The sequence below is a fragment of the Balearica regulorum genome, chromosome 1 (genome assembly GCF_011004875.1).
Source record: "Balearica regulorum gibbericeps isolate bBalReg1 chromosome 1, bBalReg1.pri, whole genome shotgun sequence".
Classification (NCBI taxonomy): domain Eukaryota; kingdom Metazoa; phylum Chordata; class Aves; order Gruiformes; family Gruidae; genus Balearica; species Balearica regulorum.
This window is the reverse complement of record NC_046184.1, coordinates 72,988,144-74,141,576: the sequence shown is the minus strand read 5'-3', so window position 1 is coordinate 74,141,576 and position 1,153,433 is coordinate 72,988,144. Positions and strand designations below refer to the sequence as shown.

Here is a 1,153,433-nt window from a genome sequence, read left to right as displayed (position 1 = left end):
CACAGTGAATACTTTCCTATGACCAAAACAGCTGGTGCACAACAAGAAGGTAAATCCCACGGGGACAATGGAGGCACTGGGCTCCTGAACCACTCTCATGGAGACACTGTGCCAAAAAAGGCAAGTACCGAATACCCCGATCTGTCTCAGAATGACATGTTACAGATCAGCTTAACACACCAAAATGAAACAATTGATTTGGAGAGTGTCAGAACAACTATGATTTGTTTCTGAAGACATATAAAAACACTGGAATTTTCTTGGGTGTATTCGTTCTGTGTAACCATCAGCTCTGCTCTGATGCCTTTTCTTTGGACTCAGGTCCTAAGAAGTGCAACTCAGTGTTCTTCAATCTCCCCAATTCCTTTGTTCTGACAGACACATTCCTGGTAGCCTTTATTCTTGAACTTCACAAAACTACTTTCATGGGCTTGATAGTCATGAGTTTTCCTGTGTTTTCCCTTGTGTTACTTCAGACCATGAGTCAGAGTTTACAATAGGGATTTTAATTTGTTTTTATTGCAAAGCATCTCTTTTTCTCACAGTAATTTTTTGTTCGTTATTCCCTGTAACAGTGTGAGCAACCTTCCTCATTAAATACTTACCCAAATCTTTGTGTAGCTGAGATATACAAGACACACAGCACACCCTAAAGAGCACTGGTGAGAGGTAGTTCTGGGAGTGAGTTACAAATAGAAGATGCCAAGCTTTCCCCAACAGGTCCCACAGAGTACAGCCAGCCATACTGCTGGGTCTTAGGGCAGTCCAGCAACAGCAGCCTAGGCAGGCTAATTTAGGAACACTGGGGTAGCTATTCGATGTCAGACCAGACGACGCTTTCTGCCTCCTGTGGAAGTTTAAAAAAGGAGCGTGAGAAGGGGGCTAATACATCGTGGAACTTTCCCCTCCCCTGACACTCAGGGACTTTCTGAGCTGGAGACTTGTGGCTTTGTGTTCAACAGCCCTTTGTAGATTTTCCTCCATGAAGTTATACTTTTGGCTTCCAGAGTTATCTGTACTTGAGCTTAATTATGTGCCACATGGAAAAGTGATTCCTAGTTCTGTTGCAAGATAATTCATTTCATGTCCTTAGGTTTAGATGCTGAGAAGCAGCTACAAATCTTCCCCTCCTGCCCTTCACTGCAGCCACCAGCACTTTGAAGACCAAGTTCTCTCTTCTCCAGGCTGGAGAGTCCCAGGGTACCTCTCCGTTCCTCACACAGATGCTGCTCTGTAACTGTGATCATGGCCGTTGCCCTGTTGTTTCTATATCCTACGCGTCATTTTTGAGAGGAACGACGCAGACTTGAAGCAGGGGGCACAGCGTGCGATTCTCCTTTCTGTTCTGTTCGCTCTTCCTTCCCTCATGGTTACCAGTGTCCTATTTGCCTTTTTGATCATTGCAAAGCACGGGCTTGACTTTCCTGTGGCACTATCCGCAGTGACGCCAAGCTCTTTCCTGAGTGATAATTAGTGACTCCATGCCCAAGTGCAGTTCTTTGCTTTTCTTGGTGTTTATGTGCTTTTCCTGGCTACCTTATCACCTACTCTCCCAGTAACTTTCTCCCACAGATGGACCTTTGGATTTCCGAGATGCTGCCTGTGCCAAATAGTTGTGCTGCTGGCTTGTGTCACAGTCCCAGCGTGGGAGCTGCACTTGAGATGTTTGGGAGCTCAACTTGGCTACCACTGCTCTACAAGAAGTTTCCGCTCTGTTTTCACTCCTAGTTTTGAAATGATTCTCAAATGTTTCTTAAAACCCCTCGTTACCAAGCGAGTTCTTGTGTGTGCCTCCCTGCTGCTTCCTCCCTCCCAGCCCTCCTCCTGCCCCAGCGAGAAGACTCTTTCACACACATCTGTACTGTCGCCTTCAAAAAAGCATGGCTGTTTGTTTTGTATTTGCTTAGGCCTGAGCTGTTTCCTTTTCATGGCACGAATCAGCAAGCTGACTTACATTCCTTGATCGGCTAGTTAAGCTTAGCCAAGCTTTAAAACTCAGTCTTGAACAGAACTGAACTTTGACATTTCCTTTTCTGGCTGCTTCTCTGAGTTCAAAATGCCACACTACCATGAAGAAGAGTCCCGGAATAGAGCTGCTTTCTTCTAATCCTGGACAAGACACTTCTTTGCCAACACGGGAAAAAAATTCAGTATTTGTAAAATTCTTCTCTCTTTCCTCCAGGGTAAAATGCTCAGCAGAGGGCTACTCTTCCAGGCAAACAGTGTGTGCACCCTTAGGGTGCTGGGGCAGAGGGACCAAAAGTCGTTGTGCCTGTGTATGAAAGATGATGTCTGAACTCTCCATATCCATTAGTCTTCCCAAATACACAGAATCACTTGCACTGTAAAATCACAGCAGAATATACTCTAGTTATCTTACCCCACGGCACAATAGTTGAAAGGAAGGCACTGGGGCACTGCTGGGCCTCAGGAAGATGTCTCTTCCAGGATGTTTGCTGTTACTACCTGCCATCACATCTCATTGGGACTTGCGGATAGGACAATGACTATTTTATGCTGTGGCCTCCTTTTCTCTTAAAAAAAGAAGAAAGCAGCCCCCATAGAGTTGTTTTTGTTTTGACCAACAAAAACTTAGACTTACTGGTACTTTTGCTGCATGCCTACTGCTGAAGGCACAGTGTACTTACATTTTTTTTAAGCTATGTGCAAAACCAGACCCTGAAAGAACAAAAAAGTCATAACAATTAATTCACTGCAGCTGGTAATGTTAAAAATCCTACTCTATGTGTTAAGCTCATGATGTGCCTCCACTATTGCTGGTTTCCCATATTCCAAAAACAATGTAACAGTCTGTCTTCATGTTAAGCACAATAACGGTGCAACGTTGCCATGACTAGGAGCAATTGTTAAACAGATCTCCTTATTATATATAATTACCTCACTGTCTAAGCAAGCAGCCACACAGAGCAGCTTAATTTTTCTTAAATTTAATTGAAATCTACAGTATTGCAAACTCTCAGAACACTGTAACAAAAGGGCTTGGTATTCATAAAATAATTTGTTGCTAATTTTGTTCAGTGCTTTAAAAGGTTGCTGGAAGTAGGGGACCACAAAAGCGAATATACTGCTCTAAGCTGGGATTTTTATCACTTTCTAAATGACACAGTGAATGACAGGGAAAAGCTGCACGATAGTGGCTGAGTGGGTATTGATGGCTGCTGCAGCGCTAAATGATGCATTGGCACTGAAATATAGTGAAAGAACAAATCATCAGTGACTTTTCTATTTTATTCTTTCAGGAAGAAAAACCCACATCAAGAATTGCAAAACCTGAATTAGATTTGTTAAAAAAAAATTAGCTAAAGGAAACACGCAGCAGACAAGCCTGGTTGTGTGCCCACGCTCTCTCACCCATAGCTGCAGCAGCACAATAGGCGAGGGGCTCTGAAAAGCTCAAGAACAGTTTTGAGGAGATCCAGGTTGTGCTTTTCACAAATCTGACAAGCTCTGGAGCTGGCTGGAAAACTGCTGGAGGGAAAAAAACCAACCAAAAACTTGCATGGGAAGTGGACAGCATTCCTTCTGCCCACCTTTTTACACCTGACTCTGGTGCCTATAGTAAAAAGCCAGTCTTCCTCATCTATGAATGGGAACAAACTCTTCTAAGCTGCTTATGCAGAGCAGGCAGGAAAAATAGCTCTCTCTGATCCCTGCTGTCCAAACCAGACTGAATGCAATGCACGATGCATAATAAGCATAATACCTGCTACTTTGTCTAATAGTAGGGCAGTGAACTGAGGACCTCCCAGAACAGAACTGCACAAGTATTTCTCCACTTCACGTTAATACACTTTGGGTCTGAAAAGTGTGACCAATTTACTTGGCCTGTGGTTTAGCCACGCAGAGACACCTAACCCATGCCGAACAGGTGCTACCGGTGCATTCACTAGTGTTTGTGGGTCAGGTTGCCCAGGCTGGCCAAGTTCAGCCCTGTGATGTATCAACAGCACAAAATGTGTAGAGAGTAGGTGGATTTCTCTTCAAGCGGAGAGGGTCCAGGGACTTATAAACAACGTCAGCTGGGGGGAGTGGGCTGGACCGATGAGTGGTCTGGAAATTCCTGACACTCCGCACCCCTTGGCTGGCAGGGCTGAGCTCAGTTCCTGCTAAAACCACAGCAGTTGTGCTCCAAAAGTATGAAGAGTATAGGATTAGAAAGGAGATGACCTCACTGATGAGATCTGGACTCCACCCTCCTTTCTCCATGGGGGGTGATAGCTGCCACGTGAATAACTGCAAGTTCCCTGCATCCCGAAGTGGTCTGGACATGATCAGTGACCTCATGGGCTTATTATTGCTTCTTACTTCACTTGCATTTTTTCACTTGCGTTTTTCATTTACCCATCCAATATTTTAATTCTCTCACTATTTCTTAAGCTACCCTTGGGTCCTATTATCAGAAAAAAAAAAAGGGAACTAAGAATAATTTTGCTTACACTGCTAGGGTAGCGGTCAGTCTTTGGCAACAAAGATGTTTGTAGTTCTACTAATACAAAAATTACTAAAAAAAAAAAAGAAAAAGCAATCAATTAGATCTCACATGTCCTAAACAAAATGAGAGTTCATCAGCAACACTCCCTGTCTAAATAGGTCTGTTTCCTGGCAGACCTTGGAGGGGACATCCCAGCTCTTTGTGAGAATGGTCATAGACCTCATGTATGGACAGGAAGAGCCAAAAAAAATCCAGCAGTCCCTATATACTAGACTGTTCCTCAGGGCAGCAGCTGGAGCGATGCGTCTGAAGGAGTCCAGGGAACAACACTGATGCAACGCCTACACTGTTAGCAGCAGCAGGCTGAGAGATGGAAACGAATATGTTCAAGCAGCACTAGAACTGCTGCTCGTGCTCTGTGGAGTAGGACCTTTTGGACAACCGTAGAGCACACCCAGCCAACAGGAATGCGTGGAAATAATGTATGGAAAGAAAGGGAACAACCTTTGAGGCACAGCTGTGACCAGAGAAAAGGATTTTAGAAATTGGTTGCTCCTAAAGGGTACTCTGTTTTAATTTGGCTCAGTTAACCAATGTCCTCACAAGAGAAATTAAGGGTACATGTCAATAAAAGTGAATGAGCATCTACAACTTGAGTAGGTCAATAAACATTTCATAAATAAATCACTAGAGCTGCTTCAGCATCATGTAGCAGCTCAGAAATGACATGCTTCGCTTTTAAGAGCTACACAGTTAAGGGAGCCATTGACAACCCAGGGATGCATGAACCAACTGCATTAATAAAGAAATACTTTGCATGCTTGGTCAAGTCAGCGCAGATCAGAGCAGGATACCTGAGGTCTATCTTTTCACGCCTCTCCCTGGGTCGTGAGGAAACCAGAGTTCTGCATTTGCGAGACCAGCGTGCCTGTCTGAGAAAGTAGGTGTGCAGTCATATGAAACTTCTGTCTTTTTCTGATTTTACATTTTTTTAATAACTTCTTATACTGTATACTTTCTTGTTTAAGTGCTGAAAGGGAGACAGGGCAGATTTAGCCTGAAGGTGAGGTGAGTTTTGTATCCCGGGCAGTTGTAGGGCAGCAGGCGAGCCTGTGCATACCTGCAATACCCTGCCTACAGCCCTGAAGGGGTACTGAGGGGATGAGAAGCAGAGCGTTTAGGAATGGTGGGTGTGAGGAATCATTTCCCAGAGAATTCATCATTGCGGGAATCTGTAACCAGCAAGTTGATTCAGTAAGCAAAACAAAAATGAGTCAAAGCTGTTGGATATGGCAACACCACCATCTTGGCTGCAACTCGAGGAAGCCTTGACTCTAAAAAAAACCCAAAACCCTCACTTCCCAGAAAACAGAACAAAAAAAAGAAGTAGCACATAAATTAGAAGTTAAATGCCCCCACACCACAGACACACATTGGTGGGGCTCAGAGCCTGACACGTAGGCAGCAGGGCAGGGGGCTGTACCTGCTGCGAGGGACTGTGGGTGTGAGGTAAAGCAGGTGAGAGCAGTTAGAGGCCATAGCAGGGAGCAGGGAGGAAGGAGAGGTTTTATATAGGTTATAGCCTGGTCTCCCAGGCACCACCCCCCAAATCAGCTCTCTCAGGGTTTTCACCTGGAGCCTCCCTCAGAACAGCCTGTGCATAGCTGCTTGGGGTGATCCTTGGCACACGTGAGGGCTTGGCTGTTGTTCTGCTCCCAGAGATGGAGGTGTGTGAGGCCTGCCTGGCCCAGCCTGGATGAGGCTGTGGGGAGCAGCAGCAGCAGGAGGCAGGCGTGTGTCAATCAGCGGCTGGCATTGCAGTATCATTAGGCAGAAGAGGTTAAAAATAGGATTTTGCAATCTAGCGAGCGGAAATATCAACCAGATGGCAGAGGAAGGAAAGAGATGATATTCCCACCCTCTAGGTAAGAATTTTTGTTAAATCATTAAGTATAAGAAAGCTGTAGAGGAAGAAGGCGCTGTGCAGCCCTGTGCTAGCAGGGCACAGGGGACAGCAAGGTCTCCGAGCCTGAGCTCTCTCAGGGGGTCTATGTCCATCTGCCTGTGGTGTGGCTCATGGGGGCTACTGTGGTCCTACTAAATGTTGTGATCAAGATGCAGCAAGCAGCTCCTACCTGCTAGGGTGAGGTGTTGTGTCTGCCATGGGTGGTGGACAAGTGGAGTTGCACTGAGGGAGGCGAATGGCGTTTCTTCTGCTTGCTTGGTGTCTGTGGGCGCTGTACGCGGGTGTGAAGCTTTGACTTTCACCTAAAGCGCGTGGGTAGCTTCTTAGCGAAATACTGCTAGATCTGAGGTTGCTCAGGTTAGGTGTCCCTCATTTTGTGTACTGGTACATCATGGAAAAAGGCTTGGCTGGGGAGCTCCAGCGCTGGGTCTCATCCTGCCGAGAAGATGAGCCTGTGACCAACCGAACGTGCATGAGAGAAAGCTCAGGTTGGTCTTTGTTGTTGTCAAGTTGATAGCAACTTATCCAATGGCAAAGGATCGTCTGCTGTTACTGGTGGTGCTACTGGGTCGTGGCAGTCTCACAAGGATGCGTCTCCTCGCTGGGATGATCATCTCGAGGATCTCTCCTCTTCCTGTGCCCACTGCCTTCCCTCTGCCCCCACCCCTGCTCCTGGCCATGAGGGCTCACCTTCTCTGCTGCAGAACTTCTCATGAAGCAGGCAGTGAGTAGGTCCAAAAAGCTGTTGTGGGCATGAGAGTCATTTTCTCATCCAGTCTAACTTGTGCTTTAATTTAAAATTCTCAAGTGAAAACTTGGACCTAGCATTTACCTAAAATAAAACCTTGAAATAAGGAAATACTTTATGTAATAGGAGGAGGTGAAAAAGGACTGCATGTTAACTCCATATAACATGTTGTTTCTCTACATCATTCAGGTGCTTCACTGTCACTTTCCCCACCTCCCCATCAGTATGAAATAACATACATGGTCACGATGTGAACTGCTGAAATGGTGAGGGACGAGGCTGTTATGGGACTCATTAGTTGTGCAAAAGGGTCATAGTCAGAAGCAGCACGATAAAATAGCTTGTATTTTGAACGTACTTCTTACGACTTTCTTTTAATTTATAATGGATTCACTCTATACAAGTAAAGTTGTATAGTCATGTGTGAAAAGGTGCTCTGATGAAATGAGTGTTGCCTAATGGAATCAATACAAAAATATCTGATATTAATTTTCCAGCTACTATGACGGAAAATTGTGGAAGGAGGAGGGATCCTCTTGCAGATGGGCAAACCCTATGACTCCCTCAGTTATCCCCCACTTAAAAGCTATCAATTTAGAGCTGTCCTGTGTATTGCCCTGTGAATTGAACAAGCCTTTTCAGTCTTTAATTAAGGGTGACAAACTCTTTGAACATCACAGCATTCATCTGTTCATGTGTGGAAAGCCTGGTGTAACAAAAGAATTTAATCAAACTACAAGCCTAATAAAGACTACATTGCCTGAACTAAATGATGTTATTGCTGCTGCAGCTCATAGTTTTACATTTAAAAAAGCGGGTCAGAGTGTTCATTCATCTTGATTAGCAATGCCAACCTAATTACTTCTGGAGGAAACAGTAATTAGCTGGAGTCTCACCTCATTAATCATGACATTCTTCTAGCAGACTATTTTTATCTGATAAATGGCTTGGATTGGAACAAGGTGTATATTTGAATTCTAGTTAATTGTACACAGCTTGCTGCATAACATTTCACATTTTTATCATTTAACTGCTTCCTTCCTGTGACCCTCTCAGCCATTTTTGCAGGCTGTTCATGTTGAATAAAAGGTGAATGGCCCATGTAAGATATGTCAGCTTTAATTACGGATAGAAGTAACTGAAGGTGTGTTCCAACAGCAGGGAAATGGTGGAATCCCTGCCTGCACAGGAGACTAAAGGGATCTTTTCTCAGGCAGAAACCACTGCACATCTACTATTGCACAGAAGCTGATGCTGGTTACTCTTAACAGAAGCCTGGACCAAGATTTGCAATGGGGACTGATGATTAAACACATCCTTGCTCTTAAAGACAAGTTCTTGGAGGTATCTCCATTTAGGCACCTAGAAGTCAGTGCACCTAAATTGCCAGTCACTTCTGACAGTGTTGACTATTATATGGTTTTAAAATACGTATTTTAAAAACTTAAAGTTTTGCATTTATTATGCATTTATTAAAACCAATGAGGAAGTGTGTACTGGATTTTTTTTTGGAAGAGGTTGTTTTTTGAAAAGTTGCTTTAAGCAATGATCAGAGATGCCTCTTAATTTTACAAAGCACGATTGCCTTTTTTCCAGTTCTTACAGCTCAGATAAATGAGGAAGAGCCTGGAAGCTGCAATTCCAGGTTCAGTTTTCTAATAAAACTAACAGGTTCTCATTTTCTAGGGAGCATGATTATGAGAGCGTTAGTCTGGGAACATCACGTTTTCAGAGGTAGTAAAATAAATCATAGAATCATAGAATGGTTTGGGTTGGAAGGGACCTTACAGATCATCTAGTTCCAAGCCCCCTGCCGCAGGCAGGAACACCCTCCACTAGACCAGGTCACCCAAAGCCCCATCCAACCTGATCTTAAACACTTCCAGGGATGGGGCATCCACAGCCTCTCTGGGCAACCTGCTCCAGTACCTCACCACTCTCACAGTAAAGAATTTCTTTCTAACATCTAATCTAAATTGACCCTCCTTCAGCTTAAACCCATTACCCTTTGTCCTGTCACTATACTCCCTGATAAACAGTCCCTGACCATTTATGCAAATGTGTTTAAACAAAGTTTTCTTTGGGTCCTCTTTCCTCATCTTTCAACTGCAAAAAGAAAATGGAAAACATAAGAGGAAAAAATCCAGTGTCCCTAAAATTAAACAAACAACCCACCCAAACCCCTGAAAAAATATTTGTAAAAACATATTCAATGCATATTTTTTCCTCCCAGAAAAATAATTTTATGTAAGACACAACTTTAATTCTAAAAAGATGTCAAATTGCAATCAGCTCCACACAGTTCTGATATAGCAAAAAGCTTCTTAACTTCTCTGGTAGAAGAACCCATACTTTTTTTTTTTATAGATGTGAAATATCTGCAGAAGAGAGGTGTATTTGATGCATGTACATACTACATGTAAGTGACTTTTTGATATTCAAATTATTAATTTAAAAGTTTGTTTCAATAACTGGTATTGTGTCTAATCATTAACTTTGTTATTAGGATCCATTATGCTCTAGGCTGATATCTTTGATCGTAGGTCCCATTTACAATGTTATGCTAGAGGCAGTACTTGTCAGATGTTAGAAATGTAGCAGTTTTGCTAATGAGTACATACTTATAAATTAATGCAACCTTAGTAAATCTCTAGTGACAATAGTAGACTTGTTTGCCTGCATATGACTTGAGTAGATATCACTAATGTCTCATAACTTCAGTCATAGATCACTTCTAGATGATTCTGCATATCTAGAGAAAATTACTTTCAAACTTCTAATAGGTTGGAAGGAATTCATACTAAGTTTTTAATATTTAAGTAGTACTTTTCTTCTGACATCTCAAAGGAATTTATAAACCATTAACTAAGCCACTTTTGCTCTTCTTCTGATAGAGGCTGGCATTACCATGCCCAGCTTAGAGGAGGAACTGAAGCGTAAGTTGGTTAAGGACAACTTTCTCAAAAGGAGGTTAAGGTACGTAGGGCTCAGAATAACCAACCTTGTCTGTAGCTACAGATCAAAACTGTGTATCTTAAATATGAGCTTTGTGACTTACCAAGTGAGTCAAGTGCAGAGCTGAGAGTAGAGAATACCAAAGTCCTTGTTATCAGCTCTCTTTACCGACCATGAGATACCAACTCAAACTTTCCTCTTGCTATAGCCCTCTCCGCTTCCAGAAAAAAATTAATTAAAGACTCTGATCAAAAGGCCAAACTGACGTGGAATCCTGATATAACACTATTTCTCACCCTGAAATCCATGACAACGGGAAGCGAGCCTCAGTTGTATTGTTTCATTGACGAGTGCTGTAGAGAAGTGGGGAACGATGGCCAGCTGTCTGGCTTCCCAGCCCTTGTGACTCAGGTGGTCTGGTCTGAGATATGGGGGGGAAAAAAGCCCTTTTGTTGGTTTGAGCATGCAAAACTAGCTACCAGTGCATTGGTGGGGACCGTGGGGAAGGGGCCAAGCAGCCACAGGAAGAGTGGGACAGACAAAGTAGCTGCTCTGGGGGCTCTGGTCCTGCTCCCCCCTGCCTGCTGCTGCAGAGCTGTAAGCAGCACTTAAGCTGATCTCAAAATTTCTTATTTCAGTTCCTTGTAATTTGTGTCTTAATTCACTTCTGGGAGGCCTGCAGTACAAACCACTCCCTCCATCCTAGTAATCTGCCAGTCACAGGATACAAGTGCCATTTTTTTTTTTGGTATGATATATGGGACATGATAAGTTTTACGTCTATTCAGTCCCATTGTTACTTCATTTATAGCGCCTCATTTAAAAACATGTGGTCCCAGGCTCGGGTACTGCAGTCTCCCATAGGCTCTGCCAGGGTCTCATCCTGTGTTTGGCTTGGAAATCTTTTTAGAATGTCTGGGGGAAAACCTTTAACAATTAAAATTCAATGACAAACTCCATAAAAATATTCAAAATTGCTACTGCTTGGGAACCAAAAGACAAAAATAAATGCAGAGTTTCTAGATGGCAAGAGAGAAGGAATGAGTCTGGATTTACAAACAAGGGTAAGGGACTTGAGTGACATAATTTCAATCACTGTCTCTATATACCCTTCGATAGCTCTGTCTTTCAGGCTAAAATTGACTACATGTCCATTGAGGGATTCCTGCAGGACTTTCCTCTTGCCCATTCCCATAGCTGAACAAAAAGTCAACAGAAACTAGAGCAAACTTTTGAGCAAGTTCATTCTTTTTTTTTATAACTGTTGTTCTTCTGTTTTTTCTAGCAGCATGAGGTGGACAAAATTTGGTACTGTGAGCAATTGGTTTGGGGGGGGGGAATCACAATGTAGAGGCAGGGTGACGGTGCGTTAAAAATATGGAAGACCCCCAGGTATAACCATGCATTGGCATGATGATAATTGGACTTTCAGTACAAGACACCCTTCTGGAAAAGGCAAGTTATGTGATATTTCTGCTTGCCGAAGACAAACTTGTCTCCTAATTTTATGTTGGTTTGAAGTTATCTAACCCACATCAGAAAATATGCATAGTAAAACAGATATTTAAAAAGTTTCTAACACATTTTAAAATAAAATCTAAGGCACAACCTTATGATTGAAAGATTAAATCCTGCCCTAGCCAGTAAAAATAGACTAAAAAAATGTGAAACTATTTTAAGCACAGTGTTGGCTGAACTAGACAATTTTAGTTAGGTCTGTGTCTCAGTCTTGTCAGAGATTAGCATAGTCCAGAAGGCTGCAGTCAGTACGCCAAAAAATCATAACAGCAGGGGTGATAAAAAAAGTATTAAAAATTAATAGAAAGCCAATGTCTATAAATAAAATGAGACAGTAAACCTGTACCTGGAATCTAGAAGTAAGATAAAGATAAACCTTGGAAACTTGTCACAGATGAAAAATAGAAGAGACTCTCAAGGACAGCATCCAGTCCTGTTGAATGCAATGGGAATTCTGCCACTTTCATCTTTTTGGCCAGAATAGGCCCCCAGCTGGCACATGTTGTTGCAGTTTGATGGTTTTCCATGGAATTATGACATGTTTTTAACAATGTAGAATGGACTCTGAGGCTTTGCACCTTCGGCAGTCCTTCGTATCAATGTAAGGAAGTTGGATCATTGAAAATTTTATAGGATAAAGAAAAAGTGAGATTCCCCTTGTTGCTGTAATGGCTTTCACTGGCAACTGAAAAAAATACTAGGCTAAACTTTGAATGATTGTTACTCTTATTTTTCCTCTTAATTTTCTGTTTGTTTGCTTTTATGTATGGGATTAAAAAAACCTAATTTGTGAAGAATTTGCAGGGGATCTCTGATGTCTTGTTAACCACTAATAGTATCTAAACTGAAAATATTGCCACACAGGAACATCCACGTTGTAATTGCCTCATCAGTGAGTAGACCTTCCCGGTGTACACACTTAAGAAACAAACGTGGTCTCAGTCCTAAAGACTTTAGAGTCGCAGCCCAAGAGAAGGGACACAGATGTGTCCAAAGAGTTTGCAAAGGCAGAAAAACTCAGCATCTATGAGCTTAGATTTATTCAGCTGAGACCACAGTCATAAGTAACTGGTTTTTCAGATAACACCTTTTCAGAATATACACCAGTTTGAGAAAAGACATTTTTCAGTCCAGACTTGTGAAATCCTGAAGAGCTATTACCGCTCATTTCTGGTGTTGCACCACTGTTCTGAGGACCAATATAATCGTTTCATGTCAGGCATCATTTGCAGAGGGCATTTTGTCATGCCACAAACTGCCAGGGCAATTTCTGGTGACTGTTTCTCTTAGTAATAGTATATCTTGGCTCAAGCTTTTTTTCTGTGAAGTTATGTATATTTTCAGTTTTTCCAGGAGAGGTAAAGAGGTGGCGCTTCTGCTGCTCTTGATTTGTCTCATATGCAAAATGTTTCTATATGTCTTTTCTCTTTCTGACTTAGAAGCACCTCAGAGCCTGTCATACATTTGAATTTTGGCTTGATTTGGTTATTCTATTCATTTGTAGACAGTATACTGTAATTATTCTTTGCCCCAGGGGTTTGTTTGTACTGAGTCACTGAAGCTGAATAGCCCTTCCTTATGCATATTTTCTTTGCAGATTTAATTTGCTCACTTGATTTATTAGTGTGTTTATGCAACTTATGTTTGATCTTGATTATAAAAAAGTGCTCATTGTTGCCCTGAGTTGTAGATAATGCCTGGCATCTATTAACCAGCTTAATTTAAAGTGTAATTTTAGATTGATCTAGTAAATAGGTAGAAGAGGTGGTGTAGGCTGAAGTGCTCTAAATGGAACACCTTTTCCTTGGGACTTAGCATGCTTGAGAACGTGCACAAGACCAGTACTGTCATGCTGTTTGGTTGGCTACTGCAAACTTGGTTGCTGTTGACCGTGTGCCCGAGATTGGACTATAAAAGCATTTGGTAAGGAATGAGTGGGACAGAAGATCTGAAGGAAACCATACTTTAATCAATACACCAGGCAGTCCTACGGGGCTTTGCACTTGTTTAAACTGTTTTGCAAAAATTGGTCTGAGGCCATGGTTTCATGTGCAGCAGCTTTGCTTGCATCTGCTAGAGGGAGGCCTCAGTGCTCGCAGCTGCTGCTCTGCCTTTGCCCCGCAGCCGCTCCCCGGGAGCGCGTGGTCCTGCCCTCTCCTCCTGCTGCGTCTGCGACTCATGAGAGCTTGCTACCCTGCAAAAAGCATTTTCTTTTTTTCTTTTTGCTGAGTTAGTTTCCTGTCTGATTAGTGATATACCTTGGCTCCTGGAAGGGGTCTGAGGACCTACAAAAGTAATGGGACATGGGCAACAACATCTGGGAGTGGGGAAGAAAGGCCAGTAACACTTTCGGGGGGGAGTTCATCCTCCCACGTTGGCAGTAGTGAGCCGCTAGATCAGCTCAGTGTGTTACCACCATAACTTCATCCCAAGTTAGTGCTGGGCCAGGTCAGCAGGTGCTCAGCATCTGGCTGAGGCTGGTGGTACTTTGATGTTTCGAATTCTGGTACTGTGAAAGGATCCTCAGGGGAAGGAGGATCAGGCTCAGACTGCTGGAGTCCAGCACCAGGAGTTAAATTCAACTCAGAGGACTCTGCTGAGTTCCAGAAACCGTCTCGACCTGGTGACCCTGACTCTTGTGTGCAGCAGTGCTGTCTCATGCGGCCGTGTCCTCTTTGCAGGACTGGAGCAGTAGGAAACAAGAGGAGCAAAAATGAGGATGAGGCTCAGCATGTACAGATTTGTGTATCTTTGTACACATCTGGCATAACTAAATCGTGTGCAAGGCACATGTGATTTTGAAGTGTCAATTTGACTTTGGGTAACATTCAATAATCTCTTCTTATTCCCACTTAAAATCCGGCTTAATTAAAATGTACAGAGTGTTCCCACAATGAGTATTGTTTCTAAGCTGTGTGTCTCTTTCAAATTCCCAGTATAAACAATTCTGTAAATAGGTAATTAAAGCCATCTGCTTCTTGGTAGCCCAGTTACCTTTGCAGCATCATTTACATTTTTCTCCCCTTTAACTGCCATAAATTCTTTCTTTAGTGGATGAGCCATTACAAAAAATGCTTGTAGCACATAATTTGTCAAGAAGAAAAGACATTTTCTATTAAATTTCTCTTCCAAATAAACTGTTCTTCATGGCCACACAAAATTGTGCCTTCAGATGACGGACATACCCATAAACTTTAATCCAGCACAAGATATTAAAATGATGCAGTTACTGTCTGTGATCTTATATTCTTCCTTTTCTATGAAAACATTGCATTTTATCTTGTCATCGAGGGTAAGTACTGATGGTTATGGAGCTATTTTGAGCTAAGGATCTGGCCCATTTTTTTAGACCCATTCTGGAGAGGACTAAACTGAAACTCAAGTTTTAAAATCATTCTTGGAAGTGGATAAAAACAGGGTTCTACCTCTTGGTCTCCTCTCTTTAAGCGAGAGAAAATGAACCTAATTTGTAGGAATCTCACTGATATTGTTATGACTCTAGGGAGAAGATTTAAATGCATTCAGGTAGCTGCAGAAGTCTAGATCATACTGGCCAGAGATACTTGCTGAGGCCCTGAAAAAAAACATATGCTCATTAATGTGGATCTGTGGACCTGGAAGCACACCATGCTGATGTGAGCACACTGATCCTGATGGTGAGCTAGTTAATGCTGGTATCTCTGCAAAGCATTGAGCTGTGTTGCTACCAAAATGGCTTTTTATTTCTCTACTTAGACCATGTATGACTTGGGTTATGTGGCAGGGGTTAGCCAATGAGACAAACCCCATATATCCTTATTGGATGCATTTGTTGTGGGCAGGCTAAAGTAATTGGAGATAGAAACAGGGTACAGCATTTTGTTCTCCTTGCCACAGGCCTTGCTGCTCTGGTTGCCTTAGTTCCCATTGTCTCACGGGGTAAGGAAAGGGAGAAGAGCTCAGGTCTCCTGCCCCCTTGGGAGGTGGGAACCGAGGTTGAGCAGGAGAGAAATAGGGACTTCCCCATGCTCTAGCTAGAAACACCAGGAAGGACCTGCACCCTGTGAGAAGGTTCTGTGAGTTACTTTCTCCCAATAGCAGATGAGGAAAAAAATGTTTTCTTTATTTCTGAGTCTTCTCCATTTTATTTTAAGCTCTTGGGAACTTATGACCATTATTTCTGTGAGAGAACTGTGTGTGTGTGTGTGTGTGGGGGTGGGTTTCTGCCTTCAAAATAGCAAGTTCACTGCTAATTACTCATTTGTGAATTCTGGATTGACATTATAAATACTGGGACGTTGCCATATTCCATATGACTGGTTTGTTTAAGAAGCAGAGTCGCTCAAAAGGGAGTGGAGGCCACTTGTCATCACAATCCATGCAGAAACCTGGTAATTAACCCTCATTGTCTCCATGGCACTTCCTGAAACCAGCCTTCGCAACCACCACAACGCACTTTCAACCACGAAGGAGAGCTATTTGAGCTCTTTAGTCATTTACCTTCTTTTAGAGAACAAAGCAAGAAACATTGTTGCAACATTTGCTATTTGGAGGGTTTATTCTGAAACTGGGAAAAACCCCACAAGAAAGCAACAAGGCTCTGTTGACCTCTGGTTTTCTTTAAAACTCAAGATGAAGCTTGCTAGTGAAGGGAGCTGGTTGTGTGCAAGTATAACAAATAACTTATTGCCACTTTGCAGAAGCAACAGTGGGAAAACAATATCAAATGCCTGTGGAATTTAGGAATACCATAAATTACAGAATGGTTGAGGTTGGAAGGGACCCCAAAGACTTTTCTAGTCCAGCCTCCATGCCTAAATTGGAGCCAGCTTGGTGATGATCTAAAATGTGAAGATTTTTAACCTGCAAGGCTTATTCCCAGACTTGCACACTCCACATACTTGCATGGATCAGAGTCCCTACCAGCTTAGACCAACATTGCAGATGTGGGGAAGAAAGACCCTTGCTCCAATAGTTCGATGCGTTTGGTTCCAGCTACTGCCCTGATTCCTACATGTAGTAAGTCTACTTCAGGCTCAGCCTTCTGCCTGAGATGTGTGGATGTTGTCCCCCTTGCACCATGGCTACTCTCTTAGGTACCTATTGCTTTCTGTAACAGATTGTTGACATAATACACCAATGGCCTTGCCAATTTTGTAGCCCCAGCTCAGAGTCTTTGACTTTCTCCATGCCCAGGGACATAGAAGGTTCTTCTGTGGTTTCTATCACTCTTTGGTCTTTGGCCCAGATGTGGTCCAAAGAGCATGAAGTTAACAGCGCTTATGTGACAAAGTTCATCTACTGCTTGCTTTTCCAGTTTATACCAGATTAGCCTAGTCAGTGAGAGCTGAGCTGATGCAGTCAAGGTCTCAATTGTTTGGGTGGCGCTTTTGGGTACGCAATACTCCGTAACAGTCTGTAAGCCAGAATGCGCAGCTGCTGTGCCTGTGATGAAGTCTGAAAGGTCATCTTCCAGAATCAGGTCTTTACCACAAGATTTATGTGGCAGAGCTGGTAAAGTAGGAAATGTGCCATGCATGGATTCAATGGCACTACTGTACATGCACCTGAAATACTGCAGCGTTGTTGCAATACTCTCTCCAACAATAAGGACTGGAGTCTTCCAGTTTTTCTCTTGCCTGTTTGTTTTCAAGTCATGATTTTGCTACCAATGTGCTGGATCACCTTGGCCCACGCCTCTTCACGCTGCCTCTGTTTCTGATAATGATGATTCCTGCTTTTATAAAATTCTTTGAGATCTGCGAGTTAAGAAGTGCTATTTAAACCCGAAGTATTATTAATAATATTTTTAATGTTTTAGAGATCAAAAGCGGGACATGGTCTGGTTTTATTTCATACTGTAGTTTTAGTGGTACAATTCAGATGAGTTTTTGTTTTTATTCAGTAACTACTTGAGGCACCTAAAACGTGATAGTAGGTGAACACCTCTAGGAAAAGAACTTAGTACTGCTGCTTATGGTTATTGTCTTAGGATGGTGGCATGACCAGGCAGGCTGAATATTTATAGTCTTAATATTGAGTTAGTAAAACATTTTCTTAAATGAACAAAGATTGGAAAAGTAAGGTTAATTATTTCTGTTAAATAAGAATCCCATAACCACCTTTTTATGGGTTTATACAGTTGCATCATTGGGAGTTTTTTCAGAAACACGTAGGATATTATTATATGGCTGAGCTATTAATCCAACATTGTGCAGTAATATCCTACATATGTCTGTTTTGGTTATGACCAGTTGAAGTTAGAATTATACTTTATTTACTCTGCAGGTAATACAAAAGTAGCTTTTGGATTTGCATTTTATTCGTTCATAAATTTTTAGTCTGGTGTTCTTTCTGTTCCACATACCATTTTCTGTAAGAATACAATGTCTTGCAGGCACCTGATGTTTCATTTAGAGAAACCTGATCTTTCTCAGTTCCAGTGGTTACGGTTTAGCTTAGAAATAGGTGAGGAAGAAAAAGTCCACCAGGCTAAAAAAAACCCAAAACCTTAACAAGGAGAGTTGTAGAGGGTGGAGTTTTGCCCAGGAGAACAGGCGCATCGTTGGCCTTTGCTGCATGTGCAAGGATCACTTGCAGAGTGGGAGAGACAGGAAAGCAGGGTCAGAGCTGAGCTGGCTCAGAGGCTCTGAGGAGGAGCTTCGTCAGAGGAGGAATACTGCCATGGACCATTAGCAGTCCTTGAAAGGTAGGCAGAGGAAAGTAAAAAAAATTTTTTTTTTCTTCCATGTGATTTTAGGATCCATGTCTTAGAAGCACAATCTGCACTAAGAGATAAGAGCTGCTCTTACTGGTGGTACAGATAAAGTATTTGTAATGAAGGAGTGAAGGGTGATCTCCTGATGAATGCCACCTCTTGCTGGAGAAGATGAGATTCTAGGAAGGAGCAGGTAGTTTGGATGGAGGCCAGGTGCTAGAGGTGTGATTTTTTTTTTTTTTTTTAATTCAGGAAATACTGTTCTTGATTAACAGGGAAGAATTTGTATGCATATACACATGCAAACACATCTTATTTTTGTCAGGCCTGGTAGCATCTTCCTTTTATATTCAAAGCTGAGATACCATTGGAAATGTAACCAGGGATTTGGTTACCTTAGGGGTATTGGGAGAAGTAATTAGTTCATAAAACAGTCTGAAGATGAAAGTTCCTTTGTAAATCCTACCTCCATTGTCATTCTCACCAAGAACGCTGCTGAGATTGCTATTCAGTTTAAGAGACAGATCTTCAACTGCTATAAACTAGCACAGCTACATGCTTTCCAGTGAAGCTATTTTTGATCTGCATCTGCAGAAGATCTGGCTTCCTTGATTCAATGATGCTACAAACTTCCTTTGTATGATTCCTACTTAAAGACTTTCTCTTGTATTTATAGCCAAAGAATTTGTTTTCTTAATGGAATACACAAAAATATATGGGCCAAATTCTGCCTTTATGTTACCTCTCTGTGAATCACAGTCACTGTATTACTGTCAGTAAATGTTATCTGCCATCCAGCTGTGTGGCTGAAAAGAGTGCTTGATCCTGTTTGTCTGTAGAGTTTCCAGTGTGGGCTTCTGCAAATATTTTTGCTTTGCAATCAGTAAGCATTTGCACATCAGTTTAGTAACCCTGACTACAGTGGAGCTATGCCTGTTTACACTTATTTGCACCAAATTTATGTAAAGATTCTTGATATTATTTTATAAACATTAAATTATTAGGTTTTTAAACTAGAAATGGGATAAATTAAGATCTTTTAAGAGGGAGCCCTGGCTTCTTTGAGGGAAATGTATAATTAAACTCACTAGTATAAATTGTATTGTCTTCTGTATGTAAGAGAAAGAGACACTTTTTCCGACAGTTCATATTCAACATAATTTTCCACTAAGGAGACTGCAGCAGCTTGCCAGAGTTGTCACACGCCTTGATGTCTTTGAACTTCTTCCTTGGAAGCTGCTGAAATCCTTCATGCAACTGCTCCACTTGGGCATAATCCAGGAAGAGCTTTCTCCAGCTGCTTTGGTTTATTATGTATCGGCTCCCAGAATTTGAGATCACAAGTCAAGCAAAAAGGCTAAACGTAGATGCATACAGAACAGCCGGCGCTCTCTGAGTCTGTGCTCCAGAAAGCCCCCCTGACCTATTCTCAATGCTAACGTTCCCCAAGTTGCTTTAAGAACCCCTGGGATTTTGGCTGTTGATGATAACAGGCCAACAAATGTCATGCTGCATTTATAGGACAAAGGAAAAGCAGACAGTAAAAACCCCTCCTTTTCCTCTATATTCACTGTATGGGGAGAGGAGCCCCACATATCTTCCCTCGCAAGCTAGAAATGAAGTGCTAAAGCTAAAATCTTGGGACTTAGCAAAACAGGAAAGAGGAAGGCTGAGATCCAACACAGCGAGATACGCACCTTTGTTAAAAGACTATCCCTGGTATTGCTTTTGGTCATGTATATCCATTTGTATATTTTGGGTAGTTTTCTGTTTTGCAAATTCAGGGCATTCAAGCTTATTAACACTTCCTTATGGGAGAGAAGCTCCTTCTTTCAATTTGATAAGAAAAACAGTGGCTTATTCCAACAGCAGAACTGTCAGGTAAAGAAATACAATTGAGGTAAATAAGGCTTATCCAGTTTAGAGTGGGCTCCCTGTTGCTGTAGCTATGGTATGGTGGCTGTATGTCTCCAGTCCCCCACTGACAATGCAGCAGGTGTCTTCTGCCAGGCCGCAGCATCTTCCACCCACCAGCCTCCAGGTATTGGCACTCAGGTCTGCCTCAGCTTTGCCATCTGAGATAGAGGTTGGTTAGTCTGGATTTTCTTTCTCTCTCCGTCCCTGCCTCCACTCCTTCACTCTCCTCTTGCTTTGTGTTGTGGGATCAGCCAGGTAAAAAATAATTGAGAGGGATGGTATTTGTTCTTCATTGCATCAGCAATCCAAGTCTGAGGTAGTACAGAAAAATGTAAGGGAAGGACTAAGGTTGGGTTGGCAATGTCTGGGTTTGGGAGCCCCAGAAGGGAAGCACAGCAGGGAAAGGGTCTGCAAGCACATGTGTTGGTGGTTTGGAGGCCAGCAGCCCATCGAGGGCCCCACCACATCTACCTCCAGTTTCACAGGACACCCAGCTGGGTGGTCAAAGAACTGTGAACAAATCCTGGTGACTTATGGAGGTGGGACAGGATGGAGACACTGATCACTGTTGGCCCCAGAAGAGTACAAAAAGGCACAAGCCCTGCACGCACATGGTTGCCCACCAAAGGAGGAACTTGGAGGCATAGGGAGGGCTTGGCGTCCCTTGTCCTCCCTGGCATCACAACTGATCCTAGACCTAATAGCTGGACACAAACATTGCTGTACCCAACAGCTGGATGGGCTTCTGACCACACTCTGGTGTTGCTGAGTGTGAGTGAAAACTGTTTCGTTTCACTTTTTGTAACAATAATAATAATAAAAAATTTTTCCCTCCTATGTTGCTGATAGTGTGGCAGCAGCATTTCCTAGATGAGAACTATCAGGAATGGAAGATGTCAGGATTACAGAGCTCCAAGACTCCAACCTAGTCCAGCTAAGTGTTTAGGCAGATGCCTCCTTTTACAGAAGTGAATAATCCCAATTAATTAAGAAGATTCTTAAGTGTTTTCCTGAAATGTGTCCTGCAGGATCAAATACACTTTCTTCCTGGAGCTCTGATTTTTTTTCATTTTATTCTATCTTTTATGATTTAAGAAGAACGCTTGAAAAACAGCTGCTGTGAAGACTTAAAGATCCTCTATAATTCACATGTTCTAAACTCAGCAATCCTAGGATACTTATGTTCTTTTACAAAGCAGGGGGAGGAAAGGACATGCAAAAATCTTTAAGATGCTATTTAAAAAAAAAAAAGACTTCAGAGGAAGAGGGAAAGTTTTATCCTTTCATAGCTCATGAAAAATATGCCAGATTTATGCAGATAATCAAACATCTTCTCCACACTTTTTTTTAAGAGAGATCAGAATGTGATTGCCTCTTTCAGTAACATCTGAATACTTTATAACTTGAAAAGCTATTGTCATGTTTTTATATGTGTCATGGGTAAGCTTAGGAGAGTTAGCCTTAAGTAGTGTATGTACATTTTATATGAGATGTTGTACTGTTTAGTCATAATAAAGTCAGTGGTTTTTGCTTGTGCTCTTCAGTGAATGGTATTTTAAGTGTAACTGACAGAAGGGACGAGTCATGTGTTAATTCTTGAAAAAAATCCTATCTTTTTATTGAGTGGAATTGGAGAGCTTCATATGTAGTGATTTTTTAACTTTTCATATAGTAAGTGAAGCAGGTCTAGCTTTGAGCAAATATCCCCTTTGGGAATGGTGGTATTTTCTGACTACAGGCAGGAGTTTTATATGGGACACCTCTCCACCCTAGTTAGACCTGCTAACTATTGCAGTTCTGCGGCATGGAGGATCCCACATATAAATTGCATGCCTACCATGTGTCCTAGTTTCATATCTGTTAGCTGCAGCGGCTCTGGAAGGATTGGGCAGTACTGGCTCAGCAGAAGGGAGGTGAACAGGACATGATCGGAGGTGGAAGAGAGAGGGTGGGGGACTGCTGGCAGTGTAAGCCCTGTCTTCATGGGCATGCCCTCCAATGGCCGGGGAAGGTATCTACACTTAACACTGGCAATGAAATAGAGGCAGAGAAGCCTAAAGAACAGTAGGATTGAACAAATCCTTTTTTTTTATCTTCCTGAAACAGAGCTGCAAAACATACTATAGTGCTAATCTTGACTCTGGTGAAGATTAGATGTTATTATTAGATTGGACATTAGGAAAAATTTCTTCACTGAAAGGGTTATCAATCATTGAACAGGCTGCACAGGGAAGTGGCTGGTTCACCACCCCTGGAAGTATTTAAAAGATTCGTAGATGTGGTGCTTAGGGACATGGCTTAGTGGTTGACCTTGGCAGTGTTAGGTTAACGGCTGGACTTGATGGTCTTCAAGGTCTTTTCCAACCAAAATGATTCTGTGAAGTCAATGGCAGTTTTGCCATTGGCTTCTTTAGAACCAGTTTTTGTCCTTTCTGTGTACTTGTCTGACAATAGTTTCTTTGAGACATACATATGCACAGTTACAACTCTGTATATGTAGCTCATACATTGCTAAACACTTTAAATTTTCTCACTTTGTAGTCATTAAAGTACTGCCTAGAATTTGGAAATTTGAACTTCTCTGCTGAAGATACTCTTCCTCATTTACAGCACCCTAAATAGACTGCATTTTTATCTACTTGACAGTTACGATTAAGAGCAGTAGTGGGCATTTGATGTAGCAGGTCGAAAAAACCCCAAACCCATTTACCAGTTAAGCCCATCTTCTAGTTGTTCAGTGCACTTGTCCCAGTGAGAGTGCAACACAGATCTCGCATCTAGGGACAACAAAGAAAGACATCTTTCTATATCTGAAGCTGAAATCACTTCTGGTTTTGGTATTTGCATCCTTGATCTGGTGAAAAGATCTTGCCCTTGGGTAAATAATACCTTGCTGTTAACTTTATGATTCTCATTCTCAGCATCAACATTGCTTTTTTGTTTCTGATTGCAGTTGTTCAGCTCCTTTTGTTACAATTATTTTTCTCTGTTTATGGGGTTGAATTCTTGTCTTGTAACTAATATTTCTTGAGCCCATATGGTAATGTAGATGTGCTAGCTATTGCTTTTCCCCTCGCCCTATTTTACTTTACAAGGTAAGGCCACTCTCCCCATCTTTTTGCAACCTGCGCTCAAAGCACCTTCTGTGCTCAAGTGTGTGTTGTTTTTTTTTTTTTAAATCTGTTACATTTATTAGAAACAACACAATGTAGAGGACAAGCACAGGTTCTGAACATATGAATACCTAAGTTTTTCCCAGTTTTGATGCTGACAGACAGTTGTATCTTGGGACAGTTTTAGGGTCTCTGTCTTGATTTCACATTTTGTAGAAAAGGCTTCAGACTCATAAGCCACCCAGGGTTCTATAAACACTGATTTATATACATATTTCAACAAACATTTCAATGTGTAGAGACAGAGTGCGTACCAGTCATGGAGTTTTACCTTCTGATGTACTTCCCTTAAATTTAAAACCACTGTATATTGTTACTGAACTCCATTGTTAGAAGATTGAAACATATTTTTTTTTATGCTTTTAAAAATAATTTTAAATGTAGATTCTTTTTGGAAGACCTGGGTTTTTTTTTAATTTATTCAACACTTATTTACATAATCAGAACTCAGACCTTTTCTTGTACACTTAAATCTAACTCATGGGGTGGTTAATATGTGTTTTAGCTGTCAGCTTTGTTTTCCAAATAACTTTTCAGTTTTGCATGTTGCTGCACCTTCAGACTTCAGCTGAAGGGTTCCAATACAAAAACAAAAGCCATTTTTAAGGTTGGCTTGCTAATATTTCTCTGCATAGAGGCTCCTGGGAGCAGGCATTTTGGATTTGTTTTTCTATATTTTCAAATAACTCAGGATGCATTTCAGAACACTTTCGTGCCAGTTTTGCAACAAAGGATGTAAATTATGAGGATAAAAAGCTAACTCCAGACATCTCATTTACTATTCCCGGCTTTATTTGCTAGAGTTGGTTCATTTTTGCCTTCACCTCAAACACTGTTTTTACTTGTACTTACACAACCAAGCCTTTTCTTCCATGTGGTTGGCAGAGTGACTAAAAGGTATAATGCTGCTGTGAATTAAGACAGTTGTTTCCAGGGAGGTATTTATAGTATTGCCTTGTTGTTGTCCTTGCTACCAAGACAGTCTTTGGGACTGGAAGTTCTCCCTGTCCTTAGTGTGACTAGCTGAATAGAACAGGCATCATATGCTGTATTTAGATTAACAAAGTTCTTGGTGTGTTAGTGATGTCATTATTCCTGCTGTAACATATTTATCGTGTAAAATTGTGTTAGCAAATCAGAAGGACTGAAGAGGTGCTGCACAGAAGTGATGAGCAAAGCCCTGTGGGTGAAGCTTTGCCAGGCCTGGCTTTGTGCCCTTTCAGCTTTCTTTAGGTGACAGTAGAGAAAGAAGCTCATGCTTTCTGACTACTTGGGCACCCAAGAAAAAATGCATTACCAAGGAATAGGACTAAAGCAAACTAAAAAAATTTTAGCTGAAACTGATTGTAGTCAGTACTTAGCTTTTCATTCTTAGCCTGAGCCTAAAGGTATGGTCCTGTACATAAAATTTGCTTGTCTTATAGGTAAGAAAACTTGTTTCATGTCTGTCTTAATAATGGATAACATTCAGCTCCCTGGCTTGCAAAAACGTTATGCAAAACACTTCCTGTTTTTTGACTAGCTCTGGTTCTGAGCTTGGAGAAAGCTTTTGGCAGTTCTCATCTGAAGAATTCAAACAGCTTCCCAGCATGCTTTTATGACCTCCTTAATACACAGAACTTGGAAGCAAAAGTGGATGTAAACCAGGTTTTAGGGAACGTGTTTTTACATAATTTTTTTGTGTTTAGTTTGCCTGACTTTCAACAATTGATGTGCTTTCCAGAGTTTGTCACTGCTTATGTCTTGTATTGACTGCTCTTGGTGGTAGCACACTCCTAATTTCCAACAGCTGTTTTCAGATATCTCTAGTCCAGCTCTCAAAAAAAAAAAGGGACATATCGCCGCCCCGCCCCCCCCCCCCCCCCCCCCCCCATTTTGAAAATAAGACACCTAACCACTGAATGAGTTGGGGCTATGCTATGTGTATATATGTGCACCCTTAAAGAGTTTACTAGCTTGTGCTCTATCACTGTAAAGCGATTTTTTGTGATACAGTAGTTCTAGCCCTACTTGAACTAGACATACAGAAAATCTCAGTCTCCTAAGAAATGAAGGTTTGCAGTATTTCTGTGTTGATTTCTAAAAGAGAGCAGATGTTTGGAACATGCTCTGTTGGGCTTTTAGATGCATGTTTAGGAAAGTAGGAACCTTCGTGCTTGGGTCTGACCAGTAGTCCACTTATTACAGGGTGCTGCCGTGGCAGGGCAAGACCCAGGTATTTCAGCGGCAATTCCAGAAACTCCCAAAGAGACAATTGTTGCATAGTCCTGCCCGTAACAGACTACATCTCTTCCTTGCTTGTGAATGATGGATGGCATAAACCACAGGACTTTACTTACTCATACTGGTTTTTAACATCTGTGCCTCAGCAAAACTCATGGCAATGCACTCTGCAGAATAATGAAGTATTTTCTTTTGCTTGCTTTACTGTCTGAGTGCTTCGCCACACCAAACCAAACATGCGGTTCAGCCCCATGTAAGACTTGCAGATGTGACTCACTGAGATGCCTTTAGCTGCGGTGAACCAGAGGTGAGTTGTGAGGCTACCCACGTCGTTCAAAAGGCCAGAGAAAATAAGCTATTAAAAGCTTTCTAGGATAAGTATGAATCTCAGGCTGAAATTAAGATTGGGAAACAATGCAGATCATTTCAAGTTGAAAATGAAGAAAGCAAAGATAGCATGAGCCACAGCAAGGGATACAGTGCATATTTCTGCAGCTGTGCTCTAGCTGATTACAGGTTGTTCCTTTTGTGTAATTTCCTAACTTTATTACACAGCTGACCTACTGAGCCTGAGCGACCAGTTAGAGTTGATGCATGGATCCTGAAAGTGGTTTAAAAAAAGGAAAAGAAAAGAGCCTACACAGTAGTTTTATTGTAATGGGCCAGAAGAGAGGAGCAGGTGGGGGTGTGCAGGGGCAAGCTGACACTGAAGGTGTCAGTGTTGCTGTTGCAGTGTAGTCTTTCTTCCAGCTCCCTCCTGTGACAATTCTGCCACTGCAGAGACCCTGACGTTAATTTGCATATCAGTCAGAGGGTATAAATAGTTCAAAAGACGTCTGGCATATTCCACTTTACCCGTAACTCCTGAATTTGGCCCCTTCAATCCTTCTAAAGAGCTTTGATTTGTAAGGATGGCTGCTGCGAAGAGGCCATCTCTCCTCCTGCGGAAACCGCCCCCCGCGTGGCACGCTGCGCAACGGAGCTCTATGCCTTGTGGTGGCAAAAACGGGTACAGGTGGGGAATGTCTTTCACCAAATCTGCTGAATCTGTTGCTAAAACATGCTGTGAAAGCCCTTCTCAAACATATGTGGACACTGAAGGTGCAGGCTAATCCCATGAGTTGCTTTGCTCTTTATGGCAGGTTATCATCACTGTCCCATTTTAATCTTTATTAGTATCTCTGTTTATGATTTTAATTGTACATTATTAGGGCTAGGACTCTCATAAAAATGCAAGCACCCACACCTGCCTGTGCTTTCACTCGGAAAAGCTGGCATTGGCAGAGAACAGTGTCGCAAGCTGTCTGAACACAAATGGCCCCCCATCAGCCCTGCCAGGCTAGCAGTGGGGGTCCTCAGGAAGGCCCAGGAGATGTCCTGAAGGCTTGGGCATCAGGCTAAATGTGGTTGTTAAAAGTTAGTGCTTAAATGACAGACATGATGAATTATGAAGAATCAATGAAGTGAGCAGAGAGATTTCCCAAAAGTTCTTAGGATGGGTATGGCTAAAATCTTGGCATAATTTCACAAATCAGTCATGAAAACACTGCAAAGGAGGTGGGCTGCTGTTCTTGGGGACCATTTTCAGCAGTGTGTGAGTTACCTGTAAACAAACCTTGAAGGGTAGTGCAGATAGACTCAGTTTAGAGTAATATAACTGTGAGTGATACATTAGAAATTATAATCCATGTACCTGCCTGGTAAGGGGCCTCTGGGACCCATAAAGTTGCTTTCTGAATGTTGCATGATAAACATAATAAATTAGCTGTGTTGGTGCAGGAAGATTTTGTTACAAGATTCTTTAAAAAAATGAGTGTGGAATTTTCCTTATTTGCCTTTTGAACCTGAGATACTAATACTCATCACAGATTAGCATCTTCCCATTGTAACTTTGTGATAGTGGAATAGGAGGGAGGAGTGGGGTTTTGTGTGTGTATTATTTTTTTGTGTTCCCTCCAGTAGCACCCCTTATTCCCTCCCAGAAATCTTAGTGTTGCATGCTAAAAGAGCTAGGGCTTTAGGATGAACACCTATGTGTAAGATTTGTTTATAAAATTGCAGGAACAGGCAACATTTCAAAGTCTTTCAAGATAAAAACTTTAAAAGTTGTAGATTCCTCCTAAGAGGCTTTTCTACTGGAATATGTATTATGCTTTAGTTTATGACAGTGTATTTTTGTTATTAAGATGCTGATATTTTTATAAGGTCATTGTAGTCTGCTGTAGAAATACTAGGTTGGAGTTAAAGGAAAACTTGGGGGCTGGCAGCAAAGTGACCGTCAGGGGGCTGCCTGATTTCTGGCCACTTGGAAACCCCACTCTTTCTACCTTTATTTTTCACGCAACTCCCTATCTATGGGTGGGATTTACTTGACTTAATTTCAGCTTTCTAGCATGCAGTCAAAGCTAGTCATCTGGATTCCCTCTGCAGTTAATGGAAAGAGATAAGCACCTTCAGACAGTGTTTTATCTCAGAAAGGTGAGATAAATCAGCTTTCGGAGATGCATATCCCTTCCCATTGACAACAGAGGAATCCTGGAGAGATAGTTCAGACTAGATGCCTATCTTGAGATGGCTGAAGTTAGGCAGGATGTTTACTATTTATCCCAGGCGGTTTTGAATCAGACTTGCTAGCCAGGGACTGACAGCAAGGGAAGCAGTTCCTCTAACCCAATACCGCGGCACGCCATTGACCCTGAGTGAAGCTTCAGGTGTTTCTGCAAAGGCCGCCTGGGCCGCGGAGCAGACTGGGAGTCTAGCTATAAGCAACAGCTTACATGAGGAAAGGGCAGATGATACCATTACTGCGGCACCAGTTTACGGAAATGCGTGTTCAGCTCCACCATGTAGTTCCAGACTGAGCTGGGGCTCATCTCTCTGACCCCCACATCATTGCCCAGGCAGGCAATAATATTTTCCCTCTCTGGAAGGAGTGTTTAAGACTCTGAGGTGCTAAGAGCCCACAAAACTGGGAAGAGCATAAGTAGCTGGAGAGGCAGAAGTAGGAGTACTATGAGTGGGCAGGAGCTACATGTCGCTAGCCCAGACTTTCAGATGCTTTTTAATAGCAGGGATCACATTCTTATAGGAATGAGAACCCCACCACCACCCATTTATAGCACACTCCTATGACAGCTAGAGATTGCTTAGGGGGAAATTAAGGAAACATGAATTTCCAAGATGCCCTTGATGGGAGGCAGCCACTGTTGACAGCAGGTTGCATGTGGCACTTTACATCAAATCTCCATAGGCACCTGGGCACGTAGCCCCTTGGCTATCACCCCCCAATGCCTCCGCTGATCCAGTGCCCAGTTAGCACTGTGCGTGCCACGGGTGAGCATGTTAGCCTGAGAATTGCTGCACAAGTGATTACTTTTCTCAGTAGAGAAATAAACACAGACTTTTCATCTTAAGAATATACTAAGATCAGAATACATAGAAAAATAAGTGTGTGTGTATGTAAAGATTACTACTGTAAATGCATCTTCTCCCATTCACTCTTACAGTTGGAAGATTATCAGCTCTGTATCCCATGACATTATGCAGTAGAAAGAAAATTTTCACACATTATCTTTTCATGTATTCTTTTTATCATCGGGACCTCTGTAAGCCAATGAAGCTGCTAGAAACAGATACAGTTTCTTTACAACTTCTATGTATTATTCTGTAGTCACAGGAAATAGGGGGGGGGGGGAAAAGTGAAAACCAAGAATGTATTAAAGACTGCTCCTTCATTTTTATTAACATTAAAGCAAGAGTAACTGCCCTGCAGAATATGAAACCCCCCCCAGAAATCTATCATCCTGAAATATCCAATAATGTCTTTTACTTCTCTATACATAATTTAAGTGGATCCTGAAAGGAGAAATTCAAGAGATGTGGTTTTTTGGGGGAGTACTTACAAAAGCTTAAACAATAGTTAAATATAATAAATACTTTTAAAAGTCTAAAAAGGCTGGAACTCAGACCATTTAAAGGTGGATTTCCAAAACCAATATCATGTGAGAGAAACGCCCATCTTCACACTAAATAGTTGTGGATTATAAAGATATCAAAAGTGTCAGTTAGGAAATTAGTAAGTTCACTATTAATGTAATGTAAGAGCAATAAATATTGAACGTGACTGGCCAGAGGAGTATATAAAAATGCTCTCTTATAATCCAAGTTTCCAGATTACATTAGTAAGAGCATACTAGCCAAGATCACAATTCTTTATTGGTAATTAATGTTAAGTGATGTTGATGTCTGCACGATGTAATACATTTTTTCTTTGCATACTTTCTGCACTACCAGGAGATAATACAGCAGTGAGCGTTTATGGGAAAGAGCAGCAAACCAGTGGCAATGGGTATAAAAACCCACTAGATGTCACTACTAACCTGGCAAAACAGCTGCTGCTGCCAAGCTTTTCGACAACATGCTATTAATTTATAATAAAAGGTATCTGACAGCTTTATTCTGATGAATTATGGGAATCCAAAGCATAATTCCAAGTCTTTGGTTTATAAATTGTCATTGATTTTAATGTTCTTTGTAAAGTTGTGGCACGCAACAAATTTTCCTGCCAAAAGCTGTTAAATAAATAGTCATCCTTTGCTCCGAATAGTACATTGAACTTGTTAGAGTGATGAGCAGTACGAATTGATGGTTATCCATAAACCATTTATGACAGAATGCACAGCAGCAATTCAAACAATTATTGAATGCATTTATTATAGTTTTTTTTAAAATGCTCAACTGAACCGAGAGGAACAGGCGCAGGTAATAGACAGTAGCAATTCCATACCGTTCTTTGCCTGACACTTCATCTTGAGTGACACATGGCTGGGGCTGCTGCAGGATTTCTGAGCAGCACATCTGCCTCCTCTCTGGAATTGTCTTATTTTCCAGCGCAGGAGATCTGGCACTATAAAGGTATATTTCACACCCTCTGGAGACAGATAGTTACTGTAAAGACAAGCTTATTTTCCTTTCTAAACATTAACTACAAACTCTTATATTTTCTTGAAAAGCTTACAAAATGGCTATAATGTTTGCAATAAATTTTAAACTCAAATTTGTATATTTTGGATAGCATTAGCTGTAGAGCCAAAGCTGTGGAAAACCTACTACTTCTTATGTAATGTCCATCATTAAACCCAACACCCCCACAAAATTACCTTTGGTGAGAAAACCCCCAGCAAATCACTAACAAACACATTTCCAAACCTTTGTCCTTATGTAGATCTGAAGTGAGACCAAATTCCTCTTAGCAATTTAAACGGCTAGCAATGCGTGCAAGCAGTTTGGACATGGAAGGACTGAAAGACTGTTTTAAACACAAAAATCAGGTTGCTTATCTGATACTGCTAACCAAAAATAGAAAGTGGAGGTGCTAGGAATCTTGCGAATAAGCCTGGTAAAGTTTGCAGCACCATTTTGTAGAGACAGGGACAGATCCTCAGATTATATAAATCGATACAGCTCAGACTTGGGGGGAAAAAAAAAATGGTTTACAGCAGCTGAACACAGGGAGCTAAGTATGTTTTATCAGTTCACTGAGGCTGCATGTACACATGCTGCTATACTTGATTAAAGGAATTATAACCTTAAACTTTGAGATTTACATGTTCCTGTTTTCTGAAATCATGGCGACGTTTCAGTTCATATGTGGAAAACAAGATGAAGCAAAATTCTTGCCTGATATTTTTGCTTTTTGTAAAAGCATAACCAAACAAGGAATTTTCTGGGTTCTTATTCATGGAACTTCCACTTACACAGCCTTAAATTTGAAAGTATTTTGTCTGAGAGGCTGCCACTATATGAGTAATGTGTACCTATTTTTTTTTTTTTTTTAAAGAAAATATAATGAAAAGGTGGAAACAGAAATAAAGAAACAATTAGAAAGTTTTTGTACAGCTGACTCCTACCGACAGCTTCTCTGGAAGCATTGTGGTCTGACATATAAACACTGTGTTTACCAACATTTCAAAATGCAGCCTATAATCCATGTACACTGGTTATTTTAATAATGCTTTTCATTGCAAGCTACAGACAAACAGACAAATCTTTGAATACAGGCTACACACAATGTGGCTTGTAGGTATGGACAGATGCCGACCCACTTCAAAAGCTTTTAGCTGTATAGATTCAAAATACATTTGGATTTCAGTTCTGCCAAACTACAGCAGTGAGGGAGAAAGATTTGTCAGTATACATTTATGCAAATTTTTAGTGTATGGGAGGTTTTGGTAAATATGTATTAAAACTGAAGTTTTTCTGAATGCACTGTTACCAAATGCTGCTTGCCTTTTCCTGGTGTGAATCCTAGTTCTAGCACACGGCGGGTACCTCTGGGCACTGGAAGGTGCTGCAATGCCGGGGAAAGGGAGATGCTTCTTTCTTTTGGGGAGAGGGAGGAAGTTTGCACTAACACCAAATGCTTTGCCAGTAATTCCTCTGCACTCAGGATTGCAACAGAGGGTAGGTTTGTGCAAACCCTGTCTAAAATCCCTGCAAGAAAATACAGCTGATTCTCCCAATTTAACATCTGAAAACTAAATAAACGGAACCTTCAAATCCTTAGACATCTAACCAACGTTAGCAAAATAAACAAAACCCACAAAGCAGACAGGTTGAGTGAGACATGATTTCTAGAATCTGTGTCTCTGCGGAGTACTTGGAAGTATTAGATCTCACTTCACTGTGCAGCTTTTAAAGGAAATGGCTAGGGCAAGATCGGCTGGTGGTGTAAATCATCTTTGTTTCTTACAAACTAGTGGAGCTAGGATGATTTACTCCAGCCAAAGCTCTGGTTCCACTGAATATAGTCAGATTTGTCTGTAAGTCTTTCAAGTTCCGGGGGGGGGGGGGGGGAAGAGAGAAATTAAAATCTTTCTATACGTGTTTTTCCATTGCATGTGGAAAAATGGAAGAAAAAAAGAAATGAAAGGACCCTCTAACCCCCCCAAAAAAACCTGAAAAAATATTCCACACAATTTTTATGGGACCTCTGAGGACCTTGAATTTTTAAGTAATCTTTTTTGATGATTTTAGACAGACCATTAAGCTGAGGATAAAAGTCCCTCTGTTCAATATCTGGATACATTAAGCATTAGGCTTAAAATTTACAGCTTTCATTTTGACAAGGAAAATGGCACGTTTGGTCTCAAGTGCTACCTTGAACTGTTTTTCAACATTAAGACAGGTTGTCAGTCCGAGGGGAGGAGGTCTGTGCACCAGTGGCAGCTGCTGCTGCTCTTGCTGTGTGTACATGCAGGGATAGAAAGATGCGGCATTGCTGCCCGTCAAGAGCTGCAACTTGAGATTGCTTTGGGTTTTTTTCAGAGAAAAAAAAAAAATTATGCTGATCCAGGGGAAGGCAGAAAGCAAATGGGGTGTCATTTCTGACTGCAAAATGAGTGCTTCATCCAAATATTTGAAAGAATCAAAGACAGAGGAAGAAGGAAAATCAAGAATCATATTTCCAAGAAAGCTTTGGGGATTAGAGTAATGAGGAGTTTGACTTCCAGCTTCCCTGGTGCTGTTATTCCAAAACTACTTTCTCTTCCCAACATTCGTGAGGATATTTTACCAAGCAGAGACTGCTTTTAATTTTGTCCTCCATCTGAAAAAGAAGAAGAAAAGTAGACACATTTATTGGAGGCGTCTTCAGCTTGCTAATCGGGAAGATTCAGCAAGATCTGGGTAGGAATCTGAGAGGGATACTTCCACTATGTTAATTTAAGGCATAACTATGTACAGCTGGTTTTAATAGTATTTTATATGGGGAGAAAAGCAGCCCAGGCCATTCAGTAGTGCAGGATCACATTTGCTGTCTGTAGGCATTTCTTCTTTCAAGGTTTACCGAGGCTAGCAGTTACTTTTGGTTTGAGGGATTACTAGGACCTCGAATAATCTCACTAATTTCACTGAAGGGACAGAGGGTAGTGACCATTTCATGTGACGGTAACCCCATGCAGGATCATGTACTTGGCTTTGGAAAGGTGCAGGACTGCCTCAGGTAAGAAGTGTGCCCATCCTGCTCGCAGGTGGCAAGCCGGGTTTGCTGGACAAGATCACAGCATGCAGTACTGACTGCATGCAAGTTTTGAAGAAAGTTTCCAAAAGGTTTAGTTAACTGATGGTAGTGGGCAAAAAGAAGAGACTAATCCAAGAAGGATTTTGTTGCTTGGCTGAAGTCAGTGGGTTTAAGGGAACAGAAGTTAATCCATTGATTGACCTTCATCCAAATGAAAGTAGAACTGGAAAGTAAAATAACTGTAGAAAAGTGCCTCTGGGGTTTTCCCATGTGAGCAGAGCTAGCAACAGCTGCCAGCATGTATGTCCTGGTAATGGTCACAAATCTTAGGGCAAAAAAGCTTTGATAACCACAATCAGAGTATCTCAGAAAGATCTGAAGTACCTATAAAACCGTATCCTATCTAGCTGCAGGAGACAACACATGATCAGGCTGTGTAAAAGCAAGAAGCATATGACTGGTTTGCTGGTATTAGTCTGGTTTTATTGTCCCTGTTTTTATTAACTTCAAGTGTCTTGTGATATATCTGATACTTGAAAAGAAGGACAGCAACAAAAGGAGTTGTTGTTTGTTTATTTGTTTTTAATTTCTTTTTCTTGGAGGCAGTGAAATATTAACTCAGTGCAAGTACACTAGGCTGTTGTCTGTGATTCTTCACACAGTCAAGAGAGAGCTGACCTACCACCACAAATACCACTCACATGTTTTTCAGAGACATTAAATAGGAAAATATCATCTCTCAAGTCACAAGAGAGCTGAGAAACTGAGCCATAACAGGGTCAATTAAACAGGCTTAATTACGATGGAACTTGTGAGCATTTGTCACCCTTTGGGTTCAGGCTTGCAGCCTGATTCAAGATCGCACATTGGGTCAGACTTATAAATACATCCATGCAAAAACTGCGATTTGATGATCAATAATTCAAAGTAAAGAACACTCTCACTATGTTTCCTTTATTTCTAAAACACAAGAGAAAATACCTAAATGTTTTAAAGTCAGCTGGGCTCGATGAACTTCTTCCTGGGATGTATGCAGTAGTCTCAGAGCTGTCACTGGCTTGTCTTTGAGAACTGGATGAGGCACCAAAGTCCCGGGAAAAGCAAGTGTTGTGTCAGTGTTTGCATGGGAGGAGAAAACGGAGCTAGGGTATTTTGGTCCTGTTGTCTTTCCTTCAACTCCCAGAAAAATTCTGGAACAAGTAACCAATGAAATGCTGTGTAAGCACAGAGAAGTTAACGAGATGAACAGTGACCAAATGGATTTTTCAAGAACAAATCATGTCAAACCAATCTAATTTCCTTTTGTGAGAGGGTATCAGATCCTGTGGATAGAGGAAAAGAAGCAGATGACATATTTTTACTTTAGTTAGGCTTTTGACACTGTCTCTTGTGACATTTTGATAAGTAAGCTGGGTGAATATTGGTGAAATTACTCTAGATTGGGCACAAAATCAATTAGAAAACTGAATGCGGAGAATTATCAGGGGTTTGCTGTCAAAATACAAGGGTGGATTAAAGGCGTTCTGCAGAACTCTGTCCTGGGTTCAGGACTAGTCAATATTTCAGTTGCAATTTGTGTGACGAAAGAGAGAGCATGCTTATTAAATTCCCCAGACAACATGATGCTAGGAGAGAGTCAGAGTACATTGGAACTGGATTAGAATAAAAAATAACCCTCACCAAAATGGATTCGTAGTTTGAAAGAAATTAAATGCAATTTGATACAAAGAGCTACAAGTGTCACACTCAGGCTCATATGACCAGCTGCAGAGGTACAGGATGGGGAAAAAAGCCTTTGATAGAAGTTTTGTAGAACAGGATCTGAGATATACAGTAGAGCGTAAGCCAAACCTAAGTCAACACTGTCATGCTGTTGTGAAAAATGCAAACGTCATACTGGGATGTATAAACAGGAGTATAGCCTACATGACCCATGAAATTTTCTTGCTTTATTTAGCGTCGGTAAGACCTCAGCTTTAAGGCTGTATCTGCTTTTGGGTAGTGCAGTCCGAGAAAGATGTGGACTGACTGGAGAAAATCCAGAGGAGAACAGTGATAGCGATCAGAGGTCCAGGAAACACAACCTATGAAGGAAGAGTAAATGAGTTTTCTTCTCAGATAAAGAAGCAAGGACTGGGGGGTACATGACAACCGTATGCAACTACATGAAAGTGGAGGGAGTGTGTGGGAGAGGTGGTGGGAACTCCATCATTTGGTGTCTTACAGAAACATTAGACAAACATCGGGAATGATACAGAAAAAGGAGCAAGGTGACCTTGCAAGGCCCCTTCCAGCTCTGTTCATCCAAGATTCTTTTAAAATGAGCATGACATATTCAGGAAATTCAGAATCAGGGTTAAATAAAAAAAGGAATCAAAGATATAGAGAAAGAAGAATATGCTCTAAGCAAAATTGTGATGACCGAAGGTGCTGGGAGAATGGCAGGAAAGGAAAGGGCAGTTTGATGGGTGCCATCGTGGCTCTAACTTAGTTGGATTCTTCTAAGGTCAGACAAGATTTTGCCCTGTGTCAATTATTTCTGTAACTCAGGAGACAAAGTGATATTACAGCTTTTTTTTTTTTTTTTTAAAAAAAGAATTACACAGGTCTCTCATGCTACCACTGCTGAATTCTTTTTCTGTTAATGCTATTTGAAATGTAAGTAACTTTTTCTCTCCTGGGTGCGTCCATTCTTCAGATACATACAGGTTCATAGTCTTCTTTTTGCTGGGTAGAAGATACTTGCCTGACTTCAAAACATTAGTGTTATGTGTAGGATGAAGCATGACTCATTTTGCTTTTTATTAATGTTCTCCCACAAATAATTATCATTACTTTTTTTTCTTAACATACATGTTTCAGCTGTATCTAAAAGCTTTGTTGTACCACCAGTCTTTCATCTGTTTTTATTCTTAGTCTGTAAATCTTCATAGATCACATAGGTGCTAGCTTCTAATCACTATCTCACCCCAAAAAGCAAGAGGAGTGTGGAACACCTGACATAGCTAAGAGGAAAAGATATAGGAATGGCAAGCCTATGCCTTTTCCCTCAGATTACTTTGGTACTTAGCTTCAGAGCAGAATGAGGTGTTTTGCCCTATCTAGGGCTCTTTGTTAGGAACCCTCTCCTGCTGCTTGCTGGAACTGCGCCAGCCTTTTGTTTTAGCAGATTCAAAAAGGGATTAGACAAATGTGCGGGCAGCAGGTCTGTGAACATATGCAGAAAGCAATGGCCTGGGAAGTTCCCTCTAACATTGTTAATACAGCAGTTAGGGGTGCTGGGAGAGTGCAAGGAGTGTGGGTGGCAGAAGTGCCTGGCTGGCATGCTCTTCCTAAACAATATCTACTCTTGCTGCTGTCGCAGATTGAATCCTGGGCTGCATGGACCACGGAGAGTCCCAGCAAATCATTTCTTAGACTGTCATGTCTCACCGTCCTTGTCAAGGGAGACCCTCCTTCCTCTCCCACATTTCCCCAGCATACAAGCTGCAGAATGGATAGAGCATGAGTTGATCTGACTCTCAGTATCTATATTAACTCCAAATAGTGAAGACATGAAGGTGGGTTTCCTACAGCCCAGCAGCAGAGCTGCGCAGCTATTAAATAACTCTGTACATAAAAATTCAATAGCTATGGGACTATTAAATGAAAATATATATGTACATGTGCAAGCATTCAAATTTTACTAGGTCCTAAAACCGCCTGAATCAGTTTATCCCAATTGTCCTAGGTGGCTTGATTTGGTGATTATGCTCTGAGGACAGCAGCAAGCATGGGACCTCCATGTGAAATAGGCATGGTCCCTGGCAAAGGCCGGGGACTACAGCATTAGGTGAAAGCTTCCCAGAGATAGGCTTTCAGTCATAGAATCATAGAATCATAGAATAGAATCATAGAATGGTTTGGGTTGGAAGGGACCTCAAAGATCACCTAGTTCCAACCCCCCTGCTGTGGGCAGGGACACCCTCCACTAGACCAGGTTGCCCAAAGCCTCATCCAACCTGGTCTTAAACACTTCCAGGGATGGGGCCTCCACAGTCTCTCTGGGCAACCTGCTTTAGTGCCTCACCACCCTCACAGTAAAGGATTTCTTTCTAACATCTAATCTAAATCGACCCTCCTTCAGCTTAAACCCATTACCCCTTGTCCTGTCACTACACTCCCTGATAAACAGTCCCTCACCATCTTTCCTGTAGGCCCCTTCAGGTACTGGTAAGCTGCAATTAGATCTCCCTGGAGCCGCCTTTTCTCTAGGCTGAACAACCCCAACTCTCTCAGCCCATCCTCATAGGAGAGGTGCTCCAGCCCTCTGATCAGCTTCGTGGTGCTCCTCTGGACTCGCTCCAACAGCTCAATGAATTACCTAATTGTTGGGAATTTAAATTTTTAGGAAAACTTTGGATTGACTCATTTGAGGATGACCCAGTTGGACCTCCTACTTCACATAGGTAAAGCAATAGGTGTCACCATGTAGCACTGATGTATCAGAGGAGCAGTGACATGTCAGATACACATATACAGGAGACTAACAATAATCTTTGATTTCTAGAAAAAACTTGTAGGTCTGACAGATCTGTAGCTAAAAGCACAGTTTGGAAGTTTCTGTGTGTTTTGGTTTTATGCATTTAAATATTGCAAATTGGAAAATAATGTTGAGCAGTGTTGATATTTGCTCTGCAATAGTGCTCAGAGGTCTGACCTACACTTCAATTATGAGCAAGGACAGAAAAAAGAGGATCCTTAATCCAAAGAAGGTAATATTTAAAAAACCTCCTAAATTCTGTTTTCAAAAGTGATTCAGGCATTTAGGAACCTACACTCCATTGAATTTCAACTCCCTTTTGAAAGCAGAATGGAGATGGGTTATCATCTTTGAATGTATTGCAAACAGTGGGAATAAGCTCCCTTGAAAAGCAAGTGTTCAGTTGTCTGGAAGTTTTTATTTGCCATCCAGTTCCAGACTGACACTCGCAGGAGAATAAAATGAGAGAGAGTGTTAGACAGCAGATGAGGGCTCTAAATCACCAAAATCAGTGATGTAAAACAAAAAGTAGGAGTAGCAATTACTGTCCATCTACCTGTGCTTTACTGTTTGACAGTTTTGTTCCAGCCACTATAAGACAAGTGGTCCTCGCAGGGAAAGTCAATGGGAAAGGCTGGAAGAGATTTCTAGATCCCCAAGGGTATTTCATAGGGAAAGGTGAGCCTGGAGAGAAAGCTAAGCAAAAACTAGCAGAAGTGGTAAACTAAACAGAGTGTGAGGTAAGCAAAATATGAAAATGCTAAGAGTTGAAGGATCAGGATTTTTTTAGCTCTGGGTGTCCATCACAATATCTTTTCCACACTGTAAAGGGTAGGAAAATAAGAGAAGGGGAAATAAAATGGCTGTGAGAATGGGCATAGTGGCAGTATCAGAAAGGCAGCGCCAGATTTTTCCAGGGACGAGAACAGGAAGAAAGTGGGAAGATGAGATTTTACCTAGAGCTGATTGTCCTGAGATGTAACAAGAATTCCAGAAAATTAAAAAGGATAAGAGAACTTGGAAAAAGAAGGGGTGTTTATGGGAAAGTCAAGAGGAGAGGAACTCAGGGCTGAAAAATTAGTATTGGAAACATGTAAGTTAAAATGATTGACATATAACTTAGTGAAACATTCAATCCTTGTCTACCTTCGCTGGGATTTAAATATGTCATTACACGTGTTTGTAAGTGCCCTTCCTGTATTTTATCACTGTTGTCTCTTCATTCAATGAACTGAACTGCTATGAGTTTTCTAAAATTTGACCAACACCAAATTACTGAAGCCAGAAAATAAATATCTGTCTCACTTAAAAACATACCAGCTTGTCAGACTGTTATTACAGCAACCAGCATGAAACCCTGCTGCTTTTTAGGAGATGTGTTTGCGGTACAGATCTGCAGCAACTCTGGGCATGACACAGAAGCAACAGCACGTACCCCTGTAACTTGTGTTTGGGTGAAGCTACCAGCCTGAGCAAAGCATTTGTCTGCTTTTCTCTCTGGCTTTACTTTTTTTCTGATTTCATTGAATACAATATATTTGTCCTTTGGACAAAAAGCTGGGGTCAGTTGGAGAAGTTTTAGTGGGCTGACCATCAGTGCTAAATAGCAAAGAAAAATTAACTTCAAAGTAAAATGCATTTCAATTAAAAAAAAAAAAAAAAAGAAGAGGAAGGGCATAAAGAGTTAACTAAGGTCATGGAATAAGAGAGAGAGAGAGAGAGAAAAGTAGCTAGAGTAAACAATACTTTATTTCTAGTGTTTTTCAGTAGGTAAATCCAAAGTGTGGGAAACTGAAGTTTTTAGAAGCTGTGTCCTTAATTAGTGGGAAATCATTATTATACAGGCTGAGCAGTTTAGAGCAGTATTAAATGATGCAGGTCTCCATCTGAGTGATTGGCTTAACTCCAGGTGATTATGTGAGAAACACACAACCTTACGTATTGTAGTTAAATAAGCTTTACAGTATAATTCTGAGGGAATAGAAAAAATGTTATTTATTTTATGTGTGTATGAACTGAGGAAATGAGTTTATATTGCCTATGGTCGCACTAGACTCTTGTCTAGTGATCCAGACAAGAGTCCTGAATGGAAATGAATAATGATGACTGCTCTATGGTCCTCTACCAGTCACTAGGCAGCTCTGCCTTGCACAAGTCCTATGTAGTATCTTCAAGCAAATCCTAGTTTTGAATATTATAACGGGACTTTTGAAGAAATATGCAGGAGTTAAGCATTCCTAACCAAAAAGAACTTAAAAGACTCTGGTGGGTTTGAAATTCCAGCTCTCACTCCTAAAGATAGAAGTTTTGTCATCCTTTTAAAATGCTAAAGGGGAATTTGTGAATCTGGGTAACACACCAGGCTGTTAGACTATTAGAACCACCTGTTTGTCTCCATTTCTGCCCACTAAAGGAGGATCAGGGCTATTAGATATCTTTTGAGGAGACCTTTCATTAGCCCAGTACTTTTTATATCACATTAGTACTTTCACTGGTGCTTTGCTTTGTTCTTTTTTCCTCCGATATTGGATCTTTAATATTATCCATCTCATTGCTTGAGTGACATGGGAAATCTCTCTTCTGATGAAAATAATAGCAGGAAAGATAATAGCATGTACTGCAAGGGACATTTTTAATGATTCAGAGAGTCTCCCAGATCAGGTTAGTGCCTTATTGGTGGGTGCAATGCAGACTAGCATATCTAACTTAATAACATTTACAATGGCTCATGTTGATGTATTCAGAAGCTGGATATCCCAGCTTTTCTATAGATGAAAGGTGGGTCTGTATATGTATATATATGTGTGTATATTTCTATTTGGCTCAGTAAGAATATCAGTGCGCTGCTTTTCATTCTAGTTTTTGGACAGCAGTAATAGAGAAACCTTAAGACACAGCCTTTGCTTGCTGGGCTAGCAACAGCACTTCTGGAAACATGATTTGCCTGAAGAAAGGCAGAGAAGGAAAGAAGTAGCTCCTGTAGGAGCAATAAAAGAGAGGTGAGTGAAGAGATGAGTATCTTGCAGTCCAGAAAAGGCTCCTAGATAGCCTTCTTTTTAAGGAATTAATCGCTGGCAAGCTGGTACACATGCTGTGTGAGGCAAAAGAGTTGGTGAGAGAACCTGCTGTCATAAATGCGTTACTGGTAGAAAGCTCCAGTGGAAAAACTGTGTGGAGCAGGAGGAGGCAATAACTATGGACACACTGAAGGAGCACACAAAGGCTGCGCTGTGGTAAGGAGCAGCAAGCCTACCTGCACAAGTTCAACATTTGTGTGCTTCTCATTTTCTGTGCACGCAGCTGTCTTCTATGACACATTTATGACTCATTCTTCTTGGGCGCCAGCATCTACACTGATTGCTCCAAACTCTTGTTGTAAGAGACAGTTTTCCAGGCTCTGTGTTCTAACTTTACACCCCTACCTGCAGTAAATGTTGCTAAATCGGGCTTCCTGCTGAGGAGCAGAAACTACAGCCAGGTAGCTAAAAAGTTTTGCAGGTGGATTACAGGTCAGCCTTGGTATCATATAGCCCATGTTTCATCTCGCCATTCAGCATATCTTTCTCTTCCATTTTTCCTTTGCATGTAAAATATTTAAGGGACTTTTTCTCTTCAAGCAGGTTGAACACTGTAATATCATTTCTGTTCATGGACCAGTGAGCACTCCAGCTTGTCAGTATTCAAATTACTATCAAACTGTTTAGTACCTGTCTAATTAAAACAGAACTCACTTGCTGATCTCTTCATGCTAAAGCAAATTAAATCCTAATAGGAAAAGTGATATATCACTTAGATCAAAAGAAAATGAGTAACTATAACATAACCACCTCTTCTCTACCTTTTTTCCCCTTTTTCTAGAAGTGGGGGAGGGGAATGGCAGGCAATTCCTATTTTCAGATAAAAACATATGTACCATCACAATCTTCTTATGATTCCCTGTGCTAGCAAAATCACTGCATTTTAGTGTAGAGAGATGGAAATTCCCACAGCTGAAGGGAAGCATAGATCCAGGGATGGAGCATGGGGAGGGAAAAAGGAGGGGGCAAATAGAGGAAGAGAGCATACTAGGGAAAGGGAACATACCCCTAGAATGTTTTCAGCTGAATGGGGAGCTTTTGCAATTGCTTTGTCGACTAAAGGAGGGCTGATGCTCCGTGAAAGTCCCTGATCCTTTTGTTTGGTTCCATTAAATTGTTTGAGTATCCTAGGGGAAGGGGCTGTCCTAGTCTGTCTGATAGTCTCGGGTTATTGATAAAAATAGAATAGAGAATATCTCCTTGTTTTCAGTCGGTTTGCATAGTTCTTCCTAGAGCAGAATGGTCTGTTCTTCTTCCGTCAACAAAGGGACCACTTGTCTTGGGGTATTGACTTGTTCTATGAAGCCTTCAATTCTTTTCCCTTCTTTTTACTTTTTTTTTTTTTTTTTCCCTTTCCCTGACCCTTCCTCTCACTGAGTTGTAGCACACTTGCCTCTGGCTAGGAATATTAATGAGCATTTCTTTTCAAGAGCTTATGCAGATTCCGCTCTGTGAATCAGCTGGCAAGAGGTGCTGTCCAAGTAACTTACCCAGAGTAGTGCCCAGGGGGAGACCGTATGAGTGCATGGCATGCCTCATTCCCAGGCCTGAGAATAAAAGGTCAAAGAGTCGATTTTCAATGTGGGGTGCCTTGTATGGCATGGATGGCTCAGACAGAGCCCTTCATACAACAAAGGTTATTTAAATAACTATAAATTAGGAATGGCTCCTAAAAATGTAAATTTGCATCAAGATGGGGAACTGAGTGGCTCAGGTGGTTCATTATTAACTGCACGACCCTTTTTCTTGTGCTAGGTTAGATCTGCTCCAAGTCAGAAAAGACATAGAACATTAAATCTGTCTGAGTAGGGTTCACTAGCAGGCATGAAATTAATTTAGTTGGCTAAATGGGAGTTCATTTTCCCATAGAAGACTCTTGACCATATTGTGCACTTCCATTGTAGATAGACAAGCTCAGTCAATGAAAATTAAAATAGTTCTGAGCAGACTAGATCACAGAAATGGAGCACTCCGGTCTCCTGGAGAACATGAGCCGTGTGAGATGAGGGCTGTCAGGGTGACAGTATAGAGAAATGCACACTACTTCGTATTTGAATACAAATTGCTCTCTGTTCTCTGATGACATAAAGCCATGCTTACTGTCCTCCTCTGGATCCTCTTGTAATCTTGGCCTTGGTGGTGGTGGTTCAGAGCATTGGTCTTTATGTTAGACACCTCTTCTCAGGTGGTGGGTTCTGCTCACCACTCCCAGCCGTGGCATTGGGCTGGCATCGTTCGGGTCCTAGTTGACACAAAAAGTCTGAAACAACAGATACATAATAACATTCTGGGAAATCTTTTTTAAAATCAGGCCAAATCTGATTCTAAGTTACGAAGCAGTTTAAATTGTCTCTGGTAATCCTTCTCATTGGGAAGAGAGGTTAGCGTAACTTGACTGCAAAAAATGGGTAACAATTTGCCTGTTGGAGTCCAAAACAACCATGTGCTAAGTTGAGCCATCATGATTTACTTTACTTAAAAACTAGAGACAAGATCATTGTTAAAATAATTCTTGAAGGATTTACATGGTTCCATCTTGTGTCCTGGACAGGATTATGACAAAAAAGGTCACTCGCTTTGCAACAGTTTGATAACTGTTGGTCCCACTGAAAATGGAAAAATATATAGAGATATTTTTCTACAGATAAGACTGCAGAAAAAAAAAAAAATTAAAACTGAACTGTAATTACTGCAGTTTGTTTCTTTCATTTACATCCTCCCATGTGCCATTATGGGTGAATTCCTATACAAACTCTTTATTCTGTTCCTGGGCCTGAGATGTAAGGCATCTCCAAATTGTATAAGGTTTTCAGAAAGCCAGTAGATACATTCCTCCTTTGCACTGTTAGGAGAGAAATGATGATCCAAGGACTGGAGTACTTGGCAGGCTGTGGAAAACTAAGCTTTAGATCCCTGTTCTGCCACAGATTTCTGCACAACTTTGGGCAAGTTGCTTAATCTCTTTATGATGATGCATCTCCTGCAAAACTAAGGTAATAGCATAAACAGGCATGTCCTGAGAGTATATATAAACATTTGCCAGGAATTGATTGACATTAGCAAGACTCAAGCTTAAATTTAAGGAGATTTTTACTAATATGTTACTTCAAGCCCTATACTGAAACAAGCAAAAATCAAACTTCTGGTGCTCATTGAGTTAACTTTCCCAAGTCATGAACATGAGTCATTGCTTAAAAAAATGGTATTATTTGGAAGGGAGAAAAGAGAACTCCATAAAAACTTTGTATCCCAATGCTGGAAGCTATTGCCATCTGTTTGGGTGACCACTCCCCAGGCACATTCACACAAAATTACTTGACCTAAAGCTCATTGCACTTTTACAGTTAGCAGATTTTTTTCACTTTGTGCCATAAATCCCCCTTTAACAGAAATGCCTCTCTGGTCCTTTCCACTATTTCTCCATCACTCTATGAGCTGGCAGCACAGGAATCCTCTGATTTTGGGAACCTTTTCTCCGGAGTTTCTTCCTGGGCTTTGTGGTTGCACTGGGGCTTGGCTGCCTCCCCCCCGTAAACGCTTTGCGGTTGGATGCTAGGGACATATGGATGTCCAGCTCTCCTAGGACAAGTATCTGGATAGATGACCTTTTTGTTAATTTTCCTTGTATAGTGATCTTTGGCAAGTTACTTAGCTTCTCTTTTAAAATATTCAGTATCAATCTCATGTGTGGAGGATAAGTTTTTTAAATGCCTTTAGTGTTGGTTTAATGTTTTATTCTTCTGACTTTTGAAGGAGCAGAGCTAAGCTAACATAGAGAACTGATTACACTAAGGAAAAAGAGTTCTTGGAATATAGCTATAGTAGAAGGTACAGCAAAAAATGTAAGCAAAGTGACTAAAAACCATGATAGGAGTTCAGTGCAGCATGTAAATTTACATGTCTACTGGAGAGGTGGAGATGAAACATACCAGTAGTTAGACTATGGGAGAAATATCCTTGATGTAAGTAGCCCTTTCCAGAGCTGATTTTGATCTTCTTGTACTTGAAAACCTTAATCTTTATTCCCCGTCTTCAGGACATAGTTCTCTAAGGAAAATGGTTTCTTTATTTCTACCCCAAATTCTTCAGTCTATGATTCAGTGACTTTTTGTGGAGCACCAAGAGCATCTCAACCGAAAGGCATTTTCGTAGGTGCTACGGATTTTAGCTGTCTGTGTAACATACCAGAATGGAATTACTCTAAAAATATTTCTTAGCATGATGTAAATTTGCTGTAACTGTTCATGACACTCAGGTCTCTGAAGTTATTGTTACTTTCTTCCATTTTGCTGAAAAGCAGTAACAGGAAAACTGATCACTGTGACGTCTGGTAACATTTAAGTGCTATATTTTATTTTGATTCACACCCTAATGCCAATTAATGTCAGTTGAATCATACAAGTTAGAGATGGAAAACACCTATTAGATAATGGTGGGGCATGACTGTTCCACCAATGAATTCTCAAGTACTTTGTCTCATCTAGTTTTAAATTACTCAAGCAATCGAGATGTCTCTGGAGAGGCTATTCCATAGCCTAACGTACCTTGCCATTAAGAAATATTTCCTACTATTCAGACTAAACTTTTTCTTTGCTTATTTTTATAATATTACTGCTAGTTCACCCCTTGCTGTTGCTAAACTTCCCATTCCTCTCATGTGTTTACACTTTTCAGTCTCCAGTCCATAAATAAACTTTCCCATCCTTGTTTATTATATGCCCATATTTCCACCTACATTTCTTTCCTTTCATGTCATCTCGTAATACAGACCTTCCTCTTCTGGGACCCCAGACTGAAATGGTTATTGTAGGAGCAGTCTCATCAATGCCCTGCATAGACAAACTGATGTGGTTTGTGGTGAGATGCCATTTTGACTGACACTGGCATTTCTTGCTCTCTCATCACTGCTGAACGCAGGCTCTGTTCCACTCACTGTTGGTCATATGCTTAAGGACCTTGATGCATTGTTGTTAGAAATATGAGAGGAAGAATAGGCGTTTTAGATTTTTATGGAGGAAGTAGGGTTGGTGACTCAAGCTGTACAGCTGAGGCGAGGAACATGATAGACATCTCTATGGCTCCTTCCACTGAAAAAACTAAAGCCATTTAAAACATAAATCAGTTGTGGAGGATTTCAAATGTTCTTATGAAATAATTCAGCATTTGATACTCATTTAGAGTTGAAAAAATAATTGTGTAGGGATCTCTGCCAGTGTTTACAAATATTAAATGGCTGATTGCATGCTGAACTTGAATCAGTTGTCTCAGTCTGGACACCCAGAAGTACTTTGAAGCTTATTTGTCTGACACCATCAAAGATGAAGAGTGGGATTCCGTGCCAGATTAATCCTCAACTGTCTACATTGTGCAACTGACAGAGATAATAAACCTGCTTCCATGACTGAAAGGCAACCTCTCTTTGCAACCCAGTGTGGCTATGTTAGCATGCACAGCATAGCAGCACCATGCACAGGTCTCTGTGCTGGCCATCTCTTTCTCCAGAGCATTGTGTTATGCAGGAACTGGCTGTTTCACTCCCAAAGGCTTTTACCAAACTTTCCTGCTCCACCTCATCTCCAGCTGGTAGCACACACCTTTAATTCTTTACTATTAATTGTTTAAAATGCTACCAACCTGCAGATTCAGAGCTGGAATCCTGAACCACTCATCACAGAGATTAAAAGAGACTGGGATCGGCCCCTGAGGTAATGGTTAAAGCTGAACAGCAGGTTAGGGCTAATTTTTATTAATCTTCTCTTTTATGTTTTTGTTAATGAAGGATAAATGTTTGTGAGTCATATTTCTTGTTCCTCAGATCCCAGAGAAGATTAGTACTTAGCGGACTTTAAAAAAAATAATCCAGGAGTAATAGGAGTTTTTTTCATCTTTTCTCATGGTAACAAGGAGTTTTGTTCTGTCCTGCTTTCTTGGTCTGTCTGTCTTCTGTCTTTCTGAGTGAGCAAGAATCTTCTGGTGCTGTATAACAGATTTTATATTGTCCTTAAAATGTTAAGACTGGGTAAATGCCCATATGTATTGTGTGCTAGTCTTTCTGTCTTTTAAGTATGCAAAACTCCTCTAAAGTTAAGGGAAAAATGACTGTATATTAAGAAAAAATGGAACTCTGTAGTGTTTTTTCTTTTTCTCTAACTTTTACTCCTAGTAACGATGGGCAGTTAGGACATTTCTAGGGAAGGTCCCAAATGCCCTCGTGGGCCATAAGGCTGGAGCGTTGGTGTAAAGCCCGACGCCTGCACTGGCAGTGGTGCTGCGTTGCTGTCGTGGGGGGCTCTGAAGTCCTGTGGCAGATCCTCACCCTGGGGTGAGAGCGTGGCAGGGGGCTGCGGGGAGCCGCTGCTCGACCCCTCAGTGGGAGATGGTTCCACAGGAGGGATGTGGGGGAGCTGGGCTGGAGGAACTCGTGCGTTTTCTGAGCAGCTAGAGAAGGAAATTCTGCTTTGAGACTGAGGATGAGAAAGAGGGGGAAAGGTATGGAATTATGTGTTTTACTTGTGCATGGAATTAAGACCATTTTTGGTTTTTGTCCTCTAACTGTACCTTGGAAATGGTCTGGAAACGTGTGCATTTATAGCAAGAGGTGAGGGCTAGAGTTGAATGCTTACAGTTTACTTGGCGAAAGGAAAGCAACTGATTCTTCAGTAATTTAAATCTCTATCTTAATGCAGGTACCTTCGCACAGATCTTGAGAAACTCTTATGACAAATATAGGGCTTTGCTCATTAACTTAGGAAGAGCATTTCACAACTCTCAACAATAGTAACTTCAGCTAAATGCAAAATTAATCAAGAACTGGAGGAGGCTCAAATAAACTGAATGAGCTTCGGATAAATAACTTCACTTCTAGTTTATATCCCAAGCCTAAAGCCATCATTGGCCCCTATAGACTTATCTTATAGCCTCATATCACTGGTTGCTACATTTCAAAATTAAAGGGTCTTAAATTATGTTCATTGGCTTTTTTTTTTTTATTCGGGCAAGTATGACTGTGTGCAGTGTCGTTAACTTCAATAAGGTAGTGTAAATGGAGAAAGAATCCACTTCGTTGACTGCTCTTGCTTTGCACTTCACGTACCTCATGTGCTGTCTGGAGCCTAGATCTAAATTCTGCATCAAGGCCCTCTTGTTCCTGCGGCACCCAGGGGAATCCTGTGATAAAATGGGAATTCAGTGGCAGCTACAAATAAATTCAGGTTCAGTTCCCTTTTACTGAATTAAATATGTACATGAATAATACAATTGGTACAGTAATCCTTGTAGTTTACATTATCAAATGCAATTTTTTATGTGTTCCCTACATTTGCAACATGGCACAAAACTTTGTTATGATAATGTATGTCTGCACTGTAAAAGTTTTCAGCAGAAAAAATCAAGGCTCTGAGGAGGACACACTTTAGACTCATTACATCCAGTTTGTGAGATAATTTGGGTTTTGAACACCTGGCACATGTCCTCTCACCCTCTTTCATTTGCTTTAGGCCAAAAGCCACTTGTCTGGGCTTGCGTGAATTGATAAAACCCAAATGTTCCAGCTGCAATGTTCAATACTGTGTCTTGAATCAACAGTTTTCTAATTGTTCCCGAAGGTGAAAATAGTTAATGCTGACATTTAAATAGCCATAATTCCCTTCTAAACCTAACATTATCTGTATTTTGCAATTTTCTGAGACTGTTGATGCAGTGCTATGCAGTGTAACACTGTATTATGTGTGATACCATACAGACCCCAAGTCAGGGTAGACCTTGATCCCAGGAGTGACCCATGCATAAACTCATTTCCGATGATAGAAAGTTTGTGTGGAAAAGAGAAGCAATGAGAAATACAGTGAGTTGTCCACGACTGTGCAGTGGCAGAGTTGACTATGCAGAGCTAGTGGTTTCAGAGGTTTTCAATATGCAGTAGAGTGACACATCCTCTCTTGGATAGTTGCTCCTCCCCACCCACCTCCTTTCTTTTTAAGAACAGGTGATGTCTTTCACAATTACTTTGTTAGGGATAATTCTAGAACATCTTTTGCAATGTAAATTGCAAAATATGTAGCAATATGCTTAAAAGTTATCAAAGCATCTCTGTGTATTTCCTAGTGGAACAGATACTTAATTTCTACTGAGCCTAGTGGGTGGCCATGTAATTAATGAAATCTTTCCAGGACTTCTTAATGGGGGTCTATCATTTTCTTTCTGGTTAATAAGAGAATGGCTGAACTTACAAAAATTCAGCTGGAGACCTCTGGAGCTGAAAGCACAATTTTGAGTCCTCCTCTAATGTAACCATGAGTTTCAATGAAACACAAAAGCAGAATATGTCAGTCCCAGCAATTCAGTCAGTGCTTTGCCTTTATCTTTTATAACATTAGACCAATGTCATTCTGGTCCCAATTCTCATGCCAGGGCAAATTACCCATTTAGGTTTCATTGTTCTATGTTTTCTAGTATCTTGGAAGCTAGAGATGTAGAAGTCAGGTCAGGTCCCATCGTTCATCCTTCTTAATGTGAATAGTAGTTTTTATGGTGGACACGTTCCTCATGTAAAGAAATCAGCCTCTTTTCTATATTACCATTTTAAATTTATCTTTAATCATTAGATTTAAATTTAGAGAATGAATACAGATGGAGTGTTAAACTTTGTACGCTCAAACAGAAAGCAGGAAGGGAATATTGTTTGGTGTATACGTCAGAGGTGTCTATATCAGGGTGTCTGTATGGGGGTATACGTATGACAGTCAGAATGCCTGGGGTCCTACCCTGGTGTTGCTATGAGTCACTCGCTCTGTACATATAGTCCATTAGTTTAAGCAGCTGTCTCTCGTTTGTATGAGGCAGAAATCTTTATTACCGGGGGCAAATTCATCCTTCGTCTCAGTGGGTGGAACTTCCTATGATTTCAGTGGGAGTGCCCCTTGCCTACACACGGGTGCTTTTTCTCCTTGGGGAGGAAGTTCTGGCAGAGAGTTTCAAAAGCAGGTTTTTAAGGGAGCCTTGTTTAACATTTTTACACTTTTTTCCTAACGTAAAAGATGATACTAGACAATGGTACTGGCAATACTTGCTTACACAGATGCTATTGGTAGTTTAGATAAACAGTAACACCTAAGATGCCAGATGTTGTGATTCATCCCTAGTGCTTGCCAAACTGTAATTCATATTACATTAGGGGCTACTGGTTATTTATTTTTCAGCCCACTAGAAGTCTAATTGACTATTCCTCCCCCTTTTTTTCCCCCTCTCCCCCCACTCTTTCTTCCTCTCATTTATTTTTCTTCCACCTGCGTTAATACTCATTTTGGCCTGAAGCACAGAGAAATCCTATTGGTCATCCAGGGATCAGGTACCTTAAGCCAGAGTATCCTAGTTTTACTTAATGCTTAGTGATGGCATCCAAATCATTTCCCATTTTCCTATTGAGAGGTGGGTGAGGGGAAAAGCTGAAAACCTTTGCCAAGAAGCACTCTGTGGTGGATAGTAAAATAAGTCAGGTAGCAGATGTCCAATCCAAACTTTGGTGGGTAATTAGCTGGTTCAATATCCAAAAGAAGCAGGTAATTGTTGTGATTTGTGAATCCTTTGCCAGGGCAGATACTTTACAGCTTGCAGATATTTCTCTAATGAGGGAGGATATCGTGAGCTCTGAGCAGTAAAACACTGTTTTCTTAGTATTCAAAAAGAATGGCTGTTTTTTTTCTTTAGGGATGTTCTTGGCATAGACTGTTCTTGTTCTTTTCTTTGTTATTTCTTGGAAGTCTTCTGAAAACTATTGATGCAGTATGCAAATTCAATGCAGGAAATGTAACGTTATATAAGTGTAATTGGCCTTTTATTCAAAGGCGTTTTTATTCCTCCCTGCATATTTTAGTCCTTTCTTGAAAAAAAAAAAAAAAAAGAGAGAGAGAGAAAAGGAAGAATCGTATATTTCTTCCAAAAAAAAGTCAGAGGAAGATGCTATAAAGAGCAGACTGTAAAAAGAAATTGAGGAATTACAGAAACGCTAATAAAAACAAAAATATGGATATCACTGGAAATGCACAGAATGGGACTGTTTCAGGAAGAAAAAAAGTGTGCCTGGCTGTTGCCATTCTAGAACTAGACACGGAAAGAAGAGAATGGAAAAAGAGAGCAAAGCTCTAAAGCCATCTCTCCTCCCTTCTTCTTTTCAGTGTCATTTCATAAGTAGTGGGGGGAGAGGGAGAAGTGAGGGGAAGGGGGCCAGGAATCCTAGCAACCAAAATACTACAGATGCAAACACCTCAGAAATGTGCAACTGCTAGCAAAAATTTAAGCGGGTAGGTTCACTGCTTCCATTCCTGTGCTAAGTAGAGCAGCGTGTGCTCACTACAGCATTGCGAGTCTCGTTTCCTCCACTTCCTAAAGCGAAAAGTTATTGTTTTCATGTTTGCAGTATTTTGATGTACACAGGTGCCTATGCAATGTTGAGGAATTACAAAACCAACCAACCAACCAAACCCCAAAATTCAACAAAACAAAATTAACAAGGAGATATTGCTTGGATGTAGTTACTTTGAAGAAACAGCTAGAGCAGAGCATGAGACAGGGGAAGAGCGTTTTGTACTAGTCGTTAGCATTTGAGTTCTTTTTTTATAGTATCTTGGGATTTCCTTTTCCTTTCTAAACTGTGTACTTTCTTCCACTTCCCTTTTGTCTGTGAACCTCTCCTTATTGTTTTCTTTGAAAACAGAAGTCTGGACAGAAGTCACAGTAACTCCACTGAAGTCAGGGGACTTTCTCTGGTGTAAGAGATCAAATTTCCTTTGCTTTTCATTGTCCTTGTTCAGATTGCCCCATTTTTTGCTGTCTACCCCACACACGACATTCCCTACTGATTTACTTCTTCCTTCTCTTTTTTCATTTTCTTCTTTTTTTCTTTTTTTCCTCTGAGGACTTTCCAGTTAGTATCTCTGCTCATTACTGCCAATACAACTGGCAGGCAGCTGTTGGTTCCTTCCGTTTGCCGCCAGGAGGAACATTTTATGGCAGAACCAAAACCCAGCCAAACAGCAAGCCCACAAATGAAATCACGGCCACCATAAGCACCAGTGACAGTGAGAGTGCCAGTTATCCAAAGTGGTGGACTTGGAAGGAAAATCCTGAGCCATAGCTCACCACTTCATTACAAATTGACACATTTGGCCCCTAAAATATTTTGCCAGGGCCAGTATTTTAATAATGGAGCAATAACATATCGTTGTTTGTAACTCCATAGAAGAAGCAGCTGAGCTGTACATACAGTGAAAAATGGATACTGTAATTGTTGCTTACTTTGAACAGGGCTCCAACTGTACTCATATAAATGAAGCAACGAGAGCAGATTTACATGCAAATCATTCCAGTTCAATGTGAATGTTGATTTACTGAGGCTAATAAGAGTTCAGCAGATTGTAGCAAACAATAATGGAAGAAATTTCTCCTGGAATGACAAAATTGAAATCTGCTCTAAGCCTTTTAAGGTCACGTAAGCAATGTTTCTCATATTGCTAAACCACTCACATAATCTTCCAATCTGAATTCTAAAATTCCTCCTAGAACCCAACCCTGTATTTCACTCATAACAATGCTTTTATATTCTCTAATTGCACAGAAGTGCAAAAAGCACAGCACTTCAGTCATTGTAAAAATTAATCCACTCATTTAATGCAAGTTACTTATCTAATGTCAGGTAAAAAAGAGCTAAGTTATTAGGAATATGGTGTAGCAGTATTAGAATGTCTTTGAATGGATGACCAATTCAAAGAAAAGGAAGCATAGTCTAGCAGAAATGGCCTACTTCTCCCCTGTCTATTGCAAACAAATTCACCAAACATTTACCAAAAGTTAAATTCAGGAAAGTTGCATTTGAGAATAAAGTGATGGTATTGTTAGAAGCTGCCTGTTCTCTTTGCTTTCCTGCCCCCTGTGCAGAAAGGTCTTCCATATGTCACTCAGGGAAGGTTAAAAAATTACTGCATTTTGCCTAAAACAACAGTGAAGTGATAATATTACAGAAAAGAAACACTGTGGACAACGTTAAAGTCTAAGAGGACTAAGGAGAAGGGAGCAGACAGAAAATAAATTAAACCCAGGTGTGGATTTAGGCTCAGCCATACTTTTGTCTTCTGACATGTCCATTGATAAAAGCCTCAGCTTTTCACTTTTTCTATTCTGAGTGGCTGGGAAAGAGAAGTTGTAAATTAACTGCAGCACAATTGACATCTTGAAGGCACAATGCCTCCCAAATCGGTTTGGTTGCCGGGAACTGTGAAATACTTGCAGCATTTATTTCAACCCTGGATTCAGCAAAATAATTTTGAGAAAACATGTGTAAAATTTTGGGTTCCTTTTTGATTTTCAGAATGCAGAAAATGAGAAAAAAAGAGTTCTGGGTAAATACAGGGTATGCAGAATTAGAGCTTTAAAAAGAAGGGGAGAAAAATTATTATTCAGGGTTTTTTGGTTTTATTTTCCCCCAAAAGTGAATCTTTCCATCACTAACCTTCTGTGTGGAAAATAGTTTTCAAACTGTGATCCACAAATACACTCTAAGAGCATCAGCAGGATAGAGTAGCTCAAGAGCAAGCAATAGAAAGCATGCCATTTTTGTATCTGGAGGAGTTGAGAAGAAAAAGTGGTGGTGGTGGGGGGGGGGGGGTGAGTTGACAAACCCTCTTTTTGACAAACCTTGCCAGCGCAGTCTGAGGCTGCGGGGGGAAGCCGGAGCACCAACAGCAGGGAAGAGCTCCCTGCTCCTCTGACTCACCTGTGGAGGAAGAAGTTTGGTTACTGATCATCACTCCCCACAAAATATGTACCAAAAAGCAAGACAAAACTGCGCTGATGCCATTTTCTCAGTTACAAGCACAGATTTTGGCCACACCAGGCACAAACCTTATTAACTTGTCTGTGTACCCATAATCGAGTCCTAGCATGGTTTCTAAAGTGCTGACAATCTTTCTCATGTAGATCAAATCTTTGAAGTTGTAGTGTAACTGACAGATATTTCTATGTACACAGTTATTATGTGCATGATGAGCATGATTACTGCTTGGATACACTGTTTGCATTTTACAGTGCTATGTGTAGGATTTACAAAGCCCAGACTATGTCATGCATAGCCAAAGTCCAAATAAACTTTGGTTTCTCTGTTCCCGAAGAAGGAACTTTGACAATAGAAGAAACAATTGCTTAGAAACAGTATACACTTTCTAGAAGATGTGCTGACCTATGAAAGAATATATTTTTTAAAGTTTACACTGTTTTTACAATGCTTTTGATATTTTATGCAAGCTGTCATCTAATGGAAATAATGACCTAAGGGACATGTGTTTATCTTGGTTTTAGCCCACTTAAAATACATTTAGCCTTTAGCTTTTCTTTAGGCCAAAACCACATCAAATGGGCCAAAGATGGAATAAACACACACATACACTCCTGAGGTCATTATCACTTCATTGTAGTTTTGCAGAAGAAAAGGAAAACAAACTCTGTCTCTTTGCATTACTTTTGAGACTCAGCATGCCCAAGTGATGGTGTATACACCATTTTATAAATGTTTTCTTTTTAGGGATGTACTTTGCTTCTCTTTTTGCCCCTGCCACATATTAATTGTAAACTCTTTTCTGTTAATGCTTCAAATTAATCTTTAAAATGTTGAAAAGCTGGAATTGCAGAAATTAGAGCTGTAGTTGCCAGAGTACAGTATTAGTAACTGGCATTCTCCATGAGCAGAGATTCACAGATGGAAATATTTTAAGAAGAAGAAGAAGAGTTAACATTGAGAATCTACTCCTTTTATGAACTGAGGCCTGGAATATTAGATTAGTAGGTCTTAGACAAGGCTTTGTTTGTGAAACAGCAAATGAACTCTGCACCCCACCACTACCAGGGGGTTACTGACCAGTACAAAATATACAGCCTAATTCTATTCCTACTAGTCTCCAAAATACGGTAGTGGCAAACAAACTCTGCCAACTTACTGTGTGGAAAAGCTTGGTTTTTTGGCTGAGCCCTGTTGTTCACATCAATATCATATAGTTTACTTCTGTCATGTTCTGATGTACTGGCTGTGGACTACAAGTGATAAGAAAATTTTACTGATCTTTTCAGAAGCTTTAGTTTGCTTCCTAACTTTTAGTTAGGAAGAGGAAGAAAAAACATTTCTCTCGGAAGCATGCAACTTAAAAACAAAACCCCAAATATTCATTCTGTTGAAATAATTGGCAATTTAAAAAATGTATTTAATATGGTGAGGACTTCATCCTTTACCAAAATGGTGCTTGGACTCAATGCTATAGAATAGAAGTTGTTTGTGGAAAGTTTCAGACCTTGCCTCTGCAAAGCCATACGGCACAAGCTGAACTACCATGGATTTCAAAAGTGCTGGGCTTAAGTACACGCTTAAGGTTAATCATATGTTTAAGTGATTTCCTGTTTTGGCGGTCTAAAGATGGAAATAACATGGTTTGCGTTCTGGGCAGAGAAGGTGACCCTGGCAGCCGTGCTTTGAATGCATTTTGTGCACATGTATGTTAATGGGAACTGTTGGTGCTCATGGTTGAGGCAAACTAAGGATCTCCAAAAGTCTGTGCTGCAGAGGACAAGTTACTGGTTGATATGCAGGTCTCCCATGGGACCAAAAGCCGCAGGGAGGTGGGAAGGTCTCTCTAGGAAGAGCCAAGGAGCAGCACAGGGTGCTGCGAATCAGTCATGGCAAGGCTGCACGTACTGTAACCCCAGTGGCTTTGATGAAACGCAGACCAGCAGTGGCAAAGATGCAAGTTGGTTTCTCTTGCTGGTAACTGCTTAACCAAAGACAAGGCTGCATTCAAAGGGCCAAGGATTTACTAATAGAGAGGCCCAAAACAGCTGCCTGTCCTCATCCATGCATGCAGAAATAGCTGTTGTTCTTTCTCATTGCCCTCATGAGGTGATGCCAGAGTTCAGGCAGTTCTTCTGGGCTTGAATCCCTCTTTCTGGGTGCTTTAGACTAGTGAGCTGTTTCCTGCGTTGCCTTAGCCTCAGGTCTGCTGCCTGTCAGTTCCTCCACTGATGAAATCGTGACCTTAAAAATAATTGCTTGAGAGCTAATACCAGCTCTGGTTTAATGTGAAATCTTCACGTTCATCACGGAGACGCCGGCATCAGGCAATGTATGATCTGTGGAGTCCAGACAGCGAAGGCTGTATGCAGTACAGTGCTTACCTGTAAGGGAAAAGACTAACCTCCAAGCAGGCTTTTCCCTTCTAAAAACCAGGCAACATATAGCACTACCAAAACATTACCACATAAACCCAATACAATTTTTAAGTTTAAAAATTAATCCATAGTGTTGATATCACAATTTTACTTATAGAGGAGCTTCCCATTTTTTTGAAAACAAGTAATATCTGACAAATGACACCATTTGAGTTTGAAAACCATCATACCCTGGCATGCAGCTGAGTGAACAAAATGGTCAGCCCACCACCCTCTCCTGGTCCCACCTGTTCTTAGAGGGGTGACAAATGTGGAAGGGGAAGAAGCAAGCAGGTCTGTGAGTAGAAACAAATAGAAGTATGTACCCTTTCTTCTCCCAAAAGTCACAGAATTGCAGTCACAGGCCTGGCTGCCCCACTCGGTGCCCATACGGGGCAGCTCCTTCCCCTGTGGGCGTCCCCTGCTCCCCACCACATCCCTCGAGCTCCGGCTCCCCGTCTGCACACCCAAGGCTGGTCTCCATCCCTCTGCTTCCCACCCCTCCCTTGCCTGCGGGTCTCAACGTCCTCCTCCTTCCCCCGTCTTCCCTCTTCAAGGCTCCCTGTGCCAGGTTTGCATCAGACAAGAGGAGGACGGTGGCTGGGCAGACAAGGGGACGTGTCCTCCCGGAGGGCAGGAGGAGGGAGAGACCATGGGGTGCAGGCACAGCCAGGGAGGGGAATTGGGGACTCGGCCTGCAGAGCTGCTTGGAGCTGTGGGAGGGTTTGAAAATGTCTTTACACGTTGGACTCATTTTCATTTCCAAAATTCAGTGTTTCTGGCAGCACTTATTTTTAGTTTGAAGTTCTATTTAACAGTTTTCGAGATTGGGCAGTGTAGTAATTTAGCAGCCCTTATGTGAAGGAGAGAAGGCTGCAGCTTCTGCGCCACTTTTAATATTTGTTTACCATTTCAATTTTGTAGCAGGCCGACATTTAAACGTTCTGTTTGCTGTCATTTTGACACCTTCCCTTTATTTGTCTATTTTTAATCTGTGCAAGCGTATTACTTATTGCTTGCTATTTAGAATCTGGAGATTAGAGTTGAATTTTCTTTGAGAGCAGGGATGAATGTACCTGAAATATGGGTGAAAAAACTGGGCTGGAGATAACTGGAGCATGTTATCTTCTATAGAGGTGATCAATCAGTATTTTCTTACTTCTAGCCAAAATGTGTTTGAAGAACAACTTTTACATTTGCACTTTGTTATAAGTATATATATAAAGTAGATAGATACATTTTTAAAATGCCAGGATACTTTTGGATCTGATTGTTTCAGATTGGTAAATGAGTGAAAGTTTGATACGTTATATTTATCTGAGCCATGTGGTGTGGTTCCTCCAAGAGTTTTGTCCTAACATAATTTCTTTGCATTTGAGAACTCCTCTTCCTTGTCTCAACCTTGATCATTATTTACACAGAACCACGTAATACTTTGACAACAAAACATGAATCCATGCATCAATATAATCCTAGATCTCAACCCAAATGGTTGAAAGTATTTACGAGCTATAGAGCTTGGCATAGTTTTGATTTTGGTTACACGGTTCCAAGTGAGACAGGTAACCTTCAGAAGTGGAAAAATAGTTTTCTTCATGATTTTTTAAAATAAAAACTCAAAGTAAAATTCAGAAGCGTGAAGCTCACTAAAAAAACGCATGCTGAAGAAAATATTTACACAGATCGCTGGAATGATCAGAAAGCAGAATTATGCAGAACTGTGTTTGTGAAAAGGTAATGATAGGATCTTTAAAGGCTACCAGATATATTCTCCTACAGGTAGTGAAAAACCCAGAAGACCATCTCTTTCATTATTTGTTTCATTTTTTTTTTCCTCTTGACATACCTTTTTCTGTGGAAATGATTACTGTGTTATCACTTTTCTTTGATTTCAGTGCTTTATAACAGCTCACCTATGGCCATTTCTGCCTTCTCTCAAAGAGCGTATCTCCCTTATGTTCAAGCATTGTTATAACCTACATCTACTTTGTACGAAAAAATGAGCATAAGTAAGCACAGTAGCATGGTCTGGCAGGACTGTAGTACCTGATAATAGGCTAGATCAGTGCACATCAATTATCTTGTATATGGTATTTAACCATAGCTGCAAAATTAATAGGTACAAAACCTGGTTTCAGATCTTGCATAGAAAGTTGGTGAGAGTGGCAAAGTCAGGTTTTGGTCTGTGGCCATGAAAAATGTGATTTCCTCTTCCCAGAGAAATTCTCTCCTGGTGCTCAGAAAGGAATGATCCTCTGTGAAAGGAAGATGGATGTTACTTTACTTTTATGATTTTATGAAAATGAAATTTTTTTGCCATATGGTTTCCTACAAGGCAGTCCACATCTTTAACACCAAGATCAGCTGGAACCTTTAATCTTCTTTAGGGATATGTTGTCAAAGATTCACTCGGGGATTTAGCTGTGTGGCCAGTGTAGAGTCAATAGGATCTGTACAGTTAGATCAGCTTGCTGCTTTGAAAATTTACCCTGTCGTGTTTTAAACTACGCTGTCTCATTACACAGAAATGAAGAGGATTTTTCTGATACCTTATTGAGATAGCAGACGTGGGGGTTTGTGTATTTTTGTTTTTACTGCATCTTCTTTTGATTAGATGTCTATTTCTTGTTAAGCAATAATAAGAAAACATTTCTTCAGGGTTTTTTTCAGCTCTAGTCTTCTCTGTGAAAGTACAAGAGGGAGAATTTTAAAGATCTGTCCTGTGAAACTGTTATCTCTTTGATTAACATTCAAAATTCTGCTGTGCTTGTTTTATCAAATTAATGTAACTTTGAAGAAAGGAAAAAGGCAATAGTGATTTGTAATAATAGATTTTAATTAGGATGAGTGTTTGAGTCTCAGGAGTCTGTCCCGTGCATGTTTTCAGATCTCTCATCCTCCCAGTGTCAGAACTCTAATTACCACCCTTACAGATCAACTTGTATTTTGAAGATATCAGAAAATACATGATGAAAGATTCTTCTTTTTAATTGCATCCTTATACCCCCTGCTATATGGTTTCTATTGCCATCAATATTCCTCCACTGCTGTTTCTGTGTTTTTACTTCCTTTGTTATAGGTGAGCCTGTCGGGTTACATTTGGAAGAGGATCTGTGTTTAAGCTTCTCTCTGTTCTCCCGATCTTCTAGCAGAATTTAAATTCTTGGACTCCCTGTGCAATGCTTGGCACATATGAGGCATTAGATCAGTAAAATCCAGCCTCGGCAGCAACAGGGGCCATCTCGGGGTACGGGACTCACTGCAGGGTCCCACTGAGCGACTCAGACATGGCTGCTCCCTGCCTCCCATAGCAGCAGCCTGCACGGACAGTCCTCACCCTGGCAGCGAAGCGCTGAAATCCTTGTCCCTTGATCGCCATAGTCAGTGCATCAGGAGGGGAGTAGGAAAGGAGGGATGCTGATCCCTGACCTGGGGGCTGGGATGAAACCGTAACTCATCGCGGACCCAAGAGGTCTTGCGCCAGGTCAGATGGGCCGGGGTCTGTCAGAGGTGGTGGTGTTCTTCCTCTGTTGTGCAGGCATAGCTTTTGGAAGCACAAAACACGGGTCCCAGCTCCTTGAGGCATAAGTAGATATTTTGTATCCTGAATAAATGCTCCAAGCAATTACTTGCTGGTGTCCTTTCCTCCCTCTTCTCCCTTTCCCGTTCAGTCGCAGGCTCAGCACCATGGTGTGCTCTCAGACCTTTCGCTACAGACTACAGAAATGTATTATCATCAGCTTTTGGTTGGGCTCTGAGTGAAGAAGAGTCTGGTAAACAGGGAGTTGGAATTAAACTATTCCCTGCACCTGCCAAATGCCCTGGAAATCCTGTTCCAGTCTGAATATACAGTATCAGCCCCACTTTGCTGTCTCCCACTCACATGGGAGACTTAGCATCATGGCTAAACTTACCATGTCCATCAGAGCAGGCTTTCTCTGAGCAGGCAGGGTTGGAGCATGAAGCTCTCCACTTCTTCTTGTGTGGTACTATTCACTGTCGTTGCATCATGTATGGTGACTTGGCTTCAGAGCTAAGCAGGCATGTCTTTTAATTTCTTGAGAGATTTTTAGCTCCACATAGAGGTTTAGCACCCTGTAAAGTCCATCTACTGACACTACAGTGCCTGTATTCATTTTTTTTATATTCCTCCTGCATCTCAGATCCATTGATAATCAGGTTCATTAGATGGAGACTTGTTATTTAAGAGTCTTCACCTGAAGTCCAAAAGCTGAGATGATAAGGGATGATATCTGTGAGATGTTCATACTGCCAACTGTCATTAATTTCAGAGTCAGGTGAGATGAATTGAGATAAAGTCCCCTACTTCTCTTAGCAAGAGTTTCAGTAGACTCAGAAGGGTAATTCTACACTAAGCCACATTTATTTTCAGCAGCACAGGATAGAAAATTAATGATGCCAGATGAACTCTTAATTTCTTTTCAAAGGCAAATGAGGATGTCTGAAAGAAGTTCTATTATTGGCTTAATAGGATCCTTTTCTGCAGTGCAATGATCAGCAAAACTTGATGGTAACAAGGAGTACACTGCCTACACTACAGTGTAGGGTCCTGAACTCCTTAGTGGACTGTACGACAGGGAGGTGGCCACATCCACTAGCCCCCATTTGCCAAGAGCTAAAGTCACTACAGATTCAGTATCCCTGCATTTGTTTCCTGGTTAGAAACCCTTAAAATATGGCTGAATGTCAGAAAATGCTTAACATCCATTTAGTGAAAGTCAGACTTCTTTTAGAAGCCTTAAATTGGGCCTGACCAAAGCTAAAAAATATTGTTAAAATATTAGCAACTAGAAAAACTTGAGTGCAGATTTATTTTTTGCTTTAGTTTCAACAGCCATGTAGAGCAACGATACACATACTTGAAAAATCTTGGATTGTATTATTGATCCACTTAATAGGAAACTATGAAGTATATGTTTAAGAGAAATGAAACAAGTTTTTAAAATGTAGATTTTCATGATAAATATTTAGATATTATATGTATTTATAAACGCCTTAAGGAATATAATTATGGTGGTTAAACTTTCAGCATGTTTTTTGGGGGGTTATTTTGCCTTTTAAAGCTGATGTCAGTGAAATATTCATGCTGTAATTTCAATATCTAAAAATGTGGAAGGATTTTAATTGCAAACTTGTTTATGAAAAATCTTTTTTTTCTTCTGGAAAGGCGGTTACAGAAGAATCGTGTCAAAGGTGTCTATTTTTTTGCACAAAAAAGACCTGTGAGCTCTTTCCTGGATAATCAGCTTCAGGGAGGCAGGTGATGGCTGTGGGGTGTGCGTTATGCTGCTGTATATGCCTTGCTGATAAATCCTCTATGCAGCAGCCTTGACAGCTTGCAAACAACTACCGAGCATCCCAGAAGGAAGAACCTGAAGATATAACAGAAAAGAAATTTAGAGAAGACAGTACTGATAAGCTTTGTTATTTAAGACAGGCAAAGGTCTTTATTTCATAGTGTATATATATATAACCTAACTAACGCAAATATACAATTTACTAAACCTCTTAGTATTTTTGTTTCCACAGGGTTTTTGACTGAATATATTTCTCAGTTCAGGGACCATCTAATGTTCCCTGAAATCAACAGGACTACCATGGGCTTTGCTAAGCATTTGTCTTGCCCACAGTAAACTCCTTAGAAAAATTGTTCATCTGTCTTCTTTTAGCATACATTTTATTTTTCTCTGGTATAGTGATCTAATATTCACAAAGCTTCTCATGTGCTTCACAGGGAGTTGCATTTTGTTATCTAGAGGCGAAGTTTGGCTCTTAATTACTGCACTATTTACCTGCCATAGTCATCTAGTAACCCAGAACAGGACCAGTTCTGTATATTTAATACCTCATGTTGAAAATTGTGTTGGGGAAGATCATTTTTCAATGCAGAGAAAGTAAAATATTATGTTTTTCTTAGGTTATTTCTAACAGTCCATTAAAAGTGCTTAAGAAGTGGTCTATAAAGTTTTAATACACTTATTACATATTGGAATGTTGCAAATCTTTAATTTCACTTGGTTTTCTGACAATCTACATCATCCGTGCCTTTAATGATATCACAGAACTGCCATGATAAATGCCTCTGGATTCATATTGAGTTTTTCCTTCTGTCTAGATCAATACAGTTATCAGAATGTCTTTTTCTTAATGGGATTTTGTTTGTTTGTTTGTTTTTGGATCCAGCATTTTGGGGATTTTTTTCCTGGAACCTTGGTTAACAGGGAATCAGGACTGCACAGTTTTGGTGTCGTGGTGATGACAGTGATCTCAGCCATCCTACCTGGACCTGAGGAAGAAAACAATACATTAACTTTTTAAGTGCTGGCAACCCTTAAGGGCTTGCTGTTTCCAGTACTTTCTCACAGCCTGCTAAAAAAGATAGAAGAGTAGGGAAGGAAATTGTCCATCCAAGTAAATTAGGAACACTGAAAGGTCAGAGTGAGTCAGGTGAAGTGCTATTTTTCACAGAAAGAAAGAAGGATTTAAAAACCTTATTCTAGGGGAAAAGATTGTAAGAAAGGCAGGAAATGGCACAAGATTTGAATCTTGAGATAAAGTTGTAAGAGGAGATTAAAAAAATGGATAAAATGTCACAGGCAAAGAACAGCAAAAAGAGTGTCTAATCTGCATTTCAGAATTGGCACAGTATAATCGATTTTATATTGGTTGGCAGGAGAAGTTCATGTATTAACTTGCTCAGGTTTTTCATTTGAACTGGTAACTAGAACATGGCGGTGACCGCATTGCTTTTCTTTACAAATACGTAGCTTCTTCCTCCTTACATGCTGAACTGCATTACGACAAAAGCGCAGTTACTTATGTGTGAACTTACCAAGTATTCTTGTTCTGTAAGAGTATCTAGGTACGATCTTCTTACTGCAGGATCTGTGATAATATTCATAGTCCTTGGACTTTTGTCAGTGTGTGCAATTATTAATTCTTATGAGACTGTGATTCAGATTTCCACGTATCATTTGCAAGTGGATGCATTTCAAATCTATGGAATAATTCCACTAGCTTACCTGAAGTCTGCATTTGACACACAGAGGAATTATTCCATAGACTTCAGTAGACTTTGCATCATTTTTGGAGTGCTAATGAGGGCTATGGAAATATATATAAATTAGTATATAAACACACACATATATGTATATATGTATATGGTTTTTAGGGGTAATACTGCCTTGCTACCTGGAGGATGTTGTACAGATTCCCTTATTTGACTTCCCCAGAGAAGCATTTTTTCATAAGCAGGATTATTCAAGGCACTTACTGAACTGAGAATGCAGAATTGCTCAATATAAATTGAAAAATTGGCAGACTCTAGTGGCAATGATCTATGTGCATCTCCAGCCAATGCAGAAGAAATGCACTTTAAATTCTTGGCTTTAGAGGAAGTCAAAGGCTCTAGCTAGCACAGAAGCTTGCATTCAGGAAATGTTAATTAAAATTCCCTGGATAAAAATTACAAGATGGACATTGAAATTGTTCATGGCACCTTGCTGTCCAAGCAAAACTTCATTCAATTGTCTCTATTTTCAGTTGAAATAATTTACTTCACAACAGATTTGACTAGTGATTCATTAATAGAACTGCTCAAATGATTTCACAGTGAGCTGCCACGCTAGTCTTATTTTGTAAATACAACTGAAGAAAGAACTCACCAGTATGCTAAGTATATGATCAGCACTGAGCACTTTAAATGTGTCGAACACAGTTTGTTCCTCTAGGAACAAACCTCTGATGCAGGAAGGAGTCAGGCATGTCTGAAGAGGCCAAAATGGAGAAAGGGAAGAATTTAAAATCTCTTAGGAAGGAGCAATATCCCTAGCAGACTTGAGTGGTTGCAGAAGAAATGGAGGGCTGAACTTGGAGAAGAGGACAGTATAGTCTCCTCGCAGAGCTTCAGAGCTTTTATTTTCTGCCAAGGTTGCTCTATCAGGTCTGTTCATTGTGGCAAAATAAGCCGTCAGAGGTGCTTCCACTGAATGAGCAAATGACTTGATAACCGCTCATACTGTTTGTCCTTTTATTGTACTATTTTCTGACTGCCTTGTTGGATTTAGTCCTACAAGAACTTTCAACTACACTTTCCAACAAGAAGTTCTTGGGCAAACATTAATTATTCTAATGGATGTAAGTATGAAGTCAAAGTCTTGGTTCTTTTGGGATATTTCTGAAATTTTCAGTACGTCTCCAGAATGTTGATGTGCATGTCAAATTGCTGAAGTTAAGAGGTATGCTGAACACCAGACAAAATTTAATAGCTATGATAAGGCAACGTATGCGCTTCATCAAGTATTTCAGAATAAAATGCACTGCTAATACACATTGGATTTTATTCCATTCAATTTTTCACCCTCTCACTAGCAAAAAGTAAATGCATTATTTTTTTTTATTTATTAATCCTCCTTTCAAAAGGGTCTTTCTGTCTTCTGCAAAATTTCTTTGTCCTTTCACATTTTGCACTGACAGAAAAAAAAGAACTTGCTATATTTAAGTTAAGGAGTCAAAAACAGACATTGAGGTCAACAGAATTATGGAAAAGCCACACTTTCCCCTAATATGTCAGTAGTTTTTTCTGTTATCCGATTTGACCATATTGGTAGCACCCATTTATGGATGTACTTGTTAAGTAAGAGGATATCCATAATTTTAGAGTCTTTATAAGACACAGAAACAGCTGTGTTTCAGATTTAGGCTTTTTTATCTTTATAGCTTCAGAACTTGAAATGCATCATCAAATGATTGTCCAATTCATTGATTTCAAAGTTGTTCTATTGGTAAGAAAACTTTCTATTCCTTTGTGTTATTTTGTTGCATTGGGACTTTCAGAGGAAGTTTGGAAGGGGGATGTTCCACAAAATCAGAGGCGGAGTGGAGAGCTCCTGGTATTAAATGAAGTGCCTCAGTTTGGCTTGCTTTTTCATATAGCGTAAGATATTACACAGATGGTACTAGCCACTAGCCAAACTGGCTATTGCTCGAGTCTCTCTGGCAGATGCTGGTGGGGTATCTCCAGGATGGTATTATTTCTGTCTCTTTTTCTCTTTCACATTCTGTGCCTTTCTCCCCTGCTCAACTGTTTTTTTGGCAGAGCACGTCCAACATAATTAATAATATTGTTTGTGTCATGCCTAAACTTTTACTTTGATTATGCATTTCATCTTTTGGAGGGTCTCATGTCTATCCAGTGGCTTTACTTGGCAGATCTTACTGCCAAGACGACGACTGTATGTCACTACTTACCCACAGAACTGCTTACTTTTTCAGAAAATGTCTGAAGGGCATCTCTAAAACTCAGCTGTGCAAGGAACTGTGATATGCCAAGAGAGTGCCATGACATTCCAGCAAAGCTGGAATTCAATTTTATGAACGGTAGTTTTTGACTTTCAGGCTTTTAAAGAACTTGTTTCTAGACGTTTTGTGTAACCTCTGACTACATTATACTCTTGCTTCCTAAACTAATTAATAAGGATAATTTGGAGCTTTGGAAGTTAGTTTCTATTTGGCTAAAAAAAAACACCCTGGTGACATGGAGTCAGTGTATTTTCTTAGCATAATTGCCATATATTTAAAACGTAGGGAAGTCTGATCCTCTGAACAGAAGCAGCACATTCAGCTCACAGATGGTTTTCTTCTTGCCAAAGCCTCGGGCTAGGCATTTTTCCTTATCCTACCAGACCTATGCTGCCTATCTTGCCTTGCTTTCTCTCCAGAATCCATGCAGGCCATGTGAATAAAACAGCGTATTTGGTGATTGTTCACATAGCAGTGTTTGATGCTTGGGAAACCCAATTAGATTTCCATTCCCTCCAATCCATGTGCTTATTCCCAGCATCAAGAATTTACCTGCTTATTGATTTACCTCCTTATTCAGACAGGTCTACAATTCCCTCTGCTGCCAAAAAGACCTCAAAGTACAAAAATTCTCTTATATGAATATTCACCCCTTTAAGAAAGAAATGGGACAGTTGGCATATTCAAGAGCACTTGACGTGTTGCCAGTATTTTTGCCTATATGACTTTTTGACCTGCGAACCAACACAGCATTAGTTGTTTTGAAATAAAAACCATCTCCATTCCAGAAAGCTCTTGGCATTGTATCTTGATTTTATTTATGGTTTCATACTAACTTGGACTGTTTTACTCTTGTAACTTGGGAATTAATTTATCTGTTTGTTTCATTGTAAAATGTCTAAGATACTAGATAAGTGATAGATAAATATTATTATTATAGATCTTTGTGTATTTCTGAGTGAAAACTTGAACTTGCATTTGACAAAGAACGTTTTGTTCTACCCTTTTATGCTATCTGTTGGTATTTTCCATATATAGAATTTTGTAAGACCAGTTAACTCCTAGTTATAACGCCAACATTAGTGAGTTGTAAGACTACTAGCAGATACAGATAACTTAGGGTGAGACAGCTTAGGTAAAATAAATCTTCTGCCAAAACTTGAACTAGGTTTTGCTTGAAGCTCAGAAACGTGCATGAGAACACTGTTTTCATTAGTGCATACTTCAGTATCGTTGCGCAATGTTTGGAGGGCAAGAGGACCTTGATTAGAGACATTTAGACCGTCTGAACTTAATACACCCATGTATGTAATCTGTGAGTTCTTGTATTAGAAGTTATTTCTGGCTTTTTTCAGTTCTTCCCCCCAAAAAAGAAAAAAATAAATAAAAATACAAATAAAAAAAGAACCCCCTCACATCTGTCTATCTCTTAGTACTCTTCAGCTAATCACCTCATTCACTACAACTGAATGCAACCTACCGGGGAAGCTGTGGAGGTGTTTGGTCTGTGGGGGGCAACTTGTGCACCTCCAAGGGGCGGCTCATCCCTCAGTGCAGCTCTCAAGTTCTCCACGGAGATCTGACATAAAGACAGGTCAGAGCATGAATTGGTAAAAATCTCATGAAGTTTTCAGATTGCTTTTTGTCAGACTGAACTTTAATTGCACCAGCAGTGAATCCCCCAGAAGATGATGAAGCTTGGGTGTCTCCAGTCAGCATCACTTGTTACCCTGTGGTGTCATGATGCCCCATAACTTAAGTGTCAGCTTTGCCAGAGGATAGATACATAAATGAATTTCTATATGGAGTCTCATCAGAAGGTAGCAATTGGGTTATGTTTTTCCTGGAAACCACATGAATGAACCCCAAATCCAGCCTGGTTTTCACTTTTGTTAACTTGGAAAAGTTTTAAAGGTTGAATTTGCTAAAAATAGTGACACCTAACATTACCTGGAACTAATTCATGCTGTTCATTTTACTGGTAACCAGGGGAGAGATACGGGGAAGTTATTGCCCCTCTGTTACACAATAATTCAGTGCAACTAGAAAATCTGTTATTTAGGAGATAATTTTAGTTTGCCGTTGAGGTTACAAGGCAATAAATGGCTCCTTGCTGTATCCTCAGAGTTTATCCAGCACATTTATGAGGCTATTTATTGCCCAGTGTACTTAGAACCAAGTTAAATTATCACTACTGTATAAAATCTACATTTAAAAAAAACCCAACTTTTTTTCATTCATCCCTGCCTTTATTTCTTTTATTTCTCTTTCCTTGCCAGATATAGCAAAGAGCTTATTTCCTCTGTATTGCTTTTTCAAATAGAGTCAGAGCAAAACATCTTAAAAGAGCAAAACATTTTGCATGTTAATTGCTGCTGGATTTTATTAGTTCCTTGATTTTAATTGGTTAAAATTTTGTAGGTTTTTTTTTTCCTTGGGGGGAAAAGTGTGCACTTGCTACAATCAATTTTGTTAAAAGGATAATTAATTGCTCTAGTATATAAAATGAAGTGGTTCACTTACTAAAATACTCTGTTTTGGATCATAACCAACTTATAAAATTCTATTTATATGAAAATTGTCCAAACTTAAGATTCCTTTATGATAGTGGAAAATATTATGCTAACAGTCCACATACCTTTGCTTTCTCTCAAGTTAGATAAACACTGACAGAGTGTAGGCAGGGTTGGGATACTTTTTTAATTGTACTGATACAAAAAGTTTCTTTTATAGTTTGAAAGATCTTTTTAATATTTTTTTATACTGTGTGGTATCACCTGATCAAATTCATGTAACTGTGCTTATGCTTCTGCTTGTATACCACTCACATAGACCACAGTTTTATGATTTCATCTTACTCTGTATCCCACAGATTTGCTCCTTATTTTACATGCCTTTTATGAGGGCTGCCTGACACATACATATCTAACACATCCGACTGATATCCAAAATATAACCAGTTTTGGCAGGTGTTATGGACAGCAGTCACGAAGCAAACTATCAATTCTGTCTCAGCCACAGAGCTGAATATGTGGTCTCTGCCATCCTCTGGGGCTAGAGGAGAGAACTGGCAGCCAGTAATCCTGTGTTTTAATTGTGATTTAATTGTAAAGCTGGAGATCAGGACACCTGGAAAGCTGTACTTGATGAGTATGGGAGTGCTAGCATAAGCAGAAGAAACTAGAAAGCATGCGGTGTTGAACAAGTCTTGTGGCTTGTGGTAAATCCTGCTAGAGGGTCCTGGCTTTTGGGTCCAGCCTCATTTTCTCCTGGACTGATGTATCAGTGTCACTTCTGGCAGAGTGCAGCACACCTACCAAATCATGCCCTCTCTGAGGAGCTTCTCTCCAGGGCTTTTTGTTACATCTGCAAATGGTGTGTCCAGCACTGCTGTTTAATTTCTTCCCACCATCCTCTGAGGTTTCTCATGAAGTAAGCGTGATGGGAATTAAAGCAGTGCCATGGCAGTATCGCAGTGCTTCGTGAGTATAATGCCAAAGCTATCAGGTACTGCTAGAATCACAATAGTTATGCTGGTTTCATGCTCTGCGCTGCCTTTGGCCAAACTCTCTCTCATTCATGGCGTCCTGTCTACCTTTCCTCTTCCCTTCCCTTTCACTGCCTGTACTCTTTCACTACCCCAGCCAGCACCCCTCCTCCTGCTTTTCAGCAACAGATTTAGACCTGAGAAGGGGTGGGGGAGGGGTGGGGGACATCCCTTGGCCCCAGGCAGTGGAAGAGAAAGCTGGCTGGTTGGAGATGGCAGGACCTGGGTACCAGGGAAATGAGAATCCTAAGAGCCACCATAGGAAGAAACCCTAGAAGGGCTAGTCTTCCCCTTAGTAAGGTCTCATGATCTTCTGTGCAAGGGGAACTCCCAGTAACAGTCCTGATGTCTCATCTTCCTTGCTTATCTGTAACCTTTCCTAAGGTGTTGGTATTGTGAAAAATTCGTTTGGCTCACCATCCCCTAGGCTCTAACCCTTTGTTTAGGAGTATCCCAGACCTGGCCACCATTCTCTGAAGGCAAAAGTATTATGCTGGCTTTTATGATTTTTTTTTTTTTTTCCCATGAATACTTCCACTTTTACTTGGAAATGAAAAAAAAATTAATTTCCTTCTCCTCCTCCTAAATCAGTGCACATCTGTAAGTGATTGCAGCAGAGCTGCAGCTGAAGCCCAGCCACCTTAGAAACCTCCAGCCTGTTTTAAAGCAGCTCTTAGCTGAGTTGGATGATGCTGGTCTTGACTTTTGCAATATACCCCTGACATCCAGTAAGTACCGGAAACTAATTTGTAAAAATAGGTTCTTTTTAAAACTGGTATTTAAAATAGCACACTATTTATAATTGCACATCAGGTGGAAACAAGAATCAGGCACAGGCTTTCAGCTACTTTCATGCAAAACAGAGAAGCCCTTTCCAAGGGGATTCGATGATGAGGTGCGTCAGGAACACCTTCCCAATTTCCAGATGCTATGTTGTCACTCATGGCTACAGATGTTTTCTGGTGTGCCCATTTCTTTAGGTAAGGCCATAGTGACTTGAATTCAGTAAATTTGTCTTTGCAGTTTGCAGACTATGACAAGTGCAACGTTAAACAGATGTGATTTAATTTTGAACATCATTGATACGCCACTGGGAAATGTTCCTAATGTGAATATGTGTTGTCAAATACTCTAACCATTAAAGTGCCAACAGGCTTAGCTAATGTGAACTTTCTGTGTGGGAGAGCATTGAGGGCATATATAAAAGAGAATAAACTGAAAACACAGCAAGGATGATACTTTGGCAGGTTATAACCTCTCATTTTAATAGCACTGACCAGCTAATATCACATGTAGACTGCATAGTGCTCATGCAACATACACAGCTTTAATCACGGTATGTGATTCGGAGGCATGTGTTAGCAATTACATTATCTCATTAGACCGCAATATAACTTTAGCAACAATTCCAGTTTATGTGGAAGAGTAATTTTTTTTAAGGGAAGTGAAGAAATTCTGACTCCTAGATGATTCACTGAAGGGAACAGTGGGCTCTGTCTGTCATGTTTACTAATGCCTATTCTCCCATTTTCCCTGCCTCTTGGACAAAAAGGACTTTCTCTTAAGCACCTCAAGTGTAAGGTGAAGTTGTTTCTCAGCTTATAAAGACTGCTAAAAGGATGATGTGGATATTCAAGCAGACATATTCAATAATTGTTTTTAAACTTCTCCAGCAAGATTTACCATAGATTTCCAAAAAGGATGGCAAAAACTGTTGGAAAAATACATAAATTCTTCTTAGAAACTTTAATTCTTTCTCAGTGGCATTCTAAAGAGACACAAAAAGGAAAAGAGTGACTGTGATTTAGGAAATAACTTTAGAGCATTATATATACAAGGTGAGGGTTATTTTCACAATTGTGAACAAAAATTGTTTTGAGGCTGAGAGATTGTTATTGTATAAGCAACAAATGGGTGTTTCTTGGATATTGGTGCAACACCCTCAGTTCAGGGATTATTTTCATCATGATAGATCTCCTTCATCAACCTTTTCATGTTACTAGTCAAGGATAATGTGATGGTGGTGGTGGTAGACTTCTTCAGCACAGGACTCCCTGCTAAGAGGATGTTTTGGTTGATGCTCAGGTAGTGTTGGTTTATCATCAAACTATTGCAGTAGAGCTGGGAGATTCTTCATTCGTTGTAAAATAGAGCTGGCAGAAAAGAAGGAGAAGCCATTTCAGGAGGCCTTTGGGCTCCTTCAGAGAGGCCCAGTGTCATGTCTGGGAGTCATCCCCATCAGGGTCAATGTTGTTAGCACCAAGACATATATGTTAGCATGGGATCCTACTATGGACCCTACTGAAAGAGCAACCTACTAATTGCTTATAGTAATCCATTGATTGATGTGGTATTTTACAGAAGAAGAAAGAACACTAAAGGTAAAGCTTCTGTACCAGTGCTTTAAAATATATCCAGTAGGGTGGCTTTGAATCCTTTTCTGTGACTATAAAGAGGATATTCTCGTTTGCAGTAAGTTGGTGTAACTCTGCTGATGTCAATTACTTTACATCAGGCTTGCAGGATCCCATCCTTTCTACTTATCAGGAATGGGATATTCTGAGATTTTAGGTATGTGGATCACCCAAAGAGTGAACAAAAGATCTTCAGATTTGCCGACAGAAAGGCAGGCAGGGGAGCTGCTACAACTGCTGCGTACTTCAGTTCCTGTTTCGTTTCTTAAAAAATGGGTGTGATTAAGAAAAAGCGTAATTGCACGAAGACTTTCAATAGCCAGCTGTGGCTGGGGAGGCTACATTCCAGAACACAAGCATGGATTTTTTTGTCATGTCCCTGTACTCTGTAATTAAATTTTCATTGAATGGCTGAGTCTGACTATTATAATGTAATCACTTACAGCTCTCGTGTGTAATTCATTAGAACAATAATGAGTTTCAATGAACAGGCTCCCCACCAGTGATGAACTCTGAATGATTTCTATGATAAAAATTAATTTGAGAAGGTGGCAGACATAAGACAGACTATAGTATGCTCAATCTCTGTGCATACCTATGTATAAATAACAAACACATCTCAGGCAAATGTGAAATGTTGCAGCATTTTGTGAGGTCATTGGGACAGTAGCTTCTCTGCATACCAGTACTTTAAAACAAGAGCTGCCTCAACAGTCAAGTTGTTTACATTTGTGCATATATTATTCACTTCTCACTGCCACAATTTTTGATAGCAAGATTTCCAGCAACCTTACAGCCCAGTCAATAGCTTATCTCCAGATTTTCAGATAACAAATTCTGCAACGGACCCTACAGCTTACCAGGTGGGCTGCCTTGCTTGCAGCTCGCCCCCCAGCTTCCTATTGACTGGTGGCTGCCATCTAGCTGAGGGAGCTGCCTGTTTTCCTTCCTCTGGTCTGCCAGGTTCCCCAGGAGTGTTGTTACCTGGGTTCTATGTTTCCCCAAATTTAGGGAGCTGAGCAGCCTGCCAGCTGGGCAAGCAGGAGCCAAAAAAATCTGAGAAGCATATTTCTGTTCAGATTGTTCCTACCTTGGGAACATTTTGGAATTTCCAAACTGAAGCTGTCTTTGGGATTAAAAAAGAAAAAAAAAAAAGGTTTTGGCTTTTCAGCATTTTTCATGAGTTGGGAGTTCCGTTTTTATGCCATTTCTGTGGTTCAATTATTAATGCCTTGGCAAGACAAACTTAGGAAAAGATCAAGAATTAAAACTACAAGAAGAGTCAAATTTCTTCTCCTGGTGTTCTTTGATTTTTCTTACAAAAATACAAATGAGCTATTTTGTAAAATAGGTAATGCTGCAGAAGATAATCTCTCTAATGCATTTTTAAAGTTTCTCTGAAAAACCCAAAAGCTGAAATCTAGGGATGTACACATTTTAAAATTTCTATGGAAAATGGGAGGTTTTTATTCTGCCTTGACTTGATTCCATTAAAATATACTGAATATTAACCACATAATGACAGTCTCGCATTGCAGAAATCTGTCTTTCTAAGGGATTAGGAAGTCCCGTAAATAGTCTGTGTTTCAAGATGACAAAGAAAACTTACCATAGTGCTTCCCATATTTGGAGGCAAAATAAATGATGTATAAAAGCTGGAATATTGAACCCTGTATTTAGAGGGGCTGGATTGTATCCCTGTGCTAGGATCTGTTCTCAAAAGGTTTAGCTCATGTCCTGAATCAAAACCAGAGAAGGCATATTTTCTGATTACAGTTTCAATTTAGGTATAACTTCAGTATGTCTTGCTAGTGATTGCTAGCTTTTGGCACGAGACAGAGAACATCTAAGAAATGAAGGTCTTGCTGATGCTTGTGTAAAGGGAACTATATTACAGACCACGAGATGAAGAAAAGGAAGCATTTGAGGCAACTTTTTAAACGCTTCTCTGTCCTACAAAGAATTGTTGTATTAGTTTGTGGCATGTGTGCTGGAAGTTTCATGCTGCTACTTCCAAAAAATAAGTTTCTAAAACTAGTGGAAGTTTCATGCTGCTACTTCCAAAAAATAAGTTTCTAAAACTAGTAGTGTTGGCACTGCAGCCAAGTTGGGACGTTCTAATTACATATTCTGACAGATAAAGATGAATTGATCACTGAACTAGATGGTTGCCTAGGTGCAAGCAATCATGATCTAATTTTATTTGTTTTGTGCAAACAGTATTATATTCTTGGTGCTTTAAAAAGGCCAATTTCCCAAAGCGGAAAACAATCATGAGCAGAATTGAGTGGGAGGAAAAATTTAAACACAAGAATGTGCATGATAATTAGGAATTGTTTAAGAATGCTTTATTAGATGCCAAAAAAAAAAACCCCAAACCAGCTCTGCAGTGAAGAAAGGTTTCTGTGGCTGAAAAAACTCCCACTAAGAAGGGAGGTGAAAACAGTTACAAACCCCCCTCTGAAAATCAAAAATCCTACAAAACAACAGTATGTAGCAAATGAAAAAAGGAGAAGCTCATCATAGTGAGCATAAGCCAACATTAGGAAATAAAATCAACCAGTAGAGAAAATGAAATACATCAGCAAAAAAACCTTTGGTGCCCAAGAGGGTACCAAAACCAGGAAAGCATTTCTAAAACACACAAAGAACAAATCAAATCTTAGTAATTATATATGCACAATATTGGATAAAGATGACAAAGTTTTCTAGCAATATGCATAAAGGTGTAATCAATAGATATGATATTTTATAATTGGAAATAGGCAGGATTATATTTTAGCATGATACTGAAATACCTTCAGCTAATATTTAGGAGATTAAACAACAATGGCTTAAATGAGATGTTTCAAAATCTTCTGAATTGAATAAGTTAATGCCAATTCTATTAAAAGAATTGGCCAATGGGTGTCTTAAAGTAAGATTGTGGACACTGTGGACACTTTACAGACAGGCAAAATGCCAGAGTACTAGAAAAAAGGTAATGTAATCCCAATATTTAAAAGAAAAAAGGAATACCTGAGCAGGCTAGTTAAGATAGGGATCCTGGAAAAAATGTGGAAAAGTTGAAGTGGACATTGCCATTAAAGAGTGGAATGATGGGTGCCTTATTATTGCCCATTGGAATGATTGCATGCAACAAAATGTTTTCTCAAGCATACTTGATGTTCTCTTAATTTTGTTGCATATTAATGCAATGTAGCTGTGTTGATATAACAAAAATTATTATAAGTATTTGACATAGTCCTGCAGAAAAATGTAGCAAAAACTTAAAATAAGTCATATTGAGTTAAATTAATTGCATCCATATTAAATTAATTATAATCTTCTAAAATTTTCTCAAAAGGAATTATAAATAGGAATCATCACCTAAAGAAGACATTCATAAGGTCATATCTGATTAGTCAGTATCTTTTGTCTGGAAAACATAAAACAGCTCTTGTCTGTTAATAATTCAAGTGTTTGTGAAGTGAAAGGCTGTAATGGAAGCAGGTCACCTGTTATGCTGAGGTCTGGATTGCTTGACATAATGGGCAAATTTAAACAAATGTACCTTTTAACACTGTTAAATATATTTTCATTTGTCCAAAACTAATGTAAGCCATGTTTACAGTTTAAGGGTTTGTATGCAGGATAGAACAGCAATAAGAAGTCTTTAGAATTAATAATGGAAAATTAGCTCCTAGTATGAAACTTGAGCAAAGAGGACAACATGATCTTTGGCTGCATGTGCCGAAACTGTTACGTAGGAGTAGGAATGTAGAATTGCCATTGTCAGTGAGACTATTTAAAGAAAACTGTGTGAGCTAGAACATTGAAATTGGAAAAAATTCAAAAAGTGGTCTGGAAAACATGCCTCTTAGAAGCTTCAGAAGCATAAACTGCCAGGTTATTTGAGACAAGGCTAGGGGTGATTGTTGGCTCTAAGCATCTGCATAAGGAAAAGACTGCTGGGAGAGAGCTGTTTAATCTAGTAAAACAGAACAAAATAACCCAACAAAAGTTATTGCAAGATCCAGTAGCTAGAAAATTCAGACCAAATAATGGGGAGATTTTCATGGTAGAGGGTCAGTTGTTGCAACAATTTATGTAAGGATGTAACAGTTATTCATCACCTGAAGCTTTTCAGTCAAAGATGCCTTTATACTTATAGGTTATATTTAAAGTTTACTGAACAAGTTTCTGTGATCTGCATAGTCCCAGAGGTCATGATAATATCTTCTCTCCATTAAAAAATTAAGAGATTGCATATTGAAAAGTTTGGCTTTGTTCCAAAACCTTTTGGAAGTCTAATCCTAACATGAACTTTGCACTAGTTTCATGGATCATACAAACCTCAGGAAAACAATGCATATTCTCATATGGAATTAAATGGAGTTCTTTCTCTTGTTTCTTTAGTACATACCTCTTTTATAACTCCAGTGACAATCATGACTTCCAGCTTAGAACTTCAGCTCACCAAAGTAAGGAAGCTGTCAGACAAAATTTCCTTTTGAAGCTTTTCTGTGGGTAGGAGAGAGAAACAAAAGCAAGACAATGATTTGTTTGCCTTCTCTCCATCCAACCAGAAGGTGCTCCAGTATTATGACTGCATAGGAGAGGTATGTAAAACACCACATATGGGTTGCTCTTGTATGTAGCTATGGAGTATGTCTTTGTGGCCAAGTGCAGAGGCAGTTAAGGTGATGCTGAAACAAACAACTCCTGAGGTACCAGAAGTTTGGATGATGAAGCCTGCTGATACATGTTAATGGCTAGTTATCCTGTACAGAAATGGGGCACATACTTCTGGGCCGAGCTTTGCAGTAATAGCTGATCTGTTTGCTACCCAAGGGAGATTATTGAAAACTTGTTCTGGTGCAGATCTGAGGTGAGGCTTCAACATCCTGTTTTTTGCAATACACTATCCTAGAAACCACACATTTTTCAGGACTCAGAGTGAAATCAGAGTCAAGTGAGAGAAATCTAATGGCTTGGTGATGAGAGTAGTGAATTCTATTCTTTTAATTAATTTAATATTTTCTCATTCTACATAGTATTTCTGCAGCAGTATACTTTAAAAGTTTACTTTCCTTACACAAGATAGGATTTTATCATTATGTTTTTGGGCAGTGCATATCCTGCATTCTCCTATGAATTTCCCTGGAAGTGATACGGTGTGCAACTGCCAGCAGGGATTCTCCCGCAGTCCCTGTTTCCACCAATCTCATCAATGCATACATTTGCAGTTAATAGGGGTTTTCATATGATAACAACTCACACAATTCTCTGATGGCAAAGCCCCATTATCTTACAGATGTATTAAGTGAACATGTAAACATACTGACTTTTCTGTCTTTCCCCACTTCAGTCTTCTCCTGGCTTTCAGTTATTGTCATATCCATTTGAATCTTGCAAGTAGGCAAGCAATTCATGCTGAATTCACAGGGGTGTTTGCACAAAGAATTTGTCTCACGCATGCTTATTAACATCACCGAGACTTTAAACAACAAAACTCTTAAATACCTGCCCATGTTTCACCAGCTAATAAAATCATCAAAGCCACCAGGCTGCTAGGCTTACATGCAAGGACTGAACTTCATCACACTGGTGGTCCCTTCTAGTTCCTAGTCAAGGGGACAAAGATATTTGCATAAAATTAACCATGTGTTTAAATGCTTTGTTGAACTTAAATTATGATCAGTTAGGGAAATGAATTTGTCATTATTCAAATTTATAGTGTTTCATGCATCTTTATGAGTCTGCAGTACATCTCCAAGAAATAGCGATAAATAGAATATACTATCTCTGTAGGGTGCTGGTATGTTTGTTAGAGACTGGTCAGATATGATCTCCATTATTTTAGAAAAATATTGAAGCAGATCCATAGGTCTAGGACTTTCCATAGTGAAAAGAAAGCTGGACATTTACTAAGAAAAGTCAAGAAATAAGACAAGCAACCAAAACTACTTTTTGCACTTAATTCCCATAGATCTTGTAAAACCAAAGAGTTGGGAACTAAAGCTCCATTTTAGGAATTCCTTCTTTAATTTCTGTGTCAAATAGATCTTTTGAAAATGTTCAGAGAGCTTTTAAACTACTTTATTTTCCTTTCAGGTCAATGTAAGTTTTGCCTAGTGGTCAGCTTTCTAAGCTATTGCACTTTCCATTTAAATGTGAACATAAAGATCATTACATTGCAATTGGCACACATCAGGGTTCCCTGATATTCTACCACCAGTTGAGATTTTAGAGATTTTTGAGCTGTTCAGGGGTTGAAAAGAAACCCAAAGAAGTCATTTTATCTAGCTGAAGATAACTGATTTTTCCACAGGAAAGGTAAATGAAACGTATGTATTTTGCATAATGAAACAGATGACAAACTGGGCAAACTGATCTATTAATGAGCTTCCTGTAAAGCAAGAATGCAGGAGAATGAGCAAGGAGCAGAAGGAATCACTCTGATCTTAAAATTTAACAACCACTTCTAATCAAACCATCTTCTAGGATATGTGGATTCTTCAACTCCCTCCAATGGTCAGCACTATTTGAATTAAAAAAGGCATTGAAGGTTAAAATGTAAACCTCATTACAAGCAACTTACTCAGGTATGCAACATTATTATTTAGAGGAAAACTTATCCATCAGGTGTAGTGTAATTTAGAGATGGCAATTTGCAATGCAAAGAAAGAAATGCAGCCATGAAGCAGCGAATCTGATTCATCTGGCCACACAAAATACTTCCACTCCTTCCTACTTTGAGAGTTTATTGTTTTTGTGACAGTTCTTCGCCATTGGCTTTACTATAAGCTACCTCCAAAAACTGAGCCAAAAAGTGCTGAAATGAACGGGGGCCTTGCCCATTACTCAAATGGGCTTTCAATCAGGTCTGTATTGGTTTAACATGTAATCCTATCCTTTGCTGAGTCCTTGTAAGGAAACTTCCTTAAATGCCGGTGCTGTTTTCTTTGGGCTGGTAGCATGGAGCACCGTGCCTTTTCTCTGGTGAGGGAAGTGCAAGACCATGTCTTCAGTAGGGTACGAACGTATTCAGTGTTGCACAGTGAGCCTCTGGATGTGTCTTTGCAAACGCCCTTTGCTTCTGGAGCAGCGGTACTCAGCTTTACTATTTACACAGAAGCCAGCTGGAGCTGTGTGCCACCTCTGACCCCTTTTGACTTCACAGTGAGCTGCCACTTCAGGAGTTTGCTGATAGACATATACTGGTGGCCAGTTAAAAACTTTTTCTCATCTAGGGCCTGGGGTCTCAGTTACACTGGCAGCCCACTGTGCTCTGTGCTGCACATGGTATATGACAGATATAGCCACAGAGAACTTAAAAGCATTTCAATAGTCATGTTGCTCCCATCTCTATGGTGTCCAAGCATCATTTAGAAAATAAGGCTATTGAGCTGATAAATCTAATCCTCAGCTTCCCTTAGAAGAATAGGGAGACCTGATATCTAGAAACTGCTGATACAGAAGTTAAGTCCAAATACAGAGTGTGCTGTTACTGGAAATACAGGCAACGGAGAGCTTTTTTTTTTTTTTTTTTTATTTTAAATTATACAAGCAAATTAAGTATCAAATAATGAAGCCTGTAACAAAGATCAATACCTTCAAAATACTTCCCAGCGTGTTGCTACCCAAGTCAGATATCAGTCTGTCCAAAGAAGCAGTAAATACAATGCAAGAATTAAAAAAGGAAGAAAGAAGTCAGGCAATACTGTTTTTTCTTTACAGCTACACGCTGTGTCGGTTGCTGTTTTCACCCCAGATGTGGCCATGAGTCCTTCATGAATATAGTCTGGGTTTATTTGGGCTGATATCTGATCTATATGTTAATGCTTTTATCTCTCTGGGTTTTTACACTGATAAGGTCTTACACATATACTTTGCAATATTTATAGCAATACAAAATGGCCCAGAGTTGTCAATGGCACCCAAGGCTGTGCTCTGCTCTGCATGCTTAGACAGTCAAGAAAAAGTGGCTTATTCAGGGTTGTTGAGTAACCGCAAATTCCTTTTTCCCATTTCTCTGCAAGCGATGCTGCTGGAGGGAGCAGAAGATGAGCCATGACTCTAGTGGGGAGCACAGAGTTCCTCGTGACCAGGGCAGGAGCCTAAGGAAGGAGGGGAGGGTGGGTAACTGTGGAGGTTAGTGACAGCAAGGACCAGGAAGCCCAGTTGTCTTTGATGTTATACCTGTGTGGCAGTGTGACAGTGAATTTTAATTTAATCCTTTTGCCATTGGAAGAAGAGCTATACAGATTATTCCTTCCATTTAGAAAGAAAAACAACAGTGGAAATGGCAGGATGTCTTTGTGAAACCATCTGCTCTATTGGAGCTTTTGCATAGGATGAGAAGAGGGGGAAAGGCTTTGGCCATGCATCTTCCCAGAATAAGATTTTGAGAATTCTCACAGGAGGCAAAAAAAGCCCCAAAGCAGCCCAAAACCTCATGTTCTGTCCTTAGAGCATCTTGAAAGCGAATTAATGCTTTTCAAATTAAAACCAAACTGCATCTAGAGGATAAAACAAGAGTATCTCTACCTTCTATACAAACACATATATACATACCCTTTAATTCTGTCAAGGTAAATATTTAGCTTAAAAATTCAGTGCTGAATTGAGTATACTGCTATGAGGAGTGGCCACATTTAAAACCTGGATATGTTCCTAAGTCTTCTTAAAATAGTACACCTTTCATTTTCTTCCTTCAGCTTAGACATCTGCTTTCTTTGCATGTGCATATAAACTTTGAATTAAAATTGAAGCCATTATTAGACAAACAGGATACGATATAAATAATCTGTAGTATAGGCTGACACTTTACTCCACAATATTTTCAGGGCCAGATCCTAGAAAAGTGTGAAGAAAAAAACATATTAGTCCTAGTTAATTTTCTAATAATTCAGTAGTAAATATTTTATTGTTTTTTTTTTTTTTTTTTTTTTTTTAAATGTAGTGATAGGCTGTGATAGCAGAAGGAAGGGACATAGTATCATATTAATAGGAAAAAGTAGCTCCTTAGCGGGACATGCTATTTCAGCTCAATTTTGTTTACTGATTACATCCAGAAGATGCAATAATTTTTGCTCCTTGGTCCATTTTCCATCCAGAAAAGAGAGATGGGGTATGAACAGTTTCAAGCATTTAGAGGTTTTGTTTTTGTGGTTTTTTTCTCTAAGAAATTATGATTTTCCTGACTGAAGGGTAAACAACAACAGCAGCAATAATAATAATAATAACAATTTTTAGTACTAAAAAACTAAAAGCCATAATTTGTTTTGCAATACCCAATAACCAAATATTGATTCTATTAATAACTATTCCTTTGTAAGTGCAATACTAACTTGGACAATAGGTGCTCCTGTACACTGCAGAGAAATTCTAGCATCTTTCCAAAACTGGGAGGGATGTAATGTTATCAGATCCGGTCCAGGATTCATACTGCTTTTAGTGTGGATTTTGAGAAGTACTGTTCATGATTAAAATAGGCATGGTAGCATGGATCATAATTAGCTGAAGTTAGATTGTATTTGGCCAACAACGTGCTGAACATGATTTTTCCATACCTATAATAACAAAGTCACGCTCATGCCATGTATATTGTCCTTATACAAAAGGGAATACATTCCCTGCTCAGATGTCTTTCGGTGTTTACTTCAGAAAACACACAGTCAACTAAGCAAATTTCAAAAAAGGTCAGCTTTTGATTTCCTTTAAGTTTTGGTGGTGTGGTTCTGTTTTGCTTTTTTTTTTTTTTTGCTGTTGTTGTTGTTTTGTTATTTTTTTAAGTTTCCTTTAAGCTCCCCAACAGAAAATCAATTGTGTTTGGTCTTTTTTTTTTTCAAGTGATTTTTATGTCTGCACACTTACATACGCTCAAATATTCTCATTAGAGAATTATTATTTTTAGAATTATAATGCAAATTGAATCTCAGATTGGTCTGAGCCTCCAGCATAGCTGCATATTAAATGAAATGCCTTTACTTGCAGTACTGCATTTGAATATATCTTACGCTTTGTATGTGTTTAATTCTGCACAGGGAAGACCTTGTTGCTTGAGGGTGAAAGGCAATCAATTTTTACAGTGATTCCTCCATTAAAGACAGATGTATCAGAGGTCATTCCTGATCCATATGCTGTCATTGTTTATTCATGGGAGGTAAGGTAGTTCTTAAGTTAGGAGAGAAATTTTCCATTAGGACTTAATGCAGCAGCTCAAGACATAAAAGCCTGATGTCTTAGTGCACTCTGGGAAAGTGGGGAATTTAAGTCATTAGAGAATCACAGCAAGGTCTTGGGGGCCTCTGTCACAATGACTTCGTGTCATCTGAGGTAAAATGGAAAGCAATTGTCCAGAGGAAGAACAAAAGAAATGAAACTCTAGTTACCAATCTATACTATTTACACAAAGACCCAACATTAATGGAAAGTGCAGATGAGGAACTCTGGCTCAGCTCAGCCTTTGAACCTCAGTGGGAGTAATTCTATTTTTAAAGTCCAGATTTTCCTTTTTTTCTTTCCCATTCTTTCTTTAGATCTCGTTGTTTTGTTTTTATGCTTGCAGAAAAATGAAAAATACAAAAGCTACAACAATTCTTTCCCATCTTCGGGGAATAGCACACAGGTCATAGACCAAGGAACTATATTACTACATTATTGCCAAATCTCACCAAAATTAATTAAATAAGTACTTGAAATGAAATAAATAAGGTAGAACTTGCTACAAGGTTTCTAAAGAAGAAATGTTGCAGCTAGCAGTGACTTTGAAGTTTTACCTTTTTATTATTGTTGTTGTTGTTGTTGTTGTTATTATTATTATTATTATTATTATTATTATTATTATTATTCTGTGCTGATGTGCTGGTGTTCGGAGTCCATGACCTATGTGCAGTCCCTTGAGGATGTCAGAGATCTGAGAGCCATTGTTGTGAATGTGGTCATAAGGTATGAAGAAAAAGATACTGATCTAAATGCAACAGAATGTCAAACCTCTCCAGATTTTGTTGTTGTTGCTGTGAAGGACAGAGCAAAATAACAATCCAGAGCTGATAAATTTCTGTGCTTTGTTTTTGCAGAGTAAAATTAAATATCTTTGCTGAATTGCTTTGCTGAAAAATTCAGAAACCAGCTGTATTTTTGGAGGGTTGATGGCAATAATATTAAAAGCATGTAAATGAAAAAACCCATACTAAAAGAGAATGGTTCTAATCCTGCTCTTAGAAAAGTCTATTTCAAAACTAAAACCATTTCAAAAAGTCTATTTCAAAACTAAAACCATCTTAGGAAAACACAGACTGGACCTAATTGTTCTTGATGTTTGTAATGACACTTTTCAAACTGCTTTGCAAATATTTGGTGTTGTACAGTAACTTATCTAGAAAAGGTCCCTAGATGTAATCATACAGGGCTGTTACTGGTATTTCTGCTAATTTTGTTGTGGTGTGATTGGCCTCAGAACTCCCTTTCTGTTAGGCATAGTATGCACATAAAATTATAGACAACACGTGCCTCAAAGGACTTAAAATCTAAGTGGATATGACAAGCAGGGAGTATGATTATCCCTAGATTATAGCTATAAATGTGAGATATAAAGAAAGAGAGACTCTCCCATGCAAAACAATGTGTGAGATCACCACCCACAGTCCTCAGTGGTATTTAGGTATGTGGTCAGTTCACATTGAGATAAATGGAAATTAGGTGTCATTCAAGTGTTTTGGACACTTAGGTAACATCCGAGAAAACACAGGGACAGAAAGAGATCACTGTGCCCTGTATCTTGTATCAGCCATGCGGGCTTACCCAGGCGTGTTTGAGCGCCCTGGTTCCCAAACAAGCCACAGTTCTTTGGTTTGGAGTGCTTTCAGCCAATTAAGGGAAATTTCCTTAAATTTTTCAACTACGTGATATGCATCATAAGCACTAGTATTTGTATATCTGTCTAGCTCACTGTCTCCTAACTCCTTTGGATGCACTTATTTCTTATGTTGCTCATTAAAAAAAAAAAATCCCAATTACTCAATGTAAACAAATGAAGAGGATGTGTGGGGCTTCAGTACAATTTACTTGAACAGAAGGTAGGAAACATTAGTATCGATGCATTCCAGGACTTGCTAGCAAAGCACAACTAAATTTAGCAGCCAGAGATATTGATTTGATTAAAAATGGTTTAAGACTTGTAAATGTCACTGGAACTTAGCAAAATGAACATTATTAAATCCTTCTGGTGATGGGGAAAACTAACAAAGGGATTTGCAGTGGTTTCTGTAATTAATTGCTCTGTCATGATTTATATTAACTTACAGTACAACTCCATTAGCTCAGACCTGTCATCTCTGCTCAAGGAACCACCAAGTAATCACTACCACATTAAAGAATAAATTAGTTTTTGGCTTGGAGCCTAGTTGTAGAATGTTTCATTTGTGTCTGCTGTAGACATATGTACCTAATAAAGTTGGGAAGAATGAGTTAAAGTATGTATATATCAATGTCAACTGACTGTATTTTAAAGACGATATGATCAGCATTGTTCATTGGCCTAATGAATCACTTAATTTCTGTTGCCTGCCCCCTGTTTTGGTGAACACCTTTTGATGAACTATGAAGCAGGAGATGACTGAAAATAGGTAGGTCTCCTGAGATCCTCCTTCCTTCACATTCTGTGGCCTGTGGTTGTAGTAATAACTTCATATGGTTTTTGTTAACACTTCATTACCCCAGACTTGGATAAATTATCCTCCTGCTTCTTCCCCAGTTGCAGACACATGGGTGAAGCCAAAGTCTTAGCTACTACTTACAGTAGATTATGGGATTTGTGAGGTTCTATCAAATCATCTCTGACTTTGACAGTTTGAAGATGTTTTAAGTGGTTTTTCTGTTGGTGTGTTACAGCTTACTCAATAAGTTGTTTTACATTTCCATGTATGCTGTAATAGTCTTAGGAGTGTGCAAGCTAAGTCTTCAATCAATTTATCTTTTCTTTTTCTTTTTTCTTTTTTTTCCCCTGGGTCTTGGATAACCCCCCTCAGTACCCTTGAGGCATGTCAGTGCATGACCAGGAAGACAGCAGTGACACTTTGAACATGTGGCTGGCAGTTCTACTGAAGTGTCATGTGGTTAAACAAGCATTGTGGGCAGACTTCATGACTTGTGAAGGTGCATCACATGCAAACCCTCAAAGGGTTTGTTGTGCCCTTGAAGCTTTCAGTCTTTCGACTAGCTACTGAAATTCCAGATGTGTCCTTTATTATCTCTGTTGTTTGAACTAGCACATTATCCCTTCCCTTTAACCAGCAATGGAAGCCGCACTAACAGCTTTGCTGTTTTTACCGTTTCTTAGTATTTATGGGGTGTTGCATGGGTCTCGGTTCTCCTCTTTGACCTCAGTGAGAATGCTGCCCTTGGAGCCAAAATAAGGACCCGTGTGTCAAAACAGTAAGCAGGCCATGCATCTGCTACCTAATGACAAAAGCAACCAGGTCCTAAATGCTCCTGTAGCTAGGAGAAGTTTGGTCCTAAGTTAGTCAAGAAGACCTAACGTGCCTGCAAGCAAGCCAGACCCAAGAGAACTGCCTGAATTAATATGCCAGCCTTAATATGCGCAAGATTAGGAGTGGGAGATGAGTCAGCGTGTCAACCCAAGCAGAGGGAATAAACTGGCCTGGCAGCAGACATGTGGGCTAGTAAGTGGATATTTTGATGAAGTGTCATGGACACAACTGATGGCTTGGAGTCATGTCGCATTCCTCCTGATCAGCTGCAACTTGAGATAGTTACAGCTGCAGTAGGGTCAGCTGTGGGGCACACTGAGAGAGCTTCTAAAATATGCAGTGTTTTCACAGGTTCTAGTGGATACCGATTATAGGTAATTGTAAACAATTATATATTTTGTATTAATGGTAATTTCCTAGTGTCCCAGACAAAAATCCAAAGCCATGCCTGGCATGTTCACAGAAGTGATCAGGGCACAGATTTTCATAAGCCCTCCATCTGCTGATGCCAACACAAGGACAGGAAGGAGTGTGAGTTTCATACCTCCTTTCTACAGAGGGGTCTATGCCACCCCCCACTGTTTTCAGTAGATACCTACAGTTCAACTTATTTTTTTTTTTTTTTAATCTGTGAGTTTATCAGATCTCTTGGCATGACTGCTGTGCCTTTATTTGAATGCTGTAGCACAAGCATTAGGTTCAGTGGCAAGAGACACTGTCGTTTGTAGTGTCCCAGACTGCTAATCTTTAAATATTGTCACATCAGCCAGCTCTTTTCTACACATGCCATCATGACTGGCAGTGCCAATCTACTATTTATGTGGATTATGTTCAAACCATCTGTTTTAAAATAATAGTAATGATCTCCTGAATAGAAATATGCATGTTGACGTAAAAGTACAGGGCAGTGCTAGAAAAGCATTACAAAATGGATGGACATTAATTTGCAAATGTTCAGTGATGGAATAGATGTACATCTATTAAGTAGTCCCAGGAGGAAGAGGAAAACAGGCCAATTACACCCCCCCCATTATTTTGTTGGACATAACTTGGATCACAGTTTGTTCCAGTATTTGCAGACAAGCCTACTTTTATTTTTCAGTTCAGACCTAGTGGGAGTTATTCAAAGTAGAACAGTTGTGATCCTAATACCCCCCACAAACTCGCAAAAAGTACAGATCACTATCCAAACTTTGTGGTTTGGTTTCACATTTCTTATGCAAGTTTTCAAAACTAGCCATGAAATGAGGTACTGCTTTTGTACAAACTAGATGGAAACTGGGAGGTAGAAAATCTCAAGAGAATATCAGTTGTCAGGAGACTTCAGTATGTCCTGAATTCAGTGGGAATAGAAAATCTGTGACAATAGCTTTTCTTTCAAAGATCGATCTAAACCTCTAGCTTTAAATCAAGTCTTCTAGACTTCTGGCTCAAACCCATCACAAAATATTTTAGCGCTTCCCTTCCTTGTGCCAGGCAAAATCAGGCACTGTTGTCTAATTTGCATTTCCAAAGAACCTATAACTGCAGTCTCTACAGTGAGTGTTGAAGTGCAGAGACATACAAAAACAATTTTTTTTTTCTTTCTACAAATCTCGGAGAATATCATGATCTAGTTTAGGTCAGTTCTTACTTTATGTGAACATACTCATTTCTTAAGCCAACACGGTTCTTGGCTGTACTTTTCATTTGCTAAAGCTAGCTGTTTAAGTTTGGGAACATATTTGCCAAGTTAGTGTCCGATATGATCATAACAAGCCAAGGGGTATATTCTCCTCTCAGATACCTTCCATTAACATCAGAGCACTTTCCTCCTTGAAGTCAAGGGAAGCTTTACTTCAAGAGGGACTGAATAATGACCACAGGCTTTGTCATTGAGGCTGTTTGAGGTAGAGGATGTACTGAAGCACACCATGCTGTGTAGCCCACCCCCCTCTGCTGCTGTGGCCATTTATGTTACCTGGGAAGGTTTTGATCTAAACCAGGTTCCCAGCAGCCTGGGATCATTCACCCACCTTTTTTCCTCTTGTGACAGCACTGGGGTAAGCGGTTGGGTAGTAAAAGAGAGACACGGCCAACAAGATACCTCGGGTTTCTACTACACAGAGGTGAGGTGTTGCTCCTCTCCGTGCTCTTATCTCTGCATTGCAATCATCTGTCACAAAGACAAGCCTCTCTTTTGAGGTTTCAGAGGCTAAAAGAGAGGCCTGCTCCACTTTTATCTTCTTCCCTGCCAAGGTCTTCCGCTGTGAAAAAGTTGGTGGAGATCATGTAAGTGTTGTAGCTGAGATCCATGTATGGTTCACAAGGATGTTTGCACAATTGTTTAGGGCTCTCTATATATGGGGATGTGGCAAAATCCTATATGAATAGCTCTTGTTTTCAAGCTTTCCTTCAAAATCATAAGGATTGAAATTGAGGAAAATGACACATGAGACAGTGAAATGACTAAACCTACTGAAATGACAGTGCCTTTGGCCCCTAGCCTTAAGCAGAAACCCTCAGCAGGTGTCTTGGTTTATGTGTTAGGTCTTTTGCATCACCCGTCCTTGGGGAAAACCACACAGCGCTCTCAACATTTGGAAATCTCTGTGCTAAGTGTCTGGTCAACCCAAAGTATTTTTTAATCTTAACAGCAAGAAGAAAAAATATCCTAGTGAATTATCTATACACACATTTGGCTTACCTATTGCTCTGAAAACAAGGGATTTAGTTTGTTCTCTGTGACTGTTGCATTATTTTACCCATCCAAAGCTCTTCGTGGATTCTCTTCTTCTGCAGTCTTGCTCCAATTCTAGCTGAGTTACTGGTAGTGAACCAGCACAATGTTCAATTTAGTGTAGCTAGTGATAAAATTTCAAAGTGAGTAATATTTGCATTGCCAGAAGTGTAGCTACGTGGGACTATAGAAAGCTTTTTGCCCCTTTCATATATGCTAGCGCGTAAGTCTCTGCAAATGCAGTCACAAGTAAAAGAACATATAATCTTAGTTAGTTATTACGTCTCTCACATTCATATTTTAGTGTATGTGGGAACTGTTCTTACAGGCAGAATAATTGATATTAATGTTGCTATTATAAATTATTATTCTGCAATCATTGCCTTTTAAGAATGGGCTGATGATTTATGCTTTCCATATAAGCATGGGTTTCTTTAAACAGAAAACAGTCAGTGAAAGTCAATCAGGTTTTAAACATATAAATTTAATCACTCATCACACAGTAATTGATAATCTCACACATAAATATGTCATATTGCTTATTCAAAGATGCAAACTATATATGCCAAAAGAAATAGAGTCCACACTTACAGTTAAAAAAATTAATCAAGATTTTAAATATGTTCCTCAATGATTCTACAGTCCAATAAAATCCTTGGCCATAAGCTGACACCAGGTCCTTTTCACTCTAGAGATTGCTCTTTAATGGAGCTTAATAGTTTTTGTTACATGATACTGAAATACATTATAGGTCTTGTTGGATGCTTCCATCCCTTCTAAGACCAGTGCCCTAATAGCTCAGAGATGATGATGTTGTCACTTGCCCAGAGCCCCATCTTCTATTTCAGTCCCTTCATGAAATGACATTGTGTCTCCACCTTCCTCAAACAAGCTTTATTTCTGAGGAAATAAAATCCATGGGTCATCTGAATTTCTTCCCTTTACCATCCTCTATTCCCCCAACCATTTCTCCAGTTCTGCTTCATGAGCAGTGACAATTTACTGTCCTTAATTAATTTTATGGTTCTAAACTTGACCTGAGGAGCTCAGCAGCTAGAGAGCTTGGGGACATGGTGCACAGTTTGAGAGTAGCAGAATGAGAAGTGGTGCACCCACACGGCTCAGCGCAGAGCATTTTGGAAAGCAACATTACCAGCAGCAGTGTTAATTAGCTCTACACCACATCACTCCAATGCATCAGTATCACTTCTAGAGCTCAGTTTGGCTCAGGGTCTTGTAAAACTTTCTGTTGCACAGTCTAGGTAACCTTACTACTTCCCAAATCCAGCCATTGGTCCATCTTCATGCTAGCACATCTTCTTTCTTTAAGGGCTTAAATCAGCTATTGCCCAGACCCAGACATTGGTGCCATGTTCTACTCCTTAAGTATTTCTATGTGCTGAGTACCCTGATTTCTGGGGATATCACTACCTGTCAATTCTTTAAAGAAGTAATCTAGTTCTTTGCACTGAGAAGATGGTAGGTCTCTGCCAAAAAGGGCTGTCAATCAAACTAGAAAAAACAACTGGGGTCAAATGCTCAGATCCTAGCATTTCCAAACTTCGAACGAAACAGGGAACAAAAGCTGTAAATCATGCAGACACTCCTGAACTTTGCAGAGGTATTTCTGCAGTGTTCTACCAGACTCTGTCAGATCAGATATTTTTGGACTTGATCTTGGAAAAATGAACTTAAAAAAATATTATAGTAACCCAGGACAGAAGCCTAAAGCTAAAATAACTGGGAACACTATGGCAAGGAGGCCTTTTAATGGTGTGTTTTACATTGCTTTATATGGATAATCTTTGGCTGGTAGAGTACAAGGGAAAAAAAAGTTGATGCTGAGAGGCATGTACAGAACCAAAGCACAGAATCTCTGCAGAGCAGCTCAGAAAAAAAGCTACAAGTGGTTTGGCAAGTGATCGGGCAGTAAAGCCGTGGCAAAATTATGTGAGATGATGTCTGGAAGACCGGAGGGAAATCAGCAAGTGGGGAGAAGCTGTGCCCTTCCAAAGCAGCAGCAAACGCAGAGACAACGGTACTGGGAAAAATCATAATATGTTTGAGAGACTGTGGCTGCTTCTGCTGCATGGAAAGTAGTAGCTGTCTGGGAAAGAGATCTGTGAGCGGAGAGTAAAGGGCAGGAGACTGAGAGAGTTGTAGCCAGCAAAGATAAGCCGACACTTACGGTATTGTGGGAACTACTGAACCAAGCAGGCTGCAGCAGACAGGGAAACAGCTCTATGTTGATCAGGCTGCATCCAGGATACAGAAGTGTATATTTTTTTGGAAATATAACAAACTGCATGCATTACCTATTGAGTACTTGTTCTTAGCTACTTCTGTATAAGACAGGTGAGGTGTACCATGGTTCTGAGAGCTTGTTTTTCCCCACTTAAATGCTGATCTAGTGGACCCCCACAGTCCTGGCTTGGATCTGTAAGGGAACAGGCAAGACCTCCTGCTTCAGGGGCGTGATATGTGTGTGTGCACGTGTGTGTGCACCAGCACCCCTGGGGCCAGGTGACAAAGGAAGACGGGAGTGTCTTAGGAAAATACACGTGCAGTGTTGTAAACCTACTGCTTTCATCATCATCTTTCTTACCTCTTTTATTAAAAATGAACGCACTCTTACTAGCAGAACAAGGGCAATATATGCTACAGCTTCTTCTGACGTGGTGTTTTGGTATGTGGTATCACTAACTCCAGCAATTTAAGAGCTACAAGTCAGAACTAGAAACTGACTCACCTAAAGATTTCAAGGCCAATTGAAGTCATGAGTGTTTACAGCATTGGTCAGCTCAGGATTTTTGTGTACTTGTCTTTTTTGTGCGCACCTTTCAACGTGCTTCTAGATCACACTGGTAGCCTTTTTGTCTTTTTAGGGCTAAAAATCTAGCATATAAGAAACCAAAAGCATAGGTCCTCATATCATCCCCCAATTCCAGGACTTGGAGCTTGAAGTTTTGCAATATCAAAAATATTGTCAGCAAAGCTTATGCCCTTCCCAGGGACGTTCCTGCTGACAGAGGCTGGCGGTGGCAGGTTGAGCTCTGTCATGTGGAGTGGTGCAGTCGTGGCCGTGTCTCATGGGGCGATGCTCGTGGGCAGGGCAGAGGCAGCGGGCAGCCCTCCACCAGCCCCCCAGGTCCTGCATCTGCACCAGGCCTCTTCTCCCCGACGCTGACAGCCAGGCAGAGCACTACTTTGCTCAGCCTCCTCGGGAAAATAGTAATGCAACTTCCAAAACCAGCTTTTGGGTTTGGTTTTTTTTTTTTTCTTTTTCCTCTGTATTACAGTAAGAATGAGTGGACTCAAGTGACTCATACTGCTGGTCCCCAGTTCTTGCAGAGCATCGTTCTGAGCCCCCCCAAATGGGTGCAGCATCAGGCCTATTTTTCGCTCAAGCACCAGCAAAAACTTGTCCCTTTCTCTGTCTCCTGGACAGCAGACACACTTTCTGCTGTCTCCTTGCTCCTGCCAGGTCAGATTTTAATGGCGGGGCTCCCTTGGCTGGGGCAGCTCCGAGCTCTCCTTTCGGCAGCCCCTGAGGGCAGGGCCCATGTCCCACCACCGCCCAGCCCCACAGCAGCTCCAGATGTGGGCAGAGAAGGCCAGGGAGGGATTTCTGGGCACAGACACCCTGCAGTGGTGTGTGCCCCCTCCAGGGAGCTGTGGGGGCGCGTCGCGGTTTGTGGCTGGCCCCCTTCTGTGCCGGAGGACGCGGGGGAAGGACGGGGAGCCGGAGGTGTGCCTCTGAGTCACTGCGTCCTCTGGGCTCCTCCGGGCCTGGCACGGCTTAGTCACCGCTGCTCGCTTGGAGCCATGCCCCGGCTCCCCCGGCTGCTGGCGGCACCCGTGTCTGCTTTCCCCAGAAAACCTCGTGTCCTCACACCTCAGGGAGGGTGGCAGCAGGACCGCGGACCCCAGCGGGCAGCCCTCCGATTTCAGTCACACTGGTGCAAGCCAGCCGTGGCCAGGGGGTTCGCTGTGAAGACCAAGGAGGCTGGGCCCCATCTTGTTGCCTGGGCCCTCCTCTGGTGCCAGCCGGCGGGGTTGGGGGGATCTTGGCCTTGGCTGCCTGTGTGAATCCCCTGTATGTTGTGCTAGAAGAGTATCTTGTCAGGAAATTTGTAGCAAGACGTGGGAGAATTTGGCACCAGGCACTGGAGTGGAAAATATTAACAGCCTGTAAGAAAGTCTGGCTTGTGCTGCTGCGGGGAAATCGACAACTGGCCGGGGTACAATTAGTGTAGGAAACTCCTGAGCTCCTCTACAAGAGGGCTGTGCTTGTACTGTGCATCGGGATGGGAGTTATTGCAAAATAATGTAAGCTTTTGTGATCATCCAGAGACACTGGCTAGAGCCAAGTTGCAAAAGAGCACTGCAGTAACTATTTCTTTGGTCCAAAAAAGTCACCAAAGTAAAAAACCCTCAAAGTAAACCAGAAAAAAAAAAGAAAAACACCAGAGAAAGCAAGTTCAGCTACGTAAAGATGGCACCTTTAGAGAACTGTGTTAGCAAACTGGCACTGAAACAGTCATGCTGAACGTAAAACACTGCTCCTTTCCCACCCCTGCCCTGCTCAGCATGTGCGAGGGGCACGTTTTCAGAGGTATTTGGCTTTGGCCTAATTCTGCTCCTAGTGAAGTGATGTGAAATCTTAGGAGGTTTTTTTTTAAGTTACACCAACACAGCAAGTTTTTAAAGAATCCCACTTAGAACCATTTGGACCATAAAGCATCCATTAAAACATTTATGTCAGCAGTATTCGCTCAGCTAAGTGCGACAGTGACTGTGGTACTGTTAAATACCTGTCTAGCTGCGTTTGCTCCAGGACTCTGATTGAGCAGCTTGGCTGGATGTGGTCTTGGCAGCAAAACACCTTCCCTCCCCAGTTGCGTCCCCTACCTCTGCAGGAGGTTGCATCCACTGTGGTTGCACCGGGAGAAAGGGTCTTTGCCCCTTATCCACGCGCAGAAGTAAAAGGAACATGATGGCATTTTCCGTTAACACACCAGACCGGGAGCTGCCGTGGGTGAGAAGCACGTACCCTGCAGGCTCCTTGGTGGCTGGTGACCTTTGACAGGGGGTACGTCTGACAGTGATGGCAACTGCTTCAGCTGCATCCAGTCCAAAAATAATTGTCATCATTTTTTTCCTCTGGCACTGTGCTGAGGAAGAACTTAGTGCTGTTGATGTTCAGGTCTGACCACCATCAGCATGCTGCTTCTGGAAGAGGGAGCAATGCAGAGTCAGATATTTGAACTTTTTGAAAAACTTAGTAATCTGACCTAGAAACTGCAGGTTTGGCTTATTCTTTTCTCCCTCCAAGGCCAAATGCTATCAACGTCTACAAAATGTAGAAGTCAAATATTTGCGTTATTTAGCTCTTTTAATTCTGCTACACGTCTGTTGCAGTTACTGAAGTTTTCGCTGGTTGTGTATGACTTTGTAAATATAAAAGTGTTAATTTATGGATGATTCAAGAGGAGTTTTTAAAGTCCTCATGTGATCTAGTGGCTTATAAGTGCTTCAGAAATGGCTTCAAAGCACATACTGCATATGAATGCCAATCTAAAATATCTTTCTGCTGATGTAAAAACATCATTTTCACATATTGTTATAAAAAGTTGCCCTCAAAAATGAATCCTGGTTAAGAATTGTATTAAAATAACCTTCAGGTTCTAGGTAGACCATCGATGCACAATGACATTATAAAGTTGCATTAGACACATAAAATATAATTTAAAATTAGAAAATGCTAGTGCTAAAGTTAAGGGTAAAAGCCAAAACCCCAGAAATGTTAACAGGAAAGTTGGGACATTGATATAAAAAAAAATTGTTTGGGATAGTCACTTCATGTGCTAACATGAACTTTAACAGTATTTGCGATTTTAGCCTAATTAAGATTTTGTTAGGTAATGCTAATAGGTATCAAGCCAATAACTTCATTTACCTAAGCAGATAAATTATCCAATATAAGATACGCTCTTGTAATTTCAAATAACAGTCTGAAGGAAAAGTCCAAGCCTGGAGTGCTGCTGTACCCCAGCGACCACTGGCTGCTAAGCCAGCTACTTACAGATGTTTTGCATTTCCCTGGAGTCTGGAGCATATGTCTGTGGAAGTCCAGGGATTAGGTGAGGCATCAATACATGCAGGTACTTTTGCGCTCTCTCTTATTTTGCGTGCGAGGTGTCCCGCATCTGAGGGTTGAACGTCCAGAGAAGGGTAATGGCCTGGATGATACCCACCTCAGAGCCTCTGCAGCTTGTGGGTCATTCCTCTGGAAAATAAAGCTGTAGATAGATGCTTATTTTGAAAACATCTGTGTGGCAAATATGTTACGGGCTTCCCAGCTGCTTGGGGGGCTGCCTGCCAGCTGTGAGCTCTCACTTTCGCAGTCCTGCCTGTAGAAACCAATGTGCGAATGCACTCCAGTCAGCCCCAGTGCAGACTCAGCAAGGTCAGCTCAAACTGTCCTCATCAGCAGATTAAACTAATCTGTCTAATTCTGTGCTGAAACAAATGAGAACTGCTCATAGATTCCCTACCACCGGCTCTCCTGTGGGGTTGGTCACCACCGGAAGAATAATGGCAGCAAGCAGCTAGGGAGCATTAACCTCTAAAGCGTCACTGACATTGATAAACTAGGTGTGTACCCACAACCTAAGAAATGTCTATACGACAGCCTGTACGTAAAAGTGACTCTGAGTATACACAGTTTAATGTGGATTATGCCATCTGCCTCATCTGCCTGCCCTTTTGCAACCCTCCTGGCCCATATATCAGGAGAGTTATTGGTGTCAGGAATGGATCAAGGGCTTCCTCCATGCTCTCCTGCTGACAAACGTATAGATTAAGTAACACAAATAAGTGTTTTTCACCAGCCACTCTTCTTCACTTGCACAGAGGTTCCAGATCATGGAAGTGAAAAAGCAATCTCCATTACTATTACCAATGAAGAGAATTTATGGATAAGGATCAGATCGCATTTTATTAATTTTGAATGATCCAAGGACCTGCCTGTATGTACTAGCAAATGCTCACACTTTTTTATCACACAGTTTTGAAGATTCAAGGAGACTTTAATCAGTTTGGTCCAGTCCATAAGACTGCCACGATCCAGGAATAACTCACACATATGACTAAATGTATACATGTAAATAGTCAACTTGAATTTAAAGGGAATATTTAATTTCTGTGCCTCATCCTTTCCAGACTGGTGCTTATATTTGTTTTCATGCTAGCAATTATGGACTAACAGATAAACTGCAGTCTGGAAATCAAATTCTAGGAATAACGACAAAGTTTAGTTACAACAGAAAACAATGGGAGAAAGATTGTTTCTTTCAACAAAATTCACTGAACAATGGAGAATCAATAATAATTTAGACTTGAGGGGAGCAGGGTGGTAAAAAATAACCTGTGCAAAGAGTGACCATGAGTTGATCGAATTTAAATTAAATGGCAGGGTAAGTGAAGGTACAAAGGTTCAGTTCAAAAAGACAAACTCTAAAAAATGTAGAATTTCTTTAATCCACGCTTCAAAATTAGTTAAGAATTTTTATCTCAGCAAAAGAGGAAACATTATCTGATTAAAAAATGGGCCCAAAGTACCTGTATAGTAGAAATAAGCACAAAGCCTAAGAGGAACAAAAGGAAGGAGTGAACAGCAAAGAAATCTGTGTCTTAAAGGTCAGGAGTTGTATTGATAAAGCAGGAATTGCCAGTAGTAAAGCTATCCTATGCTTTGCAAAAAATATAAAATAAAATTGTTAGTGGGTTTTTTTTCCCCAGGCATACAAATAGGAAGAGACTAAGAAAAGACAAAGCAGTATTACTCTATAGTAGGATGGGATAGAGATGAAAAATAGTGTAAGGCCCCAAAAGAGGGATAAAAATTTTGTCTTTTGCAATTAACATCACAATATTTAATATAGAAGGCAAGGGTAGGTCAGCTAATAGGAACAAAGGTATGGAAATGAAAGTGGAGATTATCACTTGGAAGGTAACGACAAGGCTCAAAGAATTTAATCTGCTCAAGTCTTGGGATATCAGTTAACTTCCACTCCAGTACGCTGAAGAAATGGTGTCTGATTTCTCATGTGTTGTGACAGAAACAGCTGCCAAGTCACAACAGTACTGTATGAAAAAAAGAATATCTATATATGTATATACACACATACAGATATACACATATCTATTTACGTACATACATATTTAATATATGTATATATTTAAGAGTAGAAAAACGAGTATCTGGACAATTCTAAGACTAGTTGTCTGACATCAGTTGTGAGTGAGGCTTTAAAGCAAAGTTTGTAGAATACAGTAAGGCTATGGGATAAATAGAAAATGAGATAAAATACAAGTTAGGTTTACAAAAATAGATTATGCCAGACTAAACTGATAGCTTTCTTTCACAAAATAGCTGGTCTTCCAAGCAAAAGAAAATTGGTATTTCCAGTCTATCTAAACTGATATGTAGTCCTGCAGTAAGTAGTTAATGCTTCATTAAAAATTTTTAATACTTTTTTCAACTGGAGAAAGGAAGATTCCAGAGGAGGGCCATGAAGCTGATCAGAGGGATGGAGCACCTCTCCTGTGAGGACAGGCTGAGAGAGAGTTGGGGTTGTTCAGCCTGGAGAAAAGGCGGCTCCGGGGAGATCTAATTGCGGCCTACCAGTACCTGAAGGGGCCTACAGGAAAGATGGTTGAGGGACTGTTTATCAGGGACTGTAGTGACAGGACAAGGGGTAATGGGTTTAAGCTGAAGGACAGAAGATTTAGATTAGATGTTAGAAAGAAATTCTTTACTGTGAGGGTGGTGAGGCACTGGAACAGGTTCCCCAGAGAGGATGTGGATGCCCCATCCCTGGGAGTGTTTAAGACCAGGCTGGATGGGGCTTTGGGCAGTGTGGTCTAGTGGAGGGTGTCCCTGCCCGCAGCAGGGGGGTTGGAACTAGATGATCTTTAAGGTCCCTTCCAACCCAAACCATTCTATGATTCTGTTATTCTGTAAGCAAAAGAACAATAGATTAACACAACTGAGTAAGGAATCTACTACAGTAGATTAAAACAGTTGGGCGAGGAATTTACTACAGCAGAGATACAAAGAAGGGGTAGAGGTTATTATTAATTATTAAATTATAATAGAAATTATTATTGGAGAGAAATTATTAATGGAGTTCCTCTACAAGTGTTGGGTTAATTTGATTAAGTAATTTTGGTATAAAATGTTGCAATGAGACTTGTTAATGGAAAAAAAAACCCCAAACCAATGGTAGGAATATCTTGCAGCCAGAACTTGATCTTGAGGTCTTATGTAGCAGGAATGGAATAAAGCTGAACACTAGAAAATGCATGATCATACAGAGCGTCCTAGCTGTCACCTGGAAATGACTGTGGATGACAAGCCACCCATATGAGGAATTTATGGAAAAGGCAAAACTGATCTTAATACTTAGCACAAGAGGTATTTGCCATAGGAACAGCAAAGGATTTATGACACTGCAGAAGCCCTGGGGAATCTGCCTGGCATACCTTGCTCTCTCCTAGTAAAATTCTGGTCTCCTCTGTTCAGGAAAGTCTAAGTCAAACTGGACGAAGTGCTCAGGCAAACTGAAACTCTGTCTTAAAAGACTAAAAGGCACCTGCCTGTTTCGCTTAGAGAAATGAAAACCAAGAAGAAAGATTTTTCTCATCAAGCCATCACATCAGGAAGTCTAATGGCAGGGGGAAAAAGGAACTGCTCAAACCAATACACAAAGTTAGCAGGTGATACAAACTGACCATGACTAAGTGCTTCAGAGAAACAAGAGGAGGACAAAGAAATATAAGGACAAGGAGGCTTGTAAGTATTATTAAGCAGAGGTACCTGAAATTGCTACGCTATTGAACAGCTGATTCTGGTGCGACTGGCTGGAGAAGGGCAGTGTAGGGAAGCATCCAGCAGCTTGTCAAAGGATGCCCTACAGTCCCAACATCTTTTGGAAAACAGGTTTGATATCTGTCCTGTCTGACAGTTTTTGCTTTGAGGAAACTCTTTTCTCCTTTAGCCAAAGTCATTTGGCCATTTCTGGTTATGTGAAAGAAATAAGTGATAATGTAAAATTCACCACTTCATTAGGGAAAGAAAAAAATAGTAGACCTAGGTGTGATTTAGTAGATAAGACCTGGATGGAGAAATTCCTGCACTTTTTGTTTATTTTCATTTAAGATGTAAATATTTTAAGTAGGTGGTTTTGATTTATTTACATTTTTTAATTAAAAGAAAATTACAGATAAAAGATGCTATAGCAATCATCTTCCTACAAAAGCAAAATATTGCAATGTAATTAAAAGGACTCCTCAAATTATAATTAGATTTGAAATTTAATTATGACTAGAATACTTCATCCCTATGCACAACTGACACCTTATTGATACATAACCTTTATTGTAATTTTATTACATTTCTGCTGAGATCTTAATCTATGGACTAAATAAGATCATCAGATTTCTGTGAAGGCTTAGATTTAGGTGAAGAAAGCAACACAATATTTTCTTCTATATATTATAGTGTAGTTCTTTATTTGCATATTTCTGTTGGAGCAAATGCTTTGGTTTTTACTTGGGCTTAGCTTCTCCAGACAAAGACAACTGGGCCCTGGTATTCAATAACTGCAATGCTTTCCCTCCAGCAGTAAAAACTGTAAAAAAAAAAAAAGGAACAAATGCAAGCTGAGGTGAAACTAGTTTAGCTCCTTTTCCACCCAACCTCTTACCATTTGGTTTGCTGCCTCCTGTGGCTAAATCTTATTGAGGCAATATATCTGCATCCGCTCCACACACATTTTTCTTGCTCAATTTCTTTCAAATCCATACACACTTTCTGTAATCATCTCCACATATGAGATCTTCTATTCATTGTCAAATCTATCTTCTGCTGGGAAGAGCAGTGCAAGCTGTTGAATAGACCACTCTCAGGTGTTTTTTGATTGTCTTCAAATTTTGCTCTGAATTTTATCCATATTAAGGACTATTCTGTTAGCAATTAAAGCAAAAATGAAGGCCCTGGCAATCAATCAGATGTCCAGTTTGGACAAGTGAAAACACAGCATGCAAGAATGTCTCTTCTCATAAGTAGAACAGTCAGATTGAGATTCCCTGGATCTCAGTAGCCCAAGAAGGAAGAAAAAGCTGTTCAGTGGAAGAGATTATAGTCCTAGTGCATGTCTCTAGTTCTTTAATTTGTTTTAACATCCTTTTCCATCAGATTTTGGGTTAACATTTAGTTTATTTTTATAGAAGAGTATGTTCATTTTAATAGAAAGTATTGTAAGTGCCTATTAAATGACATTCAGCTACGAATTCTGGAATAAATACAGGTGCATATTCATTAGTCAACCACTGAAATCAAAACATACCTGCAAAACATGAAGTAAAATATGGCTGATAGGCTGAAACTTTTAAGCCTTTCTCCCTCAGTTAAATTTAGTACAGATTAACAGTATCCAGAGACAGAAACCATGGCTGACCATTTGGTTAGGTCATGACTTATATCATGTTCATTGGGTGATACTCAGAGCTTGTCTTTGTGTAGACAGATACAGCTATGCTGGGTCTGGAAGGGTAGCCATAGTCATGGAGACATGGAAGCATGGGCCTCAGTTTGGATAAGCACACGAAGGGGAGCTGCCTGCAGGGTATAACCCTTACTCATTTGCTTGTGCAAAAATTTGTGACATTATCTCTGTCTTAGTCACTATCTACATTAAATTTAGTAAGAAAAGTCGTCAGCATATCAAGTAGTAACTTCAATTGTATCATCTCTCAATTTAAAGTAAAAGTTACCCACTGACTTTCTACTGTTATTCCCTGATGTTAGCGTTTCTTATGACTGCCACAGACAACAATGACAATTCAGTCAGCATAGGACTTATGTGACATTAAATATAATAGAAATTGTTGATATGATTAACAATTTGATACTGTAATAATGCAGAAATAATTTCTTGCCAGCTAACACATTATTTTACTTTTTATTGCCTGTGTTTTAGCATTTTCCTCATCTAATATAACACCTATCATATGTTCTAATAAATTGTATTTACTTCTATGTATCTCTCATATTCAGATATGGGAAGGTACCTTTTCAATGATATTGCGACAATGTTCAACTGTTTCCACTAACACTGTAAGGTGTTTCTCTTATAGCACTATTATTCCATGTTTCCTACTTAGGCTAAACAATTAGCAATAGAGAGCAATTTTATTTTCTTTTTATCCAATCATATGGATGCAAGGGTGAAATATAGGTGAAATATAGCTGTTCTTAGCAGTAGACTTGAAAGCTTTTTAAATAGATGGGTTATATTTTTGCCATCCATTTACAAACTGGGGAATATAAGACAAAGACCACCACCTGACAGATCCATGATAGAGTAGGAAGAAGTTCTATTGACTTCTAGACACAGCCTGAGTGCTCAGGACCAGTGCTCTCTTGGGATATTATTGCAATCTTCTGCTTAGGAGCTACGGTAACAACTGCACTGGTAGTGATAATAGCTCTATTCCAGTATATTTGGGGCAATTACCACTTAGGGGGAAAAAAACCCCCAAACCAGCTTCATATATAGTTGTACAAAGAAACTTGTTAAAAAAGTTATTAAGCCTGAGTAGAAAGAAATCACAGGACAGTTGGCTAAAGAGCCATTAGGTCTTGCAGTGAACTGTCTATGGGCCACTGCAGAATGATTCCCAGGAATACACTCTCCATTACTGTACTTTGTCTAGGACCAAGCAATGACTCTAAGCCCTTTGAAAACCTCTTCAGGTGTCTAATAAATTTGCCTTACTGTCATCAACAGTCACTGACATAGAAGAAAAGTCCTTCATGTTTCTTCATCTTTTTTGCCTCATGGTGGGTGAGCATCAGTGTGAGACCCTGGATGAGACCTCAGATTCCCATACCTTCAGCTCTGCCCATTTGTTTGCTCCACGTTCAAAACCAACGTTTCTCTGTGGAAATAATCTACCTTGAATATGAGGGGTGACAGAAGGAGCAGTTGGGGTGTGATTTTAGAGAGAGACTCATTTAAAGACCGGTAACTTGCCCGTCTGAGGGGAATGTCAAAACATCGGGCTTGAGCTACTTTTAGGTTACATTTTAGAAGGATTATAAGATTTAAAAAAAATAAAACCTCACATTGTTCCGGTAAACTGATGGAAATATGTAAAAATTTACTATTGCTATAAACTGGCACAAATTAATATCAGTTTTAATGTCTCCATTATATTAGAGTGAAGTAGGTTATCAGGTTTTTAATTGGCTTTAAAATAAATTCCAGTTGTTTTAAATCGTCAGTATGTCATTCAAGTTTAGCTACTGATGTAAAAGGCCTTGTATACCTTTTACACTAAGGGCTTTAAGGTAACAAGATGGTTATAGAATGTAATTGATGGATATGCATGCTAATCTCTTCACACTTGGATTAGTTTGTCTGGCCATCTCAAATTCTCATTAATCTCTTTCTCTCTCAAGTAATCCAGAAAGCAGAAGCAATGCAAATGTATTTTGGGTGACCAACCACTATAAATATCGAATAGCAAACAGTAAAAAGTAATATGCTCACCAAAAAGCCCCCAGAACATAGACTGAAATATCTTTTTTCACAACAGACAGGATCGAATAACAAACACATTAATGAAAACCCGGTCAGTGGCAATTTGCAAACAGAAGAAAGGGTGACATTTACAAAGCATATTATTTGCAATAGAGAATTATCCCTGCTCCACACAGGGAACAATTGCTCTGTCCATTCTGTGTGATTGGACTCAAGGGCCAGATCTAAACTGTTAAATAAAACAAGTCATGATACCTGAAGGAAATAGTCTTTCCACGTGCTACCCCATGAGGTGTACATAGATATCAACTGGGAGATGCTAGTGGGCCAAAGCTGTGGCAGGGAGTGTGCTAACAGCAAAGCATGTTGCCTGCTGGTGTTTTGAATATGCCTTTGCCCTGTTTTATCTCCTAGCAGAGGTGCAGCCTTGAAGACCTCAGAGCAGTTCGTTTCTGATTAGCAACCTTTTCCTAATCGCAAGCAGTTAATGCAGGAAGAGGAACTTACTCCTTTTCAACTGTGCCAGTGTCACCCAGTTAATCTTGCTTTCCTCCCTTCCCATATGAAAAGCATTTTTTTGAATAAGGAGAAAGAGTTGATAATTTAATCTCCTATTTTGCCTTCTAGATTCCTGTTGGATCTGATAACACCTGTATACTTAGCCTTACCTTGCCTTACAAAATGCTCATGAAAATGTCATTTCAGTCATCTAAACTGCAGTGGAGAAACTAAGTCCACAGAAAATATGGCCTCATTGCTCTCAGCCCATCTTCTAGTCAGTGTGCTAGCCATTGGGAACATTACCTTGTGTTTCTTTAAATACCTTCTGTAAGCTCTTCTCAAACCTGTTGCTGGATCTTTATTATAATATCTACTTTCTAATTTGAGATAACCGACCATTTGAAATGATGCTATAGTAACCCTGTTGTACTGCCATAATTATAACCTATTTGTGTTTTCTGTTTTCTCCCAAGTGCTCAAAAATTAATGAGCATTCCTTTCAAAGATAATGTATTGACCCTATTTTAGTCATGTTTTTGGCCTGCTACATTGCTCTTTTCAAGGTAACCTTGATATTGTTATAGACATACAGTATAATTTTTTATGCTGGAACTATCTATATTGATTTGACTGTGGCCTTTGATCCAATAAATCACAACATATTGCTATCTAAGTTTCCCTCAATTTGGCTGAGTTTAACTACAGTAGAATGGTTCTCTGGCTACATTAGAGAGCAAACACCAGTCATTTTGTTTAATGGTGTTGAATCTGAGGTGAAAATGTTACATGCGAAGTTACCTCAGGAGCTAATTAGAGGGCTTTTACTTTTGCAGTTTTTATTAATGACCTGTCGACGCTGTATAGTTCATGAAATATTCTGTACATCTACATGCTGATGATGTGACCTTGTACACAGTAAGAGCACAGATAAGGTATCAGACCTTGACTGTTCTAACTCAGAATTTATGGAGTGATTTTCACAATTTAAAGATACAGTTTTCTGCAGAATAAATTGGCTTAGAATCTTAGAAAAATATAAAACATGTAATTAGGGGGTTGTCTCTTTTGCTACAAACAGACCTAGGTGAACTGGTGTGGAAAATAATAAGATTTCCCTCACCTCAGAAAATAAATCAACCACTGAAAAAGCCAAATCTACCTTTCCCCCCTCCTCTAAAGGAAATGTCGATAAAGCTGGAAGGATCTAGATCTCAACATTTCTAAAGACTGGGGTCCTTGAGATCTAGGAATGTCTCTCAGCCTACTACATGGATGGTAGTTACTACAGAATAAATATCTAAATGCAAAAGTTATTAAAACTCAGGAGTGTGGGACCCAGGGTTATTTATTTCTCAGGTTTCAAAATGTTTGAATCGTTTCATTTTGTGTCCAGTTGCTACTTGGGGCAGGACTTGGTTATCCATTGCAGAGGCAGATGGGTCTCCTGTGTCATATCTTTTCTATGATGTCTTCAATAAGCCAGCACATCTCGAACAGCTGTGGTGACAGTGGGTTAGCCCAACAGCAATCTGTTATGAGAAATGTTCAGAGGACCAAGAAACGAAAGTGCGTATTGAAGTGAGTTAAGAAGGAATAGTAAAAGGGATTGCTATACCTTGTATCCTTCCTGATCAATGCTTTCTCAGTTGTAACTCCTCTTTTTCTTGTTGCATAAATTATATTAGCCAAAGGTCAGCTATGAATCAGCCCTGAGGTTGGCCTGTCTCTGTTTGCAATTGTGACCACAATCTAGAAAAGAGCCAAGCACATGCTTGCAAAGTCGTTTGGGTTTCTGAGTTTTTTTAAATATAGAAATCCATAGTGGTAGCATTATCAATATTTGCTATTCTGTTTGCAGGAATACCAATGATTTAGCTTGTCTTCTTGCAATGTTTGCTTCATTATTTAGACAGTAAATTTGGAAAAAGATCCTCAATGACAAAACCCATAGTCTTTCATTCTTGGCATAAACGATGTAAACTATACAAAGAACTGTAAGCAATTACGTGGGTACATAAAGATCACATACTCTTTGCTCCCTCTGTTTGTGAATGATGCTTGGAGCTTCTAAGTTTTGTGAAACTCATTGAAAGCTGGATCATTCTTTAAATCTGCTGATGATCTTGTTCATGAACGTATCGTTTAACCAAGCTTCCTTTCCTCTTTCTTTCTTTCTCCCTGTTTTCCTTTTCCCTGTTACTCTATTTTTTTCAGAGGGTTAAATGCTTGCAGAGAGAATTAATTATTTTGTCTCTGAGAATGTTTGAAATTGAACATGTGCATTTGTTTGTCCTTAGGCATTCAGAACGTTTGGTGGCATTTTCTGGCTAAAAAAATTAGGAGAGTACGTGTTTTAATACTTTTCAGTTGGACTTGTATTCCAAAGACACTTTAGCAATTCTGAGAATTGTATTTGATAGCTGCTTGTACAAACCTGTATTGCTGATGGAGGGAATTCTTTATTTAAAAACCAATATGCCAGTTCATATCTTCTCCAGCTCATCAAGGGATGAATCATTAACTTTCTCATCTCTCCCTGGCCACTTGGATTATGTATAAAGATATACTGCTTTATACCACTGCAGCCCAGGATTCCCGCTGCAGGCAGTTTTGAAGCTTAAATAGGCAGAGAAGAGAGAGAGATAGACTAGGCAGAAGTGCTGGAAGGTAGCACTTGTGGAATGAGAGAATGGAAGCCTACCAATTATCTCTTTCCCATTGACAAGAGAGCTCATGCTCTAATATTTTCAAATTATTCAGTAGCCCTTGTTGAGACATGTCCTCAACTTCTGCCTGTGTCTTCTCCAGCACCACAAGTGAAAGAACGTACTTTTATTTCTTGACATGATCTTGGCCACACAATCTTGCGTGCTTTTGGGACTGCAACACAGTTCCATTTGGGAACTCCAATGCAAAAAAAAGTTTTTAAAAGTTGTGTTTATTCCAGGAAACTGTTACCTTGTCACATTGGCAGTACCAACTCTCAAGAGCTTTAGAGGGTGAAAAACATTTCTTCAGTTTCTCTTTCCCAGATCTGCTGCTACAAACAAGAAGAAAAAAGAAAAAGATGGAGGGGGAGGAAGAAGAGGAAAAAGTAAGTTGAGGAATTTCTTTAGGTACTGAAGAAGAAGAGGGAGGGAAAAAACCTGCAGGAGAGGAGAGAGCAAGATGTAAATGGGGAAGTCAAATACATGGTCAAAATGTCTTTGAGTAGAAAGAAAAACATTTGACCTCTGAACAATGTGATAATGTGTTATCGGCTCTTCAGTCCACTTCAGGAACAGTGCATCTGGCTGTTCACGTAAAAACATTGTCTTTATGTAGTGCCATTTCTTGTAGTTACTCGCTCCGTGGTGGTAAATCCTAGAAGCTCTGTTCTGGACAAAACCTCTAAAGGCTACATGGATGTATGAAAAAAACAAGTTTTACTCCAAACACAGTTCAATGTATAAAGCTCCAGACACATGATTAAGTTGTAATGGTCTAACAAGTTGCTATGATAACTTGCTGTATACATACTCTTAGCTGTTGTAATGTAAATTTATGTTCTTAAACCCATTTCACTGAGGTTCAAGTTAGTGCATTTTAACTTGCTTGTGCTGTGGCTTAAAACTATGCAAATAACTACTTTGGCTCAGCTAACACGTGGTACTCATTAAGCTGTGGCAATTTGATTATGCATCTGAGTCCAAGACAAGAGACAACATATGGCTGCAGACATAACTGAGGGTATTTCAAGGAAACCAAGGGACAATATAGGTCAGCATGGTAGACAGTGGTCTCAGCACACTGTGAGTTTAACCATTGACAAGTTTTTCCAGATTTCATGGAGAAGGAATGTTTTAAGGAGAAGTTTGAAGATGATGACTGAAATGATACTTATTTATGACCATGAAAACCTTTGGTTTTGAAGACTGCGAGGAGAACCTGTGGGACAAACCATGAAAGCATTTGTTTGAAATTTTAATGGGCCAGACAGGAGTAAACAACTCATTAATGAAGAAAAGCTGATAGGAAGTGTGAGTGAGATCAGCTATGAGGTTCCTTTAAAATAACAAGTAGTTTTGTATTTGATGTAATAGGGAAAGGATGCCAACAGAAGAAAATGAAAAGAGGGAGTGAAATGGTTAAAAGAAACAGGCTGGAACATAATTTTTGCCAGGCATATTCTTAATGGACATGAGGATGATTGCTTTTGTCAAGGCCAGAGGAAAGAATGTTGCAGTAATCAAGATGTGCCGTGATTAGTGGATGGGAAGAGCTATATATTAGAGCTGTTATGCAGAAAGAATCTACTAGATAGAGACATAGCCCGAAGGGGCGGTTGTAGAGAAAGATTCAGCTCTAGGATGAAAACTTCTAATAAAAATTTAAGTTCACAGGTAAAGTATAGGTTTGTATTTATGCTGGCTGTCCTAACAATGCTAATAAATCTTAGTTTAATATGCAACAGATATTTTTTCCTGCTCAAACCTGAGTTTTGCCCCTGAGGTTTACTAAAAATAGAGCATGTGAAAGTTTATTTCTTTATTTTTTGCTTGCTTCCTTTGTCTTTTTATAAACATGTTTCTCCTTCTATCATAAATTATAAAGAACTTTTCTTTGTTGCTGCTCCTTTAATTTGATATCAGTCGTATTGTGTGAATCACGTGATGTGCATAGCAGTGCTAACTACCTTAAGTGTAACCGTCCTAGCTTGGGTGTGTTCAGGGTCGCCCTTAGATGGACGTAACACGTACAACAGCTTTGGACTCGCGCTTGCAGGTCATCTCCTCCCATCAGGCTGCCGTGTGGCAGGATGCACAGGGCGCACCCTCTGCGTGCCACATACCGTTTGCTGCATGATAAATGCAGTCAGATCATGACAACCACAGGCACACGCAGCCTGCGTGCTGCAGTTACCACTTAGTGGTTGCCCCCAGCTTGTTATTGCGTGTATCAGCATTTAAAATAGTGGTATGTGGATTCTTTCAGATGAGAGTGAGGGGCTGGGGTGGGGAGATTTTGGGAGGAAGAGGCATGAGACAGGGAGAAAGGGAAGTGGAGATGGTGGGGGGGAGCTCTGGAGGTGGCAGGAAGAGTGAGGAGGGTTGGGGACACGTAAGGGTTTGAGTGGGGCACCAGTTTGTAGTTAGAGGAGATGGGCCCAGGTGGGGAAGCCAGGTCGAAGATGGGCCTTGGTTGGCTGCCAGATGAGAGAAAAAGGAAACTAAAGCATTTTTAAAGAATCAAATCTCCACACTAAAACTAGCTTAGGGCCCTGATGGAGCTGGTGAGGGAGGGATATACAAGCTGTGCCAGGACTGGGACAGCAGAGCGTGCTGTTGGGGTTTCACAGCTCTTGAGATCCATAGCCAAAAGTCAGCCACCCAGAGATTTTTGATACAGCTCTCAGCACTTTTTGCTCTCAAGTTCTTCAGCATGGATGTTCACATAAATGCTTTTGCAAACGTGTCTTGATTTCATTTATAGCTCTTCGGAAGAAATTGTGTGGGGAGGCTCGCATAGCATGCAGAGACCAAACGTCAGTCCCAGTCCCCTTCCTGTGAAGCTCACCAATACTCACAAGGACAAACTGAGCCTCTTGGTTTGTTGTGCTAGTCACGTATTAAACATTCAAGCCTTAACCTTCCCTGACTCCAGGAGCCAGGAACATGCAGAAATCATTCATAGCAGGGCTGTTTGAGCAGAATTGCTTTCAGGTAGCACTGCTGACAAGCTCATCTTCCCACAACTGGAATGAAAGCACCAGTGTGTCCAGGCCAGGACTTAATTTCAGCACAAACATGGAAGTTCCGTGCAACATTCAACACGACTGAAAGTCTATGAAAACGTGAAATGTAAAGAACACCCTAAAATTAGACAATTAAATGAAGCAAAGATTTAGTTCTCTAGAATTTCATCACTAAAACCAGAGGCCTAGAACTGCTTATCATACCCAATATGAATTACTTTGCATGAATCAGACAAGCAGGATTTCAGCCCATGGAGGTGAAAAGCAAACTGTAACAACCATAAAAAGGTATAGGACTGCTTATTTATAGACATGCATATTAGAAACGCAGTAACAAGTCCCAGTACAAACTCAGTAGACAGGCTTCAAACATTAAAAATGGCCAGCTCTAAGCTGTTTCTGAATTATGGCGAGCCCTAAAGATGGCCTAAAACCAATTAACTTTTTTTTTTTTAGTCTTTTTATGTTTTAAAAATGACCAAAGAGATCTCTTTGAAAATATATTACCAAAAAAAAAAAAAAAAAAAAGTGTTCCTAGAATTAAACCTTTTGTGAGAAGCTTCAGCCTGGAGCAAAATTTAATGGCTGAGCTATAAAGCACTGAAAACTTTCATAAAGGGGTTCATAAAGAAACACCAACTGACCCTGAACCCAAGGAGGTCTAGCAAGCTCCATTGTAATAAACACAGGACCTAGTTAATTTTCACTTAAGGGATGTATGACATTTGAGTAAGATGTGGTTACTTTATGTTCATTTTCAGCACATATGTCCAATAGATATAAATGACAGAGGGGGATACTGCAGTTGAGAGGTCTACTGTAAGTTACAGCTAGTCCTAAATGAGGTTATAAACTCTGTTAGCCAGGGACTTTGCTTTTTCATGTGTTTGTAAGAGGCCTAGCATGACTGGATAGTGAGACCCTTTTTATCTTCTCTGCCTCCTCTAGACTAGCAATAGAGAGTGTGGGGTGCATATACAGCTTGTTTCCAGAGCAGTTACATTAAAACATAAGAACTGCTGTTATAGCTGCGTTCACTGCTTTAATGTTCATTCCATGGTGTAGTGGGTCGACCCTGGCTGGGGGCCAGGTGCCCACCAGAGCCGCTCTATCACTCCCCTCCTTCTCTAGACAGGGGAGAAAAGGTGTAACTAAAAAAAAAATTATGGGTCGAGATAAGGACAGGGAGAGGTCATTCTCTAATTATCATCACGAGCAAAACAGACTGAACTTAGAGAGGGAATTCATCTTGTTTATTACTAAGCAAAACAGAGTAGAGGAATGAGAAATAAAATCAAATCTTAAAACACCTCCCCCCACCCCTCCCATCTTCCCGGGCTCAACTTCACTCCCGGCTTCAACCTCCACCCCCCCCAGCGGCACAGGGGGACGGGGAATGGGGGTTACGGTCAGTTCATCACGCGGTGTTTCTGCCGCTTCTTCATCCTCAGGGGGAGGACTCCTCTCATCATTCCCCTGCTCCAGCGTGGGGTCCCTCTCACGGGAGACAGTCCTTCACGACCTTCTCCAACGTGAGTCTCCTCCACGGGGTGCAGACCTTCAGGAGCAGACTGCTCCAGCGTGGGTCCCCCACGGGGTCACAAGTCCTGTCAGCAAACCTGCTCCAGCGTGGGCTCCTCTCTCCACAGATCCACAGGTCCTGCCAGGAGCTTGCTCCAGCGCGGGCTTCCCACGGGGTCACAGCCTCCTTCAGTTGTCTCCACCTGCTCCGGCGTGGGGTCCTCCACGGGCTGCAGGTAGAATCGCTACACCCCCTCATCCTCCCTCCATGGGCTGCAGGGGGACAGCCTGCTTCACCGTGGTCTTCACCACAGGCTGCAGGGGAATCTTGCTCCGGCGCCTGGAGCACCTCTTCCCCCTCCTTCTGCACTGACCTTGGTGTCTGCAGATGTTCTTACATCTTCTCACTCCTCTCTCTGGCTGCAAAAGCGCTCTCTAACTGTTTTTTTCTCTTTCTTAAATATGTTATCACATAGGCGCTGATTGGCTTGGTCTTGGCCAGTGGCGGGTCCGTCTTGGAGCCGGCTGGCATTGGCTCTGTCAGACACAGGGGAAGCTTCTAGCAGCTTCTCACAGAAGCCACCCCTGTAGCCCCCCTGCTACCAAAACCTTGCCACACAAAACCAACACACATGGCAACTGCTAAAATCTAGACTATCCTATATCCTTACCTGATTAATTGATTTAAGTTAAATGTAACATTTAAAAAGAAATTTCCATAATTTGGATTAAATAGAAATAGCTGTATGCTCACTCACTCTAGAAATATGTGTGTTATCAGTATGGAAATACTCTATTAATGTGTTTCTCTGCGTTTAATACAGGCATAAACACATGCAATGTGTGAGGCATGAATATGAGGCGGAGAAATCCTTCATTGTCTGTAATCGCTCAGACATCATCTGTGCTTTTATAACACATTTTCTTACACCTCAAGATGTTTCTGCTATTGGTGGCTTAAGGACTAGTATTTCATCCAGAAGACAGGCAAAACCTATTCTAGGTCATTGCCTCCTCTTGGCCATTGAGGGATGCTCTTGCACTAACAAGACATTCGTGCAGGGACTTTAGTCTCATCTCCCTTCTTCACCACCTGTCTCCTTCACCTCCCGCCTCTCCCCTTCCAACCTCAGCCACTGTTGGCCTTCAGGCTAGATGTCCCAGTACAAGTAAGACAGAGCTTCAAAAAAGATCCAATTTTTCAAGCATCCTACATTTAATTTTAAATTCCTCATCTTAGCATTGGTCAGAATTCGTTCCAAAACTAGACAGGAAAGTGAAGGAAAGGCAGATGTTTGTCAAGGCTATATTTAGGAAGCCATTGCTTAAATGTGAAAATCAGTTATACTTTAACCACAAGTGAGAAGCACAAAAAGCATATTTTTTTCCTCTACATGTGTTTGCAGAACACTTTTCTTCACCTGCAATAATGGTATGTTCCTTTACGCTCTGCCTCTACTTGGTTATCAGTAATTTATTGTGGGTCTAACAGAGGTGCTTGTTTTCACAATACTTTGTGGAATAATGCCATCCATCCCCATGGATTCATTGGTTCATGAAGGTATTGGTGAAAGGTGGGATAGATTTGCTCAACTTTCTAGCATACTATTCCTATTGTTCACTGCTAGGACATGCATAACAAGTGGCCTTTAGTGTAAACAGCTCAGCGGCTGAGCTTAGTGATTACTATGAGGGGTCTGTTTGAGGTGGGTATTTCTGGTTCTTTGATATATGACTCATTAAACCCACTCTATGTAAGTATTGTTTACAGGGCTTGCTGTGCTGATGGCTTGCATATGAGTACTTGTATTTAATTTGAAAGGTATTTTGCCTACACTTAGAAGAAGTCTTTAAGTGCCTAAACCACTCTCACGTTTTTCATTCTAAACCATTGGCAGAGGAGTGGGAAGGAGCTGGGAGTTTCTTATAACAAGCGAAATGACCTTTTGTCTCTACAGACTTTCCTTTGAACTCACTAACCTCCTGTCAAGAGAAAGCAAACAGTAGGATAATAGTCTCTTCTCAATTTCTCCAGCCTTTTGTCCTCCCCAAGATGCAAGGGTTGGCCTTGCTCCTCAGTGCTTGCCTTGCTAATAGGAGGCAGAGCTCGGAAAGATAACTACACGGGACTATCATGGCCTAAGTTTATTACATACCCTAAGTTCATATTAACTTTTGTGCTTTGACACCTGCACTGAAATGATCTAAATTATAGATTGTCATTTTTTTAATGTGTTGTGATTACATGGGCCCATTGCTTTTACTCAGAACCAAAACTCCCAGATCATGATGTGGCTATAACAACAGAAGAATCCATTTAAATGGTGCCTTGTTGAAATATACTCCTCTGTCTGTGACGCTATTGCTGTGGAGCAGAGCCTGCGCCATTGATTTCATTCCCTTCAGTCAATGGGTAAATGGCATACCTAGTCAGTTTTAAGTGGCACACTTGTCCATATTTAATTCACAGTGGTTAACAACTATGAATCAATGTCTGCTACAATAAACTCCTGTTAGCTTGGCCTTTACTAGTTTAATGTGGCTACTTTACTACACCTTTAACTTTGCCATTGCAGTCACTATTTTTATAAGTTTAAAAGGTGTCTAGGATAGTGAGTAAAATAACGAATGAAAGGAAGATGGAATGGTTGAAGACAAAAAACTAGAAATTATGTGTTAAGAGTTCTAGTTCAGTTTCTCTCTGTCTTTCACTGCGGCCATGCTACTGGAGATAGATTTGAACTTGATATACATACCTTCTGTACCACCTCTTCTGACCCGGAGTCTGGTTTTAAGGCTGGCAGAACGAAGTTGTGGAGGAGTCCTCTTGCTTGGGAAATCTTTGCTAGAGACAAAGTTTCTGTAGAAATTCCTGTATCATTCCCCAGTTCAAGGACTATATCCAGCTACATGAGAGGTGAGACCATCCTTGCATCTCTGAGATACAGTTCCTGGAACAAGCCCATCATCATCACTTACAGCAGAGAGTCAACTTCTCCATCTTGGATTGAGACCAGGTCTCTGTCCCCTCTTCTCTCCTTTACACATGTGCCCTTCCACTGTTCACGTGCATGCAGGATTTGGGGTCATTGAGTAGGAGGTATTTTCAGAGCATGGATGAGAGGAAAATTTTATCTTGCACATTACATTGTTCTGTCAGTCTTTAAACCAGGATTTATAATCACTGGATAGCAGGGGTGTCGTAGGTTGAAAACATTGTTTAGTGTTTTGTATTCCTCAATACTTTATAGATTTTGGTAAGCTTGACTATTCCTTGATTGATATGTTTGTTTCCTAGACAGACTATTTGTGAGCTCTTCTTTGTGTTGCTCATATTAAATGAACATATTTGTAACTTTATGATAGTTTCCTCCCTTCTCCCCCTATAATTTTATTTTCTTCCCTGAAACTTTTGAATAACCTTAAAAGTTCCATATAGGAGTTAGATATTATTAACACTATTTTTATATACCAGTATGAGCACTTTTATTCTTATGATTTTATTCTTATGATTTATATACCAGTATGAGCACTTTTATTCTTATGATTTACTGTTACAACTGTACGCAAAGGCTCCTGTTGAGGTAACTTGGGAATAACCTGTTGAAACCTTGGCTAATAACTCCAATACATCTGACAGATTTGTCAGCATGGATTAATTGTTTTTTTGGGAGAATTGTTAGCCATATAGAGCACACCATTTGAGGGAACATTCAGAAGATAAAGCCAGGAGGGAAAACCTTGTCCCTAAAATAAGTTTATGGTTTCCTGCCTCAAAATCTACAAACTTCTGAAGCCTTTTTGTAAGTTAAATCTTACATATCATTGCTAAATTATGTTGCTTATGTTTCTGCTGAAGATAATGTACACTGACATTGTTACAAAGGCAGTATTTCTTAACAGGAGCAAATTATTTTTTTCACAGCATGTCCTGCGTACGAGCCACAAACAGGATATTGTTTGTGTGAGTGTGTGTTTAAGACCTGTCACCTGTGAGTGAGCATGCCAGTGGTCACTGGGCTATCCTCATTTATTCATCATTAATGCTGGAGATTTCTTTTTTTCTACATCAATGATTCTGGGACTTTCCACTGTCCTGCATTAATACAATGTGGATAAAACTGTACAAGGCAGGTTTCCAGATTGCTTCATCACTACAGAGTAGTACTAACTATTTTTATAGCCAGAAATAGTTGAAACAGGTCAGACAACATTTTTGTCATTGGAGTACACCTAAGCTCATGGAAATTCAAAGGCTTCCCAGGGGTGAACTGTAAATTCTAATTAAACCCAGATAAGATTCTCGCTTGGATGTCTTTCTGGGATTTTTGTTCTTTTAATTTTGCCACTTCTGTGCTGTGTTCCTCACCAGTCTGCCTCCGAGTTGGGAATCCCAGACTTCCTAGGAGATGCAACTCCTCCTCATAGAGAAATATATGAGTTTTCTCAGTTTCTGTTTCAAATCTGTGCAGAAAAGAAATGTTGAGTTCTCAAATCCTACATGAACTAGACTTACTTTTCTCTGGTCGTCTTGAATTATTACTCTTCATAGGTAGAACACATGTTTCTCAATGCTGTTGAAACAAAAGTTGGGATGCAAAAACATGGCTCTATGAATAGTAGCAGTAGTATGTAGCTATATAACAATAACACCTGGAGACTTGGTACTTCATTCCTTATCATGTCACAGACTCTGGATGCACAACAGAAGTCTCTGTTCCAACGAGCTTTCAGGAAAAGTTTAAGGCAAGAGTAGGGGACTTACCTAAGTCAGGTAAACACAACAGATGTTTTAGAATTACTGCAGAGTAAAAAATGTATAGAACATATTTGTTACTGCTAGAAGTTCACAGAATCGTTTTTATTCATTGAATATTTATATGGCCTGTGCTATGCAGTTTTCTCTGGCTTCTGGATTAAAATGTACATAAACGGTGAATGTACATCTAGATAATTCCTGTTCATTGGCTATTGTACCCATTTTATTGGAAGGCGAGAGGTTATGGCATATGCAGAATAACAAAGAATTAGAACAGAATATAGCATCCAAGACTTGCAGTTTCTTGTTCTCCCACCAAGACGCACCTCCTTAAGGGACATTTGCTTTGTGTTTTCATGTTCAGTTGGCCGGGAACACTCAAAGGCACCTACGCTGCCAGAGTGTAAGTAGGCAACAGCGAAGCTTAGTCCTCCTTGTGATCATCAGTAATAAATTGATGAGCTCTTGAGCTCCACTCTCTAAGAGAGGAAATGTATTTGTCCGTGTTGGGGTTCATCACATCTGTTGGGACAGTAGGGTCCCGTCATTCTGTGGTTTGTTCTGAGTTCAGAATAGGTCCCATATCTATTCTGTGATGGCCTATGGTGGCAAGAGATTGGTGCATAATAACCTTGGTAAGACTTGATAACCCTAGGGACTTCCTACAGTTCCTGTATTCCTAATGGGTTTGTGTCTGCAGTTCCCTTCTACTGCCAGAAAAGACAAGTCATCTTGTTCCCCTGCAAGTGATAAATTAGAACTTGTCTCTATGGTGGTTTGTGTCATTCTTTTACTCTACTTTTCCATAGCTTTCCTTTTTATTTTTGTTTTGCTACCACTGAATAATATGCAGCCCCACAGCTCTTGCACAGAGAACCTGATGAAAGTGAACATATAAGAAAAATATTAGTGGCTGCACTCTTCATTGCAGAGGTAATGGCCATTGACATTAATGGGAATTATGCATGTGTGGAAGAGGAGTATGGCCCCTTTACTTAATAGAGCCCTTAATATGTTTTAGTGAGCCATGGTGGTGTTCTAAATATCATGAAACCCAAAGGAGACAGAGAAAACAGCCTCTGGCACTGATGAGCTGGATTCATTGCTCTGAGGTGGATGGCTTTTCAGGAATATCCCAGTTTCTCCTCCTCTGGAAATAGTTCTGCATGCACTATTCATTGACATGAAAGAGGAAAAGGTAAGGAGGGTGGACAGAAAATAGGGACAGGAAATACAGAGCTATCCAAGTTGTCAGTTGTCAGACTGTCACATAAATACATAAAAGTCCAAAATTAAGCATTATACTCACACACACACATGTATATATAATTTTACACATACAATATTTTTGTCTGCCTTTTATTATAATTCTGGTCTAGCCCTGCTTTACACTATGTTCTGTTTTATGAAAGTAAAATGTGAAAATCTACTGATAAGCCAAAATAATAAAAACTTTATGGCATGTCAGGGCTATTTTTTTATTATTATTTTTTAACCTTGATCGTGTTATAATAGTGAACATATGTATCCTTGGCCTTAATCACCTTGTCGAGTTAAAGTGTATATTCAACTTCATTTACATGACATATGATCTAATGCTGGAGAACAACAATACCATTGTAGTGCTAATTGAAAACTGTGAGCTGAGAGCCAGAAGAAACCACTGGTCTGATTGCTGAGGGTCCCAGGGAAAGGGATTTATTCCCACACCTGCAGTTGGTCCATAACACTAACATTGTTACCAACATCTGGGTCTAATCAGCACAGAGGCCTTGATATGCTGCTCCTGTGGCACATAAATTTAGCATTATATTCATTTTAAAGGCCCCCTCTTTCAGTTTTTTAAGGACAAGATAGATTCATGGCTCCACAGAGTCTAACAAAGTAGAAACCACAAACAGAGTAAGTTACTGCCAGGTTTCTTAGACCATACCTACCTAGTGTATGCCACTTAAATAATGGAATTTTATGCTCAGTTCTGGTTTTCAAAAATGCATCTCCATAGAATGCAAAGTTCAGCTGAAAAACTATGTTTAAGGTAAAAAGCAAACACTCTTTGCCAATTTGCATATATCAGTTTTTATTGTGACATCTGAGCTATATCAGCCAGAGGGATGGCTGCAGAACCAGTGACTGTCCTGGCAGTTCACAGGAAAAAGCTCTGCTTGGATCGGTGTCCCACCCCAGGCCCTGGGAGAGGCGGCTGCATCAGCCAACGCTGCCCTTGTGCGAGAGGGTACCACGGTCTTTCCAAATGGCGCTGCAGTTCAGCGCAGGACAGACTGAATTTCCTGTCCACAGTTTGGATCTCAGCCTCACTTTTGTGGTCACTGGAACACCTCTTGGTCCTGTCTTCCTGTACATGGCCTTGTGCATACACAAGGCAGTGGGGAGCACAAAGGCAAGATGCTGCTGCTATACCCATGGGGGCTCAACTGGGTGCTGCATGGTTTATTCCTCTCATATGTGATAACCTGTGATGTTCTTGAGCTGCAAGAGATTGTCTTGTGCAGAGAGTGCTGCTTTGGCAGGTGAGAAAACCGAGTCTCTCTTGCAACTCAGCTTCTGTGATTTATGCTTGAAAATGTGCCATGCCTTACTTTCCTAATTCTGAAAGTAGGCTTGCCTCACAGGCTACTGTGAAGCTAAACCTCCATTCATAAAGGTGATGAAAGTATCCAGAGCAAATGGAAATTGTACAGAGAAAGAAAAAACATAGAACTGAAAGCCAGGCTGCCTAGGCCAAAGAGCAACATTTAATTCTTCGTTTGTTGAGGAAAACCAGTGATTATTTTTGCTAATGCATCCCTTGGCTGTCTCTACAACTGTGTAGCTAACTGGCTGTTCGCCTTTGTATCTTCATGTATTTTCCTGGAAAGTCTATACAAACAATGGGACAGACATGGACACCGTTACAGAAGGCAGGTATTTTTTCTGACATTTTTCAGTATCTACATATCTTTAATATCTGTAAATGGTGAATATAATTACACAGAAATTTTGTTAGCAGATCCAGAAATTCGTGACTTTAGATCCTTCCTCTGGCACTGATCTTTTGTAGCAGCAGGAACTTCATTTAACTGTTGCCTCTCTTATCTATGGTGCCTTTTGGGGATAAATAATGATATAGACGACTGTTTACCTAAGGTTTCAAGTTAGAAAAATGCCATGGTGGTATAACAGAGGCTTAACACTGTACCACTGACTAGAGTGTAATTACATCAGTTGGCTGAAATGTAGGGTTTCATCTTGGTCACTCTACTGTCAAGAAGAACGTCTGTTTCATGAGAAAACCTGTTTATCGTGAAGGTACAAAATGTATAGTTTTGTGCAGCTCCTCCGCAGCCTTCTCAATACCAGCAGGATGGTGGAAGAGAGAGGAATTTCCTTTTTATTACTAATAACTCCAGGTGGAATTTTTAAACTGAGGAGTCATAACTTAAAACTAGAAGACGTCAGTGGAGATATTAACACACTGAGCCAGATTCTCAGCCACTATAAATCGAGGTAGCGCCGTTAATTTCAATAGAACTACATTTCACCCCACTTGAAGAGAAGGTCCGTTATTTATGATATGACTGCAAAATCTGTCACTTGATTTACCATAGAAATGTGTTCTGGCACTAGCAATTGGTTTTGGTAGTACGCCAGTTTGCTGGCTTTGAAGGATTTCCAGTAGCCAAAGGGGAATTTTAGCACCCAGCATTGCCCTACCCCTGCGCTCTGTTTCTGCAGGTCCGCAGTGGATTTGTCCCGTTTCCCTTGCAGCTGCGTTGATTTGTTGTCAGCTCCGCTGCGGTTCGGCACGGCGCCGTGACCCTGCACACCCAGAGCACGTGGGGCTGTGGAGTTTCGCCTAATGCAGACACCAAGAGCTGCGCTCGGGGGATCAGGAACGACGTTCAGAGGAGAACCGCGGGGTAGGATTCTTAGAGACGTTCCATTTGTACCCATCCTCATTCTTGTTTCATTTGCCACCACAAGAGCGAATGCCTGCTGTACTGTTTTTCTGTACTCCTTACCAACTTTGTGACCAGAATGAGAAATTTAAATTTCAATACCTGTGGTCTAACCACAGCTTCCACAGGCAGGAAAACCTCCCATGCTGCCCATGGGAGATGCATGGGAGGAAGAAATGAGATTGGGGTCCCTCGCTGTCTGCGTGAAAGGCTCACTCTCTGCAGCTGTTTTGGCTTTTTAACTTCTCTGCATTGCTGTGTTACTGAAAGTGCTACTTAAATGAATTAAATGTTAATTATTGTAATAATTGGTCAATTTTGATAGATTTTTCCTCATAAGTTGCTCTTATAAGTGGGAGGAGTCTGGCAAAGTTAACAAAACTGGAAAGGTGAAAGCAATGCAATTTGCTGGTGTGGCTTTATGAACACAACACCTGAGCCACACAGAGATCTCACATGGTAAAACCAGCATAGGCACACAACCACATCATATAATTGTACATATGGCCACGGTGTGGATATCATAGAGTCCAAGCTTGTATTTCAGGTACTTTACAGGCACATTACTAAAAGGCTATTTTATCTGACTTCATTACATATTCTTCATGATGATACAAGTGAGATACAACAGCTGTATTGGAGAAATTTTAAAAAATAATCAGACTATGGAGAAGGTGTCTCATGTCATTCTACGTTTTTGAAGCAAAGTGCAATTGGTGGTGTGTCACAAGTAGAACAAAAAGAGTTAAACTTATGCCATTGGAATGTCCTGATCATTCAGTCACATTTATTTTAAAGTGTGAAATGCAAAAATATGATCAAATACAGATATCTTATTATTTTAATCATAATATCTTACTGCATTTTATGTAGTTCCTTGTAATGTGGTACCAGCAGATCTAATGAGCTGTTTAGGGTTTTTTGCATTTCAAAGCATGACCTCCTAAAAATCAGGATATTTCTTTCATCCAGGATCATTTTGCTGAAAAACACCCAACTTTTCTAATATTAACATATATTTGATGTGGAAAGGGACATTGGACATATCACAACAAATGAAATGACTTGATTGCAAAATGCATCCATAAAATGAAGAAAAATTCACAAATATTGTTCTGATACTGTCTCAAAGCACTTGTGATGGCAATCTACAGCTAAGCCCCAGTTCTGCAAGTCATAATACGAGAGTCTGCTAGGCTCAGTAATATACCCACATGTGCTGATTGCAGACCTGAAGACATTTCCCTGAGGTGTTTTCTAGAAATATTTTTTTTTTTCATTATAATTAAATTATCCAACCATTTTTTTCTTTTTATGAATCATTCACAAGCTGAGGCTAGTTTTTGTGACTGTTTGCTATGTGCAACCGGTATAGAAAAGTTAATGTGAAGGAATATCTGACTATGTGATATTCATAAGTTGTATATTTCAGTTATCCAGTACGGCCAAGTCTTCAAAAGGAACTGGAATCATTGCAGAAATGTTGCTGGTTTGTATATATCATCCTTTGAATTAGGAACTTGCTGCTGTCACCTCTTTGCCCTTGAAGATCAGAGCCTCTGTTGCTGACAATTCTGATGATTCAGGTAAAACACATGATTTGGCTCCTTAACCCTCAGTGGATGACTGAAATATTTTAAGCATCAAAGTCAGGAACAGGAAGAAAAAACAGGAGTGAAGTCTGAATATCCAAGTAAGGCACTCAGCTCTTGCCAAATGCCGTGATGCTCAGGTACCCAATTCCTCTAGATTTTTGAAAATCCTAGTTATACTCCTGATTATTGCTGTAAGCAATTTTTAGACTCCAAACATTAGTGCAAAGAAAAGCAAATAACAGAAGTTTTAGAAGTAAATGTTAAGAGGTATACATATAAGCCTCCTTCAAATATTCAAATACATGTTCAGGCATAGTTTTTGCAGGTATTTACCCACTTCTAAACTTTTCATAAAAGGGATATCTATATCTATGTTCCATACGGCTTAATGTCCATTCTATTTAAACAAATTATAAAATTCTTGCATTGCATACCACTATTTTATTAACCACGTTGATACTTTTTCCTGAGTATTCCAACAGGGTTTTTTTTAATACAGAAAATGACAAATTGTCTTAATTTGCAGTGTCAGTCTTCTTCAGAATTCCACACTTTCAAACCAAGCAGATGATTAAAGGCTGAAAGACCATAATGAATCAGATCTGCACTATATGATTTTTGCATTCCTCTCTTAGAATTGTGTATAATGTATAAATGATGGCTGATCTAATATATTGATAGGAACAGAAGAAAGCAAATGTTTCCATGTGATAGTAATTCTTAAATGTGTTTTGCAGTACCTCAAAGAGCCCATGCATCAGAGTTCTCATTAGGGTGGATTATAGCAAATGTTGCATGCTTTTATTGCCAGCTTATTACGTAGCAGTTTTACTTGCGTCATATGTTTAATTACAATATTAAATCATGGTTTCTAAACATCAGCTCACAGCAGGATCCTTCTCTGAAATCTTATCTTCTTTTTTCTTTGGCGATGTAACCAATAGCAAAAAGGTTTCCTCCTTTTCTCTTTGTAATCTAAATTCCAATTTTGTGTCCGTAATACTATCCTTGCCTAGTGCAGCAACTCGCTACTTACAAGAGCACAGAAGGAAAAGTCCTTTTTTTCCCTTGAATGTGCATATTCCTGGTGGAGCTTAAAAACTTCCATAAATCAATAAAGTAATTGCTGCATAATGACCTATTGTTGGTGAGCGTGCCCAGAATGATGTCATTGGGGGGTAATGGAGCTACTGAATCAAAAAAATGGCAGCTGTTTCCAATTTATTTGAGAGTCAGTTGGACAGAAAATTAAATAAACACATAGACAAGCAGGACAAGGGCAAGTCCTTGCATTATTCTTATGATAGTTTTAATTCAATCGCAGAAGTCAGCAGGCAGCTGATATTGTGGCCCAGAGTTTCAGTAATTGCCTGTCTCCTATCTCAGTCAGACTGCACATGCTCATTTCATCATTTTAAGCTTTTGTGACTCGGATTAAAAAAAAAAGACCAATGAAACAAAGATGAAACTTAGTTCTTTTTTCTCCTGCCCTCCCCCCTCCCTTCGCAGCATAGCAGGCTATCTGGGAGATGTATTAATAGAGAGAAATTTTCATTTCTTCCTCCATCTGCCTCTATGGGGCCTCTACCCTCCTTTCCCTAGGATACGAAGGAGAGTTTTCCTTTTTTTTAATCACTCATATGTCCTTTGGGAAGCCCCCTAAAGTTTCATATTCACTGGGGAGAAAAAAAATGCCACCCGGCTTCACACTCTCTTCTCCGCTGTGAATAACAGCTTTGATGTGCTCCTTTGAAGTTGCTGGCTCGAGGCTGCATTAGGAAAGCATCAAATGCAGCCTTAGCACTGCGTGTGGAAGCTGGTAGCGTGTAGTGTTTGCACACTGGACTTGGGGGCACCCAACATGCTCGTGGCAGCCGAATGAATACAGGGGAACACAACAGCAGGTCTCCATCACAACACACTCTTTTCTTTTGCAGCCCCTATTCCCATTTCCTACTGGCAATGCATTGAGAACACATCAACATCCTTGATGTTTTCCAGTTCTTACAGCTTCTCATGACACCCTTGCACCCATTAGGAGCCCTGCTATGGGTCATAGCGTTGGAACATCACATCTGACTCCAGTCAGACACGGGGAAAATTTGGGTTTGGTTCTCCCTTTATTACTTCAGAGCAATATGGCTTGAAATCCTGTTTCAGCTATTGTTGTGTTAAAGTGATCAAAGTGATTTCTTTGGTCACTAAAAGAAGCTTGGGTCACTGATTGGTTATTTGACTTATGGTAAGAATTAAAATGTTTATTCCTTAGTATTTGGCCTCTTAATATGACGGTCTTCACATTTTAAAACCAAGTGTGGGTTTTTAAAATCCCTCTTCTTTCTTAACTTACAGATGGATTTGTGTGTGTGTGTGTTTTCTACGTCTGTATAACCAGACACAGTGAAGTTGATGTTTCTCTCCAAGATGGAGAAGTGCTTTTCCGTATTTGTCATCACAGATCTCTTCAGATCAGACATCTCTTTGATCATTTTAACTGCATTTTATATGCTTTGTAATTTCCTTGCTGAGTACCTTATGTTACATCTTACTTTATAAATCAATAAATAATACCAATAATTAAAAGAGTGTTCTGTGGTAGGGAGCTAGATGAAAAAATAGGTTATTCCATTAACCTTTTACCTCTGGAGACAGAATTTTCAAATTTGTGTTAGGTCACAAGAGCAAACCAGTTGGTCTCTTGTGAACTTTAGTCCACATCACTAACCACTGCATCACTTCTCACAGTCCCTCCTGATTGACAGCTTTAGGCTGGAAGAATAACAGATCTTTTGCAGCTTGTAAGACTGAAATGCAATGGCAATGCCAGCGCCTACGCCTACTGTGCCTTCTTCTGCACAGAGCCATTTGTGAAAAAAAAAAAAAAAAAAAGCGCCACCCCTTCCAATGCCTGTTATCCCCACATACAGCCTAAATAAACTAATCTAATATTTAATTATCAAAATTGTAACTGGTAAAAGTAGGAAGTAACTAGTGTAAGTAGGAAGGTTATTTTTTTCTAGTTCTGTCCTTTAAAGTAGCTCTCAGAGACTACAAAAACTTTATGAAAAGAAAACTAAGGGGGAGCTGATGGTGGCGTGTCATTGTATACTCAAGTGTAGGCAACATATGTATTAGTGAAGAGCTGTCTATTCTGTCAAAGATCTGACTGATTACATGAACTAACAAACTGACCTTTAGATTATTATTACTATCATCTCCTTCATTTCCACTTCTGCCTTCCTCCAACAGTTATCGATGCAACTCTGTTGTCTATACTCTGAGGAGGTCTGAATGGCCAAATGAGTTGTAAATGAAATAAATACTGAACATTCACAATCAGATAGTGTCACTGTACAACGGCATTTCTCATGAATTACTCTGAGACCAGGAAGGCAAATTATTAAGTGGAATCTGAATTTTAAGATGGAAGCTCATCTTAAAAATAAAAGGTAGCACAAATTTGGGAAGAATGGTTTTTATGCTTGAAAATCTGCATTTATACCATCTGCTTCCTTGTTTTACAGAAAAAGAATTGAAAATGTGTAATTTTTTTATTATTTATGTAATCTGAAAACAAAAAGGACTGAATTATATTTTTCATTAAAAAAAAGGAAGAATTCTAAAAATTCTAAAGATGCTAAAAACTCTAATTTTTGACCGAGACATTTCAGCCATACCTACTTTGAACAGTACTTGCTGCCAGTTCTCATTCTTTCTTTTGTTGTTTCTCAACTCTTTGTCTGCTAAAATGCCTTTGCTTCCTATTCTGTGTTGTAGGTGAGACTGCTTTGGTTGAATAAAGATTTTCCTGTTATTTCAGGTGATTATCCATTAAAATAATATTTTCATTAACCTGGACCTTGTCAGCTATATGTATGAGTCATTATACGTGGTGCTTCCTGAGCTTTAAAAATTTGTATGAAGTTTCTTTTTCCTGAATTCCTGGAATTATCTGGGGGTTTTACTGGTTTTATGTAAATTTCACATTACCATTTCCTACTGAGAAGTGCTCTAAGGAATACAATAGGTAGAAATACTCATAGTGGAGGTCTGCAAAACACTGGTATTTAAACAACTGCCTTCTTCCTTCTGTCTGAAGGTCTGATGTTTATTTACCAAATACAACAGGCAAGGTCAAGTCCAATTATAATTGCTGTACATCTCTGCAGGTCATAACAAGGGAGAGATACGGTGCTTTTCACTGACACTTGCAAAAGATGCCCCAGAGTGGATTGTACATTTTCCTCTATGCTTTTCCTGTTGCCAGGATCTCACAAACCATTTCACAGCTGATTCTTGGTGAATATTAGTATTTCTTTTACTGCATACTCTTTTGTATCTGGACAAGATTATGCTTTGGTTTGAAAGTGGAAAATTACTGAAATTTTATGAGTACAATACCTTCAGTGACTTAATCTCTTCCTCCTATCTGTAATTTCTGTTTTGGAAGTATTACAGTGACCTGGGGAGGCCTTCCAAGGACACTATTTTATGTTTTTGTTGTTGGCCATCCTAATGATAATCTTGGCAGACACCAATCTTAGTAGACTTAGTAGACAAAATCAATAAAGATACACTCTGTTTCAATTCTTAGCATTGAAATGTTGTCTGGAATAAGGATACAAAGCTATTTATGATGGGAGAGGACTCTGGGTGTGTCGTGGGAGGTCTGAGTAAGGGCTAACAGGGATGTGGAAGGAGAAGGAAGTACTGAGATTCAAATATGGCAGTTGATAGAAGAGAATACTTTTTAGGAGTAGGAAAACAAGTGTGACTATGAAGCTTGCCTGTTGTACTTCCCCAAAAGGTGTTTTCCTAAAAAAATTCAGTTTTCTCATGATGTTACCCAGTACAGTTTATATAAAATAAGCGTCTTTTAGAGGGGAAAGATTTTTCAGAGGAAAGTTTTGCCCTGTTCCTTAAGATAGTCAGATGCTAGATAATGCTGAGATGTCTCTGGAAAATGGCTTCATAAGTGGGCTTTATCAGAATATATTTTGTCCACAGGTTTTGCGTTGTTCTGTGCTTTGTGATCTGCATTGCTGCAGAGGGATGCATCTACCGCTTTGGTTCAGAGGTCAGACTTCATTCATATGCATGCGAGTCATGCTTTTGAAGACTAAGACCAAAGCATTAAATAGGCATTAGAATCCAACCGAGGGTGACAGGAGTCAGCTGAAGGTGACAGGAGAACTGACGTGGCATAGCTTGTCATGTGGATAAAGTAGGTAGCTCCTTCTTCCTGGAGAAAGTATGGTGCTATTTTCATTGTCAGTTACAACACTGAAGTTACTGACAGTAACCCAGCCTAGAGAGATGAGATGCAAGAGCATCCCAGGGTTGGTCTCAAGCCTTCACACTCTTCAACCTGATTGAGGGTATTCCTGAATACCTGACCTCCAGGCTTAGTAGAGAGTCAAATATGCCCTGTGGCTTCAGACCCCCCAGTGAGTGGTGGAAAAAATGCTTTCAGTAAAGACATTTTTTGGTAGCTTTTTACAGCATTTTCCTTTCTGAGCAGAGTGGCTCCAGTCTTGCGTAGATCCAGCTCTTTTGTGCCACCATCCAAACTTTGTTGTCAGGCCCTAAGGATGGCAGGAACTTACTGATGACTCCTTTCATATGTGTATTGGGCAGAAAGGGGAAACTGGAAATGGAGCTGTAACGAAAAAGAGTCTGGTGGGTGTAATTCCCTTTCGAAGAGTGCTTCTGACAGAAACACAAACTCTTTCCCATAGTGATGAAGGTAGTTGTTCTTTGCTGGCTTTTGTCAGGCACATGGGTGTATAGAGGGCAGCTGTAGTATTTTTCAGATTTTTTTCAATATTTTTCAAGGCTTCTTAAGCTTTGTGAAGTGGCTTACATTCAGCCATACATGGTGGGGCAGACAATACATTTTATTTGCAGCTGGAATTTTCTTTCCCAATTAGTTCCATATGTATTCAGCCAACCTAATCAGTGAAGCACATGGACAGCTTTTCACAACAGTTGATACATGGGTCTGCCACGTTAGTTTTGCAGTCTAGGTTGATTAACTGGGTTTTTGCGTGAAATAGGTCTGTTGCCTTGATTGCTGAACAGCACGACGTTCATTTTGCCTCCTTTCTGCAGCCGTGTGGTGCTGTGTCGGTCCCGGATCTAGTGGTGAAACTCAGAATGCTTTTTATCCCAGTAGACTTCTCTGTACATAAGGTTTATCTACTGCAGTTTATCTGCAAATTCTTCTTTTTGCCATATGACGTGGTTTAGCCCCAGCCGCTCGCTCACCCCTCCCCCGGCGGGATGGGGAGGAGAACGGAAAAACAACGGCAAAGCCTGGAGGGTTGGGATAAGGGCAGTTTACTGGGACAGCAAGGGAGAGGGAGAACAATCAACAACAGCGCTGATAACAGATAGTAACAATGGTGATAACAGAGAACGATTTTACCGATCCGACGACCGACCGACCGGACGCTCGACCCGTCCCGGAGCCACGCCGACACGCCGAACCCGCCCCTGCCCGACTGGCCCCCTTTTATGGTGAGCATGATGTCACATGGTATGGAATAGCCCCCGGCCAGCTTGGCTCACCTGTCCTGGCTCCTTGGGAAATTAACTCTATCCTTCCCAGAACCAGGACATTATCCACCCCTTATTCCATACCATCTACGTCATGCCCAGATTATTTTACAGAACTCATTGCCTTACTCTATGGGCTATTCTCCCCGGCTGCGGTGTACAGCACATTTTTTACATCTGGTCCTGCCCGGACTGGCCCAAGAGCTACAGCATGAACTATTTCTTGTTTAATCTGTTCGAAAGCTTGTCGTTGCTCAGGGCCCCATTTGAAATCATTCTTCTTCCGGGTTACATGGTAGAGAGGGCTTACTATCAAACTGTAATTTGGAATGTGCATTCGCCAGAAACCCACAACACCTAAGAAGGCCTGTGTCTCCTTTTTGTTGGTTGGTGGGGACATGGCTGCTATTTTGTTGATAATATCCATAGGGATTTGACGCCGCCCATCATGCCACCTTATGCCTAAAAACTGGATTTCCCGCGCAGGCCCCTTCACCTTACTTCGTTTTATGGCAAAGCCAGCCTGCAGCAGGATTTGGATTATTTTCTTCCCTTTCTCAGAAACTTCCTCTGCTGAGTTGCCCCATACAATGATGTCATCAATGTACTGCAGGTGCTCTGGGGCTTCACCCTTTTCCAGTGCGGTCTGGATCAGTCCATGGCAAATTGTGGGGCTGTGTTTCCACCCCTGGGGCAGTCGATTCCAGGTGTACTGGACGCCCCTCCAAGTGAAGGCAAACTGCGGCCTGCACTCTGCTGCCAAAGGGATCAAGAAAAATGCATTAGCTATATCAATTGTGGCATACCATTTGGCTGCCTTTGACTCCAGTTCATATTGAAGTTCCAGCATATCCGGCACGGCAGCGCTCATGGGCGGTGTGACTTCATTCAGGCCACGATAGTCTACCGTCAGCCTCCACTCGCCATTGGACTTTCGCACTGGCCATATGGGACTGTTAAAGGGTGAGTGGGTTCTGCTGATCACTCCCTGACCCTCTAGTTGATGAATTAGTTTGTGGATGGGAACCAGGGAGTCTCTGTTGGTGCGGTATTGCCGCCGGTGCACAGTTGTAGTAGCAATCGGCACCTGTTGCTCTTCAACCTTCAGCAACCCTACAACAGAAGGGTCCTCCGAGAGACCAGGCAAACTAGACAATGGTTCAATTTCCTCCGCTTCTAAGGCAGCTATTCCAAAAGCCCACCTGTAACCTTTTGGGTCTTTGAAATACCCTTTCCGGAGGTAGTCTATGCCCAGGATGCATGGAGCCTCTGGCCCAGTCACAATGGGGTGCTTTTGCCACTCATTCCCAGTTAGACTTACTTCAGCCTCCAACAGAGTCAACTGTTGGGATCCCCCTGTCACACCAGAAATAGATATTGGTTCCACCCCTTCATAGTTCGATGGCATTAGGGTACACTGTGCACCCGTGTCCACTAGGGCCTTGTACTCTTGTGGGTTCGATGTGCCAGGCCATCGGATCCACACAGTCCAATAAACCCTATTGTCCCTTTCCTCCACCTGGCTGGAGGCAGGGCCCCTCTAGTCCTGCTCGTCATAGTCACTACTCACGTCTTGCAAAAAGGACTTAGAGGTCCCTTCAAGAGGATCAGAAGTGCGATCTGGCCTTTCACTTGGTCTGGGGGGCTGCCCGGTGGAAACTGGAGCAGCATTCTTTCTGGAAGAGTCCCTTCTTACAGCTGTCTTGCCTTGTAGCTCATGTACACGTGCCCGCAGGGTTGAGGTGGGCTTCCCATCCCATTTCCTCATGTCTTCTCCGTGGTCACGCAGGAAAAACCACAGGATACCTCGTGGTGTGTATGCTCTATATCCCCTCTCCGGAGCAGAAAAACGCTTACTCCTAACAGCTGAAATGCGGGTCTGTACAGGTGGGGAGTAAGATATATCCTCTTTGAGTTGCCGGACATCCTGAGACAGTTTCTCCACAGCCGAGACTAGGGAGGAGGAAAGGCTCTCTTCATACTGCCGGAGCCGGCCAGCCACTTCGTCCACCGTGGGTGCCTCTTCACTTTTCCAGTCGATTACTGCCAGTGACTTGGCGTATGAGGATGGTGCACTTCGCACAAATTTTCGCCACATGGGTCGGGTACAGTGGACTTCATCGGGGTCTGTGGGCAACTGTGCATTGTCCAGATCATAATAAACCATCTCCCGCACAGCTAATTCCCTCAGATATTGAATAACTCTCCATAGTGGTCCACTTGCCTGGCCGACATACGACATCTTCACTGAAAGGATACCTTTCCCTCACACTTGACAGGAGGCGCCTCCAGAGGCTAAGGGCCTGTGCCTTCTTCCCAATTGCTTTGTCAATGCCCCCTTCCCTAGACAAGGATCCTAGCTGCTTGGCCTCCCTGCCCTCCAGTTCCAGGCTACTGGCCCCGTTATCCCAGCAGCGGAGCAGCCAGGTAATAATGTGCTCCCCTGGAAGGCGGCTGAAATCTTTCCGCATATCTCGCAGCTCACTCAGGGACAGGGATCGAGTAATCACTTCTGGTTCTGGCTCTTCTTCTTGTTCTCGTGATGGCCCCGGTTCATCATCATCTTTCACTAAGCGAACCGATTTCCTTGTGTATTTCTTTTTGTGTATAGGGGCAACTGATACTGGTGTGGGTTGATCTTTTGGCTCGACTACAGTGCCTGTTGCGGGGGTTTGGGTAGCTGCAGTGCCTGTTGCAGGGGCCTGGGCAGCTGCAGTGCCTGTTGCAGGGGCCTGGGCAGCTGCAGTGCCTGTTGCAGGGGCCTGGGCAGCTGCAGTGCCTGTTGCAGGGGCCTGGGCAGCTGCAGTGCCTGTTGCAGGGGCCTGGGCAGCTGCAGTGCCTGTTGCAGGGGCCTGGGCAGCTGCAGTGCCTGTTGCAGGGGCCTGGGCAGCTGCAGTGCCTGTTGCAGGGGCCTGGGCAGCTGCAGTGCCTGTTGCAGGGGCCTGGGCAGCTGCAGTGCCTGTTGCAGGGGCCTGGGCAGCTGCAGTGCCTGTGGGTCCGCTCTCTCCCTCTGGATGGTGCTGTCTACTATCCAGCAGTGTTTGATAGATTGTGGCCAGGGCCCAGCACAGCGCAGTAAGTTGTGTCTCCTTAGAATCCCCACAGCATTTTCCTTTCAAATATTCTACCATTTTGTCAGGGTCTTGCAGTTGTTCAGGAGTGAAGCTCCAAACCATTGGGGGTGAAAAGGTCTCTAGATACCCACCCATACTCTCCCACATGCCATGCCAGCCCTGACCATTCAGCCTTGGGGAACATCCCTGGGTGGTACTCTTGAAAAGATTTTTGCTAACCCTGAACAGGAGTGGGAAAGCATTCAGGAGACCTAGCAATAGGAATATAATGGCCTGAACATTCCAAGGGTATTCAAAATACTCAAAAATTGTTGTAACCAACCAAAAGGGAAAAGAGGAAGTGAAAGAGTGGGAGAAGGTATCCCCCCGTCTTCCCCATAGATTGGGTCCAATTATTAATCAATTCTGAAAGATACTGACCGAGGTACGGGCCTGACCTAAATGCTACATACACATACCAGCTCAGACCCATGACTGTCAATGATATCTTATCATAAGTCATTATCACACAATATAACAACATGAGAACACGAACCCCTCTTCCAGAGGTGATAAACAGCACCGCAGGGATTGCATAGAGTAAACATGGGTTTACAAAACAGAGCCATGTGAGCAAACAGAACATCATTATGACCAGTGACTGTTTCAATAACATCATAAATGCTTTTAACAACTTTGTTTTAACACACTTGGGTCAGACTTGCCGTTATCACAACCCCTCGAGCCCCACGTTGGGCGCCAAAAAGGACTGACGTGGTTTAGCCCCAGCCGCTCGCTCACCCCTCCCCCGGCGGGATGGGGAGGAGAACGGAAAAACAACGGCAAAGCCTGGAGGGTTGGGATAAGGGCAGTTTACTGGGACAGCAAGGGAGAGGGAGAACAATCAACAACAGCGCTGATAACAGATAGTAACAATGGTGATAACAGAGAACGATTTTACCGATCCGACGACCGACCGACCGGACGCTCGACCCGTCCCGGAGCCACGCCGACACGCCGAACCCGCCCCTGCCCGACTGGCCCCCTTTTATGGTGAGCATGATGTCACATGGTATGGAATAGCCCCCGGCCAGCTTGGCTCACCTGTCCTGGCTCCTTGGGAAATTAACTCTATCCTTCCCAGAACCAGGACACCATAGCTGCTTATTTTCTTTCCAGGTTAAAAATATGTACATTTAAACCAAAGTTTCTCTTTAGTTTAAAATTATAAATCCTGCATGTGAGATTTCCCATTTGTTAGTCAGCCTTGCCAACATTTTACTGAAGAACTTGTGAAAAGTAAGTGAGTGCTGTTTTGCATAAAGACAGGCCCACTTGTGGGGGGTGACTCCTTAACCAAAGCTGCTCCTGAAACCTTTTAACAGTAGCTTCATTTTCAGCTCAGCCTGAAGCTGGAAGAAAAGGTACTCCTTCAGGAAGAAACCTGGTGAGGTAGCGATGGGCAGCTCTGCTGGACTCTTACAGTACTGATGCAGAAAAGGCATCTCAACATCACCAATTTCTATGATATTATTAAGCACTGTAAGCAAGGGCATGGAGACATTTTGACAGACCAGTGCTGGTGCTGGGGATCTTCTTCTTCTCTCCTTGGTCCTCCCTAGCAGTCCTTATCCTGACCCTAGAGCAGAAGTGGCAGTGAGATGTCTAGGACCTTCTTCTGCCCTCCCCAGGGGGTTTGAGATGTCCACGTACTAGGACAAATGCTATCCAGCTTGCTTCCTTGCACCTAGAGCTGCCCTGTGGTGGATACAAGCAGCTGTTCTGCTCTGCTGCAGCATGTTCAGGAAGAGAGGGAGAAACGCTTTTGGCTCGAGAGGGGGAATGGGAAGTCTCTCCCTCAACGTGTCCTCCTCTTTCTTGGAGCAGAAAAGCTGAGCAGGTAGCACTCTCCCAATTCTCAGGAAGAACTGCAAGAGAGAGGAGGAGACAGAGCAGCACACAGGAATACTTTTACAGCTATTGTAGTTTTGCAGCTAATATGTGCTTGGACATGTTGGCTTCACATCATGTATGCTCAGTTTATTTGCCATTACCATTAATGAGATGAAGAAAAGTCACTAGAGACCACCATCAGTATCAGTCAAAAACTAGAAACTCCCACACCTGCTAAGGAGAAGTAGAAATGGGGGTGAGTTGTAGGGCAGCATGAAGGAATCACGGAATTACATACAATCACAGAAAGGCTGAGGTTGGAAGGGACCTCTGGAGATCATCTTGTCCAACCCCCCAGGTCCATGTCCAGTCAGGTTTCGAATATCTCCAAGGATGGAGATGCCACAACCTCCCTGGGCAACCCATGCCAGTGCTCAGTCACCCTCACAGTAAACAAGTTAAAAAGGAATCTGGGACCATCTCTCCTTTCCCATGCCCCTGGGGAGTCAAAATGCCATGTCATCACCAGGGGTATTGGGAGAGGCTGCTTGGGAAAAAGTGTGCTGACCCAAAATCTTATGATGATGACAAGGAGACAAGGATCTAAAGATTTTATAAGGACCTCAGAGAAAACATTAAGCTAGAGGCAAGCCCCTGGGACCCTTATCCTGACAGACTCTGAAGCATCTGAGTTTCTGACTCAGCCCTGAGCCAGGAGCTGGTGCGGAGCTGGTCCAGGAGCATCTGGATAGCTTTCCACACCTTAGTACCATTTTCCTCCAGGTATATACATGTCCAGGGAAACAGCTTTCCAATCGTTCACGCATACAAGATTGGAAAGCCTGGCAAGCAAACATTCAGCACAGTAATGGCATGCAGCTAGAAAGCAATTGGAATGGAAATGGGACCCATTCACTGGTTTTAATAGACATTTTCTGTAGGTCTTCAGTTTGGGATTTTTCATTTCCTTTCTTACTCTGTGTGTTCTTTGACTTCTTAGGATTACAGCATCTCTTCCATTACTGTAAGGAGGTTATACCTATACAATTTACTGAGCAAATAAAAACCTGCAATCAAGATGTAGCCAAGACAGGGAACGTTTCAAAAACTGATACCGAGTTATCTTTATGGATAACTCTGATGAACTCAAGCATACCATTTAAAGCCTTTAGTTATGTGCTAAAAATAGTCAAATTTCCTTGAAAAAACAGTTTAAGAGTAATACTCTGTGTAATCACCCCACATATGATACATCATCCTGAAGTTTCGAAAAGTCTTTGGTTGAAATTTTAACAGCTCTGCTTAAGAAATGCTAAATAGCAAATACTCTTTCCAGAAATACCATCCACTGTAAACCTGTCAGACTATTACTTAGCTATTAACCTTTCTCGATGAAATTGTAATAGTGCTGTTTAAAAGAATGCTGAATATCAGAAACGTTTCACTAATACATAACAGATGGATACCATATCCAGAAATATTTGTACTGTAAACCAAAGCGCTTAGCAGTTTTACACTGAGAGGTCAGAGATGGGCAGGAAACAGTTTTCCCATCCCACAAGAATTTTAGTTTTCATATTTTCCTACTCTGATGAATATACAGAGTATTAAAGAACCTGGAGTTTCTCATAATAGAGTAAACAAGGAATAATTTTTCTAAGTTTTTATTTGCTTGCTTTTTAATCCAAGCACATTACACACTTATCTAACTTATCCTCCACGCACATTACATATTTGTTATTTAACACATCTTTCTTGGGTACAAACATCCTGCTCTGAGAGGGCTTCAGATTCAACAGTCAATAGGTTTTCTTTTTCACCTTCATCTCCTTGACTGAAAACCATTTTCCTAGTAGGTTAAAAGAGTAAAAGAAAGTGTTAGAGCAAAACTGTGACCTAACTGAAATACAGATTCCATATGTCACATACCTTTTATAACACTCCATATGTGGGAATAACTGATTTTTCCATCCTGTTTACATGGCTGATTTCACTGTTGGACTTGGTCCTGGGTGTAACCTTTATTTTTAAATAAATTAAGTTTGGGAAAACTTAGAGTTGCTGATTTCCAACCGGTTATAAGTATGGGGAGGGGGACACTTGCATTTGGAAAATCTTTGTGAAGATGTGCTTTTTTTTCATCTTGTATAATAGTTCTACCCATGGCTTTAGCTGCCTATCATGTTTCTATAAAAGGATGGAATATGTTTCCAAACAATGTCTTAGTTCAAAATAGTTGGGCACTTCTTGTGAAATGTAACTACAGCTGAAAAAAAGTACACTGTGTCTTCCATTTAAGAACTAGTAGACACCCTGCTAAAAGATTATGTCATTGAGCCTGAAGATTTGGATGCATCAGAGAACAAACTATTATCATGTGTATATCTGTAATATGAGAAAGTAGTGCATTTTATGATTTATTTTTAATAACTATGAAGCAATATGTTTTTAGAAAATTTTGATTTGGTGCAAAGGAAGCAGGAACCTTGTGTTCAAAAAATGTTTCATCCTTCTATTATGAGAATCTCATGTAGCCAAGATGTTCTTGCAATGATTTTCTATCATTGGTAGTTGGTGCAGAGTATCTCTTCTCATTGACAAATACGTGTAAGAATAAGACATTGCCTTGAAATTTTGTGAACTACCACAATAATTTCCCCTCTAGGTTTATGATCAGGGTTTTTAACTAATTAAAATATGATTTCATGTATATTTTTGTTCTTCCAAAAGAAGAACTTTGTCTCTTCTATGCCTGTTCTTTATGAGGTGTAAATTCTACTTCATAAACACTGAAACAATGAATCAAGAGATGTTGTAACTTTTCTGTTAATTAGAGGCTTTAAATCCAGATGGGCATCTTTATAAATATATCTGTACATTTACATAGATGTATGTTTGACTTAATTTGTACTTTCTATATTTTGATTCAAGAATCACTGGATAAAATTATGTGGCCTGTAATACACAGGCAGTTAGTGTAGTTTTCAGCAGTAATCCTAAAATGTACCAATTAATGTTAAGCCATTTTACATTTTTGTGTAACAACTGGCTTGCCTCTATTAGGTATTTACTACTTGTGCTGTTAATTAGTTGTGAGAATGTAATCTGATTAATGTTGTTCCCTGAATATTTTGGTTTTGACTTTTCTGTGCAAAATATGATTTTTTTCGGTGGCAAGAAACACTGAAAATTACCATAGAGAGTGCTTAAGCATTTTAAGCTAACAGCAACCCTGGATACATTCTTTCAATAGCTGAAAAAATTAACCATATTTAAAAAAAAATAGTTGAAATTTGTCCTGTTCTTTAAATCTTTGAATTCTAAAATTGCTTTGAGCAAGCAAAATCAAGAAATATTATAGGGAAAGTTTTTTAAAAAGTCTGGAAAAATACTTCTTTTGTCCAGGCAGAAAGCTATTTAGAGACACAACTTCCCCACAACTACCGTGCAATGTGGAGAACTTTTTCAAAATTCCTTCTGATGCCATTTAAAATTAATTTTAAATGGGACTTTTTTTTCTCCGGCTATCTTACCCAGTAAGGACTATTCTATGCGGTCAACCTGCTGAGAAAAAGCAGTGGTACAATTTTAAAGCTGAAAAGCTGTTCCGTAGAAGGTTTTTGGCTTGGGTGAGATGCACGCTCTTATTTCATAATGAAAGTACCCCTGGAAGAAACACTTAATTCACTCCGATGTACTTTAATCAGCTTTGTTCCTGATGGACACAGTAGCTGCATCCACACGGGCCAGTGGTGCAGGGTCGCTGTTTCACAGGAACAGCCAAGCACCACTCATTTGGGCTGTACGTTCGTGGGCACATGCTCCGGGATTACCGTGACTTGGAAGCCGCCTGAGCTCTCATTAAAACTGTGCCTGATTTACATTAACTAACAATTAGATGTTCCTGCTGAGGGAAGCTTCCATTTTGTTTTGTCGTTGCTTATGATCTCTTCCTCCATTTTTGGGTGAGATCTTTTTGTGTGAGTAGGAAAACTGCCGTTTATGTAAAAGCCTTCTCAGCCATCTCTAAGTTTTACTAGCAAATTGTGCGTGTATTTTCTGCAGCTCCATAAAGCTGTTGTCCTGCGACTTGTTGGTCTTCTGCCTTAGAGGACAGCTATCTGCCTAAGATAGTTCAGCGATCTTAAATACTGTATCATAACAGAAATATCACTGTATCATATTTTCCCCACCTTACTGCACCCAAGTGTGTTCACCTCTGACATCTCCAGATCTCTTCAAGCGTGAGCTCCTTGGCCCCCAGCTGCCTCCATCCCCTGCCCTCCCTTCCCGCAGCCGAGGCAGTCACCTCACCTGCCACTCTGCATTCCCCAGAGCCCACCCTTCCCCGAGCACCTCTCTTTTCCCACAAAAGCCTTTTAAACCTCTTTATCTATTAGTTTCCAGCACAGGGAGAACAGCCTACAATGGCTGGGATAGACAAGGAGAGAAATGGTTCTGTGTGATTGTGCCCTCAATGTTTTTTAGAAGGTTGCTTCTCTATAGCTGATTGTGCTGCTTCCTTCCTTGCTTTTCTCCCCTAGCTTTCTGTTAAGATACAAGTATACATTTATACAAGGCAGTTTTACAATTATTTTCCCTACTTCCCTCGCAAAACATTAACAAAATGTTAACGCAGCATGATCCATAAAATTGCCAGTAGTTGCCGGCTTTTAATCTGATGTTGTAACAGATATTGGTCCTGCCAATTCCAGCTAATTTGCACTTTGCATGTTTCCAGTATTTATGAGCATGAGGAATGCTGTGCCATGCCTTTCTATCCCAATGGATAAGGCCCCGCGCTAAATCCATGCTGAAACACATGTCCATGTGCTGTATCGTAATTGAATTACTGAGAGAGGTTTTAGCTGTTCCTGGCCCGGCTTGTTACCTATGTTAATCTGGATGGTAGCCTAAGAAGGTCTCAAATTCTTGAATATAGGTCACTTTTAAGGCAAGTTTTCTTTGTGAATCAAGAATGAAGTGCACAATCTCTCTGAAGCAGCATGGATTGCTAATTCCTTTTTTTTCATGTACGTATATCGTTTCTCTCTCATGCTTGCGAGTGCATGCACACAGAGACACTGTAAGCTTTTTATAGTTAATAGGGCCCTCGGCATTTTTAAGCCTTAGTCTTGACTAGACTAATTTGTTTTATTCTGCTTTCCTTCTGTTGTAGTTTGGTAAGTGTTTGAGTTTAGTTTAAGTGAAGTTCCTTGTGATCATTCTGCATGAAGGGCACCACAGAAGTAACAGAAGAATGATTGAACTGATTGAATGAATGTACTCCTCCCTGCTATGTTCTCCTCTTCATCAGTATTTAAAAGGAAGAGGGATGGAGAGCTTTGTAGATTCTGTTTGGACTGCATATTTTTGTTGTGTGGTCTTTGTACCATTTCTGTGCTTGCAGCATCAAAATATTTAACCAATGGAGTCATCATGAAACATTGTCTATCTGTTATTCTACAGCTTGTTTTTAAACTACAGAAACCACCACAAAGGTAGAGGGAGTATTCTTAACGCTCTTTCTTGGGACGCCTTTGTAGTGGGTCGCTATAATCTGACCGGAGAGGGCAAAGATGAATGGCAGTCAATCAGGTCTTCCCATAGCTCCCTAAGCTCCATGAAGTGGAGCTTCATGGAGGAAACGGTGTTTACTTGTACGTTCAGACTCCAGCAAACCAACCACAAGAGGCTGAGCAGGGCCATATTCCCAATGCAGGACGGGCAGCAAGGAGAATAAGCAAGTGAGCTCTTGCCAAGTAACCCAAAGGAGATAAGGACGTATTAATGTCACTGCAATGTATGAGACCTCACCTGAAAAACCATGCAAAAATGAGGTCAACAACATTCAAGAAAGCAGAACTCAAAGTAAAGGCAGGTTCCGAAAAGGGCCACCAGGAGAGTAGAGAACCTATAGTTTGAGAGGATAATAAAAAAACCCTGGCTTTTTTAACCTAGCAAAGGAATATCTATGAACATACCAGGAGGGCATATGCTAGGGAGGGAGAAGAGATAGTTAAACTCAGTATCAAAACAAAATATTAAATACATTTAACCAGTCACAAAAACTTCAGAAACTTAGAAGACAAAAGAAAGTCCTCAAACATTAAATTATTGAGGTTTTGAACAGCGTGTCTAGACATGTAGTGGGAATAAAAATGGAACTGCTTCTAAAACACAGTTGAGTCAATCTCTGTAAAGAGATGATGTGATGTGATTGCTTATGATAGTTGGATGGTTGTCTGGCCTTGATGACTCAAGAGGTCCCTTCCAATCTTACGTTAATGGACACATAAAAGAAATCCATTTCATGGAAAAATGGACCCAATTGGAGTAATAGAACAAATGGGACTTTCACATTTACTGATAAATTCTGCAATTTTTATCCATAAACTGTTGGACTGTTAGAATTATATTCTGAATATTATTAACTCTGATTAAAAATTATGTCCAAAACATTTATGACTAAGAACACCTCTGGACTTCTGGCATCCATCATGCTGTTGTAGGTGGTTATCTCATCTGAGCTCGTAAACAGAGCAATTTTGAGTGAAGCTTGAAGTTGGATAATGGACATAGAGAATTGCCAAGTGAATCTTTGGCCTGCCTTCTGAATCAATAATAAGCAAATGTTTTGCTGAACAAATGATATCAATGGATCTGCAGCTGCCAGGAAGGTACATTTCCAAGTAAAACATAAAATGGACTTCTGTTTTTTTATGGTTATGAAAAAATTGTGGAGTGCTTGGACATCCTACCAACCTGACCAGAATCTGTCATAGGAAATATTATTCTGCATATGTTCCTGTAGTTTCAGCTGTAAGGTATTTCTCCTTGTTCTTCTCCTAAGCCAGTGGCTCTCAAGGTTTTTGGACTGGTGAGCCACTTCTCTGCCTTTGTAATACCTCAAGCACTTACCTGTATTAAACACACTTTTCAGTTTTAAAACATCACCAGGGCAGCTGTGGGTCTGTGCGCTGCTTGTGCACCACTTATTCAGACCTCAAGATTCAGTGCTAGAAAGCTATTGTGTTGCATTTCTGGAACTATTAAGAAACAATTACTTTCTTTCACAAGGTGGCTATAATTTGTGATCAACTGCAGTAGTCAATGATCTTAAACAAGCAATTTTGCTATCTTTTGGTATAAAGATGCATATAGTTTTTGTTGCTTATTCTCTTCTTTTTATAAATGTCATCTTTCATTATTATTATTATTATTGTTGCTGCTGTTATTACCACACCATGCAATTAAGGGGCATCTTTGGGATTGCTCGCAATCTGGTCCGCTTCTTCTGTGGTCTTTCCTACCTTGGTAGGCAGGGCCATTTTTACTCCTCGTACTGTTTGTGTTCTCCAGCAGGCTGAGCATAACTGCATAAAGAAGAATAAGGCACAGTTTTGTCCTCAGACCTTTGATGAGCTAAAAAAGAAAGAGTAGGGAAAGTTTCTGGCATTAGTGAACCAGGTCTGTGAGAGCAGAGAATGCTTAGCAGCTATTTTTAAATCATCTTTTCCTGCCTACTTGAATCGGGCTTTGCCAAATGCATCACTGTTAGAAATATTAGGCTATTGTAATACCAGAGGCTGTGGTAAGATGTAAAATTAATTTTCTCTCACCACATTCAGACAAAGTAATTTTGTATGATGCATGCATGTATTTTCCCTGCCACAAAGGGTGAGGCCAAATCCTTGTCTGGCGTATTTAATTGCCCCAATTAGGTAGGTTTTGTGTGGTCCTCGCTATGAAGTTGTGGTCACATACCAGTGTCAGTCCCATTTAGTTGTAGCTGCAGACCATAGCTCTTGTGATACAGTTAAATCTGTTATTAAGCAGCTTGTGCCACTACACAGTCACTGATGTTTCAGGCTGCCACATGCATTTAATAGATTTCATCACCTTTCTGCCCTTCTTATTTAGCACAGATCTTGGTGCAAAATGTTAATATATGTACAGGAACCCACTCAGGAAGTGCTTATTTGGACATGGAGCTGAGCCTGTGCCTGCTCAGGCTCCAAGAAACATGAAGGGATCCCTTAGGATGAGGGATGTTTCATAAATATGAGGTATTAATGCTGTACCAAGATTTGTCAAATTTGTGCTTCTAAGACAATAATGATGACAATTTAAAAATGAAAGTGCGGTACTATATAGTAAGTCTACCTCTTATCTCCTAATCATTGCAATTGATTTGAAGGACACATATTTCTCAGCGAGCAATTTTTTTATTAAAGAAAAAAAAATGCTGACTGAGAAAGATAATCATGGACCACCCAGGCATAGTTTTTACAAGGCCAAATTTACAAAGGAATGCCAGAACATTATCTCCTGGGGTTATCGAGGAAGAAATTAAGTGTCTGTGCACTAGAGGCTGTTTCTTAAGTTATAACTCCAAAAAAAAAGGGAAGGGGAAAAGATGGTAAATTAATATTATTACATTTAAACTATGATTCTCCATTGCCTTTGCCAAAATCTTTTATGGAAAGTGCAGTGTTACAAATAAAAATGCAGTCAGTAGAAAAAGCCACGCTACCATGAGCACACCCATATGGCATGTTGCAGTATAGGCAAATATATAGATCTTACTGAAAAAAAAACCCAACTGAACAACCAAACCACAGAAGCTGAATGATGTAAGAGGCAAAGCTTATCCTTCGGTAAGGATATATACTGAGAACTAGCTATCCAAACAATGATGTTTATGAGGTAGTTGACAATCATGATGCACAAATGCTACTTAAAGGGTATTACAGAATAAGGATGAAAGTGGCCTTTTAAACTTGCACGTCAGTGAAGCAGGGAAGCAGACAGCGCAGGGGAACAGACAAGATTTCTTACCGCTGCCATTTACTTGCAGCAGTGGCTTCTCTGGTGAAGTTTTACAAGCTGCAATAATGCTGACAAAGAGCCAGAGAGGGTATTTATTATTTTTGTTTGGAGCTGATTTGGAGGTTTTTTTGTTTGTTTACTTATAAATAAGAATTCCATATATTTATAAATGCCCACTCTGCCCAGCCTGTCCTCAGCAGGCTGAGGAACAGCTTGCCTGTGCCTGGTTTTAGTGCTAGTTCTTGTGCTTTACAGTTTGCAGTAAGTCAGAGCCTCCCAATGCCCCCAAATATCCGACAGTTTTCCCTGGAGCTGATTCTTCCACACGGGGTGTCCCTAACATACTTCAGGCTGGTTCGAAAAAGAATGTTTTTGATTTCACGGTAGAAGGTGGCTTGATTTTTGGTTGGGTTTTTTTGGGGGGGTTTATTCTCATGTATCAACAACTGGCCAGGCTTATCCAAAAAACTTCCCTTTGAGGTATAAACATTTCCTGGAAAATTTGCACTCTGTAGGTGTAATGCTGAAAAAGTTATGAATGATAGAAAACAAGGGGTTCTACGGGAAACTCTTTGACAGCTTTAACTACAGCTGTCACTAGCATCCCAGCTATGATGTATGGTCCTCTACTGACACAAGAGCTGGGACTGCTGATGCAGCAATAGTAGCCCGTAAGCACCTGTATCCAACTTCTCATAACATACCAATCACGGAGCATTATCCAGTAAGTTTTGCAAGGCACATTTCCCTAAAACCCCAACACCAAATGAAAAAATCGCAATGCAAGCAAAAAGCCTCAACCCCCCAAAGTAGACTATACCTCTTCAGTCACCATCCAGTTTAAAACATTCATTACAGAGAATACAGCCAGCTCTACAAGAGTGCACACAGAACACACTCCTCGCTGCAATAGCCTCCACCAAGGTTTTATTACTGCCCTGTGCGGAGTTAAAGAAAAAAAAAAAGAAAAAGAAAAAAAATTCCACAGCAACAAACTTACAGAACATAGGGATCAGTCTCATTAAGGAAGAAAGGGGAACTTTATGAAATATATTTACAGAAAAAGAAGGCGAGAAAAGGAAGAAAAGACTACTGTACCAACTCCACTAGGGAAATAAAAGAGACGACCAGCCTTATACCAACAGAAAGAGGCATAGAATTACTAGAAAAACAACTATAAAGACATCGTAAATCAAACAGCATAGAGTTTAGAACATCAAAAACGCAGAAATTTTCATCTATTATTAATTATGATAAAAAATTCTATCTCAGAATATTTTACACAGCAGCTGTTGCCAAGAAAATCTACATCTTCTTGAGCTGAGAAACTTTAAAATCAGAAGCAAATCTTTGCGTAGCCAGTGGAGATAGCATAGATATTAACACAGTATTTCAATGTCTTCTTTCCATTTTCCAGTCAATTAAAAATACAAATGTGAAATACAAAAACTATTTTAATTTTATTTTGATCTTATTTAAATTCTTAACTGAGCCCCAATATCCTGGTGTCTAAATCCAGTCATCTCTCTGAAATTGAGTTATGGCTGTTAATCCATGTGGATTAGTAGTTCTAAAAAGTAATTTACTTGTTGTTTTATTTTTTTCCTTGTAGTGATTTTGATGAGGTTGAGAACCACTTTTGAAGACTGTCAGAGTTAGGATACACTAGATTTTCTCCCTCCCGAAGCCTGTTTGCACCAACTGTAGCAGCTACCTTACAAAATTGCTATTGTTATCTTCCTATTAATGTGTGTGTATATTTTCATATATTTTAAGGAGCTGGTTCAGGACTTGGGTCCATAAGTATAGATGCTTGCCTACATTTTCCTCAACAGGACTTTGACCAGGGGCAGGATTTAATTTTGTACACCTTGAGCCTTTGGCCTCTGTAATCCTCTGCATCTCTTCACATGTTTTGTTGTGTGTTAATTTAGATTGCAAGTTCCTTGGGGTAGGAACCACGTCAGTATTTGTGTGCTATAGGTACTGGCAACACTTAACAGAAATAAAATTGCTGCATTCCCTGTTTCTTCTCAACCCAAGCTGCAAATAGCTGAAATTAAGATATATAGAGATATAGCTGAAATGTCCATCTTACCCTGTCCGTGTGTTTCAGTGTGGATTAAAAGGATCAGTTTTAATGGTAGGAGATATTCTGGCCTCTGTATGCATTCAGTGCCTGGCCTCCTGTCAGGGAATCGTTTACAGCCATTTAAGTGGCAAATTATGGTTCTTGAAAACGGATTTGTTCTTATTTCTCTAGATAAAAGATAAGGCCTACAAAAAGATTATTAAAACCTAACTTGATAAAACAGAATGCTCCATTTGATGGGTGGGAGGAGAATTTTAAGGGGAAATACCAGCTACAGCAAACAGCAATAGCCAAGTCAACTCTCATGGTTAGTATTTGTCAACAGTGTAACACATTTGCATCAGTCAGGAAAGTCATCGAAGCTGTTCACTTGGAAGAATTGCAGTCTCTTGTTCTTGAAGCAGCAGCGAAATGACAACCTATAAAACGCTTGCAAAGAGTTGAAAGGAAACATTTCAGGCACTGCCTGGAAGACGTGTGACTAAGGCTGTGAGAATAATTGTTTTTTTTCAGCTAGAGTGCCGAACCTAAAAAAGAGGGAGAAAAAATAAGTTAGAGTCAAACCAAATGGAACTTCATTTTTTGTTTTTCTTGCCAAAATGGAAATCTGAAAACATTTATTTAGTGTAAAATGCAAACATACATTCCATTTCATCCAAAACAAAAATGTTCATTTTGGAGCATGAGGAGGAAAAGTGAAGGAAATAAAGGGCTGGGATTTGCCAGGTTTTCAGAGGTGGCAGTGCTTTTTACCCAGCAGCTGGTATGGGAGATGTTATATATATATACATGACTATTATCTGAAAAGTGACCCCCCCCGGGCTCATTATGTGACCTCAGCACAGGGACAGAAAGCACAGGCTTTCGCAGGGGCAGAAGGCTCTTCCCCAGGTGTCTGTGCCCACAACACAGTAGGCAGAAGGTAAGTTTCCTTCCACACCTGATGCGCACCCCTGCATCCTGTGAGCGCTCCAGCTTCACCTGGCTACCAGCTCTTGTGAAAACAGGTGTGCTCCGTGTGCTCTGTGTGTGGCTCTTCCCCTTCATCTCCGGGACTGCATGGAGCAGAATGTTGAACACAGCTGCCTCAGCCACCAGGCTAAGAAGCCTGTTTCTCTGTAGTGCTCTCTTGCTCTTTGCTGCAGTGATTATTTAAGCACCTCATAATACTTCCACTTCATAATAACATGGAGCAGGTCTCTTGAGAAGGATTTAGAGCCACTTCCCTGAATATCCTGTAGAGAGATGACAAGGGCGCAGACACGAGTGGCAGATCAAGGTGTCTATCAAGTCTGTCCAGGGGAGGGTGAGTTCTCAGGTGTTTTGTACCTACTGTTTGTGACCTGCTCACATATTCAACATATATGCGATGAAAGAAGCTGAATGAGGCTTGGTTTGCAGGTACATGGCATCTGCACTGTCAGTCCAACATAACCTGGGACATAAACCAAGGTTTCCTTCCTGTAGTCAGAGGCAGGAATATGGGAGCTCTGGGGAGGGCAAGAGCGCACAGATGGTGATGATCCTTGACTAATGGTCTGATTTGGTGCTCACTGGACCTTGTGCAGTCACAGAGCAATTCGGTTTGGATGTGACCTCTGGAGGTCTCTAGTCCAACCTCCTGCTCAAACCAGGGTCAGCTCTGAGCTCAGATCAGGCTGCTCAGAACTTTATCCAGTTGGGTTTTGAAAACCCCCAAGGATGGAGACTGCACAGTCTCTCAGGCAGCCCCAGTGGGTGTTGCCCTCACAGGGAAGACGTTTTTCCTCATATCCAGTCTTAATCTCTCTTTCTTCAACTTAAGTCTCCCACCATGCACCACCTTGAAGACCCTGGCTCTGTCTTCTCAATCACCTCCCCATAGGACCAGGCAGGCTGCTGTTAGGATCCCCGAAGCCATCTCATCTCCAGGCTGAACCAGCCTCTCCCCACAGGGCAGGTGCTCCAACACCGGCCATCATAGTGGCTCTTTGCTTAAGACTTGACAGTTTGTCAGTGTCATTGAGGGGCTCTTCCTTCCCAGGGGCAGGGCTCTGCACTTGGTCCTGCCAAATTTTATGGAGTTTCTGTTGTTCCCTTCCTCTGGCCTCTCTAGGTCCCCTTGGATGGCAGCCCCTGCCCTCAAGTGTATTGAGTGAGTGGTCCTCCAAAATTGGTGCCATCTGCAAACTTGACAGGAATGCAACCCATCACCTCCTCCAAGTCATTCATAGAGATATTAAATGCAGTCCAGGTTTCACTGCAGGCCACTGCGCTACTGCACTTGCCACAGGCACCCAGACAGAGTAGGACCCATTAACCATAACCCGCTGAGCCTGAATATCCACCCAGTTTTTTTACTTAACTAGTTGTCCACCCATCCAGACTTGGATACAAGTGTATTGTAGGAACCAGTGCTTAAAGCCTTGCTAAAGTCAAGGTAAATGACATCAACTCCTCTCTTCTTTTCCACAGATCCAGGTATTTTATCATAGAAAGAAATCAGGTGGGTCAGGCATCATTTGCTCTTGGTAAATCTATGCTGACTGAAGTTTCTTTATTCAACTAGGTGAAATGTAGCAAGGTCAGCAGAGAAAAATAAGTTAGACAAAGAGGAGTTGGCTTGTCCTAGACCACACAGGAGGTCAGCTGTGCAACCAAGAATAAAACTCAAGTCTTCCTAATCTCAGTCTAGTCCCTGACCTAAATTATATGTTTCTATTTTTTAATTGAAAGTTAAATTTTAGTAAAGTATTTTATAACTGCAAGGAAAAAAACCATAACATGGACCACGTGGCAGATCCCCAGAGATGGCTAACAGTCAATAGAACATATTTTGAGAACTGTTATGTAGACAAAACTCAGCTATGAATTGAAGAGCATTTCTCTTTAGAAATAAATGGCCAACACAATTTGGCCTTGACATTTCCTAGACCACAAATGGCTTAAGAACTTTGAAAATTACATTCAGGTTAGGATAACAATAAAGAATAGAAGGATCTCTTTTGGTGGGAGGAGGAAGAATGAAGTGTGTGTCATACGTAACTGCCTTCTGACACAGAAATTGATACGTGTAAGCAAATTTTAACTTTAATTCCTTAAAGTTCAAGATCATGATCTCTTTGCTAGTGAAGGCAGGAGGCCAACAGATTGGAGAGACAAAAGAAGCAATATTATTAATGCACTAGAGTGCCCGTCTGTCTAGTCTTGATGCACACAAGTGGAGCCACGATTTCAGAACTCTTTTGCCCCAACAGTTTTCCTGTGAGATTTGTGGCCTTATTTTTGAGAAAACTTTGCTGTCTTTTCTTGGCTTTGTTGAAAATCTGACAACTTTTTTTTGTTGATTTGTGGATGGGTGCTCTTGAAAATCCATCCTAAGGAGGCAGCTGAAAACTTTGACTCTTGACTGATGTCAGGAGGATGCAACATATTTTATACAGAAATATAACTTGCATTGGAGAGTAATGCCACTTTCCAGAAGAACAAGATAGCAACAGTCTTTCCCTAGTGGGTCTAAGCTCCTGTTTGAACGCAGCCTTTAAGGAGAAATTTCAGAGCTGTTGAGTTTCATGGACGAGCAGTAACGGCTGGCTCATTTAACCTCTGGGCCCATTGTGAAACCACAGCCAAAGAAGAGACAGAGGAATTGCAGTTGGACTATTTCAGTGAGCTGCACTACTTGACTGATGGATCTACTGAAGTCCAGGAAGAATTTCCATTCAATTTAGTATGTTAAGAATTCCTCCCTACCATCTATCTTTTAAGACTCTTTTTTTTTTTTTTTTTTTTTTTTTTTGAGGGGGGGGAGCAGTTCACAGGTAGCTCGGGAAATAACTACATATTGGGTCAGAGGAGTGTGGTCATGTTTTAGTCCTATTATTCAGTGATCATGGGAGCCTCCATTACACACAAAAATTGCTTGAAACTCCGATAAAAACAGCCTCCCTGTACCATGGGCTGGTAGGAATATGCTGCCTCGGACCATGACTGTTTTCCAAACTTTTGAAACATAAGCCCTGTTGCATTAAGAGAAAAATAATTTTGTTTCTCCTGCTAAATTACCACATGTTGTTAAATACACACCCATTTTAACGTATTCATCTTCTGTGACCCATTGTTAGCTCTTCATACCCCACAAGGGGATATGTCTCAAACTTTAGGAAACAATGATCTGTTGTGACTCATCTGCTTAAACCTTTTATTCATTAGTTTCCATCATACAGTTAACCAGTTGCTATATATTTTCGCTTGGCATTAATCACAATTGAATAAATAGTAATTTATGATGGGTTAACCCATAAAAACTTCAGTGGTTTGAGTGGCTTTCAGTACGCCTCTGAAACCTACTTACTGCTACAGGAAAGACAGGAAAACAGGATCTGCAGATTATGTGCATTAAACTAGAACAATCCTGATAGCAGCAGGAATGGAAACTTGAAAACTGGTTTGCTAATTCCTCCTACCTATATAGAAATGCAAGTTTCTACATCTTTCTTTCTTACCTTCTTTTTCTTAGGAGTGAGGCAGAGGGAGAATATATGGAAAGAGAATGTAAGAAAATTTGGAGAGGGGGAAAATTGGAATTAGGAATACAAAAATACCACGAAAAATGTTTTTGGTATTTCAAATCTGGCCTAACCAAGAAGTGTTAGAAATGTCAGGCATCAGTCTGTTCATGCAAAAATTCCCACTCAGTCTGAAGAGGAATTAGCTTTACAAGTTTGAAGAGCACTAGAAAAGGTCCTGTCCTACCTCACTTTTTGTGAAATTTCATTGCTACTGAAGTTGCAGAAGGTATAACTCAACCCAGAACTTGGCCCACTTTCTTGTTGGTAAACCAAAGCTTTCTATGATCTTACTGTTATGTAGAAAGAAAAGATTGGGGTGGGTTTCAAACCACCTGTGCAAACTTTCAGTAAAACACAAGGGACTGATTAAATAATCAGCCTTTTAGCAACGGCATTTTCACTATGCAAAACAGTATTTTTTCTTTTTGGACTGTATAACTTCTGAAGCATCAAAGTAGCTGTGAAAAATGTGATGGATCCTAACTTTGTATTTTGACCCTTTTTCATCATCAGTACAGGTATGAACATGAGTGCAAAAACTCAGAAAGAAGCTGGTCTGAAACTCAATGACCCTAGCAAATGTGAGCCTCTAGTAGAAGATAGGTGTGTAGAAGGAGGAATTTTTTTATGAGGTCTCTGACAGAGAATGAATGTGTCTCTCCCCATTGTCATCATTAGAGACACCTTTCCTTCACTGTTAGCACTTCTGGGGTAGCTTTCATTTAGTTATCATAAATGCCCTTACCATGCAGATGTGGTTTCACGCACCAGGCGGGAGTTCTTAAATAACAGTTTGTGCTGTGGGAAGTTATTAAGAGAAAATCTAATTTGATCAGATTGCTATTTTGCCAAATATGAAAAAGACTTGTCAGATCATTGAGCCATTCCCATTGGAAGTGGATGCAATCACCAGCAGAGAATGTCTCTGATTTTCAGACGAAAATTCCTTTGCAGGGATGAGCACTGTAGGATTGTCTTTCTCTTGGAAAGCCGGGGAGCCTCACGGGCTTGTAGAAGAAGAGTGCTCTGGAGTGGGAGGAGGGGAGAGGAGTTTGACAGCCACTGGGAAGTCTTTTGGCAGTTCAGTGAGGAGTGTGCAAATAATGCTGCATCTTTCCCTCAGTGCTCCAGCATACCCTCAAGCAAGGCAAGACAGTAAATCATGTCTTTGCAGTGTGGCCCATCTAATTTTCATCTTCACTTTCTTCCCATGCTCATATAGATTTTACTGAGTCTTTGCTCAGTTTTAATGCTTTTTTTCCCCTTTTCTTTATGCTTTCACTGTGCAGCTGCTGGGCTTGTAGGCCCACTTCTACAGTTCCTGGCAATGAACCTACCCCCTCTTTGCCTGGTCCTAGTCACAAAAACAAAGGAAGATAGGGGGAAACAGACTTGTTGCTAAGCCTACTCTCTTGTTGCAGAGGTCTGATGTCTGAGGTGTTAATCTTCATGTTCTTTTGATCTGAGTAAAGATAATAGGTTGTTTTTCAATATTGTTTCTGGTTCATTAATATGTATGGTGTCTGCTCCTTTTTTTTTTTTTTTCCTCCAGAAAACCCTTTGAAGATACCTTTGTAGCCTCTCTTGTGCTGCAGGCCTAACTTTGACTTTTCCGCTGTTCATTGTTTTCCTCTGTTTCATGTTCTCGCCCCGTTACAGTCACTTGGCTGCTGCAGCCAGGGCTAAAGGAACATCCTCCTGCTGTATGTCCGAGGAGCAATCTAACACAACAGCACCTTCTGCTGCAACCCCGCTCTGTGTGGCAAACTAAACCAGCCATTGGCAGGCAGCATGGAGTAAGTCCTAGAAATAATGCTGATGTCTCAGGAGGTGTCACTCTGTTCTCACATTCTCTCATCCCAGACAAGAACCGAGGATAAAGTGCAGCAGCCAGGGCCAAAGGACCTGAGACCCTAGTTGTAAGGACGGCTGAGAAAGCCAGAGGCCAGCATGCAGTGGGGTTTTTGTAGGGTGCATCAGACCTACTGCAGTACAGCGTATCTCCTGCATGCACAGGGGACTCCAAACAGCACATAAGGCAGTCCTGGTCCCCCTGCTAGGTGATGCAGTTCCTTCAGGACTCGCTCAGTGTGTGCAATGTCTAAGCCCCCCTGGTTTCTGCATGTGCCCCTGGCAAAGCTGGTGTCACTGAGCAGACCAAAACAGGAGACCATCACTGGTAGCTAATGGTGCCTTTTAGGCATCCATGTTTCTCCCTACAGTTATCATCTTTCATTAACTGTGCTAAAGTCTTATTGGTGATGTTTCCAGGCACATCTAAATAGTTGTCATACTGTACCCCATGAAAGGGTGAGACAATCACTATCTAGTTTTAAAGGCTGCTTGTGATGAAAAGAGCATTAGATCATTTGATTGCTATTTTTCTTTGGAATACACCCTCCTACTCACCACCCTGTGGGCATCTATACTCTCTTTTGTTGAAGTTGTTTCTGTTCATATGATTTCATGTGCTTTGGGGCATTTCAGTGTTCTTGCTGATCGTTTTTTTCCCCCTGCCTTCTCTTCTTCTGTACCCTCTCCATATTTTTGTGGTATATTTGGCAAAGCTGTGGGTTACACCCATGTTTCATCTTGTTGTTTTTGTCATTTATTCACCAACTGAGCTCAGAGGAAGGATTTATTTTTCAGTAAAATCTGGGGACTTTTTGTTTTTTGTCTTTTAATAATTTTATAGTTTTGTTGACTAAAGCACAAGAAAATTGAACGACTTGTCCATGGTCACACAGTGAGTCATTGCTTCTGTCAAAATAAGAATCTGCCCAGAGCTGCCATAGTTTGCATCTCCTCATTCCAGCCATTAGAGAAACTCAGCTCTTCTGTGCATTTGTCACAAATCTAAATGAAAGCTATTTTTCACATCACCTGTTTCTATGGCACTGAATAAATTTCACAGGCATAGCTATCGACCACATCGTGTGGTTGACAACAGCAATATGAAGCTCTGAGATAAAGCAGAAGATGTTAGTTCCTGGCCTCCAAAGAATGGATTAATAAAGGCCCACGAATCTCAACCCTCTAGGTACAGCTCTGCTCCTGTCCAGGATTCACTTGAGACAAAAGTCTGGGACAATAAAGTAAGGGGCTCTGAGTTTCTCAAAGTTTTGCATTTATTCTAAATCGTCACATATTGTCACATCCCGAGACCAGAGTTCCCACACGCGGTGTGAGCCAGAGCTGCTCTCTGTGCTCAAACCCAGGGATCAGGCTTTGGAGAGCTGAGCCCTGGATGGAGAGGGACCTCGCTAGAGATCAAGAGCAATATTGCCCGTGGAGACAGAAGAAACTCTGTAGAAACAGAATCTTTGAGCTTATAGTTTTATAAAATAAACAGGGAAGACAGGGTGGGAAACATTCCCAGTATTCCCACTATTCCATCACGTTACTTGCTGGGAATTCAGTCACAGAAAAATTAAAACTATCTTCAGGTATAGAAGGCTGTTCAACAAGAGGACATTTTCTCCCTGGGCAAGTGTTTTTTCACTATCTATAGGCAACATGGCTCTATTCAGAGTCCTCCAGCAATTTTCCAATGATGGTGCTGCTTTTGGTACAACTTGACAGTATGTTTGTCCTTCTTCATTAACTATCATAGACCCTCTGACCCTCAGGGGTCCACAAACCACTGCTTGATGGTGCCTGCTTCGGAGGGACTGGATGCTAAGGAGAACAGCTACCTCCACTGAGTGCGGTGCCTTGCCTCTACCTCCTAAGGCTGCTGAGGATGTCTGCAGCAGAGCTAAGAGCTGAACCCACCACGTGTGACTACCATTTCCAAGTGTAAACCCCCAAATACTTGCAACACTTTACAGTGAAAGCCAAAAAAAACCGCCAAGTGGAGAAGAGTAGCAATGTACCTCAGCTGTTTTTACAGGCTGAAAAATATTCAAAGTCTCCTCCAGTAGTCAAAGTCACATCTGGTGGTGGTGAAGAAATGTAGGGAGGTGAGACAAAGAAATTGGAATATGGCAGGACATATAATAGAATTATCATGGGCCAAATGAAAGACTAATTTAAGTCTTATAGACTGTGGGTAACATTCAAATTTCACTTCATCTTCTTTAAGCCTTTTACTTACTAATTCTTTGAAAGGAAGACTAATTAAGAAAAGGATCCACTTGGCAACTTATTAGTTTTAAAATCTTTCTTCTTTACAGCTTTGGTCACTACTGCTTCCATAGTCTTTCAGAAATTTTTCTTCTGTTTATTGAAGAGACTTCAGTTGCCTCAAACCTTTTTATTTTAGCTCATTTAAATATATCAGCCAGTTTCAAGACGTGATAAAGATGAATGCAATTAAGCTTAGAGGCCTCATAAATGTTAGGCAAAGAGCTTTTATTTTGACAAGATGGTAGAGCCAAATTAAAAGAATATCTGGTAACCCACTGAAAATACGAATGTGGGAATTTCTGGCTGTAATTAATTTTGTATGGGGATTATAATGACTTACATTTACATACAACAAGGAATGCTAAAGAACTGATGCAACAGAGTTTGTGTGTGTGTGAGTGTATATTTGTGTGTGTGTATATATATGTAATACAATATTATAACATGGTAGTGTATGTTTTATCATTTCAATCGGTACTGAGTTTCCACTATCTCTATCCACCCCTCCAATACTAGGAACAAAATCAGTAGGCAAGCTAAGCCCAGCATGCACTTTTCCAGCCGAACATGAGGTCAGACAGAATGGCAGATACTGAATTGTCATATTCCATGAGATAATACCTCTGTGAAGTTGGCTTTTCAACACCAACCTCAAACCACTTTGCAAGGCAGGTCATTAGTATTGTACCAAAGGGGAAACTGCAACAGCAGAAGTAGAACAGAACCTGTGACTTCTCAAGTCCGAGCCTGGCATTCATACCCTCCAGGGAAGTCACATTGCCTCCCAACACAAGCTTTCCCTCAGCAAAACCAGAAGTCTGGTGGCCATTTTTGGACTCTCAGCCACCTGAGAAAGAGGAAAAAGCAGCAAAAATGATGAAGGTGGGGGGAACCGTCTGCTCTGTAGAGGGCAGAGGTCACCATCACTGAAGTTCATTAACTGAGTTTTGAGGTACAAAGCCATTTCAGTACACTCTGATTTTGAAAATCAAAAGATTTTTGAAAAGCAAACCATGAAATAAATATAAACGGGGTAGTGCTAGACACAGTAGATATCATTTGATGGACATCGACCTTTATTTATTTATTTATTTATTTGGCAATAATGTGTACAGCAGTTTGGTTAGGAAAAATGGAATGACAGTGGTCTTAATTTTTGGTTTCTTTTAGAAATAAAGGACATTTTTCTCAAGAAAAATATTATTTTCTTTGGACAACATCTGGTCAGAATTTACAATATAAAGTAATAATTAGAAAGACTCTTGCCCCATTGGAAGCCATGATAAGATCAGGAAGTCTCACCAAACTTGGGTGGGAACATCTGTCCCTTGACAAGCCCAAAGAGGATCATAAAGAGGCCTGGAGTCTGACTTGGTGTTTATTTTTTCTGCCTCTTAGGCATTTCAAGTGGCCGATGTTCCAATCTTAGCTTGTTGAGGATAAAGCCTTACAGAAGAAGAAGGGCTATCTGGGGCCTGAAGAGCATCCTTAGGCTAAATTGCCATTCACTAGCTTTCACACAATTTGTTAAGCACATAATATAATTATTATGGGAACAGTAATGGTACTGCCCAGCAACTAGAGAGAGGACTGAAAGGCAGGAGACATACACTGTTTTCTTTACTGTGCTGCTAAATGGCTCTGTAACTGTGGGTCAGATGAGTTCTTTTCCACCCCTCAAGTTCTGTAAGCCTGATTCTCCCAACATATATAAGAAACTTGTACCATTGCCTCTGCAGTAATACCAGTAAAATTACTTCTTACCACATCTTCTGTGAGAGTACGCATTTCAGAGCTCTGTCGGTACTGGGCCGAAGGCATTGGCCCACTTCTACAGACGCTCTTTGAGGTCCGTGAATGCAGGGTGCTATTGAGTTGATCTTTTCAGAGAAACACAACAGCAGTACAAAGCATCAGGATTTTTTTCTATTTGCCATTTGTCTGCTCAATTGCTTTAGCCTTGACTTCACAATTTAGCAACTTGGTTTGTAACTGAAATATGAAAACTTAGGAAGGGAGGTTGCCGGACCAGAGCTGACCTTGAATAAGACATGCCAGCTCTGCAGAGAGCATACAAATGTGTTACACTGTATAATATGCAGAAAGGTCTTGAGGTCTCTCCCCTCTCTTTAAACATCAAAGATGGGATAATGTGTTTTCATCCTTCAACATTAAACATTCTGTTACAGTCCTAGCAAAGGCGGAGAATTGTCTCTGGGATCCACTGCCACAGGAGGTCACAGAGTCAAACAGTACGGCTGGATTTGAAAATGGAGAGGAATAATTTTGTGGCCAGTAATAAAATGTGTAGCTACATGTGCTGAAATAATGATAGGGCCATAACCCGAATGCAAAGACTGTCAGGGAGGAATTCCCCTCTGTGCCACATGGAATCACTGCATACGTAAACTGGTGGATTTTGGGGGTGAGGAGGTGGGGTCACCTTGTCTTGGGGTAGCAGAAAAATCAGACTTGATGGACAAGACCACTTCTAATTTCTGAAAATGTTTGTCTCAAAGTGGGGAAGTGCAAAGTAAGTTAGGAGGTCCCGCTAAAGATTTGTTATGCAGATGTTCCTGGGGACACAAATCATTTTTGTAAGAGTAGGGGAACATTTCAGGGGGATGGACTGAAAGTTGGAATCCTTTTTATGGATTTATAACACCTTTGAAATGCTTACTATTGTTCCTGGATGTTTGTTAGAAATCAGGAGGTGGAAGTGAAATCTTGGCTTTGCAACTCTTATGAAATAATTTGACTGACTTACATCATAACCAAGGAAGAGAAGCATGGAAAGATTATTTTTTCAGCAGAGAATTTAAATGATATGGATATATGGTGAAACAGAAGTGTGGAACTGGTGCTTTAGGAAAGAAGGGCATCAGCAAAAAAGGTTGCTGCTCAGTTTTCTGGAGCCGTGTGGCTGCGTGCTAAATAAGCAGCGGTGTCTCCATCAGGCACTTTGCTGAGTGTGGCCAGGAGAGCATTTTGCCTCTTGAGGCAGGGTGGTGGCCATGAGACTGGGAGCAGACAGTGTTGATCTCTTGTTCCAAACCACAGCCCAAGTGAAGTTTTTCTATTGTTTTCCTTCCAGACCTGTTGGCAACAACTCTAGCTGCTTCATGCCCTGACATAATAGTGAACACATCTTCTCCTTGTGCTCCAGTCAGTTTTTCTCCTGTCCAGTGGGATTCCATACTAGATATTTTATCAATGTGATAGTGTTACCATACATTTTTAGACCTTAATTTCTTGGAGAGTTGCCTCCAAGAGCTGTAACATTCTGTAATTGTTCGGCACACCTGTTTCCAAATACCTCAGTGTGAAACTATTTGTTTTTTCCTGTGAGAAGACTATAGTACAAGTTCTGTTAAGTCTTTGACACCCAGCCAAAAAATACACCATTCATTTAAACTTAGTGTTAAAGGCTCTATTCACACACATACAAAAAAGGATATTTCACACTTTTCCAGTAGAATTTTAAATGGAAATGAGAGTGCTTTAAAATATCACCTACTCCAGCATTGCAATAGGTAGCTATGGGATGATGTGTTGAAACTGAATGCACAGAAGATGGAGGTAAATGAATATTATATAGAAAATGTTGTAACATTTCTATATAGCTGTAGAAAAATTGAGGACATGAAACATGAGGAGAAGACTGTGGCCTCAAGTCTCTCCCTGTACTAACAGAGTACCAAGGAGAACAAAGTACCTTTCGGTGACAACTTCTAGAACCACCATAGTGGCTTACTGTCTGGGGAAGATCACACACTGTTAGGTCCCCATCACAAAGTAGGTCTTGCTGTACAGGTTATAGAGTAGCACTAGCATTTCCACTAAGTGCCAGGTTTGCTGTGCATCTAATGGAGTCTTCCTTTTATGCACCAGGGTTGCCTCAGAAAAGTTCAATCAGTGAAATTATCCTTATATGCATATTGGGAAGTTTTTAGATCCTCCCATGCAAAAGATTTCACTTAAACATAAGGTGGCTATTAGTAGTAGCAATACTCATAAAGTTATCCAGCCTTTTCAATATTCAATCATGCTGTTTCATTTTATCACTTCCTAATATAACAGAAGAAAAGCTCTTTCTGAGAGGATTACAATTACAGTTTCTCCAATGTGAGGCATGCTGATAGCCCAAGGGCACAAAAGGGGTTAAATACCTGCCTATATTTGCTCCTTCAATATGAAAAAAAAAAAAAGCGAGCTAATTGGCTACCAACATTGCTTAATTACAGGAGTTATTAGTGCAGCAGAAGCTAAACCAGGTTGCATTTGAAATGTGCTTGTTAAACACATGTATTTCTTCTGGCTGGGAGGATGACTATGTGTATATAATGCATATTTATATGTGCCCTGAAGCTCGTCCTCTTCCATAGGGGAGGTGTCTTGTAAGCCATCCTAAACCTAGTTACTTCACCCTGGGGGAAGTAGTTTTTCCTCTATTTTCAGTAAACATATTGATATTTCAGTCACTTCTTGAAGACATCAAAGGTAAAAGGAACGAGGGGCTGCAGATCTTCCATCTTCTTAGAGCACAGACACTACTGTTAGGCGCAGAAAAAGCCTACATATAGAATCACTTGAAGTGACCTTTTTTTAGGTTGAGAAGAAAGAAAGAAAGAAAGAAAGAAAGAAAGAAAGAAAGAAAGAAAGAAAGAAAGAAAGAAAGAAAGCAAGAAAGAAAGACCTGCCTCTGTGGAAGAGTATTGTGTATACATCTCCTTTTGCAATCCATGTTGAGCTTTGAGAATAAAATGGCTTCCCAACTGATTAGAAGTATAGCACTTAATACTCAACCAAAAGATGTCCCAATCTGAAAGCTACATACTCCTTTCTCTATGCATAAAGAGAATCAGATCAGGTTATAATCCAGAAATGCAACTGGGCTTTATACTGTACAAATTTTTAGAATGATCCTAATAAATGTGTGCCTGGCAGCCAAATTTCATTCTCAGGTGTTAGTAAAGTCAGAACACCCCAAACATTGTAGTATAACCTCTCGAGATTATGGCTGCACCCCAAAATTTCAGCTCTTATTTCATGTATCTTGAAAGTAGAGTAGTTGGTTTTGGTTGCAAAGAAAACCATGCAGAATTTGAATTGAGTGTAACCAATGTGGAGTTGAGCTTTAAGAGTGATTAGAACGTATTTTGCATTTCCATCCGTGAGGTTTTAGCTCAGATGATCAGTACTTTAAAAATATCTTCATTGATAACAAGGTCATATCTTTTATAAGAAATTAGAGGGATGATCACAGACTTGCATAACATATTGCGCCTGGAGTTATTTTATGATACAAGAAGCTGGGGGAAGGGCAGATTTGAGACATCATGCAATTATTTTCTTGACTAACCAAGAAGGAGTCAAGTTCATGGAAAATGTAAGAGGGAACCAAATTCAGAGTACTCAGGGCAAAGTTTCCAAGTGACAAGTAACTGCACAGCCTATTTTTGAATGGGTGCATTGCATGCGGCCATGGGATACAGTTTATTTTTCAGAACTAATTCTTCCTTTTTCCATTTTTGCAGCCAGGAGAGACTCAGATACTAATAGAAAGTGCATACTTATTAGGCCCAATGCTCATATTCACTCTGTTCTGCCATATTTTTTAACCCATCCTAAAATATTTTGAGGTTAGAAAATACAAATTCATTCCAAATAGAATCCATTTTGAACACAAACTCATTCCAAATAGCATGCATTTCACAGCAGTGTTTTTCAGGAACAAACCTCCAGTAGGATGGAAGCCATTTAGCGGTGATTAAAGCCAGATTGTATTCTGTACAAGGGTCCTGTGGCTGCTTCTACAAAGTCAGTGAAAAAGTAAGAGGAAAGCAGGAATCTCTTAGATGTATCATGGCTCCATACCCCAAATACTGCTGGAGATATTTTCCTGATCCTCTGTTATGTGTATCTCTGTTTTCTAAATAAATACAAAAACTACAACTGGAAAGAATGCAGTCTTCTTAATAAGCAAATAAAACCTTGGATTCTTTATTTGAAAAAAAGAAAAAAAAAAGAAAGAAAAGAAAAAGTAAGACTCTTGAAAAGTTTTGGCATGAAGGTGATGAAAGCTGAAGTCATTTGTTTAGCCCCAGAACAGGTATGGTACTGCTCCAAGAACGTACCTCACTTCTGAGCTGGAAGGACCACCTGTAGGGATGAAAGGGCACTTCAGGACCCAGGTCCATTCAGTCCTTGGCTTCCCCACTGAGAGTTCCTATATGGGTGCCAGTGAGTGCCAGTCAAGCTAGCGGTTTTTATGATGTGGACAGGCATCCTGCAGGGACTTGACTGAGTTAATATTGTTTTAATAAAATTCTTCTGGTATATAAAACTCTACTAAAAACTCACAGTGCTATGGAATCAGCACTTTGAGTCTTGATATGTCTGTAGAGAAACGAATGTTAGTACAATAGGGAAAAACCTGCAGTCTGCTGAAAATCTACCCAGTCTGGGATCAAATTTTTTTCTCTATATCTTCATCAGATAAAACTTATATAAATGCAATATGCTTTTACACTGAAGCAGAGAATTTCTTATATGAGAAAGGTCATTAAGTCATCCTGCCATTAGCAAATGACAATAGTTTGTGATGCAGTAGAAGACAGGGAAAAAAAACCATAAAAGAAACAATAGAACAAATGGGAAGAAAAAAAAGATTCTTCCCAAACCCTAAGACAATCAATATGTGCCCTACAGCATGGACTTTGCTTGACTTCCGTCAAAAATGAAAGTTGGTTCTCAGAAAATGCCTTCTTCCCCCGTGATATACAAGCCAAAACTATTCCAGCATTCTACTCAATTAGATTAGCTTCTAGTAATCATAAATAATAATAGTCAACATTTTTCAGCTTCAACTTATTTAATAAAAAATCATTCCTGTGTCCTGATATGATGTGTGTATTGTTATATTCAGTATGGAAACTGAGGCACATCAGTTGTTATTCCAGAAGGAAAAAATATCATGGAGTTGACTCAGAATTTAATGCAAATCCCTCTCCACTAATTCTTTCTGAAAAGCAGTGATTAAAGCAACACAACAAGATTTGAGCATTTTACTGCGATGACACTGAATTGATTTAAATTCCATTGTTCCAACTGGATGCCTGTACGACTTCAGTCAGATCACCAAATTTAGCCCTGCTGTGAGCTTGTGCAACTCCCACATAAGTCACTGGGAGTTATGGCTGGGTTATACCAGGCCTAGACTTGGCACTGAGAAAACATCCCTCATGATAATGAAGCAAACTGATTACAAGTGAATGCTAAAAATTCCTGGCAAAATAATGTTTCTCTCCTCCTGCCAAGCGTCATCAACATTACTTTTTTGGGTGGATTCAAATCTCTGAGAGCAGAGTTTTCCATTACATGTTCCTAATTGTTAAAAATTGGGCCTGCTATAATACTTGAGAACTAGTCTGTTTAGTTGTACTTGTTACCATAACACCAGGGTGAAATACTGCTTTTCTCTCAGCTGGTTAAGCCGCAGAATACAGTAGCAGCCGCCCTAGCAATGTCAAGGCATTAGACGGAGGCAAAGCAATCCACAGTCAACAGAATGAATGGAACAATTCACACTGTTGTACATAGATATAGAGGTTAAACCCAAACACATGAAAAAGTGATGCTGGAAGCGCTTGGGAACAGCTGGGCCAGATGAATAACTCAATTGGATGCCATGAGGAACAAATTAAACAACTGACTGGAGACCAGGCTGCTCCTGTGACAGACACTTTAATCAGGAAGTCAAAAGCTGATTGACAAGATGAAAAGCTGGATGACATGAAAAATGGAAACAGAAGGAACAACACAAGAAAAGGGCACCCTGGGTCAGCATGCTGACAAAAATAATCAAGTACGACAGGCCATAATCCAATCTTTGAATGTTTGGCATGGTGCTAGTTATGAGAGTCTGCAGCCAAGAGGAAAGAAAACTATTATTAAGTGAAGGAAATTATCTGCCCTTCTAGAACTCACTAGTATGTGTTCATCAGAGATTCTCCTTCTACCCACAATACATTATAGATATATACTAGAAGTAGCTTATGTTGAATAATATGAAATAAAATTAAAATAAATAATTTATATAGAAATAGCATACTTTTGCAGCAAAGCAAGTCATTGCTTTTTTAAAAATCTGCAGCTAAACAGGTGTTGACACTGAGTAGGTGTGAAAAGTGAAAACTATCACAGTATAGGGGCTTTTTTTTTCTTTCCCCGACCCTCCCCTACAGCTGAATGTAAAGCTATTGCTTTCAAGTTTTCTATAGGAACTTGTCCTGACTGAACTTTGAGACTGGCTGTGTCTGGTACTATATCTGCAAAATGGGGGGAAATTTGAAATACCCCAATTGTGTACATTTAACGTCATGTTCAGTTACGTGCCCTCCAAGACCAAGGGGCTGCAGTGTGATAATTGAAGGTAGAATTTATCCTGTCACTGGCTCAAGACCCAGAAGAAGAACATTCTGAAGTTAGTGTCCTAAATTCATAATTTGATACCTAAAAAATGTAGCTTCTTTTTCCAGAAGTGCTAAATAGATTGTGGCAAAAAGCAATTTCCAGGTGCTGGGACTTCTGGAAATCAGGTTACTTGGGAGCCTTGTTTTGCACCAGCCCCACCCCCAGCTGTAGGGTATAAACTTTGTTTTAATTGCTTCAGGAGGTATATAAAATCAGAGTCTGCTGTAAACAGGGTAAATCCCAATGAGTTTACACAGGCTTGAGGGGAGTGTTTGGTGACAACTTCAGTATGACTTCTTCCAAAATCACCATCCAAAATCAGGATGGAGAGAGTTTCCATGAGAGAATATTGGATCTTGAACTCTAATGTTGAAAATGGGGAGCCAGATGTAGGATTATGTGGCCTTGGCAAGCAGAGCTTCTGTACGTCAGGTACTTATGTACATCATCGTACACAAAGGCCTGTATATGTTGGCAAATAAAGAAGCATTAACCACAGTAGGGCATGTCTTGCTAGGCTTTCTTTTGTTGTTGTTTCAGCTTCTTGCCTTTTGTCAAAAGGGGTGTAATATGTTGCCTCCTAATTGAGTTAATGACATAGCTTTTTGTTATTGAAGTACATCTCCCTGTTTTAAAGAACAATATTAAAATGATACTCTGAATGTCAGGCTGAACATGGAGCACTGTCTGCTAGAAAGAAAACTGCCAGTAAAAAACCACAAACCACTACCACCAAAAATGGGTAAAAAAGGAAAACTCTGAATTGGAGATTAACTTATGAGTAGGCCTTTTTCCATGCCGTTTCTTGTCTGTGTGTTTGGAATTTTTGTTACACTTTTGTGGCTTTTTTGTGTCTCTACCTTTTTCCTTCGCTCCCCTCTCTTCAACACTGGTCTTCTGTTTCAGTGACAGCACGGACCAGGACCTGATTTCATCAGTTCCCCGTTTGTTTTCCTAAACAATAGCAACAATCGCCAGAACAACAAATAGTCTACTGATACTGAGCCTTGACCAGGTTGATGTTTACCACAAACAATGGCGTAAAACTTCCTGGAAGTCCCTAAACTGCTGCTGAAAGAGAAAAATTGGTGTTTCAGAGGGTGTGGTAGGTTAAATATTTCTATTTTCTTCCTTTAGCTTTATCTGCTCTTGCCCTGGTATCTGCCTCTGTGATGTCTTTCTTGCAGACTTTTTATTCTTGCTTTTCCTGTAATGTGTTGCAGAGGCAGGACATGCTGTGCTCTCCTCTAGGAACTTTGTATTTGTCCTTTTCTTGTTTTGCTGCTTTCTTACTTGACGATAAAGGTCATCCTGACAGGAAGCATGGTATATGCTTGCTGCTGGTGTTGGTAGAACTTATGATAAATGAGCTTTGTTCTTGATTTAAATTCTGGTAGACAGATGTTTCTGCTTTAAAGAGTCCCACCGTACTTGAGACAATTTTTTTTCCTTTCTGCATGAAGAAATTAAAGACTGTTCATATATACAGGGAGGGAATAAGCTGTTTGCCCCCACAACACGTGTTACAATGCATGGCCATAGCGTAGGAGAAGGAATTGTGAGATGTTACACTGCATCTGCCCTGACTTAAAGGTGAGTGAGGTGAAAGACAAATATAGAAGGCTCTTGAAAGCAGGGTTTATCAGCCTGTAGCATAGCCTCATGAGATAAACACAACAAATCTTTAAACAAAATGTACATAAAATTATTTTGGCCAAGGGTCTGGTAAGTTTATGCTGCAATAAAAAATAATCCGTTGGCTGTACAGGGAGCAGATTGTCAAACTCCCATTTCATATGGTTTTAGGGTTATGAGTTCTGTAGCCTGAATCGGCATGAAATTTGCATTGTAAAACATGAAGTGGGGGGTATGTGAGTACGTATATACCTGTGCATGCATGTGTGCTGGAGAGCTACGGAGGGAAGGTAATCATAAAGTTTTTCTCAAGATTCATCCAGGGCTTGTTCACAAGAAAGAAAGGCTCCTGACAATGATGAGTTCAGGTTAGGTCAGACAGCTGGTTTTCCCCAGTTAAAAAGGCTATTTTATACAGGTGCTACATTCCAGAATTTGTAGTTTATGAATAATTTTATTAGACGAAAGTGAATAAGTTCTTGATATATGATATTTTAAAGCAATTTCCAAAGGAGAGGAGAGTTATTATTAAATGTTAGTTTATAATATACTTACTAAAATGTATGTTTCACATACTTTTACTAATAAGCTGTATAAAGGGATGTAGATCCAAGGACAATCCAGGCTTAGTCCAGAACTGAAATCCTTGGAGCATGGCCCAAGTGCAGGATCAGGTCCAGAGAAGTGACCCGGAGCCAGGAGACAAACCAATGCTGAAAGGACACAGAATCTGTGCCCAGCTCAGATTAGCACCGAGCTTGCGACCAGCTGCGTTGCCAGCATGCCACCGGTGTTCACACAATGAGCAGGTGAAAATGTGATGGTCAGGGAAGAAATGAGGTGTCAGAGCAGCGTAGCCCTGCACATCTTTCCTTTGATTTACAGGTGTTAGGGGCAGAATCACCAAGTCTAACTCAGCTGATATGTATTGAAAAATGTCCTAGAGATCAATGTTGGCTCAAGTGAAAAAAGAGTATTATCCTCTAAGCACAGAGATACTGTTTGATATTTTAAGATCTTTTCTACGTTTTGAAAAATAAGCAAGGTACAGTGGTCCATATTAAGCAATGGATGGAGATCTTTTTGCAATGGAGTTGTTAAAGTTTTATGTAATCATGTTTAATTACAAAAGATGTCTCTGTATCTATCTGTCCATCTATCTATAGATTTTTATTGGCATTAGGCAGTGTTGTTAACATTAACTATGGAGGATGTAGGAAGACATATGTTTTCCCTGCTAATAAAACACAGACACCCCTTTGTTAGATTGTATCCATAGCAGGGCTGATTCATAGCTCTCATGTAGCTTAGAAATGAAATAGAAAAGTGTGTGCTATCAAAACTAAGGGAAATACAGGTAGCAATTGCCTTACCTGCAGTTTGTTCAAGATCTCATTTTCACAGAGTTTTTTAAAAGAAGTTACACTGCCTGTTTTGGGGTCTGACCACCAGGTCTCTTCAAAAGTTAGGTTTTTCAGAGAGTGACTAATATTCAGTCCCTGCTTCTGGCTTTGGTTCTCTAGCATAGATGCTCTGGCAGGAGCATCCTCTACTGCTTTCCTTCTGAGAATGGGCATCTACAATTTGGCTACCATAGCATCTGGCCTGGTGGTGCCCTATGCCACCATCCCAATCACTTACACACTAGATGTCCCAGAACCAACAAAAGGCGGGAACCTTCCGGTACAGGCTCCCTTAATCAGAATGAAGTAGGTACAAGGAAAGAAAATCTGCAGATTTTACAGAACAGCCATGCGCATCACTTACTCTGTTTTTGGTAAGGCAAGAAATCTATCCGTGCTTATGCTTCACTACCTCTGGTCCTGCAGCATGACTTCTTTAAGTTGAAGCTAGCACTACTGGGGTGCCTTAATTTTCTTTGGCAATGCATTATTTGCCGATTGAGGGACCTTGCCTTTAGTTCTGCACACTTGACTTGAAGATCTGCTTTTATTCTGCTAACTTTTATGTCCATCTTGCATGGCCTTTGTTCTGTGAAGCATTTATTTTGAAGCCACGGTCACCACTTGGTATCTTTGTTCTGCTCTTAGTAACTATCACAACTGCATAGTAACTAGTCCACTGTCCAAAGAGCTCACCCTTATGACATTCAGTTGGTCCTGGCTTACCCATGTATGTCCGTGCTAGGTCAAAGACTGGATGGTTTTCAGACTGACAACTTCATAATATTAACCAGGATTCATAAGCTGCATGATTACAGATAACCCTCCCTAAAACATTGCAACCACTATGGAATAATTTTGAAACTCCTAGCAACGTTATCACTTCAACTTTCCTCTGAACTCACCCATCTGCTTATTAGCTAGACACAGATCTGCCTAACTTGAGAAATCAAAGAAAAAGAAGGAAGTATAGTTCAGAATTTAGGACTCTGCTTGGCTTAATGGACTGGCCTTTAGCGGATAGCTTTGAGTTGGATGCAGGAAAGAGCTCAGGCAACATAGCATCCAACGCTTATTCAATGTAATGGCATCTACAGTTCTACATTAGGTTCCTAGGCAGCCCATGCAGCACTGCCCATACACTATGGGGGATGAGTTGGGTGTTTGAGGATGGGAACCGCAAATGTCAGCTCCTGGAGCAAGGCTGACTAGCAGGTACTGCTGAGGAGGAGCCATAGGGGTGAGAACACCATCCCTCCTTGACCTGGAGGCACTCAACCTGCAGAGCTCTAACCACCAGGTTACAGCAGACTGCATGGCCTGAAATCCTCCTATCGAAAATGTTTCACTTGGCCTAGAATAATTAAATGTTAATTGGCCAGGAAAGTGAGAGAATAAGTATGACTTCATAGCCCAGTAATTATGGCACCCCCTGAAGAGGAGGTTAGAGGAAGAAATCTTGCTCCCAGTCCGTGCTTTAATGACTATTTACATTTTCTTTATGTACATGTGTGTATATGTAATATAAAGTGTATTGATATAACATGGTATAATCTAATGATATAACATTAAATAGCCATTAGAGCAGGGACAAAACTTAGGTATCCCCCCTTGGGGAATGCTCTAATCACAAGGCAATGGAGTCATGCTTATTCTCTCGCTTGTACTCTCTCTGGCCCAATGAATACTTCATTAGTCTGAGCGCACTGGAACTGCTTCAAAAGAGGTTTGCAAGAGGCCTCCTTGCATATACAATGTGGTCCCATGGTTAGTGAATTCACAGTGGGAGATGTGGCTTCAAATCTTCCCAAACAGAGAGTAGAATTAAATCTGAACCTACTAAACCCTTGGTAGATACCCCTAACTGCTGAGTTATGGGGTATTTGGGGAAAAGTCGGACAGGGTTTTCTTCTGGATGTGTTTTGGGGGTTGTGTGGGAAGGCTCAATCCAAGAGGAGTGCTCCAAAATGCCATCCCAATTCAGATCTTGATGGACAGGACAAGGAGGTCTTCTTCAGCCCTTGATCCGATAAGTGGGCCTTGCTACTTACTGCTGTGAAAACTTGGAGTCCTGGGCAAGTCTAAAGCAGACTTTCAAATACCTAGCAGATTTGCTGGGAAAAACGTAAGGCACTCTGTGTGCCTTTAAACTGTGTAAGGACTAGTAGCTAATAGGAGATTTTGTGGATAGAGACTTCATCATTCACAGAAGCAATGAGGCAAGATTTAAGCAGCTAAATCCTATTGAAAGTCTGCCATTATGCCATGGACAGACATTAATTTAGCAAACAATTGTGTGCTTTAACAAATTGCCATTGTTCACTTGTTTACTTTTTCCCTTTGCAAGTATTACTACCCTCATTAGTTTCTGTGAGCGTTTTTAACCTGGAATAGGCAAAATTCAGCTTATAGAGCTTTAAGAAGTGGTTTCAGATAGTGTGACTGAGATTAAATGCCATAGGAGGCATGAACAACCAGTCAGCCAGTAGTAGCTTATGGGTTTGGTGTGTTTGAGAGCACCTGAGGTATGGTGTTAATATACATCTGAATCAGGAAGAAACTGTCTGTCTAGAGCCTTACTATGTCTCTAAGATCTTTCTTTGCAGAATAGGAAAATTGATCTTTTTAATTTCTTTTACTTTTGATAGGTGTCAATAAATACACTGAGAATCTTACGGCAATAATGGAGCCAAATTTGGGGGAAAAAAATGGATAATATAGTTCAAGCTGGTGTGGAAGGAGACTTTTTTTATTTGGAATAGCTTTGTATTTTGTGGAGGCTTATGTCCTCCATGTAGGACAGGTACAACATGGGCATTGATAGGACGAGCTTTCCCCACCTAAATGCCACTGTGGTTCAAAGGTTTAGTCTAGGAATCCCTCCTGAGATGCTAAAAATAATTCAGTATATTGCTGCATCTACCACAGTGCCTGCTTACTGCCAGCTGAGCTGCAGACAAGTACCTAGTGAGACCAGGAACAAGGGAGCTGCTTGTTTCTGATGGACTCCCAAGAACCACCAAGTGACTGAGATTTCCAGTCACTTTGAACTACTACCAGCGAATGGGGAGAAGTTGCCTGGCAGAGCTGTTCTGGAAGAGCTTCCCCCGCAAACGTGATATACTGAAATAGGCCTGAGTTCCTTCCAGAATAATGATTCTCCCTGAAGAGCTAAATATAGCAGAATAGGTGGGTAGTCTCAACAACCCTGTAAAGTCGAGGTCGTAAATGAAAAAAGCCCCTTTCCCTCTCTGAATTTACTTTGAATAGACATATCATCTCATTAAAATCAAGAAGCATGTGGCCATTGATTTCAATGAAGGATTTCGTGTTTTGCCTGTATTATGAATTCATATCTGCAAAAATTCTGGCTGATAGAAAATGGTTACAGGAAATGTTATTGACTCTAAAAGAAAGTCACACATTATTTTAAGCATTTGCTGTGATTGTTTTATAGTCTTGCAGTCTTAACTGGGACTGGCTGAAGCATATGGCACAAGGGTGAGATAAGAAAATGTCCAAAGGTGATGTGAATGCTGGCTTCATGAGCTGCCTAGAAAACCTGCCTTTGTTACTGTTGCTGCAACTTTTCTGTACAAAGGACTGCCTCATTCATGTTGTGCTCACAGGAGCTTGTGGGGAAACTTGTATTTTTTTAAGAAAAAACAATTCAGAAATTATTTCTGCTTTTGAAGGACCAACCTGAGATACCTTAGGCCTGATTTTGAAAGGTGTTGAGACCCCGTCAGTTCACGCTATCTTGTATGAGCCGTGGGTGCTGAGACGCTCAAGAGGTAATTGTTGCTTGAGCTCTTAGCTCTGCATATACCTCTCCTGAAATCACAATATTGCAAATCCATTGTAACTTCTGAGAATTTTGCAACAAACTGACAAATTAAAGAATTGCTTAATAAAATCAGGCCCAATTTCTATATTGCTTTACTCTACAAAGTTCTGAATACACAAGGAAGATGAAATTACTTTGGTCCTAGTTCTGAAAACAGATTTCTTAATTATCCATTGCAATGGAGTCACCGATTAAGTAGATCAGAGAAAACTAACACTACATAGCTTAAGAGAATGAATATAAGATTTAAATTACAGAGCCAATGAGTGTGGGAAGGCAAAGGAAATGACCTGAAGTGGAATTTTGGCCAGGACAGCTTGAGCTAACAGCCCTTTTCTTGTGAAAAAATACCACAGGACTTATAATTACCATTGTTGGGAGGAGGGCGATGGGATGAAGTACTCATAATCTTGTCCCTGTTCCAAATCAAGGCATATCCAGCCCTTTTAGCATTACGCTAGGGCAGTGGCTCAGTCCTGACTCAGGCATTATGGCATCAGTCAGCGCTTGGGGCTCTATATGCCAGCCTGGCAGACAGTTCTTTCTTGCTTCAAACTGTCAACAAGAAATATGCGTTACTCTGCTTGAAAAATTTTTGCAGAAAATCACAAGTAACGCAACACCCATTGGGAGTGCAGCTTAACCACAAGATGTGGAGTACCAGCTTTGTTGGGCAGAGGTGCCAGGGCAGATGCTGCAGCTGGCAATAGCAGCTGTAGGACATTTACCTCCCTTGGTGACTGTCTGACGCTGCACCTATGATGCTTTCGTGACATTAGAAATATGTCAGGAGTGGTAGACTGGACTGGTGAATGTTTTGCCTCTTCTGTCAGGGCTGGAGAAGTGCTGCTGCCCTGGGTTCCAGAAGAAAACTTTTGCCAAAGTTTTGGCTCAAGCAGCAGTTCCCTCTTGTCAACATAGCCTGTTTCTGTATGCCTGTGAGGGAATATTTATGAAAACAACACTTCAGCAGTTTTCCAGTTATAGGATGGCCTAAAAGTTACTTAAGCAGTTCAAGAAGCTTTCTGAACTTCAGCAGCTATACAAGGCCTATTTATTTTTTTTTCTTTTTAACACAAATTTGGCAATTGATTTGTTCATCAGATAGTATGGTCTCATATAGGCATTCTTAAACATTTTCTTAGTGTGAACCACCCCTACCAGACAAAAATGTACAAGCCACTTCCTCCCACAGCAGTTGTTTACATGGAAAAGGAACATTAGGAAAGTATTTAAGGTATTTTTAGCTGCCTTTTAATACAGTTTAGAAGCTGGAAACAAGGAGCACTGTGGTCTAGCTATATGATGCTGTGAGCTGATGTATAGCCATGCAGCTGCAAGTAGGCGGAGATAGCCAAGATCCTTGGGCAAGTCTCATCTCTAGTTATTCACTAGCAAAGCAGTTTCCAAGTGGTGAGGCAGCTCACCAGGGAAGCGTGAGCACACTGCCGCGGGGGCGCAGCGCAGGACCCCGCTGCTGGGATGAGCCTGCGTCTCACCCACAGCTCCCAGAGTGGAACCAGGGTGCAGGCTTGCCCAGGCAGGTCTGGAGGGTGTCACCGTGGTCCGGGTGGGCGCGTTCAGTCTGGATCAGCTCTAGAGCTGTCAGAGCAGACCACAGCTCTGGCAGGAGTGGAAAGGAGGTGGTGAGCATCCCGGGGAGGAGGGGAGACGCAGTAGCAGTGGCATCTTCAGAGCACATGAGGAAGAGCAGAGGGCTGGAGCAAGCAAGCCATGCAAGCCATTTCCGAGTGAGGCCTAGCTACAGAGCACTCATCTGCATGTAATTTGCATTGCAGAAGGTTACCTGTAGCAAAATCACAGGGATTTCTTGGTAAACATAAGTGATCTGAATATATACATGGAAAAGAAGCATAGACAAGAAATCCTAGAATACTTTCCAAACCTAAGAAACTGACTTATGCATTTATCTGAATGCAACTATTCACCCCCATATCTTCCCCAACACTTCATCCCTTCTATAGTAAAACAGTAGAAGATACTAGAAGGGGAAAAAAAAGATCCAGCAAATTACATTGGCAAATGTAATTACCCATGCTGGAACTGAGTCTTAAAGTGACTCAGAAGGTGGTTTTTCTAATTCTCACCAGAGCAGCTGTGACATCCCTTTTACAAGGTGGCAAGCTCCAGCTGCATTGTTTTACATCCCGGCACATTGTTGAAGGCAGTTAAAATTTTTAAGTTAGTTTCTGACGAGTTGGGAGAAAAGCTCAAAGTGATGATGGAGCAATCCCAATAGCTCACCCAACATGTTTGTGGGTTTTGGGGTTTTTTTTTTGTTAAATCTCATGAGTTTTGAGATCAACTGCCTAAATTGGAGGCGGCTAATCTTGTCTTTTTTGAATATGTGACAATACTTACAGAAGATGTAAGTGCATTTGTTTTTCTATTCTTCTCAAAGGCGGTACTTCTAGCAGCCTGGCATTTAATCCACCCACATCAAACGTTACTGAGAGTATTGTCACGGTACTATTTAAGCTTCCTAGCACAGTCCAAGGGATTTTGATTCACATAAAACTCACAAGAAATGCTACCATTTACTAAATAACCAACACCCCTCGCTGTGACACCAGGGGTACCACAGGGTCTCCTCACCAGCTTAGCTTTTGAGCTCTGCTAGGATAGTAGCGTACGGGGGCGGTGGGGTGGGTAATGTGCTCAGCTGCACCTGCCTTACTACTTATGAGGAAACATTATAGGTACCACTGCTGTGTAACACAGTGCCTGAAACAGCAAAGCTTCAGTGTCAAAAAAGGACTTCCATGAGAAGTGGAAAGTTATACCATCCAGAATTTGCATATGTGGTCTTTTTTCACTGAAGTTTTCTATTGTTTTCAAAGTAGAAGTTGTTTTTAAAGGAAAAAAATTGTGCTTCTCTTTCAAAATCAGACGAAAGCTGAAAGCGCTTGAAGGACCTGCTACAAGGTGTATACAAAGAGACGTGTTCTGGGGTTTTCCCTGACAATAATCCCTGTAGAAGGGAAGCACAGTCTAGCGGCAGCTTTTATGTTAGAGCAAGGGCCTTGTTATTGTAAACTCTGGCAATGAAGTTATAGGAGTTGATAGATCAACAGCTTTTATCAAGCTGCAACAGCTCTTTCCATGGCTGTCTGAAAATGCGATCAACATAAATTGGATAGGGAGGGTGGGATCACATATTCCAACAAGTTAAATTTGTCAGCCTGTAATGCACATAAATGACATAAAATATAATTGCTTTTGAATTTGGGCCCCTTCAGGCTTCACGTTGATTGAAGAAAAAAGAACCAGATGTTTCTTCAACAGGAATCACAGAGGCAAGATAAATATTCTCTGGTCCATGACATTTTATAGAGTTTCCAAAAGAAACCAATTCATTATTTAATTATTGGGTGTGTTGATCATGTAAAATGTAATTGGCCCAGGGCAAATAGCAGTACAACCCTTGGAGCTGGCTGACTGAGCTTGTATAATATACTTTTTGCCAACTTTTTTTCTGCTGTGAAAACATTGTAAGATGAATTAATGCTACTTAATCTTTCTTCCAGTGTTTCATAAATAAAAAAGGCCCAAAACATAGACTTTCCTCCTTTCCGATCACCACCTTGCACTAGCAAGTAACTTGGAGACAGAAGAGCTAGTAGCAAGCATAAATATTGTGATAGGAAATTATAGCTTTGTTTAACTAACATCACTTTAAAGAAAAGGCAATCTGTTTAAAACAGCCACATTTAATCCTCAGCTCTGTGAGGAATTCCTCACAGTACGGACAGCAAAGAACCAGTTCTTCCCCTGTCAGCACCAGTGGGGCGGGTCTGGAAAAAGGAACGTGGTACAGGATTTACTGGGACACCGCGCAAATCTAGGTAATTGAACCGATTGCGTTGAGTTGAATTAGCAAGCTGACATAGGGGTTTTCCTTTATGATGTTTTATAAGCAAATATACAAGAAATAATATGTAATTTCTTTAAATCAGCAGCTACTTCTTAAATAATATCCGTTGTGTTCCAAACTTTCTCTGTGTCTAGGGACGTTCCTGCACTTACTCTGTGGTAACTATTTTCCTGTTAAGGGGCAGGAAGTAATTGAAATGAGGATTGAAAGAAATTTGTGACTCATGTCCTCATGACTCTTCCATCCTAGCTTTCTTTTGTGTTTATTCAGCAGCTTCTGACATCTGGAAAGGCACGCTACTTCCATGGGTTTGGTATGATCATATCTTCAGGCAGGCTGCGGGGGGAAGCCCACTTGTCCAGACACTGGGGAAGGAAAACACAGAGAGAAAACATAAACTGTGATCCATGCAAAAAGCAGTTTCAGATTGTTGGGATCTTCTTTTCCTTGCCATTCCTGCCAGAAACGTCTGGAGTACTCTTTCTTTTCCTGGTCTGAGGTCAAATCATTCCCTCACCTTTCTTCAAGTCTCCTCTCCAGATCCAGTGGTTCTTGCTAGATTAGATTTGTCCTGTAATAAAGAAATGTGCAAAGCCACTTGAAAATTAAAGAGCAGTCCCTACCAAGAAAAGGATTGGCTTCTGAGCTCCCCCAAGGACAGAGAGAAAGTGTTATCTGCCTGACTTTACCCACCTTGCGCCCATTCTTAAAATAACCTGGTGGCGGAGTTCAGCAGTCCTAATCTGAACAAACTTCCCAGAAAGTCAGATCTAATTATTCATCTGTATGCAAAGCAAACTTGGGAGTTATACTCAAAGGACTTCAGCCAAGAGGACATTAACAACAAGGGATTTAGACCAACTGGGAGCCTGGATGCCCATCTACAATCTGAGACCCTCAAAATCCCTATTTAATACTGGAGTCTATACCAATACTTTTCCCCCAACACCTGGAGTCATGCACATAGATGGGAGAGGCTTAAGGCCCACATTTTCTACTGGCTGATTTAGATTTGCTGCTTGCTCAGAAAACGTCATTGACAGGCGCCTGGATCTCCCCACCACCACCATTCAAGGTGCTGAATCCCCCCGGGGTCAGGGCACTCACAAGTTGGAGGGACTAAGGCCAAGCCTAAATGCCATTTGTGAAGCAGGCCCAGGTACCCTCAGCTTACTCGCACGCTGTCTCTTCCCTTGTCTTTGTAACACAGGAGCCTCTTGACTATGAATACACAAGTGAAATATTTTCAGTGTAAGAGCTCTTTCAGGATGCATTAAAAAATGAAGTTCTGCCTTCCACAAGACTGAACTTTACTCTACATCTAAAATAGCTTTCGTTGGCCATGCAAATAAAATGTTTCCAGTGTAACAGCTTTTTCAGAACATATAAACAAGATGGAAGCCTGCCTTCTAGATGGCTGAATTTTATTCTCCACCTAAAATGGCTATCATTGACTACATCATCTGCAGCTATATTGAGGAAGGAACTGTTCTCCATTTCACCCAATATATCATCTTACGGTGACATTTTCTTAGCTGGGAATTGCTTGGTGATTTGCCAGCAGACAAATCAGTGCAGGAAAGGGATAAATTGATCACATTCATCTAGCTGTGGAGGTAAAACCCAGATCTCAGCCAGAGTCCTGCCTGCATTAAAAACCTGCCTGTCCACCTGGTAAAAAAGTGTCTGAGGAGCAAAGGATATGAGAGTGGGGTGGAGACAAAAATATAATTCATATTGCTATAGCTAATCTCCCTCCTTAAATTATAGGTCCAACAGAAAATATTATTTATGAGTTTTGAGCAGTAGTTCATGGCATTGGGCCAATTTTCTTCTTTTCTACATATCCTTCTTCAGAAATCTCAAAGAAATGGCACTGAGTTTACTAATGAAATGTCCCTCTGTACAACTGGACAGTAGGCATAGAGCCAGATAGAAATAATAGCTGTCTGGAGTCATTTAACTGAAAATGAAAGCTAGTTCAACCAGTCTGAGGATAAAAGAAAGGTATCAGGTTTAGAAACTGTAGGTGGTGTTACCATTCACATGTAATAGCTTTTCAGTCCGGCTTTGGTCACTGAAATTCATTAAAGTTACGAAAAAGGGCAGTAATTTGAATGGGAATCCGTACCTCGAATTTTGGTTGCACCTGGCCAACTTTCTGACACTTTATGCTGATTCAAATGATCACATTTAGTAATTAAGGCTTCCAAGGGACTTTGCAAACATAATTTGTTATTACTAGTCCTCTGCACAGTGGGTAAAACTCATTGTTCTCAACTGAGATGCGATTGCACTGAGGAACAGCGAAGTTCAGTGACTTGCACGCAGGCATCTGGTGATCCAACAGCGGAGATATTTCTAGAAGACAGCAATTCCTAGGCTTCATGACTGCTGGTGAAGTTTGCTACTATTACTATATCTCTAATTACTTTACACAGTTTCATCATCTCCAGTGTCCAAGTGCGGAAACTGAGGCACCGTCCAGGGAAAAGGCGGGTCTAAAATTGCTGCGGTCCAGCGATAGAACCAGGCCAGGAGCTAAATGTGGGCTTCCCAAATCTCAGCTCAATACCCTGTCAGCATTTCTTTTCAAAACTCCTTTAGCTGACAGATTAATATGCTTTTCTGGGAAAGTTTAGCATACGAGATTTGCACGGTCTCAGCAAAGCTTTAAATCTCGTGCTTTCGCAGTAGTCAGAGGAGCAGTGATTTTTCCAGTGGTTAAAAGGTTTATTTGCAAAACAGCGTGTTGGAAATAATGGTTCTAGTTCTTCGTCTTGCTGCTGTCGGTGTGCGGGTTAGCTGTAACCCTTCTGGCGCCAGGGGAGTTTCGCTGGTGTACGCTCCCCGTAACACAGCCTGGGATCAGGCCCCGGCACATTCAGTAAAACAAACCGATAACAGCTACCAAATCGACATGGCTTCACTTGAACAAATTAAGCAAGGAATCTATTTGAACTGGGAATTAAAAGAAGCTATTAAAACATTCCCTCTGGTATTTTTATTTTGTTTACTCATGAGGCCTGGCTCATGCCCCTCCGACTCGCATCGAGTCCATATTTGGAGAACTCTGCACTCGTTAGCATACTTATGCTCCGGCAAATTTTAGAGATTTTTTTTTTGTATACACAGTGCACTTTTCTTATTATTTTTCTTTTTTCTTAAACAATTTAAATCAGAATGTTGCCCCTTTCATTTTGCTTTCAAAACATGACCAAAAAGGGATCTAGCTGCTTTCTTCAATTACTTGAAGCTAACGTTTCTCTCGTACTTGTTATTGCTCCCTGGCCACCACATCCCATCCTACGTCTCCTCTCGGAAGAAGGAAAAAGCCCACGCTGCCCTCAGGCTGCAGTGTGGTGAGGGAACCTTGAAAGTTTGAATTCGGGTCAGTTCAGAGGATCTCCTGGCAGCCTGGATGCTCTAGTGAGATGCAGTCCCGGGGGCTGGGCAGCAGGTATCCAGGGAGGGTGCTGGGAACCTCTTCACGTTTCCAGACTTTCTGTTACAGCCCGAGGGGCGACTGTCCCCAGAGCCCCCGCTCTCACCCAGCAACGAGCCTCTCCCTGTGGGAGAAAGGAAAACTAACAAACCAGTGGGATTTTTTGCTCTGTAACCTTCCGTGGTTACCTTCTGTAATGTCAATGTTATGGCTGTTAGTGCCTCATGCAAGTCACTCCCACCTATTATAGATACTGCAACTATATTCAATCTGAATAAATTTAGGATCTAAATCAATAGGATTCCCTAAGTGATAGGCCAACCACTTAATGTGGGTGTACGCTTAGGGCTATCGTGACCGCAGTGCCAGGGTGGCATTGTCCTGCAGGCGGGTAGGGAAGTCACAGGCCCCATCACCTGCCACCTCCACAGACATCTGCCCAGCCTGCCTCCTCCCTGGTAGAGGAAACCAAAAAAGAGGTTTTGGGGATGCAGCTGGCAGATATTGCTCAGAACTGCGCTGACCTCTGATGGCAGCCTCATGCCATCAGCCCTCAGGCAGGGGAAAGGGCTTTTCAGGCAAGAGGGACCTGCAAGCCTCCAGCCAGGAGGACAAAGTGCAGCCCCAGCAGCACCAATGTAAAATCCTGCCTGTCACCAGTACCCAAGGCCCTGGAGGAGGGGGTTGTGCTAGGGAGCTGGCACCAAAACCCTGCAGCCAGGTGCCACCTGGGTGAGGGACAGGGGAAAGGGGCAAGCACCACCTGATTCCCTCTCCAGGAGCTAGCAAGCCTTGTTACAGCATAGGATACAGGCGCATCTTGCCAACACATCTATTCACAGGAACTGCCTGGGGACTTACATCCCCTCAGTAAGATTTCAATGTTTAGTAAGCCCTGACTTGGCCGCCAATAACACCAGACGCAGCCCTGGAGGCACCTCCCTTTTCACCATTGACCTTTGTATCTCCAAATTCAGCTTCTGCTCAGGCCCAGAGGATCCTGAGATTGGACTGGGATGACCTGCTTAGAATCTCTTTCATTCCCAAATTGAGATCCGAGCACCTGCGGGAGATGTGCGCAGGCAGGTGTTCCCAGCAAGCAGCCGGAGAGGCGAGCTGGGTGCAGGGCACAGCCGTGGAGGTGGCTCTTTCATCAAATGCCAGTGAAGGAGATGTCTTCCCCTTTCCTACTTCCACTCCCCAGGTCAGGAGCTAGAGCACTCAGTCATGGTGTGGGAAACTTATTTTCATTTTTATTCTTACTCTTAAGGGATTTGAGCCCATGGCTCCCGCTTCTGAGGAGAGGTCCTGCCTTGTTATCAGAGGCACATTTGTGGGCAGTTTAAAGCTAGTGAGGGAATAATAAAAATAAAAATAACTGGGAACCAGAGATTGCGTCTCAATAAGCGTTGTACTATACATATATTTTTATATATCTATCAAAGAGAATAAGAGTATATATGAGAATATAACCTAAAGGTTAAGATGTTTGACTGGAAGGAACAAGTTCTGCTGCCAGGAATAGTTCTTTACTTTATTCAATATTAGATAAAATATTATTGGAAAAATGCTTATACAGTCATTGGAGTAGGGACTGCAATCCAGAAGCTCCTGTCTGATTGTCTGGAGATTTGAAATCTTTCCTTCCCTCACTTACTATGTGACCCAATGGATTTCAATTACAGGGAACAGTATGTCAACTCCAGCAAGATGAAGCTGCTGAGTCTTTCTCACTCCCAAATATTCTTTAGCCTGGTAGTCAGAGCTCACTCTCTGCCTGTTGAGATGCGAGTCCCTCAAACCTACAGGCAAGGAGCTGTAGGCAGCTGCCCCGCCTTCTCCCCCTTACCCAGTCTAGCTGTCGAAGAGAGAGAACCCTTCCTCCTCCTTCACCGTGTTAAGACGGCCTCCCCTGGCCCAGCGCGCATGCCTGACTCCTGCGCAGGGGTCCAGGTTGTGGGCTGGGAAGGTGTGCTCCTGCCTGCTGCCTGGCCTGCACAGCAGCCGCAAAACGACTCCTGCTGTAGCTGGTTTGTTGATTCTGGGAAAAAAGAAGAAAGGTGAGTCTTGTAACCAGCTGCGTCCTCCTACTGTGTTTGTGGACAGCCCGGTCTCTTGTCTCCTTTGAAAATACTGTCTAAAGTGTCCCAGGTATTGCTGAAAGCAGAATTTGACCTCCAGATTTTTTTACTATTGTTCAGCTTAACTTTTTTGTCTGTAGGGAAAAGGAGTCTGCACAACTGTCAGAATAAAATAATTTTTAAAATGTATTTTTATATTGAGAAAATTTAAGCTATTAGGTACAGGGGAGCTGTTCACTTAAGCCATTCACTTACATGTGGATATACATACAAGCAAGCCACCTCATCCATATTGTTAGCATAGGGTAGCATTACACTCAGTCCAAGCAAAGAATGTGCATATTGTATTTTCAGATGTGTTTTAATAGACTTTACGGCCAAGACTGCTACAGCCTGGACTGGTTATTTAATTTGGTACTTATATATTGTCATTACAGTAGTCTCCGATTGCTTCACAATTTTGAGTACGTTTTTTTCATGTTGTTCTTTTTGTTCTGCAGAAAGCGTTTATGACATCTCATAAGGCTCATAAGGTTTCCCTTAACCCAGCCCACTGCAGTCAAGAAGGAAAATGTCCATAATATTCCTATCCTGCAGTCTGGGAGCAGAGATGGAAAGAGGCTATGATCTGTCCAATGTCATAAACAAAGTTTCTGACATAGCAGGGCGTGAATTCAGCTCTTTTGAGTTTACACTTGTCTGCTAGGGTAAGCTGAGACATTTTCTTTTTTCTCTCTTAGAGCTCTTTTTCTGTGATTTATAGAAAAATCTGATCATTATTCTTTAATAGAATGTTCTGAATAACTTGATAGGTAACATTTTTACAGTATCTAAAATAATGTAAATGACTCAGAAGAAAAGAAATGGCAAAGAGCATGAAGATACAGATGTAGATCCAAAACTTGTCATCCTGGCTGTCTCTGGAGTGGATGAAAAACTGGCAACTGGAATATGCTTTTTTCTTTTTTTTTTCCTTCACGCCCTGGCATCTGAATGTCATCCAAGGAGGAAAGGAAGGAATTGGAGAAGGAGATAAATTCTTACTGCCACATTCATCCTTTGTTTCCTTCTTGTTGAAGGAAACAGGGCAGGACTGTAAGTGGAAAAATCATAATGAGAGTGGAAAAGAGTTAAAAACACCAGCAAAACCCTTCCTTCTCTGTTCAGTCTGTCTCCCTCCACTTTCATCCTTTCTTCTTTCTTAGAGCAGTGCAGAGAAACATGTCCCAGTGCAGAGCTTTAGCACAGAATTGCTAGCATGGGAGAAAGAAAACTTTGTTGTATTATCATACTGAATCAGTACAGGATTGAACCTGTCTATTGCCTAGTGCCTTTGCCAGGGAAATTTGTCATGGAGGCTTCCACCCCTCCTCTGAAATTATATTTTGGATAGACAAAGCTATTTTTCCTTAGTTGGTCTTGCCGTTGCAGCCACATTTCATTTAGGCTTTGGCCACCATTGTCCTAACTCAGGCAAATCCCTACATGGTTTTAAAACTGAAATCAGAAGTAGGTCAAGTAAGTCTGACCAAAAAGTGATGAAAATTATTCCCTGTAGGAAATGAAATGTGCAAAATTTTACTGATAGACAGTGGTGCAGAAAGGCTGTTTGTACTTGGCCACCCCATCCTTACAGCATCAAGCTGTATTGCCAAACATTCATCATATTGTGTGTGGCAAGCTACTGGTTTTGCATGCATTTTACTGGGGACCCTATTGTGTTGTGGGATGCTCACAACACACCACATCACAAATTATGAGGAGCTAAAGTGAGTGCTCCAAGCCCTTACTGCATTTTCCTTTCCTTCATCTTTTTACAAAGCTGCTTAAACCCAGGTTTAGAAGAGTTCTTAGCTGTGTAAAGATGCAATAGATGTCTAATGGAAACTAGGCTGAACACCAGTTCCCATGATTTTCAGTGGAAGTTTGGCATCTCCTGGACTGCTCCTATCCATAAATCTGACTAGACAGGCTGTCGTGGTTTAACCCGTCCAGCAGCTAAAACCACCTCACAGCCGTTCGCTCACTTGCCTCCCTCAGTGGGACGGGGGAGAGAATCGAAAAGGAAAAAAAAAGGTAAAACTTGTCAGTTGAGATAAAGACAGTTTAATATGACAGGGAAAGAAGATACTACTACTACTACTACTACTAATACTACTACTACTGATAAAAAAATATACAAACCAAGTGATGCACAACACAATTGCTCACCACCTCCATGCCCATCTAGTTCCCGAACTGTGATCCAAATCCCCAGCCAGCTTCCCCCCAGTTATATACTGAGCATGACATCATATGGTATGGAATATCCCTTCAGCCAGTTGGGGTCAGCTGCCCTGGCTGTATCCCCTCCCAGCTTCTTGTGCACCCCCCGCCTGCTCATTGGCAGGCCAGCATGAGAAGTTGAAGTGTCCTTCACTTGGTGTGAACATGGCCTAGCAACAACCAAAATATCAGTGTGTTATCAACATTATTCTCATCCTAAATCCAAAACACAGCACTATACCTGCTACTAGGAAGAAAATTAACTCTATCGCTGCCTAAACCAGGACAAAGTTATTTGCATTTTGAGGCATACATGATAAGTAAATTTTCATCCAAATAACTTGGGAACTTTAACAGCAATGGGAATCAGGCAGATGCTTTTGAAAATGCTAGCTACTGTCAGATAAAAATAGACAAGACGTGCATTGCGAAAGATCAAAGTATTGTTACAAAATAGTAATAACTGAATAATTCCCTGCACATAGTCAAGGGGTCCTGGCTGGTTTCACCAAAACTATTCCCTAAATCAGCATTGTAAAAGTGGAAGGGGCAGTACTGTGCTTATATGAGGTAAAAACCACCTTTCTTTTGTATTTCTGAAGTGTCATAATACAAACAAGATTTCCACTGTTGATGGAGCTCAGGAGCACTGTCATGTTACTACTGTTCCTGCTATTTGTGGCTACAGTTACAGGAAGTTTTCCCACCAATCTCTGAGCAGAAGTTCCTATACTTTTGAGGTCTACGCTATGCCTCACAGGACCCTACCAATATATAGCATATAAAATGCAGATTTGCACAGTAAGGTGACAGAAGGAAATCAAATCCATAATAAGATCACTTACAGAGCTTTAGTACAGCAGAAAACAGTGATTTCAAAACAAAACCTCAATTAAGGATAAAAATAATTCTGCAAATAATACTGTATTTGCATGGGAAATATGCAAAATATCATCATGCAATTCTTAATCAACCAGAGAGCTGTCAGACGTACAAAAATAAGTTAATTCTGCTGTTAATATTGCTGCACGTTATAAATATTAATTGCCTGCCATTCAACATTAGTTTCATTATTGTTTAGCGACTGTTTTAACTTCCCCCCACCTTTTAAATTGTCAAATAATTGGCTTTCTTCTGCTCACGTCTGTTCTCATAAAGTGGATTAATGTGGAAATGAAAGAAAAGATCGTATAAAACAACTTAAAGGACCAAATAATTATGTTTCTAAACACACAGCGAGACTGCCCTTTTTACCTAAGTTTGATAAACGATGAAGCAAAGTTTTGGACTGGTGGCTAACCTCAGTCTGGCTCTAGGCGTTCTTCTGCACTGAGGAGAGTATCTGCCATCCTGCACACCTACTGCATATCATGGGTGCTCTGACCAAAATTCATGAAATGCCTGAAGAAAGCTGACAGACTGCCTGTGGGAGAAACTGTCTGGTTTTCTCATTAGCAAGAGCTAAAGGGTCTCTATCAGGGCCTTTCATGTGGTAAAAAGAACTCATTAATTGCTTAATTCTGTGGTTGCTATTTATGTCATTATTTATTAATATTCTAGATTCTGACACTGGGGCAAATTCTAGTCTTAGTTAAATTAGTAAGTTAATAGTAAATTTTAAAAGTGGCTTAATTCACTATTGTTCTTTTGGATTTCTTCTAATGAAAATAAAAACCTAGCCCATTATGGGGTTTCTTCCTTGTTATCACAAGTGCATGTATCACTTTTTGTGTAAGCACAGTATTGCATTGCACTGCTGTAGTGCAAATTCCTTCACAGGTATTAATGGCTTTTGTTTCTTTGAAACAGAATGTAAGGCTGATAACTACAAATCCATTTTACAGATGTGAAGAGGAATGTACCTGGACAGTAACTTTGCGTGCTAGAGGGCACCATACTGAGTCCGTGCAGAACCTAGGAGAGAAACAGGAATACCAGCCTTTGCTGTAACCACCAGCACATTTTCTTCATCACTGACCTTTATTGGCTCCTCAGCAGAGATAGTCACATAGGCCAGCCTTGTACAGCCATAAACAATTTGGCTCTTATTTCAAGCACACAAAACATCGTGTTTCACGTTATGTATGGTTTTATGTCATTGAGAAATCCAGTCATCGCCTTGAAGAATGGGTTACATTTGTATGGCAGTTCCATCAGTGATTCTTAGACCTCTGGAGACCTAATCCAAAGTGCTGAAAAAGGCCGGACAAGATAAGAACAACCTCATGCAAGCCAATCGGTGTGAGACTGGTGCAAGAGCAGGTCCCCTGTCTTCACCCCAGGTAACAAGCAGATAACATGCTTTAGCTAAGCACATGTTATTGAGTACCATACAAGAGTAACCAGATGAAAACATGGTACAGACAGGTGATCTTATTGCTCCTTTCTCCCTTCAAAATCATGAAGTCATTTTGCCTTGGCTTTATGAATCTGAGAATGGAGAAAGAGGCATATTTACACATTAAAAAACCAGTGTTTTTACCTTTACTTATTTTTTTTCATCTTAGTTCTCTCACCATTAGTATAAAGCATGTAAGTAGCAGAGGAACAGAGGCTGAGGATCTTCAGACTCAATGAACTGGCTTCTCTGGAAGAACAGGCAATCACTTTCCATAAATGGCTTCAAAAACGCACCCAGACTCTCACTACTCTGAGAGTTAATAATCTTTTCTCATTTTCAGCCCAAAATTATTCAGGCCAGACTATAGCAACTTTTTACTGTATCAGTTTTATCATTTACTTAATGAGCTCTTCTCCCTCCTAGTGTTTATCCTCAGATGTAGGCAGAAAGGAGTCATCACCCTCACAGAATTATTTTGCAATGCAAAAAGAATTAAGATCTTAGACTCTGTTCATATGATACGCTCTTCATTTCCCACATCTTCCTGGCAGTCTTTCTTTGCTTGTACTTTAGTTCATCTTTGCAGACTTTGATGGCCAAAAGATGGGTTCTGTGTTCCTGATGGAGCCTCACCAATGCCTTGGTGATAATTCACTGTCTCTCCTGGAACCCCTCCTCTGACACATGCAGTGATTATGTTCACTGTCCATCGCCTTGCACACGTTGTCAGTCCCAGCCTGCTGATTTTCTTGCAAGTTGGGATGGGATTATGTGGTGAGACCAACTGCTTTGTTAGGAGGACGGTAAACACCAACATACTCTTACATGGTTGCCAAAGTTCAGCACGGTAACAGACTCTGGCAGTATTTCATATGATCATTTTATATTTCTTTAAGACAAGACACACTAAAATATGCTTGGAAAGGTGAGCACAAGAGAAGGAAGAAGGAGCGCAGTGGATGCCTGTGCTACGATCAGGTTAACAAATGTTACTTGTGAGAGAAACCGAGAGGTATGGAAAAAGATGGTTATCTTCTCTCCTGAACTGTCAGTCCTTGCCTGAATGACACACTGATTATTATTGTAAGCACAGATGGGTACGGATGGCTGCTTCAGGGAGGAGCAGGCTGTGCTAAGCAGCAGTATCTGTTGTGTGGTATTAGCGTGGAACTGGACTGATGGAGGCGTAGTGCCTCCGCTCATTTCTGCTCTACGTGAGCAAAGATATGGCACTTTCAGAAAGATGTTTAAAACACATAGAGGTATTTCTTACATATATCTATGTGTACATTTACTTGGCATTCACTGCATAGGTCCCTGTGTAGTGTGCCCAGTGGCTGCAAGAATTAAAGGTCTGTGTGACCGGCATGTCTGTCAGTAACAAACTGAGGACTTAGTCTCCTTCTATTTGGAAATAAATAAAAACAAGAACAGGAACACTGTGGTTAAAGCAACAAAAATAAAAATGTCAGAAGTCACACAGTTCTCATCATGAGTTCCACCAAAGCACACCGCTACTTTATACACATATTTTGCTATTTTTTGGCTTGTGCTTCCTTCTTCTAATATATAAATGGAATGCAGATTGGTGAATGCAACTTCAGCAGCCACCCTAGCCACCAGCGTATCTGAGGACTGGCTGGCCAGTGCATGCCCAGCACAGAGACTTTCACCCATGAAAGGTATACTCTGCTTTGAGCGACATGTAGGGATGAAGCCGAGGAGAACATGTCTGAGTTTTAACTGCAGTAAACAGCACTGAGAAATATCTGGGCGATACAGAGCCCAGGAGGAAGTTTAGGAAAGCTGCAAGTTAATGTAGAGATCCCACAGAGCAGTGTGGATTTCAGCAGGATAAAAAGTCCTCTCCTGAGGTTTCTCAGGGCTTCTGTACTTACAGAAGTGAGGCATAAATATCATTTGCTCCTCCTTACTTTGCAGAAAAAGATCTCAAATACAGATGAAAGACATAGAAAACCACAAACAATTGGGAAAAATAAATAAAAATAAATTAAAATACAATAAGATGCCTATTTAAACCTACATGCTAATTACTGTGGAATCAGATTTTCCTTAGATTTGAGGTGCTGGGGCTTTGGTTTTGCTTGCGTTTGCCCTCACGCCATTAGCACGAGCCTCTCCGGATGAGCTGGGTCTAAAGCCGAGCGAGCGGGACATGGCACATATCCCAGCGAGGCCTGGCAAGGCTTGCGAAATGCCTCTTCCCTTTCGGAGGCAGCTCGGGTGGGAACGGCTGGCAGCGAGGCTCCCAAGCCCCGATGCCACAGCCTGCCCTTTTAAAGCATCAAGATGTGCCATGCGCCTTCGCCTGGCCGCTGCTCTCAGGCACAAAGTATGCCGGATGCTGGACCGAGGTCCATAATTGGAGTCGTGAAGGAAGAATATTGAGAGTTCAGGAATCAGCTTAGAATGTTTTTCTTTGTGGAGATATATCATTTATCTCCATTGCTTGTGGCAGGGGAGGGGGGCAAAGCCACCGTGGGATCAGCGTACAGGGACGTGAAGCAACAAATAAAATCCTGTTGATGTGCTGGGAAAATCTAGTCTTTCATCTCCCAGTTAAGGACAATGAAATTTTATTTTGCTTGCTCTAGCTCTTTATATTTCTTCCTATCACACACTTTTAAGCAATATTTGCAAAAACTTTGAGGCAATATTGCTACAAATACATATTTAAGATTTGATTACTCATTCTCATCCACTATCATGTGCCAGACACACAGCCTACTCTAACAGATTACTGTTCTTAAAGTTGTTACAGGAAGGTTAAATAAAATGTTACTTTTATGACACTGAATATCTTTATGATGTTTTAGCTAAATCATAGGCTGTTTGGTGATGCCACAGATGTGCCAGGTATTAAAATCAATCTGGCAAAATGTCATCAGTCCTTTACTCAAGCTATCATGTCTCTGATCTCCTAAGTGCCCACCATTTGTTGTACTGTACCTCAGGAGCCCATCCCCGCCTCACCTTTAAGGATACAAAGAAAACTCAAAACATGCCAAACCCGCTCCATTAGTAAGAGCAAAGTCTGAACTGAAGCCACCAAAAATCTTGATTTTCCAAATACCCGTCTGCTGTGGTGATTAACCATCCCCTTGCAGGAACCCTCTTCACTAATTTATGTTACTTTTGAAGGCTCGGGAAAAGGCAGGTACCATCCCAAAGTGGTACCTTTCCATATATATATATATATATATGGAAAAAAATAATTAAAAATAAAAGATGCAGCTTCCAAGGAAAAAGCAGTACCATGAAGAGAATGACTAATGCTGCAATCTTTATGTGAGAACAGGAAAACTCAGAAAATGGAGATTAAAAGAAGAGAAAGAAAGTTCCAAATCTCAGTATTGCATCGTTGAGCTTATTCTTTAAAATACAAGCAGAGCTGGACAGTCATGTTGAATGGGACATTTTGACATGCTTTTGGTGAAAATTTCATAATTTAAGAAGAAAAGCAGACTGAAATGTTTGCAGATATTTTTATTCTACTTGCTACCTGCTCTAGTTTTTTCTGTTAAGAGATATCAATAAATGTTTAGTCAACACACTTGAAGTTAAAATGGGATTTCTCTTGAAATTATATAAGCAAGAAATTGCAATGAAATACTTGAAAGAGTTGTAGGTCTCGACAAGTTTTGCAGAGTGATTCAAGCACAAAGAAAATGAACTTATTTTAAATATTTTGAAATCTTGGTTTTTTTAGTATTGCAATCTATTTTTCAGCACATTTGAAATGTTCCAAGAGATGAAAGCATCTCATTTTTAAATCATTCACATTCTTGTGCCAGCCTCTTTTTTTTTTTTTTTTAAAGACTTAAAGGAAAGCCTGGGCTGAAGCTGGCCAGCTATTTAAAAAGCCATGTTATGAAAGTGCTGACAAAAAAAAAAAAAAAAAAAAGAAAGAGAAAGATTTCAAAGTGTTTTGATATACATAATTCTGAGAATATGAGAAGAGCAGGAGAATTGTCAATGTAAGCATAGACTGTAAAGGTCTCTGCACGCACTTTCAACCCCTTTCCCTTGATGTATTGGTGTGAATTGGTCCCAGTATGGATTAAAAACAGGTCAAAAATATTTGTCAACCTTAACTTAGCTACATATGTTGCGCTGCCTTCAGATATTTGTGATAGACTCATAGTACATACTTCCCTTAGCCAAATAATATAGAAACATACTTTAAGTAAAAAGTTGAAACAAGAGAAACATTTTCTACCTGCTGCACAGAAGTTATACCCAAATCTCTCATTAATGTTAATGCCAGTTGTGCAGCTAACTCTTCGCATGGCATAAATCTGCTTTTAAGACTCCAGAAAAGATAAAGAATGCCTCACTTTTACAGGAGTCCTGCCAAATTTAGAGCACCGAAGCAGAGCAAGGGTAATCACGCTTTGTGTTTCAGAGTAGAAGAAAATTGTCTCACAGCCTGGAGACAATACTTGTTCCCCGCAGGTATTGCACGTTTGGGCTGCGACGTCATGGGTTTCTTTTTTTGAAGTGCTAAGTACTTGAGCGCTGGGCACCATGAAAACCACAATGGTGAGCAGACAGACCAAGGGGCAAGCCACATCTTCTGAATATTTAAAAGCTGTTTTTTTCTTGGTTTGCATGGAGAAATAACCCAAAAAGTCTTTCACCTGGCTAGGACCAGCTGTCCTGAGTCACCCAGCACCTGCCCCATTTACGTATGAGGGTCGTGTGCAAGCTTAATTCCCTGCCCCTCTACGAAACTGCAAAAATCTTTGTAAAGAATATGTCATCGGTCTTCTCCCAGCCAAGAAATCAGATATACGTAGGCAGGACCCCCCCTTTCTCTTGCAAACCAGGAAAAAGATTTCAGCTGGGTACAGTCTGAGGGGTAAGTGAACGCTGACAGCTGCATCACTACTGGAAGCTTTACCTGAATGAAGATGCTGCAATATGGAAACTATTTCTGGTTAAATAATGGGCAATCCGTTTCCCCATTATGTCATCAAATTAGTACTCAAGTTGCTAGTAGCTGCAAAGAAATTAGATACCTGTTGTCACAGAGGATCTTTACATTTAAATAAAATTGAGAGAGGGAAAATCCAGTAATGAGGTGTTAACATTCAGTTGGAAACTGGATTTAACAAATCTATGAATTCTGAGATGCACAAGAAGTTCTGTCTGAACATCAGGAAACTCCTTTTTACTGTGTGGGTAACTGAGCACAGGAACAGTTTGTCCAGAGAGGTCATGAGGCCTCCATCCTTAGACACATTCAAAACCCATATGGACACGGTCCTGGGCAACTGGCTTTTGGTGGCCCTGCTTGAGCAGGGGGGGTTGGAGCAGATGACCTCGGGAGGTCCATTCCAGACCCCCAATGTGATTCTGTATGTGCCACACCACTGCTTAGAAATTATTTTTGACATTGCACTAGCTTTCAACTAGCGTATCTCTGTACTTTGTAGGCTTTAGTGATTTGCTCTTCTCTTTACCATTTTGATTATCCTTTGCTTTGACTTTGCTGTAGAAATCCATGTTTCAAATAGCTAAAATGTTGGAACATCAATGTGAAGCTCCAGTTTCTGGGAGAGAACTTCTGGCTTCTCTGGTTTTATTTGTATTGCTCCCCCATTGAATTTCATGTCCACAGACCTTGTGAGTTTCTGTTCAATCTCACAGTTTGCCCAAACTAATTTCAAAAAAGAAGAACGCAAAGGAAAAAAATATGCCATCTTCAGTTAACTTTGAAGTATAATCTGTTGCTTTTTCAGAAAGGGTAAATAATTGCCTCTTGCTCTAATGCAACAAAGATGCATATTCATAGCTACCATTACAATGACAAAAAAAGGAGATGAGGAGAGGTAAGGCTGCTGAAGCAGACATCCTTTGTTATTTGCAAGCAAATTTTCTCAATTTTCAGCAACTCACACTGCATTATTAACTAGCAAAGATTTAGCAAAGCCACAGCTATAACAGATAATACTTTGTACTTAGAGCCTTTCATCCAAGACTATCAAAACACTTCAGAAAGGCAGGCTTTGTTACTACCAGAACACAGATGAGGAAACCGAGGCACACGATTTAGGTGGCTTGATTTTGAGTGTAACGTAAACTCAACCACAAATTGAAGAATCTTAGGGTTTTTTGGTTTCCAGTCTACTTAGCTTACCTTCATGGTGTAACTGTATTAACATACTGACACTGCTATGCAGATTTAGGGCTTGCTGAATGTCTAACATAGTGTGTAATGAATAGGAAATTATCTGTTGAATTACAAACAGTGGGTACAATAATAAATGATAGTTAATTATGTGTAATAGATTTGATCATTTATTGCTACAGGATGTCAGTAATAAAAATAATTTTAAAAAGCTAATCAACTTCATATCTTACAAAACAAAACATATTAGCTATCTATTACCTTCCTTTCATGTTTTGTTATTAATTTTCTATCGTTATCTGAATGCAGGACACAACATAACACACAAACCATTCTTTTCTGTTTAGAAAATGTCCTTGTACTTCAGGTAGGTACATGATTATTGAATCATACTAAACAGAGTGAATTTTCAGTTATTTTTCAGGATAAAAGAAAACACTGAAATAAGGGGGTAGGAGTGGGGAGGGGGAGAAGCAAGAAAAGAAGCAAGAATCACCAATAAGTAAATAATTTCCAGTTGTTTAGTGGAAAATAATGTGATATGCAGTATTTAATTGTCTTCCAAAGAATCATTTGTGCTACAAATCCAGCAGTTAGATTTGAATTTTTACTTCGATCCTTTAAATTTCTTGAGTCAAAATTATATTTACCTGAGGACACCCTTACACAGTCAGGAGGCTAGAAACCCATCTTTTTGTAAGTGAGAAATCAGGTCTAAAATCTCTGCAGATTATTCAGGTCTCTACAGCCAGCTGCCCAAAGCTGTCAGCCGAGTCATAAATTTGGGTCAAATGAGCAGTTGTCTTTCTACCGCTGCAGCAGGAGACATGTTTGATTAAATTCAGTATTATCAGTATTCAGTATTACCAGGACCTTTTCTCCTTTTTTTTTTTTTAATGTCTGACAGATTTTATAACAGAGTTTTTCAAACAGGACTTCAAATTAGCTGTAATTTATAGCTACTATGACTAATAAAGTGGTGTGAATTTACCCAGAGAACTGCCATTTTATGCTGAACATCTCTGGTTGTCCAGAAACGCTTGGAAATTAATTTGAGGGAGACCTATGGATGAGACAGCAGCTAATAGTGTAGCCCTGCCCTATGTTGGCTTGAGTCACCTGATTAAGCAGCTTTTTACTTTAGAGTGTTTCAAGTGAAAAATGTATTGGTTACAAAATTTGGACAGTTTTCCCATTTATGATAGAAATCCTATTAAAATTAATCAGCCTTTCAATTTAAAACAGCCTGATAAAAATTTAAATCATGAAAATGCTATGCTACATTTAAACTATCGTTCAGTTAGCTCATTAATGAGATCAAAAGTTACCACTTTTTGTGACACTCGATCATTTGAAAGCATATCAAGAACTTAAATCAAAGATCTTTCAAATGCAGTACATTTCTATGGAAATAGTCATATCAGAGCCAAAGTTAATACCTTTTCTCTCAAACCTGTGCATTTGTCCAGAAAATAAAATACTGAATGGAACAGGAACTAATTCTTCACCCCAAAGCTGCAAGCACTCAGCACAACGAATAGATGGCCTGAAAGTTACACACAGTTTAACACAAGCACATCTGGAGTACAATTCCTAATCAGGTCTGGTTTTATAAAGAGATTCAAATGCTCTTTCTCTGACATAGCACATTTACTATGACCATCACCATACTCATGTAGTGGCCACCGTTATAGAGGTATTAGATGGACTCGCTATGTATGAGGAGCAATCAGAGGTGACTAATAAAAATCTTCCTAATCAAGCGGTAATAATAACTTTATAACTCATTGTCAAATACCTTATTTCTGTTATCAGCATTCTATTTTGTCATATCTCTGTGAAAGTCTCACCCTCTTCCCCATTTAAAATGCATTCACTACTATGGAAAAATTTCTACTCCACTTCGAAAAGTTCTTTATTTATTGATTAAGAAGCAGTGAAAATGTGTCGCTTAAAATGTGTATAGGTGCCAAACTCTGATCCAGATGAGTATCAGTGTTGCACTGGTGTGAATGCCTTTTTTAATCAAGTCTAAACCAGAGATTAATCTTTTGGTTGGGGGGCATCGGTTTGCAGGTTATTCTACTGTCAATGAAGTACGGCTTTGAGAGCAGCGTACATTGTTGCACTTGGGTTTGGTTACTATATGGTATTTGTGGGGCAGAAGTAGGTTTCCTGGCAGCCAGTGTCCCTCAGACTTGAGTAACACTGATCAAGGGGTATTGTTTGCTCGGGTGAGCCATCAGCCTGCGCCCCTAGTTCCCTCCACCTGGGTGATAAGAGGCAGAAGAGTCCCCAAAAAGGAGGAAACAAGAACCCGTGGGAAAAGCAAGCGATGGCAAGAGCCCAGGGTGACAACAGCCCCGCGGTGTGGAGAAGACAGGGCCACCCGGGGACACGCTGACCAGGGAGGGCAGCTCCCTCGCAGCGGGCAGGCTGAGCATCTGCTTACCACCTGTAAGAAAACCTGGTTCTTGTCCCCGTCCCTTTGGCCACGGTGCGGGGGTGGAGCACCTTCCTGAGTCTGCTGTCAGTAGGACCTGCAAGCAAGGTTGTAAGGGAAGAGCAACCTGTGGGGAGTCTCTCCATAGGGCAGAAGGACCCGTCGCTGAGCTGCTAGGGTAAAAAGAGGGAGGCATGAAAACCAACAGCGTGGCCCAATATGTGGGTTTTTTCAATCTGCAGATAAATCCTTACTGTTTTCTGTCATAAGTATGCAGTGAAGCATTATTCATTGTCTGCAGGGCACCCTGGGATTCTCTGAAGTAATGCAAAATACCATTTCTGGGAAGAATCACAGAGCACTTGACTAAAAACAACACATATGAAGAAACAGTTCAGATCCTAAAAAAACCCCCCAACAAACTACAAAATATGCCATCATTTTGATGGGAAGTCACTAAAAACATACATTTGCCTCGGTTTCCCTCTGGAACACCTTACAAAAAACCAAACTTTGCAGCTGACTCCAAAAATGCAGGCGCGTACCAGAGCCATGTTGTTCAGTAGGTTTGTTTATCTTGGGTTCAGTTGATTTGTTGCAGAAATATGCTAGACCCTTAATCCCAGTAGGAAACTGAAACTGTGAGAAAGACAAAGTCTGGCTGACCCCCTACAAGAACAAGCAGCAAATCCTGCTGAGAAACAGCAGTAGCAAAAACAGAGGGTATTACCAGAGAGTTTTGTCTTGGACGATGACAACTGTTTAAAAAATGCAATGACTGAAGGAGTAATTCTTCTACACCCTCCCACTTTGTCTGTATTAAGCATGTAACAAATGGTGAATTGAAATCTATACTGGTAATAGTGTCAATGAGGGATCAGGATTATACATGATACTTCCTCAATTTGTTATGCCTCATTAGCATTGTGGCTTATTGCAGGGAACGACACAGTTCCCAGGCATTCCCTCATGGCCTGTCCTGATGGATAATGGAAATAAAGAAAGGCAAGGCACGGGTGACACACTGCTCTCACGACATTTATCAGGGGCATAGTTAGCTGGGTTAGGTATGCTTCACGTTCTCCGTCAGAGTCACATATTGATCTGAATTAATAGTCGTGCTTGCATGGTACTTTTCCAAGGAGCACCCCGTGTAGAAGGGGCCGTGGTGCTAATGAATACACAAGTTTATTCTCTGAAAAAATATTTACAATGCCATGAGAAAAAGCAACGAACGTGGTTCTTTGCATTAGACATGCAAACTCCCCTCCATTTAAGCTGTTCCCGCTGACCTGGTTTCACTGGAGGCAAAACTCTGCCGGCATGCAAATTACATGGATATATTTGTCTTATCTGAGCTTAAACTTTAAGAAATGATGGCTAAATGATCATTTTAAAAGATGAGTGGTTTTTTGCAGTTCTCGTGGACTCTAGATTTCATTCTGCAGCATGTCTTTGCCACACAAGCTAAAAAAACAGCCTCAGTACACTACATTTTCACTCAGGAAACCCTGATTTCAAGCAATATGGCAAGTCTAGGAGGAAGTCAGGGACTGAAGCCCTGCATCAAACAGAACGATGCTGAAAAGTAACTCAGGCTATATTTGCACTGTTAATTAGGACCAGGCTTCTGTCCAAATGAGAACCTGAATTTTCTGACCACCCAAACTGCTCTGATTGCCTCCCAAAGGACTGTCTCTGCTTGGAAACCCCCAGAGAGGTGGCCTGGCCTTCCTAGAAGAGCACCAGCAGCATCACGGGGAAATTCTTGTGGCCAATATATTGCACTTGGCTGCCTCTATCTGCTCCCCAGCTGAGATTAATGCCCGACTGTGGGAGTATTTTCCCTCCTCCTCTCTGCTCCAGCCCAAAGTCAAAGAGCATAGCCTAAACTCTTGTCAGAGGAACGTGGCTCCAGCTGCTGGAATCAGCCGGTAGGTAGCTTTAATGTTATCTTCCATCCTATCTACTTCTTTTCAGATGAGAAGTTTGCTTGATTGCATCTGAATGCAATGCTAATTGCATCCTAGTTGCATCCTAGTGCAGGTGGGCTGAGACCTTCAGGTAGGGCTGAGACCTTCACTTAGGGCTGGGCCAAACATGCTGCTGGTAGGTGCAGGTCTTAAGAACTGCTGAACATAAGGCTTGGGGCTGGATTTCCTTTGATATTAATTATGCCAGTAGATGCATAATTTTAGGCCTCTGAATTTGAAAATGCTAGCTAAAGTGACTGTCGTAGGCATCATAGCAAGCTAGGACAAGATTTTTTATTCATGTTCAGCACTTTTAATGCCAGACCCAGATAGTAGCGAGTCAAGCCACTCTCAGAAAACATACTTTCCCTCCTAGCTTATGTTGTGGTGTATACTATTTTAATAACAAGTTACAAAGCAAAAGACTGAGGTTTAGAAGAACAGAAATTTTATCCATATTCCCAAGATTTTTGGGAGAACCAGCACTTGAAGTTGTTAAGTGTTAAAATGACTCAGAAGGAAAAAAAGACCTAAAAGAACAGATTTATAATTAATGCTAGCTACCAGTAGACATCTTGTAAGAGAAAGAAAGTGGTAGGCAGTTTTTGCCTTTATCTGTTGAGAAGGCAAAGAGCAAGACTGGTGTGAAACCCACTCTGGAGTAATGGAAACCAACCAAAAAAAGAAATCCCTGTTCATTGGCATGGAGCCTGTAAGGAAAAGAACGGAAACAAATTGAACATATAACCAGCAGATACACAAAGAATCTGTGCTCAGGTTGGTCCACAGGATGGCTGTATAAAATATAGAAACATCTTTTTTATCTAGATTTTCAATACTCAGAATTTCATTTCCACTTTTGGTAACAATTATGGTGTGACCCTCTGATCTCAGTGATCTCTTAGCATTGATGATAGAAATGTCAGCACTACTACCTGTTCCATCCCTTGCATGAGAAAATATAATGAACACCAGGGAGAGCTGCACATTTTATTATGAGTTGGGCTCCACTTCAGCAAAGCAAAGGGTTAGCATTTGGGAAACACCATCAGTGAAAATGGCTAAGCCTACAAGCTTAGTTAAAGTCATATGTGTATTTAATGTCCAGCTGCTTAAGAGCTGAGATGAACCTTAAGTAGATGCGCAGTCCTATCTTTACACAGACTCTGGGGACGGTGCTTCGCTTCAGTGACCTGCATGGGTGAAGCTTGAGTAGTGGGAGAGGCTCGAAGGAGCAAAGCCACCTTTCCCATTACATGGGAGTTTTGCTGAGGCACCAAACGCTTGAGGCACTTTCAACTGTTCAGCTGATTACTCACACAAGGATTATAAACCCTTTGAAGTCAACAGAGCCCACAACCATGAATACATACAGGAATATTATTATTCCTGAGGGTAGTGTATTTGCAGTCTTCTCTTCAAGACACCTTAAAGCAACGCCCAAATGTTCGTGACAGTAAACCTCAGTTTCTTGGCACCGATTGTACGCTGTGAGTTGATCTGTCAGCAGCTGGGCTGTGCTTATATAATCCGAACTGCAAAGTATCAGAAAAGGTAATTAAGAAGAACCGAACTAAAATCAGAAAATGTAGACAGTGAAAAATCTTTATTGTGCTAGAATCATCATTCAAAGCCAGTCCTAAAAGTAGCAAGAATAGCATTAAATGTATATCTATATATCTTTTTAACCTTTATACCGACAGCAGGAGCACTGCAAGCTAAATTTGCATTTCATAGTGGGAAACAAAACCATCCCACAAAGATATGATAAATCATCAGAGGAACAACGAGGTGCCCTGACACATGCATATTTTTTTCTAAAATCACACGGAATGAAGATATGAGACACACAACCAATCTTCATCTTAAAGGTTTATTAGCTATAACCAAGCCTGACTACATCAAGAGCAGTCTCACTGAAATTTAAAATATGGATTTGTTTCCAACAGTTATTCCTGGTTCCTTTTTTATCATTATTTTTTGGACAATTAACTGACCTAGTTTTCAAATCACAAGAATTCTTAAGACAGTCTTTGTTATATAGGTGCAATGGCAACACAGATTCACTTCTAGTGATATTTTGGTTACAGGGAGGAAAAAAGGATGTCATTCCTGCAAAGCATGTCTTGTGAGAGGATTATTCAATCTGGTTCAACTTTGTTGACTTCCGTGAATGTATAGCAGATACAAGTTTGGAGAAGTAAGTTTTTTAAAATGAAAAATTTCTTTAGAAATGTTATCTTGACAGAAGAAGCAATTTCTACAAAAGAAACATGCACTGAAAAATTTCCGCATGAAAATTTCAATTCATGTTTAGAAGTCTATTTTTTCCTACAGAAAACCATAACAAAGCATTTCAGTTTGGCTTTGTTTGACCCAAATTAGAGTATTGGGGGGGGGTGTTTGAAAACCAAGCCAGATTGTTTTAAATCAACTGACTTGGCATAAAACTTCATTTCCTACCAATATATTTACTTTGCCAATCATCGTTTCAGTCCCCCATTTCTTTTGGGCCAGCCTTCCTAGAAGACCACATATCCTATAAAGTAATAAACGGATTTCACTGACACATGGCTTGTCTGCAAGATAATTAATTCTCAGTAAGCGAGGATATGAATTTACAGTGTACTAGCTATGCTGCACTGACTCTCCATATGGACATCCTAATTGCATTGTGGCTTACTCTATCTAAAGCACATTAAGGATATAACTACACAGACTTGTTACTGGGAAGAAAGCGAGGATAAGGGTTTACTACTCTCCTATGGCATTAGCTGCTACGCTTGAATTGCCTTGGTGAGCTCTCCTTTCTTGCAGTAATGTGAGAGAGCACTGAGTGTCCAAGCTGGACTTATTGCAGACTGTCCGATACGCTACAAATCCACGTCCTGACTCGCTCTTCCTTCGCTGGCCTCTTCACTGAAGTGCTGATCTGTGTGATGCATCACACTCCAAATCTTCAAATAGCTTACTTGCTCTGCGCACTTTGAATTCCCTCCTGTATGGCAGCATATGGAAGAGAGGCATCTCTACAGCATCCCTCGTCAAGATCCAATTCTGTATGCGTTCACTGCCCAGTATTTTCGTTTTATCAACATGTACCGCAGGAGGGCCGTGTTCACCACTCATACCTTTAGTCCTTACTGTGGTTTGATCCTGGGTATAATATTAATGCCAAACCCATTTTGAGCAAACCTCAGAAGAGAACTGGTTAGGTGATTCAGCCTGGATACCATATGTTAACTAACCTTACTCCAGACTTCACAGCTGCCCCCGTTTCCAGCTGTGTTGATGCAGGGAGGTGGTAATTACCAGCGGGTTTGGTAGGAGACACATACTGATCAAGCTCAGGACTTTCTCCACTGCAAGCACCGCTGTCGAAGCTCAGCCTCCCAGTGCCAGATTATAAACTGGCACTCCTCTTCCTCCAGCAGCTGGTGTTTGACTCTGCGAGTGGTCTGTGCTGCTGAAACCACCTTACTCCACCACTCTGAGGAGGAGGGAGTAGAAGGCCATCCCACAGATGAATCCAGCTCATCTGTACGGGTCAGACAATTTGCAGTTATTGCTGAATTGTTTCAGCTTTTCACGTCTGCTGTATCAATTGGAAATCTCACAGGAGGATTTCTTGTGAGGCTTCCACAAATGCTGGTTTCCAGCTGGGACTAAACTATCCTGGAGCAGGCTTCATTGCCACCGAAGCTTGGAGCTGCTATGACCAGAGAGTTCAGAGGTATTAAAAAGGAGGAAGCCTCTCCCCTTGCCACCTTTGAAACAAATATTGTGAGCCAAGGAATAGAAAAACCCAGTTTTCTGAAGATCTGTGTGCACTCCCCTGCATTCCTCCCCCTGAAACCTGGAGTCTTCCCTCATCTTCAGAAACTGGCCCCTATTATTCTTATTATCCAAACATCTCCAGAACTCCTGCAAGCCTCTGCTCTGTGCTATGAGGATCTCATTGCTCTCCCATACTCCGTGCGCATTTTCCTTTTGTGTGCCTGTGCACATGTCACGTCCAAGGTTACCTCCAGGTCTCCTTCCTCTCTGTTTTTCCCTGCCACTCCAAGGACGGTCAGTGTTGGATCACGTTTGAAGCTCTCTTTGCCTGTGTGTTTGCTACCCTTTGTCCCGCCAGCCATGCTGTGCCATTCACGGCATGGGAAAGAGAAGTGTTCGCTGTATCCGGCAGTCAGAAATGGCTCCTTTACTCCACTGCTGATTTTCACGCTCTTGTGATCTTTAAGGCTTTTGACAGATTAGGCTGACAGTAGGTAACATGTTCAAAACTTATTGGGGAAAGATGTGGGGGTAGTGATAGACCAACAGCTGAACAGATTCACATATGGGACAATGTGATAAGCCCCATTTTCTTAGAAAATCAGACCAAAAGTTCCCAAGATTTTGTTCATTCCGTATGAGTTCCTTCATATATGCTAGGGACTTTCAGAAGTCTGTGCTTACATCCATGGTATTTTTATTTCTATTGACATATACTAACCATGTAAAGAAAACAGAAATTCCACATCAAAATGTATTTACAGTGAGTGGCCATCCTAAACACACAGTTAGACCCAAACAAATATGAATTTGCAAAGTGCTTTAAATCTAAAATTAGATCTGAATTTTATACATGTGTGTATATATATGTGTGTGCATATACATATCTATATAGGTAAGATCTACTGTCAATTTATGGATAACATAAACCAGCATTTCCAAACTTTGGGACAGCAGCCTGGTGTTGCAAAAAAAAAAAAAAAAAAAAAAAAAAAAAAAATTTAAAAATTAAGAAAACTCAAAAAATCTGCAGCCAAATTCCTCAGGATCAATTCATCTCAGATTTAGACCACCTAACGCGTGCAGCACAATGCTGGGGACACTTGATGAGATGTAGTCATTTGATACAGCAAAGACATGCTATCAAATCTCAAATTTTTCGCTGTAAGTAGATCCTTTTGGTTTAAATGGATTGTAATGTTATGTTCTTCTATGGGAATAATCTACATAGTGAGTGTTGCACTTAGTTAGGGTTTGAAGCAAGAGATTCTCAGATAAATTTAAATGCTTTTTTTTTTCTTGCAAAATTTGGCTCTTCAATTTTTTTAGCCTGAGGAGAAAAAAGGAGTCTCTAGGAATTAATTTCTAATGCACTCGAAGATATTTCTGTTCATGATTCATTCACAGAGAAAGAAACAGTGAAAACCTTTTTCCACATCAACTTGCAACTCCATTCATATTTATCAACCAGTTCTTAATCCATTTAATCCAGCCAGAGTGCCTGTGAAAAGGAGAGAGGTATGGTGTGAAATGTGACAGCCACCAGAGCAGCAGGAGGAATCTGTTATTTCATACCCATCCTTCCACGTCGCGGTAGTTTTACAGCTCCCCGCGCACTGGGGTAGGCGCCCACACAGCAGCGGTTCCCAGGGAGCTTCTGTCTGTCTGCAGCCGCATCTCAGCACCGCTTCTTCCATGGCTCCGCAGAGGGTTTTCTGCCCCAGCTACCGCGGCAGTGTGGGGAAGGCACGGGACAGGTGGAGGGTGGGTGCTTGGAGGTAGGAAACATTTACTTTCTTTTTTTTTCTTTTTTTTTTTTTTTTTTTTTTTTTACTCAGTGTTGCTACTTCCCCTACCTTTTGACTTTGGAGGTCTAAGGGACTGGCTTTGTCCCTGTGCCTGACCCATGACCTGTACAGATCAGTTCAAAGGATGGGCTTGGTGTGAGCAAAGGCCATCAACAGATGTTGAATTTTGCAGATACGTATATTTGAAGCGCTTGTGTTAATAATCTGAATCATGAGTATCGTCTCAAGCTGTAACACTGCTGCGCTCAGCTTTGTGCTTTGATGGCATAGCAAGCTTCATTCTAGCATCTTAACCGCAATCTGTATTTTCTTGGCACCAAACGTGTGAACAAATTTGGGATTTGGTAGTTTTTTTGGTGGACAGGTAAATTTCATCCTGTAAGAGAGGAAAAACTAAAAGTTATAGTTATTAATAATGGAAACTTGTATTAAATTTGGATGCTTGCAGTGGAATTTTAGATTGTTAAATTGCCCAAGGGGGGTAGGGGTGGGGGGGAAGACGTATTCTCAGCCATCCATGGCTAAAATCTAGAGTTGGTAAATGCTTGTCACAACCGTACAGAATCGTTCCAAGGTACTGACTATGCCAGTCGCACAAGCGCCTGGAGTGCAGGGGAAGAAGCTCTTACCATTTTTTTTCATTTGATTTACCTAATCCCCAACCTCAGAGCAGAGCTCCCTGGGACACCAGGGTTAGCTCTCCCACCTTGCCTACTCCTCTTATCTCCTCGGTTTGATGGATCCCTTTGCTCTCCTGCTGCCGGTCCACTAGGGAGGAGAGGACACCTAGGTCCCCGGGCAGACAGGGAAAGCCATCACTTCACCTTCCCCCAGTCCTCTGCCTCAAAATTAGCCCATGAACAGGAGTAGCAGAAGGAAAAGGACAAAAACTGGAGTAAAAAAGGTAGGAGAAGGGGAGAGGTTATAGGAGCAGCCTGAGCTCAGCAAGGAGGTGAAGGGAGCGGCACCTGGCAGAAAAAGGCATTTTATCTCATGCCTGGTGGCAATCCCTCCTGAAGTGTAGAGACTTAAAATTAAAACAGAGACTTCATTTCACAGAATTTCATGCGGGTGTGCAATGTCTAATGCTGGTTTTACAGAATTATGCGTAAACTCCACGCAAATTTGCCTTCAGGCTGTTCTGTGGCCTCACACAGGCAGCTCTTTCCTCCCCATTTCAATGCTTAGCTACTTACATTTTACTATATGACACAGACGAAGAATTAGTTTATCCAAACTCACTGTCAACTGATTGCAGCGCACAGCTAAATTTTCTTTAACACGTAAGCAAATGATGCAGAGGTGCTTGGCAATTTTCACCTGGGCTGCTCTTCCACCAGTACGAGAAGGCTGAAGTGCAAACCACTGCTTGCAGCGGAGAGACAGACTGATTCCACGTTCTCTCAACTTATTTCAATTAGTTAGCCTAATACAATCCCTCACTGAACATTTCTGATCTTCGAGGTGTCGCATTTGCAAGAAAGCGATAGAGTCAAGAGGAGGTATCTTTGCTTGCCAGATTAAAGAAACTAATTAGATTAAGGATTTTTTAGTACTTAAAAAACAAGAAGTGGGTGTTAGTTCCATGTCGTGCTACAAAACATCAACATGGCGACCTCATTTAATTATTTCCCTCATTCACACAGCTCCTAGATCTGCAAGACTTCTTGCATTTCACAGGGACAATGGAATACTCCAAAGACAAAAGATGATATATAAGAAGAAAATAACTAATTAGTTGTCAAAGCTTTATTTAAAAAAAAGGCTCAGTGGAAAACTAGTGAATGATTTTTCACAGATACAAACAGGAAGTGTATCCTATTAACTATGTACTTCCAATCCATATATCCGCTTGGAATCTAGTAATTTCATCCATGAGCCAGGCTGGGTTGCATTAAGAGGGGGGTTAAAGTCTGAGACAGGATGTGTATTTGTATGGTTTGCTATACCTTTCTAAATAAGTGGTAACTTTTCTGCATGAATAGCTTTTCCAGGATGATTGCTGAAATGAAAATTGGATACCACAATATCAGTTATTCTTTATGTCTGCTACTAGTGCTTCTACTTCCATAATGCTGCTAAATTTTTGTTCGTAATGCACAAATTCATGCAGTTTTCATTATGGTTCTGAGGCAAATGGAGAGAGAACTGGAAAATAAGAAGGTACCAGTCAGCACCTTTCCAAGCATGCACATGCCCAGTGTATAATTCAAAACCTTACTAAGACCCAAGGGCCAATCTAATATCATTTTAAGGCATAAATCATGGAATAGTTTTCCTCAATATTCAAGGTGTCGTTAGGGTAGAAACTTACACGCTGGTGAAATGCCACGTATGTTATCAGCAATTCTGCAGCACAGTTATAAGGAAAGTCTTTTGCGTATTATTACATCAAAAGAACAAACCAGCAGATCCCTAATTCAGAAGACACTCCTAGGAAGTCACCCAGAAAATCTCCAAATGGAGGAAAAACATATAAGGTGTATAGTATCTTTTTTCAGGGAGAAAAAAAACCCACACACACACAAAAAAAAAAAAAACCCAAACCAAAATATAACAAGTGCTTGAGACCAAGGACTTGTGAAGTGCTGGTAATACACTACATGCAGATTCAAAAGTGCAAAATGCTACTAGATAGAAGATGATGACAGATCTTTGCTCTTGTCAGCAGAGAGACAGTGACTGTAGCAAGTCATTATCACCCAAGTTGTTACTGTGAAGTGTAAATAAAACAAAAATAGCGACACAGAAGATTGTAAGATTGTTGATCCAGATTCTGGGTATTTGGAAACCAGCTACAGAAGATTCAACCGAGAAGCACCTTCATCATGAACTGGAAGCAGAGTTTAGAAGAGTGCTATGTTTTACCATGAAAAGAAAAATCATCCTGTATCCAGACAGCTTGTGATAAACCTGACACAGATAATCTAGCACTAAAGACAGTCTAAAGCAGCCAATTCAAAAGAAAAATGCCTTCAAGTGGTTCTGAGTAGAACAGTTTTACAGATGAGAGATGACATCAAAGTAGAAACTGTGAAAGAGTTGTTGTCTTCTTGATGCTGAGAATTCAATCACGGTTCACTAATTATACCTATTTCAGTCAGTCTTTCCGGTACAGCATTAGCAGATGAAAGATTTAAGCCCATCAACCATAATACTTCACTTGAAGTTCTACTGCCAAGATTTAGTTTATGCAGTCACCTGCTGAAAGAAATCCATCCACCAAAGCACATTTTGCTGCTATTTATTGTTCAGTCTTTAAGAGGCAATGTGGAGCTTATTTGACTCTGATATGGCAAATTTCAAACTAAAGAGGCTGATACAGCCCTTTTTATCTATAAGCTAGGATCAACCTCAGAAGAGGAGCCGGTACAGTCACCATACATTGTCTGCCATGTGTATGGTGTACTGGCTTGTGATCGTGCTGACAGACTTGAGGAGGCAGTACGCAGAGAAGAGACATCGCTGCTTCTCAGCCTCTATTCACTAGGTAGCAGCAAGAGAAGCTCCTGGGTAATGCTTTGAAGAGCAACAGAGAACAATTACCACTGCTCCGAGAGACAGTAGTGTCAGGTGAAGGACAAAGGATTGCAGTGCTTGAAAAGCCTAGTTGGTATGCTTTCTTGCTCACACACTAAAACAACCTTTGAACACTTTGACACTACCTTGAAATGTTGTTTGTACACACAGACTTTTACATACGATCTACCGTGTACAAATGAATCTTCCAATTATTTGCTATTCATTTATCCATCTTTATCATAAATGTGGAAAATTCTTAGTTTAGACTCCGTAATGGTCCTTGGGGAATAAACCCCAGTATATTAGATCATTGAGGAGACAATAAAGATATTCAGATTCAAAGATGCAAAGGGATTTACTGTCAAATGAAGGGCAGTCAGTAAGTACCGCAACAGAGAAACATACTACAACTTTATAATTGCAATTCAACTCAAGCATATTTTTAGATACCTAGGATTCACTGAGACTGAGCAGATGTTGAATGTGTACTTGCTGTTCCTGAGGCTAGTTGGATATGCACAGATAGTGTTAATTGGACAGGTTTGGTCTATTTGTCAGCTGGTCAGCTAGCTTGCAAAACTGTGTAGATGATAGCCTATAGATAGCTACTGAAAGCACACAGAGAAGCAAAGAATACACTGATTTCAGGAAGAGACTGTATTAATAGTGACTTGTCGTCATAGAAATGTTATGACCAGTTGTCTAAACAGAAATTTTGAATGTTTCAGACATCAGTGATAAGAAAGGTATTGCTAAGATCTCAGGAGAGGCGCGCATCTTCTGAGCAGACAAGAATTAATCTTGAAACTTGACTGTTGCTCAAAGCAGAGAATTAGAGATCAGAGAAGTACTGTCATGCCCACGTAGATCCTGTTCCCCGAGAGCTGGCAATATGGAAAAACTATGAAAAAACAAGCACGGCAACTTTAGGTACAGAGAAAAAAACAAAATGTGGACCCTGCTGAAACGATCCTCAGGCCATCTGTCTGCATTTCTGTGAAATGAATGGTTAATACGACATTTGCAGAGCGTGTCCCGTGATTCGCCCTCCCTGGCAGTGCAGAAAGCTACAGAACGGATGCACGTTTCATTATATCTTGGGAGATACCACAAAAGGTCTGAGACAAACAGCAGAGGATCCAGCGCAAGAATTAATTTTAAAGATATAAAGCTGGGTACAGCATCCAACAGGAGAAAACATTTGGGTAGGGCATCAGTAGTCAAGCCCTATTGAGTTCTTTGCTAAGGAATGGCGGAAAAAGGATTGCCGAGATAAGCTGCACAGCAAAAGTTCTCTGTTTCCCATGAGATCTGTACTCCATATGTACTCCATGTTTCAACCGGTGAGGACAAATAAGACATAATCATTTCCGAAGACAAATTTCTTTGTACTCCCACAGCCACAGACAGCTCTATCTCATCCAATATATAAGCAGGTGGGACCACGGGTGTAAATTAGTTCCTCTTCACTCGGTAAAACACAGTACAACGCTGAAACAAGTACGCAAAAAACTGTGCAGAAAGTCTGCACACCTTTTCTGTGCTTTTACTAGTTTTAGCAACAGGGGAAAGCTGGGAGACTTAAATCGGCTGCAAAGAGAGTATAGTTATTAACAAATCTTCTCCAAGCTTGGACAAGCACAGGAGAAACAGATTTCTTTCTGCAGTTAGAAAATTCATGTGCTATCTGTCTGTCCCTAAAAGTGCAACAAGCAATATCAGTGATTGTCGTTACCAGCATTTCAGTGCCAGCTGGGGTTAAGTGGTCTCCAGCCAGCTTCCTGTACTTCCAAAAGGCACTGTGTGCATATTCTCCAGCAGGAATTTGAAGATAATCTCTTCTCTGTTAACCCCCTTGCGTTGAGCTCTGCAGCATTGGCCAGACAGCTGATGCCAAAGGGAATCTGAACCATCCAAAGCTGTCCTGAAGTCTAGGGAATGGAAGTCCATCCTGTCCATGTCGCACCAAACCATGCATAAATCATGAGAACGACCCCAAGTGCTTGGGCAAAGCTATGAAGTACTTAGCAAGGCTATACTAAAGGAGGTTGAAGAAAAGCTCTACAAAGTTGTTTTAATGAAGAGCTGAGGAAGAGGTCAGTGCCTTTAGGAGTATACATCTAGTGTCTTGTGTGCTCCTTACAGTACAGCTAATATTCTTAATCAACGGTAAAGACTCTTCTCTTTCTTCATGACATTTTTTCCACATTTTTATTAAAAATGTTTCCAAATAATAAATAGGTGAAGTCTCACCATGCAAAATGAATTACAAACACATATATAATTGCTGGACAGTCATTAAGAACAAAATTGCAACTACTAAGCTACCAGTCACAGAAGATTATCATATTTAAATAAAAGTAAACGGATATAGATGCCTTCAAAAAGTATTATTAGAATTTGCCACCTTACATGGCAACAGCAACATGGCAACAACAGGACTCCCAGCTTTGTTCATAGGCTTAATTTGCAGAGATTTCTTAAAGACAATTGCGTATACAGAGTAATTAAAAGACATTGATATTCCTATTTCAGGAAAAAGCAATGTTGCTTTTTTGAAGACAGAGCAATACTAAGGGGAGAGGAGTACAATGCCTAAGCAATAGTCTCAGAAGAGTTTAAATTAAAAGTAATTTAATTTCTTGAAACATGAAGTGGTTTCAAAATATGTGTTCAACCTGCATCAAAATAAAATGAAGATACTTTGAATTTAAAATATATCTATATTTGCAAGAGGCTGCTATATCTCCTACTAGTAATACATCCCAGGGTTTGATTCAGAGCCTGAACTTTGTTGTCCTATATCCCTGGATAATACTCCGATAGCTAGCACGGCAGCTGCTGTCAAGAAGGGCTTAGGGGTTTTTCCCTTCTGTCTGCCTGCCCCTTCTCCTTTTCCTGTATCTTGGACCAAATAAAACTTATCCTTGGACTTTTTGGCAAAACTTGAGTGGTTTGGTTTCAACACATACTCCCTCATAATAAAATTCTTCCATGACTCATGTCCCTCTTGCCAGTTTTGGGTGACCGGAGACTTGGGCAGTGCCCAGAGCCAGGTGGCTGTGCCGTACTCCCAACGTCTGGTGTGGCACTTCGAGCTCGAGAAGGGCCTGGCTGTGGCTTCGTCCATGGCTCGTTCAAAGGCCAGCAGTACCTTCACTAACATTACCCCGCACGCCACAGTTCCTCAATGTCCACGGCACAGACCGCTAAGCCTATTCCAGGTGATCCCTTCTGGGTGAAACAATGAAAACATTTGCTGAAATTGAGCAGGACAGTGAAAACCCACTTTCACATTTTACAGTGGAATCCAAATCCTTATTTTTAATTTTTCTGTAGATTTGCAATTTACTTCTAGTCACTGCAAAGTTTCCTAGATTTGAACCAACCTAGTGATAAAAAGATTGTTTGCTCCTCTTAGTACATTCCTGACTTATCCTGAGCAGCGACTATGATTGCTTGTAAAAATTAAGATAGAAATAAGAGATTTCTGCCATATTATGACTCAAATCCCAGGTAATACAGAGGTCTGACCAGGCCAATTCAATGGCAATACCAGCAATTTCAGTGTCTGAGGAAGGGGTGCAGGAAAGGGACATTCTACACTCATTTCTAACCTGTAGTAACATTGCTATGAATGAATTTTAAGACCACTGGAAATTTGGCTCAAAAGTAATAATGGAAGCACTGACAAAACCAAAGTTTTGTCGCCAGGGATGGTCTGCAGGCAAAATTATTCTAAAGGCAGTTTAATACTAGTAGAACCAGTCAAATATAGAAACTGAGATTTTTAAGTCATATTTAGTCTAATTCAAGACTTTTTGTGTTTCTGCTAGACAATTCTTTGAACTACTGTAAAGTATGTCTGCTTGTAATTTCTTCAAATTTTGCCCTGCTTGAATTTGAACTTTCTGGGTTTTATTTTGTATTTCTTTCAAAGTAGACTGTCTTACAGTCTAATGTATCATCAGTGAAAAATATGTTGTAAATAAAAACAGCTATTGAATACTACTGTCCTCTAATTACTTTCTCCAGCAGGTGGTGAGATTATTGTCTTCTGTTACATTATCTACTATAAACTAGAAATAGCACAGTTGTAACTTAATATGACATTAACATTAACACTCTTTCCTGATGTTCTAATTTTTTTTTTTCTTTTAATAATTATGAGAGTAGGGGACAATAGAGACAGGAGCACAAAGTTTAATTTTACAGCTACATAGCTGAGATACTTTGCTTATTGCATCATACGTATGCACCTCATTATCCTACATAGTACATTATTAACAGTGTATGTTATACTTTTTTACTACAGGGTCAAGAATGGGATATGGTATGATCTCAAATTAGAGTCCCTTGATGTGATTTCAAATTAAGGTTCCAATCCTACAAATACTACATTTAGAGTAACTTCCCTGCAGAAACCTCAAAGTCAGTAGGATGACCTTTATGCCCACAGTTACATATAGATCCAAACCCCAAGAACTTCTGAACAAGCCTAACTTGAAATCCCTGGCACTTTTTGTGCTTTAAAAATGGGACATGTGCTTTTTGTTGTTAAAATTATAATTATTCATAAGAACAGAGCAGGTTTAAAATTGATTCAGCTCTCAGCACTAGATTTGGTGCAAGAAACCACCAAATAACAGTGACAGTAAAAAGAGATAAAAGCATGCAGTAGGCAGATATAAGTATCTGTAAAAAACCATACATATATATATATAGAGAGAGAGAGAGTTTATGAAGGGCATATTCCAACTTTGGTCCACTAAAACCAGTTACCCAGCTCCTATTTTGAATGGTGCAGCTTGCAGCTTGTTACTGAATCACAGTCAGAGAATTGCAGTGACAGGGGTGTCCAAAGTCATCAAAGCTCTTTAAAAAAAAGTTGAATAAAACTCAGCAACTTAAAAATGTGGACAAGCAAATTCCTAGCCTCATTGTTTATGAAGGACACAGCTGTGAAATTCTCCATAAGATACCAATGGAAACTAAAGTTGTAATAATTACATCAAAATTAATCATTAGTTACAACTGCAAACTTCATTCAAAGGCCATCATAAAGGATGTAAAGTCAAACATTAAAAAGATAGGAGATGCCAGAATTAAGGCTGGCTGCGTAACCTCAGTTTGGCCCCCATAATGAATACACCATCTAATGCAATCTGCAATTATGTGATAATACATTATTTTCTGTAGGATCATTGCCTCATTCAGTTCACAGCAAGGATTAAGTATATGAGAAAACCAAAAGGAATAGGATTGGAGAGCTTTCAGAACTTGGACCTGCTTCAGTTGAACTCAATGACAAAACATTTCAAGATTTCACCCCAGAAATGTTCTTAAATGGGACTTAATTTTGTTGTGGAAGCATGGCTAGCAATCATTTGGAAAAAGCCCAATGACACTGATGGAGGGACACATCCCCTTCCCTCCCACCCCCCCAGCCTGTTACCCTTCCTCCTCCTGCTGCTTTCCTGTCCCCTCTGCTGGAGTTTTTTGCCTCCTCAATTCCTCAATTAAAACAAGCGACACAGGCAGCCGACTTGACATGGGGCCCACGGAGGAGGCAGAAGCTCTGGAGGAAGCACAGGGGGATGTGGCCGGAGGTGGGGACCTGCAAGAGTGGCTGTTCTGCCAAGCAAGGAGCTCCTCCCGCGTCAGCAGGCAGCACGCATCCTCCCTCCCCATCAGCCACTCGTTTCCTGACCTCTCCCTCCCTGACAAGGTTTTCACACGCTCAGTTATACCAAACGCAAATCATCCATTTGTGTAGCTGCAGTCTATTGTGGTGGCCTCGTCTTGCCGCAGTAGGAATGAGCAGCCAGGGCCTGGAGCTAGGCTGTAACCTCTGTAAATAATAATGCAAATAATAGTCTAATTTGTAGAAACAACAATCAGTAGACTAATTACTGTTTCACACTGCTACTTTCAGCTACCACAGATTTCAGAAATGCAAGTTCAGAATTGCAAATATTATAGCCATATTGCACTTTGAGAAGAGTGCGCCAGGAACGTGGAGCCCCGTATGGTGTGTTGACCTGCCCTGGTGCAGGTAGGACAGGAGACCTGGTTGCTAAAAATAAATCCATCTTGTAAAGGGTGAATCTTGTCTGAAAAAACCCCACTGTGGCATTTTTGAAAGGAGATAATGCTATGAGCAGATAGAGGTGAAGTTATGAACATAATCTGCTTGGATTATGAAGATTAAATGGCATTTGACATACTTCTGCATATTACACTGGCACATAAGGTCAGGAAGTGCAGGACAGAAAGCACCATCCTTGTCTGTTTACAAAACTGTCCAGGGGCAGATTTCTCTCATTAAGAGTTACGAGTTAACAACCCAAAGCAAGCCAGGGAGTGGAATGGCACGTGTATATATATATATATATATACAGACACTGGGTGGTAAATTTTACAAGTGCCTCTTTGCCAGCATGGATGGGAGGCAGCGACTCATCGCCAGACAACCAGCGGTGATGCCACGACAGCGCAGTGTGCCATCATTGCAGGGGATGCTTGGGAATAAGTAACCTGTTTGTGAGGGACTTCCCTCGCAGGAGTATGCTCAGGCTAGCAAACGCCGCACAGAATGCCGGCGGGGCAATCTCCTGTGCCTGGTAGAGGAGTGGCTGTAGCATCCCTCTGGCTGCACCGCTTCGGCAAAGGGCGGTCGTCTCTTCCTGGGCCTCAGCAAATTTCCACCAGGCTGACTGCAAAGCTACTCCATGGCTAAAATACCCTTACTCTTTACCTCCCACCCTTTTGTTCCAACTGCCCGAAACCTTTTTGTTTCTCTCAAGACGTAGATATAGCTGCAGTGCGTGTGGTTGAGGTTAGTGAATTTCTTTGCATTCAGAGGAAGGGCAAATTATTCCAGAGAGAGGAATTAGATCTTGAAAGACCCAAACAACAAAGTCATAGCGCTCATAGGTTTCATTACCTCCATGTAAGTGGGATATTATATGGTTAGGAAGAGGGTCTGAAAGGCAGATGCTGTATCTACTATACAATTGCAAAGAGATTTCCAACAACTAGAGAGAAGAAAGCACCTTAGAATGACAGGAAGAATAATGGGAAATCAGTGAAAATTAAGGGAAAATATGGGGATATCAGAAATACTCCTGCAATTAAAACACTCCCAAAAAGTGTGCCCTATTTTCTGAGGGAAACTGCGTGCAACCCCCTAAACTCATCCTAGGCTGGTGCTCAAGCTGAGAGTCTCTGTCTCATCCGTCCAGCACAGCCAGTGTTACAAAGCGGGGACAGATCTGTAGGCTGCTGGACCACAGGAAACGCTGGCTCAAAAAATTTCAAAGTGGAAGCTTTAAGTTGGATTTATCATTAATCCTCAGACCAGAACAGGCAGCGAGAGGCAGAGAGAATACGGCTCTCCGAGGCGGCACGTAGGCACCCGGCAGGTTTTCAGAGGGTCTACGTCTCCCTGCTTTTCCCCCAGAGCACGCTGGAAGCTGGCAGATGCCCAGCTCTTGTGAAAAATCAGGCTGCTTCTTAAAAGTGTAAGAAACTAATTTTAAGCGGCCATTTTTAGAAATTTGGCCTTTGTTTCTCTACCAGTTTTTCATTTCCCCATACATCTTTAACAACAAAATATGTTTAGCAGCAAGAAGAAAAAAAATTCTTAGCAGTAGATGGGGATTTTTCCAGCATCATTTCAGTGACAACTATGTATAGTCCTAAACAGTATGAGGGCATGATTCAGTGATCCAAACAAACTTTTGGGTTGAGACCAGCTGTTACAAATACTTTTTTCCTTTTTTTAGGAATAAAAAGAATCTATGTGTATATTACACTCAGGCTGAGACTTGGGCTGCTTCTTGTTTGCTTTTCATCATGTTCATGCTTATTCTCATTGTTATTGTATTGCTTTCATCTTTGATAAACAGAATGATTTTTTTAAAAGCCCAACGCTTCTTGTAGCTGTAATTCAGGATTCCTTGTGACTTGGCGTAGCTCAAAGAACTGCAGCCTAAGATGCTGACCTACCTCAGATCCACTTGCTTTCTGGTTGCTGCTTGCATTTTTCAGTGGTAGGAAAGTGGCAGTAATATATATAACCTGAGTTAGTGCATAGCTTTTTCATTCTGCTCTGATAGTTGAGCTACCAAACAGAGAGTGACAGGAAGAAAACAAAGCTAACAAAGAAAAGAAGAAAAAAAAAAGAAAAAGAAGGCATGACATAAAGTAATAAGAAATGAAAAAATATGAAATTCAGGCAAAAATAATAAAAGCAAATCCTAAAATAAATGGCAGGATTTGATTTTGCAGTGCTGGCTTCCAGCCAGGTAACTGTCTGAAAAGTAAAACAAGTGAAGCAGATACACCTAGGGTAAAAATAATGTGTGTCTTCTTTTGAGGGAAAGATGAACTAGAAGAAAATAAAAAGACCCATCAAGAATGATAGAATTGTGTGACTTTAACCCCTTCAGTCCCACATTGTGTAGAAGAGCTGCTTCTATTTCTCCCTGTTTCTTTTGAAAGAGGCAAATTAGTAATAGCATGAGAACAGTAGTATGTTGTGAACAGAGGGAGGAGCTGGAAACATTTGAGGTTGGAGCCTTCCTCCTTTTGCACCCCTCTGTGCTTTATACCAAAGCGTGTCCTCCCAGCTCTGCTCCAGCTGTAACTCCTCTGCTCCTCTCAATCCGGTCAACAGGCTTTGTGAAACTGGACAGATAAAAAAAAAAAAATCCCTTCTTCCACAATTCAAGTACTTTTCTTCTCATTCCAGGAAGCCCAATAAAACAAAATGTCTGCTGAATGGGACCCAATCGCCGCTCTCAGTTACAAGGGTGAAAACAGAATCTGGCCTATAACAGGAGGAACCATTTCACAGGAAAAAAGTGCTTTTTCACCCACAAACTTTCAGTAGTAGCTTGTTCGGATTTTGGCACAAATGTTCCAAGCCAATTTTAATCTTAATTCCTTCTATCCCACAGGGATATATTTTTTTTTTTTTATCACTTGACTGGAGCTATATTTCCATGACTACACTTCTTGAAATGCTTTAAAAAGCATTCAAAATTAAATGGTCCTCATGTTTTTTTTTGGGGGGGGGGGTTATTTATTTATTATTTTTTTTTTTTAGCAAAAGCCAATCCTAACATGATAGCCAAATCTAAAGCAACTTTTCTATGGCTGGGAGAATTTCTCTCCTCTAATCCCTGGAAGATGTGAATTTTACTGCTGTTACTGTCAGCTGTCAACTGATAAGATTAGACTGGCTAGGAGGAAGCAGGCAAAGATGAATAAGGTATTCTTCAGTCATAAACTCATCCTTTACATACATGTCAGTGGAGACAGAAATCATCCGTCGCTGAGCAAAGGCAAGCTCCCACAAACGTCCTTCTCACAGCAGGTTTTAGCTCTCATTTTCTGGGCGATGACTGGCCGCAGTCTTGATGCACAATGGACACAAATCCCAAATGAAGTCCCTCCTTGAAGGAGCCTATACAAACACCCTTCTGCAATGAACTCTGCCTGCCGTTATTCTTCACAGCAATAACCAAAGGCCAAAAGAACTCTTACAGTCTTGTTAAGCTTATATGAAATAAAAGCTACTTATATGTAAACCACTTCATAGTGAAGATGGGTAAACATTGACTTTTTTATGGCTACTGCTTTATGTATTTTCCCCCTTATCTTAATGCAGATTCTCGGCATATCGGTGTATAAATAAAGGCAACCTATCCATTTCCCTTCCAGATTTCCAAGAAAAGTTACAAGCCAATTAGCTTTGTATCATAAGCTTTATTGGCAGCAGAAAGCCAGAATCACAGGAACATTTGGTTCTCAGGAATTTGGATCTCGTAAGAGAGGGCCAGTGCCAACACTAACCAGAGCGTTTGCCAGTTGTTGTTCTTCACAGCTACAGCTGGCTGCCATTTCCAGCAATACTGTAGATTAAAGATCAATACCTGATCAGCTTCACTTCGTGAGAGGTACAGCATCAGCGGGACATAAGGCTGTTTATGAGAAAAAGAGGCGACTGCCACTCCGCTGCCCTCTAAGGACGGAAGTTAGAGAGAGATGCGCAAAACTCCGAAACCTGGAGGGGATGCTGAATTTGAAGGCAGGCTTGCAGGGCACCTGGCAGATGATGTGATATCTGTAATGTACTGATCGTGAAGGTATATTAATCCTTCGGAAACTAGATCACGTGGCTCTCAGTAACGAAGCCTGTGCGATTTGCCTCCTTCTACCTTGATCTCAGGATCCTTTCTCCCTCCCTCTAGTCTTATTTTCTCACAATAAAGGAGTGGTATTTCTAAGACTGTCACAGCCCCTGAAACATGTCAGAACATTATTGTTGTAATAACTGCATCTCAATATTCCTGCTGTGCAGTCTCCAGGGATATAGAAAATACTGCCTGGGAATCCTTATTTATGTCTCTAAAGCAGGAGGGCAAGGTTACAGCTTAGATACATGAAGTGTCCTTCTCCTTTTGCCTTCAGTGTCCCCAGCAATTGCCTCAACAGAAGAGCAGAAGAAAACATTAAAGAAATACAAATGGTTTTGGTCTTGTTTAACTCTTTGTAACATCATTATATTCAAGAGAGCATTCATCTTTGGTCCACCGGGCCCCCCGCAGCCTCGCACTGCCTGAGTAATTGGTGTATCTCATCTGTGAAAAGGGGGTAGTAACACTCCTCCAACTCGCTGGGATGTTGCAAGGGAAAATTAATCAATGTACATAGCATACTCCGAACACAAAAGTCTTGGTGTAGGCACCAAAGATTATTAGCGCGTGTGGATATTGTTGTTCCATGACACAGCACCAATCTGAAAGGAAGCATTTTTGTTTGTTTCCTGATTCATCTATTGCTAGACACAGCTAAGACAATCCAGCCAAGCGGTATTTGAGTTGTGCAGTTTAGTGCAGATTTTAGGAGGCCTTACTTATCACTGCTTCAAGCTGGGTTACTTCAGCGATTTCCAGGGAACCCATCTGCCTCCGTAGTGTGGCTCCCTAAATCTCTCCTTGAGCAGCCAGGCCACCGGCATGGAGCAGCGAGCGGAAGCAGCGTGCCATTTCCCAACTGCAGTAATTGATTTAGCAGCAGTTTAAAACAATGTTGAGCATTGTCAAGGATGTTCCTTTGTGGCACTAAATCAAGTTCCTCAAGATGGATTACATACTAACCACATACTATCTAAAAATCTCAAGGGCTGTTTATTGTTCAGCAATTTATGATAGCCTTGTTAGAGCACTGCATATCAGGCATCTCTGGAGTATGAGAAGAAACAGAGACAAATAGCATACAAACTATATTGAACAATTCATTACATTATATTGTCGAAACCTAAGCACAGCATGCAGATAACCCTTTTATGCACGCTGCCTTATTGAACAATAATCACTCTGTAATGTTTCAGATATTTAAATCATATTTATAATCACACATTTTAATGCAACATCCCTCATAAAGTTCTCAAGGCGTTTTACAGGATGCATAAAGCATGGAAAAATACAAAATTTTAAAATGCAGATTCACCTACCACAGGCCCTGGAGGCAGGCTAATGAGGTAGATATACAAAACTCTAAGCTGACAGTTTAACTGTTTAAGTAGTGTATATAATAATTCAAACACATTTTAAGATATCCTTAGTTATAAACCTGTTCTTTAACTAAATATTTGGGCTAGGTTGTATAAGTGCTTATTTTCAGTTTACAATTATGGTGAGAAACATGTACATTTTTTTGGTTCCTTATTTAGAATCTTCTCCTTAAAAGCTTTCACGGATACCAAGCTGAAAGATAAATTACTGGGGGAGGTTTCCCGTCTCTTTCTGAGCAGTGTTGTATATAACAACACTTCTCCAAAGAGGACCAAAAACCTTGCCTTGCTCCATGGGCTGCAGGACTGTGAGTGATGTCCTCGCAGTCACAGCTCTGCTAATGATATTCTGCATTGGCTGGAGCACGGCATCCCGTGCCTCAGTTTCCTAGAGTATTTAGACAGATTTAATAACACTTCTGTTTCAAGCTTTCGATACATGTGTGTGTATGCGTGCATGGAACATCCGATTTTTTCATGGTAATTGATGCCATTCCACCAAGGCTCCCATTCGTCCTTGTCTAAAAACAGCACTTAAGGATGAACTGGCGACCGGCACAGCTGGCGCTACACCGGGCATGTGAAATGTGCAGTCAAATGATGATCTTTTAGTGCTCCACAGCATACAGGCACCTGAGGTGAACTTGGTTTGCCCAACAGTATCCTAATTGTTATGATAGAAGTGCTGTTCTTCCCACCAGAGCAGGTAGTAGCTAGACTGGTAACAAATTAATTCCTTCTCTTTTATTTGCATTCTTTTTGGTAGAACGCAACTTCCAAAAATCAAGATTAGGTTAACAAACTGTCATAAAAGTTTTTCTGAGCAAGAACTGCGCCTCTGTCTGTAGAAAATTCTGGAGGTACTGACAACTTCATAGGGTTGTTTTTTTTTTTTTAACATATTTCACTATGACCAGAAATATTTTTTAATATGTTGTAATGTGTAAAAAGTGTGGGAGGGTTGGGATATTTTTCTTGATGGCACTGTGTGCATGTGTCTATATTCTCATGGCATATTTGTGGCTTGCATTCAAACTATAGATCAATTCTCATTTCTCTACTTCTAGACATTTTCCCCTTCTTTTAAGTTAGCACTTAAAAATAAGGATCAAATGGCAGGGAACTTTACATTAAAATACATGGTATTTTGATGTTTAAGGACCTCAAATACAGTACATCATCGTTTGATGGGAGATAATTAAGCAAATAGAAAAACAGAAGCCAAAACCCTTATGGAAAAAATAGAGCAGAGAGAGATCCTATGGTGGAAAAAGAGCTGGCTAATCAACAAAGTCTAGGGATAGGAGCAAATTTGGAGGATTCGTGATTCTCTGTGATTTTTTTTAGGATTTTAATTCTATTTTTGAAAACCATTTATGTCCAGAGAGATGACTAAGGAAGCCCAGTGAGTTATGGGACATCTGTTTTTGGCTAACGCTCCAAAGGACAGCACCATCCCCTGGCTGCTTTCGCAGTTGGGCAGTCAGTGGGAAGGCAGCAGCCAAGAGCAGCAGGTGAGGAAACCTGGTCAAAATATTTTCTAGTTTACTACATGCCCGAGTCCAGCGTGAAGTACAGTGGCACTCGGTGTCGTGCCACACCGCCACATTTTTATCTTGAACTTCAGCATGTACCTTGTTTCTTTTGGAAATGGCTGCGTCTAGGGTAACCGGAGAAACTCGGCAGGAGTCTCTGCCACGCACGGAGGCCAGGTACACGCAGTCAGCTGCTTGCACTGGTTTCCTGCAAGCCCTGTCAAGCTGGTTGGCGTGGGAGAGACAGTCTTTCACAAGGGTAAAACCAAACCCGTCTGCTTTTCAGTGGTGTCTTACCTCCCTGAGAGACAGCACCCCTGGCCCGTAGATCTTCACGGATGCCGATCTCAGCAGGAGCCACGATGCCCCATCAGGGTCGTCACTGGTACTTACGCTTCAGTCATTTCCAAAGGCAGGGTTATAACCTGTTCTCACGCCTTGACTTCAAATGCTCTTTCAGAGAAGCATTTCATCATTTTTGCAAAACATCTGTATCCAAACATATAGGGGAGAGAGGGAGAAAGGAAACTGAGAGCTGGCTTTTCTGGAGTCTACTGCTGGCACCCAAGAAAGCAAGCTCATGCCCACGGGTCGCATCGGCTCAGGATAGCCTGAGCTTGCCCATGATTAAGAATCCTTTTACTAAATGCATAAATGATGTTGTGTTACAGACAGCAAAAAGGGCTGGAAAGACAGTTTCTGTGTCGGTGTGAGGGTACAGTTGGAACTGAAACACAGGGCATCAGTCGTCAGCAGGGACAAACTGCAGAGACAGTCTCAGATGACTTTCCACATCGTCGTGCCGACACTTCCTCATTTCTGTCTGAGTCAAAAAAATATTGCTATTTTGGATGCAAACCTATATTGAGCTTTCTTTCATACTTTTCTACATGTTTTTGTTGTCTCTTTTCCTGTCTAGTCATAATTTTCACCAAAAACAACATGTGAGGATGAGTTTTAGTTAGTGGCTTGAGCACATGGTAGGTAATAGAACTGCGAGCAGTCGGAGACTGTCAGCCTTACCTAATGGAATAACAGATAGAGGGCAAGAATAATAGCTCCCTTGTCTGCTAGTCTATTAATAGAGGAACCATCAATATTGCAAAATGACTGGTAATAAGAATATTTTAAGGATGGGGGTGAACCTTGGAAATGAATGAACTTTCATTGCTAGCAGGATTGTCACAGCATAAATTAAATGCTTTGAAAAATAGTTTGTTTTGTTACCGGGCAGAAATATAGTATCAAATGTTAGTTATTGTTGTTTTTTTTTTTATTATTCTGCTTTTTTAATGTTTAGTCATTCTTTTTTCCCTTTAGCATCCATGTCCAAAAAATACATAGAACTTCTGACCTAGGAATATTTTTATACAACATCACAAAGCTTTTCCATGGCAACAGGCCTTGTCAAGCTGTCACAAACACCATAATGACAGATTTCCAAGCAGTTCCCAAATAAAAATGATCCTAACATGTAAATGGAGAAAAATGCTTTTCGTGAGTGACGTGTAGTTCTAAGCACCTGGGCCCTGAGATAGGGTGCAGGTAGAAGAGTTAAGAGCCAATATTGCACCATGAAAAGCAGTGGGAAATTCAATATTCAATTAGGACTAAAGCCTAGACATTTGCAAAACAAAGGAGAATAAAGGCTAGTTCTTGAGACCTTTTGTCACAAAACAAAACATGACTGACCTCAGTCAAAAGGACTTCTCAAATGATTAAAGACTACTTCTCGAGAGTTGAAGGACTGGACCCTGCCAAGTGAAGAAAAATTTAGAATGATAGCTGGCACTGACGCTGCGGTACATAGATCTTCAAAAGTCCCCAAAGAAGTTAAGGAATTCAGGATTGGGCACTCTGATCTACAAAATTATCTGGAAGTCACATTCTGCCTTTGAGATGTTTTCTGCTGCTTGCTGAATTCCACTGAAGTCAGCAGTACTAGTAGGAATAAGGACCTTGGGAAAAATTTTATTTAGAAATGAGCTGCAGCTATGACTTAAGAGAAGTGGGTTTAGGCTGTCCCTCCCCTCGATATTTTACGAGCGCTTACATTTAAATAGGATATCTCTTAAGGAGACATACTCTCATCCACCTACCTGTCAACAAAGTACCTGAGCATCCCAAATGAAGCCAGATGATGGTCTACATATTATTTTAACTTAATGACCATACCAGTGGAACTCTGATACCATCTTTTTCTGTACTATTGTGCATTTCTTTTTCCATCTGCCTTCTCAGAACACCCTCCAACAGCCTTACCTTGCTCTTTTCCTCCCCTTACTCACTCTCAGCTTTATGCCTTCACTCATGCTGCTTCCTAGCACATTAAACAGTCTCCATGACCTCATCTGTCAAACGTTCTTTTATTCACATCCAAAAATTTCTGAAAACCCACCTCTTCCAGTAAGCAAGCTTTCTCCTTTTATCATTTATAATTCTGTCTGTCTTTTTTTTCTTCTTGTCTCTCTTTATTTTTCATGTTGTAACAGACAGAGCTGGTAGTATCATCAGTAGCTAAAATTGCCTGACATTTCCCATTACAAGATTTTGGTTTTAGTTGCTTATAATTTTGCAGCTTTAAATTACTTGGACTGAATTTTTCCATGCCAGGTGTCTCAAGCAAAATTTTTCTGGAAAGTTTCAGCTAGACTGGTTTAGACAGTTCTGAAAATGCAATTAAGGAAAAATGCCATGGTTTAGCCATTTGAAAGAATTCTTACAGGCACTTTCTTCAAGAGCGCTAGCAGCTCCATGTTTTGGTGTAGAGATTTCAAGGATTCGGTGAATTCCTTGCCTTTTGCCTGGGGTCTGCATCTGTCTGCACCCCCAGAAAACCATCAGCCTGAAGTCCTCCCCCAAAAGCTCACTTACTTAAACTCCTGCTTAATGGAGAATTGTGAGACTTTGGCAGCTAAAAGTTCTCTAACGCAGTAGAGGCTGGAGCGGAAAAAGTTAGGAAATTCCAGAATTAAGGTTGCTTTGGTAGCCTTAATTAGATCTTCACCTTGCAGGTAAGTCTTAGCATACTATATTTAATTACACAATCACATACATTTTTTTTTCCGCCCGCTGGACCCAGCCTCATGCAGGGCACAGGACAGGCCTGTGCAGCCCGTGGTGAAGAAGGGCTCATTTGTTTGCCAAATCTGAAAGGCAACCACTCAAGAGGAGTAGGCATGGCAATTAAGAAAGAGGAAAAATTACTTGTACTTTGCGTAGTTGAACGCCTCCTGGAGATTTTGACGTTGCCTCTGTCCCTGCCAAAAGAGGGAAGATTTTAAGAGGTATTTAGCTGGGTAGCTCCATGGAAAATATTCAGTACCTACTGTTTAGTGAATAAACTAGGGATTTTAGAAAAATTGGAATCTGATCATGTTATATATATGGGCAATATGAAAGTGTACACTTGAAAGAGGTCTGAATTAAAACTGCAGAGACTTAGTATCTGGGTTTTGCATGTTATGCTCTATAGCTTTTAGCCTTCTTTTCAACTACAAAAAAATGTGTATTACACTATTAAGCCTCCACAGCAAGTTAGATTAGGACCCCATCTCTCTAATCCCTGTCAAGGTAAATCAGGTAAAAAATTGCATTTTTGAAAGACAGTTTCACTAGTGGGGCAGCTCACACCTCCAATATATGCACAAAAATAATTACCTTGGTTAAGACAAACTGCCACAGCTGGTGTTTGGAAAGCAGATCAGCACAAACAGCAGATAACTTCAGTGTATTCACACAGAATTAAGGGTGGGGAGATACCAGGATGTCGCAAAGATTGAAATGAAGGTCTCATTCTCATTACTGGACTGAGAGCAGCCCCGAGGAGAAGGACTTGGGGGTATTGATTGATGAAAAGCTCAACATGAGCCGGCAGTGTGCGCTTGCAGCCCAGAAAGCCAACCGTGTCCTGGGCTGCATCAAAAGTGGTGTGACCCATCAAAAGTGGTGTGACCAGCAGGTCAAGGGAGGTGATCCTGCTCCTCTACTCCGCTCTTGTGAGACCCCACCCGGAGTACTGCGTCCAGCTCTGGGGGCCCCAGTACAGGAGAGACATGGAGCTGTTGGATTGAGTCCAGAGGAGGGCCACGAAGCTGATCAGAGGGCTGGAGCACCTCTCCTGTGAGGACAGGCTGAGAGAGTTGGGGTTGTTCAGCCTGGAGAAAAGGCGGCTCCGGGGAGATCTAATTGCGGCCTACCAGTACCTGAAGGGGCCTACAGGAAAGCTGGGGAGGGACTGTTTATCAGGGAGTGTAGTGACAGGACGAGAGAGTAATGGGTTTAAGCTGAAGGAGGGTCGATTTAGATTAGATGTTAGGAAGAAATTCTTTACTGTGAGAGTGGTGAGGCACTGGAACAGGTTGCCCAGAGAGGCTGTGGATGCCCCATCCCTGGAAGTGTTTAAGACCAGGCTGGATGGGGCTTTGGGCAGTGTGGTCTAGTGGAGGGTGTCCCTGCCCACAGCAGGGGGGTTGGAACTAGATGATCTTTGAGGTCCCTTCCAACCCAAACCGTTCTATGATTTTATGATTCTATGATCTGTGCAAATCCAGCTCTGGCAAGTGGAAGGGGATGACGAGGTGCAAATGGTGTTGCAAGGACGGTGGGATGGAACCTTTTTGTGTAAATGAGAAACTGTGCCATGGACACAAAAATTTTCATTTCAATAAAACGGGAAAACAAATAAGGAAGACACTTGGCACTGTGGCAGAGTTTTATCAAACTACAAAGTTTTTCAAAGTTTTCCATGAGGCCCTGGACGTGCTGCATATACATTAAAAGAAAACAACAGCTAGTAATGTGTGGTCAGAGCAAGAGCTATATCTCTGTAGATACCAATTAGTTGCCAAAAACTACTGTGTATACATGACAGAGGTTAAAATAGCTCAGAAGGTTTTATTTCTGAAGCTGTTCTCTTTATAACATAATTTATTAGTCATATCCAGTTAGCACTTCCCTAGAAGTGAACCTGACATCATCACATTAAGAGCTGAGAGCAAAAAGGATAATTAACCAAACAACTAAACTGTTTCCCGCAATTATTATTCAAATCCTTAATAAAGGATTTATGTTTCTTAAAGAACAGTCAAAGCCTTTTATCTTGAAGTAATTTCTTTTCTTTTATAGAAAAGTTGCACAAAAAAGCTTCTATATGGGTCAGATTCTCATTGCACTGAAGTCAGCTTCTCGTTTTAGGAAGATGCGTGGATTGATATACCCCTTGCATTCACATTTCTGTACAGAGGAAGTCAGAAAAATCTCACTTTGAATTAAGAAAAGGTAATCCTCATTCACGAAGGCAGATGTTTTATGAATCTTTGAATTTATCTAATAAATATTTTCCCCGTATTTGTTTTCAAGGATTAATTACAAAAACAGTCTAAAAGAATCTCCTGAAACTCCATCATCAAATTAACTTAGAGCTGCACATCTCTGCTGTGGAACAAAGATCCCTTATAAATGCTAGACATTTTGAGAGAGGTGGGTCTTTGTAAAGAAATTATTCTTGCTGTGTTTAATATGACCTTTTCTTGACCAGCCTCTTTTCTCATCTCTTATGCTTGTTTTCCCGAATCTCTCCTAAGCGGTCTGAGAACTCAGTATAGGCTGAGCAATGCCTTAGACTCTGCAGTCTTCCACTGAGTTTCTAACTAGGTTAAACATGTTCACCCACCCTTGTTCTGAATTGCCATATGCCTGCAACTTCAGTGAGCTTTGATGGATTTAGCTGTGAGGAGGCATTTCATAAAGACTCCCAGCTCTTATGTTCAGCTAATTCTTCACCAACAACCAAATTGTTTACCCACACAGCATTTTGCAGTTATTGAGAATTTTTGATCAACTGCATTGAAATTCCTGGAATTTTTGCTCATTATCCCCAGAAACAGAGGATGGGAAGTAAAAAAAAAAAAAAATTAAAAAAAATATATATATATGTAAACTGTGCTTTACAGGTGACAAGATTGAGGTACAAGCCAATTAAAAGGCTTGTGCAGAGTCACGCAGTGAATCATTTTTGCCATCATCTCCAAGATTTCTGGCTTTCAGGACCAGACTCTGGCTGCTATAAGATTACATACTGCAACTTGTATCTGTTCTTTGATCAAGGTAAACTGGTGCTCTTGGCAAGCGCAGATTTTGTTCCTGTGCTCTTCCTCCCCAGAGATGTGCAGTATCCTAATTCCTGCTGCGACAACCCTCTGTGCGGGAGGACCCAAGGTCATGGCATGGATTATCTCAGATGATGTTTTCAAAAAAATACTCAATATCACACATGGACCAAAGTCCACCTAACTCTTCCTCTGGACCTTTCTGTCTGTCACATCGTGTTTGTTGTCACCAGTGGGTTAGCATCTAGGGGAGAGCGGTGGAGGCTGCCGTGTTTTGTGGAGCGTTGCATGCGTATCAGGGAGAAGAGAACGTGACACAGCTCATGTCTCTCCATCTGAGGTGGCTTATGCACAGCCATTGCTTTACCTAAGGGGTGGAATATTTTTTCTGCCTGACACAGTCTACATTTCAACAGATTTCAAGACAGTAGAAGCCACATTTGTGCTGTGAGCTAAAAGTGCCAGGCTTTTGCCTGGGTAGATGGTCTCTGGGAGATTTCCGTGATACAGGCATCATTTCTGTCTCCTTATCTGGAACGCAGAAGAGTCTGGAGAGGCCACATTTCCATGAAGCAGAAGAAATAGGTCACTAAGAGCTTGCCTCACATAAGCTGTGAGGATTTTGACTTTAAGGAATCAAGGCAAAAAAATGAATAACTGAAGGTCTAAGTCACTGGATGACCGACTCTCCAATACTTGTGTTTCAGCTTGCAGAAGCCCAAGTCCTGAACCAGTATATAGAGTTGAACAACCATTTTAAAACCCACCTTTGCAAGCCTCTGGATTTTCATGTTGACCTCTCTCACAGGACCATAGATCAAAGGATGTGAAGTTTCTGCAGGACCTATGCACTGACCCTAGACAGCTTTAAACATGAGTGCCTTCCATCCTCATCTGTGAAGATTTTTCTTATGTGCCCATAGAAAGGTTGATTGGACTGCCATGCTTCAGGGATAAAATGCAAATGCTCTAAAAATTGTTGATTTCCTTAATAGAGTGACTAGTATCAGTAAGATGATGATAAAAGATATCACAAAATAGTAGTGGGAGATGCTGTGCTGCTGAAGATGGCATTCTCCAATCCGTGAGACAAGGGTCCCAGCCATGGGTTGTCTGTACATTTTCCTTTTTGCACATGTGCTTCTCAAGCCCCATCCACCTGTGAGCTGCCATATTTTCCCTAAGCTTTGTCAATAAGACACCCCCTCGTATTTGTGATTTTGTGTCCTACTGTGCTGCTTGGTATCACCACGCTCCTCCAAGCCACACTCCATAAACACAAACCAGTGTCTTCTCTTCAGCAAAGCCTGACTAGGCGTGTACCAAAATACAGTCACACATAATGATGGGCCCATTCCTGCTAGTATGATTATTTCTGTGGGATTTTTTGAGTGTTTGACAGTTGGGTTTTTTTTTTGGGGGGGGTATTTTATTTTTTTTACCAGGACCTGTTTTATGTCTCTACAGCCTCCAGAGGACAGGCTGGTCCTGTACAGGGCCATGGTTAAACAAATGTCTCTCCCCATTGGTGCTGCACCTGAGCAGACACAGTCCTCTTGCTGCCTAATCCAGGATGCTCTGCAGTCTGTTTCCCAACCAATTTTAGTGTGGAAAAAAACCCCATGTTTTCTCATATTTCCAAAACATTCACCAGGAGAGGAGATTCCATGCTAAATTTAAGCATGAGATACAAGTGGGCACTGGCAGAAGACTTACATACCACAAGTGTAGTTTTCAAACTGCCAGAATGACATCCATTTCTTATTTTCTGTAATGGTCTAGCAAACACACCACATATGGCCCATACAGTTACCTTAAAAATATACATGTGCATGATGTATTTTAAACCCCATCAGCCTTCCCTGTAATGCCAACTCAGACAAATCTCCTTTCTACCTCCTCAAATGGATGGAGCATTCTCCTTTCTGGATACTCCCGGAACGCTGTGAGAGGTGGGCACCTCACTTGTCACCAGCCCTCTTCTCCTTGCACCACCCTACTGCCCTAGCAGGATCCTGCAGGGCCCATACCCCCATGGCAGCATCTAGGGAGTGTAGGGTTAGCCCCTGCCCTGGACCCTCCATCAGCGGGGTTTGGGGAGGGGGTAAGTGCAGCAGGTTGGGGCGGGGTGGGGGGGTCCTCCCAGCAGCACTGGGTACAGCTGGGTCTTGTACTCCCCAGGAGGACTCTGGCATGAACCACTGCCATACAAAATAGCCAAGCTGGAGGGTCTGTGCAGAAGAAACACATATTTAATATATGTGTGCTTTACTGTAGAATTCTTGTGTATTAATGCACAATATATTGACATTTACTGTGAGAATTCATGCTTCATAAACATGGAATTGTTCTGTTTTCTTGATTTGTGCCAGTTTCCTATAAATACAGAAATTGGGTAGTTATCCCTAAAGCTATCTGATAGAATTCAGAAATAGACAAACAAAGAATAGCAATGCAATTCGGTCATTAAAATTAAAAAAAAAAAGCAAACAAAAAATATATCTGCCCATTATCCTTTTGATGAATCTGGCCTTTTGCCTCAAAACCACTACCAATTTCAGCTGGCATAAGAAGAACATTTTATGAATACTACCCAATGTTCACTGCACTGAGCTGGAAATGCTAGTCAATAACAGCTCATTATCATTATCCAGATGAGAGGCAAATTAAGCATGGGAACACTATGCAAACGTAACATAAAGGTTGAAATGCAAAGCAGAAAAAGCAAGAAAAATTTGGGCTAAGACTCTCTACATAGCAACTTAAGGACTATTGTGCCTGGATCTGAATTTGGATTTTTTTTTTTTAACATGCTGGAGCATTCTTGCAAGGATATAGGTGGAGCACCAGAAGTATTCCTACAGCATTTATCTTTTCCAAAGAATTCTGATTATCAAAATAAAAATGTTTTGCAGGAAAGATGGAATACAGTCAAGGCTCTGTCTAAAATTGGCCTTCTTCCTTAATAATTTGTATTCCCACCGCTTAAGCAGCCCGCTTGAATGGCCTAGCTCCCAAGATCATATCAACCCCTCCTGCCAGTTATTTCTGAGATGCTGTCAATTTTGCATCTTAATGACTCAGTAGACCTCAGCTCCCACACCGACCAAGCTTTCAAAACTCTAATTCTTCAGCATATCAGCGGGGAGGAGAATGATCTAGTTTGTAGCTCCCCAGAAATTTGCCCTTCCGCTGCTTTGGAGAGCTTGTGCTGCAGAGGTGCCTCTACAAAGATGTCCCCACGTTTCAAAGTCTAGGTGTCCAACCTGAGCACACCAGGTAAGTCTGAACTTTGTGACTGTCTTTCTCCATGATTTCAAAAATCTTAGTTCGGAGTCAGCATGAACCTAGCTTTTTAGAAAATAAAGTCTTTGAAATGGAGGCTGCACCTCCTTCTGTGTGTTGAGTCAGAGCAGTAGCACCAGCACTCAAGGCAAATTCCCTGTTTTCCCTTATGTGCTGCACGTTGGTTTGGTTCACAGTGCTGTCAAATGTCCATGTGGGATCCCATGGAGAGGCGGTTAACCTAGATGACCCTTCTCAGGTGTATATGATAAATGTCAGTGCCAAAATTGTGACTTCTAAGAAGTCAAAACCCCACAGATCCACACAAACGAGTGGGCAGTGGAAAGGCTATGAACCATATACACGGGAGGGTCATTTGTCCAAGGGGAGCAGACTAAATCTCATCCAAAGGAAAAAACACCCACCACACATCGCATAGCTGCATGGACCTCGCCATCGGCTGCTTCAGTCCACTGATCTGCCCCAATTACACCAAATTACCTGCTAATGTAGATATAGGTAGACTTGCCGGTGGCCAGAGTCAAAAAACTCTTCAGAAGAGAACACCGAATGCAATAATGTCAGCTATCACTGAACTGAAGAAGGCAGAGAGCTTCAGTGCTCTCCTTGATTGATTATAATTTAGATAATTACATGTTATATTTTAGAGTCTTTCATCAATAAGCACAGATACTTTGCTTTGCAAAGTAGGGTTTGTGGGAAAATTTAACCTTTACAGCGCTGGGGCTGCTGGAAGTTGAAGTGAGCTGTGATTTAGTGAAGAGGGCCCAAAATACACAGGAAACATTTCATTTCCCCTCGCAGCTGAAACATCACTGCCCTAACAGAAATTACCCGACAAACATGAAGGCTTGATTGGCATTAGGAGGACTGTAGAGAAAACTAGAAATTACTTGGACCCAGAGCCTAATAACCTTATACTTAAGAAAAATAATGAAATGTATACAAATTAAATTAATTTGGACATGAGGCCACATTTTACAGAAGTGTAAATCATGTGAGGTCACAACTGAGGCTTTTTTAGGCAGAAATGCCATACAATTATGAAAAAATTATTCATCTACTTGCCCCTCTATAACACTACTTCCCCTGATCAGAGGTGATTAGAATTCTGCCTGGGCACATATGTGTGCGTACATATATCCATGTATTTTATAGGCAACTTAATTTTATTTCTGTCTTTGAAATTCAGTGAGAGGATAGACATCCAAATCTTGGACCTGCTAATTCTAGTGCAGATATAGCTGGTGGTTTTTTTTAGTGGGGATTTTGGTTCAAATTTGTTTTTCTTTTAAATAAAATAAGACAAAGGTAAAAAAGTCAATGGTAGTGGGTTCACTTATGGCAAGTAAAGGAAGTGTTAATGTGGAAAAAAACCCCAGATTAGACTATAGGGTAAATCTAAATAAAAAAGACAGTCAGTGTTAAAAATGACAACACATCACTGTGGAAGATGAGAATCAATGCAGCTATTTTACATGACAGATTTTCTATTCAGACTAAATATATTCTGTCTTGAGCATATTGTGTATTGCCCTGACATCATTTTGCCTTTATTCGCATACTGTGGTAATGCTATCTACAGCATATAGACTCCCATTGACAGCATTTTGCCTTTCCTCAAATCATAACATTGTCTACACAGACATCCACTGACATTGTTTTGCCTATATTTTCCACTATAGACTCACAGTGACATTGTCTGGCATTTCATTATGCTACATCTCAGCAGGATTCTGACTTTACACCAATTATTGAAAATTGTAGTCAGGCTCCGGAGTGCTCTAATAACACAACTGGCTTCCGCTTCTTATTGAAGGATCACAGAATGGTGCTTTCTCAGGTATGTGTAGGTTTCTTAATATTTGGTCAGCCAAAGAAGTAGGTCCTAGATGAGGAACTGGAACTCCTCATCCTCTGGATGAAGAGTGTGACCTCACTGGCTGCCAGAGTGCTCTTCCGAGTATTGCTTCAAGCGCTTGCTGCCCTAATTCCTCCACTGCCTGAATTACCAAAACACAGGTGCCGGCCAGGGCATCTGCTGCAACACTGCTCTTGTGTCCCCAGATGGGAACAGGAAATTAGTAGCCAAAGAAAAACTGGTTTAGGAAGGGGTTTGCAGGTGGACGGTCTTACTGGTTCCTGTGTGCTTCCCTGGGGGAGCGAGGTGAGCTGGGGCAGGCCGGGGCTGCACACTCCAGTGTGCTTCTCTTCTCTTCTCTTCTCTTCTCTTCTCTTCTCTTCTCTTCTCTTCTCTTCTCTTCTCTTCTCTTCTCTTCTCTTCTCTTCTCTTCTCTTCTCTTCTCTTCTCTTCTCTTCTCTTCTCTTCTCTTCTCTTCTCTTCTCTTCTCTTCTCTTCTCTTCTCTTCTCTTCTCTCCTCTCCTCTCCTCTCCTCTCCTCTCCTCTCCTCTCCTCTCCTCTCCTCTTCTCTTCTCTTCTCTTCTCTTCTCTTCTCTTCTCTTCTCTTCTCTTCTCTTCTCTTCTCTTCTCTTCTCTTCTCTTCTCTTCTCTTCTCTTCTCTTCTCTTCTCTTCTCTTCTCTTCTCTTCTCTTCTCTTCTCTTCTCTTCCCTTCCCTTCCCTTCCCTTCCCTTCCCTTCCCTTCCCTTCCCTCCCCTCCCCTCCCCTTCCCTTCCCTTCCCTCCCCCCTCCCCTCCCCTCCCCTCCCCTCCCCTCCCCTCCCCTCCCCTCCCCTCCCCTCCCCTCCCCTCCTCTCCTCTCCTCTCCTCTCCTCTCCTCTCCTCTCCTCTCCTCTCCTCTCCTCTCCTCTCCTCTCCTCTCCTCTCCTCTCCTCTCCTCTCCTCTCCTCTCTCCGACTGGGCAAAGCCAATGCTATACGGCACAGACTGCTCAGATCAACAGAGCCCCTCTCCATCCAGCTACATCAATACTAATTAAATTCCTACTTTTAAATATATAATTTTCCAGGTGCTTGAACTAAAGTATTTTTCTAGTTCTGGAGCACTTTAACAGTATAGTTATTGTGACCATTGAAATTTTGCTAGTTTAGATGGAGTTAATACATGTATAACTGTGCTTTTTCTTATTTAATGAATTTCAACTTTTATTGGTATATCTAAAGAAAACTACAAATTATCAGCACAGGCAGACGAGTGAAACTGTGGTCTTTGCTAGCACGTACACTGTGGGACGGCATCTCTTCTCCCAGCTGTCTAGGCGTACCTGCCCGTGCAAATGTATGCAATGTAGACCTAGTTTCACTCTACAATAGGTGTGCAAAACACTTTGTGTAAGAAGGGGATTAAAAATAATGCAGTGGTGTGTCACTATGTCCTGATATTTCTGAAATCACTGGAATCCCTTCTGACATACCAATTGTAAATGAAGTAATGTGGGGAATGTGAATTTATTGGATGTGATGCTGCATTGTCCCGTTTTTGTTATTTTATAATACATGTGAAGTATTATCATGGTTTAGAGATGTCTGCACCCATGGGTTAAAGAAAAGCTCAAATAATTTTATTTTGAAAGGACTTCTAAGGTTTTATAATTCACTCTATCTGCTAAACAGAAAGCTGGTGTTACTTCTTTTTATTTTCTCTAAGCAAGGAAGCCTTTCCAAGATATAGAAACCATTTATCTGCTTTTGTCAAGGTGATTTCCATACCAAGGCCATTGTCCCTGCAGTGAAACTGTGATTATGTGGAGAGTAATTGTGTGTGCATGTTTGTATACCTTTACATTGTTTCCAGATAAAATTAATGAAAAAGCCCACAGTGAATGCAACGAAATGTGCTTTGCCTGCCTTTAAGAGCAACATTAGTATCTACTTCATATTTTAATAATTACTGTGCTGTGTGAAAGCTGTACCTGTCCATCGTTTGCTGAGCCAGAATGCTCTTCATTATGCTGCAGACAGTTTGCTCCCATAAAATGCAGCACAGTCTGAGGCATTATCATCATCAGTAGCAAAATAAAAACTTGTCATGTACAATACTGACGGCAAAATGGAAATGCTTGGAAAAGACGATTATCTATTGAAATATATATAGTCCAGAGGGCAAATGTTCATTCAACACATTGACAACAAACACGTAACATCTTTTACTGAGGCTCTTTTCCCAGTTCTCTCTGTGCCTTTAGATATCTCAGCATATGTATGGGCATTATTTCACCTATCGATCGGCCCAAATCCTGAGCCGGCATCAAGCGCCATTGCTCTGTGGAGTTTGTGAATGCAGCCATCTGACAGTGGTTAACAGCGGTGCCTGGTATTTGTGTCTTGCATGACACAAACTTTAAATTACTAGTTCAAATTTACAGATAAAATTAAAATTGTTTGGTTTGTTTTCGTTTTGTGGTGGGTTTTTTTCCCTAAAAGCATTACCATTAGTAAGATGGTGCCCTTTTATTTCTTTTTCTAACATGGATTAGAAAGTTTTTAAATGAACTTTTCAATACAGTAGCATGAAGCCCAGATGAAGAAACATTGTACAGTAGTATTTGTTTTTTTTTAATGCAGCCACATGTGACTGTGGCAGAAAATGATTGAAACAAAGTAAAACTGTCAGACTTTAAAGTGGGGTTTAATTTCTATATAAGCTTTGTCTATCATCTGATTCGTAATTATTTTATTTCATACTCTCAACTTATGAGAACTTGTCAAAAATCTTTTGAAATCCTAATAAGTAGGTTCACAGGGTCTTCTTTAGCCACAGTTTTATTAACCTTTTCAAAGAAGACAGAAAGCCTTTAAATTAAGCTGGTCTGCAGGCAGCTAATTTTTGTAGTGTCAGAAAATCATCGACTTCTGTAGTTTGGGCTATTCTTTCATATATAAACAGTTAAAAAATAAAATTGAAACAGCTTTTAATGCAATCTGTGTTTACTAATACGAGCTAATAGAATCACATAATAATACTTTGTATTGTGCTAAGGGGTATTGCATTATGCTATATGAATGTTATATTAATTGATGCTATACATCACTACAGCACTTGCTGTGCAACCCAGAGGAAGAATAGTTCTTGACTTTGCTAATACAGTAGACTTACCAAAGCCGTAAAAACCTTTGGAGACCCAAAAATATGAAACACGTATTGAAGAGGTTTATTTACTTTGCTTGTTTTTGCATTACATTAATTTGGATTCAGCACACCATGTAAGAGAGGTGTTTGCTACCTGTTTGGGACATTCCAGATAGATACACCTTCATGTAGCTCCTGGGGGCAAAACCTACCCCTCAACCTGAGCTGCACCTGGCACAACAGTGAAAAGGTGGGAGCAAAGCTGGCTTTTGTCCTTTTCAGTTATACAAACACATACATATAGGTACATATATATGTATATAATGTGTATGTAGAAGTATATATAGATTTACAATATCCTGTATGTATATATCATATATGTGTATATGTTTGTATACACACATATATAACTCTCTCTCTCTCTATATATATATATACATACACACACACACTGTGAGTCTATGCCTAAGTATCATTTAATTTTCCCAGCTCAGGTACTGCTAGCGGCAAAACTGCCAGGAGCCAAGTGCTCAGCACAGGCCATAAAACTTTGTAGAAGGGCTGGATAAATGTGGAGCCATCTTCCCCATTCTGGACTTGGTGCTTTTGCAAGTTCTGTGTTATTATTCCCCAAAAGAACTTGTTTAAATTGAGGTGCAATCTACTTTTGTGAGCTGCAGTGCTTTGAGCATAGGAATGTCCCGTGGTTCTACCCAGCTTGTCCTCAGATTTGGGGCAGTAACAGAGAGATACTGAGAGTTTGTGATGACTCCCTATCATCCAGTAAGAGGATTTATTCTTCCTTTGATGAAAAGCAGAGCAGGACAACCAGGTTCAGTTTGAAAATTTCTCGGGAGATACATATGTCAAAAATTTGACTGCAAGCTGCAGCTGCACTTACAGTGCTGCAGTCAGAAAGAAGCAAATTGAAGGAATAAAGAGCTAGGCCTGGTGTAAAATTATCTGGAAGACTCAATAGCATAGTCTTCAACCCATCAGATAAAACTTTAGCACTGCAACAATTATCTTTGCATCGAAGCTCAGCTAGGACAGGTTGAACCTAGGGCAAGAAATGTGTTCAGACTAAGCTTAACAGGAAGGCAGTAAGCTGGTAACATAATTGTTTTAAAGCCAAGCGCTGGAGAAGCAGCCATGGGCCGGGAGGAAGAGGTGAACGTTGGGTGCCACTGCATGCTTGTGTGCAGAGCAAAGAAGCACGCGTGGGCCAGAGGTGATCTCCAAAATGTCACCCCTACAGGGACTCAAAATTTATCACTGCAAGGATAATTTAAAAAGAAAGAAGAACAAGCCTCTTGTGTTTTCTCATCTTTCTGAAATAAAAATTGAAAAAAAAATAAAAATCCTAAAATCAGATGCAGCAAAACAATGATTGTTACCTCAGAATAGATCAATGTCCAACTCACAGTAGCAATGGGTAGAGGGAAACTTTGCATATCAAAACCCCAAAGAATATGGAGGTGACCTAAATCTATTTTATAACCCCTGTTGAATTTTTACACTAGTTCTGTTTCTGTATTGTGGATTTCGAGCAAGCAATAGTTAAGTAGGTTTTTCTGAAATTCAACGTGAGTCCAATTTAAATGCATACTTCTGCTGAACAGGGTTTGAGAGCTCCTGAAAACCTATGGTGCCAATGATGTAACCTGACCTATTGCCTTAATAATTTTATGTGCCCCGCTATGCAATTCATGTGTGGAATCACTAGCAACAATTACAGGAGCATAGGGTGAGATATAAAATGATGCAACGTGACAGCTAAATGGTAGTTTTGTTTGTTTATTATCTTGAAGAGTCTTTATTGAAAAAACAGGCTTTCCACTTTCTTTCTGTGTAGAGCAGTTGTGACACTCACCATCCACTTGGATCCATGCTTTGACCTGGATCTTTAGCTGTGTAGTGGCTGCCTGACATGTTTGACATATCTCAGTACTTAAAATGGGCATTGGTTTTACCCTGTTATTCTAATGGTAATACTTTGCTGTAATGACACCAATTTAGTTCACAGATAGTTTTACTGGGCAGCTTCCCACCAAATATTTAATCTTACATCTGGAACACAAGATTACCAATATATTTCATTGATTAACTTCTCAGCTGCTTAGTATTCTCCTATTATTCTATCCAAATATTTCAGGAAAAGGAATAGCACAAAGTCATGCTGCTTTCTACACCTTCTATATTATCTTCAAGAATATTTAATCAATATTTGTATTTTATGTCGGCTCACAGGAAAACTTCACTATTTTTTTATTACCTCTTTCTATGGTGCCAGAACATCATCATGCAATATGTAGAAGCTGCCTGACTCCAGACATCTGCAGAAGATGACCCTACATGAAATTGGACAAATGTATTTTTGTGGCCTTGTTTGGATGGATGGATTGATGGATGGATGTCCCTGTGGTCAACGAGCGCAATATTTCTGGGAGATGTCAGGCTCACTGCTCACGAGCACTAAGTCTGATACTTCTCAGAAGTGCCCGGCTTACTGGAGAGGTGTAGCAGGGTGGCTTCACACGCTTGGGACCTCTGAATAGCCAGCGATGCAGTGGGCACAACTCTTCTGGCCAAGCTGATGGACAGCCGTATGAAACCCTCTGACTGAACTACAGAACTGTGACCAGGAAGCCCATCTGTGCGATAGCTCTGAACTGTATGGCACGGTCCTTTCACAAATTAAAAGCCGTGGTCCATATTTTGGGCTATCAAAACATGTTAGGCACCTTGAATAAGCACAAATTCCTACACCTCAGAAAACCATTATTAGAAAAATAAGTATCTCTAAATATGTCCAAATATGCACTATTATGTTTAAATTACTTCAGTTTCTCCTCCCCTTTTGGCAAGAACTCTGAAGTGCAATGTTAGCAGATAAGGATTTGGCATCTCAAATGAAAAACACAGACCTTTTCTAATTCTGTTCAGCTCTGTATTATATGGTGAAGAGTAAATTAATTTTGCAGCTCCAGATCAGAGATCAGATGAGCGGCAGTAAGACAACCACAGAATCTTTAGATCAAGGAATTCTTTTTCTTTAAATATGCGCTCTATGAAAAATACAAACACTGCCCTCAGAATGGTGATTCATACTTATCCAGATGTCCTTATCTACATCAGAAAATATGACTGTCCTTCAAACCCTCGCACTAGCTATTTATTGTGTGCGGTTTATGGCCTGGGTCCTGGGACTGGATCTGTTGTGGAGAGATGAGGTAGCCCATGGGCAAGCACTCTGATTAATTTGCATTAAACAACACGATGAAGCCTGAACTTCTCTAGGCACATCAGTGTGCATCAATCAACTTTGTTTCTCAATGTGTGCGTGTGTTCAAGTTGGACACTTTAAATACATCCATGAGTATCGATGAGAAACGCACGCATGGAGCCGTTGCAGTGTTGTGTGCAGAACCGCCGCTTTCCAGTGTTGGTAGTCCTTCCAGACCACTAACACAAATGTTTATCCCACCAAAAGATATATTTTCTTTAGCTCTCTCAAACATAAGTTCAAGACACACATTGCTCAATCTCCCTTCCAGAAAATATTAATTCCAAAGTGTTTTATTTTGTTTCTTTTTTTTATGGGGAAAAAAAAAAAAAGGAACAGGAGACAATGTTTTTGGCTGTGGACCAATGACAGCGAGTGAGCTAAATTAATTTGAGAAACAAATTGTGTTAAGGGGGGGGAGCTGATAGATAAGCAGTCATGGGAAATCTATCTAGAGGGAGGACAAACGAGCACAACTTGACTTTCATGTAACCCTTAATCTATTTATAGGAGGAAGAATCAGGAAATGAAGTACCTCTCAACAGCAGTTTAAGTCAACAACTAAAATTAATTGCCTTCACTTTCAAACTACAGTACTTGTGCAGGCTGCACATGAACAGCCAATTTCACACTCCTAGACTCTGGTAAAACGTTGACAAAACAACCTCCTCTCGGAAACAGAGAAGAAGTCAGCCCTGCCTTTCCTAGCTTTTAATAAGCCTCCTGTTTGTCAAAGGGTGCAGAAAGTGATCTTCCGCTGCAGAGACGGGAGACCATCATTAAGACCTACACAGTTTTGCCTCTGCGACTTGGGGATATAAAGTGCAAATATTTGCTCGTACCAGTTTGTGCAGAAGGTCGTGTTAGCTTGTACGCCAGTACCACGCCGCACACCTTACACCTGAGAAGCCCAGCAACACCGAAGCAGTGGCTGAGCACACAACTTGGACTTTGCCCGTCGTGGAACAGCTCTTTCGAACAAGGACCAACATAGGTCCCATCCCAGTTTTCTGCCCTCTGGTGAGGTGTTGGTGCACGGGAGTACCCAACCTCTGCGCTGAATCCCACCGCCGCAGGGCCCTGGCTGCTGCAACCATTGCCAGTTATGGGGTTCCAGCCCTTGGCTTTGGGACACGGTGCCTCTGCCAGCTCCTGCCAGGCTGAGGTCTGTCCCGGGGCAACCGCTGAGCGGTGCCCGGAGCCATGCCACTGCCAGCACTGCTTCGCCTGAGCTCGCCCGCCTCCGGCCGGGCTGCAGCCCCTCGCCGCCTCCCAGCCCTCAGCACCGCAGCTGCACCTCGCACCGAGCTCAGGGCAAAGCGCGCATAAATCGTCTGCGAACTTGAATCGGTCAGTTAGTCCCACTGCCTCTGGTAGATCTGATTTAAAAAAAGCAGATTGGCACTGTAGAGCCCTCATTATTTTTATTTTTTTTTAAAATTTTTATTTTGGATGGAAGGTTGGGACAGTCATTAACTTTTTGGATTTTTCTCCCTTTGCATAGCTTGATGGCATACCCACTCTCTGAATGCTCAGCCCGCTACTGCTGCGGGTATTTCTTACTCACAACGATATTTCTCTCTTCCAAATGTTTTAGACAGGAAAGAGATGAGCTGAAAGCCCAGCAGTTGCAGATCGGACTCTTGCTGCCGCCGCTTACCTGCTGCCTACCCTTGGCCAGGTCACTTGAAAGCTCTGTGCTTCGTTTACCACACATGAAGACTGAGGCTTGGTCATGTCAGTACTGTGCTCGAACCCAATTTATACACCGCGTGTGTTTATTTCTGCAGGCTGAGGAAACACAAGCTGGGCGTAAAATAAGATCTTTTTCATTTGGCTGTTAAATGAGATCTTTTTGATGCACCCACAAGCTGCAATGGGAAGAAAAAGCTCGTCTGTCAGCCTTAGCCTACCTCAGATCTACTAAGTAACTCTTAAAATAAATAGTAGTAAACATGGGGTATGTATATGCTTATTTATATGCTGTGTTTATGAGAAGTTTTGAATTCCATCCCATTGTTTGTAAATATTCTATATAACTCATCTGTTTTTATGTATTAATTTGTATGCGTTCATTTATTTTTGGTAACAACCTGTTTTATGGAAATATTTTAATAAAAATCTGTGAACATGAGGAAAAGTAGAGCACAATACAGATGCACAAACAAACACTCACTGCATGACTCTGAGGAAAAAAAAAAGTGTACATGGAATTCACACATCATCTAAATAGAGAAACATATAAAACAGAAATGCGGAATGAACCGAGCATGTAAATAAAGGCTAAACAGGACGATCGGCAGTCCTGCTTTTCTGCTGGTCTATCCGTCACGCCACAGAAAGGCCGGGGAGCCGGCAACATCGAGACGCGTGGGGATGCCCATGCTCCCGGGTGAAGGCCTGCAGGATGCGCGACGGATGGCAAGCAGCTGAGCACCAGACCCAGCCCAGCACCCGGACGTTTTGAGGGGCAGCGCTGGGCGGAGGGGGGCTGTGTCAGGGGGGTGCAGAGGTAACACCCTGGCAGTGTGCTACCGCGCTGCGACAGCCTCGCTGCTGCGCTGGTGCCACTCCAGCGTGCCTTGATTTATCAGTTTGGCTGGGTTTAATACGGCTGTCACAATATTTCCAGACTCACTGGGCGTCATGTGTCTTTATTAAAGTTTGCTGAGCATTTTGAGATCCTTTGACGAACTGTGCTAAATGCCAGGTGTTATTTTCACTTTTCCCCAGTTGTAGTTTAATACAGTTGTCTGCTGTTTCGCTGATTGCTACAGTTACTGCAGATATAAAGACGTGCTAAGTAATAAGGCTATCAATCAACTGATGCATGGAAAAGCTCAAGGGGTGCTTCAAAAAGTACCAAAGTCTGTTTCGCTTTCGCTGCGACTTAACCTGATGCGCGGGGAGAGAGGGCAGGTAAGAGCCGGCTTCCCATCGTGCCGCAAGCAAGCAGCGTGCGAAGCTCGCAGGGTGCGTGGCCGGTCGCAGGAAGGCTTCACCCCACCACGTGGTGTCCTGTCCTCGGCCTTGGACCTCGGGTTTGGATCAGGTCGGCTCCAACCCAGGCATTTACTGGGACTTGTGCCTCCTTTCTGTCTCTGCCTGTCCCTCACACTCACACGGGACTCCCCGTACGGCTCTCGTAAAGCCTTGGAGGACGAGGGAGGGCCATCTGACCCAAAAGCGGCGTTTACCCTTTTTTTGTTCTTATTCAGCAGCGCGATGTGGAAATCCCGCTCCAGATTTCCTCGAACAAAGCCCCGTTGCCAAACTGTAATGCCGGGTGTGATTTCTGAAGTGCTGACTCCTGCGGTTTCGACATCTCCCTTCCCCAGCTCCGGCGTGACGGAGGATGCTCCACCTGGAGCCGAAACGGTTACAGGGGGAAGACGCAAGTGACCTTGAAGTTTATAGTAAGGAGTGTTTTGGAACACAATGGTGAATTTTGTAATGAAATGCCAGAGCTGTCTACACTTCAGAGAGGATTTTTTGACCAAGTTCCACATCCAAGGTTAATAATAATGTTTCGGGTGCAGGAGTCACAGAATAAGTAAAAAGTTGGCTCAGAAATTAATGATGAAGGATGGGAAAACAAAGAAAAGAAGTGATATGAGATGAATTATAACACGAGGAACTGTAAACTAGACCAGAAACTAATGCCTGATGATACAGAAGATTGCAATCACATCAAGGCTAATAGATAAATATAATATGAATCCTTCAGCATGCTTGTTTGACATTAGTCTGGGTGTGCCATGAAATACTGGAGGGGGAAAAAAAAAAAAAAAAAAAGGGAACAGTCAAGACTAAGGCTTTGGTCAGTATAAGTATGTATCTGTTTAAAAAAAATCTATTTGAACATTTGCCCAGAACTTAGAATGAACCCATCTGCAACATTGATGAGCTTCATGCAGTTAGGTAATATTTTTGTTTTGTTTTTCAATTCCTGGGTGATAATAGAGGTGATAAATTAAGTGGTCTACACCACTAGAGAAGAGGGTTGCTCTGGCTGCTGGCATTGAAGGGAGCAGGGCTGGAAGAGAAGAGGGATTGCCCAGCCGCTGTGACAGGGCCTGAGCGACGCAGGCTCACGTCCTTTTTTCCCCAGATGGCATGCGGTACCTGGTCAGGTGAGTGGTTTTGCCTCCACTGGAACCTCCAACTCTGGACACGTAGACACCTCTGCACATCTGGTCATTGGTGTCCCTCTCGCTACATTTCAGGTCCCCCTGGAAAACTGAGTTAAAGCTCTTCTGTCCTGTGCTGAAGTGCTGAGATAACGCAGGACCAGAGGACATGAAAGTACTTTATGTGGACAGAGAGAAGTGGATGTGCCCACGAACTCGTGGATGCACACACAGAGGCATGCAAATCCCTTTGCTATACCAGAATGAAGCCTCCCTCTCAAAGTGCATTTAGCTGACGATACTGGTAATGCTGTGTAAACTTGTCCAAAAGATTGGCATTTTTTTTCACCTGCTCCTGCAGTTGCCTGTGGTGGCGGCTTCCAATGATTGCAAGTTTCCCCCTGCAAAGTGCTGCACAACCTTGAGCTGAAACCTGTGCGTGCTGGCTGCTAACCCAAGGTCACAGGCTGGACCGGGGCAGAGGCTGTGCTGCCTGGGTGCAGGAAAGGGAGACCCTCCTATGCCATTGTCCCCATTCAGTAACATGAACGCTGCTCTTTTTTTTTTTACAAATCCTTAGTAAAAATAGTAAGCTACAGCTTGGATGAGGTGATCATCCAAATAACCGGGGAGTTTGAAAAGGTATTAAAAAAAAAAGTTAGCATTAAAAGGTAGAATAGGCAGATGATTGAAAACAGAGCGCCCCATTTAAACATTACCTAAACACTAAGAATTTGGGAAAAAAAATGTAACTGAGAATTTAAAAGACTTTGTTTACCATCACATGGTAAGTATTTTTTGCCTGCGCGGTCCTAGACTTAGTATGTCTCAATTAATTACATTCAATCTCTGCAGGTCTAGACATGTGGTCTGTGGTAGCTCTCTGCCTGTAGGTGTATTGGTCCAATTCAATGGGGTACTGGAAACTTAGACAACATCGATCACGAAGGCATGAAATCGTTAAAAGAATAAGGGCAAATGATGCTTTCCCACACGATGCTCAGGCCAGGCAAACTGAGCCACTCCTGCGTGTTACTGAGTCATGGTAACTTCTGGAGCAACACGATTTTTTTTTGCATTGAAAAACTCTGTAGAAAGATGTTTCTTTTTAATGCAGAAGTAACCTTTTGTAAGATATCTGTTGGAAGGGCAGAATCAGGGAATTCTACATTTCAAATCTACATTTTTCTTTTCTTTTCTTTTCTTTTCTCTTTTCTTTTCTTTTCTTTTCTTTTCTTTTCTTTTCTTTTCTTTTCTTTTCTTTTCTTTTCTTTTCTTTTCTTTTCTTTTCTTTTCTTTTCTTTTCTTTTCTTTTCTTTTCTTTTCTTTTCTTTTCTTTTCTTTTCTTTTCTTTTCTTTTCTTTTCTTTTTTTCTTCTCTTCTCTTCTCTTCTCTTCTCTTCTCTTCTCTTCTCTTCTCTTCTCTTCTCTTCTCTTCTCTTCTCTTCTCTTCTCTTCTCTTCTCTTCTCTTCTCTTCTCTTCTCTTCTCTTCTCTTCTCTTCTCTTCTCTTCTCTTCTCTTCTCTTCTCTTTTTTCTCTTCTCTTTTCTCCTCTTTTCTATGCCTTGCAATGCACAGTTACCTTTCAGCCAGCTTTCACTTGGGGAGGAAAATAATGCGGCCTGCAGCGTGTGTCACTTACAGCAGGGTTAACCAGGAGTTACTCCACCGACACTAGTACTTATGTTGGTGTAAATCCCATGTAAGTGAGGCCAGAGTGATTTCAGAGTAACAAAGAATGTGACAACAGCAGCTTTCAACCGGTGCCTACTGGTGGCCCCTACCACATGGGTTTTCAGGAATCAAAGCTCAGTGTGTTTGAACCCGTGTCAACTCAGAGAGTAAAATAAAGCAGCCTTTCTAGTCTGCTTTTCAGCATGAAAATGCTACTACAGTATTACTCTAAGGTCTTCTGAGTAGCTGCATTTAATAATGCTTTACAGTAAGGTTCCATTTATAAACACTTCATTATTAATAAAGCACGGCAATTTGTAGCATGCATAAAAATTATTTATATTCATGTGCTAACCAAGCCCATAGATTTAATAATATTGACGTCTTATAACACGCGTTGTAACAGCTTGTCACAGCATCATCTGTTAAGCATTTCTTACTAATGCATTTCATACCATGCCTTATAATAATTTGTTAAAGGATGCAGCTGCATCTATTAAGCCTTTCATAAATATGAATAGCACATTTTCTAAAATGGCACCATATATTAAATTATTACTGGATATTCTAACTGGAAACAGTATTTCTCCTTCTTGCTTTCCTTCTTTCTTTCCTTCTTTCGTTCCCTTCTTTCTCTCTCCATCCCCCCACCCCCCCTTGCTCCCATTGTGTCTGTCTGTCTCTTAATTCAGCTAAAACCCCAGCTTTCTCCTTATGCTTGGTGGGGAGCTGTTTCAGCTCAGTAGGGTTTCCTGTTCTCGTGTACGATATAATTCGGGCAGCTCAGTGTGAAAGCAGCTTGGGGGCAACTTCAAGAAGGCGTGAAGTCCATGGAGGTACCGTACCTCGCTGGGACCAACAAGAGAGCCAGCTGTGAAGGCAGGAGATGAACAGCCTTGAGTGTGTCACAGGTATGGGCTCATGACATGCTCCTGAGCCAGGCAGCAAATCAGCAAATATGATACCAGTGGTTCCTCTTTGCTTCTCAGGCACCACCAGTGTTTAGTTTTGTTGGTGGTGGGTTTTTTTTTTTTACAGTGGCCAAAGAATAATTTCTTTTCATGCCAAAAATGAGTACAGGATTAACAATACTTCTGAAATAAATATTAAAAAATGCCTCATTAAAAATGCTCATATAAAAATAAATCATCTTGTTGTCATGAAGGCCCAAATACAAAAGATTTGGTGGTGAATTTTTCCCACTAACAGAGGACCTTGTGCCTCCCCGGGATGCAAGTGCCAGCAAGAAGACCGTGCGCTTGCCAGAGCAGGACCTTGTGTGGCTGCTTGGGGTAGCTTGGTTTACAAAAATACTTGTTTGCTTGCAGATGTGAAGTAAGTGGTGTTACAAAAAAAATCTGTGAGCGCAGGTTAGGTATCAAACCCTCACGCCTGCCGTGAGACCCACACCCATTCCTGCGACCTGCCAGCCATCTCACACCTAACTTTGGCGCTGCGGTCCTTCGGTGATTTTTATCCTCGCCTATCACAAAATTATGTTCCCTGATGGCTCTTAGATAGAAACTTCCGCCCAAGTGACAACTCCTTACCCCAGCTCTGACTTTGGTCCATTGCCTTTTGTTCCTGATGAAACATTGTTGAATGCTGCTATACAACACTTGCCTATATTGCTGTACACACATATACAAAATGCCAGGTTACGCTTTGCAGCAGCTCACTTCTGCACTTTATTCCTGCTCAGGTAATACCTCTTTACTTCCCCCCCCCCTCTTTCTTCTGTGATATAATCTAAAAATGTGGCACCCTGCAATGTTATTAGAGATTAAATTCTTAATTATGAATTTCCTTGCTTTTGTGAGTTTGCCTCAGATCCTTAACATTTTTAATGTCGTTTTTATGCGAATTTCCATGCTATTTTAATTCATTAGTCATGGGCTATCATTTTTCGATGTAATTACTGTAATTTCATCAAGTGACATAATTACAGTAAATACTTTGAGTAATTACTATTCATATGGAAAAAGATATCTGGAGGTGTAATAATGTCATATAATAAAATATTTATGATGTGTAAAGACAAATTATGATGACATATTTACATCATGTAATGGCATGACAGCATTCCATATTTACCTTGGGTGAGGATAATGACATAAAAATAAGTTTCAGTGACATCATCTGTTGGTAACGATTACAAAGAGTTGTGCAGCATCCAGGTACAGCAAATTCAATAACTCTCGCCTTTTAAAAATAAATAATCTTCCCTCACTCCCGCAAATGCCACAAAAAGCCGATGGGTTGATCTATTGCCAGCTGAGGTCAAAGGAAGGATTTATGCCGACACTGACATCAGATGGCACTGTGCTGGGCCCGGAGATTTTTTTTCTGCGGGAGAGCAACTGCCTGCCACTTTTAGCAACTCCAGGTACAAGGGAGACATTTTGAGAGAACAGAAGAAAACTAGCATGAAATACAGTTTAGAAAATGTTCAGACCGCGTGAGGAGTCCGTATAGATATTTGTGGGTGTGTATGAGATGAGGGATACGTAATGAAGTTAAGAAACGCCGTGAAGCTTGCAAGGCCAAGCCTTCTGCAGTTAGGAAATGCCAAGTTTTATCAGTAAAGGGTCAACGTAAGATTTCATCCACGTGCTCCGTTGAGCGCGGGCAGGGCGACATCTCGTTGCACCGCAGCAGCCCTGCCTTGCTCAGGGGCCACTCCGGCTGAGCGGGACCCACGCAGCGAAGGAGTCGCCATTTGGTGAGACCTCTGCCTCCCGTGCTGCAGAGCGTGGCTGCGGTGGGGTGCGAGAAGCAAAGGCTTTCAATGGGCGAAAGAATAAAGAAACAGATGTCTGAATTCTCTACCTACCTGGGCTATTCTTGACAAAAGCGTCACAATTTGCCACTGGTTGTACAGTCCCCGTTTTCTGAATCTGGGGCTTAGGCTGCCTGGTGGAAAGGTTTGGTGCTCGGGGTAGCAACCGAAGGCCAAAGAAACCGGTGTGGCGCACCCAAACTGCGCCAACCGACAGGCAGGTTTGGCGCTTATCCACTTGCATGCTTAAAATTAGTGAAGTTATTTGACCTTAAATTCACTATGCCTTCACTGTTCATCAACAAAGCGATGCTTATCCTACCCTCTGACCTTCCAGAGATCTGATGAAGACAGCAAACAGTCGAGAAGAATGCAAATAATGTAGCGGTGCGTGCCAAAGGGAGTTAATACATCTGCCTTTGCGGCAGGGCTTGCACAACGGGCCGTGGCAGAGGCCAGGAGACACGGTCGGAGCTGTGAGCCTCAAGGGAAATGTTGGCTTTGGGTCTACGTTGAAGACAGTATATCTGGTGCTCTGCACTAAGCCAAGGCCCCAGGAAGGAAAAAAAGCAAATAATCATGTAGTTGGAGACTAGAGCATGATGCGTATGCCTGAGGACGCCTACATTTGCACAGGTAGTCCAATTTTTGAAGCTTTGCTTCTGTCGGTGTAGCACTATCCTCACGGCAGCATGGTTGGGGACTCTCTACGCACCCAACATGCATACAGCACAGTGATACTTTATTTTACAGTGGCTTGTTCTACGCGTGCGCAGGATTGCTCCGTACGTGCTGCAGTTGTACTTTCTCTCCCATTCCCGTGGTGGTTCAACAGGAGATGGATGACTCCCGACACAAGTTAGTACAATGACGTATAAGCCACCCTGTGCGACATCCCGCTTGTGCCTTGGTCCAGGGCCCGTGAGTAGTCCACACAACCGTTCTATGCTGAGGATTATGAAAGTATCACGGAGGCTGAAGGCATACCGATAAAAGAACCATTTACTGATTTATTGTAAACTACAGCAGCATTCTTTTGCCTCTGTGGGTTGTAGAGTATCTTAGTGGGACCTTACTGTAAAGCAATAGCTTTTCCTCCAGATCTGGAAGAAACACCATAAAACTGGCATTATCCTTTGTACATCTGTGAATCGTAATAATGTCACCTAGTGAAAGGAAAAAAAGGAAAAAAAAAAAGTGGTTGTGAGAGCAGAATAATTCTTCAGGGAATCAGATGAAAATAACACCAATGCTGTGCTCTAGATATTTGGTATTTGCCATGTGTTAGCATCAGGTGTCAGCAGTGTCATTCCCTTGCAGAGCAGAGCAGCATAGGACCTGGATGCTGAGGTCAAAACCAAAAAAGTGTCCACTTTAAAAAAAAAGTCTGAGGATCTGATAGACTTTTTGAGTCTGATAGATGCTGTCTTTCTGTGAATTTAGCTTGATAAGTCTCAATGCCATCATTATGACATGCAACACACACCTAATGCCACTTAAATATAAGTCTAGGTATGGCATACATATATATGTTATCATAAATATATGTAATTTGTGGTTTTATACATTAACAAAGCCAGACCCTTATTATTTCTGGAGAATGAACCACTGCTTGATTTACAAACTTGCAGAGGTTTTGAAAGGTGTTAATAAACTTCAGTGTGCTGTAGACAAAGTTAAATTGCTTGCCAAAGCCCCAGGCTAAGCTGGTCTTGCAAAGCTTAAACCAGATCCCTGGAACTTGCAGACAAAAAAAAAAATAAAAAGAAAAGAAAAGAAAAAAAATTAGCAATCAGATGCTCAAGAGAGAATATTCTTGCCAGTAACATGACAGAGTCAAGTTAATTCAAAGTGATTCAAACAAGAGAGATGATTTTTTTAGGTTTTTTTTTTTTTTTTAGGATATTGCTGGCCAGTTCTGCATCCTGAATCTGATTGACATATGATACTACTAGGCTGAATGAAGACATTTTGCACATGTTTTTGCTTTAAAGAGCAATTGCTAGGGGTAACACTGGTTAGTTACAACGTGGAGACATGCCAAACTATTTTGAATGAGAGTGGATTGCTGGCTATCTCATGCTTCAAGGTTTGTAGGGCTGGGTGGATAATTAAGCATTCCTGACATCGCCGTGTGGTCACATAAACTCAGAGAGTTGGAGAAGTTAATGTGGAAGCTCAGACTCCTACCGGGTGTGCCGTCCAGTTCTGTAAATGGGGATTTCCACTACAAGAAGTTGAATGAACTCCACAGTAGACTTTATAGAAATATCTTTGACTATTATTGAAATTTCACCACAAAAATTAATGATTTGAGATAATTTTTTGACACGGCTTTTTGGACTTTTTTTTTTAATACACACCTTTTTTCAGTGCAGCCTTTAAATCTATTCACCAGCTTTGCCACAGAGATTTATTATTTGTTAACAATCTATAGCTTTCAGAATATAGTTTCCATATTTGTAGTTTTTGGAAAGATTTTTCTGAATGAAAGCTCTTCTGTCCCACAAGGTGTTGATGCATTATTGAGAGCAATAGCAAATTAGCTCATTAATTCTTAACAGCAGTCTGAGCCTGCAGAGGCAAGCTTGGGTGGGAAAGTCCTTAAATCTCTGTCAGCATTTAAGCTTTTTGTTTGTTTGTTTGTTTGCTTGGTTTTCAGCCACCATGGTTGGTCCTCCTGTTAGAGTGCCTGTTCACACTTTTGAGTAGCTTCAGTTTTCCTCATTCTGTATGTTTTGCATTAGGTAGTTCAGCAACAAAATGCTTCCCAAGTTGTGTTTAAAAAAACCATAAACCCAAGATGATTCTACCTGACTTTCCAGCCTATTAGCGCAAGTTTCTTCCCAATGGAGAAAGAAGAATCTGAGTTTCTGAACCAGCCACTTTCCTGAGGATTGCACGGCACCAGCACAGGGAGGCAGTGGGAGAAAACCACACAAACAAAACCCCAGCGGGCTCAAACTGCACCTGGCACACCTGCTAATATCTGAGATATTGGTTAATCTGAGTTTCCAGTGTTGAGAACGGAAATTTTCTAGCCTTTCCAGCCACCAATTTTATCTTATATTGGACAACTCAAGCTCTCAGTTATGAATCCATATTTTCATCAATGGCTCTTCAGCTTTATGCCGTTTAGTTCCGCGCTACTCGCGTTTGATCACTCTGTGCATTTGTGCGTGGTGAAGTGGGAGATCCCCCCGTGCGGCTGAGATCAGGCCACGGCCCGACATCGCCGAGGGATTATTTGCATCAGCGTACATGCTGTGTCAAAGCATCATGCCTTAATCCGGTGAGCGCAGTGACAGGGCTCGTGATGTGACAAGGCAGATCAGTCGATGCTGTAGATGTCTTGCCAGCAGCGGGTAACAGGGGTAACAAACTGCGTGTGGTGGTGGGGGGGGTGTGTGGAGAAAAAACAGTGCACGGAGAAATGGAGATACCCCTCCACCACCCCTACTGATGATAACTTGTGCCCAGAGTGTGGGCTTGGAAATAAATGTCCACATCTGAGCAGCTGGCAGCGCCCACCGGGCCATTAACACTTGTTTCTAGTCTTTTCCAAATTGTGGTTTCTTAACTAGCAGCTAGGACTTAAACTAGAAAAGTCTAAACATCTATAACTGGAATAAGTCAGCGCTCTGTTTCAATAAACTTAAAAGTGGCATTGCAGGGTTGGGTTTTTTTTGTAGGGTTTTTTTTTTTATTGTCTTTCATGAAGGCATTTGCTTCCAGACTGTATTAACAAAATATGTTGTTTGACAGATATCATCTCAGCAGACAGGTTGCCTAATCTGTTTTATTGACAAATTGACTTATTATTTGATCAACTTGAATATAGTCTTCAAGATATATTTCTATTATAAAAAAGTGGATGGAACAGAGAATAATGTGTTTAGTCCATCATCTTTTTTCAGCTGTCATTTAAACACTGGTGTGTCTGTAAGAAAAGAAAAGAAAAGTTATACAGTTGTTTTGATCATGCTGTCAGAATTGTCTTTATTGTCTGTGGGGGAATCGCCTATGTAATTTCTTCTTCCTTGATACGATAATATATTGACCTCCCTCATTCAGTCAGAAGAAAGCAGGTTACGACGGCTCTACCCACCACCTACATGAAGTTTCAGATTCTATCAGAAGAGAAACAAAGCATTTGTGGGAGCCAGAATCACTTATACTTCACTTCCCCTGTGTTCTCTTTCAATAGGACCTGGAAACAAAGTGAAGTTAAAAGGTTTTCCTCACCAAAGTCAGAAATGCTTTAAAATAAAAAAAACAAAAAAAATTTTAGGCTGTTACGTTACATTCTTTTCATTAAAGGTGTGTGAGGGAGGCTTTTGGCTATGTTTATTTTTAAGTCAGTAAGTTGTACTTGAAAAGTTTCAAAGATTTAAAGAATACAAAAACTTAAAATCTGGATTAATTTGGTTAACAAGGTAAACGTGACAGCTTTAAGATTGCTCTTCGAGTGATTATTTTGGGACCCTTGCTGGTGTCCTCACCTTTGCTGCCTGGTTTTGATGGGAGAAATGCCGCTCACCCCCACCCTGCGGGGCTCCAGTGTGCCCCGGGCTGGTGCACGGGTGCTGCCACAGGCACCAAAGGAATGATAAGATCAGACAAGATTTAAATTTGGAACAACGGAAAAACCTGTTACGTTTAGTTGTTTGCTTTTAAAACTTACTATCAGAAAGAAATCAATACTCGGGTCCAAGGCACTCATTAAAAAATTCCCTCAGTTTAGTCCATTTGTGAGTGTCCATTGCAATTTTTCTGTTTGGAATTCTGCTCACAGCAGGTGGAGCGGCTCTGCCGGGGGTAATAAAGAAGGCCCTGTTTTGTGTGTTTTGAATCCCTCTGGATTCAAAATAATCACCAATGACGAAAATCTTATCCCTTTTAAATCAAATGGAATAGACTTTTCATTGGGAGAGTAAATACTTAAACTGAATTTTAAAAAAATGTAGGTAGTCAATACAAGGTAAAATTATTTTCTCCTTCTTCTTGTTTAATTCAGTGGGTAAGTATGAGCTTAGAGGGAAGTCGCACATGCTTTTGAGCCACAAAATCAGGATTTTTTGATAAAAAGAAGCCCAAAATTGAAACAGTTATGTATGCAATCTGGGAGCCCTAGGAGTGAGAGCAGAATTGGGCCTTGAGCTATACCACCCCTGGCCTTGGTTTAGCAAAGCACAGATCTGACTGATGGAAACCTGGCCACAGGAAAAAAAAAAACCCAACAAAAAAAACCTAACCCAAACCACCCACAATTTGCCCATCTTTGTGGTTTTTTTTTCTCCTCCTTCCTATTTTTTTTAAACCGCAGACATTTAATGCCATGCTTGCCTGAGAGCTTTTTCCTGTAGCTAATAATACTTTGCACTGCTGTAGTGCCTTTAATCCAAAGATCTCAAAGTGCTTTGCAGGCATTAATGAATTAAGCCTCATAACACCCCTTTGAAGTAGGTATTATTATAGCAGTCTTAGAGATGGGCTGAGTAATTTTCCTGAAGTTGTAGAGCAAGTCTCTGACAGAGTCAGGAATAGCCTGCCGAAGTCCTGTGTCTCAGCCGCTTCTCTAACCGCCACGCCATTCTCCCAAAGTCCCTTAAATCATTTTAATTTTAAATAATTACTTTGATTTACTTACTGTATTTAAGTCACATCTCTGTTAAATACAAGGGGAGGCATTGATTTATCCTTGGTGGGTTCGGCATTCACTGCCTGTGAAAGTTGCGCTGATAACGTGAAGTTAAACCGACACAAATCCCTGTGTGGGGATGCTCTCACGGGGGGATGGGAGGGGCTTTTGGGGGCTTAGTTTGAGCCCCTGTCTTCACGCACACAGGCTCAGTCCTGTACAGCTACATCAGTGCGGCTGACACCCACCCCAGTCGCCGGTGCACTGGCACAGCTGCCTGAAATCACCAATGCTATTTTCTACGGGCGATGATCTGCACTGTAAATAGTCCTATATGCAGCTAAAACTGTACCTGTGTGAGCAGTTTAAATTGTTTGGGATGGGCCAGCCCGCCTTCCTCCTTCCTGATGCTGTTAACTAAGACTAAATGTATAGTTAGGACTAAGTCTAACTTAGCTCAAAAAGCAACTCAAACTGCAGCTTGAATTGCTGTGCAGGGCTGGCGGAGTTTTAACTGAAACTTAAATTTGTGATTTTAATTATGTTTTCAATTATGTACGTACCATTCTAGTGCCATTAAGACCCAGCTGCACAGAAAGCCTCCTTGCTTGAAATATTTTGGATTTTGTGGAGGGGTGTATCTTGGCGTGTATATTTAACCTCTTCCTAACTGACCTGGCCTCCACAGAGGCAGGGGCAAGCCCAATTTTGGCCAAAATAACTTTCCGTGAAGCCTCTGGCAGCAATTTTAGAAGCATCCAGAAAGGTAAATTGGTGTAAGCCTGCAAAGAACCAAACCCATACTCAATAAATTCATACTCTCACGCCAAGTATTCTGCTTTGATTAGGTTAACGGGTCAGGAACGACCATTCCTTGGTAGTGCTGTCACATGCCCTTCAGATGTACAGCGCTGGCGTGGTGGTGATAGCTGAGTTCACTGGACGTACGGTGCTCTGAGCCGAATCTGGTCTGAGATGGAGGACTCTGGCTGAGCGCTGGGTGCTCTCCACGCCTCCCCCCCAGCCCCAGGCACCCGCTGTGCCCCGACAAGGCTGCTCCGCCAGCAGGAAAACAAAACAAATTCCCCCCCAAAATCCTAAGCATTGGCTAATCCCTCAGAGTGGTAGATATAGATGACAAGTTTCTAATGACATGATTTTTGACTAGGCCTGCCAGCCGTGATGCGGAGCAAGCCAGGGTGGGTAGGGGGGGTGCATGCGCATGCTCGGCACGCGGCGTCAGGGAGCGGGAACCTGTGACCTGGCTGAACCACTCCGTAACACCATGAGCGTCATCGTGTCGGCAAAGTTCACGCAACTAGAGGCTTGAGAGCAACTGTTACAAATGATACTGCGGAATCTGTAGGATCTCTTTTGCATTAGCTTTCAGATCAAATTTACGTCCGGGAGAAAACCCCTCACCAAAACCCCACAGCGTTTGCTAATTGCCAGCCTTGCAAATCCTGCCGGGAAGGGGTTAGGGAGGCTGCCGCCCCTCCGCCCAGCGTAGCCTTGTTAGCGGGAAGGTTTTGCAGCTGGGGTGTAGCTGATGCTCAGAGCGCTGCCAACACTGTCAGCCTTTCCGAATTAGGCCAACGATGCTGTGGCGCGACTTTCTTCCTGCTGTCCCCGTCGCTGGCTTGCAAGCAACCTCTGCTTTCAGTGCTACCGTAACACCAGCAGACAGGAGCGTAAGCATCCCGGGCACTGAAGTTAGCTTCTCTGACTACCTCGAGCCCACAAGTCTCAGGCACTAGATTACTTTGATAAATATATTCGCAAGACTTTCTGTACCTTTTCAGTATGTGCTTTCCACTGGTTGGCCTGACAGCCGCTGCCTGTTCTGCTCCCATATCGCTTTTCTACAGTATTGCTGAATATTTATTAACTGAAAGCTTATTGACAAGCTCCCGTGTACCCTTTCTCGCTGATGCTGAAGTCACAGCGCTGTGCTTCCTTGTGAGGCACATACGCTTTCCATAACCTTTCATGGCTTCTGTGGGGGGTCTTTTCACTTTCCTACACACATATAGCTCTGTATGTTACTTTCTTGGTAGGAATGCGCTAATTGTCACACGTCTTTCTTTTTAAAATAGATTAATGTCATAATTATCCTCATTTTCTTCCTTCCTGCTACAGGCAATTGCTGGAATGCTTCAGCATTTTTTTTGAAAAAAAAAAAAAAAAAAAAGGAAAGAAAGAAAAAGAAAAAAAAAAAGAGAAGAAAAAAGCCCCTACAACTTGTCTGGGGAAAGAATTGCTACCACTCCCAAGTCCAGGCCATAATATCACTTAAGCACTCTAGAAACCTTTTTCACTTCAGCTACACCTTTAGGGTTTAACTGATCTTCATTCCCATTTTTGCAAAGCTCAGCCTCGTCCACTCATATTACAATTTAGATATAGCTTCAGCTTCGCTTTTCTCATGTTCACCTAGACATTTTTCCCACTGGTTTACGGAACACTGTTGCCCCTGTTAGGTACCAGCCCAGTCATAAAATAAAAAGAAAGAAGAAATCGTATCTCCCTCCATCTCAGTGTAGGGCGGTGAGACAGCGTAGATGTTCAGTGATGCTTCAGGTGGGTGGTGTGCTGCCATACTCGGCAGCAGTATTCCTTGATCGAGGGTTGTGTTTGTTAAAAGGGCAAAGCAGCAAAATCTTTGCCTCGGCTCAAGCTGCAGGTAAGGTTTTGGGCACGCCAAATACAAACTACGCCATAATTTGACAGCCCCGCTGCCCAGCGCGGCCGTGTCTGTTCCTCTGGCCTTTCAGGTGGACAGGTGCTCCCTTCATCGTGTCGATGACAGTAATGGATAAAGGGACTTCAAGGGGTTAAAGGATGCTGACATTTACTGGCCTGAGCCTCGCATTGCATGGCTCATTCCCACTGCCACGGGACAGGTGCTACACGGCACAGGCTGCATCACCAGGCGGCCAAAACAGACCTCTGGTTTGCTGCCGGCCTGCTTCAGGTGGCACCCTGCCCCCAGGGACAGCAGAGAGGACAACCTGGCAAACAAGAGAAGCGCGGGCAGGTTCACAGGACCTCCAGCATCTACATCCCGCTTTCCCAAATATTGCCTTTTCCCTTTAGGAAATCTGGAACCATAGAATGGCATCTGTCAAGCTGTAGGCACTTGAGAGTAAGCACCCATCAGAATAACTTACTGTCAAAAACAGGTACAAATTCATTTCATCCCACTTTGTGCCATATGCTGCTGTCAAAACTTCATGAACTGTTTAGGCAGCATGTTGGGACATTCTGACTAACTATGAGCAGAGCTATTTTTTTCATAGCTTTGTGTCATCGGCGTTTATAATTGGGTATTTCCCTGAATTTGCTTCGGTCTCCGAATGGAAGAACGTAGAAAGTGAACGTAACTTGGGAAGGTGGGCACGGGCCAAACCTCTGGATTCAACCATCCCCGTTTATGAAGCGCCCTGACTCTGAACTGGAAATTGCACTGTCCTACATCGGTCAGGAACCAACTTCTTCTTCTGGTTTAATACAGATATTTTAAAGACGGGGTGACATTTTTTCCCACGATTTGATGGCAACCTTGAATTTTGGAGCAGACCGGTAAGCCGCATCTATCTCATTTTTTGCTCCTTCAGCCCCGGTGTTTTGTTCTCCTGACAAGAAAATGAACTAGCACACCCTTCGCTACAAGAAGTGGGAAACAGACCACAGTATAGGTAAAGAACACATTTGCTGTTTTATTGGTGCCTTGCAGGGCAATAATACTGAAAAAGGGGAATGCAAAAGAAACAAAAAACCAAAAATCAAAAACAAAAACCCAGGATGGTGGCAACCCACATTGTATTTTTTTTAAAGAGTACATCAACTCCTGTTTTTTTTATTTATTGTGGCATGAATGATAACATAAAACCAAAACATGAAAATATACAACTTATATTACACTATGTGTTATGAACAAAATATAAATCTATAACTCTATGTTATATTTACATAATTATTTCTTTTATTAAATTTCAAGTGAGATGGTAGGTTGCACATACTTTGTTTTAAGCTCCAGGCATTTGATTGTCTCTATTTCTTTTCTATTTTCATTTCACTTGTAAAATCCAAAACGTTAGAAGGAGTAAGAGCTTTAGAGCCAATGGAGCTATATAAATACTGTTTCAGCAAACCAGTGACAAAAACACTGGGGAGTAGAGAAATCAGTCAGTAGAAAAAACGAACTTGACATGTTCTTCAATCTGGGAAACTGACAAGTTAAGATAAAGTTGAAAAAATGTAAATATAAACCAAGCTAAACAGCCAGCCCATGCCCTGTGAATTGAGGATACACTTGAATCCACATCTAGTGAATTACACACAGTTCTTTGCAAAATTGAAGGTATGATTCTATCGAGAAGTGGGCAGACAAAAATACTTCCTATCCGATACATCATGCCCTTAAACGTACGAGATACCGTATAGTTGCCATTCATTCTAGCAGATGAATTCTTGCTAAGTAAGGTCTACGTTTCCATGGAGTATAATTATTTTTGATGTTACGAACGTGATGTCAGAGGCTTCTTCGGGGACAATAACAGCTCATCTCTTTGGATTAAAAAGAAAAAGCTCTGAAAATGTGCTGTAAAAAGGTTAAAGACAATTTACTTTCTAAAAATGATTTAATTAAAGACAGAGTCTACTGCAGTAACCAAATCTTTGAAATAATGTCTTCGAAGAAAGAATTTCTTCCATATGCATTCGTAATAAGAGGATTTGGTTACAAAACTAATTAAATGCTATAATAATAGCTAGTGTTCTTTTCTGGGGGCCTGATTAATATAGCGGAACGGTTAAATAAAGATGTTAAATGCACTTAAAAATCCTATTTTACTAATATAAGGCATGAATAAATTGAAAAAGGATATACTCTGTGTTATTTAATTGAGCTTAGAAGCAAGTGCCTCAGTTTTTTTTCTCCCTTCCTTTCCCCTTTCCTCCACTGCTGGTGGTGTTCTTTTGTAAGCCCGCGAGACGCGGGGCATAAGCGGCTGCCCCGATTTGGGGGGAGGTGGCCCGCGCGCCTTCCCCGGCAGCTCGCCCCGACCATCCTCGCTCGCCAGGTTCCCAGGGAAGAGGGGAACGAAGCCCGCCTCGGCGTTAGGGCCTCGATGCGCTTTTAGGTTAATACGATCCTAATCTCTTCTAACCTGGTTTTTCTACATGCTCCAGGGTGCAGAACCCAGGAAAAAAAAAGAAACAAGACAAGAAGATCTTTTTATAAATGTACGTTTTGCTTTGTTTTGGTTTTCCTAAGAAATTAAAGAGAGACAAACAGGGCCTCATTTTCAAATCTGGTCTTCTACTGCCGAAGGATATATGGGCGCTCATCCTTGGACCCAACAAAACATTAGCACAGGCATGAAGTATTTTGCTGGTTTGGGACCCCAGAGCCTTTTTTTTTTTTCTTCTTTTTAACATTGCTGCATCGGTTTCAACATCCAAATGCAGGATGTGTATAGTCTGCTAAAGCTACCCATTCGAAAAGCCTGACCGAACCCCAGGCTCTAGCGTAGTCTCTCAGACAGAAATGTGTACGGTAACAAAATTAGCGTTCATCTGAGCCCTAGTCCAGGCCAAGGCAGCGAGCCAAGCAGAGCGCTCCCGCAGAAGGGCTCTGTCGCACCGTCCATTGCCGAGAGCGGAGCTCGGTCCCGCAGCCCCGGCGCTCCTCCAGCGCGGGACCGACCCTGCCCGCAGAGATGGGGGCTACCTCCAGGAGCGTCTCCTGCAGCGCGTCCCATAGTTCGGGGGTGAAACTGGGTCCCGCCGAAGTCAAAGGGACTTTCTCCCATTGACTTCCCCGAGGCCAGCTTTCCAGCCCACGCGTCTTAAGACTTGGTCCAATCACGCCTGCCGCAGTGGCACCTACCTGGAGCTAAAACAAAGTATTCTGGTAGCCCAAAGTGACACGATTAAACCAGAGAGTCTCTAGAACGTGGTGGAAATCAAGCATCCAGCAAATGTGAGGTGAACCCACAAAAGTCAGAAGTAATTTGTTCACAAAGACAGGGAACAAATTTAAAAGTTAAAAAAAAAAAGGAGCAAATATCTGTTTTCACATTGTACATAATAATGATATAAAAACAATTGTCTATTTTTTTTTTCCTTCTTATCCAAACAGAGTGCTTCAAAAAAATTGGCTCTAGATGACTGGTGTAATTAAATAACTAAAATGAGTGATGAGAGAGCAGAAGTTAATTAAGATTGAAAACAACACTCCCATTAATTCACTCCATCATAATAAACATCAGAAGTTGACATGGCTGGGGCCAAAATTAAAATAAAAGAAAGAGGAATGGTGTGAGAAGAAGAAGCGATTTGTTTTCATATGTATATATATATATTTATATATATATAAAAAGGCAAGGTGGGGAGGGGTATCCATTTTAAATAGCCTAACAGCTTCATTTGCTGCACTGCCAAATTAGAACAGAATAAAATAAAGTTAAAAAGGGGGGGGATAAAATAAATTATACATAATTTACTAATCTGGGAACAGCTGACCATTATTATTATTATTATAATTACCATTACAACACTAGCAAGAAGAGGCAGTTCAACTGAAAAAAAAAAAAACCCAACACAGTCATAAAATACAAACAAAAAGAACCCTCTCTGACATGGAGGATATGATCAGCTACTCCAAGGATAACTTCAGAGCAAATCTTCTGAGAGAGAGAAAATAGAAAAGAATTTTTCGAGGCAGAGGTGGCAATCAAAAAAGGGAAAACAGGAGAAAAATAAAACAGATGTTGCAGGGTAAAACTATCACACATCCAAACCGCTCGTCGGAGTATTGTCCTAAGTCTTCAATGGCATTTGCTCGTTTGCTTTGCACAAGGTCTGCAGAGGTCAACTTACACTTCAAGTGGGATTTCAAGAGGCAAAGAGCGAGCCTCCACATCCTCCTTCCCAGTCTCTCCTCCTACCCGCCCCTTTCATCCCGCACCTGGACTTAAATGGCTGATTGCACCAAGGGCTACATTTGCCTGATCAAGGGACCATTTGCAAAATCAGCGTTGCCAAGTACTGAAGACCACGGCTCTGGTGAATGCTTGGGCTGGGATCCCACTGGCACAGTGAGATGCACAGGGCTACTGTTACAAGGTAGAAGTGACAACGACAGCAAGGAGTCTCTCTCTCTAGGAGTAGGAATTTACCGGGGAGCAACATGAATACAAAGGTGGCATCCTCAGTTAGAAGACCAATTCAGAGAAAGGCTTTTGCCTCAGTACGATCCCAAGACTTTCCTTCCCAGGCCAGAGAGGAGCTCCTGGACAGCTGCTGTTTGAAGTTAGAGGTAGCCTTTTTGGTTGGTGGTAGGTTTAGATCTAATGCTTCTGTCTTGCTACACAAACCTGGGTCCTCTTCTTCTACAGGAAGGTCAGAGTGAGGAGATGAAAAGAGACTCTTTGATTCACTTGTATTTGCATTCTTTTTTTCTGAAATAAAGCGTAACATTCAGTTACCTTATTGGAAATACAAGAAGCTAACTTCTGCTCAGGACTATGCTTGTGGAAATCCACCTTCCACACCTGATTGCTGTTGCCCAAGGAAGGCAAAACTGCCCAAGCAACATATCTAAGAGCCCTAGAACAACGCTGAAAATATTTTAGCCCAGGAGAACAATTTTTCACTGTGAGAGGCAGCAGCTAGGGAAACTCGGCACCACAAAGGTTCGGGTTCTTACGTGCCCACTTTGAATATGGAAATCTCTTCATACCTATTAGTCTTCCTTCCTACACAAACATCCCACTGATAAAAATGGATTTCTGCAAGTGCAAAGGAGAAAAAAAAGTCAGTTAAAAAAAAAAAAATTGCCCTTTGAATCAGAGATCAGTACTCAGCCATCCTGAAGGTACAAGTTCATTAAAACTGGACATCAGGGTAACCTAATTATGCTCAGCGAGGAGGTAACACTTCCAGTTGCCCTGTCCTGAAGAAATCACATTTTGGACAAGCCTTTTTTATGTTGTATACGATGCCACTTGAAGTGTAAATTAAAAGCAAAGGCTCCTTACAGACCAAGTCATTTGGAGGGTGCGGGACTTCGTTCTGGAACGTGCTTTTTGCTCACAATAGTCCAATATTATTCTTATTAGTACCATAAACACGCACACATGAAAATCCAAGATCATAAAATATTTTTTTCTCTAAATTTCTTATGTCTCTCTCTCTCTCTCTTTTTTCACCTGAGAACGGCACCTACAGTTTCCTTTAAAAAGCAAAACCAAACCCAAAAATATACGTCTAATCTCACCAGCTGCTGGTATATCAGGTTCTTCAAGGGATTGTCTAAGATACAACACTGTCCTAACTTCAGACAGAGCAGGAAGCAAAAGAAAAGCAAAAGAAAAACAAAACAAGAAGAAGAGACCAACCAAAACAAAAGCAAATTGGACTAGTTCAGCGCTTTAGTACAAATTTGGCACTTGCTCAAAGACTCAGTATGGTGTGCAACTGATGAAGAGAAGTCCTCTCTTTAAAGGAAATAATTGCTTGTTGGGGTTAACAGAAAGAGACTCCCCACTTCCTTCCTTGCCAGCCACGCGCACAGGCACGCACGCACACACACACACTTCTGACCCAGATTTGCCAGGGAGGAGGAGGAGGAGGAGGAGACAGAGGGGGTCAAAGGAATTTTATCTTTTTTTCTTTCCTGTCAGGTGCATTACCAAAAAAAAAAAAAAATTATTTCTCTTTAAACTGTAGCACAAAACAACAAAACACATTCACAAGCCACTTGTTGGCACTGTGTACCTGAGTGAGAATTTCTAGAACATTGTAGAACAAACAGCCATAAAGTTTATTTGAAAAAAAAATAATAATAATAAAAGGTCGACGGGTAAGACTTCAGTGCTTGGGTATAGCAGCTGAATTACTGGCATTATTTTACCCATAGCTTATATCATTCTGTTGTTGTTGTCGTCGTTGTCTTTGTTTCCTTTCTTCTGAGCCTTTTTTTCTTCTGATGCAGGCTGATGTCTATTAGTCAGCTGATGTCCCAACTAGTTAAGACTAACAGTTAAAGTAACAGTCAGTGTATGAGAAAGTTAATGTGCTTGGCCACTGGCAAGGATAAACCAGATGGGGCTTTATTTATTTTTTCTTTCCTCCTTGAAGTCCTGTAGGTCACGAGATATTTGGACCCTGATCAGTTGGCTTGCCCCGCAATGTGATTTTCACTGTCACTGCCATAGTCCGCATCGGGGTCATCTTCTTCCTCATCGTATTCATCGTAGATTTCTCCATTGACGTCATCGGTCTGCATCTCTTCCTTGATATGAGGCTCCTCGCCTTTGATGCCGTAAGTGCTCTGGATGACGGGCATCCCGGGCTCCGGGCTGCTGGACACGCTCGAGTGCTCAGAGGGCAGATGCGGGGAAGGCATTCCTGCCATGGCAATGGCTCCTGGGTAAACTACGCCCGCGGTGGCAATGGGAATCTGTGCTTGTTGCCTGCCGTGGAGAAAAAGTAAAAGGAAGTTTGAATACTGGAGGAAGTAAAGGAAGGGCGAGCACAACAGCACTTTGCAAGCCCATCGCGTGTGCTCTTGGGCATGCAGAGGAAGCTCCTGGATTGCCCATGCAAGACAACCCTTATATCAATATTCCAGACTCACCAGCTGGTGCTCTTGAAACGAACATCAAGCCCAAACCAACTTTACTGATAAGAAAAGCCCATCTTTGTGAACATCTGTAGCTGTACCTGAACTACACAGCTTCAGCTTGCCTGCTTGTGGTGCAAACTTCTTTACTGGGTAAACTGGGCGTCCCATGAGCTGCCAGCCAAAAATAAACATCCTTTCAATTCTGGTCCAACTTAAAACCCATGTATTTTGAAAATCTTCCTTTTAAATAATCCTAGACATAAAAGTAACGCATTGCCAACAGGAGAGACGCGGCGAGGGCTGGGTAGTTTGCACAGGAATGGGGAGGTGCTGTAGGAAAGTACCAGTGGATCAGGAGAAAGCAAGGCAGGTCTCTCCAAAGAGCCAACGTTCACTCCACGTTCCCTCAGAAACCTGGCCATTACTGGGGAGAGGAACAGGGAGCTTTCTGGGGGCTGCATGGGTTACCAGGATGATCACTAAGGGCCTCCCACTGGAAGGTGATAGTTTCCGCAGTGAGCGGCACTTCTGAAAAGCAGAACCTTTGAAGGAAGGTGGATAAAATTGGGAAAAGGCAGACTTAAAACGGAAGCATGCATTATTTAAAAATAAATAAAAAAGCAAGCAAGCAACATGAGCATTTGAGAAAATCCTCTACAGGATGCCTTTATACAGCGTCTAAGCCTTGGAAACCTGTCTGCAGTAATGAAAGAAGAATTATTCCAGGCCATAGAAATTCCCTTTGCATCAAGAACACTAGCTGTGTTATACCAGTGTTTGTTTCCCTGAGAAGCTTCAGGGTCCCAACAAGCCTAGAGGTTTAAAATTCATGCTCCTTTTGTTTCCTTGCTGCATGAAGTAATTCCATTGCAGTAATACTCTTCAGAACATGCTGCACATTGTAATGTCATCAGCGGTGTGTCCATCTGCACTGAAAAGCCTTGCCACAGGAGACAGGGCAGAGTCTCTTGAGATGAACATTCTTAATTAAGAATGAAACCCTCCCCTGTTCCCCTGCCTGCCTGTGCCCTGGCTGTACAGTAAGCCTTGCACAGTACAGTGATCCTGAAAGACTTTCCTCTGCCAAACAGCTTTACATTTGTTTGGAATTGCTTGCTGCATTTTCAGATGCTTCCTGCCTGCCATTCAAGCAAGGCCTCCCTCCGCACAGTCCTTATTTCCGCGTCTCTGAAACAAGCAGAAGTTGGGTCAGCTGAAGATATAGCTCTTAAAGTAGGGAGCGGATCTAATTTGCATTTTAGTCTTAATTCAGTAGGAAGGCTTTGTTTTCTGGAGTCAGCAATTCTGTAACAAGATTCAGCACACTTAAATTGCTTTTAATATTTAACAATAGGAACACTTCGCACTTAAATGGTGCTTTTCAGAATGCTTTTCAAATATTAAATCATTTAAGGATAGTATTTTTCCACTTCTGTAGGATGTCCATTCCAGAGGATCTCAAAGCAGCCCTCAGATACTAATCTATCACGGCTCTCAGCAGCCCAGGGAGGTGAGCCTACCCTACCACCACGATAGATGAGGACACCGAGACACAGAAGAATTAAGTACGAGAGTTGCAAAAAATGCCCAGTCCTTCCCATTGTGATGCCTCCAGACAGGCTTTCAGCGTGTCCCAGCTGCTGGCATAGCCACAGCTCTTGTCAACCCAGTCACTTGCTTTGGTGCCCAGGCAGGAGCTGGACTGGTGTTTAGAAGTTTAGCCCTAAATGACCTCTATGGGGTCAGCAGCAGATGGGGAACTAAAACCAGGAATGGGAGTGCTGGGACCGCCAGCATCAAACGCTGACCCCGCTGCAGTCGTCGGCCCCCTTTGTCAGTAACGTCTATAGAAATTTCACCCCAAGTTCTGTGCTCTAATGCCCCAGAGCAAATTATCTCCTGAAATGTCTTGATTTCAATGTCAGCCTTGTTTGGAAAGCTACATAATATGCAGAATGTTACAAGGTGAATTTTTTTCCCCATGATGAAGCATGCATGTTAACCAGATAAGCAGTGGTTTGGGGGCTCGGTTGCCACCTATTCTTTTTCCAGAAGCCCCCCCTCCTCTTTTTTTTAATCTCTTGATGCCAAATGTTGGCTGACTTCCCTGTGTTTGTTTCAGTGCTTACCATTGGGATCACTGGACCTGCCAGCGCCACAGGGTTAAGCAGCTCAAATTTCTCTGCTGAGCGGCTTATTATAACAATGCGCGCTGTAGCTGTTTAAAACACAGTCTGATGACACTTAGCAGTTGCTGGACAGATATTCTCTCCTTTATTGCTACTTCTAGCCGTTAACTAGAGATGTGCAACTCAGTTAATATTAAAATGATTCCAAATTCGGATGAAACAGAACACAAATTCCATTTTTTCTGAGGGTCGTTCTTGCTGCTGGCTTTGCTTTTTTAAGACCACTGTTTTAATTTTGTGCAGTGAATACAGAAATATTGCAGAATATTTGATTACTTCTGATTCTTTTGATCTGCTGTAACCAAAACCAAGGAGTCTTTGCAGAAGGAAAATACATGCTAGTTTTCTAGGCATTCTAGATTTTATTCCAATCATATCAAGCTGATGTATTAGGTGTTTATCAGAACCCGTCTTCTTGAAATTTAGGCTCAACACAAAGAATTTAGCTTACTGTACTGAAAGACACTCCCTAATATGACAAATGCCATCACGATCAACAATGCAGACAACTTCATGTCTGATAGGAATTAACTGAGCCAAGTTCATATTCCGGCTCAAGTTCAGTATGTTCAGCAGTCCTTTTGTAGACCACTTGCCACAGATCATACTGAATGCAAAATGTATTTTTGGCTTTTAGATCAAGAGGCACTACCATAGATTCATTCAGATATACTCTCTGAGGCCACGTAATAAAGTAATACTTAGAAGGCTTTATTAGAAGACTTACGTTTCATTGGAAAATCTTAAGCTTTTTTTCTTTTTTTTCCTTTTGCATGATCAGAGAGGAAATAAGACAGTTGGCCGAAGCTGTAAGATGAGTATATAGCAGAGCCAACAAAAAAATCCTAACTGCCTAACTTCCTCCTGGAACACATTGTTTAAAAGTATAAGCTTCATATTCTGTTAGCAACATATAATGTTCTTGCCAATAAAATATAACATTTACCACACTGAATTAAGAATTCTCCCTGAAATTTTTTTTCGCTGAAATGAGCGGTAGATTTTAAAGGTCCCATACCCAACATTAAAATACTGCCTCATCTCCTGGCGTCTGTTGCGCATGATAGCCTTGTACTCGCCGATGCGTAATTTTTTGCCATCTACAAGGCAGGTACGCTTCGGCCTTGGCTTGTATTTGTAGTCTGGGTATTTCTCCAGGTGCTGCTTGCTGAGTCGCGCCTGTTCCTCATAGTATGGCTGCTTCTCTAAGTTTGTCATAGCTTTCCAGCGAGATCCTGTCACAAAAGAAATAAAAAAAAAAAGAGAAATGAGATTCTACTCATCCACAAATGCTGAAAGGCAGAGAAACAAGTAGGTCACCCAGAACAAGATACCTACGGTCATATCGCTTTGGGCTGGGAATCTGTCAGAGCTTCTAGACAGGGGTCAGGTCTTGTTTGTATTTGACTGGTAAACCTCTTGGGTATGGCCAAGAGGCAGAGAGAGAGGATATTGGAAGTTTTGACTCAGTATTTTACTGAAACTTATCTCACATCATAATGTCTTTCAGGTGAGAAGTAAACCCATCACCCTGATAATAAGCAATCCCTGACACTTTGTTTTAGAAACCAAGGCAGTGTATTTTAGTGGAATGGCCAAAGACCTCTTAGACACACAGAATCTGCTCGGCTAATTACCCCCCACTTTCCTTTGGCCGTGGGCCTGTTTTCACCTCCTGTTCTGGAAGAGGCACCGCTCCCGTGGGCTGCGATCTTGTCGCTGTGCTCCACCATGGCTGGATCAAGGACTAAACTCTGGATACCCATGTGTCTACGGCTTAGTCTTTTCATGACAAATGATGTATCTTTCTAGCTGCGAGGTTTGTGAGAAGCAGAATATGAACTGATTGTAAATGCTACGCTGCTGGGTACAGGAGCCTGCAAAGACCCTGAAGCAATGCCTCTAAAAGCTATAAACTATCCCATATGTCTCAGTGGGGTTTTAACTCCAAGACCAAGTCCTGGTGAACACTGCCAGCTCCAACTTAACAAAGAATTTAGTATGTGTCATGAAGGGAAGAGCACTGGGATACTGGCACACCTCTCCACGGAGCTGCACTATGGCTTGATTGCTGGCAGCCTCGTTTCTGACACTCTGCTTGTGTTAGCGTGGATATTTGAGCTAGGGAAATAATGAAGATTTTACAATTGTTTTCAAATGCCTCCTGAAATTTATAAACTAATATTTCTTAAAGGACATAATATGGAAGCAGAAAGTGAAATTTCTTGAATCAGTTATCCTATTTTATTTTTCCATGAACTACAGAAGTGCTTCAGGGTAAGATACATTTCAAATAACAGGAATGGCCCAAGCTGTGAAACATGTGGCCTAGAAGGAAATCTTTATTGGAAAATAGTCTATTTTCCCATTGGAAAAAAAGTTTGAATAGTTTCTCAATTTAATGGGTTCATAATGTCATATGTCATACTTGACTTCCTCTCGTTCTTCAGTTTTTATGGTTACTCATACTGTACTTAGCTCATGCTATTACTCAGGCTGGTCTTAGCTCACTGTGCCCCTAAGACTCACAATATAGAGAGCACAGTTATCCCTTCCCAGGAAAGAAAACAGTTTGGTTCCCTCCAGAAAGGCCCCTTCTGATTATTGACGCCATTTTCCCCAGTGCTCGTTGAATCTTTATTCCAAGCTGCAGTTTGGGCTTCTGGAGTGATGGGCTAACGGACTGGTACAGCCTGACTGCACACCCAGAGATAACTAATTCCTCAGTAATGACGTCTTTGATCTGAAGAGCAGCAATAAACATCCCTTTCTTAGCAAACATTACTTTGGAGTCAAAAGCATCGTTTTTATTGATGTTTATGACACATAACATGCAGAGATCCTCCAGCTAGTTCTGGAACAGAAATCAGTTTAGTTACATTGTTATTAGCTTAGGTGCAGCACCATATTAGCGTGACAAGGTGGTTTCTAGGATTTGGACTAAAACTCCCGCACAGCACTTTGTACGTCATACTGAGGCCGTGGCTGCGCAGGGGGATCTGTGGCAGGGCTCTGCGTTACACGGGGCAACAAACCTCTGCGGCCAGAATCCTGGTCAGCAGCTTTGCCTGCTGCAGAGAAATTATTCCAAGGTTTTTCTGGCAAAGAAAGTGGCTTGAGAAAGTGACACCAACTTTCCACACGTAGTACCTCCTAGATTTTGGGCTAAATGACACAGTCATAAACGTGTGGAGATTGCCAAAACACTGAACACCTACTAATGCTGCGTAAGACGGAAACAAAGATAGGGTCTGTGCTGAACGATGTTAAGAAGTCAGGGTAAAGCATGTGAGCTGTACAAGAGGATGCCCAGATGTAATGTAGCTCTGCTTTCAAATTCTACCTCGTAGACACTGGCGCACTGGTGTTTTAGCGTAAGAAGAAAATCATAAAAGTTGGTCCAAATCTAGAGTCCTCTAATCACAGAACTGCTGTAGTCCCTGTGGCTTAGAAAAACAGCCCCAGCCTCATTTCCTGCTGATCAATCAATTTTCATTTATGAATAATAAAGCTGAACACCACACAGACTTTAAACAAGTCTTGACATTTGCTTTACATGCTGTGAAAGGACCTGCAATATAGGAACTCAGATGTATTTTGAGACAGACAGAAAGGTAGAAATTAAAATCAGTTGTGGCAAAATTGCCCTGAAAATGTTCTATCCCAGCACAATTCCTCTTTCACTGTGCTAGTTCATTTTGCTGCAATCCTACAGTCAGATCTGGGCAGGCAGATTCCTACCACCTCATGTGAAAATTTCTGTAAATAGTGGGTGAAGTTAGGCAAACAGATAATTCTTTGCAGGATCAGGGCCATAAAAACTGAAATTTTGATGCATAATATTTGTACATACAGTTACACATACAATATTTATACATAAATGTCATTCGTTATGTTTTTCCTTCCTAAGCTGCAAACTCAATGCAACAAAAATCCTGGCAGTCTCACCTCTCTTCCTAGCAAATTTTTAATAGCTGCTTCTGCAGTGATATCTCCTCTTACTATGACTTCACCGTTTTTACAAAATAAACTAAATATAATTTACTAGTATGTTTTGAAGTACCATAAATAATTAAACAAACAATGCTGTCAAAATAAATTTTGAAAAAGGGCACATTTTCTGATGATAAACCCTTGTTTTTTACATTTTATCATTTTCACTTATTTTCTTAGTCATATACAAAATCCAACCAGCTTTCTAATTGGTCCTAATCTGAAATTTTGAAATTTTGAAGAATATATAACTCTGATCCTTGAATTTGCACCCACAGGCAAGCTAAGCTATGAATGAGTCAATCAACATACTAAACCTGGTTAAAAATACTTTGTGTTTGGACAAAATACATTTGTAATAGCTTTATCTGCCACCGCTTTAGTTCTCTATAAACACACACAGGCAGGCATGGGTACCTATGCGTAGTGCCAAGTCCAAGCCCAAACAAGGTGTGATTGAAGAATCTTGACAAAACTTCCTTTTTAAGGGAAGATTTACACTCCTGGGTGATCTTTCTGCTCACCATTTGCGTTAGAAAGCTTTGAGTGGGTCAAGTATGCAAGGCTTTTCTCCTTGACTATGAAAACAAGAACCCGTTCCCCTCCCTGGATGCACACATAACGACAACGCAGGGTTCTCACACAATTCTCCCTGATCTGGTGGCTGAAGTATTTAGAAAATAAATGAGAAAATTATACGACTTCGCAGCACCAAACATGGCTCCTGCCCCAAAGTGAGCTAGGGCAATGATGAGTGGGGGGAAAGATGCAGAGGGACAGTTTTCTGAGTCCAGGGCAGACAAGAGATGCCCCACATGTGCCCTGGCACCTGTGCTTGGGCAAAGAGGCGCGTGCCCTAGGTGGGGATAGGAGCTCTCCTTACTGCTGATTTTAAGCCAAGTTTCTCCAACAAGAGTTTTCAGCTGTTTGTAATATTGCCTAACTTTTAGTCCATTAGTTTGACATTTTTAATCTGAGTATCCGAATCAGGGTAATTTTATGTTTAAAAAATACACACACACACAGAAACACTGTATAATCTACAGGTATGTGTAGAGGTATCTATTCACACACATACATATGCACGAGAGAATTTCTGAAGGTAGTATCTAACTTCATCTTTTCCTAATCTCTTTATGTAGATTTCTCAGTGAAATTAATTAAAATATTTACAAAAATATCTAAACAATGCATTATTAAATTGATAGGGTCCAGCAGACCCATTTTAGCACTTTTTTAACAATTTACTAAAAAAAAATCATTATCCGCAAGTTTAAGTTGCAATGAACAGATGGATGACAAACGTATGCACAGATGAATTTAGTGACAAATCCATGTATCTAATTTTTATGCTCCAAACATAATACCACAGTGTCAAACATAATCCCTAGAGAATTCTAGTGCTGCGAAGGGCACCTCCTCTCATTTTACTATAAAAATGACCCTCGATCGGTGACAACTCCATCTAAGCTACTCCCCGTGACAATAAGCTCTCTGACCTCAATGTGTAGCAGTGTTGCTAAAAAAAAAAAAGGCAAATAAAAATCGTGCCTTTCTAATAAAGAGACCCTAATACCTGGCTGAACTGTAAGCTTCTAGTTGCTCACCCTACGCCAGTTAACAGAGAGCTAGCTCCCTGCTGACTTCAAAAGCCTGGCCTTTTGCAATTGAGGGAAGACCTTTGTAACGTTTCTGTCAAGAAAAAAGATGTCAGGACATCCCTCTCCATGGCATAGGTGGAAAAAAAAAATTAAATGTGATGCTGGAAAGAAATAGAAACATCATCTCTTCCTGCTTCAGACCTTGCTTTTCCCCGTATCTGGCAGCAAAGCAGAAAGAGTTTGGAGTCAGCTATACTGTCTGTCACCTCAACAGGATCTGTAATGAATTTGCACATTTTACTCCAACTACTGTATATCTAATCAGAAAAAGATGTCCCCATATCTCCCTGATCTAGCGCCAAATAGTAAAAGGTGATTCCTTATGTTAACAATTTCAGCAGAATGGCTTATTAAAACCAGATTTTAGGGTATTATAAAATGCTTAGAAGCCCTTTAAAATGTCAACCAGGATCCCCAGAGACCGCGTAAAATGTCAGCCCAGCTCAAGCGCCTGTTTTAAGCAGAATGAATTAGCAGCGTGCTGTCGGAGGTTGTTATCCAAAACAATCAGTTAAGAGGGAAAACATCAAGCTCTCTTTGTACTTTCTATATGAAAAGGGCCATTCAGAATGATCTTGTAGATTTCTGAAGCTGATTATTTAAAAATGGGTTTAGCCAGGTCTACTCTCAATTTAGAAACAGACCAAAACTATTACTGCCCTGTCCTCAGTCTAATCACATCATACACCTCTGACCAGTATAATCCTTTTTAACCAGTATAAGGTTATTTTACCATCAACATAACCAATTTAGCCTTCTAATCCTGTTCCCATAACTAATCTAATCATCTCGTACCACCCTTTTAATCATGGGTTAATGTCGTCACATCTGCCATCCAAGGCCAATACTTTCTGCCTCTCCGACCAATTTATCTCATTTCCACTTGCCCCCTGCTAACTTTTCGTAATACCACTCTAATCAACCTAAACTTCAAACCTCTGGCCAGTCTAAACTCAGCATATTTACCAGCCCTGCAGCTGGTTAATGCTGCCATTACAATTGTGCTACATCTCTCAAGGTGTTTGCAAAACAAATGAGACTTGCAGCCCAGGTAAACATGTTCCCTGCTTCAGCTTTTACCCACTGGCCTGAGGGATGCTTAGGTCTTGTGACACAGTCTATCAGTAAAAATGCAACATCTCCAATTTGGTCACAGATGGGGCTTTTGCAAAACAGTAATTATTGGCCTCAGAGATCATCATTATTCACCTTCTGTATCATTCAGTGTGTCACAGAGGAGTAACTTAGGACAGAATGTGGCCCTGGGAATTGGAGCAAGTAGTGAAAAGTTGGAAGACTGTGGCATGAAATGCAGCAGATGATGTTCATGACAAATATTGCTTGGGATGTGAAGAGTAGAGGATATGGAAATTAGTTCTGATGTTTCTTTTTTTGATTTCAGGATTCTTTTCAGAATATTTAGAATAAAAGCACCTTGTGATAGAGATCATGTACTGAAGGGAAATTTAATATAACAGGAACATAATAAAAACAATTTAAAAGCATCTGTATAAAATAAAAGGATGCATTTTAGGATCTTTTCCCTATGGCCATTGATTTGAACAGAAAGTGCTATGTGCTACCCCATAGAATCTAGTTAGATGAAATATGTGGGCAAATAAATGATAGCAGTCCTTTTGTGCTTATTCAACAGCCTAATGAAATGAACTGCTTTTGTCTATTCAGTTTACGTATTTGCACCAAGACCACCACCACCATCTCAGCAATTAAAAAGATAGAAGAAGATTTCAGGTTATGGTTAATGTGTACCACTGGGCAGCACGGTGAAAGCTCGTATCACTGTTGTCCTTGATGGAGTCATTAAGTAGCAAAGTAGATGTTCTAGAGACAGTAATTCTGTTCTGTCAGGTGCTCAGCTCTATTCAGTCAAAAATTTTCTCGAGTTTTGCTACTGAAAGAACAGTGCTCTATCATTCTTACCTAGTATCTTGCTGATATTGGAGTTGTGCATGTCAGGGAAGGCTTGAAGGATCTTCCTCCGTTCATCTTTAGCCCACACCATGAATGCATTCATCGGGCGCTTGATATGGGGCTCATTGCTACCACGCCCTCTGGATTCCCGATAAATTCTAGACTCTGAAACTCCCGCACTTCCTAAAAAGAAAGAGAGAAACATTCCCAGCTTGTGTTTCATTATGCAGCTTCCTCTGCCATCAGTGACCTACGTCAGTGCTGCACATTCAATGAGTCAGCGTTCACAAGAGGTTAATGGTGTTTCTTCTTTTTACTTGAAGCAGTAGGAAATACCCTGTATTATATATTGTCTAGTTTTTAGTTATTCTATTGATTCAGTATCACATAGTATAGACTTGACGAAGAGTTTCAATTGTTTTTTTCAACACAAAGCATTAAACAGCTTTTCTAAGCCATCTTTTTACTACTTAATAATGTAAACCCAACACTTATCAATGTAGAGTTTCTTTTTACTTTCTTCCTTTCTTGCTTACTGAATGCTAGTCATATCATGTTATCTACCTTCCACCTTATTTGTGATGGGAAGGTTGTGATATATGGCAATATCAGGTGTTTCTTCTTAAGCAATTCTCTAACTAGCAAATGAACATTTACACATCTGCCTGTTTTTGTGCTTACTTCTCCATAACGACATAAGCAATAGCAGAGAAAGAAACAAATGTTACGCTTGCCTCATCAAATCAAGAAACTTCCTACAGATGCAGAGCATGCATCACATACGGATGAGATCAGGTCTGTAATTCATGGATTCACTGTGTGATCTCATTTACCCCACATCTATTTGCCTCCTTTATTCCCTGTTACCCTCAGAAATACACTCTGTCCAGTCTTGAGAAGTGCAGTGTACAGAAGAGAAGGCCAAAAATCACCTCCAGACTTAAAATACCGCACAATGAATCATTTTTTCCTAACTTGTTTCATAGCCACCTACTGCTAACCGCTCTTACTCCTCACAGGCCTCCAAAGCACTTGGATTCTCCTCCAGATCCCCCTAACATGTACACACAAACCTGGAAATAAGGATAAGCCATTTGTACTGACCGTCAGAATCTCCACTCATGTTGAAATCCATCATTGCGTGGCTAAACTTCCCGTCTTCGCCCTGTTTTACTGCCAGTTGCTGAGTCAGGGTCTCCAGTGTTGTTTTGTCCTATATGGGCAAGATGACGGGATTTGGATCAGGAAAATCATTAAATATTGTAACTGCAAAGTTCATAGGTAATTTAGAAGGTTGACAGGAAGCTGGATAACAATTCATTCGCAACAGTTTACTGAGCCAGGTATTTAAGAATACATAATAATATTTTTTCTGGAAGGGATATGGTTGCAGACTCTACCAAGTCCTTTTTAAAACATGCTTATTAGCTAGCGATGAGCAAACTTCGTAGTGTTGAAAAGATTGGTTTAGTTAGGCATGATAAAATTGGCTGCACATCTGAAGAATACTTCAACTCTCTATGTCCCTGGGACTGCAAAGCTGGACTGGAAGTTTAGATGATACACGTTCTTTTGCAATGTATTTATTGTTTTACTCTATTTCCAGCCTGCAATCAAAGTGCGGAGACATGGGTGACTTTGCCCTTTTTGTTTTTTAAAAGGCAATATTTTAAGAAGCAGCCCACAGGGGATAAGAAAACTGTAGTTCAAACTTATGCAGGCCTTGGGAAAGGGTCAGCCTGAATGAAGCATGATACTTGGGCAGCAGTTTGTGTTCTTGTCCAGACTGTTTGCCCAACCCTACTAACACCCTGTCCGTCATTCATCTAGTCAGAACTATCTGTGAACCCTGGATTGCAACAGGCTAGTGCGTGCTGCCAATTAATCTGTCAGGCTGCAGTGGTGTCTAAAGACACTGCCAGAACAACATGCCAGGGCCATCAATTCCAATGTTCTCTTCAAAACACCTCGCTTCCCCCAGAATTGTATGACTTTACAAATACAAAGGTGTTCCATTTTCCAACTGTTTTTGTTTTCCTGATAAATTTTACTCATAAATGTTCTATCTTCCTGACAATCATATGTTTAAAAATAAATCTTTCAGGAAAGCAATACTAACATTTCAAAATGTTAGGCACTGTGCCTTTTGCAAAGCTAAGAAAATGACATGATACGGAATGATAATAAAGTGGCTCCAGCTGAAAAAATTCTTTTGAGCTTCTTCCTGAAAGAAAGATTGCTGTTTTGTTGCTCTATTCCACTCCTGATGACTGTAAAAGATCAACAAACTAAAAAAACTTTCAGATTTCACATGGCAACCGGAGACTTTACAACTATTCGATGTAGCCTAATAATGTCAGTGGGTTGTACTATAGAAGAAAACAGAAAAGAGAACAATACGAATACAGAAACGCTTCCTGCGATGCGATGTCCCTGCATCTGCAATTCAAAGAATGGTTCAAATTCATGTAAGTAAGTAATTTCACAAAGAACGTTGTGAGAGAGTTAGAAAGGAGGCTAATCTGCCAACTTCGTACAGTGGCACAGGAACATGACGATAACTTTCTTTTTCCTTCTCCTCACATTCATTTTCATTGTGGATCCCTTTCGCACGCCCGGTGCTCTGTCTATAAGCAGACACATCACTGCCGAAACTGCGCAAGGTGAGTTATCCTCTTGGTTTTTGCAGGAAAAGCTCATGCAGCAGAGTCAGCCTATCACAAGCAAAAGGGTTTCTGTAACACTTCCAGGCACAGCAGATCCAGAAAGCCTGGAGAAGCTTCCAGTAAGCACCTGAACTATTCAGGCATTTAGCTTTACCAGACTCTTTGATCTACTGGTTTTAACTCAGCTCTCATTTCCAAAGCAGCCTGTCAGCAGACAGAAAGTCAGGAATAAGTTGACTTTGTATTTCTTCCAAATGGATCTCAGCTATATAATGTAAGTAAACAGTTTTTCCTCAAAAAAATCTATTTACCGTCAACTTCAGAATGGTAACAGTTCAAAAATTTTTATGTCGGAAATCATTTTAAAATGCTGCCACAAACGTAAAATATAAAAGAACATCTCCTCTTGTTGGGTGTATTATGGGGGAGGGGAGTTATTCTGTTGCAGACTTTTCTTGAATCATGTATAAACCTCTTAGAGAAACAGAGCTGAGAGCGCAAAGGGCACAGGCTTAACAGCTTTTTCTTTATGCAGTAAACGCCACCGCTGAAGTCGGAGGCAGTTACATTCAGAACCACACTCTGCCGACATGATCTGATTGAGTCTTAAGGTCAGCGAATACTCCAGCATGCTGTCTGCAAGGTACGCGCGGGGTACGGCTCGTTTATCAGCGTTTGACTTAACAAGACCGCAGATGCTCTGCTGCTATTCATCTTGGGCAAAGTTTTGCATTTTGAGGTACAGTCGCATTAGATGAAGTGCGAGAGCACAGGCATGATTGAAGAGGGGCTGCAAAGAAATGCCAGATGAATCCTCAGCCCCAGCGCTTGCAGGTGGCTCTCCGGGCAGCCAAAACCTGGGTCAGCGTGGAGACCACCCTTTCAACATGGTGACAATTTCCTCCCTGCTACTTAAACGCAGAGAACGACGATTTAATTCAATCAGGAACGATAAGGTGGCAGTTAAAAAGAACTTCTGCACGACATTGCTCTTGAAACAGAGGACGTCAAAACAGCCAGCAGTACTTTTCTGTGTTAATGTTCAGAAATACTTAAGTTTAAAAGGCACTCAGGCAAGAGTAAGGCTAAGGCCTGCTCTTTCCCTAAGCCTCTGCAACAGCATCAGGAGAGCAGAAAGAGATCAGCGACACCCTGGCAGGATGCAAAAGCCTGACTACACATAAGTAGCGTTCCGATTTCCTGTCCTATGCTTTTCCCATTAAACACACGGCAGCTGATTTTCCCCAGTCCTGACATACAGAAATGCTTTTACAATTACAAAATATTTGAAAGGGGCTAAGCAGCATACCCACATGTATTTACTTGAAAGCATCCAGTTGATGACTTTCATTTGATGGAAGCATCTCCTTACCTTTCCTACAGAATCTTTCAGTTGATGGAGAAAATATTTATGGAAGCTCCAAAGAAACAAAGGAAAAAAAGTCTTTTTTTCCCTGACCCCAAATAAACTGGCAACCTGCTGACATTGCTAGCCCAGCCTCCTCTCATAGAGACTATTTAAGAGCTTCAGACACGGGATCCACAATGGTTTCAAGTTTATACAAAAGGAGGATCTATTTATCATCATTATCTTAATTCAATAGCAAATTACACATTCTTAAAACTGCCACCACTCCGCTGTCTTGGATTAGCTATGTAAACAGTAGCAAGCTGTGGTACCATCCAGCGATAGGAGGTGGAGTACATGCCTGCTGGGTTCAGCAGCACACTTTTATTAAAGCACAATTCAGGAGGCAGTGGCACATTCCTGCACACTATGCTGGACTATGCCTTAAGCTTATTTTGTCATTACACCAAGACTCTACATCCAATGGTCTTGCTGGGCAGAGAAAGAAATGGGGAGGAGAGCTCAGCTGATGAAATTGTACATGCTTTCAGGTTTTTAAAGCTACAAGAAAATAACCAGAGTGGTAATCCCTTCGTTTCAGATTTGCCCCACGCCCCAAAGGTATAAAATGCCATTCATCCTATGAGCAATGCAGGAGTGGCATCAATTGCAGCCTAGAACCAATACTGCCAGGAAGAACAGGCAAGGCTGGTCCAGACCCAGGGAAGCACTGCAAAGTCTTGCCTGTGAGACCTGCTAAAAATCAGACTGCACAAAGCAGAGAACCAAATGGCGAGAAATGCTTCTGCTCTTGCAGGAGGAGAAACATAGGGATCTCCTGCTAAAGATGAAGTGATTCCCTTTCTTCTAAATTTCTGAATTTCTGATCAGGCCCCAGAAGGCTAAAAGACATCTTGGAAACATCTTTTTCCTCTATGCAGAGGAAACTTCGGCAGAGGTTGGGGAAAACTATCCTGATGGTCATTGCTATGGGATTGTAGGAGGGACTCTCCGTAGGGGCAGCAAGAGCTCTGTTATCTGGATCATTTCAAATTGTAATGGGCAAACCAGAGAAGATAATAGCGTAGAGAGCAATCAATCCCACAATAGTCCAGTTGTTCAAAGTATAACCAGAGAGGTTTCATCAATAGCCAGAATGTGATGAGAAGTTTCTAAAACTTTATTAATCACAGAAAGTAATCTGCTGGAGAAGATTGACTTGTACCATAGCTCCTAGCAATGTTCTAATTATATTTAAAAGAACAATGAAAAACACATACACACATGGAATGTGTCATGTAGAAAAAAAAATATATAAAAAATGACTAAGCACTGCAAGTCAGACTCAGTTTTGTGGTCAGCTGCAAAAGTTACTTGGCTCTCTGTCATGGATAGCTGTCATAGTTTAACAAAACATTGATCTAAAAATGACAAGAACTTGGTTGCAGTCTCTTTCATAGAAGAAACATAAAACAAGAAGAGTCAAAACATATGTAGAACAGCCTGATAATGTTTGCCAGAACTCCTCCCACTACTATACAAACGTGAAGCAAAACCTTGGAAGGTTTGAGAAATACAGACTTTCTGGTGTATTTGCCTACCCCCCTCTGACCTCGCTGCTCCTGCTTTGTGCTGGATCGTGGTACCAACACTCGGGGTGCGCCGGAGACCACGCGAACGCCTCCACTCCTGAAGGACTCCACAGTTCTTCCAGAATACTGTGAATGCTGGGCATATGGCAACGGATCCCTCCTCCCCCTCTTTGAGACATCCTTTTGGCTGGGGTATTTGGCAAACGCTGACAGTACTCTGAACTCCGTTAGAATTGTGTTTTGGCAAGAGCTGTTTTTCCGATTGCATAATTCAAGGTTAGCAGTTTTACTGAAGCAGTCCACTCTTCATTTTTCTGCTCCCCTAACCCTACCCCTGTTTCTCCTGATACGAATATTTTTCTCTCAGTTTGATGCCTGCAGAGATACAGCCAGCGTAGAATACCAGAGGAGGAGTGTTGAGGCACATCGCTTCACATTCCTGCTTTTCTTATTCCAAGTGAACTGAAAGGCCAGGCAAAAAACCCCATGCATTTGTAGAGTAGCTGGAGAGAGCCAAACACAGTTACATATGGACTGCAAGGAGAAACTCGCTCGTCGGTTCTTGCATTTCCCATTTCCCCCTTCCCTCTCCAAGTGCTGTTTGTCCAGCTATTTACCATCCTGCTCTGTGGGAAAAATTCCCACATCTAAACTCTAAAAGTCGTATTTTCAAATAGACTGAGTTTTGATAAGCTCATTTTTGTCTTAGATTATTGAGCAGGGCATGTGACACCATTTAATGGGGTCTGTGGTGCTGAGGCTGAAGTCTTTGCACAGTGAGCCCCAGTAAATATCAACCATTCAGACACATACCTTGGTCAATACGCACTAAATCTTGAAGTACTAGGCAGATTAGCTGCTAGACTATGATCCTGCAATGAAAGTTCACTTCTGTTTATGACAGAAAAACATCTTTAATTATCAGACACGCTGGTGGTGCCAGGTGTTATCCATTCAACATCATGATATTTTCCTCAGCCCTCCAAAAAGGTGAAGAGTCTTATCCTACATCTGACATGAGTGAAGATTTTTGTAAAAGTAATCTTTCTGTGCAATTCCACTGCCTCTTGCAATAATAAACATCAGAATAGCTTGTGTTATAAAATCTTCATCCACAGTCTTTCAAAATGTGGAAAACATGAGGTAGGTAGGCATTACGGATGAGAGAGAACTGGAAGAACTTAGAGGAACCACTGGCAGCACTGAGAGGTGTGCCCAGAGGTTTGCACATGATGAATTATTTGCAGTCCAGGCTCTACTGCTGCATATTAGTGCCACGGTGCTTCAAAATAGGTACTGTGCACACTGCCCATGTCTCAGTCCAAACCGTGTTAGACCTATAACTGCTGTGAGAGAATTTTTGAGGGATCTTCTGTTTAGATTTAGGTTTTTCTGTGTAACAGATCACATTGCCCAAGTGTTCTGCACTCATCAGTGAATTTGGCCACAAAATTTCACAAAGAAAGGCAGTATTATTAACTCCGTTTACCAGATGGGAAACTGAGTCACATATTAAGTGACTTGCCAAAGGTTCCTTAGTAAGACTGGTAGTTTTAGGAACTGAAACTAGCACCCCTGAATCTTATCTAAAAATGATAACCTCAAGCTTATAATTTCTTTGTGAGTGTGGAACTGTGACTCTTGCTGATGACACATGTTACTAGGGAAAGCAAAAAAAAATAAGAGCAGTTACAGATCCGCCATTACAATGGACCTTGCTTAAGTAACGCTTGCAGGGCTCTAAAACTCATAAAAAGCACATGCATGAAATGATAAAATAGAGTGAGACTTTCAAATGTTGACTCAGTAGTTGTTAAAACCCTTCTGGCTGCACAGTTTTATAGTCTTCTACTGTACTAATGAAAAGGGAAGAAACAACAAAGAAGGGTTTTAGCCTTCCAATTATATAAACTCTGTGGACCACCAAAGAAGATGAAAGATTATTTATAATGTCACAGCAATTTATCATTTGGGAGATATTTTTGTTGTTGTTGTTGCATCAAAGTTGAGTATGAAAAACAATGCATTCACCACCCCCTCAGTTCTTTCAGTCTTGCTTATCTGAGATCTCTCTTTTCCATGGAATAATCCACCCACAGAACCTTAAAAGCAACATTACAAGCAAGAAAAAAAAAATATTCTTTATTTGTGGCTCTTCCTGATTTTATGGTACTTCTTTCAGAATTATTACATTCAGTCTTAGTCAGGGCTACATCACTTCGTAAAGGAACAACATCTTTTGGTTTACGGTATATATTCAAATCCAGATTCGTTCAATACTGCCTGGACATCATTACACCTGACTTTTAATTTATATTAAGTAGTATATGGACTCAGTAGATCAGAGGCATCAAGTAGGCCCAGACATTTAACTACTCTCCTCTCAGGAACAGACACCCAGTCACAGGGGGAATTAGCTGAAATTTGTATAGCCATTTTCTTTGCCGTACGTTGTGGACATAGGTCGTTGGCTTCTAAGGGCTCTCAAGTCAGCACTTTTCAAAGCACTGAAGGTAAGACAGGGTCCACTGAAATAAATAGAGGAAAATCCTCAATAACTTGGCAGGGGTCACGTCCCTAAGACCTTTTTTTTTAATTCTTTATTTGAGAAAGAATGACTTCCTCAGTAAAATATATTATTTGACTTGGAAACAAAATCAGATGGGAAGTAGCAATTCTACAGGAAATGAGGACACGGAGGTCCTCCTCTTCTTTGGTTATGAGATCTGAGAGATACTGTAAGTCAGGATTTTTAAATGAAAATACAGGTAGGGCTGGCCCAGGCCATTAGTTTAAAGAAGAAATAAAATGGAAAGCAAAAGCAAAGCAGAATGATGAGACACTGCTTCCTTCCCACAAAAGTTTTACAGTGCGGGCATAGGCATTGACCTCAACCAGATCCAGCTGTAATCTGCTGATTGCAAATAGGTTGAGTTACATGACCCAGTTTCTCATCCAGACTGCCTTCTGGGCTCACACGGTCTGCGACTTTGCATGAACTGTTCAGTCGCTGCACCTTAGTTTCCCCAGCTAAGCAGGATGGAGATCGTGACATTTCCCCCCAGTGTGAAGAGTTTTGAGATCCCTGGCTGAAATCTGCCATGTAAATAATAATGTAGGATTTCACAGCAAGTCAGAAAGAGCTGCTAAAACTGATCAGCAAGGCAAGCAAGGGTTAATTGAGGAAGAGAGGGGGCACACCAAAAATGGAACAAGATGAAAATCGCAACCCACACAGGATATCCTGGGAAAGAGGGTCTACATGCCTGTGAAGAGAAAGTAAGAACACAGTCTCTGCTTTCCTGGCAATTGTTTATTAAACAATGGGTGACTCAACTGCACAGCAGCATTACAGATATATTGACTTTTCTTTTCTGGTTTTCCCTAGAAGGTATTAAAATTATGAAGGCTGCTGTACCTTGGCTTACATTTCTTCCAGCCCTAATGAAGAAGTTGACATGCTATCCAGGCTATCTCCTAAGAAAGAAACCACATTTTCCCAGTCATGCAGTAAGGTTTTGCTTGTCTACTCCCCAGCACTGGCATCAATACAATTAAAAGTAAAGTTCTACACCCCCCAAAACATACTAGTGGCTGTTTGCCACAAAGCTAAGTGAACACCTGCATACTAGGACCGGCGGAACAGGACAGGCTATCAGCCCCTGGAAGATATAAGTGGACACAATTCACAGAAGAATCAGGCTCAGCCTCTATTATGCTGAAGAGAGGTATTGCACTGATGCTGGTGCCCATGAACGTGCTGACAGCCTGAGCTATTGGAGGCACGTGATTATGTAAAAATAATAATAAAATATCAGGAAGTAATTAGCTCTCGTGGCTGTAGGGCACAGCTTAGAACTTAAACCCAAAGACTCAAAAAGCTCAAAAGACGTAACAAGAACTCCAAATCAATTCTATGTTTTTTTTTTTTTTCAGGAGGAAGTTGATCCATCTTTATTGGGCTTAATAAAATTTCCACTAAGGTATAAACAGCTGCAGTCCTCCCTGATCCACACTAGCCTGTGAATGTTTCCAGTCTCTGCCCTTTGGAGTGAATGAAGGCTTAAATTCCCATTCAGACTTCAGCACCTGCAAGGATCCAGGGTTCTTCCCTTGTCTTTTTGCCTGCTCTTCTCCTTGCCTTCAATGGGAGCTTCCTGCACACAACTGTGGGCAGAATTTGTCCCTCCCTCTGTATGTTTCATTTTTTATTAGCTAACCCTGCCCATGCATCCTTGCCATAACGATGTACTAAAGACACACGCGCATACACACTTAATTTTCCTCTGAAAAATGTATCTGGGCATTTAATAGATGATGATCAATCAGGAAAAAAAAAAAAAGGCATTTTAAAATAAAGAGCTAAAGTCCTTGGGGGAATAAAAAAAATCCTCATTGCAGAATCTCTCCCTCCCATGCGTAGGCACTTGCTAACTGCGAGTAGTGGCACCGTGACAAAAGTAGCAAAACCAAAGGCAGGCTTTACTAAAAGAAAAGGGGGAGGGGAAGTCTTCCACTGGCCATCTGTGAAAATAAGGCATGTGGCCATTAAATGCAGAGGCTGTAAATATAAATATACACAAGCTCCACAAAGCAAATGGCAAAAAAAAAAAAAAAAAAAGAAAAAAAAGAAGGGAGGGAGGAGGGAAGGAAAAAGGAATAAACTTTCAGCTGAAGCAAATCAAAACGTTTAATGCTTAGTTACCAGTGCTGGGCAAAACCAATTTTGATCTTTGTAGTGTGTAAACTTCACATGTGTTTTTAATTAAATTTGAGAAAAGTTTCAGGAGAAATGACAATGGATACAGTAGCCCTGTTGAACAGAGGACTCCTTGAACATGAATGATCCTGTTGAGTCTGCTGATTGGACTTACTGAAAGGCTGACATACAGGGTGATGGATAGGTGATGACATAATACCTGCTCGCCGCCTTGTCCTGCTTTTTGAAAACTGTCTGCTCTGTGTTGATGTCATTAACAAAGAGGACCGCAACCCGCATACAAGAATTTCTGCTGGTAAAGAACCTCAGGAAGACAAAATTAGGAAGGGGGTAGGGAAAAGGGAAATAAGAGGGTACATACAGTTGTTAGGATAACACGTTAACTTTTGTGTTGTGGAACTGTAACAGTCCATTGTCTGCAAGATACTCCCTGGTCCCCACATTGTATAATAATTATTCCAAACAGAAGGATCTCAGCTCACACTGTGAGAAGAGAACAAAAATATTACCCTGATCATCTTTCCTAGTGTTTTACATGCCAGTGAGGAATAGAGTGGGCTACAAATTACAGGACATATATATTAGCAGTCTGCTGAACTTGCAGGGATAAGCGTGCGTGTATGTAATGTCTGTGGGTAATATAGCCCTGCTAGACACTGGGAATGCGAAAGTATTTTTCCAGTAAAATACTATGGAGATTATGAAAATGGGCAGGTTTTGACTCTTACAAAGTGATTTGGTTTATGATATTAGTACTGCACCTCCAGAATTATTTCCAGTGGGTTTGTCCTGGTTGGGAAGCCTGGTTCGGGCCAGGTCCTGTTCCTCCCAGTTTCAGTCATTACAACTTACTCACTCTCGCCTGACCCATAGACTCTCAGCATCTGCAGCAAGCATGGGGTCAGGCTCTGTTTTACCAACTCTACTCTTTTCTTCTCTTCCCTGCTCTTCTCTCCTTTGTTTTTTTCTTGACTTTCTGGTTCAAATTTAACCATTAGGGGAAGAGAAAAAATATTATTGAAGTAAATTTCTCTACTGCAAGAGAAATTTAAATCCCATGTGTTAAACCAGCTCCTCCTTATGCCTTTAGTAAAGTGAGCTCCAGTGTTTTATTTCTCAAAGACAGCAGGATCTGCAGGTTTGAGATTCTTAATATTCCCCTTCTCCCCGAGGGGAGAGCAGGGACAGAATTCATTTCAGTTCAGCAGATCACAGCAGTTTCTCAAGAGTTAACTCTGCTATCCCCATCCATCAGGCAGCCAGCGAGGCATCAGGAAGGAATGATGGATGTAAAATTATTACAGGGCTGCCACCCGATATACTTACTGCCATTTGTAACTAACGCTGGAACTGACACACTTTTTTCATTATTAAACATCCACATTAAGTCAACATTGGTCACTGTCATTTCATGTTTGGCACTCTCTTAAGGGGAAGAGGGAGAGGTGGGAGTGGGGAGGAGGGTGGGAGGTGGGGTGTGTGGGAATGGGAAGGAAAGGCACCTGAACCCGGAGTTCCACAAGCATGAGTAATAAATAGGCTCCTGCTTTACAATGCTGGAATAAATATTGTTACAAATAGCTCTTTAGTTACAGCCCAGCAGACAAGTACATGTCAGAGCCTTTTAAAAGGACACACTCCAAGCGCTCACAGGGAGAACTGGTATCACAGGTTAAGAAACACTTCAGCACAGGAGGTATACGTATTCGGATGCACTCATCGCAGAGCATGCTATGAGTGTGACCGCGTCTGTACACACCTGAAATGCTGGTGCGGCTGTGTACGCTCACACAACTGTCCCAGTCGCCTTTAGCAGCGGGCACCAACATTCGAAAAACAGCACCTGCATTTGTAGCAGTGTACACAGGCACATGCTCAAACACCTGCTTGCGTGCTCCCTTCCTCCTTTTTTACAGTTCCCAGGGTACATACACAAACATTTGAGAGTCTGACTATATTCAAAAAGTTATTGGCTAGCTCAGCGCGTGTTTGTGCTGTGTATCTCTGAAAGAGTGCACTGTAGGCTTGTATGCATGCACACACATGCTGGCTCTTTGTGTTTGTGTACATCTCCTTTGCAGAGGAACAGGCAGTTTTGGGACCGAACAAATAGACCAGAGTCCACTTGCTGATGTTGCCCGTTGCGGTGTTTGCACTAGATGACAATCTGTGCTCTGAGCTACATGTATAAAAGGTAACATTGTTTATGTATAGTACATATCAAGCTATAATTAACTGTAGATGACAATTACAAATAAAACTATGCTCCTGGGTTTCCAAGAAACCAGAAAAACATATACACACACTTCTCATTTATACACGGAAATGTTTCCAAGAAAAGTAATGTAAAAATATGTTTTATTGCATTTGCAATTAAAATAGGTTTTAGTAAAATCCATGTTCACCATGATGCTCATAGTTTTTACTGTAATCCTCTGAAAATCAAATCCCTCAAGATGGTCCAAGTTGGATGCCCATGAAGTGACTCACCCAAATCATCCTAGCAGTTTTTTAAAAATCTTTTCTCATTTATGACTCCTTTTATACAGTTTCTCTCCAATTCCACAAAATTCCTGTCTGACTACTGCCTTACAGCTGGCAGGTCTGGCTGTCCACAGGGATCAACCCATCTGGGAACATGAGACAGACAACAGGTCATGCCCATGTGTGGAGAAAAGCCCCAAGAGCCAGAGACTCACAGAGGTGATTTCCAGCCCTGAGCCTTCCCAGCTACCCCTGGCAGATAAATCCCTACCAAGAATGTAACATATGCATTCAGAACTGCACAGAGCTTACCTTCGCTGCTAGGTGCAGCAGCAATTCATGCAACAAAAAACTCAACAGGTCTCAGAGAATCATAGCTCTCCATAACTACACTAGCCACTGCAGCAAAGAAGGGAGGAAAATTTGGGATAGCCCCAGATGAGTATTTGTTGCCTATAAAGATTGAGATCACTCTACAGGAAGGAGAGTCTTTCTTCTGTACATAACTATAAACGTAATGTACCTTTCTAAGTACAAATATGCCCACGGACACATAGCTACATTATGCTAACCCTCTTTTAATTCCATTCCGCACCTCAAAATCTCCCTGTCGGGAAGCAACCAGTGAACAAACGTTAACATCCCGAAAGTTCAGGGGGCTGCCTCTAAGTCCTCCGGCAGGACCCTGAGCTTCTGAAGGGAAACCCTCAGGGGTAACATTGCAGCACTTTATTTCTCACTACCCACCGTCCCAACGCTTTTTCTTTCCCTTGAAAACAGGGAAAAACAGAATAAAATCTAATTGAAAATGGCACTACTTTCCTTCCTCTCAAATCTTGCTCTTAATAAGAGAGAAAACTTTAAGAGTCCTAGATCAAACAGACATAAACTTTAGAGAAATTGGGGTGTTTGGATCTGAACTTCACAGCTGGCTGGTCAGTGGACAGCCTAGAGCACATATAGGAAAGGAGAACAAGTACCTAAACTTCACAGCCTACATCTTTTCCTCTGCTGGGTGAAATGTCAGAGACAGCTCAGGAGACCCTACAAGTTAAAAAGTACAACTTCTCAGCTAGTGCTTGGTGGCTTAAGTGGTCACCCCAGCACCTCAAATGCCACTATAGTCTAGGAAAGCTCAGACTTGGTTCTGTCCTTTCCTGTCTCTAAAATAAAATAAAATAAAATAAAAATAAATCACTGCACCACAATAAGGCTTTGGCATTTATTGTCTCAAAAACCCCAACCCCTACCATTGCTTTATAAAAATTTTCAATTGAGCAAACAATTTTTTCTTCCTGCTACCTTGTAAAAGAACTCCTCTCTGCCCTCCACGAGCCCACCAGGAGGCATGAATTAGAGAGGAAAATAAACTTCAACTGGGGTTGAGGGTGAGAAGTGAAAACAGAAGGGGTAAGGAGAATCCCAACAATAGGAAAGTAACAGAATAAAGTGAATGCAGATGGTTCCACTCCTGTTACTTAATCAAAAGGCTGTGCAGAGTCACTAGAGCCAGCATAAAGTCATGTGTTAGAACAACAGCTGATCTGTATTAAAGAAGATTAACTCGCAATGCCATGGTGGAGGGCCTGGGATTATTTTATGTACTTCCATTGCCGAACAAGCCGTCAGCACAATTACTGCCCTCCGATGTGAATGACTGATCTGTAACCACAGCTAAACAGCATGCTGCTTAGGGGCCTGGGTGCTTCATGAAGATGAATTTCCATACCATCAAAGTGCTTTTAATGGGCTTCCTGATCCAACCACAAGGCCTGCTTTGCAAGTATATAGAACTCAGGATGAAGGCTTCCTGTCCAAAAGGATTTGGTCGGTTGTCACTTGACAATTCCCAGCCAGCACAAGGGAGGAGAGGGGGGAGATAGGTAGAGTTGTCTCTGCTTTGGAGGATTAAAAAAAGAGAAAAAAAAAGGGTACAGATGCTTTCTGAATGCAACCAACTGCTGTATCCACAGCTGAATTCAATGCGCTTAACAAATAACGGCAATTTAGCTATGCTTGCGAGGAATAGCTTGAGTCACTTTGCATTAGCATCTGGCTGAGTGTTAAAGTCATTTCTACATGGGGAGCAGAGAAAAGAAATTTCTGCTCCGAGCATCCTTTCAAGAATGCTTAAATATTTGAATATAAATTCCTTTGTGCTTGTGATCACTTCTTCTTATATCTGACACTCTGCTTTTCCCTTTTCCCTTCTGCTACTCTTCTATATGAAATGCCGTAAACAGGCTCCATCCCTCTCTTTCTTTTCTCTCTCCCCATACCGGTGCTCTTATTCTTCTAAGAGAGATTGTATGTACTGCCAGATACCTATTACACCGACCTCTTTTTTCCTTCCCCTTCCTCTCAAGAAAGTGCATGAAATTGGAGTAATTTCTACAACACTTACACCCAGGATAGGCTGATGAAAAAAGTACAGTAGTGAGAGACTCACATGTACATTTAACATTCATTACCCAGACTGCTGGCTTCTCACAGCTTATTGATCAAACTCCATCTAAAAACAGGGAAAATGGAAAGCTATCCAAATTAGCAATCTGCTCATTCTGGACAATATTGTTTGACTCACAAGCTTCCTAGGATGACTGACTTTCAAGTTTCTGCTCAATAGCTGATCATTTTTATTCATTCTATTTATCTGCCTATCTCAGTGATTCACACAAGGCCTCACAGTGAAAAGCCACTAAAAGCAGTTTCAATAAAATTCAGTTCACACCAAATGCAACAACGGTCATCTTTGTTGTGCTGCATGACGATTTCTGTATCACCTCAGAAAATATTGCAGGGGAAGAGAGGAATTGAGGAAAAAGTCTGGCTAAGCATATGATGTTGAGATGCATGCAAGAGTTTGGATGTAGATCTTAGGTGGCAGTATTGCAAGGACAGCTCGCTGTAAATGTGGCAGCAAAGACTGGCAGGTCTATTTATCCTCCGAAAGCCAGGGCAGCGCATGGAAAGACATCAGGTATTTCCAGAGAAAAGCAGCAAATCACGACCTCTTTGACATACGCAATGGTTACAGCACATACAAATTTTACTAGAGAATATTCACTTTGTCAATATTTTGTTATAGCACAGCTTCACAGGCCAGTTCAAAAGCAGAAGGTGGTAAGGCCCATACATTCTGCTGCCTCTAAGTTTCACTGCAAATATCTGGTGCAGTTTGTGTTGTCAATTCTCCATTTTTTCAATTTTATTAAGTCATCTAACGTGACATGACAGTGCTACATTGCAATGGTCACAAAATATCATATATGACAACCTCACAAGGCTAAATACCCAGAAGCTGAGCCTGAGTATCAGCAAAGCTTACGTTCCTAAAGAAGCTTGAATATTTTCAAATCCAGCTCATCTCACAAACACATGTAAGCATTTCCATAAAGCAAGATTTCCACTTAGACCCTGAGATTTCAAAGATCACCTCCTCATAATACACGTTGACAGGCTGGAACTTGGAATTAGTGGCCTCCAAAGTTCTCGTGAGGGCTTTAACTATCTCTGCCTCTTCCCCTCTCTCCCCCCAAGGGTCTCCAGGTCTCTCTCTCATGCCATCTTTTGGTTGTGGTTTTCATTTTACTTGTAACTTTTTTTGAAAGAAGCAACTATTATGTTTAAAAATGGGGAAGAAGAAAATAGAGCAAGGAAAAGGAGGGAAAAAAAAGAGAAAAGGAAGAACCTATGTATCTGCAGGGAAAGCCAAATGCAATCTCTCACGCTTCGCAAAGGGAGCCTCAGAAACTCACCTTTTCTGTCCTGCAGTTATTGAGACCCAGGCTATTCACAACGGCCACCTTCCCATCCAGCACCTGTTGTTCCCTCCGAAGTTGCTCCTTCATCTGTCGGGCCTCCTGGATCGCCTTGGTAACAGCATCGTGGTCATTTAAATAACCTGACGACGTGATAGAAGAAAGGATGTCTTAAAAAAAGAAAGTTACAAGAAAACACTTTAGCTTGCATTGATGAAATGCACCAACGGTTATTAATTATTATTAACGAGCGTTAAAAGGTAATGCCCAGAAACCAATCCGTACTGTGTAATTCTCTTATTGTTACGATAGAGCCACCTGGATAGAAAGCATGAGAAACCTCAGCGCCAAAATCATCGGCCTGATATGTGATCCCATTAGTCTCAATATTTCCCTGACGCTGCAGAGGTTAGCCCTGTGGTTTGTATGCAGCAGGATGTAACCGGATAAGAGTTAGGGGAAGCTTTGATCATGCCAGCAATCCCAAACTCTTAAAAATAGACCATTTCATTCTTCCCCTTCTTAAAACTTGTGAATACATTAAAATAAACCACAGGTGGCGGTGGTTTGCTATAGATATGAAATGCATAATGGCTGGGAAGAGAAACCTCATCCACTGAATGCTCCCCACCACCACCTGTCATTCAGAAATGTATAAGAAACCACAGCTACATGGACCTACATTCCCACTCCTATTCATGCTGCTAATAGTAGGTCAAATGTCCACTGTTTTGCTGCAAATTCACAGCCTAGGGCTTAGCCTTAGTAGTCACTGAATTATTTCCTTTTAAAATGTTACAAGCATCACCGGCACAGCTAATACTATTTAATTTTAAATGTGACACTTTGTCATTTTTTTCTTTTAGCGTACTGTAGATTATACTTATTATGATCTGCATGTGATTTGTAGGATAGAATACTGATGGGAGACTCCAAGCCCCAGTCTATTTTTCAAACATTAAAGGAGAGGCTAATATCTATCAATCTCCCTCCCCCTCTCCACATCCCCACACGCGCACGCACGCACACACTTCTTTCTGTCTTTTAACTAGGGCATAAAAACGGCATAAAATGAATCTGTAATATGAAATTGCCCAGAAAAGGGACTTCTGTTTGTGACATGAGGCTAAATCTAACCAGATCCATTGGTGAATTGTGACAGATGGAGGGACTGTGAGACAGAAGGCAGGCACTAATCACACACAAAATGACCGGCTTGCCTCAACATGTTCCATGGATTCCAGCAAACTTTACACCCTAATCCATTTTTAGAACAAAAAACATCTGGGCCATAAATCCTCTAATCTGCCAAAACACGCTATTAAATCCCATGATTTGTTGAAAAACACTAAGATTAAAGAAAGGAAATATAAAATGGCTAACTGCCGTGTTAGGAAAGTGTTATTAATACTCTTTCTTTGTCTCAATTATGAATGTTCTGTTCCTAAAGAGCCTTGTCTAATCATGTCAGATTACACATCCTTGTTGTATTGCTAGACTCTTCTATCTGATCCGCTGATTGCCAAAAAACATAGGACATTGTCTTGCTGCTTAAAACATTTCAGGGGAAGAAGCTGATGTCAGATTAGTTCAGTGCTGCGTTGCTATCAGGATTTTAGTTTCGTTTGGGGTTTTATTGTTGTTTTTTTCAGACTGCAGACAGAATGGGACTGGTATACCTCTCTTCCTTGGTGCGCAAAAACTAAGAAAAGTTTCTGTGCAGTTTGACTGTTGTTAATTGTAGTAACAGTTAGCTTTTGGCTAAATACCCAGGAACCCTGAAAGTTTTGTACGAAATAACTCGATCCATGTTGCTTTTATCAAATGACCCAGTTCAGTAATTCCCAGCCAATCGAACTCCAGTAATTCCAGCTTTCCCAGCATAAGGAAGGATATAACCTGCACCAGCACTATGCTACCAGCTGATTTTTTTTTTCACCTCCATTTTATCAACTTGCTGGGTTTCTTCCCCACTTTGCATCTGTTACTGATCAAGCTTGCATGTAGTCAGAATAAATTAAAAAGGAAGCAAACAAACAAACAAACAGACAGCAGTATTACTGCTGGTTGTGCTCTTGATTAGGCTAGGTATAATACTTTCAATCTGTAATAGAGCCGAATTTGCCTAGGAACTGGAATTCATGCCCTTCTCCAGACTATTTGGCTTTTCCTGAATACTGCTATCTTTGAGACAGTTTGGCACATGACAGTGAATAAAAGCAAGCACTCCTTATGTTTTTCAGTAGCTGCCAAGATGCTGGTGTGCAGGGAAATGATTAATATAGAAGTGAGTTGAATGTAAATTATTGTTGTTTAGGGTAGGTGGTGAATTATTGACAGAGAGGGGAACTGCATTACATAAAATGCACTTAGTTACAAGGATTGCCAAACTAGCAAAGAGATGTTGAAGATAATGGCAAAGGGCAGAGAGAAGTTGTTTCTGTTTTTAGTACACGGACATATGCCTGTTCCCAAAAAGAAATGCTTGGATTTAAAGTCATACATGAAGCCACGACATTTGTGACTGCTCAGTCTGTGGCATAATTTATACGCTATAAGGATAGCTCTAGAAAAGGACTACGTAGCTGTATGCCCGAATGCAGCTACACTCTTAATCACAGGAGGCTGTAAGTTTATGTCCTCCGAAGACAACTGAACAATACACGAGCATCTCTCCGTGCCATGGGCGCCGAGCAGCCTGAAGAACTGCTTTCAGAGAACGGTTTTAATCTGAAGTTAGTGGCAGCGAAAAGTGACAGCTCAGCCTCACCCCAGCAAGGTGGGGTGTGCACGCCTAGGATGGACAACTTGGGCCTCGCATCGACAGCTCCCATCATTCAAATGGTGGAAGTAACTGTCTGGTAAATGACTGCATGTTTCCCAGTGACTTTTTGCAGAGGGATTCATCTCTAAAGATAAAAAAGTAATCCGGTTTATCATTTTTAGGGACCTTAGCTAAAAACGCTACCAAATGTTTTTGTGGTGTAGCTCCTACTGGAGGGTGACTTGAAATTTCATGCTTACTTTTTTAAGATCACCAAATTATTTCAACGTGGTAATGAGTTTTGCTTGCTGTAACTTTGGTTGGATATGACCTAGCAGTGAGCAGGAAAAGACTCCGTAGAGCGTTCACAAGCCTTTCGTTCTTCTCCATTAAAGGATAAACCTTTGTTAGAAGTAGGCTATGTCTGTCCAACTCCTGCACCAGTTAAAGACTGCTTATCTTATATATACAGCACGCACAGTGATACTGCTCAGCAACCTCAAAAAGTCACTTTCTATATTTGTAGCTGAGAGATATACAGCAGTGAACTCTATGTCATTAACAATAACTTAAGTATGTTATCTTTTGCTCCACAGTTTTCCATGGTTTATTAATGGTATAACACATTAATTCTTCTTACAAGAGTGACCTTTAAAGCTCCATTCATCCTCACAGCTTTTATCCAATTACATTATCACTCATTACAGGTACAGCATTTCAAAATCTGCATTTTGTTAAAAGAAGTAAATTGCAGGGCCCTCAAACCTATGAAAAATATCAGGTGTGTAGGAAAAGAAGATTGGAGAGGAGAGAACAAGAGATGTCCTGTCACTGAGATGCAGGTCAGATGCTTAACTCCACATCTAAATGTGATGCTCACTATATTAAGGAAAATTTCATGTGAAAATATTGAAACTTGGTGCATTGTACATGGAGAGCAGTAGGGCAAGCAAATTAAAGATAAAATACATTATTACCTACCACAGTTAAACAGTGTAGGGTTAATAACACATGCATTAGCAATTAACAATGTGGTATTTACAAAATATTTATATAATTGTAACATGTCATACCAAATAAAGTTATTTTCATTTCTAAAAGGCATAGAAGCATATTATTTGTCCGATATATGTAACTCTCATCAACATTAGCAATAATCGTGTAAGCACAGTGGGAGAGTAATACAGTGGGAGCTAGATCTGGACATAAGTATGGGTCTTCCTGGTGTCTCTGTAGGTAAAATATGGACTACAGAGAGCTTGGGAGAGGCCCATAGAGATACAAAAAGATATTACTACATAGTGGTATGTAGTATCAGATACCACAGAAACAGCTTCTGATAGGTTTGACCTATGGCTTCTTTTGGGTTTTGTGCCATCCCTGAAAGCAGCCAGCAGGAGATGCTTTAGGAGCAGTAAGACACACAGTAGCAAAGGTACAACTATCTACCTCACTTAATTCCCTAAACAGAACTTGATTTACATGCTGAAATCTTAATTCAGGTTATTTTTGATCACTTCATGGAATAAAATGTTTCAGTAACAATGATGATGAATGGGCCACGTACACATTTTGTTTATACACCCAAAGAGTGTTCCCTTTAACACATCAGACTTGTAAAATCACCACCAGGACCGTTATTATTTAGATGGTCTTTAGGCAAATAGGTAGTTTTGGCAAGAGGAAGAATTAAAGCTATTTTCTGGAACAGTGTTAAAAACAGCCAGTCAAGATTTTTTTGCAAGATACAACATCAAACGGTTTTTTGAATGAACCTGGTGACCGTTTTCCTTATTAGGTAGAATAATGCTCCATGCAGCTTTTTAGCGGACTAAGAATTAAACTTGGAATTTTGCAAAGATGTATTTGCCTATGTAGACTTTTCACTTAAAGGGAATTTTTTTAAAGTTTATCCATCACTTTTCGATGACACAGTACAATATCATGGGTCTTTAAGGCTCACCATTAGACGGGTCGCTGTCTTTAATGTATGCCATTAAACTAACAGCATTTATTAACTTTTATTGATAAAGCAGTCTCTGAAATAACACAGGTCTTTGTTTCCCGAGTCTGTAAAAGTTAAGATACTCCTCCCTAAATGGTAAGTCTGTGGGAGTTTCTTTACTGACATCAACAAATGTAGTACTACGGTCAACCCCTGACAGCTCATAGACCCACTGTCTGGCACTGTCTGATAAATGCCCACTCTCCAGTAACATCTATTAATCATATAAGGAGGAATAAATTAAACACAGAGCTTACCTATTGTGTTAGCTCTGGCCGAAGGACTAGCTAATGTTGCTGGCACGGAGGATTTTAGTGAACTGGCCCCACTATTTATTCTCAGAGCTGGCATGTGAGGGGAGGTGGGTGATGTGGGAGACTTGCCATCAGATGTCTTGGGTTTGGCTGAAAGGTTCAGAGGCTGGGCCACTTCATCCTACGATGAGCAGAAGAGAAAAGAATGTTATTAAAAAACTGCTGTTGGCACAACACCGTCCAAGCAAAGACAGTTGTTTTCAGCTCATATGAACTTCTAAACCAGAAAGGTTGTATGGTATATATTAAGATCAAACGTGATACCATCTTGTCATTTCAGTGTGGAACTGAGATGACTGATAAACTGGAAAATTAGCATGACATGATCAGAGAACATTCTCCATTTGCACTTTGTATGTAAGAATCGTCTCTAAAGAAATTACTCCCATCAACAAGATATATGCTTCTATGATGGAAATGAAGAGCATTTTTACAGTTATATTTTACTCTTATTTTATTTTAAACTCGATATGGATGGATGAATTAAAAACTGAAGAGCATTTTCACTTAAAATTCAATCGTCGCCACTCAAATGGGGCAAACGTATGCAAGTGAATGGGTTTTCAGTTGGGGTTTTTTGTTGGTTTTTTTTTTTAGTATTTGTGCTTTCCTCTGAACTTCCCAGGCTTAGAATTCCAAGCACAAAAATATCATAGGAAATAAATACTTCTCTCCCACCACAACAAGATAGCAGGAAGAACCTGCCCTTTCATTCCACAAAACTCAAAACAATAACCTGGATAATTCTGCATAAGCCCTTAGATTTTTTCATCTTCTGCAGAGCTGAACGTCAAGATTTTAGTAATTATTATTACGTGAAAACAGAAAAATCGGGTGACATTTTTTGCAGGGTAACTGGAATTATTCCTAAACCTGGCTTGATTACACAGAGTAACAGACAGTGCTATAAAACACATGAAAATTCTAAGTCATGTATTTTTGTTTGACCAAAATAAAATACAGTAAGGGGAAAAATAAAAAAAAACAGGGAAGGGAGAAAAAGCTTTTCAACAAGGGGGATATTTTAGAAGTGATTTTAATGGACTTTTAAATAACCAGAACTAATGGATATGGTATTAGATCCAACCATCACATACTAGCTTAGCCATCCTTTAGCTACAGGAACTGTTACATCACACCATTGGGTTTTGGCTGCAGGCATTGAAGCAGCTGATTCTGATCTCCCTAAGTTGTAAGTACCTTCAGTTTTATAGAATTATTCCTGACTTAGAGCAATGCAAAGCTGACTGGAATTAGACTCATAATGTTTGAGTGTTTTACCGTTACCACTAAGGCATCTGTAACTACTATCATATAATAGCGATTCTTTTCCACAGAGGGTGGTGTGCTGCAGTAAAGAAGGAATTTTATAGTTGCCTATCGCTTGTGGAAGTATGATGTAGATGTACGTCTCCAAACACAGGACAATTCTGCAAAGCACTGTCATAGAACTTTTCCACTACTTTAAAGAAGCAAGCTCTGAACAAAGCACTTTTGTTATATTTGATTATTTCTATACTTTTGTAATAGTCGTAGTTAAAAATAAATTAAAGCTTAGCAGACCAACATATCAGGGACATCATGGACAAAGTTGTCATCCTTAAAGTGGTATTCAAGCCATCCTAGATGCAACTTGTGCATAAAATAAAGGGGAAAAAATCAATGCATGAAATTGCCGTAGGAGCCTGTATTCTGTATTCTCAGAAGTGACTTAGGCACCTAGAAGGCAGAGTTCTGCTGATCTTCTAGGAGACTTAAGCCTCAGGGTTAAAAATGTCACCCAGTTCAACCCACATTTGATGCTTTAAGAAGGTATTCGTTACTTTACAGAAATACAAATCCATCTGTATGAGAATAAAATAGATTAACCTACTAGCCAAATGGAAGGGAACTTGCTCTGCTGTTCCACCAATTTCAATTAAATAATAATAAAAAATAATCCCACAGCAATGTAACTATAATGTTGTAAAATCACTACTGAGATAGTTGCATAAGTGTGTAAGTACAAACTAGCCAACAAACCGACCAAACACAACGACGCTATGTCAGACAAGGATCCCTGAAGAGCAAAGTCATCATTTAGAAGGCAGCATCAGAAGCAAAGCAAAGGGGCCCACAGACTTGTTTCAGTTCAATCCAAGAGGGGTTAGTTTCCATGTATATTCAATTCTTGACCTCTGTTGTAAGTCTCAACAAAAGGGGCTGATTAGTTTCAGATACGGTAATGAAAGCTGCAGCGTGTTCTCTGGCCACTGGAAATCTGAGTGTGAGCAGCACTTCAGTCCATACGGAGCAGCAACCAGTCCCTGGTGGGAAGGGTGCTCACTCGCTGCAAACTCAGCTTGGACTCCAACCCGCACCCTCGTGCTGAAGGGCTTTTTTCAGTCTCATCCTTTCGACTCAATCCCTCGGCTATCCTGTCCCTCTAAAGTTTATTTCCTTCCCTTCTCTTGCTCCTTCTTCCTTTCCTCAGTTCTTCTGTTCCCTTTTTTTAGCCTGGTGTGAAGGCAAGATCCTGTGCAAGTCTACTATAGAACAGTGGGTTTGCTCTCATTTAATGCAATTTGGAAATGGGGGAGGTGGTTTGTTGGTGGTTTTTTTTTTTCCATCGCAGGCGTCCAGCAATGAAGCTGTCTGTGCTGTAACTATTCTTGGAAGTAAGAATGCTCTTCTTCATTCAAGTCAGCACAGCCTTCTCTGGAGCCAAGAAGTATAAGGCCTTGTGGAAATAATAGAAGTCGACAGTTCCAGAGCTGATAAATGTCATTCCAAATTGCCCCTTCATTCACTTTCATTGTGTGTTCAGGCTAATGGTAAATTAATCGGAGGTCACAGAAGCTTGGTTCTCATAAAGGAGGATAAGTAAACAATTTTCAGCTATTATATGTATTTACAAAATTATATTACTTCACTGTTTGGTCTTCATAACATTTTTACTTGTGTTATTTCAGAGAGCATTCTCAAATCCTCGCTGGAAGTCAAATACATTAAAAATTCAGTCAGAGGGTTTAGAAATCCTATGTTGGATCATGAGCTGATAATAATTTAAGTCATTTCCTTTACCACAGTGGAACTACACTGATTTATTCCATGGGAGTCTAAAAAATATCAGGGAGACACTTAATAATATACAATTGTGCTAAGTGTGAAGATGACTGTTAGGATCTTCACTCCTACACTCAGCAAGCCATTTTACTCTTTTTCCTATCTGTAGACATAAATTCAAAATTCTCTGCTCTTCCAGTTTAAATCATGAGCTGTACTGTCTTCATTATTGATTTGTGCCTGCATAACCACGAGAAGAATTAGGTGTTGGCCTACCTTTATTTTTAACTATGAAATCTCCTAGCTAACATTTGCCCACGTTATAGATTAGCAGGCTTCACTCTCAGTTATATCAAGGCTGTGTGTAAGTGCAACGTGACAGCTAGGGCAAATAAGAGTAGTAAGAAGAAAAAAATAGATGTAGCATGTTCACTCCAGGTAGCTGGTATCTTTCAACAGCCAGGAGATGCGATTTTATACAGTGGGATCACAGAATCTAGAACTACTCCCTGTACTTATTTTTATTAGAGAAAGTTCAGTATTGATTGGGCCTTGCCTTTTTTTGACATGCAGTTATTCTAAGATGCCACTGATAAGGGTTTTTTTTCCAAGCCAGTATTTTTAAAGAGTTAAACAAAGTCGAACATTTATTTATATATCAGCCAAAACGATTAATGCTTAGACCAGAGGACGTTAAGACCCAAAAGGCTTGTAATAATATAAACACAGATGTGATGAAAGTAACATATAATCTTGATTAAAGTTTATGAAATGTTTCCTTTAAAGTAGCGCATTTGTCTAACAAAACAAAACACACACAAAAAAAATAAATGTAGAGAATAAAGCATAAGCGAAAACACACGATGGAGGGCTAATAAAATGAAGTACCCACAGCAAGAGCAAAGCGTTGGTAAAGAGATTCCCATCCCCTGTACCACAGCAGTGTCAGAAGAGTTGCTATTTTAGGGAGAGCTGGTGGTTTACTTCCCTGGATTGGAAGTCTGTCATTAACCAAAACTTTGGAGCTTGGGGAACTTTAAATCGTTGACTTGCTCTAGATTTTTTCCCCAGCTGATCTCTAGATGTACAAGGGAAGAAGCAGGAACCCTTTGCCTACACCAGAATTTGAAGGGTAAACAAAATATTCAAGAGCTGTATTTTGTAGCTTCACTCAAGCTGGATCTGTGTAACTTTGAGATTTCATACTTAAGCATCAGACTTTGGAAATCTGCAAATACAAGTTCCTGACAAGCAACATTGAAGCAGAAATATTGCTGGTAAGTTGAGTGTGCATCACGCTGCTTTTATAAGGTTTGTACAGTCCTTTGAAAAGGTAAAATGCTAGGTAAACATAAAGTCCTTGTTAATACGGGAAGAAAAAATGCAAGAGAGAGAAAAAGAAAGCATTTGGTTACAGTCATACAGTAACATAGTAGCAGAGTTTCAGATAGAGCCCAGAATTCTGAGTCGGTGTCACCCATGTTGCAAACACTTGGCTGAAATGGTGTCTTTCCTAAATCTTTCAATCATGCTGTCTCTATTTACTTACTTCCTCCTAAAATAACCGGTTAATTTATCTCTATGGAGAATGGATATGGAAAAAGAAGGGAATAAAATCTGATTTTGAGAATCTCTCTAAACCGTTTATTAAAAATGGCACTATTTCAACACCAAGCGCTGAATAAAAGACTGATAGCCCAGATGAATGAACGAGTCTCAGAGAAAGGAAAAAAAGGGTGGTCATGGGGAAGAACCCAGACAATTCATTTAAATTTAATAATCTCACTTCTTTTCACATATTTTAAAGATTAGTATACTATTAGAGTAGAGTTACTGAATTATTGTCCTGTCATTTAAATCCAAGTGCTGTATCCCACTGTGGCACACACTGAAGGTCCAGGTTGCACGGTTTATTACAAACTCATGAACTACTCTGTGCATCATCTGACTGGCAATACAAATGCGCTTAAACGACCTGGCATAAGCACAGCCTAGCATGCTCTACTAAAGAGGCTTTTCATGACCTCTGGGAACACATTCGCCACATCTTGCTGCCTATTTAAATGACCTTGACAGTACAAATTACAGCCAAATGAGTTAGAAATAAGAAGCCGGAGAGGGGGTTTCTGAAAGAATGCCTCTGCCACCTCACCAGAAACAAAGCCTCATTCCCCCACCCTGTTTCTGTTTCACGGAGATCTTCATTTCAAGAGAAATGCAAAATATGGAGCACTTACTGGCATGTCTGGGGCAGAAGACAATGATGCTATTGTTGCCCACTGAACAATGCAGCCAGTCAGTGGCTTAGCCATTCAGTCTTGTGCTCACCCAGAAATGCCTAACCAATATATATCAGAAACCGAGGTGCAACAGCATCTATGCAAAGAAAATCCTTCGCCATCACTGTCCCTCGAAACTACAGTTGTCCACACACTCACACAGAGATACTGGCAGCTTCATTCGCATCCTCTACCCTTCCTCTGAAGCCACTCACGGTGAAATTATCAGTAGTGATAACAAGAAGCCGAGAGGTAAAGGCAGTTGTGAAACATGTTGTATAAATGAATCATGCTGCTGATATTATCCTCACTGATGAAATAATTGTATTAAATTAAGCAGGGATGTTCACATGACAGGATGGGCGAATTAGATAATGCTCATCTGCAGCTGTACCTCCTCCTGCCACATTCTGAAGCTTTGATTAAGAATAATGTGTCCCTTCCTGCAAAGGTGGAAATGTCTTTAACTACACAGAAAAATAGATGGAGACTATATATAAACAGGCATCTTGGTTATGATACGATAATAAACACAATAAAATTATTCTTCACGTTCAGAGAAGTCACTTTCTCCTACTCCTGCCCATGAGTTTCAGCACCAAAAGCACAAGGTACAACTAGACTCTTGTCAGAAAGGAAAAGGCACCAAAGACAAGACAGAGGGCAAATATTAAGAACTGTTCTTTATTTCTGATCCTGTGAAGTGCACAGACTTATCCTTCTGTGATAGCTGCAGAGACATCTCAGCCTGGATTTCTATCTCTACTAGAGCAGATTTTTTATGGTGTTGCTTTGCTGAGCATCTTTTCCTGAATGCATTACTCTCAGAAGGTAGACACTTTCTGGACTCAGCGCATGTTACTCAACCAAAGTCAGCACTGCAGTCTTTACTTGATAATGCCCAAATACTCTTATTCACGGGACTCCAAAAACAAAGGGGAGGACTGAGCTGCCTTATATTTGTGACAAATACTCTTTTTGTTCTCTCATCTGCTTCTTTTAGGGAACTACTCAAGGACTAAATTACTCCCAAATGCTGATTTATACACTGGGAGTATTCCTACACGGTCTCCATTCCTGTTCATGGGGAAAAGTGGTTGCAGGAACACACCAACTTAATCTGTTTTGTAGCACCAGGGACAGACAGGATTTTTTTCCAGTCCTTTTACAACGCTAGGGACTCTCGGTGAGGATATGCTCTGGGGACTTTGTCCTCTCAGAAAGATCCCTAACATCTTCCCCTTTCATTTTTCTTTACAGGAGCCTAGCTGCCAGGAAAGAAGTCTGCAGTTACAAAGACTAATTTGCTGCCCTGGAAACCCCAAGCTTTGATTTTTGTCTAGTCCACATATTGTCACAGTAAAATAAGAGAGCTGCTGGGCGGTTTTCCCTTTGTATTTAGCACTGTTGTTTCCCAAAATTGTACACAGGATTCACAAACAGATATAGGAGGAACAAAAAAGAGGCATGCAAAATGACCTGTCTATAAACATGGAAGGCCCTAGGAACTGGATGCTTTCCCTTTCTCCCTACAACCTTTTTATCTGATGCATGGTGCTTACTCTGCAGTATCGCTCTGTTCTACAAGCCACAGAACACAGATGCTGAAATAACGGAGGACCAAATACCAATCAATTCTAGGATCATTTTAGTCCTCCAGCTAGCTCAGACATGGAAGAGTGTGAGCTGTTTCACCTGCAGGGCAGCCTAAAAGCAGTGTCTGTGGACAGACCTATGTAACTGCTCCTCAAAGTCTACATCTAACGATGACGATGACCTGGGGCAAAGGCCTTAATTTTGTTTAGCAACTGGTTAGAACTTGGCACACTTAACCCTAAACCCAACCCTAAACCCAAGTCTTCAGGAAAGACAAGTGCTGCACTGGGACCTAGCCCTTTGGGGTCTCGCGGAGCTCAGGGTAGGCTGTTTGGCCAACAGAACACACCAGGGCATGCAGCTTAGCAAAATGAGCAGACTGGTATGTGTTTACTCAAAATTCATTCATTTAGTTTCTAAAATCCTCAGAGAAGCATCCTCCAAACCATACTTGCAGTTTCTGGCTGGCTTTGGACTGCCAAAACACCCACCACCCTTGTGAAGTCTCCTGATAATCTCCAGAGACAAACAGCACGATGTGTTTGACAAAAGCGGCTGGTATGAGCTTTCTAGGCTATTTTTGCTTGATCATGAGTTTTCAGTCACATCAACCTCTCGGGAAACCTGACGACTTATGGATGCTTATCCCAACTCAGATCCAAACTTCAAACATTCATTTTCATCCGTACAAAAGTAAACTACTTACTCCTATTGCCGTTATTCTGCCATTTGGGCATTTGCTCTTCTGTTAGACTGAAATAAGCAGAAGTGAGAGTTGCTCACCACACTGCTTAGGACCCAGTATGTGGATTTTCAGTACAGCATGAAGCAAAATTGCAGGAACAAAGAGCTTTTAGCATTTGCTTGCACCTCATAATGAAAAAGCTCCTTCTCAGTCTACATCTCTGAGTGAGTGAAAATTTAACCCAGTAGCCTCGTTTACAAAAAAAAACCCCTTCAGCAAAGCTTGTTCTGAGCAAATGCTGCCAGGTTTGGCCTGAAATCAGAAGGGTCTATGTTGAGTAAAGATACAACATGAGCCAGTGCAGAGAGACTGGCCACTTGGGATTCTGCTGGTCCATACTTCATGCCAAACTTGGGTCCTGTTGTTAGCTTTTTGCTTCTAATAATTATTGTTCAGCTGTATTTCTCACACCACTGCTGTACCTATTCATTTGGTATAATGCTATTAATGAAGCGCTTCTCTAAGAAGGCTCAAGTCAGCTGCTAAGCAGGAAGAGTGACTTAGGCACAGGTCAGCAGGGATTGACGCAGATACCACAAATCTTCAGGGTAAGACAACTGATTTTTCTTGCTTTTAACCATGCAAATCTCTTTACGAGAGCTAAAAATCATTAGAGAGGATCACAAAATTATGGGGGACAGTAAGGGAAAGAATTCTTCTTCCAAACTGCCCCCACTGAACTACATGGCAAGTAGTAAAGTGCAAGAGGGAAAGAAAATCACCTCTCCAGCGTACCCCAAGTATATTAATTCATTACAGCTCATAATTACTCTGACAGCTTTTGCCTTATTTTACCAATGGGAAGTATAAGACACAAAGTGGCTAATTGATTTGCTTACTCTCACACAGTGAGTAAACAGCTGAATCATAAGGAAGAGCAGAGCAATTGCTCCTCTTACTCAGACCAATGTTTTGGGGTTTTTTTGATACTGTGCTGAGCCTCCCAATATGTCCAACTGCTTCAAAAGAAGTTGCAAGAAAAAGTAGACAGTTGTCAAACAGTTTGATTAGTAGTATGTATTCCTGAACTTGTGCTGGGTATAAAATGGAGTGGCTCATGCCCCAAAGCATGATGCCTTGTAGCTTGGGTCTTGGTTAGATAATTTTTTAAAATGCTTGCTACATAATTCTGTCCCAATAAACCCTAGAAGTCTAAACATGTGGTGTCGTGTCCTTAACACACTCTCCCACCCATAACAAGGCTGTCTAAAAAATGGAAATAGACATTAGACTGGATTTTGTTTGCTGCCTAAATTGAACTTGGAGTCACCACCTTCCAACGGATAATCCCCAGTAAATGTTAAGCAGAATGAACAGCAATGAAAACAACAAAACCTGAAAGGACGGGGAAGGACTTGGAAGGAAATAAAACAAGGACCTGCAAAGCCAAACAGCATTACAAACTGGTACATTTTAAATGAACAACAAGAAAACAGAAGCCACACTGATCAAAGCCTCCCACCTCCTCTCTGTGGTGGATGACACCTTCGCTGGGAGCACACCACCACCTCTAACCTCACACCTGCAAAAGGAATTAATTTCAAAAAGAATACAGACCAAAGCGTACCGTATCAAAAACAAATTAGCAACAGACCCCTCCTCCTGCTGTGGTCAGGCAGGAGAAGCAAAGATGCTGCACGAATTCTAAGATTCAGGGGGGAAAAAAGACAAAACAAAACAAAACAAACCCCAGCTGTTGAAAACTTTAGAAGAAACAAGTCAAAACAGCTTGAAAGAAAAGAGATTTCAAACAACTTGGACAACTGGCAGTGGGCTAAGAAATTCCTTTTCAAAAACCACCTGTGCTTTCTCTGACTTTGGGTGTCTCTATGTAGTCTAGGTAGATTTTTCACAAAGTGAGGCAGCAACGTATGCAGCACTACAAATAAGTAGTGCAAAGATAACATGCACTGTTCTTATTTATAGATACATACAACTGTAAGAAAAACGTCAAAATATGTTTTGCAACTGTAGATAGGACTTGCTTGACAATTTGTTTTTCCAACTAATAGCTTTTCAAAGGGAAGCTATCAACACAAAACTCATCCGTCTTTAATGCTTGTGTGCTATTAACAACATCCCAGATCACTAAAATCAAAATGCTTTTACAACTCTGTCTTTCTGGATATTTTTTCATTTCACCTCCTTTTAGCGAGAAGATGAAATCTAATCAGCAGCTCCAGAATCTGGAGGGATTTTAATGTACTGTAGGGAACGTTCAAAGCAAACACATGCTCCGTCATCAATTACTGCACACACAGCAAAAATAAATTGTTTAATGTTTATACCCCACTCATAATTACATACGTGGGGTTAACTACTTGAGAGTATACCTGTTGGGAAGGGCCGTTCCTTTTCCCATGCCACAGTCATGCCTTTATTTATTGCTGATTCCTTGAGTCATGCCAAAGAAACTCGGGTTCAGTTCCTGACCTTCCAACAAACTTTCTCTGTGAACTCGAATGAGTGACTCATTATCTAACCTTCTTCTGCACACGGTCATTGACATCTTTCTGAAGTTATGATAAAATATTACCAAATGTGATTTTAGTATTTTGCACAAGTGCAAATGGCTACAGAAAGTAAAGGGCCACCTCTTTTGTTTCAATTCTCTACTTACAAAATTGGAGAAAATACAAACTTCAATCTATGAAAAGGGTTTCTTCTATGCAAAGTGGGCATACATCATATATACGTTTATCTAACTGCATGGGGACACCTCCATTTACAACCCTTTAAGTTTAATAAGTACTATTGATATTATATAATTATCCTAATGAACATATTAATCAACCATAATAATCATAATTAAAATCGAAATATATTGTAGTTCCTTTTTTTCATTTGCTGCTGTCAGTACTGAATGCAGATTACAAGCAGAACAGTGTTGAAGAAGTATTCAGCCCCCCTTGGTGAATAGACTTCAGAACCTATTCCTGATTCACACCAGCAAAAATGAAATCACCATCAGGACCGGTATCGGGGCCAAATTGCTGGCAGGCACAATGAACCACTAATTGCTGGATTCATTAGTAAGACTCATAGTTTGTCCCCATGAGATGCTGAACACTTTCAGCTCCTTTTGAAACCTAGCATCTTAGAAATTAAAATTAACAACTGCAAACTAGTATTTCTGTTATACTGTAGAAACTCAGCATGAATTTGAAGTCAGATCACAAGAATGCCAAAAATCTATTATGTAAAATTAGGCAGATTTTTATCTACCATTTTCCTGTTAATTCTGGAGAACATGCATGCATCCATACACAATAGATATTCCATGCTGTTCCTCAAGCCTAAACAATTGGTTAAAATAGTTTTTGTAAAGCTGAAAGAAGACAACTGCCTTTAAAAATACCTTTCAAATAGCCCCAGCATCACACTGTTAAGATTGGCCTATTCTTTTCAGACGTAAAACAAATGTCTATTTAAGAACACATCCAAATGCATTTCCATCACTCAGCCAGAACACATTCACCTCCCAGAAGCTAACACTGTAAGAGATGGAAAGAGAGAGGGGGAGAGAGAGAGGAGACCTTTGGTCCACCTACTGGCTTCACTAAAGGCAATGAATCCAGCCCTAGCTCATTTCAAGTAGGTTCAATTGTGTCAAAGGTTACCCACAAGCTATTTCTTGATGATTTATAGCTGATGTCTACAGATCTCCTTTTATTTTAATGATGACTTCAATACAGACGTTAAGACATTCTTTGTCTTCACAGAAGTACACAAGAGGGAAGCTGACATCTTAAAAAAAATTCCAAGAGGCTGATTCGCTATTTCTGAACAGGGCCAGCTCTGGGGAGTTTTTATATCTTACCCAGAAGAAAAAAAGGGAGGGAAAAAAAAGCCCTCCATCTCTTTCTCCCATATTCAAGCTGCTATGTTTTTGTGACTTATTCTGGGCACAAATCCTAGAGCACTGACTCAACGTGTATGTCACCATTTAATTACGATCAAGACAAGACACTAGGATACTTGGTAAGCATAAGATAATTTTATCACTTCACCAGTAATAACATGTATTTATATAGCATTATTTTCCTCCGTTTGAGCCCAGAGGAATTTACAAAGTGAGTCCCAAATGATACTATCACGGGAATCCTTCCACCCATCACTGAACTGCAATCATTTGGGGGTGAAGAAAAGCAGTAGCAAGACATATTGTATCCATTTGAAATTTAAGATGTCATGCCATTAAAACCCGTGAGAGTTGCCCAAATGTGAAATGATTTTTAGCCTCATAATTAGTCTCTGTGTGTACATGTGTGTGAGTTGGGCATGTGAGGTCTGTGTACATGTATGCACGTTTGGCAGTTTTCATCTCTATACACATTTTGAGCACACTGGCCAATCGTTGATGAAGGTTTGATGAAGTCCTCAAAGGTTCCACATGATTTGTGTAGATGGACAGTAGGGTAGAGTAGGGGGATGCTCTAAGCCTTTCCTCTCCAGAGAAGACTCCAATGTTTACCCACACTTTAAGAGGCACCAGGGGATCCCCTAGAGACAGGTATTCTGCACCTCCAGCCAGAGTCCAAATACTGTGAGACTTCACAAATGAAACTAGACTTCACCACTCCTGACGCTCTGGGAGCATCTTGCTCATTTTAAAATGAAGGCAGAAGAGAAAAGATCTATTCAGTTTGTTCTGCTCTACAGGCCTCTGAGTATCTGTGCTATTTTCTCACTTAGGCTGGCCAAAATGATGCGGCTGTTGTCTTCCTCACTCACCAGCCTCAATGAACTTTAGTTGTTTGGTAAAATAGTGAATCTCCCAGGTATTGCACCACCACATCATTCTGCCTGTGAGCTGCAGTTCACTAGGAAGACCCATTTTCTATAGAGAAATTGGTATTTCTAAGGCTGTGAAATTAAAAACTGTAAGTTCAGACATGAAATGTAGTGGCCAAACAGTAATGTGACATCATTTTAACTTCTGATACCATGAACAAAATGCTACTTGACATGCATTTTCTAGCCAAATCTAAGTGTTGAATTTCCCTGGCCCCAAATTATACAGAAAGTTGAAAGTACAAGCTATCCGCACATTTATGATGAATAATAAGCAAACAGAGATGAATAAATTCATCCCAGAGTTTTAATTGTGGACTCCGTTTTCAGTGGACATCAGAAACTAGGATAGGAGTACCCAGAAAGGGAAAGAAGATAATTTCAGAGTAGACTAAAAATATTGGAAACAGGTGCAAAAGGGGGTCATTCTGATCCGCAAGCAAAGCAGAAAAAACAACAGAGTTTATACTAGAAGGACTCAAGATTTACTGAGGCAACCAACAGCTAAATTCAAAATATATTAACTTACAGCTACAACCTGAAGTCCACACAGCTCTTAGCATGGCTAAAGATAAAAATAATCACCGACCTGGAATGGCTGCAGCCCTGAAAGAGCTACCTTTGGAAACAAAGAAATTCATAAGAACCCAATACAATAAAAATACTCTCCACAATTGTTATACACATAAGTTTTCTTCCTAACTGTACACTGAATTAAAGCTGCTTTAGTAATTCTGTCACTGCATTACTCCCTTTTCCAGTACACTGCTTCATAGTTTTCTCTGCAGTATTTTGGAGACAAATAAATGTACCCCTGAAACTCAACTTTACGAAGCTTTTTGTGCCAATTTTCCCATGGATATGTCATGTTGGGTTGTGTTTGTCACTATGTAACTCCTGTTGTGTTCTGTTAGCTTGAAATCACGTAACACGATGTGGCTGATTCATGACGTGACATGTCACTGCCTGGCATGTCAGCTGAAAGCCTGTACGAACCCATGTGCTACATCTCCATACACACATAGCTCTTTGAAATGGCCCCTTATTTTAAATCTACTAGCAGGTGCTGGCATGTCCTCTCAAAAAAGTTTAAGAAACACTAATAACTTATGAAATACTCAAAGTTACATTCTTTCTGTAACATTTGGAAATTGAAAAAGCCTCCTCTCCAGCACTCCGCATGTCAAGATACTGAGCAATCGTCTATCAAAGACTTTTTTCTTTTTTTTTTTTTTTCCCCCAGAGATACCAGTCATGGCATCAGCTTATATTTCCTTTAAAAGCAGAAGGGAAAAACGTAGCAACTGAAATGAAACAAAACAGAAACTAAACTCATTTATTAGTACTAAAAGTACACATTTGAATTCATAGTCTAGCAGCATTAGTGATCATGGCACATGATCAAGATCAAAATTTTAAACTGGTTTAATATATTAAATCCTGTCAAATTACATCAAAACCCAAAATGGTTTGTTGCATCAGCTTGCCTGCCTCTGATGCTCTTTGGATGCTCTTGAATGTTCTCTCTGGATACTACTGAAGCACTTTTACTGGGAGATACTATAGTAAAAAGTCTAATTCTGCTGAGAAATATTTATGCCTTAGCAGAATTGCCAATATGAAGTCTTCTATGATTTGAGACTGAAAATTAATCCCACTTGATTAAAATGGTAACTCATAGATTCATTTTGTTAGCCGCCTTCCAAGTCTTTGAGACACATTTATACCAATCTGTATGACTCCAGGAGCTGGGACTTTAGGGGAGCCAGCCATTATAAAATCACAAGATGTAGCCACACTGCTTTGAAAAATGTGTGTACAGTCGTCAAAAGTGATGATTTCCACATAATTTCTCTGAAATCCTGTTTTGCACCAGTTCATTTTACACTAAACAACTGAAACTGCATTCAGTACAACAAATGTGTGGTTCTGAGAAATGTCAGTGAAATATTTGCCAAGCACTTCATATAACTCTAGAATTAATACTAACCTATAAGAAACTCTTTGAATTTGAAAATAAAATGGATTTCTTCTCCATTCTGCTGCTAAGTGTTGCTTCTCTTCAGCTACCCACAGCTACCAGGGATTACAGATTAAAATGTTTCAGATTATAAAACTGTAGAGCTCCCTTGTTAAATGATAATCATTCAGCTGTAGGTACAGGAACACTTACTGTAAAATATATTTCTTTGATGCTTAGTTTGAATTGCATTCTGCCTGAATGTGTCAAGAGGAGCTAATTTCAAATCTAGCATGTAACGTGAAAGCAAACCGCACTTGTGCAGACAAAGCAAGCAGTTTCTGGAAGCTGCTAGACTGCTAGCATTAGAATTTGATTCGATCACCTCAGAGATTTAACTTCGGTGTTGAAAAGAAGTTCTACATTTGGTACAAGATGGCTACATTGCTGTCCAGTAGACAGCCCTGCCAATGCAGCCTCTGCACTTTACTTTTGATTATTAATGCATGCCACAAAATAACCAAACACTTAAGCTGAAGATGGAAAAGGGAAGATTTAACTCCTGAAGTACCTGGCTCCCTTCTAGGATCTGGTAGAGTTAAGAGTCCTCTGCTCCATTTCAAGCTGTCTCATAATCCATGAAATAGGTACATTGCTACAGTACTATTATTTTGCACAAAGCTGTGCTCCTGGAATAAACACATTCCTTCATTTAGAGGGTCTAACAGCTTGGAGTCTAAAAGATAAATCTCTGGAATAAAGGATGACCTTTACTTTATAGGGATTTCATATTATGAAGGAAACTAGAAATTCATCTGATATTGGCATAACTGGCTGGTTTGTTATCTATATTTAACTTAGAGCTAATATTGGTCCTTCATCTTTGCAGTGCTGTGATACTCAGCAGCCCCCCGTGAAGAACGCTATGTCTCAAGCTTAACTTCACATATTTCTCCTCAGGGTTGATTCCCCTTCCTCAGCAGGAAGACCCTCTCCTAAATATTTTCCAACCCTCCCCACAGATTAAGCCCACCCAAACATAAAGATGATGAACGAAACCCACTGCAACCAGAAAAAACTGATTTTTCTCTGTTTCATTATGCAGCTCCAGATTCCATGCTCTCCTAGAGCCCTTTTACTGCTATTCTTAGGACTGCACAGCCAGCTGGCAACATCAGCTCAATAGCTATCTTAGTAGCATTAAAACCCCTTGACTTTGTGACCCTGTTTTCTTGTTTGGGACTTGTCCTGGTTTCAGCTGAGAGGGTTCATTTTCTTCACAGTAGCTAGCACAGGGCTATGTTTTGGATTTGTGCTGGAAACAGCATTGATAATATAGAAATGTTTTTGTTCCATGGACCTATTTTTGAGCAGGGCTTACACAGAGCCAAGGCCTTTTCTGCTTCTTGCACTGCCCTGCCAGCGGGATGGCTGGGGGTGCACAAGAAGTTGGGAGGAGACACAGACAGGACAGGTGACCCAAACTGACCAAAGGGATATTCCATACTATATGACGTCATGCTCAGTTTATAAGGAGCTTGGGAGAAGAGAAAGGGGGGGACGGCAGCATTCGGAGCGATGGCGCTTGTCTTCCCAAGTAACCGTTACGCATGACAGAGCCCTGCTTTCCTGGAGATGGCTGAACACCTGCCTGCCCATGGGAAGTGGGGAATGAATTCCTTGCTTTGCTTGTGCGTGCGGCTTTTGCTTTACCTATGAAACTGTTTTTATCTCAACCCATGAGTTTTCTCACTTTAACTTTTCCAGTTCTCTCCCCCATCCTGATGAGGGGGAGTGAGCGAGCGGCTGTGTGGTGCTCAGCTGCCGGCTGGGGTAAAACCAGTCTCTTCTTGCAAAATGCTGCTCTTTCTCATTAAAGCTCTTTGTTCCAAGTGACACTAGATGGGCAGTTCTGTCAAAAAGCTTCTGCAGAAGTTGATGCTTAGATATTTCTAAGTAACAAAGTAAGATGTGCAGAACAGAAACGGAATGTCAGGTCCCAGCACTCCTGAACACTGAAGGATCCTGTAACTGAACCTGGCTTTAGTAGCTGCCCCCGAAAGTAATAGTGCTTGGCGTAATATCTTGGTCTTCAGTATGAAGACAATGCTGTGGATCATTTAACCGAAAAGAATGGAAACTACTACCTCCTGCCTACCCCACCAACTTTGCCACTTAGGAGAAAGTGGTTGTTTTATTTATTCATACCAGGTAAGGAAGGCCCTAGCAGCAAGGAACAGTAATGAACTGGTAGGTACACACTGCATGTTTGCCATTACCACTTTGCTTTACATCTCTGTTGTTCCCTGTCTGATTTCTGAAGACCTCTCCCTGAAATGCAGCGGTCTTGCTTAATTCATGTCTCTCACTTCTGTTTTGTGATTATAGATTTCAGAGGGTTTTCCCCCCCTTTTTCTTTTTGTTTTCTTCTGAGTTTTTCATTATAAGAAGTGCCGACTGAGCCTGACAAGGGCTGATTGGCTGGCAACTCTGCTCGAGAGACAGGCTCCTACCAGAGAGACGTGGTATCAGGTAAGAGCTGAGTAGAGTTAATCTGAAAAAGCATCCTAGGAGCCCCTCCATGCATCTAATTTATTTGTAGGAAAGTAGAGAGGGGTGGGAGACAGGCAGAATGCTGCGCAAGTCCCTATGGCTGCTGCTTTTTAGATACTGCTATTAATGTTGTTTTTATTGTTCGCAACACATTCTCTATTTTAGAAAAGCATCTTAAGAAGTTCCATTAATACACATCACTTCATTGTGCTCCAGCAAATGGTTTAAAAGTCATTGTTTATATACCTGGATGTCTGTATAGGAAGAAAAGCCAGGAAGAAGAAAATAGTTTCAAAGATTCTGTCACCAACTCTGCCTTTTACTATTTGGGATTAAAAGCACGGGCAGCAAAGTAAAAAGGCTTCCAGAGAAAGAGATAATTAGCTACAGGGTCTTCATTAAGAATGGACAGGGATACTAAAGAAGTAGCGTAGCACCAAGTAGCATAGCACAGATAAGGCAGATGAGGTCTCAGTTTACAGCTCCCTATACATCACTGCATCCATATGAAAAACTTTTCCTTAATTATCTTACAGCTATTTCTAACCTGTTTGATGCACTAACTAGGGGACTGGGAAATGCAAGCATTGAAAAATGTTTTGAATTTACTGATTTATAATTTTCTAGTGCTAACTGTTATTCTGGTGCTGAAAAGCTTAATAGGTTAATTTACAAGGTTTTTTTTTTTAATCAATGGCATATAAAGAATTATGTCCAGCCCAGAAACTCTCAAAAATAAAAAAGCCTTGCAAGTCTTGGAGATAAACCTTCTGTAAACATAGCCTTGACGTTCTAGCAGGGATGGTGCATCTTATATCACTTTAATGAGAACTCTTGTTCTTCACTCTAAAATACCTCAGTACTCTCTCTAATGAAAATAAGGATGCCTTCATTTCCTGCTGCTTGGACAGGCATTCAGCAGCTGCTGAGCTCTTCAACCAATAAAAAGGATAGTAATTGCCATTAGTATATGAGGCCTAACATGTGCAATGGCTTAGGTTTAGACAGGTTCCTCTTCTCTACTCTTCAGGGAAAAGAATTTGGCCCCATCTAACATAAGCAGTCACGCCCTTTGATCACCTGTACACAGCCATGATCAGTCTTCTTTATCACACAGCTGTCCCCTTTACAGCTGAAGTACTTCACAGTGCTGTGGAGAACAATTAGCTCATGTTTCCAAAAAGAAGAGGAAACACCGATATCCTTCTGCATTTGAATGGCAATTCATCTATCATCTGTAGAGCTGAAATTAAATATTTTCCTGTAATGTGATCAAAAATGGCAGCTCTGAGGGTACAAGGAATCTGTACGTCTACTTATCAGCTAGGCTTCTGTGATAGTCATAGCTTGATGTGGCAAGCAAGCTGGTGCAGCTATGTACATAATGGGGCTTCATGTTATCCCCGAGATCTCCACAGGAAAAATTTTCACATTCTGCACTATCATACAAAAGAGAGAAATGAGGGAAAGGGAGACAACTGTACCCAAGTTAACAGGGATGCTTATGGTAGTCACCTAAAATGAAGTTCGAGTCATCAATTTGCCCAAAGTAGAACCAGCAATATCATCTAGATGACTGTTCTTATTACCAGGCCATTTTAGGGCCTTTTTCTCTCTCCTTCCCTTCAGATGTTTTTCTTTTTTTTCACCATATTTTTATCCTCAGTCAAGAAAGCTTTCCCACTGAAACTGGGAAGTGTAAGTTTTGACTGGGACAGGAAAATCCCCAACCAGCTCCCCATAGTAAATAGTTTACTTATTTTTCCTAATAACATAGCCTGTGGTGTGTCTGAACTAAAATGCCCATTTCCAAAGACTCTTATTCTTTATTTTGTTCCTGTTATCAGACATACTTGCTAAGAAAGTCAACAGTGACTCAGATGTAGTTTCGTATCCAGGCTTACCTTGCCTGGGTGAGAATGGAGCGGGCACACTGTTGGTCCCTTTCTATCCTTTGTGTACTATTAAGCAGGATGCAAGACAGCTGGTGCATGTGGCAGCAACTGCAGCATCATCATCAGATATTCCTCAAAAATGGATGAAGTCCCCCTGGAGAGTCTCTGGCCATTTTAAGGTCAATCTGTGCTGTGGCAGAGAGGCAAGCTCTAAATCTTTCAAAGTTGATTCTATTGCTGACTATAAGCGACATGAAAAATTTTCAATCCAATGTTTACTTTGGTGATCAGAGGATCAGATAATGTGAAAATAAAGTACCATCTTCGGTTAAGGATTCACACTTATATTTGTCTGGATATTGCAGCTGAGGAGAATCTGATTGCGTATATCTAACTGCTCACTGCTGTTTCTGGCTTGTCTGAAACACATTTCCCTTCCTTGTCACAACTCCCAGGTGCTACTTCTGAGCAAATAGCAACATCATTGCCAGAAGTATTTGAAAAGAACAAAAAAATTGATTTGGACAATCTGTGTGCTGTTGCCATTGATGGAGACACAACTGTGAGTAGGGTTAGGGCTGAGGTCGTAACAAGGTTAAAAGAAAAGTGCCCAGGAATTCACTCCTGTCACATTTCACACTGAATTGCTCCTGTTTTTCAGCAGATGCTACAGACAATGCACTGTGCTCCATTAAATATGGGGAATCATTTAGCTACATTTACAAGCTACATTGAAAATTCACTCCAGAATTACTGTACTTGAAAGGTTACATGGAAAGGGCTAGGATATTGCATCACGCAGGCACTAGATGCTATATTTATACGTGCAACATGAAAAGGAAGGAACAAAGGCAGGAATGAACAGGACCCTGGCTGTTTACAAGTGAGGGTGATGTTGCTGTCCTTTATTCAAGAGTATAATGCACCTCATCTGAAGTCAGTGAAGACTGTAGCTATCAGGTGAGAATCCTGGTACCATGGTAAAGGTCACTGTTCAGATAAACATATTCTCTATAACATTGTTTTTTTTTATCTCCTGCATGGCCCTGTACAAGCAAGAAGCTTGCAGTTAATCTCAAGATGGACTGGTAGGTTATTCTGCCTAGTCCTTATCTGCACCTGCGCCTGTTCTCTCCTACTTACTCAGGAGCATGTAACCACCTTGAACACCCAACAGAGCAGCATGCAAGCATTTACACGATCAAAGGCAAAATGTGCTTAAGACAGACTTTGGAAATCCAGCACAATTTGGCAAACTTCAAAGTTGCCTTTCAAATGGGTTGTGGAGGAGGCCTTGGTAAATTTGAATGGTATGATTAGCATACCGGCTGTTTTTAAAACTGCTCAAGAAGAAGCTGTGTTAAAATCCATTTCCGCAAGACACACGCGTTTTCTTTTGGACAGGCTCCACTAGCTCTGTTTCTTAAATCAATTTTTCTGGCACAGATTTCTTCTTGGAAGAATGTACGACACCAGCTCAGTTTCCTAACCAAAACTTGACAGAATGTGTGCAGCACAGCATAATGGCATCTCTACTTCATGGCTTCCTAAAAGTTACAGTACAGAAACCTAGGAAGTGAATTTGACTATTCCAGGTCACATCTGTTGAAAGGCGAGCAAGACAACAGAAGATGCCAGGATAGCCTGCCCAGCACAACGTTCAAACACTGGTGAGGGCCGCTGATAAAAGGTTTGCCAAAACGAAGAGTTGCCAAGGTCTTAGAGGAGTTTCAGGGATGTGTTCAAGTCTTACTAGATTTAAAGGATGATCCTTGGCAAACTCCCTCTGATGCTTCTCAGCATTTCTAGAGCCAACAGTTGTTCCATCTGCTGCTGAGGCCGACTTTGAAGAATCCTTGCAAAGAGCAGCACACTAACTTTAACACTATACAAGAGGGAAAAAAACACAGCTTTTCAGAAGTGACCTAGATGTTTGCCAGTAGCTTGACACACTCTCAGGTAAGGCTGTCTCCTTGTCTCCAAACACTTGAGCGTATTACTAAAGCTGCGCCAGTGTAAACTGTGGACTGAAAATAGAGATTCAGCAAACAGCATCTACTGAAAGCTTGTCTAAGGCATTAACTGTTGATCTGTGGAGGTTTGACGTGCAGAAACAGTGAGAAAGACCACCACGAACTACCTTCAAGAACCAAGTTGCTGCTGGGAATTAAAAAAAATACTGAAAAAAGGCTGTGAAACTCAGATACTCCCTAACAGCTAAAAAAATTAAATTTTAAAAAAATTAAAAAATCAACAAACACATTGAACTTTTGGAGCTGCTGAACACAAACAAGCTTTGAAAAAGCAAAGGAAGGTCCACACAGACACAAACGAAGGTGTTTAGTTTCAACACATAAGCTTCAGTTTCTGCCACTATGACGGATTTGCCAGCGTGTTTTCTGAGCCAGGCCACTGCACTATTGTATAAGCTTTATTCTAATTACTGTAGGCTCTATAAAGGTTTCTTTATCATTTAGTATTATAAATAATTGTGCTTCCAGGCTGGAGTTCAAAGCTCAGTATAGCATTCGCACAACACCACAGGCAGGTCAGGTGACCTTTCTCCAATTCCCCTCTCTCTGGTGCTGAGGACAGACAAAGTGATATGTCTGTCATACGCCATTACCATTAGAACAGAATCTTGTTCTTTTATTACAACTGAACTCTGCCGGATTTCTCAGCAGGAATGCTAAGTGAAATCAATGTCTTGGATTTCCAGGCTGAGCTTGGAGGTCACAGCCACTCTATCATTTCTCAGCATTATCCTTTCTCTTTCTCTCTCTCTCTCTCTGAGCCTCCAACTGGCACACAGCAGATTGAAAACAGCATGCATCACAGGGCTCATGCTGCACAATTTTACAGCCTTTTGGAGCCCCCTTCCTTTCCTTGTGGCCCACTTTTTCTTTTTTTTTTTTTTTTTTTTTCAATTTGCAAATAAGTTTTGTTTGTGTCCTACAGAACTGCAAGCCAAGGCACTGGAACACCTACAAATATGAAAAAGCAATAAAACACAAGCGAGAACAGAGCTGATCTTGACAGCTGCCAGTAAGACGGTTATGCTTGATGTTACCGGTAGATATGGCAGGCCTTCTAATTCCACAATTGGCACAAAATAAATACTGTGTCCCCTTAGATCTCATCAGACATTCTGCTTGTGCACAAGAGATCCAAAAACAACACTGGGATTTTAAGTGTAGTGGATCTAGCAAGCTGCTAGCCACACACAAAAACCCCTTGTAAAACGCACAAAAATCTCTTGTTAACCATAGACATGACTTTTTGGAAAGAAAAACACCCTATCGTCGAGCACTGCATGGCTTTGTGATTCCTTACTCTATAATATATAAAAGAAGAGACCAAGCCAAGGATAAACTTCGGGAAGTCAGAAAGTCTGCACTGAGGAGAGAAGAAAGAAAACATAGACCCAGAGTTTGATTCATTAACACAACAGCCACTGGTTCCACACCATCTATTTTGTTCTTTGAACATGTATCTCACTGAGTTGACAATAGTATTATTTATTTGTCTGGTTATTTTTAATCTGTGCTGCTTTACTGTTAGGGTACAAACAAGACACTACTGTCAATTCAAGGAATCTTTTCTGACATGATAAAGGACATGGACAGCATGCTAGAGGACACTAAAAAAAAGAAAGGACACATTTTTATAAAGCTCTTACTGTCACCTAAATGGGACTGTTTTCTCCCTGCATTCCTTAGCTAAATTCTTCCTAGTTGTTTTGCAGCTCCAAAGATGTGCCATTTAATTTTCACCCGTTACTTTTGCCCAGCTGTGGCATATGCTGAGGTCATCTAATTGACCAGCTATGACCAAGATTATTCATCAGGGTCCATTGCTTGATGGACAGATCCCAGCCAGCCCTGTTCTATGAAAAACCAGACATTGCTTTGGAGACTTGTTCCTCCACAAACTCCCACTGAACCCCGGGACAGGATCTGGCCACGGATGAGCTGCCCCATCTCTCGTTAACATGCTGCTAACCTGACTCCGGTTTAGCATTCTGAAAAGAAACGACAGTTTCTGGAGTAGGAGCTGGTCACCGCAGCCTGCTACCTGTTACTGAAGATGGAGGAAACAGCAGTGTGATAGCTGAGGCACTGCAAGGGAAACCATGGGATCTCAGCTGAGGTGGTGTCTGTTACTGATGTCGTGTACGAATGGTTGTTCGGTGTTACTGTGCTGGGGTCCTCCCACTGGAAAAATGGCACTACGAATATTCTATTTTAGGAAGCCATCCTGAGAACAAAGCTGCCTGCAACTGAGTGGCACACAGATACCCTTCAGAAAAAAAAAACCCAACATGCAAGTACCCACATTGTCAGAAACGCAACGCTGTAGGGCCTGGTACAGTACCTTGCTTTTGGGTGGAGGGCTGTTTGTGCTCTTGTCTGTGTGGATGCTGGTAGGGGATACAGCAGCACCAAGGTTACCCTGGGGTATGCCAGGTATCTTGCCTCCCGGAGACACTTGCATCGCAGCAAGTTGGGCAGCATACAACTGCTGTAAAAACAAACAAAAAACCACACACACATGCAAGGAAAACAGGGGTTGGGGGTGGGGAGAGAGAGAGAGAAAAGAGACATCATCAATAAATAATTTTCCCAAAACTTCTCCTACTGCAGATGATGTATTTTCCTTCTGATGGGTATTTTTATTTAGCACACTGGTATATTTCAAGACAAGAATTGTCATCTCAACTTCTGTGACTCATTCCTCAAGGGGACAAATGACAGACGTCACCATGAGAAATGTCCCAGCTTCCCTGTGTGTCCAGGGATTCAAAACAAGGAACAAAAGCTAATCTTCATGATTGCCTGAGCCACTGGGCAATCTTTCCTTTCTTGAGATGACTTAGCCGTAACAGCATCTCCAACAATAACACGCATCGACCCCTGTGAAATTCACATGATGTTTGACACGATGGTCTCTGTGATACCATTTTACATTTCTTTATCTTACATGCTGTGTTTGTCTTGTTTGCGCAGGCTGTAAGGTGTTTAGGACGGGGAACATCGAAACTTTGTTTAGCACTTCTTGTGAGACTCCACTCTCAGTTGGCAACTGCTACAGTCAATATAAATACATACATATCGATGGGAATGTACTGTCCATTACACCTAGAAGCTCCAATCAAGACTAAGAACGCTTTCTGTCATAGATGTAAAGCAGATACACAATGGGAAGGTTTTTCTCATCAAATCTAAGCCAGCAAGGCACTTTAAACACATATTTGATTATTAGCATGTGAATACTTATAATCACAGTCATCTGTTGAAAGTTAAACCCTACAGTAACAGTTTAATCGACAGAGGTCAAAAGCAGAGAGAAAACAGGCAAACTGGCAGTGCCTGGAAGCTCCTCTGACCTCCAAATAAAAAGTGGAGAAAATAAACATTATGGGCAGGAGAAGCAGCAACAATTGCTGCTTTGTGAATAGAGAGGAATTCAGGTGAAGCTAAATAGAAGTCAGATGCCTGAGAGAGCAGGTAATGTAGTAACAAAGGCTTTCCCTCCTCGGTCACAGTTACCAGTTTCAGACTCGTGCTATGTATTATTCGTGCTGTGTAGTACATGTGTCATGTGTAACACCGAACGATGGTGCGCTCTGTGGGCAGGTGCTAACAAAGCTTCTGAGATGCAACACAACAAGGGATAACATGCAGGAACACGGGAGCGGATGTGAAAAAACAAGGGGGCTTCAATATGACCGGTCCGAGAAAGTCTTGTTAGTGCTGCTTAGTCATTTTGCTGTTGTTTTTTAGTTAATTGTATATGCTGATAAAAGAACAAAGGTCAGACTGGAGGGCACAAAGAAATGCTAACCCAAACCAGCAAGTCTGAAAGAGGAAAATGAGGATGCGTTACAGGAGTATTCCACGTGGAGCTGTGCAAAAGGTAGAGAGACACTGCTCATGTGAGTTCAGAGTACATAAGCCCTGTAGCAAACATTGAACTTGATCAAATGGGCAAGATTTACCGCTCTGAGTCTTGGACAACCCTGGACATTGTCCCCCAGTTCCCTGTACAAACTCTTCCCTTCACTGGTGCATAATCCTAGACTTTTCACATAATTAAAAGTAACCCACTTCTGCTCTTTTAGATGTAATCAAGCACCAAGTTCTTATTTCTTTTTCACTCTTTCTATTCTTTTCAGACTTTTGATTCTTTTCAGTTTTGAATCCTTTTTATTTCTTTTCTCTACTTTGATCACTGCTTGTTCCTTATTTTTCTGTACTTCTTAATCACCATTTATCCATTCCTTTCTGTTTAGTCTCCCTCTCTTTCCCTATCATCCATTCATTCATCCGTTCTCTCCTTGCCTCTTCCTCAAATTTATTTATTCATTTATTCTACGTGTTACCCCCAGCGAGTCTGAGCCAAATAGATGCAAATCAACTGCAGATAAAAGTCATCAAAAACAATCCAGCCACAAATCAGTCACAGATTCAAATGCATGTATTTATCAGTTGAGGTTCATATCCATTCATTCTTTCAAAAGATGACTAAATCCAGCAGGGAGAAAGGAACAAGGGTCTGCGTGAACCAGAGAAGAACTGTAGCAGGCAGTTCAAGGAACACCAAGCCCGCTTTGTGTATGAATTAATGTATCAGAAGGGCAACAGTTGTTTAAGAAATAGGATACATGGCTAGGGAACAGCTCAAACATAATTGGACTCTGGTGATGACAGAGCAGATCTAGGGAAGCTTTTCCTTTTCTTTTGCTCTGTATTGAAAAAATGACAAAACAAATTGAGACAACTATAGGAAAAAGACAAAAGAAAGTCAAATGGCCATTGAGCAGGAAAGGTGCAAGCTTGCTGCTAATCTATAGATTAGATATCAGAGAACATGTCTAGTCCACAAGCAAGGGTAAAAACAACATTATCAGTTTGGACACTTAGCAGTCATGAACCAAGTGGAGATCATTGACAGGTCACACAGAGACCTGCCTGTTGAGGACTGAGCCTCCTGGAAATTTCTGTGAGCCTTTGGGGAAGACGCTTCAAACAGAATCCTTACCCTGAAAAGAGTGGGAAACCTCTACCTCAAACATAGCTCTCAACCTTCTGTTGAGGTCCAAAGAGTGAATCACAAGAACTAAACTACATGAAATACACGCACAACATGCTGGTCAAGAATCTGTACCATCCTACACCTGTTCAGAGGTCACTGAGAAATGGTTCCTCCTTATAGTATTGTCATCAATCACCTTTCTGACAATGCATGCAAAGCAGAAGATGACTAAGTGAGTATGGGGAATGAATTTCCCTATGCAACAGCCCAGGAAAAAGCCATTTTTTAAGGTGATAAATGGAATTTCAAATGCATGCCTTATTCCCAGTTTAGGGACAGATACACCTCAAGAGCATGAAGCACCCAGTATAGTGCGGAGTAACCTGGAAGGAGGGATGGAAGAAAACCTATAAAGCCCTCATTCATGCTTTGTACAAACTTCTGTCCTCCTGCTATCAGATTCAACATCTCACCTCTATTTAATTAATTCTGAGAATTAAAAACAAACATTAAATAAAGTCTTATAAGAGGTCCCTTGTTAGAGTACCCTCTTAAGAAGTTCCTTCCTGCAACACAAACCAACTAGGCTACTGAAAAGCAACATCAGGCCCAGCTCGAAAGTGAAAAACATGTAGCTCATGAAATTGCAAAGGTCTGAATCCTATTTAACCAGCAAGATTGCTCCTGTATCCCCCTCTCATTTCCAAAAATGGACAGAAATATACAACTCGCAACACATTTCTTAGACTCTCAGTATTTTTGAGCTTTGGCATTATTGAACTTGTCTGTTCATATTTAGTTGTTTTAGGACATGATGACCTTTAGCTTATACTCAAGGAAAGGGCAAAGGTGTGACCAAGTGCTGTGAATCAAGACAGCTAAATGACAACAATTTATGCATTCATTTCATAGACAAAACTGAACTCCGACAAAAGAACATTTCTACTCCTGCTTCCCCAGTAGAGTTTCAGATTTTGGAACAGTATATGAATGAGTCTCTGTTTCATTCAACCATCGTCTAAAATGCACCCTTATACTTTTCACAGTAATGAAACCAAGACCTCAAAAACTGCAATGAAAATGATGTTATTCTGTATCGCTGCTGTAATACACTGGTTTTGAGCCTCTTAATTTGTACCTCAAACAGAGACTCCTTGAAGCCACTTCTGCTGCCTTCAGCTAACTTAAAGGCTCAATCTTGAATTCTAGCACTCAAGGAGGTCATTTTGGTGCTCTGCAACTCATACAGGACTTTCAATCTATAGGGTCTTGACTAGTTAATTGTGACCAAGGTATTCAGTTGAAATCAGTGAAGCGCTACTGCTTTAGACAATTTATTTTTGCTATACATAATAAATAAAATAAGGATAATATTCTGCATTTAATAAGATAGATAATACTTCTTCAAGAAAGTAGAACTGGGCTTCTGAAAAAGCAATTAAAAAGTAACATCTATTGTTTGTTTATAACTAAATAACTATGTTTCAGCTCCCTTGCCCATGTGCAATATTGCATGCCTTGTTAATGTTTTCTCATTAACCTCTTGTGAAAATCTGTATGGAAGCAAAATAATCAGAACAAAAGCACAATGTGATACACTTTAAAATGAGCAGGAGGTATAGTTATTTTTTTAATGTTGCTCCTCTGTTCTTAAGCTATTAAGCAAAAATTCCCCCTTCTCCCTAGGTCACCACCTAAACCATTTATAATTCTTCCAATATATCAAGCAGAAATATTCAGCTGAACTCTCCAAATGGACTGGCTCTAACAGCTCTTGGCTTGATGACTCTGTAGTACATCAATAGCAAAGCCTTAAGGTTAGATCGGCTTTGAAAACTTTCCCCTTGGGCATTGTTGTTACATGTTAACAATGCTCATTACTGCTCTGAGGGTACACTAAAAATGAATTCTTGTTCTATTAATACAGAAAATGAGAATGAGATTTAATAGCAATTTTAAAAAGGGTTGAACAAAGTGTTAGCAATTACATAGGCAGAGATAGTTGATTCAAGCACCTATAGGCATTTGGATTACAGTATTATCTCTTATTACAATATTTTTATTAGTGAACAGTAGAGATGAAGAGCTGTTATTAAAAAAAAAAAAAGAGAGAGATAGAGACAGGTGGTACTGGAAAACGAATCAGTTAACTGCAATAAATTTGTTTCTGATATGAACCAGTTTTTCAGTGGAGTTACCACAGCGATGAATTTACAAACCACTGTGCTTAAATGTTTGAACTCTTGACTGATCCAACACTTCAATTTCTTTGTCATTCTGAGACCCATCATTAAAAATATACACATGAATGGCCCTGTTCTTTGATTTTTGCATAATCTGGGGAAAAAAATGGTATAAATTGAGATTCTCTCATTCAGAATACATGAATTTCATTTTCTTTACCTCAAATTTTATGCTTGTATAAGGCATGCAAAGTGCTTAATTATGGCAGAAAGAATTCATTTGGGATCTGTTCAGGTGGGGTTTTTTTCTTTAAAAAAAGGTCACAAGGAATTAGAAAAAAAAATTCACTTAAACATTTGACATAGATCCTACTACAGTAGGTTTTTAAAAGTAGTGGAAACATAGGAAAAAAGATAACTATAGAAATCAGAACTAAAGCTGCCCTCATCAGTGATTGGTAGCAATGCTTTCTAGATCTTCTATGAAAAAGGTTCTTCATTTAGCTCTTCATTACATATCTGAAAGGTACAAATGCTAGATCTTCATCTTTTCTGCGTCTGAGTTTCCTTCAGATTGTTAGTCAAACATTTCAAAGGGACACTCTAATTTGTACATTCAAAACTTTAGCAAAGGCTTTAAAATGCCATTTGTTTGCACCAACTGGGAGATAATAATGCACCAGCAAAGATAATATATGAACACAAATTCAATAAGCTCCTCTAAAATTCTGCCCAAAGAACCCATGGCAAGTTGAATTTTACTCGCCTTCAGTGCTTGAGCCTGCTAGCTTTCACTTTGAGCTAATTTTGGATAAGAATAATACAGCTCAAGATCCTGAGATTCACTTAGAGTGTTTTGGTTTATTCTGGATTTATTTTATTTTGCTCTTTAGAATTCTGAACAGAGTTGGATTAATCATTACTGTCCTACCCGCCGTATGTCTTTATCACAGCCATCTCCTAAAAGGGATTGTCCTGGCTCCCAGTGCTGAGGTGTGCATATGTCCTTCTTTCAGGCAGGGGACCTTGCCTGAACTAGCGGGTTTTTTTATTCACCAAGCAAAAGCAAGCTGGATGAATTTGCCCCTGAATTGTGGACCACACAGAGACTAGAGAAGACACACTAAATGTTGAAAAGCTACGCTGTTCTTTCCTGCGGCCACGGAAACCAGCCAACTTCCTTTGACAACTCCCATCTTAGCTTTGCTCTGCATTTAGCCTAAGGGAGGAAGACAGGTAAGTAAATCATCAATCAAGGAACAATAATAAGTATTTGAAAGTTAAGACTGGGCAAATTAATAGAGAAGTTAATATGCTGCTTTTAATCAGAGATCATTGGTAACGCTTCGAGGAACTGCCTAGAGAAATGGTGGATTTTGACTCTTGATGTTCCAGTCAAGATCAGATGTGTTTCTGAAAGATGAACTGTAAACAAAGAGCTTATTATGCCAAATAATATTTTACATCTTGTTTTGTCAGACTAGACAATCTAATAGTCTCTCTAGCCTTAAAAAAACCTGAGACTAAGAAAGAAACATGAAGAAAAACAAGTTCTCATTAGAAAAACTGTAAAGCATTCACAAACAGAACAAGGCTTCATTTATACACTTCTTGCATGCAAGTTACAAGCACAGCCTTGTAACCGCCATCTCTCTCATATTAGAAAAACATCACTTTTAGAATCAGTAACCACAGGTCTCCATAAAATATGATTCTGGTAGCTGATCTTTAGGGTTCCAGGGCCACAGCCCTTATTCCTGAGAATAATCTCACTGTAGTCAACAGGACCGCTTTGCCCGTGCCGGGCTGAATGCACTAGTTCTTTTCTCATTTGGAACTTCCATGGTATGACCAACTGGGGATCCTTGGCATCCAGAAATAAGGCTGGAGTCCAGGTCACTGAAAAACTGAATGAGCTTTAAGTCTGCATTTCAAGTAATAAAGACTTCTATCATCACTGCAGTACATTAAAAACAATGCTTGCTTTGCTTGTAAAACAGTGGATAAAGTAAAGAATGTAGGTACAATTTATGGTAGCTCTGAGTTTTGTTAGAAATTAATGTGATTTTGATGGACAGGACAATCATTTTAGCCGAAGACAGCTATATTTGTATTTATAGTAGCTTCTATGGGAGAGACACTAACCATAACACTCTACAAATGTTAAGAAATTCAGTTCTCCCTGAAAAGCAGTCTTTAATTCTTTCAATGGCTAAATGCTATTCGAATATTAGCAAGGTGAGAATCAGCACCCATGACATCAACTGACCGTTCCTGGTGACACAGGAAGACTGTAGCAAAGTCCTGATTAGAGCCTAGACCTCATGGCTCCTTTGTCCCATGCCTTAACAAGAAGACAATCCTTCTACAGGATGTAACTGCAGGAACTTATCAATAGACACTTCCTATCAGAGGCTAATAAGATCTGTTAGTTTCTGTGATAAAATATCATTGTAAACTGTGTGTTTAAGATTGCCTGCTCTTTACAAATGAAGAGTTTTTAACTGGAAAACTGCCCAAGTGGCCTACATATTCATACATACCATGTTCACACCATATGACAGTAATTGAAATAGAGTGACTATATGGAATGCATATTGGAGAGGAAACTTGATAATGTCTTCTGGAAAAAGCTTGTTGGATGAAATGTTGCAGATGAACAGCGTCCCCTTCAAGGAAAGTAATTAATATTGCACATATTTAAAAAAAATATATAATCTGGTAACAATTTATTCCTATAGTTTGTTATGCAGCACCAAAATATAATGTATTCTTGCTGCCATTTCTATTATTTATTTTTATGCCCACAGAACTTGTTTTGTTAGAAAAAAAGATGAAAGAATTTCTTTACAGGAAGGACATACTTTTGACAGCATACTCCTTAAGGAGCATACAGTAAGATGGGCAGTGGTAATGTAGAATACCAACAAACAACAGGGATATGTAACTTAAGAAGAAGGGGCATTTGTTTTGTAAACTGCATTCTTTTTATCACTGACTATTCTGTAATGAAGATTAAGAGTTTGTATGAAGGTTCCACATGGAGACTTCTGTCCCAGTACAGCTCTTCCAAATTAGAAGCTTGAAGTCAGTAAAGTGGCCCAGACATTATACTCTTGCAGGAAAAAATCTCACTACTGCCTATTTGTTTACCACAAGTATGTTTCCCAAGAGCTTATTTTTTGATATATCCAAATTTTTGGCAAGTAGCTTAGAGCACCTGACTCCAGTAATTGTAATTTCCCATTTGAGAGAACAAAATTCTATGAGTGGCCATTTGACAAAATACTTATTTCATACTACATTGCTTTACTTGACTGGTACTGTATATAATCATTCATTGTTATCCATTAAGTGACTGCAGTATTTAATAAGCAAACACTGCCAGTAGAATTACTATAAATAAGGTTCTATATATTTCAGATTGCTGAACTATAATTAAGGCATTTCACTATTTTATACACATCTCCTTAAGTGACTCTTTCTCCAGTTTTTATTTATAGGTTTTTCTGTTTGCATTTTAAGTTGTTGTATTCAACAGGGAATTAAGTCAGGAAAACTCTGTGGCTGCTTTAGGACTGATACTGAATTAATTACTTCAAATCTGAATACTCTGTTTCTCCTGAACTTAAGTGCAGAGCTCATGGTAGAAAGATTAAGGTCAACTGCATTTCTTGTTTTGAGAACGTGGATTTACTCACTTGAATGCTGATATGGTATCAGGTTCTTATATCTTGATGATTGTAAGATTCCTCAGTGACTTGTCCCTCCTCTTCTTGAGGAATAAAGTAATGAAATAGGTATTTTGCAGTACATGTGGACAACAGTACTCAGCCTGCTCTAGAAACGCTTTTGTGACAAGCTGCGATAAGAACAGAGTCCTAAAATACTGAAGTCCCCCCATACAGGTAGCAGAAGGATGATAATCACCTACCAGAAGCAACAGTGTCCTGTGACCAAATGATAGTGTGTTGGAGGGGACTAGAAATAAATCCAGTAACAAGTTGAAAAAATTTCACCCAGATATTTTTCCCAGTTTATTTCCTAAAGTTCCCCCATGGTTGTATATTCATTTGTTAATTATGATATTAAACACTGAAATGAGAAACATACTCTTTCTACTCTGTTTCCCTCTTGACATTAAGAATATTTCTGAACCTGGAGTACCATGCAATTGTATCTGTTGTCCTTGGAAGTAAAAATTAACATTGTTCCTTGGTTATCTGACGTGTACACGAGCTCAGTGACATCTACTCAGCTCATTCAAAAGCTTAATTTGCTCTTTGAACTGAGTTGTATTATGTGGTCAAAGGGTCTGGATAAAGACACAGGAGACAGAGAGCGACGAACTCTTAGTCTGTCGTAAGCAATTTTCAACAGAGCTCATTTTCACAGGCTCAGAGAGCCACAGCTACTCTCTTCCAGTTTGGGTAGAGACGAAAGAATGTGACGTTTGTGCCTTAAAGGGGAACTAAGGACTGCATTTGAGCTGCTGCCCTTGTGCCAAGCCTCCCTGGAAAGAACACATAAAGGAGGAAGTACGGGTAGAAAAAGAATATTGAAAGGGAGGGACTGGTGATGGATAGACCATCTGATCTGCAGAAGAAAACGTACTTATTCCAAGAGCTAAACTACAACAAACTGATTCCTACAATAGTATTGAAGACATTTTTCCTCTTCCCTTTTTCCTTAGCAGGGAACACCAATAGGATGTAACATGGCCTCTTTATTCAGCTGCAGCAGTTATTTTATTTTATTTTATTTTATTTTATTTTATTTTATTTTATTTTAATTTAATTTTATTTTATTTTTGGAGGTGGAGAAAGTAGAGTAAGGTTCTTATTTTGGGGAAGAAGAAGGTCAGCCCTGCAGTGCTAGCTGTCCAGTTTAAGGGTTTCTATACTGCAGAAAACTTTCAAATAAGTCCTATTAGATTTCAACAGAAATCTGTTTACCTTGACTGTAATTTTTGTTCATTTCCATTGCCTTACATGCTCATTATCAAAGTCCTCAAGAAAGCTGGCAAGTCCTACCTCATCCTATGGGATCCTATTGTGAAGTCATGGTATCAATACAGGGCACCAGTTCACGTTCCCAGTAGCACACTGTGATCCCTTTCCGCAAGAGCAGAATACACGACAGGAACTGTGGAAAGCTCCAACTTGCATGTACTTTTCCCTTGGCTTTAACCCACATGGACTCCCCTCTTCTTCTAAAACAGAGCATTTGTGTTCTAGGTATTACTGAAGACAAAGCTTGCAGAAAAGGTCAATCGAAGTTACTAGACCTGCAGGGAAACTAATTCCAACCAAGCACACAGAAATCAACCTAACTTTGATCAAGAACATTTTGAGCCTCACTGAATCAGAGCAAATCTGATTTGTTTCAAACCAGAAAGCAGCTGAGTTTTGCTCTGGTCAGATCCCTCCTAATATTCTCAACAGTGAGTCCTATCCACTGTAAACTCACAGAAGTGCCCAACTTCAAACTGGCCCCATTGCTATAAGCTGGGTAACTTAGATGCTTAGAAAAACAAATGCCTGTTTCTTGAACTGGGATGCTTGAGGTTAGGAGATGACAGGGTACAAAGAGTGTGTGAAGGAGAGCGCCATTATTTGTTAACAAAGTTGCTGAGGAGAGCTGTCAGAGTAGAAAAGCACTCGATTTCATTATTTTGGAGTTTGCCACATTTATATAAAAGTCCCCCTTTAACAAAATGAAGTAGTAGAAACAACTCAATAGATGTTCAATCTTTTACTCTTTGATTTTACGATAAAAATAGGTGTGGTGTGTAAAATTCCCCCTCCAATGGAGCCCATAAAACTCCAGAGAGCCTGAAACCTCTGTGAAGCTTTGGCAAACTTCTCAGGAAATAACATAAGAAGCTGTTTTCTGGTTCATCTCATTATTTCCATGCTTACACTGATGTAATGGGAAGAGTGACACTTTGCATATTCCATTAGGACATGTACAGAAGTTTAATTCTTAATTCTTAGAGACTTTGTTCCCCCCAAAGTGGTCTCTGAAAACATCTGAAATCCCTCAGGATTCTGTTTCTGACTCTCACTACAATGAAACCGCAAACACGAAGGTCCAATGACATGGCATGGTCAGACTTCAGCCCACGCACGTAAAGCCTTAAATCTAGCCTCTAAACTCACGCCAATATGCCTCTTTTGGCACATGCTGTACTCAAGGTTTAAGAAGCTGTAGGCACAATAACATGATTGAAGGTCAAAGGGAATTACATCTTTAACTTGTATGTTCCTCACATGCTATGCATCAACCAAGCACGAGAAGAGCTTATATGATGAACTTTGGAACTCTACATTCAGCTAAGAGGAATACGATGGCTGCTTCTAGTTTTACCAATCCATATGGGTAACAAGGAGCTGCTGGAGCCTTGTGTTCTCATATCAGGTGTCAGCTTTCTACTTCTTAGTATCAAACTGACCATGGGAAATGCAAGCCTCTCCGTATTTCTCCACTGCCATCCTGATGAAAACTGCTAAGTCCTAGACTCTTCCAGCTTACCTGGATTACCCTGTGGAAGTCTTTTCTCTCCTTAACTTTACAGCACTTTGCTCTTAAATCTAGAGGGGGTGAATGCAGAAATACCTATCTCAAAACGCCTGGTTTTCAGGCAAAAAGGATGCCATTCATTGACAACAAGGCTGTAGCCTCTAACTCATCTCTTAAAGGATCCTACATAGTCACATATCCTACCAACCAGTGACATGCGCTCTATTAATACTACTAGTAACAAGCTCTATAATCAGTTAGTACATCTGATCCATCCATGACTATTTATTAAAGTTGATTTACACAATTTGAGGCACTGAGTAATTTTTTTTTTAAAAGACATAAAACCTGTAGACTATTGAGTGAAAATGGTGCTTTTTGAAAATTGTCCCCTTCACACAATTTTTTAGTATGGAATTTTTTATAACATAAAGGTGGATCTGCTTGTCCAAAAACATTAAATACTGAAATTACTGTGCATGCTTAGGAGACATATTTCAATTGCTAATAATGTGGCTGGGTTATAAAAAGAGCTAAGCCGTATTTTAAATTGTTCACCTGAAAATTTGGATTAGGAGGGAAAACCCAGAATTTTTATGTTTTAGGAAGCAATTTTTATGTTTTAGAAACACTAAACTCTTTTCAATTCAAAACAGCCCAAATTAACGTAAAATCAAATTTTAAATTGCTTCTGGCTGAGTAGTTGTCTGTAAAGCAGAAGGGGTGGGAGTACCGAAGAGTTTGCAATGGAAATACCGAGCAGCTCTTAACTGTAGTCACACCAACAAGAGCTGCTATCATGAAGTAATAACATTATCCAGAAATCTTTGTTCATTACCTCATTCCTAATGCCATCTCATTTCACTTGAGTTACTTGGGTCTGATGATGGGGTTAACGAGCGAGGAGGTGTTTGAGTGGGTGTGAATTAGGGGCACTGCTAAAATAGAAGCTATTTTAACAGTTCCGTGTTTAATATAGTCTGAAGCTCTGTAATTTTTTTTTCAGGTAAAATACTCACACGTTCCAAGGCTAACACTGACTTTGGCAGAGCACAGATAATACCTAGACATATTCATATTACACACAGTATTACAGAGGCACTCGTGCTTCTACTCCTTCTCTCTCTCCATCATTCTACCCACAAGTCTAACACAGCAGGAATGCTAACGCTTTGATTTCCTGCATTCAGAAGTTTTCCTCAAAAAATTTGGATATTTACAGTGACCATGACAGAAAACATCGCTGATAGCTTCTCTGCCCCCCATCCCTGTACTCCACAAGCCATCTTCACATACCGCACAGCAATCCATTACAATATGTTCTAACATCTGCCTCCTCATATGATGTACGATCTATTTGATTGACCCTTTTTGTGCTGCTCCAAGACTGGCTGTTCATTACAGTGGGAGGGTGAACAGTACTCATTGCTTCTTCAGTTAGCAACTGGTAAACATATCTCCATTTCGGGAGAGACTGGGACTGTCAAGCAGGGATCCTCCTCACTTCTCCATATAGCAACAATCCACTCCATACAGTGCCTTCCTTTATCGCTAATTACGCGTCACATTTCAATCCGGAACAGGGAAGGTCTCTTGTGGGCCCTCCCATCTATCGTTAATATATTAAACATTTCTGCCAATTAATTTTTTCCATGACAAGTATTAACATTACCCAATGTTTGTGACTCCAGCGTGGGAAGCATGAATAATGCAAGAAACAGTACAGTCCTCCATTACGCAGGGATACATCTTGTTTTTGCCAAAGTCAGCAACTGTAAAATCTCTCTCAACTTCTCCAGTTAATATCATGGCATAATACAGGCTTTTTGGTCAAAGTGATCATATTCACTACAATAAAAGGAGCATCTAAGGTAACAAAAAAACATTTCCCAATACCGCAGGCATTAAATCACAGAATCATAGAATCATTTAAGTTGGAAAAGACCTTTAAGATCATCATTACCATTAAATACAATCCTTATTCTCACCATTTATCTTTCCATCATGTATTTAACAACATTAACATACTTCAGGACCACTGTCGATTGTCCAAAGTCATTTGGCATGAAATGGAATGAATATGGCTATGAAAACGTAGGGAAGTAATGCACTGCCCAGCGCAATGGGGTATCTCCTCTTCCCAAGGACAGAAAACTCAACTGACATGGGTAAGCTACACACATTTGGTGGTTAAAAAGTTGTCTGCACTGACTCCAACTCAGTGTCTTCCCCAAATTCCAACTACTAGAGAAATAAGAAATCAGTGGGCCTTGAGGCTCCATGTCCCACTGGCAATCACAGAAATATTCTGACTTTATTGTCCCCTGTTACTTGCTTACTAACTGGAATTGCCTGGGCAAATGAAAAAGGAAACTGAACCACAGCAGCAAAGTGACACGAAGCGGGGGTAAGTGGGGAATCCACCTGACTAGGTCTGAGCTAATCACTCTCAGCTCCCTTTAAAAAACTAGAACGAAACCTGCAACTTTACAGGTTAGGCATCCATGGCTAAAGATGATTCTCATCCCACCATCCTGAGTACAAACCAGGAAAAAAACTAGCTAGTCTGTACTCAGCGTGTCTATGTCATTTTTTAAAATTTTGTGTTAGCTGCTGAAATTTTTTAAAGTGAAATATATCTGTCCTCTCTGGAGTTCATGAAAAATACACATCTCCTTTTTTCTTGTTACACAAGTAAGATGGAAAGTGACTTTGTCTTCCTCAAAGCTGTACAACTGATAAGGCATACAGCTACATTTTCAGCACAGAACATGTGGGAAAGGGTATGTAACTCCCCCAAAGTTGCCTGCAAATTACTTGGAATTTGTGTAGAGAACATATATGTTAACATAAAGTAGAGTGTGAACCCAAGGAAAATGAAGACAAACACTGACAGCTGGCCAATCTTGCCCTTCTTTACTGTGTTTGCCTCAAATATAGTATGTTTGTAAAAATGTGTGAAATACTTCTGACAATAACAGTTATACTCCATTTAGTTTTAACAAGCAAAGGAACATACAATTTACAATTCTCTTCAGAGAGATCTGATTAACTAAAATTCATGGAGAGATGTCAGCAAATTCCCAGGAGGAGTTAGATACCTAACTTATTCAGTATCTTGCAAATTTTGGAACACAGGTGTTTCATTCTGATTTTTTTTCTCATAAGGTTACACTGATTTTACATAATGTTTTCTTTTTAAATTTTATCTTCAATTTACTGTTCCAGAAAGTATCAAGACAAATGCTTATACAATAAATGGTATGTTTCTTCCAACAGTGGGGTGTCACCGCATTTCAGGAGGACTACAATTTCTTTTTCCAACCAAGAGAGGATGTAGAAGATGGAATCTTTGCTGCCTGCATCTCAGCAGTGACGGACAGACAGCCTCTCTCATCCTCCTCTTAGGGAATTTTGAGAAGGAGATTCACACCATTAGGATACAACGGACATATGCTGCACGGCTCATCCCCAATTAAGTAAGACCAATTATGATAAGAGAGATCTTTGTCCTTCAAATATACTTCTGTTATGCAACTCTAAGCCCTGTCCCCAATATTTAATATACTGCAAGCACAGGAAGGATCCACTGGAGCTTGCCATGGCAGAAGAAAGAACTATGACTGGAAGACAACAGTCATCCTGAAAGGCCTTTTGCTTCAGTCTACTGTGTAGGAGGATTATACCGATTTTAATGAGCTTAGAATAACTAACATCCTAGAGGACATACATCACAGATTGTCTCATAAGATTGAAAATATCTTACCTTCCAGTATTGTTTCTAATTAGTGCCATTGTCCAAATTGTTGCCTTTAGAATCCTTGTGCTTACAGATGACACCTATCAGCGTCACCACTGACAGCTTTTTAGACTTTTTCCCCTCCTTGAAAGTAAAGCATTGTATAAACTGCAAATTGTTTTGACTAACAAGACTGGTAACAAGTATGAAATGTTCAGGGACAGTACAATGTGTACTAGCAGGATTACATGGCATTTGCAGACATGGGGGGAATCCCTTGTTTTAGACTTCCACAGTTAACTGTAACCTCTTTAAATTGAATTGCCGTTTCTGCAGTGGCAGAAACAAGCAACCCCAAAGATGGTATCTATTCTCATTGGCCTAGAGGAAATCTAAGAAGTTGTCAGCGGTATTATCCTTCCTCCCTCTCCTCCCTCTCCCCCCTGCTTGTCTTCCATATTCCGATGGCCGTTTATGAGCTCAGCTGTCATTCTTTGCACCAGGGAAAGATAGATGGGACACACCAACTCCAACCTAAGTGACCTTTGGATGTGACAAGATTTTTAGGTCAGTCCCACTAAATGGAAGCCTTGGTGTATCGAGGCTCGCCTCAGGGTGAAATTTCCAGTGAATTTATTATCTCCCAATGCCCTTTGGACTGCTTCCCACCATCAAACACCATGGCAGCACTCGGAACAGGAAGAAATACATTAACTGGAATCTGATCGTTTTAAAAGGTTACAGCTGCCCAAATATAATTTAATTTCATACTTGCCCTTTGAGGGTTTGGTGTATATTTTCATTTTATGACTGCAAATGATAAAGCTCTTAAGATTCCAGGCAATAAAAAGGAAAAGGGGGGGAGAAAGTATTTTAAGGGTTAGAAGTCTATTCAGTTCATAGTCAATGAGCAAAGTGACAAATCAGCTTTTTTTTAATCTAACATTTCCTCGGTTTTTTTAGTATTCATTCCTTTCTACACTTGACTGTGAACAATACCTTTTAGTGAAATCAAACCTGTAATGCCACCCAGTGTGGTATGAAAGAAACATTTGACGTGCAAGCACCTACCTATCCTACATCCATTAAGGACCTGATTCAGAGCAGCAGTTAATGTGAAATGAAGTTATCTGAATAAACCAATACAAAAAAAAAAATCAGACTTAAGAAAATGTTTAAATTTAAGCATAACACTTTGGAGTTTTAACTGGGTTGGCCATGGCTCATTTTAGAATCTCTTCTTCTTTAACTTATTCTATCTGAGCTCAGGTCATGATCTACCCATGTTTACCCAGTATGACAAAAAACAGGGTACCCAACACTGCTTTTGGGGCAGCATTCAATTTGGTTAGAGTCCCATACCTGTGCCATAATGAAATTCTAATGCATGAGTATATGGGATATGACATCCTAGTACACAACACGAAATGCTGGGACATTATGCTCATTCTCTCTTTTTCCCACTTAATGTGAAAGCAAGGACTATGCACTGAAACACAAGCTACCACACTAATGTGAGCTTGGCCAGCTTGGACTAGAGGTAGGAAATGCTGAATACTCACGTCTTTCACTGTATCCAATGAAAACTGAGTTACTGAATGAGTGCCACCTCACCATCAAACATTCTGATAAAATGTGGATGACTTTCCTTTCCACAAAACTAATCACAGTAAAAATAAAACAGGTGTGGAAAGGAGGAAGGATTAAGTGTGAATGTTGTATATCCTATTTTCAAAGCCACCGTAAGAAATTAATTATTGCTGGGCTCCCCAATCCCTTCAGGCCTCTTTACCCAAACATACATTGATATAGACCGTCCAAATTACTTTCGCCACCATTATATCAGACTAGTGTATAGCAAGAAGCAAGGCTGCTGTGAAAATGGGAATGGGATGAGTAGGGTTGACTGGTCTAAAAGGAACTATATTCCAAGGCAGTTATTGGTGACACAGCAGGACAGTGAGTTAAATGTAAGCTATACATACATGACACATTGCTTACCCTAAACATCAATAACACCCAAGATTTAAAGTAAATATCAGGATATTGAACAAATACCAATGCAAAACTACTGTGAAGAAAGTAAGATATATTTAAGGACAGTTTAACCTACTACGAAACGTAGCACACCTATTAGTGTTTCTACTGTGAATTTTCTAATTTTCAGAAGTTCAGAATGCAACGGTAAAATCAACATCAGAGATAAAATAGGACTTCAGCCATATTCTTTTGCCAAATTCAGCTAGATCCATTTGGTTCCCTTAATGAAATAAATATGCTGCTGTATTCTATGGTAATGGCCCAAAACACTTTAATAACACTATCACAAGCTGTAATGTTTTGGTGCATTAACGGAGAACACACTGTTATAATTTGTAAAGACTGTTTTGAGCCATGAAAGGGAAAAGAAAAATGAGGAAAAGGCAAAGAAAAGGCTTTGCTGCCAGATGCTATTTTCACACTCCAGTGTGGAGAGAAGTGTAACCTGCAGAGCGGACACGTCACCTTCAGAAGGGCAGTGAGCCGCTGGCCTCGCTGCCCAGGCGTGCCGGGGGACAGCTGGCCTTCCCCGGCACAGCACCCACACAGAGGAACATGGGGACGCTGCTTTTTGGGCCCCTGAGTGCATCAGGCGGAGGGACGGGTACCACCTCTCATGGCACCACACGTCTCTGACGGCTTAACCTCATTCCCTTGCACACACGCTGGCAGTCCCAAGCCCCTTTGGGAGAAACCAATACTGTACCTAAAGGAAGGAGCTGAGAAAAGCCACTCTGCAGCAGTCCCCAAAGACAATCTGACTCCCTCAATATGCCACAAACAGACTGCCCCTGTCAGCCGCCGCTGGTGCAGTATGTGGCACAGCTGTGGTTACTAAACCAAACTACAGCTTGCAGTACAGCTAGAGGATTCTGCTGTAGTGCGGATTTTCAATAGAGAGAGCAATCGCTCTAAACGGCAAGACACAGAGGTGCAGATATAGCTGGAAAATGCTTTTAAAAATCTCAGTTTCTACCAATGTGAGAGCATTTGAAAGTTATTGCTTTCCTGTTGTATTAATAATCATAGGATATGGTTTTCAAAGCTTCTCCCATCTTAAAAACACTGACTTTTAAAAAGATTTTTCTTTCTTGTATACATGCTTTTTATTATGTTTGATTTATATGTTTGTCCATTAGGAAATGATAACTCAAGCGGTAGCTTGCTGACTGCCCTGCTCTCTGTCATTCTAGAGTTTGTCAGTCTCAGATGACTTAATAAGCCTGCTGTATGTTTGTGGTTGGGTAAGTTATCTGTGATGTGACTGGTCTCGATGGCTAAGGGGTTAAGGAATGTAAATCCAGTAGTCTGCAATACTTTTCTCCTTAGACAGCTAACGAATGGACAGGAACAGAAACAGATCATGGGTAAAAATGGTAAACAACTAATTCAGTTCTGCAAAGTGAAAGGGATGCTCAGAAGCTAGTCTAGGAATTAGACTCAAACTCAAGAGATCAGCGGAGCTCATGTGGGTTACAAACATAAAAGCTAGTCTTGAGGATCAGTAGGAGCTCCAGGTACTGTTGCCTCCAAACTTTCTTGTTCAGACTGATCTTACAAAATCCACTGGAGTGGAAAATGTTAAGAACCTCTGAAAGGAGAAAGGGAATTTAAGGAAACTGAGCCTTGGTATTGGGGAAATAATTGCACTCTGACTTAACCTCGGGAACAGGTTTATGCTATCCAGGCACAACAGAATAATTGTTAAACACTCTGGAAATGTTAAACATCTCCAGATACCATGGTATCTTCTATTGAGCTCAGTTCAATTGATGACTTTGTAAAGAAAACAAACAGAACAAGCATGCTGACCTCAGTGGTTTGTTGTCTAATACTTAGATCTATAGTCTACAGTAACTAGGTATTTCACGATTTCAAACTGTGCCTAATATTAGCCTCCATTCATGAAAGATGCTGAAATATCCTGGCTGGTAACAGTTAACCCTGGCAAGGAATCAGACATAAGAAAGACAGGATGAGAATAAGAGCACAAGAACTTTTAATGGCTTGCACTGTTCTAGTTGTATGCAAGTTGTATCACTGGCCAGTGATACTCTCCCCGTGCACACATTTACTATGCTGTTTGTTTCTATCCCATTCTGCCTTGTCAACTGGAAATGACCTAAAACTTCGGAGAAAAAAGAACCATCATAAACAAGACTGTAGTAAGAAATAAGACATAAATCAAAATTCTTACTTGCTCATATATAATATCGATACGCATCTAACAACAAACCATGTCAAATGACCTAGGTACAACAAAGCTAGCAAGATCTTAAGGGAGATTTTCTTGGGTTAACTTTTGGGATGCCTAAAATGTAGTACTTTGATTTGTGGACCTAAAGGAGTAAATACGTGTCAGTAAGCAGTTAGTTTTGCATAAGTCAGCTTTTCTCACTGTAGTTATTTGTTATTTGTAGCATTGTTCCCCAAGCTCTGAAGAGTGTGCATGTTACTGATTTGCAGTTTTCCTGTGTGTTTGTCTGTCACGACGTTCTGCTGAGGCACTGTAAATATACACTATTGGCAGAGCTCAGCAGGAAGACAATGAATTCCAAAAATATCCAGAAAAATTCACTAGTCTGACGGCAGCTTTCATGTTTTATAGGATGCCCATAACCCCCCAGTTTATGGGTTCAGAGCGGTGCCCCCGCAGCCAGCCAAGCCCAACTTGGTGTGCTTTCCTGTGTCCCATCCCCCGTGGCGTGCCCCCCCCCCCGGGGACCATTTGCTCAGGATTATACAATCTTATTTGCATGATTATATAATCTTCTTTTCAGCAACATCCCTCTGAAAGAGCAAACAACATAATAGGAAAACCAGTAGCATAAGCCAACTATTTCAAAACCCAGTGTCTGGAATGTGCAAAGGGCACAAAGTAGGAAAAAAAAATAAAAAATGTTTTTTTGGTTTTGTTACCAGATTTTTTCATACAGACTTTTCCAGGGAGAATTAATTCCAAACGAATGTGAGCCCCGAAACACCACGCTCTGTGAAACACAAGCACTTCACAGGTTTGTTCTGTTGCCAATGTAGGGAGGGAGGCATTGTTTTGGTTATCTCAAGGTGTATGTACATAGGTGGCTATTCTTTCTCAACAGAAGCTACTTCGGGGCAGCGTAAGACAATTCTGAGAAGATTCCTGCCCTCCCTGGTTTAAGACCCTGGCAGATAGGTGTTGCCATTGCTGCTATTTTGACACAAGTTTTGTGCTGCAGCTGGCTGAATTCATAACATCGACACCACCATTCCAACCATCCGAAGCCCCAGTTACATTGCACGGAAGAATGAGGAAAGTCTTAGCTGATATGTATGTCTCCACTCCTCAAGCCTGCTCTTCTTTCTTACACTTCAGGCTTTGTCCTAGACAGGATGTTGTGTAAGTGAAGACTGTCATATTCCAATCTGCAAACAGGCTCTTCTGCTGGCTGCTAAAACTACTTATGATGTCAGTTACTTCAGCAATATTCATCTAAAATTAATGCCTTATAAATAATCAAGGAGTAATCTGCTTCTGTCTGTCAGGCTAACCCTAAAAAGAAAGAAGTGTAACATTTTTGCGAGAGAAAAGAAATTAAGGATGACCTGACCTCACAAGTACGCTTGCCAGACAGTTACACACTCTTTCTTGCATGACCTATTTTCCCCGCTCACACCGCAGAGACATTTCAAACAAATGGCCAGTAATTTAGACTGCTTAAAACTCAGGGCTTGCCACCCAAACAAGGCAGTTGGGCATCTTAATGGCTTTGTCAGGTTTCCAAGAGTTTTTAGTGACTTGTTATCTCTTTTCAAGTTGAAATACAACTCTGTTTATGTAGTCCGTAAAGGACAATGTCAAATGTCACGCTTTTCCAGAAATTAGTGTACTGGGTATGGATCACGGCCCAATATTTTGTTGCGTATTGCAGTGTGCGAATGGCCCGTGTGAAGAAGTATACTGAGTACATACATCTAGTACACTGCATGTTTTAGTTATTACACAAACTGACATAAGGAATAACTTCTAGCTAAAGAAACTATCTGTAGCTTAAGTAAGCCTTCCTATAGCTTAAGTAAACCTTCCTATAGCCTCCATTCCAATGCTGAAATACTTTCAATCTGCTTTTGAAATATGCTCAAAAGCATTGCCTATTAAATTTCCATGAGATTTAGAGGACATCTGTTTCTACCACTAGAATCAGATTCTGTACCAAAGATCCACATCACCTGTAGTATGAACTATTTAGTAGTTGTGATTTTCAGCCTTTTTGGTTTGAGAACTCCACAACTTTCTTCGCAGAGACAAAGACCAATGTATCATGACAGAAAAGTCTATCTACAATCGGTTAACTTTTCTGAGACACCTTTCAGATCCATTAAAAGTATTAATGGCCCCCAGCAGAAAATCACTGAATTATACTATTATGAGACATTTAAGGTGACTACAAGAAAAAGGCACAGAAATGGTCATCTTTTGCTAATTTGCAGAAGTCAAGAAGATAAGAGAAAGCTTGAGAGAGAGAAAGACAAAGGAAAATGGAAACAGCGCAAAAGATGTGGAGAAAGAAAAATAGAATAAATGCGTGCATATGGAAAACTCGGTGAAGGACTGGGTTTCTTCACGCTAGGGCTTATATGTGAAGAGACAACGATATGAAGCTGAAGGCTGGCAAATATGAAATAACATGGAAAAGACACTGCTTGTGCTATTTCCATTGTCCAAATGTCAAACGCCTTCTGGGAACACGGGGAGGGTGGGGGGAGGAGAAGTAATAGCTGTATAAGCATCTTGTAACAGGTTCTTCCTAAAGGGGATTTCTTGAAAACTGCTAGGCTCTGATGCTAGCCCATATGGGCTCAGGAAAGTCGGAGAAAACGCTGGCTGCACTTTTTCCAGGCTATTTGCATATGTTCTTTAGTATGCACAATGTCTCTGTATGTAATTGAATTGTTGTTTTTGCCTCTATTAATACATATGCAAATGAGTCACTACTGCAGCTGTGCTGTATTAATCATATGTGTGCTTCTGTCTGTCTGCCCTGCAGGCTCAGGGTCGGAGGGAGGGGGAAGAGGGAATTCAGTCTCTTTAACCTACAAGAAAACTCACTCATGCAGACAGAGGTCTGCTAGCAAACAGCAGGCCTGAGTTACAACTGGAAGGAAGATAGGCTGGTCATTTTTCAGTCTTCTTCATTTTTCATAGATATGGATGGAATCTGAAAGTTATGCAGAAAGGACTGTTAATCTAGATAAAATGAATATGCTACCACTGCTAATTCTTTCCCCTGGAGGGCTGGGAAGGGAGTTATCATCTGACAACCCACAGAGTAGCCATGATATTGTTTTACCACGTATATTTACTGCCAGTAAATGTCCACTGTGCCTATGTTCAGACATTCACAGTGGTGAATAAAATATAAAGCACTAGATATAGTCCGTCATAATGACTGTCTTTTGTAAATTGATTGGATTCCGGTAAAATGATGCGATCAAGCTTTTCATTCAAATCTATTTTGATAGAATACATTGAGTTTACCCATAACGTTGTGTAAGATTATATAAAAGGCAAGTATGGGCTGTTTAGATGCCAACTGCAAAGCACATTTACCCACCATGAACAAGATTTATTTGAGCTGATATGTTCTGTGGTTCATGCTTTTACACAATCTATCATAATCTCTAGCTCTCAGCAGGTATCCGGAAAGTGAGGACTAGTTGCATCCTGGTGTTGTGAAGATTGCTTTTGAGTTAATTGGGAGGTACTTTTTTCGTTTAAAAACATAGGGATTGCTTAAAAATGCTCATGGCAATTGACAGCCCCTCACCTCACACCTTACTTACAGTTTAACAAATATTTTATAATTGTCACTAAGACTTCATAATAAATAAGGTATCTTGGGAAGTTCAAATTTTTGAAGACAACTTACCCCACACCCACATAGAGATCTTCACCCTGTTTCGATGGTTGTAGCTTCACTTACATGAGGAGTACTGTGCCCCATTTTTCTAGCTGAAGAACTGGACCTTGGTCTTCAATGACCTCTTTTAAAATGGCTATCTTGGCTACCCATTTGCAGAACAGGTGGTGAATATCTAGTGGCCAACACATTCACTTACAAAGCCAGAAACAAGTGGTGGACAGACGTAGGGAATATAGGATCTGCATGATTTTAAAAAATATATAAAAGGGCATCCAACAAAAAATGTATACATATTATGTTGTTTTATTACTCCTATTATTATCATTATTTGTGATGGCCATCAGAAACAGCATCGCAATACACTGAGCTAATGGCAGATGGACAACTGCCATCTTTTCGTTATGCTAATGAGAAATGTTGCTTTTCATGTACTTAGCTGTTTTTTTCCCCAGATGTGTGTGCTCACAGTGAAAAACTAATTCTACTTTTTTATGCTTAAGTGGATTGCATGAGTATTATAATATTGTAATTAAACTGTGCACTAATGATTCATTCCCTACAAATTAAGTCATAGTCCTATTAATGAGAACAGGTAAAGCAGAAAAGCAAACAGTGAAAGGATAGTGACTCTCACTGTTGAAAAGCCAGCTTAGATGGTATTTAAAGGTAGACACTGCCCAGCAAATAGAAGGAATAACCTTGCACTGCTAAGAAATGGTTTACCATCTTGTAGGAAAAGAATTGGTTATAGTAATATCCCAAAGAGGTCATGAATGTAGATTGCAGAGTAAATGAATAATGGATAAAGTATTGCCATCTCTTGGCTACATTCCGTAGAGACAATAATGGGGCTTTGGACTTTTCTTCTCAATCAGAAATAATTCATACATCTTTGCAGCTCTGGCAATACAAAGAAAACATCAAGCTTTCAGTATTCAGATGTATCACTACAGTGTTCATACAGTTTTTTCAGGGTCTTCTTTCACAGATTTGAAGTGTAGTAACATGGGAAGGCCAACTGCTTATTTTGGTCAAAACTGGTTATGTCTACAGATTATAGTAAGAAATCAGAAAGAGATACACAAAAAATATTAAATGTGCTTGGCAATTAATGCACGAAAATATAGTACCATCTCTTTAAGAGAGAGGGAAAGTTCTATGAGCAACATTTCAAATGAAATTTAAGGAGATACTTCAGAGAAGTACCTGAACTGGCAAGTGGAGAGATGTAGCTCATCCCTGCAATGGTGCAGAAGCCAAAAGGAAGCTAGTATGTAAGAAAAAAATATGGTATCAAACTGAGCAGGCAGTCCTCATGCTTTATTTTTGTTTCATAGGGAACAGATGTTTTATGTAATACTCATATAACCATTGAAACAGTCTATCTTCTGATCAGTCACTATATACTTGTTAAATAGTTCTATGTGTTCCGTCTCCTTCAAGTAAAACAAACATCGAGACCACAGAAGATTATGACCCTTAAGATACCTAGAAGCAAGGTTTACCAAAGGAAAATTTGTAATGAGTCAGACACCTAAATAACAGCAAGATGAACAACTCTGAGAAGCACTCAAACTCCGAATGAGTTTAACTTTTCTCAAAATCTAGCCATTTATGTCAGTACCTACATGTGGCCCAAATTCTTCTAAAAACATGGTCCAGACTAGGTATGCTAAGTTCCATTGGTATGCATCTTCCCACAGCACTGAAAAGAATGGTGTAAGTAGTAAGAAAAAAAACCAAACAAAAAACTGTAGTAAGAAAAAAAAAAGAAAATTGGCCCAAGTACTTAACAGAGAAAGTACAGACTAAAAAACTTGGCCCAATTATTTTTCAGATATGTTTGAGGTCCAAATCTGCTCATTATCTTTATACAAATAGCCAAAGAGAATCAGATTCTTCAAATGGCTGGTCTTCAGAACTGAGACTCAGCTAAAATGCTTTTAACACTCATACGCTGACATCAGGTTCTCTTGATCCATACAGTGACAGGTTTGGTCATAATGTTGAATATGACCACCAATAACCATGATGTCCTGTTTCATGCTAAGATGAAGAAGGAAGAAAGTTTGAATGTGGGCACTCAAAACTTTTTGGGGTGTTTTTCCAAGAGTAGATGTTTGCAGGAAGTCTGTATTACATCAGACTGCTATACTGTTTTGACAGGACACAAAATGTCCATATAGTAACATTACATAGGCAGCTGTCATTATACATCCAGCATTATCATTCAATGTAGTTATGGGTATACACAGCATTTGTATTACTGCCAATTAATCAGTCGTTGTCACTATTTGGTTATCAAACAATCTGGTAAACCTGAACCATACACACTCCCAATGGTGCAGATTCCTCGCAATTTTCAGATCAGGCGATCAGGTCCTTTGTTTCCTAATGCTCAGAAAGCACTCAGGAATTATTTTTTCTCAGAAAAGAAACCACCAGATATCATTTGGTAAGATCTACACTTTCAAATGTAGATCACAGGAGAAATTGATTTCACACCAAGACTTCTGAATTTGCATTTCAACTACTTTTATTTTTATATATATATATCTACATCTATCTATATATATCTATCTGACCCAGGTCCTACACATGGGTTGGGGCAGTCCCAAGCACAAATACAGGCTGGGCAGAGAATGGATTGAGAGCAGCCCTGAGCAGAAGGACTTGGGAGAGGTTGGATGATGAAAAACTCAACATGACCAGGCAATGTGTGCTTGCAGCCCAGAAAGCCAACTGTGTCCTGGGCTGCATCAAAAGAGGTGTGACCAGCAGGTCGAGGGAGGTGATCCTGCCCCTCTACTCTGCTCTTGTGAGACCCCACCTGGAGTCCTGCGTCCAGCTCTGGGGGGCCCAGTACAGGAGAGACATGGAGCTGTTGGAGAGAGTCCAGAGGAGGGCCACGAAGCTGATCAGAGGGCTGGAGCACCTCTCCTGTGAGGACAGGCTGAGAGAGTTGGGATTGTTCAGCCTGGAGAAAAGGCGGCTCCGGGGAGATCTAATTGCGGCCTTCCAGTACCTGAAGGGGCCTACAGGAAAGACGAGGAGGGACTGTTTATCAGGGAGTGTAGTGACAGGATAAGGGGTAATGGGTTTAAGCTGAAGGATTTAGATTAGATATAAAGAAGAAATTCTTCACTGTGAGGGTGGTGAGACACTGGAACAGGTTGTTCAGAGAAGTTGTGGATGCCCCATCCCTGGAAGTTTTCAAGGCCAGGTTGGATGGGGCTTTGGGCAACCTGGTCTAGTGGAGGGTGTCCCGGCCCATGGCAGGAGGGTTGGAAACAGATGATCTTGAAGGTCCCTTCCAACCCAAACCATTCTATGATTCTATGATTTTATACTGAATTTGCTCAGACTTCTGGAAGCGTCTGTTTCATACCTGGTATGGCCAAGATGACCAGTATTAGAACAATCACTTGTTAAATGAGTATCTGTGCTTACAGGATAAAACTTGTTACATGATATCTATGCTTACAGCTTTGAATGTTGATCTTCAAGATGAAGGAATGTAATTCCCTCATCTGCTGAATCATATGGGAAAACATCACGTTCGTATAAGGCGTATAGCAGTACTTTCGATTCATTAGCCTTACTCAGCAAAACACAGTGGCAAGGCTAAGTTCAGTCTTGTTCTCATTCATCTGAAACAGAACCACTGTGCTGCATCACTCTTGAAGAACAAGACCATAGGAAATTTATGGAGGAAAAACCAACATAAGAAACTCACATGCTAACCAAAAGGGATTTTACTGCAATGAGGGCGTATTTTAAAATGATACTTCACACAATGTTTGGGACTGAACCTTCTCATAAGCAGAGGAAAGCTAAAAACTTTTTTTCAAACGGCAGTTAGGCCATTAAATGGGGGTATGAACGAATATGCAGGGCTGATAGCTCTTTATCAGAGGACAGGTTCAAGCATGCATCGCCTTAGTTCCAGCTTCTCCAACATGGCCCCATCCATCTACTCCTTTCCCAACATCTAACAATGGAAGTTTTAGTTTCCGTTCGTATGGAGTCATTAGTCTCTCTGTGGATACTGGAAATAAAGGCAATCGCATACAGCTAATTGTGGTGGATATCAGATGACAGAATCTGTATATTCCAGTGGGGACTCAAAGGCAGGGAGAGCAATGGAGGGCTTCAGATTACAAACCTGTCAGTACGAATCACCAGGGCATTTTGAAATGAGAGATTATGTTTTCACTGACAAAGAGTATCTTTGCCACAGGAAAACAATCAGGTGTTAGCTATTTTTCCATAAATACAGCGTGCATTTCATTTACAAAAAGAAAATTCAATTTGGAGAACCAGGGATAAAAAAAGTACTTCCTGTTGATCTCATAGTACGCTACTAGAGACATGTCGTGACTTAAAATTCTCTAATGAAATAACAAAGACATGTTTATCGCTATACAAACAAACAAGAAAAATTCCTTGGCTTTGTCTTCACTAAGACAACGTTGTTTACCAAATTCTGCTGGGAGCAACAAACTGAGCATTGTGTCAGGTTCTTTGATCTCTCCTGAAAACTACTGCTTTTAGCATACAAAGCCTGAAAGATGAGTGATAGGGAGGATAGAAAAAGAAGAAAAGTAGGAACATTGTACTTTTCTGACCTTCTACTCTGCGAGGACTAGAGCACAGAGGGTTTGTAGGGAACACTATGGTTACATGTAATGTAGGGGAATGTCTGAAGTAAGAAGAGTTCCTCCTTGAAAGAGACTGTCATGGCTGCACATTCACTCGTGCCATTTAAAGGTGGTTTTGGAGCAGTTCTTCACAACAGACACCATGTATGTTTCCTGACCGAAGAAGCAGTCATCACTGAGCTAAACTGGAACAGAGTTTGGGAGGCACAATCCTTCTAGGCTAGTGGCTACACTAGGTTCAGCTCCACTCATGTTAGCATGGGTGAAAGTCTGTTCTGAGTACTGTATCATAAAACCTTTTTCAAAGCACGTCCAGTCTATCTCTTTCAAATGGTACCAGAAATTAAAAGGCATGTCCAATTTCTATTAGACAGGTTGCACCGATAGCTAAAAATCACTGTTAAGACATGAAGAAAGACTATTTTTTTTCCAGCATATGCATACCCTTAGAGAACAAGTCTGAAAGATTTGAAGGAGTCTAGAGAGTTAGTAATTCGAACCTCCCCCTGACTGGCTGCCAAACTTTCCCTTTAACTCCAGACTAAATAAAATGTAGCAAAACAAAATAGGTGAATTTGGTCGATACTTTGATTTTAATGTTCTCCTTTGCACACAAGCAAGAGGTCTTTGAGGTTTTCAAGTTTTCCACAACTTAAATTCATCTAAGGTATTTACGAAGTCAGTCACATTTGCACAAAGCCCATCCTTCTATAAGGAAACTGTCATTGTGACAAAGTCTATTTTAATCAGGATTCTTCAGCCCACCACATGGAGAGATACAGCCCAAAGCTGGTCCTGAAATGAAAGTAAACCACACTCCCAACTTACTGGAGCACTGATGCACTATTTTAGGACTAGCTCAAATGACCGCAAAAATAAGGAGAATTAGACTCAGACCTCTATTTTCTCATTGCTAGCTAGCTCCATTTTTTTCTTCTTTTTTCCCCCCTCTTTCTTCCATATGTGTGTTCATGTGTGTTTGGCTATTATAAGCACTTTATCAATACTGACGTTGCTCCTCAAAATTCATTTCAGAGGGATGACTTTTATGGCTCCCATGATTCTTAAGCCGCCTACGGTATTTGTAACTCACAGAATCAGAAACTAACACACAGACAGTGTAGCTTTTCATACAAAGGCACAATAGGAATGAATGTATTAACCTCTGCGGTGCATGGAATGTGTCAGCTTACACACTGGCAGCTATTTCTGTGAAACTCAGCTAACTTCCGCTGGCTGTGTTAAAATAAAAAAAAAAAATCTTCCCCAGAACTATGTCCCACGCTCTCATGTGCTGGCCAAACAACTGAAATATCTGATGTTGTAGAGAGTCTGCTTCATACTGATGCTGGCCAAACTGAGTTTGAGAATGCATTTTACACATACTGTTTATAAATGCTGAGCTTTTCCAAGCAGGTATAAAGCTCTGCCGTTCCATGTGACTTGGCAAATAATAATGAGCAGGGAGACAAATTAGCAATGAAGAGTATGGGAATTTTTTTGTTTCTACAAAAGAGCGTCAATCTGGATTTTGCAGAACTAGAGATGATTTGGATCCTGATTTCCATTGATTCCCAAATTTTACCCAGCTTCATCCTACCACCAAAGCATACATGGCAGGTAACAAAATTCAAACTGTGGAGATGGACATCACATATTCTTAATTCCAATGACTTGACAAGGGTTGTGGGGCTGATCAGGAATACCTGAGGCACATCTGCACCGCTGTCATTAAGAGCCATGGCCACCCTAATACCTCCAAAATTTGGAATGATATTGGGAGTTTTGAATCAGATATATCCAGCTACCAGGCCAACTCTTTAATGTAGCTAAAAAAAAATTCTTTAGTATCTTTCCACCTGTTTTCTAATTGCTTATGTTAAATTAGTATAATCGCTAATCATCTGCACTACAGCAGTGCCTAAAATGTGCTGGCTACCATAAAACACTGTAGGAGGGGCCAGTCATTGCTCTGAAGAGCTTACAGCCTAAAAGGATATAATCACGTTAAGCGACTTCTAAGCAGTTTAAAAGTGCTTGTCAGGACAGAGCTTTTTCTGCCTGGCAATGCGTTTACACCTAGCCAGACTTTACAGCCTGCATCCGAGCTAGCCAACAGGAAAGACAAGCAAACGTACTGCTCTGTGCAAATTTGAAGTACAAACCTAAAAGTAGTTGAATTGACAATAAAGGCACAAAATGGTAACAAAAAGTTCCCCCAAGGTAAAAGGAAAACGTGTATGATTTGACGATTCCTTTGCTTCAGATGCAAATTCTGTGTGAAGAGAGCAGACCAAAACCCCTGTTAATTGCATTGTGTTCAAATGGAAGAGAAAACTGTTTTTCATATTTACTTAACCTTTGCCTCTTCCGCATTGTTTTCGGACTTACCTGCAGTTGGAGTGGGCCTAAGCCTGGTGTTGCTGCGGCAGCAGCTGCCATGGTAGTTGGGATCAGCTGAACAGGGTAAGGGTCACCTAAGTAAGAGAATAATAGAGGCGTCAGCACCTTTTATCTACTCTCCACCTGCAAATTAAAGTCCTGCATTCACTCTTTCCAAAAGCCTTCTTTTGTGTGCCTTGTTGAGGCCTAATGAAAAGCTCTATTGTGCAGCCTTTTACTAACACTCTTTTCACAATTCTGGCTGAGAGAGGAATGTGAATAAAAGGCACAAGCAATTAAGGCGGAAACCTCATCCTTTTTCATGATGTATTTAGGGAAATGGAAAAAAAAAAAAAAGTACACATTGATCAGAAGGCTGCACTTCAGAAAAAAAAAAATGAAGGGGAAAAAAAAAAAAGGAAAGAAAGAAGATGGGGGTGGAGGAGAAGCAAAGGAAAACAGTACAACCTTGATAAGATCACAGCATTAGAAGGGGACAAATTTACAAGCTTGTCCAGAATATGGAGTTAACCAAACTCTGATCACTGTTAGTAAACTGAGCCTCACACAGATCAGAAATGGCACTCCCTTGACTACCGTGTTTTCTTTTAGGTGAGAAAAAAAATAATCTAGCTTTAGTTTCAGGGTTTGATCCTACAACAGAAAAAGCGTGTGAAGTTTAGTAAATCAGATACAGGCCTCCAAAATCCCTGTGCCAGCTCCACTTCATGACTTGTGATTCAATTTTGCTGCTGAGGGAAAACTACTTCAGTTTTAGTAAGAACTGCATCATGCTGAATGAGATAAAGGGACCCAGTAAGGGTTTAAGAAGTTTTTGCAGGTGTTTATTAAGGAAAATACCCTGAGATGGCACAAAACAAGATGAAGATGGGCATGTAACTGAGCACTCACTTTTGGTCACTTCTTACAGATCTGATGTGTTAAAAATAACTTCATACTAGCCTGCCAACAAAACTATTAAGAAAACTGGTAAAAAATAATAAAAAATGTTACATGCATTATATCACTTCTACAAATGATAAAACATTTAAGCACTTTCCACTCAAATAAGGACCACCAGAGCATTTCTGTGTGTCCCTGTGTTCTGGTGGCATGCACGATTTCTGTAGCATTAAAACAGTCACTCAAAATGAGACTATGGAAAAGGCAGAACATTTTGTCAGGAAAATCTACCTAAATGTTCCTGTACATTTTATCAGAGGTAGATTAAAAGTTTTCCTCCTTTACTGTGCTTTTTTGAGTGAACTGGGGAAAAAAAGACAAATTAAGAAGGCAATGGAAGCTGTTCTGTACAATCATCATTATTTATTATTGATTTAAAGTTTATAATGGTATCAAGCCTAAGTTACAGGAAAGAAAGCAAAGAAATTTATCTCACCATTTTGAAATGTTAGAAATAAGTTGTATCGGCGTATACATGTCAGCAAAACTGCTAATGTTTATTTTTCCCTTTTATAAGGCAATTTTCTTTACAAAGATCTTTTCATTCAAGGATTTTGATCTCCTGTTAAGAATTAAATACCATAACTTCTAGAAATGGAGGGCCAGAAGAAAATTGGGCTGGCAAAGCATCTTAACAGATACTTAACTTCAATAAGCAGGCCTGCTTATATTTAAGAACATCTTAAATAATGCCTTGTTGACTGAAGCCTTAGAGTCTTTCAAGGCCAGACAGCAAAGCAATGGGAATCCAAAAGTCCACCCCGGCATCTTCATTCACAAATGTCTTTGCACCAGCACCAGGCCACAACTTCTCTATTTATTGATTTATTGTCAATGGGCAACACATTTCCTGGCTTGCTTGGATCCCTCCTCCCCCACCCCGAGGATGCCATTGTTTTGCATTTTCCAATTCTCCTTTGCTTTAACTGAGGCATCCACTTTCTGTTTCATATCATGGATTAAATGAAACATTTCTCTGACTTGAAATTTTCTGGAGAGTTACCCTGTGACCCAAGCAGTGGGCCTTAAAGATGTGAAGACATGGAGAAGAAAGAGACGGTGGTCAAAGACTCAGGGTCAATGGTGTTTAGCTGTTTCCAAACCACTAGTAGCTCAAAGGCTAATCCCAGTATCATTCTGAAAGACTCCTCTCTAGAAGAGGATATTTTGTTCAAGAACCAGCCATGAGGAGTATATAATATGATTAATTTCTCAACTACAAAGAAAAGAACAAGGGAAAAGCTGCTCACTGGAATGTTGGTTTTACAGCCCATTAAAATTTTCAGTTACAAATGACTTGTATTAAAACATACATATTAAGAGATTAACTTCTACGCACCGTCCCACATTATTCTTCTCTCCACGCACATGTATAAGCCTCAGCCCATCTTCCCACAACCTCACGCTAATTCATAAATTCCACTATTCTCACCTCCCTCAACAGCCAGGCAGATTCTCATACCCTCATCTGTTGTGGTAATTCCTATTCTTTACGGTTCATTTGGTAAATATATTAAGTTGATGCCTGTGAGAGAAGAACATGCTGAAGTCCCTCTGGCCACATGCATACCCTATGGCCATGTGCACGGTCACAACTACTGGTTTTGGTGGCATAGGTAATGCCTCCGGGACTCTTTAGGAGGCCGTGCTAGAAAGCAACTACTACACCAATACATGCTAGCATAGGTTTTTCATAATTCTAAGGAAAAAACTCAAATTCATCCTAAAAAGAGATTATAGCTGTGCAGAGCTAGGCTCTCCTGTCTACCAGGTTGGTTTTTTATTAGTTCGCTCTTTAAAAGGTTTTACATTTTTCCAGTACCCCAAATATATTTTTAACAAAGAAAACTGGAAGGCTTCTGTAACCTATTATGAATCTTTGTCTCGTTAGGCTTTGGTAATACCCTCTGCTGTCTTGTGCTTATTGTAGGGGTTTAGCAATTCTTTTTATGAAGAAAAGTACACCCTGCCTGTGCCGACTCTTTCACAAGTGCTACGCATATACAGTACATCCACGTTACTGCTCCCACGGTACAGACACGGTAGCAGCGAAGAAGTTGGAGAAAGGTATGCTAATGAGTAGAGACACCATCCAGGTTAGCCATCCACTGTGTTTGTCCTAGTACAAACGTCTAACAAAAGATAGCTTCTGTCTGGAGGAGCTTACTGCCCACAGGAGATGAAACACAAAAGAGCGAGGAACGTGCTCAAACACGGTGCCGTGCCCTGGGTCACACAACAGGCTGGTGGAAGAGCTAAGATTAAAACCCACAGACAGCTCTTCAGGCAGTGCCTTTCCCAGGGAAAGATCCAGGCCCCGTATCAACGAGGAGGCCAAGCACTTGTATACATACTCACAGCACATAGTGCAGGAGCAGCTACCACCCCCCAAAATACTAACAAAGGTTTGAAGTCTCCTCTGATAAATATGCACCTGCTCGCCCTTTGCTGATACCCCAGAACATGGTACCTCTTTCTACTGCCCTTAAATTTATTCCCATATCAGACTGAAGGTTTTGCCTCAACAGTTCTAGTTAATTCTGAAGTCTGGGAAATGCATGTCTTAACTATTTCATTACTTCTTCAGTAAATATCTTATTTTTAGAAGTAAAAAGTCGCTACATTTTTTTCCCAAGCTCTGGGAACATTTCAGGAATGTGAGGCAAGATACACAGTTATTAGAAATAGATATTTCCCAAGCCATTCACAATAAATTCTCGAACAACTATATTAAATTACAATTCACAAAATTCACTATTAATCTACTAATGCATGCAGGCAGGAGTGTACCTCCCTACATCTTTCAGCTACCCAAAGCAACATTTTGTGCATGCCTTTCATATTCCAAACTTTCTCTTCTTATGAGTGGACTTTTCTTGTAAACAAAGCATTATTAGAGAAGTTCTGTTGTTGTTGCTTTACTTTAGTACGCTATATGGCAAAATCTGGAGCAGGTTAAAGGCTGGAATTTTTAATTTAAGAACAAGGTAAAAAATATTTCATTAGCTGATATATTCCTCTCTAATATATAGTTATTTCCCAGCTACCTCGTGACATTTGAAGAATAGAATTATTCAGGACTGACTACATGAACATAGAGCACAGAAGAATGTATGTGCTGGTGCACCTAAAGAAGTGAAGGGGATATGTCAGCATGGGGGAGCTGATGGGGTATATCAGAGGTGTTGGTGCACACTGTGCACAAAGGAGAATGCCAGTGGCTCAGGGAAGAAAGAAGGCAAGGCTGAACCCTCAATTCTGTGCCAATTCTTTATTTCTCTATCCTTCTTTCGGTCCATTTTCCACAAACATACCCAGAACCTCTTTCCTGATAATTTATGCACTGCAACTTCTTTCAATTTCAAATCACACCTTCATCCTTGCCCAAAATAATCTTCCAAGATCTTGCTTACAAGAGGATTTTTCATGAAGTACATTCACTTTTAAACCACTCTTTCTATGAACTCTCCCTATCATCCTCCACTGAAAACACTTTTCTGTAAAAGTGAGTTGTGGGACAGAGCCAAGTGGACATCCTGTCCCAAAACGCAAAATAACAACCCTGTATGGTTAGGAACTCGATTTTCAACTGCCTAGCTAGAAGCTCATGGATATTAAATGATTGTATACTGGTGGAAATACAACAGCGGCTCTTAAACCATTGGTATGTTTTGCAAAATTTTATCAAAGGAGTTTAGTAAGTTAAAAACCATTACGTTTTTTTTTTTTTAAGAGAAAAGAAAGCCTAGCAGCTAACATTATGTGTGTTGCACCATTCACCTGAACTCATAAGATGTTTTTTGTATTCCATTTTCTGTCACTCATCTCATTTATTCTCCTTCATGGTGTAATCCCCCCTAGTGTCTTGTCTTGTCTCCTGACAGGCTGCAAGCTCTTCAGAGCAGGCACAATTGTCTTTCTTGCTATATAAATCAAGTTACATGCTAATGTTAAATTATAATGTTTTGACAGGATTTTTAAGATGAACCTGATTATATGAAACAATAGAACTGATTTTTTTCCTGAAATTTTCTTGTTTAAAAAAAAAAAGATACTAGAAGAGGAGAAGTAGGGGGTTTATTTCCTATGATTTTTTTAAAACTTATTGTTTTTCTCCTACCTGTCTTTCAGGGAGAGCAAGTGAAAAAAGTTGGAGGTCATGGAAGGAGAAGAAAAAAAGAAAACAGTGTAAAGAATATAAAGAGTAGGAAACAAAAACAAATTCTTAAATTATAATTTCCAAAACCAGAATGCTAAACTAAATCCCATGAAAAATACTGGGATAAACATTTCCTTATAGTAGATTCAGTTGAATGAAAAGGAATTCTACATTATCTTTCCCCCATTTTTGACAAGCTCTAGAAAAAGCCATAATAATTTTACACTCAATTTATCACTTAAGTATATTTATAATGAATAATCACAGCTGATGGCTAACTGACAGGTAAGCCAATGCATCTCCTTCCACCACTCATTCATGCTCATCCTCATCACCATTTCCCTTTCGTTTCTTTGGTGTGATGGTCGACATGTAGTAAGAGTAATGGAAGGCTGTGAAAGACATGAGCAGTGTTCCCTGACTTCTGCCTCCAGGCATTAGCAATTTAGATAAATAAGAAAAAGAGTATGAAGAAGATACCACCAATGGCTTCCAAAAAGAAATCCAAACTGGTTTCCTGATTGTCTTTGAGGATTGGTCCGGACAGCATTGACTGAGCACTGCCTTCATGAGATTGGCCTATTTTGTATTTTAGAGAAACAATTCAGTCTTCAGAAGTGATGGCTTTGGAGGGACCTAAAAGCAGCCTTCCAATTCCTATGACAAGGGGATCAACAAGAGAGGGCCAGGCTCCTCACAGCAGTGCTTGGTTGGAGGACGAGAGCCAATGGACAAAAAGTGAATCAAGAGAGGATCAGTTTTTCCCCATGAGGACAGCCAGACGTTGAAACAGGCTGTCAAAACAGGGTTGTGCGGTCTCTGTCCTTGGAGGTTTTCAAGCTCTGACTGAATAAAACCCCGAGTAGCCTGGTCTTATCTCCTAGATGATCCGGCTTGGAGGAAGAGGTTGGACTACAGACCTTCTGAGATGCCTTCCAACCAGACTAATCTTATGATTTCCAGGGTGTCTCTATTTTTTTTTTTTTTTTAATAATATACCTGTTGAATGACAGTTATTCAAAAGCCCTGAGTACCAAGGAAAGCCAATGTGTTTCCACAGAGGTTCTTACATGCTTGTGAATTTCAAAATCAGGACTTTTATTTGGTTGCCCAACTATGGATAATAATGCCATAACCCCAGACATCTTTTATGGCCTAGAAACTGAACTGGAACTATCAGCCTGTTTTCACAGGACCCCATTATTTTGCTTGTCTATTTTGTTTTTATTAGCATTACTGTGAGAAGCCACACATAGATCAGGGGCTATGGGATTTTTTCAGTTAGAAATAGTCTTTAGTTGTGCTGTTATTTTTTGCAGCCTTGATGCCTTCCGTTGCATTTTCAGCATTACAGAAGTGACACATTCTCATGTATGCTAAAAGGCAAAGTTGTTACCAAAAACTCCTCCTTCTTGCTGTTCCTATCCACAATGCTATTACTCTTTTCTTATCCTGGGGGGAACATGAGGGTTTAGTCATATGCTCATTCTTTTCCAAGGCATAAACAGTAGCCCTGAAAGATGACTAGCATCTTTATAAAGAAGCTACAGTATCTGGTCCTCACAACACATGGTTCCTATTTTTGTCATTCTGATAAAAGCATAGCAATGTCAATATTTTTTTCTTGTGATTTGGTGATTGTCAATGACCTGTATGTCAGCTGATACAGCTGACACAGTTACATCAGAAATTAGTGCTCAGTCTCTTTAGAAGTCAGACACATGGACACTGAGCACAAGAAAAATTATAAGACAATCCACATGATACTCCATTAAACAATGAAACATGTGACTGACTAAAAAACAGAGATACATCAGCAAATTTCCCTGAGGAAGTTTATGGTATTTAACTCCTAAACATTAATTTTATTGTACTGTATGAGGAACCAATTAACTGAGAGTTTCATTTTTATTGGACATCGGGAATTATTGTTCAGAATATAGATGAACAGTAAATTCAGCATATTTTAATTTTATTAGGCTTGGCTTGTTCATCTCACGCATTTTTGCTGATTTTAAAAGGTAATTAGATATTTCATCAATAACTTTGTGTGCCTTATTTTATTTAGAACACTTCCAGCAGCCATGAGCCGATATGTAAGACACATACAACGTACCCATTGTATATTCAGATTTTCCCCCACTAATTGGATATGGTTGAAATAGTGATTAAAGCGCTTTCAGAAAAACTCATGTTGATGACATCTGACTGGGAACACAATATGATTTGTTACAACAAATTATCCACGGGGGAGAGGAGAAGTGGGCAAAGAAAAATAATTGTTGTTTCCAAAATTTGGCGTATTTCCATAAAAAGAACATAGGTATCAGCAAATAAAAGGCTACTTAGAAGCTTTCCTGAGAATTTGTGAATAACCTGGAAAATATATTTGGGGCAAACCCCACTTCCAGAAACACAGACTTAGTAACTATTTTTTCCTGAGAAAACAAATACTAAAAATTTCCATGTATTTCAATTTCTTGCACACCTCAGTTTAGAAAACAAAGTATGTTGTTCTTCATCTCTCCAGAGAAGAAACTATCTGGAATTCAACAACTTCAATCATACTGAAAAACATCAGGACCGATACAACATATCACACTGCCATAAGCAGCTAGTCAAAATTTCACTTCCTTTTTATCGCGATCATCAAATGCTGAAAGAAGCAATGGAGTGCAGTTTCCAAAATGAATCTTACTGAGCACCATTAATGGGGGAGGACTCATCCTCTTTACAAAGTTTGGGCTATTCTGTCTCTTTTAGTGGAAAGCTAATTGTAAACAGTGCTACTAATGCAGAACCACAGAGAAAGCACGGGGAAGCAATCTGTCCTGGGGCATTCTGCTCCTTACAGTTGTTGAAGAACACCCAATCTTTGTTGAAGAACACCCAGTCTACCACTGTTCTCAACCTAACTCCTCCTGCCTTTTCTGTAAATCGCTCCCCAGAAGCAGCCCCTTTTGCTTTCCCAAATCTTTATTTCATTCCCTTTCTTATCTCTTACACAGGAGAGAGAATCATGCCTTAGTATTCCACATACAAATCTATACATATGTGCATTAATAAAATGATCACACTACCTACGACTGAAGAGCAGCCTCCTCTGAGGTGGAACTATGCAGTTTTCAAAGGGCACAATACAAAACTTATCTTCTATCACTTACACTGTTTTAATACTTTTGAAACACTTCACAAATATTAATTAGCTCTAAATAAATTCTAATTATTTCTAAGAGTGGCCCTAGCAGATCTCTATCATCTGGTGTGAAATCTGACTTCAGTGAAGTCAACAGCAACAGCTCCTCAGACCTCAGCAGAGCTGACATTTCACTCGCCATTGCTAAAATGCTGGGAGTCGTGTATTATCTAGCAAGTATCACGAGTGAAAGTGAACCAGTAATAGCAACAGCAACAAATGATAGGGTTAAAGAATGCTGGCTGACAATGAAAAGAGAAGGGTTAATTGCCCCGAGCCAATCTGTGTAGCCTAAATGTGGGAGAAGCTTTGCCACAGTCTGGGAAATACCGCAATCGGGCTCTTGTTTGGTTTCAACATCAGCGGGAATGAAAGGAGCTCACCTGCTGCTAAAACCAATTGATGTACTTAGGGTACTGGGGTTAACTCCTAACATCTGCTCATGCCACAGGTCACTAACTTAGTTAACACCCCACTTTGAAACATCAACTCTTTACAAAGAGATTTGCATTATACATCTACATGAATATTACACATTATGTATATAATAAAATACATATCAAGAGGTTTGCATAAAAATCAAAATACTTAAATTCCAAATTGCACACAGTGACTGGATAACCAGGGATGTAGCAAATAAGTAGGTAACCAGTATTTTTCTTGCTAATCGTGGACAATATAGTCCATTGCATACTGCCAACTTATTTTTCTCATATGAAAAAATGCTTTGGATCTAAATAATAATATTAAGTATTTTACACACCATGCAATTATATCTAGGTATGGAGGTTAAAAATCAATTGGAAGCATAGATTATGAATCTTTTTCTCGAATAGAAATGTAATCCTAATAGAAGTTCCTCCCTTTTTCTCTGCCAACTTTACCACCACACAATATGCCATAGAGAAAAAAGGGGAAGTGTCAACTTGTGTAAATTGTCCCTTATGTAATGCAAACCATCTGTTTAAAAAACAAAACAAAATGAAAAACCAAGCCACTCCCAAGCATGATGTGCTATGGAGAAAAAGAAAGAAAAGGAAATTTACTACATTGAATTGGAAGCCAAAGACCATGACCTGCCATGTAACCATGGAGAAAATATTTACCCCTCTCCTCCCTGTATTTACTCTATTTTGCAAAATATTTGCAGAAGTATAAGTGAATAATTTGCTCTGCTCATATTAGAGATTGATATTGTTTGCAATCAGGTAGGAACCCAAGCAGAGAAAGCTCCTTGTTTTCAATAACAGACAGAATAGCTCTCGCACAGTGATGCCACTGCTGGGTCAGAAGGTCCCCGAGTCCCCAACCACTGGAACCTGGCAAAGCATAGGGGGACAAAGTATCGGTATACTTTTGCCCTGTTCTTACACTCGTCTCTAAGTATCTGCCATGAGAGGAATCTAAGTGGGCACCTGCTATGAACTGTTATGACTATTTTTGTGTTATCTTCAGCCAAATCATCAGAAAAGGAAGTTTGTGTAGAGGAATCAGTACTCTTCCTTTCCACAGTCTCTCTCTGGATAAGTCATTAGTCCATTGGGAAGCACTGGTTGAGGAGTCCCACCACATACGCTCTCTGGAACCACCGGGAGACATATATTTGACCCTCTGTTGCTCTAACATGGCCAGGTGAATCAGAAAGCATTGAATAAGTTAGTCTGGTTTCACTATCTAAGCTGAATGAAAGAAATATAGCAGTATAGCTAGGTATTCATAATTTTTTCTCTTTCATTGACCTCAAGGCTTGCTCACACATTCTCTTCCAGCTGCAGCTGTGCTGCCTGAAGAGGCCACTATCTCCAATCACAGCCCCCTGCCAAAGGTTACCACTGTGACCAGGCTGCTCGCTTAATCACTTCCCAACATGCTTCCATTAAAATGAGCCAGCTCAGTTGAAGCAATTTTAACAGAAAATCCTTGCTATCCCAGCCTGGACAGAAGCAAGTTAAGGAGTGCTTAACCAAGAATCTTGGCCGGTATGTCAGAAGTTAGAGGCACAGTGATGAGCAACTGGAGGCAGTTGTCTCTTCTGCTACTTGGCCTGCAGACAGAAGGTGGCCATGAGGGGTGACCAGCAGCACAAGTGACTAGAAATCTGCAGTGCCTTAGATGACATGCCGCTGAATTTGAGATACTGTTTTGGAGATCTGACTTTTCAAAGGGGCAGGGCACATAACAGTATAAATGTCCCTTTAAAGGAGTCCCCAACTGGACATCCATACTCAAGGTACTCTGCACCATTAGCTAGTTATGAAAATAATTGTTGTCACAACAATTCCCTCCTCCTGCTCCCTCAGATTTTCAAATCTCCCTTTTATTGAGGAACAGTATATGAAAATTTTCATAGTTCTTTGTTATTTGTGACTGGAACTGAATTGTCCCATGGAGATTTTTATTGTTCCTATGTGCAGATTAATGCTAGTAAATAACAGAATCATCACTGAAGAATTCCTGTCAACCAGCCATACAAAATAATTCTGAAAATCTTTCAGTCCAGAAAAAAGGGTAGGTTTTCTAAAAGGACCAGGGAGATGTAGAAGTGATGTTCCATTTTCACAAGGTACGTAAGTCAAATTTAAGACATACAATGGCAGTCAGGTAAAGACGCTGGTAGTGGGATCTTCAGAAGTTCACAGGAAGGCCTTGCATCCAAAAGCGAACTCAGTGAAAATTAAGCATTTAACATGCTGAGAAGTTGAGCAAAGTAACCTGCCGTATGTTTTCTGTTGCAGTGCTATACTGGTACCCACTTTAGCTCAGTTCAAGCTAGAATAGGTGACGGTACTAAAGTTTACAATACAAACATTTGCTAAATATTTCTGAGACTTAGATCCTAGTGCCTTTGTCACTCTTCAAATGAAGATTGAGCCTCCTACATCACTCAGGTGCTTTAGAAAATTTTATCCAAAGCTCTTTGGTTTACAATCTACCACATCTTTGCCAAGAGGACTGATACACAGAAGGGCAAGCAGGAAAGTGGGAGAAATATGTTTTAATGGCCTGTCAAAAACATTACTTGATGTGAACATGTTATAGTTTTAAGGCAGCTAGGTTTTTCATTGCTACAAGCCTTTTAGGTGTAGCTAAATCCGTATATGCTTTTTTGTTTACACTAAACTGTGAGTAAAAAGAAGAAAATCCTTTGGACTACTTATCACTTTTCCTCAGCTTCTCAGTCAAATTCAGTCAAACATGCCAGGGAATCACCAAACACAGAGCTGTCTTTTTCCACTGGCTTCTGCTCAGCCCTAGACCTTGGCATGCTGTTAATTCCAAGCCTTACTGCCAGGAGCAGCAGCAACTTTGCTCTTTTTTCTTTTTCATTTTCAAGGTTACACAAACATGCGATGTCATATGTACTTCATGGATGTGAAGAACTATAGGACTGTCTTACAGTTAATGTACATGCAGCAAAAAGAAGGAAAAAACCCCAGTCTCAACTCTTGCTATCCAAACCACACTTCATTAACATGGAACTAATTTAATCTGTCAGATATATCTAATGGGGTGCTTTCCTGACCTTTTCCAGGCCTACAGTTATGGTAGCATTCATACTCAGTGTGGCTTTCAGGTAAACATTCTGTAATGTGAATCACTACTTCTCCCATTTGAGAGAGGCTGAGTGTGAAATCACTGGAAGAACTGAATGAGCCTGTGCTGTGGTACTGCGGCTGCTGAGAGACGTGGAGTGTTTTGGACAGTAATTTTCAGCAGTGGTCCCAGTCTGTACAACATTAGGAAAAGGAATTAGTGGCCAAAGAAACTCAAGTGTGCATTCAAGTACTGTATCTGCAATGTTACAGAAACTGAAAGAAATCAGAAATTGTGGGCTAAGCCAGCTTAACTAAAGGAAACTTTTTATGTTCTGATTTTATGAAACTGCAGCAGTGGCAAGTCCTGAGTAACTCAAAACAACTGATGAATTAGTGAGTTAGTCAATGACACAGATGGATACACTGACATGGACACAATAAAGCTAAACACCCATGTTAGAGAACAATAGAATAAGCAAGTCCTAGATAACTCAGTAGGAAACTGATGTCAGAAGAGTTATACAAGCACAAATGCATGAAAACAAGTCTATGAAATTCATGCTCTAGCTCAGTCTATTCATGGAAATGGAGTTCCTCAATTATTCTTTAACTTCTATTTATTATCATCCTGCTGACAGGAACATGAAATCCTATAGAAGGCTTAAATAAAATTTCCAAAAAAATCTAGGGAGTATAGAGAACAATACAAATCTTTCAAAGATTAAAAATGTAGATGCTATATTTTTTAGTGTTAGGCTCTCATAAATATACTCATAGTTTGTGTTAGTCCATCAAACTGAAAGACATATGCTAACTTTGATCTCTGTGCAGAACCCCCGTTGAGATTAATGTGAGTTCTGTGTGAAGAAAGAGACTAGAATAGGCCCTCAGTTCACAAATAGTAAGCAGGCTGCTTCAGGAAAAAAACATATTTTCTTGCAACAGTGTTGAAATTTATTGGGAAGTTTCAAATAGCTTCTCTTCAGATGTATGTATGTATGTGTGGTCATGAGCATGTTCACTTGTCAAAAAGATCTGTCAGAAAGAAGGTGCACAAATCTACTTGTCGTGTGAAATGTTTTGCTGTTGCGTTGAAACGCACACTTCATCTCTGACAACCTTTTCTCATACGATACCGGCTAATTCTCTGTTTTACACTCATCTGTGCAAGTTAATGGCTTTGTCCATCTGGCGAGAGAGGTGATACTTTTATACAGATTGGCATGAAATTGTGCCCTATACCCACTTCCAGCTAAAAAAATCTACAGGACTTACTGCATCCCGCTTTGTAGCTGAAACCAGGAGGAAGAAGGAATCCTTGCTGTGCAGCTGCTGCTAGGGTTCGTTGGTCTGGAGGGAATACGGGAATCATTAATGGAGGCAGCTGACCCTGGACCTGCTGAACAGGAGAGGGAAAATCAAACGTGGAATTTTGTGGGGGAAAATGTCTGCTTACGTGTTTTCTCTCACTTCTGCTCTGAGAGGTCAGGTTTGAATATGCTCCTCCATAATGGGGTGTTCCAGTAGCATCGACTAGTCAGCCTCACCTTAATTACCAAACCACTTCATGTGAATTACATTAATCCAAAATAAATCGAAAGATTCTGCTAACACATACCTATATCCCCATTAATTATTTTCCCCACAGTCCATAATGCCTCACTTCTCTTTGACTGCAGGGTGGCTCTTTTATTGCACCGTGTAACAATGTCTCTGTCTCAGACAGTAGCTTTCACCCTGACTGAGCCCAAACACAAAGATACACACACACAGAAGTACAACTATGTGCATAAGTAGCGTACAGCACGGTCAGTACTATTTTTCTGCCCATATACATGCACTTATTGGTACATGTGAAAAGACAATGTCTCTGAGATGGCAAGAAAAAAGGCTCAGAGACTTTATTCACAAATAAAACACAGCTATGTCTGAAGCATTAGCTGTTCAACTTTGCACAGCAACTGTACACAACCATGCAAGTCAGGAAATGGAAAATATTATATTGTAAGTGGATACTGCAGGGGACTTAAGACATGCAGAAATTAGTCATCAAAACTGGAAGTCGGCCATGGCACAACATCTAATACTATTGCTTTTACCCAGTTCTGTCAGTTTTTAATTGCTAGAAATGGACATTGTCTTTGTATTTCACCCAGATGAGAAACAAAAAGTTTGCTAGATTAAAATGTTAAATGGCTGGTTTTAATTAAAAAACCCCACTGTACTGACCAGATCAGTCAGTAAAGGCAGACTGACTCATTCTTTAAGAGAGGTCATCCAGATTTTTAATGGCACTGTAAAGCTAAGGCATGTGAGGTACGGATACATTATCAAAGACCTTAAGAAACAAGGAGAATTAGCGTGTTGATAGACAATCTCTTTTGGCCAGAGGTGTAAGAAGGTGTTACTCCCTTTGTTATTGCCTGTGCAGCAGAACTGGTGAAAGAGAACCTATGCCAGCTCCTTGGTTGTCACAGTTCAGACTACAGCACCTTGACTTAATTTTATTTTAATTTAATCTCCTGAAGATCCAGGAGATGTCCTGGCTCACCCAACACTGCTACAAGGCAGAAGAGCGGTACGAAATTTGGGAAGGTAACCTCTTCATTTACGCCAGGACCTGTCAACACCCGTGTGTGTGTGCTGACTGCATCTTTATAGTCCAAAACCATTTGTTAGGATGGAGCGCAGGAGCGCTGTTGATGGAAATTCTTGCACTGGGAGATTAAGGTTGGGACTGAAGCTAGAGTAGGTGTAGCTCTGCTCACTGAACTAACTCGATCCATTTTTTGTTATTTCAGTGTTCTCCTTTCTATTCTGATCCTGTTAACTAGAAGACATACACTTTTAACTGGACTGCTGGAGAAAAAAAGCATATAAAATGTAATTTATTCTCTATACCCACTCAGTCACCCTAGAACTGCCCAATGTCTGCCTTTTCTTCATGCGTTTATTTTTTGTTTGTTTTGTTTGGGGGTTTGGAGGGTTTTTTTAAGACAAAGACAAAGTAACTGCATTCTTTTAGAACAAAAATGAACAGCCGTGTGGAATTTTTGCATAGTACTCTTCTTCGGCAAAAAGCCACAGAACTTTTTTTTTAAATGGTTTCCAAGGATGAAAGTGACTTTGCCAAGCAAAGAAGCTTCAAAACAGGACTCAAAAACACTAATAGAAAGACAGATGGTTCTACTAAGAGCTTTGCTGCCAAAAAAAATGTTAAAAAAAAGTGAAAAAAATGGAGTGATGTTATTGAAGCTGACTGCAAAGTTCTCTGATGACTGCAAATACTCTTGTCCCACTGCAAGTGTTAACTCTGCCTCCAGGGCTAATATAACTAAAGCACCACACACACACAAATTGTCATTGCCAAGCCCACAATGTAGCACAAGTCTGCACTTGATTCCAAGTGACTGCCAAATACACGAGCAAAACACCACACTGAAAAATTCCCATTTAGGAAAACATTTACCAGGAAAATGCCCTTTCTTCTTAAATCTGACTGCTGCATTTCATGTTTTCAAATCGCTGGTCCTCTTTATCTCTCCAAGGGGCCTTATACCCACTAATTTCAAATGACACAACCCTGGTTGCATTCAGGAGGTAAGAGCTATAGAGTGATGAGGATGGTTTGCATGGATACAGAAATAACGCAGTCAAAACAATGTGATTTTCATTCCAGGATGGAATGTATGTAGCTCCACTCAAACAGCTACACTTCATTTTCTCCCAAATACAAATAAGTGCAAACATTAGTTTATTTTAATCCGGTTACCTGACACAATACAATACAAATTACGGACTCTTCATTTTTATGGCTGATTTAACTACTACATCTTAACTTTTGTTATGCTTATTATTATTGCCTAGAATTGCTACGATACAACTGTTTCAAGTGGCACAGAATACAGGCCCTCCTCCTGAGTTTTACGTGAAGTGTGTTTTCCTCTTTCCTTTTTTTTTTAAAAGGCTATTACTATGTCAGTTACATCTCTCTCAAATGTTTTTTGTTATAAAGTTTACATACTTTCCAATGTTTTCTTGATGTTAACATCTTGATACTGCATTTCTAATTTGAACGTAACGGATTGCAAATCAGAGCTATTTTTTGGGCCTTTCAATTTGTTCTGCTAATGGACATATAAATAAGTCCATAAAAAGAAACACATCTTTAACAATCTAAAAATGCATATAGCTGTCAGGATTCTCCACTGGCCAATCTCTTTATGTGATTACTTCTTCTTAGCTGTAATTACCTAGAGGTAAAGATTGTAGTTTAAATCCTCACAAAATTCCCAATGGATTTAATGGGCTACAATTTCACCTTGTAACTTCTTATCTACATTAGGATATTAGTCTGGATGGTACCGATACAATCTTCTAAGGGCCTGTTTTTTCACCACACATACTATTGCCACAATGTCAACTGATCACACAGTTCCCTGATCTTTCTTTTAATCAGATATCAGATATCACATATCAGATGAACCAGAAATACTCTTGTACTGCATGGCAAACTGTAGAGGCATGGTATGCACAGAAAAGGCATATGACAGATATAAAATAACAAAGAAATGAATTGAATATCATGAAAGCCGTAATATTCTATACAATCAATTCGCTAGTCAATGCATTCATACTTTCATGCATCTCTGACACATAATTTGGGGCAAGAGGAAAGATGGTGATGAAATGAAGTAAGTAAAACCATACCACTTGAGATTTAGTTTATGAGAAATACTCCCCTTAAGGAAGCAGACACACAAAAGTTCAAACAGGCCAAAAAAGTAAAGGTTCTCTAATTCATAATGAGGACAGCAAGCCATCTTCTGTAACAGCAAACTATTTTAGGAGTGGAAGAAATTACAACCAAGTTTCAACTAGAGCCCAAACCCAAATCAGGGACCCTTCATACTTGTCACTGAAAATCCAAAAAGGGGACGAGCTCTAAAGAACTTATTAATGAAAAAAGCAGTATGAGCACATGACAAGCAACTAATAGTCTATCTACTGTGCAAGTGGGAAACTGAGGCATCCAGAGTTGCCTGTAGAGATTTTCAATTTGGGGAAGTGTGTCACTGTATCTTTATTTGTTTCAATGCCTTTGAAAGATCTGCCCTTAAATGACCTATCCTTATCAAAAGAAATTGGTTAGTAAACTTGGAACTGATTCGAGTTATCAAAGCCTGGGCCAGCATCTTCACAAATCTGTGCATGTCCTTTATGACTTGACCATACCAAATCCAACCGCACAAAAGATGTATGTTCAGTGTAGCCACAGCTAGATTCCCAGCATTCCCAGCTTCATTATAATTGTAGCATTTCCGCCTAAATTTTGGTCTCCTACCTACTTTTAGGAACATACTATGGTTACCACAGCTACCTAAGCAGTAAGCAGTATGTTTTTAACAGTCACCCCTACTGTTTGTTACTAGCTCCTGCTGTGACTTATATAAATTTAGGCTGCAAACGCTTGACAACTACAGTTCTACTCTATTTTCTGTAAAACGTCACGTGTGCTTTGGGTCACTATATAAATAGCTAGAGACAAAATAGTTTAAGGAAACGTTAAGGTTGCAAAGTTAGGCCTTGAAAGCTTAGGAAATGTCAGAATCAGAATAGCATGACTGACCTTATTTTAGTCCATTATGCCCATGCATCCCAACACAGTCCTTAATGAAAAAGTTCACAATTTCCCCCCTTCACGTGACTGTTGCTTAATCTAGCAGGCTTATAATATTTCTCAAGTAACATAAACCTGTACTTTCAACAAATCTAAGCCCTTAACGTAGCAGCTGCTATTACTGTTATTTATTTTATCTTTATACACTTCCACCAATTTCATTTCCGCAGTTGCTCATTACATGTTTATTAGCATAAACTTTTATGTAAGTTTTCCTCTCTCCAAGATAAATATTTCAATACATTTCCTGGCATCCGTATATAACACTTTCCCCTGAGGGGCGAATACTGATCTTCCACCCACCTCTAGTCCTTCAGAAGCAATTCTATCCATTTCGGTGAGACCGGTGATGGAGTAACAAATTACTTAGTGTGAGTAAGAATGGCTGCTAAAAGCAACACTCCCTTCTCTACAAACTGACAAAACTCTGAGCAGTACTTTTCTCTCGAGCTCTTCAGAAGATGCCCTTCAAGAGCAGTATGAGCATCTTTGCTGAAATGATCTCTTACATGGCTTCTTCATGTCGAAGTGTGGCTAATTTTTATTTTCATTTGAGTTTTTCTCAGCAGCCTCAAAGTTCAGATTTTACATTCCTAGAACCGTGGATGTGCATGAATGATTCTTTTAACTACAAACTGTTGTATGAGTATCTTCTTGCCTGAGACTTGTTTGTAAGTTAAGCATCTCTTCTACTGTATATGAAATAATTTAATGCACATTTAACATGCAATAACATAAATCTGTCCTTCAAAAATGACATGTTTAATTGCATCGGTCCCCCTTCCTCCAGAAACACTTGGCTCATGGTGGCACACACTATGCTCAAGGACCGGATTCTTTAATTAGCATATGTGTTGGCCATCTCTTTCTCTCTCCCTCACACACCCCACATCTATCTTAAGGGAAATAAAAATATATATCCTCATATAACTACAATCTGCTATTTTCCCTTACAGTGACGCTTAAAATAAGAAAAGAAAATGTTGTTGTCCTCATTCTCCTCCCTACATCAGTTCCCTAAAATGACATATGCGTGTCCTAAAGGGAGCCTTGCCTATCCAGGTAATGCAATGATCACTCTCCTACTGAGTTTGAGGTGGCTTTTTATGGGGTGCTTCGTGAGTGCTTAAGACGCAAAACAGAAGGCGGATGCCAAGCAGCAGAGATGCAGAGAGGAAGACACCGAGGAACAGACAGCACACCCATTCCACCCCGTGCTCTGACCTAACGCTTTGCTTTTACTGCTGAGGGGCAGCTCGCTCCTCTGCCAGACCGACTGGTATAAGGGATCCCGACAAAGGATTTTATGAATCTCTACCTGAAAATTCTTCTGCAGCGGATGATTTGAGCCCTAATATTATTCTTCCCTTTGCTGCATAGGAGGCTTACACAATTCATACCAGTACTTAGCAAAATTCATTCTGTCTGAACACCTCCGTTCACTCAATAGTAGCACCTCACTGTTCACAACTGTTTGCAAACAGTGACACTGATCATAGAAAAACATGCTCTCAGAGCAGCAATCTTTTAAGAAGAATAAAAAAGGCTATTTAGGGAGACCCCCCACCCCCCATTACAACTTCACTAGCACAGGAGAGCTCTATGTGGAGTGGTAGTGTGGAAAAAATTATTAGTTTAATGGAATATGGAGACAATCCTTAACAGGTAATAGTTGGTATGTATGCAATTTGGCTCACGGAAAACACAAGGAACAAACTTTCAGGAAAACTGAAACACATCTCAGAGAATTACATGAACATTTTTCATTTTAAAAAAGCAAGGCTTTTCAGGCTGGAAACTTTCTGTCTTTGCTCAGTCCTGCAAGAGAATCCAGGCGTCACCATCCATCTCAAATTCGTCTCATCATAAAATCTGTAAGTACTACTAAATGAACACATGCTTAGCCTTTTTAACTGCAGTGCAGAGAAGTGTCTTAAACTGCCACATAGTACAGACAGTAGCTGTTTCCACATCGATAACTTGCTTTCAAAGGCTTCCCTCCTCCATTTCTCACTATAGAACAAAATGTGCTGGTGAGAGACAAACACCTCCACAAGCACTTTGAAGGACATAAGCCAAAAGGACCTTTTGCATTAAGGACCAGCTCTTGGATACTTCTAAAGTAAAAGCAGTATTACTTATTCATTTATGTAACTAAAATAAAGAACTTTAGAACACTTCTTTTATATTTGATTTGGTACAGAAAAATATACAGAGGAGGGAAAAGCAGTAAGATGACTTCTTCCCATTTGGGATGACATGCAGCAAGAAGCACTCATGCTTGTGTCACTCAGCGTATAAGTTATCTACAGGGCAATTCTGTCACAAAGGCATTTGAACAAATAGCCTAACTGAAAAGGAAGAGGCTACCCAAAATAAAAAGAACATAAACTGGAATTCATTCCAAAATGCAGCTGGTTTAAGTCAAAAGCCTAAAAGTTCATGCAGGAATGGCTGCTCCAGACTATGTAACACCCCAGTGTGTGGGGTCCTCTGGCAAAACCAGAACTTTCAGAGCTACTCTAATTCAGGTAACAGCTACATGGGAAGACTGAAGTGCACTCTCAAAAGAGCCCTTTCTAATCCAAGCTCAAAATAATTTCTATTTCCTTTTTAGAGAAGAAAAAGATCCATCGTTCGGCTGATTGAGCCATTTGTTTCATGAAGAGGTTAAAGTTAGCAGAGGACACAAAATTGGCTTTTGAGGTATGATGACCAGTGTTTGGGCCAAACCGACTTATTTCACCTTACTTAACATTCACACAGGTACTGTTTCTTGTGCCATAGCTTCCGAGCACCTAGGTGCCTTGTTTAAATGTTAGCACCCTTCCTAGAAGAATAAGCCAGGACTATAATTGAAACCCGCCACAAACTTGAGGCTGTCAAAACTGCTGATTTACATTGTATATTGTCCTCTATTTGTGGTTTTGCTGGCTAATAGCAACTTGCTCCTAAACAGAACTGTCATGTAGCAAGAGTTAATCTGCAAAGTCACTCCCTTCAAACTGGAAAATCTATGAACTTACATTAATGACTGATGCTACCTCACAGCGTATGATGGAGCATACAGTTCCCAGATGCTTGGTTAATGCTTTTCCCAGTGAGGTCTGGACCAGTGCTGATTGCTCTAGCAGTAAGCTATTCAGCGAAACATTTGTCAGTGAAAAGAAAACAGGTGTGAGATTTCCTGATGTGTTTTAAAAGGCAGCATGTAGGATAATTTCTTGAGCTGCACATGCGTACTGTTTTCTACAGTTAGCTGATCTATTATATATTGGTTCAGTTATTCAGATTATAATGAACTATGGGAATTTTTGTACATACCATAATCAGAGACAAAAATAAGTATACTTCCCTTGTCATTGTTCATATCAGCCTTCCAGAAGTCACCTGCACACTTTTTCCTGATTTTCCACATTCTGTTTAAAGAGGCTGAAGTGGCTGGGTTTTGCACATGTGTGCTAACCCAGCTCTCTTTCTTTTCAAAGTCACTTCTTGGGTATACCCAATGCTCACATTTTACCAGATCAAAAGTCTTTGTGCAACAGTATTATGGACTGCTGTCCAAAGAGGTCTGGAAAGAAAGCCCGATATTAACTACTGCTTCAGAGGAAGCAGGGAGCAGCAAATAGGACAGCTTGTGTCAGCTCTTTTTGACAGATAAATTACGTGAGCTAGGAGAAATGCCCCTCCTTGCTATCTCTTCAGCCCTTTCGAGGTGCCTTTGGGCTCCTCTGGACACCAAAGTATTGCTGTGCATGTTTCATGCAAAGGATGCAAACAGGACCATAAAATGCTTGGCTATAAACCTGCCCAAGATGGTTTTCAGGTTGAGAATGCAGTTTAGGTAAAGAAACATATTTATTCTAATTGTGGTTCTTACTCCTATGTAGACATAAGTGATGCAGTTTTTGGGGTATGAACGTACACACTGAAGATTTCTTTAGTGCATTTTCCCCAAAAGATCAAGAAAGGGGTGGCAAAAGCAAGGCTGATGCCATTATACCTAAGCAAGGCTGACTGGTATTTTTGTCATATAAAGTTATTCAGAGGTAACTGTGTTAAGGCCAGCTGCTACACCTCCCCCTTTACCCATTGTTGATTTTTCCATTACATATTCAAACACCAGTAACTAATCATTCTGATGTATAAATTGCAGTAATATTTTTCCTGCCTACTGATGCAAAAAAAATAATTTTTCAACCTCTGAAACAGGGAGAACAGTTCTACTATGGAAACCACTGTATTTAAGATGGTGTATAGAAGGCGGCAAGTGCCATGACCTCATTTTTGACACAATAGTAAAGTCCAAATTCATGAATAGATCAATATCTAGGGCCTAAACCACTAATAATGGACTGCCTTCTTTTAAGAGACTCGTTATTTTATTAATGATCCTGAGGCACTCCTGGAGAAAAGCTGTGAATCAAAAGTAGTACTACCCCATTGTTCAAACACCGCTTGATGAAACGGGGGACCATAAAGTAAGATGAAGTCAATGCGTATGCTGTGGTATTTCGGTGGAAAGCAAAAGGTTTGCAAGGTAGGCCCATCTCTCATCCTGGTCTTCCTTCATTCCCACCACAGTACGCATGGTAGGTACCAGTAATGGGAGGTGATAGTTCCCTAAAGCTTTCCTCTGTTCCTGAAGTGGTATCTCCCTCTCTAACCGCCTTGCACTGCAGTATCGCCACAATCTGGCCTTCTATTTCAACTCTTCCACTGCCACTCATTATGAGTCACCCACAACACATTGCTTGTAATGATTCTATACATAATTACAGTAAAATATTTAAGTCTCATCAACTAATGTGAAACAATTCTACTTTCATAACCCTTAACACAGAAATCTTGCTTACTCCAATTAGTTGACACAGAAGACAAGGCGATCATTGGAATTCTGCCTTATAATAACTATTTCTTGTTTTGGTTTGGGCTTTTTTTGTGCCAATTTCCTTCATATGATTTAAGGTAATACTACTATATAGAGAAGAAGGCATATTCTTTCAAACAAACCCCTAAGGTTTCAAGATGTGTTTTTCACTCAGTATCTCTTTGACAAGTGGAATATCATTAATTAAAACAAACACAACAATTTTAATGTGTAGGCGGTGGGCAAGAAACAGGGGTTATTTAGTATCATGTAGTGGGCAGAAATTCAAAACCCATTCGGCTGCTGAATAGTGCAATGGTATAAACAAACATGAAAGTCCTATCAAAGTCATCCACTTAAAATCATACTATCTCGAAAAAGAGAGAAAAAATAGACATAAAGGACTCAGAAAACAAATTCCACACTAAAAGTCTGTACCTTCTCTTGCTTTCTTTAAATTGAAAGGTTGAGGGACACAGTTAATAAAACCATATACAATCTAATACAGTACAGGGAAAGAAACATTCTTCATGGCATGATCAGTGTAGACTTTGGCAGAATTGGGTCTGCTCAGAAAAATCTTAGACTTAAATCCACTGATTAAACGCTTTGAATGCTCCCTCTTTTTCCCAATTTTATTATTATTAAATCAGATACATGTTTCAGTGTATGTCTGGTCTCCAGTGACATCAGTTTCAGAGCACTAGTTGCTACAACAACTCAATGTAATTCCTTCCCGAAGACAATATTATTATTATTTTATATTGAGTTTTATTGCTCTCTACATGATCTTAAAAACCCCTGCACTTCAATGTGATGGACAAATGGCCAGGAAAACTAAGACCAAATGTTAGTAGAAACCTCTGTGGAAAACACATTTCTAGTATTGGATAGCCTCTAATTACTGCCCAGGAAAATGCACAATAAAGATCACTCTTCAATCTTTCAGCTGTTCAGACTTGTTTCTGACTGTCCCTTTTGCCAGTGGAATTGCTCCTCAATAGAGTTCACTTCTACCATCAAAAGTTCGATTTTAAAAGTGAAAAGGATTCAAGTTGCAAAAGAAAGACTATTTAAATAGATACGCAGCCACTCTTCCATTCATGTCCTGACGCTTTTTTTCCCTTGTTACCAAAAATCCTCATATGAAAATGCTTTTCACAGGTTTTATTTGGGAACATTTTCTGAATAGGACTGAAGAGAGTCTCTCATTTTGTGCCTACGATTTGGTGACAGCAATACAGTTAAAACGCAATTAACTGCAGATACAATGATAAAGTTTAGACATCTCATCATCTGATTTCTGTACAGCCAGGTAGCCAGCTATCCAAATCCTGCAGCTTGTTACAATTTTGATTGTCCTAAACATTCTGTCTTTTTTTTTCTTTGCTGTCTCCTTCAGGTCTTCCTTGTCTTCCTCCTCCTCCTTTATTATTATTAGAAATATGAGGAAAAACAGCAAAAGAAAAAAAAAAAAGGAGAGACTAAATCTAATTGTTTCTCTGGCTCTTGTAGATATGGACCACAGAATGGAGAAGAAAATTGTCTACCTCACAAGAGCACCTAGCATCATAAATCAGTTTTTAATTTTACTGGTGGATTACAGCAATCAGATAAACATTTGCTGCCTGCCTCCCCTGTACATTGCTCTTTGAATCAACTTGGCCCAAGATTTAGTTAGGTGTGGGAGTCCTACCTACCTTACAACTCCCAGACAATATCTGATTGGTATGCAGTGGGGAAAAATGTAATAGCAATCACAAAGCAGAATACACGCGTAATATATGAAGTGCAGGATCTCACAAGAGGGAGAAAAGTACAACATAATGAAAATGAATAATTTTGGGGTATTTTCTTCCTAGTCTGAAGTAGTTCTTGAATGTACAATCATTTCTTCTGGCTTGACTGCCTTTAAATATACACATACCATACTCCTAGTTCAATTTTTAAGCCACTATAGGTATTAGAGGACAATTTACATGTGATTTGCATTTTTTTTTTCTGTGCCTGTGGTTTTGGTAAGTCTTCCAAACCTAATGACTGTTCTTTTGGCCAGCAACATAAATGCTGTAATCACACAATTATTGTGCTGGGAACAGTTTAATTCAGCATTTTGTTCTCAACCACAGAACAATTACTCAACAATTTTGGTTAACCATACTAGCTCACTGCCTGGAGAGGAAGCAGAATATTCACAAGATCTATTGTCTTACATAAAGGCAGTCAGTAGATTCTTATCTATTACAACTTTCCAGCATCTCTTTGCTCTTTGCGGTACTTCCACATACTCCCAGTTAATGAAAATAAATTACTAGCAGCACACTGTAGTAGCTTATTCATCTCTATCTGTTGAATGCTTTTAATTGTGCATTTGCATACTAAAGAGAAAGGTAGATGTGATGCGTCTGGGAGAGAGGAATATAACCGAGCACTGTAAAAAGCTCTGAAAATATGACAGTGATGTGATCCATCTATTCTATTCTAAACATACACCATGGCTCTTCAGCCATGCATTTCTCTTTAGCAATAAAAGGAATTTTTCTGATCAATTGATTTATTCCTAGTACTGTTCGTACTGAAACACTGCTGGCTATAAAGTACTCCTGAGATCTCTTTAAGCACCACTGGAGACAGAGAACGAAGTTTTAATCTAGAACACAGTCTCTGGGGCTGGATGCTTGGTGCAACTGAAAATCAGAGGCTTATTACTAAGGTTCACTAATGCAAATCAGCGATGGGACAGATGCAGCCCCAGTGTAACGGTGGGAACTGATGAACCTCATGGCTCTCATCATGTCACACAGTATGACAGCACTTGAAGCCACTGAGTTTGGTTGAAGTGAGAGTGGGAAAAGCCCTTGAGTAGTCTTCACTCACTCACTGGCGTGACTGAGGATATGCAGATTTATTTGAAACCCCCAACATTTTTGCCAGATAAACAATTTTGCAAATGTTCACTGGAAGTGGGCACTTTTTTTTTTTTTTTTTTTTTTAATTTAGGCACTAACACTTAACATGCTTTTGTGTGGTAGACCTGATTTTCAGTAAAGCAAATGAAAGTTCTGACACTTCAGTAAGAATACATTTAAGTTAGTTAACTAAGTATCAAGATTCTTACATATTTTCTGCTCCAAATTTCAGTTCTGGAAGCATTTTACCTAAGCAAATATAAACATTTTAATAATTCCTTTTCCACTTTTGTTTTTGTTTTGTCTTGTCAGTCACAGGGAATATTTTCATTCAGAGCTGTGAATCTGAAAAGTACAACTCTGGCAATGCTGCTGAACAAGTAAAATTAAACTAATTAAACAAAGCTGACTCAATAAACTTAGTTTGATAGTAACAGAGATCAAAAATTAGACTACCAGTAAATGTGATGAAAACATAAAGTAATATTTGATTTTTTTTAAATGCCTTTATGTTTTAAGTAGTATTCAGCTCAGAAAAGGGACTTTGTAATAATCATTATTTTCTTAAGGGCAAAATTTGAACTATAGGAACTTTGTGTTGAGTCCTTGCTCTGCTGAAGTCAATACAAATTGTCCCCAATGGTACTTGGTAGAAATAACTTAATTTTAAAAAAAATAACTTTAATTAAAAAAAAAAAAAACACCACAAGACATCTGTGGAGCAGAACACAGGCTCAAATGTCATCATCAGTGGGATACTGAGCTATGACATTTCTTTTTTTGCTCCATTTAAGACATGAACAGTATGTCTCTCTTTGCTTGAAGCCCAGTTTCAGCAGATGTGGAGAAAGGCCTCGTCTCTCCTGAGATGTGGGAGACACAATGTGAATTGCATTAAGGAAACAGAAGCCCCAACCCAGTTCTTTCCATTTCTTAGGCAACTGCTAAGCTTTCACCAGACCACTGCACACACAAAAAAGGAAGGACTAGCCCTTAATTGCTGTGTGTTGGAAAGGAAGCAGTGACATTTTACAACGCTGTCACGATGCTTCAGGCACCATGCCTGTTGGTTGAGCCAATGCTGCCCTGCCTTGTCTCTGGATTGCCGTGACCCTTGGGCAGGAGCTAAGCATTTAGGTGTTCAGGGCATGCACAGAAGGAGAAATACAGAAAACTCTCAGATCCCATCAGCACGTGCTAGGTATGTTTAGATGCCCACAAAGCTTCAGAGCCCACATTTGAATTAAGGCTCTTCAAGGGTCTGTCTCAATGACGGCTGGACAGGATGTGCATATGAACTCGGGAAGCGCTCTTGAGTCCCTCAATTTAGACGTTCCCAAAGGCTATCTAAGTCCTGTTATCAGAGGGAGAATCCTCTTTTTTGATGTGACCCTAAGCCATCCAGGTAAGAATGCTACAGAAAATTACTTTACCGAACAACTGTAGTTGCAACTACTTTAGAGGTCCTAATACTGTTCTCTTACTCTTTGCAGGCAAGGAAATAAAGACACACCAGTGCTATACAACACCACGTTGCTTGTGTATGTGCGTGGACAACATTAATGAAAAACAGCTGCATTCCTGCAGCCAAATGGTTTTGAATAAAACAATCATGGGGCTCCTTGGCACCTAAAGGAATGATTTAGGACATAAATTGCTGGCTTACCGAGTGGCCTTGAAACCTGTTATGTTTACACAAGCACATTAGTAACACTTTAATATCCCATAACAAATCAGTATCTACAAATACACCTAACATGGTAAGGCAAATGAAAACCTATCTGAAATCTTTGGGTATGATACCTTTCTCCAAAAAGAAAAGGATTATTTCAGCAGTTCAAACCCAAAATATTTTGCCAGCGAGTTTGTTCATTAAAATGTGATCCAGCCTGAACACATCAGGTCCCTTTAAGACTAAAAGTCAGAGCTGTGTGCTCTGAGCCTTTTCATCAAGATGACTCATTCATTCATGGGAAGCATGGATTGTATGGCTGGCTTATGGTAGCACTCTAAATTAGTACTCACACAATGGAGAGCTTATACAATTGCAGTAGTCCATATCCAGTAAAACTGCCTTAGTGCCTTGAATAATGGGCCTTGCTAAGTCTCTAACAGTTCTGTAAGAACCTCTAAACAGCTGCACACAACACATGACCTGTGCCATCTTTACAATGCCTGCTAACCATGAAAGCAAGCTTTGGGAACTATTTCCTCTGCACCCTCACCATTGGACAGCATCAATCCCGTTGCTTTTTAGAGAACAAGGGGATTTTTTTTTCCCTTCTTTCTTTTTTTTTTTTTTCCCTTTCCAATCAGCTCACCACTGATCATCCTTCACACTTTAGCCTCTGCCCCAGAATACTCCGGACAATAGTACTGATTCCATCTGTGCTCTCCATTAAAGCCCTCGTAATCCTCCTCCGAACAGCTGGACGCTCAGACTCCACACACAGACACTCCTTCTGTGGAACCGTTTGGCTACAATTACGCTGAGGCTGTGCTTATTTCAAGTTCCTGCCTGCAAATGCCTTTCGTAGGGTCCCCTAGGGCTGCATGGCAGAATGTCCTGACGCAACGAATTTAACAATGCCTGGTCGAGACAGACCCAGGCTCAGGCGATAATATGGTGCTTAGTCACCTCAGTGCCAAGCAGCACTTAGAAGATATTTTTTAGACAAATGACAATATTAATGACGAGCTTCAAACTCCCACCATGTCATTAAGTAATCATGAAGAAGCATCTTCAGTTAATCAAATGGTTTCGATACCTTTATTTTAATGTCAGAAGTGCTGCAATGCCTACGTTTTGCTTAGAAGCCTTTTTGAAGAGCTGCAGTGGTCTGGCTCTCTCCTGGAACAGCAGACGAGTCTGTCATGGCTTGAAATGACTGAGTGCTAGGGAAGAACCAGGAGAGCACACCCACAGGCTGGTCTGGCTGCGTACCTTGATTTTTTCCAGGGACTTAACTTTCCTCAGACTCAACCAGTGGAATAAGTCTCCATTGCGAGTCACTTCAGACAAGAAATACGCTAAATATGTATTCAGAACAATGCAAGAATAACTCTAAGTTAATGATTTTTACAAGAAGGCTATGCTGATATTCTAATTAAAGTCAATAGTGAGTCCTACAGATCTAAGTGCATCTAATGTATCACAGTGTGAGTGTATGTTTGTCTGTGTCTGTATACACACACGCATCATCTGTGCCCATACAGAACTATAAACACACACATTTTTCCAGTAGATGTGTGTGCACACGTCTCACACACCACACAAGCAAATGAGGAAAGCTATCTATAAATCTCATTTCTGGTATTTATTTTAAAATGTAAATGTGTGTGTATGTGCACATGTACTGATATTTACACATATATATATATACACACAGTACCCACGAAACAGATGCCCCACACACAGGAGTCCACACACATATGCAAGCATATAGGCATGCACCATACAAGAGATGGTGATACCCAAGGGAAAATTTCAAACAGAATGCAAACAGTATTTCTCACACACCTCTGACAGTTTCACTTGCACAGCATACACTTTCCTGTCGGAACAGGGACAGAATCGTATAACCCCGAATCTCCCGTTGACAGACACATGCCTTTTCCTTCCCAACTTTTCACATAGTATTACTGAGCTGCCGTATTACCCATACTCTGTCCTGTGCCAGAGGGACTTCTGAGATTCTCTATTTTGTAACCCATGAGGGCTAAAATGAAAGGTTTTTTATTGACAGAAGTGGAGGATTGACAGTTTCCTAATGTGGCCCACAACACCTGCGTGTAGCCTTGAAACAACTTGAAACTCCAATCATAACATTATTTATGGAAAAGCTATTTCAGATGAGTTTTCCAAGTTTATTTGACCTATGTTATGAAGCCGTTTAACAGGTAGAGGGACTCAAAAATGTATACCAATAATTCTTCTAAATCGCTCCAAAACATATTTAAATGGATGTTTTAAAATATTCCGCTGTCATACAGTACGTTACAGCATAAGGTAGCATAAAGGTTTCATTGCTATTAGTTGAAGACATCAAGCATAACGTAGAAGTGGCAAGTAGCACACCTCTCCTAAACAAGTCAATAGACCCTCCCCTCTGCATCAGTCCAGTGCATATTTACTGCTCTCCACACGCGTTATGTATGAGAATACAGATAGGCTGTCCATAGTTAAGACCAAGATTGGCTTTTTGTTGTAAACCCAAGAATTCAAAGTACATGGTTCAAAGCACAGATAAATACCTAGATTAGATACTTTTTGACTAGTTCTCCCATCTCATGAGAGGTCATTTATCCTCCAAAGTCTTTACAGGTGGTCGGCTGTCAAAGAACATACTTTCAGCTGAATTACAAGTGATTTGACTGAGATCTTTTTGTGATATGGGATTTAGAAATAGGTGCTAATTGTATTTTGAAAATTCTTCTAGGGCTCCCTCATGCCACATTGCTGTGTCCTAGAAACTTCAAATGAGGTTTATCCAAAAGATCTTGGCAAGATCTAGCATGAGGAAAGGCATGTTTGGGAAGTAACTCTCAGGTGCATTCAGAACGTCAGAATAGTCCGTCAGGCTCCAGCAGATCTTAAGGAGTGCCAAATATCTGAGGAGGAACTAAGCTTTTATTCAAAAAAGAAAAAAGTGTTCTCTCACTTTTTTCCTTGAGGAAACAGCCTTAAAAATATAAACAGGTTCCTAAGAGTTTTGTCACAGCATTTCTGCTGGATGTCTTTCCTTAATTGCTATTAAGTTGGTTTTTTTCTGTCCTAATCACCTCTGGCAGACAGTCCCCATGTCATCAGACATAAAAGCACCTGATAAAATAACCTGCAACCTTCCTCTTTTTCTCACACTCACAGGTCAGATGGACACCGATACTAACATTACCTCCAGATATTCCCATCTACTCTCACCTCCAGTGGATTCAGTAACTAGTTGCCAAACTTCTAGTTACGGGAAGGGTGTGGAAACATAAATTTCAACTTAGGGATACACAAGGAGCAGTTAGGAAGCGAAAGCCAGAACTATTGGCTTTCCTCTACCTTCATTTACCTGGTCTGAAATACCATGTCTAAACCTGGAAACCTAACTTGAAGATCAATCTAACTGCCTACATAGGCTCTCTGGGTTCCCCTTTCCATAGTTCTTAAAACCAGGGTTCCCAGCCACAGCCCTGCAATGCTACAGGAGCTTCGCAGTAGAGGTTCTTCAGCCATGCCCCATTTCATTTCCTTGCCTAAAATATTAATATTTTGTTGCTAGGTGGTACGCCTATTTTGGTAATGTTCTATCTAATGCTCTAAAGTCTATCAAGAAAGCAAAAGGCCACCAAGGTAGAAACTGAGTGGTGTCTGAGCAGTGATACCAGGATCTCTTAATACAGGTCTAAACCACAAAGTTCAAGTCTCAATCCAAACCTCCACAATGAATTCAGATCTGGCATTGAGGCTCAGTCTTTCGTAAAAACAGGCGAAGGTCAACTCCCAATAAAGCTGTACCATGGTTTGAAGGTTTTGGTTCAAACCTTCTCTAAACATAATGACAGTTTCTTTCATTTCAATGTGATCCGTTTAGCAGATACAACACCCCATTCTCCCCTTGTTTCAAGAGAGCTGGAATTTCATGGATGGTACACCAAACAGTCAGCTCCAAGGCTGCTGCTTGAGAACAAGCTTTTAGAAATCACATGTAGTTTCTTCCCACTTGAAAACCAACTTCTGACCTAGTGAACCACTGCCAGATTTACTCCACATGCTTTACTCATATAATGCAGCACTGACTGCATGAGCTGTGTTCTAAGAGCAGAATTTGCAGTTTTTCCTCTCCCACCTTCTCTGTATCACTTGTCTCCATAGCTCCAGGTCACTTAAGGACAGGATAAACTCCATCACCACCACCACAGGCCCTGACCGTTGTCTAATGTGGACCCGACATTATACTATATGGTCACAACTACAGTATTTTTACTAAACAATACTCAGATTTTTTTAGCCCAAGAAATGTCAGAAGTAAAAAATTCTGTAAAGATCATCTATTATGGCTCAACTAAAAGTCTGTTTACTTCAGTTTTGTTAAGAATTGTATTTAAACTGTTCATTGATATCACTGGAACTGTAATGAAGCAGAACTGCAGTAATACAGGAAGGAATCCAATCTAATGCTCTGAGGCTGTAAAAAACGGATGTTGCAGGAAAGAATATTTTATTTCAAGTAAATATTTTTTTTTTCAGTTTCAGGTGTCCTTTTTCTCCCCTATTTTATGGCCAAATTCTGCACTGAGGTCTACAAACCAGTTGATATTGACACTGGAAGGATGTATACATGTGTACAGGAGAGATTTAGTCTTTCCTGATTATGAAATAATCTTACTTAATTCATTCATATTTTCTTCGATACTACAATAAAGAGAAATCCTAATGTATGTAGTGTGCACACTAAGGAGATAAGATGGCCAAATGCCAGTCTTCTGCATGCATTTTTCCTAATAAAGTTAGCCAGACCACAAAATAAACCTGTTATTTGTAATGTCAGGGTAGCTCAAAAGTCTACAGAATTCATCCCTTGTGGGGAGGCAGAAATAGATTTTTTTTTTCCCCCAATACGAACTGAATTCTTACATATGGAAGATTTCATTCTCCTCTCTCTACTGATAAAAATGAATGGGATTTCACATAGGTTCACCTTATCTTGGATAAAAGTAATTTCTTATGAACATCACAAAATGTCAGACCAGTTGACCAGATAGTGGAAAAGCACTTATGCTGATTTACACTAGACGATGATCTGACACAGGACTCTTAAGAGTCACAGCTGAAACAGTCAGTTCTGTAACATCTCGTACTGTATATACAACATTAACCAGGATAAGCCATCAATTGTCTTTGATTCCCATGTAGATGTTCAGTTGGTATTCATAAAATTCTTCATGCAAATCAAGGACAGTATTTTATCTTCAGAAGACACCACATTTCTCTGCATTTTATGGGAATATGCACTATTCTAGAGTGTGAAAAAGGATCACTGAGAATTCTGGAAAGATGTAATAGACCAAATCCCATGAAATTTGCCTGTTTTAGGCTGCAAATCTGAATGATCTGATTTGCTGTACTTATGTTGAGCCCAGGACAAATCAGTGAATCCATCCTTACAAAGCTCATTGAAGATTTAGGCCCTTGGACACTGAAAGCGTGAAGAAACAAAATCAAGAGCAAGCGTCCTCGCCAGGCGCTGAAAAGGCCTTGGGACTCCCAGTGGCAAAGTGTAAGGACTGATGAAATAGGCAAGGAGCTAGAACTGGGTGGGGAAAGGAAGAAAATTAATACCCATTTTGGTAAATGGCCTCGTGGTTCAAAGTACAAATGAATTTACAATCCTCTTAACAGAAAAGACCTCACTGCAAGCGCTGAGAAATATTTTAAGAAAACCAGGAACTCCTTATAAACTTGCAGTTGTCCACGAGTAACCAACTACACGCCTGAACTCCTGAAAGACAGAATCTTGTAAAGAGAACAAGATAGGCCCATATTAAAACTTTTAATGACTTTAGTTTAAAAAAAAAAAAAAAAAAAAAGGAAAAAAAAAGGTGGAACTTTGCAGCCAGCTGGCTCCATACCGAAAGCCAGGCTGCACAGCTTGAACTTAAAGCTATCTTAACATAATGAATAAGTGCCAATAATTAGCATATGTAGTGTGAACAGGTTTGCTGGCACAAGCAAGTGAAAAACTCCAAGGTAAAGTTATTATTAGGGAGTAATTAGCTCTGTGAAGTAAATGAGTGAAACAATAGCTGCCAGCACTGACAATATGGCTAACATCTGACTATGTGGAAGATAACATTGTAAAGTATTGCTCCCTGAGCTAGAATCTGTTAATAACCATATGTTAGTGTAATTAATGCAGAGTCTTTCTGACCTGTTGTCACATAAGAACAATACTTTCTTGGAAACATTCAAACAGGCAGCCCTATGCTCGTGGATGGCAAAAAATAATTTGGGAAGTTGCTTACAAACACCTTTTCTTCTGCATTTTTTTAAAAAGAACTGAAAACCAGTAAATGGGGGAAAAAATAATTTATGAACCAACTGCTTTCAAGGTTGATGGCAAAGATTTCAAACCCTGAATCAGGGCTTTCCAGACCAACCAAATCAAACCCTAAAAAATAAATACTCTTGCATTTTAGGGGTGCTTGTAATCCATGCCCAGACCAAATTCTGTAATTTGATTATTTATATGGAGTGGCTTAAACCCTTTATCCAAAAAATCCTTGAACTCCGGAGTGTTTAAATCTGAGACTGGGTTCTGAATTTTTGGCTTGAGCCCATTTCTAAATTGAATAGATCCCTCCAGGTGTCTGACATGCATCAGACATTCTGCCAAGGTCTTAATATATTGCTAGATTGGGAGAGTCTCCACTTGTCCCCCACACAGGACATTTTCACCTCCAAATGAAAGGATTCTGTGAGTACAAAGTGCAAGGCTAAAGATAATTTCTCTCGAGAAGGTACTAAAAATCATGCCCAGAACTTCTGAATTTTCATAATAAATGGCACTGATGCAATATTTTCCTCCTTTCCTATCAACAACTCAAAATGTTTCAAAGAGGTCTAGTAAACACAGTTTGTTCAACAAGCCTTACGTAATTACTGTATTTTCAAGTCACTGTGCTGATGTAGTATATCCTACAGAGTATGCATATCCCATAAAAAGCACCCCGTCTCTGAAGCTCTTTGCTACAAAGACCTTTGTAATTTAATTTGAACGTATCTCTATTCCAATTGAGCATCTCGTATGCACCTCGTTAGAGCATGCACACTCAATGGCTCACAGCAACAGTTTTATAGAGACGGCAAATTATGATCATACATCCCAAAAGAATAGCCTTCATTTCCTAAAGAAAAAGTTTAACAACTTTAAGAACCTGGCCATATTTAATTTGAATTAAAAAAAAAAAAAAATCCAAAATTTAATGCAAGCTTGTTAGTACTTTCCTTTTTCCCTTTTTAGTGGGGCAGCTTAAAAAAAAAGAAGGTTTTTAATGCTTCACAGGCTATTATGGCCAGGCAAAGGAGCCCTGCATGTTTGAGATCTCACACATTCATCTTCTCACTAAACATCTGTTTAAGGCTTGTGTGATCTACCTGTCAGCACCAGTGATCCATAAAGTGTTTGAACCTCCTGTCACAAACCTCAGTGCTGGTTTGATCAGAGGCTTTGTGCACACTAATCACCCCCTTTATCTTTTCTAATGTTAGGAGAAAAAAAACCACAGTGAGGCTGTCTTCCAAACCTGACTGTAATTAATCTTTCCATGGGGGAACCTGCCTGGTTTGAAAAAGCAAGATCTGATGGGCTGCTGCTCTTTTTCTGCAAGGGCCTTATTTTTCCTACCAGGCATCTTTACACTTGAGTGGTACCCTTTACAAAATACTTTAACTATATCCCAGTGACAGTGAAACAACCTTCAAGATAATCTTATGAATGAAACCACTGGTAACTTTGCTGAGAAAAAGAGACCAATGAAAGGAGTTTGACAGAAGCATGTTTAAACGATTCCCTCTTTTTAACTGCATGGGAAAAAAGAGAATCGGAATAAGAACTGGTCCCCTTTTCATGTCTCTCCTAAACTGCTCTCTTCACTAATAATCCCACTGCTACCTTTCTTTTACTCAGCTGCACACAAACGTACTGAAAGCTGCAGGAGTTCCCAAGAGGGAACAGATAACATCAGGTGCTTTTTGGTTTTATTACAGCCTGCCTTTTGCCACTATTTGCTTTCTGTGGCATAAGGAGAATGAATGCTGCGTGTGATATAGACTACAATTCAAAGTGCACTTTCGATGAGGCCCATGCTGAATGGGAATGGGACAAATAAGTTTAAATTTACTCACATCTTTTCTGATAAAGGAAGCTTCCTTCACTCCTCAGCATCCCTGAGTCCAGGCATGAGTAGCAACTGAAAAGTCTAGTGAGTGGACAGTAGGAAACAGAGAGAAACCGATGCTGCGAGACCAAATTTGGATACGTATTTCATAGCAATCCTCAACCTAAATAATGTCAAAAGTCTTGAACATACATGGACAGATGGATCCATGAGTAGGCAGGCAGCATTCATGTAGACAATTATCTAACCAGAAGAAAGAACTGTAGGGATTTGTGCAATAAAGTAGCAAGTAATTGGTGGGAGGTGACTATCATGATCACAGTGATACCTCAAATCAGCCAAGGCTCTTTAACACAAGGCTGTGTCACACAAAAACACTAACCCTCAGAATCCAGGTGAATTCAGAGGGGCAAGTAAGAGAAATTAAGTGAATCTTTCTATTACTGTCATCATTTATTAGTTATATTGTGAGAAAGTTCGAAGGACTCCAGAGGTCCAACATCTGACTGTGCGTGATCAAAGAGAGTCCTGCACATTCTTATATCTTTTTTTTTTTTTTTTTTTTAAGACAAGATACCACAAGTGTGAAACATGATAAGGTAGAAAGGAGTAGATGTCTACCAAGATTATTTAGGGTGCTGTGGTTGTCTCCAGTCCAGATCTCATGGATTTGCTAATTGCCTGCAGGTAACAGCAGCATTAAAATCTGAAGAATAATTTGGGCAATACCAAGGCTTGGACCATTCTGCAAAGGTTACTCTACACATTTGGGGCACTTTGGAATCAAGTGTAAGACAGGACAGGAAAAGTGAACAAACAAAACAATGAGGTGAGCATCACCAGCAGAACAGATCAGGATCAGAATGAATAATAAAAGAAAAAAAATGAGCGACAGATCTGTGAAGAACCTTGGCGAAACAATACCGAACTTTAATTTCAAGTTATGGAAAACAAGGAGCTAGCGCCCAGGCTGAAGGAAGGAGTTGGGTCCAATAGTACCAACAGAAGTGAAGGGATGATGGTCAGTGTTAGGGTAATGTCCTGCCAGGGAAGCAGGGAGACAAATGGAAGTGTAATGACAACAGAAGACTCGCAATCAAGTCATAAAATTGGCAAAGGTGTGGTTGAAAGTTTTAGGTGGAATGAAAGAAAAAGCTGGATTTTAGAAATGCCATATCAAAATAATCAAGAAGATTTGGGACAGGAGGCAGTGGAAGGAGTCAAAATGGTTTCTTGGAATATGAATCTTCCTGATAGGGAGGGAGACGATGTTGCTACCGATGATAAAGAATACAGGAAGCAGAAAGGCTTTGGGAAGACAGCTAATGAGTTCATCTGAGGTTAGTGTCTCTGTCCAAGATTGATGCTCCCTCTAGCTAGAGATTAAGGCACTTGAATCACAACTAATTTATCACCTTTCTTACTTACTGGCCATGGAGAAACACCTGGTATTCCAGACTGGTGCCCTATATTGAAGCCTGACAGTTAACTTCCTATAGAGTCCATCTAAATTTGATAAAGGACACAGGTCAACATCCAGATAAACTGTACCATATAAACTCTGATTATAGAGCGAGGACAAGACTAAACCGGTATCTTACCCAGTACACAATCCTATTGGTTGAAATCTAAATCTCATTGAGTAATTAAGAGTTCAGAAGGCCTAAGATTCTATAAAACATATAACGTGTTGTAAACAGTATCTTGGGCATGGGACAGGATTACAATAATATTAAAGAACATTTGAACCATCCTATGTATTTCAAGGAAGAGAGGGAAGATATATCCATTCTTTACAATGCCATTAAGGAGCAATGATGTAACTAATAGAAGAGAAGGATTTCTCTTACATTTTGCTGCCACACGCTTTCTAACACTTACCCCACCTCATCATGGTATGATCATATTGCTTGACAAAAAAGAATGACAGTCTTTGTTTAAGTAAAATAGCTCCTTCAGAGATCATTTAAATCTTCCAGTTGGTCATGTCTGGGGAAAGACATGGTCTTGTCTTGCTTAGCTGTAAGAATCAGGTTTCTATATTTTAACTTAAACAAGATGAATAACTTCTCCAAACTTCACCTTCCCGTATGTATAATGAGAACAATGCTCGATGATGTCCTGGGAAGTTAAAAATAGTTTTGCCTTTGCAGAGTTGTGTGCATGTGTGTGCACACATGCGCTTTAAGACAACAGGGTTCTCTTGCCCAGTACCTTACGAAATTAATTCTCTTGAGGTTTATCGGCTTTGGAGGTGTATCTGCAAGCACTTATCCAAAGCTCACATCCAAATTTGTACTTGTTATACTTAAAGCCTGCTCACCTGCATTCTAAGGAGAACTGTTTTGGAGAGATGGCTGAAACCTTGTCTGCAGAAGTACAAATAATCAAAACTGGATCATATAGTAGCAGTAAGACAGAAAGAAGACACTTTCCCTGCAGGATTCAGTGGATAAAGAAGTTACAAACATTGCCCCCTCCATTGATTTTGCCTTCTTCAGATCATTCACACCTCTTCCAGTCCTCTGTGATGGAAATAAACACCGGAAGAAGGCATTCACAGCACTATCATGTCTAAGAATGATGCAAACAAAACCAACTATAGTTTTATTTCACTACAATCTAAGGAAAAACTAAACAAACGGCACTTGCTACGCTCTGAAAATTATTACAGTTAAACCCATTTCTGTCTTAGTGGTTCAATCAATTGTCAATGCCAACTTCCACATGCACACGCACAAAATGTTTAGTACAGAGATGTTAGCCCAGCTGAAAAAACCTGCATTATGCTGGTGATATATACTTTTTTTCAGTGGCAGCTATGAATAAAGCACTCACGAGTGAATCTCGAAAGGCTGGAAATTTCAGTAAACATCTAAGCCTCCTCTAAAATCAAACAGGCAGCCTAAGAAGATCCCAATTTCTTTCATATGTCTAGCTGCTTCTGACACCAACTGAACAAGAAATTAATTCTCATCCTGCTTTTCCTCTGAAGCCCAAGAGCACTTTCATCCCTCTCATAGTATATGAGGCTGCTAAGTAAAATCAGTGTATGCTGTGAAGTAACATACACTGTATGTTGTAACAACAGTGTATGTTGTAGAGTGAACTCCAGAAATGCACAGAGGTATGTTTGTGAGTATGTGCATATTGAGGAGAAAGCAAAGAGCGTGCAAAGGATGTTAACGAAACTAATAACCTTTAACAAACATCCAGAGGCTTCTGTCTTGACCACTTGTCTTACTGAAATTTATTCTCCCAAAACAACACCTGCTAAAGACAAAGGATTTTGTTTAGGCTTTTAATGGGTGCCGGAACAACTCCCTGCTTTCTAAGACTTCATGCGTAAGATGCTTATGGGTAAAAATCTTAGTCTTTCACTGAAAAAAAACCAAAAAAAAGTTTAAACGAAAAATTTTATCAGTACAAGTTTTTATGCCTTTGCCTGTTTATAACTTCATTTCAAAACAAGGATTGAATCCCTTGGTTTCTTGCACAAAGTCAGTGAAATGCATTTTTACCTAAGAAAGCCCGATACTTATACAAGTAGCAAGACAAGCATAACTGTCTTGTGAAAAGAGAGCTGTCTACCCTATGAACACCTATTTCCCATGGCAGCAGGAGATTAGAAAAACTGTGGAAATTGGAAACAAATGGGGAAAAGAGGCAGATCCCACTATGTTCTTTCATTCCGGATGGCTAACAGTTACAGTTAACAGTTTTATCTGGATCTACGGCTGCCTTTTCTGACCAATCTTTTCAGCTGTAGTTGGTAGAGACGAAATTACTCAGTTCTCAGAAAGAAGGATATGTTTCTTTCACTTGCAAAATGTAGAACTTTGACAAAGACTATCGGCGTTATTTCTGTATACGTTCTGAAACATCAGCTAGTGCCCTTTGCTAAGGGTAATTTCTTGTCTGTCAAATATTGCGTCCCTATCTAGAAAAGCAGCATATGGAGCAGGTAGAAAGACTGAAAACTAAAAAGGGACAAAGCAGAAAGTATTGTGTCAACCTCAATAACCATTCCACAGGGCTGGAACAAGTATTTTATTTTATTTGCCATTCAACAGCTTAACTTCAAATAGGTGTTTAATTAACTCAGAGTGGCAGTCTAAACGTTTAGCCTGAAGCAGCCTGACAAAGAAAAAAGTATCTACGTACTGCATTTGCAGATTTAGAGCATCAAGCATGAGAAGAAACTGTTAATTGCACAATGCAGAGAATTCTTATGACACACGCACACAAAAGTGTAAAGATGGAACTCCCAACACAGCAAAGTTTCTGCTATGCCAAGAACTTTATGCAAGCGTAAAGAGCCTAAAAGACAGAAAATGAGGGGACTTATGGCTAAAAAAACCCTGTTTCCACAGAATAAAATTCTACCGGATATGAGGTAACTGACTTACTGAAAAAATAGGAAAGACAAATCTAGGAAAGCATTTCTATAAAAATACAAGCACAATATGTTCAGAGGATTAAGGATTTTAAAAACTCAATCCAAATCACAATCGCCTAACAGAAGCTTGGCATCTTACTATGAAGATGGGAGGAACAAGGAGGGCAACATATGTCTTGCCCCCACTACTTGACATCCTATTCAATGGCAGAGGCATGGATTTAGACAGTCCCCCCTCTTGTTTCTTGGGGACTTAACAAGGGACTACGCCAAATTAGAAGGAAATGAATGCTCTGGCAGCTGACTAATTATTTTGAATATTTTACTGCCCGCCCGCCACCCTACAAAACAGGTATATTCCCGGCATGCAATGACACACAGCGACCCTTAAAATCAGATGGTCCTTCTCAAGTATTTTCGGTTAAGGTATACTCAAAGCTTTGGCAATGCAATAATCCACCTCCCTCTTTAGTTTATTATATGAAAAGATGTCACACTGTGACTGTTTTAATCAGAGAATAAACAAAGTGCCCAGCACCTGTCTTGGCTTTTATTATCATAATAATCCTGTTTTGTTTTTTAATTCTAAAACATCAGCAACTCTCCCGTAGGTGAGCATGTGTTTATGCCGCCCCTACTGTTGCCTTTGTGGTTTCATTATTAGCAAGCCATTAAATGAAAAACAGAAGAAGAAGGGGGAGAGAGAAGGGAAAAGCAGGCCTGAGGCACAGCCATTTGTGCCTGTTAAAATACAACAAGCTGGCCCTAGGTAACCAGAGCCCTGAGACTGGCATGAAAGCAGGTTAAGTAACCAGAAACTGAAAAGAAAGCAAGTCAGTGAATGAACTGCTCTGAGTTGGAGCAGAACAATCCAGGATAAAAAATACGGGCATGCATCCCACTCACATTTAGCACAGCTTAGCACAGCCAGAATGGAACAAAAAACCTAGCAGTGGTCAAGGTGAGAAGAGGGTTCATGTGTAATGACTGGTAAGTGCCTTACACTCCGATTTGTTTAGGCAGTTTTCATGGAATCAAGGGATGCTTGAAAAAGAAATGTATGTGCTGACAAACTCTTGCCTTTGTTACAATGAATGGATCTAGAAAAATTTAAACACTGAGAATGTTAAACAAGCAAGGAAAATTGTTTTCTCACCTTGAAGAGGACAGAAATTGACCCTCACAAACTTTTTACCATTTATTCACTCACATTTTACTGACGGATCGGATCAGATTTTCTGCCTTAAATTCTACTGATGTTATTCAGTGGAATGACACCGACTCAAACCTGACTCTGAAACTAACAGGGATAGGTTTCTGCATCCTTCCCTGCCTCACACTCACGCCACAGCCCCTGCCGTCTGTATTCGTTTTCTACCACCAAGATGGGAAATCCTATAGAAAAACAGTAAAAATGGAGACAGAAGATAAAAACCTAGAAGGCCTGAATCTCTGGTAACTCTGCATTTCAGTTCACATTTTGTATTGTGGCCCAATGGGAGACGACTGACAATCTGGGTTCTGTTCCCGGTTCTGGCAATGAGCTACAGCCTAACAATGTGCAAGCTGCTTCCCCTCTGTCCTCAATTCCCCTGGTCTGAAAAATAGGATGTTTTAAAAAAAAAAAAAAAAGAAAGAAAGAAAGGAAGAAAGAAAGAATGAACCACATTCCAAGACCCAGTGATGATGGTGCTACATAAGATCTGGCTCATACACTAATACTAACATCCGTGCAAATAGGCTGTGAAATGCAAGTAAAACTTAGCGATTGAATGTTATTTTGTAGACCTGTAAGTAACCACAAGGGATGAAAAGGCAAAGAAGAATCACACCTGGCAGTTATGAAATGGGGGATGATGCTTCCAGATCAAAATTTCCATGCACATGCAGTAATATTTGAATTTTAAGTCACTAGAGTATTTTGACATCTCTTTCTACTACTTAATAGGCAGTAACAACAATTTATCATAGTTCCTCTAAGATATGTAAAACAAAAATAGCCAAGCATTGTGGGAAATATACATTGCCAAAGCTTTCTGAAATAATCTGAGTGAAGACAAATCACGAGTTCAAGAAAGTGTCCTTCATGTAAGTGTTTCAGTTTCCTTCTGAAGCAGTAAGAACCTTATAGATAAGGACCAAACTTCCTACCCTAATCTTTATTTCTAAAAAAAGGGATTGGGCAAATAGGCTCAACATCTTAAGGCCCACTTTTCCCAGGGACTGGATAGAATTAGATCTGAGTAGGTTTATCTCAATCGAACTAGGATAGTTTTTATTAAAAAAAAAAATAAAAAAAATCCATATTTTAACCAGCAAAGTTTAATCCCTTCTTTTCCTGTGAAAACTCAGATAAGTTTGATTTTGCGCCTCTCGCTGTCTCCATATTCCAGGTATTATGTCATTGCACATTAGACTGTGTCAACACACCGTGACTTCGTTCCCGCTAATGCAAAACCTCGGAAAACATGGAGCCAGGAGATAATTTCAGACAGCTTTTTTTTCTCTATTTAATGTAACTCGGTATTTATCCTTCCATATTTCTGACATTTCCATTGAGCGATAGTCCCAAAATGAAGAAAATCAGTCTTTCGCATGCAAAGCCGTCTTAAAGCAGACTGTTGAGTAGCAATCTTTCTGGGCAGGTGAGCTTCACACATGTCTCAGGAAGCATTGCTGTCTTGTGAAATCCAAGATGAGCAATGACAGGCTTCCAAGGGAGCCTCCTCAAGTCCCCTGTTGGTGGAAAGAAGGCTTAACCTCCTACAAAAGGGCATCTCCTGAAGGAATGGGGAGATGATGTCTGAAAGAAAAACAGGTGCGAGGCTCTTAGAAAATGCCCCCATGCTCTAACGAGAGCTGCCTGTGAGCAAAGTTTGCATGCCTGAACATAAGAAATGGTTGCTTTCAGAACAGTTTGGGTTTTTAAGAGTCTATTTTTTTAAATTTGTGTATTAAAACAGTGGCTGTGGTTCCCTGAACATAAAGAAAACTAACACCAAGAAGGAGCTATGTGGAACTTGATAAAAGTGTTACATCATGTTAGTCTCTTCTGCATCTTGGTCGTTTATTTCAGCACAAAGTGACTCTAAATGCTCATGTTCTGAGTTTATGATGTCTTACACTAGTACAGGAAGAGGGAGTTTCAGGCCTCTGCCATCTATGTGTTAAGAAAAAATACAATAAAAATGTATTGGTTTTGAGTCAAATAATGTAATGAACTATGTTTATTGCACTGCGTAGCTAAACACTAAGAAAACCAGACAACATATTTTAAGAGAAAGAAGCAATTTAGGAAACCATATTATATAGCATTATTAAAGTCCCATCTTCCACCGTTAACTACTGCACGCTAAAGCAAATGTCAGCGGGGGGGGGGGGGGAGGTTAATGTTTCTAAATTAAACACCCTTCAAACACTCTTTCTGACAGTTATCTTCATATTTTCCACAGATGCTGCCACTGCCACAAAGTCAGGCACTAAAATAGATACAGTGCTAGTGTTACGTCCAGGCTGGGCTGATACCCCTGCCACTGCAACTGCCGGTTGGTCTGCACCAGGAGGACAAACACACTTTATACAGAGAGGATCTCAGAGGCACTGTAGATGGCATTTGGGAAGCTCTAACAACTGATCAAAGCAACAGAAAGTCATCAGCAGAAGGTATGTCTCAGACTGAAAGCAAGAGTCCATTCACATTCATTCCCTAGATGTGCATTATCTCTGGTAGACTGAAATGATGCAAGTTATTTGACTTTTGCAGATTCACAGGGCAGCCTGTACAGATGTAGCGTTCTCTGGAGGTTTTGCTTACCCTGTAAATCATTATGCCTGTATTCTTAATTGTTTGGCACAGCTCCCAGGACATCCATTAAATCTCTTCTGACTAACGCATATTTGTATCTGTTCACCCCCGGGGCTTCTAACGAATAAATGTCCTAGCATAAAGAGAAGGGCATGAAAATAACGCATTATAGGCGAGTAATATTCCATCAGGATACCTGAGCAGTGTGGGCCAACTGAGCCACCAAAAAACACGGTACCAGCCCCTCGCTCCTCTTTGGTTTGCATTGCTTCTCTGGCTGTCCTAACGTCTAGAGAGTCAAGAGGATCATACTGGAGAGTATGGAAATCCCATTCTAAACAAAAAACTAGAAAGCATATTGGATGTATGTTACGCAAGGTGGTAGCATGGGGTACTGATTTGCACATTCCTTCCGCCTACAGGACACCTAAGCTCTTGCCACAGCTGACCAGCCCTCCCTAAGTACTCCCACGCCCAGGCCAGGAAACCCAGCTGGTTAGCAGCGGGCCCTCCTCAACAGCAGGTGAGATTGTGTGAAAGAATAAAGTAAGACAAGCAGGAAAATGTCTTTGCTGCCTATAATCCACTGGACTGAGATCTGCTCCAGTAAATGCAGAAAAAGGGCCTAGCATCTAACCCTTGGCTGTCCCTTGAGAAGCCCTGAGAAAGGTTCTCCTGGCTGTCTGACGACGGTATTTGTGGAGGCAGCAACAGGGAACACTGGGAAAAAGGGAGCTCTGTTGCAGAAACAGTTTGCTCTTTTTTAAACCATTTCCATGGCTGCATCCAGGTTCTGAGGGGAGTGCAGCATCAGGAAGGTAAAAAGGAATCAGTTCTGTGGCGAAAGACAGGAGAAAAGGCAAACACACGTACCAAAAGAGAGACAGACTTCAGCAATGAGGGCAGAGGGATGGAGGGCATTTGTGCAAATACAGATTACATGTGCAATTCATTTGAAGGCAGTGGCATTTTTATCACAAAGAAGAGTTTAATCAAAGTCTCAAGAGATCTGCCATAAAGGAAGCCCTTGCCTTGCTGCCTTGGCTGTCTGAAAGAAACACCTGTTACGCACAACAAAAAAAGACAAAACAAACAATAGGTATAGAAGGGAGGCCATGGTTCGAACAATGTGAATCAGAGAAGCACAGTTTTCTCTAAATGAAGGGCTAGAATCCTATCAAATGAACAGCTGGGGAAAGCATAATTCTTTATAGTTGCAGGGAAGTTGCACAGATTATATGATGGCAACAAATACAATATACGTATCTGAGCTCTGCTTCCTAGGCACCAGAAAGGACAGGAACCTCCTAAGATATCCCTGAGTGGAAGAATAAACTTGCTTGAGCCCAGCTCCAGGAAAAAAGATAGCCGGCTTTCAAAAGAACACAATGGACAATTTTCCTCCCACGGGGCCTTTGCAAGAGTTTCTGCTAAGAGGATACTGAGCTCAAACAACCCTCACAAAAGACGCAGAAAGCAAACTTGTGATTTCAACAAATCCACCTCAATACACAGAGGGGATGTAAAGAACACCTAGAACGGATACGTTCCTTTTTAAATAAGAAGAGTGAATATTATTAACAAAGAATACAGAATTCTATGTTAATAAACTGATCACAATTTGAATTTCTTTATTCTGATTGTACCAAAAAAAGACAGGAATTCTTAACTGTGCAATTAGAAATAATACAAGGGAAGCAGACTTAAATAACACCCTGAAACTCAAGACAGAGAAAGCTAAAATTCTTGAAAAAATAACATTTCAAATCTGCCTTTCATCTCAAGTAAAGAAGAAATACAAGAAATAGAGCATAATTCTAACTCCACTCACTACAATATATCAGCTCTCCAAAACTTCACTTCCTAACACAATAGCAAAGAAACTCCTGGATCCATCATGGATCTGGGGAGCTATCCCACACAAGGAAACCTGCTGCTAAACTGGGTTCTGTGGCAGAACAAAGGCAACCTTTACAGGGGTGTCTATAGCTGTAGAGCCATCCAAAGAATCACAGAAGGAGAAAAGAGGGAAGCTTGAAAATTTTATTCCCTTCAAGTTTTCTAATTTCAAATAATTTGAATCCATTTCTACTTACTTTGTATCTCCCAGTGCACGCATCAGTCTGCCTGCATCACTGGGAAATACTGCAATCATCAGCCTTGATCCAAACTAAAGGTTCTATTTGCCGTGATCTTAGCTGAACAGGAACAGGGCTGAAGAATTCATAAAGCCTTGAACAATTCACATCTGAGATCAGCTATAATTTGGTAAGTATTAATAACCTGTGGCCCCCACATGGAAAACATCCCTATTCCTTCCTTCTTAAATCCTTTAGAGACATTAAAGATCCATGTCCAGAAAAGTAATCATGTTTGTAATTGATACTTGAATCGAGGCGTTCCAAATGCATGCATGAAAATGTGCGCCTATGTGTGTATAAGGCAGTTTACTTCTGTGTATAAGGTGAGAACGTAATCAATCAGCTGTTTAATATATGCTTACTTGTTCCTGGGCTACAAATTCAGACTCCAGAGTTAGAGAAAATGGAAATTATGCTTAATTAAGACATACAAGATTCTTAAGGATGCTAAGAACTTAAAACTCATTACACACAGTATATAAAAAAGCCCCTCTCACTGACACACTGCAGCTCAGTAACGCTTAAACCACAGACAAGATCCTACATGTAGTGTGCAAGATAAAAAAACATAGTCTCACCACACAGAGCTTTAAAGGGCCAAATGCTTCAACGGGCTTCCATCCAATACTCAAAGCAAGAGACTCCTTAGCTAAAAGATGTGTGGCTTTCAGTTTTGTACCTTCAGCCTCCATTTTCTTGCTAAAGCATAAAGAGTGTGGTACATTAGGAGGAAAGAATTGATTAGTGGCAACTTGTGATTACAACCAATCTGGTCCCAACCCCGCTGAGGGAGAAAAGGGGGAGCAAATGGAGGGCACTGAAAAGAAAGTCAAACTCCATTTTCAACGTAGCCTGCCCAAATTCAAGAAAGGCACTCAAGCAATCTATCTCCCTTTCCCAGGAGGGCAGCAATAGAAAAAAAAGTCTTCTCTATTTTGATGGAGACCAAAATAAAAAAAAAGGAGGAAGAAAGGAAACAAGATACAGAAAGAGAGGGGCCCTATCCACCACAGCCAAAGAAACGTTTTCTCCTGCTAGCCCAGGAGAACATAGCATTTCTTCTGTAACTCAAGTGACGTTTGGCACTTCTTCCATGCTGACATTTCAGGGTTCAAGCTGTGCTGACAATACATTATAGGTGGTTGGTATATCAGTATTATGTGCTTTTACGGCCATTAAAATCACACAGAAACACAGTTAAAGTAACACTACTTTGGATGAAAAGTCAGGGACTCAAACGTTAGGGAATGCCAGAATTAAGGTTGTCAACATAATCTTAATTTTCCCTCTTGTGAGTACAGTCTGCAAGTATATTATCACGTAATTCTACTCTCTCAGGATACCATTTTTTATTCAAAATGTATGACAGAGATACATGGGAATAAAATAAAGATACCTATTTAACCTAATTCTGGCACTTCTAACTTTCAAATGCCTTACTTCATTACCTAAGTAATGTATTACTTTGCATACAATTTTCACAGCGTACAAAAGTATAGAAATCTCTTCATCATTTGTCCAAATCCATTTTAAATTTCTATCTATGAACAATTTTGTCATAACTATCCAAGTTTCAACTTTAGAATAATTTGCTGAACACTACCACCATTGTCTTTCAAAAAAAGTCAAACCTGATAAAAACTATTTTGTAATGCATACAATTTTAAATGAGTTTCCTCACTGTGTCAAATATTTATAAACTCCAACTACTGTGAATTATTTTTTTCCTATTTAATTATTATTATCTTTCATATAAGTCTTCATTTTAGTTTTTATAACTTTATTATGCTTATCTTGGAACTTCAGTTCTCTTATTTAACTTCCAAATACATGAAACTCTGACATATACTTCTTAGCCTCTCCAAAGTATATTTCAAACCAATTTGAAAGAAAATCTGAAATGGTTCCTTACAATTATTTACCCATTACATAGTCTATTCAACTTTCATTTGTGGAAGTTGAACTTAAATAGATATCAAATACAATATGCAAAATACAGACAGCTGGCACAAGATCTGGAACTCTCTAGTTCATCTTTGCTCAACAGAGACTTCCACGAGACAAATGTACCTTTCCCTCTCTTTCTTTAAACTTCTCACTCAGGCTTCACTCACGATGGCCCTTCCATCACCATCCTTCAAGTGATTAAACTGTTTCATTTACTCTTCTTACAAATACCAAACATAAGTATTTGCCCTCCACTTTAAATTATACAGTACAATTCAGTAGCAGATAACTGATAGAAAGTGGATAACAAAAATAAAACCATTTCCTCTGGCCTCTTGCACGCCATTACCACCAATGGTGAGCTCATCTTGTCTCCTAAACTATGCAGGGTAAGGCATCATCAGTTTCTGGATGCCAGATGTCTGAGGAAAATCCAAGGTGGTGAAGACAGTGGTGTTGATTTAGTAGGTGGAACCATAGTTTGCCCTCTGAATCACTTTTAGCCATTATTCCAGCAGAGAGTTTGAAGTGATCTATTTTGAATGACCCATCAAAATGAAGTTGTGACCACTTAACGTGGCAAGAGATGAATCAGAAAAGTGAGTCATTGTCAGCAGGAACTAAGTGATCCTCAATTTTTTCCCTCTTGATATAGGCATGGGTGCTGGTAGCAATTTTGGAATGTCAAACACAACCTGCATCTCAAATATAGCCACTTTGGTTAGAAAAGCAACCATTTTAGATAGACCAAGCTGGGCAGAATTAGATGTCCAGACGCAGTGCTTAGAATCACAACAGAAGATAATGGTCCTTATAAATCAACACTCCCAATGTTGCTAGGATAAGAGGTGCAAACCTAGCAGCACTCATGAGAACATTTTTGTTTAAGTGCTACTGGTGGACACAGCACTGTCTATCTCCTGTTCAAATTCCAATTTGGGAAATTACATACTACTAGCTTGTATAAACTTGTTCTCCCATTTTACATGAAGACCCACATCCCAGCTCGGCTCCGAGTATGACGTGTGCTTCTACTTCTGCCCAATGTTTGCAGGGATGGCTCTATGGGGTGAACTACTATGGCACTTGCTAAGGCAGGCTGAAACATTACCACCTCCAATGGACCAACCCAACCCTACATGGGCTGAAACTGCTGCCATTACAGAGTCAGTACAAGAAAACGTACCCTCGCACCTCAGCTCCTGCAGGTCAGAATCTCCTAATATAAGTATCACTATCACCAACAAACATGCACCAAGAAAAGTTCCATCTTTAATTCATGCTATGTATCACCAAAAACCTCAGTAACTCCTAAATAACCCTAATAATGCATCGACTTTAGTTAAAGCCGGGCAATCCCAAACATATTCCATAATATTAAAGAGGAAATAAATGAGAACAGAATATGGCTTAGAGTTTCATTCTCTTCGGGTTCCTTCAGGATGTCACATGCTATATAAACCAAATACTGCTTGGCCAACAGGGGTGAAAGCCCCCAATTTAGAGAATCACCAGAATGATACGCAGTTGTGAATTTTCAAATTTAGTTTTGTTCTAGGGGGTGAGACCCTACGATAAATGATCTCAAATTATGCAGCTATCTGAGTCATTTTGCAACTGGTGACCCTTATAATGATGTTCTCGTTTTCAGAGCCAATGTGATGCCACACAGTGATTTGTCTGTTAAATTGAATCTTTGCCTCTAGATAGATAGATAGATATAAAGTTTATTTTGAAATGTCTCCTAGTGCCTCTGAGTCTGACTGATGTGAGATGTTATTTTGAACATGCCAAAGCATCTGAACGGCTCCAGTCCTTTCTTTTCAGCGTGCATTCCTTGATAAGTGGCAAAGCTTCCCACTTATCAGTCACTCAAAGTGACTGTGGCTGTCAGTTGTGTACAAAGCGCAATCAGTTTGGAAGCAGAGACACCAGCATTTTTCTTCTCAGCTTGAAGCAAACACGTTTTGACTGCTAGTCATTCAATTTTAAAGCATCTTCAATTAGGGGCGGATGAAGATATAAAGAAAACACATCCTAAACACCTCCGCCAGCCAGCAGTAAAAAATTTATTGTTATCTCCTGCTTTACCTTACTGCAGAGGCAGCAGCAGCAGCCTTTTTTTGGCTGCACAACTAAAGTGCTCATGACTACACACACTCCATACGGACAAGATCACAGCCGTAAAGAGTTCACGTTCATCTTCCCAAGCCACTTATACAAACTACCGTGGTACTTTCTGCTCCTGTACCTCTGCTGCCTGCTGTGTAAAATACCTGCACGGGTACACAAACGTGAACGCAGCTCACATGCACACAGGCACACCGCCCCACGCATTCTGAACACAAACATTCACCAAATGACAGATGCGCGCTCTATAGCCAATAAAATGCCGACCAAAACCATTAAAAAGACTGTGGAAATAATGGCAAGGAGGGAAAAGTAAAAGGGAGGGCTGGCAGAAAGGAGGAGTTGATGTGGGAAAGGTCGGGCAGTCGCCTAAGGAAGATTGCTCAGTACCACAGCGTTAGGGAGCTGGAAGCTGAAGGAAGTGGGAAAAGTTGTGGGATGCCTCAGAGAGATGCTGGAATTGGAGAGGGGATCTGAAAACAAGCAGAAAGACAGGGCCCTGGGAAAAGGGGTCTCCGAGAGAACGCTTGCTGAGAGGAGAGAGACCAAGAGGAGGCCTTGGAGCACGATGTTGCCAGCTGCGAGGACTCCAGTCGACCGCTGGCATTTTTCTTACAGTCCTAGCTGCTGGATTATTTTGGATGTTTTAGTGTTCTGTTTTTTTAATAAAAATAATAAGTTTCTGGCCCTCCCTTGTGATCATGAGAGAGAAATGGAAAATAGGAACACTGAAAGATCAGTAGCAAAAAGGAAATTAAGAAAAGATGCTAAAATTGCAAGAAAGAAGTCACAAAGTTAAAACAATCTCGTAATTTTAAGAGCATCTGGTAACACTGGAGAAAGCTTCATTATCAGCAAGTGCTGTTCCAATCATGTAGCTCAGCACAGGCAAAAAAGCTGATTTATCTGATGAAAACATGCCCTTGGCATGTTTCAAATTCAAATTGTACAAATCCCAAGCAGATCCTGCTTGTCTGCATTGGTGCAACTACACCAGTCAGTAAATTTGGATTGTACGAGAGTGTAGGAAAGGCCTGAAACCAAATTATCTGTAGATGCTTGCTCTACAGGTCAACTTTGGAAGTAAAAAAATGTTACATTGGTGCAAAACGTTGCTCTGCACAGAAATACGGGTAGATAAATAACTCTGCAATCTTTTACGTAACTTAACTTTTATGGTAACGGAAGGAAGTGAAGGCCCATAGGTTACTCTGAAGGACATGCGTCGTATCCTTCAGCCAAACACACACATTACTCGCTGAACTTGAGAGGCCAGCAAGCAATTAGCTCATTCTGACTCTTAGCCTAGATTTTTCTTTTCACTCTTCCCTTTCCCTATTTCCTCCCTCAACTTTGTCTTTTTTTTTTTTTTTTTTCTTTTTTGGGGGGTTGTTTTTTTAAATAATTAATTTCCCAGGGGCTGTTTCCTGCTCAAGGGACAGGCCAGTTGTTCTGATAACCGATAGGACATCAGCTGCAAAGCTTTTGTGAGAAACAATTGTTTAGCCTCTTTGCCGGCAACCTCATTTGTTTGGGAAGAGGTTGCAAAGTCATGGGAAAGGCTGCAGTGTGATTCCTTCTTGGGCCTGTCTCACTGAATCCAGTATGCCCATGTTTATAAGTTGCAGGAAAACAGCTGCTCCTGACACATGATGAATTTGGACAAAATGTCCCCAATCGAGGAGCCTGTTCGGTTTGACTGTGCAGTCACAGCTTGTCATATCCACACTGGCAAAAAAAAAAAACACAACCCCAACAAAATCCAAAATAAAAAACAAACCATCTCAGTGGACGGAGCCTGTTCTGAAAACATTTTGCAGAGTGAGAAGGAAGATACTTTCTCACAGTTTCCTACTGAAGAAAGGTCTCATTAAACTCCCACTAATATGAATAAGAGCCTTTTCACTATGTTCAGTGGGAGTTGGATCAGGCCCTCACTTCAACAGCTTTATTGTCTACCAAGGAAACCTTTTGTCCTCACCTCTCTCTGATATGCAAAGAGGACTCTAATTACAGAAGAACTAATACTGTTCTGCTGTGCAATGGCTTGCAAAGGGGTCGTAGCACCATGAAGCACTGCTCTGCTGTCACTGACTTCTTAGAAAATCAGAATTCCCAGGGAAAATGGTAATACAGAAGCAACAGACATTACTAAATCTGTAACCAAGCACTTGTGTAGTGGTTGCTCATTTTTGAATCTTGAGTGAAGGATGCATCATCTACAGCCCTTTAAAGCCTCCTAGAGAACTCTGGGTTACAGGCATACAAGAAGCTAGGGACCAGGAAAGAAATTTCACGAGTCCTTACGGTTGCACTGAGGATATACCACCGGGGCAAGGATTAAGGGCAAAGATCTCTACTCTCCTTGTTACAGGCACAAAGTACTCCAAGTATTGAGCTCACATAGTGGCCTGCTGGAGTTTGCTTTCCTGCAGGAGACAGAAAATGAAAGGATGAGCTGTGTTGGAAGTACAATTTAGAGTGCAAACTTGTTGGAGCAGGGAACAAAATCTTCACTTTTCTCTGTGTACAGTCAAATAGTCAGCGTATTCTCACGACAAGAAAGAGCAACTGGTACTTTTTACAACTAAACTTCACCTGAAATAGGTCAATCAAAACCTCACTGTTTTCTCAAACAAAGAGAACGCCGACAGGCTTGAACATCATTTAGCCAGTTCTGGATAACAGATGATTGCTCACCTGAGGAGTTCAAAAGCAACAACAAATCTAAACAACAACAACAACAAAAATTATCACCATAGATAACTGTGTGGGTAAATTATGATATCTAAAGCACTCTGGCAGCAGGCCTCTTTACCAGTGTTTTGGAAGGCTGGAATCAACCCAGAGCTTCTTGGTGCCTGGAAAGTTTTGACAATAACAACTGTGTCATTTCAAAACTTTGCATGTTAAGCTTCAGAAATATTTTTCTGAACTTTTGTGTAACTCAGAAACCAAATCCTTCTTTCCTCCCCAAAAATATAGCTGTATTTTGAAAAACAGATCTGGCTACTAAATGGACTAACCATCCTGCAGGAAATTCCAAGTGTTCCAAGATTTTATTACATTCCAAATTGGAACACCACCTTAAACCTCAGAACTTAATGAGAATGGGAATATTCTGATTTGGGAACATATTAACGCAGCCAGCCCCTCTCCATCTACCAACACAACTCACAGGGAAAGGGACACAGCCAGCTGACAGCAGGTGGGGAGGACGGAAATCTGGACCCAGACTCACAAAGGAAAGCCTTATTGGATCCAGGAGGACACCTAGGGCAGCTGAGGGATTCAGAAAAGCCAAGAAGCCTGCAACCCAAAGGGACATGGAGTCTGGAAGGCCATGGTGCCCACACACCCTGCCAGACCAGCTGCTAAGGGTCTGCAAAGCTTGAGACCAAGGTAAACTTTTCACAGAATCATAAAGAATTGTTTTGGTTGGAAAAGACCTTGAAGATCATCAAGTCCAACCTGGGAGCAGTGCCTCCTGGAACTGCCTGCGCCATCCGGCCAGGCATCAGGCAGAAGTCACAAGCCGCCTGGCAAGCAGAGCGGGCTAGAGGCACACCTTTCTAGCTTTGCATCAGAGTTTAGTCAGGATCCTCTCATTCTTTAGAGGTCCTAACTTTCTATCAGAAAAGGTGTCCTGTTAGAACATCTGCTGACAAGTCTCTAGCTCTGAAGGACAAAGAAAACCCTCTATTAAAACACACGAAGTCATCAAATGCTTGCTGTCTGGCAGGAATTGCTCTCAAGTTTCAGATAGCACTCAAGTTCTTAGGCTAAGTACGTCACTCAGAAATTAATGTAAATTAGTAACCAAGTACTAGCAGTATTAAACTAAAAAGTCAAAAAAAACCTGTGGCCTAAATGTTAGAGACATCGTAAAGCTGCGCTGTTGCCTCTTGCTGCTTTGAGATTTTAGTTTTACATTATTGGCAACCTGAAGTGCTCCAAGATATCGAGCTGGGCTCTCCAAAAAAATTTTGACTAAAAATCAGAACAGTTTAAAAAACAACATTTGGCCTCCGTTTTGTTTGCCTTCTAATTTTGGAACTTGTAGTGCTCGTGGTTTCAGATTTTGCCTGGAAATCCGAGAGCTGGAAGTTTACATTTTGAAGAAATGAAAGCTGGCACTTTTGTCATCACATGACTCCAAGAGCTGGAGCTTGAGGAAAAAAACATAAAACATTGTCAGGCTTTCTACAAAATTGTGAGATTAGCAGCATCAGTTTTATCACAATTTAGGCTGCAAGGTTGACCTATTTTATCAACAGTGCCCTACTGAATATGAATTGCTTTATGAATTTTAACAACCATATTTCACTTTAAATATAGTTCAATTAAAGTGACATTCGTCACTGAGCTTCAAAGCAAACTATTCAATTGTCAACCTGGGCTAGACTTTTTCTCTGAGCAAGTGCACAGTGTAAAACTGCACCACTTCACAAAACTTTGCACCTCAGAGACAGCCCTCGAGGCAGAACACCACACACACTCATTGCCTGTCCTGGGGACTAGCTCAGCATCACGGAAAAGGAGCACCTAGACTTCCAAGTTCTTTTCACTTCCTGCCTATCTGACGGGACAGCTACAGAGCTCCAGACTCCACCAGGTTCTAGAGCAAGGACACCAGGAAGTGGATTGTGGCCTCACAAAAGAAGATGGGGAGGTGACAGTGAGAGTTCCCGAGGCCTTGAAGGACAAAACTAGATTTAGTCCGAGAACTTGCTAAGCCATACTTAATGTCTGCATGCTCCTTCCTTCAGCCTGTTCTACAGCTGCAGACCACTACAGAGCTGTTCCGAATCACAACCTGAGATCTTGGGGGCTGTTGATGCACAGGAGTTACAGGACAGAACACACATTTCAGTTTCCTTTCTAGTAAAACAGCAAGACTGAGGTGTGCAGGGGAGAAGACCTAAAATACTCAGCAGGCAGAAACTGGTAAAGCGAAAACCTTTTCAATACACATACACACAAAGATTAAATAGAACAGAAAGCAGTGTGCATGGGAGGATGTATTCCAAAGCGGCATAAAATAAGGGGGGAGGTTTAGTTAATTATTCAGAGAAACTCAAACCTCTTCACAAATTAGGTCTAGATCATCCTGAAAAGCAGAAAAAAAAAATTATAAACATTTGCCAAAAGACAAAATCCTGTCTAGATCACATTTTAATATTTTGGGGTCATACAGATTCTTAAATATACCCTAATGTACAACTTTTCTCCAGTTTAGCATTATCTCTTTACTCCACTCTCCGTATGAAGACAAGCTGTCTTCTGCATTAGCGACATCCCCTTCCAGTTAATTCAGAAGAGATGGACTTGAAAAAGACATAATGTCAATTAGAGACTCACGTGCCAGGTACATTTTTCTAAGCTCAAGCAGCTATCACATCTTTCTTCAGCATCACAGAAGTGGCTAGTTTAATTGAGCTGTATTTATACTCAGCATTTGCAGTCCTCTAAGGAGGAGAGACATGTTGCAATCTCTCCCTGCTTATGTATTGTGTGTGTATCGGTGATTGTATGGTGGCGTAAGGAGAGAGGGAACTCTTTCCAAGTTAGCGCACTTAGAGAAAGGAGTCATAAATCATGGGGTCAGTCAGGTTGTGCTTTTTTTTAACCTTAGGGTATTATGTTTTCAATACAATATTTCAATAGCTTTTTTCTGTGTAATAATTTATCTGGAATTATGGCAACTCTTACAAGCTTAGAAAAAACTGGCTCAAGTAAAACGAATCCTTTGTCATAAATAGGTTGCGTCCGTAACTGCAGCCTAATCATTCAATTGCACATAAGTCAAATAGTTATCCAGACTTTGTAGGAATATTTCCCTGTCAATAAATCTAATGCTATTTGAAAACTCCAGGCCAATGTGACAGAAGCCTGTTAGATTAATTAGGGCAAGGTCAGAAAAGCTGAACTCACAGCTACATTCATGTCACAGTTTTGTTCCACCTACCATAACCTGGCTGTAAACTCACAGACCGTTTTAAACGTGGGCATGTTAGGGTGACTTCATTGTCGCCGTTCATATACAAAGGCAAGATTACTTCAGGAACTGTTTCTTCTCTCTTACAACAGTCAACTAACCATGCAACTGAGAAGAAATGTTTTGCTTTGTATTCACTGTCAATAAGGGGTTTTTTTTATTTATTTTTAAATGTTTCTCCCTATCAGTGACTTCATCATAACTGGACTGGAACAAGGGTTCATGAGACTACAAGACCATACGGACTGTGGAACTGTCAAGAGGCAGACAGTATAATCAAAATTTCACTACAAACACATCATCTCTGTAGGAATGAGAGGACAGTATTGTCTCTCTCTGCCTGTTCAATTCTTGACCTTTATCATGTGACCATCCAAAAGGAGAGCGCCTCAAATCTGATGGGTTTTGTGTGAAGTGGACCCTGGAGGTGAAATTCTGACCTCGGCAGGATCAATACTTCATCCAAAATCCCTTGAGACAGACTGCCAAATCAGTTCTTAGGCTTGCAGCTTGTATCAGATGGTAGCTAGCTGACTTTCATTTACTACTGACTTAGGTCAAACTTGGACCAGGGATCAAGAGATGAAAGGCTCTATATCTCATTATCAATAACCAGTGTTCTCCACTACCCTAAAAACGACATACTTCATTCTTATCTACAAGGCTTTAAAACTTAAAAGGGTTGGGGTCAAATTATGTTACTTCAATTTATTTTTATTCACTGCTTATAAAACAACTTCCTCTCTCACTGTCAGAGCTAAATGCTAAAAATGTAAATACTTTCCTTGCTATTGTAGAGGTTCTATTATTGTTTTTCTTTTAAAGTCTTATTAAAGATACAGCAATAAAGAAAAATCCCTCCCACACACAAATTTAAAGAAGGAAAAAAAATACAGAGGTCAAGGCCAAGCCAGGCCTCACCAATCTCAAAATTACTTTCAGCAAAGCACATCTTGTATTTAAGTTGCCTTATAACTGAGGGGTGGACCTTCCCCAGAAGTTTTTCATAGTTATACAAGTCCAGGTACTACAGAATGTCCTCTGAAACAATAAAGCCAGTTTTTATTCTAGTGTGAAGCCATACAACTCCTCTGATTTTGCTGGAATTAAGTTTTCTTATACAAGTAATGGATATGACTCATAATTTTAGGCAACTAATTCTGAAAAATTGAGAAGCTTTGGAAGGAAAATCCTGTTGTTACTGAACAAACAGAACATAGCACCCATTTCCACAGCGACTTGCAATGCTCTACACATAATTGCATATTAAACAGCCAGAGATTTCACCATGATTCTAGAGATCTATAAAATGTCAAACCTCTCCTTTGTTATTCTGTGAAAACCTTCATGGGCAAAATGATTTGCATAATTCCCTAAACAGGGGCATGCATATATACAAATGGAAAAAAAGTAATGAAATACAGTCAACAGCATGAAAAACTTTAAGGAAAAAAGAAGTTAAATAAAGTTTACTGGGTATGCTGGGCTAACAACTTTTTTCTACTACTAGGTGCAAACCTGTAGATACCTAGGACCCACACAGTTGCTCTCCTGAATCTAACCAACCTTTTGACCAGTTTCTCGTTCAGACAACACCTCACCTGAAGTGTTGAAAATTTCTGGACTTTCAACACCTGGGGCAGAGGGAAGGAGGGACACTTGATTACCAATCACTGAAGAAAACTGCTTCCACAAAACCTTAAAAACTGAGTTGCAGGAGATCCATTCCAATCCAACTCTTTCCAGCAACAGTTTTGCCACTCCTGATCTATAGCTGAAAGGGCATTTGGACCTGAAAACCCTTGCTCACATGACCAGCTCCTCTCCCATCTGCTTCCTGATCCTATAGGAGCCGTGTGAATCATACAAGGCATTCCAGAAACTGACCTTTTTTGCTTAACAATAGGTAACATCCTCATGTGTTTCTATAAGTATGATGTAAGCCATCTGCAGAGATTCTTAAAGAAACTATGACAATAATGGCTGAGGCAAAGCATGGGGAAATGGAAAGGAGAGAAGAGAGATAAGAGGGGCATGGGTGGAGATGGAGTCTCTGACCTGGATCTGTTGCTGAAGAAGGTTAATTTTGTGTTGCTGCTGCAGGAGCTGCTGCTGTTGTCTTGCAATCTGTGGAGAAATTGCACAGAAGAAACGTGAGATATGTATCACCGTTCCTGGCATCAGTACATAGGAAACTTCCACCCTACTTGGTTCTTTAAACTGCTCTATTAAGTTAAGAAACCTTCAAGTGCAGGGGGCAGCAGCCTGGACTGCTGCTGAAGCAAGGGGCTCATGCTCAGGAGCAATTCAAAGCTAATACTAGTGTGAAAGGGAATCTTATGGAAAATGTTGTGCTGGATATTAAGAGAAGGACTGATGCAAAAATCTTTCTCTTGCTATCTGAAATGGCACTGCTAAAATCCCCAAAAAGTGAGCACTCATTTGCTCCAACTTGCTGGAGGAAGAACAATACTGGCAGAGAGACTGGAAAATAATAGGAGAAGGCAGGAAAGGCAAAAAAGTAGGATGGACAGTAATATTCCTTTTATGTTTGGCACCACCTACTCAAATATTAAAAAAAAAACCAAAAACCCACCAAAAAGGAAATCTGACACCCAGGAGGAAGGTGTTGGTGTGCGTATTTCCTTGATGCCAAAACAGACACAAAGAGACTAGAACTGGGTTTGGGAAAATCACTGACTCTTCAATGTGTATATCAGCTGAAAGGAGCTAAGGGGGCAGCGCTAGGCTACACAGCTCAACATCGAAAATGATTTATAGAAGTTGATGGAGTTGTACTAAGTCTCCTCTCAAAGTCCTGTGTGTTTTCCATAAGGACTTCCATCCTCCCTTTCCACTGACTAAATGACTGGGAATCTTACTGCAGACACATTTTACATACAGTGAAGAAAACAGCAGACAGTAGCAGAACCAAATTAGAGTTCTCAGATAAACCATTATATACCTCAAACTTAAAAAGCAAACTTGAAAAATTTTCATTTGAGTCATCACAAAATCTCTGCTCTCATGAATAGCTAGCACAGCAGCACAAACATGAGAAGGAGTATTGCTCTTCCCCTGTGGTATGTGTACACATCGCAGGGTCAGATGGGAACTTACACATACTTACTGGGAGGAATTTTGTGCTTTCTTCCCCTCAGGTATTTTCTTTCATTTCTATTATTAAACTATTAGCATAAGAAACACTCACGCATACTTAACTCAACATCTAAAAGATTAAATGTTTTCCTTCTAGAGCCTCTTTTTGAGCAACCAAAATAATTTTTATCAATACTTTTTTTTTTAAAGTATGGTTATTTTAATTTCTTTATAACACAGAATTATATACAATTTCTTGAATTAAAAGGAATCCTTGTTATCCTAATAATAATCCTGCAGGATTTCTTACTGCCTTTTCCCATTCTCTCCATTTTCTTTTTCACTTTCAGATCGTTTAGCCATCCTGTCGCAGTAGTGACTTTAAAAGGCAGGGCAAAGGAAAGAGCTACTGAAGGATGTCTCCTCGTGGAAGAATCTTGCCAATTCCACCTTCACCCCTTCATCTACCTTCTCTGTGTAAACAACAGTGTGACACAAATTCTCTAGTTTAATAGAGAAGTCACTTCTGTTCTCCCTATGTGGGATTTCAGGTGTGAGGCCAAAATACACAGTATTTAAGATAAGGTTTTTAAATAGTCAAAAATAGGGAAAACCAAGGCTAAAATGTCTGAAGATGTCAGCAGTGGTTTAGAACCTTAAGACTTGCTTGGTACAACACAAACATTGAAGTATGAGAACTGTGACACATTTCAAAGAATTTTGTGAGTTTCATAAAATTCACATAGCTGCAATTATATGATATAAACTCAAATTTCATTACAAGCTGAAATAAATGGTCAAGCAGATCTAAACGCTTTCACATAACAGGTATCAGGATGGACTCCTGACAACTGTAAACCAGATGTCTAAGTATTCTCTGCTCACGCTCAGGTACAAAAATGGACATTCATTTCAGTTAAAACTTGCATAGTGCAAATATGTTAGCAACGTTGTGTTCTTGCATAAAATATCATGTGTCCATTTGTACATGTTGGAACTGTTCATGTGTCAAAACATGCTTGCATTTTCAGTGGAGGACATATTTGCAAGAGCAGAAAATCAAGCGTCTCAAGTGTAGAAGAGAAAAAGTCACACTTGTTCACTGACATTAGATTCTTCTCCCCCCTTTTTTTGCACAGTTGGCAAAACCAATTCTTTCATTTGTCATATTACAATCCAAATGCTGCATTTTGTTCCCTTTATACCTATTCAGTATCACTCAGCTCAAGGATCACTGGAAGAGTATTCAGGAGGGCTGAATTTGTACGCTTACTCACACTTATTTTTAGGGAAAAAAAAAAAAACAGTTTTGGAAGAGAATACCTCCAAACTGGAAGGTGTATCTTTAAAAGATAGAGAGCACTATTTTATATATTGCAAATTAAGGCATTCTGCCAATATGTTATTGTTTAAACTTCATCACCTAAGGAAACAAACATAAAAAAAATATTCTCTAACAAACTTATGAGGTATCAAACCTTTCAGCTACTGGAAAGTCCTCCTAGAAAATTATTTAAGCTGAAAGCCACTATAATAATCACTCACCTGTTCTTGTTGCTGCTTAGCCAGCTCCATTTGTTGGCGTTGTTTCTCGATCTGCGATGCAGCCAGTTTCTTCTGTTCATCATGAGCTGCGAGCAGCTGTTCTCGCAAACTGGTCAGCTGATTGATCATACCCATGAGCTGCCTTTCCTTCTCAGCGAGGCTTTCTGGAGTCCCTGGGCATCATATGGTGGGGGGGGGGGGGGGCGGGGGGAAAGGTAAAGAGAAGAGAAGAAATTTAGAGCTAGCCAGGTTTTTATTTTGCAGCTTCACTGTAAGCAAAGTTTTAGTAGGACCAAAGAGTAGCAACATATTGCAATACACTGCACATTAAGACCTGTCCCTCTACAGGAAAATGAGCCACGGAGGATAATTCTGTACACAGGCTTTGATCTGGTGTCCTCCTTCAATGTTTCCTTGCCCTTTCATCTATTTTCCATTGCCTTTTTATCAGTTTAACAGGGCAAAAAATACTGCCTGTTTTGGAAGAGCTTCAAATTGTAAACTTTGTTCGCATTTCATGGGGATCAAAATCAACACTTCCAGTTTCGAAAAAGACAATTACATTTTTGTCAGAAAGTTACGATAAAGACACATCAATGCTTCGACGTCTACAGAAACTGTAAGGTGTGTATTCAAAGCCCTCTACAGTCAAAGGGAAGCAGAGAAGTCTCCTGGGCACTGGGTACCCCGCACCCCGCTTTCTCACTGTTGCTAGCGCAGCACACACCAGCTGGCAGGACGCTGCTACCTGTTACAGCATCTACAGCTGCCCCGATTAGGATGAAATTATATAGTCTTTAAACTGTCAATAACTACTATCGCTGTTGCTGCCACTGATGAGTATTTTTTAAAGGAAAAAGTCTTGCATACACGCATCAGAAAAACTGAGTGAAACACAACTCACCAGCTCTCTCATTTGTACTGTCATGAGATGTTTTTTACGGGAGAGTTCAGCAGACACAGACAGAGGAACTGACTACCTCGCTCTCATAATCATTCTGTAAAAATTCTCCTTCTACCCAGAAGGACAGCGGTTATAAGGGAAGGGAAGAAAACATTCCAGGAAAAATCAAAAGCTATGAATCATACACTAAAACAAAAAATGGCACTATTAGAATATCCAGTATTATCTGACATTGAATTTAAAAGACCAGAAAATATGTGTAGCAGCTAATCCGCAGATATCTCCAATACCACCACACCCTCTCACATGAGTCAGATCCTATGAAACCCTTTCTCAAAAAAGCTTTAGGAAAGGATTAAGGCTATCAGTGTCTCTGGCTCCTCTGAAAATAGCCTGCTTTTGGGACAACCCTGCCACACAAACCTTTCTCAAACACAGGAAGCGTTCTTCTGCCAATGTCACCAGTGCTCTCCAAGTGAAAAAAAAAAAAAAAAAGAAAAATTGGCGACTGTACTAAATGTGTTCCTAGCCAACTATCAGTCAGACATGGAAAAGAGCTACTGGTAATAGCTCATTTAGTCTACCCCCCTGCCAGTGCGGGAATGTTCCCTACAATATATTTACTACAGCTTTCTAGATTGGATTGAAATGTCTGAAATGGTGAATCATCTACTGCTTTCTTTGGAAGACTGTACCACTGCCTTAGAGGTGTCACTGGTAGGGCTCTTTGCTCCAGAGTTAATTTGATTTACATTCACTTAATTTCAACCTTGCGCTCCCAAGCAGCATCCCATTTGCTACGTCAGCCAAGTCCAGGCCCCTAAATGCGTTTGTAGACAGCCATGTACAAGTGGGAAAACACAAAGAATCAACATTTTCATATAACGGAAATGTCACTTGATTAACTTTTTATTAAGATGCTCGAGATTTATGTGAAAATTTTCTTATCATATAACAAAGAACTACATCAGAATATTTTCAGATACAGTCTCGAAAAAACCTGTGGTACAAGCTGGAGACTAGAGAAATACACTGAAACAGAAACCATAGGAGTTTGAACCTGTTCTGTTAAAAGCTGTGAGAAAGAGTGGAAGTCAGTGTTAAAATACTAACACTGCTGAAGAAAACATTTGTGACTTAGGCTTTTTATTTCAAACATTGGAGACAGAGAACTGCTACAAGTAATGCATATGGCCACCTGGCCATACAATTAATCAGAAATTTCTACTGTCACTCTTCCATCCTTCATTTGTTTTTCCCTAGGAAAAAGGGCACAGTGTTTCCAAGTGGCATGGAAGAATTATTCTGGAAGGTAGCCCCTTCCTTGTCCTGTCCACGGCTAACATGTCGCTTTACTGGAATGCTTGTCTGATGAAGGCTGTCGGTATACTGATACTGGCAGTATAACACACTGGGCACACTGAAACATCTGAAAACTAAATATTTTATTTATTTATTCAGCAGATATCTTACTCCAAACTTTTACTGCAGGGTGGGGGTGCACACAAGAGGGAGGGAGAAGGACCTACAGAAGAGAAGAAATACACAGGATTGGCTTAGTCCTAAAGTTGGGGGAAGCAAAGAGAAATCACTGTCAAATAAACTATTCGACAAATACACTGACACACATCAAAGATTTTCAGCCAGTACTGGTTCATCAGTGCATTTCGAGCTCCTACAGTAGCTTTCAGTTGGGAATCAAAAAGCACTTTGTAAAGTTAAATTAATCCCCACCACACCTTTGAAAGGTGGAAAAATGTTTCCATATGTGTAAACTGTCGGACAGAGGGGTCACAGAGTTAGGTACCAACAGCAGCAGAAGAAATGTTGATATCCAGCACTGTGCTGCAAAGCTCGGGCCGTGCTTCCCGAGAGAGCAGAACGCTCCACGTGCCACTGCCCTGGCCACGACACCAAACAACGGCACGACCGCGGGGCCATCCGCCTACTGCGGCTGCTTCTTTAACCTGATTTACCTAGAAAACTTCTTTCCCAAGAAAACACCGGCTTTATTCGAATTGCAGGAATGAGAGGAAAGTCTGGATGAACTAAGAGCAAGCAGTCGGGGCAATGCCAGAGTTGCAGGTACACCGCAGCCGTGCAGCTGGGGACAAATCCACCAAACTCAGACTCTTCATCGCTACTCAGTTTTTAAAGAAACTTTGAGATGCCCAAAGTGGGTGCTTTATGTACTAACTCAGTAAGTGCAATATAAGTAAGTACAATGCATAATTCCTGTGGCTTATAAAACTGGAGTGGAAGTAGTCTGACAAAAGGCAGCCTTCTTGCATTGTATTTCTTGAGCGAGTTTAGTTTGCTAGTAAACCGAAAAGGAGAATTTATCACTGTCAACTTTTAAAAAAAAAATATTTTGTTGGAGAATACTTTCTGGATAACATGGCTCAGCAGCTACTTTGTTTTCCCATGATTAGCCCGTCCTTCCAACAACTTCAATAATACTTAATTATAATTTCGATTCATTAAGGTATCATTCCTTGCAAAGTAAGTACTCGGACAGCCACACTCTGAAGTGACCTGTACAAAACCAGAGGCAAGAGAGATCAGATGCGTGGATCTACAGGGAGATGGTGAGTTTTGGGGTACATTTCCCCTTGCCTCACCCACACATCTATATAAGCACCACTGACAATGAATCACAGGTAGTTTTGAGGTTTCTTGCAGACAAGTGGTGGCTTACAAAAGTGTGAAAATTAGAAAGAAGAAAAGTACTTGAATCAGACTGTCTTGACCATAACGTAAAGCATTTGAATTTCGTTTAAGTTTGGTATTTTTTTATGTTACCCTTATTACTTAGAACACTTCTTCTGTAGAAATGGCCAACAAAACTGCCATTTCCAGTTGTCATTCATAAATTACTTAGCTTGTAAAACAAATGAAGCCCAAATGATACTTGGCGTTATTTATGTAATGGTCACTACGTAAGTACATTCTCTGATAGGAATTTTTTCGGGTGTATTAAAATGCACTGCAGAGTTAGAGCACCACTTGCCATGTTTGTGCCCGCTTCTAGATGCTGGAGATGGTGGGTAGGCAAGGGTGGTGGCCTTCTGTCCTATCACCGCTGTTGTCTCTCTGTTAACCCGCATGAGATCTAAACCTCTATCACCGCGTGAAGCGTCTTGGCAGCTACGGGATTTCCATTTTAAGAATTCCGTAGCTTACAGGGCAAAACGTGTTAGTATTTTAAGTAACTGCAACACCAACCACATAAAGACAGTTGCTTAAATCATGCTACTTGGGAACTAATGAAGTATCCCCACGGCTGCTAACACTGCTAGAACTTGGGAGGCAGTGCAAACCTCAGCGAGGATAAGCCACCAGCCCCAGCAGCTACCTTCAGCCGCTTCGTTATTAAACTCACTTAGAGCTGCTCCAAGTGGTACAGAGTTGGGAACGGTTCTGGAGCTGGCCTGTGCTCTACACACAGTATCCGTACGGTTGCAGTGCTTTCATTCTGGCCATGCAGCGTGGCTGGGAGATAAAACAAGTGCCTATTATTGCAGCGTGCAACTTGACAGCAAGCTAGACCCACTTCACACAGGTATTGAGTGAGGAGTAAAAGGAGAGTGGCTTACATCAATGACTGCCTCAAAAATTACTTTTAATTACCGTCAGATCCACAACAAATAGATATTGCACATTTTATGTTTAACAAAGCTTTTAACCACCAGACCACCTGCCTTTCAGGAGATTGCTGTAGGTGCTCATACTGTTCTCTCTCTACTCTATCACTGTAGTGGCAAAATGTGGATTTTTCACAACTTATCGAATCAACTCAGGCAAGAGAGCATCAAAGTATATACTACAGGTTGATACAGCAAATGGCCCAAGAAAGGATGCCTTCCAGATGCATCAGCTTATTCTCTATCACCACAAAAAGAGATTCGGAAAGGGAAAAAAAAAAAAAACCAAACCATGTTGTGGATGCAACACCCACAGCAGATGGCAATAAAAGAAGACTCAAATTAGTGGCATTCTGTATCGCCAAACCTAAACTTCATCTCAGATCAACACTATCCATAATAGTGTTTAAGTAGTAAAAGAAATTTACTCAAATGTGAAATAAACTATTACACATTCTTAGTTCTGATTCACAGTCCCAGACTGGCAGTGACAGTAACATTTTAATAAACATTAGAATGAAGACACCAATATGACCAAATGACACACTTAAAGTGAGAAAACGAACAGGAGAAACCTTGGCATATCCACCCAAAACAGAACCAAAGCAAAAAAAAAGGCAGAGAAACCGCTTTTGCAATCAAAACAGTAAATACTTTATTATAATTTATTAGACAGAATGAGAATGTAAATGAGAAGTTAGGAAAGCCAATATTTTCTTTAACAGGCATTTTAAGCTTTTGCTGCGAATGCTCAAGCGATGAGAACGTTTGCTTGCAGCCAGCCTACGGATCTGCTCGCAGCCGCGCAGCACCCAGCGCATTCTGCAAGGGGCAGAGCCGTGGCAAGGCTCTCCTCAATCCCTCTGACGTGTCTCAATTAAACTGCTAGGAACGTTATCAATCAGGGGTGCTCGCGTGCACGCTCACGCACACCCATACAGACAGTGAAATTTATCCCCCGAGTCGGTTTACTATCAAAGTAATTACGTAAATAGCTTTTGAACTGTCAGCATCTGTCTTTCAAAGAAAAATCAAAGAAAACAATGTGCGAGTACAAAGCCTGGAAGACACAATAATATTGTATTACGTTCACATCATTATCTATGGTTACAGAAGAAAAAAAATCCTCCTGTATCTACAAAGCTCTGTAGGAAAAAAAACCCCAACAACATTAAATGGAAATAAGAATATTTTGAAGTAGTCTGCGTTCAAATAACGTTAAGACACATAATAATAATTGGAGCATGCAGCCCAGAGCATTTTTTAATTTCAAAGCATTAGCTAATTGATCTTCTTAAAGACTGTGAGCAGGTAGAGAGGTAGTGGTATGCATTACTTACTTATCCATGAGAAAACTGAGGCGTAAAATTTTGAGAAACTTGCCTAAAGTCATTCTCAACTTTACGTGCTGTAAGCCCTTTTATTGCTGGCCTTGCTGAAGTCGCCAGCAGAACTGTATCTGTAAGACCAACAATTTCCCCGCTGACTTTAGCAGGGATACATGTTATATAAATAACTGAATCTTTGCTTGACCTGGTTTGATACCAGGTAGGGTTCTAGCTAAAGGAACCCTATGAATGAAGCAATTATTGAAGCCATCCAACCAACGAACCGCCAGAACCATGCCACGAAACAGTTCCTGTGTAACTTTGATGTAACAACAGTGGAGTGAGGACATAACTACAACCCATACACCAGCTAAAAACTGAGTCATCTCCTGTGATGTGTTTTTTCAGCACTGTTTTTAAGCTAGGGGCATAACATTTGCAGTATAAAAATGAAAAAGAGCCAAGAAAGAGGTTTTTTAAACTGAACAGCATATTAACTAAGCTGTTCTCAGAAGAACTAAACTCCTACTAGCAATAACATAATTATACCCAAAGAATAAACAATGTTTCAGAAGTCCATAAAATTAGTATCTTTTCTTGAGAGTTATCCCAGTATCTTTTCTTGAGAGGTTCATTCCCTTCCCATTCTCAACTATTTTTCTTCCTCCACCCCAGTTTTAATTTTGCTCTGTCACATTAGGAATCCAAACCCAATATTACTCTGCTCAGTAAGGAAATCAGGAAAGTAAAATAAAGAGGCCACCTAGTCGTCTTCTACTTAAAACCCAACTAATCTTTGTCATGCTCCCCCTAAAAAAAAAAAACAAAAAAAAAAAACCTCAAACCTATTTAAAACCTGATAATAATTTTAAAGAAGAGCATTCTCCCCTTGCTGCACAGACAGCCGCGCTGCTGACGTCACCTGAAGCTGTATATGTGAGGCAATGGGGAGCTGATGTTACGTGCCTTCGGGAAACGTAGCCTGATAAACAGATCTAACTGACTGAGGTAAGTTCAGAATTTAAACTCTTCTTTCCTGTCTTTGCACAGAAATGTCAAATGTTTATGACTGAGCAATGAGTATATACTTTAAATTATGTACTTGCTGGTATGTATTTGTGGGTGGATGTGGGTATGTGCTCATGCACGTGTGCAAACTCCCTTGATGCTTCCCTAATCAATACTTCAGAGAGTGTTTTATTATGGACTCACACACAGCTTTTCAGGCCAGTAAATCGTGGAGGTGCCAGGACATAAACATCTGAAAACTGGCATTTTTCATTAAGCATTTAAGCCAACTTTACTACACAATGACTGCCATCACTTACAACTACCTACCTCGCTAAATTAAATGACTTCATCTGATTGATATGGGAAGTCAGCATAATAAAAGAAAACTTTCTGGCTGCTTTTTACTCAGCAAACCACAGTCACCAGAAAAAGAAACAAGGAAAGAAAAAGCCCAGTATTCAAACTGATTTGTCTGTACCTACAGATTTATGTAATGAATCTTCTCTGACAAATAAAAGTCCTTTTTAGAACAGCAAGCTAGAAGGAAGTTAGTTGTTTCAGCATACGGACAGTCTTAATCTTTTAGGTTTCAGTGGAACACTTTGCAGAATGACTAAAAACAAATGATGAGCATTTACCATCTTTTGCCATTACTACCCTCAAGAATTAATATTCTGTGGGGACAAAAACTTAGCCGTCTGCTCTGTAACAGACCAGCACATGACTATTTCGCAATGCTGGAAAGAAGTTGTCAGTGAGTATTCTTTATTTGCCGTCAGGAAAAGTTTTGGTACAGTGGACTGCAAACAAAGCTTGGTATTCAACCAGGTTAGTAACTTATTGTCAAGGTTACAAAAGGAATAGACAACATTTGTATTGAGACTATTTCTCAGAGGTTATTAATTGTTTCACTGTCTAGACAACAAGCTAGAACTAGGCTACAGAAACAGCATTTGCTGCTGGAATTTTATGCAGCAGCAGGAAAAACAGTAAAAAATATGTATGTGAATGTATATTTGGTTTGTTTTGACAAACTGGTAATTAACTGTAGCTCAGCAACATTCATCTCTATCAGCACATCTTTCAGGTAATTTTAGTATAAAGAAGAACTGGTTTAGGTCCCTTTTGTCATCCAACCCTCTGGACGATTTTTAAATATAGTGGTTTGGCCTCCATATGTTCAAACAAAATAAAGCCATTGGCATTTGCCACTTTAATTGGTTCAATTTTATTCTGTTTTCTCTATTAATAATCACTTCTTGAAAATAAAAGTTGTGTTTGATTTAAATAGAACCTGATTTTCTCTGATCAAATTCAGTACCTTTACATAATAAAAAAAATAAAATCTGGAACAGCTCGAATTTGCAGCTGTGTCACAAATCCACATTTTTTGCATTTTAGGTGCTTTAAAAAAGATTCCTCCAACCCTCCTTCCGCAGATACTACCCTCAACTAACCTCCCGCTCTAGGGTCAAACAGGAGCAGCTCCATCCAGTCACAATCTCCATTCCAGGCTTTCATTTGGCCTGAGAGAAGTTCTGCGTTGGTGTGGCTCAACTGGCACTGTCTGCTTCTCTGCAGCCTGAGAGTATCACATTGCACTCTGATCAACCTCCACTATTTAGGCAGCTGCCAAATTTCCTCTCAAAACTTAGGTTCCTCTGTGTACCACTGGGCAGGTTCACCCCCTTGCCCCCCCCAGCACTTTTGACGTATTAACAAAGGACTAAAGCTCACAGTCAGCAATTTGCTACTATTAAACACCCCCAAAAAATAAACACAGAGAAGATACTAAGTAGGTTGCAATAAATATTGAATTTATCACAGTTAAAAGCCGACAACCAGATATCTCTTACCTCCTTCACTTATGACTCTCTCACCCTCCTTCTCTCCCCACTCCAAATACAATACTATCCACAAAGAATAATGCAAAACGTCCACATCTGACACAAGTTTGCCAACATTTTTCAATGATTAATTTGCAAATGCAAAATTCACACAGCTCCTAAGAAAGTGTGCAGCTTTCATACATCTCCTGGGGATCTGTGCTTTATTAGTCAAAGGTTTAAACCCAGTGTATTCTCCATGAATAATCTCTCTCCCCTTCCCCCTCCTTCCTCCTGTCCACATCTAAATGCAGAATCCCCAGTTTCCTTGTCTTCAGTTTACAGATTATGCGATCCAAAGTGTCACTCACTGGATTACCGCACATAACCTGAGCGCTACCCAAAGCTTACTTGTCTTCAACTTGTCCGGCATTACTTAAATGGAATTATCCGTCACAATCCATATACCGAATCTGCATAGCCCACTTATCTCAAGATTCTGTGTGTCACCTACCAGATTATCCGTTTTAATCCATACATTGAATCTACGTAACATATGTCTTTAATTCATGGGCTCTGATGAGCTATAGTATCACTGAATGGATTATTTCTCTTTATCCATTATTGGCAGTCGTAAGACCGTTCACTGCATACTCTCTCCTGCCCCATCTTCTGAGCATATAAGCAAGATTAGAGTCTTTGGCAAACACGGCTCTATCACACATCAAACACTACTTGATATAATACCTGCGCTGATACTTCACGTTAACTTGGAACCCAGTTTCTTGCACAAAACAAACAGCTGTGTTATTATGCATTAAAGATTAGGATTGGTAGACTAATCTTGCTTTCAATTATACTCTCAAATCTGTGGTTACTCCAGCACAGTCTTTGGAGTCACCTAGATTGAAGTGGCTACAACAAAGAGTTGATTTTACCCTAATGATGATCCCTTTCACAGCGAGTGCAGGAAACACTTCACCTGAGTTGTTTAGGAACTAACCTGTACAATAGAGAAGGATTTTCAAACACGAAAAAAAATAGCAGATTCAGGCTTGCCTGGTCTTTCTTGAGAGATTCAGGCGCAATCACTGTTAACAATGCCTTCACTTCAACAGAAAACCAACTCAGAAAGATTAGAAACAAAAGTCAGTTTAGCCTTTTGTTCCACACACCCATTCAAAATTAGCTAAATGGGGAACATATAAAATATGTATTATTATTTCTTGACAACTCTCGATAAACGAGAGATGGACAAGATTAGCAGAAAGACTTTGTGTACACCGGGGAAGTTTGAAAAAGAGTTCTCATCCTGGTTAGAGCTGCCTCATGCACGTCAGCGTTAGCAAGACTGTGCACCCCACGATGCACCCGGCCACCTGGGGGGCTGGCAACATTCCCTGAAGTCTTCTCAGATGGGGCCCAACACCAGTGAAACAGAAGTTTCACGTTTGTTTTCTAAGTCTGGAGATGGCCACTGACACTGAAGAGCATGGAAATAAACTTCTTAAACCTTTTCTGATCAATGGCTCGCCCTACGTGCTGCATCTGCGTGTCGGTAACGTTGCTTTGGAGGAAAGCAACCACTTTCACCCTGCAATGCACAAGGATCAGGCAGCCTTGTGGAAAGCAGAAAGGGGGTATAATTTTCTTTCCTGTAGATGATCGGTTTGAGACCTGAAGTTCTCTCTGCTCTACTGAATCCAATAAACTGCATTATCCATGAATAATCCAGGGGCCTTCTGAGTCCTGTTCTTGAATATGATGGATATAAGTAAGTTTGAACAGGCTTTAACCAATTCAATATACACTTTTACAGCTTTATTTTAAAATATTTCAATTTAACGGCATGTTTTGTGAGGTTTACTATAGACTGACTTGTTTTCAACAGAGTAAAAATTCCAGGGATTTCAAAACAAAATTTCTTAAGACATCTCCAGGGCCAAACTTGTATTATTTATTTACCCCCAGGCTGCCTCGCTAAATAAACAGAGGCATTTGAGTTAAAATTTCTACAGATATGAAAGGTTCTAGATTTTGACCCATTTTCAAGAGTATTCCCTTGCACTACCTTTCAGTCAAGCCTTGGAATGAAATCTTATATCTGCTTTTCCATTAGTAACTGGACGTACACAGAGCCTTCTAACTGTGATCTCGAAGTTCACAGCTAGACCTCTGCAGATACTCTCCCATTTTACAGCCGTGCAGATGAAGAAAGAGGGGCTTAAAGTAGCTGCCATAAGTAACAACTAAGAGGAATAACTGAATACAAAACGTGGGAGTCTGGTGACTTCCAGCCATTCACCAACTCTCCTATCTTTAAAAAAAATATTACTGCTTTCTAACTTAAAAGAAATAACACTAATAGAAAATAAGGTCTTTCGCTCCATCTCCCTTTCTTTTAATCTCTCCCAGAGAATAAAACTCAATGGTAATAACACAGACTTGGGCATTAACAATATGTAGCCTAGCGCTGAGACTTTAGCACATGACGTACTAAAACTCCCCCAGATCTAATGAAAAACACAATGAAATTTTGAACAGTTAAGTGGAAAAAACTATTCAGTGCATAAGACAGTTGGGCAGTACAGCTTCTAGTGCTGTCCACATTCCAGGGTGTATTAATAATAAGACACTACTTGTGCGGGGTTTCCAAATATCGCTAATAGAGAAATGAGGGGAAAAGAAACACAGCTGCCAAGCCAAATATAGAGAGAAGTTAATTAAAAAATCACAACTGGAAAACTTAATAATTCTACATTCCTACAGAAGGACAAAACCGTTTTCTAGCATAACATGCGTGTGTTTGTACACGCATACGTGAGCATAAAACAGCTCAACTTGCACACCTTTCATGTTGCCTCACTAAATACAGCTGCAATACAGCTGAGCCATTGTTTGTTGGCCGCTCATGGCTGGCGGTGCCATGAAAACCGCATTCCTGGGCACTAAATAATCAGCCTGCCTGACCCCCCAAGAACCTGTAAGTCAAATTCATTTACCCCCAGAGGGCAATGCTCTATTGTATCCTCCCTCCTTTCTAGCCACCTAGGAACAATGGACAATAATTGCAACTGTCACGGCAGTCAGTAGGAAAAATAAACCAGTGCCTGTTTTCACAGCTTACTGCCAAACCTGATCCAAACACCTAATAACCATGCCCCCAACCATAGAACCACAGTTGCACTAAAAAGCCTCAGATGTGAGGCTTTTGAACAGAGCTACAGAACAATAACTCGACTTGTGTTCAAAATATGAAGCTAAAAAACAAAAATTAAAGCAAAGAAAACTCTTCTTTGAGGCTGTGCTGTTGCTCCCCATCCTCCCTCCCCCGGGCAAGACTGAAAGGACTGTTGAATTTCTTTCGTGCTAGCATATATAGCTGCTGCTGCCGCTTTCAAGTTTAACTTGTGAAAGGGAAAGAGAGGAAGGCAGAAAAAAAAAAAAGGTTGCCCTCCAACAGAACAAGATCATAGGGACTGGGAACAGACCGCCTTCTCAGTGTGCAGCACTTTTCTGAGCAGCTTTACCGAGTCCGAAGGCAGAGGAGAATCGCTGCGAGTCCTTCTAAAGGCTCCAGCACATCAAGAGTTAAAGAGGCTCCAGACAACATACAAGAACTGCTGAAATACACACCCAAAAGCGGGTATGAAAGCCGCCTGTGTACTTTGGGCCTGAAACATCGCAAAGATTCATCAGTTCGTGGCAGACGATGATGTTATTTTAAAACACTATGCTTTTACAAACCAGAACTCGCAGATAAGCCCAGCGGCTACCCTACCTCTTTAGGACCTGTTGCTTTACACATGGAGAAAACGTGCTCAGTGGGAATAAAGAACCCAGCGTTTGGCCCTCTGTTATAATAATAATAATATCATCTCAGCCTATTTAGGGCCGGAGCACTATATTCAGTTTTAAAGTTATTCTACATATGTAATGAATATATATTTTTGAATTATAGCCTCTCAGGGAGAAGCTAGGGGAAGCAAGTGGCATACTTTCCTACTTGTGTAAGTCAGTGGACTAGTGCAAACTAATGCTGATGGCTTATCGGTGACAAGCTGGAAGGCACATATAATTAAAATAACACTATCTTTGCGCATGTCCGATATGTTAACCTCTGAGAGCATGTCGCGTTGTATTCTTTAATGAATACTGGGCACCTCTTGCGCAGGAGGTCCTTAACCTGTCAGGCAGGAGGCTTGGGAGCCTGCCTGAATGAGGACCTCGGCATCAGGGACAATATTAGTAAGCGAACAAACCAAAAATAACGGAGCAAAATGAAATCTAGTTTATAAACATGAAAGAAGGGTTTCATTTTAATCTCATTCTACTTTCACATTTCCCAAAACAACATTGGCTTGGATTTTGCTACTCCAGATGTACACTGATATAAACGGGAGAAGAATCAGAGTTACCGTTTCTTTTCAGAGTGATAATGGTTGTTCTAAAACCTAAAATTTTTAACACACGTATATTTTGAGTTGGTTCCTGATTGCAAGCACGGAGGAAGAATTACAAAAATATTAAATTACATGAAAACAAACAACTACAGGTTTCCTAAAATGACCTCACATATATAAAATGGGGAAATATCTTGGCAAACTAGAAGCTACTGCTGCTGGAGAGTGGTCAAATTTTGTCATTTTCCTTCTGGAGTACGGCTTTAAAAGAACATGCTTTAGTGCACAGATGTTGTACGCTGTCTTTTAAAATCTGCACTGGCTAATTTTGGTACCTAGAGGTATCATTACATAAACTTTGCTCTTTTTTTCCCCTCGCACACAGAAAAGTTAAAAAAAAAAAATTCTACATCATCAAAATCTGTCCAAAAATTAACAAGGACTTCTGACCACCCTCAGATTTCAGAAGCTGAGCTCTGCTGTACTCTGATACCACATAAGCCTGTGTTTGATATGTGAACTTTTTTTTTCCCCCAATGCAGCTATAGGATGTATCCCCTTATAACACAAAATGGTTTATGCAACAAAAAGCTTTATGTAAGTTCATTCACTTAGGGCGATATACCATTTCATTTACTTATATTAATCACAGACTGAGAGCATACATTTCATTTAAGCCCCAAATTACCATGTTTCAAGGGAGGGGAAGAGAAGCAAACGAACAAAGTTCCATAAAGCCAGTGATATCTGTATATTCATTCTCAATTTGCTTTAGCACAGAAACAGCGTTACCTTTTATTTCTCCAAAGTTCCCTGATCCCATGGCAAGAAGCTTGTCTTTCCAGTCCTTTGATAGTAGCTTTTCAATACTGGGAGTTTCTGAGTGAAGGGGGGGAAAAAAAATGTAAGCAAATCAACATGACTGTCTCCACAATAGAACTCATTAAAAGTCTATCTGCTAAAAATAAGGCCAACCCTATTCTGGGCCCCAGTTCGTAATGACTTCATCAACAAACTGATAAGAGGGGAGGAAAAAAAAAGGGGGGGGGAAGAATGTGTTTTGTCACCTGCTGTTTCAAAACCATTAGCTTTTTCCTCTTGTGGAACAAAGCCCCGGTAATTCTGTATGACAATGGGCACACATAAACCTGCAGTTCATTGTTTTTCAATTTGGTGAACAAGTTGCTGCCTATAATGGATGCCTGTCAATTTCTGGGTGTTAGTCTGCAGTCAAAAAATAATTATGTTGATAAAATGCAGAGTAAAGAGAGAGAGAGAAAGGGAGAGAGAGAGAGAAGCAAAGAATTAGCTCCTAAATCTGCTACATGTAATTATATCCCTCTGAGTGTTTACAATTACATCCACTTTATAATGTGTGTTTAAACATCGTGTGGTGGTAAGCATACTGTGGAAAGATTTTCCGTAACGCGCACATAATAAATAATAATAAAAGTTGGGTATGAAAAAAGCTTTAAAAGATTGCAAAATCCAGAGGGGAAAAAAGGCATTGCTTAGAATGGAAACCCATTATTTGCTCATTTCAGATTCTATCACTTCCTTTAAAAATAAAGTAAAATAAAATATATTTGTTCGGTATTTTCAGGAAAAATGCAGCGAGGGTGTGGATGGGTCTGATATTTATGTCTGTAACTCTTGTATTCTGACCTCTTTTTGTGTAGAATTTTAATGCATAAGTAAATATAAATGCTAATAAAATTCAGAGAACATTAAACTCAATTCCAAACAATGTAATTGTATATTCTTGTCAGCATTTAGATGGGTACACAATTACAATAGCTTTCAATCCCACGATTAGCACTGCATTCAGTTAGAAAATGGAGTGTACTAAAAGATAAGTGTCCCAGTATGCGCCATCTAAATAACAATACCCACACTTATTATCTGGATCTAAGACATATACTGCTATTCTCCACATTTGTGTTTATGTGTATTTGTATTTGTTCAGGCATTTGTTTACCCCCTACCAGGAGCATAAAGGGAGTACATGTTAACTTATCAAAGGGACCGTCTGGCCTAGAGACCATACAATTATTAGCAACTGGTTAATTTTCCCCACAGTAAAAACCATTATGAGCAACCTTCATTATCTTGTTTGGCTAATTCTGCCTCCTTTCTTGAAGCCCCAACTCACAGCTCGGAGGCAGCGGCGCCGCACTACCTTGGCGAGGCTCTCGGCAGGGCTGGCTCGCCGGGCTCCCCCCGCTCCCCCGGCCGGGCTCCGGGCGCGGCTGGCGCGGCCTTTTCCCCTCTCTGCAGAGGGTTTCTCACACCCGAGGAGCCGAGCGAGCCCAAACTCCCGTTAAACCAACCACGCGCGGTGTACAATTAATGGCTAAATAACTACGCCGACACGGGCGCACTGATGCCCTCTCGCTTTACACACCCCCCCACCCCCCCGCTGCCTCGCACATGGGCAGGCGCAGGCAGACACCCTGCTCACTCACACACGTCCCCACGCCAGCGGCTCGCTGGGCGCTGCGACCGCAGCAACGACCCGGATCCCACGTACAGCAGAAGAGATTCCCCCCCCCCCCAACATTTTATACACGTTGCAACGCCCGATTTTCTCCTATATAACCGTGCGCTTCCCGCTCCTTCAGCGGTAGGCTTTCGCAAGGAGGGTCGCTCCGTGCGCTAACCACGGACTCGGTCATCCGGGATCGCCTGAACGCAAGTTTTTTTTTTCTGTTAGAAACCCTAAATCTGCAATTAATCCTAACGAAATACACGGGAGAAGCCGCACTGCCACGAACACTTCCGTGCGGGGGCTGACGATACGGAGATCCCGCCACGACCCAGGCACTTGCACGGCTACTTCTGAAGTTTGTAGGTGCCCTGTAAGCACCCACGAAGGACACCATTTTTCCAAACATATCTGAATAGGTCAAATAAACGCCGTCGCTTGTGGGGTTGTTTTGGGGTTTTTCCTGCGCTTTTTAAAAAATTCTCGAGCAGCGTGTAAACAGGCCAGAGCAAATGCGGTATTTGCAGTAGAGGGCTGTCAGTCATTAAAAGCTAACAAACCTTTGCAAAGCAGGAATGCGGCAATAGAAATCCATTGTGAGCTGACAATAGGCTCCAGAGCCTCCAGGCACCAAAAGCAGCCCGTCTTACTTTTAAGTCTATTGTCAGCAAAGTCCACGACAAAGCTTTTCCCCTGCGGCTAGACAAAATATTCGCCGTGGTGCGCTCGTAAAGAAACAGAAGTCTTCTGTCTAACTTGCCGCGTTTAAAGCAACAGTAGCCGCTCGCCGGGGCTGGCGGCGGGCCCCGCTCCCCGGGCCGCGGCAGAGCCGCCGCCGCCCGCCCGCCCGCCCGCCGGGCTGCCCCCCCCCCCCCCCCCGCTCCGCCCCGCCCCGCCGCGGACGGGGCTGCTGAGCCGCGGGCACCGCGCCGAGGCACCGCTGCAGCCGCTCGGGGAGCGGCGCCGGGCCGGGGCCCGGTGTTACTTTACGCGCGTGTGTGTGTGTGTTGAGGGGCGGGGGGTGGTGGTGTGTGTGCGCGTACGGCTTTGTCAATAAAAAAGCCGTATTGCCTTAGCGGCGGAGTCCCCAGCGAAGGACTCGCGTTTCAAACGAGTGTCCCTGCAACCTGACTCCGCCGGTGATTCCGGGAGAGCTTACACCAAAGGAGCGGAGAATAATGAAGGCGATGGATGGCCATGTATCAATGACTGAATTTCTGCGAGAATGGTAAAGATCTCAGTAGGAAATCATGATTAGAGATGTGAAAGGCCAAATGGCAAAATCCCAATAGTAACAATGCATCTGTTCATTAATGCGTGAATATGAGTAATATGAAAATTTAACACAATTATAAGCCCCTCAGCAATCCTGATGGCATAAAATAGATTGTGGTGATCTAATCAGCGCTTCCCCTGTTGAAATACTGGATGTTAACTATTTTAAATAATATTACATAGGGTTTTTTTCCTTTAAAACCCCCCATGTAATCGTATTTAATTGATGTACTAACTTCGTTTCAAACCTCCCTCGACTTGAACTGCAATTTTTACGTAAAGCACTTCAAGAGAATTTTGATACAGAATCAGCAAATAATTGTCCTTCTGCTAATACTTAAAAAGACCTTTAATTCTGAAAGACAATAGCTTCCCCACTCCTATAGTTTTATAGAGCTAAAGAGCTATATTAAATTACAGCTTGTTTAATTCTATTATATACCGTGTTAACATATTGTACTTACATAAAATATGCTATTCATATACTCAACCTATCACATTTCACTAACTGCTTGTGAAATACATTATGCACCATATCTTGGAAACAAACATTTATTATGTCATTTATGTACCCCATTAAAAAAAGATTTGAAATTTACACATCTTAAATAAAAATAGCTGTTTAAAAGGTTACAACTGTAGAGCTTTCATGAATTATACAGAAACAAAGTCATCTTTTGTTCAGCTTTTTTTTAGACTTCATTGGGAAGATGATGCTCTCAAATTAAGAAAAGAAATAAACACTGTATCTTGTTTGCCAAGCACTCATTCTTTGGATTTATTAGAAAGTCAGTAAAACTTTTAATGCTTGCACATAGAATGCGCCGCTTGAAATTCGGAAAGGTGGCCTGCACACGGGAACTGCTATTCCTAATCCCTACTCCAACACTTAGTCTCCTCTTGGATTCACCAGAACAATGTTCCTACATCCAAAATCTGAGCTGTATTGTGACAGGTTTTGGATCTGTATCAGGACAACTATGTATTATGATAATCTATATTTGTGTTTCCAAAAAGCTATACACGGTGCGCTCAGAGTATCACGACTATTCAGAACATCTCGTAATTCCATTTTTGAGAGGAACCCGGGATGAGCCCCACTTCTTCTGGGCCCCACTTGAGGAGCTGAGAAGAACCCCCCATTACCTATTGGCAGTGTAAGTTCTAGGCACACAGTAAAACAATTCCAAGTCTGTCCCAGCACAGTATGAATACATCTACAAAAGAGTTGTTCACAAGTTGTTTGTGAACAGTAATTCATTAATGTTTGGGAAACATTTTTGTTCCAGAAACACTGCAAAAAAGTGTTAAGTGTTGTTATAGAAGAGGATTACGGGTAGGACACCAAAGAGAAAGATGGAGAGAGTAACGGGAATCGTTAAGTAAATGTTGGTGGAGACTGAGAGAATTGAGATACAAATTAATCCACAAAAATGATTTCTGCTGTCTCTATTCAGCACATTTATCAGTCATTAGCTCTTTCTAGAGATATTTATGGCGCATTTTGTTTTTCTTGTTTCATCCTTGCCTCTGTTGCTTGCGTGTGCTTCTTCGCATCACCACGTATGGCAATACCCACCGGTGAATGGCCCTCCGACTGGGCCAGCCATTGTGGCAGCAGCACACTGGCTCCTCTGTGCGCCCCAGCCCCACCGCTCTCCCTCGTCCCCTCCCTCCATCTATCCCTCCCGCGCCAAGCACCATCGAGGCTGACTCCCTCATTTACAAGGACACCTGGAGACTGATGCCAGCACCCAGTAATTCTCACGCAGGCCTTCAGTGCAAGGAATTAAACCACCTTCTTGGTGGTGTAACAGTCCCGCGTTAACTACTCTGATTTGCACGTACGTACGCACGTGTGCATCGGTACATGTTGGGCACGCATATACATATGCTCTGACAGTACTGGAAACCAAAGTGTCTCAGTAAATTAACATAAAATCGTTTTTTAATCTAACTTCTGGTATGCTAACAAGCACGCCACTGTCCTCCCTCTACTTCTGTATTTGATATTTAAATATAGTTTCATTGACTTATTTGCTTAAGACTTAAAGTTTTCATATTGAGGAAAGAGGGGTTTGTTTCCAGGAACTGATGGAGGCTACAAAGCTGTAGTAAGAGGCACCATTTTTAGCACTGTCTGGTAGACTTCTATTTAATTTAGGCTACTTCCAGAAGTTGCGTTATTTTTTGCAGGCATTGTAACTCCCCTTTGGGAGTGACCTAATCCTACTCTCAATTCAGCGGCAGCGCAGATGCACGTGTACCTGAACCTGCCTCGGCAGCCTTCCAAAAACGCAGTCCCACAGCGCAGCGTTCCCTTCAGGCCCAATCTCTCCGGTAGCTCTTTTCAATCCATGCTGCAGGGTCACAGTCCTGGAAATCCACTTATAAAAGCTTAGAATGGTCTTCATTGCCAAATCTCTTCCTAGTACCTCTTTCTGCTCTTGCTGATTATTTACTAAAAGCAAACTTCAGTCTCATCCAGCTGCCTGCTTCCAGAGAAAGGAACAGAATTCCATCGTGCTGTAACAAGGTGTGCGATGAGCACCCTCCATGAGGCACTTCCAGAAGAGCCATATTTGAAGAGGAAAGGGAAGAGCAAAGCTCTGATGTCATAAAGAAGAGACAACTATGACAAAAGGGAAGGAGGCTGATGTAAGTCAACCACAAGTTAGAGGAACAATATGAGTCCTGGAGCCTCCCACTTGCACGGTGTCTGGGTGTCGGAGCTTGGGTGCTCTCCCAAGGAGATGCCCAAAGTGCTCCCTCCTCCATAACTACTGTGAACAGTTCTTGTCCTGGCATGAAAGAGAAAGACTCCTTAGAACAAAGTAAAAGAAAGATGTTTGGCCTCAGCAAGGATGATGACATGAAGTGTAGCAGAGTGGAGAGAAGCCAGGAGCTGCTCTGTACCCAGCCAGACCACCAGACATTTCCTGCCAACACATGTCATTCCTAGAGGAAGGAGTATTTGGTCGGCATAAATGATCATGAATAAACTTTAGCGTTGGCTGATATACCTTCCACTTCTGGCAAGCACCCTCCTTTATATTATGAAAGAGCTGGCAAATACCCTCGATCCATTATTCACCCTTTTCTTCTGCTACGGTCATAAGTACGTTACACCTGTTGGCCACAGTTCCACTCACCATTTCTACAACCCTCACCTATCGACAGGCCACCCCACTGGCACTCTGTTCTGCATTCGTGCACCACAACAAATCCTTTCTGGCTTAAATCAGGAAACAAGATTAAGGGCAGATTTCCACCCTTCCTTTACAAGAGCAGACAAGCATATACACAGACACAAGAAATTTCTCTTTTTCTGCACCCGTGTTTTATTACAAAGGTCTTACCTATAGAAAATCAGAAACAATTTTCCTAGCAAAGAAAATAAAGCAACTATTATGAAGAAATGGTTGGTATCAGCAGGTTACGTAGACATACAGCATCTGCATACACATATGGTTCTCCATCAACAGAATCATGCTTTTAGGGAACTACTTGCAGCTAGGCAAGACACTATGAATCATGAGCAGGCACAACACAGAATGTATTTAAATTTGGAAATCAAAGACCACACAACATACATTTTTCTCTTGCCTTCCAGGAAGTACTGCAATTTTTCACCAGTCTAAAAGCATTATTAACTTTTGGAGAAGACACTAGGAAACACCTCTATAAATGTAAATATTGTTCAAATGTACGACATAGTTGCCTCAGGTCTGATAAGCAAAAATGTGGGACAATACTACCTGGGGCTTCTCTGACTAGACAGAAATTTTATTTTATTTTTTTTTAATATACACAATATGTTTTCTGGTCTTTGGGCACAAACTCACAGAGACGAACAAAATATTCAAGTTTCAATGAGATATTAGGAAGCTACGGTGCTCTGGCCAGCACATCATAGTATGACTCTTACTACACTACTCCATCACAACCACTGTGCAGAAAACAGCTGGGCTACATATGTCCATGTGTGGCTTCCAAACCTACTAAAACCCATCCCTCCTCTGGCAGGGATAACCAGCCTTCCTGCTCTTGGAATCTCCAGTCGCACCCCAGCCACATGTTAGCTCCCATAGCATTTTATTTCAGAGGACAAAATCAACTTCTGTATCCACAGATGACCGTAGTTACCTGTGGTGCACAATTACATCAGGTTACCATAGTAGTCTTCTTGCACATACTGGCATAATTTTTTGTACGTTTAATAATACGACAGTTGTTTTCAAGTTGCTGGCTCTCTTTCGCAATACCGTCATGCTGCATTAATGAAGTATACACTATATGAATGATAAGACATTTTAATTGTGATTTCTGGCACGAGAGTACTGCTTCTTGTGCTAAAAAAAATAATTCATGTAGCCAGAAAAGGTTCCATAGCACAATAAATAAATTATTCATGATTTTAAAATCAAAATTAGTAATCTATGAATGCCACTAAAAACATGGTTTTATTCTATCTACAAATATACAAGCAGTTATTTTCACAACTGCTCACCAATGCATGCTGCCTGCCTTACAAGAAATATACCTAAAAACACAAGGACATTTATTAGGAAGAAAAGGTTAGAGTAGTCTTCAAATACACTATACTACCAGTTGCTGAATTATTATCCCTTAGGATGTAAGCGAGGAGCCAGCAAACCACAGCACAAGGCAGGAACACATGGCTAAGCAGGACAGAGGGAGGGCATGGGGACTTCTTAAGCTAGGTTTGTGGCCAAAACCAGCGTCTCATTCAACTACACCCTCAGGAACAGTCAGGCTATTGTCTGAAATTTTTATAGTTTTCATCACCTGAATGCACTGGCAGTTGTACCGTTAGCTGTGTACTTTTCAGGCTGTCTTGTTTTAACAAATGGTCACCTACTCCAGGAGCAGTGTCGCACTCCAGATATGACATGTACGAAGCGAAGAAATCGAGCCTGTCATGTAATGCCTTCTGCCAGTATTTTCAATCGCCCAGCAGCAGAGTCTCTCTTCATTTTGGGGTTACACAGGCAACAGTCAAGATTTTCTCAGCTTCTATCCCCTTTATTGGTACACAGCTTCGGGACAGCCTGCTTTCAGAATGTGAGAAATTCAGGTATTTCTAAACGCCTGTCTGTCATACACTCTTCTGGACTGACAATGTCTGCATCAATAAAATGTCCACAAGGCCCTCCTGAGGCCTGCATACCCAACAAAACCACCTCTTTCATCAGGGAACAAGCCTGCATCCCCACTCTCACCTCGGAACAACAGGAAACTCCAGCTCAATCTCTTGTTATTTCCAGCGCGCTAACTTGTAGAGCACGTACTTCATTGCCTTACGTACCTTAGTGACAACAGAGCCCACCGAGGCTACTAAATGTACATTGATTGCCCTCTGAACAATAGTAACCTAGGGTTGCAAGCTGCTGTACGATCATTGCCACCTGTTCCACTGTTGTGGGGTGGGTGTTCATATTTGTGTGCCAGGGCAGCTGGACAGTGGCGTGCTTCCCTCACACCTCTGTGAATCTGGACTTCCACATCAAGCCTGGAGCCGCTGCTGGTTGCCTCAGATTTGTATGGAGATGGGACTGCGTTACTTGCAGGATAACCCCGACACCACTACAGCTTAATTATTCTGAAGAAAACTACTGGAACGGTGTAGTTTGAAGTCACTGTTCAGTTACCCTCCATCTAAATCCCTGTCCTTACAAATATGTAGTAGGATACGGCTGGTCTGAGAATTGATTCAATCTCTGCTTTTCCCATTTCTGCAGCGGAGTGACTGTGTCCCCCAGGGAAGGCACGCTGAGGCACAGTGAATGAATGGCACTGGATGCCATGCACAGCACAATATATCTTTTGTCACTGAAATTTGTTGGGACTCAGTGCTTTTGGATTCCCAAAGGCATTCAGGAGCATAAATCTCATCCTGGAAAGGCAGGTAGGCTCCCAACTGCTTTTGGAGATCCAGGCCAGTGAGTTGGCCGAAAGAGCCGGTCGTGAACGCGTTCGGCCAAACGTGGAATTTCACTGGCACAACTGTTACTCGAACATTTTTTTCAGCGTATACAATCTTTAGAATGATCTCAAGTTCCCACTACCACTGTCGTCTTCACCCCTAATTAAATTAACAGGCAAGAGCAAAGCAAGTTATTTAAGCTTACCAAACTTAAAAAAATAAATTTTAAAGATGTTCCCCATACTTTCCTGACATACAAAAAAGACCCAAATAAATGAAACTCAGTAACTCACTTTCAAACACCTGAGCAGCAACCTTTTCCTTTTTCACTGATGTTACAATTACCCCAGTAGGAATCCTTATTAAAAGGAGGGCATCAGTAAAATAGTAATAATAAAAAAAAATCTATGCATGAAAAAAGAGAATTTTGTCTTAATCTGTGTTCTTCAACTTTGTAATGCCTCTTTAATTCCAGGCATCTCTAAATGAAAGAAGGAATTGATTTTCTCAGGAGTGGTCCACCCAGCAAAAATCCCTGTGTCAGTTGACAGAAGGAGGCACTATACCAAGCCTGAGCTTCACTGAAATCTGAAACCACAAAGATGTTTTAATATTTCCAGAGACTATTTCAAGAGTAACAACATAAAAACAGAGACATCTGGAATTAAATACCATTAAATTTCACTTCAGTTTTATTTTTTCTGTCTCAGTTGGACGGAGATACTCCACTGAAATACATATTCCCCTGAAATACATTTTTGTATTAGTGCTACCAACACAGCCAGTTTCTAATTAAAGGGCCATAATATCTTGTTAATATTAACAGAGGGCAATGGTTTTGGTCTGCTAATTTTTTACGTCTTCAGCACATCCTTAATAAGCGAGAGGGCTTAAAAAAAGCATTCAACGCGATGACTATATGCTAACTTTTTATGGGTATTGACACTTCATTAAAGATGTTCTAGGGAGATTCCAGACTTATCCTTTGACAGAAAAGATCTTTTTGTGCTGACCTGTCTCTTTTTAAGTAATTAAACCCTTTCTTGAAAAAAACCCTTAGAACAAAACCCCAAGAGAGCCAAAAAGTATATAATCTAAATAGCCATAAAACATAAATTGAGAACTACGGTGTTTGGCTAGAATTTCAAGGAAATCCTTCTGAAGCTCAAATCCTAAATTCAACAGCAACAATGTAACCCTTCATGTACAGTTACTATAGCATTTTTATCTGAAAATCTCAAAGCAACTTTTTAAAAATGAAAAAAAAAAAAAAAGAGTCCTAAAGTGCTCATAATTTTCCCCAAAATGCCAAAAGCAAGGACTACATGTGATGAAGCCGAGGAGACAATTTTCTAAATAGCCCATCTTGCAGCCCTTGCCACAGCCGTTATTTCCCACTGCCAAAAAGTATGCGCCACTGGCTTCCAGACGATCAGCTGCAAAGGGAGCCGTGGATACCTGGGGCTCCTTACCTCTCCGTCTTCCTTACGTGTCGCCTTTACCTTGACAAAGAGGGAAGAGGAGCCTTATTTGCCAACACAAGAGAGCAAGAAAAAGGAAAAAGAAAGCGAAACAAGCACTCTTCTCACAAAGCCACAACTTCCGCTGTTGAGGCCGGGGTTTTGGGTTTTTTGTTAACTCTCACTCCTCTCGGGAAGGGGCACGCTGGGCTCCGTTCCCCTGGCCCGGCACCCGCGCGCTCTGGGCTCCACCAGTGCCTGTCCCGGTGAGTGCCGGGGACCAGAGCTGGCTGGCCAGGGCTGCGGAGGGAAGAACCTCGCATCCGAATGGAAACCACGAAACGTCCTGCTGCAGCTGCACCAAAGTGCATGGTACCGAACTAATCATCGGTTTCCGCCCTCCTCCCCCACCCTCTTTTTTTTCCCCCTTTTTTTTCTTTTTTTTTTTTTTTTTGACAGCTGTCTTCCTATCTTCCCAACAGGTGCTATTAGGCCCTGAACAATGGCGAAGGCTTTAAGCCACTGCTGTTGACAAGTGAAAGGGAACAACAAATGGCTCGGTAGTGCTCTTCTCCCCGGGTCACTCAACCAATGGTAATAGTTATTATTTTTATTTATTAGCTCTGCGGCACTGTCCTCCATTGTACCTCCTCCAATCTCCCCTTTCCGTGACAGCAAGGAGCTTTTTAACTTTTAATAAAAATGGGCGACGCGCTTAGCTCCTGAGCTGGCTCTTTCTGTAAAGTGCACAGCTAATGAATGTTGTCCATTTAGATCTGGATAATTTATGATGTCAGCAGAGCGGAGGTGGGGAGGGCTGGATCCAGATATGACCATTAGTTACACTGCCAGGAGTGACAGCGAGAGTAAGGGGAAGTGGAAGTCGGACAGAAAGAAGAGGTTCCCCCCCCTGGCCCCCCAGTATTTGTTTTTGCAGGATAATTACAAAGTGAGGCGATAAGTGAGACATTCCCGCTTTTTGAGGTTAACGTAATTTTTTCTTTACCCTTCTTAGCATTTCACCGACTATACTATAATCCTCTTCAGAGAACAATGGTGGATGGAAGAAAAATTCATTTTCCCTCAAATGAAAATGACTGCACCCATTGAAACAACGCACTCAGACCTGTTACTGCTAGGAGGAAAAAAAATGTGCCAAAATGTTTTCTGATCCTAATAATGAATACATGCATTTGTACACATATATTTACTAGTTGAGGTTATTCAACTAATAAATTGCATATAACAGATAAGCTCCATCAAATGCAAACCCTGTATTGCCACTGTCCTGGCAAACCAGGTAAATATGACAGCACATCAGGCAATTCCATGTCCAAACAAAATCAGTAAACCAGCACGTAAGTCATCTGGAAGCACAAACACTTGAAAGTTGCAAGTATAATGCTAAAAACCATCGAAATACTGACATACCATGGAACTGGCTGGTTTAGAGTCAGATGTTATCAATCAAGTTGAGGTAAGAGCATGTACGTCTTTTGATCATCTGGACCTGTTTATTTAAATTATAAGTTGATATAATTGTGTAGTGAAAAGGGCTACAGTCATCAGATTGTCTGTGTACTTCCTAGAGTAATTGTGTACTATTATAATTTGAACCTAATGATAACATTGAAAGAACCATAAAATACTCATTTGGGATGTTAATAAAACCATTAGAAGGATTTTTAAAAAATGAAAATAGAAAACTGAAAAGGATATCCCCTGAAACAACCAAGAAAACACACAGTAGGCTCAGATTTCTATTCTCTTTAAAAATACGACAGACTGTTTTACCACTGGAAGTGAGAATTAAAGCACATACGCCTGATGCTAAACAACTACACATCCTGAACTCCTCTTGCACAACATATGTGAAAACAAAATCTCAATCATCGATTGCCAGATGCCAAAAAGACATGAACAATAATAATAATAATAAAAAATATGTATTACTATAAATCAAAGCTTCTGAAGTGCAGGTAGTTTCACAGTAAATCAGGCTGCTAGTTGTGATGTAAATGATATTTGCATGGAATCATTATGTCAATTAAGTAGAAATTATTAAAGCTAATGTCATCTTTGGACTTGCTTTAAAATAATTCTCCAAGATTTGCACACAGGCTTCTCCACCGAAGTTTTACAGCATTCCATCTGCCTTGACAACTTGTTCTGTTTGTTCTCACTTGTCTCCATTCATAGGATTTTTTTGGACTCTGTTATTTTCAGCGTAAATAGGGAGAGGAAATACATGGGTTTCCTTTTGATCGAGCATTTTTCTTCCTGAGTTAGGGGAATAACATCACAATACATGGGTGGTTCAGCCATGTAGCAGTTGTGACAGGTAATCCCCAAATAAGTGAAGAGAAATCAGAGAAAGTCTATTATGCATAGCTCTTTAACATAATAGTTCTAGACAAGGGGAAAGGAAAGTCAGAAAGTAAAACCAGAAAAGTCAAAGAGGAGAAAAGAGAGACAAAGAAAACAATACTGAGAACAAGGAAAGAACAAAACCAAGAAACGAGGACTCATTTGTCAAAATCCAAAAGGTACTTGTATTACACAATGCACTGAAGGAGTAGGAGAGTCAGGGCAACTCTGCAGCCACTCCCTGACTATTGAAAATGGTCACAATCACCCAGCTCCCCCGTTCCCCAGCCATCCAATAGATAACTGCAGCAGCCCAGGCAAACATGAAAGAAAGGAGGTAAAGAGCTGTAACATGAACCTCTGCTATCAGAAAAGACAATAGGATTTAGAGTCAAGCATAAACCATGCCTTCAAATCACTGCCAGCACTCTAAAGGGACAAAATCTTACTCTTTTTTATCAGAGCGGAGTCTTACTGCATGCAGTCATGCCCTGCAGCAGAACTTGTTCAGACTATTTCAGAAAACTTAGGCTTCATCCATTCACCTCAGGATGATACAACTTCCTCTGCAAATAGTTGTCCAGTTCCACAAGAAAGATCAGGAAAGCATTCAGGATGGCTTCATGAATCACCAAGGACCAGTAAGGTGAATGCATGGCAGGAACAGAATACCTTCCCAAGAATTAAGGTCTTTCACTGAGCAGCTCTTTTCACAATGGCGACAAATCAAGAGGCACTACATTCTCCCTGGTAAAAGAACACAGACCTCAGAAATATGGAGAATGTCAACATTTCCTCTGATGGAGGGAAGTTACTTTAAAACAAGAAACAGCCCCCTCACCTCTGCACTACCAATCTCATCAACTGCCACCTAGAGTTTGCCTTCTCCCACTTTGTCCAACAAACTTGTCCTTGTTGTTTCTGGAAGCTAATTTGCTCCATCAAAAAACAAGGGAGGAATAGGTGTACTCATGCTTCCAGATCTCTCAAACTACCAGTTTGAGGATGCCTGCCCCCAGTGCTTGGGGATGACTGAAATGAGGTCTTTCTCATAAACAAAACCAATTATTTTTTTTGCAATTCAAAGCATTCGCCTGCATAGTCCCACAAGATCAGTGACGACGAGGCTTAAACTGAACTTAACAGGATGAAGAAGTTTTTTTCAGATGAAGAAAGAACCACTTGGAAGGGTCCACCTTCTCTGCAACATCTGCAGTTCAGGATCCTAATCATCCTTTGCTTCTTAGGTGTGGTGATAAGAGACACCTGACTTGTGCTGTAAATGAGCAGAAAAGCTGCACTATGTTTTTATCATATAGAAATCTGGTACCAGTGATCTTCATAGCTGTGTTCTCTTGTCTTGATTATTTCTACCTTCCCATGATTACAAAAGAAACAAGGCATCTTCTGAACAGCTCTGACTGGTCCAGAAAACAGCAAATCACCTAGGTCAACAACATGGGTCTTTATGAATCTGAAGCTTAATCACCGCCTTGTCTTTCCTAAGACTTTGGCCTCATATTCAAAACCCTCAAGGGGACCACATCTACCTATCGAAAGAAAAACCAAACCCAAACTTCCCTCTTTGACTATGATCTCAAGCATTGACTAGGTCGTAACTGAGTAAAGGAACGGGACACACGGATCACAATGCTTAATCTGAGAATTAGCGAGACAAATCCTTATGAGGAGCTGGACCTATACTCAGGAAGGCAGTCTTGCAAGACCTAAAAACAATCCTCCTGACAGTAAAACTGGGTGCTTTTTGGGAGTGATAGCTCCTCCAAATAAAGATCAAATCTGTAAATGAAGAGCGTATCAGACCAAAGAACAGATCTGTGCACGAACCCAAAGAACAGATCTGTGCACAGATCCGTGCAGCTTTACCGCTGGGATTCCAGGCTCTGTCTTCTTGTGCCTGTATCTTTGTGGGGTAACTCTGAACTTTGATTCAAACTATCTCCAAATCTCTAAGAAACTCAGCTAAATTTTAATGTTTGCACTGAAATCACTTCAGTAGAGAACTGTTGGTGCTGCTGTGAAAAAAGGAATCAATGCAAGTCAATTCTTAAACTGTACCTCAATTTTAACATTGACACATCAAAATATGTTAAGAACTCTGAGTAATACCATTATCAAACTGTTATATGGAATCGTATCTCTTGCAATTTAACTTTGTGACTAACGACCTCTCATGTATGGTACCTACCTCTTTTTTGCAGACACAGTGCTCAACAATATGCAGTTTACACACAGATTTTTTTTCGTATCTAGTAAGACATGTTTGGAAAAAGAACCACACCACAATTCAGCTTTTCTTTTTCAACCCTGAGATAAAACTGGGGCTGAGACTGAAATATTTTCTTTTAAACCCTACCCTCTCTCTGAATAAAACAGAGAAGTATTTAAATAAACACATATTAAATGTTTCTCTGGTATGCAGGTATGAAGGAGAGTCGCACCAAATACGTGTGAGTACACCAAGCACGGAAAAGGACCCAGAGTCAGTATCAAAAGTGGTGTGAGGAAAGAGAGGGATGTGGGGCTCCTGTGGAGTGCGGCAAATGACAAGGGCAAATTTCCCAGATTGCTTGAGAACAGGGGGTCTGGGAAGGTGGGGTGTGGAGTAATTGCAGAATGGTGTAACAGGGAATTTAATAGATCAGAAAAGGCTGAATAGGATAACAGGCCCATTGTTCAAAAGTTCTCTTTTTGTGACCAGGCTTTAAGAGAATGCCAGAGCAACAAATGACTTAATCCTGGGGGGATGCTATGGCATAAATGAAAGCAGTCTATACCTTGAAAGCCAATGGAATAAATTTCTGTATTCACATAACCACACTGACCGACTGCAGCTTTCAGCAAAGTCTAAGAGTTGCAATTGGCAAAACCCACACAATCGTGCCCTCCCGTGTCCCCTTTCCCTCTCAACGGCATTTCCAATGTACTCCAGGGGCGGAGGGGGGAATAAGCCACATGAATGACAAACAGACTATGGTCAAATGCCATGTAAAATACAATGGTTACAGGGAAGAACAGAAGAGAAAGAATGAATTATTCTGTGCCGGTTCTCCCTTCTCTCCTATGTTCTAACCACTGAACTGAACTCGGAGCCTCCTGGTTATATGAACACAGCCATTAAGCACTACACCACCAATTTACACAGCTTCCCACTCTGTTGCTAAAGAAATGGAAGTGCCTTAATAGACACTTGGTGTAAAATGGAGCCTAACTTTCCAAGTCTCTCACAGATCATCATAGGTCTTTGGAAAACTTTCCCATTTGCTCATGTATTTCTTGAGCCCTAATATAGGAGATGATGGAGCCAGAGGGTCCCATCTAATTCCTGGTACATCAGAGAGACCATCTTTCCAGTTACTTCAACAAAAGCTGAATCAAGAATAGAGAAAAAGGCAGCCTAAGTAAAAAAACGAAGGTCACACTCTAGGGCGTAATATAGAATACGTTATGTCCATCCTTGCAAGGATGGCAGGGTAGGTAGTAGAAAATGGCACGATCAGCTTTTGCTTTACATGTAACAGAAGAGCCAGGATATTGTTTATTATATGGCCAGGGGATTAAGGAATATATAAAATGACTGGGTTTCATAGAAAAGGTAGAAATATGCATTTATCAATCAAATACAGTAATTCTTCATGGAAATAATACATTCGTATTTGAACAAAAAAAAAGGTATCTTGATCTCATTCTAACTCAGGCAGAGAAGTAAAATGGAGGAAATGTAATGCAGCAATTCCAAAAGTCAAACTTCTTCCAGATCTTTATGAAACTTGGCCTCTAAATTTGCAAATTCCTGCTACATTTAGAAGGAACCTATTGGTGGGTTCTAAATTTGGCAACAGAAATTCTCAATTCTCAGATAATCTTGTGAATGAGACTCAATTCTAAAACAACTGATCAAAAATTATTTTGCTTTCTAAGAGTTCGGAGTTGAAGTGTAGCTCAGCTGTGATTTGTGGTTTACTTTGGTGGGCAGTGTGTTGTACTTTTCATCCTTCCTCCCTCTCCCATTTACCTTTAGCCAGAGAAAAAAAGGAGCACCACAGGTGTGCACTGTGCTAGAGCGCTCTGCACAAAAGCTAGGCTTCTGCAAAGCCTTGATCTGAGTTTAATGAAACACTTGTTTCACTATATATTTCAGATACTTTTTGTAAGTTTAAAACATATAAAAGCAGCTATTACCACTTTGAATATTTCTAACTTGGAGAAAATAAAGGAATAAAAAGTTTTCCTCCATTCTTATTTAAATTACATTTGGGTAGTTCTCTGTGGGGCAACTACAAAATCCTTTAAGCCCACTAGTCTCTTAGCTACATTAAATAATGAGGCATCTCAAGCGTTCACTCTTCTACAGAAGAGTATGGACTCTCCAGTCGGACACCTACAATTCACTAAATTGGAAACATTGACCTAAGGGAGACATCAGAGCATTATCCTTGCAGACAATATCGCATTGTGATGTAAAACACCGATAATATTTGGGGATTAAGAAGATGAGTGTGTATGTTGAATGGATTTTTCAACCTCAATAGGGATAGGCTTTCAATGGACTCAGTGCAGTTTTCTCCTGACCACTAAACCATTCTAGTTTCACCAGCATGCAACACTACGTCCTTCTTCATATAAGCACCCCAAACACCCAAATTCGAAGAGTCCCTACTACAATATGTTCCTGCTACTCCATACAATACTTCAGTTAAGGCTGAGCCACATTAACTATGATTATAAAAAAAACAATATTATATTTCCATAATGCTGCTTTTTCTCCACTGTTATAACTCTTCACTCCCAAAGCTGTGTTATAATGAGATGGTGTGGTGTATTTTCCATTTAAAGCCTCGGCAGAGTTTCTGTAGTTTTTCTCATGTATTGCAAGTTCAATACTCTTTCTGCATTTGCTTCACAATAACCAGTCCATTTCCAAGTGATTAATTTCTATTCTAAAACAATGCATTCCTTTCCCCTCTCATTTTGCTGGTGTGGTTTTTTTTTTTTCTTTTCTCACTAAAAGAAAAAAAATTCTTCTTCAATGACATCATGGTATAAAATTTTCAAAGCAGGTTTTAGCGGGAGATATGCAGATTGCTTTGAAAAGTTACCCTCATAAATAACAACAAAGTACTGAATTATCAAGGCTGTAACTCAGTCAAGAGGTGCTGTAACCATTTATATTATATGACCTCAGCAGAACCTCTTGATTGAATTGCTGCCTTTCATTAAATCGGGCACTCTGTATTATTTTCTCTGAACTAGAGTAAATCAGAATGGCAAAGAGATTAGCCCCCAAGCCCATCTCTTTGTGATCTACAGGCATATAATTTTAACCATTACCTCGATTTTATTTTGTAACTTAAAAGATTGTGCATAATCTACTGTGTCAATAATTCTCTTCTCTCTGAGGTGGCATAGTTTGGTGACATGACAAAAATAACACTGTGTAACCTAGGTAAATGTAGAAACTATAATGCTTGTGAAGGAGCAAGATGCCACTACTGAAAGCTAGGGAAAAGTGGGGCGGAAAGGGAGGGAAAAGGGAAAAGAGAAACGGTAGATTCATAGCACTGCAGATTCATTCACAAAAAGTTGGAAACTAGAAGGGACCATTAGCTCATCTAGGCTCATCTTCTATATATATTACTGAATATTCATTATTCATCAACCAAAATCAAACCTTCTTCTGATTTATTTCTAACTACCATTTACTAGAAGAGAAACAGCTGGCCTCTGAGTCAGGACATTCCATAAATATCTCCCTGCTTTTACTGGAAAGTTGTGTGTGTAGGGATGAGGGTGGAGAGAACCGGGGTACTTGTAACACTCTCTCTGTTCATCTCCAGCTGGCTTATACAATGCTGCCTCCATAATGCAAGAGACAACCTCCATAACCGGCTGTTCTCAAACCAAACCCATGACGACAACGTCAACAGTTTTGAACTTTTTATGGAGTGGGTCCACGCAGGAGCTCCTGTGTTCACGCAAGCGGCCACCGCAGTGGGCCCGCAGGAGTCATTGCTCCAGAACGTGCTTCCCAGGCTGCCCGGCATGGGTTGGGAGACAACTGCATGTGCAGGGCTGAGCGTTTCCATACGGAGCAGGAGAACATCACTCTGGATGTACAGTTTGTGTCTCATGTGATTTCAGAGAATCCAGCTTTCCTCATGGATCATATCATACATTGGAAGAACACGGCACTTTCCTTATCTGGCCATAATGTTTCACAACATGCTTCAGTTTTCCTTATTGCTTGGACTTTGCCTCCTTTTCAAAGCCCCTACGTTTAACTCGGTAAGAGAAAAGCTACAGTAAGTCCCTTTTCCTATTTTCTTATATTTGTGTAGCTGTTAGACATTTTGCAAAGGAGGGGAGTACCAGCCAGCCTTTCACAACAAAAGGGCTACTGTCACCGCGCCAGTCCCAGACATGGTGGAAACCAGCCCACAGGAAAAGGCCTGGCTCCAGTGTTAGGCCCCGGCTGAGTACAGTCACTGCATTCACTCAAATTGGCAACAGGTCTCAGTGTTCCTGGCTTTGAGCTGTGAACAAGGGTCGGGATTGAATAACCAATTATACAACCGCTGACTGAGTTTATCCAAGGTTTGCAAACTGCTATAATAGCCCAGTATTCACTGACTGTTTTATCCTTTTCCAGATATAGTGTCATATCTCCCCTTGTGCTCCATTTACATGTCACTTTATTACATACATCCATTAAAAAGGTTAATACAACGTCACAGTCAATGCCTAAATGTTGCCATTCAGTATCCTCGCCTTGCTCCCCCCAGTACATTTCATATAGGCGCATTTCTTTCTCTCCCCCCTCTCCCGCGTGCTCGCTCGCTTGCTCGCGCGCTCACAGACACACGCGCGCGTACACACGCGCACGCTCTTCCCTGCTGCAAGTTAAATCAATTTGCTGTCAAGAATACAGAGCAGCGCATGAACAAAATGCTAGCCAAGCATCGACAGAGTAAAAACTGCACGCTCCCTAAAGTTGCCAGTCACGGTGAACGTATTGTACCGCTAGTGACGGGAATAACCTTTAAAACTCTGAAAGTTCAGATAATTACTTAAAATTGTAGACATTGTTGAGACTCCCTGAATCACCTGGGTCTCTTAAACTACCAGGAAAGCTCACTCACTAAAAAAAGTCTTTTGAATGGCTTTTCTTACTTTCGGATAAACATTAAGCATACCAAAAATTGTTTTTCTCTGATTTTTAATGTTTCCCAACTTGACCCCACCTATAACCCAGACATGTAGGAGGCTGGAAAAGATTGGGAAAAAGTAGAACCAAAATCCCCTACGTCTTCCTGTGAATGACTGATGGAGATCTTGCTTAAAATTGGCTGTGTTTTGGTTTGTTTTGCAAAAGACTATTTTCTCTGATCAAATTGATCATCTCTGTATAGAAGTTTGTTTCCAAAACCAGCAAGAAAATAAAATGACTCAAAGTCTTCTACAGGTTCACTTTTTGAGAGAAAGGGATTCCTATTACTTTTTTTGATTTCTGTTTCCTAGTGCCCTATTAATACAAAATGGTATGAGAAACCAAAGACAAAATTTTACCTTTTGATTTCATACTATACAGCATACGAAAGCTGTTTGGTTCAGAGTGAAGCTATTTTATCAGTGGTCAGACTGTACTTCCAGGCTGTATAATAGCAACATTAATCACTGCTGCTTGCCTCATACCACATCACTGGGAGAAAGGTACAATTTTTGAGTTGAGCAGTACGGCAGGAGATCTCTAATGGCACCACAGTGAAGCTACCTTTATTTTACTAATTACAATTTGATTCCTGATCACAAAAGCTGATTTTCATTTAACTTTGTGGCTTTTTACAGTTAGGAATAGGGCAGTTCAGGTAAAAGACTTTAATCCTGACAAGGAAAAAACTTGAGGATATTTTTTATTCTCCCTCGCTTTCCCGGGGCTTGAGACTTCATCTTTTTGGTGCAGACCAATGTACTAGAGCACAGCAAACCCACATGTATTTCTCTGACATGTCTGACCATGCGAGTCAATGGACACAGACAAAATGTTTTTAACAGGACTATTTTTGTGGAATCTACTTGTTTATTTATAGATTATCACAGTCAAGAAAAAGTGCACAAATACTTGAATATCATCTAAATTGAGGGTTGTATAACTCATCATCATTATGTGAAGTCTGACTGCAGCAATGGAAAATTGAAGATTTTTCCCAATATGCCCCACTGCAAAAAGAACATGAAATATACTATTCACATAAATTGTGCACTAGTCCTAAAGGGAACAAACCCATTCAGTCAAGAGAAAGTCATCCATCAAGGTAAGACTTTCAAAATATGATTTGGTTTGCTTTTTAAAAAAAACTTCACACAGGTTTTGGATAATCTGTATTTCCCTTCTGATGAGTGCTAAAGCTTCTAACACCAACCCCTGATACCTACACAGACCATTGCATGTGATGGTACCAAACCCTGCTGCAGGGAGCTTAAATGATTTTACTTCCCTGTTCCTTAGTTTGGGAAAAGTTAGGAATATGTGAAGCATTAAGATGTTAGAGAAGCGCAGCAGCCCTGACATACTAAATGGAGCGACACCCCAACTTCACATCATTTCTTTGACTCTCAATAAAAAAATTGAGAATCTTCAAGAAGCTCTGTTACTCAATTTAGGATTCTAAACAAGAAAATTATAGCCAAACCCTATTTCCAATGAATCACTTTCCTATCTAAAAGCCTGTATGTAAAGTTCTTTCTTTGATTCTTTTTTTATGTCATGCCTTTTGAAACATGCACAATGCAACTGCCCACTTTTGCATCATAAAAGATCTGTAGGCACCACATTGTTCAGCTATCAGTAATAGACTCTTGATTGAGTTGGACTCTGAATGACACACAGAGGCAGCAAATGACAAAAAGACAGACTGGAGAAAACCCCTCCCCTCAATTTACTCCTAAACCAATTATCTGCAAGCTATGTGCACCATGAAATTCTATTAGGAACAAATTATATTAGCACTGTTTATGAAAGCTATGGCAAGCTGTTATCCAAAAATGTGAATTACCTCTGAACAGAAGAGAGGAATGGGACAATTCTTTTGGCAAGTGGAGAGGCTGGCATTTTTCCTTCTGTTTCCTTCTCTTGTCTAATTGTTCTAAAGAAAAAAAATTGAGGCTAAATTTTGTTACCAGTTTCTTAGAACTTCTTACAACTTCATAACCTGACTTTGTACTAATCTAACTAAGCCTGAAGCAAGGAGCTTCAGAATTATTTAAGGAAGAGAAACTCAGCTGAGCCCCTTTGGAAAAGGACATTCTCTGAACCCTGACTTCTTTTTCCTGCTCATTCAAGCACAAAAAGGAGAAAATGGAGCTGGAATTCCTATGGCCAAAACCAAACCAACAAAACAGGACATGACACACCTTGGCAAGTTTACAGGCTTTCAGACAGAGAAGGATGCAAAACTGCATCATATTTGGACAAACACTTGCAACAAAGAAAGGCCTGACTTGAAAATATTGTTATAAAAATGTTCTTTTTTTTCTGTCAGGAAATTCTGGAAATGAAAATTCCCACCTATCACCCCCTTTTATTCACAAATTAGCATCTTGCAAGTGCCTGCAGCTCTGGTCACCACACAAGACACTCCCAGACGCACTGTTCCATAGGAGGATATACTACTACCTCTGTGACATCTTAGTGTTACTTCAGCAACGTTAGGATCTCATGCATCAGAAGATGATAGTCTACAGCTCTGTAATGTACCTACAGCAGCTTGTGCTTCTGTATTTGGAGGAAACTGGTATTTCCTGTAAGATGGTGGGCCTCTCTAGTAAAACCATATTATTGATTTGTGGAGCGGTGTTTTCATTCCACTGTTAGATGGCTTCTTGCAAACACTTCAGTTATGTATAACTGCAGAAAGAGGACATAGTACAATACTTACTGATTGCTAACTAATATTTTTGTCTCAAACCTCAAAGGAGCTCTCTCGAACGATGAATATAACTGATTCAGATTTCATGAATTTGAACACTAATCTACAAATGTTATTAGCCCAGTCTGTCCCACAGTTCACAGACCCTGAAAGCGTGGCAAACACTCTCGTGAGTGATCGAAGTACTTTGTTATGATATTAAAAAAATAATCTTAAAAATAATAGTTTTACTTCCCTCTCAGTTTAGGGAGAAAATTTGACTGGTTAGATTCCAACCTTCTCATCACTTTTCCTTCCCAGACCTCCTCACTGTGATCACACAAATAATTTTCATTAATATTCCAAGTGAGATATTAATTAATATCTAGCTATTCAGTCCTTGATAGAAAAGAAGAATAAATCAGAGTTTGATTTACTGACTCCTTGAAATAGATTCTTAGGGGAACTAAAGAAATTCAGAGATTAGAACAAATTGTATCTTACAGAACTCATGCTTGTGGTCACTCTGGAGTGGTTCTATTTATAATTGTGCCTTTTGGTATTCATGCTACTTCCCTGCCCTCATCAAAAGAGAAGCACAAGGAAGCAAATGTGAGGGCAAATTTTTCTTCCATCAATTCTGATGGCTAGACGCCCTAATACAGCACGCTTTTACTTCTATTACAGTTCACTTAGCCTAGTGTTAGCCTAGCAATAGCCAGTTTTAAGGCAGGTCCAGTAATTCTAGCTTGCTAATTGGTTATTTCAGAATCATATTATTATTATTACTATACTGAAGAATCAGAATGCTACTGCTTTCATCAATCTTTGTTTAAAAAAACAAAGATATGAATTTCCACCTCTTCAATTTTGAGACTGCAGTGAAGAGCTGAATTGCCAGTGGTTGGTTGATAGCTTCTATTTCAAACACATATTTATCTGTGTTAGCTGCAAAATGATAGGGCTGTACAGAAGTAAAAAAATCACTTGTTTCATGTTCCTAATCTTCTGCTGAATATCCCTTCCTAACTTGACTATAAAGGGATGGATTTATTTGAATTTCATTTGTGATGTCATGCAGATTTAAGAGCATTCCTACATACATGAAATACAAGAAAATCTTTGAAAACTTTTCTCTCTGAACTTGCCACAGGTATAATGAAACAGCCAGGAACAGTAAACTTAAGAGAAACGGACCTTAAAATCTATCAGACTATTAACATTTTAACCACCCTCAGTCATATTCGTGTTGTTACATTTTCAAGTTATTTTCCCTTTACAAGAAACATAAACATAAGTTTCTTTGATATTTTAAACCCCGACTTAGAGACTGTTTTAACCTCTCTCCGTCCAAGTGTTAACTGACTAATAGCTCTGCAGCTGTGGAAGAAAACATCTCTCATCTCCCCCACGGTCCGGCACCTTCCATTTATGGTTAGAATGATTTCATTATGTTTTACCACTGCTGGCTGCCATATTTTTTCCCTCGCTCTCTCCCAGGCCCGCTGCTAACTGTTATAAACCTTAGCAAGGATTTGGGAAGCTATCACTCAGAGCACCACTGAGCAAGAGCCAATCACCAAGGCAAGGGAAGCCTTCTTACCTAAACAAACCATTATCGGCTCATCTCATGTCTTTGTACTCCTTTTTTTGCTATTACCTCACGGGATTAACTTTTATCTCTAATCTCTGCTCTGGCCAACTGTCAGGGAGCCTAAAAGCTGCCTGTCTTTTAATCTGTGTGTAATAATACTGCTGCTACTAACAGATAACTGTGAAACAACATGGAGGGAAGGAAAACACACAAACACACAAGGGCTGATTGTAAAAAAACTGCTGTGCTAGCTCCTACCTGAAAGGAGAGCAAGATCACACGTGATGTCCATATTGCATTCCCTTCGTTTTCTCTTTCGTGTTTTCCTTTTCAATCCAAACCCCACTGAAGTGCTTTAATTTGGGGGATCTGTTCTTATTAACCAGTTTATCTGCTGTTCAGCTTGACACAGCCAGGTTTTTAAGACTCTGAGAAAATCCTCACCTACTTGTAACTTTCCGTTAAACAAACAAAAAAAATCAGGATGGGGAACATGACAGAAAATTAAAAAGGGAGAGAAAATTAATGATCCTACTGCAAAGGGAGATATCCAAGGCTTCAAAACAGTCAACATTTTAAAACTTGCTTGAAATAAGTAAGTGTCTTACTGGGTGGCATGTTTACCAGGCAGTCAGGCTTTACTTTACTTCAAGTTAATTCTTTTATAAGGTCCCCCAATACTACATTACACCATGTTTGGTAAAACAAGGCTAAGACTGAAAGAAAAATGACTACTTAATTATGGCCAGGTGTGTAGAGAAGCAGTACTCACAGAATATGGGGTCTTGTGGGGTTAGAGCAGGGAGGCAAATCCTCATAAAAACTGCTCTTGGAGGGGTGTTGGTGGCATTTTTTTTTTTTTCCCAGATTTTATTAAAAGCTTATTAAAGTCAAAGACAGGCCCTTTGATTTAAATCTAGTCCTTGAAAGAGGCTGAAAATCAACAGGGGAGAGGAATAAAGGAGGCATACCAAAAAATCTCAGCAGGAGAGTTATGGATACAGTATTTTAAGGAAGTGGTTGTAAGGACAGAAAGGATACAAGTCTTATATGGAATAGCAACAGCAATTAAACCATGTTAGTGATAAAAGTATTTCAGCTGTTACACTATATAACTCCTAGGTTTCCATCTTAGTATCCTACTATACTTCTAAAAACCTACATAGAAAACTGATATACTCCAATCTCTCTCCCAATATGAAAACTTAAGAATCAGGCCATGCACCATACTTTGAATAATCAGCAAACTCAGACTTAGGGAAGCTGAGAGATGTAAACCAGCAAATGTCAAAATTTCCTCCTGGCAAGTCCAAGACAATTACTTTGAGGGCTGTTACTCTGAGGGTCCCAATTAGAACTGATCAGGCAGTTCAGTATAGTGCTTTTCAGCATTAGATCTCACTGCTTTACAAAAGAGGTCATTATCATTACAGTAGCAGTGTTGTAGCTGCCTACTCTACGGGTATATGGCTGAAGTAAGATTTGTGGGGAAAAGCAGAGAACTTCATTAGGTCAGCTGATAGTGACAATGTTTGCTTGCCCGTGTCAAATCTGATGACGACTTTGTATGTCCTAACCGTTGTGTAATTTTCCAGCTTTAGTTGGAAAGACATCATTATTCCCAAGTAGGGAAAATAAGGCAGAGAAAGAAATGGCTTGCCCAAGGTCACCCAAGAAGGCCCAGTGGCAGAGCCAAGGTCTTCTATTCTAAAGCTGAGCAAGTGCCAAAATAATCAGGGCTTTCTGTCACTCTCTAGCACCTGGTTGAGCTGCACCTGGAAATGAATGAGAAGCCAATGAAGGTGTCAAAAAGCAGATCCAGTGTGTTCCCTGTGGCTAATGTCATCCATAAGAAATCAGAAAGGCATTCTGCAGGAGTGATTATCTTCTTTGTAGTGTCTACATATCAGCCCTCTGCACAATGTGTTGTAATAATCTCAGTTACAAATCACAGTGACAAGGATTACAGTGGTAGGGTCCAGATATGAAAGGCAAGGCTGAAGCTTCTAGCCAAGCACAAACAAGCAAAGGGAATTTTTAGCTACTAAAGCCAGCTGAAACTCCAGGAATAGATGACAGATCAGAGACAGTCCGAAGCATAAACTTCTTGGCAAAGGAGAGAAAAAGACCATCATGAATGAGGGAGGCAGACTAGAATCACCCTTCATCACACCTAAATCCTTTTCTAATGTCTGACACTACTCTCTCATCTGGACTCGGGTTTTTTTTGGGGGGGGGGGTGTGTGTGTGTGTGTATTTTTAACTCCATATGCTACTTGACCAAAGACAAAGAAGTCCCAGCAGCCAGAGCTAGCTGTTCACTGGAACTCAAACTCACCCTGACTCAAGTCATCGTTCCTGTCAATATTTTGAACTCCAATGAAGAAGAGCAGGAAAAATATAATGAATTCTCCCATTCACCCGTATGTTGATGACCTCTGTCTGCATATTGAGGTTTTTATCACACACTACCTATCTCCAAATGGCTTCCCAGGAGTTTTGAATAGATAACCATGAGGACATTCATGGCCTCTCTTGCCAGATGACCACAGCTGTCTGGGATTATTTAGAAAAGAAAATAGAGGAGCACCCAAGAGCAATGCCATCCACTTCAGGAAGGGATCACAGATGATTTAATAATGTTTGCTGCTCAAGTATAAAAGGTTGCTGCTAGATCTAAACATGGACTATGCTGGTAAAAAAGATCCTCAGAAAGCAAGGCAAGGAGCATTCCCTCTCATTCCAGATCTTGAATGAACTATGAAGGAAAAGAAAATTTCAGGAAACGAAATTGTTCAAAACCCTGTCCCTCCCACCTGTTTCACCTGACAACATGAAGACTTGCCCATCTCACCCTAATATGCTTCTACTTAGCCCCAAAATACAGGATCTTTGCAAACACTACAATATTTATTTTTCAGCTTAGACCTGAAAATGAAAACAAAATACTATATATCCTCTCACTACCACCTTTGAAATTCTTCTTCATACCACTGTCAGTGTTGGTCCCCCATTTCATTTCATCAGAGTAAAAATCTACATCTGTTCTACATTTAAGAGACAACATTCACAGTTTTTCAGACTGCCAGCACCAAAAACTAACAACCAAGTTCTAATCAGTGACAGAGATGCGCCTACACTTGCTGCCCACTCCCACTAAAATAAGGAATCGGGGACACGAACACTAGCTTTGACCCAAGTGCCCAGATTAGCAACCTCCCACTTGCCCCCCCCCAGAAATCAATATATTGCTGCGTTTAAAAATGGTTTGCTGAAAACTTCTCAGAAGCAGCCTGGTGAGGGTGATTATCTGAGGATCTTAAGTGAGGCTTTAATAAGGTTCTACTGTATACAGTACATCTAAAAAAAAGCCCACTAAAAATAACAATGAGAGGAGATGATTGTAGAGGATCTCACTCTCTCAGCATCATTTCTAGCTTGAGCCCACATGACTACAGTAAAGATATCTTGTCAGGCCACGAGGGCTTGACAGGCCTAATCAATAGCTGTTATATTTTCACAAGTGCCAACAAAAGAAAAACATAATTTATGCCACACAAGATGCTGAAAATAATTCATACTAATTGGACTGCCTAAAATTCCCCTTCTGTCCTTCTGTTTTCGATTGCTTTTAACTTCGCAAACTTCGACTGTCCACACTAAAATGCTTAGCCTCCGAGCTAGGGAAAAAATGAAAACACAGGAGTAACAAGGGCAATATTACTTTCTTGCTATCTGACAGTTTAAGCTGCCATTTCTAAACAAAATTTGCATTGGATTTTAGTGTTTAACTTCCTTCAACTGTTTTGTAAAAGACAGCTATGCTGCACGAGAATGCACAATTTTGTCAAGTGAAGATTAAATGAGTACAGATCTCTTTCAGGATTGTCTGCAGAGCAAGTTAGAAGAATGCAGACAGCTGTGACACACTTTAATATTTGTAATACATATTTTAATATTCTACATTCTTATTAATCCCCAGGACTTGTAACAGCGCTTTGGAAGCACGCACAATGCATCTTATGTCTTGTTAGTTTTTTTCTTTTCATAACAAATTGGAAACAAATATTACTTAGCACTACGGCACTGCAAGGGATCTTCTAGATCATCAGGTTTGTCCTTCTGATGCTGCAGTCAGCATGTCATCTGATACTTTTCATTAACTTACAGAGCTTTTCTGTAAAAATAGTTTGGGGTTTCTTTTTGCTCCAACATGCTGCTCCAGAACCCCGCTGTTCTAATGATTAAACCCCTTTTAATTTCCAGATCACTTTTATTCATAGCCAGTCTTTGTTGGTTTAGGGCCACTGCCATGTCCAATAAAAATTGATGCTTGCCCATGTGTCCTGAAAACAGGCGGGATTTGGGATAGCATTTCTTAACCTCTAAGTTACTCCAATGATGAATTTGGCTTACTAGATGACCAACAGTTGAGTGCACGGGCACAATTTGTCCTATATTTGCTTCGGAGAACACTTCCTGTAGCTGACAAACACCGCCTCCTGAAACTAAACTCACCAGACACATTGTTATCCCTTGGAAAAAAGAGAACACAGCAATTGAAAGTTATTAATAAAGGGAAGACTCAGCTAGGTAATAAAATATTTTAGAAAAAAACCCCTCCACTGCCATTTGGCTACTGAACTATAAAGTGTATTTTCATGACCTGAATATTCCAATTAAAATGAAACAAAATAGAAATCACTACTAACAACCATTATTCATGTTATCAGAGTAGAAGGTTTTCAGTCTCTGTTGTGTTTGGAGAACTTTGGAGACGGTGCACAGCTGTCTAACAAGGTATGGGCAGTGATGTTGAGCGTTTGTTTTTACCTAGTTTTTTTAACCGTGGTAACACAAAGAAATGGTTGGATGCTTTCCCAAAAATAAATGAAGATGCATTCTAAATCCTAAAACACAAGGTATAAGCTACAAAAGAAACACACAGGGCTGTCAGGCCAAAGTCATTACTGGGGGAACAGACAAGTACTAAGAATTTGTTGGGGGGGAGGTGGGACAACTAGTAAAATGTTCTGCATACAAGGATGAAGGACAAGGAAAAGTAAGGTGCAGTGAACTGAGGATGGAAGAAAGGTGGTCACTAGATTTTTAAGAAAAGTCCCTATTTCTGTAGCATTTTCACCTAATTCCACTTCAACCAAGCAGAAACGTGCCCGGTAAATATTACGGTATCTGAGGCTTCTTTCTTTTTGTCACTGCTCAAATCTGGGCTCAGGTCTTACAGACTTAGACCCAGTTGTATATGAACTGTCAAACAGAATACAAACAGTATTTCAAAGTGAGCCTTGTCCTAACCTTGACACATTTGGATAGGAAGTTGGCCTGCTCCATAGTAGAATGAAAGGGAGAAACAGCAATTAGTTAATACAAAGAACTAAGGAGTTTGGCTCAAGTGTCATCTTAAACCTTGAACTACCTTAACAGGGTATATGTATCTCAAATTTTTAATTTCATTAGACCAAATGCCTGATGACCATCCTGCGATTGCATGGCATGGCTCAACTCCAACGACATGCATGTGAAAATACTGGAAGGACAGAAATAAATTTTCACACAGAAAATGCTACTACCTCTGGTTTTATTCTAACATGTGGCTATGCTGTTAGGATACAAGCAGCAACAAAATCAATGCGTAGTCTAATGCAGAAGCTTTTTACCATGCACTCCTAAGTCTATAAATTTTCAAAAGGGTTCATGCTGTTCTTCTGTCCAAAATCTGCTTTCACATTTCCAACAGATTATTAATATTTACTACCAAGAATAAGGAAAGTGTAAGTATGATAAATAACGCTAACCTGTACTTCTATTCCAACTTGAAGAATTTAATAAACATGACACACCCAACCCTTGCAATGCAGTAATAATCATCCCATGTGCACAAGAGGGAAAAATGTGGGGTTTTTGGTAAAAGAAACATTTTCTTTTATAGTTTTTTTTACATACACTGAGACTTTAAAGGGCATCACTATGTGTATATATATGGAAAAACTTTCTACTCTTACAATGACTTCAAAATTCAAGCAGGGCAAATAGAGCATATTGCTTTGAAAAAGGAAGCATTTTAGGAAAAAAAAAATTATGACTGAAAATATCCTTTTGTGGCTCTGTCAAATTATTCTACCTGACTTTGTAATGGAGTTAAGAACTCAAAGGGATAGGCAGGCAGGTGATCAATTAAATTCACATATCAGGAATGGGTTGAGTATTCATTCAGTTTCCACCCAAACATTGAATCTTCTGCCAGACTTTCTCCTAGCAAGCAAAGCTTGCTCTTTGTCAGTTCCATTACATACAATTAGCTGACCGATAGATTCGTGTACAGGAGCAGAGCGGCATTATTAATGCAGAACTCTGAAGAATTCTTGTATCCATACCACACTGTGTGGTTTTTGCCAAAGTCACTGGTAGAATCACAGGTTAATTTACCTATGGAGAAAATCAACTTTCAAAAGATCCAAGAAAGAAAATCGTATTCACAAATGTGCCAGCTTCAATTTCAAGGTCTACAAGATTGCAGAAAAATATAATAAAAACAGAGGATCGGGTTTTCTATTCTTTCAACATATACAACAAATCAAATCTTCCAGATCTAGACAGTGCTATAGATATGTATGAGAATGAAAATAAGAAAGATAACCACATACATTGAAGAACAGATAGGAATCATCAAATGCATTACCATAGTTTTGAACAATGACAAAAATTGCACTTGAGTGAGATATTACCCTCCAGCTTCATCACACTCAAAGACACATTTAATGTCAGAGTAAAGTTTACAGGATATTAAAGCAAACAAAACCATGTTTAAAGCAATGTTAATGTTACTTTGGTGTTTACAGACAAATCACCAGAAGTTTGCAAATTTAAACTCCACACATAAGCCATAATCTGCTTTATAAACACAAGCAGCAAAATTTGTACAGAGTGCGTGCATCTTGGGTGCAGCTTCTAATTTTGTGTATAGATTTCAACTTCAGCATTCCGCTTCCTTGCCCAGGTTGTTGGGCTCTACAAACTTGCTTCTACTGACAAGATACTACAAAGTTAAACATTGTGGCTGTGAGGCTACCCAAAGGATCTGGGAACTTTTATGGCTAAGAATAATATTGGGGGGTATGTGCGCTAAGCTAAAAGTGATCAAATCATATGTTTTAGACATAAAGCGATTCCTTTCAAAGAACAGGTTCGATTTACTCCCGCTAACACAAAACAGTGCATGTATGTCTATGTAGGTGCATTAAGCATGTCTTTCATTAGCTTCTTTTCCCCTCCATTTTTCTTCTTTGGAAGATCTCCCTGCCCATCTCCAGTTATCCACTATTACCAGAGGCAAAGACAACATGTAAAAGATAAACAATTTGAATATGGCAAATCTATTGTTTTCAAAATGAAAATAAATCCCACAAAGTCCTTCTTTTAATGTAGCAGCTGAAATAGAGGTATTACATATTTCAAAGTTAAACAGCTCAGTTTTTAATTCTTCAGCATTATCTACACCATATAAAAAGAGCTACCACCACTCTTCTTATTGCTGACTATATGTAGCCCTAATTCAGAAAGTCATTTAGTATGTAATTAATTTAAAATATTTGCTTAAATCCACCTTTGTAAACCATTGTCTAAGTGCCTTCAGTTTAAGTGAATTTTATGCTAAGCTAATACTGTCATAAAAAGTGTTGGTTTTTTTTTTTAAAAACCAAAACCATCGATCAAATCTGGTTATTACAAAAGTGGTGTGAAAAGCACCATTCTAGTATTTTAAGCAGCGCCTCTTCTAAATGTGTTGTATTTGCGAAGAAGGATTTGGGTACTTAAATAAACTCTCTTCCAAAAGCTAAATCTTAATTTACAGAAATACAAAAATAAAAATCAAAAAAAGAAAAAAAAAAGAAAAAAAGAGAAATTATATGAACAAGTTTTCTAGTCCATCATATTAGGAAGTGGGGCAAATTCTGCTTTTTTTTGTTAAATACTCCCTTTTGTTGACTCCAAATGCTCTACTGGAGTAAACAAGAGCAGAATTGATATGTGCTATTTATACTCATAATGCCACAGTTCAACTCTTGTTTCATTAACCAAATACCACAGACAAAGGGATTTTATCACAAGTATGTCATCCACAACTAAAAGTAAGTCCGGTATTAAATTATTCAATCTGCGTTACCGTCTTACTCTTCTCACTTAGATTCCAATCGCACCGAAGACAGAAATACCAGAGTTGTTTTTTGTCACCTCGCACAAAAACTTGGTTAATTAGCGTAGCACGGACCGATGCCCCTGGTACACACGTGACAATATACACCCACACACTAATTCACTCTGCCACATTCAAACTTAATTAGGTGTGGGCCCAAGCTGCGAGGTTCAAATCTGTATCTGGAAATGCACCGTGTTGGCTAGAACACGGCGGTGAGGTTGAGGTGATCCAAATTCAGGTCCCCACTCTCTTCTGTCCCCTGGCTCACATTTGCTGTCAGACTACTTTTAGTCTGTGGTCTCTGAGGCAAGAAATGCTTTTACAGTTTGCCGATACAAAACCTAGCACACAGGATCCCAGTCTGAGTTTGCACCTCACAAGGTTACTGCACCTGGCATTAAATAAAAATACGGACAATACTGGACTTAGGTGACAGTTGTCTCTTCCTCACAAAGGAATACTGTAGACCTGAAACACTGCAGTAGTCCAGAATGTATGCTATTACTGGCTAACTGGTAAAGTGAGAGAACCACTTTTCTAGAATAGTGTTGATTTTAAAATGTTTTTTAAAATAGACATTTAACAATACTAGTTTTGTTTATTTTTCTAAGTGAAAGACACGCAGGGTTGCACTTCGCTTGAAATAAATACTAAAGAACTATTAGAATGTAACATTTGAACATTTCAATCAGGTGGAAGACCAACTCCAATTTTAAGGTAAAGTGGATACTCCTGGTTCTGAGTTGCACTAAAAGTTGATGGCTTCATTATGCCCATCAGCCTCATCTGAAAATCCGACACAGCCTTTTAAAACATTAATCCCTTTCAAAAATCTTAATCAACATTGCCTTAGATTTTTTTTTCCTTACCTAAGTGTTTTTTGTGGATGTTTTTCCTTTTTTTCTTTTCTTTGAGGGTGAAAACAAGCTATTTGCATTATATTCTTTGTACTTTCAGGTGGAAATGTTACTCCGCTGCAAACAGATGATGAGTCTTTCTGAGCCTGTATGCAGCAGCACTGTGTCAACACAGTCCCACAACCTGCATGTGTCTGCACGACAGTGCCGGGAGAACGTTGGGCTTTATAAGCTGTCCTGATGATTTAGTGTTCAAACAAGGGAACAGTCTTACAGGAAACCAGCACTGCCCAACTTTCTTTCCCAGAACTGTTTGAAAGGAGAAGGTGGCCATTCAACCCCCGGCCTCTATTTGCTTCCAGTACGGGCAGGACAAAGTGGATCAGACCTGGAAGTTTCGCTACTGGCAGATACTGAGCAAAGAATATATGAGACTCAACATAAACGCCATTGGGACCTTCTGCACTGCAGAAATAGACAGAGACCAAACAGAACAAAAATCAGAATGAAACATTGAACTGCTTGTGATATACCACTGGATTAAAGTTTCCTTCTCCTGAAATTACTCTGGAAAAAGGTTCACTTTGGCATCTGAATTGCTGAGACAGTGGTTAACTAATACACAAACAGAAAGAAAAATATTCTAGAAGCTGAGAAGTGAATGCTAGCAAGAAGAATGTAATTTAATAGTCTGAAGCTGTCCGATATACAATCTGAGCATAACCACATTAAAGGAAACCTTGCAAACCACCAAACTGTTAGCTATCTGTACCAAACAGCACACCAAATCCTTTTAAATACAACTCATTTTGGCTGAATCCTGTCAAGACAAAATTAGCCCATGGTGTTTACAACTAAAATTACACACTACTGTTCCATTCAAAGCTTTCTTACTCAATGTCTTGCCTAGCACATTATTTGCATTTATGTATTTTTCCAAAGTGCAGTTGTCCAGAAATTGCCTCAGAACTCTACTGGCTGGAACTGGTCAGGTTTGAAAATTTAGGCAGAGTATTATTTTTACTACTGAGTATTGTGTCTTAGCATCACCCCTCAGCTCAGTCCACCTCACCAAACAAGAGCTTCCCCAGAGCAGGCTTTACACAGGTATAATACAATTACTCCATGAGCTACTCACTGGCTGAAGGCTCTACCCCTGACACAGAGAAGACATTTTCAAAGAGGGGAAAAAGCTTAAACACTTTAAATGATATTGGAGCCCTTCATGCAACACAAGACATTTTCAGCAGGAGATATTCTGGGCTTCTAATCCAAAGTTTGCTAACTTCCATAGACTACAGTAGGCTTAGACAATCACTAGTTAAGATCCCAGTTAGTAAATTTGGTTTTGCTGAATTCTTGAAAGTGTTAAAGAATTACATTCTCCGTTTTATTCACCCAGAAGAACCAACCCAACACCAGTGTAAATTCAGGCAGCGAGCATTTTTGAAGAACAGCTGAAGAGACGACACAACACAGTATCCCTAGCTCATTTTCTTCTTCCTTTTTTCTGCTGAGTTTGCCAACAAGTGTGCCAAATAGGCTTGACTGTTAAGTTTTTATTTAATATGGTTACTTCTTTTAGTGCCACGAGCCAGCATGATGCCATCATTCAGTGTGATACAGTCAGTCTACCGCTCATCCGTTTCTTTGTCACCAACGACTCTACAAAAAACACAAAAAACCCCAAACCAGAACAACAAAAAAACCCCACTCCAAAAGTACCCACTGTTCTCTTAAAAAAAGAAGGGATCCACAGAAAGTCAATGCAACCAACTTCCTATGCCCTCTGGTAACTCAAGGACAGGTCTATTTAATCTTCCATGGTTCTTTTAACTCTATGAATAGTTAACATATTAGCTGAAGTCATCTATCACAGAAGATAGAAGACAATATTGTTTTTGTTCACACACATACTGAAAAGAAAGGAAATTTTGGATTCTCGGCTATTATTTTATATCAAGCAGTCTCAACATGTCCCTCAAATATTAACTTCACATCACAATCTCCATGGAAAAGTAGGGTTAGGAAAGAAACAAGCTTAGTTAGGAAAAAAGAAAGCCTAAGAATCCAACCCAAAAGGCAGATGCTCTAGCTCTCACCATGCAGGCTGCAGATGTGAGCATTAGCTGCAATGCTCTCGTTTCTGGAGCACTGCCAGCGTAGCCTTTGGCTTTAAGGAGTCTGGGTGACTTGTGTCCTGCAACTACCATTAGATATGTGGGAGGGGAAGTTGTACCATGTTGAGTTTGCCCCACAGGCAAAACTTAAAAAGTCAAACTGCCTGCGTCATAATACTGTCTCATCATATCGCAATGAAATGTCATGGCACAGTGCATTAGACTGACTCTGACAATGCTTCAAGATCTTTCATTCTCTCTCGGCCAAGATTATCTAGTCTGCCTGATGCAATCTGCATTTGTAATGCATGTGTAGGGCAAATTTAAAGTTTCGAATTACAGTTATGACACATAATGGTTGGTGGGATGGGCAGAAGTGTGTTTAGGCTATTTACTTCAGACTCCATACATCTGAGCTGGTTTCAAGGTATTTCAGGCTGGGTGGTTAAGGTTTAAGTTTCCCACAGAGTTGATGAAGTAGGGCAGGTGTGGTCAGAGCTTGAATTAGCTCACCTAAGTTACATGCCTAGCAGTATAAACATCCTTCTTAAAATATGGAAGAGAAATAGTAAGTCAGAATTTTTCCATGAAGTATCTTCATCTTGTAAATACAGACTTTTACGCTTCAGTGAAGGGGTTGAACGGCTTCTCCTGAAACACAGAAGCTGTTACGAACACTTTGATTCAATATAATGGAAGTGGAACAAAAGACAGAAGGTATAGGGCAGGGGCAGATCTACAGGAATTAAGTTAGAACTAGAAATAGGCTTGCAATTAACTCTTTTAACCATTAAATTATTTTCAGCCAAGTCCAAAAAAGTGGGGAGGGGATTCTGACTAGATAGTTTGCAAACTGTTATACAGTTCTGGGAATACAATCAAAGTAAAACTCCTACATTTTACTGTTTACATTTCCTGTATTTTGCAGTTGCACATCAACCTTGTTGTTTGCCTGAGTTTTCCTTCCACTGACACTCCTCAAGAGCACTGGCAGAGGTCTCTAACCAGAGCAGGTAACCAAGCCTCCTAAAACTATGTTCTAGCCCTACAGTTGTAGTTACACTCCCTATAGTTTTAAGAACATCAAAATGTTCTCAGAATGTTCAACATACACATTTAGAAACAAAGATGTGACAAAAAGTACCAATGAAAGGAAATAATTTATACAAGGGAACTAAACTGGTTCTCTAAGAGGAAAAAAATGAACTGAATACTATGTCTTAAAGAAGAGTAGCATTAATTCTAAAAGATTCATATGGTTGACTTGCTAGGATAACAGCTTGTATTAGTATGACAGCAACCTCAAAAGGAAATACCCCTAAAGCAGCCATGGACCTTGTCCAAATTAAAAACATCTGAACATCTTCTTGTAAGACAGGCTGCAATATGACCTTACAGAACACTGGCCACTCATCGGTAACTGCTTCTACACCCGCTCTTATTCCACAGCACACGTGCTAACTTATGATCGATGAAAGACGACAACGCTACATCAGTTTACAATAGGCAAAGACAAATCACGTGGGGAATAAGTAGTAGTAGTTGACAAGTTGCAAATTCTTATCTTTAGTTTACCTCACAATAATTTACTCATGATCATACTCTGAAACTGCAGGGAAATGCAATAATCATACATTAAACTTGTTTTAAAGTGGGTTTGCTCAACAGGGAAAAACTTGCACTTACTCTTAGCATAAAAGTTTTTGACTATGGAAAAAAGTGGACAGAAATGTGGTGGGAGAAAAGTTACTTACAATTATGTATTTTGTGGCTTCTTCACAATTTGAAAATAAAATCCACTTAAAAAGCCAACATCCAAGGTAGAAATCTATTTCTTCTTTGTCACATCAGCTGGTCAGAAAGTATTAAGATTTTTCGGAAATTCTAAAGCAAAATTCTGAAGGCAATCACGAAGAAATATTACTTTTACAAGTGCTCATTATGTGAGGTGAGCTATTTTTTATAATATGAACATTATAGTTACTGGTAAAGAAAAGACAAAGTAAGCATGGTCTCTGCCTCAATGAGTTTATAACATATCAACTTTTTAAAAGTAGTGTGAATGTTGGGCTTTGTCTTTTCTGTCCTCCACAGAAAAGCAGAAATAGGCATCAGTTTACATTAGCTTCTCACAGGAACATAAACGCATGCACATGTGTACACACACAGAGAAATACACAGTCCTAATCTTAGCTCTGTTGACTTTGTTCATGACAGCCCACCAATGCCACATAAATGTGCTTCTCTCCTGTGTTTTTCTGAAAGCACTAAAAAATGTCATCTTCCATGAGCTAGACGGAATCAGAAAAATCTAGAAACAAGCAGTCCACCTGGAGAGGAGAGAAATACTTAACTGTATCATCCAGGACACCCATCAACAGTGGATAAAGAAAGTTTTGTTCAAAAGTACCAAAACAACCACTTTATTATGGAAAGCAAAAAAACAATGTCTTTTCTCATGTTGGAAGGAAATCGCATTGGTACCACTGAAAACAGGTGCAGCAATTTGAATGAGCTTACTTTGAGGTATATCCATCAGCGATAGTTGGCAAAAGTTAGCAGGACACAGAATTTTTTGCTTGTTTACTTGGGGAAGTTTTATCAATTTAAGCAATTACAGCTTTAAATGCAAATGGGTATTTTTTCAGCTTAGCTTATAGTCCTTCCTAGAGAATAAACTAAACTGAAAATGTCACTCTTCTACCAAAATAAGAACAACCACACGGTGGGTTACGGCAATATACTGATAATTTTAAATTTGCACTTTTGGTTTTACGAATATAGGAACTTCAGAAGCATAGCTTCTATTATTGGGGTTAGAGATCCATAAGAACAGTCAAGAATTGTGTGTAATATCTCCCACCTAACAGAAATTACTGCTTAATTAAGAGCCTAGCAGTATGTACACTATATTGACAGTGCAGTGCAGTCTACATAGTCATGTCCTCGTTGATATCAAATTTTCACGATTATTTTTTGCTATTCACGGTCGCTTTTCTGCTTGCCTTGGAGATGCTTGTTCATGCTCGTCAATTCTAGTTAATGGACATTAATGAGCTCTTTCAAGAATACGAATGGAAAGATTGGAAAAGAAGGTAAGAAGAACGGGAAAAATAAGATATGGAACTGAAAGATGAAAACTGAAAGAGAAGAGTAATAAATAACCAATCTCTGGTTTTCCTCATGTTATACATCTTCTTTTTGACAATGGTAGGAAAAAAGCAATGGAGCAATCTTTCCTCTCCTCTCCTCTCCAAAACCAGGCTTCAGGTAAGTCTTCCTCTACTTACTCCAGCCACACGAGACAGAAAGAGTCAGATGGGCAAACGCTCTTGTAAGTATCACAGGTCCCCTGAGTTCTGGGACACTAAAGAGCCTCCTTGGTCCCTGAGGACGAGCGCAGATTTTATGAATTCAGCAGCATGAATATCTGTGTGCCTGCAGACGACTCCTCAGAGCATTCCACAGCCCCCACCCTTCGTATGTGTGCTCTGTCTATCTTCTGAGAGATAATAGTGTATGTAGATATCTCTTACACCTTTGGATTGTCAAACATAAATCAGTTGGCCAAAACTACCAAACACAAAGTCAAATAAATTTAAATATTGACTCGAGTTGCAAAATTCAGATTTTGAATACCCCTAAATTTAGATGTGTAGGGTCAAGAGTTTAGGTTCAGTCCCTCACCCAAGTAGAAGCCAGCTGAAAAATGTGCTTACCTGTTAAGTCCCAGAATCATTAGTGTGAATTGACTAGGTTTTACTACATATAGATAAGATTAATGGAACCTTTCAAGTTGCACAAAACCCTCACAGGTTTGGAAGTACCTTTTAATTCGAGTAAGCAAAGTAGACGCACATTTGTACGCTGAAGGCACTGGGCTCTGATTCAGTCTCACTTACTTCCATTTTACACACAGATTTCATTGATGTCACTGGAATTATCTGTCTTTTAAAATGGTGCCATGCCAAATGAGATTCAAGCTACGTGTCTGCAAGGAAAGGAACTTGCAAAAAAGAAAAGACAACAAGAACTGTATGTGTAAATTAGCCTTTGCAGCGTTAAGTTAACCACTGTCTAATTTTAAGAAATGCTGTACTTTTAACAATATTCGGCACCAAGGAGACGGTAACAGCTCATTGCAGAAGCCGTCAGTCAAACGTCAGTTCTGGTGGGGACAAGATGTGGAGATGGAAGGAGTAAAAAAGCAGCAGTCCACTTCAGGAACTGCAGGTGAATCTGGCTTCGAAGTTCAGTTGTTTTTCAACCAACCAGGGACATCTTGCAAAGCAGAAACTAACCCTATATTGATAAATCCTTGTAAGCAGGAACATTTGACAATGCATCTTCCAGCAGGGCTCGATGCAGGTTTAAACAATGACATATCACATACACTATAAATCACCAAATGAAATTGCATCACAGTTTGAACTCTTTAATCTCCCTAAAAGAAAATGCTTGGATTTGGGGTAGAAAAAGGTTTCCATCGTAGTGTGTCTTTTCTTTATTTGAATTTTCAATCACTTCAGTTTGTTTTTCAAAAAAGCAGTATTTTATAAGAAGTACTTGCTTTCATCTAACAACATTCCTGTCCAGTAGCAGCTTCTGTACAATCAGAATTTTAGATTAATATATTTTGATTAAATTCTTCCATTAAGGAAATTATGTTAAAACTCTCTACTAAAACGTGTCTGGTATACCATTGTAGTTCCAGTATTTATCCATGCAGAGATGGAACAGAATTCAAGATAAGCAACCACAGCTCCTGCTAACGCTAGTAGCAATAGCAGTTGTGTGTATGTATGTATATAATTTAGTGCTATGTATCCATGGCCTCCTGGGCACAGATGCATCTTCATAACTAGTATTCTAGTTTTTAACACTAAATGGGACTTTAGGTAATTATTTCATATTTAACTGAAAAATACTACAATTGTTTAGTAAGGGATGGGAAATTTGAGGAAGTTGCTTCATCTCCTATTTAAATGGTAGCACTGTCTGAGAAGAAAGATAATAATGATGGCTCACCCAAAGACTGATGCATATGAATACAGTTATTTCATAAAGAATTCAAAACTGCTCTAGGAAGATATTAATGTAGGGCCCTTCAAAAACAGCCACAACTGTACTGGAATTTAGGATGCTGCTCAGATAGCTGCATTTCTGTATTACAGGCTGAACATGCCAAAAAGCAGAGATACATTTTAAAGGTGGAGATGGGATCAGCACCTGCCCTGCTGAATTAGATGGTACTTCAGCATCTGACATTTCCTTTTTATCTTTCACATAATTACTAAAGTTTTTGGCTTCTTTTCTTTTCTTAAATAATAAAATTCTTCATCCAAGCATAAGAATGAAGAGTGAAAGAAAAAGAATTATACTGGTATTATTGGGGAGTATTTCCTATTTATACAGAATTTTCTTTGAAGAAATGCGAAACTAAAAGATAACGAAAATCTTAAGAAATTAGGTTTCAAATTTGAAGCCTTTATTTTACTACAAGATATAGAATGAGTGCCCTTATTTATGTAGGAGGCAAACAATACAAAGCATAATTTTTTAAAGGATCCTTTTTATTTGGCTACCTGACACTTGAAATCACCTGTGCTCTGCTGAGAAAAACATTACCTATAGCCACTTTTGAAGTACATCCTTTTCCTAGGATCGTGCAGAAGAACGCCCGAATAATCCTTTCCAGTGTTTTAAGGACGGCTTGCAATATAAGTCAAGGGAGCAGCGTCAGTTCTCCACCAGTTGAAAATCTGGCCAGACAACTGTAAGGAGTGGAAACCTTAAAGGCACAGAAAGCCTTCCTTGTCTGGGTTCAGATCTGTATAATCCACAAGTGCTATCTGACTCTGAAGCACTGGTAATGGACTATAGATCCTGACCACGTAGGAATAAGTCACATTAGAGAGTGTCTACTGAAATCAATAACATGTATCCAATTATGATTCCCCCCCCCGGCAATTCTTAAGGCTACCATGTGTATGTCATTTATCTAACAATTGAAAGGTATTTTAAATATTTTCATTACCAGGTACCTCCTTTTAAAACAAGTTATGAAAATTAAATGTCGATTGAGGCAAAAGAAAAAAAAAAAAAAAAGACCGGTGCTTCTAAAAAGGAGGCTTTATTTTTGGCAATAAAAATTTAGAGCCCCCCTCTTCCTCCCTCCCTCCCAAACCCTCAGGTTGATTCATCTCTCATTCAAATTTAAAATGCACAGAGAGGCTGCAACAAACCCACAGAAGATTGATATGCACTGCACTCCACACATGGTTTAGCTCTTTATTCCAAAGTCTGGCATGATGATGTTGGGTTTTGTGATATTGTTATTTCAATATATAATAAACAGGGTTCGATATAAAAACAGTGCAATGCAAGTCCCCTTTAAAAAAAATACAAATTGTTACTATAGCGCTTTGAGAGAAAGGGAGCGAGAGATTCACAATGCAGGCTCAGAACTTGGCAACCTGTAAAAGTGCCCAGTCGAAAATTACTAACAGCTGGAGATGACAGTTGTTTTAACAGCTGAGCTGACAGGATTAATTTAAATGCACTGAAATCAAAAGTAGATAACACCTGTTTAGTCTTCCAGGGCCATTCGACAAGGTAGGCCAAAGGAAAAAAGCAGAGCCAGGGCTGTCTGTGTGAGCGTGTGTGCGTGCATGTATGTATGTGCGTATGTATGTGTGCACACATGTGTGCGCCTCCCCTTCCCTTCTTCCCTCCTTCCCTCTGCGGAGGACAGAAGGACTTTGGGAAAGAATGACATACTTTTGAAGGCTGGGTGTGTGGGGGAGATCGGTGGCTTGCTTGTCACACAATAACAGAGAGGCCAGCCCCCGTCAGCTTGAAACATCTGGTTCCCATTGTGCCCACCCTCCCGCTCACCCTTCTTCCCCCTTCTCTTATCCAAGGTCTCTGACCCAAACCCAACAATGGCTAAAGATCATCGGATTTTAAAGCTGCAGTTTCTCACTCCCGCATCCCAGCGATCCTCCAGGGTTAATTAATGCATTCTCTTTGAGCTCCGAGTCACCAAAGCTCCCACGTGCTCCCTCCCTCCCACCCGCCTCTTCCCCAAACTAAAAACAAACCAAAAAATTCCTTACCTTCTTGCCATGCCAAAGCTCGTAACTTGCATGTCCATTAAATAAATAAATAAATTCCACAAGGCATGTGGAGAATAGTGTGTGAAGGAGCAAGAAAATTCTTAAGTGGCAGGCAATGAGGGGATGATTTTGTGTCTGCCTCTATGGTTACGATCTTCTACTCCGGCGCGTGTGCATGGTGTACCGTGCCATGGGGACTGCAAGCCTAGAGGACTACAGCCTGATGTCCTGGCACAGCCCTTGCTCTTAGGTAAGAACATCAGGAGATGCAACAAGGCGAACTGTCTGGTCCAGAAAAGGAGAATCTAGGAGGAGGTATGGAAACCCAATCTTTTCCTAGTAGCCTAACTACTGCACAAAGCCACAGAGCCACCTTCACGTTGCACGACCACCCTACGGGCCCAGTTCTGCAGCTGCTCCACTCGCAGAAATCTCATCGAGACAAAAGTGAGCTCTACCTAGGAGGAAGCTACTGAATTCAGGCCAAAGGCTTCCAAACTCAACCTGCGATCTCATTTCTGGTTAGGCAGACAAATGGGGCTGAGTTGTAACAGACAAATATTTCCAGCCAGCTTGTTTCCTCAGACCTATGCCTCGTCCTTTCTTGTAAGCAGGACCACTGTTGTCACACTGCATCTCCCAAGCAGTAATTAAATTTTCACCACTGTGAAGAAGTACGCAGTTACTATTATCAACCATGCCTTAAAAACACAGAACTTGGACACAGAGAATGAAGGTCACATGGAAAAATCTGTGAAAAAAATGAAACAAACCACAAAACAAAAACCAGAAGAAATTGTATTTTCTGACTCTGCTCTGCGCTTTTAGCCACAGGACCAATCTTTCCTCCTTGTATTCCTCCAGGGATGAAAAAAATAGCCCTACAGTTGGTATGATGCTGCTGCAGCTGTATACTTCACACAACAAAAGGCTGTATTCAGCTCTGCCTTCCTGTTCCACAACCCTTCAGCAGAACGAAGGTGAACCGAAAAGCTCACGTGCTCACTTCAGCTAACTGTGAGCCTATCCACTGCACTGTCACATCGATATCAAAGCATGGTTGGCACCTTCAGTTTTTGTAGTTGAAAAAAAAAGGAAAAAAAAAAAGTGTTCAATAGGAAGGGTTCAGAAAATGTTTGATTCATTGATATCAAAAGCTGGAGAATCACAGATATTTTCGGTTGCTGCATTAACCCTTGCCAGAAAGAAAAAGAGAAAGAAAACCATCCACAGTAGTTTTCTCTTCGCTGCAGGTTTCAGCGTACTCAGCTCCTATTCTCTTTGCATTTCCAGCCACTAAAGCTCCCACACGCTCCCTCCCACCTTCCTCTTCCCCAAACAGCACGGAGCTTCATATAGGCTAATTTACCGTGCCAAGAAAAACAGAACAATTCTTAACTAAGCTGCATCTATATTTACTCATTTCAGAATTTCAAGTTTTCTTTTAGCATTTATTGTCCAGGTAAACCTATTTATCTGGACAAATGTAAATATTAATGGCAATTCTGTCAGCAGAAAGAAGACCCAAAAGCAACTCTCAGGTGTGGGCCTTGTATGCAATGAATTTAGCTAAAACCACAGGCAGCATTGATTTACCTAGACAAGTTCACGATTGGGTCTAAAATTGCCTTTGTTTTGTTTCACAAGAAAATGCCAAGACACTTACAAACTCAAGGCACGTGAACTTTTCTCTAGAGGGTACACTTAGGATACTAAACTAATTTTAATGAAGCTGTGGAGTGGCTTGTGATGATCTGCACCCGAGTTTTACCACTGCAACCTAGCCTATGCGCGAGAGGATTTACTGCACAGTGCCACGTTGCCCGTCTTGCCAGCTTTGTATCCTGGGCAGGAGAGCTATACTAAAAGACGGACACTGACACCAGTTCTCACCTACTCCTGGGTAAGAAAGAACTTTAGTCTAATGAAATATAAAACTTTCTTACTCGCTGAAGCACTGAACTTTTCCAGCAAATGAACCTAGAGATTCCCAATACGTTACTAAAATATTGGGCTAATACCAGAGGGCATTTCCCCTGTTATTTTTCACGTCCACGAACCTCTGCATGTCTGGATTCTGGCCAAGTCTGGAAACAGAAGTGCCAAGGAACATGTGAGAGGCTGTTCTCCTGACAATTCCAATTTGGCTGGTCGCTGGAAGTGACAGAAATCCCTGGAGAAAACCAGCACTAACGATAGTTCACTGCCCGATATGCAGACACAAGATCCTTACCCTCTACCACAAAAAATAAGGAAATATCTCAAAGATGGGGGACACGAAGGAATAAAATTGAGAGAACACATATTTTAAAAAATAAAGTAACTCTCTACTCTTCACAAACACACACCAAATGAAGTAGTAGCAGTGGTATTTGTAGTAGCAATAATGATGATGATGATGTCAGGAAGGCATGATCACCATTGCTTTTATTCTGATTTCATTCTTCCAAATTTTATAAAAACTATCTGCACTTCTAAATCATTAATTGCCATTAATATTTACAGAAAAAAAAATCTGGCGTTTTTAAGGGTTTTTTTGAAGTTTTCAGTCTACTGGGCATGCGATGATAATTGCTGCTCTGTTCTGCTTAATGATAGAGTCCTTTCCCTGTAAAAAATAAGAAGCAGTTTCTTCCCTGCTTTTTATTTCTTTACACAACTCAGAGGCTCAAAGAAGATAATTACAAACAATGCCTGAAGAATGGTTCAGTTAATGTTAATTTATACAACAAACTAATTACTACCAAATGGTAAAAAATCACATGTGGAAGTTCCTGTCTCCCACGCACACAACTAAACCAGCAGCCATCTGTCTCAGCCTGGGAGCTCTCAGTGACAACCGAGGAAAGCAAGGCAAGGGATGAATCCAGATACATTAGCTGCTTCTTCTGACACAAAATCATGGCATTTAAACACCAGGCTCTGTATGGTGATCTTAGCAGTGGCTGGGTTTTTTTTTCCCCTTTCATTTATAAAACAAACAAACAAAGTACTGGCATCTATAGCTACTTCTCCATCTAAATTTTATCTCGTTCACAAGAACTTAAGATGAGATCTAAAATATCTTTATCTATCAGCTGTGATTCTTCCTCCTGGCAATTTCTACACAATACTCTTTATAACGTCCTTAACATACTGGCTATCAGCAAGCATGAGGTGAGACAGTCTTTGAATTTGCTTCCAGTATGTTAGATACCACGATGAAAAAATGTGCTTTTTTTTGTTTCAGCATTTTTTTCACAACCTGAGAAAGCAATTTTCTCCAAAACCTTAAAAAATCAAAGTCAGTACAATTGTTAAACACTTTTATGGGATGCTCATTAAAAACTGACAGGGAGAAAATAGCTGGGGACAAATCCTGAAGCATTTGTTCAGTTTAAAGTCTCACTGAATTCAATGTGAGTGTTACTTTAGTGAGGACTTCAATACCAGATCCTTCACATGAGTAAGGACCTTGGCATTTTGACTGTTAATTATTCTCTGATTAGCTTGCATCTAGTGAAACAAACTAAACACAATATTGTCCCCTAAGCTCTGTTCAAGAAATCTCAACTCCAATATTCTCCTCTCCCTGTGAGATCAGAACTCCAACAGTCATCAAAGAAAGTGCTGTACATGAATAGGAGCAAAATACCAGAGTTTAGATTCACAGTACAGATTTCAGAGGAGAAGGTTTTTCCCCTAACAATACAAACTTAGAAGTCTTTCTATGTTTGAATACAAGGCATAATTCTCATATTGCAGAATAGCTTCTACGTATCTTATTTAGATCAGGCCCCCCCATGTTTATGTGAATCCCACACCAGTGCCAAAGTGCAGCCTTATGACTTCGTTAGAAAAAGACAAGCCAGGATAACATAGACTGAAGATCGTGTAGTAAAGACTAAATGTCTATAACTTGTGTTTCTGAGTATTTATCTTTTCGCGAAGAAAGAGTATGTTTCAGATGGCCTGAAGTGATCACAGAGGAGGAACAAATGTTCCAGCAATTTAAAACAAGGTCCCTGTAATCTCATATTCATGAAGTAACGCAGTCATTATTTCTACATGGCAAGAACAGTATCGACAGTTTAAATGAAGTAAACAAGAAGGGATCACAAGTGAATCTACATAACCAAACAATAATGCCTAATTATTTCTCATTCGTAGTCCTTAACAGAATTATGATATATAAAAAAAAACCCCAAACCCTACAGGGAAATGATTCTTGCATACAACCAAGAGCATAAAATTTTACATAATAAAATATATTCATTGAAGTGAAGGAAGAAGAAGCAATTTTCCTGTCACTCAGCCCTGTTTCGCCTAATCTTTTTTTTACCATTAGGTTACATCATCAAGAGCTGTTTTCTATGAATGGAAACTTAGAATCCTTCATAAGGATTTCACTTTGTTTCACAATGTTTTCTTTTTTTTTTAGGTGCATGTTATCAAAGATTAGCTACTATTTAAGTTTTAATTCCTCTTTTAGAGTGGAGGGGGGAAAAAAAAAATCACAATCCCAGTATATCAAGAACTGGACTTTGCTGCAACAAGTGAACCATGGGAGCTTTCGACAAGGAGTTGGTATGTGAAATGAACCACCGAGTGCTGTATCAGTGAGTGGGATGAGACGAAAAAGGAAGGGTCAGTCACTACAGTGTGCGTTGCAGAAAACCCTGCATCTGAGGGGATGATTTGGACATCTTGCAGTCCTTGGGCTGTGACTGACGTCAGGCCTCTTCCCTCCTCTTTCACCCCAAGTAGCCTCAAGCAGCTCTCACAGCCAAAAGTCTGCCTCTAATTTTAGTTCCTACTCCTGGCACATGTTGTGTCCTAGATCACCAAAAGCCTTGAATTAATACACTAAGACCCAGTATTAAGCTAAAGAACTGACAGCTTTGTGGAAGGCATTCAGCCTGCAAGGAAAGCTACCTGGGATTGCCTAAACAATCCCAATGTCCTCTTCTAGTAGGAACCAGACTTTGGAAAAAAAAAAAAAATTAAAAAAAAAATAGATCAAACAAATCTCCACTAGTATTTTCACTATCCCAATATTAATCAGATTGCAAGGGTGCATCCCAAGGAAGAAGAGAAGGTCTGAAGAATACTACAGCGCATCTTTTAACCTTCTCTTAAAGAGCTATATTGAAAAGCTTACAAAAATTGTCTCTTCATTTCATTTTCCCACAATGGTGCCTGTTTATGCAAATGCAAAAGGCATCTTCATTCTTCTCCTCTTGATGCTTTTTCACCTGTCTCTCTACAGGGACCTGCCTACTAAAAGAGCTGAAGCAGATGAGTTAAAAAATAGCCCTACGCTGCATCTCGTTTGCTCCTGAAAATACGTAGGAGTGTGGTGGTGGTTGGTAGATTTAGTATGATTTCTGGTGAACATTTATAGTGGCCAATATAAGCAGATCAATCATTACCAAAGACATGTGAGAAACCAAAGATGAGACTGAACTGGCAGCTCAGCTGAACTCTCTCTCGCTAGCACTTCAACAGCAGTTTGCTCCATGCTATATTTAGGGCATAAGGCCAGGACAAAAGCAACAATGAACAAAAAGAGTTTACATTAGAAAATTGGGAGAATTTTGCAGTCTGGCAATGTAAGAAAGCACCTCTAATTTTGTTGTCTTTTTATCTTCTGTGGGCCCTGTTACTTTAAAATATTGGGTCATGCACACCATGTAGCATCCACTGAGTACAGTGTCCCCCTTTCCGTAACCAGTCTAGCAACAAAATACTGGTAAAAATGGTAATGTAACAACATGATCATCTCAAAAGGATTGCATTTTTTTTTCAGCAGAAAGAACAGGTTATAGCCTAAACCCCTACATCATGTGTACTATTCATCTAATAATTTTATGGTTAGTTACAGAATGATTCCCAATGACGGCTTCTTAATTCCTCTGAACTCAGATAGGATTGGCTTGGCCAAACTTGTAAAGGAAGAATGCATTTTGCCTGGATGTGCGTCCCATACCCCAAAGCTTCACAGGAGCTGTGAATCAATTAGATGACACAGCAAGAGGAAATGCATAAAAAAGACTTAAAATAAAATAATCTTCAGTGAAATGTCTCCATATTTAGTTAAACAGCATTGCTGATTAAGGCTGTACATGAGCTCAGTGTGGAATCCAGAATTGTTGCAGCTGAAAATCATTAGCAAAAGCCTGCTGTCCTCTAGTTTCATCTTCATATACTAATTTCACATACAAGGAAAAGGAACTATTTGGAAATACATTGCTTTATTTAAGTCTAGTGTATAGACATCCCAGCAGAAATATATTAACGTGCTTTACGCCTTGCAACAAGAAGGGATCTTGCAGGATTTGAGTGAATACAGAGTAATGTCTACAGTTGAAACCATTTTTCTGCTTAGTTGTTGACTTTTTTGCCTTTTTTTTTTTTCCTTCCCCTGGTGCCTGACTCTGTGGGAGATAAGGCATTCAGTTACTGAAATGGGATATGTGTTGTGGGCAAAACAGTAAAGAAAAAAAAAAGGTTTAGCAAAAAAAGATCAAGGATGCATACAAAACTGAGAGGTCTTTTTCTTCTTCCATGTGATCTTTGTCTCTAGACTATTTACCTTGAGATTGTGTGGGCTAATCTACAGTACAAAACTAATGCAACATTCCAAACTGTACTGGAAAAACAGGACACTTGGATAACCACTTCCAAGTCAGGAGAGACATTTTCCTTTCTGATAAAGTACTTGGACACCAGTTGCAACTTCAGGGCTATATAAATCTTTAGCTGTGCCCATTCTTGCTCCTTGGCAGAGCAATACAGTAACTGATTTTGGGTTTTTTTTGAGGTGGGAAGGAAAATTCCCCTTGGGCATGTGGGCTGGGCCTTTGCAAATACACTTCCTAGATATTTAGAAAAGATTTAGGAGTCACGGCCAAGTAGCATGTCCCACACACAACCAATTGCAGGCATGGATAAAAACACTGTTGGACTTCAGATCCTCTTCTAGCTGTCATCTCCTGTGCTTCTACTAGTTATTCGGAGATTCAATAATTTAATTGTGGCTAAAAGGCTCACATGAACAACTGAGGTTCATATCCCTCCTTGCATGTTGCAGTGTGTGAACATGTGGCCTAAATTGCTATTTCTCCCTGACAGGAAGAATCTGGCTCTCCACATCACACGTCTGTGTCTCTCCTTCCTTGTGCTGTATAAGCTAGCACTTTCTATACCTCCAAAAGGTAAATCTGGGTGCTAATTCATCGTGCACTGTATTACTGAGACACAAGTATCTCATCGTCTAGGAAATCTAAGTTTCTACAATTAATGACTCTACAGACTTTGTTGTTGTTGCCACCTTTCAGTTCTCTTAATAATGCTTTCTATGAACAGTCATAATCCCTGTCTGTACAGGGATAAAAAAAAAATAAAGCCAATTCATGTTGGGTTCTTTACAAACCCTGTACTGGGTCAAATGTTGCCTTCTTAAAGCCCTTGCCGCATCCAGCGGGAGTTGTGAGTTACATCTGAGAGCAGGATTTGGCCCACATCGTTCTGAAGTGTCTATTAACTCTCCCACATTCAGAAATAAATCAAGACAAGATTCCTCTCGAGCACAATGAGCCTAAAATACAAACCATGCTGCTCACAACGGGGAGAGCTGGGATTCAACTTCGGTCATAGGGTTCACTCTTCCTCCCTCCAACTCGCATGGGTAATAAGGAGAAGAGGGCAGGAGGCTCACTGAACCCCAGGCTGTGGCCAGCACGGGGCCCAAGCCACAAAAGGTGCGCGTGTTCCCTCTTTCAAAAACACCCGACTCGAGGTGAGCAGCGGTACATCGCATCCCCGTTCTGTTCGTTTTGGAACTAATAATTTTCCTCCAAGTTGAATGTTCCTCCCCCCTCCCCAGCCCCCAACCCCAATTCTTCCTTGCAGAAACTTGGGAGCAAGCACTCCTGTTTACACCCTGCCGCAACCCCGTGTTGCCACCTGTCAATCAGAGCTCCATTTGTCTTCGTGAGGGTGAATAAAGAGGAGGGGGAAGGAAGAAAGCGGGTGGACCTCTGCATTGATCAAAAATGTTTAGGGCGGAAAGGAGAGGGGAGAGAAAGAGGGAGAGAGAGAGAGGGAGATGGATTAGGGGGTAACAAAACTAGAGAGGAAGATAAACAGAGCCAAAAAGAAAAATGTCCTTTGTTCATTTAAATGGCTCTCTGCTCCCAAGCCCTCTGCATGACTAATGCCACGCTGTGGTGTGTAAACCTCTTGGGCACATAACACAAACAAAGCATAACTCGGCCTGAACAAACAAAGGCCTAAGCAACAGTGATTGAATTCATCTTAAAACAACAAATCAATTCTTCCCTATTAATGCCCTAAATACCAGCGTAGGAGCACTGTCCTGTTGTAATAAACAGCCATGTGTTCAATTACCGTCTGTTTTCCCAACTACTGCTCTCTTCAGTAATTACACCATGCAATGCATTCTACATTGACATTATATTAATGTGCTGGAGGAGAGATCTAAATACGAATTAAATCAAGGCTAAACATCTCAGAAAGCCTTACCAAGTCGCACAAGTGCTAACAGGGCATTCTTCAGAAAGCACAGACTGATTTTTCTCTTCGTTCACTTTCCACTTTCATCCCCTGGCTAAATAAATAAATTAAAACGCAAGCCTGAAAGAAGTCTATTGCCCCAAAGACCGCCACAGAAAACCTTTCATAAGCTCTCTAAATGCCCACTTCACCTGTTCAAGATCGCTGCTCAATAAGGAGCGTTTCGTAAGTACCAGCTTACGTCACGTCAGCTAAACAGCAACGACCAAAACCCTTCAACAACAGACAGGTGACAACAAAGGCAGGCAAGAAAAACAAAAGCAGAAAACTTTCTGGACTGAAACAAACGCAGGAGAAGAAAAGTTTAAGAAAAGGTTTCCTACCCTTTTGCAGAACCGTCAAACAACTTCTATTGACTACTGAATAGCGCACAGCAAACAGACCAAACAAAAGATATGATGAAAGATGTATTTACTTGTACAGGGCTCCTTCCCCCCACCTCAACCTTTCTTTCCATTTCATACACACCCACACTGCACCGTTTGCATTGTGTTGTTAAATAACCAATAGCAACCCAGATGAAACACTGGAAGGGTTTCTATGATGCTGTCAAGCACCAGCCAGATGCTTGGCAGTGTCAGTATGGTTCTTTACATTTGGGTTGTGCCAAGGTTTGAAATGAAAAATAAAATAGGAATAATAAGAATACTTTGAGAGAGAGAGAGAGAGAAAGATGGCAATGAGTTAGCGCACGGACGTGCAATAAATTTTTAAATCAATGGAGTATCGTCCTACCTGCTGGGTTTTACTTCAATGATTTGAACTGTTATGGAAACAGATAAATAAAGCTTCGCTTTTTTTTGCCTGCGCACTTGCAAGAATTTTAATAGAAAGCAAGATCAAATTCTGGGGGTGTAATGACTGCAGATTTTTAGGCCCTCTAGAATACACTCATAGGTTTCTGCTGCAAAGACATGCCAAGTATGTCTAACATAAGAAGTATGATAAACTTCCAAAATCTGTTTCAAAATAAAATGCCCTAGGTGCTACAAAACCTTTCTGACTGAGGCTTCAGAAGATACAGAAAATTTGCAACATTTGGAGGAAGTCAAATTTTGAAAGATTTTCTGACTAAAATATTACAGTTTACCCTCAAAACCACAGCACATAACATTCAGATACATTTAAGTGTCTTTCTAAAAACTGCTCATTTGTCCTCCCTCAGGTCATTTGATAGAAAAACACCCCAAAACCCTTCCAGGTTTTGAAACTCATTTTCATTTGACTACTTTGAATTTTTCATTTCAGCTGCCAAACCAAGTCAGGGGAAAAGCTGTTTCCACCTGACCCAAAATGTTTTATTTAATTCTAATTGAAATGTTTCATTTCTCTTTCAGATTAATCATCTTAAACATCTAAAAACAAAAAATATTCATTTCCAATGAAACATTTTGTCTAAAAAATGTTGACCGTTCCAAATTCTTCTACTATTTTTGGCTAAAATTAACTTGCTGAACTGCTAAATGCTATCAGTTTCTTAATTACTATTTAACAGTTTTAGGGTTCCTCCTCCCCAACCCTCCTTTAGTCTGTTTTGAGTGCTTTTTGAATTTATACATTCCAGTATAGAAATCACACACATATAGCATGTTTTCTCCTGAGACAATGCACAAACCACAAAACAATTGAACTGTATGAGAAAAAAAAGATGATGAAAGGAGTTCTATCTTCCCAGTGCAGCTTATTTACAGTGCAGGAGATTGTATGTATTTGTGTAAAACAGGCAAGGTTCAAACCACCTTAAAAATATCAACATTAAACAGACACTAACTAATAAAAGTAACCAACAGCTTCAAACTTAAGAGTGTTTTTACAAGGCTACTTGATTAGCTAAACAAGCAAGTGGGAGTTGCTGCAATGTTGCTCTTGCCATACTAGAGGCTTTCCCTTGGTTCTGGTAAACAGAAGACACAAGGACAGCCTTGTGAATAGCTCATGGCACAGACTGAGATCTAAAGCTAATCAGACAGGATGATAGGTCATCTTAATCAACTTCAAAAAGCCAATCCACATGCTCGTCCCAGCTCCTCGCCTCTCCTTCCCTGATCGCGCTCTCGCTCGTTTGGCCATATTTTCCCCTTCCCCCTCCACTTACTTCCCACAAATTGGTGCTGTTAAGAAAGAACGCGGGGAGCCCTTCAGGTCTCAGCATCCTGGCGCAGGTGGTGGGGAAAAACTTTGAAGTGAGCTCTCCACTAACTCTAGAGCTGGCCGTGCCTCCTCCATAAGCAGCTCTTATTAAAAAAAAGACCAAGTATCCACTAGAACAAAACCAAGCAGGCCTATTTAATTAGGGCAAATGCTTGATATCCACTTCTTCATGTTAAACCGCACAGTCACACAAGCCTGGGAGGTCTGATTAATTTTAATATGCACGGTCGTGACAAGCGCCTCGGGGGTAAGAGAGAGGGGAAAAAAAATCCCACAAACCCCGCTAGCTCAACAAATAGGTTTCAGCTAAATGTTGTGTATGTTGCCCAGATTAAGATGTTACTATTCAGCAAGGGCTTGAACCTTTAGTGTGAGGGACAAGAGGCCCGAGAAACAGGTGGCTCGCTCTTCACTCTTGAATAAATGACATCCCCAAAAGCTGCGGCACATAAGCATACAGAAAGAGCTGGCACACTCCCTCATGTATCTATGTATATTCCTACTCTGGGTCAGAGGTTTTCTCCAGCAGCAATCCAAGGACTGAAACGAAGCTCAGAAAGCTAATGGCTTTTCCAGGGGAGGGGGAAAGAAAAAATATTTAAAAAAAAAAAAGCGCTAAAAATGAAGGCAGACTGCAAACTCATCTAGCTGGAATACATTGGGGGCAAAGAGGCACATCAAAACGACCTGGGGGTAAGAGTGGCAGAAAGTTTTGAAAACCCCTATTGAAATTAATCATGGCTATTGAAGAGTCTGGTTATGTGGGGAATTAGGGGCAGACAGGAGTCCAAATAATTATTTTGGTCTTGGTGAACTATTTATATGCTGCACTGTAAAAGATGGGAAGCGAGAGATCAAGCATTTTGCTTTGGCTGCTGCTTGTCCAATATTGTGGAGTGAATGTACCCTGGAAGGAAATTTTAATTATGGAGATCCATCAGAGAAGACTTTCATTCTAAAACAGGGAGGGGAGAGGGACTGCATCTTCTCTCCAAAAGCATAAGTTTCCTGAATCTCACTTGACCATAATGCTTTCTTCTATATTTAAGATGCTGTATCAGCACCTCAGATGCCTTTATCAAAAGAGAAAAGAAAAATCCAAAAGCTACAAACCTTTGAGGATGTAAGCAAGACAGACTTGGAAGGGAATCTAAGCAAATTTTGAAAACATCCACTGAAATAAACCGTGACTATCGGGCTAAACTATTAGGAAGGAAAACACTTAAAAACTGAAGGTGACAAATTCATAAACTTCACTTTGAGCAAGTAAAAGCTGGCAGGGCTTCAAATTAGGCTACCTCTGTCCTCAAGTTAAAGCACTTGTTAATAAAGGTTTAAGCCACCGCAGCATTTAACAATGCCTTCTCTCCACATAGGCCCATTTCATAAACTTCATCTTTTAAATTTTTTTTTAATTATTTTTTATTTTTATCAGCAGTATATGAATGCACAGTTCCATATGGCAGGGTCTTTGAAAGAAGTGCGTGGAAGTTTGATGCCGGCTTGCTCTACAAGAAAAGACACATTTTCTGGTGACAGACTGCATAGGTGAACATGGAACCACAACGCACTTGAAGCATCCTTCCACGGCAGCAGGAGTGTACGAACAAAACTTAAAAGTACTCAGCCGCAAAGTATCCTTGTTTGTCCTTCAGTAGAACAGCATTACAAAGCCTCTTCAACATGTACTTTGTCAAAGGGACAGTGAAGAACCAAATAAAAGAAATTCAAACCTCAACCAATTAGAGTATCCTTAGGCTTTTTCCCGAATCTGTTCACTTTATTTCTTCTCATCTCATCAGATGCGATTTAAAAACAAGAGTCTGCATTTCAAAGGCCTCCCTTCTTGTGCCCATTAATGGTCTGCTTTGGAATTTATGGCTTAAGAAGAGGAAGACCTCTTGATTTCTTTACAAGGTATGTTGATTAAAACTTTGATAATATTAGGAGATATTCTGGGATCTTATTTTAACTACAGAACCTGAATTCAGTGTGGTTCACTTTTATAGACTACAGACCTGCTTAAACAACAGCCATTTAAATTACCACAAGAACAGGTGTTGTGATTTAAAATGTAAACTTAAACATCAAACACAAATAGCCTTTGGGGGATGTTCAGAAGACAAAAATCATGCCCGAGAGGCCTTTCTCATCCCTTTCTTTCCGACAAAGTAATTACTTATAGTATTGCAGCATACTATAATATGTGAGGCTCTAGGACTCACATCGCCTGTTAAAGCCCCCTGCAAACATATATATTACCTGCTCACTAAACACTTGAGATTAATTGTTCCTGCTCAGAAGACCTAAGGACTAGTAGATTGAAATTTTGGAGTAGGAACAATAGTAAACTATATACATATTTTTTGTGCTTGTGTGTTTATATATGTTTATATCTAACTATATATAATACATGCACTTTATATATATGTATAGCTGTGTACACGTATTTATATAAAATTCAAAGTGTTCATTAAACGGCCAAACCAAATTGAGTTTCAGAGGTCACTACTATAGAAGAACTAGCCACGCAGATGAATCAGTGTACCCACAGGTGCACACACTCACCTGTGGTCAGGTATGATCCCTTTTATCCAGAATTCCTACAAATCCTGCACAGTAACTTAGATATGGCCTCAGAAGATACAGTATGTAAATTTTGAAGATAAACAGATACATAACCTGTTACAAACATATACTGCCAAAATGGAAAAAAGAAGATTGAGTCTTAATTAAAAATTAGGAGATGTGAAGAGCCGGTGAGTACTTTGGCTTATTCTAAAAATAGGAGAGAATTTACTTGTTTGCCTATTTTTTTCCAGAAGCCAAGCCATACGTTTAGAGGAAAGGCTACACACATTTCAGAGATTTAATTTTCCACAAGCACAGGCCGTAAATTAAAAGACAGCAATCCAATCCCATTAATAGTGCAAGAAAAAGCTAAGTGGCTGCTTTGGTCTTTGCTTTCATGAACTTGTGTCAAGCTCAGTGACTTCAAAGAGATTTCCATTCCATTTCTACAAATGAAGAGAACAGACAGACAGAGAGTCTCTGCCATCCTCTGATGCCTTAAGAAAACAGAAGAAAAACATGCCTGTATCTCATTCCCCTAATGATTTTAGCTGCAAAAGGAATCCCATGGTCGGCAGACGACCCTCAGGGCAAGGGCTTGAGGTCTGTCACAGTATATAAGGCTTCCCCAAACCCACTCCATTATCTTCATTATTGTATACCAGGAATAAAAGGGGACTGACTCCTCTTCTGAAGTTCAAGTTAGAAAGGACAGAATGTTTCATGTAAAATAACATTGTGTGACTTCAGTAATAGGTTTATGCCTTTGGGGGCCTAATACTAAAGCTGCATATAAGGATTTTCTGCAGAATTTGAGAGAAGAAAAATGAGCACTGTGTTAGCAATGACTAAAATTCCACAAGTCTTAGATTCACTGAAACACGCTATGTCTCTGTGTCAGCATGACTCATTGTCAATCACATACTTTCATACAGTAACAGTAAAATGGCAAGTTTAACAGAGGAAAAAAAAAAAGCGTGGAGCTTTAAAGCCAGGTATAAACCCCTATGAAAACCAAACCCATACACATATGCCAGGAGAAAAAGAAAGGGATAAGCTTTTGGAAAGTTCTTAGAAATGAGTAGGTAGCATGGCTTCCTACAGGAGACATTAACCAAGGGCATATATACAACAAATGAACACGAAAACCATTTATATGAACAGCGATGCTTCCCTTGTCAGCGCACGTGTGGGTACATGTCTGTGCTTACATATATGCATACATACGTGTGTGCATTCATGCACTCTGAGCAGTATGTTTCATAACACTGTAAAAATCCTTGTCCTTTACTGACAAAATTTACTAAGTATTAACTCTTACTTTCTAATAAACGTCATTTAAGAAAACCATTTACCTTATATCAGTAAAGTTTCTTAAAAACAGTCAGACTTGTTACAATATTTTGGAATATCTCACTTGTCCTCAAAACCCATTTAAGAGAAGAGAAGTCCTTTCCCTGACTGATACGAGGTTTGGATCGAGAGCTAAAGTTGTCTACCCAGCCCTTCTTTTTTTTCCAGTTTTGAAGAAACAGGACATTTGAAAAAATGCTTCAAAAGCACATTTCCCACGGTAATTCAGAAGACAATTTCAAACAATAAAAACAGAGCAAACAGAGCCCATTGTACAAGTTAAATAATATATAAACTTTCGAGTACATAGAGAAATGGGAATCTGGCTCATATCTGGTCTTCGAAAGAATCACAGGAAATTTATTTAATTAAACCTCAGCTAGTGGTGCAAATGTTTCCCTTTTTTCCCAAAGAGAAATAAAGTATTATATTATTGTTGTTGACATAATGCAGCAAAGCTTAACAAAGACTCTTGGTCTTCTCCTACAAAGCTCCACAAACTAGTAAGACTAAAAATTATTACCGAAATACACAGTGATAACGCATTGTTGAACTGCTACCTACATGTACTACCTAAGATTCCCATTTGTAACTTATCTTATTCATGGGAAAATTCATTTGACCTGGATAGGCTGGAACAGTGGGCTAACAGGAACCTTCTGAAGTTCAAGAAGGACAAGTGTAAGGTCTTGCACCTGGGAAAACACAATCCGTGAGTGCAGCACAGGCTGGGATCTACCTGGATAGGGAGCAGCTCTGTGGAAAAGCACCTGGGGGTCCTGGTAGACAACAAGGTCAATATGAGTGAACAGTGTGCTGCAGCGGCAAAGCAAGCCAACAAGATGCTGGGTTACATTGACAAAGGCATCACCAGCAGAGACAAATAAGTCATTATCCCACTCTACTCGGCACTTGTCAGGCCACACCTGGAACACTGTGTTCAGTTTTGGTCCCCGCTATGCGAAAAAGATGTGGACAGGCTGGAGAGAGTCCTGAGAAGGGCCACAAAGATGATCAAAGGACTGGGAAGCCTGCCATATGAGGAAAGGCTGAGAGAATTGGGTTTGTTCAGCCTTGAGAAAAGAAGGTTTAGGGGAGACCTTACCAGTAGTATTTAAAGAGTGGCTACAAAGAAGATGGAGACTCCCTTTTCACAAGGAGTCACGTGGAAAAGACAAGGGGTAATGGGTACAAGCTACTCCAGGGGAGACACTGATTTGACACAAGAGGACATTTTTTCACAATGAGAACAATCGGCCATTGGAATAATCTTCCCAGGGAAGTGGTGGATTCCCCAATATTGGACACTTTTAAGACTCAGCTGGATGGGATGCTGGGCCATCTTGTCTAGACCATGCTTTTGCTAAGAAAGGTTGGACCAGATGATCCTTGAGGTCCCCTCCAACCTGGTATTCTATGATTAATACGCTAATTACCTGACTAGCAACCAGTGATAACTCACAATTTACTATAGCACTACATGAAGACGACATGACAGTAAGAGATTTTCTGCTGGAGTTCAAACAGGGAAGACATTTTGCTTGCAGTGGTACATACTTTTAGGGAAAGAGATTCGTATTTGTGTAGGATCTCTAAGAACAGTCTTGCCATCTGTACCCAGAAATATATATTTTTTAATTAGCCACTCTAAAAACAATCTTGTTGGCTGAAGGAAAGGGGGAGGGAGACTTGTCAAAATGATGTATTTGTCCCTCACCACCTTTCAATGCTCCTATGCAAGTCTAATTTTCTTCCTAGCCTGCTCACCTCTCTGGCCTCCTTTTGTTTCATGTCCTATTTCCTATTCTTTTCTAACTTCTCAACTTTTGTTAGTCCGCTTTTAAGGAGAAAGGGGAAAAAACCCAACAACTGTCCTATTCATTTTTTCCTGGATGGGGAGTAAGCAGACATATGAATATGGCACCCTCATAATGATTTAACTAGGGCTTAATGAAATTTTCATCACAACCTGCTGTTCATTTTAATGGCCTTTGAAAGACAATAGAACAATGGCTAGAGGGAAGAAAAGATTTTCTGTTGCAAGCATTTGCAAAGCCCAATATTCAGTTGCTCTCCTTCCTCTCTCTCCCAATCTCTTTACAAAGCTGTAGATCTTTTGTTTGTACTGTATATTTTCATTTTAGTAGAGCCGAGATAATGTACAGGCTCTGTAACCATTGTCATGTCTATCTCTGCCCTTTCCTGAATGGAGTCTGTGCAGCTTGTACAACCTCATAGTCAAGAGAGTATTTATACATTGCCCAGAAGCCCCTGTTCTTTTCCCTCTCATATAAAAGTCTGCTCTCCTTCTCCCCCACCCCATACCATATACAGGAAAGATGTTTTCCATTCAAAGGCACACGACCATTAAGTCAACATAAATGCAAAATAAAATACTACATAATATTCCAAAAAACACTTAGACAAAGAATTTGTTTCCCAGCAGACCCTCACTGTGTGCTCCCGTCAACAAGAGAAGACTAACTTACAATCCTGTCATGCTCATGTATGTGACACTGTGGCCGTGTTTGCATCCATATTTTCACTCCAGTATGCATGTTGTCCTAAAATGTTCTTGTAGGTGCTGTCAATTCATGCTTCAACACTGAGGTGGGCTCTGAGGGCCATGCTTTTAAACATTTGAAATAGATTTCTACAACAGGATAGGCGTGTGTAAATGGAAATGAAGTCTTATTACTGTGCATTAGGGAATAAGGTCCAGTATGTTCACACAACATCAGCTGGCTCACAGTCCTGTGGAAAATCTAGCTGTATGTATGCATGCTGGATACCTATGGAGAACATAGTGAGAACTTCACCTTCCAGTCAGGGGGGTCTGACTATGCCCCAAATAGGCAGGAATTGAAAGCCGTTCTGTGGCTTCTCAGAGGCAAGATGTTTGATCTTAGCCTCAGCCCCCAGAACTCAAGTGGCATAGTCACCATAGACATACAGTCTCAAAAAGAAACTGATTCTCCAGAGATGACACCTGTACGCTAAGGCTGAAACTTGCTGGCCAGACATAATGCAGAGAAATCCTGTACTGTGTCAGTTTGTATAGTACCTGCACTACAGATAAATAGAGGATGACATGATAAGACATGCTCCAGACATAAGCTTTCATGAATTCCAAACTTGACTTACCTTTCAAAAAATGACATGCCTATTAGATAATTTCACAAAAAAATTGACATTGCTGATATCGCTGCTTTTTGCTCTAGAAATTGGGGAGGAGGGAGCAGTGATGTAAATGACCCTCAGGCTGTTAAAATTGGTGTTCATTGTACCCATATTGAGGAGGTTGCTGCGTCTATTGCAACTGTGACAAAAAGACCGTTATGTCAGACAAAGGCTCTCATTTGAGAAAAGCTAAAAATATCAGCTGTAATGGGATATTGCTGAAATTTATCTCTAATGTGGACAAGAACTATCAGTTCTTTACTTCTATTTTGCTAGCAAGAAAAAGCAAATGGAGCAGAAAATGGGAAGATTTTAAAAAGTGTACGTATCCAAAGAATCTGGAGAAAAGAAAACAAAACAGAAAATTTTGGCCAGTTTCCCAGGCCTTACCTTCTGGCTCATTTTTGATGAGCTCTTCCATTTTTCTTTGCTTAAGGGTGTCTACAACATCCGCTAGGCTCCCTTTGCGCCTTTCAGGGGTTCCCAGGGCTGTGCTGGACAATGATTCTCCACTCTGACGCCCACCTTCTTCTGCCTTCAAGGGTGAGGTAGATGAGTTGTGCGGGGCAAATGAAGACATCACTTTATTGCCATCAACTTCCTGAAAGGGGAGAAAAATGAGATGAAACATTTCCTTCTTTTCTTAAGAAAAAAAAATAAAGATGGGAAGAAAGAACAATGCTTTGTTCTTTGAGTTCATTGCTGTTTGTTCTTCTGTTGAAACTTTTTAAAAGGCATGCAATGCTTCAAAAGCACCTAGAACAAAGCCTATCCATAAAGCATAAACCAAGATTACAGGCTGAAGTGAACAAAGATCAGCTTGCAAGACAGAAACATAAAGTACAGTTTTTCCCTAATTGAGAAGTGTTGTACTCATAGGTTTCCTAATAACAATGGTATTGATTACCTTTAATTGTTTGTTCTTTTACGGCTTTCTTTCGAAAAAAAATCTTAAATTTTTACAAGGACCATTAATTTCCCCACTTCTTTATACAGTACTTAATGCCTTGATGGCTAGTTGTTGTAAGAAATGAAATAGCAACCAAATATTAAATGCCCTTCGCCATATGACTTATTTTAAGTCACAGTTCAAGTAGTTCTCCCATCTCTAAAGGATGAAGCAATTGTTTTCTGTTTTCTAATTCTCATTCTATTCTCCTCTTCCATCTCATACATTCATTTCTTGTAGAGAGATTATTTTTCACAAAGGTGGTCCTAATGACTTTAACTGGCAGCACAATAGCAAAACTCTGTGACTTCCTGGAACATACACACACAATCCCCCTCACATGAGAGTCCATAGAGGTCTACTCATTAATTTTAATGGAAACCAAAACTGGTTCCAGCATCTTCAAACTTGCCTTCATTAATGTGAGAGCCTTCTCCTCCACGCCTCCCCCAACACAAAGCAATGTTCTCTGCATATATTCCTTTCTCTTTTTATGTCTTTTTTATACTCTACCCTTCTGTACACATCTCTGAAATCCTTCATTTTCTCTGCTAACATATGCCATCTATACCTTGCAAAACTTAGGTCAATGCCTCCAAACAAAGCTTGCTGCAGAGTACCTACACTGCATAATATAATGCTGCAAACACAAACAGTTTTTATTTTGATCAGATTCTCCAGAGATATTTTTTTTCTTTTTCATTATCCTATTTCCTTACATTTTTGTATTCCAGATGTTTAATGAATATTATTTCTAAAATGTCACTGAACCATCTTGTGATCTGAGTTAGAGACTTGGTTGAAAAAGTCTTAGTGATTTTAAATTGTTTTCATTTTATAGAGTATGAAAGCGACACATATACTTTTCTAGTCATTTGTGTTATAATTTTATCATTTTTTTTTCTGAGAAATTTTTTGTGTCTCTGGTTTAATAAACCCCAATATTTCAGCAAAAAAATGTGTCTTTTCATAAATAGAATATAAATTGCTAAAAATTATCTCAATAAAATTTGAATAATGAAAGTTATGAAGTAAAGAATGTATTTGTTTTCACAGACTACTTCGTTTTGGCAAAAAGATTACCTTTGGTTAAGAAAACTTTTAGTGCAAACAGTTTTGAACAGCTTGAATGTGTTATACTAGTGAATAAATTCCCTAACAGAATCGGATTTAACTGAGATTACAATCTGGGCCATCATATGCCCCAAAAGCCAAACCCAGTGATGTTAATGAGAGACTTTCTACTGACGTCAATGAGCTTTTGACCAAGCCCTAAAAAATTTTCCGACTCTAGTCAACAGAAACGCTCCTTTCTTTTTCTTGCAACTCCTTCCATTTTTGTTCTGCACTTGCAAAATTACTAGTTGCTAACAGTGGATTTAAAAAATTACTTGAAGCTAAATGCAATTTTTTCACATATGTAGACCTGAATAAACTGCTTTTTAATACTGATCTAGATGAGCAAAATACTTAACTTCAGCATCAGTTCAGATTTTATCTAAAGTTCAAACCCATTATCACCAAGCAACAATTTTTTTCCTACAGACAAGGCCAAAAGAGGAAATATCTTGAAAGCTGCTTTCTTATTCACACTTTGAAGACAGATAAGCCAAATACCATCCTTAGTTACAGTTCTTAAATCCACCTATACCATCAATTATGTATAGGAACAGCATCATTCCCAATTTTACCGGGAACTAGTTTCTTGGGTTTATTCCAAAGTGGGCCCCAAAGACACTCGCTTGTGTTTCTGTGCATGTCACACATTGGTCACAGAAACAAAGTACTTGCAACAGCTGCCTAAACCTCAGGAATCATCATTGCTGTTTCCACGGACATTTTGGTTACGTGCAAGTGTTTTCATATGTCCAAATACATTCTGAGTATAGAACAAGTTTGTTGTAAGTGAAGAAGCATAAGAACACAAGGATTGAATGATATGTAAGGTAATATAAGGTGATCACAAATTGCTTGGCATTCAAATGGAACTCACAAATATTTTCAAAACTACTAAAATTTCCCTGCTTCTCTGGGGAAAAGGAAGCGTGAGGGGGAGAGGACGAGAGAGTAGTTTGTAGGTAAAGGATCGTGAAAGGACTCTGGAAACTCAATTCCTAGTGCTTTTAAATGTTCTGTCTAACCATGGGAAAAATCACTTTTGTTTCTGCATTTCAGCTTCCTACCTGTAGAACAGGCACAAAAGACGTAATTTCTTGTACTGTAAAGGTCTTGGAATGATAAACTCATTAGTAACTCAGAGACACCCTGATACTACAGCATTGACTAAAAGCATTTATATAGTACGACAGTTAAGAAGACTTCTCGGCTGGACAAAAAAAGGAAGGGGAAGGGTTCCACACAGATTTTTTTCTAAAAGATAAACTATATCTCAAACTATTCATCTAAGTAATCATTCCCAAAACAAAATGTTTCCTTAGACTGCTCTTATTATGTGTGCATGTATGCAGTGTTTGCATATCACATACATGGGCTATTTATACACTTGTGGGGTTTAAGATACACTCCACTTAATCAAAACACATATACAGTAGGGGAACAGCTGCAATCACATCTCAGTGGGCTAAATTACAGTACACCAGTGAATTATTCATTCAAAAAGATCTGTAGCAATCACACATTCATTGCGTGATTTGCAATCCAAGAGGAATCCTCTCCTTTCCGTACCAGCGGATAAGCGCGCGCAACAGCTACTGCTGTTGATGAGAGTTCTACGTGTATCTATCCTCTAGCACACCAGCTCGAGAATCTGCCTTCCCCACTTGTCCATGATCTTTTTGTTCTGTCACTCGGAACAACCACCTGAAATGCTCAGCTGTTATCTTGGCTTTTGCTTTACTTCCCTCTGGTTTATATTGCTCTTTCTTATGCCATTACTGGGGAAAGCGAAAAAGAACTTTCAGTGGTTCTGGATTTTTACTTTTACCACGTAAAAAGAAAGAATAGGATACATAAAACCTACTCATGTCATTGGTTGTATAAAGCTAAAAAACTTCTAGCCAAGGAAACACCTCTGATATTATGTATGAGAGTTTAACTATCCCCCTGAAAACACTCAGAGAAATCCTTAATGGCAAGAAAGATATGCCAGCCACAGTTTAAAATTAATCCCTTGGGAAGGAAGTTCCTTCCCAACAAGTGAGATTTAGCAGGTTCCTTTTTTGAAAGGACAAATTCACATGATTCTTTTTTTCAGTTAACTGAGAGAAAAGCAACAACACTGTGAAGAGCGGTAGTAAAGAACCTAAATATCTACTACTGACGTTTTAAAATGAAGTCCATCAAGCCACACACAAATTCTCTTAGTCCCCAAAACAGTGGAAAAACAGACACTCTTTCACTGGAGAACAGTCTCTCTCAGCCGCATAACCATTTCACCTGTTCAAGTTTGATTACATTCCAGCCTCTGGCACTGTTAATCCTGGTAACAGTTTTACGCGGTTAGCAGCTGCTTCGTGGATGGGGCTCTATTGTTCATTTGCATTGCGAATTGCTCTGCTAATGTGTGCTGGCACAACATTTCATCCAACTCTGAGCTGGGATTGTACTCACCGACACCTGATGCTGCTGCTTCTTGCTTTTCCCCACTTTGGAAAGGCAGACAAGGACCCACACAGATCCTGCTGAATCAAACACCCCAGGCCCTTCTTCCCCTGACCCCCAACAGCAACAACAACAACAACAACAACAGACTGGCCCACGTTTCACGTCTTCTGCTTCTGTTCCAAGCTAGAATCCATAGGAAGACTCGCTCATTTGCAAGAAAGTTGCCTCAATATCGCCAAACAGCTTTCCACCTATGGAGGAAATACCTCTTCCAAGGTTTAATGATAAAACAGGCTTCTGCCCTTTCAGGATGAGGTCAATAATCTTCCTTTGTTAATCTTGGGCAAGCTTTCCTTAATCTAGCCCCCTTGTCACCTTTGTGATTGACAGGAAAAGTCATGTCACTGGACAATGGACTTATCCTCACTGAGCAATATCTTTTTTAAAGATTACACAATGTTACCCTTGCTCTCATAAAAAGCGCAAACATTTTGCTGTTAAAAGAAACTATTCATTCCAACTGTATCTTTCAAATTGTCTCTCTCTCCGTTTCCGGGGTCCAGCCCAGGCCTATTTCAGTTCTACAGAGGGACAGTGAAACGCTTAATGAAAAGAAACAGGTTGTACTTGGTGAGATTTCCAAAATACCTCTTAGTGCTCGAAATAGATCTCCTCTTCTCCTTCCTCATACAGAGATACACATTATTCCTATCTGCAATTAAACTCGGACAGAAAACTCCGCTTCTGTGACATTAAAACTTTGTCCCAAACCAACCAATAATCGAAGCAGAAGAAAACTCAGAACTAAGTCTGAAACTGTTAATTACCACCATATGGTATGCAAGGAGGCTGCATCTGCAGCAAAAAAAAAAAAAAAAAAAAAAAAAAAATTATTATGAGAATCAAGCTTCTGGCTTTGCAGCCAAAAACACCTGGAACAAAATACTTGTGTCTTTAAAACATGCACTGATTCTGTCTGATTTTAAGAAGCCTGTGATCCTAAAAGCAACCTAACAGGTTCTTTCTTTCAAAGCTGGAATTTTGCCCATGCTTTGCTCTTTTAGAATGTGTAAAGATGACACGAAAGCAAATTTTTGCTCTGCTTTCTACATTACGCATGTAGGCCTGTCTATTTTATAGTCTCCATAGTGACCAGGAAGCTGGTAACAGTATGACATAAGACATAATCAAACCCCAGAATACTTCACACTTCTGAAGACAAATGATTCTTAAGCAGTTTAGTACTGTTTGCTATTTATTTTTATTTTACCTAATAAACTTTTAGGAAATTAATATCTATGTTTAAGATTCAATGCCAGAGCTACTTCAAATGAAAATCTGAAAGCTATAAAAACACTCCCAATGCCCACAGGAGGTCCACCAGCAATTATAAGAAAAAACAAACCTGACATTTCCAGTATTTTTAAGGTTTAAAAGTAACAAAACACACACAATATTCACAAAGCAAGAATGATCTTTTTTTTCCCCCTTAACATTCCATTTACAATCTTTGCCTTAATTAATGTAATTAACTTACTTTAGGAGCATAAGTGCCATCAGCTTTCAATGGGAATCATATCTTCAAATCACTTAAGTGATTGGGAAAATTCTCTCTTCCTACGTTCTATATCATAGGGGCTGTAGGGCAGATACTACCATAAAACTATACGGTTTATGGTGGCTGTCAACCTGGCACCTTCAGGGAGATGAAATACATATTCCACAAGGCTTTCTAGTGGACACTGTTCTTTTCACACATTATAATTTCTTTGCTTCTACCTTACATTTAAATAGGTCTTTTGTCTCTTTTGTGCTCCTTCATGGAGCAAAGTTGTTCATCAGTGGTGGGAAGGAATGATCCCAAGGAGATTTAAAACAACCAGTGGAGGATACAGTGAGAAAAAGGGAGACTATGTAAAAGGGCACAGAGAGGAGAAAAAGTGGAAGGGGATAAATACACCATTAGGAAGTAAGAACTGACAAGAACACATAATCCAAGCAGGGATAAGAGACGTCAAAGGGTGTCACATAAACAAACTTAGAAAGACATACATCTACAGTTCTGCAGTTAGATCCATGCAAACTGGCAGCTATTCTCATATGGATTTTTTTTTTTTCTAGGACTGTGGTTTTAATGATGACAAGGAACTGAAATGTAATGGAGAGTGAAGAAGTTGATGAATGCATCTGTAGAGTCAGATGAAGAGATCATCATGGCAGAGAAGAATTTTACCTGAATTAGATGAACTAAAGACAGTAAATAGAAATGTGCATTGTTTTCTTTTTACTATGATCATGCTACAGTGAAGCGAAATACATTCAAGTCAAATTTTGTTTTGACTTTGCTGAGATGATGTATTTGGGACTCCATGACCCATATTTTGGAAATATTACCAATTATCAGACTTACAGAATCCTGATCACACCTAGCCCCCTCCCCCCCGATGTTAATACTTTGCTTGGTACTGGAATTTTAATTTTCTTTTAATTTTTTTTTTTTTTTTGGCAATCGTTACTATCTCTTGTCCTTCAGGTTGTATTTATTTGACATCAAGTGGTGTATCCAATTAATAACCTCTTTTTGATGAAGCTGAAGATATACTGGCAGAGGTTTCAATGAGAAGACTAACAGGTATTTCCAGTGTTTGACTCCTATGAATCTGGCTGAAAATGATTTGAAGCTCAAAAAGAAGACCATCTGCTCTACAAACTCTGCTACGTCAGACACTTTCTTCTCCTTTTTCCTCCATACGTAAAACTAAGACAACAATAAACATTTCCTGCAGCTTAAGGCATTTTATATAATTGATGTAAAAAGCCTAGAGATTATTGGACAAAAGCCTCATAGCGGTTGTATTTTCATTTTTATTGATGCAATAAATACTCAGCTCTTACATTACTCTGTGGTGCACTACAGCCCAATCATGTGAAACCGGAAATTGGGAACTCTCTCATATATCAAGCGCCACCCCACAATATCTGACAGTAACTCTGAAATGTACTTGGATTTTTTTCCAAATACCATGATACTCAGACTGCTGCCATAACTGCACAAGCAAGAGAAAATTTCAGGTGTTTCCACGGTTTGGAAACGAGTTGTAAGAAACTGTTCAGTTGTGTTCACACAAAAGGAAGAACTTACAATCTGTTTTGCATTGATTTCTAACTTTATCCTCTTTGACTTACAGAACAGAGGAGCAGATTTTTCAAGGATTTAAAGGCATAAGGAGGTGTCTAGTGGGATTTTTTGAAAATGACAATAATATATATTCATTTAATTCTTACTGATTTCATTACAGGTCCCTGAAAATAAAGAGTTGGAACCAGCACAGTGCAACAGGCTAACTCCCTGTGCTTCTTCAACAGACCATTATCAGACTATCTACAGTACAGAGCACAATCTGATAACCAATGCTTTAAGACAAATATTTCCTCTCCTCTGGATGTTCTGCATTCCAGCCCATCCCCAAACATACAGCACAACTTTAGTATTTCTTACTGCTTATCCCACCATTTCACTTGATTTATTACAAATCAAAGAATTACATGCAAACTGTGGATCTGTTTGTAGTAAAAAAATATATGAGAAAATGTGAGTGAAATTTTAGAACCTTTTTGTATTGGATATCTAACAGCTTTCTTTAAAAATTATTTTCTTTTCGTGCTGCAGATTTTGGTTTTATTTTTAGCCCACCTCTTTATCCCACTTCTTGCAATGAAGTGTTCCCCCATATATAAAAGTAAATTGCAAATCTTCCTACAGAATACAGATATTAAATATAGTAAAAGAGTAATGACTACTTTGCATTGTGTGTATGTGGTTAGTGACATAATCCCTGACACCCATCCTCAGACCAGATCTCTCCTACTGCTTCTTTCTCCAGCCAAACTTATTTTAAGAATGTAATACAGGATTACATCTATTTGCTCTCAAAATACTTAACAAACAAACCTGGCATTTTGAGAACTCCTAATATGTTAGCTATAACCTGCAAAAACAAAGAACATGTTGTACTATAACAGCCTTGTTATCTTCATGCTAGTAATCTTCATGCCTAAAAATAATAAATAAAACTCTGCAAAAGCACTTTTAAGACTTTTATGATCTCTTCCCTGGGGGACTAAAGATCACCCTTAAGACCTTGCTAAACAAAAAATAAGACTACTTATCAAAACAGCTTGGTAGACTCTTCAGCATATATTAAATCCTTCTAATAGTTTGGAAATCATATGGTATAAAACGATTATCTGTGTAAAAATACATGCTTACTAACCACATACAACAACACTGGTTTTGTAAGTAATAAAACCTACGTTGAGCGTCAAAACCAGTTTAATCACCAGATTTCTTGCTGTGAAACAAACCCATTGTCTGGGCTAACTCCTTGAAAGAATAGGAGGGGACCATCTGAACAGAATTTTGTCATACATTAAAGGAATGCCATTGGGTAGCAATGGTTCCAGGGCTGTTCCCAGCTACCTAGATTTCCCATTACGATTCACCACAGTTTTCAGATGGGGAAGGGATGTAAGATCACCTCATCTGTTCTCTGGTAGCCTACAAAAAAAATCATACCAGCCAGACACACTTCACCTCATTCCTATGTCTGGGTGGCTGAGAGGAGAGTCAAGGCAAACCATGTACGATTTGGTCAAAACTGCGTCCTCTGTCTTGAGAACAACGTGAAGGATATCTTGTCTGGAGAGAACAACACTCCAAACTGGGGAACAAAAGAAAAGAAAGTATCCTGCACCCATAAGGGCCTGTGTCATGTTCATACTAACGCTGGCAGCACGATTCTGCCAAGTACCTAAAGCAGGTATGTAACCAAATGGCACCCTCGGCCCTCCGGTGCGGTCCCTTGTTCCTTCATTTGGGCTAGTAAAACGTCTCAGACAGTCAGGTTTCCCATTCCTCCTATGAATATTCTACACAGTAAAAAACCCCTCATTGTTCTGAAACATTGCCTCATATTTGCTTCCTTTCAGCCCAAAACTCTTCTTATATAGCTACTTCTTCCAGCGCTCTGGACTTTTCCTTTTCCACGTTAGAGTTTGTACCAAACACACCTTCTTGGAAAGTTAGCATGTATTTACTTTGTTATTACTGGCCCATATTTAGCCTTTCCTCTTTCAGTCTTCCCTCACAAATCAGCTCCTACAACTCTTTAATCATTTGTTGCTTGCATCTGAAATCCCTCCAATTTGCTGACTTCTCTAACGTGGCCAGAATTGAACACATTATTTCACATGGAATCTTAGCAGAGTTATGAGGAGAGGGACAATTACCTCCTTGTTACTGCCTTTTTTGCTGTCTTGCTGCCTGACAAGCTCATATCTAATTTGTTTTAACACACCTAAATCTTTTTCAGCATTACTGTTTCCCAAGTGCCTTACTCCCATTGATTATCTGTGTTTTGGATTACTTTATCCAGCTGTATCGGTTTGTAATTTTACATTTGATTATTTCCTGCCATGCAGTCTTCCCCCTTGATTCCTTTGATACTACGGTTCTATTCTCCCTGGTGCACCACTGCCAACTTTAATGAGTGTATTGTAATTCACTTGTTCAAACTTTTATGGCGATGTATTTATTTCTCCATATTTCCAAGATGTTGCTGCAGGTGCTCACTGTCTCATGAATCCCGTACCAAGAACTAGACAGCTTCCAGCAGGCAACGGACTACCATAGCCATACTCCTTCAGTCCGCATTTTTTCCAGCCACCTCAGAATAACGCAAGAGACAGGCGTTGCAATATAACTAGGAGGCTCTGACAGGCCAAGGTAAGCAAAAAGGTACTACAATGAAGGACAGAGAATACTGTTCCAAAATTCTTTCCTCATTTCTACTGAAGGGATTCCTCTGATGATCTCTGCCATTCTGGCTTTTCAAAGAAGGTACCTGTCTTTTTCTGACATTCAGTATATCTGCCTCTTTCCACTAGTTCAATAAAATCATGTTGTAAAACAACATTCTACCTTCCTCTCAACAATTTAATGTATTACTCTTTCTTTTTTTTATAGTTACTTTACCTGGAACACTCAAATGAGATGCATGAAACACTGTACAAAGGAAGCACCTTGCAATGCATCCATACTTATGGGTTTAATCCCGTGCAACTTCCAATAATCAACTCTTTTGGAATTATTTGTTCTTTATAGTTTTGAAGATCCTAGCCCACACATTTAGTATCAGGAATCTTGCACATATCCTACATGAAGGGTAGGTATGTAGCTAAATCCACTACACTTTTGAAATAATCATGTTCTGGTTTATAGATCTTGTATATTGTTCATGAGCCTTCTCATTTCACATCTATTTGTTTACTTTTACTGTGTATTTGTTCTCTTGCTTTTCAAAAGATTACAACTAGACTTACAGGATGCTAACTGTCAAAATCATCTTTGCCTCCACAGAGATTAGTATCACTTTTATTTCTTTTTCTGAAAGCAATCTTCTGGAGGTTCTCATTTTCTAGAAAACATTACTTTATTAAAATGGAATAGCTACTTGACAAATAGCCCCATTGTCTCCCCTGGAGTTAACTGTAGCATAAGATACCACATTTAGAACATGGATTTTTCAAAATGAATTCTATTGGTTCAGAAATACGTTTGTCTCATTCATTTATTTTTGAAATGCACGTGGGATTCATGGATCTGCTTTTATCTAAGTTCACTATTCTTTTACCTGCTTTTTATAGACTTCACCAATTACTTTCTGTTTACTACTTACTCTCTTACTCAACCGATGGCTACACAAACAATAATTTATAGGACTTTTTCCAAGTAGTAACTGTTTTCATCCTCTTTAACAATTATTAAAAGACCTATTTTCTCTCCAAAATTTATTTCACCTGCTCTTTTATGTCTTTTATAACTTGATTTTCCTTCTGTCAACAACTACTCCACAATTTTAGTGAAATATAATTTGTAATTCTGGTATAAACGAACATAGTCTTCTCACCTTTGAAGGAATGATTGCACAGGAAATAATAATGAAAAAGAAATATATAAATTCTGTGTATATTAACACAGAATAAATACATTCCCAGAAAGTCAGTTCCACAGATGTTTACAGAATAGGAATCAATCTTATTTGGATCTTATGTACTTCAAATAGAGAACAGTGTTTGATCAGAAAATGCCAAATATAGCAAAATAATTAATAAAATTTAAATAGAATTTTAAAATAAATAAAATAAAAATTAGTATGACAAGTCAATCCACATAACACTGATACATAAATGTAGTATGTGTTAGAGCTACTAAAAAATTTCGTAGAATCACAGAATGGCCTGGGTTGGAAGGGACCTCAAAGGTCATCTAGTTCCAACTCCCTTGCCATGGGCAGGGACACCCTCCACGAGACCAGGTTGCCCAAAGCCCCATCCAACCTGGTCTTAAACACTTCCAGGGATGGGGCCTCCACAACCTCTCTGGGCAACCTGTTCCAGTGCCTCACCACTCTCACAGTAAAGAATTTCTTTCTAACATCTGATCTAAATCTTCTGTCCTTCAGCTTAAACCCATTACTCTCTCGTCCTATCACTCCATGCCCTTGTAAACAGTCCCTCTCCAGCTTTCCTGTAGGCCCCCTTTAGGTACTGGAAGGTCTCCCCAGAGCCTTCTCTTCTCCAGGCTGAACAACCCCAACTCTCTCAGCCTGTCTTCACAAGAGAGGTGCTCCAGCCCTCTGATCAGCTTTGTGGCCTCCTCTGGGCTTGCTCCAAGAAGTCCATCTTTCTAGTACTGGGGACCCCAGAGCTGGACACAGTACTCCAGGTGGGGTCTGACAAGAGCAGAGGGGAAGAATCACCTCCCTCGACCTGCTGGTCACACTGCTTTTGATGCAGCCCAGGATACAGTTGGCTTTCTGGGCTGCAAGCGCACGTTGCCAGCTCGTGTTGGGCTTCTCGTCCACCAACACCCCCAAGTCCTTCTCCTCAGAGCAGCTCTCAATCTATTCTCTGCCCAGTCTGTATCTGTGCTTGGGTTTGCCCCAACCCATGTGAAGGACCTTGCACTTGGCCTTGTTGAACTTCATGAGGTTCACATGGGCCCACCTCTCAAGGTCCCTCTGGATGGTGCCCTTTCCCTCCAGTTTGTCGACCCCACCACACAGCTTGGTGTCATTGGCAGTCAATCCCACTGTCCATGTCACCGACAAAGACGTTAAACAGCACCAGTCCCAGTATCAACCCCTGAGGAACACCACTTCTTAATTAATCCCCTCAAAATCCGTTTGTGATACTGCATATAGGCAAATTAGGAAATGACATGAACCGACTTGCCAGGTTCCAAAGCAAGGCAATAGCAGAGCACATTCAGCATCCAAGGGTTCCTGAGAACCAATTCTCTGTTCGTTCTTACAGGTCTTAGTATACCTCAAATGGTAATATTATGTTCTGCTCAGGGGAGCAGCATGATGTCATTTTATCATTTAAGTCCAATTCTAAAGCTCATTCAAGCAGAGTTTAAACAAGATTTAAAATGCCCATTGACCACACACACAGAAGCCAGTTTAGACTGTGGTTGAGTGATGCAAAAACCCCAATAAATTCTAATTTATGACAGATTCATAGCTGTTCTCACTCTACAGATCAGTTATTCTTTCTTCTGTTCCTTTAAACTGCAGTCAGTAGCATACGTTGCTTACTATGAAGAGACCTTTGTGATAAGATGATATCAAGGGATGTTGTGACACTCCTGATTAAGAATTACACAGTAAGCAAACTCTACAGAAATGCTAATTTTCCTCCCCTTTCTCATCACTTACCTAAATTATTCTGAGTAATACAAATGATCTTTATTAGCTTTAAGGCAGTTCCTCCTCATTCTCTTATGCCATTTTAAAAAAGAAATAATATTCCTGTAGCTGATTAAGTCCACTATATATTTTTCTTAATAATTAATTTTGTGCACTGCTGTATGTCATGTTCACAAACAAACAAAAAAACCCCCAAGAACATCAATTCTTCTACAGTCATAGGCAACTACCCATCATCAGCAGAGGATGAATAACTTTTGCTGGAATTAGCCTTTCTTCTCCAAGCTCCTCTTTGAATCACCGATTTCTGAGTATTCCCTGTAGTTTTCAGTCATCATGAAGTGATGCTGAAAAACCCACAGAATTGCCCAACCCAAATAAGACAGACACAATTTTCTCCACTTTGGCTGGAAAGAATGTGAGCCTACTTTGTGACGAGGAAGCACTGGTTGACTAACAGAGCATAGTTTTACAAAATCTGTCTTTTTCTGACCTTAAATTTATCAAGAGTGAGTCTCAGGATGTGATCCAGCCAGGTATCACTGTGTCTACCAGCACTGAGCTGATGTACAGAAGGTTTCTAACAAAAAGTTCTCTGCAATCCATTCATTACACTTAGCAACATCAAACAAGGAAAAATAATTTAAAAGCTCCTATTGAGCACCTAGAGACCTTAAGGACAGACAGAGGGTAAAGACAAAGACAGGGTATTTGGTTACAAGAGTCCCACTTCATCTTTTTATTTTTTTTTATATATATATATACACACACATTACAAAAATTACAGTACATTTTGGAGGGTTTTCTTATTTTTCTTTCTCCCTTCTGTTCTGGTCTATGAGTGTTACAGCATATGTATTTAAACATACTCAGAAGAGTTACATAAAATTTCTTGATTTAAGTTTTTTAATCTTCAGTTTTACACGTGTGTGGAGACTACATAGTTGAAAAATAAATTGCCTGAATAAATTTAATTATGTGAAGTAAGAGTGAAAAATCACATACAACATATATTATAAATAGGAACTACACTGAGAGCTTATTTGTTCTGTACAAGGTACAAGCAGGCAAAAGCTAGTTTCTGACACGTAAGACCGGTCCATCAGAAAGGCATCCAATCTTCCTTACAGTATCTTTGACAGTATTGGAAGCTGCACTTACATATTTATATAAAGCTCTTCTCAATACATTTTGTTATTACATTTCTGTTATTCAATCATTACATAGTGTCTCATAACTTAAGGTTCAAAGAAACTTTTAAAAAAAGAGAGCTGAAAGAACATGTTACAATGACACTGCTGCAACGTCCCATATGCCTCACACTGACTGCTTTCTAGTAATGTAGTACATCATAGTCACATTCATGGCTATTAATATTAGCAATAGTTATAATATGACCATTTTGTTTCTTTAATCAGTATCATGTATTAACTGGGAAGCGTGTTGGTGCCATTCATAGAAATGTAAGGTACTTCCTTCCTTCCTTCCATCCATGCCCTATGTTAAAGAAAAATTAAAAAATTTGGAAGGAGCACATATTCTGCCAGCTGCCGTCTTTCAATCTATTTTTACACAACTTTATCATGACGTCAGTTTTTCTTGATTATTTAGGAATCAGATTCATAAAATAAGGAAGTCTTTACATTGTAGGTTTAAATTCACCTCAAGCCTATATAAATCAAGATACTGTTATCACATAAGGAGTTGGTAATATGAGAAGATTAGACGATATATAAATCACAGGTACTCAAGTCAGCCAAAACACCATCTTCAAAGGAGAAAACCTGGAATTAGGAAAGTCCATAGAACAAAACAGGGATGCACAGTTCTATTTTCAGTGACTAAATGGAGAATTTCTGAGGACTATCTAAACAACATCCTTTTGTAAACATTTTTCCATTAAGATATTAATTATAAGCCTGATTCTCCTGATTTCAGCGTATATTTGTTCTCTAAAGAAGCTGGCCAGAAAATTGAATGATTAACAAGAGTTTCAGAAGATCTCCATCAACAAATTGCATTTACCTCCATAGGTTATTTTCAGTGAAAATGGGATCACTTGTTCAGAAGACTAAACTGTTCTGGAAATCTCACTTCCAGAACATGTTTTGTTTTACGTCTCTGTGTACAAGTTTATTAATTTTAAACACAGCTATTATTCACTTAAATAAAAAGTAGAACTTTCTTCCTTGGAAGTAACAGAATGAGTCTTAGTACCAGAGAAGTCAGCTTATGCACAGTGTACACTTAATAAAATATGACGAGAATTAGCTGTGAAAATTTCTCAAAAGAACTACTAGTCTGTCTTAGGTTTTACTCTTTTCCTTAAGCACTGATGAAAAAAGCCACTATCCAACAATACCTAGTGAAGATACTAATGAAAATAAACTGGAAAACACACAGCAACAAACATCTTTGGAAATTGCTAGCCATCCTGGTGACTGCAAGGGATGCATTAATTTTAGATCGGCACAGATTAGTAGAAGTTTACATGGAAGCATTGGTGTTCTGCTTCTGCAACAGGTGAACCTCCAACAATGTATGGGGATAAGCAGAACAGTGGCTTTAAAATGTCATCTTTATCCAACATATTTGCTCCCCGTGTATTTTCTGACTCATGGCTATCTGCTTGCTTTATTGACTACTTTTTTTTAACAGCCATTAGCACTAAAGAGTCAATACAGCTACAAAAGAAGGAACTGGACTCTGCTTTGCAGACTTATCATCAACAAAATAGTCAGTTAAGTACCATTTGCAAAATGTTTATTACTAGGGATGATGCGTGGCAAAAAGGACACAGCTTTATTTTCAAACCCCAGGTTAAGTTAGCATTATAGGCAATTAATAAAAATATCATATTTTTATGCAACTAAATTTGACCTCCAAAGCCACAGCAAGACAGAAAACATCGGACCCTTTAATGTCATTTTTACAGTCATTTATCTGCCTATAACCACACTTTAAAGCGTTAAGGTCAGCTGGTCATGAAGCATGAGCTACACTTCTGACTAGCACGCACCACATCTGACTTGAGAGTAAATAAGGGACTGACACTCCATTAACCTTCACAAGTACAATTATTTATCAAAACAGTTCAAAAGAGTACCCGACAGAGAACTGATAAATCGGGAAGCAAAAAACGAAACTGTAACAGAACAAACTGATCCTTTGCCAGTGATGAAGAGCTATTTCCTACCACAGTTCCTGGGGCAAGTCCTCCAGTCAGTTTTCTAACACAGCCATCCATTTTAAAGGACCGTCCCTTAATTCACATTGGTTTTGACAAAATCTCAGAGCTTTTTTTATTCTTTTTTCTTTCCATCTTCTTTCTTGGAAATAATATATGCTAATAGCCTGTATTTATAGGCATCTTCAAACACTTGCCTCAGAAACACACGCAGAAAATTCAGAAGAGTTCTGAAACGTATGGTCACATCTACTATTTTGTGCTTTTAGTTTCAGCACAAGGACCATGCCTGTTGACAATATTCCTATTTGGTGAGCTGACCATCATCTTCCCACCACCATACAAACTTTATTTGTTTTATTACAGGACCTATAGTGGTTTACAACCATGTGGTCTTCAAATTTTGTTAATTCTGTAAGATTTCTCGAATATCTTTATGTTGTGAAATTCTACCCAAATTCCTCACTGAAGCATGAGGTTGAGCTGTTCAGCAGCAGGTGTCATCCGCCATCAATTACTTTGACTTTTTGACTGCAGTAGCACTCTGCACTTCCAAAGGGAAGTGCTCAAAATCTTCCACCACAAAAGCATCAGGAGGGAGAGTGGAAAGAAAAAGGGCTTCACCGCATGAAGATCCACTCATGATCAACTGGAAATTTCACCCATCGCTGCCATCTTGTCTTGCATACTGGTTTTCCTTTGGCAGTAAAGCACACCCCTTTATTCCACTGTACCCTAGACTGATCTCCAGCCTCTCTTAGATGCACAGATGGGAAGAAATCACTAAGTATTCAGCACTGGAATTGGAGTTACCACAGCAGAGCTCCAAAAAAAGCAGTGGTGTGCAGCAAATTAACTATCTTCCTAGTCCTCGCTCTCCATTTAAGATCAGTACTTATTTTCCCTGCTTTGTAAAAATGCATCAAGTTCCATGAGCAGACACAGCTATGAGTTCCACATGGCTCATACATCTACCTTCCTTCCGGTGGTTACAAGACAAAATTTCAAAATGTAAAAACAGAGACACAAGGGAGAAAGAATTGCTTTAAGGGGAATGTCGCTTTTCTCTCATCAAGCAGCCCAAAACAGAGTAAAAAGAATTGCTGACTGATATCAAGGTCAATTTCTACTAAGTGTCTTCTAATAAAATGAGAAGATTGACTTGATAACTCCTCTTAACAGAGGATTTATTAAATCCATAAAATACAGAAAAGCACAACCCTCATTATATCAGTTACCTTATTTCAGCTTGTGCAAACAGTGGATTCCTTAAAGATCATAAAAGGAAATGGATTTTGATTTTAAATCTGTTGACACTTTATCTTGTACATATGAAAATAATTATGTTCAGAGGACTGAGTACTTTTAGAACGTGACTCAGATAATTGATATCATGAGGTCTGATGTTTATTTTTTCCCCATTGACTTCCAGATCAAATGTCTTAAATTTAAAACATTTCCTCCCTGCCAACTCCTTGCCTTAGAAACTCACTCTAGGACCTGAGACTCCATGTTTCTTCTTCCTATATGAAAAGATCCTGTAGTCAGACTTCACCGGCAATTCTTTTGATATGCAAGAGGCACTATAATCCATTTTGCTATTCCACAGCTATGCAGTCAGAGCTCTGCAAAGCTGAGCAGCCCCAAAACCTGTCTTCTGCCAGTGAACTAAGCAACAGATGGTGGCACACAAAGCCTTCCTTCCATTGCAAAACTTAACCACAGCTAACTAGACAGACTAGTACCAGAGAGAATTTACCTGCAAGTTAATTGAACAAACTACTCAGCACCATCTATGAAACCATGACTGAGCCACTCTGAGTCTGTTTTCACTTGGAATTCGAGTTTTTCAGTAGCATCTCAGATGCACCTGCTGCAGACATCATTGTCATTAATGGAAAATCATCTGTTTTCAAGCAGGAGACATAGCTGTTAAAATGTAAATGTTTCCCCTACTACTAGTTTCCAGGAACCAAAATAAAGTAACAAATTTTTTGAAAAATATGTTATACGGAGACAAGAACTCCACATACTGAAAGACAAGTTTGAGAAAAAGGGGGTGTGTTATCAGTCTTCAAATACAAAAACATTTGCTGAGAACAACTACTACATTCCTCTTGCTGCAGTGGCTAGGACGAGAATTAATGAGCTAAAACTGAAGCAGAAAATATTTGAGCTACGCGTTCAGAATAACTTTCTAATGGTAAAGACAGCAATACCCTGGGACAGACAGACTGGTCTCTAAGTCTCCTGCACTGAGTAACTTTAGGAAGTTAGACTAGTATCTGATAGAAATGACATTGGTACAGCTGATCCCTGGATTGAAGCTGGGACTGGGACTCTCGCAGGCCCTCTCAGCCCTGCAATTCCATGAAGTGCAGGGCTCACAAACATTGAGAAATAGATGGGCTCCTTCAATAGGGGCTCTATAGACCTGTAAGGGACTTATGCACTAAGCTGGATCAGGGTTTTTTGGTTGTGTTTTTTGCTTTGGATTTTTAATTTTTTTTTTTTTTTTCCAAATAAATCAATAGGCTTGGGCCATTTTCCAAAGATGTGATTTGGTAAATTTCAAGCCAAACCTTTCAAGCTTTACTCATGAGATAAGTGCTAAACAATGAGCCAGATTCATCAAAGCTTTATAGACTTACTTAAAAGAAAAAGAAACTGATTCAGCCAACTCATTTCAAGCCAAATCAGGCAGTTGAAAATCTATTCCTGAGATTTGGAAAATCTGTCTTTTTTTAAATTATTTTAAAAATATGTTTCAAGAGTCCCTCTTTTGCAGGGGCCTCAGGCAACTCTGTCAAGAATCTGGGTTTTTTCCCAGTCTGATTAGGAGCAGTATATTTCTCATGTCTATAGGAGATAGTTAAAGTATGTGTGTTTGTATATATATACACACACCTACATATTTTTACATATACACTTACATATATAAATAAGGATTCAAGAATTTTCTATCAAAGGTTTGATAATTAAAGCAGTGGGTTTGCTTTTCAAAAAGATTAATAATGAATTTGCTTCTTTACTAAAAGGAAAAAAAAAATCAGTGGTAGCGCTGGACTCCAATGTACTCTATTAATGCACAAAACTAAAAACCTGCTCTTAGGCAGGTTTATGAGCCCTAGCACATAAAATCCACACTACTTCTTAGTACTGAGTACTTACTAGGGGAAGGTTAATTCCCATGTTTCTTCAGCTCTTGGTATCTCTACCAAGAAGGATAACACCTGGGCCAAACGAGCTAGTTTTTGTGTACACCCTACAAAAATCCTACTGGAATTACCAAAGCATTTCAAACAAGGCATCAAATAATTATTACTAGGAGAGAGGAGGACATAGGCCTGGTGTTACCTAACCAGGACGGGCCACGGTATCGACTGTGAACGAGGGGAAGCACAGACTGCATAGCCCTGCACAGTAATGCAGTTTCTAGCATCCCACATCTGACTGTTGAGCTGGAGAAAACCTGGGCTGAAAATGCTGTGCTGGGAATGTATCGATTTCTATGCAGAAGCAGAGAAGAGGCCTCCATACTCCTCTTCCCATACATCTTGTAAATTTGCTAGTAAATTCAATTTCAGCTGCTGAAAGTTGTCGGCACTATAGCTGTCGGCAGACTCAGCCCTGCAGACCATTAGGTGGCCGCTCCTCTAGCCCACTATCAAGCATTTACTGTAAAGGTGTATGTCAAAGCAATGAGAAAAACGTTCAAAACCTTGCCATGCTTTCTCTTCCTGTTTTGTTCTTTTCAAGGAAACTACTTCTTCTAAGAACATGGAAAGACCATGTGACTTTGAACTGGAAAACCTGAAAGATCAGTGAGCCTACCTGCTAATGAGCAACTTGCTATTGAAATGAGCTCATTAGCTTTCATTTTTGCTGGCTGCTGATCGATTCGTGAGCCACTTACGTGGCCTCTGTAAGCTGTACATAAATTATCAAATGCATTGATTTCTAAAAATAATAAATCAGGAAGTCAGTCCTTTCTGTATCTCTAGTGTAAGTGCTTAGCCTAATGGCCTTCAAAATTCATCCAAAGAAAACAATGATAACATCAGTGTTCACAGATACATTGCATCTCAAATGGCAAATATTCTACTGCAAAAATAAGCTTTGCTGGCATCTCAGAGAAGCAAATAAAAGCTTGCCTCTGAAAATGTTACATACAAAATGTACAATACAAAATGCACAGAATTTCGCATGAATCTGTGTAGGTGGCAGCTCAAGAAATTCACAGTAAGGAACAATTGTCTACAGCAAGGAAAAATCCAAACTAGATGATCTTAAAGTCCTTTTCCACCTCAGATCATTAATTTTCCATAACCTTCTTCATATGACTGAAGTAGTGAAAGTCCTATGGCATCCCAGATTCAGTGCTGTGTTTTTGACATAAAAGCATTTTCTCTTGTCAATTGATAACCTCAACAACGTAGGAACAGAACTTGCTAAAGACTAAAAGATTCAGCAAAAGAAGAGGTAGGGAAGGACTCCTTCACCCAAACGTGCAGCCATAAAGTTACCATTTTCAGCACACACGGCTGTCTCCAATGCTAGGCTGGCCAACCTGACTTCACCTGGTCTCCCAACTGTTTATAAAAAATTATAGCAAAAAAATTAGTCCTTTGGACATGTATGCTTGCAAATTGCAAAGCACTTCATAGCACTGATTTGCAATAATTTGCCTAAGGTTATGTGGGCCTTGATCCAAAGCCTATTAAAGACAAAGCAGTCTTTATATTGACTTCAAAGAGCTTTAGACTGGACCCACAATGAATCGCTGCATAGTAAACAGAAAAATCAGGAACAGAAAACCTGGTCTAAGGAAGAGATGTCATTCTATCCTTCTACGCCGCAGCTTACCGAAAAAGATGGGAACGCAAGATCTATTTTTCCCATTCTCCTGCCAGCCCAATGAAAGGGCTATGGTCCTTTTCCCGCTTAGCTGTATTTCTAGGATCATTATTTAATTCTAAAAATCCTCTGATACAGTCTAGCACAAGAACCCAACTACATTTCAGTGGTATCTTCATCATCTCGACCCTCAGCAATATCAGCATGAGAGCAGCTCACTGGAGTGAGCTATGTCAACGTATGCCAGCTGAGGGACGGCAGGCTTGCTCCTATGTAACAGTAAGCTTAGGACTAAATGGAATAACAATAAGGAGTTAAAATGTGCAGACCAGAGAACACTGCTTAATCCCAGTTTACTGAAAGGACATGTCATTTTTAGAAAGTTGTCCAAACAACTGTCTTAATATTCTACACCAAAGTGGCTATTAATCAAACAACAAAGGCCCAATTAACACATAGCTGTTGTCACCTTGATGTTAAAAGCCTCTCCCTTCCCCCCTTCTTTCTTTCTTTTTGTCTTTAATGTTACAACCTAACCCAAAAATGCCTCAGGGCCCTACAGGAAAAAAAAAAAAAAAAAAAGACAAGATAGAGAGAGGGAGGGGGAGAGGGAGAGAAAGTGGGGAGGGGAGAAAGAGGGGGGGAGAGAGAGAGAGAGAGAGAGAGAGTCTTAAATACCATCTCTCCTCTAGGCAGCAATTTCCACAGATGAAGAGGTCACCACTGTTTAACAGTGTGCTGCCACGTTAATTTAGTATGACAAGATAAAGCAGTAATCTCTGCTCGAAGAGGCTGTAAACCGCCTGCTATCCAGGGACATGCTCGAGTCGATTTGCACTGTATATCACTTTATACAATTGCCGTGACAAAGCCCCCTGAGTTCCCTCATGTAAATCTCTCTCTCTCCGTCTCAACTTCCCTGCCAGTCAGACAGCATCGGATCTGCGGTAAGCTATGCAAACTTCATGTCTTACGCATGCCAATGGACCCCAAAGCCCCCCCTCCCCAAGAGAAGATGTTTAGGACTTTGATAATCCATTGATCCCACTTCCATATCGGCTTGTATTTTTCAATCTGTCGTGTTAAGTTGTCAGAGAGGGCGATTAAACCGATGTTTCATGTTCCGAGATTTGCGTTCCTGGGAATGATAGTTTTCAAAGCCTTTCTTGCTAGGTTCTGCTTAAAGATTATCCCTAAGAAAGCTGATGTGAATATTATTACTGGCATAAACCTGGTAATAAAACCATAAAGTGTTTTAGGTAAAGACATTTTAGAGATATTCAGGGTTATAAACATAAGAGTTTAAAGCTGGATAGAATTTGGAGTGCTTAAAAAAAAAAAAAAAAAAAAAGCAAAGAAAAAAAAGCGCCCTGTCAGGCTGTGGAGTTTTCTCAGCATGAAGCAAAACAACATATGTAAAAGGGAAAAGGGAACTCACATGTCTATGTAAAATAAATATAATTACAGAATCACAGAAGAGGGCAGAGGAGAACACTGACCTGTGTAGTTAGACAGGAACGAAAAGAAGACAGAGCATGTGTAGCAGTGGTCATGATACTGCCTCAAATAAAATGCACTGACAGCTATTTCGAGCAAACAACGAAGCAAGCTGCCTATGTCTCCAGCAACATGCACAGCTGAAAACACGGTCTTCTTGTTGGGGAAATAGGGTGAATTTTTTGCAATATGTTGCAACTCTCATATGCCATACTGCATCTCTAGAACATGCAAGTTTTAAATTATGTCTCCTCTCTATTTCACATTTAATTTGTGTCATTTTCCTATGGCCTGCAGGCATGATACAAGTCACAGCACACAATATACCAAATACGGTGCCAAAATGTGAAACTGCACACATGTATATATACCCACTTTCTGGATTAAACATAGATGAGGACATAAATAGAATTAAAACAAGCACAGCAGACAGGTTTCTACAGAATAAGACAGGAACTTGACTACAGTTTCTTAACTAAAATATTGCTAGGTCTATCTACTAAGCCTATGCGTGGCGTTTGGACTTGCCAGTACTGCTATAAAAATGACCGAGCAAGGCTAAATCAAATCTTTCACATACAACAGGTTACATGTACTGTGTTTTCTTTAATGAATTAAACTTAATGATAAAATTTGATATTCATTGCAGCTGACAGTAAGAATGGTGAATGCTTCATTAAGCACCTAAGTTTCTAACAGTAACTAAGATGTAATGCCCTAGACTTAAAATGGGGAAAACCACTGGAATCAATGCCATTTTTCAATATCGAGAGAATCTTCTCAAAATAGCCTTTTAAAGGCATGTCGGATTGCTTCTGTTATCTGATTTATGTTGCTAACCAACACATTTCAAACTGTACATGTGACTGTAAAATTTATTTCTTGAACTTAACATTGCTGGCTGGATATACAACAAAAGGTTTGCTTTTAGGGAATACCTGATTCTTAAAACCCCAGTAAATACCATCATTGCTGGTTAAAAAAGTCATCTGCTAGAACATTCACACACACCAAAAAAAAAAAAAAAAAAAAGCTTGAACATAGTTACTTCTACAAAAATATGAGAGAATATTTATACAGGAATGTGTGTTATTTCTTTAACTCCACTGTATACTGTGAATAGGATTACTCTCACCTAATTTTAGCCCCAAATTAGACATCTAGTCTAAACTAGTCATCAAGGCTCCCTCTATAGTCAATAGACAAGCACTTTCAGAGGGTAATTCATCTTTCTTGTCTTAGATGCTTATTTTAAGATTGGACAGGTTGTTCTAGGAGGGTGGTTATCTTTTTCAATAAACTGCGAAGAGAGCCCAAACACCTAACTTTTATGTGACTACATTTTGGCGAACTGAACCCCAATCTCACTGAATGGCATTCAAGGATCTCCATAAATTTGGAAACACTAACAGACCATCATGGATGAAGGACAAGTATGTATTTGCAGAATTGAATCTCTTTATTTTTAATTCTGCTTGTTGATATACAAAATCCTGAAAACTGTTTCCAACAGAGTTTATCAAATTGGTTTAAAAAGAATTTAAACAAGTCTTATCGTGAATGATCAATCTGGTCTCCCTCACACTCTACGTACATTACTGCCTGTATCAAGACAATACCAAATTAAGAATAACTGGGGGGGGGGGGGGGGGGGGGTATTTGCAGATTTTATATTTATAAAAAGTAAAGAGTATATCATGGGCTCACACTAACATCAGCCCGATGCAGGACACAAACTCAAGTGAGTTGAGTGTTTTGAGCTCCGAGATGCAGAATGCTTTACATTCCCAACATACATAAGCACTATAGAGCAAATATTTATTTACAAAAAAGCAAATTCTCTGGCCAGGCAATTACCTCTCACTCAACGCTTTTTTTGTGGAAGTTACCTAACTATAGATTTCTAAACTATAGGGATCAACAGCTGAGCTTATCACCCTAAGCTCTAGTTGTAACCTATGAAGAAAAATAGGCACTTCTAGGGTGTGATTTCTCTGACCTACTTAGAAGCTATGTTAGGACAAAATGAATCACACTGCTATTCCTTATTTACTTCCATTAACGATAAAGTTAAACGTCAAGTTACTAGCTTACCTCTGGACACACACTCTGTAAACATTTAGTCTGACAAGTCCTCACCCTTGAATCCTCACCCCAAAAGGGACGTTGTGATTGACATGGCATTGCATTATGCGCTAGTGACCATGTTTATGCTAACTTCCCTCCTGTATAAGAGAAAGCCAAAACGTTGTCTTACTGTTCCAACAGACCTATACCCAACAGAAACAGAAATTTACTATTCAGACTGCTGTCATACACCATACCCCCCCCCCCCCCCCCCCCCCCCCCGATTTAACTGAAAATTATACAAGAAACTAACTCTCTCCTACAGAGTCCTAAATCCACTAAGCTCTGCATTTCTATATGGCTGTTTTCTGGAGACCCACAGATCCTAGGCACCTAGATGCAAACCTCAGCGAATGCTATTGTCTTTGAACACAGATGGATCCAAACACGAGCAACTCTCCTGATTTCAACTGCAGCAGTTTAAAATGAAAGGAATGCAACAGAGGGAAGTTTCACTTGCAGTTTCAGAGATGAAACACACACTTTAAATTCAATTTGAAAATCAACATAGAGGAGGGTTTGAAGCACAGATATTTTGTGATATTTCTGGCTAGCAATATTAATAAGCAATGCAAGCTTCCACTTCTGACACGACTTACTGTATAGATACACATACAATCTACCACAGTAATTTAGACTTGAGATGTCAGAAGGATTTTACCTTTTGCTATAATATTTCTTATTTTGTATCATCAAACTCCAATCCTACAAAAAGCTATGTGCCGAAGGAGTTATATTCAATGACTTCTCCTTCCCTCCCTCTTGCTACCATCAGCATTAGGTTCCAATCAACCAGATTATTTTGCAGGAACAGGGTCATAAGCTAAGCATTCTGGGGCAGGAATGTCTTTTTTTCTGTCTCTATAAAAATAAATCATGCTCTGGGTACAATATAAATAAAGATAATAACAGTCTGATGTTAGATTTTATTAGTCTATGCTTTGGACAACCTATGTATTTTGCCTGTTGCCTGTACAAACTACAAAAAGTTAATCTTTACAGTCTTTTTTCCTTGGGGTGGATTCAGTTTTAAAAGCATAAAAAAAGGGATGCTGAAGCAGACTATTTCCATGCATAATGACAGTCTTGTTTACACTGCTCTAGCAAAAATTATCTTTAGTTAAACTGGGCACAAACTCCACGCAGTTATGTCCATTGGTTCACCTAGTGATGCTAAATTCACAGGATTCATCGAGTCTACTTCTCCTTTGCAAAGAGCAAAAATGCCTTATCTGGTGACACAACTGCATCTAAACTGGAAAAAAGAACAAAGAACTTGACGGTATTAAAGAGAATTTGGAAATGAGGCTGGCCAAACTATTCAGGCAAGCTTGCTACCCCAGACATAAAAGACTCTCCTAAGAAAGTTTGTTTCCTCCGTTTAATTGTCTGGAATCACTTTGGAACATTGGTTGGTTCAGAAACATTGCAGCATGTTAATCTTCTCCCTTAAGGAGGTTTCTGCACATGCCTTAGCAGTTAACCTGCCTATGTTACATGTCCATACTTAAGCAAACACATATTGAAATCTGTACTCTGTTTTACCACAGGTCCTTCTCCAGCCGTGAATCTCCAGAGCAAATTAATAAACCCCTTTATTACAGCGGAGAAGGTGGTGATATTTCACTGATATACTCAAGACAAGAGGAAGTAGTTAGCTCCATGAAAGAAAAAACAAACATGACTGGATGACATGACACGTTAAATGCTAGCAACTGCCTGAAGCCACATTTTCATTACCACTCCAACCATCATTACTTTTGGTGAATCTGCAAAAGCATTAGTTGCAGCAAGAGAAATTAGAGAAAGCAAGCTGGCCTTGGCACAGCCTGATCCAACTTAGATTTCTATAACCTGAGAAAACGTACTTAAAGAGACAAGGCAAAAAATAGGACAGAGCATTTCACTCAACCATTAAAAGGACAGAAAAGAAAGAAACACTTCAAATTGTCGCTGCAATGGGTAACATCCTAACTACGGACACAAATATTTGACAGTGAGAGAGCAGACTGTAAAATATGAGTGTGAGTATTGAGTGTAGCAGAAGGTTCTGGCACTTCTAGGAGCCAGAGCTGATAATCACAGAGATTCCTTGCAACCCTGAAATTCAAGAAACCATGACCAATACTTCACAATGCCTTTCAGTTTTGGTCTATCTCTACTGAAAGTAGAGCTGCATATCAAAAACCCACCACCCTCTAGTTTATTGACATTCTGTCCAAGCAAATAGCACAATACTTTCTTTTACTGTGCAATGTCTTCATATGAGCTATTTACTAAAAGGCTTTAGAATGGACTAAATAATAAAAATGACTAAGTTAAATATGACTACAAGCAGAGGAAGAAAATGGGCAAGGCAAAAAAAGGTTTTCAGAGGACAACTGCAAGCAGACAGAAGGTGATAGAGTAATATTGTTCCTATAAAGCTGGAAATAGAGAAAAAGGCTTTCTCACCTGCAGTGAAAATAAAAAAGGGAGAAAACCACACCAGCTACTCCGAAGAAGTAAGGTGGATATGAAACGCCTATGGAACAGAAAGCACACAGGTAAATTGTACTGGAAATTCTAAAATGAATGGGCAACTACTGAACAAAAAATGAGTCAAGGCAGTGTACAAAAGTAGAAGTTTGCACTACACAGGTGGTAAGATATAATCACCACAGATTCCCACGTGCCTTGCCTTGAGGCATGTGTCAGATAAGAGTATGAAAGTCTGGTACGCTGCTCTCTATTCTGATAGTAGTTGCACTGCCAGCCCAAGGCCACAAACTTGTTGAGAGTGCGGAAGCTTGGCCAAAGGAGATAACCTCCTTGTTTGAAAGGAAAAGCATGAAAACTTACCTATACTTCTGTTGCCTTCTCTTTCCAGAACCATGAAAAACTGGGTGTTTAACTGGCAACAGAGTTTCCACCTCACTACAATACCGTAAAGATTCACAGTAAATAAATTTGGGCAGAGTGCCACAGGTGATGCACCTGGACTGGAGAAACTATACAAAGTCCACAGCTACTGCTTGAGTTCCCGCAGGATGGAAATACCATAGATCCTAGCTATGTTATGTCACACCTAGGGATTGACTGCTGAAAGCAAAAGCTGTATCAAGAAGTAATGCAGTCTCTTTACATCGTTGTCATAAACTAATCTTGCAGTCCAGCTGGGGCTTTCTCCATAACCTTGTCTTCATCTTCATTAGTGCTTCTCAAATTGGTAGCTTCAAAATTTTGTTACAAATCTGTAGTATCTCCTACCTCCCTCTGGAAGACGTCATTGTCTTCTGGGTACTGGCTGCGGTGTACTGCTGCCAGCATGCTGCTGCACTTCCAAGCCATGAAAGCTGCACAGACCACTAGGCTGACCGGGCAGAGCTGACACCGATGCATGATTTCCAGTAAGAATGTACAATCCTCCGTGAAATTACCTAGCAGATCTCAGTAAACGTGTGTAATCTCAAACTGAGCTACTTACTAAAGGCAGTCTGGATTGAGATATTAATTTGGAATGAAACCACTGTGCCCACAGTGGAAATCCTAGGGAAGATTACTTAGAAAGAAGACCAAGTTTTTTTCTTTTAAGGCTTACGTATTTTTTTCTCTTTTCTCTTCATGGTAAGAGAGACCATCTGGTTCAAATATTCCTACTGACTGTGGGTTTTATGGTTTCACCTATCTTTTTGCCTGTGAAATTTTTCAGCTATTCACTTCAATTAGTTTTTACTAGTATTTATGCAAGAAGCTTAAATAAAGATATTTTCTAGTATGAAGTCAATGAATTGATTCCTAGGCATATAATCACTTGCAAACAATGGATACATACAGTTCCCAGCACTTCTATAAAACAAAGGTGTTTACTTTTCTGTTGATTATTTTCTGCTTAACTGCATTCAAATGAATCCATTAAAAACGTGACTGCTTCACAGTAAGATGATCTTCAGCAAAAACAAACAACTGCTGTTTCCACTTTTCTTCATGGCCTTTAAAAACAACACTCATCTGCACCCTGTATTTCAGGCAATTTATACATGATAAGCCTGGTCTTGATTTTTTAATTTATTGTTTTAAATGTAGTTCTAACCCTCCTGCTTGGGGAAAAAAAAATGTTTTCCTACTTCATTACTTATTTATTGTCCCCTAACCAACCTTTGGACCTTGCAGAGTCTGATCCAAACACCAGCGGGTCATCTCAAACTTCAGCCTGTATTTCTGCTGATCGACTTTGGCTGGAATGATACATCCACTCCAGTTCTCCATGGCCACAAGTAAGCAAAACTCACTGTATTCAGAGAGTGGTAGAACAAACCAAGGGAACTTCCATAAACTAGCATCCTGCTCCTGAATTGCACTGTGGCTTTGATCCCTGCCTCACCTAAAGAATGAAATCTTTTTGTTTTTGTTTACTTGCCATATATAGGACCTGCACAACAAGTAGTTTGCAAGAAATTGCTAAATACTATAAGCATTACTTACATAGATAGATGGGACAGGATTGGAGAGCTGGGAGAATACAGGTCATGACAGGGAGGACAGGCAGGTTATAACAACTTAAACAGAAGATATTTTGTCATGCATACACAAGAGGCATCAAAGCTTTTTCTGGCTCAATCACAACTGGTTCCCAAGGACTGCAGAGAGTTTTCTAGGGTCTGGACTAAATGATGCAGTAGGCAACTTCTATAGCAGTTTGATGGATCCTGGCTGATTCTTCTTTATTTTTTCCCTTTCCTTATAGCCCACAGAGTCATTCTCTGAAACGGTGCAAGTGTAAAGATTGAAAAGATCAAACTCTGATACAAGCCTGAAATTATACCAGTGGAAACTGCTTTCATGTGCTACTTTTGTGATGATATTTATAATGCAATGTTTGTAACAATGCAATTTCATCATCTTATAAATATCAATTTACCATTAAGAGAGGAAGGAAAGAACATCAAAAAAAAAGAAAGGCAAACTTACCACCATTTCTGCTTTGTTTTAATTGAACTAGTCTTGTTCAGATAAGCCTGTCTATCTCTTACAAAAACAACAGTTTATAGTTTAAACTGTGAAATTGTGTGTGTGTGTGTGTTGTAATTATGGTGCCTGCTAACAATTTCATACTGCCACATTGCACATATGGCTTCCAAGCTAGCTTTATCTGAATCTTTGTGAATCTATTCTCCGTGCTATTAAACTGAGCACATTCCACATCGTTCAAAAGTAATTACACTTTTGTCTAGAGTGTAGGAGACTGCTCTCCCCAAACAATGAAATTCTCATTATTAGAGCTGGCACAATAACGGCACTGGTGTTCACAACACTGCGCATTGTACCATCACAATAACTTATCCTAAGCTTGATGCACAAAGGTACACTGGAAATTAAAATTTCTCTAAAACCACTGTGGGTTTTTTTTAATAGGCATTCTTTAGCTCGGTATAATTAGAGTCCTATTTGACTTTTTAAAAAGCTATATGCATTCAGATTTCCATTCTCTGCGCAACTTCTGAATAGTAGCTAAGTGCTCTAGCCACATGTTGTTCTGATCCAATAGTATTCACATGCTGACGACCCCAGACCAACAGGTGAAGTGCAGGCCAGGATGTATGTGTTAAGAGAATTCAAATGCAGCATTAAACAACCTTTTATTGTGGATAAGTGGAGGAAAAGCATGAAGCAATGTGTTGGTAAGCTCTTTGACAAGTAGTACTGTTATTCTTACTATGACCAAAATTTCTTAATATTATGCCCAAGTTTCAGAGGAATAACTTCATTCACCACAGAAATGCAACATTTTTTAGTGTGAAGCAATAAAGCTACTTAACAGTGCACTGTAATATTTTCTATCAATTTAAAGCACTGCTGAAAATGTATTCTAAATCCCACTGAAAGTGCAGGACAAAGGTGGGATAGCAGTTCAGTCACACAGTTTGGAACAACTGGACAGTGGCAAAATTACATCTTACCAGTTTGATCTTTTGGTCAGAACTTCTCCCCCCCCCCCCCCCCCCCCCCCCTTTTTTTTTTAAATCTCATTCAGCATTTGATTTATAGTCTACAGTTAAGAAGAATGGTTGAATTTGACTACAGTATACCATGTCTGTGGTATACTTTAATCAGTGCTTTTAGCCTTGACATCTCTTATTTTCAGAAATTAGCACACAGAGACCGCTGGTGAGATCAGTAGTCTTGAGAGGTGGTAAAAGCAACATGGTAAAGCAGACATAGAAATAAATAAATCCTTGTAACTTAGATGAGCCAACAACTATCTGTGCTACCCAAACACTGTAGCCTTAATAGGTTTCTTCAAAAGAGGTACTGATTGATACTGTAATCCTCAAGTGTTTCCCCACTAAGCTTATGGCCTGCTATGAACATCCTAAGGGGACTCTTAGATATATTCTCGGTCAAATGATCTGTCTTGTATTTTCTACTGAGCATTTGGTTTACGTCTAATAAATCTTTGTTTCTCTTCTGATCAGTGGAAGAGCTTTCCTACTTACAGTAAGTATCCTGTTTCTTCTATCAAGAGGAAGAGAGTTTGGTGTAGAGTTGCCCCTGCCTTTCACAGAACTACAGAATGGTTGAGGTTGGAAGGGACCTCTGGAGGTCAACTGGTCCAACCCTCTGCTCAAGCATGGCCACCTAGAGTCAGTTGCCCAAGACTGTGTCCAGATGGCTTTTGAATATCTCCAAGGAAGGAGACTCCACAACCTCCCTGGGCAACCTGTGCCAGTGCTCAGTCACTCTCCCAGTAAAAAAGGTTTCCTGATGTTCAGATGGAGCCTCCTGTGTCCCATTTTGTGCTCATGGCACTAACCTTTCTCTGGCTGTAGTTCCAGCATCCTCAGAAATACCCTGTTCATTTTGATGGGAAGATGTGTTTTGCAGATTTTTGGCAATTTTGGTTAAGTTTGAAGATTTCTTTCTAGGGACTTTTTAATAAAAAATTACCTGGCATTCTGAGCTGCGTCTCTGAGTTGGCAGTTGTTACAACTCGGTAAAGCGCAACAGGGTAAATTTTCAAAAGTCTAAGTCAGGTAAACTGTTGAGTTATCACTCTGGTGCAATCAGCCATTTACCTTAAGGATCCTAGGTTCTCCCAGCTGGCAGGACTTGTAAAAGGAAGCGCAGCTGGATGTAACCTATGAAACAGAGGGTCAATTAGCAGCTAGAAAAGTGAGGCCAAGAAATTGATTCTCAAGGTTGAAATTGTTTTCCTAACTGTCCCTTCATGACCCAGTGCTGAGAGGCAGAACATGAGGAGGCAGGAATGGCTGTAGTGAGAAGAGGAATTCAGCTACGCAGCCTACTGATGAGACAAAGCCATGTAATTTCATACCTTTTCCAGATCCCTTAGTTGTGGCTTTCTTCTGCTGAGATTGTTCTCTAAGCCAAACGGGTGTTGTACACGTAGCTAACACAGACTGATCTCTCTGGCTCTATACTATGTCTATCTAAGAATCCCTTCAGAGAAGTCTTAGCCAATAATCACACACCGAGCAGTATGGTTTAGAAGGGTGCATCAGAGTGATGCACTACATGATTTCAGACTGGCTGTGTATCTGATGCTGTCTTATTGGACACTGGAGAGATCTGTAAAGGTCTACCCTGCTAAGGACAGCATGTGGCTGCAAAACGAGAACTCCATAGTCACTTGCAGACTCAGTCAGTAGGTGCAGTGGTACAGCTGACAAGCTATTAAGAAGTGTGAAGCACACCGCTGGAGCTTTATCAATAAAACTGTATTGGACTGCACTGTGTGGTGGTGTGTGCACACGTGCATGCACCTGGATTTGCTTCCCAGAGACTATAAAATAGCACAGAATGTCAATTCAAACAGTATAAAAATGACCTCTGTGATGGTACCAAAGTGAATATCCTTTGGGAATGACTTTCGTAACTGCTAATCACTCAAACTGAAGTCATCTAAAAGTTATCCAAGCACTAGGTTCAGTTACTTCCTTCTTACAACTACATACCACAACAGCAAAGGGGACTGATTATTTATACTTTACTCATTTACATAGATCACTTCCTTCTTTCTGGAGACACATGGGCTACATCCTTTCTGACCTACCTGGATGATGATTTTTACAAGACACTCCTCACCAAAAAAAAGATATTACCCAAATGTCACATTCATACAAACTGGTAATTTTCTTAAACATGTATGAAGACAAAACCAGTCCCTACAACCCCCCAAACATGCTTCAGATAAGCCTACAGCATCTCACTTCTACAGAAAAACTGTCTAAAACATTCAATAATTCAGTATCTTGTATTATAAAGAGACAGAACACACTATTTTGACATCATGTTAAATATAGCCTTCATAACAGGAAGTCACACTAGATGATCAGCTAAACTTCTTGGTCTTAAAAACTATAAATGAATAAAGAAGTTAGTTAAAATCAGTTAAAGAGCAGTTAAGTGTTTCAGTGAGCTGTAGTTAAAATACTCCTACTGGGCTCCTTAGAAGACAATGAGTTTTTGTTTCATTAGGGTCTGATTCTACACTGCTAGTGTCATCACAAGTTTATCTCTTGACTTAAACGTTGTCAGGAACAACCCCTTATCTTCAATACGCTCTCTTAAAATAGGCCAAAATACAGCAAAGCTCATACACCAGTTACATACCTTAACATCCCATTGGCTAGAACTGCATATTAATGAATTACATCTCCGTAAAATGTATGATAAAGGATAAGAAGTAAACAAGCTAGACAAAGATAATAACATGTCTGCCCATGAGTAATTTTTCCAATGATGTTCTTTCTTCATTTAAAGTTACACAAAGTAAAATGAAATATTCCAAACCACTGTTTGAACTTAGACCAAAAAGGAAGAAAAATGGATTGGGATCAATGAGTTATTTTGTCTAGGAGAGCAGCTTCACTGAATTTCCAGTGACTTGGTCCTACGAGAAATAATAATCCCTAAGGCTTTTTACTTAGGGCTTGTTACATATGCGTAATGAGCTGTAAGGGCTTAAATACCACTATGGAGCTGTTGCAGACTTTTATGAGAATACACTATCACCTATTCTTCAATGCCTTTTTAAAAGCCTTCAAATATGCAGGTCTATTCATTATCTTCACTTAAAGTGAAATTGTCAGTGCCCTTGTCAAAGTGAGGGACTAACAGAAAAGTTGCAATCAATTTGTAAACAGGCAAGAGCTGAGTAAGTGTGTTCACAATAGACAGCTTTGTCAAGGTGCCGGAGTCCTGGGGTTTCAATGCCTTTCCCTGCACCTTTCAACCTTTATAAAAATGTATCACAGAATTCTGCGTGAAGGGCCCGAACACGTCACGTTACAATAGCGACGCTACGATACTAGTGAGGAACATGGCATTGCTTTTTGTTCTTTCTGTTTGTCTGCTTTTAGATAAAGCCAGTTCTGGACTTCCAGTGGGCTGCTACATGTAATGAATTAAGTGCATAGTGTCATTTGTAAAGTGCACAAAAAGGTGGGAATTCACAAGTGAAAAAGCAATAGGCTGATTTAATTCCATAAGCACTGCAAATTTTCTTGTAGGTATCTGTGGCACGTGAAATACACATCAGACGTGAATTTTTAAAGCCAGCAAAATCCAAAGTTGCTTTTCTTACCCTTTATACAGACTTCCGTGTCTTACTATTGCATAAACTTGGCATTGGGGTGATATTTCAGACACCATGCCAAACATGACTCTCACTTACAGTGTTCCAAAACCATTTACTGTTTGCTGAACACACACACTTCAAATTCACATCAGTGTAGCTAAAAAATTTTAGCACCCTAAATGCCAGCAGGCAAAGGTGAGGAAAAGTGGAGTTTGCACTGCAAGTGATTTAGCATTTGTAGTGGAAGGTAAAGGCAGTCCAGCTAGGTCAGAGTTTTCACATTATTGTAGCGTGTTCTGTGCGTGTAACTGTGCATTGTACACTCCATAAAGTACAGATCTGGATGCCAAACTACTGTAGAGGCAGAATTCAAAGAATGGATGTAAGCACAATAGACCATTAGCAAACCTACCATTGTGTTGTGCTGAGAAGTGGGAGTCCTATGGCCACAGTTCTCTTGCGTCAGCAGAGAAACTGGCTGAAATTCCTCAGAGTGAGGCTTGTTGGGAAAACTCACATGCAAGGGAAGGTGAAAGGCTGGGAGCCCGTCACTCTCCTCTTCTCCCACTTTCTGTCTGCTTGTCACCATGGCTACCTCTCCATCTGCTTCCCCATACGGAGAGGCTGGTCGCTTGGAAGACATCCTGGAAGGAACAAAAGAGGAGAAAATAATGAAACCTCCAAATAAATCCTTAATGCCGTCATTGTGTGGTTAGGGGCCATTGTAACAGAAATGCCTTTTTTGTGCTGGCAGAGAGCAGGAAACCATCCAAATACCACTGCAAAGCATACACAATTGGAAACAATGGCCAAGCAGGTAGCAACAGAACAGTGGCTTGTTTGTTGTGAGAATAATACACTAATATAGCACTCTCTTGTATTCTGGCTTCTTAAACATGAAAATTCACCTAAGAAGACTGTATAATGAAATGCAATTCCTTTAAAAAAATACCCATCTGGTTTTGCATTTGCAAGAGACTGTAAGAAGATAGAACGTCTTCCAGTACAAGCTATTGTCAACTTAGCTTTTAAGGGATAATCGCCCGCATGTATTTAACCATAACTGATAAAAATTAAAGTAAAATAAAATAAAATAACTTGCTAGCAAACAAAAATGTCTGTGTTTATAAAACTTCACTCATGTGAACAACACAGTCATGGTGCAAGAATCTTTTCAGGTTCACAGATCTGGGATAGTTAAGCAATTAAACATTTGGACATTAATTATCTAAGCCTCTTGAGAACACAAATTCAGGGTTGTACTAAGGGAATGAAAATTTGCTATCAAGATACCCTGTACTTCCTACCTATAGTCAGATCAGGAAAAAGCATGTGTAAATGTAATTTACATCTGTATCTATATAAAAAAGGATACACAAGGAAGATACATAGAGCACATGCTGTAAAAATCACACATAAACGTTGACTTAAAATTTCAGGCTGACATTCCGAATATTTTGAGACTGTCTGATAATCCTGTTCTGATAGCACGTGTGTATCTTCCACTTTTCAAAAGACTGAAAGAATCCTTACGTCATTGAAAAATCCAGTTTTCATCCAAACCAGGCACTACTGAAAATCTTACAGAACAATCTGAACCCAGAACATTTCCAGCTTGGTCTTCAAAATAGAGGGGTCTAGTAAAGTATTAAAATGCAGACGACTTCTGGGATTAATTACAGCAACATTGTTCACGAAAATCAGGGTATGTGCATGGATGGCATAATGGGCCACTGTGCTAAGCATCTGTAATAAGGAGTGGACTGAGAAGTAAGAAATCCTATAGGCAGTCAAAAGAAGAAAAGGAAGATAAATATTTCATGGAAAATAGGAAGGTATGAGCAAGGAAACTGAAGACTATTGTATGTAAAAGTTGAAAAGCCAGGCTAAAGTAATACTGCTCCTCCTCAAAAATCTAGTATTTATGATTCTAATTACCCCATTTTGATTTTCCACTTCACAGTTAAAGGACTGCATTTCAAAAGCCCAGCAGCCTCTTGAACCATGTGTGGGGCTGCTGTGAGGTGGAGCATGTCCATACGATTTGGCATATTGAGCACGAAATGGTTCTTAGCAGCAGTCAACTGGGTCTGAAAACAAACAGTGACTTTAAACAGCCCTTTGTTAGGACTTATTTTGTTTCTAATGATCTCATTTTGAGCTTTGCCTCCTAAGCCAAGTTAGATTATATTTAAAAAAAAAAACAAAACCAAAACAACAACCAAAAAAAACCCCAATCACCTATTGCTTGTACATAGAGAAGCAATCTGTATTTTCTATTAATGTTTGACTTAGTCCAACAGACTAACACTTCATACATCCTACCTGAATTCTGTCTTCTAGGCTTTCCCACCTACGTGTCTGCAGCGAAGCATATGTATAAAGACAGAGATCACCAGACAGACTCTTACTGGCAGTTTTCTACTAGCCCACCGAATTCAGCATTTTACAGCTATGTTTGACGTGACAGATCCCAAGCTTTTCTTCTGCAGAAACCATGCAACTCCCTCCTGAAGTTAATGTGAATTATTCATATTCTGCATTGCACCGCACCAAGATACACATTTGCTATTGATTCCAAGTGTAACGTTTTGGTTACTCATTTCAGCACTGCCTTAATAAAAGCTTGGGTTTTTACAAAATCTCTCTTTCTGAAAACCAGCATTAAGCTGTTGTCTCAATTTTGGCAAACAAAAAGGCAGGGACACAAAAATCATTAGTCAATTATTCCACAGTAATGTTCTATACTTTAGGACATTTATATTCATCAATAAGAGCACTGAAAATATTGTAAACGGTCTACAAAACTCTCCACTACAATTCACTTTGACAATAAAATATATAGAGAGGATGCCTTCGTTTGTATTGATGATTAGCATTATAAACTCTATACCTAAGTTGTGTTAAAAACTCCTACTGCTGTTAACCCAGAATAACCCAGATTCTGTCACGTTGCTTCACAAGGAGAGTTTGACTATCGTGTTGAAGTAAAGCTCTTCTGCTAACTTTATGATCAGTGAATATACGGTTTCCTCTACTGTGTTCAGTTAGCATGCTGCAGATCGTCATCGCCTTCTGCTTGTCACTGTTCCCAACAGGCATGATATCATTTTCTGCAGGGAATTTATAAAAACAGCCAAGGAAGGCAACAGAGGTGACCACCTCTATGCAGTAGCAATAACAGAGATTATTATGGTTTTGATCTAAAATGAAAACCTATGGACTGGACTGTAGGCCAGCCTACAGTGATACTAGAGAGGGAGGAAGCAGCTTTTTCCTTCCCCATGCAGCTCTTACCCAGTTTAAATTACAAGCCATGTGCTCACGATAATGCTAGGAGGCTAAGAAATTGATAAAAAAGCTAAGGTGGTGAAGTTACGGATCCAATCTGCATTAGTCTTCCAAGTGACTAGGACACTCAAAGAAACAATTGCACAACCCTAGGTAAGGGTCACATAGCTCTATCGACAACTGCAATTTATCTTCAGGTAGCTGTGTCCATAGCCAACAGGAGTTAGGCATAACCTGGCCTTTCAGAAATCCCATCATCCCCTTTAACATCAAACAACAACCATCACAGTTTCACAGAAATTACTTCTCCTTATGAACATCTAGGAAATTTGCACACGAAAATGGAAGATTAAAATAAATAAATACCTAAATCCATATCTACTTTTGGAAATGTCTTCCAAAAGGACAGTAACTATCAAAGCCTATCGCAGCAAAGGATCAAATCACTGACAGCTTCATGAGCATCAAACAACATGATACAAGATAAATTCATTCACGGGTAGTCTTTCATTATTTCTACAGCTTTATTGGCCTCTTTTCTGAATTTGAAATGCTCCCACACTGCATATCTTTGAGTTCTCTTCTTTTCATACGTCTTCATTTTCCTACTGAGCTAATACTAGGTCTTAACAGATTCTACACCTGAGATGCAAGTGGAGTTCCTGTTATAAACAGTAAGCAAAGGGAAACAGCTAAATTCTGAGTAATGATGTCATCTGAACCTGAGCTCTTTTAAACAGATCTAGGTCTAATGAAAGACTGGAATTATCCCATCTTAACAAAGGACTGCAAACATCCTGGATCTACCCTCAATGATAACACAACAGTTTACAACTTACATGACTTGAAGATCTTCAAACTAGTTTAAACTTGGAAGGGTTTTCAATTACACCCCTCTGAAAGAAGGTTTACAGTGACAGGGGAGACACCAATTTCCTCAGACACCAATGTATGGATAGGATTTAAAAAGCAAACCAACAAACAAACAACAAAACCCAACAAAACCCCAAGATATAACTCCTAGAAGAACAGCAATACAGTGGATCAGATTCTGAATCTCGAAGGGTGTCTGTGCAGATTAAATCTGTTGCAACTTAAGACTTGCAAGAAGAGCTGCATTTTCAACTGTCATTAATCATTTCTGCTGAATATAAATAGCTAAATAGTAATTTTTTAGACAACCTAAATCTGCAAAGTTCAGACACAGTGGGACACAGGCAGTACTCAGCCCACTGTAGAGACACAGAGTTATGAAACATATCCCCATACTTGATTTTTATCAGTGGTTAGGATGGAACTGAAGATTTAGTTCTGGTGATGAATTCAAATATGACCCTATTTCTTGTAAAGGGACTCTCTTCTGCTTTTGGAAAGGCTTCTTAGTATGCAGAAATTGCAGTAAAAAACATGTCTTTTGTTAAATTGTCATTAAATAAACGCTTTTCCTGGTAGCAAGAATGTTTTTTTCAGGGAAGTAAAATCTCACTCTTGCAACTCACTCTTATCCCACAAATATTGGATGTGATTCATCTTACAATAGCTTCTCCATGTATTTCTTTACTCCCCTTCAATTTACAACAGACTCTTTGTAGGCTTAAACTGATACCCTGTGTCTGTTGATTTCAGTGGTTTTGGACTGACTTCAGCATGGCTGGATTTTCCCACTGGAGAGAGTAAGAGCTACACTGCGTCCACACGAATTGTTTTCTCATGCCATCTACAAGTGTTGGTTCCACCCAAATAATTTCAGGCTACCAAATAACATTGTTTTGTTTTGGTTTGGGTTTCCCCCCCCCCCCCCCTTGAGTTCAGTGCCTCACAAAAGCGATCTTTCCACAGCTCTATTTTTTATTGTTATTATTTTTTAACAGAACCTCATTTAAGTGTCCCCACTACATTTCCATTTGTTCATTGGTTTTGGTTCATTTCATACATGATTGTATACCCAAAATAAATCTGCAACAGCATCCAGTATTCAAGGAGATAGTGCCCTCTAGCATACAACCAGCATCCATCCCAATTTGATTGCTCATGCCATAAAATTTCATAAATTTTATGTCATAAAACTCTAATCTTGTTACATTAAGGAAAATACCTCAGAAACATTTCAGATACACACAAAAGCTTTTGGAGAAATGGCTTATCCATGTCTTCAAAAGTGACAAACACAGATGTGTCAGGAGAAAAAGATATGAGGCCATAAATCTTAACTTGTTGGGAGTTAATTAAGGGATTCATCAATCATTTCACAGCTCACCCCATACACATGCAGGCAAAATCCCATCAGCTGCCACAACCTACAGCAATCTACAGGTTAAAAACTCCCGAAGTCCCTCTGTTCTGACTATTTATAAATGACTTTGTATAATCTAGCATTAAGACCTGTAATTATAAAACAGCATTAAAACAGGCCTGCATAGTTATGGATAATTATAGTTGGTACACTTTTTAAAGAAATAAAAAGCTTTTCCATTCAAACACAGGCTTTGCCTTTTTGACAGCTCCAAGTCCACAGGATGTAGAGAGATGATTTAAATTGTATGTCAAAATTTTGACTGTGCAAGACTTTCTTTTTTCCTCCCTTATCAAGAGAGGCATTGTTGTTTTCTCACCATAACTAGGCGTGACAGCGCCTGACTGGAGTCGCATAGCCAGTTTCTGAATTGGCATGAAAATGTTCACCTCTTGAGTTTCTCAGGCAGCTATAAACTAAGTCTTTCTCATGGGTAGAGTTTAAATCACTCGGGCCCGTGCATCAGAGATGGGCACGGAGCTGCATTCTGGAGAGATGCACGAGGACAAGACGAGCAGATCTGATCCTCCAGCAGCAGCGTGGAGGGTCATCCCCGCTACCAACGCCATCGGGAATGCGCTCGCTAACATGGCCTGATTCCAAACTAAATGCTGCGCACTAAACTAGTCCCAGGAACTTCAACAGGATTCAGTCTGACTCTCTTCCCGATCCGCAGGGATATTTCCCTCTAAAGTACATGCTGGAAATCGGCAGACTCTGCTTTTCCACAGAAAATACGTATGATTACAGACAGCAGCGATCTTACATGGATGTGTATCTAATGCGTAAGCATACACACACACACACACATAAGATGCACAATCACAAGTTTATCCAAAATATCAGCAACACATCTGCCTCATCTCTGATCACGTTTAGTACTAAAAACCTGGTTCATATTCCCAGGTTTATTGAAGATTATGATCTCTCTACAGACAGTCCAAGCAAAAGCTGCTAGTCAATACTAATGACTGTCTCCGTTTCATTCTGGCCCCAAATTAATCCATTATTTACGTACACTGAATAACTAGTACCTTTAAAAAAACCCAACTCTGTCCGTTTTGACAGGATTACTTGTGTAATAAGGTATTACTCAACATGAGTAAGGGTGGCAGACTCCCACACTCTGTCCCACTGGGAACTGCAAGCCCAACTTGTTTCTACACATACCACTAAAAACAGACTTCACTTGGCAATATCTTTGAGTCATTTACAGCCTGGTTTGGAATTCTTTACTGAAGTAATTTTACAATTAAAATAAAATAAAAAAAAAAAAAAACAGAAAAAGAGAAGCAAACATCTCTAATCTGCTAATCAATAAAAAATGTGCATGAAACATGCTCTCATCTGTCACTCACACTGAGATGGAATAATCTGTTAATTATTACTTTCTAAGATCATATCAATCAGCCATCTTTTAAAATGCACATATGCTACAAGTAAGTTGCATTATTTGAAAAGGGTTTTGGTGAACAAGTCACGTTTGTTAACACAAACCAAGATTGCTATGGCATAACCTGTGTAATATTTCTCTGCAGTTGTCTATTATTACAACTGCTACAAGTCATCTTATGGTTAAGGCCACCCAACAATTTCCATTTCACCTAACTCACTTCCTCCCTTTTGCTTTCCAGACTTCCTCCCTGTACAGGGTAACTTTAGCGATTTTTTTTTTTTAGTCCATCAGTTTAGAAGATTCTTAATATAAAACGGGCAGGGAATATGCTATCCCCTATCTATTTTAAAGTTTGCTTTTTAAAGTATAGTATAGTAAAGTATCAGCAGCTTGGCTGATAAACCTGATACTCCACATATTGTGGAAACTATTTTTTGAGAAAAGGCACTGTTCAAAATTCCAGTGGTAAATGGTTTCATTTTGACAAGTTCTGAAACCCTTAAATAAGAAAGTTGTTACAAGAGTCTTGCAATAAAATGTTAAGAAAAATCTTGTAAAATTGTAAAAAAAACCCCACCTGAAACCGCCCCCCACCTTTCTATAAACTCCATGCTCTCAACTAAAAATTTATCATCTCCGTTTTCTTGCATTTGCAAGGAATTTATGCATGAAAAATCTCTGTAAAATCAAGTCTTGGAAAAATACATTGTGAAGAAAAGTTCACGTTGAATGTTCCCAATGTGTGTTATGCAAAGATTTTCACTGACCTTTCAAAGCAGGTAACTGGGAAAGATTCTTTGTGCATGACTAAGTTGTTTAGTGAAATACTCCAGCCTGAGACAAACCGATCTCCAACCAAAACGGAATTTGTAAGGTGATGAAGGAACTCCTATCAAAATACTATATTCTATTACTGCAAAGAATATCACGTAATTCTTTTCTAGATGTCGCACAGGACTTTGCATTGTTGTCCCTGTTTTGTACAGTAACTAGTAGGTGTTAAGTAGGAACGTTTAGTGATTTACCCAGACACATACATCCAAATTCTGCTTTAGCATGAGAACCTATATCCCGCTTTTGTTTGGTACCCGTCAACTTCTTAAGCCTTTTGTTTTTCACTGGTCTGTACGTCAACTAAAAGAGCCAAAAATCTAATAGTATGTTTATAAACCAGAAACTACAGGATCAGATTTTACATCTGCTGAAAAGTACATCTCTCAAAGATCAAAATCTGTATTTTTTAAGAACTTCTCAGAACCAGAAGAGGCACGCAGTGAAAACCTGGTTACGGCACAGGCCACATACAGCCCTAATGGTGCGGTGTCAAAGACAATGAGCATCTATCAGCACAAACTCTGAAACAGCAGGATGCAGTCATTGTTGATGTTTCAAGTAAACTGAGCCTGATCACTGGCTTCTTTCATGCAAAAGACTCTGCTTGGATGATTTTGAATTAAATCCACAAGCTCATTTATTTTCCAGTGCATCCTCAAATTAACTCTGGCTTCCTTCTCCCCCTCACCCCCAGTCTTTTAGAAATTTACCTCCCCCCCGCCCCCTCAGCTTCTCATACATCTTGCTTTTTTACTTTTTATTATTATTATTTTACATTTGTCCTTGTGTCACACTAGAAATAGCAGAGGTTTGTTTTTATTTTCATGTAAAGTTTTAGGAACTGCTCACTGCTGAAAGTACTATCGCAATCACTATGACATTAGGTAATCATCACTCTTCTGCCTGCTGAACTACAAAGAGGAATCAAGTCAAATAATTAGAGATTTCAGGCCTTGAAATTTCACTGTACAAACTAATACTTGAAAATGACAGAAAAGAAGTCAGCCAGTCTCCAGACGCTGAGTGGGAGAGCTGTGCTGCATGCTACAAGGAATCCATACATCACACACAGACGTGCATACCTAATTTCCAATGACATTGAGTGAAATGAAGGCAAAGAGTTGAAAAAGCTTTAAAATTATGACAATTATGAATGACTTACTTATTACAAAGAAATCTGAGGAAGCACGGGCTCATTCTGAAAAGTTCGCTAATATTAAAACTTTTGCAATTTAGGGAGCTTATTCTTGGCCATTCGTAGTCTTTGTCTAATCAAGCTGACATAACATTTTCTTCAAGCATTATTAAATGATGAATTACTTTCAGTAGAATCAACATTAATAATAAGAATTCTCTCCCAAAAGACGCCCAGATTTCAATACAAGAAGCCGTTCTTTTGATTGAGATCTTGGTAAATTATGACACAGCTTTTCCCACTCTTTCATCAGGCCACTGCTCAGTAATGGGAACGCCAAAGAAACAGCTCGCCAGCTTCAAGCCTCCCTCTCCTTTCCCCTCTCTTTCCTTACTTGTATTTCAAACTCAACAAAACAATTTTTTTTTTTTTTAAACAACAACATTCCCTCACCAGAGTTTGTGTATAATCACAAACAAACCAGAAACAAGGGGAAAAAAAAAGTATCTTTTTTCCCACTTTACTCTGAATTCCCCTACAGGTAAGTTCAGAATAATCAGTTTATATTGCATGTACGTTTGCTTCTAATAAATGTACATATAATTGCACTGAGGAAATATTTTTAATATACCCACTGATATTTATGCATCTCAACTCACAATATCGTTCTACCATTATTATATAAACTCTTGCTCCAACCATCACTCTCATACACATTTGTATCATGTTTATCACTTTATAAAAAAATGCAAATAAACACAGGAACACATAAGCACACACATCCATAGGTACAGCGTATGTTAAAACTGATCATGTATCATTATATATGCATAACCATTCATAGCTTGAACTTGCATCGCTGAAGTATTGGGCCTCTAAATAACTTTAGTGGGAGCAGAATTGGGGCCTCAGAGAACCCGTGTGTACCTTTAAGAATTACAGGCACAGTCAAATGGGTTTTTGTGCCTCTGTGTGTGCATATGAAAAAAATATACTTAGGCAGAGCAATATCTCTAATGGATGTAAACATTATCTTTCCAACAGGTTAATTCCAGCTGCCTAGAATTTTTATTATTTTTTTGTTTGTATGCATGTATGTGCTCCCCGCTTTTTGGAGGGTTTATATATGACAGGTGCATTCTTGGCCCAGGAACAAATAATCCTGGAAAGCCCAACAAAGAAAAATCAAACTGAACTTGAAGATAAAATGACAGGGAATAAATACATTATCGCCTTTCTATTATGTTAAAAAAAAAACAAAAACAAAAAAAAATTTGAACATCTATAATGTCTAAGCAATTTGAGGTAGAATTTTCAAAGCTGAAAAGAAATTGTTCTGAAGCCCAGATGTTGCCTTTCAGAAACTAGTGAAAATTGCTGCCTCTGAAAATTACTCTGAAATACAAATAGAGTAAACAAAATTTTTTAAAATAAAAATAATTTTAGTTCAGACATTCTGATATTCAAAAAGAGAAGATTAACTTTTTTCAAGTGTTCAAGTGGTTTAGCACTCATATCTCCTACTTCAGATTATCTGCAGAGTCATGCCATCTCTGTTCCAATAGATGATTGCACGAGGGATAAAACAGAAAAAGTTTATGGTATGATGTGAGGGCTCCTGCTTCACTCACTGTGCATACTGTACTGTGAAGTCTTCTTCAGTCATCTTGTGGAAGGTAGACAGTTGTTGTATTGTTTTCCCAGTTTTCATTCATAAAACCATAAGAATTAAAAATCTACATTAACAAATGTGTGGTGTGATCACCCATCACGGTACACATCCATTCATTTGCAGTAGTATTTATTGTTCAAGCCGCTTTCAATTCTGTAATTTTCAGATTTCTGAAGATCTGCGTTCAGTTTAAAGTGCTACTGAACACTTCTTAAAACTGTTGCTTGTACATAGTAACATGCTTCCTCACCACTTTAATGGTGCACGTAGGTAAGTGGATTGACTCACCACTGTCTAAAAGATGATTTTTTGCTATATCTGATTCAAGAAATGCCTATCAAATTTCAAGAGAAAGAACAATTATGAACAGCTGATAATTACCCATCTTTACAAACGTTAACCCCCGATAGTGCCAGAGCTGTTAGCTAAGAAAAATACAGCTATTAATCACATAACACACATATACCCTCACACAAACGCATGCATATTAGTACGCGAAGTAAAAATAAATCCACAAGTATGAAAATGAGAGGACATTCTAAACAGACAACATACCTTTAGGATCATAAGGATTCTCAAAGTTTACTTTAGAAAGGCTGCAGTAATTTCAGGCACTGAAACACCATCGCATAAAGATGTCCACTTGAAAAATCTTTGGGAGTTGGGAGGGGGAGGTGGAGTGGAAAGGAGGAGAAAAACCCTGAAGCCAGTATCATTCCCTCCAGGGAAAGTCAGAGGACGTCTTCCATTCACCCTTCCATAGGTATTTTGTCTACCTTCACGTCTGTTGTTCAACAGCGATTCCCATCCAGCTCCACAAAGCCCCAGCTGTATAAACCAATGCTGTCAAAGAACACAGTTAAGGGATGGATAAAACAGGGAGGGGTGTCTAACATGCTGACCACTGACTGAGCTCGGGAGGATAAAGAAGCCTTGATGGAGAGAAGTAATCATCCATTGCTGTTTGTTTATTTTACCTCCTCCACCACATACTGGAACCTTTTTTTGTTTTTTCCATTACCAAAACCATCCCCCACTGAGAGGCCTTTGTGATCTAAAAGGGGCAGAGCCCCTTTCTTAACACTGGCAAGTTTATGTAGGCAGATTCATTCAAACACATCTTAAAATAAACATTTGGTTCTTCCTCTACATCACACTGTCCACACACTGCCTTCAAACACACTTAAAAAAAAAAATCACCATTAAAATGCGCTTGCCTAGAACTGTTTTTACTGAGATGTATTAAAACAATTTAGCAGTCTAAGGCACGTATTGCCATGGAGGTCCAACTTCAGATGAGAGCTATAGTCTTCTGAAAAAAATAAATATACATTACAGTAAAGTAAACCTGGCTGCTATTGCCATAACAAGTGGTATAAAAGCTTTCTTGAAAAGACTTCTTCCATCAAAAACCTTCTCCCCGCTGGGGATACACCTAATTATATTATAAGTGAATCTGAATCCAGATGTTCAGATCTAAAACGTATGTCACAAGTATTACGAGGAAAATGACCACTGCATGGAGAACGAGGCATCTGAAGGGCACCGCTGGCCTGAGCTCTGAAGGAAGTGAAGACCTTCAGATTCCTTCAGGCATGAGAAGTGTAGGTGCTTAGCATCTTAGAAAATTAACTTATCTGTTAAACAAAAACGAACGACCAAACTTCCTTATTTCCCACTTTCTTTTTTTTTATTCTACACTCCCCACACATACACCGCTTTTTTGTTTTCTAACTACATGGATTTGGCACTTGGAACAATTCAAGCACGAATCCCTGTAAAAAGATAGCGCACGGGCAACAGGAAGTAGATCTCCCAGAAAGCCTTTTGCTGTATCTGAAGAGGATACTGGAAAGAACACTTCTGAGTTGGAAGAAGACGCCCAGTCACTCCATGGGCTATCTACTGCAACCAAAGTAATTGATGAGGAATAATTATAGTCACATTAAACTAGGACATTGAGAAAATAATGGATTAATTTGTATCAGACATTAACAAACACCTTCATATCACAGGCTGATGATCAGCTATGTTTTCAAACAAATATACAAAATGCAACAAGAAAGGCCCACTGTCCCATTTTTAATTTCAAAAAGGTAATAAATAGCTTTTGATTTGGGTAAGTAGTCACCTGGCAAGCTCTACAGTTGTTTGAATGACACCTAGGAGACAGCATTGGTTGACTGATTGAAATATATAACAGAAATTTAATTCTGCAGTACAGCAACATCCTTTGGCATTGATCATTGCCGAAGAAGCACAAACATTGAAATTATGACCAGGTAGTTTACAGCTGAACACCCTCTCTCCCTCAGTATGGGCTACGAAACCAGGACACAACATTAAGAATTCAGAAGACAGCAACTTCCCATGTGACCCCACATAATTTATCGAATCTTTCTGGCTCCCAGTTTTTCTATTTCTACATAAGAGATAAGAATGTTTAACTGTCTTTATAAAAAGCTCTGTAAGCTCTCATTTTCTGTTTTTGTTGTTTTTTTGTTTTTTTTTTAAAAAAACATTTTATTGTTGATTGCTGTTTGTATTACTTGCTTGTATTGTTAATGTACCTGATGGTTTTGTGCATGCTGCCATATAAGCAAGGGCAAAAATCAAGTACTTTATTCAGCTACTGTATTTTGAAACTGCAAAACTAAGTTCCTTCATACAGTCCTGCCAACAGATCCCAAGATTTTTTTTTTTTAACCTAGTGACTATATTTATGTAAAAATCTAGTCATCTTTCTTTTCTGGGCATTGATAACGACCCCCCCCCCCCAAAAAAAAAAAAAACCCAAAACTAAAACCCAACCAAAATATAGCATTTAGCAGGGGAATGTCACTGAATCCTTTTCACTACACTGTCCAGTTTCAGGGAATCTTCTTCTCTGTCCTTCGCACAAGAAGAAAGCTCACCCTTTGCCAGGTAATGCCAAGGTAATTCACAATTACTGAGCATTTTTTACTCAGAAAAAATATTCTAAAGGAATTTCACATACCTTCATCATGAAATACTAATGGCAACACCCGTTTCACAGATGAACCGTTACAGACGCCAGTCTGGTTCTTGTTTACCCACAGAACTGCCCAATACTGGCACCCAAGTGAAAGTCAGAGCTCTAACCCACCCTCTCATAGCCAGCAGGGACAAATTTGGACAGTGAGTCGCAAGCTCTGATTTCCAGTTTCCTCTATTATGCGGCAGCTCTGATGATGATTCCTTAGTACAATGAAAATGAGGAATACTGCATTCTTCAAATGCACTACCAAAACAATGATGAGAAGCTAAAAACAACCCCCTTTCCAACCTCTGCCCTGGATAACATTATAAAGGCATACTAAAAAGATACAACTCCCTAGAAAGGGTAGTTTCTGTATTACTATAACTTATATCCATCTGTCGCCCCTTCATGCACAAACTGAAAGCAAAGATCTTTCTGTTTAGTTTTTCTCTCTCTTTTAAATAGATCACACAGGTGTACCAGCTTTTAAGCTGTAAAAACATCAACCATAAAATAAAGTCTCAAAAATGTAAAACTAATGCTAGGGGAACATTTTTGACCGACAGCATACTTCTGGTTCCACTGATCTACTCACAACATGGACCAAGCATACAGCTGTACGCTAAGATTCCCAACTGGCATTTTTAAGAGTCTGCAAAACCCCCCTTGTAAAAGAGCTCATCTGACGTACAAAGGTTTTTTCCTTTCTCTCGTACTCTCTTCTCATTCCCACCTCCATCCTTGCTTTGGAGGGGGGAAGATCAGAAAGTGCAGCTCTTACCAGGCCTTTACAGCCCTATCCCCCTTTCCCTCTACTTCCCCCCAACACGTCACAGATATAAATTATGACCCAGATTTATAAAGATGTTAAAGTGCAAAAACATGGAGTTTGTCTTGCTGTAAGAGATCTTCAAGTATGCTTCCAATATTAAGACACCTATGCACTTCTGAAAATCTGATTAGGAGCCCATCTATGTCTCTAAACACCTGCATACCTCTAAAAACCTCATCCTACTTTTCTCCTCTTCTTTCCTTTACAGAATTTACTAGAGAGCTTTCTATGCTTGCACTCCCCTTTTCATCCTTAAAAGCACTTACAAATACTAATTACTCTTCACATATCCCTTCTGTGAACTAAATAAGGATTATTCTCCCCTCTGAAGTAAATACGGATTACTAACTCCTTTTTTTCAGACTGAGGAAATACTGAAGAGGATTTTAAGTGGTCTGCACACCAGAACGTAAAAAGATGATGTTGAAGCATGTATTAAGATATAGAAGTTCTCCATCCCGTGCTCAGACTATGGCAGTCTAAATCTTATCCTTCTATTTGCAAATGATACTCTTAGCCCAATTGTTTCTATCTGCTGGCTGATGATCAAATATTTAATGTATGTCATAATATGAACTCTACAGCAGTGCCTCTTATTTGTCATGCCCCATTACTTAGACCGGGTGGTAACATGCGCCCCTATGATGGTTTTCAATTTTATTATAGTCTCTATTTGCTCACTCACTTAAGATGTTTAAAGAAGAGTTGTATGGATTATCAGACAGTCTGAAAAGTTCAGTTCAGAGCTCTTCAAACACATTCATTTTCATCTTATTAGCACGCGGAAAGTAAAAGCCTTAGGCAGATAATTTACCATCCAGTTTATCCAAAGGGACTTCTAAAGGAAAAGTCAACCTTTGTAAATTGTTTGTGATAATCTCCAAATTGATCATTAATTATCAGCTGCTAGTAAGCGTTTCTTCTATCAGTGGCACTGTGAAAATAATGCATTTCTCAGAAAATCTACCACTGTTGTTATTGCCACCTGTGTAATCAGCCATTATTAAAACCAGCAAACTTCCATGGCAGGCAACAGCCTCGCTAAGTGAATCCTGTCCAGCAACTCCACTTTCCAGGCAGTTTAAAAATTAGTTATCCACGAACAGGAAAGCATTCATTATTAATGTTATATTTTACATTCTATACCTTCCCACCTATAGTAGCAGTTACAATTAATTTAGAGCCATTCAACTGCACTTAATAAGCGCATATTGTTTTGTACTGCCAAACTTGAGCTGATGTACAGAAACTTCATTTTGCCTTTTGCGGTTTTCGGATTTTCTTCTACTAGAAGTGAATGCTTACCATCTAAACGTAAAAATCTAAAAAGACCTTTCCGTGCTTCGTTCATGAAAAAGAACTCAGGAAGATATGGCTGCAAGTAAAGCAGATCAGCATTAGCTACCCTCAGGTCCGTGTCGCACAGAAACAGAGAGGGACCTTTTTGTACAAGAGACTGCTTATCAAAATGCAGTTGAGCCTTGATACAAAAATATTGACCCATGTTTTCCAGAATTGCTCTGCATGATACACTACACACCATTTTCAGAATTTTGGGCAATGCTATAACCAATGGATGACATCTCACATTCTCACAGTTCCTACTTTAAGTCCATTGAACTTAACGGATAGTCACCAGTTAACTTTACTAGACCAGTCAGTCATGCGCCTTGCATCTTCAGTGAGATGATACACACCTGACAAGTCATATTTCAAAAAACAACTTCACCAACCAGGAAACCCAACAATAACATCAATAAACTGCAAACCCGGCAACTATTTAATCGTATGTTGTTACCCATGCCGTAGTTTAAGGAAACAAAGAATTAACATTAGGAGGAAGACATAGATAATGAAAATTTCTAGAAATATAGTATTCTTGGAAAAGGCTACATGATTACGAAGCACATGAATGATTTTTTCTTTAAAAATGGTCTAAATATAAAAAAATCCAACCAAAACACTACAGAGGCAAAGTGCCCACCACCATGGGTTGTAGATATAAAGCAGCAGCAGTTGAAGCCTTTTACATTTGAGAACGGCAGTCTCAGCAGCACTGTAATAGATTTCTCTATTTTTCTAACAGATGAAATGCAGGATAATTCTACATATGGGCAACAACATCATCTTTAACGTACACACACACAGAGTAAAAGAGTTTTGTTCACATTAAAGAGGACTGACTGCTCAGTGGGCTCATGACCCAGGTCCATCGGGAGTGACTCCACACTGAGTGCTGATGATTCCAAATACAACAGGATTACAGATGCAAAGATGGAAAAAGGCAACAGTACCACAGCTGAAAGAACCATTCCTTAAAGACAGTTTTGCTCAGATTCTCTCAAATTCATATGATATAGGCTTACAAATAATGTATATGAAAATTCTAGTTCAAAAGACAGGAAGCCTGAAATGGAATAGTCTCTTACAGAGCGATGAAACACAATTCCGCTAAAACTGAAGGGAATTAGACTTGCATTTTCTTCAGTGAGATGGTGCCAATGAAGTGACCATTGCTCTTGAGGAAGCTTCAGCTTTAAATACCGCCACCTTCAGCAGAGAAAACAAAGGGATCGAAACCATTAAGGTGCAATCCGACACCTCCTCACTAAACAGTCCTGAGCACTGGAAGCACTCCCAGTCATGTACATCTTCGTTTCTTTCATTTTCTAATTTGAGGCCTCTTTACTACTACTTCTAGTTTACTAAATCCTGCAGAACCAATTACTCCACAGGCCACTGAACAGCATTTCATTCTAGTCACATACCATAGAATAACGTACTAATTGCAGAATCAGATTTAGCCCCTCTGGGATCCACATAACATACTTCCAGGATCTATCCTGATGGTGAGAGGTGCAAAATGAGGCATTTTGCAGAAAGGCAGGTATCTTCAGGAGAAGAATTTAATCTGCTGAATTTGAATGTTGGTTACCATCCAAGAGCATTAGAGAACTCAGCCTGACTGCCAGATCCTGGGCTAAACTTGTAGGACAGAAAATTAAAAAAAACGCACTGCACTCAAAAGTGCAAACAAAACACAATTTAGGGAGAGAAAATAAATCCTGTGATGTCATTTATAGCCAGTTCTTTTCACTAGAAGTACACTAAGACTCTCAATGCATGCTTAATATTGGAAGCAAGACTTATCACCAGTAAACAATTTAATAATCCGGTTACATAAGCAGTAACAATTCTTTGGCTGGTAATGAACAATAGGATATCAAAGTTGTCATCTCTTAAATAGAATCTTGGGTGATTTTCTGTACATGAGTAGTCCTGATTAATTCAATTGTGTCCTCAGTGTGTTTAGTGCCTGTGTAGATACAGGAGAAGAGAGTCTTGCAAAGGTCTCTCCGAGTATCGAGTGAGCTTTGAAATTCTAACTTGGGCGATGTTCTATGAAATAGAATTCAGCTCACTTGCCAGGAAGCAATAAAAGTGAACTCAGTGAGACTGCTCATGTGAATACATCTTAGCAGAATCAGGGCCTGCTCGAGCCACAAGGGAGGATAAACTTAAATAAAGCATTTCAGTATAACCATTCTTTCAGCAGTCTTTAGTCTGTATTAGGAGCTAACATCTGAGGAAAGGAAAGGTTTGCTGCTTGGCAATAGTGTAGTGTTAATGTAACACAATCTGTCAAACGAAAAAGCAAAATTAATTCCAATTTGGTGTCTTCACATTTCACACTCCAGAGACTCTTATGGACTGAATGAAAGACAAGAAGGGGAAGGGAAAATTTTGTTAATTTTTCCAAACCAAATCGTCTATTTCTTTGCATTTCATTTAAGTCAAGAGGCAATCTGAAGGAAAAATAAGAAAGGTGCCTTATTTATGTAGGTATTTCTAACCGTGTGCCTACCACAGCATAAGAAATGCCTGTTTCTGTCCATCTTTCACTGCCTACTCCCTCTCTTCCCCTTGTTCTCTCCACAATTCGAATGTTTAGCCTTACTTCATCCTCACAGCAAGGAATGGATTAAGCAGAATTACTTACTGCTATGCCAATTAAGGAGGAATTAATTACAACTTTGCCTCCCATCCCTCTAAGGTTGCACGTCTGTCTACCAAAACCAATCTGAATGTAGCTAAGTGGTGAGCTGCAAACATTCAGGAGGATGCAGGTACTCTATGGCTATATTCAAACTTGCTATATTCAAATCTCTGGCTGCAGTGGTTTCTCTCCGGTCAAAAGCGTTGCACAACTGAGCTGTTGTACTCCTTGGTACTTCAATTCCCCAGGCATGTAAAAAGGGGACAGTAGTAATACCTATCTGTCAGCGGCATTATGCAAGTTAATCCCTTAATATTTGTAAAGTACCTTGAGATGTTAGCACAGAGGGCACAACAGAAGTACAAAGCGTTATCATCTTGGTAATACATTGGGGCATGTTCCAATTTGACTGTTTCTAGTGAACTCTCTCTGGACTTCGACTCAGGATGTCTTTGGCTTCTGGACTTACATACACACACTGTCCAAACCAAAAAACTGGAAAGCTACACAAGACTTTTTTTCTTCAGCAGACCATTTCTTTCTTACTTATTTTTTTCTGAAGAAATACTTTGCCATACCACCCACCACCCACATTCACTTCCAGGCTAATTATACTTTGAAAGACAACCAGCATAAAGATGATTATAGCATACTGAGTCAAGGAAAGGCCTAGTCAAATAAACAGGGTAACTTCCCTTGGTCCGTCTCTCACTTTTTTCCACTGGATGATGAATCCCCAAACCCGTATAGCCGTGCACCTTAGAAAAGACTGAAACAACCTTTGTTTCCTTTTTTTTCTTACTTTTTGCCACTCCTGTACATTTCCAGCCGCACCCTCCCCAACTTTTAAATTGCCAACCAAACCCTCCTGTTCAGCCTGGTTGCAAACAAAATGAAGCAATTCCAAATGACCCTCCGCCACTATTTAAAACAAAAGAATAAAAAAGAATCCAAGAACAAGAACCGAGTGCCCAATATCATACCACCATCCATTCACAATGCAAAAAGTAGAACAGAAGGTGTATCTCTCATGCAAATTTACTTATGTATTTCCCACCCTTCTTTCCTTTGCCTTTCCTTCTCCCATTCCCTTTTTCAGCCCACCACAAGACGGTGGATGTTCTGCAGACAAGCGTTTCATAGTGAGGCCATATCACCTCAAAGAGTTAAAAGCTCCTTTTGACTTTAGCACCTTCTGAAGCGTGTGAGGAGGATGCCTAACCCTGCAAAGTTCTCAGCATTTCCAGCTGCCACCAATTCCAACAGAAACTCTGGGCACTCCATTTTGAGATTCACAATATCAGGATAATAAATTACTACTCACTCTCTTTTAATGAATCAATAGTGATTTTCTATAAACCCATACCTTGTAAGTCTAACTTCTGCTTTGTTAAACTGGTACCACCTATCGCATTATAAAAGGACGTTCCTGTACAAATAGAATGTGACCCTAACTATCTCTTTCTTGCATAGAATAAATGTAATGCTGCATATTTGGATGAATCACCATATAAAGCAGAAAAAGAGGCACCCAGAAAAACTGCCCCACTTACTTGACTAAAACATCTTTAAAGATGTTTCTGATGTAATTGTTGTGAGATTGTATTTTTCTTATAGTCTAGCTTTTTTAACACATCAAGAAGAGCCAGCATTTACCTAAAGCAAAATATTTTAGTTCAGTTCTTTGCCATTATTTATTCTAGTCCATTTGTCACATCTATATAGCTTATATCATTATTGACACAGCTATATGAGTAATAACATGTATCATGCCTCTATCTTTCTGTACACAACTCATATAAAGAAGAATAGGATAGTTCAGTCAAATGAATAATTATTAAGGGTGTACTTTCAAAAACCAGAAATCAATTGTTCATCGCAGTAATTGACTGTGGTCATTCATTACATCTCCGTTGTAGATCCTGCTCTGCTTTATAGGAGACGTCATAACAACAGACACTATGAAAATACTGCAGAAGTTTCAACTCTCTAGAAGATAAATATGCTGGAGCAGTCTTTTGCAATGGGTGATAAAAAGGAGATGAAAACAGTCACAGGAAAAAAGAGGATGAAGCAACCAACAGTGCTGGTTTGTTGGTATAGTGACATGCCGTTCTAGTACACCTCTTTGGGGACTTGTTTCACATACAATCTGATAACATCTATCACCAGTGCTCTCTTGCAACTGACTCCTACTAAACATGTAAAGGTTCTAGCTTGATTATCTGAACACAAAGGAAAACACCAAATGCAAATTAAGCAGAGTTTTTGAACTGAAGGACCCACATACCTGGCAGGCATACAAAATTGTCAAAATAGGATAACAAGCAGTTTTATACGCCTAGAGCTTTGGTGCATCATGGCCATAATATGTTGCTTTAATTCTATTCCCTTGATAAACTCAAAAAAAATTAAAAGCCATGATCCAAGCTTTCACGCTTAGTAATGCTCATTAACTAAAAAGAAATTAAAGAAGAAACAAACACAGGTTGTGCAAACAAAGAGGCAATCAAAAGTTCAAAAACTAATTTCAAATCTCTCAACTGGCATAGTTGGGAAACCCAGTTTAGCCTGTCCAGTTGAAGTGTGTAAAGGGACAGTATGAATCTCTTTCTGTTGCGTTACTTCAAGATTAGATGTTGAGAGAAAAGAGTCTGTGGTCTTCTTGCCTACCTAGATACTTAGACAGGCTTCAAAGACTCTATTATATACCCTGTAAGGTATTATCTATGTCCCAACTCCTTGTTCTACAACAGCGTCCAGCAGCAATACTATCTTCTAGTTAATATTGCCTCTGTTTCACAGGACAAAAAGAAAATATACAGTCTAATTTGGATTATTAGCAATATAAAATACATCCTACTACCAACCAAATATAACACGCAATAGTGATACTAAAAAAAAAAAAAGAGAGAGAGAGATTAAACTACACCAGAATAGCCCCAAATCAATGTCATACACCCATTTCAGTTTTGCACAATTGCTTCTTCATTCCCAACACATGAAATCAGTCCAAGGGGACTCCAAACTATGCTGTATTTTCCATGTTTCACTTCAATAAAATATTACAAATACGTTACCATGTATCTGGGATTTTTTCTGCAATCATCATAACAAACCAATGTTTTCATAATGTCGCCACAAACCACAGCTATTACCTCATACAAGAGCACAATGTTTTGGCAATGCAGTGCAAATAGTAGGAACAACTTCACCATCATCTTCCAAAATAGTTCTTTGAACACATTTCCCAAAAAAACAGTAGCAACAAAAGCTCTGTCACTTCATTCGTTCCCTCCACCCTCTTGATGAATGAGAAGAAAGCAGTGAAACAAGCAGTGTCCTCTCCTATCTCGCTTGTTCTTAAAAGGCTCTGGATCAGAGTCATCCACAGCTAAATCACACTAAAGTCAACAGGAAACCTTCCAAAACGTGGAGAAATTACAGACGACATTTAACCTGAGCGATCCAGAAAAAGGCTTAAGAAAAACTAGCTGTTTAATATCTGCCTGTAACATGTTCTAACCAAGTCATGAGGAGGGCCAGAGCAACATCTAAATTCTATCAAAAACCTTATTAGTACTCCATTTTAATGGGGAATTGTCAATTACAGCAGAAAAATATGACGATAAGGTGAAAATTCTTTTGTTAGTGTCCTGATCTTGTAGCAAGTCCAAAACCTACAGAACTGCAAAGGAATTAAAGCCACTCAGAGCCTAACAGGGCTGGCCTTTAACTTGTGTGTTCAATCTACCATATTCCTTCTCAGACTTTACTCAAAATGGTTTCAAGCAACTTACTGTTAATAAGGATTAAACCTACTTAACTGAAGTATTTCCAGAGATCACATCACTATCAGGCCTGATTAATGGGTCTTGAAGTCTACAGCAGCAAGGCTGCACTCCTTACATATTCTAAATATGACTATGTATTTGCATTCTGGATTCTTTCTCAGTGAAAACCAGTGCATGCAAAATAAATTCCACAATCCCACATCTCATATACAAAGGGCATCACACATATCCTGCGACTTAAGCTATTCTCCTGAAATTATCTTAGTCTCACACAATCACACTTCAAACACCCCATATGTCCAGTTTGGTTATTCCTCCTTTAAAAAGCTAATAAATGTAATACTTAGATGCAACTGTATTTCATCTAAAAACAATTATCTGTAGTACTTTGTGCCAGGAAAAGCATCAATAGCAATCATTAACAACGCTTCCACTTTATTTTCTTCCTATTTAATGGGCCCGATCCAACACTCAAGTTAAGTCAATGAGAGTCTTACAATTGTTTTCAGTAGGAGCTGGACAGAGCCCTATGATCGTACATGAATGTAGGGCTTGTGCAAGGAGGCCCAATGACAAGCACAGCCTCTGTCTATTCACACAACGATGCTGCAAAGACAGAGGATGAACAAACTTCCCCGTGATGTTCCTACTACCCAGAGCTGCAGAGGAGCCAGTAATAAAAGCTATGGAGGTGAGGGCAAACACTGCTCTCTGGACTTACCTGATCCCTTCCTCTTTTCTAAGACTACCAGTAAGGGCATCGAACTCATTCGCTGAAAATCGGACCGACACAAGGCACTCAGTGTCTGGTGAAAAGCAACTTTTAAATATTACTCTCCTGAAATGTTTTTAAAAATGTAAAAACACAAGACCCACTCTTGGTGCTACATATGCCCTCCTATTTAACAGGGTTATTTTCATCTCAAAGAAAAAACAAGTCATCTGTACAATAGTTCACAATTACAATGCACATGTATTGCTTTATTGAACTCTACCTGATAAATGGGTCTAAGAACATAGATCAATTTATTTCAGGCACTCACTTTGATGTTTCATACAAGATAAAAATGAGGATGGAGAAACACAAGCTCTGATTTTCTCCCCAAACACCCCTGGAAGTGGTGTATTTCCAAACAGATTAGATGCACGCGCCAAACTATTAAAAACATTTAATTGCCCCCAAATTCTAAAAGGGCATACGAGCTTTTTGTACTGGCTGACTTGCATGCGATTCTTTCACACATAATTTTTTATTTCTTTATGAAAATCATGCACTCTTCCTACACACACATTCATCCATTCCTCCTGCTTTCAGTGTTAAATATAACATCAGAGTCTTTGAAAATACAGATGTTATATAGCCTTTGAAATGTAGAAGCCATCTTCATTCTGGAGACTTTCAAATCTTTACTGAGGGCTTCCTGGAAGGCACAAGTGGCACATAATGCTTCAAAGGATTTCTGATGTCCGGTACCGACATGTGCCTGACCTCACTTTGCCTCATACACTGGAGCTACATAGTCAAACTGGCACGCTGATATTCTGTAGCCACTAGGCACCTGCATATTGTGAACCTCATCTTATTTTGGATTATGACAATGCCAGGTCACAAAGAGAGTTGAAGCCCAACCTCTGAACCCAGTCATTCACACCCAGCTTTAATGCAAATGCAACAACACTGAACTGGCTGAAATTCAGGAAAAGGGGCCACACCACATCTACCAAGGGCATCCTCCTCTGCAAACCATCCTCTCTCCATCTCAAGCTTTTCATAAATGGGATGTCTGAACTTAATAAGAAGGGGGACACAACGCAGAAGTTTGTTTAAAACCAACAGGAAGACACACAACTAGGTTTTTAGTGGTGAAAAGGGGAAAAAAAAAAAAAAAAGAAAAGGGAGAGAGCGAGGTACTTGTTCGGTCCTTCTTAACAGCATGAGGGAACTCGGGCTTAACAGTGTAAATCAAATTAAACAGTTCAGAGACCTGGCTTGAAAGCTGCCATCTTAATAAAAAAGAGGACAATTGGCAGGTTGTTTAAAACTGTAGCTGCAGTCTCGTACCCTTTGCCGCCTCCTTCTCCCAATCCTCCCTCGCACTCCACCAACTGCCATCTCAAATTTACCTTGCCATGCACTCACTCCGGAATTTCCTTCCAACCACTGCGGATTGGAGGAATCTACAGAAAATAAATTGACAATAAATATGACTATATTACCTAAAGGGAGGAGGAGGGGAAGTGGAGAAAACGACCAAATTGTTGACATTGGTCAAGGAGACTTTCCCCTCTAAAATTTCCAAGAACTTGAGGGCCAAATAGCAAAGGTTTCATTATGAATCCACTCATAGTGTTTCTTACAGACTTTCTTCTCACTCATCCCTGAATACAGGAGCTTATTCTTGTGCAATCATTAACGCTGAACAGCAGATAGGCTGCAATTTCCCACTCCTGAAGAAACCCATTTTATGGCATGCAACATGAAGAACTGCTTCGCTAATAAGATGATGGTTAAGTAACTTCAGCAGAGTTGCTATGGGAAGGCATGGTGACACTGCGGCTGGAGAACTGGCTTTCTTGCTTTCCGTTAGGATCAACAATTAAAGGGTATCAGCATCTCCTTAAGTTTAATGAGTTTATTGTTTTAATCTCTACCTGTGAGAATAACAGTGCTCCCCATAAAAATGTAGAAAGCGTGCCCAACTGCTTGTGGGGGGGGAAGGTGCGAGGAGCAGAGCCGAAGAAGGAGAAGACAGGACAAGAATAATAACAGAGGACTGCAGGTCTGTTGGCTTGTTAGGGCTATAACCTTCATACTGTTAAGGCTTATTTTGCATGCATTTTTTTAAAAAGTTGGATTTTTGCTGTCCATATATTATGATTCATCTAAAACTATGCAGAAGCTTTTAAGTTTCCAGCATTATCATCATTTTATCCATAGAGATCCAACTTTATCTTTCTTTCATCATCTCGGATGTTCTCCACAAAAAGACAGACTCAGGCAAATATAATGTAATAGATAAAAGCAGCACTTTCTCAAGACCGCATAGCATAGAGAAAAGGAAATCTTTATGAAATGAAAGTGTAAATAACAATTAGTCCTTTTATTCACCCTCCTGATGTCTCGGAAGCAAAAATCCAGTCGCACTTTTAAATGAAAATTACATTTATTGAGAAAAGCACCCAGCAACATTATGATCTGACATAAGCAGCTCTCTAGAAACAGCAGCAAGGAACCTTTAGCCCTGTCCAAAGGTGTTAACAATGCAGTACTAATGTGACACGGCACTAAATGGACGGCCAAACACAGAGGCTTTGTTACATGCAGGAGGTTGCATTTTCGTCATCTTTTTCCAAATGTGTACCTAAGGGAAAATACTATCAAACCCTTTCAAAGAAGAAAAGCAAAGAAGAAATATATTTTGTCCTACATATTTTTAGGATAAATCTAGCAAAGGCAAAGAAATAGTACCTAAATTGCTAACAAAGAGTGGAAGATTTTTGATTTTTTTGTACAGTGTATTTTCTTCTGCTTAACCTATTAAGAGTAAAACATGGACTGGTCAGAGTATCAAATTAATACATACTCAAACCTTCTCCTAACTTTCAATTTTTTTAATATATTTCATGAATAGGCTTTTACCAAACATTTTAGTCAGTCTCATTCATTCTAAACCTTTAAACAGATGAATTGGTCAAAATGATTGTATTATATGCCTGTAATTTATGCTATCGACTTTACTTTTCACCACTGCACCACTAAAGGCAAACTGCAGTCCTGATTTAAAGCTGTAAATTCAGATCAAATGGGAAAGTGTTAAATTCAGAAGGGCTTTTGGTCCATTAACTTCCATGCTGATTTGACACGCTCTGCAGTGCTTGGGCAACAGACTCTGCTATACAACGTATTCCTAAGCAAACAGTGCTTTGTGTCATAAACCATCTGGGGTGTCAGTTCTAAGGGCCACTCATCTAAACTCCTCTGATACACTTGGAAATGCTGAGGTGCAGAACAGAAACTTTTCTTCACTACAAAATCCTTCTTGCAAGGGCAAGGAGATGCTGCCATCGGAGGAACGACGGAAGGTACAAAATTTTGGCTAAGGCAGTTGTTTTTCATTATTCCACTGAAGAAAACCACTGGATACACAAGCCTTCTAAAAACACTATGATTTTTCTAAGGTACCAATAAAAGTGATACCATTCATAACCTGGACAGTGCTCCCTTTCATATCAGAGCCTCTAGTTGCAAAGCTAAGTGCCAAGCAGATGGTTGAAATCTGTTTTGTATAAATGTGTGTGCGCACACGCGTTTTTTTTTAGATTGAGTTCTTTGTATTCATATTCAGGCCTAGGTTCTAGCCATCAAAACACTGGCACTGAAGCAATCATTAGCAGCATTTTAGACAACTGGCAACTAAGGTATTCGCAGTTCTCCACAAAATGTTCAGCTAATATCTCCCAGATGTATAATTAAGGCAAAAGATCATCTTCTTAAATTGGTATCAGTGCTTTGGATGGCCTTTCAATAGACTGCACATGTATGTAAAAAGCTATTTTATTTATCTTCTTTTTAAAATAATGTTCTAGCTTCTATTACGCTCTAATTTTTTCTAGCTGCTTTTAAAAATATAGGCTTCCATGTCAGACTCCACCCAACTACAACAGCAGCAACTTCATTCATCTGGTTTTCATCTTTCTAATAAACATCAAGAAGGAAATTCTGTAAATCATGTTAATAATAAGGCTCTGTCTCTTACCTGATAACCACTTAGTTTATTTAATATGAAAATATAAGGTTGGCTATGCTGCTCTGGAGGAATCGGCTCCAGACGAGGGCAGTGAGCCCTCCAAGAATCCGCTGATGAATCTGCTGCTGTTACACCGGACAACCCATGGCAAGTCACCTCAGTTGCAGGTACCTCAGTCAACTCATTTGTAAGTAGGTTGTTTATTACCACAAACAGCAAAACCAGAAATGCTTACCAGCATGGGGCTCTGCTGTCTGCCTGGGGTTCTCATGGAATCTGGGAACTGGTGACAATAATTTGCCTGGTGACAAATTAACAGAGGTCACACTTTTGACAACTGAGGTTATCAAACAAATGTATATTTGGAAGAATGCATTTTTGTGCAGTGGTCTTGCTTAAGACCTTGGTGGCCACAACTGGGAATTACTACCCTAGGAAATACACAGTTTCAAAACAAAGATTGATTTTGTGTACAGTGCCAAGTCCACTAAGCCCAGATGTTAGTCCTGGCAGATTTCAGGTACGTTTTCATCACTGCTCTTCTGATCATTCTAACCTGCCAGAGATACAAGTTGTTTAGGAGGAACAGATAGTTAATGTGTCTTTAAAGCACACCGACGCAGAACTTCCGAAATCTACAGATTTGCAGAAGCCTGCAGAAATCTCTCCTGATGCTTTAGAAATTCTGGCAGCATTGCAACTGATGGAAGTTTGCTGCAAATTAAGGAAAGTCAAGCTTCTGCTCAGTGATCTCCTCGTGAGTCACCATTTCAGGCCATCCTGGTTTACCTGGGTGAAAAACATCAGCCTTCTTCATAGAGTTGAGCAGAACGTGAATTAATTAGGCCTGCATTTTTAGGACCTGACACTGAACTTCAGTGCCACTGAGTCCAAACAGAATGAATGGGCACTTTTTTAAAGGATGCCTTCACTAGCCCTATCACAAAACAGGTCTTTGTGAACACACTGCTAAATAACTACTACTGAAATACTATGGAACATGCCTGATTATAATCCCTTATCTTGAAAGTAGCCTCCCTCTTAAAAAGCTTATCAAAGAAAATAATAGCTCAGTCATAATATTCACAGGCTACAGAGATCAAATCCACCCAGGACTCCTGAGTTTACACCCATTTTCTCATCAGTGTAGTAAAAGATGCAACACAGAGGCTAGATATACATCTACCTGCAGACCCCAGCAATTCAGCTCTACTGTTACTGAGCATGCAGTTGGAAATGAGAAAAATAAAAAAAATTAAAAACAACCCAAAACCCAGAAACTAAGATTAGAAGAACTTTTAACACAAGTAAGAAAATAATTCCTCCCTTTTAATAAGTCTGTATCAGTGCCTTCATTTTGGATCTCTGTCACACATTTAAAAAACAGATGTCAAATACGCGGGTAAGAATCACAATGCATTTTGTGTTCTGCAATGTGGTTTTTGCTTTTAAGCTAGTTGGTTTGCTCACTGTGGCTGCCTACATTGCTGCTTTCAGTAGAGTCTGTTCCTCACATTAATACTCTCCATGTGAAGAATTTTTTCCTGGACTCCCCTAGTGCCTGGTCCTTAGGTTATAAAACATATGACAGCTCTTGTACATACAGCTGAAGATGTTAATTGTTCTCCAGGATGAAACCTTTACCTGACCATTAGTAGCACACACTGTCTCTCAATTTACTGCCTAAATACTGCGGGTGCTGCTACCTAACTCCACTTCTCCAAACTTGCCTCCAGGTAGCGAGTTAGTTCAGAAGCACACTCAGAGAATTGGTGGTGCTAAAGACAGCATTCCCTCCCAGCCCTAACCGATGTGGCTGGGGTTGTAAATATTTCTTTATTTTATATTATTAATTATACTCCTAAGTCCCTATTTTACATATTTAAAAGTAATTTGAATATTATAGTTCATCTTGCTAGAATGAGTCCTTTAGAAATTATAATTGGACAGACAGAAGTCTGTAATTTGCAGTTCTTAGGATCTCAGGAAGGAAAAGGAGGATCTTGAGGTTAAAAAACAGGACTAGCAGTCAGTATTTCTACTTTTTATAACCCACCCAATGCAAATGATTTTGTGACACCGTCTCTCAGTTTTTTCATCTATAGGTTGAGGCTAATCTTGCTTCTCAATCTAAAGAGCACAGAAATCTTCATGATTTGTATATTAATGCTTTCCAAATGCTCTGCATTCCTAATCAAAAGACTTTATAGGAAGTATGAATCTATTATTAATATTATCAGTACTTCTAGCAGTAAAGCAACTTCTATGTACACACACGTAGAAAATATACAGCGAGAGAATACACATGCACATATATTGCTCAGTTTATAAGTTCTAAAGCATGGCTTCAGGACTGAAATCTCACTCACGAACCATGCTAGGGATCTCTTACCTACTCTCTGTTTCTGAATTTTCCCCATACAAAGACACATTGATATTACTCTAAGCTGTAAGCACAAAGGCTGCTCTGTGGAATGGAAAGAAACCTTCTTTTTTGTGTTTGTACAGTGACGAGCATAATGGGGTCCTGATTCAGGATGCTTGCACTCTACAAAAACACACTAAATCAATGACACTAATACACATGCAGATTATCTATAAAAGAGATGCATGGCATACTTGAGAGTGGTGCAGTATTTTTCCCATACTTCGCATGGTATTTCATGCAAAACGGCATAGCCTAATATGGTTTCCCGAGTCACACAATTAATTTCAGAGTTTAGGCAAGAACAGCAAAAGTGAGCAGAGCTTAGAAAACGTAAGCAAAGGATGAGAGCCTTCCACTGAGAAATTCCACCAAATTCTAATCTCAGCTGGAAAACCAGAATCAACTTGATGGTTTCGACAAAGACGAGAATCAATAGCCTTCTTTACAACACACTGATCATAAATAGCTACTTAAATCTCCAAAACCCATGAGCAAATGCCAAACCAAAGGATGAAGCTGAAGAGAGAGATCTATTTTCTGTGTCGTGATTTTCAAACTCAAAAGCCTGAATATTTTTAACAGATATGGAAAAGAAACCTATTTGGCTTTACTCAGCAACTGCAGAAGGAAACTGTACCAAAAGAATAATGTTCCATGTTCTGTTTTCATTTGATTTCATTTAGCCTTTCAGTTCTATTTCAGTTTTGTTTCATTTAGCCTATTTTCTTTTTTTTAAATAATCATCATGTTTTGGTGATTCACATTTCACACCAGCACAGGAACAAGTCATGTAAATACAACACAACAAAATGACCCAGTTTGTTAATAGACATGCCAAACGGGTAAGAACATCCTTCCCTCCGCCCTTACCAACCATCACCTTCCCACACATCTCATTTCTATCCAAAAAAGTCTCTGCCCCAGTGAGGCCACAGCATCGAAATTTAGGGAGAAAACCCTATGAATAGAAACTTGACTAAACCTTTGGAGAAAATGTTTTCAGTCTTGTTTTACAAAGTGAATGTAATGAGGCCGCTAAGGGAATTTCTCTGAAAACAGAAGACTTCTCTACAGTCAAATACAGCCTGGGCAACACTACAGCAAGCCCAGACTCCCTCCCAGCGCAAAGCTCTGAAGTGCCTCAACCCTGACTCAGGCAATCCACCCCAAAAGGGGAGAGGACACCGCACACTTCCCGTCCTTCATTAAACGTTCTCTCTCTTGACACAAGGAATACATCAGGATTATAAAAACTGTATGTAGAGACACACTTTGGTCTTTCTGACGGTGATGAATTTTAGTCACATCACCCTCTAATAAAGTATAGTCTCTTTAGGATTCCCAACAAACTGACGATAACGCAACTTAATGCGACCCAGTAAACGGACATACCAAACTACAGAGAACAAACAGGAACGTGTCTGTATGTATGGGTACACATACTCTTGATATTTTTTTAGGCTCACTGTTTAAATTGACAAAAAAAGTCTGGTGAAATCTTTTCATGTAACTATGGTAAAAAAGGAAAAACAAAATTAAAAATTGTTCGTAACCACTAACGTTTTCCTTACTCTTGGTCTTATGCTATCTGTTGAGTTGCCAATGGCAAGTAACTCCAGCTCACTGTCAGATACATTATCTTTGCCCATACCCAACCTGTGAGAAGAACGAAGGAAACATGGGGCATTTTTTCACTCTCACATTCTTAAAAAAAAAAAAAAAAAATAAAAAAAATTACAAGCTCAGCACCAAAGAAACCAAGAGGATGACAAACTGCATGGGCTTCTCTTTACATAAACTACACTCCTAGGCCTCTTTTCTCTAGAGCTACAAAGGTTCATGAAGAACATTAGATGTAGACAATGGTCTTAACTACGCAAGAATAACAAGTGCCCCATACGCACAGAGTTCCTCCACACTAAAAAGAACCTGATTATTCAGACAAGAAAACTAAATTTGTATTCACTCTGCTTATACTTTTGCCTCCAAAAGTAATAGAATTATGTTAAGATTAGTAAGACAGAAACAAATACATAGTAATAAGACTATAGTACAGTCACACAGAAAAATTAGCACCAAGGTAACATTTTACGATATATTTAGATCAAATAGCATGCAGACACCCACATCCTAGGAAAAAAAACCTAAAACAAAACACAATGAAGACAGTCTGTATGAACTTGAGAAAACACAAAAGCAGAAGCACATGGTAAAACAAAATAAAATAAAATTATTATAGATCTTAAAGAGCAGTTACTGATATGAATTTCCATACTTGATCTTTCAGAAAAAAGTATAAAAAGAAAATCCAAATACCAAACATAAATTAAAAAATATTTTCTATTGTATTTTCTATAATTACAGTTTGAGACTTGAGAAATGTTACCTGATTAATCCCACAATACTTTTAGAGGAAAAAAGGTCAAATCCATTTCAAACTTTCAAAATGAGCCCCAAGCTTCTTCTCATTTTCACTTCAACTCTCAGAATTCTACAAGTCAAAAATATCATCATGCTGAAATTTTTTTCTTAAACAAAGCGACAAAAGGACAAGCTGAAGAGAAGTGCCATGCCAGATCAAAAATAAGAGGTAGGAAAATGTTTTCAAATGTCTTTCAAAATAAACAAACACCACCCCCCCCAAAATACCATGGGCAGCACCTCTAACACTCCTGAACTTCACATTTAACATCTGATAACCCCAGCAACCTGTGTCTTACTGTTTTCCTTCTTTCTTTTTCTGTTTAAAAAAATAAAAAATTGCATCTATTCTAAAAAAAATAGACAGCTTCTCTGAATTACCACTGCACAACTCACAATTTCCATTCACTCCTTACATTCTTTTCAAGTACCATGGCCCCTGCAAGCAGCGCTCACCAAAATTCTTCCAAAATCTTGTCTAAATTTGCTCTCTCCCAACAACTACCGCGCACAGAACTTCACACTGTCAGAAGGACATGTGGGCTCAGGAACAACTTTTAGAGACTCCTGGCTTCTCAGACTGGCAAAGACTGGGCTCGGCACGGAGGTGACAAGCGGCGTCTCTCGAGCGGAGGCTGCAGCGCGTAGGGCTCCCGACTGCCCCCCTGGCAGCCGCTGGCCAAAGGCTGAGCCCGGCCCCGGCCCCGGCCCCAGGCGAGGCGCAAGCCACTTGGACCAAGTCGGCCCCTCCGTAGGGTGTGGGAGAGGTGGGACGTGTGGCAGACCGCAGGCTAGCATCATAACCCTCAGCAAAGGCGTGGGTGAAAACTTTATGGCCGCTGACGGCGGCGAGGTTTTCACCAGGGGGTCTCCGGGAGGAGATGTGAAAGGTACAAACGCCGTAAATCCTCGTCAGGTACAGCGCGCGCAATTGCTCGCCCTCGCCCGCTGCCCAGAGCTGAAAACTCAAGAGAAAAATGCAGCCCATTTCAAAAGTTCGAGAAGTAAGTTCGGGTCCAGGTAATACAATAAAGTGACAAGGATTTGCTTAATTTGCAGCAGAGTTTTTAACATACTCAAATACAACATCATTTTACCTTTCGTAGGAAGTACGGGAGACTTACACACATTTTCCACATTAGATAAAAATCCACAGATACTTTTAAAAAGGAAAAGCGCTTTGCTTCTAAGGATGCTACTTGTTAAACAAACTCCTTGCCATCAGCAGAGACGTACTACACCTATTGATTAACTGCTGTGAGCTAGCTCTTCTCTTGACCACAGTAGCAGAATTTACAGGCATTGAATATTTCCAGTGTGTATAGGTACAACATGACAACATGTTTTTTCCCCCTCCACTTATGAGTTAATTATGCTATAACCAGGCCTGAGCTAGAAATTAATTAAAAAAAAAATAGAAAGCCAAGAGGATGTCAAACTGACTTCTGCAAGAGTTGTGAAAGCAGAGGTATCTGACACGCAAACATGCAGGTATCCTATTCAACATTAAGAGATTTTTTTTTTTAAAGTGTAGCATGAAAAGCATGCAAAAACTCCTATAAATCTATCTTGGGAGGAGATACTCTTTTTCCTGTATAAATATTGTAAAAGTGTATTTCATACAGCTACAGATATATCACATTTCACAGACACGCATGCCTACCCTATCAGGGAACTTCACATTTAAGTAACTCAACCAGATACTATATGCCTCCTAAATGATAAAGCCATAAATGCTCGTTAAGAGCTCCCTGAGAAGTAGTAAATATTTTGTAAACTAGTTATATATTTAAGATCTCTGGACAGCAAGAGAAGGAAAAACAATTCCTCTCCTATCTAAAGGTACCAATCAAACACACTATGCACATAAACATCGCAAGATGCTTGGTGGGAGAGTGTGTGTATGTGTTTGTGTGTGTTTTAATTAACTCCTTGAATGCATATGATGAGCCAGCCACCCAGAATTAGTAATGCCAAACTCCCGATTTGATTCAAATGCAAGGAATACAACAGTCGAATTGTGCGGGCTGGTGTGTCAGTCATCAGCTCTCTCGTTTGGGCTTTTGCCTTCCAAGTCTAGTTCACAATTTCAGCAACCGGTAAATTATTGAGATGTTCATTAAAATCTGTAATCTGTAACACTCAACTTCTTCCTCACTAAGCATAAGCACAACAAATGAAATTAGCGCACACAGGACATTAATGTGTAGTCTGCAAATGCATTAATTCCTTCAGCCTTATCTCAGAGAAATAAAATCATGCTAATTTTCGTCACTGTGAAGAATCACTATCTGAAACTTTTAACTGGCACTGTATTTATTCTTCAGATCCCAGACCCCTAGACCCACAAATGTAAGCAATAAAGTCCTTTTCTCAAAAGATCTCAATGGAAGGTAAAAGCTATTCAGCCCGACATTAAAGAAATCTCATTGTTTTTTTTTAAATGAAGGAATAATCACTCTTACTTCTACAGGTAGATTTTAGGAGAGTGGGACCGTCATTCTGAGCAAGTCGGTTAATAGAAAGGTATTATTCTTTCTCCAAAATTCTCGGCATACACAGAAGAAGAAGAAGAAGAAGAAAGCTTTTAGGGTAACTTTAGCTAAGAAAAGCACTTAGGAATACGCAAAGTTTCCTTTTAGGAAAATGATTTCTCCATTTGACAGTGTTGGTACAACCCCAAAATAAATTCAGTGGGAGTCTGAAATGACTCGTGCAGTGCAGCAGTGAAGCAGCTACGTATATTTTTTTCCTCCCAGCAGAGGCTTGCTTTACATCCTTTAGCCTTTCCCTTCTACAAGCCAGTTACTAGCACAGGGAACGTTTCGAGTGCATAGAACTAGTGACTGTAAACATTAAACTTGTTCTACTGTCCCGATCCCCATGCTCCCATCCATGCCTTTTGTCTTTTCTAGCTCTTCCTTTTTTCCTATGGAAGCACTAACCCATCCTTTCTTCCACAAACACAGCATACCTCTGTACCTTAAACTGGCATGTTAAAAATAAGAAAAATAAAAAGGAAAAAGAAGAGAATGAAAAAGGGAAAGAGAAAGGATTTCACTCTGTCTGGATGCCCAGCGTAGCCATTCTCTCAGTCTACAGAGAAATGTAAATATGCAGTAATTAATTTGGGTTTAAGAACATTCCATACACTAGGGACATTGTTAAGCAGTCACTTTATCTATTTTTCATTTATCAGATTTTTATTAAGACATTAAAACTTTATGTTGGGCATTTCTGAGATTTTATAATTCTGTAAATTTCACAGCTGTCCACGATGGTTCTGGCCACATTATCTCTACCTCTCCCTCAACAAAGTAAACTTTCTTTCTATTGTGGCCATACTTGTCATATTTCAGTATAATGACCCGTCTTTAAAAAAAAAAAAAAAAAAAAAGAAAAGAAAACCCGAACAACAAAAGAGTTATTCTTTTCAAGACCTTGAAAGCCAATTCAGAGTGCCACAGGTACCACAGGTACACCACAAAGTACATCCCAGAAGTTCTCCTTTCCCTGTGTAACAAATGGAGCAGATTCCAGTTATAATTTCTTCCTACGACAATGTTTCTACAAACATCATCCCCCTCAGCGTACGCATTCTGATGCTCTTCTCAATCAAGCAGCTGAACCGCCACAAACAGAAATAAAGACCTGCAAGTAACTTCTCAGGAAAGGACGAAAACCCTCACATTTTTGGTATGGTAATTAATTATACATGCTAATTCACAAAACCTACTGCAATTTACTAGTGATGCTGAATGAATTAATGAATGTTTATTCATCTGACACTGAGGATCATTTTCATTCCCAGTGCGTATCGCAAGTGCCCCCCCAATAATGGCCAGGGATACACAAGAGAAGTCCCCTTGATTCAGATCCCTTCAGTTGCAGTGACTGAAAGTTTCTGAACTGTTTGCAGTTTACCGGGATACACTGAAACATCACGGGAAAGATGACAGGGAGAGAATAATAACCTCCTGAGATATATACAGACACTCAGGGATCTGAACTGCAAACAGATTCGCTTGATAAATCTTTAACTCCTTGTAATTTGCTATTCGAGTTTAAAAGGGAATAGTGGGAGATGGATAGTAATAACAAACCTGAAGTCGATCATGCACATACGACATGCTGGATCCCAGCGACTGCAGAAATGTGCTCCAAGAACTGTGTTTACTGAGAATCTGAGAATAACCTGCCATAAATGTCTAAAAAACAATCAACTGTGTGTCATGCATATATACACACGTGAACTCAGTGAGCATGTGTGTCTGAGGGTCTCTGCATCTCTGTGTGAGAGAAAGTGTCTTCTCATGGCTGTTTTCTGATAAACACACATATATTACATGGACAGTATCTACTCTGTGTGTGTAACTATAGTCAAACACACACAATGTAAACAAATGGTAATGATTAACGGAGATATTGGTTTGTATTGCCAATTCCAACTGCAGAGGGAAAATGGTAAAAAAAATAAAAAACAAAAAAAATTATATGTCCAGAGGTTCATTTTTATTGCTTCCCATCTCTACTGCTTGCTATTATCTGCATAGCAAAAGGAGAGCAGCGTATTGATTATTTAACTAGAATGTTTACAAGAGCAAAGCTGGGATCTCTGAAAATGAAACGTACGCCAAGGGAGGGCGGGGGGGGGAAGAGTAGAGAAGCTCATTCTATTTCTAAGGAATATGTTTTGTCCCAAATTATTTGTTTCTATATAAAATTTACATAAATATATATTTAGAATGCAGAGAGACTTCAGCTTAAAAAAAAAAAAAGTCCCCCAACAGGAAAATGAAAGGACTTCATTCTGCTTCACAGAGTTTACAAGTATTCTGTTGATCACAAAGTTCAAAGAATAATCAAAATCGCTTGCTTATAAATTTCTATGTATAATCTTAGTGAAGCATATGAAATACGTAAATACTTGAATCTATTAATTGTATGAACAAGGCAAATGCATGATCGTGATGCTAGATCAGATTCGACACCCGAAACAGTAACGGTTTCCTCAGGTAGTTGAACTAAGTTAATACAATGCACGTGAACAAACCCAATTTTGTTCTATTATTATAATGATAACAAACCAAAGACAAACACCAAGTATTCCAAGTTAGTCTGGAACATTAATTGTCTTAAAGATGACCTTGGAGCAGTGCAACCATGCCAATTCCACTTTCTAGTAAGGAAGCGTTCTAGTTGCAGAATGAGGATTGAAAGCGTTACAATACTTCTTTTCTGCATTTCCCAATTTCATTTTTCTCCTATCTTTTAATTCAAGCATTCTTTCCTGTCCTTTCTCTGCATGCATGTTCCTCAGCCCACTTAAAATGTTTTTATCTTGCCTTCTTTTCTATGCCTTTACTACCAAATTCAGTAGGTTTGAACGATGAACAGCTTGACTTAGCATATTTTTAACCAGCTGGTCTAGCACCTAGCTTGTATTGCATAGTCAGATACAACCAAATGTTTATACAGGAGGTAGCTTTCACGAAGATGAGAAAAACCTAAGTAACGCGCATCCTGGCGTTCTTTTATTTACTGCTTAGAAATGAAAGTTTGGATTGTTTACTGCAGCCGCACAAGGGACTATTAATAATCTTTAAAAATGAAGCCGGAGGGAAGGGATGCCGGATCATCAATGGACGTGTGTACAAGCGCCTGAGAAAACGTTTCAAAACCTCTTAGGAGCGCCGGAACATATGAAATAAGGACTAAACTCTCAGAAGTCACAAGCCGTCGCCAGTGACAGCAAAAACTTAATTCCAGGCAGGGAAGGCTCCTGCTTTGGGCAGGGGGAGACGGGTGCATCTACGTCATACCCAAACCCTGCTCGTCATACCCAAACCCCGCTCTTCACGCTCTGAGAGAGAGGCGATGGCCAAAACTTGGGAGAGTTTCACTTTTTTTTCCTTTTTCTTTTCTTTTTTTTTTTTTTCCCCCTCCTCAGGCAGAAGGATGTTCTCCTGACAGAGGGCCGGGATGTTAACTTGCCTAAAAATAATCGCTCCTGCTAGATCAACAAAAGGTCATGTGCTCAGCGCAGCGCCTTCCCAAGTTTGACGGGAGGGTGAGGTTGGAAGTTGAAGCCCCCGCCTCGCCCGGTACCGGGCATCCTCTGTGTCCCCGGGCAGGGGCGGGGAGGTGCTGCCGAGGAAGGCACCTCTCCCGGTGCGCCTCGGCGGGCCGGCTGGGGTAGGGGAGGGCGGGCTGGGGAGGGCACGGCAGCCTCCGAGCCAGCGGAACAAAGCTGCGCGCCGCGGGTGCACCGCCGGGGCGGCCGGGCTCCGGGGCTCGGCGGCGGCGGCGGGCTCGGGGCTCCCCCGCCCCGCCCCCACCCGCCGCCCGGCTATCTGACACGCCGTTTGAATAGCCAAGGTAACGCTCGGGGCTGGGGGGGGGGGGGGGGGGGGGAGCATCTCCCCGGCCTGCCGCCAAGCGCCGGAGTTGCGCGCCCGTCCCCGTGTGTCTGTGTGTGAGCCTGCACCGCGGGCAGCCGATCCGCGCACACGCGCGCAAACACGCGTGCTCGTATAAATTTAAAAAAAAAAAAAATAGAAATACAACAACAAACAAACCACAAAACAGAACAAAAAAAAAAAAAAGAGAGGGGGGAGAAGACAGCCCCCCCCAACGCAAAAGGCAGCGCCCCCCCCGCCCCAACAACTCGACTCACCTTTCAAACTCCTGAGGTAAATCAGGGTCAGTTAGCATGCTGGAAAAGCACAATTTCCCTTTGTCACAGCAGCCACCTATGGTCGCCTCCAACTGAACCTGTCAAGTGAGTCCAAACCTTCTAAACCGATTGATTTTCTCTCTCCCTCCCTCCCTCCCTCTCCCTCCCTCCCTCCCTCCCGGCTCGCTCGCTCTGAGCTAGGACTCCTTGACCAGTCTCTTAAAGGGGCAGCGCGCCTCGCAGCAGGCTGCTCGCACAGCTCCCCCCACAGCGGCGCGGCGCGCCGCGGCTGCGAGGCACTGGGCAACCTCAGGGTGCCTGTCCTTTCCTTTTAATTCTGCTCGCCCGCCGCCGCGAAACGGGAAAAGTCAACTCGTTCCATATCCTAAAAATCGGGGGGGGGGGAGAAGGAAAAAAAAAAAAAAAAAAAAAAAAGCCCGACAATCCACCTAAACCGGCAAACCGGGAACAAATCCCCTGCGCTCAGGAAGATCAGTGGAGAAAGAAGATAAAACAAGAGCAGACTGATTAAATTGAAACAGTTATCAACTCTCTCGGAGTTGAAATAGGGGAGAAAAGATTAGACACATAAAAATGTTACCAAAGGCATTTGTGCTCCGAAGAATTTTCATTCCTTTCTCTCCCCCCTCCCTCTCCGCTCTCTCGCTTTCTCTCTCCCTCTTTCTCTCTCTTTGGGGAGGGGAAAGAAAAAAAAAAAAAAACCCCGCACAACAATCAGGCATTGTTCTGAGGGAAGAAAAGCAACTTTGACAGATTGAAATATAGCAGAGGCCCCTTCAAGGAAACCTGTAAACAACTTGTCACTCACTCTGTCGGTCTCACTGTTAGCTCCTGCTTTCCACAAAGTGCTGCGAACCGTCCTGGCAACAAACCCAAAGTTTCCTCAGCTCCAAACTCCATCAAACAGCCCTGTTGTGTGCAAGGGAAAAGGTAGCCACATGCCAAAACAGCGGGCGCGCACACACACGCACGCACACACACACACTCACAAACAACAACAAAAATAAACTTTCCGTTCCTCCCCTGGGGCTTTTCTTGGTTTTGTTTTTTTTTTTTTACCCCTCCCTCTTCCCCCCCCCCCCCCGCGACCAAGGGGAGTCCCTCCGCTGTGGATCTCTAATTTCCCCAGATAACAAGGTGGACGAAGCGCGGCTGCAGAGCCTCTCGGCTGGCCGAGCGCAGCCTCCGCGGCACTTCCAATTATCTAGATAAAAATCTGGCAGGCGAGGAAGGCAGTCAGGTAGCGGACCTCTGACACGCGGGGCCGGCCCCGCATCCCGGCCCGGGGACACCCGCCGCCCGCTCCGGCAGGGAAGGCTGCACCGCCCGAGCCCGCCCCGGCGGGGAGAGGGGGGCAGCGGCCGGGAGAACGCCGCGGGGAAATTCCCGTCCAAGCCCCGGGGATTAGCCGGGGGCTACTCTGGAAGCGGAGCGCACAATGCCTCAATAGTCTGCGCGGCCCGTGTCCAGCCTGGCACTGAGCTCGCAGTAAGGGGGGGATAGAAAAAAAAAAAAAAAAGAAAAAAAACTGGTCTGCCTGTTCTTTAGCACACACATGCACACATCCCCACGCACAACCACATATCTATACTCCATTCTTTCCAGTTCCCCAGCCCTAATTCCTTTCTCTCTTCTTTTTTTTTTTTTTTTTTTCCCCTCTCCTTTAATTTGCAGCTGGACAACATTAAGGGCCTTTAAAAACCATGAGGTTTTGACCCCACAACAGTTTGATTAGGTCCACTGCCCCCTCTCTTCCCCTCTTATCCCTACCTCCCAGTGACATGGAGAAAGCAAGTTTACTTTCTGAAATACATAAACATATTTGCACAAAGCGGCCATAAAATGTTCAACATTTTCATGCCCACTGGCTTAAAAAAATTCCAAATAGAAAAGCTTATTATTTTTATTAATATCCAACAGCTACACTGTTTAATTCGCTCCTTTTCCCTCTCAATACGTATGTTATAAACCAGCAGGCTCACACAGAGGCCAGTGAGTCCAGTGTTGGCATAAACGCATCATCAGCTAGAAGTCTGGGATGATCATTTAAACCACGAGTAGCGAACCCACTTGTAACTTACGCACATCATCCCCAAAGAGCATTACACCATTCAGGAAACAAAACGCCGAGCTAAGTTTGCAAAGGCGCCTTCATTGCAGTTCGTAAGAGAGGATCTGCGAAGGCTGTCTCCAGCCTGCCTTACACCACCACAGCGCTCGGAGCGGAGTCGCGTACAATCTGTCAACTTCTGGCATGAGGTAGATCTAATGGCTCCTCACTGTGGGGCAGGGTAAACTGACTTCCTTCAGTAGCCCCTAGCAAATAATATTTTCCACAGAGGTCCATTCAGAGGAGTCTGACAAACCTAGTTAATATGTACAAGGATTTTTCATTTGTTATTTAGTAGCTAGCCCTTTTAGGACAGCTATGAAGTAGACATTGAAAAGGCAGCAGATGATTAAAAAGAACAATTCCACATACTTTCTCTTTCATCTGAGGGTCTCAAACCATGTTAAGTCTCACATTACTCCTCTGCAGGTAATAAATATAATTAGGGCTGATTCCAAAACTTTATTTGTATTGAAAAGTATCTCACTCTGCAGGGGCTCCATTCAAATCAGCAAATCTCTGTGTGGAGTAGGAGGCTACTTAGTAGGAGAATTTGGCCTCAAATAAGGAAACTGAGATGCAGGCAGGCTTAGTAGCTTGCCCAAGTTGACACAGTTAGCCAACTCCAGCAAAAAGATGAGAAACAAAGATCCTGTGTGCCTCACGGTTGACAACAGTCCCTATGCTGCTGAAATGTGTCATAGATTTTAGCTTTTTTCCCCACAAAGGCATTACTTTTACATCTACTGTTTGGTTAACACATACATCATTGCTGTATTCACGTTTGTGAGTCTCCTTTTCTTGGTTTCATTTTCCTTTGATGCACCATTGCCCATCCAGAAATGGTTCCTTCTCTGCCACTTCTTGCTTTGCTTCCCCTATTTCCTCACACTTGACCCTGGGAGAATTTTGCAGAGAAGCCACTCAGAAGCCCCATCTGCAGGAAAATTAAGACCACCTTTTATTTAAAAAAAAAAAAGTCAACAGTTTCGACAGGACTACCGTATTTTGACTGCATATTAGCTCTGCTCAACTCTCTACCCTCATATCCTTTTTTCAACTCAGGTCTACTCCACAACTGCCCTTCTACCACGTTCTTCCCTTGCCTGTTCACATATATTTACCCCTTCCTATATAATTTCTTATTTGAGCTTTTTCAGGGCAATGATCACATACTATTCCAAGCTGGTGTTATGCCTAGCACAATGGGGCTCCTTGGTTGCTGGCTCTCAGCTAATATGATTACAAACCAGAGCAATCACCATCAGGAATTATAGAAGAGGACATTGGCTAGATTAGGAAGTACAAAGAACCATAATAAAAGGGGGGGGGGGGGGGGAAGCAACGAAATGTTCAGGCGAGAAAACAAAGATAACTGAGCAAGAAGGAGAACAAGCTGAGAAGGGGAAAGGAAATGAAATAAAGGAAGGAAGCAGAGATCATTTCCCTGAATGCTTCTGTCATGAGCCCTTCTTTTTCCTTACCCTAGTTTACAGTTACTCTTACCCCAATACATTTTGTGCTCAGGTACCTACCCCTTCCCTCCTGGTTTCCTTCATCTTACATTTTCTGCAACTACTGAGCTCCCTCTCCCAGCTGAATGGAGGGGAAACAGAATTGGGTCCAAAAGGAGGAGAAAAAAAAAAAGTTACTGTTACTATTGTATTAATATTGTAGTATTTATATTGTATTGTGTTACTGTATCATTGTATTGTTATTATTGGATTCTTAACAGTCCATTATATAGGCTTATCGATAAAATTGTGTTCTTATAGAAAGTTCTACAGCTATTGCAAGAGGGAGAAAAAGCAAGTTAAACAAATGGTTTCAGGGAATCTCCGAAACCTTTCTACAAATCATATCCTATTAACTTTAAGGCTTGCTTTTCAGAAATTGCCAGGACATATCACAAAGGCTCTATCATATCAGAAAGGGGAAAAAACCCAAGGAATTGGGATAAATAACTACTGACTGAGAAAGAAGAAAATGTACCTAATAGGCAACTGTCCAGTTTTTAACATACGAAGTTTTATCTTGTCCTGAAACTCTTGACTAGTAATAGCAAGCCCTGATGCCCCTTTTTACCAAGTGGGTCATAGTTACAAAATCCCCTTGCAACCTGGGAGATCCATGTTCAGTTCTCTCAATTCTCTTCTCAAACTGAGAATTCAGAATATAAGTTCAAATATCTTCATGCAATGAGAAAAATGAAACCTCCCCCCAGCAGTTCAATGAACGTGCATTTCTCCTGCTTTGCTTCCTTTAAGGGGTGCTCAAAACAAACAAGTCCAGGTAACAGAGGACAATTTGGGTTGAACTAAAGGAAAAAAAAGCTCTGTTTTTCCTTTGGGTGAAGGGAAACAACTCACATCATAAACTCCTATCTGAATTTTTGTGCTTAACTCATTTTTTTGTCGCTATTGTGGTTCTCCAGTTCAAGAGGTGAACCAAAAAAATCAATTATCCACCCAGCTGAAGTTAGAAATACCGTAACTCTGGAATATTGCATAGACAGAATCCACAGGTCTTTACATAAGCATACTGGCAGAAGGAAAACTTAGAACAAAACATTAATTTAGTTTTTTAAATCACCAAATGATAGCACTTCAGCTCAGTGCCTCTGGCAGATACTGCAATACAGTAAGTAAAGGAAGTGCTGGAAAAAAAAAAAAAAAGAAGAGCTTTTTGGGTTTTGTTGTTTCCACTGTAGGTTTTAATAATAGAGACCTACAAAGTCCAAGGAAATGTAAGATGTTCCACAGAATGATTTACTGGAAAATTCTCACAGAAAATATGCAAAACTCTGAAGATCCTAAATGGATTTTCTTTTTTAGGCACACATCCAAAACAACTGCAGCATTAAGAACGAATCTGTAAGATTTCTAAGAAAGGGTGTTTTGGAACAGGTTACGAGAGAGCGGAGGGAGAATAGAGCGGGGTTGATGCATTTACTATGAAGAATATCTCGCAAATAATGAGTGCTTACTTCAGAGTATGGAAATGTTTAGCTACAATGCAGTTTGGATCATATGCTTAGGAACAGATTTTTCCTTTCAGTGTGCATGCCTAGCTGCCATTTCCATTAATGGGAATTAAGTACATGTGTCAAGAGGAGAAGTTAACTCTTAGAAATATAACTAATCTATGCTTTTTTTAAAGAATGTAAATGCCACATCAGGCATGTTCGGTGTTGGCAAAACTGAGTGCTGAATATAGTATAGCAAAATCTGAGAAGGAGAAGGCGGTCTGGAGGACTGAAATTTCTGTGCTATTTAGAGTTTTTCAATTTACTGAATTTCGTCAAGGAAAAAAGTAAAACCATCTCATTTGCAAGTGGGAAGCCCTCATTTATCAGCTATTTACTTGCAATTTCAGCAGGGGCCTACCATCTGCGTGCGACCCTTCCTGTAAAAGAGAGCTGACACTACCCCAAAGAAGAAATCGGAACCTTTATGTAAAATTTGGATTCAAACTTCCCTCAGGGTCACTAAATATGACAATAAAATTCCTAATCATTTTTTTAAAAGAGGTCAATCAGCATTCTTTGATCCTGTCAGCCAGGGTACAGGAACCTCAAAATTAATATAGATGTAAACTACAAGGTTTTTTTTTTTAAGAAATAAAAACAGTATATGTAAACACATTTAAAATTAAATTACATATATGTTGTGGCAAAAAGTAACTTCTAACTGTGAAAACAAGAAAAATTAGAAAGAGACATCACATTTCTGATTTTGTCTCATGCCCCTCCCAGCCCCCAGTACCTTTATTTTGGATACAGTTTGTTTTATTATTTCTCTATACTGTCAGTTAGCTACAGGCTCTCTTTACTGTTTGTCTTAGTAGCCTTGGTCTGCAGAGAAGCAGCTTGAAAAAAAAAAAACTAAATAAAAACAGGACAGTTTTAAAAAAAAACAACACAAAAATAAAGAGCATATCCATGGATAGGAACCGTGCTTGAAATGATTTAAGCATTTAAGCAGCTAACTGGATTTCAAATTCACAGTTTCTCGTTAAGGTTCTGAACATAAATGTTACTAAAATAGGAACCTGTTGCTCTAAGCCTTTTTTTTTTTTTCTTTCTCCTATGTTCTTTTTTCAGCACAGTCATTTTGCACAGAACGTACCGTCCCGACTGAAGCCCACAGCCTCACCTTACCCTCCTCTGCCTCCATCCCGATCATGATGATTACTTTCTGAGTGACAGGCCTGTTTCCTGTTAGTGCCCATCCAGCCTCTCGGATGACAATGCCAGCAGGAACGTTCCTCCTCAGTGTCATTTCCAATGACTGTTACAAACATGTAAATGCCTGCCACAATATACCCAACAATGAACCAAACTCATTTCATACAGACAACCAACTCCCATCAAACGGAAATTACTCCCTTTTCCCCTGGTGTGCGTGCGGAGGAGTGGGTGGGAGAAATCGAGTCTCCTTTGAACAGGCAACCTACGTTTTATAGCCAAACTTATGCTTTTGAGCCTAAGTATCCTAATAATGCAACTTTGAGCTATTTGTAAAAGCAGATAATAATTGCTGAGTGTGATTCCAAGTGCCCTGAAATTGAGATCTTTCTGCTTAACCCAGTGGGCCTTTCTGTGTGGCTCTCAATATAATTCTTGCAAGTTTTATTACTCCATTCTTGTCACTTCCCTAATAACAACTGTCTCTTTTTTAAACTCGTCCACTGAAAGGGATGAGTGATCACATTTTGTCTGTGTATTTCTAATCTGACTGCTTTTCCCTCTCTGCTCTGGTCCTTCTAACCTGCGCACCAAGGATGCTGGGTTTAAAACAAACAGATTGGCTTCCATTGATTGTCTGATGTAAAACAAGCATCATGCAATTAAAAGCACAAGAGTGTTTTGGAGTAATCCACACCACCTAGTCCTATGTGTTTTATCAAAGCATTCCAGCCTTCCCCTTGTGGTCATGAGGTTTGCTCTGGTGTTTGCAATCAAAATTCTCCACGCCCACAGGTACAGCTACTATCTGCGTCTCGTCACGGGAAGCGGTCGTCTTTTAGTGCCTTTACGATCATTTATTATGCTTTTTAGCATAAGGCTAGCAGCCACCTTCAGCTCAACAGCTTGAGCTCTTTTGCAGTGGGCATGAGACAAACATGTAAAGCTCAATTCAAGGTTGTCCTCCATTTTATATACTCCATTGGATTAGAGGAAAAGTGAGAATATAAAATACTTCCAAATAATATTACCATTTTCTAGTCACTTTTTACTGGAAGAGCAGTGAAGAATTAGGTCTTTTGTAAGAAACATCTTGTATCTATATCAGTTTAGAGACTGCAATTGTAATTAGACAAAGAACACAAAGAGGTAATATTCTTACATTCTGTAAATCACATATGTATTTTATTCCTTTTTAGTCTGTATAATCATAAGAAATCATGTAACTGCTATCTAGTAAATGCTTCAAAAAATACAGATCCTGAAATGTATGGTTTGTAAAATTGGAACAAATTTGTAAATGTATTCCCTTTCTACTGTACCACACAAGTTCCCTACATGACATATACAGTCTATGATAAGATTAATACAAATTAGTGTTTATTAAATGCACTCTACTGATATTTAACTTGTTATACATGTCACTAGGAAGATCAAACTGTAAATTAAGCAATGATTCTAATGACGTTAAATGCATCTCTGCAAGGGAAGGAGTTATAAAACATGCTGCTATCTTGCACCTTGCACACTGAAACAGCAATCAATGAGTATATAGAGTTTTGTTTCATTTATAAAGTTACAAAAGCATAACCACACCCCTGCATTTATTTTCATGGTGCTCTGATGCAGTTTTATGAGTGATTTTCCACTTCTGAGTAAAAGCAAAGCTAATGCCATTTGCTTCTGTCAAAGCAAAAAGCTGAACTCCTACTTCCAAACACACAGACTCCAATTCAGCCACTATTACAGAGAAATAAATACGTAAGTATGGTATAAAACAGACCAATGGCTTCTGGTTATTGCTGTTTCTATGGAGGCTTAACTCTTGCTTCTTATGGCTTATTACATCGGACAACCAGAGGCTAGAAACATTGCTGGGGTAGCATGCTGAAGGCCTCTGGGAATGCTTCTGCACCTTGTACAGGGAAACAAACTGAGAAAATACTGCTACAGTATTCTGAAGCATAAGTTTGGGAAAATCAGAATATCTGGGGACACTCTTCAAAGGTCCTAATGCAATCCAGGTACAGGGTTGGCTACCTTCTACTACAAATTAGTTTGTAAGCAAGTCAGACCTTCAACAGTTGCTGCTCAGGTATATTCAGAATATAAAAAAAAAAATTAGAAAGGAGATATTAAAAAACCCCCCAGCCAACAAGAAAAACAAAAAAAAAAAAAAAAGAGACCACTGGATTGAGACAGTCATCAAGATTAAAACACAAAGAAGTTTCTCAGGAATGTTTATCAAAGAAAATTTATGTCATAAATTTTCCTCTGCCTGGAGAAGATCCAAAGCTGAGTGTCTCTTCTCTTGCCATGTAACATTGTACTGAATCCAGACTGCACATTTGGTCACCCACTTTTCCCCTTAAATAACACTTTCTATTTCTGATGTGGCTTTTGTTTTGCTTTACAAAGTTTAATTTCTCTTTCTTTGTTGATGCATTTTCCTTTTGTCATTATTTCATTTACTTTGTGTAAAAGTAATTAGTGACACAAAGCCAAGGACTAAACCTCACAAGCAACCTAAATATTTTGATTCCCTGAGAATGCAGTCCATAATTTACAAAGTGCCTGACCCCTGTCCAATAAATAAAATAAAATAAATTAGATAACTTCAGCATGTTAACAGCTTGAGGCATAGGCAGAAAAACGTCAAAACACGGAAACAGTGAATGTCACCACATCTGATATCAGGAATACTCTTTTGACACTTTTTCCAAGAAACACAATCACATTTTTACATACCTTTTTAGCATTTGACCCCACACGATCAATCCTGTCAACCATCTCTCCTGGTATTTGCATGTAGCCACTGCCCTTTCTCGAGAGCAATGTGGTTCAAACTCTGGGCAAAGATTTCACATGTGAGAATGTCACGGGTGAAACTTGCTTTCTAATGAATTCTAAGCTAGCAATAGAATGGCAGCAGGTGTCTCCAGAAGTGCAAATTGAGTGGGAAATAAAAGGAGACAGACACCCCTAGCTTTTTTTTTTTTTTTTTTTAAACTGGCCTTTCCTTTCCTTTCTTTTTTTTTTTTTTTTTTCTTCCAACTTGCCATAAATTTCTCCAAGGGGTCCCAATACTTTAGCCAAAGTTAAAACCTGCTGTATGCAGTCGGGACAGGCCTTTGGCACAAAAGCAAATACACAGAGCTTTGTGACTACAATCTCTAAAAAGCTCACAGTTTTTTGAGTGATTTGTGAGCCATGACACATAGGGCCCCTGAAGAATGCCTGGCACTACCAGGGATTTGTGTTTAATTGCATGAAAAAGATGTACATCATTTAATAAAAGCAAATTTTCTTATGATAGTTTGAAAAGTCACCACAGAATTTAAGCAAGAACTCTGCCTCCAGAAACACAGAAACTACAGCTTGCTTCAAAACAAGAGACTGTATGATGTCCTAGATGTTTCAAGGCAAGGTGGACTCAGATCGGACAAGTGTTCTGTAACAAGAGAGGGAAGTTTATTCTGGTCCCTCATCTCCTACTGGTTGCTGTAACTCTGGCATACACATTACTTCCTACCACATTGGCCCAAGTGTAAAGTGGTTTCAAATATAAAATAAACCAAATTTTGTAAGACAGAAAAAGAGTCAATACATGAAGAAGAAACCAGCAAGCACACTACCAAGTTTGATACCATGAAGCACCAACCTTGACCCCACAACATCCCTCTGAGGACCACAGCTGACTGGTGCCCAGGCACTCCCAGTTGGAGCTCATGGCTACACAGGCCACACTGGATGGACAGAGCCTGGCGTGTGTTACAGAACCTCGCTTGTTAGAGGGGTGGTCTGCAAAGATGGAGGGAGAGCAACTTTTTTCATGGCTAACTCCGAAATCTTGTATTTGGACACATAATGCAGAGATAAACATGTGTCTTTTATCTTATTTCTTTGATATGAAAGTACTCTGGGAATCTGGACCAAAAGTGAAATACAAGTTGCTTAAAAGACTGTTTCCTATTTTGTATTTGTTACTTTGCACTGGACTGCATGACTTCTTGTAATAACTGAAAAAGTAAAAAGAAGTAACCAATCTTCCTTTCTTTCATGTCATAAACTTCTGGTTTTATTATTAATCTTTTTTCTAAACAATCTCTTAGCTTTTTCCTCATACAGAACTCTATTCAGGATTAAAATTTGCACCGCTTCTCTTTCAATTTCATCTGTTTCTGCTATATACATACTTCAGGTAGCCTAACCCATAAAGAACTCAGCATTGCAGGAAAGGGCGTACTATTGACACATGCCACTCTACTATTTTCAGCATTATGTCTTATTTCATTTTCAACAATTGAATCTTTGGATGACTATCTCCTTTAAGTGTTTCATAAAGAAACATACGTTATTTTCCCTTCCACTCCCAAGTGATCAGAGTTACGTTAGCTAGCGTTGACACATCTACTTTTCTGCCCAACATACAATACTCCGCGTTTGTCAACACCACGCCTGTGTAGCCATCCTGCCTGGAATCCTCTACTATCTTCTCCTACTCTGACTTGAATGATTCTGCCTCAGACACACATGTTTCTGTACCACTGGTCATGGACATTTTCAATTCATTTATACACACACACACATATGTGTGAAACACCACCTACAACACTCAGACTTTGGATACCCCTGTTGTAGTTTTCCTACACCAAACATTGATAATATACTTTTGGTTTTGTCTGCTGTCCCAGAGGACTATCTAATTCTTGAAAGTACTCCTATTGCTTTTCTAATAGCCATTTGTGAAGTTCTTTTTCAAAACCTTTCTTTAAGGGAAAAAAAAATAAAATCTAATAATTGTCTTTTACTATTTGTTGTCAAGCTCAAGGAATTACCATTAGACATAATTTTTCTTTACAAAAGCTATGCTGATGGATAGCTATAGTATCACAATATTCATCTATATGTCTCCTTTTTTTTTTTTATTACTATTTCAACCAATTTATCAATTAAGGAAAGAAAATTAATTAGACTAATTCTCAGCATCAATTCTACTGTTCAATTAAAGAGAAGCAGAAAAATTGCTTTCTCCAACCTTACAGGTTAGAAGCCAATATTAAAGTAAAGACTACCTATTAAGTTAGCAGCCCTATTTGAGCTCACCATCAATTTCCAGTAGCACATCTGGATATGTCTAACTTTACCTGGTACCCTGTTGCTATTCATTTGATAGGTTTTAGCAGGTAGTTTTTCTTCACTTTTTTTCTTTGACAGTATCTAATCCTTAATGTTGCTAAAGAACGGCTACAGGTTAGATTTCCCTCTTAAATATTCTTTGATAGAATATGACAAGGAAATAATTTAATTTCTCAGCAAACCCATTATACTTGTTACCTATTATTCTGTGTTACAATACTAAGGAAAGAAATCCTTAACTATTATTCGGTGTTACAGTACAGAGGGAAAAATTATTTACAAACTTGATCCGGACAGCCTTTTAGACAATATCTGAATTTGCTCCTTGTAAGTTCAGCAGACTGACACATCCTCAAGACACTACAGTTGTTTTGGATGGGGTTGTCTTGCATTTTTAGCTAGCAATAATCATTACATTCTCCAATGTTAAGCCACACCTACTTGAATAGGATGCTTCCTTCTCTAATACTGTATGCTGGGTGATGCAAACCAAACAAGTTGGAACCAAGACCATCCCCTAGACTTGGTAAGCCCTCAGGGCTTGATAAGCTTTCACTATACGTTGATTTACCGAGGAAACCTACAAAATCAGAGTTTCTCTTTGTCAAGGGAGGTATGAAATGGCATCAGTTCTCTAAAGCTGAGAGGGAACTATAGCTTCCTGTGTCAGGCAGCTGGGCCAGTGATTTTGTGAGATTAAATCACCATGTAAGAGTTTTGGTAGTGTCTGCACATGGTTGGACTAGCCCATAAAAGGAGAAATACAGTATTTTTTAGTAATGATCCAGTAACCTGCATTTACAAATTGGATTGCAGAGTTTCGTGTGACTACTCTGCAAAGCTTGCACTATTTTCGTAGGCGGGAGAGAAAGCACGTGAAACCAGGATAGAAAACTTTTAACGTTAACCAACCTGACAGGTCTTTTTTTCTTCTAAAAAACTACATACTACTTATAAAATTTACCAAGTATTTGCTTGCATTAGAATTTTAGCTGTGAACACTGCTTTCATTATTGCTAAGTATATGTAGTCTCCCTACCACTCTTTCCAATACCTATACAGGACCTGTAATGGGACCTATTCCTAACATACAGGATATTCAATGAAAAATTCTAGGTATTGTATTTTTAAAGGTTGCTACACACAAAATCTGTGTACCACAATGGTTGTTCACATGTGAATATTCAGTTATTCATATAACGCTGTGAGTATACTACATGGGGAGGACTAGAGCGAGCAAACCTCTTAGAAACAGCCTGTTGGACTATTCAGATCCGCAGGTTAACAAACACCAGGAATAACAGAAAGGAGGCTCACCCCCACCTACATGGGCAGCACAAAGGCAGCAGACCCATTACGTGTGCTGAACTGGATCCCACATCATGGGGGCAGTGAATCCCATGCAACTTTGTTGCATTAGCCTGACTGCACATAGCCTTGCTGCATAAACCAGGAGCACCTGTCTAGGATTTTCAGACACTCAGCATCTGTTGCTGAAGAGTCAGATGTTGCTGAGCTGCTTCTGGCCATCCAAAAATCTCATAGATCACTGCACAAAGCAACAAGGCAGTAGATTATTGCTGAAAGCCATAGCATATTGCCCAATTCTTTACAGTTTGCATGTCTGTAGCAGCTTTCAGACTTACGATGTTCACTGAGTCAGTTACGATACAGACGAGGATCCCTGTAAGCCGCATGTGCAGGTCTCGTGGTATCTCTCTAAAGTAGAAGCTGACACTGACCATTTCCATTCCCATACCAGTAAGTAAAAGTTTCCTCGCATTTAGACTACAGACAATTCTTACTTCTGGTGATCTAAAATACATCTATAATATTTGAGATCACCTCCCTAACAGTGTGACCACACCCTCTGTACTTATGCCTTTATTCACAGGTAACCATGTAAGTATCATTATTTTCTTGGTATTTAAATACACAGAGCTGAATGAAGAAAGTATTCACAGAAAGCATTTAGTTTGGGTACTATGATCCATTTCAAACATCAAAAAAAAACCAACCCCAAACTTCATAAAAATCATGAAAAGATAAGCGTGTAGTGCCTTTATGAATATAAAGAATCTATAAAGTCGTCACTAGGTGGGTCCATAGCAATGGATTAGACTTTGAGAGACGTTACATGCAAAACACTAATGCTTAAAACAGATGCAATACAGACCAAAAGGGAGTCTGGAAATAGGAAAGCTAAGTGGGAGAGATTCTTTCCCACAGCTGCAGAGTCATCAAGCCTCGAAACCAAAGGGTTGAGGGGCTGTATTTTGCACTGGAAGGAAGAGTACAATTCAAATTATAACAGAAGTTACTTGTGTTCTCTGGTAAGCAGGTCCATGTGCTCACATGAAAGTGGTATTTCTCCTTTCTGTAGGAATAAGGTTGAGGATGAAAGAAGGTATTTTTACAGACCCAAATCTCTGCATCTTTAAGCCAAAGGAGGAATGTTCCTAATTCATCCTTGAAAGTATTTCTTTGGGGCAGTAAGTGGAAAGGAAAGTGTCATTTCTTAAATTACTTTCCTCTTGAACTGCCATAAGAGTAGGGCGTGGGTTCCAGGCAGAAAACCCATTATTGTTGGTCTGGTCACATTTATTCAGATCTAGTCAGACTTCAGCCAAGTAGGAAACTGCCTCGGCATGGCCACCATGACAGCAAGGAAGAAATAACAGGTATTTTCTCATTTCCGCTAAGGAGAAGCTCCTATCAGAATAAAAGGACGATGGAAAATGTGGGTGGATTATTTGGTTCCAGCTGGCTCCACATCACACAGTAAGGGAATGCCATGATCTTTGACAGGTTCATATTAGCAAAAATCAAGCAAAAGATTATGGGAAAGCTTCCCATTTCATTATCAAGTAATTTGGGGGAGGGTAAAGGATGGAAGACGAGCAGTTTTTCTTTCTAAGCTCTGAGGAACTGTTTATTTTTATGACCCTTTTAGTGTTGAAAGCATTGTCTGAAATAAAGACTAATCTCAAAGGATGTGAAAGTAAACCTATCGTTAGACTATTCTGAAAATGTAAAGCAAGAAGAAATGAACCATTTTCATCTGGTGGAGCTGCTACACAGCAAGTCTATCTTACTGACTAGTGATGGGTGCCAGGGCCCGGGGGCACCGCCAGCCCTGCCTGCCCCTGCCCGGGACTCCCCCCACCCTGCCCACGGCCCCATGTCAGCTCCCCCCAGGCCGCCATCCCCTGCCCCAGTGAGGCTGCAGCAGGGCCTGTCTCCAGCTCCCCACAGCCCTGCCTGGCCATCAGCCTTCTGAGCCAGGCCTACACCCACGGGCCCACATCTGGGCCTGGCCTTGGCCTGACCCCATGGAGGTGCCCCATGCCTGGGGCTGGAGCTGCCCCTGTGTCCCCAGCTGCCGTGCCCCTGGCTGGGGCAGTGGGACCAGGCCCTGGCTTCCCAGGCCCTGCCCGGCCAGCCTGAGGGGAACCCCCATAGGTCCCGGCCCCCAGGGAGCCACTGGCCCCTGTTGGCACCCTGACAATAGGCCCTACAACGTAACCCACCCATAACACAACCAACAACTGAATGCCAGTAACAAAACCTATACGATAACCTCCCACACCTAAACCAAATAAAAATCAACATCACAAGCATCTTCCCCACGGAGACAAGAGTGGGAACACACCGCTCATACATGAACGCACTCCTCTCAGTTACACACATAAGCTGTCTATATAGTGCATAGAATTAGATGCCTTAAGCACTAGGCAGGGACTGATCCGTGGCAGTCAGTAAGAAAGTAGCAAAGACAGTATTTAAATAACATCCCCCACTGGTGTTTGAATTCACCGCTACCGAGAAGCCGCTCCTTCCCCTTGGGACCCACAATTCAGCGATATCGTCTACCTGTGGGTCTTCCCAGGCGGTTACTCTCAGGAGAGAAGGGACCACCTAGCTCCTCTGAACACTGCCGGAGGAGGGAGGGCAGTGCCTATGGCTCTCCATGCCACACACACCTAACAGTTCAATGATTAAGAATGACTGACTTCACTGGGGAACTGGAGAAGCTGAGGCCAGCCCTCCTCTGCCTGAAGGCTACAAACTCACGCCCTGCTATTCCTAAAAACTTGCTCCAACCACCAGGCATTAAAACTGCAACTACTAACCAGACAAATGCAGTTAAGTCTCTCTAGAAGCTGCTACAAGATGCAGAAAACTCGCTTTGATGGGCAAGTAGCATGATGAAGACCTGCTAGCACAGCAGGTAAGGTATGCAACTGAGATGTTGTTCCAGCTTCCAGACTATCTTCTATGGCCTCTTCATTTTACATTAAATGGCCATGGATGAAGTATTAAAATTGTTTCATTACCCAATTCATTAAGCTAGGAGAGAAATCTCTTTCTGCAGCCAAATTAGTCTTTTATTCTTTCTGGCCAGTTTGAACAATTTCATTAAGAATATCGCAGATCTCGGCCAATCCCAGATTCTCCAATTCTGGTGGTTGGGCCACTCTCCTCAAAAGCGGGAAACACACATCTGACCCTCCCCTTCGGGAAGACAAGACATAAACCCCCAGGGAGCAGCATTTAATTTGTGGATCCGGACAGATCTCTGAGGAAGATAGATGCTACACCATTCATTTCTACCGAGACAGCGGCACTTCTGAGTCCACTTTAAGTTAAGGATCTCATGCAATTGGGAAGTTTCAGCACAATCAGAGTAGACAGAAGCCAAGAAGAGGTTCTTGGGATCACAAGATCTCATTTAGGCACTTAGGCTCTGTCACTGTGCACTTTAAACACTTGCAGATCTGAACCTAAGTGCAGCACCAATTAAAGAGAACAAGATATTCCCAACGTAAAGAAAATGGATGTGGTTGGAATAAAGCTCTCAGACAGGAAACAGGCTGGAAATACATGTAAACTCAAGAATTTGAACCCGGTATTTAGCAATCCCTTGGAATTAGTATCTTTGTTTCCTAAAAAATACATGTTTGCTACAATTTAATATTAGCTCAAAGCCATTCAAATGTTCAAGGAGGGGCAACAGTTAATTTTTGTGAAGTATTACTGCATATATCCTAGTGCAGTTTGACAGAACTTATCACATGGTTCTTTCAGTACAGTTAAACAACACACTCAGCCAAGACAACATAAGATAGCAGCGCTACAGTATGAGCTAAGTACTATTATATCATCAGGACACTCTCTCAAATGAACACTCTAAAGACACTTAGTAATTTCTGAGCAATTTCGACTGTAAAATTAACCCTTTTTTGATTTCAACATGCATCACCAAAAAATACATATCATGTAATCTCTAGGTACAGAAAACATAATTGAGGTAAAGACGAGCTACCTAAAAGTTTGAATAGGTGACTGTAAGGTAGGAATTCCCCAATTTATAATGCCAGTACTGGTCCAGGTTCTTTCAGATCTTTAAGGTCTTGTCAACTCTAGCACTAAGTATCCCAACTCTAAAAAAAGTTAGCATCTATTTTGTGGGGCTTCCGAGAGAATTAGCTAGTTCATGGTTTTTTTACAGTGCTTTCAAATATAAAGTACTGCATAAGTGCACAGAATTGCTGAAAAAACTGACAATGGATGTGGAATTTTCCTTTGGTGAAGTGGTTGTCTCAACAGCCGTGATTCCTCTCATTGAGAGACTCTATTTTCTTTGAATCACTGCTAGTATGTTACTAACTTCTGTAATTGGCAAGGATTTGTGGAAACCAAGACAAAAGTTCAGAACAGAGGTAGATCTCAGTGGGGCTATATTCTGCAGCTTCCTCTGGAGTCTTCTCATCAATCATCTGTTACTAAGAAGGCAGAGATGGTGCAAGGGATGGAATACTACTTACTGGATGACCTGGAAGTGTCGTGATTGTTCATTTGAGGAAAACTCAATGTTTCTCATACTTAGTTTGCATTCTTTTGGATTTATGGCTGTTCTGAGGAGATGAAGCTAACAGTGGTGGCCTATCAGTTGTAGCTGATATGCTGTTTGGTATGGTATTTGCATTTTAGTCAACAGAGGATTTTGTAATGTTGATAAACCAGAAAAACCTTTCTTGCAAATCTGATATATTCCATGTCAATAATGCTGCAAACAAGCCTCTTATCTCATGTTGTATACTATTTGCTTCCAATTAAGCCTGAAAAGAGAAAAGCAGGGAAGAAGGCAAAAAAGACCAACAAAACTCATAACTTTTTAAGTTCTTCAAAAAGGTTCTGTTCAAACAGCAGTTCAAAGTATAGTCTGGTTCTTATTTTATCCTGAGTTGGCTTATCCATCCACCATAAGGACTTCTTTAATTCCTGTAAAACAACTGTGTGTTCAGGAGAGTGTCTATTCTGAAAATGTTTCTATTCATAAAAACGGTCTTGCTGAATTCTAGCTCTCCAGTATGTTTGCAACTCAATGTGAGATTTACTGGCTGACAGATAAAAGATGTCTTTTTCAAGCACCAGTCCTGAACACTCAGTAAGGGATCATAAAATCAATCTGGTTACCTAGTGGCTCATCCAGCAACAATAGGAATAGACAATTTGTTCACTGTCAACACGTGGACAACTCCATTGCCTTCACTGCCTTCGGTGGGGCTGTGCAGCTTAGGCAGCCTTGCGGAGGAGCCACATTCAGATGCCTGCTCCTGATGCACGGAACAAAGGAAGCTTCATACCACTGTTCTCTGAAGCTGCCGCTCGTACAGTGTGGAGCAGGGGTCGGCAACCTTCCAACGGTGATGTGCCAGATTGTAATTTTCTTTCCCAAATTAGAGTTTAAGAATGCTGGCAGGAACTTTGCAGGAGCCAACAGACGCTGCCTCTCAAAGAGGCAACATGCTGCCAATCAGCTGATTGGCAGTATCTTGCCTCTGTGTGAGGCAGGGGCTCTGGGCTCCCAGGGAGCAAGGCTCTCGGTAGGAGCCAGTGCCTCTCAGAGATACCTCCTGCAATGGCCTTCCTATGTGCCACTCTAAATCTGCCCTATGGCACTGATGCTGCAAGTGGCCAGCTCCTAGCTTCTACCCTAAAAATCTGTACAGAATTCAAAGCCATATCCCAGCTTGGGCACCGATTCTAGCAAGGACCGAAAGAAAATAGCATTTAACACTCTCTGAATCTTGCAAAGTCATGGGAAATAATACAGACTTCCTCAGTTGTGCAAGTTTAAACCTCGGAGTTTCTGTGCAGGGACATGTGGGTGATTCCAGTGCCCAAACACACACTTTAAGAAAAATTCACTTAAAATAATTACATGTGCCCTTGCACTTGCTTCAAATTCACATACCTCTTTCACTTTCTAGACTTGACAGACATTTTCAATTAGTCAGAGAGTAAATACATATAAATGCAACAAACCGGTTAGGGTAGAATAGATATCTGCCAGCAACTCTGCACACTTGAGAAAACAAACAGTATTTTTCTGAGTTTTTTGGCAAGACAGTCATCTGAGCTTAACTGAGACATGAAGACTATCATCTCTACTTTTTCTTTCAAAAACTGTAAAAGGGGACAAGAGTCTTCCCACCTGTTTCAGCTTTTGAGTGAGTTGCTATCCTGTTTTGAAGGCATACAAATTGTGCGTGTAACCAGCGGCACTGCCACAGTGAAGGGATACAAGCACGGAATCATGCTCCCCTCGATTCTACACATTCCAGCCACGCTGAGTAGCAATGCAACTGATAGAGCTGCCATTGTCTCCTCTTTGGGGCATTTAAAAGCAGTGCTGGCTACTTCCCATCTTCCTCTTCCGTGTAGTTCACAATCTTCCTCTAAGAACAGCAGTGGCTCTAACTTCTCTGCCACTGGCAGTACTTCACTGGCTTTTGTTCAGTAAATAGTCTAATTCTGCTGAGTTTGTAGCAGCTGAGATTGTTAGTGATATATTGTCCTACCATTAAACACACTGTCACCTGGCAGGATGATTGACTAGAGTCTGAATCTTGGCAGAATAGTGTTTTGCAGTTAGTTTGGCATTTCTTTATTAAGTTCAGGTTAGATTCACTTAAGGAATGCGCTTGCCAGCTATGCCATGTTTTAGACTTTATATCCATCATAATGATTAATGGTCTATTTACAAAGATATTCATAATGAAATTCTTACCTTCTTTTCCCAGTCCAACATAAAACACACCTATCATTGTACTCTGTTGAAGCAAGCCAAATTCCATTAGAAACATTTTCAGACTTCAGCATCAGATCTTTCCATACTCTACACAAGTCTAAAAACTTCTAAACATGAGTGCATATTTTTAGGAATTAATTTTGTTCAAAAAATTACACATATTAGACAAAAACACTCTTCACTTTTTTGTTTTGTTTGTTTTTTCCTCTTCTTTTTTACTCTATGTTCCCCTAATTCAGTGAGCCATCTAACAACATATGAAATTTTGAGCAAGTGCCTAGGAACCTCAGCCACCAGTGGATGGTAGTTGCTACATAAACACAGAGAAAATCATAGTTCCTGCCCCAGGCATTTTGCAAGTTATGAAACAAGAGGCAGCAGTTAGACTGGAGTGGTATGGAAGCAATGAAATACATTTGCTCAAGATTATTATGTACTGGTCTTACAGAAACCTATCAAGCTTTTTTAGATATTAAGACAAACGATCAGTCCAGCCACAGTTTCAACAACTTCATACAGCTCATTGTCAAGCTTTTCAGACCATCCACCGTTGTTTTGTGGTTTACTGCTAAGAAATGGCTCAACTGTCCCATTTCAGCTTCTGCAGTAATGGACTCCCATCCAGGGCTCTCACTGCTACTTTGAAAGCTGAGAGTACAGACTGAAAGACACAGCTGTGCTATGAAGCAGCTATGAAGTACAGAAGTTATTAATCCCTACAAGCATATAAATCACCATGCCCAAACGCGGTACAGTTTCTCTAGTATATTTTACTCCCTCTCCGAAATACGAATTTCTCCTGCTCAACCTCCCTTATGGTATCAGTAGATTTTTTTTTTAAGTACCTAGGGCTAGATTCTCAAAAATGCCTTAAAATATAACTAGAAGACCCCTCTGTAGTGTTCAAAACTGCTTATAGAAATAGTGCTAAAGCACCTTTTAAAATCCCAGCTGACACTTTGATTAACCTTCCAGTGCCTAAATATCTTAGGCACTGACCCATCATGCTAAAAAATTACATTAGCTTAAAGCTTCCTCCTCTTCCCATACACAGCTCAGTGCTCTGAGACAATAATAAACCCTTTCTTCCTGGGTTAAATCTGGCAGCAGCCAAGTTTTCCCTTTAAGTGTTTAATTAATCTTATTGCCGAAGTATTCTTCTTGAAACCTTGATAAAGAGCCACTTAGCACTCAGAATTAAAATCTATGGGAAAGAAAACTCGAATGAGATTTGTCTCACCTAACATTATACGTCTTCAACATAGCTGTTAATATCTAAGCTAGGCTTCATTCGCAGTTAGCAGAGAGAAATAGGGTCTCATAGGACAAAATTCATTTGACCCATTCTAAATAACTACTAAAGAATTTGGTGAGCTGCATCTCAGAAGTGCCCCTCTCTCTGCTTTGACCAGAAAGGAAGAACAGATAACTAACTTCAGCATAGTATGTGCCTTGAAGACATCGGAAGTTAGGTGAGATGAATTGCATCACTGTGTCTGGAGGTTAAACCAGGATGTTGATAGTCCAGTTTTATGAATTCCTTCCTTTCTGTCATTGACTCCAAATATAACCACCAGCAAATCATTTAACTTCGCAATGTTTCAGTTTACGTATCTATAAAAAAAGGTATATTATAGTGCTATTACATTCTAGATATGCTGCGGAGTCATAGCAAGGCAAAACTAGCTCTTGAAAGCGTGTTGAGAACCTCAGAGGGAATATATTAAATATGTGCAAACCATATTAAAGAGACTACTAAAGAATTGGGAAAACAACTGACAAGACTTGGAGCAAGGAATAAAAGAGATTAAATTCCACTCGCTGCACATAAACGTTGTGAATAGTCTATCTTACAAGTGTTTAGCATGTTGCACATGCTCAAGAGATCTAATATTTCAAGGTGGATTTTCTCCACACCATGAGGAGAAGCAAAGAACTTGGTTAAATTGTCATCTAGAGTTACGGAGCGCATGCAAGCTAGGAGAGTTTATTGTGCTGCTAAGCCTTGCAACAGTGTAAATGAAGCTCTTGTTGCAGGGTGCTAATCTTCTCAGAATTCTTATTAAAAATGGATGATTGCATGTACTTCTAAACAGCCAGGGCATCAGTTTTTTATTTACTAAGCCCACGAGCATTGCTCCCAGTGCACTTTTTCAAACTTTTTATAAAAATGAAAGGGGAAAAAATTGAGGGTTGAGATGGCTGTTTGCATGGAATTCCACCCCCCCCACCCCTCCTCTTCCCACCTAAGAAAGTCCAAAGGAGACACATGTTTAAGTTGTTAGCCAGGACAACACAGAAAATTTTGTTTCTGGACTTGGCACTCTCCCAATCCGCGTCTGGAAGTAAATGGTTAATGCTCCACACACAGCCAGAGGTGCTGTAAAGGAGGGAGGAATTGAGCACCCGAGGTGATTATAGCTGAAAACATGACTCTAATGTAGGGAAATAATTCATATTTAAATAATTGATTATTATCTACAAAGTTATCATTATAATCATGTTTATAATGAATGCATGTTTTACCAATTTGAAATAACTAAGTATTCTAATCTTAGCAAGCTTAAAGAAAGTCTGTTAATGAGATAAGAATATTTTCCTTTCTGCATATGTATTAACTGCTCTTTTTTTTTAGTTCAGAAAAGATGCTTGCAAATGGATTACTCTGGATGTGTTCCTGCAAATTCACGAGTGTGAGTGCAGGTAGTATCAGGATGGAACACTGCTGGGGAAAATCTAGATAGCTGTAGGTTTTAAATTGTCCCCGCTACGTCAAACTGATACGGCCTTTCCCTTCAGTTCGTTGTGCCTTTCCTTCAGTTCAATGGCCTTTCCATTCAGTTCAAGGATGTCTTCACTTCTGTATTTCATTAGTGGCTGAGCCAAATCCCACTCCTGAATATCTCTGAAGCATTTTCAACTCCAGGGTGTGGGATATGGAGCATCCTTCTTTTAGTGGGAACTGATGATGCTCTTACAGAAGCACATCCTTTGGGTTTCCTCAGTGGTATTTATTTTTCATTCTTCCCAGGCAGAGTACAACCTTCCATTTCAAATGAAACCTGTACTATAAATATCAACACTGTAGTCACTTAGAAACCTACGCTCCTACTGTGTTAGGTGTTAACTTCCACCAAAATCAATGGAATTTAGGAATTTAAATCTCTTTAAGGATTGGGGATTTAGTCTAATATAACAAATTCTAAAGGTATTATACTGGCAAATACAGTCATCAGAGAATATTCCGGCTTACTTTACAAACAGGGCCTCACATATTCTACATTTTATCTAGGGTTGGTGAATCACCGATGGCTTAGCAACATCATCTATACACTTACAGTGAACAGCTTGACACACAGCAGACAGACACCTTCCCCACGTACAAACCTCACAGTTGGATGTGTATTCAGGACCCCTTTATCTGCTTCCCTAATAGCTTATATCAGTGCATGGAATTATATCGCTTTGGGTCACGATAACAAAGGGTACCAGTTCTTCCCATTTGAGACCAAAAGGAGCATTGTGATAGAGAGATCACCCTTTAGGTTACTATCTGCCCAATTAGATGGACTATGATGGATTTTCTGTTGTGTAATTTGAGGAATTCAATTTTATGAATGTATAGAATTTTGAAGCATTTAAAAATACTGACAAAATACTCTTTTGCCCATTTTTGCATGATACGCACAACTTAAAATGCCATCATTTTGCCACATGACAAAACACTGATTACCAGTAATAGACTGATCCTTCAGGAAAAGAACAAGTCTTCTTGTTCCAATACTGCCATTGTTGAGAGACAAGTTCCCCTGATAATCATAATCAGCACTTGATGTTCCAATTAACACTACTGAACATTTCTTCAGGAGCACGTAAATTGAAACAGTACTTTTACTTTTCCTAATCGCTTTGCTGCTCATTTGTGTATTTTAGCTCAAAGCAAGAATCTGGACTAAACTTACATTTGTCAAAATACCAGGAGTTAAGCTCTGGCTGCAGGTTACACATTGCACGCGTAATCACACGTGTACGTGGGAGGGAAGTCAGGAAGCAGAGCCACTTCCAGTGTCAGAGCCATTCTGCCTCTCCTCCTGTCTTCCCTCCCTATTTTATGAGCTCCTGGAAAGGGGAAATCTGGGAACAGGCCTCCTCAAGAAGCAGTGCTGCTATGGAGTCCAGAAATACTGGGAAACAAAACAGAAGCCCTGAGGTCTAATAAACAACATGCAGTCTCTGTGGACTTTTATCCACTTAGAATGATTATTTTAACAGCATCCAAAAGGTTAACGTATATACTACGTTATGGGCTATGGTAGCAGGGATTATGCCTTTGCCTCCACAGCAAGCACACGGAGAAGTGGTACCCTTCAGTAAGGTCTGTGGAGACAAAGAGAAGATGTGCGTCAGACATGTCTCGGGCTCACATCCAATCCTTCCTCCAACTTGGTAGGGAAGTCGGCTGCCCTGTGCTTTCCTTCGGTTCACAGTAATAACCTTCTCCTACTGTTTAGTTCTTACACAGCATAAAATAGCTGCTCACATGAAGAGCAGTATAATATCAGTGTCCTGCAGTCTCAGCCCAAATACATCTTAGTGGCTGTTAATTGGTAGCTTGTCATCTCAGCCCTTCTAAATAGTAATGCCCACCTTCAAATACCCTTAAAATTGTCTTTGAAAATGAGTTCACATTGCTGCCATTGTTAGTTCAGAAGATCTATCCAATTTCAGGCTTTTCATGTTTATTAATTAAAAGGTGACCGAAAATGACATTATCAAAGCCTGCATTAAATTGCTCTCTTTGTTTTATGATGGTTAGAGGTCCCCAAATGGAATAGAAAAGGCCACATGTGTTACAATTATTATTTTTTTTTTAAGCAGACACCACTTTGTCATCATATACTAGATTCAAAGCTAGAGGCCACAGTCTAACACACAAAAGAATAGCTGGCTTTTTTCTCTTTCAAATTATTGATATGTAAGAGAGAGGACAGAGTAATTGTTTAATCACTGGCACGTTGCTTTAAATCTAATTCTCAGCACACACAGAGAAAACACAAATGGATGGAAAGGGCACTGAGGCATTTGAGTTGATTGATGGCAGGTCAGTGGCCAATGCACAATAGTTTAGATATAAAACGTAGCAAATTAAGAGCATCACATTCCAAAAGCATTATATGAAGCTGATCTCAACCAGAGAGATAGTTAATACTATTAAAAGGTGGAAATACTAGCCAATGTGCTCACCCAGTTGAAGTGTGCAATATGATACAATGGATTGCACTGGGAAAGAAAAGGTAGGAAATTGAGGATGGGGTATACTTCTGCTATTCTTTAGAGCACTTGCTTTGAAGCAATATTTGCTTATTTGAATAAATATGGCACTCCAGAAGCTGACCCTTTCAATTAAAAAAAAAAAAAGACAGCATTACTCACGAAAAGCAGTCCCAATGACCTCAAAGAGTACAGGCAAACCATCCAGCTTTCAAGCTGAATAGCTGAATTCATGTACATCCTAATGGCACAGGATAAGCCCATGTACCCAGCAGGTGTACTTTTTACATAGCTAATATTTTTGTACCTACTTGACATGCACAGCGCTTTACTCATCTGGCCGATCCACTTGGTCTCAATGAAAAGGTAGGAAGAAAGTCTCCGTGGTTATTACACTCTCTGAGGTTTCCTAACCGCTTCACATAACTAGTTCTGAGAAGTTTTAAAATGCCTTTCTTTCCTATTCCTGTGATATGCATTAGATTTTTAACGTAAATATTTCATGTTTGCAGATCACAAGAGACCATGCAGCTGAGCAGATGATAAAACACAGTAAAATTCAGAGCAACACATAGCAAACTAGTAGCAGGCACTCCTGGAGGTTTATGAGGACAAAAAGTCACCAGTTTTCTGATTGCTCTCTGTGGATTTCAATGTCAGAGTAGCACGAAAGAACAATTATAATGTTTTTAAAATGTATTATTGGGCTCTGGTTTGAATAAGTACTAGAGGAGAAAGTCGCTGTCAACAGCTTGAGAGTTAGCAACTGACAGAAGAATCAACAGAGCTCTGGAAAACCTCTGGAAGTGCAGCTGGAATCAGGATCGCTCAGAGCTGTTCAAGCTAACTGTGGGAATTTGGGGGATAAATTTTTTACATCTTTTTTTATGATGTAAGGTGTTACTGCTCAGGGCTACGGTCCCGGTTACTTTTCATGTCCACATGAAACTCTGTGGGCTGCCAGGACTTGAGCACCATTTCAATACTCAGACCTGAGAACTCACACTATAAGGGAGCCACAGGCTTTCATGCAGGTACAAAATGTGAGTTAAGAAGTTTCTTCGAATTAAAGTTCTTGCAAATCTGTTTATGTAAATGGAACCAATTTGGCTACTTCCCAAAAGTGTACCAGAATCTGCCCTTTGGTTGCCAGGCAGAAAAGATCAGACAGCTCACTGCCTGATCAAGTGATTTGTTATGACCTAAATGTATATTTAGATGTAAATGTTTTCTTTGGATTTGCCTGTAAGGGCACAATTTGACCCTTTCCTTTTTTTTTCCAGCTGAAATGAAATTATGCCTAAGTAACACATCAAAAGAGGTAGGAATTTGTAGTTGGCACCATTTAAGGATTAGTATTATCTATTGATATTCCATTAAACAGATATTCCTCCTGTTCAATTGAGTCAAATCTTTCTTCAGGACAGAGAAAAGAAACATGACTTGTACTGGAAATTAAGATCTGACCCAGCCTTCAGCTGCAGCTTTTGCTCTTTTCTTGACACTACCTAGCACAAATGACAGGACTGGGAGAAAGCCCAGCTAAGAATACTCCTAGACCAGGGAAATGTACCAAAGCAATATATCACACTCTAGTTACTAATTCTGAGTAGTGATTTCAATAGGACTTTTGCTTGTTTGCAACATTTGGCAAATTATATTCAGGATTGGGACTGATAATCCTGATTTTCTCCAAGGAACTAAATGGGTCAAGGAATGAATCATATGGAGAACTACCTATTTGACTACAGTAGCAATCCACCATAAAACCAGGGCATTTCTGTAATACAGTGTGGCTGAACTTTGCTGCTGACTGTGGTACAGCAGCTCTGTGAATGAACAGAGAATTTCAGTCCCTAGAGCTCAATTCATTAGCCTGCACAAGCCTTAATATTATTTCTTTGAAACAGAGGAAGAATTGGACTATTTCACAAGTATTATTGGCTCCATATACATGTACAATATAATAGAACACACTACACGCATATATTTTAGTTGGAGATATCTGGCTATTGACAGGCAACATTTATGATTAAAAATACATTACCATCACCTAAAAAAGTTCTGGCTTAACAAGTGAAGACTGTTTTCACAACGCCTGGAAGTTTAATAGCCTCGGAAAATTATTACAGATCAATAATATCTTATCTTCTACGATGGCTAACCATTTCACTGCCTGTTTATAAAATAAGGCTTTTCTTAAGAGCACCAGATCCAGGCTACAAGTTGTAGCTTTAGTCCCTAGATGCATTGTTTTCCTTCTCAATCGAAACTGCAGAGAAAGTAAATACTGTCGAACAAGACAGTGTTCCAAACAGCCATAACGACAACTTCATCTTAGTATGTCAACATACCAAGTGTTTCTCCTAGATACCTCAACGGGCCAGATTCAATGACCCCAGAGCCACAATAACTTTCAGCACTAGAAGCAGCTCTTCCTGATGGCTAGGTAAGAATAGCAACAAAAAAAAAAAAAAAGCAAGTCATTTCTTAGAGAAAATAAGGAAGACTGAAAGAACCAGTGAAAGAGGAAGAAGAATGGACATGCTGAGGGGCATGCTGGAAAGAAGCAAAATGGAGATGCAGAAAAAAAGAGGTTAAAGAAAATGACAGGATGTGTAGATAGAAAGGAGGACAAGACAAGTATTTGAGCTGTGAGTGACTGCGTTTATACATAAACCCCTCAAACTTTCAATGTCTCCTCTTTTATTCAGACTCGTAAATACATGCAGCTCGCTCTGCCATTCTGCTGCCCTGGAAGGACTGACTCTTCCCAAAGAGATCCCCTACACTGCTTCCAGAGGCACTGAGGTCACCCATGATCTTTTGCTGCAGACCTAACCCTCTTTGAGCAATTTCCTTTCGTACTGGGCCTGGCAGGGTTTGCCTTTTTTGTCACGCTATTAGATTCCTGCAGCAGCTCTGGAGTAACACGCCGGCTGCTACAGGCCGTATGTGGAACGCAAGGGGACTATGCCAGAACGGAGTCAGGTAAATTTGCTACCTTTTTCCAGATGCACATTTAGAGATACAACGCTAGGTAACTGCATTCATTCCTAGTCAAGAAAGCCCCTAGCAGCCAACACTTGCCAATAAAAGCTACTGCAATAAATTTTTTTAAGTGCTACAGATATGGAAAAGCCTGAATGATCAGAAAGCATTTTTGGTTTTTTGTTTGTTAGATCCAAGGAGACAAGCTGTTATTTTATTGCTCTGTGTAGATGCTCCTACTTTGATGGACAAAATGTCTAGAACAATTGGACCACAAAGTGACATAAATCCCAACAGAACAAAAATATATCCATTACCTACAGTATGTCCAGAATCAATCTCTGTGAGGGATGATTATGGTATTGACCTGAGATCTGTCAGTACGTTTTCCTCTGAGAAGTCCCTAGTGCTTGTAGACAGAGCCCCTGTGGGGGTTGTCTTTCATGTACACCAATATGAACTGAATACTAAAAACTCGCCTTGTGTGTGTGCTTTTCTTAGCCAGATTATAACAATTAATGTCTACTGAATTATTAGCTGGATGCAAGTTGGGCTACAAGCAGGGCATGAAGGAAATGAACATATACGGTACAAAGAATCTGTATCACCAAGTCCTCAGTGACTGAGACGCTAAGCAAGTCACTCCACAATATAAGCCTTCTCACCCCAGTGCTTGGTCTACCTGGACAAACTCCAGTCAATATCTGAATAAATTTGGTAATCAGGGTGGCAGCAGAAAGGGGATAATCGACAACAGAAAACCCTCGTTGCTTAATGCATTGTAACTTCAAATTATTAGAAAGACCCTCATGTTCATCTGGAATTAATATCATCAGTTTTTTCAGACAGTCATTTGGTCTCTGGGGAAAATAGAAGAGAGTTATTGTATCTCCTTCGACAAAGGAAGATGCATCTAGTCCAAGTGAAATAATTGCAAGTGTACTAACCACGCAGAATTGCCTTCGAACGTCACATCGCCACCCAGACCCATATAACCCCTCCAAGCCAAAGAATTGATTGATGTTCAAAAACAGAGTTGTGCTGGAGGGAAGAAAAACCTACAGAACGCAAATTTTGTCATGTAGCCCAGCATGATGTAGATGGAAGAATCACTCTCCTTGTTCCCCTGGACACTAACCAAAATAAAGTCAGGAATTTTTGTACACTGCTGACTAATAGGATTAAAACCAGGTACATGAAATTTGAGAATGTTTCCCGACACTTGAGGCTGTCTTGGCAGTCTGTTCATCACACAGGAGCGAAACCATGATATGAGAAGCTGTGTAACAAGCTGAACACCGTAGCCCAGGGCCTCCATGCAATCAGAATATCTCTATCATCCTGGTTTTTTTCTCATATACCCCAGAAAACAGATCAGCTAAACAGTCCGCAACTAAGTACTCAAGAGAAATACATCTGCTCCTCTAGTCTTTAAAGAGTCAGAATCCCAGCTCTCCTTGAAAATAAAAGGGAAATTCAAAGTGAGTTACTCTGCTTGTGAGATACATTATTGCTGAGGCGGTTGGTACCTTGCCCCCCCCAAGAATCATACAACAAAATCTTTCTCTGGCCAGGATTCTCAGTGCTTACATCACATAGCTTGAGAGCCAAAGAGAGGAGAAACTCACAGGCAGGAGATGGCAAAGTTCCTCCAGGAATCCCAGCGCTCTACCCTATGTCAGTACAGGGTTGAGCATGTGTTATAATCCTGAAGACACCTGGTAATGCCAGATTTAGATTGCTTTCAGGCCTTGTGATAGCGTGCATTTGTGGCTGATCTCACGACACAGTTCAGGCATGGAAGCCATGCTTCAGTTTTTCAAGAATCAGTGGTTACCCAGCCTTATTCTGTGGAGCAGCGTAGCATTCGGGGTACGCTAAGTTCCTTGATATTTACATTTCTAAAATACTTCAAGTCTGTCACAAAAGGTTTTTAAATTAAAACATTTGCCATAGAGACTAGAACTGTTCATAAACAACATAAACACGTATAACTGCCTTAAACCCTTACATACGGGACAAAGATGATTTTTACCTGGCATTTCTGCAGTCATTCCAAGTTTTAGCACCGTAACAGCTTAGAGGATGGGAGGTGGCACATTACAGTGTCTGATGCATTAATAAGGTTGGGGTTTTTTTTACTCCTTTCACAGCGCATCTGCAGGAGACTACTTTCAAGCTGGGACTATCACTACACCAAATTGGAATAAATACATATTTTGCATGCTTAAAACACACATACACAAAGTACAAATATGCACACTGTGTACTTGTCTGTAAGAACTCAGAGAATTTTTCAAGCATTGGTTGATCAACCAAAGAAAATCACGGAAATAGACACAAATGTTCCCATATCCACTCTGTAGTGGAGTAAAGTGAGGTAAAACCCCAACAGTGAGTGAATCTCTGGGTCCCAGACTGTCAGGAGTAATGAGTGCCAGTCCTCAGCCAAAAGCTCACTCTGGCTTCGCTATAGGGCTTGCTTCTGCCCCAGCACTCTCACTGAAGATCCTGCAAAGCACTCACTCATATTTAATCATGTAAGTACTCTGGACCTTGCAAGATCGAGCCTCAATGAAATATTTAAAAGACATGCACACAAAACCAAAGGTAACTGACATCAGGAATAACCAGGGAGTCTAACCAATTACTTTAAAAGAAAGGAAATCTTTGTAATGATATAAAGAGAAAAATGAGCTTCTAAGGGGGGGATAATTAGAAAAGAAACAGCCAAATGTTTTATATTTAAATCTGATAGACAACATGTACTCAAAACCTGAAATTTTCTACGATAAACATCATTGCAGAGGATGCGTGGACTGCCAAAACAATCACATGAAAACTCAGGTTGCAGTTGGAAGTGCTGAGGTAACTTCAGCTGCAGCGACACAAAGGTTGCTCCTGTTTACCAAGTCCTATATAGATCTCATCAAGCTACTGTTAATTTCAAGAGTGTTTTATCACAGCTGGGAAGAATTCATACCATAGAAACCTTGGCTTTACAAAAATAGTGTTTTTTGAAGTATGCTAATTATTTTATAAGTATACAATGACTGAAAATAATTTAAAGGTAAACAGAAACAAGAGTGGGTTGAGGCTATGGCTTAAAATTGAGGTGGGGGACCTTTCAGTAGAAGCATGCAAACATTTTCAGCTTTTGATGGATTAATACATTATGTTTCCTCCTTTTTTTTTCACCCATAGAGTTGCATCAAAATTTAATGAGCAAGAAAATGTAAGGAAAAGGAAAAATAGCTATGGAATCATTTAGACAACAAAGCTTTAGTGGCCATAAAAAAATCCTGAAATTGTCACTATTACTATTTACATTACAATAGCACTCAAAATATTATGCACGCTTTATACACATAGAGATATAGTCTCTGTCCTTAAAAAAACCAAAAACTTTCTAAAGACAATGAGAATGAGGACCTGTTCCTCCTTGCAAGATGTAACTTGTTGGGCTGGGTTTCCAGTCAACACCTATGGCTTGAATTCACTGGTCAGTTGTCCTGCCAAACAAGTGAGCTTTCTAATGGCACGCAGCCACAGTTTTATGGCATGGTTGTTTCTGCCATGGAAATATATTAATTCAGATATGCAGTGCCAGTTACAAAATATTTTTGAACTGGTTTGCTTTCCATGTTTCTTCTTTAATAAACTAATTTAAAAGCAAATTCAGACATTTTAGTCTACGGATTGCCTTCATTACTGAGGCTTGCTGGTCATTCCCAGCAGCCTTCCACTCCCACCCTGAATGCAAGGGCAGAACCATAAATAACAAAACAAGCTGCCTTCCAAGCTGAGGTACTCCTCATATGGACTGCCCTCCCATTGTTTGATGTTCCAAGCCTTGTGTAATCTTGGTCAGTTTGAGAGGGGGAGAGAGAGAGAGAAAATGATTACAGAGAAGATCTCATCCCTTTGCTCATGTTGACTTTTCCAGGCCAGTTACTAATTTTGTTTGCATCATCTGGAGCAAGGTACTATTCAGTATGCTGGAAACTCAGCAAGAATATAGCCCAGGAAAGGAAAGGTCCAAACAGAAACTCGCTCAGAAATTCTGACAAATGTGACTATAGGCATTGCTGTGCAACTACGATGTGCTGAACAGAATCCTGACGGACCGGTCATAACGCATATAAATACTGATAGATCAGATCTGCCCAAAGATGGCACATTTGTTGGAAGACAGATGTATCTGCTGATGCTTAAATGCACAAAAAGAGACAGAGATCACAAATTGGTCATGTGGTTTGTCTCTATCCATCCACATTGCAGTCCCCTACTCTTCAGCAGTACCTGAAGGAAACTGGAACCAGAGCCACTGCTCAGACATGATGATCTTCAATGTCCAAACAACAGCCAACAAAAAATTTCATTCAAGCTACACTACAGGGCATGTTTTCAGCATTTTTGTCCAGGATGATGCTTGGGGATTTAACTGCAAAACTCCCATTATTAATAGAAGTTGCACAGCTAAATCCCCACATACTATAGCGAAAATATCGCCTTACATTTCTCTCTGGTACCACTCCTGATCTGTGCTGACAGCTCTCTCATCATGAATAACATTATGTCAGGCTGCCCAATGATTCCTGAAACTGTCAACAATGTTTAAAGTCAAGTTCTCCAAACTTTTTAAAACTTAATCATCTTCACTCTGGAAGCATAAAAGTTGAATGCAATAGAAAATGTGCAGATTTGCAGCAAGTTTTATTGACTTGCTGGCCAAAGACATCATCGAGCTGCTGAAGCATTTACATACTACAAAGCACTGTCTATAGAAAGACTGTCCTTAAAGGCCAGAATATACATGAGATGGCAGAAAGTATGGAGAATACTGCACAGCGTACTTGATTTTTACACTCAATTATCAAAGCCTTCAGTCAATCCAATGCACGCAATCAGTCTAGTTTGGGGAATTTTGTAACACCAAATACAAGCACAGTTGAGAAAGAAAAAATCTTGAGAAATCTTAATTTCCTTGTCTTTTTCTGTTTAAATCTCGCTTACAATTTCACTTCTCAAAGTGTGGAAGACCATCAATCCTTCCATTTCCCTTCATTTGTTTTTTTTTTAATTACTGTTCATCAATGTGATGAAAAGTTCCAGACTGAAAGCTTGAAGAAAGAGTAATCAATGTATGCAGGTCCACAGGGGGCACTAGTAAAGAAAATGCTACTGAACAATCCTCTGAAAGGAAGCCAATCAACTTGACGTTTTTAAATGGCTCAATTAAAAATAAATACATATATAAAATGTTTCAAATTGAGTGCCTGGTAAATGTTGTATATACTTTAAACGCCTATGTTTTACATTCTTTTTTGTACTTTTGCACTCCCCTTTTGTTGTCTAGAAGGGTCTTTTCAGCAAGAATGACATTAACTAGTACCCCAGACCTGCAAACTATTGACCTACACACAGTCAAGCACACAACAAAATATTAGTGGCATCAGGAGGAGAATAAAATCTCTCAAAAGTGTATGCAACAGAGATAGGAATGAACAGAAAAACTATTTTTTTTCCCCTGCTCAGTCATTCATTGTACATGAATTATAGCAGGTACAACATTCTGCGACAGGGGAAAAAAACAAAAAAAAAGACTTGCAACTAGCTGATGGCTCTAATAAACCTGCTGAAGGAGAACCACTGTGGGAGGGGACTTGACAGAGCACCATGAAATATCTACTGCAAAAAACCTCAATTGACTGCTACTTTTCTGTCACCAATCTTTTTTTTTTGGGTTGTTTTTTTTTTTGTTTTGTTTTGTTAAGTTCATAGTACTGCCATGAAAATGTACCCTTGCTCTTGTCATCATCTATCACAGGAAGTATGTGCACATTGGTAAACAATAAGCAGGAGACAAAATCCTAGCAAGCTCATTGGAAAATCCATTTAATTGCCTGAATTGTACAGACAGCTGCTCAAGATTTCAGCAGTTGATCCAAACTCAACTGACTTTTGAGTCTTCTGAGATTGACCATTATTCACAAACCTTCCAGTGCCTGTGCTTTTCTCAAAGCTGCAGCTCCTCTAATGAAGTGATCACATTAGAGCCCATTGGGCTTCACTTTTTAAAATTTGAGATTTAGTTTTAATGCCCAGAATGCATCAGCTGAATGCACTTAAGTTCAGAAACACAAAGGCAAAGGGAAGCATGATGTATTGGTTTATAATACCAGGACTATTATCCCAAGTTTGCATTTTGGGACTTACGATTTTTGAATTGTCTTTGCTGGCAACACTTCTATTTTATTCTACAGACTGTTGAACCAAAGCACATTAATGAAGAAGCCAATAAAATCTCTGTGCACTGTACTGAAGTCCTCTTCAAAGATCTCTAACATATGTTTTGTGAAGAAATAGAGGGTGTATCTGTGAGCTTCTCTCAAGAGCTAATAGAGAACAATTTCATTTACAGAGGAATGCAGAGTTATTCTGCTGGTTCCATATTAACCTGGGAAACCCTTTATACTAAGAGTATTTCCTCAAAATCTGTTTCCACTGGTCTTTTTTGCTTTTGAAGGAGCAGAAAGGGGTTGAAGCAGAACAGAGAAACAGTCTCACAGACTGCCCACATGATAGGGCCTGTCTTAAAGAAAGCTCTTATCTGTAGGAAATTTATTCAGTCACGAGAATCTAGGCTCCCTGTTCACCGAGAAAATAAAAATTACACACAAAAGAAGAAGTCCTCTAATTTTAGCACTGGGTAAGCACGGGTAAAAATAAAGTAAGGAAGAAGTAAAAGTGATCAGGGACTGTTTCCTTTAACTCCTTTTCAATTGCCCCCAGTCAAGCCACTGATGTGGTGTGGCCTAGAAAGGGATAAACCACATGACTGTCTACAGGTCACGTGCATGTAGCACACTGGTCTCTTATACTCTATTTCCTACCTAATAACAGAAGAAGGATTTTCTTGCTCTCTTTTCCTCCCCTCCTTTGTTCTCTTTTGTCAGGAAAGAGATAGCTGTATTAGTGAGACAGAGGCAGAGAGGTGGTTACTCATTAGCACCACATTCTCTGATAGCCAACATGCACCAATAATTTTGTCATCTCAGGGGATCCAGCCACGGTGTGCATCTTCCATGTTTGCCAATAATTGCACTAACAATTCAATCCTGTACCATGTAAATTCCCTCTACCAAACAGATACAAGATTTAACATTACCCTGAAACTTGACTAAAATCTTTTTAGATCCAGCCTATATTGTCAAGTAGAACAATGATAACAGGGAAAATAACAATTAGATATATAGAAAAAAACCCTCGTTGTCAGTGAGGGTGGTACAGCATTGGACCAGGTGCCCAGAAACTAAGACAGACCCTGAACAACATGAACTAATTTCCTGAGTTGGCCCTCCTTTGACTAAAGAGTTAGACCAGATGGCTTTCAGAGGTTCTTTCCAACCTAATTCTGACTCTAACTACAATTTAAACAGCCAAACTGTCCACTGCTGGTGGCTAGCTGAGGGGTTGCTTGTGTGGCAGACCGGTTGCATGCTTGCAACACATCCTATTCTCCCAGGGAAATTTCTCATTAAGTTGAAAGAGAAGGTAAAATTGTCTAAAAAAAGTGCTAGACCAAGAAACATAAGCTATTGTATCCTGTCCCTCTGAGTTCTTCAGATCTCCTCAAACTTCTATATGAAAAATAATTACCAATTCTTTACTACAGAATAACATAGAAATAACACAGATCTTGGTCCTTGCAATGATTATTCAGAGATTGTATTGGTAAAGGAGTAGGTTTGCCAAGACAGAATTCATTCAGGGGCTGCTTCAAGCTCTGTTGAATGTTTATATCAACTTTTATGCAATCTGACATTCCCAGAAAGAACTGACAAGTAATGGACTGGAAATGCAGGGAAACCATTACACAACACAGAAGAAGAGTTTCAGAAGACATGAAATTTAAGAGCTAAATTTCTTAAACCGGCTTTGATAAGGGACTGGCCTGAACAGAAACCCTTTGAGGAACTTTCAGACTAACCGCTCAAGATGACACTTTGTGTTGCTCCAAAACGCAACATGAAAGTTGTAATGTGCGGCTGTAGCAATATTGCCCTCTGGGTTTTATTTTGTCAGATTTGACGGAGCCAAGCAGACTTTACACCAATTAACAATAAAGACAGAAAGACCTTCCAGGGAAGCATCAGAGTCTCCAGGAGTAAGGTCCTGGCCCTCCTCTTGGAAATCTGTCCCCATCCCAGGCTGGTGTCAGGTGGGCAGCAGTCCACTGCTGCCACAACTTGTGAGACTGCAGCCTGCAGTGAAGAGTGTCTCACCTTGACCATCCCAAAAACACTAGCTGGTTGGGGCAATAAGAACTGTCTCAACTGGAAACTGGATCTATCTAGACAAATATATAGTATCACAGACCTTAGCAACAGTGCCAGGACATGAGAGGAAACGGGGTCTTTTGCAGTTCCCTCCCTTGGAATAACAGATCTCCTCCATTTGAAGAAAATGAAACAGATCTAAGCATTACTTAGAACCGCATGCATAGAAACAGAATTCTTTGTTAGGATGACAGTGGCACAGACTTGCCAATAAATGCTCAGCTTTTATATAGGGGCTGAAGCAGACACTGATCTTTCCTGAAACTTTAGCAATTCTCCAGGAGGATCCTTCCCTCTCTGTAGCTTCAGGACTCTGAAAAACTCCTCATGCCAGGGCCACCCTGGAAATTTTTTCTAAAAAACTTCTTTTTTGATTCTTGATTCCCGATCTTCTCAGCTCAAGTGAAACATCAGACTGAAACGTACTCTTGTTTCTCCCTAGCTGTCACTTAAAGTGACATTGCATTTTCTTTATATTTCTCTTTCCTTGATAATTCCTAGCTGGAGAAAATGCTCTTTGGTGACTAAATGCATATGCAGCACATCCCAGTATGAGTAATATGACTTTGTTTTTCCACATTATAATGTCTGTTTAACAAGTAATGGGCTCTGTCCACACTCCATCACTGTCAACCTTTTCCCAAGATGTAAGAACAGTGTCGGTCAACAAAAGTTATTAAATGCCCCCTCCCCACCCATCTCAAAGAATAGGAAGGGTAACCCTAGAGTCTCTCCAAATTAGAATAGTTCAAAGCAACATCTTTCTCTAACTTGGCAGGTGGAGTCATGCTGGCTCTCTCTAATAATGGGTGAAGATTCCCACACACACAATTTTGGAGGGTTCCAATGGTTCCATCAGAACGAACATTGCTACTAAAATAGAAAAATGCTATTTAAACAAACTTGTAAAATATTCCTCTTCCTTTTTTTTTATACTGCTAACAGTCTCTACTCAAATCTCTCCTTCAAACAGTACGAATTGTGTACTGAGGAGTACTGTCCCTTCCCTTTTTTGCACACAGATAACGTATAGCCATCTTTCCTCCCCCACCTCATCTTAACGTGTTGCGGAACAACTGAGGACACTCTCCTCAGAGCTTGTAAAATGACAGCTAACGCTGGGCTAATTGTCTGTGAGGTGACAACTGCTCCATCCAAATGTCTGCAAAACATCTCAGCAAGTCTCTTCAATTAACAAAGTCAAGTATGATTGATTTAATTTTCACTTGAGAGTTCTTCTCAGAAGAACTGGTTCAGGTGTACCCAAGAAGGCATTTATTGAAACAGAATAGGTAAGGATAAATATTCTGCATTTATACAGAGCCCTGCATCCAAGCATCTCAAACACTTTGTAAGTCCTTAATTAATTAAGACTCAAGTCATCCTCTGTGGTAGAGAAATATAGCTTTGCCTACTCTATAGGTCAAGGTCTGAGGCAGAAATAGGCCAAATGAATTGGCCAAGATCCCACAGAAAGCACGTGGCAGAACAGGAAATTGAAATTACTTCGATTACAAGACTCCTCACGCTACCCACATGAAAAAGCTGTCGTATCTTCATTCATTCTTTCCTCCTGAATATTTGTAATTTTTTTAACATGATGACTGTCATTTCCAGTCGGAGGGAGCAACACACCATCAATGAAGCAGCTCTTAGAAGCTTCTTTAGAGGAAGAAAATATAAGAACAAGTACTTCAGAGCAATGCAGAACAGGAGGTTTAGGGTTGTTAACCTCATACTTGTTCTGATTTTATCAGCACAGTCTCAGTTTGGAAAGCTCAGATAAGCTAAAATTGGTAACTTCGATATTTTTGTGACTTTATGTCATCATCCATAATGCTACCAGATAGCAAAACATTATACATGATGACATAACACCTGGAGAAAGCATTACGCTTATCAAAAGGCTGTGGGTTTAGCCAATTCAGTTCAAGAGCTTGTGAGCATTTCCGAGTTTTTAGCCAGGCTCTATCAGCTCTGGTTATTACCTCTGTCCTTTTTCTGGCGAGCTGCTCCAAAATAAGCAGCAAATAACGTGGTGCATTGTCTACCCTATGCAAAAGCCATGCAAGGGTTTAATAGTTCGATGCACAACAGGAAAGATACAGGTCACTGTCGTCTGTTCAACCGTGACCTTGTGAAGGTAACTGAAATTTAAAAAAAAAAAAAAATAAAAATCAGACTGCCCTGCCTTCACAGACCTCTACCTTTTGTATGAAGGCAGCTATAAAACACGTGTCAGGGAAGCCATAATGCTGCTAAGGAGAGACAGTGGAAGAAAAGTTGTCTCTCTCGCTCAGAAAAACCCCAGCACATCTACTGTAGACGCTCCGAGTCAGCGACTGTTTAGTCAGAAGTTTCAACTGACTCCTTAAATTCACCATCTCGGGGGCCTTGCTGCTTAATAAAGACTATGGGGTGTTGAGAAGCACAGTATATTATTTCATTAAGTGCTTTTCGGGAGAAGGGGATTTAGAAGTAAAACTGCTGGCTTTGTGTGGCAAGGTTATGACCTTTGACAACTTTGGAGCTTATCTCTTTCATCTTCCCACTCCCCCGAGACCCCGAACTTGCGGAGGGATGGAAGCGGGTAAGCCGGGGCCAGACAGAGTCCGGCATTGTTGTGGGGCTGCCTCCTCTCCCTCTCCCTCTCTCCCCTTCTCTCTCTCTCTCTCCCTCTCCCTCTCGCTCTCTTTTTTTCCCCCTAAACAAAACAGATCTGAACTGAGCCAAGGAAACAAAAATGTATTGTTCCTCCCAGATGGAAGCGAGTGTCGCCTAGGTAACCAGATTAATCTCCTTTTTCTCTCCCTTCCTCTCTTGTAGTGCGGTAATCGGTGGGCTCTTTTCACAAAAAAGCCAGCCTCAAAGCTGGGGCTCTAACTAGGTTCCTAATTAGCTGCAATTTACAATGAAGACAACATGATGAGATAATAGAAATTTGCAAAATAATGACATACCTCAGCAAAATATTCCTCCTCCTAAGAACCATTTTTATACAAAAACAATAAAGAGGGCCCTTCTAAAGCAAAGCTGGAAAATGGTGGTGTATTATGTGACACAGAACATTATTGTTCGCCTCTTGTTCCCCCAATCAACAGCTTATTGTTTGGCATCTTAAATAAAAATGACTCAAATACAGGCCACATAATGATCTCCATTGCGCTAATACACTGTATATACAGAGTAGTCAAAAATGTACCCAAGCCAAGGCCAGTGGGGCTGATAAAGTACCGGGGCCCAGAAAGGTAATTTACAATACAATGCACTAACTATTATTACTGGTCTTAATCACACATATCTTTCTGATTTCTGTCAGGATGCGCTCTGACATCAAAAAAGGGCACCCGAACAGGGGGCAGCTAGTTAATGAAATATGATGGATCGCATTTGTTTTCATGTGGTGGTTAGCTCAAACGAAGCAGCCTCCAGACTGTTAGCCAACAGTCTTCTCTTGTGCGACATCAAAGGCTCCCATTGACGGGGGGAGAGGGAGGGCGCGGGAAGGGGGATCACGGGGAGACAGAGCAGAGGGAGGAGCGCCGAGCAACTCAAAGGACCATTAATCGTAATCTCTACCTTATGTTCGAAAGGGGAGAGCAGAGAAATCTAACGGGCCAGGGCCGACCTGCCACAGATTTCAAGGAGGAGGAGTGTCAGCACCTCCATGCGCGGTGGAGGAGCCGCACGGCCAGCGTGCTGCCGCCAAAACTCGGCATCTTGCTGCACAAGGGTGACTTGTCACGCAGACTCTCCTCTCCATCCAGCTCCAGCGTGGGATGTGCTCCTCACGTCTGCGATCACAAGTCACCCTTGTGAGGGTGAGCACATCCCCGCTGGAGCTGAGAGGAGAGGAGTTCAGGGCAGTTTTGATCTCAACAGAAATGTTTCATAAATAGCAACAGATTGTCTAAAATTGTCAGGAATAACAGCAGCAGCCACAACAAAAGTCATTCCTTATTTATTTGTGGACTTGTCACTGTTGACTTGCAGCTGCAAATGTTCAAGACTACTGATCAATGGATCGTCCCTTAAATAAGTGCAACTACAGCCTCTTTGGGCAAGGACAGGAAAGCATTATCACACACCCTGACCCGGTCCTTAGGTTCCCGAGTATGGCAAGAAGCCTAACTTCCTTCACAGAGTAGTTGAATTAGAAATGTCCTATTATAGAGAGAGCAAACCGACTGCTGAAAACCAGTAACAGGGTACCTGGTTCTAGCTGTACAGCAAGGTCCTGCAAGACCATTTACAATGAGGGTTAACCATCCAAAGCTGCATTGTAACACTGCTGCCATCTGTTTATACAACTTCTTTCATCTTTAAGGATCTCAAAGCACTTAAATGGTATTATAAGTTTGCTGAGGAGAGCTACTGAATACATTAATGATGAACATTATGCTATTCAAGAATAAGGAAAAGAAGCAGATTTCCAAAGTACTCCAAATATACCCATTCTAATGAGCGCTGCCATGAGATTTTAAACAGGAGACAGAACAGACCGGACTTTGGGTTTTAAGATGTTATTCAAAACACTCACACAAAAAACACACGGGGGTACCCATTCATCCCGAGCCCCTTTGGAAGTGTAATGTGACACCTTTAAATCAACGACAGTGAACCTTCAAACAATAATTAAAAAAAAGAAGCACGCAAATTTAAGACACAGAACGACACTGAAAGTAGGCTTCGATTCTGGAAATGTGTCTGCTACAAACAAACATGCCCTGGTCTGCAGAGATTTCGAGGAAAAAAGAGAACAAGGTGGACGAATGTGAAGCATTCAGTCCTTAAATGGAAATAAACAATGATAAGTGATTGATGGTCAGATTCTAATGTGCTTACTCATACCTAATACTATTCTCTCCATGCAAAGTCTGATTCAATAGGAGCGCTTGCAGAATAAGGTGTTATTCAGTGCAAGAGCATCAAAACTGGTTCTGAAAAACAAAATTATGTGTAAGGTACTTGAACTGCCAGTTAATGCAGCCCTATTCCAACAGATGCTGAGCATCATCTTATCCCACTGACTTCTCCCTGCACGGGAGCTGGCGATCTACCAGAAGTCTCCTGACACACAGGATCAGGCAGCACCTTAGAAAAGAGCAGGAAAGTAACCAAAATGGCTTTGAACCTGTGAACCCAATTCAGTGTAAATCCTGTGTTGACATGACTGAGCATGGAAAGAAATGGAGTCACTGATGCTCCTCTGCAGCAACTGAAGGCCAGACCTAAAGATTTGTGTGTTAGTTTGTTTTCGTTTCCAGATACAATATACATTTCTGTGGAAGACTGAATGTATATAGCCTGTTCTTTTCAGGCTCATCTGAAAAAGCAGACTCAGTTCACAATTTAGATTTCTAAACACAGAAATAAGCTTTTACCTAGAGCATTTTTTCTCCTTTAGAGTTTATAGTCCACTTTTGCTTAATCTATCTAGAGGTTTTATCATTGCATTCTTAGACAATCCTGCGTGGAACAACCACCGCGCATTCAGAATTCAGAAAAGCAGGAACAGTATTGCTGCCCTGTATATCCCATGCCAGAGTCAGAACGGCAGCTCTGTATCTGTGCAGCCTGGTATGATTAACACCGACTTGCCATTTTACACAGAAACAGTAACTTCCAAGCAAGCACTTCCCCCATCCATCCAGCTCCTTGGATGGATGAAAAAATTCAGGAGTTAGTTTCCTGCAATTACAGAGCTCTATCTGATATCACAGGCGCACAACACAAATTGAATTCAATGGGATTTCTGTATATTCAGCAACTGAAGGTTTGAGACCTTAAATATTAACCTTTTTCCATAACATTCATATCCAAAGTACTGCACCATAGGAGGCCAAAACACTGGGCCTGATCCTGCAATATGAATCCCATCATCTTTTTTTTTTTAAAGTAACAGAATTATTTGTGCAAATAAATGTTGCAAGGCTGGGTGCTCAGTGCATTTTCTTTTCTAGCATCCTGAGTGGCTGGCACAGGCTGAGTTATCCAGCATGAATCTAACTGAGATCATCTACACTGTTCCCCTGGAATAGCACCTGCGCCTTTGTGGCCCTGAACCACTCTGACATTACAAATTTACAAACAGCTTTTGAAACATGACTCAAACATCCTTCAGTATGAGCAAAATCTGGTGTGTAACACAACTGCCTCGTCTTTATTTTATTATCATTATTACCACTCTCAGGATTTGGATAGCTGTGTCTCTCTAATATGTCTCTTCAGCATCTTCCTGCATTTTCTACCTTGGAACGACTAGCAAACAGCAAGAGAAACTACATAAACACATGGGTTCACACAGGATACAAGAAAATCCATGCAGCTAACTTAAGTTGAATGTTCCTCAACTCTTTTCCTCCTTCCTCTACCCTTGCCCCTGCCCCCCAGGGGAGGTGGGAGGAATGGTTTAAATCAATAACCAAAGGCTTCAATTTTACAAACCCTTGAGCCATTAGAGCTCCGAGTCCTCGGTGCACCCGTCATAACCTCCCCCACCCCTGCACGCACACATACACACGCGCACATAACACACATATAAAAGAAATACTCCCAGTCTGGCATTAACAATGTTCATTCAGTGCTCTTTACTTAAAGGAAGAAAACAATTAAGTGAAACCTTGAAGTAATCTCATTCTGCCTATTTAGCCTCTTCATCCCTCAATGTGTGGTTAGTAAGTGTTGCAATCAGGGGCTAAGGCCTGCTATCATTCGGCCTTAATTAAAAAAGACACAAGCAGTGGAGCTGTGAATTAGAAATGTAACAACGCACTACCTCTGATTAATTCGAGGCTCATGTTGGATTAATAACTCCAAACAAAGAACAAAAGGAAATTGTTATGCGAATTGCAGCCCTCCCAGGCCAGACAAAGGTCAAATCACAGGATTTCAATTTCATCCGGAGTCGCTTAATCAACTCCCTCGGAAGGAAGACCATATGCAGTCCTGAAAGCTACCCATTGTAGTCGTGTTGTCACTGGACCTGAGAGACAGCACAGAGATAATCCCAACTATTCCCCATCTTTTCTCCTTCTTGGCTGTTTCTTTTCTCTTTTTCTTTTCTTTCTCAGTTTCTTTTTTCTTTTTCTTTTTCTTTTTTTTTTTTTTTAAATATGACAAAACCCCTTCATTAGGGCTAATGATAAAGGAATAAGGACACTGTCAGAAAGCGGCTTTTGTGGCTGCTGCCCCGTAGAAACACCCCATCTCTCTCTGCCCATGCAGCTGCAGAGACAGCTCCTCATTTTGAGGGGGGTCTTCTCCGACAGCAAAAGCCACGTACTGCTGTGCTTCGGCATCATGCAGTCACGCACAGGAAACAGCACTCAGAGGGGTGGGGGGGTCAGAATAGGACGCATTGCACACATTCAGTGTGCTGCCTACATCTTAATACAGAGCTCTTGTGGGTACGTTAGCTGAGGAAGAAGGATATTACTGCCCTAAAGACCTATCTCTGACTGAAATTAAGCCACAGAGAATAGAATCGCATATTTTCTTGCCGTTCACCCCCCATGAAATGATGATGGAGCAAAGCAAGCCTCAGTTTTCATGATGTAAAATGCATTGTCCATCCAGTGAGCAGACACAGAGCGTATCCCCCAGTCCCACCAAACATGACTTCTCAAGTAAGTCGTGTGGCAGGGCATTTTATATGGACTGCACAGTTCACCCTATATAAAGAAAAAAGGAAAGCCCAGGTCTGCCTAGGAACCTGGCACCTTGTGAAACTGAAAAGGAGCAAGGAAGAAACTTCAGGGTGGGGATCTGCATCACGGAGTTCATTCCCGCCCTCGTTGCCTTCTTGAAGGGTTCTGCCTATCAGCCCAGTGACAGCAGTTTGCCGCACAGCTGCCTGCAGCTGGCCCAGCCTGCATGGTGCAGGTAGTCTCTCTCTAGCCTGATCCCTAGTGTTTATACACAACACTTCAAAAGGCATGCTGGAATGTCTCAGGGGTTTTTTTTGGTTTGGTTTTGGTGGGGGTTTTTTGTGTATATATTCTGTAGCAGCAACACAGTTCAGGACCAAATGTACTTTCTTCAGGAATCAGCTTCAGCAAGGGGACAATAGCCAACACCACTTCCCACCTTGATGTAGACCTCTTGCTTAACTCAAATTTCTCCTCATTTACATGGAAATGTGATACAAAGATTTAAGAAACAGTCCCCTCTTACTCTCAAATTCTGGTCCCAGACATATTCTGCATATGCATTCATTACTGTAAGATTGCTGACAAATGCAATGGCTCTCTGACTTGATTTTGCCAAAAGAGATACTTTAAAGCCCAATAAAAATACCACAGCCTTGATACTGGTACCTGGCACTGCATCACTGGTTTGAAAACCTGAAGGCATTGATGAATAAGGGTTAGGATTCACATATTAAAACACCATGGGAAATGCAGATTCTGTAGAAGCCTCTTACCTGTGTTAGGCGCTGGAATAAAATGACAGGTAACTCAGTGAACTTAGAAGATCCTCTTTTGACTTTCAGCTTGGGATCATCTCCACTCAATTCTGTCACAAACTACACTTGGTCCTCTTTCCAAGGGGCTGCTTATGCACCTGCTGTCTCTGAATTAGCTGTTGAAGGGGAAGAAGTAGTTTGTGAATTGCCCCATTCTGAAGCCCTTTCCCACTCAGAAATATATGCCAGCTTTAAATACTAACCCAGTAAATGACTATTCAACTTCTCTGATACTTTCCTTTTAAGTATCTGTTCATTTTTGCTTTATATATTGATTTCTTAGCATGCAACCAAAAATTAAGATGAAATACCTACTGTGCCATGGAAAAGGAGAGTCACATACTCAGAAACCCTTTTGCCTGTGTTACACCGAGTCATTAAATCCAAATTACATGGAATGCAAATTCCGTTAGACATAAATCCCTCAAATGTTCCACCAGCTCCAAAACTTAAGTGTAATAATTGAAATCTGTTACTATTAGAAGCTCAGAAACAAATGACTTTATGTGCACTACCAGTTATTGTAGCTACTTCCACTCTTCAGTGCAAAAGTAAGATCTAAGCTTTAAATGTGCAGCTCCAAAACTTTAAACCACTTACTAGCCTGTAAAAGAAGGCAACCTGTGTGCACATGCCAGTAAAAAGAAATGGGAGGACAGGTTTGTCCTTTTCCAGTATTCCTATTACAAGTTCTATGGAGTGGTTCTTCATCTCCTTGTCCCAAAGAGACACCACCCTCTTGGAAAAATCCTCCTGCTTTATAATGAATTCTGAACCTGAAGTTATTATTATTATTATTATTCTGTGATATGAAACAATAATTGATCGCATATAGATAAATGACAGTAGCCTTTGAGTAGAGTCAAAGACTTTATAATGCTTGACTCCATTGTAAAAATCTTCGCTGGGAAACACTGCAACACCTTTTGGGAAAGCGACTGCCCAGTGTTGGTGTTCATTCACATTATTTCTTTATGGCAAGCAAAGGGCTCACTTCCATAAAATCCAAATGGACTTTCCTCTCCGGCTGCACACCAGAATCCTGCAATACCATTTTACATAAAGCTTCAATTTCTTGTGTCAGTTGAATATAGAAGAATTTCAGCTTTCATGTTTAAAGCTAGTTAAGCTAGTAGCCTTCAGTTTAAGGGAGGAAAGACTGACACACATTTCCAACGTATTCTAATTACTCAAGAACAAATACGAGATCTTCTCCAACAGTTAGCACACGTGTGAATTTTAGGGTCTACTTTCATAGCATTTGTCTCCAAGCCCATGAGACGTCATTACTGCTCTCAATAGAGGACACACGCACCTCTTGCTGATCAGAGAATGGTGTACAAATAAACGCAAGATGAAAACTGTTACGTCAAGAAAAAATAGTCCAGTATCATCCACTGCTATTGTAATACAAACAAGGCACCCAAGAGAATGCTCCACTCCCAACCCAAATGCCAGCACAGGCCAGGTAGCCAGCAGTTCCTGTAGCTTACGTCAGATGAAAATCAGCTAACAAATCTGCTGAGGATGGCTAGAAGAAGAACTTATTTAAATGGCTGCAATCAGCCCCTACCACCAAGTAGGGGCACATACGTTCTGCATCGAACTTTGCCCATCTTCACAGCTCCTGCATATGCTGCTGAGATAAACAACCTCCAAGCAGCTAACTCTTGGCTGAGGACAGGCCTACCCCATACCACTGCCAGCACAACTGCCTCCCTCTCCGATGCATCTATGCTGGGGCAGGTGGGAAGACAAGGCAAGATGCAGCTAAGCTACACCTGGGGACCAGCAGACTGCCCTGTATTTCCGTGCAATCCCTCCAAATTGCAGGTGGGTTAGAGCCCGTCCCATTCTCCTTGCTTTGCTCAGCTATCTCCAAAGATGGAAGGGTCCTATAAATTTTTAAAAAACCCAAAGCATCAACAGTAGGCAAGCATTTAAGCTACCCTCAGCTTGACATGCTCTCTTCAGTAACCACCTCAAAGCTGCGCACCTGTTTCTTTAAACAAATAAACCCACAATTTTCTCCGATTTTACTTGACATTTTTTCCAATCCTCTCTCTTCACTTAGAAGCTGCCCCTTTCTCTTCCCTTCCACTCAAACAAGCCGCCGGTGAGAGATATTCCTCCTCTGCATCTCCAACCAAGTGCGCAATAGCTTTCATGTATCTCTACCTCACCGACCCTTCATCTCTTTTCAAATCACAGATAAGAAACAACATTTTCTTATCTTGCTAAGAACTGGGAACACTTTGCACTTCTATTACAATATTACCCACTTCTATAAAGCAGTCTAAGAGGAAAAAAAAACCAGCATAAATATGATAGTTTTTCTGCCAAATTCCTAGTGACAATTAGGACTATGTTTTTTCAGTGGGTAGTACTCCAAACCATACTGTAAGTGAGCAGCTGTGTCAAAAGATTAAATACGACAGGACACGCAGAGAAAACCAGTTATGTCAAGCGCATTTGTCTCTCTCTAAAAAACCCCAACCCAACCAACCAAAGATAACGTGGGTTCTTCTATTCACCGTACCCAAAATGCCATTTTGGTTAGAAAGATACAATCAGAACACAGCAAATCAGGTTTTACTTCTGGATAATTCTTCCAAAGAAGTCCAGCACCTTTGCTTAAGCTTGACTTAAAGAATTGCACATCATTTCTGAGAGCTGCTGGGCAGCTGCTGTGCTCTGTCACAGCGGTGGCTCCTCTTCAATACTGGCTGGCATTAAGTAGGGCAGGATACATGATCCTTATTCCCATAAAGCAGTTCAATATACACAATTAGTCCCATTGATATCAAAAGGAAAACATGTACTTTTAAAGAAAAGTAGTGCAGGAGAACATTTACTTTTCTGCAATAAAAACACACAACAAATACATCCAGTCTAAGCATACTAGAAGTTACTTTCCAAGAAGCCCAAACAATAACTGCCAACGTAACCACGTGGATTATGCGTTCTTAGTTTATGGAAAAAATGGAGTAATGTCTTGTATCTTTGGTAATCTGACTATTGTCTGATTTTTTCATTTAATATAAGAAATAGGGTTAGTGAAAATAATTTGTGGGAAAGGTTTTTCCTACTTAAATAATTAAAATGTAACAAACAAAAAAAAATCAAGAAAATATCTCAATTTTGAACAAAATTTCCATGAGAGCTCAGATGTGCAGAAGAGAAGTCCCAGCAGCTAGAGAGGCTGGACCTCTGAGTCAGGCAGAACAGAAACTTAACCTGTTTGTACCACGCCACCACAACCACTGTAGCTTCTGGAGTCTTCTGGCTTCTTAGGAATTTTCACAATTTCTTTGAAAAATACAGTTTTCATTCCAGGACATAAAAATATTCCATGAAACAATTATATATTTTTTTTCCATTTTAGGCCAGCTTTAATGTTAACTATGGGGATTGCCAATTACTGTTATAAATCCAGAAAAACAGTAAAGTTTTTGTTTCAAGGTCATTAAAAGTAACTTCCTTGTAAAAGAATCTATAATACTTTCACAAGGTGATCAGGAATCTTACCTAATTCTTCGTTTCTATGATGAGAAATTACACAAAGGAGTAAGGCCAAGAGTCTACCCATATTACCTAAAAAGAAAGAGTCTGGAAGGAGGTTCCAGAAGCTTGACAGAACTGGATCCCATGGAGCCTTATTTCACTCTTGCCTTTTTTTTTTTTTCCCTTCTTTTTCTTGTGAAATCTGTCTCCTTTGCTTTGATGTCTTTGATTGAAAGGTATTGTGTAAGTGACTCACGTTTGCGCAGCTCAGAAACATAAGCACCAACAAAAGCCAAAACATACAATTTGGTACATTTGCTTGCTGACTAAACACTTTTTCTTATATCTTTCTTTGCTTGGAGGGTAAATTGTTAGTTTCAGAGCTGAATGACTGCTTCAGTAAGTTGGTAGCAGACTATTGGTACAGTGCGATAATTAAGGGATCTTAGTTCTTAAACAATGCTGATAAAACAGAAATCCCTCTCCCTTTTTTCTGGATTACCTTTAGAACTGAAATCAGAGCATGCTAAATGAATAATAATTTGCACCTTCTGTGAATGATAGAAGATTGAATCAAATTTTAACTAGACTCTATTTGTAAATCCCTCAGGATGACATAATTACTATTCAACACATACCTTAATTAGCTGTACACATCTATTTCATAGTATTTAACAGGTTTGAAACAGCTTTTATTGCCTGTTGAATGGATGTTCCATTTTTATCAAAATGAAAATAATCCTGAATTTCCTAAACTGGAAGACATTTGCTCACAGAAGTCAAGAAATTACCCACAAACAGCTGTCCCTACAGTCAACTAGTTATCTTTTTTTTTAGCAATTTTACTTTTGTTTCAAATTCACTAATGGTACAAAGGATTGATAATGCACTGATGTGAATTTTTGTTGCTGCTGCTTCTTTTCTTTTGATGAAAAGAGAGCGTAGTTGCACTGTTTGGTGAAAAAAAAAAAAACCCTACTAAAACTTCTGCACAGAATTTGAAATTAATACAAGCCAAGTTGGGACGCAATTTCTTTTTCTTATTCAGATGACAGTATGACCGCACTAGTGCTTTCATTGCGCCATCATGGACCAGAAACAGGCAGAAATTTGGCAAGCCATACACCTTCAGGTGAAACCGAAGAACAAATATTTGAGACTTTGATCCTCATGTTGTGTAAAAACAGGTACTTGCTCGCATGCAGAGGCTGTTCTTAAAACTAATGCGCTCTGCAGAGCAATGGCTCAACTCACACGCTTCAGGTTGCCTTAGCAAAGGCCAGGTGCCCCTGCCACGAGCCGAGGCTTGCCGCCGAATCGCAAGCACAACCTTCCCTAAAATGCTCTGCTGCTTAATTTTGCTGACAACAAAAGCAAACGATGATGACGACAATGATTATGTGCAGACATATATGCATGTGGTATGTTTTCATTATTTTGTCAAACTTCCCCAAGTGAGATTAAACTGTTTACTTAAGTACTTATTTTATACTCTATGTCATTTGCTTTCTGTTCTCCTTAAAATTTAATGCAAAAGACGGCTGGCTCTTCAGCACAACTCACTGATCCCAGGGCCAAATCTAAGTGAAGATGCTCCACACGTAGGGAAATGATGGAGGCTGAGCCCCGGGGAGAAGGGAAGGCAGACTAGAAGTGCTCCACTCTCCCAGCCACCTTGGCTTCACTGGGACCGGAGGGAAGCCAAGACCTCTGCAGCCACGGTCCTGCACTACCAGGACCCAGGACCTAAGAACATGGGGAAGGGGAAAGACCAAGCAGGATGAAGCACAGAGCTCAGGGATAGGAGAAACTAAACGATTTGGAGACGACCGACAGTCTGAAGGATATTTTAGGTACTGCCCCTCCCAACAACCCAAAAGTCATCATACCAGGATTTAAAGTCGTAAGATTTGCCATAAATAGTGATGCTTAGAAACAAAAAAAGACTCTAACACATACACAAATGCCTTCCAGTGCATTTGAGATCCTTTTGTTTTACCTTTCTCTTATTTCTTTAGGGTGGCCCCATGTCATACTTTCAAGTTTTTCATTGCAATTCATTGGAGTAAAAATTTAATTTTTTACATAAGTGGAGATAGACATTCTCACACATTCATACAATCTCAGAACAGGGCTTTACAAGACACATTACATACTGTAAGCTTGATGATAAAATTGCAGGCATGGTGTTGGGAAACTAATCTGTTTTGTCACTGAAACAGAATCCAGTAACACAAAATAAAAATAAACTTATTCAGTCAGGAAGGCTTCTCATTTCATCATTATGTTTCTTCCAGTGCGTATGATGAAACTGTAAATGCCCAGTCATTAAAAATTAAAAAGATAAGGATCACCCGTAAATATATCAATCTGACCCCATATCTTTCTCAGCAGATTTAGGGATGGAAAAAGAAAAAAAAAAAGGGGGGGAGGCGGGAGCATTTACATCAGGGGAAGTATTTATGTCAAGATACTTTATACCTTATCAGCATCTTCCTTTGCACCTAAGTTTCCATCTAGTCTTGCTCTGCTCTCAGCTGTAGCAATATTACCAACAAGAGAAGGTAACTGGGTCCCAAACCTCTCCAGAAACTACAGGTTAGAGCCACCACTTGCAAATCCACTGTAAGGATCAGAAACTTATTGGAAGTCAGCCCAGGCTGGGAGCAACAGGCTGCTCTGTTCCCATAGCGCGGTCCTGCAAACCAACCAGGCTGCAATCTCCCGCGCCAGCATCTGTCCCTGAGCAGCCCGCAGGTTCCTCCCGGACAGCACACCGCGGGAACGTCATTTTGAGGTGACGAAAAGATAGACCTCATGTTGCTGCACTGCCTATCTATCTTCAAGTCATTACCCTGGAAAAGAGAAAAGCTATTTGTACTCTCCCCAGTAAACTTGCTTTTCTTGATTTTCCTAACATTACAATGAAACTTTCCTGCCTGTCGTGTTGGGTGCTTGTTTTGTATTGGAAAAATTGCAAATCATGGGAAGAAAAATGCTGCCATACGTAATTACTGCATAGCATTAGAATAGCGCTGGATACTCTCTAATTACATAGAGTACTGCTGACATGCATATAAAAAAAAAAAATCATATTACTTATATATGATACTGGAAAGAGAAGTAGTTTGAGCTCAGCCAGCTACCCAGGAAAAACTACAGGAGGCCAAAGAAGGATTTACAATTCTTTTCCGCTTAAATGACATCATCTGTGAGGAAACATGCATTTTGATGGAGTACATTATAGAAGAACATTGTGAGGGTAAAAAAAAAGCATGATAGGAGATCCAAGCAGCAATAAACATGCGATTTTGAGCATCATAAAAAGGATGGTAGTACCAGCTCGCATGGATCACTCATTACGTTCGGTCCCTAACTGAATCCTACTGTCTTATAATACTTATGCTATATTATTTATTATTTGCATTACATATTATTTGCATTGCAGTATCCCCAGCAAGGCCTCCAGGAAACCTCACAGGAGTATTTTCATGTTTGGTTGATTAGTTTTGCATCTGCATAAAAATATTTGCCTTGTTGCCTGAAACCTTGACTTCAGTGCGGAAATGCACAAAAAGCAGGAAATAAATCTGATCATTCTGCTTTCCATCTCCAATTTAATAAAATGTTCAAATAATTAACTTAATTAAAAATGAAGTTAATAATATGAAGAATGTCTTAAAATTACGTTCAGTGTGTCAAATTTCTGAAAGCACTTCTAAGTGCTGCTGAAGCCCCAAGTAACTGAACACCTGTTGAGTGGAGAGCACGGGTAGCTGAGCCATCAATAGCCATTTCAAATTTTACTTAATATCTCTGTGGAATACATGATGAGAAAAATCAGCTACGATGATAGATGTTGTGCACGGCTGTGATTTCACCATGAAGGCAATAGCACTTACACGTGAAACTCATTCTGAGTGTAACACTTGGAAAAATAAACAAACATACATGCATCTCCAGAAGTAAGAAAACTTGACAGAAACATCAAGTTTGCAGTGTTAGTTTTTTCTAAACATGAATTATTGTAAGCGGAGATATTATCTCTACATACTGCACGTTGGCACAATCACAGTTCATTCTCGTGTAAATAATTTGGGATAGCATTATACAAATTACAATTATGGCACTTCATTTTATTAAAGAAAACAACTGATGCAATAGCAGCTACAGCAAAATTGGGATGGTAAATAGGTTAATTTTTATCAAACTTTTCCTTGGGTGTTTCTGACAGTTAATAAAGATACTTTAATGGAAGCCATACACTCAGTGACTCTGCCTATGCTAGTTACGTTGATCCAACCAATTTCAACAGGGTCGAAGGAGACTCTACAATCCCACAGTAGGAAAGGCGGATACTACTAAGTCGGCTAAGTGATTTGGCTTTACGATTTCCTTTGAGGGAATCTGAAAGGAGAATTCCTAGACTTTGTTTAATTTGGACCTGGAGAAACAAGATCACTAGATGGAGAAGTCAGTGAAACATGGAAGAAAGAACGGAATACATTAATTCTTACCAGCCATTTGCTTTGGTGAGCTTGAGTTGACAGACATTATCCTATTCTCAAAAAATTAAAAAAGCTCCAAGTGGGAGTTGCCATGCAGTGGGAAAAAGTGAACAGCAAATTTGGGATCTGGTAGGCAGAATATATCTGCAAAAAAATTTGGTCCTAAGTCCCAATGTACAGCAGATCTGTGCCCTCACTAGCTTACATTCATCCAAACCTTTTTCTGTGCTTAGATTAGGCTGTACACACAACCTATTTTCTATTTATGCAACATCTGCTCAGCTTTGAGATTGTGAGCAAGAACATTTCCAGGCTCCAAAGCAGGATGAGATTACAGACTGGCAAACCGAGCTGGATAAAACAAGGCTAGAGCCACAAGATTTAGCTTCAATTCAGATTATTTAAGATTCCAAAAATGTCTCTATTTCGCTTTAACATAAGTGATTTCCCAAGTTTATACCTCCTTGCAGTTTCCAGAAGGAAGAGAAACAGAGTGCTTAATTAGTAAAAAGTTAATCTAGTGCTGTTCTCTCACATGACCAGAGTGCCAAATCTTGTGGATATCATGTGCAGTGCCATAATTAAACCTTCGTCACTGATTATTCAGAGCTCGGAGAGCCATCTAAGCCTTGTCATCTGGACACGGTGATGTTCTCTTACCACTGGAAGGAAGAGGGGATTCTGGGAAGAAAGAGGATGTCCCAGCACAGGTGATGCCAGTACGAAAAACACACACTTTGTGAGAACATTTCTGGGATGGATAGGAGAAAGAAGTTGAAGCAGGGCGAGACAGTGGGGATGGCCATGCAGGATCCCCCTGGAGATGACCAGTTCAAAGGAAGAGGAAGGGGGGGCTCTTCTTTCCTAAGGAGCAACTAGTGACGTTTTGGTAACGTCTGCAGTAAAATTAACACTGGTTCCTGTGAGAATCATCTATGTGGGCAGTGAGACCACGATTTGGTCTGCAGCAGTGACAGCCACTATGTATGGAAGATCTATTTATGTTTTTTTTAAATAGCACCAGGTGGAAGGTTAAACATCTGACCAAGATGACAACCTCAGGGCTGAGTGACAGGACCACAGAGCTCTTCTCACCTTCCTGCTGGACTTGGCTTCACTGACTGCATCTCACACTCACTGGCCAAGTACATGCAAACTAAGGAGATGCTGCTGCTATTGAACTGACAGCCCCGCTTGATACTCTGGGAACCCACAAGCTCACAAAAAACCCCAGCTTAAATTCATGGGCTGGCCAGAAAGACAGTGGTTTACCAGTTTGATTATCCAAATACTTTCAGTTGGGTTCAACGTTCACTGCACTGATAGCCTTGAAAAAAAAAAAAAAACCAAACCCGAACAACTACAAAAATAAATAAATCCCTCTTTACTTGGCCATGATTGAGGGGTTTTTCCCTCCTTTGAGGAGGCTGCAAGACAAGGAATGCCATTCAGCTAATAGGGACTGGCTGCATCCAAAAGCAGCCGGGATTTCTCCCTCTCCCCTTTCTTCCCCTCCCCAACACAATAGACCTGAAAACAAAAGACAGATTATTAGGTTTAAGTATGTAGCCCATTCTCCACATACCCTTTCCCCCCTCCTCCCACCCCTTCTTCGGCACATCTGGTAACCATGTGTGGCAAGTGCTAATGAAGACTTTCCTGAGCGAGCTACAATTAGTTCCGACTGCTGTTCTCCTCTCTCCGCTGTACCGAGAATAAAAACCAACACAAAACAAAACAAAACCTTCCCTTCACTGTTCCTGTAACCTCTTCCTGCCCCTGGGATTCCCCCTCCTCATCATGCTGCTGAAATGAAAACAAAAAAAGTGTAAGCAAATACTTTAAGGCTCTCTTCCGCCTGATTTTTTTTTTTTTAATATATCAGCATTTTATTCATTTTGATTGAACACGACAGGCAGGCAACAGTGTTTCTATGATCCTGTCTACAATAGAGAATTGTTAAACAGATGTCCATTTTTTTTTCTCCTTCTAGCCTGGCAATATTATACACATAGCAGTTTTATCTGCTTGAGCAGATCAAATTTGTGTGTGTGTGCGCGCGAGCGCGTGTGTTGCCATTTGGAGTGATTAGAATAAGCCGCACAGAGGCAAGATGTATTGTGCACAATTAAGCCCATCTCCAGACCGCACAATTTTGTTTACTCTTGGTCTCTTCTCCTCTCCCCAATCAAGCTACTAATAGAGCTGTTTCAAGTTTCAACAAGGACCACATTAACTGCTGGTCTCCACATGAAACAGAATGCCAAACCCCAGCCTCTCCCCAAGATCTAAGCGCCAGCCTCCCCATCCTCCTTTACATTTCTCTCTGAAACCGCCGTGGCCCTCACCTTCGAAATTCCTAATGATTCTCCCTAGTAGACGCTCTTGGCGCAACGTAAAATCTCACAGTGTGAGACTGTACATATTCTTTGTCATTTCCCTCAGCTGTGTCATGCAACATGATTGCCACTGACCAACCCCTACTTGAAAGTATGTTCCCACTAAACAAACAATCCGGATAATTGCTGTAGAAGTCATGATATCTGCATACATCATATTTCAATTATACCTTATTCACGCAAAAAATGGGTATGACCCTCCTACGCCTTTTGAACAGTGCTGTATATTGAAATGCAAAAAACTAAGTTCTAAAAGCAGAACAAAAGCAAAACGGATTCTTTAAAAGGAGTTATTCTCTTAAAATACACACGTATCTACTTGCCAAATGATTTCTCAGAGAAGATGATAGGCTGGAGTAATGCAGGGAGGGAGGAACAAAAGGGGTTTTAATCATGGTTTGGATTAAACAGTTGTATAACAATTGCTCTCCCTCCAGGCATATATACTGTACACGCTCACTGTAAATGATCAGCATTTTAAGAAACAAAGTGCACCATGAAGCATTTAACATAAAGACAGCTGCATATACATTAACACTTTATTAATCAAAAGACATCGGGCATCTTTCTCACTCGTGATACCAGGAAACAGCATGTACACACACAGGACTGACAGTCAAAGCCAGGCAGGAATGTAGTTTCTCCCCTACCCCAGTTTTAAGTACATAAAACCTACCAGAGAGTGAAAGGGGGAGGGGAAAAAAAAAAAAAAAAAAAAAAAAGGAAAAAAGCACACAAGATTCTTTCTAATATGAGGGCCTCTTTTTGAACAAAAAAATTATTGCTTCATCTTCCTGCGCACCAAGTGGGGAGTAGCACAAAGCTGTTGCACTCCTAGCAATATTTTTCTATAAAACATAAGTTTTACACTTTGAAAAAAAAGGCTAATTTTACTGGTAATGAATACCAGTAATAACTTAATGAGTCACCGCAGTACACACTTTAAGGAGGAGCTGGTGTTAATGCGTGAATAATTATTGACACAATTAAGTGCCCAACACTGGGCCTGTTAAAATGCTTCTGGCACGTGAGGGCTCCTTAATGGCTCCGCGGTATCGTACAATGACCCTAAAAGGTTTTAAAGTGCAGAGAGCTCCCCTTCGCTACTGCAAGGGATCCACGGATCTCAAATCCGTTCCCCGCTAGATAACATTGAATTGCTGAGGATTTACATCCCATATGGGGTTTCACCCTGATGCTGGGCTGAATAATTAGCTATTTACTGATTCAGTAAACAGTAAGCTCACCCTTTGACCTGCCCTGGTATAGCCTGTCTGGCCCATAACCCTACCAGGGGCTTCCACCCACCTAATAGTCGCTCTGTGAGCCAGGGCTGCTGCTGGAAGCCAGGCTGCTCCCTTCCCACCAGCAGCTCCAGACCCCAGTGCCATTCTGGCCATCAAATCCTCAATTTAGTGGCCAGGGGGTGCGGGGGGAATTAATCTCCACCTCACATGTGAAAACTTGCTTGAAATCAAAAAAGAGTACTTGGCACCAAAAAAGTCGCTACGCGAAACATCTCCAGGCTGTTTCATCACACTGTACATCTAACTGACCCCACCACACGCGTGCACCCACCCCGAGACGCTCAAGCCCCCTTAGCCTCCCACTGCACACAGTTAGCTTCTCTATTTTCCAACGCGTGCGAACGTACAGATGTCCCAATTAAACACAAACCCAATGTCGGCCCCGTCACGCATACCACACTTATCTCCAACAAGTCCAGCAGAATCACTAGAGATATTTGTGAGGCAAATCATCGGGAAAGTCGTAAAAAAGTCACCTCTGGTGAATAACTCTCGACCACGTTTCACAAGAAGAGCGGTCATGTCCTCTGCACGGATGGGGGTGTCTCTAAGTTGAAACACCCTGCCAAGACACCTCATCAGTCAGCTGGAGCAACACGTGCACGCACACAAAAATTGACCTTTTCTTCTGTCGTCTTGAACTCCCTCGACCTTCCCCAAGCTATTCCAGCATGTGCATAGGTCCATTAGATACATGGACAGAGAGACACAGATGGACAAGCAAACAGAGTGATCATAATATTTTGTGTTAAAATCTGCACCAGCCCAAGTACTGCATCTACAGCATTATCCCCAAGGGAGTCCCCAGTCTGGGGTTAATAAGAGCACCTTCGAGCATGTAACGCCATAGTCGCACACTGGCGGTAAGGCATCTCAGAGATGCCGCCTGTAAAAGGAGAAAAGAGGGATCCTCTGGGATAGCACAGCATAGCCCTCCTGGTCCTGCCAACTGGAGATGCAGCAGCAAGAACAATTACAAGGAACTGGACAATTCAGTGAGTTATAATCAAATTCTGATGCAGCTACCCTATGAAAGACTGTGCGGCAAACAGTTGGCTAGTTACTAGAGTATGCCAGTCTCCTGCGCTCCAGAGCTGCTCCAACAGACCGTGGTGGCATGCCACGCCGTGAGGAGGAAGGACGGACAGACAGACAGACTGGACAGGCAATGCCCACAATGGGCAGTAGGAGATTCCTCCCTCCTCCTACCACCGTTGTCCTATCTGGCCTTAGCAAAGCACTCAATCGTTCTCTGTTTTCTCATCTGTAAGATGCAAATAAAGATGCTACCATCTTTGCAGGACATTCTAGACACATACTCACTTGAATCCCAGGTGTTGTACTGTACGTAACAAACAAGAACAGGAAAACCTGACTGACCTGAAAAATACAAGTCCTGAATTAGAAACTACCAAACGCTCACTCTAATACTTCTCATAGAAGAGAAGGCTTGGAAGGGAGCTATTTCTTCAAAAAATAAATGGCGTCATTTGTTTGCATTTATCAGATAACCAGAAATATAAACCCCAGTCCTTGTTCCTGACAGACACCACAGGCCAACATCCAGCACAGCTACCGGTTCACCATCCCAGGTGATGACACATTCCCACTGATGCAATTCCACCAGATTTCCCACAACCAAAGGCCCCATCTGAAACACCAGAAATAAGGGTAAGTTGGGAAGAAGATTGCTAGCACGCATGACGAACTTCTGAAACTGAACAGTAAAGAAATCAAGTTTTATTGGGGGCCACAGGAGGATAAGAGGGACATCGCAACAGCGTAGCGGTTCATGCACCCGTTCCGAGTGGAGCATCCCCCTCGCCGCTCCTTCAAGCTGTGCATCAGGCAGGTGCCGGGTACTCCCCATGACTACACCTGGGGGCAGCAATCAGGAAAGAGACCCCTGTTCCCCTCCACTTAGGAGCCAGGCACCTACAAGTCTGGGTTTTATAGACACTAAATTCTTTTCAAGGATTTATTGCCTATTACGTTATGGTCATAAAGGCAGTGAGCCAGAAATAAACCTAAGCACCTTCAGGACATAGTCAGGAGATAGCCGCAAGTCATCTTCTCACCAAGAGAGGTCCTACAGTGCACTGCACAGTAGTGATACAACGCACCTTCAAAAGTACTTCTACTTGTCAAAAAAAAAAAAAAAAAAAGCATGAGCTATTTGAGGAAAAAAATCTGTTGTTTTTTCTTTTTTTTGTTCAAAAGCAAAAAGTTACAGAGTGACAAAGCAGTAGTGGGCTTTATCACTTCGAAATCAATGAGCTGCCAGCGAGAGTTTCACTGGTAGCTGTATCACGCCAGCTTAATGGTACCAGACTCTACATGAACGGCTCTTGACCTCTTGCCCTAACGCACAGCAGAAGGCAGATGCTCTAACAAGAGCAGCCCTGCAAAGCCAGCTTGGGAGAGTTTGTGTGGTTGCACTAGAGCAGGGTTTCGCCACCACTCTGCTCAGCTGCTGTGTGGCCAGCACTGCCAAGACCCAGCCCTAGGTAACTTCCAGGCTGCCCTTTCTTTTCTGTAACAAATCAAACGTGCAACAAAATATTGCCACATCCCATGAGTATATTGACACAATTGGGACTTCAACCCCAATTTTGCTTTGCATTTTTCAAATGGCTTTATTTATCTTAAGATAAAGCGCATGTACTTTACCAATATGCTTAGGGCCTGATCCAGGGGCCAGCCATGTCGGGGAAGTGGAGTCAGTGAATATACTGGGCACTGAGTCGCCTGAGGACGGGGGCCCCTCCTGAAGTGCTGACCTGTGGCTCAGCTGCAACAGGAGCCAGAAAACCCTGAGACACTTGCAGAATTAGTCCCCCTAAAAAAAGAAAGAGACGATGAATTTTTTATGACTTGCAGTGCTAAACGTATGTTTTGAAGTCAGCTGGTGTGAAAACTGCAGGGAAAAGGAATCAAACTTTAGGCTGTTGGTCATAGGTTTTTATAACGTGGAGCAGAAAAAACGAGACATTGTGTTTGCGTTCTATTTCTGGGCCTTTTAAGCTGTAACAGCATGAGTGGTATTTGCATCAGGAGTTACCATATATCATTGCAAGCAACATATGCATAGATGGAAAAAAGATGACGGCAGCAGCAGGTTCAGTGAAATCTCAGGATCTCTCTGTGATAGGGACCTGCTAAAGGTTTGGTTTTATTTAGCGTAGCTTAAAATGTCATTGGCATATGTGTTTCTCAATTAACACCAATTTAATACACTCCAGAAGTGTTCTATTCTGAGAGCAGGCTTCAGAGTTTACAAAGGATCTAACCTGACATTTCAGTACAGGATATCCAGACCCATTTACAATCAGGAAAGCACATTATGAAGGCTAGCTTTTTTTTTTCTTTGACATTGTGTAACGTTGCCTCTAATGATAAATACAAAAGTCAGAAAATCCTAGCAAATTGTGCTGTAGTATGGAAATTATGAGTCCCTCCAACCTCTGTGAGTCACTCATATCCCCCAGATGAAACGGTGCCTCACAGCAAACGCAGAGATTCAGCAAGTGGATGGTTGATTTTCCTTCTCAGTGCCTCACTGATGCCGTATGTTTTGCTAAACAACTTCTCAATTGACAAACTGCAACTCACCAATAGAATAGGTTATAAATACATTTTTAAAAAAACCAACAAACCCCAAACACAATGAGAAGTAGCCAATAATCCTGAAAACCCTGGGCTTTCTGTCAAAAAACTGACGAGAGAAAGATTTACTGGTGATGGCTTCCTAAATGATAAATACAGACATCCAACAGGATCCCAGAAACCAACTACTGAAAAGCTAAAGGATTATTTATTAACCAAAAGGATGAATAAAGAATAGGCAAGTATCATTTCACATGAACTTTACACAGACTATATGAATGTCTACAATCTATTTAAAAAGAGCACCCAGCTTTATTAATATTGATTTTGGAATATACAATTCATTAGATGTAATGGGCCAAATTCAGCCCTGGTGAAACCAGTAACTTCAGAGAAGCTGTACGAGACAAATATCTCTCTTCGGATCTAGTGAAGTGTTTATTCTGAAATCAATAACAACAGAGCATACATTTAAAAAACGTTGGAAAGAAAAGGTTAAAGTCAAGCATTTCAAAGTTAGGAAATACTGCTATTCAACTTGCCCATTAATTCTGTCCTGTTGCGTGCTGATCTTCTGCACTGAAGAGGTAAAACTAGCCCAGGTTCTTGCAGTTCCAAAGTGTATCACAGGGCATTCACACAAAAGGGCAGAAGTGTGATTGGAGGGGCAACCTGAATTTGGCCTTAATTGTCAATGTTTGGCTTTGCAATTTGCTTTAAACATTGTTTTTGCATGAACTTTCCTCCTTTTCTAAAGGAAAAAAAAAAGAAGATAAAAGCTAAATGTATTACATACAACTGCTGAAGCCTTCCAAATCGCACCTCCCTGGCAAGGTTTAGCCTCTGCCCCTCTGCACAGAAGTCTACCATTTGAGCTTCAGAGTACAAGCTGGAGTCTGCAGAAAATAAGGTACGGTCTGGTCTGTAGCTAGGACACCTCACCACTTTTTCCCATTTCCCAGCTACATTGCTGGGGAAACTTCAGCCAAGGCCAGCCTAGGCAGGGACAGGAAGGTGAAATGGGATGTTCAGGGAGGAGGATCAGAGAGCATATGCTCCCCCATCTTGTTACAGCTGCTCTGGCAAGTCCTAGTTCGGTATGCGCTGCAGGAGCGGAAGTGGTTTGGTTACCTGCTGGACTCAGCTCCTTGTAACTCCCCTGTCTGGTTGATGTTGTGACGCTGTGACATGCTTCCTAGACAACGGCAATGGAAGTGAAATGGTGACTTTCATAGGCTTGTATCACCACCAGGTTTGAACCGAGCCTCATGGCATGACAAAATTGTACTTCTGGAACCTGGAATTTTTTTCACTAATAAATTTTAAAGAATGCCAAAGACAGAGCAAACATTAACGCTTTTTGGTCCAACAGGATCTTTTAAAAATTCACTGAGGCAATCCAAAGGCAGGGGACTGCTACTGTCACTTGCAATAAATAATTTGGAAGAATCTTTCTTTGTAAAAACATTTTCACCTACACACAGTCTAGAGCGTGTGTGTTTGTATAAACCCATATATATATAAACACGTCCTTGAATACACACAGTTAGAAAGACTTCATCCTGAGCATGACTTGCCAGGAAACCTGGAAAATTCTAATATATAACGAGTTAATATTTTAACAGATGTGCACATTCAAAATGAGAATTTAATCCTGAATTTGATCAGGAATGCATGTTGAACTCTGCTATAGGCAACACTGAAATTCAAAATAATTATCCAAGATCCTTCTTGTTCTTTAAATCAGAGGAAATCTTGTGCTTCAGGTTCTTCAATTCCTGGTTCCAGTGCAAGCCTAGAGTTTCTCAGGTTGTTTTGGTCCTTTGAAAACTGAACTCAAAAGACAAAGGTCAGTCACCAGGCACCCAAGAGGGTCACCACACCACCTAACTTCAGGCATTTAACTGTTCAGTCAACAGAGGTTCCTGGCATAGCTGCTGTGAAGCCCCCTTTGGGTGAGCATGCCTATCTCTATACTGTACAGGTGGCTTTGGCTCCTGATTTAGGCACCTAATATAGATGAGGTCACATGGTGTGATAATTTAATCCTAAAGCCCTGCTGTAGCACACATATACACATGCTACTCAGCTACAAGCTAACTCAATCCCAAATAGGTCTGAGTTAAATTCAGGTTTTAGCTAAAAATGGGCCTAAGTAACTGCAGATCTAGATGCTCTCAAGCTCTAAGAATCAAAGATCCTATTCTAGATGCAAATTTCTCTGACCTACCTAGAGCTTCAGCTGGAAATTTGGCATTATTCTTTTCCTAAAAGAAGCTATAAACCCATTGTTCAAAGGTGCGTTATTTTATTCCAATGATACAGTAATGTTAACATCCCAATTTTTGAGCGTTCAGTTATCCTGAACCATTTTTATGTTATACTTCATAAGTGGCAGAGAACTTTACAGAAGTATAAATACCATGTCTGGCATTTGCATATCACTCCCCATTAAAGTGTTACCTCCCTTCCTTCTACCCCCACCAGCTCACAACACACAGCGGTGGGAAACGAGCAGGCAACTATGTCCTGTTAAAACTGCAAAGAAAATCCCACCAGCACAATGCAGCTATCACGTTGAACCAGGCAAAGGGCATGCCTCAGTGCAAGTTCTCCATCTGCGCTGCATGTACAGCACCTTAAAGGGTTAAGAAAGTGAGGAGAGCTTTCAGAAATACCTAGAAACAAGGATACCTGCAGGGCGTGCTCAGTTTGTTTTGAAGATGTGTTGTTCTAACACAGTGGTTCACTGGTTGAATATATTGCTATTTGATATCCTGCTAGACAACTCTGTGGCTGGAGTTGTGTGTCAGATCAGTTAAGCTTTCTGTCAGGATGTTCATTTTGGTGATGATCAAACCCTGGGCTTGTCTGCACAGGCAAGCCCACACGACAGGCCGCGGTGGGACTGTACTGTGCACAAGCCCTGCTGCGATCCCCCTTCCTGGGCTGCCCGGGTGAGGGCCAGCTCCCTCGGCACCCCTGGGAGCACGCTGCGCCCCGTGAGGCACTCTCACTGCCTCTGCAGAGGAGAACAGAGCACAGAGACTCGTCTGCTACACGTTCACACACTGCTGCTGCTTATTTCTAGCTTAAGTTACTCCTGCTCCAAACAGCCCCCTCCTTTTATGTCCTTTCATGCTGCCTTCTGGGGGCTTTAATTTTTAATTTTTTATTTTTTTTTTAAGTCAGAAGACAGGTGCATAATATGCCCTCCTCAAGTCAATGCCTAACCTTCTTCTAGGAGGACAGGAGAAGGAGCTCCATCCTTCCAGTCTCCTCTGCACCCACTCAACTTGATTCCTGAAAACGGACAAATTCTCCCAGAGTCCTTCACAAATCTCCCCCCTTTATACTTAATTCTTCCAAACACATTTCACAATAGAAAATTTTGCATCTCCAAGAAGCTGTCAAGACCTGTTTTGAACTCTCATAACTGAGGTGCTCAGATATTACCTTTGTCCACAATAAAACTGACTGCTCTTTGCTTCCCGCTTCTTCACCACAAAGGACTTTTCATCACATCCTAAAGTAACCGCATTTTCCTAATGGCCTCCTGTGAGGGACTTTATACAAAGCATTTCAGCACTTAAATAAATCATATCCCCAGTTGTTCCTTGACCACTATTTTGCCAACTCCTCCTAAGGAGGAGGAAAAACAATCTAATTAGTTAATCTTTGCACAATACTTTAAAGATGAAAAGTGCTATGTCTATTTAAACATTCTTACACCACCTGGTGTGTTGCTTGCGGTTCAGTCTCCCAAAGTGACCAGGATCCAACACTGGCCCCCCATGGGAACCATCCAAAAAAGCCCCAGCCACCAGCCTCGCTTTCTGCCTTGTTGGGATGCTCCTCAGATGACATCGCTCTCCACACACCAATATCCTTTCCAGGAAGAAAATAAAAAAAAATCCTCCAAATCTTAACTCTGTAGTTTGGCGGTATACTACAGACCTTTTTCTATACAGACACGCTCAAAACTCTCACTGGTTTGGGGACCGATCCTGAACCCTTCACCCATACACTCATTGATATCCACTTGCACCAGCAGTGCTGGAAGACCAGCTGACTGTTGGGATAAGGGAGTCGCAGTTACAAAACCTACATGATTTTGTAATTTTCACTACTATGCAAACCAGCTGGAGAGTTACTAAAACACAACAAAAGTAGCAACAACTTCTAATCAGCACGTCTCCTTGGGTCTGGAAGGGAGTTCGGTGAAGAAACAAGTCGGTCGGAGTAAGATCAGCTCCCTAATTTACAACACAAAGCATCAATTAAATAAATTAATCAAAGGACAATTAATATCTTGTACAGTAGCAGGAAATTCAGACCCCACTCGTGCCGCACATGTGATGGGTTTGGAAGCTGGCTAGACCCCACGTCGTGCGGTTTTTATTGCTGAGGAGCTGCTATTGTTTCTCTTTCATCCAATGCCTTTGCTTTTTGTTTTCTGTTTTTAAGCGAGGGTTGCGGTTGTTTCTAACCCATATGTCTCTAGTTTTGAGCCGCGTGGTTTGCCCCCTCTGTCTCTCATCATTGCTTTTGGCCCAGTTTCTTGACAGGAAATGCAAGATTTATTTTATCTGGCCTGAACTACATTGTTCCTTCCTGACTACTGGTGTTACTTCACTCCAAATAACACGGCTTTGCGCTTACTGCCTGCGCAAGGTCAAAACCTGAGGGGAACAGGCGTATTTAAGAGCAACGGTGAGAGAAGGGGATAAGGCTTGAGGGCAAGAAAAAAGAATAAAAGGCAGAGGGGAAGAAATGGAAAGAAATTAAGATGTGATGTAAAAAGTTTTGGTTTGGAGGAGATCCCCCATTTTCCTCCAGCCAGCAATAAGCTGAACTGCTGCTACAGAATAACTCTTGGATACTGATTCAAGCCCAGCTACTAACTCTAACGTTATCAACTGAAGCGGGACGGTGCCAGGTAACTTAGATCATAGATTCAAGGACAAAAACAGTTACCAAAAATTGGTACAATAATTTAAAAAATGTTGCTAAAGATTTTCGCTCTTTCTCTGGTCGCTCAGCAGAACAAGCGGTGCAGAAAAGTGAAATGCATCTGTGGTTAAGAGGACAGCAAGCTGAATGCAAGCAAACATATAAATGTTGAAAACCAAACATCAGTTTTTAAATTAATTACATTTGAGTTCCTGTGGTGCTTGTAGAAGGCTTTGTAAATCTTTGGCTGGTGTCACCAAGTATATAGTAAATAAACTTGTAAAAGTTGGGGCAGGGTCTGCGCTGGGCATTGCAGCTCTCCTGAAACCCATGGCACTCAAGCTACCTGAGAGCAGAACAGCCTTGCAGCTGCCTGACTTCTTTTTGACTCATCAAAGGGCTAAAAAACCCAACCCTCTCCCAATATATCTGACCTAAAATGAATCCAAAGCAACAAAGCCAATTCTCCAGCCAGCAGAGGCACACACCTTGCCAGCATCCCAGTCTGCCATGCATTTACTCTGAGCAGGGAATGCAGCTTCAGCCTACCCGTTTACTTGCTTTTATCCTTGAAATTGGACTGAAGTAAGTTGTTCACAGCTTCAAATAAGCACAAGGGTAATGGGAACTTTTGCCTAAAACAGACCCAAACACTAGAATAAGTACCTTTGTAAGACTGAATTCTTTATCTTAGGCTGATCTCGAATTTTGGTTTGTACGACACTTCTGCCAAAGTCATTCCCCACAGTGTTTTTACTTGTGGATGGTTCAGAAGGAACTCAAATGCCTGCTGAAAGCCTGAAGTCACAAATTAGCTACTAACCAGCAAGACTATGGAGGCTCGAAGGTCTTTGGATAACTCCACAAGTTCTGATGGTTTTGTGACTTTACCGATACCAGCCAAAACAAATTGTTCAGGATGGGGCAGGGGGCCTGGGAGGAGAAAGGAAGGATGGCTCTTCTAACAGTCGGAATGGGCATTAACAGGACTGCAAGTCAATAGCAAAAGCTGTCCATGCTCCCTCACGGTAGCCTTTTGCTACCTCAAACACTAAGGCACATTACTGGGTCAGTACCGCATCCCTGCACCAAGCGCTGGCCGGCTCCCTGTGGTGCAGAAAGCCAGTGCTCTGCCCCACGATGTTCCAATCTGCACAGATGAGATCCTGAGCAACAGCCCGGAGCATCACATCAGGCTCCCACATGCAGCGGCCAGCTTCCTCCCACCTAAGGGAAAATGGTTTTCTGTACCAGCTGGAAGTAGGTGTCTGGGGAGATAGTTGTTGCTCCTTATCCCTGAAACATGAGGACTGTGCACACACTGATTCAAGTTATCTTATTAAATAAGTCATGGTTCAAAGGTAGGTCTGAAAAATGTCAGAAAGAGCATGGGACCAAGTGGCTGCAAGCAGGGAGGGGCAGGGCCTCCCCTTCCAGCAGTAGGAAATTGTTACATTGGCTCAGCTTCATGTTGAATTGTACCACCACATGACAAGGTGGATAGAGCAGAGATTGTCCTTTGCATTTGGGGTATAGTTAATTAAATGGGGTACAAATCTCTAGCTGAGTTGTCAAGGGATTTTACTGTAGCACATGACACTAGCAGCAGCCTGACTTCCTACTGCATCCTGATCTTTCTCTCTTTTCTATGCCACTATTACCCCAAATCGCTTATCCTTACGAATTAGGGAGTCTCTTGGTGTCCTGGTTTAGAAACACTCGCTCAAGCCTTCTGGTCCAGTTCTGTTCCCTTTTTGATGGAGTCTGAAGACTGAAAAGCTTATCAAATTAAGAATGGCTATTTAGTAAAAGTGGGATTAAAAATGGAATTAAAGTTAGCAAGAGCTTTTCAACAGAGCGGTGAGACAAATATGCCCACTGCCGTCTTCCTGAAGCTCACCCCCATACTCCTAGAGCGAGAGGCTAAAACCTGTGGGTCGCCTTCAGCAGTGCTCTGTACCCTTCAGAGTCTACTTACTTCATTGCAATTAGGTTTAAGTGGTGTTTAGCATTCCACGATTGCCCTACTTTACAGTCCCTTCATTTTCCTAGCTTAAAAAATAGCGATGTTGCAACACTGTAGTGTTTCTGTTGTGATTGTCATGATGGAAGCAGAGCCAATGCAATTTGCCCATGTTTTACTAACCGCCATCTGGCAGGGATATGGTGACATGCGAATCTTCACAGGACTCTTGTTTTTCAACTATCTGCTGGACAACTAAGGAGATCACCAGGCTGCTGGGATGAGTGCCAGATGGGAGGCAGGTATGTTTATGAGTTTAAGATTCTTATTTTCTTTCAGTGCTTTCACATGCTGTTCATGGAGTGGCAGGAAAAGTGAAAAGGGGGAGGAAGGGATGAGTCAGTGACTAGACTACAACTGTTCAAAATCACTTTGAAGTTCTGCAAAACGCAGTTGTTTCACAGTCCACCTCTTATCTGCTGTTTGTTCACTTGGCCTTGAGGTCTGGATGGGTTTTTTGGGAGTCCTCCTTTCCAGTGCTTTGCCCAGTGCTCCCAGTCTGCCAGGTGAACACGCTGCTAAACATGCACACGGTACTGGGTAAAATGGCCGTACTTGCCTCTCTGCCTTGTCCATGTAGCTCTGATGAGCTCTAGGGTGATAGAAGGATAGTCATATGCTGCCTCACCAGTAATTACAGGCAGCTGACATGGTATTAGCACAGCAGCTAAGTCTTGCACAGAAATCAGCTACAGCAGCTTTGTATCAAGAACGACAGAAGAGTCTCTCCTTGTTTCCCTAGTCTTCAGGGCTGCTAAAATGGCAAAAATTGTTGTGACAAGATGGAGATTGAGTCTTCCAGATGAGAAGTGCCTAAATAACCAAAAGGATAATGATGACATCAAAACTATAAAACTATTTGGAGTTTACCTAAAAATCCCACAGGAAAGAACAGCAACTTCTGAATGGCGAAAGGACAACTGAGGACAGTGGACAAGGCAGCCAGTAGATCACTGCTCCTCCAGTGATCCAGATGGTACGTTAACTTCATCTGGAAATGCACTCAGGTGTCAGCTACGCGATGCCTCTTAAGCTCCCCTGCTAGATCCCACGTCTCCGGGTCTCCTTCGGAGGGACCACAGCTCACTGCCGCGGGTTTCAGCTGGGAGGATGCTGTGCAGCACCTGCCCAGCTCACCAGGGCTGGAGCCAACATCATCTCCTGTCGACATTTTGGAAAAAATCAGCAGCTTCAGCAAATTCATCTAACAAATACCACTATAAACTACTTCAGTAACTTTGCAGTAAATATTTATCCCTGTCACAGCCCACATACCTATACCTAATGTCTTACCCCCACTCACCTTCTCGTAGCAGGGCCAAAAAAAGAGAGTCTAGTTTTAGGCACTGTAATGACTAACCAAGAACTACAGCTAAAAACACAAACTGCTTTAGCTCAAACTAAACAGTCATGGCTCACCAGCTAGGACTGAAAGATTCATGTTCAGCTCAAACGTAGAGGAGTGTCTGTGGCACACTCTCACCAACACGCTACATTAACAGAGCTGTGCGCAATAAACCCTTATTACAGTAAGCTTCTCATCACAAAGATTTCTGATGAGGGGGCTGGTTTGGAAGAACCCTGTGTTGCATCAATTAAGCCAAACAAACCACTCCTCACAAATTTTCCCCCAAACAAAAACCAGAGCACAAACAAACAAACAAAAAAATCCCTCACCTGTCACGCTCAGGTTGGAAGTCAACTCATGGTTATAGTCGAGGGTAAAGTATGCAACATGCACACGTACCTTCCCTTTCTTCCCTCACCCTAGGTAAGGCAATCACTATGGAAATTATCTGCTCGATTATTAAATATCTATAAATTCACACACTCACAGACAGTCTCTCTCTCAATAGGTCTTGGCATAAGGGAGCACACAGAATTTTGGCAACGAGCTGAGAGTGGAATAGGCGGCACAACCTAGACATGCCCAAGCCTTCTTGACACAGGAACAGCTTCTCTTCCCTATGCCAGTGGTTTGCTCGGTGCCAGCTCCGATGCACACCCCCTTCCAGGAATGGCTCTCATCCATGCTGGCAAACAAAATGATAGAGAAGAAAATATGAAATTACTCTTCAAAATGTAAGTGGAAGGATGAGCACGGCGCCAAGTGAGAAGTATCCAAATGTGAGATCCCACACTGCTACATGTCAGTTGGAAAGATGACACACATACAGAAAGTCAAGCAAACAGGTTCGTCCACAAAGGGAAGCTAAAGGAGATCATTTGCATTTTGGATAATAAAATATTTAAAGCAGCACTGCACAAATTATAAATAAAAACACTAACTGCAGTCACCAAGAATGCAAGCACCCTATGTGGAAGCTGGCCAGCAAACCCCTTCATTAGATACAATATGATCAGAAGGAAATAGAAAAGTGGCTACAGGCCTCTGAAGGCCAGCAGGTAATGCAAGCCAATTGGTTATTCAGTTCTAATTAAGGGATCCAATACTTATTTTGGACTACTCACAGAAGAATAAAGCAAGAGTTCTGGGTGAAGTAAAGTCTACTTTATTTAACAATCTGCGACTGATTATAAGGGAGCAGCAAGTTCCAGATGGGTGGGAGTGCTTACAAACCCCTCTATTTTCCTACAACTTACAATCAATGCTTTTAGTTTCCATGTATTGTAACATTGCCACTTAACACGACAAGCACAGCAGAACAAAGAAACGTGAAACCAACTTTGCACCAAAATTTGGGGATTGAACAGGACATGCTTTCCCACTCAACAAAGGATATAGTTCAGGCTTCTAATTTTAGCATCTTAAAATCTTCCTCGGTCAAGCCCTCAGCTCTGACCTAACCCTAAGAAACTGTTTAATTCTGTTGTGTAAAATATGCGGGCTTTTTGGGACAGAGATCATGCCTGCCTCTGTGTTGTAGAAAAATCATCATGCAGATAGTATTCACTTTAGCTATTGTTTATTTGCAACTATCTGTTTTTAAGAGCTACTGTCATTTTTGAAATGAACAATCGTTTTGCTTTTTAAATTAATCTTATTCATGTCCTCGTAACCACCCGGACTTACTATCACCGGTGTGCAAATCGCATGGACGCATGGAAATCCCAACAGTTTGCAGAAAATGTAGTCTCTTTTCTGTTATAACTGCAAGTTCAAGAAACTGTTCATTTTTATATTCAGAAAAGGGAATGTACTTTAACATTGCGATTCCTGTTCTGTGCCTTTGCCCACCCAGTACCTAATCCCCACTGCCTTGGCATAGCAGTGGAAAAGCAGCAGGACCATGAGTAATGGTAAAAGCCTGGAACTTAACAGCCTTAACTGATTCATATTCTCTGAAAAGAAAAAAAAAAGGTCTATGTTTGTCTCCTCGCAGAGCTCCTAAGTAAACTCTGCTAGACAGAGTACGTGCATTAGGCTCACCGTGTTTTTGCGGCTCAGCAGAACTAGGTAAGATAACATAACGCAACTTTCATCCGCAAGGATTTCCCTAGGCAGCCGCTTTAAAAGGGTTAATGACTGATGTTTCCATTAAATCTGACCTACCTCTCAGTGTTGCAGTAGTCTGATGTAATTCTTGTTTTGCACCTATTTGCATGGACAAATGGAGTCATTCCATAACAAGTAGTGCACAACCCTCGCTCTAACAAAAGGTCAATTCATTTGAAATGGACGCACACAGTAGTATTTCTACTTACGCTTAAAACAAACAAACCAGGGCAAAGCCTGCCTACGCGCCGTGCTGCTACTTACCACGAATTAAAAGCTCCACATTCAGAACCTAATGGACGCAGAATACGCCTGCAGGCATCCATGTGTACTTTGAACAGAAACCAATACTATCACCTCACAACAGCCAGCCAGGACGATATTCAGCCTCCCTGAGCTTTCCAATCCAAAACGTCGATCATCTTGGCTCTAAACTTTCAAGGACCCAGTTATAGTCTCCTTTGCTGGGAGTTTATGGTCTGGTAAGAATGGCAGCAACAGTAAAAAGACCTCAAAACCATTCTAGAGGAAGCCATTCTTTTATCTACTTATTTTTAAATCCCAACTCTGAATTTATTTTTGACACAAAAAGATTGAGGATGAGCATCTACGAGGATTGATTATAGAATGTGCACTACTTTGACCAACTGTTTGAACACACTGAAGGTCAAAACAGAGCAAATAATGGGACAGGAGCCGATGATCGTAACACAAACCCACTAGGAACCGAACTAGCACTGCAAAAGTCACCTTTATGATTAATATTAGTTGACCCTAACTCTGAAAGTCTCAGCTCAGAGACCAAATAAGGGAAACAGACTTACTCCTAGAAGGTGTTTCACCAGATAGGGTTTGTGGCAGCACTAGTTAGACAGCACTGGTAAGAAGGACATGAAAAGATCCCGACGCTGAACAGTATATTGTTCAATATTCCAGCACATATCTACTAAATATGTTTTACTACTAAAGAGTTTAATACTTGCATTAGTATAAGAAATAATTTTTATAGAGCTAAAATATTAGTTGCTCAGAAGCTGAAATTACGATACGCTCCATGTTTCTTAGTTAGGGATGTTCAGGAACTGCCTGTTATGCTTTATTGACAGAAAAAGAGTCTTCACTAAATCGAACTTTTCTATAAGAAAGTTTTGATTGTGCCAAAATACTCTAATGAAATTCAATATTTTGGGGCAAGATCAATGCAATTTGAATCATTTCTGTATATTTAAGCTACCTGCAAACAGCTATACCTGACGGCATTTATCCTAAGGCATTTGTGCAAGCAACTGAAGTAATTTCAGAGTAGTCAGCATAAAACTTACGAAGCACAGAGGAAATATGGGTAGAATACAACAAAATAGTACCTGGTTTAAAAGATACTAAAATTAGGGAAATTACAACCTTCAGTTTACCTTCAACTCCCAGAAAATCTGAAAAAATAAACTTTTTATAAGCATGTGAGTAGTAACAAGGAGATAAATAATACACATCAGTATTGATCTGTCAAGAAAACATCTTGTTACATGAATCCCATTTCTTTCTGTTAGTTACAGTTCTGTGAAGAAGCAGTAGTCGCTGTACTTGGATTGCGATTCAGTTTTTGAAACTGACACACCCTTCACATAAGTAAACTATATGATCTGGAGTGCATCAAGCACAGCACTGCTAGCCGGTATAGGGAAGTGATTGTCCCACTCTACACTGCGCTGGTGCAGCCTCACCTCGAGTACTGCTTGCAGTTTTGGGCACCACAGTACAAAAAGGATGTAAAACTATTGGAGAGTGTCCAAAGGAGGGCAACAAAGATGGTGAAGGGTCTAGAGGGGAAGACGTATGAGGAGAGGCCGAAGTCCCTTGGTTTGTTCAGCCTAGAAGAGACTGAGGGGAGGCCTCATCACAGCCTACAGCTTCCTCACGAGGGGGAGCGAGGGGGCAGGCGCTGATCTCCTCCCTCTGGTGACCAGTGACAGAACCCATGGGAACGGAATGAAGCTGCAATGGGGGAGGATTAGGTTCGCTGTTAGGAAAAGGTTCTTCACTGAGAAGGTGGTCAGGCACTGGAACAGGCTCCCCAGGGAAGTGGTCACAGCACCGAGCTTGGCTGAGTTCAAGAAGCGTCTGGACAACGCTCTCAGTCACGTGCTCTGATTCAGCTGGTCCTGTGTGGAGCCAGGAGTTGGACTCGATGATCCTTATGGGTCCCTTCCAACTCAGGATATCCTATGATCTTCAAGAGAGATGGTCTTGCTGGAACTATCATAGGGTGGACAGGAAAATAATACACTATTACAAAGAAAACATTACTAATGGTTCATTACTAAAATGGAAGAATGCATAGAGCAGTATTCTGCAAAGATCTGCCCTAAATCTGGTGCTACTCAATATTTTCACTAACAACTTGGACGATGGATTAAAGTGTTCTTATGAAATCCGCAGATAGCATCAAACTGGCAGAGACAGCAAGAAGGAAGACAGAATCGGAATTCAAAATTATCTTGAAAATCGGAGGAGCAGCCTGAAAAGGATGCAATTGAGACAAGACGATGTAACTATAATTAGGTAGAACAGTTAACTGCATAAAAGCAGGATTGGGAGCAACTGACTAGGGAGCACTTCTTTGGGAAAGGATCTGGATGTTACAGTCAATTGCAAGCCAACAACATGATGATATTGTGAAAAAGGCCAGCATCACACTGGGATACGTATCATCATATGATATATGAAGGTACACGAAGAAAATCTTTCACTCTATTCACCACTGCTAAGACCTCTGTAGGGAACTATTTCCGGGCACTTCTCTTGAAAAGAGAAGTGATCTACCTGTAGATGCTTTCTAATTTCCACCCTAAATTTAATGACCACTGTATGTATGAACATTTTTTTTCTTACCCCTTAATTTAAATTGTTCTTCTCTTTCTTGGTGTATTAACACCAGATAAATCACGTAACTACTTGATCTTGCTAGGTTAAACAAATCAAACCCTTTATTCTTTTTCATTAAACAGACTCTCTTGCCCAGATAATTTTTGTAGCTATTCTTCAACAGGTTCCATTTCAAACTAACCTCTTTAAACAGATGTAAATGCAGCTGTACACAACATTCTACATGCTTTGTACAAAGGCTTTCTTCCCTCTTTTGCTGGAAATACCAAACCTGATACATCCTACACTCACGTTGCCTTTTCCACATTGTCACATTTAATGTTTCAGAGCAATCCTATGATCACCTAAATGCCCAGGTCTTTCCCTTTCACTCTGAGGAAGGAAGGAGATGACAAGGTATAGCAAACATTCTGGTCGTTAGTCCTTAACCAAATGACCTTGCTGTTTATGCTGTAAAGTTTTATCTGACTGTTAATCCCCTGTTCCTCAAAATCATCTAATTTTTCATTATGGCATTCTGATCCTCCCCTAAAATGATAGTGCCTCAAATTTCTATGGTTGGTTTCTGTTTAAAACACAATTGTAAGAGCAATTAAAGTTCTTTATTGGTCACCTTCTTCCCTTTTATTTAGACATATGAACTATGAAAATAATGGTGTAAATCACGATTATTTTTTTTTTTAAACAGAAGCCAACCATATGAAGTTTTGAGTCATTAATTCTATAACTGTCATGACCCAACCCTCTCACTGCTGAAAGACTGGTAGGTTGTTTATTCCTTTTCACCTCCCTGTGATAGGTTTATATTGATTGAACATTCTCAAAGCTAACATTGCAAGGGAGGGAAAAAAAAAAAAAGAAAAAAAAAAAAAAAAAAAAAAACCCCAAACCCCTGAAAAACTGAAAATTGCAGTTCCCAATCAGGCAATAGGCTTTACCAAAGGTCAGCTCTGTACTAGAGTTCACAGTGTTAAAACATATGTTATTTTGTCTCTAAATAACATGCAAGATACTATTCATGTTCTACTACACTGATGCTTTTCGTAGTGCCATAAAACATACTCTTTTCTATGTAATGGACTCCTCAAATATATATTGGAACTGACAGAATGGTTCTACATTTGATGATAAAATTATAATCTGAAATTTTATGGCCTGTTGTAAGGAGGAGATCAGGCAGGAAGAATGTACAGCCCAGATGATGGTTCTTTCTGGCTCTGCACTGATCTCTACAGCTCCTCATATTCACTGATTATAGCAAGGACAAATGCATTATCCAAAACAGATAAAACAATATTTGAAACACTACTACCATTATTAAAAATGTTCTGAACGTTGGGATAGTTTAAAAATGGATCAGATAATTTTTTACTAATATTTCAATAAAACTGTGTGTGTGTAGGGATGGGATGGGAAGGGAAGGGATGGGGCTGACTTGTGTATTAGAGATGGTCTTTTTCACAGTCTTGTGATTGATGCTCTTCTACAGTCTTCTGAAGCAAGTATTTCAGATCCGGCTGCTGCACAAGCCCAGTAACTAGTTCTCATCACAAGTTTCCTAAGGAGTTTCAGCAGACAGATGGAAACGATACACATGCGCACCAGCCACTCCAACACAATAGAGCCACTGTATCAGAAATGTGGGAAATATAGCATCCCTCCATCCCTGAGCAGGCTTTAATGCACTGGATTGTAACAGCTCCAAAGAAGCGTTTGTGGTCGACTGAGTCAATCATCTGTACATTAAAGAGTCATAGCTGGCACTACTATCTCTTTGGCACAACACTTAAAAAATATCAGTTAAAAAGGAAAAATAAAAGGAACACACCAAAGCCACACAAAAGTCAGAGTAATTTAGTTACTTGTGACCAACAAAGCGCATAAATATACACTTAGCTTGACTCCAGCACAAGTGAAGACAGGGCTTACGTCTTTTGCTGAGTCAGGATCTTAGCACCGAACATTACCTAAAATTGCTCTGCTGCTGAATGCACTAGGTACATTCTTAATCTGAAATTGATATCATATCGTGTATCCCACTATTGGCAATAATGGAGTAATATCATCCCCACATACTGAGCAAGATGCACTTTCATATTGCAACAGCATACCTTTTTCAGAGAGAACCCCATGTAATTTGTTACATACACACCCTAAAAGCAGTTTGTTACTCACATTTGTGCAAACAGTTGCTAGCAAAACGTAGATGAGCACGTACCAAAGGGTAGCCTGTCCAGCCAATGTGACCTTAATGCTCACAACTGGACTCTTGAGCAGACCTGAGGTGTCCATCAAGCAATTACCAAAATTCAGACTGCAGCTGGACTGCCAGGTCTGACAGCTACCCTAAGTCCCAGCACTCGCATTGCCCTTGGGTGGGCTGGGGGAGAGGATGAAGCAGAGCTGCTGTCCCATACACCGCTGCTTTCTTTGATGGCTTTGCTGTCACTGCTGCCCACCTTCTGGGTGAGGGACGGCTCGAGGCCCTGCAGCAATCAGGGAAGAGTTGGAAGCTGAGAGCCACTATCCGAGTGCAAACACTGCACGCAGTGACAACCGCACAGAGAAGCAACCTTTTCCCATCATGTCCAAGTGACCTCTTAAAAACACATTTACACCAGTTATTTCTGAGGATGAAAAACTATTGCTGGGGTTGGTAGAGAAATTTTTTTTCCTGCTCACAAGTGTTGCCGTGGGATTGAAGGAATGAATGGCAGGGGCTTGCTGTTTGTATCCTTGAACACCATGTGTCTGAGGATAAAGAAGATCTATGCTAGAGGACAGGAGGATTTGTTCTTCCCATTCATTTGAGAAAAGGACATCACAGGGGAGAAAAGGAAAAAAAAAGAAAGGGAAAAAGAAAAAAAAGGAGGACTAATTTGGATGTCAGAGCAGGGAGGGTGCAGACCTCAAAAATGCTTCATACCGGTTGTCAGCTTTCCATATATACAATGGAAATAGTAATTATAAAAACAAATAATCAGACATTAGAGTTGACTTAATCCTTGCTTAAGTACTGGAGACACATGACTCTGAAAGCATGTACAATGTGATTATAAATAAAAGCTGTGGTCTGTCATTAAATTGAGCTATTTCAGAATTTTAAGAGTAAAAGATGGCAACTCGGGAATTAATGGTACCAATGTTGTTGTGGTAACATCAGCCATCAAACTTCAGGTGGAGCCTACGTTATATTTCAAGATTTTACATCCACCTACTAAGACTGATTACCTCCTCTTAGGCCCTGAATGGAGAGGGCACTTCAGGACATGCTTAAATGTATCTGTATCTACGAAAGTACTTAAATGTGTACTCACACAAAAGGGTACTTCTCTGAACTGGGGTCCCAGTTTCTTGGAGCTGATGCTACCGTAGCCTACTAAAAACTGGGCTTCCAGTACAAGCCTGGATGATGCGAATGGTGATTTATGAATACCAAACCTTTAAAAAAATTGTCACCTGACCAGTTTTTATTATATATTTAAGTACACAGAGAAGTACAGTAACAGACGCTTTAAATTTGTGTGTAATAAATGAAAAAGAATTCTGAAACAACTAAGAGTCAAAACATTCCTTGGTTTTAAATAAAAGAGAACTTTACACAAAATCATCTCCGGGTGCTTTTGTGTTTTCCACACAAAGTGCACAGGATCAGCAAAACTCACATAGCCAAGATTTCCTTGGAAAACATTAAGGTCCTTAGCCCACTTGAGACATCAAGTCATTACTACTAACCTCTTCCCCCACTGAAAAACTCCATTAGCTTTGAAAAGGATGATTGCTTTAAGGGAAAACAGAGTGCTTGGAGAAAGAAACCCTCCTGAAAATGAGAGCATTCTCTCCTTGCTGGTGGTGAAAACAGACCAGTGTTGTACGCCCGCACCTCTGCAAGCGAGAGGATGCTCCTGCAAAACCCCCAGCTCACCGGGGAGGGCTCAGATGACTGCCTCCAGACAAGCTGCACGCATGCTCTCTTGGCCAGGGCTAAAGTCTCAACAACCACGTATTATGGGGGACACACACACACGTTATTTTCACACCTTTGTCCTGCCCCCAGATGGGTCAGACAAGGAACTGTGCTCAGTGTAGTGAATTGGAAGGGTTTTGGGGAGACAAAAGCTGCAGATCTGCGTGTAGTTGGGGAAAAGCAGCTGAATTGGATAGTAAGATTAGAGAGGAGCTGCAGAGGATCCCAATGCAGTAAAGATGGATTGTGCTCCAGATGTAGCATCAAGGTTATTAAAGTCCTCTTTATCAGATTGTGCAAACACATAGCCACATATAATTGTTTACAGCTCTGTCAAAGATACCTGAGGCTTAGGATCCTGCAAAACACAGAGCAAGAAAGGGTCTTTATTGACAGAACAAGCGGCGACCTGTTACTGAACATGTTTGTTAGCACTTCCAACGTGATCGTGTGTCTTGAGCCACGATATGAAATAAAGGGCCCTTTCTGCTAAAGAAAACCCTTCTCTGTCCCAGAATTTGCAATAACACTTTTTTCTATAGTTAGGATTCATTACATCTGGCTGGTTTTTTCCTAACCTTTCTGGCTCACTTAGTTGCAAGGCTACATACAGGGTACTTTTGACTCCTAAAGGGGATCAAGTTTTCCTTTATATTTTGAAATAGGAATCAATGAAAGCTAACTATTTTGGGGAATTTTTGATGACTTCAGTACACAGTCTCTTGCTTTGCTTTGTGGACTCAGTCTGGTTTTTTTTTAGGTGCCACAATGCTATCAAAGTACAAATTGCTGTACATGCTATTTGCTGACATTACAGGCTGCGATCTGGCATTGAAAGCAACTTAACTGAGAGCTGAGATAGCGGCATGTACTCTGTGACAGATTAGTGCACTGGCAAAAGGAAAAGCTCTTATTTAGGTAACACAGCAGGCTTTTGTCCATCATATTACATGTTAATTCAGTGACCTGAAACTCTTGATGATTCCTTAGCAGCTAAGGAGAACTGCTAGCATCCTCGTGTTTTTACAGTGCCAACTTTTCCTTTCCTACCCCCTTCATCCTTTTTTCCTACCTCAATACTTTGCAACATGAAAAGGATGGAAGCAAAAGTTAACATGCTTTAGCAGTCCCCACAGACTGCTTAAACAAACACTGTGACTGTAATTTAGACAATCTGGAGTCCATTGAATATTAAATCCCCCATCCTAGGCTACAACTGCCAAACAAATAAAGGATTCACGGAGTACTTTACCCTGTCATTTACTACTGCAACGATTGTCACTTGACAATCCAGAGGAGGAGCCTGCGAGGTCTGATACTGCACCAGCTACATCTGTCAACAAGAAGAGGGAGAGCTCCACTAAGCAAACAGGCTTGATCCTGCTTTACACAGTCTCCCTTTGTCTTGCCCCAGCTGAGCCTCTTCTAATCTTCTCAGGCTGTCTTCAGCAGTACAAGCAAGAACTTCTGCTGGAACCAGGCAGACAAAAGATGCCTTTCTTCACTGCTGTGTACTGGTTAAATGTTTATGCCACTCCACCTCTGTTCCCCCACCGCACAACTGGAATGAACACATTATATTATTTGCAACAGCAAGTTATACCAGTGTTTACCATGTTAGAGGGACAAAAAAACCCAACAAAACCCAAATCACCTAAAATGACATTATCACACAAAAACTTTGTACATTTGGGGTTGAAAGGCACTGGAGATTTTATTCTTCCTCAGCTGCAAATTATTTCAGTTACTTACTCTGAAGTGGCACCTAGATCAAGCTCCCATTGCGTTACTTCATGTCAGGGTGAGCTGGTTTGGTTAGAGCGCTCTCATTTGTCTCCTGTAGAAAGCCACTGGCATTAGGAATATTCACCACCTCCAAAAATTGAATCCGCCAGGAGACATTTAGATAAAAGTGATCAAGGCCCATTACTCTAGATCTCCAGGCTAGCAAATACTAGCATTAGAAGACTTGCACTGAGTATCTCTTTTTCATAGCTAGCCATCTTAAATAAATAGTACATAAGCAGTGTCACCAGGTAAACCCACAGGACACACTTCATCTCAAGGAAAACGAATGCAAGATTTCCAGCTGTTTCAGCATCAGGAACTGCAATATTTATTCTGGAAGGAGCAAACAACAGATGTAGTTGGATAGCAAGAGTTCATCTGGTTTTCAACCACACTTGAAATAAAACTCAATTTGCCATTATCATGTCAAAAGCACTTGATAAATGTCAGGAATTTTGGGGAAATCCTAGTATCTAAACCTCAACTTCCAATTGCTTACCCAGGTTAGAAGTGGCCTCACAGGACAAAATCCTTTATCAACATCTGTTAAAGCAACTATTAGCAAAAAGCGGTTTCCTCAACTTGTGAAATTCACATGAACTCCATCTGTGATTCCCCCTCCTTTCCTTCAGTGATGAGACTCCTCAACCCGCCAACGCAAGCTGCTCTGGCCAGGGACATACCCCTGCACAACCACAAGCGAGATGGGTGCCGGAGCTGCGTTGGCAGCATTTTGTGGCAATTGCTTTGTAACGACTGGAGAGGGGTATTTTCATAAATAAAATGAGCACTGACACAAGCCCACCTTCCAGCTGTGCCACCTCCAGCTGCTGCTCTGCCCGCGCCAGGGGAGGAGTGGAGCTCCCTGCCGGCGCCACGGGTCAGAGGGCAGCACTTCCCCAGCCCAGCCCACGTCAGCATGCTGCACAGCAAACCAATACTGACGGTGCCACGTCGAAAGCAGAGCCACCAGCTTATTCCGTTGCCGCCTGCTCTGACAATTTCCTTTAAAAATACAATGGAAGAGACTTAAAAGGGATGCGTAACCTGAAGTTGCAGTTAGGTGACTAACAGGTGACACCTGTGCTCCAGATCGTGGGGGATTAATGTTTTCTCCCCACATACATAATCACACATTTTATCAGCGATCAGACTGATGCAGTATATCAGATCTGACTGACAGAAAGATGTGTAGAGATACAAACCTGGGGGAAAAAAAGAAGGAAAAAATTGCTGGGTGAAATCTGATGTAAATGGGCTTGTGCCAGGAATGAATCTAGCTGGTTAAATACATATTAAAATCTGAGTATCTCTTTCAATCTCTCATTCATCCCTCCACAAAAAAGGAAGAAAGAAATTCCATTATCTCAATAGTATTTGCTGTCAGCAGCATTATTCTCTACTAGTAGGAGAGCCACACAGCTCTCTACTCCTTCACTATGAAGTATACCCCTAACTTTACATCCAGTTCTGTTTAGTTGTGTTTTGATTACCATGTCTCTGCAGTGGCGACTGCTGCATTTTTTTCTCCTTTGCCTGTGAATGTATATTGCTCCACGCAAATGGATTTGATCCTTGATTGTACCCAAGCATCATTTCTTAACAAATAATTCCGAATAACAATTTGCCTCCTCATGTTGGCACTCTCACTTTTTAATCCTGTAAGCTTAAGGACATCAGAAAGAACAAATTTTGCAGGCCGAGGTTACAATTCATATATATATATATATATACACACACACACTGAGGGTGCAAATTCCACATTCATTCTAAGCTTTTTGCCTCCCCTGTGCTTTGAGGGTGTCCTGTCCCTCATCTGAGGTATTTGTCACACATTTTTGAAAGGCCTGTGTCACACATGCAGGTCTTGGCAGGTTACGAGTTATAACCAGCAGCCTGCGTGACCCACGCAAGCCCAGTTCTACCCCCATCCGATTTCTTTTCTTCTTGCTCTCCAAATACCATCTTGTCTGCCCCTGCTGAGATATCGCAGAAATGTTCTTCATCAACATACAGTGTCATCTAACACATGGAGCCTGCCAAGTTTTCATGTTGTTATATCAGGAAAATATCCCTCGGGGGCAAGCGGAGAGGAAGAGGTCATTTTTCATCTATGGAAGAGTGAGTAACCCTTTTCCTTTGGGACTAAGAGGGTCTTAATGTAACAAACCTTCTTCCCTGTCACACTGCTGCTGCTCACTTGCAGACCACGACAGGCTAGGCAGCACGAGAGCTGCAGAATAAAGCGTACTTGCAGGAAAGTAGCAGTTAAACTTGGCTTGGCATGCTGGAATTCAAAATAATTAAATGCAGAATGGGAGGGAAGCCAAAAGTATAGGAGTTTCCAGTGCAGAGGAGGGAAATTTGTCTGGTTTCCAGGTGTGATGAGCAATCCTCAGAAGGCTCTTGTCAGTTCAAAGAACGAAGCCCAAAATGTGGGTTCTTAGGTGAACTTTAGTCAAACCGTATAAACCTTTTGAATCTTCAAAAAAGATTCAGACCTGGGGATCGCTCAGAAACAAGCTTTTCTTCAGGGATGCAGTGCCTTTTTTAAAAAAAAAAAACCCACAAAATTCTTCTTTGGTATTTTCCATTGTGGGCAAATTGGCAATACCACAGTTAAGTTTGTCACAATAACCAAAACTTTTTTTTTTTTCCCTTTGGGGTATGAGCCCAAAAAGGGATTCAGTGGCTGAATGGATGTCCATTTTGGCTGTGGACATTTGCATTGGGGCTGGTACTTGCTCTGCCTTAAGGCTTAAGCTCTCCTCAGCTAAACCCAAGGTAAGCAAAGCCGCAATACACAAGAAACCTGCAGTGACTGGATGCAAAGTGGCTGCTGGTTGGTTTCATTTTCGGAGGCACCTCTGATGGCTCCAATGCACAAATCAAGCCCAGTGGTACATAGGACATTTTATGTGAAATGGTGCCTAGCAGGTTTTTGAAATGAAACCGCTGAAAACTTCCCTCTTCCACAGTCCAGACTGCACAGAATTAAATCGTGGGTTTACACTGAGGTCCCATGATATGAACTCCTTATTAGCCTACCGAATGCAGACTATATCTAAGACCAGAATGCGTTCATTTTCCACCACTGGTATAGATGAAGAAAAAAAAAGTTCCTCTCATTAAATCTCTTCCTGAAACAGTAGAAATTTAATTAAAATTGTTAGTCCTGAAGTCCTGAAAACCTTCAGTCAGAGTCAAAAATTCTGCATTTTTCAGCTCCAAACCAGTTCTGCGTCTGTGGCGGTATCAGCCTCTTATCTAAACCAAACCTTCAGCTTTACTCGGATTTGAAATTGTCCTTTTAGCTCATTTCTGTGACACAGCCTTGTTTGACTTAGAGATGTTAGGCAATAATATCCTGCAAATACTTGCCACTAGCGACCTGTCTATAATGACAAGAAGATAGAGCATGCAGAACTCCGCGGCCACTGCTTTTTTGCCTTCCCTTTCATCCAAGCTAGGCAACAATCACCAGAGGTGGTAAACATCGTATTCCCTCAAACAGAGGAATGTTTTTCCTTGGTTTTTTGTGTCCCACATACAGGCACTGAAATGTTCCAGAAATTCTAAGTGTGACCAAAAATTTTGTACAAAAATCTGTAAAGCTTTCAAGACTTTTTTTCCCTTCCAATTTTGAATCATCTTTTATAGTCTCAGAGATGACATGGAGAAGAAAAAAACCCCAACCAAATCTCAGTTAGAGGTGGCCTCCAGCTCCTCAGTAACAAACTGTGCTTTCTGCCTCTCTAATTACACCTGCGCAGACCCCATGGGGCACAGACTGGCCTTCCCAGTCCTCCGAGTGGTGCAAATCACGTCTCGCTGAATATCAGATCGAGCGTCTGGGCATTACTCTGCAGTTCCCTGGCTGTGTTTATATGGCAGGACCACTTCATTTTGATGCCTGCAGGGTTTCTCAGCCTGAGGAACTCTGACCAGCCAGTAAGTTAGAAAGAGTAAAAGAATACCATCCTCCGCTCAAAGCATTTATTTTTCTGCAAACTACAGGGTAAATGACAAAAAAACCCCAGCATAAGCAGCACATGCGCAGACCTTAAATATATTACTCTGCCTCCTCCTGTAATTCCTCTCTGTTCATGAAAACCCTTATCTTCTGTTAGGAGGAACAAACTCATCTGAATCAATCCATTTGCTGATGCTCCTTGAGCATCTTCACCCAAACCACTCAATCCTTGCTTTTTGTTTGTTTGCTTGCTTTTTGTTTGGTTGGGTTTTTTTTGTTGGTGGGGTTTTTTTGTTGGTGGGTTTTTTTTGGGGGTGTGTGTGTGGTGGTGTTTGTTGTAAGTTAGAAGTACTTACAGTGTGATAAAGATTGGTGGGGTGGCTAAAACAGCATGAGAGCATGTTTTCCTTCCCACCACCCCCGAAACCTCCTCTTACCCTTCTGGCTACTTTTTTAGATTATGCCAATAATTAAGGAAAGCTAATAAGACAGTAAAAATACTCAAAGCAGTTTTCTGGAGAGAATAACACAGTAATGAGGTTCAAGTTCTGCTGCACCTGCAGGCACATTTTCTTGAAGTGCAGCTGACTGAAAAGCTTGGCAGATTAGAGACCCTTGTTTTCACGTTCAGCACCATCTGCCCCTAAAATAATTTCACCAACTCCACTCAGACTGTTATCAAACTATCCAAACTGGGTTCTAGGTACAGTGATTATACCTCCTGCTTTTATTCACAATTTGTTTGCTTCTTGCAGAACAAGCCATTATCCTACTTTGCCTTCATTACAGTAAACTCTACATGGGGAAAAATTTTATGGGCAGCCTCACACACTTCCAATTCCGTTTAATTTCTCAATGTAATAGTCTCCTCCACCCATGTATTGGAGAGATGCAGATGCACTTAACCCAAAGATTCATCCAAAATTGGAATCCTAGTCTTTGGATGGATTCTTATTGCTACTCCAAGCTGTACCCACCATGAAAAGCATAATGAAGAACCTCTTCCTTTCTTTTCAACCACAGCCATAAAAGGAAAACAGCAGCAAGTATCTCTCTACTTGCAGATACCCAACAGTTATTCCCACTGTATAAAAAGCGAGAATGAAGCAGATGAAGGAGATGGAGTAATGGAGCACATTCTCCAAAGGTGTCGCAAGACAACTACAGGGTGGGAAAGTGGCCGTTCATAATCCTCAGCCCTGTTCTCGCAATGGAAAGCCTAAGTGATCTACATTATTTTTATACTGGATGTGATTAACAAGTAGCAAATTATAAAAAAACAAAGCAAAACAAAAAAAACCCCTCAACAACAAAAACCCCACTAATTGCAGCAAACAAAGCCCTCCTGAATTTTTCTGTCATAATCCAGCGACAGAGGATCAGAAGATGTTGACATGTTGACAGATTCTGCTGTGTATTCCTTTGCAGAGGAATGACTGAAAATTTGAGAGATTTTTCCATTCTGCAACCTGTGCCAAAAGCGTTCTTCACTGTAGGATGGACTTTCTCCTTTTGGAGGGAAAGAAAGGAAAGCGTATCCTTGCTTTCTTTTACAGGAACAATCTACTTACCTTTTACTTACATTAAGTTAATCCCTTTGAGAAAAAGCTATTACACATCAGGTGTTTAAATCATAAAAAGTGGAAAAAAGCCACAAATTAGATTCCTTGAGTACTGGTAACAGGAAAGAAATTATCACATTCCTGGTACACAAAATACAATACGCATGCTCAATACTCAGAAAATCCTACCTTTTAAAAAAATATTTAATAAAACATCAAAGCCTCCTATTACTTCAGAAATCCACACCAGATTCAAGCACTGATATGCAATTAAAAGAAAGAGCTAATTCCTGTAAGGAGGTGCTCTACTTTTAAAGAAATCTTTATGTAAGTGATTATTTTTTTTCCCCCCACATTCAAACTGTAACTGTGTGTTAAGTGAAGAGTAAAATCTCTGCTTGGCTTCAAAATCACAATTTTAAGTCTTAATGACCTTCACATACTACTTTTGAACATCACATTAAAAAGATAAGCCTTTGAAAACTTTAAAATGTGGGTAAGTAGGAAATATTTGAATAAGTAATTATGAAGGTTAAAAAGAAGAATGATATATATCATCACTAGACCATATTCGGAGAAATACATTAGATCTTGGTGAATCAGTTGTTCTTAAAAAGACCCGTATTTGTATGAACGTGTACTGCAGGTAACGAGCATATGCATACATATCATTCCTAAAACTCCTATAAGCATAATATTCACAAAACAGTAGTGTTAAAGCCTCTGATTCAGCAAAGCGCTTTTGTTTCAGCATAATTAACCATATCAAGTCCTGCTTAAGTCAACTTTCTCACTCAAGGAGTGCTCTCGAAAATAACTACACATATGCCATAAACAGATGTCAGTGGGGTCAAATCCAATTTTTTTTAATCAATATAAGTTTTAACATGTTAGCTCTAAAGATTGAGGACCTGGCTAATACAAAGCGTTTTGGACATGAGAAAATAGTTCTTCACTGCTTGAATATGAAGAGCTGAGTATTTCAGAGCTGCCTGTAGATTTTTATATCAAAATTCCTATGTAATTAAAAAAGGACAGTGACTTAAAATTCCTTAGGTGACCGGAAATTTCAGCCACAATTCCTAGAAAGTTGAAGTCAACACTGCTATGGTTTATTTTAAGGCACTGGGTGTACTGTGATTTGTTAGACTTGCAAGTTGCAGCCTCCCTAAAATGAGATGTACATGCATGATATCCTCATAAACTGGATTAAAAAACAGTCCCTGCTGAACAACATTACCATTCATAATTTAAGGGTGAAAAGGAAAGCAGAGAGATCCCTTTCTGTTGCAGTTCAAAGCAGCAACAAATATTTATTTCAGTCCACAAGCTACTGTGCTGCCGCAAAAGCGTGTGACAAAAAAGTGTAACAAAAAAGGTTCCACATTTCTCAGTTAGGGGGTCCTATGTATAGTTGGGTCATTTGGGGGTTTTGGTAACAGTAGAACTTTAACAGGGTTAACTAAATAAGGTTTTAATCGTGATCTCCAGGGATGTCTAAGCCACGCTACCTATCAGGGTTTCCTGTATGTGGTTTTTTTTTTTTTATTTCCACAAACTTAAAACTGTTCTGAAATAATGACTAGATTAAAAGAAAAAGAAAACAAAAGAAAGAAAAAAAAGGTGGAGGAGGAGAAGGAAGACTGCTGTAGTTATGGTTAATCAATACCTTCCATGTGGGAAACAGTTGCTACAATATTTATTTTGGGATGCAAAATATACAAAAGCAATCTAAACTCCTGAAGAAAGAATAGTCTATTATCAGCTCATGCACTCAACCTTATGCCCCAAAATCATGTTGTTTTCTACATCATAAAAAGCAAGCCAAGCAGACAGGATTTCTCTAGTAACCTTAACAAGTTTTGAATGTCTTTACAGCGTGGGCTTAAATCTCCTATACAAGGTCTGAGCTTTAATAAGTTTTGGGTTGTTTTGGTGGTAGTCATCTAGCTGCATTGAGAGGGAAGATTATAAAAGAAAAACGTTCTGCTTAATTTTAAGATGTAATGGATCAAGTTGTTTTTTATACAGCTTGTCTGCCTTCATTTGGTGAACTGGGACACGGAATTATTTTATTATCTTTTATTTTTTAAATTGTTGCCAAGAGCCAGGCTCCCTTTACACAGTGGGAGCTGTACCTATTTACACCAGCTGAGGAGTCTATCTAGTAATATTTTTGAAGAGACATGAATGAGCTGCACATGAAAAAGAATGTGAAGTAGTGAATATGAATTTTGCATGTGGGGGCCTGGTTCTTTGATTTGAAGATGTAACAATAAAACTTTACTCACAATGCCCACAATTAATAATTACAGCGCAGCTAACTTCCAGTTTACCTGTGCCAATGCACAGTTTACCTCTGCGCCTCAACTTTGGTGCTGCAGAGGGTTTAAGTCCAGATGGAACCCAAATTTTGCCATTTGGTTAATAATTAGCATATTAATTCATTTTAACATTTATAGCAAAACACAGCAGCCATTGCTGAAAATCCTAATTATAGAATCAATAAAATTGCAGCACAATAATTGCCCCCCCCCCCCCCCGAACCAAGTCATTCATGCTTGTCCTACACAATCTCGTTGGGTTGCCCAGGCCTCCCCTCTGCATCCTCTTCTAAATATCTGAGGATCATAGAAGGTGAGGTCATTTCATCACTCCTTGGGAGGAAAGGGAAAAGAAAAAAAAAAAGAAAAGAAAAAGGGGGGAAAAAAGCACAAGCGTCTGCTAAAATCTGACTTCATTTGATTACTCTCCAAGACTGTTTTTTATTAAATATGTTTGACTGCTATCTCTAATTAAATGTAGAATTAATTTTGGCAAACTAACCACAGATGCAGTTTTATGTTCAATTTTATCAGACAGATTTATTTATAAGCTCGTCAACTTCTGAAAGACTTCATTTTGGAGCCAGTTTTTAAAATTGCTAAACAGTAGCTGTAAATGGGGCTACTGTTCTCTGGAAGACTAAAGAAGAAGTATGCTATAAATGTCCATTCCATCTGCGAGGAATCATAAAACAATCACATTCCTTTATATTTCTTTCTCTCTCTCTCCCCCCCCCCCCCCCCCCCCCCCCCCCCCCCCCCCCCCCACCCCCCCCCCCCCCCCCCCCCCCCCCCCCCCCCCCCCCCCCCCCCCCCCCCCCCCCCCCCCCCCCCCCCCCCCCCCCCCCCCCCCCCCCCCCCCCCCCTTCTTAGGACCTTTATTAAATTAGTTCAACTCAATTAAAAATAACTTCAAAAACATTTCAGGGCCCTTTGTTTCAGGGAATACTTGGAACTCTCTGCACGGAACGTCACCCTTTTAACTAATCCCTTTTGGGGAGCAGAGGAGAATAGTGGTATTGTGACTTCAGACAGTGCTTTCAAGGGTCTCTACTGTACCGAATTGAGGTCACCGCCAGACAATGCCCAACACCCAATAGCCATTCAGGCGTTCTTCACAACTCTATCAAACGTGTCTTTCTTTCTTGTGCGCGCTTTCTCTCGTGGCAAAGTCACAGGACAATGGAGAAAGCCTCCAGCACCATTTATGGTCACCATATTTGCACATGACAAAGTCTATTCTTCCTGGTTTGCCAATTCTGTGGTAAAAAAGAATGAACCCTGGATAGATTTTCCCACCATTACAGTTGTTCAAACTTAGCTCAGATTAAAAAAAGAAAACTCCAAGAACAACAAAAAGCCCGTCTAAGAACAGTAAGTGCTGTATGAGAGAGTAGCTACTCCACTCCTTACTATTTTGGTATATAGGGAGAAGCTGCAGAGATGAAGTGGAAGATTAAATATGCTGCATTATAGACTGCATATGCGTGGCTGAGTATACAGTTTAGTGCAAAATGGAAACGAGGGATAAACCAGAAGATATTATTTTTCATCGTATCGTTTGCCATTAGCCGCGTTCGAAAACTCACTGTTTGAATAACAATGCAGAAGCTTGCATGCACGATTTGGTTTTGCTTGGAAAGGTTTAACTGCTTCAATTGCAAATAACAACAGCAGCAAATCAATTACTGCACATTTGCGCTGGCTACTGCTGCTATTTCTGAAGATGTACCTCAGAAGTTTTCCTCTTTCAACAGATGAGGATGAGAGAGAGACAGAGTGAGAACATTGCACTAGATACGGCGAGCTTGCTGCCAGAAAGATTTTTATTTTAAATATGCGCTAGAGATACAGTATTCTTCACAACCTAAAAAGATCTGAATGAAAATGTGCTGCTGTTTAAAAAGACTGTTTATAACCAGTACTTAGCTTGACATTTGCACTGCCTCACCCACGCACCTCCAAAACACACACATCTTTTTTTAGTTAATCAGAAATCTTGAACACACACACCCCCCCCGCCACCTGACAACAGGGAGCACAGCAACCTAACCTGCAGACAGTCAAATGTCATTAAACTCATCGTTAGAGAATAATTTCAGACTATTCACCCTATGACGAGACGACGGGTTTTCTTCATTTCTATTTCTGACCCTTATGGCAAATTTTTCCCTCCATTTCGCACCATGCGGTTTTCGTGACATTAAACTGCTGCAGACTCCTTCCACAAAAAATGACCCCCAGCCTCACGACACAAATCCTGCTAGTGCTAGGAGCTGCTCCTGCCCCGGAAAGCGCTTCGCTTCCCCCTCTCCACCTCTCATGCCACTGGAAGGGAGACAGCCATGGCAAGCAAACCGGAAAGCTGCACCTACCCGTTCTCAAAAGGTCCAGCATGCAAAGGGCACGGTCAGCCATACCTACAACGTATGATCACTTGGAACAGCAAAGAATTACAGAACAAAGGCTTCAACTAGATGGCTGTATAGTTTTTTTTCCACCAGGATCAAATACACTTTAACTGAATTACGATACTAAGTCTCCCTGAAACAGTTATCTCGAGGAACTAGCATGATGCTAGGGACCAAATTCTGCTTTCACTCACAAGGAAAACAAACAAGTACTTAATCCCAAACCACTTTAGGAAATCCCGTAAGTATGGGCTTAATTTTAAGAATCTTGCCCTGTATGAATGTTCATCTGAATCAAAGGCTAAACATCTAATTCAGGCTGAAACCAATGGTGTATTAATGTCTAGGAGAATCTTGGGATCCATCAGGAATGAGTTACTCACTTAACTGGTAAACCTACATGAAATCTATGGATGGAAAGTTCTATAGAATGATAAACTATATTGTTAATATAAAAAAAAAATATATAGCATATTCTATTTAAACAGCAAAATGTATGTGTCGGAGTACTGACTCATGGGTTCCAGACATGGAAAAGACAGCCAATTTTTTAATACCAGTAAGTTACTTCCAAATTTGCTCCCCACATTTTGATTGTACGCAGACCCAGAAATGAGTGAGTCAGTACCATTAGCGCATTCTTATTTGACAGAGTAAAACTTAACTCTCTGATCATACATGTGAGCATCATCTATAGGCTGATAGCCAAGGGTTTCTGCCTACAACTGCCAACCTATGTCAAGCTGCAGAAAAAAATTAAGAGGCCAGGAAAAAGACTTCTTGAAAGTTTGCTGTCCATAGCATTTGTTTGTGTGTTTTAAAAAAAATAAATTAAAAATACACTTAAGGAAGTGCATTTAAAAAGAAAGCCTCTCCAATGAAAGAATACAAGAATCAAAAATCTACTTCGAAAACGTGATAACGCAGCATTTATCGTGCATGTACTGTATGGAACCTGCCTTGAAAACTGCTCAGCTAGGTAAATATATGCTTATGTGTTTTCTCAACATGTTTTACTTCTGATTGCTCACTTTTCATAACAAAAAAATAAGACAATACTTTCAAGAGATGGACCATATACTCTTTGGAAGCTTCAGTTCTGGAGTTTCTATATTAGGTCTTCTTTTAAGCCACACTAAGGGCTTTTGTTTGCTACCTAGCGGATAAGTTGACTCTGAAATCTCTACTGAATGCCCAAAACACGTGGCAAAACCATAATTACTTAGCCCTACTCTTTGTGATCTGTGTTTTTAATAAATCTGACATACTTATAGAAAAAGATCTGTTCAACTCCGGTCAGTTAACCTGTGTCCTAGAAGAAACTTTTGCAGCTAACAGTCCATCTAGCAATCAAAAAACACAGGCACAAAGGAAGGAAAATGCAGCAATAGATGAAGCACAACTCTGAGCCGCCTATAAATGCGTATTCGTTTTTCGGACGCTGATCTAAAATATCACAGGAGCAATCTGAAAGTATTTACTAAAAGTACGCAACCAATCCTTTTATACGGAGCCCTGGCTCACAGCTCAATCTATCCCTCCTTGTTAGTAGCAATGATCGAGTGGAAGATAAGCTGGCACCCCAGAGAAGAGGTGCTTATTTTCTTAGCCACTGCTGGTGCTGTGCATGCTCAGCCCTGAAGATGACTGCAGCCCTCCAAGTGATGGCCTCCTAGTTATGGCTTGACAAGCGGAAATGCTTCATTCTGGAAGAAGCCACTGTTGGGTGGGCTGAAGAAGTACCACTCTCAAAGAAACTGCTGAATCTACTGAATCTGTTATTATTTATTTTTATAATGAAAAGCTAATGTGAACCACATTCATATTCAAGTCACACGTGTTTTTTAAAAAAGATGCAACAAATTAAAATCAATTATGAGTGAACTAAATAAAGTATACAGCCCCTCATCAAGACTGTAACTGTTTTTAGATCTCAGATTTAAATTCTCTTGTTTCAGGCCCTACTCTTCTTTCCATTATATGACAGCACTTAAGAAGGGGGAGGAGGCAGGAGCGAAAAGTCCAGCTTTGCTTCTGGTAGGAGATCTCCCTTTATCCTCAATTTTTGTCACCACCTGAAGTGCACATCATTAACTCAGCAACACAAGCAACTGCTTGAACGAACGTCTGATGTGAGGACACAGGGCACTGATGATTTTAGGCCAAAATTTATCACACCTTTCTGTAGCTGCACATATGCAGGCTAATTAGAGCATTGCTGGAAAAAATCCCTCCATCCTTTACAGCTCATATCCTACAGGTATCTGAAGGACTGCAGGCTGGGTGCTTGTGCAGTTATGTTGCTTTGAAAAGGCTGGGGCCAGGTGGCAGCAAGGAAAGTTGCTTCTCTGTCCTTCTTGCCCTGTCCTGGAGGGGAAAAGCACCCTCTTTCTAAGGGCACACTGCAGGGGGGCAGGCAGAGGGGGCAAGAGAGAAGAGGCCGGACTGAGTATTGCCTGTGCAGCTCCTGGGGAGTCTTCATCAGAAGCAGCACCCTGATTGAGCAAGGAGATGATGGTCAGCCAAGTCCCTTGGGTGATGGAGAGACTTTTCTGGGGGTCTCAGACTGGACTGTGGACAGTTTGCTACAAGAGGAGTCACAGCATTAAGGCTTAAAGCAAGACTGAAGGGGAGAGCCTAAACTACAAGGAACCATTAGGCAGGAGACAGATATTCATAAATCTGGTTTTCTGTACCACTTAACCTAATTCTTCTGAGTATTTTCTATTTTTTTCTTTAATATACACACACAGAAAAGTCTTTGTTTCTTTAAGAAAAACCTGGATGCAGAATTTAAAAGCCTTTTCTATCCCTCTGGAAAGCTCACTAAAGTCAAGTCCTCCCCCAAGCTCTAGCTGAGTCACAGTCCCATGAGAGGATGGATGCCAGGCAAGGCTGGGTGCTGCAATGAGAGGGCTGTGTGATAACATGGTTGCTCCCTCGCCACAGCAGCAACTTGTGTCCCAGCAGACAGGGCCAATGTGGGAGCGTTACAGACCTGCCAGTGGCCACAAACAGAAGTGAACTCTGATGCTTTTCTACCAGGTAAAACATATAGGCACCTGGTTGATCTATAATGGCATTGGAGTGAGTGCTATTTAGTATTTCAATGTTGCTTGATGAAACCACTGTAGGCCAGTTGTTGGGTTTGCAGGAGGGCAAAAGCACGATGCCCACTGGCGAGAAGAGCAGCCTCAATAGAACAGCCAATAATGCTTGAAAAACGTTGCCTGTTCCAGAGGTATGAACATGTAGGGGAGGATAACAGGGACTGAACTATATCCTCCTTTAAGTTGTTCATAATAATGTACTTAGCGACACCTTGGAAACCATTGAAATTGAGTCAATTTTTATTGCCCTTTTAAACTTGGATTAGACCCAAGAGTTACGCCTTTATTATTATGGGATCCAGGCACCTATCTTTCTGACATGCCCTTTATGGAGTGAAAAAAACCCGACAAAAACCAAAGCAAAATAACCCACTGTTTTGCTTAAAACACAGTCAGCAAAATCTAAAAGGATGTCAAGCACCACCAAGAAAGATAGATAGGCAGACAAAATGACTGATGGATTTTTTTCAAACTGTCTACACCCACCACTTTAGTATAGTATGGAACACCGAGACACCTTTAAAATCACACATGCACAATACAGAGTGATAAATGAAGACAGGTATACTCTAAATTAAAAAAAAATAAATCATGTGTTCTGAAGTGAAATTATGAGTGCTAAAGTGCAAACTTAGGAGGGCTTCTGGGTATGTAAGTCCACCAGCCAAGCCAGAACAACATGACTTGCAACCCTCCACAATTGGAAGGTAACGAAACTAAGTTTAAACTGGTTTTACTCTACTAAATTTCATTACCTTGCAGTTGGAACAGGCTGCCACCCCCAGACAGGGGCCTTCACTAGGCATTGGCTCAGCCTGGCAACCTCTTGAGATGCAGCAAATCATTTGTATACGAGGACTTAAATATTTGTGTATACACAAATATATCCACACACCTGATGTCTTCGAGCCTCTCTGTCTCAGGGAAAACCAAGCTTTCACAAAGATGCTTGATTTCAATGCTCCCTTGCACTGAAATCATCGGCGCTCCAGAAGGGCGGCAGGATCAGCCTTTAGTTAATATATCAACTTTATTTTTTTTTTTTTTTTTTGAATCCTGAGGAGCTCTTTTTTTGCTGCTGGATAATACAATGTAGTGCTCATTTCTGATTTGATAGCATCCAAAGAACTTTTGGACTCACTTTTATGTTTCTGGAAAGCATCTATTACTGGAGACCTTATAAATATAAATTAATGTGATCCCCTGTAGAGAAAACACACAAGATCATGAGTCCCCTTAATAACACAAAGGGGATACCTGAATGTAAGTACAAAGATATATTAGTGCTATGTTTTCTTTTTTATGAGAACAATTTAGTTTTTCCCTATCCTTCCAGCCAGACTTGGCTTGTGTGATATTGAGAGAGAAGAATCATATACTTTCAGAATGGCTGACAGCCTGCTTTAGGCATTATATCTGAAAGCAAATCAGCAGCAGCACGGAAATTGACATTTAGAGAGAGAATAAATTACAGGACATTGAAATATCTGTACTAGAGCTGTAAAAAGTAGCAAAAAAACAAAGTAAAAAAAAAAAAATCACCTGTTATGGTGGGGGAGACAAGAGAAGGGAAGAGGGAGATGAAAAGGAGAAGAAAGTTTCATCTTACACAACATACCTAGTCTGAAAAGACAAAATAATATTCATGCAAAACGCTACAAAGGCTTCAAAATCTGGTGCTCAAAAGTTAGGACATGCAGAATTACAACTGCCTATACAACCTTTGTTTGGTCCCATCATGTAGATGATTTGCAATACGATAACTGCACAATCACAGATTATTTTTCTGCAAGATCCCTGTACCATTTGCACAGAATGCATCTTCTTGCAGAACGAATCAAGCATGGCTTGTCAGTAAGGATAGGGTTTGGGGGGTTTGATTCATTCGTTGCAGACTGTGAAGGTGTGTTGTGAATGAGGCGAGCGATGGAAGGAAGGAAACGAAAGCTCACGTTAGCAGACAGACAGGTGGATCCTGCTTGGGAGGGCTGGATCCCTTTCTTGCCATAGCCTATGTGAGGTCACCTGTGTAACTGAACTTTCCCAGGTATCCCTAACTCTGGCTTCCTCATTTTCGGGGTGTGGGACTTGAAACTGATACTGAACTAGTGAGCACTCACAGCTGCAACCCGAGTCATTTGATGCACTACTCTGAACATAAGAAGTGCTAAATAAGGTTTACTGTTGAAAAGGAACACACAAACCCAGATAATTTTTAGTATCTTAAATTGTCTTGAATGCACCACATATTTGCAAAATTTCCGCTCCCTAGTTTCCTCATCTGTAGAGATACCCCCCCTTCCTCAGGTTTCCAACACACCTATTGTGAAGATGAATTAAAAGTTTCTGATGTACTTAGATACTCTTAAACAGTGCCATACAGAAGAATGTGAAAAAAATAAATAATTGTCTTCAGAGCAAGAATGATAGATAATTGAACGGTAGGGATAGCACTACACACTGTACAATAAGGAATAATGCAAGGTTGAACAGTTGCTCATTAATTGACCATCTTCATTCTATGTGGTCAGTGAGGCTCTGTATAGAAGAAAAATTGTACATGATCATATAATTGTAGACTGTATCATACATACAGATAGAAGAATCCTGAAATTACACAAACACAGTGTTGAGCAATATAATTACGAGTGCTTGACTTTGCAAACAATGTTATTTTAACACAGCTTTTGTGCGCATAATTTCCTATGTTCTGTAAAAAAGACAAACAGAGAAAACAGTGTTTTCACCATATTTATCACGGTGCCAGTGACATATTCATCTGGCTCAGGACCTCCAGTCCACCTCTTGCAGCTCTGCTCTTCTGCTAATGGCAGTAACCAAGAGTACAAATAAACTCATACCTGTGTAGCTCTTACACAGTGGAACTTCAGTGGAAGAGTCAGGGACACTTGAGGTTAGCAAAAGAAAGGGATCTATTTCAGGTTCCTGATAAAGGGTACTTGTTCTGCTCTCTTCTCTAAACCCTCTCTAATTTATCTAACTCGATCTTTTCCCCACTCCCCTTTCAGTTCGGTCCTAGTCAAGAAGTCTATCAGTATAAACTCAGAATGTTCACTATCCAAGACCAAATCTTTCCCTTTACTTCCACCTCTCTAGCTCAGCGTATCTCAAATGCACATAAAGTAAACATATCTGGGCACATACTCAAGGGCATGGCAAAGGCACATCCCTGACCCAGAGACAACCACTTCAGAAATTCTGTCTTTGCTTCACTGCTGTGGAATATTAAGACTATTTGAATAAAAGCCTACTAGTTTCTCTCTCTCTTTTTTTTTTTAAATGGGTGAACCAAGTATTTTCTCTCATATCATTCAATATAAGAACAGTAAACAAACAAGAATGAGAGCGCGAGGTCAGACCAAAGGTCCATCTTGCCCAGCATCTTCTCTATGAAAGTGACCAAAGCAGATGTCTAGGGAACAGCAAATTTAAATAAATCAATAAATCTGCCTGAGGCAGATATTCAACACTTTACAGTCTTGTAACAGGAAGCGTTTGACAACTTCAAAAATATTTTTCTTCTGTAGCACCCTATAAATCTTAGTTACATTCACAAAATTCCACTGGAAAGACCGTAATTGCTGAGACCAGATAATAACATATTATAGGAGAAAACAGACAGTTCCTCAAGGAATATGAGCAATAACACTTCTGGTACATCACCTACCCTTCCACACTGTCATTTTTTCTGCTTGTGTAAAAGACGCTGGTAAAAAGTTCACTTTTATCAAAACTTATATTCTCCCTCCCCGAGATACACAATCTTCCACCTCATCTTTCTATTCCCATACAATTCATGCAGACCTGATTTTAAAGAAAAAGGCCTGTTTGCCCGAGAAAGAGGCCTTCTTGTGGTTTTGTAGTATGTGTTCTTATATTGAAACTTATGCAAACTCACACACATGGGTAAAACGTTGTGATTGCAAAGCTGAGCTACAATCACTACTAGGTAGTTCCCAAAGGCCCCAGGTTCTTGGTTAAACGTAGAGTGATTTCTGACTGACCCTGGCCCGCCCAGCAAACCCTATGAACTACTGTATCTTTTTTAAAATAAATCAAAGGTAGAGATGTAAGAACTGAGGAAGAAACAGAGCAAAAAGGAGGGGGGAGAAACTACATATATACACACATATATATATGTAAATAAACCCAGAGTGGTCAGAAGAAAAACAAAGCACCTGAAGTCTCAGCAGCGCTGTGGACTTGTTCCCTGGCGGCTGCTCCTCCGCAGCCGCTCACGTAAAGCGCCTGACCTTCGCGAGATGTGTCACGGCGGCAGCACGCCGGTGTTTGATACCGCACTGGCCAGCAGCACCATGCTGTTCTGCGTCTTCAAAGGAGAGATGGGTTGGAAATACTTGGAGAGAGAGGAGGAGAGGGTAAGCAGGGTGAGGAGCAGAAGTGTGAAAGACGAGCGAGTCTCCCAGCATCTCTTTCACTGGAGACTCGGTGCTTTATGAAGACTGTGGCCAGCCTTTATAAAGAAAAGGTGAGAAACGTCCCATGGAAGAGCAGATTTATGCTTCCCCCCCACCAGGGTCTCACCCAGGGGGCCCTGCTGGTATAAAGTCCTGGGGTTTTGCTTTCCACAGGGTTCGGGCCCTCAGGGAGCAGCCACAGTTCTTCCCCCGTCACACCAAAGCTGGCTGCCCAGCCAAGGACTGCTGTGGGTACAGATTAAGGACAATTACAAGTATTAGCAAGTGAAGGTCAGCTCAAAAATCTGAGCTTTGTATCTACTAGAGGTTCCTGAGTTGTTCTCTGTGCAATGGGAAATGTCGGCCCTCATTTCAGGAAACGAATCCAGTCACCAGCATAACACTACTGACTTCCTTATCAAGTTGTATCTATAAACATCCACCCATGTGAGCGGCTGAGCGGCCCCGTTTTATAAGGTCTTACCCAAGCAAAGTCTCAATAGCAACTTGTGTTGCATTTTTTTAAAGCAGGCAAAATGTAAGGCTCTTCTACCAGAATCTGAATGAAGGTCTCTAGAGACTCTGGTTTTGAGGCTGTGGTCTGCGATACATCTTATGAAAAAGGAAAAAAAGTTCATGTTGCATTTTATGAACCTGATGTCAATCACAATGTCATTATTATTATGCTGGCTAACCGCAAACAATTAAACGAAAGGGAACGGACAGGGAGACAAACATGAAATGAAGTGAGAGTAAAGATTATTCGTCAAAAACAGTAACGATGTCCTGGAGGAAACAGTAGAAGAGTTATTAATTGGAGAATGCCTCCTCACTGTCTGAATCTAGGCTGGCAAAGTTTATTCTTTCCAGGGCTGAACATAGGATCAAAGGGGATAGTAGAAGTCCACAGCCTTAACAGAGAGGGCAGTTGAGCAGATATTGGAAGGGGACAGACGAAAACGCTACGCAGGGGCTCTCTGCTTCTCTCAGACAAAAAGCAGGGATTCTAGGTCAACAGGGGTTTTATCCCAGACCTTCCCTTTTTGTTTTAACGTTTTTGTCTGCTTGCGGTTTACCTTTCTGTGCAAAAATAATGCTTTGCTTTTAAAAAGCTGTTCTGAGCCACTTTAAACAGAGAAATGGGAGAAATAGAGGAACGTGTAAACAAGACAGTTCCTTGTTTAAAAGAGGTACCTGGACCTGTCAATGAAGGATGTACTGAAGAAAAACAAGTGCAGCTCTTTTTGTAAGACTGTGAAATAAGAAAACTTTATCTCACAGATTTTCCAGGAGCCTCTGCATACTTCTGTAGATTTATATGTACAACAACACTGAAGAAATACAAATCCAGGGCTGACCTCTGTGGTTTTGTCCCATCCTTAAAAGCGAAGCTACGCAAGACATGAACAACTTCCAGTTTTGCAAATACAAAACTTGAACTTTGTGACGTTAAAGGAGGTCCCAGGGGTTCAGTCAGGCACCTGAACCGAGTGAGTCAATCTTTTGAGGTCGGCTCTTCTCTGCCTCTCCCAGACTTTTGGTTGGTATTTCAAAACTATCAGAGCCTGTGAGATACCATCTATCTAACAGTGGTTGTGGCCACCAACTTTCTTCTCTATAATCTCCCCCTATTTTTCCTATGTAAGAGTTTTAAATGAAGTTTGTTCCAGGCTATTAACCTATGACAGAAGACTGCAGAGATAAGATTTCACTGACATATAGAACAAAGAAAAAGAAAGGGTGTGAAAATTGCAATGACAAGGTTGCCTTGGTAGTTCGAGATGTATGAAATGAAATGAAATAAAATATCTGACAAACGTCTGGATAACACAGGTTGGGCACTAATCACTTTGGTTGAGTCAATCAGAACTGCATTTAATAGAAAGCACAAAAGATTTCATTTACAAACGCAACCCCTTAACTGTAACATCTAAAATTTATCCAATACTGTGCTGCTTATAAATTATATAAGCCCTGCTACAGAGACATGTATTCTCAAATGACAACATTTCCAACAGGCAAAATAAATATTCCATTACACTGAAACCAATTCAGATTCTATCTATAAGAGGAAAAGTTATGGTGTTGGGAAAGCTACCTATGTAACAGTTAAAGTGATCAAACTAGTCTCATGGGTTAGACAGGATCAAGCCATATATTGACTGTGTGCCAAAAAAATAATAATCTTTCATCTTTGGCTGAGCAAAAAGTTTTCATATATTCTGAAGTGAAGATGGTTTTAAGCTCAAAATGCCACAATTCTGCAGAAAAAGGAGGAGGACTGAAATTAGAGCCAGGCTGAAATGAGTTATTTTCATACTTGCTGTTGTTGAGCAGGAGCAAAACATCAAAAGCAAAACCAAGGAAAAAAATTTAAAGGCTTGCATACAAATATCATCCTCTGTGGAGAGTTTTTACTAAAATGCCTGTGGTAATGCCTAGTTTGACACCAACTTGGCAAAAGTCTCAAGCTGTATTTCCTTTTGCGCAGTTTAACTTTGTACAACCACACATGCACACAGAGAACAAACCCAACAAGGACGGTGCTTACATTCCCCCCAAATTTTTGTGCCCTAACTTCTGGGCCAGTGAGTGATGTCCTTCCTTTCTGCTAATCTGCTAGCATCTTTCAAGCCTAGCTGGAAACGCTCCTCAGGGGCACCTCCTTTGAGGAGCACGCACCAGGAGTGATGGGATTCTTCAGGGATTTGCAGTTCCCTCCAAGGGGTGCCAAGATACCTGTACGCCCCTTGCATCCTTGGACTCTCGATGTACTCAGACTCTTGCTCTACTGCATCTCATACATTCTAGGTTGTCATGCAGCAAATATACGTAACCCCATGGAAAAGCATGTGAAAGCAAAAAACAACAAAGAAGCTGCAAAGTGAACGGGATAGGAGAAATACTACACTGTTTGTTTTTGCTAGAGTCCAGAACACAGTCTTTTGCTTGGGACAATAAAAAGAAAAAAAATCAACACAAAACTAAATGAATGGATCTTTTTTTCCATGTTGTTTATGACCATAATTTAGCAATGCATTTACTAGCCACTGTAATCATCAAACAGGCCTGTGACAATTAACAAAGAGACCATGAAAATGAAAATAGTGAAATGGAAATGAATCACAGCTTCACCACAGCAGAAAACATCTTTCTGAAGAAAGACAGACTAGAATGAACACTACTCCAAGTAAATTACATATTAATTAAATGAATTAGCAGTGTTACTATTGTCCCACTTGGCTACTCACACACATTTTACAAAAGGACCCTTGCAGCTTTATGAGTTTCTGTCTTTTCACCACATACTTGTGTAACGTCTGCTTGCTAACCAGGATTCCTATTCCAGATAGCTGTGGATGACAGTAAATCCCTCGATACATCCCACAGCAAATCAACCTTATGCAGACAATCTCCAGCAGTTATTCTGAACAGCGTCCTTCCGTCATGCCAACTTATCCTATTTTTGGCAGAGGATCTGTACTGTACTGCTTCCATACTGACAAGGAACAGGATAATACTTTATGATAGACAAGGAGAGTATGTTCCTCCCGCTCCACTTTGTAGACTCCCTTTTAGACCACGAAAGCGAGCTGGACTGACTACACATAGGCATGGTATTTTCAAAGGCATGATGCAAAGTTGGGTTCCCAGTCCCATGCTCCAATGTAATTCTCAAGACTCCAAAGTGTCCAACAACTTCCCAGGAAGTCCTAGCACCAATTTGAACAGCTGTGTATGGATTTGAGGACCTATTTGTCCAGCAATTAAAAAAAAAAAATATATATATTCTCAGTTGGGAAAAGCAACAGCACATCTCCAAAGTTTCCTTCCTCTCTGTGAACAAGACCCTGCACACAACATGGAGGGCCTTTAGAGCATCAGGGTACCACGATGGACGTGCATTGCGTGCGTTGAAGGTGTGCCAGGAAACAAAGCTGACTACGTTGGTGGTAAGATGGGGCAGGACTATGGACCCCAGGAGTCAAAACACTGGATGCAGCTGGTCTGTTGACACTGTGTGGTCTACTGGCCATACTGATACGCAGCAAATCAGGTCAAAACAGAACTGCAGCTGGAGGTGAGCATGAGGCAGGAGCTGATTACAGACCCGATGCTCAATACATTACAAAAACTGGATGTATAGTTTAAGCTCTATGTGCTTTCGTTAGAAATTCATATTATATAGGGCAAGAATTATATAAACCCAAATTCAAGTGTTTAAAGCATGCATTGTGTTCACAAGAACTTTCTGCTTAAATACAGTCACCACTGTATTAACTACAGAGTGGCAAACAGCCTCTGAAATCCACCAGTAAGACCCCTTGCATCATTGCTAAGGTGCCAAACAGATTCTTTGTGGTCTTTGAATATTGGAGTGTATTACATTAAAGAATCTGACTTCAGGACCTTTGTGACAAAAATCAGATGCTTAACAGGAATGACCTTAAAGAACATGTAAAAAAACCTGGGGCCCTCGTATAAGCTGCAGCCCTATTTCCTTGGCATGTTCTCAACAACTTGTCAACAAAAGAGGGAATATCAAACCAGTATTTGGAGGCAAAGGAAATAAATACAACCAAATATGTAACTTAGGGTAAGTTTTCAAGCATTGTGGCTTCACAGATGACAGTTCTCCAAAGGAAATTGGCCTCCTGATCTTGAGAAAATGGGTGGTCCAATTACTAATTTGCTCAAATCATTTTCATTCCAAAATATTGTTAAAATCATTGTCATAATGGAGCAAACATCTAGCATCATATAACTTCCAATAAAACCCCAGAAGCACACAGATGCTCTCCCTAGAAGAGGGGTAAGAAGCCTTGCCCTTTCAGCTACATATCCTGCAAAAAAGGCCTACTGTGGATGAGCTCAAATTAAGACAGAATGTACCGATTTAACTGAGCATTTAGTCCTAGCTTAAACTGGGTCTTACGTTCTGCACTTTATTACAGCATGCAGCACTTCTCTCTGTGGTCGTGTTCTTGGCATAAATGAAGTCACAAATCACCATTGTTTAAAATTATTAAAGGTCTTTCTACATCAGTATTATTATTAGCACATTTTGGTTTAAATGAATAGTCTGCCATTTTTCAGCTACAGTCAAATAAATGAGACTCCAAATTCTGCTGGGAAAGGAAACCCCACACTGTCTCACTTGAATAGAAGGCCAACATGCATTTTTGGCTGCGCCTGTCAGTTTTCCCTGACTTGATACAGAAAATTCAAATGCCTACAGACAAATTAAAGTGGGAGCATAATGCATTAAAAGATTACTTGTGGGATGTTGACATTCAAGATATGAACTTCACACCTTCACTTTATCCTCACAACGCAGCAAAATAAAGTCCTACGTCCTAAAACTCAGCGAACTCCGGGGAAGCTCACTAGGGCTTGTACTGTGCACCTCAACACTGCTATGTAATTTCTGCCTGTTTCATATGAAGGAAATCTGTGTGTAGAGAAGCATTTGTTTTAAACACTTATTGAGGCCACACTGCTGGCGTATTTTGAAAAGGACCACAACTGTAATAGAACAGTGGCTGGTGGATTATGATAGGGTTGGTCGGTCTTTTATTCTTCAACTCTCAATTCTCAGTTGAGCTTGATCATAGCAGAAAGAAAATTTCCTGTCTTTCCTTCAGGGAACAACAAAATATTTAGCAGTATTTTCGATGGTTTTGTCTTCCTCTTAGACAACAAACACCAAGAACTGCCAGAGAGAGAGTATTTACATGACGGACAAAGTGATCTGAACTTCACGGACCAACTGACAAATTCTGTGTTTCTGTTTTACATTTCAATAGACAAAATGCTAAGGAAAGAAGCCATGTGCACTATATACAAAGCAATTCATGACCCCAAATGTAAATCTTGCTTCATCAGATAGCTTGGCTCTACAGTTAAAGCAATTATTTTTTTTGAGTGTTGTGAATGTGTTAGAATGATGTATTTCATACGTATAAATTACCTCCTGCCTTGTAAGGTTATCACGAAAATGAGATCTTGCTCCAACTCAAGCAAGCCCAGAGATAAAGGAGACAACAACAACAAAGAGTATCAGCCCTTCCATCTCGCTGTATAAACAGTTTGAATAGCCTCCTGCATTTCAAGGGTTCTTGTCACTGATGATCTTTAGGATCTTGTAGCCGAACTCTACACTTCAGCAATGAGGACATCCAGTGGCAATCACCAGTTAACTTACATGATACGAGCTCTTTCTGCAAGTCTGGATTTGATATCTGAGACTATTTTTGTTTTACTTACACCTGCATGGGATAAATAATATCCCTTTTCTTGTTTGGTGACTGTTTTTCTCGAGCTAAATTGCCTATTGACTCTAGCCTGAAGCTAAGCAAAAAGGGCAGATAATACAGCAGAAGCCATTAAATAATGTATTTTTTGCCTATCATTAACATGAATACCATGTGCGATTTCAATCCCTAAAGAAAAGCCATAACAATCTCTGACATCAGCATACAGCAATTGCTGATGAAGACTGATTAGTCTAGCAGCAGTTCTTCTTTATAAAATATTTCATGCATTAAAACACCTGGACAGAGGTGTATTTTCTACAACAGGTGAATGGCAATTCTACTTCTATTTTATAAAAGAGGAAACTAAGGCAGAAAGCTGAGGCTGCTTTGCGAGTCAAGGGCTGAAGTGAGATTAAAAGGCAGGAGACTTCTTCCTGAGTCAAATTCAACAACGCCACAACTGCGTTTGTTTGGCAACGATTGCATTGTACTGAAATGGTGCAAGGTGAGGGGGGGTTTGAAAGGATGTGCGTCTACGTTTCATAATCATAAAGTTTTCTGGATACCCCGAGTGAATCTCTGCTTAGCGCTGTTGCCAGGATTGCTTTTAGCAGAGGAAAAGTCAGAAGTTTCCCATCGCAGGCAGGAGGCGTTTGTTCCTCTGTACCTGCCTCACTAATGGAGAGCAGAGGAGAGAGTTTAGTTGCTCTGAAGTAGCCACCGCTTGAACCAGTCCCCAAAGGGAGCCTCTGAGAAGAGCTACTGCTTCTTTAACCTAACCGGAGGCAAGACCTTGATAGGAATGAAGGACAGAACTGCGACTGCTGAGGGAAGAAAAGAATTGAAAACAATTAGCGTGTTGATGTCAGCTTAAAGAGGGTCGCCAAGAGATCAGCTTTCCCTGCATCTCTTCTTTAATTAAAAAGAGAAAGGTGGCAGTGTCCACTACTCATCACTATGGTAACACTTAAATGCCACACAGCTGGAACTGGCTGCCCGCTCGCTGCGGAGCTGGATCAGCGGAGAGCAGAACAGGTACGGGTCCACCAAAGGGCGGGCAAAGCCCCTCAGCGGCTGCTCCAAGACCCCGGAGAACTTCTCAGCCAGCGCAAAGTGTTGAGCCCATGTGTACAGGCACACATTACGTACCCCGCATCGCTTTGGCTGGCAGATAGCAAGGGGAGCCTTCCCAGGATGAAAGACCAGAAATGTCATGTCGGGAGAGGGGAGGATGAGGATGAGGGGAGGCAAGCGTGAGGAGGGATTTCGGCAGATTTCCACTGTGGTAGTGTGCCAGTCACCCTCTGCCGACTGCTGCCTTTGATCATCATTAGTACACTAATGCTGCCCCCACGACAGTTGCTTATCTTTGTTGCTCATCTTCGTTGCTCATTTAAGTCATTACAAAAATATTTGCCAAAACTATTGTTTGGTTTGTTCTAATAATAGTTATTATATTATTCCTTCAATTAATTACAGACAGCTGCACTCCCTGCTTTTTCTGCTTCCTCTTGAAGTACTTTTGCATTGTCAACACTGACAAGAGTTTTGTCCACAGATATGCAGGTCTCTTTTTTAGTGGTTTCAGTAATTATTTGTGTGATTACTTGCATCTTCTTCAAACTGCAGTACTAAAATAACAACACACAAATGATACCAGACAAAAATAATATAATATCAGTGCAATTAGAGTAAAAAATGTCTAATACATTTTGCAAATTAACATACAGTCCTGCAGTTGAGACCCCATCATATATTTTACCTTAGAATTAAAAATGTCTAGGTATTTTATTCCTTGAAAGCTCTTTCTGAACATCATTTCTTCTCTCAGCTTGAGATCTGTCTGTACCAGAATCAGCTACGCTACACATATGTATCCAAAAGTCTTTGGAGCCCTCGCTATTTAGAGTCTAGGTACTCATGGAATAGGAAATAAGATTCACTGTATGCCAATGTAGCAAAGATCCTTCCATTCTTGTATTTTCATACACAGTTTCAACACCTTGTCTTTTAAGTATGACAATATATTAACAAGATTATGGGGATGTATATTATCCTATATTATTATGTGAACAAAGTACAAATTATATTCCCTTCAAAAAAAAGGGCCCATTAAAAGCCCCCATTACACAAGGAGCAGAATCACAAACAATTGAGTTAATGACTATGTAAAATATAAGAGACATTTTCAGTTAGGCAATGAAATGTCCTATTAACATAGATGTTTTTAATGAGCTATTTTGTACCTGGCCTCCCTCAGCTTAGATCTCTTTTAGATCTCCTGGTCATTTATCGCTAGTACTCTAACAACCTCTTGGATCTAATCCTTGATTAGTTCACAATTCTTGGCTGTGGCTATTATAATACATCCAGCCACCAAAATATATCATTTAACTTTTAGTCTGCATGCGTCACATTACACTTGAAACATCTAACCTTTCAAACAAATAAAGGTGCATCAAAAGCAGAAACAAAATTTAGTCTAATAAATTTATTTGTATCTAAAGAGCTGTGCTAGCTATAAACTATAGGTACTTTTCTGACTATGCACATGCAGGTACATTAATAACACTAAACTAAGCAATCTGATAATTGTAATCCATTGGCAAGGACTTAGCAAAGGATCTCGATGGAGTTAAATACACAGTCCTGCTGAAACAGATCACTCTTACATTTCAGGTCCTTCAAGACTCCTGGACATTGCTTAGGGAAATAGGAGAAAATGTAGGGGAAATATACAACATAACATCTATTTGAACAAATCAGATGATACTCAAGCTAAAAGAAAGAAAAAAAAAAAAAGAGAGAATCTAGCTCCATTGACATCAACTGGAAAAAGGTCATGGTTTTCAGCAAGACTAGGAGTCTAGTATTTCCACTGAGAAATTATCTAGAGCATGGTAAATGGAAATCCAGTGACTCTGTCAGTAGCTCTGGCATTATATACCAGTAGGGTTGACCCTCTTTATAACATAGTGCCCTGCCTCTGTGGCCATCCAGTTGCTGGGGCTGTATGATCTATGAAGTTGATGGAAAAAAGACAAGTTTGTACCACAGATTTCGGCAGTTTGATCTCCTCACAAATACTGCTTGAAATGACTGAGCGGGCAAGTACAGGATGATCGCGAAAGAGCTCTGTTATCAGGAGGACACCAACGAACTCTCATACCTTTTCACACATACCAATGTTTTTACAGTTCCTTTCCTGTCAAGCCCGCCAAATTGCAAATCATTAATACTTTCCTGTCTACAAACTGGTAATTAAAAAGACTTTGAATACACACATGCACCCTAAACCACTGACACCTTACATAAAATTATAACAGAGGAATGACTGTACCAGACCAGACCACAGATTTGCTCAGTTCAGCTTTGTCTTCTGCCTTACACAATGACACAATATGATGGTGGGGGAGAATACAAAAATAGGGCCATCACAGGGCAGCATTTCCTCAGTACTTTCTCCTACCCCTCCAGCAACTTGCTGGTGGTATGCTGGTGTCCTTGATGGATTTTTCTTCCATGAATTTGTCTAACCTTTTTTTGACCCTTGCTAGTGCTTGGTGCCCATGACACCTCATTGCAATCAGATCCACAGTTTAACTACATGTTGCAAATAAAAGCAGTTCTGAGTCCATGATGTGCTGGATCCTTTTGCTGTCCTCTAGTTCTATACTGGAAGAAAGCGTGAATAAGCATTTCCTATTCACTTTCCCTGGAGCCACTAACAATTTTACAGACTGCCATCATTTCTCTCCTGCAGGCTTAAGGATCTCAATCTATTCTTCATAGAATCATAGAATCATTTGCGTTGGAAAAGACCTTTAAGACTGACTCCAACCGTTCACCTAGCACTGCCAAGTCTACCACTAAGCCACGTCCCCAAGCACAACATTTGCACGTCTTTTAAATACCTCCAGGGATGGTGACTCAACCACTTCCCCGGGCAGCCTGTTCCAATGCTTGACAACCCTTTTGGTGAAGAAATTTTTCCTAATACCCAGTCTAAACCTCCCCTGGTGCAACTTGAGGCCATTTCCTATTGCTTGTTACTTGGGAAAAGAGACCAACACCCACCTCTTTTCCTCATGTGGAAGTCACTTCGTTGATTTTAGTTGCCATGCTTTTTTACATCTTTTCTACTTTGGAGATGGAGGGGAGGACAGAGAACAACCAGAAAGGAACAGTGTTTTCCATATGTGGTTGAACCATGGATGCAACGCTAATAATAATATAAATACAGTGGCATAATACTGTTGTCTGTTCCTTTCCTAATAACTCTCAGCATACTACTTGTTTGATTCATTGGTACTAACCAATAGCTGACATTCTGGAGTGGTAAGCTAGTTTATAGTTCAACACTTTGTATGCAAAATAAGAATTATTTTTGCCATATGCACTACTTCATAATTTATATACATGGATTTTTACCTGCCATTAATTTTACTAACCACTTGCTCATTAACACGAGATCCTTCTCTGCAATCTTTTTTTGGTTTCAGCTCTTTGAATAACCTATTAGCAGCTGCAACCTCTTTTTTTCAATTTTCCTTTCCCAGATCATTTACGATATGTTGAGCAACAGATATCCCAGCAGCACAGACATCCTATGAGACTACACTACTGGCTTCCTTACACTGTCAAAACTGTCTGTTTATTCCTGCCCTTTGTTTCCTACCCTTTAGCCAATTACTTATCCATAGAGACTCCTACTCCTTATCTCATGACAGCTAAGTTTTTCCAGGAGTCTTCGGCAAGGGACCTGTTGAATGCCTTTTCAAATCAAAGTAGACGATAACACCAGGATCTCTCCCTGACTCCTCTACAGAACTGCAGTAATCTGTGAAACACAACTTCTGTTAACAGAAACCACATTAACTCTTCTGCAATATAACGTATTTATCTTTGCGTTTCTTAAACCCTATTCTTTGCTGCTGTTTCTTCCAAATGGTCTGTTACAGAGTCTTTCCCATTTGAAATCCTTTAGAGCTTGTATGTAGGTGAATACTGTCTGGTCCTGGCAATTTGATACTCCACATTTTGTTGTTTTATTCTGTCCTTTCCTACTGACACTGGATGTTAAGTCAGATCCCGTGACACATCCCTTCATCCCTCATTTTCCCAGTAAAGAATGGTTCTGGCATGCAACATCCAGAGTATTTTCTGTCAGCAGTACAAGCAGATTTGTGTTCATATGATCATTCTGTATAGACTCATCTGGTGCATCCCACACACACTTAGATAAACATACAAGACCCTCCCCAATACAGACAAAACCAAATCTGGGTGCTCAAAAATCTAAGACTAGACATAAAATTCAAATCTGAAAATTACTCATCTTGCATACGGCGTGCCTGGCTTGTGCAAAAGATACCGACACTGGCTGGAAAAGCTTAAAACCCTGCAGGTTTTGTCATGCAGATCCCAGCTTGGTACTTTGTACTAGCTCTATTTCACAAAGTTCCTCCTTTTTTCAACAGAGCACCTACTGCAAAATAACACTGAGCAGACTGTATATTAAAAAGCCATCCCACGCATATTTATAACTAATTTATTCTTCATTTCTTCTGTGTTGAATAACTAAATTACAACAGTGGCTCAGTAACCCCTTTTAGTTTAGGAAAGGGCAGCAGCTTCATTTGAGTAATATTTTAGCCCAATTAGTCCATTAGTCTCCAGTGGAGACCAGAGGAGAATGGAAACCAGTGAAACAAGAGTCCTGCAGGATTCCTTTTAAGTAACAGACCTCTGACTCATCTGATATCATCTGGCAGCCCTCATGATCCCTTCAAAGTTATTTTGTATTTTCCAAGTGTTCCACAGAGACACTAAGCAGACATTTGCGAGGAAGAGGCAACGTATTAACACAGGCCGTCGTGGATAAACCCATCTTACAAAAGACTTTCAAACTATTCATATCTTGAAGGAGCTCAAAATTATTTGAGGATTTTGACTCTTACTTTTTCCCCAAACCCTACAGACAGTGGGTTAGTCTCAGAATAGCACCTTGTCTTTCCCCAAGGATGTTGCCTGAGTGGACTTGCTGTGTGTGGTTGTCCAACTCCAGTTTTGAGATCTGTTTCATAAAAAAAAGTGGCCAAAATAAAATACACATTTTTCTATCTGAAAAACAAAACAATTTTAAACCAGTTTTAGACTCTTTGCCATGTAATACATAAGTGGCAGCTATGAGTTAGTATAAATACAGATATGAAGACTCAATATGAAGAATTTGAAGGACTTTTCTGGTTCCACCTAACTGATAATCTGAAGGTTAGTGGCCAGTTTCAATTATCCCTTTGATGAATGGAGAGAGTGTGCCACCAAGAAAATGGGCAACTAAGGCGGGAAAAACTGTTCGCTTCATGTACGTATCTGTATCTATTCGGAATAAGCCAAGTTTAAATGATTAGCTTAGCTCAAGCACCTAAAAGAGAAGTTGCTGGATCGATGAGAGATGAATCCCACTTGACGAGTGATCACCAACACGTAGGTGACACCCTGGAACATCTCCGCATTTCTATCACCTTACAACACCATAAACACGTGACCAATAATATTTTCTGTTCATACAGGACATTCCAGTCCCTGGAAGCTGAGGAAGAGACGTTTATCATTCTCAATAAGACTGCCTTGTAGCATTTTCATCTACCCCAAACACTTTACAGAAAAAAATTCCTGCAGCCCAAGCCATCTACTCTTAGAAAGCAACCTTAAGCCAATGTGTACATACACATAGAATCATAGAATGGTTTGTGTTGGAAGGTACCTCAAAGATCATCTAGTTCCAAGCCCCCTACTGTGGGCAGGGACACCCTCCACTAGACCAGGTTGCCCAAAGCCCCATCCAACCTGGTCTTAAACCCTTCCAGGGATGGGGCCTCCACAACCTCTCTGGGCAACCAGTTCCAGGGCCTCACCACCCTCACAGTAAAGAATTTCTTTCTAACATCTAATCTAAATTGACCCTCCTTCAGCTTAAACCCATCACCCCTTGTCCTGTCACTACACTCCCTGATAAACAGTCCCTCCCCATCTTTCCTGTAGGCCCCTTCAGGTACTGGTAAGCCGCAATAATGTAGTCTCACTCATGGCTGCAAGTTTAGTACTCCAGAATTGTTCTTTATTCCTTTATCACTTCTAAAAGACAGTTGCCTCTGTATGCATCGGACTGCTGCCACACCTACATCGCTACCAGCGCTGAGCTAATGAATTCAAGGCTTGCTCAAACGCATACGCTGCTTCAGCACAGTGACTGAAGATGTGTCTTAGCGCAGGGTTGTTCTCCATTTCTGTGTTTCTGTTCAAGTCAGATGTGCAGAGCTTAAATGACTAGTCACTGGCAAAAGACTGCATTTCACAATAGGAATGAATTTTCAATTGGTCTCATGTTTTATATATGTAATTTAATACTATGGCATATCTTTTCATCTGAACAAATGCAAAGTCTTTTGCAAATATATACAGCACATATATAACCACTGAAATAAAACTCTCAGCTAGTATAAGGAAGGAGAACTGTTAGACTCCCAGATAAAAATCATCATTGTTAAAATAAAATATCAAGCAGTCAGGTGTCAATACATGAAAGATAGGACACTGATTTTATAACTCTCATCCAGAAGAAACGCTAGTGGTAAGCTGCATGATACTCAATTTACCTGTCTCGCAGGGATGAAAGGCTAAGCCTATTCTGCTGGGATTTCAGCCTAGGATTTTCATGGAGAGTTTATTTATGACTCCCAAATAGCATTTTCACTACATTTTTTGTAATTTTTTCTTATGTTGTTTGGCATTGCAAGCAATGAGATAAAGAACAACTCTACAAACAAAACCATTGTTATAACTTCTTTTTAGGTATTCACAAGCCTGAAATGCATGTGAAGTTTCTTCCCAGATTTCTGACTTTAGGTGACAGCATGAGAGGAAGAAAACACTCAGCCTTCATCTCCCATTGGGCTAACAGCCATTGAATAGCGGCTTTAAAGAACAAAAACACTAATCTAGCTCTAGTCATCAGGCAGTGAGTGCAGGGGCTGCACACCTAAAGTTCCTCCACACAACAGAATTGCTGCTTATTTCACTGACAGATACATGTGTAGAAAGGACAGCTTCAATTTGAATTTCTTTTAAGAACTTGACCCAAATCTCACTGAAGTTGAAAAAGCTCTACGCCTGCCTCTGCCACTTGTATGGGCATAGAGAATCTGTTGGTTTACCATCTTTAAAATGATAAAATTTTATCCTTCTATGCCACTGCTTATCCAAAAGAAACGAACAGCACTTTGCGGCACTTTCCATAATGATGTATAAGTTATCATTTCACGAACGTGCTGAGAGGATGCTGCTCTTTACCAGATCACTGATATATAAGACAGGAAGAAAGAGGTAACCTTTTACTGTAGGCAGCACAATTAAGGTATACAGATTACAGTCCGGAAATTAAGAGAATGCTAAAATTAATAATCAGTACCACAAAAGCTGTAATGACCACAAGTAGGATCATGAAGAGAATCTACTGTTCAATTGTATACAACTTAGATTAATACTTATATTATTTAACAAGAACCTTCTCATTTGCTTAGTGACATATGCTGTTAAGTAAAAACTACAGGAAAACTTTTTTCAGTATTCCTTCCAGAGTTGTGGAAAACTATCTTTTTTTTTTTCCTTATTAAAAAAAGATTGTTTAATATGTTAATTTATTTTTATAATTTTTTTATTCCATAAAGGAACCTCATCTTTCCTCTCAGGAAAACACAGATGGATGCCCGCACAACATAAATTTCGGGCATTGCATACTTTCAGCTCATCCGAACGCCTCTCAAGAAATCTCATATCTATTTGATAACATCCTTTGCCCACTAGCTGGTCAGTATTTCCGAGGATGTGGGTGTGGGGCTTCTAGCTCCTTCCAAGTATATCTCCTGATTTCTGGCAATAGGTGACTGGGCAAGACAATAACACACTTTGATGAAGTTGTACATACATAACTTACATTATCTCCCCTTGCACGCACAGAAGGGAAGTAAACAAAAGGAAGATAGATTGGCTGAAAAGGAACATTTCTTACAGACATAAAAGCCACGAGTGTATTTCAGGTAAGCTTCTGTATTTCCACGGAGGTATCCAGTGCACTTGATAGGAACACCGAAAAGAAATCTGACCCCACAGGAACGTGCAAGTCCTCACGGGCAAGCAGAGTTAATCACCCAACCTGCGCATGAGGACGAGGTGAGATGCAGAGGAATACACTGGGTAGAAGAGGTGAGCAAGCATAAGCATATGCACATGCACATTAAGGCACACGAATCTGTATATCAATAAGGTTTTTAAAATCAGATTAATTTCTACACAATTAACAAGGCTGTTGAAAGATCTGCTTTACAGCTGCTGCCGCTGCCAGGAGATGATGACAACTAAGGAAATGAAAATCAAAGGAGGAAACAATTACAACAATACTCGCTGAAACTATTTAGAGTTCTCTTAATAAGTCAGAGAAACAAGTAATTGAAAGAATGTATTTTATTGCTGATTAAGATAATACTTAATTTAGGTCTTATTTTTAAAGAGAGATCAAATTAACAAATTAGTTCTTTCGCTCGATTGCAAGTGAGAGCTCAGTGCATTCTCCCCATGATATCCCACAGCCTGGAGAATCGGAGGGCAGGCGCTGGCAGAGAGCGAAGGTGAGGAGGAGATAGGACACATTCAGGGAGAAAGACCAGCTGGAAAGAGTAAAGTGCTGAAATACAATAACATATAAAATATTAACTCTTATTCATTTAAATCTACCAGCACGACAATAACTATGCCTTGCTTTTCTACACAATAAGTTATACTAGCCTTTTCCTGTTCTGCAACAATCATAAAAATGGTAATACCAAACATTTTTAAGCCCAACATCTAAACCTATGGACCAAGGGAAGCTTTTAAAATAAAATCTTATATATGCTTTATGAGCAGAAACATTGCCAGACTCTTCTTTAAACAACAGAACAATCCATATATCCTTTTCCTTTAAGTTTTTAATGCTATCATGTTGTATCTCTAGATATTATAATGAAGAGATAAGGAAATGTAAAACAGTTAGAAAAGTAAGTTAGCTGTGACTGCTATTTCTTTGAAAGGAAGTGGGGTAACCCAGCTAGTTGCCAAGCTGCAAGAACAACAGGGGCCACTGCAAATTTTCTCTTAAATTTCAGATTCTGACACAGTATCTTTCTCCTTTTTCTGAAGGATGAAATAAAATACAAGCTGGAATGTAAACAGGATATGACAAGACTTTCAGTTTTGATAGAGAAAGGTAGGATTAATAAAAAAAGATGAGTATGGGCTTTTAAACAGTATGTTATAACCTGATAGTGTTTTGAAAAACTCAGACATATAAAAGTTAATCACAAAAACACTGGCAAACTTGCCTTTGAAGGGGAAGGCAGCAAAAAAATTACAAAACATCAGAGCTCAGAGGGAAAGGTAGAAAGAATTGTAAAAGGGTTAAAATGACTAAGATTAAGAAAGTGCATGACAACCATTCTCAAAGACCTGATGTGCGCTAACAAAACCATATCCTATGCTTTTGATGAGACACTCACAAATGATTTAGCAAGAGGTGCTTTTGAATTATACCAGTGCTTTTTGGCAATAAAATGTCTTTTTTCGAGTTTTCATTTGTATCTGCCCTAAGCTGAAAACATCTTTGCTAGAAAATAAGATAGGAAATAAGCAAAACCAGGTTGAAGGTATTTTTAAAGCAAAATTTCCCTAAAAAGGAATTTATTGCAAATGTTAGCAAAAAAAAATTTAAAATAAATTTAAGAATTCAGGAAATACTAAATCTAAACAATCAAATATAATGCAAAAGAGGGTCCACATTTTAAGCTATTTAAATCAAGACAGCAAGGCATAGATTTCAGTAGAGCTATGAAGCTTATAAAGGCCAAAGTTCTACCTTTACCTTCTGCTAAAATTCAGTGAGTTCAGTGGTTTTTTTGTGTGTTTTAAAATAACTGCTTTAGAGTATAAAAATGCCTGTCTTAAGCTGCACGTTAATTAACATTCAGTCTGTCTTTGACATATAAGCTTCAGTCACTTTACAATTAATTGCTCTGAGGTCTGTTCTCCTGTGTCAGCTTGCTGGCTTACTCCAAAGTCTAAGGTCCCATTGTGCTCTGTAAAATGGCATGATCCCCAAAAGTCACTTTGTACCCTATAGAAGTGCAAAATTTACCCTCCTCCGGGAGAACAGAGTGATGATTTTGCTGGCTGTTGCCAGAAAAGAAAAAAAAAAAAAGATAATTTTTTTTTTTTCTTCCCCCCCAAGAGTAGGGAACTTCTGCACGGTGGGGAGGAAGAGCAGGGAATCTTGACGGATCTTCAACAACAAAACCCAACGGCAGCCCCACTGCAGTCCTAATTCACATCAGCGCTGAACAGCCGTGACTTCGAAGGCAAGCAGCATGTTCTCCTTTCTACATTTTATGTCAACACCACCAAATCCCTAATCCAAAACTCTGTGGCATTAACAGCAAAGCTCCCATTTCTCTTGGCCACCGTGAATCTGGCCCCAAGCTGTTACTAAGTAAACATCGTCTTCAAGAAGTATCTTTTGCCTTGAAGAAATACATATCTGATTAATATTCAGGTCCCACCTCTGAAACCAAATGCTCACATACAGCAAAGTGTTCCAGTCTTCCCTCTGCCAGGTATCCAAGAAGGAAGCAGGTATGTGATACACTAATACCTACACTGTGGCATCTACCCAGAGAGAAAAATGTCTTTTAAGGAAGTAGAAATGTTGCTGCGTCCCACTCGCTTTCTGGTAATATCCTGAATCCTTCCCCTCTATTTCATAAGACTGTTAAGTTTGAAATTCCATTTCAAGTTGAAAACAATTTGAATCAAATGAATAGGGACCGACCTCACTGAAGTTAGTGTAAAGACTTCACTGGACTTAACATGGACCTCAATTAAAAGAGGATACAGGATGCTCATGGGGAGTGAATAAGTACACAAGACAGACAGACAAGCATAACCTGACCATAAACCCAAACCAGTACCCTTTGATGAAATTACCTATCTGGCTAAAGAAAATCTGGGAATCAAATCATCCCCAACACCTCAAAACATCAGAGCACTGATGACACAAACACTGCATTCAAGGACAAGAAAGTCTAATGTTAATAAACCATTATACAAATGTTTGCGTGTGGTGGTTCCCCGACTCCCCACACTCCAGCACCAGTGCAGCCCCGACGGCATGCCAGGTCCTCCAGCCTGAACACAACACTTGGTTTTGCGCAGCTCTGCAATACAACATCTCATTTGCAAGGTGCCAAGTTGCTGGCGGGGCCGCTGCCCCAGGGACCACCACAGCTCCCCCTGCGTGTCTGCCCAGCATAGGGAAGTCCACCAGAAGTCTGGGCATGCAGGGAGCACCCGCTGGACTCACGAGGGGCATCTGCTGTGCCCCAGCACAAAATGTCCTTTAGCTGGTGCAGGAGACAGCTGGAGCACAAGAAGTGTAATATAAATATACATACACCAATGCAGATAAACAGCACAGCGACCGCCACATGACAATCTTCTCCATTACCCCTGGTGCTTTTCCCCCAGTTTAGCCAAAGACAGGGCTTTATCGACTTAAAAATAAATCTGCTCTGAGCAGTTCTGGAGACCCCACAGAAAGGAGCTGTATTTGATTCAGGCTTTCCGATTTTAAACCGATTTTGATCACTTCGCGCAGTTTTCTGCCATCAACAAGGCCCACCCCGCCGCAAAGCACAGCTAGATGCATATCGGTGTGCTACCACCGGGCCTAACAAAGAAATCACGAAAGCTCCTGCTCATTACATTGCAAGAAATGCTGCCCCAGGAAAGAAACTGTGAGCCATGGAAGATGTCGGTATACACCAATGCTTTTGTTGGGTCAAGACAATCAAGTAAAATAATTAGCAGCAAGATACTGGATCTTCCAGCTCTCGGGAAGCAGTGCGATTCTGCACGTTGTGCTCCCCGGAGAGGCTGCAACCGTCAGGCACAAAGAAATTAGGAGCCAAGAAAAAAAAAAAACCACACAACACACAAGGTGGAGGATTTCTTTCAAAAATTTCGTACTGGATAATTGTTTTATTAATTGTGAAATGAGAAGACATATTAAGCACCGCGTGGCCGGGAGTGAGAAATTCAAGAGTATCTCCTGTATTTAGGGAGATAAAGAGGAGATGACTACAGTGTGAAATCAGGAGGAATAAGAAACTGGCTTCCCCTTTTAAGAGCAGCATCAATTAAACCCAGGGGAGGCGGGTGCAGTTTACTAGTTAATTAGTCCAGGGATGTGGTCCTTTCATGTGTAATTCAGAACAGGAACACCTGGTGTGCGGCACTTCAAAGCATGGGGGAGGAAAAAAGCCAAACAATGCAGGATAGGTCACAAAAGAAAGCAACAGCACAAGAACAAAAACTGTTTATATCTGACCTTCACCCTGCTGTAAATAAAGCAAGACGGTAGGGCCCCCTCCTCCCCGCCCGGGGAGAACAAACAGCTCTGGGCGCACTGGGGGAGTCGCAAAAAAAAGAGACAGAGAGGGGGAGAGAGAGACACGGTGGTAACTAATTGTTTTACAACCTAATTAAAAGGAAAACAGACAGCAAGATATAGATAGGGATATAATGATTTTAATCACGTTCTGGTATGCAGAACCGAAAAAAGATAGAGAAGGGAAACGCGATCCGGGCAGCACTGGGAGGCTGGCGGAAATGCTACCTATTGCCAAGGAAGAGCGGGGTGGGTTTGGTGCACCAAAATCCTAAGCAGGCCCGAATTTCAAGGTTTGTGACTGGATAAAAATTCAGGTCAAGTTACGAGCTTCAGATTAGGAAGGAGCCAGGATGGTGCTTGGTGCCATGTATAAATCAATGAGGATATACAGATCTGCTCCTCCAAACCTGGACTGAATATTAGCAGCATGCTCGAAAGTTTCTTGATGCCTTCCCGTAACTGCTATCGCACAGCAAAGCTCCTCTGTAGCATGCCTGAATTGTGCCGAAACTGGAAGCAGATGCACTGTGATAAAACTTTTACAGTGCTTTACCTCATCAAACACAATACAACTCATTAAACCTCACACACCAAAGAAGTAGGTGTTATTTCTGTTTTACAGAAGGAAAACCAATAGAGAGATCAATTTAGCAGCCATAAGCCACAGAACAATCAGTAGCTATGATTGGCTGTGTACCCAACTTCTCCAGCAAGTTTGCTGTTCAGTCAGCAAAAACCACCAGAAGACAGCCAGATCTTGCAATATGAATAATATTTTATTGGATCTCGTTAGTACAGGGAAGTCTCTGAAGGGTATAACGCCAGAAAAGTGCAAGCCTGGCTTTGGAGGTGTAAGAATCTCAGATAAGCATAGGCTTAACAAAATTTATCCAAATTTCTGAATGTATACTGGAACCAGATCCATTTATTGTATTGGTGATTATTGTATTCACTCATCACTAAGCTTGATCTAGCACAGTAAAGAAAGATGCTGTTATTTTCAAACACTGGACTGCAATTTAAGAAACATGATTTATTCCTTAATCTGCTGCTATCTTTCTGTGAGTCCTGGAGTAATTAAGCTCTCTGAGTCTCATTTTGCCATCTGTAAAAGAGAGAAGTGGTGCAGAGAAACTGGGTTTGTGGAAAATGCCCCACAGAAGGGAGGCATTATTACAGATAAAAGCTCACTTATGGTTAAATAGCAATTTCTATGTTTCATGAACTATGGGAAGTTATGAAACCCCCACATCTCGTTCTAAACCTCCGTCTGTTCCCTAAATAATTTAAACAAATTAAAAGAAGAAATACTGCAACCAGGACCATTTTGCAAAACTTGCTCTTGTGAGATATGGTTCTGGATAACAAAACAAATAACATTTGAAAACTCCCTGGACATTACGCACCAAACAGCACCATGTTAATATCAGGAACAGCATAATTGCCCTGTGTGGCTGATAGTTTGGTAAACTATGAGAATAAAAGAATAATAGTCCCTCCTCTTCTCCTCTCTTTTCCTTAAGCATCGTCACAAAACAGTTGTTTCTTTTTCATAAGTAGAAAATAGGTATATTTGACATTATGCATGAAAATACATTTCAAAATGGGTTTGGTGATAATTGCAAATTAAGTAAAGAAATAAATAAAACTAAGCACATTTGGTGATTTGCCTTTGCTTACTTCTCTATCATTTATATTCAGGCTGGGGATTCCAAATGTGAGAGTATTTTCTAGAATGAGCTTTGCAGAACAGCCTGAAGACCTCTCAAAGTGTTCCTCTTCACCCGTGCTCAGATGGGAAGGGCAAGCTCCCCTACTTTAAGAAAAATGTATGTTATTAGTGAGCACTGACCTCTCCAGAAGCTGCATTTGTCTTAATGAAACAAGGCCATCATTCAAGCTGCTACCTAACAGGAGTTCAGCGATGAAAGATGATTTTTTTTTTTCCTGGTTGGGTTGGTTGGTGGTGGGGTGTTTGTTTTTGGGGGTTTTTTTGCAAGCTTTTTAGTTATTTGAGAGATTGGAGGTGGGGGGAAAGGGGTTGAAAATAAATATCGTCCAGCGCAAGCCCAATGAGAGTAGCAGTACTAAGTTGAAATCTACGCTGACCAAGTTTTTATTAGGTGAAGCCATTTGATAAAACTCACAATGCCTTGAGGTAGATTTCTCCATATGCTTCTGGATACAACTCGGTGCACTGCAAGACCAAAACCAGTACAAAGTGTATCCTCCTGAATTCGATGCCCATCGACAGACAGACGCCTCTTTCACCAGTTCTTCCCAAAAATCCTTCCCACTCCACCATGCCTAGGCCATGACTAGCATCACCTACGAATGCTAGTCAACAGGATGGCACAGCAAACGCTCCCTAGGCTCCCAACGCCTCCCAGAAAACAAGGGCACAGCCCAACCATCCTCCTCAGGCACCTTTAGCATAACCATCAGCCAAAGGGAATTCACAGACCTCAACCTCAGCACCCTCGTTCACAGCAAAAATGTGGAAGGACTACTAGAAACAGGGCTGAGCTGCCACAGCAGTGCAGTGCGACTGCACACTCGTTTTCAGACATGACCGGCTAGAGGGCTCACTAGACAGCAGTTTCATCTCATACAAAAACTGTAAAACTTGACCACCAGCATGTTTTGTTAGGCTCACCCTTAACATGAATGCGTTTATAAACCTATAAGAGGAACAGGTAGGAGCAGGTGGAAAGCAGCTGTCAGCTCCAAGCTAAATGTGGTCACAGTGTTTTTGCAATCACAGATATCCTTGGCTAGTCCATGTGAACCAGGGGAAATCTGTGTTAAGTACTTCAAACTGTTAAACACAAGCCCCACAAGTGGTAGCAAACATTTAATTCCAAAGAGGAGTAAGAGGGGAAGGAGAAAATGAAAGATTAAGGAAGTAAAAACTGAAGGAAACATTGGCAGGTCATGGGATATTACTGAAGCTTGAGTTCTCATCAACTTGGAACCTCTCTGGGCGATTCTAGGTAAGGTAAGAAGTTAACCAGCTACAGAAATGTATGCATATATATGCTGTATATATTCTACCTAGCCAATATATAAATATATCCAGCTGTTATGATAGAATTGCAACATTTATTTGCCTTTTTTTTTAAATGATTTTCTGTTTCCAATTTGTAATTACAAGTCTGCTAAATAAGCCCAGGCTTTGCCTTACTATTAAATTTGTCTCCTGTTGTGGTTCAAAATGAACTGTAAGAAAACTGACAATCTCGCTGTACTCTTGTATTCCTGAACGCAGCAGCTCAGTGTGGCATAAGAAGAATGCGTTCTCAGGAAGAAAAAGGTCTGAGCAGTGTTTCCTTAAAAGCAGCAAAGGGTGAATAAAAGGGCTCAGAGTGCCAGGTGACAGACGTTAGAAGAGGTTTCTCCAGAGCAGAAATAAAATGCAGCCTTTCCTAGAAGGAAAGAAAAATGAAGACCTGAAGGCATACCCCAAGAGTTGCATGTGTTCTTGCCAAGGAGTAATTCTCATAACAACTTAGATTTTTTGGAGGTTATTTATTATGCTGGTGAAAGAGACACTCTTCCTGCAATACTCGACTCACGGCTACTGGAAATAAAACCTTCACTGGTTTGAAAAAAAAAAAAAAAAAAAAAGAAAAGAAAAAAGAGGGGACATCTTCATGGGAAAGATTCAAGTTTTTCTGTTCTCTCTGGTCCCTCAAGAGAGGATGCATCTGATTTGTACATTTCTAACGCCCTGGGGAGCTAAAAGGTAGAGAAATAAGCCATTTTGGGTATGATTCACCTGGGGTCTTTCAGCATCCAATATTGATAACATGAACTTGCAAACTGCCTGCTCTCCCCATTGATTAACAGGGAGTCCCGACAACCATCTCGGAGTAGAGGTTCACACTGTTGAGTTTGGAAGAAAGGCACCAGGAGTCCAAGGCAGGTGAGGCCGGGGTGTGCTGCCAAGGTTGTTCTCCCAGGCTCACGGGTGAGCCCAGCAGGGAGTGGGGCGGCTTGCTGGGCAAGCACCCTGTGCTCTCGCTGAGCCAGCTGGGAAGCATTTGCTTCACTACCATCCCTAACTTTAAGCTTTGTGGATGGTCTAAATGTGCAGGTCTAAATGAAATAAATGATATCCAAAGTGTTTGGCATCTCTGGACATGAATGGTTCCCAATGAAATCTGAGTTACACCAGTCCTCTTACGAGCGTATTATCTGGTACAAGAACTCCCTGGACTCACTCATCCACACAGTACTTCAAAGCCCTAGATTTCCTAAACGCATTTGCTGACATGAAACCAGCAGCATTTTCCACCCCCTCCCAGCAGGTTCCAGGTCCCAGCTGAGCCCCACTGAACTGCAGTGGCTGTTCACATCCTCCCACAGAGCTGCTGGGGTCTTACCAGACCAAGGTGTCCACCAGACAAAGGGACTCCTGAGACCTTGGAAGTTGAGTTATTCTTTGGTTCAAGGCAAACACCTACAAAAACCAAGCAGTCGTGAACTCACAGGTTTTGCACCACTTAGCTTCAGCAATAATCCAGATTGTAACCAGGTCATATATCAGAGCTAGCACACTACGTTCTGGTCTAAACCACAGTATCTTCATATGCCAAGTACCCGCATCAACAAAACCTCTTCAGCGTCTTACTGGAAATTGTAGCACCTTCTAAACCATTAGCACTCTTCAAGCTAGTGGAACTATGATAAGACACTGGGAATAAAAGTAAGCACAGTGCTGTTTTATTTGTGGCACTCCTATTTCCTTTAATGTGTGTCTGATAAAATGTTTTCTAAGCATTGACTTTAGTATGTGTTTATCCCAAAGGGACCATTCCAGGAGGACAAAAAATGCAGCACCCACTACTGCCAGGTTTGCCTTCAAAGCCATGAATACGCACTTCATTCACTTGAATAAATTTTCTTCTTATCTAATACATCCAGTGATGCTTCAGGCTTGTGCTTGATGAACATGTCCTACCTTTCAGCAGAAACTCCAAAACAGAAGTTAGCTAAGAACAAAGTCACCCTCATGAAAATATTTGTCGTGAAAGCTCACGTTTCAACAAGAGGTACATTTTATTTTAAAATATTCTTATTGTAAGAGACCACTAACTTTCTGGGGAGCCAGTCCCTGGAGGTTGAGGTGCTAAGTGCCTTCAACTGTCATTCATTTTGGTGAGATAGAAAACACACTTAAACAGGATAGCTCTGCTTGTGTGCAGCTAAAATCAACACTTTTCCTCCACCTGTATCTTCATTAAAGGGTAAATGTAAGTGAGGCCAAAGAGTACAAATAATGTTACCTCACTTTCAGCTTTAACCATTTACAAAGTAATGGAGAGAGCCCTCCTTCCTCATCCTCAGACAGACCAAAAGAATTCCCAGTGCATCTCCTGACACTGGGTCCCCTGCTGCATGTGGGTCCCCTGCTGCATGTGGGTCCCCAGCTAGGCAGCAGATTACACTCCTCACTCCTTTAAAGAGCACCCTGATAATATGCAGGGCTAAAATGTCAGAAGCTATTAGAAACTCTCAGACACACAATATATCTCCATCCCCACGTTTTCCCCTTACACTGTGCAACAACAGACAACAGGCATGCAAACTGCTCAGCTGCAACTGTTCCAAGTCGAATAATTACAACTTGTCAGAAAGAATTAATTTTCCCATTTCTCATAAAGATGTGTAAAAATTACCATGTTATTATACACTGACACTCTCTGGAGGCAGACACAAAATTTAATTTTGAATTCTTTCCGCATATTAAATTAAATCCATAAATAAGAGTTTAGGCATTCACTCGGAAGCATATGTTCATTGGGAGCGAAAGCCAACACGAGCCTGGCTGTAATGGTTGTTGTAATGTTTTAATAGCTCGCTTCTTCTAAGCACCAATAAATTTACATGATCATAACAGTCGTGGGCATACAAGAAGCCCATTACTGTCTGGGCACAGGCAGCAGCGTTAACAGGATGGAAAAATGGAAGGGGGGGGAAGAACCCTTAAATAAAATTAGGCAACTGCACTTGTCAGCTGCTCCATGATTGAATTTTTAATATTGTGGTCAATTGGTCAAAACAAATAATGGGATAAAATATTTTAATGTATTTAAAACCTGCTTCTGTGGTTGACAGAGTTTATCTATCTCTTTCTAGATACAACTTTAGACTTCTCGGGCTGCATTTCCATTCTGCAAGCACACAGACAGGAGAAAGCTTGTCCTAGTGTCCTCTCCCCGAGCTCCCACTGGCTGGTGGCACAGCACCCTGGACCCTGCTGTGGGGGGATGCAAAGGGCCTGGATACGGCCACACTGTTCCCCAGGGCTGAACTGCAGGGCCACAAACTGCTTTCAGCCAATGTCAGCAGATGTTGAAATAAAAACACATGGGTAGGGTGGATGGCAGTCGGCCACACACCCTTCAGGATGCTGGGCAGAGCCCGGCAGCAAGCCACGGCTCACCATCTCCTTTCATCTCACCATGACAATCTCAGTGTAAGCCCATCGACTGACCCCGGACCCCACTGCAGGCTTAGACCTGTACAAAACCACCCTACGTACTTGCTCCCTCAGCCAAGACTGCCTTTGAGTTACACAAGCGCAAGTGAGCAGGGTGTCTCGCCAGTGCTCCCTCCTTTCTATATTTCTATTGATTTATCATTTAGATACATTCATAAGTGAATCTGAGTTTCCCAACAGGGAATTTAAATGCAATATAAAGGTTAGCTGCAAAGACGGGCTCCTGGAACTGGTTTTTAAATATGGGCAATGAAAGATAACAGCTAACCTTATGCTCTGCTCAGATCGAACTACCACACACTGTCTCTGCCTTTCTTACACGTACAGTCAGATGGTTCTTTGAAACCTTAATTACTTTTTAAAAAAAACAACATCCAGTTATCTCCAAACCTCTGCTCACCACCACCAAAACTGGGAACATATATATGCATTGTGTGTGTGTGTGCAGTACGTATATGTGCGCAGCCGCACACCACCAATGAATCAGACTGCAGGGTGGAAGGCAATCCAGCTCCTCAAAAAAAAAACCAAAACCAAACACAACCAAACCCCAAACCCAACACCTGGGTGCATTACAAGTCTTCACAGTATTTTCTTTCCCACCAGGATAGACGATACATACCGAAGTCAGTATTATCTTTACAATCACGTATTTTTTGCAAATAAGTGTATGAGGTATGTAGTACCCAGATCTTTACACACAGCAAAACAGAGAGCCACGGATAGCTAAGCGCTTACCAACGGAAACCATACAACATTTTGAAAACAGCACTGAAAAGCCTTCTACTGCTGAAGTCACCAGAAGAAACAGAAGACTGTCAGCGGCTGTCGTAGGAGTTGGATGGGTTCCTAAATTCTCAATTATCTGCCCGATACTTCAATGATTTTCAAACCTCCAGCCCAGACCATTCAAGCCCTGGATCGCAACATCAGACCTGGCTGCCACGGCCACAGCAGGGAGGCAACGTGAGCACCAGCACTCACGCCTGGATTGGGCAAGAAGAGGCCAGCAGCCAGCAAAATGCAGGCATCCTTCCCCAGTAATATCACTCAGACTTTCACTTCTCAGAGACAGTGAATCCAGCTGAGGTCAACTATAAGCAAAAAAAAAAAATAAAAAATATTGCATTCTGAAATCTGCTGGGTGATTTACAGCAGGCAACACAAATTGGGGTTAGTCTAATTTCTAGGAGATATCATCATAAATACTATCCCAAGCAGACTGCTGCAGGTGATGCTCACACTGTCAATGACGTTGTGCTGCCTGGCTTGCGGATGCTCCCAGTGCTCAAATTTGTCAGAATTTCACTGCGCCAAGTTGAATCTTTAATAATTACAGATAATGGGATAGAACAAAGGAGAGCCCAGCAGCAGTAATTCTGTTTCAGTAAGGTTTAAGAAGTTCACCAGCAAGCAGTGATAGCTTTATACAGACTCCTCAGAGGTAGAGGTAATTCAGAAAATGAGTATGACAATAAAATTTAAAAATAGCTCTTTGAAGCTGAGAATATTTGGGTTTTTTCTGTGTTGCATTTTGACATTGTTTGTCTTTTCAGTGCATTGGGCAGGAGATTGAATTCTGAAACCAAAACTTTGCAGGAGCTTTCAAGAAAGTGTCTTTCAGTGGTGTGGCAGTGCTAGTTACAAAAAAAACCCAAAAAACCAGAAAAACCCACGAGGCGTAGATTTTTCACTTTTCATTGACTAATCTCATTCTTACTCAGAGATGCAGTGATTGAAATCCTTGTCACTGACTGTGTAGCAGCTTCTCTGAAATGAATTTGCAACCTCAGTCTAGATCCTAGTAGACAAAAAAAACCCACACCACACAACCCAAAACCCCCTAAAGCACTTGGTATTAATTGGCCATCCTTGCTGGTGGTCTCAGGACAGAGGCCGTGGGCACAGAAAATGAACAAGCTCCTGACCTTCTTCTGATCCTCTCCACGAGGGCTGAGACAATGACTGGGCTATGCACTGCCATTTCCTATTTAATTAAACGGCTAAATGGAAGATTTCCTCTGTGGCTAAATGGGAGGTTTCTTTTTCCAGTGCTGCTCTCAGTCTACTAGTTCTTGCAGTCACTTAAGTTGACTGTAACATTTAAAGGAAATAATTCCCCCTTCGGTTTTCCTAGCACAAAGGAAAGAATACTGCACCAGTATTGCAGCCCAATTTATGTAGAAAAAGAGATTTATACATGTCTTTCAATTTGCATCATTCTTTTCTCTTTAAAGGGACAACCCATGCCATTATTCCCTTTAAAATATACGATACGTTTACCTCTAATCCCACTGTAGAGAGAACTTCTTAAAGGTGAGAAAAAGTTGCTTCCATGTAAGATGTACAAACTTCAGCTACCTGACGGTGATGATATATGCACATTATATAATACATATATGTGGAAAACAGCCTTGATGTGACAGCTGAGTCCTGAGGCATCGTAGTAGTCGCTCTGCGTTTGAAAGACAGCTTCTCTACCAAACCACTCAAACAGTAAAATGAACACAATATACTCTCCAGCTAGAACTATGCCCTTAAGCTTCAGTTGGAAGAGGAAAAGAAAACTTCTCATTGAAGTCTATTTTAATTAGGACTGCAGAGAACCAGTTTGAATGAAAGCCTGCCTTAACCCCCTCCTTTTTTTTTTTTTCTTTTTGAAACCCAAGCTAGAGTGTAAAAAATTCTTGGGTAGGGGTGAAAACCAAGTGAAAAGCTGAAGTAAACTTGCATTTGAAGGTCCTTTAGCTGAAGAAATTCCCCACAAGAACTTGGATTTAGGGATGACAAAGAAAGGATGGGTTCTTATATTCAGTCTGCTTCTCCCATATGATCTGCAGACTGGCTCTGTCATGAAAGCTAGAAAACACTAAACAAGTTATACAGCATTTGCTTAACTGACAAAATATTCACTGATTATTACTGCCATTAGCCTGTTCTTTTTGATTTCCCTATGTATTTGTTTCTCAGTATTTGGATGTTTAGTATCCTGACATGATGTGTCTCCAAAGCTTTGTCAGATGCTATCTTTCTAGATTAAATACATACAGAAGGATACGCTTTATATTTGCCAGTGACAAGTGCCTTGTTTAACGGTGGACTTCCAAGAAGGTCACAGAACCTGCGTCCATCTGTGCATGCAGTAACAGCTCTGTGGTACCTGACCGTCTCCACTCATGCTAGATTTACTAATCATTAAAAGTTTGAATCACAGCGCAAATAACTGGAAAGTAGACATTGCGTACATTGCTTGCCCCCACCTGCCAGCACTCGTGGGTGGCTGGAATACCCTCAAGTGAGGGAGGGGACTTCTCCTGTTTCCCTGTCTGCCTGGGGTATCAGCTTACCCCATGTGCCTCAGGATCATATGCCATTACTTCAAAATACACGCATCTTGGAACAAAGATTTTGAGTTTGTTTCCGGGCAAGGGGAATACAAAGCCTGTTTAAGCAGATGCAAAAATTATTTTGAAACAACAATGCTGCAGAATTCAGTAAGGAGGTGAAACGAGAGAGCTTCAGTACCAATCCAGTGCAGGCGTAAGGAAACCGTAATCATATCTAATTAGAGTTAAAATAATGTTTCCCTTTGAAATGTTTAATTAGCTCTGTTTTATTACATAAACATTCTTGATGCAGAGCATACTGAGCTAGAAGAGTCTGATGAGTTAAACAGTGCAAAGTGCTCAGGCGCCCAGTGTGGGGCAAAACCTGACAAGGAGTGGCTGTTGTTACCAGATGTCTGGACCATCAGTGGAACCATGATGCTTGCTGCAAACAGCAGGCTATCATTTCAACCTTTGTTGCCTCTACTGAAGCCTCCCATCGCGCTTTCAATTTAACAGCATCACAAGGAGACAAAGAAATTTCTTACAATATGCCTTTCAGTTCAGAGACAAATCCCATTTAAACTTGTTCAACCTCTCATAACGTATTAGTTATTGTTGCCAGTCTGCATGTCCTCTGGCAACACACTACTTCTGGAGGAGGGAAGCTTTTTCTTCCCCCCCCCTTCTTTTTTTTTTTTTTTTTTTAATTCTTGCCCTTCAGTTTGATAAAGCAAGACCAGATTTACTGGCAAACTTACAGCATGCTTGTCACAAGCTTGCAGCAAATTTAATTAACCTTATTACAAATATGGTTTTCTTGAAGATTACATCACAATCTGGTTTCACATCGCCTGCTGCTGATTCAACATATTCTGTGCTTTGGAGAATATGTTCATTTTCTGAAAAAGGTCAAAATGTTAAAATATCTCAAACTTCCCTATTTCTTCTGAGTTCCTGTTCAAATGTTGTGGTGTACCAACACTTTGCCTTACAACCAGTGTTATTCTCTTGCTGCGTGCCAACTGTAGACAGGTTTACTTCACAATACAGTTTACATCCCTTTAACAACAGAGATGACCAGATGATGGGAAATTTGCTGCTAGTTTAACCCCTCATTAACACACTGGGTCAAAATGACTAGAAATGCATAACTAGAATGAGCTTTGTCTAGCAAGCTAGAAACAAGTAAAAGTTACTAGCGTAATTTGGAATTTTGGCTCCATAAGGACTGAGTTAAATATTACTTTTGCTCAGGAACACTGACAGTGAAGATGCATTAATTGGTTCAGATTAGCAAAATAAGTTAATAACTTTTTACAGTCAGTGTTAGTTTTTAAACCCTGAAATGTTTTGTTAAATTATTTTTTGGTCTCAGTTTCCAGAAACTAGAACAAGAAATTTCACGTGACAGAAAACGTTGGCATAGGATTTCTATCAGCATACTTCAAACTCTAGGGAGCTGGATAAAAATCCTGATTGCTTCCTTGAACTATACCTGAATTTAGAACCTTTAACTATTTGCACAGCCTGAGTTAGTATCCTTGAAAGTGCGTACTCTCAGCTAAACCTCTGGGAGAAAGATGATTCCTTACATGATTATTTTTTCATTTAATATCTAGAGGAGGAATGCCCTTGTCCATATTCATGTAATAACAAAGCAAGACTTCACAGGCTGAAATTCTGTTATGGCGTGGGAGGAAGCAGAGGAAAAAAGTCACAGCATCTGTACTAAAATCCTCTTTAATAAAGCATAAAGAGAGAAGAGGGTGTAAAACAAAGACACCTTTGCTAATCACTAACTCTCTAATTCTATTAGCACACAGGTGTTATTGGATCAGTGGGCAATGGATGCAAAAAAAAAGATTATGCAGAAAAAAACAAAGCAAACAGTACTACAATAGCAGTGATCTCAAACCTTGGCGTATTCAATAATGTTATGGCTCCCACACGACATACAGATAAGGTGGTTGACCAACAGAGCACAAGTGCATCAAAGACACTCCATGAAAAGCAGCTATGCTCTGGAGAAGATAATCTGCAATAGCAGAATTACTAGTAGAGGGTCTAAACGTGTGGGTATTGTGTACCAGCTTTTGTAGGATACCAAGGTGCTGACTCCCACATGACAAAGGACGCTTTTTGCATTTATGTCTATGTGTACATAATATATATTTGGTATTATTTTACTTTTATATGCTTAAAGAGAGAGGTTTGAAAACTCAAGTGAGAACACTTGTCAAAGAAAGACAAAAAGGGTCTGCCTACCAAGGTCACTTTTTCCCCTGTAAGAGAAAACAAAACAAGCAAAACTCTTCATCCCATTCCAACAACCAAAACCTTTCACACTGTTCTTCTAAACTTAATTAATCTGTAGGTCATTCTAACACTGCCATGCATGGAGGTTGTGCATTATTTTATTGATTCACTTTACAACTAACGCAATATAAATATTAAATCATTTAAACAGAACTGAAGTCCTTGATTCTCTCAGGAATGTATATACCATTAGAGACACATTGTGAAATTTTCTGCCAAACATCCAAAGAACTAATTAAGAAATGGACAAGCCAACTAAGGAAGATGCTCTGCTGAGCCTGTAACTCAAGAAGCAGCAAGAAATGGGCAGGGATGTGAAAGTCAAGAGGAACTTTGGCCACAGTGACCATGACATTCAGGATTTTAAGCTTCACAGAGGAATAAGGATGACATAGTAGAACCACTGCCTTGGACCCCAGAGGAGCAGATTTCAGCTTGTTCTGGGATTTGCTTGTCAGGATCCCAGGGAGACTGCCCTGGAAGGCAAAGGGGCTCAAGAAGAGCTGCTTGGTTTCCAAACCACAACCTCCTCAAAACACACATAGTCTATTCCTATGTGCAGGAGGTCAAGCAAGGGTGGCAGAAGGCCAGCATGGGTGAACGCAGAACTCCTCAGCTAGCTCAAACAGAAGTAGTCATCCATAGATAATGGAAGAAAATACACAGGACAAATAGAGACACTGCCTGAGCATACAGGGAGGGAGTTAGAAATGCAAGAGCTCGGCTGGAGGTGGAACTAGCAAAGGATGCAAAAAGCAGTTAGAAGAGCTTCTCTAAGTACCTTAGCAGCAAAAGGAAGGGTAAGGAAAGTACGGTCCCACTGCTCAGAGGGGTAGAGGAGCGAGTGAGACAGGACATAGAAGAGACTGAGGTACTCACCCCATTTTTTGCCTCATTTTCACTGGTAAGGTTTGCCCTCAGACCTCCCAGGCCTCCAAGCCTACTTGCAGTCTGTGAGTGTAAAGCAGTGCCCACAGCAGACAAAAGCCATGCTCAGGATCACTTAAGCCAATGGGACATGTATAGTAGGACCAGACAAGCTCCATCTGACGGAGCTGGTTGATATTACAGCAAGGTCCCACTGTATCATCTCTCTGAAGGGTCAGGGCAACTGGGGGAGGTAGAGGGCAAGTTCAGCATGAGCCAGCATGGCCCTGGCAGCAAACCCAGCCACCAGCCTCCTGGGCTGTGCAAACAGGAGTGTCACCAGCAGGCACTTGTGGGACTCCACCTGGAGCATGGTGTCCAGCTTCAGGTTTCCCAGCACAAAACATTGATATGCTGGAGGGAGTCCAGCAAAGGGCTGCCAAGATGGTTGGGCACTGGAGCACACAGCATGAGGGGAGAGGGTCCGGGAACCGGGGTCTGTTCAGCACTAAGAAGAGAAAGCAAAGGGAAGCCTGGAGGCAGAGTTGCTGCCAGTGCGAGGAGGGGAGAGAAGGCAAAGCCAGAGTTTTCTCAGAGCCACAAAGCAATAGGACAGAAGGCAATGGGAATGCCAGTCAGGTATAAGAAAAAGATTTTTTTACCAGGAGGATGGTCACCTGTGCCAGCGTCTGACCAGAGAGGTTGAAGAGTGTCCATCCTTGCAAACATTCAAACCCCAACTGGACACAGCCCTGAACAACATCTCCAGAGGTCCCTTGCAACGTAAATTATTGTGTAATTTTTACAGTCGCATGAAATGTGAATCAGACTGGTCTCCTGCCACTTAAAGAGAACACGGAAATATTCCATACTTAATTGAGTTGCTTTGGGTTCTTTGCACAGTTCCTAATAGCTCCAACATTAAGTGATTTACTTGGTGTATTTTTACTTCTATTTCTAATAAAAGGTAGACCATCTGATTATTTACTCATACGCTACATGCCTTTTACTCGTGCTGTACACCAAACACCTTGTTCAAAATGGGCTAACATAAACCTGTATACCATCCCAGCACTTCAAACTAATTTACTGTTGCTTGCTTTTCCTCCGTGTGTTGGCCATGCAGGTTATATACCAAAAATCTTTCTTTAGGAGTCTGTGCCTAAAAATTGGCAGCTCACCAAAGCTTCGCTCCTCCCTCCCTCCCCCCTCCCAACATGCTTCCTTTTCTGAAAGCCCTTAAACATCATAGGAGAGATTTTTGCTTTTTACAAGCATTAAATGCTGTTTAGATATATGGATGGTTTTGAGAAGAGTATTTGCTGGAGTGAGTGCTTCTGGCTTTTCCCTTCATGGTCCCTGCAAATCCACAAAGCTTTATGCAAATAGGATAGGAAGGTGTCTGGAAACTGAGAGCACATGGGAGTTCACCACATTAATTTCTGCTTCCTTTATGGGACTTTGAGCCCTTCCTCCTCCTCCTCGCTACCTTCCAGGCAGTCTCACAGAGGGGAACACGACAGAAGGGAATTGAAACAAACAGAATAAATTCACTGAAGGAAACAATCACTGCTCATAGGTTTGGGGTTTGCCTCTCTTTTGAGGGGCTGTGCAGGAAGGGATGAGGAGCAAGGCTTTTTCTCTCCAATAATTCTATACAGTGCTTTGGGGTGCTATGGAATGAAAGGTGCCATATATAAAGGCTTGGTATTATTATAAAAACACTAACACATCCAAAAGAAATATTTCAAGATTTGTAACATTTCTAAACTCTCAACTCTTGGCGGACAACTAGAGACCTTTAGATGGCTTGCTCACTACTACTGTTACCAAAAATCCTAACAGAAAAGACAAGGCCACTACTGATTGCACATAAAATAGCACAACCTGAAAGCTTTAGAGCAGCCAGCTCTCTTATCACAATCCTCCATAGACAAAACACCTGTTTATGCTGGCAACAAATGAAAAAACTGATTTCTCTTGTTTAGTAAGTACATGTATTATTACAGCACATAAGAGACCTGCACACAATTTTTCTCAAAATTCTCACATTTACCCAAGCAGTGAATAGTCTTCCCATTCTTGAGAAAAATTGTGTGATTTCAAACTATTTTCTAGTTCCAAAATGGGACAATGCCAGCACCATTAAAAGTATGACATACCTGAGCAAACAGATAAATCAACTGCATTGACACCAATGGTTAGAGCATTCACTTTGAACATACGACACAACCTTCAAATTCCTACCGTAATCAGTTCAGATGAAGGACTTTATCACAGCCTCTCACACACTGTGCGAGCATGCTTCCCAACAGGCTACTGGGAGCGTGCGCTGGGTGTCTTGGTCCCTCCTGTTAGAGCCAGACAGCCAAACGAGAGGTAAAGGCTTTCATCTGTTATGAAGGAAACTGAGAAGCAAGTCTAAAGTTTGAATCACGTAGGGTAAGAATTTAGCCAGATCAGTCAAGTCACAAGTGAGTTCCCCATATCTATAAGTTATTCTAATAAGAATAATAACTTATAGGTTTTCTCATCTGGTTTTGATGAGAAAATAGAACCTGGAGATAAGAAACCTTTCTCCACAAAAGTTTCATTGAATTTGACATATTCTAACAAAAACGCATGGTTTCATTAGAAAAATTCCAGAGGAAAATAAGTTTTATAGATGAAAAAAAATTGTGACTGGCTCTAAACTTTAACCTTAAGCTGTGGTAGATATGGACACTGCAGTGATTTTATCTGCACTGGTACACAGAATGAGGTGGAAGTGAAAATTGTTAAGAGAGTATGCAAGCAGTCTTTCCTAACTTGCTAATAGCTAGCTGAAATGAAGGTGGGGAAGAGATGAATTGGCATTTTCAGTGAGTGTACATAGCAAATTCCAGAAGTATTATTCAAATAATTTATGGACTAGAAACAGGAAACCTAAGGTGAAGTACTCTCTTTGGTTAAATGCCTCAGTTCATGTAAAAAAAAAAAAAAAAAAAAAAAAAAAAAAAAAATCACCTGATACGAGACAGAAGATCATGTACAAAAAGGGATTCTCATGACAATGGCCAGCTAGAAAGTCTTCTGCCCAAAACACTATATTTTAAAACAGCACAGTCCAATCTTGCAGCTGTGTAAGCAACTGAGCCTTTTTAATAAATACGTGTCTTCTGCTGCATGACAGCTACCACCACCACAGTAAGTCACCCAGCCTTCAGCCCACCCCCTGAAATGGGCTCAGCATACACAACAGAGGACCATGGGTCAGATAAATCGCCCTGGCAGGCTGCACGTGCCCCACAGACTATAGATTGGTTAACTCTGCTACAGAGGAAAACCACGTTTTACAATGATCACTGATGTCTTCTGGAACAATGCATGTAGTAACAGCTCTTCTATCATGTGAATAGTTTGGGAAATGCCAATACACACTATTAGGGGGACATTCTAGGTAAAACTTTCTCTAATTTCTTTTGCAACACCTGTGCATAGCATGAACATTCATTGGCACCATTCTAATCCAAATGGGTCCCAATGCTTATGGCATTACTGGTAATTCCAGCAACAAACCACAAAAAATATTGGCCAGTGCTCTCTCATTTGGTCCTCTCTGGCAGTACCAGACACGTGTTCTTTGAACAAGGCACCCTGGTCAAAAGTGGAAGAGGTTTGTTACAAAGACCTTGTAATTAGTCCAGTATCTACTAAAAGGGTGACTTGAGAAGCACATCATCATCCAGTTATCTTCAGTAACTTTTCCAGCTAATGGCAATAAACAAAAAAAGGACATCGGTGGCGTTGGTTACACATAAAAACTAAAGGCTAAAGCTGAAGAGAGCAACAGAAAAGTTAACAATGAGAATTGCAAAGTTAACCTCTCAAAAACTAGGAAATACTGTTCTCTGTGCGACTGCATTTCATGCTGTGTGGCTGGTGCATGTCTAGTCCAGGACAAAGTGGAAACTAAACAATATGAGTATTTTTAACTACTACCAGCTGGGAACGACATGTCTGACGTTTGGTTACCTACTCAAACTAAGAGTGAAATGGCTTATGACCTATTGCCCTGGGAGACTGAGGAGATAAGAATATCACGGCTGTGCCCTGTGCAAGACTTGAGCAAGCTTTGTAAGAGTGGATGCGCTGGAGGTTGATGTGCAAAAATCTGGAAAACTCTAATGAACATTTGAAAATTGATTGTTATAGGCTGATTAAATATGAGTTAAAAATTAATTACATGGTTGTAGGAACAGAAGAAGGAACATTGCTGATATAGAAGCCACATATCCAAAGACCCACAACTATGACATTTCACATTACTGCTTCAAAAGGTAAGGATGACAATTATCCAAAGAAACAAAAACTTTCCAAAATTGGACATAGACAACCAAATTATTTTTCTGTAGCCCTCCCTCTGCACAATGTCTGGGATGAACTTTTCACAAGGAAAAAAAACCCATCAAACCAAAACTGAGGTAGAGAAGTAACAGTTTTGCACAAATTTGTAAATTATTTTGATTCCTACCATTCAGAGCTTTATAATATGAACAGCTAAAACCAAACAAAAAAAGGCACTTTACCCATTTTTAGGTGAAGAAAATCCTATTTACCTTCCTTTCTTCACTTCCATTAGTGATTCCATCAGAAAAGTTAATCCAAATTTTCTCTAAAAATTTGATGATTCTATTTTGACATTTCAACAAGAAAACTATCCCTCTGATGAAGACTGCCATTTTTAATGGCTTCTCATTTCTGTATTCACAAGAGCAACAAGAGTAGAAAAATTGTTCATATGTAATGAAAAAGGTTATTTTGATGGTAAATTGTGAAAGTTCTCCAAAAATTGTTTTGTCAGGAAAATTCAGTATCTGCAAGGGAAACACTCCAATCTTAAGTCTTCTGGCCCAGTTCTTCAGGACCATGAGATATAAATATAGTAAATAAGGGTTGGAAATCCATGAGATTACTATTTATTTATAGTAGAGCTCAGAAATCTTTAAGCACTTCTCATTAACATGACAGTTACATCACCTGTGATTAATACGTTTGCAATTAATTCTAGTTTCATTTTGTTGAATAAAAATGTAACATCAGTATTACTTTAAATTTATATGACATCTTTCATTGCAAAGTGATTCTAACATGCTTTAAAAAAATATATCCATTATGTATCGTTATCAACTCAACAATGAAATGAGCCACCTGTGGTGGGCAGGTGAACAGCTGAAGCACAACACAATGCATAAATGAAGTGGAGAGATAATGGAAATTTTGGCTGACATTAAAGCATGACCTCTATCTTACAGAATAGGTCAAGGATTTTTTAAATCCCCAGAGAACTGAAGTCTCAGCCTGAAAGTCTAAGCACAGAGAAAATAAAACAGTTGACTCACAACTGTAAAGGTAAGCTACAAAGATGACTCACACTTGTTGGAATCTGGGTTTTGTTCCAAAGACCTTAGATTTTGCTTTATGATGAGCTACCATAACTTGACTCAACAAAATGGAACTCATTTACATAATAATAAAAAATTCCCTGAAGTCTATAATTGGTATAAAAAAGTAGGAGTGGGAATGATAATATTGTCTACATAAGTCCTTGACATACAGGGCTTGCTATAGCAGTGGTACATACCTTCCCTTCTCACTGATTTTAGCAGTCCTCACACTTTAAAACCACTACTCAAAGCCGTGGACCAAGTGTATTACCACAGCAGCGGAAAGGGCTTGGCTGAAGCGTTTCAGCAGTTACTCGACTACAAGGACAGCATTCAGCCCTTGCCTTGGGTGACACCAGCTCTGTGATCACGGATTCTGACAAACTCAACCGTTTATTGCTCAAGAAGGATTTTTTTAAAGCTTTTTGTCTCTAATGTAGGCAAATGAGGTTTGCAAATATTCACTAGAGTCAGGCATGCTGTGAGCATCGTCTTAATGAGACCATAAGGATGCAAGCAGGAAGAGCTATTTCAGCAGGTCTAAAAGGTAATACCCAACAGTTAGATTTCTTAATTTCACCTAAGTGTGAGCAACTGAAAAGTAGAGGCAGAAAAGCATGTAAAATGAGGAACGAAGAAACACCATAGCTGCCACTGTGGATTTAAAGAAGACAGGACAGCTTTCAAGAGTTGACTGAATCAAGTGAAAAGCAAAACAAGAATGCCCAAAATAATCACGTGGTATACGGTTCCTTTTCCTTTTCCAAACACTTTGCCTTTAAAATAGTTTTCACTGTTTAAGAAACATAGTGAATATTCCCAAAATGCTACCAAACTCTACATTTAATGTTTCTTAACAGGCAGAATATTATTTATTACAGGGATCACAACAACACAGATGGGCATCACACAACAGGTCAGCACAACAACCAACTACATCGGTAAGTTTCTCTGAAGAATTTCTTAACATTACAGATGTGAGATGCAGAAAAACAAATCTGTACCAATTCCTCTGAAGAGATCACAGAATCCCCCTCTGAATAATTTGGGCTGGAAGGCACCTCAGGTGGTCTCTAGTCCAGCTTCCTGCACAAAGCAGGGTCAGCTCAGACCATGCTGCTCAGAGCTTTATTCTGTCGGGCCCTGAAAGCCCCTGAGGACAGAGACTGCACAGCCTCTCTGGGTAACCTGCCCCACCACCTCACTGTCCTGTATAAAGACATTTTCCCTCATGTCCAGTCTGAACCCCTCTGGTTTCCATCTCTGTCCACTGCCTTTTTTTTTTTTTTTCTTTTTCCTTCTTTTCCCCTCGCACCATGCACCATCCCAAAGACCCTCGCTCTGTCTTCTCAATCCCCTCCCCACAGGACCAGGCAGGCTGCTGTTAGGACCCCTGAAGCCATCTCATCTCCAGGCTGAACCAGCACAGCTCCCCCAGCCTCTCCTCACAGGGCAGGTGCTGTAGCACTCAACCATCACCGTGGCCCTCCGCTGAACTCATGCAGTTTGTCAATGACTTTCTTGTACTGGGGGGCCAAAATTGGACATGGCATTCTGGGTATGATCTAACAAGTGCTGAGTAGAGAACATGATCCCTCACTTCCTGCAAGCTACTGGCTGCATCCCTGTTGATACAGTCCAGGAGGCTGCTGGCCCTGATGGCTCATGCCCAGTTTGGTGCCCACCAGGCTGCCCTTGCAGATCTTGGCGCTCCTTCCAAGACAAGCTCTAGCTGAGCTTTGGTGTTCCTGACACCATCCCTGCCTGTCCAGGCAATGTCTCTTAAGCTCCTCCTTTGTAATTCCCGAAACTGTGTTTAACTACAGTTGATCAGAATGACTTCATTCTTTTAAAAGTAGTTAAAGTAATCTTTTTTGTGGAATTCAGGATGTAATGAAATTATCTTCATGGTAAATGTTAACATTTTGGTCAAAAACTCCCCAAAATCTCATCTGCCTTTTGATTAAAAAATTAAGGAGGAGGTGGAATCTGAGTTATTAGCTAGATATTCTATCAATCAATTTAGCTACTAACTTTGTGGTGTAATTCATAGTGCAGTTATACTACAGAATGTTTTCCATTCAAGGGTCTCGGGCGTTTTCCAACCAACGCATCATGCATTTTGCAGCAGGAGTACAGAGAGCAGATGGGAGTGTGGGTCTGGCGCAAGGTCACACAGCATGGCTGTAGCCATGCCAGGCACGGGGCAAGGTGACGGTCTGCCAAGACCCAGTTCTGTGACTTAAAGACAGTCTCATCTTTTTTTCCAGGGATTACAGCAGGATTTTGTTGTAGAATTTTCTACTGAAAGCAGTATTTTATTCAGCTTAATAACCTCAGATTCTCATCAATATCCTTCCATAAATAGAGAAAGAATGGCATCTTTGTGTCTGTACAACCAAGATCCCATTTATACTAAAATGTATCGGATTACTACAGGGTCAAAATGTGCACAGCTATCACAGGTGAAAGAACAGGTGTTTTCTTGGTGACTTTTAAGAAGGGGAACTAGGTAAGGAATTTAGGGGTTTTTTTTCTTTAAAAAAAACCAGAACTTAATTTCTGAGAAATTTTAAAATATAAACTGAAAATTAGACACTCTAATACAAAATTTTGAAAGTCTGTAAAAGCAATGCAGTAAGTAATTCTTACTGCAATATGGAGAGGGGAAAGCAGGCAGCTGTACTTTTTTCCCTGCAAGACTCACGCTGCATCCTTCCTGATGGACTTTTCAATATGGGAACAACTATTGCCCAGGAAGGCTGAGCCACTAAGGGGCTCATTTTCAAACTTGGGAGGAAAGAAGCAATCTCATAGATGAATATTAGCTCCCTTTTTAATTCTGCAGAACTATTTTCACACTATATCAAATTAGCAAACAATAATGTGGTAGAACACCTTCATAAAGGAGCACTCGCATTTCATGGTCAAGTACCTGAAACCTACCAATGATACGAAAGGCGTTGGCAGATCCTTACAAAGCATTTATGACAGAGTCTACTTTTCTAAGTTAATTAACTTGACTAGGCTGAAAACAGCCAGCATACAAATTACACCACATCGGTAATATGGCTTGCTTTTTAAGTGAATGGTAACAGAACAGCAATTTCTATTTACTTTAAGCTATGGATAAGTAATTACAAATAAATTCCTTCTGTTATAAACCTCAAATGGCAGAACCCTATGACGATTTGTTTCAAAAAAGTTCTCGAGCTCCTATACTGTTGGACTCTGTTGTCTTTAAATCACCACAACTGAAACCAAATCTAGTTGACACAAAGTTTTTACACTCATATTTTAAAATAATACATGCCTTGATCTTGGCACAACTAAGAACTGTATAAACAGAAGAGTAGGAAGCATTATTTTCTGAATTATATCCAAAAAATAAATTCAAGTTTCTCAAAATCCAGTATTTTAAGTTTCAAACTTATGTAAAATAAAATCTTCTATTACTAAACACAAAGATAGAATTAATTTAAATTCTATGTTGTTTTGATCAAGTCATCTCCCCTCCTTTTTTTTAATTTGTTTTTTTGGGGGGTTGGGTTTTTTAAATTTTGTTTTGGAGGTTTTTGTTCGTTTATTTGTTTTAAATAAACATTGTCACTCTCAGTATAAGCCACTGTTGTCTCTAAACTCTCTCTTAAAGATAACATTTCCCTAATGAGGTTACCAGTGACAAGGGAACACTCAGCTAGTGGCTTTGACGTTACAGTAAATAAAACTATTTGAAAGACGTTAATAAGTTAAACCTGGGACTTGCCCAATAAACAGCTTTATTCCATCATTACACAGTCAGTAAGTCCACACCGAGTCCACTGCGGTTCTACGTTGTTACGAGCAACCTTTTACCACTTGTTGCTCCACCTTCTGCTTGAGCTACTTACACGGCATGTGAAAAAAATACGTGAGGAGGTTAACTAGGACTAGACAAAAGGCTGCAAAGCTCAATCAAGGCATGCATGGATCACTGTCTTCTCAATAACATCTCTGTTCCCCCCCGCCCGCTGCCCATCACTGCCATCGCCACACACACGCACGCGCTCCAGCTTCGAGCCATAAATCTTACAAAGTCACTCAACTGACAGCCTAATAACATGAAAGAGGTATCTGCAAACAAGATGGTTTCAAACCACTGCTGGTGACCCTGAACAAATCAGGGCCCAGTTTCTTTTGCAGCCTGCGTTTCTCCCCTTCAATCACTTAACCGGGCAGATTGATGTGACACCGCAGAAATAAACTAAGCTCCCTCTCGCACACTCTCTCTCCCGGCTCTCCTGCTTTCTGGTGTTCACTAATGATTAGATCTGTCTGTCCATATACGGCAAAAGTCCAATGCTCGGAGTCATTTGGGTGTCAGAAATGCAGCTTCCCAACAACATGAAAAAAAACCCCCCAACCCTCACCACAAAAACCACTTCTCTGTCTTTTGTGTTTTCAGTTATTATTTAAGAATTTCTTCCTTTAAAAGAAATATAATAAGCAAACATGAAAACCAATACAACCCATCTCCCCATGAACATAATGGTCTAAAACCTTGTGAAAACATGATTGCAAATTGCACCCTTTAGGAAAATAACTATAATACTGTAGTATTTTGCACTAAGTCAGAGATAGGAGCATTTGTTTTAATCCCTCTGAAGCACCTCTACCTTCCACTGCTCTTTAAAGCCACAGTAGTACCTGAACCCCTCCTACCCTTTAATGGGGGTACAAGCACAGAAGTTTGAAGTGATTTCAGCATACGCATACCCCATGACCCCAAATAATGAAGACATCAAATGATTTAACAATGACTATGCTTTTTCACAGCAGAGAATGCCTATCAATCCAGACATCCTAAATCCAAGGTTAGTAACTTCTCTGAAACAGGTGAAAGGAAAATGAAATGGTTGGCATGAAGAAGAGCAGATACAACCACCAAAACAACCAACAGGTGAGCCTCTGCCTGCTATCCTGCTCATGCAGATTTCTTCAGGATGCTATACTAAAACATAGCAAGAGCAAATAGAAATATACGTATTCATTAAAAATACTTTTGTACTCATTTAAGTATTTGTATTATTACTTTTGTTTCCATTGTCCCACTCATTTTTTTTTAAATGCAAGCTTACTAGACAAATAATTTGAAGACTGAGAACTTTATAAGCAGTGCTCACAACAGAAAACCTTATTCACTAGTGCAATGTTACCACATCTGGGCACTTGATCCTGGTATTAGGTCAGCATTAAGAAATAGTGGGTTTAACACCACACCTAGCAGCAACCCATCTGGTCTTCTTTCCAAAGCAATCCAATGGCCATATTTTTGAGGACTGGACCTCAGAAAAGCACAGAAAAAACCCATTCCTAGAGATTTCTGTCACTGTTTTTCACACCTGTCTTGACAAGGAAAAGGGCTAGCAGTGTAACCTTATAAAACAAACAAAGCAAAGCCTCAAAACCTATATTGACATCAACTTTTGGAAGGTCCCAATTTCCTAAGAAAATGGAGATGGACCCAACAGCTAATACCAAGCGACACGGGATTGTTCAAGTTACATTTTACTGAAGAGCATAGTGGCGTTATGCTGAGATGGCCAAACTAGGCATAGACAGACTAACTGAAGTACCAGAACTCAGCAGTGGCTAACCTCCTTACCAAGAGGCATTATGTGTATTTTCATCTGTGCCACCAGCAGCAGCTGTTACGTAAATCTGATGGCAAGTTTCACGAGGCCTGAAACAGTCTGATTTGTATCACTGGCTGGCAATCAGCGGTCTCTGAAAAGCTTGTAGGATAATGGGAACCAGAAGCTTAAATAAATGTATGTCTAACGAACATCCAGAAAAATACTTTACAAAAACCTGTCAGGAACCTCTAGAAAGCAATTTAGGATGGGAACAGTCAGCGAGCCTGCTACGGTCTCGGTGAAAATAACCACGATGTGTCCAATGGAGCCAGCTCCAGAAACAGCCACTTACATCATTTAATGCCATCCATGTACAGTGAGTTCTGAACAACAAACCCCACCATCATCTATCAAAGAGGGTTGAGTCCAGAAAAGCCACGGTATACACTTACATTTGTACTCCAGGAGTATATAAGTGAGGAGAGACAGACATAAAACCAGTTCAGAAGCCAGGGAGGCATGCAAGTGAGGACAAGATCGTGTTGTCAACTTTTAACTCCCAAGTCTAGACATGAAAGTCAACACAACTAGAGAGGTACTGGAATGACGTTTCATGTTCAAACTTAATCTTTGTTTTCAGTCTTATATCTGAAGGGCTGGTATTGCTGAAGACTTTGTGTTGGAAGAAGATCTCCCTGGGTAATAGCTCTTCAGCAGCAGGTGACTGAGATGGCTCTCATTGCTTCAACAAGGATCATACCAGACTGGAAATGCTGATTTAATATTTCCTACTGAAATTTCACAAGAATAATATTGGTTATAAAGCTCATATAACATATTGAAATCCCTAAATCTTGCGTCTGAACTGTGTGACATTTCCATTAAAAGGTTTACTACATTTAGAGCTGATGTGATTCCAATGCAACCCTTATGCCTGGAGAGATTTGCACTCCAGTATTTTGATGCAAGTTTGGAATATTTCTACTGATAGATATTTTAGAATCAAGAGTTTTCTCATCTGTCTCTTTCCTTTTGCCTGTTAAAACAAAAATCACAACATATTGATAGGTTTTCATTAAAAGTAGTCAAACTTACTCTGCTCTTTAGAGTGTGAATTTGACCGACTTATTTACAACTTTGGAGGTGGTTTTGGTTGGTTGGGTTTTTTTCTTTTTTCTCCACATTGCTTCAGTTGGGTCACACAGCTTGTTTTATACCATTGCTAGCACCTTACCAGTCTCTCAGGGGAGACTGTGACATCTCTCCTATTTTTCCATATTGTCCCAAGGTTGTTTCTGCCCAACCCCTGCCCCCAAAATACTCCAATGAAAAGAAAACCCAGGAGAAAGGTATCAAGAGGGGAGGAAAAAAAAACCCCAAAAAACCAAAACCCAACACATCACCAAAAAAACCACCACAAACCCAAAGGCAAAACCAAAGCCACTGTAACCAAAGATGTAAGCGGAAGAAAGTTCCAGTAGCTTTCTGTACACAAAAAAAGCAAAGGAAATAACTATAGAACATATATTGTATATGCAGCCTGCTGAGAATGCTATTTCTCAAATGTCCCCAGCCCAGGATGGCCTATTTGCTGCTTTGAACTTATTTAATAACATTAAGCAAGAACACTTAACTATCTAAAAGAAGGATCAGTGGCATAAATCAGACATCATTTCACATATTTCAGGATCAAAGCTGTAAGGCAAAATGATTTGTGAGGACGTTTGAACAGCTCTAATATATCACAGTTCCTTTTGAAGGATACTTAGGCATATTAGTTGCCCAAATGATGATTTCTTTGCGTAGTTGTAGCCAAAAAGAAAAGAAAATTGAAACTTTTCATTCACGGATTGGTTTTGTCTATAACTTTGATTTATATATAACATCAAACAAAGCAGATGAAGAACACCGTGAATTTGAATTATCAAAATTAAAACTAGGAGAGTGAATTGATTTTTTTTTTTCCAAATGATCAAGGCTAATCGAAGTGACCAGCACAGAAATTGCATAATCAGTAGCCAATACGAGCTAACAGGAGCTATATAACCAATGTCCAAGATTACAATCATATTTCATTCAAACTTTCTACAACCTGTCAGGATGGAGCATGGCCTATAGTACTGTTTGACTTAAAGATAAGCACTAGTTGTAGCATCCAATTTTGAAGCGTATTTTTCTTCATATGCAAAACTGCTTGCCATAGTGGACTGCCCAAGAAATGTCTCAGCTTAAAACTCTCTAATGAGAAAGGCTGGACCAGATGATTTTTCAAGGTCTGTTCCAACTTGGGCTGTTCTGTGATTCTGTGAGAAATTGCAGTCATAAAACCTCCACACACACTAACAGTTCAGGTCAGAATCAAACTTTTCAAGCTTGTAGGTGTTGAAGATGTAGTTCTAAAAAGAGAATTTCAAGTTATTCTAGCCCCTTCCATCTCCTCCTCAAAAAATGCTTATAAAAAAAGATCAACACCTTGTGTGGGTGACTAGTCTAGAAAATACAAGTCAGACTGATGTGTATCAGTCTCCAGAGCTGAACATGTTACTAATTTTTCCCTAAAAATCCAAGATTATATGTTGTTCTCTCATCATCTTTCTGCACTGGTCTTCAGGGTTTAGAAACAGCTAGCTATCAGGGTTTGGTTTTGTTTTTTTTTTAAATTCAGGAAGACCCAGGCTCACAGCTGCTAGGGTACCACTTTCAGGGTTTACATTATCACCAAGGATATCAGGTGGCTGCAAAGTCATTACGTGTTGGCTCCTTCATCCTGAATCAGTCCACATGGTGAACATCTACTGTTCATGAGAACAGAGGTAAAAGCCATAGGAGAGGGGAACATCACTGCTAAAACCAGGCGCCAGAACACAGGCTCAGAAATTCCCGACCTCTGGGGTGCAGAGGATGGATTATCACCCAGTCTCAAAAAAAAACAAGGAGGTGGCAAGAAAACCAATGGGAAATTAATGTTTTCAGAAAATGTGTTTAATGTTCACAAAACATAAGAGCATTTAATGCTTTACAAAAGTCTGTTTAGTCACAAGTTATTTAAATTAGCAAGGCTAGAGTCACAATTCTAATTCCCTGTGAAAAGGAATTCCATTTCTTTGTTAAAGAGTAATCCCATATTCTTCTCCCAAGACATGCACACATACACAACCCTACCATAAATAGCATTATTCAGTAATTACAGGAAAGAGGAAGTTAAGGAATACCTATTTTCCCATCATCTCTATCCTATTAGCATACAAACCCTGCTACATTCAATTAAGCATCCAAACATATTTGCTAAAGAAAACTAAATACTCTTAGGTCCAACATTCTCGACAAACTAATAGAAGATTTCTGCAGGAAAAAAACTTTATCAGAGTTTCTGTAGTATCACTTTGAGATTATTCTTACAGTCGCTTGTGTATTTTATTTTTATGCTCCTCCTGTAAACTCTTTGACATTGAGGTCACATCTTTAAAACAATTATTGCTAAGTTTGAGATTCAACATGCACTGAAATCTAGGGGAAGACTGCTATGAACTGTGCTGGACCTCACAGGCTTGTAATGTATTAGTCATTCATAGAAACACATTCTTATATGTATGCATACATGTACAAACATGGAATCAAGACAATAGACCCAAAATATTTATTACAAATACATCAGAAGAACAAGAGGTGGGTACAAAACAACATTATCGATTTACAACCACCTGATAATTGTAGACATATCCAACTGTAATGAGCCTACTGGGCTCCTTACAAGCCTACTGGGTGAGCTCAAAGGCCTGCCTAGTCCAGTGGCCTGCCTCAGTGTTGGATAGGGGATGGTCGGAGAGGACAGACATACAGTGATACTCAATATACCATCGACAAGCATGGAGAGATAACTGACATGGGAACTTCCTCAGCCACAGGTTGCACCTCTATGCTTAATGGTACTTAATGGATTCTTACAAGAACTTTTAATACTTACAATATCTTGTAACAAAGGGTACCACAGTATAGGTATGTTCACCTAATACTTCTACGTGGTTCTGTAGAAGTTCATTTTTTGCATTGTCTAAGGGAAACCAGGTACATAGGGAAACCTGATTTACATATTTAACAAAATAAGAATGCACAATTTTGCTATTTGTTTAAATAACAGCATTTGAAAAAGCTTCACTTCCATAAATGCCATAGATAGAACTCTGCCCTTTGCTAAGCATTGTATCTGAAAAGGGCTTACCGTACTATAGATCTCAGCTGCATGTTTAAAATACGCCTGACATATGGGGAAACTTTCCACAGATTAAATGATACTGAAAATAATGACTAAACACTGAGTCAGAAAAAAGTAGCAAGAAGATATATGCATCCACTCCATCCCTCCACTCAGCCACCCTAAGTAAGATGATATGTAAAGAAAAGATAAATTGCACTATTCCATAGATTAGGAGAATTACAGAAAGGTCAGATATCTAAAAAGAGAAATGATATGCTGAGAAAGAACTGAAAGACTGTATAGCTCTAGGAGGGCAGTTAATATTTTATGTTACAATAACTCAGAAATGTAGGAACTTTAACTTTATCTGGAAATACAACTCTTTGGATTCAGGTAAAATACTGAAAAACCTCATCAGTTTGGTTTTGTTTCTTTTGAATGGGATTGGAGGATAGACTCTGCCCCTCTGTTATCTAATACCCCAGCACATAAGCAGTCTCAGTTGGTGAGAATGCTTGGGAAGTACAATCCCTCTCAGAAAAGCATCTCCATTTGAGAAATCAAGTTAGCACATATGTAATGCTAATTGTTATGAGTCAGGGCTCAGTGTCGAAAAAGGTAGCCGAATCAATCCTGAAAGCAGTAAAGCAATATGATGTTCCAAGAATGAAATGGTAGCACTATTGAAAGCAATGGTATTTTTGTACACTTCAAAAAGACATATTTTTTGACAGATTTTAGGAGGTATACATAGTAACAAAGAGGAAAGCAGAAGAACTTCAGTATCTTAATATAATAACTTTAGCAAATTAATTTGTTAGTGCTAACAATACAAACCTGGAGATGGAGTTAGGCAAGCATATCAGAAAATGTCTGAATCTTTACAGAGTCAGACAAGACTCAAAAAATATTCTCAGTTGAAAAAAATTACTTAATTTTAAGATCCCACCTTCAGTGGGCAGATGCCTGCCGTTCCTGATGCCCAGGGCTGACCAGGCTGTGCTTGCACAGAGCCCTGAGCATCCCAGGCACCCGAGGGGAGGTGGGCTCCCCTTTGCAGTCAGTGCCCACGCTGAGGCAGAGCGGGAGCATGGCTTTCTGAGCTGCTACACATAACTCTCTTGTTTCTCTCACCCACCACCAGATTACTAAAAACAACAGTGGAACGAGGTGCTGGGGGATACCATCAGGAAAGCAAGAAGACCGCAGAACCAGGAGAGGAGGATTTCTAACATCTGGAGCTACGGGCGGATGAGTAATGTGAGAAGGTAACTGGGGGCTGTAACAGGACAAGCAGAGATTATGAAAAACTTGAACTGATAGTCTGGAAGAGCAAGATGAAGATAAACAGAGAGTGCCAGCATCCACTGAAAAGTGGAGACGAGAACCAAATTTAGTGGTAGAAATGGCACTAAGGCAAGATGACTATAGACAAGCCAGACCAGTGGGGATGGGTAAATAGGGAAAACAGATTAGGAAAGAAATTGCCCGCCCTCCCTCCCCAGCACCCTGACAATTCTCCCTCTCTCCAGAGTTATAAGAGAGCAACAACCTATAGCTATGTTCCTATAGGGGCGGGAGTCTCACAAGGACAACAAGGAGTCAGTACGACGGATGGGTGACGTTTCTGAGGGTGTTTTCCCCATACACGTACATAAACGCTGTTCGGGCTACAAAGTAAAGAATTAAAAGAGAGAACTGCAGGATTTAAGTTGACTGTGTAATCTTAATTCAGTTGTCTTGTGCATATGTATCACGGTAGTCTATAAATATATCATGCCAGTCTTTTTTACGTAAAATGTCACCCACAGGATAGATTATGCTTGCTTAACAAACAGTCATTTCATATTTTGTTTATTTTCAGCATTTGTTGTAAAAGCCTGGCCTTATTTACTTTATGTTGTTCAGACTCCTCTCTGGTAAAGCAACTCCTTTTTGGCTTTTCTGCAGTCTCCCACCAACAGAATCTTTATGCTATATCAAATGCAGCAGTCTACCAACGTGCATACCCACAAGAGAACTAAATTAAGGTTGCACAAGTTACCTTAATTATGCCTGCCCCTTCTCCCCCCCCCATTTTCTCAGTGCTTGGGTTTTCTGTCTTACTAGCGTAATCAGCATTAGCTTTTGTGGTTGATACCTTTAGTATCACTGCAATGCACAGAAGTCATGGCTTCTTTAGTTACTGTAAATTTGGTTTAAGATAAAAGTTGCATGAGGATATGAAACAGAAAGGATGAATAAAAACAGTAATTAGAAATGTAGATTATATCCTTCCAATCTACACATGAATAACATATTAGAACAAGTATCATGACTATTCAATGGCATAATAGTCTTTGGAGCACATACCTTTAAAGAAATGAAAAAGAAGCACTGTGTTTGAGAGTTTAATGGTATAAACAGATTAGACTTGCAAAGAATGGGAGGCTACCAGATGGAAAGGAAACTCAAACCCCCCCCCCCCCCCCCACTCCAAAATCCCCCAGAGCAGGTCACTGGCAGAACGGGGTCTCTGCAGTCCCAGCCCAGAGCCGCCTCCCTGAGACCACACAGCCTCCCCCTGAATCGCAGGATGGAACCAAATTAATCTGCGGGGCTTCTGTGGAAAATCAGGAATACAAATCAAAGTCTCCTTTATTTTAATGTATTAGCGGTACTGAAATTCACTTTCTATTCTAATGTACTGGTATTAAACTTATCATTTTATCATTAAGATTATTGTTTTCCCTGCACATTTGCAATAGCATCCATCATGATAGTATTGGAGAGCTTTCAACATCTCCATTTCAGTTAAATGAATTGCATAAATTCTCCTATTTCTACAGAGGACAAGAGGCACAGAGGATGAGGGGTTCTTAGCAGGGCTTCTGTAAAGTTAAAGATGCACAGATCTGTAGAGTTAAAGACGCATAAACTTTGCCAAAATCTGATTCATTATCTTCAGTAATACCAAGCAGCAAGTATTAATGTAAAATCTTTTAAAAAATCTTTACCAGCAAAGAGAAGTAAGTATGTAACTTTGGCTGTTTCTATGGATTTTAATTGATTTTTAATCTGCTGATGGTAGACTGTAAATAACTGCTCAAAGCACACACAAGTGCAAGTCAATAGGAAGTTTTATTAGTTTGCTTTCAGAGAATTATAGCAGTGATCGAAGGGCTCTGAAGCACGCAGAGGCCCATGACTTGAATGGTTTCTCTTCTCCTCACAGGCTGTTTGAACACCACCTCCATAAGGGTCCAATTCAGTTAGAATTTACATTTGACTTCCGCACCACGGAAGCCTAGGATGGCTGCAAAGAAAGTGCTAACTTTTTTTTTTTTTTTTTATAGAATAGGGCCCTAATTCATTGGCAAGGCAGCCAGTAAAAGCTCTTGTATACAGCACACCTCACCTACAAATCATTTCACAAAATGAACCAAAAAGGGTTCTGAAACAAATCATCTTTTTTTCTCTCCTGTAGCAAAAGGGAAGGAAAGGGTTGTGCATGTAAAAATTTACTTTTTTTCCACTTCTTTTCATGCCTTTAAATGGCTTACTGTTTATATTTTTATACAGGCACACACTGCAAGCATTCCCAACACCATATTCGTATGTTTTTCTTCACAACAATTGTCTTGCTGACCTTTAGCTTGCACTATCTGTGTACAATGGGAAACTAGGACCCCTGAAATATTCTTCTCAGCTGGCACCCAAACCTTCTCCCTTTCCACATCCCCTTAATTTCATTCTGTCACTTGAAAAAAGGTCGACAAATAGAACAAGTTTAAGACAGCTAAGCCAAGAAATGCCTTATTTTTAGTGAATCCAGGCTACCAAAGTAGGAGAAAAAAATGACAGAGCACCCTTCTTCATAACCAGCCTGGGCAACACCTCTGCTTCTACCCCTCCTCCCCAGCAATGCACCCAGTGATAAAGAGCTCACAGCAACACATCTATGCAACATCAACACCCTTGATGTTTTGGAGAAATCCTGAGAATAGTTATCTCACGCTATGCTCTTAGTCCTACAGCTTGGCACTAGATATTTATGTGACTCACCCAGAAGTGGAAAGCAAGAGAACAGTATACAGCAGAAGCGCAGCAGAATACACTCAGTTCCACCGACCACTACTGACACTTAGGAGGTTGCTTCAGCATCCTGCCTATAATTTAAACTGACTACCAAAGAAGCATTTGCATACTTAAAAAAACCCCAACAAACTAACAAAAAAGCCAAACCACAACCAAAAACAATAGTCAATTTTCTTAGCCAATCTAAATGTTTGTAAGGAGGATAGCACCATCATCTTCTGCTCATCTGCTCACATGGAGAAAAAAAGAAAAGAAAAAAAGAATTAAGCTCTTCCCTTAAATTTAAAACTCACAATAGCTCAGCACAGAAGGAAGAAAAAAAAAAAAAAAAAAGAAAAAGGCAAAACCTGGTCATAAAAACTACATACATATCAAACACAGGACCTTTCTTTGAGAGGACTTTGGCAGTTATAAAATGCACCCAGAAATTACTCACTTCACTGTCTGTCCTTTAAGTAGCCAACTCTACCTGATTCATGGGTCCTGTGCGCATTACGAAATTTGTGGATTAACTGTGTAGTAGTGCAAAGATGACTGAAGACGCCCAGTATTACTTGTACCACTCACATCATCAGTGATAAAGTATCTGATTTCACATCCCTTATGGTGATGGAAGATGACACACATTTTTTCACACATTTCAAAGGCACAGGATTCTTCAAGGCAAAAAGGGAATCATACCATCGCTGAAAAAACATTAAATGGAAAACCAGAAGCAACTGAGATTAGAATATTACCCATTTTACCTTCTTTGTGAAGATAAATATGTTACCTAACAACACAGAAAAGACAGCATTTTGGTTTTATGTCTAATTTGAAAAGAAAACGTTTAATATAAATAATATTTCTGAGGATCCATCTGGCCCAAATTCCATGAGGGTCTTAGCATACTTCTGATGTGAACTGCAAAGAGAAACACCAGTGACGTTCTCACATGCCTGGATAATTTGCCCTGTGGTACGTCTTGAGAATATCTTTTTATTTGGTCATTGTTAATAGATCTTACACACAAAATCAAGCCCACAGATTACTCATGGAAGATGGTGATTTGGCGATTATCTACAGACCACAATCAGTCAAGAAATGTTATTTCTGACTCATGAGTAGTTAGCAAATATTCAAGAGAACACCACATACAATGCCAACCGAGATATTTTCCAGGAAAACGCTGAATGTGCCAAAGTCCTCACTTTTAGGGATGGTAGGTGTTGCAATGATCACCAGACTGCTGCCAAAACCCTCCCAGACAGCAAGTTCCTTGACCACACATAAGAAAACCAAACTCTTGGGGCAAAATAACTTCCTAATGACATTCTACATTATTTGACTGTCTCAGGTTAATTCCTTGGATAGATTCATATACATGAAGATGTGCTCCAGCAAGACAATTATTCTTCTGTTCTGTTTTGACTACAAAATAAATGGTTAAATCCACTAGTCACTGGCTCATAAAACAATTCGTTGAAATAATGAATTCAAATATACTAATAGGATACAGAGGTTCACCATTAATTGTTTAATCCATAGCTGCATAATACTGTACCGAATTATCCCTCCCCCCTCCCCCCCTGCTAGGAACTGACACAAGTACAGTAATTAAAATAAATCTCAACACAATCATTTGGAAAATTGCCAACATTTTCAAGAACTTATAATTTTCTTCCTCCCCTCTTTCCCCAAGATAAAATACAGTTTTGACATCTTGGTAAAAAACAGTTGCAAACTGTTACTTAGAATTTAGGAAAAAAATCACTGTTTTAATCATGACCTTTCATCTGTCCTTGATTTGGAGGGAAAGGGTGGGGGAAATTGGCCACTTACAGAAATAATCCTACTGGGCTTTCCTCTCACTGATTGACAGCCTCATGTGGCTAAACACATTCACAATTATAAATAAAAACTACCCCTCTCAAAATGGCAGAACTTATCCTCCATCAAGCAAGATGTGCTCGGAGCATAGCTTTTAGTGGAGGATGGTGAAAATGACCTTTGAAATGCAGGATAAATATCAACTCTTCTTTATCTATCTCCAGCCACAGTTGACAAAAGGATACTCCCAATAATTATTTACGTAATACCCAGAATAGCTAAATATTGGCCATGTCATTATTACAAGAATGAAAGACACATTAATAAAAGCTACTGTTAATAGTACGGTAATAATATCTGCCAGTAGGCTCACCTCAATTTAAGATTATATCTGAATATGGGCTATTTGAAGAAAAGTACAGCTACACTATTAGATGCAGCATCCTTACAGATGTTTTCAAAACGTGACAGATCGCTTCACATTTGCTGTTTAAGACTGTACAAAACCAGTGCCTCGTCGGCATTTGTCTGAGCTCACAAGGGACCAGTTCGGTGAGCTAAACCAGCGGAAAATGCTTCACTCTTTCCCAAAGTCACTTCTCTGCCAGCTTAACTTTCTGGCTGGGCTCACGGTGGGGCAGCAAAGCCCAGTTCCGGGCGAAGGGGAGCTGCAGGACTGGGTGGCTGGGGCAGAGGGCCGGTGGGGCAGGGATGCCCCTTTCTGCCAGCAGTAGGCATGGGCAAACGTGTGACCAAACCGCATCCCAAAAGGGGACTTTGAGTCACCTCTGGCTCTGCTGCTGCAACCTTTTGCAGTCTCTCCCTCACGCCTTGATTTCTCCAAGGGCAAAATAGGTATATTGAACCACACGTACCTTTGTAAAGTACTCTGAAACCATTGAATCAACTAGTTAAAGCCCATCCTGGAACTGGCTGAGCAGGTCCCTACTGTAGACATTTCTAGCAACACCTTGAATATCAGGCCACTCAGAGAGGCAGAGAGGGGGATGCATCACAGAGCACAGCCTCTAAGCAGCAAAGATGACTTGTGAATCAAGGAAAGGAGATTAAAAAAATTAAATCCCACACTATCAGACTCCTTTATACATCTCCCCACACACTTATTTCCAAAAATCAAAAGTAAAAACCAGAGCAAATTGACAGAAAATGCTGTGTAATGATCACACGAGCCCCAGGCACTTTGGAGGGGGGAAGACCCACTTTCTTTCCCCTTCAGTGGGCTCCTCTAACCACTTCTGCTTCTGTGCTGGAACCGCACCCAAGTCACCAGGCGAGAGGACACGCAGGAGCTTCTCATATGCGTGCAACCACACGTACCATCACAGGCACTTCAAATAGGCTGCGTAAAGCAATTGCTGCGTTACCAATAACATTTCTACAAACACTTCTTTTCAGACAGCTAGTATAAGGAATGAGCTTTACTGTCTTGAAACAGGCTCAGAAGTTTCACAAGCCTTCTGAGAAAAGGGTAGGGGTTTCCCCTCTCCCTCCCGCCGGCACACCACCTCCCAAAAGCCGGGGAGGCACCGAGCCGAGCAACTTGGAACAGGACCCGCGGCAGCAGATCGGCCCGGGCAGAAACAACGCTTGTCTGTCTAGGTAAGATTCCTGCCAGCCTTCCCGCTAAAATTAGAAAACGGGCGACAGTACCTTGGCGCCTGTCATTTGCTGGAGACAAATCTTTAGCTCTCTCCGCAGCCAAGGGGTGGCATTTTGATTTCTGCCTGCCAGCTCCAAGTTGCGGCGCTACCTTGCTATCGGCCGGGCTCTTCGGCAGCAAAACCCCTGTCTGGCATCGGCTGCCTGCTCTGCCCTCCAACCTTGGCACCATCCTTCTCCCCAAACAGCAGAAGTGGGAGAAAGCCGAGCGAGGGTCAGCACAACTCAAAATGGACAAAAAACTTTCCGGAGGGGGGACAATAATTTTCACTCACGACAGATTAAAACTCCAGCCTGGCTAGCTCAAAAAGTAAATTCAGCGTGGAAGCAGGCACGCTCATAATTCACACAGTTATATCAATATCACTTTTTAATCAAAAGATCTCAACCTCTTTCACATAGATCACAAACACTAAGCGTCACAATATTCCTGTGACAGAGCAATGAATTATTGTGCCCACTTTTATTAAAAGTATTTTAGTTGATCTATTACCTATGTAAGTTACAGATATATTCTACTGTCACAATCTCAAACACATTGATCCTCACAAATCTTCTCTGAAGTAGGGAAATACTATTTTCTCCATTTTGGGTAATTGGAAACTCCACTGCAGACAGACTATGGCCAGATGTAAACGATCTAAAAATCCACCTAATCCCTGGGCCTCCACTTTCGACTGGCTAGGCATTTCTATAGGCCTAGAGACATCCAATAAAAAAACACTAGGTTAGGGATTAGGCAGAATTTAGGCCTAAATTTGGGTTGAAAACTGCCCTTAATGCACTCGGGTATCTTTCCTGCTGTACCTCCTTGCAGCCAAAGCACACCACAGGGCTGGCAGCTAGAAGCCAAGGCTGCAGCCGAGCATCACGGGGCACAAGCCCACAGGGACTCAGCTGTGCAATCAGGGCTTCAGGCTGCCAGCTCTCAAAGCAGCAGCCCTTCCTTCACCCAAAACTGAAATAGAAAAATATTATTATTATGGACATTGCGCAACAAAGTTTTCATTAAAACAAAATGCCCACCTTCTCAGTTAAAGACCTGATAACAGAGATGTTACTCCTTCAAGAAAAGAAAGGAAAAAAAAGTTGCTTTCGTCCCTTAGTTGCTTCGTCTTCCTTGTAATAAACTATCTTGTGATCATTAGAGAGGTTTACACTGTAGAAATAATGCCGAGAGGAAGAAACATAGAGGCTAAATTTTTAATTTAATTTTTGAAAGTGAAAAATCTCTTGGGTAAAAATGACACCCCTGCTTTTTCTGAGCTACATGTCGGTTGAAGTACTTAGCGTTTGGCCACGTCTGCACATACATTATGAAGTTATCATGCTGTTATGGTTATCATTGACAAACCTCTTCAAAGAACAGTGTTTTCTGTCAACTGTGAAATGCAGCATGTTTACACAAGACAGAAAATAACATGATGTTCCTCACCCTACTGTTTTAAGTCTACACTTTATGAAACTATTATTAGAGTTTTATATTACTATAAGAGGTTGGAAAACAAAATACCACTCTCAGAAAGTTATAGAAAACCCATGGGTTTTTTATATATATATGTATCTATCTATCTTCAGGTCTCATTTACCCTTATATTTGACACAAATGAAAATAAAACAGCATTTTAAGCTCCTGGAAATGACAGTATCATGTTATCTAGATAAGTAACACAAAGCTATTATTGAAATTCTGATAGCATTTGCTTTACTGGTAAAGGAAAATTACCTGTAATGCATAGTTTAAATAATTACTTTTAAACAAAAGCTTCTTTTCTACATCACTTATTTATCTTCCGAGACCAGCTCAGCAGGGCTATGTATTTTATTAAAATTGCCTTCAGATTACTAATGGCAGGGTGTGTGTTAGCACAGGAGAAAGGATGGCCGTTTGACTTCTGTTCTTAATATTGGGAGTCAGTCCAGACACTGAAGAGCCAGAACTCTGCTGTGCATTTGAGTAAGTTAGCAACACTTGGCTTGCTAATGATACTGGCAACAGCATTTCGGGATGATGGGTCAGACAAACTGGAAAGCTTATAATTGTGCTTACAGCAACAACAAAATCCAATTCTGAAATCCCTTTTACCGACGTTTCACTTGGTATCAAGTCTCCTGACTGGAAATTATTTTGTAAGCTCTTGCCCAATATTTCTCCATTCTCTTTCTCTCACGCTCAACTTTGGATGTTCCCTGTGCCACATCAGGAAACGGCATTAACAATTGTGAGCTACTCTGTGGTGAGTTTATGTGGCAGATAACTTTCTGGTAGATCTTGTTTCCTCTCAGAGGAAGCCACAGTCAAAATGCGCTTTGATCCATGAAGCACGGGCACTGAAACCTGAAGTCCTCCTTCCGGAGGAGCCATGGAGCAAACACACACCTGCGCCTGTGGCTGCAGCTACAAACCCTGGGCGCAGGTCTTGCCTGCCCCACGGGAACAGGCGGGTCCAGCTCCTCAGTTTGGTCACTCCTTTCCATCATCACCACGCCTTTCACGTGAAAAGTGTGCGCATCTACATTCTCACATCCTTACATTGAGCAAGTTGATTTGCTTGATTAAATCATTATACATTTATATGTCATTATTTATTCTTATGGTTAAATTAATCCGTTTAGCATCTCTTTCTTTAAAGTGATTAAAACTCTAGATATCAAAACTTATGATTTTTCACGTGAGCAAACACCACAACTGCTACTTACACTTCAGAACTGAAATTGGTAATTAAGGTGGTTTCTTTCCTTCATTGAAGAGATATCTGACTATAAGCAGAAAAGATCACAAAAGCTTCCTGAAGTTTTGTAAATGATCACGATATTGGCCTAAGAGAGAAAGCAGGATTTGTCCACTGCAGTGACCCTGTAGTTTGGTGAAGCTTAACAGCTCCATAGAGATAACATTTGCTGAAATTTTAACTAACTTTTAAGTGACATTTAAGGAAAACCATGAAAAATGTTCACTAGCTGATTTTCACAGGTTCTGAGGTGCCCACACACCATGTCAGCTTCAGAAGGAGACTTACTCATCACCTCTGAAAAACAGCCCAGATGCACACTGCTTCCAGGTAAGCCGGACCAACACCTCCCAGTAGAAAGCAACATTACTAAACACACACAAAAAGCAGGAAAGCCAGATAAAGCTCTTGACTTTTTTCCCCCCCCTAAATAAAGAGCATTTCCTCTTTCAGAAAAAAATGAACAAGAAGTTAACATCCCACACATAAGCCTCAAAGCCAAAGAAAGGCAAACTTTTTCAGAAACCCTGCCCCTCAGCTTGCCCAGCTACACCAGGGCTGGTTAGATCCCACAGACTGGAAACAGCAACAGGACTTCCCACAGGTAAGCTTGAATGAAATACTTGGACTTTTAACTACTGATCCACTTATTCCCATTATCTGGTTTTCAGAAAGAAAATCATGCACTTATCACAAAGTGTACCCATGTGCAGGACACATATAAAACCAACTTGTTCAGAGGAGGAAGGCAGAGGAATCACTTCTCTTCGGGGCAAATTATCAATGCCTTTTAATTATGGGAATTTTTTGTTTTACATTTGAAAGTGTTTCTAAAAAGCAAGCAAAATCATTAGCAGAAAAGTTACCAGGAGCACTCTGACCTAAACTAAAAAGGTAAAAAGAATCCAGCTATGCATATATAATAATAGCTCTCTAGTAAGAAGAAATCAGAATCAAGCATGTAAGACACCAGATCACAATTTCAGATCCCAAGCAGATTGATCCAAAGTGTTTCTAGATTGATGACATTTCTCCAAGACTCTAGTGCCACCTTCTCACTCTCGATCTCATCTCAGCTGCCCTAGCAACATTGCTTTTAGAAGAGGTCACATGTGATCTGTCATCTACTCTGCTGTTTCTTAGAGCCACGTGATATTCATTGCTTATAATAGGTAGGCAAGAGATCGCCACCCATCCTACCTAATTGTGCTGGTTTTGACTGGGATAGAGTGAATTTTCTTCACAGTAACTAGGATGGGGCTGTGGTTTGGATTTGTGCTGGAAACAGTGTTGGTAACCCAGGGATGTTTTCATTACTACTGAGCAGTGCTTACACAGAGCCAAGGCCTTTGCTGCCTCTCATGCCACCCCACCAGCGAGGAGGCTGGGGGTGCACAAGGAGCTGGGAGGGGACACAACCGGGACAGCTGACCCCCAACTGACCAAAGGGATATTCCATACCATACGACGTCATGCTCAGCATATAAAGCTGAGGGAAGAAAGAAGGGGGAGACATTTGGAGTGATGGCATTTGTCTTCCCAAGTAACTGTTACACATGATAGAGCCCTGTTTTCCCACCTGCCTGCCCATGGGAAGTGGTGAATGAATTCCTTGCTTTGCTTGCATGCACAGCTTTTGCTTTACCTATTAACCTGTCTTCATCGCAACCCACAAGTTTTCTCACTTTCACTCTTCTGATTCTCTCCTCCATCCTGTAGAGATGGGGGAGCGAGCAAGCGGCTGTGTGGGGCTTAGCTGCTGGCTGGGGTTAAACCACAGCACTAATGTGATACCCAAACCCATCAAGATTGCTTTAAAAAAAATCTGCTCTTGGTTGTATTGAAACTTTTTTTTAAAAAAGACACAAATCAATAGCTTCTGTTTGTAAGAACAGGACAGGTGAAAGGACATTTCACTCGTGTTTGCTGGTACGCTCAGCTTCTTTAGTTATCATTTCCCATTTGGTCCCATTCTGATAGGCATATCAGTGGAGGATGTGCATGAATTTAATTTGTGTCATCTAGGAATAGTCATCCACTGATTCTCAGTTACCTGAGCAACTGCTGGGTGCAAAACGAAGGGGCAAGAACAAACTTAGGATAAAGTTTATTCAGTGCCATAAAGTCACCCTAATTCCATCTTAAGCAACAGTTCTTGCAGTTGAAATCCACAAAGACATAGCAGTAAGAACTCTGGCATATGAACACTCCAATAAAACATCACAATATGATTTGGACTTGATCCTTTCACATAACTGTGATACTCTTCAGACCTGATGGGTTAACTGATCAATCAGAGGTACCCACTCACAAGCCACTCTTGCAAACAAGCCTCAGTCATCAGTTTTTACAAAAACTAGCACAAAATACACCAAAACTAAACCCATCCATGCAAATAAAAGATTTAGATCTCAAAGTTCAGGATGACACAGAAAACAAATGGTGTGCAAGAACAGGGGCTTCCTCCCTCTCACAGCCACACTCAGAAATGCATGCAAATACTGTGAGCTTTCAGATTACCAATTTAGCAGTTAGTTTCATTTTGAGACCTTTTTGGAGGGGAAGTAATACAGTAACAGCAATTCCTCCCACCCCACTTCCCACTGTCGCCACACAGACTCAAATTCTCAGGTTGACCAAAACCGTATCTGCAACAGAAAATGGGATTATAATGAGAATTTGCCTGAGAACGTCCACATTATTTACCAAACTAGAAGCAAAATCTGAGGCGAGCATACAACCTCAAACTCCTTTTCGTTGTTTCATAGAGCTACGCTCTCCAGCCTACAATGGGTGTCCAAATTGCAGACTGCAGATTTAATGTGCTTTACCACAACTGCATGGAGGAAGTTTCTGCAACTGTACCAATACCCACTCTTTCTCATCAAAAATCATATAGAGGGAGAAGTCATAAAAATTTATACTTTATTTGGGAAAAGGTTGAATAATTTGTTTTTAATGACTTTTAGACAACCTATAAAAAAAAATACCAACACCCCCCCCACCACCACCACCCGCTTTCAATCTCTGGCTGCTTTTCATTTTCATCAGTAAGACAAGTTCTGCCACATGGTTCAAATTTTTTATAGATTAATCTTTCTACTGTCTTTTTTAAAAAAAATTATATTAAATTTAACTGTAGGGATAAACAAAGGTATGTATGTCTATAGATACATTTTATATACATGAACATGATGTATTTGACAGTTGTCTTCTCCACCCTTTCCATTTCACTTGTTTCCACTTTAACTGCAAACTCTTTGTAGCAGAATCCATGTCTTTCTAGTCTTACTCAGTCCAAATTTGATTAGAGTTTATAGTAACATAATGTTTATACGCTAAGAAACTATAATAAGAAACCACTCACTATTCCTATTGTGTGGAAGAGCACATCTATGAAAATCAAAAGGAGCATGTGAAAAGATAATTTATAAATATTTAAGAGTTGAACATATCCTGATCAAAGGCAGTGGAAACGGAGGTTGAGCCTGAAGAATTATCTTAAGTCTGCCATACTTTAACTACCAGTTCCTAGCAGTCAACTAAAATGTTATGAAAAAGCACAGAAACTGAGCTTTAATACTAAACATATGACCCAGCACACATAGGGAGACAGCCTGATGCATTACACTGGTTTGCTTGGATGTAACTTCACAGCAAAAAACAGATGCCAATATATGGTTTCGAAAATTTCAAGAAAGCACTTGCAAATTAAAAAACCCCAAAGAAACTCAAAAGATAAATTCTTCCAAACCAAACAACACATCCCTAATCATCTCCACGTACAGCTTGTTAGAGGTCTATTAGTGACATACACAGTGAAGATGCAAATCCTTCATTCTCAGAAACATTTTGCAACTAAAAATCTGTTTTTACAGTGCTGCCATTTAGTTTGTATTGATGAGCTCTCCTAAGTGCCAGGGACCAAATTATTACAGATTACAAAATGATTTATTCTTTTATCAGCCACAAACTTCTTTTCACCTCTGAGTTTGAGCCAAGCTTACTCTATGTGCTTGCAAACTCTCAAAGGAGTTAGGTATTTCTCATGTTATGTGTTGCTAGAAGTCCTCTCCAAAAAGCCACTACACTGATGGCTGTGCGGATGAGCAAGGGAGGCACTCGCTGCCCCACAGAGCTTATTATCCCTACGTCAGACAAAGCACGACAGGTGGATCCAGCAGGGAATTTCAAACGGAGCAATACTCATTTTGGTGTTATTTACATCTTCTGGAGCTCCGAATATTAAAATTTAAATGTATTCTCACAAATTTGTAAGAGGGGAAGGAAAAATCAAGGATTCTTGCTACAGCATGCTATGAAGAAAAGGCAGAGAAGCAGAAATGCATCAGTCAGTCACTCCTGGTTTGGGTAAGCTCTAAGACAGAATCCTAGGGCCAAGTACTGCACTCTCACTCAGGCACATCTTATGTATCAATAGCTTTACCTCAGTAAGAGCCCAGAAAAGACTGCAGGACAATTTATATAATTGACTGGATCAGTAGCTACACCTGTTATTAAGATTACTTGACACAAGCAATTAAACAACTACCTGCAGTTGTTCATACCCCACCAATATTTTGCCATTTCAGCTGATTTATCTATGCTGCATGACTGCCTCAGGCTGAGCATTTTGGAAACAGTACAACTTTTTCCAAGAACAAGGTTAAGGAATATTACGCTTAAAATTCCTCGAGCTCTTCCTCTGAAAAGAGCGCCAGCGCTTCAAGCTTGGGAGGAAGGTTTGAAATCTGGCAGCCTGGCTGTGGCTTTTGTCCCCGAGAAAAGCCTTTTGTCCTCAGATGTGCCCCAAGTAAGCCCTCAGAGAACTGCAGTTCACAAAGACAGTTCTTAACGACAAATGCTTGGTTTTCCAAAGTTGTTATTGTGCTTTCAGCACAGATTTTATATGAAAGCAAGTGTTGCATCTTGATTATACTGTATTTCACCTCCACCCCGTTTAAAAACCATGTAGAACAGGAAATGAGACAAAGTAATCAAATGAGTCTTCAAAGAAGAGAACACTGCAAACTTACAGATATCACACAAGTACCTTAGTAAAACATTTCTTGAAATAATGCAAACACCAGCCCAGCTGTCCACACAACACAGCTGTCACCCTTGAATGGGGCAACTTTGTTCAAGTAGCTCACAGGCACTGCCAGCTATTATACCAGCTCATTATTTCCCAGCCTTTATTGCACTTCTCTTCAAGCCGCCCTCCCGCGGCAGGGGAGCGGTTCTGCCCCATCGCAGGTGAGGAACCAGCCCAGCGAAGCGTTTGCCCGCGGTTACGCAGAAAGGCTGCGAAGGAACAGGGAACTCAACCCGACTGTGCAGCTCCTGAGCCAGCCTTGTCTCCCAGAGCTGAGCCAACCTGCTGCACTTCCAGAAATGCCTCGCCGGCAAGTAAGAAAACACACCTCTTACCTGCCAAGTCTCCCAGCTTAAATTTTCAACTCCTCTTCTTTTTATTTTCTTCTGCTTCCAACACTGAAGGCAGGCAGGGGAAAGAAAAGAAAAAAAAACCATATCAAAGGAAGAGCCACAACTCTCATTCAAAACCATTTTCATATTCACTACAATGTTTTATCTCGAGCAAAAATCTCAAGGAAATAAAGTGGGGTTTCTCTGTTCGTTTTCCACAGACCTCAGATCAGGCCTTTAGCAAAGCTCTCCCTAAAATATGAGATGCTGAACCTGAAAGCAAGACCTGTAGCATCAGGAGAGGGGGATCTCGTTAAAGGAAAACTACATTGAGGGAAGCAACAGATATTAAGGAAGAGATGGGGATTAGGATCCCAGTACAGTGAGGTGCTTATTCACAGAACTGTAGGAATACATGTAACTTTAATTACAAGTCTCTACTCAGATGGACACAAACTCACACAGGAACCTTCAGGGTCTGCGGGGGGAAGGAGAGAGAGGGGCAAGTGGAAAACTGAGCCGCAGTCAGCTGAAATCAATAGAAAGATTGACAGCAATTTCAATGGACTTTGGATCATACCCAAAGCGGCAGAAAAAAAAAAAAAAAAAAAAGATGCAGCAGAAACAGGGAGAATAAATGAGAAAGCAGATTAATAACTCCAAGAAATATTATTAGTACAATTTAAGAATAGCTGGGGAATTGCAAGAAGAGGGTTAGATTCTGCTCTTTAGACTCATAAACCCTGGCTTTCTCCATCAAAATCAATGGAGTAGTTTTAGATTTACATCAGTGTAACTAAGAACAAAATCAAATTAAGGAGTACAGAGTAAGTGGAGAAAAACCAAGCATTATTGAGCGTTCCAACACTGGGAGGCACTCAGATACTATAGTGCTGAAGGCCACGTTAGTAGATTGATTAAATGATTGATCCATCAGTAGGAGATTTATCCAATACGGGGAGGAAACAGAGAGCTTTAAGTCAAGACTACTAATCAGCTATCATTTATATTTTCTGCACACTATAAACATACAAAGGAGATGCTTTATAGAATTTGCGGTAATAATAATTTCCAATTATTTCCCACTCTTGAGATAGAATAGTTCTAACACATTTCAACATTTTAAAGGTGTTTTGTAAAAGTATTTTGAAAAAAGTTTTCATAACAAAATCCCAAGACTTTCACGTTCTCATTTAGATCATCTCCTTACTTGAGTCTTACAGACTGATACCAAAGACTACAAAAACTAAACCCAGAGCTATTGGTACTAGGAGACGCGCTATTTTTCTTGGATGAACGACTGAGATTTTCTCTACATTTCATTGCTAGGCACATCGTGAGTTTTGTATATGACAGTGTGAAAGTAGCAGTTTCTTTTCAACAGTTTCATGCTCCCACAAACACAGACTAGTTTCTTTCAGACACCTACTTTCACTAATGCATTGCCATTCCTTATGTCATGTACACACTGCTTCTGTTCTAAAAACACAAACCCTAATAAAAAGTAAAGCTCTGGCTTGAGCTAATCTTTCTTATATTTTATTTACTTCTTATTTCCTTCTAAAATCGCTGCAATTATCACATTGTTCTTAAGTCCTTACCACTAGGATTTCAAATGACTTGAACATTATCTGGTTTTATTACAAATAAAATTTATTCCATCCAGTCTCCCTTTCATTTCCATGTTTAGTTCACAAAATCCACCCATTTCTAATGGATATCTGCAACAAAGCTAGTTACTTTTTGCAACATCTCTGTCACGTACACATGCATGCATTTTTTCACTTTTTAGTAGCTGGCCTACAGGCACAGAGAAGGCTACTACTAGTAACACAAGGAAATCTATTTAATCTCAAATTGTAGAGATTTGTGTTTAAATAAGTGAAACAAGAGGTTCTATCTAGTTCCTGCTCCCACAGGTAGACTTTAATTAATAATTACAAGTTCAGTCCCTGTATTCCAACTTGCAATCAGACTATTTAAAGAAAAACACAGGTTTAATTTTTAAGTAAGTTTATAAAAAAATTTACAAATGTCTTTTAATGGAGAATACTGATTTCCCTTCAGAGAACATGATGTCCTTGGCTAGATTATTTTCTCATAGGATTCACCCAGACTTTTCAAAAACATAAGGTAACTTTAACCAGAACAGGAGGGAACATTTCCTACAATGCTGTGGAGCAGTAAGCTGAAAGCTACACCTTCCCATATGGAAGATGAATTTGTGTTTCATATATATGCGTTTATAACAGGGTTGTGTAGAACATAGCATGACACACAAAACACTCTCTAACTTAACATTCTTCTATTAGTTTGTCTGTCACTGATGAGTGGATCACTGGGTCCTATTCCAAGGTCTAATGATCACAAGTGCCATTATTATTACTATATGTCAACCTATTCTTAAATACAGTTTCAGAAAGAAACAACATTTTTACAGCACTTCCCTGGGAGTTACATGCATTTTGATTCCCAACACTCGGCTGGCTGCAGCAGGATCAGAAAGAGATGATCCAAACCACAGACGGAACTTCAGAAGGTTCTACCTGGATATTTATTTGAATATGTTTGCTCAACTTTACTAAGAGATTAGGCTCTTAACTGTATTATAACAAATTTATTATAGGTTACAGGTTAGTAAATAGGCCACCAGTGCACGTACCTACAATCAAAAATCAGAGCTGAGCATCTTGGGCATAACAGTATTGTACTTGAGAGTTATCATCTGCTGCATAGAGGAAATGGAGCAGAAAATTTGTCTGTAAGTCACCATTTCCCTTTCTTCCATCTCCCAAAAATAAACAAATTAAAGACATTGTGAAAGGTTTACAGTAAGACCCATGCAAAACTTTCACCACAAAATGTAAAAATCCCTCATGCTTCATTACAAATCTGAAAAACAAGACAGTATCGGCAAACAACTTTCACACAATGATTAAGAGTGTTAAAAACAGAAACTAAAGAAAAGCTCTGAGATTGAGAAAGTATTATGATTTTAAGAAGAAATTATTTGAAATAGAGTGTTTTCATATGGTGTGGCCAAAAGCCAAAGAAAATCATTATTTTCAGAAACTGAAAACCATCTTTATGGGCAGAATTCTTGCAAACCACTAAAAAAAAAAAGAAGTAATTTACATACCCTGACATCCCCAAATTTATGTTTACTAGCAGTATATCTTTATCTTCAGTTGCAAACAACTTCTTTCAATGGTTGAAAAAACTTTATAATTCAAGATGATTTCAGGGAGTTCTGGAAATCTTTCAGAACTAGGCTAGAATTTATTATACATTAGAAAAGAAACAACACAAAGCAAACCACCTATATTAACCATCCACAAAAATAGCATCTGGCTTCCTGGCTCTATTTTTGTGAATTTACTCTGAAAGTAGTCTCATCACTTCAACAATACCCCTCTCAAACAGTTCTGGGATTCTCGGTTTTATGTTTTTCAAGTCCTAGGTAGCGACCCCTCAAAGTCAGGGACTGTCTTCATCCAACTTGTCCATGAAGTGCCTGCTGCAGTGGGGTGTCTGGTTCCCACCTGCAGTTTTAGGGTACTGTTATCTAAGATGCTACAGTAGAACACATTAACATCCCTCAAGCTTTCATCTTTTTCTTCAGCATTGACAATATGCATTTAAGGAAAGAAATTACAAAGCTGGACACTTAGAATCATAGAATCATTTAGGTTGGAAAAGTCCCTTAAGGGTAATGGTTGGACTCAATGATCTAACGCTACCAAGTCCACCACTAAACCATGTACCTAAGCACCCTGTCTATATGTCTTTTAAACAGCTCCAGGGATGGTGACTCAACCACTTGCCTGGACAGCCTGTTCCTTTCAGTGAAGAAACTTGAACTTGAACCTACAAAAGACTGGAAGAGCAGCTTGAGAGGAATAAATTGCTCTGTTCACCTCAGTGAGATGTTAACACTGATAACCCAAGAATGACAATGACATGGTTGAAGTTTAAACTATTTCAAGGTTTATATATGAAAAAAAAGAACAGGTTGCATAAAGTACCATATGACTTCCCACTCTGATGTTGTGGGCATGTGGCATTTGAGAGAGAACCTGTTTAGCCTCCTCCCATCTAGCAAGGAACCAGCCTCACAGAGCCTAACACAGTACAACAACCACCTAAACAAGAGAAATGAATTCAAGTGGCTCAACAGAGTTCAAAAACGCCACTTAAGCGAACTACATGAGCAGAGCTGAATTTGTAGGCAACCTCAGAAGGGTATTTACACCCTTTTCCACCCTCCTCTGCTCTCACTGCAATACTTGTACAGCAAATTTCTTAAATCAGATATGGCAGAACCACTAATAATCCATTTGCACTCGGTGAGCTTGGCTAATGAATTCAAATGAGAGCAGAAGCAAGCCACGGACTGCCAGATTTTTAATATCCTCATATTTTCTAGTAATAGTGTAATTGTAATTAATGTTTACTTTGTTGTGTATTTTATTGTTGAGTCTTTAAAGTCCTCTGGGATCCCTTTGGGATATACAGCACTATATAAATGTAAGTTGTTATTATCAAATAACAATCACCGGCCATTTAAATTACACAATAGCTACCTGATTATACTTAACCAAGTTAAAGCTCTAATAAAAAATGATTATATATAATATAAATTAAAGATATTTTTCCCCTGTTCAAAGAACCCGAAGTTCTTTGCATTGAGTATGCAAGTGCCCTGCAACACCTGGAGCTTGATCCTGCAGTACTGAAATCAGTTAGGACTTCTGCTGTTGCTTTCAACGGAGAGGTGATAAGATGCTCGGCAAAGAGTTAAATATCTTGACAATTCTACCCTTACGAAGCAGCAAAATTAAGATTTGTTTCCCAAAAGCATTTCATAGATTATTCATCTTTACCTCTAGTATTGATCCTGAAGCATCTGTAACAGTCATTTTGGCTCTATCACCAGTTGTATATACATGCTGTATGTATGAGAAATTATTTCAACATAGCATAGAGATCCCTGAGCTTACACTAAACCACAGTTAACTTGGTGTTGGTGCTGCCAATTGGGCTCACTATGGAACATGAAGAAGGCAAGTTCCTCTCTGTAGTCAGAAGTCCCAACCATCTCCTCTTCTATGATATATCCACAGGGACACAGAGTCCAAAATATTTACCCTCAGTCTTGCACATGAAATAGTCCTTGCAACCATGAGAGATATTTTAGGATGCAGTAGACTCTGGAAGTACTGTTGTCAGGCATACTTCGAAAGCTCAAAATCACACAATCAGCAATAAGGTACATGACATTTTATACACAGACTCTTGTAGGAGATTATTTACTTGTCTTTAAACTATTAAAAATCACATCTTCAAGCTTTGAATCCGCCGGAGAAAGAACTAATTTAGCTGGAAGTCTAACATATAAAAACATGACTCCAGGACTTAAGGTTAGAGAAAACCTTGCTTTTGCTCTCTCCTAATAAATATCATGAGACTGGGGGGTGGGTAGAAACACATCTTTTCTAGCTGACCTCTGCCAAGTCATTTCCCTTGCTTTAGGTTTCTGCTCTGTGGAATGGGGGTAATGGCATTAACCTCGTTACTGATGAATAGCGCTGTAGATAGGTCTACATTATATTTCAGTGATAATAGATCATCTTGTGGACCTTTTAGTATCAATAAAAAAAAAAATTCATTCCAGAGTCAATGACCTGTTGGCAAGCGATGACTAACCCAACTTAAATTCAACTGCACAGGTTAAGAACACAGCCCAGGATCCCTCCAGCAGAGATGGACAGACTGCCCTACAGGTCGTAAAAGCCTGATGGGGGCTGAAACGTTTTTGCCGAAAAGCATCTCTCTGTGCTGACTACAAAGACAGGCTCAGAAGACAATGTTCAAAACCTAGTGACCTCAGATAAGTGCCTAATGTTAGTTAGGATGAACCTGGAGCCACAACCTTGATTTTAATCAGTTCTGGATTCTTCTGAAATTTTATCGGGGGGGGGGGGGCCAAAGAAAAAAAGTTTTAATCTGAACCTCCCTCCTTTTCTTGCTTCTTCCCCAAAATATTTTTTTTTTAATTAAGAAGTTATGGTGGGTTGATTTTTATGTGAAAAGTCTACTAAAAACATTACCTTCAGAAAATAACTTCAGCATTTCCCCCACCAGAAGTATAAATGTTTTGTTTCAAATATGATACTTCAAACCAAACACGTTCAGTTTTCATGTAAAAATTGTTCACTTTCATTTTAAATGAAAATAACTGAAGTGAGAAGAGACTGCACATCTTTGAGAACTGGACATCAACTCTAAGATGTGGGCTAAGATCACACTAGGTGAAGATCCCTCTCCCCAGCAATACAAATGACAACGATGATACACCACAGACCTTTCACATACACTTAAGGACTTCAGTGGCGCTCAGCCAACTTCCACCAGCTGAGAATCTGGGACAGAAGCCCCAGCTGAAATCAGGGTTTCCTTGTAGGAACCTCTCTATACACACAAAGCAAGAGACAGCCCTCACGATACAGTTTGTAGTTTAAAAAGACAGCATAAACAAAAGATGAGAAGTAGAGATTATTACTAAGGTAGTAGAAGCACCTGTTGCAAAGTGACAAAGAAATCTGGGAAAAAGCAAGACAATGATTTCTTGAGTTCTGAGCTCCCAACTAATGCTTCCTTTCTTAAGGCCATTTCTTGCAGTCAGCTTGGAAGTAAAAATTTAATAAATTAATAATAACGAGTAGTGTTTAAGTACAGCAGTCATGCGTCAAAACTCCACATATGTTAGCTAATTTTGATTTTAAAGTGTTACCCACTGATCCCTCCTGCTTGCTGGAGCATGCTGGCAGTAGGGTTCTTCAGCTGCAGAAGGTGGTGGATGATCATACCGATGTGCATGCACAGCTTTCCCCTGAAGCACAAGTCCTCCATCAGCACTGAGACTGGCTGAGCCGCCAGTAAGTGCTGCCTTTTGTTTGACACATGTCTCTCCATAACGTGTGAGCAGAAGAGCACGGGGTGCTATCCATCAGTCAAGCCACAATACATCCTGACACACCAGTTAGTCAAAAGGAGTTGGAAGGCTAAGTCAGGGGTGATATATTGAGGTGGGAAAAGGATCTGGGAGGTGTGGGGAGGAAAGGAGATAAGGGCGGGGGTGGTATGAGATCCATATTGTTTTTTCACTGGAAGGACACAGCATGTCATAACGAATTACCGTTAATTTGCACCAGCAGTACAGTTAGATTGAGACCGGCAAGCGACGATGACAAACAGCACTTGGAAGATCACATAATGAGGGGGCAAGGCTGCTTCACTGGAGCCGCTTCACTCAATTAGTGGACAAGGCTTTTAATGCTGCTATGCACAACCAAAGCAATTTTGATTACTTAGAGCTAAGTCTCCATTTAGAATGAGTCAGAAGCTGAAACAGGTTTTTTTTTTTCTTTTAATATAATTTATCTACAGAGTATTCGAATAGTAATAAGCTATCTGAAAGCTAGACACATTAGCCTCTGTTTGTGTCTAAGTAATACTGAAATATACTTTTAAAAATAAGTTCAAACAGTATCAATTCTAGCAAATAAAAATGATAAAAAGACAGCAGGCAACCAATACTATGCCAAAAGTGAGGGTCAAATTTTGCTCTTATTAGCTGTGATTTAACTCTGAAACTTCGGAAGGGGATTTCAGTAGAACAGCAAGTGCTTCATGACAGTACACTTAGAGCAGCAGTGCGCTTTGCTTATGTCCTCTTCTGCTAGGTTTACAATTAGTGATTTGATTGATTCTGTTAGCCAAAGACCAAGCCTGCATTAGTTCCCGCGTAGTATATACATTTTTTTTGTTTACTTGTTTAATGTGGGTTTTGGATGGTTCATGTTTAGGAAGTATGATTTGATCCCAAGAAACTCACAAAACCTAAGCAAAGTCTGTTAATGTTCAACTAAATGTTTCTGAGTTATTTCTGCTAGCTTGGGTCCAAACCTTAGTTTCCACTGTTGAAAGTGGAGTTGTACCAGTAACTGTGGCTTTAAGATACTTCTGCTGGGCAAAAGAAGGTGCTGCCGACAGTTTCAAAGTAGATCCTGTGAACAAGATGCTGCTGCCAGACCACTGTGTCTTAGGGATTAAAGTATTCGCCAAGATCAGGAGGACCTGAATTTAAATTAAACATGATTTGGAACAAGTATCCGTGTGTGCACCATATCCTACTATCTGCCCTAACCAGTGGTACGTCAAGATCTACTTACCGGTCTTTCTAGCTGAAGCTCTGCATGAGCACTTAAATATTCCTTGGCATAGGGAGCGGACTCCGCTTACCTATTTTCACAGGGATCAGCCTGCTCACAAACCTACAGATTTATTCTGTTTCTCCCTCCATGAACATGTAGGTGTAAGTGTAGGTATAGACAGACAAGTGGAATGTGAGACAAGGAAAAACTATATTCAGTTTAGGAAGGAAGAGGCTAAGAACATGGATCTCCTATGTGCCTGTGAGCAGTCCTCATCACTAGGCTGTATAGTTACTGAGTCTTCTTGGAAATCCCAAGAAATCAAAACACTTTGTTTCATATGCACTGAAATGAATAATTTTGATGTTCAGAATTTTATTTTCGTCTTTACTTTGGCTGAAGTTACTTATCAGATTTGACCCAAATTTCTGAAGAACTTCAGCTGCTTAGAAACTGAATTTTTTGATGCATAAATTTGTTTCCGTGGGAAAAAATTCTACCCAAAAATGCAACATTTCAGTACCTCATCAGGATTTCTTACAAGTGGGTGGAGGAGATTGGGGGGGTGAGGTGTAGTTGAGAGAAAGGGATTCCTTATCAAAGAATCAAAATTGTTTATCACCCAAACTTCTCCCTGTGTCTGATCTGGCACAAAGCTGGATTTTTCCACTGGCCTCTGAAGTACCAGCTACTGCCTAGTTACTGTGGCAGGGTACTCAAACCAACAGACCAAACGTCTGATGCATTAAGGACACAGAGTGGATATAGGCTTTGCCTAAAGCACAGAACCAGCAACATTTTAAACTGCTTCATTTCTCAACTCCAGTACAGCTATGTATGTATAATTTATTTAAGATTTGACTCGGCAGGGTTGCTGCATGCAATCAGCATATTGTTTTTGTGAAGGTTCCCCCCTATTGCCCCTTCGATTTTAACTGTCAGTATATTGGCCTTCTGAATTTTTGTTTTCATAATACCATAAGCTATTTGAACATACGTTATTGTATACTAATCATTGCTTGTCAATTTTTTTTTTTTTTTTTGAGTCTTACAGGCAACAGCAGAGAACAAGAATTGCAATTTAGTTAGAACTTCAAAGCAATGTTTCGTTATCATCCAAACTGGGGCTCTTTTATGTCTCTCTCACTATTTGGTTTAAAAAGTGAAAGGAAACTAGTTGCTTAAATTTGTTCTTTCAAATTTCCACCCACTTCCTCTCACCCTCAAAGGAGGGGCTTTATGATAATAGATAGGCTGATCTTCAGATCAATCACAGATAAAGATATATTTACTGCCTTCAGATAGTCATAGTATTGCTTACATTCACATGAATTAAAGATTGCCTAAATCCTGCCTGTGAACATTTCCAAACTTTAAAAAAAATAGAGATCTATATTTGATTTTCATATCCATCTCATATCTCTATAGTGGGTTGAACAAAAATACCCAATTCGATCGCACCTGAACTCTATAAAAACTGGATCTTTCAAGATTTGATGTCATCTTGTGGGCTTGTGTACATAACAAACTGGCCCTGAAAAAACGAACACAGAACAGCTCCACTTTACACTCATTCTTATTTCCTTTTCAGGAGTGCCTTTGTACAGTTCAGTTTTGCTTTTGAAGTGGATTAAGTTAGACTCCATATGGCATTTTTAGTGGTGAAGCAAAGTGCCCACAACAGGAACTAGTGCAGAACAGTATTGTGCTTCAATACCTAGCCAAGTTTGTTCAATAATGACCTAATACAGGGTAAGTCTGAATAATATGCTCGGGTATAACGTGATGCTGGGTGCTAGATGAAAAAACTGTAGTTAAAACTTTGATGGTTTACATTGTGCAGATGGTCGTGTTACCGTAAATATTCAGAATAGTTCCTTTATAAATTAAAGTCCACAGGTTAGCCATATTGGGTATTTCTAAAGTTAAATCCCAGATTTGAAAATCCCTATGCAGCACGAATTGGCCTGATGGATTTCCATTTTTCATGTAACAGCTCTCCAACCATCACTAGCAGTCCTGGTTACTCTTTCTCCCTCATCCTCTCATCCCTTCCCCCTTTCTTTTTGAGCAAACAGTCCAGCCTGGACACAAGACAACTGTTGTTAAAATCCATTTAGTGCCATGAAAAGAAAAGTAAAATAAGCTCCTCCAAACAATTTTTTTAAAAAGCCTATCAACAATATCTTTGACATTTAACTAAGAAACTACCCAAAAAAGCAAAAGCTATTTTAAACTTTCACACAATAGGAAAAGTTCATTTAGGTGGAGCAATTGGTAATGGAGCAGAGAACAAGAAACTGAAAAGGTTAAAGTTTTTCTGCATGAAAACGGTAACTCAAACACACACTCAGGGGGACAGTTATACATATGTTTTTGAACTAAAACTCTAACCTGGCATGATTAATTTTGGCCTTAGTTTTGTCAAAATATTGGAGTCCATATGGCACAAAGCAAATAATTTTACATTTTTATTTTAAACCCCTATGTGTTTTTCTTGTCTATTCCCTTCTCTTCCACCACACACACTGGCAGCCGCTACCAATATGCCAAATGCCAAATCAACCCTGCAAGCTGGCTGGCACAAGCGCTCTACAATACTGGCACATACTTCCTGTTGCAGGGGGATTCTCTCTGAAACCCTGTGGCACATCCAAGCATCCCTGCTTAGCAGCTGAGGACCCTGTCTATCCCAGTCACGTCAGCAACAGGGTGCCTTGATTGTGAATGCGCTGCCCATTTCATTATGCTTAAATCAAGTAAAACGATGACACTTCACATCAGCGCATTGATTCCCTCTCCCGCCCCAAAGAATCAGTCAGTGCTTTATAATATCTTTGTATCCAGCAATGGAGAAGTATTGCTGCTGTGGAAAGAGAGGATGCAAATCGCTGCAACATGAGTAAGAACAAAACAAAAGACATCACTCGGGTGAGCTGAGCAAACTCCTGCACCTACAATTGGCTCCACAGAACACAGATGCCAAAGTGGAACAAAAGGACATCACTCCTTCACCTCTTGTCCATAAAACCCTCAGTGAGCTGGAGAGAAATCAGTAACATGGAAAGCCTCGCTGACCCTGTCAGGATTCAAATTGGTATTTGAGGCTCAAATTCTAAATCACTTCCTTTGTTGTCCTTCTGGTTTGTTGTTGCGGGGTTTTTGGTTTTTTTCCCCTATGCATGTCACTAACCCATGGTGCAATTTTTATATATATATTTGAATATTTTAGTTAGATATTCAGAGTATAAGACAGCAGGCTCCTTAAATAAGCAGACAAGTAATACCATTTTTAGACAAAGACCCAGAATGAGCATTGGAAAGTCAAGCAAGCTGTACCGAACCAAAGGTGCATATATCTTTTCTACTCTTGTACATTAAGTTCATGGCCAGGGGTGAATCCCACCTCCCAGCGTGATATGCATCCTCTGCAGCTACAGAAGACAGCCTTGAGCGCAAGATCAAAATAATACCCCTTTTTCACTCATAGCAGAAAATGGTGAATTCCTTTTCTGCGCCAGCCTCTTTTGAGGGAGTTTTGGAGCATTTCTGAGAAAGATCCATTTCTTGGGCTGCATTGCATTGCAACGTACAGGCTAGAGGAGACTCTGGGGGGACGCTGTGTGGCCACAGTCATTCAGAGGTCCTCACAGCAGCCCAACATCCACAACCAGCGAACAAGCCCACGCACTGCTCTTCCCCTGAGACGCTGCAAGGAGCCCAGAGGACCAGGTGAGCATACCAGCAGTAGCCCGTGATGCTGAGGAGACAGCCTGCAAAGTTTGATACTACCTGGAGCTCCCAAGGTGCTGGCAGCTCCCTGCCAGGGTACACCACCTTGGCGTGGCCCAGCCGAGATTTGACCGAGGAACAGGTAAGCAGCAACTAATGATTTGATTACTCGCTGCCACAGTGTAATGGTCAATTGAGACCGCTCTAGCACAACAAAGCTAAAAACTTTCCTCTGTTAATTGCCTCATGGAGAGAGGGGGAAACTTCGGTCTCTCGTAGCCGCACAATACATCCACAAGACACCGGGCTGTCTGCCTCTTCCCACATTACAAGTTTCTGTTGGAGCAGCAACTCCACCTAACAAATGTAACTTTAACAACAGTAAAACAACCTAATAGCTTAGCATGCCAGGGGGCTAATGTGGTGGGCCATTTAACGCTGCACTAAATAGCCCTGGTTTGATTCTCATTGCCAAGTGCTGAACTGAGAATTGCAACTGCAGGAGCAGTTCCTAATTCATTAGTTAAAGGGGGTCATTGCTCATAGGGTGGGGAAGAGGGAGGGGAAGAGGAAAGAAGGGGGAGAATATCAGACAACTCTAAACATTCAAAAGTCGACAGAAGGTTGCACTCCTGAGAGACGCAGTATTTAGCTGAAAGCCTGACAAAGCTCTGCAGCTGGGAGGCCTGTGGTGGTTTTACTCGACACTAAAAAAGTTGCCATAAGACACTTGTAACCTGTATAATAGGCTTGGTGGGAACAGGGAAGCTGGGAATGAAAGGAAGGTGAAAACATCTTGCTAATAACACTGCAGTTTCATTTCAACTGGCCCTCAAAACCATACACCATGCAGGCTGCCAGCACAGCAAAGCAGCAGCAAAACAAATCAACTGCCTTTCCATCTACGCTTCCTAAAATCTGAACCCCCAAAAGAGACCTGATTGCAAAGGAGATCAATTAAAAACTTAAAATGATACAACGAAACAAGCCCAAATTTACAGGGCACCTCTGCAAAGGAAGAGCTTTATTCCTGAACATTAGAACCCTAAAACAACCGTTTTCTCTAATTTCTGCCATCACTCAGATTGGCCTTGAATTACCTCCTGATAGGCCTCCCATGTGCTTGCAGATGAGAGAGTGTAATGGGGATCTGTTAATTAACTAGAAGCAAAGTTGCACGGTGGGGATCAAACACTGGATGCGTCCTAAAACTCCCACAGAGAAGATGAAATGCAGCGCAAACTTTAAAGACTTCCCGTCATTAGCCAAGACCTTGGCTGCTCCTGGCCCAGACCCCTCCTGTTTCAGAGAACAATGAGGACAATGATGGCAGAAATGAAATAGTGCAGCAAGGAACAAAGGAATTAGCTATTTACCCACAGAGAGAGAAAGGAAAAGGGAGGCGGGGGGAAGGGGGAGGGGAACTTGCTTTTTTTCTAGGGTTTCTGTCTACTTTTAATTAATTTACGGCTGCCAGGGACTTGCACACAGAGCACGCCCAGGAGCATTGTGTTAGAGCATGGTGTTAATACATGTAACATCTACTGTTTACTCCCAGGCAGGAAGGAGAAGGAGCTGGGGCAGAGGGGCAGCAGGGAAGGAAGAGAGGAGATCTTCCCTCTATCCCAGCTGGTTGAGAGAGACGGGCAGAGAGGAGCAAAAGGTTACGCTGGTCTCTATCGTCCGTGAACCTGCTTCCACGCGGGCTACTATTACTCTTTAAAAGAGCTTCAGGTAGGGTAGATCACTGTGGGCAAGACTTGCACTGGGTACTGAAATGAAAAAGGACGGCACTAGGACAGGGACACCCAGGTGAGGTGACAGCCAGCGCTACACCAACAGCTTAACAATGAAGGGCCAGGTTTAATGAGGCTCCTTCGGTGCCCTCAGATCAAGGGAGGAGATCTCAGGGTAGAGACCCGCAGCCAACAGAGTGCTCTGTGGAGACACCCAGCCACATTTTGCCGTGTTTCCGAAGCACTCATTCTGAGCTAACAGGGCTGGCCTCACAGCAAGGCTAACTGGGCCAGGCAGAGCACCACACGGCCACGGCGGCGCTAGTAGCTAGCTTCTTCAGCGGTTCCATAGATAAACACTGCCCTCAACTTCACTGAGCTGAAAATCCAGCTATGGCTAAACTATGCCAACCCCTCAGACACAAGGGCATGGCACCAGACTGGGACCTTATTGGAAAGGCCACTGGATGCAAGAGAGGATACCCTAAAACACCTAAGCTGGCACTGTAAGCCTATATTTGAGAGAATGACTTGAGCACCAGATGATAATTTGCTTCATATTACCTTTCATCCAAAAAAGGCTTTGTCAGATAGCTATTTTCATGCCGCCTAAACCCCAGGATGCAAAGCAGCATATTGCATTTTCATTGCAAGCCTAGAGGAAAAGGCAGAGAGAAGTCACACCATTTGAGAAGAGCCCTGCATTAAGACTTCACAGCTCCACCTACAAAATCACCACACCGCAGAGAGCACAGCGATGGGTGCAGCATGAGGCGCTGAAGGGAACAGAGTAATTCTCCTGGTGGGCACTCTGTGCATGTTTGCTCGGGCTTTTGTCTCCCTTGGAAAAGGAGCAGAATAAACAGAGGCTCTGCAGCTGATCAGCCTAAGACAGCGTGACCTTAGGCAGCAACAGTTTCAGTCCGTATTTTGCACATCACTGCTTTTGATAGGGAATGGGAACAGGAACAGAAGCTAAGAAGTCTTAAGGCTGGACAAGAGCCCCAGGTGAGGATGAAGTATTTACAGTATTTTCCGGGTGCTCAGAAGAATGGGGGGGGGGGGGGGGGGGGCATCAGTCTTTTTCAAAGGTAAGATCAAATGATGCCATTTATACGTTTTAAAACTAAGAGGCATAAACATTCAGTTTCTATGCTACCTGTTCAGAAAAGTCAGCATGTGTTTCACAGATCAGCAAGAGACAAAACCTTCTAGGCTTACAGTTAACAAGACCAAAACAACAGTTAAAAACCCCACTGCACATCAGGCATGCTTGGCTACGCAGGAGAGAAACACAGAAAACTTCCCTGACGTTCGGTCCAGGGCACCGAGCTTGACTCACCACAGGATGATGGTAGGGGACAGTGAGGAAACATCCTTTGATACCATTACTAGTGTCTCAGCACTGTCCTACATTAGCTAACTCCAGAGATGGAAAAATAGACATACGGTGAACAGAAGGTTGGAGGACTTGATATCCAGTTTGGATGCATTACAAAACCAGCTACACTTTCAAAGGTGAAAGTGATGTCTTCTTTTCCAGGAACATCTGATTCCAGTGCCTGATAGTTGAGTTTTCATGTAACTGACACCATTCTGTAGTGTTGCCTACGTACCTCTCAATCCTAACTAATTCAACTAAAATATCTAGGAGTACATCTCTTTGCTCTTTCACTCTTCTCTCTTCCAGCAGCTCTTGCTTATTCTCCCAGGAATGCTTCTCACTGTTTGGAAAGCACTGCTGTCATGACTTCTGTAATTACACTGTCCTCTGCCAATGAGGCCCAGATACCCACCTGGCACCCCAGGGATGACCGTATTATTTGTGTCTCAGGCCTTGATGTGTCCCACATGTCTGCAGCACTCCAGTGGTGCATCGCCACCTAGCACACCCATCCTCACTGCTCTCCTTTTAAGTAATGCTGCTATTTACGTTTAGCAGTTAGAACACACACGATCCGCCTTGCCTTTGGTCAGCTGGGAAAGCTTGTGGCAAAGCTGGGAACCGAGCCTCAGCTCCAGATTAGTATTACTGGAGTGTCTGTATTCCCCTTCATAAACAGAGTTCCCGCACCTATATTTTAGCAACTGGTGTTTCCCTTTTTTAAAGCTACTGGACTTGTCCATGCAGGTGACTGTAACGTTTGCGGGCACGCAGGCACCATTTTCTCTGTTCTCGTTGCACTGCTGAACCTCCGGTGATGCTCAGAGACCACAAAGACCAAGCGATCACAGGGATTGAACGAGCTGGCACAGCAGCAAGGAGGTCGCTTTGGGTCAGAGCTGAAGCACATTAAGAAGGCAGTTAGCGGTAAACCTGCTTACAACTGTTGTCTTTTTGGGGAAACCAGACATCATTGATTTCAAGAGCAAGCACCGCCACCCCCCGCTGCCCAACTTAGAACCTAATCTCGCTCATCTTGTTTATCCAGGCAGATCTGTTTGGACCTTTACTTTTGAAATGGAAGAAATATCTTCAAATTTTATAAAGAGAAAGAGAATAAAGGGAGTTCAGTTTACAAAATTTGTTCAAAACTCAAACAGAACACACAAGATTGTAGCTCCAGAGGGAAAATTGCTTTAACATGGAGGAAATATATGAGATTGATCCTTACAAAAAGGTCTGAAGTGCAACATAGCAGAGCCCAGGTTTCAAATTCTTTGCTTTTATGCACCTCTGACAGCAAAATGACTGCGTTAGAATAAGTGATTTTTAAAAATCTGTTTTATTAATTCATTTGGCTTATATCACTGAGAGGAAATCATCCCATCACAAAATCTGCCAAAAGGTTCGGTTATTATTAGCCTCTAAGATGCCAGCTAATTGCTTTCTGTGTTTTTCACCAAAACCAGCTGAGATCCCGAGGTTCACAAAAAGGATACTGCACATGCTCAGAAATTTGCCTGTCCTGAAGATTTTTAATTACACATTTGACATTAGTGTTCCCCAGTGTAAAATTGGCGTTGTTACGCTCGCATCTTACAGAGACTTCAGCGAGCCTGTAACTCTGTACACATCGATAGCCTTGCTGAAGTTTGACGGACTATTCAGGTGCATAAACTAACTTATGAACTTTGCAAAATCAGAGCCACACACTGTATCACAGTGAACACTACAGAACTTGTCACAACTGCCTAAAATTAAATTAATTTTTACAGAAATACATTTAACAGAAATTTTATGGGGGAATCATTGACTCGCTATCTTCTCTAAAAGATAATCCAAACAAGTATCTAAAGACTGTAGTACAGCACAACCCATCCAGGTTTACATATTTCTTCCTTCCTTGAAGTTAGTTCAAGCCTACAAGTACTCCAAAAAAAAGTGGAGTGACTTGACTTCCAGACCCCAGTACCTCTCTGCTGCCATCATGATTTCTTGAGACAACAGCGTCCTGATACAGCACATTTTGAAACAGGCACTCTCTGCTCCAGTTTATTCTGGAAGCAGGAGCAGGGAGAACAACACTCAACATTACATCAAGGGCTGAAGTTCAGCAACTTGAGTGTGCTCAGAGTACGGTCAAAGGGGCACCAAAGCAAGTTCAATCGAGAGGCACAGCTCTACTTGACAGTTATTTTTTTCCCCAAGCAGGACAAGTATAAATGGATTAATGCTGATCAATTCCCTTTACTCTGATAGTTTGCCTCTTACAAATACTTGTTGATAGAGAGTTGAAGTTAGTTATATAAGCATGTAATATCTAGTAGTACAAGACAGAAGAGAAAACTGATACAACAAACTTTTCTGGGGAAAAGCCCAGCACTCCTATTTTTATTGGCATGCACTTCAGCCAGATGACATCCTCTATGAAGCTTAGGACTCTGCCTCGTTCCTCAGCGTATGGACCTGCACAGCCAGGCTATGTGTTTGCTTGAGCAACGTACAGAGAAATGAGCAGCATGCAAAGGAGTAATTGGAAGCAACTGCACTTTATAAAATTAACAGTATAGAGATCTCTTTCCATCTGTAACAGGCCAAATGACTGAAACGCAAAAGTTTTACCAATGCTGCTCTCAGTTTCCAAATTATTTCTTACTCAATTATTTCACTCAAACCCACAGAGCATGTTTTGCTGGCTGGCTCAGAAGACAGCCTCTCCTTCCACTTTATATCTTGAGCCAAAGTCATGCTATAAAGGTACTAATATCAGGATAGTGTGCTGCATTTTCCCATAGCATAGACGGATAAGCCTGAGCTTTCATCTAAGTTTCTATATGACCTATATCGACCTCTTGGGTTTCAAAAAGCTGGATGACAAACTTAGAAGAACTGTCCCTCTTGAAACAAAATAAGGCAAATTTTAATAGAGGTGAGCAAACATCGCCAAATGAGAGAAATGGTCCAGATTTCAGGCTGACATACAATTTCACCCTCTTTTCTCTCCCTCAAAAAGCTTCTTTCAAACCAGTATATTGCCATTACAAGTTTCTGTTTTGACAAGTATACTTTTAACAAAAATATTTTTTTTCCTGACCACACTAATTGACAATTCTGCTTATAAAGCATTGCCATACATTTGCTTCCACTATACGCAGGCCTCGAGCTAAATACAGACTTCAGTCTTCAGAGTTGTCAGTGCCCACCACCTTCCCCTCTCTTAAATGCAGAGCTGAACATAGATATTAGCATCATGAACCACCTAATATATACTATATGAGTATTACGTGTATGGGGTACATATAACAGAGTACTGCCTAACTCTAGTGACTTGTTCGGGAGCTTAATCTTAGCCTGTGTCTCATTTTTATAGGGCTGCTGAAACTTAAAAAAAAAAAAAGCCCAACCAAAAAACAAACAACCAAAGCAGCACTTACAAGCACGGGGAGAGACTATTAAAGGCAGAGGTCTCTCATATAAGCACAACATGTGATCGGATAATATTGTCTGGATTAGCAGCTTTATAACCTAGCCAAGCCCCAGGGCTACAATTATCTGGTTGCATTAAACTGAAATCACCTGCAAAACCTCACAGTGAATGAGCCCTTGGAAGTGTCTAATCTGCTGGTTCACACTTGCAAGTGAAAGCAAAATTCAGTGATGGCTAAGAGATGAACAAACATCACGGTGCGAGATTTTCCAACTAATGGTTCTAATTTTGCTTCAAAAGGAAGGTATTTCCATTGCTTTTGGCTCTTGTTCCAAATACTTTCCAAATATAACATTATAATATTAAAAAAAAAAAAAAAGAGGATATAAGTCACAATAATAGCTACCACCAGTTTTCACCTGTATAAAACTTTTCATTTCATTATTTTTGATACAGAAGAAGAGTGAGGTCTATTCAAAGGCTGTAGGAGGAACCAGATAGATGCACACTCCTCTGATTCCCTTTGGCCCCAACTCTGTCAATACTTTGGAGGTTCTCAAACTACGTTGTGATTTTAAAAAGACACCTTCCAAAATAATTTACTTGTTCATGCTTCCATCATTTTCTCCTAGTCCTTCACCAGGTGCCACAGAAACAGGAACAATTATTCCACAAGCATTTGTCTATCTAGTACCTGAGGTTTTTGCTCCACAGAACTACTACAGCCTTGGAGTCTATCAAAACAAACGAACAATCCAGAAAAGCATGGTCATTTTAATCTCTCTGGCCAGCTCTCACTTCAGGCATTCACGTCTGCATATCTATAGTTCCTTCTGATTACATAGATGGACATGACAATCACATTCCACCAGCTCTTGACATCAAGATTTCCCAGGAGTTTTGCTAGAGGAAAACTACGAGTTGATGAATAGAATTACACTCAGTTTACAGAGATGTGGAGAAGAACACAGATAAGAAGCTCAAAATGGTGTGGTCCTCCAGGTTGCCTAAAAGATTGAGGCTACTCTGCCCTAGAAATGGCAATCACCCAGGGCACGTAGAGTCATATATTTTAGGATAACATACAGACAGTGAACTACCTCTCAGCCTTTTGCCTAGCTATGAGCAAAAGAAACTTCTTAAAAGAAAATTTTGTTTACATAAATGTAAAATCATCAATGAAGTCACATAGATGACCACCTAACAATCATCAGGTAAGGGAGAGTGGTATGGTTTTGCTACATCTTGTACATCATAGTACAAGAAGCTCTGCTAAACAGCCAATAAAAAGTCAATAATTACAAGGAAAGTGACATTTGAAGAACTACTCAGGTACTGCTGTGTGGGAGTTAATGGTACTATTTTTACTGGTGATCTCTGCAAAACTTCAGCTCCTCTAGGCTGGAATATGCAAGTAGGAAGAAACTTCCAACTAAATTAATTTTTACGCAAAGTTTAGAGACAATCTGGAAGATGTTCTTTAACAATGAAATTTGAAATAACTTAAACTGAACTAATTGATTTTGGATTTTATCCACATTGGAATCTATTTTCTGATATAGTGGTGAGGAGAAATGTTTAACATGGGTATGACTGGTAAATGCTACTACACTTTTATATTAAAACCAATTTTTTTTGGTTGAAAATTAATTTCTTGCCTGAAAAGGATTAAAATAATTTCCCTTTAAAGGAGGTTTCACTAGGTTGCTGCTCTATCTATATTGCACCATCCAGTTGTGTATTTATGTCATGACTTGCAAAAGCTTTTCAAGGCACTACTAAATGTGCTTTGAACAGATGGGGAAAGGTAATGCATGCCGTTTTGTCAGCACAGACACACGCTGATTCTGACGCAAAAAATGACATAGTAGTATATTGATTTTACATACATTTCCATATGCTTAAATAGCTTTAGACTGTATGTTACCGAAGCATCTATTTTAAGATAACAATCCCATTTAAACTTTGTTTTTTCCATTTATCTTCTTGTTACCAGAATCCATATTTCATTCCAAATATAGCTGGTTGGGTATGCAGAAAACAAAGGGGGGAAAAAAAAAAAAAATCAATCTTCCCATCATCCAACATAGTGGCAAAACAGATAGTTCCTAAACCATACAAGGCTTCAAGAATGCAGGCCATCATAACTGCCTAGATGATTTTCTGGCTACTCCAATCCACCTCACATCTTCCTCATAGTCTTTACTGTGCCGAGACCTGCTTTATTCAAGTTCACATATTAACAGATGCCATTTCCTACTCCCCAAAGGAGCATTCCTATTTCCTCACACCGGGTATTTGCTACCTCAGTAAGGCAGAAAGAGGAAATCTGTAATTTATTCTCTCCTGAAAGGTTCAATGCCTGCCCACAGAAAAGGATGTCTGGAGCAAATAATAGGCACCTGTCACGGCAGGGAAGGGCCACACTCCTGCTGCTGCGACAAGTTCCATCAGACCTATTTGCATGCACACTCCCAACTTTACCAAAAGCAACAGCGTTGTCCACTGCTTCTGTCAGGCACTTATTCAATTTTATTTCTCCACCACAGTTCAGTACTACTCTTTCTCTTTTGCAGTCTCTGTATGTCTGACCTGAACTTTAGGAGGAAAATAACACATCTCATCTAGACTAAAAAAGAACAGTTCAGTTTAGGTCAAGCTTAGCTAGCAAGACTCTCAGCTAGCTCTGTGGTTCAAATGCAGCCTGAGCTATCAATCAACTAGATTCGGTCGCAGCAACAACATTATCCTGTTTAAAACAGAAAGAGTGATGCAGGCAGATGCGCTAACTAGTTCTAGCTAAGCTCACCCTAACCATTACTCCCTAGCCACCACCCCAAAGAGAAAGGCAGCAGAGACACATAAGCCAGTGGGTTCACAGTCTAGCAAAGAACTCCACAGGTTAGTTAAACCTGGTTATTTTTGTCACTCAAGAAAGTTACCACTGGATACAAGAAATTTAGTATTTCGGGGGCTTGTAACTTGGGAGCTGAGCTTTCCATTGAGATAGCGGGAAGAACATTTTTAATAAAAGCAAAACAACTTATTTTTTTTCTCTCAGCTTGGGGACAGCTGAGCCATTTTGGCTGAAAAATTCTTTTAAATTTTTTTTTTTAAAATGTCTGAAGCAAACACCCAAAATGGAAAATATCAGCCAAAGCTGAAATCATTTGGCAAAGATATAAACAGCTGAAAAGAGTTTTAGGATGGAAAGCATCAAGCAATTTTTAACACAGACATAACTTCCCATACCTCCTACTGCCTATTTCCTCACATTCCTGCAATAGTCAGGAGCGGTGGGCTCCCCACCAACGCTTGTGCTCCTGCACAGGGCAGGAGCAGTCCCCAGCTTATGGGGCAGGCTTCACCCCCAGAGCTCCCTCCTGTAGGATGCCACTGAAGCTCATGACCAGGTAAGTCAAAGAGATAACTACAGATGTACAGAAGTTAGCAACAACTTCACATCTATGACAATAAATAAAATCACAGGGAATTAATGAAGGTTATATGCTATCAATATCCATGCTAGGAGGAAGAGCTTGACAATCCAGAAGGTTATTTCTAGACACAAGTTCTTAAATAGCCATTAATACGTCAAGAGTTTTAAGAATACCTCCTAACAGGACATTTACAAAGGTACCTAAAATGCTGCGGAGAATAAGCCAACATCCATCTGGTAAAGAGGAGTCCCATGGAGTAACACTGATTCTGGGGTTTGGGGAACTTTCCTTTGAACCACCTGACCTTGGACACTGTTGAAAAGGGGCTGCTGAGCTCAACAGACATCAGACACAAGTCAGTAGAGCAAAGCCCTCAGCACAAACTACCCAGCAACAGCAGCCAAACATGAACCCCAGGGCCAGGATTCAGCCTCCTGAATCCCACCTTCATTTGCAACATGTGTATCCCTGTTACAGGTGTTGGGTAAAGAATACGCTTCGTTTTTACAGGTAATTGTTTGCCTTGAGCAAGCGTAGCTTACAGTCCCTGGAGGAAAAGATTTGCTTTGGTGAATTAAAATCATGGGGTTATTTCACCAGAAACGCAAAGAAGCACAAAGCTGAAAAGATTAACAAGTAAATATTTTCTCTTTTTTCTCTTTTTAACTCAGTGACATGAAAGCTCAAGACCCTTATAAATACCAAATGAGATTTCACAAGCTTGCATGGCTGAGCTTTGAACGGAGAAGTATTCTGGGGTGCAAGCCAAATACTCTGGGTTAAGGAAAAAGGAATTAAAAAAAAAGTTGACCATAACCTGAGGCCTTGGCTCCAGCCAAGTGCCTGTTGTTGTGAAAGCAAGGTGCTCCACACGATCTAATCATAGCACTAAACCTTGTTACAAGCCCTTTTACAGCTCCAATATCTGGGTTACATGGAAACACGCTGGAGAGCCTCCTTGTACTATGAAATAAATGTCATTCTGACTGGCATCCTCTCTTCCAGCGAGTAATTTCCCTCCGCTGATAAATCGATACAGCAAAAACAAATGAGAGCGCACAATGGGCACATTGAGGATTACATTTTTATTCATTTCAGAGCCCCTGCAGCAGAGTTTTTTAAACACAATAGCAGAAAATGATGCACTTGAGCTGAGGGGAGAAAAACCAGAGAGTGCCTTAGACAAGAAGAGGGAAGGAAAAGAGCAAGAAAGGAAGAGAAAGAAAGAGAAGGGGAGGAAGAAAAATAAGCTCAGCATTTATAACACAAGCCTAGATTTTAAAATGTCTGAAGTTCAGAGTGGCTTTGTGTCCAGTGAGCGTTTAGTTTGGCTCATTTCTAAGTTCTTGCTATTTGTTACAGCAACAATAATTTGCTCCCCCCCACCTTTTTAAATTTGGATCCTAACTATTCCATGTTTTCTTTTGAGGAGCTCTTCTCACCCCTTCCATCACAGCAGCTGTACTCACACAAACAGGACACCACCAGCACTACCCACATCTATAATGTCTTGTACCAAAATGGTTATGTCAAAAGGCAGACATGGAGGTGTTTTGCTGCATTTTCCTATAGTTACATCTAGACTTCAGGGCCTCAGCTCAGGGAGCTAATCCAGCATCCAGTGGGGTCAGGAGACATATTTTCAGTGACCTGTAGCAGGTTCTGACTCAACTCCAAAGTAAATGAGACCCAGCCTGGTCACCTTTAATTATAAACATGTGCCCCTGAAACTTAACATCTCAGTCTTCTCTATTTATGGAGCAGACTTGAAAAGAGCAAAACTCCTTTCTCCCTCAGGGCATTCAGCCAAAGAGAGTGCAACCATGGATTTACTGAGGTGCAAACCCAAAGGCAGGAGCCCAACGTGTCAAGAAACTGCTTGGAAAGCCCAGATCTAAAAAGAAACTGAAGGGCACATCAGGACACAAACAGTATTGGTGGTAAAATCTCAGACTTTAGGTGTTCACCCACTGTCAGCAAAAGGCCAGACCAGTAAGTCCAGAGACTGGAGACCTCAGCACATCTACAGGAGGAGCTTGGGGCAAGATACCACACGTTACAGTGTAACTCTGACTTGAACATGACCCACACCAAGGGCAGGAAATCCTGAGAGCGTGCAGTCCTTGTCCCTGAAGGGCGACTAACAGCAAATGCAAGCAGGGCTTTTATTTCGTCACTACGTATCCACTAGGAACTGGACCAAGGTGACAAAACATTGCATATTTACTGCCATGTGACTGCTGGTTTGTGGCCACTTTCAACAGTGCCATGGTCTACGTTTGAACCGGCAACCTCAAGGTGAGGGGCTGTTGTATCTCATTACTAGTTCCCCATGCCTCATTAAATTTGCATTTATTTGGTTCTCACTGTTAGTGGTTCCTACAATGACCAGCTAGAAATTACGCAGAAATGTGCCTTTTTTCTTCCTGTTCACGCTCTCCCCCTTCTCTTTTTTTTTTTTAAACCAAAAGGCTGTAACACAACAGCAACATAATGCAAAGTGAAATCCTTTTACAACCCTGGGAAGGCCAAGATGTGTGCCCAATAAATGTAAGCAGACATGATATCCTTTATAATCACAGCAAGATGAAGATGTGAACTGAATAAATGCTTTAAAAACATCATAGATTCTATTAGATGCAAAAGATTGAAGCGTTAGGCACCTTTTAGCTCAACTTTCATTTAATTTACTGCTTGCTGTACTGTAGTCTAAAGGGAGTGAAAAAATCCTCTCTCTAATTTTTTTTTCCTTTTCATGAGCTGACCAAGGAGATGAAATCTGGGTACTTTAATTACCATTCAGAGCCAAAGGCCTGGCCTTTGATATGGAAATCCCACTTCAACTCCAGCTTGCTGCTGCCTTTCCCTGTCCCCTTCTCCTTCCAATCTCCCAACATGAATTTTAAGTAGCCTTGTCAACACCTGACCGTGAAAGCTAACAGAAGCCTGTGCTGCTAAGTTGGTGCTGTTGCTTTTTTTTTTAATTTTATTTTATTTTTTTTGGGAGGGTGAGACAGCAGGGGGCAGGTTAGAAATTGGCCAAACCTAAGCAACTGGATTTCAGTACCTTCTCATTCCTCGTCCGCACACGGTGCGGCCCGGCTGCATGCAGCAGCTCACATTAAAGGGTAAAGAAAGAAGAAGCGGGGGGGGGGGGGGGGGGGGGGGAGAGGAACGGATGAAAGCTGTCATGTACAGTTACCCTGTTATTGTCATCTGCCTGCTGCATGACTCCCAGCTTTGCTATAATTATTAATTGCACTTGTCAACTGTCATTAATTCCTCTTTAGCATCCCTGTCTTGGAGTAATTAGACAGAACAGCCTCACTGCACTCATTGTTTTGAGAGGCCCCTGAAAGAGCCCAACGGGCTCTGAGAAGAGACAACCATCATTAATACAATAGAGCACCTCAGCATTAACCCTTTCGAAGGTGCAGAAATCAGAAGCCGACGGCTCTCACGGCTCACAATTTCCAGTTGCTGGACCCCCATTTCCCTTTTCCTTATAAAGAGTCTCATCCTATGACTCAGGAACAGCTGGAGGCTTCAGGTGCTTCAGCCCAGGGCACCCCATCTGAGATGCTGCAAGGAGGCCTAATTTTTCAAGGGTGGGGTCTCAGCACTCCCCAGCTGTCAGTCAAGACATTATCTTGTGCCCGACTCTGAAGAGGTAGGCACAAAAGACTGGACTGTTTATCATCTTCAGTAAAATTATAATCCTCACATTTTACCTCTTTCATCTAAGTTCACAGAGGTTCACCAAAAAGCAGCTGCAGGATGTCAGTGTTCTCTGACGTTCACTTCCCCACCCTTACCTGAGGAAAGGGATGCAGAGTCCTTATTCTGACTGCGACTGCTGGTGCAAGACTCCAAAGCCCAGCTTCGCTATCACTGCACCCATCCTAGTCCTCCACATGAGACGACCCCCCCACACACACACACTTCCCCTGACCATATTATGCACTACAGCTGTACTGAAACTCTCAATTCCCAAACCCAGCCATCTCCACCACTGTTACACAGGTATAAGTGACAACCAGTCTGCCTAACGCTTGGCGTTTACTTGGCGGCTGCACAGACGGTGCATGGCAGGGACTAGGACTCTGCTTAATTTGCAATGCTAGAAAGCGTAAAAGCTCACGTATGTGGTAAAGGCACAATAAGAAGGCATAGTTATGAGTTTAGGAGCAAGGGACAAAGCAACTAAGTGGGACGATACTGTATTTGTGTCACCAGTCTTGAGAACAAAACTGCACTTTCCACTGGAAACATTAAGCTGGTGCTGGGTGAAGTGTTCAGTCTTAACTTCATTTTACTCTGGTGCCTGACTACATAATGGTGGTTTAAAAAAAAAAAAAAAAAAGAAAAAATAAATGGGGAGGAACTAGAGCAACTTGTTGCTGCAACAGGGAAAATCTCTGCAGTTCTACTTAGTTTACTGCTTAGGTTTACCTCTGCAGCTAACCCACTCTCTCTTATCTTTTTAATTATAATGCTGAAATTCAAAGTTGTTATATAAAAGAAGGGAAACCAACTAGGCAATAGTCAGACTTCAATTTACTGCTGCTTGGGGACATTCCAAGAAGTTCCAGACCTGCCTGGGGAAGACAAAACTACATAATCACAGTCTGTCCCACAGCTGGGAGTGGAGGGAGCACAGATTTTTTTATATTTTTTTTTTCCCTTTTTCTTCTAAAATCTCAGAAAACACTCTTATTCCCATTAGGCAAGCAGTTTTGCCAAACCTGGTCACATCAAATAACATCTTCAGCAACAGCATTCCTGAAACAATTTTGTTTAAAGCTATATATTCTTGTTTAAAATCAAAACCTAGAATACTGAAAATAAAAAAGAACTTTCTTCTGCCTGCTAGTTTAACAACAAGGGAACACTGTGATAGGATTTTTTTCCCCCCATTAAATTTTGCCTATCTTTAATGCTTACCGAACTGAGACCAAAGCCACAAATTAGTGAAGCAAATATACTCTAAAACAGGGTTTCAAAGTCACAAAATGTTGAAGAATTTTATTCAGTGCTTCACCTTCTTTGGATCTGGCTTAGTAGCTTATGATTTACTGAAATACCAGAGAGCTTTGTATAAAGGCATGTGGAAGATATTTATAGTACATATAGAACCAGAAAAATCTTTCATAAGCATATGCATCAGATTTTTGGCACTGTGCGCCCTGCATCAGAAATAAGAATTTGGCCATAGATCTGATCAGCAAACCCCCCTTCGCCTTTCCCTACTGTGGCTATAGTCAACCACTGCAAAAATTAGAGTGATTTTTTCAAAACAGGGCCCAGCTCAGCTGCATGTTAAGTAGCATCACTGATTAAATCCCTTCTGCATTTTTTTTAAAGATGGATTTCAGTGTCCCACAAAACTGGCCTTGTCTTTTATAACAATTCAGTCGACAGTCAGATCTTATTGTTACCTTATTAGTGACAAGGTCTGCTAAACCACCTTTAAATTGCACCCAAGGCAAAACTTATTTAAAGGTTAGATTTAATACAGTATATGCATATTATTACAAGTTCCTGAAAGGCTGGTGATACTAGTTCCTCAGGTAAATAAAAAAATAATTCTATTCTACTTTGCTAATGCCAGATGTTTAATTCACCTTCTTACATGACTATGCTCTTGGGACAGATATAAACCAATCCTGAGTGCTGTCAATGAAAGCACCCTAGGATAAAGCTGGCAGAACTCACTGATGATTTCAGGTCTTCAGTGTGATCTGCTGAGACATTTCTGGGATTTAGCCAGAAGCTACGACATTGGCTCCAGTTATTTCAAGAAGGTGAAAAAACAATAGGTGGTTAACAGCTATTTCAGTGTGAATTCACATGCTTTCTTTAGTGAACTTCTGTCACCAAAGTTTTGATGCACGGTTGGGAAATCTTGCCAATTTAAAAGTGCAACTCAGTGAGCAGCTCTTTACCAAACCGATTCAGCTGCAAATCCATGCATTCCTCTAACCTTAATGCCTGACCCCTGTACATGGATATTCCCAAGTCATCCTGAGTCCACATTTTCTTCTCCCTCCCCCTTACAGATCGCACTAGTTAAAAAAGCAATTAACAAGAGTTAAACACGTGCAACGTGTACACAACCTCAAAAAACACACCAATATCATTAGAGATAATAAATTCTCTGTTCCGCAGTCTCTCCAATGAAGAGTGTTCAAGTGATGATTAACCAACAAGCTAAGTGTTCAGCTGCTATCTCAGCCCATTTTGAAGGGTTTTTGCCCAAGGCAAACTAAAGCAGAAGATTAAAAAAAAAAAAATCCTCCCAAATGGATTAAAAACCCAGTTAAATGACCATCTTTGAGGTCATTATAGCAATAAGTAATATCTATATATACACATATATACTATATATTTATATATAAAGAAAGAAAAAACCCTCAGACAATCCTTCTCCAGAGGATTACTTCAACACTTTTGACTTCAGAGAGATTGAAACTCATTCTCCTAAGCAAGCAGCTTTAATCTAAATCAGAACTCACCTCTCTGAAAAAAGTTCTTTCTGACTGGCAAAAACTTATACTTCCTAATAGTTATATGGGCCTTAATCCTCTTGGAAACAGTTTTAGGTCATTATTCTGGGAGTTATTAGGTTGGAAAACAGCTTCTAGGCAAATGATGCTATTCACAAACCTTTTACACCAGAAATAATGGTTGGATTATTTCTGCCTCAAAAGTAGTCTTGAGGTCTGATTTCTGATTTTCTTTATATCTGAGTTCCTGAGAAAAGACACAGCTACTTGCTGTTAAATAAATAAATAATAATAAATTTCAATACATAAAAGTAATTTTATAAGGATCATAATAGCAGTAATGAGAGCAAGTTTGGATTTTAAATGGAACTAAAAAATAATGTTTTATCTCCTGACTTCCAGTGTTCTTCAATGTTTCCAAGGGCATCTGAATACTTTGGTGTTTCCCCAAAAAGGCAGTTTCAGGGGGGCTTTCACATATCTTTTTTTCCCCTCCTCATGTCTTCTAAAGCGTTATTTCCTTTCCACGTCCACTGGCATCTCACAGCAATAGAGAAAAATAAAAAAGGATCTTGAAGTCTGCTCCTTACGTAGCAGCTGAGAGAAGGGAGACCACACATCCTTGAGTCTGGGAGTATCCTCATTTCCAGGACTTTTGAGAGCATTTGTGTTTCCACCAAAACTTATGCTTTGCCTTCAGTTGCCAGTGCTCTGCAGAGTAGGCTGACCACTGACCCACCAGTCAGCTGAGCTCATAGAACCGGCGTCAGGTAATCAAAATACTCCTGTATTTGAAAATACAGAATTATCTATTCAATTTATTTTTCTGCCCTTGATCACAGAAAGTATATGGGAAATAGGTAGTTCAGTACCTCCCCCACCCCAGATAGTTTCCTCCTTCTCTTTCCAAAAAAATTACCATTATGTAACATATGAATCTTCAGTAAGAACAGATATTTAAAAACATCATTAATGACAGAAGCCAACTTTTTCCTCATGTTATTTTTTTCTCAATGCTTGCATGTACAACAACAACAAAAAGACAACCCATCATAGAGCTAGATCACGTTGGTTTTGCAATCCTGCCACCAGCTACTACCACTGTGTGGGTCAATCTCTAATGGGTGCATCTAACAGAGACTGCAGAGTTGGCGCATGCCCCAAGTAGTCCCAGGAACTGGGAGCCCGCAGCAACGTGAACACTTCTACAAGCCCCTCCACATCTCCTCTCTGGTTTTTAGCACCAGTGGAGCATACACAGACACCTGAGAGTCCCGTCCAAAAGCCGTAAGTCCAAACAGTTCTCCTGAAAAGTTGGCCACTCCTCATTTCATAGTGAAAGTCAAGCGTGGCAGGGGGGGAAGAATAAAAAAATCACTGACAACAAATCCATACAAACTGATCTGTGCTACTTTGCAAACTTTACTTCCTTCAAGCAGATCAAATACTGAAATTTCAATGGCAGTTTTTGTCCAAATAACGACCTCAGCATTTACCCCATCACTTTTACATATAGCTCTATATGCACACAATCTTCTTTTTCTCAAAAAAGCCCAACCTAAATTAAAAACTCAGAAGCCTGCTTGCTGTAAACTAGTTATTAGTAAATTTTTGTCCATCAATTCTTACCCTGAAGATGGCAATTCTGTTCTTTGCAGAACAAGGGGGTCAGTGGGAGGTAAAACTTCAGCATCACAAAAGCTGCAGCACAAAGAAAGAGCAGCAACATCTCTGACTAAATGCTTCACTGAGGAAGTGATATCACAGAATCCGGTGGCCAAAGGATTCTGTGGTATCACTTTCTAAAGTATATTAAAAATGTATTAATTTGCCTAGATGGCAACTTCATCATCATTGCCCAGGAAAAATCCAAAAACCTACAGGAAAGGCCTTCTGAGGTAATCGAAAGCTAAAGAGACATAACATAATTAAAAAGAAGAAAAGAAAAAGAATTGTTGCATTTGTTCTCCTTAGTTATATTAGGAATAAAAAACAAAACTAATGTAATAATGTATCCCAGCAGTTCAAATCTTCTAATTTATGTAGAATGGATTATTACTTAGACAATCTGACCCTGGGCAAAACTTCCTCAGTTGAGAAGATTTACAATCTAATTATGCAGGAAGTTCTGCTGAGACAGTTTGGGTGCAATGGTCTTCTATTACATTAGCTTAGCTAAAATTGCCGCTTCTTCGCTTGCTTGGTGTTCCAAGTACTCATATGAAAACAGAAAGTCTTTTATTCGCATCCTTTATTTCCTTTTAGTTTTTCTCACCATTACCGTATGCAGAAGCACTCATTCTCAACTGCAAATAGCAGCGAGGGGCTGAGGTTGTTAATGGCAAACTACGAGTTGCCTTTCAGGCTTTTGCTTTGGCCCCTGTTTAGTGAACCGACTTTAAAAAGGACCATCAAAGTGCTTTTCATAATTTTTACAATGATAGTTGCTGGGTTATTGCTCCCCTCCCTTATTGCAAATGCCCCTGTAGAAACCCTGAAGCTGAAATCTGTTCCTGTACACTTTCTTTTTCATCCTGCATGCACAAAACCAGTTTATTTTTGTAGGGTTGCTCAGAGATGTTTGCTGCTGTCTCAGACACCCGAATATTTTTAGCAATCTATTTCATTAGATCATAAAAAGATCCCTCAACACATACAAAAATAGCAAGAGCTTTACAAGCTTGTAGAGAAGATGACGTGAAACTTGGGTCTAACATCATCCAAAAATCTCTTTTCCCCCTGAATACTACAGTGTATTGAAATAGTTGAATATACAGATATGTCCTATGTTTAACATAAATGGAAAAATATGTGCCTTTTTTCTTTACAGTAAGTGTTTTGATTTCAAAAGGTCAATGGATCATGTCACAGCCTTCAGTCTTGATAATTACCATGTGTAGTAATGCACATTTTTATCTACAGGTGGCAGACCTTTTAAATTCATCTTCAATCAAATTCATTAGACATTTTTGTTGGTACCACCACCCACATTAAAAAAGTAAGAATCTGCAGCATAAAGTTCTAATTAATGCTGTTCAATTTAGAGGATGGATTTGTCAACAAAGTGGCTCAATTCTCAAAGGCTAGTGACCCCTCTCAGAATGAAAGCCTTAAAAATAATAATAATTAAAAAAATCAGTTGCCTAGTACATGGTAAGCTTTTTATTATTTAAAGATCATTCAGCAACTCAGCAAAGGATTTCTTTTTTTCTCTGAAGTAGAAGTTTCACTTCCTTGATTATTAGGCACTGCTTGGTAAATTAGTGATTTCTTCTTTGATAAGCTTACTTAGAAGAGGAAAAAAATACAAGCATGTCACAACTGACTTCTTGCAGTTAGAAAAGTGAATCATAAAACTTCTTTGTATCTGAATCAATCATTTTAAAATAGCACGACTTACACTGTCATCTCATATGCGTGTTTAAGGCCTCACTACGAAGCAGAAAAGCACTGATTTACACCAGAATATTATCACATTATCCTGCATACAAGCATAATTAAAAATTGTGTCCCAACAAGAACAGTGGCATAGCCCTCTGCATGTGGACAAAATCATACTGAAATCGAGAAGGCTGTCCTAGGGTTTCAGCTGAGAGTCGGCCCTAAATCTTCAGTTACACCAGCTCTGGCTCTCTACTGCCTTCCACACCGTTTCCTCATTTCACCAATGAAAACTGGACACAAGTGTTATCTCTCACTGTGGCTGCATTTCTAATGCTGATGCGGTAGCAACTGACACTCTCCTGGCAAAGGTGCTAATTATACCAGAATGCATAACTATGACAGCAACCTGGTCAAGCTAGCTGAAGACTAACCCTAGAACAAACTCATCACACTCAACAGCATTTGACATATTCTGCTCTTCCTGAAGTCCATGAATACAAGATAAAAACCCACAGTACCTAAAGAAGGCGCTTGGCTTTGAAACCTTAATTCTGCAAACATTTACTATTCATGTCAGTCAAGTCAAGTACAAAGACTATTACAGGATCCAGCAGACGCATTAACTCTGGGATTACCTGTACCTGAATCTCCTATCAGGCCAACAACAACATTTAATCAGAATGCTCCCCATCCACTCTCCCTAATGGCAAAAAAAATGTTATTTTATTATTTGAAAAATTTAGTCCTTGGGATGTACACACTTACACATCAATACTGCTAAAATATTGCATGTATATCCACCAGTTTGTAGTAATTTAAGGAAAAGTCTTTATCTTGCATTAAATTTTAAAGGGGAAAAAACCCAAACCCAAAAATCTTTTAAAATTATCTTTTTGGGACTTTTGAATAGATTGAAACAGAACTGCAAAGTACCTTGAATGAGTAATAAAGTATAGATAAACTTAAAACATTTACACTGGGAATACACATGCTGGAGAAAATCCTTATTTACTTGCTGATACGCCCACTCCTCCCCCTCCTCCCCAGTCCAAAAGAGTGGGTGAGAAAAACTGTGTACACTAATGTCTTTTGTGGTAACCTAGTAACCTTCTCCTTTTTCTTCACCAGCTCTTCCTTCATACCACACTCTTCCACATTGCTAGCCCTCCAGAGTAATTGCCGTATGTCTTTATATGGTTTTGTCTTCCTACCCAGTACAGAGGAGTTGGGATTATTTTCAATCTTCGGAAGCTTGTAAACAGGATCAAACAGGAACCCGGTCATCAGCAAGAGGAAGGCTAGAAAAATAAAAGCAAACGCATATCAACAATTTTATTTTAAGAAGAAAATACATCCAAAACATGAAACAAAAGCCTGGGCTCTGCCAGACATCCCCCTCCCCATTCCTTTTCATTTAGCTCATGAACTCTTTTTTGCAGAACAGAGGCTGGTGTAAATTAATGTGTGACCCAAAACATATCACATGGAAAAGCTGCCATAGAAATATGTAATAAAAAAAGGAAGGAAAGAAAATAAAAGTAGACATTATTAGAACTAAAGTGGCCCCTCTTATCATGATAAATCAATACAAAGATTAACTAGGAGAAAGATATGACTATATATTCCTGTTTGTCTTGAACATTTCAATAGCTAACCTACACTCACCAATTCTGTTTTTATATCCCCAGCCCAACATGCTTGTGTGATTAGCCCGTTTAGCATGGTTAGCAGCGTGAGCGTGACACTGGGAGCAAGAGGTCCTCTGCATTCGCCCCTGCTCTCAGCCGTCACCCTGGGAGTAGGAGAGTTACTCACACGCTCACTTCATGACTTAGATCCCTGCTTCAAGGTTATCCAAGCTGCACCTGAGCTGCCTGCACGGGTGATGGAGTGGCATCTCCCCCAGGTATGACAAAGCCCAGAAGTTCAGTGACCAACAGCATGACCTCCCAATCCCCACCTCATCCTGCACAGTTCAAGAGCTGCGGCTGCTGGTGTTTAATCCCAAAGCCTTCAGCCTGCTGGCAGAGGGAGCGGAAGTGTTTTGTGACACAAGGTGTGAATGTGATGGACACATGAAGTAGGAGCTGAGACCCCTGTGCAGAGGCCCATGACACTGTTACATGGAAGAGCACAACTGAGCTGTCTGACCCAGGTTGCCCTGCCTAGCCATAGGCTCCCCATTACCAGCTTTGTACCTTGGTTTACCTGGTTGCAAAACTGGGAAAATAAGTTTTGTGTAACTCCCAAGAACACATCAAAGCAGTTGCTTGAAAACATAAAATACTCAGTTGTTTAGCTGGATCACATGAACACAGTTGCATAAACAAGTCTGAGACCATACTTGTGACATGACACACTGAGTTCACACAAGCCAAAGTCTGCACCATCTCAGGTGAAGTGGCCGCCCTTTCAGTCAGGTGTTGCATACCTAACCCCTGTTACAATCTATTAATTATCAATCTAGTCTAACCAAACCAAAATAATTTGTAGTATGAAAGATATGTACAAATAAAAATAAATAGGATTTTTAATCTGCAAAACACTCCCCCCCCCCCCGAATTCTGAAATCAGTAACCTCAATATATAAAACCAGGCACTTTTCTACTGGTTTAATTTGATGGAATAACTTTGCCAGCCCTACAAGCTCTGAGAGAGCTCCACGACCACCAAGAGCAGGTTGGTGCATGAGGTTAAGAGACAACCATCCTTCGTTCATACTGAGCTCCGCATGCTGGCAAACTTTGTGAAGATATAAACCTCTTCTTCCTATATTATTGATCAATCAGATAAGCAAACAGAAATGTGTTCTCTCTAGAGAAATTTCTAGAAGTTTCTAGACATTTCCTCAAATGTGAGATTCTGCTCTTAGCAAGATTAATATCTCTGTGGGCTTCTCAAATCTATGTTGAAGGGGGAATAAAAAAAAGTCAGTCTTCAGTGAAGATAAGTCATCAAAACTTCCTTAAAAAAAAAAAAAAGAAAAAGTCAAGATCTGCAAGACCTATCGGTCTGCCTGGTTACAGCATCTCAAAGAACCTGAAAATATAAATTGCTTAACTCTTGTGTCAGACCAGTTATCTTATTAAACATTCATCAACTAATTAGCACAATATAAAATTTGTCCTTTATCTTCCTTCCCTAACCAACACGTTATTAATACAGCAGACACATACTAGGAGCTAAGGCAAGAACAAGCCCCACTCCACTCACTCCTGTTTAGGATGAGATCCCCCGATGATGCAGGCAGGTCACAGGATGAATCAGACCTGTAACACTTGTTTACAGTAAACAAATACTCCCCCCCTCCAAAGTTTTTGTCTTTCCCAGCAACCTGGAACCAAGGCAGAGTGCTACCCCCAGTCGTCTTCATATAAGCAGAATACAAAGGAAAAGTAACACTCTTTTACTCATTCTTGTGTTTTCTGCTACAAGCTTTGATCGGTAATAATTGCTTATCCTTGTTTTGTTTCTGACCTATCTCCTCCCTTTACCAACTTCTCTTTAGAAAACTTTTGTGATTTTTTCTATAAATCTAGATATTTCTAGATTTTTTTGAAGAACTCTCATTTTCTGTTTCTCAGCACAATGTCTTCCACAACCAGGCCTGGGAATCTAAACAGATACAGATACAACAACAAAACATAGTAACAACAGTAGCTGTAAAAATAATAATAGTATCTTGAGCTACAATCTCAGCTGGATCCAGGTTAGTTTACAACTGCATGGCACCCAGTTTATTCCCACACAGAAAGCTTAATCATTTCCCAAGTGTTAATTTTAACTACATAAAACTATCTAGTTGGTATCAAACAGCATACGTCAAAAGGGTTGTTTTATGACTGTTACAAAAAGCAAAATTGAGGCTAACGACTGTCTGTGAGCTTTGACATGTAGAGGGAGATTTTTTTCCCAGGAGCAGAGCTGGGGATGTCTGTTGGGAAAGGACCCTTTGGAAAAATCAAATCTACATGGAATAAGCAAAGCTTTAATTAATGTGTTGAAGTAACAATAAAAATGTGTTTATAAATGTAAAATACCACCTAATTACAATTGTTTTTGAACAAGAAGATGAGACATGTCCAAGTCTTTATTAAGACTTCAGAAATTGTGGTTCTTAGCTACGGTCATGAATGGAGTGACAGAACCCACAAAAAAAAAAAAAAAAAAAAGGATCTGTTGCCATGTGAAGAAGCCTAGACCCTACTCTGCAATTAAATTCAATTTCACTTTAACTGTGGTTTCCATAGGATGGATCATAGAAAATTTACACTGCTTGCTATTTCTTTGACTTTCTATTTCCATAACATGTCCTACAATGTTTTTGTTTCTACAGCAACACAGTTTGGGGACCATTATTTGGGAGGACTACAAGGGCAGCATTCCAGAAGAAGGCAAGAGCTCTGTGCACAGGAGTTAAATGGATGGAAAAGCACGAACAGGAGACTCAAGATACTCTTTCCAAAAAACTGTCCCAATGTGAGAGAAAAATTTAGGTATGAAGTAGTCTCAAACTGTAGCACACATTTTAACAAAGACTTCTGCAACATTATTATAGAGAGTACTACATCATATACTGTATAATATATCCTATACTATGTTTTATGTACTGTATTACATCTTACTAAAATGATTCTTTCTTTTTTTTTTTAACTTTCCCTGAATAGTAAGAAAAACAACAGATCAACAGCCTTCAAGGCAGAAATCCTGCCTCTGACCACAACCTTCACACCATCATCCCCGGACAACCCTGCCTCAAGGAGGCTTCCACTGATGCACTCTGCAAGTTCCTTCTTCCTGTTCAAATGGCCTCTTTGCTGAGGCCACCAGGAAGATATCACTCCGTGACAAATGTTGTGGTGGCTTTTCTGTGATGATATTAGCTTGTGATAGGGTTTTTAGGAAACAAACAGAGCAAAGCCCCCAAATGACTGACCAGCCCTCCTCCAGCACAGAATAACAGCAGGACTTTCTGAAGGCATAGGGAGAAGGGTGGGCAGAGGCCAGCCTCCATCTTCTGCAGGTGAGCAGTTCCACAGTGGTCATGAGTGGGATCTCATCTCACCTCACCAGGCTGGGTATGCAGATAAGGCTATCTCATCATCTAACACAGCCTTTGCAAAGTAAAATACTGCCATCACAAGATCTACTGGATCTTTCTCAGGGATAAAAATCAAAGGCCCAGCCCACCACACAGCGTGCACAGAAAACGCAACCATTTACAGTCACTGTGACTCACATCTCTTCGCATTTCACCTGTGGGGTGGTTAAAGCTGCTTCCAGTTATGCACGGTGCAGTGCACTGTAGAGAACAGAATGAGAGAAACATAGAAACATGAGGTTTTCTGCACATACTTTCATTTTCACAAGAACTTCCTGAAGCTTATGGCTATTAGTTTTTAACTCTTCAAGTCTTAAGTCTGCCCGTTAAGGCAGAGGTGAATTAGTGAAGCAGCATAAAGAAAACCATGTTGCTACATCTTTAAATGATGTCTTCAGTGCTTTGGGCTATAATCTCGCAAATTTTTATCCACTCAAAAAATTTAATGCATATAAGAAAAAACATAACTGTCTGAAAACCTGTTGTCTTCAGAAAAGACCCTACCCTCCTACTTTCAAACTGAGTTCTTATTTCACAAGCCAAAATCCAACCCATGTACAGGCCTTTAAAGAACATTGCTTTTGATGGCATGAACTAAGAAGAATCACAGGCTGGCTCTGGTTGTTTTTCCCACTCCAAACCAGCCAAAATTAGTCTAAACAGAGCAGCTAACCCACAAACAGGGTTGGTTTGGGGTTGGGGTTTTTGTTGTTGTTTTTAAAGTCACATTTCTGCTAGAAAAATACCAACCAGCTTGTGCAGGATTACTTCCTCAGTATCTACCTGTTCATATGGCTGAGGAATGAGAGGCGTCTGGAGGGGTGGGTTTTGGTTGGTTTTTTCCCTTTTTTTTTTTTTTTTTTTAATCTATTTGCCAACCAGAATCATTTATCCCGTATTAGATAAAGTATAATAGACTATACCGAAAGGGTCACTGGCCTTCCATTTAATGATATTGCCGGCACGAATCTACATTTTCCTGACAGTGTCCCTCAACACAGAATAAATGGCTGATCTCTTCACAATAACAGCTGATTTCTATTTATTAAGCTAAAAAGGTCACCATTTTCTACGGCTGGGCCGCCCTGCACTATTGATAATTTTATGCATAAACAAATGGCAAATTTGTGCCACATAAATATGCATTAGCAATTACTTTTTCCTCGGGCAACGCTCGCCGCATGCAAATGTGTCCCTCACAGGGCCTGGTGGCTTTTGTTTTAGCTCTTGAACAGCTAAACAAAAGAGCACAATAAACAGTTTAAAAATTGCCAATCAATAGGAAATGCAAATGCAAAGGTAAATGGCAAGCAACTCGCCCAAACAAATAAAACTAAACCAAAAAAGCAAAACAAAAATCATGCCAGGAAATAACTAAATAAATGGAAAAGACTATCCCTTCCCCACACTCACATCTTCAACTCGGGGTTTTATTCTTTTCAGTAGAGAGATACCTAAGGTGCTCTTCGCATGGCAACATGGAGCTGCTACTAATGCTGACCCAGGAGGGAGCACCCAAAACATACACGTGGGTTGAGTACACATTAAGCAGGACCCACACCCACGTCCAAAAGAGGCATCAAAAGAAGGATGTCTGAGGAAATTCATAGCGGACCTTTGGTTTAGCTTTCTGTGATTGCACATTTCCATCAAAGATTTTTAAAGAAAAGCTACATGTGAAGGAATGAATTGCAGAAAAATAGCTTAAACATCTTCTGTAAACATTGATTTAGGATTTTATTACTGGAAGTGCCCAGAAAATACCGACTTATTTGTGCCTACATACAGATGTCTGTAGTAACAGACTAATGAATGTTGTCACTTGAGAAACTTGAACTACATATAATTTCCTTTACCCCAGGGACAGAAAGCTTGATTTTCCCTTGTCTTATCCTTGGACTACTCATTTCCGACAGCAAACCATAGTTGTTTACAAGATGCAGGATAATGGAAAAATCAGACCCAGACACTAAATTGGTATGAACATGGAAACCAAAACTGACAATTTTAGGAGAACTGATGATTGCTTTGAATTTTCCCCTTCAACAGAGGAGCTTCAGTGCTATAGAGAACCGAGCACGACACGTACCATGATTATTATCGTTTGTAGGCAGGCTATTACGTGTGGACAAAGAATCCAGTTCAGTAACGCAGTAACAACACATTGTGCACAAATACATGCTCAGGCCAGCTGTATGACCCATCCCAGCAACCAGCTTTCTTTTCACGTAACTTTGAGGCAGTAACTCTGTTTTCATAACCAGGATTAGGAAATGGAAAGGCATGAAATATAGCCAGCAGAGTAAGCTGCACCTCATTCTACAAATGTTTATGAAAAAGCCAAACTTAAAACATGTGGGCTTATCTTTTGGTTTAAAAAAAATAATTATTATTTCAACAGAAATTGACGAGATTAATCATGTGCTTCAAGTGTTTCCCAAATAGGGAACTTAATACAGCAGGTAACCCACACACACACTTTTCTATAATGTTAGTGTACAAGGTTATTTTTAACGAATAGGAATGTTCCTGTCAATGTAAACATTCGGCAGTGATCCTGCGTTTTTCCCACCCAATCAGCTGTCACAGAATGAAAATTTCACAGAATTCATTTCCATGAATTATACTAAAAAAAAAAATAAATCAACAAGCTGATAAATATATTTTATGTCAATTAATTCAGTTAATTTCTTGCCTTCCAATTTCCCTGGTTTTGGCTTGGATGTTTTATAACACCACTTTACACTAGGACTTTTGATTCAGATAGAAACTGATACAAGTGTTAACAACTATAGTGCCAGCGATAACTGGTTTTAACCATTCTCATCCTAAAAGCACTCTTACACATGGTCCAGTATGGGAGAAGCTACATCAAGTATAGGACAAGATATGCCCTCACAAAGCAAAAATCCTTATTTTAGGCTTTTAGCCAAGAACACTCCCACACCAGTAACACATTTCAGCCACAAATCCACAACTTTCAATTTCTCTAAATGACAAGACGACGATCAATGCAACGTGGTAAGATACATAGAACTCCCCCCTCGCCATCAGCCTTTCTCTGCTCTGCTTTTTCCATTATTATACATAAAAAATGGATATTGATAGCACCTCCTTCTTGGGGTAAGTCAAGGCACATCCGACAATTGCACAGCCGTAAGAGAGCATCCTCAGCTAAGACACACTGCCTTCTGCAACTGGCCTCAGAGCTGCTGTGGGCAACTGCTGCTCAAACATGCCCATCCAGTCAAGGGGTATCTACCTGGCAGCATACACACTGCAAATCCCAAAGAGTTCAGAAATGACACATCACCAAAATTTGCATACCATTTTGTTAAGTTAAATGTGATTGAAAGACCCATGATTATACACAAAGTTCTCCTAAGGTCAGCAGAGTAAAAAAAGGCATGAGCAGGTATGCTAAAGCAAGATCAAATAAATTGTTTAAATGTCACTGCAAAGGTAGTTCTCACGAATGTCTCTGTCGCCGGTCTACTGCCATTAACATAGTTAGAAAATCTGTAATAGGAAGAAAATTATTACTACATAAAATATTCCTGCAAAGAGATGCTGCTGCAGAATTGAAATGAAAAGATGTAGCTCAATCTGTTAATGCCCATCCCACATGTGTGAATGTGATGAACAGTGGAGAATGAAATGACTTTTAAATCTCTGTTAACAAGTGTATCTTAAATAGTATACATGGATCTTTCTGTATTGGTACCACATCTTAAACTTTGATGAGGCTATTCATGTTAATCCCCGAAACTATCACTAGCACTATCAAAACAAAACTCCCAGAGAAGATACCAAGAGACGGCCATTTTCTACAACAGTAGGTAGAGTTGTTTTTGTGAGAGGTATGCAGCTCAAGGGGATCAGATAGGAATAGAGAAGAAATTATTTTGCAAATTCAAGCCCTCTTTCTCTTCCAATGAGCTCGGCTTCTACTCTTTTCTTATTCCCATTTTCAGTGAAAGTTATTGTCACTAATGGTTCAAAGAAATTTTTTCTTGAAAAAAGAAAAAGAAAGGAGCACTCACACAACTGCAATCTTCATAGAAGCATGCTCTTTATATCAGAGTTTTCATGTTTCTTTCTGCTTTGTTTATAGCTTTCCTGGAAAGCTTTAAAGCTAAAACTTTCTGATAGAAGTATCCTATTTCTTACGTGATTCCAAATGCAACAGCAAGTTTCTTTAAGAACTTTAATATTGAACAGAGTTGTCATTGATAGTGTCTAAATACGTGATGTATACATTTTTATCTATATTCTTGAAAAAAGCTAGATGACAATACAGATGCTGGCACATCTATATGACAGGCTTTTAGAATGATTTAGTCATATGTCAATTCTTTCCTTAACACGATAGGTAACATATCTTACTAGATCATTACACACAGGCACACACTAACCTAAGAGGACACTCAAAACAGACTAATTTCAGATGTTACAGATTAATTCCACCTTTCCCCCCCAGACTAAATATTAACACTTCAAGCTATTTTCTTCTAATACAGCTACACCCCTCCTCTTTGATTCTCTATTCTTCTCCCTTCACTTGATTGCTTTCTTGTTGTTTTGTTGTTTTGAATTGGGAAACATCAAAAACTGTCAGCAAGAATTTAGCATGAATTAGTATCAGGAAATTAGTGTTTTTCTTAATTAAAGAAAATATGATGGTTTTGTTCTCCCCATCTCCTCCTTCCTCTCCCCTCCCCACCCCAACAATAACCAAAACGTGCCTCTGCAATTAATCTAGCATCTGAAAAGCGAGCTGGATTTCTTTTCTCCTGCATTTTTCCTACCAGTAATAACTCCATGATTAAGACTCAGCTGACAGTTCTCATGCCACAGAAGCTGGAAAAAAAAAAAAAAATCCAGCTTACTCCTCCAGTAGCTGAATTGGTCCTGGAGTATGAGGGGGATGGGGGAAGACTTCCATCAGTCAGATAAACATTTCTGATCTGAAGACATCCACAGTAAGGCAATGCTCCCTGCTCAAAGCTACAAAAGCACCCATCCCAGGCAAGTACAGACTCTCAGCAGATAACAGATTTAAGTATTCCACTCAAAATAGTAAGAAAAATTCTGAAGGTTTCCATATGAACCCAGCAGAATTGACCAAATGTATCCATCTGTTCGCTTTCATATAAGCAATATGTATGCTGCCAGTATTGGACCTCTTCTAGGGCAGGGCCCTGGGACTTAAATTACATCTGCCACTTCCCCGGTTTACAGCAGCCTCATCAGCAAAGCATGAATTTTTTTAAAGCCTCAAAATAGCATCCTGAGGAAACACACAAGAAAATGACTATTTCTACATTTCCTCCCTTTTCTACCTGATGACTTTGCCTCAGTACCTAATCTTAATATCAAATGCGATGTTCTGAGCTGAGAAACATGGAAGCACTTCAAGAAAGCCTTTTAGTGTCTCATTTCCATCTCCTTAGCTCAGAAGGGACTATTTCATAAGCAAATTTGAACACCTTCAAGCAACTCATGATGAGAGTATCCAGAATCAAATTAGTTACCTTGCCTCTATTAAAACTGGCAAAGCAGCAAATTCCCATCCCTCCTCACAGTATATAATCACCAATACAACAGGCTGACTAGAACCTCCAAATATGGCTGCATCTTATGTACCCCAAACCTGAACTGTAATCATTTAATAAAGATTATTTTTCAAAATTGATATTGCTGATAATGTTGCTTATTTCAGCAATTTTTGTAATTTTTTCAGGTGCAACCATGAAAATTTGCTTCCTTGAACGCAAAGCAGTATTTCTTTCTTTGGCAACTGCAGTACATGCAACCAGTCAGCACAAGTAACCCCACAGTAAAAGGCAAAGTAGAAATTTTGAGTAATTCACTAAGTCTCTGCACTAGTCCTCTTCAAAGGACAGAATTCTTGCCAAGCTATGCTGTAAAACCTCTGTTACATAATTTGCATTTCTCCCCAAATATCTGCTGTAAGTATTATCAGGAAGCTCACCACTGCTGGTCAAACCTTTACCACCATTTCATCAGAAACGCCACACTCTTAACAGTGGTTGGCCTAGTATAATATATATATTATCTATAAGAAAATAAATGCAGCAGCCAATACCACCAAAACAGCGAGTATAAAAATTGAAAAACTGAACTGCTGTGGCTAAATGCGTTACCATTCATGACTCGAGCCACAGGTCTTTTCTGAGGTCGCCCTGGCTGTCAAGTGACTCTGCTTAAACCATGCTTGGATGACCTTGAAATGTGCCGCAGAGAATGCGACCATTGTGACTTGCTCTTTGCTACCATCCACCTGAACGTAGTCCAAGCCCAGGGAAGCGGGGGCTCTCAGTTTGCACATACGCAGAACAGACCTGCTGAAAATCAGCGTAACAGACTGAACGGCCTGGGACGCTGGGCATGCCCCATCCTACACAGCTCTGCATGCCGCCCCTATCGTGCCAACCTGCTTCACTCCAAAGGCCTCTCCTCCAGCACCTCTTTTGAGTCATCAGCAAGTTCCCAGGTGTTAGCACTGGAAAACCCTAGCAAGACAGTGAAACCTCATGCCCCTCTGCTTGCTTCCAAGCTGGAAAGACAGATGAAGTAACTTGACTCTGTAAAGAGACTTAAAGCACAGAAAAGCAGTACTGAGTAAAAAGAAGCAACAGGGGCTGGCAGGAGCAGAGGAGCATGAAGCATGGGTAAAGATGAAAGAGACCAAAATAAGTCAGACTACCCGGCAGAATGCATCAGAGGAGGCTACCCCCACAACCTGGAGTAACTGCTGGGCTTCTTAACAACTCAAGCCATCTTCTGCTGTCCACAACTACTAGCAGAAACACCTTTTAGTGGCCAGTGTGTGCAGCAGTAATAGCCTACCACCAGCAATTACTCCACCAGCTCAGGTGGCACTGCTGTCTACTGAGCACCTGTAAGTAACAGCTCTCTGATGACTTAAGTGAGAGGGAAAGGGCAGTGGAGCTCCACAGAACATTCTTATTTTTCAGTTTTACATTATAAAAATTATCTGGTTAAAAAAGGCTGAATAAGAGTGAGCATTCAACAAAATACTATACTTAATTACAAAATACTGTACTTAAGACTGTACAATCATTCCTAATTTAGCCATTGAAAGTACGAGCTAAGATTCAGTCTTTGTGCATATGCATTGTGATACTCTAATTAGATGATCACATTCCAATTTTTTCTAGAAGGATATCACCCAGGAGCAGCCAGCTCTGGGAATGAACAAGTTGCATACTTAAAGTTGCCTACTGGACCATTAACTCATTTGTTTTAGGTACTGGAACATGAGAATTGAAGGCAGAAGAGATGTGCAAGCCAAAAAGGAGGACAGCTTTTCAGGAATCAAAAAATCTTTGCAGGAAGCCCTTAGTCCTACATGCCCCACTTTCTGACCCAATACACCTGAACACATACTTGTTGATGCCATATTTTGCAGTCAACTGATGCTATATTTTAAAGATACAAACAGTTATAATAAAGTGAAGATAACACTTTGAAAAGTCAGATCTGACCCAGATGCATCTAGAAACCCATCACAGCACTTAGCTTCCCTACACATCAAATGGAGACAGGGGTACCTCTGAAGATTTGCAGGGAGAAGTCTAGTCCAACAGAACTCTGCATTTCCCTCTCGCCACCCAGTGAACAGAGGCCTTCAGAGAGGATCACTTCCGCTTAAGCTAGATACCTTCTCTTCAGTTATCATCATGGGAAACTAACAGAAAAAAGTTAAGTGCCTGTATCTACCTAGGATCAATCACTCCACTGAAAGCTCAGTCCCTCTACTAGCCTGCGGCCAGGCCAGCTTGGTGCCTGGCTTGCCACATGGCGCTCGCCTCCTGGATGCACAGTAGCTTCACTTTGGAAGAAGGGTAGAAAATGCTTTTCCTCATGGTTCCCATTCCCCCTAAGCCAGGTGGCAAGGGCACTTCTCTGGGGCATGTGGGTTCAAACACCTTCAGGTGGTCCAGGACCAGCCCCCACCCCCAGATAATAAATATATAGAATTAGGCAGACTTAAAACAAACTAGATTGCTTCCAGGACTTATGTCAACTATAGCTACATAGGTAGGATTTGAGTGAATTGGGCTGGTTTTTTCGCCTTCCAAAAAAACTTTTCCCCCATCTGTAAAATGAATACAATACCAACAAGATGGATGTTGTTAGAATCAATTAACATCTTTACAATAAAGAGATAATTTAATGATAAACATCACAGAGAAGTCCATAGGAAGTTACTAATTTTCATATGTATTTATTATACACCAATAATATGGAATTGCTGTTTTTAAGATAGGGTTTGAATGTGTGCAGAATAGGCTTGCCACAGGGCCACACAAACAATAGGGATTAAAAAATAATATTGAATATCTTCTCATTCTGTCAGCACCATCATTTCAGTGGTCTGATGTGTCATCATCATGTAATTAAAGACTGTATCATAATGCATATGCACAAAGGGACTGAATTAAGGTTGTGCAGACAAATCTAATTCTGGCATTTCCTATGCTTTGAGTGCCTGACTTCACAATCTTAGCATTCACTTAAAAAAACAGTTTCTGTATGTAATACCATACATTATATACACGTGTCGGTAACATCTTCCATATTGCTGCATATTCTGATTCTGTAAGGTATGTTTACACACATGAACACACATACTCAAACTGCAAAGGCAGAACAATACGCAGTCATATCCTTGCCATTGCTGTTTCCCCCTTGTATAGCATATTCTCGCCATTATGTTTACCACCACCAAGAATAAGCTGCACAGGGGTGTCAGCAGTTAAAATGTTCCTTTAGCTTTTACTTTTAAGCACACGAAATGTATGTCAACACTTCCAGCTTCTTACACACTGCTAAAAAACATTTTAAATAGCACCTACTGTGTATGAGCCATTTGTGGATCAGAGCACACGTGCACAAATATGTGGAGTTCTCACCCTGGGCATTGAACAGAGACTCTCCTGTTAAGAACAACCTGCAGAGGTGACCACTCCTTGGCATTTTAAGAAGGTGGGATTAGGGCAGACATTGCTTTTGGCCCTGTGCTACATATAGCTCTTCAGCCTGCTGTGGGTACCTGAGAAGACTTTGACTTCTAGGGCTGGAGAAAGAACTGCTCTCCATTGGGGCTAGAGAGGTGAACAGATTGACCATTTTGCCTCCTAACTCACCGGCATAACTCCCATTGACTTAACCAGGAATATGACCAAATTCTTAATGTTTACATGTTGTGGTTCAGTTTGGTTTATCCTTGGGAAAATACACTTTTTTCTCCCTCTCTTCTTATTTCAATGTTTTTTCTACTTTTGGCTGAACTTTCATCCCAGCCCTTAAAGAACTGGCAGAAAAGCTCCATTAAAACACTTTGCTGTGCCTTCTTGCTCCGACACCGACTGTTTTGTCTGCAAAGCTCTGGTCAGACACTAGCATGTTCTTACCTGGTTATGGGATTTTCCAGTTTGCCATTGTATGCCCTCCTAGTTCTCAGATTATCAATTGTAACTGGGATCCTTGTGATACACAGGTAGTTTGGTCAGATGTTTCATTCCCAGCTGGGAAAAGGTGTGTCAACCCAGTGCATATCCACCATTTATGCCCCAATCACTGTCTATTGCTTTACAACATTGTCATTCACTAGATACCTTAAATACATATTTCAAGACAAACAAAAAAAACCCCACGCAATGCTAACTATGTTATACTATACATGCACTGATCTACAGCTTTCGCTACAGCCTTATGTGACAAGATGCATCATTTGGTCAGATTTTAACATGTGTGCTCTGGCATACAATAAATACTGCACTGCTACACCTCAGAGGCAGGTGAGCATGCCCTCACTGAGGGGAAAAAAAATCATCCTGGTTTGTACTAATGATAGCCACAGTGAACTCCATGACTGAAATAATGGGAATTTCCTCTTGCACAGTTTCATAAAAACAATGCTGAGCACTTGTAGACACTAAAACCACCTTGAATCTAAGCTTCCCAAGAGGCAGTTTGCAGTCTCACACAGTTAACAGTCTAGATCCTTTCCTCCTCCTCACACCAGTTTTCTCTCTCAATTTCATAGAATGCAACCTACAGTTGTCCTAGAATTTCAGAAAGTGATAATTTTCTGTAGAGGTAGTTTATCTGACATTGGGCCTATAGCACAGGAGGGCACTTGTAGCTTCTAATCATCCTCTCCATCTGTTCGCCATAAGCAATGTTGATCTTCAAATTACACAACCTACACAATCCTGAAAGAGTCTTTTACTTTCTGGTAGGACAATCTGCTCCTTCCCTTTCCCCATTTATTGCAATCTGCAGGATCCTTGCACTGCCGCACATACGGAGAATGAGAACATATCAATCCACCCTAAATGACCTCGAAAGGCTGAATCAGTTAACCAAAATAGGCAGAAACTGCAGCTTTCCAGTAGTCTTCCCCTCCTTGAAGTTATTTGTAAATTCCTCTTTGCAGCACAGACCCTGCAGTAAGACTGATTCTAAATGTACACAATCCCAAACAATGCCAAAATCATCAGGTACCACCACAGGACCCAAAATACCGTTCCCACAGCAAGCCCTGAGCCATTCTGCCCAGCGCAGCCCGGTCCTGCTTCAGGCACCCAGGCTCAGAGCTGGCCCAGCTCGGCACTGTGCCACCCACACCTCTCCCCACGCTCTGCGAGGTGTCTGCAACAGCACGGATGGGCAGGAGGGGCAACAAGCAAGCCAGCAGCACTGCGCTCATTCATCTTCTTAGGAGACGACTGTTTCAAAGCAGAAATGTGATGGGTGAAGTTTCCAGAACAGAAAATGGGCAACCATGATGAGGAAGGACAGAACTTAGAGGCTCCGATGCCTGACCACGGGTACTCCCACAAGCTCAGATCAAATGGGAAGCAGTTAACGCACAGAGGAAGAGAGGAAACAGCTAGCCAGCCCTCCAAACCATCAAGTTACCCTTTTGTCTAGAATATTTGGTAGTAATAGAGCATCTTGGGATACTGTCCTGTAGTAAAAAATATTGTGTGTGCTGTTCCATCGCTGTATGGTTGCTGCCCATCACACCACACGCACACCCCCACTAGCAGCAATTGAAAGCTGACCCCTTGTCAGAAACACTGTCACCAGACCACCTGGTTTCCATACTACCATCACACACCTTGTCATAGCTTCAATGCAGTCATCTCCAACTGGAGAGCTGAAGGCAAGATGTCATCGGTGAAACAAACCTGAGATCACCGACAGCAACCACGCTTCACCACCAGCAGTGACCCTCCTGGCCCACAGAGACAACAGTGCGAGATGCTGCTCACAGCACGTCACTCACTTGGTATCATCAGCCACAAGCCAAAGGGAGGAGTTGGTAAGTGGCACAAAAACCTGCCAGATGTGTTTAACAAAAAAAACCAAAAAGCCACACAGACACCAAAACAGGTCCATCTGCCCTGTAGCCAAAAGATGCTCCACAACTTGGAGCTGAGCAACAGAGAGTAAATTTGCCCAAGTAAGGACAGCCAAGCTATTAGTGATACTTCAGGGCAGCTAGTATACGGCTAAGCGGCTGCCGCCACTTTGGCGACTTTATCACACACCAATTGTTCGTAACCACAAGACTGTTGTTGATGTCGTTAAACACACAAGCCATTGCATCCGCACTTCCCTTAAAGCTCCAACTCCTAGACATCTGTGAATACAGACAATTCAGCTTGCATTACATTTTTATTAGGTCTCTATCCCTCATGTTTCTAGGCAAAGGTGGCATAAGCGCTTCTGACTTAAGGCCTGAAGTAAAACAAAAATTTGAGGATGTATTTTGTTTTCATCCTAACATTCATAAGTCAATCTTAGAATTATTTTAGGCTAGGCATTTTTAAAAAAAAAAAATTCTGTCCTAATATTACTAGAAAATGTCTGCTAGTATTTGAGATTTCAGGCATAACCACCCAAGGACACCAGACATGGGTATGCAAAGGGATGATTAGCAGTGTCTTACCCCCACATATGCCCCCAATCTGGCAAGCAGACCTGAAAATGTGGCAGTACAACTTTTCCACGGCTCTTGATATCATTTGTTAACCATACTGCAACATATTATTTGTAGCTTCTTCTGCCTCATAAATGGCATCTTTATACACAGATTCCTGCAAGAAACAAGACTTTTAAGACATACTTTGGTCTTGGGCAAATTTACTCCAGACATCAGAAGCAGCATGTCCCTCTGACACCAGGCAGAGGCAGGGAACAAGCTGTACACTCTGCTACAGCCCCAGTGTTTGAAGTCTCTAATTCAATAAACATTGCAATGAATAAGGACTGGATATTTTCCTTTCAAAATGTTTATTTGTCTGTATTGTTGTTACATATTAGCTCTGCCGGCTAATGTGCCTGTGGATCCTTGTAGATTACAAATGAATTTAGTTAGCATCAGGTTTGCAAGCAAGAAGCAACACAGAGCATACATTTCGTTATTCTTTGCTTCATATGCATAGATGTTCACACACTTTATGTGATCAAAGGTTACTAAACCACTCCAGTAGCTGTACAAAGCAATTCCGAATCAAGCAATTCAGCATTAAGATATTCACATTGTCAAAATATTTTTTTTTCTTTTTTAATATCAGGAGGGGTAAAATAACAGGTCAGGGTGGATTTAGCTTTCTGAGGTGTTAATTTTCAGAAGTAGCAAGCACTAACAGCTCCTTTTGTCTTCAGAGGGAGATAGATGGGTACACCACATTGGCAACTGTATCCTGAGCAGCAGTTTGTAACTGCTTGCCAGGCTGCACTGCAGCAACAGGAAAAATATTATAATAGAGGGCATGGATGAGCCTTAGCTACAAAGGAACAGGTTCCTGCACAGCAACCTTTTCCGTCCTTTTCCTAGAAAGAGCCAATTGCAGTTTTAAGATGGAACGGGATATTATAAGTGCACCCTGGCATGGGAATTGTCTCCAAAGGACTAGTTGATATTTATGATTTTAAGTTTCAAGAGGCAACATAGCTTTCACAGTGCCTAGAAAAGATTAACTTAGGAGAAGATGTCATTGATTGGTCACAACGTTCTTTTACCTCCATTCCCAACAGTCCTGCGGTGAACACGCCAATATTTGTGTCCTATGCTTAGCAGGGCCAAACAGATATTGTCCACTGCCTTGCTGGGGACATGTCTTCTCCCTCCTAGTTCCAAAAACATCCCACAAAGACCAGTACATGCAAATGAAGAAAACTAACAACCCAAAATACAATACTTTCCGCTAGCTGATCATGTTGCGGCACTCCTGATATTATTGTCTTTCAGTGTTCTTAATTATGCACAGAAACTCTTACAAGCCTTAAAACCTTAACCTATAGATATTCCTACACTGTTCAGTAGAGCCCAAGTTCTACTGTATATGGCCATATTTTCTACCCAGACTGTCAGCACATTCCCTTTTAAGTGCACGAAGCAGCAGTAGAAAGAAGTAATTGGGCAGGAAACTGGGGGAGACAAATACTACTTTTTCACTAAGTAAGAGCGTGGGAGTTTGGGGGAAAATGCAAGATATAAACAGTAGCAAGATACGATACAAGCTCAGAAATAAGTTTAAGAAGCTTGAATGTTGTTGTAACAGAAGCCAATGGACGACATTAAGAGTATCTTTAACCATGGTGGGATGCCTCCATGTGCCAGGGATGCTGGTGGCAATATGATTAATATCCGAGGTACAAAAGAACAAGGAAGTGGGTTTCAGCATGGTTTTTAACTCAGGACCCTGGGGGGAAGGAATTAGTTCAAGCCTGGAACAAATCTCTGGAAATTAATGATAAATCAGACAGAGGGGTCAATGTACTATAAGGGACACATCTAAAGCCATTATTTTATAACAGCTGATGGCAACAGCTGCTCAGGAGGGAAAAAATAAAATGCTGATTTTACAGATATTCAGGGGGTGGGAATTAACACTCTAGGGAAAAAGAGCAGAAAAAGACGGCAGGATACAAAGGTGCACCAAGATTTATTGAAAACCAGAGGGGAAATGTAAGCGAAGGGAAATGAACATTCAGAATACACAAAACAGACATTGCAAAGAACGTTAATTAGACAGAATACTAAAGTAGCCTCTATTAAAAAAAAAAAATAAAAAGCAAAAAAAAGGCAGCTCACCAACAAAACCGAAAGCATCGCTGCAGTCAAGAGTCAAGGTGCACAGAGCAAGAAGCCCCATGATCCCAATCACAGTTCAGCCATACTGACTAGATATTCCCCCCTGCCTTTTTCTGTTTCTGACTACCACTGGCTGGGTAATAGCAAGCTTAATACATCTAGATTTATGATTAAAGAGTACTTAGAAAAGATCGATTTGCCCTGCCCGACAGCAAACATGAATAGCCTGGAAAAAAGAAATAAAGGGTTAGAAATCACACAGACTTCACAAGACATGAAAGGGGACAAAAGTGCTGGCCTTAGTGGCTTTTATTTGAAAAATAAGTCCACCTCCCAAACTTCAGATTACATACCCCTTTGTACCAGAGGCAGGATAATAAAATGCTGCGTCGAGTGATATCAACATGAATCTTGCCCAAGAAGAAATCATTGAATGCATAAACAAACTTTTCCATCCTTACATGTCTTGCATACTACACTCTTTAAATACATGCGTCAAGGCTAAGAAAACTTAATGCAGAGCAGGTTAACACACGTTCATAGGGCACCATACGCTATTATTTACTTGTCAAACACCACATTCACTCAAGAGGGGTTGGCTTTCAGAGAAGTTGGATAATATTCAATGTCAGGATCTAGTTCATAATAAATGGTATCTAAATTCAACAAGCCACTATACCACTAAGGATAAAAATCTCTTATTCAGTGCTAATCAAAATATATGAGGTGCTAAATCTTGACACCTGAAAGAGGGATTAATACATTCCCTGAATACAGGCTCAAGGATACTGTCACTGCCACTGTCAGCATCCAAAATTTCTCCATACCTACTCACGTGACAAGGTCTGTGACAACCATCCTGGTGGACTGACATGCACTGGCACATGCTGACCACAAATAAGAGGAAGATATCAAGTAATTGCTACCAGCCAGCTGTCCACAAAGTAAAATTTAGTTGCTCTGTTGATGGGAAGGGAAAGCTCAGCCACTCAGTCACAGATCGATCTTCAACTTCGTTTTGAGAGAGCACTGAGTAATGCGCAGCACACTCAGAGCTCTGCAAACCCCTACCTATCATGTGCTGCAACTATCCAGAACTTCATCTTAAGCAGCTGTCAACTCAACATTTTCAAGAGCAACAAATTCATTAAAATTGTATAATTATGGCTGAAATTTTCCAAGATATCTAGGACATTTAATCATACAGCTTGGATTCAAATTAACAAAGTCTCAAATACCCGAACCAGTCTTAAAAATCCCAGACTATGCATCTATATATTTGTCAAATGCCACAAATTATTCAGATTATTAAAAAGGTCTTATCCTTAAATTACTCTTCTACTTTTAAAATTCAGCTCCCATAGTAACAAAACTTCCAGTCAAAAGAATTCAGAAGAACAAAAATAAAGTGAATGCATGCATGCTACAATGTAGATTTTTCAAGACAGATTAAATGTTAAAAAGTAAACAGTATTGGGAACTGCTCATTGGTAAACCAAAATAAGTGAAAAACTCTCATTAAATCCAGCAACACTCGTAAGCATGTAACAGCAATAATACTACAGGCCACAAAGGGTCATGACTTAAGGCACCAATTTCATCTGAGGCGGCCAAAAGCACAGAACACAAGTCAGATGGTAGGCAAACACAAAACAAAGTTTACAACCGTTTCTTCAAAATTTGCATCCAAATTACAACTTCCAAACAAATCTCCAATTCCTCACATCCTCTCTAATTCATAACACGGAAACTTCCCACTGTGTAAAAGCCTGTTTTGCCATCTTCCAAGTACTGGGCACTAAAACTTACTATTAGAAGAGCCAATGGTGGTTCTCATTATTTATTGGTCTTAAACTCAAGTAGAAATCATTACATAAAACTTCATATTTGAAAAGGATAAAAGATATCTGAGGCAAGTCAGGATAAAATAAACTGGTAGTTACCTGCAGCAGCTCAGGGGTATGTGAAACATTAGGATAAATACAAGAGATCGAGTTTAATGGGTAGAGTGAAGGTGAAACTGCCAAAGGTAAGTGAAAAAAATTATCACACAGGGCTTGCAGTTTCTCTCATCAACATCACTGTAGGGCATACGATATGTACAGGAAGAAAAAGAGGTTACCCCTCAGATTCTGCCCTCCACAATTCTGTAACATAACCAAATTTTACCATTTCCTTCTCATTACCGTTGTCACAATTAACAACATACAAACTACGCAGTTGACATCAGCCTGGTATCCCAGTGCTCCTTATGCTGGTTTTTCCCAGTGTAGAACCGGTTGCATTACTTTGTCCCTTTCCCTCCCCTTCTTCAGTAGGGAGCCTTCATCTCAAACTAAATTTTAAATAGAAGCCACCAGCTTTTCATTGCAATCTGATTATCAATTTGCACCTCAGCAAAGGAAGGCTAGAACTCTATTGTTTTGTTAATTGTCAATTTGCATCTTTGAAAGGTGTTGTATATTTTCTTCTTTTGGCAGGTTAGGACTAATTCTGTATGTTAACATACATGTGGGTGGTGTGGGTAAAAAAACATTTTTGTTTAGAACGTAGTTCATTTAAAATGTGCTGCTTTATTTATTTGCTTTTGCTAAGTTGCTTAACATTCTTGGACAAATCTTGTTCAAAAGCTAGTAGGAATCACCCTCCCTAAAAAAGGACTAAAAGGATAAAGCTCCTTTTCCAATAGGTTTTTAAGTAGACTCCTAAAAATTACCTGCAAAAAAGGGAGGAGTCATAAATGAAAATTTAGTTATACTTCCCAGTTACAAGGAACAAGCGAAAAAGGAGCTGGCAAAAATTTCTCTTTGTTTTAAAGGTAGCTGGGGAGTTGTAGAGATCATCCTTAGGTTGACTTCACTTAAGTGGGATACTGTTGGTTTGGGTTTTTTTAAAAAAAAAAGTTTAGTTTTTAAGAGTATGTATGTAAAAATGATACACTAAGTCAACCAACAGGCTCCAGAAAGCTCCACAGACCTAGGCAGCTGCTCACCAGACTGACACAGATCTGGTTTCACCATCTAACTACATAAACAGGTCTGAGAGCTGAAGCAGCTTTGTCTTCACTTTTACTTCATACAGAGGCAACCATCCACCCATACATCTCCATCAGATTATTGCCCGAGTGAGCCCAAGCTACAAGCCTACCTATATCTGAACGATGCTCGCCCCTGCACCCATCCCTCCACAATGCCCCTCTGGCGTACAGCGCGATCCTGCGAGTGCCAGTTTTCAGACTAGATGACCACAAATCTTTCCCTGTATTTTATTCTTTTGACTCCTGCAAAGCCCTTTTCCTGCATTAAGGCTACCAAATTGATTGATTCACCAACGCTATAGTTGCTAATTGACTTTCAAATGCAGAATGGTTGGAGACGTGAGCTTTTCAAATTCCAAGTTGCAAATGAAGATGTGGCCAAAACCACTCCTAATGAATTACGGGCAGGCTTCATCTCATAGTCACTAAAGATACATGCAAAACTGGTACCTTGTGGTCCTACCAGTCATCATTAAAGGTAGAACTGCATGGAAGATATTTTTAAAATCCTCCAAGCTACAAAAACTAGGAAAAGCCTGAAAAAACACTGACCCACAGAAGTATTCCAAATAATGCTTAAGTGATGAAAGAAAGCAGAAATTCCTGCTAAAATATCAGATAGCCACCAAGACAAACATTCTAGCTGAGACTACAGTCTATCCAAACACAGAAAAATTAAACAACTACAGGAAGACGTAACAAGACAGAAAGCCTTAGTTTCAGGTAAGTCCATATCTTATTATCACCTCCACCTACAGCTGGATGAAGGATGGGGAGTGAGAGGAGGAGAACCAGAAAATTATATGTTGTGTTTATACACTTGTAAATACTTCACTTAAGGTCATTATTTTCTTACGTTATGATTGACCAGTGTTAACTTTATCTGCTAGCAAATGCTAAGGTTTTCAACTGGGGGTTAAAAAAAAAAAAAACCAAAACCCACAAACACCACCAACCCATCTTAAAATGAAAAATGAAACAAACTGAAAATCCTGACAACTGGATCTCTGGCCGAGCCACAGATCTTACAGAGAGAGATCAAAAGGGAAGATTTCATGAAATTTCTATTACTAGGACTACAGACATGAATCCAAGCTTTGATGGCAAAACTATCTCAAACAGGCTTCCATATACTTTAACTCTGCAAACCACCACAAGTCCTGACCAGCTTTGATCGCTTATAACCTGCGGAATCTGGATTCCTGTAAGTCAGTTGTGCTCTCACAACTAAGTTTGATTTCCAAAGAAATCTGGAAAGCAGGTTAAGAGGAACTGGAACCCTGAATATCTGTTAAAACTATATAAAGGAGCAGGAAAGTATTTTATTATCCACATCGGAAAACATTCTTAGTTTTACAGACTTCTCCCAGCAAGCTGAGACTTGTTATAACGCCCACCAGCTATATGTTTGTGAAGATCAAGGACATTTATACCTATCACACCAGAAGAAATATACATGTCCAAAGAACAGGAAGAGAAAGCGCCTCTGGCTTTGGGGAAGCCTCTGTACTCAAATCATCCTATTTTACATATAGAAGTATGCCCAAAAGTTAAAGGACTGTATAAATTTGAGCATTGGAGAGTTGGCGGTGTGAGCAAAATGCTAAATCTGGATCTGTTAAATCACTGGGAAAGTAAAATAAAATAAAAAAATCAAAGTCTCAGTATAATTTTAAGTAAACTATTAAAAACAATTACTGTAACCAGGACAGTAATATTACAAAAACTGACTCTCTCGTGAAACTCCTAGAACTTCCTGCTTTTTGTGTGATAGGAATGACAAAAACAGCTTCCCATATAATCTTTGGGGGAGAGCTGGGCTGAAGCCACAAAGATTAGACTTGGACCTAGACTTCACCACAGCATCAGGATTTGACTCCCTTTCTTACTTTTTCAAGTCCCAGTTGTAGACATCTTAGAAAGCAGTGAAATATTGAATGCCTTCTCTTGGATCTAACAAAAAAAAAGTAATACATAGGCCTTTAATAATAAGCCAAATCACATGGACAGATCCAAGCAAACCATCTAGATAAAAAGGCCTATTGCAGAGTTGGCATCCTAGTTTGACACTAAAGATTGAGAAGTAGAGAGAGACTTGTTCTATTCAAATAGGATGGACAAACAACATAGGATACATACAAGTCTGAGTTTATGCATGAACAAGCTTTATTACATAAGGCAGAACTGAGATTTGTGAGCGTTTGAGACTGCGGACACAGATTAGGAGACCCAAAAGCTATTTTGTCAGATTTCCTCCTTGACAATAAAAATAAATCTTTTCCTGTTTGATGGTTGGATGGTCAAGCATAGCTTTGCTTTTAGTTTGACCTAAATTTATCTTAAGTCTTATTAAAGTATCAAAACGGATAAGATAGTGTTTCAGCAAGTTGACAGGTCTCACATACACATACTGAATTATCTCACCTATTCCCTCTCCATTATGCCCTGGCAAAAAGAAGAAGGGAAAACTCCTCCACACTGGAACTTAACATTTGGGTTGGTGGCATTCCCTGCCAGGGACAGCACAGTAAAAACTGAACACTTCTTCACACAGTTGTGCACAGAAGGATCCTACAATCGATATCTTGTGTGCCACTACAATGGCTGAAGACAGACAATGCTCCAACACATATATACAAGAAACTACCTATTCACAAAGGTACAGTCATCATCTTTTTACAAGACATGTCAAAATCTTTCAAATACTCCACAGATCAATTCAGCACTTCCAGTAAGCTATTTAAGTATCTGGGAACACATTTCCTGACTTAAAAGATGAAGTATGAACAACAGATATTAGGGTAAAAAAAAAAAAAAAAAAAATCTAGTCATGACCTGATAGGTACACTTTTCCCTTCAAACAAACAAAAGCAAATAACTTTTTCAAACACCTTCTCTCTTTTTTTCCCCCTCTTGACTAATCCAGACTAATAGTTCAAGTGTATTTACTATCCTCTATGACTTACCCTATGCTCCAACTCCAGTGGAAGGACCCTGCTTGTGTTCTCCACCCCCAGAGTAAATGCCAGCAGACTTCATCTCCCACAGTGCGCAACGCTGCCCAGGAGACAATACATCGGTTGGACACAACCTCTGGGAATCTGATTTGACATGAGGCAAACAGGAACACTGGACCAGACCACCTATTGGAAGAGTACTGAAAGTCCTCTGAAAAATGAAATTCTGATTTCCTCTCTGAAATCCAAGTAATAAATTTCTAGCAATTTCACTACATCAAGAATTTCACCAGACCAAAAAAACCCCATCTGATTTCCATTGTTATCCTTCAGATACCCAGTAGGGCTTGACAATAATTCTCCAAGCACCAGATCAAAAGATTAAATGTGGTAAAGCTGAGAATTTTTATGAGGAGTGTTTTTAGAAGTGCATCAGCGTACTGACAGATCAGAGACAGGAGAAGCACTTGACTCTGACCTCTGCAGAGCACAAGCTCTCTGGAGCAGAAACTCCCTCTCTCATGTGGACACTTCATACTACAGCAATACGCCAATCTTCCTGGCAGTGGAGTAACAACAATAAATAGGGAGGCAGGACTGAACTTTTCTGCCAAAGCATATTTGAGTCTAGTAAGGGGACAAAGGCAGGAAAGGAAAACAGAAGAGCCACAGGATTTACAAAGAAATACTCTGCTACTCTGTCTACAACCCTATTAACACTGCACTGGCCTTAAAATGATGCAGCTTTAATAAGTCACATGAGTGCAACAGCTCTATTCTAGCACTTCTCCTGGCCCAAGCCATCAAACCCACATCCTTCATGACAGTGGAACAAGACATTTTCAAGATCTGACAGAAGGTGTCTAGAACACCAAGACAATCAGAGTCCAGTTTTTTTCCTATTAATTTTTGTTCTGTGAAAAACTCAGTAAAACATTACTCTGATTATATCCCTAGTTAGAAATACTAACTTCTACTGGCATTAAAATAGTTTGTCAAAGCCAGTGGAAGTGCCTGCCAGAACATCACTTCCATCACTTCCTTTCAGAAGTGCATCAGTGTCCTGTTATTTAGTTTTCAAGTATTTTATGGTGTCCATGACCTACAGTTATAAGTTCATTTCTAGCCAAACTCAGCATCAGGAATTTTTCAGTTTATTCTTCTGATACTTTCCTCTCTTGACTTCATCCTACTGTGTCTCAATTATAGCCCAAGAATAGCAGTATTGCCGCTCCTCTGATTATTATTCTGACTGCTTCAAAGAAAGATGCAAGAAGCCCTATGCTAAACACCCAAGTGTTCGTCCATCCTCTTAGAAGGTCCGGTTGTAACCCCAAAGTCCTATATTATTCTAGGAGGAGCCATATACACTAAAATAGTGCCATATGCACTATTTTAAATAAGGACAATAAAGTATCTGACTGCTTTCTACGCTGTCCTCTTTTCCCAGTTTTCGTGCATCTAATCCCTCCGTTGATTTTTTGATGGCATCTGCCTGTTGCACATGTATCTTAGCTGAGACCTCAATGATTTCACCTCCCTTTCCCACATCATGAAGGTCATTTAGAACCCTAAAAGCTGTACACGCACTTTGTGTATTTGCTCTCTTCAGTGACCGTACCCATTCCTTTTTTGGCTCTTGTTCCTCTCAAATGCTTGTCTAACTATTATATGCTCTTCTTATTTAAGCGGGCTATATATAATTGAGAAAAGTAGGAGAAGGGGAAAAAAAAAAAAAAAAAAGAAAAAGAGAAGGAAGGTAAAACACCTCTCCCTGCCCTCTCAGGCACCAATTTCACATCTCCGCTTTCTCCACCTGGAGACTTGCTGGGGACTTGCAGGGCAGAATGTGTTTCCACTGGAGTTCATCTAAGGAACAATCCGCTTAAGCAGTTGTATTCAAATAGTATTAATGTTTTCAAATCGACTTCCTATTTTCCTACTGGAAACCCTGCCAAACACACTCTTCAACAGACACTAAAATAATTTGGATAGTTGATATGCAATCCAAATTTTTAGTGGAAAACTGCCAGATTCGACATCTGTGAGAAAGTGGGTAATTTTTATTATCCACAGAGAGCATGCACTCAGTCCGATATTTTCTACCTCTACACATCTCTTTCTACTGGAACTGCTTTATGGTTTTACATGATCAACGGGATGCCAAAAATTATTTAACCCCTTCATTGCTACCATAATCCAAGACCCCACTGCCACCATTTTAACAGTGTCCACCTAGTGGGAGATATTTTAAAATATCTTTTTTCAACAGCAGGATGTTCTTATCTGTTACCTTTGACCCCTCTAAATACAGCAAATGCAGATAGTTGGTTTGTTTTTTTTTTTTAATGATAGTATCTTCTGATTGTTATTTGCCAAATACAAGAAGGAGCCTAGTCTCTCATAAGCAAAGAGTTAATTCCCTGCTTTCTCTTGTCCCTTCTCTTGCTGGAGAGAGGGTCTGTCTGAACAGCTGCTGGGTAAAGCAAGGATGGGAATATGCCTTTGGGAAAGTAGGCCTTCCTGCTGAGGACCCAGCCCAACCCCAGCCCGGAAAGGTATTTTTTCTTGCATTCAGTTTTGCTTAGGGCACGTTCTAATTTATTAACAGTTATAAATATTTGGCTATGCCTCCACACCACCTGACAGAGGTCAGATCCTCCAGGCCACTGAGGTGCATGGAGTTATGCTGATTTGCACGAGCATCCAACTTGTATGACTTCTACTCTAACTTCTTGTTTTACACCAAGCAGCATCACTTCTGGTTTAGAATGAATTTTATTCTCTCATTTGCAAGCATTAGGAAAAGCAGAATATGAAAAATGCAGAAGGAGAGAATATTATACAGGCCTTTTACCATGGTAGGTTTTTTATTTGTTTGCCTTTTTTGTAAAAAAAACCCCAACAAACCACAAAACAAACAACAAACAAGAAAATCCCTCCAGACTTTGTTCAAAACTGCCTGGTAAAGTTCCTTTAAATAAATGAAAACACATAGCCCCCAACTATCTGGGCTGCACTAAAGCAGCTCATCCTCTGAGTGATTTGTAATGCTGAAAAGGTTTATCTCCTTCACTAAAAAGATTATCAAAGTTCACTTTGTAAGTGCACATGTATATTTTATTTCTCAAATATTACCAGTTTTCTTCTTATCTCCACATTGTCCTGCTGGGAACAGGTGGCAGAACTCCTGGCACCAAAGCAATCTCAAAATGTATACTAAATAGGGATAATTTGCTGTTGTTGTCATAATGATCAAAGAGGAAGCTCCTCCTAGCAGTTCTTTTTTCTTTTCTTGCCTTTTTTTTCCCCCCTCCTTTCTTTCAAATGCTGTATTTGAGGCCAAATCCAAAGCTAGTGAGTGGGAAAGTGGGAACCCCTGTGCTATTGATAAATTTTTACTGGATAAATACCAGCGGCAGGGTCACAGTGCCTAGCCTCCGGTGCAGAAGTCTAATCAGTGATCACAGTCATCCCAACACACCAGAGCACCAGACAGGGCTATTAAGAGATCTTCTGATCTTTGGGGGGTTTTCAGTCTCAGAAATGACCAGAATGTTGTAAAATGATGAACAAGGTAGAGACTGAGAAGCATCCTATTGCTGCACTTTCAGAAGACATAAGAAACAATGCATATATTGTGATTACCCATCCACACTTAAAGAAAATAAACCCATATTCTTGCTGCATTATATCTAATTTAGATTGTTCACAGCCAGCATCAAGGACACTTCATTTGCATTTATCTTATCACCCTAACTCTGTGCAAATAGCAGTAGTTTTTCACATCTCATCACTAGTTTCATCCAAGAATCTCATCGGACTCAAACACCAGTGAACTAAAGGTCTGGTTCAGAAATGTACGCAGAGGTAGAAAGCTCCCATCAACTTGAGTAGAGTTTGGATCAGGCTGTAAGTCTCCAGCAAATTTCAAGATAAAATATCACCATTTTACAGATAGGTAAATCAAGGGACAAATAACTAACATGGTGATACTACAGCAGAATCAGCACTAGAAACCAGGAACCTGGACTCCGAGACTTCTGCTTGACTGAAAGAGCTCTTCCCAGCTGCTTCTTAACTTACTTGTTCAGCAATACCCAGGAGAGAAGAGGGAGAGTGCAGAATAGGCTAAAAAACCATGGGCACAGTTGAAATCTTGCATCACAGTCTTTCCAGACAGGATGGCAGTTGAAAGAATTACTGTTCTCTGAATATACTCTGATACTTCTCTCCCCCTCCTAAATTTTGACCTATAAAGTAATATGGCAAACTGCAAAAGTAAAATGGTGTTAAGGTCTCAGAATGACAGGCAACAAATACAAAAGTTACCAAGAAATAAGACATGTTTTAGTCAGTGCAACAATAAAAGAGGGTGTTTGTTTTCCTGTATGTGATATATTTCCCTTTTTGGATATAAAACACTGTTTGAAGCACAACTGCCAAACTTAATTTTTAAGGCAACAAACAAAAACTGAAAATCCAAATAAAAGGAAATCAGGGTTAAGTTTGTTTGAAATTCTTTTAGAATTTCTTGCATTGGTACCCCCTTTGCCTCTTTGAAAAGAGTCTTACAGATAGCCATTTCTTACCCTGACGTGGTGTTTAGGAACATGGCTTTAGTGGTGGACTTGGCAGCGTTAGGTTTACAATTGGACTCAATGATCTTAAGGGTCTTTTCCAACCTAAACAATTCTATGATTCTAAAACACCTGCAGGACAGACACTACAGTATAAAGCATATAGTCCTTCTTTAAGTCCAGTGGAATACATTCATTGCTTTTGGCGGAAGAAAAACTAGCCTTTAATTTGAATGTTATTTTTCATACTTGCGATCCCACAGAAAGTGTCACGTCTCCTGAATTTATCACCTGATGTGACCAGTATCTTACAGATAAAAATACACATGAAAGATACAGCTTTAATTCCCAAATTACCCTGAAAACTTGTTAGCATCATCTTGTGATGAATTTCATGATCTATTCCCTGACACTTCTGTTCTGCACCTTTCAACACTAAAAACACTGAGCCAATCACTCTAACTGAAGTAAGTTGGAGTAAAGACCTGATCAAAACATGCTTGTAATTACTAACATACACATAGGCGACATTTGTGCATGTGTATATATATCATGTATATGCTTTTTAAAATTTTTGTTCTAGTCTGGTTGTGGGGTCCAGCATGGAGACTGCGGAGCTCTGGCTCGTATGTGGAAACTTGTCGCCGATGGCGCCCCTGGGCTTGCCAAGATATGCCCAGAAAGTCCCAGCTCCTGCCAGCTCCTGCTTCTTGCACCGGAGATTTCCCGAGAACCCAGCACGCACGTTTGCAGGCCAAGTGGCAAAATACTTGGCAGTAGCAGGGTCAGGAGATAATTTATGCCCCAGCAACTGCAACAGTCAACAAAAAGAACAAGGAAGATGAAGATTGGCTTTCTGTGTGGAACACGAAGAAATAAATTCCAGGATGGAAACTCACTGCCTAAAACCTGCTCTAATCTGTATGTTGTTCTCTTGCTCGGCATTTCAGGAGAAAGGGAATACTTTAAAAGCGCCACTGACTTCTTAACATGTGAGTGTAAGATGTTTTTATAAGTTTAAAGTACTTAGAGAAGACCGAGGATTTAGCCTAAACGTAGAGACAGCATTTCACAGAAGATTGATACTGTAGTATTTTCGTATTGCACAAAGTTATGCCCAGATGAATCTGTATCAGAAACGCTAAAAGGTTTCCATCAACTGTGCCTTTTTCTTAAATCCATAAAAGAACGTCTCCAAACAACAGAAGTTATTTTCTTGGCAAACTTGTAAATCTTCTACATTAGAAGCTGTGGGATGTGGAAACAGCATCACAATATTTGTCAAGAACTGCCACTGTGGAGAGCAGTATTAGGCAGCTGACAGCAGACTTCTCCAAAGCCCTCCTGAGTTGCCTTACTGTACTGATAAACTGCTCTGCCTCCAGGGAAGTCCCATATGAGCTCTGAAACCTTTCTTTATGTTGGAATTAATAGTATTCAACTGCTGACAGAAGGGAAACACCAAAATGCCACGCTCTGCATGGATACTCTAAGTACTTAAGTACAGCAATGCTCTTGTTTCTTCTGCTTTGAGTATAATTGAGTATTATGACACAGGCCAATGCTTACTTCTAGGAAGACTATGGAGCCGTTCAGAAACCCATCAACTGTTAATGATATCTCAGCAGTTATGTACATCCAGTGCAGGTTAACATACATCCTCAGCTCACAGCTCTTCGTTTGCCGCCCTTTCATGAACACTCCTAAAAATTGTCTTTTTCTAAATATGTCTACATTCATACAAATAACTCCGCAGTTAACTTAGTTGAATGAGAAACAAAATATTCAGCCTGCATTTCCCAGCCCAATCATGGTGATATGTACTTACAATGTCTATTGATAAATTTTACAATTTTAATCACAATTTACAGAATATTTGCTTTTGGAGTGAGTGACATCATCATAAAAATCTCCAACTCAAAACTGAAAAAAGAAAATTCTGCCTTAGCAGGATATAACACCATGAAAGTGACACAGAAGGTTCCAGCTCCCAATTAAAAATCAGAATTAATAGGTTTGGTAAAACTGTAAGGCTTCAACATAGTTTTGAATTTGAAGGGAGAATTAGTTGTTACAACTTTTTTTATCCTAGGAACCAGTAGAAATGCCAGAAAAAAACCTGTAAACAGCTACAGTTAAGAAAATTAGGGTTTCTGATATTAGTCTTGCACTGATGGCAGTCACTTGTGTTTAATGAGGAACCCCCTCTTTTTCAAGTAACTGGTAAACATTATATTTTACTATGAAAATCTTAATTAATTACAAAAGGCTTTTATGGCAGAACTATTCTTTTACTTCTACAAAAAGCAAAAAATTAAGAACAATGGAACATCAGTCTTGCACAGTTGGTATTTCCTTACTTCTGAATGTCTAACATTATATGTAGGTATAAAGATTACATCTGCCCCTTTCTGAACACTGTAACAGAGTCTTTTAATTACACGATCACCTCCTTCTACATACCAAAATAGCACCTCCCTAGGAACATCTCCACATGTAGAATTTTATATATTTATATTCGCTTTGCTTTTGTAATAGCCAAGTATGCACAAGCACAAGAGTTTAAATATATCACAAATAAATGTATTTGTGCGCATATATATACACACACGCACAGTGTGCATGAAGAACTTCAGTTATGTGAGCAACAAGCTGATCCACAGTAACCACTTTGTGCCCACACAAAGCTCCATTACCTTCAGGGGAACTTCATATGATCTGTATTTTGTACTTTTAACAATACTTTTAGAATTACTTTACCAGATACCATCATACTCATAGTACAGAAATAATGGAAAAGAACAGTAAGCATGATAAATGCATCAGCTAATGAGTAGTAGGCTGCACAGCTCTGTAGAAAGATTATTACAGGCACAATGCCACAGATTTATTTATGGCTTAAAGCAATGCATGTCATAAGCATACATAGTTTTAGTAGGTGGAGTCATCTGACCCAATCTGGCAGAGCTTTCACATGGGAATGGCAAGGACTCCTCACTACCCATGAATTAATGCTTTTATTGGCAAAAAGTGTCTCCTATGTATATTCCTGAATGAGAACAATATGAAGTCGTTTCCAGTGATTCACATAAACTCTTTTTCCTTTTGAAAAGCTGGCTAACAAAGTCACTTCCTTTTAGAGTTCTGCTTCAGCTCTTCAGTCCTTCCAGCCATGCAAGCCTGCACATGGGGCTCATTTGTCCACTCTAGCAAAGAGCCTCAATTCAGAGATGAAACACAGTTATTTAATACTGAGCTCCTATGATAGCTTAGCATAGTAAGGTAACTCAAATCTGCATCAGGATCATAGGCAAAATTTAAATATGCAGATACAGTTACTTGTCTCCATATTCAGATAGACATTAGCAATGCTGCTACAGGCCTGAAATGAAGCATGTGCTTTCTCAATGAACCATGGATTTCACATCTTACTGGAAACAAAGGCTCACTGGCAGCTCAGTTCTCCCCAGCACAGCAATGGCTGACCCATTCAGTTCACATTATCACTCAGTCACCAGCTTGGCCTGCCCTGAGTCACTGGAAATCCCTGTCAGGTTTTGAGCAGATACTGTTCTCTTAACCTACTGCATCTCCCACTGATCACAGAGCCTGGGGACATGATTGTAGTGTCTATGGGTTTGATTAAATTTGCATTAAAACAAACATTACTGTATTCTACTGACATAATGTTTCTGAAGTTTGTGGATTGGGTTCCAACTTTATGCTTTCAGTTACCCATACAGCGACAGAGACAAATAAGTAACACCTCTTTCTAAGGGTGCCAAGCCAGAGCACTTCTAATACCATGAAGTGTTCAGCCTCAGTCCTGCTATAAAGCCATTAAAAACTTGTTCTAAGGACATGGCTGCTGCAGCATCCAAAAAAACAGTCCCATCCCCCTCTTACCACTCGCCACAGCAAAAATCATCCTTCTCATCCCTTGCTTTCCTCATACCCACCTTTGCAATTTTCCTTTGGCTTCCCTTCGCCACCACAGCAGGTATCTGTTGTTGTCCTGACTTTCAAGGCTCCTCCCAGACTAATGCCATCTTTATTCTCTTCAATTCTGCACAGCTAGGCTGAATTCCCACTCAAGGCAGCCGGCAGCACCACCCTCCAGCACCCATTAATCACATTTTCAAAAAGGTACACCAGATATTCCTCATAGTTCTCCTCATAACCAAAATAGTCCTGTAAGACTTTACAAAGCTAGTAATTTACTCTTTCAAAACGCCTCTTAAAACTCTCCTCCACTGAGAAAAACTGACAACTTTTTGGCCATTAGCATAATAAAAACACTGAACCATGCTGAATACCATTGTATCAGTGGTTCCTTATTTTACACATTTGTTTCTTCAACTTAAGGAAATTCTTAAAGAAGTAACAGGCAAACTCAAGAACTACAGGATTCAAGTAGCTTTCACTGGAATAATTTATAAAAACTGTGTATTTGGATAGAACACACACAACACTAAAAATGCTGTGCCAAAGGAAAACACATTTTTACCGCGCCCAGTTCAAACTCATACCTTATGATATTGCATGATACGGCGGCTTCACGTGGAAAGGGGGTTGTGGCCCCATAACTCTACTGACATCAACAGGAAATGCCCAAAGCCTTCCTCCAAATAAACACTACACATCCTAAAGTTTAATCCCCATGGTCACTCGCCTTTCCCATATGGGCCCTGCTCTCTGCCTTTGATGCGTGAGGGGAGGGCTTTTTGTTGGATGAGTCAAGCCAAAACTGAACTGCATGTTCCCCACGGACCTGGAAAGCTTCAGCTTTGTTATTTATCCAGTTCGAGACACGTGCTATCTGGGCTCTGCACCTCTGAAATGCAGTTTGGAAGGTGCTTCATCTGGGTGTGTGCAAGTGAACTCCACCTCCCATGGCAGAACCATAAGCCCTTTTGCTGCCAACCCTCACAATTAACAAGACAGTGAAAACAGTGTCGTCTTTGACTAAAGTACAAGAATAGTTTGCATTATCCTCCTCTCTGCCGTTACTGAACCAAACAGTCTTTGATGTAAAAATTTTTTACTCTCATTCTGTTTCCATGCAATGAAAATAATACATAATATTGGCTTCGCCTTAAAAATACTTCTCTTATGAAAAGCATTCCATTTGTACTGACTTTAGTGGAAGGTGCGGGGGTGGGTCAGAAAGAAAGATTACATCCCAAGACACTTATATTTCCCTATATACTTTATTAAGTAACAATTCAAATCTTGTTTGTTTAAAAGAAAAAGCCCAGCTACAGACAATTTGTAGAACACCACAAAGAAATTGCCTGAATTCCAAGATCTCAAAATCCAGACAAGCCAATTCAGTTTTGTTCTGTTTGGATCCCACTTCAGCAAAACACCTGACTTAAATACGATGTGAGGTCCTGCTGAAGTGCCTTGTTGACTGTGGGCCTAAGTACTACCACAGCAAAATTAATACAGTAAAATAAAGTTAACATGCATGGCATGCTAGGACATTCATTATCTCTACATGTTTCCTTGGAAGGCTGGAGAGAAAAGGCGGTTCAAGCCGATGGAGGGAGTTTGGACATTTGTGTCCAGGAGACCATTATGCCTCAAGCACCCTGCTAATCCTTCCCAGTTTTCCCTTCTTCCAGACTCCACAGCACCTTTGTTTCCTTCCATTTATTCTCCTCCTCCCCTCCCTCCCTTCCCCTCAACTCTCTCTTGGTGGCCATTAACTACGCTGACAGTTTGACAGGCTGAAATAAGGAAATAAAACACTTAAACATTGTTTCCTGATGTATGCATTCATCTCCTCTGCCAAACACAGATATTGAGGAGATACTTCACTCCTCCTGTCAGCTTGCTAAATTATAGCCCAGCTCTCACAGCAATGAAACTCTCAGGTCTTGTATGTTCACTTGATCTGTCTTCCTATCAGGAGGCCACATAAGGGCCATTTCCATGTCTTTAGCTGGAGCTTCTTATATTTATACTCTTAATACCACATTTTCATACACCTAGGGTTGAATTACTGTTAAAAACAGACTCGCATGCTGCTTCTACTGAACAAGCTCACATTATCATGACAGCTTCACTTCTTGCTTGGATTATGACAAAACTACTTCGGGAATAAAATAAACTAGATCGCATTAAGCTTTGTGTCATTCTCATAACCCATTACAGCAGCTGAGTAAACCAAAACCCTGCTTTGCTTTGACCAGGTTTATCAGACTTTTTTCTTCAAGCATTTTCTCCTGGTTGACAGAAAACATGCTGCTGGAGACTAGAGGCATCCCACCCTTTATATAAAAACCCACTGCTTACAGCATTGGCTTACAGGAGCCAATGTTGCTCAGCTCCCCCGGGGGAAAGCTGCAGTGATACTGTCACTGCTCATTACCTCCAGTGGGTGTTGCTGTGAACAAGCCTATGGGAAAAATGCAGGGAAAAGAGGAAAAAAAAAAAAAGAAAAAAGTATTACAGAAGCTCATAAACACACCCCACGTCCAGAAAGTTTGCTTGATCCATACGGCCAGAAAGAAATAAAAGCTTGTTCAGAAACTAAATAATTGTTGTACTTTGCCATTTACAACTGCCTTCCACACCAATTAGATAAACACAAGTGTTTTGTACTTTGTCCACTGTGCTGACATAAGGCAGCAATGGAGCCAAGTCATCTTTTTCTCGAATGTCAGTAACTCCTGAGGTCTATGCACAGTACCACAGCAGCAGCCTCTCAGGGATGCCTGACAGCCAATATCCACCGCAGAGCAGAGCGACCTTACATCTTCACCAAAACAGCTGAGGAATTGTGACAAACAGGGCATTGAAATCCGATTCATTACATTCTCTCTTGAAGTTTTGAGTATAACAAACAAAAACATATCAATAGCCTGGAATATACTGTCACTTTTTTCCCTGGCTGATGGGGAAGGTTTGCTCAGGTTTCAACTAGCAGGTGGAGACATAGCAGAAGTAGCTAGCACACTTTGGACCCTTGAAACAAATGAAGAACGAACACTCTTCACACTTCAATGTTATAAATCCTTGCAGAAGTTACTCTCTTCTTGCCTTCCACTTTCTCATTATTTCAGATATGTCTAATCATCATCCAAAGAAGCAGTGAGTGGAATTACAGTTAATTCAAAGACACGTAGATTTAACTGAAGGTAGGATAAAAAACCCAAACCCAACAACATCAATATCCACAAGGAAAAGTCAGTATAAGTGATGTTGCTGAGATTTTATTCTCCCTCTAAACATATTTTTCCCCCTGTTTGTAAGGGTTTCTATTAAGCAGGAAAAAAGATTCAAATTCAATCACCCTAAAGAGCAAGCAGAGCCTGAGCGGAAAAGTAATCCACTTGCTCCTCTAAAGATCGCAAGGGCTTTGCTACTGCCTTCCAATATTGACTGTCCAAGAGCAGTATTTCAACTGGTTACACCCATTCCTTTCGTTATCCTCCAAAGACATACTAATAAAAGCAGCAGCTTGTTATGTGCAGTTATTTAATCGAGAAGTTTTGAATTTCATGAATGAAAACTAAAGAAAACATCAATAAAGCAAGAGGAAACACAAGTTCCTTACTACTTCCTCCACACAAGCATATAAAAGAGGCAGTCAACCAAAAACTACTGTTAACTCTTTACTGACAACAGGCATAGAACTTCCTAAAAATTTCTAAGATTGACTTTGTTTTTATCATGGCAAATCATAAAGAGCTCCCAGCATGCTGTGAGAGAGCACCAATCTATTTCCTCCATCGTTATTTCATACTGCTGGAGAAGAGAGATCCCACCCACTTGAGGTCGATGCAAGTCCCATGAGGTTTTTCAACTGTATCAGCTACTGATTATTGTATATTGGTGAAGTCTCAGTTCACCTAGCTGCTACTATGAAATCTCCTCTTACTTTTCACAGACATATTCATTAGCATCCCACAGTTCTTAGTGCAGACTCACTTATTCTATCAATGCTCTTGCGTTTCTGTTTACTGCTAGATCAAAAAAAAAAATCAAGGAGAGTAAGGGGTGTAAAAAGGGTAAAACAAGGTTGCTTTTGTAAGCGTAGCTTTTCAGATTGTATGAAATTTTTCCATGTTTGGTTAAGTTTTTCAAATTTTCACATAGTATTCAATTTTTATTTTTCTTACTAGCCATTTTGCTCTTCCTTTTTCATTACATGGTCTCTTCTTACTCTCAGTAAAGAAACCTTAAAAAGTGAAAAGATTAAGATAACCCACAAGTGAAATCTATTACATTAAAATCAAATTAACCAAAAAAATACATAGGAAGTGGAAAAAACAACATTGAAGTGTCAGTAAAGGAATTCCATTTCCTTCCACAGTTTTTATAGGAACAACTACTATTGTTAATTTTCCTCAGCATATTTTTTTCCTTTGGTATTGGGGAATAGTAGGAGAATATTATTATTTCATTTTCCTGAACTAACTTGTCATCATCCCCCAAGGTTTACTCTTTGCACCCTTCTTATAAAAAGAAAGCCTGCTACTATCACTGAACCTGGAAAATACTTCTGGTTTAAAACCTGTATACCATAGGACGGCATTTGTTTGAAACTGTGGACTTTTGCCTAAGCTGGAAGCCACAAATGTGTGGTTATCACAGTCATCTAACTAGCAGAAAATCCTGAACTTTTAAAGAACTATTATCTACCTTATCCAAGCAGTGCATTTATATCGTGGGTGAGGCAGCACTCACAGGGATATCCTGCAGCTCGCTATTCCTCTGCGGATACCTCATGCTCCTTTCCAATTAACAAATGTGACTTTTCTGCTAACAAGAAAGGTCCACCAGGAAGGTTTGGAAACAGTGCTGTAAGGCTTCAAAAATAAATGGCAACCACTGCTAAGTTTTGGGGTGTGAACCAGTAACAGCAGCATTACCTGCTGGGGATGCGGGTTGGGCCTGAAGCTAGCGATACTGTTCTGCAGAAGGTCACGTGCCTTGCTGCCACCTTCAAACTTCACCATCCAGACTTCCAGGATGGTACACCCTTCACCATATAGAAAGCAAGGCATGTACATATACTGCAAGGAGGGTCTCCTGTGGGACTTCTGCACAACTTTGTTGCTTTCTATGGATATTAAAGCATTTTTCTTAGTAGGGCAGAATTTCCTCTCCAAAGTTTGTGTGAGAACTCCTGTGTGCATGTTTGCACATGCAAGCATGTTACTTTCTTAGAAATATAGTTGGCTGTCAGCATGCAAAAGAAATTGCAAGTTGCTACCTTTGTAGCAGGTACTGCATCTGATTATGGTTACCAGGATTCTTCCACCTCCTTGTAGCAAGATTTAAAAAAAAATAATTGAAATTCTTACATTTCTGCAAGACACCATAAAATTACTGACCTTAGATTTTTACCCTGGCATTCATTTTTTCCCAAGATTCCTCAAGTGTCATACCCACTGGTATAAAAACTTTGAGAGTCAGTGTGAGGTGCACACATGGCTTCTAAAATGATATCAAGTCCTCCATTGTTCAACTTCAATTTACATACTATATATCAACATATGATTATCTTAATATTTCCTTGCATTTCCACTTAAGACATAAACAGAGAAAAACATGAGACTGGAGAAAAATACCAGACATTGTGTAAATCACAAAGGAAAAATATACATGCTTTTCACATTCCTATTTTAGGAAAGTATCTTCAAAGGCAAACAAATCAGGTACAGCAGCTCTTCAGTCACCTGCAAATTAATGAACCTGAGCTCAAGGATGAACAATTGTTGTCCCTGTGTTTCAAAGGCAATGCAGAAGTGTAAAATAAAGGTGAGCACAAGAAGGTGGAAAGTAGTAGAGAGCTCTTCCCATCAGGAGGGTAGACTATGGCTCAGGGCAGTGTCATGAATGGGAGAGGGATTACAGCTGACCATAATAAGTGATCTTGCACAAGGTCACCTATCACCGTAATTCAGTGCCACCAGACAGGCACTGCACATCAAAAGCTCTTGCGCAGTTGTTCCCTTAAGCACACCATATTTACAGCACATGCTCAGAAAAAGCCTAAAACTGACTTCTCCCCATTTGATCTTATGGTCAAGGAAGCATTTTCACACTACATCTGTATCAGTATGTAGAAGATCACAAAAAAATGCACATGTAGAATGGGTAAGACTGTTTACTGGCTGTCTTAGCTTATTTCAATGCCTATATAAGTAACTATTTAAAATATAACCACTGTCTGAAAAAAAGGAAACCTTATCAAAAAGGGCATTTATTAAAAAGCAACAGCCTCATTCCATACAAAGGTCAGCTTTATACCAATGCCTTTTAACCTGAAACATGATGTGGTTAACAGCTATCTTCCATCAGTCAAGATAAGCGTGAAGTGGTGGGCCTCCTCCGAGTGTACCAGCCCCCATTGCAAAGGAAGTTCCTACTATTTATGGAAAGATGTTACAAGAAAAACTAGTCAGGTATTTCCCTGTGTGCTAGAAACAAGGGGTTCTTTACAAAGAAAAAGCCTTAGAAACACACATTATTGCCTTTCCCATCCCCCAAGAAGCAGAAAACCAAACAAATGTAAACTTGAAAACACTTCCACATAGTGTCTCAGCAAAACTGTCACTTGTGTGCCTCACGCCTTCCATTTCCCTCAGGGGCTGGGATCCCTAGATAGGCTAAGCCTTCCATAAGGCATCAACATCTTGAGCCTCAATTAACTGTTATGTTTATATTTTTCATGGTTTTTAGAAGAGCTCCATTTCATTTTCTTTTCCAGTTTTACCTTCTACATCAATAAAAACAAAAGACAGGACATCAAAAATAACTAAAACCATGATAGTTATCCATTTAAGATTTGAATAGCAAGAGCTATGAGTAAACTTTAGTGACAGGTCATGTTGACAAATCAAATACTAAATTCAGAAAGAACCATTCCTCACAGTCAGTGATGCAAAAGGTCAGTATTCCCTCACTCCTGCAAAAATGCTCTGCTCACATTATCAATGCCAAATGAATTTTCAAAATCAAAATGGTAAGTGAAATGAAACAGGGCTTTACAATCCACGTTGAAATCAACACTACTTTTTGCAGCAAACACCAGCAATTCACAGTATTAATCACAACTACCACCATCCTCAAAAGACCTGAGAGGACAAAAGCCATACAGCTGGGGGGAGGGGTGTGTGGAATTAAAAAAGTAAAATAAAATCAGTGCTCAAAGGTAAGATTATATGACAAAGTCTCTGAAACTGCAGGAGCCTAACAAGTGTATATATTTCTTTCACTGATTTCCTCAGACTTCTCTCAACTACTTTCACTCCCTCTTTCCACAGTTTACCCCTGCTGCTTCTCTACTCCTCTTTTCCTTCCCTTCTTTTTATCCCACTGCTGCTCAAATTACTCGTTAGGATTGGAAAAAGTAAGGCAGAACCAGTCAGCTCCTTCCTACTTCCTTCACACGATAGGAGTTTTGGATAGAGGCAGGACACAAACCTTCTCCGAGGTGAAACCACCGAGTTTTCTCTGCCAGACCTTGGAGACCACAGAAGCCAGCGACGAGGATCTGCTTGCAGGTCAGTGCCTCTACAGATCTGCTACCTGGGGCAGGGCTGTTAGCCCCAGTGTCACAAGAGCTGCCAAATCCACCCTGGACATCCTGAGCAGACCACAGCTCTGCATGCTGCACAGCTGAAGAAAGCTGCACACTTTAGAACTGAACATAAAGACCCAGAGAGGTATAAAAATGTGTATAAAAAAAATAAAGAAGCCACTTCCTCAGAAGCCTGTTTTATATGTTCAGAAGTATTTAAATTAATGTGTCTGATGGAGTAATGAGAACTAGGTAGAAGATGGCACTTCCCTCTGATGCTAGGATAATTAAAAGGGCAAGGTATTAACTAGCTTTGGAAAGAAAAAAGTTGTATTGGTTGTTCTGGGGATTACGGTCCTGTCTTGATCCTACCTTCATTAATCACTGCATTTAGTCATTAGACACTTTGCCCATTCCCTGGAATCCACGTCTACTGATTACTGTTTGCTGATCCACTCTTCAGCCAGGATTTGAAACACAGGGATAGTGCTAAAGTGCCCTTTAGAAAGGCCAGATAATGCCATTTCTGGTTTGTACTACAGGAAAGAGATTCTTTCACATATACTCGTGTCAGCTACATCCTCCTCATCTTTTTACTAATGTGCTCCTCACGCACAGTGGAGTGCTGCAGATCAGATTTATCTTGGTCAAATACCTATTTGCTACTTACTTTTTGAAATACCTGAGAAAAATTCAACAGCACTAGCCTCCCCCCCCCCCCAATAATTCTGAATTAAACATTATCTGATGGTTACAAATACTAGCCCACTGGATAGAAAGCATAAGTCCCAGAAAGAGTATTGATGAAACAAATAATATTAATATACATTCATCTAGTTAATACATACCTTATTAGCATACATTTATCTGAGATAAAGACACATGCAAACATGCTATATTTATGCAAATCACATGCAGATCTTGGGGCTTCTGGAAAATTGCCATTACAGTCTTTTGTACTGCAAAATGTAGGCACTCCTTTTCATAGCCACTATATGCAATAATATTTCCAAAAGTAAGCTGTTGGAGTAAATAAAGTTACACAAGTGCTGCACCTAGCCTACGGTATACAAAAGAAAGATAGTATGGCAGGCCTCTGTGCTACAAATTGAGCAGCTGGTTATATATTTTATCTAATGTAACCAGTAGGAACAATATCATTTATGCCTTATATTACTCTACGAACAAATCTAATTTATAAAATGCCTGTTGTGTTTACAGACAAGAAACTATCATAAATCCTGAACATTAAACAGTGTCAATGGATGAAAACCAACTTTCCCACAATATTTTGCATACTGAGCTTAACGTGCTTTTAAAGGAAAAGCAGTCCCAAGAGAAGGCTCCTCTGAATTTAGCTATTTACTGATGTTGGATACTGGTGACTGCAGCAAATTTTTACAAAATTTATTCTTTCCTCATAATAAGTTATTCTTAAATTAACCTGAAAGCATGGCACCTATCCAGGAATGTTACCATTTTTAAGATTACACTTTATTAATTAGAGAAAAACTAATAGTGTGGGGAAGTATCCCATGCTAGGTAGAATCCCACTGCAAACAACTTCTTGCCTGTCTTTTGCTCTACTGACTGAAAAGGTAGGTCAAGTGGTAAAGAACATGTACTCGTCCTTATCTGTCACCCTGGATTAACAGTTTGGAAAAAAAAGTCTTGGGAAATGAGTACAGCAAGATGACTGCATACCCAAACACGCAGTTTGTCTCCATGCTGCCCGGAGTACGTGGATACTGTTACACACAACCAGCTTCTGCTTTCACCAAATTCGTACAAATCAGCTGCCTCCACTTCTGTTCCCCAGAAACGCATCCAGAAGTACAACTCACCTCCACTCTAGCAAATACACAGCTATAGTGTAAAGCATGTTTTAAAAATAATAAGTAATCTCAGCATTTCGTCAAAATATAGGTTATTGGAACTCACCATGCAATGGCACTGATCTAATCAGTACCAGGTCAGCACTTGGGAAAGCTGGTCCTCCTGGGAGATTGTTCCCAGAGAAGCGAAGGTCTGGCAGCAACACTGGCCAAGACAAAACGCTTTGGGGTCTTAACAGCAGCATCCCTCCTGATTACTAGTGGCTGTAGTCTGAAAGATGTTTGTTTCCGCTATGGCTGTTTCCTGGTATTTTCTCATTACACAATCTTAGTACATTTTTTTTAAGGGTCTGATTCTGTTCTCCTGAGCAATTCAGGTCTTATGTAAGCACCACTTTGCTTAGAAACTCAAATTCACTGCAGAGCATGGACATTTTTCTGTTCCAAGACTTCCTGCAGAAAACCGCCCATCCATTCCCACAGCTCACTCGACCATCACATCTTCCTAACAGAGGAGAGCTTATCAGGACAAGCTCTCTCTCATGAGATTTTTAAATATCCTCTCTCCATTTCCAGGCCAGAAACATTGCAAGAGAGGCTGTTCTTGCCTCATGTTAGTATGACAGCTGCTCTCTTGGCCAACACGCTGGGGATTGGACCAGGGATCTCAAACTGAAAGCATGAGCAGCTACAGCTTAGAGCAAAGAGCAGAGACTCCCTTGCTTGGAGGCTGTAACAGCTCCTATCTTCCCTGATCAGCACAGAGGGTGGGACTTACAACATACCCTTGCCCCAGGTTGTATTAGTTAACATATTAATCAGTTTTAACATTGGCACCTTTTCTTCTGTTCCTGAAAATGGAGCGGTATATGTTTAAGCGAAGGGTTCTGAGTTTTGTTCTTAACCTTATCTACAGTTTGACCAGATTCAAGATGCTGCTTTAACCAAACAAGTTTACCCACTTCTGGTTTTACCTCTGTAGCAGAGAAATATGTACTGCATCAGTGAAGGCAAAGCGTTGTGATGGTAGTATGTGCATCCTCTAAGACCAAACATGTATCAGATAACCCTTATGTTCCTGCTGAGGAATAGGGCCAATGGCAATGCACAAGAGTCAAGTTTTGAGAAGGACCAGGGGCTGGGAAATACAAGCTGGACTCTGGCTACCACTTCTCCAGTGACTGAGCCCCAACATGCAGAACTGGCCCCTCAGCATTTTTAGTGAAGATATTTCTCTGTCACTTCCCCTCCCTATCACATAATTTGTCATTAACGCACACTGTGACTTCGCTTGCCCAGGGAATAGCTGAAAACGCAGCCTAGCTGGTACCTCTGTACACTTAACAGTGGACCTAATCAGAAGGCAAGAACATCCTGGGGACTGCCTGCAAACTGTAGTGGACTACTATCTGGAAGCTGAATAACCACTGCTATTACACAACTACCATTTTTAGGCTTTGTATTTTATAAAGAGTTAGTGGTACAATTTTCAGAAAGAGCCAGAGAAAATTAGGAGCTCAGACTAGCTGCTTACAGTCAGACATAACATGCCTAAATGCCACTGTCTCAGGACAGCTTTTACTTTCTCAGCCTGTAATATTCATCCTTCTTCTTTTAAAAGAAGCAAGTGATTAGAATATGGAGACTGAAGAAAAGTTCATGTCATCCCAGATACTACCCAATGAGACAATACAAGAAAAGCACATGCACAAGCACTGATCCTCAGTACTTATTTGGCACATCCATACAGGCAAGGAGTTGACACTATCATTGTTTGTATTTTAGTATGAGATTGATAGCAAATGGATGCAAAGACACAAAAAACCAGGATAAAAAAATCTGCTACTGATAATAATGCTGTTATATCTTTGGTAACTAATGCTAATAAAGATTTGTATGTGAACTCATGAGACAGTGCTGTTATTGAGGAAATTGAAAGAAAAAGATGTGCTATGCTCACGAGACCAAGTAGCTCCCAGTTCAGTATCCTAACAGCAGCCAGAACCCCATGGCTCAGAAGTGTAAGGTACCAGGTATACTGCAGTCATGTCACAGCCTTTCATACAGGAAACTTCTTCCCAACCATAAGCACCTAGTGGCTGGCATACACCATGAAACACACCCCTTATAAATCTGTATCTAACATGATATATGTGAATGTTTAATCCTCTCTTAATCTGATCTACCCCTAAAAATACAGTATTTGTCTACATGAACCTCATTTTATTAAAATGTTTTGTATCTACACATGTATCAAGAAGGGTTGGGAAAAGTGTCTTTCTTATTATTATAAAATAGGAAGTGTGCCAAATGCTCAACTAGACTTTGGATGATGTGGCAACATCATAAATATGCTACAGTCTGAGGTGCTTATTGTGCCAATGACAAAACTGGTACAGGTCACACTAACTTTTTTCATATATATAGTACAGAAAAGGTGACAACTGTATTTTACCCTTAGTAATGAAATTACTATTTAAAATAGTATTTGTTAAGCAGTTACTACAGCATTAGTTTCAATATATTTCCTTTAATCAACAAAAAATAATTTCATTCATTCCATTCTTTCCAGTGGACTAAGCAGAGAGTACCTCCCCATTTAGCAATGCCTTTACACTGAATTTTTAGTCTTTATGGATGCACAAAGTTGCCTCACCTCAGCAAACCCAAGATGGAGGTATCCTGACTCACGTATTTTGAGTTCTTCCCTGCTTTTCACCCCTTGCTGAGGAAGATGTTTACTGCAGTTCTGAGCAAATGCAGTCTACTGTCCCCTAAATTTGATGGTTCCAGTAGGAAAAGGAAGATTTGGTGCCACCTGTTTCCTCACCAAAGCAGCAGTGATCAGTATTGAGGCCATGACTCCGCCTGTAGTCCACTCATGCAAGCAATCTGGACAGCTCATGAAAAAGAAACAGAACCAGAACAAGCACAATAAAACATCCAAATCCGGAGCTACTTTCTCAAGTGACGGAAAAATATTTGCAAAATACCAGCATCCTTTAGCAAACCCATCTAACCCCCTTTGAACAGCTGTCCAAAGGCCCAGTCCAGAGCCAGGAGACTGAGCAGGGACACTGGGCACCCTCCCACCAGGAGCCACAGAGCCAAGACTCTGTGAGCCACAGTCGCACAAAAAGCAAAGCACCACTAAGCAGCTGATGAATAGCATCTGGTTTCTGTAAGAGGCAATGGCCCCCAGCACCCAGGTACTTTCACAATGTGCTTAGTTGTTGCCCTTTGGGTGTTTAACCTGTAATTTGGGGAAGAAAAACACTATGTAGTACACCACCTTTGAAATGTCACTATTTCCACTAAACCATAGTGCTGCTTTGCATTTTTCTGTCAGTGAATCATGGCTTTTCCCCCCGTAAAAGAGAACAGCACCCAACCGAGGGGCAGTAATGCCCCACACCCTCAGTGTTAATTTGCTGCAGACTGCTCCCTGCTCAGCAGGTCTCTTGCAGCTCCTCTTCAAGGTAATCTACTCCCTTCATGCTTTCCACAGGGTTCTGGGTACCGCTGCACTTGCCACATTTCAGACGTTTTTGGAATTTCGCTCTTAACTTATTGTGTTATCTGACTTCAAGGATCCTCACTCTGTGCTGTTACTCTTGCACTGATGTCAGCAGTTGTCTTGACTGAGAAATCCAATTATCATCATACTTCTGAAAATAAAGTTTAATTACAGGCAAGTGTGATGAATCTATAAATTATGATGATTATCAGAGTGAACAGTAGCATAACCAACAGCATTAAGAATATATCTGAATATTCTCATAGGGCAGGGTCCCAATCTTTGAAGTCGATGAAAAGATTCTCATTGATGTTAAGTCTTTGGACTTTTATTAATAAGAGACAATGACTTAAAGTAATTACTGCAATTCAAATAAATATTTTATCATTGTTGTTACTACTACTACTAATACAGCTAAGTGCATTAAGGATTCTTTGAATAGAGGTATTAAATTACACTTGTTACTTGGTTTTAAGAAATACAGTAACATGGTAGTCTGGCATCATGATATTCTGTCAATAATCTTCTGCAACACTAGAAAGTTGTCCCAGTTACTTACATAGTATTTTCCTATTCATCATTTTATACCAGAAAATTTGCAGTAGAAAAAAGTCAATAAAATATTAGAAGTTTAAACAGTCACCACTTTTAAAAAATATGATTGTTGAACTAGAATAGCTGCTTTATTTTTATTTATTCGCTTATTTTTACAGTCTGACATTGTGTTCCCACGTTGCTAGTGAAAACTTCTCCAGCTAAATAAATTCAGTTGAGATTTACTCTCACTCTATTTATTCCCTGAAACAGGACTATGATGTTTGCTGGACAACAAAAAAAAAAACCCACCATAGCCAAAGGAAGGATCTATATTCTTATCTATCCTGTTTTAGTTAATGAGAAAATGTAACTGTGACTCCATTGAGAGCAAGAGGAACAGAGGCAGAGAGCCCCTCTCTCTCTCTCAATAAACTGTTGCACATGGTAGGACTAATAGTGTACTGTCTCATAGCCATCATTAGGCTAGCTAGTAAGTAGTACATTATCTTTGGTTTTCTTTCTTTCTCCAGGGCACAGTCATGTAGTTACTGCTCCTCATTATCCTTGGAAGCTGTAAATTTAAGTGTAAACTCATTGTCTCTGCAGGGGTTGCAGGTGAGTAGCGCGTAATGTCATTTACTCCATTTTCTCTACTGAATTTTGTAGAATTGTATTTTTAAAAGATTCTCCTCCCCCCAGATCATCTTCACTAACTGCTAAGTGATTGGATCTGCTCTGTCACCCCTCTGGTTTGGCCAGAAAGATCACTTGCTGCTTTCAAGGAACCCACATCTGTGTGGTCCTCAAAATGGTGTGTGGCCACTACAGGATCTCATAATTTAAACGAGGGTGCTCCTGGGCAGTGGTGGGACAGCAGCCAGGCTGCTTCAGGCACCAGGGGAATTTATTCCATGCATTTTTATTACCGGTTGCTCCACCACTGCCTGCAGTTCCTCAATTATGGCTAGCAAGCCTACCTCAAAAGCTAACAAGGGAGGCATGTTCTTTCCTGCTTATGGGAGCTGCAAATACATCAAAAAAAGAAAATTGACCCTTTTATTGACTCAGATCCCAACTCTACGTTAAGCCTGAAGCTTCCAATTCAGCTTCTTTGCTTGCTCTTATTATTCAATTAATTTTTGTGGGTAGCCAGCAGAGACCCACATTAAAACATATAATATGGAAGTAATTATGGCATTAGAACACAAGATGCAGAAATACGCAGGGCTGCATCATGTCTAGTGGCTTGGGAAGAACTTACAGTCCCTCATATGACCTGTCCACATCTAAGCCTCACAAAAGAGAGCTGGGAGGAAGCAGAAGTTGCACATTAAGCGCTGCTCATTTCTACATAGGTTGGCAGAACAGAAGAGGGAAGAGATCCCAGTGCAACTAAGCAAACATGAAGACAGATGTAAGCTACTAATTAATACAACCAAAGGTGAACCAAAGAGAAAAGGTTGCAAGAACCTGTCATTCTGTGAAAGACTGAGCTAATGACTAAGTAGAGGAGGCCACCTTTGATACCACAGCAGACTTCAGGAAGGAACAAAGACTTGCTGACCTGCAACCTGCCATGCAAGAGATGCAGATTAACTGAAGACAGAGCATGGTCTCCACCTCTTGACCAGCCAAATATACAATCCACAAAAACAAAAGTACTTGTATTCCTTGAGACAGAGAATGACAAAAGACAACCCTCCTTCCTCCCCACAAGCAAGTGCTTGTGAATCAAAGGAAAACAGATGACTTCAACTTTACACTTAATTCAGCAACAAGAATAAAATGCTAATCCGGGTATTCTAGTTCTTCCAAGCAAGATGTACGTCCACAGTCAGAACAGCCTTATGCTTTATACAACTGGTTCAGAGAAAAAGTCATGCATGGTTAACGGGACAGTAATAAGAAATCTCACAGCCTTCAAAACAATAGAGGAGGGAATCAGATTTTCCGGTGCTGTCGAAACACAGCAACATCGCAGGCATAATTGACACTAAATTTGGGAAAATCAAACCCAAATTTTGACCTTTTTAATTGCTAATGTACCTGTTTCAAAATGATCATAAAGCCCATTTCATTAATTTCTTCTACAGCTTTTCATACAACTGTATTTACAGGGAAAAAATCAGATTTAGCAATTGTCTCAGAAAAGTCTATAAAAAGTGAAAGTTTTATAATTTTATTTCTGTAGTTTTAACTTGTATACACATTTTAACAGCACAGCCATTTTGAAAATCATTATCTTCGTGATAGTTTAGATAGTTTTAAAGGCTTATTCCTTTAGAGAGAAAAAGCACTAAAATGGGTAAAAACATTGTAACTTGTCCATTTAAAAACATCCATGGGATTGACAGTACTGTATGAATGTGCTGCTCTGGAAAACAATTTAAAATTTACCGTAAAAATATCTAAAAAAAGTATTCTTGTTTGCTTTTTTAAAAAAATTAATTGGGGCAGCATTAGTAGCAATTTTGATATTCAGTCTAGCAAGTATTAAGACTGTTACTAAATAAACTGAATAAATGTTATAAAGGCTGTGAAGCATCAGTGTCAACCAACTGGCATTAGGAAACACTCTCATTAAAATGTAACTGATAGCAAATGACTTACCCTGTTGTATTGTCAAGCTTTAATAGTCTTCCATATTTAGCCAAAGTGATATAGTACGCCTGGGAGAGCCTTATGTTTTGTAAATATTAATCCTTTAGTGGATTCACTGGATTACCTGTATTTTATTATTCAGCATAGCCCAGCTGTATTGCATTTGGCTGAAAATTGACATTGCTAGCAAGGAAAAGACACATAGCAATGCTGACTTCTTACCTAATATTTCCTTGCTTGGATTCAAACAAAGAAGAAAACAGCTGCGGGTCATATCAGCTGGACAGATTACTGTGGGCAACCAAGAACTCAGTTATATCAAAAACTGTCTATATAGCTTAGTCTCAAATTAGGTTCTCATAATCAACTGAATTCACAGTTCTAAGACTTTCTTAAAAGACTCCTAAATAATTAAATCACATTCTTGCCTGGGCTAAGATGTTCAAATTTAGGAACTAATTCCAAAGTTAATTTCCAATTTTAACCAAATGTATCATAGCTGCACTTCTTAAACTTTGCATAATACTTTGATGATTTCATATGTAAATCCAATCAATAAGACAGCCCTATGAAGCTATATATGTATGTACAAGTATATGACTTAATCTAGAAGTCAGAACTCACTGATATTTATAATGTATAGTCATAATCTCAATCTGTTAAGATTAAGACTTTTATTCTTAAAATTTTGCAATAAAATTATTAGCTATGGTAATGCAACGCCAGCATTTAATTCTTAAAGATTTGTCACAGATATAAAAGAAATTAATTTATTACAAGAAAAAAGTTACAGTCCTCAAACATTAAACTTCACAGCACTGCATACAGAACAAATACAATACTTCAGGTTACATACCTAGTCAGACATGTACTTTAGAAAAGAAAGTGCTAAGATTTTGGAAGGAACTAAGAATTTGACTAACTTGAGAAAGCATGAGTTTTCAGAGAGCGCTGAGAATCCCTCTGAAATGCAACTTCAGTTCATGATTTTTCTCCCCACCACCATCTTAATGAAAAGACAGATGTTTTTCTAAACCTGTCTGGACCTTGAAATACAACAGGACTTAGGTCCCCACCAGCAGACCCATTGCTGACAACGTGTCATAATATTGAAATTACTACTTTTTCTCATGATATATCAATACCTTTCTTTCAAGAAACACGGATCTAGTAAAACATTAGCTAAATGAAATAACACATACATCTTGAACATTTGTAGCTTAGGCAATCAATTTTTTTTTTTTTTTTTTTTTTTTTTACAAAAAAGGGATTACAAAGCACTTTTTTGTCCAAATCCATTGTTTTCCAACAAGCCTTAGGTTCCTAAATTATTCCCAAGTCATTTTTAAAACAGCATTTTGGCTTATAAATAATACTGCGTCTTGAAAAATGTAATTCTTAATTCCTCTGCCAAACAATTCATCATTTGATTGAAGCAAAACTGAAGACAAAAAAAAGACAAGTGACCTGGGAGGAGGAGGATCACTGTCTGTGAGTACACTACAACCTACAGGTGCTTCAAAGAACTGTGAATATGTCAAGCTCAATTACATTTTTATAGCTTTCTTTAGCTTGCAGAACTGTAGCTGCATTAAGAAAATACACGTTAATGTTATTAGGTCAAATAAGCTTATACTGACATGCCAAAACAGCACATAAACCAAAAAACACCCTGCACAAGTCCATGCTACTCTCATCCCCCACGAAGCAAGGTGCTCGGGATAAACACCACACTGATGAACAGAGCAGGGTACCAATGCAACCAGAAGAGAGAAGACTACATGTTCATAAATGCCAAACATTTCCTGGATGCTCATATCATAAGCTGTGATTGAGTACAGCACCTTCTTAAAGGGACAAGCAATTATTCTTCTGCTTGAAGGGCATTAGCAACCTGTATCCACAGCTCTTCTCAGGTTAAACAACTCACAAATACCAAGACCGCTGCCCTCAGCCAGAAGCAGCAATGCTCAACCATGCATGGAACAAAAGTAACTTATCTAGGAAGTCTGTCTTTTCTACTGGCAATAAGAGCTTAATGAATAAATCAATATATCCCAGGACTACTGCAGAATCACATACTGGCGTCATAAGAATTGCTTACTTTTTCCGAAATTCATAGCATCAAAGCAAAAAGAAAACCAAAAACCTGACACCCAAACCCAATGGCAACACACTGATACAGAAGACAGGGTGAAAGTCACAATCAGGAAAATCACCACTCCAGGAAATAAACCAAGTGCCATGAGGAGTAGGTTGGTTTAGCCCCATTCTTAGTGGGCAGTGTTCCACTTGCACTAGCACTTCAGTTCACACAAGCTATGAGGCACGTTGGCAGTCCCAGGAATAAGATCATTGGAGATTAAATAGCAGTCCAACTCCTTCAGTTCTTAGTGTTGCACCTGACACAGTTACTGGACAGATGGGTGACCTGGTCTTGCTCAGCTGAATCTTTGTTTATCCACAAAGCATCAACTTCAAGGATGTCAATCAAAGTTTGATTAACTTCTGGAGGTTTTATACCATCATTTAAGGAAAAGGAACAAGAAAGCTAGTATTTCTCAACCACCTTTAATGATAAATTTTAATCCCTCCTTTGGATGAAATTTCTTTACACTGCTTAGTTGCTGATCAAAAGCTGAACAGTGATCCTTCTTAGATGGACAGACGTATAAAATTCTTCAAGGGTAGGCCAACTCAATGGCCGCAAAGGTTGTGCAGACACAATCACTGCTTCGCCTTGGTCACTTTGCATCAAGGGCTTTCCACAGCTCTTCTTACAGCCCCTCAGCTCACACTGCAATTTCAGGAAACAGCGTTGGCAGGGCAGCCCTCCCTCTCCCTTGGCTCCCCTCTCCTTGCACTCTACCCACACTGACCTACAAAACACAGCTCCATTTAGTGGCAGCACATTTCACCTCCTTTATTCAAAACTAGGCTTCAGAATGGAACATGGGTGAAATATGTTGGTGGCTTTTTCGTATCTTCAGGGTATTAATTAAAACCCCTCATTTCTCGAATATCTTGTAACATCTGTGCTTTGTTCTTCCAGGGGAAAACTTGTACCCAAATTTGACCACATCAAAGACCACAGAATCACTGCAAAGTTCAAAAGAGCATTGCTCCTGCTAGCGGAGGCAGCTCTCTTTGCACAGCATTTATGGAAAGCCATCAGAAATTGGGACTTCAGAGTTCTTACCCCAGCTCCATTTTCAAAATAGCTGCAGGGGAGAAAAGGAACAAACTTCCATTAAAAATACTGTGGTTTGGGTGCCACAGGGCATTTCTGAGAACTGCAGCTGCAAGCATTCAGTGTACTTTTGTGTACGGAGGGTAAGGCAGGCCTCTGTCTCTGAGGGCATGAGAAGCTTGACATAATGTCTGCGGAGTGCTCCAAGGACCCTGGATGAAAAGCGCTTTAGAAGGGCAAATCTTGTCTACTGCAAGTTCAACATCAGACCATGCTTCAAACCTCTTTTAATCAGGAATGATATTTCTTTCTGTTATTAGTTTAGGCAATGGTTAAGAAGAAAACCTTTTTTTTAAAAAAAAATATATATAGCATAGAGAAAATTTGCAATTCAAATTGATATTTTTAATCTTAAAAGTATTTTGGTGGAATGGAGTGAAAAATAGAAAGAAGAACAAGTCCCATAAATCTGTCACTCGCATAGCGCATCACTCACAGCTTTCCCCAGCCCACTGAGGAGGAGAGCCATACAGCTTTAAAATGACTTCATTCCCATATTTACATATTTTTTAATAGGGCTATGATGAATCTCCTTCCGCTTGACTCCTATTTTGAGCTGTGATATTTTAATCTCCATTCTTGCTGCAACTTAGCAGATGAATGTGCAGTGTGACAGAGCTCAGAGGAAATAGTATAAATAAAGCAAAGTGGAGCTATGACATCTCACATTTTATAGCTTTTTTATTGTAGCCTAAGCATAAACAGAGCACAGCTGTGTTATACTTACTGCTGTGAGCACTCCCCCAGCTCCAACCCCCTACTGCTTTTAAAGAGACACTGCCCCTACGCAGGATCCTCTGAGTACAAGCACTGCTGTTCCAGGCATCACTAACAGAAGCAAACCCCCCCCACCCCCATAGCTTCCCTTCCTTTGTTTTTACTTTTTTCCTCCTTTTACTGATTTCCCCCCTTGCCGTCCTTTCCGCTCGCCTCCCCAAGCGGTGCGGGATGTGACCCCGCAGTCCCCAGTGTGTACACACAGCCAGCCCTGTGCTGCTACCTACTGAAGGATGCCTTTCTTCCCTCGCTGGTATAATTTGCTCTGTTTAAGTACACAGACACACATGCAGAGCATAGAGACAATTTGAAAAAAAACCCCAACACTTTGATAAAAGACTTGTAACTAGCTGGAAGTATTCAAAATATTGCCATCTTTTAACAGTGGTATTTTACAGGAAGGGCTCTCGCATTTCTTCTTCTTAGTTCCCCCCCCCCCCCCCCCCCCCCCCCCGAAGTCAGTTGAAAAGAAAGAAGGAAAACACACCAACTTTACTCCTGCCTACTTAAAAACAAACTATCCTGATGAGTTCCTAGACAGCAAACCTCTTTTCACCTCAGGAAATTATGAGATACCACAAAGGATCTCATCATAATCATCACCACACATTCAGCTGAAAAAGCTCCCATCCGAAGCATTAGACAAGAAAATCACAATGCACCTGGACACTTTCATGACTATAAAAAGATAAGGGCAAACCCAACAGCCAGCAATTTCACCCCTAGAGTCCAAGAATGCTGTTTATCCTTGCGGCATGTTGAAAACTTTTACAGTTGGAATCCATGATCATAAAGGTCTTTTCCAACCTAAATGATTCTACCAAAGTGCTTCTCCATCTCTAATTTCAATGTTATAAACACAGGCACATCTAACGTGCAGGTGTGTAAGACTTCCTTCTGCTATACATTTAAAAAAAAAAATATATCGAGGCATTGCAATGGTTACAGTGAACTTGAAAACTGCATCCAGCTTTCCAAATGCAGGGCCAAGGGACGTACCAGGAAACTCTTTGCTCAAGGAAGACCACGTTGCATGTCTCATCCCACTAACTTGCTACTAACAGCTTCAACAGGGAGGGAAGTTTCAGTGACCACCAATGCTAGCCTACGAGCTGTAACCTAGTAGTTCCAGCCATCCTCTGCTCTCCCTCTATGCTCTTCTGTGCCCCACTGATGCCTGAAAGGATTTGCTACTTCATTGCTACCAGAAACATTTTCTGCAGCTATTTTTCCCCTTTCTGGGGTTCAGTATAAGCTAGAATAGAGCATCTAGCAATGCTCATGCAAGAAAAGAAAGTGGTTAAAAATAGCAAAATAAAACTATGCTAGATATGCATCAACAATTTTATTTAAAAATTAAAAATAAATTTTAAAAGCCACCCAGAAAGCATGCTGAAATTGTTTACACTTGGATAGCTGATAAAACTAACAAGCTTTCAAAGTTCGGATCTCAGGATTCTCAAGTCTGCTCAAAGTTACCCCTCTACTCAACTCATGGCTTACCAAGCCACCAGCCTGATACAAAGATCTGGTTCGAAAACTGACTAATCTTCTCTCAAAAGTGTGATAATATGCCTGCAAAACAAAGGAATTTACATCTTTTTAAGAAGTGTTACCTCATCGAGATCCGCTTGGCTATTCCCTGAAATAACCTTGAGCTTGTCCAATCCTACTCTGCCTATACAACCTATAACTTCATAAAGAAGTTGCTAGCACAAAATCATACTGAGCGCTTGCCCTGCGTGATGTCTGTACTGTAAATAATCTCAAATGTTTCTGGAGGAGGGCAGGGGTTCTAAGGAAAAGACATGTCTGCACTGATACTTAAAAGACTCCTCATTAGCCACCATACCCAGGAGGCACTACTGAAAGCCACCCACATCCAACATCTCATTTGCAAACTCTTCCAAGACCTGGTCTGAGGGACACCTCACCTCTCCTGGGGCACAGCAACAAGCAGGAAGCTGTTGCTCAAGGTCCTGCAGTGGCCTGGCAAGTCCTGCCAGCGCTGAAGGAAGCAAGCAGAAAAGAATCAGACCTCAGACTTGAAGTTCAACAGGGCCCAGCAAAGCCACCCAACAGTAGAACCTGTAGGTTCTACAGGCTTACCACCACCACCATCCACTCAGGCAGGAAGCAGTTGTGTACTTGTCCTGGTTTTCACCTGGGATAGAGTTAATTTTTACTGGGATAGAGTTAATTTTTACAAGAGTCTGGAAGGGGACACAGTCAGGACAGCTGACCCAAATTAGCCAAAGCGATATTCCATACCATATGACATCATGCTCCGTATATAAAGTGGAGGGCTGGCCAGAGAGGAGGGGTCACTGCCTGTGGACAGGGTGGGCATCGGGTTCCAGGCGGTGAGCAAATTGCATTGCATATCACCTGCTTTGTATATTAAGTATTGTTTTTGTTATTTTCCTCTTCCTTTGCTGTCCTATTAAATTGTCCTTATCCCAACCCATGAGTTTTACCTCTTTCCTTCCAATTCTCCTCCTCATCCTGAGGGGGAGAAGGAAGGGAGGAGTGAGCAAGCAGCCACACGATGCTTAGTTGCTGGCTGGGGCTAAACCACAACAGTACTCCATGCTGACCGCAAGACTAATCCTATTTAACAGTATAGTCATCATTAAAATGTGCTCACTCTGAGTGTGTGAAGACTGAAGGAGAAGGGTCATAAATTACTTTTTACCGGGAGAGGAAATAGGAGAGAAGATAGAGGAAAAAAATAATATAGCCACAAACCAATACATTTTCCCCCACTACCTACCAACATCTACCTCCTGTGAAGTTTTTAACTACGTTTTTTCCAAATTCACACATAATATCTTCCATAACAATAGTACCACCAACTTTACTTCCCTGTGGATGGCTCCTTAGTACTTTTCAAAGTTGCTGCAAAGCTCAAATACCTAAAGCTGTGGTCAGTGCCACTAAAAATCACTCCTAGAAGTACTAGGATGAAAAAAACAAGACATTGCAACGAAGCCTGGAAATTCAGACTGCCTTACAGCCCTGCATGCCTCTCACCTCCACCTGGAAAAGATCCTGAAAATATTCATAAACACAATACTAAGCACATTTTAAATGAGTGTGACAACATTATGGTACAGATTTAATGACAACAGTGGGAACTGACCCCTTATGTACAATATTAAACTTCATTTCTGACAGGGATGCTCAATTTGGAAAGCTTAATCCAAGTCAAATAATCTGCAGCTACAAATTAGACCTCCCCTTTAGAACTGGCCTAATGGGAAATTATAATCAGTATGAGATAAAACCGTCTATGAGCTTCCAATTAATACTGCTGACCCCTATAATTCCTTTGAACAAACTTCCTGCCCCTTGCAGAACTTGAAGTTTTATTAGCACAATCTAAAATGTCTCAGAAATCAAAAAACAAACAAAGCAGTCATGGCACATGCAACAATGCAGTGTATCAACACAGGTACAGCAACATCAAGGCATCACCAAATCATTTGCAGGCTGGTGCAATACTATGTAATTATGAAGTAGCTATCACCTACTGATTTTGAAGGGTAAATATGGCTAAGACCTCAGTTTCTAGAGAAAACTTCTTATGCCCTGAAAGGCATTTCCCTTATAGGCCACCGCATCTCTCGCTGACAGCTTTCAGCCAAATCAAACGGAAGAGGCTGCAGGCAGGAGCTGTAGGGTACCTGCTCTGACAAACAAAGAGAGGTAGCAACGGGCTTTTTTTCCTTCCTTCTTGTTTAGTTTTCAGTCACAACAAATGAATGAAATGAACCAAAGAAGAGAACTAAGCTGAGAAAAAACAAAGTAAAATTAGTAACAGGCTAACAGCATATACCCACTGCCTGGGGCAACATACGGCTGATGGATGATGACAGCCAACAGACGAATCCTCATTCCCTGTCTACTAAACAAATTAGTAATCTCATCAATATCGTCACTACGTTCACCTTCTGCAGCAGCTGCTACTGCAACACGACTGCTGTTAAGCTTTAGGGGGAAAGCCTGGCTTTGTCTTGTAGTTTGCCAAATCCTGTGGGCAGTCAGGGTTGCTACCCTTTGGAAAATGCAATTAACTCAATAAAAGTTAAAAACAAACAAAAATCTTGTGTTTTAAAAAGCCTGCAGAGCTGTGTATGAAGGCACTGGTCACCTGCATGGCACACTCTGAAGTCCTAGGAATCTGCAAAACTTGCACCTTCAGGGCCTTCCCAGCTGTCAGGGTGTCTCCAATTAAAGTCTGAGTTCAGAGACCTTAAGCTTGAAGATGACATCAGGACTCTTCCTGGGAACAATACCTGGCTCTACACTCCACTTTTCTCATTACTCCTAAAGTTTCTCTTTTAAAGTGACTACAAACCATGATTTTCAAAAATAAACAGTGATTTTTTCATATCTAACACACCTTGCTTCCTCCCCATCCCCAAACAGTTCTGAGCCCCATATAAGTCTGGCACTTCCAACACTGCCAAGAAGAGAGAGCATCATTACCTTCACTTCCAAAATCCATCACAGAAATGACCTGATTCAAACACATTCCAATCCATAAAGATCAAATTTCAACAGCACTCAACACAAATCACAGCAAATCATTTGTTGTAAGAAGACTGGATTACAAAGCAACCTCCCCCAAATAACTACGGCAAATTTTAATAAGTATGACTTCACTTAAAAAGAAAGAAAATTTAATTTATGCTATGCAAATAGAAAAATATATATGCATATATGTTCACATGCACAAACTTGCTCTCCCTTTTCTCTCACTCAATTCACCTTAAAAGGTGTTGTATTTTTTCATTAAGTCTAATAATTTTTCTTAAAGGTCTTCAAACAGTAAAGCTGGTTAAGTTTGTTAATGTCAACAGTATATTTACTTAGCAATATCCTTGGTTATTGGATAAAATATTTGCCATTTATTTAATTTTATCAGTTTCTACTTGAAAATATGCAATGTATGAAACAACTTCTTTCTAAAGCATCCCACTGTGTATATCTGTATATGGATCAGTGTACATACCTTACTTAAAGGAATTCACCAAATACTCACTAGAAAGCTTCATGGTTGTGTTAGAATTTTGCCATCTACAAAAAAATCTTAAGGTGTTCAGAGTAATGGCTGACTTAGGCTTTCTAGTTGTTAACAGCTGAAACCTTAACTGGTTGTCAGGACCACTGTCTTCTCTTGGGGTCAGCTAAACCAACAGAATATGTGGTTTTTCCTGTTTGCTTCCATAATTGACTCTATGAAAAATTCACAGGGCTTCTTTGTGCTCAAGTAAAACATGCAACTTTCTTCTGTATCCTCGAACAGCTGGCACAGGGGCACGTTCCTGGAACTCATTTAGTCAAAATGTATGTTGCATTTATGTTCTAGTTCACTAATTCACATGCATAATAAAGATTTCAAAAATGAAACTTAAATACTGAAGGTTCTTCATCAGCCGCACTGAAATATTTCACCATCTTTAGCCACAAGACTCCCATTTAACTATTTTCCAGCATTAAATATCTTGCTTAGTCAGTTACTACTCCTCCTACATAACATGTAAGAGACCAAAGAAAACTTTCAAACTCTTATCAGGTAACAACAGAAATAAAAATTTCGCTACTACATGTGATTTGCTCATTCTCCCCCAGTTTCTTGGGTTTTGTATGGTGGCTCTTTGTTGTTGTTTGGGGGGGGGTTGTGTCTGTATCCCAGTTATTTAGCCATTTCATAGGAATATTCCCTTTGGCACTTAATCGTCCACAAAAAAACGTTCTATTGCTTCATAAACTCCATCACAATGAACATAATCCTTTAGTTAAGTGCCAATTAATTATTAAAAACATTCATTGAGGATTAACAATCATGAAATAGATACAGTTCTATTATGTAGTTGTTAATCCTCAATAAATCTACTTGTAATAGACAGCATTTTAGTATGAGAGCTAGCCTACTTAATCTAATGCTTTATATTTAATTAGATAATTATTGCATATTAAAAATACATTCATTAGGTTTAATAACTATGTAATAAGCATACATCTAATAGACAGATTAGTAATCCTCAGAAAAGGAGATTTTTTTTTTTAATAATCATTTGTATTAGCATCCAAGAGCTACTCTCCAACATGAAGGCCAGTATGTTACATCTTCCAGGCCTACAGAAATTAAGGCTCCCTGATCTGCACCCTTTTTGGGCCCCAGGATGAGGACGGGGAGCCTGAAGAAGTTCACCTACCTAGAACTTTTATATTCCCTTGAAGCATCTGAGATCACACCTCTCCAGAAAGGAGCCCAGCCTTTCCTAACATCAACTGTGCAACATGGCCAAACCACAGTCTTGTTTTCAAGACAGAGGACTTCGTCTGGAAAGGATAAGCAGATCCAACAAGACAAATCTCTCTAAAAACAAAGAACTCACTGGGGCTCCCAGTTCCTTGGAAGAAGGCTAAATGCACATCCAGCCGTACAGATACGCACTTCTTGCTGTTTCATTTCTCATGAATTCTTTTGGTACCTCCTTCAAAAAAACCAACCAAACAAAGGCTGTGAGGAGACAGGCATATCCTGTTATTCATCTGGTACCTAACTCCAGTTAGGCACGAGCCAGAGGCAGATAGGCATGAAGCCTGTTTCTAGGACTGGAACTATGGGAGCTATTTATAGGATAAGTAGCACTAAGTGGCCTTTTTAGGAAATAAGCTTAATAAAATGATCACCAATGCCTCAGCTGAAGCTCTAAGGGCTATTTCATGAAACAGTAAGAATATAAACTTACATCCTGCACCTCTGGAAATCTGTCACCCCCAGCTGGTAGTCAGGTTCATTACCTAACAAAGGTGACTTGCAAGATGGTGTTTTGGATGACCCTTAAAAAAAACCATATAGCCCCATTTCTGTCTTGTCTTTTTCCCTTGCACTTCAATGATGAGCTGATTTTAGTGACTGCTCCCTTTGAAGAGGTGTTAGTTCTTGAACCAATGCCAGTGCATTGCATCTCAAGAACAGTAGACCTTGTTTTCTGATGGTGTAAGGAATACATCTGTAATTCTGTAAATCTGTGACTGCTTACACTCCCTTCTGGAACCGAAAGTGAGGAAAAAGGAAAGATGGTAGTCAGACAGAATCAAAAAGCACAGATTTTGGCTACTATTTTAAGTCTTGTATTGACACCATAAGTGATCTGTGTTCCTTCTTTAAAGCGAAGCTATAGCAGCTCAAAGTTAACTGCAGTATGTTTAAAAAAAAGTGTCACAAAAGTCCACTTAACTTGGCAACAGTAATTACTCTTTAATATGAAAAAGGAACTGCTCAGGATTTCAGTTACAGATTATAATCACTGGACCTCTCATATTTTGATGCAAATATTCATTTTCTCCACAAACCTCCTAAATTTTAATAGTTTAACATTCGGTAGTAAATGACAGTAAATATTAAATGATGCTATAACTACCAGCATGTTCTGAATTTTCAGAATAGCAAATGTTCCAACGAGATTAAAAAAATTGTTTCAGGATCAGTAATTTTTTGTAAATTCTGCTGTTAGCCCAATGACTGGAAAGAAACTGTTGTTTCTTCAGTCAGACAGAACTATTGCCCTTCCTTAATGCAAAAGGAGGACATATTTCTCTATATGATAGAGAACAAAATTGCATAGAAACACACAATCTTGCCCTGTTTCTCAAGGCTAACTGCAGGATCTGATTAAGATCTAGGTACTCTATGTCATGCTGCTCAACACACCACTGAGTTATCCCACACTTCCCTTCTTATATTTTAAGTTAAGCTTCTAATTTGAAGCCAGCAAAATCAGCAAAAAAAAATCCTATAAAATAACTAGTGAGTAATGCCTGCTTGAGCAACTGTCAGCTTAACACAGCTGTCAAAAGTGAATTTCCCAATACTACCCAAAGGGGAATTGATACCCAGACCTGCTGCTGCACAGTGCCCTGCCCACTCAGCTGAACAAGTGACTCTGCACTAACAGCAAGCCTAGGGGAAGGAGGAAAGGAAGGAGGGAAGAAGTAACAGGGCTGCCAAAGTGGTTGGGAGAGGAGGTGCTCATGGCTGTGCCTATGCTGCTGCCTGGGCAGCCCAAGCATCCATCACAAGGGAGATGGGAAAAAGCACAGTTACCTTTGGGAACAAGGTCAGGCCCTCACAGCACCCACACCAGGGCTGAAAGAAGCTGCATTAACCTCTCCTGGGCTTACCTGTGGTAAGCAGCACACTACCTCAAACTCCCTCCCACTCTGCTTTCCCCCCCCACAGTGATTATCTGGAATTTCTCAGTAAGGAGGCCTTCCCCTTTTAAACATTTGACAACACACAGGAGTATGAATGCCTAAATCTTCCAGTGGCCTAGAAGTCCATAGCCTAGGAAAAAAAAAATATATATATATATATTCCCCCCCCCCCCCAAAAAAAAAAAAAAACCACAACCCAAAAGAGATCGCAAACCTGGGATACAGCTAGAATAAGCAAAATAGCTGTATAGTTACAGCAGGGAGAGAGCAGGAAGAGGCCAGTCCTGTCCTCTGCAGACCCCTCCTCTGGGCAGAGCTCCCCAGTGGAGCAGGGGGCCTTAAGCATCGACTCCTGCAGAAAGCCAGTCCTCCCAAAGCGGGGGGAAGAAGTTGGACTGCAGACACCCCTTGTTTGTCTCTTTTCAAGGCAAGCCAGAGCACAGTCTGCTCTTCCAGAAGCATCACAGCAACTCTTTCCAGCAACGTGTTCTTCAGACAACGGCATGTGGTGCAGAGGTTTCACCCCAGTGGTGTTGGGAGCTGGGGCCACAGGGTAGGCGCTGGGACCTCTGCCTCCATACAGCAGCATCCTCCCTTTCATGCCAAAAAGCAGGAGCTGCTTCGAGATGGGAGCACAAGGAAGGGGGAGGCTTATCGGTTACAGCTGTTTGAATGACTGGTAACTGCAGCTGGGGGTCCTTCATCTCGTGTCATATAGAGTAGGAAAATGGGTCAGACATAATGCATTTGGTTAAGTATCTAAGCTGAAAAGGTACTATTTTCTTTTAAATTATATAGTCTTTACTGGAAGTAAGGTTACCAGTGCAAGGCTTTCTAGCTTTAAAATGTAACAGGGACATGCCCTCTGAGGGTCAGGCTTTCATTTGCCGATGTTAATTCTCAGCTGCCTGTTATTCGTCCTTCATTGTAGCCTCTGTCTTAGCTGGGCACGCTCCCGATTCCCTGCTATATCCAGACGGTCCATGTAAATAGTGTTTATGTTAAGGAAGTCATGTTCTGTGTGACTGGAGCACATAGAAACTGATGTTGTTGTCACTTTAGATTAAGCTCTCGTTTTAGCAAAGGAGGCAATTGGAGCAGGCAGCTGAGTGGCCGAATGAAATATTCAGCTCATTTCGTTTAAAGCTGCCCCCTCCCCATTGTTCAGGCTAGCAAGGCTGATTAACCCTTGCTGGTGCCGCCACAACTGCTCACTCTGTCCCTCCACTCCTGTGCAAAACCAAGGCCCTGAACATCAGGCAGATTTCAAAGGTCAGCAAGATGAGATATACCGATTTTTTTCCAATTAGTGAACTTTAAGACAAATGAAAATTAACCTTCAGGCTCCCATCACTTTGCAGAGAAGAGAAACAAAACAATACTTAGCAAGGGTCAAGGATATTCTCCATTCTTAATGCAGGCAAGAACACAGCTCCCATTAACTATAGTTTGGCACCTGATTCCTCACACCTGTGTAAGTCCTGCTAACCTTGAGTTAACCCCAAGTATTTTATGAACTCCTGCTCATGGACAATTACAGACTTTTTTTTTTTCTTTCAGAAACTGCTGATAGTAAATAGTATCTCAAAATAAAGGTAATAGAAAGCAACGGCTAATACTGTTAAGTGTTCGGCTGTCGCTGATGTGTGTAGACAGCCTATGGCTGTCTAGAGCACTGCGGCCCAAGGCTTCAGCCACTGCTGCCACAGGGCTGCTCACCTACAGCTATCCCGAAACCTATTTTGTAAATGCCTTGACTGCAGCATTACCACTGCACTGGACCAAGCAGTCTCTCCTCTCAGGGACCAATAATAAGCAGGGGGTTTTTGTTTTGTTTTTTAAGGTGAACAGTTGTTGCATGAGAAACAGTGAATGCTCAAGTATGTAATGCCCAATGTCCCCAAACCAGAGAAGGGCATCATGAACTGGTCTTCCTTTGGCTTAACATATTGCAAAGCTTCTATTTATAGAAAGGCTGTTTCATGACACGCGCTTTCAAATCAAGCTCCACTTGGGCCAGTATCAAGCACTGTGTCCTGTACTGCCTTACACTGAAGGGCTTGATGCTTTAGAGAGCTCAGCAGTACCAGCTCCCACCACAGGGCTGGGGTTGCTTACCCCAAGACAGAATTAGAAACAAGTCACAGAAAATACTAGCAAAAGTGTTAGTAACAGCCCCAAATGCCGTAAAGTAATACTGTTATAAACTGCAATATTGAGGGTAATAGCATTTTATTTTTAATGAGAGATTCTTTGGTATTTTAAAACAGCTCAAGCACAGGTGACAAGTTCTTATAATCACAGTGACAGGTACTGTACCAATTTCTCCCTTTGATCTGTATTTTGTACTAAATTGCCAAAAGAAAGTAAATCTATTAAAAATATCAGTAGTTATACAAACTACAGTCATACTGACAAAAGACAGCCACCAAAGTAACTCTGCTCTGAAGCAGCTGAAATCATAGCTTCCCCCCCACCAAGAGACTGAATTGTACATATATATTTGTCTATCTACTGCTAAGGCACTTCTCTAGGATACAACAGCATTGGGAAGTACTGATAAATGGATAAACCCTGTAAAATAATATTTATATTACCTAAATGACTAATTTCAAATAGCCTTGCAGCTACATTTTACTGTGACATTTTACAGCACAGTTCATATTCTGTAAGAGCACTTACACTAATACTCTTTACTTGCGTATATAGGATAAAATTCTAGCTTCATTGTAATGATTTCAACAGAGTCAAAATCTCATCAATTGCATGTTTGCTTTACTAGTTCTCTGGATAAATATGCAGCTATCTATGAATGGCTCATGAATGCAGATAATAGTAAGTTAACAGGAGAATGTAAACATTAAACATAGTATCTTGGATGTAATTATTGTACACACAGTTTAATTACTAGCACTTTTTCCCCCCATTTGGCATCTTGGAGAGTATACTTACCCGACTCCAATATTCTATGTGTCTGCTTAAAATTTAAGGCCCAATTCAAGACGATCCTTGAATGCTGTTGAAGTACATAAGGGTCTTAATACCTCCATATAAAATATACATCTGTCATAACGAAACAAAGAAGTCCTACATGTTATGATGAGATCCATTTCTTTAAAGACTAACCTCTTAAACCTCAGAAGCAATGAATTAAATACTCCTTTTAGTAATCTTTTTTGATACTTTCCTGCACAAGAACTACACAGATGTAGCTCAGCTCCTATAATCAGTCTAAGTGTGAGTGGTTGTAAAATCAAGTTTATGTTATGCACAAACATATTTTAGACCTATGCACTGGGAACAGTGAAGTGCTTGACATCTGGAGTTAGACAGTGGTGAATTGCAGCACACACAGATTATGCTGATCTGCATAAATATCTATTTTGAGAATCTCCAGGGCTCAAACACCCCCCAGCTTTCTGCTAATTTAAAATCATCACTCCTTTGAAATATTAGGATAAAGCCCAACAGGTAAGTTACCCCCCCAAAAATCAGTTTTGGAAGTATTACAGTTCCATATTTTCTCCTCTCCCTCCAATTTTTAATTAAACAAGTAATAAACACACACATAAACATATCCTATTACCCTGATATCTCACTCACCTGCATCTTCTAAAGACCCATATCTCAGGATGGGCAAGTATGGAGATGGATGGCCTCTGAAGAGGGGAGGAAATAAAGCCACCCCCCACTACCACCACCCCCAAAACCAAAGGTCCTGCAGAAAACACAGCTAATTCAAGAGTTAGCTCTCTTCACCACTGGGCTGCACGAGTCGGTCAGCATGTCAGCATGGTGCTGCAGGCACCCTGCAGACAGGGGTGTTGGGTTCAGCATGAGAGTCTTAGAGGTCCTGAGGGCTGTGGTCATTAAAACTGCGGCACCTTTTGAAGGAATCGAGTTATTAACCTCTGTGACCCCAGACAAATTTAAACCTGACTAACTGCAGATTTCTCTGAGGAATCAAGGCACGTGTTTGTAAATTGCTTGGATATTCAGCATGATGAAAGATGTTACATAAATGACAGTTATTAATATAATAGTGGCAAATGGGTCAGGAGGAAGATTTCAGTACTGATTTAGGCTGTTGTTTCTATCCAAAGTTAAATATTGGTCCAGGTTTGGCTACCGATTTCTTGCAAGAATAAATATAATATTCATCTTTTTTAAAACTGCAAATCCAATCAGAATTGTAAGTTGTTTTTCTGGTTTGAAGAAAATCTTGGAACAAACTCTTTTAAGAAACTTCAAATCAAAATGGCAAAATGGTACTAATTCCTTACATTAGGTACAGTCTGGGTTCAAAGATTTGAGTTTGGACTGTAATATTGTAATCTACTGAATTACTGCCAAAGAAATCCCCCAGCAACATTTGTAAAGCAAATTTTTCCAAAGCAAAGAGAAAAAGGCACCTGGGAATACGCGGTATCCCTATTGCTCAGAAAGATGCTGTACAGCTATAAATTAAACTAACATTTTCTGAAAGAAAACAAATGGATAAAAGCAACCTGAAACACTCATCACAAATGAAGTTTTTCATTATAACCCAATCAGAGATCTTGCGTCCCCTACAGAGCATCCCACTGTCATACATGGGGATACAGAAGGACAAGCTCGCTATCCGAATTCACCGATCTCAAACAAAGATCATAGCTGTTACACCCTGATGTTATTAGCTTCATTATGACTGTTGCTTGGCCAAGTTCAACAACTTTATATAAACATACATGAACATATGCATCCACAGACACCAACTTCCCTTCGATTCAAAGTACCCAGCAATCATTTACAGATTATGAGCAGGCATTGCTTCCCCTTTCCCTCCCCTCCCCAGCTACTCAAGAGGCAGCCCTCTTCTAAAATAGACCATAACAACCAAGCAATGGCACCACTTCACAACAAGAAATGAAGTGGAATTGCTCCCAGATTTGAAGTCAGAGAAGATATCAAAAGTAAACAGTATGTAATTACCCAAATGGCAATTTGCCAGAACACAACACAAATTGCCTGAGCCAGCAGCTCCCAATTCAGAGGTGGGGGCCTTGACAATTGGGGTCACAAGCCTAACCAAAATTAAATCAGAGGAGCCGGGCTCAAACAGAAGTGTGACTCCTGGGCCCAGAAGCAAGGTCAATAGGGAAAAACTCTGGAAGCTGTTTAAAGGTAAAGGTCCGGCTCTTTATGGATTCAAAGCATTTCACATAGCTTGTAAGAAATAAAGCAGTAACTGGTTATACAAACAGGGACTGCATTTTTGTTCATGCTTCTCATGGAATGGTGACCCAAAAATACCAGCAGTCTGGTTACAACTGACTTCAGGGGGTGGAGTAAGGGAGGGGGAAGGTGTCAAAAATCAAATACCATAAATGTGAACCTGACATCAAATTTTAAAAATTAATTCCCAGGTGATTATAGTTCTGTTAATGTAAAAATGAACTCTCAGGAGATTATACTACTGTTCATGCTATTAACCCCCTCAATAGTTCCCCTCTGTTAAGAGAAAAACCTACAAAAAACTAGCATACCTATGCCCAAATCTGGGATGATTCAGAGGGACATTTGAGAAGAGCCTGCACTTAGCACCCTTCCTGTCACAGGAGCATAGCAGGGTGTGTTTTTCTGCTTATTGTATTTCTAGCAAACCATGCAAGAAAGATAGAGGCACTTCAGATAGATGCTTTAGGCCAACTTAAGCCATTTCATAGGTCAAAACCAAAAGCCAGTGCTCCCAAATTCATCAGAGATCTGAAAGAGAATTTCCAAAATTTTGTGACTACACTCAAGCCTGACAGCAGTGTATCAGGATATAAAGCAATCTAAGGAATTCAGTTTTACAGAAAATTTCAGTAAGGGTTCAATAACATTTTAGTGTATCCAGCTCAAATATAGAGTGAACCTGGGTCAATTTATGGTTTTTGGTGGAAACTATGCAAAATGTGTTGGTTTCAGCTGAGTTTCGCTCTGGGGTTTGAGTTTTATTCAAGCCTGAACTCTAAGGGAAACTAAAGGGACATGAAACCATGCAACACAAAATGGAAATAAGTTTTGCATGAACACTGAAAAGAAGGAGTCTGTTTCATGAAGTGGGGAAAAGGGTAAAAGCCCCGACCAACGAACTGACCTGGGGCTTAAAATTCATCATACATATAATACTAATTCTGATCTTCACTATTGCTATCTCTGAGGAGTCATTCCCCATACTTCACCAGACTCAGAAATTTGAGGTCAACAGAAATTACCTGTCATTCATGAAGCCTTCCAGATTTTTAGTTGGAAGGACATTGCCCCATATCATCCATTAATATATTCAGTCAGGTGCTAAGACTAAAATAACAGCATTTTATTTATTCAGGTTTAAACCTATTAACACTTATACCTTCACATACATCTTTCCTTTGAGATGTACCCAGTATCGTCATCCTTGACTACACACAAAAACAATGCATCATGAATCTAAAATAACATCCTCATTTGGTTTGCGGCATGGATTTTTGTCTGGTTAAATGTCTAAATTACTCCCACTTATAGGTTATCCACATATGGACTGAGAGCTGAACCCATTTGAGAATTAGCTTTTAACAGCTGACCTGGTGCCTCAGCAAGTGTTTTGCAGAGTCTCCTGGGAAAAAGCACGTTCATGAGCAAGCCTGGAATCACAAGCCTTACACCAGAAGAGGCCAAGTGCGTTAATACTTTTCACACAGCAAGTTCAACTGCCCTACTGCTACAACACTGCTCAGTGGCCAAGTGACAGAACAGCATTAAATATTACTTGCAGAGAGAGCCATCTGCCTGCCATCACATAGGAGGGTGAAATCGCCTACCAGTAAGTGAGAAAGGAAAGAGATGATAGAGTTTAAAATGAGAAATATAAAGGGAGAGAAAAAAGGAAAGCCAGCAACACCAGCAGAGTAGAACAAAAAATAATTACCTAGAGCTGCATCTCAGCTTACTATCGGCTCTATTAACATCATATCCCAAATAATTATAGGGTTTCCCCACTACCCTCACACTAACTGCTACTACGTTCTTATAAATTGCTATGTTACATAAAACACTGCATATTTTTAATGTCCCTGTAGTATCCAAGCAATTATATGCATTATAGTTCCGTATTTTCACATCATTGAGGAATGATGGCTTCAATTCATCACCTCTGTGCTGATGACTCCCACATCTCATTCCCAACCAATCTTGTTCTATCTAAAGACACATTTCAGCCAGTTTTGCTTCATCTTACAACTGTTAAAACCTTTTTCCGTCTGTTACTGAAGACTCAACAGCAGTGACTTCAAACATGCTGATGGGACAGCACTTTTTTTTTTTACTTGCCTTTAAAAAGAGACAAAAATTAGATAAAATATCTAATGAAATTACTGATATCGACAGTTAAAGTCAAAGGCTTTAGAAAAAGATCACAGAGTGCTCCTGTGCTCAGTATGTAAACTCCTCAACAAGTGATTTAGAAAAGTCATTATGGGTTTTAACAGAAAAAAACTCAATGAAACACCGCTCCTGTTTGGCCGGTAAAACTACCTACCAACAAGTTCAGTTCATTATAGACCAACACCAAATTTACACCTCCTACCTAGTAATGGTTGTCAAATGGTATATAACAGCTTTAAAAGACCAACAATAAATTAAACCAAGAGAAATAGCAATAAACTTAAGTACCTGCATAGGTCCTGCAACCCCCTTCTCTGCTGCCATCAGCAGCCCCCTCTACGCCTCCAGTGCATACACCCATGGAAAAAGCTCACCTGTAGCACAGCCAGCTTTTAGTGACCCCTCAGCTCAGGTGCTGGCATTTAACTAAATCAGTAATTTGTAACTTCAGTCCTCGCTGCTCTGATTTCCCCCAGACTTGCAGAGGTAGCCTAGGGTCACATAGAGGAGGGTTGGTGTTTTGCCAAAGGAAGCTTGGAAGAGGCGCAGTTAAAAGTGGTGAAGGTACAAGCAGCTGTTAAGGCACGTGAAGCTGGAGGAACCCAAGGCAGATGTAAAATCAACCCGGGTCTCATTTACCCCCCCTCTCTCTGATCTGTTGCTAGCATGGGAAATCATGGCCCCAGCCAGAGGAGTAATGGTCACTCAGTAAAAAGGAAAAGCAACCTTGGTGTAGTTTTTATTTCATCAATTAAATAGTGCCACTGTGGGATCCCCATCACTCTGTTAGGTGTGTCAGCACTTGAGCATGTGTTACACATGACATGGCAGAGTCAGGAGATGTTCCTGCCTAGCTAGTTATCCCATAGGTCATCCACATCGTGGAATATAGTAGTGGTACTAACCAAAATGTGCTAAGTAGCTGCTCAAATTTCAGTTCCTGCCTAAGGAATGCTTATTTTGTTCGCTCATCAATTCTGCCATGCACAGCATGCTTAGGAGTTCACCATGTTCTCAACCTGTAACTGCCAGTGAAGAACAGACTCAATACAGGCTCAGAGGTTTTGTTCAAATGGGTATAAAGAGAGAATTTAAGCTTCACACATCTTATCTAAACGGCCCAAAACTCCTTCTGGAGAAAAGAGAAAGAAATGTAAAACTCTCTGGACTTTCACACAATTTTTCCAGCTCTCCCGTCTGTTACACAGACTAGACATTTTGCAGATTTCTTGGAGAACTTCCTGGCAACCACCAGCAATCACCAGGGCAGGATGCATATGTGTTAAACTGAAATCTTAAACAAAATCATCTTTTTGAGCTTCAAACATCTTTTTTTCCTTTTTTTTTTTAACTGTGAATTCTGGAAAATAGTTCAGTAGTATCTTATTTCACTACAGCTAGTTCAACCATGCCCCCCACCTTAGGAAAAATGGTGCAGCAAAGGCTTAGGGGTTACCGAGTGGGTGTTTCATGTGGCCCTTCTAGGAAGAAACTGCACAGGTCTTTTTTTCCGGACATCTTGTTATTTCTATGATGGTGACTTTTCTTTCACCTTATGCTGTTGTGATTCAAATCTAAACCAAGATCACAACTCATTTTTTCAGGCACACCCAGCTAAACAGACAGACTCTTCCTGATTATTAAGTCAAACAACCTGGGGTCCATGAGGTCAATGGCTCAGTTTGTTCCAGAGCTGTTAATCAAGGAAGAATTAATAAACTGAGCATAGGAGAAATTGTCAGTTAAGAGTCAATAAAAGGACTTCATCTCTTTGTGAATCCCTAATAGCTTAACAGCTTTCTCTTGGATGGATGGCAGGTACCATGAAACATGTAAGTGTGACCCCACATCACTGTTAATGTGTAGTTAGTTGTTTTTATGTTCAAGGACACTGTGGAAGTTCACGGCTTTCACCATGCTTTCTCCTTTACAAATGATACCAGCAGCATATGGGCGAGTTATGGCGGCATGAGGTATGGACTGGTAGTAACTCGTATCGCATAAACGCCCTCGCCTTTTCACAGGTAGCACCTCACAACTGCTGCCACAAGTACTACAAAATACTTCAGTGTTGCAAAATCTAGAGTGTTATCAAAGTACATTTTTGTAAAATTACTCAGCATCATTACTAAACTTGTTATTAATTCATGAAACAAATCACCTTAAAAGCTCTGATTCATGTATGGGTTTTAATCAATAAATGTGTTCTCAGTATGCTGTTATTCACCCAATAAGTAGGTAAAGAGTGAGGTAATATCACTTCCTTTAACTACCCACAGAGTAGGTGAATTTTAGATATACTTACATCCCACTTGTACTAAAGACAGAAAATGAGGAGAGATTAAGCTGCTTGCAGAAAGTCACAGAGGAAGCTGCTGCCTGTGATGGGATAAGACCTCAAGAGGTAATTTGTGCCCATTTCGGCTGACTATAGTCATCCACTTCTCTTGGGAGTCAGGCATTAAAAAAAAAAAAAAGAAAGATCTGAAAGTGTTAAAACTAGGTGTAATCAAAACCAGTCTGCAATACGGAGTGGGAGAGCAGTGAACCAAAAAGGGAGAAAGCAAGAGTCACAGTGAACTCACTAGAAAGAAAACCGAGGGAGGCACTAAAAGATGGTTTGAGATGGAGTAACACACTATAATTACTTGAAATCCAACCGCTAAATCTTGCTTTGCTTTCCAGAGAAAATTGCTGACAGAGGAAGTCAAATTCTGGATTAGTGCAGTGTCGCATCTGTACGCTGGATACAAACATAAAACTGGGAACGCAGAAGTCAGTGGGAGTTACAAGTGCTCGGCACCTCCTAGGGGATGTGTATTCTGCAATCATCAGAAGTGTGACCGCAGCACGTCTGGGCATAACCACGCAAGTTCGAATTGAACTACCTCAGATGACAACAGTGTTCACAGCACAGAGATCGAGGCTTCAGAAAGCTTTTACGAGCACCTTTTCTCCCATAAACAAAATTTCTACAACTATTATGCATTACAAAGGAACTAAGACTGACACCGAAACAAGGAAACTCCCATTGGCAGCCCAATCTTCAATATCACCTATCAGGGACAGAGCAAACGCCACCAGGCCTCTGGTGGATCCAGTAAAACTCAAAAATGCAAATACTGAGCTCTTCTCGATTCCTCTTCAAGGCCAGTAACTGGCCAGTAAGTAAACTTTAACAACAAATGGAAATCAAGAAAACTGTAACAAGCTGCTCAATAATTATTTGCTAAAGGGAAAGAAAGTTAAAAATACTTTATGCATATTCTCTGTGATCCTGCTACGAAAATCTTAAGGAAAATACACAAATCATTATTTTATTTAGAAGAAAGAGGAGACAAAAAGGTAATAATCATAGTTATTTGATCTAATTATTCCTAAAGGAATCTGTAAGAGACTAGAAAATATATAAAAACCACCATCCCTGATTTGCTACCTGGGGAGAAGAAAAAACATTCTAGTTGGAAACATAGGTGAAAAAATAATGAAATTAGCATCTCCAAATTGTTTAAAAAAGGATCTCCAGCCTAAAGAGAATCGACAGCATAGGATAGATAAATGGCTGCCTCAAGGATCTGTCTTACCTCCTCTTTTTTTTTAAGTAATACCTTAATTTGCATAGTAATAACCCAATTATTGTAAGATTAGGTGACAGAAATCTCATTATTACTGTTCCTACAAAACAGTCGATATTCCATTCAGTACCTTTTAATGTTACACACCTTAAAACATAATTATTCCAATATATGCTCATTCATCTTTAATGCAATTTCTTTAATAATAATAAAAAAGACTCTTCCTGTAATTGTTAGGGTTTTTTGGTTGAATATATTAGTGTTAAAACATGATTCTCCTCGTTCAGGCTGCTATAGAAACAAGCAAAGCCAACCAACTGCTTAGGGGCACGCTCCCTCCCCTCTTCCCAAGAGGGAGTCCACCAAGAGGCCTAAAGCACATATGTTAAAATATGTTGCAACAACTCTCGCTCTCCATCTCCGTACTCCCTGCTTCTTCCCACGCTGAGAGCTGGTCATAAGACAAGCTTGCAAACAAAATCAAATATATAGTAGCATCAGGCTTCTGAGAGTTATTTGTGTTTAGGGCTCACTGCTACAGGGAGAGGGGGAAGGGTTGTGGTTTTAGGGCTGCGGGAGGAGAAATCAGAGCACGCGCAGAGAGGCACGGGGTTTACCTGCCACAGGCTTTCTCAGTTTCAATTACAAAGATAATAAATGCGATAAGTGGTCAGTTACCAGATTAACAGAAGAAAGGAAATAGGGGAAGGAGATAGGGCTGGCTCCATCAGAAGAACACAGCACCACACATGTTACGCTTCAAAAGGATGTCATGAACAGTTACGAGTAGAAACAGCAGCTGCTATTTCACCAGTCCCATTTATCTCAGTGTATGCACGGTAAGGCTAGGGAGCCTTTTACAGGCAAATCTTCTGTACCGCTCCTTCAAATCCAAGAGAGGCTGGAAACAACCAAGAGTTGGTACTACCAGATATCTGGCAGGAGCCCGTACAAAATCAGTCACCCATGCTTGGCGGCCGCTGCATTTCACAGTCACTTACAGAGGCTGGGAGGAAAAGGACTGCGTACAGTGACTCTACGGACAGAGTCCCCCTCCCAACCTAGCTGGGGCATGTAGAGTGGCGCTGCGGGAAAAGTTGGTGGAAGCCGTTCTTCGCATAAACACACAAATTCAGCTCACTTGGCTTTCAGTTGATCGCTTATCCCACCATCGCTAAAAGCAGTAAATACAAAATGCAATTTCACAGGAGTTATTTACTGTTTAATTTTTGTGAAAGCCTTCTGTCAAAATGGCATGAAGAAGAAGTAATTTGGCCAAGTTCCGATTTTCAAAGTCCTTTACAGTCACCGAGCCACCACAGGTCCGATTAAAAAGGAAAAGCGTGCGTAGCTGGAAACCGTCCCTGGGTGGAAGAATTCCAGGGTTTTTGCAGGGTGGGGAACACAGCTTGCTGATCTTGGGGTTAGGCAGCCCACCTCCCACCGCCAATCACTATGGGGCTAATCACAAGTGAGAACTGCAGGGCTGCCTCTTTGCTCTGCCCTGGGTTTTACAGAAGAGGAAAGTATCATGTGCCAGCGCACAGAGCTGAATGATGAATGACCATCCCTGGTGCTGCCCGCAGGCCTGCATGGAGGACAAGCTCCAGTGCAGAACATTTGGACCTTTTCTCTGAAGATTTTAACCACTTGCCTAATAGTTCTGGTTTTGAAAAGTTTCCAATTATACCATGTTCCACAGAAAGCAAATTAAAATGACTGGCTTTACTTGAAAAAAAAAAAAAAATAAAGCAGTGAATATGCTAATGATTTTTCCTTACATTCTTATCATCTCATTTCATGCCTTTAAACAGAAAACCTTGTGAATCTTACTATGAAAATTATCAACAAAGAAGAAACAGCCTTCCATCTTACACCAAAACTTGGACAGCTGAGTTTATACCATCCTGACCCAATCTGACTGAAATTGAAAACTTTTCCTCTTCCATTAATAGCTTTTCCAATTCAGCAGTTCAAAGCCACAATCCCTCACAGCCTATGCAAGGATTTGGGATCATTTTCTAAATCTGTGTGGCAAATGAACATGAAAGAGAAACTCTCCTTATGACTGGGAACTATCCTTTGGGGGGAAAAATGTTATTAGCTTTTTAGAGAGCATTTGCAAGGGTAATTTGCACTACAGCATCTCTTTTTATTGGCCTTGCAAGCAAGTGTTGAAACAATTTGTCTTATCATATATATTCACTTTGAATAGGGACCTCATGTGAAATGTTCCTCTTGAAACAAGGAACAATGGGTTTGAAAAGCAACACTAAAAAAGGTTGAGTGTGGCAATCACTTATTTCAACACAGAAATATTGAAAGTGAACGGGGAAAGGAAAAAGGAAAGGATAAATGAAAAAGGAAAGGAAAAGCTTCTGATTCAGTCATAACTTAAGGCAGCTATGCCAAAGCTCCCAGTTTGGTCCAGCAATTTCACAGGTATTATAACAGGAGGGTAAATCACTACTCCTGGACATCATTTGTATTTCATTACTTCTTAAGACTCCTCAACCAAAACCAGGGCCTGACCACGTAAGACTCTGCACAAACAGTAAAGAAACACCTTTACCACCCCCAGACAATTCACAACATACAGCTGTAAGTCAGGATTACCATCACCTGTAAAGGACAGCAGCACAGGACCAAGAATTTGATACAAGGAGTACAGAAGTCAGTGGAAATCTTTCCCTTCTTTCAGTGTGCTTCGATTCATGGCAGAAGCAAAGCCACAGATTGCTCCTGAAAAAAATTAAGCAGTTCTCTTTTACTGAAACCTCTGAACCATCTCACCTTGCTCTGTGGGACAGTTCTTCAATGCAGATGACTCTGAGCAAAGAGAATTGATCTCTTTCATGCTTTGGTACAACAAAATGCAGACTGTGGCATTTCATTCTGCCAGGGCAAATAACTTCAATTTTAAGGAAGGAAAAAACTATTAATTACATGACTAGGAAACAATACAACATTTGCAGTGAAGTTACATATCATTTGAAGTGGAAAACCAGGGAAAGTACTTTCTTCCAAATAAAATCAGTAACAAAAAGATCTATGGAAGTGTAACAAGAAATAACAAAATGAAAGGTCAGCAGTTACATATGTTTCTAGTGGTGATTCTTCCCTACAGCAAAAATTCAATTTACAGATAACAGCCCTGCAAGGCAGTTTGCTAGTGCAGATCCCTTCCCCTTCTACTGGAGTCCAAGGGATTCCCAAAAGGGGCAAGAGTCCTCTCCTCACAGGCTAAAATGATTTACTTGTCCAGTTTCTGCAACTTTTTTATCTCTCAGCTCAGCACTGTATTGGGTACACTAACCAGAATTTACCCAACAATACTACTTACACCGACTTTTTCAATTAAATGCATTTTAATTTAAAATGGGTTTTAATGGAAACTGGCTAGTTTCAATAGCAAAACACTCAAACCCAGAATAACTGAGCTGATGAAAACAGAAAAAAACCCCACCCTAAAAATGCCCCACAGGCCAGCAGGACGGACATCACCTAAGCTGCCAGTTCAAACCTCTGCTTCATTTGAGAGCTCTGAACCACGGTTCCACATGTCTTGCAGGAGTATGTTAACCTTTGGGCTATGAACCACTCCGACGTGGTGTCTTTCTCTCAAGGTTAGATTTGACTTCTGGGAGAGTGGGTTTGTTGTTTTTTTTTTTAAAGTGAAAATTCCTGGAATTTTTCTTTTTCATTCTCATTCGGAAAAAGACAAGAACTGATTTTTTTTGAAAGGTTATTGAAAACTACAATAGGCCAGCACTTCATCTTTCACAAATCAACACAGTGGCATTTACATCAGTGCAACTCTCTTGACTTGACTAGCTTTCAGCTTGACCAAACAGAAACAGAAATGATGTAGGCTTTTTATGTTCAATGAAAAACAAGAAGTGAAGTTGACCAGCAAAAGAGAGCAATTAATTTCTCCAAAATTCTTGCCTAAGATAAGAAAAAGGCAAAACCCAAAAAATCTCCCACATTCAATTCTTTAAAAAATTTGTCCATGAAAAGCTACAGAACCAAGTCCCATGTCCTTAGCTAAATTCTCACCAGCTCCTGAGAGATGTCTGTGATAGCTTTTCCTCAACTATGAGGACATTTCACTGCATAAATACTGCATACGTAAAACCGGGCCAAACTGCTTCACTTGCTCATGACAGAATTGTCACTAGTTTACTCAAAGCAGTAAGGTAAGCCTATTTGGCCTCATGTCATCAGCTTGGAAGGCAATGTATTTTACACTAACATTCTCATCAATATTAACTTCAGAGGTAGAACTTGTCTAACTGACCCATACAGGAAAATACAAAATAAACAAAAATAAAATGCACAGCTAACAGTACAGGAAAAGACAGACAGACTTAGTAAAATAAATAAACAAACCCTCAAACCATTGTACACAGTTCTCGCTGATGCTTTGGTCAGCACTATGTTCCATCATAAACTCCATAAAGTAATTTCTGGCAGATTTGAACAGCAATTTAAGTCCAAAGCTTACTTACAATTCATGTAAAAAGTTAAATTGAAGCATCAAAGCACATTACTACATTTTTAACCAAGCCTGGGATACGCTATTCCAACCACATGAACTATTTCTTCCTGCTTATCACGGCCATCATCAAGACTCGATATTTGGCGGCTCTGCAGTACTTTGTAGCGCTTCCACATGAAGATGCGTATTATGATATAGATGTAACTTCCATACATGTGAGTCCATCTGCTTGCTGCCAATATAACATACTTGTTAAATATTGCATTAGTATTTAATTGTGGCATAAATAGGCCCATATTCAGCAAGTGCCTAGCTTTAAACATTTGAGTAAGTGCTCACTAAACTCCTTAAAGTTAGCCAGGTGTTTAAGTACTAAACAGAATTAGGCCCAAAGTCAAAGTAAGTGCTGACATGGTATAATATAAAGGCTTAATATCGAATTAATAATGAAAGCTGAATTTCACTGTCATTAAGCTACACACACACACATAATTCCTGGAGACATCTGAACTAATGGGACTCTAAGGTCAAGCACAATGATCGTTTCCATCTATTTCAATGTGAAAACAAAATTATTGGTTTGTGAATACAAAAGTTCTCTCAAGTAAAGCTGTTTGAGACAGACTTGTCCACACATACAACAACAACTTAAGTGTTTATATAAAAATCTGAACAAAAAATTTACCTATGACCCTGACAGATGAGTGAAAAAAAAAGTGTAAAAGAATTAATAAAATGCTACATAACACTTAAATCTGCAAATTAGTTGATAAAAATCTGGCTATCTTTCTACTATATCTCCCCTCTCAGATGAGTTGATTGCAAAAGAGTAAAAAAAAAATCCCTCTTCATTAAATGTCTCAAAGAAAACAGAATAGCTGGTAGAGGAAGCTGAGCTCTGACTATTCTGAATGTCCATGATATTTGTAAGACATGTTGTAATATTAACAGTCTTCATGTTTAACTAGTCACATGTGGCTGCAACATTAGAAGTCTAGGTTTGAATCACTCAAAGACCAAGCTTTGATGCAATATATATTCCTGCCAGTGTGTGGCTTACATTATGGTCTGGGGAGTCTGCCATCACATGATGTGTCACTTTCTATAAAATAAAATCTGGGAATTATTGAAGCCATTGTCATTTCATATGTCAAAAATATCAATGTTAAATGTGTCTTTAAAACATTTATCAGTCACGTGTGTCAAGAAGCAAGAGATGAAGAATATTTCATGTGAGTAAAACGTGGATAAGTTAACTTGACAAGAACATGTATTCACTTAAGAACGGGATATGTCCCTCTTGGCCTGGACATCATACTGTGCAGAGTCTCCAAGAATTTAATTAGAGCTTGTAATATAGTAATTAACTACTGTATATTGAAACCTTTTGTAATTTTTTTTATTCATTTTTTCAATAGTGCATGAAGAAAGAGAAATGATCATGCTGGAAAAAAACAATGGTACGGGAAAACAAAAGCTACCGTAAATCCACAGGCATTAAAAGGTGTGTGGCAGGCTTTGTCATCTCTTTGTTCCATCACTGACCTCACCTTGGACCCAACTACTTATGACACCTTCTCTGAGTTACATAAATGATGCAATAAAGTCTGATTTATTTTTCATAGTTCTCCACAAATAATTCCATTTCATTAAAGAAAATATCATTGCTGCTTCACTAAGTTGATGGAGTAAATTCTCCCCGTCTCTAAATAGGTATCTTCCACAAGTTGTCAACCATAAGTTACTGCTGGTTTTATGCAGGAAATAAAACTACTTCCAAACCTGGGTCCAAACACAAAAATCAGACACTTGAAAGCACTGAAAACACTTCCTTTTTGTAATGTACATGTCTCTTAGGGCTTTGCTTGGCTTCCACAAACACCAATACAGAGTCTTGGGAGATTTTCTGAATAATCTAGACCAAGTCAGGAAATGGGAGTGAGCCTAACCTGAGATCCCTTTTCTCCTTTTCTCATACCAAAAGCAGGGCCAAGTGTAAGAGAAAGGGAGAAATTGTTCAACCACACATTGCATATGCTCCCACAGGCATGTTTAGTGACGCAGGGGAGAGGACAGGGCAGACTTGACAAGGAGACAGGCCTATTAATCATCTCCTCTGCAAGTCAGCACTGACTCTCAGAGATCTTTAGGTTCAGTTCTGATCCCCTGAACAATCAGCAAATCCTGAACCCAGTCCTTTCCTCAGAACTCTTCAAAATTTGTCATTTATGAAAACAATATCAGGATTCAATGGGTAACATACTGGACCCAAAGTAAAAACATACACGTGTATTATTTCCAGCTTGATTCTTGTTTGGGTGGGTGATCTTAACCACTTTTGTTGTCATTTCTCCACCCATAAAATAGGAATAATAGTAACTTACCTCTTTGATAAAGTATTTTGAAATCTCTGAGTAAAAAGCACTATGAAACAGTTGAATTTCATAATTAGGTGTTATTATAGCCTAAGTAGCATTTGACAAAAATAAAGAGAATATAAAAGCATCCAGGCTCTGATTTATTGTTACTTAGTTCCTGGGGGTAGTCTTTCAGACTATCTTTGCCTTCTTCACTCAGCTGTACGAAGCATAAACTCTACATTACAGAGAATGCATGGTAGTATATTCAGGATAAATACATCTATGAAGCATTTGCAGACATGATGGTGAGACACACTTACCACTGTGTAACGGGTTACCACGTCAGCTGAGCCATAACTTCGTGTGTTGATGCTCTTATGCTGCTGCAACTGCCTCTGAAAATCTTTTAAACTGTGATAACTCAACCACCTTGAAAAAGTAGCTGCTGCCCGAGTTTTCAAAGCTAGCATCCTTAGTGACTGTGGAGTCTTAATTCATAGTTCTGCTGGGATGGATGTGCTTCAGCCCTTACTTGTACTTTGAAATGACAGACTTATTGTTGGTTGGTGAAACAGGGGCAGAGTTAAAAACAAAAATCCTACCCAGTTTCCTCATGCTGCTTCCCAAGACTCTTCTCATGTTTGCTTGAGACGAGATTTCCCAGGGTCAGAAAAGTCAGCAGCCATCAGCAGGGGGAAGGACAGCCACTGCCACCTGTCCTGGTTTCAGCTGAAAGAGTTAATTTTCTTCACAGTAGCTAGTATGGGGCTATGTTTTGGATTTGTGCTGGAAACAGCGTTGATAATATAGAAATGTTTTTGTTATATGGATCTATTTTTGAGCAGTGCTTACACAGAGCCAAGGCCTTTTCTGCTTCTCGCACTGCCCTGCCAGCGGGATGGCTGGGGGTGCACAAGAAGTTGGGAGGGGACACAGACAGGACAGGTGACCCAAACTGACCAAAGGGATATTCCATACCATATGACGTCATGCTCAGTTTATAAGAGGCTTGGGGAAGAGCAGGGACTGTAGGGGGTGGGGGGGTGGGGTTTGGAGTGATGGCCTTTGTCTTCCCAAGTAACCGTTACACATGACAGAGCCCTGCTTTCCTGGAGATGGCTGAACACCTGCCTGCCCATGGGAAGTGGGGAATGAATTCCTTGCTTTGCTTTGCTTGTGCGTGCGGCTTTTGCTTTACCTATGAAACTGTCTTTATCTCAACCCACGAGTTTTCTCACTTTAACTTTTCCAGTTCCCTCCCCCATCCTGATGAGGGGGAGTGAGCGAGCGGCTGCGTGGTGCTCAGCTGCTGGCTGGGGTAAAACCACACCACCACCGCACAGTGCATTTGAGGTCTGCTCAAAGGCCACAGGTGGTACAAGTGACCCCTCACCCCAGTGCTCCCCCAAACAGCTCTTCCAACCAGCAGGAGCCCCAAAGAGGGAGGATTAAAGCCCCCAGGGACAGGCTCTCCGAGGGAAGCTGGAGGAGACATTTGCAGCCTGAGTAGCAGCATCACCGGCTGCTCCTGGACTGGCAAACATGAGCAGGGCCTGCTCTTCCACACAAAATGGCTTGCAGCCTTATGGCTCAATGCTCCTTCCTCCCCCTACATAGGACAGACTTGCCCACGATGCCTCACGGGACATCTCTGGTTGCTGCTGTCCTCCAAATGAGGCCCAGAGACTGGCTGGGAGGGTGGCCACCGCCGCGAGCCACAGCCACGCCGGAGTGCACACCACCACCCACCACAAACCACAGGCTGTTAGTGCCGACTCCCTGCCCTCGTCCTGCCCACTTTGTTAGGACAGGCCCAGCCACTGGGGCTACATCAGCATTATTTAACCAAACAGGCCCTAGAACCTGGGTACAGCACTGCTCGCGCCCATAGTGAACACCCAAACTGGCGTGAGCTAACTCCTAAACTGTCTCTGAGCCCTGTTGGTGTAAAGGCTGTTTGGGCTGGGCCAAAACCAGGCCACCATGCCTTGTTCCAACAAGGTCAAAGCACGGACAATAGCATGCAGGGGCCCAGGATTGTGTCTTAGATCACGGCGGGGTCACCCCTATGACCCTTCCTTCCTGAATCCCCGTCGCCCCCCCATGCCTTCCTCTCCAAGGGCAGTGAATTGCATTTTCTGAGCCCTGCAGAGAACCCTGCAGCCCACGGACCAGAAGCAATTACGTGCAGGGCGTGCAGGGGCTCCTGCAGAAACCTCTTCTCCCTGAACCACCAGCTGAGGCCACCCCTCATCAGAGGGCATCGCTACAGGAGACAAACCTCAGCTAAACCAAGGGTTTGGGACTTTCCTACCCCCTCTCTGGTGCTCTGGAAGACCATGAGGACATCCCATCCTTAGAGATTAGTATTCCAGGTAGCTCAAGTCACAAGTCCAGCCCTCTCCCAGGTCTCTGTTGTAAACCTTCACCTAATGCACCACCTAGGCTGCCCACAGCACCCCCTGCCTTCCCACCTCTCTCAGAATCCAGCTGTTTTCCATCTCAGAAAAAAACCCAAACAAACAAAATCCCTTCCTCTAATATACAAAATGGGACATACAGGAAGGTAACGTATTTCTGATTTCCTTCTCCAGAGATCAGGACCAAGGCCGTTCCCTCGCCTTTACATCAAAAGCTAATCCTCCTACCTCCTCCTCGTAGACATGCAAGTTCTTCAGCCTCTTCCTCATTACATAAGGCACATGGCATAATCCTTCTCCTCCCACAGAGCATCTCACGAAACACAATCCTCCTCCTCCCCCTCAATCACACCAAGCCTAATCCCAACACTTCTGACACTACCCGCTAAATAGCCATCAGTAGAGTGAGAACAAATGGAATGAAGCACAAACTCTACACATGGCTTACACCACATCCTTGCAACTGTTTCTGTTTTCTACTCAGCCTTCACGTTCTGTTTCATACCTGCAACTGCAAAATTACTTTTCTATACAAATTCCATCTTTTCTTTTTCTTTTTTTTTTTCGTTATTGAGGGATGAGACGGAGACAGCATGTTCTTTTATTAGTGAACAGAGGATTTTGTTTTGTTTTGTTGGTGGCATTTTATGGCCGTATTTTACAGACAAGTTCATGGTAAGTTCAGAGGAAAGGAATTTTCAAAGACAATCTAGCACAAAGCATTGTGGGGAATGATATGGAAAGTTGACAAAATGATGATAAACAATGCAAAAAGAAATAATTAAATGTGTTGAAACACTGCATCAGTATTAATCACATTGTTAACTTTTCTTAGGAAAAATGCTTTATTGTCTACAATTTCAGAAAGAGATCTTAACCCAGGCTATGGAAGCAGAATGCTGCATATATAATGGTTTTGAAACATAATTTTTTTATATATATAGAAAAAAAAGAAAATGGCAAATATGTCTGTATGAGATAAGGCTTTCAGAACAAAAATATAATACATGGAAATCCTTTCTTGAAGTGCTTTGTGGTCTTAAGGAGGTAGGAAACTTGAAACAGTAGAGTTACAGTAAACACAAGCCTAAACAAGGTGTGAAAAATTGGGCACAGGCAGAAACAAAAACTCTGAAGAAGGCAGCTAAAAGAAGTGAGAGAAGTGATGTCTTAAACGGACATGGCTAATCTATTTACAGTTACTTTAAAATCCATTTAAGAACTCAGTTGCAAATAAATAGAGAAGGTCTCTGCCCAGCATTTAGGAAAGGTGGTAAGAAAATGAAGAGTAAGTAGAGAGCTGGGCACTCAGAACTCCTGGCTCTAATTCCAGACTGCCTATGTCAAATTGGTTAAGCCATACCATCTCCTAGACCAGTTCCCTTCATGTCTAATGGGGCGATAGTATTTTCCCCTTGAGTGTGCTATCAAGATGAATTAACTAAATTATAATAATTAAGGCTACCTCACTGTCCTCCTGCAAATCTTCTGTCAAGACTCTTTCCTTGCCTTGATGTCTACAAAGGATATCTTGACTGCTGGGCAGCTGGTATATTAAGATATCTGCCTATTATAAGTACATCTACATTAGCGAGCAATTTGGTGCAGTAGAGGCAGCGCAGTAGATCATAGAAGTTGATACTGGGGCACCTACATCCATATTATCTGGGGCTCAGGTTTACTAGTGACTAGATTCAGCCTTGTCCTCTGCACTGAATCCTGCGCGTAGTTCACATTTGTTTCAAGGGACCAACCCTTGGTTTAGATCCTTGTATTTCCATCAGTGCTCAGAGCACCTGTGGTGTGTTTCTGGAAAGGAGCTTCTGCTTTATTTTCCTCCAGAGGAATCTAGTTCAACATAAACCAAAACCATTCTTCAAGCTGACATATGCTAAATAAAAACGACCAGGGAGATTTGCTTCAAAACCACACTAGTACTCCAAACCGAAATGCTAAGACAGGTGTAACCAATGCTGACTAGTATAATTTTTCTTTATGCATTCCCTCTATCTCTTTATCCATATCCTGTTGTTTGGGGGGGTTTTAAACTTCAAGATATTTTAAAGTTTTACACCATGTGAGATTTTGGTGGTGAAGCCACTCTATGAAGACTGCTCCTGGCTGCAGTTTACATGGACTCGTATTGAGGTGCAAAGGCAGAAAGAAACATCTGGTGCTAGATATTTTAAACCATTTTTCCCCACTGTAGTGCGGAATGGTCTCAGACAGTACTTAATGCAGTCAGGATTTACTTCATGATAGGGTTCCTTTCACAGTATCTTTATTCATACAGTAACACTATATTGAATAATTATTTGGGTCAGCTTCTGTACTAAAAAATTAATTTTATCAACAATAATATATTTAAATATTAGTGTAATTATTTGTCTTATTCTTTTTGCTGGCATGTTTTATGTTCCAACTTATTATCCATCTGAAAGGACATTTTACCTACCGATACAAACCATGTGGCAGGGTTTATCCTATCTGTTGAAGGAACAGATAAAATATATAACTGTTTAGAGTATGCTTACCTATGATCTATTTTGTATATGAAACAATTACTTGGAGAGTGACTATAAAAGATGTTTGATAAGGACAGTATTGAGAGTGTTTAGTAAGTACAGAAAAAGGATAACATCTTGATACAGGCCAAACAGTATTTTGAACAGGAACATATCCATTTTGTTGTTACTTGTTTTTAACTGCAAGAGGTGGAGACTCCTACTTTTCTGGAGAAATCAGTCAGGAATCAACAATAATGAGAAGTGTACTCAAAAAAGTTACTTCAAGCACCAGGAAGCTAATCTTCTTTGGTTACTCATAACTAGTGAAGAGAGAAAAGCTGATTCAAAGAATAATTCAGAGCACCTAAGCTAACCATTGTCTATCAAACACCTTCTCCCCACATCCTTCCCCACTGAGAGAGGAACAGATGAAAGCTAGCCTTAAGTTAGCCTTTCTGAAAAACCCGTTTGTGAAGACCATTTCCATATAGTTTGTCTCTTTAATCAGTGTTTAAAATACATTGTTTTATTTTGAACTGCAAGTGCTTCGATTTTGCCAGCCAAATCCCACTGAAATAGTCCCAAATTTTAACATTTCATTTGGACTTGCCATTAAAAATGCTTCAGTAACTCTTTAAAGTAGAAGTATTTCAGCTTTGAGAGGTATTAATTTGGATCCACTTGCAGAATAATATGATTTATCGATATTCTTGTGGACTCTTGCTACTGATATTCAGTTCATGTTCTCGTACATGCTTAAGGTAAATCAGAATTGACCTGAAGTTACTACAACCAGATTTCAGCACTACTTTGCTGTTATTACCTTGTAGTTAGCCCCTGTGGATAGGCATCCACATAAGAAGTTTATGGTTAATGATCTAATACCTTAAAAACGTTCTAATGCCCCAGGTAAATACTGTTCTAATACCTTATACCTTAAAGGCAGATAGATAGAAACAACAGTAAAATCTTAGAGATACTCATGGTGTGAGCACTGTGCAAAAATTCAAGATACAGCTGGATACCGCATGGTGCAAATAGGGCAGGGAGCATCACAAGGAGCATTCAGCGATGACTGTACAGCGTCGTGTACAAACTGATGAGGCCATGTACCAAAACACATTCACCTATCACCCAATTCTAGCTACTGTGGCCAGTAGGAGCATCAAGAATTCATGTAGTCCTTCCCTCTTCCAAGTTAGACCAAATCTGTCTACGTCCTCCTAATTGATGAAGAGATGCTTCTGGTCCAGAACTGCCTCTGCATGTTCTTACCTTGTGCTCCCTAACACAAGTCACATGCAACCCACTACAGAGTCTTTGCAGCTGTGGTGGTGCTAAGCCTGAGTCTGCCTTCATTCATACCAAGTCAAAAGATGAGTGGCTCTGTGCTAATGGGGATCACTCAGCAAGCATAGTGACAAGCAGACAGTAATACAATGCCTTCAATTCTTGGAAATATTATTTTTTAGTTTGTTTCAGTTTTCATATTGAGTTCCTTTTGTAAATAATAAATTATCATATTTAAAGTGGATATTAAATTAAACACTATTAATCTCCTAGGGACCCAAGAAGTCTTAAAAAGCAGAGGAATTAAAAAACCTAGTCTTTAACTTTTATGTTTCTAATCATCATTGTCTTTCTGCTTCTAAAATCAAACCAGTTTTGCTCATCATTTCTTGGGTTCTCAGAATAAAATATTTGCAGAGACCAAAATCCTTGTGTGACCCAGAAACATCACTACTTTCCAAAAATATAATGACACGCTAACCTATTAATGCAAACCTGATGCTTTACATCCTTTTCACTAAATCACACTGAAATGTTCCATTGTGACAATCTCATTGAACAAGTTGCCAAACTTCCTTTATTAGAGACATTCACAAGAATGACACTTTCAAGTAATGAAGTCTTAAATAATCATCCTACTATCGTCTTTTTTTTTTTTTTTTAAATCAGCTTGTTTGCACTACTTAAAATAGTTATTGGCTCTTCAGGGGATGCTTTTTTGACCTGTATTCACCTTCAGTAATACAGGGTCCAGTTGACTTCCACGTCTTCTCTGAGACTCTCAGCACGGTATCGGTTTGCTAAACATAAGAACTGAAAAATCTGGCCTTAGGTGTCCAGCTATGTACACACAATGTATCAAACTTTCCCTCCTTTGAATTAATGTCAGAGCTGAGCTTTTAATGCATGGCCTTGGCTTGATTTACGAGTACATTTAAGGAATGTGAGGTCACTCAAGCTAGCAAACCAGCTGGCCTCTATGCAACAGAGCAAAACAAAAACTTTAGGAAAAAAAAATCTTACTGTACTTGTTTCAAGGAATGCATAAAATAATCTTTTAAATTTTATTTTAAAACCCATAAATAAAGCTATACCGTCATTTTCCAAAATGCAGACCTGTTGTAAGTGGCAGCCAGAGATGCAACAGAGGAAATGGGGTTTTTTCCCAGTTCTGTCCTCATATAGCACAATTGTGGCTACCTTATTCTTACTAGTCTGAAAATGAACATCTAAGGGAAAGAGATTCCCTTTAAATTAAAACCAAATGAAACTTTGTCAAATATATGATGCAACAGGCTATTTGGATGGAGGACAGAAAGTTTTTCCATAAAGCTAACACAATATGCCGGTTTTAATGCTGCAGTCTGCAAGGCTTTAGTTAGGTGAATATTGTACAGAGATTGAAGAGACATGCATGTAGTACACAAACTCCAACACATCATTTTACTGGCAGTTTGGGAAAAATCAGGGTTAATCTAAAAAGACCATGGGGCAGACTAGAGGAGGTCAGTATTTATGGGCTCCTTCTGCACTCAGTGATGAAAAAGAGACAGGGTATGAAAGGAACATCAGTTTTCCACCTTCTTCAATTTACAGGTACTTGAAGTATTCCAGCAAAGTGCAGAAACCTTACAGCAAATTTGCCTTAGTTTTTGCAATACCCTCCTAAGACAACAATCAGAGCCTGCCAGTTTCCTGATAAATCAGCCATACTTGGTCAGCCACTCTGGAGCTATACATTGCAATTCAGGGAGACAGTAGAAGAGGTCTCGACAACCATGTTTCTCCAGGGACAAAGCACTGCAAAGATACGTGTGTATTTACACAGACCTAGTGGTGTCAAATATTGTGATTTTTATCATGAGATTCATTTCTTTTAAAGATCTGCTCTACTTATTGGAGAATATCAGCTCCAATTTAACAAAGAAACAGAGCTACTAGCTCTGATGCTTAAAAAACCCCACCCTTCAAAGTGTGAACCCTGACAACTCAAAAGCAAGCAAAATATAGAGAGGCTTTGGGGTTTTTTATCTTACAATTTCTAAATGATTTTGTGGCCTGCTTCAACTGGCAGTATTCACACAGATGGGTTAAATGTCATTTTGCACTCTCAATTAGCTTCCCTAAAATCTGTTCTGAAAGCCTTGTCACTCACCTGAGTAATCCTACTGGTTTTAAATGGGCCTCCATAAGTGACCAGACTAGTCTACTTCTGCACGCTGCTGAGCGTTACGTAGGAGGTGCTGATACTCCCACATCCCTTTAAAAAGAAGATTAGGCACTAAGATAAGTGAAAACTTCTGTTCAAATTGGCTCAAATCCTTCTCCTATTTAAATTGGTGGCAGAACTCCCACTTACTTCAAAGGTCCAGGACAGGCACACTGTATTAATTAGGACAGTACAAAAACACTCATTACAAAACCGAAGCATGTGACACTCACCTGATTTAAAACAAAACCAAAAACCACAGTCTTGGATTTGCATCTTTGTGAACACTGGGCACCACAGACTTCAGTGAAGAAGTCCCGGGGAATTCGTATTTTGAACCAAAGATAGGTAATAATGAGATACTTTTATTCATTACTAATTTGTTATAAGCTTGAAAGTAGGAGTCTTTTACGGCAGGTCTAAATTTGTTGGAATTCATGTAAAAGAGAATAAAACTTGACCAAACAGTAGGCTGTACTTGCCACAGCTCTACTTACACTGGAGAGGGCTGGGGCTTTTTAATTTTAAAGACACTTTAGCCTCTGCTCTACTCTCTGCAATTCAGTGTGCTTCAACGGCAGCCCCTTAAGCGCTAAAAGGGAAGAGCCACCTTAGCGCAATGCTAGATTTATATCTAGCATTGCCACATTGGGCTCCTCTCATAGCAAAGCCTCAACACGGGGCAGGTACACTTCATTTAATTCACTCTCCAGCCTCATCCCCTCTCCCTCCTAGAAGATGGTTGTGTCAGGCTGGCCCATCTGAAAATAGCATCTCTGCTACATCAATTAAACCCGAGGACTGCACTTCACAGCACAGCGGCATCGCCTGCTCAGTCCGGACGGTGCAGGGGGCTGAGGCGCACTTCTGCTCCCCAGACCAAGTGGTGACACGTTTGCTCCACATGAAATTCAGCCTTTTTTTGAAGCGATGGGGGGAGCAAGCAGGCTAATGTCAGGCTGAATATTTTTAATATTTATAATGAATAAAATTATATGCTTGGAATGCAACCTTCAGCATAACAGCATTAAAAACTAAATTTTTATTTGGATTATATTCATGGTAATAACAAATAATGTAGGGGGTTTTTTGTGACATAGGTTAAAAAGTCTGTAACCTCTAATTTGACAGGAACTCTATTATCACTCTCTGGAAAATTAGACAAGATAGAATATTAAGACATCCAAAAACTGACACAAATAGAAAACTAGGTCTCTCACTTGCTCCTCTTTCTTTAAACAAGGAAGATGATTATATGCTGTTTGACATTCCATTTTCAGGGCAACTAAAGAGATGCCGGGAGTCACACTTCATTTATTCTTCCAAATGCCACCACTGAAAAAAAAATGTGTTGGTATTTGAAGGCACCATACTCCCACAAACAGCGGCCAGAATTAACCTTGTCTTCCTGATGGTTTCATTTGTGAAGTCCCTCAGTTTAGTTTCTCAAGATGAAATTAAAAATACCCTCATGGCTGAGCGTAAGCACTTAAAGCATACACACTACATGGTGGGCCAAAACTCCCCAGGGTGTAGCCTCGCTGAACTCATTGTATTAGACAAGTCAAGGGGAAATATGTTCTTGTAGAGATTTCCAGCCTCAAGATATTTGGATTTGCTTAAGGTTAATGTCTGAACTTTTACATAAGTATTCAGACTGAACCTCAAGAAATTTTGAGGTTCACAACCAACTCTGAAACTAAGAGCAAAAGAAATTACTGTAATAACTCTTTCATGACTCTGAAGTAAGATGTTTTGCTTTGCAGTGCGAATAAAACAAAGTTGGTTTATATCTTGTCATACCAGCGAACAAAGGCATAATGTTGCACACATTTCCTTAACAAACAAACAACCCCTCCACGTTTTCTGTTGGAATTTTATCAATCCAAAATAAGAAAAAAAGAAAATTCAGTTTTTTAAATTTACTCAAAGCTGACACAAAAAATTAGAGTCATTAGTGAGTTTTTAGTCTGTTCTTACTCAGGCAAAAGTCCCATTGAAATGGAGCCAACATTACTTCAAAATCTGAATACTGTTTCATTCAGCTTTTCAGCAGCAAGATGAAGCTTTAGTTACAACCATCTGTCATGGGTATAATCTCATAGCACTGATACCCATTTCTCTTAAATATAACCTTTCTTCATAAACTCTTTATCTACCTCTGGGGTAAATACAAAGCTCAAAGAATACAAATGAAAAATCAGTATTTTTGCTATTATTGTACATGAGCAATAATAGTACCTTGCGCTGTAATAAAATTCATCCCAGATAGCTTAGCTAGGCTGAAACACACACTACAATACAGTATCTTGAAGACAGAGATTAAGACTTGCTTTGGCACTTCTTGAAAGAATGCATGAACCAAAGGGATGGTGGAGAAGGAGACAATGTCATATTTTAGGATCTCAACACATTGTGAGGTTTCTCAAATGGCGGTTCCCTCCACTAGCATTAAAAACCCACTAGACTTGCATTACTGACTATTAATAAGATGAAGTTTACAATGTGCTTTCAACAGGAAAATTATAGAGGACATGGAAAAATATTATTATAATTGTGTCCAATAATAAAACATAATCATGCCTGAGAGCTTGCATTCCTCAATATCCAAATATTTCACACTGGCCTTGCTAATGTATGACAAAAGGCTCCAAACTCTGGACAAAATAGAGAAATAGGGGTTGATGATGACTGAAATGAGGAAACAGCACAGTCTACTGGTTAAGGCATTGAACTGGGTATCACGCCACATGGGGCTGCATTACTAGCTCCGCTATTGAGACACTTCTTTTCCTTGGGCAAAGCATGCAGACAGTCGGGCCAAGCTGACGACTATACAAACGTCCGTGCAGTTCAAGGTGCGGGCAGAGCCATTGACCTGCACTCTGATCTGTCCAACTGGAATCCATCCTGGTCCATACAGCCACCTTAGCACAATGCTCTGCCCACCTGCAGTGCTGGGATACATGACTCAGTTTCTTGACTTCCAAACTAGTCTGACCATGCCCTTCCCTGGAGATGCGCCCCTTGCTAAAAAACAACAGGTCAAGGTCATACCAGAAATTCCAAGCTGTGTTGCATTAAGTCCTATATTAATTGGTAGCTTTTATTTTCCACACATAAAACCTTAAGTAATGTATACCTCTTTCAATGTACCAAAACCTGAAAGTCATTGCCAACTACCCAAAACAAAGAGCAGGAAAGACAACTTGTGACTTTCAACGTGTCTACGATTTTTAAGTCAAGACAGACTTTTTACATCAGAGTCATGATTTCTGAAGACCTGGAATGACTATACTGTTAATTAAACATTTTTTTGATCTTAAAGGTCAGTTTTTCATCTTCAGTGACAACACAAGACTAAGTGATAGATCTTTTCTGGTTGGTTTGGTTTTTTTGCAAGGAACGTCATTGAAAAACAGCGCAGATATTTCCAACTCCTGAAGACAAGTGGCAGGAAAAAACTAATTGCGTACAGTGCTTCAATTTTAAAAGTCCATCATATTAGGTGTTATGCATTTCTTGAGGATTCTGGGAACTGTAGTCTCCTAGCTTACTCTTCTCTTACAAGGAAATAAATTTAAGACAAGCCATCCAGATATTTCTATTGGTAAAAATGAGGTAAATATTGCCCCCCTGAAAATATCCCCACAACTGAAGGGAAGAAAAGCAAGTGAGCCTATTCCTCTAGTGTAAACAGATTATTCCCTTGCTTGAAGTGATGAAGCTGTCTCTCCCTGTTGCACAAATATATAAAACAATATATCTTATCTATTTGCCAGGATACTGGGTAATGTCTCCAGGGCTGACTATCAGCTGGTTTAATTGTAAGACAGTTTTACGTTAGGCATAGGAGAGGGGAATTTGGTAAGCACTGGGAAGGGGGCGGGAGAAGAAAATAGGTCAGATAGCTTACAAACATGCCAGAAACAGAGACTAATAGTTCTACTTTTTATTCTATAATAAAATTAATGTTGCCCCAGCAGCATGCTATTTGGTACATCCATCTAATTTATTAAACAAACAAGAAGACAAAGGATTTGCTGAAGATAGTACTCCTGTGTATTTGTGAACTAGTTTCTCGTAATTAACAAAATTGATGAGAAATATAATTTTGTTTTTACTTTCTCTTTGTTTTCACATACAAACATGCAATATTATATATCAACTAGAATAAAACCTGATAAACTGATTATGAAACTACCACTCTATGATTTATTTATATGTTTAGTAACAGCATTTTCCCTTTTGCTGGTTTCTTCACGTAGTAAACGGAAAGAGCAAACCGGGAGGAGACATGCACAATTTCACCCACCAGAATTTTACATTAAAACCCACAATGTGCACACAGCCCAGGCTGCACGTTCACACACAGCAAAGAAAACAGGGCAAAAAACAGGAAAGGGGAGAAAACACTGGTCAACTCCGAACAAAAGCAACCTCAGGTACAAAGACTTGAGATCTTTATAAGATCTTTGCAAGCAGAGAGGAAAATAAGTGCTTCAAAATGGGGGCAAAGTGAAAAGGGTTTTTTATAAACATGGACTCGAAGCCTTCAGACAATAAAGACTCATATTATAGACTAACACTATAAACTCCCCCAAATCTCATCTCTCTAAATGCTTGAATTAATTTTTCTGTTGTCACTGGAAATTAAGTTTACTTGGTCATTCACATCTGTGCAGTTCTCTGCAAGATTTTGCAGCCTTTAGTACAGTTTGTGGAAGCAGCTCTGCAGAACAGGGCCTTTGGAACTATATTTATAAAAGAAGACAGAGGTAAACAGCCCTACTGCAGCAGGGAGAGTCCTGCAGAGAGGAAACCCAACAAAAGATGCATTATGCTATTAACAATAAGAAAACAGCTCTATGATTTCCTCTTATTTTTAATATTTATATTAGCTTGGTGTCCAAAACCCCCAGTAAGTCCTCCTGCATCTCAAAATCCAAATGGAGCTTATAGACTGAATTAAGAGACTACAGGTCAAATATTTTTTTTCTCTAAAAATACTATTTCTGCATTTGAAAAAAAATTCTTTTCCCTGCTTTGCCTCATAGGCACAGTGGACAAGTGTGCTCAGTTTAAGATTCCCAAATTTATCATATATGCTGCAATGACAGCATACTCACATGATGACCGTAGCCAAGATATCAGTGCTGATTCATATCTGCATGAAACTCACTCTTCAGTTCATAAAATTCTTCTAATCTTTTTGCTAAGTTTTAGGTCTGCTGGAATCTAAAAGCTCAAAGTGAAAAACTAACAGCATGTATCTATTCTGGGGCTGAGCTGGAAGAAAAAACTTGAGTTCCACAGCTTTCCCCCCAAACAGTAACACATTCAGTTTTATTTATAACTCTCACCTATTTTGGAAATTTTTGTGAACCTGGACTGACATTCAAATTGGTAATTCAACTTAAAACTAGGGGAGACTCCTCTCCTTTTATGCCTGCATACAAATGCTTTGAGAAGGCTAATACAAAACAAAGATATTAATAGCATACCATGACACAAACACATGAATATCACAAAGTAATTATTACATTCTAAAAAGAAGAGGTAAATAGACAAAATCTACTATGAACGGTTTCTGTTAAACAGCAAACAGAAAAAGGAAAAGACAAAGGCAGTGTTTATATGCTGGGGATTATAAAAGGTTCTGAAGACTGCAGTATGACTTTGGCATGGGTGACACAGGGTTGTGAAGACTTTCAAGGGGGTCCCATCAGACCTTGGAGCTAACGATCCTCTTTCAAATCTGTCTACTTTTTCCTTTTAATCTTCCTTTTTTGTTGTTTTTGCTTGAGAGAAAACAACAAGGAATGATGCTGTGGGAGAAATGCCAATACTCAGCTCCTGCTGAGAAGAGAAAAAAAAAAAAAGTGTTGGAGCTGGAGCTGCTGAATCCTGCTCACTTTGTGCAATGGAATTAAACAGCATCTCCCTTCACTGACTAAATGGGATGGATTTGGTTTACCTGGGCGGGATAGTGTATTTCACTGATGGTGTAACGTAAATGCTCAAAATAAAATGACGTGGGTTTGAGGTGGAAAAGGATGCGTCAATTCAACTCCACTGCTGCCACGGGAAGCGTCCAAGGGAGATGGGAATTGCACTGTGCAAGGTGGTGAGCCCCTCCACACCTGTCTCAGGGGGGCAAGGGGCTGCAGCAGCTCCTCCATGGAGGAGCATCTCAACTGCTCAGACAAGTTTTTAGTGACAGAAGTGGCAACTGGTTTTGCACCCAAAAAAAAAACCCAACGAAAAACTCCAAACAACCAACAACAAAAAAAACCACTCTAAGGAATAACCTAAATAAATCCCTTTTGTCTCATTTTTGAGCAGAGATTTGGGCTACTGTATAAAATGGGATTTTTAGAATTTGGCTTTTAACTTTCTGCACCTGCTTCAGGTTTTTTTATACACTATTTATAACTGAGAGGATGACACTGGAGACATCTGAAGGAAGCTATTTGTTGTTCTCCTGTCTCGGTCAGAGAGCGTGGCTGAGAGTTCAGAAACCTGGTGTTCCTACCACGTGACAAAACTGCCAAGAGGAGCAAGCACCAAATTCACTATTTAGTCTTAAACACTATTTTCATCAAAAAACACTTCATAAATCACAACAAAAACTAGTAATACCAACACAGACAATCTACAAACCTCTAAGCCTCAAATGTTTTTGCATAGGAAATCAAACACCATGATCTGTATTAAAGAACTAAAACGTAAAGTGCACAGAGGAGAAGCCAAGTCTTTTCTCTTAACTTTTTCTTTTATCCGTGGTCCCACATTTTATCTCCAAATACTGACTCAGAGTTTAAGTAATTTTGAGTTTTGGAGCTTTTGAAACATTACTGCAGAAGAACTTACCTTCTGTGGAAGTCCACAGCGTCTGCATTTATACTCTGAGAATATTAACATTATTCTGTTCAAAAGGAAAACTGATCACCCTCCTCTAAAATTGGTGTCCTTTCCAAACAATGGAAAGGCAAAAAAGTTATAGTAATACCTTGTCAGAAACAAGCACACACACAATTGAGTATTAACATTTTCTCTTACAAACCCAGGCCAAGACAATACAGTACTTCTGAAGCCATGAGCAGGATCCTGATTTTTGGGGCACCTCCACAGGCCGGTGTCCAGGCTCAAGCAATGCCAAACTCCTCCTCCCCCTCCATGGGCATGGCTAAGCAAAAGTACTCAAGAGCTGCTGGATTTCACATCCAACTTTTCCACTTCGCCCCCAGTCCCCAGGCAAGGCCACAGCAGAAAAGCAAGCAGGTCAGACAGCATCATCCCACAGGCCACCAGCTGGACCGCTCCGAGTTATTGCAGCTTTAAGTTATATTTTTCATCTTACTCTTTGATGTAGGAAGTTGCTTCCTTCTCTCCCTCCTTTCCTTCTTTCTCCCCTCAGTTACTCATCTAACTTTTGGAGGTGAACAGAAAAGGGAGCCAGCGCAGCTGGTGCTCGCAGGAAGGGCAAGCGGGTGATGCACCCACGGTGTGGGCTGTGTCCCCCCTCTGGCTTCAGCCCACCGGCAGCGTGAAACTCAGGTAACAGAGTCACCGATCACGGCCAGGTGCCTTGGTCCTTCGCCTGAACTGCCAAGGAAGCTCTGAGCTTCAAGGCTGCCAGGTCAAGTTGTACCCCTCCTCTGTGACACACAGGGACACATGAGAAAGTTTTCTCCCTCTGAAGCCCTTTCTCCAGTTCAAGACCTCTCCGCCTGCAAACCCCGCTGTGGAAGCGAAGATGCGCATCCCCAGGCATTTGCACCCTTCCACGCCTGGCCCTGACCACCACCCATGGGAAGGTGTCTCTGTGAGAGGGTGGCCCTGATATTAGATGCTGTGCGTCAGAGAGAAGAGACCAGAAATAAGAAAAAAGAAATGAAATACATTCCCCCTTTCTCACATATGTGTGTTATTCCACTACGCCAGCCAATATACAGGCTCCAGAACTAGTTTGCTTCACACCAGTTCAGTCCTCCTTTCCAAAAAGAAAGAGGCTTAATTTGAAACTCAGTTCAGTCAGGAAAGAAAAAGAGTCCTTCAACTGCAAAGTCTTTCAAGCCATATGTAGTACTTTGGGTTTTCAGTTTTTCCTTGCATCGTTTACCTTGTGGCTGGACAAACATTTTCTCTCCCTTGACCTTCGCAGGCCTCTGCCTCACCAACCCACTTGCTCGTACTCTCATGCCTGCTTTAATGAGCCTTCGTTACATCCTTCCCTTCATACCAAGCTGGTTTAATATTTCTGGTTTATTCATTTTTTTAATTTCCATCCAACTACACAAACTTAGAAATCCAATGACAACTATTTTCAGCTCCAGTAAGATAAAAACAAAGTTTCTCAGTGTTTTCAAAATGAACATCCGATATATTTAAAAAAAAACACAAACGAATCGTAACTATAAGACTCTTACCTTGAGTTTTGACCAAACTACACAGGAGAAATCTTAACTTCAGTTATCCTGCGATATGCAAATTTCAAGACGGTATTTTAGCTGATGTTGAAGCATGTGGCAGAAAACTTGGCTTACAGCAAAAAGCCAGCTTGCCGGTAAGGCTTGTGTGCCTGCTCTCACAGAGATGTAGATGGAAGAGGTATCCTAGGTTCTGCAATACCTAAATGAACAGACCTAATTTATCTAAGTCCTTGACAGCCCACACAATACAAAGCAGAGGTCTTAGGGCACCAAGAGGGGGAAGTCTTTATAAATACAGCACAATTTTTGTACCTTTGTATTCTGCAGATGGGCAGTATCACTTTCAAAGTTAGAACGCTTTGGACTATTACTGAAGAATACCACAATTGTGGGGGGTTTTTTGTTTGCCATTAATAAAACTACTTAAGTGATCCTTGCCTTTGCTCGTGTCTTCTTTGGAGCCTCCCATCCCAATACGCTGCTATTCTGTATTTTGCACTTGTTGCATAATCAGCAAATACCAAATGAACTAGAAAGAGTCTGTCCAAAGGGGAACTCTCTGCACCCAGTTCGCTGTAATTACCAGCCTCACGGAAGCCGGCAGGCAGTTATTATACACCCTGGGGATAACAGAGATTTTGAAAAAGAGATGGCCGTCCTCCTCGCAATATGGTTGCTACTGTTGGAGGGTACATTCACTTTTATTTATCGGAGGGGGGAGCATATGGCAGGAAAAAAAAGAAACAAAAAATTGTATGAGGAAGCTGCAGGTTAGCGCAGCCTCAAACTGTTGCTGCATTAGTTTTGCTTTTACTGTGGAACACCATGGGGTAAAACCTTATTCTTCCTCTGAAAAAAACCCTCCATCTGTATTGATATCAGAAAAGGGCGGGGAAAGAAAAATGACAGCCACTGGCGTGCCCTTTAACCTTTCTAACAGAGCTGGTGGCCGCAATGAAGCTTAATCAATGCAATGGAAGTGACATTTCGCAGTCAAATCAAATTAAATGGAAATGAAAGGAAAATCTGAGGTCCAACCTAAAGGCTGTTCCCTCTTGCACCGAGGTCATTGCCATGGCAACTAAATGCTACAAATGTGTAGAGTAAATCCTTAACAAATCTGTAGAAAGCATGTCCAATTGAATATGATAGTTCCTGTCACTGTATTTTGTACCTTTCAAAAGAAAGGGAGAAAATAAAACAAAACGTATCTTACAGTCCATGTAGCAGAAAAGAAGTTCTGCCAGAAAGTACATGGCACAGCAGCGTACTTAATCTTTCTCTTCTGCTTGGCCATGGAGAAACCGAACAGCTTTACTGTAAGACAGCGAGTGGGTAGCTATGGACAGAGACTATATTAAGTGGATTAGGGCATGGTGTGTTACATTTTTCAGTCTTGCTTCAACTGGAGGGCTGGTGACTGCAAAAACTTCCTTGTATCATCGCAAATGCATTTAACCGTGGCCGAGAGCAATTCATAGTGCAGATTGCCCACGGCTCCAATCATCCCACCCAGCCGCAGCACGTACCTCCCTCGCCCTTCTGCCTTCTCCTGGGGTGAGAAGGCTGCTTTCTTAGAGGGCTTCGGATGGCGAAGGGCTGATCAGACCTGCTAAAAAAATAAGGGATACTCCCACCTCTGTGCATGTCACCCAAGGCTCCCCTTGCAACGGGGCTGAAGCAGGGTGGGAGCCCTGGCAAAAAGCCCCCACCCAGCTGCCCCCCCCCCCGACCTACCCATGGCACTCCCTGCGTACGGGAGCTGCCAAGAAGGGGGGACGGCATCGACCCATTTCGCCCTCCATGTGCTCTGGCGTCACAGGCAGCCCTCACCGCTACTCCCTCTGCATCAGCTCCGACCGACACATGGGCAAACGCCTCACCCCCCACCTGCCCCTGTAGAGAATTAAAGATAATTACCAATTCCTACCGCTGCTCATGGAGCGCATTTCACTCCTCAGCCTAACAGCTTCTGACAATGAAGGGCAACTTAAGAACCACATCAAAATACAACAGCCGCACGCTCACGCTCACTCTGCCGAGTGCCTATTTCATCTCAACATTTCCATCCGTGTAAGCAAAGACATGGGGGGAGGCACTAAGCGGGACGTGGGATTTTTCTTTTTCTTGTGGAGGACTTTACATACTGAGCTGTGACCTTCCCCAAACTTGTCATTTATCTGAGCTGCATAAGGTGGCAACCATTATCCTCTCCTTGAACACAGTGAAGTTTTGATTCAGCTGTAGTGATGCAGTCACTGTGCATTACAGAAGATCTCAAGAGATTATATGCCCTGGGCCAGCACGGGCTGGGAGTATTGCAAATCTGATATGAGGTGACATTTTCTACTCAAATACATACAGCCGCAGGACATCACACACCTTCCTGCATGAATAGCAATACACACTAATGAACTAATTTCTAGGGGGGAAATTGTTACTTCCCAAGTGGGTGGGGGAGGAGACAACTCTGCCACTTCAACCAGAAGGGATTCTGGTTTTCTTGCGATCTTTTGCTGCATTTTCACCTTTTCCAAACAGCGCTACTTCCCATAGCTATACATGGCATCTTCAGATAAGGCCATCTAGTTGGGAGCTCTGTGTGATGCATGACATCATATGTACGTGAGATCACAGGGCGGCACGCCAGGCTATACGTTCCTCTGCAAAGGAACAACTCAGAGTATGCATATACCCCATTGCACCCATAGGAGAACCTCCATTATACATAAGGAAATTTTAGTCTGAATTTATTTGGGTAAGTACTATGTCCACTAAATACTGCTGGATATTCTAACTTAGGATAGCCATGTCCTCCTTTTTATCAAACACAACAGTGATATTTACAGATCATTTCACATTTCTTTTACCCTTCAAATGCCGCTGTATGCTTGCGCTCGCTCACTCACGCTCCCATTAGTTGAAAATGCACTCAAAAAATTTGGCTGGCAGTCCAGGAAAGATGTTGTGCTGGAAGAGTTGAAGAGCCAGTTCATTGTAAAATACACTTAAGCTCTGACTCAGAAACACAAAAGGCCAAGGAAAATTGCCTTTAAATTACCACTATTGTGGTCTTTCTTGAACTTCTATGGAAAAATAAGCTGAAAAAATATTTCAGAGGACCAGGTAGATCAAGGAGGCAGTAAATTAATTTACTGTGAGGGGAGATACCAGTACAAAGCTGCAGGCACAAGCACGGGCCGGTAAGACAAGTGTTTTACCCACGCAAGAGGTTTCTTAAACTTGTCAATGGAACCCCATGTGCCTCTGTTAATATCAACCCTGAGTTTCAGAGGATTTATAATGTAGAACTCTACTCCCTCTCATAGCAAGGATCTGTGAAATGCAGCTGGGGTGGCAGTCAGGTGAACAACGTCACTCACATCACACCGTAATATTTTATCACAGTATAATACAATATTTAACCCTTAGGTCTTTAATCTTTGCTTTGGGTTAAATGAAATAAAGTGGGTTTGACACCGGATGGAACATTACAGAACAGACCCAGGAACAAAAAGAGGAAGGAAATGTGAAAGGCACCAACTACATAAAGAGATGAAACACTGGAAACAGAGACCAGTATGTCTAACATACAAACACTACTTCTACTGTTACTCTTATTAAAGAGACAACCAAAGTTCTGTAGGAAGTAACAGCTAACGATTGTCCTTCTAAGCGCTTCAGAATGATATGTGGAAAAAAAAAATAAAATCTCACCTTTGTTACAGAATTCACTATTAATAACAAATAAAACTTTATAAAAAATCCCTGAATTTTTACATCAATATCTCTAGGATCGTACTTAAAATGCCTTGGGTTTGACCTGACAAATTAAAGGAGCATTTCAAAAAGCAGAATCTGCAGTGTGATGGGCAATGACAAGCAAATAAGGATTCTGAAACAATTTTTATGTATTTTTGCAATACTGTTTGATACATATTTTTTCATGTTATTTCTTTTATATTATTTTTGAGATCTAACAACTGCTTTTAATAAGCAACTGTTATTGCAAACATATAATTATACTAGGCCACAATCCAACAAAGCACTTAAGGGCACAGATTAAAGACACTGAAAACAATGGGATTATTTATGTGCTTAAGGTTAAGCATCTGCTGAAGGACTCGGATGGATCAAAGCCCCATTTCTATTACATCTACATTAAAAATATTATATATGTTAATTAAACGTAAAATATATGTAAATTAACTAGCACATGAAAAATAGCACTTGCATAAATTTTTATACCCCTATACAATTTGTAATAATAGAATATTCCCATTAACTAATATGAAGAACAACTGCTAATATCAGCCATTTCATCCAAAGGTGAAAAATTCCTGGAACTGAACAATTACGAAATAACTTGCCATAAGAGAGTTCCCTTCATAAACCATCTCTTGACTAAGTAGTTAACGTTCTGAGGCATAAAGGAGAAAACAGAGAGACACAAAGCACATCTTATTTCTCTTCAGACTTCAATCATTCATGTAAAAGCTTGATTTGTTAACTTTCATTTTTATTAAAATCAGTTTAGTTTTATTAATAAGATTCAGAAGTTACTTGCAGTTAGTGCCTAATAAGCTTATTTTATCAAAATTCCTTCCTTGCTACTTTCATTGACAATACCTTGTTCTTGAATTAAGGATTAAATGGACCATAGTGCTTGACTTCCATTCTCTCCAGAATTACTGATTTTGTTTAACTGCATACTGTTTCTTATTCTTTTGTTCTCTATTAAAAATGCAGATCTACTCCAAAAGCTTGCAAATATTTCTACTGTAAATTGCTGTTTCATCTGTATCGAACATTTTCAACAAATACACCAGTGTTTATGATATTTGATTTTGAAAAACCTAGAGAAGACCTCTAGATAAGGTTGAAAATTTTACATTTTCTTAGCCCTAACAAGCTCTATTTGATACGTAAAGACAAATTATCATCTGAAAATTTCTTTTACCTGATGCTTCTTTTTTTATTTTATGGTGTTAAAACAGAAAAGGAACCCTTTATTTTATTTCAATACAATGTTGTGACAGATCAAAACAAAAAACTTTCTAAAAATGCTTTTCCACGGGGAATTTCAAATTTCTGTCATTTCTCTTTAATTTGGAAATTACAAGTGCAAGAGTTACGAAGATGTGAATCTATCAGAGCATCACTAAAACTTGTAGTACTTTCAATTTCTTCTCATATTCACTTTCTCCGGTTCTTTTTTTTTTTTTTTTTTTCTTCCTCACCATGAGTCCACAAAGACTTTATCCCGTGGAACAAACAGAATATTATTACCTTAGTCTTCCATAATAGCACGTACATTTTTTTCAATATTTTTACATGAAGTTCTGTATGGTTTAATACTCCAGTGTAACAATGTGAAAAAGTATTAATTGTCTTATGTATTTAAATTAAATGTTCTTGGAGAATTATAACCAAGAGTTACACTCAATGCAAAGTTTTAAATGAAAGCACAACCCATAAAATGGTCTGATCATACCTTCTTTTAATCAAATTTATGCCAGCTCACTGACTTTGCTTATGACTTGACTTCAATTTTGATTTTCTCTATGTAAATAAGGATTTCACTTGAATCCTTCAATAATGACCAACAGATAAAAAGGCAGAGAAAAAATGACATACCTGAATAATCAGCTACTTTTAGAAATATTGGGTCAATTAAGCCTTGCATCAGCATACAGAAGAAGTTAACATCTAAATGGCCAGTTAAGGACGCAGAGGAAATTTCAGTGATGGGGATATGTGCATTCAAAGGAAATTAAATTCTGGAAACTACATTGCAGTTCCCAGCTCTCCAATGGTTAAAAGAGCAGATGATCTTCTGACCAATGTTCAACTTCAAATTTTCGCCAGTTCTAATCGCTGTTTCAATGGCAATTAGAAGTTATCACGCCAAATAAAAAAAGCAGACCTTCAAAAAGTCTTAAATGAGCACCTTCCCTCCAAAAGTAATAGCGACAGTAATAAAAAAGAAGGCATCCAGAAATCTCACTTCTTAGTTAAAATGCCTTTATTTTAAAAATGTTTTTTTCATTTACAAGGAGAAGCTGCCATTCACATTAAGACAGCAGGTCTACATGCGTGAGTTGAGATGGTTGGGAGTCAAGCTATCACAGCTTACCACCAATATTCTTAATCTTCTTCTTTCTAAAACAAAGCAAGACTGCACTGATGGATTGTTGTGGGCATCTTTTGTCCAGACATTATAAATGAATACCAGGCAGTGATGGAGGCAAGGAAAAAAATTAAGGATCTGCCCTTATTCTCATTTCAAGGGATGAGATAATATCCAGGCTCCTCACGAGGACAACAGCATTAGAGAGTTAGTGCTGAAACACCTGAATGCGACTAGACAAGTGCATCTCAACTGTTGTGTGTAGCACAGATGTATTGTTTAATTAAGCTATCAAAAAAAAAAAAAAGAAAGAAGAAAAATGGAAAAAAGGGGATACAAAAGAGAGGGAAACTTCTTCAGCAAGTTAAAGCACTCTTAATAAGTAACAACATGACATTAGTCATTAAGAAACAAGAACTCTAAATAATGCATTCAGAACCTATAGATCTAAACCAGAAGATAACAAAGCCTCATAAATCTGTTTGTTCATTAAGTTAAAAAAAGCTAGACTTTGTGTTGCTATCATGTCAGCTGGCACCAAACTGTACGCAATTTAGTGCAACTACAAAGTGAAACCCATAGTCTACAATGGCAGGGTTTTTGATCACGCTAATTAACAGCCATTTTGTTTAAAATAAACAGATACGACTCTAATTGCCTTTTTTACATAAGAAAGGGAAGATCTTAAAAGTGAAAGCCTGCAAAAGGAAAGATCAGACAGTCGCCTTTCAGACTGATAAGCAAACTCTGTGTGAAATGAGCGCAAATGAAGTTTGAGACACTCTGGATTGACAGCAGGGAGACAGCAAAACAAGAGGAGGAATGGTTTCCAAAGGTGGAAAGGCACGGCCACAGTTCCTTCCAGGGGGAAAATGTTGTTCTTGAGATCTCTATTTGCTCTAGTCTCCCTGTCTTCTGAGCACCTGCCCACAAGGAGTGCCATCCTCTGCAGGGCCAAGTATGCATCAGCGGCATCCGGTTTTGTGAAATCTTCAGATGACACAAGAAGCCTGGTTAGCATCTCTATACAGAATATGACAAGAAAATAAAATGTCGTGGAAAAGGAAAAAAAAACCAAGAAAAAGGCGTTCTGATCTCTGTGCTTGCACTTAACCCTGGCACCAGAAGAGGGGCCAGACAGCACTCTGCTGCTCAGTTTGCCAACTTCTAGGATATATGGAAAAACCATTCAGGTCCCTGAAAGGCCCTGGTAAGTAACGTGCAGGGCAAGTGCTAGGACACAATCCGGTTTTCTGGCTAACTTCAGTGAGCCTGAAATGCAGCCCGGAGTTGCCGTGAAGACAGGGGGTTTCGGGTGTTCATTTTTTGCATCAATGTTGGTTACTTCTGTTAGATCAATTCCATTTATCACTTTTCAAACATAGCTTTTAAGTGCATTAAAACACGTGACATTGCAGACAAAGACAACGAAGCAAAACCATTGTTCTAGTTACGTGAAAAAGTTCCCTCACCTTTTTCCCCACTAATGAAATTCATACCCCCCCAAAAAAAACCCCAACCCACGCAGCCTAATATGTTTTAGGCTACAAACAAAGACTATCATCATTCAAAAATGCTTCCCTGCATTTCAAGCGTGCAACGTCCCCACACTCCTCTCAGTATGAAGTACCCTGGTACGGCAACTTGCAGCATACTTCCTCAGCATCACAAATTCATTTCTGACTCATCCACACAGGCTTCCACAGTACTTCAGAGATAAGAACAAGGTCTTTATTTTCAGGACACCGCATGGACCGCATGTTTTCAGCATATTCAAAACACCATTTAAAGTTCCAAAATCACAGTGAATTGCTCCACTCAGGCACTGCAGGCTTCTATGCCATCATGGTAATGGTACAGCAGGAGGCAGAATTTTTGCAGGAACTGGTCAAAAATGTGGCAGCAGCTCTCATTGGAATAAAGGTCTGTGAAAAAACCTCATCATTTCCCATTGCACCTGATGGACGAACTACTACTTGCTTTTACCTAATGCTACGCACCACAGTTTGTATCGTTAAAACAACAAAAGAAGCCCCACTCGAAAAGGATCTGAAGACTTGCACTGGACACGCAATTTTCCCTCGATGAAACAGAGAGAGAGAGAGAAGAAAGACAGTTACAGGTTGTTAGGGACATTAATGAATGAGCTGCTGCAAGAAATTTAGATACCACAGTGAGAAAAGTGGCACAGAGCTGACAGCACAGATTACATCTCCTCAAACGTTCTCAGTCCCTCTTCTTGCTGGGACTACAGGAGTAAGAGACTCTGGGCACCCTGGGATGCCACACATGGATCTGCAGGGTGCAGTTGACCTAAAATTCCCATGAGGCACCACAGCAGCATTCACATACAAAGATTCTTCTGTTTTCAGCAGAAACTGCAAAGTAAAAGTTATCCTACATAAATTTCTCAGAACTCAGCTTTCCAAAACCAGTTTTAAACGGCACATTTTCAGTCAGCTTTAATGATAACAACATCAGAGAAGAACTTCATCACAAGAACAATCTCCCTGGCCTTCAAATATTTTGTTAATATAACTCTGAACATCAGACATATTCCCTATCAAAAACAAGCATCAGTATATACTGTAGGGGAATTTCATTGCTACTGAAACAGTACGATGTATTGTACCACTGGCTGGGAACCTCAGACTGAATGATTTCAGCTTTCAGATCTGCAACCAGAACAGACTGCAGCTGGGCTAATTCAGTTTAGAGGAGGCCATGTTGTTGCTTTTCAAACATCAAAACCCCATACAGTTGTAAAATGGCAATGGTGGTGTTGCCTGAAAAAGGACAGGCAGAAAGATGCAGCAGCTTTCCAAGAAGCACAAACCAAGGTTGCCAAAATATGCCTACAAGAATTACGCTGTGGGAAATAAGACATAAAAAGGAAAGTAAGTCAAAAAAACAAGCTGGATACTAGCGTTATCCTACCACTAGCATCACGTCAGCAATGGAGAGCAATGAGTGATATATATGTGCAGCTGGTTCATCAGCTCACCATGGCCAAAGTGATACTTTCAAATTCAGTCCATATTTATGTATCAACAGTTATATACTGAATGTTAAAGGCAGTAATTACTTGAGTACCGTTCTTGGTAAAATCTGTCATGGTTTTTGTACCAAAAGATTACCCACACAAGGAAACAATAATTTGGCTTGCTTCTGGTCTGTATGAAAATTGTTTCAAACAGCTAAAATTACAACCACAGCTCTTAATTTTCAAAGTAGCTATTTGACTTTTGAATCTAGAACCTATTAACTTTTCAATTTGACTTTAGTTCCTCCTGCCTAAGTCACATTAGTGTAAAAAAAAATTAAAAATCCATCAAGTGTTAGCTCTGCAAAACAACACAGTATTTCATCTTACCTAAAAGGGCAATTTTAGCAAACATAACTGAAGCCCATAAAATAAACACAAACTAAGCATACAACCTTGCACATTCTCTCCTGTGTGTGTGTTCCAACTCTTCTGTCTTCTAGGAGATGTTTTAAGGGACACCTCTGCATTAAAATCAGGTGTTAAATTCTAACTAACTACTACTACTATCGGCTGCATTGGTAATAAGGCTTTCAGCAGCAATTTGACACAGCACAACAAATGACATAAACAATTTGCCTCCAAAGATCTGACTACCCTTGTTAACTATCATATTTCTTCCAAAGGAAACATATAAATAACCCATCATACCAAGCCAGTTCCTCAAAATTAAGTTCTGGAAAAAAAGGTATGGCGATTCTAGGCATTAAAATAATTGGGGGGGAAAAAAACATATTTTCATTTGAAGAATTTAGAATTGAAGTCTTAAGTAAGTAGTACACTTTACTGTAATTCTGCATTAGGAATTCTTGATAAAATTAAATAATTTACCTTACTAAAAAGTATGGTAGTAACTAGGAACATAATCACACCTAGAACAAGAGTAAAACAAAATAGAGGCAATCAACAAACAATAATTTATATCACAATGTGGTGGGGCTTTTGTATCCAAAAGATTTTCAAAGAATTCTTCCCGTAGAACACTGTATGGTTACATTAAAAAAAAAAAAAAAAGAGAGAGAAAAAAAGATATACCATATGTTTGGAACTCTGCAGAAATTTTGTACGCTGAAATTTGGAAGTCCTATGGAGTATCACTGAATCTTTCATATTTAATGATTTGCATTGGAATAACCTTTGGGTTTAGTTTTCATCCAAACCCAAAAGCAGTAAATCATGTTTTCATTCCAATACCTAAATAAGAGGACTTTACTGAATGCAGAACAGTAAATGTGATTTTATGAAGTTAGATTAAACCACAGTGTTATCTCTGTCAAGTTTTACATCGTGACTGGAGAGACTGTACCTATTTCTGTAATGGCCATTTTCATACTGTGCTTGAATAAATCCATCTGGGTGACACACCAATCATAGTACAGTTTCAAAAAGTGGAATAAAACTAAATTAGTGCACTGATTTCTGTCATGAGGAAAATCTATTTTCATATCAGAACTACGGCTGGATACTTACTGAGCCATGATCTACAATATGTAAATTGTTAGCACAGAGAGACAAGTGAAGGAAGAATAACCCCTATCTATCCAGCTTGCATATCTTGTATCCTGAATTCATTAAGAGAAAATACCTGAGTAATAGTATGGCATAAAGCCAAGCCATGAGCCGTCGCTAGTTATAGCTTTACAGCAGAATACAACTCTACCCAGATTAAAAAAAAAAAGCCAAGTCATCATTGTTGGACCGTGTAAGCACTACACCGTGGTATCACACGTAGATCCAGCCAAAGGGGACTTTTCCATAGCTCTGATTATCTTCTTACTAATACAAATACTGCAGGACTGCATTGCCACTTGCATTAGTGGAGATTTACATTATTGTACCAGTGGTATTTGCTATCATAAACATGTTTCCTTCAGATACACCATTCAGGCTGTATTTTCCACTGAACATGAGCTTTTGGCATAGGACAAAAGAAAAGAAGCAGCAAGCTTCAAGTGTACATACTAAACTCCTTCATGACAACAGTGGCAGGATCAGCAACAGAAGCAGCAGGTTTCGTTTGCAAACCAAGACATTCAGATAAGCGAGTTATGGAAGAGGGAATCTCAATGTAAATCGTCTAGTGGAGCTGTATTTCAGCTCACAACTATTGCTTAGTGAGCAGGCTTTTTTTAGAAAGGAACAGTTCAAAAGCGAGTCTTCAGTGAACCCCTTTGAAGATGAAGATGCTATCTTACACTGAGGAGCAGTGTCCTACCAAAACCTCATTCATAAGCTCACATGCAGTATGTAAAGAAAAGGGAAAACACATGCCATTCCTGATAGCTGGATTCAGAAAGTACATTGCTGAATTGAGCCCCAACTCCACACTTTAAAATAAGTTTAATCACTAGCAAACCCTCTTTAGTGTTCAGAATTTCTAGTAAAGACACTAACTGAATTCCCTTCCAGTAGTTCCTCTGCATTCAGTTTGCTAAAAAAAAAGCATCACTATAGCCACTTTTGCTCACAGTGTCCTTTCTCCTGTGTGGTTCTCTCCAGCGGTTTGAATTACTCAAATATGTACCCTGATTTGCCTCCTGCTTTTCTGGAGACACAGCTCCTGGTAAGTCCAATCCAGTATGGAATTTTTGCTCTCATCACTCAACCAAGTGAAGAAAAAAAAAAGAATCTGAAAACATAATTTCCCCTGTAAGCCATTCTTTTCTGAAGGAAAACAGACACACACACAAAAAAAAGAAATCAAGGAGCGTGATCAAGAAAGTGCTTTTTGTCAGGGTTACATCTCTGGGGCCTCTTCTAGGTGGCTCGGCAAGCATCACAGGTGGCTTCAGGAGATACTTTGGAAGCAAAACAATTTTTTGTGAAGAGTAACAGATTAAGCTTTGGTGGTTTGTTTTGGTTTTGTTTTTTTTTGTTCATTGCAACTATATAATCTTTTCTCAAATGAAGAATACTTCTCCTTCTTACTCATATCATTTGGATTAGAATGCCTAAACATTTTGGCACTTCAGATATCCTTCATATGGACTGAAAAAACTTAAACAGGAACACATGAGAAGATTCGTATCCTTAGACCACAACATCATGCAACAGAATTAGCTTTCATAGATTTGCAGGATCTCTGCCTCACAGAGAATAACTTCAGCGATATTACAAATACCAAAATAATATATGTCTCCATCAGTGTGTGTATATACATATATATACAGGCACTCTACATACATGTATGTACTATACACAGATTTCTTGCACATTCTTCCATGAGATGTTCACAAACTTCAGAAGCTGGTTTGCATTTTCAAGATTTCTTAAAATAGGCTTTAATCGCAGTGATCTAAAGCTCACCTAAACAGCACTTAAATAAGCAGATTGAAAATTCATTCTTAAAGCCCTTCAGCACAATCTCAAAGGTCTCAGGAAAGATCTTTCTACAGGTCTCAAACTCTCTTTTTCAAAAGAACCTGAGCATGTAACATAGGAGGACTTCGCAGCATGTGAAGTCAGTGTGGACTTTAATTTAGTTTCCATACTTTCAGCGTATATGAAGCAATAAAAAAGGTGCATATCTTTTGGTGGCATGCCACATAAGCATAAGCATTGTTTCCTTAATGTACTTCTGGTCACAAGGAAACATTTCTAATACAAAACAGTGAAACTGTACATACTCCTCCTTCTCCTGATCTCATCCCATCCTCATACTAAAAAAGATTAAATATTTTAACCTAACAAAAATATTGATTAGAATTATATATTCATCTTCCAGGTTGCAGAATTTTTAGCGTCTCATCACTGAAAATGCAGCCACTTCTAGAGAGGAATCCAGGAGCTGATCAACAGCACACAACACTGTTACAGCACAGTTCACAGCAAGAAATTAACACATTAGATATAATTAAAAAAAAAATTCACCAACTAACTGAAGAGACTCTATGTCCTCATCTCTAAAAAACACAAGAGGCTTTAAAAGTAAGCATCCTAAGGAAGATAAAGCATAGTTTACTTTATCATACGTGGCTCTACGCCAGCAACTCTACATGACCTCTGTTTAGCCTCCAACAGCATTTACATGCACCTAACAATTCTGGGCCACGTTCTGCCCTTGAATGCGTACATGCAGCTCCCACTGAAGTCAATGGCAGCTGCGTCTGCACAGCTGAGGGCAGAATTCAACCTTATGTACTGCTCGTTATCACAGAGATGAAGTCAGCTCTTTTGAAAACTCAGCAGGTCTTGAAACCACCCAAGAAAGTGTTCCTCCCCAGAAAGAGAGAGACTCCCCAACAAAAAGTCCAAAACTCACGTTTTAGTCATTTTAGTGGTGCTTCTGCGAGAAAGAAAAATCAAAGGGAAGGTGCTATGCTCATGCAGTTCATACTCACAAAGTATCATATGTAGTACTGCGCCTTATATATGAATACATAAATATATATGTATGCATGGGTGTATTTTTCTGAGTGGGAGAGGCTGTATTGCAGATGTAGTGAAAGTCTCAACTCTGGAATTACTGACAGTCACCAGCTACCTCAGACCCTTTACGCTTTCAAGCACCATTTATTGTAGGCAATATTAAAATTTGTGGTTTGTAAAAAGAGCAGCTTTTTCCTCTTCTCATTAAAAATACTAATGAAGAGCTAAAGATCTTTCTTCTGGCTTCTCTTTCTCACTGTATTTATTTATTTATTGTATTTATTTATTTTTTGCTTTTGTAGTTAAACCAAATGGGATGGTAACCTCTTATGACTCACCTAAAGTTAAACAAAAACTGTAGGGCAAATCAGGTACAGAAAACAGATGTTGCGATACCCTCATGTGAGGGTATTTTAGCCCACAGGAGACAGGAGTGTTAAGTTTTATTTGGTGGAGACAAGATGCGCAACTGGCTCCCTCCTTATGCTCCCCCATCACCAGCCCGTATCATGCAGCTTCGAAGCACTGGGCCACTGTCCTGGTTTCAGCTGAGATAATTTTCTTCCTGGCAGCTAGTATAGTGCTGTGTTTTGGATTGAGGATGAGAATAATATTGATAACACGCTGATGTTTTAGTTGTTGCCGAGCAGTCAAAGACTTTTCAGCTTCTCATACCGGCCTGCCAACGAGAGGGCGGGGGGTGCCCAAGAAGCTGGGAGGGGACACAGCCAGGGCAGCTGACCCCAACTGGCCAAAGGGATATTCCATACCGTATGATGTCATGCTCTGTATATAACTGGGGGGTGGGCCAGCAGGTGTTTTGGCTTGAGAACTAGCTGAGCATTGATTTTGGGTGGTGAGTAATTATGCCGTGCATCACGTGTTTTGTACGTTCTTTTATTATTGTTATTATTATTCTCTTCCTTTTCTGTCCTATTAAACTGTCTTTATCTCAACCCACGAGCTTTACTTTTTTCTTTCTGATTCTCCCCCCCATCCCCCTGGTTGGTTTAGCTGCCTGCCGCATTAAACCAGGACAGCCCCGATCTCTCCCTCTCCGGGAAGCCACCTACAGCCCTTCCTGACTGTGAACCTGGAAGAGGCAACAGGCAGGAGGCCACGGCACTGCGCTGCACTCAGAAAGGGGATCCTCTAGCAAAGCCCCATCTTCACCGACACAAAACTCTGCAGATGGGGCTTTCCTCTGTGCGCACCCCCTCGGCTCAGCGCTGGGGAATGCAGGAAGAGGTGTATGGTACGTGTCTGCCCAGTGACCTCATGTGGCAACTGCTCCCCTGCAAAGCCACCTTTCTCCTGTGTGGAGTGGTGCTGCTGAAGGGGACGCTTTGGGATTCTTTCCAATATTGTTAAATCAAGGTATTCGAAGAGTATGGCACCAGATGCTCACAGGTACTACTAAATACTGCTGTGGCTTGCAGATGCTGCGTAAGTCTAGGATCACCACGTTACTTCTCTTCAAACACAAACCATAGGTCACCACAGGGCGTATGATGTGCAGTTACTGAAGGGCACTGGAGCTTCATTGAAGTCTCTGGAATTAATATGATTTATGCTGGCTATGGGTCTGGCTTTTTGAATTTCAATTATTAGAAAATGATGTTCGAGTTGTCAGCATGACGATAACAGTAATGCTAATATACTCTACTTCTTAGAATTGACTAAGTGGTGGCCTGTTGTCTGTAAATTAACATGAGTATGTAGAATTAACACCCTTTTGGAGCATACTGCAAGTTTTAAATGAATTTTAAAGGCTTTCCACTTACACCAGGTAATCAGTGTATTTATTTCTCTGTCAGCAGCTGCTTAGGAGGGCCCCTATTAGAGGCATGGTCCTGATCCCCAGCCTCCGCACTGCGTTTCTCTGACATGTAATCCCCATTGCGAAGTTCTAGTAACTCAAACCCAAAGTTTAGATAGATAGCTGCAAAAATTGACATTGGGCCCAGAGTTTTTGGTGCTCAACATCCGTAATTTAAACAAGGTTCTTGGAGAGGTCTGCACAGGTACTTATGGCACAGATTTTCAAGTCCTCTCTATGCTTAAGAGCTTCCATAGTGCACACGTGCCTACTTACTTGGGATCCTGAAATCTCCACACGTGAAAATCTGGTTTTCAAATCTAGCCTCACTGCAGATGCCAGATTCTTTTCAAAGAGGCCAAACCTAAGAACTGCAAGTATCGGCCAAGGAGAGCTGAACACCTTCAATTCGTAATGCTGTTAGCACGCGCTAACAAAGTTCCTATCTTGTCATCTCATAAACATTGTACCGATTTATCTGCATCGACAGAGTTAAACCCACATAGATCCATTCCAGTATGCCCACTCATCTATTGCTCACCTCTTTGCAAGTACAGACATGGCTCTACTCACACAACTGTCTTCAAACCAGTGTACCATTTCTGCAAGCTCTATATGTGCAACTCTCCGTAGCACCACAGGTACACGCGCCTAGAGTCCATGACGACGGCGCTTTCCTTAGGACTTGCACTACATAACCCCACCAGTGAGATGTCCCATCCCTATCCAGAACTGCGATGCAATACAAGAAGGACATATGCCTTCAGCATGTCAGAGAGAAAGGCTGTGTTACGGGTAAGGAGTCAGAGTGAATTTGTACCCAGGCCATTTCAGTGCCTTCCCCTCAAGTTCTTCTTTGAAAAGAGGTGGTTTCTCTTCTGTTCCTTAATGACACCTTTTTCTGGATTTAAGTCCATCGGTCTTCTCCCACCATGCCCCTTCAGTTACTTCTTGAAACAAGGGCATGCGTTTCCAGTAAGGCCAAAGCAGAGAAGAGGCACGTGTGAGCCCCTTTGACTTCCCGTTTTGGTGCAGATTCTGCGCGGCTATTCTGGGACTGCCAGAGCTGCGCAGCAGAAAAGCATCAAACATTCGGGGGAATCCCCTTCTGTCACTTTTATTATTCTGGCAAAAAATTAGTGATGATGTGTCTTCTTAGACACGGTACTGGGCAGCAGGGTGTTCTTTATTTTAAGTAAAGGCAGGAAATGAGTAATAGATTTCCTCTGCAGTCAAACTGGGGCTTGAGGCTGGCTGGTTGAGAGCGCTTTAGCCTCTCAGTATTTCAACTTTGTGCTAAATGGGGAATAGTGACAATCCCTACTACTTCCATCATTTTTGCATGTTTCAAGTTCAAAAATATTAACTACCTGTGAGCCTCATCCTGTACCCCTGTAAGGAATATCCTGATCTCACCAGCTGGGAAACCGAGGCCAAAAGAGGACTAGAGAGACACACAGAGAGGACCAGAAGCCACCGCTCCCTCATGTGCCACTAACTCCTTTTCCCTATTATTTCCCACCATTATTAAAACCAGTTCTGTTCCCTCAGTGGTAGAAATGATGGGACTGCTTACATATATATACACACACACACACACACACACACGTATACATACATACATATATCTATCTTTGTTCAGAACAGGTCCAGATGCCCTTGTGATAAAATCCCCGCCACAGCCACCTGTGCTTTGTTTACATTAGGCCTCCTCCTACTATTACTCCCACTGATGAAGCTACACAACTGTTAATAAAGTTTTAGTGGGGGAAGAAGTTTTTGCAGGCAAAGCAGCTGTTAGCTCACGGCACCAGCTCATGTTTAAGACTCCTCTTTACCTGGCTGAGAGCAACCCAGTTTCTGTGTGTGCTTAATCTTCCAGCAATATTGACAATGACGGCTTTTTGCCTAGCAGGGCTGAAGAACCACACCAGCCAACTCCTCCGCTTAGAAAATCAAGTGAAAGAAAAGAATTAAAGCTAAAGAAGCCATCAAAAAAACCCACCAAACACCAGACCGCACAACTTAATTATTAACACACTAAGGGGAATCAGACGGATGGGAGAACAAATTTCCAAACAAATCTGAAAAATAATTGAAGTTGTTTCCATTTCAGAGGAATTTCAAATGTTTACTGAACTGGTATCTTAATTCCATTTGGGCAATGACTAATTAAAACCCAAATGTAATAAAATGCTTCTGCAGAGCAACAGTTAATTTTGATAGTACAGATTTTCTACCGTGACTCTACTTAAACTGATACACACTCCCTAAGACAACACTCTCCTACACTGAAAGGTGACTTTGATGGCTTTGCAGTTCCTGCCATACACTTCTGTCTTTTTGGGGTCCTTACCACTTATCTCCACGCTACTGTTGACTACTTTTATGATTTGACACCACACTTACACTTCAGTGTAATGAGACTAAGTAATATTACTGTCACATTACTTATTTCCAATTTAGCCCCTAAAAACCCAATCTTTTCTATTGAATTTATGCAAAATACAGAACTTGGGAAACATATTAGGCCAACTAACATTTTGATTCACCTCTTCTCAGAAAAGCAGTCTCACTTTTCAAGCTTTATAGTCAAGGTGGCAGTCCCATTTTCTACCCTTATTCTGTTTTACTCTTCTCTGCTGGCACAACCAAACTGGACCTGTGGGGACTGGATTTGCCCCATTTTCCTCAGAAGGTCAACTCATGCCGGAGAACAGAGCTCCAACTTCTCCTAAGTGTACTGGATACACTTTCCTGCCACCAACTTCCCTTTCCTCAAACTCAAAATTTTAATACACTTCCAGTATTTCTACTAAACAACTATCACCAGCTTTTAGCTTCTTCCCATCATCAACAAACCCCCTGAAACCTCTCAACTAATCTAAATCTCCTGTTGACCTACAAGCTTCCAACTTACCCTCTTGCTGCCGCTATCCCCAAACACCGGCTTAACTCCCAGTACGCCAAATGAGGTGGTAAATCTCTGTAGGTCACAGGAGATTATGGCATCCAACTACCCTCACTGGTTTACATACAGTACACTTTTGGTTCCCTTCTTTTGTAGCCATCTTAGGTGAATAAATGAAGAGAAAGGTCACTCGCATTAATATACTCTTTATATTTTTCTTACATTAAGTATTCAGTCTCTTTAAATAAGAAAATAAGAGCATGCATGCTGTCTCCCCTTCACAGCAATGCAGGCTGTGAGCACGGCCACTGAGCAGGGCACGGTGCCGTGCCAAGGCAGTTACATGGCTTCTGGTGGTAGGACGCACGAGAGGGAGACTGCTGCCAGACAACCAAGAGCAAGGGCACATCAACACCCACGCGCACGTGCCAACGCGTGTTGGGACTCCGGTAAATTTAAAAGCTGTTGTTGCATATACATTTTGCATCGCTCTGAATGACTGCAATGTGCAGAAGCAATGGAGAATCAGGTCTCCCCAGGAGCCTGTTTATAAAGTTTCACCCACACAAGTGGGTGATCTGTTTCTCCCAGCGAAGGAGACCTGCCTCCCTCCTGCCCTCTCTTTCAGCTTCGCATACGCTCGCTGCATCATTAGAGCTCAGACAACTCATAAGACTCCACTGTTGAGGCTGTTTCATTGGGGTTTTGCCTGATTTACGGACACTGCCCATACTCACATAGTTTTTCTTTTTCCTTAGTCGTCTTGATATCTCTACTTGGTTTTATACACTCAGTCACTCAGATACTTCTGAGAAAAACTTTTTTTTCCACTGGCAATGCTCTGTCTTGTGTCAGCTTTCTTCAGTTTTGACTTCAGTGGATCCTGCTCCTCTAGGTTGGTTCAGAGGTGGAGCTGCCAACCTTCCATTGCATATAGTACTTTAAAGAGATACCCGCTCCCCAAGCTGATAAGTAAAAGCAGACATCTTTTCCTCTGAATTTTCATCTATAAATCAAATTTCTAAATGTTTCTATTATGCTTGCACCCAAGGTTTCTTAATTTCTTACTCATGAAGGAAATTTAATTTTAATTTGTGAGACTAGCTCTGTTTAAAAGTTCCATAAACTTTTCATAAAACAAAGTTACAATTGTTTTTACCTAAGTTATTGGTACGCAGCATTACCATCTAAAACTGAGGGCTTAATATAACTCAATAGTGACCTATAAGAAAAGCAGGAGTTTCAGATTTTGAAGTAAAATTATAGAGATAGAAAGCTGAATTTAATGAAGACATTCAAATGCAAAAATAATGTGTGCTGTATAAAACCCAATTCCTAAGAACAAGAACTCATGACTCAGAAACCGCTAACAGGCTCACAACCATTTATGTGCCTCGTGTTGTCCAAGCAAGAACAGAAACATAGAATAACCCATGAAATATCTGACACCAATCCCAATTTCAGTAACAAAATACCCGTTGACATCAGCAACACGGGATGAGGATCCTGATCCAGTATGTCATTAAAAAACAACAGACCAACATAGAAGCACTGACCTAATGTGGTAGTGGGGCGATAGTAAGAGCATTCAAACGGTGTTCCCTGCCCGGGTAACTGCAGTATACCTTCCCTGTAGCTTGGATGTAGTTGGACCATGGACATACTAGTCAATGACATGTCCCTCTCTGTATACACCACGGTGGGCAAAGAGAGAGGGAGAATGGAGGGGAGTGAGAGTAAGGATCGTTTTAATTTTCCCTCATATTTTTTTCTTGTAAAAAAAATAAAAATTTGCATACCCTTGTCTCTACTTCAAAGAGCTCATTTGAAAATCCACATCTAAAACCCATTTAAAAAGAAAGTTAGAAATTACCAACGAAGCAGAAATCCTCAGTCTCACCATCATGCTGGTGTCATTTCCCCGTTTGCACTGCTGACCCAGGTCTTTTTTTTTTTTTTTTCCTTCCCCCTTCTCACATCGTGAGTGCTTGACTGTGGCTGCTAGCCAAACATATCCTCAAGGCTCCTAGTGTTGATCTATAAAAGGATGAACAATCGAAAGAGAGAGATCAGCGAAACCCGTCTCAAGGGTTCTGGGAGGGCCAGTAAGATGAGTACTCCCTTTTTAACTGATTAATTTTGAGTAAAATTTAAAAGAATAAAAAGAAAAAAAGTGAGATTGAGGAATCACCAGAAGAGAGTTTCAGTTTCCAGTAGTCTTGTCCACTAAATAAATGCAAGCTGAGCTCCCTAAGCTGGGAACTAGGCACACACAGTTCTAATCCCTGAAGAAAAATCCCTCAAAAAACCTTTTAAGGGTGAATTCCCTCCGGGGTATACAAACCAGCATAAAAAAGCACACCCACCTTCTGTGATTTCTTATCACAAATCTAGCAAGATGGAGCCTTTTTCTCAAGTCCTTAGTTTCTGGAGCCACCTGATTGCATAGGAGTATCAGTTTCCATGAAAAGAAAAAAAAAATTGCCAGTGACATGTGAGTGTTTGCAGGATTACAGCTGTAACGTTCATATGAAATTTAAGTAACATAGGCCTCGTGTTGTCCCTTTAGAAGTACAATGACCTGAAAGTTTAGGTATTACTAAGGTTCTGTTTTTCAAAAGTACTTTCTTCAGTTCCACTAACTTTTACATTGTTGTATTTTTCTTTTTTCTCTGGTTAACTACAGAATCGCAAGCAGCCACAAACATTAGTAATTCCTAAAAATAGCCATCCTATCCTCCTTTCCAAATTTAGAAATATATGGCATTTCTCAGGAAAATGGAGAATTAAAGCATTCCCTAAAATGAAGGTGGAGTGTCCTATTTTTACCTTTTTAGTCAGCTTTTTTTTCCCTCTCGACTCCCCTTTTCATCTTCGTATCCCGAATTCTCATTTCCTAGCTCCTATTTTTACTCTGGGGAGTAACTGTCACCATTACTCATATTGTCCAACTCTTTTCAGTTTTCCCTCATTTTCAGTTCATTCATCCCTTGCTTCCTTCCACTTCAAGCTCCTTCTCCCCGGCTCAGCTTTTCCGTAATAAAACTGCCTCAGAGCAGCACACTTCTCCAGCTCTATTTAAGTCCCACTTCAATGATCATAAAAGGGCATAGACATATAGCTGGGGAAAAATATTTGATACTATTGCAGCTGATAAAAAAAAATAAAATTGGGTGACTAATTTATGTATAAAATAAGGTCAGACTTAGTTAGCAGTCTGATGCACAAGAAGAAACAAACATTTCTGGAGATGTAAAAGGCTATTTCAACTTAAAATACTTCAATTTTTCATTTCCAGAAGCTTTGCTTAAAAATTCTTTACTTAAACACACCCTCAGTAAGGTTCCAAAGGATTTATGATTCTAAGCACAAAAGAAAGCTTGCATTTTTGGTTCTGTAAAATAACTTCTTCTCAGCTGAAACAAAAGATCTTCACCCCGCCCAAAAATAAAACAAAACAAAAACCTTCTCTGAAATGTTTTGATTTTATGTGAAATAACTGTTATCCTCAAACCAACCAGCAAACTGAAAAATTGACTTTTGTGTAAAGTTTTCTGGATCCCTTTGTGATGAACAGCCTTGTATAAGCCCTAGAAATAATTAACCAACATTTAAGGAACGCCAAATGAGCCTCTGCATTATGCACTAGATCTTCCTACCTTCCAAGCACTATTAATGTTAAGGGAATTGTATCTGTGACTCCAATGGATGACAAAACACTCTCCTTTTACTAAATGTTTCCTTGCCACTGTGCCATCCCTTGATCTACCATCTTCCCACCACCATCACCTTCTCCCTTCTTCCAGGCGTTCATTGCTTTCGTGACAGTGACATCTTTTCCGTCATCCCCTTGACAAAACTTTACCCAGCTCTCTGGAAGCATCTCCTGATGCCTACCTCCTTTCTCCACCCTTTTAGCGATGCCACAGCACTGCGTGGAGGAGAGCTGGTGCATCCCTACTCATCATTTTTCTTCTTTCCTCCCCCAGGTGTTCTCCCCTCCCACACCAGCACACTGTAGGCTTCCCTTTCTTCCACCGCGTTGCCTGAGCGCGTGGCTGAGATCGGCAGCTGGCCGAGCCACGGCCTGAGCATCCCCAGCAGAAACCCTGGTGTTCCCACCCTCATACAACTGGTGATGCACGTTCAGGTCCTTCAACGAGTTTGTGCTTTGGCAGCTAGCTTTGTAACAACCCAGCCTGGAAACCTTAAATGAAACAAAAATGAGCAGAGAGAAGAGTGCCAGCCTTTCATTTTCCTGAACAGAAGGCAACATCCCAACGTCCATACCTCCTGCCTTTACTGATGTAAATTGAAATAATTTCACCTTTAATTTCCAGTCTCATTTCTTACTTTACATGCTGCCAATGCTCAGTCAAACAAAAGGCATACTTCCCAGCACCAGCTCTTAACTGTTTGTCCCTTTGACTCCCTTTGCTCTGCTCTTGCAGCAGACCTGTCTGGTGGTGCTCATTAACTATCCCCTCCTTCCTTCACAGATACCCTCCATCCAGCCCACTTAGAGCAGACGAGTATAAAATGCTGTTCCTGAACAGAAGGAAATTTACTGTATAGCCAGTAATTATCAGTGAACATTACCAATCCCGCAGAGGGCAACGAAATCTGTGTTACAAAATCGAAGCATGAAAGTGCAGTCCTTTGTGTAAAAGGGAGAGGGAAAGGTAACATTTCTAATTGAAAATTAAAGCAAGAATCACGATACTAGCAAAGTATATTTATTGTGTTAACGTACCATTTGTCTTCTGGGCAAGTTACTAAAGGTCATTTGTTCTTCATGGCAAGTGTTGAAAATAGTTTATGTTGTGGGTCTAACTTAAAGGAACAATGTCAAAACCCTCAGGCCCAAAATGACCTTTTTATGCCAACACAGAGATCTAAATCTCTTACTGAGGACAGTGGTGATGTTTGCATTTCACTCTCTCCCCCTCCCTTCTCCTTCTACCCATTCCCCCTTTCACATGAAATACCTCACCGCAGAAGACAGCACGGACTGCGAAGTTAGCGTGCCCCCTCCACGCCTCGCACAGCTCATCCCTTGCTCTGCCCAAGACAAGCAGCTTGCCCGGTTCCCAAACCGCCCCCTAACCAAGAGAAAGGCAACGCATTTGGGAGAGAGAGAAAAGGGTGGGGAAGGTATCAGACGCACCCTCGCCTCCCGGATGAAAAGGAGCACATGCTGCCATGTGCTCTATAAGGCAGGACATGGTGATGTGGTCAGGTCTCGTTTCAAAAACCCACACCGATACTGTTTTCCTGTTTAAACAGAGCTGCTTGGGGTCACACCGAGCTGCTTCTCTCAGAACGGCCTGGCCATAACAGGGGGAGGATTGGTGTTGCTAAGGTGCCGCCTACAAAATCAAAAACTACTCACATGTATGATACACAGATATATAGATGGATTTGAATATGAAGTTTAAGGTTCTGAGTGGTTGCCAACTGGAAAAACACCTGGACCCTCATGTGATAATTTAAAACACAGCCCGCCCTTCCTAGTGCACAGATGCTCTCTCTTAACTGTTAGTATAAGATCAATGCGGTGGCCTCGTCCTCCCGCTCGGTGTTGTCATGTTATCCTCAAGCCTCTTTTAGTCTGAGCATATTGTGAGCTCCTGCAGATGTGGGACACGAAAAAAGACACTAAACAGCACTTTAGAAGAAGGAACTATGATACATACATCGTGGAACTGTAAACACCTTTTCAATTCCAAGGAGACAATCCTGCGGTGCTGGGTGAGGCCGCACCACTGCTGCCTGCGTTGGTGCTGCTCTCTTCTGCGGGTGAAGAGCGACTTTGTGTCTCCACAGCCGTCATTCCCACACTTCTGAGCCACACCTGTGATTTCTGACGCACGATACATCACATACATGAGACCTTTGAGAGTACAGGGAACATGTCATGTTCTCCTACCCCACGCATCCCCCACAGGGCTCCACGTAGAAGACACGTCTTTTCCAGGCTGAATCCTGCAAGGTGAACACCTCCCATGAACTAACGCTGAGCAGGCTTAGCACAACCTTTCAGAAGGCACTCAGCACTTTGCAGGATTTAAATGCAAAAGCCTCAAAAAGGCAAAGCTCATTTTCCTGAATTCCCAGCTCTGGCTGCCATTTGTGACAGACTTCACACATTTATGTGCTGCCCTGTCACATTTGGGTGGCAAAAAAATGGCAAAGTATAGATGCCGTGACAAGTAGATGAGACATGTTTTTCCTCTTTAGTGTTCTTAGGCTCAGATTTCTCTTCAACACATAGAGGAAGAGAAAAAACCCTTGGGGCAGACAGAAACAGTTTAAGAGTTTAGTTACTTGGTAATTGTTAAAAGGATTTTAAAAAAATTAAAAATTAAAGCATTATAAAATATAGAGCAACCTTGGCCTTTCTAAAATTCTTAGTGGAAACTTTCATATGTGTAGACTAATGTAATAAATAGAAATATGCACAGGCATATATTTTAATATTTATTTTTATACACAGGTCTTATGGGTGTATTTCCATATTAGATGCATGAACTACACTAAAGAGTTCCTGGATACCTCTTTTTTTTTCAGTTGATTGGAAAGATTTGTAAAGAAAAATATAGTAACAATACAGATAAGGTTATGGTTCCTGATAATGCCTCCTACCAAATTTAATATTTATTTTCCTTAATGTAAAGATCCAAGAGCATACTAGTTACCTGGCTATCTAATATGTCCTCTTGGAAGGCCATGGGAAATTCAACTGTATTTAATATTAGCCACACACTGGAAAAAAAAAAAAAAAGGGTGTTATGGCTGGGGCTGGGAGATTTAAGCAGGATACCATATCTGCATCAAGTCCTATATAGCTGAATTCTTGTTTTGATTTTGCATTTGGTGGTGAGTATTAATGTTACAGGAGAAATACTCAGCTCACAGATGGAAAATCTCCCAGGGCCCCCATGAAGCATCTACAAAAGCAGTCATCATCAGACTTTTCAGGGTTCACTGGCTGGCTCACAAATGTATGAAATATTGCCCCGTAAAATACATATAAATAAACAAACCTACAATTAGATTTACCCACACACACACTCTTTGTTTCCTTTTTGCAATATGTCTATGCACTTTTATTAGTCAAAAGCAAGTATTGACATACAACAAGGTTTAAAGTCAGAATTACCACTTGGGTGGTATCCCCTTGACTCAGACATGTTGCAGGATTTCCTTTAATGGGCAAATTACAGAGTTTAGTAAATTCTGTCCTACACAGCTGTAGTTAACACCAAGTATCTAATAGTCACTCTGACCTTAGTCAAGCTTCAGTACGGAAATTTTATTTCACCTTAATCTTCCGTGTCTGTTTCAAAGCAGAATGTCCAAGTCAAATCCAAGAGCTGAAAATAAGTTATTTTAAATTGTGAGGTATTAAATATTCTAGCTGAAATCCTGGTTCCTTTGAATACCACAGCAAATATCCCATTTGCTTCAATACTGCCAAGATTTCTACCATGGAGAATAGCCTGGAATTCAGTTTGTAAAGGTGAAGCAATAAAGAGTCTGAATCAACTCCCCCTGAAGTCCGCGGACAGACTCCTATTCATAGCGACGGAGTGGATCAGACTCTAAGCCCGTCTTGGCAGAGCCAGGAGCCATACCCTCACAGATAGTGAAAGAATTGTTGTAAATGACAGAAAGAATTAGGAAGTACAAGGACACCCAGTACTTTATACGGTGTTTTACAAGAAGTTCAAAGCTCTAAACTGGACATAAAGTTAAACAAATTGCAATTAGGTTAAGAATCAGACATTTCAATGTATTAAAACCCAAGCTAAGTTTTCCTGTAATGCCTGAAGTAGGCAGAGCAGAATAATAATTTACTGAAATGTAAAAGTAAACCTGTAAGAGAGAGAGAGAGAGAGACAGAAAATAGAATAAACTCAGGGGAAAAAACCCCAAACCCATAAATTAAAGAAATAATCCTAGATTTCAGTGATGGCTCTAAGATTTCATCTATGTTTTGGGCTTCTATGTACATCGTAGTGAATCATGCTGTATTGATACATGAAAAATGGTCATGACTGGATTAGAAAGCACGATACACAATCAATGTTGCAATGAAAAATGTTTGCAACATGGAATTAGGCTTCCAACCTTGGCCTAATTATTTAATCTAAACCATAGAAACAGCTATCAAAAATATTTCACATAGATTGGTTTTGCTTGCAAGGGTTTCCCTGTGGCAAAGCAGAGTCTTCTGTTGTGTTATTTTGTGGGACCTGCCCTTTCATGATATTGAAGGACTCCATTCAGATCTGACCAAGCAAGCGGCCACATGCTTGGAATTTGTTTATTGCTTTTTATCCTACTCTCCATAACAAGTTAATTGCTTTGAAACAATGCATTACAGACAGCAGTGGCTACAGTATACAGTTGACACGAAAGCAATGAAATGAAAGGAAAAAAGACATGCAGAAGGAGGACGGGTTGAAGAAAGACAGAGGAGCAAAACACTATGGGTACCAAGTCAATCATTTGTATCTTATTAGGAAATACACAATCCCTGTGAAGACCTAACGTGTATGTGCAAAGAATCCTTCTTCTGGAACATGCTGTAAACAGCAAGTAAACTCTTCCAGCTAGGATCAGTGTGCTGGTTAAAGACCACAGAGGGACCGTAAACTCAAAGCAGCCCGCAGGACGGGGAAGGCAGAGATCCCACTCACTTCGACTGCGCTCAACGGCAGCAGGACCCACGCAGACCCCTCTGCAGAAAGACTGGGGAAAGGCGGTCCCACCTGATGTGAAGGCAGAGCAAAGATGTGGTACCAGAGAATTTTTTCAGGGCTAGCGGTACAGGTGGGGGTTAGGCTGTCAGTCCTCACGTCAGCAATGGGCACTATTGCAACAAAAGAGCAGGCTGTGGATACAATCTAGAGGTGTACTTTATTGTTCCACCCTTTTGGCTAGTAGCTTGGTTTCCTGTTTCGTAATCAAGAACATTAGTCATTGCTCCAGTAGATTAAATGGACGTGTTCTTCCTGTAAACCTCATCCAGAATTTAAAGCAAATGTTGGTCAACCTGATAATTTGGATACTTTCACTTCCCTTAAAGGTAAGAAACGCATACAGAAGCACCACTGCAGACAGAACTTTTGAGAGCCTGAAGAACGCAACAAATAGAATCCCAGGAACTCAGTACATCACCCACTCAGCTGAGAAATTCGGACAAATCCCCAGTGCTATCAAGTACCACAACATCTGAAGAAGTTTCCTCTGGCACGCTTTCATCAGCAGCCCTGGTTAAGGCAAGGGACAACTTTGTCCCTCGATTCTCCATGCTGACTCCCTAAGGGAAGAAGGATACAAGCCCAATTTCCCATGAAAGAGACGATAATACACACTGGTACGCAGCATGAGACAGATGTAGGTGGCCAAGACTCCCATCTGAAGAATCCACTGAAGGAAAAAAAATGAAAAATGTAGAACTCCATAAAAGGAATGTACCACGCTAACAAAGTCCACCAGAAAGGGCATAGGGGAAATTTAGACAGCTAAGAAGGAATCTGAAAAGTACATGTTTGGAAAGGTTAAAAAAGGAAAGGCTTCAGTTAGATTTAAATATTGAAAACATTTCCTTTTCCCAGTGACAAAACAATTTGCAAGAAACATGTTAGTCTCACAATTTTGAATTAAAAAATGGGAAGAGGAAAAAGGTAAACAACTCAAAATGTAAGCAAGATTTTCAATTACAATTATTTGAAATTCTAACCTCTGGACCTGAAAGAGAGTCCGAACGCATTTTGTGTTCATTTTTCAGAATGCTGATATCCAGCGAAGGCAAGGAAGGCTACTCTCGCATCTGCTAAGTGCACTTGGCAAAACCAAACGAAGACACGTAAAAGAAAACTCCTCCCAGTACATAATGGAAGAGGAAGTGGTGAAGGAATAAGTTGTTTATTTGGGGACCTGCATCTTTTGAGCAGCAATCTGGCAGCTGTTGTACTCACTGCTTATCTTTCAGACTAACCTCTACTGTGGTGGATTGCATATGGGGCTCATCATGAGACTTCTAGGCTGGGGATTTCCAGGCATTCAGCCTGCGGCACAGTTCATCTGCCTCCGAGGTAAATGAGAGCTTTAGTATTTAATTCCATAGCAGCAGAGAGAAATCCTAAGTGCTTTTAAATCACCACTGCCTACTTCAAAACAAGACCAGAAACAGCCTCTGATAACTGCTCTAAAAAATTGCAGAAAAAAGATGTCTGCATAAAACTACCCAGAGGGACTGGGCCAGGGTTTGGACTATTTCTTTGCTGAAATGGATGTCTAATCTGTCTCTAACAGCTCTGTGAGGACATTTCTTCAGACATTCCAGACTTCCAGCACTATCTACAGTGGGATCTTATTATCAGATATTGCTGGGAGAAATGAAAATGATGAAAAAAATATTAAATGCAATAGAGAGGAAATAAATGTGAGTTATGCAGGCTCTCCCCACATAGTCACTACATATTATTTAGGTCTGAAATAGACCAAATTATTGGCTATCTGGACATATTGACAGAGCATCTGCTGAAAAACCAATGAGATATCTAGAAGAAAGATTTATCTGAAGGATGCTGATTTTAAATCATATTGGCCAACTTTGCTGCTCTTACATATAGGGAAAGGCAAAGGGAAGAAGAGGACTGTGCTTTACATGAGCACCTCATCATACAGAATTGTTTTCTTAGGTCACAACCAAAAGGGAATGAGGATAGATTCCAGCATCGATACCCACTATATATCTTTTTCAGCCATACATATTTTATCAGTCCTATTTTCAAAACATACTTTTGCCATAGCTAATGGGGGCAGAATGTCTTTTTTTAATTAATTAGGGGTAAGCAAGTAAATTCTAGGATGATGTTATCAAAAGCAGTCACATCTGATTTAGTTTTGCTGGCATGGAAGTCAATGGAGATTTCAACACTGACTGCAGACACAGCGGAATTCAATTAATGACAAGGACAGTACATGAAAATACATTTGATAGCACCCACCCTCCTTCATAAGCAGTCCTACAGTAGTCAGCAGAGCTAACAGCAGAGCGGGGTGCTACTCAGTCTGTATTTTGGTAACACAGCCTGGCCCTAAGTAAATAATACTAAACAATAATTCTTGGTTAAGAATTCATTATATAGAAGGTTCCAAATAAAAAAGTGAAAGAGAAAGAAGTTTCTAAAACATAGCCATTTACAGTTGTGTGTCGTTAAAATCACACCTAGTAAAACTGCATGAGTTAAAGCAAATAATAATAACAATCTGAATTAAACTAAATAAAAATTGTCAGAATGGAAAGAAAACAAATCCAAAGCCTTGACAGCAACATAAAACCAGAATTCTGGCCATTCCCCTCATAATGGCTTTTCTACTGAGCTTCGTTCTGACCTTTTATTACTTTCCCAACATTGAAGAATATTGCTTTTCAAAATTCTTCATGTCTGTGCTACCCCTGCCATTATTCCTGCTCCTATTGTTAAGAGCTGTTAGCCACTGTTGTTCCAAGGTGCACAGTAGTGTTGTACCTTAAAAAAGAGGCAAGAACATAAGTACTTTTTGAGGGGAAAAAAAAGTCAAAATGTTTCCCAGTCTTCCTTCTAGAGGCTAAAGCCACATTTTGGCATAAAAATAAATAATAAAGTAACTAAATGAAGAAATAATAGTTTAATAAATACACTGGGAGATTGAAAAGCATGAAATCAATTTCCTGCTGGAAAGGAGGGAAAAAAGATACTTTTATATGACTTAACTGAACTTAAATAGACATTGTCCTGATCCTGTAATTGTTCCATGCTCAGAACATCTATTGAATTCAATGGGAGCTCCAAAACCAGATCAATTAGAGGATCAGAGTTGTTTGGCAAAGGCCTGCCCATCACTTTGAGAAATCAAACCAGACAGACATTGAAAAAGAATGTAAGCCCGTAACTAGTCTACAAGATTAAACAAACGAGGCTATGCAAATCCTACAGCCCATAAAGAAGCACACAGGCACACACAATCCTAATGATGCCTCTTAAACCCAGGTCTTCCTCACAGTGAAGAACAGCTTTGTCACTAACTTCAATCTGAGTATGAACTTATATATGAGTATGACCAGGCTTTGGGAGGAAAAGTCAAAGTGCTGACTGTAAGTTATGGATACTAATTTAATTTGCACTATGTATTTAAGCAGCATACAGCCCAGCAGCTCTTTGCACCAGCAGAAGGCCTGTCAGAGTACAATTTTGGCCTTAAGCAGAGGCAAAACTCTGGCTCCAGTCCAGAGCAACTAAGACCAACACACAAACAAAGTCTGCTTCCAGGCTTGCAGCTGGATCCTAGTGGACAAACCCCTGTGTTGCTGTGGAGCCCTGATGAATTTAGTCCTACAAAAGCACAGAGACCTAAGTGATTTGGACCCTAAATTCCTAAGAAATACTGTAAGAGTTATTTTAAAATGAGGATCATAAAGGAGAATTTATCAAAATATTGTTTAGCTTTTTTTCCTCTGTTGTTTACAAATGGCATCTAAATGCACAATCATTAATCCCTTATCAGTATTTCCATGCTGCAGAGTCAGTTTTGTGGATTAGTTTTACACAGCAGGAGAGTCTTATAAAGTCTCACCTAGATTTCTGTTAAGGTCTGTGAGGAAAAGTACTCACACCCAAGCATACTTCAGTACAACAGTAAGCAGCCTGAGGTAGGACATTCAGTCTTTAGCCCATTTTAGTGGGCTTTAACTTAAGCAGTCAAGATCTCGATTTGCTTTACAATGACAGCTGGTTCTGCAAATAGAAGTCTAATAATAAAAGATACCAATAATATATTGGGTTTTTTTTCTAAATGGCAGTACAAGTCATCAAGTAGTTCAAAGCTATTTCAACTCCAAGTAGCAAATTCTCACCATGAAGAGCATCAGCAGTTCAGCTCCACTCCCCAATTCACACAACCATATAAAAACGATTGCAAAAGGACTTCAAGGGATTGTACAGAGTCACACGCAGTCAGGAAAAAAGGTCCATCCATTTCCTTCTCTGGCAGTTATCAGGAAAATATACCCAGACAGAGTCAGATATAGAGTGATTCTTCCTCCAGTGTATCTCCCAACTCCTTGCAACCTATAGCTCATAGACTTCAAAAAGTACCCCAAGATGGAGCCTCCAGCTGTACCTACATCTTTGTGTTCAACAGCCCTGATGGACTTTTCTTCCATCCACTTGTCTGATGACTTTCTAACACAGTCATACTTTAGACTATCCATAACCTCCTGTGGGGCAGAGTTTCATAGCTGTATAAAAAATACCAAGCCATGCTTGGTCCCAGAGCAGATACAACTATACCTGTGCCATTCGAGACAGAATAAACCCCCACAATGGGGTTTGCCCAGTGTCTTTACCTTGTATGCCAACGCAAAGCAGGCATTCACGATTCCTGCTGGGCAGCTTCAACCACCACCAGTAGCTACGGTCTCAGGTATATTCCCCATATAACACTAAGCTGTAGCGATGCAGCACACATGAAGCCAGTTCACGTACGCAGGAACTTGAACTTGGAGAATTTGGACTCCAAGTTCCAAATTCTACAAGCAAAATCCACATTTTTATGCAACTGACTATCAAACAGAAAATTCCCTCCTCTGGCTACTTTTGACGTTGCAGCTGAAAAAAATCCCCACCCAACGGAGGTATTTAAGAGATGCTGCGGTTCCACCATCACTTCTGTAAGATCATAGAAAAATTCAGGTTCAGAGGGACCTCAGCAGTTCTCTGGTCTAACCTGCTCAAAGCAAGGTCAGCTGTTATCAAAGCAGGGCCAGCCAGGAGCCAACGCAAAAGCCAGCATCTGCTAAAAGAGAGTTTTCTCCCCTTGCCCCTCAGCCCCATGTTCCTGCTACATCATTAGGGCAGTTGCTGATGTTTATGTGAGAGAGTATGTAATTTAGAAACAAACTAAACATTAGCTTGCAGCTCCCTCAGTCCCTTGCTCTGGCTCCCCACACAACTGCCAAGCACTAGAAAGGATGCGTGATCGCCCTATACAGCGACATCCCATTCTGGTGCCACTTTAAAGTGGTTATACAGGTACAGTTTGAGTCTTTCGCTTTCAGTCCATTGATTCTAAGACAGACTAGTAGTTAGTAATATATGTTATGACCTTCATTACTCTGTAGAAACCTTACAACTTCCCAGTAAAAACTCAGGCCCCCGGACAACAAATTCAAGCCTATTGAGAATGACTTGCTTTTCCCAGCTACCATTCACAGGCGCTTTGAAGTAGTCCACAATCATTCAGCATTTGTTGAAAAAGCTGGAAAAAGGACTCCTGTAACAAGATTGTACCTTGCTGAAATAAAAGAATGGGCAGAACTTGCCATCAAATCTTCTGTGCGCTGAGCCTCCTATTTTAAAAAACATGTTTGCCAGTGGTACTAGTTCTGATTCTTCTGTCTTAAAATGGAAAGAATGTCTTTCCTCTTACTCCCATACTCAGAAGTGTCAGATACGTTTACACGACATCCTGAAAAAAATACATTGCGGTTCACAGAGGGCATTAATGCAAAAGGCTAAATGGTGCAGAGATCATTTGCTCATATTTACTTCCTTCCGTACACGAGACACACAGTTAAATGGCATACAATATATTTAAAATTAAAACACTTTTTCAAGAAATATAAAAAGATCCAGACACTCTGTAACGTATAATTAACTTAAGAAACTAGCTAAAAGAGCTTGGCAGGACTCGAAAAGATTAATGCGTGTGTGGATGAAAACATTCATACTTGCGTTCAAAACAAAGTCTCCTCCTACAAGTAAGCCAGACCGTACATCTCAGCTGTGGAGTCTCTACGCCACAAAGTCGCTGGTACCGCTGGCCATCAGCCGCAGCAGCGCGCTGGTGAGACCAGATGCAGGAAGCCCTTGAGCGCTTGCAGGGAGCAGAGAGCGAGCGTGCCAGCGTGTCTCCGGCGACCGAGGAGCTCTCCTTCAGGGTGCCCATCTGAGGTGTGGGTGCTGGAGCTTACACAGCCAGGCTGCGTGGAGAAAATCCGTGCAAGCATTCCGTTACCTGTTTGGTGCCTAATCCTCAGCGGTGCTTGGCATGATTGGTGACCTGAGCAACCTGATTTAACTTTAAAATAGGATCTAACTTCAAAGCTGGCCTTGTTTTTAGCGTGGGGTTGAGCCACAAGCCCTTCACAGGTCCCTAAAATATTCTGTGATTCTATGAGCATCAAGAAGCCAACAAAAAAAGGATTATTAAAACCAAGAAACAGAATGCACTGTACATGTTAATGCACAGTAACAGAGGAGTAATGATTGAAATGTTTGGGACCCGCTATTGTGTTTGCTCCAAAATACTTATTTCCAGAAGATGTATAATCTTAGGGAAAGTTCACAGATATTCAGAGATATGTTACAGAGATATAATACCGGAGGGACAATAAGAGATCACACAAGCCAGCTTTGTAGCTCTTAAAAGCAAGTAACGTTCACAGAGAAATAAAAAAGAAAAACCTTTATTGTTTAAATAAGAATATTGTACAACAATTCTTTTCAATACCACCAGACAGAGCAGTGGAAGGATAAAAATTAAATTAAAAATATGCACACAGTTTCAAAAGGGAGCAGCTTCTCTTTTCCCCTCTCCCCTCACCACTGCTTAATGGTGTGAATTTGGTTTCTGGTATACAAAGAGAAGAGCAAAATCCCTTCAAAAAACACAGTTGGGGTTTCATTTCTCTGAGTTTGTATCCACCTTGATGAGTGGATTACAAACCCAAGCAAACTGAGCCCAAGGCTAATCAAAATGCAGTGGAATTGCAATATAGCTAACCATCACTGCTGTTCCTCTCACTTCTTTTCATTCTGCACTGAAGATAGGATTAAGTGCAAGTGAGAAAGGGGAAAAAAACCCAAACCTGTGACTGTTTAAAGTATTAACTTCCAGCACAGCAACTTGCAAAATATCTATGCTCCTGAGAATGATTTCTATTACTACCAGCAAGAGAGGGGATGAAAAAGAAGGGGGAAGAAAAGAATGAAAGAAGAGTATCAGAAATAAAAATCTGGCATGTAATTGGGTCATCTGAAGTGGTAATCAAGTACTTTAGAATTTGAAATTATTAGTATTTATTGTGCACATTTCTGGGGGAAAAAGCACATAAAAATAGTAAAAATTATTTCTCAGAGTATTAGCCCAGATCAATAGTTGCATAATATCTGTAGCAGGCTGGACCTCAGCTGAAAAATCAGAATGAGGAAAACTTGAGGTATATGTGGCACAAGAAGGGGACATCACAGAAGAAGACACAGTGAGGTGTGGGCTGGTTAGGTGAGGAGGCTGATACATCACAAAGGGTGCAATAGAAACTCACATGAAATGTCCAGGGACGTTTTTCCAGCCCTGACCAGAGTAACACTCAAGTTCCTTCAGAAATCTGATCCTTCATTCCCTTCTTTGCAGAAATGCTACAAAACAAATTTTCTGACATCATCTCTCAGTATCAAAGGCCAGATATTTCAAAAATAATACCAGGCCTGACCACACACAGATACAAGTGTTTTCCTTTGATTTGCCTCACAAATTGCACCCTTGGTCTGAGAGCCCATATTGACCTCATCTGAACATAGCAGCATCAACTGTAAAGCAACACATGTTTTTGGAAGAGCAGAAGTAAAAACTGGCCAAAAAATTGAGCATTTGTCTTCCCCACAGGCTCCATCATTGCCCACCTCCAACCTACTCACCTTACTCCAGCTCCACACAGCTCAAGTCCTCCCATGACTACAACGATGAGGAGCAAAGCAGCTGTGAGAAGGCTACAGCTCTTCCAAGCCCCATGGTTTTACCAACCAAGAGATGTTCCCTTCACCTACTGCTCTGACATGAGTTCCACACATGCTACTTGCTTCCAGCCCCACAGCTCTTGCTACCACCACTGCCAATGCTGGGCATCCCTTGGCACCTCCAAGTGAGACAACTGTGGAGGCTATGGCTATAAATATTTTTTTCCTGATATTAAATTCTGAGGCAGACATCACTTTGCTTTCAAGCCGAGTAACGGAACTTTTACTTCAGGTCAGATTATTGTTTCCCAGCTAAGAAACACATGACTTGGATGCAGGTTTCCTTCCCTCAAACCTTTTTGCCATTTTGGACAGGGCTGTGGGTCCAGCCGAGTCCCGTCAATGGGGCCACACACAAACCACACCATTTTCCTGTATGAACAAAAGGAGTACGAACCTTTGAAAGTAGTCATTAAATTATTAGATTTTAAATAAAAAGGAAACGTGTTGTTTTTCTCCATTCACGATTTACTAAAAAATGAATTTGAAGACCACTTGCCCATTGGTGACACACTCTGGCCCAAACACATTTTTGTGTGAGAGCTGATGAAAAGATCATCATCATCAGACCTTCCCCCTGACCTTTCTTGACGTGCGGTTTAGGAACAACCGAACACAAACCTGCAGCTACGCAGGTGGTGATCTGAGACAAGGAAATTGCTGTTGCCGGCGTTACTGTGAAGCCAGCTGCCACCACTGACATGTCGGACAAAATGCAAGCGCTGTCGCTTTCACAGCAACCCAGTGGTGGGTTTGGTTTGCACACCAGACACTCTCAGGATCCACACAGAACTGAGTGTGCGACGAGTGCCTTCCCCCGGACATTCGCCTCTATTCACTTGCTATGCCTCTGCATATCGGAACCATCTATGTGGTGCAAAGTAAAATAGGAAATTACAGCAGTTGTCCACATTGTACCAAAGTACAGTATCATGAAATATTCTGCATGATGACAAAGTAAGCCAACACGGAGGAATATGAGACCCATCACTTTAAGGCTTTAGCGTCAACATTTTTAGTGTGTTTTTTTGTTTTAATTGGGCATTTTGGTTTAAATCCTACTTTCTGACTGATGAATTTTTCGATTAATGCAACTCATTTTCAGCTTGGTATTTTGCCTAGTTCCCTTCAAATTGAAGCAATTATAGAAAAAATTAAGTGCTCCAATAATTTCAAACCTCTCTACACTCTGCAATATTATCAGTGTACTTCACTTTTTTTTTTAAAGGTGCAAGCTCTTCAGGAGTGCTTACTATTCAAGCATGCACATTCTATGAACTGATTAAATATTATCAGACAATTTACAATCTTTATGAGAGCTTTGGCTTTCCAACATTGGAAGTAAACACTGCGCAAAACTCGATGATGCTATGATATGGTGTGCTCCAAACAAAAGAAATACCAAAATTATTTTCAAACAAAGACAATCTCAAGCTTTATATATACAACAGCAGAAAAAGCCAGCCTCTTCACAACTGAAGGGTGAACTCTTTCTTCTCAGATCATGAGCTAGAGAACTTAGGCCAAAGTCCTGCCAGACATATGCGGAGGCCGCTGCATGCAAAGCCTCATCAACCTCCATGCTGCTACGAGAGTATCGGTAAAGGTCCTCCTCTTGCAAAACAACTTGTATGACCAGGGCTTTAATGAACACATATTTCACTTTGAAGAAAACCCCACTGCAGGCAGACAAACGCTCATCTGAGGGGCTGCAGAGGTTTGAAATGACTACCATCTTCGCAGTACAGCAGTCAGATTTCTGGCACTGTTCTTATGTCAGGAGTTCATATGTATGATTAAATGAGCTCTGGAGCAGGAAGTTATCTCATCTTATGCACTTAAATGCTATCTTTAAGAGTCCACTTTTACAAATCTACTGCACTTAATCATAATTTTAGTGCTCTTTTCATGTAAGGTTTTCAGAGTAGACACAAAGGTGATAAACCTACACAGGGAAACATTATTTCTTTCTACCAGAAGAAGAAACTGAGGCAAAGAGAGATTCTGTTTTGGCTAGTTTTGTTAAAAGAATAAAACCCAAAGAAATACACAGAACATAGATCAATGAAATCAATGCTTTCAGTGCAAGGCTTGGCTTCTTCCCGAAGGTTACACTGCATTTATAATTTCAAAAAATACTGTAGTATGTATGATGGTACATGACTACCAAAATATAGGCTTACTGCATCCTCTAACTTATCTGTACTAAGTCTACCTCTCACATGATTTTTTTAAAACCACTCAGTTAAAAACAGTAATGTAACTACAATACGACAGACTCCTGCCACTATCAAACATCTATTATTCCTTGCTTAAAGAGAGAGAAAAAAACAACACAGGTTATCTTTTTTTTTTTCCTTTTTTTCCCCCCTGTTAAATACCACAAGAGCAGTTTGTAGGCTCAAGGGTAAGTTTTTGATTGCTCAACAAATGCCATTACATTCCACACAGATTTCTCCTGATTGACCTAAAAAGCAATCCTCTGGAGATGGGGCAAAGGCTGATCGGCCTAATCATTTTTTTGTCCCACATACCACAATTTTTTCCCCATGTATCACAAGAACACCACTTTATTGCAGTATGTAAGAATACGTACTGTCAGGCAGACAAACTTTGCAGAGGTAACTTCTGATCCCACCCTCAGGTATCTGTCTAAATATGAATTGTCCAAATTTAAATCCACCACCTACTGCCTAATCCAAAATCAGCACTTCAACTGTTAGACAAATTCTTTTTACCATATATTTCAATAAATACTTAATGAATAACCTGCGACAGGGAAAGAAAAAAGGATGGCCAGAGAGGAAAGGAGAGATTACAAATCAGCATTTACAGTGGCATATTTTGTGCATTCTCCCTGTATCCATTTTCAAACCTGTCTTCCCTTTCTTTGCTCTTTGGAGTCATCTTTCAACCTTGACCTTAGCACAGTGAAAGAGATTAGCTTCAGTGCTAGGATAAGCAAGTCTTAAATAGCCCTTCTACATACACATGTATCGGCCATTCATGTTAGTGAATGTCAGACACGGATCAAGGGAGAGTAGACATCACAGTGTAAAGGTCTCACCACGGATCAGCCTGTCAAAATGCTGTAGGAAAATATGTATTCTTTCTACATCCCATGCCAAACACATGAACTTAGGAGGGGTGTCAGGCTTCAGGTGGACAACACAAACTAGAATCCAAAGGGCCAGTCTCTTCTCATTTGCAGAAAATCATGAGCTCATCAGAACTGCTCTGGACTTTCTTCTATCAGAGAGGGCAAACTTTACTGATGATGTCCTCTGGGAAGGAAAGGTGCTGAAAGTAATAGTGTCATACTAAAATCTAGTCAAATCTGTAACATTCATTAACAGCAGTCCCAAGCCCCACAGCTGCCCCCCAGAGCCTCTCTTGCCAGTTTTGTGGTTTCACAATCACAACTTGTCTTTCTTAAGTACTATTTTCTCCTTCTTGATATATGTAACACCCACTAAAATATCAGGGAAAACAATGAAACTGACTGTACACTAGGGACAGGGTTATAAAAAAAGCACTGAACATCAGTCTCATTCTGCTCCCATTGACGTCAGCTATAAAATTCCCATTGCCTTCCTGGAAGCCAAGAGATGCCACTGCAGATCACTTTCGAAAACAGCAGTCTAAGAACAGTCAAATGCAAAAAGACAGCAGACTCAGATTTTTCTTTTCCCTCCTGTTCCTTCTAATTATAGGTTTATTTAACTGTACCCCATCATCTGCATCCAATTGCAGGGAGGGGGTCTCCAGGACCGAATGGAGAGGTCAAGGCCTTTTGCAAGTATGCTTAAATTGATGCTGTCTCTCCAACCCAGCTTTCTTACCTTTCTTACTTAGCCTTGAACTGGAAGGGTGAGTGTGTGCACATGGTTTATTTAGTTCGCTTCCTATTTTACTCCTGTACTGAGGTGCCCTGATCATCCACACTGCAAAAACCCCTACTTTCTCCCTGGTTCCCTTCTGGAACAAACTGTGAGGACCCTCCAAGGGGAAACAGTCTGATGGGAGAGTTCATCCCAGCATGCATGCTACACACAGAGTATGCCAATGTGTAATGCCAATTTCGGTTCCTTCAACCTTTCTGGCAGACCCCTCATCCTCTAACACCCACAAAACAACAACCCAGGATGTGAAACACACAACCCAGTGGTATGTTATAGAAAAATCACCCCCCACCACTACTCTGCCATGCTATCTGCTCAGTATTTCTGGCATTTTGAATTGCTAGAATTCAAAACGTGCCACAAAACCATCCCAGGGATACCACAAGGACCAAGAAAAAATACAGACCCAGAGCTTTGAATTACAAGATGGCTAGTTCAATGCACAGAGCATTAGCCCTAAGTATAACGGACCTGACACCAACCCACGAAGCTGGTGTCAGGTCCAGGGCTCTCTGCCTGGTACGGTGCACATTGGAGTGCAGGTGCAGTGGGGTGGGAAAGGAGCAGTAGTCTTGATATGGCAAAGTTTAGTCAATAATTACAGCTGGTGGTAAGAGGAACACAGTGAGAGCCAAGTTTAAAACAGGAAAAAATCGTTCTTAACCACATGTATAAAATAGTGGTACAAGCACATACTGAGCATTTTAATTGGTATTTTAGATAAAGGACTTCTTATTTATCCCTCCATCCCTCCCACAACCCCAAAGGCAGATACCTTTAGATATAAAGTTATTTTGTAGTATCTTTAACTAGCCATTACATCCTCTTCATGAGTCCTCAGCAACCTCAAATGTTAGCTCTATGTCATGATTTAGCCCCAGACGGCAACCAAGTACCATGTGGCTGCTCACTCGCTCCTCCCTGCCCCGGTGGGATGGGGAGGACAATCAGAAGAAAAGTAAAACTCATGGGTTGGGCTAAGGACAGTTTACTGGGACAGCAAAGGAAGAGGAAAATAACAACAACAATAGTTACAAAAGAATATACCAAGTGGGTGATACCCAATGCAATTTCGTCACTGCCTGGAACCTGATGCCCATCCCATCCCCAAGTAGCAACCCCTCCTCCCAGCCAGCTCCCCCACCTTATATACTGAGCATGACATCATATGGTATGGACTGTCCCTTTGGCTAATTTGGGTCAGCTGTCCCGGCTGTGTCCCTTCCCAGCTACTTGTGAAAATTAGCTCTATCCCAGCTGAAAATTAGGACATTATACACCCTTTATTCTATAACATCTACATCATGCCCAGATCCTATACTTTCCAATTACTCACCACCACTCTTCCTGCCTTTTATATATATACACACACAGAGGCAGATATCATTCCCTTAGTCTATGGGCCATCCCTCTACAATGTTCACTGAGTTAATTTAGTCCATGACTTTGGGGTCCATCTGTCTTAACAGTCTCTTAGGGCAGGAGAGATGGTGTGTGATGTGGGATCGTTGCATGCTGCATCCGGAGTTTGTAGCTGATGTATCTGGTGCAGTCCACGCTCACAGTATGCAGGTTGAAGACGTTGATTTCAAGGAAGTTGTTGGGCACCAGTTGCTGAAGTCAGTTCTGGTTCCATCATCGCTGCTTGGTTTCATCAAAGTTCAACCTTTGTTAATTTGGGTGATTCTTACTGTAATACCATTGATACAACATATAGCAATTGTAGTAGTGATTACATACAATGGCAGGGTTATTTAGCAATTAACGTCATACAGTTTAATTTATTGACTATTCTAACCCAAAATCAAATCCCCTTGAGGTACACACTGGACTTCCCCATCCTGCCGTATCACCCACCAAGTACACCCAGGTCCTTGAGCAAAAGTGGTCCCGTGGATGGATTTGCCTTTGCCTGAAGCAGGGCTAACCCAGACTGGCTTCCCCAACATATTCTTCATGTGCGCTACGGGGACTTTATCCCCTTCTACAGTACGTGGAAGTTTCGACTGAGCGGGACCAGCTCGATTGGTAGACCCCATAGTGTTGACTAACCAGGCGGCATTTGCTAAATGGGTATCCCAATGTTTGAGGATCTCACCACCCATTGCTCCCTTTAGCAGTCCACTGTATCATTTGATTTTCCCAGAGGCTGATGCATGGTAGGGGATGTGATACACCCACTCCATGCCGTGCTCTTTCACCCCGCTAAGAGGTTGTTCTGGAAATGAGTCCTGTTGTCTGACTCAATTCTTTCTGGGGTGCCATGTAGCCACAAGACTTGCTTTTCAAGGCTCAGGATAATCTGGGTGGTGGCATGGGACACAGGCTATGTTTCCAGCCATCCAGTGGTTGCTTCCACCATTGTAAGCACATGGCACTTGCCTTGGCGGGTTTGTAGGAGTATGATACAATCAATCTGTTAGGCCTCCCGATATTTATATTTCAACCATCATCCTCCATACCACAGAGGCTTTAACCACTCAGCTTGCTTGATCGCAGTGCATGTTTCACATTCATGGATAACCTGTGCAATAGTGTCCATGGTCAAGTCCACCCCTCGATCACAAGTCCATTTAGATGTTGCATCTCTTCCTTGATGGCCTGAGGTGTCATGGGCCCACCGAGCTACAAGTAATTCACCCTTATGTTGCCAGTCCAGATCCACCTAAGCCACTTCAATCTTAGCAGCCTGATCCACCTGCTGGTTGTTCTGATGTTCTTCAGTGGCCCGACTCTTGGGTATGTGGGCATCTACATGGTGTACTTTTACAACCATCTTCTCTAGCTAGGCAGCAATATCTTGCCACAGTGGGGCAGCCCAGATGGGTTTTCCTCTGCACTGCCAGTTGCTCTGGTCCCATTGCTGTAACCACCCCCACAGGGCATTTGTCACCATCCATGAGTCAGTATAGAGGTAGAGCACTGGCTATTTTTCTTACTCAGCAATGTCTAAAGCCTGCTGGATGGCTTTCACCTCTGCAAACTGACTCAATTCACCTTCTCTTTCAGCAGTTTCTGCAACTTCTTATATAGGACTCTATACAGCAGCCTTCCACCTCCGATATTTTCCACAATGTGACAGGACCCATCAGTGAACAGGGCAAACGGCTTCTCATTTTCTGGCAGTTTATTATACAATGGAGCCTCTTCAGCATGTGTCACCTCCCTCTCTGGTGATATTCCAAAATCTTTGCCTTCTGGGCAGTCCGTGGTCACTTCCAGAATTCCTGACCAATTGGGGTTTCCTATTTGAGCCCGCTGTGTGATCAGTGCAACCCACTTACTCCACGTAGCATCAGTTGCATGATGTGTAGAGAGGACCCTCCCTTTGAACACCCAGCCCAGCACTGGCAGTCGGGGTGCCGGGAGGAGCTGTGCTTCAGTGCCAATCACTTCTGAAGCAGACTGAACCCCTTCATATGCTGCCAGTATCTCTTTTTCAGTTGGAGTGTAGCGGGCCTTGGATCCTCTGTATCCCCGACTCCAAAACCCCAGGGGTCGACCTCAAGTCTCCCCTGGTGCTTTCTGCCAGAGACTCCAGATAGGGCCATTGCTCCTCGGCTGTGGTGTAGAGCACGTTTTTTACATCTGGTCCTGCCCAGATTGGCCCAAGGGCTACTGCATGAACTGATTAATATGTTTGGGATTGAAGTTCCAAAACACTGGAGGTGAGAAGTTCTCTAGATACCTGCCTGTGTTCTCCCACATGCCATGCCACCAATAACTATCCAGCCTTAGGGAGATCTTTGGGTGGTATTCTTAAAACAATTTTTTGTAACCCTAAACAAAACCTGAAACACATTCAGGAGACATAGCAATAGGAGCATGCTGGCTTGAACATCCCAAGGGTATTCAAAATTCTCAAAAGCTGTTGTAACTAGCCTGAAGGAAAAGGGGAGGTAAAAGAGGAGGATAAAGAATTCCTTCTCCCCCCCCATCTTCCCCATAGAATGGGTGCAATTATTAATAAATTCAGAGAGATGTTGTCCAAAGTATGGGCACAACAGCAATGCCACATACAAACACCACCTTAACCTCATGACCAGTGATGTTGTTATAGCATAAGTCGATCTTACACAGTACAGCAAAATGAGAATCCTGACCCCTCTCAGAGGTGATAAACAGCGCCGCAAGGAATACATACAGCAACTACGGGTTTACGTAACACAGCCATGTGAACAAATAAAACACCCTTGTGACCAGCAACTGTTAAACTAGTGTAATAAATGTGTATAACAACTTTAACATGCTCTGGTCAGATCTGTCATTATCTCAACCCTTTGTGCCCCACGTTGGACGCCAAAAAGGACTGTCCTGGTTTAGCCCCAGCCGGCAGCTGAGTGCCACGTGGCTGCTCGCTCCTTCCCTCCCCCAGGTGGGATGGGGAGAAGAATCAGAGGAAAAAGGTAAAACTCTTGGGTTGGGATAAAGACAGTTTACTACCACAGCAGAGGAAAATAATAACAATGATACTTATGAAAGAACATAAAAAACAGATGATACACAATGCAATTTGCTCACCACCCCGAACCCAATGCATGAACAGCGATCCCTCCTCCCCAGCCAGCACCTCTCCTTATATACTGAGCATGATGTCATGGTATGGAATAAATATCCCTTTGGCTAGTTAGAGTCAGCTGTCCTGGCTGTCCCCTCCCAGCTTCTTGTAAAAATTAACTCTATCCCAGCCAAAAACCAGGACACTCTAAGACACTCACAGTGTGAAAACAAGACGACATATAGACACACCATCTAAACCTACAAAACAGCATGTTAAGAAGGAAGTAAAAGGGGGTTTATATTTTAAAATGCCACACTCGTGCCTTGATTGGACCCAATTACGAAGAGGAGATAAAGATGATAAAGGAATGAATGCAGTAACTTCAAACAGGAGTGGAGTAGAGGAAATTAAGCCTCAAGTCTGGATCCCCTGAATCCCAGAGTTCTGTGGCACTTGAGTCTAGCAAGGACCACAGAAGTGCTCAGTAATGAAAAAGAGGAAAAAGATTTTAAGTGCCAGTGTCAATGGACACTTTCCAAATAAACAAGTCAAATCCCACATGTCAAAGAATCCACACGTAATATTCACATGCATTTACTTGCATTGTTTAAACCACACACCTGCTTTTACAAGACCAAGATGCTTCTTTCCCTCCAGAAACACAATTCTTTGGGTCAAAGCAGCCAGGGTATGCCTGATTTTGGAAGCTTTTTTCAGTGTAATTAACAGCTGACATTAAGCGCTGACATCTAAGTCAGCTCTTAATGTTGACTTTTTAATTAACTGTCACAAAGCTTACTTAGATAAGACAAATCTTTCTTCCTTAGTTTGTGTGTTCATGCACTGACAAGAAAAGGCACAGACCTTGAATTCTCCATAACACAGAGAGATCCTGCTGAAGCTGAGAGCAATGTGGAATGACACAGGCAGGACTGCAGTTAGCTAAGTGATCAAAGCATCTTTCACATTGCCCTACAGTTTCTCACAGGTTCTTCCTCATGCTCACAATAAAAATATGGATAAGAAAATCTTTGGTCATCTTTGGGAACAAAAAGGACTGACTTTTATCCAGGCCAAATCTTTTCCCATACTGACAGCTCAAACTTGATTTATTCATCACTCGACCATTGAACTCCAAAGCAAACCAAGGGCTAAAAAAATCTTTAGAGTAAGTACTTTTGGAATACATTTCCCCTCTTCTCTTTCTCTCTTCCCTTCCCTTAAAAATAGGTAGAAGAATGCTTGGAGAGATCACACATTATTTACATGTAGTATTATTTTATGGATTTTTTCAAGGTGTTAATTGAAAGTTTTAATGAATGTTAATCATCTGTCATTTTCATTGGCAATCTCCACTCTGCCATATGCTTAACTTTTACACCTGTACAGATTTTCCAACCAGTTCTTTTAAATTGTTTTACGTTTTCAGTGTAGTATTAGTATTAATATTTAGGAAACATGCCAGCTGCAACCAAGACTGCAATTGTCTGCAGTTTATTTACTACATATAATCCCTAGTCCTGATGAACTACGGTAATGCATCATCACTGTAGTAGCATTGGTTTTGAAACATTTGTATTAATCCAGTATTTAAAGGAGATGCTGGACTGACACCCATGAAGACCAAAGTACAAGAGGGCACGTATAGCCCTGCCTAACATCTAAATAAGCCTCCCAATATGTTGTCCCCATTTTTGTCCCTTGGTTTTCTCCCAACTCTCACTCTAGCTCACCAGGCAATCGATGCAAACTCCAGTGGTCATGTTTCAGTTCTGTTCTTTTTAAGTAATATCGAGATTTGTTTCTGAAGGGACTGGACTGAGGAAGCACAAGCATGCAAGTTATGAGTTCTATTTTTGACTTGACTGCAGATATTCTGTGTGAACCAAGTCACCCTCAGCACACATGGCAGACATTTAAAATGGAGATACCTACCAGGCTCCTCAGTTTTTACGCTTTTCAACAGGGCTCTCATCCCTTCTACTCAGTAAAGCAGGCTGATCTTCAAAGCAGGACTTTTTCTCTTGCATGTTTCAATCAATAGTAATGTAACACTAATATTTATCATCGAGATTTAGCATTAAAATAACACAGCGATGAATTAATGTAGCTCTAAACCCCTGTCTTTGCTTTTTCCTCTCGCTACAAAACAGTTGCAGCACTAAGACAAATTAGTAAGATCAGAGCAGTGCCACTGTTGCAAAACTGGCTAAAGTGAGAAAACGGTGAAAAGGAAGTTTAGGTTTTTAAAACTAGGGAACAAATAACAAGGCAGGCTACTGTACATCTTGTTAATTGGGCTGAGGATGAAACGCAACAGAGGTAAAGGAACAGCCTCGCAAGGACAGCGAGACCCAACGTGACTTCAAGCTTTACCAACAATCACCAGAAAAGGGGCGGAGGGAATTTTGGTGCTATTCCTAGGAGAAACTTGTATGCACACAGAAAATGTTACAGAAAAACACCAGAGAATACTATTTCTGAACAGACTCATATCAGAGACCTGAGTATTACAGCTAGGTAACAAAAGCCAAAATACAGACTATGCCTTGTCCACACTGGGAGGTAAAGAGTCCTGCTGGCTGAGCACGGCTGATTTCTGGGGCTGTCTAAAGGAAGGAGACAGGGAAGCAGGAGAGAAGGGTCTCTGCTCCCTGCCCTCCTGAAGACACAAGCAACAAAACAAAAGCCAGTGGAAAAGCCAGATTTAGAGCACTCATGAGGAATACTCCTTTCAAAGGCACAGGTCTTCAGAGTCTGTCAAAGCAGCTGAGCAATGCCCAGTATAGAAATTTGTGCAAATTTGCAATTCTCCTTCAATTAAGTTTTGGGGAAAATTATTCCTCTGATTATTGTACCTAAGCAGAAACAACAATCTGATGGTGTTATCTTCATTAAATGCACCTCATCATTCTCAGTATTCCTTCTCTCCCAACTCTACTGTATGGAGAACAGGGATATGAGAGACACAGTCTCACCTTTTTTCTTTGGATATTATACTCCCCATGAAACAGTGTAAGGTGAAAGACCTTCTGTGTGGGAGCAAAACACAACCTGAGGGTCTTTGTGGCCCACTTTAATCGTGTATTCCAGGAAGTTCCAGGCTTGCAAATACCCATGAACTTTTTCTATTGTCTTGGAATACCTGGTGCTTTCCTTAAAGCCTCAACGCTTGTGATCATATGAAAATCTCAGCTTCTTTTTTTAAAGTGCTGAATTTTACTGTTGTAAAATTAAAGACCCTGAACTATAAAGGCTGAGAACCAAGACTAATAAAAAGGAAATCAGAATCTATTACTTTTAAAACACCATGATGCAGGAGGGTTCTGACAGTAGACTTTTAAACACTGTGGATAGACAGAAATACTATGCAGATGATTTTGGACAAAGGGCAGAGAGAACACCAAAAGAACCAAGTGTAGAACACTATCAACTAACTGGAAAGTCTGGCTTTCCTCTGATGAACGGAGTCAGAAGTAAAACACCACAACTTTTCCATTTGTAAAATGGAATAACAATACAGTAGGCAACCCAGTGAAATCCTTTAAAATCTATCCATTCAAACCACTGCTTCTATAGTATAATTATTAATAAACGGTAACACAGTACCTGAGGAGTCTTGAACTGAAGCTTGGTATAGAGGTACTCTGTTAGGCCAGATACTATCATGGAGGCACAGAGATTAGTACAGGAAAAGAAAACTCTCCTTCTCTTAACATGCCTTGTGAGCCCAGTTAATGTACAATGCTCATTTTCTGTGTACCCTAGTTCCTATTTAAACAGCTGTTCATTGAAAAAAGACTGTTTAAAATCATTTAGAAAGATAAAGCTACCTATTGCAAATATTAAATAAAACTGCTAGGAATTTCCTAGAAATTTTGCTAAACAGTAGGAAGCAAGTTCTTTATTTTCAACATCATAAGCCTAATAGCACTAACAAAAACCATGCTCATTGCACTACTGCACATTTTACAATTTGAATTTAGATTGCTGAAAAGAAAAACAGACGGAGCAGAACTGCCGAAGGCTCTGGAGAACCAGGTGGTGTACACGCAGAGCTGGGGCCTGAACTAGGATGGACTAAAGGGCACCTTCTACTCACTTTCCAAAAGCAGCTTCCAGAGTATCAAAAGTGGAAATTAATTTGCATTTGTTCAAATGTATATGGTATTCATGAGAATAAAAGAAAATCTCAGAAGCTGGGCTTGTATCTAGCATATTCATTAATCTAAAAGGGGTATTTTGATATCTTGGGTTTTTTGAGCATTATGCTCCTGTTCCGTTGATTTGCAATGGGGAAAAAAACCATTCTCACAGGTCTCAGAGGCTGAAGTCAACTAGTGAGGTGGACCAACAACGTAACAGCCATAAGCATGCGGCAGAGACCCAGCTATTTATCTTTGATGCATAAATTAGTTTGGGTTTTATGCTGGAGCTTTCAGGGTACAACAGAGAAGTGCCAGGGCTGCAGCAAGAGCTGGGGCAGAGAGGGAACAGGAGAGCACAAGTAAGGCAAGCTCAAGATTCAAGGGAGATAATAAGAAAAAACTTCAGCACAAAGCTGAGGGGAAGCCTGGATCTCTGCCTCCTACCTGCTGTCTTTCTTTCCTGCCCCCTGTCCCATGTATGCAACAGTAACCCAAGCAACTAAGACAGAAAGGTAGCTTTACTCACTGGACATGAAGCCACCACGCGGCACATCCAATAATGTTTGCTCTCAAAGCCAATATTCCCTCTACAATGATACTCTTACTTTACATTACCACACTCTACACAGACTATTACTACACTGTACATTGAGAACTCCACTGCACTATATCTTATATGAAAGCAAAAAGAAATATTTTGCTTCTATGCATCAGACTTAAACATCATGAACTGTCAACTGCTATGGAAGCAAAAGGAAGAAGTAAATACATGCATTTATAAACAAATTCACAATTCTCAATTCACTTGTGAAAAATTCTCATGAAAAACTGGTCAGCTCTTTTGAACAGAAAGGCAATAAAATGTTTATATTTTAGACGTTAGTTTTGGACCAAAGGATAGCATGTTTACACTTCGCTTAGGCCACAGCAAAATCCTTCCTAACTCTCTATTGTATCTTCGGGGCATAAATGCAGGAATGCTGTCTAACGTGAAGAACTTGTGGAAAAAAGTAAATATAAATAATCCTTAGGATTTTGAACCCATTTTATACCGACTATTTGCCTCCTGACTGTACTTTGCCAAAACGTTATGCTATGTTAAGCCTATGATGGGAAAAAACATCTTAATCTTATGTGATAGCAAGAGGGGTTTTTTAAGTATTTTGATAAGCATTGGCTTTTCATCAAGTATTACAACATTTGCAAAAAAACTTGACATAGTAAGTCACTTGATATCCTTCATATATATTGCGTATATTCAGGCTCAAGGAACGACTGCTGCCCACCGTGAGCCGGGCTCCTGAGACACGGACATCACCACGCTAACAGCTTTTTGGTAACCTGTACAACCTTGTAGCACTTCCCTGAAGAAGGGAAGGGATGAAAGGCTGACATTCCCTATGACTTCCTGAAGATATATGGGGGCTGCTCCCCAAAGGAATTGGATCTGCAAAAGGTGCCACAAGATCCTGGATTTTGCCTGTCTGCTGTTTTCGTGCGCAGGGACTGGCAACTAGAAATATTTTTATGGTCCCCAAATTGGAAGATACTTCATAAAAATGATCCCTTAAGAGATTCTGCACAAGGAATCCTTATACCTCCGTGACTTTACTCCAATTTGGCCCCCCCAAAAAATCCCATTGTCTCGCGAGAGCAGTATTTCACCCAGGAACGTACTCTTATTGGCAGTGACAGGGTACTGAAGGAGTAAAACTAAGTAGACAGCTACCATAGAGGATTTCAAGGAGCACCATTTCTGCTCTTTCTGTGTAATAGATGGGGAAACTAAGGCAGAGGTGTGCTAAGGAACACGTCTGGGCCACTCTGTGGATCAGTGGCAAAGCCGAGATCAGACCAATCACCATGATGGAATGGCAGCCGAGGAAAAGAGAAAACAGAGGAGCTTCAACGCTTCAGATGACAGGAAGAGAATTAATTTTCTGATATGGTGTTTTGTTCACTCTTTCGTCTTGTCATGTACAGCAGAAATAATGTTCATAGGATTAGAGTAAACTCACAGCAAATGACTCTTGTGATTATTAAGCATCTCAGCTTCAATTTGATGTTTCAACACTTGCCAACCTTCCACATCAAAAATGATTTTTGTGTGTATTTGAAACAAAAAATTTACAAAATATCAGCCTGGAATTTAAAAGACTTCTTAAACATGTTAGAAAAGTAAATTTTAAGTGTCACCGAAGCTAGAAAGAGGAACAAGCTTGTCCGTTGCTCTTATGCAATAATTAATTTTCATCAGGGTCCTTATTATGCATTAGTTTTTACAGAGCAACAAAACACAACTGCATGCTATTGTTTAAACGCATTTGCTGCATATGCCAGAACAGTAAAGGCTGGAAATATGTGTAAAGGATAATACACAAAATGTAGCTAAATGTATTCTATATTATGGATCCATAATACAGAATGCAAATGATTCTGACTAAGCATTCACAGGAGACAGTCTTTAGGGTGCATGCTGTGAATGTATATTATGAATAATGCATAAAACTTAGCTAAATCTTAATGAGTCCATTGACATCCTATGGGGTCCACAGGAGCCTCAGATCCCAAAGCATGTCAGTGGTATATTACCTCTCCTCCCCCACTTCATTTTAAAAAATACTTTCTTAAAACAAAGGAAATTAAAACACAAAAGAAGAAAACCCTTAGCTCTGATTTAGCTCCCTTACAACTGCAAATGCAGAGACAGTCACAAAGTCTGACTTCCTTCACCCCACCGTGCCTGGCCGTTCTACGTTAAACCAAGGCACTGTATGGCATTTCTGTAGTGTTGCGTCAGGTGTGGGACAGCAGTTACTCCTCCTTCCCAAAGCAATATACTAAGGGGCTTCTGCACACACAGAAGCAAGAGGATAAGAGGTGACAAGCATCCCTACTATATTCTGTTTCCATTCTCCTTCCCTAATTCCCAGATTCTTTAAGGGCAATAATTAATGTATAAGGACACTGCAGAACATATGGGGAAAAAAACACGTATAGTTTACTAGTTAGTCAAAGCTACTCCAAAGGAGTAAGTTCACATGCTAAAGGACACTGGCAATGGGTGCAGTCATGAGGACAAAGAACTTGAACAGAGAGATGTGCCTGGTATTTAGAGCTTGTAAGTACAAAACCACAGTAAGAACAAAATTTCCACCTCCTGAGTGAAACCGTAAGGTTGTACCATTCTATCTGAGTGTACAAGTATACCATATTCACTAGGAAAAAAAAAGTCTTGGCATCGAATCCCAGCTCCACTTAGAAGTGTGAAGATAGTTTTTGTATGTCATGCGCTTGGAAATAAATTAGTAGATTTTTCCTATATACTATATGAAGAAAAATAACTGATTGGGTTCTTGGTTTTTTAGGGTTATAAGTCTTCAAAAACCGCACAAATGGTAATTAATTAATTCTTGCAACCCCCATGCGCAATGGTAAGTCTGTACGTCCTTAAACACAAGAAAACTGAGGAACAAAAGGTCGAGAGACTAACCCAGCACGCCAGAGCACTTCAGTGGCAGAGTGGGGCCACAGCTCGTGCTCTGCATGCTCTCCGCCGTGCACTCATCCACTGCACTTGGGATGGCGAATGCCAGTCTGCTTAAGGACTGCTTTTTTGCTCAACCAGAAGACTGCGGGCCAAAGCCGACGCAACCCTAAGTGTTCAGGGCCGAAACCAACCAAACGAATCCCACCAGACCTGGCCTGGCTCTGCCCTCTCAATTCCCACAGCACGTAAGCCTGTACTCACACGCAGCCCCAAGCTCAACCACCGTACCTCCAACGTAGGTGGCCTACTGACTGGCCAGCACGCCGAGGCAGACCTGCATCAGGGACTGGGCAGGACTCTTGTCCTCTTCCCACCCGACCCCACCACTGTGCCTCATTTGACCTCACGTGTGAAATACTGTGCCTACACACATTGGAGCTTGCAGACCAGGTGAGCACTTCTCACCCCATCCACGTTTCAGCACCTGAACTGCCAGACTAGAGCAACGGGGAACCCCGGGAACCCCTTATTTCCAGAGACCGAGCAAAGACAATGGCTTCCCCTGGGAGAGAAGAGGGCATGTGCTCGCAAGCTGGGCAGGAGGCAGGCTGCAAGGCAAGAGCTCCTTCATCCCTGAGGGCATCTGCGCGGGCAGGAGGAGGGGGACAGGTCTGGGACAAATTTGGTACAACCAAGTTTTGTACAAAAGAGCTGGGGAGGGGGAAGCAACTGCAAATGCAGAAAAGCAAGCATTTTTTAGGTTTTGTTAAAATCTTCCTTCTCCTCCCACATGTGCTTCCAATGGAAAATCAGTATCAGGGAGGAAGAAACTATCTGGGTGTTCAATAAGCATTTTTGATCTAAAAAAAAAATCTTTTTTAAAATCCAGCTTTTGTTTTCCTTGTTTCTACTTCTTACAACAACAAGAACAAAAAATCCAAACATGATTTTTTATATGTGAAAACATTCAACAAACAGATCCTTGAGGAAAGTAACTGATGAAAACAGTTCAACTGGATCTACAGCAGAATCTGGCATGAAACGTACACAGAGAGAGCAGGGACACACGCGTGCCGATCTTTGAGCGTAGTTGTCTGTGTATTTAGGCAATACACAATCTCATTTTATTCCATGACAATAATCTTTTCTTTTAATGACAGGTGAAATTTTTGTGCAGTTACAAAATATAACCTTTTTTTCTTCTTGATGTGTACATCTGCCTTGTATACAAAGACACATATATTTACACACACACACACACACACACATATATATATTCTAACGAAGAGCAAAGGCCAGGTATTCACAGGAACAATACTGTCAAACTATTTTACCTTTCCAACCCATTCTGCTACTGTTTATACTTACTGCTACAGATATCAGCAATTGTTCCCTTGCCTCCTCACCCCTCCCGGACACCATGAGAATAACAGAGAACGAAGTCTCTCGGTAGCACTTTCCTTCTCAGCAGGAAGCTCAAGCGTTTGTGATATCCATTTTGATACAAAACCTAAATTAGGCCTCTGGAAATAGGTAATGCATAAAAAGAAGCATTTTTGTGCCACAAGATTATTATTATAGGTTACTGTTAACCCTTGGGAGATGGAGGTGAGTCCTGCAGTTCCCCACTGGGTTGAATATTTGCTGAGAAATCACAGGCGCTACCTAAGCAGATATTTCAGGTGCGCTTCATGATAACGAGAACAATCCTGTTGACCCATCATATTCTGATAGCTAGTTTGAGTGCCAAAGCATCGCCAGTTAAACAAAAAGGATCAGCACAGCAAGCACATGCTGCAACCCTGTTGCGCTAAAAGAAGATTTAAAAGGGGCTGGATACAAGAACAACTGTGGAATCACTAACGCAGAAATCCAACAAAAAAAAATCAGTACTATATTTGGGAACTACCCGAAACACATTCTGCCTCTTAGCTCCCTAAAATTATTCCTTATGCAAAGTTTCCACTAGGTCACATATTAGTGAAAAGAAATACATTGTTCAAAAAGAAAAGAAAAAATCCAAGCCTTTAAACAATCTGTAGTTTTCAAGTTTCAAATCACTGCAAATGAAAGTATCAGGGCTGCAAATCTGTGTGACTTATCTGGCTTTGCAATGTGAATCACAAAGTTATGTATATCACAAATAAACTTTTTTCTTCAGAACCATCATCATCCCTGCAGTCAGAAGAACTGGTCCATAATTCAGATTCGGTGAACCACACTACCTTGCACTGAAGCTACACCACCTCCTGTTGTGATACAAGTTGGCCCAGCATTACTCATAGCTTGACTGACTTCCTTAGCAAAACGAGCCATACCGCAAATTCAATCTGTTATCTGCCCACACGATTTAATTCAAGTTCAGATTATCCTAAGCACTTCTTCCTTCAAACATGTAGACTTCAAAGGGCTATAAACTGTGATCTTAAATGCAAAAGCAACTGCACATCAGTAAGTTTTTCCTAAATTTAAATAAATATTTTAGTCAACTACGGTCGCAACTTGTTAAGCCTGAGGAAAATGGAGCCTTGCCATAACCTGGAAGACAAATTGGATCTCGGAGCCTCAGGCATCCCCCCATTCAAATGCCCGCGCGTTGTATACCTGCGGGAATTTAAAGGAGAAGCATTCCAACAACTCCGTGTACCAGCAAGGCAGACTGAGGTTCTCCTAATAAATTTTAAGCTTTATAGCTCCTTCCCTCAAGAAGCCACATACTTAGCAATCACTACACATCAAAGGGGAAGTCCCATGGAATAGGTTTTATTTTGCAGACCAGTCTGGCTATTGCACCGATGACCAGAGCACAAACCCTTGCACCCGTACGTGCACCACCGTTCCCGCAAACATCCTCCTATCGACAGTACAGTTCGCATGAGCTACAACTCACTACCAAGAATAAGGAGCCTTCCGTTTGGCCTAGAGATCTGCCTACAGCACGCAGAGGCACGGGAGAGAAAAGGCGGCAGAAGTCCTAGCTGCTACTTCTCCACTCTAGCCGTTAGGTTTGGCATGGCTTTTCCTAGACAGCCCTCTCTGTTTTAGCTGTTTTGACATCTGCGCATTGCATTTGCCCTGTTGTGCAAGCCTATTTCCTAAGAGATAAACAGAGCTCACCAAGCTCACAATGCCTGACACAGAGTTCAGATTCAAGCTTCCCTAGGTAGCCTAGACCCCATCCTTTTCACTTGCAAATCTAAAGGGAACTCTGCAAGATCCAAAGGGAAAAAGAAGGAAATCATCTTAATAAAGGAATGGGAACGAAAAATCTCCCTTACTCTCGCGTTTTGCTTTTTTTTTTTTTTTTTTTTTCCCAAAACAGCTACTTGAATCATCCCAGCTTATAGACAGCTCCACTTCTTCAGCAGTGGAAAAGCAATACAAGCGTTTTGTCATTTGATCCCCCCAAACATTTTGCAGTTTAATGTGAGCAGGCTCCTCACTGGGCTCTCAGACAAAAGTTTGCCCACATGCCTTTTAAAGTACATACCTGATTTTGCCTTTGTCTGCTAAGTTCCTTTTGCAGCTGCATTCCCACGAAAATGTTTCTATACCCGCTTTCCCCTGTCGTTTCTATAGTCTGCTCAGAGGCGGATTCATTGCTGGTTTTCGGCAGTTACATTTCTTCCTCAATTGATGCTTGTTTTTATTTATTCTGAAGTTTCCAATGTAAAACAAAGAGGAATACCACCTTTCTAAAATTACTACTATCCCACTGTCCTCCAATGTAACATTAACAAGAGGCAATATTCTCCAAAGCTATGAAGCATACACTGCCCTAAATTACATTGCAGTTGCTGCCCTGAGCTCGCACATTTTTGAATAGGAAGGCTCCCAGGGATCTCTCTCTCTGTTCTGACTGCATTTACTGCTTTAAAATATTTTTAACCCAGACACTGAAGTGCCAGCCTAGCAGCCCTTCATGCTAATCCTAGCCTGGGTGGCTGTTCTTAAGGGAAAGCATTTCAAAAATTGTAGCAGTGCATCAACTTTGACCCTTTTCACTTAAAACATGAGACTTCTTTTTTTAAGGGAAAAAAAATTAGATTCCAGAGGGAATCACTGAACTCTGACCTGCTTAAAATTAGTTTTGTTTTAGTGCCTGCGTGGTGACTCAACAGGCCAATTTTCCAGACACTTAAGACTTCTCTGCTCCTGAAGATTCCAGTTCAAGTCCTGGACTCGCTGCCTGGGGTCGGATCAGAACACTTTGTTCCATGGCTTCAAGCAGTGAATTCCCAGATCGCCGTACCCCTGCCAGATGCTGGCATGCTTGGTAGTAAGTAGGGCTGTAACCAAGCTAATTATGGGGGTTTTTTTAATCTGTGAAGAGTTTTGCTTGCAATACATATGTTAGACCGAAAGAATTTCCCTTCAAAATTCAGCAGTCAAGAAATGTTTATATGGCTCTGATAAACATTTCATGATAAGCTGGATTCTTTCGGGGGGGGGAGGGGGAAGATGTCTACTTTGGTCTTAACAGTGCACCAAATAATTCTCAAATAGGGTCTGGCTGAGTGTATCCGTCTCACTGGGAGTGACTGATTTTATTTTTTTTAATCTGTCACAGGCATTATGAACACTAAATGAGTCACCATAGACTCCTATGCTGCAAAAAATAGCATCACAACGCTTCATTTGCTCTTCAACAGGACTTCAAGTGTAGTGCCTGGTATCAAAAAGCCTTGTCAGATAACAAATTAAAAAATCCCAGGAAATGAAACCCCAACATGGTCTCGGACCAAATTATTTTCTGCAGAAGGTTAACGCTGCCCAGCAAAGCAAAGCTCATCTAGAAGCAGTAATTGTCCTCAACCTCAACAGTATTATTCTATTTAATCTTATCATTAATGCTATTGCATATATTTCATATCTTTCATCAAAGGATCTCAATTTAAAAAACAGCCTCAGAAATCTAAGAGCAGAGTACTATTACCTCCATTTATAGGTAGTGAGGAATTAAAGCAAAAAAGATGCTAAGAAACTTTGGCCACGAGGCAATAAAGAGCCAGACCCAGAAACAGAACCTACGTGCTGGTCCATATTAAATGGCATTTGTTACATTTCTATCCCTGTTTCACAGCGATTATGGAAAGAAAAGCTTTGCCAACATCTATAATCACTTATTTGACAGCTGCTAACCCAACGAACATGAAGGCAATTTATACACAATGCCCTAATCTTCCTGAATTTGATCATGTATGAACACAAGCACTAGCACTTGCTCCAACATAACTCCGAGTTTTTCTTACAAAGAATGTAGCTTTCTTCCTTTTGTCAGAAAGAAAATGAGCTACAAAAAGACAGAGTTTTAACACGCAGTCATCAATATGCTGTTCTTACAAATGCAAAAAATGTAAAACAGTAATAATACAAACAACGATGCACACTGTTCTGTGTCAACAAAATGATTCCGTCTTCTGCCCAGAAAGCCCTCCTTCAACCTATACAAGAAACCTCCCAATACAGACAGGCCTGGCCTCACACCCTAAGAGACACCGAAAGGAATTTCTGTGACAACAGAAAATGACACCGCTTTATGAGCATCCTCCACATATTCAATCTCAACATCTGGATGCCTCTGGGGATCACAATTGCCACAGGACCTTGAAAATATCCAGCTAGGTTAAAAGTTGCGAGCCTACTTTACTAGAAGCCAGCCTGTTGAGCCGTATTAAACAGTAGTGCCTAATATAAAGAAGTAACTAGTGCATGGTGGTCCATGGTAGATGGCTGACAGCGTGGTTTCTCCGGCTGAGAAAATCTCCCACAGAACCACCATCACCACCGTTGAGCCTTAACATGAGTACGCTATTACAAACTACCACCGTGCCTTCTCAGAGGAGAACTGTCACTGGATCGAAGCAATGTGAACTAACTAGGTTATTCATCACCTGCAAAAAAATCATGCTGCTCAGAGCTTTTTGGATACAATGGTGCAGGTGAAGAAGGCTTTCTTCACCGCCTACGCAGCCTGGGCTCAACTCTGCAGAACAAATTTGAGCCGCAGTCAGACTCGATGTCAGACTTTTGCCAGCTGAGCTCCCTCTCACTTCCTCAGTTTCAGGTCATCTGAATACCTTGACAACCTGTGAGGATAAATCAAGCACAGAAGGTGTTTAGGAACTAAACATACACGTCAGGTGTTTCTATAAATCCTACACAAAGTTATATCAAAGTATCCCAAATTCCAAATCCTTAACAAATGCATCACACATTTTGGAAATGGTGGGCAGTGACTTAAAATATAGCCACACACTGGTTATAAAAAAAAAAAAAAAAAAAAAAAGGAGATGAATAAATCTGGGAGGAAAGTGCAGGAGAATGCACATGCTGACGTTTTTTCCCCTGGAGGACAGATCAGTTGCGTGAAGCTTCCACCCAGTGGGGCTCACCTAAACGGGGTCTACTCTTTCAGTAGCTCTGATGTTAAACCACCATGTTAGTAACACATTAATACCGGCATTCACCAATGTCTTGATCTCCAGGCCAGAAAGGACCATTAGGACCTGGCAGTTGGGCCTCCTGCCCAGCACAAGAACCTCACCCAGCAATCCCCACAACGTCCCTGTAACTTCTGGTACAGCACAAATGGATGATGGCCAGAGCTCACGTGCAGCCCCTGCTGGAATAAAGGCCCTGGTCCTCATCTTGGATTGAGAGCGTTTGTAACCAAATACGTTTTCTCTTCCAGTCTGCCCGTCCTCTCTCAGCCACACCAGCTCAGCACCGACGTGCCAGCAGCCCGGTGAAGAGACCCATGGCCATAAACCATTCCCACCGATGACACCTGGGTTCTGTCACTGGATACGTCACGCAGTGTGTCCTATGAAAACTGTTCATGTTACTGATCGTTTTTTAGGAAATTAATTACACTCGCTCTTTGATCTTTCTCAGCACCCGCAAAAATAAAGCTCCGATTCAGTGAAGAGCTTACAGCATGCGCCAAATTTTAAGCGCTGAAGGAGGCCCGCTGGCTACGGTGGGAGTAAAGTGCTTAAAAAGTCAGGCACATTCGTAACCGCGTCAGGGCCAAAATCCCTGCACAGCCATTCAAAATGCATCCAAGGCTTGCGCTTTGCTTCTGGAAACTTTATTCTCACTTTACATATAGTCAAAACCTGACAAGAGCTCACTGTCGGATTATGCAGGAAATCTGCAAGTTTCACCAAGGTGTGATCTTATGCTTTTTCACACATTATTGTATCATGCCGCGCCAGAACACTAACGTATGCACAGTTCTAAAATAGCTTGCATTATTACAACCCAGCACGGAGAACGGCACTGAAAAGCCAACACGCAGACCTCCAGAGATTTGCTCCTCAGTCACTTGCAAACTGATAAGGGGTCACAATTGCCTTTCTTACCAAGGGGAAAAAAATTTAAAAAAAAAAAAAAAAGAAACAAAACAAACCAGACTTGGCGTTCCAAAACCTTTCTTCTTCATTTCTCTCTTTTAAATGAAACTGTCAATTGTCAGATTTGTCTTTGGTCATGTCGGGGTGGGAGAATGGGATTTAATAACATTTAACTGACTTGCTATCAAGAAGGAAACATATTTTTCTTCTCTCAAATTTGAAACCGACACTTTCTTCTTTTTTTTTCCTGTTGGCCTACTTTCTTTTAAGTTGCTTTTCAATTATTTATGAAAATGCAATAATGCATTACTTTGCTGTGCAAATGTTTAGAAGAAGGAGATAGTGTCTTTCAAGTGAAAGAAAACATACATGGTTATACAGGGGTTTATTTTAAAATGCTTTGCAGGTGATACTTTATAAAAAACAATATACTTTCATTTGCCACCCCCCACACATCCCCATTTTCTTTAAACTGTGTGTTTGAGGCAATAAAAAGAAGTCCATAGCTCCACAGAAACACCCCACTCGCTGCTCTCCAAAGCTGGAGCTGTAACAAACAAACAAACAAAAGCTCTACATGGGAAACTGTACAAGGGGCTGAACCAAAACCTATTAAGACACTGAAAAAGACTCCACACTTTCTGAACAGCAAAAAGAGGGCAAAATCTTGTCTCACTAAATAAAGGAAATTAATAGCAAAACTCTCAATGTTTCACTCAATTTTTTTGAAAGTGGGGTGTTGGGTTTTTTTGGAAACAGCTGTGTTCCCAAGCCCGCTGAACACCAGTGAACACGGACTACTGAACTTCTGCAATTTTGGAAATCCCATGTGGATGCACACTCAAGTGGCTATAGCTTCCAAAGGCGCATCACCTCAGCGGTTTTAGCATCAACAGACTAAAAGAAATAGCAAAGTCTGCCCTGATGGTAGCGGGTACAAAACCAGGCCCATAATGCTTACCTCCCATGTCTTAGGCTCCGCTCTGGCACGGGCAACTTTGGTCTAGTGAGATGAGTCATCCGTATTAGAGTCAACGGTGATACAGAAGTTCTTGCTCTGCAATACTTTCTACAGAAAGCTCTCTCTCTGTGTCAACAGAGGGAGCCAAGAGGGATCAGCTTTGCTAGGTTAAAGCTAGCCTTTGGATGTAAACCATAAACAAAGATCCTATATACATTCACATTATTGACCTAGCATCAAGCAGGAAAAAAGGACCAGCAAATACCATAAAATGAACACGGATGTACTTAACAGCAACATAACACAAACTGAAACATAATCAGAGAAAGAAAATACACCACAACAAACCAAAAGCTGCCTGGAGAGATTTCGGCGCCTCCATCCATGAAGGTTTTCAAGCCTCGACTAGACAAAACCAGAGCTCACCTGATCTGCTGCTAGCACCGGTCCTGCCCCATGCAGGTGGCCTCACCAGATGACAACTTGAGGTCCAACCTGACCAACACCCCTGGTGCTATGAAAGAAAACAAAACTGTACAAGGACTTAGAGAAGCTAACCTCTGCTACTATTAACCATTTAAAATGCTCTCTATATCATTCCTTAAAACTGGAATCCACATAAATCCTGCAGTATCTGGAGCTCCTGGAAGACACCTCTCATGCTCATTTGTCACAGTCCCCGAAGGCTTTTGGAACAGACACGTAATGTTTAACAACACAGGTAACTTAGGAAACCAACCTCTTTTTTCTTCCTTCCCTTCATTAGAGTAACTTAGGCACCTAAATCACCCTGAAGGTCAACAGGGCACCGTCTGCACTACCTTCAAACATGGGACTTTGGCTGCATTGAAATCTCACTTTTCTAACTGAACAGTGCACATAAGCAAACACTCACTTTTTGCTGAATGTCAATGAACTAAGCCACGTTCCTAAAGTTAAGCCTATGCTCAAACATTGTTTTAATCGGGGCCATAAACCACACCTCTACAACTCACGTGCCATGTTCTGAGTTAATTACAAATGGATAGCAAAAACATGGAAACAATTCTAAGCACTTTAGGCTTAGAAGGAGCAAAACTTACATTGCTGAGATAAAAATAATTATATAAAGCTGTATAGTTATACAAGTAAATATTTTCTTTTTTCTCACATATAAAAACACAGAATTTGAAACTAAGCAAAGCAAGAAGAAAAATCTCGCCTTCTTAAAACTTTACACTATTGTGCAACAGCATTTTTGTTCCTTCTAGCCTGTTCTTGCTACTTCTTTATGCTGTATTTGTGTGCATTGCAGAGGTGCTTGGATATAGAACTGCTGCTGCTATCCCCGCTGCCGTACCCACACCTTCACCTCCAATATACTTTTAAGGATTAGAATCTCTTGGTTTCTCCATTTTCTACCCCATTTCAGCTTGTTACTTCTCACTAGGAACCACTTTCTGTACCAACACAATGCATTAGTTATTAAAAGAACAGCGGGACATGTAGTAGAAGGTGCAAAACTCTGCCTTACTTCCCTCCCCCATTACTCCTCATAAACCCACGCATATTGCTATCATTCAAAGATAACATCTTTATATAAAGCGAGATATTGGTCTAACAGCATTTTGCGACTGGAGGAGGAGGTAAGCATCCACGTAAAGTTCCCAAGCGTGCATTTTAAAGGTGTTAGTGACCTACTGCACGCGTGCTTATAGAATCACACCTGCAATTGTTTTACTGAGCAGGCCCCGAACGCGTGCGGACCTGACTCCCCTGCTCAGCGCGGGAGGGGCTGCCCGCAGAACACACCCCAGGTCACACTGCGGATGCACCGCGCAGAGTTTTACGGTGCTGCATTCCTCTACGGCACTCTGGCAGAGAGAGGCCTGCAGTTTCCAGAACTGTCAATCGTCTTTCGGAAGCACTAAATCCACACATACATATTTGTACATATTCATCAGCATTTACTCATTCGTAATCTCTCATGAGAATTAATATTATTCCTCTACAGTCGCAAAACTTCCATCATCCCATGCAAACTGCTACTTACCTACGGCAACCCTGTTTATAGGAATGCCTCATTATATATAATTTCAGGTTTCAAATGGAAACTGTTTTACAGAAGTGACAAGTACTTCAATATTCCTACTCCAGCTCTGTCTTTTCCGACTAACGAACGGCAGGAGGCACAAAACCGATCTCAGCAACAAGTTTCAGCAAGAACTAAAAAGCTCACCCTACGTGTGCGCGTGCTGATCGGGTATCTATGCGTGACTTGCAAACCTGAACTAATTAATTGTCCTACATTTGTTAATCTCAACCACGACACGCTTAATACACCATGGTGTCACTAACCAAACTTGCATTCCCAGGAATTGGAACAAATCATTGTGTTTTCTCGGAATCAGACTGTCCTGCTTCTTGCGGCCGCCTGCATACAATTACAAATACAAAAAGAATCTGAAGCACAGCAAAGAGCACAGTATCTCCTACTAAACACACTCTTCTCCCAGATTTGAATTTGTAAAGCAGAGTATTGCATTAGCACATTCATTTTTCTGTGACTACATACACTTCTTACTTATTTTGCATATGCTTCATAGTAGATGCATTCAATTTATTATTAAACGGAAGTATAATTGACACATATATTGCATTTCTTGTTATTATTTATGCATTTGCCTATATTCTGGTGTGAGAAGCGTGATCTTTAATACCATTGCATAAGGAGCAATCTCATTTCAGTGAAAACAGAGTTGTGTTACTGGATGCACACGTAAGGACAGCACACGAAGAGCCACCACGGCTGCCTTTCCCTGGGAACCTCAACGTGCCCAGGCTCCTTCCAGAGTCAGTGGAGAGGGAGAGACTCCGCATACTGTGATTTGGTGGACGTATCACTGTTATAGAATAGGTATTTTCTCTGTGTTTGTAAAGAATTCTTTAATACAGAAGTCAGTGTCTGCCTTTAATTCAGTCTGCTCTGAAATCACTTGAAAACCATTCATTTTCTAATTTCCTTCTCTTCTCTAATGGTTTCTGAATTTTTCTCAGTATAAACCTGGTCCATTAGGACTAATCTCCCGCTAGAAGGTCAGTTGTGACATTAAAATGGTGTTCCCAGCTAAAAAAAGCAACTCTTCCATTCACTGACCAAAGGCATTGACTTAGCCATATAACAAGTATTTTGCTTTCTTTTTTTAAAACAGACTGTAAAATTAACTTTTAGATCCTTATTAAGCAAATACTCAATCAGTTAGCTGAGGATTACAACCGTGTCCCCCAGCTCTTTTCATTACACTGAAAGCTTACTCGTACGCAAGGACTTCATAACAGTGTAAAAGGTAGACTCTATAATCCTAGTTTAGGAATTGAACCAGTTTAATTAAACACGTCTTTAGACTGACTGCTACAAAACACAGCATGGCACTGGGTTGAATTTAAACCTGCTGTATCCCCATATCCCCTGGAGAAACTGAAGATACTGCAAACCATATTTACATCTGCTTCAGAGCCAGCTCAACGCTTCTGAGCAGAGCAAGCTGAACTGAATTTTGTCCCCTCTCCTCAAAAATGTGGGCAAAGCAGGAGGAGCCATTATTGCCCTGTTATGAGCGGGCAACTTCACCCTATCCCACCAGTTCTTTGCTGTCCTAGCCAACCACCTACTGTGCCTACACCAAAAGCCAGTGCTGAAAATTTGGGTTGAAATTAAATTAAATACATTAAAATCACTGCCACTAAGAGCAAGACCTGAAAGACAATTTTATTAATACCTTAAGCATCTCCCTAGGCTTTGACTAGCAAAGGCAAGTACTGTATGTAGCAAATCTAAGCCTACTGAACAAGACGTTGGCTTTACCAAGACTTTTTAGACTCATTTCAAGTAAAACCCGGACCACTCTGCCAGGGACCAGGGAACTACAATGGAAATCATTCCTCTACAGGATGTGGTTTTATTTGGATTGTGTTCTGTAAAACTATGCTCCTTGCAAAAGGTACAAAATGTCATCAAATCGCACCGGCCAGTTGAGCCTGCTCAGTTTCCTTCAGGACATGCTCACAAACAGAAAAGATGGGTTTAAGTGTTCTGTGTCCCTTATCGGATCAGTGCAGTGTTAATACAGTACAGACTCTCCCATGTATTTTAACTGTAACCATTCAAAGGATTAAATACTCGTACATAAATGTATAATTTAAATAGTGTGAGATTTTTTTCCTTGAGGAGATTTTGCAGTAGGGAAGAATACTATCCTTAGAAAAATAACTTTGACCTGCAATTTTCAGGCAATTCATTTCCTTGAAATATAGGTAAATACTCTTTCTTTAAACAATAATCACAGAATACACTTAAGCTTTGTCACCAGGATTTCTTTTTATTTAAAAGAACAACAGGAAATGGTAAAAAAAAAAAAAAGACTTCTGTTAAAGGACAATTCACTGAAGGGTCTTTTAGCTGGCAATTGTCAGCACTGCTCAGGGCCAATGGATGAAATTTAACTCTAAAAAGTGCTGATGGTTGTATGAGTCATCACAGTAGGAGCTGGCGCTCTGGGCCACTCAAGTTCAATTTTTGGTGTTACCACGGGGTGTAGGAACTGGGATCTTGGTGAGCAAAGATTTGCTCTGTATTTGATGCACCGGGAAAAGTAGCATTCTTAAAATCACCAGCCTCCCAAGCAGCTAGTAAGCCAGCAGGAGGTTAGTAGGAAGAGAAAGTAATTGTCCTTTGTGCCTCTGAAAATAGCCAATATTAAAGGATCCTCTTATGTATTACCTGAGTTTCAATCTACGCTTGCAGCATAAAGGAAAAGAGAGAGGCTGGAGAAGACAGAAAATAAAGCTGTCAGAAATATTAGAGACCCTCCTCAAGCTGTCATGAAGCATATCGTCTCCTCACCTAGAAACGTGCACAACTAGAAAGGCTGTGCGCTCTGTAAGCAACTAAAACTTGTTCAGATAATGCACTTTATGTATACAGAATGTACAGTGTATGCGCCTGTGCCTCTGTGTGTTCACCATGTGCTTGAAGAGGCTTGAGACACGGTGAAAGGTACTGCAAGAACGATCATCTTACACTTTTCTAGGATGACCATCAGCGGAGCAAGCAGCATGTGGACTCGAGCTACTCTAACAGACTGTACACAAGTCACCTGAAATCCTCTTTACCTGGAGCCTCCCCCCTCCACTCAATGTCCCACGAAGGCGTAACTGCAGCACAACTAGCAGTAGGATGTGAATCTAATGTTTTGGTCTTGACCTGAGTCGTCTTATCTGTTACTAAATTTCACCAAGGGAAACAGATCTGGCTTCAAATTCCCCTAGTCCTACAGTTTGGTCACAAATCTGAAAGGAAATTTTCCAAATGGGGTCTCTGCACTACCATGAAAAAGGGAAGAAAACTCCCCAAAGCCCCTAACGCTTCAGTGCCACCAAAGAGGAGCTCATTCTTGTTTCAGGCTTCATACTCTGTCTAAACCAAATTTGGATCTGAACTTGACTACGTAATAATGTATTATGAGTGATGAACTGGACCATCTCTAATGTCTTCAAGGAATGGAGAATATAAGCAAAACAAATTATTAAAAAATGAGTTTACAGTACAGGAGAGTTTAAGGCTTTACAAAGGCCATTGCCAAGGTGTAGGGCCCAGTTGCCCACTTCCTCACCAGCAACACTCCCCTTGCCTCTTCCCTTCAGTGGGAGCACGGCTCCGCCTGTTCAGGGGACGTGCGAGGATCCTTATGTAGAAAACGGGAAAGAAAACTTCTTTGCTAATAGGAAAAAAATCCTTATAATAATACTAATCTATTTATAATGGTCAAAAAATATGACAGCTTACAACAGCGTCACAGCAGTGCTTTGGCAATATTTTAGCATACTGTTGTATTTTTAGAAGGACTGTTCATTTACTTTCTCCTAAATGCCGGAATTCTTATTTTTCAACAAACGCTCTATTTTTTGGTGTATCCATATGCCAACATCACAGTGTTTTATATCAGGGTAAGTACGAACTGCAGGCAGAAACAAAGCTCCTGTACACACGTTGCATTAAAGCAGCGCTGTCAGAGATGCCAAGTCTCAATCTCCTCTTATGCTTTATGCAGCGATAGTTAGCTACGCCACTTACAAACCTTCTTGGAACGCAGCGGTACGTTTTTACGATGAGTAACAGAAAACTGCTGTTTCTTCATCCTGAACACTGAGGAACTATCCCGTTGAAAACAATACATCGGACAGTTTAATGATATTGCTCAACCTAACTGGTTTTGGCAAGCAGCACCTAAGATAAAGGTGCAGCAAGATGTACGTTTAAGCACTTTCATTTTTTCTCAGCACAGAGACCTCAGAAGGGTACCTTACCATTTCAAAATTCATTAGCAAGCTACCTGCATACCTCAGTGAAAAATGGTAAGCTGTTAACTCTCCCCTGGTACTACGAGATCATGACACCAGGACCATCACAGTCCCTAAGAACCTCTACAGCTCCAGCTCCAGCATGTACAGACAAAATTCACAGTCTTTTATTTTATTTCTAAAAACCATGTATTAGCTTCCAGCACTTAGAAAAACTTATACTAGGCTAAATTAAATACATGTGCACCCACATGTTAACTGAATTAACTTGAAACAGTCAATACATCTCAAATGTCCATCTGTTTACATAAGACACTTGCAGCTTTCAAGTCTTGTACTCCTTATAGTGTAACTCTCAACCAAAACAGCTGAAGTTCAACCAGAAAGCTCTGCTGTGAGATTTCCATGCATAATGGCCATGTGTTTATTGGGTTCTCGTGTTCAAATCATGTCAGAATAGACATGCTATCCATTCGCAAAATGCAACACATCGATGCCAGCCTCTCCCTCTTCGGCTGGAGAAACCTCGTTAAAACAAACCTGGCTACAACCTGGCCAGATATTACAGCTAAATTAAAAATAAAAAATTAAAAAAAAAAAAGCCCTCCCCTTGCAATCCCAGTTTAGTAGTTGTAAATAGTGCATTTTGCGGGATGAAGAATTTGTTTCTGAGGCAATAATGTATTTTCCAGCACTGGGAAGGATTAAGAGGATATAAAAATAGCAGCAGGTACAAGTAGCTAGATTCAAGTAAGTTTCAGGCGATAAAATATTTTGATGAAGAACTCTGTATTAGCTCATCATCATTTATAAGAAGTTGCTTTTTAATCTGAGTGGCTCACTTCAGCAAGGCTGCAGACAGCTAGCTGTATTTAAACGGGGAGGAAGAAAGCCAGGACACATTATCTCACAGTTCTACAGCGGGAATCAAACTTGCTTTTCTCATTTGAACTAAAGCTAATATTCCATTTTTTGAGAGAGATGGAGCAAAATGCACCTCTATAAAAAAAAAAACCAACCCACAAATAAAAAAAATTCCTCTCTGATTTTAGGATACGGCTTTCCTTTTTACAAGAGTTAAGCGGTAGCAAAGATAACAAAAGCTACCTGTACCAGCACGTGATACTAGCCTCTCAAAGAAAATAATTATCATCAGACACAGTCCTCCTGGACGCCCCTACTGTAGTGCTGTTGTTGTTGATGATCGCAATGTTGAACGCCTACAAATCTCCCACGTGCCTATTTCGTTGGCCTGCTGGTTAAAAAAAAAATAAAAATGCTAGAGGCCATTATTCACGAGCAGTAAGAAAACACATCACTCTTAGACCTACTTCTCTTGCACATTCCCACACTTATTACCCAAAATCCCACAGCTCGCTATTGGTTCTACCCTTGACCAAAGTACAGGGCCGAGGCAGCATGCCATCCCCAGGGAAAAGCCGATCACGTTCCTCCCGGCAAGCGGCTCCGGTTATTCTGGGATCGCAGTCGGGCTGGAATAAAGTCCCTTAACTTTTCTGAGAAGGCAGAGCTCGCTCCCATCGCCAGTGCCCCGGCCGGCCCGACCAGGGGGCGGCGGGGACGAGCGCGGCCGCTCTCCGCACCCTGACCGGGAGATCGTTTTTCCCCGTGACCCGTTCTCTTTTTGAGGGGAAAGCAGCCGAAACGAGTGAACCGAGAGCCTTCAGCCCCTTCCACGGAGTCACCCTCCTGCTCCGGCACAAGCGAGGATCATGTCTCGCAGAAATATGTAAACAGCCTCGTCCCGCTGCCCGCCTCCCCCCGGTGCCGGTGCCCGCCGGTGCCCCCCGCGCCCCGCGGCCGCAGCGCAGCGCCCCGGTTCGCCCCTGCGCGCCTCCCCGGCAGCGGCGCGGCGGCCGCCGCCGCTTTGCACTCACGCACGCACGCACGGAGAGGCAATTACAATAATTTAAAGCTTCCTGTCCGCCAGCTCCGCCGGGATCCCGAGGGCTGAGCCATGCCCGGGCAGGGCGCGGAGCAGCGGCTCCCCCGCCACACACGCGCGGGCACCGCGACCGGCCCGCCCCCGCCCGCCCCCAGCCCCAGCAGCAGTAGGAGGAGGAGGAGGAGGAGGAAGGGGGGGGCGTGACAAGTTGTGCCAAACTTCGGGAGGTGTGCGAGCACCCGGGAGACGGCCGGCCACGCTGACAGCCGGCCCCGCCGCCTCCCCCGCCCCGCCAGCGGCGCCCACCCTCCGCGCAGCCCCTCGCCGGGGCCCGCCCCGCTCCCGCCGCCCCGGGAGCTCCGCGGAGCGCTGAGCGCCCGCCGGGGAGCAGCCGCCGGCGGCCGCAGCGAGGAAGAAAGTTAAAACGGTGGCGGTCGCGCACCTACCCGCTGTCTGTACTGTCTCCTCCGGGCGCGGGGTGCTAAGTGAGACACTGGCGGGGTGGGGAGAGGCAGAGGTGCGGGGAGGGACCGGGAGATGGGTGTTTGGTGATCTCTTCCTTTCTCTCCCCCCTCCTTCCCCCCTTCCCCCTTCTCTCTGTCTCTCAAGGACGAGGTGAAATCCCTTTGCTGGTCATGAGGCGGCTTCAGAGACAAACAACACAATGCGAGTGCAAATAACAAAAGGCACCAAAAAAAAAAAAAAAAAAAAAACACAACAGGAGAGGGAGACCGGGAACAATGGGGGAGGAGAGGCTCGCCGCGCCGCGCCTGGCCGCCGCCGGCACCCCGGCAGTCAGGAGGAGGAGGAGGGAAGGCGAGGTGGCGGCAGCGGGGAGGGGGCTGCGCGGGGAGTCCCCCCGGCGCGCCGGGGCAGCCTCAGACCAACCCCGAACTCCTCGCCGGCTGCAGCCCCCCGCCCCGCCGCGCCCCGGGGCGGCCCTGCGCGGCGGCGGGGCGGCCAACGGTAAGTGACGCGCCCGCCGCCCCCGCGGAGCTCGCTAACGGCCATCGCCGCCGCCGCCACCACCATCATCATCATCATCATCACCGTCCCTCGGGGCGGGCGGCCGTCCGCCGGTTGAACGAGCAGTTCAAAGCGGCGGGGGGGCGCCGAGCCCTTCCCGCCTTTCGCCCCCCTCCCGCCCGGTAACGTCTTCACCGAGCGGGGCTGTCGCGGGTCCCTTCCCGAGGAGCAGTCCCCCTCCCGCTCTTTGCTAAGAGTAAACACCCGAGAGTTGCGTGTCCGTGGGCGTGTGGGTGTCCGCTGGCACCTCCTGCACCGGCAGCCCCTGTCACACCGGTGCGATCGCATACACGCACGGACGCCCGCCAGAGCCCCTTCAGCAGCCCCTCTCCTCAGCTCCCTCTCTTAATTTCCGGGACCTCCGTCCGAGAGCAGCCCCCACGCGTGCGCAGGAACCCCAGTGGGAAGCAGAACTTTGGGGTCCCCCCGCGCCCTTCCCCTCCGCGCTCTCCCCAGGGGCCGGCGACGAGACGCCACCCCGCGCTCCTCAGAAAGCCGCGGCGGGTTTGAAGATCACCGCTGTCATCCCCGCGGCCCGCGCCGCGAGTGGGGTCCCGCGAGTGGGGCGCGCAGCGGCGGGGTTACCTCAGCGGCGGGCGGCCTGCGGGCTCCCCGCCCGCCCGGGGTGGCCGCCGCGGGGCCGGGAAGGCTGCGGCTCTCCGCTCTCCGCCCGGCGGCCTGAAACCCGTCCCCGGGGCGGAGGGGCCGGGGGAGCCCCGCCGTGTCACCGCTCCCCCAGGCAGGCGAGGAGCGAGCGTTGCGCCTGGCTCCGCAGCCCGGCTCTGCCCCGGACCCCCCGGTTACCTCCTCCTCCTCCTCCTCCTCCTCTCCGCCAGCACCCTCCCGCCGCTCCTCGGGTGAGCGCAGCCGTGTCCCGGGCTGGCCCCGGGGCCCGGCCACCGCCACCCCGCGGGGACCCGCGCCCGATCGCGGAGACCCGGCCGGCCGCTCCCGGGGCTTCGCGCGTGGGTGGGGGTAACGTGTGGGGGGTTGTTTTTTTCCTCTCAGCAGCCGTTTGTCCTGCCCCTACATAAAACAGCTGTTTGGGAGCAAGTCCGTGTGCCGGCGGGGTGCGACGCGCCCCGGTGCGCACCCGCGGAGCCCGGACGCGGGGGGGGGGGGGGGGGGAAGAAGCGGCGCGACCCGCGGCCGCAGCCCGGGGCCGTGGGAGGAGGAGGGAGGTGACCGCCTCCGCTGCTAATAAAGTCACGCTCTGCAAGTACGAGGTCTCTCGCTCTCCATCTCTTGTTTACTTACGGGGTCTTTTATTTTTAATTGAGCGTTTTGTACACGTGCTTTTATGAAGCGGTGAAGCCGGCTAGACGGGGTTCGAGCCCGAGAGTGGGAAACGCAGAACTACGCACCCTGAGCCAAATTGTTCAAAGAAGAGCAAGTTCAGTTATTATTCATCTCCACGAGGGAAGTCTTATCTTCTACAAATATTTGATACTGGGACAAGTCCAATAATTAACAAGAACAATCAAACAATTTCACTGCCTTCTCGGGGATTTAAAAAGTCATCATCTGGAATTCATGAGCGTTACAACTTTTTTTTTTTTTTTTTTTTTTTTTTCCTGCTTGGATGCGTTACTGTATATGATCTTTTCAGTGTGTGTGTGTCCGTAAGTGATTTTACCCTTTCATGCAAAAAGATGCAAACCATTAACAGCACAGATAATCCCAACTGCTGATTCAGTGAGACTTCAGAGCTCTCCATAGGAGTGGGGAAAGAGGGTGGTAACCCTGATGGGAAAAGGAAGGGGAAAAAAAAAAAAAAAAGAGATGGAGGAATGTTTCTTTCTTGGCTTTCTCCCTACCTCTGCGGCAGGAACTCCCACAGGAGTCCCGTGGGTGGGATGGGAGCAGCGCAGATCTAACACACCACTGCCTGGCACGAGGCTGGCCGGCACTGCCTAGATGCAAGCACCAGCCCTCCCAGCCAGCCCCAGAGGTAACCCCTCTTATCGGAGAAAAACCCAGACTGGGAGAAGGATGGGACTCCGGAACTCTGCAGCAGCGTTTCTGACCTGGCACGAGCTTGAGGTGCCAGGGAGGCTTTCAGGACGCCTTTGCTGCCTGGCTGCAGTGAGCCAAGCAGGCTGGATGGGTAATGGCCTATGGCCCAGTTGTATCAAAAAAAAACCCAAACCAAACCACCTAAACTTTGTTCATCTGGATCCAGTTCAGACATTTGAGAAAGCTGCCCATACGCTGTATGGCAAAGTTTCACCCTACCGTGCCCCAGTCACCAAATTCTGCACAAGTTCTCATACTGGTCATCAGAGTCACAAGTCCTCAGTCCCCACCAACTCATGCAAACCCCACTTCTGCTGGCTGGCAACCCCCCCCACACACACCAACTGGCATGGATAATGAAATATGTTGGGAATGTAGCTCTGCTCTCTCTCGGGTAATCTCAAGCCTAGGGACCTGCAGCCAGACTTTGGGTTAGGCTGGCAGGGGTATGTGTGTCCTCCCCACATCTTTCAGAGCTCTATTCTGTTGACACAATTCCCGCCCCCCCCCCCTTTTTTTTGTTAAGCACTGACACCCCCCCCTCACTTCTTGCTTTGTGCCAACTCCTCCTTACAATCATGCAAGTTCCTTGCAGTTCAACACAAGAAAGGAATTAGGGTGGTTGGGTCCAAAACTAATCTGGAGCAAAGAGAAAAAGCCAAATGCGGGTGCATTTTATTTAAGATCAAAAGCACAATGGTGTGAGATTGTATTATGCTCTCCACAGGAGCTGTATTTTTCTACTTCTACAATAGGATTAAGGTGTTCAGTGGAAAAGAGAATTAAAAAAAAAAAAAAAAGCCCCATTGGACTGGTACTAGCTGCATTTGAGGTTTTCTTAAATAATGAGGACATTTCGTCCCTCAAGGACTCTATCAGCCTATTTCTAAACACTTTTTAAAACAATAATTGTGAACGCCAATAATAATTTAATTTTTACTATGTATTGCTGAGGATTCATTCTGTGCTTTTTTTTTTAAATTTATTTAGAGGAAGAACGTTACCATTTCTGCATTGACTCATTTCAAAATTTTCAGTCAACCAAATGCTTTTTAGTAGAACCTAAAGACATCTCCTTATTTAGCTGTGCATATTTGAGAGCACAGGATGTTGAATGTTAGTACACACGGGCTGGACACAGCTGGGAGCACAGCTTCAAGCCACTTTTCCACCCTGAATAACTAAAGAAAGCACAAAAGAAAATGTAACTGAACCAATGAAAGGTAGGCTACTGTGCAAAGATTGCTACCTATTTTAAATTTGAAATTTTCAAAACTCAGGCTCATTTTCAGTTCCCCCAACATCAGGGAAGCATGGCTTGAGTCTGGTACTGTTCTAGCTGAGGCCATGGAATGCGACTGTGTGTAAATGAAAGGTAACACCCATCTTTACAGTGAGCAGCATGCACGTAGAAATCAATTTGTGCATACTTAGTGAAGGTGGTTTATACATAGGTCCGCTTTCACTAAGTTGCCCCCACCCCTGTACCTGTAAGTTCAACAGCTACGTTTTTAGGCATGAGTCCATATGGAAAAACCATACGGGTAGATCTCTCTGCTTGCGCAGAGCTGATCTGTCTTCATTTCTCCCTGACTTCGTCCCTTCACTACACTCTTCACAAGCTACTGCGTGCACCTTCTTGCTTCATCCTCCTGGAAAATTCAGAGAACTCCAGGTTTCTAGTACATGGAGTCTCGGTGCATTCATTTTCACAGGAGCTGGTGTAAAATGCTACCTTTCTCATATGGAAATGGTTTATTACTTATTATTTCAGAGGTATAAATGACAGCATTGAAGAACAAAGCCCGAGTCGTGTAAAGCAACATTTTCTTTGTGCCAAAGTAATCCAATTATTGAGGTACTGTGATAACCTTAGAGCCATATCAAAATGAAGAAACCACTTAGGAACTTACAAACATCTGTTTTCATATCAGAGTGCATCAGCACAAGAACACCCTTATGTGGTCCTAATCAGTCAAAGTATTGCTCTCGTCTTCTGCATTCAGCATGGCTTATCTGCTTCTCCATAATAAAATCAGGGTGATGCTTGTGCTGATTTCTGTTAGCAGGAAAAGCCTCTGTTACTTAAATTGAAGCAATCTGCTCCTATGCAAGTCCTGTTTCCTTTCCCCCAGAGGCAACAGAGAATCCCAGCTACGATATGTCAGAAAGATATCCAAATAACTTCCTAGGGAACATAAAGCGTGCTGCTGTCGGGTCCCTGAATCGGGCGCTTTGTCCGATTTCTAGTTTTTTCCTCAAACTAAACGCTGGAGTGGTGTTTCAGCAGAGTAACTGATGGTCTTAAATGCAGTTTGGATCCCACATTTAGGTCCTATTAACTAAATAGGGAATATATTTATTTTTAGTAGAAGGTGGGTACAAAATCTGAAAGAAACAGGAAATGTTGATTAAATTAAATGTTGATTAGGTGTTCTGTAATTTAAACTATTGCAGGCACACAGAATGATTAAAAAAAAAAAGGAAGCCAGCTGAAAAGTTGAGATACTTGCTTTTAGTTGTCCATGCTGAGCAAATATTAAATATAACAAGAATGTGTAAACAGCTTTCAGTTTCTATAATGGATTAAAGGTCCAAGCAACACTCATCTATCATGCTACCATTAGTAACTCTTAGATTTCAATGAGATTACTCACATATATAAAAATAAGCATAATCTATCAGGACACACAGATGAATAAAGACAGTCACAAGGATGGATTTAAGGAGCAGGCTGGAACTTCATTAACACAATATTTTCACATGTCAAGCAGTTAAGTGGGCCCAGTGCAGGGATTACAAAGCTACACTTCAGGGCAGATCCTCCCTAATCTCTCTGTTGCAATGACCTCATGTCTGAAGCCCAGCCCTCAACCCTTCCCTAAGGAAAGGAAGGAGGACCTAAACCCCAAAACATTTCATTTATGTTCCTAGGCACAAATCCAATTGCAAAGTTCCAGATCTCATTTACATTTCAGCCTTAGTCCACACTGGACATTATCTTAGATTTTCCATATATTCCAAGAGATTAATAAATACCTATCTTCTCCTATATTCCATTTCCAAATCCAACTTTTCAGCCTATCCATGACCCCAGGGTGCTCAAAGGCCACGAAAACATTTCATGCCTCCCCCAACTCTACCCTAATAGGAGAGCATACCTTTCTTGATACCAGAATACCCAATCAAGTGATGGCATCCCAAGACCGCAACTTCTATGCCGGGACACAGAGGGAGAAGAAATACTGTAGCCTAAGGCAGAGACACACACACACACACACACCCCGCCCAAACCCTAGCTTCACTTACGTGCCTACCAAAAGCCAGAGAACCAGTCAAGGATCACAGCTGGCAGTCTCATGCATATATTCTGGCTGTCCCCTTTCTTTCTTGGCTGTATACCCCACCACCAGGTTAATTAATAGTGTTTTCCGTAGAGCCTCCACTGGAGGTGGAGGAAGCACTTGCGGGATGAGAAACCATGTGGTGATGCTTACTTACGTATGGAGACCACTAGGAATGTGTCTTGCATGGCTCAGTGGGGGTCGCTTAGGACTAATTAGTCAGGACAGACCATTAGGACAGTGTAAGTGTGGTACTTCCAAACCCTCAAGTAATCCAGGTATGTCAGCACGGCGCAGCATTGTGCATAGTGTGCACATTAAATTCAAGCAAAGACCGCAACATAAAGTTTTCAAAGCGATTAGGAGTTTTAGGTGCTCTACAAGTTGAAGAAATTGTCATGCCTCAGGTGGCACAGAATTTTCCAAAAGCAGGTGTCTTTCATTTTTTTAAATCTAGCCCCATTTTCTAATATTGGTGATTGACTGAAAAAGGTAAGTAATCAAAACCATCTGTGACTTCTGAAAATAGAGGCCAGTTCCTGCAAGTCAGTTTTAGCAGGACTGAGCATTTAGTGTCTTATCAGTAGCACAGGAACAGGGATTTGTATATACTGTTTTATTAACATTAGTATCTCTACAGTGCTCCTTAAATGAAAACAAAAGAAAAAAATGCTGTAAAAGGACAGAAAAGATGACTCAATTTCCCATCATTGCCAAAAAGTCTCTAATTTTTAATATAATCAACCTCTGTGCCACAAGATAGAGTATTTTTAATATATTTAGGTGCAGTAATGAATATTAAAAGAAATCTGAAAAAAAAAATATGGTGTGACTCCATTTAAAATTTAGCACAGTTGCTGTAGGTTTATTATCCAGCATGTACACAGTAAATAGTACCCTCAAGAAAAGCAAACAAACATAACAAAACCAAACAAAAATGAAGTGAAGAAGTGGCCAAATCCCCAGCCAAAGTTACTGTTCCTTAGAAGAAAGTCTGTTCCGTTAATTTGCGATCTTTGTTTGAAAAATCATAGAGCCTGTACAGTTTTTGCTGTAACATTTTTCATGTAAAGCTGTTTTCTTGCACTGTCTTTCGTGGAGTAACACAGCTCCTACTATCACTAAATTACTATCATAAAAACAAAAGAGGAGAGGAGGTTGCAATGCAATGAGATGTCATTTGTATTTGTAACAGGGCAATCATTGATTTAAAATTGGCATCAGAGCTCCTTTTCTGAAATGATTGCTAGGTTAGGAAAACAACACTTTAAACCAACTAGCAACATCTGAACTTCTGAAGAAAGGCTCACGTTTAGCACTTGTCCTAGTCTGTGTTTTGACTATTAGACCCGTGCATTTTTAAAATGTGTGCACATTCTGTTGCTCTGCAAGTATCCTATAGTAATGTTCATAAGATCACTGTCTAGAAGGTTTATACATCTTTATATTTGAAGTTTAAAGGGGAAAAAAAATAGTCTTACAATTCCATGCAAATAAAATTCTCTTAGGAACTTAAAGCCTGTTTCACCTCATACACCTGCTCGTGCGGTTACAGGTATGCAGCGAAGGATAAGCAGTGCAAAATATTTTACATTCTGCTTTTACAGTGTGTAGGCATTCAGGCTGTTCACTACAAATGACTGCACAAGGTGAGAGGCACTGGAGAATCAGGCCCCAAAGATTTTCTATACTGGATCAGATCACTGGTGCATTAAGTGTGTCACCTCACAGCTGGATGCTCCAAAATGAACCTAGCTATCTGTGCAGTACTGTGGGAACTACTCTGGCAGTCAGGTTGCATCCAGGAGAGGAGACTGGGGTTTGTCTCTTACTTTCTTAGTGTTTCTAATCAGAACTGTCCTCATTTGTGATCAAATTGTTCAGACTTCCTTACTGGTTAAACAAGAGTATCTGGCTCTTGTTGTAAAAAACACAGCATTGGAAATTATAAATAATAGCATGAGGGAATATAAATAATAGTATGAGGGGAAAAAAACCCCCAACAAACCCAAACACATTACTTTCTCGCTATTTTCATATGCTTCTGTGGTACAAGAAAATAGTCCACAATACGAGAAAGACGTAATGAGTATGGCATAATTTACATCACTGTATTTTACACTGCAGAGCTATTTTGTGGAACTTTACAGCTTTATATAAGGATCCATTTAAGTCAGAAATGTAACTTAATATTACGTAAACAATAATTATATACAATATGCAAATATCATCTAGCTATAGGACATGCCAGATAGCAGCAACATGAAGTAGCAAAAATATATAAACACACAAAGCTGTCTAAATCTTTCAGAGGTTTCATATGCTGAACCTCAGTGAGAATTGGATCGCAGCTAATCAAGTCAAAGGCATATGTATTCTAAAACATTTCGGCGTGCTGACTTCAGCATCCAAAAAATCCAAAGCCCACTGTCTGTAGAAGAGCAAAACTTTTAGTGCACATTAAATACATCGATCCTAATTGTCACATAACTGATGCAGCCATTCAAAAGCAATTATATACCTGCTATCTCACTGAAAGTCAATGGCACTTGTATGTGTCTCTAAATAGCTTCTCTGGAGCTCAGTTTCAGTCACCAGAAAAAAAGACACAACGAAAATGTACGTGCATACAGTCACAAAAACCCCTCTTATGCTACTGAGTTTTATACTATTTTTTAGAAGAGTTTCATTTTAACAATATTTTTAAACATACACCCTATGACTGGTGATCTGGCTTCCCCAGTTCACAGCACAGCACAGAAAAGCTTTCAAGGAGATCCCGTGTCCCACCATCCGTTCACTTTTAGTCATTCGGACACATAAGACTTGATTGCAAATCTTTTGCCAAAAAAATAAAGGTCATTCAGGGAGGTCTTTTTTAATCCTTTTTTTGATTCCCACAGAACTACTTCTCTCCAGAGAAAACGTAATAGAGAGATGAGTAAACAAATGATCTGTTTCTGAAAATGTGTCTGTGAAGAAGCGTTATGGATAAACTTGAGATTTCACTAATAAAAACCGTAGCTTTTGTTTCGGATTGGTTTAAATGGGCTTATTTTCTCTTCTGACCGTGTAGCTGAAACATCTGATGGTGCGTGATGATCTGCTGTAGGTGAAGCAGCCCAGGGCCTGCAGTGCGGCTGAGCGCGGGACTGCCCCGGAGTTTGCTGGGGTAAAAGGCGAGTCCCTGGGCAACGCTCCTGGGCAGGGAAACCCAAGGGGCAGCCACCCCTTCAGGTGGCACCCGCTTCAGGTCATCGTGCAGAGGAGTCCAAGCAGGAAAGGAGGCCAGAAGGGAAGAAGGCAGGCCATAAGGATGAAATTAGGATAGAAACAAAAAAAATCAAGCGGCTTTCTAGAAGCTGCAGAAATGGAGATATTGGGCATATAAAAGAAACTTGTACAGAACTCTTGTCAGACCGATTAGGGTGCTCTGTGTTAGTTGGGTTGGGTTTTTTTGTTTTGTTTTTTATCTTTTAACTGACTTCAAAAACAAACTAAAAAAGTTTGGGAAAAACAGAAGGCCTCTAGTATGGACTTTTGTTCAGAAAAAAACCCCTACAATAAAACCCTATTGTATTCATCCTCCAAGCCAGAAGCAGGGCTGGTATTTGTAAACCCAGAGGAGGGATTAGAAGCCAGGCTTGCAGACAAAGAACAAATCCAAGAGTTCACAGCAAGGACTCTCCAACTATAATATTCCTGAAGTCCTTCTCACCCAGACACCAGCTGTTTATATCTGGAATTTTCTTTTCTCTGTCTTCGATTCTTACTGATTCTTTAATAACAAAGGCCTTCATGCAGCTGATTAATTAAATTTCCTTTTCAGGTAAGGAGATTTTCAAAGACAAAAGTGACTGCGAGATAACTAGCAGCCATAAGGAAGCAGAGACTGAATTTTAATGGAGGAAAAAAGGGTTAACAACAGGCCTGGGACAGGAGGAAGAGGCACTGAGGAAGACTCACAGGAGCCCTAAACAGTATCAGTCATGAAGCAGCGAGCTTTCACACTGCTTATGGTAGTTACACTGCTCCCGGCCTTTTGGGGCTTTGAAAGACTCACCAGTTTCAGGATAATTAAATAATTAGTATTTAGTTTATAGCAGGTAACACTCTTTTACTCAGGAAGGGTTAGCATCTCTTGAAGCACCCAGGAGCTGGAAAAGCTATCTTTTCCTATTTCAGCTTCCTTTGTTCAGAGTTACAATCTATTTAGTTGCTGAATAGTTGGAATGACATTGAAAATGAATCACCATCCTACTCTCCGTGTTACCTTTCTCTACGACCTGTTTCCCTCCTGACCTGTTGTCTTCCTAAAAACCAGCTTGCTGATAAGCAGTGCGGTGACACAGCTCATCAGAGAAGAATGCACATAGACGGACGTTATTTTTGTAGCGAGAGGAAAGACATTTTTTGGACAGATTTATTCAACAGAGGTGGTAAGCGTGATCCTGCTTGCTACTGTAATTCACAAGCTCACTTCTTCGCTCCTCTTGGCCTAATAAATTCCTTGATGATCAATGCCCAGCCCGTGCTTGTGAATGCACGTGTGCGTATCAGGCAACAAGTGTGCAATAGAGAGCTCAAGTTCACCCTGGTCCATGAAGCATGTGAGCATCCTATGACTGAAAATATGCTCCCTTGCATAATCCTGAGATTAGCAAATTTCTAGTAAAGGATGTCAGACAGAAATGGGAGGAGAAAAAATACTTAAGGTAAGCACAGAGGAAAACTCAGCGTAGGAAAGTAACAGGATTCATGCCCAGCTCCAGGTGCGTCTCTGTCGCTGATTCCTGCATGACCTGGAGTGAGGCACGTCAGCTCCTCTGGCTTCAAAATCCCTTCACTGAAAAATGAGAACAGAAGTAGGTGAAGCTATTTTAAAAATCCTTGGCTGGTTAGAAGACGTGTTGTACGAGTGCCAATTGATTATAACCAGCTTCTGACAGATAGGGGAGGGAAGGATAGCAGATCAAAAAATATGCTCCTCTCAAACTGTAGCATTCATGAAAATTGTCACTGGCTGAAAGTGATTAGCATCTTGGCAGCTGTGTTCAACGGGGCATGTGTTCGCACAGGCAAAGCGGCTAAAAGGCACTAACTGGGCCTTTTAGCCCAGTGTACTGGGCTGTAGCCTCAGGTGTACTGCTAGCCACTGGGGCTTTCATTCTACAAGGGGAGGAGCTCTCCAGAGATGCCCCAGCGCGAAGGTGCTGTGGACATTTTTAAGAGCTGCATTTCCACAGCTAGCTTTGGGGCTACCTGGCAGGGTGAGGGTGACCGCTGGAGTCTCCACGTGCTTCTGCATCTAATAACTCATTCCACGTGCTTTGGGCAACTGGGAGACTTCTAGAGAGCTTGAACAGCATCTTCCAGTGATGCAGTACACAGATAAATTGTACCCACTACAAACCGAACCCATAGGCCAAATCCTTGTATTGCAGACTGAGGGCCAAAGTATAGCTATTTGGTTTGGGATTTCTTTTTTAATGAAAAGTTGATAACTTTCAGGGTTACAAAGTAAGTAAGTGAACACATAGCCATTTGATATTTTGCTTTGCCATTAACACACTCTTTTTGACAAAACCAGCTGAAATAGACATTGTCTATATACGAACAGCTAAGGGGCTTTAATGTTCAGGTACTAGTAAAATAATTTTCCTTGAATCTGTACGTTTCTCTGTGTGAGCAGACACTGGGTATTTCAATTTGTACAATGAAACCTATTATCAGAACCGCCCATAGCAGCCTCCATTAAGTCCAAAAGGGAAAGAAAACTCTTACAGAATTTGAACTGAATATTTGAGTTGAATAGCAAACCCAGGTACGGCTCTATGGCTAGCACTGTTCTTCATTTACTACCATTCATTAGTTTCGTTTCTGAAGGCAAGCCAGTTTCCTACTAGAGGTTCTTCTGGTTATATAGAGAAAAATAAATTTTACTCAGTACGTTCTTCTGTCTGTCTGTCTATAATCCATACGGTTTGCTTATATCTAACTGGACCAATGTTTCTTTCATTTGTGAGGAACCGTATTTTTGGTTGGGAGCAAAGGGGAGAGAGGCAAGCAGGGAACCGAGAAAAAGCCTAAGAGAAAATCTCAGCTGGCACACACGAAAGCGTTTCCCAGCAGGGATGCCCCTTCCTCCTCCCCAAACCTGTTGCTCTGCCCGACCCTGCTCATCCTTCCCCCATAGCCCCACAGTTTGAGAAGTGGCAGCTGCCTGGGATCTGCGTGGGCAGCTGGGTACCTGCCCAGGCCTCACTGCTGCCACGTGAGCTCACTGCACCCTCCCCAGGGTACCTGGCAACACACCAAAAAACCATTTTAGTCTTTAGCAAAGATATTTTTTCCCCCTTCGGTGATGTTTTGAATCCTTTCTTCAAGCCTTTGTTAGTTGCGCTTGGAAGAACTCCAGGCAGCACAGAAGACAAAACAATGTAATACTTCAAAAAACACAGTTCATTTGTGTGTCAATAAGGGTTCACGCACACACTCACTCTGCGAAGGTACGAGGCCATTTCTTTCAAAGCAATATCGCTTCCCTCCCATCTCTGCCTAGCTGCTGTGCAACAAGGTGTAACTGAGAAGATCATCCGTTGAGGTGATGCAAAACCCCGTGTCCCTGAATTCATTATTAGCGTTAGTTAAGCAAGGAACAGAGTCAAAAAGTCAAGAAAGGACTTTGTATGTATACATACTGGAGGCTCCAGTCCACCCTTTGTATGGGGCTAAAGAACACCGTATGTTTACAGACAAAAAGTAGTCAAACCTACAAGGTTGTTTAAACCTTGGGTCTTAATAGGTATAATTCTGGTTTCTTTTCAAGCTGAAGTGTTTATGACTTGAAATCCATGTTATCACAACTGTCTGGGTCCCAGCGACCCCCTTCCTGAAGCAAGTTACTTGTTGCAGAAGTAAATTACTCCATATCATTTCCTTAAAAGATTATTAAAAGATTTTCTTCTAGCATTCGGGTTGCCAGTTTGAACTGGGTGGCAAATAAGAGGTGGCAAAGTAATTAGCACCTCGGAAATATAACAGAATAAAAGTGAATATTTCTGTCTCATTTTGAACCCACTCAAACACAATGCATCTGCAAATTTAGCTCAGACTTGGAAGTTGTTGGGGGTGAATTCTGCTGAGAAGAATTTACGTTCAGAGAAGACAGAGAAAGCATTGCAAAGAAAAATAAAACAATATGCAACAGAAATCTGTGAGAATGAAAAATCTGAAAGATTAGATGGAAACTAAAGAAGCGATAGAAAGCTTTTAATAAAATAAAAAATAAATGACATTACAGGAACCTAAATTGTTGGAAGTCCTGCTTCTGTACGTAACATAAAGTTTAGTTTTCCTAGGAAACGAGCTACTACAAATTAATTATCATTGTATAAAGGAGAGCCTTTACATTACCCAGGAAAAAGTCACAAACCATGTGAATTACTTTCACCCAGTAAGTAATTCACAAAGGATCCAATTCTGCAAGGCAGTTATATCTGGGTAGTATTACTGCTACACAAAGTGCCAAAGATACGGTGAGAGTCCATATGTATGCAGATCACCCCACCCAGGCACAACCACAAGACGTGGGAGGTGGAAAAAGCGAGGCCGAGTGCAGTCCACGCCAGCCGCCTTCAAATTTAAAGCCACAAGTGTTGATGTATCTGCTAATGGAGATCAGACTGTTCGTATCCTTAGAATTCAGTAAATAAGCAGAAATACTTAAAATATGAAAGAAAGGTAAGTTTGTATAGCAATTTTCCCCCTCTGTGCTAGTGTCCCCATCGGCACAACCCTGCTGGCTTGAATGCCATTATTTCTAATTTGACGTACAAGAGGAAAGGCAATCAGGGAAGTTCGTGTGCTCACATACACTTATACACATGCGTGCATCGATATATCATACATAATTTCTCAAAGTAAATATGTAGTGATTAATTTAATATAAGAAATAATTGCAAACAGCATACTGGGTCATGGGTGACAAATCTAATCATTTACTGAGAGTAATATATGCAGAAATAAACAAGATATAGCTTATAACCAACGTGTGGGAAGTTAGTTGTGATTCAGGCAAGCATTTGGATTTCTTGTTCCTGGACAGAAGGTTGCAAATTTAAGCACTTAACAGACACCTCTCTAATTTCCTGGTAATTAATGATTTTTGTAATGGTTATTAAGGCCTCGAGTCCTAGTACCGTCAGCTCATTATTGTGTTTATGAGTTAACTGTGTATCAGTTAAAAATACAGGTGGACAAGAGGCAGCTCCATCTTCTCTTGGGCCGCTGTAGAGCTCGGAACTAGAACATGTAACCCCCTCTAGTGGAAAAAGTGAAAAGTGGAAAAGCGGCTCTAAAGAATTGCCCACGGTAAGACGCGGGCATCCCCACTGCCTCTGCCATTGATAAATGAAAATGTCCGTGGTCGTGCATCCCTTCAAATGCCCCGCACTCAAAAAGATGCAGCGTCGCCAATATTTTGCTGCAGGATGCAGGAAAGTGCTTGTAAGAGAACAGAGTGAAATGAAGGAAATAAGGTTTGGGCCAAGCATCCTGTTTCACTCCAACGAGAACACAATTAAGCTGAGCCACCCCGAGAAGTTTCCTTTTAATAAACAGCCACTTCAATTACAAAGTCCTTTAGAACGTGGATGCTGGAACAATGCAATTAACGGAGAAAAAAACCCCAACCAAACCCGACAGGTACAAACTTAGCCTAACTTTATTTCTTATGACACGTTTTAATGGGACACATTCCCATTCCAGGGAAGGGGCCTATTTAGTTATTTGAATGGTCTCATTTCCCTCCACAAATGGGAATGAACTGAAACATGTTATTATTGCACAGTGCTTTGGTCGCACGGTGTGAACACAGAACTATAAGCCTCAGAGCCTTGAGCTAGCCAGGACTTCCGTCCTTATACAAGCCATTGGCTTTCTTCCATCTCGGTTTCTCCATCTTCAAACTAGTGAAAATACTTACCCTCGGAGTTCCCCAAAGGTGAAGTGTATACTCAGCAGCAAAGGAAAGTTATTAAGTATATATACACAGCACGAGTGTGTACGCACACAGCGCTGGCCACCTGGGTTCCCAGAGCCCCCACCTTTGCATGCGGTACAATGGCCTGGGTACACTAAGCAATGGCATCTCAGTTGTGCGCTCCTTGTCCTGGTCAGGAATTCTCCTATTGCAAAAATAGACGCTCTTTCAACACTATGTCACCTCCATATCTAAATGAAAACAGGCGATAACTTTTCAGACACACTACAAAAGGGTCTCTGAACCTGAAGAGAAGGTCATTTGTGAGAGCATGAAAATACTTTTTTTTTTTCTTCATTAGGCAACATGGTAATTGTGAAAGAAAAGCTTTAATAAACCATTCTCTGCAAAGTTAGGTTATATCATGTTGTGCCTACGCACAACTCGAATGAAGTTAGATTTGTACGGTAGATGTAGATTTTCTGGTACACAGGGAATGCCGCAAGCTTGTCACAGCAGGTTTCTTCCAGAGGGAGAAAAGTGAAGCCCCCTCCCAACCGAGCTCAAGTCTCCAGAAAGTTCCTGAACCCCTTCCTGTTCCCTCTGCACAGCAGCGTGGATTTACTGAATTTTAGGGTAAGGTAATGGATCCGTATTGCAAATGCAAATGACAATATGCCAGGGGGGCCTGGGGCTGGACTGGAGGTGGCCTGGGTTAGGTGGGAGGAACAGAAAGCCCTGTCCTTCTCCATTTTTTGAAAGCTGAGGAGAAACAGAAAACGATTCTCCTTTCTGTGAATCTCTCTTGCACGTTTTTTGTTTTTATTCTCATGGAAACTGAAGGAAGCATTTTCTTTTACATTTTTTTAAATTGTTTTCTCGTCTCAGAAGATTAATGTCAGCCATCAGAATGGTAGTTGTGTATATATAATTCCATATTCTTCACTCAGTGTATAACCTCAAAACTCTTTATTGGTTTAGAGACTTTTCAAGTGCTGTTTGCACCATCCTGTGATACATGAGTATGTATACTACACGCATTTTTTTCATTTAAACGTTCATGTTTACAGGTAATTTTCCAGTATTCAGAAAATGTGGTAAAAGTAGAAGTGTGAAACAGTCGTAAGATGCTAGAAAGTGTCGTGCCAGATTCTAGAAAAGCTTCTCGGAATCAACACAGCTGGCCAGGAAATACCCCTGCCTGCAACCCACGTTTGGTTAGCTTTTCAAAAAGGGGGTTTTAAGAGGTTTCGTTTTAATGTTTTAATGTCACAGCAGATTGCGGTGCCTTACAGTAATCGATCCTTAAAACTGATTAATTCCGAGGATGCGCTAAAGGGTGTGCTGTTATATAAAAAGAAGAGAAAAGGGGATTTTACCCATTTGTTGTTTGCATAATGATTGAGGACTCCCCTCAGTTGAGTGCTTGCTAATTTGCAAGACAAAAAATGAATGCTCACTTTCAACATGCACCTAGTTAAGTCCTAGTGGAAACCCATGGCTGAGACTTCTCTTTGCATGTTTGCATACAGCTGAGCCCGTACCTTCAGAGCCTTACGGTGCTACTACTGAGATTTTCAAAGCAGCCTGTGAAATTTAGTGGGATTTTCACATGCGAGTCTCTACTCTATTTTGAGAAACTGAGAGTAGGTACAGGTGCAAACAAAGACACCAATATAAATTCTAACTTGAAATTAAAGAATGAATATGAAATAATTAATTAGAAGTCATAAATCAAATGCTTGTCATCTAGCATTTACGTATTAGCAAAAAGGAGAATTGTATGACTTCCTAAATAACTTAAGCAGCACACACAAGAACTCATGCCATGCTAGTGTCATTCGTTGCCTGCATTAAAAGAAAACTAATCGTGTAGGAAATGACCACTTGATCCTAACAGCAGATCCCTGCTCAGTACTCTGTCAAAGATCAAAACGGCAAGGCAGTGCTTACTCCCCTCTCAAGGAATTCCTTCTGGGACTCAAAGCCGGCACCTGACTGCAGAAAATCACGGAGGTTAAATACCCAGCCCCACTTACGCATCAGGCGCTATCCTGCTTATTCACAGGACAAGCCGGTTTTCTATCAGGATGCATTTTTAGCATGATCAGACTTCCTACGTTTCCCACCACTGTTACTTTAACTAGATTTTCCTGTGCTTGGAAGCTTGAATGTTTTGGCAGGCTTTACAAATAGAAGTGCAACTTTTGACCTCCGGGCATTATCCAAGTCCGCACCACGCATTTATCAGCCTGAATGTAGTGTTAGTTTTATAGACATTTCCGCTATCGATTCATGAAAGTTTCTAGCCTGCCCAGTTCTCCTTTCTGCTCAGAGGAGCACCTGTTAGTCTCAGGACTGGGCAGCCCACATTAACCATTCACACACCAGCGCAGCCTCCGAGACCGCCACGGACAGCACAGCGCACCTTACCACTCTCGTGTTCCCGTTACAGATCCGGTAGTCACACAAGGCTTGTATCAGCACTGAAAAAATGAGGAAAAACAGGTCTGCAAATGCAAAAGGCACCGTGCACAGCCAGCCGCCAATCGCCCCGCTTGCATCTGAAAGGGGGCAGGTAACCCCTGCGAGGAGCGCTTCAGAGCAAACAGGGATTGTAACATATCCGGGCAAAACAAGGCCGGCGTTACTTATTTTCAGCAAACACCATAGAGGACCTCTGGTGCTGAGGTTCTGCAACAATATGTACAAAAATATATAGGTCTGTGCAGCTTAGCACATGTTTTATAAGGTCTGGCTCTTGGTCTGTTTGTAAAACCCGAGAAGTCTGTGTATGCCTGAGTGTCACGCTGCAAGAAACTAGCTGCACAGGCTGGATTAGCATCTGCCCTGCTCCGTCGAAGAACAACAGGTAACTTGCTGCTTCCCTTGTCTAACCACAGATGCACTGATTTGACTGAAAATATATAAATGTAAATTTAACACCTTCCCCATGTCATTGTTTTGGAAAGGCAACCTTGTACACCCAGCGCATGACGTGCTCACGGCCACAGCTCCCCAAGGTTTAGTCAGTGAGTCGGTTGTATCATCTGCCCCAGATGAACAGGATACTTTGCTCTGAGGAGAGGTCCCTGGACATTCACAAGTGAAACATTTCAGTTTACTACATGGGATAATGTCTCTCTCTAGTGGCAAGGTACAGTCAGTATAACAGCCTGCTTTACTTGCAGTTTTGATGGCATTTTCTAGTTAAACAATCACTGCTGTAGTCAAATTCTGTGCTAAAGGTCCCAGGTTTAAGCACTTTACCGAGTACATCATCGACATGCAGTCCTGACTTCACTAAATCCAATTAGCAAATGTTCATTTTGCAGGGATTGTTAGCTGTTTAATTTTACAGAAAGAATATTGCTCAGAAAGAAGTGAAAGTTGGTGAAAATACCCAAGGCTTGGGAATTTGTTTCTGGCTAAGCGTATCTCAACCAAACTCAAGCTTTTGGCACTGGGAGTCTCAGAGCACTTCTGAAATCCCAAGGATGTATCATGTTTAGACAGAGGGTGACAATAAGCTTTTGTCTCAGCTCCTGACCTATTTCAACTTCTCGTTCTCCTACAAGCCAACAGAATGTTCAAATGGAGGAAATTCTAATAAAACCTGGTGATATTCAGGTATTAAGAGGCTGCTAACTTGATACAGGTTCTCTCTTCCTCTCCACTTGCTCACAACAGTTCAGTTCAAGTGATGGGTGACCAAAGGCCAGATTTTTAGAGGTAACAGGAGGCAAAAAAGATAACAGCTACACACCTAGAAGGGACTGCTGAAATTCTACATTGCACATACGGAGAAAATCCCATTGAATGCCTGCCCTTTTGAAAACCCTGTTATACATCAAAACAATAACTGACCTTCACCATTACTGATATGCAATGGTTGCTTAGTAAACATAAAGTAGGGATTTCAATCCAGCCTTTAGTGTCCAACCACCACCAGGGTCATCGATGTTGACTCGGCTGGGAACTTGTTACAGTAAGACACTAAGGGGAGGAGGGGAGGTCCGTACTGCCACTGTCAAGGTTATGTGCGTAATTAGATTCCCATCTCTAAGGCTGCCCGTCTCGCAATAAGAGTCAGTAAAACCTCAAGTCTGAAAACCTCATGATGGTGTTTTTAAGCAGGCCTGTCCGGTTACACCAGCACAGAGTGCAAGCGAAATTAATCCCTTTGCAGACGTCTTGCCAGAGCATCATTCCCTAAAACAGCAGTGCAGCTATATTGGGTGGTGGAGCACCCAGACTTTGGACACGTCGAGGACTCTGTTGGGACAGCTGCCCCCCCAGCACTCAGGCAGGGAGCACAGCGAGATGGCAGCTGGGAACAAGCGCATATTCCACCCTTGCTCTTCCCAATGCTGTGCAACTTAACTGCAGTGAATGAGAGAGACAGGAACTGCAGGAGAGAGAGAAATGCTGGCTAAGAGGGGGGGAAATGTTCTAGTGCTAGCAAGAAAACGCTGCTCTTGCATACGGCTAAGCCAAGAAGGGAAACTTGGGGATGGGAAACAGCAGGGAAAGCTCTTCCACCAAATTATAAACAAGACAGTAATTAGGGCTGGAGAAATAATATCCTCCTGTTGTCCCAAGCCTGCAAACAAATCAGTGACAGAAAAATAAGATCTAAGATCTCTTTCTAGTTTTCCAGTCCCATTCTGCATTTCCTAGACCATGCTATTTTTTATTTAAGGGAAAACAAACAAACAGATATCCTACTCTGAGATGAACTGCAGGTTTGATTAACACATAGTTTACTGTATCTTTTAGGCTGCAGCACTGCATTTATCTGGGGCAAACAAAGGTTTTGCCTAGTTCTAAGCCCAGTGAAATGGCAGAATTTGAACTTCTGCAACTGCCTGAAGCCTCCGGTCTATGCTGAAGCGTTATCACACGCAGAGCCGTTTGCTGCCCCGTCTCACAAGCCCCAGGACCGGGTGACAAAGGCAGCCCCAACATTGGAGAAGAATCAGGCTGTCATCTCCTGGAGCAGGACAGCAGATGCACGTAGAGCATGAGCGGATGTAGTCTGGCCGGGCACACCTGATGGCCGCTAACAGGGGTCCCACCCTTTGCGGGTCGAGCCCTGCCAAAGCTAATGGCACATTTCAGCAGGGAATAAGGCCCGTGAATTGCAGCTGTACATGAATATTGATAATAGCTGCCAAACGCTCTTCTTTCTATCTCCCCTCCCAGGAGGGGTGAAGTGCTTTCTCAGCAAGGGTGGGACAGTGCTTCCAGTGAGGCAGGAAGGGGAAAATTGTCTCCTGTTCCTGCTGCCTTAGGGCTCACTATTGCTTATACAAAAATTAGCGGCGAGGCTGCCATTTACTTTGGAGGAGGCAGGATCAGACCCTCATTTTCCTGCCAGACAACACACCCTCATAATTATGTATTCACACGGTATTTTGATAATGGTTCCTTACAGACTAATTAATATGAATGTTTAAGAAGTCTAGTTTTAATATGTTAGTAGTGAAGGAGAAACTGCAGTCCTGTGGGAGATTATACATATTTCCCACTGATGAGTACCTTAAATCTTAATGCGAATGGAGAGAGGGAAGCGTATGAATCTACAGAGCAAGATACAGACGCTTCTTTTACAGGATGGATTTTATACAATTAAAAATCAGTTTTTCTGGGAGTAGCAGCGAAGATTATTTTTAGTTTCGAAAAGAGGTGGCTCTGTTTGAGGTGTAATAACATGCAAATGCTGAAGCTTTTCCTGCCATCTAGAGGTGTGGATTCTCTGGTGGCTAATAGAGTGAGTTGCCTTTGTGGCATCTGTCTCACCACAGCACTAACAGGGTCTTTTTCTTCTATCCAGCTATTTTCATGAAGATTACAGGGACTTAGCAACTTTGAAACTGCTATCTTTCTACTGATTCTTGTTGACGGGCACAAAAGTTCCTGAGAGGGGAAAGAAGGATGGGCAAACAGAGGTCATCACCACGTAAGACCTATTTCCTTAGGAAAGCAGCTTAAAACACAGTTGTAAAATGAAAATATCTCCTTTTATTAAAAAAAAAAAAAGAAAAAACCAAACAAAAAAAACAAAACAGCAAGAGCAATGGAAATGGAAATCAGTGCTAATGATCTGACTCACAGGGGTCTCATCATTAACAGGAACTGACTCATTGCATTTGTTAGAAATTGCCATGATGCTATTTTATCTGCCTTTTGTCTCTTGGGAGCAGAGCTGAGAAGGCCAGAAGAGGCTGACCCCAAGTACAGACCATGGTAGCAGGCCTGGCTGGTCCTTTATAATACAATGAAGTTCCAGTGAAGCTGTATTTGGCTTTTTGCATACCTGATTTAAATTTGTCCTTGATCTGAACACATATTACCATGACAGCTAAGGCATATTGAAAGTCCTGGAGGTTACCACTAATACCTATATCAGTTCAAGGATAGTTGCGATCATCCGAGTGGCTTGGCTCAGAGTGTTTACATGACAGAGGTCTCCTCTGTTTCCTGCCACAGAGCAAACAAAAAGTATACCTCAGATTTTGTTTTTGCTGTGTGGAGCAGACTCTGCAATATACATCTGAGCCATATGATGGGCTATAGATACACAGTACATGATACACGCACATGGTACCTGAAAGGCTGTCACAGTACGCAGCAGGTAAGGAACATACCTCAGAGCAAGGCACCTCTGAGAGTGAGGTGCCACCAGGTGACATGCACCCTGGCCACCATGTTCCACCACCACCTCTTCTCCTGGAGGCGAGGACAGCATTATTTCTGATCCTCCTTACTCCTAGTGCAGAAGTAGAGCTCAAGTCATGGTTAGTCATTTTTTTCTAGTCCATTTTACCATCTGCTGTTCTGTCCTTTGCAACAGCTGACAACAGTGCAAGGACATGAGAGCTTCCATGTGACGGTTGTTTAAAAACAAACACACACTGTACTCTGTTGCCAAATATTTGTATTACTGAAGAAGTCAGGAGCCTTGGCCACAGCTGAGAACCCATTGTTTGAGGTGCTACAAGAGCAGAACAAAAGGATGGTGTCTAATTAATAATAAAACAAAAAGCCTAACTATAACTCCAAATACAAAAGGTGAGAGAGTAAATTAACACAGTAAGACAATATATTTAACTTTACAGCACAGTAGAAGTCACCTAAGCACAGACAAGTCTATTTGTAGGCATGACCACAAAGAATGGTTTTAATCTGGAGCTGGAGAAAGATAAAGAAATAATTACAAGAATATTTAGCGGGTGTTCCCTGGGGACTAAGGCTCTGTGGAACCAAAGGGGGAACGTGGCAAAAGACAAGGTAAAGACGGTGGCATCATTGGCTGACCAGAGTAGAAAGTCCACCTTGCTGGTTGCTGGCAACTACACTGAAACCAGTGAAAATCATCAAATGCCTCCCTGATATGACAGCCTGTGAAGTCAGTCAATGCCAAGAAAGTGCAAGCTCTGGTATTGCATTCAGCTCACCTAGTAGTGGGCACTAACTCAGCAGCCCCTAGAGAAAGGGGAAGTGTCAAGTAGAAGTGGAAAATTAACTACTTTTCCCACCTCTCGAGGTAATCCTGGCAGATCAAAGCCGAAGCACAACAGAAGGCGGCTTGAGGAAATTTAAACTCCTTTACTACTTATCCTTTACTTCTGTGGCTGAGATCTGGGCGGCTGGCAGAGAATTCCCCACGAACACCGCTTCCCTTTGAAATGTGTGCCCCCAGTTAATCTGAGGGAGTCCAGATCTGCAGACATTCTTAAAAGGTCCATCTTTTGAAGGGATATCTTTAGAAGGGCAATGCTACCTGAAAAATGAAAGTTAATGTAGGAATAAACCTTCCTTCAGCTTTTTGCAGCAGTTACAGAAGAATGATCTTCTGCCTAACACATGAGGGGGTATACAATTTCTCGCTCTGCCACCAGTTTCCCACATGCTTTAGGCAAAGCACAATTTTTGTTCATGCGTTCCATTATATTTATATAACTATATCATCTATATTATTTATATATATTACATTTATGAGTTGTGTTTTATTCAGTTCATGTATTTCATATACATTCCTCTCACCCATTGTCTTACCTATGTAGCCCATAATTTCGTAAGGATGAAATTCGTAAAGATGCCCTTACCGTAAGGGTTTTCGAATTTAGTTTGCTCTGGAATTGCCACTAAAAATGACAGCAGCTGCTCCTGGCTCTGTGCTGTGACATGCCTCAAATCCCACCCTATCTATAGCTATAACACAGAGCATTTAATCTCTATGAACTGTATACTGAAGAAGAGGTATCCCTGACTAATTCTACTTCTTTTCCCCAAAACAGAGTCTACCTTCACAGAACTGACCTACTTACCCTTTAACCCATGGTTCTGCAGTCAGGACTGATTAGCCTATCTAGAAGGAGATCCTAGCCAGCAAACAGCAGAATTTGGAGCTGCTGCGCCTGCTGCATGACACAGTGGTACAAGCGCCAGGTTATTCATTTTATCCCGTCCAAAAACCTGCCTGCCTTCAGACAGGTAACCGTGCAAATGAGCAAGTGCCAGACTCCAAGTCTGTGTACATAAAAATGGTAGGGATTCTGCCTTTTTCCATTTATTCTTGTAGATTTCATGCATGGCCAGGAGCAATAAACATGTATGAGATACCCATTTGGGGTTGATAAGTTAAAGAAAATGAATTCTATAAACAAAGCTAAAATTTTCAAAAGGCCTGGGATTTTCAGGTGCATTTTAACAGTATAGCTAAAGGTTATACAAACAATATTATTTTGAAAACTGTCATGGGGCACCAAGAAGGAAGAAACTTCCCAAAGCCTTCAGGTAGAGAATGGAATTCACCCTAATGCAACACTCATTTCAGAGACCTTCAAAGGGTCTATTCACAGGGAATAATTTTGCCACAGTATGGTAAGTAGGATGTAAATTGAAAAGTTTTATACTCTTCTCATTCTTCTTCCTTATAAAAATAAAAGGGACCACGTAGAAGAAAACCACAGCTTAAGGGAGAAGTTTTAGTGCCTCAGGAAAGACAGAAAGGAGGTGGCTCAAACCTTTGTTTTGCTTCCATGGACTGGCACCTCTTCTTTATAAAAGGTGTGGGGTCCTCATGCAACAGGGCTCTGACCTATTAACCAAAGCTGGTAAACCTCTCACCTCACGCCTGCTTCTGTTTGGTGAAATTAGATCTAAAATGAATACAACTTGACAGCCAGAAAAGGAGATGCTTCTAGTAGAGGACTCCTAGTGATGAATAAAATGCCCTCCAGCAGGTATCTACTAGTATCTGCTTCATATTTCCTTGGAATTAAGGCCTAGATGGATAATAATATCCTAATATCTCAGAGGCAAAATTATTTTGAAGCTTTTTGGAATCCCCAAATACTGATGGCACTGCATATTTCAGCAGTTTAATAACGGAGAGGGACATCAGGACGTTCCTACTGCATGCCACTGTGCATCTGACTGCAAGGTAATTGGTGGACATCACTTTTCACAGTAAAATAGGTCTAAATGGAACATTTTTGGAGAGCAACACAGTTAAAGTAGTAGCAAGATACAGAGTTTCTTGCATTTCTGTTAGCGATCTGGACTGGAAAATGTGGCCCACATCCTTAAAAGCATTTAGGCATTAACTTCCACCAATTTCAATGAAAAGTTAGCGGTGGTCCCAAGTGACCAAATTGTACCTGTCCAACAGTTCTCTTCTGGGCAACACGAAGTAAATTTAAGGATTTCGTGCTGGGTCTCAAGATATATCACAAATGCTACAACGAAAAGAAATCCTACAGATAGAAGGAAAATTCTTTTTCACATTTATGGACAGACAGGTATTTTACTTTTCAGTATACGTGTAAACTTTATCTCCTCTGCTTGAAAATTTTGTTTTCCTTTTTGCAGCAAAACAACAAATGTAATGCCATAGGTTATTGCATCTAAAAATGTCTCGAGGGAGTTTTGAGGGGTTTTTTTGTTGTGGAAGCGGTAACGTACAGAACAACAAGGTAAGGTAAGCAAAGTAACAAGCAAAATCCCAGTCCTTTAAACCAACAAAACACAGTTTTCAGTAGCGTCCACCTCCAAGTAAAATTTCTACTCTCTTTGCTCCGATCGTACTGTACTGTTACCCATACCATGATCTCTATCTGGAGGATTGTTAGGCTGACACCTTACAGAAAAGATAACTCACAAAACAAGAAGCAAACCCAAACACCATAACGTTCAAAAGACTAAATTTCCTTTTAAGGACCAGGGTGGAGAGAACCTGCTATTTGCTTTACATTCAGCTTGTACCTATTTTATGTGTCAAGGATGTCTCTGTACGAGTCAGCCTATAACCATCATAGTTGTGTTTCCACCTAACAAACACTGAGAATCAAATCAAATAAGAATTCTGAATGATACCAAAGTGTCACACTAAATAATTCATTTTTATCTACAGATACGCTTAAGGATGGGCTACCTTTTAAGTAAATGCTGAACTAAATACCTTAAAACATGGTAATCCCAAGTTATATAACTGTTTCTCTTCTGATATCCTTTTCCTTCTAGCAGGCAGTCTTATTTAAAGAGAGCTTTTGTTTCAGAGCTTAAAATCATTTGATGGTGAAAAATTTAAATAAAATTCTAGGATAGTGGATATATTACATCCCTGAAAAGGGTACATATTCATTTCAGCTGCACTTGTACCACGTGTACTGGCGTTTTTTGCTATCTCTATATCTTATTTGGGAAAACCTTCCCTTTGACATCTCAAACAATAATATGTCCTCACAGTCCCACAAAATTAATAAATATATCCTCCTGATGTTAAGGATATGGCAAATGAGGCATGCATTTCTTTCTGAAAGAAGGCTGCCTTTCTTTCTGAAAACACTTGCATGTATGGAATATATAATATTTGTATGTATTAGACTACTCTCGCTGAAGTTAGTTGGGTCATCCAGAAAGCACGTGCTTAACAGCTTGCAAGATGAAACTTGTATGAGGACACAGAGAAAATTAGTGGCAGTATGGAGAATGGAATCCATTTTTTCCCTGCTTTAATCATCCATGACATTTTCTGAAACACTCCTTTGTTCTGTACAATGCAAATAATGACACAGCCATTTTTCAGATATGCTGTATAATGTGCCCAAGCCCCTGAAATACTGGATATGGTGTCTTAGTATCCATCAGTTCTCCTAGGATAGGGATTACTGATGAGTCTGTTCAAGAACAGATGCACTACTCTGTTTACGTCTGCATCTTTTTCTCCCAAATAACTTAAGTAAAATTCAATTGAAAAAAAATTTAAATGTTAAATTGTTTTACTGTTAATAAGTAGTAAAATTTTAAAGTACGAGTCTAAACTTGGAGAAAGGTGTATTCATAGAAAAGCAGATTTCAGATGTAAATGTCCACAATAACGCATTACAGAAGACAAATGCACCTCACTCTCGCTTTTTTTTTTTTTTTTTTATGGTCTCAGTTACCATTCTGTTCTTGGCTGCAAAGACACCATACTGTCATGAATACCTTCCTCGTGAGAGAGACATGGTCAAATCTCTGGGTACATGAATCACTTTGTTCTTTTTAATGCCTCTGAAAGTGCTAATTTTCAGGTTCAGTGTAACTGTTAGCCTTCAGAAGGTTCTTTTAAGCTCTTGTCATGGACTGAATTACTTGGAAAAGGTGTGAACTGGTTCACTGGTTCAGGCTGAAGTAGACTGCCGTGAGTACTCTGCCAGCTCTTTCTGCTAGCTCCGGTTTTGAGAGCTGTTGACAAACACATTGGACAATATTCTGTCCTGCAATAATCCCAGGAGTTCCTGTGCTCCTGCTGAACATGCAGTGTTTTGAATAAAAGCAATTGCTGCATCCTGGACGACAGAACCACAGTTCTAGCATGCAACAGTAACCTTCACATCATCTAGTACTTACTGTGGCATTTGTATGTAATTTTTTTACAGGTAGCTATGGAAAATTGTTGCTGATAGTGCATTTCATGTTATTTTTTTCACTGATCATGCCCGTGGAGACTAAATGTCACGCAACCTTTGCACCTAATCTTATGTATTTTAAAATTAGCATAGCAGTAGTCCACAGACACGTAAGTGGAATTTCTTCATTCATTGTATCTAAGCATGAGCCCCAGCAAGCTCTAACAGGATAAAATTTAGCTGGCCGTTACACAGCCTTCAAATCTTTGTCACTTGAGGCTAACACATCCCTTGCGAACACACTGGGGATCCCTACCTGGTGAAAACACTTACGTGGTGTTTTCATATATCATAGTGTAGTCTCTTTCACTGTATACACCATCAGAAGGCCTTTCCTGTAACAGTCTCTTCAGAACTTATTTGCCAGCTATGTCATGCTGCACACACGCATGCGTGCACACTCCTAAAGCAAACTCTTTAGTTTTGGCCTTTATAAAACCCAACAACAGATTTCTCTCCCCGTGGGGTTAGAGTCCCAGAGAAAAAGGCCTGGAGAGATATGTAAGACTGTACTGGAAGCAAAATCTAGTCCATCAACTTACCTAAGAGAGGATCAACTATACCTAAAAGATGAATAATCTTAATTTTTCTAATACCTACACACTAAACAGAAAAGTTGTATCTCTATGGCTGCTCTAATATGGGAGAAGGAACACATGTGCTGGCAGAAGCATATTTATATGCTGCTAGTGTCAAGCTACAGGAAAGCTAGAGAGTGCAACAGCCACTTTTTCATTTGGAAAAAGCATAAAAAGCAAATAAGACATGGAGCAAAGTAGCAGAAAGAATAGGGACCACTACCACCACCAACTCCTTAGGCACACAGGCATGCAGGAATAGCAAGTGGACCATGTGGTTTCAAGGGTTGCCCGAAGGAGCAATATAGCAAATGCTGGAACTGGGGCACTGACGGGTACCCCAAGGACGTAAAGAACGCTAACATTTTCCTCACGTACATAGAAGTTGTGACAAAACAGAGGACTACCTTTCTGTCTTTTCCTGTCTTCCCCTGCTAATTCAGGCTGTTAATCTTAGACGCAAACAGTGCATTACACATGCAGTGATACTCCTGTTTTAAAAAGTTGGAAAATGGATGCAGTCATTGTTTGAAACACGACGGACACACACACATGAGACGAGCGACTGTGGTACACAGATTCCCAAGCGGGGCACGCGGAGCTGGGGAAGAGGCTGGCGTAACACCACGCTGATGCTGCTGCACCAGGGCTCTGCATGGCACCAACCTCCCCTCACGTGCATCCCTGTGGTCGAGCCCCCGCTCCCCTTGCACACCAGCAGTATTTACGCCAGTCTTCGCTCTTTCAGTGGGCAAGCTTTCTTGTTTCGTTCACCCAAACTCAAAGGCAGAGCTAGAATCACTCACTTTTTATTTTCTAGTGTCAGATCTTGCAGGTGTATCCAGGTACAACTGCTAATAAATTCAGATGTGGTGTGCTGGAAAAAGTGCTGTCTTCCGACTGCACTTGCACAGCATCTAAAGGAATAAGCCTTTATTCCCTGGCAAAGGCTCCAAGCAGCATCACCATACAAAGTAAGGAAGACTGTCTTTAAAAATAAATACATTGTGATGGCAATGCACTTGCATTTTCAATTTTTAAAAATTAACCGGTGTGACTAAAGATTATAAAATTTTCCCTACTTCCTTCCATTGAGAAGTCCTCACATTTAACTCAATGCTGCTATATATTCTCAACATGTTTATTCTCCATGCCAGTACTTACTTCCAAGGGACACAAACCTAAAAATATGAACATTTTCCTAACAAGCCCTACTGGTTTTTATAGTCATAAACTGAAGCGTGAAGTATGTCTACTAATATCTTACCTAATTATTTTACTTATGGCATTAATTCTGTGACATAAATACTGCAAGATAGAGACAGACATTGCTAAAGAGGGAAAAAAAAAAGATACAGTGATATTGAAGTTTTATAGTATGATGTCACTGTGAATAAGCTTGCCTTTCCCATATAACCTTTCTATATAACTCTACTTATGGCATCTTCTTGGAAAAATGAAAAAACTTTTCAAACACCAGCATCTAAAAACACATTTATATATATTTTGGAGTGTTCCCTTAGCTGGGGGACTGGCTTTAATCTATCTTGCTAGTAAAAGCTGCAATCCCCGTTCTCCTGATTTAAGGAGACTACAGTTTTAAGCAGTGATGTACCAGTTTTCTACACACTAAGCTGGGATTGCTGGGCAATTAGTTATCCTAGACAATTAATGTGCATGGCCAGTGGCCAAAGCATGACTGACCTACTGTACGCTTAGATGCATAGTTTGTGAAAGTGAATTGTACTCATGGATTAGGAATATAAACCCATCATTATGGACAAATCATATGTGGGTTTGAGGTGGGAAGTTAAAAAAAACCCAACAACCCAACACCGCCCCCCCCCCCCCCCCAAAACTCAACCAGAATCAGCAGGTATTTTTTGCAAACCTGCAATACACAGCTCAAGCATCTCTAGAAACATTCAGATCCCTGTCTGGATATAGTTGGGAACAAGAGGCTGTTGTTCATAAGCCTTTTTGTGTGTTTTCCCTAAGAGCTCTCTTCGGTCCTCACTCATTTTTTCTGTTTCTATCACTTCCCTTTTCTTCCTTTTTTATCCTCAAAGTTCTGCATAATGGTCAACTTGCTGGAAGAGATATGCTGCTCACAGTTTGCCATAAGACCAATTTTTTTTGCCTTCTTGCCTCCGTAAAGCTGGTATCTATTCATGTTGTCCTCACATGCTTCACAGCCCAGTAAGAGACCAAAATGAATCAACTGACAACACAGGTTAACTGCATCATGAGCTGCATTAGCGAGACTGCGGCCAGCAGGTTGAAGGAAGTGGTTATTCCCTTCTGCTTCATATTTGTGAGACTGCTGGAGTGTGGTTTATCTAGTTTTGGATAGCAACAAACTGGAGAGAATCAGCAGAGGGTCACCATGAGGGCCAGGGCCTGGAGCACCTGCCCTGTGAGGAGAGGCTGAGGGAGCCGGGCTGGTTCGGCCTGGGGAAGAGATGGCTTTGGGGGTCCTAATAACAGCCTGCCCAGTCCTACAGGCAGGTTACAAAGATGATTGAGCCAGACTTGTCCCAGAGGTGCACAGAAAAGGAACTAGAAACAATGGATGAGAAGTTGCAGTAAAGGAAGCTCTGACTGGACTAAATAGGGGGTGGGGGGAAATAATCTCCCTTCCAAGGGTGGTACAGAACTGGAAAAAGTGCAGAGGGGCTGAAGGACCTTCATCCTTGGAGATTTTAAAAACTTAGACAGCCCTGAAATCCTGATCGAGCTGGCCCCGAGTTGAGCAGGAGGTTAGACTAAATGACCTCCCGAGGTCCATATGACCTGAATTGGTGAGATTCTTTGATCTGCCCCAAGAAAATCTGTTCCAATTTCCACCCCATCAGCATGCAACCATTTCTACACCCTAAGCACTGCTTCTTTCTGACTTACCAGTACATGGCATATGAATGACATCTCCAGAAATTACAAGGTACTTGTTACAGCATTATTAGTGTTATTTCAGAGCCACTGCATCTGCGTGCATTGAAACATAACTCCCATGTTCCTCTAAGTTGATTTTAATCTTCATTCAGAATAAAATTACTGGGTAAGATGGAAGACAGAAATAGGAGAGTGGAGATTCTCTTTCCAGGTGACTGCAGGTGAAGATGTCTCTGCTTTAAATAACTGTAGGATGGATAGTCAAAGTGTATAAGCATGAGGGGTAGATTCAGTGACTAGTTATTCTAACCTGAATCAAACCAAAAGGGAGTCACAAATAGCCATTGAATTTCCGGAACTTGAGGAAATGTCCTTCATTTTCTCATGTAAGTTAAGTTCCTTTAAGCATAGAGGGAGAAAAGCCAGTCTTGATTGAGTCAAGTCAATTTTACTTTTACAAATAGAAAAAGTCAGCTAAAGAGAAAGGATGACCTTTGTTTGGTGAAAAAATCTTCAATACCTGGTATTTACTAACAGCAGGTGTCTGGATGCTAGCTTTTAAAACAGAAATCCTATTGTCATTTCCACTTGCTTTAATGATGACATTTTACTTCTAAGCTTCAGCCTTTAGTCCCAGGCAATGAAAGTTCATTACCTCCCCAGAATTTCATACTGTGCGTCTCTTCTTGTGGGCCCTAATGGTAAGAAGGCAATATTTTACTGCAAACAGAGGAAAAAAACAGAGGCCTAGTTTGCTAAATGCATGAATTAGAACAAATACAACATCCTTAAATGTAGCGGCCTTGGTTTTGAGTTTATGTGTAGCTTTGATTCAGAGAGCCTGACTATAAATTATGTCTATTCTTATTCAAATAAGTCCTCTTATTCTGCTGCTGTATGGGACATACCATATTGAGCATAACAGAGCTTCTCACTCAAGGGGGCCTGTTTTTGTTTTTACAGTCTTATTTTACAGATTACACCACAGCAAATGAAGTGCTTTTCTACCTCGACTGAGTTGCAGCATTTGTGCATAACAGTATCAATGCATGGTGGGGCACAGGATGATACTGTAGGCTTGCTAATCACCAAATAACGTACAAAAATACTTCCTCTGCATCCCTCTTACCCCAGTATGCTTGGCAACCCCGACAGCTGCTTCTGCTTTGGCTGGAGCGTGGCAGGGATGTGACACACTCTGGTTCTGCTGGTACTACAAATAGCAGATTCCTGACAGGAAAATTGAGTTACATTATCTGTAATTACAGTCTCTGGAATTCCATGCCAGGCAAATGAGCTCTCAATGAGAGTGGCTGCTGTTGCATGTGAGGGATCTGTTTCCCAGTCACCCAAACAGGAGTCAGACACCACGTGGTTTCTTGTCAGTGCTCGTAAACAAGCAAATACCTAACTTGACTCAAGGACAGCAATGCAGCCTATGTATCATGGCTGTCCTTTGTTGCCTGGCTGGGAATTTATGGCAGAAATTTCCTAGTCTTGTGATTGTGAACCCTTATATTACATTGCTACTGTATGTCTAAACAGAAAGCTTTGCTTAAACATCCATCACCAGAATGGTTCCTGCATTTGCTTTGAAAGTATTTTGATGCTTCCTACAGAGTACCATCGTGCTATCCACTCTCCACTACCAAATTGTTGTGCACATATTTTAACCCTTCATTCATTTGTAGATACCCTATTTTATGTGTTTGAAGTCCAGGGATTCCCCACACTGGTATAGATTCCCCACAAAGAAAACCTAATTTGTTAATCTACTAAGGATCCTTAGGATTTGTTAATCTACTAGAAGAACAAGTCCCAGCATACACTGACAATTTCAAGCAAAGGATGGCAAAGTCACCGTCTTACGCTCTGCAGGTACTAAAAACAGTTACAACTTCTTACTTTCTGGTATTTCAGAAATTGCAACACAAAGATACTGACAACACACAGACTTTGAAATGTTGACAACCTGCATTTGGTACCATTCAAGAAATCAAAATCTATGCCTGGAAAACTGTTATATAGTTTTTCTATCCCCACACAATTTTAGTGCCTTGTAGAAAATATCACAAAATTAACTGCTGTAAGCAGATTCCTTTGTTGTAATGTTACTGCTGTTTGCATCATCATGAAAGTTTACTGCTCTTTTATTGATATTTCAAAATAGTTTCTTCCTTTGGACTCCAGGTACCCAATACCACCTAGATTTGTTGGCCTTTGAAGGTGATCGGAGACTTTGAAGAGGGAAACTTTACTGCAGCATTGAAGTCAATGCCTAATACGCTGCAAAATCCAGGCCATGGCAGAGATCATGGACAGAAAAGGTTTGTTAGGTTCGAGATGAATGAACAGTAAATACAAGTTTAAACCTGGCAAATCCAAAATTGTTTGCACTTTCCCAGGATTTGGACAAGACATCTGTGAGGCACTTCAGTATAAAAGTGCCAGCAAATAGAAGAGTGGGAGCTAGGGTTTGTTTTTTGGGTTTTTTAAAGCGACTTGAGCAATTTCAAATCATTTCTATTGATTGCACTTACTGAACATCTCTCTTGCTGTCAGTTCCCCTCCTTGCTTGCTTTGTTTTTTGGTATATTCGTATTTAAGTATCCCAGACATAACATATCTTTAGCACAGTTATCTGAGCTACCACGAGCTTGACAAGTCAGGGAACAAGCTGAGGACCTTCTGAATTAAAACCAAGAGCTGTTACAACTTAATGAAAAGAGCCCTGTCTCCTTAGCTAGGGCTGCAACAACTTATTAGATCGGTACATATGGTACCCTGGGAGTTTGATTACATGAGGCTGTCATGGTGAACACCACTGTCATTTTCAAGAAATACTCCACACACAGACATTTTTCAGCAACATTCATGCACAACTCCTTCAACGTTTCACATCAGAGAATTTTTGCTCCTGAAGAATGTAACAGTGTAAATACAACTGTCTGAGTACAGATGGGAATTTAGAAGATCATGAAAAAAATGTGTTTCCTTTAAACGAGTGTTACCTGCCGGGAATCTTTAGTGAATAAATTAAAAGAAACCTTTATTCAGTAATTCTTGCTCCCACACACTCTGCCCTGCCCCATTTTAAAAGAACAGCTTCCCCTCCCGTCCCTGCACACTTCCCCCCCCCCCCCCCAAAAAAAAAAGGGCCAGTTTGTAAAACAGAGGACTAATAATTTAAAACTTTGAGGAGCAAGGGATTGATATTTACAGCCAGTTCATCTCACATATTTAAACCACAGCCTATCACTAATCTAGTCTATCAGGACGGACTTTGTAAATAACACCTTTGTGTGCCCATTTTCCAGCTCCCTCTTTAAAAGGAAATTTCATGTTGCCTGATGATTGTATCAATTTTACTTCAGATTTCATTTCCAATTTGTGTTTTCTAGACAAATGCCTAAACTCTTTAAAAACCATCTATCGCCATCTAGTTATTTGTTCCTTTCCTAAGGACAGCAGGTTGAAACTGGCCCTGGCGGTGTGCATTGCACTGCTCACCACTCGCAGACATTTTGAGTCCTGTTTTGATAAATAGTAGGGAAACTGTGCAGTTCAATTTTACATTATCTTGTACAGTTTTATCAAACTAGAGATACAGTTACTTTCTGACTGCAGAAAGCGTAAGTTGCAGAATTAGTGAACATGAATGCAGAAGAAACAGTTATGACTGAAGCTTACTTTTTTCTTGTTCCTTCAGTCCCTAATATTTGAGAATGGCCAACAAAATCTTTAGAGTTTTGGGGGGGGGGGGGGGTGTGGGGTGGGGGGGTGGTTTGTGTATTTATTTATTCAACACTGTTCCCACACACATTTAAAAACACACTATCCTAAATTATTTATATATGTTGAACCTGTCCAGAAAAATGAAGGGTGATGAAGGTCTATATCACTTTCTCCCTGCACAGTATCTATTGTATTCACCAAGCAAGCACATTACAAGAAAAAACTAAAAGAACTGACTTCCAAGACTACCTTAAATCTGACAGTTTCTAATTCTGAGAAACAGTGCATTAGAGGCATTTGAATATTGCATTCTACTTCTACCTAGAAATATCTTAGAACAAGGTATAAACTGGGAGAAGTAACAGATGAGTCTGTAAATGATCCAAGGCTGAAGAGTAGGTTTACGGTGTGCGGCTTTTTTTTTTCCCTCCCAACTACAATGGGGTGATGTCAAGAAGGGAAGAAGGTGACTTATTGTGACCAAGTCTAAGCTGTGAGACAGATAAAAATTCCAACTTGCTTCAGAGAAACGATTAAGTAAAGAAAACCATAACAGAACAATTAGACTTTGCAGCATGTGAAACAAGGTTAATGGCAAGGTTTATAGAAAATGATCTAGCCACTATCAACATAGTCTCGCAGACATTTATATCACCTATTCAGTAGACTTTATGGAAAATCCAAAATACTGAAAGAAAAGAGACCTGGGTAGAAAAGCATGCAAAGCCCTTAGCTGGGATTTAAAAGAAAAGGAAAACAAGGTGAGGAGTGGGGAAGGACAACGCAGCATACGGCTAAACGCTTCAGAGCTACCACTACAAGTTAAGACACTGCCGGGTATTTGCAACTGCACTGGACTGTCTCTTTGCTAAAGCCAGCAAACTATGCAGGATGCAAAGGTGACAAACACAGGGCCACTAGCTCTTATGAATTCTTTATATAAGGAATGGTTAAAACAACAACTTACCCTTTGCTAAAATTTCAACATACAAGCAAATGGGATGCTTGGTAATTTTACACTGAATACAGCAACACGAGCTGATTGCAAATCATGATCTTTTGAAAGATCAAAGCCAACTGACAGAAAAGTAGAAAGTGGTAAACCTTGGTGTTTGCAGGTACAATCTTATTCCCGTGAATTTTATGAGTGAATAAGCTGGAAGAGAAACAATTTGCAATACTACTGGGGGAGGAGGTGTTAAACACGTTAAGCATTCAACAAGATGAACTTATTAGAGGAACCTAAAACTAATAAATAGATGCTGGAGTCAGACTTCTAAGGTAACTTGTTAGAAGACAGAGTAAAAGCAATAAACCATCCTGCAGCTCAGGTTGTTGGGAAAGACAGAGACTAAAAAGAAGAGCTGGGTGCGTTCACTGTGAGGAATGACAGAGCAAATAGGAAGAAATGAGGAGGTAAATTCCCTGAAGATCACAGTGGGGAAAAAATGAAGCCTTTCACATACATATAGCCCCGAAAAGAATTATATAAATATGTTTAAAAAAGGGAACATATTCTACTACCTACAAGGGGGAAAGTTTCTGAACAGCTGTCCAGTGCCAAATATTTTCCTATGCTGAAAATGTCAGCAAGGTTCTGGCAGGTGCCTTGGAAAAACAGAGTCCACTTTTATGCACACTCAGCATCCCCTTTGGGAGACTCCATTTCCGCAGGCTGCACTGGGGTTGTGTTTGGCACCTGAGGTGTTTCACAGGAAAAGACAACAAGTTTTTGATGGTATAGAGGGTACTATACTCTAAATAAATGTTTTAGTGTGATGGGGGCAGGGGAGGGAGGAGTGGCTGTGGTAGAAGAACCTCTGTGCAGGTTCAGAAAGAGCCACAGAGCTGCTGGCCTAGCCCTAAAGAAAGAAAAATAAATTCCATGTAAAGAATTGGCAGATGAAGGATGAAGATTAGAATATATATGATGCGCAGGAGTACCCAGCAAGTCTGAAGCTCTCATCGACATGCCTGCCCCACATACAAAAGGCAGTGAAACAATGCCACGCAATGGTGAGCCACCCCAAAAAATTTCTGCCTTCTGCAGTTTCACAAACCCTTTAAAGGTCCCAACCCTAAGACTGTGTGACACTAAGTGCAAAAGAAAAGGGAGGGGAGATAGGTGACTGTTTAAGGTACCTTACTCACAAGGCAGGTGTCCCAGAAAGAATGGAAAGAGAAGACTTTGTTTCCTATCGCTGCATAGACAGGCATTGCTCTATAATCAGTTATGACTCATTTACCCCATCCTAATGTTAAGATATTACCATAGCACGTATACGTAGCCTGTATAAAACTATAAATTCGGCTGCTATCAACTCAATTAATTTAGTCTCGGAGAAGAAATGGACTGGCAAATTACAACCTACCATACTGGCATTTCACAAATGAGCAAGTGTGTACAGGTGCTTTCTGGAACATTTCCAAAGAGGGGAAGGCTGCTACAATGCATAAAAAGTGAAGAAATCAGACATGGAAAAAGAACTCTGTGCATTGCTAAGTCTAGGAAAAACTTTGCCTTTTTCAAAGCAAATATTTGATTTTAAGCATGAAGGACGGATGTTGAAATGGGGCAAATACACCTGGGCCCCTGAGAAAGTAGGACTGTCTGTCTGAAGTAAGGAGAGGACAACCAGAGACTAAGGCAGGACAGACGTCTAGCAGCTGCATGGCACCAAAAGTTTCATATGGCTCTGCTTTTCAAAAAAGGCTTCTTGGGCAAGAGGTCCTCTGGAGTTTCCAGGACTACAAGAACACGTCTGAAAATCTCAACTCAAATATTTGTACGTATCATTGTGGATTAGTAGTCTTGGGTTTAAGAGTTAGATTCACAATAAACCGTGGGCAAGAATACCGAACACACTCAAAGAAAAGGAGAGATTGCATATAGCAATCTAAGCAACAGAACAAAAGCATAGGTGTTTTGACTTCTCAGTGTTTCCTGGTCAGACTAATAAGTCTTGGTTTTATACTATGTCAACATAGGAGGTGTTGGATGCAGCTGGAATATCAAACCCCAATCACTATGGTTGCATTTAGTTAATGTAATTTTCTTCTATAGATATTCAGCATTTTCCTGAAGTTGAGACAAAATACCTTTCCTTCTTTCCTCTGTGGAGAAATCCCACCTACACGCATACCCACCAGTACTTTAATGTGTGCATCTGTGCGGATTCCCTTACAAGCCACTCATTCTGTCAGAAGAATTTGAGTTGACTTACTTGTGATATTTAACGTAAAGGGTATGAAAGATCTTCATCTTTGTAGTTAGATAACTTTGACCCTTTGCTATCTATATTTTGGATTGTGTGTGTGAAATTGATGGCTTTAAGTGATTTTTCCCTATAGCTAGCTCTCATTCTGCTCTAAGAGAAGCTAGTAAGAAGGTTTTCCATCAACTTCAATGGGTGCAGAATCAAATCCTTTTGCAGACCGTTCAGGAAAGCTTCTGTTCAGCTTCTGTTCCCGAATTCATTTGGATCATACTTTGTAAGCATCAGTAAAGACTGATTCTCAATTGCACATGGCCACCAAAACCCTACTGTGACAACTCTTGACATTCGCCTCTGTGTAAGGTAAAACCTTGCACCAAATCTTGGTGTTAAACTTGTAATTTGTTATCATTGCATCATGGGACTATTTGTGTGTTAAGAAGATAGGTATGCACAGAAGTGTTTGGAGAAGCAATGTAACCTCTTCTAGATGGGACAATGTCCTCTGGCTACATCTGTGTTAGTAAATTTAGCAGTGCCTGGGAACTTTCCCAAGCCCAGGAATGTGATCATCTCTGCTATTAAACCAAAAGAGCGGTGATTTTGGCCCATGCCAGCTGGCACTCCCCCAGACAATTCCTGGCCGCAGTTTGGGAGCTAGCACGGACCGTGGACCATTCCCAATAGGCACTTTGCATACAGACACCCTGGTTTTGGAAGCTAAGAGAAGCATAGGCAGCATCCATTATCTGCCAAGTGGTCCCAGTGCCCAAGTATCAGCAGACAAATGCAACTCAGAATTATAGACATAGGTTTTGTGTCCTTAGGGACCACTTACCTCAAAGTGAAGAGATAAATATAAATTTATAACACTGTTCTGAGTTCTAATGATTTAAAATACATTTCCATACCAGTTTGTTGTAACTCAGAATCATCATAAGCTTATCATTATTCTTCTTTATTCGTTTACTATTTTAAAAAAGGAATCCAAAATTAACCACATCATCTACTTTTATTGGCTTAAGTGAGTAATTTTTCAGCTTCGAGTTAAAATCAAGGGGAGAATCAATATGGGCATCGCTGTAATTGAAAACCAGTGGGTGATAATTCTGTACTGAAAACAAGATAATAAGAATAGAGATGAAACACTGGCAGGGGAAAAGAAGAAAAGATTAAAGATACGATCTCAATTAAATATCAACTATTATTAACATTATATTAAAAACTTCCCCGTGTTCTTTTCATATGCTGTATATTTTTTTCTCTTTTCCTCTAATGGATGTTAAAGGAAAGAATAAATGAAATTATGTGAAAATATTATAAAACAAATTCAGACAGAATCAATCAAGTGTGTCCTTAGCTGGTAATTTATTCCTAATATCATTGAATAGCCCCTAAAACATGAATATTTAAATCCAAATTTTCTTTCTTACCACTCCCTTTACATACTCTTTCCTTCTACCTCCAGCTAACAATTCTAGCAATAAGGAATTATCCTCCCATTGCTCACGATAAAAGAAACAAAGAGAGGATTCAGCTTTACTCCTTTACTCCTTATTTCTAACAGACCTGCTGGTTCCAGCTCTGGACTTTAATACTCAGGAGAAAGGAAGAATTCATTCTTTAAATAAATGGCTAGCAGGCCAACAAAACTATTTTGTCTCTAGTCTAATCTGTATTTCAAACAACCCAGTGATAACAGTTTAAGAGAGAACCCATTTTGCTTTCAGACCTTTCATATTCAAAGCCATACTAAAGGGGGGCTTCTAAAAGCTCACTGAGAACAGATGATGATGAGGTCTGAAAATTAGTTTTATTCAAATTAAAAAAAAAAATTAAAATAAAAAAATCTGTCTCCACAATGAACACTATCATTCAACTTTTAACAAGTTAACTTCCCAGGAAAGAAGAAAGTCATATATTTCTCCCTACTACTACTATATGCAACAATACAAGGGGAAGGCAAAGAAAAGAATAATTCCATTATTTAATGAGGGAGGATAACAAACAGTAGATGACAAAAGGCTGACACATTCGCATGTCTTTTCTTGCTCCCATCTTCACACAAAATGTTAGTTATGACAAGATGCGCCCACGAAATTAACATTAATAATAAGGGTAAAGATCAGGCTAGGGAAGAAAGAGTTAAAGAACGTTTAGCTAAGTTAGAGGTATTTAAGCCAGTTCTTCAGGTGAAGTTTGCTGTGACACACCTAAGGATCTTACTATGGTAGTGTCTACCTTGGAGAGATTGTGGAGGATGGGAAGAAAGGGTGTCCCAGGTGGCTGAAAAAGGGCAGCCCCTTGCCTCTTTCCGTTTTCTAAACCTCAAAATCTTTAAGAAGAGCTTAAACCTCAGTTCTTCTGCATATATCTCACAGTGAAATCACCAAAAGCTTATTAGCAGCACTGTTAAATTTACACTGGTGTACAAACAGTTGGTGAATCCTGCTGAAGGCACAAATTTTGGTTATAAAGTGCCTTTCATTCACAGGCAGCTCCAGGTGTGTCAGTGATAGTTCAGTATAATGACACCAGCAGACTCTGCTCTTGCAAGATCAGTTTGTCATTCAGTCCCAAGCAGGAGAACAATTCCCCAAATCCCTGTTTAGCCACACTGCCTACCCAGATATTGTATGGGTTACAGTGGAAAATGTGGATATTGTTCTCTCCTTTTGTGCCTTTTGCACATGAATGGAGGCTAAGAGGAATTTGCTCACACCATGCTTGCCAGGGGAACCATAGGCAGGCAGGGAGAAGTAAACTGCACCTTTTTTATGTTTTCTCTGGATCAAGAGAGGAGAATGGGATGGTATTGTGACTGAGACACGTTTCTTTGTCAGCATGCCTCCCGGGGCAGTACAAAGCCATATCGTCCCACATGCAGGACTCAGTCTACAGACGCAGAGGCTAGTCTTCAGCAGGAATGGTCATTAAATAAGACAATAGTGGTATCAATATATCTGAATATGTTCTTAGGTACTATATAAAGAAAATAATCTCTCAAATAGAGTTCCGGATTTTAAAACGTACGGTACATATTACTGATTTTAATTATAGATTCTTTGAAGTCTCTTTCAGTCACTTAGGGTAATCTGTGCCTTCAGAATACTAGAGACTTATCACTTTGAATATTACTGACAAGATTGCTATAAAAAGTGCAATCAGCTTTTTACAAGTTGTGACAAAATGGTTTAAGCATATTTGAATTTATGAGGGTTACCTTTACTCTTCCTCCTACAATGACACAAAGTCAGGTGTCACACTATTACCATGGGAAAAAATGACCGAGACAGCATGAAAAGAGCGATGAGTAGCTACACAAAACTTGTGTTAAGGTTCTCAGCATACCACAAGTATTTTGTTTACCCTGGGCAACTTAGTTGAGCACTACACTGAGTCCTTGCGGAGTTAATTAAAATGCTACCTCTCTCCCTAAACAAGGTGATCTCCAAATATCAACTATGGTGTAGTTGTAACCATGACAGTCCAGGCACCCAAGCAGATACAGTTTGCAGGATGAGCTAACGTGTCTTTTTAGATCAACTAATAGCACTGTCAAGTCTACAAGCCTTTAGCGTACATCACAGTTCAGGTTCACGGCAAGAATTCTTTTTTGGATTTTTGCACCAAAAAAAAAAAGAAAAGGCCATGCAGAGCTGAAAAGATGACTATTCCCTCCCATACAAAGAATCGTAGACTCAAGAACCCATGCAAAGCTCAGGGATGCTGTTTAACTTCCATCTAAGCTCTTTGCTAGTGGCTAAGGGTACACTGAGCACTGCAAAGATTTCTACTTTAGATTATCTCACCAGCAGAGCAAATAGTCTTTTCCAAAATTGCCACTGGAATTTATGCCATGTCACTGCAGGAGCATCCTCAGTGCCCTCAACCCCGCGATGTCCGCTGAGGGACAGAGGACTATTTCTTCTGTCTACATGCAGGAAATGGAGGCTTAAAGTGACATTGTGGTTTACACCCAAGAACCACATGAGTTGCCTGTGGGACAGACTCTAGAGCGATTCATGATTCATCCCATTCTGGGAAAAGGGTTACGATTTCAGGTGCTCTGCAGGAGTCCCTCAGGCGAGACCTGCTCGCACACGGGGGCGGCTGGGTTCAGCAGGCGGCACTGCGTCCACGGTGCGGAGCTGAGCGGCCACAACCAACTGGCGCCTCCTCCACCCCTGCCCTCTGCAACTACAGCCACAAAGCGGCGGGACACAAGAGATTCCTTCGGATCAGACTCACATTGTTTTTCTTGTTACATACATGAACTACCTGAACACATTTCTACCATTAAAAGTAACGTTTCAAGACTTGGTAAAAATTCTTTTTCAATAGCCTGTATTAAAATATTTATTTATCAATGTAAAGCTCTCCTCTGAACAACTTTTGGTGTAATTTACATGAAAAGCGTCCTTATAAATAATTTGCTAAAGGATGTTTTAATAATCAATTGCTAGATAATTACCGGTTCTAGCACAACAATTGCTGTAAATCATAGGCATGAAGAGCCAATCTCTAGCACCTCCCAGTAGTTTCTGCCCATGCTAATGATGTCTGACTATATTAGCCCTTTCTTAACCATTTATAAACATACATAAATATTACATTACAGAATACAAATTTTTGCTGACAGAGTAATGTTGAATTAAGGTGCAATGTTATAGAGCTTTTTCTGGTAGCATGGATACAATTATACCTGCATAAAGACAGTTGTGTTGATACAGCTTTCTCTCACATTTTCTCCCTGAAAACTGGAATAAGCAGTCCAAGCAATAAGTTCTTTAGCTAATATAAGTTTTCCTCTATGCTACACAATAACCTAGACACAACAGCATCTCTGCCAGGTAAAACTAACCCTCGTGTATACCCACAAAGAGGTAAGGTATATCCACATCTGAAACACCACCTGTGGCCTACAGAACTATGGTGCACTGCAACGTCCTCAGCAATTAATTTCACTGTGTACTCAGATGCTTTGGAGTCAGACAGATCATTACGGACACATACCCTCAGGAAAATCAAGCAAATGGAAACTTATTTCAATAATCTTACCTTGCACAGACACCCCTCCTTTTTTTTCAATTTTAATTGGAAGGTTTTAAAGTGATATTGGTTGTTTTTAAATGCCTAATTATCTTTATATAAATGGCACAATATCATCCTTGAAGTGCTGTGCTTGGTGCCCTGTGCTGTTTACTATTTTGCATTACAATTATCATGCAAAGCATAGAAGGTGACTTTAAGTAGCTCATTTGAAGTGCTCTTTTCTTAAACACAATATCTTTTTGAAGCTATTTACATAGATGTTTATCTCCTGGTTTTAAGAAAAATCAGCCCAATTATAACTACACAAAAGTTTTTATTATCAATTTAATCCTGAAATGTAAATGGGCCATTGTAAAATCCATGCTGAAATTTTAATTTGTGTTTTTATTTGTGTCTGTGGATTAACAAACCATCTTGCACTGAAATTAATTACACAGATACACAAAATATTAAGTGATAGCAGAGTATATGCAGCGAAATAGCTCAGAGGTTTAAAGAACTGGAAGTTATTTTGACCTGTATATCATGGCTGCTGAAAAGAAATGTGTGCCTACTGCCCAAACAAAACAAAAAAACAATCTTGTGCAGAGGACATGTATTCCATTTAATGTTGCTTTCGGTTGCCATGGCTATGATAGCCTTAATATTGTAGGCTCACAGCAAGGTTGCAATTAGTATTTGGATTTAGAAGAGGAAAGATAATGATTTCATATCAAAACTTCTCACTTAATACTCTTACGGACATAAAACTGCTTGCGGGTTTCAAACTAGTTATTCCTATGCTAAGAACACAAATTGAAAGAAAAGAGTCTGTATTATTTGGCTTTGAACCTGGTACTTCATGGAGTTATTTAGCCTGGCATCTTCAGAAGTTGTCTACGTTTCAGTTCACTTACACATATATGTATATATACATATATGTGTATACACACACTTACCCTCACATGATCAAAGTTTGTAACTTTATTCATTTGCCTTGTCATAGTCCTGGCACGAAACCCTTGGCACTCTGGGAAGTGTCTTTACTTGGTTCTTGCTAATCCCTCCTTTTAAAGAGTAGTGCACTTCTCATTACCTTAAAGTATTCTGGGTCAAGGTGCTAGAGTTTGAAAACCATTCCTCCAAACAACAAGCCCTCGTCTCCCACACAAAGTGAATTCAGTTGACTCAGACCGACAATTTTAGTCTTATGTTGCTGGCAGACTGATGTACAAGCTGAGAATAAGCCCTGACGGAGAAGAAAAAGACCTAATCCTTCTAATGGAAGCCTTAAGTAGGCCCTTTGGATAAAACTGGTTTACTTTACTCTTTAAACATCTACTACTACTTACACTTCATGGCCAGGAACTTTTGTTTTCTAATGCTTGCATTACAAGCTGCTATTTTCAAGCATTATGCCATTCTGCAGGGTTTTTAGCTTCATAGCAAAGCTTACACCAGTACTACTTCTGCTGTCTCTGACAGCAGTCATACTTTAAAGCTTCAGACAAAAAGGCAAGCAAACCCTTGTGGACAATTACAGAAAGATTCACCCAAAAAAGAAACATCTGCCTGTTTCTGTCAATTTTTGCTTAGATTTTATCTTCGCAATGCTGAGTGCAACTCTCCGTGGTTCTGTTTTAAATCTTTTAATCTTCCCATCCCTTTAAATATGCCCACTTCTCTTTTTTCAAAACCATTAAAATTCAGGGTTCATAGTTATTCCAGAGCAGTGACTCTCATCAGTTGGCTGTGTAATGTTAAAACTAGCCTTTCCTCTTCTCCTTTTTAATATACTTAAAAAGATGTAGTAGGTTTGCCTAGAATATTAGGGAGAAAAAGTAATCTGTTAGTGTTCCCATATGATTTTGAATCTTTGTCATCTTGCAACTTGCTTATTGTCCTTCCAAACTGAATACAAAGGGAAAGGATTTGTGACTTGTCAGTGGGTCTGGCAACAGCGATCTTGTGCCTATGCCGTTATAGTAGTTGTGCTTGGCTGTGGTTGAGGTTGAGCTTGATTCATGTCAAGGTCTCCATAAGGGTTTATAATAAACAGCACAATGCCAAAAGTGAAACCCAACCATACATAATTCTGGGCAGATTAAAGCATAAACCTCCTCCTTTTTTTTTTTTTTCAGGGAAAAAAAAAAGTCCAGTTGATTTGAATTGTTTTACCAGTTCTGTTCCGGCACACAGGGGCTTGATTTTCTTCTTTCCCCTCTCTCCTTCCCAGGGACAAAAGAAAAAAAGACAGGACAGCACAAGTTTCCAGTGTGAAATGGCTACAATGAGCAGCTCAGATACTGCTGCACCCCCTTCAAACCCAGGTAATCACAGTCCACCACAGGTTCCTCTGCTGCTCTGACTGCGTGAGTCGTGTACATAGGGCATCGTTCAAAGTTGGCTCTAGATTAGTGGGACGGTACTCTACTCATGTGCTTTAACACTGGTAAATTTGTGAAAGACTACCGTGCCCTGAGGACACATCAGCAATTCCTTCTCTACAGCTGAGCTCACACTGTGAGCTGGAGGAACCTGCTGGAGCTGTTCAATTCCTTGCATGCAGACCTCTGGGATCCCTTCTCAGCTATTGCCAGTGTGTGCTCTCCTCACTTCCTGAAACATTGCGATGTGAAGAGGTCTTGCTTTTAAGTAACTAGTTATGATGTCCCACAAGAATGGAACAAATATTCTAAATCTTTTTCTCCAGATCATTACTGTGCTTTCTCTTCTTCTCGCATGACACATCATTCTCCACCTTTTCCCGGCTTTTCATGTCATAGGTTTTCCCTCATCCTTCTAGAAAAGGGTCTTTGGGTCACAGACCTGATGCTCAGCTCTGTCATATGTCGTTATAGCTGGCTGTAGGAAGCTCTTGCCACTGCCCCTGCACTAACTCCTGTGGAACTGACACTTCTCAGGGAGTCATCTTGTAGGGAAAGTCACAGGTAGATAAATATCAATTTGAGCAGGAGGAAGTGAGTAGGAGAAAGAACAAATCTCTCTGGACTTTGGTAAATATGTTTTGTGGAGCGCAGAAATATACTCAGGCTTTCTCTGAACTTGTTGAACAGGTGTTGTTGGCAGTACAGATGCAGAAGCACAGAGCACATCAGAGGTTGTAAAACCCACCTGAGAATCAGGGTAGACACCTGGGCTCTCCCTGGTACCTGACATTCCTGAGGAACAGGACATGAAAACTGTCTCTCTGAACACTCCCTTATTTGAGCACAGTCTTACAAAGACCTCGTTCCTGGAAAAAAATGTAAAAGCAACTACTGCTATATTTCTGTTAGCTGCCATCAGTAGAAGCTTCTGGCAAGTCCTGCCCAAAGCTGTTGACATCTTCTTTCTCTTGTGAGAGGCTTTGAAACTCTTTTCTAGACATGCGATTTTTCCACTGACTGCACCTCACAGTAAGTAATAGCGTTTGCTTTTACTTTTCCTTCGTCCAGCTTGAAACAGCATGTAGCTATGCAGCAGCCTTGATCAGAAAAACAGCTGCATTTCTCCTGTTGTACGCAGTAGCTGACAAGCAGCGGCCACCTATTTAACTCCTGCAGTCAAAAATGTACTTGTCCTCCACACATGTCATTTTCCAGGGATCACCAAATTTGGATCCTTTGTCCACTGTAACCTTTTATCTGTTGATGTCTCCAGACACATAATAGCATTGGTTTAGGGGTAGCTGCCCACACTAAGGATACTAATTGTTGCTAATGGTGACCTTACTGCATTAGCAAATTTTAATCCCTCTTATGTGGCCTCCCCCTATTCAGACAATTCCATTTCTAATAGCCTTTGCCTCCACATTTTCTGCAAATGTCATCTGGCCTGTGATTCCTGGGAAACAGTCTCTCTCATCTGACCCATGGGACACCCATGCATAGTCGGAACTTGGGTCGCTTCCAATTTACATTCTCCCCCCCTCCCCTCCCTTTCCCCCCCCAATCCACATCACTAGCAATTGTTTTTTGAAATACTGCATCTGGTATAAAGGAGTCACCCAGAGGCTGGGAACGAACAGCTGATGCTTGTCAAAAAGATGCATAGTCTGATCCACAGGTTATCACTATCTTTGATTCAATCAGCTGTGCCTGTCTCCAAATAGGATTCTTCCCATGGCTTGCACTAGGCACAGGTCCTTATCTGCCTCTACCAGGGCCAAGTTTAGATTTGGCATAGCAGATTCTCCCTCACTTGAGCTATGTCCAAGGTACATGATGGAATGAAAGCCTTCATAAACAGTCTCCTCAAGGCTGTTCCTCCCCCCACTGCCATCTGATTTGCTATCTTTGCCATTATTTTAAGAGGGCAAATCTTCCCTCATCTCCTTAGGAATGGTTATGAAAATAAAACACACATATATATACGTGCATACAACCCAAAAAAGAAAAATGAATTATTTTTTATATATATATATAAAAAAAGAGATTTTGGGTCCATAAGACCCAAAATCTGCAGTGGGAAATTGTTGGTAAAGACACTTTGGTCTCCAGCTAAAAAGGCACCACCAGATGCCAATACTTTCTTATCAGTTTAGCCATTTACAGAGAAAGAAGTGCTCAAAGCCCATCCACTGTCCCCGGATTCCAGGCCTTTTCTGCACACCTAGTAAATCTTTCCTCCACCAAGTAAGCTTCTGCCATTTTAAATCTACTTCTACTAGCTGAAGTACTTGTCTGTGGATTTCAAAGAGTGATGGAAGCATTCCATATAACAAATGCCATCTCCTTTTCTAACTTTGTTAGACAAAATGCAAGGGATTCATGACAGGATAAAACAGATAACAGAACTATCTCCCTGGGGAGAAGCTGTCTGTGCTGCTCCATACACATTATTAGGTGCATGCCTAATAACCTGACTCCCAGACAGATGAGCATCAGAATTTAGGAAGGTAAATATTGAAGATATGTGTACAATATCTCAGTTCTAGCTGTTTTAGCTCTAAAGAAGCAATTGAAGTGTAATTAGTACAGGGTCATCTGCCTAAATCTTCAGACACAGAATTAGAGAGGAAGCAATCTGGCTCGCTACCTACTTCCAGATCAGACCTATCCTCCTCTGGTTCTTCACGTGAGGTGTGGGCAAAAATTATGGGAGCGGAGCTCAAAAAACCCAATCAAATGAACCCATAACTACTTTTCCCTTTGTCGCTACTGGCATTGTAACGGTGTTAGATACCCATGTCAAATTTCTGTACAAAGAATGCTTCACTTTCAGCACAAAGGAATATTTATTGCAATTATTTGGCGAAATAACTTTGCAAAAACAAATAGCTGAAAGAAAGCTTTGATATATTTGCAGACATTTTATGAAACAAAAGGAAACGTAAATTCTTTGATTAAATCATACATAATGAATTATTCATCCAGCCCTTTTCTGCGTTAATCAGCTAACACAAGGTGATAACATGACTTTAGAAAAAATGAAAATAAAACCTAAGGAACTGCAAGGAAGTAAGCAGAATCTGAAATGTGAACCAGAATAGAGCATGAATAATGAAATAATGAAGATTCCTTTTAAGACAGGGGTAAAGAGGCAAAGCCAGTACACCTTCTGAACAAAGAACAACAAATTCATCTTTCACGACCTTGATCACGTCAATTCCAAATGAGAAGGCATTTTCTGGAGACACGCAAGAAACCTAAGCCAACTTTCAGGACAACTTGAGATATCTTACCTGCAGCATGGTCATAGTCACTGCGAAAAAGCCTGTCTAGAGTCAGGAGGGCACAGGCTCAACCCTTTGATCCTGCCGCTTGGAAGAAGGATTCAGCCCTGGGACTGAAAATGGGAAAATAAACCACTGGTTTCATGGTCTAACTAATGGACTCAGAGCAGAATGTCCTGTGTGCCTTACTGGAAGGTAGATTTGGGCTGAAAAAGTAAGAAACATGCTTTGAGCTAATCATAGTCTTTCAGGGCTGCAAACGAACACCACTGGACCAGAAAAAGAGCAAGTCTTGCTTACTCATTGTGGGAGCAGACCAGAGCAGCACACATGCAGAACTGAGGTAAACAGGACTAGCCACTATTAAAATCTGTTCCACAAAAGTGAACAAACAACAACTAACCGCTATTTATCAGAAGCATGGAACCGAACCTGTTAACATGAGAAAGAAACAGCAAGAAAAGGAGGTGTAAATTTTTACACATTGAAGAGGTTGGCCCCAGAAGGTAGAGAAGGCTTAAACTCAAGTTTTTGCCAAAGCAGACATACATAGCCATACCCGAGTACTTGAGGTGTGTACTCATCACAGAGGTACTGAGGCTCCAGCACTAGTCAGCATAGCACAGAGTCCTGTGCAACACGGCAAAATCTATGCACCATTTAGATCAAGGCTGCATCTAGTCCTGGTCAGGACAAGAATTCATTCATGGTACGCTGTTGGGTTCTCTTTTGAATGTTTGGAGTGGCACAGCACAGCGGGAGCCCTCTCCACTACCCGTTGGCATGCTTTCATGAGCCAACCCTTGCTACTGAGCAATGACACAGGAGCTCCACTCCAGAGACGCGACTCCCTACAAGGCTGATTTCACCGTACATAGTTTCCCCAGCCCTCATCACGTTAATAATAAGACTCCATGTTGGTGCAATGCCTGTCACAACAGCATATAATTTCCTTTTCAGAAAAGCTCATATTCATCAACATAGAAAATAGTAATCAATATGTTTAATTGAAGTTTTATATACTAAGAGTACCAACAAATTCTCAAGGTAAATGTTAATTTTTCTCATTTTATCATTGCACAAAACATTCTACATATGGATTTAGCACTTCGTGTATTCATATTTCTTTAAAAAAACCCCACACTTGCATGAAATTTACCATATTGGTGAATATTTATCAAGAATGTTCTGTGATTTTTACAGACTCCTTTTCCCTTGACCCCTAAATGTCTCAGCTTGAACCTGCATGAAATATATGCATACAAAAATATAAAGAGACTCCAAAGACAGAAAGAGAAGTGGCATTTGGAATTCCAACCTGCTGAGAAATATTTACTCTTACTTCACTTGACTTAAAAGTAGCTGAAGGGAGTTACTCTGAACAGTAATTTTATGCCTTGTAAAAGCTATCAAAGTTGCACACAGATGCATTTTACAGAGACTCGAAGGAATGCTCACACTTCTTGGCAGGTGAGTTAAGCCTGTGGCACTGTCTGGAGACAAGGTTGTAAGGGTGAATCAAGCGGTCCTGAAGATCGAAATCATTACATGAATTTAAACATTTTCTCAGCATCTGTATTCCCCAAGCCACAAGTGTGCTTTTGTTGGTTAAACCTTTCAAAATGCTAATACTCGCTGAATGGTTACAGCTCTAAATCCTGTGCTGCTCAAACGAGCTCCAACACAAGCTAGCCCGCATACCTAACTAGTCCTGTTTGTGGACTAAGCAAAGGTAGGTGATTCCTCTCAGTAAGGTATCAGCCTAAGACCTAGAGTTTTATTTCTGGAGACTAAACAGGAAATGTGCTAAAGAACTGCACCTACTTTTTTAAAAAGACAAGCAAACGACGACGAAACATACAATCCTCTAAATAAGGTGGTAGCAGTTGCCAAGTTAAATTTCTACAAGCTGCAAAGACAAATTGCTGTATTGATGCAAACACGGTACATAGCAATGAAGATGCAAGCCTTGAAAAGAAGATCATAGGAGCCATGCTCTTTTGTAAGTAGACTATTTTAATATGTTTTCAATTTAAAGTCTTACCTCCTGTTACTGCTAATCCTCCCAATCCAAAAGAAGCAACTGTTAGTCACTAGAAAAGGCTTTGAATGCACTTACTGTGAGATGCCATGAATATCGCCATCAGAAATTATGTACTGCGCCTCCTTTCCTGTAACCTTTGCCCTTCAGTTTTGGCTTTTCAACTTACGTTGCAATAGTTTCTTTTATCTGATGCAGCATTATTTCGTGCTTTATTTCTCTGTTGAGTTCCAGAGGTCAAAATTAACCTGTAGCAAGAGAAATAAAATAAATATAGGTCAATCTATTAATTGGATGACCTAGTAAGAACTTCACTATAAAATCTGAAGGCCAAGATTTTTCAAAAGCAGATGAAAATGAGATTTTTAGCATGGATACCAGTTATTGTAAGAAACCACCACTTTAATGCCTGCAGTCAGTTCTAACCTTGAGTTTACTTTAGAAATAAATAGACAACAGCAAGCCCAACAATAAGACCTGCGTGAATGTCTTTGCTTAGGTGGGTGGACAGCAGTTAGTTTTCAGGGAGGTAGTACTAAAAAATAACGCTCTTGAAACTTGTGACTAACCATCATTGTGTAAGAGAATCAAATGGGTCACTGAAGACCTTTCATAATTAGATGACTGACTCCTAGTAATATCCACAGGAATTCCAGGACCAACTGACAGCATGAATTAATAGGAAAAGTTTCTCAAAAATCCCCTTTTCATTTTCTAAGATGTCAGCCAGGCGCTCCCGTGCCCAGCTGCATTGCAGATGGCTTGGTTATTCTTTTATAATTATCAATTAATCTGAAGGTTATAGTTAGTTCTGTAATGGCATTATATGCAACAATCACATATCAGAAAAGGCAAGACTATGATTCTTCAATTTTGCCACAAAAACGTTCCACCCATGAGAACAAACAAAGTGAGTTGCAGACCTTACTGCAGGGACCACCATTTGTGCTCAGGGTAGAAACAGAAGCATGGCTGGACTCAGCAGGCTTGGAGGTTCTGGCCTCGATCAGCTCCTTCTTTTCTCTTAATTGGGGTAGGGAGGGGACTGCACCGTTGCCCAAATGTTAACTGGCAGCAAGACGCACAGGTTGGATCTCCCCTGCATGATACAGGGGAAAGCCTGATGGAATTCCTCATCAGTCAGAGCTTTGAACTACATCTTCCAATAGCTCTTTCATACAATGATCTCCCTAAAGATGACCCAACTAAAAAAAAAAAAAGTCCAAACTTAATTAGATTATAAGCTAATTAACTGGCTCTAAATGAAGAAAACTCAAAAGAGGGTAGGTAAAGCAGAACAGAAATAAAAAAAGGTTTATACCCAAGTCTTCCCCTGTTAGCTACATTCTTGCAAGTAGGTCACTGCTTCCAAAGCATGGTTTCAAACAAATTGCTCTGCTTTGCAGCAAACTGCACAGGTACTAGAGTACTCTCTAGTGCCTAGGAACCACTCATTCCCATCACCAGAGACCTGGCTGTGGGTTTTATACCCTGTTCTCTACAGCAACCTCTTTGCTCAGTGAGCATCAGTCTCAAGCTCCTGCTCCTCACACACCCCTTACTTCCACCTGCTCACTGTCAGCTGAAAACTTCTCCCCCCTCTCATGCTCAGCTGTTCACCCTGAAAAGAGCAGCCCCACCTGAGACACTTTTAGCGTAAAGGGTAAAAACACCAGCTGGATGCAAAAAAGCCAGATATTGCCCATTAAGTCTTTATTCTATACTCTTTAACAGCTGGCTTTGTCCCACACCCAACACACACAGCCACTCACATGGACATGAGCATTCACCAGACTTGAGATTGTTGCTCTGACATGCTCCTAGTGCAAAGCACTGCAAAGGACACAGTTTGGATTGATTTCTGCCTTTGAGCTAGTGCTTTATTTCTCTGCTGAATGTCTTTGCTTCCTTTGGGTAAGCTGCATTTGGGAAAAGAAGGGCCTTGACAAACACTAACGAAGAAAGCACTGGCCACAGCTTCCTCCTGGGTGCCCAGCAATAAAGCTAAGCCATGACCCATAGTTATGAAGAACAGTTGCCCTCCTCTATCTGGGCGTGCCCAAATCTACCACCAGAAATCAGGGAGCTCCCTCTCACCTCGCTAACATCTTATTGCCTGTTCTGTTCTTGTCTAGTCCTTTGTTTGTAAGAGTTGTCTACCGTATAAAATGGAAATGAAGGCTGGAGATTATTGGTGGAATCACGCTGAAGCAGGTTCCTTACTAAATCTCACAGTAAAGTTACAGAGAATACAGACTCTTCACCAAGACAAACTTGAAAGTTTTCAACTAATTCCAAACCTTGACTTCCTTCTGAAAACCAGAAATAAACTCAGCTGTAAGAAATGGCCAGTAGCTTCCCAATTTGAGTGGTCAACTGGCATTTGAAGAGTTCCTCCTTCCTCTGTATGATTAAATCCAGGCATTTTAATTTGAATCTCTCCTATTCTAGAGGGGTATTTTAAAAAGCTAGCTCCTAATAGACCATGGTCATGTCTGTTGTGGCATATGGATGCAGAACTACAGGTGGGAGCAAAGTTGAGGAAAGGGATACTTGGTTTTCCATTTGCAACTGTTACATTTTTTCCTATAATTAAAAAGTCATTCATAACACTGGAGACTCAGTCTCACATGTCCAAAGTGCACCCAGTTGTTGAAATGTAGTCAGTTACTCTCTGAGAAAAGGGGTTATAATTTAATGGATTGAAATGCTCCAAATAGCAGCAGTAGAGAGGGATGCAGAGAGTGCAAATATTGGAAATACTGGAGAGATTCCAAATTCTTGGCATTTAAAAAAAAAAAAAAAAAAAGCCACATGGCACACCAGTATAAAGCCTCCTCTCTGTAAGTCAGAAATACAATTATTTTCAAAGTTGCTTGCAACTATAAAGCTAAAAGCTAAGAGTACTGGAGGAAACTGGATAGGTGAGTCCTAGCAAGATCATGCCTTTTTTTGTGGGAGAAAGGCTTTGAGAAGGGCAACTGCCGTGAATGGATCTGGTTTCAGTGGCCTCTAAGAAGCTCTGTGGATCCACCTCCCCTTGCGGGATTGTCTACATCAGCTTTGTGGAGGAATGGCAATGCTTTGATGAAAGTGAAGCCACTGAATTACTTTTGGTGATGACTCTGAATGTTAGACACTAAAAAGAAACAGAACAAGATAGAAGAGGCCTTCCCTCTAGTATCAGTTTTCCATTTCCTTATCTATATTGGCTGTGACAAGTTTTGGATTATATGTTGCCTTATTATCTGCTATCCAAATACTTTCTGCAGTGTCCTGCAATTCCATCATGATTATGCCATCGTAATGGTGATGCTCTTGTAAACCACATAACAGAGATATCTTATGTTGATGCTTATCTTCTTACTATATGTTTTCTGTCTTTATATAGGCTGAAGCTCATAACCATAGCAACTGAATTATGCTGGAGTACACCAGGTTGACCAGAGGGATTCTTCCTGACCTGAATTATTGTATTTTTTGAAAAAGCAAAGAAAGGTAAACCAAAACAGACTCCAAATTCTGCAATGTAGCACAGATAAATTTGCCTGCAGATAGCCTGAAAAGCTGAATTACGCTGGCATAAAAAATTGCTTATCCAAGCAGAGATCCAAGGTCTATTAAAAGAATCTTGGTAGTCACAAGAATGAAGCTACCAGATGACCATAAGGGAAACTGAATTTAAAAGGGTCTGTCCCTCTGTGGGTAGAGGGGGATGTTTTCACTACTCCAGGACACTTAGAACACTTTTCAAAATGATCTCTGAAAAAACGAATATATTTCTTCAACACACACCCTAAACACATGCCTAAAAAGGCAACTATTCTAACTAGAATCAGAGGGGCTGGTTCTAGCTTCTTCACATGACAACTGTGGTATATGGTCCCTAATCGTACAAGACACACTAGAACAAACATAAAAGGCTTTATGTGGCCATTTTTCTGCAAGTCCTAATTTAGGTGGCATGGTGAAGGGGGACCGGGAACTCTGGGCAACCTGTATGTGTGTGTTTTAATATCACAGCACCTTTCATGACTGCCTTAAATTCTTTTGGGAGGACTCCTTAAGCCCCATCTTTGGACCTGAACCCGGAAAACAAAACATTATTTGGCTTTTTATGCATATATTTCCTATCTTTCTTTTTCCTTTGAACTTTACAAAACTGTACCAGAGTCTAGACTGCTGTTTCTACTACAGAATCAGTGTGAAATAATTTTCAACCACCTCATTTGAACTTAGAAAATTAGATAAGGGGAGAGGGTAAAAATAAGGAAAATGTTTTTTCCTTCTGGTGTGAAAGTTGCTAGATCATGAAGATAACTATTTTCAGACTTGCAAACACAGGATGGGTAAGTACCATATATCACTAGTGTCATGCTGGTAACAAAAGTTACTGTTTGGTACGTCAGAAGAAGAAAAAAGCTTCTCATGGTGCACTTCATAGCACCTTCATCCTAAGACTGAAGAGACTGAGTCACAGCCCCAGATGTCCAACGTTCCCTGCAGAGAAGCATAGTGAGTGGAGTCCTTCTCTCAGTCCCGGTTACTGTGGTGCTATTTGCACTAGCACAGGTGCTTAATCTATTTGTTTAACAAAGAAAATAAAATCTGTAAGCTATTTGTCTCAGTGTCATCCCACAACAGCCAGCTTTTAAGTACTTGAACAATGACACTCCCTGTGCTTCTTTAATGGGAATCTAAGCAGGAGAGGGGGCAGAAGAAGAACGTCCATAAACATTGATACAGAACTGGCAATAGGATCAACAGGAAAAAGCTGGCATGGGAGGATTAAGTATTTCCAGTACTTTTCATGCAGCAACTTCTGGTTTTTGTTGTAAAATAGTCAGAGGAGATACAGACACATCAGAAGGTATGAGAACAAGGCTTATCCCATTAGGAAGGAATTTTTTGTCATTCTAATTTGGCAAGGTTGCACTTGGGCAGTTAAAAGGCAGCCTTTATAACAGCTTTTGTAGCTGGATTATACAGTGGAAAGTGTAGAGCATATAACCTTCTAGTCAAAGCTGCAACTTGCTAAACTAACGTCCCTGTAGTTTTCCAAGGTAACAAAAAATCATCCTACAAAATTAGTTCTAAACCTGCTTCTCCCCTTGCTCAGATTTATACTCGCTGAGCTGTCCAGTTGGCTGCCTTGGAATATGAACATTCAGAAAAGGGTTCACAATTATAAGCAAAGTCTCCGCATACTTGAAGATTCTTTAATTTCATTTTATCTGTCAAGTGAGATGCTTTTTTTTTTTTTTTCCCAAACTAGACAACTTTTCTCACCGTCATACATGAGTTACAAACATTGGTATAAGGAATCAACAATAATGTTGAAGAATGTTATAAAAGTAGATACAAAGTCTTCATCATTTCAGCACTAAGTGGCGTGATTTTTAATCACCAAAAGACAAACTGGTCCTAATTTTCCAGAAGAAAATCCCATAGGGAATTGGCTATTGATTCGCCAATAGAAGAAAGCTATTCTTATTCATTAAATATGGTAGCACTCACATTAAATCCAAGATAATTTTAAAAGTGCCTGTCTTTCAGATAACAGAACATGGCCCGATTTCTGATAGCTTATGGCTTTTATGCATCTCTGCCAGCACATTTGGGGAGGTTTGAAGGGGTTGTTGTTCCTCTGGTAAATGGTTTTAACCCTATATGGGTTAATTTTTACAGGGGGAGTGCTGGCTGGGGTTTGTTTGGGATCAAATTTTAATGTGGCTTGTAAGGATTTGACCTTGCTACTGATAGAGTGGAAGTTGGACGCTCTGTGTATGCAGAGGGCTTTGAACAGGTACAGAGCATCTGCCCAGCGTCCCTGCAGGATCGCAGCCTGGGGATGGAAGAGCTATGAAGCAGTTTCACAACTTTATCCTGCAGGGATTTAGGTTTGCTTTTCAGTTTTTTACTATATGCTCTTAAAATGAGAAAGTCTAAAAAACACAGAACAGACCTTATCCAAGATTCCTTGCTTTTCACCTGGAAAATCAAGACCTAGACCTAAGCGTGCCAGCAACTCCAGGCTGAGGAAATACTGGCCTGTTTGTAGAGACCAACTTGAACTGGACCCTTTTTGCCTTGAAGCCACGCACTGCACAGCTTTACCACTTCCTAGGCATGTTTCGTAGTAAGTTATTTAAATTTCTCATTAAAATTTGGAGAAACAAAAGTAAATGTCAAAGTATGCATCTTATCTCATTTGCAATGTTGCACTGAGTTTATTTTTAAAGCTTTGCAACGAAGGAACCAAAAGAATGCCATGTTCTCTTCGAAGCACACGTAAAGTGCACATATTTAAAAAAATATTCCGAGTTGTCTCTAACCAAGAATTATTACTGAAAAAGTTAGCAAAAGACTTTGATATTCCAAGAATTGTTCAGTTTAGTAGGGGCAAATGACTAAAAGAAATCAAGAAAAAATAACCCATCAAATGTCACTCTCCATTTTTCACCTCTAGATTGGAGCCTCTCACCCTGTATTTTTATTTCTGTGACACCTATATAGTGCAGTGGCCAATAATACATAATTCTACAGGAAACTGGTACCTCAGACCACATATAGCATAAAAAAACCCCAAAACACTGCTGGGCATTGGTGCTTAGAATTTATTCTGTTTTTAATGTTGATTGAGCTTATCTTAAAAAAAATTTACCATTTCATTTAAGAAGTGTCACTGCAAGGCTTAATACTTGCCCTTACAAGACACGTGCATAGCAACATTAACACACAGAACATCTAAAATAGCCATTTGGGTAGTTAAAAATTAGACTTCAGGGCAGGAGACAATTTTTAAAAAAATGATAATAGTTCTGAGTGTCCGTTGCTTTTATCTTAGGAACATGGAAAGATAATTCCATTTTCCAGGGGAGTCTACCTCACAGGCATTAGCTGGGTGCTTATGGCAAGACTGGGAGTACAGAGGTATGAGTATCCGCTCCAAGTGGCTGAGCAGGGAGTGGGGATTCGGCTTCAGTGTTACACAGACCAGACCTCCAGCGAGCCAAGCAAGCACTCCCTCTGAACCCGAAAGCCATCCGACCAAAGCTTTGCAGAGGCTAACATTTCAATAAAATGATGTATGTGACAAAGTTTTGCTTCACAAAAGTACTCCAGATGGCTCTCTTGGGAAGCATTAAAGGGATGAAAAGAGGTAATGCTCCTAGGAGGTGGAGGATCCACGGGACAGATAGGAGCCTTTTCCCTTTTCTTCTACTAAGTGACGTGACTGGTGCCACAGTATCAGGAACGCTGCAGAGCCCCCCTAACTCCCACTCCTGTGTTTTAACTGGCGCATACCATTTAAAGATTAGGCTCCCTTCAAGGCCTTTCCTTTTGTAGTGCACAATTTGGTCATGAGTATCCACTAAATCTAGTGTAAGTGTCAGTTTGAGATAAAACAGCCAGGGTTCTGCAAATTTCTTTTTCAAACAACTTAAGGCTGCGCTCCTAAAGGACTGACAGACTGTAGCATTAAAGAAGCTCCTCCAACCTAATCAACTTTGTAAAAATCCAGAGAAACATATTCCTGTGTAACTTTGACCAAGAGCTTTGAGCTCTGTGTGATGAATAGTTTCCCACCCCCACTGCAGATATAGGCAAGAAAATAACAGTTAGAAAGAATAGCTTTATAGACCTGTCACACTAATCTTATCATTTTCATATAATGCAGTCAAATTCAAAATAGATTTCAACACAGACTGTTGGGAACCCAACTATAAAACTTTTTTTCTTCCATAAGAAATTCCTTAATTGAATTTTTCAGAGGAGAAAAGAAAAGAAAAGAAAAGAAAAGAAAAGAAAAGAAAAGAAAAGAAAAGAAAAGAAAAGAAAAGAAAAGAAAAGAAAAGAAAAGAAAAGAAAAGAAAAGAAAAGAAAAGAAAAGAAAAGAAAAGAAAAGAAAAGAAAAGAAAAGAAAAGAAAAGAAAAGAAAAGAGAAAAGAACAGAGCCTTTGTCCTGCCATGCAAACCCTGTCTTTTTAAAGCCCTATTTCTCCATCTCTCTCTGCAAAAACAATAAATACATTCTTTCACACCAGGAGTTAAGAAGTATATTATTTATTGTAGTCAGGAGTTCCTTTCTCGGTATCCTGGATATGAGCTCATGCCATATCAACAACCAACAATAGCTATTGTTCCTGGAGTTTGAAGGAAGTTTCTGTACCCTGTTTCCTGAACACAGTATGTAAACTAATACATACACAAAAGGTGTTTCATATTATTCCAGGTACATTGGGCCCCCTCCATGTCAGCCTGCTAGCAAGCTTTTTCCCAGAGTCGGAAGAGCAAATGTATACTTGTGTTTATCCATTTGTGAATGGAAACAGGTACTTCCATCACAAACTATATGGGAACAGAACCCAAAGAAACAAAACAATGTGTTTAATTTGGAAAGAGCACTTTCTAGCTCTTGGCTATTAAAACTGGCTGCCCTGATGGGTTAGTTCCTCAGATAAATCATCACTTCTATGGTGTGAAGGGGCTAAAACCCTAAACCCCTCCAGCTTTGTACACATCAGAAAGGTTGATGCTTGTTATCATGTAACAGCAATATCTCCCAGCAAAGGTGTTGACCAAACTGAGTGACTGAGCTGTGACCTATTTCTCCACCAAACCCTCAGACCAAATATTCATGTAATACATGTATGCCTTGTTCTGCATAAAATTTACAGTTGTGCCCGAGAGATGGGGTGAACATCTCCATCGTGCAAAGAAAACACATGAACCTCCTCAGAATGCAAAACTGAAATACCCCAGAGTGACCAAACAGGGCAGACCTGCCTTGCAATTTTACCTTTTGCAGTACTACTACTGCCTTGCAATATTACATATTTCTGCCAGGGAAGGCAAAATCTGTTGGACTTTTCTTCACTGTCACAGTCTTCATCTTCGGGACGAGGGACAAGGCATCCCACTTGCACCATTGTGTCTGTGAGTAGTAAAGGTTACTGTCATTTACTTATCCTCCCAAACTGCTAGCCAGTCCTCAGGCCAAACAAAGTAGGGCTATTTCTATGGGTCACGGTGAATGCTTGCACTCTCAGATGAGGTCTGGCAGGCTTTATCACATGCAAAGCTATGCAAATTGCTCTGCGTAGTCCCCACACAACTGCCCCTCCTGTGTGGTGTCTCACTCGTACATTCCACAGTTAGCCACAGCACAGTAACGGGCTCACAGAAGGGCTGAGGTCGGAAAGGACCTCTGAACACCATCTCGCCAAACCCCCTTGGCTCAAGCAGGGTCACCTACAGCACGTTGTACAGGACCATGTCTAGCCAGATTTTGGATATCTCCAAGGGTGGAGACTCAACAGCCTCTCTGGGCATGCCCTTCTCGTGTTCAATCACCCTCACAGTAAAAAAGGGCTTTCTTATGTTTAAGTGAAATTTCCTGTGTTTCATTTTGTGCTCAATGACTCTTGCTCTGTCACTGGGCAGAGCAGGGAAGAGTCTGGTTCCAATTTACTAAAGGAAAGAAGATGCTGACTATACTGCTACGGTTCTGCTACATACCCACGTGTTTTCCCACTGCCTGCTGGAGCTCTGGCCCCCTCGTGTCAGATGCCACAGAGGCATCCAGTAGAAAACACATCCCAAAGACACCACCAGATTAGTCCTGGTTATGGAGCTCCTGGAGAACTGCAGTGAGCACAGCTTGTGAGAAGGAGAATAGAGGGATATCCCACAGTGTTAGGCTGAGCAGAATGCCATAGATGCAAGTCCCTCTCAGTGACATTCCTGTCTTTACTTCAGGGAACTTCATCTGGACCCCTCCTTCCAGGTACCAGTTATGATGGCAACCCCCTACCCTCAGTCCTCCCGGTTTAATCGCTGCCATGTTTACAATGCAACGCTCTAGGAAACGAGGCTGTTTTCTGGTGAAGATTGATGACTGTGATCTGAACCTTGAAATGGGACAAGAAATAAAGACGTGATAAAGACATTAACAACGTATGGTTTAATATATCAAGGCTGGGCAAGCCAATTAGGACTGAATAGAAAGTAAGCTAAATCTTTTCCCACAACTCTAATCCTTTCTGTAGGATTTGAAAGAGAATAAAAAGCTGCTACTGCTTTAAAAGTTACTTTCATGGTCATTTTTATGTTTTTATACTAATACTCATGCTCCTGCCAGGAGCACAAATGAAAGTGCCGAAATACCCCACAGCCTTTCCTGTGAGATTTACAGACTAATTTTACAGATCTAACAAGTTTGAATTATTGGGATAGGATTCAAATAAGCTTCTAAATTTGGGAGTATCTCTCTGAATCCAATATGAGATCTTTACAATTTGAATTTCCCTCAGCCCTATGGGAGCCACAGTACATTGTTGTGCTTTTATTGCACATCCTATTTAAGGGTTTAATGCTGGCTCTTAGATCTTTTCTTTCCAGGCGATCTGTTCAATTACTAACAGTGTCCAATTGACTCCTCTGACTGCCGCTGTTCTCAGAGCATGAAACCGTAAGTGAACTTGGAAGAGCAGAGAGAGGGCAGTCAGAGGTATGTACCGCCCAGTGAAGTCTGGGGATGGTTTGTCTGCACTTCAGCTGCACTTCCATTTAAGATTTCAGAGAACTTGAATAACCAGTCCACTGGTGAGAAAAAATGAGGAAGGGAAATGACCAAAGGAAGAATCAAACAGGAAGATGAGACCGTGCCTCACCGCCAGCAGCCTCTTCACTCCTGTAACACGGGATTCCCTCTCAAACACCCATGCAGGAAGCACTATGGAAGGGACTGTAGTGCCTAGAACAATCCAGGAAAGACATTTTAACGCAAAAACTGACCCTCCCCAGTGTCTAAATTACGATGCCAAGGATCTCTCTGCTCCTCCTATAAAATTGGAAGAACAAAAGGCAACTTAAAGCCCCCTCTATCCTTGAACTGAACTTCTCAGTTTTAGCTCATCAGTCTAGTGCTGAATTTTAAATGAAACACTTAATTGTCCATTTTCTCATTCCACCCAAAAGTGGAAGGAAAAACTCATCAGTATTAATAATCAAAACCTACACAAAGAGGAAGTTTAATACATATATATGAATTGTGCCCTTGTAGACAAGGTTGCTGCTATCAATTGCTCCCTGGCAATGAATAACGAATTAACCTTCTGATCGTCATCAGCTATGATTTTACTCTGCGTATGTCATGAATTCTGTTCCCAAAGTCAGTAGGGACCTGATCCTGCAAACATTTTGGAACACTTTAAGTTTTGACCCTAAAAATATATTACTTAACCCCCATGATTCCATCTTATTTGAGAATAACTTTAATGGAGTAGCTTTAGAGAATCTGCAAATGTGGTTGTTTGTGGTATTAGTGTGTATGTTTGAAAAAAATCTATGTTAATATAGATATTTCTCAAGTGTAAATGTTGAAGTTAAGGAAAAATGTTTAAAAAAAATTCTTAGATAGAAATGTGAAGAAAAAATACTAGTCCTCCTCTTTGTCAATGCATCCTTTTCACTATAGGTTTTAAGTAACAAAACCCTGAATCTTATTAACTTAAAATCACGTCTCCTTTTTGACATTTAGTAAAAAAAACCCCCAAAACGTCTTTTGGGGGCTTAAACTTAGAAACGATATTTTTACATAGGCTTAGAAAAGCAACATCTGCAAACATTCAGAAGGAAAAAAGGTTAATGAATAAGTAAATTCTCCATTTTTGCTCTGCTTCCTCAAGCCTCACCACCATGTATACGCACAAGTGCGCACACACATGCGTGTGCACATATGCGTGCACACACACGCACACAGTTTAAGGACTGACTGGCAGCTGAAAGCAGCTATTCCATACAAGCAACATTACAATAAAACCTGTAGAAAAGACGACTGCAAGTGAAGTAGAGCTTTGGGCTTAGAAAGGCATTTTAAAATATTTTCCATTCAGCTATTAATATTGTATTAAAAAATAATAGTTTTAGCTCAAATTCCCATGTTTCAAAGCTCACACAGCTCTAACACTGAGGTTATCTTGTTTGGCATGAGAACAGCTCATGTCTACATTAAAGCTGGAAGCTTAGAAGTGACATAAACAGGCCTTTTTCTATAAAGATAAAAGGCTAAGCTTTAAAGAATTTTATATTTATAGATAAACGTTTCCATAGTAATCATTACAGTGAAACTTGCTGGTGTCAGCAATCCTTTGCATACAGAAATGGCTTATATTCAAATTAGCAGGAATCACAGAATCAGATCCCAGCTGCCACCTGAAAGAAGGGCTTTTCACAGGCAAAGTGTGAATGAGGGTCCCTGCGGTGGGCAATTGCCCTTATTTTGATCACCTATCTGCTCCTTTCTGCCCTACGTGCCGATACATAAAACAGGAGATATGTTGTAGGAGGCAACTTTGCAGTGCATGAAAACAATTTAGGTGACCCAAGTGTCCTTTTCCATCTCTAATTTTTAAGCTTCAGCGGTATAAATACAGACAAATTAAAAAACATAAGACAGGCAACAAGCAGAAAAGCTGGGGCAGGTGACAGCGGTATGGTTTTCCACTCACCTATTCCCTGAAACCTGGATTCTTTTACAATACGGTACAAATTCAGTCCCTGCTCTGCTACTTATTGCTACCCAATTTCTTGCTACTTAGGGTGAAATCTCTTTCCCATAGCCCTCAGTGAAGCAACAGTTTCCCCCCAATGCTCAGCAGAGGCCTATATAAGTGTCATCCCACTGATGAGTCTTGCTGGATGAGGACTGCCGCCTTATTGCATCCCCTGCAACAGGCAGACTAGCATTTAAAATGATGGAAGTTATTTAAAGCAACAAGGCTACAGTAATCGTGTGACATAAGACTCAAACTGCATGTTTCTGGAGGTTTCTACAATGCCCTGAAGTCAATTAGGTTTTAATTAAAAAAAAAAAAAAAAAAAAAAAGTGACGTGAAGGCTTTCAGTCTATGAATTTTTAAAGCGCCGCTAGTTAATTAAACAAAGGAAGGAAAATATCACACTCTCTTTTTTACAGGTGGCAAGATGAAGGAGAAGAGAGGTGAGGTGACTTACTCAGGGACAACATGGTAAGTCAGTAGTGCCTGGCACAGAACCAAGCCTCCTCACTCTGAGATTACATCCTACTCACTCCTTGAAGTCCTGAAGAAGAGAAAAGAAAAATAGCGAAGAGAGCTGTTCAGCTTTGAAATGAGAATGCTGTGTGTGTGAGCCCACAGGCGTACGAACATATGCCATGAGAGAGATGCAAGTAATACTCCCTGATCAGCAATAATAAAAACCTCCCTCCTCCACCTTTTTTCTTTTTTCTTTTCTTTTTTTTTTGTTTTTTAGAGGCAAACCAGGGAGGGGGGTAAGTCTGAGTGGTTTGCAATTAATATACAAATGTTTCCATTGTAATCAGCGCACTAATACCTGTCACTGTCAGCGCCTCTTTCCAGAGAGGGCTCGCTCGCTGTTTCTCTTGGCACACGGCGCTCTGACACTCACAAGAGATTACTTTCATAAGGTGCTCCGTATGCACATTCGATACCCATTTTACCCAGGTTTTTATGATATCTTTGGAGACGTATATCCAGTTTGGCTCCTGCAAAGCTACTGAAGTCTGGGACTCAGCTGGCAGAAAAGTAGCCTCCAATAAATAATGAAACTCTCTTGGACGGGGAGATGTTTGCGTTAACACCTAGCAGAAGGGAGGGAACGGGGCCGGGAAGAGTGGCTGCACTTCAAAGAGGTTGCCCCTGGCAGGCGCGGGCGCCCTGCAGCCAGCCGGTGCTGCCTGCGGTTGGCAAGCTCTGCTGGAGCGATGGCTGCCTTGGCTGCGAGGGGCTCCGAGGAGCTCGGCAGAACGGCTCGTGGCTGGCCCTTGCTCTCAGGTGCTGTCACGGAGCGTTAGAGCCCGTGTTAAGTAGAGAACAAGATGGGAATCGTTCAAAGAAAGCGGAGAGCCTGTGCTCCGCTGACCGGCGCTTTCTCAGGTTTGATGCAGCAGTAGCCCCCCGTCTCTTTGCTTCAGGAAAATACTCTTTGAATTGCTTCTTTAAAAAATACCGTGTCCCGTGTGTTGTGCTACACTGGCTCCCTCACTTGCAAGACTCTCTTTCAAAACAGTTATGTTCAAATCTATTTTGGTACACAGGTTCCTTGTGATATAGCTTAGACTTTTATCCTAGTCAGAAGTGTCTCAGTGGAGATCTGCATAGCAGGCTGTCCCCGTCCAAATACCAATTCTTCCTACGAGATGTTCAGCAGCAAACTTGAAGCATTTCTTCTCCCCTCTCCTCCTTGTCTCCCTTGTGTAACTCAGGATCAAAACACCAGCGAGGCAAGGTAGTATTGCAGTACAACTGTAGTACTTAGAAATTATTTGACCTGAGCCAAGGTCTAGGGAAGTCAGTTGGCTTTGGTTCAAACTCTACCACTGGACAGCAACACTAATTATATTTTTTGCATTTCCGCAGCACACGCCATCCCAGCATGCTATGTTTTACAGGCATCAGTTAAGACCCACAGGTTTCTGGTGAGGAAGAAACCCAGCCATTTTACAGAAGAGGAATACATGCTAAGGCAGATCCTTTGCTGTGTGCTGCTCGGGAGATCATAAAGAGAAATCTGGGAATTCTCAGTTCTTGCTGCACCTCTACTCTCAGTGGCCAGCTATTATGCAAACCCACAGTGGATGTCAAAGCAGTTCTCTCTGAAGCCATTCCCCCCGCTACCACACACATTCTGGGAAGTACCCGCCTTCCTGGCTGTATCTATGGGTATATTGTCTGTGCACACCAACGGCTTCCACATTCATACCGCCGATGCAACTGCACACCACCTCTCTGATTTTTAAAATTAGATCTCCGTTCGCCAGCCATTATTTATCACACAGTAGGGTCTGATAGACCACCGGTTCCTCTCAATTGCTTTGAACAGGAAATAAATGCAATTACTTGCCCTTTCTGTTGGCAAATTGCGATTTTTGCATTGTTGTAGCAGTTCTTTGTGCGTCTGCGCACATGTGTGTGTGTCAGAGGGACATAACTTTGGAGAAGAGCAGGCACTGTAGTTAAATACCCTGAGATTCTACTCTAATCTCTCATTACTGTGTGTTTTATGAAATAAATTCTGCACTGAAATTTTCCATGTGTGGTCTCAATGGAAGGTAACATATTACAGAAAGTTTGAGAGAAAGTCTGCTTAGACATTTTATGTTACGAGAGTAGGATGGAAAACACTTTTGCTGTAGGTTTCAAATGTCTTTTTTTTTTTTTTTTTAAATGGCCAAAATTAGACACTTCAAACACAGTTTCCTTCAGGTTTTATAGCCTCTGTTGAAAAAACAAAGTCTGAGGCAAATTGGCCAAGGGGTTTTTGAATGACCACATTTGCAGATGCCGATTATAAAAAAACCTATGCCATCCACATTCCAGAATATTTCAGGACTCTCAGACAACATTGCAAGGGAGTTAAATGGACTTATTTCACCACTGTTTTTTGATGGAGCAATGCATAATTAGGGACAGGATAACGAAACGCTCGACTGCTCTGAAATGCCATCTTAAATTGTTTGAATAAGAGGTGAGCCAATATATAACTTCACACAGCACTTCATAGTGGCAGAAATGCCAAGAGTATCCCACTCAAATATAGGGAAAGATGCAATTCCCCCTTATGTTCTTTCTATTTCTTGATTTTTCCAGCTCCTTTTTTTTCCTCCCCACGAATTGCCTGTCGCCCCCACCATCCTCCTTCACCTTCCCACACAGATCCTTTTTTGTAAGTAACTGTGGAACGTTCCAGCTACGCTGTGAGTTAATGCAGTGCAATAGAGGGAGGGGCAACATCAGGGAGTCAGAGATTTGAAAAGTTAAGGGGCTGAGTCTCTGGCTTCAGTTCAATCGATAATCGCTGTGCATCTGGCCCCATGTTTCTCTTGCACAATTAACTCAGCCACATTGCGCATACCTTTTCTTTTACATCAATTTGCGGAAAGTAAATTTACCGTTTGCAACACTGAGTCCCGATCATGCAGGATGGTGAAAAAAGGTCTCACTGATGTCACCATAGACAAAGAGAGATTCAGCACAATGGGCCCAAATAGACCCTGGGTTACAAAGGTTTAATTTGCAATGCACCTCAAGGTCAGCTAACCGTTGCAATAGGAGCCTTTTTTCCCTCGTACGGCAACTTCAGGCCCTGCTGGGAAGAAAATGCCCATAGCCAGTGAGCCTGAAAACTAGGCAAATAATAACAAAATGAAAAGTGCAGGATGAGTGGGGCTGGGCTGCTTTGTTTGTTGTTGTTTTGAAAAACCAATTAATCAGACAAGGGTCAGGCACTGCCTGCATACCAGGATAGCTACCTCAGTGGTTTGTGTAACTGTGGAGTAATTTCAGCTGCAAAGTTAGTTTTCTCCCACTCCAGAAATGACCGCAACCCTTACAGAAGGCACAAGTGCTTTGGTGTGGAGGTGCTTTATGTTGCTCCAGGTGATGCCCCCATTTACCCAGAGCAGGCTAAAGCAGCATAGATAGTGTTGGAAGTGCTTGAGGCATGGGCTTTTCATGCCCACCCTACACTTTTCTTTATATCACTAATTTAAATGCCAACCACCCTAAACTTTTACCAGGGCTAAAATTAAAGCAGTACAACTACTTGCACCCAGGATAACCTGACCAAGTTTCAAAATACATCAAATTTGCAAAATGTTTCCCTGCCAGCTCCAAGTCCCACTCCACGGCACAAAACTGAGCCAGTGGGAAGCCAGCACAGCTCAGCAAGGTCCTCCCCACCCGGGGCGCTGTGCTGGGTTTGGCTGGGATAGACTCAATTTTCTTCACAGTAGCTAGTACGGGGCTACGGTTTGGATTTGTGCTGGAAACAGCATTGATAACATAGGGATGTTTTTGTTATAGAGAGATGTTTCTGTTGCTGAGCAGTGCTTACACAGAGCCAAGGCCTTTTCTGGTTCTCACATCGCCCCACCAGCGGGTGGGCTGGGGGTGCACAAGGAGTTGAGACAGGAATAGCCAGACAGCCGACCCCAAGGGACCAAAGGGATGTTCCATACCATATAACATCATCCTCAGCATATAAAGCTGAGGGGAGGAGGAGTAGGCAGGGGGTGACGTTGGGAGCGATGGTGTTTGTCTTCCCAGATAACCTTTACGCATGATGGAGCCCTGCTTTCCTGGAGATGGGTGAACACCTGCCTGCCCATGGGAAGTGGTGAATGAATTCTTGATTTTGCTTTGCTTGCATGCACGGCTTTTGCTTTACTTATTAAACTGTCTCTATCTCAACCCACGAGTTCTCTCACTTTTACTCTTCCGATTCTCTCCCCCATCCCAACTGGGGCAGAGTGAGCGAGCGGCTGTGTGGGGCTTAGCTGTGGGCTGGGGTTAAACCATGACACGTAGCTTCCCTCTCTCTCTCACTTTAATGTGAGCCAAGCGCAGCGGCAGTGCTAGGTTGCCTACAGCCCTTCTGTGAGGCTGAGTGTCCCTAAGCCATAAGACCAAGTGCGGTGCGTGCCAGTGAAGCCACCCTTTTCCAGCACAGCCTGCCATCAGACTCATCCCACCATCCATGAGAGCTCTGCAATCCCTGAGCTGCCAAGGCTTGGTTAACTCACGATGCTGTAGGACAAAAGGTTGGTTAAGGATATTTAAGCTTTTTTGGTTTCATTATCCCTTCACAGCACCAAGAGTGAGTGGGGGAGCTTCAGTTAGTTGACATTTATAGCATGCTAAAGTGCATACCCAGCATTAACTACAACAGCTGATCATGGGGATCCATGATGGGATCTCTACATTCCCTTCTTCTCTATCAACTCAAGGTGAAAAGCTACATAAAGCTTTGCAAGTATAATCCAAAAGGAAGGCGAAGGAGATTTCCCAATTCTAGCTTGAAGCACTAAAAAAAAATAATACACATACACGTACATACATACATACAACTTGGGTCTCACTTTCCCTTATTTGTTCCCTCCTTTGCCTTTCCCTACATCAATTCTACCACAAAGGCAAAGGTATGGTTCACCTGACTTTCCACGTTACCATAAGATTGCCAGTAAACTAGAGTCAGATGTCATCTGGTATCCATCTCAACAAATATTCTAATGGCCTTTTGTCTGAATTTGTTCCTCATTAAATGTTCCTGTACACATTGCAAAATCATGCAGAATAGGATGGAGCAAAGGAAAACAAGCAGTGAAGTTTTTGACTAAAGTGATCCATGCTGACCAAACCAAAACCATTTTTTTCCCTCTAATTTGACATTTCATTTTCCCTCTAATTTTATTCTACCTGAATAAACCCTTCCTTCATTTTGTTGAGATAATTATTTTTAAAATTATGAATGTAAGTAAAATTTAAGACAACAAAGCAATTCACTTCAGATAAAAATGTCAAAACATTTCTTTTTGAAATTCAAAATTTTTTTTTTTTTGACAGGTTTGTGAATTTGTTTCTTCTGGAGCTAAATATACAGTGCTGGTAAGAAGTTTCACTGCAAAAACTCTGCCTAGCTCTGAAGAGAAGTGTTTTTGTGTGTGCCTGCATTTTTGCATGGAAAAAGGGGCCATTTAGCAAGCTAGGACAATGCTTAGAGCTGCCAGTGCTGCCCCTCTTGATTGCCAACGTTGGCTACTGTCTGCTGCCTGCCTGGAATCATTTTGCCGTGGATCATATAATCTCCTAGCATCATTGCCAGGATCCCCAAGGCTTGGGGGGTCTAGAGCTCGGTGCAAGCATGAAATATTGTTCATACTCAGTTTGCATCAGTCACTAGCAGCAATGTTCATGCAGAAAAGGAAAAAAGTTTATGGACTTGAGTAACAGTCTAACAAATCCCCATTAGATTCTTTTCCCTCTCTCCCCAAATAAATGAAACCAAACAAAAACTGATGTTGATCACCATGTGTTCAGGGTCATGGGCCACTTTCTCAGCTGGAGCGCAGCAGAGCTCTCCTGGCTCTCAGCGCAATGATGCTGATTTATACAAGTGGGGCACATGGCCCACAGTTTATGTTACACATCCACAATCCCATATAGATTTAATTTTGCTTTTTAAAGCCTACAGAAATCCACAAATTCACACCTTTTAGCATTATTCACTTCGAACTTGTCAGTTTTTCTGCAGTAATCGATTAACAGTTGTTTTCAAGTTAGGGTTTATCTCTTGTTGGCGGGTATATTTATGACACATGGTTACACCTACAAGAATACATTAAAAGTTTTTTGAGCAACTTGGAACTACAAAGGCAAACTAGTGCCTTGCAGTTGCTCTAATCTTTGATGTCAGTAGGAGACTGCGTTTACCAAAATCAAGCACGAGAGTTCTGTTTTCTGCAATTAAAGCAATCCAGGTTAAACTTGTAAAGAAGCCGAGTCAGCACAAGTAACTTTGATATACTCTTTTGAAATGTTCAGAAATATTAACAGAGTGCCATGCATAAAACTTTTACCTGTATATCTCCCCCTCGATTAACTTCTTTTTCTGAGAGAGAGAATGCTGTTTCTTATATAGCATCCAGTTGCACAAAGGAGAAACAGAGCCTGAACTGTGTGCTCTGGGCACCAGAATCTGATGCAACTCACTTTCATCTCGGTGTAGCTTATCTGGTAGGCAGACCCAACGGAGGCATGAATTCCTAAGGATAAGTTATATTACACAGCATGTGACTGGATTCAGCCAACTCACCAGTGATGAATTTGCCTTCTCTTCCAGAGTTTTACTTGCTTTTAAACAGAAACCTTCCCAAACAGAATTAGTCTGTCAGTGTAATCTTTACCATAGTTAGACATGGTGCAAAAAAAAAAAAAAGGATACAAATATGCAAGTTACAGCCCCGCAGTCCAGCCTGCCTGTCAAACTAGACAAATGTGATTGTATTCACACAAATATACACATACATAAACCACACATGATCTGAGTGAGCTTATCTTTAATGACACAGGAAAACAGAATTCAATTCCCAGCCTTGCTACAGAATTCTTCTGTGACTTGAGGTAACACATGTAATATCTTAGTCTCTCATTCACTTATGGAGACTAAACAGTCCTTTGGGGGCAAGGGCTGTCTTCGCTGCATGCTTGTGCATTGCCTAATGAAATAACTCCGATGTGAGTTGGAATTTTGTCATGTCACAAGTAAGTTATTGATAGTTCTTTTTTTTTAAATGCCAAAAATGGATCACAACGAGGGCAGTGTTGGGCAAATACTATATTAAGCAGCAACACGTTTCTAGTTTCATTTTCTCCTGTTGTAATAAATACTGCAAACACTTGTCTTACAGTACTAGTTCAAAGCATTCCAGGTTGCAGTGAGCTACTTTTCTGTTTGGGGGATATCAGTATAATATATGCTGGTATTTTATAAGGGCTTTCTTCAGACATGCAGAAATTTGAGACAGAATTCATCAACACCTTTCCTCCAACTGCCAACGCAGAGCCGTGGCTGGGAGATGTGAAATATTCTGTAGCAGCTAGGGAACAGAGGACCTAACTGGGGAAAGCAATCAAAACTGCGTGGCGGTGCGCAGACTATAAAGCCCATGCGTGATTCGCATCAGCCAGCGGTCGTCTAGGTTGCATTTGAGTCAAATGGTGTTATTTTAATATTTCTTCTGGAAAGGTAGCAACTTCATTAAATTTGACACTGCATATTATTCACCATCACTCTCGTCATCCTCCTCTAGGATACACCCACATCCCCATGCTACAGAAAGCTGCAGAGCCAAAGACCCTCGTTGCCCATTAACTACCGAGAAGAGACCAAGCACTACTTTCCAAGCTCTGTGTCACGATTATTTACCACACAGACCTCTGCTTTTAAATATGTGTTTTAATTTCCTATAATCCCAGCTCCTACCATGATTATGTGGAATTCCATTTATTCTATTTGTTCTATTTTAAAAGGGATGAAGTCATCCGTGCTGGAAACTATGACCTGATTGAAAGTACTGAAATGCTGCAATGTCTCAGACACAGCTCTGGCACATGAAGAAGTATAAATTAAACTCTTCTGCAGACATTTGATCTCTTGCTATGAAAAGGGATATTGTGCTTCCTCTGTTTAACAGTATTCTCTGTCCACTGTGAAAAGAACCCTGTTTGCACTTTTTTTTTTTTTTTTTTAAGTGTGGCATTTTTTTTCCACTCTAAATAGGATTGCAAATTAGGCTTCGGCATGTATACACACAGAGTCTATATATTACTGACTGCTGTGAACTAAGGGATGCCAATGCCAGATCTCACAGACTCATTAACCAACTGATTCAATCGTTACCAGTGAATCTAATGCTTCTGAGCCCCAGGACTGTGTATAGTGCAAGCACTCCACAACTGCAAACCATTTTTGGTCATGAGTAACAGATCAGCAGAAGGCAAGGCAGTACATTAATCCAGTCAACTGTTATTGCTTATAGTTATCTACAAAATTTCCAGTAGTCACACAAACTCCGCCCCTCTTACCATAAAGTCACCAATTACAGATACCATTTCTTTATTCTAGGGAATTCTATGTCCCTTGCAAACTCTAATATAGTTCTGCTCAGAGGGGTCATCTTACTCTAGAATTGTAAGTAAACGTGTATAAAGCCAGGTTCATACAGCACAACCTGTAATTCAGCATGTTGCGCTGTAAAATAATTCAGCAAAGGTAACCATCGCATGCTATACATTTGCTACAGAATCAGCTCAACTTGCCTACTCACTTCTAGAGCTAGGGAAGCTTAAGTAAGAATAGCCATGCTGAAAAATAGTACTTGAGTTGCTGCGGGGTTAGCAACAGATGAGGTGTGTGAACTACAGCAAATTCCCCCTCTTTTCCACAACAAGCCAGACAACTCATATTAATAGTTAAGGTGGTTTTTATGTCAGTAAGATTCATGTTAGGGGCAATACCCTTGTTCAGTGAAAAAAGACCTTTAGTGATTTCTGTATCAAATGCTTTCAACTTACAACAATACTGGACAAGATCTCGAAACGCTCAATACTGACCTGCCTTTCATCTTATGAAAATTGAGGGGGGAAAAAATTTGTCACTGCAAGTCGTGAAAGCAGACTAAAGACAATAGAAACATTTCTTTTTATAAATCTTAATAATAGATTTTTTTTAAAAAAAATATAAGCCCTGCAAAAAGCAGCCGTGTACTGGTAGCTGAGTCATTTCTGTGCTGTATGTGGCTACCAGCAGTAGCCTTTTCCAGTGTGGTGTGGATCCATGGCCACGCAGGGCAGAGCTGTGGGCAGCTGGAGACCAAACCTGCTGCAGCATCCCTGGGGCAGCAACTGATGGCCCTGGGGAGTGAAAATGGGGTCCTGGGCTGTGGGTGGAGGGGAGGGAGTCGGGGCAGCGTTCCTCGAGGCTCTGTCACCAGCACAGTGAAAGGGACAAATAAAGTGCCTTAACTTATGATCTTTTGCAAGGGGCACAATATCCAGTTGTAGGATCTTCTCTTCTAGCTGACAGTGCAAATAACATCTCCAGAGAAAGACATCACCTCTTCTATTTTAATGTTAGAAACAGCTCAGTCCCCTGTCCCTGCCTCAATACAATTGTACATCTTTAGCTAGCCAAAAGATTTCTGTTGATACTTCTATGTTAGAAGACTGATTTTTTGCTAGCCATCATTTTAAATAGCATGCTCTTTCCTTAAAATAATCTGAACTTTGTTGAAACAAAAAGGTTTTGAGTATTTTAGCCACAAATATTTTGAGGTTACCTCTATAGTCTCCACTTTTCCCTATGTTTTCTACTGCTAATGCAGTCTTACAGCAAAAAACCCCAAACTCTTCACTATATATTCCCTCCTCCTTTCATTTCACAATAATATGATGTTCAGTCATTGCTCTTTGATGTTCCTTTGTGCTGGGATTTTCAAAGGAAATTAGCTTCCAGAGTACGATGGCACTCAGCAGCAGAAGCCGAGTGCCTAACTTCTCAGGTCTCACTGAGCATTCAGGCTCTAGCTCCGATACTGAAAAGATACGTGTCATCTGTGACCTAGAGATTGACATCTTTTGTGGCATTTAGTCCTGTCAGAGATAGGTGGCAGCGTGAAAGAAACGAATGTCCACTGGAAAATGGAAAAACTGCAGTATATAACACACATCTCTAGGTTTTTTTCAATCAAAAGTCCTTATGTCATCTTTGGATGCTTCAATATAAAATAAAAATCACCTAACACAATCAAAATATAATAAACATTGGCTGTGCAACTTCTGCTTCATATTTGCAGAGTCATTCCACTAGTCTTCAAATACTATATTTGAGTGCTTTATTCTGAGGTGGTTGCTCTTGTGGAACAGCATTCAGAAATTGTTTGAGTGTGTTCAGTGTGACTGGATTTGTTTTGCTCTGGTAGAGAAAAGCATTTTCAGTAAGTTGAAGCTTTGCAACTGGGCAGTTCCTTAACAAAGAGGAGAGTTAGGATCTGGTCCCTGCTCAGGGACCATGTTTTACATGTAATAACCAGTCAAGGAAAAGGACATTTTCACTGGCACTCAGAAGGAAGGGGAAACAAATGCACTAACTGATAAACTGCTAAGTTAAAAAAAAAAATGTCAGTAAGGGTCGTCTTTAAAGACAAGCTCAGGCAGACTTCGCAAGCCCAATCAGAAAGTGAGTGGGTGTATGGCAAGCATCTGACCCAACTCCAAGGGACCAAACCAGGCTTTCCTCAAAATTGATGCCCAGCTGCTCAGCTGGAAGCACTTCTAGCAACACACCTGAGCTCAAATACTTTAACTTGAAATTTAAATGTAGAAAAGCAGAAGGTATCACCAGAGCAGTTTCCTATGATCCATATTTCCTTCAAACTAAAATCACAGTCCAGCTTCCCAGGCTGCTTTTCTGTATGTGACTGGTATAAGTGGCTTCCCCTGAGCACTGCAGAAAAGGAGGAATAATAATTCACCTCTAGCTGAAATATACTCATCTCTTTATTAGGAATATGAACCCTTATGAGCTGTAAATTCCTAATTGAAATTTAACAAATTTAATGAATAGATTTCCTGTTTTTTCCCCAGGGGTCTAACATTCCTGCTTGATGAAGACAACTCCTCCCTTTGCTTATACTTTTGCAATTAGCCATCTAGTCCTCAAGACGGTTACAGCAGCACTGTGTCAAATCACATTTCTGTTTTCAGTATGAGAGTTTCTTTTCAAGTGCCCCATTTCCTCCAGTGTCCAGGACATCCTTGAGAACCCTGTGGATGTTCTCCAAAAAGCAATTTCCCAACCCTTACAGCTACCCCTGGTTACACCATCTTGTCTCACTCCCTGATGTGATGATGCAGTCAGCATCCCAGCTATGTCCCCTTTACTGCTAAAGGCTGGGATGCAGGTTGGGAAGTTGTATGCCCATTTTTGACATCCATCCATTGTAGTTCATCTGGCATCCTAGACAGGAGACTGCAGAGGCATCACCTGAAGATCTCTAACTCTATAACTTAAATATCTGTGGAGAAGGAGCATATGTCCTCATAGCTGGGAACACATTCATCAGATTTTTCCAGTAGTCTGCTGCTTTAGTATGGTTTTAGCAATCCAGAGCATGGAGCCACAAAAACTTCCCAGAGGTACATTTTTCCTGCTAACTAGGCAGATCATCATGTATCTCTCCATGAGGATGAGGAAAAAACAATAGCCAAGTCTTCTCACCCAGGATGCTTTGGATTCAGTGCTGCTGAAGACTGTAGCTTCCTGAGCTGGAAAACCATAACAACCTCTCTGAATTTCATTGGCATTCATCCCATATGATGTTTGACTCCCTCAAACCAGCAAAAGAAGAAACTGTGAAGGTAGATATTTTCTGATCTCTCTAAATCCCATGTTGCACATGTTGCTTTACTCCACCTATGTCCACATGAATGACAAAGGGAACGCATTTTTCTAGAAAGGATAATCCCAGGAAAATATGAGCACAAAACCTGCAGTGGGTCAGAACGTCTGGCTTACTCTCCTGTCTCCAGCTGTGGCCATAAGTGGATGCCTGGGAAAGCGTGTAAAAATAGAGCAAGAAAGGGATATTTCTCAAAAATACTCTCTCGGCTTCCAACAATTTCTTACTCCGAAACTTCCTGCTCCAGTGAAACCATGTCCCCTCTTCCAAAAACCCCAGTCTGTCTGTCCTCTCTGCACAGTGTAAAGCCACCACTGAGCCTAACAGTTTGGCCCTTCAAGTTCTTAAAGCAATCAAGTGGGACTACATGTAAGCGTGCCCCTACCAAAGTCTTTCTGTACACAGCTGGCTTTCCTCCAGCCACACTACCGACTATTAGCACGAGATGCTGAAAGGCAGAGCCCTCCCACCTCCACTGCTGTTTGTAGTTGTTCCTACCATAAGTCATGTTCCTTCAAAAGGAACGAAAGAAATTGCATCAAGAGAAGGTGAAGGATGTTGTGTCCTCCAATTTCCCTCCCTTCTCAGGAATGATGTGGCAATCAGGTTAGCTTTGCCCAGAAATACCGAGAAGTTATTAATAATATTTATTGTTCCTCAGTGTTTTTCCACTGTCCCAGCAAAGCTGCTAGTTAGCTGCTCTTGAAAAGTGCATATATAAAAAAACTTATCAAACTAAGAGGAAAATGCTTAGTATCTAATCTGGACATAGAAAAGCACTATACAATTTTCATCAAAATCTACTGTAAACACTTCATTTGTCTTGATATTTGAACTATGATGATCAAAGTTCAAGCTATGCTTATTATGCACTTCTTGACTGGAAAAAGAGAAAGAAGACACATGACATTATTTCCATTCCCTGTTTGGCTCTGATGACCAAGTTTCTGATGCAAAAGGCCCAAAGAATAAGAAATGAAAATTCACTTTGGTTAAAAATTCACACATCCAAGCCTAGAATTCATTTCCTATGAATGCTAATTAAAATTAGACTCCATGGATGTTCATGAAAAGAGTACAGAGTGGACAAACTCTGGCAGTGTAGATTACAGTTTCAAATGAATATTAGCTGTCCTTGTAACAGCATTCTTTAAACCCTATTTTGCAGTTTTAATCATAAAGGCCTCAGAGATGTCTTCAAGTTCAATAGCAAAATTAATCCATTAATTGATGATGGAAAGTATTTACCTTTAGACAAAAATATAATATTCCAACTATTATTATAATGGTTATTGTTATTTTCTTTTAAAAATTTGTTGTACCTTTTAGAGGCACTTCAGTAACCATGTTGTTTCAGGATACAAAGGGCTATAGAGAATTGCCCACTCTGAATAGTCCTCTGAATGGGGCCTTTGTTTTGCGTGCTGTTTTGGTAGGAAATGGTTGCTATTTAGGTCTCCAAGAGGGAATATAAAACTATGCTCACCTAATCAAACAGACCAGTAAATACAGCAGTTAATCTGACAACTTCAAATTCCTGAATTGCATTTGGAGAAACAATTTAACACAAACAATCGTTTAAAGCCTGCATTAATCATCCACCTTGGGTTACTAAGGTGCATAATTTGTTTTAATTATTGCAAACTCGTGGTTCTAAGTGACATTTCTAGCAGTTGGATATTTTATTAAAACCAAAAGAGGGAGAAGGTACTGTTAATCTTTTACATCAACAGAGTTGTAAAATAAAAGCAGTGTTATCGTGCGTATCAGAAGACAGACCTATCATAACTCTACGTCAAAAAACTGTAACTGTCCTAAGTATCCTACGTAAGAGGAATACAATTGCTTGTGAACTAAATCTGCTATTGTTCTCCATGGAGGCAAAATGTTCCTTTCTGAGCAACCCTGCATGGTGAATGTGAATCTGGAAGTATGGCTTGTTCTGCTTAAATTATTGACATATCTACAACAGCATCATAGTTACCTTGAACAGGTTCAGCGGGCACTTCAGAAACAAAAGGGAGAAAGGTAGAAGCATGTGCAACACAAATTTCCACCTGGCGCTTCAGTGCAACACAGAATGGCACTTTAAACAACAACAGAAAAAGGCTTTCTCATTTGGATATAGTCAAATATAAAGATATAACTATTATATTTATGTCTTATGCCTGTCAGAAGAATAGCAATAGCAACTTTTTGCTTGTGTGTCCTTGCAGTGTTACAGGGTAGTTTAGCCAAAGCTGGCTGTGTTTTTAAAGCATTACACAAACTCTTTCTTCCCTCTTAAAAAAAAAAAAAAAAAAAATAAAATCTCCTGGCTTTTAAAAGAGCCATTGTCACTTCTAGCTGAATGTTTATTTTACTGTCTCCTGCACAGCAGAGGGCATTCCACCTATAAAGAGCAATTATATAGCACTGGGACAATTTGAATACTCCAATCAATGCTAGTTAAAGCGCAGATAAATAAACTTTTATAGTGCCAGGGCTCCTACCCTCCATGGAAATTATTGTTAATTTATTGAATCAATAATCTTGGAACAATAAATTATAATGCCTTTTGTTTTACTAAACCCATCTTGCAGCATGTTTAAAAAGCACAGCTTTATAAATATTGCAACAGGCTAGGGGGAGATTTCCAACCAAGGCTTTGTGTCTGTCCCATTATGCGAAAGATTAAATTGTAAAAGAAAAAAAACAACACAAAACCCAACAAAAATCTTGAAGGTGCAGAGACACTAAAAAAATAAATCCTTAAATACAGAAACTGCCTGGGTTGTAGCTCAGCCCTTTGTAGGGCAGTATTTTTAATTCCTTCATTACTAGCTTCATTACTAGCAATTACTAGCAATAAATACTATCAATTTATTTTGCATAAAGTGGGAAACACTAGATTTATAAGAATTCAGATGTTTTAAAATACAAGATCAGAGACTGATCTCCACTACACCAAAACTTTGCAATAGCTCTGTTAACTTCAGCAGCACAATTCTGTATCTACATCAATGTAACAGTGATCACAGACGTACTCAACAACTGAATGTATATTTTCTTTAGAAGCAATTTCACCCCAATAGATGCCAGTGGAACTAATTTAACCTTTAGAAAACATCACATCATTCAGGCAAGTAGATACCATGTAGGTAATATTCACTTCTCCATAAGATTTCTTACTCTGTATTATTGCAAGGAAACCCACATCTTTAGCTGTTCAGGTGCTAGAGTAATACAGTTAATTTTATTATGATCTGGACCACGTGAAAATGTTCCATGCATCTGTAGCTCACTGATTCCAGTTTGTATCAGTTCAATAAGACAATCAAACATCTTCTTGTGAGACACTGGCAGTTACCTTTTCCAGATAAAATGAGTTGGAGCGGGGACTGCTGGCTGTTCTAGTGGGAACAGTTTCAGGACAGGATACACAGCAAAGTCTGTTTTTTACTTTGAATAGCTGGTTCTTCTGGGGTAAGGTACAGGCTTATCTGGTGGTAATGAGAAAATTCCCTGAATTTAACACATCAAAATTTCATCCTGGTTCTTTTTGACTAGTTACTGTCAAGGTTTCAACACTGGGATACTTATTGATGAGAACCAGACCTTCAGCAAGGTGTAAATTAGCTTAGTCGAGTAGGAATTAATGATTCTACACAGATTTGAAACAGCTGAGCATTTAGCCCAAAGACAGTTAATTCTCTATCCATGCTTAAGAAAAAAAAAAACAACAAAAAACAAAAAACTACATGAGTTTGCCATCCTGCTTCTGATCTCCTATTTTTGATGAAGGTTTTTGAAGCTGGAGCCACAGTCCCTAGCTTATGTAAGCTTTGCTTATTACACAATGCGCTAAACATAAGTAAAAGTAGGCTGAATCATATGGGGATGCAAACCTGGCCAAAACCCCCAGAAATCTCTGAGGTGGGTGTGAGGAAAATCAGCTGCTGTAATTATGCTGGTGGTTGTGGGGGATAAGGGACCAGCCAGATTTGGCACAGTTTGAAGCAGTACTTTTTGATTTACAGACAGGGAGTGTATTTTGTCTTGTCTTCAGATTGTTAATTTTTAACTCTTGGTGTTTGCAAGGTTGCCAGTGCCCAGATGGGAAGCATCACTTCAAATTCTGCCTACATCATCAGACAGCATCCATCATCAGATAATTTTACAATTACTTTTTAGTCACTGGCAGGCTGTGGCCATTTTGTCTTGGTACTTCTAATCCAGTTCACCACTGCTCTTTTTCTGCATAAGCCTCTAGTATGCTGCAACTTGAAGCTCCGTGGCATCGTGCCTTTTTATCCTCATACCATGTGGCTTCCCAGTCCTTTTGTTCTGACTTGTCACATCAACACAAAGGAAGAATTTCTATGGGAGACTTCTACCGTGCATCGGACGCACCCACCTATGTATTTTGACAAAGTTGTACGCTTAGCCTTAAGAATTGCTTATGGTGCTGAGCTTGGCTCATGAAGCCTGGGACATTTCAGGAATCTTTGGATGAAAGAAACTACATAATGAGAGCCATTTTCAGCAGGAGCAGCATCTATTATTCGGGGATTTAAGACTGCACCATTAAAATCCTTGGGAGTTTTGTCATTGATTTAATCAAGAAGAGGAAGCCCATACTTGAAGAGCTACATCCAAAATATAAATATCTATCATTTTTTAATAAAATGTGTAGGACAATGCACACTTGCAGTAATATCTGTGGATAAGAATTCACAAGACAAATGGTTGTCCAAAGATGCTATTCTAAGCTTTCCCTGTACTTCACATTAAACTCCTCTACTGTCTGTGCAGCAACTGTATACAATTATTTTCTCTCTAACAGCATCCCTAAAGCAGATGTAATTAGGGATCTTTGGAACCAACATATGCATATCTTAATTACAGAACCAATATGGGATACTATTTGTTCCAACATGTGCCAAAAAAAAAAAAAAAAAAAAAAATCTCATGAACATCTAACTCATCTAACTTAAGAGATAGTTATTTTTACACTAGCTTTGATTAGAATGTACTCGACTAAACTGATCACTCTATATACGATAATAAATTATTACCGGGGAGAGGATGACCATACAGCACCCATCCTAGCAATGCTAGGAGAAGACAGAAGACCAGATTTTTCACCACACTGAACAATCACTTAGAACAAAGTCAGCATCTAAATGTTACTGGGTCAGAGCTCTTCATGTACTCATAGCAGTTGTCAGTTGCTAACTAAGATGCAAAGTAAGGGAGAAGCAGACCCCTTAACCTGCATAATTCAATTAACCATTTGACTTCGAGTTTCAAAAATGTTTTCAACAATTTAGTTAGCCTTAGTGTATTACATGAGAGGAAAAATAAAGAAAAAGAGGTTTTGGGTTGACAAGTACCAAGTTACCAAGATCCCAAACTTTTCTCCTGAGTCAAGAAAGTGAAAATAGACATCACAGTGTATTGGAACATTACATACTCTCATGGGATTGGATCAATATTTATGAGCAAAGCAAAATATAGAAAATATTGGATGTGTAACTACTTACTGCTTACAGCATCTGCATATTTTTTCCTTGAGCTGTCATCAATGACTTCTCTGGAACTCTTTATGCAGCCTATATTTTCTGTAGAGGAAAGGACATCTTCATTCTATGGACTAACACCTGCAGAAAAAGAAACAGGAAGCAGAAATTCTTGGTTTTCAATCTCCAGTCTAACATCCTCATTCTCCATTTCTCCCTGTGAAATTAGGAAATATTAAAACTTAGTTTCCTCAACAGGTGGTGTTTGTAAGCATTATAATTCCATAGTGATCATATACTTCACAAATGCCTTGTAAATTAAGCCATTTTTACACATCAAGTGGGCTTCTGCACAAGTTATTTTTGACAGATGTGAGTGAACAATAATACCCCCCCATTAATTCTTTCTTAGAATAAATGAAGACTTTACAACTGATAATCCCAGTCTCCATATTTGTTTTCCAGTTCAAACTCTTTACCTTGTACTTATCATCATATTTCGTAACTTCTTTAGACCAGATACTTCTGTAACAGCTTTCCTTTCTTCAGATTTTTAATGTCATTTGTTACAGATGACCTGTGCCTCCCTAGGGACACTGAATATCACATATTTATCTTTAGTAGTAGAAAGATCAATCATTTTGGATGTTTAAGTGTGAAGACCAGAGGGTTGCACTAGACTAATGTTCACTAGTTGATATGATACAGGTATTGTTGTATTTCTTTCAGCCTGCTTTAGTTTAACAGTTGGCTGTGGAGGACAAAGGACAAGGTGACAGCTTCAGAGAAAAAACAGTGAGTGCTCTGGGTGGAACTGAATCTATCTTGATTTCTTGGATCAGGGAAGTTAGACTGCCAATTTTGCCAGGCCTGAAGTCCAGATGACCAAACGACCGAGAATAGTTTTTCAATTTCTTTGCATCTGAAGAGGAGCAATTGCTTGATAATTTTCCATGAGGAAAAGGTTGATACTCTGAGATCCCCTCTCTCATTCAGGTGGTCAAGCTCAGGTAAGCTGTGTCAAGCTTTTCTTTTAAAATACCTTTTGATTAATTACATGGATTTTGTCAGGTTTTTTACTAGCTGGATTAAGCAAAGTTTTTTCTTATGGAAATTGCATGAGTTCACTTGGACTATTGCTACCCACATTCTACCAGGTCCCTTACTGGGTAAACAGTAAGCATCAAGGTCTGGGACATTTCACCTCAAGATCAGTGTCTGGGCAGAACCAACGGACATGACAACTATAAAACATAATAAACAAAGTGGATGTGACAAGGATAATAAACCAAAGAAATGTATTAAGTCCCAAGATATATAACATATATATCCGTTGTTAATGGTATTACCAAACAAGAGTAAAATGTAAATAATATATTGAAGTTTTTAATATTTGTGAAATTCTCTATAAAGAACAATATTATTTTCCCCATCTACTTTATGCCACTCACACCAGTCAGCACATGACTGAAGAAGCAGATAGGAAAGAGACTTGCAAAGGAACCTCCAGAACCACAACTAGGTGCTGGGGACACAAACTTGCATCTGAAATCAAATTATAACAGCAATAGCCCCCACCAACCACTCAGCATTTTGCATCTCCAAAAGCACATGCAAATCAAAATTAAATACTGTGGCTGATCTCTAAGAGGCGATGGATACACGCCCAGTAAGCACATCTCACTGCTCAGAGGGCAAGCTGCTGACACGCCTGCATGCTGACTAGCAAGAGGAGAGGAAGACCTGCAGAAGGAGAGTATTCAAGGGAAAGGTGATTTCTCCAGTGACAGGGTATAACTGCAGTAACAGCAAGAGCAGTTTGAATGCACTCTAGTTCATTGCCAGTTCTTAATCAAAGCCTCAGGGCTTTATTGAAATAGGAGCATTAAATAATATTAAGCAATAGTGAAGGGCAACTACAATCACATATCATTTCCTTCCAACTATGAGGGCAATGCATGCCCCTCAAGTGCCCAACATCTCACTCTTCAGTGACATGGTGGGCTTATCTATGCAAATATAGATTATATCCAGCATAGGACTGTGTCAGAGTGCTGCCTAGGCATTTTTAATTGAATGACAACAGCAATCCTCTTCTCTTTTTACCACCTTGGTTGGTAGAAGGAATAGCTTGATTGTTTTGGAGATCCATTTTTCTATAGCTTATATTTGTACGAATAACCTGCACATTTCTCCGATCTGGGGTGGTATATATGTATTTTAAAACTTGTCAGTATCAGCTGAATGAGGAAGGACTTCAGCCCAGAGCAGGTACTTCGCATCGGACCTGAATGTAAAGGGACTGATGCCAGGGGCGCTCCCCTGTGTCAGTGGGATTCCCATCTTAGGTTGCTCCCTCAGTAAAATTTCTCCCTTGGGTGGCCGTTTCATAATTCAGTTGAAAAGCAGATCCTGTTGAATCACACAAAGGAAGACAGTCTTCAGGTACTTCATCAGTCATTTACTTGTTAGGACTGAGAACTGAGCGGGAAAGTGCAGTAATGCCAGATGTTCCTCTTGTGCCTTTTTTCTAAGTAGATAGGGTGAGATATTCTTCAATTATTTACCAGCCAAAGAAGTTTTTCAGGGTCAGCTCAATTCAAAGAGCAGCACGGATCCCCGGTGCACTGAGATTGTGAAAGCCAGCAAAAGGACAGTGTATTGGCATGTTTCTCAGCTTCCCACTAACACTGTTTCAGCCTGGAGCAGATTTCAGCCATTCCTTGCGAAGGGGCGAGGGTTGGGGCAGCGGAGGGAAGGAGCCACTTCCTGCAGGGCTCTCCCCCAGGCTCAGGAAGGCTTTCTCACCCCGGGACAAGGAGATGCTGTGGCACAAGTGACCATCCTGAACTGCCTCCCATGCCCCCACCTGTTCTCTTCATCTTTCAGAGCAGGCAAGGAGCAGATGAGGAGGACCTCAGGCTACTCCCAGCCTGCCCCAAAACACTGCTATGGCTACACACAGCAAGCTCTCCCTGGCCAGGCATGCCAAAAAGCCAGAGGTGGGCAGAGCTTCTGGCCATGCACAAGCACCCAGCACAGCTGAGGGGGGTCCACTGCCTCCTTCCCAGCTGTGCCCTGGCCAAAGGTGGCTCCAACGCTAGCTCCAACTATCCATTTTACCATGTCAAACATTCCTCTCTAAACCACCAGCCAAGGTCTGGTTTTTTTAATACAGCCTTACATAAGGGGAGGAAGGGGAGAGGGCAAAGAAATAGGAGCTTGTGGTGATATTCCTTGCTTAATATTATTGTGTTAATTCCTTGTTTGTCCAGCAGCTGAATCATCTGTGCCTCCTCTGGGACATGCTCCAGCTGCTGTGAAACCCAGTGGCGAAGGCAGAGCTGATTAACTGTGGGCTCCCCTGCTGCTGAGTTCAGCCAGCAAGCCATGTACGGGCCATTTCCCCAGCAAAATTTGTCTGTTTATTGGAAATCATAGATGGATTTCCTCCTGCTTTCCCTTCCTCCCTCCCTGCCACAAGGAAGACTCACATTGCCAGGATGCTCTTTGGTACTAGGGAGAGCAACAATGGGAGCTGGCTTCTGCCTGTGCGCTGCTATAGGTGCCACAAAGGCGTAGGGTAAGGGGTGGAGGACCTCACACCACCAGCCTGTGAGGGATATGTTTGAAACTGTAAGGGGAAGAGCCCCAAAGGAGACCTGTTAAAAATCTAGATTTTCTGGAGAGTGATAAAGCACATAGTCTCAAATGAGTGATCAGTAGACAGACACAGAGGCCGCAAGCAGCCGGCACCGGGACACACTGAGTTCAGTTGCTAAGTGCGGATGACTGACCAGATTGCTGAGCACTGAAAACCAAAACAAAACCTTGCAGATTGCTGCTTGATGACTACTACATAGCCTCTCCTTTCCTTCACAGGAGGAAAAAAACCCTGTGTGATGCAATTGTTTTCCTTTGGCTTCTACAGCTGTTGGCATAGTAAGCTTCCTTACCAGACAGAGGCTGCACATAGACAACAGTGACCTGGGCTGGTCAAACTGGAGATCAGGGATTGCTCTATTACTGGGCTATTCAAGAGGGCCCTCTTCATTGCTACAGGTAGATCAGAGATTATGTTGAAATCTGACTCATCCGTTGACACAATTGACCAGAAGAGGCCTTTGAAATACTCAGTCTATTGGTTTTTGAGGATGGACTTTTCTGCCCAGGGGAGGTGAGGGGCAGCATCAGATCAGAAAGGGGTTACTGTCAATTTGTGACAGTCATTATTTCAGCTGCCTCACCTTTAATCAGACCAAACGTCAGGTCAAGAATGCAGCCAGCCATGTGAGAGGACTCTGCATTCACCAAAGACAGTTTTATAGTTTATTATGGCAAGTAATGCAGAGCCAGGTCAGGGAAACCAGCACCAACATAGATAGCAGTGTTGTAAAGCTAGTTGCAATGTTTTTTTTCCTGAAGGCTGTTTTGGTATTTTTAAAAAACACCATTTTTTTTTTTTCATTTAAAACCATGAGTATTTTTCAAATAACTGTTTTCCTTTTTAAAGATTCTTCAGGTTTTCAGTTTAAAGCAGTTGACTGTTTGATTTCCTCCCTTTTTTATTTTCTTCACTTTTTTTTTTTTCATTTTTGTATTGAAAAAGAGGAATGGAGGGAGAGGCTGAGGGACACTTATTTGTCAGTTAAAATTGACAAGTATCTCTCGTTTGTTTGTTTTAAAAAGTGATAAAAAATGACAAAGAAATAAATGTGAGAAAAACTTCCAAATTTCAACCTCTACTTCAGAGACACCAATTGAAACAGCATAATAGCAAGCTAGTACACTCTTCCAAAGCTGACAGAAGCCCCTTTCCAAAGTCTGGTATCTTGTTTCTTGATCTGTACAGCGACAATCTACCTTCTTTGCTACAGCTGGATCCAAAAAACCCAATACTGTTCAAAGGGGAAAAGGTGAAGAAGTTTTCAATGGTGGAAAAAGACAATAGCTCGTTCCTTTTAGTTACGTTGGCTTATGTATAACCATATATATTACAGTAAGCTATTTAGTTTGATACTGATGAACACTGTAACAAATATACACCCATTCAGAAACTTCTAGTCTAGTGCACATCTCCTCCACAGCATGGAGCATAGCTCTTGCTTTTTAAGGACAGTCTAACAGAGACCGGCTGTTGATGCTCAGCCATTTCAGGGCAGTGCGAGCAGGTCGTGTGCACAAGCACAGGATAATGTTAAACATTTCTAAATCTATCCACTGAAGGCAACTGTTTCATACATGTACACTAGGCCAATATATTATGACACAATTTGTACATCCAAAATACTTAACAAAAAGAAGTCTCTTTTTAGTATGACAGCAGAGAATAACAGTAACAGCTGCTCTTCAGGAAGGCTGGAAATGCCACAGTAGCCTGTACATGGAGCCACATCTTTTTGAAATGACCACCAAAACTGAGGAATTGGTATAGCATCAGGCCTCAGCATCCAAGCTACCATCACTCACAGCTGATGCACAGCAGCTTGTTGATCCAGGATGACCTGGTTGTGCATCTGAACTAATTCAAGTGCACTGAAATCACATAGCCAAGCTCTAAGTCCAACCCAACAGTACTGCTCATGACATTCATTATGTCCCTACAGGCGACAATTTGTGAGGCCTATAACAGGCAAAAAGAAAGGTGAGGTACCTGTCTCAAAAACCTGTGTCTAATTTTATGGCAAGACAACAGGAGACCACTGAGAATAAATTACACCAAAAAAAACCATGGCTGGAAAAGAGGAATTGGGAACTAATAATTTCTATTCACATCCTTGGTGTGACTTTGTGATTCTTGGACTTCTTAGCTTCTCTGACATGTTTTCCAAAGGGGAACAAAATCTTAAATCATACAGTTATGTGTTAACGTCTGCAAAGCACTTTTAGCTAGAGGGAAAATCTTGGTTGACACTATGGAAGCACATAATAGGGACCATAATAAAGCCTAGCTGACCACTCAATATTCCCCTACTGCGAAACAGTCTCTGGTGGGTGCAGGTAGCTCTTGTTCACACCTTTGGCCCCTGGCATTAACAAAATGCCACCTGGGGAGTTTCTGGAACATCTGGAACACCAATTGTATTCAAGCAGTTGATACAGAGGCCTCTGTAACACCTGAGACACAGAACAAGCCACCAACAGCTCCAGACACCTGGCAAGTCTAGTAGTGGCACAGCAATATCTCAGTCCTTAGACTCAGGCCGAAAGCAATCAGACAGGGCTGGAGTCAAAAGGCAATAACTTTCAGGTGTTGTAGTCATACAGAGCTCCATCTTGCAGGGACAGAGGAGTCCAAGTTCATCTCTACTGGATCTGTGGTAGAGGTCCTCTGTTTTTTGTATGGAAGTACGGTAAATGTTTTATTCACAAGACCTTTTAACGTTGCTGTGGCCACAGGAAATTGAGAAGTTTAAACGGAGGCCAACAGGAAAAGCAAAGTGTGACATGTTGTATTGCTTATTCAAAGCCAATGAAGATTGGGAACAACAGTTCTATACAAAGAACTGTTTATATCAACCAATGCATAATTTTAAATTTCCTGCATGAGTCATTTGTTGGGTATCTTTTTGTCCTGTCTCTTTGTCACTCTCCACTGGACTGAAAAACAGAAGCATGATCGTGTTAAAAATATTTTTTTTTGTCCTTTTTAAGGAAATTCTAATGAGTCTAGATCCCTGTAAAGCACCACTGTTGTTCACCACTAGCATGCCAGCCACCAAGAGCTGAAGCTGAATGCTCACGCTAAGGAATGGGTTTATGAGTTAACCGGGGCTGTGAAAAATAAGGGACTCGCTAGCTCTGAAGAATAATTTTACTCAATACACTTGCCCTGACTTAAAGGTGCCACCTTTGGGAACATTTCACAGTTTTGCACACAGAACTGTTGAGCATTCAAAGACACCAGGCAGGCTCTTGCAGGAATGGAGCAAGTTCTGCCTCTCTGAAAACCAGCCTCTGTACCCACATAACGCTTGGCTTCTCCCTGGATACTGAAAGCAAACAAAGCAACACCCAGGGGACTTCCGTGATGCCTATCTGGTGGGGGAGGAACCTCCAGAGAGTACTTCTGACAGGCAAGCAATACACAACGGTCCAGGCAAACCAATCTTTCCCCTTTATCCATAGAAAACAGCTCTACATCAAGGTGCTACATTCACCCCCAAAAAACCCCATAGAGGATTCACGTGCTTAGGCTAATGGCTTTAAAAGAAAAAAAAAAATCAGGGTTCTTGCCACACAATACAATGAAAATGCATGTTTTTCTTCTTAAACACATTTTAGCTATTGTGAGCTTGTGTGAAAAGAGCCCATTATTAAGCCCGAGTTATTTAAGCAATATTGGAAATGCCCCTGCCCTTTTGTTAATTTGCTTGGCTTGGTGCACACATGGCATTTGTTTTATATCATGTGTGGAACTTGCTGCTTTAAAAAGTCTGCAGGTTTCAAATTCCTCCACTTTTGATAGATGTACTGTATGTACTGTTCGGTTTAAAAAAAAAGTTACAGGTGGCTGCTATTTTTCCCAATTCAGTCCACAAAAGCCCCTTTATTAAAAGAAGTCCTTAATGAAAAAGAAAAGTAGAGCTACTGTATGTGAGGTTGCAAAGATCTCTGGTGGAAATATTTGGTGTTTACATTTTGCCGAACTATTTATACTGTGGACACATACTACACTAAAGGCTCTCTTTTCCCTGCATAATAGAAATCCTTGTGACTGAATTCTATATACTTAGTATGGTTTACATTTTTTTATCCAGCCTTACCACATTTTATTCCACCCTGCTCTCTACAGGACTTTATGTGTCTTTAGCAGAGCTGTGTAATAGCAACACCTTCTGGAAGAAGGGAGACACTGGAGAATCATTGCTGCCTCTTGCAGCTTGTTGCACCCACCAGCCAGCGTACACTACTAATAAGGCAGAAGTTCAGAATACTAATTAGGATACATCACTAACTGTATGTGAGTTTATTGCTTCATTTAGCAGTAATTGAAAACTCTGTGTTTTTTTAATAACTCTTTTAGGGTCTTTTTGTTCAGAGAACTTTTAACAGTTACCATTCGGTATTTTAATTACACCGCGTTTATGGGTCTAAGTCCCTGCTCTATACCCCCTTTGTCCGACGACATGAAACAGCAGAGGAGCGCCCTGCTGCTCAGTGGCAGCAGCCACCCCTTCTCCCCTCAGAACAGCAGGAGCCGCCAGCATGAAGACCAATGTTTCCAAACCCTGCTTGCTGCCTGCGGCAGAGCTCCCCAAGCCACAGAGGGACAACCAAAATACAATGGCCTACATTTACCATCAACTCCGTATCTGAAAGTCTCACAATCTTTGATAAGCACCACAGCCTTTCTAGTATCTTCATAAACAAACCTCAGCCACTGAAGAGCTCTTAAGAGCCTTTGACACTGGGGCTTTTAAGTTTTTGCCAAAGAGGACAGGCAACCTGGTCTGCATGTTGCTACAAAACAGCTTTGTGAGCACAGGTAGGAAACAGTGGGTTGGTGGCAGAGGGGCTCCCGTCACTGTCTTTAACTTCCTTCTATGGCAGTATTTTATTTTGCAAGGTACTGGAGAGAAATACCATAGTAATAGTAATAATAATAATAGTACCTGTAATTAGATCTTTGAACAGAACTGTAACCAATCATTTTCACACCGCCGTTACAAGATGAGTACTGCTAGAGAAACAGGGAGAGAGAACTGAAGTCCTTGGTGAAAGCCTCTATTGAGGGACAAGAGGCAAGGAGAGGAGCTTCCATATTTAAACCTCTAGGCTACAGCTACACATTTCAAGCATCAAATCCACTGTAATTTGCTTTAATGGTTCCACACTGGTGATCGGTCACATTCTAAAGCAGCAGGCATTATCCAGGAGGAGGATTATTAGGTCCTGCAACATTCAGTTGGCTTGGAGGATGCAGGACCAAGAGTTCAGATGAGCCTGGATGCCTCTCCTCACACACGGCAAGTCACAGTCTGGTTCTTCCTGAAGGGCAACTGGATCTAGGGTCAGATCTGACAAATTTTGATGATTTTGCAAAGTTAGTACAAGATTTCCATGTTTGCTTTTCAGTTTCAAGTGTTCATACAGATGTGTCTCTGAGCAAAATATGCCCGTGTTCCTTGTTTTGACACTATGTTTCTGTGTCTTCCATGCCCTATTCACACTCTTGGTCAGAATTTTATTTTGTGGGCTATTCCTTTTCTTTCTGCACGCTCTTACTCGCGTTGGCTCCAACAGTGCCAGCTCCTGCCCACCTAATAAAGAAGCCAGTGTACTGCAAAGCCTGCATGCAATGCAGCCATCATCCACAAGATACTTCAAGTTTGCTCACTCCATTGTGCAAAATAATTCTGAGGAGAAGCCTTCAAGAAATGCAGAAAGAGATTTTCCAACATGGAAAAAACCACCCTTCAAGTTATGTTTACATGTGTCTATGAGGGGAAAAACTATTTAAGAAAACAAATTTGTGAATGATCTTCATGACATGTTTCACTTTCTGAGGGGTGCCGGTACCCACCACTGCCTAACAGCTTACAATACATAGTCCTCCCTATGAACCATGGCAAACACAGCCTCATCTCCCCACTCCCCACTTCTCTAAGTAACATCACGTCTGTATCTTAAAAAGCAGGGATCTCAAACACAATCCTGCATGAGGGCAGACTGTGCAGCATTAAGAAATCCATGAGGGGGCTGCAGGCAGCTGCTCGGCGTGGCCAGGTGAGGATAGCTAACCAAGCAGTATAGAGAAGGCCATATGGCACCAGCTGTGCTCTGGCTCCCAGCAGGACACCCTCTCCTCTTATGAATGTAATTTCCACAACATGCATGAGAGTGAATCGCTGTTGCAATAAGCTGTCCTGTCCTTTTCCTCACCTATACCTGTCACCTTCAGGATGCTGGGCTATCACACAAAAGGAAAAGCCAGTGCAACGAAAACTGCAGGCACTGAGCCCCACGCTCTGGATGTTCTCCCTGCTGCCGCCCAAAAACGAGCACAAAATTCAGTAGGGAGGCCTCTTCCCTCTCCCTTCTGCTTCACGTGAGAAATGACTGTCTGCTCCCTACACCTGTAAGTGCCAAGAGCCATGGGGTGATGAGCCAGCAGGACTGTGAGAAAGCTGTTGAAGCCCTTCTCCCTGGTCCTGCCAGCCCAGCCTCTCTCCAAACGACGCAGCTCAAATATATCCCCTGCGCTGGGGAATGGGTTAATCCCCGGACGAGGGGAGTTTGTGACAAAGCACCGACTAGACTGAGAATCTCTAGTGGGATTTTCACACGTCTGGCCTGGGATCCTCAATTGCTGATAATGACAGGCATTACCTGACCCAGCCAGCAAGAGGATCGCGATAGCTGTTCTCAAGAATTTGCAAATCGTTCTCCAGTTCCTGGCTCCTTCCCTTTGACTATCTTGGCAGCCTGTTCTGGCAGCCAGACTATCTCACCTAAGACTTCTCCAGCTGGTGAAGCATCTTGGCGCTCCTGCCTCTCTATGCCCACACACTTTCATCAACTTCAGCAGTAACCCTTTTAAGTGTTATCTTGCAGGCCTAATTACTTCAAATACATTTTCTGGCTGACGGCGTTGGACAGGTGGAAATTTAGCGCCATCTATTGCTAGCTAATAAAACACTGGTTTGGTAAAAATGTGAAAAAGGCCCTTTCCTGACAAGAGCCTGGCTGTAGGATTCCTGCAATCCAGCAGAAGCATCCTCACCTCCACCAGAAACTCTTCTGCTTTGATCTGATGGTTCAAGCCTTGCAGTTTTCCAGAAAATACATCTATAAGTCTGGGGTGTGACCTGAGCAAATTTCTTCAACCTGGAAATATTGTGAGAACCAGCTTTCTTGTATGATTTCTAAAACATCTTAGAGTTTGTCCTGAAATACTATGGCATTAATCTCTCTCCCTGTCATCCCACTGGTATTTTGGTGACAGTCCTCTACACTACAGTCCATCTACCACAGACAAACTAGAAAGATGGTCTCTTTATTCACAGTTTGTAGGCTATGCCCTTGGCAACACTGGCTGTACCCCTTTCCTACTGTGAGCAAATGAAGTGAAAGCAGCAAGTAATCTTGATGGCAAGCGGCACCCCATCTGAGCAACACCCCAAGCACCTGAGAAGGAGACCAAGTGGTCAGCATTTCTGACTGATGGGGAGAGGACTATGTTTCTGAAGAGACATTAACAAAGCTGAAGTTTGTATTCTTTTCAAAGGTCTTGGGACTTCTACCCGCATGGGATTAAGTAATTTACAAATGCATATCCCTAATAAGAACTCCAAAAAATCCTATCAAGAGACAAGGGCTAGAGAGTAGGGTGTGTTGATTTCCATGGCAGGAGCAAAAGCTGGGTCTTTTCACAGCCCCATAGATAACATTTGAATACATCTGAAGTGATGTCCGTTAGTTGCGTGACGTTAGCACCAGATTATAGTGCTGTTAATCTCTGCTTCTCACTGTAAGCAGCTACTGATATTGCAATCCTTTTCACAAAAAGGTAAAGACTGTTTGTGGTGATGACAATTAAAGTTAGTAGGATAGACGGGTAGACATTGGAAAACACTTCTTAAACCAAAGTTCTGCCATACACAACCTGTAAAGATGAGAAGCACGTTGCCTAACTCTGTGATGTCTCCAATAGATATGGCTGCAAAGATTCCTGAGAAAAGGAGACGTAAGAGATGACGAAAAAGACGAGCAACACTACTTCAAATTGTCTGCAGCCATAAAGTAGAGACATCTTAAAACTGTCAGAAAAAATACTTGATACAGTGTAAACAGCTGTCTGTGTTTTATTGCAGGCTCCATAATACCTAGTACTTTCTTTTTTTTTTAAAGTGCTACATGCTGTAGACAGAAAAAATTATTTTTAAACATTATTTTTTAGCACATATGATGGAGAAGAAAGGTGGAATATGTGTATCAAGCAGTTTAAAAACAGAAAAGCCAAGAAGAGATCTCCAAATGTTTGGTTTATTTTGCAAAAGATGCTTGGGATTTTTAAGGTTGTCTTGAAGAGTTGTAAGACCTGAATCATGATTTTGGGTTAAGCTATACTACTGATCCTAAAAAAAAAAAAAAACCAACAAAAAAAACCCAACATAAACTGTGCAGTCAGCATGCTAATGACTTCTTGCTTTTTGTAAATGAATAAAAACCCTTTTTCCTCACAAAGAAACAAAAAGGTGAACAAGAAATCAAAATGAGAATCCAATAATGCAAATTCAGGTGTGTTCTCCTCAAGACTCTACCATTCCCTCAGCTTAATTTAATGTAATACCCCAGACAATTTTTCGCTGCTGTCCAGAAGTTAGGAGAGGATTTTCATTTTCTACCCTGTGTTCAGAGAACAGAGCCTGGTTCACATGGCCCCGATGCTGAGCCTGTCCTGACGGCTTTGGCTTTGACTCTCTCTTTTATCCCGAACTCCTTTCCCTGTTCCCCAGAGCCTTACATCAGGAATGGCAGCAATCAGGTTGCCCTGCCAGCATTGCCAGGAGAAGGGGAGAGTAAAACTTTATTATGAACCAGATCTGGCCCTTCCACTGGCCAGCTCTGATTTAAAGCAATATAAAGGACAAGGCAAGACAGACATTCATCAGGGGAAAATTTGTCCAAATCTATTAGTGACTGCTACTTCTACTCAGCAAATCCGTGGTGGTCCTTAGACAGAGCCCCCAGAGGCTTGAAGACACTGAAGCAGAGGAGCATGTGCCTGACAGGGCACCTACCCACTCACTCAGCTCTGGCACACGGCAGGAGCAGCCAGGGTACCAAGCCACTTGTCCAATCCATCACCTCTGTGGGACACAAGCGCAGAGGGTTGAGGAGCAGCAGCGCTGCCCTGTGTCTGCCGAGGGCATCCTCCTACCAGGACTAATGTAACTGAACAGACCAGCATAGAGACTGATAAGTGAATGACAGGCTGAAATTCAACCAGCAAACAATTAAAGATTACTTTACTATGACTCCATACTACTGGTAATGATCCGGGGCATATTAATGGAAAAGTAGAGACTGCAACGTAAGAAACTAAACTTGTAAGATAGTGCTGGATGGCAGGGAAAAGGGAGGATTTTTTTTTTGTCTGGAGGTTTGACCTATTTTTTCCTGCACCAGATTTAAAGCTGGGAAGGTAACTAGAACAAGATCCAGTTTCCCAACCTATTGACAAACTTCTCATATCAGGTAAATAAGTGGTTATGGGTTAAAGTAAAAATGGTTACCAATTATCTTCTGGAGAAGACAGTACTCAAATCTGCTCCTGTAAGTACTGTGGTAGAAGTAGCTATGGGTGAAAGAGGGATATTCTAGTTTAAAACAAATCATGGTACATTACAAAAGCTCTGCAAAAGCCTGTTCTAAATCACACAAGCTCCCAGGGCTGTCAAGAAAACACCAAAGACCTGAGTTGCCTGGGATCAGTAAGTTTAAAGGCAATCTGTTCTTCCAGAGCTATGAGAGTCCTGCGAGACTACGACTCCGTTCCAAACTTCTGCTAACAGCAATGCCAACTAGGAGCATGGTGAATTGTGATTTCCCCAGCAGAGCTGTGCCAACCAAAGCCCCAAATGACTCCATTGTTCTAGCAAAAAAGCTAGCTATCCTGGGATAGTTTTCCTGTGTGGGGCCATGGCCAGGTATGGTCTTACTACAGAAACGAAAAAATGCAGCTTCACTGGTAGAGCTGCAGCTGTATGTCAACACTGACAAAATGCACCTAAGCATAGACATAAAAGCACAGTATATCACACTTAGGTTGTAAGCAGGGTTGGAGGTTCATTATGTACAGCAGGTCTAAAAATCCATTGCTACCTCACAGAGGCTTTACTGTTCTCTTTAGCAGTGTTGTGTTTACTCAGAGGAAGCTGTTGTGAACTGAAAATATGCAAGGCTTTTTTTTTTTTTCTTCTTCTTCTTTCGTGCATGAAAAACAATACTTCTCACATTCCCTACAACTTTCGGGGGAGAGGAGAACTGCACACATCCCTCTATGGACATTTTTCTTCAGGTACGAAGAAAGATCCAATCATGTATCTCAAGTTAAAAGAATAATTTGCCTGGAAAGTTAAGATTGTGATAAACAACCTAGAGTCATTCTGCTAGTGGAAATCAGAGGGGTCACAATGTGATTGCTGGAGACAAGGCAGGTTTTAGGCAAAAGCTAAATGAAGAAAAGTTGGGAGCTCTGTGTTTTATCAGGGAATGAACGTTCTTGCAGTTCAGGCATTTGAAAATCGCATTAACCTGGAAAAGTCAAAGCAGGGACAAGATACGTAATAGATACTGACTGCAGGGGCTCCAGGGCAGATGTCAGCTCTTACTTCTGCAGTGGAGGTCATGGAAGAATCTTTTTGGTACTTTTTTTCTTCTTTTTCTTTTAAACCAGCACTACAGAGTAAGTTTAAGCAGCAAAAATAATTCACTTGTGGGCAGGAAGAGGCCAAACATGGGTCTTACTTTCTATGTCTCAGCCACCTTACCTCATCTTGTACACCCAAAGATTATCTGGTCAGCTAAACAAATGTGGTGCTACACAAAAGAGCCAGAGGGCAGCTGCGCATTAAGGTTCTTGTGGAGGGGACTCTCCTGCAGGTACCGCGAGCAGAGCCAGCCTGGCTGCATCCTGCCCTGGCCTGGCCAGGCAAGAGTTGGCAACACTCAATTCTTCGCTAACACACACAGGCACCAAGGGGCTCTCACAGCTATGAACTGCGTGTCTAGCCAGGCAGCTTTGGAGCAGAAAGATCTTGGTTAAGTCACTGAACTACAACTTGGGTCCATCTTTTCTCTCCTAAGTAGTAACCAATGTGTTCTTTTTTCCACAGGTGGCTGTGGGGTTTCCTAGTTGTGTGGGCTTGGGTCAAGATGACAAAAATAAACACAGTAAATATTTCAAGTCTCACCTGTGTGGATTCTTTTACTCTATGCTGGTTTGTAACTTGAAAGAACTTTGTACTTGCAAAACAGCTGATCCTCAATTAAGAAAACTGTGTACGCAAAAAAATATGGCCACTAAACACATAGGCACAGAAACTTGACTTTCTGGTGCAGTTTCCAAAGTCCTTCCTCTTACGAGTTACCTCCCTCCTCTGAGGTCCAAGTTGTGTTTGATCCCCATACACAAAGGGGAAGGGCTTAAAATTCAGGTGGCCAAGCACTCTTTTAAAAAAACATAGCACTGTGCCTAGATGCCTGTTGTTGGTACAATTAATTTGCTTTTGAACACTCATAATCCCAGAAGATATCACCTGGGATTCAGAGTGGAACATTTAGGCAATGCAAACTCTTCTGAAGTTAGGTGAAAATGAGCTAGGTGTTTATTTGTTTAAATCAGAATCAATACCATAGACTGTCAAGGCCTGGAATTATAGGAGGTTTGGCCATACATAATCTTGATTTTCTTGCATTTAAATGTCACTGTCAGCTGTAGGCAGTGTTCCAGCTTGCGAAGTTTCACTGAAACTGGAAACAACAGTGAGCTTGGCAGAAATGTGATTGTAAGGTCTAATTGAAAGAGTAAGCATGCTATTACAAATTAATGTGGAGAAGGCAACTATGGCGGAATCTGTTTTTGGGTCCATATGGCCCTCCATTGCTCATTGATCATACAGCCTGTCATGCATTTATCCTCACAGGAGTCGCTTAGTTTGCTGAGAACTATTACCCCCATTTTACAGCTGGAAAATAGGAGCTAGGAGAGTTACCTGCCTTGCTAAAAGGCACAGAAAGGAATTGATGAAGGTTAACTGCTAATCTTTTCTTCCTTTCCAGATTGCTTATAATTTTTCCCTAATGAAAATCACTTCTGATCTGATAAAAGACACTGCTTCTCTTGGTTTCCTCTGCAGTGCATAATATAAGTTTAAAAATAAATCATTACAAGCCAACATGGTTTTAGCAATTTACTGTAATTGCAGTTTGATTTTCAGTTTTCCTGTGGAAGATATCAAACTTATCATCTTACGACTGAATGGAACAGTAATTGTTAAAATACACTTGGTTGATTACTGATGATCCGTGGGTCATAATTTTCTTTTTTCCCTGCAAAATTACTTTTCATTTTTTAAAATGAAAACCATACATTTTTCTGGCTACCAGCTCAAACACAAAATTATTTTTCCTGACAATATATATTTTATCAGAGAAAAAAAAATGGTTAAAGCAGTTAAACAACTCTATAGCAGATGAATTTTGCCCTGAACTTCATAAATGACTTGATGAAAGTCTCGCTGGACCAAACATTGTTGGCTCTCCCTCATGCTGCTTAAATCATAATAACAGATGATAAAGCCTTGTTCATGTTACTATCTCTTTCCAGGGAAAAGTTGCCACAAAGAAGCTCTGAGGTTTGGTAGAGATATGTACACTTTCAGAAAATAAAGTTTATGTTTAAATATGATCTTATCCTGTAAAATTTGGGGAATTTCCCTTTTGTCAGCCTGAACTTTGGCCTTATTAACATCTCTCTCAACTTTTGAGTTGATATCATCTTAGTACTGAAAAAGCTTGCCAATATTACACTTACGCAAAAATTGGGAAATAGTACAGATGTTGATTTTTTTATTTTTGTTGGAATGTGAAGTGAAATGGGGAATAAGGAGTTCTCCTTTGTGCTGCTTGGATGTAGCAGCATGTAGACGAACAAAGGGAATCCTTCCAAGGGACTCTGAGAGTTAAACAGCCATAGAAGGTACAATCAAGTTCTTAAGATTCACCTTAGGAGAGGTAAGGAGTTGCAAGGTAGGAACCCAATAAGACTGATCTTTCAAAACCAGAGCAGCCACCTGACCTAAAAAAAAAAATCTGCCGATTGGTTATAGTTTACATGTATAATGCCAGTACCAGTTACAAGGCTTTCATGCACATATTGTTAAATAAGCCTCTGCCAGACTATAGACAGACTTCAGTCTGGTTTCCCTGAAGTAAAAAATAAAATTAAAAAAATTATGCTTTACCTCTGTTGGAGATCATACTGCATGAAAGAGAAAATGCACCAGTATTTGGGATCTCTCTAGATTCTTTTCAGGACAGCAAAAGTGCGGGCAATTAAGGTAGGTAATATTACTTCTTTACCTTGTTTATTTGTTAGAAAGAAGCTGTTATTTCAGGAATATGATGAGACCAAACAGCAAAAGGTAGGTTCCTCACTCAGGAATCCTCGAACGTGCCATGCAAGTAAACTGTACATTCCCAAAACTGCGTTTCTTTGCTCCTTCAGAAAAGCATACACAACACTACATTACTCTGCTCTCCTCCTTAACAGACACAGAGGCTACAAACTCTGCAGTCTGAAAAGTCCTTGGCACAGCCATTGACAAATCTGAAAATCTTTGGATTAATGACTCACCTGATAGCAGCTCTTAGCACTTCTCAGCCTAACGGTATCACCAATAGTAGATGAAGATACCAAAACATAGCAAGAGAAATTGTCATTTTTCTTAGTAAGGCGATGTATCATGGATAACCAACCCTTGTTTCACCTCCACAGTCTTCATAATGACTTTGCAAGCCTGCATAACACTGTGAAGATTGTCATCACCTGACAACTAATTAGGCATTTTGATTACACCAAATACAGCACAGCTTGGGTCTCTCCCCTACAGTGAGTTACTGACCCTACCCCTTCAGAGGGAAAACCCTCTGTATAAAACTGATTGGCAGCAGGAATTAGGAAGGATTCCTAACCTTGAATTTAGCTCAGACTCAACTGTTTTTCCCCAAGAGCCATAAAAATATTCCACCTGCAAAAGGAGGGAAGAGCAAAGGGAATCTATGCTATGAGTTATGCTTAGAGGTTGGTATTTGTGGGAGTGCATTTTCAAGACAGCAATATAAGCAGCTGACAAACCACTCCGGTTTTCTGTTCTTTGCATGATGTAAGTATGGACATACTTCATGGTGGAGGAAGGACATGATGTTAAGTTTGTTAGCATTTAGGAGCAATGTGACTTTTAGCTTGTAGGATCTAGAGCAATGGGATGGTCAGAAACCCATCCCTAGAGGTAAAAGATACTGGGACAGTAGACTGATCTGTGGCATTTTACTTAAAATTTTCAAGCACTGAAATTTCCTAAAATGGGAGTATTTTTCACTGTCCTTGTTCTAATCAGTTTTCAGCCATGCCCTTATAATGAAGATACAAAATCTTCAGAAGTTCCTTTCTTTTCCAACCTGGGACCTCACAGTAAAGCAAATATTACAGTCTTTGCTCAGGCACAAAGCTTGTATGAGCTAAAGGAAGCAGGGTGGAGAGAAAGAGAGAACCCAGAATTCAGCAATGACTTAAGCAAGGTCTGGTGCATAAAAGTTAAGAGCCATAATAAAAGTGGCTAGCACCTGGGAGATATTCAAATCCTGACACTTCATACGGGCGTAACTTCTTAGCTGGCTTCAGCTCCTTAAAAACTCTGCTGTGGCTAAAAGAGCTAATCCTGCTCTTTCTACGCATGGGGGCTGTGTGTATGCTTCCCCCTTTCTGTGGTCAGGCAGTGATCTGGTCGCTCTGCAACTGCTCTAGTGCCACAAAGGGAAAGTCAGGGATGGAGAAGCTGGAAATGAGAAGAGTGGAGCCATTGTCTTCCTCATGCTTAGAGCATGAAAGTCACCTCAAGTTAGGGTCCCAGCTAATACTAATTGAATTTGAAGCTTCCACTGGCTCTGCTTGGTGATGGGCTATGTAAACTTCACCTAAAAGGCAGGTGAGTCACAGTCTGTGTTTTTGGCTTAGGTGTGATTTGCTAGGTGAATTTCATCCCTGTCAAAATGAGAGTCAGAACAGCCCTGGCTGTTTTACAGGTGATAGTGTTTCTAGTAGTGGCAGCCTCCCAGCATGTATTTATTTTGCATATCTATAAAGGCTGGGTATAAAATCACCTCCCTCACACATCCAAGCCTGAGAAGCACACGCTTCCCTATCATGATACAGCTTCAGCTGTGTAGGCTCCATCTAGACTGGGGCTTTACTTATACCTGTCTTTGGGCAGACCCAGAGGGGTTCTTGAATACACACTATGTACTGAAGGTTACTGGATTGTATTTGGTTTGCGTAGCAAGGTTTGGTAGCGGGGGGGCTACAGGGGTGGCTTCTGCTAGAAGCTTCCTCTGTATCTGATAGAGCCAATGCCAGCCGGCTCCAAGACGGCCCCACGGCTGGCCAAGGCTGGGCCAATCAGTGACAGTGGTAGTGCCTCTGGGGTAACATATTTAAGGAGAAAAAAAACCCCACCTAGTGGCAGCTTTTGCAGCCAGAGTGAGAGGATGTGAGAAACTTTGCAGACACAGAGGTCCGTGAAGAAGGAGGGGGAAGAAGTGGTCCATGTGCCGCAGCAGAGATTCCACCTGCAGCCCATGGAGAACCCCATGCTGGAGCAGGTGTATGCCTGAAGGAGTCTGTGACCTCATGGGAAGCCTGTGCTGGAGCAAGCTCCTGTCAGGACCTGGGCAGAGAGAAGCCCATGCCAGAGCAGGTTTGCTGGCAGGACTGGTGATTCCTCGGGGGACCCCACGCTGGAGCAGTCTGTTCCCAAAGGACTGCACCCCATGGAAGGGACCCACGCTGGAGCAGTTGGGGAAGAACTGCAGCCTGTGGGAAGGACCCATGTTGGAGAAGTTCATGGAGGACTGTCTTCTGTGGGAGGGACCTCACGCTGGAGCAGGGGCAGAGTGTGAGGAGTCCTCCCCTTGAGGAGGAAGGAGAGGCAAGGACAATGTGTGATGAACTGACCACAACCCCCATTCCTGTCCCCATGTGCTGCTGTGGGGGAGGAAAGAGAGAATTCGGGAGTGAAGTTGAGCTCAGGAAGAAGTGAGGGGTGGGGAGAGGTGTTTTAAGTTTTAGTTTTATTTCTCATTGCTCTACTCTGTTTTCTTGGTAATAAAATAGATGAATTTTTTCTAAGTTCAGTCTATTTTGCCCGTGATGGTAACTGGTAAGTGATCTCTCCCTGTCCTTATCTCGACCCACGAGCCTTTTGTCACGTTTCCTCTCCCCTGCCCAGCTGAGGAGGGCAGTGACAGAGTGACTTTGGTGGGCACTGGGCATCCAGCCAGCGTCAACCCATCACAGGCCTGCTCCCCAAGCATTTACAAACTGCCTGCTTCGTAGATGTTACCACATATCAAATCAGTATTGAATTGATCAGCCTTTTGTTTGAAAGGCATATGTTTTGTAGACTATGAATAGGCATGTATGCCTTAGACATGTAATTGTTATCTTGCCCAATAAAATAATTTTAAATATTTCATTATTATTATTAATATTTTGATAATATGTAGAGCGCCTAAAATTAAGGTGTAGGTACATTTTACACAGTCTGTAGTTAGAACTGACCCATTTTAAACATTTGTTTTTCTGCTTATCCTTTAAAGGTATTTATTTCACAAATACAGAGTTTGATTAGGATATTTTCTTTGAACATGAACTTACTTTACTTCACTCTAAAAAAAAAAAAAAATTAGCCTATACTGTCTACAAAATAAAGATAAATGCCTATATATCACTAAAACCATAAATTAACCAAACTTGAACCTCTGAAAAGAGTTATTCCATGAGCAAAATGGAAAAAAAAAGTTATAAAATAGACATTCTGAAATCACTTCAGAAGAACATAATTTCTTTGAACAACCCACAAAAACTTATGTGAGTTGAGGTAAACAGTTGTGTCTTATAACTTGGCATTGGCAATGCTTCAATTTAATATCCTAAATTTGTACAGATACAATATAACACTACCTGCAGGTTAAGCAGGACAAACATTTTCTTACCTGGCACTAAAAATCATCCCTTGGAAGAGAGGGAAGTAGACACATTCCACATTCTTATATTTGCTTTTATAAGTTCCTCTTTGGAGAAGCATCCAGAACAACAAAGGTGCTACTACAGAAAATTTTGCTCTTCTTGGCAACAGGGTAACTCTTTAGCAGCTCTGTTAAAATCACCACTGTGATGCCACAATGTCAGAACACTGAGCAAAAGGAAAGAAGAAAAACTGAAATTCAACACTTTTGTTGATATACCCTCAAAACTGGCATTTCTAATTCTAATATTGACTGCCTATATTGGAATCTCCAACTTTTTTCCTTGCCCTGTTTTGATGTACAGAATGCAGGGGTTTTTCTCCTTCTGCTTTCTCTTCCCCTGTAATATTTTAAAATGCTTTTTGTCACATCAACTTTACAAGATTATGTATCCCAGATCAGAGTCCTCAGAATTTATATTCTCTATCCCCAAGAACACAGTGCTGGTGGTTGGTACTGCAACAAGTGCTTTATTGAACAGAACTATTGCCAACTACTGAAATCTTTCAAAAGGGAGGAAAAAGGGATCTTTTAAGTGTTGCTAAAAGGCGCAGGTTTGCCTGTGTCTGAAGCCCAGTCAGCACCTTGTAGGATCAGTCCTCAAATTATTACTACTTTGGGATAAGCAAGTTTTGAAAGCTGTCTTAATGAAGCTCAAGCTAGAGTTATAGTTAAGAAAGGTTTCCTTAGGATCAAAGTGGAGAGGGCAAAATACAGGAATAAAGCCTGATTCTCCTAGCAGTAATTAACAACTCTTAGTACTTACCTGTCATCAGCTTCTTTAAAGTGTCCTGTATGCATGCCAGCTTTCTCTGAAGTCACTGAGGACCCAACCAGATGGAAAATTTACCCTGATGAGTACTTTACCACAGCACGGATCAGTACTACCTTTAATCACAGCATTCCCTGCACTGAAAAGGGGGAATACGTCACGTACTTTGGTAAATATAACTACTGCACATGGCAAATGTCAAGATTTTAATGACACTCACTTTTCAGTGCTTTCCATCTTGAAAGGACTTCCCATTGGCTGACATACTTTAGAGAAATGACTATTCAAAACTGCCCTGTGAAGTAAGTGCTTAAAGTATAAAGTTGGTTTCTGGCTTTCTTCTCTCCCTTGAGTTCATTTCCCTCAAATGCTTAGAATGGAGGCTGTATTCAATCACTGCTACGTAGTCCTGGCATGTTAAAAGCTGTTTCATGACAACATGGTTAGCAGGTAGGTGGTTTTGCTGCTTGATTTGTCCAGCAGTTTACTGTAAGTGAAACAACTGGCTCAGGGTAGATGCATGTCTGCCATTGTTAAGGCCTCATTCTTCCCTCTGAGTGTGATATCCTTAAGACTTCAGTGGAAGCCAGAAAGCAGAATACGGGCTTTGTGTTGACTATAGAGTTAGTTTATCTTTCACCATGTACATCTTGCTCTGCTGTTCTTAAACGCAACACTTCATTCAGTGATTCTTTTTTTCTTTTAATCCAGCTTTCAAGAATGCATTTGATAACAGCTCCCATCTATGGGATAATTATGCTTAGTTAGCTGTACTCAACGATGATTTCATAACATGCCACAAACAGGTGCCCATTAAATTCCTTTATTGGAGACAGAAACATTGCATAATTACAGATTTGATGAGGAAAACTGCAAATAGTATAGACTGTTTCTACTGCCAGCAAAATACAGTTATTATAGGATTTATAGACATACAAATATAAAGTGTTTCTTTCATGCCAGATGGTCTGTACGTAACAATGCCATTAGGAGCGCTTAATTGTGCTTCTACAAAACCTTTAGAGAAGAATGAGGTAGAGTTTCCTGTAGTTTATCCAGTAATTTTTCACACATCTGTCCTTTACTGCTTTTATATGCTCAGATCCTTGTAAAATACCCAGTTAACTTTAACATTTGAGAAAACAGAGACCCTTCAGAGGTGTTTACTTCTCCCTCTTTAAGTTGCTAATTTCCCACTGCTTATATGCTACAATTCCAGTACCTGCTACTGCACCCTTCTAAATGCCTTGAAGGTCAGGGACAGTGGGACATGTGTCTTTCCAAATTTACCGCTTCAACAGAAATTGTTTGCAAATAGCTTCAGATAAAACTCTTATTTGTCTCCATCATGGCAAAGAACCTTTTACATTCTGTTACTCTCTACTATAGTGGCCAAGCTAGACTCCAAGCCATCTCTCCAGGAGACGAAGCGAATAGATGTCAACATCCTCCACTATGGAATAGAGTTAATGATATATTTGTCTCCTACTTGCAGTTCTAGTCAACTACTGGGCCATTAGAAAATGAATATAAATTATGGGAACAGAATAGGCCACTGACCCACAGGAAACAGCTTCTGACTGTTAGATCAGCTGGAGTATTTCCTGTTTGTTTTGATCTAATATTTTACTGCTTCATGACATATAAAAGTGTATTGTAGGTTTCAGTTCAGATAGTAGGGCCCAAGTTATGAAAATGTAGGCACAGATGTAAGTAATCAACAGAATAAGAGCATTCTTAAATAGCAACAGTAATCTACCATCCTGCTAGACATTTGGTATACCTGGGGACTCAGTTCTGGACTGAATGAGAATGGTTATGGCGTTCTTCTGACCTCCTGTTTTGACTGACTCGATGGGCAATTTCACTCATTCCTTAGCACGCCTGTTCTGGAGACAGAAGACTTTTCACTTTACTCTTTGCTCTGGCATTTGATGCAAGTGCTTAGTACTTACAAAAAAAGCCAAGAGTGCACTAGTAGGGTACAGTAGAGAAAAAAACCCTGTTATTTCACCTGAAGAGGTCACAATTTTAGCGGTGACCAAATCATAATGAAGAAGGGATTTGGCATACAGGAAGAAGGTGATTACATAAAGAATAAGAATGTTTGCTTTCTTCTCATAAGCTACTGAGACATGATAGTTTGAGAGAATAGTTCAGTGATACTGTATCAGAATTCTAAAATGAAAAGCAAAATTTTTATAAAAAGGTGCAAAATTTAGAAGAGTCCATGTTCATATTTTGATCACTTTGATCATAAAGTGAAAGAAAATCTGCTCCTGCAAGATAGTACTGCCTGAGATAAATTCTGAGCTCCTCCACACTTAAATGACTGCTCTAAGCCCGACCGAATCAAGTCCTATAAAGAGTTAGCATTATTAAGAGAACCAGCTCTTAGAAACTTTCCCAACTCTTGCTTAGAAAAAAAAAGTACTACACTTATTTTATCTACTATTCCCTGCATACCTCTTTGGTAAAAACCAGAAATGATCAGTGTCAGAAAACCATTTGAACACTGTAATTAACTACTTCCACAAAGTTGTCTTCTCTTTTTCTACTTTAATTTTATCCAGCAGATACTTTAAAGACTTTAAAATTCTATATCAAGGTCTTAAATTCTCCTTAAGGTCTTCCTATGAACATGAAATTTAAGATTCTTTTTTTAAAGCATGGCATAAGAATTCAGGATTGTGGTAAAAATCAGACACAATAATTTAAGTTTTAAGATAAGCAAACAGCATAAATTCACGTTCAGAGAGACGGACGAGGATCTAGCCATGCTGTTATTACTAGTGAATTTAAACACTATTATTTTTAGTAAATTTAGGTGTGGCTAACCTTGCTAGTGTGATCAATGAGATTTATTTCTAAGCTACTAATTCCAAAATTTTGTCCCAAATCTAAGGCTTGACTATTCTAATTCAGTATTGTTCCACACCTGCCAAGCCCTAATGTACCCGACTCTTCTAGCTCAAGGTAATGGATAAGTTAGTTTTGCTTATGGATTTGGGGATATATTTGCCAGCTGTGCTATAGATGGCACTCAGATTTTGCATAGTTGGGAAACATCCTGGAATTCCCACTAATAACCATCATGCTTAAAGCAAGGCATGGACAGATGGATTGCTACAACAGTATTTTTCACCAATGCAATACCAGTACTCTCTTTTGCTATTATGACTAAAATTACAAATACTTATTAAGAAGTTACTTAGCTTAAATGATTTAGGACCTATGAATTATTTTTCCAAATCTTGAGGACAGTGACAAAATAGAGTAAAACACAGCTCTTTGACTTTTCCCAGTTGCTAAATACTGCAGTTCAGAAAATTTGTAATTAAGAGCTCTGTCTCAGTGCTACATGATGAAGTGTACTTCTAGAACAGTTGTAATCTAATGACTCTACATTGAGAAATACAATACTTCCTTCAAGCATCACTTTTTAAATAAGATAGCACTGTTTGTGAGGTGGGGGTGTATTCTCTTTTCAAGATGTTTCTGTATGCTACTTTATATTTTACTTGTTTATGGGTTCATACAGCAAATCTTAAATATATTTCTTATGCAAATAACATTTTTCTCCTGCATAATCAAGATATTTCCACTCTAAAGCAATCCTTGAAATGCTGGACTTTACATGATATCTTTCTCTGCTGCTTAAAAGCTTTCTGGAAAGCTTATTTGATCTATAGGAAAATAACTTTTTATGCAAAAGTTTGGAATAGAGTTAAAAGTGGTGTAAGTGGTAGTACTACTACTACTCTGCACTTACAAAGAGGTTAGATAACTTGTCCAGGGTCACAAAGTCAGTGGCAATCTGTTCAGGCGTTTTATGTGCAGGTAGTAAAGTGCAATTCTGATCCCTGAACACCTGCAAGATGAACAAAACACTTTTTTTTTTAATGATCACTACTGCTAAAAGCAAAAAGAGTGTAAAATTTGCTTGAATGATCACTTTTAGATATAAGACTAGGTGACATCATGATAGGAGGCTGGGAAAAAGGGGTTGCAAGTCTGTGCAGAAAGGAGAGAAAGACAGCAAGGAACAGCCCACCTCGGGGCACGCTCAGACATCATTTACACCTGCCCACCTCTCAGTATACGAGCTTGCCACTAGAGCCTTAAAACTTATTATCAGTAGTGTGAATCCCGTGCAGAGAGAGCAAATGTGCCATAGTCTGGCAGGCTGCACTACCATCTCTGTATTCTATTTCATAGCAAGACATATCAACACTAAGCAATATCTGTTGCGATTATGCAGATTGTTTTGGAGGAGTCATTGAATTCAAGAGAGTTCCCCCTCTAATTAGGTGGCTATGAGGTCAGTCCCAGCTGTTTTTCTGTCTGCCTCCTTGGAAGACCATGTATTAGACAGACACTTCAAATAACTTGCAGTCCAAATGACTCTTTCAAATATCACATTGTTTTCAAATTACCCTTCTTCATGCCTGACGAAAAATAAGTGCAAAATAAGTATACAGGAGAGGATCACTGATACCTCTCTGTTGAATTAGGTAAACCCTCAACAGGAGTTTATCTAGAAAGAGGAGGAGTGGAAGACAATTACTTTTTGACTAGAGATAGTTGAACAGGTGTAAACAATGGCTGGGCAGAGAGATCTCTCACTATCTTGTTTTTGTCTTATCAGACTTCCCTTCTATATCCAAGAAAGATCATATTTGCTTTGCACTGAACAGATTATCTACCCTAAGGTGGAACCTTTATTAGCATTCTCACCAGAGTCTGTCACTGTAAATTCTCAGCAAATTTGCCCTCATTGTAGTTAAGAATCTAGTTAAGTAATGCCAGTTGCTGAAATCATAACTCTTGGCATCAGAACAGCTTGTATGAAATGCCAATTTAATGAAAAGTTCTCTCATTTGAAGGACTTCTTTCCTATGCATGAATCATACTCACCAAACTGAAAATTAAAGACATGCTCAATACTGAAAATAATAATTAAAAGAATGAAGGGGAGAAGAAAGAACATACAAAAATTAGAGTTTGTTATTGTCATTTTAAAGTACCAGTGTTTGTAAAACATAAGCATGTGAAAGGCTGAATCTCATTTGATCAACCCAATTAAACATTAAATAATTGCAGCCAATTATGCAAATATCACACAACAATATTAATTTGTTGATCTTTTTTGAACAGTCTCAAATTCTCCTAATGTTAGACTATCTTATGTCTTAAATGATCAATTAGCAGAACCATAACTAAGTGATGAAGAATGGATAATTGCCTAGTTATGATGTACCATACTCTTTCTATGTAAATCTGTTGCAATTAAACAAATAGGGCACATGGAGAAAAGATGTGCAGATGTTCTTTTACAATCTATTATTAGCTCGGGGAATACCACAGTTCCATCCTAAATTTTACAGGCGAAAACAGGGAGAATGCAATACCAAATACTCACTATTAGTTACACCTATTATTTTTTTCCTCTGGTTAACAGGATAAAAAAGCCATGGCAGAATGCAGGGTAGGACAGCATGCAACATCAGAAGAATTTTCCGCATTATACTGACCTGTCAGCTCCCTTATTAGGACTTAAAGTTTAAAATCTAGAACCTATTCACCTGGATGCCATTTGGAAACAAACACAACGTTGAGCTGACACAGCCAAAGTAAAGCAATTAACCAAGATGTTAAAAACAGTTAACATACATATACTATATGTTTTCGTTCTTCTCTGCTAGAAAAGTCTATGCATTTCTGTGGGTCATTCCAGTTTCAATTCTCATCATTTTGAAGTCTCCATCAGCTCAAAATGTGCAGTAAAATGAAAGTATCTCTCTTGTCAGTGCAGGAAACTGTGCAAACCACCATAAATGAAAATGCCTGCTTTCCTCACATTAAATTACTTGCATCCAATTTAAGAAGAGTTCTACGCAACTTTTAGGTTTACACTGCAGTAAAATAATTCTTCTAACTGGTCCTTATTCATTCTGACTAGTGATTAGATTACTGCTGGTATACTACTGCCTTCATGGGGATTTTTGATATATGATACCTGTCAACTCTATCAACATCCTGAGATGTTAAGGTATCATACAACCACTTTGCTGCGTATCTGAAGTTAGATATTTCCACTTTTCCTTCTGCTGCTAAATCTGAGATGAACATAAGGGGATAGATTAGATAGGTCAGTAACAGGAAGCCACAGGTGGTTGTTCATGACATAATCTTTATAGAGTTCCATGCCACTAACTCTAGTTAAAGGCACTCTTTAGTTTTGATATTTGTCTCATTGGATAAAACTCTCTACCCCACGCTGCATCTTGACATATTCCCCATGTTAATTTTTCCACCCATCTAATTAAATAAAAAAGAAAGACTACCAGCAGCTTATAATACATAGTAAGATACTGAACGAAGATCAGCACACAATACAGATTCAAATGGTCAGAAAAGCAGACACACAATACTATTGCTACTGTAAGTGAAACAACATTTTGTGTTTGCAGTTGTATTCTAAAGAGAAAACCATCCAACAAATTTTAACAACGGTTACATTGTCAGAGAGAACCTTCAACTGTTCTTCATTAAAAGATCAGATTGGACTGCAGTGAAAGATAGTAGAAGTCATGATTTGAGAGAACAAAGGAATGTGATGGCTAAGTAGGGGTTGTCTTTAAAATCTGACCAAAATTGAACAGGAAAGCCACAAGGCTACTTTTTAGCAGATGTATAAGGCATGGATAGAATCGTAGAATCACAGAATGGTTTGGGTTGGAAGGGACCTTAAAGTTCACCTAGTTCCAAACCCCCTGCTGTGGGCAGGGACACCCTCCGCTAGCCCAGGCTGCCCAAAGCCCCATCCAACCTGGCCTCGAACACTTCCAGGGAGGGGGCATCTACAACCTCTCTGGGCAACCTGTTCTAGTGTCTCACCACTCTCACCATAAAGAATTTCTTCCTTGTATCTAATCTAAATCTACCATCCTTCAGTTTAAGGCCTTTACCCCTTGTCCTATCAGTACATGCCCTTGTAAACAGTCCCTCTCCGGGATGGTCTATTAGAAATTATATTTTGCCTTTTTAAACTATGTTAACAAATGCCAGTAACTACAAAGGACTTATAAAGCATGGGAGAGATACTGTTGGGTCTTAAAAAAAAATAAAGTGCTAAATATGTCCATTAATACTGGTGCATCTCTACTGCAAACTATGGCAGTAAATGTTTCACTTTTACTTCTTGTAGGACTACATTAGTGTCAATAAAGTTCCACCAGTTTTATACTGAAGTAGCACTTTGGAACATTGATACAGAATATGGTGATCCTTTTTGGCAAGAGATATCTTAAAGCTGTTTGACAAAGCTGTGTGCAAAAAGGGAAAGCTAATAATTATGACAGTATAATTGCAAGCGAACATTTGCAAAAGTTATTTTCCTAACTATGGCCTACATGCTCTATATTGCTTCCAAATAGTATCAAGACTGCATTTGAGACAGCAGCGGTATATGAAGAAGTATGTGCTTAATCAGAATGAAAACAGGGTTTGAATGAAATCTCTTTTTTTCTCGTGCTAGATATTTTCTGTTGACAACATAGCTTGTTCCTTAATAGGAAGGCCCTGACATGTGTGTCAATGGAGGCTGGATACATTTCACAGCAAGTGGTGAAGGGTACAAGAAAAGCATCCTGCTGATCTAAATTATGTGACTGGATGATGAAAGAAATTCTTCAATCCAAAGGTTTGGTTGCTGTGAAGAGTGGTTCAACTTTCACAGCCACAGTTGTCTAATCTTACTTTCTAGACATCCGCCTGGAAGGCAACACTGTGTACACAGCGCCCAGTTCTGTGCTAGGCCAAAGGGTAATTCTTGTTTCAGCAGGGCCTGACCCAGCCCTGTAACTCCTGTATGGAAGGATGTATTCAACTATTAGAGAGGTACGCACTGCCCAAGCAGCCGCTGCATATCCCCATGGAGGGAAAGGCAATAGGCCAACAGGCAGCGTGTTGCAGACTAGATCAACTCAGAGAATTTTGGCCTAAAGGGCAGAGCTGTTACTTGACAGAGCATGAGGGGATCTAGAGGGCTGTGCAAACTCGGGAATCTCCCATACAAGCAGAGTATGAAAGGAAAGAGCATATGGCTAAACTTGTTTCCTGAACACAGAGCAAAAGGCAGAATAATGTCAATAGAACTCTGTGGCCAACTAACAGGCAATGTCTTTGTGTTATATGACAACGTGCTCTGCTGGTGATGGCAGTTAAAACAAACCAAACAAACTGAAGAGCAGTTGAAGAGCATTTTACAAGATTTCAGGCTGTACATAAGACACAAGGAGGCACTAAGAAAACCATTAGGAAAGTTCTATTGCTAACATTTAGCACCTCTACCAAGAAGACAGGCTTCTACCAACAGGATCACAGTAGAAATCAAAATGATTGTGTTCACATTCACAGGATTGTGGAAACAATCATCCTGGGGAGCAAATTGATACAGAAACTATGCTACGCGCAGGCAGCTACAGAAGTTGTCATTATTCAAGTCTGTGCTGTCTGGAGGGTCTGAACTCTTCCACCTTCACGACACCAGCACTGCCCAATCGCTGTCTTCTCTTCCATACTGAAACAAAGCAAAAATGGAGTTTAAGAATAAAAGTTAAAAGTACAATTATGACAACCTCTTAGGTCTATCCTCAGAAAGATTCACATCCACCACCCTGATAGTAGTTTACATTATTTCTTATGCCTTTACTTCTGTCTTTGATTTGAGCAAAGCCTAAAGGCAGCTTGAAGCTTTATTCATCTTCCAGTAAGTAGACTAGGAAAAGGCAATACTGATACTCACTAGAGATGATACAGAATAGTCCTGCTTCACTAGAGCTTTCCATCAATCTAATACAGTTATTCCCTGAGGTCAGTTCACTAATTCATTCATAAGTATGCCCCTGCTCAAGCTCCAATACACAAACACATTTGTTTTTATTTCTTTTTATTTTCAAGGTGGCTTTTTATTACAGCATACTGATTGAATGTGAAATAAAACCCATCACAAATACCACAGAGTACAGTTAGAAAGAATTCTAACCCAAATAAAGCAAGTCATCTTTCCATACACAAACCAGCGGGATCACCAAGCAGAAATGAGCTGTATCCCTCCCAGGGGAGGATACAGTCCCAAGGCAGCAGTTTTGGTTGTTAAACTGGCTCCATGTTCTAAAGCTCTTTGTCACCAGTCCTGTAAACAACACTCCAGAGAGCCCCCAAAACACACATAGGCCTCAAGTATGTAAGTAAAGCAGAAGTGGACAGACTAGTGAGAGATGAAGGTTGGGAGCCCTTTCCCTCATAGTACCATGTTCAGGGAGCTTGAAAACACTTTTCACCAAGGAATAAAGATTGTTTTTTAGAGCCTTGATGTAGGCTGAAAAGATCGCTTCTCCAGAGAGGATAAAAGGAAATTCCTCCAATCCAGGTTCTGCATCAGCAGAGAAGGAGATAATGGGATTTTAAGCAGGGAAAAGACAACAGCTCCAAATAAGGATGAGCCAAAAAATGTACTTCCAGATCCACAAAGGAATGACGCTCAGTGTGCTTGTGTTTTACTGTTTACTCCAGCAGGTAAAACCTCTAAATGACCTCCACATGTATCACATCTACTTTTTCTTTTCATTACTAATTCTGCTGCTCCTGTTTTGCAGTCTGTGATATGGTTGACTAAACACTGGTACAGTGCTACACAGGACCTTGGATGAATTACTTGTTCAAAGGATTTCCAGCTTACATTCCCAGATGTCAGTGTGGTTGCCTTGGGAACCCTAACCAAGGAAAAGCAGATGTATCATTAGTTTAACCACAAAGTACTGGATTACCCTCATGTGAGGCAATTTTATTGAGGATGATTTCCTCAAAGAGAGGAAAAAAAGAGATGTCTCTGACCTTCATATCCCTGCTTCTCAGAGAAAAGGTGGTACCCCCACCTCCCCCTAATCAGAAAGCAGGCAAAGGCCAGGGGATTATTTGTAAGTTTTGCTGGCTTTAGGTAGTAGTATCATCTAATGCTCTGATGCTGACTTCAGAAGTTGCAAGGACTGGTCTGAGTTGCCATTTGACTATGGTTGGAACCTGCTTCCAGAATTAAAAGGGGAATGAAGATGTTATACCACAATCAGGAGGTTTTTATTCTGGAAATAAAGGAAATTTACCTTCCTTTTCTGATTCTGTTAAAGACTTTGTGACCTCAAGCTAGTCAATCCTGTTGCTCTTTTTCCCCTCATAGGTGCTGCTTTGTGAAAATTAAGACATCCATTCTCCTTCCCTGGTTGTTTTCCACTGGCTTACCCATTTAGATTGTGCAACTTTGAGAAAGATGGGGGTTTTGACTAAATGTCTGTTCACTGCTGTCTTGACTGCAGTGTTAAAATGTATTTTATATCATGTAGCATAAACAATATATCTTACCTTCTATCCATCTCTTCCATTCTGATCTATGCTTTAAAGGACATAGCAAAAGCATATTTATTCTCAAAACATGGAATGCAAAACCACAAAAACATCTGCATGGTAATTCACTGAGTGTATTCCCAGAGATAAGAATCTCATCTCTAAATCTTCTAACTGAAGCAGTTATAGAAGACAATGTACTATGACTAATTCATTCATAAGCACACACCATTACTGTATACAATGTAAATGATTTAATCTAAAATCTTTATCAGCCTTTCATAATCATGATTTCCACTCAGTGATAGGAAGGGAAACGTATATCGCAGTGCTACTACTGTCTGTCTCAATCGGCATGAGAAATTGCATCAGTTCTGCCCATGAGTTTCTAATTTGTCACTCTAGCTCTAGTTCCACTGAACAGCTGTTCAAATCCAAAGACATCCTGTTGAACACAGAAGACTTGCAAAAGAACAATGAGCAGCATGAAAACAGACTTAGAAACACAATAATGAAGATAATATGAAAATGTTAAAAAAGCATGTATTGTACACAGGGGAATCGTTATAATGATACTGGAAATGGAGCTCTGCACCTCTTGGTCAGAGGTTCAAATGCAGGACAATGTTGGTACTCAGAATTTTTACTTTTTTACAAATGTCCATTGTCCAAGATTAAATAGATACATTGCCCTAGTTCAGGCAACAGCACATCACAGAGACCAAAGTTCTGTTTGGCTGTAGTTTCCATTGCATTATATTCTTCAGAACTTGAATGTTCTTTGGAATAACAGCCTCAGTCTGTCCAAATGATATGACAATAGTCCAATGATACTGCAAAGAGATCTTTTACTCTTCCCTCCTGGTAGAATATATAAAAGATCTTTGTGAAAGATCCTGAAAACTCCCCTGACATTGTAAGAAGATTATATATTTAATTTTGTGTGTTGTAGCATTGTTTTCTGTATGACAACCTGGGATCCATTTGGATATGAGCTCATCTCTCCACAGATAGGAAAGTGCAGAAACACAGTCAGCAATCACCTACTGACTCTTAAGGTGAAGCAGCCATCATTCTCTTTAAAACCATGTTTCTAACAAGGAAGTGTTCTAACTCTCCTGGCTTTTTTAAAGAAGGAAGAAAACCCAGAAATAAGCATCTATATAATAGTCCAGCACTTCCCAGGAGTGATGAATTTACTCTTGGCCTGTAACTGATGAACACATGGTATGTATGGAGCTGTAAGGCAAAAAGGTCCATATATGTAGTTGCAGAGTGAAAAGGTCCAAGAAAGATAATGGTTAGAAGCAATCCACACTTTTGCAGCCTCCTCCTGAGCCTTGGTTGGGAGGGGAAGGAGCAGGGTGACGGGGGAGGGCACGGGAGGAAGGCTCAGGGAGCTGGCTGGATGAATTTGTCTTAATAATCCACTCACTATCTATTGGCCAAGGGAGAAAGACACATATTCCAGTGTTGTCTTTTGAAACAGAATTCTGGATTTCACGAGCCAGTCTTCCAGAGAACAAACCAACACAAACTGCTAAGGCAGTACCTATCCCCACATGCAACACTCAACAAGGAGCTAGAACTGGCCTCAGCTCTTTCTGATGCTGAGCTGTTCCATGACTGCAATTATAAGTGATTAGTGGAGACTCAAACTGACCACAAATTGTTGAAGGCCCTAACATATATTGCAAAAGCATCATCTAGACATCAGAAGGTAACACAAAAGTTACACAAATGTTTTTAGACATTAAAGATAGATACTTGATATACTAACAAGATGGCTTTAATACAGAGCAGAGCGCTATGGAAACAGTGATCAGTATGCATCACAATGAAAAGTGTGTCAATAAAATCAGCTTATAGTCAGTCCCTGAAATAAATCTGGACATACGACAACAAGAAAAATAAAGTGATGGACACTAATATTTATTTTAGATAGGTGTATCAGGTGCTTGGGTTGAGAAAGATTAAATAAAACTGCAGTACGCAGTGGGATTCTGGAGAAAAGATACTGTGTATTCTCATATACTAAGCCAATACAAATGTTATCTAAGAACCTTTTCAGCCAAAAGCTAAGAACGTAGAACAGCAGCCATCAGACTTGATTTGAAGAAATCTTGACAATACTGCCAAGCAGCTGCTATTAGATTTTAAATAAAGGGACTTGTAACTTGCCAAGACCTACTTTTATCCCCAAATCCCCCATACCATAAACTACGCTAAATAGGGAAAAGAAAACAGGCAACTAAAATAAGAAGAGCCATCATACTCTACTCATTGACTTTAACTGAAATGATATTGACTCCTTCACTCAGACATGGAGGTCAAACACAGATTCCAAACAGACTTTGATATTTAGCAAACCAAAGAGGAAGGAACTGTTTTAAGAACAAAAAGTGACCGTGTGATTGGAAAGATGCTGAGAAACAGAAATGGTGATCAGCTGACTGTGCCAGTGAGTGCTTACTACTTCACCCATCTCTATTGATTAGCCTATATGTGATTGTGGTTATTAAGATGCTTCATCTAGTTTTTCCCTTAAAAAGGAACCTATAAAAACAGGACTGGATTTCACTGATAACAGTGGTATCTTACAACTGTCATCCAGCTTCCAAACAGGGGAAAAAAATATCACTCTCCATCAATATCATACTTTTTCAAGGGGGAAAAAAAAAAAGAGAGAAAGAGAAAGAAATTGATAGAATAACCACACCAAACAAAAGAGCCTATATTATTATATAATGGTGCCTACAGCACCACTATTAAAAAGACTGTTTTCTGATGTTTTCAAATTTTCACCTTGTATTATTTTATCTAGTTAAAGAAGAGGAAGCAGCTTACCTGGATGTCACTCAGCTTATTCAGGAAACGGGTTGTTAACTGAGGTCCATTCTCCATAGTTGGAATGTGCCAATGCTGTCATTGAATGGGGCGGGGCAGGGGAGGAAGAGCGAGACAATAACATATAATAATAGCTTTATACACATATTAATGCCTTAGGGTCACTAAGAATTTTAATAAATATTTATCAAGCTTTTTAGCCCTCCTTACAAGTAGGGAAAGATTGTTGTAATGATTTTTATAGGAAGGCATGCTGAGCCAGTGAAACGTTAGATTAGTTGAACTGTTATGCTCTTTTTAAACAAAGGCTAATCTAAGCCTTCCAAAAGATCTGTCCAAAATGGAGAGGAGAGTATATTGTACAGACAAGAGTAGAAACACTATATACAGCATTTCTTTTCAAAGTATATCATGTAGAAACACAACAGGTACATCTATAGTACTTATCACTCAGCACCTTGATCTCTCTCATGGTATCTTAGCATCTAATAATATCAATACATTTACTCCATCTTATTAGTTCAGGAAGTATCACTTTACAGACACTTACTATATTTTTCATATTTAATGGAACAAAGCACACCCATATATACAGCTGCAATAACCCAGCTTTCTGAACTAACTTTGTGCTGGCTAAATAGCATCAAGTCAGCTTAACAGGCTGAATGCCTGTGGAATTCCACCTGTACAGGAGAAATCTCCCATATGGTGTATAGTAGGAGGAAGCAGCTGTGCACCCTCCTGAAACAGCTCTTCCATCAGAGCTGGGTTCCCTGCAATGAGGGGTGAAGAAGAGATGAACTTGAAAATGAAAGAACGCGGTGGCTCAGAAATTTGGTTCCTTGCAAAAGTCTTTCCCCTTCTCACCTTTCCCAGGTACCTTAACTTTGGAAAAAATGTTCAAGAAAAGAAACATGGGAGAATGTATTTTTCTATATTTTCAAACAGGCTGGGAACTTCCCCCCCCAAGGAATTGAGATGTTATGATTTTAACTATTGAAAAAACCCAAAAGATGAGAGGGATAGTTCTCTTCTGACAAAATACTAGTAACTCACTTGAGAAACAACACACTGACACTGTTCATCTTTCCAGGAGCATCTGGCAGCACTCTTTTTCTAACTTACTTGGGTTTTTTTGCTTCAGCTGCAACTAATTATGATAAAATTCTGAAGAAAGATGAAAAGGGGAAAAAGAAGGAACAAAAGAGAGACACATTTTCTTACCTTGCCCTTATATAAGATTTTAGAGATAGGACATACAACACAAGCTGTTCCAGCGCCAAACATCTCCTTCACTCTGTCCTCTTCCAAGGCAGCTGTCAGGTCACTCATGGTGATGTATCGCTCAGACACTTTAAATTCTCCCTGCACAAGAATAATCAACCATAAAAATTGTAAAAAATGGTTTGGCTTTTTGTTTTCCATGTCAAAATATCTCTAACAGAACTATTAGCCTAGTGGCAATGTCAAGTTTTGGCTGTGATCTTGTGATCTTTTCAAACCTCCCAGTATCACGCAAGATAGTCTCTAATCAAAAGAATGATCTTCAAGGAAGCCAGTGGTTTGCCAGATCTGATGCTGATGAGTAAGTGGCACTTTGCTCTCTTTTGGTACAGAATATAAATTTTGCGTTAGGGAATAACACAACAGAATTTGTCACAGGTTATGTGACACAGGATCTGACTACTCATGGTCTCTAGCATGCTAGAGTTTGTACAAAAATTACTCAGTTATGTCAAGAGAGCTTTACATCGCACAGTCGGACAATTCCTAAGCAAAATACATTCTGTTAATTCCACTTCCAACTAGAAGTGATACATTTCTTTAATCCGTGGTGAAATTCCACACTGTAGCCTGCACACAGCTGTCACATACAAAAATTAACTGTACTGCAGGTATGAGTAAAGCAATTCACATTGGACAGTCTTAACATAGGGAGTGTTTTACCTTCTACAAGTGTTAAAGAGTGCATAGCAAATGATTGAATGCATAGCAACTGACCGAGGTGATGCGTTTAAAGAACAAAAATAAACATCAAACTTTGATATTTTCATTTCATGAATTTATGTGGACTTTTTGTCCTATCAGACCGAACTAAAGCTTAGCCCTTGTTTTATGTGCAAGTTTTTAACATGAAACAGAGATGCTTACAATAGCAAAAAATACGAGTGGCTCTGGACAGGATAGTATTTGGAGAGAGAGGCACATAAGCAGAGTTTCAGATAGGTTAGGGAATGGAGGTCAGGAAGAAGAGAACAACCTTTGTGAGAGTAGAAGACACCTAATTATTCAAGAGGACTGAGGTGAGAGTCTGGTATCTCACAAACAAGCCCTATCAACTGGGAATATCTGTCTGTCTTGTAAAGGAGACAGGACTGAGAAGTTTGCATGCATGGCTGCACTAGGGGAGTACCAATATGAAAAAAGATGCATAAGAGTTCAGTGCAGGCCAACAAGCGGCACACAGGCATCACGAAGTACTTGCCTAGCTCTCTTCACTGCAAGTTAGATTTGACTGATATGACTGTGAACTGTATTTCAGGAAGTCTTTCAGCTACAGGTGGTGGGAAGCTGAGTTAATACCAGGGGGAAAGTATCACGCATGCCTGTGTTATTCCTGTTACTCCTCCCTACTAAACATAAGCCTGGCCAGGAGACATGATATTGGGCTTGATGAGCCTTTGGTTGTATAGTATTCTTATCCAAGACACAATAAAACCTTTGAATACAGTACAAGCAGAGTGAACAGTTTGCTGCATTTCAAGATACAAGGTAGTCCCAAGTGTCCAAATAAGTACTTGGATGCCTACACTGCAGAACTGGAGTGGGGAAGCAGACAGATGACTTCAAGATTGTGGCTGGATTTAGGCTGCATGCTAGTTATTAGAAATAAGGGTGGAACCATGAGAACTAAGTAGAGAAATAATGTGCTGATTACTGAAGGATAGCTGTGGTCATGCACGGTAATTGTTTGTTTCCTTGCTTTAAGTTGCTAGTAGCAGTGGATTTAATGAGAATTTTCATGTTAAATACTACACGGAGCTACTTTAACAAGCCTGGCATTGTTTTGTGTAACAGGTGTGGGTACTCTGTTGATGCAGCTGGGAATCTAGGCATTAGTATGCCCTTAGCTCCCATTTAGGTTAAGAGATTTGACCAGATCAGTTGAACTTCAAGATACTGAGCACCAGGAACACTTACTTTTGTCAATGTTATAACATGATAGGTTAAACCATTACTGTGAAGGTCAAATCACTCACCCAGTTGCGTGCCAGATCCAAAATGCTTTGTCTTGTCACTCCTGGAAGGATGATGCCATCTAAAGGTGGGGTTGCCAGTTCATTCTCTGTCAAACATAAAAGAAACACTGGTTGACAAACAAAGAAACAAAAATGACATTTACTGATATTACACCAAACATGAAACTAAAAAGAAGTCAAATGATGTCAGAAATGTTCCCTACCCAGTAAGATGCAACATTTATCAGAGTTCTATATGAACATACATTACACAAATTCAATTCTAGTAAGTTGTTAAGTGTTTTGAACCTTTTGAGCACACTTCAGTTGGTGGGGAAGGAACACATTTAATACATTAATAAATACATGGCTAAAGCCTAGTAGTAGGTTTTATTCCTCAGTGTATGATGGATTCACTGTATAACTACTGGGAATCACCAAATGGCTCAGTTTTAAAATTCAGAATAGAGAGGCAGAAGTGAAAGCCATGTCTGATAATCCCAGGGCAGATCATGACTTTCCCTGAACTGCTTTACTTAATTTAGGAATATAGGGTTCAGTATACCTACTTCCTAGCATTAATATGAAACATCTACCAGAAATTTTGAGCCTCATTTACTGAACAAGCAAAGCAGTGGAAACCTTGCCAAATGCATCTTGAGGGGAAACTTCCTTAATGATCTTTAGTCTTAGTCTAGACATTCTTTTTCCCCTCCTAATTTCCTCTTTACACAAAAAGAGCAGTCCTAATGAAATTCCAGAAGCACCAACAATTCAAATTGTTCAACCAGCTTGGTTAGTTAGCTTGTTTTTCTTGTTTGCTTTTGGGGGGGAAAAAAAAAAAAGAAAGATAAACATTCATCTAACATAACTAGTGGAACAATAGATAAATGGTAAGCCATACTTGGTAAATACTTAAATTACAAGACAGAAGTTTGTATGTAGTCTTTGTTCTTTCATCTGACCTTTTCAGCAAATCAGAGTTAATCTTTTCCATTTTAAACCATCACTTTCATTTTAAACCATCACATAGCATATTCAGTGGTTTCTATTATCAGAGAATACTGAGCATTTTCTCTTTCAGCCAGCCAGGCTCTTTTAAGACAGTCTCAAATTTGCACTGAGAAGTGAAGACATCCACAGTCTCTCAGTAATACTCTTCATATTTTTTTTCTAACCATTTTCTCTTCCCAGTGAGAAACCATTATCTTTCTTGATCTTAAAAGGATACTATCCTGCTCATTAAATCCACAAACCATTAGGGTTTTTGATTCACTTTTACCTAGGTCACATAAAACAACAAGATATATATCTTCATGTTTTTATTATGCCCCCTTCTCCCTACCCACTGCAAATCACTGGATCCAGGCCTGTTAGAACCAGTTGCAAAGGAGAAGCTGTCTTTAAAATGTTTCTATTTCTATAGGTCCTGTGAAAACTTGCATTGGGTAGAAGAGAGAAACATGGCATTCATCTGTGGACAGAGAAAGCAGGTTGAGCTCAGCTGCTTAATACTCTGTTTTCAGCAGTCAGTTATATAATTCTGTGCATAAACACCGCCTGCCAGCCAGTGTATACACAGCTCCAGACTGACTACAGCATGGGCTCTCTCCTGGATTTAGTTGTTCAGACTAGAAGTTTTTCCTACCTATGCTTCCATGTTCCTTTTGTGAGGTTCCATACACACATAAGTAATAGATGTAAACTGCCATGCCAAAATGTATAAAAAAAGCTGCCCTAGACAGGCTATATATTCTGCTCTGGTTTGACTAACCAATAGTGCCATTCCCTAACGTGTCCCAGGCTCCTAAGGACAGCAGTGGTCTCTTCTTTCTCATACAGTCAGGAACAATAGTTTTCCTTTTCTGGAGTCTGTCTAGCATTGCTCCTAGTTGTGATGCCCATCTGGTCCCAATTCTGGCACAACTATCGAAAGAAGACGACCTAAAATCTATTCATGAGCCACAGGGCTCACTTGATTCTGAACACTGAAAACCTGATGTTCTGCATTTGTGACTCAGTCATATACAAGTGCTCCCCTTTCTCTAACAGAAAATTTCAAATAATGTGGACCTTAATACCGAAGATTGTGACTAAACACTCTATTTGGTGATTTTGCTACAGATCTTGGCCAGAACCTGTTTAAGCTCAACAACATACATTAATTGATTTGAGCTAGTTTGGAAAGGTGCCAGGCCAAACCAGCCACCAAACAGCACCGAGCAGACAGGACACAGGAGTCTCAAAATGTTTCAAACAGCCTGCTCTGCAGAATTTTGTCAAGTGTGCATATGATGCCTACCAGCCTGGGGCCACCCAAGGAACATCTGCTGCCCTGGTATCCGGCAGAGATGATAATGTTATACAACACAGCATGCCAAAAAGCTGATCTTCTCTGTGAATTGATGCCAAACTAGGCTCCATATGACACCAGTTTGTCCATCTCCAAAAAGACAGACTGTGAGCTCACAGACTCCATTTGCCTTCTGAATTATTTTGATGGGCTAAGAGCCTTAAAATATATAGTAGCAAAAAAAGGGGGAGAAAGGCATTTGATTCTCTTCAGTTGACTACCATCATTGTTATAGTAGTAGCACTAGCAGTCCAGCGTCCCATTACGCCAGGCATGCTATAGGCATGCTGTAGCAATGGAACTCCAACAGTGTCTAAAGGAATTTTTAAAATGAGGTCTTGCATATGACACAGCTTCCGTTTTTACACACCTGTATTTATGAGCATATAACAGATAAGATTCCAAATGTGGGATGCCTTCAGTACTAATGACACTATAGCAATACTAAGAAATTCACCAAAATATATTTTACGAAAATGATAACAGATATCAAGTGAACTTCAGGGTCAAGGAGAACCCAGGGAACCCTGATTACACTATTATTAATAGCTGACTTCTGCTCCCCGTTTGTTCTGGACCTTTCTATTTATTTCTCCTTATTTCCCTCCGGCTTTTCTTTACTCTCCCCTCATGCAATCACTCTGTCTTTGCCTCTCTGTTGATTTACTTTCCTCAATTACTTTCCCCTCCTTTTCTTTGTCTGCCATCTCATTCATCCGCTGCTCTCCCCTCCATGCTATTGCTATGGCTTTCTATTACAGCAGAGGGTGCAATCCTTATTTTATTAATAGTTTACTTGTACAAGATACAAGTAAACTATCTTGTTTATCTTATCTGCTGCCTCTGCAGCACAAATAATCCTCCACCTACAGAATACTAAGCAAACTTGCCTGATATTTTACCCGAGTGTTCCAGAGAATCTTTTAACATATTTAATTTTTAATTTATGTAAGCTATTTTGAAGTGGGCACTCTTAATCCCCATTTTAATAAGGGCACAAAAATATTAAGTAATGCCTGAATGCTATTCACAATGCCTTAACATTAAAGCTAGAAGTAGAGCCCAGATGGTTCCAAATCATTCTCAAGAAACTGAATTTTTGGAAAGTGCACACAGATTTCATAGTTAACAACATTCAGGTTGGACATATGTTTAAATTTTAAGGTTTACGATAAAGTCAAATCTATATTCTAGGCAGAAGAATAAACGTTATTAAAGGAAGGTTTTTTCATTGTTGATATCCTCTTGGGATTGTTATGTGCTCTGAAGAGGCAGGTGGAAGGGGCTGTCGGGTGACCAAAATTTTCACTTTGTGAACATAAACTGTAAACAGTATTTGATGAATGAAATAACACACTTCTGTATTTATGCAACAGCAGGGATCCAGATTTGGTCATATCATAAGCCTCAGCCAGAGTAGCAGTGGGCATACAAGAGCAGCATAGAGCTTGTCATGTTATTTTACTAGAGATGGAGTAGTTTCCTCCCCTACTCCTTCCTCAGTGTTACAAATGAAACATTTTTCCAGACTCCTGCTGCTGCCCTAGACAGCGTGTCATGTTTAGTAACAACGCTGTAACTGAAAATATATCGCAAAGGCCTGCAAGAAAAGCCTACTCTCATTGGAAGCATAGATGTCCTTTAGTCTAGGCTTTACTGGGCTAGGTCTTTGATTTGTCATACACCAAGGATAGCAGTTCAGACTACTCCACAGCGACCTCTGAACACACAAAGAAGAGCATTTTCCTTTGGATGATAATCTGTAATTTCTGGCTCACCATTTTTATGTTAGATCCCTCTCTCAGCTGCAAAATTTGCATAAGAAAACAAAAAGACAGCGTAAGTAAGTATCCTTTGTGAAGTGACAGAACACAACGGCAAACACTTTTTAAATCACAATGTAACACCATAGGCAGGTATGTGATGACACACTGGCAGTAAGAGTGATTGTTAACCAAAGGTATTGTAAATTAATCATTAATCAACACACCAGGAGACAGCAATGATACTAATGACCATGTCGTGCGAAATGGCAGGTTTGCCAGTATACAGTTAGCTTGGGTGGCATGAATTACAAGTTGTTTGCTATGGCCACCTCACAATAGTACTATTCAGTAGTGGACTGGTAACACAGTGATTGGCAGATCTTTGGAACAGTTCGGTGCTGCAGCTGGATAATTCCAGCATATTCCTGTTTTAAGTACAATGAGAACATTGAATTCTAATTATGTCCCCCCTTCAGTGTCCTTTCCTTGGGTAGAATGAGCCAAAATCTATTTTCGTGTCTCTCCAGCAAAGTTATACAAGGCGTGAATTTGGCCATCTAGCTACAGTGACAAATCTACTGCTGCTTTAACAGCAACAAGATTTCTCATATTTATAGTTTCATTCACAAGACTTCACAGACTCATTCAACACTGAGGGAGTATCATCCCTCTTCTTACCAAAGTGGTAAAGATTTTGCAGAAGAACAAGTAATGAAACTGGAGATGGGAGTCAGGCAGCTGAATTCCCATTAACCTACACTATCCAAAGCACACTGTTGTACCCCCAGAATGCTGCTTCTGTACCGCAGCTGAGCATGGTCAGAAAAATGTCAATTTTCAAGGGTACCCATGACACTATGATGAAATTAGAGTCTGAACCCTGCATCTGCTGCCATGCAAAAATTAAATAGCAATTTTCATGGAGGGCCAGCACTCACGGAAGTCAGGAGTCCTTTTATTCATCTGCCTATACATTGGTTCAATTCTTTAAGGACTCAGAGACATGTAGTCGTCGGAACCAGTTCTCAGGTGCAGCTACCACTTCTCATGCACTGAATACTCGCATGCCCAATAGTTGTTTCTGAGATTCCTAAATAGTTGGCTGCTCGTTAACTAGATAGTTTTCTAATCAGCATGTACATTGCTCAGATATGACTGTGGGTACAAAGAGGTAAAAATGGCTTCAAGAATGATGATCTATCTTGAAAGCATATTTGAGCTTTAGTGATGTGGAACGCTGACATGTTTTTCTCTCTCTCTGCTTCCACTGGACAGAACTTCAAATTCTTCAGAGCAGAGTTCTTCATCAGTTGGATGTTGAAACACTTTTGGTTATGCTTCAGGAACATTTGACATGTCAGAAAGGGATGATGGGAACCACCCGTGCCCAAAGCCACAGAGTTTGAAGACTTACAGAGCAATAAGGTGTCTTTAGCATGTCTGCATTGATTCTGACCCAACACCTCCTTCAAGATCAAGCATGCTGCTAGAGTTAACAGCAAACAGCAAACCTGCAGTGTGACCCTGTGTATGGCTAGACTCTACCCTTCTGAGCATATGGGCTGGCCCAACAGTTTAGTAGGTTATCAATAGGCAGCACTCACAGCTGCTCCAGAATCTCCTCTTTCACAATGGTATAACTGAGAGTCACCTATCAGTTTTCAGAACAGAACAGACATTTCCTTTGTTAAATCATCTTCATTAAAAAGTTTATGATCTGCACTCTAATAATAATTTTGTGGATTATGGCCCCAACTGTCTACTCTGTTAAAGTTTTCATGTTTCGTATTACTATACCTCCATCTTCATTTATCCAGTAGAGAAACAGATTCATGGTTCCAACTTCAGTTATCTGGTGATCTTCTCCATAGAGCCACAGAACCTGCTGGCAACCTAACTCCAGGGCTTCTTGCTGGGCATAAATAGAAGAACCATAATTCCTTCCAGAAACAAAAAGAAAGAGCAAGCAGTAATGAGAATCTCCCTGGATATTTTCTCATTTCTATGCAAGGTTTTGTGCAAATCTACCTTATGAGCAAGTGCTCTGCACAGTCACAGCTTGACCCTGGAATATTTTCATTTGAAGTACTCACTGGTATGTTACTAAACTATTCATATCTACAACCCAAAAACTTTGAAGGGCTCACCAGCATCAACAGCTCAAACTTATCCATCCAAATTGTCTTAAAAATACCTCTTGTTCCATTTTCTACACATTTTACTCATTGCGATTAGACATCTTATGAAAGCATTTATTTTTATTTATCAGTTGGAATTTTGTAGAGACAGCAACAATTCCCATCCAGCTCATAGTTTAAAACTAAAACTAAAACAAAACAACACAACAACAACAACAAAAAAAAAAACAAACAAAAAACCTGACAAAACTATCTACCTCATCTCATGTATGTTAGATGAACAGATGGGTCATATATTTCAGGTGAACCTCTTGGAATACAAAAATCACCAGAGGGGAGTTATTTCTTTTCTAGTAAAAGACATCCACAGAATTAGTAGCTTCAGGAGCTGCAGATGGGCCTTGAGGAATTCCATATCCTTGAGGAGCAACTGTTTTCCTAAAATGCTGTCTACAGGGTACAGCTGACTGAATAATATGTGTTTACTTTGTAGCTGCTCTGACAGGGAGAAAAAATCCCGTTCACTTCTGATGTTCAACAACCATCAAGATCCAAAGTCAGCAGCTCCAAAGTGCTAACCACACTGGGGTTAAGTTCTCACCTCTGCGCACAAGTCAAGCCAGTAGTGACTCCAGACTATTCCTTTTTTCACAGCTGATGTATGAAGAATGCACAGGAAACAATACATTTCTAAAACTAAACAAAAACTCACAAAGAGTAAAGGTCTCAGAACATCCAACTGAATGAAGGAAAACTATTTTCTTGCCCTTTGATTATTCTACTAGCTCAGTTGAGTAGCACTTGACAGCTACTAACTTCCTGCCTATAAAAGAAACTCCTACGCAGAGACAATAAGCTTCATTTAAACCAAAGACCGAGGATGTATAATTGAGTTACTTATTTAGCCATATCCAAGTTGCTTGCTTCAGTCAAGTCCTAAGCAGCTTTGCTCTACAAGTCAAGTACTTGAACATTAACAACTATGTCTCTACCTAACTGGTGCTTTGGCCTGGTTCAGCAGAAAACTGACAAGACTATGGTCAGGTCAATGCAGCTAATTGTCTCATGCTTTCCCTTAAACACCCATACTCCCCTAGCTAACTGCAGATAGTTTTCAGGACAGTCTGCCAAGGAAGGAGGTCAGCAGTGAATGCTGCTCACTGCCCAGTTGGCAGCATGCTGCTATACTGAATGCTGCATCACAGAAGTGATATCTTTAGTGTCATCTTCTCCAAGGGGAACAGCCAACGTATTACATGGACACCTTCCAGGTCCATTTCCTCAGTTTGAGATGCTGCAAAATTGCCTCTGCAAATAGTCCACTTGGCTGTAATATCCAAACAAAAATATGCAACTAAATTGTATAAATAATATTTGCAAAGTACAATTTTGAAATCTTTGTTATAGTACATTGTTTAACAGCTATATTTAATACCTCTATTTCTGCTGGATTAGATACTTCACTAAAAACCAAATCTCCTTTGTGAGCTATGTAGAAGATGCAGAATTGTGTCTTCTTACCCTCCCAGTTTGCAGTCCCCTGTTCCTCCTTTCCAGGCTCTTACATATTTTGGATCTGCCCATAAGGATATTGGATTAAAGCTTCCACTTGCAAAGTAAGGGCCCACAGGGCTCAGTATGACATACAGTAGGGCTTTAGTCGGCTTCTTCACTCCAAGAGAAGGCTGAAAATAAGGAATGTAAACAAATCAAAAGTTACTGGTATACTCCAAACATAAGATGCTGCACAATTATCTTTCGAAACACTGCTTTCAGAGGAACTGCAGCACAAGAGTGCTTTTACTAGGACAAAACAAACTTCTACAATGAAGAGAAAATATTTATATAACTTCCCCCATCCAAGCAACATAACAACCCTAATTTTATATATTGTCACCATTCACTTACAGCTGTTTCATTTATCTATATGTTATTCTAATCTTCTCAAATAGTTTCAAGCTTTGGAGAATTCAGAAATTAGCTTAACAAGATAATATATAATTATATGAATTAATCACAGCAGAAGCCTGCAATGCCTTCTAGGGGGAGGAGCAGCAAGGACCACTGCTAGCAATAACAACAATGGAAGAACCACTGTCAGCTGCATTAGTGATGATAATTAGCCAACGCCACTTAGAACTGGCATTAGTAGAGTTGAGTGCTGGCTCTGTGAATGGCTGTGTGATAAGCTAAAGTAATTTTTATGCTGGAAATGGTTTACATAACAGCACAGGAAATAACCTGGTATGTATCACTTTTTTTTTTTTTTCCTCCCCCTCTCTCAGACACAGCTTCTCACACTTGAAATCATCACCATCAATACTTGAAAGTGGAGGTGAAAAGTCTGGCATTGGTCAAAGCCTGAATTCTGTAGTAGGAGACTCTGCCTAACTATATGATCCTTTGCAAAGCTCAGGACTGACCACGGAATCACAGAATGATTGAGGTTGGAAGGCACCTCTGGAGACCACCTTGTCCAACCCCTTTGCTCAAGCAGGGCTACATACAGCTGGTTTCCCATGATTCTTGGGATCTTCTCTGCAACTGAATGGATTATTATTTTCTCTCCACTCAGAAAAACCACTCATAAAAAGAACAAGCTCATCCTTGGTTTCAAAGATTAGGTCTCCATTGAAAAGAAAAAAAGTTATTGAACTTAAATCTTTAGGACCAAAGGTCTAAGCAAAACACTGTGCACAAAAAACATGAAGCTAACTTGGGAGGTGGGAGGGAAAATAATAGTGTAATAATGGAACTACCGGAAAATTCAAATAAGCTTTCCTCAGGTGCTGAGAGAGTTCTTCTGATTTCTATCTACCTTACTCCTTCAGCAAAACTTCTAACAAGAGAAAGATTAACTAACTGAGATCCAGATATTTTTCCTGATTCTTACATGACCATTCAAAAGATCGTGCTGGCTGGGTTTCCTAATTGTGCTGATTCATAAAAGATTAGCAAAACATGCAACCCAGAGACAACATAGGACATCATGGAAAGGCCAGATACATTTGCTGACCTGAAACAAAGCTCAACAGCAAAAGAATTTCCAAAAAAAAAAAAAAAAAAACAGGGGGAAAATGTACAATTTTTAATATTAATTTACAGTCACTGAGTGGAGATCCTTACATCTGAAAATCTGCAACTACTTTACAAGCATTAAATTAATGAACTCCTAGAACACATGTGAAATGTATAATGCTTATGTATGGTAACTACTTACAGATGTGGATATTGCAGGAGAGTAAGTTGCCTAGTTGGGAACCATACATTCTTTAGCTTCCTTGTCCTATGCTCTACCATTATATGTTTCTCTTTTGCCACTGCTAAAAAAAAGCCCTTAAAGTTTTAATTAAAATAAACTCCTTGTTTCTAATTCTCTTCATAAGTACTTGACTCATACCCACATGACACTCTCAGAGTACACACTAGTACCTAATTGTGAAGGAGCCTCTTATAAGATTACGTTTATCTGCATTCAAGAATAAATTGACAGAAAAACTTGTTCTTAGTTCTGCTAAAAGTCTCTCTCAAAAGAGCCATCTTAATTTACTGAGTATAATCTTCCAAAACTTCCTCATTAAGGTCAGTATGGAGGTATGAGATGAAATCACAAAATCTACACAGCGAATTTCTATTCCCTCGCATTTTCTCTGGATTATTAGTATTTTAAAGGCATACATTAGCATGTCACAAATAACTATCCTTTGAGCACAAAACCTAAGTTAATTTAAATTTTGCCATTACCACCCAGAATAGTTGATCGAAGTTTACTTTCTGTGATCTGAATCAATGTGTCCACTAGGTGGTGGTGTGGTCAACATAAATTTGTGAAGTAGAGCTATAGGTGACTAACTCAGAAGTAAAAAATATAAAAACAAGTTGCCTCTGAACTGTAATACTGTTGTCTAGTGACTGCTGCATATTTCCCTTTATGGATGGAGGCTTTTGCCTCATGCTTAAATACACAAAAGCTAAGAGGGGAAATAAGTGTTTCACACCTCAGTTCCAATTAAGGTAGGACGGATATACAGGCTGGCAGCAGTAGAGTATGGGACCCACTCCTTTTCCACTTCCACAAGCTTCCGGATGCACTCTAACAGCTCATTCTGGTCAAAACACTGGGAAGGAAAAGCAAAGAGAGAAAAGCAAATGGAGAAATATAGTCTGAACACTCTGTGGTCTTTATAGATCCACATGCTAAGGGGAGCACTACATCAGGGTACGTAACAGAGACAGTTTATAGACGTTCATGGATGACTACATCATCTCCTTGAGTTCATTTCTTACAGAATGAAAGATCTTTACCTTTTTATACAGTATTCTGAATGCGCTCCTGCTGCTACAAAGTATCCTCCTGAGATAATAAAAAGGAGTCATTGATCCTTCTTTCCTCCAAAGGACATGGAGAGAACTGCCTGTGCGGCCAACACCTTCACTTTGGCATGCTACAAGCTATGGCACCACCTCTTCTGCAGAAGAGTGCTTTGGGTTATAATTCCAAGGGGCCCACCAAGTCTCCCAGTTTTACAAACTTGCACAGTTCTTACAGTAATAAAGCTAATAAACATGGGAGGAAATTCACTGGCCAATATACAACTGCTAAAAGCAGTGTTAAGTTGCTAGCATGACCAAAAATGAAGGTACTCAGAGGCTGAAGGACTTAACTGAAGTGGAAAGAACATTAGCACCAGAACAATTTCATCAACTGTCTGCATGCAAATACCTGCAGAACAGTGCTCATTCCTCAGAAATAGACTGTGTACATCTGAGGCAGTAGGGAGACAACAAAGTAAGTAAAACATTGATGTGATTTAAAAGAAAAATGCATTTCTAAGTTCCCTTCACTGAATAAGATCTCTTAACAAAGTTTAACTGAACTATTCAAGAGTTAATGTGTTTGATAATTGTCACACTACTGTAGAGTTTCAGAGATTTGCACTCTGAACACGAAAATACGCTCTGACTTAAGGAGAATAAGATGCCTTGGCTACATACTGGCAGAGTTGCTCGTCTTGCTGATCGCGCCATCCTGTCCATGTTGAGGGTTGGCCGGAACAGGCGGATTTTGCCATCCACTCCTCGGTAAGCCTTCATTCCTTCAAACAACTACCAAGCCAAAAAGGGGGGAAAAGAAATCAAATAATAATTGAGACATGTTATCCCATGATGATCTGTGCAAAAGCAGAACACACCCTTTGGAAATAAAAGAACTTCACTTTCCTGCTCACAGTACTTCAAGCATAAATGTTAACTACTTAATCCTTGCAACACACTCCTGTGAGGTAGTATTATGAAGTATATATTACAAAGGTGACCTGCCTATGCTTCAGATACTCCTTTCTCTGTCAGGGGACTTACTGACAACCATTTTTTTTGTTATTTGGTTACAACAATTAAAATTTGTAGCATGTGTTTGACTGAACTATTCACTCACATCCTGACTGATACTTAAGGCTGAGCCAAAACAGTATTCTCCCTCATGGAAAAGGTCTATAGAATTTAATTATATATGTTAATAATTTTTAGGGCTCTGTCCAAAATGCATTTTTGTAGGAAGCACAGGACAAGGTAATTAAGGGAACTCTGTTGCAGTTCTTGCTGTAGCTGTAACAAAATCTTCGTCACTTATTTCCTCCATATACTCCTATGCTGTGGAAGGGAGCTTAGCTAGCATGAGAGACAGATGCATCAGCCTTACACTAGATGAAGAATGCATGAAAATATTTTATCTATACTTTACAGAAAACTTAGTCATAATTATCCAATCAAACTGCAGAATCTGGATGACTGGTATTGTCAATGAGTTTATCAGACACTGTTATCCCACCAACAGCCTCCCAGCAGAGTGCTCTACAGCATCTCCTAACCACAGCAAAAAACACATGCCCACAAAATATCCATACCTATTTTCAGTTGCAGATTGATAATTTCCAGTTACAGTTATAGACAGAAAACACATGTATTATATAAGCTTATATTATTATATACAGGTATTATTTAGATTAAGTATTAAAGGATCACATATGCTTATAGACAAGAGTTCAGATTTTTAGAATTTATTTTCTAAAGCATTTCTTTGTACATTAAATTTCAGTAGAAGTTTTATGAATTTAACTGCATCACTGCTGTCAGTCTCCTCAGACTTCTCCTGACTGTTGCACAAAAAATTGCTGGAAATACATTCTATGTTGTTGGAAGTCTACATATGCAGAGTTTTTATTTGGAAAAAAGAATCCTGTATTTATGTATAAATAATTTTAGTAGAATACTCAAGGTTTCATTATTATTATTAGATTCGATATAATTTCCCCGTAAGGATCAGTGAAATGCAGTGTTTAGAAAGATTTTGTGCAGTCCCATGACAGAGCTAGGTCGTTCCACATGACAAATTTTAATTGGGTTGTAACTGTGTTGCAGGAATCCCCGCAATTTTACTTAGGTTACATGCCAACTATGTAGCAGAACCAGAATTAGAACCCAGAACCTTTTGCCTTCAAAACTTATCTTATTCTTGTGGCAATGCCAACCTTATTAAAAGTTTTGTACACAGTTTTGAAAAGGAAACTGTTCCCAGGATAGACATTGTAGCTACAAGAAAAAAAAAATATCTTTAATAAAGGATGGCATAGCTGGTGATATGGTTGATACTTTGATGTGATTTTTATTGGGCCAGTTACTAACCGATACCACATTTCTGTAATGCTACTTTCTTATCACAGAACAGTTGTTTCCCCCCACCCTTTTCCCAAACACATTCACAGAACTTTTAATGAGAGGGAAGAGGAAGGAATGTTACTACTAAGATTTGATCAATGGTTTGAGAGAAGTAAGAATCACATCATTACTGAAACACAAAGCCTTCTCAAGCTGTTAAATCTTTTTCTACAAAAAAGAAATGCTTTTAACCTTCCAGAGCTCAGTAAAACCTTTCACTCATTAAAAAGGGAGACAGTGATGTGTTCCAGAAATGCTCAACTTGAATAAAAGCAACTGCTGTGGTTGCTTGATGGTTGGTTGCTACAGTGGTGCGCAAACAATATCATCTGTACGTCACAGGAGCTGGATCTGGAGTTCAGCAGATCCAGACTACCACACTGCATCATGGAGGGCAAGGAGAAAGGGGAGGGAATGCCAGATTCATCATTTTTATTATACCCACTGTGTATTCATTGAGCCACAGCATTGGCACCAGATTCTCCTCTGTCTGTCCTCTCGGCTAGAGGAAACGTGATGCAATAAGGGTAAAGGAATAAAAAAAAAAAAAAATGGAAAAAAAAAAGAGCATATTCATATTAGCAATGATTTCAGACTGGGCCATAGGCCGAGCATTAAAGCAATATGCTAGTAAGAGCGAAATATAGATTTGGGACTCCAGCGTGGTTCCTTACTTCTTGGGCAGATCAAGAGCTTCAGCCTTAGTCACAGGGGCCTGTTGTAATTTACACAGGACCTTTGGAGGCTTGGTGACTAGATGGGGAAAAAAACAGTAACAACAAAAAATGGTGACGGCAGGAGCTCAGGGACAAGCAGGGGAAAGCTTGATCCTTCCCTTATACTAGTGGTTCGGAAAAAAAAAAGAAATAATAAAAGAAGCACAAGCAAATCCACTAACTTCAGACACTCCCACCTACCCAGAAGTGGGAGGAGAAGCAGGCTTCCATTTCAGCATAGGCACCCTACTGAGCTCTCACACAGATGTGAGTGTAGCCAAAGCTGCGCTGGAGACACAAAAGGCAGCTTTAGACAGTAAGCAGCTAAGCACGGAAACTCTTAACCACGCTGGTTTCCGACTTAACATTTCACTTTCCAAAGTTCCTTTCTGTATATTCTCTGCTTAAATACAATTGTATATGCTGAATGCATCAGATCTAGTTCAGAGCTCTCCAGACTTGTTTGGAGTTGAAAACAAGCACCTGTCTAGTCTGTCCTGCAATCCAAGCTATGAACCTTTAAAACAGCTTAAAATAACTTTCGCAAAGTGCATGTTCGGTCCTCAAATTAAAGGTCCTCTTGGAATTTCACAGAGTCTTCTCCAGTGCTTCATTAAGTTACACCAGAGACAGTAATTGGACCGATTCACCATCAGTGAACTAGAATGCTTTCTCAAATGAATTTGTCACCACAAGAAAGGGCTCACCTTCACTAGGCTAGAAAGTTAAGTGAGCTAGAATCCACAGACCAGAGTTGCTTCTGAGTTACACCAACATAAACATAACTCTGTTGTAAATAATGGAATTATTCCGGAAGGACATCAGTTAGCAAACAAAAATGTAACTCAATTCTAATAAAATTAAGACAGTAAAAGTCCTTGAATTACAAAGCTATGGCTTCAAGAGCTAATGAAACAAAATCACAGTTTCCAAATCAATTCAGTACTTACTTCTATAGCATAATGCAGAGCCGAGGAGGCTGGATGCAATGAAAGGTTCTCAAGCGGCTTAATATAAGGTTTCTCCCACCCTGAAGCCAAGGACCATTCAATTATCAGCATATTATCAGTGAACACAGTTCCAAATACCAAACCACTGGGGTCTGGTTTTTCCTTGAAAGTCGTAGCTGGGGTGATAATCAAGTCTGAAGCCTGAAGGAACATGAAGACAAAAATTAAGTGTATAAAAATGATTAAGTCAGATTGATTTCAAATGATTCTGCATCAGTGAACTGCAATATTTTATCTGCGGAGACATTTAATGACAGAATGGTTAAAGGTGGCTACCTCTAAGTAGCTGGCAAAGTATTCATACTGTGTATGCACGCATGTACACAGTGCTGTTTATCCCAGAAGTAGTTAGCCTATTTTGAAGCACTGTTAAGTGGAGGAAGCAGTACAAGGTGAAAAAATCCAGAAAATTAGCAGATGAGAATTAATTGGACATTTAGATTAACACATCTATACAAGTTCCAGAAACACTCAATTGCTGTATCTCAGAACATAAGCTTATCATCAGAAATTAATCCCCTTCACAACTAAGTAGATATGTTAACGCTGATTTTCCTTTAATGCATAAAACCAGTGTGAGAGACCAGAGCCAGCAGACTACTTGGGTCACACTAGCTTGTTCATTCACATTCATATTTTCCTAGAAAGATCCCATTAGCAAAGAAGGGAAAATGGTTCCCTGCATAATTAACTGTAGAGACTTTCTCTTACAAGCCAGGACTAGCTGCAGAAATGTAGCATAGTTTTCTGTACTGGTTTTGGCTGGGATAGAGTTAATTTTTTTTATAGTAGCTTATATGGTGTGAGTCATCCTAAAGAACAGCAGGGGAAGAAGGAAAGCAGGATCTCTGGCATGTCACTCCCCTTTTATACGTAGATAGGGGCTAAACAACTAGAGAGGGCTATGAAGTGGGCAAAGCCTTGATCCATCCTCTCTATTCTCTTTCTACGTCATTTCAGCATTTAAACTGTGCTGGTCAGAGAGGCAAGGAAGAATTCAACAAAGAATTGTATTCGAAGTTCCATTTTCCTTCCTAACATGACTCAGAAAGCATTGACCCTTATTACAGACCCTCAAGTGAAATCTTACTCCTCTATGTTGGGTACATATAGAATAGACTGGAATACAGGCAGTTCAGGCTATTGTTCAAATGATTTGCACGTGCACTAAAAAGGCGATTCTGCAAGAGATATCACTGACTTTGACTTTTCAGACTCAGCACACATTTTGCAAAATGAGAAAAAATTAGTTCCAAGCTTTTGAAAAAGAACACACACACACTCCTGTCTTTGTAAACAACCTGATTTTCAAAACGTCTTTAATAAACAATGGCCTATATTTTATCGATTGGTTGAGTTTGGGTTTCTTTGTTTGGTTTGATTTTTGGTTGGGTTTTTTTTGCTTAATGGCTTAGATGTGAAATTAACTTAAAGCTAGAGCACATGAATAGCTAAAAGCTTGTTTCAAACCATCTTCAATTATAGGGCTTGTCTAGATATTACAGTGCATTAGCCTGATTGAACTAACACATAATCTGATGAAACAACAATTACTCTTCTTAACTCTTTAGAGTACCCTTTATCCTGCTGACAGTGAATGTGCCAATGGGAAAAGCACTACTTAATGATGTCCCGAAAAAAAAAATAAAAATTACCTGATAACCTCTTATCATGCACTTTGGGAAAAAAAGGGTATCACAGAAGAGTGTGGATCAAAATAAAAGCCACAAATTATCCGCAATGCAAGACTCAGCTCAGGAAAACACTTATGCAGGAGCAGGATGTCAGTGGGGCTTAAGCGAGGATGTAGAACATAGTTATAGCCTTGGCATTATCTCTGAACAGAATCACAGCTTCTAAAGAACTCCTACTGCCAGTGGTATTAACAGCTCTCCCTGAAGTCAAGGCTTCTTCCTCATCTCAGGTCATTTTCATTAAAGTAATTATCTTTACAATAAACTGGCCTGAGGATTAGAACTATCACATGGAGTCTCATCCCCTAGAACTCCCATCAGTGTGCCAGTTTCTGCCTTTACACCTCAGTTTGCCACTTCCTCAGTTGTGGTAGCACTAGTTGAAAGAGAGCACTATAAAAGAGTTTGCTAAGCTTGTCAGGGTTAATAAAAAGCTTTTGCTTTAAGGAGGGGGAAGGATTTTAACCTGGCTCTTCTCACAGGCCCACACGTACATGTAGAAGGAGCAGCCATAAGTACAGAAACACGCTCACTTGGGAGCATTTGGGCTTTCTTTGACCCAGTTTTGCCATCAAAGATATTTCTCCAGATTTGGAGATCTGGGGTTCACGAGAGCCTTGGATGGAGTCTCTGTCATGTGAGTGATAATTTAATAGAACTATGCTGATGAAATACAAGCACACTGTCATGCTCTAATGGTTAACGCAAAGAGGGTCGCAGATCCAGAGTCACTCTTATAGTGGCTCATTAGAGATAAGAGGTAGGCCACATGCTCATTCCTACAAGTTCAATAAATGGGTACTCCTGTGTGATGGGCAGTCACATAGCAGTGCCAATGGCTCAGAGCAGTAGCCCACAGTTCTTAGCTCTCAGCTCCAAGGGGTGGGGACCTTCTGCAGTCACAAACAGAAGTCACTGGATTGGATTTCAGGTTGAAGGCAGAAAGCCTAGAGAGTTAGGTAGCTACGATGCTTACCCAGAAAGGAGGCAAATAGTTTCTGGACCACAGAGGTTCCTGGAGCTGCACACTCTGAACAAGCAGCCCACCTGCTGTTTCTCGCCTCCTTCAGCATTTAGGGAAACCAGCTTTCATTCAGGCATTTTGCCAACATCTGACTCAACAATATCAGGTATGACACTTGGCCCATAACACTTCCTTCAACAATAGGAACACTGGAACACCCTGCATAAGACCTCAAATATAGGCTAAACTGCACAGACCAGTAGGGCAACAATCATTAAACTGTCAAAAAGGCAATTTTCCTGATTCTTATAATCCTGTTAAGCTCTCAGGAGATGCATTTAAGATTTTTTTTGGCCACTACTTTCTTAAGATCCTTTCTTAAGGCTCTCTCCCTTTATTCATTCTATTGTATTTTTCTCCATTGTTTTACCAAGCAGCGAGTAGTGCAAGTTAACAGTGTGCAAAATCACCTGAATCTTCCAGAATCCCAATGCTTTTTATGTCAAGACACCATCAAGTGCCGCAATACATTTAATCTTTTTTTTCCATGGAGGAGGATCTGGGGGGAGTTGTAGAACCCATTCTTGGAGTACTCTCTCCCACAGTGTGGTCTGCAGCACAAAATATTACCAGCACCCTCAATCTCTTCTAGGCCTCTGAGTGATAAGACCCCCTCCAGAACATCTCACCTGGCCCACAGACCCCTTTGGCTTATCTTGCCCCAAAGTCCTGCTCTAGCACTTTGTGGTGCTGATCAAGCAGCACCAGCAGGAAGGAAACCAGACACTCAGAAGAACCCACACAAAGAAAGCAGAGCAAGGCCAGATGACTGATACGAGGAGTACTCATTAAGTATCACTTGCCTATTACTTTAATATTACACATTAAAAACTCATCACAGTTCTACCATTGTATCACCTATAATCTTTGTAAACAGCAATTTATTTCTTTCCTTTGTCAATGTTCCCCAGCCCTGACACCAGTGTTAAGGATGTATTACGGATTGGCATTAACACCCATCCGGATCTCTGCTGTTTGTACTGCCAATACAAAGGGCAATTTTTAGTTAGGTTTGTGTTTTGCTTGCTTTGTTTATCAGCGTGCTCTCAAGCACCTTCTGATGCTGCTGCCTAATAAATCCATTAAACTGGAAGGAAAACCAGTAAATGCAGTGACAAAAAGGATAAGGGACATAAAGAAAGAAACAGATGTGGCACACAGTCTATTGAGTACAGCTATTTGGCCCCTTTTGCTTAAAGTAAAAATGACAAAGACGTAGTTCTAACCCTGCAAACTCTCCATGTTGCAGCAGTACAGTACATATAAAATATATGTGCCTAGGTCAGAGCCCAGGGTACTCTGGTAAGAAACAGGAAAAAACAGATTGCCCTGCCTATGGTAGGCAGGGGGGAGCGGTGGGGGAGCCAGTTGGATACTGTTCAGTTTCTGGGCTTCTATAGCAACACTAAGCCTACAAACAGCCGCTGTTTCGACCAAATGCCCTGTTTTGAATAGCGCCTCATCTGAAAAGTGCTTGCTGATTCCAACATAACTTCTTCCACAGTGAAGCTTTACCCAGCCTACACAAAGAAGATACATTGTGACCTCCTGAAACTAAAATTCACCATTTGATCAAAACAGATCTTGTCAATTATGAGTTTGGTCAAATTAAAAGTGACATGCTGGCCAGTGTCAAGTTTAACTAATGCTGTAGCGAGACATTCTGGTGCCTGTAGCCAAGATGTCAGTTTAGTGCTTATTCTCCTCAGCCTTTGCAATAGCCTCAAGTGGATTTGGAGCTGACAGCAGCCTCTGGCCGGAGCTGTTACTTTCATTACCACATTCCTACCTTTCTTACCCTAGAGAGCTGTCTTGGATAGGTGCAGATGGCAGGTTCACATTTTGTCCTACTCTTTCCATCAAGTTTTGCCAATGCCTTCCCAAATGATCCTTGGCTGCAGTCATTTTCACTGCACTGAAACTACTAGACCATAAGCAGTAGGTTGAGCAGCCATAATGGGTATAATTCCTGTGACATCCCCAAACTTTTCTTGGCCCATGTTGGGCCAAGCATTTCTATCACTTACCTGAGTAAAGACAGAACTGACAGCCTCAGCTGTAAAATAGCTTACGAGTTACCTCACTATAACAGCAAGTTTCAGCAGAGATCCTCAAGACATTAACATCCATTCAGTGAGACTGACTGTAATTTATTCTGATGAGATAAGTAACCTCCCTGACTTCTAGTCAAGGTGACTTCTTCAAGATCACAAAGCAAGTGCAATTATTATTTTTTTTTTTACTTATGCTGAGTTTGTAAGCGTATCCTAGGAAAGATCAGGGCCTTCTGATGCAATAAAACACAGAAATGTAGGCAAAATTGAATGACTTGTTTTGCCTTTGCACTTGTGAACAGTAAAATGTGGTTGCAGTAGCAGAGCAAATGTTGAGGAGACAGATTACAAAGAGCGTGAGTAATTAGTACAAAGGGGAAAGGTAACAAAGCATAGCCGAGGGAGCTGGAGAGAATGCATCTGGGACTAGACAGAATGGATTTGAAAAAGGCTCCAGGGATGAGGATGTTGTTTTCCTGCTGTTCAGTCCTTATGGCTGTGGCACCCTCATCATCGCTTTTGGGCCCTCCCAAGCACACACATCTCTATCCCAGGAAGCCATTATTTCTGCTGGAGTAGCTACTTTCACTCCACAACACTTCTGCCTGGCCTCCTGAACCTGAAGCTCCTCCTATATGACAGGCTAAGGAGGAGAGGTTTGCACTGCCAAAGAGAAGCAGTGGTGGGCAACTAGGTTGAGGATACTAACTAGGCTGAAAGTGGCTTGTAAATTCACCTTTGGAAGCTGAAACCCTCTCTTCTCTTGAAGAATTTTTTATTGGTCTTGCAGGCAATAAGCCAGGTACCACCTCTCTCCTGCAACTCATTCATCTCCATCGCTTTCCAGATGTCGAGTTGCAGGTATCAGAGGATTGCCTCCACTTTCTTGCTGATCCGAGTAGTGATCTTAGATGGCTGGAGAAGCTCACCCATTAGGTATTCCAGCCCAGCAGCATCATATAGTAGGGTTCAGGCTACTATATGTTGCACATAATTGCTCCTGTAGAGCAGCTACCACAAGCAGCCCACAGGGAATTGCAACCTGATCCAGGAAGAGCCTTCACCACATGAGCCTGCTTTCTGTAGGCAGACATCGTAAATCATGCTTAACAGCTACCATGGTAGCTATTTTTTACACCCAAAAAAAAGGCTTGTGCCAAACTATTGCCAAACTCAGAGAGAAATCAGGGATGACATGCCAACTCCTCCATCAATGACATCAGAGCAGACAGCAGCAGTGCTAGGCTATGCAACCAGAAAGTAGAAAAAGGTTATGGAGGCTGTGCGCAGTGTTAGGGCAACAGGTATTTTTCTCCTTCATTGGGACAAAACAAGCAATCACCTGTTCTGACTATTCCTAAACCCTGTCTTAGAAATAGAAATGCTGAATACTGCTCCAGTAGATGAAACCAACTGCAACCTCTTCTAGCAGGTGTTATTTTTGTCTAGTTTGTCTGACTTACTACCTCTCAGGTCCATCCACTAATCACTAGCTGACACCACAGCAGCATGTACTCGAGTAAAAACGAGGAGATTTGTGTCCTACAGGCCTTGGGTAAACCAAGGTCTGTGGTTTTGTTTCTTTTACCATCCCCACCATCTTTGGAAAAGACTGATAGTTTTCCAGGGCAGGGACCATTGCTTTCTGCATAGTACTAAGCCCTGTATGGCTCTGATCACAGTAATAAAGTCTATAGTAGAAACAATACGAACAATAAGAATTCTATCAACTCAGAAGAGAATAGAACAGAGTTAAATAAATTCTTAGAAATCTATTACTAGCTTGTAAGTATAAAAAGTAATATTAATGTAAGCTACCCTATAATCCCTTTACCATCATTACTACTTTAAATTTTCAGCAGAGCCTGAGGCTTGAGAACGGAATGTGTGCCAAGATATAATAAGATTTGAGCAGGAAGAAAGCCCTTATCTTCCTACTATAAAAAATAAAGAGAAATGAAATATAACAAAATATCTTGTGCAACCCCAGGGAAAATACCCAGAAATCTTTCAACATAAAGCTTCCCTGAAACTTCATCTGAGAATGTGTTAGCACACGTAATTGGACTGGGGCCTGTAATTGTTGCATCAGGTTGACTGTACACTGGGAACTAAGACACAGAACAAATGAGAAAGCAAAAGGGAGTCAAGGCTCTGAATCAGTTGTAAGTCAATTATGGAAGTAACAGAAAATATGGCTGGAAGGACTTTGTCTAATCCATCCTCTGCAAGGCATCTACCTAAACTATTCACAACAGATATTTATCAAATATTTGTCAAACCAAAGAATGAGCTTCTGCTACACTCTGCAAGCAATGGAAAGAAAATGAGAAGAGTATAACCTATTGTTGGCTTCTTTAACCTTTTTCCTGACCTGATGGATTCTCCAACTCTGATGCAGGAATGCTTGATTTGGAGCAGTGACAGGGAAGTAAACCTGCTCTGACAAGACAACAGATAAGTGGTGGAATCGACATAAACTTTTTGCCTTAGAGAATGAAAGCACCACGGGCAGCAGCACAGCTGAAAATACAGTCCCCAAAACACAGCAGAAACGAAATAAAGATGCTGGAAAGCTACAGTCCAGCTAGACTGTAGAGAAAGCATTGAAGAAACCAATCTTGCCCTACAAAACACTCAAGCACATGGATAATGCATAATAGCATTGATTCCAATGTCACTAACTAAATTTTAAGAGTTTTTCCATATGTTGCTGAAATGTTGCCCTGCACCAACTCCCACTGATTTGATCTAAAGCCCATTTCTATTAATCAAGACCCCCTCCTCCAGTTTTGTAGGAATTTGCATTGTAAGGGAGGCAAAACTACCTAAATCTTTATAGCCTCACCCATTTCTACTGCTTCAGGAAAATTAAATGGAGTAGTAATGGTTTGGTGGTGGGGTTTTTTTGTCCCTTACTCATTAATCTGTTCTCCACTAACACAAGTTTCATTTTTAAAGTTACGAAAGATGAAGGAATGGAGTTCCTACAGATTCTAAGGAAACCTTCCACCTGATACTAAGGAAATCTTAAGGAAAATATCTATTTGATTTTAATCTCCTCTACTCCAGCTAATGGTATTTTCAGATCTATGAAAAACAGTCATCTAGTATCTCATCTATCAAAGAATTATATAAAACATTTCAAATATGACGACCTCTTTAAAATATAAACCACCAAGATGCTGACAAGACTATTAAACATAGGAACAGAAACTGGACACATTATTGCATTTTGATCCTACAAACTATTTCTGTTTGCTAACAGCTATTCCAGTTAACTAAGTGGGGCAATCAGAAAGTGTGAATGGGGAGGAAGTACGAGTAGGCTTTAATGCAGTCATTGCACTGGACTGAAAAACACTGCTGTAGCTTACTGTTACTGCTGGTCACGTTAGCTATATAGAAATCCTCTTTGGCCATGCAACTGCACTTCATGTCTGCAATGTAGATATACTTGGGCTTTTGATTAGAAAGAAGCAATTCCATATAGAACGATAAGGGATATCCCAGACTGCAGTTCTTTAATAACCCAATTCCTTGCACAGAAAGTCCTCTCATAGACTCATACTCAAACGTTTCCATAAATACAAAACTAGGACCATTATTCACTAGTGGAACACATTAACTAACTACACTATTCATATTATTCGCTATTAGTATATTCTGCTGCTTCTCAAAAGATCTGACAGCTTGGTTAATGCATTTCCTGATGCTGTGCTGCTCCTTGCCTCACAACCACTGTATTTCTGCATTGTAGCATAAACACAAATGTTCCGTTTTTAGAAAGAGTTTGCCTGGGAGAAGGTTTGAGCCTAACACAAGCTGAGGGCTCACACTGGCCTGTGACACAAAACTAGAATAGAGAGAGATCTCTGACATTTCACTGATACCATATTTTTGTACAGTGACTGTCTTTGGATGCTCAAATAATGAAAAGAAAACTTATAAATTTCATCCACAAAAATTTAAGACACTACTGTCTCCTGGTTTGGAAAACATAATTTCTATTTCACACAAGGAAAGTGAAACAAAAAAATGTGATTTTACATCTAAGCCTTTCTTAAAAACTAGCCATATTGAAGGAAGAAATTAATTGCAAACCTAGATTTCAGACAAACAAGCTGGAAACACTTCACCTAAGTAGTCTGGCCAGTCACAAACACATTACGTGGAATAGCCGAGAATAGAATCATAATCTCACATGTCCAAGTCCTGAGCAGTTGCAATTAAATCTTCTTACCCTGATTTTAATAAGCTTGCAGACATGTAGAGAAGTGGATTCATGGAACAAAGGCATTCAGAATTATAATTTCATATGAAATTTCAAACACTTTGGGGAATATAAAATGCTTTCATGGTATAGTATCTTACGTAGAGGTTACAGGAATAATTTCAAATGTTCAGTCAATCACACTTGCCTTTTTCTCTTATCCCACCTCCCTCTCACACTGGTAGACAGAAGGCAAACTTACAAATTGGCATAAATGTCAATGTTTGACATGACACTGAAACTGCCACATTTTGCCAATTCATTCCATTCAGTAATTTCCTAGAAATGGGGACTAAGTACAGGATTAAGATAAAACTCTTCCAGCTCTCTGGGCTGTTAGTCCATGAGAGTTAGGATATAGAGATAATTTCAAAAGCAAGCAGAAAGGCCAACAGAATCCTATGGGGAAAAAAAAAAAAAAAGAAAAAAGAATAAATTCTCTTCCTAAACTGTAATTCCTAATCATGTATGTTCAGCACAGAAAACATTTAATATCAAATCTGGGGACTTGATATCACAATGACATTAAAATTTAAGAATTCTTGCACACCATGAATTTTGTTTTGGAGTCAGATACTTTCCTTTAGGAACAATTGGCTGGATTTACAGCCCTACATTTGAAAAGCAATTCTTCACCTTGGGAAAAATAAATCCAGAAAATTATACAAGCCAAATGGAATTTCCAAAATTCTCGTACAATTTCTGTGCTTTTGCAGACACCATTTATATCTTAAGCTCCTAGTTAAAAAGAAGATAAAGCATCACTTTCTTTGTGCTATAAATCAACTCAGCCAAACTGTCCCTTGGCTGTTTTACTAACATCTTCCTCTTATCTTAGCTAAAAGCTCCTATTATTTGCTGAAGACAAGTAGCTTTATTTGCAAACCCTACAGTTTCAGATAATGGGACAATCAGTTCCTCTACTACAGATTAGAAAACCTATTCGCTAAAAGCCTGCAACTAGTTGAAGGACATTACCCACCTGAAGAGTTACATAGAACTGCTTGCCACCAAGCTAAAACTGAATAGAGCTGCCACAGACCTCAAATGCCACAGTATAAATGGGTTCCAAATAGCATCAGAAACTTATTTGCTGACTGCTGGGAAATCATCCTCTAGTGTATCATGGACGAATCATGGTGAATTATTTTTGCTTCACTAAGAACTCGTCATTGGTCAGTAGCATTTCTTGGCTACTACAACCCTGAAGCAGTGGCACTATTGCTACTACTCTGTGACAGCAAGCTTGATTTAGAAACATTGATGTGCCAGGTAGAGCCATCAGCAATACTAAGCTGCATTAGTATACCCTCCACCTGTGCGGGCAACTTCCATGGTCTCCTTCAGGAAAGTCACTTTCTCCTAGCAACCAACTACCACTGAAACATTCATTAACCATTATTTGGCTTCGTTTCTTCTCTCTCTCGTCAAAACAGGGCACTTAACTGCAAGCGCACTGTGTGTTGATCATCACTGTGACCTACACCCATACTTTCCTAATAACTGGAATGAAAGTAGCAGATATGTAAGTCTGTCTTGCCGAGCTATTATGTGTAACATTCAAATGACTTTGTGCAATGCCTGTAAGGATGCAGAATGCCACAGAAATCCCTTGGCACTCAATCTTCTCTGTCCTGTAGCTGGTTTCCCTCTTGACAGGTGAAGATGAGGGAGTGTCATTGTAAATCACCTGAAGTAATTCTGCAGCATATACATACCCTGCTAGCAGGAATAATCCTCTACAATTTTATTTTTTTTATTCAACACATGACAAAAAGCAAATAATTTTCTTGCTGTCAATGAAAAGCTAAGTGAATGGATTCAGCTGAAATCAAGATAAAATCAGAATGACCTTTTCTACAGCAATGCCCAGTCTACAAATGCTAAATACTGTTATAACAATGACAGAATTGGCCTGTAGCTTGGCATCCTGATCTAACAGTGGCTAAAGCTGTGTACTTCCATGGAAATTATATGCAGATGACCTACCAGATGGTAACTGACACAGTTTTAGTTTAGGAGGTTCAGATTGGACATCAGGAAAAAAAAATAAAAAATAAAGAGAGTAGTACAGCACTGCACTCAACAGACAAAGGCACAACTGACCTGGTCCAGTGCAGTGGGAAGATGGACTAGATGGCCTATGGTTCTAAAACACAAAATATTTGGAGATGCCTTCTTGTGTAATGTTAAAAACATACACACGCACATACACATAAATATCTCCAATTGCTTGCTTTTCTTTTACTGCTTCAAGACAGTTTATATAAAAGCAGCTTTCCTATATACACATTTTGGGGAGCTACTGCTCAACACAGCATCAAGATATTGGTAGATTTCTGTAATAAGTTTTTCCCCATACAACTTAACATAAAGGAAATGTTCTAGCTGATCAATCAAAATTTTAAATGGGGTCTAATATAGAATTTAAAATGGAAATGCAAGGCATTTTCCTAACACTCCCCTCAACCCTAAAACCACAGAAGAATCAACAGCTGCAACATGACCAAAAGCCTCACTGAGTGCCATCTGCTTTGGCAGGTAAATTATTTATTGATGTCAGTAGAAAATAACAAATTGAGAACAAGGTGGAGAGGAAGAGATATGAAAACATATAAACTATGTAAACTGCTTTATATTTGTTAGCTGTGTACATAATGTGGTAACTACAATGCATATATGTCCTCATTCCAAAAACATTTCAGTGTTCCTTTGATCTACATGCTCTGAGCATGTCAGAAACTTTCCCTACTGAAAATGAAAACACAAGTGCTACTTACTTCCAAAACTCTTCAAAGAATGGAACTTTCACCATGTAACTCTAATGTTGTGCCAATGTGATACAGTCAATTAGTTCAGATTTTAAAAAGATGTTTCAAAAAATTAGACTGTTCTGTATTTTACAGGTTTTTAATCTTTGCCTTGGAGGGGAAGGAAGAAAATTTGGAGAAGAAACAATTTTCTTTAAAAGAACAGAGTTGGAGAATTGTTTATCTCTATCAGCAACCTTTTCACATATAAAATAGTTTTCTAAAATTAAGCTTAGAACTGTCTAATATCTCAAAACGGATTGGTCTCTCTCCCAATTCCCAGAATAAGGAATCCAATATCCCACTGTATTTAGCAGAAATTATAGATGCATTTGACTTTCATTTGTATAAACACAGTAATGAATCATAGTAATGTAGTTTCATTAATGTAAACATAGAAAACGCAATAATTAGTCACGTTTTCCTTTGAAATACTGTTTTGGAAATAGCTGTGTTTTTCTCCACAGAAAAAAGGAATTTTTCCAACTCTTTCTAACATACACTATATAAGAAGAAATGCTGCATACTGCAATAACATCTAACCTACATCTTAAATACATAGATTACTCCTGTAGTACTACCTTATTTCTAATTTTAGTGTTTCCAGGGTAAGATACAGACCTGTGCTTTATCTTTAATGCTATTGCATTGTCAAGAACGTGAAACAAGGCAGAGATTCGGAGTCAGCACAGTGTTTTGCACAGAGCCGACCAAGTTCACAGTCATTTCATGCAAAAGCTACACGTTTTAAAACACGCAACTAAAGGTCCTAATACAAGGAACAACTACATTTGTGTGAAGAGACCCACAAGAACAAGATCAATGTCTGTAAAACTTTCATTGGCAATCTCTCAATTTGAACCACAAATGCCTGCATTGGAAATAAATTTTCAATTGCTTCATACTTCATGCAGAGGTAAAAATACACTACAGCTTTAGATTCTGTGGAAAAACCGTCAGAGATTTCAGTTGTTTATTTGTTTATTACACTTACAGCATGGAAATAATCTTTATATTCTAATTTGTACAATATCTAGCACAATGTCAGCTGGTTCACAACTTGGGCTCTAAAACATTATAGCAATGCAAGAAACAAATACTAAACCATGTATCATTACAGAAAATGCACTACATCCAGCATCTCACACAGCTAGATGTGAGCTAGCTTCAAACTGGAAGCCATGCAAACATATTAGCTATAAATTGTATTCAGTCTAGCAAGTCCAAGATCTCAACAGGGATTCTTAGTTTGAGCACAGCACTGCACCAACCTGCCTATAGAGCTTCCAGTCTGCCATGGGCTCACATCCCACTGGCCTGGAGCCTGGGAACGTTGGGTCTGTCTGCAGAAGACTCTGCGGGAACACTCACAGTTATTTAGAGTAATGTGAGGAGCCATTCAGATACAGAAGCTCCACTTAAACTTTTTTCATTCCGCTATCGCAAGTCTTCGTATTAGCAAGTCAATCCAGATCCACTTGTAAACTACAGCTACTTTATTCTGCTTTGGCGTAGCAGACTCCCTAGTAGTCAGTATTCCCTAGAAGGTTTGCACCATTTTGGTACAGTAAATAGGCTGATAAAAATTAAAACAAAAGAACTGAACTTTGCGCCATTGGGATGCCCAATCAGTTTCAGATCATTAAAACACAGAGAAACATAACAGGAATAGGTAATACCTTCTTAAAGTGTTCCATGTATCAGTCTCTCAAAAAGAAAATGTATTCCATGATGAAAGGTTACATAAAAACTAAAATCATCTTTCTGGATATGGATTGATAACATGAGGGAAAGAAAAGGCAATCATAGATGGCTTCAGTTTCTTAAGACCTATTATTATGAATTCAAAGTCAGAGCTAATACACACATTAAAAGAAACCAAATTAGAGTCAAGTATGGAAATAGACCACTACGTTATCCAAACATTCGCTCTGTCTTGTGACAGTACAATAAGCAGAATGGATGCATTAAAGAAATTACCAGATTTTTAATCATAAACATAAAGTGTCTTAGACATAACTGCGTGCTATTTCATGGTATTACTGAATGCAAAAAGACACGTATAAGAGCAAAACCAGATATGGGCATTTCTTGATTCAACATTCCAAAATGCATTCAGTGGTACAGAGGGTGACTGCACTTTCAATTACTGGTTTCATATGCCCCTCCTACAAATCCAATACTGACAATACACAAAAACTGCAAGTATAACTTCTTAGGTCATGGTCACAAACCTCAGCCAATTATTTAAATAAATAAGTAAGTAAGTGCAAACAACTGTTGGGGAAGGGAAGAAGATTTCACTCTAGTGAAAGAAACTGCGTAGATAAATCCTGGAAATCTGACATTTTTCACAATACAGGAAACTAGCATAATCACTATTTCCTTAGAAGTTTCTTATCTGTTCCAAGATCACTGGCCATGTGTCAATTCTAAATGCAATACATTAAGTACCTTGTAAATCACAGAGGTGTCAGGATGAGATTTTTAACGGCAGAAGTGAGTCAAATTAAGGTAGTTCAGAAGTAGTTAAAATGAACAAAGTGCTAATTCTGACCTACTGACTTAAGAGAAGCCCACGAGAATCAGAAACAGCGAGCAGCTGGCAGAGGGGCTCACTGCTTGCCAGAAGCTGTAGGCAGCATGCATTCCATCACTCCCTCTCAGTGTATAGGGACTCTCAGAGTTCACTCTTCCAAGTCAGGCAGAAATTGCAGTAAAATTCAAAGCTTACCCCACCTAAAAAGCACAGCACTATGTTCTAAAAAGAAATGTCTTCAGAGGGCTAATCTGGCATTCAAATGTTGGGCATCATCCACTTTAAACAATATGTTTTATGTAAGCATAAACCAAAACCATACCCTGTTTTCTACATTCCCACAATCTTGGATTACTTAGGTTACTGGCACAAAATTGCAGCTTTCTTCAGTGCAGTCAGACCCAAGGGTCAACTTGATTCCTTTGAAATATTATTAGCTATAGTTTCTGAAATTGTAACTGTCTTCCACAGAATTGTTTGTGAAGTTCCCTAGAAGGAATCTAGGCTATTTTATTTATCATTGGTGTTATTTTTGCCTTCATTTATAAAGTTTTTCTTTCTAATTTGACAATCAAGTTAAAGAGATTGCAAATAATTATTATAATGCATGACACTGCAATCAGTACCTGTATTCCCATCATTACTTTCATACACACACCCCCCACAGTACGATATTTTCTAAAAAACTGTACCCCTTCCTGGTGACTGCAGCTAATCTTCAGAAACAGAGCCATAAGGCAGGAAAGGACTTACAAATTAGACTTCAGCCTGAGCCAGCTGTTTTTTCTAGTATCATTCCCTTTATGACCATCTGTCCCCCTTGCTAATATATTTTTCCCCCTCACACAGAGTCTCCACTACAATGAGTTGCCATTCTGGCTGACATACAAGTATCGATGGAAATGAAACTGGATCAAATCCAACTTTGTGCCACCCAATATTTGGTGCTTTGGTAAGGCATCTACTTGACTGCCGGTATAATTAAATCTGGCTTAAGTTTGCTTTAGTTTATACCCAGTTCACCTACAGTCCAAACACTATTACAGTTTGTTGCCACTAGGTCTATCTTCCTTCTAGACTATGTCAACAAGTGGAAGGAAACCATACAGTGTAGTTACACAAGAGTCTCCTCTCTGTAAAGTAATTTTTGTTTTTAAATGCACTAGCACACTCTACTGAACGAATCTACTGAGATCTTGTCTATTTATTAAAGGTGAATTCACAAAACAACTCTGCACTCCATGCTTGTGAATTCTTGGGGTTTCAAAGTTGGTTGCATGCCTGGTTTTGTCAACATTTTCCAAATCAAACTTTCTGGCTGAAAAGTCATCCTAAATCTTCCTTCTTGGGCAGAATTGCCAGAGACATAATGCAGAGAAATGAGGAAGAGAACAACTGGGAAGGGTTGAGAATGGGGAAAAAGAAATTAAATGGCATGTTGCTACATGGCAAAATTGTGTAGTCATGAATTCTCAAGAAATCTTTGCTGTTTTCAATGAGATCAGCATCAGAATAAATCTTATCGAGGAGTCCAACACATATGCTGTAGCATTTATTTTCCATATCTGTAACTAAAAAGGAAATAACTATGTAAGCATAATTCAGAAGACTGCCCAGTAGTGACACTGCCCAAAAAATCAGGAAGAACATGACAGTTACAAAGTGCATCATTATAATTTCTTCTCATGAACTGCTGAGAATAGTCAGCAATAACAGGAAGGGAACTGCTGAAAAAGCACAAGTGAGGTCACCTTTTTCTGGGTACTACTTTTAAACATCTGCAAAATATAGATGAGGCTTTTTAAAGATTGTAAATCAGGGAAAGAGAGGGGGAGAAAGAACTACAGATGTGTGACATAAGGAATAAAGACCAAAGAAGAATAAAGGAGAGGCAGGAAAAAAAAAAAAAAGGGAATGAGGACAGAAGGTAGAATCCAAAGAAGCACATGCTGATGGGCTTTACATTTCCAACAGAAAATTAAAAGTTGACATCTGTGTCCTTACAGTGTTTAAAGTGAGCTCTTAGTTAGTAGCACTGCATTCATGAAGGAGGTAGAGGAAAAGAATGATATCTTAACTGAGCTCAGTTCTAAGCATAAAATTAAAGAAAGAAAAGAAAAAAAAAGAAAAACAAAAAAAAACAAAAAAGAAGGATTCAATTTCATGTCAGATCCTGGCAGCTGCTCAGCATTCTTTATTATCATAGTCCTGTTTGCTTGTTGAGTGCTGATAATGTGCCAGAGCTGTGGTGTGCTTTGGAGTCCTTCTGAGATCCTTAGCTCTGCAACTTTGAGACCAGATGGAAAAACCTACTTTTGAACACCATTCATAATGCCAAAGTTTAACAAATAATAGAGTGTTTCATAGACTTTGTTTGGAAAAAACCTTAATGGGGGGAATCAAGCTTTATTTCTATTGCTGTTGAAGCAGGTAGAGTTTTAAAAAAAAATCACCTACATAATTTTAATTTTTGCTTAATGACTTTTAGCTTTTAGCTACTAACCTTTTAGCTACTACCTGAAACTACAATAAATTAAAGTTCTTCTTGTAACATATTTAATTTCTACATTGAAAACATTTTCAGCAAATGAAAATGCTCAGCCACTTACAGAATTATGACATTCAAGTGTGTCAGTAGCTATGAATGCCTGCACAACAATCACTACCGTGTTACAGATATTGTCTGGCACCATCTACTGAAATGCTTCAGACATTCATCTTTTAACAAACAACATACCTTGAAAGATTCAGTTACATGCTTTGCTGTTTCTCCTGAACATCCTCCAGCCGTGCACTCATTCTGACAGCCCTAGAAGAAATAAAACCAGATTAAATTAAATTCAGTGCACATTGCAGAAAAGTTGATACACATTCAGTTAATTCCTTTTAGGGACAGATTGTATTGAATGATGACTCAGACTTCGCCGTCAGTAAATATATTACCAAGACCTTTTTGGCTGTTTCTTAGCACAACTTTCCACCTTCTAGGTTTTTAGTTTTACTTCAGTTGCATTATTTCACGCAACTGTTTTTCAGGGCTTTATAGAAGAGACAGCTTCTTAGATTAGATTATTGATCTGAGGTGCGGAAGGGTATGGACAACATCGTAAGTCTTCCATTCAAAGCTTAGATAAATTGTGGTTTTACACAATTCCATTAGATCCCAGTTTCCCTACTAAAACATCCACCTAACAGATTTGCTTTTTCTCAGAGTAGTCTGACTCGCCAGAATAGAAGAAAAAGGGAAAGAACAGTTTTTGTTAAATTCTTCATTAACTGAAAACAGTGATAAGGAATGCCCACCTATATCTATCTACATAATCAGAGTATTTTGAATTATCTACTGTTGAACTTAAGGGTTCAGCAACAGAAGGATAACACAAACAGGTGCAAGCCATCTACCTAAAAGCAAGATCCTCAGTTTCCACAGCATCAGGCTAGCATCTCTGTGGACCTTCCTGCGCTAGCTAGACCTTCCTCGCCAGTGGCCAGTAAATGCATATTACACCCAACAGCATGGGGCCAAGGAGACAAATACAGCCTTGGCAGCATTTCTTGTGTCCGAGTAGCCTTTAAGAAAGAGCTGGAAAGGTGAAGTGGGGCAGAAGTTTGGGAGAGGGAGGAAGATGCCAGGAGCAAGACTGGGGGATGGGCCATGAAGGGGATGGCTGGGAGAATGGCTCAAAGAAAGTACAACTGGCAAGATGGAGGGGATGGCAGAAGGGACAGCTAGCTGCTGAGACGAGGCCAGGGATGGGTGGGGATAGGGAAGCAGTCAGGCTGGTCAGAGGGGCTGTCTAAGGGGGTGAAGAAAAGACAGAGGCACCAAGGGATGTTGTTGCCAGGTCTGACAGGCTAGGGGCTTTCAACCCTACAAGGGAAAAGCCCTAGCAGGAGCCTGCACTGCCTGCTTGCCACTTGGTGGCTGCCTCTCACCCTGCTACCCCTCAGCCTTGCCGCATCTGGAGTGGGAAATCCCAGCCCAGGTGGCAAAGCCCCAGATCAAAAGTATAATCTCCTGAAGGAAAGAGGTGCACAGGAAACCCATCACTGTCAGCCTGTGAGATCCCCGCCCCAAGCTCTTAACCGGGGAGTGGCCCTCACCCTATGAGGAGGGCTGCATGTAGGGTGGATGGCAGTGCCAGGGAGACACCAGCACCACAGTCCCACAGCAGTCACCATCCTGTGGGGACAGGACTGGGACCACATGGCTCATAGGCTTTGACTCATGACATGCATAAGGCAAATAACATCATTTTTTCCCCTTTTTTCATATCTTGGGGTAAATGAAAAAAATAAAAGCAGTATCTTCAATGAGCCTTTAACAGTTAGCAGGCTTGCTACTAACAAAAGAAAAAGTAAACTCCCAGCCACAGCAGATCTCACTTCCTCTCCCCTCCCCCCAGGGAGGCCATAACATCCCTCCTGCCTTTTCTCTCCATCAGCTTTAACACTTCTGTTCCTCTATTTTTTTTTTTTTTCTTCCCTTCTAACCCTCTACAGTGAGACATGCAATCACGGCTACAGGCTCCTTCCTATCAACTAAAGAAGGAACTGCTGAGAGAAGTCACAAATCCTTTTACAACGTACCAATATGTTTCACCTTAAAACATTATTAAAAATATGTTTTATTTGCCTTAAAGCTTAAGGTTTTTTACTGCAGAAAGACAAGTCTTTTTGGTAGAGTTCAATGGTGTTCAGTGTCAGACCCTAGCAGGACTAAAGCATTACCTAAACTGAGGGACAGTCTGAACTAAGCACTGTATAAGAGGTCCTTGCTTTACTTGTAATACTTCCAATACTTCCAAATTCACTAGTAAAATCCCAGAAGGCCTCCATGACACCATCAGTTTATAATAGTTAAGTATTCTGCAGACAAATTAAGCCAACTCATTTTTCTTTGCACTACAGTGAATTAGTGTGGAGAGATGCTGGTTACCAGCTAACAGGATTGTAACCACCAGCTGCAGAGCAAGAATTTCCCAAGCAGCTCCAGCTCCATTGCTGGCTATCATCTAATCTCTAGCATGCAAAGTTAGATTTGCTAATAATAATTACTGGTGACAGCAAATACTGATAAATTCTCCACCTTTTCCTTCAGTTTTTTCCCATCTCTGCTTCAAAGTTGCCCTAAAGCAAGTGTTGGCATCAACACAGAGAGGACTGAAGCTCGATATAGTTTAATATTCTCTTTCATGATCTTTAAAAAGATACAAAACTTGTATGCGAATTTCAAGTGTGGACCACCTACAGGAACAGCCTCTAGGGGCTCGATCGCGTTGCCATTCAGATCAACACTCCCACTGAACCCAATGAAGTCAACAGCCCATTTTTTGGGCATATGCCATGGGGCCAATCCTGTTCTCCATGAAGTCATTATGTATTACAGATTTAACTCATACTTAAAGCAAGTAGCTAACTGCCTTTGTTAACCGCACTGAGATTAAATTGAGTTAATCCCTCAGCACAAGAAAGACATACCACAATTACTTTCTAATTGATGGAGTCATATTTTAATGGCTCCATGGCTTTTGAATCTGAAACATGTTGTTAAATGCAATAGGGAAAATTACTCCCTGGTTTAGTGCCAACATTGCCAAGGGAGATATGCCAAGCATAAATTTGTCCTTTGTGTTTAATAGCACGGTAGATTTAAAACTGCATCCGCTAAAACACTGATGTTATCCTAAAGGTACGTTTGAGCCACTGGGTCAATGTCTCCTCCAAAATCACTCAAGTCTGTATCAAGTTGCTATGCAATTACACAAGCATGACAGTATTTCTTTGTTGTGCTGTACAGCTAACAACATTTTCTTTATGGTATATGTAACTGCTTTTTCTAAATTGGAAATAGGATGGTATTTCACAGTTTTCCTTCAAAAATACTGAAATTACACATTGATTTTATCATTACTGTAAAGCCTGCATGAGGAAAAAAGTCTAAAGCATTACACTAGATTAAATTTTGTTGAAAAATGGAGTTTATATCTCATTGTATCACTGACAAACACTACTAAGATAAAGACCTGCGGATGTGTAATTCTGTCTTTTATAGAACATCTCAATGCTATAATAATTATTGCAAATCCTTTAGCATTTATAACAGTAATCACAATACACTCAGGTGGATATAGTGCTCCCTCACAGTAGTACTTACTTCCAATCTAACTCTTATATAAAGAAGATGTAAGCCTTAGGGTGGTTAGACTCCTGTCAACATGTGAAGGACCATAGTGCGTGTAACACTTAGCAGTACTTTTGGAAATTCTATACTTAATAGTTGTCACCTGCACTTCTGCTAGGCCTTTCCAAATCTGGACATTCAACTCCTGCATTTGGTTCTCAGACTACATTAGACATATGGATTTTCAACATGCCTCTCAGCTTTCCATGCTGTCTTTGGCACACCTCCTTTAACTGCAATTCTGTTATGGGCATGACACTCTGTAGCCAAAGTATTGACCTGCAAGAGCACCCGACTAACTTCACCGTTACCATTTTGCCATGCCTCTAGTTATGCTCCTCTTTTAGGGTATCCTCCTGCATCTCACAGCTTCTTCAAAACAGAGAATCTACTTCTTTTATGCGGTCAGATCACTTGTTCGTCAGCTGAAAGGACCTTCTGCTACAAAAATAGGCCTATCTCCTGCCTAAACTCCCTAGACTTCCCAGACTACATGAGTCTGCCCTAGTTTTTCCTGTGCCCTCACACTTGGTGGCTTTTGAGACCAGTGGTAGTGCCGACGCCTTTGTTCTTGTTTGAGATTATCTGTTCTATAAACTGCAATTCTACCAGATCCTTTGTCAAACCACTGTTCTTAGGTTTTAGCTACCCCACTATCCCATAGGCTCATCCCCAGTTATGAAGTAGGAACTGAAGATTATCAGAAGCTTCATCACTGTAAAGTTAAGCTGCAAACTGCACTTCTTTAACCTATGGTGTATGACATTATTTAATAAAAAAAATAGTGCCAGTTCTCAAAAAAAAATATTTGCAGTTACCTCTATATGCCATGTACTTTGTCATCCTTTTTCAAAGGAATCTATTTCTTTAATCAGTCCCGCATTCACTTAATTTTCCCTGTTGTTTGATAACTCTTCTCACCACTGGGGAACAGAAAACTTTCCCTAGTTGTGGTGGGTTGACCCAGGCTGGAGGCCAGGTGCCCACCAGAGCTGCTCTATCACTCCCCTCCTTCTCTAGACAGGGGAGAAAAAGTACAACGAAAAACTTATGGGTCGAGATAAGGACAGGGAGAGATCATTCACTAATTATCGTCACGAGCAAAACAGACTGAACTGAGAGAGGGAATTCATCTTGTTTATTACTAGGCAAAACAGAGTAGAGGAATGAGAAATAAAATCAACTCTTAAAACACCTCCCCCCACCCCTCCCATCTTCCCGGGCTCAACTTCACTCCCGGCTTCAACCTCCACCCCCCCCAGCGGCACAGGGGGACGGGGAGTGGGGGTTACGGTCAGTTCATCACGCGGTGTTTCTGCCACTTCTTCATCCGCAGGGGGAGGACTCCTCTCATCCTTCCCCTGCTCCAACATGGAGTTCCTCTCACGGGAGACAGTCCTTCACAAACTTCTCCAACGTGAGTATCTCCCACAGGCTACAGTCCTTCACGAACTGCTCCAGCGTGGTCTCTTCCATGGGGTGCAGACCTTCAGGAGCAAACTGCTCCAGAGTGGGGTCCCCCACAGGGTCACAAGTCCTGTCAGCAAACCTGCTCTGGCGTGGGCTCCTCTCTCCATGGGTCCACAGGTCTGGCCAGGAGCTTGCTCCAGCGCGGGCTTCCCACGGGCCACAGTGTCCTTCGGGTGCCTCCACCTGCTCCGGCGTGGGGTCCTCCACGGGCTGCAGGTGGAATCTCTACACCCCCTCATCCTTCCTCCATGGGCTGCAGGGGGACAGCCTGCTTCACCATGGTCTTCACCAGGGGCTGCAGGGGGATCTCTGCTCCGGTGCCTGGAGCACCTCCTCCCCCTCCTTCTGCACTGACCTTGGTGTCTGCAGAGTTTCTTACATCTTCTCACTCCTCTCTCCAGCTGCAAAAGCGCTCCCTAACTGGTTTTTTTCCTTCTTAAATATGTTATCACAGAGGCGCTGATTGGCTTGGCCTTGGCCAGCGGCGGGTCCGTCTTGGAGCCGGCTGGCATTGGCCCTATCAGACATGGGGGAAGCTTCTAGCAGCTTCTCACAGAAGCCACCCCTGTAGCCCCCCTGCTACCAAAACCTTGCCACGCAAAACCAACACACTAGTGGAAGGTAGGAGTAAAGAAATATATTGCCAATAATTTCTACAGAGTTCGCACTTTCAGCTAGGAAATCATATTGACTGCTTTTCAAAATGACTCAAGATCTGCAGTTTCACAAACTCCTTAATCGTCTTTTTGGTTTCATCAGTGCGTGCTTACCCAAGTCAGCCCACGGACAGCTCTGATGTCTCCCCTCAGAGTGAGAATTTCATCAACAGCACCAGTGCCCTGGTTCGAGTACTACCAGTGACAGTGAACATCAGAAAACCCAGTTTCATGCCCATGAAAGAATTGTAGACAGTACTTTGTTGGCAGGCATTGGCTATTCATGGAGAATGAGAACCTAAAGAAACAAATAAGCCAGAGATACACAGCTATGGCTGCATGTAATTCCTTCTACTGAGGCAACTGTGTCTCCTGCTATGCAGAGAAACTTAAAACCAAGACTATGTTGTAGTAGTCATCAGGTCCCAGTAAAGATGGAGTAGGAGTTTCCTCTCAGTCAGAAGTCACATGAAAAACAGTTTTAAATGAAGAAAGTCCTGTCTGAGACATTTCTCCAAGCTAAACCAGTGTCTTACTGCTTTTTCCCATGCTTGCTAGCTACTGTCTAAGAAATATTTCATGCTCTAATTTACACTGGGAGGATAATGAAATTCGAATACTTATCAGATTCCAGGAATCTAGCAGATCAATAAATTCAATACATGACTTATACTATCGTACTGCCTACAGGGGACCCAAATCAGGTGTGTGATGACAGGTACTCCGGCTTTCAAAGCCATACAAATCAGAGTTGTCTTTCCATTCCAGGTATAAAATAGAGTCCAATGTTTGTGCCACATATTCTGTGTATTGATAGTGTCATATAAAACACTTCCATGACTTCAAAACAGTTTTCATCTGCCCCTAGGGAATGTTAATACAATTTGGCAGCCACGTCACATAAAAGATGAATTTGCAGAAAACAAACAAACAAACAAACATGATGTTTATAGCTTTAAAAAAAAAAAAAAATCCACCCACTGTCAGACTGAGAGCGAAATTCTGAATATTGCTGTAGGGCCAAGTCATATAATACTATTTTTAATATCAAGTAAAAAGATATTTACTTAATGACATTTATGAAAGACTTCTAGAGCTCAGGAAGCTCATTTATGGAATCTAACAGCCACGCATGTTTACCTCAGCTGTCACGGGAGGAGTTGCATGTTATAAAAAAAAAAGTGTTAATACTGTCTTTATATTGTATGTATGTGAAAGTGAACATACACATATGTGTGTGTAACGATGCAAGTGTCACCAAGTACGTCCATTGGGCTGGGTCACTTACATGATAATATGGCATGCATTATCCACACAACTTCTTTTAAATCTACTCTTTTCAAAATCAAGACAGAAGGAGTGCAAGAATAATTCTTAAATTGTATTTCTAACCACTTATCAAGCCAAAGAGAGATCTTTGAGGTATCTTTGTTAGGTTGAAGCACTCTCCATGTATTGGCTTGACAGTCTTCAATAATGTATTCAAACACGTACAGCACAAATCCCAGAGCAGCTCCAATGATACACCTCAATCACATCAGCACTAGGAAAAAAACTAAGCAAACGAACAAACAACAACAAAACCAACAAAGGAAAAAAAAGAAGACAATTTGGCAAATGCAGTTTCAGTGCTTAGCTTTTTACTTAGTTCACCTAGAATTCTCATTTGTGTTGATTTCTGCACTTCCAATATATTTCTTTAAGACTACTCTTACCTAACATATATCTGCCCTGATGCCTTGTCAGCTGGGCATTATCACCTTACTGTGGCTGCTTGTTCAACCGTGAGCTGGCACTAATGTTGGTTAAACAGTGAGTCAGTGTAATTACAGTATACAATACAGAAAAATACGAGCCAACTAGCATAGCAGAAAGAGAAAGCTTCCACATTATTTAATGATACTTTTGCATCAGAGTGAAAGCATCAGTTTATGTGGTTTAATTTAAAGGAGTTGAAGTGGTTTGAATAAAACTGAAATATGCTCCTCTTAAAACAAGCATCACTGTTTTTATTATGTTTAAATAAAAGACAATTCAGATTATATGAGCACAACTTATTGGTTAGAAAAACCTTAAAAGAGAGAACATAAAGAAGTGGAAATATTCAACTACTCCATCCAAGATTCATATTTAGTAACTTTTATAGCTATATCAAAACTCTAACAGCAGACCAAGTTGGTTTCGCCAGATTAAATAAATGCAGGACAATGTTGCCAAAGTAAAGTCACTGGAGTCAGCACTCAGGTGAAAAACTTCTCTAGGAAAAAATGCCAATTTTTTGACTCAGTGCTTAAATTAATATTTGAATGAGTTCAGTAATGCCTAACCTGTTAAGCAAGAAAGCTTGTATCAGTTCACCTGACAGGTAGCAAGGCTAGGCAAGGTGAAGGATAACTACTTCTGAAATCCAAAAAGAATGTGTGCTTGACAAACTGGATTATCAAGAAGGCTAAAGGGAAGAAAAGAGTTCACCAGAAATAGAAAATAGATTAATTTGTTGTAACTAACTCTAAGGAGAACCTGACCAGGGATCTATTCAGCTTCAGGCTAAAATTATTTTGTCAGAAATTTCAGAAAATTTACAACATGAGCTGTGAATTACACTCATACAACACGGAATCTAAAGTGTGATCCTTCCCAATTGAAAAATATTGAAAAGCTACCAGCAGCCCCATCCAATACAGGACATAAAGCAGTTGTACATCTCTGTGTGGTGCCCCTTTATTCAATAGTCAGATCTGTCTTAATACATTTCCTGCACAGCCATACAATCCTCCTTCCTATTTTCTTTACAGAAATAGCAAGTGTTCTAAAAAAATCCTCTTTGCAAATAACCTCCAAATGTAATGTGCTTTAATCTTGATTTCTGAGCCCAGTGCTTGTAGTGTCCTTGTGTTTTTTTCCTTCCTATGACCCTCTTGTTGCTCTGTCACTCCCCAATGCCATTTCCTCTGTCTTTATCCTCTTGCTCAATTCACCCACTCTTCTGATTGAGGAAAACAGCCTCGTACTATTAGGGGAATAGGCAGATGACCTAATGGAGCTCTTCCATCTCTAACTCCTATGAACAGTGCCTGTAAGTGCCTCTTTTGTTGGTTTGTTTGTCCTCTCTAGCATTAATTAGGTTTTTAACAAGTGCATTGTTTGCTAGAATGGCAAAATAAAAACATGTTAAAGCAACCAGCTGGATCTAGTTGAACTATTAATTCACCCGCCTGTTTTCTAACTAGATAGTGTCTTATGGCTATGCAGTAAGGTTATTACTCAAACAAAATAAATGAAAATTCTGAAAGTCACCATGGTTTTATTGTGTTTAGGCCCAGTTCTCATTGATATGAGATGTTTTACATCAAACTGGCAACAAGAAAGGGTATAAATACTATTACGTACTTTCCCCTACCGCTGTAAATGGGCTTTGCTGTTAACGACAAGGAAGCTTGTGTTCATTACGTTTTCTCCAACATTTCTCTTTGCTCATGTATTCTATAATGCCAGGTACTAAATTAGCATTTTAAGGTTTTGTAGTAAAGTTAACCAGAGCTATGGATGCATTTTTAACAGCACTGTTATACCAGCAAAGATGAGCCTAAGCACAATAAAAATGATTCTGCTTATTTTCCTCAGGGATTCAGTTATACTGGCTATATTTTTTATCCTGAGACAGCTGTACATATAAAGTACAGATCTGATTTAAAGATGCATAAAATATAGCTTACAATTTATGTGTGAAATTCCCTATCGTGGAAACTACACACAGATCCTGCAGCTGATGACCAAGGCAAGTGACTTGACGCAATTACCAAAATAACAATGTGAATAACATGAATGCACATACAGTAGAAACAAATAAAATCATTGTCTGAAGAGTTACTGAGCGTTTAGAACTGGAAGCAGACAATTTAGTGTGGGAGACCAAAGCTTCTGCAGTTTGCAAATAAATCATTGTAGACTCCTAGGGAAAAAAAAAAAACCCAACCCCAAACCACAGCAGAGCAGAGATGGAGTCCAAAATGAGAACTGACATGCTTAAAGAAAAGAGCTAACATTAAAACCTGTATTTAAGGACATAGTCCTGTTTGCAAGCTCGCTCATAACTACAGCAGAACCAGAAGAAACACAGGGTCAGACTGGAATCAGTGGCCTGTATAAGGGGTCATTTGCAGCTATTCTCAGAATGCTTAGACCGTGTCCCATTTAAGTCCATTTTGCACTGAAATAAAGGTTTACATAAGATGCTGAGCAATGATGAATCACACACTGAAAACAAAAGCTCTGGGAGAAAAATAAAAAGCTTTTGGAGGAGATGGGAGTTACTTTTTTCCATCACAAGTCTTGTATACAGTCCCACTAGAGATAATAAAACAGTAACTTACACAGCTGGCTCTGGAATAACAGTAAGTACAATAAAACATTATGCAACTGTGCACTGTGGTTGCTGGTCTGTAAAGGGCAGACATATGCTGGCTTGATACCACATCTAGTCCTGATAACTTTGCATGGCCTATTTAATTCACCACTGAGTATCAAATACCACCAGTGCAAAAGCATAAGAAGGATGACTTCCTGTATTCATTAGGCTGCTAGTGCAGTTATTGCTCGTTCCCTGCTTCTCAAGTGGTTTGTTTAGCTGTTAAGTGTCCAACAGATGAAGCAGATAAAGCATGGCAGCATCTATCTAACCTGGGGATCTGAATGGGCTCAATACTGCAGGTACGCTCTGCCTGACCAGTCAGAGGAGTACTCCTTAAAAATGTGTTCTCTACTATGGTGGTCTTTTCAAATGGCTGAGCATAGTCCCTTTTTTTTTTTGCTTGCAGGCAGAACTCTATACACCTAGATATGTGTTCTGCCTGGTCATTAGGCCACAATGCTGCAGAAGGACCCAGACTTGAACTTTCAAAGCTTACAGTGCACTGAGTGATCTAGCAGGGCTCTTTAAATGGGTGGTGCAAGCCAGGGCAGAAAAAAAACCCCAAACCCAAAAAACCCCAAAAAACCCAACCACTCCCCCCCCCCAAAAAAAAAACACCCCACAAAACAAAAAACACCCAAACAAAAACCGAAAGACAGCAAGCTTTGTCTAGAGGTGTTGCAAATACTATGCTTTCTCTTGAATTCTGGTGGTGGGCTGATTTGCATGATGCTTGCAGTTATTTTACTGTTTGTTCCTGATAAAGAACTCAGACCTTCATTATTTACAAGCTTTAAATAAATCTTCTCATCGTAATACTTGGAAGCCTTAAAAAATTAATACTGGCTCTGCAGTCACAACACCTAAGTGAAGGAAGGTAGAAATATCTATCTCTTCTAACAGGCAGGAAATTTAGGCATAGATTGTCCCATTGGCATACCTCACACTGGCTGGCAGTTGTTTCAAAGAATTAACTGGGAGGCTGACAGGTGCTGGAATAGGGTGTGCACAGCTCCCCAGGAACTGAATCTATAGCTTCTCTTCCTTATAGAGACATACCCATCAGATCCGTTACAATTCTTCTCAAGGAAGAAGAAAAAATGCAAATGATTGATGTGATTTTGCCTGTGCACTCTACTCACAGCTATGCCCTATGCAAGCTTCTTGCATAACAGCACACAGGTGGTGGCTGCAGAAGACCTGCCTATACTAGCTCCAGTGGGTTTTGAGACTGGCATAAGTGGTTTGAACTAATGGGAGAACTCTTCCTGGCTTTCACCAAAGCCTGGTTTATATCCTTGTGACATGCCTTTTGCTGTGTGTTCAAACACTGCCTCAATCTGATTTAACTGGACACAATTCAACAAAGTAGAAAGGAAGTTGGAGCTTTCCTCTTGACATAAAGGACACTAGGAACAGAGCTGACCTGCTGGGAAATTCCTAGGAACCTATTTGAAGACAGCACCTACAATAATGTTCGTGTTCTTGTTCAAATTAACAACAAACTACAGAGAGGGAACATACCTATATGATACACATCCAGCTCAGAATATTATAGGAACTTCTCTTGCTTTACATTCTTTATGAGTTTCAGTGGGTGCAATGAAAGGTGGTAAGCATAATCTACTACACCAAGCAAATGTAAATAATCCTGTGGAAGCTTACTAACAAGTGAAGAAAAGCAGAGCACAGCTACATTGTCACTGTACAGTATCACACATTACTGCTATGAATGTGAAAAACCACCAAGATAGCAGCTGTAAGAGGTGGTTTTCTTGATGATGTCTGCTGAAAAGAGGTAAAATCTTTTAAACTAGTGACAAAGCCAGATACTCCCCCTACTTAGTATATATTCAACAACTCATAAGTCAGGGAAAAATCACGCGTTATAACACTCCAAAATTTTGGAGTTGCATTAAAGCTACCCTATGCGTCCTTTCTAAATGTCTTGTAAGCCCTCCATCTGAAATCCCCTATCACTTGTTGACGGCGCCTAGAGAAAACTGGATTCTGCCCAGGGAATTTGAGAGCAAAACAGCACTCAGCACATTAAAAGTGACCTTGAAAAAGTATGGTCACAGATGAGGTATTTGTAGAGGTGTCAGCATTAAGCACGCATTAAGCACGCAAAGCAACCAGAGGCCCTTTGCCAAAAATATAGCATGGTAAAAGGTCATCACAAAGTAAGAGTGATACAGCCTTTATTAGAAAAATGATAACTTTCAAATGCTAAGAAATGGGACTAGTAAAGAAGATAATAAACAGGCCTATGACAAGTAATGTAGGCTTGTCCTCTTACAGTTCAATATCTGTACCAATGATCAACCAATTCTGCTCAGCTCAATGAATCTAAATCAACAAATTACTTATAATACCCCTATGAACCAAGGGTTTTTCCCACCTTCAACCCACATGAATATCAATGCTCTTGACTAGAATGTCTCTGTCATTTCTGAGTTTATGAAGCTAATAAGCATCTTAAAACAATTTAGAATTGGATCCGATTTATCCACTGTTAAAATCCAGTTCACCTGGAAATGGCAGGACAGAACATTGATTTTGTATGTACATCACAATAAATATTTTGCCTAATTGACATGATGAAAACATTGCTGGCTACAGCAAAACCACTTAAAAGAAGATCCAAAAGAAAACATTTGTAAATGCAGCATTTTTGGCTCAATGGAGAACCAGAAAGGAATGCTGGTGTTACTGAACTTCTGTCTCCAGGTGTCAAGAAGAGAATCAACCTGTAAATGTCAAAAATAATCTCTGAAAAGGTGTTGAAAGGCAAAGGATACTATTAAAAATAAAGCTATTCCAGTGGTACAAATGCTTGTCAATATGAAAAAAGCATATACTACAGAACTTGTCTTTGTATTCTATAAAGCACTGTGTAATACTGAGGACTAAGCCTGGGCCATGGACTGGGCCACAGCGTAGATTTAGAAAAAGATACAGCTTACAGTGTTAGGCGGCTATGGAAAGACGAAAAACTGAACTAAACCAAATACAGTCAAACCACCCAATGGACTTCCTTTATGGTTACAGAAACAAAACACTTTCCGTTATGGGAAACTTTGTTTCATTTGTCTAGAAACAGAAGTGCAGTTTGGGAAAGACAGTTAATCCAGTTTGAGGCAGAGTCTGCCATTTAATTCCCATGCACATAATGAATAGGTTATGGCATATCTAACACCATACTTGCTTAAAAACCAAATTATATACTCGAGATGAATAAGTGCCTCAAATATATGAGCATGTGAATACAATATGATTATTTTATTTTCTGTGTGCATGCATGTATATATGCAGTTGTACAACTGTGGCAAAAATTGTGGCTGTGTAGCCACTGTATGCTATAATATCCTATGCTACAATTATTACTTCATGTTGGGTAAGGAATAAACCTGGTTCATGTTACACTTTTATACTAGTACACAACTGTTCATTTTTTATAGCTTTCACTCCCTACACTTCAGGTAATACTTTCTAGCAATTAGGAAGGGTTTTTTTGAGTTTGTAAGTAGGCACTGCCACAGCATAGGGCAGGATTCAGAAGGATTTACAGTTTTGACTCTTAACTCTAGCACTGACTGTGACCTTGATAATTTGATGATCTTAATAAGTCTTGATGTTCTGTTCTCAAAAATTATTATGGTACTTGTGAATGTTTAAAACCTATAGATCCTATTTTAAAAATGACTTACGCTTTTCTTTGTCCAGGATAAAAAACTTTACCTCTCTACCTGTTTCCTCAAGGTTTAAAATCAGAGAAATAAAACCTGCATCATACATCTGGTAAGAAACTTACTTAACAACTAGACTGCTAAATATGTTGAGGATACTGCAAATATTAAAATTTGCTATAAAGTTTTCTTCCTCATACTGTTTTGATTAAGAATTTCCTTTATTTTACTGGAGAGTGAGAAACTCCATGCATCAACAGAAATTATACTATTGCTGCTGATTTTAAGTGGATTTTATGTGATTTTTAATGAATTGCATGATTATAGAATCCTAGAATGGTTTGAGTTGGAAGGGACCTCAAAGATCATCTAGTTCCAACCCCCCTGCCATGGGCAGGGACACCCTTCACTAGACCACGTTGCCCAAAGCCTCATCCAACCTGGCCTTGAACACTTCCAGGGATGGGGCCTCCACAACCTCTCTGGGCAACCTGTTCCAGTGCCTCACTACCCTCACAGTAAAGAATTTCTTCCTAATAGCTAATTTAAATTTACCCCCCTTCATCTTAAAGCCATTACACTCTTGTCCTATCACTCCATGCCCTGATAAACAGTCCCTCCCCATCTTTCCTGTAGGCCCCTTCAGGTACTGGTAAGCTGCAATTAGATCTCCCCGGAGCCGCCTTTTCTCCAGGCTGAACAATCCCAACTCTCTCAGCCTGTCCTCACAGGAGAGGTGCTCCAGCCCTCTGATCAGCTTCGTGGCCCTCCTCTGGACTCGCTCCAACAGGTCCATATCTTTCTTATGTTGAGGGCCCCAGAGCTGAACACAGTACTCCAGGTGGGGTCTCATGATGATATGCAGTTGTATAAAACCTCGTGAATTAATAATTTTGTTGTAAGAGTAGAATATGCAATTTTGTATGGTATATTTATATATATTATATTTAAGTTATAGTAATTTAAAGTTCACATTCTAGAAAATCAAAAAAGGTCTCCTTTTTTTCAGTCTTCATATAGATCCGCCAGTGTTTTGTTTTCTGCATATCAAAGGAAGAATTACACAATTTAGGAAATTTAACATCAAATATTACAGAAGTGACAACTACTAGACAGAACCTTTTCAAAAGTTGCAAGCATTCCAACAGTGCCTTGAACTTCATGTGCAGTCAGTTGCATTGAAAAGAAGTAAAAAGAAGACCTTGTGAATTAATTTCAAAACCAAAAAGAAGCTATTATTTTTTAAAAAGCCAGCAGTATTATAAAATGCCCAACCTTCAGAAAACAGATGTTTGAATCCCTGAGATAACCCCTTAATTTTCCCTTGATATTCGTAACTTCCCTAGGAGTTCTGATACACCTCTTCCCTTCCAATGGCAAGTGCCTACTGGTACACTGATCCTTGTTTAAAGAACTATTCTTAAAAGACATGGTAAGAAAAAAAAAAAGTCTAGCAAAACCAGGATGTATTCCGATTGTGAGAAAAAGTACCAGCTTGGCTCTCTGATGCAGATGGGAAAAGAGCGTACAGCACTTAGAGGGAAGGTGTTGAGTGTAGGAAGGAGGTACAGTCCTCTTCCCTGGCTCAGTGGTAGTCACGCTGATAAACCTTATCATGGGTCCTAATGAGGCAGTCAAAACAACAAGGCTCCGAGGGGGGGGAGGAGGTGTGCATGACAGGACAGATGACAACCCCTTCCTCCCAAAATCCCCAACAAACAAACTCCAAAGTGTCCAAATAAAGTAGCATCCTTGCGAAGAGACTTGAACCAACATTACTGTTGAACCTCTTCCGTTAAGCACTTGAAGTTCCTCAAGACAATAGCGAAGAACAAAATATTACTACTATACTGACACGTTAAAGAAATTACTTTCTGCAAAAATTTCTGCCTATACTGGTGACTTTAAAGACCATCTTTGCACAGAGTACTTTATACCGTTAAAAACCTAGAAAGCAGAACTCTGAACAAACCTACTGTACTCTGATGCACACTACTGTGTCAAAGACTAAGACTGGATTTAAAACAGTGCCTCTTCATCACTGCTGAGCCTGGCCCCATCTCCTTTCCTCTAGATTTTGGAAGGCTCCTATTACGTCACCCCAAAGACTCCTCTTCTCCACACTGAGCTAACCCAGTTCCCTCAGTCTCTCAGTGTCAAAGTTTTAAAAAGTCCATTCTCAGGGTAGTGCAAATTCAAGCATTTATTACAGAAGTGATGACCCCTAAGACATCAGTCTAAACAAAATTAAACAAGTGGACATGATTTGTATGGCACTGATCTCTCTGAATGCTAGTGGAAATTAATACAAACAGAACCTTGTAGAATTAGACCCTATTCACATACCAGGAAAACCAATATATTTTCTGTGCTTACTAAGAGTGTTTTTATCAAATATTGTGTGAAATGCTCTAATAGACAAACTGAATTAGCAATAGCTGTGTACCTACTGAGAAGTCATATGCTGCACTTCATTAATGCATCAGGTATACTCTAAGATAAAACTTGGAACAAACTGCAGACCTCAAGGGAAGAAAGTAAATGAGTAACTCTGTTGGAAGGGTATTATGGCATTAGTTTGTAAGAACAGTAATAAACTATGGGCCAAGATGCACAAAAGACAGATGGGTAAAACTCCTTGATCATTTTAAAGATAGTTTCAATTATTTAGTTCATGTTAACTCTTTTGGATCATTTGGTATACACACCAAAGGGCAACATTAGGCCTTTCCATAAGCATAATACTGGATTTTCATCTGCAACAGCATACGGTAATATTTGCTAAATTGCCCTTCTACAACAGGTGCTCTATTTTATGAGGTAATATTACTTGTCCCTTTAATGTATAAAGTCATAAAGTAATGAAATTGTTTCCAAGGTAAATGGGACCACTCATTCTCTTCATCCTATGTAAGAATTGGAGGTATCAAGTTGCAAGCATCTAAGTGACTATGAATAACAAATTAGGGTCATGTTCCACTTTGATTTTTGCCCAAGTATCACTGAAATTCAGACATTCAAGATTAAGGCTGTGCATTTAATCTCTACATTACAGCCATTGTAGCCGTTGGATAGCCACCATTTATTATCAAAAGCCACAATCAGTATTGAGTGGCTTAGAGCTCATAGGAGTCTCCAATGAGCTTATCTAGCACTGTGGAGTACATAATATGTCACTGTAGTGGCATGAAGATGCCAGTCCTCATGTGCGTGGCCTAAGAAGACTAATTGTGCGAATTGTCCCAACAGAATTTACCCCTTAGCTCCTTCATTCTAACACTGAAGGTACTGCCTTCAATCCCACTAAGAATCTGCAGTATGCTACACATTCAGCTGTAATTATTCATTTAAGAAAATGGCGTAACATAATCAAGTAACGAAAATAATGTCTGTTCTGATTCTTTAGCATGGCCACACCAAATAAATTGTTTCAAAATGGCTGAATAAATTCAGAGTAACTGAGTGCTTACACAACTAATGAGCTGATTTACCTCCTTCCCTAACATTGCCCTCCAAGGGATAAATTCATCAGTAGTGAATTCCATTTGAATTATTTTCTCCTATCAAATTAAACCAAGGATATGGCCTGTGGTTTAGTTTAGCAAGATATCAACTGTGTTAAAGCTACCTAATGCTTTTGGAATCTTCTTTTTTACCTATAAGTTTGCAGCAGATTTCAATACTCAATTTCCATGGGAAAAAAATCAGAATATCCACTGGACCTAGGAGTGCCACACAATGCTAGAAGAGCTAGGCCTGTCAGTAACAATCAGTGCAATATGCGGACAAGGCAGGACTGCAGAAACCAGATGTGTAATTCATTTCTTATACATAACATTCCTTTAAACAGACCAGAAAGAGGGTTGAGGTTGGGCTGGAAATGGTTCAAGGAGAAATGGAGGGTTGTGAGTAAAGCAGGAAATGATGAAGGGGAAGATGAAGGGATAAGGAGCTGTAATAGTGGTGTTGCTTACTGAAACCTTTATAAATTTATTGGGTTTTGCATAAGTATTGTGATAATAAAATGCTAATTTTCTGCACCTTTGATATATGATCTACAAACACACAATGACAGCCATAACCCTGAAGAGCTTACAGTCTGAACAGATGAGGCAAATAAAGGGTAAAGGGCTCAGACAGAACTGACTTGCCCAAGGCTACACCACTTGCAAGTGACAAGAGGGTACTTTCACTGCTGTAGCTATTGCTTCATGCTGTCTTTTCTACAGTAAAAATACAAAGCAAAGTTAGGTTTTGTACAGATGAGAAGAACCCAATGAGATGTCAGTGCCACTTTCAGCAAACTGGCAGGTAGGTCCGTGGCTTGGCTTGCCTGGTACTTGTTTTTTGCACAGGCATGCCAGAGCATTACTGCCAGGTGCTGGATAACACCCTGGAGACCAGGATCCTGCCCTCTTTCCTAGACACACAACAGGTACATCCAAAGTGATATAAAACATGACAGTGTCTCACTCCTTGACACGCTTACATTCTGGCCCAAAGCATCCTGGCTAGAGGCAGCTGCTTGGGTATTTTCCCTGAGCAGTTTCAGATCAGTTTTCTGCCATGGCTGATCTGCCACTCTACAGTTGCCAAAGGTGCAAATGGAACTAATTAGAGCCTCATGAGGCTCCTCCAGAGCACTCACCCATTCTAGCCCTGCCATCATCAGTAGCACCTGCACCACTGCTAGACCCACCCAGGAGAGAGCAATGTTGATGAGACCTAGGATGGGATGAGGGTAACACTTGTCATCAGCAGCAGAGAGGAGCTGGGGAGACACCTCCCAGTCACATACCTGTTGACCTGTTGTGCCTATATTCCATCTGTTATAGTTACCCAAGGAAAACAAATAATTGAGTCTTGTTTTTCCTCAGCTGTTAACATAGGCATCAGGCTGCAGCTATGAAGTTCACAGTCAGCCCAGTACGGTGCTTCTTCAAAACCCAAGAATTATTCTTAGTACAGCTGTTCCACAGGGTATAAAGTTGCTGTGATGTTCCCTCAATCTAACTGGAAGGCACCTGTGCTATCTCCATGCCCTTTTTCTTGACAAGGAAGACTTCTTTTTAATCCCCAGATCAGCCTCACTAAGCAGAGGAGCATAAACATGACATTTATAAAAGGATAGTTCCCACCGATGCTCATCTCTCACATTAGTGTTCACTACTGACAACTCCTCTTCCATTATTTAAAGTTATTTCTGAAATTACTCAAAACCTCTAAATACATGTTACTGGGGTTTACCCATAGTCTATTTTAGTACAATGGCAGACATAAGCCCCATAATAAACTCATAGGCATAAAAAGGCATGATGACTGCCAGGAAACCATACCCTTTGCAGTTTTTCTTCTTTTTAATCATTAAGAGTCCCATGTTACAAATAAACAGTAAGAAATCCTCCACCCCGAGGAAATTATACACCTTCCCTTCCCCCCGCTCCGTCTCCTTCCCGACTCATTATTTCTTTTCCATACATGCTGTCTGCAATGAAAGCACATGGAAAGAGGTAGAATCACACACATCCTGCTTCTGAATCTCAAACAATAAATCTCTTGGGGACAGAAATCTCTCGCAAAGCATAAACAACAAATAAGAGCATTAAAATCTGAAATTACAAATCAGTAAAGTACCGTTTTCCTTGTTTGCCAAGGAAAAGTCCCTCTGCTACTCCGCATCCTCCGAAGGATGGACGAGGGGATTTTGGCAGGAAACCCGCTCCGCTTACCTTCATCATGCTGGCAAACGGGGTATTTCCTTGCCGCGGCGGAGCGGGCTCTCGGCGGGCCGCCGCTCGTTTCGGGAAGCGCTGGTGCTGGAGCCCTGCGGATCGCCGAGCCGCCGGGTGCGGCTAAGGCGGCGGCGCGCTGCGCGGGCTCAGGGCCGACCGATCCGCCTGCGGGCGCCGCCGGGGCTGCTGCTGCTGCTGCTGCTGCTGCTGCTGCTGCTGCTGCTGCTGCTGCCGCCGCTTGCGGGCTCCGATTGCATCAGCGGGCGAGGGCGGCGCGCACGCCGCCGCGGCTGGGGAAAGCGGCGAGGGGCTGCGGGCCGCCCCGCCTGGCTCCTCCTGGCGGGCACGCACACCTCCCGGCGGGCCGTCCCGCCGCCTCGGGGAAGCACCGGCAGCGCCCCAGCCAGGGACCGGGCTGGCGGGAGGTAACCCACCGCCCCCACCTATCTGCAGAGGCAGTTCGGCTTGCAGGGTCAGCCGTGGCTCGTCCCTAAAATGGCCCCGCATCATGCGCTGCACCTACCAAGCAGAGACATTTAAATGCTTTTACTGTAAATTGTACCGAGAATAACATGTTCTTCTTGCCCCTCTCCTTTAACAAGCATTAAGAAACTCATCATTTTCAGTCTCTGAGTCATTTCCTCCTTCTTGCGTCCAAGTTGTCTGACACACCAAACACCTCGCAGTTTATCCCTCCCATCGCTAGCAAGCCCTTCAGCTCTCTGGCTGCAAAGGCCGCCTTTCCCCAGGCCTTCCGCCTTCCTCAACCACGTGCGCAACTTGTGCTAAGTCCTCCAGCACTGGACACGAACGCAGGCAGGGCCCGTTTTATTCGGAGCTAGCTGGGATTGCCAGATGTTTCACCATGGGGGTCTGGGTTCTCCCCCTGCTAACCAATGCCTAGTCCACGCTGAAGTCCATATAGCTACATCTTCTTCACACCTCAGCTGGCCATCTTACAGCCAGCTGGCGTGTACTACTGCGTCTCCCATTTCTGTGTGTAGGTACCTGGCAGGCAGGTGACCAGCACCTGAAGACAAGAGAATAAACATCGGAGGCCAATCTACTCTTACTTCTACCTGTGATGCTGCCAGTGAAACTGTACAGTAATAGTAGAAGAAAAATGGGAATTTTAAAGAGAAAATCCCAGTGTAACCACAGTATAATGTTCTCAATGTACTTAGTTTCATCTTTACTATTTCTATGGTTAAGTCTTTTCTTCCTTTACCACTGTTTTCCCCTGCTGATCTGCTTGAGAGTAGTTGTAGAAAGCTGTTTCATCTCAAAGTTACTGTCAGAAGTGCCAAGTTCTGCTTTGCATGATGTACGTGAATTATTCTCTCTTGTATAGTGCCAGAAATTGGTTACATAAACGTTAAGTAGGTCCCTGTTCCTGCCACTCCTCAGCCCGGTAAGAAAGTGCTATTTAATGGCATTACAAAAATTTGGATTCCAAAGAAACACGGGTAAATGACGCTACCCAAAATGAAAATTCACGTGAACGGTGATGTCTGAGTGGCTATTTAGGAGAGAAGAAAGATGGAGCGAAAACCAGGAGGCTGAGAAGGCAGCAAAGAAGTACCAGACAGATACAATTCATCATCAGTGAACTACTACGCAGCGCTCATGAGAGCAATTCAATCCATTCACAATGAATTATCTTCAGATTACGACCCCAACATGGGAACAACCACACTGGGTCAGGCCAAAGGTCCATTTAATTCAATATCCTGTCTCTGACAGTCGACAATAGCAATGCCTACAGAAGACTTACAAGAACAGAATTAGCTCGTAGGAGCACTTTCCTGATATGCTCTTTTAGCTTCAAGGAGTTTGTACCACAGCAATTTCCTGAAAGATGGATTGCTTCAGGCTTAACAGTTCTTCCTGGATTTTTTGTTCTATTAATTTACTGTTTCTTGAACCCATGTAAAATTTGGCATCTACGAGATCTTGTGCTAATGAGTTTCACAGTTTAGCTCTGTTCTGTGGAAAAATACATCATCTTGTTTTATTTTGAACTAGCCACTTGAAAATTTCACATCATGCTCCCTTCTTCTGATATTGTCAGGCTGTAAACACAAAAGAAGATCAAAATATTCAGCCCCTCAATGTCATTTGTGATTTTACAGACTACTCTTGAATCCTCTGTCAGCCATCTCCTTTTTCCAGATGAAGAATCCTTATGTTTTTAGTCTTAATATAAAAACAGTTCCATACCCTCGATCATCCTTGATTTAGGATGGGGACATGAACTGCACAAAACTCTCAAAATGCAGGTCAGCATATTTACTTTTAACTTGCTTTTTTTCATCTGTTTCTTTTCCTAATAATGCCTGGTGTTCTGTTTCCTAATCTGACTGTTCCTGAGCACTAAACCAAACAGATATTATTACAAACTATATAATTTCAATATTTGTCTCCTGAAAGGTAACAGGTCATTCATAACCCATCACTGTTAACATAAACCTAGCATTTTTCTGGGACATGGGCATCATTTTATACTTGCAGACATTATTATACATTATTTTGACAACTGTGTGCTCATTTTCATAAGATCTTTCTGCAGCTCTTTGAAGATAGCTCTGGTATGGCTGAATTGTTTAACAACATTACCCTGAAGGTTTTAATCTCATCAGCAAACTTTGTTCTTTCCCTATTGCCTCCATTTCCCTACCACTTTCTCAATTGCACAGACTCTCACCCTATTCTGTTTCTTATCTTTTAACCAATTAATGAGCACAACCATAAAAGCACCTTTCTTATGGGAGCTTATTTATTTTCTCTGAGTCTTTGGTAATGGATCTTGTCAAGTCCTTTGAAAATCCAAGTAGATTGTATCAATTGGACCTCTACTGTCTGCATATTCATTGAATCCTTCCAAGAAGTTTCTAGATAGGCAGGTCAGGATTTCATTTCAGGAAAGTCACACTGAGGCTGCCCCTCAACATGATATTTATCCATGTATCTTTCTGCATTCCTTATTGCAGGTTCTAAAGTTTCTCCAGACTTACTTCAGTATCCCGAATCCCTCTAAAACAAAGCTGTTTGAATGGAGTTTTACTGTTTCCAGACCTCAATTTGCCAGTCTGAACAGTACTGTGCTGTGAGCCCTTTTTCCTTCTAAGTTCTCTGCATCATGCTCCACCATACAGATGCATTTCAAGTTATCCTCGAAGTACTGCCACCTACTGAGGTACAGGGCAGAATCCATGGCCTGGACATAACTAAGAAATAGGAGAAGGCAAGGAAAGGGAAAGGACAAATGTTACCTGAACTACAGAGGATTTGTGCAAAGCCAAAACAACAACTTATCTAGCATATATATTCAAAAAGAGATCTTTTATCGATAGTCAAGCTGGCCCTGAACTTGCAAATAAAAATCAGAAAAAGAAGACCAAAACTCACAGAAGCCACAGAACTTACTTCAGAACTTGCATCTTGCTGCAGCATCCCAAAAACTGAAATTGCCATTAGTAAATGTGCCATATGGACGTATTTTTGCAGTGTTGGCTTGCATTGCCTCCATCTAGTTATACTTCCTTATGTAACACTCCAGAAGTTACAACGCAAGGGACATTGACTTTATCTTTACCTCTAATGATTCAATCGGTTGTATTGATCAATCAAGAATAACATAATTTTTCTACATTCTGAATATTTCATTTTCATAAAACAGGCCATTGTTAATTTCCACACTAGATTTTCCATTAATGCAAAGCATTCTGTGAATGCTTGACCGCACTGTTAAACTTTAGAAGTTTTAATGAGTAAGTTTTTCACAGGTATGAGTTAGGTAATTCATATGCTTTGAGTCCAAAGTGTTTCCACAAGTTCTAGAGATTCACAAGGTGAATAGGAGCTGTCATACCTGGGGCCCTAGGGCAGATTATGTTAGCAGAGTGGCCACAAAAACCTGTCATTAGTACGTCCCATTCCTTTTGCTGGTTTGCACAGAAGCCGTGCAGAGAGCACAGCATTCTCTCTGCTTGCTGTGGGTTCGTGAGTGGAATTTTTGCAGGAGACCAAAGGGGTTTCAATCGTGCACGTTATCCAAACCAGAACTGAATAAACTCACATTTTAGCCACAGAAGTATGAGGAACTACTGTTGGGAAAATGAAAAGACTCTAAGATATAAAGCCAAATGGGGAATTTTGAGAGATGCAGCTTGGATAATTCGATAATTCTACAAGTAATGAAGGGCAGAAGCCCATAGCTTGGTACATTTTCAAAGGTTTTCTCTTCTGCATAAAGAGGATAGAGTGAAGGTGAGGAAAAATCAGGTTTTCCATTAAGAGAAAGCTGGGATTCTGACTTTTTTTTTTTTTTTTCCTTCTGAAATGGAATGAAAACTTCCTGTAGTAAAATGTGAGGAAAGCAATTTAGGTTCAATCAAAAGATATAATTTTGACAAAATCTGGTTTTGTTTGATTTTGATCTTTTAATTTTTTCAAAGCTTTTTGTAATATAAGCCCTTTTGAAATGTGTTCCAAAGCTATTTTAAAAAACCCCAAAATAAAAATCTTTGATCTTCCAAAAGATCAAAACATAACACTCTGATGTTTTCTCAAATACTTTGCTTCTACTTGGCTTTTGTACTAAAACTCAATCTATCTTGTTTAGTTTCTGCAACTGGATGAAAGTGCATTGGCACAAATATTTTAAATAAGGAAATATCAACTTTCATCTAAAATATTCTTCAGGGAAAACCTATGACTGATTTCAGTCACAAAACTAAAACTCTTCAGAACAATTAAGAAGGTAATTGCAGGATATGATTACCATATAGCTGCCTTGCAGAACTGGAAATACAGTTGTGGAAAGTTTTTAAAGCGATGGAAAGAAAAACTTTTGGATGAGAATCAGGTTGGTATAGATATTTCCTAACAGGAAAAAAAAAAAGTATTATGTAAATATTATATGTACATATGCATTCATATACACATACAGACATATTAGGGTAAGGTAATTTTTTAAATTTTTTTATTTCAGAGAAGGACAGGTCATTTAAAGTCTTGTCATTTTGGGCTACAACAGAATGGTGGGAGAAGCTGAAACAATAAGCCCTATACACAGAAGGCGATAGTTGCAATTACGTCTTCATTTTGGAAAAGGAAAAGAAACAGGATTCTTTGTGGGAACAGAACGATGAAGGCACAGTGACCTCTCTCACAGCCACAGGCATACGACTCCTCACAGAAGGGCTCAAGTAAGATGCAAGGTTTCAGTGGATGATGTTTTCAGAGAAGCGAGATCTTTTTGCGGCCGCACCTTCTCCTGGTGGTGCTCATTTCCATCCTTATGTCATTTTTCCACTTCTTTGGACATGTTAACTCCACTGTGTGTGGGCTCTGCTGTAAAAAGGATTAATAGAGCGATCTGGGTTCAAAAAAACCCAATAAAAAGCATGGGAGTAGGAAGTAATTGTTGTAGATGCTAAAGGGTGGGAAGCATCTAAGCTGGCATCCTCACAAAGTAGACTGCACAGTTACTTTCAGAAAGAAACATTAAAAAACAAGAGTAGTGAGAGAAGATGAAGGGGAAGGCAGCTGCACAACACCTGACAACCAGGAAAACACCAAAAAAAGGGTGAAAGGAAAAGGCCTGCATGTGTGAGGGTAATTGGAACCGAATAAACACAACATCTCCTTCTCTTTCATTCCCACCCACTCAGGGAACCAACATTTTACACATTCTTACTAAATAAGCACTTTGTGAATGTGTCACTTATTTCTGCCCTGGGAGGCAAGAAAAACATTATGCTCTGGGAATTAACCAAGAACAGTTTGTTTCCAACATTTCCTCCAGACTTCTGTTTTGTAGCTTCCCCTCCCCTCTCCTCCTCACAGCCTCCTCAGCAGTGGCAGGGTGGGCAGCAGTGCGGAGCTGCTCCCCTCAGGCCTCTTCCAGAAGGTTCCGGGCTGCCGCCTGCCCTGCTGGACCAGGGCCAGCTTTCTTCACAGCGCAGAAGGTGAAGTGTCACTCACTCTTCTGAAGCAAAGCCATCAGGAGGCATTTAAAATGCATTTAGGTGCGCCAGAGGTGGAAATGGGGCTGCAGGGAGATGCCACAGGTGGTGGCAGATCAGAGGCCGAATCAGCTCCAGAGCTCCCCTCAGCTAGCTCCGTCTGAGGCATTAGCACCCAGGGCCATGCAAATCTGGAGTTCTCATCAAAACTAACCCACTCCTTCACCTTTCAAGGGCAGCACCATGATTCCACTCCAGCCAATTTTCCCCATCCAAGGTAACTCTCAAGATTTTGTAACACTAAGTGGCTTCTTTCTTCCCCCATTCAGGCCTGCTTAAAAACTGGCAGAAAAGTAAGAGGGGAAATACTCCATATGTTGGGCTGTTGTTTTCTTGGTGTGGGGGAATAAGTTGAGGATAATTCTCCACATAAGTTAGATGGTTAATGGTAAGAGTTACTCAGCCAGGCCACCTGGAAGACTCGCTGCTGAACTGTTTGGTTCCAACAGGAAAATTAAATCAATATACTTTTAAAGACTGACCTAATCTGACTTTTTTAGATGGTGTAAAACATTTTGGGCCAAAAATGCCTTTCATTTCAAAGCAGTAGAATTAAATTGTAGAAATCCATGTGAAAACTTGATTTCTCTGATGTTACTGGCAGAGCTTTTGAGTGCCTGGAGAAAAGGAGGCAGCTGGGCTGTGGCAAGTGGAAAGCCCGCTTTTCGAATCTCCACATTACAACTCGGCTGCTTCAAATCTTGCCAGCCGAGACAGGGGCCGACGCGCAGCTTTTCGGCACGAACGGCTCTCTATAAAAAGCTCAACATCCGCGTTGCATTTTAAAGCCATACTGCGGTTCTCCAGTCTAAATTAAATCAACTTAAAAAGACTCCAGAAATATGCAACAAACCAGCCAGAAATTTTCGAGGCATTTTTCAGGTCCCACTTACCGTCTGTAGGGCTCTAAACCGTTGGCTCGTTGCATTGCTGATTTGAAAAGAAGACAATAAAAATTATCTTTTTCCCCTTGACCACATGAGATATCACCACTTGATATACCGGTGCCTGGCTTATTGCAGGTATAACCCCACTCGCTGCCTCAGGGACCCTGGGCTGCACAGGCTCCGTGCTGGTGCTCACGGGCAGCCGCTGCACCCCCGGGCCTTTCCCGCCGCCTCCCCCGGCGGCCCCCGGGCGTTTCTCTTCCTCCTGGCTCCCCCTGGTGGCCGCGGGCAGCACCGCGCCCCGCCCGGGTCTCGGCCCGCGCGGTGGCCGCCGCCGCACCTCATCGCAGAAGGGCCGGTGCGGACCCGAACCGAGGTTCGGAGCGAGGCACCGAAAAACGGAAAATAAAGAGGTTGTGGGTCACTCACGTTTGGCCCGCGGTCAGCTACACCGTCAATTCGGTGGTGCAGGAGGCCAGTTATTGGTTATAAATACCTTGGCTCCTGGATCTTAATGAGAACTCCACCCCCGTACCAAACAGCAGGTTAAATAGACACTGTTGCCCTTTCAGTGGAGAAATTCCTGTATGCGGTAAGTCAGCTAGGAACCCAAGTGCTTTTATGAGCTTTCAGCATCATATGCAATAAGATACTTCAAACCTGTATCTTTTTATAGGAGTTCCATTACATTCCCCAGCAAAGTGGTAGTACTTCAATGAAAAATGGTATCTGCTAGAAAGTATCCAGGAACACACATGCTTTTCAGCAAGTATACCTTCAGACGTGCGCTACTTCAGCAGATAAACTAGACACATTAATGAGTGGTAAAAAACACATAAATGCATTTCTATAAATAGATCTTGAACAATATCACAAATTGACAGTCATAATGGTTTGAGATAATGAGTTCCACACCAAATTACTCCTGTTGTTTTTCTCTAAATTGTTACATATTTGAGGGGAATGCTTTAGCATATAATAATTGTGTTGAAATTAGGCTTGGCAAGGGATTACAGCAGCTGCAGAATCTCTTTGTTGGACTGAGCATGAGATCCAAGTCTTCTGGAAGATGCTTTAATATGCCAACATCAATACTAGAGGGGTAAACCTTAGAACAAACAGGCCACAAAGGCCAAATTCTGCTGTCATAGTCAGTAATGGCAATCTGAAGGGCAGAAGTAATAGCCAAAGCAGCCAGGACATGGCAGCCAGAGAGAGAGACACACAAGTCCAAGGGTGGGCAGTGACATCTGAAGAGACAGTAGGAAGATACATATATACATTTGGTTTAGGGACATGGACTCTACTTTCCAGCCCAATAATCGAGCTAACCAGAAAGGCAACAACTAGTTGAGTCTGTACCTTGAAATCTGGCAGGAAAACAATTTTAAAGTAATCCTTTTAAAGTAAAACTTTGCCTTTGACATCTACTACACAGACAAGATATCTTTCTTTACAATGTTTTTGACACAGATTCTAAACTACAGTGGTAGCATATTGTGAGCCATAACAAAGTCTAAGTATTTCTGGTTTATAAATGGCTATTGTTCACAAACTAACTGGCCATGAGCTATGAACAGATTAACATTATACCTCCCCACAGTTTAACAAACATAACTAGATATAGCTGGGATTTTTTCCCTTTTAAATTAGGAAGTGTCAATTCTTTGTAATTCTTAGGGTAGTATCAACTTTGGTAAAAGTTAGTCAGTGTAAGTTTTTAGGGCATTAACTAGCACATAGCACCAACACAACACCTCAACCAGTCAAAAATCCCTGCTTTGCTATTCTAGTCCCTCTGTGAAAATCCTCAACAGTGGGCTGCAAGCCTGCAGAACAGAATATTAAACCTGCTTATTAGGCCACTCTCTAGGCTATAGAGAGCTCACACTCCTATCCTTGAAATAAACTGAAAGCAGAGACTAGAACCTGCTCCGAGTTCTAGACGTGTCCTTTTTCTCCTGAAGTTTCACAGAAACTTTATTTCTTTCTTTATTTCTTTATTTATTTCCTCAGAGAAGGAGGTAGTTTAACAAACTATTTCCCATATAACTGTAATTTCCACATTTTGTTGTGATGTGTTTGAAACTGGAACCTGAATAACTAGGGGGATGCGTAGGTAAAAGGTTTATTCTAAGGAAAAAGAGGAAACCTTTCCATTCAAGATTAATCAAAGACACTATTTACTATGACAGTCACAACAGTGTAAGATGGCCAAGCAGAATAGCATGCACTCCCTAACTTTTGAAAAGGAAAATTTGTCAAAACACTTTCTTAAAATATGCACTTAAAGAGACACAAAGACAAATTATAGAAAAAGGTATCCATTTATTCAAGGTATGACAAGGATATTTACAGTATTCATTTGCTCAGAATAAGATCCATCCTTATGATTTTTAAAGCAGCAATTATAAATTACATTTAAAAGGGGAAATGTTCCAAGCATGTTTCTGTTAAAGATATTTTTACAACTACAGAAACACTTTAAGGCTAAGTCATTTTGACTTTTGCTGCCACCCACATTTATCTTCGCAAAACTGTCTCAAAGACGACGTTACCTTGAGGGATAAAGACTATGCTAAATTCAACATACAATTTAGCTCCCTCAGACGCTTTTCACAACAGTTCACATCTGACAAAAATTGATTTTTGATTTAAAGCAATGAATTAAATAGAAGCGAGATGAACTGCCTACATCCTGGCATTTCAGAGGGCTAAAAGATCATACACAGCAACACATTCATCCCCTCTGAATGGCATCATCAGCTTTAATGTTGAGGAAGGTACTTCAGCTTACCAAGCAATTTGCTTTCAGTCCGAGCTCTGTAGTCATGTGGTGCAATCCACCTTTCCCATCACATTACTTTTCAAGAGACAAGAACAAAACCTTCAGGTAGCTGACTTCTAATGTAAATGATGAACACTGTCTGCTTTAAACAGTACTTGATTCCCACAGTACAGACTAGTACTCTACCAAAGCAAACAAGATGTTTGCTAAACTACTGTAGTGTTGTTCTCTAGTCATTTTAACACACAATAGATCTAAGGGAGCAGTTAAAATTGGTTCATCTCTTGAGGTAGAAGCCATAAGTCATATTTAGTCTGGTCTGTAAACCGTAACACACACACACCGTCAGGCAAATACAGCAAATTTTTGTCTTTTCTAACATAAACCCACTTATTTTTCAGATGGTATTCATTGTACATATAATGGCATTTTTTCACTGAATCATTTTGTGCCTGTTTGAGAAGGAAGCAATTTAAAATTGAGAATAGTAGATTGTGGCTAATTATACAGTTTTAATGAAGATAAAACATGTCTTATACAAATAAATTTTGTAACAACTTCCAAAAGGGTTGGTAGATGAGGATTCTTCTTAACTTCAAAGTCATTTTGGAAAAATACCAATTTTAACCACATAATAATAATAATAATAAAAAAAAAGAAAACCCAAACAGTCATTAGACCTTTAAGACTACATAGCTACTTAAAATACTACGATTGCATTTCGGTAATTTTTTTAGGATTACATTTAATGGAAAAGAAAGTTAAAACCAACAGAAACCCCCAAAGCTGGCACAAATACAATTTACTTAATGATCACATTTTGTTAGGTGAGGACACTACGTAACTAAATCTATTGAAAGTGCACAACGTTCAACATTCCAATAGAAGCAGAAATGTGACCCTTGCATTAGCAGGGGACATTTATTCCAGGTTAGCTAAGAATCTCTGTAATAGCAAAGTTGTTGCTGTGTCTGATAGAAGTTTTATGTTATTTGAAGATAACCCAAGCAATAAGTTACAAAACATACGGAGATTGGCACTTGATCTTTAGTTAGCCCCATTAGCTCAATTTCCTCCCCAGAGACTCACATACACAGAAGTTTAAGTTTTAATTTTATTACCGTGAAAAATAAGTCAATTTGTAGTTCCAGAGTAAACAAAGAAACCTTAGCTTCAAGCTATTTAAAAAACAAAGGTTCAAATTTTGATAAGATACGTTTCACAGGATTCATATCAGCACCTTAACTAAATGCATTTTTTGTGAACTAAGCATATTTCACAAGAGTTTTCATGTTAGTGACAAGGGGCTACATTCTCATCCGGATGCACGTGTAACAGAACTCAAGGAGAACAAACTGGAAGGAGTACAAGTCAGTTTCCAGAGTTCCCCGTTGAGCTCTACATGTTCAGAACCAACATTTAAGACTGAAGTTATTAAAGATTGACCTTTTGCATATTCCAAAACGGAAAGCAAATACAATCAACATACATTTGGCTTTGAAACATTAAGATAACAATGTTTTATTTCAGCCACATATTTACAAAATTGTTTACAACAGAACCGTGTAGGGTTTCCTTTTTTTTTTTTTGTCATAATACACTTAAAGATGAATAGTCATCTTAACCTTCATGCAAAGACGCATCTCTTGTTACACAAGAAGTTTTCTGTTTGTATTTTTGCACTCTGAGGATAGTAAGCAGAGGGTTGGGTAAGTTTGGGTCACCCTTAAAAATTAGGCCTGTTTGCTCTACTGCACCTTCAAAATAAGGAGGTAAAGTACAGGCACCGTTAATTCCACAAGGGTTCATTTGCCTCTAGCATGTTTTCCAAAAACAACAAAAGAAGTCCTGAACAGTTGTAACATGGGTTATTCCATGACTTTCACCTCTTCAGTTTACTTCCTGAACTCTGGAGTTACTTTCCTAGAAGCATACTTGCTGAGCTTCTTTTCTAATGTATATTGTTGACTATACATTTTAAATTAAACTGTTATGTAAAGAATGTAACAAGCGTTTCCTTTGTACACAACTTAATCTTTGTGCTGAGTATTCTTCAAAAGGATTTTATAAATAATACAATAAGTTTAGAATCAGTCTTCCACTCGTCATTATACCATGTTGTTGCTTTCTCCAACTTTATCTACAAGCTGTAGAAAAGGAGACAAAAAGATTTTAAGCTGCATGACATTTATGTACAGTGAAGTTACTCTCCAATAATACTTGCTACTGGCACAGTTAGTACGTGACTGAAAATGAGAGTCAAATAGTACTCACCAAGGTCTCATGGTTTAAGTTTGTGAAAACTAAAAATCTTACATTGCAATTGTGTTTCTGCATGACATGTTTTTCTCATATAGACATTAACAGTGCAAATGAAGATGCAACAGAATGAAAAAGGAAATAGAAGAATGCAGGTAACACTGCTAGCTTAATGATTAAAACAAAACAATACAGTATCAGCCACACATGCATTAGTAGACCAAGTAAGATATTTCAACTGACCATTACTGTGGATTCTCTTCTGAGCCTACGTAGGCTTTGAATAAAACATTAACAATTATCTTTCTAAAAGAAGATTTAACCCCGTTATGATCAAATTAAATGTGACTAAGATCAATTGACAAATGAAACATTCAATTGATCATTAATTATGAGCCAGAACTTGGCCTAACTGTAGGATTGGAACAGATGATCTTGAACGCTAATTTTTAAAAAACAGACTGTATACATCTAAGTTATACCCACTATTAATTTTTTTAGTAGTAGCTATTAAAACTGTTGCTTTCAAAACTAGGGTTAAAAATGCTTGTGTTAAAATACATACAGAAATTAGCACAGTAAAAGTAGTTGACTGAAACATCCTAGATTACCATCTTTCTGGCACCTGTTAATTGTCTTCAAATCCCTGGCTATTTGGTTAAGAAAATGGAAAACTGCATTTGAAAAAAATACAACTCTTAGTAAACAGCAAGACATAGTCTGGTGCAGTGGACCTTAATAAATACATTTGATGATTGATTGTGCATCATGAGAGTTTCTGGATTCACCATACAAGCTGCACTTAACATTGAACTACACTGTTTGCTTTCACAGGTCACTTTTCATAAAAATATCCAAATACTAGACACAGAACACTGTCCTCCTCATCGTACAGACAGAAGCAGCACAGAACAGTGGCATGGTTCGCCTATCTGGTCACCTAGGGCCAGCAGTGAAGCTGGAAGCAGAACCCCAGCGTTCTGAGTCACAATCCACGGCTCTTTCCACTTCACAGTGCGTAAGCGGGGTAAGCTTCTGCAAAGGTGCCCTTTTGTTCCTTTTGTATCTCACTGGGAATGAAGGTGATCTGCATGGTGCAAGAACTACACAGCAATACACTCAAAGTCTAAAGTTCCATTTGCTTTATTTCTGATGCATTTCTACTATTGCTATAACAATGGGATAAAAAACAGTACAAGCTTCAAATTTTGCACGAAGTACCGAACACTTACCGAGCTTATACCGGGTAAATTCAAGAGATATCCAAGAACTGGAACTCTTCTAATAAAGCCAACCACCACAGGAAAGAATCCCCTTTAGGTAAGATATCAGAAGATTGTATTAGTTTTTATAATTAAACTATTCTCATATTGCTATAAAATGAATAGGAGGTATTTTTTAAACCAAGATTATATAAAATCTTGTAGCTTGTTAGCAGCAAATTAATTTTACCACATATATCAACATACATTCAGCAAAGTGAAAACCAGGAAAGGAACACTTTATTTTTAAATGGACTTAATTTTCTTCATAGCTTTTATGAGTCAGCTCTTAAATACCCAACTTAATTAGCAGCACTGATGCTCCTGAGTAATTTCCCAAAGTTACCATACACATTTTGAGATAATTTCTTTTTACATTTTAGGAAATACAGTCTTGCAATATCTGATGCAAAACCAACTGAAGTTAATTCTGAGTAATCCCCTTTGAAACCTTCTGTGGTACTCTTTACATTAAATAAATAAAATTAAGCATGACAGAGTTGTGTATTCACTTATTTGACAAATTTATGTAAAATCAGGAACTTGAATCTCGAGCCAGGGGATGTTGCCTAGGATAGCTGCTATGGCATAGTCCCTTGCACTGTCCATTTCATCTCTGCAGCAGGAAAACAAATTTTCCATGGCAGTTTGCAGTCAACTGCAGCAATTCAGCTGGTGGTGGCATTTTGAGTTATCTCTTGTTGAGCTATACATTCCTGGAGTAGAGTTAGGAATAACGTCTAATGAAACCTCAGCTACAGTCAAACAGTGAAGTTCCACAAGTAATCATCCACTCCACTACACTTGTAAGAACTATTTGCTGGATAATATCAATACCAGCAAGTTCTTCCTAGAGATTTTCTTTTTTTAAAGACCAGATCATTTCACTGGTCCAGTAAACTATGATGCAGGGCACACAAACCACTTGTAACAGATTAAAACAATTAGTGTAGCCAAGAATAAGGAATAGTCAGTATAGGCAGGATAGTATTGTTAGCCATAACTTTGGATGCGTGTAATCTGAACAAGGCTCCAAAAGCAGCTGAGAGTACAACAAGAGATACTGTCTCATAATAGCCTTCTCCCGTGGATGCAATCTGAACGTGTGAAAGTATGGCAAAAGACTAAACCTCCGATGGGGAAACTTGTGGCAGCTTTTTAAATAAAGACAAGAAAGGACAGACATTCTAGATTTAAACCAGAGTAAAATAATAAATGTCTCTCACTTCAGTCAGATGCATTTAAAAAAAAAAAAATCATCTTTGCAATCCTGTCTTTTGTTTAAGTGTTCTTGGTCACCCGTACCTAACCATTGCTTTGTGGACAACAGGGGCTCTACAATTACTGCTACAGGGCGTGTGAAAAGTGGCTGTGTAAAAGTAGTGTAGATATGCAAGACAACAATCTACAAATAAAGATTCTAGAGGGATCTGAACACCCAGTGGAACTAATTTAGTGGCCTAAAAATCAAGAGACTGAAAAAAGTAGAATACAGTGGTTTACATTTGTACTATCTTAGTCTGAGTTGAAGGAAAGTTACTAGAATTGCTAAATTGCTCTTGATAAATATAAAGGTTTTCCATATAAAAGTCCTGGTAATCCACATGACTAGAAGCATTAGGATACACAGAGGTGTCTATTGTTACAACATACTGCCCTAACAAATCTAAAGGTGCGTAGGTTGATCTGGTATTCTTTGAGCCTCAGAAAATTATGTACTTCAGAAACCAATGATAACCAGGGAAATTTTCTGTTATGCAACCAAACAGTGGGATCCTGAGGAATCATAAAATTGACAGAAAGGCTCCTTTTGGAAAGGAAGAACCTTGAGGAAAGGCTCCATTTTTAACTTCAGAAAGGAGCAAGTTGCCAAAAACATGATAATGGTTGAAATGAACAAGATTGAAGCAAACAAAAAGCTTTGTTTGAAGTAGCAACTAGCTAACATTGTAGCACGGGATTTAGGTTCTAAGAACTATTAAGCACTAGAAAAGATGGTCTAGAGATGTTTTAAATTAAAACAGATCAGATAATTCCAGCTGTGAATATTTATCTAGCCCTTGTTGATACTCTTCTGGCTAAGGGATAGTCCCAGTGACCTAGGGATAACTACGGACCTTCTAGAATCTGTTCAACATTTATTTTACCCTGCTAGTCCCTGGCTAGCACCAATAGATAATCCATAACGATGCCTGCTTAGACACAGTAACTTACAATTCTTTCAAGATCTTTTGAAAGGAGAGGTATTTGTTTGGAAACACACTCTACTTGCTTTGTACCAGCTGATTAAACCCAAGTGCTACATGCAAGAAGTATTCAGTGCATTCATTAAGTATTGTGATTTTCAAAACACTTGCAGTGATATCGAGTTCAGAGTAATACAGAGTAGAACAATAAGAAGCATATATTAAAAGCCAAGTTAAGATTTTTTTATTCTTCTAAAATATTTAAACATTTTATCTAAACTAAATACAAGATTAACATACAATTTTACTGAGTGGAAAAAAAGAGCGCCAGAGAGGAGTGGTATGACTTTGATTAACAGGAACTGTATTATTTAGCCAGCAGCTGAACACTTAAATATTTTAGGGGTCTGTTATCAGATTAATAAGCATTAATGGAACAGTCTTCATCTGAACAGAAGTTCAAGAACTAAAAGCCTCCATTCTTACTTATTAGTATAGAACAAAGTACAAAATGTGGTAAAGTATGGAACTTCAGCCATGGAAATAAAGATAAAATATGGATATACAGGTTGTAACAAGTCAAATTCTTTTACCATTACAATTGCATATAAGAATAACTTAAACGACACATTGTGAAATCTTTAAGGTGGATCAAGACTGCTGTTCAAAAACTAAGACTTGTCATCTTTCCTTAACTCAATCCAGATAATATTAACCAAAACCAGCAGTTCTGACTATACTAAGGCACAAGCATAATGAAACATGACAGAAAACATCTTTTCACTGAGCTACCATAGTAATGAAATAACCAACTATTTTGATGAAATAACAAAAATAACCAAGTACTTTGCCTCGTTGGTTAAAGAACAAACTCCCCACAAAAAAAAAACCCAAGCCAAAAAACCAAACACCAACAAAAACCCCTAAATTGCCTTTTTTATGAGGAAATATTTAAACTTTGCACTGCTGACAATTTGGACTCCCAGATATTTTGAAGCTTTACAATTCTTTGGTTAGACATAAACAACATTACCAAAGTCAGTTTGGTATACGCCTCATAAACATCAGCAGATTTGAGCCTCGGAAAAATACTTACCAACTTTCCACATCTTGCAAATGTGAATCAACAACTTTATACAAAAATCTATCAAAAATGAACACTTTGCTGCTTTGTCAGCTGTAGCGTGACAAGACTAAACAAACATGTTTATTCCTAGATACACCAATACAGAAAGGTATTTTGAAACAGTCTTACCTGAATAATAGGAAGAACCCATAAATTTCAAGGATCATTCCTATTAAAGGCCAACCAATGAGAACTATGAGCACACCACCCAGGAAAAAGCCCGTTGCTTTCATTTTGTGTTTTTGAAAGAAGAATCTAAATGTTCTTTCTAAACCAATAACAAAAGACAAGCCAGCCACAAATAAAACCTAGAAAAGACAAAAACCAACCAAAGAAAGAAAACAGCTAATTAAATTCCAAAGTTTAGGATGTAAACATAAATATCCTACAAAATTAGATTGCGTTTCTTGCACTTCTTTTAATACCAAAGGATAGATGGTGAGAAGGAATTTACTAGTGATTTTCTTTTGTAACGTCCATCTTAAAGCATTTGTAGCTAGCATTCAAAACTCTTCTCTCAGCTCTGACAAACACAATCATGTCAAAAGACCTGGTGACAACAGTTATCTGTCCTGTAACATAAGTACAATCATTATCCACAAGCAGTGCTGAAGCTTAGTACCACTGATAGCCAAGATTCCTAAAAAACTGAGGACAGACATGTTACAAAAGCACCTCTGTCCTGTACCATGAACATCTTCAAAAGCTGATCTCCTGAACAGTCCAAAGCCAAAAAAAGAAAAAAACCAGCTGAAAAGCATTATCGGTTATCTTCCTTGGGCTTTGTTGTTGTTTTCTTTACTGTGTATAGTCTTTCTACCATTTACTAATTCCAGTACAGACTGAACACTGTCACACTAGTCTGTCCCACCTAGTTAGAACTACTTTTAGTGTCCTTTAGCCACAGGATTTGTAATTACTTCAGCTTGTAAGCATACATCTGGGCAACGTTTTTGCTAAAAAGAGGATAGTGTCTCAGACTTTACAAAATTTCATCTATAACCTTGAGTATGTTATTTAATAAAGCACTTTCTTACCACCTTTTCCCCTGATATCACTATTTTTTAAAACTTTCTGTAAGGATACAGTACCTTTTCTTGTATTATCTTTGGTTACCTCATAGCCTGTCATTGTCTCTTCCTACCTATGTTTTCATCATTTTCCCTAAAAAGGATCTTGTATTTGCACCTTACATTAGGAAAAAAAAAATACATTTTTTTTTCTTTTCACTTCACTGATGGTTCAGAACAATGCTTCAACTAATGCACCAAATTCAAATATACATTTTATATTTTCCTTCAGTGAATCTCAGTTTTTGACTCTGCTGCCACAGGATGACACTGATCAGTTCTGACCACAGACTTTTAGGCATCAGCAAAAGAAGATGCAATCGTCTACCAGGCTGTGCTCTTGGCTGGCTGGCAAATCCGAGAAGAGCAGAGGCAGAGACATTATCACATGCAGGAAACACCCTGTCACACTATATTTGCTTTGGATTGGGAATTTTGTGTACCAGAACTAGGACTTATTTTCTATCCTGCTTTAAGTGAAAACTTTGTTTTGGTAAAAACTGAAGATATTAGATCTCTCTACTATGAAGGGTGATTGGTTCTTCTAAACCCGGTATATCAGTAATTCATACTTCTTTCCTCATAAAGCAAAGCTACATTTGCTAGTGTGTACAGAACACGTGACTGTTCTTATCCAAATAGATACTTAAATTTCTCAGTTATCTTACAAGATCACAAAACCAGAAAGCATTAGTAACAACAGCCAACTTAAAATCTTATTTGCAGCAGCATAACTGTGGAACAAGCTGCTTCTTGTCTGACCAACCTACAGCAGGCCTGACCTGGAGATAAAATACTTATTCATGTGAGCTGTTCTAACCTTAATCAAGAAAAATGATTCACTCATATCACTGAGCGTAACTCTTCCTTTATACCAAATCGCCACAGTATTTTTGTGATCCAGTTTGGAATCGATAACATATTATTCCATTTTTCATTTAATACATCATACTTAATTCTCAGCAGTGCAGAATCTAAGACTAAACAGCAGGCACTTACATTTCCAATAGCCAAAAGAGCTTTGTCAAAGAAGAGTATCATTCCAAAGAAAAGGAAAAACACTCCAAAGCCTGTTAGTCCCATTCCAATCTCTGAAAAAGAAACAAATTTAGGCATGTAACAAAACATGGTACCAGGAAAAACTCATGCAGAAAAATTGTGAAAAAGTTAGAAAGTGCAATCTACAGACATTTTAAATTTACAGAAAAACGCGGCCTATTTTATGACCACGTAAAAACTTTCCTGAGAGCACAGATATAGTAAGTCTTGTAGACACCAACTACTTCAATAACAGAGATATCTTTGGAAGCTGCTTATCAAAAAGTACATATTTAGAACTACACATTGAAATTGAATGCAACAAAAAAAAAAGTGTACATGCATATGTATACAGCAAAAGACATCCCTTTTGATTTACTGCTAGTATGGGGAAAAGGATTGTTTTGTGAACAGATAACTAAACTTTGTTTTCCATTTGTAACTCTGACCCCCTTATGTTTACCACAGTAACATATGTGCCCTGGTCCTTTCCATCATCCTGAGATCTCACGTTCCACCTCCCATAATCCTGCACAGCAGTCACACCTCCCCCAACTTCTGGATGAAACACAATTCAGATTAATGCTGTAGGATCTTTCCAAATTACACGTGCACTGACAGCTATTACACACTAGCTTGGGTCTCCAGCCAGTCGCCAGTTTTCACAAAGCTAGTGGATACTAAATATCATTGAGTTCTGCCTGTCTGTAAAGGTTGCTCAAGAAATACTGGGAAGGCAAGAGTAGGATGGAAGGTTTGCCTAAGAAACTGGGCTAGAAATGTCACGCTATGATTAAAGCTATCATTTGACAATAGGCTCTAAGGTAACTTGAAGACCATACTTAGAAATACCTCCTACTTTTAAAATGAAATGTCTAAGGCCATCCTTTCACACAGACTGAATAGGAGAGAAATAACAGGAACAGCAGCAACACGGCTGCAAAAATCTTTACATTTATCCATGTACTCACCACCCTTACATTACTGCTATCCCTGTGACCAGGGAATTTAGAAACGCACAGGATAGAACAGTTGCTAGCAAAACCAACCCCAATACTATAGACAGGCTGGCAGCCCAGTGTGTGTCTGTGTGTACATATATATATATAGAAGATCTCAGTAGTTTTGTATAGTCTAGTCCAAAACAAACAAAACCCCCACTCACACTGTCATAGCCTTCAGTGCTACTGTTAGCCAGATCTACCTAAACACATTTCAGTGGCACTTCTGACTGTAATGTAGCTCTAGCTGATCATTTAGTCGCTTGAAGAGCTCAGGAGTAAAGGAGTATCATTCTGCCTATTTCAGAACTTCCATTTAGCTATTGCAAAAAAAATTCAAAACAGCTCAGAGTAAAGAGATTTGTTACAGCAACACTCAACTTCCCCAACTTCAGTAAGGGCTCATCTTTCAGCAAGGTTGCAGACCACATGGTGTTAAGTCTGTAGTTCTCTATCGCCTGCCACTTTAAACTTTTGCTATGAGCATTTTAACCACCCAGAATTAAAACTACTAAGTAACTTGCTACAATTGATTTACTGCAGGCATTCTCAACACTCCTTTACAATGAAAAATGGAACTGCAAACTGTATTTTCAATGAATCTGCTGACTGAAGGCGATATAACAATTGCAATCTGCCCTTTTCTCTAGTACTCTTTACTTTAGAAGAGCAGAAAATCTGTATTCTGCAAGGAAAACACTTGGAGGCAGGACTCCAAAGGAATTACCAGCTGCCAATAAGACAAATATGCAGTCATGGGAAGTGAATATTTAGTTTCACAGACACAGCACAAAGTAGGGATCTAGCAAGAAGGCAGAGGGCAACTCCCAACAGTTTGCTGCAATTACTACTGTGACACTTCTCCTGTATTCACTTGAAACATGTTTGTAATCATCTACTGCTACAACGGATTCAGATTCACTTTAGAAGTCAACCGTATTCACTGGTTAGTGGAGGGAAAAGAAAGAAAAAAACTAAACGGAACAGGAACACCATTCTCATCATCCCAAAATTACTGCTGAAAGACGAGTGGTCCAGGACTATTATTCTCTGTTGTCAGTATCTCAGGAGAAGGCATTACTGACTTGACTCATATCAGAATTTGGAAATATATTTGACAAGCATTCTTAGAGTAAGGAAAAAAACCCACTCTCATTTTGTACATAGTCTTTGCAATAATGAACTAGGAATTTTTAGAGAGGGTGTGAACTACTTTTCAACACTTTCTCCTGCACCAGAAGAGACTTCCCACATTACTCAAATACAACCTTTCAATGCCTAGAAATGCAGGAACACATACTAGCCATGTGACATTTGCTCTGGATACTTTTTAAATTATTATGATTTACAGAGAGGAGGGAACAATGTTTTCTCAATGTTTCTGCAGAAATCCTGTAAGCTGTGCAAGAGTGCTGCAGTCCTGTATCAAACCAGCTTAGTAAATATTAAGACTTAAAATTAAGACGCATTGCTTGTGAAAGTTCAGGGAAGACAATGTACCTCCTCCACCTTTTGTGTACAAAATAAGAATGGAATTGTGCACTACAGGCTCTCTGAAGACAAAAATTAATGCAGTTTAGGGGTTATGAAAAGTTTTATTTTTTCATTATTATTTTACTAGTAATATTTTTTAGTATTGCAAAATTAATTTGTTTGGGAAAAACTAAGTGCATTCTTTTGCAATTACTGGCAATTTATAACTGCATTCAGTGAATCATTTCAAAAGGGTTCTAGACTATCGCTGCAAATTTAACTTTCTAAACCTCAACTAATGCAGTGGGCCTCTCCAGGTATTTATCACGCTACTCCACCAGTGACTTTATGGCAAACTCCATACTTTTCCAGACAGCAGTGAGTTTAAAAATATCTTATATCTTCAGAATTTCAGAAAAACTGTGAGAAAAATCCTAAAAATCCCTCAACTCCACAGTGTTTTACTCACTACTTTTGACTCTGAAAGTTAAAACTAACAGAGTCAGCACTGCAGTTAGCTGAGGGTCCCAAACGAGGAACTAAGAAAGGAAAACCAGCAAATCTCTTTCCGAAGAGAATTTTTTTTCTTCTTCTTCCAATTAATATTCTGGACAAGATGACAGGGGAACGGGCAAAAGCAAAATCCACAAGGGTTTAATCAAGCAGAAATCTAAAAATTAACCCCAACGGTTAGTATCCATCCCAGTAACAGAGCACTGAACCTGAATTTCTCAAGAAATCATTGACCTAGACTGCTGCTAGGTAGCTTGTCTGCCTGTCTTCATCCTTGGCCTTGACTGGCTCTCCAGTACCTCCACTTCCAGTATCCTGGTAGCAAGTTAAACTTAGTCTTTTTCTTTTCTACATCTTTCAAACTTGCCCTCCTTCATAACTGACATTACAGCAATTATCAAGCGGACTAATTTCCTTTCATGGCAACCATGCCAGAAATGTATCATGAGATGTCAATTTAAATCAAAGACCTAACATTCTCCTTTACCTTGCAATTTAAACTCTTATGATCCCCTTTCAATTGATTTATTTGTATTTTCTCTTTCAGCATCTCTATTTCCAAACATTTCTATCCAGTGAAAACAGGACAACAGTCACACACAAGTACTTCTTTTTTCACTTCAGATCAAGTGCCTGGTCCTCACCTTAAAATCCCTTCAGTGTCACCTGCAAACATTTATTGCGGTAACAGAGTTAGGAGAAACACGAAAGAGCCACTGACGTATAATTAAGTGGTTCCAAACCTCTAATGTCCACACGGAGCCATACTAGAAGACTTTAGCTAATTGTTACTTTTGTTCACCGTTCAGCTTTCATTCATTCTCGCCATCGTCACGTCACGTCACATCACCGCTGCCAACACGGGAGGTCTGACAGGCCAAGACAAACGCAAGTAGCGGCAGCTTCCCTACGGAGGAGGGAGCCGGCCCTGCACCCCATCTCGCTTCCCCTTTCACCCGGCAGCTCACGGTACCGCCACTAGATCCGAGGCCGGCGCGGTTTTAGCGGCCCTCACGGAGCGGCGGTGCCGACAGGGCCCGCCCGTTCCCACCCCGCTGCTGGTTTCCAGCCGGTGCTCGCCAGGGGCCACCGCGGGGAGGGAGACGGGCGTGCGGATGGTCCTCCATCGCCTGCACAAGCCGAAGCCCTCCTCGGCGACTCCCGCCCCAGCGCCGAGGGACGCGGCTCCGCACCGCGCTCAGCCGGAGCCCCGAGCGGGCGCGGGCTGGGGAAGGAGAAGAGCTCTCCACAGAGGGGCTCCGCCACCGCGGCCCGGGCCCTGAGCCCCGGCCGCCCCAACGGCTGCAACCGACGCGCTACGGGCGCGAACAATGGTTGAAGGTCCGGGACCGGCAGGCCAGGCCCGCCCCGCGCTGCTCGGCCGCCCCCAGTGCCGCGGCGGGCGACCGCCTCCCCGCCTCCCATCACGGACTGCCAGCGGCGAGGGGGTGGCTCTTACTCTGAGTGTCTGAGAGGGAGATCATGGTGGCGGCGGGGCCGGGGGTCGGCAGGCGCGGGACAGAGAAACGGCGGCTGCAACAGCCACGTCTTCCGGAAACACGCAGACCCCTTCGCCTCGCCGCCAGGTGAAAGAACGCCGCTGATTGGAGGGGCCGATGCCAATCAGCAGCCGTGTTGTTCGCGCGGCTGCGCCCCCTCCCATCTCGGTACCCGCCTCTCTGCTTTCATTAAAGCAGACGAGCGCCTCATGGGGCTACTGCTGATTGGGGAGGAGGGGATAGACGTAGTTACCGTCGCGCTCATCTTCTCTTGATGATTGGCTGAGAGAAGCCGGTAGCGGAAGAGGAGAAACTGGGGGGGCGGGACCTGAGACTTGCTGTGCAGGTGGGAGTAGGGAGCAGCCGTGGTGCCGGCGCGCGGGAGTGCAGCGGCGGAGTTGGAGCGCGCGCCTCGGTGCTAACCGTTGGGACGGGCGGGCGGGTGAGGGGCGCGCGCTGGGGCTGTAACCGTCGTGTGGGAGGAAGGGGGTGATGGGCTGCGGGCCTGCCGGCCGCCGCCGCCTCCTCTGCCCCTGCGGCCCCAGCAGCCTCCGGCCCGCCTTTCCGCCGCGGCGCTGCCAGCCCCCGCTCCGCTCCCCGGCCCACCAAGCAGGTGGCTTCCCTGTCTGGTCGTGACGGCCCCGTCACGGGCCGCTGGAGGCGTGGGGCCGCCTCGGTGAGGCAGCCGCTCCCCGCCTTTCGCGCCCCCGGCTCGTGTTCGGCTTGCAGATGACGAATGCTGAAGCGGCTCGTGCAAAATATCTCTCTGCTGTCGGTTTGGCTTTCCCCCTGCTCCTCTCTTAGTAAGGGTTTTGTTTTATTTTTTATTTTAAGGTAGCTTCTCGCGGTTTTATGGCTGGATGGGTGATATTTACTGCTAAGATGATACACCATACTTGTGCAATTATTGTTGGTTTTATTCCCTAATTTTAAGGGTTCTTTGATAATGCTCTACTAATGTCACTCAATTCTTAGAGTTGGGGCTGAACAGCTTTAATTTGGAGGCTGAATAGAAGGAGGGGTAAGAAAGCTTCCAGTGCTGGAACACTGATTTAAGTCTGTGCAGGGTGGAAAGTGATGCTGGTTACTAACCTGTCTGGTTTAGGCACAGCCAGCGTGTATATGCCTAGAGGCCTCTTTTTCCCCACTAGTGGACTATTTAGAAAAGACTGTCATGTGATGAATTCGTAGGAATTTAGCTGGTTTTACAGTGAGGTAAAACTGCCTGATGGGCAAGATGCTTGTTCTTGCCTTTTGTCCACTGTAGTTTGTAAGATATGAGTTTGTCAGTATTCAGATTCTTAGGAGCTGCGTCTTTGAGGAATCAAATGATAATTGGGGATCTTTGTTGGCAGTGGTAGTACAGAATCAATTATAAGTTGTGCTGAGCTGCTACTTTTAGAGACAGGAGCAATTGTGGAGCTTTAGCAGCATATAGGGATACTTTCATAGGTAATTTTCATTCTCTTTCCACTCCTTGGATAAGAAAATGGCTTATGTTTCCTAACCTATCAGCCTAGCGATATTTGTGAGAATTGCGTTTATGGGGGCAGTAGAAGTAGCATATTGCGTTTACAGTGTGTCTGTGCCATAGCTGCTGTTTTTTCTGGATGTCCTTAGTTGCTGTGTACTTTGGGGAGACTAATATTTCCAAATACTTTTGTGCAAGGGGCAGGTGGTATAGAGGCAGAACTGTGTAACTTGGATTATGTGGGTGACCTGGGCACTGCAGGGTTATCTTATACAATAATGAACTTCTCTCTGAAGTGTGGGCCTTTAACTTATTTTTAATTATAACCTCTTCTGGCAAAGTCAGTGTTTTGTTCACATATTCTTTTTTTAATATATATATTTATTTATTTCCCCCATTTATAGGAACACAGTAAAATATTTGTTAGTTAGGATCATCTTATAGTGAGGGTCTGCTGAATTTGTTCCCTTTCACCTTCCCTCAGATTTGGCTCCCCTGTATATAGCACGTGGTTCAGAATTCAACAAGGATGAGAGAATGTCATGTTTCTTTAGTTTCATTTTATTAGCATACAATACAACAAAGAATGTTGTTGAAAAAAATTACCCAATAACTAGAATTCTAAGTTCATCTCACTGCTGATGTAGTCAAAACCAGTCCACCTTCTCTGAACCACACTACTTTTCTACTTCCTTCTAGAAGATCCTCTAAGTGTCATGGTGGCTACTTCTCTAAGGGGCTCAATATAATTTGTTCAAACTTTTCTATAAAATAGTCTTTGAAGACATAAAAAAAAGTCGAAGGTAGGTCAATTACTGGTCTCTATTAGACTATGCCTCTCATAGAAAATTGATAACTTGGTCAAAATTCACTTGGTTTCACTAGAAGGTTGGTGAGCTATCGCCTTAGGAATTGGTTGTGAGTTGCTATCTGTTCCTTTTGCTGATGTGGAAAAAGTGTGTTGTCATCTAGTTGGGCATATTTATATGGGCAGATTAAATGAACCAGTACTTAAACTGTTACATTAACACCTCCTATATTAACAAAGAATCTCTTGCAGTAAATTTGTTCTAAGTTTAGATGGATTACTCCTGAAATAATTTTTTAATTATTATTTATTTTATTCTTAGTGACAGTTGCCTGGTTAAGTAAGGTCTCCTAAGGATAACATTCTCTAATCTCCAAAGATGGCAGCTGTTGCAGGTAATCCAAAATTAACATTCAGTATGTTCATTTTGCTGTCTTTTAGTTAACAGACATAATCACCTGATGTTATTGATTGTTATGTATATGAATTTAATATATACAGACAAGAGTTTGTAGTGTCTATGTTATACTTCAGATTTGAAGAAAAAGTTCTTTTACTGGATAACTTTTTGTTTCTTAGATTAAAAAGTAAAACAAAAGCAGGTTTGTCAAGGAAATTACTTGGTTTTCAGTTTTTGGAAAATATGCTTCATATTTTAAGATACTACTAGCTCTTTCCTGCTGAGTAACAGTGGGCATTTAGGAATTCGTATGTCCTCATCTTGTGCCATTTGTAATGAGGGTATCTTTTTCCATATCATATGCTTTTGCGTCCATAAACAGATTAACGTATCTGCTGTGCTTTGACCAAAGTCTCTTATTTTGTGGGGTGGGGGGAAGGAAGACATTTCTTCTTATGATTTTCTGACCTGGCTCTGAAACATTGATACACGCTTGGCTTACTGTGGTATGTGTAAATTATTCTTTTAAACCCTTGGGATTGGATTCTAGAACACAATCTGTAATTCAAACAGATGCATATAAGGATGTAAAGAGGCAAATTCCTGCCAAAAATTCACTTATGTAACTCATGCTTTTGGGGAGTATTTGCTTCACGTTCTTCAGATCTTGAAGAATGGCCTATGCTAGCAAAAGCTCTGTGTTCAAACCTTGATGTTCTGCATAGAAGGGAGATCTGAGTGCATGGAATGTAACTTTTTGCTAATGTCCCTATTTCCATCTCCAGAAGACCTTTACTTGCTGAGATTATTGTTGCTTTTCACATGTAAATGCTTTCTATTAAAAATTTTCTAATTTTGTGCTCACCTTGGAATTGGCTGGAGTGCTTGTCTGCATTGTAACAGAAGCTCTTATATCAGGGCTGATGCAATATGCTTATCAATGCTTAACTTCATCTTCTGCAGATGCATGTAATTTCACATGTTTTTCTGGAGAGGCACTGCTTTTGAGAAACAGGATTGTGATTTTTTTTTTTTCTCTATTAATCAACATGAGCAATGATAGTGTTCCATATCTCTCATACACTGTATTGGAGATGACAAATTACAGTATACCTGTGTATGTATGGCCTACTAATATAAGAAATATGTTGTTAAGCCTTGCTAAGTATATTTACATGGCATATATGATGTTAAATGCTATAATCTTATCTGTGGGCCTGTCAAGCTGTCTGTTTTTTCTAGATACTTTTGGTTTGTGTTCAGTTTTGATTGTTTTCAATCAATAAATGAAATACAATATCCTTTAAAACTGGGATTACCAAGTTACTGTAGTCTCTATTCTGCCTTCACCTTGCTTTCCTCTTCAGTGCTAGAGGAGGTACTGGCTTCCATTGAAAATGAGCTGCAGGCAGTGGAGATGCAGATTCAGGAGCTTGTGGATAAACAGCAGGAACTTCTTCAAAAGAAGATGAGAGTAAAGAATCTGATAAAGCAGTCCTCAGGAGACTTGGAAGCAGGTGGAAGTAAAGACATCGAAACCTCAGCTGAGGCATGGAACAAAAGAGGTTTGCAGAGTCAAAATATTATAACATAGAAGTAAACTAATTCAGTAGGGGAAAAACATGTTCATACAGAGTTTTGTTTGGATAATGATATTGTTCTATGTCATTTTGTTCAGCTGGGTGACATGCCATCTTAATTACACAGGGTAATGTTTGTACTTAACTCCCTGAACACTCCTAAATACTAATCTGAGTTCTTCTGGGCAGAATTATCACAGGAATGGCCTCTTACAACTACTTTTATTCTTTTCCTGTTGCAAAGTCACAACTTGATTTGAGTTGCTATAAGAATCCCAGAATAAATCTGGATATATTGCAATAATTACATTCCCTGTTTATTTATGTTCTAAAAATAATCACTCTGGGTATTTTCAGGATTTGATAATAACAATCTTGCACTCTCAAAGTTAATTCTTGCTGTCTTTGTGTTTCTTCTTGCTTGAGCGGGTAGTATGTTGGTTATGTCTGCCATGGGTTATGTGGCCTCACCACGTTACCAAATTATGCAAATTAGATGGATGCTGACTGCCCAAAGTAACATAGAATACATTAGTATGTTAGAGTTAGTCCAAGTGGCAAGTGTCCCATGGTGGTGTGAGACCTGCTGTTCTTTTGGAAGTGCTGTCTTTCAAGTTAAACATTAACTGAAGTCCTGGATAGCTGGTGGGTCTTGACCATGTTATGGCTAGCCAGATGAAATTCAGATCTTTTCAGTATGTTTTTTCCCCTCCTCTTTTACTTCACTTGCAATTTGGAAATGCCTTGCTAGTTTCTGCCTGTATTTATTGTATGGACTTTGGGGTTTTTTACTTTTTTAAAATGAAATTAATTTTGTAGTCTAATCCATATTTATCTGTATTTGAGAAGTTATGCATATGCAAGAATACTGATACTTCATAATTGCAAATTGATGCTATTGAACAAATCAATTTGTTTTGGGTGATTTTATGCCCAGTTCTCTCCTATGCTTTGACAACTAACATCTCTGCAATCAGATGCTGTGTACATCTTGAATAAGAGCAGTAGCTAAATTTGGTTGCACTATAAAGCTCACTGAAGTCACCGGGAGGCTTTTCTTGAGTTCAGAGGGCCTTGGATCTTGGCTGTGATCTCTGTACATTAGGAAGCAATGGCACCTCAAGTACCAGAGTTAATTCTTGAATCACATGTGGTATAGCCTGTAGTTCCCACAGGCTTTCTGCATTTTAATAATGTGAAAATGGTTAATATGCTTCCTGATGCATCTGAAATTTTGTATACTAATATCTCTTTAAATGATGCAGTCTTTAGCTCTTTATTGAAGAAAAGAAAAAAAAAACCAAACCACTATTGTAAGCATGTTGGGGTGATTATTTTGGGGAACATTAAACTTCTCTTCCCCCTTATAATAGGCATAAGCAAATGATTATTATCTCTGGAATATATGGGGGTGGGGGAAATGGTAGCCCTGCTTTTGTTTATAGTATTTGTAATCGCTGCATTTGTATGAGGGGAGCATGTGGGCAACTTAATAGTGAGACTTGTAGGGCTCAGCGTGTGGTTTTATTTATTTTCAGGGTAGACTTCTCATTTCTGTTTAATTTTGGACTAATCAGTTAACTTGATCTTTAGCACCTTGAAGCTCTTCATCTGCTTGTGATTTTTTAGTATTAGTTCGCATTTATGTGCAATGAGAGCCTTTAGTCTGCGGGTGGATTGTTTTCAAACAACTGTTTGCAGGGTTTTCAAAGGTCCACCTTAGAAATTAGTTTATACATGCTCAGGTTGTGTGTAGTGTTTTCATTTGCCATTACTGAATCTTTAAACACTTTCCCAGATCTAAAATTGTATTGCTTCCAGAGTTAGTTATTGTATATGTAAATTGCCCTTCCTGCTTGTATTTTAATAAACTTGGTTATGAAATGTGTTTTGTTTTTTTCCCCTTAACAGATTTTCCGTGGTATGAGAAGATAAAAACTGCACTGCAGAGCAAGTTTAAACTACAGAAGTTTAGGTCCTTGCAACTTGAAACAGTAAATGCTGCAATGGCAGGAAAGGATATATTTCTTGTCATGCCTACAGGTGGTGGAAAGAGCCTTTGCTATCAATTACCAGCTGTCTGTTCTGATGGTATGTAAAAGTCACATATAAACAATTGGATATATTTTCTCCCTTTTATATTTATTTGGAGAATGAGCATTATAGTGGTGTCTAATATCACAGTATGGGGACCAAAGAGCAAAGATATGAGAGAAAGGTTTACCAGAAATATTTGCTTTGCTCTCTTAATTTTCTCTGAAGATGCAATAGCAGCTTTGAAATGGATGTGCCTTTTAGATGTGATTTAGATTTGAATAATTTATCTAGGTTCCTTTCAATACATTAAAAGTTCTCTGTGTTTAATAATATAAAAATATCACTATTTTTTTTCTTTTTAATTGAATATACAGACTGTAAATTGTTAAAGTATGGGTATCTATTTTTTGTCTGTTCCACTCTAAAGTTTTAGTTTCAGATTATTTGGGAGACTTTGCATTTTAATTTTTTTAAAATACATATCCAGTTTTAGATTTTAAGTTGTTGTGTTTTGTTTTTGGAAAAATAACCTATCTAACTGCATGGAAGTTTATTAATAAAGACCAAATTTACCAATACCTAGTGTTGCTTAGTTGTGGGGTAAACACAACTAAGTTGTGTATTTGAGGTAAATTAGCACCTTACAACACATGTGAATCTGACTTTCTTTGTTTTGTGTGTTAGTTCCTATGTTCTGTTTGTTGGAGCTCAGTTGTTTGTGGTCTAGATTGTAAGAGAAGGTGCATGTCACAGGTAGTTGATAAGAAGTATCCTTATGTGACCTAGCAGTTGCTTATCAGCTGTCTAGGAGGGGAATCTGCTACTGTGTATGAAGCTTAAGCTTACATTTAGCAGTTGCTTTCGAACAGGGCTGATGCATTAGTAAAAAGTATTAGAGGAGATATTTGTGGCATTGAGACTGTTCAGTTTGCACAAAAATTGATTGTTACAGGTTTCACACTCGTGATATGTCCTTTGATATCACTTATGGAAGATCAGCTCATGGTTTTAGAACAGCTTGGTATTTCTGCAACTTTATTGAATGCCTCAAGCAGTAAGGTATGTTTGACTGCCAAGTCTTTGTGTGTTTTGTGGTGTATGTGCTGGTGTCTTGCCTCTGTTTATGAATACTGAATGAATGGCAGTTTGATCAGCTAATGTCGGTCTGTCAACAGTATCTTGCCAACTACGTGCTGTGATATGGATAACGTGAATAAGTATCTTGTGGTCTTGTTTTAATGACAACAATACATGTAAGCCAACACCTTTCATGGCACGATTTAGAGGATGTGAAGTACCTCTGGCTGATGTGTTGTAGATTTTTACTTAGTCTCTAGACTTAAAGAAGATTAGAGTAGGTGATTTTTGCCCACTAGTAACATGTTGAGCAGTGCAGACTTTTACATATAATTATTTATCTTACTTTAGAATGGTAAGCTGTTTGATCCAGAGACCAAGAAGCAACTTATTACCCAGTCTGTTATTAGTCAATTGCTTTTTTACAGTGAAATATCTTTTCCTGACTACTAGGAGGCCATGGTCATTAACTTGCATAGGTTAGTGGCTTGATGCAATGTGCTGAACTTGGAGCCCACTTTGAGGTAGAACGCTTTGAAAACTCAGTAATAAAGGTTACAATTGTGTGTAAGAAATTATTACTACACTTGTAGTACCAGAGGCATGTTTAGCACACTATTGGGAAAATACTGATACCACATGATGAAGCTAAGACAAATACTGAATAGTTTGCTTTTTCAAAGTTCTGTGACAGATTTTCCAAGTATTAAAATTAAGTCTTTGAAGAAGATCATGATATATAAAATGTTATAGTAGTGGTAAATACTGTGTAACAGATTATCAGTCTCTGTTATTACCCCTTATGAATTGTTATAACCTCTTAAGAATCTTAGCACTAAGCAACTTCAGTGTGTTGTCCCAGTTTGTTGGCCACTGATTTCTCCTTTTGTTTTGAACAGGAACATGTGAAGTGGGTTCATACAGAAATGCTAGACAGAAATTCGCAACTGAAGCTCATTTATGTGACCCCGGAGAAGATTGCGAAAAGCAAAATGTTCATGTCAAAGCTAGAGAAAGCTTATCAAGCAGGGTGTCTTGCTCGCATTGCTGTAGATGAGGTCCATTGCTGTAGTCAATGGGGCCATGACTTCAGGCCTGGTATGCATGTTAGAAATCTAGTTTGCAGTGTTATTCAGGCATCAATAAATAATGAGTTAGGCCTGAAATAAAGCCAGGTGCTTTTCATCCATTAAGTAAATACTTAGTGTATGACAAGTACCTGTGTTAGCTCAAGGACTTTAGTTCACAAATGACTATATCCTTGTCCAGGAGCTAAGTTCATGCAAATGGGGGTGATTTTGCTGTCAGTTTAACGGGAGCTTAATAAAATGAAAGTTTTTGGCTGTTGTCTTTAATATGGACAATACAGTTTTCTTTAATCTACTGCTACAGGAAAAAGTGTCATTCTCTACACTGCTACCTAACACTCTGGGTGACAGAGGTAGAGCATTTTGTAAATTAATGGGTTATATTTTCATTGCTTCTAAAGCAAGTTGAAACAAATGCCCTTGACTGGCAGGGAAAGAAAGTGTGCTTCAGTTTGTTTCCTGTCTTGTTAGTTGTAGAAGACTGTTACTTACTGGTTACTGTTTCTTGCCTTTGGGGAAAAAAAAAAACCAAACACCACCTGATTTGAAGCAATAGTAACTGTAAAGTCAACCTTTGCAGTTTTGTTAAAAAGTGGTGTCTGAATGAAGAGCCTTGTCGGTTAAACAGCAACATAGCATTTGGATATGTACCTCTTGCTGCCTTAGAACAGAAATGCAGCCAGTGATTGTCAGCACTGAGCCTTTAAAATCTTTCCTTAGTACGGTCTGGTGTATGTCCAAATTTCACATTGCTTGTTTATTAGCAAAGGTCTGTTTACTGAAAAGTTGTTGGTAAAAACAGACCTGCAAAATAACTTGAATCTTGGTTAACGTGATGCCACTTACATTTTTTTCTAACTTTTTTAAGAAATTCTATTTCACTATATTTTGCCTTCTGAATTGTGGCTGCTTTTACAAAATTCACTTAGAGAAAGCATCTGTTTTGATAAGTGCAACCTTTTTATTACTTCATTCGGATATATAAATTAGTTCTGTAGTAAATCAATCAGTAATAACATTCATTGGAGTATTACCCCATTGAATGCTATCTACATTAGTATCTTTTTAAACTTTGGATCTATGGTATGACAAATCCTTTTCTTTCCCCTTTTTTTTTTCTTGCTTAGACTACAAGTCTCTTGGTATCTTGAAAAGACAGTTTCCCAATGTTCCCTTGATTGGATTGACAGCAACTGCTACAAATCATGTTTTAAAGGACGCTCAGAAAATTTTGCATGTTCAGAAGTGTATTACCTTTACTGCGTCTTTTAACCGGCCCAATCTTTACTATGAGGTATGTCTTATTACTGTTTGTTTGACTGCATCACAATCATTATCTTCTGTAAGTTACAGTCAATGCATTTTAGAATAGTTTCAATTGTACATTTTAATAATAAATAGATTTTTCAAGTGAATTATGGTGTTCTTTCATGATTCATGTTGCTGAACTTGCTGTCATCTGCAGAGGAACTTGGGCTGCTCCGTCTTTGTGAGCAAGGCTTAGTAGATAGCATGGTATGCAGGGGAGAGGTAGGTAGCAGGCTCAGACTGCTTCCAAGTTGTTGGAAAATGTCATATGATTGCAAAAAGTTGTGAATTATGGCGTTGTACTGTATTTTCAGTTTGACCACACCTTCTTTTCTTGTTCTTCATGGAAAAACTTGCACACTTGTTTTTCTGTGGAATTATGAGACGTGATCTGACTACACAAAGAGAATCTAGTAGTTTTAGTTAAATAGCATAATAGTTTTGTTTATTCTACTGAAAGAAGTAGTGTAATAGGATTGTTTGACAGATTACATGCCCACTTAAAGAACTCTAGCATGTGTTTATTATATTTTTGAGGTTCGACATAAGCCTTCGAATAATGAAGATTTCATTGAGGACATAGTTAGGATCATTAATGGAAGATACAAAGGACTTTCAGGTAAAAAAACCCACTAACCAACCACCCAACAAAAAACCACCTAGAACAAACCAACCAAACAAAAAAAACCCAAACACCCCAAAGGTATTTTTTTATAATAATCATCATTACAGGGACATTTTCAAGTGCTCCTGAAACCTGCAGAGAAATTTGATTTTCACTATACATTAAGCATCCAGCATTAAAAGAAATGAAATTCAATAAGATCCATACCTTGAATAATTACTCTTTTTATTCATTAGTGTTTAAATGTCTTTACAGTTTACTTATATCTTCTGAAGTATTGAAATACAATGTTGATGTGTATAGAACAATGCTTACGTAGATAAGAATAATAGCAATCTTTAAGATTGTAAAAACAGGGCTCAGAAAAGGTTATTTTTATGTTCTTAAATCATGCATATGCCACTTAGTATCTCAGTGTCAGGATACTTACTGTCTTTAACACTACTTTTCCATATTTGACCGTAAGATTCACTTATTCAATACCCAGAATGGGTGTGTGGTGGGCTGAATTGTACTTTTGTGATGAATGCAGAACTGTAAAAGTTGGATTTTGTGTAATCAGTAAATTATGTACTGCAAACAAAGAGGAGAGCCATATTACAAGGGCAACAGAACTCACTTTTCTGGAGCATCAGTCTGTCCCTGTCTCTGCTGTGGAACACTGTGGCTGTGCTGAGCTGCTCCCCAAATAGAAACTGTGCTAAGATGATCACAAATTGCGTGGGTTTGTGTCAGCATTGACTTAGCCCAACTGACTAATGACAAAAAGCAGATTTATCTGAAACGTTGGGTGAGATGTCATAGATGTAAAGGTGTGTTGTTTCTTAGGACATAAGCATTAATAAGTGTTGTCCTCCTTGAACATCAATAGAATATTTCCATGTTTATGTGGATTGGCACCCATATTTTCTCTTTAGCCTCCAAGTCAAAGCTGATAACTGAAGTTCCATTCATGGTTACCAGTACTGCAGACTGAATAGGCACAGAGATTATTTACTGTTTTTTAAAATTTATTTAATTTCAAGTTTATAAAACTTTCAAAGTTGTTTTTAAGTAGTAGGGATTGTTTGGGTTTTTAAGACAACACGATAAGGCATCTTTCACTTTTGTGCAGGGATTGTTTACTGTTTTTCTCAGAAGGATTCTGAGCAAGTTACTGTGAGTTTGCAGAAACTGGGAATCAAGGCAGGGACTTACCATGCAAACATGGATGCTAAATACAAGACCAAAGTTCATAAAGGATGGGCAGCAAATCAAATCCAGGTAAAGTAGATACTATTCATAGACTTATGTCTCACTTAAACAAATAGTGTTTTGGTACCTTGATGGTTTCTTAATTTTGTTTCAGGTCGTAGTGGCGACTGTTGCTTTTGGCATGGGAATTGATAAACCTGATGTGAGATTTGTAATTCATCATTCTATGAGCAAATCCATGGAGAACTACTACCAAGAGAGTGGACGTGCAGGTATTGCAGGAAATGGCTTTTGCAGAGTACCTGTTTACATCTGTTAAACCCATAAAATTGTACTTTGATTTCAGCCATTTGCAAGGTATCTTGTCTTTGAAACAGGTTCTAAAGTGTATAATGCCACTCTGCCTCTGTAAAGAGGCTTTAGAGCAAATCTAAATTACATTAATGATCTCAGGCCTCTGGACTGCAGTGTAGTGAAGAATAACTAGGTACCTAGCCCTTTACTCAGCATTTTTTAATTATGTGATTTTTGTGACATCTGTGGCTTACCAGAATATTTTCATAACATGACATTGACTGTATGATGTTGGATGTGTGATACAGAAAAGATTTTTTTTCTTTGCATAGCAGCTGGGATGCATGATTTGCTTACATTGTCTCTAGATGATGTCTAATGACTGTATGAATTTTGGTGGCCACAGAAATACAAGTAGGGTGGGGAGTCTGGAGCAGGGAATTTTAAGGATTGATCAACGTATAGCAGCACTAAATAGCTGTTAAGGCTAAAAAAGGTTTTTTGGTGGTATTTTGTTTTGCTTTGGGTATTTTGACCTTGTGCATTATTACTTTTTCAAAGACAGATTTGAATCAATGTGGAGGAAAGCTTTTTGAAGACCCTGAGGGACGATTGGTTGAGATTTTGTTTATGCCTGTATGATAGAAATTTACCTTAGTGCTGGCCTAAGAAATACAATGTTCATCAAAGTTTGTGGCAGTTTGTATCTGCTTATGCTAGAGACGCAAGGGCCATATAGGTGCTGAAGTAGTTGTTTCACAATGTTTATCAGCTTGGGGTGATTAGAGCAAGCTTTTGTGTGTTTCTTTTTCATAGCTCAATTTAAATGAGATTCTTCTGGACAGGAGATTAAGCAAGCACCACTGTTCATTTGCCTGAACATACTACTTAGCTTATGAAACCTTCCTCATTCCCCTTGACTGCCCATCCAAGTGAAGTAGTTCTTTCCATTATATGTTAAACTCTTCAAAGGTTTAGGGTTTTTAGACCTTTTCTGCTCTCTGAATCTTGTAAACAGCACGAAGGCTCCTATCAGCACATCATTGGAAAGGGTGGGCAATGGGAAGGAAGAGATAGTATAAGTTCAGCTATAAAAGACACAGTTGGTTTTAAATGGAATATTTTGTTAAATCTTACCTAATTCTCTCTTTGTTTCCATTAATACCAAATAAGGTATTTGAAGCTCACAATGTCTTTTTAATCAAATAAGTATTAGGCTTCAAGGTGTATTTGACTGGATTTTTCCAAGAGGTGTTAAGGTGAGAAAAATGGAGATTTCACTGACTTCCTGTAAGACATTAATATTTTATTTTAGTTGTTAAAGAGTCAAAATCTTCATCGTGTAATATTTTCAGTTTGCTTAGTTCTGTAGTTGTAGAACACTGTTCTAAATATATTTTATTTCTAGTCTGTATCATGCTACGGTCTATTGCCTAATATGTTATGCTTGATACTGTTACAGTCATGTACTCTATCTATAGGGGCTGCAGAAGCACATGCGGATAAGGGTGGAATTTTTACCAGAAAATGCTATGCTTAAAGTAAATCTCTTCTAAAGTTTAAAGTCTAAATTCTTTGTTTAATGCATTGCAGGCAGAGATGACCAAAAAGCTGACTGCATTTTGTATTATGGTTTTGGAGATATATTTAGAATCAGCTCAATGGTAGTGATGGAAAACGTAGGGCAAGAGAAGCTGTATGATATGGTGTCTTACTGCCAGAATATGAACAAGTAAGTTACTGTGGTGGCTTGATTGCCAGTTTTAAAATAGTTTGGCTAATTTTGTTGGGGTTTTTTAGAGGATATTTAAAAAAAAAAGCATCAAACACCTTACTCCCCCCCCAAGCCAACAACAACATAAACCACCCCACTTCACTATACATTGTAACAGCATCTTGAATTTGGAGTTTGGCTGCTCAGTATGAGTGTTTTTGCACATAACTGGATGACGGTGTGTTGCTTGTCAGCTACAGGATAAAGTTCTGGAAGCAATTATGTTCAGATAAAATATCTGTCAACAAATAGTGTTTGACTTTCATGTCCCATCCAGAGCAAATACTGCAATGCTTTGCTTCTCACTCTAAGATAGCAGTATTTCATGGCCATGCAGGAGTCGGCATGTGTTTAACACTTCATCTGCTGCACTGAGCTGTAATGAATACTTCATGGAAAACACTTGTATCTATGTTGTGGACAACTCGTGCATTCAGTATAGTCTTTGTTGGCCTCAGTCTAAGAATTAGTTCATATTCTTATGATTTTTCATTCTATTGGAATTGCAGATTATACTTTTCTACTGTAACCAAATTGTTCCTACAGCAGTCTTCAGTATTGCTGAAAGCTACTAGTTATTCCTATTAGCATAACTGGCAGTGAATACTGTGTTGCAGTCTTTGTCTTCTGATTATTTTTTTCTGAGATAATTCTTCATGCTTATTTTGAGATATGAGCTGACCCAGAGGGCCTTCTCTTTGCCACTTTCATCATTTATGACACAGGTGTATACATTTACATTCTATAGTTCCTCTTTGCTCTTTGCTCTTTCAGGTGTCGCCGGGTCCTCATAGCCCATCATTTTGATGAAGTATGGGATTCTGCAAACTGCAACAGAATGTGTGATAACTGCTGTAGAGACAACTGTAAGTAAATTATTTTTATAACCAAGGACAGAGAACATGAAGGTTGGCTTAAAGAAATATCTAGTTCAGACAAACTGTGAGCAACTTCTGTAAAGTGTGCTTGTTATACTGCCTCTTTCCAAGGTTCAACTTTTGTTATGAACATCAGTTTTCAGTGGCTTTAGTGCTGTCAAATTCAGGGCATTTTGCAGGATGCTTCCTGGTTTGGCCTGAGGCCAAACATTTCAGCATCTTTCAGGCTCACCTGTTCCCAAAAGTGAAGCTGGGGCAAGGGGGAGATTGGCTTACCTGTTTTAAAATGAATCTGGTATGTGTTGGGTTTTGTTTCAATATTTTTTTTTAGTGTGTGAAAGCTGTATTTTGAGAAGGAGCCTCTTGCCCTCTGCATGTCAAACCGTTCACACTTAAGCTCTGAGAAGACACAGTTTGCACATGTCGTTTTACAAGTTGCCTGGTAAAATCTCTGAGGATTTCAGTACTGTGTGCTCACGAGACCTACCTGTGTCAGGACTGTGCATGGCAGTTGTGCAGAACGACTGAGCACACTAATCCAGGATTTTGCATGTGTTAGGGCTAACAGCACAATGTCTGTCTAGCGTGTGCCCTTCCTTTGGAAGGAAGTTGGGATCATAAGAGGGACCAGATATAGGGGGAACTTGCGAGATGAGCTGAAACAAGACGTGCTGCATGGTAAAGGAGGGTGGTTTCAGTATGTTGTGATTTAACCCAGCTGGCAGCTAAAACAAGCACACAGCTGTTGGCTCACACCCCTCCTCCCCTCAGTGGGGTGGGGGAGAGAATCAGAAATGCAAAAAACAAAAAAAAAAAGTAAAACTTGTGGGTTGAGATAAAGACAGTTTAATAGGACAGAAAAGGAAGATAATAATAATAAAAAACAAACCAAGTGATCAACAGCACAATTTCTTACCACCAGAAGTCGATGCTCTGCAAGAGCCCTGAGCTGCCCCACCTCCCGGCCCACCCCTCAGCTATATACACAGCATGACATCATATGGTATGGAATATCCTTTTGGCCAGTTTATCAACATTATTCTCATCCTCAATCCAAAGCACAGCACTGTCTTCTACTACTATCTTCTGCTAAGAAGAAAATTAACTCTATCCCGGCCGAAACCAGGACACTGTCCACTCCTTACTCTATACCATATCCAGGTCCCACACTTTCCAACACATTGCAATTAATCACCATCACTTTTCCTGTTTTTTGTGGGGGTGTGGTCGGTGTGTGTGTGTAGATATATATATCTACATACACACAGAGATATCATTCTCTTCATCAATGGACCACTGCTGTGAAATGTCTGTAAAATGTTTATAAATGTCCACTGAGTTCCTTTAGTCCATGGCTTTGGGGTCCATCTGTCATAACAGTGTCTCAGGGCAGGGGAGATGGTATGTGATGGTGGATTGCTCCATGCTGCATCTGGAGCTTGTAGCTGATGTATTTGGTGCGGTCCATGCTCACAGTCTGCAGGTTGAAGATGTCAATCTTGACAACGTTGCTGGGTGCTCATTGCTGAAGTCAATTCTGGTTTCATCAAAGTTCATTCTTCATTAATCTGGATAATTCTTACTGTAATACTGTTACTATGGCATATAGCAATCATAATAATGATGACATGCATTATTATATAGCTATTAACATCATACAATTTAAATCATTGGCTATTCTCACCCGAAATCAAATCCCTTTGAGGTACACATTGGACTGTCCTATCTTTCTGCATCACCCACCAAGTGCACCCAGGTCTTTGAGCAAAAGCAACCCCACAACAGAATGGTCCTCTGATAGACTGGGCAAAATAGACAGCTGTTCAGTTTCCTCTGTCTCCAAGGCAGCTATGCCAAAAGTCCACCGGTACCCTTTTGAGTCCTTGAGACTACCTCCAGAGAAGGTATTTGCGCCCAGGATGCACAGAGCCTCTGGGTAAGTCACAGTAGGGGGCTCTTGCCACTCATTCCCAGTTAGACTCATTTCAGCCTCCAGTACAGTTAGCTGTTGGGGTGCCCCTGTCACTCCAGAAAAACAGATGGGTTCTGCCCCTTTGTGGCTTAATGGCATTAGGGTGCGCTGTGCACTGGTGTCCACTAGGGCCTCATACTCCTGTGGGTCTGATGTGCCAGGCCATTGGATCCACACAGTCCAATAAACCCGGTTGTCCCTTTCTTCCACCTGGCTGGAGGCAGGGCCCCTCTAATCCTGCTCATTATATTTGTTATTCACTTGTAAAAAGGACTTAGAAGTCCCTTCAAGAGGATCATAAGTGCAGTCAGGCCTTTCACTCAGTCTGGGGGACTGCCTGCTGGAATCTGGAGTGGCGTTTTTCTTGGAAGAATCCTCTTTAGTGATTGTTTTTCTTTGCAACTCATGTACTTGTGCCTCTAGGGTCGAGGTAGGCTTTCCATTCCACTTCCTCATGTTCTCTCTGTGGTCACACATGTAAAACCACAGGGTGCCTCGTGGTGTGTACCCTCTATATCCTTTCTCTTGAGCAGAGGAATGCTTACTCCTAATAGCTGAGATACTGATCTGTGCAGGTGGAGAATAGGACATACCCTCTTTTGAATTGCTGGACCAGTTTCTCAGTCGAGAAGAGAGACTTTCTTTGTATTGCTGGAGTCAGCCAGCCACTTCATCCACCGTTGGTGCCTCTTCATCTTCTTGGTCCCTTACTGCCAGTGAGTTAGTGTACGACAATGGTGTGCTCCATACAAACTTCCACCACATGGGTTGTGTGCACTGGACTTCATCTGGATCTGTGGATAACTGTGAGTTGTCTGGGTCAAAATAAACCATTTCCCGCACAGCTAATTCTCTCGGGTACTATGGATACCTCACTCCATAGTGGTTCACTTGCCTGAATGACATACAACATCTTCCTTGAAGGGGTACCTTTCCTTTACGCTTAACAGAAGTTGCCTCCAGAGGCTGAGGGCTTGTGGGTTTTTTTTCCCAAATTGCCTTGTCAATGCCCCCTTCCCTAAACAGGGACCCCAGCTGCTTGGCCTCTGTACACTCTAATTCCAGGCTACTGGCCCCATTATCCCAGCATCGAAGCAGCTACATTGATGTGCTCACCTGGGCGATGGCTGAAATCTTTTCCCATATCTCACAGCTCAGGGACAGGGTGATTACCTCTGTTTCTGCCTCTTTCTCCTGTTCTTGTGATGGTCCTGGTTCATTGTCATCCCTTACTAAGGAAGCTGATTTTTTTGGTGTATTTCTTCTTCTGTGTAGGGGTGACTGATACTGGCATGGGTTGGTTTTTGGTTCAGCTGCAGTGCCTGTCACCAGAGTTTGAGTGGCCGCGGTGCTTGTTGTGAGGGTTGGAGTGGCTGCAGTGCCTGTCATTTTGTTGTCAGATCTAGAGACCCTCTCTTCCCTTTGAGGGCAGTAAGTAGTGTTGAACAGAGCTCAGTAGGCATGGGCCAGGCCCCAGCATATTGCAGTGATTTGTGTCCCTCTGGAACTGCCAGCGTCACTGCATACTTTTTCCAAACATTCTACTAGCTTTTTGGGATTCTGCACTTGTTCAGGGGTTGAAGTTCCAAAACACGGGGTGGGGGGCCGGCCCACCGCTCTAAGCATTTGCCCATGCTGTCCCACACACCCTGCCATTCATAACTATCCAGCCTCAGGGCAGATCTCTGGGTGATATTTTAAGTAGTTTAACACTGAACAAGACCTATAACACATCAGGAGAACTAGCAATAAAAGTATGCTGGTCTGAACATCCCAAGGGTATTCAAAATTCTCAAGAGCTCTTGTAACTAGCCTGAAGGAGAAAGGGAAGGTGAACTTGTTCCCCCTTGTCTCCCCCCATAGATTGGTTCTCTGCAGAAAAAAGATAGAAAGTGTGATTCCTAATAATTCCTGGGAGACAGCGCCTGAGGTATGGCTAATAATGCTATCTTATCATAAGTGAGTAGTACACAGTGCGGCAAAAGGAACATTCTCATCCAGCTCCCAGAGAAGATAAACAGCATTGTAGGGAACATGTAATACAAGTAAGGATTTATGTGACACAGCCATGTGAACAAATAACAACATTGTGTCCAGCAACTATTAAACTAATATAATGAATGCTTACAAATTGTTTTAACGTGCTCTGGTCAGATCTGTTGTTATCTCAACCCTTCGTGCCCTATGTTGGGTGCCAGAAAGGACTGTCGTGGTTTAATCTGGCTGACAGCTAAAACAACCGCATAGCTGTTTGCTCACAACCCACCAACCTACCCAACACCCCTGCCCCCAGTGGGATTGGGGAGAGAATTGAAAATGGAGAAGAAAAGAAAAAAAAAAAATCATGGGTGGAGATAAAGACAGTTTAATAGGACAGAAAAGTAAGATACTAATAATGATGATAAACAGCACAGTTTCTCACCACCTGGTCAATGTTTCTCAAGACCCCTGAGCTGCCCTACTTCTTGGCTCACTTCCCAGTTACATATGGAACATGATGTCATATGGTATGGATATCCCTTTGGCCAGCTTGGGTCAGCTGTCCTGGCTGTGTCCCCTCCCAGGTTCCTGGGTGCCCGTGACCTTCTCCTTGACAGGCTAGTATGAGAAGCTGACAAGTCCTTGACTGCTTGGCAACAACTAAGAACATCAGCGTGTTATCAACATTATTCACATCCTCAATCTAAAACACACCACTATCTTCTACTGCTTTCTTCTGCTAAGCAGAAAATTAACTCTGTCCCTGCCAAAACCAGGACACAGTAGAACGAGGTCTGGGTCATAATTTTTTTTGCTGCTTTGCCCACAAATATCTTGGGCAGTATTGGGTAGCTTAAACTACACTTTCATGGGTGATCATTGATTGCTCTAAATGTCATTTTTGGTACCCATCCAGAAAGCCATAAGTCTCTGAAGATGCACAAAATTTCTTTTGCTGCACTTAACTGAAAGCTCTGGTTTAGACATAGGAAGCCCCATACAAAGCTAGAAAGCTGAAAAGAGTGCTGAGAAAAAGTTGGTCTTGGGCATCTCTAACCGGACACACAAAACCACCTTAAATTTCTTTGAGGACCAGGTGAATTGTAATACGTGGAAAATACCATTTCCTCATACCTCATGCTTGTTGCAAAGCGTTTGGATAATGTAGTGATCAGCACTTGAAAAACTTAGGAACAAATCTGTATTCAAAACTGTTCTCATAACTAGACTTTATTTCCCTGTACATTTTTTGGGGGGTAGAGAAAACAAAAATATGTCACTTTATACAGTTAGTTATGTCTAAATAATAAAACTGTTTTGCAAAATTACACCAGTAGCAATGTCTTGTTGAAATTTACACTGGGATCAGAGGTTGAGAAGAGTATAGAGCTGGTTTGTCCCCAAGGAGCCATGTGATGAAGTAGAGTTTAAATATATCATGTTTACTGCTGGTTTACCCCCAGGGCCTTTTGGTATATAAGGAAGGTCTGAGGAAGTCTAGCAGTAGTACTAGATTTTCAATACTTAATTCTTAGTATTGGAGGAGGCAGTTGGGGTCATTCTATGCCATCATCTGATCATGCTGCAGAAGTGCAATCATTATGTAGTACATGGATGTGTTAGTGCTCAGAATAATTATTCATGGTGAAGCTAATTTGTATAATAAAATTAATACTTTTTTTCTGTCTCATTTTTCCGTGAGTATCTTGAGAGAAAAAATGTCTCGCTTATATTCTTCAATTCCTCTTTGTTCTCTAATCTTTCCACAATAGATACTATGGGTGAGGAAAAGGAATCCAGCTGCAGAGTAACACAGTAGCTACCTTACAAATGTTACGCTTTTTAAATTCTTCTTTGAAATAATTTCTGTGCTTTGTAATGTTAAATACATGTAAAAATGTTTGCAGGATTGGAGTTTTAATAATGAAGTAGAAAGATAAATGTAAGTTTGCGTACAAATATATCTGAATTTGATGGAGGGAAAGTTACAGCTTTATTTGTTAAGTTATAGTTTAAAAACAACAGAAAAAGCATTGCTATTATACGACACAGATATTTATCTATAAATATATAAAAATGCAGGTATATGTATACACCTAATGTATATATGGATACTATCTAAATAATTATAAATAACTTGCTATTTAAACGTAACTTCACTTTTATTTGTAGCATGTCAGAAAACGGATGTAACAGCATACTGCAGGGATCTAATCAAGATACTTGAGCAAGCTGAAAGCATGAGTGAGAAACTCACCCCACTGAAATTAATCGATGCATGGTCTGGAAAAGGTGTATCAAAATTCAGGGTGGCTGAGGTCACTCCACCAAAGCACCCTCGAGAGGAACTGGAGAGAATTATTGCCCATTTACTGCTGCAGCAATATCTGAAGTATGTAAGATGACTACTTCTTTTTTTTTTTTTTTTTAACATCTTCTAGTCATTTTTCTTTATTCTTGTGTTACTTCTGTGTAGTATTAATGGTTACATACTGTGTGTGTAAAGGTCCACAAACTGAATTATGTTAAGTGTTGATCAGACTCTAAAGTAACTATCCCCTTGAATAGATAAAGTAGAATCAAGCTGCTATTTGAAACATCCATCATAAGGGTTAATGTGTCCCATTTTTCCCTTGCATATGGTGTAGCTTGTCTTTGTCTCCAACCTTCCCTTATAACAGTGATTTAATTTACACAGGGAAGACTTCAGCTTCACAGCATTTGCTACAATATCTTACCTGAAGATAGGACCAAAAGCAGGTCTGCTGAGAAATGAGGCACACGTCATAACTATAGAAGGGATAACAAACAAGAAAAGTGTTTACAAGGTATTTATATCTGTACTGACTTGCTATATATAGCGATATCTTTTCCATTTTAATATATTTTAATAGTTTGATATCTGCTCAATATATTTTTCATAGTAATGCAATCAATAGGATTTCAAATAGACCTCATAAGTATCTTCTCTTTTGCGTGGGAACACTGAAAAAGAAGGAAAAGAATGGTAGAATTTTAATAGAATTGTTTATAACTTACAGGACAAACCATGTCAATCTTTGAATTCGGAAGGAAGCAGCGAAAATGCTCAGACTATTTCGAAGACTGTCCAAGATTCAGTTGTGAAGAAGTCACAGAAGCATAAACGGCTGAACTGTGGTTCTAACTTAAAAGCAAAGAAGCCTAAGCTTCAGGCAGGTGGAGATGACCAACCTGTAGTTCTTGACTGAGTTTCACAGACTTCATTTAGGATCTAATCATGTTTGTTTCTCCATGGACAATGCAGTGTGTAAGTTCAGTTTGTGTTTTAGTAATGGTATTTTTTGTTTATTTTTTAAATAAAAAACAGGGAAACAAGTATCTTTAAAACCCTCAAATCTAGAAAAAGTCTAGTAGTTAAGGGAAAAATGCTACATATCAAAATAACTGGTGTGTATCTTATGATACAGCAATGACTACAAAATGTAAATAATTACCATGTTGCCTTTTAAATTCTTTTGGAAGTGTAGTGTATAGTAACACTACCACAGAACCACGCAGGCTGGAAGGGGCTTCCAGAGACCAGCTAGTCCAACCTCCTGCTGAAAGCAGGTCCAGTTGAAACAGGATGCTCAGGGCCATGTCCAGTTAAGTTTTAACTGTCCCCAAGGATGGAGATTCCACAACCCCTTTCAGCACCTGTTCCAATATTTGACCACCTTCATGACCAAAAAAAGAAATTAGGACATTTCTTAGATCTAATTGTTATTTCCTGTGTTGCAATTTGTCTGTCGCCTCTTGTCCTCCCCCGTGCTCTCCTGAGAAGTCTGGCCCCATTGCTGCTGTGCTCTTCCGTTAGGTAGCTGAAGACAACAGCAAGATCACAACAGTCACTCCCCTTCTCCCCGGGCTTTCTTTTTTTTCAATCTGGAAGAAATCCAGTTCTCTGTTTCTCTTCTCTGAGCACCTAGGCAGCTTGGTAGCCCTCGGCTAGACTCAGTCCAATCTATCGGTATGCTTCTTGTACTGGGAAGTGCAGAACTTAACCCAGCACTCTAGCTGTAATTTCATCTACTCCGCCTTCCTTGGCTCTCTGTTAAGTTTAAAATCCTGAATCACACGGCCACTGAGCAACGTATGGGACCCAGGCACCTAGTAAGAAACAAACTTGTCGATGTCTGCAGGGTTGGCGATGAGAGCCTCTGTCCCCCACAGGAGGGATTCTCTGCTCTCATCTTCCTTTTTTTTTCTTCATTGCGTGAACACTTGGCTCAGGTTCAGCTGGCATTGATGCATTCCTTGGTGGAGTTTATCCTCTTTCTCAGGGCACTGGTACCTGCTCTGCCACAGCAGAACTGCAGGCAGAAAAGGAAAACTTTTGTGTTGCTGGAAGCCAGGGTTTTCCAGCCTTTCCTCCTGTGGGAGTCTGCATCCACTGCTCCTGTGAGGGTAGTCTCAAGGTTTTCCCTCCTCTGCAGCACCGGGCTCGGGTGCTCCTTAGTTCTGCAGAGTCCCTGTGAAGACCCTGTCACCTCCTGTTCCTCCTCCTGGCTGCTGCGCAGGCCGCTCCCCTCCTCCTGCAGCTCCTTCACCCAGAAACTTGGCACTGCAGCTACAGCACAGCTCCCAGGGAGAGACGCTGGACATCTGGAGGCCCGGGCTGCTGCAGCGGCAGCTTTCCTCTGGAGCCGTGCGTGGGTCAGAACCTCCACTGTGCCAGGGGTGGTTGTTCCAGCATTGCACTACTTCTGACTTGTAGGGATTTTTTGTGAAATATTATGTGTATTTATGCCTTTAAAATACGTCTGTTGCTCTTAGAACTGGATTTCTCTAGCTTGTTACTCAAATAGAAAATTACCTCTTCTCTGCTTTTCAGAAGTACCGATGTTTATACTTAAAAACAAGACAACTTTTCTTGATCTCAGCTGTTCCCTTTGTGAAAGTTATACTTTATATGGGAAATACAGAAAAAAGGCCACTTAAGAAATGCTTCTCTCTTTCCCCTCCTTCCCCTGTTGAGTTGGCTTATTCCAACTACAGATCTGTATTCTAGTTAGAAGTGAACCTGGTTGCCCTAAGAAATACTCCCCTGCTCTGTAAGCACTAGAACATGACTGTCTTTGAAAGTTGCATACTTTAAGCCCCAACTGTGGGCTACGTGAAACTTAATCTGTGGGAAGTTTCTGAATTCTAGTCCCTTAACTCTGCTATTCCACCTGTCCATTTCCTTATGTTCCCGTTGTTTATGGCAACAGAAAAGAGAAAGCAACTATTGGAGAGTATCGCTGCTTGCCTATGGCCTGAAGTAGTGTCTCTCCACCATTTTGAAGAGAAACCTGCCTCTTTAGGCTCACCCATGAGTCCTTTCGCATAACATCTTGGTTCTGTCAAGGTAAGAGAGCCCCAGTGCTTATTGCTGCAAACGTTCTTGCATTTTACCTCATCCCACAAAGCGGAGTGGCTGATGGCAATTAAATACCTGTCTGGGTGAGCACGGGATGTGTTTCTCTGTAATATACAGGTTTAATGCAAGCTCAATCAAAATTATGATAGTCAAGAGTTGAAAAACGGTAAAAAAATATTCATGATTACAAGGTAAGAGTAGTAGAGGTTGTTTTGAAGAAGTTTCACAAGTGGTGGAAATGTAATTCAGAAATTATGGTAGAATTTTAATTTTTGAGGTTTGGAATTAGATTGAAATGGTTACTTTATTTTTTTTTGCTAGAAAGGAAGAAAAATTAATATTCTAAGTTGGAACAATGTCAGGGCCTGAGACCGAACATGGGAAGATCTTAGTGTACTAGGTGCACAGGGATAGCAGACAAGAAGAACAATGGAGCTATTCCCTTGTTGAGTTTGGAAACCCAGGAGCTGCTCCTGCAGCACTGACAGTAATGCCTCATGCTGCTGCTGCTGCTGTGAACTTGAAGCAGCGGTGCTTTCAGTTCCATGTGCCTTTGTCAGAGACGGGAGCAGGAATAGCTGGGTTGAGGAAAAAGGTGCTGCTTAAAAGTTAAGCATAATCTGAGAGATGTGGATGTCGTGGTTATGCTATTTATTAAAAAAGAAGAATCTTTGAACCACAAGAAGATTGCAACTATAAGAGTGAGTGGTCCTTTCCTTGCCCCTCAGTGTTCTGGGTAGATTCCCCCTCTTCTAAGAAGATGATGTATGTTGATCCCCTAATTCCTGGCCTGTAAACTGCTTTTGGGATAAATTCAGTAACCAGGAAATTACCCTTAGTAACTCTGAAACTGCTCTCAGCCTAGAACCGTGGGACCTCCCTCCTCTCACATGTACGTCAAGAAGTTGCTAGAACACTATTGCCATGTTAATATTTACATTTGACTGATTTATACTAAAGGAAAAGCTTCATAGTAACGAAAGGCTCATGCTCATACAGTGAGTAGACATGAGGAAAGTGGTTGTCTTTTCCAAACAACGAGCCAACCAGGTGGCTTTGCACTGTTCCCCATTCAGACAACACGGACTCACAGCCCAGCCCAGGTGGGCAGGGACCTTCTGCAAGAAAGGGAGCCCAGATGAGATTATCAGCACCCTGTCCGGCTGTGTCTTGAAAAACCTCCCATGACAGGGGCCCTACTGCTGCCCTGCAGGTGTTGTACCAGTGATTGATTGTTCTCACTGTAAAAAATGTCTCTTATGTTGAAATAAACCTGGAGTGCTCTGAGAGGCCAGAAAAAGTGGACACAGGCAAAGTAAACGCTTCAGTTCTTTCACACTGGAGGGCTTAGGCAAAAGCTTTCTTTTCAGTCTTACTTTCCCCAAGCAAGAACTACTTGCAGTTATGTAATCAAAACCCTCTGACATCAGCACCATCTGATTTGCTCAGCACCCCTTCTGCATTGGGTAGTTCAGTGCTGCAACATCTTTTTCTTCCCAAGCCCAACACACCCTGTAAGGTGGGACCCTGTGTTCAGGTGGCTGTACTCTTCTGGCTCAGCTCTGGCCCTCCTACACTGGGCGGGGGGGGGGGTCACAACCTCTGTATGGACTGAAGGAAATAATAGAAAAATTCTGTAGCTGCCTCCCATTTCAGTAGGGAGAATACTGAACTGTATGTAAAGAAGGAAGTCAACAGGTATACATTTCTAAATGAACATTAGTGTTTCCAGAAACAGGTAACTGCTGCCAGAGTGGTAAAGACCCAGCAGCTACTATAACCTTCAAACATTGCTTAGGCAGATTAAATTTTTTTGGAGATCTTTGCAGTCAGTGATCAATAAGGTGAGTTCAAACTTGATTATACATGTAATTTCTGGTAGGCTTTATTCACATGTGTAATATAAACCACACACGATTAAGAACACACTTTATTCTTCTAGTAGAATCCTGTCCATCATTTAACTGAAACCTTTGCCAAAAGCAGAATTCATTTAATTAAAACAGTCATTCTCTTAAACTGGAAAAGTCCCAGTGTGTACAGCCAACTTTCTATTTAGTGGAGTACAGGAACCTGTCCCCAGTTTGACACTAAATAAACAGCAGCTCCTAAGCAGCAGTTGTAGAACCAACCCCAAAGCTGGTATGAAGCAACCCATGCCCAGGGATGGCTCTATTAAGGAACTAAGGAGGACATTAAGGAAGATTGCCACAGATCAGAGGATGTACCAGCATCTTCCACAATACCAGAAGAGCTGAAGTGACATGCAGTAAAGAAGTTCCTCTCAAATGACATCTCAAAACCACTCTAGCCTGGCTTTCATTGTTCAAAGTTTTTGTGTTCTGTACTTAACTGAGTAGAAAATATTTATTTCACAAATAAATATATAAAAGAAAGAGGAGGAAAAAAAAAAAAGGATAAAGCACTCATCTTGCCCTGTATTTGTAGACCAGGTTCCAAGTAGCAAGAGCTCCACCCACCCTGTGCCCTAAAGACATCCTCTGTTACTTTGAGGCAGCTCAAGAGAGATGGTCCTCTTTCTTAGCTGGCATAGAGGACTTTTGAGACCTCTCGCAGGTCTGAGCAGCAGAGGGCTGGTAACACCGTGGACTGCCCTGTAAGCCTTCACCTCAGCAATGGGCTTAGGAAGCAGGGGCTTTCCCACCCTAGCCACTACTCAGACTGCCCAAGCCCAGAGGTAGCACCATCAAAGCACAGGTGGCTTACTGGTTGAGATGAGGAAACAGCAGGTGAATGACACATGGTTTGGGGAAGAAAATATTTAACATGTTTTATTTACTTCTGAAAGTGAAGGCTACCTCGCATTCAGGTGAATGCAGGACTATTTTAACAGAAAGGACGCGTCACTCTGCTAAGACTGTCATAGCGCTGTTCTCATACGTTCATCTAATCTAGACGAAAACTCTGCCAACACTAATCCACTTGCTTCTGTTGCTGCATTTCTACACAGATTAATCTAATTTGCTAGTCAGTATTTTGACAAGATCAATACAAAAATCTTAATAAGGAATTGCACTTATCCCTGATTTCTGGTAATTCTGAAGAAACAGTCTTATAAGACATATTACTCAGTGTCAAAACTTTATAGAAAAGGGAAAGGGGTTCTTCAATCAAAATAATCTTCTATATCAATATCTGGATTCAGGAGATCTTCACCATAGGCTGAAAGATCCATTTGATTTAAAATTAAGTTTTCAAAGGTTTCTTCCAAGTCCGTTTCACCAATCAGCACAGCTCCCATCATTCGGCCATTCTGCATCACTACTTTAACATACTCCTGTCCCTTGGTACACCTCAGCATCAGTTCATGGTCTAAACCCAAGCCTTGAGCATTGTATTTTCCCAAAACCACCACCTAACGGAAGGAAAAAGAAAACACACTTGTAAGAACACTGCAGTGGCTTTTAGTGTTTCTGCTGGTAACAGTTCTAAGCTTCAAAAGACTAAGACTATACACAGGGAAATACCTGTCCCTAGGAAACCTCCCCCCTTCGCTGGCTTACAAACCCACAATAGAATTAAAAATCTTCACCTTGAAATATCATAGACAAAACCCAATAATGCACCAGTTACTGTGCTGTGATGAATTTATTCATGAACAGAAATTTAATGAACTGGAATATACAGATGCAAAATAGATCAGCTGTCATTCACCAATTAAATTTTGTAATATATCAGTAAAGAAAGATCTTTGCCCTCTTCAGTTTCAGCAAAGTTAGTATGAATGGAGAAAATCTAAACTAAGATTAATTATTATATAGAGAAAGCTGCTTTGTCAATACTAAAGCACCTGCTCAGTGTTAGCAAGTGAATATAAGCAGTGTGTGTTACGCAGTGGTTTAAGGCTATTGGAATGTATTTACTTTACCTTGTAATTGAAAAATTTTGTAACATGAGCAAATAGTTCAAAGCTGAAATCCATCTCAATAGACTCCCCTACAGTATCTGCTACCATGCATTTTCCTGCATACCATCCCATCTGCCTAGCTTGAGTCCACAGTCTCATCTAGAAAAAAAAAGAATAGAGAAAACAAGATTTAAAACCACAGCTACGTGTCACTGTGCAATGACAGACACTCACTGTTCTCATCAATGCAAACTACGTATTCTCCTTGTTCTCAGAACAGCCGAACAGCCTGGCTTTCGGCCACAGAGATACAATTATCTATCATCATCAACACACCCAGGATTATCTACTTAGTAGCTCACTGGTTTCTGCTTCAATTAAACTTTCTTTTCTCCCATTTCTGTAATAGTGTGTAATTTACTTTGTAGATTAGACTGCTGCTGGGCGCACAGTCACATGATTTGATTTACCTGATGCCACACTGGACTAGGTTCCCACGCTGCTGTGCAGATATCTCCAGCTGCATAGATATCTGGCAGGGATGTGCGCATGTGTTTATCTACTTTAAGACCTCCATCTTCACCTACAGCAAACTGAAGTATTTGTACAGATCAGCAATAAGAAAAATAATCATTTAAACTAAGCAACTCAACTTCATCCATGTTAAGCAGTTGTCCTGGTTTCAGCTGAGAGGGTTCATTTTCTTCACAGTAGCTAGTATGGGGCTGTGTTTTGGATTTGTGCTGGAAACAGCATTGATAATATAGAAATGTTTTTGTTCCATGGACCTATTTTTGAGCAGGGCTTACACAGAGCCAAGGCCTTTTCTGCTTCTCGCACTGCCCTGCCAGCAGGATGGCTGGGGGTGCACAAGAAGTTGGGAGGAGACACAGACAGGACAGGTGACCCAAACTGACCAAAGGGATATTCCATACCATATGACATCATGCTCAGTTTATAAGAGGCTTGGGAGAAGAGATGGGGGGGGCGGCGGCATTCGGAGCAATGGCGCTTGTCTTCCCAAGTAACCGTTACACATGACAGAGCCCTGCTTTCCTGGAGATGGCTGAACACCTGCCTGCCCATGGGAAGTGGGGAATGAATTCCTTGCTTTGCTTGTGCATGCGGCTTTTGCTTTACCTATGAAACTGTCTTTATCTCAACCCACGAGTTTTCTCACTTTAACTTTTCCAGTTCTCTCCCCCATCCCGATGGGGGGAGTGAACGAGCGGCTGCGTGGTGCTCAGCTGCCGGCTGGGGTAAAACCACTACAGCAGTCATCTCATTTGTTACTTTTTAATGGCAGACTCCTAAAAAAATTCCAGTAAATTCACTATTCTGCTTAATCAAAACATTTGAAGATATAAAATTGTATGGATAAATACTATGGGAACCCAGCAAGATGCTCTTCTGGATGCCACATAGCAACAGAGAAAAAGGTAATTTGGTGTAAACAATTTATGGCTATTCATTCTCCCATCTAATCTGACTCAATTAGGAAAGACTGATAACCACAAGAGAAACATGTTGTTCCAACCTCACGATCTCAAGACTCCTTCATCTTGAAGGGAAAAAACCCGATCCTGAAGAGTGCCATAATGAAGTGTTTTTCACAACTGTCTACATATCAAGTATTACTTCTCCGTATTATAATGCAACCGTGCCCCCTGCAGAATTTTTCCTGCATCATATCAAACCTAGAACCCTTCAAAAAAGCGAAGGCAGAGTTGTCCTATAAAAGCAGAATTTCCTAGCAATCTCTGCACTCTTGTGGTGGGTTGACCCTGGCTGGAGGCCAAAGACGCTCTGTCCTGCTCTCCGAAGCTGAACAGGGAACAGAAAATAAAACAAAAGGCTCGTGGGTGGAGATAAGGACAGGGAGATCACTCACCAATTACTATCACAGGCAAAAAAGAGTCGACTTGGGGAAAATTGATTTAATTTATTACCAATCAAATCAGAGTAATGAGAAATAAAACCAAACCTTAAAAACACCTCCCCCCACCCCTCCCTTCTTCCCAGGCTTACGTTCACTCCCAATTTTCTTTCCCTCCTCCCCCACAGCAGCACATGGGGACAGGAATGGGGGTTGTGGTCAGTTCATCACACATTGTCTCTGCCTCTCCTTCCTCCTCAGGAGGAGGACTCCTCACACTCTGCCCCTGCTCCAGCGTGGGGTCCCTCTCACAGGAGACAGTCCTCCATGAACTTCTCCAACATGAGTCCTTCCCACGGGCTGCAGTTCTTCACAACCTGCTCCAGCGTGGGCCCCCACAGGGTCACAAGTCCTGCCAGCAATGCCAGCTGGCATTGGCTCTATCAGACATAGGGGAAGCCTCCAGCAGCCTCTCACAGAATCCATGCCTGGTAGCCCCCTTGCTACCAAAACCTTGCCACCCAAAGCCAGTACATTCCACCCCTCGCCTCTGTGAATCACGTAGTTAAGAATTATCACTAAAATCCACATTCATCACACAAAGTTCACAAGCTTCACTCACATCAACAAAAGAATTCCCCACACCAAAATCAAATCATCATCACACCACCAAATGACAGTGGACAATTTACACATACAATCCACCCCTTGTCCCCTTGCCACAGTTACAATACAAATTCCCCACAACCATTCCACTTCTCACTCTCTAGCTGGGTTCAGTCCATGTTTTGCCCGTTACCTCTCCCAATTACTATCCCTATCTCGAATTCCTCATGCCCCATGTTGGACACCAAAAAAGACTGTGGTGGGTTGACCCTGGCTGGATGCCAGGCACCCACCAGCATTTCTCACCAAATTTAAGAAAAGATCAGTGTTGCATTTTACAAGTGTAGAGATTTCACATCTCTAAATATATCAAACTCTATGTATTAAAAAAAGCTTGGAACAGCATGACATACTGAATAAAATTATTTAACATGAGATTATCCAGAGTGGCAAGACCTCCCTGGTCAGATACAAAGCACTAAGCATTATTTCTAGAACACAGCACAGGATTTTAAAGCACTATTACTGATACCTACTCAGGGAAGTAACAGAGCTTGCCAAATTTCAAATCGCACTACGTAAGTTACAGGGACCCCTAGTCTTAAGAGTTCATTTTGTATTTTTGCAAAGGCCAGAAAATACCCTTGCAAATACCTAATTCCTCATCTAACTTTGTAACATAGGTCTTGAAATATTTCATGGCTCAACATCAGATCTGTTTTCCTAATTTTCTTCTGCTTTATTCAGACGATGGTGTTTTACCTCCTAATCAGAAGAAACCACAAAACACCCAATACCCTAATGTACTGGTTCTGCCTGGCATAGAGTTAGTTTTCTTCATAGCAGCTGGTATGTGGCTGTTTTGGATTTGTGATCTAAACAGTGCTGATAATTCAGGGGTGTTTTAGTTACTGCTGAGCAGTGCTTACGCAGAGCCAAGGCCTTTCCTGCCTCTCACACCGCCCCACCAGCAGTAAGGCTGGGGGTGCACAAGAAGTTGGGAGGGGATACAGCCAGGACAGCTGACCCCAACTGACCAAAGGGACACCCTAAGCCACACAATGCTGTGCTCAGCAAGAAAAGCTGGGGGAAGAAGGAGGAAAGGGGGACATCCATAATTATGACACTTGTCTTCCCAAGTAACCAGCCTGTAAACCCTGCTTTCCTGGAGATGGCTGAACAGCTGCCTGCCCATGGGAAGTGGGGAATGAATTCCTTGTTTTGCTTTGCTTGCCTGTGTAGCTTTTGCTTTGCCTAAACTGCCTCTATCTCAAACTGTGAGTTTTCTCACTTTTAACCCTTCTGAATTTCTCCCTCCACCCTCTGCGGGGACAAAGCGAGCTGCTGTGTGGGGCTGAGCTGCTGGCTGGGGTTAAACGAGACACCTAACAGAGACAGAAGGATCTCAAGCCCTGAAAATTCACATGGTGGCTATGAACTCAGTAATCATCGTCTACGTTTGGATGCTGATTCAAAATGTGATTTCCCTCAATGAATATGAGCACCTTTGCAGCTCAGTTTCCCAGATGAAGAATACTGGAAATAAAATTTTCTCCTCAGAAAGCAGCAGTTAAGATTCTTAAGATAAGAATATGGTGCAGAACTAACATAATGTTATTTTACATTTTTTGCCACATTAACCAATTATACACTTTTTTTTCTCTCTTTTTATGGGCTTAATCTTAACAGTGTATACTGTATATGTACTGTGTATCAGTACACACAAGGAGCAACATAATAAGCCAAGACTACAAATGAAATTCATTTTTGTCATGTTGGCTATTTCCAGTATTGACATACCTGCCTTATTTTGAAATACTATACAACATTCAAAACCTTTAGCACCAACCAATGTTTCATGTCAGAACAAAAGCATAAAACAGCTGAAAAAGCTTATTCACCTTAATTAAAAGAACAACTTAAACTTCAAAAGAAATTAGTATACTTACATTATTGCCATCAAGAAACGGTTTAACATTTGGCACAACTCCAGTTGCACTGACAATGAAATCACATCCGTAAATTTTTCCATTAGTTAATTCCACATATACAGGCCATAGCACTGAAAAAGGGGAAAATTTTGCCCTGAGAATGTAACCAACAGAAGTTATTTTATTAATTATGTCATAATAAGACATGAAATAAAGAAAATCTTTTGAGGTGTCTAACTGATTAGGGAAAAATAAAAATTAAAAAAAAGAAAAAAGTCAGATGTTACCTCTAACATTTCTTATCTTCGCTCAGGACTAGAAAAAATGAGATTTTGGAGCTTAGCTCCACGTCCTACTATGAACTTTCTCTGAAATCTTCTTAAATCAAAGCCCTCATCTGTACGGGCCAAATACTGTGTCTTGCCACTGCTTCAGACCCGTGGGATGTTCTCTGAAGTACGCAACTACCAAATATTTTTTTACATATAAATTTACAGATGCACAGGAAATGCCTCAAAAGGAAAAAAGAATGTCAGAGATTTGACTTCCTAGAATCTTATGCTGGACATAAGTGGCTATTAAAATAGTATTTTAAATATTAATTTTTCATTCAGTGGAATTTATAGAATTATTCATTAAATAAGTGATATTTTCTTCTACTTACTTTGAAGGATTAATTCAGTTTTGACACAAATTTTTTTCTTTTTTTTTTTTCCCTTCTGTTTTAACTCCGCTATTAATATATGATTTTATTGGACTGCCACAAGAAAGGAATGTTCTGCATACAGGATTTAGGTGACTTTGTGGAAAAAGGGTCTGCCCCATAACATTTTGTAATTTAATTGTAGCCTGTAAATCACATTCTCAACTACCATAAATTGCTAGAGCTCCATTCAATTTCTAGAAATAAAGGATTTACTTTCCAAATCTTATTTGCTGTAAAACAGCAAACAAGATTGAATATGCTCCAGCACTACTTTATCTTCAACACATTACTTCTAATCAACACTGGCACCTACCCTCATCTGGTTCCACATTTTTCTCTTCCTTAGGAAAAGTCAAAGAAGTCCGTTGCAGTTGTATAAATTCTTGCTGTAAATATATTTTCTTTACTTCACATAGCATTTCAATATGTACTTTATGAGAAAACTAAAGAAAGATTGACAAAATGGTAAACATAATGATCAGCAGTAACAATATTTGTAATAGCAAGTACACCTTCACCTAAATTGATGTTACTGAACTGAAAAAAAACCAAAAACCCATATATATTGCATCCCAAAGCACAACACATAGCTGAGTTCCCACACTTTTTTTCCTTTTTTGGCACAGATCTAACCATAGCAAATGGCAATTTACCAGCTTTTTCAGCAGATATCTGATGTTCCTTGAAACTTCACAATTTAGATTTTTCTGGCATGCCAGAGAACATACTCAAGCTCCCCTGAGTTTACAAGAAGAGAATTCAGAACTTGTCAGAACTGAAAAATTAAGTAAACTTTTCTATCTTTCAGGATTTCAAAGCCTTAATTTTTGTATCATGAATTAAATTCTGATACCAGTAACAAGTTTACGTTCTAAATGCTGTAAAAAGAAAAAGAAAATATATCCTGTTCCATCAACCCATATTTCAACCACTTGCTCCTACACTGAGCTCTAGACAGAAGTTGGAGAATTATCTGTTTCTCTAAACTATTTTGTGGATTCAGGCCTTGATTAGTTTTATTCTCCACTACACAAACATATTTCCACAGCCTTCAACAGCCAAAACACCACCGATTAATCTGCTAAATATCCTAAACATCGTTTAGTTGGTACTGTAGAACTATTCTGTAGAATCTATGACTGATCACCTTTGAAAGGTCTTCTTTTTAAATGCCCGTAACAGATGCAAACACCTAACAGCTAAGAAACTGATAAATAAAAACCTGCTAAAAACCCCTTATGAAATGTGAAGATTTTTACTTTCTTTCAAACATGGAACTGTTCACAGCGCTCATGTCCACTACTGATTTCACATTTCGTTATCTGTTGTCACAGGAGACTGATGTTCCCCGTACCTCCGTACAAACCCTACCATCCTATTTTTCACAAATGAAAATGTACATATGGCAGCTAAAATGAGGACAATAGAGGTACCACTCCTTCCGGTTAAAGCTAGGATTGACATCAGTCCCACAGAAATATGCAAACCAACATTTATGTTTCAATCTGAAGAGCAAATTGCTAAAACCATGCCAATGAATCCAATTAGCCACCTTTTTCCTGAAGCAGAAAATTACTTTGTGTTAACTTATTTTCCTTTTTAATTCTGACAGAACAGCAGAATCAATTCAAGCACATTTTATTTTTATTTTTCTAGTAATCCTGAATGTGACATTTCACATTCTGTCATCCTTACCCACTTAAAGCAACAGTTATACAACGTAAGAAAGATTGTGACCGTACCTCTTTAGTGCCTTTAAGATGTAAGCCCTCATGCCAATCAGGGCCTAAGGCACTGCCCAGTTTGTCAGATGTTGCCACAGGTCTCTCTTTTTCCTCACTTTCTGAAGGAAAGAGATGAGGAATAACAGATACAGTGTGCATACTTCATTGCCCACAGAATTCAGAACAAGGATTCTCAATTAAGGGAAATATGATCTGGTTGACAAAAGGGAAGACCAAAGTGTGTAATGTCCCAAAACCCATTAATTTGCATCAGACTCCAAGTCAGTACTTTTAACACCTTCCAACTTTATGCCTTTCATTAGGTCACTCATCTCCGAAACAACCATGCCACTGTTAGGTGCCTGCCTGGACCCTTAACAGCCAGACAGATCCCAACAGCACTAGGGTTCTGGAGACCCACTGTAGACTCAGTTGCTTAATATCACTGCTAATATTTAAATTAATGTCCATCTGCTAGAAAATGTGCACTGTCCCCTCCGTTGCACAAAAGTGTAAATTCTAACATACCATGATACATATGAAAAACATTGCGCGCCATTTTGTGACGTTTAGGCTGACTCTTTTACAATTTATTCCTCCAACTTGAAGTCTAGAACCACGCTGCTCTTTTTGTTATGATTTTGGTCATATAAATGTTTGCTCATGCAGTTCTAGTTAACTGTTAGTTATTAAGACTGCAGTTTCACTGCATCTGTAGTAACATTCTGTGAAGTTTCATCTGGTCCTCCAACAGCTTATTACAGGAGAGCTCCTTCCTACATAATGCTGACGTAATTCAGAAAAACATTAAAATATTATAGAAAACAGAACAAGTTCTTCAGCAGATAGAATACAGGAAATGAAATGTAAACTTGGCACAAATATAAAGATAAGCACATTTTTTACAATTTGTAGGTAACTATTACATGCTGTTGTGTGTCTACACAAGTTCTGGATGTGTTTTTAAAAGCATAAACCTCAACCTTTAAACCCAGTAAACCTTACTTGTGGCCTGCTAAATTAACTGATCTTAGGACTATCTTTAATATCAAATGCTGCTGCAGTGTTACAAGACTAAAATACCATACCTTCCGTTGTATACTTGGTTCTTTTACATTCAATTGGAGTCTCTTGTTTTTCAGCACTTAGCTTTGGAATGAGAAATTCAGCTGCTCCTGCATCAAAAAAAGTGTTCCCAATGGCTTTGTCTTTGATAGCCCAGATTACTTCACAGCCTTGAATTTCATACCTGTGGACATTTAAACAATGGATAAAGTGACAGACTACCTGAAAAGGATCTGACTCTGAGCAACACAACTAGAAATGTGCCAGGTTTCATTCCATAAAACTAGAAATAAGGGATCCAAAACTTTTCAACCTATCAAATCCACTACTGCTTCTAAATATTTACATAAGGAACCCATTAAAAACAATAATAATCTCTTCAAGTTGACAGGTCATACTTTCTCACCAACACAACCTCAACTGAAGCAGGACAGCGGGTGAGGGAAGGCAGGTCAAATTTATACTACTACTACTTGGTATTTCCTGCTCCCCACAATGAAAGAAACGTGCATTTTTACCAGACTGCCCACTGCTAAGAACAGGCATTTGGATCTTCTTTGTACTACCTGGAACATGAACTGGTAAAGACATGCAGAGGACAATTTAGTGAAAACGAAAAAGTGATTCCCTGCAACACAAAACAAGACCATAGAACTGCACAACACAGATGGTTCTGTAATCTAGCAGACTGTGGGACCACATGGTTCAGTATCCTACCTGTGGCAAAGGCCACGTGAGACACTTCAAAAACTCCATCAGCTTAAATTAGGCTGGGTGCAAGGTAAGCTGCCTCTTTATTCCTGTTACATCTTCTGTCTCCACAAGTCAGACAAGTTTTATAACTTCAATATTGCCCTTAATAGTCTTAACAGAAATATCTGTTGATGCCGAATCAGAAAAATACTGTATATTATTCCTATCTATGTGTCAAAGCTTCTTCTGAAGCTTGCTGAATTTTACATGACAGTGAGCACCACTATACAAAAATTTTAATCAATTTTGCTACAAAATGCTCTTTAAGAGCTACAATTATGTAAGTCAACCTTCTTCCAAACTCACGTACAGCAGATTTAACATTGCATTGTTAAAGATTTTATTTGCATACGTATTTTTAAAGTTTAGTCAATTACTTACACTAATTCAAGTGCAATCCCCCCATTTCCTACCACTACTATTCTCTCAGCTCGAGCCAAATTCTTCTGAAAAGCCTGCATTAAGAAAGGAAAAAAGTCAATTATAACTTAGATCATATGTTCCCTCACACTGATCAATTACATCCTTTTCAATATTGTCTTGCTCTCTTAGTCTTCCTATTTTCTCAGGCTAATGATACACATTTACTTATGCTAGTATCTGTTACAAAAGCTAATGAAACCTGTGAAGTTCTACCACATTCAGGGATGAAGTTATTGATATGGCTTTACAAGTCTCAATATGAGACAGAAGTAGTTAAATAATTACATTTAAGCCAATTTATCAGAGCCCTTAGTAGAATCCAGGAGACTCTTATGTCCTAGAGACCATAGTGATATCTGTTAATCCAGTTTTATCACAACTTGCATAACTTTCACAGTAATTTGCATAACATTAAAAAGGCAAAGATACAGAAATTTAGGAGTTTAAAGAAATCCTGATCAGAAAGCAGGAATTTAAAAAATAATTTGCAGAAAATCTGAGAACCAATTTGTGCAAAAAATTCAGAAAGAAACAAGTCTCCGAATCACATCTTAGTTGCAAGAAACAAAAAAAATTCAGCCCAGAGAGTATTTTTTAGATCATAGTATAACCACTTCAAGTATTTTCTTTCAAACAAATCAAGAATTGTGATTATCAGACCAACTATTGCAACTACATGAAAATCTTTTCATCCATGCTTACAGTTTACCTAATTCTGTCAGAGAACCTAAACTGTAAAAGGCCAGGAAAACTGCAGTCCTTTAATCCCTTCAAAGAAGGACACTGAGGTTGTATCAGAGGGGACTGGTGAATGCAACGAATCACCACTAAGAACACAACCAAACAAAAGCCCAGAAACAAGTATTTTCAGCCTCATTCAAGTTCAACACTAGTTTCGAACGATAGCCCAGTCTACTGTTTCCCACAGTGGCCAACAGTGGATGCACAGTGAAGACCATCAGAAAATGACAAGCACGTGATGATACCATCCTGGAACACCCTCACAGGTTCCAGACACCTCTGATGCCACTCAGGCGGCATCTTTCTCTAATTTAGACAAGGTAAGTTTATCGAGAGCTGTCCTTTTTCTGTGGTTTTTCCCTCCCTCCTCTTCTATTTTTTTTTCTTTTTTTAAACTCAGGTAAAGTTTTAATATCCAAAACAAACAACAACAATTTCATAGTTTCACTTCAGTTTCCTTGAAAAAGTAATTACTTTTTTATTCTCAACGTCAAACTTCATTTGACAAATTATAGTTCTTATGTTATGGAGAAGCAGCGTTCACTTTCACCCTGTCTCCTCTAATTCTAAAGACCTATAGCAGTGAAACCTCACTTCCAAGCTGAAGTTGTAGTCTATTAAGTCATTCCTCATGTGAAAACTCTTCCACATCTTTGACCATAACTGTAACTCTTTTCTGTACAATGAGGAGAAGCTACAGTAGAACTAGAAAAAAAATGTCCTTCAGTAGCTTTTCACTGTAAGAAGTAGCCCTTTGTACCGTGTACCAGGTACAGCTTCTCAGGGAATTTTCTACTGGTGCCTACTTCCTGTTTATATTTTCAGACTGGCTTCTGTCTGGAGGGTAAAAGAATACCATTTATTCTAGATTATCATGTCAGAAATACTGTCTACGAGCTATCTATAAACTTAACAAATTTAGTGACTTTATTTAATGGTATGTAAGGCTATTTCTCTGCTACTGAAAGTGTTCCTATTTAAGGATATATAGTAACAAGCATCATTTTATGTTTCTCCATTTCACTCTGCAATTATTTTCAGTATTTTGCGTCAGAAACAGGACTATACTATACACTTATAAGTCCAAAACAAATTTACCTGTGCACTGTCAGTATCCCGGATTCCTAATACATATGGGTTTCCTTCAAAAATTAATTTTGGTTTTGCTCCAGCACACAGGCAAAGTTTTTCATATATATATTCTTTCCCATCTTCAGTGAAAATTTTCTGTTAAAAATTAAGAGAAAAGAAAAAACAACTGGAGACATCTAAAACCATCAGCATTTTTTTCCTTAATGTCATAGTATTTTGCAGGTATTAAAAGCTGTAACTGACTTAAAGAGCAAGCCTTCATACCATCATTGATTGCGTGTCATTTATTTGCATTACACTCACCACAGACTTGCAACTCTAAGTATACGACCAATAAAACAGAAAGTGTACACGGTACACTCAAAGATGAAATATAAAGATTACCACTTGGTGGCACTCTGTACTCACTAGCTGTGCTAAAAGAATACCTTTTCTCTGTGACAAAGGTCCTGTTCCCCCCAAGTAGTAGTGCATAGGTCGAGATCTAGTATGTATTAGCAACTAAGAATCTCATTTAAAACATTTCAGCAGAAGACCTGTATTAACTAGGCACATGGTAGAATACAGGTTAGAAAGACTGCAAATTCTGTTCTTTGCTAAGGAAAAAGGGTAGGTACTGAACAAGTTACATCCTTCTGCAACAAGCAATACCTAAATGTTAACATTTTTATGACCTTATTTATTGTTTTCCAACTAGAAGCTAAATAGTTTATAGTAATTTTGCACAAAAAGAATTTTTAAAGATTTTTGGCAAAAAATCCTCCAAACCTATGTACATGAAATATTCATGTCCACAGAGACATACCTAAACTCAAACACCATTTTAGTGATGATACAAGAATATCATTAGATTCAGAATATTACCAGAATCTAACTTGAATCTTATTTCTGTGACTTAAAATAAGTAAACCAGTTTGGGATCTGAATGTGAGTTTCTGATAAATGCTGAAGTGAAAATTAACATGTCAAGTTGACACAGACACCAACAAGGATCTGAACATCCTGTATGCCGCTCATACTCGCAACATATTTCCTGCTAAGAACAACTTGTGGATATGTTGGTTCTTTCAATAATTATTTTTATCACAAAGTTGTTAATGTTTTGATCTCTGTAGCAACAAGCAGTAATTCAGGAATCAGAAAGATCTCCAATCAAGGGCTACAGGAATTTGCAGACACCTACACTGAGGTACAGTATTGGCTTCATTGACTGTTTTCCCTGCTATCTCAATCAGGTATTCAATGCAATATCTCTAAGGTGATCTAAAAGATGCTGTTTCTCAATTAACAAGTAATTTTTGATCTACAATTTTGTCCCGTGTATATATTTCAACCTGAACAACAGCGTAAGTGGTAAGTGAAATTAAAGTTAGGAAGTATTTTCCTGTAATTTTTGTAACTTAACTCTTCAATAACCAGAATGCTGTTGAACAGAATTTCACACCCAAAATATTCACCTATTTCTGAGATTATTTTTAATGAATAACTTGAAAACACACATAAAGGAGAAAACATCAGCTTACATGTTCATCGCTTTTTAATTGTTTTACTCCAGATTGTATAACTTTAATATTGGGGTATCGTTTTTCTAACAGAGAACTTGGTAGCTCTTCTACGTCAAATTCCTCAAGTGTTTTGGAGACCTGTAGGAAGAAGAGACATATTTAAAAATATAAATCATTTATCCATCTCTTTCTAAAGCTTGTAACAAAATGTGTTATGTTCATTTCCAGTAAAGAAGTCACAATATGAAGCCCATATTGTCTTAAAACATGTTATCATGCTACTGTTAAAAGTTCCTTTTTATATACAGAATCTTTTCATGCCTATTTCTGGTAAAGAATCAAAGTACTACCAAGAATTTTAATTCTAAAGCTAGAGATTAAGCAAAAATGAAGAACCTGATGGCTGCTCTAACTGCTATAATGTTTTATTCCATAAACAGCCTATATTATTAACACTGCTTTTTAACCTACCTGTGCAGTGCCAAGACCCTGTTTTTCTGTTTGTTATAACTTTGATAAAATAACTCCATGATGTTTTTCCATGCAAGCATCTTCCTCTCCTCAGCATTTTGGGGAAAAAAAATATAAATTGGTAAAAATAGCTTAAAGAATTATGGAAACACTTTTGTCTGGAAAAAACATTTTTATTCTAGTTAAAAAAATTGGTGACATTTTCTTCAAAAACCTAATGATTCAAAAATGTCCTGTTGCAGGTAGTTGGCCCTTATGTCAGGAAAAGTGCTTACTGTTGTTCAGCTTGTAAGCAGGACAAGTGTTTAGGCAAAACAGATTCAAGATCACCTCAACACATTTACCTAGTCAGCATCTCATCCACTGTCACTAGCTGATATATCACAGACAGGAGAGGGGAGGGTGTGGGGAGGAAAGAAAAATAGAAAAAAAGGCAAGCCAGAAGTTGGAACACATTCAAGTAAGTTATGTTGATTTTGGGTTTCTTCCAGAAGGGAGCAGTTGCATGGGAACCTCCAAGTCTTCTACTTTATCGAATATTCAGTCTGGAGCGCAGCCATAAACCAGAAGCCACACCATGCTTGCAATTCAGATAGAAATTAAGAAGCTCATGTTCAAAATTTACATGCTGCTGCCTTCAAACAGTGTTTAGCTATTCCTTTGCTCTTCAGATACTGAAACTTCTGCCAATGTGAATTACAGACTTTACATCTCTGCAATGTGTAAATGTCTTTCCTGGATACTCATGAGAGTTCCAGAACTCTCAAAGTCAGAAAATGTTCTTTAGTTGGGTGTTACTCTACCAGTCTCACATAGAGCTCTCAGTGTCTCAGCTATGTTCTGAGCATTCCATTAGCCCCGCATAAAAACCACAGTGAAAAAGGAAGAAGTGCTGATAGGCAATTACAGCCACTAAATGCAAAAAACTGCTGTTCACATCTCTCTATGCTTTATTTTCACCTGTAGTGATTTGAATTAGGCATTCATACACCAGGAAGAATTATGTTAAAACTGGGCTGTCAGAGTGGTCTTTCTTTATTTGTCATGAGAAAGCCTCACCTGTTAAGATACCATGTTTCAGAGAGTCATGAATATAAGCACCAGGTAGAAGCCCAGCTCTCAGTGTCTTAACCTCCCCTAAGAGGTAAAACCTAACTTCTTACTGGTTGGCAGCTTTGCATCCTCAATTCTGTGCAATCCAGTCTCCAACTCTTTCCGTGACCGATGGTAGAGTGAAAAAAAAGCAGTGCTTTCCAAGATCTGAGAAACCCTGCAAAACTAGCTTAATTAACCTATTAGTCAGAAATCTGAACTCATGTATGGATTTTCTTTTTCACACCATCAGGGAAGAGGTCATTGAATCACCAGCTGCTGGAGATGCAGATAAAGCTGAAGGCAATTTCACAGAAGGCTATCTCCTTTTTTGTTACTTGTCAGAAGTCTTTTTCTGCTCCAAATTCAAACACATTACTGTATATGAGAACCACTAGCAAGACTAAGTTTAATTAATTTATTCCAAAGATACCATTCATTTCAGTGCTTAAAATGGAGCACCCATTAACAAAGCAGTGACGTAAAGCTTCAATAACTTAGAAAATACTTCAACCATTAAGTACCCAGTTTAACCTTTGCTCAAATGTTGTGAATATATTCACCAATTATTAATGATTATGAATCACTATAAAATATCAGTCCTACTAACGTTTACCACTGCAATCACACTAACGTGAAATCAAGTTCAAAGTCATAAGCATTTTTAGGATTAGGTTATAAATTATCTGTACATATACAAGCTTCTGAAAAGGTCTTACCATAAGAAAAATTAAGTCTCTCTTACCTGTTTGAAATTCGTTACAGCTTTTATAACTGGAGAAGTTGTCATCAAAAAAATGTCTTCTGATGGGAATTCCATGGCCAGCTTGTAAAGAAACAGAAATCATGAGTGAATAGTATCATCAATAAATTTTGACTTTAAGGCAATAAATTTATCGGTGAAAAGTAGTATGGTTTACTACATTATTTAGTCTTGCAGAATCCTACTGGATAAACTACTTCAAGATCGTGGAAGGGTAACGACTGAAATGAACAGAATGTGGAGACCCAAGATTTTAATTCATTCACACACAAATGTATCTTCCAGAACTGCAGCCACGGTATAAATGGCTACTCAGAAGACTATTCTCAGAGTATTGTAATGGGCAACTGTAGGAACAGACCATGATCATGTGATTTCTGGAGACACCCAGTTGCTGGATGTACATTTTTTTTATTGCATAACAGTGACTAATTTTTCACAGATCTCATTTTGACAGAGAAAATTCTGATTCTTATTGACTACTTTAAATGTTATTTAGTAAACTGATAAATGGGTTATCATCTTCAGAGTGCTACTAAGCAATAAAAGACTTCTACAGGCCCCAAGCCAAAGTGAAGAGTTCCCATTTTAAGTGTGCATTGCTCTGCCACAGAAAATAAATCAGCTCTGTCAAGTACAAACCACTTATCTCTGAGGTACAGACAAAACTCAGGGTTCCTTGTCACCAGCATTCTACAGATGAAACGAATAGTTGCATAAACCACCAAGAAGTACATATGTTGTACACAAGCAACTGAGCTATAAAGGGACTAGCACGTATTCCTGTACCTCAGGAATTCCTGTACCTCAGAAAGGTGCAATCTAACGCAGTAATCTGAAGGTGAAAGTGGTGAAACCCTGTTGCTGGTTTAAGGGAGATTCGTACAGTCATACCCTTGGCAAATACAAATTCATTTAACGAGGCTATGTAAAACTTAATGTAATCCACACTTTACAGCATGAATCCTTAACAGGTGTTCCACATATACCGTAGCTGTATGCTTTGTATTGACAGACAATAGGAAGAAAGGTTGACATATAACACTCTGCTGCAGCAGTTGCTCCCAGCTGTATCTAACAAACCTCAGAAAAACTACAGAATGCTATGGAAACCACATGATTATGTTCAATATCTTTATTAAGGACAGATAGGGTGATTAAGTGCACCCTTAGCAAGTTTACAGAGAATACCAAGCTGAGCGGTGCAGTGGCTTAGTTAGAGGGAAGGGATGCCATCTGGAGGGACCCTGACAGGCTTGAGCAGTGAGCCCATGTGAACCTCATGAAGTTCAACAAGGCCAAGTGCAAAGTCCTGCACGTGGATTGGGTCAATCAATGGTACCAGTACAGACTTAGGGATGAATGGACTAAAAGCAGCCCTGCTGAGAAGGGCTTGGGGATACTGGTTGATAAAAAATTAGGTAAGGGCTGTCAACAGGTGCTTGAGGCCCAAAAAGCCAACTGTATGCTGGGCTGCATAAAAAGAAGTGTGGGCAGCAGGCTCAGGGACCCCACCTGGAGTACTGCATCCAGCTCCGGGCTCCCCAGCACAAGACAGACATGGAGCTGTTAAAGCAGGTCCAGAGTAGAGCCATGGTCAATGGTGAGAGGGCTGGAGCACCTCTCCTTTGGAGACAGGCTGAGTTGTTCCGCCTGGAGAAAAGAAGGCTCCGGGGAGACCTTATTGCAGCCTTTCAATACATAAAGCAGGCTTGCAAGAAAGACAGAGAAAGACTTTTTACCAGGGCCTGTAGCGACAGGACAAGGGGTAACAGCTTTACGCTGAAGGAGGGTCGATTTATATTAGGTATAAGTAAGAAATTCTTTACTGTGAGGATGGTGAAGCACTGGAACAGGTTGCCCAGAGAAGCTGTGGATGCCTCATCACTGAAATTGTTTAAGGTCAGGATGGGGCTTTGATCAACCTGATCTACTGGAAGATGTTCCTGCCCATGGCAGGGGGGTTGGAACAAGATTATCTTTAAAAGTTCCTTCCAACCCAAAGTATTCTGCAATTTGAAAAACACCTAAGGACAATGCAATCATTGGTCACAGCCAACACGGGTTCATGAGAGGAAGGGCCTGTTTAACAAACTCAGTTTCCTTTTACAACAAGGTCACCCATCTAGTTGACCAAGGCAAGCCAGTTGATGTCATTTTTTTTAGATTTCAGTAAAGCTTTCGATACTGCCTCTCACAGTATCCTTTGGGACAAAGTGTCCAGCATACAGCTTGACAAAAACATAGTGTGATGGGTGAGCAACTGGCTGACGGGTTGGGCCCAAAGAGTTATGGTAAATGGGGTTACATCAGGCTGGTGGCCAGTCACTAGTGGGGTTCCCCAGGGCTCAATTTTAGGGCCAGTTCTTTTTAATGTTTTCATAAACAACTTGGTTGTAGGACTAGAAGGTGTCATGAGCAAGTTTGCAGATGAAAACAAATTGGGAGGAGCTGCTGATTCCATCGAGGGTGGAGAGGCCTTACAGAGAGATCTGGGCAATCACCAACCACATGAGGTTTAACTAGGGCAAGTGCCAGAATCTGCACCTGGGAAGGGGCAACCCTCACTATACATACAGACTGGACAATGAGATGCTGGAGACCAGCCCCACTGAAAGGGACTTGGGGGTCTTGGTCAACAGCAAGTTGAACATGAGTCAGTGTGTCCAGGCTGCCAGAAGGCCAACTGTATCCTAGGGTGCATCAAGCACAGCACTGCTAGCTGGTCTAGGGAAGTGACTGTCCCACTCTACACTGCGCTGGTGCAGCCTCACCTCGAGTACTGCTTGCAGTTTTGGGCACCACAGCACAAAAAGGATATAAAACTATTGGAGAGTGTCCAAAGGAGGGCAACAAAGATGGTGAAGGGTCTAGAGGGGAAGACATATGAGGAGAGGCCGAAGTCCCTTGGTTTGTTCAGCCTAGAAGAGACTGAGGGGAGACCTCATCACAGCCTACAGCTTCCTCACGAGGGGGAGCGAGGGGGCAGGCGCTGATCTCCTCCCTCTGGTGACCAGTGACAGAACCCATGGGAACGGAATGAAGCTGCAATGGGGGAGGATTAGGTTCGCTGTTAGGAAAAGGTTCTTCACTGAGAAGGTGGTCAGGCACTGGAACAGGCTCCCCAGGGAAGTGGTCACAGCACCGAGCTTGGCTGAGTTCAAGAAGCGTCTGGACAACGCTCTCAGTCATATGCTCTGCTTCGGCTGGTCCTGTGTGGAGCCAGGAGTTGGACTCGATGATCCTTATGGGTCCCTTCCAACTCAGGATATGCTATGATTCTATGTAATAATCATCAGATGTACACTGTAATCCAAAATTTTTAAGACTGACATCATGTACTTTGCATCACTTATGCTCAAATGCTCACCCCACCCTCTTATTAAGATTTAATGGTTGTTTGAGATTTCATTCAGTATTAAGGTTATTGCATTTCTTTACTTTTTAAAATACTAAAATTAGTAATCTGCCAGACAGACATTAGGTTTATCCATGCATATGGAAATGTGTAAGTGATCACAATCCAGAAAGAAATGTTGCAATATAAACATGAAAGGCAGAAATTATGTAAGACATGAAGTATTTTGTGACACAGAAAATAAATCTAACAAGCTATTAAGGAAAATTCAGCTTTTAAAACATTTTGTCAGAATATTTCAAGATGTACTCAAAAAGTAACTATATGTAAAAATTTTTTTGAGACAGACCTGATGCAATGATTGTTCTCAGACAGCTGCATGAGAAGTCTGAACTACAAGGCATCATATAACGCATACCCAAAATGCAGTATGATGGACAAGTTGTTTATTGCCACTATGTTCCACAGAATTGTACTTGCTCAAAACCAGGACTGAGAAAAATTGCATTCAATCTTCCTCTTTTATTTAAAGCGTGCCCCCAGCACAACACAGAAATCCTTCTAGAACACACTTTTAATGGACTTGGTGAATTAAAAAGTATGCTAGAAGACCACTAATACTCGCTGCTAACTGTGCTTCCTGCAGTACTAAAAGATGAGGAAAAAGAAGCAAGTCTCTGTCATCACATAATCTGATCTGAGTTTTCCAGGAAAAAAAAGATAATGGTGAGGGAAAGGAAAGAGCATAAGAGAAGAAGCACGCATTACAGCAATAAGCAGCACTCTGAGCTGTGGAAGAAAACAAAGCCAAAACTCTGTGGTACTAACACAGCAGAAAGTATTTTCAAGAAAACAACACATTTTCGTCCCTTTTATAGCAATCTTAAAGACTGTAGACACCCAATATATATTGGAAATGACTGTATTGCAAAACAGACTCATAGCAATTAGATACAATTCTAAATTACTTCCAGGAAAACATAAAGTCTCTGGGAATATTAAACATTGACCCAAATCTTATTCTTGCAAACACAGAAGGATACACAAGAGCCTTAATTATGTGAACAGTTCAATCAATTTTTAAGGGATTACTCATATTAATATAGGATTTAAGTTTCTGTAGTACCAGAGTCCACATATTACATTAACCATGAATAAAAGGAAAAAAACCCTTAAACTAGTAAGTGGTAGAAACAAACAAATTCCATAAAGATGGAGAACAGCATCATAATTTTTTGTAATTTAGTCTGTATGTAGTTTATACAGTATGTCAGAAATGAAATACCACTTCATCAGGGGAGAATGGACACATCTGAAACACAATCTTTACACTGCATTGTAGTTTTAACAAATAAAATATTCTTCACTAGTATCCACATAATTTTATTCCACATTGTAGGTACAAAATCATCTCCAGTTACTGTTACTTTAAAAACACCAAAAACCTTGAAACCAAGAAACAAACAAATTTACTTTTAGAGCTTGAGCTCATGCAAAGCTGAAGAGATCAGACAGCCTCCACACACGCACAACCCTAAACATGGATCCAATAAAACCCAGACAAATATTTTCATGAGTCCTTCATGGCAGCCTTCATCTTAGTTGGAGTACAATCCTTCATGGCTATGAGGAGTAACACATGCAGTGCTCCTTCAAGTTTCTGACCTCTTGACTAACATATAGAATGCCAGCTTTCTCAAGTCACAAACTTTTAATCCTCTTTTTATGAGGAGGTCATAAGCCTTTATCAGGTTATTTATAAAGGAGCTTTAACCCCTTGAGAAATATTACTAACCAGATAAATACTGTTATATTACAACACTGTTTCCCTGGGGCTGGTTTTTTCATTTGTTCACTTTTCCTTAAGAGGGGCAAAATATTTGTAAAAGATTGGGGAAAGGGGATGTTAGGACAGAATACTTACATAATTACTGTATAATATGCAATTACTACAAGAACCTAATTAACTGTTTCTATAGAAGTTACTAAGTTGATCACGAAAGCATTTACATTTCTGAGTAAACTCCAGTACCTGAGCTATCCCTACAGCCGCGCAGGCCTGTTTCACCACCGTACGGCTGGCCGAGTTGCACGACCACACGCAGTTACACAGGCCCCGACACGCTCCCCGGGAGCGCAAGGGTCAAGTCCCGCCCTTACCGGCTGAAATGGCTCCGCCGCCCCCGCCCAACCCGAGAGAGGCGACGGCGGAGGCCGCCGCCGGGGCCAACATGGCGCCCCAGCAGAGGCGGCCGCTCCCCCCGCCCCACAGCGCCTCGCGCCCCCGCGCAAGGTGTCTGTGGCGGCTGGGGGCGCGCGCATGCGCGAGGCAGGTAGGGACACCCCGGCCTTTACCTTCTCCGCGCAGGTAACTCCTGCGATCCCTCCGCCCACCACCACGAATCGACTCCGCGCAACGCCGGGAGTAGCCGCCATCTCCCCGCCTGCTCCCGAGCGCGTCGACGACGAAAATAAATAAATAAATAAATAGAATATCGCTCCTCCCCCACACGGACAACTTCTCACCGCCGCGTCCTCGCCACGGGGCGGAAGGCGGCGGCGCACAACGTACGGCGTGCAATAAAGCCCAAACTTCCTCCGCTGGCGGCGCGCTCCTCCGGCGGAGCTAGGGCACGGCCCGGGTGGGGCAGGGCGAGTCGCCCCGCGGTCACCCGCCCCGAAACAGGTTCTCATGCTGATTTTTTTTTTTTTTTGTAATTTATTTATTTTAATTTGGAGTTTACTTTCTCCCCTTGGCGGGGTGAGGCTTTCACAGGCCTGAACGCTGGAGGATTTTGATGGACTTTGTCAAGGGACCAAAGAGAGCAGATAGATAGCAAATAGTTGTGATAAAAATTAAAGAAAAAAAGAGCACATCCTGGCCTTTCTTCATTCCTTAACCGGAAATCAGGAAAAAGAAGCATGAAAATGTGAGAGACCATGTGTTCCCCAGGCCTAGCCCCCTCCCATCAGTTTTGGACACAATACTAAAGAGTATAATTGAGACCCTGGCGTGAAAATAGATGGACATGGAGCTGTTTCTGAGATGCTCCTCTCCCTACATGTAGCCCTCCCTGCACAAGGTGTAACCGGTCGCAGGTACCGTGGGGCGGCTGTTGCTGTTCAGCAAGGACACGGCCGGCAGTGCCCGGGCCCGGTGGTGGCGAATGGCGAATCCTCGGTTTCTCTTCGGTCATCGGAGCAAATGACGCTGCTGTTTTCCTTCTTTGTTTTTGAAATTTGGATAAGAAGTGTGGTAACATGAGAAGTGTGTCAAAGTAAGGAAATGAATTGACATGTGATTAACTGCCCAGCAATGCCTATAGTTTGATATGAGCTGCTTAAAATGAGCTGAAGCTTTTGCAGTCTAATTTACCTTAGAGTTTTCAGCGTATTAGTAAGTATGATTTTCAGTGTAACACTGACCTTCAATGCTTTTTTTTCTCTTGAAGGAAGGGATAAGCTATAAAAGATAAAACTACTAATTGTGTGCACCACAGAAAATGATGCTATTTTATGGCTGATGCCTGTTCAGACATTCCTGTAGCTATCAGGACATCAATCACAGTCTTCAAAACAGTTATTTCCTGATGGCCGTTAGGTATAAATACTTTCATTTTTGTCTTTTTTTTTTTAAGAAGTAACTTTTCCTAGCGTTGAAGGTAATTTCACAGTCCAGACAATTGCTGGCCGTTTTGGTCATGAACTAAATTCTGTTCTCTGAACACATCCCATTCCACTGTAAATTACCTGACTAAATGACCTGACCTAAACAGTGCAAGAAATTGGATAGACTTGCGTCATCAAGTACTAGAATACCTTCCAAGGATTTTATTCTGCAGTATAATAAATGATGGGAGAAATTGTCATTTTACTTAGAGCATTTGGTTGTGCAGACTAAGAAAAGTTGTTACTGCCTCCATTCACAAAAAATGTCAAAAGCCATTTTGGACACAATGGGGCAAATCAAGACCATGGAAATAGTTGCTCACAATTCCAGCATACCCTCTTAGTTCCTAATTGATAGCAAGTAGATGGTAAGTGCAGATCTGTAAAAACTTTTCCAGATTGATAATGTTTAATTTGTGTAGAGGATGTAACGAACTTGGCTTTAGTATCAGTAACCCATTGTAAATTAATTCCTGACACTTTTTACCAAGCTTGGTGCATACGCATTGGAAAGGAGTAGCAGAGGATGTGAGACTGTGAAAGTAGATGGCAGTCATTAAGTAAGTTTTATTCTTTATGAAACACAAGCACTTAATGTTCCCTGAGGAACTCTGAAAATCACTGTGTATCCATGTTGGTGCCCATGTCACTCGTATCAGTGTGTGTTTGCATAAACTTCAATGCATGACTTTGCTTACCTGACACTCATAATCTAAATATAAATGTAACTGTCATAACCACTCCAAACTCCAGTAGCCAAATCCTTGCTGCAGTCCATAGATGGAGTGGGTATTGACCTGGGGGAGTCCTCAGAGAAATTCTGGAAGAAATCCACTTGTTTGTAAAGCACAATCATTTTTGTATGAAGACAAAAAAAAAAAAAAAAAAAAGACGTACATTACAGGTTGACCAGGTCTCTGCTATGCTGCATCGTCAGCTAAATGGCCGCTGTGCTTTGGCACAGAGCAAGGCCTGCTGGATCATGGCTCTGCTGTGAAAAGCAGACCGCGCTGCCTGGCAGTGGTGATGCACTTTGCATTTCTATCAATCATCCTTCCTTTTCTGCAAGTGTGTTTAGGTACCTCAGATGTGCATAGGCCTTTGTTGATTTGGGCCAAGATGGTAGGTTTTGTCTGGGAATATGAGTAATGTATCACTCAATAATGAATTAATGTGCAGAATAAGACAATAAAGCCTTTACAGAGACACATATTACAAGGAATTATTTTTCTTTCACTGTCTTCCGTTCCTCAAGCAGATGGAAAAATTGTTCAGACATTGAGAGCAAAGGGAGGCAAGAGGTGCCCAATCCACTGACTGAATAATAAAGATGAACTGAAAATACTGTACTATCTGATTGGCCTTTGGAAGGGGATCAGAGAAGTGATAAAGCCTGAAAAGAGCACAAAACATTTTACAGGCTGAGTGACATTAAAGATTCCAAGAAGATTTTTGTCAGTTAGTACTTGGTTCGCATAAAGGCAGAGGATATAATATTATCATTGTGGTTAATCTGAATGATTTTAAAAACAACTGACTTGCTTCTGGGAAAACACCTGAATGTTTTGGCACCAGGAGGTGCTGGTTCATTATGATTTCAGTAAGAAAAGCACTCAGACTCTCTAAAGTATCACTTAAAATTATGTTTATTGGAGCTAATGCTATAACAAAAAAGAGGATAGTATCGGTAATCTCACATCCTTTCAGATGCTGGGAGCCCCGAGTTGTGCAGGATTGGATGGGTCTCCAATGAGGCACACCATACAAATGCCGTTGCTGGAAAGGTTACCCAGTGCTGTAGTGTTTTGATGGATCCTTTACAGGATTTTCTTACAACAAAACATTTCTATTCATCGTTTCTACTGTCAAACAAAAAGGATGTTCACATGAGAACTTGCTGCCACACTTTTAGATAAAGGCAAGGCCGCGCAGGTGGTGTAATCGCTGGTACTGAGTGGGAGCTGATCACGGGCTTCTTGTTACAGTTAGCTGGCTAAGTTCATCCTGTGGCCGAGGGGTGTGTGCAGCACAGCACGGCCTGAAGGCCAGGCTGTACCTGCAGCACTGTACAGCACAGCACAGGCTTCGCCAACCCAGGTCAGCTGTTTTGTGGATCACTAACTCCTCGATGTACAATGATCTTCCGGTCAGGATGACTAACTTCCACCCTTTGATCCACATACAGCTGACCTTTCCTACAGATACCGTAAACTGCAGATTATACCACCATGTTTTTTTGGCTACTAAAAAGATTATTTTACAAAAAACAATTACTAAGATCAATAATACAAGAGTAATAAAACAAATATTGATCATGAGAATAAGTGTAGGATAGCAGTCACCTTGGAGCTAGGACTGTCAGAGATGTCCTGCCATCAGGTTCCACTCCCAGTCCCATGTACCCTAAGTCACGGTGGTACAAATTTCACCAAACAGTCCAGTTATGTGATGTAGTAGATGACGAGGAGCTTTGATGCTGCTGGAGGGCAGAGATGTCCGGCACTTCTTGTTCACTGATATACAGCATGCAGAGATCAAAATCAATACTGTGGAGGTCCACATAGCAGTTCTGCATGAGGTAAAACAAAGACATTTTTTTACATACAACATAAGTTCAGACATGAGTGATGCCTGCTTGCTCCTTTAGGATTAAGTATGTGCCTCCTGGGCCATGTGTGCCATCTGCAGGGATGAGTTTCCCTTGAAGAGTCTGGTGTTTGCACTTGCTTCTGACTCTTGAGGGGTCATTGGGCTCTGTCAACATCCTGGACTGTACTTCATAATGCTGATGTCCCAGCAGAAGATGCTAGGATAGGAGGTACAGCCTTGGAAGCATGCTTTACTATTCAAATTCTTTATAACCTGTAATAGCGCTGTTGGCCAGTTTCGGAGAGTGTGAGAGGGGAGCCATGCATGCAACTACTCTTTTAAGGCATTGGTCTGCTCCATTAGCTCAGCTGCTCTGGGCGATAGGTATGCGATATACCCTGTGTCTTTCATGCTCAGCTGCCCACTGTTGGACTGTTTGGCCTCTAAAATGAGACCCATAGTCTGAATGGATGCAGGCAAGGTGGGCCTACCCACTGCCTAAGCAACCGCAGGCCCTTCAGTGTCCTTCTCTGGTTGGCACATGCAGCTGGGGACACAGCAACGCAGCTGATATACACATCTGCCATCACCGGTGTGTTCTGTAATCCCTGCGCTTTTGGTAAAGGTCCAATATAATCTGTTTGTCCAGTGTGACCAAAACAGGGCCTCACTGAATCTGCTCATAAGGCTACCGAGGTAACTTTTTAGCTTTCAGTATTGTACAGCATGCACACTGCCACACTGTTTCCTGAATGGCTTCCCAGGCACAGAGAGTGCCCTGGCTTGGAGCCCGTTTGTACGTGCATCAAGGCCAAGGTGTCTGGACTTCTCATGTACCTGCTTAGCAAGGGCCTCCTCATCAGAAATAGAGTATTGGGAGACAGAGCATCAGGAGATAAAGTAACACTGCTAATTTGAGCGGACAGATCTGCTGCAACATAGTATTCCTTCTGTTCCCCAACACCTTGGGTGATGTGAGCATCAACCTGTCAAACCTACAGGTTTGAATTCCCACAATTTTTTTGCCTTCTGCTTCCATAAATCCTGACTCCCCAATGGTTTCCCATCTACTGTCCAGTTGTCCACTTGCCACTTACTAACCCCTATGGCTAATCCCTTATAAACTGCCCACCACTCTGCACTCCTATTGCCTCCCCTTGCCTCTTTGCCACAAACTCCAAGGTGCCATGTCATCACCTGATACTAGGACTTAGAAAGGTTTGTGGGGTTATCTGGGACCTAACATAACAATGTGTTTAGCCTGTTCAAAAGCAGCGTTTTCGTGCATACAAACTGGTTCTTCTGTTTTGTTACATTATTTGGGGTATTTTGCCCCAGGAGATTGCTGATTCTTTTTGGATCCTAACAAGAAAGGCACTAACACTCTCAGGAAGAATTAATAACCCAGAAAAGGTTATAAAGGTTTAAAAATCTTATGTTCCTTCTGATGCTGAGGACCCTGAGATGATACAGCATCAGAGACACATCTGTCCAAGGCATTACATATATATATTTATACATATAAATATGGTGAGAGCAAAATATATATATATAAAGGAGTGTAAAAACATGTCTGTATTTCTTATTTATACCTAGATACACTTTATATATATATATCTGTAAAAGTGTTGCTAGAAAACATCCTTTAATAAGAGCTAATGAAATGAATAGTTGACATTTAAATGCCATTAGAAAGGAATAAAATAAAAGTAAAAATTTACCTTGGGGGGCCCCCACTTCACAAAGCTGCTGGACAGGCCTTAGCATGGCTGGAGGTGGGGGTAGATCAAGATGGCAAGCGGAGTCACAAGGTTGGGGGACGCAAACAAGTTAGAACATGCCTGAAGGCTACAGACCCTGCCTTTGTGGGTCTGTCCTGTGCAAAGGAGAGACCAGTCCTGGGAGCTGGACCAAGAGGCTCTGCCAACCCAGTCCCAGCCCAACGGCACGGCCATGCAGCATAACTGGGGCAAACTGTGTTTTTCACAGTGCTGCAAGACACAGGCAACACTGTTGGTGAAAATGGAAAACCAGAACAGAATGCCAGCATCAGAAGAACATGCATGTGGGGTCAATAACCCCCCCACAGACATTTCCCAATAAGACTACACAAAGCAGAAGAATCAGACAATGGGGCTGTGGGTCAGAAACTGAGAAGCTTCACACAGAGAGTGTGAGGAGTGGTGGAGACCTCCTTTTACTGACACTTGTTGGGGGGTCTTGCAGCTGCCTGGAAGACCATTATGGGGTACAGCCTTGTGCTGAATGTGTTTCCTTGTTCTTAGAGCAAGGCTGCAAATTAGAGGCAGAAGGCAGAGCATGCAATCAAGATGGCCCTGTTAGATCATGATTACTGCAGAAGCAGCAAGACTCAGGCTTTGGAACACATCCTGCAGCCCCATGCTCTTAGATACCACAGCTGCTGCAGGAAGAGCCAGGAAAGCAGTAAGAGCAATGGGGTGTTGAAGAGCTGAAAGACCATGATTGTTTTCAGGCACTGAGGAACAGCAGGCAGGAGGGATTTAATAAAAGGGCTGGTGGTGCTGTTAGTTCTGGGGCCTGGGCCAGATCCTCCTGGAATACACGTCAAAACATATGAACGACAAGGAGGTGATTAGAGACAGCCAACATGGCTTCACCAAGGGCGAATCGTGCCTGACTAATTGTGTGGCCTTCAATGATGGAGTGACTGCATCAGTGGAAAAGGGAAGAACAAGGATGTCATCTACTTAGACTTCTATAAGGCCTTTGATAGAGTTTTCCCCAACATTCTTGATGCTAAATTGGAGAGTTATGGGTTTGACAGAGGGACTGTTAGATGCATGAGGAATTGGCTAGATGGCCACATCCAAAGATTTATAGTCAATGGCTCAATGTCCAGGTGGAAACCAGTAATGAGTGGGGGAATGGTGGTTGATGAGGATGCATTGGATACTGTAGGACCTGAGCATGGTGTAGAGAAAGAAGGGCATTGATCTGCTTGTGGGAGGTTGTAAGTGATTTTCTTTGCATTGGTTGGGTTTTCTTCCCCTCTTGCCTCCACCTATTAAACTGTATTTATCTTGGCTGATGAGTTTTCTTACTTTTGCTTTTCCTATTTTCTACCCATCCCACTTGGGGGGTGGGGAGTGAGGGAGCAGCTGTTTGGAAGCTTGGTTGCTGGCCAGGGTCAACCCACCATGAAGATAAATGCCGTTTGTCTGTATCACATAGCAGCCCCTGATGAAAAGATACATTACTACAATTTTACTGGCCTCTATCCCTTCATAAAAAACCCCCACAAAACCAAATACCAAAAACCAAAAAACAATATCCTGTGTGGCACCGTGACATTATTTTTGAGAATTTTGACATCACAGACTCACAGATTTACAGATTGGTAGGGGTTGGAAGAGATCTCTAGAGATCATCTAGTCTAACCCCCCTGCTAGAGCAGGATCACCTAGAGCATGTTGCACAGGATTGTGTCCAGGTGGGTTTTGAATATCTCCAGAGAAGGAGACTCTGCAACCTCTCTGGGCAGTCTTTTCCAGTGTTCTGTCACCTTCAGAGTAAAGAAGTTTTTCTCATGTTCACTTATCCAACCCACACACTCTGTTCACTTATCCAACCCACATGTCCTAAGCTTGCTAACTAGGATGTTATGAGAGACAGTGTCAAAAGCCTTGCTGAAGTCAAGGTAGACAACATCCACTGCTCTCCCTTCATCCACCCAGCCAGTCATGCCATCACAGAAGGCTGTCAGAGTGGTCAGGCGTGATTTCCCCTTGGTGAATCCATGTTGACCACTCCCGATAACCTTCTTCTCCTCCACATGCTTATTGATAACCCCAGAATAAGTTGTTCCATCATCTTCCCAGGGATGGAGGTGAGGCTGACTGTCCTGTAGTTTCCTTGGTCCTCCTTCCTGCCCTTTTTGAAGACCAGAGTGACATTGGCTTTCCTCCAGTCCTCAAGCACCTCTCCTGTTTTCCATGACCTTTCAAAGATGATTGAGAGCAGCTTAGCAATAACATCTGCCAGCTCCCTGAGCACTATTGCTTCCTTTGTGCTGTGCTTGTGCTGAAACCTGCCACTCTGCAGCCACAGTGATGAAGAGCGAGCCTCTGTGGGCACCTGGTGTACCTCAGAGCTGAACAGGGCTCTGAAGAAGAGCTATAGGGTCTGTGAAATGTATGAGATTTGGCATTTTGAACAGGCGTAAC

The 1,153,433-nt window shown here is 40.5% G+C and overlaps 5 protein-coding genes and 1 long non-coding RNA gene across 24 annotated transcripts; 2 read left to right on the top strand and 4 right to left on the bottom strand.

Moving 5' to 3' along the window:
* Nucleotides 1–248,566: 248,566 nt before the first annotated feature.
* On the bottom strand, nt 248,567–905,948 carry SOX5 (SRY-box transcription factor 5). Of its 9 annotated transcripts, none has more exons than XM_075758111.1 (20): nt 905,492–905,948; nt 740,550–740,636; nt 707,517–707,579; nt 591,483–591,640; nt 547,729–547,829; nt 508,794–509,025; nt 474,240–474,450; nt 435,259–435,348; nt 413,443–413,529; nt 399,535–399,707; nt 396,949–397,017; nt 352,396–352,519; nt 339,276–339,361; nt 309,176–309,322; nt 285,878–286,055; nt 280,849–281,021; nt 265,385–265,493; nt 264,290–264,463; nt 257,713–257,929; nt 248,567–254,353 (listed from the first exon to the last, which is right to left on the bottom strand). In XM_075758111.1, the coding sequence occupies exons 5-20, from the start codon at nt 547,818–547,820 to the stop codon at nt 254,050–254,052; spliced, it is 2,466 nt and encodes an 821-aa protein (XP_075614226.1). In that variant the 5' UTR covers nt 547,821–547,829; nt 591,483–591,640; nt 707,517–707,579; nt 740,550–740,636; nt 905,492–905,948; the 3' UTR covers nt 248,567–254,049. The 9 variants fall into 9 exon arrangements, with proteins under 9 accessions (XP_075614226.1, XP_075614246.1, XP_075614236.1 ...); XM_075758131.1 differs by lacking the exon at nt 905,492–905,948 and adding an exon at nt 904,327–904,496; XM_075758121.1 differs by lacking the exon at nt 905,492–905,948 and adding an exon at nt 903,899–903,993.
* LOC142602606 (uncharacterized) lies at nt 904,073–906,594 on the top strand. Its single transcript, XR_012836354.1, has 4 exons — nt 904,073–904,365; nt 904,490–904,846; nt 905,946–906,125; nt 906,213–906,594. It is a non-coding gene; the product is annotated as an uncharacterized LOC142602606 (long non-coding RNA).
* Nucleotides 906,595–1,007,080: 100,486 nt separating this feature from the next.
* Nucleotides 1,007,081–1,074,324, bottom strand: BCAT1 (branched chain amino acid transaminase 1). The gene is made up of 11 exons (XM_075758048.1): nt 1,073,994–1,074,324; nt 1,054,592–1,054,663; nt 1,037,401–1,037,601; nt 1,034,016–1,034,126; nt 1,033,019–1,033,138; nt 1,030,542–1,030,705; nt 1,028,680–1,028,822; nt 1,022,785–1,022,870; nt 1,020,749–1,020,889; nt 1,019,525–1,019,599; nt 1,007,081–1,014,857 (listed from the first exon to the last, which is right to left on the bottom strand). Exons 1-11 carry the CDS (start codon nt 1,074,000–1,074,002, stop codon nt 1,014,816–1,014,818), a joined length of 1,164 nt encoding a protein of 387 aa, XP_075614163.1. The 5' UTR covers nt 1,074,003–1,074,324; the 3' UTR covers nt 1,007,081–1,014,815.
* Nucleotides 1,074,325–1,083,220: 8,896 nt separating this feature from the next.
* GOLT1B (golgi transport 1B) lies at nt 1,083,221–1,097,231 on the bottom strand. The gene is made up of 5 exons (XM_075758309.1): nt 1,097,088–1,097,231; nt 1,092,603–1,092,694; nt 1,090,663–1,090,841; nt 1,087,192–1,087,273; nt 1,083,221–1,085,847 (listed from the first exon to the last, which is right to left on the bottom strand). The coding sequence occupies exons 1-5, from the start codon at nt 1,097,110–1,097,112 to the stop codon at nt 1,085,809–1,085,811; spliced, it is 417 nt and encodes a 138-aa protein (XP_075614424.1). The 5' UTR covers nt 1,097,113–1,097,231; the 3' UTR covers nt 1,083,221–1,085,808.
* A 212-nt stretch (nt 1,097,232–1,097,443) lies between these two features.
* Nucleotides 1,097,444–1,121,678, top strand: RECQL (RecQ like helicase). 8 transcript variants are annotated; one of them, XM_075758245.1, is made up of 15 exons: nt 1,097,444–1,097,930; nt 1,099,729–1,099,801; nt 1,101,174–1,101,371; nt 1,103,298–1,103,477; nt 1,104,376–1,104,482; nt 1,105,400–1,105,598; nt 1,106,716–1,106,882; nt 1,107,434–1,107,515; nt 1,108,636–1,108,784; nt 1,108,870–1,108,987; nt 1,110,603–1,110,741; nt 1,111,558–1,111,649; nt 1,117,786–1,118,005; nt 1,118,312–1,118,441; nt 1,118,655–1,121,678. In XM_075758245.1, exons 2-15 carry the CDS (start codon nt 1,099,786–1,099,788, stop codon nt 1,118,841–1,118,843), a joined length of 1,986 nt encoding a protein of 661 aa, XP_075614360.1. In that variant the 5' UTR covers nt 1,097,444–1,097,930; nt 1,099,729–1,099,785; the 3' UTR covers nt 1,118,844–1,121,678. The 8 variants fall into 8 exon arrangements, 6 of the variants coding, with proteins under 6 accessions (XP_075614360.1, XP_075614342.1, XP_075614366.1 ...); XM_075758227.1 differs by having other exon boundaries at nt 1,099,298–1,099,801; XM_075758251.1 differs by having other exon boundaries at nt 1,097,444–1,097,936.
* Nucleotides 1,121,679–1,122,852: 1,174 nt separating this feature from the next.
* Nucleotides 1,122,853–1,145,597, bottom strand: PYROXD1 (pyridine nucleotide-disulphide oxidoreductase domain 1). 4 transcript variants are annotated; one of them, XM_075758298.1, is made up of 12 exons: nt 1,145,497–1,145,597; nt 1,139,595–1,139,675; nt 1,137,305–1,137,424; nt 1,135,788–1,135,916; nt 1,133,907–1,133,980; nt 1,132,796–1,132,956; nt 1,131,726–1,131,826; nt 1,130,297–1,130,426; nt 1,129,296–1,129,408; nt 1,125,335–1,125,457; nt 1,124,886–1,125,023; nt 1,122,853–1,124,372 (listed from the first exon to the last, which is right to left on the bottom strand). In XM_075758298.1, exons 2-12 carry the CDS (start codon nt 1,139,667–1,139,669, stop codon nt 1,124,124–1,124,126), a joined length of 1,413 nt encoding a protein of 470 aa, XP_075614413.1. In that variant the 5' UTR covers nt 1,139,670–1,139,675; nt 1,145,497–1,145,597; the 3' UTR covers nt 1,122,853–1,124,123. The 4 variants fall into 4 exon arrangements, with proteins under 4 accessions (XP_075614413.1, XP_075614393.1, XP_075614389.1 ...); XM_075758278.1 differs by having other exon boundaries at nt 1,145,326–1,145,554; XM_075758274.1 differs by lacking the exon at nt 1,145,497–1,145,597 and adding an exon at nt 1,145,131–1,145,320.
* Between the last annotated feature and the right edge of the window lie 7,836 nt (nt 1,145,598–1,153,433).

Bases quoted from the DNA above. Each gene is read 5' to 3' on its own strand.
- SOX5 (XM_075758111.1), bottom strand. From the start codon at position 547,820: ATGGAGTTTGGAGCTGAGGAAACTTTGGGTTTGTTGCCAGGACGGTTC. The intron at 352,520-396,948 runs GTCAGAGACTCC...TCTCCTGTTCAG, and splicing joins TTCTTCAGCAACAGATCCAG to CAGGTCCAGGGTCAGCTGCC. The intron at 264,464-265,384 runs GTCAGTACAAAT...CTTTCTTTTTAG, and splicing joins CATGAGTGGAGATTCTGACG to GAAGTGCGGGAGTTTCAGAG.
- BCAT1 (XM_075758048.1), bottom strand. The intron at 1,034,127-1,037,400 runs GTAAGTACTGAA...TTGGCTTGGTAG, and splicing joins CTCTGCATTATGCTATAGAA to TTGTTTGAAGGAATGAAGGC. The intron at 1,028,823-1,030,541 runs GTAAGAAGACAC...TGTTTCTGGAAG, and splicing joins GGGGACTGCAAACTGGGAGG to GAATTATGGTTCTTCTATTT.
- GOLT1B (XM_075758309.1), bottom strand. From the start codon at position 1,097,112: ATGATCTCCCTCTCAGACACTCAGA. The intron at 1,087,274-1,090,662 runs GTAAGACTGTTT...TCTTACCTAAAG, and splicing joins GGGTTCTTCCTATTATTCAG to GGGATTCTTTCCTGTGGTGG. The intron at 1,085,848-1,087,191 runs GTAAGTGTTCGG...CCTTTTCTACAG, and splicing joins ATTTACCCGGTATAAGCTCG to CTTGTAGATAAAGTTGGAGA.
- RECQL (XM_075758208.1), top strand. From the start codon at position 1,100,519: ATGTTCTGCATAGAAGGGAGATCTGAGTGCATGGAATGTAACTTTTTG. The intron at 1,105,599-1,106,715 runs GTATGCATGTTA...TTTCTTGCTTAG, and splicing joins GGGCCATGACTTCAGGCCTG to ACTACAAGTCTCTTGGTATC. The intron at 1,118,442-1,118,654 runs GTATTTATATCT...TATAACTTACAG, and splicing joins ACAAGAAAAGTGTTTACAAG to GACAAACCATGTCAATCTTT.
- PYROXD1 (XM_075758274.1), bottom strand. From the start codon at position 1,145,292: ATGCGCGCGCCCCCAGCCGCCACAGACACCTTGCGCGGGGGCGCGAGG. The intron at 1,139,676-1,145,130 runs GTAAGGGCGGGA...TTTCTTTACAAG, and splicing joins CGGCGGAGCCATTTCAGCCG to CTGGCCATGGAATTCCCATC. The intron at 1,135,917-1,137,304 runs GTAAGCTGATGT...AATTTTTAACAG, and splicing joins AATTAAAAAGCGATGAACAT to AAAATTTTCACTGAAGATGG.